This window comes from Ochlerotatus camptorhynchus, unplaced genomic scaffold (genome assembly GCF_037179485.1).
Source record: "Ochlerotatus camptorhynchus isolate MF236.1 unplaced genomic scaffold, CSIRO-AGI_Acam_v1.1 ptg000277l, whole genome shotgun sequence".
Classification (NCBI taxonomy): domain Eukaryota; kingdom Metazoa; phylum Arthropoda; class Insecta; order Diptera; family Culicidae; genus Ochlerotatus; species Ochlerotatus camptorhynchus.
In genome coordinates, this window is record NW_027040766.1 from 220,311 (window position 1) to 1,373,743 (window position 1,153,433).

At 40.4% G+C, this 1,153,433-nt stretch overlaps 7 protein-coding genes and 4 pseudogenes across 7 annotated transcripts; 5 read left to right on the forward strand and 6 right to left on the reverse strand.

The window, feature by feature from the left end:
• Window positions 1-71,045: 71,045 nt before the first annotated feature.
• On the reverse strand, window positions 71,046-71,984 carry LOC135706392 (uncharacterized; annotated as a pseudogene).
• A 72,155-nt stretch (window positions 71,985-144,139) lies between these two features.
• On the reverse strand, window positions 144,140-906,982 carry LOC135706300 (neuroligin-1-like). The gene is made up of 18 exons (XM_065227888.1): window positions 905,303-906,982; window positions 807,565-807,870; window positions 709,526-709,607; window positions 610,114-610,143; window positions 470,811-471,976; window positions 470,616-470,738; window positions 410,580-410,721; window positions 338,169-338,321; window positions 300,209-300,406; window positions 299,767-300,152; window positions 299,417-299,562; window positions 261,573-261,711; window positions 261,179-261,461; window positions 231,283-231,429; window positions 199,032-199,251; window positions 198,672-198,886; window positions 198,293-198,474; window positions 144,140-146,438 (listed from the first exon to the last, which is right to left on the reverse strand). The coding sequence occupies exons 5-18, from the start codon at window positions 471,084-471,086 to the stop codon at window positions 145,683-145,685; spliced, it is 3,366 nt and encodes a 1,121-aa protein (XP_065083960.1). The 5' UTR covers window positions 471,087-471,976; window positions 610,114-610,143; window positions 709,526-709,607; window positions 807,565-807,870; window positions 905,303-906,982; the 3' UTR covers window positions 144,140-145,682.
• Window positions 307,027-307,402, reverse strand: LOC135706353 (histone H2B-like; annotated as a pseudogene).
• Window positions 579,832-580,550, reverse strand: LOC135706371 (uncharacterized; annotated as a pseudogene).
• Window positions 736,195-768,778, reverse strand: LOC135706372 (uncharacterized). The gene is made up of 2 exons (XM_065227983.1): window positions 767,672-768,778; window positions 736,195-736,392 (listed from the first exon to the last, which is right to left on the reverse strand). Exons 1-2 carry the CDS (start codon window positions 768,776-768,778, stop codon window positions 736,195-736,197), a joined length of 1,305 nt encoding a protein of 434 aa, XP_065084055.1.
• A 6,184-nt stretch (window positions 906,983-913,166) lies between the features above and the next one.
• LOC135706355 (uncharacterized) lies at window positions 913,167-923,602 on the reverse strand (annotated as a pseudogene).
• Window positions 923,603-986,307: 62,705 nt separating this feature from the next.
• On the forward strand, window positions 986,308-987,240 carry LOC135706393 (chymotrypsin-2-like). The gene is made up of 2 exons (XM_065228000.1): window positions 986,308-986,412; window positions 986,483-987,240. The coding sequence occupies exons 1-2, from the start codon at window positions 986,355-986,357 to the stop codon at window positions 987,193-987,195; spliced, it is 771 nt and encodes a 256-aa protein (XP_065084072.1). The 5' UTR covers window positions 986,308-986,354; the 3' UTR covers window positions 987,196-987,240.
• Window positions 987,241-1,008,753: 21,513 nt separating this feature from the next.
• On the forward strand, window positions 1,008,754-1,009,693 carry LOC135706394 (chymotrypsin-2-like). The gene is made up of 2 exons (XM_065228001.1): window positions 1,008,754-1,008,858; window positions 1,008,928-1,009,693. The coding sequence occupies exons 1-2, from the start codon at window positions 1,008,801-1,008,803 to the stop codon at window positions 1,009,635-1,009,637; spliced, it is 768 nt and encodes a 255-aa protein (XP_065084073.1). The 5' UTR covers window positions 1,008,754-1,008,800; the 3' UTR covers window positions 1,009,638-1,009,693.
• A 32,689-nt stretch (window positions 1,009,694-1,042,382) lies between these two features.
• On the forward strand, window positions 1,042,383-1,043,312 carry LOC135706395 (chymotrypsin-2-like). The gene is made up of 2 exons (XM_065228002.1): window positions 1,042,383-1,042,487; window positions 1,042,558-1,043,312. Exons 1-2 carry the CDS (start codon window positions 1,042,430-1,042,432, stop codon window positions 1,043,265-1,043,267), a joined length of 768 nt encoding a protein of 255 aa, XP_065084074.1. The 5' UTR covers window positions 1,042,383-1,042,429; the 3' UTR covers window positions 1,043,268-1,043,312.
• Window positions 1,043,313-1,075,940: 32,628 nt separating this feature from the next.
• Window positions 1,075,941-1,076,880, forward strand: LOC135706341 (chymotrypsin-2-like). The gene is made up of 2 exons (XM_065227958.1): window positions 1,075,941-1,076,045; window positions 1,076,116-1,076,880. The coding sequence occupies exons 1-2, from the start codon at window positions 1,075,988-1,075,990 to the stop codon at window positions 1,076,832-1,076,834; spliced, it is 777 nt and encodes a 258-aa protein (XP_065084030.1). The 5' UTR covers window positions 1,075,941-1,075,987; the 3' UTR covers window positions 1,076,835-1,076,880.
• Window positions 1,076,881-1,105,367: 28,487 nt separating this feature from the next.
• LOC135706342 (chymotrypsin-2-like) lies at window positions 1,105,368-1,106,301 on the forward strand. The gene is made up of 2 exons (XM_065227959.1): window positions 1,105,368-1,105,473; window positions 1,105,544-1,106,301. The coding sequence occupies exons 1-2, from the start codon at window positions 1,105,416-1,105,418 to the stop codon at window positions 1,106,254-1,106,256; spliced, it is 771 nt and encodes a 256-aa protein (XP_065084031.1). The 5' UTR covers window positions 1,105,368-1,105,415; the 3' UTR covers window positions 1,106,257-1,106,301.
• Window positions 1,106,302-1,153,433: the final 47,132 nt, after the last annotated feature.

The following is a 1,153,433-nucleotide window of genomic DNA, read 5'->3' on the forward strand; positions in this document are numbered from 1 at the left end:
ATGCAATTTTGAAGATTATTTGGATGATACCTTCAGTTAGTAGTAAGATTTCTGGCAAATGTTGGGGGTCCGTGAGCATTCCTGACATTGCTGAAAATTATGATACCATCAGAATGCGGGGTTGCTAGTGTAATATGATGCTTTGTTGATTGTTCATTAACTCTTGATTGCTTGTTATACTTATGAATATTTTAGGTGGACAAAAAGGCAAACTAAGAGGTGGACGCCTAAGCTTTTCCACATTTATATCGCTGTGAAGCAACTGTAAACTCTAGAGGGAATTTATATCTGTAACTGAAACCAGTTCTTTTTTGTTTGCTTACCTGGTTAAAATGTCACATTTCATTATCTTAAAGATAAATCGTCCAGCTAAAACCTTTGTAGGGGTAAGAGGTTTAAGCATCATTATCATCATCAAAAGATTGTTAATCTCTACTAACCTCGAGATGACCGAGAGTTATTGGTTCGATTCCTTTAACTCTATATTTGAAACATTAATTATGTAAAACGGAAATGATAACTTGGCTCTGTAAAGTTTATTCGATTGAGCCTGTACAAATAAAATAACACACAAAAAAATTCTCAAGACCAGACATATACCGAACTGTCAATAGTTTAAACGTCGATTTCTCGCGGATTAAGACTCATTCAGACAAACCAACAGCAGCATCTGATAGAGTAAATTTACTGTGGATCAAATGGTGTAATTAGTTTGCGGTGACGTGTTGTGAGTCATGAGTAATCTATGTTTACAGTCATTATTTACATTCTGCTCATAGGACCTTATCACATGTTGCTCAAGAGGGGCCTATTCGGAATTTTAGTGCATGGCCGATGAGATCGACCCAAAATTGCGTGAGTTTTCACTCATAATCGCAAACATATAGGTCAGACCGAGGGGGCGACACATCTAAATCTCAATACTAGATGCTCAAAAAATTTCACACTAGCGAATCAATCTTCGAAAACTCTCAATTCTCGTATCTACTTGCATCTACTTGCATCTTTTTGCAGGAAATCTTTAGAATCGTCATTAATCTTCTTTCTATCTATTCAGCGTGTACGCAGCTAGCGATAATTATTGTGAGGCTATTAGTAGTGTTGGCTGATGTGTAGAAAGAGCTTTTGGAGCTAACTATTGTGTCTGAATTGGAAAGATTTCGTGTGTTTAAGTTTCGATTTCACTATCGTGATTGTGTTTGGTCATGTTTGATAGTTTATTGTAGCTTAGAATCGACCCAAGAAATGTAACGATGGAGCTGGTACTTGACCGCGTGGATCTATTATTAGGTTTTTGCAAAATGCATTACTTTGTGCACAGAGTGTAAAGATGTTTAGTTGTGGTTGTTTAGAGATGACTAGAGAAAGATAAGCATCAGGAATGCGCTCCCGGATGTATTGATTTGGTGAGTATGTTCCAGTTGAAGATTGTTCTTACACATTTCTCGATTGCATTTTCGAGGGGACGTGTCTGCTTTTGTGGGCAGTGCGTTTGATTGTCGGTTTGGTGTGGTTGGTGGCTTGCCCGCGCGTTGTGGCGCCGCCATCAGGTAGGGGAAAATTTCTCCTATCTGATGGTGGTGTTGGCATGCGTGGGCGGGATGCTGGTTGCGCCGGATTGACGATGGGATGCATTGTTTGCGGGAGTGGATGCGTCCCTTCGGGGGAGTATTCGAGATTTATGTATGTTCATCGTTCATCGTTTCATTTGTCAGAGTGATGAGCACGGTCGCATGATGCATGTTCCTCGGCTTTTTACGGTTAGGTGTCTACGAATAATTCACTATGATTTTATTTCCATCTTGATATAGTTTGAGTTTGAATACATCCTAGGTCCTATTATATTATTATTAAATATTCATTGATAAATATTTATAACAGGGTCAAAACACAACTGGAAGAAGCAACGTAACAAAATTTGATTTCCTCTAATGTATGTTTAACGTTTATATGACAGTGAAATTAACCATTTAATTTTTTCTTTCCAGGATAGAAAGTTACATAACTTATTGATATATTTATTTGTATATTTGTAAATACTTATTGAATCAAATTCTGAATATGAGTGATGAGGAAGCTTATTGTGTTCGCGAGCCCTCCGTTTAGGCTGGACGCATTGATTTAAATCTTTAAGTTTATTTTCAGCTCATCGACAATTTTAGATTAATATTATAATGATTCACTATTTTCAGCCTTCGTTCAGGAAAATACAAAAAAAAAAACATTGGAATGCATGATTACAATTGCATAAAAAACTGTTAACTGTCCAAATAACCTCAATTTTTCTGACTATTGATGCATTATGAAAGTTTACCAATATTTAAAAAAAAAGCATTCCATATTGCGTTAAGAAATTCCATGGTGCATACCCAAGCAACAATTTTTGTTTTATTTAAGTTTTATAGCAGTTGATATAACCAAATTATAAAACCTTCACTGACGACCACATTGCTTTAACAATCTCCTGAGAACCGCAATACAGCCATGTCATGGCCAATTGGCCCAGTTTTAATGCAGTCATTAAAACTTGATATGCGAACTACTTTAGGAGCATAGGATTTATGTCAGTTTTATCACACTCTAGACGTGATTGTTAAAAATGAAAACATAAAACCTCCTCCAGGTCAGAAAGTTTTAACAGCCTTCTAATGACTACCATAAAACTATATTACAACCGCATAAATCGCTCCTGAAGAAGTTGATAAAACATGATACGCAAAACATTTTGACAACTTTGAAGGTTTTAAGTTGGGGTTGTTGGATGATAGTTAATATTGAGAAATATTTTATTGTGGTTTTATTCTTTCGATGTTTGATGTGAAATCATGATCCTTGTCAGTTGGTAATAATGGCTAGTATTATTGTACATTGAAAATAAGACGACTTTATTATAATTTTAAACCAATCTGTATATGCTTCACAGCATGCCGTGCAATATTTATGGTGATTATTATACCAAATAGGAGCATACATTTAGTGCGCCATATGAATACTAAAATATAGGGATATTTTTAATTTGTCTGCATTAGCACCATGCATTAAAGAGTCATTCAAAGATTATCTATTTAGTACAAAACTGTTACTACTGTTGAGCAATAACCAGTCACATATTATTTAATTATACATAGATGTATGAAAGTGTTTTATTGCCTATCAATTAAAGCGTAATTATTCATACTGTGTGAAATTTGGTCATACAGCGACATTTTTTTTCGTTATAACTTGCTACTCCTTAAAAATACCTCAATATAACATATTCTCCTAGATTGGAATTCTATAGCATAACATAAACCTAATGGTTGTATCTTAGCATTTTGTAGTCCAAATTGAGAGCGTTAAGTTATATTTAAGCTATATAACTAGCTTGCTGGTTTTATTCGGTACAGCGAATCAAAACAAAACAAAAACCATGACCACCTGTCAAAAAGTCAACATTCCAAGCGATCCTCCTATTTTCGCTTGTAATCAAGATGTAAGAAATGCTTATTGGATCCACTAAAAGCTTTTTCAATACAAGGTTTAAAGCCGTGATGTCAATACTGGCCATCTCCAAACGGATTTAGTGAAACTGTCGGCGTTGCTTTAAGAAGGGTTCGTGGATCTTTCGGAAGTGTATCGGAAAGCCGCTTGTTCAATATTTTTAAGAGCTCCTTCACCGCACTGTGCCTTATGTAGGGATCGTATAACTGTAGTTCCTCCAGGAGTTTCATATTGTCGATCGTCTCATCTTCATCGTGTTCAGAAGCACTGAAGGGGTTTTCATTTCATATATCTGAATAGATTTGTTTTTTATAATGACAAAAAATTTCAGAGTATTTTTTGTTGTAGCAGTATATTTCTTATCTGTGAATCTTAGGCCTCTGATAAAGATGATAGTTGTAATGAAGCTTTAATGAAGGTCTAAGACTGCTTCAAGTTTTATATCGGCCATAAAAAGTGTACCATAAAACATAATTGTATGTTTTGTTTTGGTTTTATTCTTCAGTTATAAGTAGTGATGCAGAACCACCTTACAGCTACCGTTAAAACTATGAAGTCTGAGTTTTAATTTAGTAGTCATAAAACAGTTTTATAGACGACTTGACGGCCTGATTTTATGACAAGCACACAAAACCTTAATACAACCACAGGCTGGAAGGGATGCTATGATAAAACAATGATAAAATAAGAATAAATCTTCCAAGCATTTAGATTGTTACTTGGGTAATAAAGTGTTTGTTTCAAATCCAAAAAAATTTCAGAAGTTGAAATCAGTTGAATGTATTGAGGTTAACTGAAATCGAGCTTATTTGTATTTTGTAATACTTGTTTATTTAACATTATTTTATATATTGCATGACTAGTAAATTAGTTTTATTTCACATTTTTAAAATCTCATTATATCACTATATAACTATCATTATACAACTATAATTTTCATTTCTAGAAAAAAGTTGTCCTGTAGATCCTGAACTACCAGAAGGTGTATCAAATAGCTTATCATTGTTATTTAATTTTTATTTTATTATAATATAATATGAATTTGGCCGGTTGCTTTTGGTGCAGCTCCACTTGGTTATTTGGCTGAGATCATTCCTTTTTATTTATTTATACAGTAACCCCTCCCTATCGTTTAAACATCAATTCAGCTTATCGTTTACCAAAACGAACCTTGCTGCAAACCCTACCCTCTTACCCAACATCCCAGTGACTCCTCGTGGAAGTGCAGAGGATTTCTCGGCTTCCATCAAAGCGAGTGTCACGTCAACATTTCCTACCCATTCCTTTCTTGACCTGCGTTCAGGCGCGGCTGGCGATGGTATTGCCTAATTTGAGATCACCAGTTTTTACACATTGAGGATGATTGCTAGTCCCAAGCATCGTCTATTGGTTCTCTGTGTAATTACAGCTGATCTGGCAATAACAGAGTAGCAACCGTGGGCGGTCAATCATGCTCATGCTCATGCTCATGCTCTATTCAGCGTGTACGCAGCTAGCCACAGCAAAACACAATCTTTCCTGCAACGTAGATAGAGTCGTCCCCCTCGGGTCAGACAATCGATGAAAATTTAACTCAGTCTAAGAGTATAGTAATAGACTGAATGAAACCTATCTCAGTTTTCTTTATATTTGAAATGTTTTTCCTGGAAAACTGATGAAAACTTTACTAAGTCTTTGAGTGACCTACCTTTTTGCGAATTTGAGTGAAAGGAGCTCAACTATATGTCAAATTTGACGGCCATGTGTCTTATGAAGTTCAATAATATTTCTAAAATAAAGTAGAAATGGATGTAATATAGGCCTAAATGCCCCTAATGTGGGCCCATACATAAATTCAGTAATCGACTGAAAATTTATGAATAGCGACCAAAAATATCCATTAGTACCATCCCAATGACGCGTCCATCTAGATAACATTGATAAATATCAGATTTTTTGCGATGGGCCCAATCTTAGATCCATAGGCCAACATTAAAGCCTGATGAATTCTAAATCTTAAAAAAATTATGAAAATATCTTTCCTTGCGATTAATATTCATTTTTAGAATCATCACCGTTACTGTTACCCAGTGAGTGGCAATGATAAGAAAGAAATGGAATCTGCTCAAGAAGTGCAGGACAGTCAATACCTCCTGTGCTGACATCAAACACGAACATACGCTGCATTTTAATTCGCCTCGATGACAGACTTTCTAAGTTGATCAATCGGCATCGGTCGGGGTAAGAAGGAAGATTTGGTCATTCCAGGGAAGCTGGCGTAGAGCGAATCGTATGAATTTTCTCTGCACACGCTCAATTGCTAAGATCTGTGTCGCGTAGAATGGTGTCCATACAGGAGCAGCATACTCCAGGATACTTCGCACTAACGAACAATATAACGTTTTGATGGTGTACACATCAGTAAAATCTGAAGCATGTCGACGAATAAATCCGAGTGCAGAAAATGCTTTGGCGCTTATAATAGCTACATGTTCGTTAAACTTCAATTTTGAGTCAATAGTAACGCCCAGATTACAAATCGATAGAACTCGCTCCAGTATGACGGATTCCAGTTTAAATTGATGGACAATGGGCCTGGTGCGTCGCGTAAACGAAATAACTTTGCATTTGTCCCTGATCACGCGCATTCTATTATCGCTACACCAAACGAGCATAACGTTTATGTCCTCTTGCAACGCCATGCAGTCTTCTGAAGAAGTGATGACATGATAAATCTTCAAGTCGTCGGCAAAAGAAAGGTTAAAAGAAGAGAGCAGCATACACAAGTCATTTATGAAGATATTGAAGATCAGCGGCCCAAGAACGCTTCCTTGGGGTACACCGGACGTGATGTTGAACGGCTGGGATTGTGCCGCATTCACTATAACACAGGTACGGATACAGCTACGACAGGTACGAGAACCACCACAACCACTGCGTTATCCATTCCGGAAACCCCATGTGTACCATTTTGTCTATGACCAAGATATGTGGTACAGTGTCGAAGGCCTTGGCAAAATCTATATAAATCGAATCAACTTGTTGTCCATGTTCAACTTCGCGAGACAAGGTGTTGACGTAACACATCAGATTTGTAGTCGTGGAGCGTTGTTTCATGAAACCATGTTGGCTGCCGAAGATTAATGAAGATACGGCGTTATACAGAACGTTATGCACCAGTTGTTCGAAAATTTTGCTCAAGCAACACAAGACAGAAACACCTCGATAGTTCGTGACTCGATTACAGTTGCCGGATTTTTAGATTGGAATGATGGAAGCTGATTTCCAAGCCACTGGGAACATCCTGTCATGCAGCGAACGGTTGAATAGAGATGTTATGGGAGATGCAAGTGCGGTGGAGCAATTCTTCAGCAGCAAGGGTGGTATACCGTCCATTCCAGGTCCTTGATCAACGTCGAGTTCTTCAATGGCTTTCACCACTTCGACAACGGAAAACTGAACGTCGGGTAGATTTATGTCTGGTAAAGCAATATGGGCAAAGCGGTTGAAGCGAGGAACAGGCGATGATTTGCTAAATACACTCTCGAAGAACTTGGCGAATAGGCTTGCTGCTTCCGAATTAGAGCTAGCTATGGTTTCGTCGTATTTAACGTTCGTTGGAATGCGAGTAGCCGATTTTTGGCTTCTGACAAAATTCCAGAAACATGAAGGATTTTGCTTGACATCTGATTGAATCTTAGCCATGTAACTTTCATACGTGGAAAAGAGAAGTGCCTTGCACGTTGTTTCCACTTCCTGAAGGTTAATTCCGCTCACTATCGGACTTCATCAGAAAGAAACGGCTGCGTGCTGAGGACGTTTCGTAGATGACGTAGTTCAGAGGTCTACCATGGCTTGTTGTAGACTGAAGAAGCTCGTTGTCTCTTTTGAGGTACTTGGTCACTAAGAACTTCGTAAAGTTTATCATAGAAAGCTGATACAGACTCGTCAAAAGATTCCCGTCGCAGTAGGGCATCCCATTCGATGTTTGAGAGCACGTCATCCAAACAACCAAAATCACACGACTGAAAATTAAAGTTGAATCTCACATCCCCATCGTCCGTTGTGATTGTGCCATTACAGCTTTCGTCAAGAAGCAAGATAAATGGTGCGTGATGGTCGTCAATTGGTAAAAGTGGAGTTGAGGGTACAATGAGGTCAAAGTACTCCGGTAGATTGACAAACACAAGATCGAGGAGTCTGCCATTAGTACTCACAACATCGTTGACCTGACGCAAACCAGAGGCAAACATATTTTCTGTGAGGCAACGTTCTATTTCTGAGGAAACGTTTGACGGGATAAAGCCGTTCACGTCATCATCTGATTGCCACCGTAAACTTGGAAGATTGTAGTCTCCTAGTGTCAGAATCACATCAGCTGTTGACGATTTTTTCGAAATTAGCTGCACTGCGTTCACATGAGCGTAATACAGGTCAAGGGACGAATTGGGAGGAAGATAAATGGCAATGATGTAGAGCGAGTGGCGTCCAGATTTCACACGAACTGAAACTTGTTCGAGTTGCTCACAATTTATCGGTGAAGTAGGTTCACAGACTATATGCCTTTTAACCGCGATCAGCACTCCGCCTCCTCGTGAGTGAATACTGGTCGATGTGCTACGGTCGCATCGAAATATGGTATACTCGGACGAAATTTCTGCGCTGTCGATATCAGACCTGAGCCAAGTTTCAGTGAACACGAGAACATCGTAATCACAGCTCGATAAAAGCAAGCGAAGACGGGAGATTTTGGTACGCAAGCCTCTAACGTTCTGATAGTATACCGTCAACAACCGGTCAGATGACACGCCATTCGAACGGCTCTTCACTGGTGAGGTAGATCCGAGAGCTTCCGTGGTGCGTTGGTTGGCAGATAAGCCCACATTCGTTGACAAGCGGCAACTGGAATCGACCAATGTCACGGGAAGTAAACTATTTGAAAAGTGTGCATACTTGCCTGCGATGGCGGCTTGGAAGACCTCTTCCCCGCACTCATACACAGGACCGGGATGTCTGCAGGGCGCTGGCCGCAATGGCTCGACTGTGACGAGAGGTTTTGGGGCTTCCATGAAGCTTGCAGGCATGCATCCCGATGGCTCGATGAACACTGATGAAATAGATGTCCCTGATTGGGCACGATTACGTTGATTGGCCTCAGTGTGACACCACTGAGCGGCTGCATCGAATGGGGTTGACGTTGAACCGCTAGAAATGGCAGACGTTACCAGAGGCAAATTGTTCTCGTTGTGCGAATACTTGCCTGCGAGGACGGTTTGGAAGACCCCTTCTCCACACTCGTACACAGGACCGGGATGTCTGCAGGGCGCTGGCCGCAATGGCTCGACTGTAATGAGGGGTTTTTGGGCTTCCATGAACCTTGCAGGCATGCATCCCGATGGCTCGATGAACACTGATGGTATCCGTCCCTTCATACAAGAGTGCTTACGAGTAGAATTCATGAGAACAGGAACGCTTTCGACAATAGCTTCAGTATTGCATCCGTCATGGGTGACAGGCATTACCGGAGGAAAATTGCTCTCGTCAGATGAAACATGATCACAAAGATACTTGCCTGAAAGGGCAGTTTGGAAGCCCCCAACTCCAGAACTGAACACAGGGCCAGGACGACTTCGATGTTGGTAGTTGAGCTCAGGATGCAGCCCGACTGTGACAGGTGGATTGGGAACTTCCTTAGTGCCTGATACGGTGCGTCCTGGGATGAGAGAGCGACGATTTATGAAGATCTTTGATGATGCGTTGCGGGTCCGTTTTTTTGGTTAGGTTCGAACAAGCGGACAGTTATCCCTTCAGGCCAATACCACGGATCACCAACCACCTCCGATGCCGTTTTGGGTACGGTCACTTTGAAAGAGACGAATGTAAGATCATCCAGACTCTTTCCGCGTGGGACTAGTTTGGTGACTTTCACTTGAGTCAGATCAACATTGGTGATGTCGTGAACATGTTGTAATAACTCGTTCTGATTCTGGTCCGGTGCGAAGGGGGTCATGTTGCGTTAGCCGCTTTTCCAGGCATTCCTGGACGTAGATCTCTTGATTGATGGTTCCCGTTCTCGTTCCCGTTCCCGTGCATATGGCCTGCCAGACGAGATATTTTTACGGGAACTTCGATAGCTTGATGATTTTGAAAATTTCAGCCACCTTCCCTTTTCCTGATGCGGTATAAAACTCCTGTCCCGGAAGCTGCTTGCAATCTGCCTTCACATAAGTTTCGTCGTCCATGACGACACAGTCGAATTTTGTGAGCAGATTCGTATACAGCTTTCGGGACCGCTGCTTTGCCGACGTGTTTTGTTTGTAATCTCGGTTCGCCACCTTCACCTTAAACGTCGACAATCCGGCTCGTTTCTTAACCCGCTGCACAGAAGTATGGGAAACATTGAGCTTGCAAGCGGCGTCCCGGATGGAGTGGTTAGGATTCCGCTTATATTTCACCGCCACCTTCTTCGTCGTCGCTGCCACGTCCGGATTACGATTGCCGCCGCTTGCGATCGACTGACGTTTCCCGAATACTTTTAAAACGTTTGTCACGGTCGCTTTGGTCATATCCAGCAATTTTGCCAACTTGACGTCAGATTCTCTTACTGCGCGAGCAAAATTTTGACACGCTGCTTGGACGTCATTTTGAAAACTGTAGAGCAAACGGTGGAAACTCATCATAGCAACCATTGTATATACACTTAACTTCCAAATGCAGAATTTCAGTTTTTTATGCATTTTTAACAGAAATACACCAACTTGAAGTAAGCTAATTTTTGCGCGTTCCAGCCTTTATTGGTCAACTTTACGTGGAATATATCACGGATTGATAGTTATTAATTTACAGGCAACCAATTCGCGATATATTCCACATAAAGTTAATCGATGGTACAAAACCATCCATGGACCTTACTGCCAACCATAACCATTACCATTAAAGTTATCAAACCATAAGTAAAATGGTTCTAATATAGTTTTCTTTCTGAAAATATATGTAGAAAACAAAAATTTGGAATGGTAATAGTTCTTAACAACTCATTATTTTGTAAGGTTCACTTCCAAAAAACCTTACCTGCCTACTGGTATCGGTAGCATTGATGATCAGCACAGAAAGCAGGATCGACGGAAAACAAATTAAGGAAAAAACAAATTACTAAAATTAAGTAAATGTTAAAGTTAAACTTTTACTGCTTTTGATTGTAAACCTGTTCCCTTAAAACTGATTGTCATGTTTTAAAAACGTTTGCAGTAATCAAGTTGTTGTTTTACCAAGAATACCATATTTTTGACGAAATAGAAGCAGTTAAAGTTTAACTTTAACATTTACCTTATTTAAATAAGTTTAAGATCTCAAATTAAAATCTGAAAGTTATGACTTGGAAGTCAAAGCTCTTGATCTTGACATTTTTAAATGTACCAGGATAAAAAAAAAATATATGATTTATTTTATGATTAAAATGGTAAAAGCATACTAAAGTTCGGCATTACGCATATTTCTGTTAGTTTTGGAATTTGAAAACCTTTCATGTTGCAGGATCATGGAAATTTATGCATGTCCGGAATATGTTTAAATAAAACTTCCTGAACTTTGAAGAATTTTCATAATAAAGGATCATAAAATTTTCTTAACATGAAATCAAAAAAAAAAATCATTAATATTCGTTAGAATCATCCTTGGAACTCTTTACAGGATTTATTCAGTATTTTCAGTACCTCAGAATACCCTCTGAGTTCATCTCAGACCTTTTTCTGGTATTCTCGTATAATTTTCTTCATAATACTCTTGAAAATCATTTGCAGAACACTCTTTGAATTCACCCTGAATTGCTTTTCAAATTGATAATCATTCAAACAGTATAACACTAGGCATTCACCGAAAATTTCTACGGAAAACTCACTTGGAGTTCTCTTTAGCATTCCCTTTGCATTCTCCAGGAAATCCAATGACATTCTTCGAGGAATTTATTTATAGCCAGTGATGCGGTGAATTGTTAGCTTTTGAACGGTGCCACTAGACTTCCTATAGGAGTTGGTCAATTTGTCGCCCTCTGATGCACCCAGGGTAATCCATTTCCAAGTATGAAAGCTATTGTTTACGTTTGGTTGTTCCGCCTATTTCAATTGTTGGTCTAGATGTCTAAGTTGGCATCAACTCATGAACCGGGGACCAACGGCTTTACTTCTTTTCCAAAGGAAGGCTTGATCAGAAATGTTATACCTCAGATCATCCCGGCGGCGCCGACTGGTATTGAACCCAGGCCTGCTGGGGCGAGAGGCAATCACACGTACCTCTACACCACCGGTGTCGCTATTATGTATACGTTAAAAGATATGGGGTTTTTACACCTAAATCCTAAAGGATTTTCCCCATCATATATGTCAGTAGCTTAGCTTAGCTTAGACTGACTGCACATGCAATGGTTGCAACTCCGTGATTGATCAGAAACAGTGAAATTGTACAATCAACTGAATGGGGCTGGGAGTGACCGTCCATTCTCATTGTACAAGTTTCAGTGACTCCATATTTTGTAGATCAATAACGGCGCGGGCCACGTCCTTGCAATCAGGTGGGAGTAGGAAAGGAATATTAGAGTGATCTTTGTTGTTTGTGGGCCGTGTTTACCTCTGCATCCCAACAAAAAACACAGGAAAGGAGATTTTGTTAGTACGTTGGGTTCGTTGGATCAGGATTCACCTTGATAAGTGATGCGACCATGGTTTTAAATTAATCAGCCTAAACAAAATGGTGGATCATTATAATATAAATCTGAAGACGTTCCATCATCGAAAAGCTGAAAATAAACTTAGAGCATGAGCATGAGCAAAATTGACCGCCCACGAATGCCAACACCAAAGAGCTGAAAACCAATTCAAACAAATCAAATCAACAGACAAAACCAGGGTGAAAGCTGTAAGAGTGAATCATTACAGTTTAAATCTAATGATGTTCCGTTATCGAAGAGCTGGAAGAAAACTTAAATAATTTAAATCAATTTATCCAGTCTGAATGAAGGCTGAATAAAAGAGAATAATTATACAGAAATTACCCCATTTTTTCAGCTAGCAAAGTATGTGTATCTTAAACATCCATCTTGAAGGAGGAAGATATGAAATCATATGATGCGCCAGTTAACGCCGGTGCCAACCGCACTTGGCAAATTCCATCGTCGGTGCTCTAGTAGCACCTTTGTTATACATTGGTCTTGGAAACTTCTATACGACTTATTTCAGTTATAAACGAGTTGCTGCAACTTTTTGGGACAGAATTGTGCTACTTGGGTGCTTTCGTCAGCATCTAGGACGGATGAACAGAACGGCAACAGCAGCGAGCTTCAGCAGCATTCCGCAATCGGGCGATCGATTGGACTCCGGACTTGCATAGTGGACACTTTTCGCGAGTGCTAGGTTCCCAGCGAAGACCATCCTAAAATCATCCTGAAAAGTTCAACGGAAGATGTTGACAATCTTTATACTTTCAATACTATTGAGAAATCATGGACGCTACAAATACAAAAGATAGATCAACCAATTTTTGTTTTCGAACAAGGTGTTAGCATTCCTACATCATTTTAACATAGAAATCTTGAACCACCACGTAAGCGATTTGAGAGATAAATTTGATAAAGTAGGAAAAACGCAGTTTACAGATATTTGTCCAAAATTTGACGACATAAACCTCTCACTAGGAACTATTTTACTAACCAAGAGACAGAAACGTTGGGACGCAGTAGGTAAAGTTAGGAAATTTATTGCTGGATCTCTCGACGCAGATGATTTAAAGTTAATCAATTCAACCATTAACAATCTCATAGAAAATAACAATATATAGGTAAAGATTAACCGAGAATTGGCATTACAGTTCAAAGAGACAGTATTTAAACCAAAAGATGCTATTCAACTGTTTTATTCAAAAACTTCGGAACTATATTCCATAAATGTTCTTTTCAACCTTAAGGAATTAGATGATAAAATAAACAACATTATTGATAGTATAGCCTTAGCCAAAGTAGGATTATTAAATGAAAAAATTCTATCAAAAAGTGAAATTGAAATGTTTAGGAGAGATTTAGAGGGTGAAAATATTACAGTTTACTCAAACTCCGAAGTTGTAACCTATGCCAAGACAGCAATCGCCACCAACCGCAAGGAGATCGTATTATTCATCAAGATGCCGAAGTAAGACCCCAGAATTTTTCGTAGAATATATGTTTTCCCAACATTCCATAACCATCAACAAAACCACCCCACAGAGAGATATTTTCTGATCCATCCGACACAGAAATTTATCGTCAAGAACCTAGAACCCATCATTTACCGTATTGAGGACATTGAAGTAACCGAGTCTACATGCATACCAAACCTAATAGATGCGAGACCAGCCATTTGCAACTATTCATCAAATCCCATACAGCAGGAGATTGTTCCCATCGATAAGTATTATTTACTGGTGAATTCAATGAGCAATTTCACCCTATCATCAGATTGCAGCACCAATGAAAGAATTCTCACTGGATCATATCTGATTCGATACGAGAATTGCACCATACGAATCAATAACATTTCGTAAGCCTGCAGAACTCGAACCACTGCTGGAAATCCGGTCCACCTTTATCTGGACGGAATAGCTATTTCCAAGGACAGTCATATATTGTACCTTAGCATGGAACATCTCCACAAACTGCAAACAGAAACACTGAAAGATTTGGACTTACTCCGTTTAAAAAGCTACAGTCTGCATTTCCCACACTGGTACCTTTTTGGAGGGATAACCATCCTCCCCATAATCGGTATCATTATTTTCCTCAGCATTTTCTCCCGCAGAACAACAAATATCAAACTAGAGACGATGCCAAACACCAACGATCATCATGGAAAATCGGAACCTGGAAAAAACGTCGGAAACCTAAGTACATCTTCATTTGGATATACGATGCCCCTGGAGGTTCATCACTAAGGAGGGGCGAGTTAACGCCGGTGCCAACCGCACTTGGAAAATTCCATCGTCGGTGCTTTGGTCAGCATCTAGGACGGATGCACAGAACGGCAACAGCAGCGAGCTTCATCAGCATTCCGCAATCGGGCGATCGATTGTACTCCGGACTTGCATAGCGGACACTTTTTGCGAGTGCTAGGGTCTCTGTAGGAATTATTGATTGAATAAATTAGTCATTAGGTAGCAGCAGTAGTGAGTAGATCTTTTTTAAAAAGAACCTCCGACGTTCAAAACTTTAGCTCGCGGAGAGGCTGACAGGATCGGGTCATAACTGTACTGTGAATATTAGGAAGATTTATCATTATCAATCTATTCTTGACTTAACCTGGAAGAATGCTTGTGAATAATTGTTATACAGATAAATTAAATTGATAAACTAAATGGTTCAAACAACAACTCCAGCCTGTAGAAAAGTTGAAAATAGGGAATCTTTACTATGTGGATCTTACGCTGTTCAACTATCGATGGGCTGAAAGTATTCAGTCTAGATCAATAGCTTTAAAACCTCCATAAAACTTTCAATGTTACTTGGGAAGCCATATAATACAATACATATGTTCACTGTTTCAGCGGCTGATGGTTAATTTTAAATATACTAACGGTTCTGCCTACGGCGACTACGACGCGTATTATGACAGCGACTACGACGGTGCCTACAACGACGGCAACAGCGAATTTGCAGCTTACCACCTGTCTAGGATATAACACCTTTGCCCGGCACCTCCACTTGAGCCTCATGTCTGCTATCTGTCGCTGTTTGAAAAAAATATCTAATAGCAATTACCTTTGTTGTAATACTTCCTTCTACGAAAACAATCCTTCTTGCATTGCCATGGTCACCTGGGAGGAGGTTCGCGTCTAGTGCCTTCCCCAGGAACCGCTCACGGTGACCAGCTACCGCCCGTCCAGTCTTGGGCACATCCAGCGAGGCATCCTTCAGCCCGCTCACAATCTCCGACACTGGCGAGAGACCAGCAGACGAGCACCTTTGCAAGCCGTTTCACGGTAACTAGAACTACACGATGAAAGCGTGACATCCGAACACGGTGAACCGGTCTCCCAGGAGGCAGTACAAATCACAGGCATACTTACGCACCGCTGGTTACAAAAAACACAAAACACACGAATCCAACAAACGTCACTCTCGCACACCCGTCGTCGTCAAACGGCAAGAAAAAAGAACATCATCACCGCATAAATAAACTGAAATTAAAATTATCACTCGCAATTTCTGTTCCAGGTAAACTGCAAAAATTCATCAGCGTCAATAAGTCGACACTGGTATTTCATTAGGGCCTAAGCCGCACAAGCAATCAATCCCTTTTTTCGCACATTTCAATGTGCGGCCATTGCAGCAGCCGGATCAGCAGATCTACATTGATACAAACATCACATTTTCCGGGATAAGCACAAGCATAAATCCATCTCAAAATTGATATTTATTCGTTCCGTGAGCACGCAGTCAACACAAAACATCCCAGCTGTACACCATGACATCTGATAGACTGCCGTCATCGGCCGTTCAATAGACTTCGTGCGTCGCCTAGGGTTGGGTAGCGACAATGTCCTGTAAATCGAAATTCTCCTCGGTGATGGATGCACGGACGATGCAGTTTCTGAAAGACTGCACGACAGAATTATATCAAACGCAGCAAATTAATGTCAACTCGTTCGGAAAATGATTCCACCCGGGTCGAAGCGGATGGTGATGGGGTAACGTCATTTCCGGTCGATGTCGTCGTGATGTCGCCGTGCCGTTGTTTGAAACTGTTAGCCAAAGTTGTTGCTAGCCAACCGGGTGCGTAGGTCGTTGACGACCGAGTCGATTTTCGATTCGACGGTTTCCGAGATTAAATCGCAACGCAAATTAACTTAGAATTTATGATCACGTCAACAGTCGCCCCACGGCCCAAGGGTTCCTGTTTTCGGAGAATGCACCCTGGTGAGAGTCTATTCGGACCGATGCTGCTGCTGCTGCTACATGACAGACACGTACCCTGGTGCAGACACGGGCGTTAATAATCGTTTATTATCGTTAAGCTGATGAATGATCCGCTTTGACGAGAGCTATTGTAGGCTTTTGGAAACATAAAGGAAGTATTCACTATCGACCGGCTATTGTTGCGATTAATGAACTTGGTGGAACGTGGGAGAGTGTCGTAAATCAGTGTTAGGTGCCAATAATTCCACGCTGAAGATAATCCGGACAAAGAGGTTGAAATCGGTCGTAAATGTTGACAGGAAAATGCTTAAATTGCGAAAGACTCCATTATCTAGGGGAAAAGAGTTGAAGCTTAGATTAATCCCTACATATAAGCATATATATTTACACAGGAACCCAGTTGTTGGTGTACAGTTGTTTAAATAACCATAAATTCATAACCAGCTAAATGTCTGATCATTCAGCTTCGCTTTCAATCTTCATTATAAGTTACACTTGTGGAACTCAGAAAGCGACACAGACCGATGCACTTTTCACGAGCTGGTAGGGTCGGACAAGTTTCCCAGTGAAAGTCGATACCATAAATCATTTTACTGTGTTTGCGGAGTAAGATGTGGAAACTTGGGCCCAAAGTATATTAAAGCACAGGTATAATGTTTGCAACAATGTTGGCGAAGTGGAATGAAAATGAAAAAAAGTATAACATTGTTATGAAGATTTCACCAAAATGTATCAGACTAAAGCAGATTCGTCAAAATGAAAGTAATTTGCAAATATTTTGGTATTCAGCTATCGTTGCATGTTCATCAAGCATGGAAATAAGTTTCGGAAATGCTTCATATTGGAGTATTTTCAGTGCTGTCTTGGTAAATTTAATGCTGGTTACTCACTTTTATCTTATGGTCACTCCCCACTTACCTAAACTCCAAGTGCCCCCTATCAGGAGCGCCAATAAACTAAAACTTGATTGCCGTCAGCGTGCCATAATTCTTAAAAATGCTAACTTTTAAAATACTCAGACTGCCATTCACTGTATAGTCAAACCTCTTGCTATTGATCTATCCCACCATGCACGTTTCATTGGCTTAGTATTAAAATGAAAAACGGCATAGCGGCTTACCCTCGGGGAAGCAGCTACATTTGTTTTCATCCAAAATTCTCACGTTACACATCTTATCACATGAGAATTCCGAAATAAGATGATTGGTGGGCATATTGAGTACAAAGGACCCACGAGAGATTCTGGAAAATATAAATAGAAAAGCCTGAAGTTTTCAATTTTTTTCTATAGCGCTCTGAAGTTTCCATAAGTTCTCAGACCTTCTATAGAGTTTCCGCAAATTTCCAGATGTTCATAAAGCAGCCTTTAAGATCCCTACAATTTTCGTAAAATCCACTAACAGGAAAGTTATTGAAGTTCTTAGGACTTCCCTGAAATTCTTTAGTATTCAGTATTCTCGTAAAATAATAAAGTTCCTATTCTCGTAGGAAAACCAAATTTTTCGTAGCAGCCGACTGTTTTCGGCCACGCTCAAACTGTAAATATTTTTATGAAATAGATTCAATTTATGCTTAGCATTAATCGCTTATTTACAATAGAGTGGTTCCCTTCTCTTGGAAACTTCCTTTATCCTCGCTCTAAGCCTGTTCTCTCCAATCCGAAACTTTGGTTCAGCTACCCTAACTTGGTACATATGAATCAGGCAGGAATCATCAAAAATATTTTCCCGAGAGAAAATATTCAGATAATCCCGAGCAGCCTGATTCTCAATAGGACTAGTATGACCTAAACTGAAATTAGCAAATTAGCTAAGATTAGCAAGTTTCTGAGCTTTTTCCGAATTTGTGATCAATATTTTACCACCTTTTTTAAGCACTGAAATGAGATTTTTTCAAAATTATTATGTGTTTCCAAAAGGTTTTGAACCTCGGGTCTCATTTAGAAACAACACATTCCTCAGGGCAGAGAATCACTTTTTAATTTGTTTTTGCAAATCCCGCCAGATAACTTTCATGGCAGGATCGCATGTTCTTTGATATTGTCTTCTACGGACATTTTTAAGACGGATCAAGAGCTGATCCTTCGCAGGTGTTTATCAACATTTACCGTTGCTGCAGGTAAATATTAAAGGTAAGTATTTCAGCTATATTTATCACAATTTCACTGAAATTTCTTCACCCACTGGTTTAATTACTTAACTAGCTTGCTGTTTGGGTCCAATATTAGTACCTCCACTATTCAACTAATAAACTATCTTTTTGTAAATTAACCTAGCAAATCAACTTTGCTTACATGTGGATAATTGATCGACATCATTTTCGATGGTGAATTCAATTACATACTACATACTACATACTACATACTACATACTACATACTACATACTACATACTACATACTACATACTACATACTACATACTACATACTACATACTACCTACTACCTACTACCTACTACATACTGGAACTACATACTACATACTACATACTACATATGACCTACTACTTACTATATACTATATACTACATACTATATACTACATATTACCTACTACTTACTATATACTATATACTAGGTAGGTATACTATATAGCACCTACTACCTACTACCTACTACCTACTACCTACTACCTACTACCTACTACCTACTACCTACTACCTACTACCTACTACCTACTATCTACTACATACTACATACTACCTACTACCTACTACCTACTACCTATTACCAACTACCTACTACCTATTACCAACTACCTACTTACTGGCACAGGGTCAGGTTTAGTGGGTCGGGAGTGCTAGTTCTCCTTTCCCCACACCCTGAGTTATCTTCTCAGGTGTCTGGGAGCAGATTCCCTCCAGTAAAAAAAAAAAAAAAAAAACAAAAAACATCATGCTACATACTACCTCGTACCTACTATCTACTACCTAATACCTACTACTACGATTATGGCTGAAGCAGGGACCTTACCGTTTGACCTCCAGGTTCTTCAGCTCGTGCGGCCTCGTATGCTGGAGAAGGAACACAGAATGTTGGCCATAGAATTCACCACATAGAATGGCGACAAATCACAGCATCCCTGGATCCAAGACATCGAAGTTTCGAAATTACGAGCTACGAAACGGCCCGTTAAAACTTTTCTGGATTCCCGGCCGCGCCGGCACCGTGGCAATGAAGAAACAGATCGACTCGCCGGCGAGGAAGGATGCCATCAAGGCAATAAGCCATCGTCTGCTAGTAGAAGAACGCTGGGCTCAATTAACGGAAGTCAAGTTGAAGGAGGTTAAACGCGAAACCAAAAAGTGGACTGACCAGCGATGTTCCACCGACCAGCGAGTGTTCACTCGACTGCGCATCGGCCATACAAGGGTTACACACGAGTTTTTCCTGAAAAATCATCGCTGCCGGTTTGCGAATGCTGTGGGACTATCCGCCACGTGATCTTGTTTGTTTTCCTTTGATTTGTTTTCCGTCCATCTTGTTTTCCATACTGAGTACCAATGCTACGCTGGCTAGGGAGGCAGCTCCCACACCTGGACCCTACACGATCGACCCATCAACTCATGAACCGGGGACCAACTGCTTTACTTCCTTTCCAAAGGAAGGCGTCATCAGAGATTTTATGCCTCAGAAAATCCCGGCGACTGCGATTGAACCAAGGCCTTTTGGAGTGAGAGGCAATCACTATTACCCCTACACCACTGGCGCCACTTTCCACCACGTTATCTTGCACTGCAGGAAGTTTGTAACAGACAGCGTGAAATACGATATTGATTCAACCAGCCTACATGCGGCGTTATGCAACGACGAAGACAAGGAACAGCAGTTGTTGAAGTTTCTTCAGGAAGTCAATATGTATCGAAGAATTTAAAGGAAAAAGAAGATGATGAAGAGGGCAACAGAAAATGCAGAAACTGTGAAGATGATGGAGAGTAAACAGAAGAAGATTACTGGAAAATGTAACTGAGCGAAAACGAATGCAAAAAGGCGAAGATATGCGGATGAAGAAAATGAACCAGAAGAATTTCCGGAGAAGGAAGGAAGAAAACACGAACTCAAGGCGAAGGAAGAAAATTACGAAGGAGGTGTAAAGAAAAGATAAGAAATTAAATAAAAGCAAGCAAGCAAAAGAAGGTGAGAAGAGGATTATGAGGATGCAGACGAAGCAAAGCGGAACCGCAATTGGAGCAAATCAAAAACATTGCGGATAGTAAGAAACACACGAAGGATACGAAGATAACGAAGATGATGAAGAAAGTAGATGATGACAATATAGAAGAAGTAAAGATGAGATTAATATAGAAAAGACGTGAAAACATGAGATGAAATCCAATTAGCAAGCAGACGATGAACCAGAAGGAGAGGAAGCTAGCAAAGAAGACAAAACCTAAGTGAACTTTGTTAACACTCACACTCACACACTAATCAACTCAAACTACTGAAACAGACACGAATGCATCCGCTGGATGTAAACTGTCTTAAATGAAGAACAACAACAACTACTACTTCAATCCTTTTATTTACTTATCTATGACCTTCTTTCTCTTCATTTAGAGGCGGCACTCAATCTCTCATACCACGATGCACCAAGTTGTGTGTTTATGTGTTGCCTGTTTCGCCTCTACGGTGTTGCAACAGTTCCCAAAGTTTTCCTAAAGTTAATGGGACTGCCATGATGTTCTTTGATCTTTCCGGAAGTTTCCTCATTTTTCCGAATATATATGGAGTTCCCGCATTTTGTTTGGAATTTTCAGAACTTCCTAAAATATTTAGAACATAAGTGAAAATATCAAAACTTTTCAACAGATATTAAGATCTCTAAAGTTCATGCGATTCTATTGAAGTTTTAGATACTGTTTTCTTCTGTGAAATTCCTGATTTTTTTCTGACGTTTTCTATGCTTTACTGAAGTTCCTGAATACTAGTACAACAGACAAACAGACTTAAAACTCGCAAGATGTTCATCAAACAAGCATTTAACGGTCGATTTAGAAGTATCGTAGTTGGTAGAACCGCCACCTGTGGCGAGCAAATTAAATTCCCTTGCGTTTGATGTTTACACACTACCGCCATCTGTTCAGTGGACTACCCACCACAGTTTATTCAACAGATGGCAGTAATGTTTTAGCAACGATGTTTTACAGTGACAAATATTCAAAGAATTTAACGCAAATTATCAACTAACTTAATTGGTAAGAATATAAATGTTTTTGGATTTGCTTGGCATATGTACCAAAAATTTCAACGATTTCAATGTTTAAGAAAATGTCTCCAAATTTGATTTACAAAATTAACATCCATTATCTTCAAGTCCAATCTTTTAGATGCACTAAAAATGTTTCAATATTATTCACAAACGCTCAGCAAATTAATACAAGCTTAATTAATTCCTTACAACATGATGGAAATTTCATAACTGATATGTATGACCACTGAAAATGTGTGCGAAAAAAACAAATATAAGTTACCTTCTCTTTAAGTTACTTTGACTTGGACCAAAGCTCATGGATGAATGTTAGTTCAGTCGTTTCTTTTCCAACAGTGCTCTATGGAACAACGCTCTCTCCTTCTCATGCTTACGATTGTGTATTTACCTACACGTTCCAGGGATGGATCCATATCATGTAGTACTTCACCTTCGTCTGGTTATTGGCCGGCTGCTTGGTTGCATGGTGGGTTGTTAAAAGTATCATCCGTAATAAAGGGCACGCAACCAGCCTGGGAAGGTTGAATGCGAATGCTACTTTATCCGATTCCTGTTCCGGTAGGCTTGCATGGCTTGTATTTGGTTTCATGGTCTAGGAATGAACAAAAGACTAGGAGGTTTCTGAACGCAGTACGCAATTGGCACTGCAATAAATATGTTGAGGCTTTATACCGAAATCGATATCTGCGCTCAGAAGAACAGCTTTTCAGAATGACACAGATGATGATGATGATGATGAGAAGCTGTTAGTTAATGATTCAGTCGAAATTCTCAATATTTGCTAGGCTTTTCATGAATACGTCCCTAGATTCTATAGAATAAGTCAACTGGTTTTACTTCTTGCCATTTCAATATTGAACTAAATGATTGAAAACTATTTCTCCAGTGCATGCTGCCAGCTTGCCACAATGTACACTAAAGCACGTTAGGCTTTCGGAACCCAAGTATCCGACATTAATTTATTATTACATGCTGGGCTTTTCTAAATCAATCCCCACTGGAAATTGCATGTGGGCTACAGCAGTCGTTCACAATTCCCTATCCATATTTATGCCAATCATTGCATGCAACCAACGTATGAAACCAAACACCCACCCACAAATGTTGCTGAACATGTCTGACCCAAAGTAATGGAGAGATTACCCGACACATAGACGATGAATTTGCCAAAGGAATTACACTTTAATTATTCGAAATGCCAACACAAATAGCCATCAGGTTCCGGAAGTATCAAGGAGATTTCACTTTTCAAAACACTCTCTACTGAATCACCTACAACAACTTGGAGTAGATATACCTAGATTGACAGAGACTCAGGGGACGCATGAACTCCGGTGTTTCTACCAACTCAAGATCAAATCAAAATATTTCACTTCCTGAAAGCTCTTAATAGTCCTGCTGCTGCTTCCAATATTCCTCTTGTGCAAGTTTGAGTTGCACTGAAAACTAACTTCTTTTTGTTTGCTATTTTGTATGCAAAATGTTGGTCGAGAGGAGGAAAGTTTTGCAGCCTCTGTCTCTCGCTTTATGCATTTCCCCCATTGAGGTCGGTTGGTACTCTGGGACAACGTTTCACTGCCACCTCGCCACCGCCTTCCGCGTATCTTTCCGATATTTAATTTAAATGTTACATCGTTTGTCCAATGGTGGCGCTGTAAAAGTGAAGTGAATTGTGAGTTGCAAAAAGCAGAGTGGAGCAAAAATTTACGATGATGATGCTTTTTCAACTAAGAGTTTGCTTTTTCCTTGAACGAGCAAGGCCAAGACGGTGACGACGATGACAATGACGGAAAGCGTCTTGACTCTGTTGGGAAGTTGGGAAGTTCGATCAGTAATAGGATGCCATTGGGAATATTAGCTGCTGGAGCTCTACCCAAGTTGAGCACAGTGGAGAATAATTTTAGACAGGTTTTTCGTCCTTATGGTTGTTCAATCATCCTTGGACGAATGAAAGAATGTTATTGAGTTTGCAGTCTACTATTCGAGACAGACCAGTGCAATGTTAGACAAAGTTGCAGAAAAAACTCTTTTGAAGCAACTTTGCTGAAGGAAGCAATTTTCTGTCACTAATAATTCATTATTTATCCTTGTTTTTAATATGTATCATAGGGTGGCCCTTGATTTTTACCAGGTAATTATTATTCGTTGATTTCTCGTTAATGGTTTTTTCTAGACATCGTTTATAACTTTCTAATACAATGAGATGGCAACTTGGACGCCATGGAAATTTTAAAAAGTTTCTAGAACATACATTTTACGAGAAATAAATGTACAAAATAGTTACTGCAGAAAAAAACGATTTTTGAGGGGACACCCAACGTTACCAATTAAAAATCAGTATAAATCGCGAACCAATACCAATACCAATATATAGAAAATTGCTTCCATGAAAAAAGTGGTTTCAAATACCTTGCTCTACAACTTTGTTGAACGAGAAAGTTTTTATTTAGTACTCATCAACAGTAAGGGCCACCCTTATGAATTGAACTGAAACAGATTGGCTAAAATAAATTAATAAATAAGTTGTTGAAGATGCTAACTACAAATAACAGAGACTAAAGTGGTAATTTTTATACGATATTTAGTTGAGGAGATGAAAGTATAGAATTGATAGTTCCGTCAGAGTACGGCAGTGTGAAAATTGCATATAGAGAGTAGAAAGCGAGCAAGGACAACTTTAGGAAGGTACAAATTTGTTTGATCCTCTCTTTACCAAACTCCCCCGTTGGAGAGGGATGGTGAGGGGTATTCCCCCCACCACGACTGGCAAAAAGAGATGATCACCGACAGGCTCAAATACCGACGATGTGTTTGAAACAGTTCTACCGATTTTTACCGCACTCCAGTTGTCATCTGAAGGAAGGCATCCAGTCGTAGGTTGTAACGCACGCCTCGCAGCCTGCGAGATCTCGACCACCGAATACGCTTCCTGTCTCTAAAACGAGTGGCTTAAGCGCCACTCCGAAGAGGACCACTCGTCAAGGTTTGATTTGCCCGGCAAGAAACCCAACTTCAGGGCGGGTTTATGAATGGAAGAGACCGAAATTTAGTTTAAGAGCGATTCAGCAGACTGAAATTCCATGAGGAATTGAGATCCTCACAAACAGAGGCCGCTTTCAACGGTCTTAAGCGAAAGTTGAAGTTAACCGTCGTTCTACCGTAACACAAAAACCCCACTCACATTTATCATCACTGGAGGAACTTTCCCGTTCAGATTTCCTTCCCCCGATCCTGACACATGAGTGCGGAGACTGTTTTCCCAGGCAGTCCAACCTGGAGTAAATTGAACTACAACCAAAAATACTATAAAAAATATAACGCAAAATAGAACGACCAAAACGTGAAGAATCTGACCAACAAAAATTAACATTACGGGGAAAGCTTTTACTTTACGAAAATAACATTTATTTCATGGCTAAATAACGGAAATCATTTAAGATTTATTCGTGTTCCTAACCTAGGTTTATTCATGGCACTTGTTCCTTTCCCATTTGTTCGTTTGTTTGCTAGCTCTCCCTAATCGTGTGTGCGGTATCCTGATCTGGTTCTAGCGATTGCTAGCCTAATTTGCTAATTTTCTTCGAGCTCATGTGTTTGTGTGTGGTGAGGTTCGCATGTGTTTATTTACTCACGGTAGTCATTGTTGTCGCTGCTTCATCCGTGTCGGCACAGAAGCATTCTTTTGTCGGAGTGAGGTCGGCAAAGTAGCAGCCTATAACAGTGGTGGTGTTTCACATTGCACCCCAGACTGATATGGTGCGGAAATTACCAATCGAACCCTCGAATTGGTACTGAACTAGCGCCGATTGCCGGTGGCGCAAATGTCAACGAGGGGATCGTCGAAGACGAATAATGTACGTGGGTTCACGTGGTTGACATTGGCGGATTTGGCCAACGCTCTGCCGGAGAACAGTTAACGTTGTCTCCCTTCCGAATTCTCCCCCGAACCGGGAACCTTGAAGTTGAAGCGTGGGGTCTAGAGAGCGCGATTTATTCCCTCGATTGCGGTGTGCCGAGCAAAGCCATCTATCGCTAGAAGCGATGCGGTGCGAACTCCAATCTGCACAACTTGATCCTACACAAAAACGATCCTAAACAAAAAGCCGTCGAACGGCTGTTCGACACATTTCAGTTACATCTCCACACAAAAGATACTATTCACCTTACCTTTCTATAACTTTGCACACACAATAAGTGGACCGCACGGAACTTTTTACATACAGTTTGCACTCTACAGGCTAACGGAAAGGAACAAAGATGTAACATTAAAATCGGTCTTTTAGACTCCTCACATTTTAACTTGACATACCACGAAAAACACACCGCGACACTAAGTACACTCAGGTACTAATTACTCGCACTCCCGCCTCTTCCACGGTTCAAGTCAAAGTGAACGAGTAGAAGTTCCAGATACCCTCAGATAGGTGTGATTTCAACGGTCATCGTGGCCGGAAGTACGTTAAATTACCGAAGTAATTCAACGACCTTTCAAACTAAAACTTTCATCATCTTTCGCTCAAGAACATTCAATGCTACATCTCTTTCCTTGTCATGCAATTTCAGTATACTATCTTGCTCCAATCTATTTTCGGTTATTGAAGTTGGCATTCTAAATAGCGATTTCTGTCTGTATTTTAGCGTTTGTATAAAAAAGCCTAAGAATTTAAATTTTTCCCCTCATATAAAAAAAACTGTTTGCCAAAGTGCTCCAACCTTGTAAAACTGAAAGGAGACGATGAGCAGATAAAATTTCACTGTACAATTGTATTGAGGTGTATATTTACTATAGCTCACAATTGCACCCTTCTGATGCCGTGAGCTTTCTCACTATAAAATCACCCCATTGACGGTATATCAACGCAAAATATCAATTTTCCCCGAAATCGCTTCCGGGCCGAATTATACGAGTAGAAACCTATCATCACAATAAATTGAATCCCATTATAACCGATCCACCATGAAATGACCGATATCGCTATACCCTCCCCCTAACCCAGCATTCCGTATTTAGATAATTGTGATCTGAACTCAATCGTCTACACTCCGGGTGACAGTGGTGATAGGCCTGCCGTTATCAGCGATGACAGTTTTTGAATAATTACCAGCAATTGAATTTTGCTGCTGCTGCTGCTGCTGCTGCTGCTGCTGCTGCTGCTGCTGCTGCTACTGCTGCAGTGATTATCCCTTTTCCTCATTTTCCAATCGTGTCCTATTTGGGGCTAGCTTTGATGTGACAAGTTGCTCTATCATGAAACCGGTTCCAATTGGTTGGGAAACAATTTACCGAAAACTGGGAAAAACCACCTCTCGGCGGCTACTTCGCAACCATTGCCAATTAGCGAGTGAACAAACAATTTAGCACTGCGAATTGATTTCGAAACTAATTGATAGCTGCCAACCAACGAACGGATGCCATTTTTGTCCGGAGCAATCGTCGATATCCTGTTGAACAGAACATCGGACCGTCGTGTAAAACTTTAATTTACATAGTGTTACCACAATTGCAATATTTTTTCAACCATCGACAATTTGCATATAATTCAATTAACCACTTTGGAAACTGATTTTAAATCGGTTGAAAAGTGCGTTTCCGTCCGCCCCATCCGATGAACGCATGCAAACATAAACAGTAGGCAAACAACAAAAGCGTGTGGCATTGAACCAGGTGCGGAAATTAATAAATTTCATTTTCAATAAATTTTCACCGACCCAGCAAACGATTGATTACAATTATGCTTCTACTTCAGTCCGATAGAAGGCTGGTACTTGCCTCAGCCGGAAGAGTTCCAGGAAATTATTCAATAAAAATCCAGGAACTGTGTGTAATATGATTTGCTATCGAAGCAGCATAAAATTCACCCATGGAGAGCTGATTTATTGCAAAAATAGGAAAGGAGGGGGTTGAGAGAAGACCTATTATACGGATTACAAATAGTTTCAATTTTATATCCTGCTGCACAATGAGGATTGTAATTTTTCAATCCATAGGTGTGACTGGAAGCTATTCAATATAACTAGTTTGAAAAACTCAGCCCTGCATGCCGGGGTTGACATGCTAGAGGCCTTGGAATTACCTTGGTAACGAGGCTCGCAAAAATATCAAAATTGCATTTCACGGGTGGACTACGGAGTTACGGTAGCCTATGGCCATCAGTTGTTGCGGAAAAATTCTGGTTTGGTTACTCATTTGAGCTAACAGTCACATTCAAGGTGAACCATGTCAATTGTCAATGACAATGCTCTCAGTAACGTCAGTAACGAACATGTGTAGATTTACGTCAGGAGTTGCTTGAATAACAATAATGTGACACAGAATATACGAAATTACACTTTTTGTTACCAGGTGAATCTTAGTCATTGACGAGAAAATGAATGAGATATTGAGGATGGTTTTTTTGAAGATCAAGTCTGTCAGTGACTATGGATGAACAATTGTCAATATCGCACGAAAGTCTGTTAATGATAAAGACAAATCTCAGCACTGATAGTCGGTCTGGTCAGACTATGAAGAACTGAAAACTTGAAAAATATGCACGACTAGAAGAATTGTGGAGCTCCCAAAACATTGTAGATTGTAAGAGCTTTCTGAACTTCAAGGATCAGTTTTTAGAAATCAAATAAATACTTGTACCCTGAGAACTTTTTAAAGCCGTCCAGGAACTCGATTTACAGATTCCTTAAAAGCTCTTAGAAAACTAAAGAAATATCTGTTACAGTGTGGTCTATGCATAAAAGATCTGAAGAACTTCCTGAATATTAAGGATTGCAAGAAAATTATGTAACAATTGAAAGTACTTCTAGAGCCATTACACCTCTAACAAACGCTAGAGTTCTTGGGATTTTCATGAAATTTTGATACTCCACATTTTCCAAAACTAAAGCCAAGGACTACTGAATCCCCTAAAATTATGATCTTCTAAAACTTGCTGAAGCGGTCCTAGTGGGGTAATAGTAACGGTGACTGCCTCTCCTTCCAAAGAGCCTGGGTACAATCCCAGTCGGCGCTGTCAGGATGTTCTAATGCATAACATCTTTGATCACGGGATGATGGGTCGATAGCTAGCGTTGGTAGCATTGGTACTCAGTACAGAAAACAAGATCGACGGAAAACAAATCAAGGAAAAAAAATTAAATATCTATGTGTACTTCTAAAATCGTCTTCAAGAAAAACGCAATCAAGCCCTGAAACAAAATTACCCCTTTACTTTTTTTTTCGTTTTTTACGAACACAATTTGGTACATAACAACAAACGTTTGCTATAATTCATCAATTTTTGTGATTTTTCGGGGAAAAGTCTGGATGTAAAAGACCTTCTAATCAAGTGCCAAAATATTGAGTATCAGAATTTCATGACATGGCAATGAACCAAGTTTGTGCTAGAATACGTCCACGATAGGATAGTTATACACCCAACTAAGGGATGTAAGATGTTCTTGCAATAATGAGGGATTCATCATCTCAGGATGTTACTATTATGTGGAGTGTATTAGTCAGTGAAATGAATCGTGTCGAAAAAAATTAACTCAACTGAACTCGAATCACGAACGTTCCAATTTTCAGACCTCCATCACTTTCTCCATGCTTCAGCATATGGATGAGAGTAAAAAGCGTTCATTTCCTCTCAAACTCGATTTCGTATGCTTTTTTTGCTGAACGGGAATTGGAGAAAATCGTGGTGATAAACTTGTTTTTGTGTTCTCATGTGAGGTGTCGCATATTGGGTTTTGGTCCAAGTCAGATACTGACCACTTCACCGGGGCTATCCAGAACATGTTTGAGCCTTGTTCTCGAGTTCTCATGTGATGATGTGATTTGATGTGCTGCATGCTGTTGGTACCGGCAGGTAACATTGTTTTATAAGTAATCAATGAACACGGAAAATAGATTATTTATGGTAATATGGAAATATGCTGAGCTCACGAATAGCTTAACTGATTGTGGATGCTAAACAAGTGATGGGTGCTGGCCTGAACATACTCATTATAGCTAAAATACTATTTTTCGAAATTATGAAACTATCAAACATTATACAGGGTGATTCGGAATAACTGTCCCTTTTTAAAATGGTCATAACGATTGAACGCTTACATGAATTTTTGATATCATTATATTCCAGATATTCTACATATATAATCTTCAACTAAGCATAGTTTATTTCAAATATCTCTCCCTTTACCTTAATTATCAGCCACATTTGTCATGAAAATTAACCACAGCTGGCACGCACGTTTTAGTTCCAGCACTGTTTGAGTCCTGGTGATGCGTTTAAGCTCTGATATTGAACGGATTTTCCAAGCATGGTTCCTTTGCACCTCTATAATGATGCAAAAATAAATGTTACATTCTTTCGAAGAGATTTCAGTTTCTAAAAGATAACACACGATTGTTTTAAAGATTTATGCCATTCTCCATTTTGACGTCAATGGCTGCTTGAAATCACAAACGAATGAAATTTCAAATCCTACTATCAATACAAGCTGATATTTGTACACACTTAAAACAAAAATATTTGAACATATACCCATTTTACCCATTGGGAATTGCATATTTGTGAAATCGGTGACAGTTATTCTGAATCACCCTGTAATCATAATTTTGATATGTTAGATGCAGGTAGAGGAGGTAAAGTTTGTGTATGACACATACAATCTGTCAATTTCACATCTTGAGTGTCACAATTAGCGATTTGCTAAAATGAATAGTACTCCCTCATGACGATTACTTATTACAGCTGAAATAGCAAATTGTGACCCTCTGAAAGCAAACTTTACCTCCTCTTCTAGCATCTTGCATATAACAATATTATTATAATGTCTCATAGTTTCATAATTTCGAAATGTAGTATATTAGCTATAATGAGTATGTTCACGCCTGGGTGGGTGTCGAGATCCACTGAACCTGGACGGAGCGAGAGCGAAAATATGAAAAAAGAGAAGAGCGATCGAGCAACAAAGAGAGAGTAGCGTGACAATAAAGAAGAGCCGAGAGTCGAGAGTCGGGATGTAGCCTCCGAAGAGGGACTTGATCGGTCGTGCCTGTAAGACTCTCGTGTGCGGCGTTCAGCACTACCAGCCACCACAAGATTGCTGGGCCTCAAGCGATTTTACTTGGCCACTGCGATCTGGCCGCCGCCTTCTCGATCGTTTGTACCTGCCACGATCCCGCGTGTGCCATCAACAACATTGGCCTCCAACACGATCGTGGAGTCTCCAGCCATTATACGTTCGCCATCCGGCCAGCCGCCATCTCTGGTGTTTTTGTTTTTGTTTATTAATTTATTTGATAAGGCTCAACCGAATTAACTTTACACAGCCGAGGATTCTTGGCACTATACAATACATCTTAAAACTATAGTCAGAAGGTACAACACAATAAACACTTTATCTTCCGCTATCCAAAAAGCCTCATCCATCAGAACTGGAGCCGCTTTTTAGTAGTTCCATTGAATGGCAGTTACGCCAACGAGGGTCAGAGCGCGTCCATTGCAGCAATGGACGCAAAACGTGGTCAGCACTCACACACTCATCACGAAACGGTTGCTTTCCAAAGTCGACGACGCATCGACCGAAAGAACTGCTGATGAAGAACAATGAGGAGGACCACACAATGGTTGCTGCCGAGAAAACAGACGATCGCGTAGCACACATCGAGAGTGGCTTGCTTTTGTCGACAGCCGAGTGAACACTGCCCTCTCTGGTGTTTGTTCATGTCGCGATTCCGCGTGCGCTGTTAGGGGCTGTTCATAAACTACGTAGACATTATAGCCCCCCCCCATCATCCACGGTCCATACAAATTAAAAAAATGTATGAACAATTGTCTACGCAGGGGGAGGGGGGGGGGTCAAGAATCCCAAAAAAACTGTCTACGTAGTTAATGAACAGCCCCTTAGCAACACCGGTCACCATCGCGATCCCTGAACCTCCAATGGTTCTACGCGGTCACTAACCTCCAACCGCTGCCAACCAGCCACAGTCATCTGGCCACTGCCATCCGGCCACTGCCATCCGGCCACTGCCATCCGGCCACTGCCATCCGGCTACTGCCATCCAGCCACTGCCATCCGGCCACTGCCATCCGGCCACTGCCATCCGGCCACTGCCATCCGGCCACTGTCATGCCTCATGCAACTGTGTGCCGGAGAAATTAAATAAAAGGTATTTAACCATTGTCCGCGAGTAATTTTGTAATTTTGTAGGATTCTGTGTTCTAAAACCCCCTCCCTCTCATGCAAAAACGCCCTGGGACCCGGAACCAAAAGAGACTTTGAATGCCCACCCCGGGAGCTGGCTTAAGACCAGTAGCTCGGGGCTTAGGCTAGTACCCTTCAGGGACCAAGCTGTTCCGGGGTCATTTTTGGGGCCGATATTCAGCAAATATTGTTTAATCCAGATTCCCGGAATCCTAAAAATCTTTAATTTGGTGGTTCTTGCGTTCAATTTGATGCAGTGGTTACTGAAAAACATACCGTTCTTTATTTCGTTACGCACAGAGATATATTTTCCGATCTCGTCGAGCTGAGTCAAATGGTATATGACACTCGGCCCTCCAGGAATCAAAAGTTAGTTTTCCAAGCTAAGAAATAGCTCTAATGTTGGCTTTTCATGTTAGGAGTATTAAAATTTCTTGAATCTGCCATTTTCAAGACGTTCTGGATACACTCCGGAACAAGCAGAAACAGGTTCCAATGACCAAAATGTCGCTAGTATGTATTCTAATAGTACTAAAATGAAGACATAGTATTGTGATTATTCATACTCCATGAATATTACTTTTTCATGTGATTACGAATTCATTGTGGATCATTCGGAACCTGGTCCCCACTATGTATTTTAATAGCACTATTAACATTCGCGATTATTCAAAATCTTAGAATCTGACTATTTTCAGGTAATCCAGAATACAATCCGACACTTCTGGAACCAGTTTCCAATTGCCTAAATGTCTGCAATATGTATTCCAATAGTACTAAAATGAAAAATAAAATCTGAATTAATCCACCAATGATGAGATCTGACTAATAGAATAGAAATCCCGGCAAAGTGCTTACACGGTGTGACATAATAAATTAATTCTCTAATGTGAGTGATTTACGGTATGATGGATTTAGACTCTAGTCAATGTGCCGAATGAGGTCCTGGGCACTTCGAATGACGTCCATTGAACTGGTTTTTGAATTCTCATGTGATTTGAGGTATCGGATGCAGGAATTTGACTCTGGTTTGAAACTGGCCACTTCCTTTGAAGTATCCTGATCATATTCGGATGTAACCAATGTGATCATAGGCACTCCAAATTACGTCCATTGATTTTTTTTTTTAATTCTCATGTGATTTACGGTATTGCATGTAGAAATTTGCCTGGGGGTATCCGGAGCATATCCAGCTGTAGCCAATGTGATCCTGAGAACTCCAAATTACTTCCATTGTACTGTTGTTTGGTTTCTCATATGATTTGAGTAAATTCTCAAGTGATTTACGGTATTGCATGTAGGAATTTGACTCTTGTTAGAAATTAGCCACTTCCCCGAGGGTATCCGGAACATTTCGGATTGTAGGCACTCTCCTCTGACTACCCCAAACTACGTCCATTGTACTAGTTTATCAATTCTCATGTGATTTTAAGGTATCACATGTAGGAATTTGACACTGGTTAGAAACTGGCCTCTTCCCCGAGTGTATCCGAAACATTGCCAATTGTTACCAATTTAGTCCTGGGCACTCCAAATTAAGTTTTGACATCTCATGCTTTGAAATTTATTCATGACCCTGGGAAAGTTTATTTAATCTAAGTTCGCTTATTTGAAAGGCTCAAGCGCGTTAGATTTACGGAGGCAATAATTCATTGTTTCGTAACAAAATTTTACTTGATACAAGGTCTAGTAGGAGTTTGGCCGAATACTCGAGGCTTACCCGAGGTTGAAGGGGTACATTGGGTGAACAGGGGAAGAGCTTGGGGTGGGATTTCGTTGTCTCCAGTATATAAACGGTAGTGCGGTTGTAGGTTCAGTTTGTCTGGTTGGATTCGCTGGAGGAGGAATTGTTTAAAAATGGCTAGAGAAAATTAAGCATCGGGAATGCGCTCCCGGATATATTGATTTGGAAAGTACGTTCCAGTTGAAGATTGATCTTATACATTTCTCGATTGCATTTTCGAGGCACTAGCGTGCACAGGAATCTTGTTAAGGAGGGGCAATTTTTTCAATGGTGCATTCAACTTGGGAGTACTCCAAAGTGCGTGGTGGATGGTGCTATCCACCCACCACTGTTTTCCTACTGTTCCATTAAGCTAATTTTATTTATTTTTTGCTCTGGTGGTGGTTAATCTTTTTCAGTGTAAACTGCTTTCAGACAGCCAATGGAAATTGGCAAATTAATCCCATCGACGATGTCGATAATGATCGGTTCGTCAAATAGTTGCGATAGTAGGGCTTTAACCAAAATGATACATTTGCTGCAATATTGTTGCCTTGATTGTTGGATTCAGCTGAAGTCAGATGGTGTTACTAGCACCGACAAACCGACATGAATAACCAATAAGAACCGCATTCTCCTTTCACATGCAAACTGCGTCGACAAGTACAAGGTTCAAACAGTGCGCATAGCAGTGATCAAACAAAGTTCCTGGTCACTGCGATTGTGTTTGCCCAGCAACTCGGTCCCTGTTTTTCAATTTCTGAACCTTGGAATCGGACAACTTGGATCGTCCGAAAAGACCGATAGCGAAATGTTTGATTGTGTAGAATTAGCTCTGAAAATCCAGAACAGCATTGAAAATAGCTTTGAAGTTTCTAAAATTTCTTGGAAGTTACATAAAGTTACAGTCCGAATAATATTTTGATAGAAAAATGTTGTAATAATGTTTTCCGTCATGCTCTTCTTTACAGGTTAAAAATATAAACCAAAGAAAATATATTCTTCAGTTACCTTTCTGAAATTTGTGTAGTACATTTTTGTATATTTTGAAGGCATCGTTTCAGTTTATTTTTTACTATTTAAAGGTTTTGTAAGCCCTATATGCTGTTGTAGTTAAACTTTACTATTACCGTTGCAAGTACGTTGAACTTGGTCATTTTCAGCGAAAATTGTAGTTCTTTTTTTTTTTTCAAATTTGACCTAAATGCCAAGGCTAATTGGATAATTAAAAAGGTTTAAAAAATATGTGACGATTGGATCAAAAGCGCACAAAACTATTTTGACAAGCGAGTACAGTATTGTTAACGGAATGACGACTTGTGGGAAGGATGTCAACCCTGTCCCAATGTACCGCCAGGACAGAAAATGAAGATGAAGATGATATAAAAGACAAACACGAGTTTATTGCAACGCACATAGACAGCTGAAACTTTTTAACCACGGTAATAAAAGACATCAATAGACCAAGGTTCAATGGAAAACTAATACCCACTTTTCAATTAGGGAATCCAAAAGCTGTCTTTAAACATTGTACAGTTGCGAAAAAGTCCATCCACGAAAAAGTCCAGTTGCGAAAAATTCCTTGAGGCTCTTTTAGAAATTTTAAGAACTCTATGAGCTCTTTTGAAATTCTTCCCAGAAGTTCTCTGGAATTGTTTTTAGAACTCTTCTTGACTTTTACAATAACACCTTGGAACTGAAATTCCCTTAGAGTTTCAGAAGAACTCCCTCAGTATTATCCAAAAATTATTCCCGGAATGAGCTATAAATTATCGGTACTCCTTTGAAATTTCCTCAAAATCCCTTTGGAATTTCTCTCAAAATTTAATTTTCTCGGTATTCTTTTCGGAATTATCTTGGAGCTATCTGCAGGATTCACTAGAAATTATTCGCAGAATTTTCATGGAATATTCCCCAGAAATCTTTTGGAACTGTCCTCAGGTTCTTCTCGGATTTTTTTAGAAATCTCCTAAGAGCTCTATTGAAATTCTTCTCAGAAGTCCACTGGAATTATACTAAGAAATTTTCATGATTTTTTCTCAGAACACTTTGGAACTGAAATTCCTTTAGAGTTTCAGAAATTTCTCCTGGAATGAACTAGAAATTATCCTCGGGATTTGCTTGTAATTTTGCTTAAAATCCCTTTGGAATTTCACTCAAAATTTGATTTTGACGGTATTCTTTTCGAAATTTTCTTTTAATTATCTGCAGGATTCACTAGAAATTATTCACAGAATTTTCATGGAATCATACCCAGAAATCTTTTATTTTGGAACTATCCTAAGAATTCAATATCCTTGAGGTTCTTCTCGGAAGTCAAGTTTAAGTTGTCCATCCATTCACCCAAAACGTTGTAGTTTTTCTACCAGAAATGTTCAATAAAATTTGCCCCTCCATTCACCAGAACTGTGCAATTTTTACATCAGGAATTTTCAATTCAGCTTGCCCCTACAAACAGCAGATTGTTGCACCATGAATTTTCAATACAAACTTGCCCCCAGGATATTTTACACCAGAAAATTTAAATTGACCAGAACAATACAAATTTTCCACCGTTACTGTTCAATAAAAATTGCTTCTCCAATCTTCTGATTGGTGCAAATTTCCTTTTTACGTTTTCCATTTGGCATTTTCAATATAGCTTGTTTCTACTATCATCAGAATGTTGCAGGTTTTTCACCAAATAAAGCTGCCCCAATTTTCAGATTTTTTATCATAAATTTTCAGTATAGCAACTTCCTCCAATTATCACAATGGTGCAAATTTTACACCAGAAATTATTATCAAAGTTTGTTTTTCTATTCAGCAGAAGGGTGCAATTTTAAGATAAAAAAGTTCCGAAAAGCTTGCCCATCCGTTCACAATAACGGTGCAGATTTTCCACCAGAAATTTTCAATACAGTTTAATTTTAAATAAAGCTTGTGCCTTCATTTACCAGACCAGTGCAAGTTTTCCACCAGAAATTTTCTTTTCATTTAATTTATCAGAGCAATACAAATTTTGCACCAGAAATTTTCAATAAAGCATGCTCTTCCAGAAGGGTGCACCAAAAATTGTCAGTGAAGTTTGTGTCGCCATGCACCTTTATGGTGAAATTTTCAGACTTTGAAGACATGCACCAGAATGGTGCAAATTTTCCACCATAAATTTTCAATGAAGCTTGCATTTATCAGAACGATGCAAATGATGCACAAGAAAAATGAATGAACATGGCTTCTACATTCACCACAGTGTTGCGAACCTTCCATCAGAAATTTTCAGTTAAATGTGCACCTCCAAATTTTTAGCTCGATTTAATTTTTCCACCAGAGTTATTCATTTATGATTTAGGTTAGCGACTGAAAGTCAATTTTTATTTTGTTATATGCGACAGTTAGAAGATACTGAGAGGTTAGCACATATCATCGGCAAGAGACGTGCGTGTGAGAAAATTTGCGAAAAAATCTAAGGGCACCGGTGACACCGCTTGCGCAAAAAGACACCGCTTGCGCAAAAAGACTAAGGGAGGGAAACGGATTCGAAACTCATATGTCATTAGCCAAATACATCCGTAGACCATAGGTCCACCGTTGTATAATTGGCAATGCACCCGTGTACTGAATGGGAATTGTGGGTTCGAATCCCACCGGTGCCCTTAGATTTTTTCGCAAATTTTCTCACACGCACGTCTCTAGCCGATGATATGTGCTAACCTCTCAGTATCTTCTAACTGTCGTTATTCATTTATGTTACATCATAATTTTGTAAGTGTGGTTATATCATAATTTTTTGAGTGTGGAAATAAAAATCTTGTTTATAAAAGGAGGGGCAATTGCCCCACCTTGCCCCACCCTGTGCACGCCAGTTCGAGGTGTTGTGTCTGTTTTTGTGGGCAGTGCGTTTGATGGTCGGTTTGGTGTGTATAAGGTTGGGGAAAATTTCCCCTATCTGATGGGTGGTGTTGACATGCGTGGGCGGGATACCGGTTGCGCCGGATTGGGGATTGGATGCATTATTTGCGGGAGCGGATGCGTCCCTTCGGGGGAGTAATCGAGATTTATTTTCATCGTTCCCATTTGTCAGAGGGATGACCTCGATCGCATGAAGCATGTTTCTCCGGTTTTTACGGTGAGGTGTCTACGAATAATCCATTATGATTTTTTTTTCATGTTGAAGCATGATTCGTTAAGAAAATATATTTCGCGATCGAACATGCAAGCTTGGCACTTGACCGATCAGTTTTTGTTGTGTTGTTAGGTGAGTCCTTCACATGATCATGAGGGTCGTGGTTGAAGACTGACGGTAGTCACGGCGGGTCGTGTTTGATTGTGGGGTTTGGTGGTGACGACGAATTGTGAAAGAAAAAAAAAGTCGTTTTAAAACGCAATAGAGTTCAGTCAAGATCCAGCCAACATGAAATCAGTTAAATGTATTGAGGTTAACTAAAATCGAGCTTATTTGTATTATGTAATACTTTTTTATTTTTCATTACTTATATTTTATATATTGCATGACTTGTAAATTATATTATCATTATATCATTATGAATAAAATTTTCATTTAAAGAAAATAGTTGTTCTGTAGATCTTGAAGAACCAGAAGGTGAATCAAATAGCATATAATTGGTATTTTATTATAATATAATATGATCTATGGTTTTCAGAATTTGGATTACCAAGAGAATTAATTGGATATTATCATACATTAGATCAATGTTCTTAACTTGTTCCGTGTGGGGTTGGGAGACAGCAATCTCTGTGAATGTGGACAAGGTTACCAAGACGCCGATCACATCCTTTGGTCTTGTGCTGAGCATCATGGAGTCAGATCTGAGCTGTGCGATTCCCTTCGGGCTCGAGGTAGACAACCTAATGTTCCAGTTCGGGATATTTTGGCTAGACGCGATCTGGAGTTTATGAAACTCATATATGTTTACTTTAAGAATATTAACCTTGGATTGTAAGTTTGATTAATCTTGTGTTTAGTTTGTATTTTGTACGTGTGGATTTTTTTTCTCAATGTTTGTTTTCAAGATGAATAGAAATAATTTCATGTTTTAGGATTAATTAAATATTTGTATCATAAACCACATTTCAAACATCCTTCTTCCCTTTTCCCATCCAAAAAATTGTAAATCTCAACTAACCTCGAGACAACCGCGAGTACTCGGTCCAGTTCCTTTAACTTTAAATATAAGACAGCAATAATGTATAACGGAAAGGATAACTCGGCTCTGTAAAGTTTATTCGATTGAGCCTGTACAAATAAAGTAATAATTAAAAAAAAACAAAGTTCTTAAATTCTGTTACCTTTGCAGAGTTTTGCTATTTCAAAGATTATTCATGGATACTTGTTTTTATAACTCTTGTATGCTCAATTAACCTCGTTTATTTAGCAAACTAATTCTTTACTTAAATTGTGGAATCATTCAATAGGCAAAGTTGAGTTTTATCATACCATGCAATTAAAATATTCATATATAGGATGAGTTTAAAGGAATTAAGTGAGAAGATCGAGGTGGTTTGCATTTTTTATATTTTATTAATTAGAGGAGAGGGATCCGGAATTTTGACGTCTGTGTTTTAAATCGATACCTGCGATGGGTCGAAGAAAGTCTACGAGGAGACCAGTTGCTGTTGGTGCAGTTCCAAATGTTTATTTGGGTGCGATTATTCCTTTTTATTTATTTATACAGTAACCCCTCACTATGCTTAGGACATCAATTCAGCTTATCGTTTACCAAAACGAACCCTGCTGCAAAACCTACCCTCTTATCCAACATCTCAGTGATTCCTCGTGGAAGTGCAAAGGTGTTCTCGGCTTCCAGCAAAGTGAGTGTCACGTCAACACAATCCTACCCATTCCTTTCTTGATCTGTGTTCGGGGGCGGCCGGCGCTGGTATTGCCTAATTTGAGATCACCAGTTTTTACACATTGAGGATGATTGCTAGTCTCAAGCATCGTCTATTGTAATTACAGTGGATCTTGCAATAACAGAGTAGCAACCGTGGGCGGTCAATCATGCTCATGCTCATGCTGGTAGTGCGATTGTAAGTTCAACTTTATCTGGAGTTCGACTGAGTGTTGTAACCAGTGGGCGATCCCTCACCATCCCTCTCTAACTGAGGAGTTTGGTAAAGAGAGATGATCAACCCGATTCGTACCTTCCTCAAAGTTGTCCTTACTCGCTTTCTACTCTGTAGATACAATTTTCACACTGCCGTACTCTAACGGAACTATAAACTCTATACTTTCATCTCCTTCTATCGTATTAAATAACCACTTTAAGTCTGTTATTTGAAATTTAGCATCTTCAATTTTACAATGTTCTGAAATCTGGGCAATTTGTCAAAATCTTAGAAACTTATGTTCCCAAATCTCGAATTGTTTGCCGAAGTACTTGATTTTGTCCTACATGTTTATCATCTAGGGCAACATTCACTCGAGTAGAAAATTCTTGTTTCTTCTCCCAAGCAAATGGAACCTACTTCTGTTAGTTTGAAATCCTCCACCACCCACCAAATAACCACTATTTGGTCGAAAGCGGAACCGACGCTGCCACATTACTTGACATTTCCGATATCGCATTGGTGTTGCTGGAGGCCCATCCGATTCCGAAGTTTTGGCAGCATCCCAAAATCTCATCGTGTTGCGAGAAGATGAGCAAGATTGCCCAAAGATATATGTATCAGGGCAGGCAGTCATGTGTGCACACATACACACAAGCACATAATAGTGCTACTGTTGCTATTGTCCTTTCTGTATTTCTGTAGACCCTCCTCAAGTTTTCCGGGGCCATATTTCAAAATGCGATTTCCAGCACTAACCTCCCGCACTCTTCCGGTTGCCGGAATTTTCTTATGCACATTGACGGTTTCCCGGAGCAGGTCCGACTTCATTGATATTCACTTGGATTGTGTTTTCGTGATGGCATTATAGGAGTAGTAGCATCCGAACAATGCTGGCATGAAATGGGCTATTGATATGCCACTGTTGATTCGTTTGCATCAGGCGAAATGGCAATTTGGCTCGGCTTCTCCTCCTAACCGTATGTGAGTGAAAGTGCAGGGGTGCGGGAAGTCACCCTGAAGTAGCACTGCAATCGAGCACCAATGCGGATGGAGAAGAAAAATGGATCTTCTCAGTATTCATAGCTTCGGTGTTTTTTGATTCATAGGTATTTTTTTTTTCTGGAAATCATGGATCACGTTTTAAATAGCTATAGTTTTCACCGTTCGGTATGTTCATAGCACACGAATGCGTCCTTCGGTATGTAAATAACCGGAATTTGCATCAAATCAACACTTACAATCAACATATCCAAACACCCACGTCGGATTTGCCGCAGCTTGGAAATAGAGGAGCCCAAGGAGTTGAGTTGGTGAGAACTATGCGAATGAGTTTGGGTGCTCCGTTGAAATCTTGATGATTTTCCGGTGTCTTGCTCTACTTTCATCAACCGTTCGTTCGTTCGTGCGCTGGTTGGTTCCAGCAGGATAGGTTCCGCTCGACGTGTTGATAAACATATTTATGGTTTTACGTCAGTAATGCATGACGTGCGCCGTGTGTGTAGTAGCGGCTGTTGAAGACGACGACTACGACGAGGACGGCAGGCACACAACGGTATTTGGAGAATGTATGGGTGAATATATGTAAATTGCTTTCGCCCCGTGTATGACGTGCTGGTTTTGATACTATAGCCTCTTGTGGCGGTCGGCAGTTTGGTGGCAATGGCGCTTCAATGGGATGAGGGCGTGCCTCTATAATAAACACGTGATCCTGCTGCTACTTCCGTTTCTGGCACTGTACATCTGTACTGGTGTCTGTCTCGTGGCTCTGGTCTAAATTCCTTTGGATGCTGGACGGCATCATAGAGAGTCCTAGCCAAGGAGGAACCGGTTTTCAGAAGGCCTCCGGCACAGAGATAAGGCTCAAAGTAATTTATTTCCATTTAAGCTCTCGCGTGTTTTCCCAGTCACAGTGTCAGTTTCAGTCTCCTGGTCATAGACTCAGAAGGGATGTGTTGTGATGTGGTTAATTATTTCGGGAAATCTGGTGTCACTTAAGTAAAGTTATCTGTACGACACATTTGGTTTTTTACTATTTTGGGCAAAATGGGCCGAAGGGTCTTAGAATTTAATTGAATTTGGCCCACACAATGTTGTCCAATGTCAGTTGACGTTTCCGGATTTTCCCGGACATCACGTACTTTGAAAATTCGTAACTCATCAATCAAGCTTCGCAGAATTAACATTTTGTAGTAAAATGATAAGGTTTCACAACAAAAAGTTTATTTTAATATTACATCCAAGAGGATGCACTTCAATCATGTCGAAAATCCATGTAAAATTTATGGTCACAAAAATAAACAGATGCAGTAAAAGCAGCTTAATGTCAGTTCATGCACTGTATTAATGATAATAATAACAATTCAGGCCCTATATTACGTTTCAGCTTTAGGAATTCTTTACCAAATTTGTTTCGATGCAAGGAATTTTTTGTTATATCTTTATTAAGGAGACTTTCAGCCCTGGGCTGGTTCGTCTCCGGACACCCCAGAAGAAGGTATCCCAAAGGGAGAGAAGGTACAGAGTTTTTATTTTACGGAGTTGAATGATAGTTGCGGTTCCAGAGGGGAACTTATTTTGCCTTACTGTTCTATGTTGCTGTCATCTTATGTGTTTTCTGTTTTGTTTTGAGGACCCCAGCAGAGCCCCACCGGTAGAAGCTGACAGGAGAGACCTGGACCCCACTATCGGCAGGGAATGCCGAGCCTATTGTAATAATATATATGGGTTAAACTCTCTTGTAGATTCCGGCCTCATTCGCGAAACATATCAGTTGTGCCTCTGCTACCGGGTCGTTCTGAAGGGCGTCTCGGATGTTGCCCGGAATCCCGTAAAGTTCTCGTGGTCCGTGGAAGTAAGGGCAGTTTATTAGATTGTGCTCGACCGTCATTATTGTTCTGCAGGTGTTGCATCTTTGGCGGAAGTTTCCGCCACTGCTGCTCCCCATGTTGTGGATGATGCGGGTATGGCCGGTTCTTAACCGGGACAGGAATCTCTGGTCGTTAAACCTTGGGACATTCGTCCAGGGAACGATTACCCCTTTGGTCTTCCGGATGAATAGGTCTCTCCTGGCGAACCATTCGCGGTCCCATGCCGTCCTGAGGGTTGAATTGATCCAAATTTTCAGGTCCTGTCTGGGGACCGAAGCGTTGGCGAATCGGTCACTTCGTTCAATGGCTGCGAGGTGGTCTGCTTCTATGTGTCCGGCAATTCCGCAGTGTACCGGTATCCACATGAAAGTGGTGCTAGGGGGGGTGTGGTTTTGTATGGCCTGAATCCAGGGGTGGCTGGTGGTGGCGGATTCCAGTGCCGCGAGGGCGCTAGCAGAGTCGGTTAGTACACATAGCGGAGAGGAGGATGGTAGGGAAGCTGCGTAATGAAGGGCTGCAGTTTCGTCCGAGAAGACCGAGCATTGATCGGGGAGTCTCCAGAAGTGTGAGGTCTGTCCATCAGTTACTCCAAAGCCGACCCTGCCTCCTGCCTTGGAGCCGTCGGTGAAACGGTGTTCGTAGTTGTGGTACCGTGTTTGTAGTAATTCGGTGAGGCAGGATATCATTGCCGTAGAGTTGTCTCCTGCTCGGTACTGCTTGGCCATGGATTTGTCCACTCGGATGGGGGAAAAATCTCACTCTCTGGCTCCGTTCCAGTGGAGCTGAGCCACCGAGGGGAGCTCCTGGTGAGCGATTTCCTGGAGGATTCGGTTCCCTTCTGTGAGGAGATAGAATTCTCAGTCTCCGCTTAATTTTTCGTCGAGGCCTACGGCTCTGGTACAGATTGTTTCCGCAATGTAATATCGGAAAGGGAGCATTTCGATTTCAATACAGGCGATATCGGCTGGTGTTGAGGGCAGAAGTCCAGCCGCAATTCATGTTGCCTGGTTATATGTCGGCGCTAGTCGGGTGACGACCGAATCGCTGGACGCACAGAGGAGCTCAATTCCGTAGGTCAGTCGGCTATGAACAATGGCTCTGGCGGTATTGAGTACGATGGCCCTGTTGCTCGTTTTATGCTGCTCGGAGAGGGAGCGGAGGATGTTCAATCGTGTTCGAAAATTAGTCCTGACATCATTAAGGTGGGTGCCGAACCGAAAGTTCCGGTCAATCATGACCCCGAGAATGGAAATGGTCTTCTTTCTAGGGATAGTGTGGCTGTTAATTTTGATTGGTGTCGGAAGTGGTCGGTGGCCAAGGCGGCAGACTTGGGAGATTGAGACCTTTTTGGCAGATATGTCAAAGCCGATCCTAGCGACCCATCGGCCAACAGCGGAGACCGCACCTTGGAGCTTTACCCTCATGGCCTTCAGGGTCTTGCCTATGATCAGTAACAAAATGTCGTCCGCATAGACCAGAATGTAAATCTCCTTGAGGAGCCCCATAAAGATTTGGTTCATTGCCACCAGGAAGATGGTCACTGCAATTACGGAACCCTGGGGAACCCCGGTCTCTTCCCGTCTGGTGCTGGAGCGGTACTTACCGACGATCACCTGGAAGGTTCTGCCCTGCAGGAAATTCTTTAAAAAGTAGAGATATTTCCTCCGAGACCCCATCTGGCTAGCTGCTGTAGGACTTGGGTTGTCCGGAAAAAAATAATCACCAATGGGAGACGAACCAGTCCAGAGCTGGAAGCCTACTTAATAAAGATATTTATAAATAATCACCCATATTTTTTTTGAAAATAAATAACCCATAGTTCATATAATCATAAACTCTACCTGTGGGCGAACATTCCATGAAATTCTGAAACAATTCGGTCCAAAACCTGTTCAAAAATTAAAAAATCCCTATTTCCAATTTTGAGAACTGAATACCTGTGTGTTTGAGTTATTTTCTTTTTCTAATAAATCGATCCAATTTCAAATATGCCCTTCCCCTTCCCTCATAGGTACGCCGATGGTTCAACTCCAAGGAAGCATCTGGGGTAGTGTGGTGGAAAATGAGGCATGCCAAAGTCAGTGCGGATTTCGTTTGCTGGCGAAAAGGGATGACTCTTAGACGGGTTCCTCGAAAATCTCTCACGTTTACGGTACGACGATAAAGCTGTAAAACGGACAACAAAAGCCACCTTATAGCGTGTGGTGGATGGTGTAAAATTTCCCCAAATGAGTTTCTCAGTAGCCAACGTAAATCCGAACACGCAAGTCGTGCCCCGCCAGTTTGGTTGACAGGGATAAGCTGCGTGCGGGAAACCCAACGGATCGTGGACTGGAAAGTTATTCAAACGAGCAGCGGAGTTCATCCCAAAGTCGCATAGCCAAAAAATGGCCTTTCTTCTAAATTGAGAGTCCTCTTTTGCGAAACGCGAAAATCTGATTTATTACCCCAACGAATGATTATCCAATCCAACATCGGTGGTTCGCAGGCACCCTTTCCAAGGCACAATCATTACCCACCGATCTCATTTCAAAATCACTCCTATTTGTCTCATAACCGGAGGCAAAACAATCGAATTCCCTTATCGCAGCGTGGTGTTAATCAACTCCACCAATTCGTCTCATACATCATCGTTTGCCATTGTCTTTTCAGGAGCGTATTCCATTTTACGATTCGGAGAACATCGTAAACCGGGGGCAAATTGATCATCGGGGTGAAATTGATCGAACAAACTGTTGAAAATTATTAATGCATTAATTAGTTATTATTATTATTAATTAATACAAACAAAGAGAACATTCAAAATATTCTGAAAAATCCATTTGCCTCCACTTTACGGTACTGCTGCTGTTGTCTCGGCACAACGCACAGTGACCGACCGGAGGCGGAAGGGGAAGCCATTTGTAAAGTGAAACGATGATGATAAAGCCGTGCGATATCTTGTCATCGGCATCATCCGTTTGTTCATCTCGCAGCAGGAGAATCCTGAAAAGTGGTTGTCAAAGCAGCGAGCATTTCCGGAGGAGATCTGGGTGTGCATGCGTTTATGTGGCAATCGGATTGCTTTGAATTATAATGGGTTATTGTTCTTTGATGAAAGTCTCCCATTGTCTATTGTGATGGATATGAAGCGTTCTGTTTAGGTTCTAACGAGCATGCAAAGTAGTAAGATATTGATGTATTTAAAATGTTCATGGTTCGTACATTTGTTGTTGCATTTTGAGTGATTTAGCCTGAAGGGCTCTTCATCTTTATAAATTGGTTTCGTTCTAGTTGAGTTTAATTTAACGGGTATTCCCCAATTTACACTCAGCGTACAAAAAGGCATTTTAGATGATTTCAGTTTGAAAACCAAACCTTACTATCTCAACCTAATTGTGATATCGCTCATAGCAATCTCTGAACCTATTCAAGATGAACGTTCTCCATTCCTCCATTATCTGAAGACCAGCCAGGCGATGGACCTCAGAATTTCAAGTTCGTGGAGATCAGGATCTTGTTCTGGATCCTTTAAAGTTTGAGGTGGAGGCATTTAGCACAACTCTCCCAAATTGACATACCGTTCTCTATTACACGTAGGATTTTGTTTATAGGCATAGGTGAACTTCGTTTTGATCTTATAAAGATTTTGCACTCGGTGCTAGTTTTGTCAATGTGCTCCTTGAAAATCAGCTTGCTGTCTAGTGATAGTTCGAAGTAGGCTAACTCTGTGGACCATTCCACCACAGAACCATTTAAGCACATATCCGGAGAACTTTGAGATTGGGCTAATTTCTTTTGTAAACAAACACATCAATCGCCGATTTCTAGTGAATAAAAGAACAATCTCGCAACTACGCCATAATCTCGAAGTTCTCCGGATTTTGTTTTTCGCAGACGGAAACATGTCTTGTTGATCGTGAGTGCGGACAAAATATGACCTTGGTCTTCACCGCGGTGATACAGATTTCCAGTTGTTCAAATACTCAGATAGGAGATTCAAGCCACTCTGAAGTTTGGCAGTCAGAGCTTCGAAGACCCTTCCCAGAGGCAACGTACCACCATCTGGGTGATTGCATATCGGAAGTAAACATTTTTTTCTTGATTTATTTTCCGTACTGAGCACCAATGTTATTGACGCCAGGGAGGCAGCTCCCACACCTGGACCCTACCTTTCGATCCATCAACTCATGAACCGGGAACCAACGACTTTACTTCCCTTCCGAAGGAAGGCGTGATCAGAGATGTTATGCCTCAGAACATCCCCGCGGCGCTGGCTGGGATTGAACCCAGGCCGGCTGGGGTGAGAGGTATTGACGCTTATTACTACACTACCGGCGCCGCTAAGTGAACAAATTGAATAGGTTCAGAATGGGTTCAAGGATACTTCCTTGAGGTATACCCGCACCTATGTTGAAGGCCATTTAAAGAGACCTGGAACGGAAATAATTTTGGATGATTTTCAATAGGGAGATGAGAAGTGTCTTATACTAATACTCGACTGATCGGAAGACCGTATTGTTGCAAATTGAACATCAGGTCGTCATGCCGGACATTGTCATTGGTCCGAGGGAAATCTAAAAAAGTGCCTAGAAAGCATTCCAGGAGCTCCTTTGGAACTTCGGAACATGGATGGATGGTCGGGGCTGCCTAGGGGTGCCCTCTGTCTTAATTTTGGGGATTGCCTTCATGTTCTGGACTTCCTTTGAATTTTTTTGAGCGATCATGTCCGACTATGCTTGTGCGCCCCGATCATAACTCGGTTCGCGATGAGATGATCGTTCGCGCTAAAGGGTTCTAGGACAAAAGGTAAAAGAACATAAGGTCGAAGCGACAAAAGGTCGAAGCGACAAAAAGTCGAAGCGACAAAAGGTCGAAGCGACAAAAGGTCGAAGCGACAAAAGGTCGAAGCGATAAAAGGTCGAAGCGAAACAAGGTCGAATTGAACTTAGATGACAAGTGGTCGAATGAACAAATTGGTTAAATTGAGAAAAAAAAGTCTAAATGGACAAAAGGTAGAAGGGACAAAAGATCGAGTTGAACTTAGATGGTAGAAGGACTCGGGGTTCTAGGACATAAGGTAAAAGAACATAAGGTCGAATGGACAAAAGGTGGAATTGGATAAACTGATCAAATTTTTGGAGGATAACTGTGCATGTCTAGTCTAGTCTAGTCTAGTCTACACATACACAGCCAGTACTTGAAAGAATCCTGGAAAATGATACATCTATCATTTTTCTTGTCATTATTAATGCCTGCTGCACATCAAGGATGTGAAACAAACAATAAAGCGGCCAGGCCTACTGTGTAGCGTTTAGTTAATTTTTGTGGAAGTGAATGTTTACCATGTCTACTTAATAAGTATAGACAGTGGTTAACATTTAATCCACAGGTAATCAAAGAGCGGGGACATACCGTACCAACCGCTCCGTATGCAGGATTTGAAAATAGGCTATATAAATCGTTGGGAGTGACAGAGCTAAGAAAGTTAATGTACACTCCTTGGTTGTCCGATCTCCTGGGATGGAACACAGGTATTTACCCCTTGTGTTCGAGCGTACAGTCCTCCCTCCGTACAAGCGTGGACGGCACCGCCAACCCACTGCCATCCCTCAATCGATCCAGCCGACCTCAGTCGAAGGACAACAGAGAGCGGTGTGCGGACGTAACCTATACGGAGGGAATGCTGTATTCGCCTAGGTTATAGCGCCCTTGCTCGCTACCATTTTCTTCTAGTGGTTGGGACCTGAGCACTAACTCTTGTCCTAGCCCTATATGGCATATGGTTATAGCGCCATTACTCGCTTTCTGAAAAGAGAAGAAGGGAAGGGAAGGAGAGGAAAAATACTTGGGAAAAGGAAATGCGGAATTCCTTTCCTCATTAGTATTTGTATAGTCAACTTTTATGAAAACTATATAAATCATTTTTCCTTGGTCAGAGGTATTATTACGACATTTGAATAAGATTGTCTTATCATTTGTTATTCAAAATTTAATGTTATAATGATCAACATAGCTTTGGATTATCCAATATAAATCGGTAACACTGTCCTGCAACCGATGATTTTTCTAATCCGAAAACTAATAGTTACGAAAAAGCACTGATGCCTTCATTAAGTTCCACTTTCACGTGACGTTCAATGGTTAAACAAGTTATTAAAATGAAATCACGTTCCCGAAAGCAGTCAACAATGTATCTTAAACCGGATCAAGCGTGCGCCCTATTTTTCTAAACATTCCGACGCGTTCCGCCCAATATCTATCAATTACGTTTTTCTACAATAGTAGCCTGGGATAAATCCTAATTCGACCGACACGTGTTTGTTGAAAAATTATATTCTACCTCATATCAGTAGTCAGTAGTCATTAGGAAACCTGTTACTATATTACCACATATGTATCCTTCTTTCATGAATTTGTTTTACGAACATGATCTAACACAACCTTTTTCTATGACAAAACTATATTCTGATAAAATTGGATCATTGCCTAGACCAACTATTGAAACTAAAGAACAAAACAATTGGCCACGTGTCTGGAATAATATTAACTTAAAGAACCTGAACGCAAATGAAAAATCTATTCTTTATTTACTTTATAATAGGAAAATTGATCACAGAGCTCATTTGTATCGCATAGGTATTGCTGACAACCCTAATTGCTTATCATGCGGATTCCTCGAAGATCTTGAGCATATATTTTGTAAACGTTTTTCGGTCAATCAGTCATGGGACTATTTTATTAGACATTTACTAAACAGATTTGATCCTCGTTTAATGCGCTTCTTAACCTTTTCCAGTTTGATAGCTCCAACCTTAGAAGAGTTTAGCAGGGATGACAAAATTATGATTCTAAGAAAATTTGTTCAGTTTAGTCAATATATTTTGGAAACAGAACGACATATGATCTCCTTGCCTAGCTTCAAATTCATCTTAGAAATAAATGCCTGTAATTAGTTTAGAATAGCTTAGCTTGTAAGACATGTTTATATGTTAGGAAGACAGAATAAAGATTTTATAAAACAAACAGACTAATTTTGACACATTTGACTGATGCAATTTTTCATTCGTTCATTTATTGTATGTACTGTATGTATCTACAATCGCACTCCTGTCTGGCAGTGGTCTGGCAGTGGTATTATGTATAAAATCTACCTGTAACCATTTTTTTATGACTGCAAAAAGTTTGAACTCTGGAGTTCGAAGGTGATAGCTCTACCGTATACCCATTAGCCCATTTCAAGATCGCATGCTTCCGAAGATTTTGATGATTTAAAAAAATATTTACGATAGAACTACCACAAAAATTAAGGAACGAGCTCACCAAATTAGTATCCAGAAAAGAACTTAACGGCTTAACAGGGTTTAACCAATGGGAATCTTTTCTTTCCATGCTGATTTCACGGTCTAAATCACTAACACTGGCACAACACGGTTGCTGAATACACATTTCTGGTCTGCCAGATTCACTCCTGAACTTCTTTCAGTGATCGATGTTGTTCAAAAACACCGCAGGCAAATTTCGTCACCAGAACTATTCACAGACTTCAAAGTTTTCAAAGAATCACACAACCGAAAAAGTAATTTTAGACGGGAAACACTCGGGAAAGCTAAAGAAATTCGTGACAGCGCAAGAAACTCAACCGTTCGGGAGCAGAACCTACTTCGATCTTTTTTTTTTTTTTTTTTTTTTTTTTTTTTTTTTTTTTTTTCTTGGAGGATACCTGTGCATGTGACGATAAAGAGACAAACAACTATCTTTCTCTAGAACAAATTCCTTCTTTAAATCATGAGCAGTGCTTTGGGAGTATTTGCACAGTATATTTTTAAAGTTATTTTAAATTTGAGCCAAAATGTTCCAAAAACATGTTCGAAGTTTATTTTGGAGTTTTGTCCATTCGACCTTTTGTTCCTCTAAGTTCAATTCGACCTTTTGTTGCTCTAAGTATAATTCGACCTTTTGTCCCTTCGAACATTCTTTCCTTCATCCTTTTGTCCTTCTAATTTCAATTCAACCTTTTGTCCATTCGGCCATTTGTCCTTTCGACCTTTTGTCCCTTCAACCTTGTTTCTCTTCGACTTTTATTCCCTTTGACCTCTATTCCGTTCGACATTTTTTTCCTTCGATCTTTTTTCCCTTAGGCCATTATACCCTACGACCTTTTGTCCCTTCAACCTTTTTTTCTATCGACTTTTTTCCCTTCGACCTTTTGTCTATTTGACTTTTTTTCCTTTCGACCTTTTGATCCTTCGACCTATTGTCCCTTCGGCATTTTATCCCTTCGAACTTTTTTCCCTTCGAACTTTTTTCCCTTCGACCCTTTTTCCCTTTGACAGTTTTTCCCTTCAACATTGTTTCCTTCAGACATTTTTGCCCTTCGAACTTTTGTCTCTTAGACCGTTTTTCCTTTCGGCCTTTTTTTCACTTCGAACTTTTTTCCCTCTGGCCTTTTTTCCCAGTGAACTTTTTTCCTTCGACCTTTTTTCTCTTCGATATTTTTTCCCTTCGACCTATTTTTCCTTCGACATTTTTCCCTTCGACCTTTTGTCCCTCTAAGTTCAATTCGACCTTTTGTCTATTAGACCTTTTGTCCTTCGACTTTTTTCCCTTCGACCTTTTGTCTCTTTGACTTTTTTTCCTTTCGACCTTTTGTTCCTTCGATCTATTGCCCCTACGGTATTTTATCCATTTGAACTTTTTTCTCTTCGACTCTTTTTCCCTTTGACAGTTTTTCCCTTCAACATTGTTTCCCTCAGACATTTTTGCCCTTCGAAATTTTGTCTCTTAGACCTTTTTTCTCTTCGACCTTTTTTCCCTTCGACCTTTTTTCCTTTCAAACTTTTTTCCCTCTGGCCTTTTTTCCCTGCGAACTTTTCTCCTTCTACCTTTTTTCTCTTCGATATTTTTTCCCTTCGATCTATTTTTCCTTCGACATTTTTTCCCTTCGACCTTTTGTCCCTCTAAGTTCAATTAGACCTTTTGTCTATTATACCTTTTGTCCTTCGACATTTTGTCCTTCGACCTTTTTTCCCTTCGTCCTTTGTCGTACGACCTTTTGTCTTTTGACATTTCGTGCTTCGACCTATTGTTTTTTCGACCTTTTGTCCTTCGAACTTTTGTCCATTCGTCATTTTTTTCCATTCGACCTTTTGTCCTTTTGACTTTTGTCCATTCGTCCTTTTGTCCATTCGTCCTTTTGTCCATTCGTCCTTTTGTCCATTCGTCCTTTTGTCCATTCGTCCTTTTGTCCATTCGTCCTTTTGTCCATTCGTCCTTTTGTCCATTCGTCCTTTTGTCCATTCGTCCTTTTGTCCATTCGTCCTTTTGTCCATTCGTCCTTTTGTCCATTCGACCTTTTGTCCTTCGACCTTTTATCTTTCAACCTTTTGTCATAGATTCCTTTCTGCAGGAGGAAGGGTCTGTTGAGGATGGTTCGTTCGTGGTTGTCTATTGACCGGGGGTCTTCTTGCTGGCACTTGACTGATGGCTGGTGACGGTTGCTTTACGCGAGCTTTCCGAGTTTGATGGAGCAATGTCCAGGAGTCTTCCAACAGTGTCGGGAGAAACTTGAGACGGTCGTCAGTGGTTGTTTGTGCTTGTGGAGCAGCACTGCCTGGCACAATCCACGTTGGGCGCACGTTTGCCGGACATCTCTGGCAGCCACCATTCTCTGTTTGAAGCTGGGATGATCAGAACATTAATCGGTCATCGGTTCAGAATTTAAGTGGGAATCACCAGAGAAGACCCGAGGGAGCTTCTGGGGAGTTCTGGGGGAATTAGCGATGAGTTCCGAGGATGCTTCAGCAAAGCTCCGGAGAGCTTCAAAGGAGTTCTGATATAACCTAAGTTTTAGGGGAGCTTCAGGTGGGAACGTCAGGGGTGTTTCAAGGGAGCATCGGGGAACTTTAGAACATTGCGGAAGTACCGAGCGAGCTTAAGAGAAGTTCTGAGGGAACTCCAGGTAAGTTCTAATGGAACTTAAGAGAAATTCATACGCAACTTTAGGAAGGTTCTGAGGGAACTGCATGTTCTGAAGTAGCTTCAGGGTAATTATTAGGGAACTTATAAAAAATGAAGAGGGTACTTCAAATAACCTCCGAGGAAACGTCAGATAAATTCCGTGTGAACTTCATGTACATTCCAAGGGAATTGTAGATAACTTCAGAGAAATTTCCTGAGCTTCCCGCGTTTGAGGGCAGTTCTGCGGGAAACTCAGGAAATTTCCTCGAAACATTTGCGAAGCTTCCTTGGAGCTCCCATGAAGTTTGTTTGGAATAAACTTTTGGACAGTTACGAGAGAACTGGTCAACTGAAAACAGTTTGGAGGATCTTCTGGTACGTTTTTAGGGAAACTTCATTTAAAGTTTAGAAGAACGTGTATGAAAATCTAACGGAACTTCTGAGAAGGAATGTTCCAAGCAAAGGAATGTTCAAGGAAACTTCAGAATAGATCCAAAGGTACTTCAGACAAGATTCAGGGGAATTTCTGACAAGCTTCGAGGGTATTTCATGGACGCTTAGAGATAATTTTCTTGCTTGCTCTGCTACTTTTTCGTCTTCTTCTTATTCTTCTTCTTCTTCTTCTTCTTCTTCTTCTTCTTAGAATTTTAAGCTTATTTCTTATTGCATATTAGCTTATTGCGTGCTTAAATACTTAGTGTTCTAGATGCACTTCCACAGTTATTAATTGAGAGCTTTCGATGTCTGTACCATTTTTGCCCAGGGAAGTCGACAAATTTTCAAACCCGAAAAATCCGTAAGCCGTATCGGAAATCGACCCCAGCCACCTCCAGAATGGTCTTGCTTTTTAGCTGCGTCTTTACCGACTGAGTTAAAGGAGGCCCTCAGCTTTCTTGGAACTTCCTGAAAAGTTTCGAGAACTTTCCGAAGTTCTGTTTACTAGTCAACAGATCTTTGAGCTTGTCGGTTATTCCGTTTCGGATGTTCCATAAACTTGCTGGAGATTTCGTCAATTTTTCAGAAGTTCCGTAAACTTTTTAGAATTCCCTTCAACTTCTCGGAAGTTGCATGATTTTTTGGAAGTTGTTTGAACTTATCGAAAGTTGTATGATCTTCTTGGAAGTTGTATGAAATGGTATCAAAACTGTATCTACTCCTTGGCCCTTCCAAAAAGTTAAAAAGTCTTTTGATTATTTAACGGAACATCTGTCTAGTTCACGGATCTTCCAACTAGTCTACGCTTCTTCTGAATTTTGGTAAGTTTAACGAATTCCCGGCCAGTTCATGTAGTTTTCCAGTTGCTCACGGAATTTTCCAAAAGGTAAAGGATCGTACGACTGGCTTTCGAAACAAATTCAGGGAACATTTTGAGGATTTATTGGAAAATTTGTGGATATTTTGAGACCATCATTGGAAAATGTGTGAAACTTAAGAAGACTTCTAGATAGAGCTGGAATTAGGGCGTAACAGCTTTTGAAAACAATGACTTCTATCGACGATTTCTAGGAACTCAAGGCACGCTTACGCAGACCAACATAACTGCCGGCAACCATAGGGGAAGTCTTCCTCTACCCGATGGTCTTGTTGATTTGCGTTGACGAGCATTAACTTTCTAGAAATCATAAAGAGATGTCATTGTTTACAAAAGCTGCTACGCCTTAATTCCAGGTCTATCTTACTTCCGTGAAACTTTTAAAACTTCAGGGATGCAACATTAAAAACAATCATGCAAATTAGTTCTACCGAAACTATTTTTCCAGTAGATCCTAGGATCTCACTAAATATCTTCGAATAAATTTAAGATGGTCATTGAACTCCCAACCAAGCATAAAATCGATTTTATTTATAACATAAATGTGTGATCGGCTTGCTATTCTACCCAAATAGTTATATCCTAAATGCTCATATTGGGAAAATGAGACTTCTCGATTATTTTTGGTCTTCCGTTTATCTCCAAAATGCATTTTAGAAAATTGTATTTCAGTAAGAATAGTAAATTTTTCATACGAATAGATTAGGTAAAAAAATCTGAAAAAATCTTTATTAATTTCATAGCAGTATGCTGCTATTTTTGTTGAATTAAAGTGTCTAACCGTTCTGGCACGAGGATGCGGATACTTTGTTGCTTTTACTAAAGAATATCACAGATCGTAAGTTACACCGACACAGCACATGCTTCAAAACATTACCATGACTCTGTCCTAGTTTCCAACTTCCCAAATGCTCTCTACAAGCACCCTGCATCCGCAAGCTACACAAAGTTATCCCGTACGCCTAGAGAAAGCGTAGAGAATCTCTTTCATCGGTCAGACCCGGATCTCTGAAAGGACCTTGAGCGACCGAAATAGAGGTCATCAACGCATTCTCCAAGGGATTATCGTCATTGAGCGTGGGAGTCAGTGAGTCCATGCCAGTAGCGATGCTGGTCAACGTTACCAGCAAATGAATAGAAGAGCGCCGTTTGCTACAGCGAAACCCTATCATCATTCAATTCGAGTTTGCATCGGTCGCTGTTGCTGCCACTTTTATGCCACTAGGTTGCTATACGGAGCTGTAGGATGATGGTCGTCACCCCCTCGGAGAGCAGGATAATGAATGTGGCTCGTGTGAATGAAGGGAAAACTATAATAGTGTGCCACGCTGCGGCTGGAAATGGGTAGGAAAGTTTCTGGCCCTGGAATCGGTTTGCTCCGTGGTGACGGTTCCTCAGGGCGCCGACTGAAAAGCGACCGAGACAATAAAGATATCGCAAACAGAGCATATCAGCTGTGCTCTGTTCTGCATTTGCTACATTTGAATTTATGGAATGAATCGAGGGTGAGGAATGGCAAATAGTTTTCCGAGCTAAAGTTGAAATTTCAGTCCGTGCTCTTGAATGGTGATAGCAATGGGGGAATTATTTGATCAATTTAGAGCGTCAACTGGTTGTGGACCCAACCGGGAAATGCAGGCCGTTCATGGTTTCGTATGGGAAATCTGGTATAAAATTAATATTTGACAAAATAGTAATAATAATGAAAGATTGTCGAATTAAACTAAGTTCTACTTATTAATTGATCCCATAAAATCGATTTGTGATGGATTTGTAGAAAGAAATTGATTCCGAAAAACTGTTTAATCGCTGCAGTGTATTTTAAGTTCTACCATCGCTTTTGCCGTTTAATTTGCATGTGCTTAAATCAACCAGGCTTCATCATTTGGCTTCGGAGTTTTAGACGTTTTAGACGTGTATTGCGAATAATAATTCCATTTTGTAAACAGAATTGCTTACAAACATGGAAATAAATTAATCAAATCGAAGTTGGTGCCGCATTGCATGACTTGTAATTGAAGTCTTTGCTCCCACGAACAGCGCAGTGAATCATTAATAATTCATGCTCGAATTAATCGCGTTGCTTTGGTTCTTGTCAAGCATTCATGAAGTAGTTAATGTTCCTGTACTCTGTTCCCGGCCTTCTTTCCGATACTTTTGGAACATATGCATACTCTCAATTTGTTGACTTCAGTTATCAATTTTTATTCTTTCTAAGCCTACCATGGCACTTTTTCGTATTAAGCGCAACTAGCAAAGTCAAATGGATTAGAAATTGAACCCGTTGGTCCCAAAATGGTTAGCCACCTCACTCATTCGGTTGCTCGCGATCGCCAAGGTTGTGTTTCTGAGTAAGAGCGGGTTCTTACGAAACCGTTACGCCAAATGACAAAAATCCTCACAAGTTTTTTTCCACGATGACTTTAATGCAACGCGGAAAGTTTTAATGACGGTACTTTATTCACATCATTCGAGCTGGTTCAAAAGACGTTTCCTACTACTTGAATTGAACCACCGGGAAATATTTTGGGAAGTTTTTTTTTCTTGAATTATGAGAAAAATCGGTTTTATTTATGCACTCCCTAAACAAAAAATCTGCAATTGATTGCTTCATTTTCCTAAAACTTCAGCTAGAAGGTTATCCCAAAACTACTCGTTTAGGTGAATAATTACAATTCGAAGATTACACAATAAACATTCTGCGAATAGTATTAGGAACGTAGGTTAGTAGTAGTCTGTGCGACATAGAGATGGCGAATTATAATAATCAAAATAAATAAACAAATGGATCACATCATTCGAGCAGTTCAAAATAACATTTCCTACTAGTTGAACTTTGCTGTGGAACAATATTTATATATTGATTCTTCTGGAACCTCGAGAAAATGAATCTTATAAGCTTGAACAATCTAGAATTTATTGCACCATTTCGTTACAATCGATGGTAGAAGGTGTGTGTGTGTGTGTATTCCCTCTAACCCCCACTGGCCGGCAGTTTTATTATGGAAGAACTCTCTCCACAATGTCACATTTGTGGTCTGATAGCTCTATTGCAGATCCAGGTGAATCCAGGATCCTCTATCAATTGGATATTAGTATTACACACACTTCCAGTTTCAAAATGTTCTTTTGAATCCTGGCACGTATTTAGTTTATGTTTTTTTCTTTTAAATTGTGAAAAGTGAAAAGGACTGGTCTCACCATGTTAATTAATACTTCCTTCGATGAACATAGTTTTTCTTGCATTGCCATGGTCATCTGGGAGGAGGTTTGCGTCTAATGCTTTCCCTAGGAACCTTTCGTGCCCACCATCTACCACCCATCCAGTCTTTGGCGTATCCAGCGAGGCATCTCCCATATTGCTCTCAATCTCCGACACCGGCGAGAGACCAGTAGCCGAGCACTTTTTGAAGCAGAAAACTTGCAGATTCACGGCAACGTCGGCCACCGAATCACCACCAAAACACGCGACAGGCACATTATCAGCACGTTCCCGCCCAAGCAACATTGCAAATTTTATTGAGGTTTTATGCCATTCTACAAGTCTAAATCATGGTCTACAGAACCCTCATAAAACCAGAATTGTTACTTAGGCGGGCTAATTCACCAACCGAACCGAGTTCAAACTCGCCCACGGCGACGAATCTTTCAATAGAACAAAACTACACACAGAAGGTGTGGCAACCGACACCGAACAATGGAATTGAAGCTGCGTCTTAGATGTTGGAGGTTAGATTCAAGGTCAACCGAGTCACTCCAGGCAAACACAGGCAAAACACGATATATCACTAAATGATAACTTTATGAACACTTGAAACTAAATTTCAGCACACAAATTAACAAATTTAAAGCAAACAATGTTTAAATCGCTGACGAAAAACACGCAGCAAAAGATAAAAACATCAGCTTTCAAGCGCGGCCTACTGAGATTATCAGAACCACCTTTATCCCTAAAATCGATGGTAGAGGGTCGTCCCAAAACTGCTCGACAAATTGATTAATTAGAAATTAACTGGAAGTAGAGCTGTGTGCCGCCACCGATGATTTTTTTAAGCACACAGACAGTTAACTCGTAAAAGCCCGGGACAAACTTTTTGTTAAAAAAAAATGTATCTCAAAGACTGATCAAATTGAGTAGGCCGATTAAATTGAAATTTGTTAACATCTTTCCTGTAAGTGGTTGTTACATGTCTTGGGAGGTACTCCTCCCCAGGCCCTATCATCTTTGTTAAATATTCAAGAATGTGTTCGCACGGGGGTGATTTTTTCAATATTTATCATATACTTATCATTGTGATTACATATTATTTTTCTTTCGTGGAAGTCCCGGAAATGATAGATAATAATCATAAGGCCCCATGCCTACCTTATAATTGGTTCCGGGTGTTCAGGATTATGGAGCCATATTGTCTAATTTATTATCTATCATAACCATATCATGCGACATATCAAATCACATCTACTCGACGAAATATGACCAATGGCACTCAAAACGGCAACCATAAAACAATATTGCTACCATAGAACGGGTTCTGGCTATTCCGGATTATGGATCCACATGGTCAAATTTGATATCTCTCATAACTATATCAAGCGAAATATTAAATCATGTCCACTCGACGAAATATGATCAATGACACTCAAAACAACAACCATGGAACCATATGGTCACCATAGAACCGGTTCCGGATATTCCGAATTATGGTTCTAAATGGTTAAATTTGTTAATTATTTGAACCATATCAAGCGGCATGTATATGGCAAAATATGGCCAATACCTCTATCAATTAAGGTCTACCGTATGCGTGATAATGTTTGCACCATCGTACAAATAAGGTTCCCATTTCACCTGTGCATACAATGCCTTGGTTTTCTTTGCATGCACGTAACCTATAGCTCATACCGTAGTAAGCTGTGTATAAAAGAAAATGATTTACTTAGTTTGACAATTGCACCATGACGAAGTGGCAGTGTATTCGTGATTTGTCCCACGCGCAAATGTCGCAAAAAGACATTTAAATCGCCGTGGGAGTGTCCCGGTGGACCGTCAAAAGGGTTTTAGACCGAGATAAGAAAGGACATCTATCAAAACTTAAGTAAAACACAAATTTTGCATTATATTTCAATTGTAAATGTTTATTTCAGATTCATGGGATATGATTTAATAAATCACGAAGACAAAACATACACCCAACCGGGGGATGTAAGATTCACTTACAATTATGCGGGATTCATCATCAGAGGATGTTAGTGGAGACCACATGAACCGAGGATGCGATATACCTAGCTGCGGTCCAATGCAAGAAAATTGGAGACCGAAAAATGTAGAGTGTATTAGTGAGTGAAATTAGTTACGTCCAAAAAAATTGGAAAAAGGTTGCCGAATGGACTCGTAACCATGATCGTTGCGATTATCAGACCTGTGCTTTCTCCACTGCTCTCTCCATGCTTCTGAATATAGATAGCCTAAAAGCAAACATAAAACGCTCATTTTCTCGCATACTCGACTTCGTATGCTTTTTCTGCTGGAGAGATTCGAGGCAAGTGTGTGCGTCGTTCTACAATGTTCTACAATGTGCGTCGTTCTACAAGTTTACTGGTATAGTCGAAAGCGTAGATAGAACATGAAATAAAAAAGACAAAAAACCATTACATCGCCTGCATGGTCAATTTCTAACATTCGTTGCGATGTTCATGAACAGATGATGATAGGAAACGGAACTAACATTCATTGTAATAGATTTTTGGTTTGCGTGTAGTTATTCGGAATTTGCTTTGCGCTTAACTCCATCCATTAGGGGTTTTACAGACTCCTAAGATACCTAGGGGTAAGACAACTGTACTCAGAGTTAATATATTTGCAGCGAGAAAATTTAAGTTGCTCATATTTATTCAAAAACAAACAAAGTAGTCTAATATTTTTCATCAAATAATGTTCAAACAATCCCCGTCTGACAGAATGTTTTGATTTCAAGATTTAGTTTTCATTCATTAAAAGATCCAAGTTAGATGGCTCTTATCCAAGCCAAGGGATGTTTAGATCTCTTTTGCTTTCTAGGATGGATGGCTAAAGTGTAATGTCTTTGAAGTTTTTGTTGTTGTGGGGGTGTTAGTGTTTCAGCAATTTATAGCTACCCGGAAATCTTAAAATAGCTGAAGACTCTTCCCGGAAATCGGGAAATATTTTCGGTAGTTATTTATTAAAACTTGAACTTCGTCAGGATTTCTTCCGGAAGATTTTTCCGACAGTTTCTGGAAGTTTCTTCCAACTTCCCCTTGAAGATTTCAACCAGCTTCTTCGGAAGGATTCTTACGATTTCTCTGGGAGGTTTCGTCTGACTTTGCACGAACATTTCTTCCAACATCTCATGGAAGTTTTTTTTTAAACTTACCCTGGAAGAATCTTCCACCTTCTCCCGCAAATTTCGTCTATAGTTCAAATGAAGTTTCATCATCTTTTCATTCCAACAGTATCAGATTACAATCAGAAGTCCTAGATTACAATAAGAAGTCCTACCACTGGAAGTGGAAACTATTTCACATTTCATCCGGACTTCCCACGGAAACTTTTCTGAATTATTCTGAAAGTTTCATCCGGCTGCCTAAATTTGCATGGAAGTCTGTTCTAACTTCACCTGGGAGTTTCTCACACATTGTGTCAGAAGCGTCTACCGGTTTCGTTGGAAAGATTCTTCGCCAGTAAGCTTTCCTGACTTCGCACTAAAGATTCGTCAAACTTTCTCCGGAAATTTCTATCTATTTTCCCCAAAAGTTGTGTGGTCATTTTTAATATAACATATATTTAACATGGTTTTCGTACAAAAAAAAAAAAAACTGCTTCTCGGGAAGTCAAACTACACACTTCTAAAAAGTCATGTAAATTTCGGTTCCCTGAGACCGACACATGTAAGTGGGCCTTTTGACATAAGAATCAGTTGAAAGAAACTTCTCTTCATCGACTAGTTGATGTTTCCGCTTGAGAACACCTTATTTTTACATAAAATGTTTGTTTATGTTCTATGATTTACGTCCAACAAGGATTACGTCTCGTGTAAAAGTAGTTATTTCTAAGTGTGTAGTTTTCTGGGAATCGGAAAATTATAATTCTGGTAAATTGCCCAGGAAGGAAACACTAGATGGTGTGATTTCAAGACTAAAGAAGTTAGAATTTAGCCAAATATTTTCAGAAGATTAATTTAGCTCATGAAAATTAAAACTCAATCTCACAGAATCGGTCAAAGAGGATTCATATTTTGTTGCACTACCTGCCTGAAATGAGGAAACTCATAATTAATAATAATTATTATTAATAACGGTCTTTCGTGATAAGCAACATTTTATTTACCAGCATTCATTAAGGAAGAGGGGTTTAAATCTCTGAGAATATTAAGCTAGAAAATGTCAGAGTTAGGGTCAAATCTCTCCAGAAGCGTTCGTTGTTTTCCCAGATACTCCTGCAAAAAGACATCGATAGACACGAGTTGAAAAAGGTTGAACAGGAACAGGTTGAATTTTCATCGTCTGGTGTTGTTGTGTTGATCGATATTTAACAAAAGGAGCATTGTTGAATGCAGTCTTTTATTTAATTGTTCATCCCAGATCCAAATATTTTAGTTCTGGCCAACTTCATAGTTGATTCTATTCTGAAACTTATATGAAGGTTGTCAATGAGCGATCGTCGAAAGGATGTAGGAACCATCACGTACCATTTTTTAATGCTGGGATTGTCCAGAATCTACCTTTGGATTGACTGGATTATATGGAATCCCCTCTGGACAGTCATGAATCCCCCTCAATATTGAGTGAAATTCTTCCTGTGATTGTCCGAAAACCTCCCTGGGATAGTTCATATTCATTTTTTGGATTTTCCGAAGTTACCTTTGATATTGTTGGGAAACCGAACTGGGATTGTCTGAAATTCTCCCTAGGCTTGTTCGGAATATCTACTGAGACTGTCCGCCTTTGCGATTGACTGGAACCCTCCTAGAGATTGTCAAAATCCCCTTGTAATAGAACGTCATCGGCATGGCAGTAAAGCAAGACAGCTCTGACTGTTCCGTAAGGTCACCATAAAAATCTGCCATTGATTTTGAGGGGACAGCTTGTAGTTCCTTTCATACACGTGCAATTGCCCTTTCATTGCTGAAAGATCTTCCCAGTAAAGCATTGCAAGCGCACCGTTTAAAATGTTGTTGCTTTGCTTTGCTTGACAGTATCGGTTGCTATGTGTATTTTATGTTGGCAACGCGAGTTACTCAGAGCTACTCAAAATTAACTCCGATTTTACTCATGATCAAAAGCTGTCTTGCCCCAAGTAAGATACCGTGGTGGCCGCCTTTGGCCAAATTTGTTGGAAGTGTTTGATATCTTAGATTCCTCGTTTCTTCCCAGAATGCTTCAACTTCATCGGAGCCCAATATCTCTCGATTGGATGTAACTCTGGACAATTTGACTGATTTGCGGGTTTGGTTCAATATTCACTTGAATTGCTTCGTACCACGCCATCGCAGTTTTAGCATAATCACATGATGTCGAATTGGTAAATCTCCTTGTTGATTATGTCTGTAGATTTACGCTTTCGATCGCACGTGCAAATTTCTTGCAAAATAAAGTATTTTTTTTCTTTTTTGGAAATTTCGATGCCTTCTTCGTCCTGAAATACTCAGCTGTAGCATTTTTGGCCATAGCAGAATAGAAAACTTGGTCAAATATTCGCAGTACTGTCGAACTCATGATTTTGCTATCAAATTCTGTTTGTCGTTGCGATTTGGAACTGTTTTTACTTTATACGACTTCAGTCACAAACGTTGTTTTAATTTTGGACAAAACCAGGTAACATTCCTATTTTAAGAGCCACCTCGCGACCGTCAAACGTTCCGAAAATGATTTGAGCACACCGTAAACAGTGGGTTTAGGTGAATCCAATTTTTTATAACTTCCCGTACTGACAAGTCAGGATTTGCATTAGGTCCGTAAAAAACCCGCTTGCGCACGTGTTTTTTATTCGTCGCCATCTTGAACACTAAACACGCGGAGAAACGAAAGAACTCAAAATTGAAATAGAAAGTAGGGAAAATGGATGTTATTTCGGCCTAAATGCCCCTAATTTGGGCCTATACATAAATTCAGCAATCGACTAAATTTTCAAGTGCGACCAGAAAAAAAGCATTAGTACCGTCCCAATGATGCGTTCATCTAGATAAAATTGATAAATAACACATTTTTAGCGATGTATCCAAAATCAACTGTCGCGATTGAAGTTGATGTTGGATGAAAATTTGTAACGTGCGCTATGTTTATTTCGGTTTTGTCGGCTGGCAAAAGAAGCAGAAGTTTCTCAACGTGAAGAACGTTTATATTGGTGAAATTCGTATCTTAAACCGTACGGAAGAAGGTATATAGTAAATTTAAAAAGTTAATTGGTTAAGTAAAATTGAACTTTAAATACTTACGTAGGTTCCCTATGCAGACATGTCTGGGACCTGTGTAGAGCCATTTGTCATCTTTGCTCCATACATCAAGTCAACGAAGGACGTCATATACAAGCGAAATGGCCTCCACCAACCAACTGATGATTCCACAGTTAGTAAAGTGCACCATCACCTAGCAGCTGAGGGCAGTGGATCAGTGCAAGTAAGACAATTTTAGTTTTTTGACCCTGCTTTGTGTTCTTACCTTGGATCTTTCCACATAATTGCAGTATTATTCGGATGAGAAAAATAGCTGCAGTCTGGGGAGCCAAAAGCCGATCCAACGGGAAAGGAGATTGCTAGGGATTTGTCTTCACCCGAATTAATGACCCGAAAACTGAGTAGCTCAAAGCCTTTTCTTATAAACTGTCTGTAAATGTCTACACTACCTCTGTACCCCTTTGTTAATAAATTAATTTACTATATCTTTTTTTTTATATCCAAGCAAAATATGTTAAATGGCAGAAACAATTTTTTTTTCAATATTATTAGAATGAAAACCCGGTTTTAGGTACTTTTCACTGAACGTCCACTCTTAATCAAACAGTTATATTTTACTCAAAACAAAGTCTTATTAAAATACTCAAATTCAGTTGCTATCCATTTCCTTAACCGATCAGACGTCTAATATCATTCTTGGATTCCTTTTGTGTGACTCGCGTGAGTTTTGTTGCCCATAGCCATGCAGGCTTTGCGAGAAAACAGTGTCGTTTTGGATACATCCATTCTGCCTAAGCGGCCGTGTATTTCGGAAATCAAACGATACCTAGAAAGTGAACTGCAACTTGATATGTCATAGGTGAAATGCATCCAGCCACATAATGTGAAAAACGTTGTATACCTGGGTATGCAAAGTAACGAAGTAGCAAGAAGGATCGCTTCAGCTCATCACCTGAAGCATTTCATGGAGTATGAGGGAAAAAGATCTCGATTCCAATTTATGTCGAAAGCAGCGCTGACATGGAGAATGTGGCTATCATCGACCAAATGCGCCATTATGGAGAGGTGATAGCAATTCGCAGTGAGGTTTGGAAGAGTTATGGAGTACGTGTTTTTAAAATGAGACTAATTCTTCCCATCATACCCAAACCATATCATACCCAAACCAAGTGAAAACATGTCGCAATTGTGAGCGTCAATTCTAACCCAAAACAACGATGCTCCGATGTGGCAGCAGCAGCAAACGAAATATGTTCAGTAGCAGCACCAACAACACGTTAACAGCAAGAACAATAACAACAATAACGCACACAAACTCCCATCAAACGCAGCCAACAGTAAGCAGTGGCCCTCTCTCCCGAAATCGATATCAATTATAGATAAACATTTCAAAAAGTCCTATCTGCATTGATCGATTCTCTTGATCGACTTTCTCTTTCGTCAATAACTCAGTTGCAAAACCTTTCCCTGTTGTATTTGACGTTTTGGACGCTAGATAAGAACCACCTTTATCAAACTATGTGGTAGAATTAGCGCGAAATCTGTTTGCATAGCAGTGGTTATGAAAAGAAAAAGTCGATGAAGAGAATCGATCAAAGCAGATAGGACCATTTGAAATGTTTATCGAGAATTGCAGGCCAACAGCAAAACAATAAAACCGAAATGAAACGTCAGCGATCAGTCGACACGGACACCACAAATAATGAAACAAAAACAAAATTGAACGCAAATGACTCATGCGAAAGTAATAGCAGCCTGATCTCTGTGAGTGGTGATATTTGTTCATATACGCAGCGCCCATGTACGATCCCAGATCTTTCGCATATTGACGGTGTGCATTGATCGAGGAAAGCAAGAAGAGGATTGATGCCATCTATTTTGAGCAAATTGAAAATAAGAAAAAGAAAAATATTGTATTTTTACTATGATTTATTGTATTTTGATAGACCTAAGTTCCGTAAAGTTTAACGACATTTGAGCCTAACAAATAAACGAATAGTAAAAAAAAAAATACTCAAATTAGGATACTTCGCAAAAAACTCAATTTTGACTGGTTGCACTTAGCTGTCAAGATGAGTACAACAAACTTTATTTTGGATTCTTTCGATTCTCCGTGCATGAATGTAAACACCAATCAAAGTCTTTTTCATCAATAACTCCCAGCTATACTTCAGCGAAATTTTTCACTCCTACGTGCAATATTTCAAAAGATACATTGATTTGAATGTATCAGGGTTAATGTGGATACATACCTTAGTAACAGAGCCTTATGGCCACCGTAGAACCAGTTTCGGATAACCCGAATTATGGCTCCACTCATATCAAAGGTTATGAGAGATATCAAATTTTCGGAACCGGTGTTACTGTGACCATTTGGCTCTATGGATGTCGTTTTGCATGCCATTGATTTCGTCGAGTAAATGAGATTTGATATGTCGCTTGAAATGATTATGGAAGATATAAAATTTGACCATGTGGAAGCATGATCAGGATTATTTAGAACTGGTTCTACGGTGACCATATGGCTCCGTGATTGTTTCGTTTGAGTATCATTGTTCATATTTTGTCGAGTAGTTGAAATTTAATACTTTGCTTGATGTGGTTATGAGGCATATCAAATATGACCATACGGAAGCATAATCCGGAATATCGAGATCCGTTTCTTCAGTGCCGTTGTTTTTGTTGACGTTTTGAGTATCGTTGGTTATATTTCGTCGAGTAGATGTGATTTAATTTGTCACTTGATATGGTTATGAGAGATATAACAGTTGACCATATGGAACCATAATGCAAAATATCAGAAATTGGATCTAGGATTACCATATGGCTCTATGGTTATCGTTTTGAGTGCCATTGGTCATATTTCGTCGAGTAGATGTGATTTGATATGTCGTTTGACATGGTTATGGTAGATAATAAATTTGACCAAATGGAACCACAATCCGGAACATATGGAACAGATTTCAAGGTACGTTTTATGATTGTGCTCTATCATTTCCGGGGACCTCATGAAAAAAAATATAATAGCAATGATAAGTAAGATTGAAATAAAAACACCCCCATCCTAAAACATTGAATATTACATAGTGGAGTTGAGTACCACCCAGCAGATGTAAGAACCACTCTCCGGAATGATATTGAAAACATAAAAAAAAGTTTATCCCGGGCTTTTTGGGGTTAAAGTTCATCTATAGAAGTCATTCGAAAATCTGCTCAAATTTGCTTTAGTATTTCTTTTCTTTAAATTCTCGTAATAGTTTTTATAACTCTTGTATGCTCAAATAACCTCGATTATTTAGCAAATCGATTCTTTACTTAAATTGTGGATTCATTAAATATGTTAAGTTGAGTCCACTCATACCATGCAATTAAAATATTCATATAAAGCTTAAGTTTCAGGAAATTGAGTGACTAAAATCGAGGTTGTTTATATTTTGATATATTTTATTAATTATATATCGACGACGTCTGTGTTCTAAGAATATACCTTTGATGGATCGAAGAAAGTCTACGAAAAGACCAGTTGCTGTTGGCGCAGATCCACTTGGTTATTTGGGTGAGATCATTCCTTTTTATTTATTTATACAGTAACCCTTCCCTATCGTTAGGACGTCAATTCAGCTTATCGTTTACCAAAACGAACCCTACTGCAAACCCTACCTTCTTATCTAACATCCCAGTGATTTCTCGTGGAAGTGCAGAGGATTTCTCGGCTTCCATCAAAGCGAGTGTCACGTCAACACATTCCTATCCATTCCTTTCTTGACCTGCGTTCGGGTGCGGCCGACGCTGGTATTGCCTAGTTTGAGATAACCAGTTTTTACACATTGAGGATGATTGCTAGTCCCAAGCATCGTCTGTTGGTTCTCTGTGTAATTACAGCTGATCTGGCAATAACAGAGTAGCAACCGTGGGCGGTCAACCATGCTCATTCTCTTTAAATTCTCGTAATAGTTCTTCAGTGACTGTATCCCGAAAATCTAGTCCAGTCCAAATGTCTTGAAATTTGTTCAAGGTTCAAAATCTTATTTTTCTTGAGGAAAGGATGAAATTCAATTTTTCCACAGTTGTCATCGAAATTCACGGGTTTTTCCCGGTGACTTCGAATTCCCGGCTTTCCCCAATTTCCCAATTCACTGGTTATCTTCTGAGTGTTGCCTCATAGCTTGGACCAGCTCGAGAGTCTGGCTAAACAAGTGGAAGCCATTTAACAGACGAGGTGTACGGATGAAGATTTCCGTTACTCTTCCTCTCCCTCTGTTAAGTGTTATCAACGAGCTCAGACTTGCTTCACTGTCGGGAGGAGGCTGATGGTGGATGCGATTTGGCAGAAGCATTTTAGATCGAAAAAGAGCGCTTCTAGGCAAAGTTCTAGTACTACACTATGTTTGTTTTGATTGACTATGCAAGTTTGACAGATAAAGTGAGGGATTCGTGGATTTTCCTGTTTCGAGGCGTGCATCGATTAGCTTGGGACCGAAGATGTAACCAGAGCTGAGCCAAAAAGATAAGCACGTTTCTTCGGGACCTACTGGTTCTACTGTGATCGGTCAAAAGTTCTTGGTAAACAAAAAAGTCAGCTGATCGCAACAGCCTTATTTGTTTCCAACATGCTCGCATGCCATAGCAGCGCTGATTTTTTTTTTAAATACAATGCATCTCAATGAGTGTCGTTTATCCTGAGAACTGCGCTAAATATCTTCAAACTTTCCTGAAGTTTTCTGGACTTCCGTGAATTTGTTGGATCCGTGTTGAGTTCCGTACAGATTCCGGGTCGGACGGTATTTGCAGTGGTATGAGTGAGTAAACTTGTAATAGTAGCCTGATTCTTTCCAAGGCAAATCCCATCCAGACACTGCACGGTGTAGTGTGTAGATCCCTTTCAACTGCTTCTCCGTTTCCTCTACTCTGACGTTATCTGCTAGCTCCGACCAGCTCGACTATCTGGCTGGTGGAAGCGATTTGGCAGACTATTTTGTGTGTTTTGGTGAAAGCGCTGTGGAAGTCAAATTTGCACACGAGAAGGAAAGTAATGTCCGTGCGATAGAATATAGATTCATCCGTCCGCTCTTCTGATTGCTTCGTGTAATATCCCTATTTTATTCGCTAAATTTCTTAATTGTTTAACTATTTTCACAATTTGTACTATCCACCAAAAAATTATGGATAAATTCTCCGTCGAACGACACACTGCACGACACATTTCACGTTAATGATTTTTAGTAATATGCGTTTGAAAACTGCCACTATTTTCGTTACATGCCACATTTTTGATTTCTTAATGTGACCCTCAGGATAGTAATGATAGTCGAAGTCTAAAGTCAAATTATAGTTCAAATTCAATAATTTCGTTAAACATATTACTAACGAATTGACTCTACACAGCAAAAAAATAATTTTGATATCACGTCAAAGTGGATGCACTACAATCATGTCGAAAATATGGTGTAATATAACTTTCTAAAAAGAACAAAATTATCATTAATACAATGCATGTACTGACATTACGCTGCTTTTACTGTATTTGTTTATTTATGTGGTCATAAAAATTACATGAAATTTTCGACATGATTGTAGTGCATCCACTTTGATGTGATATCAAAATTATTTTTTTGCTGTGTAGGTTCCTCAACATATGTTTAAAAAAATATATTTGAAAAAAAAAAATAATAATTTTTTAACCGTTCTGTTACGTTACTCCAATGCTGCTGTATTGGGTCCAATACAATATTTTAAATATGCACTATGTGATCGAGCATTCAAGAAAATCTTTATAAACTGGTGAAACCCACTGGGCAGACGATACGGCAATGCTTAACGACCGATTTCTGAATAAGGCGTGCATGGCCGCGGCAAAATGGTGACATGGAGTCACAGGGGCTGAAGGGTTCTGCGATACTTAAGGAACGGTCATCGTTCACTTTATCTCAGGCGGGCGTGTAGACCAGAAGTGTATGTGAAGTATAATTCTAACAGAATACCAAGAGCGAGTAGTGAATAACCTCCTCGCCAGGACCTTTTCATTATATCAAATCGCTATTAGGTTGGCGAGTCAAGAACCGCCATTGCACGCTACGGTCGTTTTAGTTGTCTTGATCTAAACGTAAAGGGATAAAGGGTGGCTTTGCCGTCGTCAACCGGCTTCATCAGAAGGAAGCGCCTGAGCATCATCTCCACAAACCGCTATACCAGCTAAAACCAACCCCCATTGCACTACGGCTGACGTACGCTAGTCGGACCGCCATCTCGCTGTAGTCACCGATAGACCAGTCAGCGGTAGCGCCATCTTCCCAACAAGGCCAGTTTTGTATAATACGCCATTGCCGGAAGTGTTCTGGATTGTAAAACGAGCGGTGGTACCGCCATCTTTCCGACAAGATCTGCCATTCATCGTCCGCCATCGACGGGATCGTTTCGGAACCGCAGCAAGTGCTCGCTGGACTATAGTCATCGTAGTCTTCATCGTCGTGAAAGGTAAATATTAAATCGACCACACATCACAATCAGAAATACGGTATTTGGAGTATTTAGACCATAGTTAATTTGGAGAAATATGTGTTTTAGTCAATCTGAAAGCTTGAATGCCCTTTAGTCCGTGCAGCCCCTCAAGCGCCTACTCTGAGACTCAGTTCGAGGAGTCTCGTGCTGCTGAGTTGTTGTCGGGTAGTATCACATTGTTGTTAATTATTTTTAGAATATACTTTAAAAACTATCAATTCTTCATATTGTATTAGATACTTTCCAGTCACGCAACGCTCTGGTGCCATGAAAGTACTTGACAGCGTGAAATAATGTCTTCGCTGACTAACCTATCAAACCCATAACCAACCGGTGGAAACTAACGATTTTAAATTTTCTCACACTTGACTAGCCTCCCGGTCCCATGTACATCGATCAATGTACCCCATTCTAATCATAATTCTAGTATTACACTATATTTGATTTGATTCTTTTTAAAAGTTTGACTGATTAATAGAGGGGTTCGTGGATGTTCCTATATTTCGAGGGGTGCATCGATAAGCTTGGGACCGAAGATAGTACCAGAGCTGAGCCAAAAAGTTGAGCACGTTTCTTCGGGACCTCGGGGCCTCCCTTAGCTCAGTCGGTAAAGGCGCAGACCACACACTTAGAAAAATACATGTTAATTTAGGTGCTCTGAGACATATGTCAGTTTCGAGCGTCAATTTTGACTTATAATTGAGTCATAATAGACGTGAAATTCAGCTCAATAAATGTACATTTCGTCGAGTAACGAACTTTTCAGTCTCGGAGCACTTAATTTTACATTACATGTTTGTTTACGTCTCATCCTTTATGTCAAATATGGATTCCGTCACGTGTAAAATTAGGTATTTCTAAGTGTGCATGCTGGAGGTGGATGGTTTTGATTCCCGGTCGGGGCAACGAATTTTTCTGGTTGGAAAGTTTCTCAAATTTCCTTGGTAATATAGAGGATGATTTTCCTTCCACACGTTAATTCTAATTCAAAAATGGTACAGGCATCGAAAGCTCTCAATTAAAAACTGTGGAAGTGCTTGTAGAACACTTGTTGAGAGCACGCAATGAGCTAATATTCAGTAAGCAGTAAGCTTGAAATGCGAAGAAGAAAATATAAGTACCATCCGGTGGAAACCAAATTGGCTCACACTAGACTAGCCTATCGGCCCCAAGTACATCTATGAGCGTACTCCATTCTAGTCGAAATTCTAGTACTACACTATGTTTGTTTTGATTCGCTATGCGAGTTTGACAGATAAAATGAAGGGTTCGTGGATTTTTATATGTTTCGAGGGGTGCATCGATAAGCTTGGGACCGAGCTACCAGAGCTGAGTCAAAAAGTTGAGCACGTTTCTTCGGGACCTTCTGGTCTTAGAGTTACCTCTATGGAAGTACTATTACAATCCTGAAAGTAATCAAGACTGTGAGAACCCTTCTGAATGACCTTATTTATTTATTTCATGCTAATACTCTTCAAAAGAACCAACATTTCATCTAGCTTTTGGTTCTGGCGAGATTCCAGCGCTTCTAATCTGGCATCGATTTTGGCTTCGAGGGCTGCAAATTTACCGTCTATATATTGTTTGGCTACGGCCTCACTCAACGAAAGTCCCCGCGGAGCACTTGAGGTACCTCCGGGATCGGCACCGGTGGTTTGTGGCGTTGGCCTTGATACATTGCTTCCGGTACCACTCGTCGATCCGGATGCAACGGAGACTGCGTTTGCGATGTTGTAGTTGAGTATATTTTGGAACGATTTGTACTTGCTCAGGTTGTTGCTGCTTGAAGTCATCGTTGACAGCAGGAATTCCTTGCACAAAGCCGCCCTTTCAGACAGTTTGGAATCGTCCACCCGGAGCTCGATCATGGCCCGGTTCAGCGTACTATCACTGGCGAACATTCCCAGTGGATTGGAATTCTTCTCCAGTACCAGGTGCAGTCCGTACAGACAAAGCTGCTCGTTGCGAGGGGAAATGTACCGAAGAATGAACTCGGCGGTTCCGCAAACTTCGAACTGCACATCGAACCGATAGAGCTGCGATCCGTCATCGAACACCAGCTGAACGCTGTGGGTTTGGTTGTATTCTGGAATTTTTCCGACGTAGGATTCAATTCTGCTGCATTCCGCTAGTATGGCCAGTTTTATCACCTGGTACATCGGATTCACACTGATGGATTACTCGCACGGCTCCCGGTCACTTTTTGGCTCCAGCACCAGGCAGGCATCCAGATTGAGCAGTTTCTCCTGGGGAATGGTATTGGTAGTTTCATTTGCCTGTATGTTGTATGATATCTGCCGGGTTGAAGCACCTTCTTTGACTGCCCAGTTGACCTTTGATCGGAACGGTGCCTTACTCATGTCCACACAGTAACTTCCAACAGACTTGCTTTGAACTACATAAATTACAATTAAACTTACTACTAAAATGGAGCTCTTCTATTGAATGCCACTTTCGTGTTGTGCTACTGCCTTCCCGATTTTAGCAACACAACCTTCCGCAGTTTTGTACTACAGCTGTGAAATATGTTTTCACCAATTAGGGTAGAGAACTACTTCGGCCTAATCGCGCATTTTGGGTCTATCGAGCAGGAAATTTCAAATAAATCCATGATTTCAGAGTTAACAAGTCAATTATGAATTGGTACGATACTTTAGTTAATAAGCTACCGAACGAAGTCAATGAGAACGCGTGGTTTGAAGGTTTGCACCCATTATTCCCAAAAACAAAAGAAGCGCTCCAACCGAATCAATTTTTATCTTCATCCGATAGGCCGAAGTGAATTCATTGGCGTTTCAATTGCGTTTCAATGCGTTAGGCCGAGTTTAAAATCCGTAGGCCGAGTTTTGCGTCAAGAAGCAGTGTTGGACTTTTGACAATATCTCAACGATTGGTTTCTAGTTTTCAAATCTTAAGAATGGGGTAGTCAGCCCTACTGGTCTTGTAAAATGCTTAAGGAATGATCTAGTGAAGGCAGAAGCAGAAAAAAAAAACAAAAATCACTTGTTTCCAAAAACGGGAAGTCATCTTACTATATTTTTACCTCAATCATTATATAAAATCGAGCTCAGATAATGGTGGTCAGGTACCGGTGACGTCAAAACCGAATGCGCAGCAACAAATACACGCGCAACCTTTGAGGCATACTTAATTGCAAGTAGCTGACCTAAAACGAGCATCATAACGTTATGTAAAAAACGTGATAAATTATATTGAATAAAGTTAATCGTTTAATTAGTGGCTATTGAAAGGGAAAATAAATAATGCTGAATTAAGGGAAATAGGGGGAATGGATGTATTGTCGGCCTATATGCCCCTAATTTGGGCCCGTACATAAATTCAGCAATCTACTAAATTTTCAATAGCGACCATTAATATCTATTAGCAACGTCCCAATGACGCGTTCATCTAGATAAAATTGATAAATAGCTGATTTTTAGCGATGGGCCAATATTAGATCCATAGGCTAAGATTAGAGCCATTTCCCCAATAGTGTGAAACACATTACAACGGACCAACAGCAAAATGCAGTAGCTAGGAAGAGACAGAACCACCAAGGGCTGATCTGTTCAGGAAAAACTACTCATTTTCGAGCTGCGGGAGAACAAAGCTGCTGCAGAAATTTAGTTTTTAACTGATCCGAACAGGTAGTTCAATACATAACAACAAACAGAAGCTACAAAACATCAAGTTCAAACGAGCACCGGATGCTTCCAATTCCCACCACCGTTGGTCGTGCGGTCGCTTTTGTTCAGAGCGTCGAGTGGAAAGCGTGAGCATGATTTTGACCTCTCAACTAGCCTCTCACCATCAAGAAAAACCACTTCTCACGCTCCCGCAGGTCTCAGCGACTGCATGTTTCCAAAGCTCACCGTCATTTTGCTGTTGTTGTTTTTTACTCCTTCGCCTTCATACACGGCTTGGCATTCACACGTAACGCCCGCCCGCACGGAATCAATGCGTGTGTCAATTTTGGGTTTTCCTTGGAAAGACATGGGAAAATCGGGAAAAGTTGCTCGCTCGTTTAGCGGTGGCTGCTCAAATGCGTACAGAAGATGAAATTGGTTTTCGGTCGTCGTTCGCGTTCGCGTGTTCCACTCGAAACCCACAGATTAAGGAAGTTTTTCTAGCTTCCGTTTTTATTAAAGCTTAGGCATCAATTGGGAACTTTGCGCGACAAAATGGTGCACACAGAGGAAGGGCGAGTGGTTTGAAAAATATGATGTCGTTTCTGAATTCCTTTCTTTTCACTTCCTTACTTGAAGGAGGGAGGCGAGGGATGGGGGATATTGAGTGCAGCCTTATCGCTTTCGCTCTCTCTGCGAAATTTGCCACCGCATTTATAGGGGTGCTATATGAACTGAGCACATTAGGAAGGGCCAGCCGTCGTTGGTGGGTTGGAAATTGGAACTGAACGTGTGCTACATACATACACATGCTCTCTCTCTGTCGGAGTGCTTATGTGAGATTTTTGGGGCGACCTTACCGGGTTGGAATGTTTTTCATCGTTGGAAAGACCGGGTGTAAACATGGAAGTAAAATTTTATTTGGTGCGCTTCTTTATCTGCCCGAAAGTTAACTGTGTAGCTTTGTCGCCAATCTAAATAAAACCGGAAGAATAGAAAGCAAAAGGACGCAAGGTCGGTGTCGTCGCAGGGATCGTGTGCAGTGTCAGTGCGGTGTTTGTGTGCTCTCCTAGCCGAGTGGCACACATTCGGAAGGAGATTGTAAACATGCGATAGCGGCTGTTATGTTTTTACGAAATGGAGAAAAGATTATCAAAACTGGGAAAACAGCAAAGGGTGGGTGTTTGGTGGTTTTATAGGGGGCGTAGTGTTTGTCCTTTTGGATGTAGTTTATTGAAGGAAGCGCTTGCATTTTAGGGCGACACTGAAATTTGACGGTAGATGCAATGTAATGTTGAAATTTGGAATTCAGTGGATTGTGATGTGAGAAGATCAAAAATGTTGGACTCACATCTTATATTCCTGACCGTATGCAAAGTACTCGTCTTTGTCATAGCTTTTCAATTGATGACGGATAGTAACAGTAGTTCATAATGTACCCCTCCAATATTAGAGCCAGCTTGTGATTCATTCTTGTCCTCCATACACCGTTTTCATTTACCCCGCTAGAGATGGTCCTTTGCACGCATCATTCGATGCAGGTCCTCATCGAGTATTGTCTACGTTTCGTCCCTGTAAAGAACTACCGGTCTTATCATTGCCTTTTACATGGCACACTTAGTGCGTAGCAAAGTTGGCCAAGGTCTTGTAAAGTTCATAGTAGCTTCGCTTCACAACTCCATCAAAAACACGGCAACAGTAAAACAGCAGTGCTATTTTTTTTTAAATGAGAATATGTTGAACTATTGGGTATAACAACTATCGTAACAACCATTACGTTTATAATGTCAAAGTTAATATTTTAAAGATGTGTGATGTTATTTATCACGCTTTGCGTAGATTTAAGGATTCATAATAATCATTTTATTAAACTTGCAGAATAAATGACCACTTCGTGACTTTGGGAATTATGAATCAAAAGGAAAAGCTGCAGTCTACATGACGATGCATGTTTTAGTATAAAAGAATCTAGCCTTTCTAGATTTTTGACAATTCCAAAATACTGCGGACCAAATTAAAATAAATTAAACTAATAAACAGGAGTTGCGTAGAATCAATCGGAACTTATTTTTATGAACGAACTGGCTTGCAGAAAAATGTATGTAAGGCAATCAGTTCGCTAGCCCAAAAGAAGCTGGAAAAAATAATTGCTGGCTTATTTGAATTACTCTATTCCACATATTACAATTCAGGCAACATCCATAAATGACGTCACATATTTAGGAGCAATTTTAGACCCCTATTAATTTTACCATCAAAACGTAGTGTACTTAATGTAGGCTTGCGCCGCCTGGCATCGATGATATCCGAGAAGTGCCCTCCATCAATGAAAACGCTGTCAATTTGTGATTCTGTCTCTTGTGGTGATCTCCAGGTGTACTGATATGGGGATCTATGCTAGAAGTACACTCAAATATATTGCTAATCTAATATAGTATAAAATTTATGCTTTATTTGATTTAGCTGTGTATACTCACCGCTTTGATTGAAAAAAAATCATTTTACATAACAACGAATAACGTGTCAAAACTGTAACATGCCTCACTGTTTACTTTTCGCTTTTATCCAAAAAGTTTCGTTTATTTAAATGCAGATTGGCCCATCGCTAAAAATCTGCTATTTATTCATTTTATCTAGATGAACGCGTCACTGCGACGGGATCGAAGTAGGCCGCACTGCGAAAATGAAGTGTTTTTGTTTTGCTGCGTCGTTTTCGTTCTAATGAAAATGTTATAAATTCACAATTTCATTTTTAAAAGTGTTAATTTTACTGTACTTTAAGTGATGTTGAAAAGTGCATTAAGTGAAAATTTTCAAATTCTTATCCGTTGCATGTGGTGCCGACTATTTTAACCTACGCGTAATTACGCTCAGCTAAGTTTATTTACCTTTTCGTTCCTCTGTCCTCGATAGGAAATATCCATCTAATTTCAATCAATTATTGCAGTTCTGCATGATTGAAAGTTTCAGTACATTAACAATGGTGTATATTTGCATCGATAATGTATTGGAGCGGGGCTTATCATGTGTGAAAATAGCTTCGAAATGCTTGCGTTCTTGAAATGGGCTATTGCAGCTGCGGTAGAGCTGTCACCTTCTAACTCCCGTGTTCAAGGTTCTGGCATTCATAAGAAATGATTGCAGGCAGATTTTATTCATGACACCACTGCCAGATAGTAAGAGTTAGGCCATGGCGAATCTTCATTCTTATCTACGATTCCATATACTATTAATAACCTTTTACACATGAGAACCTCCTATCGATCAGAATGAATTGTGCATATGTTTAGGATCAACAAACATTTTCAGGCGCAAAGGAGCAACAGCATCGAGCTGATAACGCTTCTTAATCCCAAAATCTGAAAATTGTTTTGAATAATATGTTTAGGTAATGGGCAGCAACAATGGACAGATAAACTACTTACAGCTTCTATTTATTGAATGCTTGATATAACCTATGGCTTACCCTCCCTACTAACAAAAATTCACCCTTCCCGTGGAACTTATGAGGGGTCGTAGAGTTCTCTGCATCTCTCTTACACGCAGGCAAAAGAACGTAGGAATTGCATAAAAAACACTTATGAATTTTAGCCATAAGAAATGAGAGTGAATTTCATTGATTTGCCTTATGAAAAATAATGTTGACAAAAAATAATATATCAGAGCAGACTGAAACCGTAAAATAGATGTTGAGGTTAGGGAGCCCGTGTGTTGACCAATCGTCTCTCAACGCTTGGAAAAATGAAATGGTTAAAGGCGTATAAGAGCTACCTCATGTTACCCGAAAATCATTCATAAGTCACGCTTATGAAATTCATATATGTTGTTCATAAGTCGAGCCTTATGAAATTCTTAGGTCGAGTGATCGTCTACTGGTCAGTGTAATGCCGCGGATACACTTGTATGGCAAACTTTAAACATGAGCATTATGTATATAATAAATCATGAACACATCCCTGGTTTGGTTCTGATTTCGGCGTTGGTCGCGAGATGATTCGGCCGGTGAGGAGCTGGCGTCGCGAGTGATTGGTGATGGAAAGTGGATGCAGTCCTTTTTTTTCTCTGCTGAATCCGTCTAGAGTGTATTTCGTGGTTGATGGGGTTTGCTCTGCTGTGTGAGAACCGAAAGGCGAGAGTGCTGTTTTTAACACTGGTTGAAGAAGTAGCGGCAGCATATCTATTGGAGCTCTTCGAAATCATCGTGATGTTATGGATTCCTTTGCAACATATCGGGTGAGATCTTTCCTTTATTTTTCTCGTAATCCCATTTTATTGTTAGTCATGTTAGTTATACATCACACTTTACACTTTACATTTACATCCTTACATTATTAGTAATTAGAGATAAAAATATATATTTGCTTAATATAACCTTGAAATTTCAGTGCTACATCCACTTGATATTGTGAGCTGAGGAAACCTAGAGCTGCATCTTATTATATGTAAAATAATTATTATGTTCATTGCAGAATATCAACTATTTTATCTATATAAATTTATATTCATTATTTCATATTTAATGTTTTGATATATTTCATTTCTCCATTACATATATTTTCATTATATAAATAAATACTGGGTTGGAAGGGAGCATCAGGGAATCATTTGACCTGGGACTGGACGATGGAGTGGTATGACAACCGGAGTCTAGGAGGGAATAAACACTATCATTTTCTTTATCCTACCGATTCGATTGTGGTGGTGTGAATTCCACTTCAACAGTTTCAGTGAGATTGACGCGCCCTTCTTTACAAACCATCCTGTAGGAAGCTTAATAAGTATTGCGACTTGTGTTATTCGATTTGTTGGATCGTATCGTTGGAAGGAGATTCTTAAATTCCCGTGGATTTCGTGTAAGTGTTTCTGCTTACGGGTCCGCACCTCCGTTTTTGGCCCTTCATACAGCGATATTGTAAATTCAGATCGGTAACTCAAATTGATCTTGCTATTAAGTGGAGCTGCATACAAGACAAGATCTTTGAAGGGATGGTGGCTACCTTACATACATTACATACATACAATTCCTACGTTCTTTTGCCTGCGTGTAAGAGGTAGTAATTAATCACAAATTACTATCTAACAGCAACGGGTGAAGGTGGGTCTCCTTCTTGACAACAGTTTGGAGCTCGTACCACCTACGAAATTGTGCAACCTGGTTTATGCTATGCTATGTTATGCTATGAACGCGTCATTGAGACGGTACTAGTGGATATTTTTGGTCGCTATTGAAAATTGAGTCGTTTGCTGAATTTATGTATGAGCCCAAATTAGGGGCGTTTAGGCCGACATTACATCCATTTCTCCTATATTGTACATTATTTAAAAAAAAAAGTAAATTGGTTTTGGAATTTTCATTTCTAGCATGGCGATAAGCTCGTGATATCGACATTGGACCTAGCAGAATGACCACCAGAATAGAAAGGGTATTTGCATCTGCTTGTATTTTAGTTCAGGTTTAAATGGATCATAATTAAATCCTTATAGATCATCACTAAATAAACAGCTTCCAAAAATGAAATTTAGCGCGATTTAGTGTAACTTTTAATCTATTTAGATTTGAAAATCTTTTGAGTGTATGTGGCTATGGTCAACATTTTGGAGGAGACGCCACCTGGTCCACAACAAACAATTATGAAACGCCTTAAGCAAATTCGAGCAGTTTGCGTCTGATCGATTCGTCATTTGGCATGGAATAGCTTTGTAGATGAATGCCGATTCAACAAACCACCGTCCGGCTAAGAGGCTGACCATAAACTACGAAGCAAGACTTTAGGGATGGGATATGCCCGCCCCTTTACGACAAGTGACAAGTGACCATAGTCTCTAATACGTTTTGAACAACAAAATTGTATTGCTGTGTAACAGCGGATTGATGACGGCAATTTTCTACCTTTGGGTTAGATAAAGATGTGCTGGGAGGGGCTTTTCATTTTCAGGACTCTATAATGAACTAGAGTTTTATTTCTTTCATACAACGTATTTAACGCATCATTTCTATAACGCCTAGCTAGACTGTCAGCACGAAACGAAAACGAGCAAGAAGCACACTTAGAACGAAAGGCTGGCTGTGGATTTTCTCGTTTTTACTTTGCTCACCCCTTTCACCTCATTATGGCTTTCAATCCCTTTCACCGTCCGTTCCTCTGGCACCGCTCTTTAATTTTTTGACTGTTTCCTAGAAATTTTAAATTTGAGCTAGCTCTGGACTTAAAGGCTATAATACTTCAAGAAATGCCATGAACAGTTTAAAAGGCTCGTGGAATTATTTTATAATTTCTTATGACCTCAGTCCAAGGGAGTTCTGAGAAATTTTAAATTTCATGTGAAGTTATGTGTTTAATTTCCAGAAACCTTGATAATTTGAATGAAAACTCTTAGCAATTTCTGAGAAGCACAACTGCTGTGAACTTCAGAGGAAAGTTCCAAGGGCATTATGAGGATAATTTTATAAAGTTTATGGGAGAAAACGAATCCGGAGCATAAGCCCTTGGAATTTTGAGAAAATACTAAAAGGAGGATTACTACTCCACTCCAGTACATCTTCGAAGGAATTCGGAAAATAAATTCAGGAAAGTTTGCCTAACAAATCATGAGAATGAATTTGTTTGGAGAAGTGCCAATGAATTCTTAGGACACTTTCAATGTGAGTAGAATTCCAAGAAAAGGAGTGAGATTCAAAAGGAAATCTGAAATGAATTCAATTAATATTCGGAGAACCTTTCCAAAGAGTTTCTAATTGTGAAGAATTTCAAGGTAATTCCGGAAAATTAAAAAAAAAAATGAATTCTGAGGGTAGCTTCATCAAAAACTTAAAGAATATTTCAATGGAAATCTCCGTTGAATATGGAATGGACCAGGCCTTCAGAACTACTTGAAAGTTCCCAAACTTTTCCTGAATTTAATGAAACTGCCTTGAAGTGCTTTTGTAGTTTGATAAACTAGCCTGATGCTCACAATACTTCTCATCAAATTCTTAAACATCCCTGAACATTATTGTACTTCCTTAAAGTTTCCTAATTTTTTCTAAAAATCATGGATCTCCTGTAAAGGTTTAACAATTTGCTGAAGTTCTCTAAACTTCTTTAAAATAGATGTGACTTCTCTAATGTTAACGGAACTGCTCTAAGGTTCTCTGTTCTTTTCATGAATTCTCAAAACTTCTCTAAAGTTTTTGCAGTACTCATGAAGCATGTTGTACTGCGCTGAATTTAATTGAACCGTCCTAATAATGTTTAAACTTTACTGAACTTCTGAACTCAAGCGAAGACCTCAATTTACTTTTTGACGTCTCTGAAGTTATCTGATAAAAAGGGAATTGCTTTAAATTTCCCAATAATTTTCTGAAACTAATGGAACTGACCTCCCTCTGGAATTCCTCCAATTTTCGGAGCTAGCTAAACTTTTTTTCAAATGATTCCGCATTTTGTTAATGTTTTTAAAAATTCCTGATGTTCGAGGATCTCCCCTTAAGCTCCATAGATTTCAATAAAGTTTTCGAAATGTTTCTGAAGACCACTGTCCTTCAGTGAAGTTTTCTGAGTTTTTCTAAATATCTGGAACTTTTTTGCTTCTACAATTTTCATGGAATTAGGACGAAATAATGATTTTCACTGAAGATCTCAAGATTTTTCTGAAGTTCATGAAGCTTTCCTTAAATTATCGACAGCAATTTTAAATTTCTTCAATAGTCTAGACTTTCCTGGTGTTATTAGAACTGCCTTAACGATTGCTGATTTTCTTTGAAGTTCTCTAGACTGCTCTGAATTTATCAGTATTTTTTAAGGACTCGCAACTGTTTTTTTTTTATTAATTAATTTATTTGTACAGGCTCAATCGAATAAACTTAACAGAGCCAAGCAATCATTTGCGTTATACATAATTGATGTCTTAAGTCTAGATTTAAAGGAACTGAACCGATTACTCGCGGTCATCTCGAGGTTAGTAGAGATTTACAGTTGTATGGATGGGGAGAGGGAGGAGGAGGTTTGAGTTATGATTTACGATACAAATATTTCATTATTCCTAAAACATGAACTTATTCCTATTCAATTTGGTATCCACAGTGTAATGATACAATTATTACAGAAACAAACATTAAAAAAAACCCACACGAACAAAACAAAAACTAAACACAAGGTTAGTCAAACTTACAATCTAAGGTTAATATTCTTAAAGAAAACATATATAAGTTTCATAAACTCCAGATCGCGTCTACCCAAAATATCTCGAACTGGAACATTAGGTTGTCTACCTCGAGCCCGAAGGGAATCGTACAGTTCAGATCTGACTCCACGATGCTCAGCACAAGACCAAATAATGTGATCTGCGTCCTGGTAACCTTGTCCACATTCACAGAGATTGCTGTCCCCCAGCTCAACACGGAACAAGTGAGCGTTTAACGAGTAGTGATTGGACATGAGGCGAGACATCATACGAATGAAGTCTCGACCCACATCCAACCCCTTGAACCAAGGACTCTTCGACACCTTAGGGATGATCGAATATAGCCATCGTCCCAAACTTCCTTCACTCCATTTATTCTGCCAGCTGACGAGTGACTGTTGACGATAAATGAAGAAAAATTCATCATAGGTGATTTGTCGATCGTAAATATCGCCTTGCATAGCGCCCACCTTAGCAAGTGAGTCCGCCATATCATTGCCCGGAATCGAGCAATGAGATGGGACCCATGCAAAGGTGATGACAAAAGATCTTAAAGATAAAGCACTTAGAAGCTCTCGTATTTTCATGAGAAAATACGAGGAGTGCTTTGCAAGTGAGGCACCAGCTCAGCAACATATACGGAGCAAGGAGCTTGAAGCATTCGAGAGGCGCTATGAAATTCGTTATAAATACCAAAACCAGCGGACGCCTCTATTAATGATCCATCTGTGAAGAACGATCTTGCGGAATCAACTTGGCCAAACTTTGCAGCATAAATTGACGGAACAATCATGGAACGATGATGTTCTGGGATCCCACGAATCTCCCGCGTCATAGATAAATCAAAACTAACTGAATTGCCGAAGTCGGAGAAACATACACGATGAGGATTATGCTGTGAAGGGCTGACATCCAGTGTTATGTACACGTAGTACAATGACATAAAACGAGTTTGAGCGTTCAGCTCAAGAAGCTTCTCAAAGTTTTTGATTACCAGTGGGTTCATAACTTCGCAACGGGTGAGGAGCCTGAGGGACAATTCCGAAAAACGATCCGATAGTGGCAACATGCCCACCAATACTTCTAGACTCATCGTATGAGTCGAGTGCATGCATCCTAACGCGATACGAAGACAACGATACTGGATACGTTCCAGTTTGATGATGTGAGTTTTAGCCGCCGACTGGAAACAAAAACTACCGTATTCTAAAACCGATAAAATCGTTGTCCGGTACAACGTTAGAAGATCTTGCGGATGAGCTCCCCACCACGTCCCGGTAATTGTTCGGAGAAAATTGATCCTTTGTTGGCATTTTCGTCTCAGATACTCAATGTGGGATCTCCAGGTGCATTTTGAATCGAACCAGACCCCAAGATATTTGAAAGACATGGAATGAGTGATCGGCCTACCCAAAAGTTGAAGCTTCGGTTGTGCTGGGCTATGCTTCCTAGAAAAAACGACCAACTCAGTTTTCTCCGTGGAGAATTCGATACCTAGCTGAATAGCCCAAGTAGACAAATTGTCTAAGGTATCCTGTAAGGGTCCTTGCAGGTCGGCCTCTCTGGGCCCTGTCATAGACACAACTCCGTCATCTGCAAGTTGTCTCAGCGTGCAGTTGTCACTTAGACAATTGTCAATTTCTCTGACGTAGAAATTATACAAAAGGGGGCTTAAACATGAGCCCTGGGGGAGACCCATGTAACTAAATCGAGAAGCTGTAGAGTTTCCATGAGAAAAGCTCATATGTTTCTCTGACAGCAAATTGTACAAAAAGTTATTTATTAATGGAGAAAGGCCACAAGCGTGGAGTTTGTCTGAAAGGACTTCAATCGATACTGAATCAAAAGCCCCCTTGATATCCAAGAATACAGAAGCCATTTGCTCTTTTTTAGCAAAAGCCAACTGAATTTCTGTGGAAAGCAACGCGAGACAGTCGTTCGTTCCCTTGCCCCTACGGAATCCAAATTGAGTATCTGAGAGTAGGTGGTTCGTCTCAACCCATTTGTCCAAGCGAAAAAGGATCATTTTCTCCAACAGTTTTCGAATGCACGATAACATCGCGATGGGACGATGCGAGTTATGATCTGAAGCGGGTTTTCCAGGCTTTTTAATGGCTATAACTCTCACTCGCCTCCAATCATCCGGAACAATATTGAGCTCCAGGAACTGACAAAACAAGTTCAACATGCGCCTCTTAGTGACGTCTGAGAGGTTCTTCAACAAGTTGAACTTGATTCTATCAGCCCCCGGAGCCAAATTGCCACACGAAAGGAGCGCGAGTGAGAGTTCCAGCATTGAAAAAGGCTGGCTGATCTCGTCTACCGAATTCGTCGTTTCGCGAGGAATCATCTGTGCCGGCACGAAATCAGGACATACTTTTCGCGCGAACTTGAGAATCCAACGATCTGAGTACTCCTCGCTCTCGTTGTTCGAAGACCGGTTACGCATCCTTCGCGCCGCGTTCCAAAGCGTATTCATCGACGTTTCACGCGATAATCCGTCCACGAATTGCCGCCAGTATCCGCGTTTCTTGGCTTTGATGAGGCTCTTGAGTTCGCGTTCAAGAGAAGAGTACGCTTCGAAATTCACGGGTGTTCCACGTTTCCGGAAAGCTTAAACGCGTCGGACTTTTTACGATAAACCTCTGTGCATTGGTGGTCCCACCAAGGGGAAGGAGGTTTCCTACGGAAAGACGTTCCAGGAACCGGTCGAGTTTGAGCTCGAAGCGCGCTGTCCAAGATCAGATTGGAGAGGAAGTTATATTCCTCCAACGGTGGAAGCGCTTCTACCGACGACACGGCTTCCTCTATCGCGGTCTTGAACGTTGTCCAATCGATATTACGGGTGAGGTCGTACGCGACATTAACGGATTCCGACGGATTGAACCCACTGGCAATCGAAATGTTGATCGGCAAGTGATCACTACCGTGGGGATCTTGGATAACATTCCACGTGCAATCCAACGATAATGAGTTAGAGCAAAGTGTGAGGTCTAATTTACTTCCATTTGAGGATGGACCAGCCAAACGTATTACTTCTCCATTGTTAAGAATTGTCATATTGAAGTTGTCACAGAGGTTATATATCATAGTAGAACGGTTGTCATCATACAGTTCCCCCCAACCTGTACCTGGGAATTAATACTCGCAACTTTACTGAAATTAATTGATTTGCCTTGAATTTTCAACAATTTTCCTTAAGTCTTATAACCATTATAAACGCTCACTAATTTTCCCTGAACTTATCTATGCTAACTTAAGTGCTCCAAATGTGTTTAAAAATCCGGCTAATTTTCTGATATACATTCATAATTCCCTGACGCTTCTGACGTTTTCGGATCAATCATAGAATTTTTGAAATACCCCATAATTGCAAGGAAATCCTTGGAAGTTGCAAGTTGCACATATCTTAATTTATTAGAAGTTCTCTGGAATTGAATGGAGATATTGCTGCTGGCTAAAAGTTCTCGTTTTTTTTAATTAATGAAACTTTGTTGATGTTCTCTAATCAACTAAGCTAAATTTTCGCATTTTTCCAAGTTCTTGAAATCTCCATGATATAACACCCTTAAATACTCACACGTTTTCCGGATGTTCATATAATTTTTAACAGGTTCCAGAAATTCTCTTGGAGCTGAAGTGCTGGTGCTGAAGTTTCCGGAAATTCCCTGAGTTTCTCGAAACTTCTTTAATGTTTCTACAATTTCCTTGAAATTATTTGAACTGATCTTTTATTCTCTGATCTGTTTGATGTTCTCTAAGCTTCTCCAAAGCTCTCAATTCTATTGAAGATCTCGGTTCTGCTCGGAAATAATGGAATTCCCGTTAACACCTTTAAATATGGACTTCTGTGTAGTTCCTGAAATATTTCTGAAGTTTTCATAAATTCTCTGAAGGTCTCTGCACTTCCCTGAAATTCTCGGAGCATCTTATGGGATCTCGATTTTCTTCTGCACATCATGGAGTTATTCTGAATGTTTCTCAATGTACTCTTTAAACTGTTCCAAAAGTTTAAACTAAAGTTACGGGAACTGCTCTTAAGATCTAAAATTCCCCAAAGAACTCTAGATCTAGCTTTTCTGATGTGCTTAGAACTTCTTAAAACATTACACAATACTCCCCAAGTTTTCTATGTTACTTAAGTTCACTTGACACCTGTGAAGCTCTCTGAAATTCTAGGAACTTCATAAAAGTTTCTGAAAATGTTCGGATGCAAAAAGAACCGCTTTGAAGGTTCTTAAAGCATCCAAATAGTTTCCCATATTTTCAGAATAGAATAACTCAATAGAACTAACTTTACAGAGCCCAGAATTCTTGTTCACTATACAAAACATCTTAAAACTATAGTCAAAAGGTACAACACAATAAACACTTTGTCTTCCAAAACGCCTGCTCCATCAGAATGGGAGCCGTTTCCAGTGGTTTCATTGTATGGCAGTATTGGCAACGGGGGGCAGAGTGCTTCTATTGCAGCAAAGAACTGCTGACGGAGAACAATAAGGATGACCACACTATGGTGGCAGCCGAGTAAACAGACAATCGCGTGACACACATCGAGAGTGGTCTGCTTCCGTCGACAGCCGAGTGAACACTGAATCAAAATATTGTTCAACAGCAAAGTTCGAGTAGTAGGAAAAGTAATATTGAACTGCTCAAATGATGTGATCCTTTCCGAAAAGTGTTTAATGGAATCGAACTTTGCGTACACTTCTAAATGAATTCTCTGGAAAATTGAAAGAATGCAAAGAGAATTTTCAGAATGTATGCTGAACCGATTTCCAATGTAATTCTCAGCACATTTCTAGGATTATTTAAAAAGGTATACCGTGAAAAGTTTGAAAAATATTTGAAAGCAATTTTACAGAATTCTTATGAAATTAACTTAAGCAAAATATTGAGAGAATGATTAAAGATAAGAAGTGAATTGGGGGAGACCCAATAATGTTTTAGACGAATTGATTGGAGTTGATTTGTATTTATTTTTCAATATGACGGATGTAGAGCATTCTATACCCAACTAACAATTTTAGCTGCAGATTAGCTTATACAGCCAAAAATTGGCTTATACAGCTATTTTTTGCCTGTATAAGCTAGTCTGCAGCTAAAATTGTTTGTTGGGTAGCTATAATGCAGACCGCCTCTTTCTCCACTATCACGCTATCCCAAGTAACAATTCAAGCAGAACACTAAGAACTAAGTTTGATTATTGGTAGATTTAAGGTGTACAAAGCTGATTAGCAGCAGGCTGAATAGTTGATTAGTAGTGCATGAAGTTAACTTCTACCTGGAGCTATTCCTAAAAAGGTCTTCTACCTTGTCTCTACTGCTGCCGCTGCTTGGGATTAGAAAGGTAGGTAGTGAGTTTAGAAATAAAAAAATGCCGGAAATGCAACGAATGACACTGACTACAATTTATTAATCAGGCTATCAACATATTTGTAGTGCTGATTTGTGGAGTAGTATCAAGCTAAAATAAAGCTTGTTCAATCTTAAGATCAGCTAACTTATTGAGGTTGAATTATGAGGATACAATTAGCTTCATGTACTACTAATTTATTTATTTATTTATTTATTTATTTATTTATTTATTTATTATTAGTCCATCTGACTTTAAAGTCTTAATGAAACACTTAAGGCTAAAAGTAGTCATACATTAAAATTGCCCGACATTAAGCGATTACGAAATCTGGATGAAGTGATGCCAAAATCGAATTGGTCGGATACTACGTTGAATTGACGAACCATGGCGACAAGAGAGCTGTTAGCTGCATAATTGGTATTGTGCGCTTCCTCGTGTAGCAAAGCTCTCGGCCGGTACAGGTGCATATACATTAATCTTAGCCAGTAACTCCGGCACATCATATTTAGCAATCAAAACTTTGGCAACGAAGACAGCCTGCGATGCGTTTCTCAGCTCAACAAGAGTATCCAAGCCCAGCAAACGACAGCGATCAGCATACGGTGGTAGATTAAGCGGGTCGCTCCAAGGAAGATAGCGCAATGCGTATCTGACGAATCTACGTTAAACAGCTTCGAATCGTGCAATCCATACTGCCTGGTAGGGACTCCAGACAACACACGCAAACTCAAGCAATGAGCGCACCAGCGAGCAGTAAAGAGCTTCAAAACACAAAGGATCCCGGAATTCGTTTGAGATTTTGAACATGAATCCTAGCTGACGGTTCGCTTTGTCGATTGTGGCTGAGAAGTGGCGAGTGTAAGTAAGCCTTTCATCCAACACGACGCCAAGGTCTTTTACGTGATCAACACGTTGGAGTACAGTGTCAGCAACATTATAAACGAACAAAATAACATTTCTAGTTCGGTGGAAGCTAATCACACAACACTTTGAGACGCACAGGAGCATAAAATTACCCACACACCAATCATGAAAGATCTCCAGAAGCTTTTGTAATTCTAAGCAATCAGCTTGGTTGCGAGCAACAATGTTAATTTTCAGGTCATCAGCAAAAAACAATTTACCTCCGCTAGGCAGGATAAACGTTGCATCGTTCACAAATAGAGAGAAGAGCAGTGGTCCCAGTATGCTTCCCTGTGGAACTCCGGAACTGTTCGAGGAGCAGTAAGATGAGTAGTTTCCGATGCAGACAGTAACTTGCCGTTGTACGAGTTACGATTTCAGCCAACTGCAGAAGGGAGCAGAGCATCCTATTTTGTCCAGTTTTGCTAGTAGAATGACGTGCACAACTTTATTAAACGCAGCTTTAAGATCTGTGTAGATGGCATCCTTTCTTAGATACATTTTCCATGCAGAAAGACGTAAAGCTGACGAGATTCGTTTCGACGGAGCGGTCAGGAAAGAAGCTATGTTGGCAGGTGCTAATGTAGTTTTTGCAGGAACCAAACAATCTCTCATGGACCAGTGACTCAAACACTTTAGATTCGACCCCGAGCGAGGTAATCCCACGGTAGTTTTCCACATTGCATTTGTCTCCATTTCCAGCATTTCCAAAGCGTCAACTATATATTCAGTCCGCGGTTAATCAGCTTTGTACAGCTTAAATTGACCAATAATCAAATTTAGTTCTTACTGTTCAGCTTTAATTGTTACTTGGGTACTTCCTAAGAAAATCCCGGCGGCGCCGACTGGGATTAAACCCAGGCCCTTTGGAGTGACAGGCAGTCACGCTTACCGCTACACCATCGGTGCCACTGAATGAGTTTGTTGAAAAAAAAATCTTTAGTTTAAGCGATGGCCTACATCTGATGACAGTTTGTCTATCAAATATATGAAAATATTAGACACAAATACCGAAACAAACTCAACCGCAGGAAAATTGCAACAAATTCAACCACGGGAAAGTTGTGAATGCAATTTTGGCATCATCCCGTGTCCGCATAATTCTACGGTCGAAAAATGAAATATTGTCTGCGATATCATCAATTTTGCATGCCACATTCAACGATGCATTTCACCCTCTGAAGTGAAGTACCGGATGTACTACCTAGACTTACAGAATGCAATTGATCCATGACAGTAGTGCTGTACAACGAAGCCGGTCGATGCACTGATTCGATTCCTATGGAGACTGTGCTCGCCAGGTACGACTTCTGCCAGCAGCCAACAGCCAACAGTGCAGTAACGTGCAACGAATTTTCAAAATGAATAAATTTCCCAAACTGGCAACGACGACGACGAATACAACGATGTCGACGATGGACGAAACGTTTCTACGGACAAAATCCGACTCTTGCTGGTTGTGTGGATCTACGTCGAAGGTATTACTGATAAAAATATTTTATATTTCATGTTCCCGAAAAATTCAACACAGGATAAAAGACTGCTGAACACGATAGTCGTTGGGTGGAAGTCAGAAAAAAAAAGCGCAGAATAATGCAGCCTTTCGGTGGGGAAATCTTCTGTGGAAAACTGTTATTTTTTTTTTAAATTGAGTAGGTGGTAGTGGAAGGAAAGCTGGTGAATTTTGAGAGGGCTGTACTATTTGGGTGCAACGTAATCCTTTTTGATGGATGGCGCTTTCGAATTCTGCACAGGTAGCAATGCAATGGAAGAACTATTCTCTACAACTGCTATGCTATGTGCTGCTTGATTGAATATCGTTCCATTATTGTCGGTCGGCGGCGGTGTGCTGGTTTGGATTGATAAGGATTATGGTTCGGGGTGGCTCGTGAGGGTGGACATGGCATGGGAAACCAAACAGAAGTCAGACGGTACCGGCAAACGGAGTGGGTAAATTCAAACAGGACAAAAAAATCGACTCGAGGAAAATGAAAAATGTAAAGAAATTGAAGCATTACATCGCATGAATTTCAAACGTCTGTCTTGCAGCTTGTTTGTTTGGCACAGCGGCGGAGAGCGCACAGGAGAGTACGAAACAACCGAATTGCTCCAACAGCAGTAACAACAGCAATATCAGATATCATAAGGAATGTGCGCGGGTGTTTGGAACTTGCAAGCTAAATTTATATATGGGATGTAATCAGTAATGCAAACAGAAGCCGTAGAAATCTGCGCAGAATTGCGAGGGTTGTATTCGGATAGTATTGCATGGGGATCGTTTGAATAATGATTATAATTGGCTGTCATAAATCTTGCTTTGTCTTTGAAAGCGTGGAGTAGGCAGCTTGAAATAATTGCAAATCGATACAACCCTGCGGAACGGCTCCTCGACAACCCACAGCCATGGGTATCTATCTCGAGATGAAATGTAGACAAACCGGGACGCCATCAGGCAGTGACTATCGGTCCTATGTACGACCAGATCCGTCTTGGAATGCAGCTAGCTCGATTTTCCATGCCCTGGATGTCTCGCAGTCGGCGTCTTTTGGACAAAAGGATGGTGGTATTTACTCGGAGAACGCTCCCATACTGGCTGCTGCCGCAGGAGGTAGGAATAAGGTACCTTTCTTGATAAAGTGGATCTCGTTTACTTGAAACAACTGTGCGACGAGATACCGAGATGGATGTGTATTATGGTTCTTACATGATGCATCGTTTGTTTTGAAGATGCATAGGTGTAAGTGTACGTTCGAGTGTATGTGTGTGTGTTTGAGTGCTAAGCTTACACGTGGCTGCATTCGACGTGCTTCTGATGGAAACAAGTTCTTTGTTCAAACAATTCCCGAACAACAATTGAAAAGGGCCTATTAGATTTTTGTAAACACAACTTTTAAAACTCGCAAAGCCTAGGCCGCCCACTAAAACCAACCCAATACCAATTGATTTGCGTGGGCGGCCTTCGATTTGCAAGGAAAGGGCTTACACAATTTTGTGAACAAAAGCTGATAGGCCCTTTTCAAATTGTTGGTCAAGACAGCAGCAGTGCAAACAGAAGAAGCATTGATAGATACATCCGATGAAGATGGCGCCACTGAAGCGTGAGAGAATAATTCGATTCGGAATTACACTTGTTATTTGCGTAAATAATCAAGCGTACGACAACCCCCGTCTTCGTACAGTTCCATGGAATCACTTTACGGAGATCTGTTCGGTGAAAAATGGGTTTTGGAATAAATGTTTTTAAGGAGCGTGGAGGTACAGAGCTATATTCTGCTTCGTATGAAGAAACGAGTGCTGTAACCAAGGATCGAAATGGTCATTTACTCACACTAGCCTTGGTAACTCAGTTTATTGTTTCGGCAGCTACTTTCCGTAGCAATAGAATATTTTTCACTGATGGATCACGTATTGATGGATCCACTGGCTTCGGCGTCTTCAATGAAAACTCAACCGCCTTTCTGAAACTTCAGGAACCTTGTTCCGTTTATGTTGCTGAGCTAGCAACAATCAACTTCGCATTGGGGATGATTTCCGACATGCCCATAGACCTATTACTTCATCTTCTCGGATAGTCTCAGTTCTAATTGGGGCTATTCGGTCGATGAAACAAGGTAGGCACTCATCTTATTTCCTTTCAATGGTAAGGGAGCAGATGAGTTTTCTGGTCGAAAGATCAAATATGATTACCTTCGTATGGGTCCCCTCACATTGCTCAATCCCAGGCAATGAGAAGGCAACCTCTCTAGCAAAGGTGAGCGCTAGATTTATGATAGAAGAATTTCACTTGATGAATTTTTTTCCATTAGTACGTCAGAGTTCTCTTTTAAGTTGGCAAAACGATTGGACAAGTAATTCTCTTGGGTAGTGGTTACATTCTATTATTCCAAATTTTTCTTCGAGAGCGTGATTCAAAGGTCTGGACGTAAGTTGGGGATTCATTCGCGTGATGTCAAGACTTATGTCCAACCACTATTCGCTAGACGCACATCTCTACAGAATAAACCTTGTTGACAACAATATATGTAGGTGCAGAACCGGTTATAATGACATCGATCACGCAGTTTGGTAATGAAGCCTCCAGAGCACGACTGTTGGATATACTTTTGGCCCGAGGTAGACAACCCTTCCGTGAAGTAAGAGATGTATTGGAAACCCATGATCTTCCCTACATGCAGGCCATCCCCTCCTTTCCAAACAATTTCCAGCCACTGTGTCCCAATCTTATTATCCTTCTGTTTCTGTGCTACTTGCCCCTGCCCAGCCAGGATTTGGTCAACCGTCCGAGAGTTCTGAAGGATGCTTCCGAAACCAGTTTTCTACCTAGCTCCTTCCAATTGTTACCCATTAACCTCGAGCCCGCCACGAGTAATTGGTACCCAATGCTAACCTATAATTACTGCTGTTTAAAATGTAAATTCAAGCATTACTGATTTTTGGCTCCGCAAAGTGTCACACATGACTGAGCTTAGTAAATAAACGAACTAGTAAAGAAAAAAAACTCTGATGATTATTGGAATGACAGTGTTAAGGATGTTCCAAGAAAATTTGCAAGAGAATATTTTGAATCCATCCAATGTGGGAGGTTATTGACAATAGCTAACTGCAAGGTGCCAAGAAGGACGGTTTCTCTATGTGTATCCACAAGTAGCTCCTGGATTTTTTTTTCTTAGCCGTTTCAGCTGCTTTCTCAATTGGCAGTTAAATCCATAGCAGCTTTAACATCGCGGTGCATTTTAAAAATATGCCTTTTAAAAATTCCCCGGCTTAAGCGTATCCTGCTGGTAACTGCAGTTTTCACTGACATTGCAGAGGAACTTCCCGTTTTCCACTTGGATAACCTTTCTTCTTCTTTCGTTTATTTAACGTCGGTCTCTGTTCCGCATTCTAGTGCCAATCACCGACGGACATCGAATGCCCCACTGACGGCAATCGAATGTGCAGAAAGGCAGCTTCCACACCTGCGTAGGATATCGCACCCATTCAACACACATGGGCCGGGACCAACAGCTTTACTTCCCTTCCGAAGGAAGACGCGTGACCAGAGATTTTTATGCCTCAGAAAAAGCCCACCGACCTCAGCTAGGATTGAACCCAGACCCATTGGGGTGAGAAAGCAGTCACGCTTACCACTACACCACCGGCACTGGCACTTGGATAACCTGCAGTAGGTTGTTTTTCTGGGTGCAACGTCGTTTTATTCTGGAAATTTAACAATGCAGTGCCAACATTTCAAAGGGGTGTAATTGCTTTTGTAAACAATGACTTTAGCTGTCAATTTCTCGCGAATGAAGTCTTACCTCTCCAAAATACAAACAACATTAATCTACCTGCTGGTGTCATTATTTTTCATGAGTGAGCTTTTATTCGCGAGAAATCGACGGCTAAAGCCATTGTTTACACATTCAATTACGCCCCTTTGAAATGTTGGCACTGAATGGTATGTATTATCTCTTCAGTGTTCACTCGGCTGTCGACAGAAGCAGGCCCATCTCGATGTGTGTCACACGATCGTCTGTTTACTCGGCAGCAACCATTGAGATGATCACGTTGGTCATGACGAGAGGAGCAACACAATAGTTGGGTAAAGAAGAACTGCATTATAACACACCATCGACTGGAAATGCTCTCGCAACGTGGGGCTTTAGGTAGTGATGAAAACGTCACTAGAACTATTCCACAGCCGCAGTCAGTTTATGAGCAAAAAGAGAGACGCACATTTTTGCCTGTGGACTTGGAGAGATACTTCAAGTCCCCGCGTACATCGTACGGGTTAGGCAAAAATGTGAGTCTATCTTTCAAAACTGTCGCCTTAATGGCCCTTCGCTCATTTTCAACTTCTATTCAATTTTCATACTGCCGTACTCTAACGGAACTATCCACCTACCCTCTTCTAAAGATCATTATCTAGCTAATAAATCATCACACTAAAGCTTCATGTTAGCATTTCCAACCAACTCAAAAAATAATAATAAAAATCAAAAAATCATTGCTCAAAGCCCGTTGATTATAACGAAACAGTAGTTGATAATCTTTAGGGTTTTAGAGATATAATATAAAGGGTGATACGGTCAAAATTTGGTCAAGGGAAAACGCGTGTAAATCGGTGAAATCGTTTATTTAAAAAATCAAATTAAATTTCTTTTTCAAGTTCAATTAGTATAAAATTCAGGAAAAATATTCAGTTAGGCTTCCACTTTTCCAAATCCGAATTGCCGGGCCTTACGCTTGACCCCTGCCATCAGATTTTGTACAGCCACCTTGTCCACCTTCTTCGCCGCAGAAAGCCAGTTTTCCTTGAACTGCTGCTCGCCCTTAGCAGTTTTTTTGGTTTTCTTTAGGTTCCGCTTGACAATAGCCCAGTATTTCTCAATTGGGCGGAGCTCTGGCGTGTTGGGAGGGTTCTTGTCCTTGGGAACCACCTGCACGTTGTTGGCGGCGTACCACTCCATGGCCTTTTTACCGTAATGGCAAGATGCCAAATCCGGCCAAAACAGTACGGAACAACCGTGTTTCTTCAGGAAAGGCAGCAGACGTTTATTCATACACTCTTTCACGTAAATTTCTTGGTTGACAGTCCCGGAAGCTATGAAAATGCTGCTTTTCAAGCCACAGGTACAGATGGCTTGCCAAACCAGATATTTCTTTGCGAACTTTGACAGTTTCATGTGCTTGAAAACATCTGCTACCTTTCCCCTTCCTTTTGCCGTATAAAACTCCTGTCCCGGAAGCTGCTTGTAGTCGGCTTTGACGTAGGTTTCGTCGTCCATTACCACGCAGTCAAACTTCGTCAGCATCGTCGTGTACAGCCTCCGGGATCGCGCTTTGGCCGTCGTATTTTGTTTATCGTCGCGATTTGGAGTCACTACCTTCTTGTAAGTCGATAGTCCGGCACGGTTGTAGACGATACACCCAGCTTATTTGCGGCATCTCGGAGAGAGAGGTTAGGGTTTCGCTTAAAACTACCGGCAACTCTCTTTGTCGTCTCAGCGGCTTCCGGTTTTCGATTTCCCCCCGATCCAGACTTCCTGGCTGTCGACAAACGTTCCCCAAACACTTTAATTACATTTGTTACGGTTGATTTGGCAACTTTTAGCGATTTTGCCAGCTCGGATTTTCGCGATGCGCGAGCAAAATTTTGATACGCTGCTCTTCTTGCTTGGACAGCATTTTGACAACTGAAGAGTGAATTCCAAAATCAAAATAGGAGCAACATTCTACACACACACACCTTCAAAATGAGGGGTGTTCAGGTTTTTTAAATGCAAAATTGAAAGAAATACGTCAAGTTGATATTGACCAAATTTTGACCGTATCACCCTTTACGCTACATAAAACGGTGATTTTATTTCTAAAAAAAAAAAATTAAAGAATTCGTTTACAAAAGTTAATTTTTCACTCGTCACGTTCGATTTATTTTAATTTTTTTCAGAATTGACTTTAAGATAAATGAAAAAAAAAAAAAAATAATAGCAGTTGTTATAGGATGAAACAACTTTAAATAAAAATATTCTAGATTTCCAATTTGAGATTTTAGTTCCAGTTAACCCATTATAAATGATGTTATATAATTCTTCAAGTCATTAACAAAAAATCAATTGGTAAGCAACATTCTTGATGCAGATTTTTTTTTAAAATAATTTGATAGTAATTTTAAATTTTATATTTTCATAAAAATATACTTATTTCATAAAATAGTCGTAGTATAGTTTATCCATCAACAAACAAAACATTCAGAGTGTTGTTTGTTGCTTCATACGTGAAGATTACGATTTTCAGAGTTCGTTGGAAATGCCATACTAACATCAATATCAATGATGCTCATTGTTTTCATTGAATAGAAAACTTGAAAATCTCTATTCTAGGGCATTTAAGAAAATAAAACCTCTGTGGAAATTGTGGGATGATTCTAGGAAGATTCTCCAAAAAAAAATCATAGGAAATCTTGAGAAGGGTTCCACAGGAAATAATAAGAAAAATCAGCCCCAGAAAATATTTCATGATTTGAGGTTAATTAACATCTCTGATTGAAGTTTATTGAGTTGCTCTAAATTACGCTGAATTTCAATGTAGGTTATTGATCTCATACTAATCAATTGTAACCGTTCATCGAAAGCGTCAAGGTGGACTTCCTGCAGCTTCCGGGGCTACTGTTCTTCACCGCCCAGCACAACTTTGATGTTCCGGAGGAAGTAAGGAAGCAGAAACTTTCAAAGTTTGCCAAGAAATACATGATTTGGCAAGCGATCTGCTCATGTAGCAAACGGAGTGCGACGTTCGTGACTACCGGGACTGTAAACGAGGAGATCTACTTCAAGGAGTGTCTACAGATGCGTTTGCTTCCTTTGTTTAAGCAACACGAAGGTCCTATGATCTTCTGGCTGGATCTAGCCTCATGCCAATATTCAAATGTTGTCATGGAGTGGTCCGAAGCCAAAGGGTTCACTTTCGTACCCTAGGACACATGTCCCCCCCCCGAACGCACTGAAACTAAGGCCCATCGAAAAATACTGGGCTATTATGAAGCAGGCACTACGGAAGCATCCCAAGGAGGTCAAATCTGAGGAAGAAGCTGCAGCCAGATGTAGTACAGAACCACAACTAGGTTATTTACTACAGCGTATTTCCATGATGCAATTTGATGTGGAACACCCTTTAGACTACCACCTATTGTAGCAAGGCGCATACTCTTTACACTGATGCAAAATTTGAAATTATCGCTCCACAGTGCGAATTCCACAAACGATTCCAAATTGGGTCCTGATTAGCCTCCCAATATTTGAACTTACTAAGAAACTGACTTGGCACAAACCATTTGAAGTTCATATGAAAATTACTAAGGGGAAACCATAATTTCGGATCATATATATCTCAAAATTTACAAGTTAACTCTGCTTTAGAAAATGATAGGTGCGCTTGTTGAAATTTTTTACAGCTACAACATTTGTTGGAGACCACCTTTCGCTAAAACGTAAGAAACAAAAGTTATTAATGATTCAAGTCACTGATGTCTTATGATTATGCTCCATCAACTGTTCAGCAGGCCACATAGGTGTTTCTGGCGCGAATAATAGAGAACAAAAATCATAGCTATTATGTCACACTGCAGAATACAGTGTTGCCCACAATACAGTTGCTTAATCATGCCATAAGATTATCAATCTCTTAAGTAATCAATAACTATTTAGTTTGACGCTTGACTGAAAACGATCTTCTGCAAAGTTGAAGCTGAGAAAATTTCCCATAAGAATAGCAACAGCACTTGTTAACAGTATAATATGGAAAAAGGCTAGAAGACAATGAACAAATAGTTTGGTTTTCCCATAGGTATTTCCATATGAGCTTCGAATGGTTTGTGCCAAGTCAGTTTCTTATCAAATGAGTTTAAACTTTCGGAGGCTAATCAGGACCTAATTTGGAACCGTTTGAGCACTGTGGAGCGAAAATTTCAAATTTGCAATCAGTCTATTGCACATAGCAATGGACTGTGCCTACTACATGACTTGATCAAGATTTGATTTCTTATTATACTCATCAGACTCCTGTATGAAGAGCCAAACACGGTGGGACGGACCCGTAAGCAGAGACATGTACGCGAAACCCGCGGGAGTGATATAGAATCTCTTTCCAGAAGTTCGTTCATATAACTAGAAACCAAATCAAGCCATCGCAAAGTGGGCAAAAAATGACAAAACCGCGACTAAATTGAATATCTCGGCTGCCAAACGGTTTCAGTCAACATGTTATACATATTCTCAAAGGAAAAACTCTTTTGAATCGATTGGTGGTGGTCTCATTGGCCGGAGACTTTTGCGTACCAAGATAGAGGGTTAAGAAAAAAGATCGTAGTTTTGCAGGACTGTTTACACGTTATGACAACTTCTACGGTCAATCCAGATTTTCCGGAGGATATCGCCACTTTACCCCAAAATTTAAATTCGCTTTGATCTCATGATTCTGAACAAACATAGAAAAAATCGAAAGGTTCTAGAACAATTTTTATAATGTGACTACTTCATTGGTCAATCAAGATTATCCGGAGAATCAGGATATGGCCACTATATTCCAAAATATGTATTCCAAGTTAAATACGCTTTGATATCTTGATTCTGAACAATAAAGAATAAACCGCAAGCATGTAGGACATGTTTTATAACGTGGTCACTTTATCGGTCAATCCAGATTATCCGGAGAACCAGAATATGGCCACTACACCCCAAAATATAGTTTCCATATTAAATACGCTTTGATCTCTTGATTCTGAACAACTTTTTCTACGCAAGTGATTTATGTTAAATTAATTTTGGAAAGAACTTCGTTAAGGGAAATGATGTTGAAGATAATTCTTCTAGCACAATTTTTATAATGTGGCCATTTAATCGGTCAATCCAGATTTTCCAGTGAACCAGGATATGGCCACCATATTCCAAAATATTTATTCCAAATTAAATACGCTTTGATCTCTTGATTCTGAACAACATAGAAAAATCGCAAGGTTCTAGGACATTTTTTATAATGTGGCCAGTTTATCGGTCAATCCAGATTATCCGGAGAACCAGAATATGGCCACTACACCCCAAAATATAGTTTCCATATTAAATACGCTTTGATCTCTTGATTCTGAACAACATAGAAAAAATCGCAAGGTTCTAGGACATTTTTTATAATGTGGCCACTTTATCGGTCGTTCCGGATCCTCCTTTAGGCCAGTAGAGTTTTCCTGAGGGCGTATATGGTGTCTTTACACCATATATACTTAGTACTATCAATTTCCAGTAATATACGTTAAGTAAAGTCTAAAATTATGTCGATAGATAGTGGCATTTCCTACATTACCGGGAACTCGGGTTGATCCCGGCCATCTATCTCGGTACGCAAAAGTCTCCGGCCAATGAAACAACCACCAATCGGTTTAGAAGAGTTTTTCCTTTGAGAATATGTATAACATGTTGACTGAAACCGTTTGGCAGCCGAGATATTCAATTTAGTCGCGGTTTTGTCATATTTTGACCACTGTGCATCGTGTGGAAGAAACTCGCAATAGATGGGGAGAAGAGTCCACCCTCTATCCACAAAATTTAGCAATAGGTAGTTGGTAATCCCACTCTCCCCATCCAAATCGCTCTACAGCTGGATGCTTCTTTAAAAAAAAATGTTGGGGACCGATAGGGACCATCACGGCATCCTGATTCCTCGCCGTTGTCGCACTGGCTGTTGCTATTCGATGGACTGCTGACTCGTGGGATGGCTCCTCGTGGTTGCTCGATGTAATGCCCGGTGGCTAGATGTGCTTATGCTGTGCCATCTGTTTACTGTGGGTGTTATCCGTTTGTGGAAGCCGGGTCCGTACATAACTCTATATCTTTCGCAATGGGCTCTCATCGACTAGGAAATATTTCAAAAGATTTTTGCCTGAATCACGATCACTTAAATACGCTTTTGGATTCATCAACCGCGTTTCAGTTTTCAGAAAATTGTAAAAAATAACTTGCAAAAATACAGCTGCAAAAACAAAAAACGGCAATTTTTCATCGTGGCCTACCACGATCTGTTAGGGCAAATTCTAATGCTAAAAATAAATTCAAACGAACTATGAAGGGGGTTCCAAGAGAATTCTGAGAAGAATACTCAGAAATATATTCCAAGGGCATTTCATGAAGATTGTGGAGAGGTTTGAACAGAATTGCAAGGTTGACTATTTACATATAATTTATATAAATAATTCATTCGCAATTTTTATAGAATTGCGTTTTCCATAATTCTGCAATAAATTCATTAGTTTTTGGATGAATAATTAAAATTTCTATGTTAATCTTAGAATGAATTTTAGTTTGCATAGAATTTCTGAACTGATATAAATTTATGTTAAATTAATTTTGGAAAGAACTTCGTTAAGGGAAATGATGTTGAAGATAATTCTTGAGAATACTCCGAACATATTCTGTGAACAGTTATATATATTTTCAAGGCTGCTAGTACATGGACCAATTTTGTTATCTTTGCAATGGCGCATCTAACCTACCGATCGAATTTGGCTTTTTTTTATTTTAATGTATATCGCTCAATCGGGAACATTTTAATAACTCCGGGAAAAGACAGGGAAACTTGAAAACTACTTATGCAGTTTGACAGAAGTTTCAATTTCGGTAAAATGACTCATTTAACCTAGTAATCTCGGATCTAACACGTTCGGCATGATTGCGTTAGGCCTGGACTAAACGTCCATCACATGTTACGTCACTTGTGAACGGACTCTATCCTCCGCATCCACATGGACACAAAACACATCTGATCGAGATCCCAAAGACCTATCTGTTTGCATAGCTTAAAGCTCGATTCAAAGTAAATCTGGACGCACGGTTTAATACACCACCGCGCCCCTGGTGGTTGGAACAAAAAACATTTGACAGAAATTTGTTGATGTTTTATTGACGAAGAAGCCAGCGCCGGTGGTATAGTGGTAAGCGTGTCTGTTTCTAACACCCCAATGGGTCTGGGTTCAATCCCAGCCGAGGTCGGTGGGATTTTTCTGAGGCATAAAAATCTCTGGTCACGTCTTCCTTCGGAAGGGAAGTAAAGCCGTTGGTCCCGGCCCAATCAAACATTACAAGGATACTCTGAGTGTGGATAGAGCACAGCGCATCTATCATGAAAGTAGCACTAGGGACATAGAGCTGAGGAGAAAGGTGTTGAGGTACGTGAAAAGAAACCCAGGTATCTCCATCCGTGATTTCCGATTCCAACTTTTCCACCGTGCATAACATTCTTTCAAGAGAAGGATATAAGTCTTTTTGTGCCAGTAAACATTCGAATCGCTCCCTGAAACAAAATTTAGTGGCCAAAAAGCGAGCACGATTACTAAACGAACGAGTTTGGCGAAATTTGATTGGCTGTATTTTAATGGAAAATGAAACATATGTCAAAATGGATTATAAACAAATCCCCGGACGACAATTTTACCTGGAAACTGGTCGTAAGGATGTCCCTTCAAGGTATAAATTTGTTTTTGGTGATAATTTTGCTCGGAAACTAATGATTTGGCAAGGAATCTGCAGTTGTGGCCCTAAAACCAAGGTTTTCATCACATCTCACACAATGACGTCGAAGGTTTACATTAAAGAGTGTCTGAAAAAGCGGATTTTACCCTTCATTCGGCAACACAAGACCAACGTTATGTTTTGGCCGGATCTAGCCAGCTGCCACTACTCTAAGGAGGTACTTGAATGGTATGCTGCAAACAATGTTAATTTCGTCGCCAAAGATATTAATCTTCCGAATTGCCCTGAGTTCAGACCGATCGAAAAATATTGGGCAATTGTCAAGCGAAAACTTCGAGGATGCGGTAAAGAAGTGACAAATGCACAACAAATGCGTTTAAAGTGGAATAAAATCGCCGGTACAGTGTCACCAGCGACTGTGCAGATCATGATGGCATCGATCACAAGTAAGGTGCGACAGTTCGTTCGAAACGGTGAAATGTAAAAACTTGTTATGTATCGTTTGAAAGCTGAATAAATACACTTTGGTTTGACGTTTTGATCAACCATGTATATTGTTTAATTCTTGAGTTATGATCACTTGAATGCGTTCAAATTTACTTTGAATCGGGCTTTAGGTATATAGCAAGCACTCATGATGTCAGTTCCAAACGATTTCTCCAATGCAATCAGCTGATCGTCATGCAGCGGAGCATTAATCTTATCCTAAACGGTTGAATATTTCAATACATTTTAACGGAGAAAGTTTCCTAAATAGCTTCGGTCACGCTCTGGATGACAGTCGCTAAATGCTTCTTTCGTTCATTCCACTCCCAGCCAGATAAAAAAGTTCCACCGGAAAACTTTCGATTTGAATTTTTCAAAACATTTCCGATTCGCCAACCATATTAACAGCCAATTGAACTCGGAGTTCAGGTTTTATTTCTAGATTCTTTGCAGCCTCCAGCAGCCAGTATCGCCCGGTGGTATCGAATGGCAATCAGTGTCAACATTTCTCGGAGGGAGGAGGTGGCATTCGTCCGTTTTCCGCAATTCCGAGTGAGCAGCAAACAGCAACTATATGCATAATTTATAGCCATTCTGGGGTGGAAGCAGTGGAGACAAATTTGCGCACATCGGAAAAGAAATCGAGAAAGAAACGGTCGTTAACGGTGCTGGATGTGGGTGGCTGAAACCGGAAGCAAAAACCATAAAACTTTGTTTATAAATTCACTTTTCTTGCAGTGAATTGCTCTAGAATATAGGTGGAGAGTTTCCAACAACGAGGAAGAGTTTACTAATGTTTCCTTTCGGGAAGCACAACTGTTGGGGTAGGTTTCACCAGCTTCACTGCCGCTCTAGGAACGGAAGTAAAACGAGAACCAAGATTTTCGATCGAAATTTCGAATGGTTAAGTTGTTCAGTTCAATCAGATGGAAAAAAAAATTTCACCACCCAAATCAGTAGGAATCATCTTTTTAAGAACCCTTGTGCCGGTTTGCATGCATCGTAAAGAAGCAGAAACCCTTTTGATCTCGAACCAGGAAAATCAAAAAGGCGAGTAAAATCAAATGAGCTACCCTCCACGCTCACCAGCATCCACCTGACCAAGTTCAAACTCTTCAAACGTAGTATGTAGATAGTCGTGATGAAGATGAAGATGAAGATCCAGGTCACCCGGAAGATGGCGTGCAAAGCTAAAGTCAAGCGAAACAAGGGTCCTCGAAAAATCATCCCCTTTGAGGCGATGGACCTCTTCCGATGTTGGGCTCCATCAAGACGACCGACGACATCGAAAACAGATGCTAGGGCAGGTTGGTGGGGGGACCGGGGATTGGCTAGGTACATTAGACTGTCAATTCCTCGTTCGCATCTTTATGTGATGGCTGGGCTGGCTGGGTTAGAAAAGGTGGCTTCTCTTAAACACCCCGCACCAAGCCGAGCAGGTCGGTTGGTGTGCAAATGAGAAACTGGGAAAAGAATATGCTCACTTGCCCTTTTCATGTTTGTGGATCTTTTTATCTTCCTTGAGTGGATCGAGGGGGACGGATCCGATGGGAACGACGAGAGGCTTCTTGGAAAGTTCCATTGTGTCCGAAATCATGCCGCTTTTGGGAGAAGTGATATGACGTGATGGTAAACGACGTTTTATGGCGGATAAAAACTGGTTGGGTAAATCTGCTTCTTCTGGCGTGTAAACGTGTGGAAATGTGGAGGAATTTTCGGATCGTTCTCCCTAAATGAGGGTCGGGTGCCTTTGGCTTTTACGCTTATGTGGAATGAAGGGTTGAATGTGAGCAATAATCTGAACATTTGTTTCTATTTAATCTTAGGGTCATGAATTTCAAATTTACTCAAATTTCCCACATATTTCCTACAAAGTATTGCCTTTTGCTAACGAAAATATTTCCCCTTAGTGGTAAGCTTTGTACTTCTTCTTTAATAATACTAAAATTGTTTTCCTCAAAACAAAACCACTTTGCACCAAGCTCTTGTGATCTGTCTGATCTTCAATACAAAACCACTACACTTGCTCTCTACCATCGTATCGCATCGCTTCGTTCTTCAAAAAGGAAAAATAGAATATCAAAGTGCAACTGCTATGCTCCGCTTGCTTCACCAGAAAACTTGTTTTCCTTCAAAACTTTTCTTCTTCGATTTTCCCCCTGGGTGAGTCGTTTTTCCGACCACCGACCAAACAAACCGCTTCCTCTTCCTAACCGTGCACCTTCCCCACTGCGGATCTACTGCTAATCCAAAGTCACTGTTTTTCAATTTCAATCTTTCATTTTCCGTGCCTCCTCTTCCCCCTTCGTGATCGCAAAACCCAAAACCTTGCTTCGTTTCTTTTTCAATTATTGCCAGAGGAAAATGTTATTATATTTTCACCTCTCCGCTTCCTTTTGCCAATACTTACCTATCGGACCATGCATGTTTCCCCCGCTTCACTTCGATTCAATGCCATAAATAGCATGAGATATGGGAAAAACCCTTTTCCATCTCTCTTTCTCTTATGTGAAGGAGTTTTTTCTTCTCTATTTTTGCCAGGTTTTACTTTACCAATCATACGTCTACCACCACTAGTGAGAGCAAGTAGGTACACGAAACCTCCTCACACACTTCCTATGGTTATGTGATGTTCTGTCTAGTCCTTTGTGTACACTTAGGCTTCGACTGACAAGTTCTTGAGACGATCGACAATTTTTCCAAAGTGACCTAAGTGTTTTGTTGGTGGGTCCAGCTGAGACTTTTTGAATCAATAACTAGCTAATACTTCCCAAGTGCAGTAAAATTTCGATTTTATTACGGTTCGTTTTGTTCTTTGCTCACGCCACGGGGAAGTGCCCCGGTCCATGAGTTGATGAGTCGATAGGTAGGATCCAGGTGCCTTCCTTGCGTTGGTAGAATTGGTACTCAGCACGGAAAACAAGATCGACGGATAATAAATCAAGGGAAAAAAGGAAGTTCGTTTAAAATTAAAATAAATCCCTTAAATTCAACGAAAATTTCCAAACTCTTTAAGGGTTCCCAGTTGTAAGAAAGTTTTCTGAATTGCTACAAAACACCTCAAATTTTTTAGCATAAAGTTCCAGAATTTCGAAGATGACCACTGAATCTCTTATGATTCTCCTACTATATCACTTTCACTTTCACTAGTTTACTTTCACTTATACACTTTCACTTTCACTTAATTCACTTTCACTAATTTACCTTCACTAATTCACTTTCACACACTGCAGAAGATTGAAAGTAGTAAACGAAATACGTATTTGTTATAGTTTAAAGTGAAAGTGATAGTAAATAGTTCAAGAGAATTAGTGAAAGTGAAAGTGATGCAATAGTAGTAAAATAAAAAGCAAACACAACGTAAAAGGACAGAATTTATTATAAGCTGACATAATCCCAAGCCATCGAAACTTCCTCAAAGTACCAAGGCTGCAAAATGCGTGTCGATTCATGTTGACATGGCTGGTTCTCAGCAATGCAATGACCCATGGTTATGATTCAACCATCAATCAAAAGATATGGCTATCTAATTTTATTTTGTATAGATAGAAACCCAATTGGACCTGTGGTTGGCCAGCCGGAACGGAAAAACCCGGAAAAGTCCCGAGCAAAATGCGTGTCGATTCATGACTGGTTCTCGGCAATTTGGTTACCACATCTTAAGATTGAGCCACTACTTGAAAGGTATGACTATCTACTTTCAAACGGAACAGACAAGAAACCGATTGGAGTTGTGGGTGGCCAATCGTAACGATAAAACCCGTGAAAGGTGGCTCTGTGGAAATTCGGATTCACCGGGAAAATGGTCAATTCCTGAAAGTAGACCTAGAGATCCGCGATTTTTTCCTAAATTGCATACAATCATGAGCATAGAGGAAATATACTATCGATTTTGCAACCAAGTGGTCAGAAAACGGTCCTCTGGATATCCGGAATCACCGAGAAAATGGTCAATTCCAGAAAGTAGATCTAGAGGTCCGCGATTTTTTCTAACTTGCATATAATCATTAGCATAGAGGAAATACGACATCAAAATATCGATTCTGCTACCGAGTGGCCAGAATACGGTCCTCTGGATATCCGGAATCACCGGTAAAATAGTCAATTCTTAAAAGTAGACCTGGAGATCCGTGATTTTTAAGAAAATGTGAAGAACCCATAGTTGAGAAGATATATCTCAGTGACATATTGATTTGGTCCCACGGTGGCCATTAGATGCCTTTCTGGATATCCGGATTCACCAAGAAAATGGTCAATTCTTAAAAGTAGTCCTAAAGATTCGCGAGTTTTTCTATATTACATACAATCATGAGCATAGATGAAATATGCTTTCATCATATCGATTCTGTCACCAAGGGGCCTCTGGATATCCGGAATATCAGAGAAAACGGTCAATTCATGAAAGTAGAGCTAGAGATCCGCGATTTTTTTTTTAAATTGCATACAATCATAAGCAAAGATAAAATACAGGGGTTACTCAAAATAACTAGGATAGGCAAATGTTTGGTCAACTTTGGAGTCTTGTAACGTCGTCAAATATGATCCGATTTTAAATCTTCCAAGAGCATTAGACTGGAAAACTAATATTGTTTTACGGTGTAGCCACGAAAATAATCCTGGTCACCGGATACCGGAGATATTTTGGGTTTCCGGAGGGCTTGTCTAACGTGCTAAATTTTTGGTGAAATTTTATATATGATACTGGTTAAATATATATATATTTAGTAAATACAACAAAAGAAGAACCATTTCTAAAGCGAATCATATACCAAGAACTAAAACCGGCTTATAATCAAAAGAGATATGGCCATTTCCCTGGAATCGGTTCTGGTGAAGGGTTCTGAATGCTGGCAGATAATTTAATCACTCAAAACATGCCGTGCGATAGCTCTTTATTCATGCTTTATTGTCAATAGACTTTCGATAAACTTTAAATGCATAATTGGCCACATTGGCCACTCTCGGAACATTCAGTATGCCCCCGGGGGAGCCTGGAGCAGGGGACAATTGCATTTTTACACCAAAACATGCCGTGCGACAGCTCATTATTCATGGATTTTCAGTTGGAATCCAACTGAATGTGACGTTTCGGCCTTCTACGGATTTTTCGACAGATTGGACCCATGGATGTTTAGATCGACCACTCCGTAGGGCATCGAGACAACTAGCAGAATCCGTCAGTACGATTGTGTTTTGCTGATTATGCAACTTTGATACAGCAGCGTTAAGGGCAAAGGCTTCTGCAGAGAAGACGCTGCAAATACCTGGTAAACAGTAACTGAATTGATCGCTACTTATAACCACTCCAGCACCAGTGGAGTTTCCATCTTTAGAGCCATCAGTGAAAACTTGTGTGTGTGAGTGGTAGCGATCAGCGATGAACTCTAAGACTTTGGTATTACGATTTCCTTGTTTGTTCCCATAAACAAGAAGATATCGGACGTGCGTATGGTACAGATGGATATTTCCGCACAGGGCAACAACTACTACAAACACAAAAAAAAAAGAGTTTTGCTACAAGACTCCGAACTAAAGCGAACAAATTGAGTAAAAAGTTATTAACAAATGAGCAATTGTTGTGTACAACTGTGTATGCCAAGCATGCTTTCACGAATCTTCAAGAGAAAAATAAATGTTCCTGACCAAAAAGGAATTACTAATTTATAACATAATTGTATCATCTTCTGTTATTAATAACAAATGTTGTTATAATCTTGTTGCAGATAATGAGCATTTTTATTTCACATTTAAAAATAAATACAATCAAAATTTAAACAAATTTTCGAATGGTCACAAATTTACACAAAAGAATTTTGGCTGTTCTTAAAATTAGGGTGATTCTCAAATTATTGATATACATAAAATAACCTATTGATTTTTGAAAGTAAAGACACACGTTCTTCAGCAAAGTTATATTTAGCTGAGATGGTTTCGAGCTACTATGCTAAAACAATTTTTTTTCTATTTCCGAACTTTCTTATTTTAGGGCAATTTTTTTCAGAATTGAAATTGGATGTTTTTTTTTTAAATTGTTGAGCAATTTGAGAAATCATAACGTTAAGAGAAGTTGCCTCCCTGGTACAGTACTACCGAGGTACATAGAATTTCGAATGTTGAGACTTTAGAACAAATGTCCAACAAAATAATTAATAATTTCAGGCAAAAATCGTTGCAATCCTCAATTGCAACGATTAATTCTCTTTATACTTAGATAAGATTTAGTTTTAGTTTTTAGTTTTAAGATATCAATTGTTATACTGACATGCAGGTTTAAAAAACCTGTTTAAAATACTAAATTGCCAAGACATGAACAATGTAAAAACACTTAGCTATATATCATAACAATTAAGGCTGGTAAGTTACTGCAGTAACTGGAGCATCTAGGTTAAAATGAAATGTAATTTATTTTGAATTTGAAACAAATAAAGAGTTAAAAAAAAAACAAAAAAAAAAATAACGTTAAGAGATATAAAATGGTTTCCTCAGTAAAGTTGCTTGAAATCACCTCAGCTATAGCTTTATTGACGAACATGCGTCTTTACTTTCAAAAATTTAAAAGTTAGTTTATCTAGGGGAAATGGATGTAATGTCGGCCTAAATGCCCCTAATTTGGACCCATACATACATTCAGAAATCGACTAAATTTTCAATATTGACCAAAAACATCCATTTGTACCGCCCCACAGTGGGACGAAATCAAAAAAAGTGGGACATGGCTATTTGCTATGAAACTATTTAGTGTAGCTTTTTGATGTCTTCTAGAGTGTTTCTTTATTTTTTAAGTACTATTTAATAAGTGAAAATTTTTGGATAAGGAGGGTATACACTCAGATAAAAAAATATTTTTCATATGTCTTGTTAAATTTAATGAACACCTATGGAAACATTGAAGATGAAACGAGAAAATTCAAAGAAAAAAGTTATGATGGAAAAACGTTTTTTAAGGGTCTACTACCGTTTGTAGTCCATTTTCACCCTATAACTTCGTCCACTTGAGAGATAGAAAGTTAAAACCTTTAACAAAGTTTCTTAAAAAGACTTCATCTTCAATGTTTCCAGGTGTTTATCAAATTTAACAACACATAAAAAAGTTATTTTTTTATCTGAGAGTATACCCTCCTTAACTAAAATTTTTAATTTTTTAAATAAAGTACTTAAAAAATAAAGAAACATTCTTGAAGACGTCAAAAAGCTACACTCAATAAATTCATCACAAATAGCCATGTCCCACTTTTTTTATGTTGTCCCACTCGCCCCAATGACGCGTTCATCTAGATAAAATTGATAAATAGCAGATTTTCAGCGATGGGCACAATCTTAGATCCATAGGCCAACATTGGAGCCATTTCCCCTGTATGAATAATTTTGCAACAACCCTAATTAAAAAGGCCAAAAGAAAAAGTTCACCGAGACGGTTCAGCTCTAAAACTTAAGGCAAAGCACTAGAACTTTTGTATTGCTAAATTACCATCCTGCACAACCTGGTACAATGCAGGAGAAAACATCCCAAGTAACAATCTAAATGCTTGGAAGATTTATTCTTATTTTATCATTGTTTTATCATAGCATCCCTTCCAGCCTGTGGTTGTATTACGGTTTTGTGTGCTTGTCATAAAATCAGGCCGTCAAGTCGTCTATAAAACTGTTTTATGACTACTAAATTAAAACTCAGACTTCATAGTTTTAACGGTAGCTGTAAGGTGGTTCTGCATCACTACTTATAACTGAAGAATAAAACCAAAACAAAACATACAATTATGTTTTATGGTACACTTTTTATGACCGATATAAAACTTGAAGCAGTCTTAGACCTTCATTAAAGCTTCATTACAACTATCATCTTTATCAGAGGCCTAAGATTCACAGATAAGAAATATACTGCTACAACAAAAAATACTCTGACATTTTTTGTCATTATAAAAAACAAATCTATTCAGATATATGAAATGAAAACCCCTTCAGTGCTTCTGAACACGATGAAGATGAGACGATCGACAATATGAAACTCCTGGAGGAACTACAGTTATACGATCCCTACATAAGACACAGTGCGGTGAAGGAGCTCTTAAAAATATTGAACAAGCGGCTTTCCGATACACTTCCGAAAGATCCACGAACTCTTCTTAAAGCAACGCCGACAGTTTCACTAAATCCGTTTGGAGATGGCCAGTATTGACATCACGGCTTTAAACCTTGTATTGAAAAAGTTTTTAGTGGATCCAATAAGCATTTCTTACATCTTGATTACAAGCGAAAATAGGAGGATCGCGTGGAATGTTGACTTTTTGACAGGTGGTCATGGTTTTTGTTTTGTTTTGATTCGCTGTACCGAATAAAACCAGCAAGCTAGTTATATAGCTTAAATATAACTAAACGCTCTCAATTTGGACTACGAAATGCTAAGATACAACCATTAGGTTTATGTTATGCTATAGAATTCCAATCTAGGAGAATATGTTATATTGAGGTATTTTTAAGGAGTAGCAAGTTATAACGAAAAAAAATGTCGCCGTATGAACAAATTTCACACAGTATGAATAATTACGCTTTAATTGATAGGCAATAAAACACTTTCATACATCTATGTATAATTAAATAATATGTGACTGGTTATTGCTCAACAGTAGTAACAGTTTTGTACTAAATAGATAATCTTTGAATGACTCTTTAATGCATGGTGCTAATGCAGACAAATTAAAAATATCCCTATATTTTAGTATTCATATGGCGCACTAAATTTATGCTCCTATTTGGTATAATAATCACCATAAATATTGCACGGCATGCTGTGAAGCATATACAGATTGGTTTTAAATTATAATAAAGTCGTCTTATTTTCAATGTACAATAATATCAGCCATTATTACCAACTGACAAGGATCATGATTTCACATCAAACATCGAAAGAATAAAACCAAAATAAAATATTTCTCAATATTAACTATCATCCAAAAACCCCAACTTAAAACCTTCAAAGTTGTCAAAATGTTTTGCGTATCATGTTTTATCAACTTCTTCAGGAGCGATTTATGCGGTTGTAATATAGTTTTATGGTAGTCATTAGAAGGCTGTTAAAACTTTCTGACCTGGAGGAGGTTTTATGTTTTCATTTTTAACAATCACGTCTAGAGTGTGATAAAACTGACATAAATCCTATGCTCCTAAAGTAGTTCGCATATCAAGTTTTAATGACTGCATTAAAACTGGGCCAATTGGCCATGAGATGGCTGTATTGCAGTTCTCAGGAGATTGTTAAAGTAATGTGGTCGTCAGTGAAGGTTTTATAATTTGGTTATATCAACTGCTATAAAACTTAAATAAAACAAAAATTGTTGCTTGGGATATCTGATGAGGTCGTATTGCCAAAAACGGGAAGACACTGTAATCTAAAGCTTAAACTACAAAACAAAAACTATCTAACTTCAAGTTGTAAAATAAGACGCTTATGCCATTTGCGTTATGATCTGGCCAGACACATCGATCCAGACAGGAAAGTCCAGGATAGACGAGTACCTGTTCGATTTCTTCTTCTATGGCATACATCAGCCTGGTTTTAATATATCATACGGATACGACGTCGACCAAACATGAAATAGTGATATCCTGCTCTGTTTATTGGCCGAAAGCAGGAAAGAGTTCCGGGCTTACAATTTTCTTATTGAAAATGCTCACCGACTATCTTTCTCCGGTTAGTTCCTCGCACAGTTGAATTTCGAAATGTATTTCAATACAAGTTCACTTGTGTAGGAATTCCTTAGATATGGGGGAGCACAAAGTCAGCCAAAGCGGCTGGTGTTGCATGTGGTTTTCCGGAAGCTCACAGGAAAAATTGTTTCCTCCAGTAAAATTTCATTTCTTTGGAGAATAATCTGTGGAATAATTTCCATCCAATATTTGTATGCATCCGGAAAACTTTTTTTTTTTCGTTTAAATCAGGCAACCGACTCAAGCTGAAGTTCAAGTGAAACTGCATGAATGTACTTCTCTAAATATATGGTGGGAAAAATTATTAACGGCACAGGCCGAACACATTTGCTGTACATTCATTCAATGGATGAATCTGATTTGACTCACCTGCTGCACGTTTTTGTACAGCTGCAGCTCAGAGCATTGGAAAACGAAGGAGACAGGATGTTTTCCATTTCCTGGCTTCATATTCTTTATCTCTAGAAATAGAAAAGCTGATGCTGCTGCTGCAAGCCTGCAATAATAGTGCACTCGTCGGGCTTTCCAACGGATCCGGCCAGGAATGAGATGATACAAGGATGATGTCGTATTGTGAAATTGTATGTAGGGTAGGATGGTCTAAAATGCACTTCTAGGGTAAAATGGTCCAACGTCGCATTTCATAGCTTTTCGATTGTCAATTTGAGAATTTAACAAGCTAGTTCAGTACTTAAAGAAGCATTCTGGGACACACAATCCCTTAATTAATAATGGGAAAGCAACAAAATTCCGAGAGGGGCCATTATTCCCCAGGGGTGCATTGTGGACTGTTCTCCCCTAGGTACGACCGACGACGACGACGGTCGATGCGGTGCAGTGGCATTAGCTTTTAGATCAGCGCAAACTTGCGAAACCCGAAGAAGAATTGAAGCCCCGGTTGCAGGCTTTGAATGTTCCCGTCCTAGCTGTTCTTGCAATGCCCTTTCAGTTCAGGATCTTCTGTAGATATACGGAACAAAATGCATTCAAGCTGAATAGGACCGGCTGTGTGCATGTGTGATTATTGCAGCTGGTATTATGAGGCTCCAAAAGCTGACGCCTTGTGTGGATCTAATGCTGCAGATAAGGTGTCCCATAACAGCAAGCGAGCGACTCAGAGTCGTACTCTTGGATATTAGAATTCTGGAAAATCCTACGACTTGTGCAGCACGTGTGTCTGTCTGCTTGAAGCTTTGACCCTTGTCATCACCCTCATTTCGAGCGACCGACTGCAAGGAGCTCTTTTCTGTGGCAATTTTGTACTTTTGATTGCATTTTATTCCTTTTCACATCAATATAAATACTCCTCCTTTGACCAGACCCTCACATAATACTAGTAGACCTTTCGTTTGCATGGGTGATTGAAAGGAGCAACACTATGAAGCATGTAGGAACCGTTTCTTCCTAAAGTGACAAGGTTCCTTAATATCTAGGGGAAAAAATACTTCATTCAATTCTGTGACGTTCTGAGGGCAATGTAAATATGTACAATTTATCCCTCCCCCTCCCCATCATCGCGTCGAGCCGTCACCTGGAAGTGTTTGGTTTGATTATTCACTCTGTTGAACTTTATCATGTACACGTACACGTTCAAGTATCCGTTGTGAGGCACTTACTGTCGAAAAAGGAGTAAAGAGCTGAAAAATCCATCAAAAAAGGCCTGGCTGTCAGGCTGTCTACTGATTTGTGAAAGGTGGGAGGGAAGGTGTCGTGATGGTAGAGAAATTTATTCGTCGTCGTCGTCGTTTTCAGCCTGTAGGAAGGCAAGACTTTTGAGTTTTGTTATTCAGAGGAAATATTTGCTCGCTCGAAATAAACTCAATTTTGATATGAAGTGCCAGTTCGAGTGAAGCAGATTTTGGGGGAAAGCGTCATGGGGGATGTCATGTTCTATTGGGTATGACTATGAGATGGGTGGAAAATTCTAGTTTTACAAATGATTTATTGCAATACATCCCATATTGATTGGAACAAATATTTACCTTTCTATTTAGTTTTGAAGTTGCGTTGATCGGGAATGGTAAAATTAACAATCTCCTGATTTTATAAAATGTTTCTATGAATAGGATGTGTTAGAAAGCATCAGTACTGTGACCGGATTAGTACTTCTTATCAGCTGGTTCCTTTTAACAGGGGTGTTGAGTCGAATTGATAGACTTTCGGCTCCGTTTCCGATTGCAATTCAAACAAATTTAAATAGAAAATTAGCTTGTAGAATTCAGTTTTACTTCACATTTAACAAGAAATACAAAACAAATTCTGTAAAAGATTTTCGAATGGGCTTTGCACAAGAGACTTTCACGAAACTTCAAGAGCAAAATAAAATATTCCTGACCAAGAAGGAATTAGAAGAAACGGCTCTAATGTTGACCTATGGATCGAAGATTGGGCCCATCGCTAAAAATCTGCTATTTATCAATTTTATCTAGATGAACGCGTGATTGGGACGGTACTAATGGATATGGTCGCTATTAAAAATTTAGTCGATTGCGGAATTTATGCATGGGCCCAAATTAGGAACATTTAGGCCGACATTACATCCATTTCCCCTAATAAATTATAATATAATTATATCAACTTCTCTTATTAAAAACAAATATTCTTGTTGTCACGTCGAAGTAGAATTTGGAAACACAGTTATTTTAGCAATCCCTTTCAAGGGCGTAGCCATGTTTCGAGCTAGGGAGGGGCGAAAAAAAAATCCTATGGAAAATTTGGCCGAATGCCATTTTATCGAAAGCCTTTGTGTTGCTGAGTTTAGGGGGGGGGGGGGGCAGTTGCCCTCCCCTGCCCCCCTCTGGCTATGCCTATTATTCCTTTGCCTATATGTTCAGCAGTAATGCTTTAAAGCTAAAAAAAGTATAATTTCTGTTAGTTAACATAAACTTAGGTTTGCAGATTTTAAAGCTCACAATTTTGGTGACCCTATTCGCCTTATCTACTTCTAGTGGACAATTGTGCTCGTGGTTTATATTTCCTGTATTTGATAATCAATGTTGTATGAAGTGAAACTAGTTCATACGGCAATTTACTTACGATTTTAAGAGGAAAAGCATTAGGGTTAACTCCCCAATTCCGGCCTATTAAGCACAACCCGCATTTAGTCTTTCTTAATCTAGCGCAGTTTAGCACCAAATGGAATGTTATTATTACTGATGGCTTCCAAATTTATTTACCTTTCCGTATGTACCGTCTGGTTTGATAAAGAGAAACCAATCGTTGAGATATTGTCAAAAGTCTAGCACTGCTTTTTGACGCCAAACTCGGCCTACGGATTCTAAACTCGGCCTAACGCATTGAAACGCCAATGAATTCGCTTCGGCCTATCGGATGAAGATAAAAATTGATTCGGTCTTTTGTTTTTGGGAATAATGGGTGCAAACTTTCATAACATGCGTACTCATTGACTTCGTTCCGTAGCTTATTAATTAAAGAATCATACCAAACGCATAATTGATTTGTTAACTCTGAAATCATGGATTTATTTGAGGTTTTCTGCTCGATAGGCCCAAAATGGGCGATTAGGCCGAAGTAGTTCTCTACCCTAATAGATAGTTCAATATTTAATCGATTAGGATAACAAATTATCTGTGTTTGTCATAACCTGAAATAGCTCGTAACTTTTAGTCTGTAATTCATATTTATTATTATTAATTTACTCGCAACAAATTCTAGTGTGATCAAAATACATTTAAAATCTATAATAATCTATTTCATATACATCAAATCAGTTTTTTTAAAAATATAAACAACGTACTGAGTCGCACAATCCAACCGTGTTTTCCATTCTATTTCGCTCAATCATTCCCCTTAACAGTGCCCATCAATCTATTCATGACCTGTCGAGTTGACAGCTAGCCCTTTCATCTACTGGATTCGGGAAACCTCAATTCCCTATGGAAATTAGTAACGGGTGTAGTGACGCTCGTTACGCTTTCGACAACAATTATAATAATCTTGTGATGAGGATGAAGAGACTTGAAGTATTTCCTCAAATCCATAGGCAAAAGGGTGCGCGTTTGGTATGCTCACATACTGTCTGCGGCAGTGGAATTGTTCTGCTGTACTCTAGCGGAACTATCATCCTACCCTCTTCAGAATTTTTTCTAGCTAATAAATTATCACACTAAAATTTCATGTTGATATTAGATAGCATTTCCAACCAACTCTTAAAATCGTAAACATCACGTATGGAGTAACAAAAACCACTTTGAAGGTAACTTAATTGCATTACATTTATTACGAGACGCTTTACGAAGGGCGTTGTATATCGAATTCATCGACACGCTCTTTAATAGGTGTAGGAAACACGTAACGAAGGGAGGAGTGAGGGTTTATTGTCCCTCAATGTCACGTGATATAGGTTAAGGATCGCCGATTAGGTGAATTCTCAATTTTATTTTGTCTTTATTAGAGAGATTGGCTAGTGCATCTGGTACATCAAAGTTATGTAGAGTTCTGAAAGAGTAGTAGTAAAGTAGTAAAATTATGTTTATTTCTGTTGATTATGGTAGTACAATGATTTATCATTTTAATTGATTAGCCTACTTGGCTCTTCATCTTTGTTTAATTTGATATTATAATTTAATATTTGCGTTTTTCAACTAGTTTACAGAATATCCCTTTGGGGATGTGTTTTATTTGAATTGAAAAAAGTGATAACCTACCTAACTACGAGTATAACTTAACCTAACGTGCTAGATCACGTATGATCTGATGATTTGATCTCAGACAGGTGTCTCTAAACCTTTCCAGGATGAAAACTCTCCGTTCTTCTAATGTTTGAATTCCAGCCAGGAAGTGGATCTCAGAATTTCTAGTCCGTGGGGGACTGTTTAGGACCATCCTAAGGATCTTGTTCTGGATCCTTTGGAGTTTAAGGTGATGGCATTTTGCGCAACTCTCCCAGATTGGCATACCGTACTCGATTACAGGAAGGATGATTTGTTTGTAGACAGCAAGCTTATTTTTCAGGGACAGGGTTGACTTCCTGTTGATAAGTGGATACAACGATCTTATCAAGATGTTGCACTTGGTTTTTGTTTTGTCAACGTGCTCCCTGAAAAGAAGCTTGCTGTCTAGTGTTCGCCCGAGGTACACGACCTCTTTGGACCATTCCACCACTGTGCCGTTCAGGCAGATCTTGTTATTCTCCGACGGAACAAGTCTAGGAGATTTAGAGTGTGGAAAGATAATGACCTGGGTCTTTGCCGCGTTGATACGGATCTTCCAGCTGTTGAAATATTCAGACAGAACGTCCAGGCCTCTCTGCAGTTTGGCAGTCAGAGCTCCGATGACCCTACCCTTGTAGACGATGGATGTGTCATCTGCGAACAGAGACAGCGATCCACCATCAGGGAGAGCCGGCATATCGGAGGTGAACAGGTTGAATAGGATGGGGCCAAGAATGCTTCCTTGTGGAACCCCGGCACCGATGTTGAAAGCATCCGATGAGATGCCATTCAGAGAGACTCGGAACGTCCTGTCTGATAGATAGTTGTTTATGATCTTCACTAGGAAGATTGGAAGACCATACTGCTGCAATTTGAACACCAGGCCATCATGCCAGACATTGTCGAATGCTTTTTCAACGTCCAACAACGCCATGGCAGGTGTTTTCGAAACAGACTTGTTCCGGCTGAGAATGTTTGATACTCGAGTCAGCAGGTGGACGGTCGAACGACCTTTCCGAAAACCAAACTGTTCCTCGAGTAACAAGTTGTTTTCATCGGCAGATGTTAGGAGCCGGTGGTACAGTGCTCTTTCGAACAGTTTTGATAACCCTGAGAGAAGGCTGATTGGTCGATAACTTGAAGGAGAGGACGGATCCTTCCCAGGTTTCCGGATGGGTATTGTTGAAAACAATGGCGATGGGCACCGATCTTTCAGCAGAGCAAATAAAACGCACAATTGCAATATTTGCCACATGCTACAAAGCTGTAATATTTATATAATTAAAATACGCATCAAAATACAATACATTACAGTACTTACAACTTCGGTGTTTTCTCGCATTGGAATAGCCAAAGAGCGATTTGCTCTTCCAATGCGCCCGTGCCGTCGCTTGCTTTCACTGATCTATCGTGACTGTGATCATTGACAGCACGGGCGTGTCCGAGAAAACCCCGAAGAACGACAAACAAACACACAACAATATCACACATTTCTTCAAGTGGCTCGTCGAGCGGTTGCAAACGCAACAGGTATGGCTTTAGCTGACTTCCAACACGAGGGGAAGTAGCCAAGTCTGAGGTTGTAGAATCTGGAACTCAAGTGTTTACGTTCCAGATTCAGGATGTTGTCGAAACCTGGGGCCTTCATGTTTTTAGATGATTTAATATAGGCCAACAGTTCGTCAGCCGTAATCTCGGATTCCTCTGGAAAAATGTTAAGAATCTGAAGAAGATTGGTTGCATTTTCAGCAACCTCAGATTCATGAGGGCTGATGATGTTTTGTCCGAGATTATGGGAGCTGACGAAGTGTTGACCTATCGCGGCAGCCTTCTCTTCAGGAGTTATTAGATAAACCATTGGATCGCCGGGACGATCCAGTGGGGTCAGTGGGGGAATGGGCCTAGGCTTGTTTTTAAGAATTTTTGTAAGTTTCCAGAAGGGCTTAGCACAATCTGGGAGAGAGCGGATCTTACTAGCAAAATCATTATTTCTGAGATCCACCAACCTGGCCTGAATGATCTTTGTTAATCGATTAGAATTGGTCTTCAAGTTAGGCAGGCCAGTACGCTGGTACTGCCTACGAATGGTGTTACGGAGTCTAATGAGATCTTTGGTAGGGCTGTCAAGGTTCAGAGTGTTACTCACCTGTCTGGATACTGGCACGTGTTGTTCCCTGGCCCGGGAAATCGCCTCCTCGATGGTTTGTAGACACCGTTCAACATCTTCCGACGTCCCCGGTTGGACATCGTAGTCGATGGTTGTGTCGACGCACTGTTGATATTGCGCCCAGTTGACTCGATGGTAGTTGCGCCGGGAAGCTTCGAATCGGTTTACCGAGAATCCAACTTCGGCCACCACCGGGTAGTGGTGGGATTTTGGATCTCAGAGCCGCAAGACTGGTGGATCCCTTCGTGAAATGCACCAGGAACAACTGATCACGGAAGCTGGTGTTTTGGTTGGGACGCCGGTTCATCTGGAACACGGCCTCAGGTTGGAGCCCAAGCCGCTCCAGCTCGGACTTCACCGCAGTAGCCTCGAACGACGGTAATCCACGCAAAACCACTCCTCCAAGCTGGAGCACTTGATTTTTGTACCGATGCTGCAAAGCTTGAAGCGAGGCAGCAGCTTGTGTTTTGCCAGTTCGGCATCCAGCTTGACAACATCCTTCACCGGCGTGAAAAGCGGGGGAATCCACTCTCGTCTTGCAATGGGAACAGCGTCACCATCGCCATTTTCTTCCGGGAGTACTGCATACTGGTTGGCTTGCAGTACTCGTTTTCCGGCGTCATCCTGCGGCGCGCTGGGCTTGGTTAGACCTTCTTTGAAGGGCCCGCTGCTGGCTCATTGGCACGTTTACGCACCATTTGTTTCGTGTTTGCAAGTTCAATTAAACTTGCCAGAACGCGAGAAGGTGGCAACACTTCCACGGCGCAACGCGACAGCACAAAATGAAACAAAATCGAATCGAGAACTCGAGTGAAAATACGGACTGAACAGCTCGACAGTCGAGCAAAGAACACCGGTTCTGAAAGAGATCGGAGCTCCACAGTAGGAGCGGTAATCCTCCGTCTGGCAGAGATGTTCCGTCAGCCAAAAGAAAGTTAAAAGGACCTAAATGTTGCTGTATAGCCCAGCGTCCTTGAGGAAACAAATAACTTTTGCTAAAGTGGAAGGTTCGTCGCCCCAGTATGTCCCTAATGCTGTTGGGAAGTGCGTACTGCTCCCGTAGATATACACACTTAGAAAAAAATCATGTAAATTTAGAAGCACTGAGCTGACATATACGAGCGTCAATTTTGACATAAAATTGAGTCACAATAGACGTGAAATTCAGCTCAATCAATCGTACTTCCGAACTTTTCAGTCTCGGAAAACTTAATTTTACATGACATGCTTGTTTACGTCTCATCCTTTATGTCAAAGATGGATTCCGCCACGTGTAAAATTAGGTATTTCTAAGTGTGTAGGTATTGCGGACACAGGCATACGATGTGTTCCACCGATGCAGTGGTTCCGCAAACTTAGCACATTCTGTGGAACTGCGTCCCACCAAAACCCCCTATGGCAAAAGCCCCTATGGCCTGTCCTAAGACGATAAACCACCTTCTGGTCCCGTAGTTTCGACATATCCGTCCACTTGCTCGTCGTTCCTTTGATTATTCGGATGAAGAGGGATTGGGATTGGCACCACTCTGCTTCCCAGGCTTCCCACACTTTGCTGACTATCCATCGCTTTATGTGCTGTAGTAGCACTTCGTCGGTGTAACGACCCTGCCAGGCTGTCGGCTTCACTGTTTTCTGGGATACCGCAGTACCCAGGGATCCAAATGAACACCGTGTTCGGTGGTGTGGCCTCCACGATATCCTGTATCCAGGGGTGAGTCGGGGTCTCAGATGTAAGGGCTTGTATCACGCTGTACGAATCGGATAGCACCAGTATTTATGGGCAGTGGTGTTGTAACGGCAACAAAGATGGTCGCAGCTTCGTCAGAGAAAACCGAGCATTGTGGCGGTAGGCTGCTACTCATCGGTGCTGAAATTCCGGCTACTCCAATTCCGACCCCGGCTCGGTCCGAATCTAGCAGTGTGGCTACTGTTCTCCTCAGCGCTGCAAAGTTATCTCCAGCCTTGAACCTGCTCTTTATCCGACTCTCGGTGGAGGTATGTGCCAACTTTTGTCTCCGTACCAGTGGACCTTGGCCACTGGGGGAGCTCTGAACTGGCAGTCTGTTCCCCTCATCGAGTAGAAAAAGATCCTGTCATTTCCGGAGGTCATTGCTGTAAAGGCAGCGGCTTTCGTTGCAATTGCTGCGGTTATACGATGGCAGAAGGGCAGAATACCCGCTTCGATGCATGCGGCATCGGCGGGCGTTGACGGAAGAAGGCCGGAGACAATTCGAACGTAGGTGTTGAAAGTTGGTGCTAGTATCTGCACAAGCTTTTCGGTGGCGATGCACGTTATCTCAAGACCGTACACTAGGCGACTATCGATGACGGCACTTGCAACACGGAAACGAGTGTCGCGATTGTTAGACCGGCGGAGGCGGGAGATGGTGCGGATCAAGTTGATCCTGCTGCTTAATTCTATTTTATTGTGGTATAAATTTTTAGTTCTCCTTTTATTATCTATGCAAACATTATGTATACAGAATAAACCATTGCTTCAAATATTTCTTTGATATTTTTGACGTAGGACTACGTCTTTGATTTCTATATGGGGGTATGGTACACTTTGTGAAAACCGAAAATGGAACATGTTACAAATTAAGAAAGATTTTGAACGTTAATAACTCAGCTGCCGCTGGTCCAATTTCGATAATTTTATCACCAATTGATTAGAAATTTGGCTACGCATCGATAACAATGCCTTCAAATGTTGATTTTCAACAAGAAACTATTGAAAAACTGGTAAATGTCCAGCATAGTCCAAAAGCCTCGAATTAACCAACAAATCCACCAATTACCTACATGCATATGCTGCTTCCCCAGCACAGTCGTCAGAGAGTAGTAAGTAGACGAAACAAGTCAAAGTAGCATTCGCCTCCGATCCTCGGGCGCGTACGAATAGGGAGGATGGAATTGCGTAATATTTTGCACACTCATCGCCATATTCAGAACCAAACGCAAATTCTTCGAGATAACCACCATCCCTGGCTCGCCGTGGCGGTGTTTCTGAAAAATGAGATCCGTGATGTTGTCACCTATACTAAACACGCCAAGCGTAAGTGGCCATGGATGTCATCTACGTTTTGAAGTGACAGAGACGCACTCTGTTTGGGTTCGGAGGTTAAATCATCACCAACTTTGGCAACAAAACGGATCTTTTCAGGGCCACCAAACTTATAACAGTACAGAGTAAGAATAGAATTCATCTGCCTGTTGGTCCATATGCAGAACCAACGACCACACAAAATGCTCATTTAATCAAACTGGAAGCAGGGGTACAAATTATTTTGATAAACCTTGATCAACTTTGAATCGCCACGGTCGGATATTTTCAATGGAAGAAGCAACAATCTAGCATCTAATTCGACGAAGACGGCAGGAAACATTTGTGAAGCCGAGTTATTTACGAAAAAGAGTGTCGATGAAGAGAATCGATCAATGTAGATAGGACCTATTGAAAAATGACGCGAGATTTGTTTTCCGTACTGAACTCCAATGCTACCGACGCCAGGGAGACAGCTCCCACACCTGGACCCTACCAATCGACCCATCAACTCAACCGGGGACCAACGGCTTTACTTCCCGAAGGAAGGCGTGATCAGAGATGTTATGCCTTAGAACATGCCGGTGGTGCCGACTGAGATTGGACCCAAACCTGCTGGGGTGAGAGATAATCACGCTGACGACTGGCGCCGATATCTTTCAAGGTGAATGAGAACGACACAAATTTGAGTTTAGTTATCTCAGAAATAAGAAATAAAATGCAGGAACTCAGCGATGAGTAAATTTGCCTCATGTTATCCCAGGTTTTTGAGAAAAGTAAAGATTGCATTCACTCAGTCTATTGGTACTACTCCGAGACTGATTTTCGTCAATTTCCTCATTTTCTGGCAGATTTTTTAAGTTTTTCACAGGAAACCATGAGACAAATTTACTCATCGCTGAGTTCCTGCACTTTTGGCGATTATGAGTGAACTTAACTCAAATTTGGGTCGTTCTCATTCGCCGTGTACGCAAAAGGAAAAGAGCCAGTGTCGCTACTTGATAGCAAACTACTCATAATGGGAGGAGTCTTTGTAGCTTTTATACCACTTGGTTGCACATCATTCTGAACAGCAATAGCAGCAGTAGGAAAGTGGTGGCTAGTCCACTCCTTCACACCTAAAGCCTGGTACGCAGCTGAAAAGTAATGACGTTTTTACATGCTACGGGATAGGACACGGAATGTTAAAGAAATTACTTTTCCTTAGCATTTCTTAACCCAGTACGCAGTTCAAAAGAAATCGGTAAAGGAAAGATCGATTACATTAGTATCGTGATCGATATGGAGGTGGCGCATTCTGAATGCAATTTCATTTTCCTTGCGGAATAATGGTCAGACCAATTATTCCGTTAGGTAATTTTAACGTTTGTTGTAAAAATGATGTTTTGGATGCATTTTAACAACATAAAAATTGATAATTGTTGATTCTAAAATTAGACGACACCTACCTATGATCTCAAAATTTAGCAAAAGACACCTCCCTATAGCTGTCAAATTAACTTTTGGGAATATTCCTCAAAAATTACTTTTCCGTTTTCTTTTCAGCTGCGTACCAGGCTTAACAAGCAACAATTGACTGGTCGTGGCAAAGGAGGAAAAGGTCTGGTAAAGGAGGCGCCAAGCGTCATCGCAAAGTTCTTCGAGATAACCGCCATCGGTCGTCTGGCTCGCCGTGGTGGTGTCAAACGTATCTCCGGTCTGATCTACGAGGTGTACTGAAAGTGTTCCTGGAAAATGAGGTCCATGATGCTGTCACCTACACTAAACACGGTCGGAGGCGAACCAGCCTAAGGCTGAAAGCCTCCTAAATAAAGCTAAATTAATTAATTAATTACACTAAACACGCCAAGCGTAAGTGGCCATGGATGTCCTCTTCATTAAAACGGCCCTTTTCAGGGCCATCAAGCTTATATCAGTACAGAGTTGGAATAGAATTTATCTGCGCCTGTTTGTCCATATTCAGAACCACAAGCCCCCAACGACCACACAAAATGCTCTCCAGAGGTGTAATCTTATAACCAAACTTGGAAGCAGGGGTGCAAGTGATTTTGATTGATTCTCAAAATCAACTTTCTCTTTGAAAACAGTTACTACAAATTTGGTACGCCTACAATTCAAAAACGGAAAGAATTGAGATAATAGATAATTTATCAATTAAAATAACTGAATGCTCTTCACATTTATCCCGTCCACTAGCGGTCCTACGTCAAGCTTCCGTTCGTGCCCCTAGGCACAGACCCTTCTACTTTTTTTTTTCATCATGGCACTCCAAATTTGGACAAAATTCAATATTTTACGATCAGAATTTAAATGTTGGAAAAATATCCGAGTAAATGACTAAAAGTCACACAAACAATTACCAGAGAGGAATTTTTAAAATACTTAAAAGGATCTGAATTTATTTATTTATTTGTCGTCAATCAGTGTAGACCGTATTTGTCCAAATACATAATCTTTATTTACTAATGGATCGTATTATTTGAGCAGTTTACAATAATATATTTAACCATTCAAACATGGCCTCGAAGCAGTACTTTGAGACTTATTAACTTATTTTAAAACATTTCTTTTTCATAAATTTATTACTGAACACTTATTCCTATTCCGATATCAACGATGTTCGGCAAGAATCCAAGAAGAAAACAAGAGCGAGCAGGCCCTTGTATGATTTTGTTCCGCTTACTGTGCTGTTCTCGCCGTCCTCCTGCTGATTGGTGCACCCGATTGGCGTGATGTACCAACCATAACTGAGATTTTATCTTCTAGTACGTCGGGCTTAACTAAAACTTCAACTGGATTGTACGTTAGAATTCTATAATAAAAAGTAATGCAAAAGCCTCAAAAGAGCCATCCATCACTAACGTTGAGAAAAGGTGGCTTTATTTATGCTAGGCCTCCCGGCTCTCTACCAATAAAAGGAAAACCAGAGCAAAATAATATCAATTTTTTGCAATAAATATCTTATTATGATATTGGAAAGTTGTACGCTCTAACAAGTCAGTGGCTTACATGAGTGAGATTTGGTTAAATTTGAGCAATATTTGGATTCTTGGTAAGCAAATGAATAGGATCATTTCGTTTCGCATACATTTCCCATATAACTTTTAAAATTATCCCGCAAATCGAGATTATAACCAGATTTGTTAAAATTTGACACAGTTGTTGGGGACCTCTAAACGCATTGAATGAGCAGAGGGGAACAGGGAGTTATAGCGTTGATCCTTGGTAGACCCAGCACTAAGGAACTTTTCCTTTGCCTTAAATATCTTTATATTTACTACCTTTGAATAATGTCTTAGTTTTCTTAAAGAGAAACCTATTGGATCTCTCTACTACTCTTTCCAAATGCTTTATCTTCTTCTTCATCTACGCATTTCAAGCTTATTGCTTATAGCATATTAGCTTACTGCGTGTTCTCAACTTAGTATTCTAGATGCACTTTCACAGTTATCAATTGACAGCTTTCGATGCCTGTACCATTTTTGCATTAGTATAATTGTGTGGCAAGAACAATCATACTCTATACCCAGGGAAGTCGAGAAAAAAGCGGTGCCGGTGGTGTAGTGGTAAGCGTGATTACTTCTCACCCCACGGGCCTGAGTTCAATCCCAGCCGGCGCCGCTGGGATGTTCTGAGGCATAACATCACCGATCATGCCTTCCCTTCCGTCGCAAGTAAGTGAAGCCGTTGGTCCCCGGTTCATGAGTTGATGGGTCGATAGGTAGGGTCCAGGTGTGGGTGCTGCCTCCTTGGCGTCGGTAGTATTGGTGCTCAGCATGGAAAACAATATCGACGGAAAACAAGTCAAGGAAAAAAAAGTCTAGAAAATTTCCAACCGGTAACATTTCTTGACTGGACCAGGAATCGTACCCAGCCAGCATGGTCTTGCTGTGTAGCATTGTATTTACTGACTGAGCTTAGGGAGTCCCCATGTTTGATCGTTCTAGCAATTATTCGCTTGAATGTTTCAATATTTTTTTTTTTTCAAATTCTGTAGGAATATTCCGGAGTTTTTTTTACAAAGAATTGCGAATTATATGCTCAGAAATATTTAAGACTTCTTCTCAGAATTCTCCTGCAAGCTTCTTAGGAACTCTTCTATATGACCTTCTTAAATTCGCATGATATTCTCATCTAAATTTCCTCGCAAAGGTTTGATAATCTCTCATAATTTATCCTCAACACTTTCTTTATCCAGCTCCTAGAATATTTTTTTAACCTGCTCCCATGGCGTTTTTCTCTAAATTTCCTTGAAATTATACTCAGATTCAGATTTTTAAAATTTATTTTCAGAGGTACTTCAGTACTTCTACAAAATGTAGTTAGAATTTTGCTTAATTTTTTGTTTAGAACCAACCAGTCACAATATCAGCTTCAATTGACCTCACCTCACCTGAAAACACTTGAAGATTACACTTAATGTGTTTAATTTATCTACTATCCACATATTTATCCATACAAATGTAACGAAAATTGAAAATATTACTTACTAAACAAATTTAAAAAGCGCTGATAGAGGGTCGGTGAAAGGGATTGTATGCCAAAATGAGGTTTCGTTTCACTCAAAAATCGACGATACATTCATTGAAAGGGGTGAGCAAAGCAACGACGTGAAATCCATAGCCTACCTTTCTTCAAAAGTGTGCTTCTTTTTCATTTTCGTTTCGAGCTGATAGTCTAGCTACACAGCAAAAAAATAATTTTGATATCACGTCAAAGTGGATGCACTACAATCATGTCGAAAATATGGTGTAATATTACTTGCTAAAAAGGACAAAATTATCATTCATACAATGCATGAACTGGCATTACGCTGCTTTTACTGCATTTGTTTATTGATGTGGTCATAAAAATTACATGAAATTTTCGACATGATTGTAGTGCGTCCACTTTGATGTGATATCAAAATTATTTTTTTGCTGTGTAGGCGTTATAGACATGATGCGGGGACACCTGTTAAGATCACTTAAAAAGGGTATTTTTTGTTATATTTTTAAAACATTAGAATAATTTCAATCAATTCGGGTTTTTAGTATGATATTGAGCATTAATTCAGTTTAATTTTCGTAAATTTTCAGACCACAATATTTTTTCACTGTTTGCAGCTCTGCAACCAGACGGATGCAGGCGATGTTAAACTTAAATCTACTTACCCTAATTGAATTACCTAAACTTTATTACTATAAATTGAAGGTGCTCTAAATTATGTATCAGTAAACCTAATCCTACACCAGAGATGATGGAAAAATGAGTAAAAAGCTGCGCGCAATACACGATAGTGTCCCCTTGAAGTGGTCATTTGGCTGTTTTGTATATAGATAGGAGATGAAACACATTGTAAATATAGAGTAGTATAAAATAAACCGTCGGAGGCGATACACATCCCGTTTTTTCTGTCCTGTTGACCGGTTGTGGAAGAAAAGGAAAGAAGTGCAGTAGTGCACTTAATTAACGATTTCTTTGGTGGTCCGCAAGTATTCCTTAGCAATTTATTAGCTTAAGTGGGTAATCAGCATAAAGCAATCCCTGAATCGCACGCAGTGTGCACAGTGCAAAACGTGCATCAGGAGCAATTTGTGTGACAAAGTGTCCGAGCAAGGTGGAAGAAACAATGAATCATCGCAACAGAATTTCTGGGCCGTCGATATTTCACAACGGTGGAAAATCCTTCGAAAAGGAACGGGTAAACCCCAACATTTGGTAACCTGTTGGCAACCTATGTTCGTCAAGACCTCTTTCGGATTGTGATTTTTCAATGGTAATATTCTGTGTGATAATTGTTCTGCAGTTTATTACACTGCTTAAAATCAAAACAGCGCACAATGGGGAAAAATGAACGAAAATCTACATTTTATTTTGTAGCATTTCCGAAACTCGCTGAAACAAAAATATGGTTCATATCCTTTCTGTAGGTAAACAACTTGCGGAATCGAATGGAAATGGTTTCATCCTGGGGAGAATACAGGAAATGTGAGTTTTTTGCTTTTTTATTCTCAAGGGAAATTTTTTTTTTAGGATGAAAAAGCAAAAAACACAAACATTCTGTATTCTCCCCAGGATGAAACCATTTCCATTCGATCCCGCAAGTTGTTTACCTACAGAAATGATAAAAAATATATTTTTGATCCAGCGAATTTCAGTGATACACAATTAAATGTATTTTTCCGTCCATTTTTCCCCATTGTGCAGCGGCACGGTGATGTAGTGGTAAGCGTGATTATCTCTCACCCCAGCAGGCCTGGGTTCAATACCAGTCGGCGTCGTTGGGATGAGCGATTTGGTGTTCCAGAGCATGGTACTGTCGATCCATTGGCGGAAGTTGATTGATGGTTGCTTCCTGTAGAGGGAGTCACTAGGACGTAATTTGTTCTTTGAGGTAAAATGTTATGATTATTTGCCTGAGAAGACAAGTTTCCCGCACCGGCTGCCGCCTAAGGCTCAGTCCAACTATTGGGTACATCTAAGGTCGGGGTCGGTGCGGGGACTTGCTTGGGGTTTACCGACCCCACTCCGGAGTTGTTGGAACTGCAGCTTCCCGTAGCTATGTAACGATGGCTAGCAATAGCTTGCGATAGTTTTGTCTGGATGATTTGTTTCGTTGTAGTTCGATTGGTTTGATTATTCTGTAGCGGAATAATTTCACCCGTAGGGAAATCTTCCTCGCTCGTTGCAGGCAATTGGTTGAAGTTGTTCAAAAGTAAAAGTGATCGAGCATAGCGTGTTGTGAAGGCATTTAGGCGGTTTGAGTTAGTATTGGGATTATCAGCATGTTCGGTTAAGGAGGAATGTATGTTTGGGGACTTTGGGAAAGGATGTTCTTCAGGCTGGTTCACGGAGTTGTTGTCCGTGGATGAGGCTTGATTGTACGCATTTTTATTTGAGGATCGAGAGTATGTCCTGTAGAGACCGGCCGCAGAGGGGGGTTCACCATCGACGGGTTGGGGTAAGGCGTCTCGGATAGATTCCCCTCCCTGCTGCGCTTCACTTGGAAGTGAGTGTGGTACTGCACGTTCCCACTCCTCAAACCGGTTGTGATCTTTATTGCGTCTGATGTGGCTATGGCTGGTAGTGCTATCTTCTTGGTAGATCGTGGTAGTGCAATAATTGTTTCGTGGGATTGGATTTATAGTGATTGCTTGGTCCAGGGTTTTTTGAGGCGGAGATTTCAAAATCCATCGTTGAAACTTCGTCGAGGAGGTCTACCACTTCTTCTGTAAGTTGACTGGTCGTTTGTCTGGTCATAATGGGGCTTCTATTATTGTTTAATTGTTTCTTGGGCGGTGGAGACATGTTCGACAATTTTGAGCGTTCTTGATAGTTTTGCGTTGTTCGTTTCGACTTATTTTTTATGTTGTTGTCCGTTCCCACAGCAGGTTCACGGGTTTGCGAGTCAGATCGATGTTGCTTTATGTGGTCCAAAAGCGCGTTTATTTGGTTGTCCTTCTCCTTGTTTTGTGCTGTGACTTCATTGATTTTTGCTTCCATGGCTTGTCCGTTTTGTAGCGCTTGTTCTAATTGCTATATTGTCTTTTGTTTTTCTGTTATTTGTACAGTTAAAGCATTCAGTCTGGCTTGGTTCAGGCACGACTGCGCAGCCATCTAAGCATAACTGCCGTTTCCTGCTGCAACACGTTTTTTTGCTTCAGCGAAGGAGAGATTGAAGTCGATTTTTGTTCTGATGATGTCGTTCTCGATCTTGTAGATAGGACACTAGGTATATGGTTCTTCTCTCAGTTTCTGCAAAAAGGTGCTTCTTCGCAAACCAATAATTCGCACCAAAAGTGCTATAACACGTAATGTTCTTCAAATACGTAGAACGTTTAGTACTTTTCCAACAGTATTTCATCGGAATGAAACAAAACTTCGTAAACCGTATTTTTCCACTTCATAAGCTCGAACGTATCCCGAACTCGAATTGGTACGCTGTAATGTGAACGAGGACCTTATTTTGTGATAATGCTTCCTCAAACTTATGACATTATCAATATCGCCTAAGGGAGAGTTGAATGTGTTTTCATTTGTTACGAATCGTAACTTGATCAGTGCTGTAAATTCTCAAAATCATTTGAACATTTTTGATGAAAATGAGAAAAGTAGCTATTCGCTTTCAAAGGGGACCTCCTCCGAATGGGTGATATCAGTTGCTTAGTCATTTGACGAAGGCATGGATCATTCACATTTGAGAAACGCTATATATCATTCAATTGAGTGTAACCTACACCCAAACGGAGCTCTGGTCGACATTCCGGCGAAAAAGCGAAGCCAACCTGACACCAACCTGACTTCTATCAAACTCCAACCCGATATTGACCCGAGATTGACCTGACATACACTCAAAATTGACCCGACAACAACACGACATTGGGTCGACATTAACCTTAAATTAGCCTTATATTGATCCGACATCGGGTCTGTTCGGGACTATTTTGCTGGATTTCTTCCATACTCCACTGTCGTAGGTATATCAAATGATACTGAGTAACTCAATTAACAGTGACAATGAGCTTCGAATGAGAAAGGGGCTCTTCAAATTATGGTCATGTGAGAATTCGTTTACACAGAACTGATTGAATGGTTGTATTGGTTCATCTTCAATCGAATGATATGAAAATTTACAGCACTGAACTTGATAGCTCAAATGAAAATTAAAACTTACCAGCCATCAATCTCTCACGGAACACCGGCTCATGTGATCCACTTCGATGAATATGCCACATCAAGTTTTAAACCCACCCCCATTGTTTATGGCACAGGATTTCTTTCCAATAAAATTCACACCACAAGTAAAGTTTCCGAACATTTATTTCACCATACGGATTTTTATGGTCAAAATTTAGAGTCATTACAGTTTTATTCTCTTCTCGGTCGTCGTGATTGACTGTCTTACTTTTTCCTCTCAATCCAGGCCTACTCGGTCTTTTCTTTACCAGTCAATCTTCTCCCGGTTCTTGTGAGTTTTCTTTTGTTTTCTTTTTGTGTGGTTTTTTTATGGCTCTAGTTATAAAAATTTCCTATGCCCATTTTCAAGGCTTTTATAGTCAATTCTAAGTGAGTTTGGTTTGCTTCCACAGAGTGTGTTGTTTTATCGCATTCCGTGTGCTGTTCAGGGAGGTGTCTTTGTCCCATTTATACCCTTTATATATATATTTTTTTTGTATATGCTTCGTTTGCTTCGATAAAATTCAATTCACTCTATATTTTTTTTCCCCACCGAAACGCTTTGCGCCCGAATTTGTCTGGTTTTATTATTATACACATTCTCATATCACTCTTCTACTGGTTCAGGGTGTGGGTGTGTGGGTGTGTTTGTGTGTGTGGGAGAATTTAGATGCATGTTCACGAGCAGGAGTGTTTGTGAGGAAACATGTTTGCGTTTTTCCATTCACCGTATAAAAGGGTTTTCCGCTAACGGAGATAATCAAACAAATCACTTTCCTATATGTTAAAAAGTTTTCCATTTTGTTTCTGTTTCCGTTTGCTCGCTGCAGCTTTGAGCCTGCTTCCTGCCTAGCTGACGAACCGAGACCGGCAAACGACGACGGCGTTGACGAGTGACTGCTTCGCATCCGTCTTCCTGTTTCATAGGAAATTTACATCGGCCTCGGTTGTTTTTTTTTCTCTCCTGGCTTGTGCTAACAGTTTTTCAAACTTTTTGAGATTTTCTCACTTATGGGAAAATTCAATTTTGCCTGAACATCGTTCGTTCTGTAAGGTTTCTGCTGCTTTTTTTTTGCTTTACTCATAGAAGGTAAATCCGTGATTTGTTTGTTCGGTAAACATGCCTGTTAGTCTTGTAAATGGATTTCGCACGGAGAGTCGAGCATTCGAGTATTCCGCGTTTCGTTCAGTTGAAGTGTTTAACTTTTAGGTAAAACAATCATTGTCCGTCTCTACATGGACCGGCATCCGAAGGCTCACCTCCGTCAAATTCCTGCACTAAAATTTGTTCACTACAATTATCTAGGTTCGATAGAAATCTCATCCTGCCTGCCTATACATATTTTCTAGGTCTTTACTAAACGATTAGCTAAAATGGTTGTCAATTTGCATTCGCAACTCTACACGTTCTTTGTATTGTTTTATAATATCATTACTAAGTGTTTCTCAATTGTTCACAATTCCACGGTTACATTTACATGCTCTTTCGTTCCTACTGTCACCCTCTCAAACAGATCGTAATAGAATGTAAGAGTAAATAACAGTTTTACTTCAACAAATATTCACTTTCACATTTCCACTGGAAACTATTTACACGCCTTTCTTCTTCAACTGAGCAACTTAAACTACGGAGAGGTATATTTACAGGGAGATATCGTTCTTTTACAAGTAGTTGTCGTGTCTTTTTTTTTTTGCGATACAAAAGTAGCAGGACAGTAGTGCGAGAAGGGACAGGATTGAATCCAATGTAATCACCAAATTAGCTACTCCCAGCAGCTACTGCTTCCTTTATCATGTAATCAAATCTCGGGACGCATTAAGTCTGGTTGATGGTAGAGCAGTCATTCAATTTATCCCTTAATTTGCAACGACGAAAGAAGGGAAAAAGCGAATTCGTTTCTCTTTTCTTTTTGCCTCAATAAGAAGTCGAAAATCAGACAAATTAAAATTCAATCCTCTCTCGGCTACTCTCCGGCTACTGAGGAGCTACTGAGTACACTGTCGCTAGTTGGATTTGCCCTCTTGGTGAGTTTGCGTTTAAAACCGAAAATCCCTAACTGGATGGAAAATCCTCTTCTCAATCGGGGATTCGGATTCATTTGCTTGTCTCCTTCACTTATCGATAAAATTGGTGCCACGCCGGGAGTGCGAGAGCAACGAAATTGAATAGTTGATGCTTTTCATGGGAGTGACTTTCTATTTCGGTACCATCGGGGTCCTTTACTACTTTATTCGTTAATGGTATCATCTGGAGCAAAAAGAGCGGTGGAATGTGGAACTATTGGCAGCACCAGTCGAGTGTCACTTGGCATGAGTGACAGGACAGCTGATTGGACTTGGTTGAAGTATTATGAGATCGGATGCTTCTTCAAGTTTCGGTTGCCAGGGTGGTCATTTAAAAATATTAACCGGTGATGCATTGAGATTTGTTGGGAACAGAGAATAAAAAAAAAATCGAATCTTCCCATGTTTTGCGACGATAAAACAATTGAGAGTAATATGAGATGGATAATAACTAGGTAGGTCATGACTTTTCATACACATTTCCTGACAGTTGGTGAAAGGTCATTTGGATTCAAGCTGCTGCATGGGTAAGTTGGACATTGATTAGCTGTGTCGTGGATGATTTGCCCATAATTAATATCGACAGATTTTCACATTTCTGGCGATTCTGCCAGGAGACGAACCTGGAATCTTGGAGACCCCCGATAGGTAATAAAAGGGCAAATCACCCACTTGCAAGGATAATAGGATAAGAACTCGACCGGGGCGGTCGTTCTAAATGCGAGTGAGGTGGATTTGCAAAAATCGTCTCCTCGCCGTGGCAGAGCCACAGGAGAGAACGCGACCGGGACGGCCGTTCTGAGAAAACGAGTGAGTCCTGCTTAATGCTGCTAACAGAATTGTGAAGGTAACCACACCGGAGGTAACGGAGCCCTCGGCGAAGCCATTCTGAATCGCGGTATTTATAAACGCGATCGGAACCGCCAGCAGGGGATAAGTATGCAATTCCGGCCAAACCAAGTAAGGATGAAATTTATGAAGGAACAACAAGCGGCAACCGGGATCTAGATCCTAGATACGCATTTGCATGCTGCTGGAAATTATTTGATGGACGATGAGGATAAACGGATTAAAAGTAAATAGTTGAGAGCCATGAGAATGAAGAAGAGCTGCACCTAGGGGCATCCCACTCTAAACTTTATATTTCTCGCGTTATACTCAGAAAGTTTTTACAAATACCTAAGATACCTGGAAATACTTAAAAATACTTAACCTATATTTTGCATTAGGTTGTTACCACCGTTGCTAAACACATTTTAGTTGTTTATTTATCGGATGTCGTCAAGGATTTTGTGTGAATATTTGAAAACTGCAGTATTAATATTTTAAGCTTTAACAGCTATTTTAAATGTTTCTTTTGTTTTGTAGGCATCAAGATATGGTCTTGGAATAAGAGAAGATCATTACAAAAATGATTCACCTCAACGGTCAACGGTGTAAAAAACAGCCGCTGATTATTTCTCCAATGTAGAAACCGATTCCATTATTTTCACATTATACTGCACTATTAAATATGTCACACGTTGATGCGCATTTAGGATAATTCGTTCGACATGTTACAGGAAGAAGTCCGATTGACAATCATGGAACCTTTCCCTTCGTTGTTTGTTTGGTTTTATCGATCGTTGCGTTATTAGATTAAGCACTTTTCGACCGTTATGATTAGGCCATGTAACACTAACTTAAGACTCTTAGGGCTATCGAATCTGAACATGAAATTGTGAAGGTTTTCCAAACCATTCGCATTGTACTTGTTGCCGAGCTTGTGGCATCTGTTTCATCTTGTAGCTTCCTACCGAACGTGTTTATTCTGCCGTAAAGAGCCTGTTTTGAAAATTTCAAAAATAATTTGAAATTGTATATAATTTGAATTGAATTGAACACGATGGTAGGTATTAGCCGCTTGTGCATGGTAAAAATATAAATTAAGATAAAACTGTAAAACACTGCAACATTTTGGCGAAATGCGCAGAATTATGGCGCACATAGTAAACATGTTGTAAATATGAACTACATTTTCTCGGATTTGGAACCGTCAATTCTCATCTGTTAAACCATTATTAGAGCTGGACATGATTGATAAGCCATATCTGCTATGTGTTGAAGTAGAATTCATTTTTTCATTGATTCTATTAACTAACAGCAACGATTGTAAAACTTAAATTTAATCAATTTATTTCAACACATGACATGTGAATAAATAAGTATCGGAGTTGGTTGGAAATGCTAACATGAAGCTTTAGTGTGATGATTTATTAGCTAGAGAATGATCTTTAGAAGAGTGTAGGTGGATAGTTCCGTTAGAGTACGGCAGTATGAAAATTGAATAGAAGTTGAAAATGAGCGAAGGGCCATTAAAGCAACAGTTTTCAAATAAGTATCGATTATTCAAACTTTTGAATAAAAACAACAAACTAATCAACTTCTTTAACATGTCACGTTCAGGAAAGATCGAACAGTATAAGTTATAAATTGGTGGCGCAAGTGAGTAATTGTTGTCTACCCACTAAAATTTATTAAACTGGATTCATTTTTTTTTTAATATCCTTTGTTCCGTAATGGGTTGGGCATTTACCCACTTGTCCCACCACTTTTCATTTACCCCAATGTACCTTTCATTTTTAACTACCGCTTCGATTCAACCGGGATAATCTATTTGCCTATCTATTTGTCGTTGCACCTTGTCGTTGGTGGTTCCAATTACTTAAACTGGGAAATTTATGTTCAAATGAAAACATCGACAGCAAAATGTCAATTAAACTACTTCACCAGTCTAAAGTAACACTGTTTTCTAACCCGAAAAGCGTAATGCAATCAGCACAATTTCCTACTGTAAAAGGTTCGTTTCATCGTCGTTGTTCGACAGGAAATGCGCAGCGTAACCCTGATATCGTTGACTTTTATAGGTATAGCCAAGATTTTTTTTCTTCTCCATACCTTATTCCTTGTTCCTTATTTTCTAAGGAATATGGAACAGCTCTGTAAAGGAGTCCAAATTCATGATAGCGCACTGGAAAGTCTGCTCGAAACTAGAGAGGTTCTAGAACCTCTCTACTCTAAAGCATCAGTTATTTGAATAACACGATTTTTTTACACTATTAGGTAAGCGTAATTGAAATACATTTACCAATTATCATGATTTTATTGCAATTAAAATAGATTAAAACAGGAATTAATTTCATTTCATAAGTGACGAAAACTATAAAATTGACGGGGCTTACAACAACAACCAACGACACTAGCAACCGGTAACTACGATGGAAATTATGCAAGTTTAAAATACTTAAAAATACTTAAGAATACCTATGAGAGATTTAAACGTATTTAATGTTTACTAGTACTAAAGTTTAGCGTGGGATACCCCTAGAGCTGCACTATTTATGTTTGTGTTGTTAATGAACAATCTCAGTGATTTCCTGGATCTCCTGTTTATTTATTAGAGTGTTCAAAAGTTCAAAACCATGGACGCAGTCGATCGACTCTCGCACCAAAACACGTTTAGCAAACTTAGATGAATTCAGTACCCAAAAGTTAAGGCTAACACTAGGAAGTAACTGAAGGTCTATTGCTGCTTCTACTATCGCCAGTGGGAATTTTGGGTCGAATCCTTCTTGGTTTCTAGGTTGTAGCGTTGTTCGAGTACCAACGCTTGCCACCGTTTTCGGCACAGGTAAAGTTCTCGGTACAGATAGAGGTGTGCAGAGTACCCCTTGCATATGATAGTTATTTGATAATTTTCTTTTTGCTCGAATGTTTTTCTACCATCTGTGTTGTGTGAGAGAAACGACGGTAGAGCATGAGTGTATGAATACAAACAGACTGTCGCGCACGACAACCAAGCGAGTGTAGTAAAAAACGTCAACCGTTTCAACCCCTGTGTCCAACAGAGGCTTTGCTGCCGATATTGTCCGAGTCGAACAGCAGATGCTGTGATCAGGTTCTAGACTACTGTGAAAATCTCCAGTCGATTAACGTTGTCAAAGTGATTTTTAATTCTAGACACAGCCAATGCCGCCGATGTCGCTAGAAAAAGATACGGCGATTTATTTTTGCTTATATGAAAAAATGGGAAATACTTGTTTTAATGTGAAAATTGACACAACTAAAAATATTGTTTTCTCTGATTACGCTAAAAAAAATAAAATCAACTCTCCATACATTTTTTTTATTAACATTATGCCAATAGAAAGGTGGGTGGTGCCAACTGACAGCATTCAGTGATTAAATATCATTAATTAACGTTAAAAAAAAAAACTTTTATAACTTTTATACTGAAGGAGAGGGAAGATATGAGATGGATAATAACTAGATAGGTCATGACTTTTCATACACAGTTGGTGAAAGGTCATTTGGATTCAAGCTGCTGCACGAGTAAGTTGGACATTGATTAGCCCATAACTAATATCGGCGGATTTTCTCAAGTAAGAAAAACGATAATGATAACAATCTCTGAGTAATATATCTAGAAATTCCGGTCATCTAGAATATTGCTCTTAGCGGAAAAATTGGTCAGGTAATCAATAGCCTTTCGAATGGTGGTACGATTTGTTCAGAATTCTACCACCACGCAGCACTAGTGTACATGTGATCTTTCTGTACATACTATATCGCGAAATACCAACCAGCTGGGAGTAGATTGGCTCAGAATTCGGAAACTATGCGGAGCTAGTGTGCTTGTGAAACTCCAAAGTATGTTATATCTCGTTATCCTGACTAGCTAGGAAGTTTCTGCTTTGGGAAAGTCGTAAACTTTCGAAATATAAGAAGATTAGTTCTTAATTCTGCCTCGTGAACGAACCTGACGTAGATGGCTTTGGTTATCTGTAGATCTTTACCGAAGACAGCCATTTTTTGAGATATAACATCAGTTGGAACTTCACTTTTACTGCAGCGCCACGTTGTGTTAATTCATCACACGAAAGGCATAGGCTACTTGAACAATTTTTCCAAAGCCAGCAACTTCCTGGATGGTTGGGATCTTAAGACATAGTCATTTACTTTAAGTTTTCATACATACTCGTTATTTGGGATTTAATTCGTAAAAAGAGGTTTTGGAAAATATTGTCAAATACCCCACAATATGGGTATTTTTCAAATCAGGGTGACGTGTAGGGACCGGAAATAGATGTGTGACGCCATTTTGAAATCCAAGATGATGGCTTTCAAGCAAAAAACAAAAACAAAAATATAATGTTAAATAACCCACAATATGGATATTTTTGGAATCGGGGTGACCTGTGAGAACCGAGAATCCATGTCTGACGCCATTTCGAAATCCAAGATGGTTACATCCGGTTACAGAAACACTGGGAAATACTGCCAAATAACCCACAGTATGGTTTTTTTTTTAATCGGGGTGACTTATTAGGACTGAAAACTCATATCTGACGCTATTTTGAAATTCAATATGGCGACTTCCGGTTAAATAAAAACAAAAAAATATTGTTAAATAACCTACAATATGGGTATCTTAAGAATCGGGGTTACGTGGTGGTATTTTCCAATTTTTCTGTTTTTATGTAACCGGAAGCCGCCATCTTGGATTTCAAAATGGCGTGAGACATCGATTTTCGGTCCCACAACGTAACTCCGTTTCCAAATAACCCATATTGTGGGTATTTGGCAGAATTTCCAAGTTTTTATGTAACCGGAAGTTGCCATCTTGGATTTCAAAATGGCATCAGACATTGAATTCTGGTCCCTACACGTCACTCCGATTCCAAAAATACCCATATTGTGGGGGTATTTGGCAGAATTTTCAAGTTTTTCTGTAACCAGAAGCCACCATCTTGAATTTAAAAATGGTGAAAGACATCAATTTTTGGTCCCTACACGTCACTCCGATATCAAAAATACCCATATTGTGGGGTGGTACTTGACAGAACTTCCATGTTTTCCTGTAACTAGAAGCCGCCATATTGGATTTCAAAATGGCGTCCCACATCGATGTCCGGTCCCTACACGTCACTCCGATTCCAAAAATATCCATATTGTGGGGTATTTGACAGAATTTCGAAGTTTTTCTGTAACCGGAAGCCGCCATCTTGGATTTCAAAATGGCGACAGACATCAATTTCCGGTCCCTACACGTCACTCCGATTCCAACAATACCCATATTGTGAGGTATTTCACAGTATATACCAGTTTCCCAAATCACAAAAATAAACTCGTTATATGGAATTAACTTCGTAAAAAGAAAACTCGTTATTTGGGATTTACTTCGTAAAAAAACCTCGTTATTCGGGATTTACTTCGTAAAAAGAGGGACGTAAATTGGATACTGCGTAAAAAAGACTTCGTAAACGGAGATTTCAGTGTATTCATGGCCAGTTCTGTAAGCGGTCACCGTAGTCCACGCTTTTTCAGTAAAAATAGGCTGCCATTGCTTCCAACACGTGAAAAAAGAGCTATCAAGGTACAGTAGCAAACACAAATGTCATATGACACTCTCTGTCATACGACACTGTCGCCGAAGACTGTGACGAATTTATGTCTTTTAGTTTTTCTCATAATAAGAACTTCTTATGCTGTGCTTGTGTGAATTCTGCAAGTAACGATGTCTTAGTTATAACGTTTCTGATCATATATGGTTTAATTTTCACAAAATCGAGAAATTAGAACGAAATGTTGTTTTACCGTTTGTGTAGTGTTAGAAAGCCAGTGTAGTAAAAAACGTCAACCGTTTCAACCCGGTAAACATGCTTTTGAATATAAAAACCAATAAATGATCTATAAGATATTGGAAAACGTTCCATTAAAAACATCCAAATGATCCATAAAACATCGGTGAGAATCCTTAAAAAAGTGTGTACCGCTAAATTTCTAAAGAATGAACATTGACATTGTACGAATTACCCATAAACATATTGCAATTGATCCATAACACATTCAGCAGTGAACCTTAAACTAAGGATTTTTAGTTTGCGCACTTAAAAATATAGCCATGTTCGGATTAATGAAAGCAACTTCCTCAGAGCAGCCTCGTTTTTGACAGCTTGAGGCTGAAATAGGTTAACCTCAACATCGGATATAACCTCAACATGTCAGAGGGATCAACACCACCGTTGAGTGAAGAACAGAACAGCAATTGAAACTGTACGCTTTGTGAAGGCCATGACCACGTAGATGATATGGTCCAGTGTGATATCTGCGATTTCTGAACCCATTATAGTTGTGCTGGTAAGACAACAGTTGTAAAGGAGGTTCCGTAGACGTGCTCAAAGTGCACAAATATGCTGAAGGTGCCGAAAGGAACCAAGAAGTCTGTCTCAAAGAAACCACCTAGCAGAAAGAATAGTGCGAGGAGTGATGCCGGATCCGAATCTGGAAAAGGAAGTACCAATGAGGTCAGCCTGGAGGAATCCCTAGACCTGTTGAAGCAGGAGAAAAGCGCAAAGGAGAAAACGCTGGAGGAAGAGAAATTCTTCCATGAAAAGCGATGGACATTTGGCTAGATTTAGGGTTCAGGGACTCAATTATTACTTTAGTTAGGCACGCCAACGATGTAGAATGAGCTACGTACTAGTTACTTAGGGTAAATCAAGTATATAGCGTTTAGGAACAAATTGTAGGTTACCAGATTTGAGGATCAAATTGTAGTACGTAGATTAAGAAAATATAGGGTTATTAAATTCAATATTTCCACGAATTCCACCTCCAACTAAACTACTTCAGTAGCTAGTTCACTACAAATCACTACAATTTAATTAAACGATAGGTATAGTAACACATTAAGGCAATTAACTTAATTTAGCTGTAAAACGTGTTCTAAGGCTTGTACTCGAAAAAAATGCACCATTTTTATCCGTGTGTAACTTTGTAATCCGTGGGTAAAAATTGATGAAAATCTTGGTATAACTAGTTTGGAGTGAATTGTTAACATGTGAAAAATTTCATAACAATCGGTTCAGTGGTTATTGAGATGTCATCGAAACAAGAAGAAAATCGTTGGAGAATTTTGCGCGCCGTCATGGAAAATCCAACTGCGACCATGAGAATCCAACTGCGATCATGGAAAATCCAACTGCGACCATGAGACGGAAGACAACTGGGAATCACCCATACAACTGTGTCTCGGGTGGTAAAATCGTTTACGGAGTCCCAGACGACCGAGCGGCGGGCTGGAAGTGGAAGAAAATCGAAGACAGCTGACCCTGTGAAGGCCCGGAAGGTGTTGGATTATTTCAAGCGTAATCCGAACCTTCCGATTCGCGACGCGGCTCTGAAGGCAAAGTGTTCCGCCTGGTTCATTCAACAAACCATGAAACGAGCTGGGCTTCGTGTATTCAAGGTCCGGAAGGCACCGAACCGGCGTGATCAACAAAACAATTATTATAACAAATCCCGCGCAAGGAAGCTGTATCGAGAGTGTGTGGTTATGGATGACGAAACCTACATCAAAGCAGACGCAAAGCAGATACCGGGGCTGGAGTTCTACGTTGCCAAATCACGGTTTGATGTTCCGGAAGAAGAAAGTGGACAAATTCACCAAAAAATGCTTGCTCTGGCAGGCCATATGCCAATGCGGTAAACTGAGTAAAGCGTACATCACAATGGGTACCATCAACAGCGAAATTTATCGCACCGAGTGCTTCCAGAAGCGTCTGTTGCCCTTCCTGCGGTCCTACGGAGATGAGACATTATTTTGGCCGGACCTGGCATCATGCAATTACGCGCGATCGACGTTGGATTGGTACAGAGACAATAACGTTGTTTTTGTACCAAAAACCGCCAACCCCCCAAATTCACCAGAGATTCGTCCAGTGGAAAGATTTTGGGTCATAAGTTCGAAAATCGTCCAAGGTGTTTAAGAACGAGCTTGAGTTGAAGAAAGAATGGATGAAAGTGACCAAAAAGGTTGGCTCCACCATTGCACAAAATGTAATGAGGAGTCTTAAGGGAAAGGTGCGGGCTTTCAGCGATGGAAAGGAAATTGAATAAAGTAATTATGCCGAAACATAATCCATATGTATTAGTTCATTCCCTGAAAGTTTCAAGAATATCCGACCTAAATTAAATTTTTGGCGAACACTTTTCTCTGGTGCTTTTTTTTCGAGTACAGGCCTTAGATGGTTTGGAAATGTACCTTCATTTCCCTTTTTTTCTCGTTCTTGTTCCGACCTATCTAAACTCACAGCAGCGTTGCCAGAATGTTTTAAAGCTTATCGGTATCAAAGGTTTTAAAAAATCGGTATTTATCGGTATTTACTATTTTCATTAATTTCTAATGTTTGCCGTTTTTGAAAGCAAATTTTTTTATCTTTTGGACTATGATCGGAAAATTCCGGAAGAAAACTCCGGGGAATGTTTGAATTAGCTTCTGTAGGAAACTAAAAATAACATCCAGAGAAAGAAGCTCTCCTGGAGGAAATTTGAGGAAAGTTCTGAGAGAAGTCGGAAAATCATCCGCGAAACTTCCAAAACATAAATTGAGAAACTTCTGGCGAAAATTTAAAGACACTTTCAGAAAAAAAATCGGATATCACATTCAAAGGAAGGCAGAAAAGTTTCGGAAATCGGAAATAAATTCCAGAATTAGTCATTTACAGGGGAAGCCAGAAGGAGCTCGGAAAAACCTTCCAATAGAAGTAAAAAAAAAAACCAACAGTACAAAATTCCAGAACTAGACGAAAGAAATTCCTAAAGTAGATTGGAAAAAAAATCTGGAGGAAGTCGAAAGCCAGAGCGCTAACGGAACAGTCGAAAGAAGCAAGGACATAATTCCGGAAGAAAGAGCTCTTGGGGGATGTTCTAATGATCCAGAAAATTTTCCAAATTGTCATAAAACATCCTTGAAGACCCCGCAATGCCTCTGAAGTATTTGAAACATTCCTGAAATGTACTTAGGAATATTCCATATTTCCTCGGGCTGTTTTGGAGTACTCTGATCATCTTTGAAATACTTGGAACTTCCTTGATTATAATGAGACTACCGGAATATCTCTTATCAACTATAAAGATCTCTAGACTTTCTTGAAGATTAAGAAAGTTTCTAAGCGCTCTCACAATTTTCTTGAATTTATTGTAACATCATCATTGAAGTTCTCTGGTCTTCCCGATTTTTCTAATTTTTAAAAGTTATCATCACCGCAAGCACGGAACTTCCCATAAAATTTTCTCACAATGTGCTAATGTTTATGTAACTTCCCTTACGTTTTATAAATTTGCATGAGCCCATCGGAACATTGCAGAAGTTTTCGGAAATTTATTGATCTGTCCTGATGTTCTCGGAGCTTCCTAAAGTTCTCTCAATTCTCCTGAAACTAATGGAACTGTCCTGAAAACCAATAAATTTTCCAGAAGTTCTTTGGACTTGTGAAGTGTCCAAAATATTTATGATGTTTCCTTAAGTTCACTGGAGTTCACTGGACCGGGGTTTAGAATTTTAACAGAAGTTATTGAAACATTCTTCAATTTATCGAAAATTACTCAAAAGTCTGGACTTTTTTGAAGTTTTAGAACTTCTTACAAGTTCCTGCAGCTAGTGTGGATCCGCAATCAAAATCTGGAAGCATCCCTGAAGTTCCGGGAAAGTTAAAAAACTGGCGGAAGATGGAAGAATCATTCGAGCGAAGACTGAAGAAGCTCACAAAGGAAGTCGAAATAAGTTTCTGAGAGAAATCGAAAAAAAATCTACGATGTAAGGTGGAAGAAAATTCAGAAAGTTAAATAATGTTTAAAAAGTATTTACCGAGTCCCCCGGAATTATCAGAATGAGTTCGATTGTTAATCGATTTATGAGTTGCCAAAAACGGTGAGGAAATCGAAAAATAATCGATGATTTTTTTTTTTAATTTTGAAGGCTCAAAAAATTTGAGATATTCAAAAAGATACAAGTCTCTCACAATAATTTTCTCCAAAATTAGAGCGTGGGCAGGCAATAATAATTTTGATTATTCAATAAAATCAGTATTAATCGGTATAAAACCTCAAAAATCGGTATTCTGAGGAACCTTATCTGTACATCGGTATCTAGATCGGAAATCGGTATAAATACCGATAAATCGGTATATCTGGCAACGCTGACTCACAGTTCCGTTGAACCAAATCTGACGTCTGCATTTTTGACAGCGACCGTTAGCGTAGCTCTGCTAATCTCCCACAAGGTTGTCGCTGGGCTTGGCGGTACAGGGTTATCCCGATATTCCGAACAGCCATGATCCATAAATTAGACGTATATTATTCACGTTTTGAACACTATATTAATAATTTTGATCCACAAACCATTGCTCCATTACAGCGTAACTACTTAGATTTACTGTCCTGCCGTGTTTTTTTTTAGGTAGAGGTGCGGAGCGATGGTCAAGCGTCTAGAATTAGCTTCTATAATAATCTTCTTAAGAAAATATGAAAAATTAATGTTAATTTTATGGGTGATACCTAGGGTAGGTGTTCCAGTTATTGGTAGACGTTCTTATTATGGTGTGTTCCAATGATAGTCTATGGGATATACGTATGTTTTTCATGTTTTGGACCCTTTTTTAATATGATCAATAAACCTTCGAAAATTGCTACATTACTGCGTAGCTACTCAGATTTACTGTTCTGCCCGTATTTTTTTTTAGTCAGAAGAACGATGGGCGAGCGTCTAGAATAAGCTTCTAAAACAAGTTTCTAAATGAAGCTTCCATGGGAAGCATCTCAAGAATATTATTATAGAATCTTCTTTTGGAATCTACTTCTAGACGCTTGCCCGTCGCTTCGCACCTCTACCTCAAATACACGGGCAGGATAGTAAATCTAAGTAGATATGCAGTGGAGAAATTTTTCAAGGTTTATGGATCAAAATTAAAAAAAAAAAATAGTGTCCTAAACATGAATAATATATGGATATTATGGATATATGGATCATGTCTATATTTTTAAGTGCGCAAACTTGAATTTTTATGGATCACTTTCTTTAGTTTAAGGTTCACTGCGGAATGTGCTATGGATAGATTGCAATATGTTTATGGGTAATTCGTACAATTTCAATGCTCATTCCTCAGAAATTTAGCAGTACATTTTTACAATTGTGTTGCAACATTGCACATAAAATATTGATAAAATTGATATTTTTTATGGATCATCCACACTTTTGTAAGGATTTTCTCCGATGTTTTATGGATCATTTCGATGTTTTTAATGGAACGTTTCTCAATATTTTATGGATCGTTTTATCAATTCTAAAGGTGCATACTTAGGGCTGCCATTTCAACCCCCGTTCCAGACCCATTAGAACTGCATCATTAATATCATAATATAATCATTATTAATAATAAAAAAAAACATGTTCCATGATTTATGTGCAAAATATTGTAGGAGAATTATGGATCCCGATTATCATACTTGATCCAATTTTCACCCAGTTTGGTTTTCGTATTTTTCACAGAGCATATGTTTTACCATATTGTTTACTAATTTTAACATTGATTCCAAGGGGTGCTCAACTCTGCACATCTAAATCTGTGCCGATAGCTTTATCTGTGCCAAAAGCTGTGCCAAGCGTTGTGCTAAAAGTGCCGGTGTGTGGAAATCAAGGTGTCTATCTCATTATCTCATAAGTTTGGCAACGCTGCAGTTGTGACTTTTGAGATCGTTTGCTTACAATTTCCAGTTCTACCGTTCAATTTCAAGAACCGTCCTTGAAAAAAACGGAGGAAAAAAGTTATGAACATAAATTTCAATATATACGAGTGCCTGTCCTGTTGAAATTAAAACGAGCATAACATAACAAGCGTGTGTCATTCCTTCCTCTTGTTTCAACGATGCCAAACGAGTATTTCATGAAGGAACTAACAAATTCGATCACAGTAGAAAATATCATGTTTTGTTTGCAGCAAGGCTTACGAGTTCAAGTACCACTACGCAAGCATCCTCACAAGCATATGTAGATTCTGATCTTTGATTCATCTACGAATGACGATGACACTTATACCAAGATTTTGGGCTATTAGTACGGCCTCCATAACTGAACTAACCCGGATAGCGAAGGCGGACCCAAACCAAACCATGGAAGAAAAAAGGACAAGACAGGGAGAATCTCCATTTATACTATTAATATGGTAAAAATTGTAAATATATGATGCATAAAAATATTTGTGGCACATCATTTCCTCTTCCAGAAAGCCGAACTCGGGGCTGCTTAGCATTCAAAGTATCAAGTTCATTCACGGATCTGGCAATCTCCGGAGTAGAATTAATTGAATGATCATTCATTCTAAATCCTTTTTGTTTCCGAACTGATAACAGCGAATAAGGCCGATGATCCGATTCCTATAAATAATGAACTGCAGATCACTCCTGCTGATCCGGATATTTTGAACGAATCCGGATCTGATGGCCCATCTCTAGTATTGACGGATTGTTATACTTGTCAACGTGTTCCTTTACGTGCCGAACAGTGCGCCATACTGTGTTTCGACACAGTGTGCAGAGTTGATTACCCCTTGATGGATGCACTAAAAACCACTTCCCTTCTAAATAATTGCACACAAACACTTGTTTAAATGAAAATCTGTTTCAGGACCGTCATTGCGCCAAAGTGGATTGTGGATAAACGGTACTGCTTTGATTTCACGATTGAATAAACTTTGTTCTGATCAACAACTTATTGAAAGCAAAAAGGTAATCAACAAGCTTTAGAGCTCTTTAATTGTTTTAATCAAAACAATCGGATAATCCTCTCCGAAAACACAAAAAGTCAAGAAGGCAATTGAAATCTATTTTGTACAACCTCAGCATTAATTACTCACATTCTCAAAAGGAACGGTTTATCGCAACCACCGCCTGCACCACCCTTTTCTAAACCATTTAGATGAAACATTTAATTAATCCCCTCGTTGCAAAAGCACTTTAAACTCTCGGAAGTCCAATACTTTTACTAATCACTCCAATATTGTAGCCCTGCGCTTGTTTACACTTCAAGCTACAACATCCAGCACGTTTTAGAAACGATGAATGAATTGACGTCAACTTCAAAGAAGCGGTGTCCCATTTTGCTTGCCCAGCGAGCGACAGGGGGGGAGTGGGCCTGCAGAAAGTAAAAATCAATCCCATCATGATGCTTGAATGGTTGTTGTGCTGGTCGTTATATTCGAGCTACTTTCACTTTGCTCTAGAGTTTCAGTTTAATTAATTTAAGTGATTCAGAGACGCGCTTCCGTTTATCGATTCGCCTGAGGACTTTCCTTCCAGTACAAAATGTATTCCGTTGCTCATTTATGTCTTCACACAGCTTCCTGATCGTCGTCAGCTGTGCTGTACCTGTGCTATACGGTCACCTCCTGGATCTGAACACGTTTTTTCAGCGTCGAAGTACTACCGGGAGCCATCTGCGGGTGGCCAGCATTGGTCATGGATCCTGTGAGATTCCCGCTACCACCATGGCCAATGGTCCCTCCGCTTATTCCAACGATAGAACCTCCCCCAACTGCACCACCACCCCGGTTACCACCATGCGAGTTATGCGAGTGGTGATAATGATGGTGACCACTATTACCTAAACTACTGTTACCACTACCGCTACCGATAAAATTGTTACTACTATAGGAGGAGCTACCGGGACCTGCCACTTTCGGATTAGTCGAGCTGACCAAGTCCACCGTGATGACGTTACTATTCAGGCCACCGCAAGCATGGTGGTGAAGATGATGCCCGTGGTTATTGCTGCTGTTGTGGTTGTTGCTATTTACAAGGATCGATGCCAACGGGGCTCCCGTTTGGGTAGACGCCGTTGAGGCCGACGGAGTGGGTGACGGTGAAATGGATGCCGTCGTCGTCATTGCCGCCGAGGCATCGGTCGTGGCGCAAGATACCGGCGAAGATGAGGAAGCATTACTGGACGATCGAACCGGAGGCAGTGGGGCCGATTTCGAAGATCTCGGCAGGGTCTGACAGTAATGATGGTGGTGGATTGCTTCCGGGATGGCCGTCCCAGAGCTGTTGGTACTGCACGACTGAAGGTGATGATTACAGGTGGACGACTCGTTCGGTGCTATTGTCAGCGTGGTCGAGTGCTGGTGGTTCTGCGGGATGAGAAGGGAAAAAATGCAAATTGTTAGTAAGTCGAGCCACTGGCAGCACTGACAGTGATATTCCCAGAAGCATAGTCAAAACAAAGCCATATCATGAGGCAAATGACAACCCGACGGAGTGAAACAATTAACCTAATTAATTTGGCATTAAATTGACTGTCATCTTGATTTGGCATCATCCTTGCACGGGGGCAAAATATATGCGCATGTAATTAATGACGCATGGATGGAATTATCCATCGCGGGTAGTGGCTGATTGGAGAGTTGGCTTGTTGGAATTAATGGTACGGTCGTAGGTAGGAGATATTAGCTCTTATATGATGAAAGGTGCCCACGGGTGGTTTATTGGAGATGGGATTTCGTATGGATGGCGATTATGATTCTGTTGACAGGGTGAATATGAATTGAACGCAAACAGTATTTATTGCTGGGGGTTCTCAGAAATGTTGCTTAAAAGATCAGCATTTGATGTGGATTCCTTTCTTGGCCATCTTTTTTATGATATTGATTTGATAGAATTTGCTTATTGTAATGTAACAATGCACAAAATTATAATAATATTTTAATTCTAAGCGTATTTAAGAACAATTTTTTTTGAAAAATAAGGTACTGCTTAGTCGATTTTATATATGTTTGGATCATTAATTAAATTAATAAGACATCACATTTCGATTAACCCTGTACCAAAATGATCTACATCTGCTTCACGACAGTACATTAATAAATAGTAACTCAGTCCGCATCGTGTCCTCTTTCCATGCGGATCTATTGATTGATTGTTTTATTTATTTAAGAGACTTTCAGCCGTGGGCTGGTTCATCTCAGTGTGCGGCTCTATGTGCTTTTTGCTGAAGGAAGTGCAACTGCTACCTAAAGCTACAACAAATTAAAACAGCACTTTTCGGTGTTCAATATTACTAGCAAATTTTCTACCTTATTCGACTTTTATTCCTCTTCGATCCTTGGTTGGACCCTGCCCGAGGTAGTCCTGCTTTGATGTCGATTTGGAAAATTCCTCTTCAAACCTTCTGATCTTCATAGTAATCTGAAGGAACGTTTTACTACCGCCATGGCGCCTAAACGCAAAAGAAAAAGGAATTTCTTGATCCCCTTTCTTTTTTTTTCTTTGACTTGTATACAGTCGATCTTGTTTTCTGTACTGAGTACCAATGCTACCGACGCCAGGGAGACAGCTCCCACACCTGGACCCTACCTATCGACCCATCAACTCATGAACCAAGGACCAACGGCTTTACCGTGCCAATCAATTTGATATGCTTATTGATGATGAGAATGATCCATCATCCAGGCAAAATTCCACTAAACTTTCCAGGCTTAATGCCAAGAAGGAAAAGGTCCCCCCTATTGTGGTAACGACTTCCGATTTCCATGCTCTTAGCACGGAACTTTTGAACTTCGTGAAATTCAAGTTTTCACTTCAAATTGGTCATCGGGGTGAATGCTGTGTATTGGCTGAAACCTTGGACGGATTCAAACGTCTTCTCAAGTATCTTATTGAGCAGCAACACCAATTTTTCACTAACGACACCAACACTGAACGTTTGTTCAAGGTTGTCTTGAAAGGTCTGCATAGTGGTGGACTCAGATCAAAATGAAAATGGAATCCCATCCTGACGATTCAAGCAACGGGATTTCCAATGATTTTTATTTAATTTAACTTCAGTGCCAGGGATGTGATAGTTGCGTCATGCCAGTTAAATGCAAGAATTGTGGTGATTTCTCTCACGTAAACGACGACTGTCGAGTGAAGGAAGATTCTAAGAAATTTAAATGTTCAAATTGTGGTGAACACCACAAATCCAATTTCTGAGAATGTTAGATTCGAAAAGCGATCCTACAATATCGTTACGTAGGAAATGCTCCACGTTCCCGAACAGGTACTTATTCCTCTGCTTTTAACAACGGTCAAATTCTACATTCGTACAAATAGCTCCCCTACTGCAAATTCTTCATCTATACCTGCTACTAACAAAGTACAGCATGAAAATGGAGCTATATACGCTGCTTTTGCAGCTGGTATAAATCGAAATCAAAATCCTAGCCATCATAATTCTAACGGAAATGTAAATGATTTTAACTTAAGAAGATTTACTGCTCCTAAAATGGAATTTAAATATCAAAGAACACACGATCCTGCCATGGAAGTAATCTGGTGGGATTTGCAAAAACAAATTTAATAGCGATTCTCTGCCCAGATGAACAAAACGTTTGAAAATAATGTTTCAAAATTAGAATCAAGCTCCAACCCTTTTTGGAAGCTCACAAAAATTTTGAAAAAGAAAATTAAATGCCTATTTCAGCGCTTATAGATGATGGTAAAATTTTGATCACAAATTCGAAAAAAAAAGTTCAGAAACTTGCTAAGTGATTCGAGAATTCCCAAAATTTCAGTTTGGGTCCTACTAATCCTATTGAGAAACAAGTTGCACGGGACTATCTGAATATTTTCTCTCGGTAATTTTTTTTTATTATTCCTCGGGACTGATTGGACGAAGAAGGTCTAGTAAGTAAGGGCTACAACCTGGAAGGAGTGGAAACCTAATTCTGGTCCTCACAAGGTCTTACTTCACGCCTCCCCGAGTCATAACCAGCTAAAACATGAACACAGCTGGGTGACGTAGCCTGGGCAATGTTGCCAGTCCAGCAGTAGCAAAGTGAAGAGAGGCGACGTGAACACTGGCGCGGTAGCCACATTACGGTGATATAGGAAATGCTCCACCAAACCCGAGCGTCTGTTCACCATGGAGGTGCGGCTCAAAACGGCGTCTGTTGTTCATGTTAGGAGCGGCTGATCACCGTCCTAGTGCCAGCGTGTGACTCTAAACAGAGCTGTGCACGATGGTCCCCCGGCGAGACAGGGGGTTGGGGCAGGCCCAACAAGCCGCCCTGAAGAAAAAAAAATGCAAATATTGAAGAAAGAAATACGAATCGGAACAATCGGCACAGACCTACGCAACGAAATAAGGACTACGATTGGAAACTCGGAACATGGAACTGCAAATCGCTCGGCTTCCGGGGCTGTGATAGGTTAATCTATGACGAACTTCAACCACGCAATATCGAAGTCGAAGCACTGCAGGAACTTTGCTGGACGGGATATAAGGTATGGAAAAGCGGGCATCGAGCGACTACTTTCTACCAGAGCTGTGGCTCCACAAACGTGCTGGGAACCGGCTTTGTAGTGCTGGGTAAGTTGCGCCAACGCGCAGCAGCTGGAAGTTGCACTACCCACGGAAGAGCAGCTTGGCGCAGCTTCTCTTGAAGATAGCTGGAGGGACATCCGTTCCGCCATAGGTAGTACTGCTGCAGCAGCACTAGGTACTGCAATTCTGGACCGAAGAAATGACTGGTTTGACGGCGAATGCAAACTGTTAGTAGAGGAGAAGAATGCAGCACGGGAATACTGCAACACCGCACGAAATTGAATGTGGAGCGATACAAACAAGCGTGGAACAGACAAAACTCGGTTTTCAGAAGGAAGAAGTGTCAGCAGAAAGACCGAGACCGCGAGGTGTAAACGACACACGGAAGTTCTACGAGAAGCTAAATAGTTCGCGCAAAGGCTACGTTTCGCAAGCCGATATGTGCAAAGACTTGGACGGTAACCTTTACACGAGCGAGTGTGAGGTGATTGAGAGCTGGAAGCAGTACTATAGCAGTATAGTACAGCAGAAAACGAAGGTGGTACGGCAACAGACCTTGGAGCCCGCGCAGAATACGACAGGCTACCGGACCGTGATATTCAAGAAGTTGAGGAGGAGATCGGTCGGCTGAAGAACAACAAAGCAACTGGTGTAGATACACTACCAAGTGAGCTATTAAAATACGGTGGTGAAGCACTGGCTACAGCGCTGCATTGGGTAATTGCCAAGATTTGACAGGAGGAGATATTACCGAAGGAGTGGATGGAAGGTGTCGTATGCCCAATCTACAAAAAGGGTAACAAATTGTATTGCTGCAACTACCGTGCGATCACTCTGCTGAGCGCCGCCTACAAGGTACTCTTCCAAATTCTATGCCGCTGCCTGTCATCATTTGCAAGAGAGTTCGTGGGGCAATCCAGACGGGATTTATGCGTGCCCGTGCTAACACAACGTGCCCACACATCATTTGTTCATCAATTTAAAATCCGCTTACGACACAATCGATAGAGATCAGTTATGGCAGATTATGCACGAGTACGGATTTCCGGATGAACTGACGCGATTGGTCAAGGCGACGATGGATCCAGTGATGTGCGTTGTTCGAGTATCGGGGACACTCTTGAGTCCCTTTGAATCTCGAAGGGGGTTACGGCAAGGTGATGGACTTTCGTGTCTGCTATTCAACATCGCGTTAGAAGGTGTGATCAGAAGAGCAGGGATAGATGGCACGGAACTTTGAGACGATGGCGGAACTGTACATTAGACTGAAGGCTGAACGCATCAAAGACAAAATACATGAAAGGAAGAGGTTCTAGGGAAGACAATGTTAGCCTCCCACCCCGAGTTCAGATTGACGGTGACGAAATCGATGTGGTCGATGAGTTCGTGTATTTGGGCTCATTGGTGACCGCCGAAAATGATACCAGCAGAGAAATTCAAAGACGCATTATGGCAGGGAATCGTGCCTACTTTGGACTCCGAAGGACGCTCCGGTCGAATAAAATTCGCCGCCGCACGAAGTTGACTGTCTACAAGACGCTGATTAGACCGGTGGTCCTTTACGGCCACGAGACCTGGACTATGCTCGTGGAGGACCAACGCGCCCTTGGTGTTTTTGAACGGAAGGTGTTGCGTACCATCTACGGTGGAGTGCAGATGGATGACGGAAAGTGGATGATGCGAATGAACCACGGATTGCACCAGCTGCTGGAGAACCACCCATCGTCCACATTGCAAAAATTGGGTGACTACGGTGGGCTGGGTACGTCGTAAGAATGCCGCACGACGACCCAGTGAAAATGGTTCTAGAAAGCGACCCAACAGGAACAAGAATAAGAGGCACTCAGCGGGCAAGGTGGATCGACCAAGTAACCAAGGTGACCTGCGGACCCTTCGCAGACTACGAAGCTGGCGAAGTGTGACCATGGATCGAGTAGAGTGGAGACGACTTCTTCGGACAGCAGAGGACAACAAGGCCTTAGCCTGAATGATAAGGCAAGTAAGATCTATAACTAAAAAGTTTCAAAATATGAAAGCTCCAGGTGATGATGGAATTTTCTATTACCATACCTTACCAATCAGGCTGGAAAGATGCAGCACGACGAGTAACGACACGACAAGTTCTCTCTCAGGCCATGGCTCAAATTAAACTGCCATCGGTACTTCCAAGTTACTGTGTGTAAGAAAAAAAGGAATGACAAGGGTGGTAATAAAAATAATAACAGCTTGCAGAAGACGGGGTTGTGTCCGTTATAGGGCCAAGTGCACCGGACCTGCAAGGACCATTGCAAGATACTTTAGACAATTTGTCTACTTGGGCTATGAAGCTGGGTATCGAATTCTCTCCGGAGAAAACTGAGTTGGTTGTTTTTTTCTAGGAAGCATCATCCTGCACAGTTACAGCTTCAACTAAAGGGTAGAACAATCACTCAAAGTATATCTTTCAAGTATTTAGGTGTCTGGTTCAATTTCAAAAGCACGTGGGTAAAATATATTTCGTATATGAAACAAAAATGCCAACAAAGAATCAATTTTCTTCGTACAATTACTGGAACTTGGTGGGGAGCACACCCGGGAGATCTGATCAGGTTAAATCGAACAACTATCTTGTCGGTTCTAGAGTACGGTAGCTTCTGCTTTCAATCCGCGGCGAAAACACATATCTTGAAGCTGCAACGGGTTCAATACCGTTACCTCCGAATTGCGCTTGGCTGTATGCACTCGACGCATACGATGAGCCTCGAAGTACTCGCGGGTGTTCTCCCACTGACAAATCGTTTCGCTGAGCTGTCTTTCCGGTTTCTCATCCGTTGTTAAGTAATATATCCTTTGGTAATAGAACACTTTGAGAAGCTGCTCGACCGAAATCCTCAAACAAGATCCATGAGTTTGTACTATGACTATGAGTACATGACGCTGGAGTTTGGTCCTTCTTCATTAATCTCAAATCGTGATTGCTTTCAAGCCTTCTATAGTTCCTCTGTAAATTTTGATCTGACCATGATGCAAGAAATCCATGGAATACCAGATCACCATCGGTCGATGGTTGTTCCCTCAATTTTTGCAATCAAGTACCACCATGTAAGTAACGATAAAAGATTTTTCACAGATGGGTCAACCATAAATGCTTCCACTGGATTTGGTGCATTTAATCAATTTCATAGCGCCTCCTATAAACTACAGAAACCATGCTCCGTATACGTTGCGGAACTCGCAGCTATATTTTACGCAGTAGAGCGAATTGCCTCACTACCTTCTGACCATTATTTCATTTTTACGGATAGTCTTAGCTCATTGGAGGCTATTCGTTCAATGAGGCCGATGAAGCACTCCTCGTATTTCCTGCCTGAAATACGATCTAAACTGAGTGCTTTATCTAACTGCTCCTATACTATCACCTTAGCTTGGGTCCCATCTCATTGCTCAATTCCGGGTAATGAGAAAGCGGACTCATTGGCTAAGGTGGGCGCTATGGAAGGCGATATTTTTGAGCGACAAATCGCCTTCAACGAATTTTTCTCCATTGCTCGCCAGCAAGTCCTCATCAGTTGGCAACAAAAATGGAATGATGGTGAATTGGGAAGATGGTTACATTCTATTCTCCCACAGGTGTCGAACAAACCATGGTTCAAAGGGTTGGACATGAGCCGCGACTTTATACGCGTTATATCAAGGCTTATGTCCAATCACTGCTCGTTAGACTCACACTTCTATCGAATTGGGCTCTCAGGCAGCAATTTATGTGCGTGTGGCAGTGGTTATCACGATATCGAGCATGTTGTTTGGTCGTGTACCTTACACCGTGTTGCCAGATCTGAGTTATCCACATCCCTCAGGGCCCGAGGAAAACAACCCGCGATACCCGTTAGAGATGTCTTGGCGAGCCGAGACCTTGACTATTTGAATTTAATTTATGTCAATACGGATAGATTTGAGGATTCTGTAGTTAGTGTCATCTTCCCAAGCAACACAGAAAACATCTTCAATTGTTGATTTTTTTTATTTACGTTGCCCATATGTCCCTTAAATGGTACAATAAATACATCGTGATATGAAACTGTTTCAAGTTCGTTGCTTGATTTACTTTAGGTCTCAATAATGGAACTCAACTGTTTCAATATACTGCTTGGATGACTTCTTAAATCATGCATAAAATGGGAGGAGCAAGCATGTTACACTAAAATTGGCATGAAGTTACATGCTACGTGATATTGTATGAAACACTTGAGCAACTAATCTAACTTGCGTTGTATTTGTGCATAAAAGTTCCTTGAAACAGTATGTTCTTGAAACTTTGGTGCCACATAGTATGACTGATATGTTTTTTGTATCTACTGAGCACTAGAGATGTTACTAAAAAGTTTACGAACCAAGATGTGTTGATGAACCTATTTGCAATCTTGTTCCAATTAAGCGTTATGATTCAAATATGTCATGTAATTGTGATGTTGTAAAACACTTTTGGACTACATTGGTAAAAGTGAAGAAGTCGTAATCCATGTGCTAACATCTACATAGTAAATTAATCTAACAAATAACCATGGTGAGGAAGACTACGTCGAGGACGATAGGATTACGATGTGAACTTAGACGAAAACGATAGCCACAGAAGCAAAGTCGAAATTTATTTGAGCCCCAATAATAAAGAATCTTTACAATCCGGGTCTGAGTGACACAGTTTCACCCCCTCCAGTTCCTATGCAAAATACCAGCGGCTCCGTTGGGCATTCCGAAGAGATCCCCGATTGCAGCTATAAGATTTGCATCAGCAGAAATGCGGCAGGTCCCCCACTAGCAGCATCCTTATCAGCGGAAAAGTTGAACGCCGGTGGAGGTGATGTTACAGCGGCTCCGACAATTTTTTCGCAAACAGCGGCTGGCGTGGCCATAGTCAGTTGAGAGGGTGTTCCAAAGCGCCAAAAAGAACGGTGAGAATCTTGAGACGACGTTGGGTCGATTGTTGCTGGAGCTGTTGTAATTTTTGATTCCGATTTCGAGCTGATACCAAAACTATTGGCTCCTAATGCCAAAACGATGCCGCTACAACTCGATGCCGCATTACTACTGACAAGTGACGTTTAAAGCACGCACATACTCAACTAATTCTATGATTGTTCAAACTACGCATTTGCTACTTATTTTCAACATTACTGGAACATGGATATGATCGATAATATCCAATGGTGCAGATATGTTAACAAACCGTTGCGGTGTTGTTGCAGTTTAATGAGAATATTTAATTTTAATTTCCACTCATCTGTAACGTAAAAATTACTTGTTGTTAACTTTTCATGATGTCTTGAAAAATAGCAACATTGTTGTAACGTACTATTTAACATTTTTGCAACAGTTCAGTGAGTTGGATTATATCTGGATGAAACGTACACTACCGTCCAAATTTATGTTGCTATAATGAGGAATGTTAATGTTTGGAAAATTTATGAACATAAATATTCCAAACATTGAAATAATAAATCAATTAAGAATTATGCACTAGGCAATGATTATGTGAGAGCGTTTTGATTTTTTATAGGTGCAGGATATTAATGAACTCAAAAAAGTCGACTCTATTTGCTTATGGTATAATGTTGTTCAAGTGAAGGCTTTGATTTGTACTTTATTGGAATTTCGATTTAAGGCTTTGCCTTATAAGCACAAGCTATTTTTTCAAGATGAGTGAGTGATGGCTTGAAATCTTACGGTTTGTGTAATCGATGGATTTACACTTCCACAGCTGGTGTCACTCAGCCTGATCAAAAATAATAAATTTATTCTATGTAAAGCTACTATATTCGGTCAGCCAGAGCGGTATAAACTAGAAATTTGAATCCTGGAGGTTTGAAGTTAGACTAATTATTGGATAGTGTGTAGTATTATGATCGATCAAAGGGTCAAAAATCATGCATTTGTGTACTAACCGGAAGTTGATGCTACACAGCAGGTATCTTTATTTGGAATTGAATTGTTGTTTCATATTTCTGGCAGTCATACGAGTCCTTCGGAATCCGTAACCGCTTCAAGTTTTCTCATGGCGTTTTTGGCGGCCACTTAAGTTGCTCCATAGACATCTACTTTGCTTTTTTTTTTCTTTTTCAGATATAATTACGTGTTAATTCCTGTAATTTTATATCGTCGCACAAAGATGAACTCAAAACATCGACATGTTATTTTATAAGTAATCTAAGAAAAACTTGATTTTCTTGTTTTTATATATCTTTTCCAACTTTTGGGGCGATCCATAAATTATGGAACGGACAGGGTGAGAGCGTGAGTCTCAACATTTCTTACAGCTTCTTACAAATAAGAGAGGTTTGTTGACATTTTCATACATACAATTGAGTAGGGGGGGAAATTCCATTAAATACATTAAATTAGCCAATCGATGTGAAAATTTACCCAACTGAATATTTAACGATTTTCTGAAAAATTTAAAATCTGAGGAAAGTTTTCGGAGGAAAGGTTGTTAACTGAAAAATTTACAGAGTGTAATAAGGGCGGGAACGGATTTCATTATCGTTCAAAAAACCTTACATAATTTGTGGATGGCCTCATTTTAGAAAAATAAAAGCGCACCGAAACAAATAATTGCAGACCGGTAAACTTCAGTTTACTTTCCAAACTCCTACGTCAAAAAAAAACATCTATTTTTTTTTAAATTCTACAATGCGCATCAAAACTTTGCGTTTGCGATAAAAAAAACACTGCTCGAAAATTACGTAATAATGAAAGTTTTAGCATGTAACAGATGTTGGGGGCTCGAATGTTATAGTGATTGATTGCGTTGATTTACATTTTTTGCTTATTAGTTTCATTTATTTATTTGCTTATTGCTTTATTGTTTGACAGATTTTATTTTATGAAAAAAATATGAAATTAATTTTATTTTTGAATAAAATATAATTTATTTTATTTTTGAATAAAATATATAAATATATAGGGTAGGTGCATTGGCTCACCCACCCTAGGTCCATAAAATACTTCTTCAAATTAGATTTTCACAAGGGACAGGTACGCCACTGGGACCTCCCTTAGCTCAGTCGGTGAAGGCGCAGCTACAAAGCAAGACCATGCTGGAGGTGGCTGGGTTCAATTCCCGGTCCGGTCTAGGATTTTTTCGGGTTGGAAAATTTCTCGACTTCCCTGGGCATAGAAGTATGATTGGACTTGCCACACAATTATACTAATGCAAAAATGGTACAGGCATCGAAAGCTCTCAATTAATAACTGTGGAAGTGCATCTAGAAAACTAAGTTGAGAGCACGCAATAAGCTAACATGCCATACGCAATAAGCTTGAAATGCGAGGAAGAAGAAGAAGGTACGCCAAAATCTTTTCGTAGGGAGCATAAAAAAGTGAAAACGAGCCATTCAAAGCTAAGCCCAAGCGTAGGTTCGCGGTTATGCTCCCTATTGTTATTAGTAGATAGAAAGATGCAACTTCCCTGGTTTTTCAGCAGTTTTGCGTTCAATATGCTTCCAATGAGCTCAAAATGAAAATTAAAATGAAATATTGTTACTGAATAAAAAAAAAACTGAATTGATTTAAAAAAGCTACACAAGCACTTTAGCCCTTAGTTATTGCTTGGAAAGTATTTATTTTAAATTTGATGTGTTGACTAGAATTCAGGTTTGTGGCTTAGGGTTGGACTATTACTGATATAGGGTGCTGGTAGGTGTTTTTTGGGCACCCACTGATATAACGACGGTGCGGCTTATACCAGCCTGTCAGAACATCTTTTCGGTAACCGTCTCACAACAGTGAGAACCTCACATTAGAGCGCCGAAAAAGCACCTGGGCACATTATGTAGAGTGAGCACTGACCATCCCATTGATGATTAAATTTGTTTTGACCATAATTTTGAGTTTTAAGAACGCATCTTCATGCTAAAGTCTAACCGATCGGAATCGAATGAAAACAAAAATTAATCACAGATACAAACACACCCACATCTAGAGAGAAATATTATTGTACTGAAAATTCTGACCCGCAATGTACATAGTCAGTATGCTGTTGGTAAGACTGACAGCCATATGCAATCCTCCGGAAATAAATATAATGAATTTATTTTTCAATTTATTTATGTTTCACACCGTATTAACGTAAAAATATGAAGTACTTATTACTGCTGTAATTTTTTCTACTTACTACTGACTTAAATTGATTTTGCGAATATTACTTTTTTTTTATTTTAACACTACAGATTTGTGACATCAATTTGTTAATTTTCAGAAGGCGCGTATATTTATTCGAAGTAAAATGTTTCGTTTCACCACAAAACTTGAAGCGTTTGAAAAAACGGAATAGACATCAATTCTTTGAAGTCATTAATTTCATATGTTTATTCTAATTACTTTTTTCTACGATTTTTCAGTCCAAATAAAAACATCAGTATTTTTTTTCCGCATAACCACACCAAAAAATCCAATACATATATATGGTTAACCAAAATGTCGTTCATATGTTTCCGAAAACATCACTGTACTGTTTTAACGATGTCAGTTAAACATTACAGTTAAGTCAGTCAAAACCGCATTTGCAACTTGTGTCATTAAAATATTATGTTACATGAAACTTATTTGCAACACCTTTTGCAACAAACATAAGTTGCAAAGAGACTCCACCTTCTGCACTTTTTAAGGTACAATGAAGTTTTATATGCGATGCGTTGTCCATAAATTAGACCTTCATTTAGTCACACTAAGGTTGTTGATACTCGCTGAGAAACAAATGGTGTTGCTTGGGTTGTGTTCTCCCAAGTTGTTAGCTGCCTATCGGTGTACCTCAGTTTTTGTCTTTTTCATAAGAGTGTCGCCTAGTCCGAGATCAAGAGCACATTGCTCTCCAAACCTTGTGTTCACAATCCCTACCCTGCCATCCATTTGTTACAATTTGTTACCCCTAACCTCGAGATAGCCGCGAGTAATCGGCCCCCGCTTTGCTAACGTTAGTTTTAAGTAATTTTGTTATCTAAACAATGAATATCGGCTCCGCAAAGCTACAGCAAATGAGCCTGGAAAAATAAACGAATAATTAAAAAAAGGGTGGCAATATGCAGCGTACAACTGCCTCAAGTTCCGCAACAAACCGAATATGTTGGCCATAGTTTATCACCATCCTCTCATGAGCTTGCTACTTCAACGATCCAAAGCGAAAACATCGAAATTTTCATTCAACCATAAAACTTTTATCCAAGCTCCTTCAAGTATGAAATAACACTGCCAGCTACAACCTTAGGAGTCTCTTAATGCAACGCTGTCAATGGTACATTTTTTTATTCTAGTCTCCTTCCTTCCTAATATGGCCTGCAGGAGTCTTGATTCAAGCAGAAGTTAATATTCCAACGCAACAACTACTGCCTACCCGAGCAAAGTTAGAGATCAAATTGAAATCAGAATTTGCTGTTATGATGTAACTTACTTTGAATACTCCATTTGATCTCATTTTGGTTGACTTAACGGTTAACACATCAAAAATGAGAGCAAAATTTTACACTGTTGAAGCAAACGGAAAACTAATCCTGCTTTCAATGAAATCAATTTGATTACTGATTTTGCATTCATAATGTTTGACTGAATACGGGCCTGGTGTAAATGGTTAGCATCCAAGCTTCTCACGCTGAAAGACTTGAGCTCAAATGTCACCTCGGGTTGGTTGCGAATGACCTAAAATTAACACAAAACAATTAAACAATAATCGTTAGTTCAACGACAGATAAGCTTAACTTAAAACTTAAACAAGACGTTAACAGCAGAACTTCAAGTTAAGTTGCTTTAATTTAAAATGTCTTGACTGCATAATGAAAGCACAATATGATATCAGACTAATGTCGTGACAATTGAAATCAAAATGAGTTTTCATTATGATAGGAACTGCAATCTTTAATATCGATTTGCTTTCATTTTGTTAACCGACTTTGCTCGGGTAGAGTTCACATCTGCCGGGGACCTTTCCTAGTTATGGGGGCGTTTGAAGTGGTCATAAGTTTCGTTTTTTTTTTCACTTTCAGTGAATAGGAACAAAGTTTCCTGAGCAGGATCTCCGAGAAGAGAATAAAAATGTTCATATATATGAAAAAAAATCCCTGGTGGGCAACGAGAAAAGAAATGAGAAACGCCACACAGAACAGATAAATGCCAACGGAGGGTATCGACTCATGAAGAAGTTTGCCGTTTCGGGTGTTGCTTTGCCCGGGAATATGTGCGGTTGCTTTGCAGATCATCGCATGTGTAGTAGGAAAAGGATGGAATATCTCCCAGGCGAATATACTTCTATGTAAATCGTACTTCTATGCTGACAGTTAATTATGGTTTTCTCTATGCACTGGAGAGACGATTCCTTTCTTCGTATTCCGTCTGATTGAGTTTCTTTCCCATCGCAACATTAATTGGATTCTTTCGGCTTGTCACACGAACACATCAAATGGTGGCTTACATAATTGAGCTGGAATAGCAAACATTGCAACATGATACCCTGCTTCGGTATTATTGCTTCAGCCAATAAAACCAGCATCAGACAGGGACAAATTTGCATATCATCAATTAACCATCCGGCGTTTGATCGATCCATTTTGAAACCCAGCCAGCGAACGGAGAGATGAAAAAAGAAACAGCCTTTTACTTTCACATGACTGATACCATCGTCGTCGTCGTCGTCGTTGTCCTTCCCGGGAAACACCTTTCTTATGTTGATGTGATTAAGATTGAATGCGCTCACGTTGGCATTCGCTTCGATCGGTATTTCTTTTTTCTTATTTCGTCACATCACCATTCTCTTCTGATTGATACCCATTCCGAGTCATTCTGCGTTTTTTGCGCTTTTCCAACAAATCGAAAGGGGGAGACTGGGATGAGATAGAAAACAAACAGCTTTTTTTTTTCGCTCGAGCTGGGTATCGGAATTTTTCCACATCCAAATGACATCCACTTTTGGAACGAATGAGGCAAAAGTACAATTTTATTCAAATTTACCCCATCCCGAGTCTGCTGAAGGAATCCACTACCAACAAGCCCGACGTGTTCAACCATCAGTAAGCACCCTTCACCTCTGATTCCCTTGCCATTCCCTGGGTTTGTACTCAGCACCGGAGTATGTGAAAGCGGGATAAATTCTCGACACAAGGAGGAATAAAAATGGTAATTGATATTTACCGTTTTCCCTGCGCCATTATCATCCCTCCAATATTGCCATTCCCGCACTAACGAACCCTACAATCGCACAGGTGGCAACGGTGTGGGAGTGAAATTCCTGGACAAACCAGCCCTTTTTGCTACTCATGTTTTTCTTACTTCTCTTTTTTGTCGGCCAGACAAGAGCCCACAACTCTTCGGTAGGAATCATCAAAAATGTATTTTCCCAGGACAAGGGTTTCTCCTTCGCCGGAACGTTCTTGCACATAGAACTTATCAGGGATACTGGTACAGAGAGGTACCATTGTTTGCGGATGGAGTCTTAGCCGGTATTCCTTTTTCCCAATTTCTACAATTTCCTGGTTGGAAATGTAAGATGTTTAAAGATCTGCGTGATTCTGTAATGTGGTCGCGTGAAGGTTTTCAAAATAACTTTGTAATTTTTATTATAGCCTATTTTTGGGATAAAATTTGTTAACCCAAATGCATTGGATTTAGAAAATGATCTCGTTTTATACAAACATATTAAGTCTAGAAACTCTTACTTGTACACTGCAGTTCATTGCAAGAACTGCCATTACATTTGTTGTATGAAACATATGCAGAGGATGTAAGAAATCCAACCTTGCATTGGCTGTAAGAGAAATTTGTTTTGCGTGTTGCTGTCAGATCTTTGGTAGAAGGAATACTAACCACCAATGGTACCTTTATTACTGAATTCCAGGTCTCAAGGATTCCAGAAAAAATAATACCTGCAAACCTCCATCCGCAAACAACGGTGCCTCTCTGTAGCTTTATCCCTGCCGGTCATACACACTTTCACGTATGCGAGACGACTGTAGTCAGTGGAGGAAAGTGGCTAATGAAAAGAACGAGGATTCCTATGCAAAGTAGACTTCGGAGTTTAGGATATGTGTTTTTTTTGCCTCAGTTTGGCGAAGGCAGCAGACGGGGAAAATGTAGCCATTTTTTTCCCAGGAGAAGATGGAAATTTGGCTCGCTTTTTTGTAGTGGTGTCGATAAAATACCCATTTTATTTAGGTAGGATCTGGTTGTAAAAATATGGACAAAATATATGGACGGTGTATTCATAAGGCTAAAGTCGGTTTTCATACTAAATAGAGAAATGCCTTTTCGGCGTGAGAATTTTTTATCAAGCGTACATTATGTTCGAAAAAATAAGGAATGATCTGCTATGCCGTATTATTTTTCCAATGATTGTTATCAGTGCACAGTTGTCCAGAATAGGAATTTAGCAGGAAAGATGCATTTAGATCCTGAAATTAAGACTTTTTGACGAATGACTACGTCTCTGTGGACTATACTAGGGAGCAAATCAAAAACTTGTGTAACAAAATAGTGTTAAGTTTGAAACGCTTATAACTTGGCCATTTATTGATGGATTTAAAATGTGTTCACACCATTTGATTCAGAATTGATGTTTAATTGGTTTGGTTTAAAGATCATAGAAATTGATCACTAGTAAACTATTGACAATGTGAGGGGCACGGTCGCTATAGAACAACCGTTTTTGCTTACCGAGCAGAAGATCGGGGGTTACAACCCAAGCCTCGTTGCATTACGGAATTGATCTATCTCAGGCCTCTATTGTAGAAAATCCCTAATAATAGAGCTCGGCAAAACTATTCGGAAAAGTAAAACATATGGTTCGACACATGTGACGGATGCTTAATCTGGTTTGGAATTCATTGTTAACTGCTTTCGGGGATATCGCTTCATTTTAATAGCTTCTTATAACCGATAATGAATGATCGTCGGTCGTAGTTTGCTGTGCATTAAGGGGCACGGTGGCCTTAGAGTGACCGTTTTTGCTTACTGAGCAGAAGATTGTGAGTTCGAACCCAAGCCCCTTTAGATTACTGAATTGATAGAGTCACGTCATTTGCATATAAGGCTTTAAAAGATCGCATCCCTTTCCAATGTGAAGCCAGATCTAATTCACCCTTCCCTGATTAAAAACGTCCTTCCCATAACAACAGTGGAGATGCAGAGTTATATTCGGTCTCTAGTATATCAACGGGTGTCAAAATAACAATCCTTTCCCTCTCCGATGACCGTAAAGATGTGGCTGGCACCGTTCTTAGCATTAGCATCGGACAAGTTGCACAATATCGTAGGTGGTACGAATTCAAAACTATTAAGAGCAAGACGGATATCTATTACTGGACAGATAGTAAGTAGGAAATAATTACTATCTCCTAGGTAAAGACATATCCCTCTCCAACAGTTAAAGATTGTCTTGGCCACGTCCTTGTAACTGGTAAGGATAGGTAAGCTATGTTAGTTCAACATTTACTTAAGAGAAATGCAGAGAACTCTACGACTCTTCATAAATGTCTCGAGAATTTAGGAATTATATTAGTAGGAAAGGCAAGCCATAGGATACACCCTGCCCGGGCAAAGTCTGAGATCAAATTGAAATCTAAATTTGATGTTGTGATTTCGCTGATAGTGATTACTCGGGTTGCTGTCGTTTTGGTCGTTTTAACGGTTAAAATATCAAAATTGAGAGCAAAAAAATCTTCCACATTGAAAACTGTTTCTGCTATCAGTGAGAGCAAACTGAAAACTTAATTTGATATCCATTTTTCCTGTTGATAACAAAACAAGTATTCAATTTGATGTTATGCTAAGGCAATGAAAACAAACCCGCAACAACATATTTTTGAAGAACAAATTTACAGCAAAATGAAAACAAAATTAGGTATCAAATTTGTCAATTGCGTAAACTGAAATCAAATTATGATTTCAGTTTGATGCTTATATCAAAACTTGGTTTCAATTTGCTGTTATTTTGATGCTGAACTTTGCTCGGGTAGTAGCACGCTTGTCATATATCGGTTGTAGAAATTTCTTTACGACTTATTTCAGTTATTAACAAGTTGCTGCAACTTTTATTAACGGAAGTGTGCTACTCGGGCACCCAGTGGCCGGCGCCGTTATTCACCATAAAATGAGGATGAATTGTTAATCCGAAGCCCCATTCATATGGTTCTTTGTGCAAATTTCGCTAAGTCTGGTCAATCACGGAGTAGCAGCCACTGTATGGTCGTCCATGCTCATGTACATGCTCTTGTTCGAAAATAACGTCACGTGAAAGAGGAACTTTATGAAGGCCTTTGTGCTTTTTCGTAGCTTTTAGTTTTCGGATTCGAAAGATCATCGTGGTCCCAGGAACATTCATATGTGATCAAGTCGCTTGTCTATCGTACATTTTGAATAGTCGTCAGTGCCGGGTTTGAATGGTTACAACAACTCGAATAGCTGTATGATGTGTTATGAAGGGCTCGATGACCTTAGAGTGACTGTATTTGCTTACTGAGCAGAACATCGTGAGTCTAATCTCTTACCCATCCATATTCAAGATTTGTGAATCGTTTTATTTGTTAATATGACTACAAGGTATTGCCAATTCAGAGAAAAATTAGCATTTGGCGTCAGATGTGACACCCGAATTGGCAATCATCACTGACAGCCAATGCCAGTGAAATTTTGAAGCACAGAACCAAAACTATCCGTTATGCAAAAAGTCGATAATCGAACTAACAATCCAGCCACCGTTCAACCCAACAATCATGCCTAAAAATATACCGGAAGTTCATCTTGCTTTTCAGCCTACAATTTAGTTAAATTAGGCAAACCGGATAAGTTTATATAATGATCCTTGAGCGATACAGCTATTCTCAATACGTTTGAAGCCGTCATCCAAGCCATCTTGTGAGTTATCGGAAAACAGTTCATTTTGTCCTTAAACGGGCAATAAACGATATTTGTTATTCTCAACCTTCCAAAATATATTTGATGGTAAAATGCTTGACATTCGGGACGGGCTTGACAGAAAATTATGTTTAAGAAACAGATATAGTTGATCCGGCTGTGATTACATATAAGTGTCAAATATGCCCGAACCTGTGCCAGAACGGGTCTGAGAAAAATTTATTTAGAGTAGATCTGAATTTTATAAAAGTTTGAAGTCTACAATTAATTTGATAATATGTTTTTGTGTCAGTGTTTGGAATGTATGACAGCTGCGGTTGTATCTTCTTCTTGTTTATGAAAAATCAAAGAATGCTCTGATTTTTGTGAACTTGCAATAATAATACCCAATCGATGATTAAAACGGTGCTCGTTGGCCTGGTGGCAAACGTTTTTGCTTTCTGAGCAGAAGACCGTGGGATCAATCCCAGGCTCCTTCGCGTTATGTGATCGCTAGGGCATCAATTCAGCTTATCGTTTACCAAAACGAACCCTGCTGCAAACCCAACCCTCTTCCCCAACATCCCAGTGATACTTCATGGAAGTGCAAAGGATTTCTCGGCTTCCATCAAAGCGAGTGTAACGTCAACACATTCCTACCCATTCCTTCCTTGACTTGCGTTCGGGTGCGGCCGGCGCTGGTATTGCCTAGCTTGAGATCACCACTTGTTATACATTGAGGATGATTGGTAGTCCCAAGCATCGTCTATTAGTTCTCTGTGTAATTACATCTGATCTGGCAATAACAGGGTCAATCATACTCATGCTCATGCTCATTAGTAAACTATTGAAAATTGATCAAACTTTTAGGCCGCTATCAATCAATCACGTTCTCGCTTGGTACGACTATCTAGAGAAAAGAGAGTCTTGTACCGGTTGCGAGGTTATTTAAGAGCTTACCTGTACGTTTTGCTTCAGATGTTCTGGGGATGTCACATCGTTAGATGCCGTACACGGCCGATAAGACTAACTCAACATAGAGTAGGTTTCTCTCAAAATAGTAGAGAGGGAGTCAAATTTACCTCAAAAAGAAAATGTTTACGTGTACACGTAAATGTACACGACCAATGAGATTAACTCAAAATTGAGTCGAATTTGGCTGAACATTTGTAAAAAAAGGGGCTACTTCTTGAATACCGTAGAACCCCGTTGAATAGCTACACACTTAGAAAAATTCATGTAAATTTAGGTGCTCTGAGACTGACATATACGAGCGTCAATTTTGACATAAAATTGAGTCATAATAGACGCGAAGTTCAGCTCAATCAAACGTAATTTCGAACTTTTCAGACTCGAAGCACTTAATTTTACATGAGTTGCTTGTTCCAAATTTACCATGATATCACTGGGTTGCGTTTTTCATCAAAGCTTGTTCAGATGCATAAGGTCTATTGATAAGTTAACAGTTGAGTTCATAATTCGTCTTCCAGGTGGCACTAATAAATTATTTGCTTAACTTGGCATCTTGAAAAACTTTTTTATTTGAAAATTCTCATGAAAGTTATCTTCTAGAGACTTTTAAAACTCTTTAAGACGAATGTCTTATAGCTGAATTTGTTGCCTGTATCTCTTCTAATAAAAAAAAATATACTCAAATATAGTAAAAAATATGAATAAATTCAAATTGATTTTATACGAGTTTAAAAAATAACATACCTCCAATTTTTTCATATTATTGAGAATAACATACGCCCTTTCAAATTCTGCAAAAAAACTTTTTTTTTGTTTGCCCCAACCAGAGATATTAACATTTGAAAAGTGCATATTTTTAGTATACAAACGTCAATAACTCTTGATCGGCGAAAGATATTGACAAGCTTTGTGCAGCAAAAATTTGTGCCTTCTTAAGATCTAAAAGTTATCTCAAGACACCTTTGCTGAGAAATTTGAAATAAGAAAAATAGAGCAAAAAAACTGTTTTTTTAAGAGCCACCCTAACTCAATTCAAGAAAATAGCTCTAAATCGGCCAATTTAAGAGATACAAAAAAGGTATTTTCAACAAAGTTGCTTGAAATTAGCTCAGCTATAACTTTGCCGAAGAATGCCGAATGTATGTAATGTAATTTATTCAAACAAAAAAGTTAGATTTTTGATTTTAATGATAATAGGAACCACCCTAGAATTCATTGTCCTAAAAATAAGGGCCTAACTATAAGGAACAACTTTGTACAAGAGACTTTTAGTCTAATGTTTCAATTTCAGGCTCAAAACATATCATTCCACCTATATCTGCATTCTGTACCACTGTGCATTGGTACTCAGCATGGAAAACAAGATCGATGGAAAACAAATCAAGAAAAAAGATAAACTTGAAAGCTCAACTAGATAGATGGTTGCTGTTTTTGACAAAGTTGATCAGATTTATAAAACCTATTGTATGGTCACCACTCAGTTTAGTTGAACATGTCTTCACCAGTAAATTAACTGACCTGCTACCTTAGACCGAGTTGTTAAGATGCACAAGATTTGTTGGATGGTGCACAGAGTTCTGTCACCAGGGAAGTAAAGGTGTCTTTGAAATAATAATTGTTTAAACCGAATGTTTGATAATTTCTTCTTATTATTCATAGTTATTACGTCACAACTGGAACTATGCTTTTGTCGTCAACTTTCATTGCATCTGCTGTTTGGGACTGTCATCGTTACTTGTGCAATGGAAATTACACCAAAGTAACGTATTGATTTTTCAGTATACGATTTGCAACTTTCATGGCATATATCAGTGAAACAAAGCCGGACAAAGACGTATCAAAATGATACCATAATGTAGACCTTCTATCTACAGACATAGAAAAAATCATGAAAATTTAAGTGCTCTAAGACTGACGTACATGAGCGTCAATTTTGACATCAATTTGAGTCATACCAGACGCGAAATTCAACTCAATCAAACTAACTTTTCGCCAAGTAACGAACTATTCAGTCTCGGAGCACTTAATTTTACGTGACATGTTTGTCAATGTCTCATCCTTTTTGTCAAAGATGTTCTCAGTATAAAATTAGTTATTACTATATAGGTAGTAGTAGAGCTGTCGAGTTACAGGAATCAATTAAATGTACATCGTCTCAAAGAGTCAATGCTCGACTGAACTGTCTATCATCCAATAGGTTTTGACCAAAGACAGCTACCTTCTATTTATCTAATCGAACTGTCAATAATTCGAGCAGAAACTCATAGATCGAATACTAAATTTGATGTTGTGATGTTCTTGTACCTTATTACTTAGGTTTCTCTCATTTTGGACGTTTAAACGTTTTAGCTATAATAGCACAATTGATGATTCCATCCAAATGAAGAATCGATAAAACTCGACCATCTCCGAGTTGTAGCAAACTTTGCATATTTGATTGTTATTGGCAATCATCCACATTTTTGCTCAAGTTCAGCCATTTAGGAACTTGTATATTTTTCAAAATAAGGTCTTCGATATTTTTAAATAAATTGTAGCACCAATACGTCACTTCTGAGCGAAACAACGTGTGAGACAAGGTTTGTAGAATTACATAAAACGTTTAAGGGCAAAATATAAAAATATGCGAGTATCAATAAAAAAAAAAATTGGCAAATAGGCATTTATCACATAATGTTTTTGTTAATTTTTTTATATTTTTTATTAATACAAAATGCAGACTTGAGAAACATTGAAAACATTGGACATCTGAAAATAGAGGTTTTAGTAAATTTTTTGAACTTTTTGTAAGAATGCATTTGTATGTAATTTCTACTCAGTAATCAATTTTTGAGACACTTTAAACTGTTTTCTGTGCAAAAATTACTTAAAAAAGCATGTTAAGACGAAGTTCATAAATTTGAACAAAAGTTCGTGTTCTACGATTTATGTCTGTTTTAAAATGTCCATGGTTTTGAAAATTGCAAAAGTTTGCATTTTTACGAACTTTAAACAAAAATATAAAAATTGACACTGGCATGAGATATTTGAGCATTTAACACTTGTTAAGAATTTCTAGTCAAGAGTACTACACAAATCTACCGTGTTTATTTTTGTCATTTCGATCAGAAAGGACGTTTCGTGCTATATGTAATTGACAAAATTTCAACGACGTTATTTTTAAGGAAAAAAAACTACAAGGGACAGCCCTAAGGGGCTGCACGCAATGGTGATGGAGGACTACGTGGACTAATATAAAAAATCTTATTTGTTAACTGCAGTTGGCGCTTGTGTTTTGTGTAGGAATAGGAATTTGAGCGGGGTTCTCTCTGCCTATACTCTTTAGTATGACGCGCTTGCCATAGATGGCCCACAGCAACTCACGAAGAGCTACTGGCTCCGATCAATAGCGGTGCGACTGCTCCCTCCTTCTATGGATGCTCACGTGGGCTGCAGCTCGCTGCTTGCAGGCATCCTTTCGTTGTGTGCTGGAGAACACCACCACTAACTACGCGGTGATTGAATAAACACCGTTTGGTGAGACCGGTTGGAATTCAACTTTGAAATCTTTGTTAGGGAAATCGATTTTCGCAGACAATCGGTGATGTTCCCCCAACATTTACACATCCGTTAAATTTTCAATAGTGACGTTTGGAAAAATTAAAAAAAAAAAGTCTTAATTTCAACAGATGCGTAGAAATATAACTGATCGATTGGTGATACAATCATTGAAATTGGTCCAGGGACAGCTGAGTAAATAACATTATAAAAAATTTCATAATTTAGTCACAAGTTCCATTTTTTGTTTTCATAAAGTATATCCCCATATAGAAGTTAGAATCCATTTACACAGAATTGATTGACTGGTTTCATTGGTTCATCTTAAATCGAATGATATGAAAATTTACAGCACTGCCAGCAACACAGCGAAACACGTTCATCTCGAACACTACGTTGTATTAGAGTCGGTGTATAATGAGTCACGCCAAGAGAAAAACAGTTGAACTCGCATCACGTTTTTCGAAAGATTCCCATTCTTTTCACTTGGCAACAGAGGACTTCTACAACAACTTCAAAAGACTTCTAGCGATAGAAAAAAAATTCGGCTGTAGTAAATCATTATATCAGTGATTTTGTCAAATTATCTTAACAAAAATTAGTAGAAATTCTCATTACTGATCATTACCGAACGTATCCCATGAAAATTTAATGCTCAGTGCGTGTTTATGCACATTTCTTCGATTATATTTTATATTTTATTGCAATACCTTTCGTGAACCTTTCAAAGCATCGTAATGTTTGTTTACTTTGCCCGATAGGTAGCCGGTTTGACGGTTCAATAGGTAGACTTGGCTTCACTCTTGGCGTGACTCATTATACACCGACTCTACGTTGTATGTTCAATACCGAAGACTGCCCATAACAAACAATTATTCAAATCGAAGGTCCAGTCAAAACAAAAATGTTTCTGGTAACAATATTCTCCTGTTACAATGTTTTTGCCCCTGTAAAATTTTGTAATTTTTTAAGGGTACCCATTCCCTATTAGTTTCTTAAAAAAAAAATAGTTTTAGAATAGGGAACATGCATAAATTACATACCATTTAAGGAAAGGGGCCGCTAAATATGCTAGGGTCTAAAATTGGTCAAAAACTTGTTACGTAGAGAAACAAAGAGAGATCGACGAAGTGAATTTGTCATTTTTACTCAGGACATTATCCATTCATCGGCTATGTTTGTTCTATCAGCTGTTATGGAACTGAGATATAGGAATCAAAACTTTACGTGTGATTAATCAATAGCCTCGTCAAAAAGCTCTGTTGCACCCTGTTCTTCATTGCAACGGAACTAGGACACAAATCTGGGTTAAACTATTTACTGCTCTCTCCTTACCTTACCTCTTTATGGACACGGATATATGAAAAAAAAAAAATAATTCTCGTTCCAGTATGATTTCCGGGCGCCTTATGGGTCCTAGAATTACAGTGTAAAATTTCAGGTCGGTCGGTGGAACTATATTTTAGCGCCAGCGGTTTTAATTTTACGTAGGATTTTCTATGGGAAAACTTACTTTTTCAAATAAAAATCTGGTGAGGTCACCCATTGTCCTCTAAAAATAAATCAACCCAACAATTCCCTAGGAAATTTGACAAGAAAACTTTTCTTCGAAGACCGCAAAACGATCCGACGCTTGTGAAAAAAGTTATTTAGCCATTACTGATTGCTAACCAAACGAACTGCTCATTATTCTTTTTTTCTAGCAGCACTGCCAGCTGCCGCCTGCTACTGTCTGCGCGAGGCAGTCACGTTGTGTGGAGGTTCACTCAGCATGGAGGAAAGCCGATATCATGCGCAAAGAATCTTCGATTTTGATTAATTTTTCCACAGGTTTCCGGTATAGTACAACAATTATGTTTCACGGGGGTCATTTGGAAAGAAACGTGATTTTTCACCAGGGTGTATTTGCTTTGGCGCACAATATATTCAAGCAATTCTACTTGGAAAAATTTCGAGTGTAGAGCAAAATCGTCTAGGAAAAAAAATGATGTACCTTTGGTAGTACACTGGGATGGAACGATTCTGCCTGACATCAACGGAAAGCGCGTTGATCGGCTTTCTATTCTTGTTACTCGAGCAGGGGTGTCTAAACTTCTTTCGGTACCTTCCCTATCAAGTGGAACGGTGGATGCTGAATCAGCTGCGATAATGGAGACAATCAACGAGTGGGGTCTGCAGGAAAGAATAGTTGAAATGAGCTTTAATACAACTAGTGTTAACTCTGGCGTAAAAAATGGTATTATAACTCGTCTTCCAGTTCTACTGAAAAGAAACTTGCTACCATTGGCATGTCACCATCACATCGCCGAAATTGTATTCAAACACGTTTTTGAAATATATGGTGATAAGTCGAAGTCGAACAATTTCGATTCTTTCCATGAATTCAAAAAAGAATTCAACCAAAACCGGAGCAACCGAAAATTCCGGACCGTTTTGGATGATCCGGAGCTGAGGACCTTAATTGAACCATGGAGAGACGGAATCATCGCATTTTTTAACGACCAGCTGTTGATTAAACAACAACGATAAGATTACGAAGAGCTCCTCGAATTGGTAGTAATGTTTTTGGGTGGAGTTCCTCCAAAAGGATTTATATTCCACAAGGCAGGTAGCCTCAGCCCGCCGAGGTGGATTGGTCGCGAATATACATTTTGAAATCGTGGATGTGCAGCGAAAACTTCGATGATCAGTCTCTTTGGAAGCATTACACAACTTTGACTCTATTTCTATCGCAATGCTTCATTCGAAATTGGTATTGTCTAAGTAGTTCTGTTTCGGCCCCTCGAGTGGATCTGGAATTTTGGGCAGATCTCCACAACTTTCACGATCAACATTACGCTTTGATTGCCATGAAAGCCTTTCAAAATCATCTATGGTACTTATCGGAATGGAACGTGGCCCTTCCTTTTTTCGATTCAAAAGTAGAAATAGACGAAAAAGTAAAGATGATAGCTGCTTTAAATGAACCAAAAACATCGATCGAAAATTCCGGAAAACGACGCAAACTCAACGAGGATAAAGTTTTCGTCAGAGCAATTAACATCAGTGACCATTCGACCCTTTCGGACTAAATTACTGAGGCTTCAAGAGAGTTTTTTACTGTAATGAACATCTCCACCGATTTTCTCGGGGAAAACCCTGAACATTGGGATTTAAATCAAGATTGTCTGAGAGGTGTAAATATAACAAATCATCAAGATCAAAGTTATTTTTTGTTGATGTGTCATATTCATGTTACCAACCGAAAGAGAGTGATATATTTTCATAAACATTGTTTCAATTTTGAATTATTGAAAGTGACGGTGGTTCTTTTCTACTGAACAGCGCAGCAGTGAGTTCAAGCTCTTGGGGTTGTGAATGATGTCGCCGAAAAGGGCGGAAAGGCGCCAAGAATCCCGAACAACATGAATACCTACTGCAAGTTGTGGAGTACCCCCGCAAAATGAAGCCCATGAAATATTGAAGTCTGAGCAGCAGCACATCGACTGATAAGGTTTGAATAAATTGTGCGCCAAAGCAAATACACCGTTGTGAAAAATCACGCTTGTTTCCAAATGACCCCCGTGAAACATAATTGTTGTACTAAATCGGAAATCTGTGTAAAGTTTCATCAAAATCGAAGATTATTTGCGCATGATATCGGCTTTCCTCCATGCTGAGTGAACCCCCACACAACGTGACTGCCTAGCCCAGACATCAGCAGGCAGCAGCTGGCAGTGCTGCTAGAAAAAAAAGAATAATGAGCAGTTCGTTTGGTTAGCAATCAGTAATGGCTGAATAACTTTTTCTACAAGCGTCGGATCGTTTTGCGGTCTTGGAAAAAAAGTTTCCTTGTCAAATTTTCTAGGAAATTGTTGGGTTGATTTATTTTTAGAGGACAATGGGTGACCTCACCAGATTTTTATTTGAAAAAGTAAGTTTACCCATAGAAAATCCTACGTAAAATTAAAACCGCTGGCGCTAAAATATAGTTCCACCGACCAACCTGAAATTTTACACAGTTATTCTAGGACCCAGAAGGCCCCCGGAAATCATACTGGAACTGGAATTTGAATTTTGTCCCACCCTAACACCCACTTTCATTAGGATTCATTGTGGTAACCAAGCCGTTCGAGCCAAACCAATTCATCCGATTGAAGAAGACCATTGCATGGCTTCATAAAGGCGTTACATTTCTGAAGAAATGCCAAAAATATGGTGAATGGTAGCAGAGTTCATCAAGGATAGCATCAGACGACTATACAGCAAACTGGATTGAAACTCGAAACTCGAATTGGCCAAGAAGTATCCAATTAAATTCCAGGAGTTTTTGTCTAGGGCCAAGGTAGCGGAGGAGTGCGAATCGGATAGGAAACGGAAACTGCACGATAGGAAGCTAAACAGCCTACGACACGAGTCTCAACGGAGACGGATGACACACCGAGCGGGTGAGCAGATCCTATCCACCATCACCACAACGCCGAGGGTTCACGCCATTGATGGGTTGGTTGTCAACCGATCGACCACCGCATTCACCGAAGAACAATTGACACCCCTCAACAAGGGGCTAGGATACGCGGCTACAACCAAGTCAGATGTGGAGAAGATCATCATTGACGTGGAGGCAGTCATCACAGAATACGGTTAGGACTATCACATCGCACGGACGAGACAGGACAGGAACAAAGTCGCAGTGGAAGCAGACAAGGGCAACGCGGACGTTATCATGGACAAGGACGATTACGACAATCAGATGACAACGAAGATTGCAGGCAGGCAGCTTCGAGTTGACCCCTTACAGAACATGGTGAAACACGTGAAGAAAACACTGAAGGAGTGAAAATCAATATTAGGAGATGGAGCAGGTTGTTTACGGGAATCCAATCCCATTCTACCCTGGATCAAAGGTCTTCCCAAAGTCCACAAATGGGGGGGGGGGGGAATAAAATGCGAGATATCGTGTTTGCAGTTGATTCTCCTACCCACAAACTAGCGTAGTGGGGTTCCGGGTCATTTGGCCGACTGCCGAACAACAAATCTCTAAGGAACTGCTCATGTTTGATAGAAGGAGAAATCTACTTTTTTTTTAAATTCTGATCTGTCTTAATGTTATGACAAGCTGCCTCATCAAAACTCCAAAGAAATACCCATGTTAAAAGGGTTGGCTAAAAATAATATTAACATAACTAATAGCAGATATTTAAAAGAATCATGAATTCATCGACAATATAAACTTTCAGTTTTACAATATACAATTTAACAAAAAATCCCAAATTTATAACGTCAAACAACGAGAATTGTGGAGAGTAAAAAAAATCCATAGGACTGCCATTTAGGAATCTAGTAGTGTTCAAAAAGTTTGAAATCTCTTTTCAAGTATTCGGCCAAACGGCATTCGGCCAAACGACCTATTCAGCAAAACGGCACTCGTCCAAATGGCGTTCGGCCAACACCCGAGGTGGCTAGTTGAAGAGTTCCAGAGTATGCCGAATCAGTTCCAGAGTAAGGCAGTGAGTAACACCCAGAAGTGCGCTCAGCAATTACAATCTTCAGGATACATCAACGAGGACGAGATTATGGTATCTTTCGACATCACAGCTCTTTTTGTCAGTGTACCGATCAAGGAGGCGATCGACCATTTGGAAGACTGGCTTTTAACATAACGAGAAGATGCAGGATGGAGAAACAAGGTTCGGACGTACCTTAAGCTGACCCGCCTTTGTATAAAAGAGAACTATTTCTCTTTTCGAGGTAACTTCTACAAGCAGACGAAAGGAGCCCCAGTGGGAAATCCCCTATCCTCCTTCTTTTGTGAACTTTGCATGGCTAACTTGGAGACAAATCTGAAGGAGAAAGGACTATTACCAAACCTTTGGTGGAGGTTTGTAGACGACATCTTCAGCGTAGTTAAACGGGAAGCCCTTGCACAAATTTTAGATGAGATCAACAGAATTTACAAGGATATAAAAGACGGAAAACTAGCATTTATCGATCTTTTTGTCATGAGGGAATCGTCATTTTCTTCTTCTTCATTTGAATACGAAGTTTACAGGAAACCAACAAGCACCAAAATAGATAGCCCCTATACTTTCAACCATTTGCCCCAGTAAAAAATCGCCGCCTTCCATCACATGATTTATCAGATGCTGACTCCTCAAGTAACCACAAAGCCCGCTTACTTCCCGATAATCGCCCTTTTTGCGATATAAGGTAAATATAGGGTTTCCGAGCTTTATATCAGTCGTATAGCAGCCTAATATACCAAACAGGGCGATTAACGGGCTTGTTGGTTACTTGGGTCTTCCACTCAACGAAACGGAAAAGGTTAAGGAATTACAGTACATCTTTGAAACAATGAGACTCAACAAATACCATCCAGACAATCATCGATAAAAAAGCGAGAATTCTAGAAAAGAGATTATTTACAACCCTCACCGCAGCCCCTGAAACGAGTGTCCGTTCCATTTGATCAAGATATTACAATTCCGATTTAGTTTTCACTAGTAAACATACCTAGTTAAAATCATTGTTAGGATTCACTAAAGGACCAGTTAAGGTTCAATTTACTTTGATGCTTTTTGGAAAATTTCAAAAGCAGTTTTTTTCCGACGCATTATTTCAGATTGCAAAAGCTTGCACTATTCGATTCCTTTTGATATTTTACACAAAATGACGCGAGCTTTTTGCAAATTTAAAATAATGCTTTTCGACGCATTGAATTATTGAATTTTTATAAAATACATCAAAGTAAATTGAACCTTAATGTTCTAGCTAAAGCAGGTGTACATAAAATAAACTGTAATCATTGTAACAAAGTATATGTAGAACAAACCAAGAGAACTGTAGCAACTAGATTTAAAGAACATATAGCGGAGGTTAGTAAGGCCAAAAGCAAGAGGGGAAAGGCCTGACATATGATTTCAAATCAAAGGTTGCAGAACACATCTTGACAGAGGAGCACCAACTATCGACGGAGGACATCACGATCTTATGAACCGTATCTACACTATGGAAATTGGACGTTGCAGAAAGCCTCGAGATTGATAAACAACGAATTTCAACTTTAGTCAACAGGGATCAAGAAAACGGACACACATGGCTTTTCAAGTTACTACCTAGAACACATCAACGAGTAAGCAACGGAGTACCTGTTTCTACAGGAAATTAGATTAAAGTTTTGCTAGTTTCTAAGTAAAAATGTTCCTAGGTTAATATATATTCGGTAAGATAAGATATTTTCTTCAGTCGAGTATCAATACAAGACACTGAAGTAGTCTGCACATTGTAGACGAAATACGTCTATCTGTCAAGGATAAGCAAATAAAGTAGTGGAATTAACTAGAAATTACTAATCCATCTCACTCTTCCTTATTTACAGCTGTTTTAGTGATATTATACATTTATATAATGTAAAAAGTACTAGGAATTGATTTTAAGTCAATTTGGAACAAAATAATCAACAACAAATTTTCAAATGATGGAAAACAAACATTTTTCAAAAAGCTTGCAAATGCTAGCCGGACGAGTTTGGATGAGTTCTCACCACTAATGTGTTCAGAACAACTTGAAGTTTTTCATGTTCATAGATTATATGATTGGATCTCACAAGATTTGATAATTTTTTTTTATCAATCAGAAGAACAAAAAATAACATTTATTAATAATTTTCTATAATACAAGCTAAAGCATTAAAATATTGAGATCATTATCCAGCAACTAGGTAGTTAGGCTGCAACAAATCACAGGTTTTTTTTTGTCACTCGATGCTCGCACCAGTAAAGAAGGGGGGGGGGGGATAAAAAAAAAATTAAACATTTAAAATTCGTTTTAAATTCTATCCAAACCGTATATTTAAAACGCTAACATTTATTCTTAGCCTTTGCTTTAGCCTTATACTTCTTTGAAGCCGTGATTTTTGACACTAATGCCACAAATGTTGACTTTATTATGTGCAACACTCGAGTTATCAACATGACATTTCGCGCATAAGTTTTTGTATCCTTTCAAAGAAAAACATTGGTAATAATGTAGATGAATAAGATCAAAACAATTGATTTTTGGGTATTGATGAATTCCGGATAAACCATCAAGCGGAATGCCACAAACGTAATAGTTCTTATGAAAAAAAAAACGTTCTGTTTTCGATACTTCCTCCTTATCCAAATATAACTCAGTTTTATCAACAATTGTTCCTGCTTAAAAAAATCTAACTGGACGTATGGATTCAGGAAGGTCTATTCAACAAAATCCAAGCGTAATATTCAAAGGAAGGAGCCAAGATCCATCTTGGCTGAGTATAAAAACCAAATTTTATCAAAAATACATAGTTTTGTCAATTTAGTGGGTTTTAGTGTGCTTAATTAAATAAAATCTAAGCATAATTTTCAAAGGACAGTATCAAAATCCAACTTAGCAGAAAAGGAAAACAAAAAAAAAACCTTTTCGAATTACAAACCCGGTTCAACATTCATGTATGGATTCAGCAAGGTCCATTCTAAAAAAATACAAACCTATTTTTCAAAGATATGAGCCAAAATGCAATTTGGCAGAACAAAAAACCCAAATTTCTATGAAAATACGTATGGATTCAGCAATTCGGTAGAATCCACCCCTATTTTTCAAAGGAAGGAGCCGAAATTCAAATTGGCTAAACAAGAAACCCAAATTTCTATAAAAAAAATACGTACTTTTGAGAATTAAAACCCAGTTTTCTAAAAAATTAAGGATGCTTCAAAAAATTTACCATCACGTATTGATTCGTTCATTCTATAAAATTCAAGTCTATATTCAAAGATCGGAGCCGAAATTCAACTTGGCAGAACAGAAAATCAGAGTTTTTGTGAAAATACGTACTTTCGTGAATTTAAACTCGGTATTCTCAAAAATTGAAGAAATTCAACCCTCACGTATGGATTCAGCAACATCTTTTAAAATACAAGCCTATTTTTTAAAGATAGAAGCCAACGTTAAGTTCGGAAAAACAGACAAATTAATTTTCTATGAAATACCTTCTTTTGTGAATATTAACCAAGTTCGTCCTTCCGGTATTCAGCAAGTTCCATTTTATAAAGTCCAAGCACAAATTTCAAAATTTGAACAGAAATCCAACCAAGCTTCGAAAAAATCTACCATCACGTATGAACTCACAAAGGTCTATTCTATAACATCTAAGCCTGTTTTTCAAAGGACGGAGCCAAAATCCAACTAGGCTGATCAAGAAACCCAAATTTCTATAAAAAATACGTACTTTTTTGGATGTAAACCCAGTTTTCTCAACAATTGTGCTTTCTTTAAAAAATCTACCATCAGGTATGAACACACGAAAGTCTATTCTTTAAAATCTCAGCCTAATTTTCAAAGAATGTGAATATCACAAGAACGAGGAAGGGATCTAAGGGAGCGGAATCTACGTTTAAAGTTAGGTAAATCACTTCAGGAAAGCTCGGACTAACAATCACTCAACAGAAAAGTTTGAACTCCCTAAGGAAGGTTTTGAACCACTTCAGAAAAGGTTGGACACCATTTGGAAAATTTAAGCTAAAAAAAATTGTCGGTTCACTTCGGAAAAATTTCTTTCACTAAACAAGATTGTGTCCTTGCCAAATGCCAAAACATTTAACAAAAATCTGGAGCTTGCTTAGGAAAATGTCAAACCCGCTCTGATAAGTTTGATTTCAGATCGGAAAAAGTTGAATCAATACAGGAAATCTTGGATTCATTTAGGAAAAGGATTAATCAGCTAATGTTGCCTCACTTCAGAAAAAGCGAAACTAATTATTTAAAGCTTGGATTCGGTAAATGTTGAATCACTTCAGGAAAGCTTTGAAAACTTTAAAAAGGATTGAATAACATAACAGAAAAGTTAAGATTCAGTTTGAAAAATATTGATGACTTATTCGAAAGTTTGAACTCACTTCAAAAAAGTTCAGACTCAGTTTTGAATCTCCTTTGGAAAGTGTAAGAAGAGTAAGGAATTTCCGGAATCGTTTCTTATTTGGTTTCACTTCTAAAAAATTTAAACCGATTTTGAAAAGATTGGATTTAGCTTGGAAATTGTTGAATCACTGTAGAAAAGAAGTGAATCATTGAATATCAGTGCAGCAGGTTTGTAAGTTAAGAAATTTAGATCGAATGCAAAAATCTGGTGACAACGGTGGGCTGGGCACATCGTAACAATGTCGGATAACGACCCACTGAAAATGGTTCTTGGTAGTGATCTGGCTGGAACAAGACGAAGATGTTTGCAACGAACAAGAAGGATCGATCAGATTTAAGGTGGCTTACCTAGTGAGTTGCCAAACAAGATTAGGAATGATGTTTGATGAAATCCGTTTTCAACAACTGAAACTGGCTGATCCGATTTCAAGGACCTGTCATGCCGTACTGGTCAAGTACCAATTCATTCTTTAAAAGAACAAGGTGATACAACAACAACAACAACAACAACAACAACAACAACAACAACAACAACAACAACAACAACAACAACAACAACAACAACAACAACAACAACAACAACAACAACAACAACAACAACAACAACAACAACAACAACAACAACAACAACAACAACAACAACAACAACAACAACAACAACAACAACAACAACAACAACAACAACAACAACAACAACAACAACAACAACAACAACAACAACAACAACAACAACAACAACAACAACAACAACAACAACAACAACAACAACAACAACAACAACAACAACAACAACAACAACAACAACAACAACAACAACAACAACAACAACAACAACAACAACAACAACAACAACAACAACAACAACAACAACAACAACAACAACAACAACAACAACAACAACAACAACAACAACAACAACAACAACAACAACAACAACAACAACAACAACAACAACAACAACAACAACAACAACAACAACAACAACAACAACAACAACAACAACAACAACAACAACAACAACAACAACAACAACAACAACAACAACAACAACAACAACAACAACAACAACAACAACAACAACAACAACAACATAATAAAATCTAGCAAAGCGAGTATGGGTATGGATCCAAATGAATTTGCGAAAAATAAATAAACACTGAAAGTTTTGTTTTATTTCCCCCTTGGTGATATTCCAAAAATTTAAGTTGGTGGCGGGGGTGGTGACAAAAGAAAAACTTGATATTTGTTCCGGCCTTATTAATGAAAACTAGGATCCCATTTTCCGAGAAAAAATTGCATTGATTATTCTGTTTACCTCTGGTAAGGGTTAATACTATCTGGATGATTTAACAAAAAATAATAAAGTATGCCAAAAATTTGATATTATTTTGCTCTTGTTTTGCTATTCCCCTTTACTCGGGGATTAACTATTGTTATGATATTTTGGTATCCTGAATTGAAAAGTATGGTCTGATGGCAGAAAAACTTAGTAATATGTTTTCAAGGAAAAATTCACCACTCCAAATAAAATAATTACGCTGTGATGTTTCTAAAAATATTAAAAAACGATTTAAATCTAAAAAAAAATCAATCAAAATCACATGAAAAAAATTTTTTTGTAAGTCTTCATTGCATGAAAATTAAATCAAAAACCTTAAAACATCGATCTTTTGGTTTTCCAGAGGGTACAATTTTTATCATGATGAGATAGAAAAAAATGTTTGCATGTAATTTTTGTCAGGAATCTAAGGAAAAAATTGATTTATTTGAATGTTTGATAATTTTTCCCAATATTTTTAGAAAAAACAATAAGGGTCAAAAACATTTTGTTTTTCGGGCGTTAAACTTCCCTCTAATTTTAAACAACAATCCAATAGCTTGACGAGATAAAAGAAAAAAATGTGATTTTAACTTACAATGATTTTTGTTATTCTGTAGATATGTCAACAACTGACTTTGGTATTACTCAGCTATGGTCCCATTTATTTTTTTAAATTATTTTATATAGAGTAAATGGCTCTAATGTTTTCCTATGGATCTTAGATTGGGCCCATCGCTAAAAATCTGCTATTTATCAATTTTATCTAGATGAGCGCGTCATTGGGACGGTAGTAATGGACATTTTTCGTCACTATTGAAAATTTAGTCGATTTCTGTAATAATGTATGGGCCCAAATTAGGGCATTAAGGGCGACATAACATCCATTCAACCTATTTTACATGTTTTTTTTTTCTTTGTTCGGGACCTAACACTACTGCGACCAGTAAATTGATCTATTGTAGTATATCCCGTGTCCTTAGTTTAGTGCGTGTCGTATTACTCCATCACTATTGAGAAATGATGAAGTATTCGATTTTTTTACAGTTGCCACTCTTGCATTTATCGCAAGGATCCGACTCTAATTGAAAGGTCCCGCTATTTATACCCTTCGGAGTGTTGAAACACCCTCCAAAGGCGCGCCCCTGTGTCAGTCAAAATTGGATTCCTTAGCAACAAAATTAAGGTATGACACCGATAATGACCATGCATCAGAACCCTCGTCTTAACCACTTCAAACTAGGGAACAACGAATAGAAGACTAGGAATCACATAGATGAAGACAACTATCTCATTTTTTTTTCCTTGTGTCAAGATCATCCTCGGTAGACAAAGCCGAGTCTTGTCACTATCAAAGAAGGCATTAAAAGTAACAAGGACTAAGATGTGTTCCTTGGATTACTAAAAAATCCTGTTCCCCTAGTTTGAAGTAGTCAGGACTAGGAATCGGTGGTAGATCTTACATCCTGTAACGTACCACGAAAAGGTGATCTACCCACGTTACGGGGCATTGATACATGTTATATCAATCAAATTAATAGCAATTATTGATGTTCTGTTCACCAATTTTAAAAGTAAAACTTGTTATTGACTTGATATTCTTGTCTACTCGGGTTGTGAAACGATGGATTCAGAGGCTTCTTGGTGACCGCTTTTGCATACTCAACAAGGTTCAATCATTGCATTGTAGCGAGTGTCGCATTGATTTTCATAGTCTTGTTTACGCATCTCTTTCATAATATGACCACATGATTTCGGGGTTTGAACGATCTTTATTCGTAGTGATTGGTTGTTAACGAACGAGCTCGGTGTTCTAGTAGTGACCGGTTTTGCTGACTGAGCAGAAGATCTTGGGATAAATTACAACCTCCTTCGATGAGCAGTGAGGCATGAACTCTAAATCTCAAATCACATGCGTGATTTTATTCGCCTATGAGTTTTGTCTTGCAAAATTCAACTGTACAAAAATACCGATGCGTTTTCAAGATCAAACATTGATTGCGTTATATTTTGGCGTTATTAATTGTTATTACAATTGTTTTTACATCAGTGTATGGAAAACTAACCCAACATGCATAAGCATTATGTATGTGAGTGCTTGAACATGCATGATAATCTCATGCGAGGTTATTGTCTCCGGGAGATCCAATGAATAAGATTCGTGAATAATTTACCTAAAACTGGGCATGTGCTATGCATTCAATAAGTATGACTTATTAATGATTATCGTACTACATGAGGTACTACGAGTGGTTCTTATACGCCGTTCGATATTCCAAGCATTGACAGACGTGAGAGCAAATCACGGAGTCAATAATCTGAACGCTCTGAGATCGATTCCGATACATAACTCTTTGAATTAGGCTAATGAATAATGAACATTTAATGTTCACGTTTAGTCAACATTCCTCTGCTTGTCAAATTGATTGGTGCACTGCTCCAACTTGCTTTAACTTCCCCAGTTTACTCAACCCTTGATGACTCAACTACCGCAAAAAAACATTCACCCCTACCACACACATCCCTCCACACAGTTCATCCCGTTCGCATTAAACAGTTCATCGGAGGTTGTTTACATGCGATTTCCTTTTTGCTGTACGTTGCAGTTCCTAGCAAAGCCCATCCAACCGTCATTTGCGATTAAGATAGCCATCCTCGATAAGACCGGACGACGTACGACGACCTACCAACCCCCAACCAAGTAGCGCACACAATCAAACGCCCTTTTCCTTCCTGAATTTCCTCTTTAATCGTCGTCATCGGTGCCTACATGAACCTTCTTACGGTCAAATTCTTTCATCAACGAACGCGACAGCGGCGTGCGCTCGGGGTAAATAATGATCGTCTAACATGCGAAGGGGATTAGCTAATATACGTATGTACTTAGAGGATCAAAAGAAACTAACTTCTTTAACCCATGAAGAACGAGGGTTGGCTCAGGTCTGTGGGCGCAAGTTAATGAATGTGTCATGTTAGTAGCCTCAACCGAGCAGCTGAGTGTTGTTTTGGTTGATCCGAAGGCGGAAATGAATTGATTGCAATCTTTCTTTTCCGGCAGGGTTGAGCTTAGGCAGAGTGAGTGACAGAGTGAGTTGATTAGCCGCTCGGTCGGGTCGCTTAACAAATGTCTGGCACTTCGTTTGACGGAGTGAGATTAATGCGCTACGAGTCAATTAGAGCGGTGTTTTTGTGTGATACGGGTTGGCAAATGATGTGGGAAAATGAATGGAGTAACGAATCGTTGGTAGGTGATGTATCTTCCTTAATCAAATAAGAAAGCCCAGCCGTGTGAGGCTTGTTCCTGGATTCTAAGACTTGATTGTTCGATAGTTTTAATAAATCACACGAGAATTTTTAATAAATCACAGCTGCGGTGATTCTTGCCTGGAACAACAAATGGCTATCGGTGAATATGTTGACATGGACTTCACGCCAGTTCACCGCGTAGTCCAATGAAAAATCCATTCCAAGTGACCTTCGGTAGTGCAATATTAATTTATCTCAATATCTGAAACACCAGGAACGGGGTGAAAATCCATCGAATGTTTCAAACCTCTCTGACAAGATACCATAAAACATCAATATCGAACAACAACTCACCGCCACCCCCACAATGACCGTGGCAGGCAGGCATGAATAGCAAATCAAAAATAACTCCACTGTTGGCCTTCAGCCGTATCGATTGGTGCCAGCAAGCTAAAGCCGCCCCACGAACGGATGTGGAATGCATCCTGATGCAAATAAATCATCGCTGTTTACCCGTTCGGCGTACACGTAACAAATAACGGCGACGTCGCTGCCGGCCAATGACAGACGGCGAATACGCGACAACAACGGTTGACTTTTCATTTGTGCAATCCCGGCAGATTTTGAACCGTGGATGATTTGTTTCGAAAGTAACGACAACGAATGCGATTCTGGATGCATGAGGGAAATTTGCTGAACATTTGCCCAAAGACCTTTATACTTAATTTAGCTAATCCAGGATTCTGAAATGCCGCTGAATTTTGAATGTCCAATCTGTTGATTTATAAGGACCAAAGTCACAATTGTAAGCAATAGCTTCTTCTGTGAATTTATCGAGAGTAAAAACTCACTCAAGTAAATCATAACACAGAATAAAACTATTTTTGGCAGTTGTGACTTGACCATGATTTGTTTTCGTTCTCATCATACAACTGTGTGAAGGGCCAAAAACGATGCAATGGACCCGTAAGCTGAGACACTTACGCGAAATCCACGGGAGTGATCGTGAATCTCCTTCCAGAAGTTAGTTCATATATCCAGAACAATAATCAATCCACCGAGTAGAAGAATATCTCAATAGACGGGGAGAAGAGTCCACCCTCAATCCACGAAATGTTAGCAACACTCTCCCCATCCAATCGCTTCAATCGGGTACCCTGATGGTCCTTCTCGGTTACCGATTTTTATGAGTGAAAGCAGAGCTCTTCCAATTAACGTGTGGTTTATTTGAAGGACAGTTTGATAAAGGAACAGAAAAATGAAAAGTCAAATAAGCAGGACTACTGAGATGGAATTAAACGATTGCTTCTGGCTTCCAGGTTTCTTCGATATCATCGCCTCTCAATCGTGTAGCCCTAGACTCATCCGTAGTTCTTGAAAGCGTTCAGAGTCCAATGGCTTGGTGAATATGTCAGCTAATTGTTCGCGAGTACCAATAGATTCCACTTGGATGCGTCCTTCGGCAATATGATCCCTGATGAAATGGTGTTTAACATCAATGTGTTTGCTTCGTTTCGTCTCCAAGTTATTCGCCATTCCAATACAGCCTCTGTTGTCCTCGAATATGGTGACAGGTGTTTTCGGATCCTTAACCTTCATAACTTCAAGTACTCCAGATAACCACAGGGATTGTTGCAGTAGCGGCGCTCAGAGCTACATGCTCGGATTCACTTGACGAAATAGCAACTGTAGTTTGCTGCTTGCTGCACCATGATACCGTTGATCCAAACACCTTAAAGACGTATCCCGTGACTGATTTTCGATCTTGATTGTCGGCCACCCAGTCAGCATCAGCAAATACAACGAACGGACGGTCGTCATTGCGTTCGAACTTAAATACAGCATTGGCACTTTCCTTCAGGTAACGAACGATCCGCTTCAAGTACTGCCAGTGTGTTTCTGTTGGTCTTTGCTGGTAGCGCCCCAGATACCCTTCTGGAAAACAGATGTCCGGCCGAACGCACAGCATAATATACATTAAACTGCCTAGTAGCTCCCTGTAGGGTTCTCAGTGGCGTCCCCTCTCGTTGCAATTGCAGTCCCTTCTCCATTGGTGACTTAGCGGGATTGCATTCAGCCAGTCCAAAACGCTCCAAGACTTTTGCCACGTGCGCCTCTTGCGAAAGTTGAAGAACTCCTGTTTGCCGATCGTACGCTATCTTCATTCCCAGAAAGTGGCGTGCTTCTCCACAGTCAGTCATGCTGAACACAGTCTAAAGCTTCTCCTTCATACGTGTGATGGATTCCAATTTCTTCCCTGCGATTAGCAAATCGTTCACATAGAGTACAACGTACAGCTCTTCTCCTTCTTCGCATCGTGTGTATAGGCAGTAGTCATGGCGGGACCGCTTGAAACCCATCTTGACTAGTTCACTGTTGAATTTTCCATACAATGATTTCAGCAACTTGCAGGTCATATTTGCTGGAGCCTGGACGCCTTCAGGAATACCCATATAGATATCCTCCTTCAAATCTCCATGCAAGAAGGCAGTTTTAACGTCCATCTGATGGAAATGGAACTGGTTGTGGACGCTTACAGCTAGCACAGTCCGGATGGTTGGTAACTTCGCCACCGGTGCATATGTATCCTCGAAGTCAATTCCATAACGCTACAGGTAGCCCTTCGCTACTAGTCTGGCTTTATATCGAGCGGCCTGGCCATCTTCGTCTTCCTTCACACGGAATATCCACTTGGATTTGAGAGGTTTCACGCCACGTGGACAGGGTGTTCGCCTCCACACCGTTCGCCTCCATGGATCGCAATTCGTCATCAACAGCCTCCAGCCATTTCATACGATCGCAGCGGGCTTCGATGTCACTGTAGCATTGAGGAGCATCTGTGGAATACGAGCCAGCAGAAGTTGCTCTGTCAACGGTGAAGAAATTTAACAACTTACCGGGAAGCTTGCGCTCCCGTTCGCTGTGCCTCAACATCGCTTGTCCTTCGGACTCGAGTTGTTCTAGTTGCGATGGGAGCGCTCCGGTATCATCCGCCTCCAAAACGTCTGCATCATCAGCAATCGGAGTGACATCGGCCTCTCTTCAGGTGACGGTTCCATTGAATCACGAACGACTTCCCCCTCTTGCTCGTACGGTACTACAACGAGTGGTGTATCTGCTTGATTTTCAGGATTAGCTTTGTAGGGAAAGCAGGTTTCGTGAAACTTCACGTCACGAGCAATCATAATTCTTCTTGACTTCTTGTACCACAGTCGGTAGCCGTTTGGTGCATAACCATGACGGTTTCATGACTCTTGGCATCCAATTTCTTTCGATGTTGGCTGGGAATCCAAGCGAACGCCTTGCATCCGAAAATTCGAAGTTTTTCTAGACTTGGCTTCTGACCGTACCAGCATTCAGAACTTCTGTTCACCAGGTACACGGCAGTAATGACAGCTTCTGACCACATCTTTTCCGGGACTTGAGAATCGATTAACATCGTGCGGACCTTCTCAACAATGGTTCGGTTGAACCTTTCCCCACTGCCGTTTTGTTGAGGCGTGTAAGCAACGGTTGGTTCGATTTGGATACCTTTCTGTGAGTAAAAACGCTTTTGGTTGTTAGAAAGATAATCACGGCCTTGATCTACAGAGTGATTCGGAATAACTGTCCCTTTTAGAAATGGTCATAACGATTGAACGCTTGCATAAATTTTTGATATCATTATATTCCAGATATTCTTATAGCATAACTTATTTCAAATCTCTCTCCCTTTACCTTAATTACCAGCCACATTTGTCATGAAAAATAACCACAGTTGGCATGCACGCTTTAGTTCAAGCACTTTTTGAGTCTTGGTGATGCTTTTAAGCTCTGATATTGAACGGATTTTCCAAGCATGGTTCCTTTGCACCTCTATAATGATGCAAAAATAAATGTTACATTGTTTCGAAGAGATTTCAGTTTCTAAAATATAACACACGATTGTTTTAAAAGTTTATGCCATTCTCCATTTTGACGTCAATGGCTGCTTGAAATCACAAACGAATGAAATTTCAAATCCTACTATCAATACAAGCTGATATTTGTACACACTTAAAACAAAATTACTTGAACATATACCCATTTTACCCATTGAGAATTGCATATTTGTGAAATCGGTGACAGTTATTCTGAATCACCCTGTATTGTTAGTTTCGAGATCTTCATGTTGAATTGCGCCGTTACCATTGCTTCGTAGTCGCGGAATCGATCAAACACCTCCGATTTCCTCTTCATCAGGAACAGCATTGCAAAACGGGTATGGTCGTCAATGGAGGAAACAAAATATTTCGAACCATCCCATGCAGTAGGTTCGATTGGTCCACATACGTCCGAATGAATTCTTTCCAACGGCCTTGTTGCTCTCGGGCGTGTGCCGTTGAATGGTTCACGACATTGTTTCCCTTACACGCACGCATCACAGAACGCCAGCTTGTCTGCTCTGAAATCAGCACCATCCACAAGATTGTTATTTATGATCGCTTTCATTCCCTGTTGACTCAGGTGTCCAAGCCTTCGGTGCCACAAATTGGTCGCTTCAGTTTGACACATATTTGCCGAAGACACTGGAATGTCTACCTTCAGGTTTCCTCTCAAGTTCACAGTAGCAATGACTTCGTTGTTTTTCTTGAGAACCGCAACGGAACCGCAGAAAATTACCACAACGCCAACTTTTTAACGGACATCAGGTTGTCGCGAAGCTCGGGGACATAGAGAACATCCTTCATGTTCAACGACGTGTTCTTGTTACTGCTTCCGACGATGGTTCCAACCGTTTTTGATACCAGTGTTTCTCCGTCCTTCGCTACTTGAATCACAATGGGTTGCTTCATCTTGCGAATTTCCGAGAATACTGCCAAATCATTCACTAGGTGGCAGTGATGGGCAAAACACCGGTACAGCACCGGTACGGTTTTCTAAAGCATAACCAATGTGCTGATCTGTTGTACCGAGTGTATGGTGCTGCTGTCGGTTCGGTTTGGTAGTTGCAAGTAACACCTCACCGTGTTCACCAGTTCGCTGCACACGGTGCGGTTCTGATTTTCCAGTACCGGTGTTCTGTGTTCACAAGGATGATGTTTTGAATTCAAGAACCGATCCGGTACTGTTGTGTGTTTATGTGCGTGGTGCGCATTATTCAGAATTGCCAGTGATGGCAGATAACGAAACAGAAATTGTATTTGATGAATAATATTATGCAGTGTCAAGTCGAAATAGCGGTTTTTGAATACAGAAAAACAGTGAATTCAAATGATGTATTACGCAATGTGGGTATTTCCAGAATCGGTGTGACGTGGAGATCGGAAATCGTCAACCAACGTCACCTTGAAATCCAAGATAGCGGCTTCCGGTTATAGAAAAAAATTTAAACACCTTTAAACACCTGTCAAATACCTTTCAAAATGGGTATTTTCAGAATCAGGGTGACGTCTTGAGACCGGAAATCAATGTCTGCCGCCATTTTTAAATCCAAGATGGCGGCTTCTGGTTAGATTAAAACTGGGAAATAATGCCAAATATCTTTCAATATGGGTATTTTTGGAATCAGGATGACGTCTTGAGACCGGAAATCAATATCTGACGCCATTTTGAAATCCAAGATGGCGGCTTCTGGTTGGATAAAAACTGGGAAATAATGCCAAATATCCTCCAATATGGGTATTTTTGGAATCAGGATAACGTATATATACCAGAAATCAATGTCTGATGCCATTTTTAAATCCAAGCTGGCGGCTTCCTTTTATAGAAGCCTACCCATATTGAAGGATATTTGACATTATTTCCCAGTTTTTAAATAACCAGAAGCCGCCATCTTTGATTTCAAAATGGCGTCAGACATTGATTTCCAGTCTTTATACGTCATCCCGATTCCACAAATACCCATATTGAAGGGTTTTTTTTTTTTTTTAAGTGTCCTGAGCGCCATCCCTGGCGCAAAGGGCCAACGTGAAAGATCTCCATCCTGGGCGATTGTTTGCTTTCGCCTTGACCTGGGCCCAGGTCAAATTCCGGTCGACTTGCTTAATCTCCTTGTTTAGGCTTCGCCGCCATGAGCCCCTGGGTCTGCCTCTGCTGCGATGTCCGCCTGGATTCCAATCCAGCGCTTGTTTGCAGATTTCATTTCCGCTCTTCCGTAGAGTGTGGCCAACCCACCTCCACTTACGTTCCCGAATTTCTGTCGATATCGGCTTCTGGTGACACCGTCGATGGAGCTCGGCATTCGAAATCCAGTTGTGAGGCCACCAAGCACGAATTATATACCGCAGGCATCGGTTGATGAACACCTGCAGCTTCTGTGTGATCTCCGCTGATACGCACCATGTTTCGCTAGCGTACAGCAGTACAGATTTCACGTTAGAGTTGAAAATTCGGATCTTCGTGCGGAGACTAATCTGATTTGACTTCCAGATGTTTCGTAAACTCGCAAAAGCAGCCCTTGCCTTCTTGATCCGTGCACCTATGTCACTCTTGGTTCCGCCGTCCGACGCTATCTGGCTGCCAAGATATTGGAAACTTTCAACCTTCTCCACTTCCTGACCAGCTACCGTAAAATTGGATGGATTTCCCGTGTTGATATCCAACGATTTAGTCTTGCTGACGTTGATGTTGAGACCTGCCGCTGAGGAGCGTTCGGCGAGATCGTCGAGCTTACTCTGCATGTCAGAACGCCGTTGTGATACTAAAGCAACGTCATCCGCCAAATCTAGGTCGTTTAGATGCTCCATTGTAATAGGCTGCCAGAGCAACCCACGGTTCGGCACACGGTCGATCGCACCAACCATTATCTCGTCGATTACGATGAGGAACAGTAGCGGTGATAGAATACATCCTTGCCTCACTCCAGCGACTACCCGAATAGGGTCAGATAGGGCTCCGTTGTGCAGCACCCTGCACGTGAAAGCCTCATACTGAGCTTCGATGAGGTTGACGATTTTATCCGGAACTCCCTTGCGCCTTAGGGCGCCCCACAGGTTTTCGTGGTTGAGTCGGTCGAAAGCTTTTTCGTAGTCAATGAAAACCAAGTAAAGGGACTCTTGGAATTCGTTGACCTGCTCCAAGATTATGCGGAGCGAGACAATATGGTCCACACAGGATCTTCCAGCACGGAATCCCGCCTGCTGCCGTCGGAGAGTCGCGTCGATCTTCTCCTGTATCCGGTTGAGGATAACTTTGCATAGAACTTTGAGAACACAACACAGTAACATAATGCCACGCCAGTTATCGCATACAGTTGGGTCCCCCTTCTTTGGGACCTTCACTAAGACGCCCTGCATCCAGTCAGCCGGAAAAGTCGCGGTGTCCCAGATATTGCAGAATAGTTGATGCAACATTTGTGCAGATAGCATGGGGTCAGCTTTGAGCATCTCTGCTGATATGCGATCGACCCCGGGAGCCTTGTTGGATTTCATGGTTCGGATAGCAGCTTCGATCTCCGGTAGGGATGGCGCCTCAGAATTGACGCGAGTGATGCGTCGCACTCTTGGCGGTTCATGCCGAGATGTTGATGGCTGGTTGACCGACGAAACTTGTAGAAGCTGTTCGAAGTGTGAAGGGTATTTGCTAGTATTTCCCAGTTTTTCTACAACCAGAAGCCACCATCTTGGATTTAAAGATGGCGTCAGACATTGAGTTCCAGTCTCTATACGTCATCCCGATTCCAAAAATACCTATATTGAAGGATATTTGACATTATTTCCCAGTTTTATATAACCAGAAGCCGCCATATTGGATTTCAAGATGGCGTCAGACATTGATTTTTGGTCTTTATACGTCATCTCGATTCCAAAAATACCCATATTGAAAGACATTATTTCCCAGTTTTTCTATAACCGGAAGCCGCCATCTTGGATTTCAAGATGGTGTCTGACATTGATATCCGGTCTATAAACCTCATCCTGATTCCAAAAATACCCATATTGAAGGGTATTTCCTACTATTTCTCAGTTTTCCTATAACCGGAAGTTGCCATATTGGATTTAAAGATGGTGTCTGACATTGATATCCGGTCTAAATTGGTCATCCCCATTCCGAAAATACCCATATTGAAGCGTATTTGCTAGTATTTTCCAGTTTTCCTACAACCGGAAGCCGCCATATTGGATTTCAAGATGGTGTCTGGCAATGATTTCCGGTATTTATACGTCACCCCGATTCCAGAAATACCCATATCGAAGGGTATTTGACAGGATTTCTCAGTTTATCTGCAACAGGATGCCGCCTTCTGGATTTCAAGAAGGTATCGGTTATCGATTTCCAGACAACAGGCGTCACGCGGACTCCAAAAATACCCATATCGAAGAGTATTTTTCAGACTTCAAAATGATTTCTAGTTCCTTCGCTACCAATATTGTCTATCATAATATTTGGCAATTGAATTAATAACTGTCGCTTGGTACAAATATTTTACTCACCTTTTTGGGAGCACTGCTATTTAATTCTTGCCAATGTTCCGAACCAAGAACGGTATACCCGGTTTTGGTAAAATATAATTGAACCCTGCACACGGTTTATATCTCGTGTACCAAAACCAAAATTCTAGCACACCGGTTTTCGGTTTTCAAGCTGCGGTTCTGAACATCAACTCGAAAACCGGCACACGGTTTTGATTTAGAACACACTGGTACACTAAAGCTCAACCGAACCAGGGTACACGCTTACATAAACACAGGAGTATTTTTTGAACACGAACCAGCACACGGTGCACACCGGTTGGTTCAGTTGCCCATCACTGCTAGGTGGTCGCTTGAACTCGAATCGAGCTTGAATATCACCTTTCTACTTGGTGCCTTTTCAATCTTGCGACTTGCAATGAAACTTACTGCATTCCGTTGATCTACCGAATTAGCTTCACCGCTTTTCTGCCGACAGTCCTTCTTCAAATGGCCACGTTTTCCACAATTGTGACACTTGCCTTGGAACTTCGTAGACTTGCGTTTCTTCTCTCCAGAAAATGCCGCAGCCTTGATCTCACCTTAGTCTTCGTGACGTTCGGTTCTTTTCAGCTCTTCCGCCATTAAGCGTTGCTTCACGATCTCCAAACGCAACTCTTCCTCAGGAATGTTTTCCAAGGCCATCACCAAGGGGTCATACGCATCCGGAAGAGTCTGGAACAGCGAAACGACCAAATCAGCTTCCTCCAAGGGCGTAGCCAGGTTTCGGGCTAGGGAGGGGCGAAAAAAAAATTACCATGGAAAATTTGGCCGAATGCCATTTCACCGAACGCCATTTCCTCGAAAGCCTTTGTGTTGCCGAGTTTAGGGGGGGCAGTCGCCCCCCCCTGCCCCTATCTGGCTACGCCTATGGCTTCCTCGACCTTCGCCCCAGCGGTTTTCAGCTACCGGATCAAGTCTTCGAACACCAGCAAGTGCGCCCTCATCGAATCACCATCTCTCAACTTCAGACGATTCAACTACTTTCTCACCAGGTTTTGAGTGCTAATTGACCGCTTCGCAAAGGTGTTCTCGAGTGCCTTCCACATTTCCTTGGCCGTCTTCTTCTCGCAGACGATCGCCAGACATTCATTCGCCAGGAAGCTGACAATATATGACTTGGCCTTCCGGTCTGCCTCTTCAAATTTCACCTTTTCAGCTGCTACTGCCGGTGCTTCTTCAGTTAAAGTGTTCAATACTCCCACGGAATCCAGGGACATCTTGACTCTGAAGCTCCAGTGCTGAAATCCGGAACCACCATTGAACTGCGGAATACCGCACACAGCTTCTCTCGTAGAGGTGCCCATAACCTTTTATGAGTGAGGGCAGAGCTCTTCCAATTAACGTGTGGTTTATTTGAAGGACAGTTTGATAAAGAAACAGAAAAATGAAAAGTCAAATAAGAAGGACTACTGAGATGGAATTAAACGATTGCTTCTGGCTTCCAGGTTCCTTCGATATCACCGATTGTTTAAACATTTCGTTGAGCTTGAAGCACCCAGCTGTAGTTTTGTAATATTTTTCAAAATTTCAAAATCAAACGTCACGAATTGATTTTGCGCAAGCACCTGGATAATCCTCCGCTCTCTCATCGGGAAATCGGAAAACATCTCTGAATCGTGCAGTCAACGGTGAGTCGTGTGATTAAACGTTACTACGAAACTCTGAGCATCGAACAAATGAAGAAATGCGGACAGAATTTATGTTCTATTAGTGATCAGGATCACAAGCGTGTCGTGAAAACGTTTAAGCGGAATCCCAATCCTTCGGTCAGCGATGTGGCCAAAAAGATGAATCTGTCCAAGTCTTTCGTTCAGAGACCCAATGATCGGGAGGGGCTGCATACGTACAAAGTGCAGAAGGCATCAAATCGGTGAGAAAGTCACGCGCCCGGAAACTGTACATCCAGATGCTGACGAAGCCTCATTGTCTCATCATGGATGATGAGACTTACGTCAAGGCGGACTTCCGGCAGCTACTGTTCTTCACCGCCGAGCACAAGTTTGATGTTCCAGAGGAAGTAAGGAAGCAGAAACTTCCAACGTTTGCCAAAAAATAACTGATTTGGCAAGCGATCTTAGAAGCAATGATCAGCTAATTCACCATTTAAAACTCAAAACTCAAAAACAGGCTGCTTTTTCATGGTATACAGTGTGATAATTCAACAATCAATAAATTATCTCAACATTTAGTGGCAAACCATTCATAAACATAACATACAAAAAATTCTTTAATCCACATTAAATTTCATATGTAAGCGCCGATTGAAACAATCTTTTCGACGTCACTACAAGGGTGATTGATTAAACGAAAGAAACGAATCGTGCGGAATGAAAGCCGAGGAAAAACTAATTGCACCAATATACTCAGGCCTACAATTCCACACCTTCTATAGACAGGTTGAGCCTTGATAGCTAGCTGCTTGCGGGAACTGATGACCTTGACCAATTTCCAAATAATACTCTTTAACAAATTTTTGGTGGCCCTGAAAAGGACCGTTTTGTAGTGATGGTTGAGTAATTCTGAGCTGGGTGTTCAACACGGATGAGGCTGTCGAGCTGTATGTCGTTTGGAGCGAGGGTGACACGCATGGCATAGATGACCGACCCGCAGCGACTCACGAAGAGCTACTGATTCCGATCCATAGGATAGCGGTGCAGCTTCTTCCTCCTTTGATGGTTGCTTATGTGGGCTCTGCAGCTCGCTGCTTGCAGGCAGCCTTTCGTTGTTACTGGAGAACAATTTTCAACGCCACACGCCGGAAGCACTACTACTGCTGCTACTGCTGCTACTGCTGCTACTAATTTCGACGACCGAACACCACCACACAGTGGTGTAGTCGTTGGGAACGTGTGGTTCTGAGTATGGCGATGAGTGTGCAAAATATTACGCAATTCCATCCTCCCTATTTGCACGCGCCCGAGGATCGGAGGCGAATGCCACTTCGACTTGTTTCGTCTACTTACTACTCTCTGACGACTGTGCTGGGGAAGCAGCATATGCATGTAGGTAATTGGTGCATTTGTTAGTTAAATCGACGCTTTTGGACAATGCTGGACATTTACCAGTTTTTCAATAGTTTCTTGCTGAAAATCAACATTTAGAAGCATGTCGATGCGTAGTCATATCTCTGATCGATTGGTGATAAAATTATTGAAATTGGACCAGGGGCAGCTGAGTTATTAACGTTTAAAATCTTTCTTAATTTGTTACATGTTCCATTTTCGGTTTCACAAAGTGTACCCCCATATAGAAATCAAAGACGTAGTCCTACGTCAAAACCGCAAAAGGCGCGTTAGGCCCTCCCTAGAAGTAAGGCAGGCAGTGTTCATTTGAAACGTTAATAACTGTTCGGGGTTAACTCGGATTCACATGTTACCTATACTCTAAAAGTTCTACATTGTGTACATGAAGAACATTGACCAGCTACAACGCCACCTAGAGCATTACATTTTTGTCGATTTTCCCCATACAAACTTCAAGCCCTTTGAACGAGGGTTTCCCGTGAACCAAATTACTTCAAATTTTGGCAGGGTGTTTTTAACCCCCCAAACTATTATTCCATGATTGACCTATTTTGAAACACTCTAGTAGGCATGCTATCAATTGACGTTTGAGTGCGTTTTATGAGTTTAAAGCTGGAATGATTTTTTGGCGTTATGAGTGTGAGTGCGATTATTCCAAAGCATTCCAAGGAGTATTCCAAGGCAATGAGGATGGTTAAAAAATGAAAATGATTCCATGAGAATTGAATAGCATGAACTTGTTTAAAGGATTTCTGCTAAGAATTGAATAAAATCTCTGGGAGCATTCCTAGAGAATTAAGCAAAACATTTTAACATTTTTTACTTTAGAAACTCATACATTCCTAGGGAGAATTTCAATTTTAAATCATGTCAAAGGAAACTCATGTACATGTGGTTAAATATTTAGGAAGAATTGTAAAGAATCCCGAGCAAAGTCTGAGATCAAATGGAAATCTAAATTTGATGTTGTGATTTCGCTGATTATGATTACACAGGTTGCTGTCGTTTTAGTCGTTTTAACGGTTAAAATATCAAAATTCTTCCAAAATCTTCCTGTGACATCACATTGAAAACTATTTCTGCTATCAGTGAGAACAAACTGAAAACTCAATTTGATATAAATTTTTCATGTTGATAACAAATCAAGTGTTCAATTTGATGTTCTGCTAAGGCAATGAGCAATAAGCAAATGTACAGCAAAATGAAATCAAAATTTGTCAATTGCGTAAGCTGAAATCAAATTATGATTTCAGTTTGATGTTGATATCATAACTTGACTTCAATTTGCTGTCATTTTGATGCTGGACTTTGCTCGGGATGTTACGGAATTTTTTGGGGTAATCTTGAAATTCAGAGCAAACTTCAAACGCAATTCTGAAGTGCATTTCAAGAGAATTTTGAAGAGTGTTCCAAAAATATTCTGAAGAGTTTACCATGAGAACTCTTAGGAACATCGCAAACTGGGGGATGAGACATGGAGTCAGACTTCTTTTGAAATTTCTAATATTTTGACGTAGGACTACGTCTATGATTTCTATATGGGGATACACTTTGTGAAAACTGAAAATGGAACATGTAACGAAATTATGAAAGATTTTGAACGTTAATAACTCAGCTGCCCGTGGACCAATTTGAATAATTTTATCTCCAATCGATCAGAAATATTTTTACGCATCGATAACAATGCTTCCGTGCTGATTTTCAACAAAAAACTATTCAAAAAGTGAAAATTGCAAGCATTGCCCAAAAGCAACGAAATAACTAACAAATCCACCAGTTACGTACATGCATATGCTGCTACCCCAACACGGTCATCAGAGAATCGTTTCTAGTCGAAACATGTTTGAAAACATGTCGATGTAGCATTGCTGTTTCCCCAACACTGTCATCAGAAAGTCGTTAGAAAACAAAACAAGTCGAAGTGGTATTCGCCTCCGATCTTCGGGCGTGTGCGAATAGGGAGGATGCAATTGCGTAACATCGCCATATTCAGAGCCACACGCTCCCAACAACCACGCAAAAAGCTCTCCAGAGTTGTAATCTTGTAACGAAACTTGGAAGCAGGGGTGCAAATGATTTTTATCGATTCTCTTCATTGACTTTCTGTTTCGTTAATAACTCGACGGTAAACATATTCATTGATACGTTTGTTGTTCTAGATGATTGAAGGGCATAGCAGAAATAGTGTGAAATAGGTTAGTGAAGCAATGATCATCAAAAGAGGAAATCGATAAAGAAAATTGACCTTTATCCCTCTGCTTCTAAGGGGCTTAATCCTGTCGTTTTCAATTATTCGAGCGCGTAACCGACATCCCTTCTTATTTCTACTCGTTTGATTTAGCGCAGTAGAGAAAATAAATAAAAGTACTAATTTATCTCAACGGGATAACGGCAACCATGCCGTGAAACAGGATCATAAATTCGCCGAAAAAAGTGTTAAGCGTCTTTCTGCTAAAGGCTAAGTTTTACCAACTTTTTGAGAGAAAAACTGAAAAGGGGAGGAGCTTAAGCTGGGTGGACACTGATATTATGCGGCCTTCCAACGTGTCGCAGACACCAGTTCAACCCCTGTCCAGCAGTAGACGGGCCGAGACTCTTGCGAGTGTTCAATAATTGAACCGAAGAAAATTGGATTGCCCGCTTCAAATTACTGATCCAGCTGCCATCATCATGTTCCAAAGGCTTTAAGCCTGTACTACCATCGGCCTTTTTCAGGGCCACCAAGATTTTCAAAAAGAGTTAAATTTCTGAACATGTCCCAACTAAAATTCATATCAAAAGGTTGTTTTCAGGGCAATCATAGTCATACTAAAGAATATAAACAGAGAGAACCCCGCTCAAATTTCTATTCCTACACAAAACACAAGCTCCTGCTAAAGTTAACAAATAACATTTATTATATAAGACCACGTAGTCCTTTGCCACCATTGTGTACAACCCCACAGGGCAATCACTTGTATTTTTTCTACTGCAGCAAATTATGTTCATATTACGTTCAATCATAAAGTTTATCTCTCAACTTCTGATTTAATTTTATTCGTAGGTCTGCTAATATATCTCAGCTTGTTTGTTAACCAATGGTTGAGTTGAGGTAGAAGCTCTTTCAGCAAATAAGATTATCATCGGACATCGATAACTGATGAATGGCTCAGTTCTTTTTATTTGCTGAACACCGAAAGAGCACGGAATTGCTTTGATAATAGATAACCTCTCTCAAAGATTTCCATTGGTACACAATTCACCATTTTAAATGCTTTTACCAGAAAGCAATACATTTGATACTGTCACCAAAAGCGTTATCGAGATAGCAAATCATTCCGATTGCCGAAATCGAAAAACTGCTCCCAAATCCCACGGCGACGACGAGATGATGGTGGAAAATAGCGCTACAACATCCGAATGTCATTCTTACCTGTTGTTTGTGCGAGAAACTTCCGGACCGTCCCAGGGTGGCTGTCGTCAAGTTGGTATCCTTCACTCCGCCGCCACCCTGTCGCTTCGGAAGCGTTGCATAGCTCGGGGGTGGTTCATGGCTTCGCTTCCCTTTGCTCGGCGACGGACTCGCCGGTATCGGTATCGTCGTCAATGGGATATCTGCGGATCCAAAATAGAACCGAATCCGGAAAACAGTCAGTCAGATACGGATTCGAGCGGAGTGTGAGTGTATCAATTTTCTGGAGGATTTATGGGACAGGACGATAAATTCGCATTGGGACATTCATTGAAAGATAGCTGATGGCAGTTTGAGCTTTTTCAAAAGAGCAGACCGAGAGAGTGAATGACATACTAACCTGCCTCATCCGGACTGGCGTTTCCGTTGTTATTGCGAGATCCACTTCCGGAGCCGACGGTGATACCGGTGGTGGTGCTGTTGCTGCTGCTCATCGTCTGGGACTTCCGCCGACGGGACCGATCTCGTTGATAGTAGATGCCGGCAAAGATGAGCATATTTAGCAGCAGCAGCAGGCAACCGACACCGACTGTCACTCCTAAGGCGGCGGTGTAGCTGAGTGTGTGGAACGGATAGAGAGGGGAAGATTTATGGGCTGTTATCAAGCTACTTATCCAGTTCCAAGAAGAGTGTTTCTAGAGAAGTTTCTTTGCTTGGTTTACTAGGAATACGGCTTATTTAGACGAAAGAACGAACTCACCTATAGTAATGTCGATTGGCCAGCTTCTCCAGCAGTTCCTCCTCTTCCTCCTCGGTTAGAATGCCGCCTTCGACGTTTCCCTCCTGCAGTACCTCTCCCATCGTTGGATCCGGGGTGCATTCGGTCCCAAATAACTCCTGTCGAGATTCCTGCGCATCGTTGATATTGCCACCGCCTCCGAACATTCGCGGCCGACTGAACAACTCCGCTCGCACAGATCCTACAGAGGAAAAAAAATATGAAGAAGAAGACAAAAGGTGATTAGATACTCGCATTATGCTTAGCAATGATCCACATCATGACCGTCGACAAAATTATATTCAATTCCCTGCGCCCGGAGTTAACTTTTAATTTCATGCAAATTTAAACATGGGAATGCACATTGCCGTTGCCGTTCGTTACGCTTGCCTCCCTCTCAGTGTCCATTGTTGACCCAGATCCCACAGTAGCACTAGGAGGCACAGTTTTGCGGCTAGAAAACTGCTTGGCTGCTTATTTCACCTTCATCCCCGTTGGACGTGCCCACGTGTCCAGGAATAAAGTAGATTTGTTGTGATTTCATACTTTTTCAGCCGGCGGGGAACCAGGTGCGGGATGGGGCGATGAAAGTTTAACATTTGAATGTGGTACGTGTCGGCAGCTGAGCCGGAGTTATGAAAAGTGATAGTTTAACAACGATTAAAAATTTGAAACAACACTCACTGTTTTGAAGCCATGGGAAACTTTTCGACAATGGTCGTGCACATCTAACAAACTGCCCGCTTCCACTTTGTACGTGGCTGCAGGCGATTGGCGAAAGTTTTTTTTTTGTTGCTTTTTATATTCTCGGGAATTGTCATTCCCATTCATTTTGTGTCTATTTGTGGGCACAAAGATGGATTGGAGACGCCTGATGTTGAATTCAGTAGGATAGAAAAAAAAAATACAGACTGCAAGTTGACCCTTTTGTTACCGTTCGCTGTAAATCGTTCTCTGATGGATATAACTTTATGAAATTTCACAAAATTAATTAATGTGATAATTTTTAATAATTACTTTATTTGTACAGGCTCAATCGAATAAACTTTACAGAGCCGAGTTATCCTTTGCGTTATACATTATTACTGTCTTATATTTAAAGTTAAAGGAAGTGGATCGAGTACTCGCGGTTGTCTCGAGGTTAGTGGAAATTTACATTTTTTTGGATGGGAAAAGGGAGAAGGAGGTGTCTTGATCTTGATCTTGAAAACAAACATTAAAAAAAAACCCACACGTACAAAATACAAACCTAAACACAAGGTTAATCAAACTTACAATCTAAGGTTAATATTCTTAAAGTAAACATATATGAGTTTCAAAAGCTCCAGATCGCGTCTAGCCAAAATATCCCGAACCGGAACATTAGGTTCTCTACCTCGAGCCCGAAGAAATCATACAAATGTGATCTGACTCCACGATACTCCGCACAAGACCAAAGGATGTGATCAGCGTCCTGGTAACCTTGTCCACATTCACAGAGATTGCTGTCTCCCAACCCCACACGGACCAAGTGAGCGTTTAGACAATAGTGATTGGACATGAGACGAGACATCACGCGTATGAAGTCTCGACCCAAGTCCAACCCTTTGAACCATGCAAACTTCGACACCTTAGGGATAATTTAATGAAGTCATCATCCCAAGCTCCTTTCACTCCATTGATGTTGCTAACGGGTGGCAACTAAAATTTTGGAATTTCTTTCTCAAGCTGTCAAAAAAAGACAAACATACTTGAAGAAGATCTGATTTATTGAAATTAAAGATACATTGTCCATTGTTGAAAAAAAATTAGTGAACATTTGAAAACGGTCCGTAATCGGATGTTCGGTGAAGCTTCCGTTTGATGTCGGAACAGGAGCGTTGTACGGCCTTCATGTCAACTTTGCGAATGCATCTCTTGATTCTACCAATCAACTGTTTGTAATTCGTGTCTCTCCAGTTATTTTTGTACACCAAGGAGCTCAAAACCCCGAAGAAATCTTCGATTGGGCGACACTGAGGCAGATTTGTCGGATTGTGGTTTTTGGGTACAAATGGGATCGAATGGGTATTCAGGAACGATTGTGTTTTTTTGGCGTAATGCGATGACGCTTTATCCGGCCAAAATACGTATTGTCCATCAGCATGATGTTTTTGTAGAAACGGGATCAAAATTTTCTTCAAACATTCGTTCTAGTACACATATTGATTGATTGCCAAACCAGAGGGCTTGAACCATGGCTTAGAAATGACTTTCTCGGAAATGGCAATGTACAGCATCACTTTCTGTTCAAACTTATGCTTAAACTTATATTTTATGTTCGGAGGTGCAGTAGAACTATCCGTTGAATAGTATCGATTGTTTCCGGGAATCTGCGTCTTCGAAAGAGGGAAGTAACTTTCGTCGTCCAAAACAACACTTTTTCCGGAATAATTGGGCGGCATTGGGATTTCAGCGTTGAAATCAGTGCGTCAGTATATACCGGGTCTCGTGTCTTCTTTCGGTACTTTATTCCGATTCTTTTCAATGTTTTGCAGATGTATTGGCGAGAACAGTTGAACTTTTTTGCGGCATCCCGTTGGCTCAGTGAATCCTTGTTGTTGAAGGCACGAGAAAGAGAACGAAGTCCTTTTGCGCCCATAATTTTGGCTGGTATTCCACTACCTTGCTTGCGAGCAGTTGTTGGGGATCTTGGGATATGGTAAACAGTCGAAGCCGCAACATTTTCGCTTTTAAAATGTTGTACCGTATACTTTTTGCCGAGATTTCTGTGCAGTTCGTAGAACTGTACAACGCGCTCGCGAAATACTTCTTGTTTCGACGGCATTTTGAGCAAAACTGAGCAAGCATAAACAAAACAAAAAATACTAGCAGAAAGAAGAGAGAGAGAGCTAACACATACACACTCTTATTTCTCTCTGAGCACGTTTGTTGTTGAGCATAGAGGCCTCGAAAAAATTCCAAAATTTCGAGCGATTGCTGACGATAAATAGAGAAAAATTCACTATAGGCGATTTGTCGATCATAAATGTCGCCTTCCATAACGCCCACCTTTGCAAGTGAATCCGCCTTCTCATTGCCCGAAATTGAGCAATGCGAAGGGACCCACGCGAACGTGATGATGAAAGAGCGCACGGATAAAGCACTAAGCAGTTCTCGTATTTTCAAGAGAAAATACGAGAAGTGCTTTATCGGCCTAATGGAACGGATAGCCTCGACAGAACTGAGACTATCCTTAAAAATAAAGTAGTGGTCTGGAAGAAGTGAAGAAATAGCTTCCAAAGTGTAGTGAATTGCTGCCAGTTCAGCCACATATACAGAACAAGGAGCTTCAAGTTTTCGAGAGGTGCTATGAAATTCATTAAATTCACCAGAACCAGCGGACTCCTCTATTAGAGATCCTTCTGTGAAAAACGTTCTTGAAGAATCAACATGGCCAAACCTTGCAGAGTATAATGACGGAGCAATCATAGTACGATGATGCTCTGGAATTCCGCGGATTTTCTGCGTCATAGATAAATCAAAATTCACTAAAATTGGCGAAATCGGAGAAGACTACACGATTGGGAATACTTCTTGAAGGGCTGACATCCTGTGTTAAATATAGGTAATACAAAGTCATAAAACATGTTTGAGGATTTAGCTCCAGAAACAACGGGTGAGGAGCCTCAGAGATAACTCTGAAAAACGGACAGATAGTGGCAACATGCCCGCCAGCACTTCGAGACTCATAGTATGAGTCGAGTGCATGCATCCTAACGTGATACGAAGACAACGATACTGGATCCGTTCCAGCTTGATGATGTGCGTTTTAGCTGCCGACTGAAAAACCAAAACTACCATATTCTAGAACCGATAAAATCGCTGTCCGGTACAGCGTCAGAAGATCTTGTGGATGGGCTCTCCACCACGTTCCAGTAATTCCAGTAATTGTACGGAGAAAATTGATCCTTAGTTGGCATTTTCGTCTCAGATACTCAATGTGGGATCTCCAGGTGCATTTAGAATCGAACCAGACCCCAAGATATTTGAAACAATTCGTTTGAGCGAACGACCAACTCAGTTTTCTCCGTAGATAATTCGATACCTAGCTGAATAGCCCAAGTAGATAAATTGTCCAAGGTATCCTGTAAGGGTCCTTGCAGGTCAACCTCTTTTGGCCCTGTGATAGACACTACGCCGTCATCTGCAAGTTGTCTCAACGTGCAATTGTCACTATGACAATCATCAATTTCTCTGACGTAGAAATTGTACAAAAGGGGGCTTAAACATGAGCCTTGGGGGAGACCCATGTAGCTAAATCGAAAAGCTGTAGAGTTTCCATGAGAAAAGCTCATATGTTTTTCAGACAGCAAATTGTACAAAAAATTATTCATTTATGGAGACAATCCACAAGCGCGGAGTTTCTCTGAAAGAACTTCAACGGATACTGAATCAAAAGCCCCCTTTATATCCAAGAACACAGAAACCATTTGCTCTTTCTTAGCAAAAGCCAACTGAATTTCCGAGGAAAGCAACGCGAGACAGTCGTTCGTTCCCTTACCCCTACGGAAACCAAATTGAGTATCTGAAAGAAGGTGGTTCGTCTCAACCTATTTGTCGAGGTGAAAAAGGATCATTTTCTTCATCAATTTCCGAATGCACGACAGCATTGAGATGGGCCGATACGAATTGTGATCCAAAGCGGGTTTATCACCCTCACTCGTCTCAAATCGTCGGGAACAATATTGAGCTCCAAGAGCTGAAGTTCAACATGCGCCTCTTAGCGACGTCTGGGAGGTTTTTCAGCAAGTTGAACTTGATTCTATCAGAATCAGAATTGCCACACGATAGGAGAGCGAGTTAAAGTTCGTTTCGCGAGGAATCAACTGCGACGGCACGGAATCCGGACACACTTTTCGCGCGAATTTAAAATTCCATCGATCCGAGTATTCCTAGCTTTCGTTGTTAGTAGACCGGTTACGCTTTCTTCGCGCCGTACTCCAAAGCGAATTCATAGACGTTTTGCGTAACCCGGTTTTTTGGCCTTGATGAGGCTCTGGAGTTCGCGTTCAAGAGATGTGTATGCGTCGAAATGCTCGCGTGTTCCGCGTTTCCGAAAAAGTTTAAACGCGTCGGATTTTTGACGTAGGACTACGTCTGTGATTCTTTTATGGGGATACACTTTGTGAAAAATTAAAATGGAACATGTATCGAAATTATGAAAGATTTTGAACGCTAATAACTCAGCTGCCCGTGCACCAATTTAAATAATTTTATCACCAATCGATCAGAAATATGTCTACGCATCAATATAAATGCATTCGACTGTTGATTTTCAACGAGAAACTATTCAAAAAGGGCAAGTTTGTATTGAAAATTCCTGATGTAAAAGTTGCACATTCCTGGTGAATGCAGGCGCAATCTTTATTGAACATTTCTGGTAGAAAAACTACAACGTTTTGGTGAATGGGAAGACAACTTAAACTTGAATTCCGAGAAGAACCTCAAGGGTATTGAATTCTGAGGACTGTTCCAAAAGAAAAGATTTCTGGGGATAATTCCATGAAAATTCTGCGAATAATTTCAAGTGAATCCTGCAGATAATCCCAAGATAATTTCGAAAAGAATACAGAGAGAATCAAATTTTGAATAAAATTCCAAAGGGATGTTGAGGAAAATTTCAAGGGAGTTCCGAGGATAATTTCAAGCTCATTCCGGGAAGAATTTCTGGAGAATACAGAGGAAATTCTTCTGATACTTTAGGGGAATTTCAGTTCCAAGGTGTTCTGAGTAAAAAAAAGTTCTAAAATATTCCGAGAAGAGCCTCAAGAATATTGAATTCTTAGGTCAGTTCGAAAATATTTCTGGGCAGAATTCGAAGAAAATTCTATGGATAATTTCAAGTGCATCCTGTAGATAGTTCCAAAATAATTTCGAAAAGAATACCGAGAAAATCATATTTCATAAATCATACTATTGAAATTTTCTCGGTATTATTTTCGGAATTATCTTGGAACTATCTGCAAGACTTACTAGAAATTATTCGCAGAATTTTCTTGGAACACTTCCCAGAAATCCTTTGGAACTGTCCTCATAATTCAATATCCTTGAGGTTCTTCTCGGATTTTTCTTAGAACTCTCCTAAGAGCTCTTTTGAAATTCATTTCAGAAGTCCACTAAAATTATACTTAGAACTCTTTATGATTTTTTCTCAGAACACCTTGGAACTGAAATTATTACTTGAAATTCCAAAGGGATTTTGAGGAAAATTTCTAGGGAGTACCGATAATGTTTAGCTCATTCCGGGATTAATTACTGGATAACACTGAGAAAATTCTTCTGAAACTTTAAGGGAATTTTAGTTTCAATGTGTTCTGAGTAAAAGTCAAGAAGAGTTCTAAAAATAATTCCAGTTGACTTCTGGGAAGAACTTCAATAGAGCTCATAGAGTTCTAAAAATTTCGAAAAGACCCTCAAGGAATTCTGAGGATGAACTTTTTCGCAACAGCTTTTGGATTCCCTTATTGAAAAGTGGGTATTAGATTTCCATTGAACATTGGTCTATTGTTGTTTTACTAAATTAAATTAACTACATTGAACAGTAGGGAAACAGTGGAGTACTCTCCATCTCCAGATTAAATGCACCTTAGAAAAAATTGCCCCTCCTTAACAAGATTCCTGTGCACGCTAGTGCTCACGATCCAATCGAATAATGTTAAAGTCATAAAAAGGGGGATCAGAAGAGAACCATGTTTCACAGAGGGCAAATGCATCGCAATTATTGTTATGGACTAAATACTTTAACGAATCTAACTTCGGAATAAGACTTCGACAATTTCACTGTAGAACAGTGATCAAATCCCCAACCTAGTTTGGAAAACTATCCATCGAAGAAAATGATTGCTGCAAGGAGGGGCCACTTCCATGTCAATTGCTTCAAGAGTGTCTTCACAGTAGGAAGCATTGCTAGAACAATGCTTTTCAGAGGATCAGAATTATCGAGATACTTGAGGATACCGTCCACAATGTCATCAAATGAGAACAGCCCCGATGAAGAAAAGGCTTCTGTTCTTAAAATTGGAGTATCAGGGAATTTCTATGTCCCCGGGAGAGATGGGTATAGGGTAAAGTCAGTTCTTCGGAATCCAGGAGGAGAAGAAGTCTCCTTTTTTCACCACTCCTTGATTTGAGTAATCTGATTTGGGGTTCTTGATTGTAAACTTTCCGCGAACGGATGCGTTTTCGTTTCCGTGCAGAAAAACGGAAAGAAGTTCCCTCCTCAGCCAAGTCAGAGTCAGTCTCGTCATCTCACAAAAGAGAGAATGGATTTTTGTCGTTGGTCGATGGCGTGGCCGTCTTAAGCATTTCTGCAAAAGACTGCCTGTTTGTACAAAATGTGATAATTGTTGGCTAACCGAAATATATTTTGTTGATGTTGGTGTGGTTGAATCTTAAGTAAACCAATCCATCTCGTTTGGCCGAATACTTGAAAAAAGATTTCCAATTTTTGAACACTACTAGACTCCTCAATGGCAGCCCTGTGGTCTTTTATTTTTACTTTCCTTAATTCGATTTTTGTACATTATGAATCTGTGATTTTTTTAGTTAAATTGTATATTGTAGGGGGAATTGACGTAATGTTGGCCTAAATGACTCTTATTTGGGCCCATACATATATTCAGAAATCGAATAAATTTACTGCCATTACTACCGTGCCAATGACGCGTTCATCTAGATAAAATTGATAAATAGCAGATTTTTAGCGATGGGCCCAATTTTAGATCTATAGGCCAACATCAGAGCCATTTCTCCTACAAAACTGAAATTTTTTACTGTCGATGGATCCATTATTCTTTTAAAAATAAGCATTAAGTTATGTAATTGGTATTTCTTAGCCACCCTTATTACAAGAGCAGTTCTTTGGAGTTTTGATGATCTTATTAGTTTTTTCACAGTAAACGCAGCTTGTCATATAATTAAGACCAAACAGAATTAAAAAAAAAATATGAAATTTTTCCTCCTGCAAACATTACCAGTTCTTTGGAGTTTTGTTGTTCGGCATTCGCCCAAACGGAATTAAGCCAAACGACCCATTCGGCAAATAGGGATTCGGCCAAATGACGAGCTAAACAAACTTTTTAATATCTCTTAAGTCCTATGAATATCTGAAAAATTCCTTGAAAATTTTGGAACTTCTTAAAATACCCTGCTAAATTTTTGAAATTCATGAAACTACGCTGGATTTTCAGAATGTTCAGTTCCTACATTTTCCGTGGAATTCTCGACTAAAATTCCATGAACTTTTATAACGTTCTTGAAGTTTTTCTGAACATTTGGTCTTCTGTGAAGCTTTTGAAGTCTTTACTTCCCTGATATTTGTAAATCTTTTTAATGAAGTAATGAAATTGGGTTGTTAGCGGAATGCTAAATAAAACAGCAAAAAAGGTTATCTTCCATTTAATTCCACTTAATTAATTTTGGTATCCATGACAGATACGTATTTCGACTACAATGTGCAGTCTTCAATGGGAATGACACTGATGAAGACTGCACATTGTAGTCGAAATACGTATCTGTCATGGATACCAAAATTAATTAAGTGGAATTAAATGGAAGATAACCTTTTTTGCTGTTTTATTTTTTTTTTTAATCTTTTTAAGTTCTCTCCATTTTTATGGAATCTAAACGAAATTTTTAATATAGAGACTTGAGAATTGGCCTTCATTAGACCCACATCTTGCTTGCAAAATAAAAAGAAAAGTTCTCGAGTTTTTTCTGAAGACAATTGATTTTTTAGGGCAGTTACACGAGCTTCAGTAAAATCTCCATTATCGATACTAATTGTAGAATTAACGTAAGTTATTAAAACAGTTCAAAAGATTTCTGAATTTCAATAAAGTTCTCTAGGCTGCCCTGAGTTTCTCAGTATTTTTATAAGTTTATCCCGTAATGTACCACGAAAAGGTGATCTACCCACGTTACGGCGCACAGTGTGTCCCCTTCGATGTTATATTATTTTCTATACTTTGCTGTGTAGGATTAAGCAATTAAATGCAATGATCTTACAATGGAGAAAAAAAAACCACTCCAATAAGTGATTCCGAAACATTCGCCAAAGTATCCTCCATCGGAACCGAAGGGGTTAACCTAATAAACGTCCACTTTCGGTTGGTTGAGTTAGTCGTTGCCTCTTTTTTGCTTAGACTTGGAATCGAACAATGCCGGAACCGTTCGATGCATAGTGCATCGATGAGCATTAGGTACTTTTTTGCACTGCCCCAGGTTTGGCAAAGGAAAGTCAAGGATCAGCTTTTTTTTCTACACTCGGAGAAATGGGAAAATCCAGTTGTGTTTTGTCGATTCGAACAAATCGACGGACTCTTCAACGAAGCAGGAAATAATCGGAAAAAACGGAGATAAATTAGATTACAGTTGAATTAGGGTATACGTTTGCTTTAACGGAGTTTTCCGACTGCATAGAACTAGAAGGATGTTGTTCCTCTTTCTCGTAACTGGATTGATTAAGTGGAATCAAATTGGAGAATGGTACATCATTTTTCATTTCCAGCGACGAAGATATCGCTTTAATAAACTTCTGTCATAAAATGACAAACCATAAAATGCTAACTCTGCCACTCTATTTCGCATTCCCATGAGTTCCGGTTGCCGGGAAAGGTCAACAGTACTTCCTTCCAACTACATCGTAAGAAAAAATAACCACTAGCCCATTCAAATCCCCCGTCCAACCTTTCCTGGGAAAATCTCATTTCAATGTACAGAATATTTCGGATATGGAATTTTTCTATCCCGATGCGGTGCCGTGCGGTGAAACGACCCAAGGGGCAGCAGCGAAGATGGCGATGCTGCTTTCCGCTTCCGCAACGGTTCCAGCTCGTTGAAAGCTTATTTCACAATTTCACCCACTTCTTCTCGGGGCCCTCTCCGGGTTTGCGGCCGGCGAGCAGTGAAAAGCAAGTTTTCCAAGATGAGCAAGTATGGGTACTTAATTCGAAACTATTTACCCTCTCGGTAATGTTGCTTTGCAGGAGTATGGTGGTTGAAACCACGCCAAAACTTGCTTCAGCAAAGGACGATGCTGGACCCCGGGTTGGTGGGAATGAGATTTTTCGACGTTTAAAATCTCTTGCAGTCAGCAGTCAGCAGTAATGGCACTCAACGAACCATTCCCTTGAATGGTACAGAGTGTCCTAGTTAGGAAAGCAAGAGATGCTGATATTCATGTTTGCCCGTGGGTTAGGGTTTTATGCGAAATCGTTTCCGCCTCGGGAAGTCTCCGGGTGGGTGCTTAGTGATTCAAATTTAGATTCTTTTGGTATAGTGGCAGAGGGGCGAGGGGGGGGGGGTGTAATGTAAATGGTACACTAGGAAAAGGGATCTTCCCAGTTCTAGAAAAACTAGACTTTACTCCATATTCTTTAACTCCATACATGATGATTTGGTATATTCAATTTAATTATTCAAATAATCAAATGATTAATGGTCAATTTATCAAACAATAAAAATATTAAGTCCAAACGTTATTTTTATGTCTATTAATGCACAGCAAAACAAAAGTTGTTGAATATTTCGTCAAAACAGCTGCACATCACTTGTGAACATTTGTACATTTGTTATACATTTTACGATTTGCGTACACATAAATTGCGAACTTATTTACATCCATGGATGTTATATTGTTTCTGCTGTTATGCTATTCCATCCATTTTTCACACATAAGCATGAATTAAGTTGATTCGTATTCAAAGTTTAACATAATTATCTTAGAACCTCTGCGTGAATAGTCCACTAATCTATAATAAATCAATTGATTTCTGCTGTAGGTTATTCAAGAATTATATGATTAGGAATGACAAAATAATGATTTTCTTTTATGATATTCGCTATAAACACACTTTAACCGAGAACCTGATTTCAGTATACATATCCTAAAAATTATAGGTGTTTCGGTACTTTTTTGCATTATTTCCTGACCAAATTTCCGTGATTTTATTTCAAGTTAACAAAAACGGTAAACATGTTTACCGGCAGATCTGTAAATCAACTTCATCGCTGACTTCGGTGAAATAGTTTACTGAAGTTTCGGTAAACAAAGCGTTGCATCACCTAGTTCAATAACGGTTAAACGTCAAATCTGCCATATTATGATTTTCGATCGGCTTTGAAAACGTTCGTAAGTTCGTGAAAAATAAAATATGTAATTATGGAGGCAGTTTTGAGCGATGAGCAATGAGCGAATCGTAGTTTTTTCCGTAAGTAATAAAGTTCCGTTATCTCAATAATTACCCATTGTTACAGATGTTCGATGTTGTTGCATGATTTTTTTCTGTCCGTCGCAAATGCCATTCCCAAACCTTCATCCAATGCTTCCTTGTTTTCAGTTTAGCGCTAAATCCTTCGACAAAAACTTCATTTTGTTCAGCACTAATACATTGACCACGACTGGAGCAAAATGTTTGCATGGCTTGCAGTGACCACCAGCGCTACATGTAAAGATGTGCGCTGCCGTGCCACGTTGACGCTGCCGACACTTTTTGGGTCACGCCGCCGCCGACACAATTTTATCGGCGCGCCGATTGTTCATAAATCGTCACGCCGCCGGTCTGCGATTTCCCACACCGACGGTAAATTTTTTACAGTGCATACGGCTCTTAGGATGGCGTATTATTTTTTTTTTCATACCTTACATACAAACCTTGATATATCACGAATCGTTTCTTCGACTCACTGTCCCATGTCAAAGAGAACAGGTCTGGTGATGTGAATTTGTCGTATCTTTCATTCTCCTACTGTTCTCATGCAACAGCGACAACAACACGCTGTTCCATTTCCATTAGAGGGCGGGCAAAGTCCTTGACATGGATCACTACCTATTGGTTTTTCACTTCATAGACGATTTGAACTCTTTACTCCCATGGCAAAAACCCCATAAGCATCTGTCAATATATGCGTAAAGTATTACAGACTTTGTCTTATCAAGAAGAGCAGTTGTTGGATGGTCGTTAATGCTCATGCTCGAAAATAACGTCGCGTGAAAGTGGAACTTAATGAAGGCCTAAGTGATTTTTCGTAGCTTTTAGTTTTTGGATTTGAAAGATCGTCGCTTGCAGTGGCTTGCTTACTCAGAAGAAGAACGCGGTTCCAGTTATATTCATATTAAAGAGATTTAGGGTCGAATCGCTTGTTTATCGTGTATTTTGCGAAACTTGTCGTCGTCGTCGTCGGTGCCGAGTTTAAATGGTTACAACAACTCGAATAGAGATATTATGTGATATGAAGGGCTCGGTGGCCTTAGAGTGACCGTTTTTGTTTACTGAGCAGAACATAGTCAGTCTAATCTCAAGCCCATCAAAATTCAAGATTTTTCAATCGTTTTATTTGTTAATACGACGCCATAGTAATAACAGCAACCCAATTAAAATTGAGCTTTTGCTTACTGAGCAGAAGACCGTGGGTTCAATCCCAAGCTCCTTCGCGTTATATAATCGTTAAGACATCAATTTAGCTCATCGTTTACCAAAACGAACTCTGCTACAAACCCAACATCCCAGTGATTCGTCGTGCAAGTACAGAGGTGTTCTTGGCTTCCATCAAAGTGAGTGTCACGTCAACACATTCCTACCCATTCCTTTCTTGACCTGTGTTTGAGCGCGGACGGCGCTGGTATTGCCTAGCTTTAGATCACCAGTGTTTACACATTGAGGATGATTGGTAGTCCCAAGCATCGTCTATTGGTTCTCTGGGTAAATACAGCTGATCTGGCAATAACAGAGTAGCAACCATGGGCGGTCAATCATACTCATGCTCATGCGTTGGCTGAATAGTACGAAGTTGAACTCGTATATTATACGAATAACGCGTAATAGGAGAGAGGACTACTTCGGCCTATCGAGCAGAAAACATAAAATATATCTATGATTACCTCATAAACAAAACAATTATACATATGGTACGATATTTTAGTTCAAAAGCTACAAAACGCAGTCAGTAAGAACACTTTATATGAATGTTTATTCTCATTAAATATTCTCGAAAACTAAAAAAGCACTCCGATAGAATCAACTTTTTTCTCCATTCAATAGGCCGAAGTGCAGTGCCATTGAATTTCAATGCGTGAGGCCAAATTTCTTACCCATAGGCCGAGTTTACTGTCAAAAAGGGGTGTTTCATTTTCACCAATAGCTCAACAATTTGCTACTCTTCATCAAATCTAGCAGTATGTATGAAAAGGTGAATACATTTATTAGCTACCCATAGCAAAAACATTCAATTAAAAAAAAAAAAGAATCCGTTTGAAAAAGAGGGATAAAGTGCGGAATGTGTTTAATAGGCCAAAAATTAACTCTAAGCCCTATTAGCATTGCGCCACCGCCGTTGCAGTGTTAAAAAGGGTCCCGAATGATTAGGTACTAATGATGCCAATCTTGCTGTTGCTAGGATTTGTAATCAAAACAAGTTTGTTACTTTTATTACTATTCAGATAATTGTTTCAACAAGCTACATACAACAAAACGGAATGAATATCAACAGTAAGGCCTGTAATTTCAAGGTTTGTTAAAGTAAGGGCATAGAAGTAACTTTAAGACCAGAAGGTCCAGAAAATGGGTTTCTTTTCGCAGTTCATGTGACACGAAATCGATCAGTTTACACCTCCGGCGAAGTGACTGATTCGCTTTTTCTTTAAACGTCAACTTTTTGCTTAACTGCGGTTCTTTTCACGAGCAGCTGCACAGCCAACTACAACAACTCAGCGACTGAATTCAATTGACATTAGAACATTTTCTTTCCATACGAAATTTACTAATATTTGAAAAAAAAAAACGATTCCTCAGCCTTTAAGCTTCAATCGTAATAATTTTTTACGGCTGAGAAAACCTGTTATGCCAGGTGTTTTTTTTTCAAATGAAACAAAAGTTCATGAAAATACGGCTGATTTTGAGCTGTCGATAAAAGAACAGCTGGTTAACATACAGTTTAAACGGAAAGGTTGCCGAAGTAAAAGAGGCTTCCCACAATAGTCACACTCAGGCTTGCTTCCACTCACTTGCTATAAAAAAAAATATTTTCGGAATTTTAGAATCATTAGATGTTATAATGATATTTTGTTCTTGCTAGATACAAGAATAGGTTGAAAGGCAAGTGTTTGACACATAAAACCTGTCAAATTTGCTTACAGGTAGTAACAATCAACGATTTAACGACTCGCGAATGCTCACTCTGAGTGAACGCTCACGAATCATAAAATCGCTGATTGTGACACTCTGAAAGCAAAATTGACAGGTTTCATGTCTCAAACACATACTTCTTTTAACTTATAAGTTCAAAATATCATAACAAGTGAGTGGAAGCAACCCTGGTCACACTCACCTGAGAAGTTTGGAGCGCCTTAAAAACGTTTTCTACCCGTTTTGGACAGTTCTGTCGATTGGAATGGATAGAATAGCTAGCAGCATATAAATGTAAACAAACAGACACGTCATATGTGTGCGTGACACTGAGAAAATGCTAATATAATTACGGAAGCTGCTTAGATTGCCGAGAATACGTAGTAACTGTAATGAGTAAATTTCGTATGGAAAGAAAATGCTTTGAGTCAATTGAATTCAGTCGCTGAGTTGTTGTAGTTGGCTGTGTGCATGCGTGAATACGCAAAACTTGATATCACTGGATCGTATCTTTTTACAATTCCATGTGAAGTGAAATTTTTGTCATTACATTTATCATGCTGGTCAAAAATAAGTATTTTATATGAGAATTTAAATAGCTACGCTTTGATCTCTATACATGCCTTAAATGTACAAATCTGATAATAAGAAGGCCTTTTTGGATGATGACACATGTGTATGCACTTAGCGTGGATTACACACAGGTTCGTATTTTTCTAAGGTGCATCTGTAGGCGTTTCTCCACGGATACGATGAGCGAGTTTGATGTTCTTCGACATGATGATGACGCTTTTGGTGAAGTAGGCCCAACAGCGGCGTATCACACGAACAGTGGCGGTATTGTGTTCAGCTGCTGCGTGTTGAACGAAACGAATAGAAATGCAGCTTCGGCTTGTTTCGTGTGGTACTTACTATGTGATGACTCTGTTAGGAAAGCGAATGTATGGAAATTTAAATGCTTGCAATTTTAGTTAAATATCTTATTTTTTAAGCTATTTTCACTATTTCACTATATGCCACCAAATTGTTGACTAGCTACGCCGTCGAATGTCATATTGAATAACACATTTCACGTTAATGATTTGGAGTAATATGCGTTTTAAAACGCCCCTTGTTTTTCGTTACATGCCTCATTTTCGATTTCTTAAACCCCCATTATAGTAAAGAAAGACGTAGTCCTACGTCAAAAGGGATGAGCACCACTGTCTTAGATGAATCAAGCTAAAGATCACAGAGCTTCATCACGGGTGACTTTAAAAAAAATCAGTTACTTTAAAAAAATCTCTAAGAATCTTTAGAAAAGGTCAGAGAGCTTCAGGGCAGCTTGATAAATATCTGAAAAATCCAAAATCATCAGAGCCGTTCGCTTAGCTTTAGAAAAATTGCAGAATATTACAATTGTTCCAAGAACCAGAAAACTTCAAAGAAGTTAGCACCCTCTTGAAAGTCAGGAAAATGTTGGGAACTTTAATGAAGGTACGAGAACTACAGGGAATTTCTAGAACTTTATGTTAGTTCCAATAACCACAGACAAATTTCGAGAACCTTCAAGAAGTTCTAAGAAGTTTTGTGGAATTCTGAGAATTTAAATGAAGTTCCAAAAACTTCAGGATAGTTGTGAGATCGATCAGAACTACGGGTAAGTTCTAAGGTCCTTTGTGTTAGATTTCGATATCTTCAGAGCAGTTCCATAGATTTTACGCAAACTTCGAGAACTTTAGTGATGATCAAAAACTTCAGGGCAGTTCGGGAAATTTCAGGAGTTTAAGAGATGTTGGTTAAACTTCATTTCAGTTATGTGAACTTTGGGGCAGTTATGAAAACCACAATGCCGTTCCATGAATAGGGTAGAGAACTACTTCGGCCTAATCGCCCATTTTGGGCCTATCGAGCAGAAAACTTCAAATGAATCCATGATTTCAGAGTTAACAAATCCATTATGCGTTTGGTACGATACTTTAGTTAATAAGCTTCCGAACGAAGTCAATGAGAACGCGTGATATGAAGGTTTGCACCCATTATTTCCAAAAACAAAAGAAGCGCTCCGACCGAATCAATTTTTGTCTTCATCCGATGGGCCGAAGTGAATTCATTGGCGTTTCAATAGCGTTTCAATGCGTTAGGCCGAGTTTAGAATCTGTAGGCCGAGTTTGGCGTCAAGAAGCAGTGTTAAACTTTTGACAATATCTCAACGATTGGTTTCTCTTTATCAAGTTTTACGGCATGTACGGAAAGGTAAATAAATTTGGAAGCCATCAGTAATAATAACATTCTGTTTGGTGCAAAACTGCACTAGATTAATAAAGACTAAGTGCGGGTTGTGCTTAATAGGCCGGAAATGGGGTAGTTAACCCTATCGTGAAAATTGCGGTAACTTCAGAGATGTTCCGAGAGTTTCAGGTAAATTTCGAGAAGCTAGAAGCAGTTCCATTAAATTCTGCAAAATAATGAGAACCTTAAAGATGTTCCCTTAGCTCAATCGGTAAAGGCGCAGCTACAAAGCAAGACCATGCTGGAGGTGGCTAGGTTCGATTCCCGGTTCGGTCTAGGAATTTTTTGGGTTGGAAAATTTCTCGACTTCCCTGGGCATAGAAGTATGATTGGACTTGCCACACAATTATACTAATGCAAAAATGGTACAGGCATCAAAAGCTCTCAATTAATAACTGTGGAAGTGCATCTAGAACACTAAGTTGAGAGTACGCAGTAAGCTAATATGCGATTTGCAATAAGCTTGAAATGCGAAGCAGAAAAAAGATGTTCCAAAATTAAAAATATCCCAGAGGCTATCAGAGAAGTTAAGAAAAAAGATCTAAAACTTCACAGAAACTTCGAGAAATTCACGGAACAGATCTAGATTTAGATATCAGTTTTATCAATTTCTGAGTAATTCCAGGAACATCATCAGAAGAGTATGGAGGGATGTTTCAAAAATTTCAGGGTGGTCCTCAAAAATATTAGGAACTTGAAAACATTCCAAAGAATGAAAGGAAATATCGAGGTTTTCAGGAAAGTTTCATGAACAGACGATGGGATAGTACGGGTAGTTTCAAAAACTTATATGACATTTCGGTACTTCCAGAGAAGCTTTGAGCACTTCGAGGCGGTGTTTTCAGCTTCAGGGAAACTGTAGGAACTTTTAAGAAGATTTTATATCTTCAAGCACCATCCAGCCTCTTGGCTTCGCCGATGACATCGACATCATGGCACGGAACTTTGAGACGATGGCGGAAACGTACATCAGACTGAAGGCTGAAGCTAGGCGGATTGGACTTGCCATCAACGCATCAAATACAAAATGCATGAAACGAAGAGGTTCTAGGGAAGACATTGTTAACCTCCCACCCCGAGTTCAGATTGACGGTGACGAAATCGAGATGGTCGATGAGTTCGTGTATTTGTGCTCACTGGTGACCACTGGTGATCACTGACCGCCGAAAATGATACCATTAGAGAAATTCAAAGACCCATTATGGCAGGGAATCGTGCTTACTTTGGACTCCGGAGGACGCTCCGGTCGAATAAAATTCGCCGCCGCACGAAGTTGACTATCTACAAGACGCTGATTGGACTGATGGTCCTCTACGGCCACGACACCTGGACTATGCTCGTGGAGGACCAACGCCATCCTTGGTGTGTTCAAACGGAAGGATGACGGAACGTGGAGGAGGCGAATGAACCACGAATTGCACCAGCTGCTGGGAGACCCATCCATCGTCCGCATTGCAAAAATGGGCGAGTATGGCCACACGACGACCCAGTGAAAATGGTTCTCGAAAGCGCCCCAACAGGAACAAGAAGAAGTGGCACGCAGCCGGCATGGTGAATCGACCAAGTAGAAGGTGACCTGCGGACCCTTCGCAGACTACGAGGCTGGTGAAGTGTGGTCATGGATCGAGTAGAGTAGAGACGACTTCTTCAGACAGCAGAGGGCAACAAGGTATTGTATGGTATATCTTCAAGCATATCTAGAGAACTTTGGAGAACTTAAGAAAACTTCAAAGAAGTTCAGTGAACTTGAGGAAAATTATGGAAACTATAAATAAGATGCGATTTCTAGCGATTTTATACCTTAAGGACAAAGCCAATAACTTCACATTTAAATATGAAGTTCTGGAAATTTCAGGATAGTCCAGCGATTTTAAAGGAAGTTTATAGATATATTTAGTGATCGTCAGAGAATCCATTAAGTTTACCCATCCAACTTTTTTAACAACTTGCGAACGAAGATCGAAAAGGGGCAAGTATTTTCAAGAAGTTGGTCCTAAGTCTTCAGCAGAAACTGAATTCATCAGGCAACTTACTATTTTGGCGAATGCTAATAACGTTAGTGATGCTGAGCTACTCCAACAAGCGTACATTTTTTTTTCACTGGTTACGCAAAGAGATGGTATTTCACGTAAATGCGAGTAATTCGTTACTTGGCAGCACCTAGTCCACTATAACAAGATGACCTTTGAAAATCTCAACAAGGATAAGGCCATAGAAGATGAGATGCGAGAGCGGAAACAACGTCCTAACGAGCATTTAAGTGCTTATTTGGCGGATATGGAGCGGCTCTCACAGAGTCTTATCCGCAAAATAGACCCAAGGGTGAAGTTCAAACTAGTCTTGGATAACACCAAGTTGTCGTACCAAAGACGCTTGGCGCCGGTCCGGTCTCGTCAATCAACGAGTTTGCAGAATATTGCTATCAATTTGATACGCTAGAACCGAGGTTGTATGCTAGCAGTGAAAACAGGTGAATCAAGAAGAGTTTGAAGACCTCAATCTGAAGGACTCAGACTCCGAAGAAGTTAATGCGATAAGCTACGGCAACAAATTCGGAAACAGAAATCGGTACACGAAAAAGAAACATAAGCAGACCTCGGCACTCATCACGACGCCAAAACCTGGAGCACATACTGAGGAGGACGAGAACTTGGTCAATGCTGGAACTGTAAAAGCACAGGGCATTTCTGTTTAATTGTCATACTACCATACTCTAGCGAGACTATCAATCTATCCTCTTCAGAACTTTCTCTAGCTAATACATTATCGCACTAAAGCTTCATGCTGATATTAGTATAGCATTTCTTCCCAACTCTGCTTTTAATTTTCAAAGAACTTTTCATGTCAAGAAGGAGTCAACTCTAAGAGTGCGGAATTAAGTTCGAGCATTTCAGTTATTCCAATCAAAGTCTAAGTATTAATTACTTGCTTAGCTCAGCATAAAGGGTGTCCACAGTTAAATTACATCACTTTCAAAACGCTCTAACATGTTGCCCTTTTTGGGTTAATTTTAATGAAGTATTGGGTGAGATGGCCTCAGCGTGTAATGTTTACACTGCGTGAGTTTCATTATCGTGAGTGGGTCTTCTAACCTGCAATTCAAGGCAAGTATGATCGTCCCGCTCATGATTCGTCCATTGGTTCTAGCGCTATACCAACAATCAACCATCCATCGCCCGTCTGTCACCTGAACACTCTGGGGCGCATTGAAGTTAGCACTACGGAAGCACCTTTTTCTCGAGCCACAGTCGAGTTAACCCAGTCATCGTCCTGTAGTCGTCCTAAACCTGTGTGTGGGCTTGGAAAAGGGGTCTTCCAACCCGCTACTCAAGGCAAGTAAGTTCATGTCATAACCAGTTCCACTCCTGATTCGTCCGTTGCTTCCAGCGCCTCACAACCGGCTGGTTCGACTGAAAATCGGATCTGGGTGTACTACCAAAATGTAAGAGGTATTCGGACAAAAATTGATGATCTATTCCTGGCTGCTGCTGAGTATGACGATGATTGAAACCGGACTTGACGATAGCATCAATTCGACTCAGATTTTTGGACCTGGCTACAACGTGTTATCGCAACTTAATGCTTTGATGGCATGCTGCTAGCTGTGACGCAACGTTATGTCAGCTCATTTGCGAATGTAAGACACGGTACTAGACTGGAAAAAGTCTGTGTATCACTGGACTTACATGGCTTTAGACTATATTTATGCGCTGTGTACATCCCACCCGACCGAAGTCGCGACGTCAAAGTTATGGAAGTGCATATTGCCGCAGTCAAAGAGTTGTGCGACATGGCATCTTGTGATGACATGCTTCTTGTTTGTGGCGATTATAATCAGCCTCGTCTTCAGTAGGGAATCGATGACAACAGGGTCTACCTCACCGAAACATCTTCACTGTATTGCTCTCGTTGATAGAATGGATTTCGTTAATCTCAGTCAACACAATACAGTCCGAAATGAACTTGACCGCACGCTAGATTTGGTATTTTGCAACGGTGAAAATGATTTCGATATCGACGATCCACTGTGCCGCTTTTACCTATTGATGCTCACCACCCTGTCTTAATTATTTCGCTACCTGCTCCACTTGACTGCAAGCTTTATAGAGGTTTTATAGCATTCTACAAGTCTAAATCATGGTCTAAAGAACCCAAATAAAACCAAAATTGTTACTTGGGTGGCCATTTCACCCAGCTTGCAATGTGGATGATAGAGCAGGGCTTCTAGACTTCAAGAAAATTGATTATGTCTCATTACTGTCTTACATTTTTAATCAAGACTGGGCCCATGTGTTTGAATGCATTGATATTGATGAGATAACTGAGCGTTTCTGTAGCATTATTCAACATTGGTTGGAATCAAATGTTCCTCTCAAAAAACGACCAAATTCCCCAGCTTGGAGTACTCCTCAGCTTAGAGTGCGTGACTTCAAGCGTGCCAGTATCGCTTACATTAAACTTAACAGTGCCTTGTACAAATCACACGTCCCCAGAGTCCAATGGAATTTGCGGCGTAACCCCCGAAATTGTTCGAGCTTTCTCAATAGCAAAAGGAAAAATGCGAGTATACCGTCTAACATGCTATTCGATGGGAAAGAGTCCACTTATTTTAGCGAAGCTTGAAGTGACGTTGAAGCTGAATCTGCTGCCTCTGATACGTCTAGTGTCTTAGTGGAACTGAGCACATTCGAAGTAACTCGGCATATGGTGTTCTGCCGTTGCTCAGCTGCCTTAGCAGAACCTTTAGCAGCCATATTTAATGTATCCTTTGAGCAAGGAAAATTCCCAACATTGTGGAAGCAGTCGTATGTGTTTCCTGTTTTCAAAGCTGGCAATAAACGGGATATTAAGAACTATCGAGGTATCACCAGTCTTTCGGCAGCGTCCAAACTGTTTGAGATTCTGTTGAGTGAATTTATCCTAAATCGCTCGAAGAACTACATTTCAACTGACCAGCATGGATTTATTCCCGGTAGATCGGTAGCTACTAACCTTTTGGATTTCACCAGTACATGCATCAGATGGAGGATAAGGCACAAGTCGACGTCATATATACTGATCTGAAAGCCACAGTCGACAAAATCGACCAGAAAGTTTTGTTATGCAAGCTTTCCCGACTAGTAGTGTCTGAGCAACTTAGGTCGTGGTTAAAATTCCTACTTGACTGGATGAACTATTCGAGTACGACTAGGATCTTGTGTCTCTTCTACGTTTACCAGCACCTCTGGGTTCACTTTTGTTGACGTTATTCTTCAACGATGTAGCAGATTTGTTGGGAGTTAAATGCAAGCTCGTTTATGCAGATGATCTTAAGCTATACGTCATAGTTCACTCAATTGAGGATTGTCATCGTCTTCAAGCTCTGCTAGATTTGTTTGTGGATTGGTGCCATCGCAATAAGCTCATCATCAGCGTTGCAAAGTGTGCAGTGATGACGTTTCACCGCTCTAAGAGTTCAATCCTTTACGACTACTGCATTGATAATGAAACGCTTCGCAGAGTAGAACGTATGACTGATCTCGGTGTTCTTTTGGACCTTCAATCTTCACTATTCCTCAATCATCTCTAAGGCGAATCGTCAACTAGGATTTATTTAGAAGATTGCACGAGACTTCAAAGACCCTAGTAGTTTTGAAAATGGTGTTTGCGCACCCACCACAACAACCCACATCTTTCGCACCGAGCTATCGGAGAACAATCTACTGTTTCTCGTGTCATAAAACGTTTCGGATAACGTTTAACGGTCGATCGGAAGCAAGTGAGTGCAAGAAAAAGTGTTCCGTACTGCGTTGACGATCACAAGCAAGTGGTTTCTGCCTGCAAACGCAAACCCAACTATTTCGCTTGGGATGTCGTGAAAAACTGCAAACGCAAAAACGAGCAGGACTACGTTTATTCAAGGTTTAGAAAGCACAAAACTGCAATGAACTTCAGAATATGATAGCTAGAACGCGGACACGTAAGCTGTACACACAAATGTTGACAAAACCACACTGCTGTATCATGGACGATGGAACATACGCAAAAGCAGACTTCAAACAAAGGAAAACGGACCAAGCCTTTCGTAACAACTACAACGGTAAATGGCCAAGTCTACAAGAATGAGTGCCTGAAGAAATGACTGCATCCGTTTCTCAAATCACACAACGTTTTTACAATTTGTTGGCCGGACCTAGCCTCTTGTGCGAGTTGTTTTATATGAGTGACGAAGATAGACGGTTCTCGAAGGCAGTGAAATGAAGTGCAATTTTTACGCTGAAAAACGGCGAGAAATTTGTTAAAAGTGTTGAAAATGTAAAGTTACGGTCGTGCTGAATCGATTGGTGATATTTTTCGGTCCGGTCGCGACGTAATAGCAGTGGAAAAAGTGCTTTGAAAAAGTGTCCATTCTTGGGTCTGCTGTCTGGTCGTCGTTCGCTCAAAACGAACGGCATGAATGGCTGCTGCTGCTTGCATCGAACCTGAGCTGGCGATCGCTACGTTCGAAGAAGAAAATTGACGGAGCATAATCTGAGCGGAAATCAAGGCACGGATCAATGGCACTGGGTGGAATGGGCTGGGAAAATTCTGCTCTTTAGATTGAACCGAATGATTTTCCGTTTCGATAGGGTTATCGGAGATGGTGCTCGTGAAGGAAAATCGAATCTCTCGTACCCAGTCAGGGTACATGGCAGAGTGATTTTAATCGATTTGCGTGAGCAGTGAGTGTGTGAGTGAGTTCGGTGCGGTCAGTCCGGTACGTACACAATCGAAGTGTTTTCATTTTCTGCTTTTCACAGATGGAAGGCCGTTCGATTGTGTGCGTGTGAAATCTTTCGGGAAGCAAAACTGACAGAAGAACCATCAAGCAAAAGAAAAAAGGTTTTCGAACCTGATTTGCCGCGCGCGGTAGTGTTGGTGTGGGATTCCATTTTGTAAACAGAACGGTGTATTTATGAATGAAACACTGTCGCAGAGTGCTACTGAACGTCTTGACAGATAGGGCAATGGAGTTTTTTTTTCATTGGTATCTCTCCAAAATATCCGTGAAAACCGTGAGTACACAATTGTAAACAGGCACACCCTGCTGCATGGCTACCTGTTGAGTAAGGCAATTTTTATTACCAATACTTTTGAACCGAACTGTATAATGTTAACGCGGCTTAACCGTTTCTATCATTGCTATGTGTAATATTGAAGACATCGCTAACACAACTATGTACAGACGAATGACTAGTGAGGGAATGCTTTGTACAGATCAGTTTTACTTCCAAATTACAGTTCTTTGGTGGATAGCCAAAAGAGGAATAAATAGTTTGAGGTAGTCAACCTCTCGAATACTATTCAACAGGTTATGGGCCCAGCAACCCATATCCGAGAACGACAAATTCTGAAGAATGGATCAGAAGAACCAGTCGGCTGCGGATAGCAGTCAGGAGAGCAGTCAGGCTACGGATAGTAGTCAGGAGAGAATGGAGTTCAGAAGGCGCAGACAAGCCTCCGGATCTAGGAGCGTGGATCGAAGCAGAACTTCCAGTGGTATCCGGAGTGGTAGTCCATCCCGGCTTGGCGGAATATCCGGTAGCGATCGACTCAGCAGAATAATCAGTAGTGATCAGATTGATGTATCGACTGGTAGAAACCGGAGCAGTGCCTTGGAATTTCCGACAATACAAGTAACCGCGGGAAATGGAATTCGGGTTGCGGAAACCAAAAACAGGATGGAAAATCCTATGGTACCAAATGCATCCACAGTGATGCTTATCGAACGCCGTAGTCAGCTTGTTGGTATAATTCAAGGAGATGAAAAAGAATTCACTCCTTGGAAATGGCGTCTTATGCATCACCTTGCAAGACTCAAGCTGGATTACACCTTGCTGCGTACTCCTCGCCAAGAACCATATGGAATATCAGACCCTTGTGCGTCAAAAGAGGAGGAAGAGCAACGACAGGCGTTGTATCAGAAACGCTGTGAGGATGATTGCGAGGCAATTGACGAAATCATCTTCACCATCGGTAATAAGCCTCTACAGAAACTGATGCATTGCCAGTATGCAAAAGAGTGCATGGATGCTTTATCAAATGCATACCAGAGGGGCGGAACACTGGTGGCAATTTCACTACGTCGCCAGTTGTTCAGATTGGGAGACCATCAATTTCGGACGTTGGAGGAATTATTTAAGGAGCATTCACGTCTCTGTATGGAGCTTGAATATGCAGATCCTCAAGCTACCCATATGGAAAAAGTTCAAACACTACTCGGAGCAATACCAGATCGCTTCAAGCATGTGGTGGCGGCTGTCCTCATGCTTCCTGAGGCAGTTCTTAAAAAGAAACCTCTCGACGACTTACATCGTATGTTCTTAGATGCCGAGATAATTCAGCGACCACAGCGACAGGTGCCAAACGTGGCGATGGTGGTCAACCCAAAAGACAGCATCAAGTGTTTCGGATGTAATCAGATGGGGCACTACCGAAATAGATGTCCCAATGAAGCAAAGAAAAAGAAATTCATAAGAAAGAATTTCAATCAACCACACATGGGAAAGAAAGATCGAGAACATGCTTTGATGGTTTCTACCAGACCGATAAACCGAAAACAATTTGTGATTGATTCAGGTGCTTCAAACCATATGATTAACGACGTGTCTATTATGAGTGATGTCGAAAATCTGGATGTTGATATGATTATCACTACAGCAAAAGAGGGAGAATCGATGAAAGCTACCAAAAGAGGATCGGTAGCTCTGAAATCTGTCATTGGAAGAAATAAAATAAAGAGTTTGAAGCTGTATAATTGTCTCTTTATTCCTGGGCTACAGGAAAATCTGATTTCCGTGAAAAGAGTTGTTGCTCTAGGGAAGGAAGTCAATTTTTTCAATAAATCTGTTGTCATTCAAGAGAAATCTGGTGAGGTTATTGCTAGAGGTCACCTTTTGAATGGCTTGTATTATCTCAATGTTTATGGATCCTCTGCCGAAAACAAAGCAATGTTGTGCAAGAATGACGATTTGATTCACTGGCATAAGCGATTTGGACATCTAGGACTATCAAACTTGGAGAAACTACATCGAAATTCAATGATTGAAGGATTTAATATTCAATCAAGTGAATTCAATAATTGTAAAATGCAATGTGATTCATGCTTGTTTGGGAAACAAACAAGAGAAAACTTCAAGAACTCAGATATGCCTCGCTCGAGCAGACCACTTGAATTAGTGCATTCTGATGTTTGCGGTTATTTCGAAGAATCCACCTTTGACGGATATCGATATTTTGTAACATTTATCGACGATTTCACGCATTTCACGGTGACATATCTTTTGAAACACAAAAGTGATGTACTGAATTGTTTTCAATTATATGAAGCAATGGCATCAGCTAACTTCGGTCAGAAGATAGCGTGTTTTCGTTCAGATAATGGCACTGAATACTATGGAAATGATTTCATACGATTTTGTGGAGATAAAGGAATACAAATGGTAGCAACTGTACCATATACTCCTCAACAGAATGGCGTAAGTGAAAGAATGAACAGAACTCTTTTGGATAAGGCACGGACTATGCTCCACGAGAGTAATTTGTCCAAGGAGCTTTGGGGAGAAGCCATATATGCCGCTACCTATTTGACTAATAGGTCCCCAACAAATGCTTTATTAGAACATAAAACCCCATATGAAATGTGGTTTAGAAGGAAGCCGAATGTTGATAAACTAAGGATTTTTGGTTGTAATGCATATGCTCAAATCCCTAAGGAGAAGAGGCAAAAATTAGACAAAAGGAGCAGATTGCTAAAATTCGTAGGATATGCGAACAATGGATATAGATTGTGGAGTGAACTAACGCATACCATAATAATATCCAGGGACGTGGTTTTCGACGAAGAAGTACCATCCACCGTTAATTGCAATGAAAACCATGAAAGCAATACTGCGGTCAGCAATAAAACTGACAGAGATACTGTCATTATTTCCCATGGAAGTCATCCAAGGGAGGAAATTAAAGGGTGTCCACGATGAAATTGCCACACACAAAATTGATTCGCAAAATTCGAGTTTTCATCCCATTGCCATCAAATTTTCAGGGATTGAGAAATAACTATTAAACTTCATTTTACCATTTTACTCGTATTTTATTTACAGTCCATACGCAAATGCCCGCACCTTGGCCTTAACCCCGGCCTTAAGATTCTGCACAACCTGTGAATCAACCGTTTTTTGCATGTAAACCCATACTTTCTTCAGTTCCTCGACTGTCTTCACTACCTTAGGTCGTTTAAGAAGGTGCTGCTTCATAATCGCCCAGTACTTCTCGATGGGGCGGAGCTCCGGAGTGTTGGGAGGGTTGAACATTGTCGGCACGAAATTGACCTTATTGTCCGCATACCACTTCAGCACGTCCTTGGAGTAGTGGCATGAGGCCAAATCCGGCCAGAAGATTTTTGGGACGTGTGGGCCTTCAGGAGAGGAAGCAGCCGCTTCTGGAGGCACTCTTTTATGTATACCTGTCCCTTCATCGTGTCCTGGGTCACGAAAGGTGCACTCCGCTTCCCGCACGTGCAGATGGCTTGCCAAACCAGGAATTTCTTCGCAAATTTGGACATCTTCTGAGTGCGGACATGCTCCGGAACGCTGAACTTATCCTTGGCCGTGAAAAACAGGTTGCCGGGGATCTGTTTGAAGTCGGCCTTCACATATGTTTCGTCGTCCATGATGCAGCATTCAACTTTCGTCAGCATGTTGAGGTACAACTTCCTGGCACGGGTTTTGGCGGACTTGTTCTGCTTCTCGTCGCGATTAGGGGCCTTTTGTACCTTGAACGTTCGAAGCCCAGCCTTGGTTTTGGCCTTCTGGACAAAACTTCGGCTTAGGTGCAGCTTCTTAGCCACATCCCTAACGAAGGCGTTCGGATTTCGGTTGAAGGCCCCAACTACGCGGTTGTGATTTTTGGTGTTGTACGGAATACTTTTTCCTTCACTTCTGGGCTTCCGATCGGTGGTCAACCGTTCCTCGAACCGCTTAATCACTCGCGACACCGTGGAATTCGCGATTCCCAACGTTTTAGCGATGAAACGATGCGAGAGATCCTTGTTCTCGTGATGAATGCGCAAGATTTTATCACGCACGAGCTGTTCTGTCGACTCCATTTCCGCGAGTTTTGATCACAGGACTTTAAAACTTGCAGGATGTAAATAATGCACTATGAACTAAATCCACCAAAATTTTCATAAAATTCTACCCAACGGTTAAAAAGTTAGAGCAATTTCATAGTGTGGCAATTTCATCGTGGACACCCTTTATTGACAATAACCCAACAGCAACTACTGATGAAAATGGAGATGGAACCATTGATGAAAGTTTCGTAACAGCTAGCGATGATGATAGTATTACTGAAGCTGATCCAATTCAAAAACAACAGGATAGTATTACTGAAGCTGATCCAATTCAAGAACAACAGGAATTACGAAGAAGTGAACGCACGCAACGCCCACCAAAATGGTTTGAGGATTACGAATCTGCATTTCTAGCAGATGGACAATTTCTAGATATTCCGCAAACAATTGAACAGTTAAAGCAGCGAAGTGACTGGAACCATTGGAAAGAAGCCATAATTCAGGAAATGAACTCCCTCGAGGAAAATCGAACATGGATTCCCGTAAATAAACCAGAAAGCCGAAAACCAATCAAATCAAAATGGGTGTTTACAATCAAAGATGATGGTCGGCATGAGGCCAGATTGGTTGCGAAAGGTTGTTCGCAGAAACCAGGTCTTGACTATCAGGATACTTTTGCACCAGTGGCCAAAATGAATAGCATTAGGGTTATGCTTTCATTAGCCAATGAACACAATTTAAGTATTCATCAAATGGATGTTAAAACGGCCTATTTATACGGAGAATTAAAAGAGGAAGTATTTATGGAACTTCCACCAGACGAATTTGGAAATTCCAGAATCGTTAAACTCCAGAAGTCCATATATGGGTTGAAACAATCTGGTAGGAGTTGGAATGATCGTTTTGATAACACAATGAGAAAACTTGGATTTATTCCTTTGAACAACGAATGCTGCATTTATAAAATGGCACAATATAAGCTCTATGTTGTTTTATATGTTGATGATGTGCTTATAATTGGGAAATCAGCAAAGGCTATTTGCTGGATCAAGGATAAGCTATCACATGAATTTCAAATGAAAGATTTGAAGGAAATATCGCATTTTCTCGGATTAGACATCAGAAGAGATATTGAAAACCAAATAACAGAAATTTCTCAAGTGGGATACACTAAGAATATTCTGACTAGATTTGGTATGGATAACAGTAAACCTATTGCAACTCCCATGGATGTCAATAACAAATGGGAAACTACAGAAGATCCACTTACTAAACATCCATATAAAGAACTTCTTGGATGCTTACAATATCTGGCTTTGTCATCTAGACCGGATATCAATGCAGCAGTTAATATTTTAAGTAAATTTCAATCACGTGCAACAGATATCCATTGGAGCGGATTGAAGCGCATTTTGAGATACCTTAAAGGAACCATGGACACAAAGATTGTTTATAAGAAACATCTGGAAGGACCAATACTGCAAGGATATGCAGATGCTGATTTTGGAAATGACGTAGAAGATAGGAAATCGATTTCTGGATATGTTTTCCAGGTATTTGGCAACATGGTTTCGTGGGCAACGAAACGTCAACCTACTGTGAGCCTTTCATCAACTGAAGCAGAATTAGTTGCTTTATGTACTGCAACTAAGGAAGGAATGTGGCTATCCAACTTGTTGACAGAATTGGAAGTAGATAACTTACCAATTGTCATATACGAAGACAACATCCCATGCATCAACTTTTCAAAGGAACCCCGAGAACACCAGCGGATGAAGCACATAGACATTAAGTTTGTTTTTATCAGGGATATTATTAAAAGAGGACATTTAAAGATAATTTACAAACCAAGCAATGATCAACCAGCAGATGCATTGACAAAGCCATTGTCAAAAATACAACATAACAAATTGTTCGAATCTTTAAACATAAAAATTGGAGGGAGGTGTTGAGTAAGGCAATTTTTATTACCAATACTTTTGAACCGAACTGTATAATGTTAACGCGGCTTAACCGTTTCTATCATTGCTATGTGTAATATTGAAGACATCGCTAACACAACTATGTACAGACGAATGACTAGTGAGGGAATGCTTTGTACAGATCAGTTTTACTTCCAAATTACAGTTCTTTGGTGGATAGCCAAAAGAGGAATAAATAGTTTGAGGTAGTCAACCTCTCGAATACTATTCAACACTACCATTTTCCTTCATGCCATCTTGTCGCCACCGTCGTCATCATCATCGTGTGAGGGGTTGCGATAATATTTTCAGCGTTTGTGGCAGATGAGCTACCCTACATAGTACACGCCTATATGGGTGCCCAAAATAGTATGCTGCAAGTAAGTATATCACCAAAACAACTCAAGATCCAGAAATAAAAAAACAATGGCGCTGCAGAATAATGAGGTAACTTCTACAATGTACTGTAATTTGTACAATAATACTCATATTATTCATATTACTTTAAACAATCGTCACGTCGGTCATAGCTTGTTATGATTGCCTGAACAATGCGTAAAGATCAAATCAAAACATTGAACGTCGCGTGAAAGTGGATCTAAATGAAGGCTTGAGTACTCTTTCGTAGCTTTTAGTTTTAGGATTTTAAAGATCGTCGGTTGCAGTGGCTTGCTTACACGGTCCCAGGTCTTTTCATATTAAAAATGTATGGTAAGATCGCTTGTTTAACGTGTATTTTGTAAAACTTTTCGGTGTCGTCGGTGCCGGGTTTGAATAGTTATAACAACTAGAGTAACGGTATGATGTGATATGAGGGGCTCGGTGGCCTTAGAGCAACCGTTTTTGCTTACTGAGCAGAACATCCTGAGTCTAATCTCAAGCGCATCCATATCAAGATTCGTCAATCGTTTTATTTGTTAATATGACTACAGGGTAATAACAGCAACTCGATGATTAAAAAGGAGCTCGTTTGCCTAGTAGAAAACGTTTTTTGCTTACTGAGCAGAAGACCGTGGGTTTAATCCCAAGCTCCTTCGCGTTATACGATCGTTAGGACATCAATTCAGCTTATCGTTTACCAAAACGAACCCTGCTGCAAACCCAACCCTCTTACCCCTCCCTGTGATTCCTCGTGGAAGTGCAGAGGACTCCTCGGCTTCCATCAAAGCGAGTGTCACGTCAACACATTCCTACCCATTCCTTTCTTGACCAGCGTTCAGGCGCGGCTGGCGCTGGTATTGCCTAATTCGAGATTACCAGTTTATACACATTGAGGATGATTGCTAGTCCCAAGCATCGTCTATTGGTTCTCTGTGTAATTACAGCTGGTCTGGCAATAACAGAGTAGCAACCGTGGGCGGTCAATCAATGCTCATGTTGGCCGGACCAAGCCTCTTGTCACTACTTCAAGGACGATCTGGAGTGGTACAAGACGAATGGGGTTAATTTCGTGCCGAAGGATATCAATCCCTCAAACACACCGGAGTTGCGGTCGATCGAAAGACACGGGGCTATAATGAAACATGAACTCCGTAATGGGGTGTTTACATTTGTGCGGATTTGTTAGCACTAGTGTATTCGGCAACTAGCACGAATTTTATTTGCTCCTGAAATCTTCTGCTGGTAGACGCTGATGCCCTGTTTACATTATGCTAGTGAGCTTTTTTGCTAGCAGCTAGCTCATTAGCGCTAGTGAAATAGCATAAGTGTAAACACCCCATAAGCATCTTAAAGTTGTCACTATGGAGCAGAAAATGTTGAAATCATGGCTGAAAGCGGAAAATTTCATGACAATCTGTTGAGAGACTTATTTTTGGCGAGTGCTTCTAAGTGATGCAATTTAACTGTGGACACCCTTTATTACCTTTCCGACAGTTTATATGTTTGATTTTTGATCGACCTGAACATACAACGACCTTTTTTCCACTTACCATTTTAGTCCGTTCGACCTTTAGTCTATTTAAATTGCATTTGACCGTTTGGTCTTTCGACCTCTGTTGTCCCTTAGGTCTATTGTTAATCGAACCTTTTGTCCTTTGACCTACAGTCCTAAAACCGGCATGATCATTGCTTAAAAATCTGGTATAAAAGACTCTTTTTTATAAAAAGCAACCGTAATGAGGCTGAAGAATTTTCCATGATGTCGCATATTAGATTAGGGTGTAATTTATTATAAGAACTCAATGAACTTCAATATTTTCTTTAATCAAGTTTTATGGAAAATTTTACTCTACTACTACTACTTTCATGAATAATTTTCTTTTTAAGGACCAATAAACGGCGCTGAGATTTTCACAGTTAACAGCCAATGCATTAGCTGACAAAAGTTTGAGTAAATGCTGGTTTCGCACAGCAACCAAATTCAACCAAGCATACGGGAAACACAACCGTCAGACGTGCCAGAATGATACTGCTTGGTGTGTAAATTATTCCCCAACCAACCGTATGGGTGTCCAGAATTTACAGTTTCAAAAATTCTACAGATTCATCATCAACGCTTGGACACGATCAGGCATGGGAAATCAATTAAGATTTCCCAACATCTATCTGTAACTCCCCTGATGGGAGGTCCGGATCCCAGAAAATACTTGTCGCCTTTTTCATCTCACTCTCCCATACCCGTACTCCCATCCCCGTAATGGCAGTCCTATTGAGTTGCAATCGTTTCTTCACACTGAATGGCTGCCTTGACAAGTATTTCGCTTTTTTATGTAGGGTATTTCCCATTCCAACCACAATCGACTAGCGTTAACGTAAATACTCACCAGCGTAGAAGTGGGGCTCCCGCTCACGGAAGTGATGGTGCCGCATCGAAACGTCCTGGTCTCCGGGGCGATGCAGCTGCGGGATCAGGTTCAACCAGAGCGCCATCTTGTGACCCCGGTAGTGACTACGCATCTTCGGTTTGGTTGCTGTGGAAAAGAATCAGAGCGAGAGAAAAGAAGGATTGTTGAAAACTACGTTCGTCGGGAAAGTGCACTTAAGAGGAGTGTCGGGTGGTGGGTGCTTGGTCGCACAAATGGTGCAACGAGCTGGAAAAAATCGAAACGAATGGTTGCTCTAAATGCGCTCACAAATCATCGGCGATGGGAGGAAAGTTCTAGTTCATCGTTGAGCTTTGGATGCAGAATGGGCCAGATGTATGGAGAGAGCTTTAATCAGAATGGATTACTATTCGCAAACGAGTTAGGAAGTCTTTGGAAAGAAGGTGTAGACGGAAAGTTCGCATTTAGTTCACCGGGATATGAGGATTTATAAGGAAACTTTTTCATGAATACGTTTGAAAGTTATATTTAAACTGAAAATTTCAACCACACACTTAGCACATCGCAAAAACTCTCCCAAACAATTTAGTCTTATAAAAGCACTTCACCCATCCTTATCGTTGGCTGTAAAAACTCAAGAACGAGGGCGGCAGCAAATTAAAGTCTGTTTCATCCTAGCTCAGACAAGCAACTTTTTATCAGCCCATCTCGAGCGGGACTTGACGTAAAATCTACGAGCGACGTGGCGGAGGCTGCCAGTAGCCTGCCTTCAACTCAATCCACCCTGTAAATCAGCTTGAAAAAGACCGGTTCCGGATAAAAAAAGGGCAAGTTGCGTATTATGGCTTTAATACTAGCACCGACAATGTAAAAACGACCAATCGAGTCGGTTGCGTGGGAGTACGATGCTGCCTCTGCAAGGATTAAACTTCGTAACACCGCTGATGCCGGAAATCCATTCGCAATCATGAGACCAGCAACGTCAAGATGGGGGTGGCAAGCAAATCCGTTCATTTTTTTCCTTCTCGCACTTGGTCGTTTCCAGTCCTCCCGAGATCGTTTAAGGTTTAATCTTAAAGCTAGTTACTATGTGCAATGTAAGAAGCGAAGATGCCGGAACGCGAATAAGCATTTTTATGTCATTATTAGCTGGATGGAGCATCGGATGGTGCGTGCCGGCAGGACTTTGCATTCTTGAGTTGTTGAGCGGAACACATTCGGGTGTCTTCGGTTGCGAGAGTTGCAACGATGGTGGGTGGTGGTCGTAGGCTAGGATGCTTTCCGATTGTCAATTCGTGAATTTAACGAGCAGCACTGCTAGCTCCGTACTTGAACTAACAATTGCCAGAATTGGTAATGAAAAAGCAACGGAAATTCGCGCGGGGCTATTTTTCCCCAGGGGTACGTTATGGAGTGTTCTCCCTTACTCATTCGGTGTTTATTTTTCATTACCATCCAAGCTAATGAAAAATGCATACACAATATAAACAACATTTGCGCTACTCCATGCTCCGCTCTCGTTCGCATTTACTTGTTTCACAACTGCAGACGCTGCCTGTGTTGATGTCTTTAAGTGAGCACAGTGGGAAAGAGGATGTAGAATATTTTATATAATACATTCTTTGAAGACCATTAGCTTCATTGGTCTTGACACATATGTTGTTATTTATCGTCTCAATAAGCAATTCCACAGGTCCCAAACCATCATATATCTTAAAATATCATTCAAAATTTGTCTAAATTTAAAATAGTATTGAGGTAATCCTAATTAATTCGCATTGTTTCAAAATCATTAAGGACAATTGGCAATAAATAATAAAAATCACTATATATATATACATTTTAAGCCCGCTTTACTACCAAGCCCTAGAAAGCAAAACATTCCGATTTGAGAGAGAAAATTCTCAGCCTCTCAAAATTTCACGTATTTTGATGACGCACGATGTTTGATTTCCCTCTCACAGACATCAGAATAGAGTACCTGGTTCTGGTAAAATTTTCGGTACCCTTAATGATAAATTTAGTTTCACATCCAAAGTCCCTTCTTTTTAGCATACTCATAATGAAAATGCATGCCAAGCCCTACTTTTAACAGAATATTCTGCCTTTTCACCAATTGAGCGGGGCTTAGGAAGCATGTTTTTTAGATGAGAATGCTATTCGGATGTGAATCTAAATTCATAAATAAAGATTGTACTCGAAAAAAAAGACTTAGCCATTCTCTGCTTACGTCAAGCAGTACAGTTCGGTCTTTGCTCGCTCTGTCGAGTTGTTCGATAAACCTATAGTTTGTTACAAACGTTCGCAGATATACTGCACGTCACGTCGTCAGTAGTGTGGGTCGCATCGCGTGATGGAAAGACAGCGCTTCCGGAGCAGACTTCGTGACCAAGCGGAGAAGAAGAACAGTGGTGAGGGTAGCTCGGTACCTGCCTCAAATAGGTACGCTACTCTCATCGTCATCGGTGATTACGGCGACGCCGTTGACAATGAGAATTCTGCCGGCCCGAGTGGGGCAAAAATAAAGCTTCCTCCACTGGTGGTGAAGAAAGTGCCACTCAACACCCTCATTGGCGATTTAAAATCGCTGGGCATCACAGCGGAATTAAAACTCGGCAGGATCGGCACCAAGGTGATGCTCTATAAGAAAGCGGAGTACGAGGTGGCCGTAACATATTTGAAGGATTCCAAGGCGGAATTCTTCACGCATGATATCCCCGGTGAGAATCCCTTCAAGGTAGTCATCAAGGGTCTACCAAACTTCGACTCCAACATGATCGAAGCCGAAATCAAGGACCGTTACAAGCTGGCCCCAAGCGCTGTCTTTCGGATGACGAGGAGAGACGAAAACTTGAAGACGTACCCGGATTGCCTTTTCCTGGTGTACTTCCAGAAAGGGACGGTGACGCTTAATGCGCTGCAAGCCATCCGCTCGGTCTACTCCATCATCGTACGGTGGGAGCCATACCGTGTCGGCCAGCGTGACGTAACGCAGTGCCAGAGGTGTCTCAATTTTGGACACGGTACCCGCAACTGCAACATCAAGCCACTGCGCTCACGAACACGCCACTTCTGACAGCCCTGCGGATGGAGCCGTGGCGTTAAAATGCGCCAACTGTGGTGGTGCACCTCAAGGTTCCGACAGACAGTGCTCCAAACGCGAGGACTTCAAACGCATCCGAAAGCAGGCGTCAAGCAACAATCAACCAGGACGCAAGAAGGACAAAACCCTAGCATTCAGGACCCCCTCAAAAAGCTTCCGGTGATTCTGAATCATCCCCCCCCCCCTTGGATTCGGGAGACAACCAACAGAGCAAAACAACAACCGCGATCTGTTCTCAGCGAATGAACTCATGGAAACATGTCCGGTGCTCTTCGTAAGTGCCGCAATAAGCCCGAACAGATCCAAGTGCTCGGTAAGTTCATCATCCAGTATGGCGTATAAACTGCAAAGTATCGTCAGCTTGAATGCTTTGCTCTGAGCAAAAGAGATTGAGCTTGCCGACTTCCTCCGCAAGCACAGCATTGACGTGGGCCTTCTAACCGAGACCCATCTAAAGTCCGGTGACAGCTTCTGGTTGCCTGACCACAACATTATTCGGCTTGATTGCACCAGCTCCAGGGGAGGGGAGATGGGGGGAGGGGGGGGAGGAGTGTTGCGGTCGCCGTCAAGAAAGGAATAAAATACCACACTCTGTCTCTTGGTGTGGAGGTGGAGTCGTCGACTGGATACGTCCAGTTTATCGCCGTCTACTGCCCTCGACAGTGTGCCGCCAGCAGTGGACTAGCGGCTAAATTCAAGAAGGACCTGTCCACCATCACCCGTGCCGGTTCCCGCTTCGTAGTTGGAGGAGATTTAAATGCTCGCCATGAGGTCTGGCGGAACTACATGCAGAACCAGAACGGTCGTCTACTGTTCGACCACTCACAGCATGGGCCAACATTTATCTCACCGGCGGGCAACCCATCAACGTTAGACCTGTTCCTGACAAATACCGGCTGGTACAAGCCGGTAGCCTTGAAAGAACTCAGCTCCGACCACCAACCGGTGGTGGCTGAATTGGGCTACAACGTGGCCCCTGCTCCAAGTCTGCATAAGGACTACCACCGCGTAAGCTGGGCTCAGTTTGGACGCGTGGTAGACAGGCACATCATCTACAACCCGCCGCTTGACACCGTGGAGGACATCGACCGAGCGTTGAAGGGACTCCACCAAGCCATAACCGTGGTGAGGGGTAAGTTTATTGCCATTGATTCCCACACCCAACTCTTGATTCGTCTGAGAAATGTTCGTAGACGCCAGTTCCAAAGAACCGGAGATCTAGCGTGGAAACGTGAAATGGCCGATCTGAACAAGGAGATTGCTTCCACAATGGTCCACTCAGGAACGAAAGTTTCGGGCGGCTCATCCAGAATCTGGACGACCGCTCCAGATCATTCTGGAAGGTTGCCAAGGTCCTAAAGACGCACCCCAAACCCATTCCTCCACTCAAAGATGAAAATGATGACGATCGGCTCATAATCACCCCTCAGTTGAAAGCAAATGCGATTGGTGAGCATATTGCCAAATCGCACTTGCTTGGCTCCAACATCCAAAGTCCGGTCGAAGTTCAGGTTGAGCAATGCGTACTCAACCTTAATTCCTCCCCTTGTGCTATCCCTCCGGAGGATACAATCACAGTGGAACAGATTTGCTCAGCGCACCAAAAACATGAAGGCCCCCGGGTTTGACGGAATATTCAACCTTGTGTTGAACAAGCTCAGCATGAAGGTTAACTCTCTGCTGGCTGCTGCTGTCTTCAACAGATGCACTACGTTCCAAGTATCTGGAAGACAGAGAAAATCATACTTATCCGCAAATCCGGGAAGGACCCAACGCTAGCTTCAAGCTACAGACCGATCAGCCTCCTTTCAACGCTGAGCAAATTGTTCGAGAAACTTATTCTCAATCGTTTGCTCAAGTTTGTCGAGAAGCACAACATTCTCCTACCGGAAGGAGGTTAAGGAAGGAGCACTCCACAAATCATCAGCTAGTACGGGTGATGAATAACATCCGAAGTAACAAGGCTTTATCCAAGTCCACAGCCATGGCATTGTTAGACGTTGAGAAAGCGTTTGACAATGTCAATGTATACAAGCTTCGTAACTTCATCTTTCCGTTGCATCTTGTTAAAATAACCCGTAACTACCTTCAGCAAAGGTTGTTTAAGGTATAGCTGAATGGCTGCCTTTCAAACACGTTCTCCATTCCAGCAGGAGTTCCGCAAGGAAGTCTGTTGGGCCCTTTGCTTTACAGCATTTACACTTCCGACATTCCTCCCCTCGGAGACGGTTGCGTGTTCTTCCTGTTCGCAGATGATACCGCAAGCCGTCAAAGGAAGGATGCCTCGCGAAATAACGAACAAACTTCAACGATGCCTTAACGCCTTTGCTGATTATGCCACCACGTGGAAAATCAAAATCAATGCCTCCAAAACACAAGCGGTCATGTTCCTCCATCGGCAATCGCCCAAACTGAAACCGGCTCCATCTTGTACTGTAATCATGAATGGCACAAGGGTTGAGTGGTCTGCCGAAGTAACCTATCTCGGGATGTTGTTTGATGAAAAGCTCCTCTTCCGTGCGCATGTAGAGAAAACTGTAGTTAAGTGTTCTGCCTTGGTTAAGTGTCTGTATCCGCTGATTTGCCGCAGATCCCGCCTCTCAAGGGTGAACAAACTGGCCGTCTACAAACAAATCATAGCACCTGCGATCCTCTACGCATCTCCAGTGTGGCAATCATGTGCACAGACTCACAGGAACAAAATCCAGGTTGCTCAGAATAGAGTGCTGAGGATGGTACTTGATCGTCCTTTCGACACTTGAATAACAAATTTACACGAAGAGGCAGGCATTGCCAAAATAGATTCCAGAATTAACGAAATTAAGACTACATTTGCACAAAAATGTAATTTATCAGAACATGCTTTGATAAGCAATTTGTATATAGTAGATTAGGTGTATATAGTAGTTGTAGGTTAGTTGTAGTTGTAAATAGTAGTTATAAGTAGTCTTCTTTTTTTAAATTTTAAAACAAACCAATCCCACCAAGGTGGTCATTCTCTAAAACAGGCCTGATAGGACTAGGAACTGTAATTAATAATAATTGAAATTTCACAGGAATTAAAGTTGAAAAGACGCATCTGTGTCACTTCATAAGTTATACATGTAAACCACACAAAACAAGAAATAAAGATCCTTTAAAGTCAATTTAACATAAACATAAAATTAAGTGAATTTTGTCACAAACAAAGAACAATGAACTATCGGCTCCGTAAAGCTAACTCGATGGAGCCTTCCAAATAAATGCACTATATAGAAAAAGAAGATCAATAAATTCATGATCAATCCATTTACTTCTGAATAAAATCGAGAATCCGTAATAAGATTCTGGAATTTAAAATATGTCAACAGAACTTTTTTAAACATCAATGATATTTTGGAAACTGCACTGATGTCCAGATAATTCCCAGGAAGGTTAAAGGTTTTGAGGACAGCTCCATTTATTTCAAAATCGTACCATCAACTGAAGGATAATTGAGAAGTTCCATGAAACTTAGAATAAATCAGAGAGCAATGGACAGCTCAGAGTTCCGTGAATCAGATAATTTTGGAAAACTTTAGCTAAGTTTGGATGCCTTCAGGAACATTCCGGAAACATTAGAGAAATCACGTGAACATCAGAAAAATGTGAGAACATAAAGGGAAGTTCCTTACTTTTTTGTAAATTAATTTATTTGTACAGGTTCAATTAAATAAACTTCTCAGAGCCAATGTATCATTTGCTTTATACACAATTGATATTTTCCTTTTAGAGTTAAAGGAAATGAACCGAATACTCACGGGCGTCTCAAGTTAGTGGAGAATGAGTTTTTTGCTTTTCATGGCAGCCTTGTGATCTTTAAATTGTGAGAACTTTAGGGTAGTTCTATAGATATAAAGACAATTGTGAGCACATTTAAGAAAATCTGTATTCTTCAATAAAGTTAAGAAGTTAAGAGATTTTAAAGTAGTTGAACTATATGCAAGGAAGTTTCTAATCCTTCAAAGATAAACAGAGAAAAGCAGCCGAATTATTCCGGCAAATTTCAGAAACCTTCAAGGTGTTCTGAAAAAATATGGGATAATCCGAGAATTTCAGGAATGATCCGAAAACTTCCCGAACATTGTAATACCTTCAGTTTATGAATTTCAGGAAATCTCCAGCAACATATTAAAAAATAGGTAACTACAGTGATGCTCCAAAAACCTTCGGAAAGTCCAGAAAAGTTAAGGTAAATATATAAATTTTGGTGGAAATTCCGCAAACTTGAAGTTTTGAAAACGTCACGAAAATTTCGGGAACTTCTTGGAAGATTAATGTTGAAGTACCTTGACCTTCCTTGAAGATTCCGTTATTTCAATTAGCTTCTGAAAATTCAATTAACTTCAGTAAAATGGCGGGAAATTTTTAACTGAGGAGTTCAGGAAAGTCTAAAAAACTATACGAAGCTCAGAGATCTGTTGGACAGTTACAATTACATCAGGAAAGCATGTAACACATCTCTTTAGTCTAAAATGTCCAGATGTTTAGTCCAGATGTTGAAGATTTAGTTCGATAATTTAAGGGTTTTTTCCATGAATTTCAGGAAAATTCTGGAAATTTTTTTGAATTAATTTCATGTCGTTTTAATTTATGGTAAAAAGCTGAAGATTCTGGAAATTTTCATAAATTTCACGGATGTCCAACCCTAACAGCACATTTGCTACTTAAAAATTGTGGTTACTGCTGGGTGTTTTATTCCAATCACAATCAAGTTGCACCGACTTATTTTGGTGGACGTGTGCTGCTTGGGAAAGAACTCCACGGAAGTTTAGATTTTTTTTGGAAAACTGCGAGAGCTTCACAGAAGTCCAGATAGCTTCAGAACAACTTTGGGAACTTTATATAATTTCAGCAAACCTTAGGAAAGATCTAAGAACATCAGGAAAATTCTGATGACTTCAGGAAAGTTTCATGAATATTAAGAAATGCTGGAGCATTTTAAATGAAGGGCCGTGTCAAGAATTGGACAACTTCAGCGAAGATCACTACAATTCGATTAATTTCAGGAAAATAGCGGAATTTTTTAAAAGGTTCCCAAATTTTCATTAAATTAAGAAAACTTCAGAGATGATTACAAAATCCTAAAAAATGTTAGCAACCTCACAGAACCTCAAGATTTTCAAGCAAGTTCACGGATTCTTATAAAAGTTCTATTAACCCTTTACTGAACTAATGGCTCGTTCACGACGACTACGTATCTAATTTTCAATCTGTTTCTTGTTACATCATTGTTCTCCCCTTTTTTTGTTAGAGGGAATGGGTATGCAATTTATTATTTTTCTTCCTAACTGCACCTATGTTAATGACAGTTGTGCCGTTAATCATTCAACTGCGTATGATGTCGTCAAAAACTAATCATTCATGATCATGACATGGTACTACGACAAATTGGCCATGTAGTGCCCTTGGAACAGGTTCCAAATACCCAGGGGAAAGTGGGACTGGTTCCAGAATCCCTGGTGGAAGCGCTCAATTATTTATTAGATAAGAAACCTATCAAGCGACATATCATTGTTCTTAAAATTTTGTGAGCAATCCAGAAGAGACCATACCATATTTTTTGGATCGGACCTGCCTCTGGCTGAAAATTTTCCTAATAAAGAAAATCTCAAATCGTCAAAAACTAATCATTAATGGTCTTGACATCGTATTATCACACATTGGTCATGTGGTGGCCCTGGAACAGGTTTCGGAAATCATTTTTTCACTACACCAGAAACCTGTCGAGCGATATATCATTGTTTACAGAATATTGTTTATAATCCAGAAAAGGTCATATCACCTATCCTGAATCGCATTGTCCATCTGGTGGCCTGAAATAAGTTCTGGAAGCCCTTGGGGAAGTGGCAAGTTTTTCATTACAACACAAACCTATCGTGGGACATATCAGAAGCCAATTATCTCTCCTACTCCGGAATAGATTCCAGAAGCCTTGGTGGAAGTGGTCAATTATTTATTACATCAGAAACCTATCAAACAACATATAATTATTCTTAGAATTGTGTGAGCAATCCAGAAGAGGGCATATAATCTTTCCTGGATTAAATTGGCCATCTGGTTGCCCTGGAGCAGCTTTCGGAAACCCTGGTGGAAGTGATCAGTTATTGATTACATCAGAAACCTATCGAGTGACAGAAGATTGTTGACTGAATTTTGAGAGCAATCCAGAAAAGACCATATCATCTTTTTTGGATCTCATTGCTCATCTATTGGCCTCAGAACAAGTCAAGGCCTGGGGGAGTGGTTAATCATTCACTACAACATAAATCTATCGTGCGACACATCATTGTTCTCAGGATTTTGTAAGCAATACGGAAGAAGTTATATCATCTTTCCTGAATCACATTGGCCAGTTGGTGGACCAGAACAGATTCTGTGCCAAATTTATCAATACATCAGACATTTCATTTTTCTCAGATTTGTGTGAGACATTCAGTACAATATCATCCTTAATGGATCACAGTGGTCATCTGTTGGTGCCAGTTTTGGAAGTCGAAGGAAAAGTGGTCAATTTTCAACTACATCAGAATCCTATTGAGTGATATAGGGGAAATGGATGTAATGTCGGCCTAAATTCTGCTAATTTGGGCCCATACATAAATTCAGCAATCGACTAAATTTTCAATAGCGACCAAAAATATCCATTAGTACCGTCCCGATGACGCGTTCATTTAGATAAAATTGATAAATAGCAGATTTTTAGCGATGGACCCAATCTTAGATCCATAGGCCAACATTAGACTCGTTTCCCCTATCATTATTCTCAGAATTTTGTGGACCAACCAGAAGAGGACATATCATCCTTTCTAGAGCAAATTGCTCATCTTGTAGCCCTGAATCAGTTAGTTTGTGGATTTTCTCATGGTAACATAAGCCTATTGAGTGAAATATAATTGTTCTCAGATTGGAATTTATATGGAAAATCCAGAAGACGCCATATCATCTTTTTTGATTGACCAAATTGTCGTCTTCAAACAGGTTCCGGAAGCCCTGGCGAAATAATTCAGTTTTTAATTGCATCAAATCCTATCAGGAAACATCTTACTATTATCACAGTTTTAAGGACAATCTAGAATAGGTCATAACAAGTTTTCAAGAATCCATTGATCATTTCGTAGCCATGGAACTGATTCCACAGGCCCAGGTGAAAATGGTTAATTTTCACTACATTAGAAGCCGTTTCCTCGACTTCTTGTTGGGCTTTCGGAACCTTTTTGAAGGTCACCATATAGCCACTGCGATCCAGATAATATGATTTGGCCTCTTCTGGATTGCTCACAACATTCTAAGAACAATTATAAGCCACACGAAAGGTTTCTGTTGCAGTGAAAAAATGGTAACTTCTTACAGGGCATCCGTAATCTCTTTTGGGGTCACCAGATGGACAATGTGATTCAGGAAAGATGATATGGTCTCTTCTGGACTGCTCCTTTAACTCTGAAAAATTGGCCACTTTCCCAGGGTTTCCGAAAGCTGTTCTAGGGCCACCACATGGTACATGTGTCGCAGTAGGATGAATGAATCATGAATGATGTATGGTACATATTTCATCAATATAACGGGTGTCCACTAAAAAATGAGAATAATTTCAATACTTTTCTAACAGAATAAAAACGTTCGCAGATAAATTTTGTCTTAGGTGAATGAATCCTTACAACCTCCAGAAAATTGTCACACACTTTATTTCACTCTTACATGTTCAGTCGTATTCAGCATGCCGTCGAAATAGGAACAACTGCACGCGCGCTCTGTACAATTCTTTCAAGCAAACGAAGATCGTGGGTAAAAGTACACGGTGGACCATTTTAAGAAGGAAAATGTTCCGGCATCCACCGTATACTGTAGTCTGGCATGCATGGCAGTAACCCGGTATAGAACGAAGATAATTAATAAGAAGACACTCCGCTCGCTGCACAACATGTTCAACAGCAAGGATTCGGTAAGTCAACGGGAAGCGGCCAGAAAGTTCCGTTCTTTGAAGTCACATATCTGCAAGACTCTAAGGAAGCTGATTAAGCTGCGCCGCACGGCGGACCACAGACCGGATGCCAATATTTACTAAGCTCAATCAGTTTAAACTAAACTTCACTGGTGCTTTTTCGCGACCTATTTTTTTTCATTCTCATTGCTTAGTGGACACCCGTTAGTTGCATTTAGTAAGGAGACGTGTGCTGAAAATCATAAGGAGGCGTGTGCTATTAGAGTGATGCAAAATTTGAAATTTTCACTCCACAATACTTAAACGATTCCAAATCGGATCCTGACTAGCCTCTCAAAATTTGAACCCATTTGGTCAGAAACTGAGATGGTACAAGCCATTTGAAGTTTGTATGGGAATTACTATGGTAAAACCAAGATTTTTGTTCGTGTCTATCAAATAATTCAAAAGCTTTCAACTTTGCTCAAGACCACTTTTTGACTAAATGCAAGGATCGAAAGTTATCAATGGTTCAATGAGCTGATGTCTTATGGTCATGCTCATTTAACTGCTCAGCAGGCAACATTGGTGTTTCTGGGGCGTTGAATAGGACACACAAATCATGGCTACTATGTCACACTTTTAAATACAGTGTTGCCTACAGAGCAGCTGCTTGATCATGTCATAAGTTTACCAATCTCTTAAATAATTAATAACTTTTTCCTGTCTCGTTTCACATAGAAACGATCTTCAGCAAAGTTGTAGCTGAGAAAATTTTCTATAAGAATGGCTATCGAACTGTTTCGCAGCTCAATATGGAAAAATACTAGAAGGAAAATAACAAAAAGTTGCGATTTCCCATAGTAATTTACATGTAAACTTCAAATGGCTTGTGCGAAGTCTGTTTCTAACCAAATGAGTTGTAACTTTGGGAGGCTAATCAGGACCCGATTTGAAACCAATTAGGCACTGTGGAGCGAAAAAGTCAAATTTTGCATCAGTCTAGTGTGCTATGCTATATGTATGCCCAACTCATCTCCTTGATGACACATGAAGCAAGATGCAAATTAGTTACGTAGTCGTCGAGAACGAGTCATTAGAGTAAATCAAGTTCAACTTCATGGGACTTGCTAAAAATTTAGCAAAATTTGTAAATCTTTAAAAAAAAAAAGTTAGAAAATCGCAGGACAGCTCAATTCAATTCAGGAAAATTTTAAAAAAATAAAGAAGTTTCGAGACCATCTAAATTATAAGAACTTTGGAAACTTCCTAGAATTCTAGACAAAAATCAGGAACTTCATAGGGGAAATGCAGGTTATGTCAGCCTAAGTGTCCCTAATTTGAGCCCATGCATAAATTCAGCAATGGACTAAATTTTCAATAGCAACCAAAAGTATCCATTAGTAACGTCCCAATAACGCGTTCCTCTAGATAAAATTGATACACATGAGCGATGGGCCCAATCTTAGATCCATAGGCCAACATTAGAGACATTTCCCCTGTATGAAAAATTGAGGAATCTTTAAGATAGTTAAAAAACAAATCTGGGGAATGTAAAGCTTTTAACGGAAGGTCCATGAGCTACGGGGTAGTATCGAAAACTTCGAAAGAACTTTAAGGCAGTTCGATTAACTCTAAGAAAATTGTGGGAGCTTTGAGAAGTTTTGATAACTTCAGAGCAGTACAGCGAACTTCAGGGAGGTCCAGTTAATATCAGGGATCTCCAGGACACTTCCAAAAACTTCGGGGAAATCCATTAACATTATTTCTAGGGAAATTAGATGAACTTCAGAGAAATCACCAGAACTTCAGGAAAATTCGGAATCTTTAGGGTTGTTCTAGAACATCTCGAAAATTGCATTTGTATCTAGCTGTAGCAAATAACAGTCACGTTTCAGGCCTGCCTTCTGGTATCCGTTCTTATTTCTTGTTTGCGACAGTGAAACAAGCCATGCGTGATAAAACAGTAATTAGTACAGTTAACAGTTATCAAGGTGAGGGTCTGGGTCATCTCTAATTGGCGAAAGTATTTTACTACACATATATCGATAGCAAATGGAATTTTGTGAATGTAACTCATTCCAAACAAGATCGATTTTTACTCCAGTGTGAATTAAAGGGAACTAAATTGCGTGTACATGCATTTATACATTGCTATCTCACAATTATAGGATTTGCAACCAACTATAAATTTACCATGACAGCACTGCAATCCAGTTTCCTACAAATTTGACGTCCTTTCGATTAGATGAGCCGTTTTTGCGCCATGATTTATTGAAAAATATCGAATACGCCATTTTGAAATATCTGTCAAAATGGCCGAACTCCGGTACAACCTAGGTTCATTGTCCCTAGAGAACAATTCTGCAAAGTTGGAGTGGACCTGCTCTACTGTATGACCAGAGGATGTCAGAAACCCAAACCTACATTTGATGGATATGGCATTTGATTTGCTGACACAGTCAGCTTCTGAAAAGTTGCAAGAGAAGATGAAAGCCATCCACTTTGAAAGCATCTCCCGACGCAAAGTTTAACAACTAATTATTACAGCTTCTTTAAAAAAGCCCATCCTAAAACATTGTTCCAACATCGCCCCCAGTTCACGCGTGACCTATTTTCACGTCGCAAATCTTCACTGTGTTCAGCACCCACGCGATGATGACGCTGAATTAAGAGTGTGAGTCTTTGTGTGATCGCACCTTCACAGTAGAAACCTCCAGCAGCCGCGGAGCACTAGCAGAACGAAAATATCCATTCGTCGTCGGCTTCGGCGTCGTCGTCGAAAGAAATGAGCTCATTTTGCTTCCATTTTCGCACATTTGCTCTACTTTAAGACGGACGTAAAGAGTTTGCAATGCTCTTTCGTGCAGTGTGCTAAAAATGGGACGACTTGGAACGAAAGTCGTATGTATGTGTGGGAAAACGAGCAAGCATCTCAATCCTTTTGTTCTGCAACTTTGACGGTGCGGAAGGTGGGCTGAGGTTTTAGCTGGAGTGCCTCTGCAAAAGAAAAGATGGTAATTCTGTTCGCTCTCACGCTTAGCGGTAATGATGATTAAACTGTACATACTGCTACTGCAAGGCCAAGTGGGTGTCTGTGAGTCGGGGTGGATTGGGGTCGTTGTGAAAAATAAACAATGCTGCGAAGGAGCACTGGCAACAGTGTGTCAGCAAGTGAAGCGAGTGCTGCTTACGTGTGCTTGGGTGAACTTTTACGTGACAACGTGGTTGAACTTTGCGATTTGTACGACCTAGACAGAAAAAATAACCGACCGAGGAAATGACAGGGTAGACATTTCGCTTTAAATGAACTCGTTGACGTCGTTGTCAGGGTAATTGTAACAACGATTCCACGGCTACGGATTGGATTCTTTGGATGTCTTAATGGTTCAAGGAATCGAAATGATTATTTTGCTAGCTACCGGGAAAACAGTCAACCACTTCCAGAAATCCCAACGTCTGATTGGTAGAGCGGAAAAACTTTTTCCGACACAATGCATCCTTCGAGCAGCAGGTTTTTGTTTCCTTCCGGAGACGGGAGATCCGATAACAATCTTATAGCTAAATTGAATTTATATCTTCCTCGTTCTTTCATTGAGTTGGGGCTTCTTCGAGCGAGCAGCAAGCAGGGCAAGAGGCACTGGATAATCGAGGTTCGTTTTTCTTCTGCTTCCTGTTATCGCATGGCAAAAGCTCCTGCTTCCAGAGGTACATTGTTTTGACACAGAGTTGGAGATTTTGGTTGACTTTCGCCTTTTCAGAGGGACGTGTTGTATGGGAGGAAAATTATGCATTCCGGTCTCATAGCCGGAAGGTCAGAGGAAGAGTGCATTTTGTTGACTGGAATATTTTTGCAGTGCGTGGAATTCGGAATTGAAATGTTTGACATTGACTCAGTATTATGAATGGCAACGGCGACTCAACTGCATTTGCTGGAAATGGTCATTTTGGGCGTGGCCTCAGATAGCTAACCCGACAAATAAAGTTTGCTGCAGACTATGTTATGGAGGTAATGGGGTGCTTACACTTATGCTATTTCACTAGCGCTAATGAGCTAGCTGCTAGCAAAAAAGCTCACTACCGTAATGTAAACAGGGCATCAGCGTCTCCCAGCATGAAATTTCAGGAGCAACTGAAATTCGTGCTAGTTGGCGAGTACACTAGCGCGAGTAAATCCGCACAGTTGTAAACACCCCATAACCATCAGCAGTTTTTCCTGTATAAGATAATCTTCAGCTAACATCGTTAGTGGGGATGTGAGTTGTGGATAAAGGATAGTCATATCTTTACATATTTCCTCTAAAATATTTATGGTTTTACAATACCATACAAATTCGCATATGATTTATTTTGAAAATTTTTCCAGTAACTTAACAAGTGTCTGATTTTTTAGCTTATAAATATCAGTTTGAAGATCAAACTCGTTCAAGAGTTCAACTAGCGCACATCTCTGATCACGCTTTCCTTTGAAAGGAAAGTAAAGCCGTTGGTCCCCGGTTCATAAGCTGATGGGTCGATAGGTAGGGTTCAGGTGTGGGAGCTGCCTCCCTGGCGTCGGTAGCATTGGTGCTCAACACGGAAAACAAGATCGACGGAAAACAAATCAAGGACCTTCCCATAGGATCATCTATTTGCGTGTACAACTTTTGCATTCTTTTAAGCTGACTCTGGGGGAGACGTTTCGGACCAATTGGAACTGTCAAAGTCGAACAAATGTTTTAACCGTTGCAAGAAGGAAATTTGAGTCAACAATCAATTGTTATATTTTCGAAAAGCACTTCAAAAAAGTTCCCATGTTCATGTTTCGATTCGATTGCTTCCAGAACCTTTTCGTTTTTTTAAATAAATTTTCTTCATAGGTGTTCACTCGGCTGTCGACAAAAGCAGGCCACTCTCGATGTGTGCCAAGCGATCGTCTGTTTTCTCGGCAGCAACCATTGTGTGGTCTTCATTATTGTTCTTCATCAGCAGTTCGTTCGGTCGATGCGTCGTCGACTTTGGAAAGCAACCGCTTCGTGATGAGTGTGAGTGTTGACCACGTTTTGCGTCCATTGCTACAATGGAAGCCCTCTGCCTCCCGATGGCGTAACTGCCATTCAATGAAACCACTGGAAGCGACTCTAGTTCTGATGGACGAGGCTTTTTGGATAACGGAAGATAAAGTGTTTATTGTGTTGTACCTTTTGACTATAGTTTTAAGGTGTATTGTATAGTGACCAAGAATCCAGCCCAAGTGGGTACAGAATTTAAAAAAAGTGGTGGTCGATGTCACCGATTTAAGCCAAATTTGGCCAAAACGCTTATTTTGGCATTCTGATCAAACCCCATTTTTTTTATTTTACTCTAAAGTGTGTAGATCCTTCTGGGCTACAACTCTAGATTTTCGAGATTTTTTAAAAATTTCAACTTTCAGAAGAGATTACTCCACAACCAAATGAGCTTTTCGTGATCTTCGTTTTTTTTTTAATGTAGATTCTTATACACCTAACATTTAATTTTTATTATAGTAACTACAGTAAACAGGCTGATTACGGACAGGTTTCCAAGTTGTCAAAAAATGACCTAGAGGTAAATAAGTGGGCATATTATGATTTCATATAATGAGAATCCTCCCCAGAATATGTGAAAATAACGTAAAAATATTATTGTGCCTTCGGCGTCAAGGAATTCAAAAAAAAAATAAAAAAAAATATTAAATGGCAACTGATTCATGTCAACTTTGTCACCTATTGGTTACCCATGCTGACTTCGGTTCTGATCACCTTCCCGTAACTTTTGAAATATCCCACGAAATAATCTCTAATCCCACCAGCTCTACTTTCAATTACCATAGAGCTGATTGGAAACAACAACAATTGAACATTTAAGGAATATAGCTTTGATCCAAACATTCTTTTACAAACCAAAGATGAAATTAATTATGTTCTTGGATATCTGACTACTTCTATAGTTGAAGCAAAAGCTGCCTCGGTACCAAAATGCGAGGTTAAATTCGATTCAATTATAATAGACGATGATTTTCAGCTCTTGATCCGTCTGAAAAATGTCCGTAGGCGGCTTTATCAAAGAACACGCGTTCCTGGCATGAAAGTTATTTGGCGGGATTTGCAAAAATAACTTAAAAAGTGATTCTCTGTCCTGAGGAATAAAACATTTGAAATAATGCTTCAAAATTAGACCCGAGTTCTAAACCCTTTTGGAAACTCACATTTTTTTTAAACCTCAAAAACCCACTACAGCGCTCAAAGTTAGTGAAAAAATTTTGACCACAAATCCGGAGAAGCTCAGAAACTTGCTGAACAATTCGAGAGTTCCCATAATTTAAGTTTCGATCTTACTAGTCCTATTGAGAATCAAATTACCCGGGATCATCAGAATATTTTCTCTCGGGAAAATATTGTTGATGATTCTTGGGGGACTGATTTGGATTCAACAAATGAAAGATCCAGGTGACGATGGAATTTTTTACATCCTCATTGAAAAACTTCCGGAGAGTACCTTGTCTTTTTGGTAAAATTATATAACGGACGTTTGGCATACCATTCTGATAATTCTAAAAATGCAAAATTTGTTCCAATTTTGAAGCCGGAGAAAAATCCAGCTGAAATTTCTAGCTACCATCCAATAAGTTTGCTTTCTACAATAAGTAAACTGTTTGGAAAGATGATTTTGAATTTACTCCAATAGAATTTAGCTTTAGCTTTTAGTTTTAAGATAACAATTGTTATAGGGTAGAGAACTAATTCAGCCTATGTGCCCATTTTGGGCCTATCAAGCAGAAAACATCATATATTTATGTGTGCGTTCCTTAGAGAAAATTGCTATAGATAGATGGTCCCTGCTTAGGTTGCCGAGAGTACGTTAATTCTCTTATTGTAATCCAGCTTTCAACACTCGGTAATGGCGGCTGCACGGATATCAGAAATCGTTACATTTTCTCTTTGTTCCTAGGAAAAGGGAAGGGGAGGAGTGAACGAACAGCAGTGAACGATGCATTTTAAAGCCCCCGCAGGTGTCGTCCCAATAAACATTGACAGTTGAATAAGAGCTTATTCAGGCAACATTATGCTTCTGCAGCTAAAAATAGTTTATTCAGCTTTTAATCAGCTCAAATTGTTTGTTGGAGTTAGCGATCGCATTCTTAGCATGTGAGCATCACTCTTGAATTCACAAAAGAGCTCATGGAAGAATGGCAGTACAGTGAAAGGCTGTTAAATTCTTTCAAGTATAGCACCCGGTGCATGATTCTTCAGCAATTAGTCAAAACGTTGTATCTGCATAGTCCATTGTATATGCACGACAATCGATGGTCCAAAACTGAGGATAACAATCAGGGATGGAAAATCATTTACATTCATTTCGTGCATTCATTTACATTCATTTGCCTCTAACTTTTTTCATCAACAGAATTCCGAAAAATAGTGTTTGAAACTTTTGTATGCTTTGATATTAGCTACATCTTTTGTAAACAACTCAAATCATTATCTCTTATGCAAAATGAATCAGAGCGATAAGAACCCACCATTGTTTTTCAGTGAATGTAAATTGCATTCATTGAAAAACAATGGCATGTTCTGCCAGCTCTTGTTCGTCATGTGTAAGAGATTCAGATTTTGATTATTAACAAAAGTTGAAGTTATATATAAAAGCTACAAAAGCTTCATACATCATTTTACGGTATTCTGTTGAAGAAACAAGTTAGAGGCAAATGAATGTAATGAATGCACGAAATGAATGTAAATGATTTTCCATCCCTGATAACAATAACAAACATAATTTTTGACTGCATAACAAATTTCGCGCTAGAAAATGGAATTACACAAGTGTGCGACTAATAAACGTCAGAAAGGTCAATTTGTAAACAATTGCTTTAAACGTCAAAATTGCTAAACTGCCTGCTCACCCACGCGAACTATTGCCACCGCCGGCGCCGGTGGTGAAGTGGTAAGCGTGACTGCTTTCTCATCGCAATGGGTCTGGGTTCAATCCCAGCCAAGGTCGGTGGGATTTTTCTGAGGCATAAAAATCTCTGGCCACGTCTTCCTTCGGAAGGGAAGTAAAGCCGTTGGTCCCGGCCCATGTGTGTTGAATGGGTGCAATATCCTACGCAGGTGTGGAAGCTGCCTTCCTGCACATTTTAATGCCGTCTGGATGGCAATCGATGTCCGTCAGTGATTGATACTAGATTGCGGAACAGAGACCGACGTTAAATAAAGGAAAGAAGAAGAAGGAGAACTAAAGCCACCATCACGCAGAACACAGTGTTCCCAACCTGATGGTGATTCTAGTTTGAAGTCATTTGTTACACAATCAGCTAAGTCATTTTGAATATTTTCTCTAGAATAGATGCTCATCGGATAGTATCTCTTTAGTTTCTGTAGAAAGAGTATGCCAATATTGAAATGAAATGATTTTGATGTTTTCAAACAATTTCGCGAAACATTAAAAAAAAAATAGCAATGCCGGTGGTTTAGTGGTCACCGTGACTGTCTTTCATTCCAATGGGCTTGGGTTACATCCCAGCCAGTGCGTCGGATTTTCTTTGGCATAAAATCTCTGATCACGTTGATCTTCGGTCTATGAGTTGATGGGTCATAGGTAGGGTCCAGGTTGGGAAGTAGTGTCTCTGGTGTTGGTAGCATTGGTGCTCAGCACGGAAAACAAGATCGACGGAAAACAAATCAAGGAAACAAAATTATAAAAGAACGGTTTACAGAAGCATTTCACAGTGGTATTGTTGTTGTTGTTGTTGTTGTTGTATTCTAACCTTGAGCATTACATTCTGCATGGTGGAGATGCCAAGCTAACTGTTATTAACGATTTCCAGAAAGCTGATAATCATTAATGTTATTGAGGTATGAATTATCAAATCTCGATTAGGAAGCTGTTGTTACAGCAAAGACTTCTACAAGTGAATGTTATTGATAGATTGATAGATGTGCCCAAAATCATCATCATCATCACCATCATCATCATCATCCAGAACAGTGCTGATAAAAATCATTTCTTCTACTTAGCTAGTTAGCAAATACTAGTCACGATCTTTCTAGGCACATTTAATTTCAAACAGTGCCATCATGGTAAATTTAGAGCTGGTTACTCACTGATATTGCATATGTGCGCCCCGCTCACCTCAAATAAATACGTGTCCGCTCTTAAGGGGCGTCCATATTCGTATTTAAGGGAAATTCACACAAAACTAGAGCACGGACAGAATTTGTCTGTAATCTGTACAATCAGCAAAACTTTTGTTTTTTTCCTTGATTTTGTTTTCCGTCGATCTTGTTTTCCGTGCTGAGCACCAATGCTACCGACGCCAGGAAGGCAACTCCCACACCTGTACCCTACCTATCGACCCATCAACTCATGAACCGGGGACCAACGGCTTGGCTTTACTTCCCGGCGTGATCAGAGATGTTATGCCTCAGAACATCCCGGCGGCGCCGACTGGGTTTGAACCCAGGCCTGCTGGGATGAGAGATAATCACGCTTACCACTACACCACCGGCACCGCTATTCAGCAAAACTTAAAATTATTTCATTTTCAGTTTAACGGATCAAAACGCTACGATGTTTTACGTCCGACGTTTCAGTCTTTGGACTTGACCTTCATCATGGGATATAAAGTAAAACCATCTTCCGTAAAGCACAAAAAATTTTACGATCTAATAAAATTAACACTGATTAAGCACTGCACACTAGCAAAAATTTACAAAACAGCAACTAAATTTAATATCTCGGTTTCAGTCAACATGTTATACATATTCTCAAAGAAAAAATTCTGCTGAATCGATTGGTGGTGGTCTCACTGGCCGGAAACTTTTGCGAACTTCTGAAAGGTCTAGACTTTTAAAGGTTTTGAAGAATTATAATTTATGTTTGGGTTTCGATCCAGTGCACAGTGGGCAAAAATTTACAAAACCGCGACTAAATTGAATATTTCGGCTGCCAAACGGTTTCAGTCAACATGCATCTCTGAAGCTGTTGGTACAGCCTTAAAAATATTCTCGATCAAATTTATCATGACATTCCTGAATTTTTCACAACATTTTAAAAGTTAGGGCAATTTTCCTGAAGTTCATTGATCGATCCAGAAGTTCCTAATTTCTCTTAAAGTTTTTGAATCTTTAAGTTATGGAATATTCCTTAAAATCTCTCAACTTCCTTGAACTTTTCTGGATTTAGCTTAAGTTTTACATTCCTTCATGACTCCTCAAATTATCAAGAAATTATCATAGGTTACTTAGCAATCCATCAATATTGATGGAATTTATCTCAAAACTCCGCAATAGTCCTGAAATTTTTGAAACATGCCTGAGATTATTGGAACCATCTTTAATGTTGCGGAAATTCTTTCAAGTTCTAGCAGCCAATTAAAGAACATAATTTGAATAAATCTAAAGACTTATCTTAAGTTCTCAGGACTTCTCTGAAGGACAGATCCTTCTTGAAGATACGCTTGACTATTGTCCAGTAGCATTCGATAGGTTGGAGCTGAGGACAGTTTGGTGGGTTGATGTCTTTTTCTACGAACTTGATGTTATTCTCCGTCAGTCATTTCAGAGTACATTTAGCGTAATGTGTCGATGCCAAATCTGACAAGAAGAGAAGTGGGGACTGCTGCTTTCTGTACAATGGAAGCAACCTATTCTTCAAACATTACTGTTGATAAATTTCAGCATTTATAGTTATTTTTGTATAGAAAATTTAAGACCGCAAGCCACGTGTGCAAATAACGTGCCAAATGAGCACCTTTTGACCAAATTTCTCCATTGCAACAGTCGTATCTGCAGTTGGTACACTTTCCCCAACAGATTTTGTGTGAAATTGAAGGCCTGGTAGCGTTCTTGAATCTTCTTTAGCATATGTTTCGTCGTCCATCAAAAGGCACTGGTCGACATTGTCCAAAATGCAGTTGTACAGCTTTCGAATCCTGGTTTTGGCACGAGACTTTTGGTCCGGAGTTTGTTTCGGCACTTGGACCTACGGGAAAACTGAAATCAGGGATCGTCAGCTGCGCAGCAATGTGTTGAGGTGCGTTGAAGCCAACCCCGGTCTTTAGATCCGGAATGTGACCAGAAGGTATAACGCCAACTTTCAAACGGTGCGGAACATCCTTGCCAGGGAAGAATACTAGTCGTGAAAAGCCAGTACACATCCCAACCGGCACATGAAGCAGAAGTCCGTGGCCAAAGAGCACGCAAGGCTCTTGTACGACCATGTTTAGACGAAACAAAAGGGCTGCACTTTGATCGATGACGAAAAATACGTCCAACTCGATTTTAAGCAGCTTCCCGGTCAAAAGTATTACATCGCGACTGGACGAGGCGATGTGCCGGGAAGATTCAAATTCGTGTGTGCCGACAAGTTCGTGAAGAAGACCATGATTTGGCAAGCGATTTGCAGTTATGGCCATTGCCGGAACCATTCGTCACATCCTCGACGATGACATCCCAAGTTTACATCGAAGAATGTCTGAAAAAGCGTGTATTGCCGTTCATCCACAAGCATAGGGGCAAAGTCATCTTTTGGCCAGCTGACACTACTCCAAGGATGTTCTGGAGTGGAGTGGTATGCTGCCAACAAGATCGATATTGTTCCCAAGCTTATGAATCCTCCGAATCGCCCGGAATTTTGATCAATCAAAAAACACTGGGCAATTTCAAATCAGCGACTTCGACGAAGCGGCGGAGCAGTCAAGGACATCCAGCAAATGCGGGTTAAATGGAAGAAATCCGCTGATTCCGTGTCCATTTCCACTGTGTGGGCACTGATGGGCTCCATCAAGAGGAAGATTCGATATTTCATTCGAACTGGATAAATGTATCAATTTTATGCAGTAACTTTGAAGTTTTAATCAAAGTACCGTAAAGCAACCATTAATGGACTTTTAAACGTATTTAATCACGAATTACAGATATTTTTGTGCGTACCAATTTACTTTTAGTCAGCCTTCAAATCCTTGAGGGAGCAGTCTTTATCCAACTTTTCTATGATGCGTTTTGCACTTACCAGGTGAACATTAAAACTTTTCGCAATCTTATTACAGGTAACATCCTTTTCAGTGCACCAAGCGTGCATATTTTTGTTTTCGTCTCAAATTCAATTCGGGACATTTTGAATACAACGTACAAACTGGAAATTAATGATCTGAATAATCATTTTTGACATTATTTTTACACGCTAAAAAAACACTAGCAAGTATGGGAAAAAATTGTTTCATTTTGCTTTAACTGCTCACTCATACGCATATCACATCAGAAACGAACAGCAGCTTGTGCGAGCCGCACTGATTTTGTTCGTATTCGCATTGCTTCTATTTTCTTCGATGAACGCAGATTTGAGCAAAACAGACAGCTGAGCGTTACATGTATGATTCGGAGTTTTGTAGTGTGGATGATTCCTCTTTTATTATTTTTTTTTTTTCATGCTGAGCCTTTTACGATTGCTTTCTGGTGAGTGAGCTGAATGAGAATTTTGCAGAAAGAATATTTTTTTTATTTTCTATTAAACATACATTGACACATTTAAATTGCTATTAATATGGAGAAATCTGTCATACTGTAACACATAAACATAAGTGTCAAGCAAATAACGTAAAACTGGTGCGATCAATTTAACTGATTTAAATCAGTGAGCCAAAAACTATCCGGCTCAGTGTTTTAAATCGTTAGCATTCGGATTTTACGCATTAAATTTCGTTCTCCCTCAGTAGAGAAAATTGTTCGGTTGCCTTTCAGTTTATCCTTCTTTCCTTCTACCGCTGTCAGTTCTGAGTCTATCTGCAGAGTCACTTGGTTGGAAGAATTTACACTCGTTCGGGAATCTGTTTGTAAGTGCGAATGGCTATTTTGATTCTGTTATGCTCGGGTGAGGGAATGAATTTTCCCGTGCTTGCACACTAGTTTATGAGTAGCAAAGCATCCAATATTTATAACACCTTTTTGATACACTTCTTACATATTTTGACATGTAGGGTAAATGGATGTCGGCCAAAATGCCAATAATATGGGCCCATACATTAATTCAGCAATCGACTAAATTTTCAAAAGCAACCAAAAATATCCATAAGTACCATCCCAATGACGCGTTCATCTAGATACAATTGATGAATAGCAGATTATTAGCGATGGGCCCAATGTTAGATCCATAGGACAAAATTAGAGCAATTTTCCTTAATTATTACTTTTTTTTTTTTAATCCTATCCAGAAAATCAAAGAACATTATAGCTGAAGATGCTAAGCGTCAGATAACAGACTTAAAGTGGTAATTTTATACGATAAATAGATCAGGAGATAAAAGCATAAAGTTAATAGTTCCGTTAGAGTACGGCAGTGTGAAAATTGTATAGAGAGTAGAAAGCGAGCAAGGACAGCTTTGAAGGCGATCCTGACGTTTATGACACTCCGAAATTTTTTGAAGTTTTCTGGACATTGTTCTTAGAGCATCTGTAAACTTCCTGCAGTTTTTGTTAATTTATAAAACGGCTCTGAACTTTTCAAAACATGTTTGAAATTTCCCAAGCATTCCGAAAAATTATTGGGTGCCATACATTTCTTAAAACTTTCCCGAAGCTCTCTAATCTTTTTGTATGGATCTTTAAACTTACCAGAAGATTTTTTGAAGTTCTTGTAAAGTTCTTATGTAACTGTCTTGAAGTTCTCTGAATTTCATCACCCTCACGATTTTTTATGTTGTTCAGGGAACTGTCCTAAGCTTCTCATAACTTGCCCGTCAAGCTTTTGGGTATGAATATTTTGAGCCCAGCTAGCTTTGACTAAAAAAAAATCAAATCGATTTACGGAGCTGGGGCCACATTGCGCATCTCGAAACGAAAAAACAATTTCATACAAGCGTTCGTACAAAAAGTCTTTCGTTTCAAGATTCACAATGTGACCCCTGGCTACTTGCTAAGATTTTACGCTTCTAACAGTACCTTGCAGTTTTTAAGATTAGCAGTTGGTCTGAGTACGTACAGAAAATTGCTGTTGAGCATTTCGCTGACTGTTTCACTTTTTGATCCGTCGATATATGTGTTAAAAAATCAAGTTGAGTTTTGAATACACGTCATAGTTAAAATACATCAATATTAGAATTACACACGTGCGCAATTCACCACTAGACTTATATATATATAGCTCTGATAGCTATGGATACCTCCACTAGAAATTAAAAAATGCATGCGTAGGGAAAGGTTTCTAAAACGTCTCAAACACTTCCCAGGCATACGAACATTCTCTTTATCCTTTCAAACTGACGCCTGATTTCTACTCAATGTGCTTTGGTCACTTCTGAAGTTGTCCATTGAGTGCTTTCACACACGCAACAATTTCACAACCGAATAAATCCCTAAATGTCCCACATGACCTTCCGATACCGATTCAGCTCGTTGTCACTTTCCGAAACCAACTTAATCCAACGATTTACTATTCTTTCATCCTAAAAGCATTCCTATCATCAACTTGCATGATGGAAAGACGAACCGAACTGTTCTTCCGTCACAATTCAATTGATTAGCACCCCGTTCCCGTATAGATACTACCATCCGGTCTTTTTTCTTGACTGACGAGCGAACCAGTGCTCTTTCCATCATTTGCGTTTTTTGCAAGCTCTCGCACCGGGACCGGGAATTAGGATTCCCGGAAAAATCCAATAAAACAATGGAGCTTTTTGTACTCAAACCTAACTTCACCGTCGTCGCCGTCGTCGTCGTCACATCATATCGCCATCGCGAGACTATAGGGAAAATGTGCCAGTTTTTGGCCCAACTGGTCCCCTAATTGGCCCTATCTTATGTTTCAAAGTTTTTCATTCTATAGAACACATATTTTTCTATTTAATGGAAATGGCTCTAATGCTGGTCTATGGATCTAAAGGTTGGGCCCATCATGTTGATATTTTTGGTTGCTTGTCAAAAAATGCTTTCTTTCGAAATTTATGTATGGGCCCAATATTAGGCCGGCATCAGCGACATTAACCCTATCTACTTGCAAATAAAATCATGGAAATTTATTTGCAAATTTGATTTCGGTCCGAAGCGTTGAAAACTACAGCATTAGTGCCACAACTGGCACACTTACCCTAGGTTTCCATCTACACTGCTCCATAGTTCAACATGATTGCATTTCCGGTTCATCATTTTTTCGCTCCTTTCGCTTGGCGTGCCGGAATTTCTAGCTCGACTCCGTTGAGATGTGATGGTTGAGGAGCCTGTCATAGGAGGGGATTTCAATCATAATCAAAGGCACACGCTTCGGGTTCTTCCGTCTGGTTGGGTAGGCTATATGGCTTGGTATTTGTACGCGCAGTCGGACACGGCAGCGAACTGCTAGGGAACTTGTGGCAAGGGGGCAAAATCGCTTTTCTTTTGTGAATTTTCGCGACATCGACGTCTGTGTTCATGGCGATGGTATTGTTGCCTGTCAGTCTAACTGTCTCGGTGTCTGGAGTTGTGGCCCCGAAGCGCGCACAAGGCATATTGTGAGTCCGGATGACAATCTGCTTCCAAAATGTGTGATGAGAAGCAAGCCAGGAAAAAAAGTAATCGAGTGACAATCTCCAGTGGGATCAGCTTTCAGCTAGGATTTCGGTGTCGGCGAGAAGAGCTTTTCGCTTTGTTTTTCTGCTTGAAGGGATAATGGAAAAGGAATGACGGGGGAAAAAATCGTCTTCGGATCAGTTTTACAAAGTTTGACGCTATGCAACGGGGAGGATGATGAAGAATTCCACCCGGTTCGGATTTGATAAGTATTTACCCGAGCTGAAACATGTCAACGATTTCAGCACTTTTTCAAACAAATCCAACACTTTGGACAACGTCCACTGGTAATGAAAGTTATTTCCGATTTGTTGGCAAGAAAGCATTCCACTGTAAAACAAATTCAGTAACCTGATAGCCGTGTTTTTGTTTTCTCCCAATTTGGCACGAGTGGAATTTTACCGTTTTGGTTCATTAGAACTTGCCTGACGATGGTTGTCAGCGCTAGATGGAGTGGTGCATCATCGGCAACGTTATTTCTTTTGGAATATGATTGATTTTGCATCTGACTGGAAAGGTTGACTGCTAGAATTTCTCTTTATGGTAGACTTTTACGCTTTTTTCTCGAGCGTGTTTCTGGCACAAAACTTAGTGGCACTTCCACAGCTGTTAATTAAGAACTTTATATGACAACCAAATGCATTTTTTTTTTCAACTCTATATGATCCAAATTTAAATTACATTTCCTTTTAATCTAGGTGCTCCAGCTACTAAAGTAACTTACCAGCCTTAATTGTTATGATATATATCAAAGAGTGTTTGCATTGCTCCTGCTTTGGCAATCCAGTATTTTAAACAGGTATTCTATACTCGCATGTCAGTAGGGTTAACTACCCCATTTCCGGCCAATTAAGCACAACCCGCACTAAATCTTTCTTAATCTAGCGTAAGGGAATGTTATTATTACGTACCGTACCGTAAGATTTGATAAAACGAAACAAATTATTGAGATATTGCTAAATGTCTAACACTGCTTCTTGACACCAAACTCGACCTAACACATTGAATCGCCATTGACACGCCAATGAATTTACTTCGGCCTATTGGATGAAGATAAAGATTGATTCGGTCGGAGCGCTTCTTTTGTATTTGAGAATATTGGGTGCAAACATTCACATCACGCGTTCTTATTGACTTTGTTCGGTAGCATTTGAACTAAAGTATCGTAACAAGCGTATAATTTGCCTGTAAACGCCGAAGTCATGGATTTAAAGGGTGATACGGTCAAAATTTGGTCAAGGGAAAACGCGTGTAAATCGGTGAAATCGTTTATTTAAAAAATCAAATTAAATTTCTTTTTCAAGTTCAATTAGTGTAAAATTCAGGAAAAATATTCAGTTAGGCTTCCGCTTTTCCAAATCCGAATTTCCGGGCCTTACGCTTGACCCCAGCCATCAGATTTTGTACAGCCACCTTGTCCACCTTCTTCGCCGCAGAAAGCCAGTTTGCCTTGAACTGCTGCTCGCTGGTTGACAGTCCCGGAAGCTATGAAAATGCTGCTTTTCAAGCCACAGGTACAGATGGCTTGCCAAACCAGATATTTCTTTGCGAACTTTGACAATTTCATGTGCTTGAAAGCATCTGCTACCTTTCCCCTTCCTTTTGCCGTATAAAACTCCTGTCCCGGAAGCTGCTTGTAGTCGGCTTTGACGTAGGTTTCGTCGTCCATTACCACGCAGTCAAACTTCGTCAGCATCGTCGTGTACAGCCTCCGGGATCGCGCTTTGGCCGTGGTATTTTGTTTATCATCGCGATTTGGAGTCACTACCTTCTTGTAAGTCGATAGTCCGGCTCGTTTTTTGGCTCGATGCACGGTTGTAGACGATACACCCAGCTTATTTGCGGCATCTCGGAGAGAGAGGTTAGGGTTTCGCTTGAAACTACCGGCAACTCTCTTTGTCGTCTCAGCGGCTTCCGGTTTTCGATTTCCCCCCGATCCAGACTTCCTGGCTGTCGACAAACGTTCCCCAAACACTTTAATTACATTTGTAACGGTTGATTTGGCAACTTTTACCGATTTTGCCAACTTTGCGTGCGAGTAGCTCGGATTTTCGCGATGCGCGAGCAAAATTTTGATACGCTGCTCTTCTTGCTTGGACGGCATTTTGACAACTGAAGAGTGAATTCCAAAATCAAAATAGGAGCAACATTCTACACACACACACCTTCAAAATGAGGGGTGTTCAGGTTTTTTAAATGCAAAATTGAAAGAAATACGTCAAGTTGATATTGACCAAATTTTGACCGTATCACCCTTTAGTGTAAATGCTGGCTTCGGCACCCATTGACTGTTTTCGGCAACCTTAATTTAAACGTTAATTTCACTATGTTTTCCCATCAACGCACTTCCCTGAATGTGTCCAAACGATTGTTTAGCCTTTCAGCTTCAATCTGATTATATTTGAACGATCGAGCAATCCATTAATGCTACATGTTTCTTCAAATAAAGCATACGCACTACAAAATGGGGTTGATTTCGAGTTGCCGATAATAGAACAGCTGGTTAACACGCAGTTCTAATGGGAAGGTTGCCGAAGAAAAAGAGGCTGCCGACAATAGTCACACTCACCTGAGAAGTTTGGAGCGTTGTAAAAACGCTTTCAAAACGTTTTGAAAAATTCTGTCGATTGGAATGGATAGAGAAGCAAGCAGCAGATGAATGTAAACAAACAGACACATCATATATGTGCGTGACGCTGAGAAAATGCTAGTAGAAGTGCAGACGCTGCTTAGATTGACGATAATACGTAAATTCCCCTATACAGTATTGGTTTGTTTACAATCGTTTGCTGCTAGCTGCTGTAACATTTTCACTCGGAAGAATTGTCAAAAACTGTTTTGAAACGCTTTTACAAAGCTCCAATCTTCTGTGGGCAACATCTTTTCATTCGGCAACCTTTCTATTTGAGCTGCGTGTTAAACAGCTGTCCTTTCATCGGTAACTCGATATCAGAAGCATTTTGTAGTGCGTGTGTTTGATTTCAAAAAAACCCTGCTAAATTGCTTTCTCTCAGGGGTAAAAATATAATAAAATTTATGCTGAAAGTCTAAAGAATCGTTTGAATGCATCCAGCGAAGTGTTTTCGTAAGAAAATCCAGTGAAATCAGCGTTTCAATTTGGGTTGCCGAAAATGCTGTCATGCCGAAGCCGGCATTTCCCCTATTTCACGGAAATATTCAAATGCCTTTTTGAGAAAGTCCAATTTTGACGAAATTTCGAAAATCCAACTCAATTTCGAGTGGCTTCCAACGGGCGTGTGAACGCCGTCTGTCAATCATCAATTTATCATTCCTACCACTCCCACAGGTACTCACATATGCTCAGATACTGCTGCGTGGTCGTCTCGAACGTTTCCCACATTATCCCGCGAAAGCGCGTCCGCTCCTTGGCCGTCCCATAGTCCGGATGCAACAGCGGCGCCTGGTGGCCGGCCTCGTTCGGGTCGCCGGTCTTGCAAAAGTTGGTCACAAAGTTCAGCACCGCCTCGTTCACCCCCATGTCCTGACGGGTAAAATTCTGCGAAAACCAGGGACCTCCTTGGACCAACGTGAGTCCCAACACGTACGGTAGATCCTCGCCACGGATGCTACCCAATCGCTAGAGAACAAAGGAAGCCAAAATCAATTCAACGGTCATTTATTTTAGATAATGGAGTCAATCGAGAGCCAAAAAAAAAAGAAAGAATAACGAAGTACGAACGAAACTCACCTGTGGATATTCGGTCTCCTTGGTCTGGTAAGCGAAATGGAACATGTACGTTTTGGCTCCCCGGCGGGCGTGCAGATAGGCCACTTTGATCAGCGGTGCTACCGTGTGACCATCGCTCAGCGCTTCCATTGTTGAGTCCCTGCGGGGAGGGGGATACAGAGAAAGAGAAAATGGAAAAAGTCAGTCAGTTGAAAAATGACAGCCCCAATAAATATCAATCAAGAGACTGCGATCGACAATTCAAATTAGCTGCCGAGGATTGAATAGGATTTTTTTTTATATTTCTTTGTCTGCCATATAAATGCGTAAGTTAAGCCCCCAACTGTCAGAAATGAAAAAGAAAAACGGAAACGAAGACTAGGCTGCAGCAATCACGGAATTGGGAAATCGAGACAACAGAAGTGAATCTGTCACGTCACCTCTCCTGGGACTGGGGGAAGAGGGAGGAAAGGAAGGCTGGCTGTTGTGGACAAAATTCCATCCACGTGCCTCTCACAAGTGATTTAAGGACAGTTCGAGGAAAGTTAAATCACAGTCAGTGTAATGGTAGTGTGGCATTGGAGAAATTCCATCTTCTTAAGTACAATTTTCTCGGAATCTTCGCTCTCCGGGGTGTACCTGGGACATTTCTGAAGGACGTGCAATTAATTTGAGACAAGGTTAAATCTGATTCATCATGCTAGTTTTAATTTTTTTTTTTGTCATATCTTCAAAATCAAATTTCCGATAATATTAAAATTGCATTGCTATCTTTGGCACTTTAATCCAATAAAATGGATTTGTTGAGGCTAAAACTAGTTCAACAATATTCACGAATTTATGATAAACTTTGCCAAAGATCTAAATCCATGGTCGAACACAAAATTCATTAAACGTAATTCTGGACTTCTGCTGTGTTGGAGATCCAAGATGCAAGATCCGATTTCTGTTCAAACAATCATCATATCATTCATGTTTCAGCAGAGAAAACGGCCCCCATCCAAAACAAAAAAAAAACACACAAATCTACTCACGTCCATGCCTCCAGCGGTCCCCCCTCGGCATCCGGGTGACGGAAGAAAAATGAATCTCCCAGGTAATCCCAATGACTAGCGCCATTTAGGAGACAGATGAGTCCATTTTCATTCGCCTGTCGTGCCTTCTGTGCTGTGCCATGCTGTTCTTGAAAGCAAATAAAACAAAACTGATGAAATCATGCTCAGTTGCAAAGATACACTGCACGCCTGGGCTACCAGCCCGGAACTGTCCGCTTCTATTGTCTCAACTTTTTCCGCTCCCCCACCCGCTGCAGCGAGAAAACTTTGTCAATTTTCCTTTCTTGGTTGGGAGAAGAAACAAAAAACGACCATCCCATTAGGGTAGCTCCAACGGAAGCTGAAGAGAGTGATGGCCACCATTTCTGGATGTGTGCGGGAAGAGGGGGGGGGGGGAGGGGGAGGGCTCACGTCTGCCTAACAATAGCGCCTGTGATTGTGTCCAGCTGCGAGAGGCGGCCACCACCACCGGTTGACCTACCACTTGCCGGTATTGTGTTGGGAACGTCTTCTCCACCGTGAATACCAGAAACCCGGTCAGTATACTATATTTAAATCCGTCATCGGTGTCCGACTTTCGCCGCCCACCGCAACAGGAATATGCTACTGTTCGAGGCATGACGAAAAGTTTTCACTTTTTTCCTGCTGCCACTGTCATCGGGATTCGGGACACAATCGAAAATGTACTCCCGGGGGTGTCGTCAAGGGGTTATAGTCGGTTGAAAGGGGGATGGGGGATGTCCACAAAACCTCGACTGGAGGCCAGTGATTTGGGAGTTTTGCATTTTCGTTTTCTCTGATTCTGACTGGTTTTTTTTTGCTTTCTTTACATTGCTGGTTGAGGTTGATTCTTTGTTGCAGAAAGGGGATTTCTTATCTGCTGGCCGATGGAAAGTGGCTATCCGCTGAGGGAGTTGGAAGTTTTTGGGATTTTTTTTTTGGTTTGGTCTATAGGGTGAGGCAGAGTAACTGTCAGCGAGGTTCACATGCATGTAATTGAATGGGTGAAATGAATACATGTCCAAGTACTTTTGTTTTGTAGTGTGCTAATATCAGGTTGTTTAGATAGTTACGTTATAAATCTAATTCATTTCCGATTTGAAGTAGCCATGGACATAGAAAGGGAATAGATTTTAAATGTGGGAAGCTGCGTCGTTATCAAACATTTTTGTCGATAGAAGAGTCGTTCGAACCAAACCTCCAGCCACTACTGTAACTTACCAGCCTTAATTGTTATGATATACTGGTTTACCTCGGTATAACGTGACTGTCATTTTTGACTTCCATCGTCAATATTTCGCTAATAACAATTGAATCATACAAGTTAATATTACTTAATAGATGGGGGATTATCTCATCTGTTTGATGGTGATATTACTTTGCTTATTTGAATGATCGTTTACGAAAAATCAGAAATGGAAGTCAAAAGTGACCGTTACGTTATATCGAGGTATACCTGTATATCAAAGTGTATTAACATTGTATTTACTGCCTTGGCAATTCAGAATTTTAAATAGGTTTTCTGTACCTACATTTCAGTATAACAATTGACATTTTAAAACTAAAAACTAAAACTAAATTTTATCTAAGTATTTTTAAAGTATTAAGGTATTTAAGAATTTAATTTTGCCTGAAATTATGAATTATGTTGCTGGAAATTTGTTCTAAAGTCTCAATATTCGAAATTCTATGTACCTCGGCAGAACTGTACCAGGTAGGTAACTTCAAATTCAAAATAACTGTGCTGTGAATCCATTGAAGTGCGTTTTTCCTGGTAGTGCAACCAGGGCCCCACAAAGTGACTTCCAATCGAAAATCGTTAAGCGACAATAAAACTGTCCACCATTACTTTCAATTGAAAGTCATTCTGTCTTCTCTTCGAGCAGATCCCCGTCAACATCAATACACTTTGTGAAAACCAAAAATGGAACATGTAACAAAATTATGAAAGATTTTGAACGTCAATAACTCAGCTGCCTCTGGACCAACTTCAATAATTTAATCAGCAATCGATCAAAAATATTTCGACGAATCTGTTGAATTTAAGACTTTATCGTTTTTCTAAATGTCACAATTGAAAATTGCATGAATGAAAATTATTACCGATTGCCTGCGAAAAGCGATTTCCCTTACACAGATTTCAAAGTTGAATTCCATCCGGTCTCAACAAATGGTGTTTATTCAATCACCTCGTGGTGAGTGGTGGTGTTCTTCGGTACACAACGAAGGGCTCCCCGTAAGCAGCTAGCTATCAAGGCTGGCCGCGTTGAACATTGTTTTCCAGTACACAACGAAAGGTTGTCTGCAAGCAGCGAGCTGCTGCCCACATGAGCATCCATAGAAGGAGAAAGAAGCCGCACCACTATCGATCGGAATCATTAGTTCTTCGTGAGTCACTTTGGGCCATCTATGCCAAGCGCGTCATACTAAAGAGTATAAACAGAGAGAACCCCGCTCAAATTCCTATTCCTACACAAAACACAAGCTCCTGCTGCAGTTAACAAATAAGATTTATTATATAAGCCCACGTAGTCCTACGTAACCATTGCGTACAACCCCATAGGACTGTCCCTTGTAGTTTTTTTTTAATCGGGGTGACGTCTAGAGATCGAAAATTGATATGTAACGCCATTTTGAAATCCAATATGGTGGCTTCCAGGTTAAGAAAAAAGGGAAATGCTGTGAAATACTTATCAATAAAGGTATTTTCGGAATCGGGATGATGTCTTGAGGATGAAAATTGGTGTCCGACGTCATTTTGAAATTGATTTACGAAAAAGTGGAAATACAGTCAAATACACCTCAATATTGGTATTTTTGTAATCATACCGAGTCTACAGATCGAAAATTGATATGCGACGCTATTTCGAAATCCATGATGGCGGCTTCCGATTTCAGATTAAGTGGGAAATACGGTCAAATACCCATCAATATAGGTATTTTTGGAATCGGGATGGCGTCTAGAGGCCGGAAATCGATATCCGACGCCATTTTGAAATCCAATATGACGGCTTCTTATTTCAGAAAAAATGGGAAATGCTGATGCCGTCCCATCAATATGGGAATTTTTGGAATCGGGGTGACGTCTGGAGATTTGAAATCAATATCCGACGCTATTTGAAAATCCATGGTGGGGGCTTCCGATTTGAGAAAAAGTTGCAAATTCTACCTTATACCCATATAAACGGTTTTTGTCTAAATCTGGGTGACGTCTAGAAGCCGGAAATCGATATCCGACGCCAAGACGGCGGCTTCCGATTTGCGAAAAAGTGTCAAATATCCTATAATATGGTTATTTTTAGAATGGAGATGAGACATAGATGCTGAAAATTGCTGAAATTTGAGCAATATTTGAATTTTTGGTAAGCAAATGAATATGATCGTTCCGCTTCCCATAAAAAATTTAAAATTCTCCCGAAAATCAATAATATAACCAACTTTGTTCAAATTTTTCCCAGTTTTTGGGGACCAGAATAAGCATTGAAAGAGTAGTGGGGAACAAACTCTCATGTAAAAATTTGGATAAATGGTTATGAAAACAGCCAAACGTAACAAAACATTGAGGTATTTATTAAGAAAATTTACTAGGCATCCCCTTGGATCCCCCTATGAGCTGTATATGTAACAATAGGGTACAATATGCTGAACAAAACAACGTTGAGATTAGCTGCTAATTTCACCACTGCAATAAAGTACTTAAAAATGGAAGACACATTTCAGATATCAAAATGCTACAATATTTTCGTCGCAAATGGCCATGTCTCTCTTTCTTTGATTTCGTCCCACTGTAAGTCCCGCAAATTTGTTGCAGCGCGCTGTGCACAGAAGGGCTACCCACAGCAATACCTGGACCAAATGCTGAAATACCGGGAAGTGTTAGTCAAATTAGCTAAATTCAGAAATGGTACTGGAAGATGTACCCCCAAGCAAGAGCCAAAATATTTTTAGAGTTAATAATTCATCTTTGAACAGTGTTCACTCGGCTGTCAACAGAAGCAGACCACTCTCGATGTGTGTCACGCGATCGTCTGCTTACTCGGCAGCAACTATTGTGTGGTCCTCTCCATTGTTCTTCGTCAGCAGTTCTTTCGGTCGATGCGACGTCGACTTTGAAAAGGAACCATTTCGTGGTGAGTGTGTGAGAGTGGTTACCACGTTTTACGTCCATTGTTGCAATGGAAGCGCTTTGGTCTACGTTGGCGATACTGCCATACAATGAAACCATTGGAAGCGGATCCTGTTCTGATGGAGGAGGCTGATTGGACAGCGGAAGATAAAGTTTTTATTGTGTTGTACCTTTTGACTATACACTGTTCGAAAAAGTAGTGTAAATTTCTGTTCAATATGCTGCACATAAATGGAGCGTCAGATATCATAGAAAATTACATTATGAATCGTGTAATGTTCTGAGACATTTCATCCAATGTTGCAAATATTGTATACAAAAGCACATCTTTGTTAACAACTTTGCTTACAAGTTGTTCGTTTGTGTGAAATGAAATACATGGTTGCACGCAGGAATGTTTACATCATAATTAAAATTCAGATTTTTTATCGATGTAGTTTTACTACGTTTTGTATAGTGAATAAGAATCCTTGGCTATGTAAAGTTAATTGGATTGAGCCTTATCAAATAAATTAATAAGCAAAAAAATCATCCTTTTGCATTTGTATTGTCTTAATTTGTTTAGAAACCAAGTTGCAGATATTCAAAGCCGACTTTGGTCATATATAGCCTACTTAGATGTCACGCTTGTTTGGGCGTCGATTCGGTTTGTGTTGTTTATCAGACTTGAAATCAAAATACAACCAGTAATGCTGGTAGATCACCTTTTCGTGATGCGTTACTGGTATAAGATCTGCCAACCTATTTCTGACAACTTCAAACTAGAGTCTGTTCCCTTAGTTTTTTTCAGTAATTAAAGGAGCACATTTTAGGTTTTCTTCCCTGCCTTAGCCTCTTTTCTAAGGGGCTACCCCCTATGACCTCCACATACCAAATTTGGTTCCATTTACTTGATTAGTTCTCGGGTTATGCAAAAATTTCTGTTTCATTTGTATGAGGTGGTGGGGTCTCGAACCATCATAAGAACCTTTCCTTGCATTCAAATTTTCACGCCGATCGGTCCAGTAGTCCAGACAGACAGACAGACAGACATGGAGTAATCGTTTCCCCTTTGTCCTTCTAATTTTCTTCTTTTCTTTTTCGTTTTCCTCTTTTTTATATAGCAAGTTTCCTAGTAATAATTCACACTGAACAGTAAGAACAGAAGCTGATTATTGGTCGATTTACGATGTACAAAGCTGATTAACACCACGCTGAACATATAGGAAAACATGAAGCGAATTCACTCATCGCTGAGTTCCGGATAACTGATACTCTTAGCGCGAACATATGGTTTAAGGGTCTGTCGGCTACGTTAGTATGTTAATAATCATGGATCACTTAAATCAATACATCTAAATCCAAAGTACTTGCAATCCCACCAAATATCAGGAAAATGTCTGGTTTTAGATTGGTGAATTTGACTGTTCACTCGATCCAGCGACATTTAGTCATACTACCTGACACTCGAGTTGCGAATGTGCTGCTCCTGTATTGCTATTGTAGGTACGGATTCTCATAAAATATGTGAGCGGCGTCCAGCACGTTTGCGTGTTTCCACAATTTATGATTTTCTGTACCACCGATTGGATACGTTGGGGACCACAGGGTGTTCGGAGAGAGAGGATGGAGCAGGAGATTGAACCCAGGGAAAATCCAGATCCCAAATTGGATTTTCTGTAATTTTGATTTCATTCCCTTTGTGTGACTGTGTGCGTGTGTTGTATGTGTCCTTTTGCTCTTGTACACTGTTCGCTGCTCGCTTCGTACGTGGGCTACGAGATTAAATCCGGCTACCGAAAGTCTGCTTGAATGAAGTGGCTTGATAAATGGCACATGGTGAGTTAACCAAATCACTCAACTTCTTCGCAAGAAGTTTCCCCCTTCAAGATCCGCTTACAATTCTCCCCATGCAGAGTAGAGTATATATACATACACTTTGTATGCCCCAACGCATACACAAACACGAACGTGGAAGCCCATATGCTATGGATTCACAATTGGAGCTTGACTGATGCTAATAAGGCTCAGCCAACTTGATCCACTCGTATGAGCCCGGCCCCGGCCGGCCAATCGATAAATATTGGCTACAAAGATCGACTCCACCTGGGAAAATAGCGAGATTTCCATCGGGATGCATTCGCCTCCCCCTCGGCCGAACGACCGAAGCCAGATAGTAATTAAAATTTAAAATCGAATCAATAGAAAGCAATCAGTGGGTCAAGCCAAGCTTACGCACATGTTGAGGTAGAACTTTGTTTTCCAACCCTGATTTTTTACTAACAAAACTGCGGGGGTACTAAACAGAGGTTATTATTCAGTGATTAGTCCGTTGACTAGGGAGAGGCGATGTGGAAGGGGGCCCAATTACATAGCGATTTTCCTGCGCCGAATTGTTTTTCGGCAAAATCGTGAATTAGCACTCGGAAACATAGCAATTCCGCTGAATTAACATAACAAACTTGCCGCTTGTCAAGTTGGCTGCTATCCGGTTCAATGGGTGCCGACATACCTATTTTCACGTAATCATATTTCACATTGCATGAACTGCGGTACTTTGAATCGATTGTGCCATTCGGTGGCAAAAATGTTAGAATCGCTAATGATGTTTTGTGCAAATTTGTAGCACCGAATATGTGATTTGAGTTCGATTTGCATATTTGCATGAAACACTTCACGCTTCATTGCGTGGCTTGATCCGCGTTCTGGAAGTCGCTTGTTTGTTGCAGCTTTTGGTGGTTGAACAGTATGTTCGTTCATCAAACAAGTGCTTTTACCGGCAAATCGTGTTTTCTGCTTTCAATAATTTAAATTGACTGGTGGTTTGATTATCCAGTTCAAGTGACAATTTTGTACGTGTGTGATCAGTATTATTAAGAGACTATCATTGCAACAAATCGAAGGTACTATTTTAAGTGGAGCATTTAAAGAGCTTTTAACGGGTTTGCTCAAAAGCCACAATGTTGGAATTCAAAATGATGATTCAAGCGAACCGAATCAGCGAATTGTGGGATGACGGGTTGTAATCTCGGAGTGAAACAAGATGTGCGTCAGCAGAGGTTTCACGAGAGTGTAAACAGTTGTTCATGTTTTATTATTTTTAGTTTTATATTTATAGATATAATAATAACTTGATGGATTAGAGCTTAAAGTTAGAGCTAAGAGTGTAGAATAAAAGTTGGCATTGGTTGTCAGGATAAATTCATTTGTTTACATCATGGCTTTACCGGAGCAAGCACGTCGTGATTCGATCATTCACGCTCAAAACGAAATTCCCGGTCTATCCGTTCCTGGCAGTTTTCGATCAAATTACTGGTCAGGGATTGTATGCATCGGTTGACCGGAAGTGTGCCCCGGATGAATGTAAAATCAAAAAGATGTCGAAATCCCCCAAACATTCCTTGTCTCTGGCAAGAAATCTGCAGTTGTGGGCAGAAAAGCTAAACTTTCGCTACTTCTGGGACCATGAACCAGCAAATTTACCAGAAAGAGTGCCTACGGAAGAGACTACTGCATTTTCTGGAGCAGCATGAGGTGGATTGCATTTTCTGGCCGGACTTGGCACGCTGCCACTACTTAAGTTAAGTGCTACAGCGAAAATGGCATCACAGTGGTTCTGAAGAAGGTTCCCAAGGCCAATTCAGGAATACTGGTCAATTGTGAGGCACATTTTGACGTAACTCATCAGACTTGACAGATAATGCAGCCTTTGTGTGCACAATGGGCTTATAGTTTTTGCGAATACTACACTTAAACAATTCCACACATATTTAATTCACGAATTTCCATGTGAAATTTCATATGATTTTCATCTGGCCACATGTAAACAGAATCAACTCAGAAGTACACATGAAATTGATGTGTCAAATGTATAGTTTATGTGATCACATTTGCCTTTTATGTGTACACATACTAAGTATGCGTCCAACACATAGATATCATTTGTTGATCATATTGCAAAAATCATGTGTGGAACACATAAAACATAAATGAAATCTTAGTGTAGTTTTGAACAAGACGAAGCGTATGATTGTTTCTAACAAGGATTACAGTTGTTTAAGTGGTTAATACGAATAATCATCATGCCTGTAAACTGTTGGGTGTGGAAGTGCAAGTCCACCTTGGACAATACATAGATTACTTGCAAGAATTCCTTCCACGGAACTAACATAATCTGGTTAAAACTTTTTGTAGGCTTTTAGACGCTGCCTGCTATTGACTGGGTTTCCATAAAATGGTGATAGTAAGTAAGTACTGGATTACATAGCCAGTAGTAACCGTTGATGGAATGTCAACCGCTTTCGAATATGGATCCATCGAATTAATTGCACTTATTTTCTCTTATATCGTTTTCGTTTTTGCGGTGTAGAACCGGTGTAGCAGGAATAAGCGCGAGCCTTTGACAGCTCAACATCATTTGTTTGTAAACAAAGGTGCATCCTATATCTACACCCTACATTATTTCGGTGTACAGCAGTGTAGTACTGGTGTAGCTATACCGCAAAAACGAAAAACGACATTAGTATCTTCATTTAACATCATCGGGCAGGGTCCTATCGGTCTATCTATTTATCGCACTATCTGTCGAAAGAGTTAGGATAAATGATTTGGTGATCTGTTGGTGATCTGGCCTATACAGATCTGTCTACATATATAAGTATATAATTCCCGAAATTTAAAACCACATTTCAATATTTGAGATAGGTTGTGCAGTAGGGTGTTTCATTCTGGAAAAAGATTGATATTTTTGATAGGCCACCCCCTATTTCAGGTCATAACACAAAAACAAACATCTGTGCAAAGAATCAGCTAAATTGGTCAACGTTTAGAGGTCGCGCCAACGATTTCAATTTTGTTCGGGATTTTCGTCAAATTAGTATGGGAAAAAATGATGACCCACTAAAATCATTCTAACTTTTTTCCTAATGAACCGATTTGCATGAAATTAAAATATGTTATACTTAAAACTATAATGAACAACTTTGTTGAAGACTGCAAGTCGATTTAATGATTTGGAAAACAGAAATTGGCTGTCGGAACTCATATTGCAGATAAACCTTGATTTGAGCAGAAAAGCAGGTATGCTGATAGGGCATATATCATAGTATGCTTTGCCAGATTTTTTTTACCTCAATGTTTATAAACATATTGTGCTGTCATCTCTGGATACAATAGTGTTGCGTTGAAAGTTTAACTAACACCCGAAATAATATTTAAACATTTTTCTGCAAAAATAGGGGGTGTTATTCAGAGTTACTGCTGAATGTTGGTTGTTATTCATTCATTCCCTCTTTTGTCAACAGTGAATAAAAAAATAATACTTAACAGTTTAAATTTTTTTTGGTTCATTTAACAGCCAATAATTGTTTTAATTAGTTACGTAACATTTATCATAACCATCTTCCCTCCTGTGAGACAATAAGTTACGCAAGCCCTCCCTCTACATACCATACGCAATTTGTACAGGAAGCTGTACATGCATTTGTGAATATAAATTTGTGTAAATGAAGTACTACAAAAATATACTGTTGATGATGGTTTATATTTCATAAAGCTATTGCTCTTAGAGCAATATATTAATACCGTTTCTTATTTTAGGCTTTTCTTTGATACGTTTGGGAAATTCTTCCGGTGATCGGCTACAACTTGCAACAAAAATTGTTTTTGCTCTTCATTGTAAGTAATTTTGTCATTGAACTCGGTGATAAGTGCTACCGCGCGCTCGGCGTTATCGTTTACGACTCTCAATTTCTTCAGTCGCTCAACTGCATGCTGATAGTTTGAATCTTCCATCCATGTTCCAGGGCAGCAATCCATGAAATTCAAGTCGATATTGAAACGCTTAAAAAAGTTAACGGTTTTTACGCCTACAAAATCCTCTAGCCCAAGATTTTGGCACAGCGAAATGTCTACTTCTGCTCGACGCACGCATTTGGCGTCCAATTTACGTTTCAATGCTGCAACCATTTTAATTTTAGTTGCTTTTGAAACATCTGGATCGAAAAAGGAAAGGGCAACAGTTTCAGAGCTCAGGTACCATAAATGCCGTAAAAATTTTTCAGTGACAGCCCACCACATCTTGTCTCGTCGTTGGTTGCAAAGCGCTTGCAATGTTTCAAGGTCGTTTCGAGGTGCGGAAAGAGGAGATGGTGCTTGAAACCAGGCTTTGACATAGATTTTCGCAACGAATATGCAAAATTTCGTTATATGCTTGATTTCGTCCTTTGTGAGACTAAACTGGTCTTTGAAGAGAAAAATCTTCAAGCAATACAAAACTTTGCTCATCCATCGTGCTCTGTGAACAGCTCCAGGCTTCTTGAAGGACACTCCGTCTGCCGGTGTTCCTCCCAAAAATATCATACAGAGCTGTAGAACCTCCCTGTAATCATCTCTGGGTTGGAATTGCTGTAATTAATGAAAACAATGTAACGTTCAATACGTTTGTTTTAATTTTATTTGAATGTACCGTTAGCTGATCTTTACAGAAATCAACAATATCGCTAGCATTTTCGAAGGACTTATATAGTTTCTTGTTTGCCTTGATTGTCTTGTAATCGCCTGAAAATTAATTAGAAAAATGGGTTTTATGAAGGCTATTCGGTAACCAACTGCTCATTTTTGTCGATTGAACTCCAAGCCGATTTGAATTTTTCAAACATCGGTACATTTGGACTTGTCGAAGAGCCGAAACAGTTGTCAAAAGCCGCTTTGGCCAGTAGTTCCAGTACATGATGCCTGCATGCTAAGTTCAGAAGAGTTCGCCCCAGTTTCTCTTCAAGTAAGGTACATGCTCCTGATTTCAGCCCAGTGTTTGAACTTGTCGTATCGAAGCACATTCCGATGATATGGCTCTCCAGATTCCAGTCACACAAACTCTTGAAGACAGCATTTGCTTGAGCTTGGCCTGTTCCCGAATCAATTTTCGGAACTCCCAACAACTTGTCATCACCCTCACCTGAAATGATAACCGGCAGCCGTTCTACATTGCCACCTGTAATAAAAATTATGTTTAAATATCAGTAAAGAACCAACATCTGAGAAACATGTTAGCTAACCTTTGCCACTGGACGTGATATCCGGCAGAAGCTTTCCATCCCAGTGCACGACACGATATCCATCCAAAGAACAAACTTCTTTTTGTTCCTCAGCATGTTCCCTTCGAACTTTCGATCTTGTTCGATTCAAAGTGCTTACAGATACAGAACAATCTTGAAGATTGTGGCCCTCACTTTTCACCACCGTTGCAACAACCATCATTGCTTTGCGATCCGAAATTCCACATCGATCTAGTACTTTGCAAAGCTCTGGCGACACCACTTTACGCTGCTTCGGTTAAGTTGGCTTAAAATCAACATCAGAATTAACATCTGAATTTTCTTCGAGGTCTTCGATCGTCGCCTGTGTTTTAAAACACTTGATAAAGTTTATAATACACATTCAACAAACCTTTACCTTTTCGTTGTACACTTTAGAGTATGGATTGATAGCTGCTGTTGGATTGATGCGTTTTCCGGCCCTCTCCTTGATTTCTGGTTCCTTCTGACTCTTACCGTCATCACATGCGTCGCTGTAGGAGCCCAACATGTATCCTGGTCTTCCTTTTTCTCTCTGCGCTAAAAGAAATTCGCGATCGCTTGCTTCCGTCATCATCTCCAAGGCATTCGAATGAGCCATATCGAAAAGGTTGTCCAATCCTTCGTTGAAGGCTTTTCTTTGCAGAACAAATTTTTCGTCCATGCGAGAAATACTTTTTTTTATGATTGTCCACCGATCGTGAAGTTTTTCCACAGCCTTGGTACTATGGCTGGTTTTTCTCTTTGGGATACGAGCTCTGACCCAAACTTGTTCTGCCGATTGAACCACCTTCCAGCAGCATTGTCGTATCGTGGAGCGAGATTGTGAGCGATGAAAAAAGAATAGCTGCAGTACTTCTCGGTTACTCGGAAGTTTTCCACCGGTGAACCTGGTAATGAACTGACCGATCAACCACTTCTCAGTATCACTTCTCAAATCCATGGCACTATTGTATCCAGAGATGACAGCACAATATGTTTATAAACATTGAGGTAAAAAAAATCTGGCAAAGCATACTATGATATATGCCCTATCAGCATACCTGCTTTTCTGCTCAAATCAAGGTTTATCTGCAATATGAGTTCCGACAGCCAATTTCTGTTTTCCAAATCATTAAATCGACTTGCAGTCTTCAACAAAGTTGTTCATTATAGTTTTAAGTATAACATATTTTAATTTCATGCAAATCGGTTCATTAGGAAAAAAGTTAGAATGATTTTAGTGGGTCATCATTTTTTCCCATACTAATTTGACGAAAATCCCGAACAAAATTGAAATCGTTGGCGCGACCTCTAAACGTTGACCAATTTAGCTGATTCTTTGCACAGATGTTTGTTTTTTTGTTATGAACTTAAATAGGGGGTGGCCTATCAAAAATATCAATCTTTTTCCAGAATGAAACACCCTATTGTGCAGCATATGAGATATTAAATAAATTATAAATTAAAGCATAGTTTGATTTAAATCTGGGGTGACGAGCAGAAAAACATAAGACTGAAACATCTTTCTTGTCCATCCTTTCCTATTAAGGTTCAATTTACTTTGATGCATTTTCGAAAAACTCAAAAGCAGTTTTTTTCGACGCATTAGTCCAGATTGCGAAATGCTCGCACTATTCGATTCCTTTTGCTATTCTACACAAAATGACGCGAACTTTTAGCAATCTGAAAGAATGCGTCGAAAAAAACTGCTTTTGAATTTTTCGAAAATGCATCAAAGTAAATTGAACCTTAAGCTTGCTTCACACGAACTTGATGATAAGTGGTTCCCACTATTTCAACTAAAACATTCTTCAACGAAAGCTTTATCGTAAAATGACCGAAACCCACGCAATGATTTCCGTTAGAGATAGAAATTCTCACTCAGCTGCACGATAAGCATTTCCTCACTCAAGCTACTTTTCGGTGAGTTGTGAACCGTTCATATTTTCATCTCTCCTTTTTCACCGATATTTCATTATCCTCTCTCATACATAATCCGAAAATATCTCTCTTCAAAAACCAACGAAAATACTTTTTCATCACCGATTTGGCTCTGAAAACTACCAAGAGCGAAAAAAATACCACCCCAAATTGTTCGGTTCCAAACCAATGTGGTGTAAACAGTTGAGGCTTGGGAATTCGCCGTCACTTTTGTTCTTCCGCTGGTTAAATGGTTGACGGAGTGTGACGTCATACTGTGTTATCCATTTAAACAGCGGCAGAACGAAAGGAACAACGATTTCATATAGCCTCACATGTTTGCATTTCATTGGTTTCATCCAGTACGGCAGATTTTTTATTATTTCGTTTTTATACCTTCTGTCAAATTAAGGAGTTCATCCATAAATGACGATGCAATTTTCTTACCAATTTTAGACCTTCCCCTCCCCCTTCGTGGCGTTTTTACTATACCTTATGCATGGTCCGTTACAAATGTTGAAACCCCCTCTCCATTGCTACTCAGATTATACGTAACTTATGGATGTGCCCTAACTGTTGTTTTGGTTCTTAATTTCGGATCATCGTTTGCGTGTGGAAAGTGAATTTACAGGTGTATGAAAGAAGTGTAAAATCATTATCGGCATCAAGAATTTACTGAAGAAAAAAAAAACGATTTATCTGCCGCTCATGCTCTCCGAAAAAAAAAAAACGCTGCTGCTTTTCACGCGAAAACTACTGTGAGCGTATAATATTCTCTCGCTTCTCACATTCTCATCTATTTCTCCTAGAAGGTGAAAAATGACGTTTCTCTTCTCAAGTAGGCGAAAATTTCGATCTCTGATTTCCGTGTATGGTGTGTATCTGCTTACTGATTCTAATAAACTCTACGAACACAGTTTAATGTCTATTTCTTCGAACATTGTTGATCACCTTATCGTCATACTTAAGGATAACATTTAAAAAAGGTACACAATACTTTTAACCCAAGTTGATATAATGTTATCTATTTGCATTCATATCTGAAACACACCCCTGGTACTATTACGATTGCTGATAACCTTCGGTAATGCTATTCATCTCCAAATCTTACCTACTTTAAAAGAAGTTCACACTCAAATCTACGTGGTAGCACGGCATAATGTTTTTGTTCAGTGTAGAATTATTATACATAAGAGCTACTAAGCCTTTCACGTGATTGAAGCTTCTGTTTATATTTACTTTAGACTAAATCCCTTAGAGGTTGTCATTTTATGTCTCATATATATGTAAACACTTAAAATTTTTCGCCGAGATTCCAACAGCCGAGCAGTTCTGCAATTTATTTAGCTGAGATTCAGTAAAACAATTGCCGAGACTCAGCTAACAAATAACTTTTTGCTGAGATATCAGCTAACAAACAGATATTTTGCAGAGATATCAGCAAAAGTAAATGCCGAGGTAATCGGCTGTTGGAGATTTTACCGAGCTAGGTTAAGTGTGTAGATGCGAATTACGAGTTCGTTGCATACTTGCGCAACAAACAATAAAGGGCTCCTAGCCAAAAGCAGAATCGATGGGATGTGGCCTGTGCTTTGCCATATATGGGGATAACTCTGTACTATCAGGTGCCTAGTGCAACCATGTCACCAGTTATGTTAACATTGCGAAAGAATTACTGCCATGGTCTTGAAGAAAGCTCAGATTCTGCACGAATCATGTAAGTTGAGCTAGAGATCAATATCATTTTTTATTGGATTTTAGTAAAATGAGATATCGATATATCATTGATGAATACATTCTAAAGCCTATTTTTTTTTCCTTAAAAAAAATAAAATGTGAATGTTAAGGCAGAGTGAATCTTCATCACGCAAAGGGAGCAACTGCTGTACTTTGCAAACGATTCACAGAAAGCATACTGGATATAGCTCTGATCCAGAAGCCATGGGTTAATAAAAGTAGGGTACTAGGAATTCATACAAAATCATGTAAGTTAATTTATGATGAAGGGCAGCTATCTCCTAGAGCTGCCATTCTGTTAAACGAAAAAGCTAAAAAAATTCCGATTACAGAATTTATCAAAAGAGACATTGCAGCTATCCTGTTAGAGTTTCCAACGACCCACGGAAAAAAAACAAAAGTCTACGTTGCCTCAGCGTACTTCCCTAGCGACGTGGAACCCTAGTAGCATGCTTGTCACAAATCAGTTGTAGAAACTTATATACGACTTATTTCAGTCATAAACAAGTTGCTGTTACTTATTGTGATGAAATTGTGCTACTCGGGAAGATGTACCTCCACCAGAGGTTGCAAGGTTTGTTTCGTACTGTAAGAAACATAACAAACCATTCATAATTGGATGCGACGCGAATGCCCACCATACGTTGTGGGCCAGTACAGACATCAACAACAGAGGTGAGTACCTTTTAGACTTTATCTCAAAGCATGAAATAGATATATGTAATAAGGGGGTGGATCCAACTTTTATAAATGCAATTAGGCAAGAAGTTCTTGACATAACATTGTGCAGCCTTTCTATTACTGATAAAATCAAGAATTGGCATGTATCGGTCGAAGAATCTTTGTCCGATCACAACCAAATCGTATTTGCTTATGAAGTAAATCAACAGCTCATTGAACAAATTAGAGATCCCAGGAAAACTAACTGGGAGCAGTTTAAATCAAAACTTATTGTTGGAGTGAATAGCTTGAGAGGATGTTCAAAAACATACATTGAACTTGAGAACAATTCTCAACAGCTCTTTGGCTTAATACAACAGGTTTATTACGATAGCTGTCCTGCAAAGGAACGTTCAACCAATAGAGATGTACCTTGGTGGAATAAAAGCTTTCAGAAACTTCGAAAGAAAGCCCGGAAACTATTTAACCGGGCAAAAATAACAAACCAATGTGATCAATATAGAGAAGCCCTAACAGCTTATAATAGGGAAATTTGAAGATCAAAAAGAAAGGATTGGAGGCATACATGTGAAAACATTGAAAATACTCCAATTGCTGCTAGATTGCAGAAAGTTCTTTCAAAAGATCATTCAAATGGCCTAGGAACTCTTAAAAAAGAGGACGGCACGTTTACTGGATCAGAGGAGGAAACGTTAGAGATTAGACCACATATAGAAACACTCACATCAGATGGCAAGCACTGGTGGAAATCATGTTCATCGTACAATCTGAACTGACGGAGTCAACTTTGAAACAACGTTACAAATCTCATAATGATATTTGGCTTGATCAACAATTGGTATTGATATCCTGAAATTGTTCTGGAGATAGACGTTATCCACAATGATGAGGTAACAACCGGAAGCTCTAGTAGTCACATATCAACCAGCATAAAGCTACTAAACATCGTCCAATCAAAACCTGTATTATGCATGGAATCGGCTCATACCACTCTCGCCGATCACCCGTGTTCTTGCCATCCGTGACTCACAGTATCACGGTATTCTCACTGATATTTACGTCTTGATCAGTATCATCATCGAGTTCGTACTCTTATCGGCCTCTACAGCAGGCTTAGTTCATCCAGACTACTAATCAGCCAATGAGATAGAACTAGCATCTCAGTACCCTTATGCTCTGCGTTCGATCACAGAGTACGTCATTAATTCCCGCTCGAACTTGTGCATTAGAAGGGGCGTGATGGGACTTTGGGCCAAACCTATTATGTTAATGTTTGCCACTAATCTCACAGATGATACTTGATGGCATTAGGAAAAGGAACACAATGAAATAATACTAACTACTGAAAACTCCACAACGGCGTAATTCTTACTCAGTGGCCGTCTCAGCTCACTATTAATTACACTAGTTTACAGCATTTTTGAACTCGGTAAGGTGATGATCATTTCCAATGCAAAATCCTACGCTGAATTCAATGCCGTGGTCAGAAAAAATTAAAGTAGAGCCATGTTTGAGATATACAAAAATTTTGATTTTTTGAATTTTGGACAAAAGTACGATTACTAAAAGGTCAATATCTTTGGAACTAGTGCACCAATTTTAAATCTTTTTTATGAAAATGAAGCTTAATAAATTTGCTATCGTTCACTAGAATATTATGTCTTAATTAAAAATTTAATTTTGAAGTCATTTAAAAATTTACAGCATTTTTTTTTTTTTTTCCTGCGAATTTTCCATAAAAATCTTGTTTTAATCAACATTTTTAATAGGATAAAAAGATTCAAAAAATCATTCCATAATTTATTCTTATAGTCCATTTAAAACCGGAGAAAATGAGCCTTTAATGGATGAAATCGGTTGAAAATTGTCGAAGCTATGAGCATTTTTGTAAAACACTTAAAAATGTTGCTGAAATACAACAGCTTTAGAGTTCCTTTTCTAGGTGTCGTTGTAAGCATCCAAATCGCATGTAAAATTTTCATGGGAGATTCTTTTCTCTACATATCAATTTGATTAAGGCATATCAGGATTTAAAACCGAGTTGATACAAAAGAAGTTTATTTAGGTTTTATTAAAAATGATTGAGAATCGAATGACTTTGTCTTCGATGTTTTGAACTTGTTTCTCGAATCAGAAACCAACAATAGTCACCCATCATTGCTTCATCCCAAAACCCTTGGTAACGACGTTCCATCATCTTCATTTGTTGGTGAAAACGTTCGCCGTGCTCATCACTCTCGTCACCAAGATTTTCCGGGAAAAAAATCCATGTGAGAATGTAGGAAATGTATCTTCAAAGACATATTCACACCTGTGTTCAGTGAAATAAAAGGATTTGAAATTAATTATATGTAACAAACACAATATTTTTGATTTATACCTATTTTCTCATAATTTTTGAGCAATTCATCGACGGCTTCCTCATAATCTGGGCTTCTGAAATTTCCTAAAAAGGTTGTGACAACACGCTGGAACGATTTCCACGCTTCTTCCTCATCTGGTGTCAAAACTGTATTGAATGCGGAATCATTGAGCAGTTTTTTGATCTGTGGGCCAACAAATACACCTTCCTTTATCTTTGCGTCAGATAAATTTGGAAAAACTGATTTCAAGTACTGGAATGCCGGCCCTTCTTTTTGCAACGCTTTGACGAAATTTTTGAATAGCCCAAGTTTTATATGTAGTGGTGGAAGTATTATACGTTCTTTTACCACAAGAGGATCATTTTTAACGTTGTCTTTACCAATTGTGAAAATATCCCGTTTTGGCCAATCTTTTCGGACGTAGTGTTCCTTACGAGCTCGACTGTCCCATTTACACAAAAAACACATATATTTTGTGTATCCCTGTTGCAATCCAGTCAACGTGGCAACCACTTTAAGATCGGAACAAATTTTCCAATTGTGTTGATTGTAATTTATCAAATTGAGCAATAGAGCCATTGATTCATACGTTTCCTTCATATTAACGGCATGAGCTAATGGAATATAAGGTTTCTCATTCCCTTGATGCAGTAAAACGGCTTTCAAGCTCAACTTGCTGCTATCTATGAATAAACGCCATTCAGCTGGATCATATGGCTCACCAAACTCTTCAAACAAGCCGTTTACGTCATGGCAAAAACATGCCTTGTCCTTTGTAGAATAATATTTGTCAAATTTCTTGTGACGATTCCTGTGACAAGAAATTTTGACCTCCTTGCTCAGCATGTTGTGTTCTTTCAAGCGTGATGCCAGCAATTTGGATTTCTCCTTCGATAAGTCGAGATCTCGCACCAAATCATTAAATTCGGATTGTGTAAACAGTTTTGGGTTTCTTTCCAATTCCACCTCGAAGTCTTCCTCGCATTCCTCCTTGAATTCCTCCTCACTTTTTGTAACGGTTGATTCAACAGAGGGCGCTCGTTTCCGCTTTGGATAAACAGGATACGGGACCAAACTTGAATGTGGAACAGGTTTTGTCATAGAAGCCACTTGTGGATACTCAACTGTTTTGTGACGTCCTTGTTGCTTAACTTTTGTCAAGCAGAAATAACAATCCGTTGCATGACAAAACCGTCGACGCCATATGGTGGGCATGTCAAAGGACAAATAGCGACTGACAGATAACAAATAAGTGAGTTAGTAAGTAAGACATTACCACTTATCAAAAATAGATGAAGTAAGATAATGTCGATCAGGAAAGAACAAAGCACTACCATGCTGTACATAAATTGTTTATATGAAAGTTATTCAAAAAATCAATTTACCTTGCGCCTGACATCCACCTAGCCAAGCACGTTTTGCACGAACTACATAATACTTTTGGAATCCACGGTTCGTCAAAGTCTCCAGGATCAATTTTAAAATAAAGCCTGTATGCAGTTTGCAACGAAGCAGTGAAATTGACCGATTTTGTAAATATATAGTTGCCACACGCGTAAGAAAACTTTTGAGGATCATTTTAACACTTGAATTCACGTTTTGTCGTATACATCGTTAAGCAATGTTAAAGAAAGAAAGCTGTCAAATTGAGTTGGTTGCGTTAGGTTCTCGCCGAGCGGTCTCACAAACACTAGCGTAAATTATATTGTTAAAAATAGGGTAAATTATGGCTTCGGCACCCATTGACTGTTTTCGGCAACCGAGATTGAAACGTTTATTTCACTGTATTTTCCCATCAAAACTCTTCGCTGAATGTATTAAACCGATTCCTTACCTTCTCAGCTTCAATCTGATTACATTTTTACGACTGTGCAATCCTGTTCTGCCATATTTTTCTTTAAATGAAATATACAAACTACAAAATACGGCTGATTTCGAGTTGCCGATAATAGAACAGTTGGTTAACACGCAGTTCAAATGGAAAGGGTGCCGAAGAAAAAGAGACTGCCGACAATAGTCACACTCACCTGAGAAGTTTGGAGCGTTGTAAAAACATGTTCAACCCGTTTTGATCAATTCTGTCGATTGGAATTGGTAGAACAGCAAGCAGCAGATCAATGTCAACAAACAAACCTGTCATGTATGTGTGTGACGCTGAGAAATCGTCAATAGAAGTTCGGACTCTGCTTAGATTGACGAGAATACGTAAATTCCCCTATCTCATTTAATTTTGCGTGACAGCTGGTAGTGTTAGTGAAATGCACCGTATGCGTACACGTCCGCAGAAAGGCTTACTGGAAGTGGTGCATGAACCTAGGAGCGGGACAACGGCCAATCTTGGAAAATTCAATTTCCATGATTTTACAAAAAATTTCATAACTTCGACAATTTCCAACCGATTTCATGCATTAAAGGCTCATTTTCTTCAGTTTTTAATGGACTTTAAGAATGAATTATGGAATGTTTTTTTGAATCTTTTTATCCCATTAAAAATGTTGATTAAAACAAGATTTTTATGGAAAATTCGCATGAAAAATAAAAAAAAAATGCTGTAAATTTTTAAATGACTTCAAAATATTTTTTTTAATTAAGACATAATATTCGAGTGAACGATAGCAAATTTATTTAGCTTCACTTTCATAAAAAAGATTTAAAATGGGTGCACTAGTTTCAAAGATATTGACATTTTAGTAATCGTACTTTTGTCCAAAATTCAAAAAATCAAAATTTTTGTATATCTCAAAAATGGCTCTACTTTAATTTTTTCTGACACGGCATTGAATTCAGCGTAGGATTTTGCATTAGAAACGTTGGTCAACCACTAAAGTTCACACTTTTTATGTTGTTTTGTAAACTAGTGTTATTCAACGGGCGTCTCATTCTGCAACGACAGAGTGAGACCGTGCCGGCTCACTTTTGATTCTCTTATGAGCGTCCCACTCAACAACGACAGAATCCGTGGCCGTTCCGGTTCACGTTTGAGTCTCCTACTGGCGTCTCACTCCGCAACGACAGAATCCGTGGCCTGCGAAAAGATTTTTGCTGCGAGCGTCCCACATCGTAATAATCGAAATTTCCTTCAGTGGCCGTCCCAGCGCACTGCTTTTAACGGTAAATACATACATGCTATCGGTGTAATGCTAATTTTTCTTCATGGATGGTTAACTCCACATTAAGGAATACAAATATCATAAGCAATCAGATCAGATCACAACTCTTATGCAGCCAATGATCGATAGATTCACATTTATTTGGCCAACTACTAAATTTCGAGCACAATTTCGAAGAATTAAAATGGCTTCCACCGCACAAATTCTGTAGCTTTCTTGTGTTTGATAATTTACTTACACTTTGAGATTTTCACAGCGGCTACGTGTTGGGTGCTTCGAATGCTAAGGAATATAATAATGTACTGGCAGGAATCGCCATTGTGGAAACCCAGAATACGCCCTGGATGAGAAACACCTAGCGCGTCATATCTGCCCGATGGCCTGCAACCGAAAGAGGACGAATGGCGAATGTGCCGCTCGCTTGTTTAGCAACTGAAAGTTTACCGAAGTGTTCGACCGGATCCCGATCTAGATGATTGCTCTTGTGCGGTGTATGAATTATTGAATGAATTACTATTCATCATCGCATAACATTTATTTCCGAACCCCTCGGTAAACTGTCAGTTGCTAAACAAGCGAGTGGCACATTCGTCCTCTTTCGGTTGCAGGCCATCGGGCCGATAGGACGCACTGGGTGTTTCTCATCCAGGGCGTATTCTGGGTTTCCACAATGGCAATTCCTGCCAGTACATTATTTACAAAATTCAGCAGCCTGGATATTTCTTAGCATGAGAAGCACCACACACGTAAGCCGCTGTGAAAAATCTCAAAGTGTAAGTAATTTATCAAACAAAATTGTTCAAAATTTAGTAGTTGGCCAAATAAATGTGAATCTATCGATTGCCAGCAGAACGTTGAAATTGAGAGCTTTGTGAGTCGTCGTAGTAACAGTAGCAGTATACTCAAAGGTGAAGAAATGGGTTGAGCAGCATATTTCCTACACCGGTGCCGTCGGTGGTAGTGAGAAAGAATACATTCCTGAGTCGGCCGAACCACACGAGTCAATCCCTGTTGGTTCGTCTACTCCGTTGGGAGATAGCGCAATCACTGCTGGAGATCAGCAACCAGTCACTGACGAGCAACAGGCATCTCGTACGATCGAGAGCATCACTATTGAGGACAGTCCGGAGGTAGATTTCCCCAACCATTCAACCATACACGCAGCTTTTGGAGGAGTAAGGGCCAAACTTTCCAAATACTGAACCGACCTCGAAGTGACCGAATACCAGTGCGAACCCGAAAATCATGGGAAAGTTAACGAACCCTATTTCTCGCAGTACCCCTTTTGATAAATGGAAGTGTGAGACAAGTGTTGTGTGTGTGTCTTCTTCTATCCCTCACCCAGCCGGGGGCGTTGGACAAGTAGAACTGCGAATAATTTGATCAAATCTCATGCTCCGTAATGGTGCCCTTTATGTTGTGAAGACTAGTACTTCAAAAAGGGTAACTTTTGAGGCAAGACAGGGTGTCCTCAACAAGTTAAGGGAACAGAATGCACTAAATGTCCACAACAGGTACAGCAAGACATCACATAGACGCCCTTATTCACACTTACTACTCAGGGGGTAGAAGGTCAAGAAGAGCCATCGCCGCCAACTAAAGCTTGAACCGGGTACCTGGGACTCCCACGATATACCCGCGGCAATGGTCAGCAGACGATGCCCTGTACGTATTTAGTATGTAATATGTTTTATTTGGATACACAAAATGTTTGAAGCCATGCGTCATCTAAACCATAATTTGCATCACCACAAATACACTTGTCAACAATCTTCAACTGGAACGTACTTGCCAAATCACTTCACCCGGGAGCGCATTCCCTATGCTTCCACGCATATTTTTTCCCTCCACTCCAACCACACAACAACCAAATATAACTTTTCTTTTTCAAGTCACTCCGTGCACAAAAGCAATGCACATCACAAAACCCTGACAATAGATCAGTGCCGTTCTCATCACCGCGTAAATAAACAAAAATTAAAATTTTCACTCGCGATGCCACAAATTTCTGGTCCGGGAGAAACAATCAAAACACGCAGTGTCAAATCTTCTGATGCTTGCAATTTTGCAAACATGATGAATCATGTTTTCTTTCTCGATTCTAAAACTTCTCGGAAAGCGAGAAAACCACCACTCACACACGTATAACCGTCCGGGAGGCAGAGTGCCAGCGCTAATCCGGCAAATTCAGCCGAAAACTATGAAAGCGAATGCACACAAAACAGAGAACGAACTTAACACACAACCGTATCCAAAGGCGTTCGAAACTCGACTCTCAAATGGAAGTGTGAGACAAGTGAACTTCGAAGCGTGACAAAGTGGAACTGCAGCAAACATACGACGATAAGAAGCAATTAGAGAATCGATTACACGAAATTTAAGTGAACTTGAAACGGCAACGTCATATGGAACTAAAACACCAGCTGGAGAACGAATTGAGGCAATGGCGAGAAATATAAGTTGTAAACCGACTGAATCGACTGGAGGAGCAGCGCGCAAAAGAGCGGCAACAGCTAGAGAAAGTGGAAAACGCATTGACAAGACAGCTAGAGGCAGCGTTGCCAGTATTCCAGATTTATCTGAATTTTCCAGATTTTTAGTCGTCTTGCCAGATACACAGACATACCACGTATATTTCCAGATTTTTTTAAATATGTTCCAGATTTTCCCAGATTTTTTAAATAAGTTGCTTTAAATATATCACTGCAGTTGATTTACTCTCTAATAAAAAATAAAAAAGCCAAACTTGCAACTTTAATCATTAAAGGCCATCAACGTTGGACATTATTGGAATTTTAAGGTAATTCTGAAAACAGTTTACACAGTGTGAGGCGAATTCTTTGTGAAATCGAAGCAGAATTTCAAGCTACTTCTGAGTAGAATTACATCTATCTTTGTGGGCTTCGGGGTCGTGCGGCGTCACCCATCATTTAGGCGTATTGTGAGTGCCACGAATTGAGGGTTCGATTCCCCCATCCGGAGCAAATTTTGGCAACCTGAAAATTTCCCTGCTGGTCTAATGGGTGTGGTGTGTTGTCCGTTGTCTAGTGTCAAATATTCAGTCTGTGAAACCTCTGGTTGAAGACGGTGTCAATTGTCTTGTTAACTCTGATGACAATTGCATGAAGATTTAGTCAATAAATGAAATACAATCTAATTCAATTTAATTAAATTTCAAAGGAATTCTGTCCAATGTTTTTATGGAGATTAATTTTAATAAAATTTTAAACGCAATTTCTGGGAGACTTTCAAAACCATTTCGGCAAAGTACTTGAGTACTTAGGTAACACTGAAAAGGATTTCAAAACAACTATGACCTTACCTACAAAGCAGTTCAAAGGGAATTATCGGATAAGTCTGAGAAAAAAGTGACGGTCATTCTGAAGAGTGTACCAAGGAAATTGTTAAGAATATTTTAAGAATTTCTAAGAGAAAAATGGACACAAAATTGAGCCAATTCTTGGGAATTATTACAAGTTTGAGGGAGTTGTGGAATTGGAGAGTGATGTATAAGAGATTACAAGAGGTAATGCTGAGAGCTCTTAGAATGTTACTGGAAAATTGAAGATATTTTCAAGATTATTTTTACGGAATATAGAAAAGATATATGATGGAATTCTAGGATGATTCAAATTGAACTAAAAAAGAAGGCGAAGATATCCTGTGAATAGTTCCAAGTAAATTCAGACTAACAAAAAAATTGGAATTTAGAATCATTGCAAGATCCTGAGACTTCAAAAAAGAAGCAATCAGACTTTCATTTTAGTAATATAATAAAATTATTATTTGGCATAATGGTCATGCAAATAGTGGAGCTACCCGTAGTTTAGGAAAACTGTGTGTGAGCAGGGCCCAACAAAGTCACTTTCAATCGATAATCGTCAAGCGACGACGAAGCTGTCAATCATCACTTTCAATTGAAAGTCATGCTGTCTTCTCTTCGGGCAGACGCTCTTCAACATCAACAGAACCACTTTCGATCAGTTTTCATGCTGTTTGTATAGCCTTGACTAGTGTTCATTTCGTCTTTCATTTTCAAATGAACTTACTTGCGCAATCGATCCAAATTAACCACTTCATTCGAGCAGTTAAAATGACGTTTACTACCACTCGAACTTTGAAATAAAACATTATTTTGAGATTTTTTCTTCTAGAACCACGAGAAAAGTAGCCAACATTTGTGCGTTTCATATAACAATTGAAATAAGTTGGTCCAGTTTTGTGAAATCGCTGGTAGAAAGTCACGCCAACACTGCTTGACAAAGTGGTCAATTCACGCAGTTTTTCTGACTTTTGTTGATTGTTCACTCGGTTAATTTAAACGCATGCTCATAGATCTGTGCACGTTGATGTAAAATTTATCATTGTCGGGTGGTTTGTTTACCCATCAATATGGGTATTTTTGAAATCGGAGTGACGTCTAGAGACCGGATATCGATGACCGACGCCATTTTGAAATCCAAGGATTCCAGAAAAAGTGTGAAATACTGACAACGATTTATCAATATGGGTATTTTTGGAATCGGGGTGACGTCTGAAGATCGAAAATCGATATGCAACACAATTTTAAAACCCAAGATGACGGCTTCCATTTAAAAAAAAAGATGATGACGTCTAGAGGTTGAAAATCGATATCCGACGACATTTTGAAATCCAATATGGCGGTTTCCGATATCAGAAAAAGCGGAAAATACTGATGCCGACCCTGAGTATTTTTGAAATCGGGTGACGTCTAGAGATTGGAAAAAGATATGCGACGCCATTTTGAGATCCTAGATTGTGGCTTTCGGTTCAAATAAATGTGGGAAATACTGTCAAATACATATTTTTTGGGATTGGAATGAAATCTAGAGACTAAAAATTGATCTCCGATGCCATTTTGAAATCAAAGATGGCGGCTTCCGATGTCAGAAAAAGTGGGAAATACTGTCAAATACCCATTAATAATGGTATTTAAGTAATCGGCATGTTATCTAGAGGCTGGAAATGGATGTCTAACGCCATTTTGAAATCCATGATGGCGGCTTCCGATTTAAGAAAAAAGTAGAAAATACTGTCAAATACCCATCAATATGGGTAGTTTTTTAATCGGGGTGACTAGAGATTGGAAAAAGATATGCGACGCCATTTTGAAATCCAAGATGGCGGCTTCCAGTTTTAGAAAAAGTTGGAAATACTAACAAATACCCATCAATATGGGTATTTTTGAAATCGGGATGCCGTTTAGAGAATGTGTCCAACGCCATTTTAAATTCTTGAAATTTTGAAAAAATGGAAAATTGTATCAAATATCCATACATACAGTTCTCAATCAGGGTAATGCCTAGAAGCTGGAAATCAATATCCGATGCAATTGTGAAATCCAACATGGGCTTCCGATTTGAGAAAAAGTGTCAAATACCCTAAAATAAGGGAATTTTCAGAACTAAAATATGGGAAATTTTCAGAACGTAGATGCTGAAAATCGATGTCAGACGCCATATTTAAAACCAAGAGGGCGACTTCTGGTTTCAGAAAAGTGGGGAATACTGTCAAATACCCATCAATGCGGGTATTTTCAAAACTCCAGCAATGTCTAGAGTCCAGAAACCAATGGTTGACACCATGTTAAAAGCGAAGATGGCGACTTTTGTTCAGAAATAGTGTGAAATACTGTCAAATATCGATCAATGTGGGTACCTTAGGAATCGCAGTGACAACAAGATGGTGGCTTCCGATTTTAGGAGAAGTGTCAAATACCCTACAAATGGCGTCGAATATCGATTTTCATATCTTAGGATATTTTACATTTTTTTCTGAGCCCTATGGCCGGTATATTGGATTCCAAAATGGCGTCAGACATCGATTTTCGGCACCTTCGCGTCGTCCCGTTCCGAAAATACCCATATTGTAGGGTATTTGAGACTTTTCCTTATCCCGGTGGCCGCCATCTTGAATTCGTTAATTTAATTTTCGTTTAATATAAAATAACATTTTATTACTACATAGTCCAGATGACATCCCTATCGGCAACCGATATTGTGTGGATACTATCTGGATACTATATATCGATGCCTGACGACGCGACGCGTCACAAGTCGAATGATCCCCGAATTGAAGTGAAAGTGGAAAAAACGAAGGAAGCAGATTTCGAGTCATTCATTGCGTCAATTGAAACAAGTTTTTGCTTCAAATGAAATGAACTGATGCACTTGACGAACGAAACAAGCGATAGTCAAGTCATGTTTGATAGGAGGAATGTTCTTCGTGACTCGGTAACAAGAAACACAATGACTTACACGAAAATGATATTGCTCGAAATGAAGCGATTCTGCGGAGAGTTCATTTTCTTTTCTTTGTTTCGAAAATGCAGGACTCTGTGTGTGAGTTCCACGATGTTAGGCTTTGATTCCCACTTCAGCCCGGTGAATTTTGGTTCCAAATAAAATTACCTACTGATCTGCTGGGTGTTCTGTGTTATATGATGTCAAGAATTAAACTGCAAATCTAATCAACCTCAGAGTAATATTTGAATTATTTAGAACTAATAAAATCTTTAAATTCTGGTACAGTATCAAATAGTAAGGACTACATTGACTATTAGCTCAAAAAATCCATCCCATCAAATATCCTTGAATTTTTGCTTCTCATTCTTTTAAAAAAGTAACAGTTTAAAAAAACAATTCTAACCATATTTTCTGCAGTTTTTTACCCACATTTAGCTCAATTGTTGAAATGCTGCGTTATGGATATTTGAACTTTTTGGGCACACCGTGTCAATACTTTTCAACTTTTGCATGATTTTGGCAATTCTAACAAGTTATTTGCTTTGTATAATTTATTTTAACATGTATTTTATAGACATTCTAGTACTTTAAATAAATTCCAGATGATCATACTGACCTATTTTTACGGGAGGTTTGCACATCACTTTGATTTCAATAGCATTATGTTAAAAAGAGGATTTTTTGGAGCATTCCAGATTTTGCCAGATTTTATATTTTACCTTGTCCAGATTTATCTGAAAATGACTTGGCATCGCTGGCCAGAGGATAGTCAGTACTGGCAACCAAACGGCGGCAAGCGCACGATGCGTGGGAATCATTAGTACGCCGTATACAGCTGGAACACCTTGTTCTTTAAATCGAGGGATACCACCCTCCATAGTTCGTAAATTTTGGTAGTACTAATTTCTTGACTGCCCAATACGGACCTACGCGTCAACAGCTAGCAGCTAGACAGGTGATCGCAAAGAAACTCTCCACGTTTTCTGGGGATCTTACTGAATGGCCTCTCTTTGTAAGTAGTTACCAGCATTCAACAGATGCATGTAGTTTTTCAGACTCGGAAAATCTACTGCGTCTACAATGTTCGTTGAAAGAAATCGCAAATAAGTTGGTGAGCAGCTTTCTGCCACACCCATCGACAGTATCTCAAATTGTGTGAACTCTACAGACCTTGTATGGGAAACCCGAGCAAAGCAAAAAATGTTTGATGGGCTGGTATCAAAAGTACGCATTGCTCATCCGAATCACAATCAACGTAACATTGAAAACCCCGTCCCATTTTGCAATAGTAAAAATTCAATCAGACCCCGGAAAAATCCTAGGACTACGAAAAATGCTTCAAACAGCATTCATTGATTTCCCTCGTGATATTTATGACCCAATCAATCGAACCCGGCGCATATATCTGTGTCGCAGAGCTTTCCTGGCACTCCAACCCCATCAATCAATGCTCGTACCCCGAGCAATTCTAATAAAAGTTTACAACCTAACAATGGGTATCGTACCAGAAGGGGCTGCAGTGTCCCGACCGGACTGACTTTGTCCCTATTACTGGGAAGGCCACTTTGCATCTATTGGCAGTAACCGTGGCCTTGCTTTTTCAGCCTTGTAGGACGGCTACCAGTCGGAACCGTTATTTGCACTAAAACTAAAACGATATGACATTCACCTTTCCAACGAACCTTGACATGCCTTCATCGAACCCCGTGGAGAAAATTGAAGCTTGCTCTTTTCCCAACATAGGCATAAATCAAAGAGCAAGCGTTCATAAAAATTTATGAACTGACGGAAAATTTGCTTTGTCATTTTTTGTTTCTTCTGTTGATCTACACTGAACCAATATGACATATTCCTGTTATGTGAAATTCTAATAAATTTGCGCTATAAGATAATCCAATGAAAATGATATGATTGAAAATGTGTCAGGTAAATTCTATATGAATATCTGATACATTTACAATGCTGATAATTTGGTAACATTTATATGATCGTCATATGATAAATGAAAATTGGTCAAATTACAATAATTAACTGAAATGGATTTGAAACCCATAAGCAAAAGCTTTACTTTTCAGCACAATATAATATATGTGTCATAAATCAATCGAAGTAAAGTTTATGTGAAAATCACATGAAATTTACTTCTTCTTTTGACACATATATTTAATCGATTTCTAAAAATAAATCGAAAAATAAACATCAGGTAGTGGGAAGCTTTCACAGTTGTGTCTTTTTTATTGTAGCTGATTTGGGATTCGATCAAGAACTGTTGAGGTGCGATGCTTCGGTGTCTGCGCTCGATTCCACTGGGCCACGGCTTACTTCAAGATTGAGCTCGTTCAATTAGCATGAAGTAAGAACAGCTCTCCCGACATGGAATGTAGTGCAACTTTATGCTCGTTTTGCTAGAGTGAAGAAAAATAGCACTGGCAAATTTATGTTCCGTTTCGGTGGTGTCGTTTGTTCAAATCTTTCTTAATGCTCCTGTGTACAATAAAACAACGACTACATTATATGATTTCATGGAACTGGTTCATGAAGTTCGAGGGCTAGTGCTGGAATCTGAATTAGCCGTAGAAGGCTTACAATTAGAATCTTAGCAAAGTAAATATTGCAGTAGAATATTTTTTTTCAATTTCAATACATTCTTTTTCGGAACCCCTTATCTTATGGAACAATAACAAAGAAGGATTATTCAATACAGTATCATTGTTGTTAGCTATATTTAGTTCGACTTATCATTTTAATGAGTGTACGATAACATCGTTGAAAATTGTTTCAATAATATATGAAGAACAATCATGTAAGATGTATTTTATTGGGAGCGATATTCATCCCAGAAAAACATGCCAAAACAAATGTTTGTTGTTGGATTTCTTAAAAGGCAAATCTATATGACTATATAATGATTGGGATAGATCTGTTTACAATCTTTAAACGTCAAACATCAAAGGAAGCTATTACAATGAGATATACATGTTTTCCTATCCTGCAAAGTTAAATGACTGTCCAATAGTTGCTACATGTCTGTTTACACGCAAAATATCAACAAACGTCAAAAATCGTTAAAAGCAACTCCAATAAAATAAACATAAATATCTTATAAGATATATCTTTTAGTGACTAATATTCATCATGAAAACAGGTATATTTTACTGAATTTTCTCATAGTGCAAACTTATATGATTTTCCATTAGTTTCTATATGTCTGTTCCCACCCATGACATATCAACAGTTTTTCACCATGAAATATATCAGACAATATTCATATACATCTTACCTATCGCTAACCACGTTCGAAGCAAAGTATTATCAAGTACTAAGTATGTGAAATTACGATAGAAATCATTCCATATCGCAGTCATAGTTTTTAAGTGATAATCCAATGGAGTCTATCAATCATCACATAGAATGAATAAATCTGCTGACATTGCTATGTTATAAGATGGATCCAATAAACGGTACATGTCGATTTGTTTCAGTGTAGCGCCGCGCCGAATAGGGGCGACCTTCAACGGATGCAGCCACGGATCGGTGAGTCCGTAATAGACTGAGAATGTCGGCCCGAAAAATCCGTTTGGCTCCCGTTTGTCCGGTTCGGGTTTTTTGTTTTGCCTTTCGCGAGCAATTGCCCCAACATGGAAGCATTAGTGAGAAAGGAAAATATTTGCGTTCGAATGAATTGGAAGCATTGTCTCCGGAAAAGTAGGGCCACCGAGTGATGGCGTAGGAGACAAAACAATAAACATCGTCCGACTGACGCGGAAAGGGAAATGTCTTATTTAGTCCGTGACGAACGATGATAACAGATTGGCGCGGATGGACACAAGCAAGCAGGCAGACAGGCAGGCAGGCAGACGGAGTGTCGCCATTTGGTGCGGGCAAAATTGAAATCCAAATGGATTGATTAAGATTTTTCGAATTAATCTGCCAAATGGATTTGGCAAATCAATCAAAATTGTTGCTTAATTTTGCATTTTAAAGATTTGCTCAAAAATCACATTGAATCAACGAGCCCCAGTTTCGGATTCTTAGAAGTCAACACTACTTAGAAGATCATACTCAAAATGCTCGAATGTTGAAATTTGCACCACATCAGAATCCTCCGTTTTTGGCTCTGGCCTAACATACACAGTTCAAAGCAGCCACAGCTGTTTTTAGTTCGTCACAGACAGTAAATTGACAGGCCGTTTGTCGTTGTTTTTCCGTCATTTTTTTTTCTGCTCTTATTCAACATCTCTCTTTCTTTTTGTTTTTTGCTGATGTGGAAAAAACAATCGTCTTCGAATGAAAATTCAATTAGTGTGTCTCTGTCTCCGGTTTTGTCGTCGGCAGTTATTTTGGGAGAGTGGAAGGATGAAAAGTTGGAATCGGAATTCCGGCATGTCAAAGCAGCGCAGAAGGGAAGTTTGAACATTTGATGAATATAATGAAATGGGCGTTTTTTTCCGTCGTCGTTGCGATAATAAAAATGCCGGGTGCCATAGTGGATGCTGTGAAAAACAAACATCGGGTCCGATGGAGGTATGATTCCTTTGCAAAGGTGAGGAATTCCGTAGAAGAAGTGATGCCAGTTTTTCGGTTCATGCAAGGATTGCCAGAGGGCATTGGCGTAACTAATGGGGGTGCCAGGGGGCCAAGGCCTCCTCCAGAATTATCTAGGCCCCCTCCAGAATTTTTGGTGTTTGTTTTTGACTCACCTGTATTTTGTCAAGCTTGTTAAGTTCAATGCTACTATTTAGCAGTGATTAATAAAATTGGACCACCAACAAATATTTTTTAAAGTCCTTTATGTTGATTACTTTTGTTATGTTCTGGACTAGAAGAAACAATTTTGAAAAATTATATTATATCAAATCGATGGCAATAAGACGTCTTCAGGGTCTACAAATTGGCCATGAGCCCAGGAATTTTTCTTTAACTTGTGGAAACTTCGTAAAGCTTCGTAACGTAAAACATAGAAGTTCAAAGAAGATTTTAGAAATTAAGTAAACTTGGTAGAAATACTGGGAAATTCATAGGCCTTCAGAAAATTTCGTAGAAAAAGGAACTTGGAGAAGTTCTGAAAACTGCGTAGAAGTAGAGAATTCGTAGAAGTAGAAGTTAAAGGTACATTTATTTTAGGGAAGCTCATTATTGATCGGGAACCTCTACATAATTTCAGGTTTTTTAGCCTGATGGACTTGAAATAGTTGTGGAAATTCAACAGCAAACTTTGTAGAAGATTTTCGAATTTCGTAGGATTCTCAGGAGCTGCGTAAAACTTCATATAAGTGTAAGGCATTTTGAAAAAGTTCAGGAAATTTTTTAAAAGATCTAAAAATAGTTCAATAAACTTCTAAGAACTTCAGGGATCTTCGCTTCAGTGTAAGGAACTTCGTTCCAGTTTTTCAGAGATCTTACTTAAAAAAAGCTCTATGAACTTCTTGGAGGTTTTGGGAACTTTGCTAAGCTCAAGGAACTTTCTAGGTGTTCAAGAATATTTGTAGATGTCTTAGCTGTCTTTTAACTTCTAGATATTCAGAGATCTTTGTAGAATTTAAAGCAATCGAAAAAAAATATGTAATGTAAGTTGTAAGTTGAGGAAATTTTGTAAAACCTAAGTTTTGTAGATGTTCAGGAAACGTTGTATGGGTTGCAAGATATTCTTTCAAAAATTCTTCCTAGACATCAGGAAATATTCGTAAGATCTCCATATAGTCCACGATATTAGTAAAATTCACTGGATATTTGGTAGGTTGTAGGTTGATCAGGAAGTATTCAAAAGTTTTCCAGCTAATGGAATCAGATGGAATCTTGAATGATGAATCTTGATTTTATGGCCATATTTGTACATTCTCTATACGGAAGACCCGTGCCTTGGTGTTTTAGCTATATTGTCACAAATTTCCGGGCAGAAATGTCAATTTTTGCATATACCTAATATGTATAAATTTCTTTCTTTTCGATGAATTGTATGCCCGGAATTCAGCTGCCGGATAGTTTGCATAGATCAGCACATAAAAAATTCCATGCTTTTGGTGTGTATTTTTTGATTAAACAAATTACCTGAAAAAGCTCTTTCCTGTATAATGTACGTGTAAATAATAAATTGATACCAAATAGGTTTAACCACAACTAACTAAATTTAAAATATTAAAAACATCCCAACTTTTGTAAAAATAAGTTTAATTACTATCAAGTTATAAACAGGAACACAATCATGCAAGTTTCGAGTTCATTCCTTTTGATTAGAAATATAGTTATATCTTGATTTTGTTAGTTAGTTCTTACATTAAAAAAAAATGTGATAAATGCTTTATTACTTTTTTTTTCAATTCAAATATCAGAATCATGCAAAATACCGTATCTTAAAAACCTGATGAAATTTAATTATAACTTGATTATTCACAATTTTTGCCACATGTGAAGATTTTTCGAAATTTTTGATTCCTAATTTTTTCTTACTTTCTTATCTCGAACAATTTTTCTCTCGAGAATTGCTGTGAGTCTCAGAATCTAGGTAAGTTTCCAAGGATCTTGAATTACGAATTTCGAAGACCAGGAGAATAAAAACTTGTCGAAGCCTATGATATAGATTTTTTTAAATTCAATAAATTTATTTTGAACAAAATTTCGTCCACAATTTTTTTAAGAAGGCACATTTATTTTGTGGAGTTTTTTTTTTAACTTTTGATTAGGTCAAACATACAATTAGTATTTAAATTCTTATTTGTTTTTAATATTAATCTACTAGAATTTTGATGAAATGACTGTCCAGGAAAAGGATATTGAAATTTTATTATAGTCTTATAATTGATCTGAATTCGTTGACTTTTATTAACATTTGTATTCGAAGAATTAATGCTTACAATTTGTATCAGAGATATCCTTTTTTATTAGTTACAAAATCTTGCAAACATATGGGTTTGGGATTACAAAACTATTTTCATTGTAACATTAACAATGTTAAGAATTGTGCATCTGCAGCATATGCATGTACGCAATTAGTGGATTTATTAGTTATTTCGACGCTTTTTAACAATGCTTGACATTTCCCAATTTTTTAAATTATTTCCTGCATTGCTACCGATGCGTACAAATATTTCTGATCGATTGGTGATAAAATTATTAAAATTGGTCCAGGAGCAGCTGAGTTATTAACGTTCAAAATCTTTCATAATTTCGTTACATGTTCCATTTTCAGTTTTCACAAAGCGTACCCCCATATTGAAATCACCGACGTAGTTCTACATCAAAAAATTGTGCATCTTGAACATTTTCCTACGTCCTAAATGTATTACATTTATTCTGTGTGCACTTTACCTTGAAACAGCCAGAATTTTATACAATTATAAAATTCAAACTCCTAGAATTTAATTTCAGTTCCTGTGTCTAAAATTTGACTGATGGTGATATATTCAAAATAAAAAAAAATCTAGTTACAAAATTCATGAAGTTACCTAACCCTGATAATTTTCTTAAGTTTGAGATGCTTACATTTATAAGATCCGGACTGTGATTTAAGTACAAAAAACATGAACAAACGATCATTGCTTGTTCAAAATCAGTAAGCGTTTAAGGCTCTCCCAATCGAGGCCCTTATCGTTTTTATGGAATAAATATAATCAAATTTATTGTTTCACCATTAAAATACTAGTAAGCCTCAATGTCATTTTTTTTCAATGTCATATTATTGGTCACAGAAAAAAATGTACCCAAAAAAAAATTACCTTGGACGCAATTGGAGTGATTGCAATTTGCAAAATTAAAAAAGTGAGCAGCAGACACCCTTCGGCCCCCTCCACATTAATTTTCTAGCTACCCCAATGCTATAGGGGAATAGCAAAGTAATAATTAGAATAAGTTAATGGCCTACTCTGGTATCGAAACATAATTTGATATTGATATGACAGCAAATTGATTAAATTAAATATCTTACACATAGCTTCATTAGTTAGAATAGCAAAATGTGAAATTAATTTGCTTCAATTTATTCTATTCTTTAGATATGGCAACGAATAACTTTGCTGCTACTCATCTATGGTCAGGGCTATGAGTAACCAGCTCCACAGAATGTTTTTTGGGTTACATGCGCTCCTTTAAGCAAAGCTGAACCAAAATGCTTTTAAATGTGGAGTGGAAATATTACAATTTAAAGATTGGCCATCAAGCTTACAGTCCGATTTCTTTTCGCTCGCTCTCTCGAGTCGTTCGGTGTTTTAAGTCGGTCATTGGGCGTGTTACCCTTCGCGAGTTTTCGCTTTGGCTAGCAATGTGTCGTCAGTTCTCGCCTCTCTTGTGGCAGTCGTTAAATCGGTAGAAGTGGAGTAACAATTGAATGCCTCCACTCACCCGTTGAAAAAAACAAAAGGTGATGGGTCGCCAAAGTTTGGATGCAACCGCATCCGTTCAAGATGCCCAGAAAAGGCCTCGCAAGAAAGCTCCCCGAAGAAGCAGATGTAGATCCAGTTGAGAAACGGGAAAAAGTGCCCCCACTGTTCACCTCGACGAAGAAACTCGCGTTGCTTAGGAATGAGCTAGCTAAAAATCAAATCCATCCACTGTTCAAGCTGTGCAGCACGGGAATCAAAATATTGTGCTCGACGCTACAAGTAAACAAATTCGCTATTATACTCTTCGTTTGGTTATCGAATTACGCTTTGGCGCCCGAAATGGTACAGGGAACTCATTTACCATCTAATGAACATTTCTGTGAGTGAACTATTTGCGAACGCTTCATGCGTCAAAACTAAACAAGGGGTAATTCGATGGTGTTTGAAAAATTTCAATTCATGTACACCTTTTTACATTTCGATTTTTATAATATGGCACCTGCCACAATAGTCAAAGGCACGAGCCAGTTTTGGAACATGTAAGTTGGAAATAATTGTTCATGGTTGTATTTACTTAGATTTATGGCAAAATATATGTTCTAACCTTGAATAGAAATTAAAGCTGGACCAATAGAAGATAACTGACTGGGAACTTTCCATGACTCAAGCCAAATTAATGATATTTCTCAAAAAACATCCTTCCGGCCTCAAAATTCAATACACTTTCTGACAATTTAATCGCCTTGTTCACGGGTGTTAAAGCCATTGTGTATCAATATTGGAGTGCAACACCAACGCCGAACAATAAAGGTTCATTAGAATAATTGGCAGGTGCTAATGCTAGCATCGTAACCACACTTTTGAATTTATAAACGCCTTCACAATAGGTCTACAGAAGCTACATCTACCGATGCCTCTTGTTTCCCATTCACTGACTCATTATACAATCCATATTTATCGCCACCCATTACGGATGTTTGCTCGTTTGCAAAAGTTCACAGTTCTCAATTAATCATCTCGGTTGAATAATCGGTTCCGACTTCTACGCCCAGCATGAGCTCAATCAGTGCCGAAGGAATTTTTAGAATGGAATTGTTATTTCTTCGGAAAATTGATACGCGGTTGAGTGATTCTGCTTTTTGTATGGCAGCACTTTTTCTTTTCTTCAAAAGAAAAACAAACCAACGGCAACCCTCGGCAACATTGATGTATTCCCACCCCCTGTTAACTCTCATGCTCCCTTTCATAACCCACATACCTGATATTGATTGGATGCTGGATCGGTTTGTCCCAGTCGGTGTACTCGTTCCGGACGGCCGAGAAGATTTCGTTCAGATGGAAGGTAAACGCATTACGGACGTACGTCCGTAGGAGTCGATTGCGTTGTTCTTCCTCCAGGCCGTACTAAAAGGTTTTGTTGTTGTTGTTGTTATTGAGTGCGTGTGGGTGTTTTCGATTCGAAACAGAATTCCCAGTATGAGGATGTGAACATGAAATGAAACAATAAATGTAGGCTCATTGATTGTACTGATTGTGTTCCAGGTAAACATTGACTGGGTGTGGGACAGTTAGGTGGAAAACTCATCATTTTTTTTCAGAAGTACTAACCTGAATGTCGGACGCACTGAAGTCGTTGTAGCTCTCGGTGGTCGTCATCCCGAGCATCAGCTCGCTGGTGATGAACCCCTCACCGGAGTGTTCCATGGCAAACTCCGGATCCAGTGAGTCCTCCAGCGGAAGAAATGGTCCCCAGGAAGGCATGAACCGTACGGCGGTCAGTCTTACACCCATCAGGGCCTCCAGTGGTTTGTCCCGCAGGCAGTCGGTGATGTCGTCGGTCGAAGGTTTTCGGGTGGGTTTACCCGTTGGTGGGTCCACTAGCAGATGGCACGCCATCTGCTGAGACACTTCCAACCGAATGGCGTCCGGATCGGGCATCAGTGCCCACGGACTGAGAGCGGATCCGCTGAGCAGAACCGCTCGGTGGATCAGACCTGAGGAATTGAAGGTGTCAGCTTCAAAGTCATTGAGTAGACGCATATGAACAAACCTATTCCCGCCTTGGAGATCAGAACCATGTTGGCCAGGGCCGCACCGGTATCGTGACCGACGACGGTGATCCGCTTTGGATCACCGCCGAACGCGGCGATGTTGTCTCGCACCCATTGCAGCGCGAGAATGATGTCCATTAAACCTAGATTGCCACCAGAACCACCCGGTGATGCAGAGGCACGAGTTTTGAGAAAACCTGCAAGAGAGAGAAATGCCTTTCACATTGCTTTCATAATGAAATCATATAAATTTAATTCAATGCAATCCAAATGGGGAAAAATTCAGGGTTGTTTCCAGATTTTCTCAATCAGGAGATTTTAATCAAAAAATAATCATCTTGGCTGCGATGGAAGCTGAAAGGGGTTATCCTTTTGTTGAACTTGTAAATCAACCGAACCATGGGGGAATGTTTGCTTTGTGCTCCTTTTGTCGTAAAATGTGCTATAAATTAGTGAAATATATGTTCGTTGTGTGTGTGCAAGTGTGTGTGCGTGTTTGCGTCGGTGAGATTGGGTAGGTAGAATATCATAAATTATGAACAATAATAATACGGTACCGGGCGATAGTTTAGTTGATTAGGTTTGGGAAAAATATTTCCATGGAAGGAGATCGTAGAATCAACAGATTTTATATTATGATTGCTGGACTTGTAAACAATGATGATTAATGTAAAAAGCTTAGAAAAAGGCTTTTCTACAGTGTGATTTTTAAGAAACTTCGATGCCTGTACCCTTTTTAGCATTAGTATAGTTGAGTCGCAAGTCCAATCATAGCCTTTGCCCAGAGAGGTCAAAACATGGTTTAACCCGAAAAAATCCTGGACTGGACCGGGAGTTGAACCCAGTCACCAAAAACGTGTTTTCAGATGCATGTTCGACGAAAATATCAGATGTCACGTCACGCGTTTTTTTAAATGTACGTTGATTTCGTGGTTTTTCGTCTAAAATCAGCACAGGTTGATAAATTTGAATGCCAAAGTTTCTTGAGAAGGACAATGTTTTTACTTGTTTCTGAATCAAAATTTATTGAGTGGATTTTGGTACACAGAAAATTTAATGAGTGCCAATTAGCGCTCATTACAACATCCTTTTACTTTGGTCTTGTTTAGGATTAATTTAACTGTAAAGAGCTGTCCACAGACCATGTCACATTCTATATCAAGCGTTAAATGATCGCACCATTTTACAAGGTAACATTTAATGTCTAATGAGATTCAACGAATCTCCCGATGAGATTCGGGAGATAAAGGAATCTCCCGATGCTAGATGATCTCTAGATGAGATTTAACAAATTTCCCGATAAGATTCTACAAATCTCCCGATGAGATTCAACGAATCTCTCAATGAGATTTAAAAAATCTCACGATGAGATGCAACGAACCTCCCGATGAGGTTCAACGAATCTCCCGATGAGATTCAACGAATCTTCCGATGAGATTCAACAAATCTCTCGATGAGATTCAACGAAACTCCCGATGAGGTTCAACGAATCTCCCGATGAGATTCAACGAATATCCCGATGAGATTCAACAAGTCTCCCGATGAGATTCAACAAATCTCCCAATGAGATTCAACGAATCTTCCGATGAGATTCACCGAATCTCTCGATGAGATTCAAAGAATCTCCCGATAAGATTCAACGAATCTCCCGATGAGATTCAACAAATCTCCCGATGAGATTCAGCGAATCTCCCGATGAGATTCAGCGAATCTCCCGATGAGATTCAACGGATCTTCCTATGAGATTCAACGAATCTCCCGATGAGATTCAACGAATCTCCCGATGAGATTCAACGAATCTCCCGATGAGATTCAGCAAATCTGCCGATGTGATTCAACGAATCTCTCAATGAAATTAAATGAATCTCCCGATGAAACAAATCAAATCTTCCGATGAGAATCAACGAATCTCCTGATGAAATTAAATGAATCTCCCGATGTGATTCAACGAATCTCCGAATGAAATTAAATGAATCTCCCGATGAAACAAACCAAATCTTCTGATAAGATTCAACGAATCTCCCAATGAAATTAAATGAATATCCCGATGAGATTCAACGAATCTCCCGACAAGATTGAAAGAATCTCCCGATGTGATTCAACGAATCTCCCAATGAGATTCAACGACTCTCCTGATGAGATTCAACAAATCTCTCGATGAGATTCAACAAATCTCCTGACGAGATTCAATGAATCTCCTGACGAGATTCAACGAATCTCCCGATGAGATTCAACGAATTTCCCTATGAGATTCAACGAATCTCCCGATGAGATTCAACGAATCTCCCGATGAGATTCAACGCCTCTCCTGATGAAATTAAATCAATCTCCCGATTAAACAAACCAAATCTCCCGATGAAACTTAACGAATATCCCGATGAGATTCAACGACTCTCCCGATGAGATTCAACTACTCTCCCGATGAGATTCAACAAATCTCTCGATGAGATTCAACAAATCTCCCGACGAGATTCAATGAATCTCCTGACGAGATTCAATTTATCTCCTGACGAGATTCAATGAATCTCCCGATGAGATTCAACGAATCTTCCAATGAGATTCAACGAATCTCCCGATAAGATTCAACGAATCTCCCGATGAGATTCAACAAATATCCCGATGAGAGTCAACAAATCTCCCGATGAGATTCAGCGAATCTCCCAATGAGATTCAGCGAATCTCCCGATGAGATTCAACGGATCTTCCTATGAGATTAAACGAATCTCCCGATGAGATTCAACGAATCTCCCGACGAGATTCAGCGAATCTGCCGATGTGATTCATCGAATTTCCCAATGAGATTCAACGACTCTCCTGATGAGATTCAACAAATCTCTCGATGAGATTCAACAAATCTCCCGACGAGATTCAATGAATCTCCTGACGAGATTGAACGAATCTCCCGATGAGATTCAACGAATCTCGCTATGAGATTCAACGAATCTCCCGATGAGATTCAACGAATCTCCCGATGAGATTCAACGAATCTACCGATGAAATTAAATCAATCTCCCGATTAAACAAACCAAATCTCCCGATGAAACTAAACGAATATCCCGATGAGATTCAACGACTCTCCCGATGAGATTCAACGGCTCTCCCGATGAGATTCAACAAATCTCTCGATGAGATTCAACAAATCTCCCGACGAGATTCAATGAATCTCCTGACGAGATTCAATTTATCTCCTGATGAGATTCAATGAATCTCCCGATGAGATTCAACGAATCTTCCAATGAGATTCAACGAATCTCCCGATGAGATTCAATGAATCCCCCGATGAGATTCAATTAATATCCCGATGAGATTCAACGAATCTCCCGATGAGATTCAACAAATCTCCGAATGAGATTCAACGAATTTACCGATGAGATCTCCAAACCCGGGACAATATTGAGGCAGTTTAAACTAAAATCGTTAGATTTATTTTGGACTGAGAAATTCATCAACATAAGCATTCCCAATTGTGGAAATGTCTTGAGTGACTATGATAACTAAGCAGAGTGACAATGACCATCCTATGTCTCTAGGACAGGTTCCGAATTCCTCAAAACATGTGGCCTTAACAATGCCTGATTTTTTTTTCTGGTATACCAACATTTTCTTAAGTTCATGGATAATTCATTAGAGATCATGTCATTTGAACAGTGGCTTTCGTTACTCAATATCCCTGAAAAAGGTTCCAGAAGCCCTTGAGGAAGTTGCCATTATTTGATTTCAACAGAATCAGACGTATTGCACATCAACATTCTCATAATCTCTTGAAAATGCCACAAAAGACCATGCTAACTGAGTAGGGTGACGATGACCACACACAGAGCAGGTTCCGGAATCTAACAAGTGACATATCAAAATTTTCAGAACTGAATAAATGAAAGATGAATTAGGGTGGCTAAAACTACCGCTTCATCAAGCTCAATCGATTTCAAATCAGGTCCTGATAATTCTCCCAAAATTTTAGCTTATTTGCAAGCGAACTCATACTGCACTGGCCCTTTGAAGTTTATTTGGGAATTAGTCTTCTTTCTTTCCTTTATTTATCGTCGGTCTCTGTTCCGCATTCTAGTGCCAATCACCGACGGACATCGATTGCCATCCATTGACGGCAATCGAGAATGTGCAGGAAGGCAGCTTCCACACCTGCGTAGGATATTGCACCCATTCAACACACATGGGCCGGGACCAACGGCTTTACTTCCCTTCCGAAGGAAGACGTGACCAGAGATTTGTATGCCTTAGAAAAATCCCACCGACTTCGGCTGGGATTGAACCCAGACCCATTGGGGTGTTAGAAAGCAGTCACACTTACCACTACACCACCGGCGCCGGCTGGGAATTAGTATGGTTCTCATCGTTCTAGTTCTTCGCTGTAATGATCTATGGAAAAGTTTGCTATCTGTACTAATGTGAAGTTTGCCCTGCTACAACATTGATCCAGACCAAGTTTGGATTGAACGTCAGGATAATACGTTATTAATTAATTAGGAAGATGGTGTTCTTATGACATGCTCCTTAAACTGCTCAATTGGCAACATTGGTGTCCTTGGTGGGAAAAATAGGACAAAAATCTAGGTAACTACACTCCCGATCATAAGTTTAAGGACACCCCCAAAAAACATGACAAATTTGTTATGTTCATATCACTGTCATGTTACCTCCAATTTTCGTTCTCTTTAGATCATTTGAAAGGTATTGAATGGAACTTTCCTCGTAGAAAAATTGTTCAATATAATTTTCAAATTTTGTGTGCTAAAAGTTCACAAAAAGCTACAATATTTTTCAAAATTTACTCTGAAGAATCGTGACTGTTTTTCTCAGAATTGGGTTGGCCAAATTTTGAAATAAAAGTAGTAGTAGAACACTTATGCTATACCATTCATACCATTCAAATAACCTTTGGAGATCGAAAATTGCACGTAAAATGAGAGATCATTGAACAAAACATATTTGCATGGTTTTTTGGGGGTGTCCTTAAACTTATGATCGGTAGTGTATGTCGTAAGTGCAAGTTTCAGTGTCACCCTGAAAGCAGTCGATTAATCATTTCAGAATATAAATATGAAATATAATCGAAAGCTGGTCTTTAGCAAAGTTGTAGCTGATCAAAATTCCCTTATTTGCAGTTAGATAACTTTTCATATATTTCTACAGCAAAGGGCTAGAGCGCTCAGAACAAATAGTTCACTTTTTACATGGTAATTTTCATATAGACTGCATAGGGTCAGTGTAGAACGAGTTTGCATCAAAGTTAACTAAAATTATGAGAGTATTAACAAATTTTGATTTATAATTATTTGAGCTGGGTGGAGCAACATCGATATTTTCAATCACCCTAAGACTCGATATGTTACATTGGAACAATATTCCTTTAAGTTTTACTTGATGAGGCCAATAATCTGCTGCACTCTCTGACCTAGCAGGAACTTACCAAGATATCAACAATTCATCATATTGGGGACGAAGGATGGGACGCCGCCTCTCCGCGTATTATATGGAAATTAAAGGACATCCGGATGAAAGATCCTGGTACAATCTCAGCTGTACAACGTTTCAGTGAGCTAGTATTTACAAAAATCAGATGCTACCAGATAGTCTACACGGACGGCTCGAATGCTAGCGGTAAGGTTGGGGATCGGGGTCTCCGGTCCACAGCTTAACTTCCATAAAGGCTTCCAGATATGACTTCCATCTTCTCTGCCGAAGCAGCAGCGACCTTTTCGGCCATCACGGAAGTAGATTCTACACGGAAATCCATCGTCACTGATTCTGCCAGCGTGCACAAGGCTTTGGAAGCGCAAAGGATTCGTCATCCGTGGGTTCAGGAAATCCGCAACGTAGCAAAGCAAAATACCATTTTCCTGTGGGTACCAAGCCACAGCGGTATCCCTGGAAACGAGCGGGCCGACAGTCTAGCGGCAGTTGGGAGGGACTCGCCGTTTCTTACAGATGAGATACCAGCACCAGACATTAAAACTACAAGGGACAGCCCTATGGGGTTGTACGCAATGGTGACGTAGGACTACGTGGTCTTATATAATAAATGATAATGTGTAGGTATTAGGTATTAATCTGAACCATATTTTAATTATTTTCCTTACCTCATTTTTATATTTTCATTTTCTGTTCTATTTACTATCGTACAGATTCGTCTGGAATCTGATGAAATATTGCTTGGAGCCAATGCCCATGATTGTGCTGGGTAATTAAAATATTTATACAACAGATTGCGTTCAACGTATCCACATCGTATAATGGCCGCATCAAGCAGATCGCTCGTAAGTTCACCGGAGGAAAGGCTCCTCTCAAACAGATGGCCACCGGAGGAGTGAAGAAGTCTCATCGCTACCGGCCAGGAACTGTCGCTCTGCGTGAGATCCGTCGTTACCAGGAATCGACCGAGCTGCTGACTGCAAGCTGCCTTTCAAGTGTCTGGTCCGTGAAATCGCCCAGGACTTCAAGACCGATCTGCGCTTCCAGAGCTCGGCCCTTAATGGCGCTACAGGAATCCACCAGCGAGGCCTATCTGGTCGGTCTGTTCGCCATCCACGCCAAGCGTGTCACAATTATTTAATGTTCCATTTTCTTTCACAAAGTGTACCCCCATATAGAAATCACAGACGTCAAAACTGTACGGTCGTGTCATGGATACAACCTCTTATTCTTTTTGTCAACATTATTTTCATAAGACAAATCAACTGATTTCTTATCGCGAACTTTCGAACATTTAAAAGTTCAATAAATCATCAAAACCTCTTTCACGTTGGAAATCGATTTGTGGCCCTGAAAAGGGCCGATTGATTGTTTGGATGGTACGAATCTACTTTGAGCTGATGTACTTGGTGACGGCCTTGGATCCTTCAGAGACAGCGTGCTTGGCCAACTCACCTGGCAGCAGCAGACGGACCGCAGTTTGGATTTCGCGGGACGTGATCGTCGAGCGCTTGTTGTATTGAGCCAGACGGGACGACTCAGCAGCAATACGTTCGAAGATGTCATTGACGAAGCTGTTCATGATGCTTATGGCCTTCGACGAGACTCCGGTGTCCGGGTGGACCTGCTTCAACACCTTGTAGATGTAGATAGCATAGCTTTCCTTCCAGCGCTGTCTCCTCTTCTTCTTCTCTCCCTTGACGATGACTTTGTTGCGCCTTTCCAGACTTCTTAGCGGCCTTTCCACTGGTTTTCGGTGCCATGATGAAATTGTTCACTTCCAGAAGAGAATAACTGATAGTCGTTTCGACGGTGGTGTCTCGTTTTGTGCCCGTAGCATAAGAAGCGAAACTCCTCCCCTTTTCAGTATTTTGCTGTATGTATAGTTCCCTCCCTGAATTAATAATATGCTACTCGACGCAGGTATAAGTATACCCTCGACGAGTGAAATAAACCGACCTATCTGGTAAGTCTGTTTGCCATTCATGCTGAGCGTGTCACAATTATGCCAAAGGACATTCAGTTGGCTCTTCGTATTTGTGGTGAACGCTCTTAATTTCTCCGTCGCTATCAAAACCGGCCCTTTTCAGAGCCACTAAAAGATTCCACAAGAGAGTTGGGAAGGAAATTTCTACTCCTTACAACTGATCGCATCACAGTGAATCGTGATCTAAAAATTGCAACCAGCAAGTGCCCTAGATCCAAAAGCAGTGCGATGCTATGACGATGACTGTAAGGGGCTGGCAGAATTTGTTCTTTATTTAAATCTAGTGAGGATAGAATAAGGCAAAGTGAAAAATTGCACGGCGGGGGGGGGGGGGGGGGGGGTAGGGGATTGAACTCCCTACCCTCTGCTCAGTAAGCAGAAACGGTAACCACTGAACTACCGAACCTCGTCGTAATGATATATCGACATGTTTCGTCTACTTACTACTCTCTGACGACTGTGCTGGGGAAGCAGCATATGCATGTACGTAATTGGTGTGCTGTCGCGTTGCGCCGTGGAAGTGTCGCCACCTTCTCGCGTTCTGGCAAGTTTAATTGAACTTGCAAACACGAAACAAATGGTGCGTAAACGTGCCAATGAGCCAGCAGCGGGCCCTTCAAAGAAGGTGCTAATCAAGCCCAGCGCGTCGCAGGATGACGCCGGAAAACGAGTACTGCAAGCCAACCAGTATGCAGTACTCCCGGAAGAAAATGGCGATGGTGACGCTGTTCCCATTGCAAGACGAGAGCGGATTCCCCCGCTTTTCACGCCGGTGAAGGATGTTGCCAAGCTGGGTGCCGAACTGGCAAAACACAAGCTGCTGCCTCGCTTCAAGCTTTGCAGCATCGGTACAAAAATCATGTGCTCCAGCTTGGAGGAGTACAAACAAATAGGAAGTTTCCTGAAGAACAACAGCGTGGACTTCTTCACGCACGATCTGCCATCGAGCAAGCCACTGAAGGTGGTTTTGCGTGGATTACCGTCGTTCGAGGCTGCTGCGGTGAAGTCCGAGCTGGAGCGGCTTGGGCTCCAACCTGAGGCCGTGTTCCAGATGAACCGGCGTCCCAACCAAAACACCAGCCTCCGTGATCAGTTGTTCCTGGTGCATTTCACGAAGGGATCCACCAGTCTTGCGGCTCTGAGATCCAAAATCCGGGACCTGTTTCAGGTCATCATCAGTTGGGAGCATTACAAACCCCAACATCGTGATGTAACGCAGTGTATGAACTGCCTCTCATATGGCCATGTCACCAAAAACTGCCACATGAAGACAAACTGCGGCAAGTGTGCTGGAACTCACTCAACTGCGTCCTGTGAGTAAGTCGATGACATCGAGCCAACGTGTGTCAACTGCGGTGGAAACCACCAAGCCTCCAATCGCGGATGTCCCAAGCGAGTGGAGTTCATTAATATCCGTCGGAAGGCCACAATCAACAACCAGCTCGGTCGCCTTCGTAATCATCGTTCGCCTCCTGTACTAACGGAAGTCCAGTACCCAGCTCTCCTGCCCCGTCGACATGTTCCGAACCTAGCCCCGCTTCCGCTCAACAACCAACAAGCCAATCCCACGAGTATCCAAATGGTTCCCAACACTTGGACAGTTCAGCATCGTCTCGCTGTTGCTGCGGCCCAGCCAATTCCAGATTCATCCACCGCCCCTGGTTTATCATACGCTGGTGCTGTCTCAGGTGAATCTGTCGACGATTCTCCGTTCACCTCGGAGGAACTTGTGATGCTCGTGGCCGAGGTCATCATCATCATGCGTACCTGCAAGACTCGATCTGAACAGCTACATGCTCCCTTGTCACTCGTCACCAAGTATGGACCGTGAAGCTATAAAAATTGCAAATTGGAACGCTTGCTCACTGACGAACAAGCATAGAGAGCTATCATCACCGAGACGCATCTGAAGCCCGAACTGAACGTATTCCTTCCCGACTTCCGGCTCGTCAGACTTGATCGCACCTGCTCTGGAGGTGGAGGAGTGGCCATCGCTGCAAGACGGAACATCAGTTGCCGGCTGCTACCAAACTTCCAGCTGAAAACAATTGAAACCATCGGAGTGGAGGTGAGCAAATCACTTGGCCCAATCACCATCATCGCGGCCTACTGCCCCAAGCAAACCAACATCAGGGACGGGTCGTCAGTGGCCCTCCGCAAAGACATCATCAAACTCACCCGGAGGAGCGGGAACTTTATCATCGCTGGCGATCTTAACGCAAAACATCAAGCTTGGGGCAACGGTCGGAGCAATAGAAACGGCATCATCCTCAATGAAGACCTGCAAGAGGGCCACTATACCATCTTGGCCCCGGACTCTCCCACCTGGTTGAGTCGGTCTGGGGTTCATGCGACCATCGACATCTTCGTAAGCAACATGGGACACAACGTCTCGCAACCTGTGGCATTCCAGGAGCTGAGCTCGGACCACTACCCGGTGGTGGCCGAAGTTGGATCCTCGGTAAACCGATTCGAAGATCCCAGCGCAACTACCATCGAGTCAACTGGGCGCAATATCAACACTGCGTCGACACAACCATCGACTACGATGTCCAACCGGGGACGTCGGAAGATGTTGACCGGTGTCTACAAACCATCAAGGAGGCGATTTCCCGGGCCAGGGAACAACACGTGCCAGTATCCAGACAGGTGAGTAACACTCTGAACCTTGACAGCCCTACCAAAGATCTCATTAGACTCCGTAACACCATTCGTAGGCAGTACCAGCGTACTGGCCTGCCTAACTTGAAGACCAATTGTAATCGATTAACAAAGATCATTCAGGCCAGGATGGTGGATCTCAGAAATAACGATTTTGCTAGTAAGATCCGCTCTCTCCCAGATTGTGCTAAGCCCTTCTGGAAAGTTACAAAAATTCTTAAAAACAAGCCTAGGCCCATTCCCCCACTGACCCCACTGGATCGTCCCGGCGACCCAGTGGTTTATCTGGTTTAACTCCGGAAGAGAAGGCTGCCGCGATAGGTCAACACTTCGTCAGCTCCCATAATCTCGGACAAAACATCGTCAGCCCTCATGAATCTGAGGTTGCAGAAAATGCAACCAATCTTCTTCAGATTCCTAACATTTTTCCAGAGGAATCCGAGATTACGGCTGACGAACTGTTGGCCTATATCAAATCATCTAAAAACATGAAGGCCGCAGGATTCGACAACATCCTGAATCTGGAACTCGAACACTTGAGTTCCAGATTCTACAACCATCTGGCACTGATTTTTAATCAGTGCCTCAGACTTGGCTACTTCCCCTCGTGTTGGAAGTCAGCTAAAGTCATACCCATCCGGAAACCTGGGAAGGCTCCGTCCTCTCCTTCAAGTTATTGACGAATCAGCCTTCTCTGAGGGTTATCAAAACTGTTTGAAAGAGCAGTCTACCACCGGCTCCTAATATCTGCCGAAGAAAACAACTTGTTACTCGAGGAACAGTTTGGTTTTCAGAAAGGTCGTTCGACCGTCCACCAGCTGACTCGAGTAACAAACATTCTCAGACGGAACAAGTCTGTTTCGAAAACATCTGCCATGGCGTTGTTGGACGTTGAAAAAGCATTCGACAATGTCTGGCATGATGGCCTGGTGTTCAAATTGCAGCACTACGGTCTTCCAATCTTCCTAGTGAAGATCATAAACAACTATCTACCAGACAGGACGTTCCGAGTCTCTCTGAATGGCATCTCATCGGATGCTTTCAACATCGGTGCCGGCGTTCCACAAGGAAGCATTCTTGGCCCCATCCTATTCAACCTGTTCACCTCCGATGTGCCGGCTCTCCCTGATGGTGGATCGTTGTCTCTGTTCGCAGATGACACATCCATCGTCTACAAGGGTAGGGTCATCGGAGCTCTGACTGCCAAACTTCAGAGAGGCCTGGACGTTCTGTCTGAATATTTCAACAGCTGGAAGATCCGTATCAACGCGGCAAAGACCCAGGTCATTATCTTTCCACACTCTAAATCTCCTAGACTTGTTCCGTCGGAGAATAACAAGATCTGCCTGAACGGCACAGTGGTGGAATGGTCCAAAAAGGTCGTGTACCTCGGGCTAACGCTAGACAGCAAGCTTCTTTTCAGGGAGCACGTTGACAAAACAAAAACCAAGTGCAACATCTTGATAAGATCGTTGTATCCACTTATCAACAGGAAGTCAACCCTGTCCCTGAAAAATAAGCTTGCTGTCTACAAACAAATCATCCTTCCTGTAATCGAGTACGGTATGCCAATCTGGGAGAGTTGCGCAAAATGCCATCACCTTAAACTCCAAAGGATCCAGAACAAGATCCTTAGGATGGTCCTAAACAGTCCCCCGCGGACTAGAAACTCTGAGATCCACTTCCTGGCTGGAATTCAAACATTAGAAGAACGGAGAGTATTCATCCTGGAAAGGTTCGGAGACACCTGTCTGAGATCAAATCATCAGATCATACGTGATCTAGCACGTTAGGTTAAGTTATACTCGTAGTTAGGTAGGTTATCACTTTTTTTCAATTCAAATAAAATACATCCCCAAAGGGATATTCTGTAAACTAGTTGAAAAACGCAAATATTAAATTAGAATATCAAATTAAACAAAGATGAAGAGCCAAGTAGGCTAATCAATTAAAATGATAAATCAATGTACTACCATAATCAACAGAAATAAACATAATTTTACTACTACTACAGATGACAACTCACAAGTTCCCCGATAAGAAAACTAATAGCAACTACTAAAGGGTGATACGGTCAAAATTTGGTCAAGGGAAAACGCGTGTAAATCGGTGAAATCGTTTATTTAAAAAATCAAATTAAATTTCTTTTTCAAGTTCAATTAGTATAAAATTCAGGAAAAATATTCAGTTAGGCTTCCGCTTTTCCAAATCCGAATTGCCGGGCCTTACGCTTGACCCCTGCCATCAGATTTTGTACAGCCACCTTGTCCACCTTCTTCGCCGCAGAAAGCCAGTTTGCCTTGAACTGCTGCTTGCCCTTAGCAGTTTTTTTGGTCTTCTTTAGTTTCCGCTTGACAATAGCCCAGTATTTCTAACGGTTGTAACGGTTGATTTGGCAACTTTTAGCGATTTTGCCAACTTTGCGTGCGAGTAGCTCGGATTTTCGCGATGCGCGAGCAAAATTTTGATACGCTGCTCTTCTTGCTTGGACGGCATTTTGACAACTGAAGAGTGAATTCCAAAATCAAAATAGGAGCAACATTCTACGCACACACACCTTCAAAATAAGGGGTGTTCAGGTTTTTTAAATGCAAAATTGAAAGAAATACGTCAAGTTGATATTGACCAAATTTTGACCGTATCACCCTTTAGTTATGTCGAAAACCCAGGGGGGTACATTTAGGCACCCTCTCCCATCAAAGAGACGAACCAGCCACTTTCTGAAAATCTCTATAATAAAGCAAAAAAAAAATCTTCAAAGTCTGCTGCACTTCTACGTTTCTTGAAGATTTTCCACGAAGTTCCACGAACGAAATTTCTTGAATTTAAACGTAATTTTCAGAACTGTCTCAAGTTCATGATGCTTCAAAAAAGTGCCCTTGTATTATAGAAAGGTTTCCAATCATTATTGAGCTTCCCTGAAATAAAATAACGCTCCCTTAACTTCTACGAAACGGCGCCGGTGGTGTAGTGGTAAGCGTGATTACCTCTCACCCCAGCAGGCCTGGGTTCAATCCCAGTCGGCGCCGCCGGGATGTTCTGAGGCATAACATCTCTGATCACGCCTTCCTTCGGATGGGAAGTAAAGCCGTTGGTCCCCGGTTCATGAGTTGATGGGTCGATAGGTAGGGTCTAGGTGTGGGAGCTGCCTTCCTAGCACGTCGGTAGCATTGGTGCTCAGCACGGAAAACAAGATCGACGGAAAAAACAAACCAAAGGAAAAAAAAAAAAATAACTTCTACGAAGCTCCTTAAATAAATTTTCCAATTCTACGCAGTTTTCAGAACTTTTCCAAGTTCCATGTTCCTACGATTTTTTTTTCTGAAGTTCCCAGAATTTCTACTAAGTTTCTTCAATTTTTTCATTGCTAAATTGTAGAGTCTAAAGACGTCTTATTATGCTATGGATTAAATATCGATATACTATAATTTCTCAAATTTGTTTCATCTATTCCAGAAAATTATAAAAGTAGTTAACGTAAAGGACTTTAAAGAAAATCTTTGTTTGTGGTTCAATTATATTAAAAAATAGTATCATCGAACTTGACAAACTGAATGATGACAAAATACCGGTGCGTAAAAAAACTAAAAATTCTGGGTGGGCCTACGTAATTCTGGAGGAGGTCTGGCCCCTTGGCACCCCCCCCCCCCCTAGCTACGTCAATGACAATATTGCTACCAGATTAAACAATCGTCCCGCCATCCTTGCATATAGGAAAACATAGTTCCTGTAGCTCAATGCCATCATGTAGAAACCCGACATTTATCCTAACAGGTAGCAAAAGCACTGCCAGTTCTACTGCCATCATCACCGTCATTCGATCGTTGCTGCTATCAACAATTTGAATATTTGATACCGTGGTGAACCGAAATCTGTGCAGGATTGAAATCCGTACACCTCATTGTATGAAATATACGGGTTTTGATTAATTTTTAAGGTGTACGGATTTTGGTCCCCCACGGTACCTAACCTAGCTAGCCCTCGTAAAATTCAATACATTCAATCCGCTTTCCGATCTATGACGACAGCGATGACAGCGCTGACTGGCAGCAGAACTGGATGTTGGGCGCTTTTTGGCAAAGTCATCGAAGGCGCGCGTTGGTCGGTCGGATTGAAACCATGAATAACTCTTTCGCTGCTAATGTTATGCATACAAGTGGATGCTGCTACCTTCGAATGCAGCTTAACATTACCTAGCATTCACCGAATTTGAATGAATCAGGTCAAATTCGATGCCCGTTCCCATGGACATCATGGCCAAGCGGTGGGTCTTTGCTGATATTTATTTTTGGTGCCAAGCAACTTCGCATTCCAATTTTGATTACACAAATGTTCGAACGTTTCAACTCCGTTTCGAGGCTATCCAAAAGTGGCTATTGTTCGGCATCTGGACGGCTATTTCCAGCTGATTTAGCACCGTCTATGCCACCTGATCGGATTTCGCTAAGACCTGGAAAATAAACCACTTCAGTCGCTTGATTTTTGACATGCCCGTCCCAAAAACTAGTCAACCTGATTTGGCGTGCAGCTCTCGGAGAAGGAGCTGACTTTATCGAATGTCGTCAGCCGGTTGTTGTTGATCCGGAAAACATGCGGTTCATGCAGACAAATTTTCCGGCTTCCCAACGACGACGGATAGCGTCGGCAAAGTTCAAATCTGCACGAATGCAGGAAATTGCATCGCCTATCGAATTGCACCATTCTTGACGGTATAGGTAAATATTTGTTCGTGCGCGGTTGAAACAGTATCAACTGACTCCGGCTTTTCGACTTGGCGACTACTGCCAAACGATAAACGGCTGGGGGGAAGTCTTGCTAGTGGAAGCTTAATTGCCTTTTGGTCCGGAAAAATAGGGTTTCGATTTACATGAAGCGTGAAATTTCACCCGGATGGGGGGTAAACGATGGTTGAAATCGATTTAAGGTTAGGTTGAATTTTGATTCGTTAACGTTCAGATGTGTCCTGTTTCAGCTCAAAAAATTAACATTCAACCGTCATAATTCCTCGCCAGTTCCAACCCCGCAGTGAAATCGAACCACTGCTGACCTTTTCAAGAAAGATCGTTCCTGGAGCAATCGGACAACCCATGAACCTCAGTTTCAAATAATTGTATTACTGAGATGATGGCCATTATTGTAAGGAAACTGCTGCTGCCGCAGGGTTCGGACGTTCTTACACTTGCAAAACAGATAGGACCATTCATCATTTTTATGCCATCTCACCACCAGCATGGCCTTTCGTCAGCAGAACACCATCATGTAATCGGTTGTCCGTTGTTCATCGTGGACCATGAGGAACGGATCAGGGCAAGTGTAACCCAGCGGGCTAATAGGAGAATAAATATTAGCCATTCGTTTATTGCTTTTATTGAGCTGCGGGTTTCTTCTCCCTTTGGTCTGTTGGCTGAACAAGGACAGAGGAATCGGAATCGGAATCGGAGCAGAATTGTTTATTTATCATTACTGTGGGTATTCTTTCGGTTCTCTCCGTTGCAATTTGTTCTCCGGCTGTTGTGCCCTGGGGTAGGAGGCATTGGGTGGACGATGATGGGATGGTCAAGTCTTTCGAGAATTCAGATGGGCAAAGGAATCATATTGCTTCTGGCACAGTCAATAGGAAAGAGCACTCTGGGGAAAGCGATAAGTTCAAACAAATAGTTGATTAATCAAATTTCGGCTAAAGTGGAATCGTTTCGGTTCAGGAGGCTTCGTTCCCCGAAGGACGTGTCTGGCTTTTTGTTTAAAGGTTAAACGATTTTATGTCGAAACAATGTTCGAGAAACAATTCGTGGAATCGAAATGGGATTTTTTGGTAGGGAGCTTGCTGTTTCTTGGTAACTGACGGAATATTGATGAAAAGGTAAACCTTAGAGATGCATTCAGCGTTTATCGATACTTGTAACGATTTTCAAACTTGATGCCGATTTACAGATAAGGTTCTTCAGAATAGCAATTTTTGAGATTTCTACCGATTTTTTAGTAATCAAAATGATTATTGCCTACTCGCACTCAACTGTCAGTGAAAACTATTTTAAAATAAATATTAATTTTTTTGGCGGTAACATTTTATAAGCTCAAAAAAGTATTCATCATTCATCAACCCATGAATCGATAAGCAGCTGATGGCTCATCCCAGTAATTCCTGAGAATCGAGAAATACTTTTATCTTTTATGTAATTAAAAAAGCTCCATTAGAATGTTCATTTCTTAACTGTCTGAAGTTTATTAAATTTTCCCTTGAATGTTGATTTCCGATACCACCCGGAAAGTTATTTCGATTTCCCTCGGAAGCTTCTCTGGTATCGCTCGGAATGTTCTTCCATCTTCTCCCGCCACTTTTTTTCAACTTTCCCCGGAATATTTAGCTAACTTTTGTAACCAGTGGTTTGTCTGTCTGTCTAAGATTGTTGAGATTGTCGCGAATTTAGTGTTTTGATTTAAATGTTATGATTGCCAGGAAAGGATTCAAATATTAGTTCCAAAACCACCCACCACCCACTGGACAGCACGCAACCACTCCACGAAGTTTCGCTACTCACAGCCAGATGCCGCTGACAGCAGGATTGTGAGGGCATCGAGAGGTGGTGTAAAGGGAGCCATCATGGGGCGAAATTGGGCTGAAGGAAAATGGATCAACGATCGAGAGCGCAAGGAAATCACCCGCCATCGTTGGTAGCCAATTGCCTGGCAAGCTAGACAAAACCGAAACGAATGTGATATACATACATCTATTCATACTGAAAGATCGTTATTCCAAAAGGGAAATAAAGTTATTAGTCTGCACGAGTCTTGAGGCGAGAAACTCGACCAGTAGTGGAGGAGGAGCCAACCTACTAAAAAATCCAGGTAAAAAATCCATCAACCCTAAGCTAGACCTGTGCGCAGATCAAAATATTTTCGGCGGTGGCGTGATATGTTGTTTTCTACCAGCGGCGGCGGCGTGGCGGCGTCACGCCGTTTGCTTTCGGCAGCGGCGGCGTGGCGGCGTTGCTCGGCGTGAGTTTATTTTTAATGATTTAGAAAAAAAAGATACTTTCCAAACCAATCGCACATGGACACAAAATTCTACCCACATTTGAGTTCAGATTACTCAAAATCGCTGAAACGTAGGTCACTCATAGTATGAGTAAATTTTCCGACACTTTCCCGGGAAAACTTCTCGACTATGGGGAAAATTCAAGAAAATTATACACAGGTTAGAAGTGTACTAGTAGACAGACAAAAACCACAATCAGTTTGCCTCGTATTCCAGAAGTTTTCCTCTGAATAGCTTCGAAAAAATTACTCATTCTATGAGTGACCTACGTTTTCGCGAATTTGAGTAACCTGAACTCAAATATGATTAACTCTTACTCAATTTTGAGCATTTTCATTGGCCGTGCATGCGGAATTTGTTTAGAAAAGTATGTCAAGTGCTTGCTAAAATTACAGGGGGTGGAGTCATATGGCAAAGTGTTACATTAAGTATAAGAAAAGTACGTATGTAGGGGTGGATAGTATATAAAAGCAATCTGTTGCATTACGTAATAGCCACTGCTTACTGCAAAACTCTATTTTTGCAGATGCTGCTATTTTCATGAATGAAGATTGTTTTATCCACATTTTAGGGTGGATACTTCGTGCAGATACGGTCAGTCAAGCTATGTTGAAAACTCATTCACTAGGCGTGCTGGTGGCGGGCACACACAATACCTTGATGCGAACCAAGGGTACCAACCAAGGATACTTACTTACACCACCGGAGGTGCAAAGCGCCAACGTGAAAGACTTCCATCCTGGGCGGCTGCTCGCTTTTGTCTTGACCTGGGCCCAGGTCAGATTCCTATCGACTTGCTTTATTTCCTTGTTGAGGCTCCGCCGCCATGAGCCCTGGGTCTGCCTCTGCTGCGATGTCCTGGTGGATTCCAATCCAGCGCTTGCTTTCAGATTTCGTGTCCACCCCGTCGAAGTGTGTGGCCGACCCACCTCCAATTTCGGTCTCGAATTTCTGTTGCTTTCGGCTTCAGATGACATCGAGGATGGAGCTCGCTACCGTGAAGTTGGAAGGGTTGCCCGTGTTGACATCCAACGATTTAGTCTTGTTGACGTTGACGGTAAGACCTGCCGCAGAGGAGCGTTCGCCTTGGTCATTGAGCTTACTCTGCATGTCAAAGCGCTATTGTGATAGTAGAGCAACATCATCAGCCAAATCGAAGTCGTTGAGATGCTCCATGATGATAGGCTGCCAAAGCAGCCCTCGGTTTGATACACGGTCAATTGCACCCACCATGATCTCGTTGATTACTATGAGGAACAGTAGCGGTGATAGTATACATCCTTCCCAAGTAACATTTATCGTTTTATGAAATACTACAAGGCTACTATAAAACAACATTCATAAAACCCTGGTCAAGACAGCTTTGCCTTTATTTCATCCACCAAAACCTCATTAAGTCTATAATTTAGTTGGCCCACCCCGAAAAAGGTTTTGAAGGGCATATTTTCGAGGCACTTCAAGATTGATTTGCTGCAAAAAGGTTATACCAACAATCAATACGAAACTAACGATTTTAAATTGGCTCACTACTTGACTAGCCTATTGGTCCTAAGCAAACGATTAACGTATCCCATTCTAGTCGAAATTCTAGTACTACGCAATGTTTGTTTTGATTCGCTATGAAAGTTTGACAGATAAAATGAGGGGTTATTGGTTTTTCCTATGTTCCGAGGGGTGAATCGATTAGCTTGGGACCGAAGAGAGTACCAGAGCTGAGCCAAAAAGTTGAGCACGTTATTTCGGGAGCTTCTAGTCTTAGAGTTACCTCTATGGTTATACTGCAGAAGCATTGAAAACCATTTTAAATCCTTATTAAAACTACAATAAAAGCCATTTGGCATCAATATTTGTGTCATTGCCTTTGGTGCTTGCTAACCGCACTGAAAATAAAGCATTAATCAAGATAAAAAGGGATGCATAAATATCATCAGATCTTGCCAAATTCATTGTTCAAAAATGAATCTTACAAAAATCTTCTTAAATTTCCTCATCTAATGCGAAAGAATTAGCAAAATTATCAAAGTAGTTCTCATTTTGTGGTCTATTTTTGGGAGATAGATTAAATCTAATGTGAAATATGCTTCGAAAGATCGAAAAAAATAGGTCCGCCTTCGGAAATCGTTGATTTTACTTATTATTTTTAATTTAGGAAACAACGCTTAGTTAATTTTTATATGAATCATTACGTCCAGCCGAGATATAAAATGATTTCCGGAATCTCTATTACTGATCAATGATGCATTTATGAGATGAAAGTTATTTTCATGGAAAAAACATCATGAAAAACGAAGATAGTAAAAAAATAATAGCAATATGGCGGTGGTATAAAAATTGTTTTTCCATAGGCTAATTGTGAAAAAGCTATTTTGCTTTCATGAAATCGCTAACAAATACAAAACGTTTTAATTTGGCTTTAATGAAGGTAATTTTCAGACTGAATTGTATTTATCTAAGGTCAGTTTGCTTGATCATATTCCGTTTAGTTTTATGACGGCATCAATGGTGCCTGGAAAAAGTTAAACGTCAAAATTTGTTTATATTTCGATAGTTCTGTTGCGCGACCATTGCACCGAGCTTCTACTCCTGCGTTGGATCAACAAGTTAGGGCGATTATCATCCATTGGAAGCAGTTAATCAGAAAGTGTGTCTGCATAATTTGGAACAGGTGGAAGCTCAATCGTTCCCAAAAAGTTTCTCTTCTCCCGGATGATGCGAGAAAGTTAATGTGCACTTGCTTGGATTTTTTGGAACAGTTGACCCTTTCGCCGAATGAAACCGCTGCTATTGTTCAAAAGGCAGTCAGTTTCCAGCTGACTGACAGCTTCTGAAGTTACTTGTCGGCAGTCCCAGTTTGGCACTGATGCATCTTATTCGAATCATCATCGAAACGCGATTTCTGGAAAAGGTTGGTCTGTGTTTATTCAAATCGCGATGCAAACGCCATTGACAATATATTGGGTATTTCCATCAATTTTAAGCGTCTAATTTGACGGCCTTCAGTGCTTCGTAAACCACATTCACTCACTCTTCTCAGTCGGCTGTTCTGTCATTGTTGATCGGTTCAGGCCATTTTGCAGAATTGTGCACATGAAAGCCTGATACAATAGAGGTAACCCAAAGACCAGAAGGTCCCGAAGAAACGAGCTCAACTTTTTGGCTCATCTCTGGTACTATCTTCGGTCTTAAGCTAATCGATGCACCCCTCGAAACATGAGAAAATCCACGAACCCCTCATTTTATCTGTCAAACTTTCATAGTGAATCAAAACAAAAATAGTGTAGTACTAGACTTTCTACTAGAATGGGGTTGAGTGTTGCTGATACTGCGCTTCGATGAGGTTGACGATTTTATCCGGGACTCCCTTGCGTCTCAGGGCGCCCCACAGATTCTCGAGATTGAGTCGGTCGAAAGCTTTTTCGTAGGCAATGAATACCAAATAAAGAGACTCTTGGAATTCATTGACCTGCTCCAGGATGATCTGGAGCGTGACAATATGTTCCACACAAGATCTTCCGGCACAGAATCCTGCCTGCTGCCACCAGTGTTGCGTAGATCTTCTCATGTATCCGATTCAGGATAACTCTCCTGTATCCGATTCAGGATAATCCCCCTTCTTTGGGACCTTCACTAAGACGCCCTGCATCCAGTCGGCCGGAAAAGTCGCGGTGTTCCAGATATTACAGAATAGTTGATGCAACATTTGAGCGGATAGCATGGAGACAGCTTTGAGCATCTCTGCTGCTATTTTGGATTTATGGGAATGAGTAGAAATAACTCATCAACAAAAACCTAGCCTTTGTTAAATACTAAAAAGTCAAAATTCGGTGCTATGTTACTCAATTTAGAGTAGATCTGGTTTCAATTAAATTGAGTGGGATTTCACTCAATTTTTAGTAGCCACGATCGAGCGTGCACAAAAATTCTAATTTTAACGCGTTCAAAATGCATTTTACCGATAAAAATTTCATCGGCGTGACATAAATTTATTCGGCGGCGTGAACCATTTTACTGCCGCGGCGCGCCGGCTCAATTTCATCGGCGGCGGCGGTGTATGGAAATCGTCGGCGGCGGCGGCGTGGCGCGGCGGCGCACAGGTCTACCCTAAGCCCGAATTGTTCTCATCATTAACCGCCATCATGGTATCCTATTGTGCCCACAGGACCCCGTAGTTTACCGTTAAGATTTATCTATGGCGCGGTCAGACCACGTAGTGTTCGTTGTGATCGTGTAAATACAACCGTTTTCCGATCCATCCTAGAACCAGCCGCGTTCACTAGTCCGTGTTCATCGCCATTGTGAATCTGCCTTGAGCGTCGTGGACTCGTTATACCGTTCGCGAACGGCTCGGCAAACGGCAAACGGTACCGTGGGAGCACCCGTAGGAGTAGAGGAGAGTGAAGTGTTAAGAGGTGAATCGACTGGGCAACCCACAGTCGAAATCGAGGGACGAAGGACAGAAGCAAAAGAAAGGAGAAACTGAAGTTGAAGGTGTAGCGGAACGGAGGAGAAGAGGGCCCCCATCGACGACGGAAGACGAAGGAATAACTAGTGAAGGCTAAGGTAGGAGATAGCCGATAAGAAAGCGGGAAAGTTAGGGAAATAAAAGAGACCTGTGTAAAAGTTGGGGGTGTGTTAAGAGTATTTGAGTGTTTCCTTGGCCGCGATAGTCACACGTGTATGCCGACCCTGAGGCAGTGTAGAGGGGGGTCTCATTAGTGCTGGGTAGAGACCCCACCTGTTACACTTTTCATAGAAGATTCTACCGGTTTCTACCGGGAATATTGTTTGACATCTCCCAGAAATCATTTTGTTCCAGAATTTTATTCCCAACAGGCTGTTCATATTCTACGTGGACATATTTTAAGACATTTCAGATGCCTTCTGCGTGGACCATCATCAATAAATATATTTTTTTAAATTTGTTTGGACCGTGGACATTCACTGACCCCAAGTAACATTGCAAGCTTTATAAAGTTTTTATAGAATTCTACAAGCCTAAATCATGGACTAAAGACCCCTCATAAAACCAAAATTGATAATTTGACCCCTACCTCTTCCAAAACATTTCACGTGGTGTATAAACATGTCTCAACTTCTCCTAGAAGTTTCTTTCGACTATTCCGAAAACCCTCTTGGTTCTACCAGAAGAAGCTTCAAAAAAAATTTCAGAAGTTTATTCTAGTGTCTCCAGGAAGTGTCTTCCGTCTTCTCCAGTTAGTTCCATCAAACTTCGTCCGGATGTTTCTATCGGTTCATTTTTAAGTTTTATTCGCCTTCTTCTGGAACTATCTCCATGAGATTCTTTCGGAGAATTTTCCCGACTTCTATTCGAAGTTTTTTTTTTCCCTGTAAATGGCTTCCTCTGGATGTGTCATCCGATTTTTTTTTTTCGAATGTTTCTTTTAGTTTTCACTAGATATTTCTCTTTATTGGAAAGTCTCTGGATGTATTCCGACTTTTATTAGAACTTTCTTCAAACTTCCTCCAGAAGAGCTTTTTTTTGTATCTCTTTCGGCTTCCTTTAGAAGCTAATTTAATTATTCCCTGGAAATTCCTTCCGAATTTCCTAGAAAGTCCAAAAGTTGAAAATTTCACCTTTGAAAACGGAAACAATATAAAATTAACAAACTATTAAATACCAATAGGACATTAAGATTTTTTTAACCTTCGATATCGATAGGCTTGAATACAATCTGACAACGTAGGGTGAGTAGGGTTTCACTCAAAGTCGCACAAAGTGGGGTTACTGAAAGACTGTTTTTTTTCTGGCATATGAGTTAATGTCACTCATCTACGAGAAAAAATGTTCTGTTCACCAGTCTACATTGGCCTTTATTTTCATCTGCTTCTCTCTTTTAGGCCATTTGCATGTTTGTGCTGCTGTTACTCTTTTGAAAATGCGTTTTGATTGAATCATCCGCCTGACTGAAGATGTTTACCGAGGAGAATGTGAAATCATTGAGAAAATCACCGGATTGAACCCGGAACGGAATGAAAGGCAGCGATTTTTCTGACGGCATACAATGGTTCCCTGAGGGGAGCGATTTTTTTCAGCGTGATTTTTAGCCTGGAACCACCGGTCGTGCTTGATGATGATAAAGACGTCATCCGGGCACTGATTCTGCGAAATACGAAGGATACAATCCGAGGACGATTGAAGCGGCGGAGATCGACAATTACGGAGGTGTTTTGGAATTTTGAACTAAAGGGTAAATTAAAGGGACCTTCTCCAACGAGATAACCAGTCTGTCTGGAGGCACTGTTCACATCGTTGTTCGAGATTCTGTTCCCCTGGAGTTTCGATTTGGCTCAGAGGCACGGGAAAATCGGCAACGTTGGATCGAGTGATGTGCGTTTCCCGAGTTTCGGGGACATAGGCTTTCGTGTCTGCTGTTTGGGGGAGAGGTAGCTCATCGATTCTTCCGGTTCGCCTCCTAGCATCGTGCTATAAGGTACCAGGCGATAACCAGGGTAGTTGATCGATAGCTCGATGACGTCATTTCGTTGGCGTCTGCTATTGGAAATTCTCATAGCAGGCGTTGACGATGGGACGTTGTCGAGTTGTTGAATAGCAACTATCGTGGTAACTCACCGATTACCTGTCGATCTGCCAAATTTGGAAAGACGTCTGCATTGAATTGTCTCATATAATAATATTCCGCCCACTATATCACAAGAAATTGCGAGTAGCTGAGTGGAATGGAGATAAGTTAAGCATTGGGTACAGGACTAAGTCTCCCCTGGGTGGTGCCAAAAGATGAGCGCAATAGAATCATCAAGTTGCCATAAGGCACGGAATGAGACTATTGCATGGCTGGGTAGTCAAAGTCTTCCATTCGTTAGTCATTTCAGGTGGATTAGAACAGGTTTAGGTTTAGGGTGGGCGTTGGCCAGATTTGGATTTTTCAGATGTAATCCTGGATAGGACCCTGTCATTGAACGTCGCGTGAAAGTGGAACTTAATGAAGGCCTTAGTACTTTTTCGTAGTTTTTAGTTTTCGGATTTGAAAGATCGTCGGTTACAGTAGTCTGCTTACTGAGCAGAAAAACGCGGTCCCAGGTCTTTACATATCAAAGAGATTTATGGTAAAATCGCTTGTGTATCGTGTATTTTGCGAAACTCGTTGTTGTCGTTGGTTCCGGGTTTGAATGGATACACAAATTTGAGCAACGGTATTATGTGATATGAGGGGCTCGGTGGCCTTAAAGCAACCGTTTTTGCTTACTGAGCAGAACATCATGAGTCTAATCTCAGGCCCATCCACATTCAAGATTCGTCAATCGTTTTATTTGTTAATATGACTACATGGTAATAACAGCAACTCGGTGATTAAAAAGGTGCTCGTCTGGCTAGTGGCAAACGTTTTTGCTTACTGAGCAGAAGACCGTGCGTTTAGTCCCAAGCTCCTTCGCGTTATATGATCGTTAGGACATCAATTCAGCTTATCGTTTACCAACCCTGCTGCAAACCCAACCCTCTTATCCAACATCCCAGTGATTCCTCGTGGAAGTGCAGAGGTGTTCTCGGCTTCCATCAAAGCGAGTGTCTTGTCAACACAATCCTTCCCATTCCTTTCTTGACCTATGTTCGGGCGCGGCCGGCGCTGGTATTGCCTAATTTAGGATCACCAGTTTTTACACATTGAGGATGATTGCTAGTCCCAAGCATCGTCTATTGGTTCTCTGTGTAATTACAGCTGATCTGGCAGTAACAGAGTAGCAACCGTGGGCGGTCAATCAAGCTCAAGCTCAAGCTCAAGCTCATAGGCTTTCGTGTCTGCTGTTTAATATCACCTCGGAAGATGTGATAAGCTTTGCCCGATTGGTTTCATGCTTATCGGTAGCAAATGTTTTATAAAAATCAGTATTTATCAGTATTTACTATCTTAGTTATTTTAAATTGTTTGTCGGTTTGGACGGAAATTCAAAAATTGAACTAAGAACGGAACATTTACTTTCCAGGAGAAGTCGGAAAAATATAGCAGTTCTTTCGGAGGAAGTTTGAAGAAAGTTCTTAATAAAGTCGAGAAAACATCCAGTGAACTCCAACGTGAACCAGTCCCTAGCGGTGCTGAATTTGGCGCTGAGATTTATTTTTATTGTGACGAATTTGCCGAATTAAAATGCGATGTTTTTCTAAAGCAATTTCATGCCGAAAAAAATGAATTACTGCTTTAAAAAAAAGGTTAGTTTATAAAGATAATTTATCGGAACAAGCTTTGATAATCAAATTTCTGATGTATTTCTTGTGTTTATGCTGGAAAAGCATCAAAAGTTGCTGGTGGCTTTTTTCACCATCAAAATCCCACTTTTTGAAGATCATTATTGATGACCCCTTCTGAGGCTAACTGTAAGGTGATGTAAATGTCTCAAGCAGGACACTTTTCAAAAAAGTTAATGAAATTATATTTTTCGTCGTGTTCCAAAAGCGTACCATGAGTTCATGCGTCGATAGGTAGAGTCCAGGTGTGGGAGCTGCCTCTCTGGCGTCGGTAGTCAGTACGGGGAAAAAGGTGAAGGGAAAACAATAAAGGGATTTTTTTTAAGATGAACAATTTTTTGAGCAGCCTTAAAAAATTTCAGATATTTTAAAATATAAAATTGTTACACAATAGATTTTTTTTACAGTTCAGCATGGGCAAAAATCGGTATTCTGAGAAACCTTATCTGCATATCGGTATGAAGATCAAAAATGGGTATAAAGATTGTGCTCGAAAAAATCCAACACTTTCTTTTGTGTATAACTTTTAATTGTATGGGTAAAAATTGATGAAATTTTGAGTAAAACTAGTTTAGAGTGTATTTTTTACAATCTTGTCACAATCTATCAAGGGGTTATCTGTGGCTAATTAAGTGGGTAAGTGGAAGCCAACTCTTCCAAGCAAGAAGTGCTTCGACAAGAAATTATGGGAGTGGTCGTGGAAAATCCAGGCCAGTCTCACAGGTGGATCGCGAATCGTTTGGAATCGACAATTCGACGGTGTCTCGTGTGGTAAAATCGTTCAAGGAGACCCATACGACCCAGCGGCGAGCTGACAGTGGAAAAAAAAAAAAAAGACGACCGACCCCGTTAGGCGCAATCTGAACCTTTTGATTCTGTACGCGACCAAGAAGGTCAATTCTTCCGTCTGGTTTGTCCAGCAGACGATGAAACGGGTCGGACTTCATGTCTTCAAGGCAAGGAAGCCGCCTAACTGAACCGATAAACAGAATACGATAAACAAATCACGTGCCAGGAAGCTGTACCGCGAGTGGGTGGTGCAGCCGAAATGCATCGTGATGACGACGAGACGTACATTAAAGCGGACGCCAAGCCATCCCCGACCTGGAGTTTTTGTCGGTAAGTCCAATCGGGATGTTCCAGAGATGTTTCGGAACAATAAGGTCGACAAAATTTGCCAAGAAGTACTTAGTGTGGCAGGCAATCTTTGGGTGCGTCAAATTCAACAAGTCGTACATAACCACCGGCACCATCCACGGCCAAATATATAAAGAAGAATGTCTCCAGAAGCGACTGATTTTCCGGTTGACCCTTCAAATGAATGATGTTTTAGTTTAATTTTAAAGAAAATTATGAAACTTTCAGAGATATTTCATATGACAAAAATACGTTACTAATGCTTTTTCTTGATTTTCACTGGAGTCTTCTACATCTCCTCATCTTAGTATTTTTAATTAAAAAATCATTTAATTTTACATAACATATCAAAAAATTAACGATCGAGACACAATTCTTTAAAAAAAATCATTGTTCCGTAAAATATACACCACACGTGCATGGAAACGATGAAGACGGGGAAAGTAGTTGACAATGCGCCTCCATCGAGTCACAGCAGATGTGACTAACATATCTATGAGTAACTCACAAGTTGGGTGCAACATTCAGTTTAGCCTGGGGGCTGTCCATAAACCACGTAGATCAAGTTTTAGACATTGCAGATCCTACCTTCCCTTACCTTACCAATCAGGCTAAGGCCTTTTTGTCCTCTGCTGTCCGAAGAAGTCGTCTCCACTCTACTCGATCCATGGCCACAGTTCGCCAGCCTCGTAGTCTGCGAAGGGTCCGCTTGGTCGATCCACCTTGCCCACTGCGCGCCTCTTCTTCTTGTTCCTGTTGGGTCGCTTTCTAGAACCATTTTCACTGGGTCGTCGTGCGGCATTCTTACGACGTGCCCAGCCCACCGTAGTCACCCAATTTTTGCGATGTGGACGATGGATGGTTCTCCCAGCAGCTGGTGCAATTCGTGGTTCATTCGCCTCCTCCACGTTCCGTCATCCATCTGCACTCCACCGTACATGGTACGCAACACCTTCCGTTCGAAAACACCAAGGGCGCGTTGGTCCTCCACGAGCATAGTCCAGGTCTCGTGGCCGTAAAGGACCACCGGTCTAATCAGCGTCTTGTAGACAGTCAACTTCGTGCGGCGGCGAATTTTATTCGACCGGAGCGTCCTCCGGAGTCCAAAGTAGGCACGATTCCCTGCCATAATGCGTCTTTGAATTTCTCTGCTGGTATCATTTTCGGCGGTCACCAGTGAGCCCAAATACACGAACTCATCGACCACCTCGATTTCGTCACCGTCAATCTGAACTCGGGGTGGGAGGCTAACATTGTCTTCCCTAGAACCTCTTGCTTTCATGTATTTTGTCTTTGATGCGTTGATGGCAAGTCCAATCCGTCTAGCTTCAGCCTTCAGTCTGATGTACGTTTCCGCCATCATCTCAAAGTTCCGTGCCATAATGTCAATGTCATCGGCGAAACCAAGGAGCTGGATGGACTTCCTGAAGATCATGCCACTCGTGTCTATCCCAGCTCTTCTGATCACACCTTCTAACGCGATGTTGAACAGCAGACATGAAAGTCCATCACCCTGCCGTAACCCCCTTCGAGATTCAAAGGGACTCGAGAGTGTCCCGGATACTCGAACAACGCACATCACTCGATCCATCGTCGCCTTGACCAATCGCGTCAGTTTATCCGGAAGTCCGTACTCGTGCATAATCTGCCATAACCGATCTCGATCGATTGTGTCGTATGCGGATTTGAAGTCGATGAACAAATGATGTTTGGGCACGTTGTATTCGCGGCATTTCTGCAGAACCTGCCGAATCGCGAAAATTTGGTCCGTGGTAGCGCGGGCACCCATGAATCCCGCCTGGTATTGCCCCACGAACTCTCTTGCATATGGTGACAGACGGCGGCATAGAATTTGGGAGAGTACCTTGTAGGCGGCGCTCAGCAGTGTAATCGCGCGGTAGTTACAGCAATCCAACTTGTCGCCCTTTTTGTAGATTGGATACGACACCTTCCATCCACTCCTCCGGTAATATCTTCTCCTCCCAAATCTTGGCAATTACCCAGTGCAGCGCTCTAGCCAGTGCTTCACCACCGTATTTCAATAGCTCACTTGGTAGTTGATCTACACCAGTTGCTTTGTTGTTCTTCAGCTGACCGATCTCCTCCTCAACTTCTTGAAGATCAGGGGCCGGTAGCCTGTCGTTTTCTGCGCGTGCTCCAAGGTCTGTTGCCTTGCCATCTTCGTTTTCTGCTGCTTCACCGTTGCGGTGCTCGTCACAGTACTGCTTCCACCTCTCAATCACCTCACACTCGTTTGTGAGAAGGTTACCGTCCAAGTCCTTGCACATATCGGCTTGCGGCACGTAGCCTTTGCGCGAACTATTTAGCTTCTCGTAGAACTTTCGTTTGTCGTTTACGCGGTAAAGACCAGTCATTTCTTCGGTCCGGGATTGCAGTACCTAGTGCCGCTGCAGCAGTACTACCTATGGCTGAACGGATGTCCCTCCAGCCATCTTCAAGAGAAGCTGCGCCAAGCTGCTCTTCCGTGGGTAGTGCAACTTCCAGCTGCTGCGCGTAGTCCTGGGCAACTCCGGCGTCCCGTAGTTGCTCAATGTTGGGTCGCGGCGTTCAACTTCGACGGGTGTTATGCACCATCGAGAGTTTTGAGCGCATGCATACTGCAACTAGGTAGTGGTCCGAATCTATGTTCGCACTGCGGTACGTGCGGACGTTGATAATGTCGGAGAAGAATTTCCCGTCGATTAGAACGTGATCGATTTGGTTTTCTGTGTGTTGGTCAGGTGATCTCCAGGTGGCTTTGTGGATATCCTTGCGGGGGAAAAAGGTACTTCGAACTACCATACCCCGGGAGGCTGCAAAGTTCACGCATCGTTGGCCGTTGTCGTTCGATACGGCATGCAGGCTGTTTGGCCCGATTGCCGGTCTATACATTGCCTCCCGTCCTACCTGAGCGTTCATGTCGCCGATGACGATTTTGACGTCCCGTTGCGAACAGCCGTCGTACACCTGCTCCAGCTGCGCATAGAACGCTTCTTTCTCGTCGTCGGGTCTCCCTTCGTGTGGGCAGTGCACGTTGATGATGCTGTAGTTGAAGAAACGGCCCTTAATCCTCAACTTGCACATCCTCGCGTTGATCGGCTGCCAACCAATCACGCGTTGGCGCATCGTACCCAGCACTACAAAGCCGTTGGTGGTGCCACAGCTCTGGTAGAAAGTAGCCGCTAGATGCCCGCTTTTCCATACCTTTTGTCCTGTCCAGCAAAGCTCCTGCAGTGCTACGACTTCGAAGTTGCGTGGTTGAAGTTCGTCATAGATTAACCTATCGCAACCCGGGAAGCCGAGCGATTTGCAGTTCCATGTTCCGAGTTTCCAATCGTAGTCCTTATTTCGTCGCGCAGGTCTGTGCCGATTGTTCCGATCCGTATTTCTTTCTTCGGTGTTTGCAACTTTGTTTTTTTTTTCAGGGCGGCCTGCCCCAATCCCCTGTCTCGCCGGGGGACCATCGTGCACAGCTCTGTTTAGAGTCCCATGCTGGCACTAGGACGGTGATCAGCCGCTCCTAACATGGAGAACAGACGCCGTTTTGAGCCGCACCTCCATGGTGAACAGACGCTCAGGTTTGGTGAAGCATTTCCTCTATCACCGTACTATGGTTACCGCGCCAGTGTTCGCGTCGCACCTCTTCACTTTTCTATTGCCGGACTGGCAACATTGCCCAGGCTACGCCACCCAGCTGTGTCCATGTTTCAGCTGGTAGTCTTTTGTTATCATATGACTCGAGGAGGCGTGAAGTAGGAACTTGTGAGGACCAGGGCTAGGTATTCCGCTCCTTCCAGGTTGTCAACTCACCATTTTGTAGCCCACCTTCCCCCTCGTTTCATTTCAATACTCCTCCTAAAGCATCACAAGGGCCTTTCCCATGCGAAACAAGCTGCGAAAAAATTCTACATTCTAGCATGTTCTACGAGTCCAAGCTGCAACTCATAGGTATATCACTCGTTCGTAGGCAATGACTTTTACATAAACTACAGCCCAATAGGCTTCGTGGTGTTAGTGACATTTGGAAATGTTTGGTGCTGTTTGTATTTATTCGCAATGTTCATCTATTTACATGAAACAGCTGTTTGTAGTAACGTCGTTGCTTACGAACGAGTGATGTACCTATGAGTTACAGCTTAGCCTCGTAGGTATATCACTTACTCGTAGGTACGATATAATGCTTCACATAAAACAAGGAATGTTATGAAAGAAATGATCAGTTAGAAAACAAAGTTTCCTACTAGAACAGTTGAATCGAAGAATATCTAAAAATGAAACGTAAGTGTTCAATTTGTTCATGTACCAGAAAAATCACCAATAAATTGTACGATTATGCAGTGGAAAAAAAAGATTAAAATATATGAGAGAAGCTCCTTCATTTGTCAACGTTGCTACCACAAACTATACGAACCCAATGATGCAGTGACCGAAGAAACCGTTGCAGGACCATCCAGAATCGCTGCGTCAGGTACGTTAATTGAAAATTCATGTGATTCTTCTTTAAATTTCAATTCTTTTTTCAAACTACTACAAACTCTACTTTTTTTGCAATCGTATTTCAGAGTCCATCGAAGCAAAAGTTAAACTTATTTTTTATAAACAATTCAAAGCAGACAATCACTCCCAGATGGTGTTGATTCCTATCACGATTTGTTTACAAAAATAATTTGTCAAAATCCAAGTGAACAATGCTGGCTGCAGTGTTGCGAAAATTGTTCAGGAACGCAAATTTTGGCCACAGAACTATTCTTCGTAACGGCCATGTTTAATAAATACAATTCAAACAATGGCGTCAAGTAGAGAGATGCATTATGGACTTTGTTGAAATGGACACACAGGAATTTATAGATACTTTTTTAGAAAAAAAAAATTCAAATTATTGCCGCAGAACTTTATAGCTGAACAACATGCAAATTACTTGAGACACGTAATATTGGATAATTATTCTTCCGTTTTGCAGGATGCAGTTCAAGGCTTTCGCTAGGCAAACGCCCAATGTAATATTCACCCTAGTGCTGTTTATTTTAAAGACGAATAATCAAAAGATTTGAAATTTACTAGTTTTATTGTAATTGCTGATTTCACTAAACATAAACATTTCACAGTTCGTTTATTTCTTACGCATTGTCTTGCGATCATAAAATGTAAACAACTTACAGATTTACTCTTTCTCAGATGGATCAGGAAGCCAATATAAAAATAAGATGACCGCTTTTAATTTATGCAACATGCAAAAAAGTTTTGGCATTGCTGCCGAGTGGAATTTTTTCGCAACTTGTCATGGAAAAGGGCCCTTGTGATGCTTTGGGAGGAGTATTGAAACGAAACGCTGCGGAAGCGAGTTTGCAAGGCCACCATATAACAACGGCCTAAGAACTTTAATCATGGGCTATTTCTAGGCCAGGTTCAAAAATACACTATCAGTTTTTTTTCGCAATCCGATTACAATAAAATGGAAAGAAAATTGAAAAATTGAATTTCGGGGACACAGTCATTCCATAGTTTTAAGCCTCAAAACGAAAATTATATTATTGTCAAACGGTATTCATTTCCAACGGAAGAAAAATGTGTGAAATTGTGATTAAAGAAAGAAAATGCTAGATGTTTTACGTGTTTTTCATTGTCTTCGTCATTCTTTGTAGCATTTAAGTACTTCTTCCATAATGAATAATGTCAAACTGGGGCCCATTTTAAAGCCATGTAAACTTTAATGGGGGAGGGGAGTCCTGCCAAGGTATACGCTCGGTTAAAAATTTTAGAATAGTATACCTAGGGCGAAGTTAGGATCTGAAATGTTTAAAAATTGTTCTACGTGGTTTATGGGTGGCTTGTGAGTTACTAATAGCTTTCGTTAGTCACAGTTGCTGTTACTCGATGGAGACGCATTGTGAACTACCTTGCATTTTCATCGTTTCCATGCACGTGTGGTGTATATATTGCGGAACAATGATTTTTTGTTTAAAATTTTTTATCTGCAAAACGACTTCTTCGACATCGCTAATTTTTTTAAATGTTATGTAAAATTAAATGATCTTTCAATTAAAAATACTTAATAAGAAGTTGTTGAAGACCATCGCAGTGAAAATCAAGAAAAAGTATTTGTTACATATTTTTTACATACAAAACCTAATATCTCTGAGTGTTTCAAAGTTTTCCTTAACATTAAATTAAAACATGTTTCATTTGAAGGGTCAATTGTAAAAATCGGTCAAGCGGTTTAGAAGTTATGAATTTTAGAAAAAGGCATTTTGGAAAAATAGTCAATGGTCACCCTAATGGCGGAAAAAAAAAATACGAGTCTTATATTTTTTGAAAAGGAAGTACTATACCAATTTTCACGAAATTTTGAGACTCACTATAACTTTTTTCTATTGAATTGCTGTATATCTATCGATCTATCTATCGATCTATCTATCGATCTATCTATCGATCTATCTATCGATCTATCTATCGATCTATCTATCGATCTATCTATCGATCTATCTATCGATCTATCTATCGATCTATCTATCGATCTATCTATCGATCTATCTATCGATCTATCTATCGATCTATCTATCGATCTATCTATCGATCTATCTATCGATCTATCTATCGATCTATCTATCGATCTATCTATCGATCTATCTATCGATCTATCTATCGATCTATCTATCGATCTATCTATCGATCTATCTATCGATCTATCTATCGATCTATCTATCGATCTATCTATCGATCTATCTATCGATCTATCTATCGATCTATCTATCGATCTATCTATCGATCTATCTATCGATCTATCTATCGATCTATCTATCGATCTATCTATCGATCTATCTATCGATCTATCGATCGATCTATCTATCGATCTATCTATCGATCTATCTATCGATCTATCCATCGATCTATCGATCGATCTATCTATCGATCTATCTATCGATCTATCTATCGATCTATCTTTAGATCTCTCCATCGATCTATCTATCGATCTATCTAACTCCATTTTCTAGAATAAACTAATTTGAAAAAATAAACCGCCAGTTCTTCCCCGTTAAGCTCCCGGAAGCAGGAAAAGATTAGCAAACGTGCCCCCATAAACCAGCCCCGGAAATATGTCACAGTCTGGAGTGAAAAATGGAAAAAAAAAAACCCACGGCCATAAATCCACTTGATAATCACGTCCGAGTCCGGCAGAATGAATGGTGGCGGCGCTGCTTGAAAAAAAAAACAGAAAAGTGCAACACTATTCACACATGTAGGACACGTTTTAATTCCCCTTCCGAAACTTCATCTTTTGGTTGATTTTCACATATTTTTCAATCTCACAAAAGAGAGAAACGCTAACAACCCCCCGTAGGTGCATTTTTGGGCGCACACCGTGAAACTGGAAAATATATAAAATGGACCACGCGTTGGCTCGGGGAACGTAGGGGGAGTTGCTCAAAAGTCCACGCCAAGAGAAAATGAGCAGCGGACACGAAAATGAAATGTGAGGGACGCGCGCGAAAATGGGGTGCGCAATTTATCGTAAAGTTTTTTCGTTACTGTAATGTGCTTTTTTGTTTGTTCGCGGAATTTTTCGGATTTCGTTCACCAGCAGCAGCAGCAAGAAAGCCAACCACTTGAAATAGTGCTGCTGCTGGTGTTGGTGATGGTGGTAGTTGTTGACGAGAAAAGGGGTTCAGGAGGAGGCCAAGGGGTGAGTGTTCTCTCATTGTGATGCATGTGTGGTAGTACTAAAAGTATGGAGCCAAAATAAATAAAACTTGTCACACGTGAAGCACGATGGGGGACGGGAGGTCCGGGAAGAAGTGGCACGTTGTTGGCGGAAGAAGCAATTTTATATGAATTGTTTTCTCGATGTTATTTGTGATATGAGAATGGAAAACAGAGAAAAGTGTCACTTTGAAAATGGATTTATGCTGTTCGTGTGGTAGAGTTGGAGAAGGCTAAGGGTGTTGCTCTATGATTTGCTAACGATGTTTTGGCTGGAAAAGTGGGGATTGTCACACTTGTGTTGGACAACAAAATGTGTTTTTGGACGAATTTACTTGGTTTTGGTACAAGTGCTGGAAGTTTAGAATACATTTTCCTGTCGAAATGGTTTTAAAAAAATGCTTCGAAGATTGTGGAAGTTGCATTTCACTGATAACTTATTGGCTTTTCAGATACTAAAATCGGTCGGCAGTCTCGCCTTCAGGCGGTGAACCCCACACGACAGAAGTTTCGTCAATATTTCCCTCGATTGTTTCACGTTAATCATTAAAATCCAACATTTTTTTGACGTAAGACTACGTCTATGATTTCTATATGTGGGTACACTATGTGAAAACCGAAAATGGAACATGTAACACAATTATGAAAGATTTTGAACGTTAATAACTCAGCTGCTCCTAGACCAATTTCAGTAATTTTATTTCCAATCGATCAGAAATATGTGTACGCATTTTTTAAATATAAGGCTTTATAAATTTTCAATATGTAACTATTTAAAATTGCACAAATGTGCAACTGTTGCTATTATAATTAAAATTATCACCGAGTGCCTGCATAAAGCGATTTCCCTATCACAGATTTCAAAGTTGAATTCCATCCGGTCTCACCAAACGGTGTTTATTCAATCACCACGTGGTGAGTGGTGGTGTTTTCCAGTACACAACGAAAGGCTCCCCGCAAGCAGCTAGCTACCAAGGCTAGCCTCAACCGCTGATCGGATTCAGTTACAATCACCGTGTGAGGTGGTGTGTGGTCGTCGATATCAGTTGCAGCAGAAGCAATGCTTTCGGCGCGTGGCGTTGAACATTGTTCTCCAGTACACAACGAAAGGCTGCTTGCAAGCAGTGAGCTGCGTCTCACATGAGCATCCATAGAAGGAGGAAGAAGCCGCATCGCTATCAGTAGTTCTTCGTGAGTCGCTGTGGGCCATCTATGCCAAGCGCGTCACCCCCATTCCAAATAACAAACAGCTCGCCAGCCTCATCCGTGTTGAACACCCTAATAGCTCAGCAATACTCAACCATCACGAAAAGACCACCATAAATTTTAAAAAGAGTAATTTTTTGACATTTGCCAAGGTCATCAATCGGATGTCAGTTACCATATCAAGATAGAGCTAGAATTAGGGCGTAACAGCTTTTGTAAACAATGAATTCTCGCGTCACTTTTCAAATCGACCAATGCAACATATCCGCCATTTTGAGAAAATCGAAGTTGAAGTTCGGTAGATTATTATTTTAACTGTTTAGAAACAGTACATTTTGCAATACTATTTTTAATATAGTCAGTGAATTATAACGTTGAAAATTCAGTAGAAACGATAAAATCACAATATAGAAAAAAAAAACACATAGGACGTTTTGACTAGTCAGGTTGTACAACGGACGTGTTACATTGGACGATTTTTCACAATGACATAATCAATGAATGTTACATTGAACGTTTTGTTCTACATGATACTAGATTCCCTTTCACAGATTTCAGAGTAGAGTACCTAGCTTTAGATTGGCCTCACCTTTAGAAAATGAGCACTAATCATGTTAGGCAGTCCAAATGACCGAAGTAACTATCATTTCAACTTGTACATTGGTCAATTTTTGACCTATCATTATCTTAAATAAATGAATGTTAATTTGGATGGGTGTTTTTGTATCACATACAATGATAGAAGAGTAAAAGTTTGAATCGCTTAACTCTATTTGTTTACATTTGTTACTTAGGACCTTTTGAAAAGAGACGCGAGACTTCTTTCGATGATGTCTTGACAGTCAAGGATCACTATTGTCACTATTGAAAATTGCATGAATGTGCAACTTTTGCTACGATAATTAAAATTATCACCGATTGCCTGCGAAAAACGATTTCCCTAACACATATTTCAAAGTTGAATTCCATCCGGTCTCACCAAACGGTGTTTATTCAATCACCGCGTTATGAGTGCTGGTGTTCTCCAGTACACAACGAAAGTCAGCCTGCAAGCAGCGAGCTGCAGCCCACATGAGCATCCATAGAAGGAGGAAGAAGCCGCACCGCTATTGATCGGAATCAGTAGTTCTTCGTGAGTCACTGTGGGCCATGTCAAGCGCGTCATACTGAAGAGTGTAAACAGAGAGAAACCCGCTCGAATTCCTATTCCTACACAAAACACAAGCTCCTGCTGCAGTTAACAAATAAGATTTATTAGACAAGACCACGTAGTCCTACGTCACCATTGCGTACAACCCCATAGGGCTGTCCCTTGTAGTTTTTTATTGGGTCATCAATTCAGTGCTTCTCCTCACTGAGATTTGCAATATCCGATTGACTATCCCAAGACAATTGACAACTTTCCTGACGTGACTAAGATACGCGCATCCTTCGAGAGATTAGCAATTAAGGTACAGTTTTAATACGGAATTCACTAAAATTCTACTACATCGCAGACGTCAAGAATTATTATATCATCGGAGACCTATCACACTTCCAGAAATATCATTTGATGTTCGGGACACAGTTTGCCTTAATTAGAAATGGTTATCCAAGCTATGAATCAAAACCATTAATAACATTCACCGATGAATTCCAGGACCACAGCACGTAGCAGTCCCTGACTCATATAGTTCATACATGGACCGTTCCGTAGGTCTAAACAAACTAGCCAGGTTAAACAACACTCTTCCAACCACAAATGAGCGCGGCTGCATTAGTGAAGCTTTCAAGTTGCAATCTCCGGGGAAAATGTTTGCTCCGAGAGCTGCTGAATTTGAAACGAGCTAACAAATGTTCCGGTCCCGGTCCCGAACTTGTATGGCATGGTCAATTATTAAATTATATTTATTGCATCAAACCACTCGAAAGCGGTCATATTTCTCGAAACAGAAAATTCATAAACAATTCGAGCGGCGACTGTAAACAGCGATAAACTATTCGGGACACGTTTTTCGGGTTTCACGTTGGTTCACATGTTCGCTTCAGCTCAATTCCCTGCTATTTGATTCATTTTTATTCGCACAGCAACGGCCAACGGACTGGAACCTGCCACACTCACACCTTGGACAACAAATAGTTTCATGATCGAGAAATATGATGCCAGCTTGTCCGGGTTCGGTGTCCTTCTTTTGTCTCTCGCTTCAAGGCATTCCGGGGCCCACCCACAAACACCGCCAGAGCCCCAGAACCAAAGACAAATATGTTGGCTCCCCATCTAATTGAATGTTTATTTTGAAATTGGAAAGATATTTCAAACGACGACGATGTGCTCGCCCGGGTCCCATCCCGCCTGCTTTTTCCGAATGATGTATGTTTCAATGTCTTTCTCCGGTTTTGCCGCTTTTGGAAAAATTCCGGTCTTCGTTTGAATCCCAGAATGTAGTGGTGTGCCGTTGTTGTTGTTTGAATAAATAGCCATTGCTGTTGCCGGCCATAAATCAAACCGAAACGGTGATGAATTTTTTGAGGTAGGTACACACACACAATGGAGCGGGAGGGAGAGATAGACAGATAGAGAAGAGAATTGCAATCGGGACTTACCAAGAATTCCTAAACGAAAATTGACTGTAACTACGATCACGTGGCCGTAGCTGGCCAGCACGGAGCCGTCGTATGGATTGCCGGAGCCCCACTCGTACGATTCGCCGTGGATGTAGAAGAAGATGGAGTACGGGGCTTCGAGACCGCGGCTTCCTGCAATGGGAGGGAAAGAGACAGAAAAGGGTTAGGTTAGGTATCGAAGAAGTTTGAACGAATGCCATTTTAAATACTGAGTGTACCACTTTTGGTCATAATGTTGTTTAATTGGTCAATGGAAGAAACCGAATTAAGGAAGGAATATAATCTAAAACGCTTACAATGATATTTTTGTGTTTTGATCTGAGGCATTCTTTCTAAAAAATCATGCTGATGGTACTTTGCTCAATTTTGCATATAAAAAAAAAATCAGAATTGATTCAAACCTTTGGAAACTGGGACTGTGTGACAAATGTAAGTAATTAATTCCAAACTCATTATTCGAAGTTATTCATTCAATTAATTTCATATGCACTGAAACCTCCGTTTACGAAGTCTTTTTATACACAGTATTCAATTAACGTCCCACTTTTTTCGAAGTAAATCCCAAGTAACGAGGTTTGTTTACGAAGTAAATTCCAAATAACGAGTATTTTTGCGATTTTGTGAAACTGGGAAATACTGTCATATACCCCACAATATGGGTATTTCTGAAATCGGGGTGACGTGTAGGAACCGTAAATCGATATCAGACGCCATTTTGAAATCCATGATGGCAGCTCCCGATTACTGAAAAACTTGGAAATTCTGGAAAATACCCCACACTATGGGTATTTTTGGAATCAGAGTAACGTGGGACCGGAAAAAGATGTCTGAAGACGTCATTGACATTCTCTTCAGGTTTGTGTGGCCCATAGTAAAACATCTGACTTTTAAAGCCTCTTTGCATAACCTTTAAGACTCCGAACACGATGCCCCTGTGTAAAAGCGTAACGTCAACTTTTCCAATTTGACTTCAAGTCTTAGCCTTCTTGGTCTAGATTTAGAAAATAAGACTCTGATCTTAAAAAACTTACCTAGTCCCAAAATCTTGATTTTTTTTTTATTGAAATCGAAAATCTTTTCCGGTTTCGCAATGTATTTAGAACAGCTCATATTGTGAGATTTTTCAATTTCTTCTCATTTCAAAGTATAACAATAAAATAGATTTTGTTTATACATCAGTTACAAAATCTCAACACTGGCCCACATTTATATGAGAAACCCATCAAAATACAAGCTGCCTGTCTAAAGGCTGACTAAAAGTAAATTGGTACGCACAAAAAGACCTGTAATTCGTGATTCACTAAGTTTAAAAAGTCCATTAATGGTTGCTTTGCAGTACTTTTATAAAAACTTCAAAGTATTAGATGTTTACATTTCTCCAGTTCAAACGAAATCTCAAACCATCCTCTTGATTTAGCCCATCAGCGCCCGCACAGTGGAAACGTACACAGAATCAGCGCATTTCTACCATTTTCCCCGCAGGTCCTTGACTGCCCCACCGTTTCATCGAAGTCGCTGCTTTGAAATTGCCCAGCATTTTTCGATTGGTCGAAATTCCGGGCAATTCGGAGAATTCAATAGCTTGGAAACAAAATCAATCTTGTTGGCAGCATATCACTCCAGAACCACCTTGAAGTAGAGGCAGCTGAACAAATCGGGCCAAAACATGACTTTGCCCCTATGCTTGCGAATGAGCGACAATACACTTTTTCAGGCATTCTTTGATGTAAACTTGGGATGTCATCGTCGAGGATATGACGAATGGTTCCGTTTTCTGGTCTCAACTGCAAATCGTTTGCCACATTATGGCCTTCTTCGCGAACTTGTCGGCAAACACGAACTTGATCCTTCCCGTCACATCCCCACAACTGCTTAAAATAGAGTTTAACGAATGTTTCGTCACCGATCAAAGTGCAGCCCTTGTGTTTCGTCAAAAAACGGTCATACAAGACCCTTGCATGATTTTTGGCCACGGAATTCTGCTTCATGTGCCGGTTCAGATGTTTACAGGCTTTGTACGACTTGTATCCTTCCCTGGCAAGGATGTTCCGCACCGTTTGAAAGTTGGCGTTGTACCTTCTGGCCACATCTCGGATCGAAAGACCGGGGTTGGTTTTAAAGCACCTCAACACCTTGCTGCGCAGCTGACAAACCCTGGTTCCAGTTTTTTTTTCGTAGATCCGCTAATTCCTTTCCACACTCAGGGTTTCCTTGTAGGTTTTGAGCACTCGACATACTATTGTTTTCGGCATCTTCAGTACTTTAGCCAGCTTGGAACCGGATCACTCCGGATTTTCCAGGTGTTTGTGCTCAATATTGTTTTCTTCCTTCGAGTTCCATAAAGGGTGATACGGTCAAAATTTGGTCAAGGGAAAACGCGTGTAAATCGGTGAAATCGTTTATTTAAAAAATCAAATTAAATTTCTTTTTCAAGTTCAATTAGTATATAATTCAGGAAAAATATTCAGTTAGGCTTCCGCTTTTCCAAATCCGAATTGCCGGGCCTTACGCTTGACCCCTGCCATCAGATTTTGTACAGCCACCTTGTCCACCTTCTTCGCCGCAGAAAGCCAGTTTGCCTTGAACTGCTGCTCGCCCTTAGCAGTTTTTTTGGTCTTTTTTAGGTTCCGCTTGACAATAGCCCAGTATTTCTCAATTGGGCGGAGCTCTGGCGTGTTGGGAGGGTTCTTGTCCTTGGGAACCACCTGCACGTTGTTGGCGGCGTACCACTCCATGGCCTTTTTACCGTAATGGCAAGATGCCAAATCCGGCCAAAACAGTACGGAACAACCGTGTTTCTTCAGGAAAGGCAGCAGACGTTTATTCAAACACTCTTTCATCTAAATTTCTTGGTTGACAGTCCCGGAAGCTATGAAAATGCTGCTTTTCAAGCCACAGGTACAGATGGCTTGCCAAACCAGATATTTCTTTGCGAACTTTGACAGTTTCATGTGCTTGAAAACATCTGCTACCTTTCCCCTTCCTTTTGCCGTATAAAACTGCTGTCCCGGAAGCTGCTTGTTGGCTTTGACGTAGGTTTCGTCGTCCATTACCACGCAGTCAAACTTCGTCAGCATCGTCGTGTACAGCCTCCGGGATCGCGCTTTGGCCGTCGTATTTTGTTTATCATCGCGATTTGGAGTCACTACCTTCTTGTAAGTCGATAGTCCGGCTCGTTTTTTGGCTCGATGCACGGTTGTAGACGATACACCCAGCTTATTTGCGGCATCTCGGAGAGAGAGGTTAGGGTTTCGCTTGAAACTACCGGCAACTCTCTTTGTCGTCTCAGCGGCTTCCGGTTTCCGATTTCCTCCCGATCCAGACTTCCTGGCTGTCGACAAACGTTCCCCAAACACTTTAATTACATTTGTAACGGTTGATTTGGCAACTTTTAGCGATTTTGCCAACTTTGCGTGCGAGTAGCTCGGATTTTCGCGATGCGCGAGCAAAATTTTGATACGCTGCTCTTCTAGCTTGGACGGCATTTTGACAACTGAAGAGTGAATTCCAAAATCAAAATAGGAGCAACATTCTACACACACACACCTTCAAAATGAGGGGTGTTCAGGTTTTTTAAATGCAAAATTGAAAGAAATACGTCAAGTTGATATTGACCAAATTTTGACCGTATCACCCTTTATGACGTTATTTCTGAACGCGATCGACTACTTCGATCAAACTTGGTGGTTTTTTGGTTTAATGTTCATATATGATTTGGTTGAAATTTTCATATACAAAAGGCTCATATACAATCAAAAGCGAATATCTCAATAAAACTATTTTTTTTTTCACATTGGATTCATGATGCAATCTTCAACAAAAGTTGTTACTCACTGATTGAACTATAAGTTTTAAAAATCTTAATCAAATTGTGAATTGATCAGTACGCTGATTATGTATATAGTTCGCTTTATGTATTTGAATTTGTAAATAGTAATGAAGTAATTTAATCATAAGCAAAACTTGAATTCTTGGAACAAAATTTAATTCAAACTGACATAACAACTATACGCGATCACTGTAAAATTTCTATTCTCTATCCGTGCAAAGCCATTAGCAAATTGAATTCAGTTGCAAATATACAGCAGGAGCGTTCGGTATTTATCCCGTGTTTTCTTTGTCCGCTCGATCGTCTAAGGGTAATCAAGTGAGATACAGTGCAAGACAATCTAAAGATAATTTCCTCGTTCACATCCGAAACTATCCAGAGCTTGTGACCAAACCGGGAAGTTCCGTCAGCAGTAGTGCGTGAGTTATCCTATGGACTGTTTCGTAGATACGTGTGTCCGAATCCATAAATTCGGGAAAGTGGTTATAGTGCGTTAAGAGATGGCACTGTGAAGATCAGTGTTAATGCAGTGAAATTTCGTTTTCCCAGAGTTGTGGCTCCGTTGTTCGAAAAAACGGGTAGAAAAACCTCCGGTGGCCGGCAATTATAGCCCACGCTCGAACAGTGAATAAACCAACTTTGATGGAGTGTAGGATCGTCACATTTTCATGTTTTTTATCAAAATTCCTTATACAAAATTCAAACTTAGAGCGCCAGCTCATCCTACAACCAAATGAGCTAAAACTTTCAGAGAATGGTTTTCTCACCTAAAGGCACTAGAGGTTCTAGAATTAGATAAACATTTCAAAAGGCCCTATCTGCATTTATCGATACTCTTCATCGAAGTTCTCTTTCGTTAATAGGGTAGAGCGCTACTTCGTCGTTATCGCCCATTTCCGTTCTATTGATCAGAAAAGATCAATTATATCAATGATTTCACTGTGCACAAATCAATAGTAGGTTTGTTCCGATGCGTTAGCTCATTAGCTACAACATTAATCCTATTAGAGCGCATTGTATAAATATTTACGCTCATTGTTCTCAAAACGAAAGAAGCGCTCCCAGCGAATCCCTTTTTTCTATGTTTATCAGTAGGATGAAGAAAATCTAATGGCGTTTCAATGCGTTAGGACGGAATTGAAACTCGTAGAACGAATCGAGAATCAAGAAGCAGCATTAGATTTTAAACAATATCTCAACAATTTGTGACTCTTTATCAAATCTAACGGTACGTATGGAATGGTGAATAAATTTAGAAGTAATCTTTGACAGGAATATGCCATTTTTTTTTGTTCAAACTCGTTCAAAAAAAAGGGGTAAAGTGAGGGTTGTGCTTAGTATGACGGAAATAAGATCAAAACCCTAACTCAGTTGCAAAAACTTTCCCTGTTGTTTTGAACGTTGATGACGCTAGAGGAGAACCTCTTTTATCAAACTATGTTGTAAAAATAGCGCAAAATCTATTTGCATGGCAGTGGTTATCCAAAGAGAAAGTCGATGAAGGATAGGACCTTTTGAAATGTTCATCGAGAAATATGAAACGACACTTAAGGGGTTACGCCTACCTGCAAACTTTCAAAAAATCGATTTTTTTTATTGTCCTAATCGAAAGTATATAAAGTCAAGAATATATCCTCAAAAGATCAAGTTGATCCGATGAAAATTGTGAAAGTTATGCGACGTACAAATTCACTTATAGTGGACTAAACCCAACTTGAAACTTTAAACGCGATTATCTCGGAATCATATTTTCAAAACTGGTGCCAAAAATTTCTCGAAATGTATACATTCGATTCGTCCGATTCGTTTTGATTTCTGTTCAGTACTATTTTGTGCAGTCCACGATCGTTCGGATTTCGTCTATCATTTAATTTCGATTTTTACAGCCAATCAAAAACAAATTTTAAGGATCAAAAATCGGCACTTCAACTTTGCAAGGCCACCATTTTGTCAAAAAAATTAAAAAAAAACCGGACGATCAACGATTTGGCATGTTTTTTTTTTTATTTCAGATGATTACATCACAAACCGCAGTTGGCACCGCAAAAAGCGTTTTTTAGAACATCGTCCACGGGGAGCAGCCGTGCGGGGCACCAGGACCTCGTTTTTACAGCATCGACTGATAAATGTACCATTTAATGTGTGTTCAATAAACGGCAGAAAACCGATTTTCAATATGTTGCGTCGTTTTCGAGAAAAAAATCCAAACTTTCGCTTTTTTCTGTCTTGCAGGTAGGCGTAACCCCTTCACAAGTAAATATCTAACGGTGTCTCATGAAGAGAGCGCGACAACAGACAGCGTCGCTGCTGCTGGTACTGGTGGAGCTGGAGAAGGATCAAGTGATGCTGCTGTTGGAATAAAACTAGGTGGTAGTTTTCCTGACAATAATAGACCGGCTGGTCACGTAAGTTTAGGTTCATGTGATGCTGTAAATGCGATGTTGCTGTCACTGTTCCAGCTGCTTCTCCGTCATTTGGTACTAAGATTTCGGGCCATTCGAATAAGAAATCCTCACTTATGACTAAGTTTGTTGACGTTTACCGACCGGTCTTCATTCAGAAAAGCAGGTTGCTGGATGCTCAGTTGCTAAAAATGATTCCTTAGTGGAAGATAATGAATTCAAGGAATTCGTTCGCATGTTGTGTCCAACGTATCTTCTTCTTTTCTTAATTTAACGTCGGTCTCTGTTCCGCAATCTAGTGCCTATCACCGACGGACATCGATTGCCATCCATTGACGGCAATCGAATGTGCAGGAAGGCAGCTTCCACACCTGCGTACGATATCGCACCCATTCATCAACACACATGGGCCAGGACCAACGGCTTTACTTCCCTTCCGAAGGAAGACGTGACCAGAGATTTTTATGCCTCAGAAAAATCCCACCGACCTCGGCTGGGATTGAACCCCGACCCATTGGGGTGTTAGAAAGCAGTCACGCTTACCACTACACCACCGGCGCCGGCCTTGTCCATCGTATGTTTTACCAAGTAGAAAGACACTAACGCACAGTCTGTTGCCTTCTTTGTTCAATGAGAACTTGCTGAATGTGAAAGAAGTGTTGGAAAATGCGTCCGCAGTAAGCTTGACCAGTGATGGGTGGACGAACATAAACAACGTAAGTTTTTATGCATTGACTGCCCATTTTATTGATCAGCGTGGTGCTTTGAAATCTTGTGTGCTCGAATACTCAGACTTTAATGTAAAGCATACAGGTGAAAATATAGCTTTGTGGAGCAATTAAGTGCTGAAACCATTTGAGATTGATGACAAAATAGCCGCTCTCATCACGGATAATGTTTCTAATATGAAGTCTGCATCATAATTTCTAAATATACGAAAATTTTCTTGCTTTGCTCCGTGCTTTGTGAGCTGGGTCGCATAATGCTACAGAAAATAGCAAAATTTTCGGACGCTGTTCTCCCAAAAAGTGTAATAAGGCTAAAAAAAACTTGAGGACGGCTTGCAGAAAAGGTTTGATGGTCGTGAAGTAAATGAGCTAGTATCTCAAGCGATGATCACATCACAAGTGGTTCAGAAGCTGACACCAGTACCGGTATCTTCAAGGCCAACAAGATCCATCTTCAGCAACCATTGTGGCGCTGGACAAATATCTAGCAGCGCCGCATCTGGCGAGAGTTGGAGATCCGCTAGAGTGGTGGGAAACCAGGAAAGCTGTGTACCCAAACCTGTTTAGCCTGATGCGCAAGCGTCTTTGTGTTCCGGCAACATCGGTTCCTTGCGATCGCATATTTTCTAAAGCAGGCCAAATAAGTACCGAAAAAAGGAGCAGATTGTCGGCACAGCATATTGAACAAATCCTTTTTCTCAACAGCAATGTTTAACTTGATTTGTCGTGACTTGTTGTTTATTCTTTACTAACTCTATCTACCTTTCTATTGTTATTAGAAAAATATGAACTTAATAAACCAGCGTAAAACTATAAATTTGAATAATATTCACTTAAAAAAAAGTATTTTAAAATAATATTTAAATCAATCTGAGTTGATGAGCTGAGCAGTTCCGATCCGCTCTGCAAAATGAGCTGAATTTTACATCTCTAATTACCACCATATATATTGTTATCACATTTTGAAGTTATTTGATGCATTGCATGATTGGTTTTAATTCAAGTCTGGTCTGGTTAATTCCCCGGTGGCATATGAGACATGCCCAGAACTCACCAATGTGGTCCGTGGAGCACGAAATGTTGTGGAATTGATTGAAGGCTTGGTAGCCATAATAATGGAGCTATGAAATTGGGTTGTTGACGGAATGATGCAATTAATGAATGTAATTTAAAAGTTTTTTTTTCAACTCCTTTATAACAACTTGATCTTTTTCATTTCAGGAAATATATACAAAATAATAAAATTTTGAAAAGTGTAATAAGCGGAGCTTCTAAAACTTAATACTAGTCTTATAACATGTTTTGGAAAACATTATAATAGCCAATTAGTTTTAGTGGCCAAAAATATAACCCAAACAAAAATAAGACAACCGGAATTGGGCTCCGAAAATGGGTCCCTTCCGTGGTAGGTTTAAAGCTTCCTAACTAGACTAACTCCGAATAAACTGTTTTTTAGTTAGTTGAAGATGCTAATTTCAAATAACAGTCTGTTATTTGAAATTAGCATCTTCAACTATGTAAATCGTTGACTTCACGTAGAAGTAATACTAAAAACATATAGTCAAAGTGTTTTTTAGTATTTTTCATGTTCTCAAAAATGACAAACATCATATTCTGGAGCAACACTTCTTCGGTTCGTCATAAAGAGGTTTTGTAAAACAGCAGCTCTATCAGCTCCATTATCAGAGTGTAATTTAAAAGAATTTTCAATTCCTTTACAACAACCTGAACTGTTTCAGTTGTATAAATGTATGGAATTACACAGTAAAAATAATTTTAATATCACATCAAAGTGGATGCACATCAATCGTGTCGAAAATATGGTGTAAACATTACTCGCAATAAAGGACGAAATAAGCATTAATACAGTGCAGGGAAAAGCAATTTCCCTAACACAGTTTTCAAAGTTTAGTTCCATCCGGTCTCACCAAACGGTGTTTATTCCATCACCACGTGGTGAGTAGTGGTGTTCTCCAGCACACAACGAAAAGCTCCCCGCACGCAGCTAGCTACCAAAGTTGGCCTCAACCGCTGGTCGTCGGCATCAGCTGCAGCAGAAGCGATGCTTTCGGCGCGTGGCGTTGAACATTGTTCTCCAGTACACAACGAAAAGCTGCCTGCAAGCAGTGAGCTGCAGCCCACATGAGCATCAATAGAAGGAGGAAGAAGCCACACCTCTATTGATCGAAATCAGTAGCTCTTCGTGAGTCGCTGTGGGTCATCTATGCCAAGCGCGTTGCCCTCATTCCAACATTTTGATCCAGAGATGATGCATTTTAATTATTATTAATACGCCAATCGTTAGGAATTTATTTTCTACGTATATGTTAAAATTAAGACTGTATCATTTTTTAAAATGTCACTATTGAAAATTGCACGGATGTGCACACTAACACAGATATCAAAGTTGGTCTCACCATAAGGTGTTTATTCAATCACTGCGTGGTGACTGGTGGTGTTCTACAGTACACAACGAAAGGCTGCCTGCAAGCAGTGAGCTACAGGAGGAAGGAGGAAGAAGCCGCACCGCTATTGATTCTAATCAGTAGCTCTTCGTGAGTTGCTGTATGCCATCTATGTCAAGCGCGTCATACTAAAGAGTATAAGCAGAGAGAACCCCGCTCAAATTCATATTCCTACACAAAACACAAGCTCCTGCTGCAGTTTACAAATAAGATTTATTATATAAGACCACTAAGTCTTACGTCACCATTGCGTACAACCCCATAGGGCTATCCCTTGTAGTTTTTGCTGTGAAAGTTTTTATCAAAATAATATAAACTTAACTACTTGCATAACAAATATGACAAACCACTGAAAAATTCCATAAGAATCTGTCAATCATTGTGTGAAGATTGATAGTTTCTTCAACGCCAATTTGGAAAGTACAAACTTTCTTGAAGATCTTTACACGCAAACCTCCACAGCGCAAATACCGCAGCGAATGATATAAGTCTACCTCGCAGACGATGCAACGGTTTTTTCTTGTTGTATTTTTATCTTGTGTTCTGTATACGCTTTCGACTATACTTGTAAGCGTTTTATCTATAACGTTGTAGAACGACGCACACACTTGCCACGACTCTCTCCAATTCCCGTTCAGTTGAAAAAGCATATGAAGTCAAGTATGAGATAAAATGAGCGCTTCTTGTTCGCTTTTAGCCTATCCATATTGTTAGGGGGAAGGTGGTTCCTCTGTGGACTGTATTGTTGGGTGGTTTTATGGCGAGCTGATTAGGGATCCTCAGAGAAATTAGTGAGAAGTTAAGAGAATGCCATTTATAATAATAATTAAAAAAACATCTCGATAAAAAGGCAGCTACGTAAACGTATTATGTAAACAATGAAATGCTCCTTAAACCATTGAAAAATGCGAAATCAGTGTAGCTACTCAGATTTACTGTGTGTCCGTGTTTATTTTTATAGTTAAAGGAGCGGAACAACGGGCAACCGTCTAGAATGCTGGCATTCCAGATCACCTGCGACCCATAGGTTGTAGCTTCTATATTTGCAATCAAAATACCCAAAACAAGCTGACCCGCATCATTCCAACGGAAATCAATCTGCGTGATGATTGCGAAAAGCCATCCGGATGGGAATCAACATTGGCGAATCCAATTTTCGAACTGTAATCTGTGATACGCTGAGTTCGTGACATCCACCATGTGGTTGAAAATGAAGCTAATTTCCATATCGCAAGCACAGCAAAAACCATCATCGAACACAAGTGGGTACATGATGCTGGTCTTCTTCTTTTGATTGATACAAGTACCAACATCATCATCTTATTGCCTCTGCTTTGCCATCCATCCGACCGGCATCCCATCAGCGTCGTCATGCTTCCGATCATAATTTCACTTTGATACTTTTTATTACGCCTTGTGCTCTGACTCCGGGTCCGGATTTTGCTTCGCCCTGATGTGCTTCAACAATAACAACAGCAACAGCAGCGTCTACCAGAAAGGCGCTCTTCTGAGAAATAGGCAGCCGAAGGGCGGATGAGCAGATCAAGAGTCTGTGTGGCCGTGTGGAGAAGAGTAAATCTGCCAAGTCAATGATGGAAATGATGACTATTCCGTTTTGTTCCGCATTTCATTTCGCTTGGAGCTAATTTTTCACGCACGCATGGGCGAACGAACAAACATGATGCACAGGTTTTCCGTGCCGGAGGATCCTTCAACCAAACAATAAGAAAATCTAAGTCCAATATTGGCCGGGAGGATGCCGCCATAGGCATCGTGGTCGTCGTCGTCGTGTATGGCATAATAATTTTAATTTGCTGACCACCGAAACTGAAATCAAACCGATCCGATTGAGTATTTCTTGGAAGTCTATGGCCATATTGAGCGGGATTTGTTTTGCCGTTGAAACGAAACAGCATTGTTCGGAACCAAAGGATGGAAGCAAACATGAAGTGGCACAAAGAAATTGGGCTGAAGTCCCTTCGATCCAGACTTGTGCCGGTAGGGACAGAATTTTGAGCATCAAAAATTCCTATGACTTGACCATTTTAATGTTAGCAATTGTCCCAAGAGTTACTTCATCCATGTAATGCATTAAAACTTTCTCTTATTCCGAACTTGTCTCAAATCGTTTACACTAACGAGTTGATCGTTTTCCCATTAGCACTCAACCGAAGTCAAAAGCTAATCGTATTCTGTTGTTGGCGGACGCTCTGGCATATAATCGCACTGCTTGCCATTATGAAACTAATTGAAAACTTAATTAAACGTGTAACAGCGGGTGTCAATCTTCGGATCATTTATTTATTTTTAATTAAGTTTCTTGTAGGACACCCTTGCACATTCGCACACCCACCCACAAACGTGGCACATTCACTTCACGGGCCCAAGCGAAACCATGAAGTGAAAAGCTTTCCTTGATGAACTGGACTCCCTCTCCCTAGGGACCTCCAAGCAGAATCCTTCCTGGTTATTGCAGATCTGATGAACATACGACACGGAGTCCATCTCCCCCACTATGACGACGGTAGATGGGTTTGGGTGGTACCAGTATGAAACAGCAACAAAACACTCATCTACTCTCACTCTTTCATCGGGGGCACACACACAACCATATACACCCAGGAAGCAGTAAACTGACCATCAAACACGACGGGTGTAAACCTTCCGGATCGACACGACGGGCTGGACCCGCACACACTTACACACGTCTCAATGCACTTCCTGCCAGTTCCCGCGTGATAGTTTACTGCTGAAGTAAGGTTAGTTTTCTTTTCAAGTTTACCCTCATGAGAGCAAAAGGGGGTGGGAAGCCAGGCAGTGGGGGGCTTTTGTTGGTAACCAACTTTGTTATTGCAACATTTTCTCTGGGCCACAAACCACACGCGCACACACACACAGAGAAGAGACACAGAGAAATCTCTACAACACCTACCGTGTCCAGAATGATGCAGTTGCTACTACTGGAACAGTAGGTAGGTCGTATCACTTGGTTAGATACGGAAGTTTAGGCGGGGTGGATGGTGAGTGTTCATTAAATTCAGTGTTCTCTTTCAATGGCCGCTGTGTGCGGTAGCAATCTAATTTCCTGATGCAAGCAGAACTGAAAACAAGATGCTGTGATTAAGCTTTTTTTGTCATTAAATCTTTTACCAATGCTCGACTGCTGTTGAAACTTACGAGGATGAAAGTTGTCTTCGTTTACTGCTGACTATACAGTGTTTTTTTAAATTCATTTATTTATTAAAGCTCAAAGGCGGAAGCTTTGCGGAGCCGAAACCCGTATTACTTCTTACAAAGTTTCTTAATACTAGATGTTTGTGATATTCGGCTATGCAAACTTTTTAATTAAGAACAAACGGTTGAATTTTGTCTAAAGTTTGATGCCGGTTAGCATCTTCTTCAGGAAAACTGATACATTTGTTATTTTTTTTTTAATTAGTGAGTTATTCATTCTGTCTATTATATTTGTTCTTCGTTGTCTATTATCAAAGAAAGGAACAGCAACTTCATGCAAACGTTGAACCAGAAAGGTTTTACTCTGAAGATTGAAAAACTAACATCGAATTTTTCTTCCTCTAATCATTTTATATTGAGCGTGTTCGTTTATGCCAGTTCAATTTGGTATAAAATGGAATAATTTCTGACTACGTTTTGAAATGACCGTTAGCTTAACAGTTCAGCCTGCTTGACACGAACTGTTGTTTTAAAGTGCACAAATATTTGTACAAACAAGTTTTATTTTGTGTTTATGAATATACTGGACAAATCTAGGTTAAGGAGATCGAAGTGTGCTGTGCTCGTGAACGGACGCGATTTTTGTGTCCTCCCGTCATTTTTTCAATTTTCCACATTGAAATTTTTCTACATTTTGACTCGAATGATTTTTAACTACGGACTTGCAGTGGCAACGGGTCGGATGCGCGGTTTATCGAGTGTTGAAATGGTGAAATTCCGAATTTGGGCCGAACGCGAACGAAGGGTACAAAACGCGTTCCGCTGGTTAGCCGGCAGCAGGAAGGAAGCACTCGCAGCAGTAGCACCACCGGGTGAAAAACTGCAGCCGGAATCAGAGGACTAGCACTGGAGGAGCACGAGGATTTTTCCAGCTACCCGTCGGCGCAGTGGAACTCCCTTGAACGGCGAATAGATCCGGATCAAGCAGGAAGAGTGGAAGTCTTTTACCCACGCCCAAGGAAACGAAGCAAATAGTGTTTGTAGTGTGTTGATGTATCTGTGTGCAATGTGAACACCATCAACATATCTCAAGCTGCCTTTAGGTTCAATCGGCTAAACTTGGTGAGTTCGTTCCTTTTTGTTCATTATATCTTTTCAATCCAGTAACGATCATAATCTACCACACCTTTTCCTGTTGTGTTACTGGAACAAAATTTTCACCGAACTCTAGTACTGAACAGGAGGGGAACAGGAGTTTTCAGTGAGAAGGGGAACGCACTTTAAACCTTGTTATTTTTAATGGCTTGTTAATAGTGACAAGACTCGAGTATGTAGTTGTTGGTGCTGCCATGGTGATTGTATTTGGTGAGCTTGTTACAGTTAAAAACAACCCGTTTGTTTCCTGCCGGGATAACCTCAATCGCGCATGATCTATTTTGCGAGTGCAAGAACATAGTTGGGTCTGGGGGGGAGACATTAGGATTTATCCCAGGCTACACACTTAGAAATTATCGCCGACTTCGGTAATGTTTACCGAAATCTGAACAACTGAACTTTTCGGTAAAATTTATGCAATTCAATTCAATTGCTTTTTAGCTACTTTGGAACTACAGGTCGGACTCGATTATCCGGAGACTCGATTATGCGGAGACTCGATTATCCGGGATTCGATTATCCGGAATTTTAGACTCGATTATCCGGAGTATTTTTTTTTTTTTTTTTAGTTAAAAACTTATAAAATAATAATAATAATATATTAAAATGCAGACATTTGAAATAATTTTGTATTATAATATCCATTATGATAATTTTAACAATCGTTAAGAGATTATCCGGAAGATTTGATTATCCGGAGTGTAAAAAAAAATTGATACTCCGGATAATCGAGTCCGACCTGTAAATCTCCACTAAAATAACAAGATTTAATCTTTTAAACAAGGTTGAACATGTTTTGATATTATTTTCAAATTCAATAGCCTTTAAAATGAAGGTCAAAGTTTTACCGAACGTTCAGCTGTTCTGATTTCGGTAAAATTTACCGAACACGGAAACAAAATCTTAGTGTGTACTATTGTAGAAAATCGTAATTAATAGATATTGGGCGGAACGCGTTGGAAGGTTTAGAAAAATAGGGCGCCCGCTTGATCCAGTTTGGGATACATTGATGACTGCTTTCGGGAACGTGATTTGACTTGTTTAACCAGGGCTTAACAATCGTCACGTCGGTCATAGCTTGTTATGATAGACTGAACAAATGATAAGACAATCTTATTCAAATGTCATAATAATACCTCTGACCAAGGCAAAATTATTACTATGGTTTTTATTAAACTTGACGATACCAATACTAATAAGGAAAGGAATTTCACATTTCCTTATCCCAAGTCCTTTTCCTCTCCTTCCCTTCACTTCTTCTCTTTTCAGAAAGCGAGTAATGGCGCTATAACCATATGCCATATAGGGCTAGGACAAGAGTTAGTGCTCATGTCCCAACCGCTAGAAGAAAATGGAGCATCACTTACCCTTTTTAGACTAGATGCTCCCAACGACAAATGATTTATAAATAACAATACAATGGAACGTATGGTACGAGATATCCACGTTTCATCCATTTATTGGATTCTGAAGCATCGTGCTTAAATCTTGGATTTAAACAGGCCCGATGTTTCTAAATCATCTTGCCCCTCAAATGCTGCACAGTAGGCCTGTCCGTTTTGATATATTTTGCGCATCTATGATGTGCAACATATACCAAATAGGAAAAAAAAAGTGATGAAGGTATATCTATCATTTTCCAGGATGCTTTCATGAACTGGCTATGTTGGTGTTAGATTAGATTAGATTAGATTAGATTCAGTCTGCTGTGAAATTCAGGAGAAATTGCATTTTTAAATCACAAACTAATTTAAAATCAACAACGCTTGAGCGTGACCGATGCGAGTCTGTGAACACTGAGTATTCAATAGCCGTATGAAATTTTTAATTCTTCCATAATGGAACTGCTGCTTCTACAATACAAAAATCGTCTGAACAAGTAGTAAACATAAAATCCAGATAGGAATTGAGCTGGTTACGAACATGGTTAATTTGATGAAGTCCTAAGTGGCTGCTTTCATCAAAGATGAATTGCAAAGTATCGTTTTCACCTACTATTGGTAACAGCAGAGAATCATTACTATATTACTATCCTCTATAAAATTAACAGTATTCTGGTTAAAATCTCCATAAATATGAATTTGGATTTTTGAATCTTCTCTTTGAATTTTCAGTTCTGCAGTAGTGAAAAACTTTTCATAAGCTGGTTTTTTGGAAAAGTGTGAAGGAAAGTAGACAGAAGCGAAAATATCTTCACCGTTTATTAAAATTTCAACCCACATATCTTCCAATTCTTTTGGTCTTTCACTAGCGATTTGTTCAGCTTGAAGTGTAGCATTCATAGCTATAAGTACAACACTACCTGTTTTTTACCTGATAATGATAAATCGCGGTCACATCCAAGGAAAAATGATTTATATAGTTTTTATAAAAGTTGACGATACAAATACTAATGAGGAAAGGAATTCCGCATTTCCTTTTCCCAAGTCCTTTTCCTCTCCTTCCCTTCCCTTCTTCTCTTTTCAGAAAGCGAGTAATGGCGCTATAACCATATGCCATATAGGGCTAGGACAAGAGTTAGTGCTCAGGTCCCAACCGCTAGAAGAAAATGGTAGCGAGCAAGGGCGCTATAACCTAGGCGAATACAGCATTCCCTCCGTATAGGTTACGTCCGCACACCGCTCTCTGTTGTCCTTCGACTGAGGTCGGCTGGATCGATTGAGGGATGGCAGTGGGTTAGCGGTGCCGTCCACGCTTGTACGGAGGGAGGACTGTACGCTCGAACACAAGGGGTAAATACCTGTGTTCCATCCCAGGAGATCGGACAACCATGGAGTGTACATTAACTTTCTTAGCTCAGTCACTCCCAACGATTTATATAGCCTATTTTCAAATCCTGCATACGGAGCGGTTGGTACGGTATGTCCCCGCTCTTTGATTACCTGTGGATTAAATGTTACCACTGTCTATACTTATTAAGTAGACATGGTAAACATTCACTTCCACAAAAATTAACTAAACGCTACACAGTAGGCCTGGCCGCTTTATTGTTTGTTTCACATCCTTGATGTGCAGCAGGCATTAATAATGACAAGAAAAATGATAGATGTATCATTTTCCAGGATTCTTTCAAGTACTGGCTGTGTATGTGTAGACTAGACTAGACTAGACTAGATACTGGACAAATCTAGGTTAACAGTTCAAGAGGTCCTGTCTGCATTTATCCATTAATTTCAGGATTCATTCTAAATTCTAATTGAGTAATGGTTTAAAGAAAAAATGTAATCTCCTTTGGCTATTATGCCCGTTCTCAACAGAGGGGATTAGACTCTAATCCCTTCTGTTGAGAACGAGTATAAAGTTCTAATTGGACATAATAGCCAAAGGAGTGATAAGTGATTTTGATTGATTCTCTTCGTCGACTTTGTCTTTCGTTAATAACTCAGCGGCAAACATATTCCTTGATGCGGTGGCTATCCAGTAAAAAACCTCTTTGACAAACTATATGGCAAAAATAGCGTGAAATCGGTTAGTAAAGCCGTGATTATCAACAGAGAAAGTCGATGAACCCCCTCGACTTAGTGTTCTTTGAGCACTTCCACTGTTGTTAATGGAGAGCTTTCTTAGCCTGCACCATATTTGCATTCGTATATTGTGTTGCAAGCACAATCATACCCTATTCCCAAGGAAGGCGAGAAGCTGTTCAACCCGAAATATTATTTTACTGAACCCGAATGAGAACACAGCCACCTCCAGCATGGTGTTAATTTTAGCTGTGCTCCTTTATCCACGAATCTAAGATACCATCAGAATTTTGGAACATATGTGTTTTCTTCAGATTCCAAATTGGTAACCATACCCCCAAACTAAGTGAGTGCGGAAGCGAGAGAAGATTACAGTTCTACATTAGTGGCGGCAAACTCCAACTACGATTAACTTTTAAAAGTTCCTGTTTGGAAAATCTGCTAAATGTTTGCTTATGATTGTATTGGTTAACACCAACGTTGATACCAAAACAGGCGGACATTTGTGATCGGGATATAATCCGAGTATAATATTGTCGGTCCACTTGAAAACTGACTATCAATATTTGCCGTGTAAAAAGCGTACTTTCCACCGCTAGGTGGCACTCTAAAGTACATCGAATTTTTTTTCACTTTTCGAAGCAGAGATGAGCTTCCTTTCTTTGCTATTATGTTTGTTCTTCGTCTAACGGCTTTTCTAAGCATGTAATTGATTTTTGCTGGTAATTTTGGTAATTTAAAAGATACGTAATTAAGTGGAATTAAATGGAAGATGTCCGTTTTTTGCTGTTTAATCTAAGATTTTTTGTTTATTTATTTATTTAATTTGTTTTTCTTCATCGGACTTATCGTTTCTAAATGAAGCCTGATGGGGAAAAGCCTAGAAAAGGCGTCAAAACCCCATGTCTTTTCGAAATATATGAATCACAATAATACAATACAATTAAAACGAACATTAATCAAGTCTATAGCATAAAAAAAAAGTTATCCTCCTATGGCATAGAGTTGTCCGTGAATCAGGTAGAAGTCCTCGTCATGCAGTTGAACCGGAAACAAAAAAATAAACAGGTAGCACAATCCTTCACGTGTACATTAAATGGACAGCTACTCACCTTCTCAGGAGTCTGCGTTGAATACGGTGACGAAAGGTTTCCGCTGCACAGTTAAAGTCGAAAAACTCGTAAAACTCGTTGAAACGCCCAGACATGAACCGTATTGGGTCATGCAAGCTGTAGTTCGCAGCACGAGGTCCAAGATGCAGGAAACTCCTCGACCGAAGAACTCGTTCGGTTGCGTGGATTTCGAATTCAGCCAATATTCCTGGAGAGTCGATATCACCAATAAGTACTTTCGCTGCGAACACGGTCTGACTAATCGTCCGCCTATGTTCTAGTGTTTCAAGACCCAGGAGTTGACAACGATCTTCGTACGGCGGAAGGTTCACAGGGTCATTCCAAGGAAGGTGACGAAAGGCATACCGAACAAATTTCCTTTGAACAGATTCAATCCTCGCTATCCAAACTGCTTGATACGGGCACCATACTACCGAGCTGAATTCCAAGATCGATCGCACTAGAGAGCAGTATAGAGCTTTTAGACAGGCAGGATCGCGAAACTCGTCAGCGATCTTTAAAATGAACCCGAGTTACCTGATAGCTTTGGCAACGATGCCCGAGTAATGAAGCTTGAATGTTAAGGCGCAGCCCAGCGTGATTCACATAGATCTTCACATCATCCGCGTAGAAGGATCGGCAACCAGTTGGGAGGATCAGTCTGGCCTCATTCACAAAAATCGAGAATAGCAATGGTCCCAAGTTGCTACCTTGAGGAACACCGGAGCTGTTTGTAAAATAGTACGATTGCTCTGATCTGATTCTAACACAAAGTTCCCGATTGGTCAGATAGGACTTGAACCAACGAGTTAAACCCGAGGATACACCGAGTTTTTCAAGTTTAGCTAGCAGTATGGAGTGGTCAACCCGGTCGAATGCAGCCTTAAGATCTGTATATACAACGTCCACCTGCGCTCCAGCTTCCATACTCCGAAGACATAAAGAAATGAACAGAGCTAGATTTGTTGAAACTGATCTCTTGGGATAAAAACCGTGTTGGTCAGGAGAAATGTAATTTCTGCAGCTAGAGAATAATGCGTCGTTGATGATGATTTCAAAAAACCTTAGAGCAGGCACTGAGTGATGTGATCCCTCGGTAATTTTCGACGTTTCTCTTGTCTCCTTTCTTGTAGATCGGGAACATGAATGACGATTTCCAACGCGTAGGGAACTCCCCCTACTGTATTTAATGAAATATTGAACAGCTTCGAAAGCGGTGTTGTAAGCTCTGAACTGCATCGCTTCAGGATGCTTGAGGGGATCCCGTCAGGGCCAGCAGTATTAGAAAATTTCAGCTTCTTGATGGCGGATTCGACGAGGTCTTCTGTAACCGAGGTAATCGAAAAATTGAAAGCATCACTGGGAGTGTACCTCACCGCTTCAGCATCTTGGGACAACGAAGCCGTAGTGTCATTGAAAATGCTTTTGTTCTGGTTCTGCCAGAAGATTACATTTCTCAAGGGAATTGCTGGCGATTCTATCACCCAGGTGAATTTCGACTGGTAGCCCCTCCTCGTTTCGTTCGGTATTCTTTGGATTAAGCCGTAAATTAGCCTGCACACGCCTTGTGAAGCTCATGTAAAGAATGAGGTTATATGTGCGATATTCGTTGCTCGCTGTTGAAAATAATCGTTTGGTAAATGGGTTACACACTAAGATTTTGTTTCCGTGTTCGGTAAATTTTACCGAAATCAGAACAGCTGAACGTTCGGTTAAACTTTGACTTTCATTTTAAAGGCTATTGAATTTGAAAATAATATCAATACATGTTCAACCTTGTTTAAATGATCAAATCTTGTCATTTAAGTGGAGATTTAGTTTCAAAATAGCTGAAAAGCAATTAAATTGAATTGCATAAATTTTACCGAAAAGTTCAGCTGTTCAGATTTCGGTAAGAATTACCGAAGTGGGCGATAATTTCTTACGCTTCAAATTCCGTAGTCGAGCATTGGACCATGCGGGTTTGGGAGAGGGTCTCCTCAATGGGACAGAATCAGTTATTGTCCAGCCAACGACCTCAGCGAAGTAGTTGACGGCTTCATCAATAGATGAACACGTGTCAAGGAACTGCCAATCTGCCTGGGCAAGCGCTAACAACCCAATTTAATTACTTATAATCCCAATTTCATTACAAATCACCTTTTAACATAAGAATGTTTTCTCTGTGCTGAAAAGTTCGTCACGGTTCATTTTGTTTAACAGAAGTTATACTTGATGGAAGCCGCAAACTGAAAATTAATTTTGGACACTCACTTGTATAATCCGACGTGGTCAGGTTCAAAAATCGCGAAATCGTTGAAATTGGCTAAATCGACCGTGAGCAGTGTTCTCAAACGTTACCGTGAGCGGCATACTATCGATCGGCAGGATCATAGCAAGCGTCGTCGTGGATCTAAGGATCGGAAGCTGCATTTGAAGTTGTTGAGAACGGTTAGAACAAACCCAGGGCTGTCGGATTATGATATCGCCAAGAATTTCAATGCCAGCCAAAGCACCGTCAGAAGGATTAGTCAACGAGAAGGATTTCGATCTTTCGGACCAGTAAGCAACCGATCAGGACACTGAAGCAGAATCTAGTGGCCGCAAGACGTGCCCGAAAGTTATACAATGAGGTTCTTACAATGTACGAAGGATGCATCCTCATGGACGACGAAACGTATGTGAAGATGGATTATGGGCAGCTTCCCGGACAAAAGTTCTCTAAAGGTGATGTCCCTAGCAAGTTCAAATTCGTTTTTGCTGATAAATTTGCAAGAAAGCTTATGATCTGGCAAAGTATTTTTAGCTTCGGACAAAAAACCCAGGTTTTCGTGACCAACAAGACTATGGCTTCCAAAATGAACAAGCAGGAATGCCTGAAAAAAAAGACGTATTCTTCCGCACATTAAGGCTCATAATGGACCTGTATAGTTTTGGCCTGATTTGGAAAGCTGCCACTACAGCGGAAAAGTTCTACAGTGGTATCGAGACAACGGGGTAAACTTCTACGAAAAGAAAATCAAACCACCCAATTGAGAAATATTGGGCAATTTTCAAACGGAAGTTGAAGAAGAGTGGAAAGGTGCCTCGGGATGCGACAGAGATGAAGAGATGGTGGAACAAAATGCTCAGGTTAGCCTACAGAGTGTCCAAAATATGATGAGTGGTATTCGAAGAAAAGTTCGAGAGTTCATCAAAAGTCGGATAATCAGGAAATCTCGACCAACAACTGAAAAGGGATTATCAGGCCACCCACGCAAATCAATGGCAAAGTTTTCCCTAGCCGATGATACTGTTGTTTTTCGTGGCATCCTACGCTTTGCGAGGAAACGGCATGCAAAGTAATATTCCAGCAAAATGGTTTCTGGGTATTTTTGTACTTCTTCTGGTTGATTACTAATCATTCTGAAAATCTCTAATTACTCTGTAGATCATATCATGCCTGTAAGATGTTCATTTAGAAATTAGGTTGATCAGGAATTATTCCAAGGCCCTTCCATCGATTAAATACCTGCATAATGCCCTCTCGATATTTTGGCAATTCTTCTGGTTGATTAGTTATTATTCTGAAGATTTATTATTGATCAATAAATAAAATCATGCCTCGAAGATATTCTTGCACGAAAGTCGCATTATCAAGATTTCCTAAGCTCTTAAATCGATCAAATGCCTGCATAATATACTCAGGTTTTTTTTTAATTCATCTGATTGATTAGTAATTATTCTGAACGTTTCAAATTGTTCAAAAAATCAAATCAATTCTCTAAGATATTCTTGAAAGAACACCCTAGGCACCCCCATTAGCAAAGCCAATGTCGCTGAGCCAGTTGTCTTTTGGTTATCCTTGGACGGAGATTGTGTATCCTAACCGCAACCGAGCCATGCTACATGGAGGAATGAATCTTGTACTGCTTCCTTCATGTTCCAGCTGATGTTTAAGGTTGTATTCCTATGTCCTGTCTACTACGTTTTGGGCAATCTGGAGAAAATCCGTACCCACAACGACACGGCCGTTACTGATCTGCAGATGTGTGATTTAAGTGTACTCAAAGTAAAGCTTGTTCGTTATAAAGTGGAAAATGTCCATTAGACTGATGCAAAATTTGACTTTTTCGCTCCACAGTGCTTAAATGGTTTCAAGAGAGTGACATGAAGAAGAAAAGTGATATTTAGTTATTGTGTGTTTGGATTCGCTGGAGGAGGAATTGTTTAAAAATGACTACAGAAAATTAAGCATCGAGAATGCGCTCCCGGATGTATTGATTTGGTGAGTACGTTCCAGTTGAAGATTGTTCTCTCTAAATATCCCTTTTTTGAATACGTTTCATCAATCAAACATTATTATATGTTGGGTGTTGGGGGAAGCCTAAGGGTTTCAATGGATTTGTAGACTGGACAAGTGTTCGTGGATTTGCCAGTCCCTTGTCACGTGTTGATAGACGTACATCTTGTCGTTTGTCTTCCAAAGGTCTTCAATGAAGTTGATTCACCCAGCTGCAACAAACCATCAGGCAGAACTTTACAACCAGTGAAGTATCTGCAGTCATATGTAATCCTTGCACTGATGGTGGGTTCTATTCACATCACATGTTCCCCTATAAAAAAAAGTGAATTTGTGTCGCATATATTATAATCTCATCTGATTCTGGATTTTACAGTCAGCTTCACAGGTGTCAACCTCCTGCCCAGGAATAAGGAAAACTTCGTTAAAGTCTCTTATTGTGTTTCCCTTCCGACTGGGGGACTTGTAGACTTCGGGGCAAACTTTCTTTGACGGTGGTGGATTATTCCCTTCGTTCGCCTCCGTATCCGAAACTGGCTACATCTGTTCCAATTCTGCTTCAGCCTCCAAGCGAGTCTTGAACTCTCTTTTTTTCACTCAATTGATACGTTCCCACATTGGGTTTGGCATGGAGAACTCGTCTTGAGAGAGTTTCGCTACCGCGTTTTTTTTTCCGGCCAGTGTAGGATTCCAGCTTCTTTCCAACCAGAAAGAATTACGGTTAGGCATGTTTCGCATCTTTCAATTGTTTGTACCACTTTAAATGGCATTTTTTCCGCACTTGAACTTGGACGACACTAGCTGACTCCCTTCCGAAACATTTTGAACTGTCACTTTTCTCCAGGCAACTTTGTCATCATAAAACTGAACGGTACCAAGTCAAGTCAAAATGGATAATAAATAAACAATAAGGTATTCAAATTTACTTTATAAATGCTATAATAAACCATTGTGCAGCGATGATCGAGACGTTTCCGTCGGATAAGATTATTTTGCGGCCGAGTGTCTAGGAAGCTATGGAAACCGAAATGGCTCTTGATTTTGTTTTATGCCCTTATAGTATAAACCACCATCGCACTTTGTGAGTTGCCCCAATAGAACCCTTGCTTTTGGTTTGAATCAGTACAAATTCGTTCTATTATATAAAAAAAAAAGAAGTATACATATTCATTTTCTTCCGAACTAAATAAACCACCATCACACTTTGTGAGTGGCCCCAACAGTATCCTTGCCGTTGGTCTAAATCGGGTCAAATCGGTTCTAATAATTATTTTATATTCAATCAAGTAAACCACCATCACACTTTGTGAGTGGCCCCAACAGCATCCTTGCTGTTGGTTTAAATCGGTTCAAACCGCTTATAATTAATTATTTTGGTCATTGATTAAATAAAATAAACCATCATCACACTTTGTGAGGGGCCCCAACAGTATCCTTATTGTTGGTTTAAATCGGTATACACACATCTAATAATGATCTACATCTCTAGACAGCCGGCTGTTTAGAGCATAAATCGAAAACACTTATAAATAACTACACAAAACAAAAGATCGCATCACTTATCAAGGTGAATCCTGATCCAACGAACCTAACCCACTAACAAAACCTCCTTCCTGTGACTTTTGTGGGATGCAGAGGTAAACACGGTCCCAAAACAACAAAAGTCACACACTAACATTCCTTCCCTCTCCCACCTGATTGCAAGGACGTGGCCGGTGACGTTATTGATCTTTAAAGGTAGGAGTCACTGGAACATGTACACTGAGAATGGCAGGTTACTACCAAGCCCCATTCAGTTGATTCTTTGTACAATTTCACTGGTTCAGATCAATCACGGAGTGCAACTATCGATACGTGCAGTCAGACTAAGCTAAGCTAAGCTAAGCCACAGTGCTTAAATGGTTTCAAATCGGGTCGTGATTAGCCTTCAAAAGTTACAACTCATTTGGTTAGAAACAGACTTCGCACAAACCATTTGAAGTTTACATGTAAATTACTATGGGAAATCTCAACTTTTTGTTCATTGCCTTCTAGTTTTTTTCATATTGAGATAACTATTCTTATAGAAAATTTTCTCAGCTACAACTTTGTCGAAGATCATTGCTATGTAAAACGAGACAGGAAATAGTTATTAATTATTTAAGAGATTGGTAAACTTATGACATGATCAAGCAGCTGCTCTGTAGGCAACACTGTATTTTGCAGTGTGACATAGTAGCCATAATTTTTGTGTCCTATTCAACGCCCCAAAAACACCAATGTTGCCTGCTGAGCAGTTGATTGAGCATGATCATAAGACATCAGTGCAGTGAATCATTAATAACTTTCGATCCTTGCATTTAATCAAAAAGTGGTCTTGCGCAAAGTTGTAGCTGGAAAAATTTCCTACAAGTAAAGTTGAAAGTTTTCGAAGCAGACCGATATGGTGAATTATTAGATAGACATGAACAAAAATCTTGGTTTTACCATAGTAATTCCCATACAAACTTCAAATGGTTTGTGCCATCTCAGTTTCTCACCAAATGGGTTCAAATTTTGAGAGGTTAGTCAGGATCCGATTTGGAATCGTTTAAGTATTGTGGAGCGAAAATTTCAAATTTTGCATCACTCTAATGTCCATGTATTCCACCTTGGCAGGCACGTTTTTGAAGTTAATGACAAACGTGCGTTGCACCATAGTGCTCATTTTGATTAGTGTGCTAGTTCTGGAAACGGGCGAAAGAAGACGGTATGGTCGTAGTGGAACTAGTGGATCAAATCAACAACAAATCAATCAATGAAAGAATAAACCCATAGTTGTTGATGCTGCTGTTGTGCGCCGTGTTCTATCAAAACAACAACCAAATGTCAACTGATATAATGAATATTGAGAAAATAGTGTGACTCAGATCTTCTGAAATTCCAAGGACTTTTCTTAACAGACACATAAGAGAACAAGATACATTAGATAAGTACGACAACTTTATGTTTGAAATACATTCGCCATCTATTCCATAAAACTGTTGTTCATCATAAAGGACAACCCACCAACCTTTATGGTCATCTTACCGTTGTTGCCAAAAATCGTAGTCGTAATAACCCCTACCGACATTAGACCACAACAAAGGTCACGGTGAAATGTCGTAACCTGGTCTTCTCCGACAACGCTGTAGACAATCGCTCCCCAATCAACTCCTGGTAGGTCGCATTACCCAGGTCACAATAATGGCCAGTCTTTTGTTGTGTACACACGCCAACAGATCGAAACTTTTCATTTTACGACACAAAATAAACACATAAATTTTACAACCCACTCTCTCCGATGACGACGACGCTGTGAACTGTTGCAATATACAGACCAGAACAAGACGGTCGTCGTCGGTCGGGTATGTTTGCAAAGTGCCGCCACTGACTGCTTCCAACGATCCAACGGTGTGGGGGAGGTCAGGATTTTCAGCGGCATTAGAAGTCGTAAAGTTGACGGGTTTGTTGGTTCTATGGTGGCGGCGGCGCGCGGCTGAGACGACTGTGGCAATGGGTTGTAAAAAGTGCTCAAATTTCTACTTATTCCAGACAAAATAGTGCGATAACAACGAGGCAAGCACTGCTCTGGGCGAGGTGAGCCTGGGTCGTAAAATGCGAGGTAGAATCACTTTCTTTGGAAGGTGATAATCAGCAATGGGTTGTCTCCGGAGCGAGACATTCAAAGCTTTAATGTTTAGCCGTATAATTTCCGGTGAAATTCGCAACCAGGAATCAGATTGAATTATTTATGAATTATGAGAAGCACCGCTTCCCATTGTTGAACTGTGATGAACAAATATGCATGCCGTTATGCTTTGTGACTGTCAGTGTTGCAAACCAAACATTCGTATTCCGGTTCTTCGGAAGCGCATTTCTGTGTTTGTGTTACCATGAATGCATAGTAAAATGTTCAATCTGCAAGCACCTGAGGGCAGTTCATGTGGTTCTACAGATGTGTTTTCGACATACATTTATATTAGTTTAACCTAACTACGCTTCCGATTTAATGTATCTATCAGTACGCACATCTACTTAAAAGCCCAATATAGGGTGTCCCAGAAAATCTAAGCTTACTTTCAACACGCCATCATGTGTCGTTCGGCAATCTGTTTGTAGGTGAGGATGGCTATTTTGATTCTGTGGTGCTCGCGCGAGTGAATGAATTTTTCCATGCTTGATCCTATTGCGCGGCAGAATATGTGCATGCAGAAAAAGTAATGAATTTTCTTATGGAAAAATAAAGTCATGTTTAAACTTTATGGGACACCCTTTATTCAAACGCAAAGAGGTGAGTAAATTTGCGTATTCCTTACCATTGTGCTACCCTCAGCGATTCTTACCGAATCCGTCAGACACACACAGCAAAGCATCTAATTCAAACAACGAAGCATAAAACAATCTTGTTATCTCGTAAACATTATTCCGATCGAAAACCGCACACAAACGGCAAGCGGCCAAAGCCCGCCAACCAAGTGAAGGCTCACTGCACTGCACGTTACCTACTACGCTAACATTTCTTCACCTTTTGGGTTAACGTTAGTTGAACGAACGCAAACATTCTCTCCCTTCCGAATAACCCCCCACCCGCCCACACATATCCGTGTGCGAAAATACATTTCTATACATACGTTTAAGAAAAGCAGCCACCCAACTGATTTCGACGTTTCAAAACCACTTATGGAAAACCTCGATACCGTTCTCCTCCTGCCGTCAGCAGTGGCAGTTTCGATGGAATTGTGCTTGAATATTTCCTAGAACACACAGCTCCCCCGTCGAAAGTTGGAATATTTATGAAATAGGAGTTTATTCCCGATTCATCGTATATCTACTCAGCAAAAAATTAATTATGATATCACATCAAAGTGGATGCACTTCAATTGTTTCAAAAATATGGTGTAATATTACTTGCCAAAAAGGACAATCATTAATCATAAATACAGTGCATGCACTGAAATTACGCTGCTGTTACTGCATTTGTTTATTTTTGTGGCCATAAAAAATACATGAGAATTACGACGTGATTGAAGTGTATCGTCTTGGATGTAATATAAAAAATTATGTTTTGCTGTGTACTCGCAAAACAAATCTCTATTACCACCAATCTAAGGTTGGATTCATTACATCCTCTGCATATGTTTCGTACAACAAATGTATTGCCAATTTTTTCAATGGACTGCAGTGTTCAATTCTTTAATTTTAATAGTTCACTCATTCTACAACTGATAAGCAAATCAAAATTCCAACTTTGCACCGGGTTGAATCCAAAAATTCTTCTCTAGTGATGAAAACACAAACACAAATAGTTCGTAATTAAATTTCCCGCTCGAATGTCATAACAACTGACGCAGAACGAAAGCTCGGAAATCTTTCACCTCCCAGCAGCTCGGCAGAAAAACACAAGCAAAACAAACTTTTCGGTTTGACTTATCCATTTTGTTTCGATTTCTTCCACCCGGCAGACTGACTGCATACTGTTGGTTCCTACCGGTGCACAGTGGTGCGAAAAGCCAAATCCATGAACTTTTTTCATAAGCACCTTTCACAGTGTTTTTTTTTTTGTTACGTAGAACTACGTCTGTGATTTCTATATGATGGTACACTTTGTGAAAACCGAAAATGGAACATGTAACAAAATTATGAAAGATTTTGAACGTTAATAACTCAGCTGCCCCTAGACCAATTTCAATAATTTTATCACCAATAGATCAGAAATATTCCTACGCATCTGTTGAAGTTAAGCCTCTATCATTTTTTTTAAATGCCACTGTTGAAAATTACACGAATGTGCAACTGTTGCTATGATAAATAAAATTATCACCGTTTGTCTGCGAAAAGCAATTTCCCCAACACAGATTTCAAAGTTGAATTCCATCAGGTCTCACCAAACGGTGTTTATTCAATCAGCGTGGATGAGTGGTGGTGTTCTCCAGTAAACAACGAAAGACTGCCTGCAAGCAGCGAGCTGCAGCCCACATGACCATGCATAGAAGGAGTAAGAAGCCGCACAGCTATTGATCGGAATCAGTAGCTCTTCATGAGTCGCCGGGAGCCATCTCTGACAAGCGCGTCATACTAAAGAGTATAAAAAGAGAGAATCCCGCTCAAATTTCTATTCCTACACAAAACACAAGCTCCTGCTGCACACGAAACGAAAATCAATTATTTTATTCCTGTGTTTCACTTATACATTTTTGACAAAACATCAGCCTTATACATTCCATAAGACAAACCACATAGGTCCTATACGAATGCATAAAAGGTATGTGTGATCGATTATTCATTTCATTTGACGCATGATCTTCATTAACTTTTTGCAAGGCGCCTGCTTATTAGTTGACAAATTTGCCAAAAGGTATAAGGAGATTTCTATCCGTGCAGTCAAAAAATAAGATTTATTATAAAAGACTACGTAGTCCTACGTCACCACTGCGTACAATCCCTTGAAGTTTTTTAAATTAGGTTTCTCCAGAAGAGTTCTTGCAAATGACAAGACCCATTGAATGAAGTTAAGTTTTAGTTCGAAAATTCACCACAGGTGGCGTTGAAGAATCTAACTTTTTGGCCAGATACCGATATTGATTTTTCAGAAAAATTGTAGGTTGCTTCATAACTAAAAACTTTGTAGTCTCTATCTGCTTGCGATTCTGAGTTAAATATGAAGCGATTTTTATAGAAGGACCTCAAAAACCAGTGTTTTGTAAATATTTCCGAAATTATTTGTGGTGACTATAATGTTGTGCAACTTTTTAAAAATCAATTAAATACACAACTTTACTCAAAACATGAAGGTTCTATCTTCAAAACAGAAATAGCTATGGACAATATCAGTTCAAAAATAGGCAAATTTCAAGCATCCACAAACTTCAAAGAGTCAAAAAGGGGCAGACGGCTCCTCAATATGATGAAACATTTATGAAAATACTATGATTTCATCTAGCTGTCATCTGTATTCCGTTGTATCCACAGGCCCCAGATAACATTATGTACACACTTAGTTTTTTTCTACCGAGCTCGGCTGTGCAAATCTCGGCAAAAATAAGTTTCACTTACTCTCTGCAAAAGCGACATTTGATTGCTAAGTCTAAAAATCACTGTGAAAGGTGCTAATGGAAAAAAGTTCATGGATTTAGCCTTTCGAACCACTGTGCGGTGACAGTCGACCGTCGTTTCTATACTTGGCCAAAGTAAACAACAGATTTAATCGACGACAATTGTGCGACTTATCTTTTGTAGGGACAATTCTATTTCTTGAAACCGGACTAACGTGTCTGATTGGGAGGAGCGAAATGCGGGCCACAACTTCGAAAGTCTCCGGTTGCGTTTTAAGTTCATCCGTGACGGGGCTGACTTTGAGTAAACTGGTTCGATTTAGTTCCCAGGGAATGTATCCGGATGAGTTTCCTTCCAACTATTCAAGGATGTGCGGGTAGGAGGGTAGATATACGACACAAAAGATGATGATGGAGGACCGAAAATGTGAGAGTTGAAATTCAATTATCATTTATCATTCGATCGTAGGTGGCGGCCGCGGCAGGTGGATTGAAGGGCGAGGAAAGGGGGTTGAGATGGGTTCTAAAGTCGAATGCCGTTTCTCGGTCTTTCGGCATCCAGGATAAAGACCTGGATGAGAGTGTGGAAGCAATGTGCAATGGGCAAGTTGAGAGACCAAAAAGGTATCAAGTTATAGTTTCCCGAGCTGGAAATATAAATTGGCTTCTCGAGACCGAAGAAGGGAAACTCTCAGCTTGAAATACGGAATAAGATGGAGTTTCCAAGAAGCGGTTAATGGTGCTTGAGAGGTATAGGGAAAAAAGCAGGCTGATGAAAGCGCACGGGTAATGATTGAAAAATGATGCTAAATTGGCTCCAATTTAGTGTGCGCTGTGAACCGGAAACGATTTGAGAGAAATTCTACACCGAAGTTAACCATGATGATGGTTTTCTGGGGTATATATCGGCCTTTCGGGTTTTCCTCGATTTGTTTTCCGTCGATCCTATTTTCCGTACTGAATACCAATGCTACCGACACCAGGGAGGCATCTCCCACACCTACACGGTCTTTATTTTATTAACTCTCAGTGCCGTATTAACGGTGGGCTAAAGCCAGGGCCCCAAATGGAGAGGGGGGAGAGGGTTGTACCCTCCGACTCAGAGTCATCAATCATATCCTTCATAATTTGTGTCAAGAAATTAATCGTTGGTGTTAGTTTTGTATTTGTACCGAGCACCAAAGCTTTGAACACTTAAAACAATAGATCACAAACGTTGATGACATGCAAAGAATACTCAAGCGCTCTTGTCAATGGCAAACGCGATACATTTTCAGCGTGGCGGAAGACTAATTTTAATTCGAATATATTGGAAGGAAGTTATTGCTGGTAAGTACCCTGGAAGCGGCTGTTATTGTGAAGCTATCATGTGCTTAATATCAGCTATCAGCTGCCATAAGTAAATTTGAACAAATCCCATCCATAATTCTCCTACTGGTTATTTGATGTCGTGTTTCACAATTATATGAATTTGGTAATTTGGTTCATTAAATAATTCAATAAATAATTTTCTACTAAACCTTGACAAAAGAAGTAGACGAACTTTGACGTAGAGGACGCTTCAAATATGTCGAGCATTATATTCTCAAATCATTCCATACTTATCATCATTAGCGTAGCTAATAGGGGTGCCAAGGGGGCCAGGCCCCCTCCAGAATGATGTAGCCCCCCCCCCCCCCCAGGAGTTTTGGATGTTTTTTTTTAAACACCGGTATTTTTTCAAGCAGTTACCAGGTTACCTCTAATTTTTGTTGATTTTTTATGAATGTCCACCTTTTTCAATAATATAGACTTCAAGAATCAATGCCGAGAGAGCTCTACAAGTTGGCCAAGAGTTCAGGGATTTTTCTCTAACCTCAGGGAAAACCTCAAATAGAAGTTTTTGGAGCAACCCTAGGATTGAAAATGAATTTATTCCGATTTCAACAAACTCTCATGCACTAATATAAATATATAAGTTATAAGATAGTACTATCGATCTCGTTTAATCCCATCAGAATGTCATTATTAATCTTTCTTCTGTTATCAGCTAGGGAGAGCAATTGATCTCGATAGAGAGTAGGAAAGGCCTTTTCATCAATCCCTTTTGGACTGAATTCCCATATATACCTATATGCAAACCAGTATCAAGTCAGTCAAAATAAATCTCTATACAGTGCGCATCTTAATTTCGTTCTTGTCTCTTGCGGAAATAGTTCGTATCGTATCGTAATACGTGTCGTGGTGAAGTGTTTAGGAAATTTTTCCATTCCAAACGGTCTTCGAGCTCCCACCGCGGTTACAGAAGTATTTGAAGAATAAGTACATGAAAATCGTAAAAATTAACGAAACTTAGTAGAAAATCTGGGAACTTCATAGAGCTTCAGAAAAATTGCGTAGAAGTGGGAACTCTAATTAGGATTTAGAATCTTCGTAGAAGATAAACATTATTTAATCTCAGGGAACCTTACTATTGTTCGGGGCTCTTCATTTAATTTCAGGACACTTTTTTTGAAGCGTCATGAGCTTGGAATAGTTCGGGAAATGACGTACAAGTTCAAGAAACTCCATACGTGGAACTTCACGGAAAATCGTTGAACTTCGTAGCAGTTTGTCAGAGATCTTACTTCAAAAAAGCTCAATGAACTTCCTGGAAGTTTTGGGAACTTCGTCATATTTCAAGGCATTTTCCAGATGTTCAGAAATATTTGTAGATGATGAGGTCTTTTCAGAAGATGTTCAGATATCTTTGTAGAATAAAACTATGGAATTTGGAATACGTTCATAGAACTTCGTAGAAGATGGAGAATCTTTTTAAACTTAAGCGTGTTTTGTAGATGTTCAGGGAACGTTGCATAGGTTACAGGATATTCATTCAGACATCTTTCCTAGTACCTGAGTACCTGATGGGCGACGACTCGTTGAATTCAAATCTGCGCCGAATGAAGTAACCGTCTCCATTGGTCTCGGTCCTGAGCCAATCGCTTCCAGTCGCCTTGGACGTTCAAGGACCTAATGTCCTCCTCAACTGCACCAAGCCAACGCGTGCGTGGCCTACCCCGAAGCCGACGTCCTCTTCCGGCTTCACTGCTGAATATTGACTTCGCTTGACGCTCTTCCGGCATTCGTGCCACATGCCCAACCCACTGTAGCCTGCCGTGTTTTATAAGCTTCACAATATCCATGCCGTTATATACTTGGTACAACTCGTGATTCATGCGACGCCGCCAGATGCCATTTTCCAGTTTACCGCCGAGTATTGTTCGCAGCACTTTACGCTCGAAGACACCGAAAGCTCTCCGATCGGCCTCTTTCAATGCCCACGATTCGTGGCCATAAAGGGCTACCGGCAGAATCAACGTCTTGTACAGCGCGAATTTCGTTTTCGTACGCAAGCTGCGGGACTTCAGCTGGCTACGCAACCCGTAGAAAGCCCTGTTCGCAGCTGCAATACGCCCTTTCACCTCGCGGGTAACATCATTATCGCACGTCACAAAAGTACCAAGATAAACAAATTCGTCCACAAATTCAAATTTTTCGCCATCTAGCACCACTTCACTACCAACACCACTATTGCTCCCACGCTTTCTACCGGCGACCATGTACTTCGTTTTGGTAGAATTTATCGTGAGACCAATCCTCGCTGTCTCCCTCTTAAAAGGCGCGAACGCCTCTTCCACTGCTCTACGGTCGATTCCAATGATGCCGATGTCGTCCGCAAAACCAAGGAGCATGTGCGACTTTGTGATGATGGTACCGTTCCTCTGCACGCCAGCTCTCCTAATCGCTCCTTCGAGGGCGATGTGGAATAGCAAGTTCGAAAGAGCATCTCCCTGCTGCAACCCGTACACATGATTTCGAACCATCCAGCGTTGCACGAATCAGCCTAATTAGTTTCGTCGGAAAACCGTTTTCTTGCATTATCTGCCATAGCTCGTTTCTCTTTACTGAATCGTACGCTGCCTTGAAATCTATGAACAGATGATGAGTCTGCATGTTGTATTCCCGGAACTTCTCAAGGGTTTGACGCAGGGTAAACATTTGATCCGTCATTGATCGACCCTCACGAAAACCAGCCTGGTATTCGCCGACGAAGGATTCCTCAAGCGGTCTCAATCTGTTGAACAGAACACGTTATAATATTTTATACGCCGATTTCAGAAGCGTGATTCCTCTGTAATTGGCGCACTCCAGTCTGTGTCCCTTTTTGTAGAGGGGACAAACGAGACCATCCAACCAACTAGCGGGCAATTCATCCTCCTCCCATATCTTGAGCAGTATACGGTGGATCATCTGGTGCAGCTGCTCACTTCCGTGTTTGAGAAGCTTGGCCGGGAGCTTGTCCTTCCCCGCAGCCTTACTGTTTTTCAACTCTCGTATCGTCTTTTTCACCTCTTCACCTGGTGGTTCCACAGCTTGACCATCGTCGTCGATGTGTGTTCTGTTTGTATATACTCTCTCGTTCTCTCCGTTCAGCAACGTCTCGAAGTACTCCTTCAGACACCATAGTTTTATCTGTCAGCAGATTAACTTCATGGTCATAGCACATGGCGGGAGATGGCGCTGTCTTACTCCTCACGGCATTGACAGTTGCGTAAAACCTTCGCATATCATTCTGCTCCATACTTTCTCGCGCCTCAGCAATAACGCGTTCCTCGTACTGCCTTTTTTTTCCTGTGATGGGTTCGTTTCTCGGCTGACCTTGCTACCCTGTACCGGTCTCTGTTCTGACGGGTACCAGACACCAACATCCGGCTTCTGGCGACGTTCTTCTCCTCTGTCACTCGCTGGCACTCCTCGTCAAACCACCCGTTCCGGGGGCGCTTCTGAGCTGTACCTATCACCTCTCGTGCTGTTGTGCTCACCGCTCCGTGGACAGCTTCCCACAGATGGTTGAGATTCTCGTTCACGTTGATTTCCGCTATCCACTCATTCAGCTTCTGGTGGCACTCTGCAGCAACACCATCTACTGTCAAAAGCTGGATGTTGAAACGCATCGATCTCCGGTTTCTCGAACTCGTAACGGTCCATAGACGCGCTCGAATTTTCGCGACAGCGAGGTAGTGATCCGAGTCGATATTAGGACCCCTGAAGGTCCTGACATCTACGACATCCGAGAAATGTTGACCATCCACCAACACGTGGTCGATCTGGGAGCAAGTTCCGCCATTAGGGTGTCTCCAGGTGTGCTTTCGGATATCCTTGCGTGCAAAGTGGGTGCTACTGATGGCCATATCACGAGCAGCAGCGAAGTTTATCAGCTTCAGGCCATTATCATTCGTTGCAGAGTGAAGGCTCTCCGTTCCAATGATTGGGCGAAAGAATTCCTCTCTTCCGACCTGCGCGTTTGCATCTCCGATGACAATCTTCACGTTGTGTTTAGGGCACTCATCATAGGTTTTATCCAGGCTTTCATAAAACGCGTCCTAGACAGCAGGACATATTCAAAACATCTCCAGATAGACGAATATATTAGTGAAGTTCTTTGGATAGTTTTTCAAGACATCAGCTTGATCAAGTTCTTAAAATCTCAAACTGTTAGAAAGTACAAATGACGTCGCTCATATTTATATTCTTCGAAAACTGCAGGTTGATCAGAAAGTATTCAAAAGTACTTCGGCCAATTGAATCTGATGGAATCTTGATGATGAATTTATATTTTATGGATATGTTAGTACATTTTCTATAGGTAAGACCCTGGTGATTTAGCTATATTATCAAGAATTAGCACTCCAGGATTGGGATGGCTTAGAACAGTAAATTTTTTTTTTCTATTATGTGTGTGTTTATTGATATAAAAAACACCGAAAAAGATCTTATCCATATAAACTACGAGTGAATTATAAATTGGTACCGAATGGGTTCAACCAAAACTAACATAATTTCAAATTGAAAATTAAAGTAAACCTAATAAGCTTTTGTAGAATGAATTTAAAAAAGTATCTAGTTACCAACAAGGGCACAATCATATGAGTTTGAAGTTCAATCTTTTTGGAAATAACTCTTGAGCTCTTCCTCTATCAGATGAGCAAGTTGTGTTCTTCGATAAAAAAGCTCTTTGAAAGGAGATTTCTTCTTATTGCACACAATCACACATAGTCTTTCGTACAATTTTACAGCCACTTTATTCGCTTAACACACTTATTACATTTAGGCAAACACTTTATTGAACGATTAATACTACATTTATTACACTAACTACTTCTAATTATTTATTCGGTGACCAACCGTGCCAAAGTACTATTTGATAACTAATCCTAAATCATGGGTGAGATATCTTATATTAGAAGAGTCGACAATATCGAGTTGAAACGGCCACTTCGTATAAGTTCGGTACAGTCGGTAGCTTTCGTGAACTTTCGCACAATACTGCAGTTGTTCAGTGCGAGTTACACTACAGCTTTTATGCTACGCCTACCCTACTACACTGGCAATAGTGTGTTTATACCGTGAATCAACAGAATTAAAGTTTTAATTGGGACTTTAATCTCGATTTTTTTTATCTAACTCGGTGATCAGGAAAGTTAGTTAGTCCGATGTTTCGAAAAAAAAATCTTGATAAATGCTTTATAATTTTCTTTTTTCTTCCAACATTAGAATCTTCACAAATCACAAGTTAATAGGTAGTGAAAATCCCATATATAAAGGAAATCAATCATTCAACTAGGAGGTATCTTAAAAGTCTGAAGGAAATTAAATTATAACCTGATTTTTCATAATTTGTCTATGACTGAGATTCGAAATTTTAAAATCCAAATTTTGTCTACTTTCTTATCTCGAAGAATTTTCCTCTTGAAATGAATCTAGGTAAGTTTTTCGATTTTATTTTGAATGGATGGAGAGGATCGCAAACGACTGGCCGAAGCAGAACGGAGGAAAGAGATCCCGACTGAGCGAGAGGATCAGTAAGTGGCGAGCCTCTGCCGAGGACGAATGAAATTTGGAGTTAAAACAGACGTTTTCGGGATCAAGACCCCCGTTTCGACCCACGCGGTTTGTGAAGTGTCCGGTATCAGTGCGGCCGTCTAATCATCTCCGGGTCCGGGTTATCAGACCGAAAGTTTTCCAGCAACTGTGCTTGTCGGGTCGTCACCAAAGCGCCTAGCAAGGATTGGCCTCTCGTTGCCGTGAAAGCGCGGACTGTTAGTTCCAACAGCAAGTCGACCATTGTGGCCGCCAACCACCGCTATTACAAGGCCAAGCCGTCCACGTACCGGCCAGGTATAGCGATCATCCCCGGTTCTACTTCCACGGATTGCCCGTTCGTCGGTCGCCCTCCCGCCGGCCTTCCACCGGCGCCATAGCGCGTTCCGCTAGTTCCTCGTCACACCATCGGACAACGTCGGTCTCTGCTGGCTCCGGGCGACCCCACAAGGTTACATCGCCGTAGCCAGGCTTCCCGGAGGTTCAAGAACACGCCCTGCTGGTCCGCTGTCCACCAAGCTATCGTCACTCATGGTACAGCGTCGGCGGTCGACGACGCCGAATAGTGAACAGGCGCAGTTGAGCGCTGGGTTCATAGCCGCCACCATCGTCGCATCCATCACTGCCACCAACGCTGCAAGAATCGATTTCCTTCCTGGCGACCGCCCGATCACCGTCTAGAGCGGCACTACCGCCCGTCATCCCACCCGACCTGCCAACCTCGGTATTCTACAGCCACGTAGGGCCGAGATCTAACCATCACCCGATTTCTGCACGGCCCCCACTGTCATCACTGGCCGAATAAAGCGTAAGGTAACAAAATTCACATTTTTCTAGGTCTCCTTACATCCGAAAGGTCTCCCTCGCCCGAACGCCCTGATATCCGGAACCTTTGTGGCTTTGTGTGCCCACCCTGGAAGCTACCGTCGGCTCTAGACCAGTAGCTTGGGGTCTTGGCTGGTCTCCATCTGGGACACAGCGGTTCCGGGGCCGAAAAGTGGTCTTATAAAATATTGAACAACAGCCAGATTTGTTTATATTATAAGTCCTTGAATTTTATTATGGTACCTATGTCTGTGATTTAATTGATGATTGAATATAGAAGACCTGCAATAAATCTAGTCACAAAATTCAGGGAATCATATAACTCGCAGAATTACCTAACAAAACAATTTTCGTAAAATCAGAGATCCCTAAAATCATTATGAGATCCAGAAAATATGCTTATTTTGAAGTAAATATAATTAAATTTAATGTTTCACCATTAAAAAAAATAGTAAGCTTCGCCATAATAGTTTATATTATTTGTCGAATACATTTCCAGTATCCAACAGGAAGTTTAAATAACAAATAGCCTTGACGCCTTCTGATTGAATAACAGCTAAAGAGTTTGAATTTAACCGTAGTTTAACAAAACAAAAATATGCCACAGGCCCCCCCTAGGCCCCCTCCAGTAAAATTTTCTAGCTACGCCACTCCCCAATTTTGGTTCCCTCTACATATCGTTTTACTCCATTATTATTGAGAAATGATGAAGCATTCGGTTTTGATACGGTCATCCTTGTTTTCATATGAAATGTTCCTTCGAAGAGTTAGAGCACCCTCTAAAGGCACACCCATTTGTCAGTCAAAATCGGATTCCTAAGCCGTACGACCAACAATCAATACGAAACTAACGATTTTAAATTGGCTCACCACTTTAGTAGCCTATTGGTCCCAAGCAAACGATTAACGTACCCTATTCTAGTTTAAATTCTATTACTACACTATGTTTGTTTTGATTCGCTATGAAAGTTTGACAGATAACATCAGGGGTGTGTGGATTCATGCAGAACATGCAGGGGTGAGTGAAATAGCTTGGGACTGCTTGGGACCGTTGTTCTGGTACTGAGTGAGCCAAAAATAATAATGATTTTCTTCGGGACCCAGTGGTCTTAGAGTTACCTCTATGGTACGACTGCGCTCATTGATTTATTCCACGGCTGCTCTGTATCCAGGATTTGTCCTCAAGCCGCTGCCATAAAATACTATCAAAGTTACACACCTGTGTATAATCCTTATGGGCGGAGTTACATCGCGCTTATGAGCGGCGCGCTTCGACCGTGCCCTAGGAGGGTAAGAGAGGTGACACAGTAGAAGGAAGTGTTAGTTTGTTTACTAAAATGAACTATGCCCATTTTGTTATGGCAAGTTTTGAAATTGTTTAAGAAATGCTCCTCGTGTTTATTAGCGAAATTCACAACAAATGTTGATTAAGTGTGTAGGAAATCAGTTTGGCACGGCATTTGTGACCAGCGTACACCTTCCGGTCATATGAAACAGGTCAAAACCCGTTCAAATTCGCCCAAAAAAAATGTTTTTTGAATTTCTGTATGGCAAACTAGTGAAATTTTCGTGAACATTAACTCACTAACACTGGGAGACCGTGAGTTCCTGCCCACCTGTCATTTTTCATCTCGGCCGCCACTAACTCGAGGTGAGAGCTGGCTAAACTCGAAGGACAAGAGTGTCTTAAAACCTCTAGTGAGTTTGAGGAGTTTCAGCAAGCCTGGTCTCAACCACTTCACCAACTTCACTGATGTGCATTACATAAGCATTATCTCATACACACACATCAACCTAGGAGCTGCATCAAAGGTGACACACAAGGAAGAAGTATCAGTTTGTTTACTAAAATGAACTATGCCCATTTTGTTATGGCAAGTTTTGCTATAAGAAATGCTCCTCTTGTTTATTAGCGAAATTCACATCAAAGGTAGATTAATTGCGTAGAAAATCAGTTTTGCACGGCATTTGTGACCAGCATACACCTTCCGGTCGTATGAAACAGGTCAAAAACTGTCCAAATCCGCCCATACAATTTTTTGTTTTGAATCTCTGTATGGCTAAATAGTGAACTTTTCGTGAACTGGGAGACCGTGAGTTCCTACCCACCTGTCATAAAAACATCTCGCACCTCAACAACTCTGAAACAAAATCCATTGGCAAAAATACTATATTGCTGGTTTAAATTAAATACGCTCACCAATAGATTTTTGCAGAAAACAATTTCATTTAATTTTACTATAATTTCTATCAAAATTACTAGGCATTTTGAGCAAGCATAGTAGTTTTGCTAGAATCATAGTAAATTTGTTAACATTCATGGTAAACTAAACTGAATTCATAATAGATTTAACAGTAATAAGCGTGGTTATATTGATAATAAGTGTTTTCTGCAAAATAGTATTCCTAACTATGGTCCTTGTTTCAGTGAACGTTTATGTCCGTACATTGTTTGCTTAAGCGTTTAAAAAACATCGTTCGTATTCAAGGTTCAAGGGCAGCCAACAGGCGTTGGCGTTGGAAAGAAAGAATAATATTTAAAAGAATTATAAAACGGAATAATTCAAGCTCGAACCATGAACTTTGAGTGTATCAGACTGGCATGTTAACCTCTCGTCTGTTATTACTCTGAAAGATGTGCAGGCTAAAGGCGAGATGAAAAATGACAGGTGGGCAGGAACTCACCCCTAGCAGCACACTTGTTGCAAAACAGTTGAGGCAACTTCAATGTGACTTATTTCAGTCATAATCAAGTTGCTGTAACTTTTTGCCTTAGCGTTGTGCTACTTGGGACGGTCTCCCAGTGTTAGTGAGTTCTTTGCCGTTAATGTTCACGAAAATTTCACTATTTTGCCATACAGAAATTCAAAACAAAATTATTTTTGGGCGAATTTGGACGGTTTTTGACCTGTTTCACATGACCGAAAGGTGTACGCTGGTCACAAATGCCCTGCCAAACTGATTTCCTACACAAATAATCAACATTTGATGTGAATTTCGCTAATAAACACGAGGAGCATTTCTGGTAGCAAAACTTGCCCTAACAAAATGGGCATAGTTCATTTTAGTAAACAAACTAACACTTCTTCCTACTGTGTCACCTCTCTTACCCACCTAGGGCTAAAGGCATATAAGAAGCATCCATCGATTTTGTTTGTCCTTTCTGTTGCAACATAGCAAGCCTCTAATGTTCACACTTGCGTGCAGGTACGAAGTATCACGTTCGATGTGCAGAGTACACCTGAGGTCGAAAGATAACACGCGCGTTCAATGAACGTGCACTGAAGAAATTGAAACTCAAGCTCAACGCCGTCTATGTTTCGTGAAGACTGGTTTTATGTTTAGTAATTTATAATTTCCAATAAATCAGCTGGTTCGCTAATGGTGGACTTTTGTTGCCACTTACTGACAATTGACCTTCGTTACGTGCTTGAGCGACATCTTCCAACTGATGAACTTCGTCACGTAACGCCCAGTAGTCCATTTCCGGTTGACTCCGCAGACGAATCGCTTTTTGTGTCCGTTGACAAGTGGCTACTAGTTGGGACTGCAACTGTTGTTCCGTAGCCCACAGACGTTGGATCTCACTCTCTAGCTCTGCATTTTCTCTCTGAGACTAAAATTTGATCGCTGGAGTGTAACGATTTCAACAAACAATCAAAAACCTGCAGTGTGTGTGAGGGTGACATTTTTCTTACATTTTAATAGACTTACTCAGCATGTGCCAATTCAATTCAGCTTCCTTTCACACCCAAGCGAGCTCTGCAAATTGGAACCAATTCTAAAAACAACCCCCGCCTGCAATAAATTCCACATTAGCCTTTGGCAACGTCACTGCCAAGGCCGGAAAATATGCTGATTGAATCGCAAATGAGCGTTCACAGGGGCGTCGCGTGAACTTTGTTCCGTTTGTTCTATTTCGATTCATTTTATTCCAAATTCAAATCCCACAAGCAAACAAGTCGGAAGGAAGTAATTTTTCACCATCGATATCGGAGGAGCCAAGCGTAGTGACGGTTCGGGGTGGTTCATGAAAAATGTTGACGTATTTATTGCAACTGGGAGGTCCTGGGGGGAAGGCAAAAAAGGAATCCCTTCCAGGGCACGGTGTAAATCGGTTTAGGAAGCACCACCAACCCACTGAAGCCCACCGGCGGAGGCGGAATAGCGAAACGGCACAAGATGCTTCTGCTGCTGATGCTGCTTTAAATAAATTTCCATCCGAACACCCTCCATATTTAATGCATCATCTGGTTCACAATGGTTGCCGGGTTATGGTTTTTCCGCCATTTTCCCAGCGCGTTGCTACAGCACAACAAGATGGGATCGCGTGGCGGATATTAGAAGGAAAGAGGCGCGCATCATGCAAACATATTTCAACCCAAACTCAACCGGACAGATTTTTGCCGCTCCAGCAACCTTCGTCTGCAAACTCTTCCGGTGCTGTTTGCATAAATTCATGTCGAAAGTAAAAATTAAATTATGTCTAACCGAATAAATATTGGAGAGGAAAAATTCAATTTTGTCCCAGTTTATCATTTCGCTGTGATACGGAACGAGCTCGAGGATGTGGCGGAGGAAGTTTATAGGGAAAAGAGGTAGATCTCGACTTGCGCTTGCTTGTGGTATCCATGATTTCGTCCAAACGCAGCGTTATCTTTTATTTATGAAAAGATATTTATGTGGATGGGAACGTATGTTTCCTTTTGCATATTTATCAAATGACGGAGTATCATAACTGTATACATCAATAGCAACTCGAACCATCTCGGGAAAGTTCAATGGCAAATGGCAGAGGGCTTCTCAATAGGATCGATTGCCGATCTGGTCCTGGAAGTTTTTCTAAACTTACCTTATCATAGAGTAACATTGTATATGCCACACAGTAGTTTATGCTTCTTTTGACCATCTTGAAAATATGGGTTGATTATGCAGATGGGATTAAAATTTTAAAGTTCTTCTATTTCTCAATTAAAGCTTTGATCAATTTTTTTTTTCGATGGTTCTATTATTGGTAATACAAATTAAATAATTAAAATTAAAAAAAAATGTGATGAAAGTGGTTTCGATGAGTCTCATCGCCGCCCACTGGTCACCTACCATAGCCGGTTAAACTCCAAACGAATCTAGCCGAACTACCATTAAAACTGACGATAACGCTCTGATGAGACAACGAAAACCCACCCCTAAGCTCCTCCCCTGGTTCAGGAATGCAATCAGATGGATCAAAATTAATACCGGCAACACTCCATATTTCAATGTTCCATATCTCGGACTATGCTATCGGACGTTTCATCGGACCGGTTGATGTCCGTACTGTAACGACGCGAGTGACTCCATCGTTGCCTGGGTGAAGTTCTTGTATACGATCTAGCATTGTGTCGACGATGACAACAAATGATCCGATCTCCTTTTATTCTGATAACTGCCAATGTTTACTTCTGCATTGAAGCTGCAATAAATATTCCAGGCACAACAATTTTGAAAGTGTTGAACCTGCCGCTGCACCTATTGCCGTCTGAACAGTGTATTGCTGAATTCCAGGTCCGGCATACCTCCCATGTTGACATATTGCCGTGGTTGAACCTTTTGTGGATCGCAAGAGTGAGCAATCAATATTCTTGAATTTGATCATCTTTCCATTCTTCGCAGGATACCGTTTTCATGAATTCGTAAGCTTTACTGTATACTGGTCCGAAGTTACCAGTACCAGACTTGGAGAACGGTGTCGCAACCACAGTTGTTAGTGTACCCATTTTCTACTGGTTAATCGACGGTTTTTCTTGGAAACACCTAATGGCCAATTTTGCTGCCAAACAGTAGTGCAGAACCAGTTACGAGAACGCATGGATGTTTAGTTTGCAGTGTTTCTTCGGCTCGGAGTACGGTAGTCTTCCACCAACTCGCAGGATTCCATTTTCGTCGATTCGAGGTTTGATCCAAGACAAGGAGAATTTCGACGAATATAAGTATTCGACGGCCGATTTTTGATTTCCTCCGAGAACCTCCTATTCAGTTTGAATCAGCTCGCAAGCCGGTAGAAAACCTGTCCGTTTCTGTGCTTCAGGGTACAGTAAGTTGTACATGACGCTTAATCACATGGCGAATGAGAACGACCCAAATTTTAGTTTAGTTCACTCATAATCGCCAAAAGTGCAGGAACTCAGCGATGAGAAAAATTTGTCTCATGATTTTCTGTGGAAAACCTAAAAAATCTGCTGGAAAATGAGGAAATTGACGAAAATTCAGTCTTGGAGTAGTATCAATAGACTGAGTGAATCCAATCTTTACTTTTCTCAATATCGGGAATTTTTCCCTGGAAAATCCTGGAAAAACCTGGGAAAACATGAGGTAAATTTACACAGCAAAAAAATAATTTTGATATCACGTCAGAGAACGTTGCTAATTAACTCGAAATGAACCCATATTATTTCGACGAAGCGCAAACCACTACATTGCGCCGTCACTCCTATTCTTATACTGGTGGATTTCCAACAATTTTTTGGCCTTCTTCGGGAGGATCCTCCGACCAGGTGGGCCCATGGGCGGTCTCTACAATGTCTTGCATAACAGGATTGGTGAATTCTCCATGCTAGAGGTGTGCGCCGATTCAAAAATGGTCGGCGGCGGCGTGCGGGGTAATTATGCTCGGCGGCGGCGGCGTCATCGGCGTCACAGCGATAGCACTTTAAGGTGGCGGCGGCGGCGGCGTGAATCGGCGTGGTACAAATTGAACAATGAATATGTACGGTAAATATAAAGATAAACATCGCACAGTTTACATTTCTTCAATTATATAATGTATCCATGAGAATCCGCTGAAATCGATAATAACGAACACATGCATCAACCGTGACGTCTCATCATCATATTTTTTTAGTTTAAATTTGTGAGATGTTAGAACATGAACAAATTGAAATGAGTCTAATTCGATTAAAATCACAACATTTTAACATCAATGCAATTTGAAACATTTGTTCAATTCCAAAATGCACAGATAGCTCATTTGGATAAAAATCTAATACTTATTACAGAAAGAGTTTAGCGTCATGGTCGTAGAAAGCGTTTTGTCTCTATCTTTGGTTTCTTTATGTGTTTGGATTCGCTGCGCTTTTGTTGATGTTTTTTCACAGAAAATTATTTAGATTGTCTCAAACATTGTTTTCAAAATACTTCAATACAAAAGTTCCAAGATTTGACCAAAAGCTCATGTTCTACGATTTTGTCAATTTACGAGTGTGTTTCTAACATTAAAAAAAATTGCATTTTTCATGAGCTTCCAGCATAATCATGAATGATAACTTGACCTTACGCGCTTAACCTTGACTATAATAATTATGAACTTCACTTGGACGTATGAATGATAAAGTTGTAACCTTATTTATTATAGTTTTTATGTGGATAATAAAAATAATGGGTTGTTAAGAGCCATTATCATTTAAAAAATTAAATTTCCACATACATTTTCTGAACAAGAACTTTTTTATCTATGGTTCACGAACTTTTATAACAATGGTAATCCTAAAGGTTAAAATTAACTTTCACAATATCGATCAACTTTATATGGAACATATCGCTTATTGGATATTATTTAATTAATAATCGTAAAACTTCTACAATAATAATAAATTAATATGCGGTTCGCTTGAAAAAAAAAATCAATAATCGGCAATATTCATTTTGTGTTCTAAATTTGTTTTTTTTTTTTTTTTTTTTTTAGTTAAAATACTGAAAAAAAGTTTAATTTTTCCTTGAAAGGCATTGTTCTCTACATTTTTGTCTCAAGCATCATTTCAATCAGAATTATCATTAAAAAAATTTGGATTTCTTCATACATTTTCAGAACAAGAACTTTAATTTAACTTTTTTATCTATGGTTCAGGGTTATGGTGATGGTATTATTTAAGTGCAAATACGGTTTCATAACATCAATCAACTTTATATGGGATATATAACGTTTTAACAATTACATTAACGATTGATATGTACTAAAACTTTTACGGTTATAATAAATAATTATGCGAGTAGTGCCGTTTACGAGTACTTTTTATATATGTCAAAGATGCCATCTTGAAAATTGTTGAAGCTCCAAAATGGACAAATTCAAGCGAAAATGTGAATCATTTTTTTATGATATCTTCCTTTTAATTCTACTACATGTGTATCACTTTTCACTATTCACTTTTCACTTCCACTATTCACTATCACTTAAAAAAAACTATACTTTGTTTACTCTTTGCAAAATTTTTCAGTGTCGAGTTATATGACTTGTTAGTTTCATTTTAAAAATTATTTATAATCACAGGGAAATAGGTTAACAACAGCACTATAATGGTCATGTCCATGTTCAAGCATTTATGTACAGTGCAATGGAAACAAAAAGACTGTTGCAAAGAAGAATCATTCTTTTGAGGGACTATTGGACAGGTTTGGGCTTAGGAGTCTCGGAAGTTTATGTTTCTTTTCACTTTATGAATAGAAAAGCGAAAAAACTGAAATAATTAAGAATGGACCAAGCAGTTTCAGCGTGACTTTCTACCAGTTATTTCTCAAAACTAGACCAACAAATATTTTTTTTTATGGAGCACACTGATTTTGGATAACTTTCTCGAGGTTTTAAAAGAAAACGTCTAAAAACAAAATATTGCTGTATTGTAAATTTCAAGTGGTAGATAACGTCATTTAACCACGAACAATATTGAATTTTTTTTCTACTAGAACCTGGAGAAAAGTAGCCAAATTTGCGTATTTAAAAAAAATGTTAATTGTTGGTCTACTTTGAGATCACTGGTAGAAACCCACGCCAAAACTGCTTGACAAAGTGGTCCATTGAAAATAATTCCGGAAAAATTCAGTTGATATTTTAAAAATTTTCCGAACATGACGAGCTTAAAAAATTAAAATCTAATAAAACAGGCATAATAATGATACAACGAAAAAAAAACTATAAATAAGCAGGAAAAACTATTGGATAAATAATGGAATTTGTAAACATTTATTTGGCACGCATTTCATGTTTAAATATTTTTTTTTATCTTTCATTGTTGAAGGTTTTGCATTTTTTTGTAGATTGAAAAAAAAAATCAAGCGTTGACAGATTGACAAAAACGTCGAAAATTCAATATTTTATTTAAATTCAAAAGAACATAAAACATGAATAATTTGTTTGAGAAAGAGCATAAATCCATTCGATGCAAAACAACAAAAACGGAATATTTAAAAAAAATCCCAATTGTACTATTTATGAAGATGAGGTTGATCAAAACCAGTGATGGCCTGATATCTGAGCACTTGTTTGCGTAAATGTCGAGGGGGACGACTCTATCTACGATGTAAAAAATATTGTGTTTTGCTGTGGCTAGCTGCGCGCACGCTAAGTAGATAGAAAGAAGATTGATGACGATTCTGAAGATTTCCTGCAAAAAGATGATGAGCAATGCAAGTAGATGCGACAAATGAAAGAAGATTTTTCGAAGATTGATTCGCTAGTGTGAGATTTGTTGAACATCTAAACTTGAGATTTAGATGTGTCGCCTCCCTCGGTAAATGTTCAATCAGGCTTAAAATAGAGAACTTTTTAAAAAGTGGGCTTAAGCTGTTTCTCAAACAATCGAAAAACGCACTAGTGTACTTTGGCTCTTTTTGATAGTCTTATGTTGACCTAGTGCTCTAATTATGTACAAAAGCCAAAGATATGATATTATATGTTTTTAAGAATTATCTATAATTGACTATCAAATCATGGTTTACAAAAATAGAACATCATTTTAAAAAAGTAAGCTAGAAATTAGTTGTTCATGTCCTGATGTAAAGGGGATCCTTACTTTTGTTTTATTGATACTCTTAGGAACCACTCAAAACTTGATTTCGACGAAAATGAATGTATGCTGTTTCTCAAACAATGATTCATTTTGGTGTTTAGGTAGCGATGGAGAGTAAACATTCATTTCCGAGAAATTGGCAATCGAAGTCATTTGGTACAAAAAGAAATTCTTACAAGTCTCACAAGTCACTTCGGATACTTGTCAACTTTTCAATCAAAAGCTTTTGGGCGCTTTATGCATGAATCGCCCACGCCCACGCCCACGAAAATCAACAACAGCCAAGTACCGTTGCGGCAACGTTGATACACGAAACTAATGACAGTTTTTTACAGCATTTATCACTGGAGCGAAGAGATAAGACAAAGTGTGCAATACTTTACGCACATATTGACAGATGTTTATAGGGTTTTGTAATGGGAGTAAAAAGTTCAAATCGTCTATAAAGTGAAAAAGCAATAGGCAGTGATCCATGTCAAGGACATCGCCTGGCGTCTAATGGAAATGGAAAAGCGTGTTTGACGTCACACTCGCTGTTGAATGATAACAGTAGGAGAATGAAAGAGGCGACAAATTCACATCGCCAGACCTGTTTTTCTTGACATAGGACAGTGAGTCGAAGAGACGATTGTCAAAAGTGATATATCAAGGTTTGTATATAAGGTATGAAAAAAAAAATACGCCATCCTAAGGCTGTGAACCATTTGCCGAGTTAAAATTAACTCGTGGTTAAAAGTGACATTTCGAAAGTTATTTTCTATTTTCGAAAATCCCCGTGTTGTCAATCGACCGGTTTTCGACCCACCGTTGTCAAAATTTAACTTCTTGTCTGTCAGAAATAACCATGCTCGGATAGCGGGGTTCATCGATAACTTTCCATCTGTCAAATTTTAACTAAAAGTTAAAATAATCCACCAAATGGTTCAGAGCCTAAGAGCCGTATGCACCGTAAAAAAATGTCCGTCGGCGTGGGAAATCGTAGACCGGCGGCGTGACTATTTCTGAACAATCGGCGCGCCGATAAAATTGTGTCGGCGGCGGCGTGGCCCAAAAAGTGTCGGCGGCGTCGGCGTGTCGCGGCGGCGCACACCTCTACTCCATGCGTTTCCCTCTGTCAGTGCTTGAATTTTGGTGACCCTGTTCGCCACGTAATTTCAATCGTGTTCGAATTATTGCGCTCGTAGAATGTTCGCCATTCCTCACCCACCGTTTCAGGTACTGCATCTTTCAATTAAAAATTTTACGTTCCACAGCTCGAAGATATCTTACCGCGATGTGTCTCGATCGACCCAATCAGGTAGATCAGAATTAATACCGACAACACTTCATATCACTATGTTCTATATCTCGATATGTAAACACTTTTTTCTATAACTCGATGGTTATCTCGGTTCCTTCAAACTATCAAGAAGTCTATTATTGTTCTATATTTCGATCTCTCCGTATTTCGATGGTCCCTTCAATATCGAGATATGGAAAGTTGACTGTAACTCCGAAACGTGTCGTTTTAGTGACTTAGTGTCTTTGAGACTGCTTTTGTATGCATGTATGTATCTATCTAAGTAGCCATCATCATAGCTTGGGTCTTGCCCTGCATGCGGCTCCACTTAACAGAAAGATCAAATTTTTTTATCGTTCTGAATTCAAAATATTGCTGTATGAAGGGCCAAAATGGGTTGAGCGGACCAGTAAGCAGAGACACTTAAGCAAAACCCGTGGGAATAAGAGAATCTCCTTCCAACATCATGATCTAAAAAAAACGAATAACGAAATTCTCAATACTAGTTAAGCTTTCCATGGGATGGTTTGTTTGAGTAGGGTGCGTGAATTTCATTGCAACGGTTGGAGTAGAATGCACACGACCACAATCGAATAAAGAAAATGACAGTGTACATTCCCTCCTAGACTCCGGTTGGCGCTCCACTCCATTGTCCAATTTCAACTTCAATGATGTCCTGATGCTCCCTCCCGTTCCATCGTTTAATAAATTTAGTATATGGATTCATATATTGTCATGAAATATTGCATGTAAATAAAGTATGTTATGAAATTTTATTTATGTTAAATAAATTATTAAATAATTAATAAAATTTGACAAAATACAAACAACCTCAATTTAAGTCACTAAATTTATATTAACTTAACTTGCATGATTAAACTCAACTTTGCCTATTTAATGAATTCACAATTATTTTGTTCACAGATATTTACAGGCTTTAGTAAACAAGGGAAAATTTATAAATTTATTTGGTTACACTGTGCTACACCTTTAATAAAATTACACGTGCGATGCATTTTGCAAGATGCATTAGAATTTCGTGCGTTTTTATATCCACCATTGTTATATGTAGACGGTCATAGTTATAGACCTGTCAATGTGCTGCCATGTTGTATCCAAAACGAACATTCTCCATACGATTTGATGGTTTGTTTGGATACGTCAACTCGCGTTGGCCGGTCTATAACTTGAATGTCTTTAGTCACTGTCACTGAAAAACTGAATGAAGCAGACAGTGTGTTTCCATCCTATTCCATCTTTTTATTCGAGAACACCCACAGTTTTGGTGCTGAACGAAGCAGCCATTTTCGCCTCTTTGTGTCTGAATAAGAGTCGTAAAAATGTGGAAAAAATCGAGAAAAATCAAAGGGAACCCGAAAGGAAACCCCATAACGAACTTCTTCAAAGGATCAGGAAAGCTTTAAATTAAGGAAAATAAATATTTCACTGATCATTATGTTGAGTTCCATGTGATTTGAGGTATCGCACGATGCATTTCGACGCATGTCAGAATCCGTCCACTTCCCGGGGTACCCGGTACATCTGACAGAGGCCATTGTGGCGAGGCGATCGAGAAAAATTCAATAGCGATCTATGGGGATCTGAAATACATCTTCTGGAACTTATTCCACTCAAATTGATTCAGCCATCTCTGCGAAAATTGAGTGATTTACACTCGTACGAATTTACATACTTACATACATACATACATACATACATACATACATACATACATACATACATACATACATACATACATACATACATACATACATACATACATACATACATATTGGGCTACAAATGGTGAGTTGACAACCTAGCTCTGGTTCTCACAAGTTCCTACCTTACACCTCCCCGTGGTGTAGCCTGGGCAATGTTGTCCTTCTGACAATAGCAAAGTGAGGGGGTGCGACGCGAACACTGGCGCGGTAACCATAACACGGCGATAGAGGAAATGCTTCGTCAACCCGCAGGAGTGCCAACCGGAGTGAGAGGTGTTACACGGCATGGAACTATGGACACGACACGGCACAATGGACTGGATACCACGCTACAGGGCTGACAGTCGTGCTATTCTGCTCCCTAAGTAAAGAAGGGCGACACCTTCTTGAACTGGCGAGTGGGCTAATAGTGCGGCTGCCCCCGTCCCGCTAAAACCTTGGCAGGCCTCCGGATACGTTCAAAACTCGTCACCAATTGATGATTGGTGAGTAGTAGGCTCAGATGTAACATTCCTGACTTACACCGACCGTGCCTCCCTGCTTGCATAGATAACCATGAGATCATGAGTTCACCCATGCTAGGTGAACAGGGAGCATGGAGAAGTCAACTTCCACTTGACGCAGTTCCTGTCTGGTCATGGCTGCTTCAGGAAGTACCTGCATCGCTTTGGACACACAACGTCACCCCTCTGTCCGGAGTGTGGCAACGTAGACGAAACGCCGGAGCACGTGGTTTTCTACTGCCCAAGATTTGAGGCAGTGCGAGTGGAGATGCCGGCCCTTAGCGCGAGAAATGTCGTCAGTGAAATGTGCCGGGATGAGAGCACGTGGAGCGTCGTCAGCAGGGCAGTGACGCAAATTTTGTCGGAGCTGCAGCGAAAATGGAGAGATGATCAGCAAGTTAGCAACACCGGCTAGCTGAGCTAAAGAGAAGTGCTTGAACACAGGCCCCCCGACGAAATACTCTAGGGGAGTTCCGGGGGGATAGTGGCTAGATACGGGTAAGGTTTTAGTGGTTAAAAGTCCCACACTGTGCCAGAAGTAGAACAAACACGCAACACAGTGACAGGCCGGGCTTTTGAAGCTTTCCTTACTATAAGAAAACGTACATACATACATACAAACATACATACATACATACATACCTACATACATACATACATACATACATACGTACATAAATATATACATACATGCATATATACACACATTCAAAAACATTTTCCGATCCCGTTGAGATGAGTCTATTGGTATTTATATGCCATTCGTCTCTTCAGGTCTTGGAACGAAATTGTGTTTTTCAAGTGATATCATAGCCTTTCGGTACACCTTGGTGTACGAGAAAAGCAAAAAGGTTGGTATCAACAAATTGTGTTATATTTAGCCAAGATTTTCTCCCCAGCTGTGTAATTATTTTGCAAATTGTAATGAATATGTTGCTTGATATATCTTGTTTTAAAACTCTATTTGTCAAATCGATACAACAGTGTTAGTGTTTACCGCCAATTCATCCTACTTGGCTTCGTTGTACAGTACTCTTCATTTCTCGATGAGCTTTATTTCGATATTCCTTCCTATTTGAATCGTTTCAGCAACTCTGATCCTGATTCATCCGCACTTTTTGAGCACGAAGTGTTTAGAATCGTATTAATAAGCTTATAAATTGCTCTTTTGATTGTCGATTTCTCCATATTTAAGTGGTGGAAAGTTGAATCTCTCACTAAGATGTGCTCGTTCCCCCGCTGCTGGCCTGCAAAAGGACCAGTATTAAGTAACTAACGGATTTCCACATTACATGGAATATAAGATCGACTCAATCTTTAGAAAACGTAGTTTACTTTGTAAACTAAGTAAAACTTTCGAATATGACGAAAATCGTCGAAAAATTTACTCATTCTAGAAGTATACACTCAAAGAATAAATCACATATCCAGTGGAAAATATTCATTACAATTTCACATAACTTTCATGTGATATCATAATGCGGAATTGAACCACAACATCACATGAACCTTATGTGTCAAATTAAATTTAATTGTCCTAGCTCGCTTGTCTAATATCTATATACAATCTTCACACTGCCGTACTCTAACGGAACTATCAACTCTATGCTTTCATCTACTCCATCTATCGTATACAAATTACCACTACAGTCTGTTATTTGAAATTAGCATCTTCAACTATGTAAATCGTTGACTTCACGTAGAAGTAATACTAAAAACATATAGTCAAAGTAAATTTAAGTGATTTATCATACCGAACTCATGTGATCACATGAATATTATGTGAAATTCAGATAAATATCATAAGTTTTGTTAATGAAAAAAAAAAAAAATATGTGCATTCCCAATGGAAACTACATGAACACTTTTTTTCCGTGTACTAATTGCATATGTACATCGAGATGTTGCTCATATTTGAAAACAAATTCCTGTAAAAGCTCGAAAAGTTTTACTCAGTCTATGGGTGAACTACGTTTTCAAGAGTTTGAGTGAACTAATCTCAACTTTGAGGTAACCTCATTTGTCGTGTAATCGTAATTGCTTTTAACGTATACGGCGTAAGTGGATGCATTCCCAACTCCAATCAGGTTCAATTCGTTAAATGCAGATTTTGCTCGAACATGACGCAAAATTTATGCAGCCCAATTGCAGATATTTCTGAAAATCACAGACATTTTCACAGACTTCTGAAAAAGAATCTGGCACCTCTGATACATAGGGGAATTTACGTATTCTCGTCAATCTAAGCAGCATCCGAACTTCTATTAGCGATTTCTCAGCGTCACACACATACATGACAGGTTTGTTTGTTGACATTTATCTGCTGCTTGCTGTTCTACCAATTCCAATCGACAGAATTGATCAAAACGGGTTGAACATGTTTTTACAACGCTCCAAACTTCTCAGGTGAGTGTGACTATTGTCGGCAGTCTCTTTTTCTTCGGCACCCTTTCCATTTGAACTGCGTGTTAACCAGCTGTTCTATTATCGGCAACTCGAAATCAGCCGTATTTTGTAGTGTGTATATTTCATTTAAAGAAAAACATGGCATAACAGGATTGCACAGTCGTAAAAATGTAATCCGATTGAAGCTGAAAAGGTAAGGAATCGGCTTAATACATTCAGCGAAGAGTTTTGATGGGAAAATAGAGTGAAAATAACGTTTCAATTTCGATTGCCGAAAACAGTCAATAGGTGCCGAAGCCATAATTTACCCTACCAAGTGAAAAATTAATCATATTTTGTCGTGGAGTATTGTGATTTTTAGATGTTCGATGACCCTGGAGGGCTCGTTTTTCCTTAATGAGCAAAGTTCTCCCACAACAGAATAAACCACCATCGTTGGGTTCCGAGACCATAAAGCACAGTTAATAACCAAAAGTTGAAGTGCTTAAGCCATGAAAACAAGTATGCGTGATCCAGTTTGGAAGACATTGTTGACTGCTTTCGGGGACGTTGCTTCATTTGAATAGCTTTTTGTTAAGTCGGTGGTAGATTGTGATAATGCAAGGAGTTTGGTGGACATAGAGCAACCGTTTTTGTTTATTGAGTAGAAGATCATGGGTTAAAACGCAAAGTTCGTTTCATTACTGAGATGATCTATCCAGGGCTCTATTGTAGAAAATCTCTAATAATAGAAATCAGTGGAACGACTCTAAAAAGTAATACGTAATACCCCTTACACTACTGAGCGTTATGAAATCCGGTTAAAAAGAAGGATATGTAAAAGAAGTAATATTTGAGTTTAAGGAAAGACGTGACGGTTTGGAGATCCATATCAAATTCTTCTCAAGAGTAGTTGTGGTCGTCGTCGGTGAGGTTGTCGAAATCGAAAGATAGTAACAACAAACTGAATGGAAACTTGATCGTAATTGTTTTGTGATATAAGAATCTCAGTGAACTAGTGATGACCGATTTTGCTTACTGAGCAGAAGAATGTGGGTTCAAATCCAAGGTCTTTCACGCTCTGTAATCGTGAGGACAGCAATTCAGCATATCGTTTACCAAAACAAATCCTGCTGCAATTCTAGTTTTTAATTGAACTGCACTGATGTTCTCTGATCTTCTCAGATGTGCTTGAAACTGACCGAAAGTTCGTGCAGTTCTCATTAAATTGAAAATTTAAAGATTGGAAAATGATGATTCTCCATGCCTGCTTAGAACTCTCGAACTTAATTTAAAGCTCTTAAAGTTTTCCTGACGTTCTCCAAATTTTTCCTGTTATTCATGGAACTATTATGACGTTCAGGCTCACAAATTGCACATAGCATATCTTAAAATTTTTAAACACAATTAAAATCATTTAATATCTTAAGACATCTGATATATTTAATAAAGGATGAACTAGCCTATGGCTAAAAATCTCTTCAATAAAGAAAAAAAAAATCAGATATATTTTTTTTTTAATAAGTCACTTTAACATTCTTAGGTCATTCGTGACTTGTCCGGGGGTGAGATTTGAACTCGTGACTTTGGTGTGAGAGGTATGAATGTTAACCAGTACGCCGGGGTCGCCCCCTAGACATCTGATAAGTTCTTGCATTTTTTTTAATTTAATGGAACAGTTCCAGCGACCATTGGAACCTAACATTAACGTTCTTAAAACTTTCCCGTAGTTCTGAATGTTTTTGAATATTTTCAGAAATATCCTGAAGTTATCAGATGTTCCTTGATATTCTCGGATTTATCATGAAATTTTGAAAACTATGATTTCCGGAATTTTTCTAATGGTACGAAGAAGCTTAAAAATATTGGAAAAGTATATAGGAAATATAATTTCCGTCGATCTTGTTTTCCGTGCTGACCACCAATGCTACCGACGCCAGGGAGGCAGCTCACACACTTAGACCCTACCTATGGACCCATCAACTCATGAACCGGGGACCAACGGCTTTACTTTGGCGTGATCAGAGATGTTATGCCTCAGAACATCCCGGTGGCGCCGACTAGGATTGAACCCAGGCCTGCTGGGGTGAGAGGCAATCACGCTTACCACTACACCACCGGCGCCACTAGACATGCAAATTTTGTAATGGTTTAAACATGCGTATAAGCTATACATTAATAGGTATTATAATTATTCATTCATTCCTTTATTTAACGTCGGTCTTTGTTCCGCAATCTAGTGCCAATCACCGACGGACATCGATTGCCATCCATTGACGGCAATCGAATGTGCAGGAAGGCAGCTTCCACACCTGCGTAGGATATCGCACCCATTCAACAACACACATGGGCCGGGACCAACGGCTTTACTTCCCTTCCGAAGGAAGGCGTGACCAGAGATTTTTATGCCTCAGAAAAATCCCACCGACCTCGGCTGGAATTGAACCCAGACCCATTGGGGTGAGAAAGCAGTCACGCTTATCACTACACCACCGGCGCTGGCTTATTTTAGTATGCTTATTGTAACTATTGTTTCAGTCTTCCTTCCTATCATAGGCCATTGCTCGAACTTTCTTCGTATACGGTCCATCATCTTTTGCATGAATCCTGTTCCCATTTGTTTGGCTGCCAAATTCCATTTCCGCTTGAAATCCTTCAGGTCGACACCTTTTTCTTCAGTATGTGCTTCACAATTAACCAGTATTCCTAAATTGGCCTTAGTTTCGGAGTATTGACCGCGTGCATCTCCTTGGGAACACATGTGACGCCATTTTTGCTGCACTACTGTTTGGTGGAATTTGAGCAGTAGCAGCTTCCCAAGTCCAGCCAGAATAGGTAATCCACCTCATGGCAGTAGTATCTTCCGTAGGAATTTGTCTTCCTGGTAAATTTGCTAGTTCATGATCCCAGATGTAACGAAAATTACGCTTTTCAGCCCACAACTGCAGATTGCTTGCCAGACAAGGAACTTTTCGGAGAATTTCGACTCATTTTTGATTTTACATTCTTTCGGTAAACTGAGGTATAAAATTCCTGCCCAGGAATTTGATCTAAAACTGCCAGGAGCGGATAGACCGGGATTTTCGTTTTAAGCGTGCAGGATCGAATAGCGTTGTGCTTGTTTCGGTGAAGCCATCATGGCAAACAAATGAACTTATCCTGTCATCCAATGCCTACTGGGAATCTATACACTCTTAGCTTGATTCAGTGAAAGTTTAAATAATATTACTTCAAAAAAAATTGTCCTAATGGCAGCGTTTTTAATGTGTCCGGATTTTTTCGTGTTCAACCCAATAAACCGCAAAAATGAACCGATCGATTTTGAATAGAGTCATCACATTTTTCACGATGATATATAAAAATATGTTTGCATTTAATTTTCGTTAGGAATCCATTCCAGAAAATCCAATAAAATCAGTTTTCCGTCGATTTCTGAAAATAAGAAGTTGAACCCTAAACAAATCCGAATGGTGATTTATGTGGTTTTAAGCGTCCATATTTTAGCATTGATGTTTAAGATAAAATATTTTTACGCGTAACGTTTTTAGAAACATCAAAACGTTTTTTTTTTTTTCGTGGTGGTAAGCCTCCCCTTAATGGAACGAATATAGAGTTTTCAGATGCAAAAAACACTCCCCGGAATGATGCTAAAACAAAATAAATTTAAATGGCCATGGTATCTATGGCACACAAATATTTGAAATTTAAATGTTTGTCACGGGCTTTTACGGGTTAGAGATCCTGTAATTTTTCTGGTGCTTGTGACGCTCCCAAATTCTTTTAAGTTTTCTGAACATTTTTCTAGGAGCATCTGTAATCTGCAGTTTATAAATTTTAAATAATCGAACGGCCCTGAACATTTCAAACAAAATTCAGAAGTTTTAGGAATTTCCTAAATGTTCGCAAACTTTTAAGGATGTACATGGAGTTAATCTGAATTCATCAAAATTTTCCCAAACTCTAACCTTTTTTATAGATCTTCAAACGTTGCAGACGATTTTTTGAAGCTTTTGTAAAGTTCTAGAAATTTAAACGACTTTCATAACGTTCTCTGATCTTCATAAAACCAACGATTTTTTTTTGAAGTTCATGGAACCGTCATGATTTTCTCAGAACTAACCATAGAAGATCAATAAACTTCCCAAAGTACATTTCATGTAGTCCTCGGAACTAACCTGAAGTTTTCAGAACATATCTGAATATTTTGGATATTCGCTAAAGTTCTTGGGACTTTATTGATCGACATTATTGCACCCAGCTATGTTTTATTGAAAAAATCAAATCAATTTTTGGAGCTGGATACTCATGGTGTATCCAAGAGTAACCACCATGACAGATCTGAGTACAAATATATAAGATATAACGCTTCTACCTGCAGCTTACAGTTTTAAGCTTGACAGTTGGTATGAGTGCGCATGGAAACTTATTGTTCAGCACTTCGCTTACTGTTTCATTTTTTGATGCGCCGATTTTTTTTTCACTTTCACTTCTGTTCTGTTCAGCTTGTTGGTTCACGACATTTTATAAAATAATTCAAAATCGATACTGACAGTGCTACTAAAAATGCTTTAAAATATATTTTGCATCACAAATTGAAATTAGCTTTAACATTTTTCATACGACCAATTCCGAAAATATCAGTATTTTAACATATCAGTACCGGTATTTCGGTATCAGAAAATCACTCGGTATTACCGGTCACACCGGTAGAGCTATCTGTACTATCGATATCGCTAATAATAATGATTCTCAAGTGAAAAGCGTTACTTCACCTATTAAGAGAGACGGTCTGTTGATTTGAAAAGAAGTCTACTTCTCTTGATTTGTTAAAACATAATATACTCCGCTAATGGAACAAGTCAGTTCTAAAATCGGTTGACTCTTCAACCAAACGAAAACTCTCACAACCAATCCAAACAAAGCTGCCATTAGACTGTATATTGATTCAAATCACCCTTTCGATTCCATCTCAGTGTCTATAAATATATGCCTAATTAGACGCCCACTGGTGCTAATCTAATCTCATTAAAAGTCATTCCCATTTCTGATAAAATATTCCATCATCAGCATTTACGATTCAGTTGTGAGAGCATAGTCAACATATCCCAGTCCCTCCGTCTCATGCTCAAAACTTCTACAAACATCAACAACCAGTTGAGAGCTTACCAGCTATGACACTTGAGCTCCACACACCACACTGGCATAATTTTCCGGGAATTGTTATCATCACTCTTCGGGGAGCGATAACTTTTTACGATTTAATGTCAATTAGTTTAATTTTTATTCGTACGAAGCGCACATGGCACACTAACACCCCGAGGGGATGGCTCGTCATCGCCGGCGTCGTTGGCAGCGGCTGACTAATGCTCAACCGAATGGTAAATACCAATTTTATGCTCCTATGAACGTTGATAGAGTCATATCAAACGGATCGCAAAACATCGGTGACGGGTTGTTTGATGATTGAAAGTTTAATTTTATCACTGAAGCAAGCTCCGTTCGTCACACGCCTCATTTGAGTCTGTCGAACAAAAAGTCTTCAAGCTTGGAAAATTTATAACTAAACGATCAGTAGCATTCCGCTTGATCTCTGTGTGTCTGTGGATTATGCAGGAAGCACAGACACACACAAATTCAAATCATCATGTTATTACACTTTTGATGGCACCATCAGCCATCATCTCCCGATTGGCATCCAATATTCAATACTCGCATAATATTTGCCCTGCTTTTCCGAGGCAAAATCCCCACCGTAAAACTGAGCAGATATCTATATAGCTAGAGTGTGTCAGGAGAGCCAATGCACAGGACCACCTCTGGCTCGTTTGCTTTGGCTTCCACCGTTTTTATTAGCCCTGTATATTTGTACACTATACAATCGCCATAAAGTGATCCAACATGTGTGAAAGCCATTTTTTTCGGGTGCTTCGGGCGATGCACTCCGAGTCCGAGAGTTTTTTTTTCTGGTTCCTGTGTGCTGAAGAGTACGCATCGGATGAAGATACACACCTATCTATATATGTATGCATATTCGCTACCAAGCGAGACGTGGTCACCCGGTTTAAACCGAGACGAGAAAGATTTCCACGGAGGATGGGAAGATGGCCGGCGGGGGTTGTCCGGAGAGCTTCAAGCGAACGAATGAACATGGTTTTGCATTTTCAGCAACGTCGAGTCAAGGAATCAGCAGACAACGACAAAGCAGCAGACGACTCCGGTACGCCAAAACGATAAAACGATAAAATTTACGATCACATTGCTCTAAAATACAACCACATAATCGCACTGATCCGTGTCTGGTTCGGTTTTGTAAGGTGTTGACGCTGAACAGAAGAACACGGTGGGACCAATTGTGTCTGTGGAAGGGTAATAGTGTTTTTGGTGCGAGTTTAGTGTACCATCTGAGTGTTCCACTAGGACTGACACGATTAAATAATGTTCGCTTGCATTCAAGGATGTTGTGGAAATTGATATGATATTTATAGCTTGTAGTCACCTCTTCACGGTTTCAGATCTACCACCGAACCCTAGTCCGGAGTTCTTCAAACTATTGGAACAAGAGTAAGTAACACATCTTAGTAGTTGTTATATTTTACGCCATTTATTTTGATAATGTCAAGACTCGGGTTGCATTCCCCTACACTGAAAACGAAACCAACTCAGAGAATGGATCGCTTTTACTCAGATGTGAGTCACTTTTACTCATTCGAATGGATAAATTTCCTAAAGTGTATGAGTAGCCTACACTTTTAGTTATTTATCCATACCAATGCGTAAAAGTGACTCATTCTCTGAGTAAGATTCGTTTTCAATGAGAGGCTAGTTTTCTTAGTCCCAAACAAGTGTGCAAAATTGGGGAACGATTGGTTGTAGCCCGGCTTTCCGCGTTGCGCTTAAAATTTGTATGGAAATTTATATTATAACTGACTAAATTTCTTATGCTATATGACCAGTAGCTATAAATACTGGTTGCTATGTATTTGTTATTTACTTATGCTTAGCAACCAGTTCCTTATACTTATGTTCAGTGTTGAAATCAACTGCTTGCTTAGATCTCAACACCCCCTCTCAGTTATTTCTTCTAAACCTATCTTATTCCAAATATCGGTCCGGGTAGGGACTTCGTTAGGAAATCAGCCTGTTGCTTCTGGGTGGGAATGTAAATTAATTTTACCTTACCATTATTAACTGCATCACGGACAAAGTGGAACTTTACATCCATGTGTTTGACTCGCTTGGTTTCCTCTCGTTGAGCCATCGAAATTGCTCCTTGGTTGTCCTCATAAAGCGGTATCGGAAACAGCGGCGTTATCACTTGAAGATCAGTCATCAATCCGGTCAACCATAATGTCTCACTTACGCAAGAAATCATGGCAACATACTAGGCTTCTGTAGAAGACATTGCAACTGTAGTCTGCTTCTTCGAGGACCAGGCGACAATGTTTCCATGAATCTTCAGCAAAAACCCGGAAACACATTTGCGGTCGCTTTCGTCAATGGCAAAATCGGCGTCCACGTAGGCGGCTACTGGTTGTTCCTTGCATGTATCGTAAGACTCATTTTGCATGCTTCCAATGCACACTGGGCCAGAAATGCAATCTAGCGGATCAAAATTAATAACTCCGAAACGAAGTATTTCCGCGACTTGGTGTCCTGGGCAATGTTTCTCTTCATAATAAGGACCATGTATTGACATAAACAAATAGTTCAAAACTCTCCCACAAAGATGGCGCCACAATCTAACTTCTTTCTCTGACGTTCAAGCTTCTACTGGTTCAAGCTTCAAATTTTGAATATATTGTTGAACAAACGATCAGAACAGAATTTTTTGAGCTTTAATATCTTCCAAAGCGCAAAAAATCGCAAAAATTAAGCAATAATCGATAAACAAAATATCAAAATTTTAAAGAGGTATATTTTGGTGTTATTTAGATTTCTTCACTTTAGTGGAACATGCTTTTTTTTCTACAACTTTTTTTTTAATGCGTTTTGAAGACTTGACGTCTTAGGCAAAGTTGTTTATCTTGATAAAATAAGCAACTCTTCTCAAGACGTCTAAACTCCACAGCCTACTGTTTTCGAGGTCAGGTTGCGATTTTTTTGCGCTTTGGAAGATATAAAAGCTCAAAAAATTCTGTTTTAACGTTTTTTCAACAATTTATTCACAATTTAAAGCTTTTTTAAACTAGTTCGTTTGTTTAGTAGGGTCAATCGCGTTAGCTTTACGGAGCCGATAGTTCATTGTTCTTTGTTTGTAACAAAATTCACTTAATTCTATGTCTAGTAGGAGTTGAGCCAATTACTCGTGGCTTACCCGATGTTAGAGGGGTACATTGTCGAAGGATAGGAAAAGGGGAGGAGCATGGGGGTAAGGTCTCATCAAAGCGATGTCCTGTATGAACGGTAGTGTGGTTCTAGATTCGGCTGGAGTTCAACTGGCTATGGTGACCAGTGACTCATCGAGACAAGACAAGACAAACAAAAACAAATAAAGAGAGACAAAAGACAAACGAATTAATTTCTTATACTAGACTTTTGCAGATACACATAAATCGACTGCATATAGCAGAGATCGCGGGTACCCAATACGTCTCTGATAGGGATATAGGGTTGTCTTCCTTGGGCCTTGAGGGTTTTCACAAGTCGCTCTCTGGCGGCCTCATTATCCGTACATTGCCAAATTGCGTGATCGATGTCGTCGTAACCGTTTCCACACCGACATATGTTGCTGTCCACGAGGTTTATTCTATTGAGATGCGCATCTAGCGAGTAGTGGTTGGACATAAGTCTACTCATCACGCTAATAAAGTCACGACTTAAGCCCAAGCCTTTAAACCACGCTCTCGAAGAAACATTACGAATAATTGGATGTAAACACCGTCCAAGATTTCCATTGTCCCAATCGGTTTGCCAACTCGAAAGGGTACTCTGACGCACTAAATGGTAAAATTTATCATGTGAAATTTGCCTGTCATAAAATTCGTCTTCCTGCGCGCCCACCTTTGCTAGAGAGTCCGCCTTCTCATTGGCTGGGATTGAGCAATGTGAGGGGACCCATACAAAGGTAATCATATATGATCTTTCGACCAGTACACTCATCTGCTCCCTTATCTTTGAAAGGAAATAAGATGAGTGCCTACCTTGTTTCATCGACCGAATAGTCTCAATCGAACTGAGGCTATCCGAGAAGATGAAGTAATGATCTGCGGGCATGTTGGAAATCATCCCCAAAAAATTGAAACTTGACCCAGTAAGTTTCTTCACAAAAATTCTTTATTTAATGCATTTGCATAAGAGAGAAATTTAACATTATATGGTTGTAAGCAAAAAAACCAGAACAGAAGGAGAAAACCCCATTTTTGGCATTTTTTTTTCTTTAACTCCCTAAAGCTCGGAACCAGTAGGCTGTGGAAATTTTACGTCTTCAAAAGAGTTGTTTATTTTTTCAAGATAAAAAACTTTACCCGAGACATCAAGTCTCCAAAACGTCAGAGCAAGAAGTTAGATTGTGGCGCTATCTTTGCGGAAGAGTTTTGAACTATTTGTTTATGTCAATAGATGGTCCTTATTATGAAAAGAAACATTGCCCAAGACACCAAGTCGCGGAAATGCTTCGTTTCGGAGTTATTAATTTTGATTCGCAAGATTGCATTTTTGGCCCAGTGTGAAATGCTCTTCACCAGCAGCATCCTGGAATCTTGTCAAGTATCCAATGATAAAGCACAAGTCCGGTCGGGTGCCCATCATGAGGTACATGAGGCTTCCGATGAGTTCACGGCAGGGAAACTCATATCTGCAGCTTCAGTTCAGCTGGCGTTTTAGCAGGATTACAGTTCTCCATTCCAAAACGAGCAATAACCCTCTCGATCTGATCCTTCTGGGATAGCTTTGTCAATCTACGATCCAAATTCCTGTCTATTTTGATTCCCAGGAAATAGTGGATCTTCTTCATGTCCGTCATCTCGAATGTCTTCATCGGGTTGTGTTTTACATTCTTGATGGCCGCCTCCGTTTTAGCAGCAATGAGAAGATCATCTACGTATACAACGATGTAGATAGTGTCATCTCCTTGGGCGTGGACATACAAACAGTATTCATGCTGTGACCCCGTGAATCCCAAGGTAGCTAGGTAATCGTTGAAATGACTGTTTCAGCACCTTGGTAACTGCTTCAGACCATAAACTGACCGCTGCAGCAAGCACACCTCGTCAGGGCGTAGCATTACCCCCTCTGGACATTGCATGTATACCTTCTCGTCGAGCTTTCCATTTAGAAAAGCGGTCTTGACATCTAGCTAGTGAATCTCCATTTCATTCGTCGTTGCGAGTGCCAATAGGGTTCTGATGGTAGTCAACCGTGCCACCGGTGCGAAGGTTTCTTCGTAATCCACGTGTCTTCGTTGTGCGTAGCCCTTAGCTACCAACCTTGCCTTGTAGCGCAATGGATGTCCGTCAGCATTCGTTTTTAGGTTGAATACCCACTTGCACGGTACGGGATGTACCTCCTTGGGACATTTCACCACGATCCAGGTTTCATTCTTCTGCAGTGCCCACAGCTCGCCTTGGATTGCTTGCCTCCACTCACGCTTGTTAGGATGACCGTTAACTTCGGTGTAGCATTCCGGAACCTGTTGGGAATTCACACCAGCAGAAAGAGCTCTGTATGGAATAAAATCAGAAAACCAACCTGGTCTTTTGCACTCCCGACCACTTGACCTCGGAACACTACCACTGGGTTCGTTCCTTTCTAATTGTGGTGGGAGTGCCGATTCGCTTCCCTCGTCAGCTGTAGAATAGTCACCAGAATCACGAGCATCATCGTTGTTGTCTTCGTCCTCTTGAAGGTCTGCTTGTTGTTCAACTTTCCCCTCTTTTGCCCGGGAGCTGGTGAAGCTTCCTCCGGAATAATTAGTTGCCGAGTGTCGTTTTCATTCGGCGACATGAACGGGAATGCAGTTTCATTGCACCTAACATCGCGCGCCAAAAATATTTTCTCCGATTCTTGGTCCCAGAGTGGGTGAGTACCCAAGCAACGCACTTTCGTCCAGTCGAATCCAGCTTACCCCGCTTTTGTTTCGGTACCCAGGAGAATGCTTGGCACCCGAACACTCTAAGTTTGGTGACATCTGGCTTCTCCCCATGCCATTTTTCCGCAGGCGTCTGGTTCCCTTTAATCGCTTCAGTTGGTCTTCTGTTGGTAACGTGCACCGCATTCAGGACCGCTTCACCCCATAGATATTTCGGAGCACTTGATTCCGTCAGCATGGCTCTCATTTTTTCAACTATGGTGCGGTTATAACGCTCCGCCACACCATTCTGTTGTGGGCGTTTGAAAAATACTCACGGCCAAGATCACACCTCAAATTCGCGATTTTCGTTCCGAATTTCGCGGTTGCCATTGCTTTGTATACCTTGAAATAATCGAACACCTGTTCCTTTCTCGTCATCAGGTAAACGACGAAGTGCGTGTAGTCTTCAACAAACGAAAGAAATAGCGAAAACCATCAGATGTCACCGGAGTTATCTGCCCACAGAAGTCCGTATGCACACGTTCCAGGGACCGTCGTGTACTTGGTCTTGTGCCATTGAACGGTTGTCTTATTATCTTCCTTTCGGCACACGCATTACAAAATTCCGCATTACCATGGATACCGTCCAGTCCATCCATCATCATGAAATTTTTAAGTTTCAGCACATTTTTGAAACTAAAGTGTCCATACCGCTTGTGCCAAAGTTGAAGCTCCGAATACTCACTCGGTGCGCTTTCCATCCGCAAATAGATTGCCCTTCAACTTCGCAACGCCAATAGTTTCATTAACATTCGTAAGGATTGCAAGATCCGGCATGAATTCGATGTGCACGCACGATAGCAGATTGTATTTCAGCTTTTTGACGAAAAGCGCATGTCCGAATGACAACGTGTAGATACCGATTCTCTCCGACGCACAGCTTACCCTTCACGGTACCTTCCTTTGTGGCTACCAGTACCTCACCATCCTTTGCACTATCGATGTGCAATGGCTCGTCTAACGTACGGATGTCGTGAAAATAATCCTCACTGCTAGCGCCCGAGTCCAGAATCCATTCGATTTCATCCTGCGCCTGTGCCTCAATTGTTCCAGAAACTAAGGCCACTTCCTTGTCCATTGGTATCTTCGCTACTTGAGCCCGATCGGATTTTTCGGGTCGTCCTTTCACCTTGGGACAAACAAACTTCTTATGGCCAGGCTCTCCACAGTGGTAGCATTTTCCGGGGAATTTCACAAGTTTTCCACGTTGATTGCTTTTTTTTTTTTTTTTTTTTTCTTTATTAAAGAGACTTTCAGCCTTGGGCTGGTTCGTCTCTGAGGACACGTTGATTCCTGTTCCTGGCCGCCAACACCACTCCGTCCATACCGTTCATAGCATTCGAACCGGATTGTCTTCCAGAACGCTTTTGTTCCTCCGCTAGAAGGCGTGCTTTGACGGTTTCAAGCTTGCGCATCGCCGTGGTAACCACGTCGTGACTAGGTGGCAACGAAATAAACAGTTGACTCACCATGTCGAGCTCCATGAGCGTGGCACCCGCATCCTTTAGCTGTCTTCTCAGCTCATGGAATCGACGAAAATGATCCGCCAGAGACGTTCCTTCCTAAATTCGTAGGATGACCATTGATCGCTGGATGTACGTCTGAGCAGCAAAACCTTTTTTCGCGAAAGTATTTGCTAGCGACGTCCACATCGCTTTTGCTGTCTCCTTGTCGCGGATGTATTCCAAATGACTGTCTGCAACGTATGACACATGGAGTGCCTTGGCCTTCTCGTCCTTCTCGCGGAATGCCGTTAGTGCTGCAGCATCTTCCGGTGCATCCTTCGTAATCGTCTCCTTCACTCCTTGGGCTGAAAGCTGCATCTCCACACGAAACCGCCACTTGTCGTAGCCCTCACCGGCAAACTACACGATTCCTGCTTTCTTTGCACTGACTGGTCATCCTGGATCTGGAACTGGAACGGCTTCGAGAACTTCTACTTTACTCTTAGGTAGGGTGTGACTGGGCCCATAACTTATAGAGAAACATGATTTGTATCGTATGGGTGGTAAATTATTACTAACTAAATTGCTTATGCTACAAAATTTGTATGGTAAATCCTACTTTTTAGCATTTCCATCCTTAGAGACCACACTTTTGCTTGAACCATGCAACTAACCATGTACAAATATAGTGCAGAAAGTGTATAACAATAGATGAATTGTTGTCCTAACTTACCGTATGGACTAGACAGTCTATCTCAGTGGTGCTTATCCAACGGCCCGTGGATCACATGTGGCCCACCGAGTGAGTTTGTTCGGCCCGCGTGATGCTTTCAATCTGAGGTTGTATGTCCGCCGATTGACTAAACTCTTCAAAGATTGTTCATGTATTTTGTGATTTCATAATAGTCATTTTGCCCAGAATTAACTTTGAATTTTATAAAGTACTTCCTGATGGTTTTCTAGGAACTCACCTTAGTATTCCTTAGGTATTCTGTCTAAATTTGATGCTCTTTATAACTTTCTTTGAAATTTTTAATAATATCAATGGACTTTGTTTCGAAAATTTGCTTGGAATGTTTTCAGAAGTTCTTTGATATTCTCCTTGGAATGTTCCTCATGATTCGCAAGATACTATCCTCCGAATTGGAATCCACCTTAAAATTCATTTGAAACTATTATCAGATTGAGATTCCCTTGAAATACTTATTAGACCTTTTTCACGCTTTGAATAATTTTCAGAATAACCTCAGTGTTTTTTTTTCCAATAATATCGCTCGTTATTTTTTTTTTTTTTCATAAAATGCCGTTTAAATTCCGTTATAAATATTTTTTAGTTCTTCTGAATTTTCCTTTAATCCACCATGTCACTATCCTCCTGTAAAAAACAATGAATTTCGGATCCGTGATGCTACTGCGAATGAGCCTTAACAAATAAACAAACTTAAAAAAACTATTTTCAGATGTTGTGAGTTTGAACTTCTATGGAATTTAACATACAACCTCTGCTAAATAACCTCTTCTTGACGCTGTCAAACAAATTAAACTCTTTCAAGGATTCCTTTTGAATTGAATTAACATCAGATTCAAATTTCTTACGTATTTTAATGCAATTTTCTTGAAAATTGTGTAAAAATTCCTTAGAAGTTCTTGTCAACATTACATTGGAACTCTTGTCAGAATTCACTAGGAGTTGTGGAGTTTTGCATATATTTTGGAATTATTCTCTGTATTCTCTTTGAGTTCTTCTCAGAGATTATTTGACAATCTTTTGGACGTTTCCTCACAATTCCCTTGGAACTCTCTTCAGAGTCACAATGTAATTCTACTTCAATCTTAAAAAAAATACCAGAAGCTTTCCTCGTACAGCTTTTGAATTTCTAGTCTCCTCCGATTTTCTTAACCTTCCAGCAGTCGCGCTTGTGCGCTGAGTGCACGCACAAAGTTTCACTGCAGAAACATAATACTTTTCAACAATTTCCTTTGAAATTTTTGATTTTTTTATGTAGCAGTAGAAAGAGGAAGAGTTGTTCTTGAGATACCATTAAAACCCAGATCAATTAATGTGAAATTTTCTTTTTTATTCACTTGCAAAAATGCCACTCATTTTTCGGTGATTTGACGCAAGTGCTCTTGGGTTGAGAATACTTTCCAGCATTCTCTAGGCTTTCATTTTGGGATAAACTTTAAATTATGCCAATTTAAATTGAGATGCCACTGCCATTTTTTTTTTTTTTGTAAATTCATCCCAAGTTTTTTACTTTTTAAGCTCAAGGTTTCTTAAAAAATATCTTACTACAATATTTCACTTTCCAAAATTCAACATTTGAATTTTGGAAATCTCTGGAGACATATTGCTTGTGATTCGTGGAACTGAAAACAGCTTTAGCTTGTCACCCTTGGTCGTTTTTGTCATCTCCTTACGTAAAGGCTGAATTAGTAAATTGGTACGCCCTTCGCGCGCCACTCGCACGCCTCTAGTGTTGGGAGTCGAAAGTCTTTGACAGTGGTTTGTTTACATTTCCATAGAGAACAACTGGTGCAAGTTTGATCAAAGTAGCCGATCGCGTTCAGAAATAACGTCAAATGGAACTCGAATGAAGAAAAAATATTGTGCACAAACACCTGGAAAATCCAGAGTGGTCCGGTTCCAAGCTGGCTAAAGTGCTGAAGATGCCAGATGTCAAGTGCTCAAAACCTACAAGGAAACCCTGAGTGTGGAAAGGAATCAGCGGACCTACGAAAAACTGGAATCAAGTATCGTCAGCTGCGCAGCAAGGTGTTGAGGTGCGTTAAATCCAACCCCGGTTTTTATATCCAAGATGTGGCCAGAAAGTACAACGCCAACTTTCAAACGGTGCGGAACATCCTTGTCAGGGAATGATACAAGTCGTTCAATGCCAGTTAACATCGGAACCGGCACATTAAGTAGAATTGCGTGGACAAAAAGCATGCAAGGCTCTTGTATGATCGTGTTTTGACGAAACACAAGGGCTGCACTTTGATCGATTACGAAACATACGTTAAACTCGATTTTAAGCAGCTTCCCGGTCAAAAGTTTTACATCGCGACTGGGCGTGGAGATGTGCCGGGAAGATTCAAGTTCGTGTTTGCCTACAAGTTCGCGAAGCAGGCCATGATTTGGTAAGCGATTTGCAGTTTTGGCCTGAAAACGGAATCATTCGTCACATCCTCGACGATGACATCCCAAGTATACATCGAAGAATGCCTGAAAAAGCGTGTATTGCCGTTCATCTGCAAGCATAGTGGAAAAGTCATCTTTTGGCCCGATTTGGCCAGCTGCCACTACTCCAAGGTGGTTCTGGAGTGGTATGCTGCCAACAAGATCGATTTTGTCCACAAGCTAATGAATTCTCCGAATTTCCCGGAATATCGACCAATCGAAAAATACTGAGCTTATTTCAAAACAGCGACTTCGACGAAGCGGTGGGGCAGTCAAGGACATCCAGCAAATGCGGGCAAAATGGAAGAAATGCGCTGATTTCGTGTCCGTTTACACTGTGTGGGTGCTGATGGGCTCCATCAAAAAGAAGGTTCGAGATTTCGTTTGATTTGGAGAAATCTACCAATATTTAAAAAAAAAATCAACGGTTTGAACGTCGATTTTTTAAATTTTGGAATTTTGTGTAGCCCTGTGCCTCGCCGCCGACTTTTTCTCATACGCCGCCGCCGCTGATGGTTTTGAGTAAAATTTTACTAAGTCACACCGTTTTCGAGATGTGTACTTTCAATAAATCAAAAATAAATAAACCAAGTTTTGGATATTTTTTCAAAATTTGGGATTTTTTTTAAATCATTTTTTATCCATCATTTCTCCATCTTGACTTATAATGCAATAGATGGCATTCATTTTCCCCTAAAACATCTCTTTAAAGAAAATCGATTTTTTAATTTTTATTTTAAATATTTTAAATACTTGCTCTGGCAGGCCATATGCCAATGCGGTAAACTGAGTAAACCGTACATCACAATGGGTACCATCAACAGCGAAATTTATCGCACCCAGTGCCTCCAGAAGCGTATGTTGCCCTTCCTGCGGTCCCACGGAGGCGAGACATTATTTTGGCTGGACCTGGCATCATGCCATTACGCGCGATCGACGTTGGATTGGTACAGAGACAATAACGTTGTTTTGTACCAAAAACTGCCAACCCCCCAAATTCACCAGAGATTCGTCCGGTGGAAAGATTTTGGGCCATAATGAAGGTCAAAGTTCGAAAATCATCCAAGGTGTTTAAGAACGAGCTGGAGTTGAAGAAAGAATGGATGAAAGTGACCAAAAAGGTCAGCTCCACCATTGTACAAAATGTAATGGTCTTAAGAGAAAGGTGCGGGCTTTCAGCGATGGAAAGGAAATTGAATAAAGTAATTATGCCGCATGGTGCATTTTTTTCGAGTACAGGCCTTAGCTAAACATTTTTCAATAGGCCCTTCTCAAAATTAAGGCTCAATTTAAAATGGTGGTCTCAAGAAGCAAAATGGAATATTTGATCATGAAAATCTGTATCTGTATTTTATATCAATATCTAGACAAATGCACGAGAAGTTCACTAAACAGTTCAACGTAGTCTTCGTCAACCATGCGGTCGTGTCTTGTACACATCAGGACTTTTTTTTTCGTGGCGCTAAACTTCGCGTTAATGGTGACATTTTGAGGGATGGTGACGGAGCATGCGTTAAATCAGTCACATTGTTATTTGCGCTCAAACAAATTTGGACTTCATTTTGCGCATTATTTAAAAACGTTTACACCAAAATTACACCAAATTTTGATTTCCCTTCTTCCGTATAAAATGGTTGGCAACTTTCATGTATTATGTTTTACGATAATCTATTCCCCCTCAGCGCTTTGCAGTCTACAAACAATTTGGGTCGATATTCAAGTCAAATTGCAGTATGTGCAGTGTACACATTCACGCTACCCTCTCCTCCGTTGAAGGAATCCATCGAACAACTTGAAGTTCCTCCTTGCATCAACTGAATCGATCCAACTTGTGGTGAACACTAAACTCTCAACTAACCGCTAATCTGTTTGTTCGCAATAAAATTAGGATCAGCAGTACCAGCAGCAACATCTCAAACATCGTACGCCGTCTTCGCCCGTCATCGTCGTTGTTCGTTGTTCCTAGGGTGTTTGCAAACGGCTCATATAGATTAAACCGAAACATCATATAAACCCATCGAATGAACGGCTCATCTGATAAAACTGCGGCTGCCGTTCGTGAGATGTAGGTTTGAGGTGTACGCTTCTGTATGGTACATCAGGCTTACCGATGAAGCCCTCAGCTGCTCCTTTCGTGGCTGCCGATGAAGGGAGCCAGGCGAAGCACATACTGCGGTTTTCCTAAATGCTAATAGTTGGATAATGGATTGGAGAGCCTCAACGATTATTACTTCCACCAGGCCATAGAGGAGGACCAGCCCGATGATCGACCGAGGCCGAACGTGATGTGAATTTCGGGGTGCAAAGTCTAATTGGATATCGTGGCAAAGAGCACGAGGATATTATAGTCTCTAATGATCGAAACACGCTCATGAACACCGGAAACTGCTTGCTGCAGTATTTGATGCGGGGTAGAATTAAAAGCTTTCAAACATTTCTCATCGTTACGGACTGAGGCCAGGTCGCTAGGTGAGAAAGACAATCTTTTAATTACTGTAGTTGTGGTTTGGATTTTTGTCCGAATTCTAAAGTTCCAGGATTTTGAGGACATTAGGTTAATTAATCCTCTCTCACGACCCACAGCGAGGAACAACTTCTCATTTAGCAGTGTTATACAAGTTGTTTATCCGTTTCAAAAGCATTAGTCGTCGGTCGAGTAACTACGTTGTTTACCGTTTCTCTTCCCCCTTTCTGTGGGAGGAAATATCCAACGTTGTATATCCATGGAGGTTGTGATGGTGTGGTTTTTCCCAATTTCACATCAACTGATCTAACTCTGTCAGCATGGAACGATAAGACGTATCATACATCCGAATGGGATTGGAAACTAACAAAGAATGTGTTTGTGTGTGTTTGGGAGAACTTCTTGCTTTTAAATCAAACGAATGTACACCCAACCGGGAAATGTAAGATTCTAGAACAGAATTTGCGATGTTTCGCATCATAACAGATTCTGTAATGTGGAACAAAGCTTGTTTCCCTAAATGGGGAAGGTTTTAAACAAACATATGCATTCTAGAACAAAAATGCTCGTTGCTGCAGTCCTTTGTAAGAACTGCCATTTCATTTGTGGTATAAAACATATGCAGAGGATGTAATAAACCCAACCTTACATTGGATGTAAGAAAAATTGGTTTTGCGTGTAGAGGTAAAATCCACTTCTTTGCTCTTCAACGTACAAATATCAAAAAGAATAGGATCATAGGATTAAAACTAGAGTGAGCATTGCTCTAGCCGTTTCAGGTTGTTGCTCGTTGCAAGTGGTTCTAACTTTTGCGGCTGTAAACCAACATCAGTTGCTTTGAAGTTTTTCCATGAATCGGAACAAACCATAATGTTATCAATGTGAAGGATTACTTGGAACCCCAGCCACTTTTTCGAATCATCCATCTCTTCAATATCTGTGTTCAAAACATTTCTATAAGACCAGGTTCAGGGATCTTGAACCATTGCCAAGTAACCAGAGCCACGTTATTTCGCCTTTTTGGTTTATGTCATCGCTTTTAACTTTTTTTTTTACTTCATCAAGACATCTCAAGTTGTTCATCATCAATATCACAATACAGCCTACACAGCACGGTGAAATGCAACTCATCATCATCAAACAAACTTACCACTTCCGGGAACGTAGATGTTGAGCGTCAGACAATCCTCGCTCTGATTGGCAAGCAGCGGCAGCAGTCGCTTCAAGTGCTGGTATCGTCCCTTTGGCATCGAAAGCAGCGCAACCGTACGATTGCTAATGTCCGGAAAGCTCTGAAATTTAAAGCGAAAAGGGAAAAGTAAGTGAATTGCTCATTTTCTGCAAAGTCGCAGAAACTATCATCGTTACGCTTGCAGAATAAAAAAATAAATAAAACAGATATTCAATTCCCCAATGTCATCTTCATCAGTGCTATTGAGCAACGCAAAGGGAACTAGCGGCGGCCAGGACTGAATTTAAATTACCATACTCACAGCTTCTAGTTTTTTTTTTGTAGCTTATTAAAAAGTTTTTTGTTGCTTTATGTCCAAAGAAGTTCCTTTCATCATACCAATGAGGAAGCAGAACGGACAATAAGTACCGTCAAGCTCTCATACCGTAATGGCACCAGGAAACTATTCCGAAAACTATTTATCATCATCTCGTTAGAAACGATCCAAAATTGAATTGTTGACAGTCATTTGGGACTTCTGACAAAAACAGCAAGCCGCTTTCATTCTTCGCTCATTAGGCTTCCTTTCGTGATTTTTGCCGTGTTTCATCGAAGTGAATACGCCTGGCAATCATTGACGTATCGTAATTATAGCTGACAACAGAAAAGAGTATCCAGTGGTAATAAATAATTAACATTCAAATGAATCCATTACGGTTCCAATTACTGATTCACATTTTTATTTTTTATTGATCGCATCTGCAAACGAGTTTTTGAGGAATCATAAGAATGCTTTGACTCGCTCTTTTTTTTCATTTCCCATTCCATTTCGTTCGCTTATACCTAACAGGACGGTAGCTTCAGCATTCACATCACAATTTCAATGTGAGTTTAATCATTAAAAATCTTCCTCTTCATTTCCGGATTCCAGGACCGACTGGCGTTTTTTTTTCTTGCTACTCATTGGCACCGAGCTTTTGGTCTCTTTATTAATGGAGCAGTCAAACTATAACGTGGAAAGACATTTCAAATGTTAACGACATTTTTGTTCAATGGATAGTAAAATATGATGTCGTCGATTTCGTGCAACACTGGGACAGTCATAACAGAAATTTGGAAATTGTTGTGTTGTTTATGATTTATTTTGGGCAGATTTTCTAGATATTATTTAGTTTGCGATTACTTCCGGAGAACTTTGAGATTAGGGCGTAATTGCTTTTGTAAACAAACACTTCATTTGATGATTTCTCGGGAATTAAAGCTCAATTTAAAAAACAACTATCAACACAAAAAGGTAAATTAATGATTCCTCTATCATTTGATATAGTTTTGTTCACGAGATTGTTCTTTTATTCGTGAGAAATCAGCGATTGACATGTTTGTTTACAAAAGCAATTACGCCCAAATCTCAAAGTTCTCCGGACTTTCTGGATTATTGAGGTACTGAAGCAGTCCTCGCGCACACTTAGTTTTTTTCTACCGAGCTCTGCTGTGCAAATCTCGGCAAAAATTTCCGGAGAGATTTGAGATTTGGGCGTAATTGTATTTGTAAACAAGCACGTCAATCGCCGATTTCTCGTGAATAAAAGCTCAATTTTGAAAACTAATAACACTTTGAGGTAGAGGTATGATTCTTCTATAATTTGGTATAGTTTGTTTATATGATTGAGCTTTTATTCACGAGAAATTGGCGATTGACCTGTTTGTTTACAAATACAATTACGCCTAAATCTCAAATCACTCCGGATTTGTTTGTTGAGATTCAGCTAAGCATTATCCTAGACCAACTCGGGGGCAACATGACTGCTCCAGTAGATTGCCACTGTACCCCGGCAATTTGATGCTCGTGGCAGCGTTGCCAGATTGTTTATTAGCTTATCGGTATCGAAGGTATTAAAAATCGGTATGTATCGGTATTTTCTATTTAATTAATTTTATATTTTTGCTGTTTTTGAAAGCAAAAATTTAATGATGGTGACGACTGGGACTTTAGAAGAATTGCTTTAATGGCTTACTCAGTCTTCTCAATCTTTCTTTTAATTTAATTTTTAGAATTATCGTTGTCCTCAAGTGGTGATCAAAATTGTGATGAAGTAGTGTTTTCAATTTAATATAATTGCATGAACAAAAATATGAAAAATCAGCCGCAACAACGACTAAACTATTAACAACAACTACAAGCAATATTTTCCCTTGAAAAAGGCCACAACCCGTGGCCGAAATGTCGGGCAGATTACATCGTAGTCGCTGCAGTGTTTTAAGACTGAGCTTTTGAACTATGATCGGAAAATTCCGGATGAAAACTCCGGGGAGTGTTTGAATAAGCTTCTGAACGAAGCTGAAGAAAATTTCCAAGGAAAGACGAAAGAAGCTCTCTTGGTCATCCGTTCGAGGAAAGTTCTAAGAAAAGTTGGAAAAACATCCGCGAAATTTCCACAACACGCTTTGAAAAACTTGTGGCTTAAATTTAAATAAACTCAGGGTTATTCTGCGTGGCGTATGAGGTGAGACGACAATTGTCACCTCGCAGTCACATGACTCTTCTCACTCTATTCCGACAGGCGACTCGGGTGAGGTGAGAGGTTCATTCTTAGGTGAGTTGCAAGGTGACTCGGTGTTCATTCGCCGAAATGTCAGTTTGCTTTGTTTTCCGAAGAAGGCCCATGCAGTTTTTGTAGGTTCATTTGTCAGTTTAATCGCAGGTTTTTATTTTTTACTATGAACATGCGTTCGAGTCGTATTTCATGTCAAACAAGATAGATTAAATATTTTATTATTTTCTTAAACATAATCCGCGTTCACATGTTCGAAATCATGCATAAAAACATCATTTAAATGGATTGAAAATGTTCGGCCTGTGCTAGACCCTTTCAGTTTTGGCTGTTTGTTGTTTTCGGTTGCGGACGAAGATTTTTTTTTTCCAATCGTGGTTTTTTTTTTAATTAGGGTCCAGGTTCCAGTTTATTCCTCCATTTACGAACCACACCGGCGGTTCGTAAATCGAAATAGACGTAAAAAACATTATTTGCGATTTATTTCCTAAAAAGTTTTTGGAAAATTTTGTCGAATACCGCACAAAATGGGTATTTTTTGGTATCTGGGTGACGTACGGGGACCGGAAATCAACGCCTGACGTTATTTTTATTTCAATATGGCGGCTTCCGGTTAGAGAAAAGCTGGGAAGTACTGCAAAATAACCAACAACATGGGTATTTTTGGAATCTTGGTGACGTGTAGGGACTGGAAATCGATGTCTGAAGCCTTTTTGAAATTCAATATGGCTGCTTCCGGTGCGAGAAATAATTGTAATTTCTGTCAAATATCCCTCAATATGGGTATTTTTGGAATCCGGGTGACGTGTAGGGACCGGAAATCGATGTCTGACGGCATTTTGACATTCAAGATGGCGGCTTCTGGTTAAAGAAAAACTTGGAAATTCGGTCAAGTACCCCTCAATATGGATATTTTTGGAATCCGGGTGACGTGTAGAGACCGGAAAACCATGTCTGACGTCCTTCTGAAACTCAATATGGCGGCTTCCGGTTAGTGAAAAACTGGGAAATAATGCCAAATTACCCACAATATTGGTATTTTTGTAGACGGGGTGCTGTGTAAGGACCCTTAATCGATGTCTGACGCCATTTTGAATTCAAGATGGCTGCTTCCGGTGGGAGAAAAACTGGGAATTATTGCCAAATTACCCACAGTAGGAGTATTTTTGGAATCTTGGTGACGTGTAGGGTTCGGAAATCGATGTCTGAGGCCATTTTGAATTCAAGATGGCGGCTTTCGGTTGGAGAAAAACTTGAAAATTATGTCTAATACCCCTCAATATGGGTATTTTTAGAATTGGGGTGACGTATAGGGTCCGGAAATAGATGTCTGACACCATTTTGAATTCAATATGGCGGCTTCCGGTGGGAGAAAAACTGGGAATTATTGCCAAATTACCCACAGTAGGAGTATTTTTGGAATCTTGGTGACGTGTAGGGTTCGGAAATCGATGTCTGAGGCCATTTTGAATTCAAGATGGCGGCTTCCGGTTGGAGAAAAACTAGAAAATTATGTCTAATACCCCTCAATATGGGTATTTTTAGAATTGGGGTGACGTATAGGGTCCGGAAATAGATGTCTGACGCCATTTTGAATTCAAGATGGCGGCTTCCGGTGGGAGAAAAACTGGGAATTATTGCCAAATTACCCACAGTATGAGTATTTTTGGAATCTTGGTGACGTGTAGGGTTCGGAAATCGATGTCTGAGGCCATTTTGAATTCAAGATGGCGGCTTCCGGTTGGAGAAAAACTAGAAAATTATGTCTAATACCCCTCAATATGGGTATTTTTAGAATTGGGGTGACGTATAGGGTCCGGAAATAGATGTCTGACACCATTTTGAATTCAAGATGGCGGCTTCCGGTGGGAGAAAAACTGGGAATTATTGCCAAATTACCCACAGTAGGAGTATTTTTGGAATCTTGGTGACGTGTAGGGTTCGGAAATCGATGTCTGAGGCCATTTTGAATTCAAGATGGCGGCTTCCGGTTGGAGAAAAACTTGAAAATTATGTCTAATACCCCTCAATATGGGTATTTTTAGAATTGGGGTGACGTATAGGGTCCGGAAATAGATGTCTGACGCCATTTTGAATTCAGGATGGTGGCTTCCGGTGGGAGAAAAACTGGGAATTATTGCCAAATTACCCACAGTAGGAGTATTTTTGGAATCTTGGTGACGTGTAGGGTTCGGAAATCGATGTCTGAGGCCATTTTGAATTCAAGATGGCGGCTTCTGGTTGGAGAAAAACTTGAAAATTATGTCTAATACCCCTCAATATGGGTATTTTTAGAATTGGGGTGACGTATAGGGTCCGGAAATAGATGTCTGACGCCATTTTGAATTCAAGATGGCGGCTTCCGGTGCGAGAAAAACTGGGAATTATTGCCAAATTACCCACAGTATGAGTATTTTTGGAATCTTGGTGACGTGTAGGGTTCGGAAATCGATGTCTGACGCCATTTTGAATTCAAGATGGCGGCTTCCGGTGGGAGAAAAACTGGGAATTATTGCCAAATTACCCACAGTAGGAGTATTTTTGGAATCTTGGTGACGTGTAGGGTTCGGAAATCGATGTCTGAGGCCATTTTGAATTCAAGATGGCGGCTTCCAGTTGGAGAAAAACTAGAAAATTATGTCTAATACCCCTCAATATGGGTATTTTTAGAATTGGGGTGACGTATAGGGTCCGGAAATAGATGTCTGACGCCATTTTGAATTCAAGATGGCGGCTTCCGGTGGGAGAAAAACTGGGAATTATTGCCAAATTACCCACAGTATGAGTATTTTTGGAATCTTGGTGACGTGTAGGGTTCGGAAATCGATGTCTGAGGCCATTTTGAATTCAAGATGGCGGCTTCCGGTTGGAGAAAAACTTGAAAATTATGTCTAATACCCCTCAATATGGGTATTTTTAGAATTGGGGTGACGTATAGGGTCCGGAAATAGATGTCTGACACCATTTTGAATTCAAGATGGCGGCTTCCGGTGGGAGAAAAACTGGGAATTATTGCCAAATTACCCACAGTAGGAGTATTTTTGGAATCTTGGTGACGTGTAGGGTTCGGAAATCGATGTCTGAGGCCATTTTGAATTCAAGATGGCGGCTTCCGGTTGGAGAAAAACTTGAAAATTATGTCTAATACCCCTCAATATGGGTATTTTTAGAATTGGGGTGACGTATAGGGTCCGGAAATAGATGTCTGACGCCATTTTGAATTCAGGATGGTGGCTTCCGGTGGGAGAAAAACTGGGAATTATTGCCAAATTACCCACAGTAGGAGTATTTTTGGAATCTTGGTGACGTGTAGGGTTCGGAAATCGATGTCTGAGGCCATTTTGAATTCAAAATGGCGGCTTCCGGTGGGAGAAAAACTTGAAAATTATGTCTAATACCCCTCAATATGGGTATTTTTAGAATTGGGGTGACGTATAGGGTCCGGAAATAGATGTCTGACACCATTTTGAATTCAAGATGGCGGCTTCCGGTGGGAGAAAAACTGGGAATTATTGCCAAATTACCCACAGTAGGAGTATTTTTGGAATCGGGGTGACGTGTAGGGACCGGAAATCGATGTCTAACACTTTTTTGAAATCCAATATGGCGGCTTCCGGTTAGAGAAAAACTGGGCAATACTGCGAAATTACCCACAATATGGGTATTTTTGGAATCGGGGTGACGTTTAGGGACTGGAAATCGATGTCTAACGCTTTTTAAAATCCAATATGGTGGCTTCCGGTTAGAGAAAAACTGGGCAATACTGCAAAATTACCCACAATATGGGTATTTTTGAAATCTTGGTGATGTGTAGGGACCGAAAAACCATGTCTGACGCCTTTTTGAAATTAAAGATGGCGGCTTCCGGTTAGAGAAAAACTTGGAAATACTACCAAATTACCCACAATATGGGTATTTTTGGAATCGGAATGAAGTGTAGGGACCAGAAATCGATGTCTAAAGCCATTTTGAATTTAAGATGGTGGCTTCCGGTTAGAGAAAAACTTAGAAATTTTCTCAAATATTGCACCATATGGGTATTTTTGGAGTTGGGGTTACGTGTAAGGGCCGGAAATCGATGTCTGCGGCCATTGTGAAATTAAACATGGCGGATTCCGGTTGGAGAAAAACTTGAAAATTAAGTCAAATTCCTTTCAATGTGTGTATTTTTGGAATCTTAGTGAAGTGTAAGGACTGGAAACCCATCTGATACCATTTTGAATTCCATATGCCAGCTTTCGGTTAGAGAAAAGCTGGGAACTACTGCCAAATTATCCACATTATGGGTATTTTTGGAGTCTTGATGACGTGTAGGGATCGAACATCGATGTCTGGCGTTTTGAAATTCAAGATGGCTGCTTACGGCAAGAGAAAAACTTGTAAATTCTCTCAAAAACCACACAATATTTGTATTTTTAGAGTCGGATTGACGTGTAAGGACCTAAAGACCTTTTAAAATTAAAGATGGCGGCTTCCAGTTAGATAAAAAATTGGAAATTTTGTCAAATACCCCTTATCTAGGGGTATTTTTGGAATCGGGGTGACGACCAGAAATCCATGCCTGGCGCTATTTTGATATCCAAGATAACGGCTTCCGTTTAAATAAAACTGGGATATTGTCAAATACACCACATTATGAGTATTTAAGGAATCTTGGTGACGTGTAGGAACCGTAAACTAATGCCTTTTGAATGCGCTCACGTTTCTCAGCAACCGCTCAACCGATTTGGACAAACTCGGCGCCAAATGATAGGTCTTGGGGTCCCATTGAACGCTATTGAACGGTTTTGGAATCGGTGAACCGGTTCCGGAGATATGGCCGGAATAAGATCCGGTGAATATGGGCCTTCACGCTGGATTTAACGGAAAACGTATCAAAACCATCATGCGACACATCAAATTACTACAGAATTTAAAAATAAGATCAATGCAAGTCGTGTTAAGTGTTCCAGACCACATTGGACACACTTGGACATGTTCCGGATACCCCGGGGGAGTTGCTTGAATATGAATTGAATTAAAACCCATTAAATCACATTAAAATACGATGATAAGGTGATTGGTAGCCTCACCAAATAGACTACACCCGGATATATTCCGGGTACCCCCAGGCAGTGGCGTAGCGTCACTGGATGACACGGGGGTGGGGGGCTTGGTCACTGATAATGACAATAAAATAAATAAACTTGAATAAGTAAGAAGGGTCTGATCACACCATAGGTGGATAAATTCGGGTTTTTATATTCAAGATGGTGGCTTCCAGTTACAGGAAAATTGAAAAATACTATGAAATACCCCTCAATATGGGTATTTTTGCAATCGTGGTGATGTGTAGAGGCCGTAAATGCATGGCTGACGACATTTTGAATTCAATATGGTGGCTTTCCGTTAGCAAAAAACTTGGAAATTCTGTCCAATATGGGTATTTTTGGAATTGGAGTGACGTGTATGGACGGAAAACCCGCCTGTATTTTTCTATTTTTCTGTAACCGGAAGCCACCATATTGAATTTCAAAATAGCATCAGACATGGATTTCTGGACCCTACATGTCACCCGATTCCAAAAATATTCATATTGTGGTGTATTTGACAGTGTTTCCAAGTTTGTCTTCTATCGGAAGCCACCAGATTGAATTCAAAATGGCCTCAGACATCGATTTACGGTCGATACACATCACCCCAATTCTTAGAATACCCATATTGAGGGGTATTTGACAGAATTTTCAAGTTTTTCTCCAACTGGAAACCACCATCTTGAATTTCAAAATGGCCCCAGCCATCTTTTTCCGAACCCTACAAGTCACCAAGATTCCAAAAATACTATACTGTGTGAATTAAAGATAGCCTCAGACATCGATTTCTGGTCCCTACATGTCACCTCAATTCTAAAAATACCCATATTGAGGGGTATTTGACAAAATTTCCAAGTTTTTTCTCTAACCGGAAGCCGCCATATTGAATTTGAAAATGGCCTCAGACATCGATTTCCTGTCCCTACACGTCATCCCGACTGCAAAAATACCAGTTTTGTGGGGTATTGGCAGAATTTCCCATTCAAAGTGTTTTTTATGTTACTTCATACGCGAAGTTAACGATTTTCAGAGTTGGTTGGAAATGCTAACATGAAGCTTTAGTGTGATGATGTATTAGCTAGAGAATGATCTTTAGAAGAGGGTAGGTGGATAGTTCCGTTAGAGTACGGCAGTATGAAAATTGAATAGAAGTTGAAAATGAGCGAAGGGCCATTAAAGCTTCATGTTAGCATTTCCAACCAACTCTGAAAATCGTTAACTTCGCGTATGAAGTAACATAAAAAACACTTTGAATGTAACAACTCAATGCGGGAGTAGCCGTCAACAATGCTGATGATGGTACAGCACGCAACAACCACCCTACTGCTTTCTCTCTGAGATGATCACGTTGGTCATGACGAGAGGAGCAACACAATAGTTGGGTAAAGAAGAACTGCATTATAACACACCATCGACTGGAAATGCTCTCGCCACGTGGGGCTTTAGGTAGTGATGAAAACGTCGCTAGAACTATTCCACAGCCGCAGTCAGTTTATGAGCAACAAGAGGGAAGCACATTTTTGCCTGTGGACTTGGAGACATACTTCAAGTCCCCGCGTACATCGTACGGGTTAGGCAAAAATGTTCGTCTATCTTGAAAAACTGTCGCTTTAATGGCCCTTCGCTCATTTTCAACTTCTATTCAATTTTCATACTGCCGTACTCTAACGGAACTATCCACATACCCTCTTCTAAAGATCATTCTCTAGCTAATAAATCATCACACTAAAGCTTCATGTTAGCATTTCCAACCAACTCAGAATTTCCCAGTTTTTCTCCAACCGGAAGCCGCCATATTGAATTTCAAAATATCTTCAGACATCGATTTCCGGACCCTACACGTCACCAAGATTCCAAAAATACTCATACTTTGGGTAATTTGGTAGTAATTCCCAGTTTTTCTCGCAACGGAAGCCGCCATATTGAATTCAAAATGGCGTCAGACATCGATTTCAGGTCCCTACACGTCACCCCAATTTTGAAAGTACCCATATTGAGGTATTTGACAGAATTTCCAAGTTTTTTTTCGAACCGGAAGCCACCAGCTTGAATTTCTAAATGGCCTCAGACATCGATTCTGGACCCTACACGTCACCAAGATTCCAAAAATACTCACACTTTGGGTAATTTGGCAGTAATTCCCAGTTTTTCTCGCACCGGAAGCCGCCATATTGAATTCAAAATGGCGTCAGACATCGTTTTCCGGTCCCTACACGTCACCCCAATTCCAAAAATACCCATATTAAGGGATATTTGACAGAATTTTCAAGTTTTTCTCCAACCGGAAGCCACCATCTTGAATTTCAAAACGGCCTCAGGCATCGATTTCTGGACCCTACACGTCACCAAGACTCCAAAAATACTCATACTGTGCGTAATTTGGCAGTAATTCCCAATTTTACTACAACCGGAAGCAGCCATATTGAAGTCAAAATAGCGTCAGACATCGATTTCCAGTCCCTACACGTCACCCCAATTCTAAAAATATTCATATTGAGAGGTATTTGACAGAATTTTCAAGTTTTTCTCCAACCGGAAGCCACCATCTTGAATTTCAGATTGACCTCAGACATCGATTTCCGGTCCCTACACGTCATCCCGACTCCAAAAATACTCATACTGTGGGTAATTTGGCAATAATTCCCAGTTTTTATCCCACCGGAAGCCGCCATCTTGAATTTAAAAATGGCCTCAGATATCGATTTCCGAACCCTACACGTCACCAAGATTCCAAAAATACTCCTACTGTGGGTAATTTGGCAATAATTCCCAGTTTTTCTCCGACCGGAAGCCGCCATCTTGAATTCAAAATGGCGTCAGACATCTATTTCCGGACCCTATACGTCACCCCAATTCTAAAAATACCCATATTGAGGGGTATTTGACAGAATTTTCAAGTTTTTCTCCAACCGGAAGCCACCATCTTGAATTTCAGATTGACCTCAGACATCGATTTCCGGTCCCTACACGTCATCCCGACTCCAAAAATACTCATACTGTGGGTAATTTGGCAATAATTCCCAGTTTTTATCCCACCGGAAGCCGCCATCTTGAATTCAAAATGGCGTCAGACATCGATTTCCGAACCCTACACGTCACCAAGATTCCAAAAATACTCCTACTGTGGGTAATTTGGCAATAATTCCCAGTTTTTCTCCGACTGGAAGCCGCCATCTTGAATTCAAAATGGCGTCAGACATCTATTTCCGGACCCTATACGTCACCCCAATTCTAAAAATACCCATATTGAGGGGTATTAGACATAATTTTCAAGTTTTTCTCCAACCGGAAGCCACCATCTTGAATTTCAAAACGGCCTCAGACATCGATTTCTGGACCCTACACGTTACCAAGACTCCAAAAATACTCATACTGTGGGTAATTTGGCAATAATTCCCAGTTTTTCTCCCACCGGAAGCCGCCATCTTGAATTTAAAAATGGCCTCAGACATCGATTTCCGAACCCTACACGTCACCAAGATTCCAAAAATACTCCTACTGTGGGTAATTTGGCAATAATTCCCAGTTTTTCTCCGACCGGAAGCCGCCATCTTGAATTCAAAATGGCGTCAGACATCTATTTCCGGACCCTATACGTCACCCCAATTCTAAAAATACCCATATTGAGGGGTATTAGACATAATTTTCAAGTTTTTCTCCAACCGGAAGCCGCCATCTTGAATTTCAAAACGGCCTCAGACATCGATTTCTGGACCCTACACGTTACCAAGACTCCAAAAATACTCATACTGTGGGTAATTTGGCAATAATTCCCAGTTTTTCTCCCACCGGAAGCCGCCATCTTGAATTTAAAAATGGCCTCAGACATCGATTTCCGAACCCTACACGTCACCAAGATTCCAAAAATACTCCTACTGTGGGTAATTTGGCAATAATTCCCAGTTTTTCTCCCACCGGAAGCCGCCATCTTGAATTCAAAATGGCGTCAGACATCTTTTTTCGGACCCAATACGTCACCCCAATTCTAAAAATACCTATATTGAGGCGTATTTGACAGAATTTTCAAGTTTTTCTCCAACCGGAAGCCACCATCTTGAATTTCAGATTGACCTCAGACATCGATTTCCGGTCCCTACACGTCATCCCGACTCCAAAAATACCAGTTTTGTGGGGTATTTGGCAGAATTTCCAAATTTTTCTCAAACCGGAAGCCGCCATATTGAATTTTAACATGGCCTCAGACATGGGTTTCCGATTCCTACACGTCACTCCTATTCCAAAAATACCCATATTGAGGAAGCCGAAGAAACAAAAAAAAATTGATTGAAACAAATTTAGAAGTAATAAATTAGCGAAAACCGCAACCATCGCTTATAGAACTCTAAGGTTTTCCTTCCAGTCGACTGCAGCGGAGGTTACGACTCTTGTCACCTAAAATCGTCACTTCAGTACGACTTTTGTCACCCAAATACGACTGTGAGAATAAGGTGAGAGTTCATCGGGTTCATCCCAAGTGACTCTTCTCACCTCACTCGCCAGCTGGAATCGGGTGACACGAGTGACTCGAGTCGTCTCACCTCATTCGCCACGCAGAATAACCCTGACTATCGGAAAAACAAATCGGATGTCACATCCAAAGTGTGGAATTCCGGATTCCAGTCTCCACGAGAATCGCCCAGCGCAGGAGGCACGACCTACACGAACGACGGTTAGCAGCGGAAAAGGGCAGAGTCCTCTGGTTTCTGCCAGTCGTGTATTTTACCCGCCGATGATGCCAATCACGTTCCGTTGCTAAGTGCATCCTTCTGTTCATTCATACGTTTGACATAACAACGAGGGGTAGGAGAACGGATTATAGATGCAATGCGTTTGGGTGTATCCCACATCCCACTCCTTCTCTAAAAAAAAATGTATCCTCTCAAATGGATGATTGAAAATATTATCAAAAACCCCGGTCAAATTGGCAATAATGACAAAATAGTAAGCTATAAAAAATAACATGAACGTTTTATTTTTGAAGGTTTTTGACAAGTTAGATCAAAATACAGCAGGAAATTATACAAACAGTACGAAAACACCCCTTGCATACTCAGGAAACAGGCTAGGGGACTTGCTCTCGATGCCACGCTAGATGCTAGTATGGTAAAGGGTTGTATTTGTTGCTCTACTTGAACTACTCCGCATAGGTCTTTTTCTCTTCCTCAACTAGGCGCACGTAATCTCTTAGATACGCCGGTACTTTATTGTCCCTGGGCGGATGGGGCTGAGCTTCTTCTTTGTCATTATTTAGATTCATGCTTGAGTCTGAGGTTCGCCATTCATGAACCTTCTGGGTCTGAGACACTTGGCGCTTAAAAAGTTGGCCATCCTCGCTCGTGAGCACGAGAGCTCCCTTCTTTTGTTCCATAACAGTCTTTTTGAGTCGAACCGACTATCACCTTTCAAACTGATTTGTCGTTCCACGATCACTGTGTCCCCTGGCATGGTAGCGCCCGCCTTATTTTCCTTCCGGACATCATTTCTTCAGGTGGCACTTTGGTTACTGAATGTGCGGCCGAATTGTGTGCTCTAACAGCTGCCTGCAGTTCTACGCCATAGTTGGTTCCAAAGGATACAGCAGTAGCCATCGTTTTATTGATCAACTTCACATAGTTTTCAACAATTCCGTTTTGTTGCGGAAACAGAGGAGTAGAAAACATATTGTTGATACCGCGCTCAGTACAGTATACCTTAAAATTATCTCCGTTAAATGGTGGACCGTTGCCTGTTCTGATATTGACCGGGAACCCTTCTCTATTGAATACCTTTTCCAATACTCTACGCGTGTTTTCAAAACTGGTTGATTTAATCGGGCACGCGATCAAGAACCTGGATCGATATTCCACCAGTACTAAAATGCAAATACCACTGAACCTGGCGTAAGGACCGTTGAAATCCAGGGCAGTTGTATCCCAAACCGATTTTGGTGACAAGATGCGCTCCATTGTGGGGTTCTTGCAGGTCTGCTAGTGGTCGCACAAGCTTTGCAGGATTTCATCCAGTTTTCCCCGTCTTTCGGCATTCCCGGCCACCAAACGTGCTCTCGGAGAATGCTCTTCAATTTACCTGTCATCGGATGACCTTTATGTGCTATGTCTAGCTTGCTTTGTTGAAGTGATTTTGGGATTACTGCGCGTCCTTGTTTGATGATGATCACGCTTTTAATGTACAAGTCCTCCGAAACCATCTCATATCGCACTAAGACCGCTCCTAGTGCGCTTGGAGAAGCGTCTGTGTACAAGACTGTTCTATCCGTTTCCGAACAGAATCCCAAGGCAACTGTACTACGCACAATCCTTTCTTTAGTTCCTTCAAATGCAACGGACTGTCGTGTTCTCCAGCTCCATGTTTTTGTTGATACGACCTCCCATAATAGGCTCGTTACATCCGCGAAGTTACTGATGTATGGATGGATAAAGGACACCAAACCCAAAAAAAAACTACGGAGCTGTGGTAGGTTGACGAAACTTCTGAATATGTTTGAATTTGACCTCGTCAATGTGAAATTCCTTACTATCCAACTCATGCCCCAAGAACTTGATGCGTTCTCTGTCAAATTCACATTTTTCCAGGTTTAATGTGAGGTTGTTTGCTCGCAAAACCTGTAAAACTTTGGCCAACGTCCTACAAAGTTCATGGAGAGTAGCCCCGAAGATAAAGATATCGTCTATGTAGACTATGACATTCTTAATGTCCTTCAATATACGACTCATCTCTCTCTGGAATACCTCAGGTGCGCAATTCACTCCGAACATAAGCCTTGTAAAGCAGTACATTCCGCTTTCAGGAATGTCCTTCGGAAAAGCCGGGATACTTTCGAGACGGAGTGTCAACGGGGCTTCGGTTGCTGGCGTCAAACCACTTAACCCGCCCCAAGATTCCGTGTCGGCTTTTCCCCTGATTTTCTCAAGATTGGTTGCTCTAGGTCTGCTATTGTCCTCTCCAATACTGCGAGTATCTCTTCAGCAGCGGATGATGCTTAATATTCTTCAAAACTAAGATGCAAATATTTGGTGCAAACTAGCATAGTTTTATTTATCACATTACTACTTTTCTTCGTTAGTGTTGTTTTTTGTTTTCAAAAGCAAAAAAAAGTCACTATAAGTTCGGTTATTGGGAATTAACTCCATTGTGTGGTCAGTGTACGTTTTATCTCTTAGGTAAACTGGGATTATTTCGGTTACTCAATTTTGCTAGTGATCGCTTAGCTTACATCCATTTAAAGATCTAAGGTCTCTAGACTCGAATATTTCAAATGGTGAGAATTTCCTTACCTTACCTTATATTAGATTATCGAACCAGAAAGTAAGATGTCCGACCCGGATCATGTAAGATGTCCGTCCCGGATCATGTAAGATGTCCGTCCCGGATCACCAATATTCCGTGCTCCAATATGCCTGTCCCGGACCATCTTGAATCTACGTTCGACAAACCTAGTATGTCCGTCCCGGAACATCGTTACTCGTGCTTCAAAGTAAATCAAGATTTCCGTCCCGGATCGCCTCTAATCCACTTTCCGAAACGGTAAGATGTCCGTCCCGGATCATCATTACCTAAAAGATATTCGTTCGAATCATCTTTGCCCGGCATCGTAAAATGTTCGTCCCGAAACATCTTTCCTCTCGCTTCAGAGTAAAGTGAGATGTCCGTCCCGGATCATCTTTAATCTACCTTCCGGAATAGTAAGATGTCCATTCCGGATCATTCTTATTGAACGATCGGAAAAGGAATCCAAAATGCCCTTCTCCAATGATTTTTTTTCCATGTTTCGTGTTCTTTTTTTTTTATTTTTTTATATTTTTTTTTTCGTACGTCCAATAACAATAAAATTAGCAGTTGTTCAGGATGAAAAAAAAAAAAAGATGGCGTCCTCCGTCCGACGATCGGCTACCCGCTCACTTTTCACTTAAATACGCACTAGTTTTACAATTTCTTCTCTTTTTCACTTCGACAAGTTTTCTTTTGTTCCTCCTGAGTTGAGTGATTCTCGTTATTGTTTTTTTCCCTCAGGTTCTTTTCTGCAAAATTGCAATACGATGTGAATAAAATCACTGGCAGGATCACCACTGTGGAATTCCGGATTCCAGTCTCCACGAGAATCACCCAGCGCAGGAGGCACTACCTACACGAACGACGGCTAGCAGCGGGAAAGCTGGTTTCTGCCAGTCGTGTATTTTACCCGCCGATGATGCCAATCACGTTCCGTTGCTAAGTGCATCCTTCTGAACATTCATACGTTTGACATAACAACGAGGGGTAGGATAATGGATTATAGATGCAATGCGTTAGGGTGTATCCCACACAAAGGAAGCCAGAAAATTTCAGAAATCGAAAGTAAATTTCCAGAAGTAGCCAATTCCAGGGAAAGCCAGAAGAAGCTCGGACAAACCTTCCAATATAAGTCGAATAAAAAACCTTTGGCTTAGGGTCAAACTTCCAGAAGAAGACGAAAGAAATTTCTGGGAGAATTAATTGAACTTCCTGGAGAATACAAAAGAAACTTCCTGGAGACGCTGGCAGAAACTTCCTAAGGTAGATTTTAAGAAACATCTGAAGCAAATCGGAAGCCAGAGTGCTTACGGAACAGTTGAAAGAAACAAAGACATAATTCATAAAACATCCCTGAAGACTTCGCAATTTCCCTGAAGTTTTCGAAACATTCCTGAACTGCACTTAGGAATATTGCATAGTTCTTAGAAATTCCTTAAAATTTCTTGTAATTTTCCTAACATTAGGGGCTGTTTTGGAGTTCTCTGGTCATTCTTGAAGCGCTCGGAATTTCCCTGATTTTAATGAGACTACCGGAATATCTCCAATCATCTTTGAAGGTCTCTGGATTTTCTTGGAGATTACGAAATCTCTTAAGTGCTCTCACAATTTTCATGAATTTATTGCAACATCAGCATTGAAGTTCTCTGATCTTCCCGATTTTTTTGAATTTTTAAAAGTTATCGACTCTGGCATAAAAAAGCATTGAACTTCCCAAAAAAATTCTAACAATGCTCATGAAACTTCCATTACGTTTCCTAAATTTGCATGAGCCTCTCAGGACATTACTGAAGTTTTCGGAAATTGCCTGAGTTTTTCGGAACTTCTTTATAATTTCAGCAATTTCATTGATATTAATTGCTCTGTTCTCTGAGCTCCACTAAAGTTCCTGAAAACCATTAAATTTCCTTTAAATTCTTTGAACTTGTGAATTTTGCGAAATATTTATGATGTTTCCTTAAGTTCGCTAGAGTTCGCTGGACTTTTTTTGAAATTTCCGGGTTTTCGAATTTTAACAGAAGTTAATGAAAATGTCTTTAATTTATCGAAACTTACTTTACTGGACTTTTCTTAAATTTTAGATCTTCTTAAATGTTCCTGCAGCTAGTGGGGATCTGCCTTTAAAATCTGATAGCATCCTTGAGGTTCCGGAAAAGTAAAAAAAAAACTGGCAGGAGAAAATGAAAGAATCATACGAGCGAAGGCTGAAGAAGCTTCCAAGGTAAAGTTGGATGAAACGTCAAGAAGTTTAAAAATGAATAAAAACTTCCGGAACTTAAATAATGTTTACAAAATATTTCTCGATTCCCTAGGAATTACCGGAAAGAGCCATAAACTATTTCTCGATTGATGGGTAGCCAAAAACGGTGAGAATATGCAAACATTAGTCGAATGAGTATCAAGCATAAGGCATCTTTAGAGATGATTGTTTAGAATTTTGAAGACTCAAAAAATATGAGGTATTCAAAAAGATAAAGTCTATCTCAAAATTTTCTCCGAAATTCAAACGCGGGCAGGCAATAATAAATTGAATTATTTAAATAAAAATCGGTATAAATCGGTATAAAATCTCAAAAATCGGTATTCTGAGGAACCTTATCTGTATATCGGTATCTAGTTCGGAAATCGATATAAATATCGATAAATCGGTATATCTGGCAACGCTGGCTCGTGGTTCTGTCAAACTCACAAATTTCAGAAGTGTTATCTGCATAGGACGAATTTGGAAATGATGTACAGTAAATAAAATAACATTTTAAAATTCATATTATTGTCACGTGCCAACCAAAACGGACACGCAACGTCCACCGTAAAAAATTTACATTTGCGACATAGGAACTCCAGTGATGCCAGCAAAAAATGAAAGTTTTGATCTTCAGTAGCATGCACAATACATAATCGGTTTACGAAACTTTTTTTTTATTTGGTGTAGCGTATGTATTTAAGCAGTACAGAACCAAAAGCTTAGACATATGATTTGTGAGACGAAATTATATGCTTGTCATCGAATTTATTGGAACAAATAAGAATGGATCAAGGATACTTTCGGTGTTTTCGATGATATTGGTTTAACGTCGATGATATTGGTATTATCGTCGATGATAAACAAAGAAGAATGGTTTTGCAGCTACTAAGAGCATACTAATTATGCGCAGCTAGTACTACAACATGTATAATTTGAGGTCCCAAGCAAATCTATTAACGTATCCCATTATAGTCGAAATTCTAATACTACATTACGTTTGTTTTGATTCGATATGAAAGTTTGACAGATGAAATGAGGGGTTCGTGGATTTTCCTATGTTTCGAGGGGTGCATCGATTAGCTGGGGACCGAAGATAGTACCAGAGCTGAGCCAAAAAGTTGAGCATGTTTCTTCGGGACCTTCTGGTCTTAGAGCTACCTCTATGGTACAACGGTGTACTTTGTACGTCTGTCGGAGACCTATAATGCATTTATGCTGAATATGTGATACATTGTTCAGTTTGACTAAATCTTCAATTTTTTGCGACAACGGATCGATAACACATTCGTCAGAACTCAATTTTAGCTGATATTTTTAGAAAATTCGGATTAACAACCACTTTACTTTTATGATCACTATTTTTTTCATAATTCTTCATGGTATTTGAGTGTCATTGTCACTCTGCCCATAACTGTACAACTAAATAATAGAACATACAAACATATGGACTCACATGTTTCTTGAGGCTTTAAGTTTGGTAAGGAATAACGTTAATGATACGGACGTGCATAACTGAAGACAATCACTTAAATTTATTCGTTATAGAATCATAGAGGTAACTCTAAGACCAGAAGGTCCCGAAGAAACGAGCTCAACTTTTTGGCTCAGCCCTGGTACTCTCTTCGGTCCCAAGCTAATCGATTCACCCCTCGAAACATAGGAAATTCCACTAACCCCTCATTTTATCTGTCAAACTTTCATAGCGAATCTAAACAAACATAGTGTAGTACTAGAATGTCGACTAGAATGGGGTACGTTAATCGATTTGCTTGGGACCAATAGGCTAGTCAAGTGGTGAGCCAATTTAAAATCGATAGTTTTGTATTGATTGTTGATAGAAGGTCATTATGAATAATATTTTTATTTGTTCATTAATTTATTCGATAAGCCTCATTCGAATTAACTTTACAGAACCGAGGATTCTTGGCCACTATACAATACATCTTAAAACTATAGTCAAAAGGTACAACACAATAAACACTATATCTTTCGCTGTCCAAAAAGCCTCCTCCATCAAAACGGGAGCCGCTTCCAGTGGTTTCATTGTATGGCAGTATTGCCAACGAGGGTCAGAGCGCTTCCATTGCAGCAATGGACGCAAAACGTGGTCAACACTCACACACTCATCACTAAACGGTTGCTTTCCAAAGTCGACGAAACATCGACCGAAAGAACTGCTGATGAAGAACAATGAGGAGTACTACACAATGGTTGCTGCTGAGAAAACAGACGATCGCGTGGCACACATCAAGAGTAGCTTGCTTTTGTCGACAGCCGAGTGAACACTGATGAATAATATTTGTGAGACCCTCATATGATTTAGATAACATGATTTTATTTATTTCTTCAATTTTAAATGGATTAACAAAAGGTTCGTCTTCACCCAGCTACTCACCGTAGATTAAAATCATTTTTGTAATTTTTTGCAGATGAAATTCTTAATGCCTCCTAAGTTTTTGGAATATTCCTCAAGCCGGAGCATTAAATTAAAATTTAAACTTTATTAAATAAATTTTATATTCATGGCATGACAACCCCTCATCGCACAGCTATGATAAAAAAAACAGTAATTTGAAGCCTGATTTTATTCACGAGCAAAACAAAATAGAAAACAGCAAAGTATTTTTATTGCCATGTGATTATATCTCGCATAACATTTGAAAAGGGCCTATCTTCGTTGATCGATTCTCTTCATCGACTTTCTCTTTGGTTTACCACGGCAACATAAAAGAATTTCTCACTAAGCTCGCAGCACAGTTCGACAGAAGATTATGTTAGCTTACACTTGAAACAACACCCTGAAGGGGAAATCCATTTGCAGTCGGTTTATTTGCGAAAGAGAAAATCAAAGAAGAGAATTGATTAACAATGATAGGCCCTTTTCTCGTGTTGCGCGAGATATAAGATAATGAACCACCATCAATCTGTTTCAATTCGTTTGGATTTATTTCATTTCACCACGAAATCAAAAATTCGCTCTTTTCATATAGCATTCTTGTCTGTTGTTTGTCATCCACACATGGTGAAACAAAAAGTTGGTTTGCCATAGATAAATACCATTGCAGTGGTGAAGGTCAATCTCTTTTTTTTACGTTGTATGGCGACATCTACTATTTGGTACGTGAAACTAAGATTATCTGTCACCTTGCTGGGGACAGACTCAGCAATCAGATGTCATTTTTGCTACTGTAAAAGAAAAAGACCTGCCTTATATCGAATGATTCGTCATACGGTGTGTTAACATATGCCAATTTCTTATTTTCGAATGAAATCAGCAACAAGTGAAAAAGATGCCTAGCATAAAGTGAAAATCATTTTTAAAGTAGATGATAATGGATATGAAACTTGTATCAATTAAAGATTGTTTCCAGAATATACCAAACCAAACGACCCTTATCTTAAATCTGAGAGATAAATGTCGATGATCGAAGGCCCATAACGAGAATCATTGATTTTCATTATGAACTGTTGGTGTATGAAAACTGTGATTGAAAATGCAGCGCCGTATCTGATAGACATGTTAAAAAGCACGTAATTTTAATTTTTCTAATTGAATTTTGAGTTTCTGTAGGCTGTTATCTTCAACGATGGGTAAATATAGGTTTGGTTTATACTTCGGTTTATATTAAATTAATTAATAGGGGAAATGGCTCTAATGTTGGTCTATGTATCTAAGATTGGGCCCATTGCTAAAAATCTGCTATTTCACAATTATCACAATTATCGCGTCATTGGGACGGTATTAATGGATATTTTTGGTCGTTATTGAAAATTTAGTCGATTGCTGAATTTATGTATGGGCCCAAATTAAAGGCATTTAGGCCGACATTACAGCCATTTTCCCTATGGTTTCAATTTAAGATAGTTACACCACAGCGCAGTGAAGATCATTGTTCGCCACATAATTGTGACGCCAAACACTGGGGGCCGAGTAACGTTCCCAGCAGGAGATGCAGGAATGGTAGCAACGAAATTTGCTCTACAACGGTGCCGTTCGGACGCGGGAAGGTGTCATGAACAGTTTCCTAGAAGGGTCAGGATCAACAATTACGACGGGGACCTGCGGAAGTGGAGCGAAGGGCGCAACTGGATCGATGCCCATTGCGAACAGGAATCACATCCAATGCTTATTCCCAATCTCAGTTGGGAGATGCTCTCGGAGCTGTTGGGACCTTTGTAGGAACTACTTACACACCAAATTTAAGTTTTCATTATCAGTAAAACGAATTGCTAGATCATGATCATGGCTCGGGCACAGCTTATATTTAATAAATGATACTTGGAAAAGAGTCTGGTGATTGTATCTTTATTATTCGTATATTTGTAACTACGATCTTTTACAGAAGCTGGAGACTCGTATAGTGAAAACAAATCCTGAATTTAAAAGTTTAATCAGTGAAATGCTGCCAAATGTCATAATTTTTAATTGCTGAAATATTGAAGAAATATTGCTGATTTTCAGTAAAAGGTTGTCATTTTGACAGAAGTTAGAATTGCTGAAAAATTCAGCAGCATTATTTTGCTGGAACGTTTGCTGATATTTCGTAAAGTCTCAAATCAGCTAAATTTTGCTGATTTTCAGCGATTTAAATTTGGTGTGTAGCTCGAGATACACAGATAGATCGACTCTACTTATAGTTACATAAAAATAAAGAAATGTAATACTTAAAATTTTACCTATTTTCAACAGACAGTATTGCTACAACTATCACTCAATATAAATAAGAATAGTATTTAATTAACTTATGATTTTCATTTGAATTACGTCCACCTATGCTCTCAAAAATTGAACTAAAATCATCCTAGATTAGAATGATAAGCATCCAAGTTGATATGGTTTTAACAGATGATGAACTGAATGACAATCATTTCAAAATCATCTGACAATAGTTATAGGGCTTGGGTGAAGCAATAATCATTCGATCAAAGCATGATGTTTAGGTTCAGTGTGAGATCTCATCAGTGAAACTTATTTTTGCTGAGATGTGCACAGCCGCCGAGCTGGGTAGAAAAAAACTAAGTGTGCGAACACTAATGCAGCGTGTAAATTCATAGCATGTGGATGCGGACTGCGCTTTTCGGGGGAATATAGCATGGATTGCATCTGAAACTGGACTGACGCACACTCAAAAAATAATTCACATCAGAGTTGCGTGAAAATATAGGTAGCTTTCGTCCCTTTCACCACGTAAGAACTACGTGATTCTATAGTAGATTTTGTTGGGGAAAATGCTTAACAGCGGAACATTTTCACAATTGGCATTAACTTCTTGTGCTTTTAATAAAAGGTTGAAAAAACGTTGCATAAAAGTCTCGTCTGTTTAATTTCCCGATTCTTTGACGATTATGTTCCTCTGGTTCGTTCGGTTTACTGTCTATCTGGCCATTTCCTCCCGACAGGATATGGGCACAGAGGAGAATCGGTGAAAAGGTCGGTTTGTTTGGTGAAAAATAAACGTGAAAGTTTACAATTGAATCGTGGTGCGTGTTTTGGCGGGTATTTGACGTTCACGGGAGCTGGCTGATTGACTGGACGAAAAGTTTGTTGTATTGGTGTAGAAAGCCAAGATTTAGCAGAATGGCAGATCTCGGAAGATTTTCCATCGCCAAACTCGGAAACAGCAATTATGCTGCCTGGAAATTTCAGATGAAAATTTTCCTGACGCGAAAGGACTTATGGAATGTGGTAGTGGATATCCCAGTGAATCCTGTCACGGCGGCATGGATGAAAGCAGATAGAAAGGCACGAGCAACGATCGGATTATGCATCGAGAGTCAATATCTTCTTATTAAAGATTGTAGCTCCGCCAAACAAGTGTTCGCTAGCAAACAAGTGGAGTCGAAGTGATTTTCTTGGTGTTTTATTTTGTTCACCAAGAGATTTGACTTCCAGTTTATTTTGATTTTGTGTATTCGATTACGTGAAATTGTGGAATGCTACGAAGAACACAAGTTAGTAAATGCAGTGATGGTGTTTTACCTAAATATGCGATGTAAAATCATGAAATTCTTGCTTTAAATTTTCGGATGGCTGTGAATGTATGTGTATGTGTATACTAATGATGATGATTGAAGAATATTTAAAAAAACAAGAATAATCCGAATTGAGTGACGGTGTTTTGAGCAGTATCACGAGAAGACGACTGCTTCATCTCAACTGTCACTTCTCATCCGGCTGTGCGATATGACAGTTGGCGAAGAGGGGAATGTTGAGAAGCACTTGTTAGAAATGGATGTGCTTTTCGAACAGCTGCAGAATGCGTGACTCGACTTGGTGGAAAAATTTAAGATTGCGATGGTTCTTCGCAGTATACTACAAAGTTCGGAAAAGTAGTGTAAATGTCTTTTACTATGATGCACATAAATGGAGCGTAATGTTATATTTATGTTTATATTATATATAGCTTATTTTTTTTATATTAATTTATTTGAACAGGCTCAATCGAATAAACTTTACAGAGCCGAGTTATCATTTGCATTATACATGATTAATGTCTTAAATCTAGAGTTAAAGGAATTGAACCGATTACTCGCGGTCGTCTCGAGGTTAGTGGAGATTTACAATTTTTTGGATGGGGAAAGGGAGAAGGAGGTTTGAAATATGATTTATTATACAAATATTTAATTAATTCTAAAACATGAACTTATTTCTATTCAATATAGCGTAAATTTAAGAGACATATAATGAGATATTCCATAAATTGTATGCAACCGTCAATCTTTGTAAGCAACATTTCTTACAAGTTGCAGGTTTACTTGAAAAGGAAGTTTGCATGCATGGATGTTTACATCACCAGTAAAATTCTGATTATTTTCTGTGTACCTGGCATCAACACCAGAAGCTTGACCGGAAGGGGACGTAAAGGCCGGCGCACAATGGATACGTTTTCAGGTTTTTTGACTGCTAGCCCATGCATTATCTGTCAAAAAAAAAAAACCAAAAACGTATGCATTGTGCACCAGCCTTAAGGATGCAGCTAGTCCGATCGAAACGTATGGGGTGTTTACATCTGTGTACTCGCCAACTAGCACGAATTTCAGTTGCTTCTGAAATTTCATGCAGGTACCCGCTGATGCCCTGTTTACATTATGCTGGTGAGCGTTTTTGCTAGCAGTGAGCTCATTAGCGCTAGTGAACTAGCCTAAGTGTAAACACCACATTAACGACGAGTCTCGGAAGTGCGCAGAGTGGAAGGGACTGTCAACGACGGCAGAAGAACAAGTACTCAAGATACAGGCTGGTAAGCCTACACAGATTATTTTTATTTAAAATTACTTGTGATGTAAACATCCATGCATGCAAATATTACTTTTCCATTTACGTAAACTAGCAACTTGCAAGAAATGTTGCAAACAAAGGTGAACAGCTGCATACAATATGTGGAATATGGCATGACATGTCTCATAGATTTTCACAAGGGTAAAGTCAGGTTTCGAGCTATGGAAAATTTGGCCGAATGTCATTTCACGGAACGCCATTTCACCGAAAGCCTTTGTGTTGCGTGCCCTCCATTGGGCTGCGCCTTTGGATTTACACGATCTATAATATAAACTTGTGTGATTTTTTTTCCTCTGTTCGGGACCTAACACCACTGCGACCAGAAATTTGATCTATTGTAGTATATCCCGTGTCCTTAGTTTAGTGCATGTCGTATTACTCCATCACTATTGAGAAATGAAAAAGTATTCGATATTTTACAGTTGTCATTCTCGCATTTATCGCAAGGATCCGACTATAATTGAAAGGTCCCGCTATGTATACCCTCCGGAGTGTTGAAACACCCTCCAAAGGTGCGCCCCTTTGTCAGTCAAAATTGGATTCCTTAGCAACAAAATTAAGGTATGACACCGATAATGACCATGCTTCAGAACCCTAGTCTTAACCACTTCAAACTAGGGAACAACGAATAGAAGATTAGGAATCACATACATGAAAACTAACTAACTCATTTTTTCCTTGTTTCAAGATCATCCTTGGTGGACAAAGCCGAGTCTTGTCACTATCAACAAGGCATAAAAAGTAACAAGGACTAAGATGTGTTCCTTGGATTACTGAAAAATCTTGTTCCCCTAGTTTGAAGTAGTCAGGACTAGGAATCGGTGATAGATTTTACATCCCGTAAGGTACCACGAAAAAGTGATCTACCCACGTTACGGGGAAACTTGTGTGTTATATGACGCTCCATTTATGTGCATCATAGATCATAGTAACGGAAATTTACAATACTTTTTTTTAGCTGTGTAGGGTTTGTATCTTTGGCAACAAATTTGGCCATTTTAAGAAAGAATGCAGGGAGTATCAGGCAGTTAAGGAAAAGCAGAAGGAAGGTGGATAATCCGGAGGCAAACCGGGTGCAAGCAAGAAGAAGCATGTAACGTCTACCATTCCCTTAGGTCGCGGAGAGCCAGCAGCAAAACGGGATGGCAGTACGACGTAATCGGTAATTGAAGGAGATGACTGATTGTATGATAAAGGGTGTCCCACATTAAATTGCATCACAGAAAAAAACGCTGTAGAAAATTACCTAGTTGACCGATCTTTTTCAAACTTTCCGACAATAAAATATAACCATTAATAAACATTTGGCATATTTATTTCATTCAACTTCAATACCATTACCATATGCTCCCACCTTACACTTAACTCCACTCATTAGGTTCTGTACAACATCTGGCTGCAGCTTCTTCTGTGCGGAAGCCCACTTTTTCTTCATGTCTTCCTTAGATTGGACCTTCTTGGGATGCTTCCGTAGTGCCTGCTTCATAATAGCCCAGTATTTTTCGATGGGCCTTAGTTCCGGTGCGTTGGGGGGGGGGGGGGGTCCTGTCCTTGGGTAAGAAAGTGACCCCATTGACTTCGAACCACTCCAGGACAAAATTTGAATATTGGCGCGAAGCTAGATCTGGCCAGAAGATCGTAGGGCCTTCGTATTGCTTCAACAGAGGAAGCAGACGCTTCTGTAGACACTCCTTTTTTTATTTTTTTTAATTATTATTAAATACATAAAACAGAGTTCGTTTGCTACAGAGTATTAAACTAACCTTATTTCCTTATCTTTTCATCAAACATCATTGAGCACAGTTAACATATGTTTAATAAATTACCGAAATGAACTTTAAAAGCATTCCGATTATTCCATCTCACTTCCCGTATTTCCTTTTTAAAAACAAACATCGATGGTTCTGCTACCCTTAAATTGAACGCAATTGTTAGCCATAAAGCTGCTTTGTGTTTTTTTTTTTTTTTTTTCATTTAATTCGAACTGGAGAACATCTTCAAGATCATGAAAATTTAAACCAAACCGCGACTGTATAACTTAACTGCACCATTTACATATTTTTTTTGGCTTCTGGACATTCTTCCAAACGGTGATGATTGAAATCAACCAAACCACATTTATCACAGCTGACAGATGTTAAATTTCCAATATTGTATGCTTACAATTTTCCACGATTTGGAATCAAATCATTCACAAATGCAAAAACTTTGGAACGGTCATGAATGGAAAGAAAATTGTAAGAAATATTCTCCCAGATCACTCTCCAATCAGCAGCCACACTAATTTCTATACTCGGCATCTGTCTGGATGACTCCAAAAGATGACCATACAAAAGTTTTGTTGTCGTGAGATCAAAGTGTTCTTTAAGATATTTCCCTTCAGTAATCCATTCTCTCGCATATCTTGTGATTCTTTCAGGAAACTTGCACAAAATCAAAAAGGTTTCTTCCTTAAAGATTCCTTCTTCGTCTTCAGAAAGGAAGATATTTTTCAAAAACAAGGCTTTACATTTAGCCTCTGGGTCAATCAATCTTAATCCACCCTTCCAATAGTCTTGATACAGTTGATTTCTATTGAGTTTAAATATAAAACCCTTCCAAATAAATTTACCAAATGCAGATTGGATTTTTCCCAAATGAGCATTAGATGGAGGAATAATCTGAGCAACATACCAAAGCTTCGGAAGAATGTAACAATTTAATACTTAACAACTTTCAATTATATTCAACCGTCGTACACTGTGTAAATTTAGAACAACTTTTATATTATTTATCAGTTTTGAATAATTTGTATTAACAGTAGTATTCCAAGTTTTCTCGAAAACTACTCCTAAAACTTTTAAACTATCGTTCTCAGAAATAATCTAAGGTCCTAATGGGACTCGATTTATTCGAAGAAATACGGATTTTTTAAAATTAATTTTAATTTTTGCAAATTTAGCAAACGAATCAAAAATGTCGATTAGCCTGTCAAACTCTTCATCGTTCCTGATAAATACTGTTATGTCATCAGCGAATGCCATTACAGTTATGAACTTATCGTACACAAGGACACCTGAAATGGAAGCCGCAATCTTCCTTAAAAGAGGTTCAATGTATAGCACAATGAGTATCATACTCAATGGGCATCCTTGGCGAACGGAGCAATTGATTTCGATTTCTAAGGTAAGAAATCCATTAATTAAAATTCGCGATTTAGCATTTTCATACAAAACCTTCAAACAATCTATTAGCTGAGAAGTAAATCCAAATTTGTTCAATACTTTCCAAAGATAAGCATGATCTACTCTGTCGAAGGCTTTGTTCAAATTTAAGCTAACAAGACACCCCTTAAATGTTTTTGTTTCGCAAGACTTAGTTAGTATTCTCCTCAGATGTTTCAGGTTATCAAGGCATGACATATTATTTACACATGCTGTTTGCCCTTTACCAATCAGTTTGGCTAAAACTTTTTTAACCCGTTCAGCAATAATTTTTGTAAAAATTTTATAGTCACAGTTTAACAAACTTATGGGACGATAATCGTCCATCTTTTTTTAGGAATCATGGTTATTATCCCATCCGTAAAATTGGTCGGTGGGCGTTTGGAGCCGTTCAAGTAATTATTAAACATTTTGATTAAATTTAACATTAATGAATAGTGTGCTAAATAAAATTCATAATTAAGCCCATCTTTTTTTGTTATTTTTTTGTTTATTAATTTATTTGATAAGGCTCAACCGAATTAACTTCACAGAGCCGAGGATTCTTGGTCACTATACAATACATCTTGAAACTATAGTCAAAAGGTACAACACAATAAACACTTCCGCTATCCAAAAAGCCTCCTCCATCAGAACTGGAGCCGCTTCCAGTAGTTTCATTGTATGGCAAATTGTTGTACGCCAACGAGGGTCGAAATCGTTTATTTACGTTACGTTACGTTAAATTTAAGAGCGCGTCCATTGCAGCAATGGACGCAAAACGTGGTCAGCACTCACACACTCATCACGAAACGGTTGCTTTCCAAAGTCGACGACGCATCGACCGAAAGAACTGCTGATGAAGAACAATGAGGAGGACCACACAATAGTTGCTGCCGAGAAAACAGACGATCGCGTAGCACACATCGAGAGTGGCCTGCTTTTGTCGACAGCCGAGTGAACACTGAATTAAGCCCATCTGGTCCCGGAGTTTTCTTTTGGGAACAACTTTCAAGGACAGATTTGAGCTCTGTTTCATCAATTGGTTGAACTAATTCATTTCGATCATAATCATTTAATGTTTTATTAATATCGGGTAATTAGCTGAACTACCGTCTCCATCTGACACAGCATAGTTTGAAAATGTCTCAGTGTAGTAATCGTAAACCCTGCGTTTCAAAATGTTTATATCGGTAATAATTTGCGTCCCATCCAATAGTTTCATCATTTTACATGATTCTAATCGTTTGATCTGAGCAGAAACTTGGAAAATATTCATCATTTCACCCTGTAAAAAATTTGATTCATGTTTGATGTTGCTACTCAAATGCTTCAAGCGGTTTGATTCGATTTCTAATAATCGCGATTTTATCATTTTGATATCTAGTAATGTTTCGTGACCGCTGCTAGTTTTATTCATCCACTCTATCATCTTTGAATAAAAATAGCTCTTTTCATATGAAATTCTCCGACTTAGATCCCAACTTTCTCGTTTGTAAAATTGCATTATTTTTGTTTTTGCTGTAGAACTCCACCAAACACCTCTATCAATTAAGTATGATTGTCTTCCTTTCCAAATTTGATAATCTTGAGAGAATTTTTCTTGTATTTCTTAGTTTTTTAGCAATGAATTGTTGATTTTCCAATATCCACGACTTCGTGATGTGAAATCAGTAGATAATATTTTAACTTTCATCATTATTGCACAGTGATCCGAGAAAACCACAGGAAGAGTCGAAAAATCTAAAACGCTCTGAACGAACTCCGCAGGTGCATAGAACCTATCTAGCCTAGATTTACTTTCGTTTCTGAAAAAGGTATAATTCGCTTTATTTAACTCCAACGCAATATCCTTTAATTTGAAAAGATCAATTAATCACTTCAAACCAGTCGAAAAATTCTTATTTGCACCAGCACTGTCAGCTGCATTTAATATGCAATTGAAATATCCTCCAATCACACTAAAAAAAGATCCAACCTTATTGAGATGAACAGCCATGTTATCCAGAAATAGTTCATCTCGTTCTTTTTTCCTATTGGTTCCGGAAAAAGCGTAAACGTTCACATAGTTAACGTTATTGATTACTACAGAAGAAATGCGTCCGTTTGAATCCAGCAATGGCTGACAATAATCGAAAGTTTTACGCACCAAAATGGCGGTACCAGAACCACTTTCCGCTAGATTTATAATGGGAGAGTGTGACGGAATAAAAGAGAAGTTATCATATAGAAGCTCTTGCAAAAATACAATGTCCAAATCATGTGTACCAACAAACTCTTTGAGAAGAGATTTGTTAACTGTGTTATTTGAACTATTCAAGTTAATCGAGGCAACTTTACAAACGAAATTCATTTCCGATATCTACTTTCTTCAACTTCAGATCTGTTTTAATAGTTTTGAGATGTTTGCGCAGTTCCGTCTTCATAATTGACCAGAATTTTTCAATTGGGTAAAGTTCCGGTGAATTTGGTGGGCTTGGTACACCTTGGTAGATCAGACCAAAAGAGATTTGATCCTTTGTGCTTCCTTATGAAAGACAAGAGACGCTTCGTAAGGCACTCTTCCGTGTAAATCACACCGTTGATTGTTCCGGAAGTGATGACGGGAGTGCTTATTCCACCACATCCGCAAATCGCCTGATGGATCAGGAACTTCTTTGCAAATTTCGATAATGTCTTCTTTCGAACATCCTCCGGAACATTGAACTTAGACTTGCCAATGAAATATTCTTGCCCAGGAAGTTGACGGAAGTCAGCCTTGACATAAGTTTCGTCATCCATCACGATGCAACACGATTTGGTGTAAAGTTTCCGGGTGCGGGTTTTCGCAGTGATGTTATGATTTTCATTCTGGTTTGGGGCTTTTTGCACCTTGTAAACATGTAAAACAGCACGTTCATGGTTTTCTGCACAAAACCGAACGACACCTTGGACTTTTTAGCGACATCTCGAATTGACATGTTTGGACGGTTCTTTAACTGTTGCATTACTTTCCTGACAATTTTACATTGGGCCACTTTTACGATCACTCCCTTCCTTCTTTCGGACACTCAGACGCTCCTTGAAGGTTATTATCACACGAGACACAGTTGTATTTGCAATTCCAAGCTTTTTAGCGATCCATCGCTGGGACGCCTCTGGATTTTGATTGTAAATGCACAAAAATTTTTCACGCACAATTTCTTGTTTCGACGACATTACTAACTATGAATCTTGACACATGTAAACAATACAATATGAATAAGATTTTCTCAAATTTGCAGGTTTTTTACTCATACGGTCCAAAAGTTACAGAAGATTTTCGGTGTGCCATTTTAATAGAATACGCCCTTTAATTAATCATTTACAAACACTTGTTTTTTGTCAGTTTAAGCAAGATTTTCAACAATCAAAGAAAAGAATAATTAACGGATTTTAAGCTCTCCGAAAGAAGTGAAACAAATTTCAAACCAAGAAAAATCTGCTTCGACAAAGTCGTTCACCGGCATCTGTCGGAATCCTTCCAGCATCGGGCAAGTGCATCACAATTCATGCATCATTCATTGTGGCATCTCATCACTTAAGATTCAGACTACGATTAATGGCCCGTGGCTTAAAGCGCACGGATTGTTAACAAAAATGCTTCGAAAACAACGTGTTCGAGCATTCTCTCAATCCCCCACGACAATGTGCCAACCAGGAGAAGAAAATCACTCCTTCTAATCGTTCCGAAACTGAGCCAAGAACGAACGAGCCAAGACCAAGGTGGATCATTTGCAATTTAAAAATAATGATGAGATCCGTAACCACAAACCAGATAGGTTCCAGTTTTCCCAAATGGGAGATTCTGGTCTCGGAACCGACGATGATGATGACGATGATGATCACCATCGTCATCATCACCACCACCGCCGCCGTCGTCTGCGGTGAGGTCGCTCGATTTGTGTGATGCACTCGGACTCGCAACACAAAATCCTTTACGCTCTACTCTGCCGCTGCTGCTGCACCGAGGACCAAAAAACATGCAAAATCCATCTGTGCCTTTTGAATTATTAAGCACCCATTCAAGCGAACCGGGCCGAACTCACTCATCTTTTCTAATTTGATTGGAGTTTAATTTCGAGGAAAAGCGATGCCATCATCGTTCGGTGTAGGAACCGGTTCGTTCGATCCATGCACCGTGTTCCGTCGATTTTTTTTTATCACTACGGTACATTCACAAAATTACCAACATGCCCTCCGTTCGATATCGAGGCAGTACACGAATTTCGAAGAGTAGACAACCGTGTACTTTTATGTCTTTTTTAGAATTCTCGTGCCGATTCCACCGATCGGTACTGGGAACTGTAACTGCAACCTGGAAGAGATATTTTCTGCTTTCAATTACCATTCCTCTCAGAATTGGGTTCAAAATGGAAGCAGAGTTGGGGGATTTAAAGTTTCATCCAATTGGGAAATGTACGAGCACAATTCTACGAAGTCAGGCATAATTCTAAAGTAATGCAACCATTGCATTCGAAAAGCTCGCATGACCCAATTGCAATGAACGTCATAGCTAACCCGTGTAATTACCAATGCAAGTTTCCGGCTATTTACCAGCCCCTACCAGTGTAGGATTGCAATTTATGATTGTTTTATTGTTTAATTTCCTCATAATTCTGCTGGCAGCCCAAAGGAAAAAGCACTTCCGCAAACATGTTTACGGTCGCTCTCAAAAATAAAACGTAACTCCTGGGAGAAATCTTGATTCAATTTACCCATTTTAGTAACTTCAACCGCAAGCTGAACTTTGGCTGACTCTGACGTACCTTCCAACTAAACCTTTTTCACACATTCCTCGCATTGTTTCCTCCACACACACACAGGGAGACCCACACGAGGTTGTGTAAAATGAAGAGATGTGTAAAACAACCCACCGGTCGCTCGCTGACTGCCATATCAAACAACACAAAAGTGGACCCGTACACTTGCATGTAGTCCCTTGACAAATTTCCTCCAATTTAGTCGGAACCACCAGCCAGCAGAGCGAGCGTCCTCGGGTAATAAACGACTTACATGACACACACAGACACACCCAGCCGGTCCGTGGGCGACTGTGATCCGGAAAATTAGAACACGAAAATTTTGCCAATTGCTGCTGGTGCCCGCCCGCGTCGGTAGCGAACATATGAGAGGCAATTTCACGAGCCGTCAACCAACTAGGTACCCACTGTATAAACCTACCCCTGAAGTGGAGACACATCGGGTGGGGGTGTAAAATTAACGACAAATGTGATATTAAGAAAAAAAGAAAGAGAATTAAAACCCGTCCCCTGCTGGGTGGTAAACCAAAAGCCATGGCTGTGCTTTTTGCTTTCGGTCTACCATCATGTGGAAGCCGAAGAAGGACGGTGCATTTTAGTCGGCTGAAAATCACATCTGTGGCCTACTTCCGGAGGCATGTTTTATTTTTTTCATTCACTTCATCATGTGTGCCTTTTTCGGGTACTTGGTGTCCATTTATTCAACCTGTCACGCGGTTGATTGCAGTTTGTAGACTGGAGGAAACTCATGGATGAAGTTGATATTTTTGTATGTTCAGAATAAAGAAACTATTTTCCACAGTGTCCCACCGCATGCCATGTAGTTTTGTCGAGAGGAACTACTTAAAATAATGTCGTTATATTTTTAGCAGAATGGAATTCGTTTCGTACAGGTACTTACAGAACTAAATCTAATCATGAATGGGTTCAGCCATCGTCTGCATACGTGCAATAGAGCTGTTCCAGTTAAGGATACCTTCAAATGGCATCTACGATTTAAGTTAAGTTAACATATTAACAATAATATTGATGGTGTAAGGTACAGTATTGAAAAAAAAAAAATTGTATTCGATCAAAGTTTTTTGATACTTCATACGTGAAGGTTCCCATTTCAGAGTATGACTTTTTTTTTCTTTTTGACTTTAAATGATCTATATATCTTGAATTTGTATGGTTTACATGTATGAATTTTCAAGTGACACAGATGTGTGTTTTCAACTGTAGTACATTTGAGATTTTAATTATTAGTTACAGTTCCTAGTTCTGTCAGGCTTTTGTTTGGTTTGTTTTAAATTGAAAAAGGAAACTACTTTTAACTACTATTTACAACTACAACTAACTGTGGCATCCGGGGTAATTAATATTTTTGGGGGGCCCAACTCGCTTCCAACGAGTCAGCCGCAGATGAAACTTCACCGAAAAGTTTTAGTACCAATGATTTCCATTTTCATTAAATATGCTTCTAAAACACTTACGCATTTGCTCTTTCCGGCGTTCATACCTTTTGAGTACAGTCGCACTTGCTTAGCTTCGGACATTTTTGAATTTGTACTAACGCGCACACTGACTCACACTGACATACAACTTGTCTAATAGTCGTCCATATACATACGTTTTAGACAGAAAATGACTGATAACCGCCTTCTGATATATACTTTTGTAATTTCTTTTAATCTTTCTTTCCATTAAAATCCTAATATTTTCCCTCCTCAATGTATATCCACTACTTACAATTATACAGACACAAATCTTACTTATTGTTTGCTTGTATTTCATTCTTTCATTTTACAATTGTTGTGTTGTTCTCGTCGATTTCCTTGCTTTTCTTATACTGATGACGCAGTAGACTTCACTTTCCACTCAATTGATTGTGTGTCTCGGTTTGTTATACATGTAGCTGCTTATAGGCATTCTCTATGTGCTGCGTGCTCAGCTGCTTTGTTGTCCTTCGGTTGATCCCGTACCATTTCACTTTGAGGTATCTCCATATTGAGTGTCACTACGAATCCATCCCGAATCGTTCAACGATCTCGATCTTTAGGTAAATAGTTTTCGAGCACCACATGAAAATTGCTTCACGTCATTCTTCTTCTATCAACACAATGCAAAATTTTTGCTGACAACCAACATTTGAACATTATTCAGCCAGTTCAATAGCACTTTAAAACTCTTCCTTTTCGATGATTTACTTTCGTTTTTGGAGACGATTTCCAGCTACGAGCAGCAGTTTCGACAAGGAAACAGAATAAACCATCATCTCCAATAGTTAGCGCTCAGCCAAACTTTGCGATTGTTTGCAAACGATTGGCAATTAACAGCAACAGAAACAAAGCACAATTGAAGCGATTAATTTTTCGCACTTTAACTTCTTATTTCTTCTCATTAAAGTTCAGCAACAATTACAAGTTCTAATATTTACTCCACTTCTCACACACGAGAGCACGCGATTTGCCATTTACATTAGTCTAGAATATCATAGACACATTCGGTGGATAAAATTGATGACGTTTCACTTCTTTTCTGTTGCATTCACATTTGAATCTTCAGATCTTAGTTTGCAGTTCTGATAGCTTAATTTTAATTACGAATTACACGCTATATTTGAACACGGTTTCAATGTTAATGCTGTCGATGATTTTATTGCAAGTTTGAACGGCGTTTCACGATTCAACCATCACAATCTAATAATCGATCGTTAATTGTCATAGAAGCCTTCTATTCAAATTCACACTTTACGAAGCGTCTTTTTCAATCTGGGTTTTTTTTTAGCACACAGAGCACGGTTTTTTAACTAAGGCAATACAGGCTCCGTGTCACGGTCGCCATGTGGCATCCGAGGTAATTAATATTTTTGGGGGGCCCAACTCGCTTCCAGCGAGTCAGCCCCAGATGAAACTTCACCGATAACTTATCGGTACGTGGATGTGATATCTTTGTACAACTGGACACAACCGATGTTGGAGTTAGATTTTATTTTATTTAGTTTATTTCTATGCATAGTTACCAGCTACCTGACTTGAAACATGCTGACGAGGAGTCATTTTTAGTTGAACAATTTACGGTGAGACACAATGGAGGCAATCGTTCCCATACTTGCTGGTTATGCCAAAATGCTGACTTAAGCAGACACTAAAGTAGCGTTGCTTAATGTGTCTATGTTAAATTTTGATGGAAGCATGTAGGTACACTACATAACCTACAACTACTATTTACACCTAATCCACTATATACAAATTGCTTATCAAAGCATGTTCTAATAAAACACATTTTTGTGCAAATTTTGTCTTAATTTCGTTAATTCTGGAGTCTATTTTGGCAATGCCTGCCTCTTCGTGTAAATTTGTTATTCTAGTGTCAAAAGGACGATCAAGTACCATCCTCAGCACTCTATTCTGAGCGACCTGGATTTTGTTCCTGTGAGTCTGCGCACATGATTCCCATGATTCCCAAGCTGCGAAGAGGATTGCAGGTGCTATGATTTGTTTGTAGACAGCCAGTATGTTCACCCTTGAGAGGCGGGATCTGCGGCAAATCAGCGGATACAGACACCTAACCAAGACAGAACTCTTGACTACAGTTTTCTCCACATGCGAACGGAAGAGGAGCTTTTCATCGAACAACATCCCGAGATAGGTTCCCTAGTAGCACGCTTGTCACAAATCGATTGTAGAAACTTATATACGACTTATTTCAGTCATAAACAAGTTGCTGTAACTTATTGTGATGAAAGTGTGCTACTCGGGTTACTTCGGCAGACTATTCAACCCTTGTGCCATCCATGATTACAGTACAAGAGGGATCCGGATTTAGTTTGGGCGAGGACGGAACATGATCGCTTGAGTTTTGGAGGCATTGATTTTAATTTTCCACTTGGTGTCATAATCAGCAAAGGCGTTAAGGCATCGTTGAAATTTGTTCGTTATTTCACGAGGCATCCTTCCTTTGACGGCTATTGCGGTATCATCTGCGAACAGGAAAAATATGCCCAACAGACTACCTTGCGAGACTCCTGCTGGGATGAAAGAAAACCTTTCAACGATACCTTAAACGACCTTTGCTGGAGGTAGTTACGGGTAATTTGAACCAGATGTAAAGGAAAGTTGAAGTTACAAAGCTTGTTCACAAGTCCATCATGCCAAACACTGTCAAACGCCTTTTCAACGTCTAACAAGGCCATGGCTGTGGACGTGGATACAGCCCTGTTACTTCGGATGTTATTCATCACCCGTACTAGCTGATTTTTGATAAGTGCCCCTTTCTGAATCCAAACTGTTCCGGAAGGAGAATGTTATTTTCCTCGACAAACTTGAGCAAACAATTGAGAATGAGCTTCTTTTGACGTACGTCTTACGGGTAAATCGAAAATCTAAAATTGCAACCGTCAGGAAAAGGTGTAATTTTTTGAACGCTATAAGCTTTGTCATTTATAGATGGAATTAAAATCCAATCGATAGGAAATACCTTTCGTAAGCTGTTGCAATAAACTTTTTTTTTCAATTTTTCATAAAAAACTGTTTTAAAAATGGACAAATAAAAAGTGATAATTTTATCACTGTTTTCATGAAATAAACGTTCTCCCCAAACCCAGTCCTCATAATCAAGTACAATTTGGTTGCACATCGTGTTGCTTGAATCAGAAAAGTTATAAAACAGCGCTGCTAATGTGCCTCAACTCACTCTTTGCTCGACTGTTGAGCTGTTCAGTTCGTTTTCTTTTTCGCTCGAGTTCTCGCTTCGATTCGGTTTGTGCTGTCGCGTTGCGCCGTGGAAGCGTCGCCACCTTCGCGCGTTCTGGCAAGTTTACTGCAACTTGCCAACACGAAACAAATGGTGCGTAAACGTACCAATGATTCAGCAGCGGGCCCTTCAAAGACGGTGGTAATCCAGCACAGCGCGTCGCAGGATAACGCCGGAAAACGGGTACTGCAAGCCAACCAGTTTGCGGTGCTCCCCGAAGAAAATGGCGATGGTGACGTCGTTCCCATCGCTGCAAGAAAGCGGATTCCCCCGCTTTTCACGCCGGTGAAGGATGTTGCCAAGCTGTGTGCCGAACTGGCAAAACACAAGCTGCTGCCTCGCTTCAAGCTTTGCAGCATCGGCACCAAAATCATGTGCTCCAGCCTGGAGGAGTACAATCGAACAGGATGTTTTCTAAAGGAAAACAACGTTGAATTCTTCACGCACGATCTGCCATCGAGCAAGCCACTGAAGCTGGTATTGCGTGGATTACCGTCGTTCGAGGCGGCTGTGGTTAAATCCGAGCTGGAGTGGCTTGGGCTCAAACCTGAGGCGGTGTTCCCAATAAACCGGCGTTCCAACCACAACGCCAGCTTCCGTGACCAGTTGTTCCTGGTGCACTTCACGAAGGGATCCACCAGTCTAGCGACTCTGAGATCCAAAATACAGGACCTGTTTCAGATCATCATCAGTTGGAAGTATTACAAATCCCAACATCGTGATGTTACGCAGTGTATGAACTGCCTCTCCTACGGCCATGGCACCAAAAACTGCCATATGAAGACTATCTGCGGCAAGTGTGCTGGAACTCAATCGACTGCGTCCTGTGAGCAAGATGATGACATCGAGCCAACGTGTGTCAACTGCGGTGGAAACCACCAAGCCTCCAATCGCGGATGTCCCAAGCGAGTGGAGTTCATCAATATCCGTCGGAAGGCTACGGTCAATAATCAGCCCGGTCGCCTCCGTAATCATCGTTCGCCTCCTGCACGCACGGAAGTCCAGTACCCAGCTCTCCAGCCCCGTCAACATGTTCCGAACTTAGTCCCACTTCCGCCCAACAACCAACAAGTCAAGCATGTGAGTATTCCTAACAATCGAACAGTCCAGCATCGTCTCGCTGCTACTGCTGCCCAGCCAATGCCAGGTCCCTCCACCACCGCTGGTTTATCATACGCTGGTGCTGTCTCAGGTGAGCCTGTCGACGATTCTCCGTTCACCTCGGAGGAACTTGTGACGCTCGTGGCCGAGGTCATCATCATCTTGCGCACCTGCAAGACTCGATCTGAACAGCTACATGCTGCCCTGTCCCTTGTCACTAAGTATGGACCGTGAAGCCATCAAGATCGTAAATTGGAACGCTTGCTCCTTGAAAAGCAAAAACATCGAGTTTGTTGAGTTTCTCAATGAATGAAACATCGAAATTGGCATCATAACTGAAACCCACCTGAAGCCTGAAACAAACGTCTACCTTCCCGATTTCCAACTCGTGAGGCTAGATCGAACCAACTCTGGAGGAGGAGGAGTGGCTATTGCACTAAGGAGAAACATCTGCTGTCGACTGATGCCCACCTTTCAGCTGAAGATCATCGAAGCCGTAGGGGTGGAAGTTTCTACTCCTATCGGCCCCATCACCATCGTCGCGACTTACTGCCCTTAACAAGTCAAAATCAGGCAGCAGATCTGTGACGAGATATTATCAAGCTAACACGACGACGGGAAAACTTTATCATCGCTGGCGACCTGAACGCCAAACATCAAGCTTGGGGCAACAATCGGCGCAATCAAAACGGCACCATCGTGAACAATGACCTGCAGGAAGCGCAGTACAACATCTTGAGTCCGGAAACTTCCACCCGGTTGAGTCGGTCCGGTGTTCACGCTACCATCGATATCTTCATCAGCAACATGGGCAACAACATCGCTCAACCTATCACCTATCAGGAACTCAGCTCGGACCACTACCCGGTGGTGACTGAGGTGGGATCCTCCGTAAATCGATTTGAAGCTTTCCGGCGCAACTATCATCGTGTTGACTGGGGTCAGTTCCAACATTGCGTCGACACCGCTGTAGACTACGATGTCCAACCGGAATCGTCCGAAGATGTTGACCGGTGTCTGCGCTCCATCGATCAAGCGATTTCCCGGGCCAGGGAGCTACATGTGCCAGTATCCAGACAGATGAGTAATACTCTGAACCTTGACAGGCCTACTAAAGACCTCTTTAGACTCCGCAACACGATTCGTAGGCAGTACCAGCGTACTGGGCTGCCTAACCTGAAGACCAATTGCAACCGTTTGAACAAAATCATCCAAGCCAGGATGGTGGATCTCAGAAATATCGATTTTGAAAACAAGATTAGCTCTCTCCCAGATTGTGCTAAGCCATTCTGGAAAATGGCAAAGATTTTCAAAAATAAGCCGAGGCCCATTCCTCCCCTTTCCTTTCCTAACCAAAATTCGGACCCATCTTTACTAATAACCCCATTTGAAAAAGCCAATGCTCTTGGACAACACTTTGTAAATTCACATAACCTTGGCCACGCCATGGTGAGTCCCCACGAGCCTGCAGTATCACAGGCAATGTCTAGAGTCGCTGCCACCCCCGTAGTTGTCCCTGACGAAAGTAGAATATCGGCTGATGAGGTGATAGCAGCGATTAAATCAACAAAGAACATGAAGGCCGCTGGTGTCGATGGAGTGGTCAACCTCGAGCTGAAAAACTTGAGTGTTGACTTCTTCAAGCACCTTGCAGTGGTCTTCAACAAGTGTTTAATGCTTGGCTACTTCCCTGCATGCTGGAAGTAGGCCAAAGTTATTCCAATTCACAAACCTGGCAAAGACCCTACCAGTGCCAAAAGCTATCGCCTCATCAGCCTCTTGTCATCCATCTCGAAGCTATTCGAAAAACTGATACTCAGCCGTCTGCTAGGGTTTTCAAATGATAATAACATCTTTCACAAAGAACAATTCGGATTTAGGAAAGGCCACTCTACCATCCACCAACTCGCACGGGTTAGTGCCATCATCAAGCGGAACAAGTCCGTTTCCAATACATCTGCCATGGCATTGTTGGACCTCGAGAAGGCGTTCGACAATGTCTGGCATGATGGCCTAGTGTACAAGCTGCATCGATACAACTTTCCGATCTTCCTCGTGAAGATCATCAAAAACTACTTGTCGGGCAGATCATTCCAGGTCTTCTTGAACAATTCTCCTTCTGATACGTTCAACGCTGATGCTGGGGTTCCCCAGGGTAGCCTCCTTGGTCCTATCCTCTTTAACATCTTCACGTCAGATGTTCCTCCCCTTCCGGGTGGTGGTATTTTGTCAATGTTTGTGGAGGACACTGCCATCATCTATAAGGGTCGAGTGATCCGTGCTCTGACAAGAAAACTCCAATCAGGCCTGGATGTTTTGTCCGACTATTTTAAAGCCGGAAGATTTGTTTCAATGCAGCTAAAACACAAACCATCCTGTTTCCACACTCCAATTCACCCCGGCTTGTTCCGCCTGCTAACTCAAAAGTCCACCTTGATAACACTCCCATTGAATGGTCGAGTGAAGTCGTCTACCTTGGTCTCACCCTTGACAGCAAGTTGCTATTCCGGTCCCATGTGGACTTGATTAGGTCGCTCTACCCACTTATCAACAGGAAGTCCACCCTTTCCCTTAAAAACAAGCTTGCCATCCACAAGCAAATCATCCTCCCCACCATTGAGTACGGAACGCCAATCTGGGAGAGTTGTGCTATGTGCCATCACCTCAAACTCCAAAGGATCCAGAACAAGATCCTTAGGATGATCCTAAACAGTCCTCCACGGACCCGCAATTCTGAGGTCCACCGCCTGGCTGGCCTTCAGCCTCTCGAAGAGCGACAAACGGTCTCCATGGAAAGGTTCAGAGACACCTGTCTGAGATCAGATCATCAGATCATACGTGATCTGGCACGTTAGGTTAAGTTAGAGTCGTAGTTAGGTAGGTTATCAAATTTTTCAATTAAAACAAAACACACTCCCCAAGGGGTATTCTGCTAACTAGATGAAATATGCAAATAGTAAATTATCCAATTATCCAAATATCCAATTAACAAAGATGAAGAGCCAGATAGGCTAATCAATTAACCTGTAAAATCAATGTATAAATCATAAACAACAGAAATAAACGAACATTTTACTACTACTGCCTCAACTCATTTTCGCTTTGGACGGCGGGTAAGGAGGTAGCAGCAGCAGCAGTGGCAGCAGCAACAGCAGAAACAGTAGGAAGGCGGTTCCTGTCAAGCGCGCAGAGTTCGAGTTTTGCACCTCAAACTTTGCGCGTCGTTCCCGTCAAGATCATTGGCTGCTGGTAGCGGCGTCGCCTCGATGGCGCAAGCGCTCCTTGCCTGAATGATAACTACAAATCTCGATTACTTTTCGGAAGGACATATCAGCTTTTGTAAACAACGCATTTTATCGTTGATTTGGCATAACTAATAGCTCGCCCCACATACTAACACCGCTAAAAGGTTGGGAAAATTTTCCCCTATCTGATGGTAGTACTAGCATGCGTGGGCGAGCTACCAGTTACGCCAAATCGACGATCAAATGCGTTGTTTACAAAAGCTGATACGTTCCTTCCAAAAAGTAATCGAGAAATACTTCTTGGGCTGTGTACCAATTGCCGAATTAAATTTAACTAGTTGTTAAACGTTTCGTAAGTTATTTTCAATGTTCGAAAATGCCGGAAATTGATCAGTTATCAAACAGAACTCAGCCACGGTTACCAAGATTTAACTTCTAGTCGGTCGGAAATAACCACGCTTGTATAGCAGGGTTAAATTAAACTCACCCATTGCGCACAGCCTTGGAAGTAAAATTAGGGCCATCCATAAATTACTTATATTTTTGACCAATTAACCCCCCTTCCCCCTCGGAGCGTGTTTTGCAATACACCTAATACATGGTCGGTCCCAACTTCTGAAGCCCCTCTCCTCCCTCAACTACAACGTTTTTTTATGAAAGTTCACTAATCATTGGGAAACACTGAAAGACAGCAGCACACACCACACAAAATGGGTTGGACTAAAAAGCCAAAATTTATAAAGTCATAAGAAAAGTTATTCCAATCGAGCAGAAGACCTGTCAAATGGATAAAATATCGCCTCTTTATAAATTCAGGCTCTTTAGGTTGGACATTTATGCGAAATTTCGGTTTTGATAGTCAATATTTCACGATCACGATCCATTTATTTCTCGGTACATCTTTAATTTATTGATTGAATTAAAAAAAACCTAATATGTTTTTTTTTTTTATTTCGTGCGTTTTGTGAACGCATATTCATTATTTTGCATAAGAAAACGGGAACGGGGTGTTTCTGTGGTGATAAAAAGGATTTTCCTACACAGATTACAGTTTTCTGTACGAAGCACTGAAATTATCAGACGGTACCTCTATTTATGGTTTTAGATTAGCTATGAAAGTCCCTCCTACTTGGAAAATTATGCTATAGAACGGTTTATACAACCCCAGTTTTTTTTTTGCTGATGGGGTCGAGGCATAGCAACCCGTTCGATTGCATAATTCTTCAAGTAAAAGGGACGTGCAATGCTTTTCTCTTAGCATAAATAGAGGTACCGTTTTTGTTTTTCAGTGCTACACGCAAACCAAAAATCTATTACAATGAATGTTAGTTCCAGTGTTCACTCGGCTGTCGACAAAAGCAGGCCACTCTCGATGTGTGCTACGCGATCGTCTGTTTTCTCGGCAGCAACCATTGTGTGGTCCTCCTCATTGTTCTTCATCAGCAGTTCTTTCGGTCGATGCGTCGTCGACTTTGGAAAGCAACCGTTTCGTGATGAGTGTGTGAGTGCTGACCACGTTTTGCGTCCATTGCTGCAATGGACGCGCTCTGACCCTCGTTGGCGTACAACAATTTGCCATACAATGAAACCACTGGAAGCGGCTCCAGTTCTGATGGAGGAGGCTTTTTGGATAGCGGAAGATAAAGTGTTTATTGTGTTGTACCTTTTGACTATAGTTTTAAGATGTATTGTATAGTGACCAAGAATCATCGGCTCTGTAAAGTTAATTCGGTTGAGCCTTATCAAATAAATTAATAAACATAAAGAATGTTAGTTCCGTTTCCTATCATCCTCTGTTCATGAACATCGCAGCGAATGTTAGAGGTTGACCATGCAGGCGATGTAATGGTTTTTTTTGTCTTTTTCATTTCGTGTTCTTTCTACGCTTTCGACTATACCAGTAAGCTTGTAGAACGACGCACATTGTAGAACATTGTAGAACGACGCACACACTTGCCTCGAATCTCTCCAGCAGAAAAAGCATGCGAAGTCGAGTATGCGAGAAAATGAGCGCTTCATGTTTGCCTTTAGGCAATCCATATTCAGGAGCATGGAGAGAGCAGTGGAGAAAGCACAGGTCTGATAATCGAAGCGTTCTTGGTTCGAGTCCAGTCGGCAATCAGATTCCTATTTTTTTCGACATAACTAATTTACCTCACTAATACACTCTACATTTTTCGGTCTCCAATTTTCAGTGCCGTCAAACGTCAGTGCCTATACGTAAGCATACTACGACGCGGCTCTCAAACAAAGGAATAACAAGCGTGATACTATCACTGCTGGACTAGATCTTTGGTTTTCTCATGCAGTGGTTCATCAGAGAGGGGAAGCTTAGTAATCCCCATTGCCTGCCCATGGCGCCATTCTATCGCGGCATGAGCCAGCAACGCCGGCCATAAAGCTACCGTCTCCAACACTCAACTATAAAGCATGAAATTAAGCCCGCCCACCAACAGCAAGATGCAAACACTAGCCAAGGGGAGGGGCAAACGATTGAGAATGAGTTTCTCGAACAATTTGCTCAGCGCTGATAGGAGGCTGATTGGTCTGTAGCTTGAAGGCAATGTTGGATCCTTACCGGGCTTGCGGATTGGTATGATTTTCGCTACTTTCCAAATGCTTGGAAAGTAGTGCAGTTCCAAGCATCTGTTGAAGATAGCGGTTAGAAGAGACTGCACTTTCATACTGAGTCTCTTCAAGATCAAGTTGAAGATACCGTCAAACCCGGGAGCCTTCATGTTCTTGGTGCATTTCAGCGCTGAGCAAATCTGTTGTACTACACAAGGGAAGGCGTCTAGGGTTTGAACGCATTGCGCAACCTGATCTTCGAGCGGACTTTGGATATTCGAGCCAAGCAAATGCGATGAAGCGACATGCTCACCGATCGCATTTGCTTTCTCCTGTGGGGTGATTAAAAGCCGATCGTCATCATTTTAGACTCTGAGAGGTGGAACGGGTTCGGGATGAGTTTTCAGGATCTTGGCTACCTTCCAGAATGGTCTGGTGCGCCCGAAACTTTCATTTCGGAGTGAGTCCATTCTGGAAGCAATCTGCCTGTTTAGATCGGCCATTTCACGTTTTTTGCCCAGATCTTCAGTCCTCTGAAACTGGCGTCTACGAACATTTCTCATGCGAATCAAGAGTTGGGTGTGGGAATCAATGGCAATAAACTTACCCCTCACAGGAACTCGTCGGACGCACGCCTCGTTAGCTACGGTTATGGCTTGGTGGAGTCCCTCCAACGCTCGTTCGATGTCCTCCACGGTGTTAAGCGGCGGGTTGTAGATAATGTGTCTGTCTACCACGCGTTCAAACTGGGCCCAGTTGACGCTGTGGTAGTCTTTGGGCAGACATGGAGCAGAGACCACGTTGTAGCCCAGTTCAGCCACCACCGGTTGGTGGTCGGACCTGAGTTCGTTCAAGGCTACCGGCTTGGACAAGCTGGTATTTGACAGGAACAGGTCTAGCGTTGATGGGGCCTCCCTTAGCTCAGTCGGTAAAGGCGCAGCTACAAAGCAAGACCATGCTGGAGATGGCTGGGTTCGATTCCCGGTCCGGTCTAGGAATTTTTCGGGTTGGAAAATTTCTCGACTTCCCTGGGCATAGAAGTATGATTGGACTTGCCACACAATCATATCAATGCAAAAATGGTACAGGCATCGAAAGCTCTCAATTAATAACTGTGGAAGTGTATCTAGAATATTAACAGTGTAACTGAGTTTATTGCAATTCAATTACCCAAACCACGATTGTCGTGTACCTAAAGAAAACGTCAAATAAAACTACTAGTTATTCTTCTCTCTACTACGAAGCACGCGTTTTACTTTCTCTCTGCAAGTTTACAGATTATGGACCCAGCATAACCGCGTGTATTTTTTTTTCGGTCAAAAAGTCCGCGGAAAGTGTCGAGTTTCGGTCGAAATGGATGATGATACCAGGAGTCTCCGGATTAAGCCGTTCGACGGGACCAGTTTTAACAATTGGTGTTTCCGCATGAAGGCTAATCTCCAGCAGCTGGAGGTGTTGCGGTGCGTCGAGGTTGCGGCGGAGGAGGAGGATTTTTGGGTCATTCCGACCACGGATGCAGCGGACGTGAAGGCGGCGAAAGAGGAGAAGAAGAAGGCGAGAATCCGGCAAGACAACAAATGCCGATCTGTGCTAATTCAAGCGATAGCCGATAGTCATCTCGAATACATCAAAGACAAGCAGACCCCAATGCAGATCTGGGATGGCCAATCGTTTCCTGCTGAAGCGGCAGCTTCTCTTGATGCACTATCAGGAAAATGAGCGCCTCCAGGATCACTTTCTCCGGTTTGATAAGCTGGTCCGGGAAATCAAAGGAGCCGGTGCGCAGATGAACGAGGAAGACGTCATTTGTCATTTGATGTTGACAATGCCGTCGTCGTATGACGCAGTCACCACCATGGAGGCGGTCTTTGAGAGGCTCACGATGGATCTTGTTCGGCGCAAGTATTTGGATGTAGAAGCTAAAAGAAGAGGACAACAGCAGGAGGTGGAAGAAGAAGAAGCGGCTTTCGCTGGGAAGAGCAAAGCCAAGTTCAAGTGTTTTGGCTGCGGCCAGCCGGGGCACAGAGAAGCTCAGTGTCCAAACAAAAGTGAACATAAACAAGCCCCCCAGAAGCAAGCAAAGAAAAGTGCAGCACAGAGTGCGAACGTCGGTGTGAATGCGAAAACAGTGTCGTTTGTCGCGGTGGACGATCGGTTGGATGTTGTTGCGGCTAGTGCGGTGTCGAACTCCAAGTGGTATTTGGACAGTGGAGCATCAGAACACATGTCGAACAACAGAGCACTTTTCGATGTTCTGGTGCAAATTGAGCCGCCGGTAGTGATCCAAACTGCAAAAAGTGGGGTGAACATGGTTGCGCGGTTCAAGGGTCGTATTACCGCCTGCACGGTGGTGGATGGGTGCAATATAAACATCAACATCGACGACGTTTTATACATTCCGGAATTATCGCTGAACTTGTTGTCGCTGCGGCGCCTCGAAAGCTCGGGAAAGAAAGTGATTTTCTTCGGCGGGTGCGTAACGGTAGAAGCCGACAACAAAATCGTTGCTACCGGACGACAACACGGCCGTCTCTACTGTATGGACTTTGAATGTGTGAAAGTGCCAAATGCGAACGCGGCCCCCAGTGCGTTGATGACGGGAAGAATTAGCAAGCAGCTCGAATTGTGGCACCAGCGATTCGGCCACCTCGGGAACGATAACCTAGTGAAGCTAGTGAATAAAGGGATGGTCGAAGGTATGAAGATCGCGAGTGTGAAGAACAAAAACGAGAAGCTGCTGTGTGAACCGTGCATAACCGCAAAGCAAACCCGCGAGCCGTTCAAAGTGCGAAATGATGCGAAACGAGCGACGCGTCCGTTAGAGATCGTACACAGTGACGTGTGTGGGAAGATAACGCCGATGACGTGGGATGGCAATGAATATTTCGTTTCCTTCACGGATGATTACACTCATGTGTCGGCAGTGTATTTGATGAAAACGAAGAATCATGTGCTTGAGTGTCTGAAGGATTATGAAGCCATGGCCAGTGCCCATTTCGGCACGAAAATTTCTCGCCTCAGAACGGATAATGGGGGAGAATACACCAGCCGAGCGATGAAACAGTTTTGTCGCAGCAAGGGCATCCGGCTCGAACCCACTGTGCCATATACGCCGGAGCAAAACGGTGTGAGCGAGCGGCTCAACCGTGCCATCGCAGAAAAAGCTCGAGCGATGCTGCAAGCAAGCGGCCTTCCGAAGATCCTGTGGGGCGAAGCTGTGTACACCGCTGTGTACTTGAAGAACAGGAGCCCCAGTGTTGCAGTTGCGGAGAACATGACGCCGTACGAGGCATGGAACGGCCGCAAGCCGGATGTCGCACATTTGCGAGTTTTCGGCAGCGATTGCTATGTTCACATCCCGAAGCAGCTGCGCAGAAAGTTGGATTCCAAGAGCGAAAAGGTAAGCTTTGTTGGTTACGCCCCGAACGGGTACCGGCTGTGGAATGGTACCAAAGTTTTCGTCGGCCGTGACGTCGTCTTCAATGAGAGCGAGCTACGACTATGTACGGTGAAGTCCAGCGAGAAGAGCTACGAGAATGATGAAGTGATTATCGAAGAAAAGCTAGCTGATGCAAACAGTGAATCGGAAGTGATCGATAGTGAACTGGAAGACGTTGATTCCGAGCATTTTTTCACGGACCGTGACGATGATATCGATGAAGAGCCAAATGCGAGCGGCACCTCAGCCGATCCAATTGTGGACAGCAGTGTTAGAAGAAGTGGTAGGAACGTAGTTCCTCCGTGTTGGCACAGTGACTACGATATGAACATAAGTGCATTTGCTCTGAGTGCGGAAGAGTTTATTGACAATATTCCGACTGACGTGAGTGAACTCAAAAAGAGGGATGACTGGTCGTCGTGGAAAAGTGCTATCAATGAAGAACTGAAATCGCTCGAGAAGAATGATACCTGGGAACTTGTTGAATTACCCGCTGGCAAGAAAATGATTGACAGCAAGTGGGTATTTAAAATGAAACGGAACAGCGAGGGTGAGGTGGAGCGGTATAAAGCCAGGCTGGTTGCCCGTGGCTTCACGCAGCGACCGGGGTTCGACTATACCGACACCTACTCTCCCGTGGCGAAAATGGCGACGCTAAGAATTATCCTGGCCTTGGCGAATCAAAACGACTGGCACGTCCATCAAATGGACGTCAAATGCGCCTTCCTGAACGGTGCACTTAACGAGGAAATTTTTATGCGTCAACCCGCTGGATTTGAGAGGGGGAAAAACCGAGGGGGACGACACATCTAAATCTCAAGTCTAGATGCTCAACAAATCTTACTCTAGCGAATCAATCTTCGAAAAATCTTCTTTCATTTCTCGCATCTACTTGCATCGCGCATCATCTTTTTGCAGGAAATCTTCAGAATCGTCGTCAATCTTCTTTCTATCTATTCAGCGTGCGTGCAGCTAGCCACAGCAAAACAAAATCTTTCCTGCATCGTAGATAGAGTCGTCCCCCTCGGGAAAAACCTCGTTTGCAGACTGAAAAGGGCCATTTACGGTCTGAAGCAATCTTCCCGGAACTGGAACCAGCGATTCCACGACTTCATGTGCAAACTGGGTTTCAAACGCAGCGAGTATGACTTCTGTCTGTACCAGTGGTCGTGTGATGGAGTTATCGTGTTGGTTGTTATATATGTGGATGATATCCTCATTGTTAGCAACTCACTGAAGGCGATTGGTGGAATTAAGCGACGATTTTCAATGGAATTCGAGATGACGGATCTGCAAGATGTGAAGAGTTTTCTCGGGTTGAACATCCAGCGAGACAAGCAAGCGGGAACGATGTCCATCGGTCAGAAGGCCTACATCCAGAGCGTCCTCGAGCGGTTCGGGATGGACGGATGCAAACCGTCACCCATTCCGATGGAACCGCACCTGAAGCTGATGAGAGGCAGCAAGGAGAAAGCTATAGACAAGCCGTATAGGGAACTCGTAGGGTGCCTCATGTACCTAATGGTCACCTCGCGACCGGACATCTGTGCGGCGGTGAGCTTCTTCGCCGGATTTCAATGTGGTGCGACCGACGTGCACTGGGTGCATCTCAAGCGAGTACTTAGGTACTTAAAAGGCACCAAAGACTGCAAGCTACTGTACCGTCGTACGGAATCAGCGGAGATGTTGGAAGCGTTCGCGGACGCGGATTGGGGCAATGACCCTAATGACCGCCGTTCGGTATCCGGATACGTCGTCAAGCTGTTTGGGTCAACGGTGGCATGGGCTACCAAGAAGCAGTCGTCGGTGGCTTTGTCGACGACCGAGGCAGAGTTGATGGCCGTGTGTCAGGCGAGCTGCGAAGTCGTCTGGATCGTGAACGTGCTGAATTCTACTGGCCTGCGAGTGGTGGAGGCGGTCAGCGTATACGAGGATAACCAGCCCTGTATCGCGGTAACGGTGGAGCCACGTAAGCATAAGAGAATGAAGCATGTTGAAATTCAAAACTTCTTTGTAAGAGAACTTGTCCAAAAGGGAAAGGTTAAACTAAAATACTTACCAACCGAGGAACAGGTAGCAGATTTGATGACGAAGGGGTTGGCTTCGCCTAGATTCCGTAAGCTCAGGGAGATTCTTGGGGTAATTAATTGAGGGGGGATATTAACAGTGTAACTGAGTTTATTGCAATTCAATTACTCAAACCACGATTGTCGTGTACCTAAAGAAAACGTCAAATAAAACTAGTAGTTATTCTTCTCTCTACTACGAAGCACGCGTTTTACTTTCTCTCTGCAAGTTTAAATAGAAGACTAAGTTGAGAGCACGCAATAAGCTAATATGCGATATGCAATAAGCTTGTAATGCGAAGAAGAAGAAGAAGGTCTAGCGTCGATGGGTTGCCCGCCGGTAAGATGAATGTTGGCTCATTCGAAAACCAAACGGAGTACAGCCCATGCTGCAAGTGGTCGAACAGCAGAGGACCGTTCTGGTTCTGCATGTAGTTCCACCAGGCCTCATGGCGAGCGTTTAGATCTCCTCCTACTACGAAGCGGGAACCGGCACGGGTGATGGTGGACAGGTCCTTCAAGAATTTAGCCGCTAGTCCCCTGCTGGCGGCACACTGTCGAGGGCAGTAGACGGCGATGAACTGGACGTATCCAGTCGACGACTCCACCTCCACACCAAGGGCCTCGATGATAGAGGTGCGGATATGGGACAGAGTGTGGTATTTTATTCCTTTCTTGACGACGACCGCAACACAAATGGAGCTGATGCGATCAAGCCGAATAATGTTGTGGTCAGGCAACCAGAAGCTGTCGCCGGACTTTAGATGGGTCTCGGTTAGAAGGCCCACGTCGATGCTGTGCAAGCACAATCTCTTTTGCTCTTACAGAGCAACCATTCCAGGTGACGATAGTTAGCGGCTTAGACGCCATACTGGATGATGAACTTACCGAGCACTTGGATCTGTTCGGGCTTATTGCGGCACTTACGAAGAGCACCGGACTTGTTGATGAAAATTTCCATCAGTTCATCCGCTGAGAACAGATCGGGGTTGTTGTTTTGCGCTGTTGGTTGTCTCCAGAATCCAGGGGGGGATGGATAACTTTGGCAAGCAGAATCACCGGAAGTTGCTTGAGCGGGATGCACCCGTGAATTTTCTTACCTTTGCTGAGGAGCACGAAGAGGCGGGAAATCCTCCTTCAGAAATGCCGGGACTTTGTCCTTCTTGCGTCGTCGTTTTCAGGTGCGTTTGAAGTCCTTGCGTTTGGAGCACTGTCTGTCGGAACCTTGATGTGCACCACCACAGTTGCCGCATTTTAACGCCACGGCTCCATCCACAGGGCAGTTGGAAGTGGCGTGTTCTTGAGCGCAGTTTCTACAGCGTGGCTTAATGTTGCAGTTGCGAGTTCCGTGTCCAAAGTTCACACATCGTTGGCACTGGGTTACATCACGATGGCATCCACGGTATGGCTCCCATCGTATGATTATGGAGTAGATTGAGCGGATAGCCTGCAGTGAATTCAGCGTCACCGTTCCGTTCTGGAAGTGCACCAGGAAAAGACAATCCGGGTACGTCTTCACGTTTTCGTCTCTCCTCGTCATCTGAAAGACAGCTATTGGGGCCAGCTTGTACCTCTTGATTTCAGCTTCGATCATCTTGGGGTCGAAGTTTGGTAGACCCCTGATAACTACCTTGAAGGGTTTCTCACCGGGGATGTCATGCGTGAAGGATTCCGCCTTGGAATCCTTCAGATATTTAACGGCCACCTCGTACTCCGCTTTCATACGGAGCATCACCTTGGTGCCGATCCTGCCGAGCTTAAACTCAGCTGCAACGGCCAGGGGTGAGAGATCGCCAATCATCGTGTTGTGTGGTACTTGATTCACCACCAGTGGAGGAAGCTTGACTTTCACCGCACTCGGGCCGGCAGAATTCTCGGTTTCGACGGCGTCGCCGAGATCACCGAAGTCGCTGGCGTTCGTCGCGGTAACATCGTCGCGTCCGCTAGTACCATCGGACTGTCCTTGATTCTTCATCCTCTTTTTCATCCACTTCACCGGGACTGGGTTGGTATTCCCAACATCGGTGGGAAGAGTTGCGTACCTATTTGAGGTAGGTACCGAGCTACCCTCACCGCTGTTCTTCTTCTCCGCTTGGTCACGAAGTCTGCTCCGGGAGCACTGTCTTCCCATCACGCGATGCGACCGACACTACTGACGACGCGACGTGCAGTATGTCCATAGAGGTAACTCTAAGACCAGAAGGTCCCGAAGAAACGAGCTCAACTTTTTGGCTCAGCTCTCGTACTATCTTCGGTCCCAAGCTAATCGATTCACCCCTTGAAACATAAGAAAATCCACTAACCCCTCACTTTATCTGTCAAACTTTCATAGCGAATCAAAACAAACATAGTGTAGTACTGGAATTTATACTAGAATGGGGTACGTTAGTCGATTTGCTTGGGACCAATAGGCTAATCAAGTAATGAGCCAATTTAAAATCGTTAGTTTCGTATTGATAATTGGTATATCTACGAACGTTTGTAACAAACTATAGGTTTATACCTTGTACAGACATACAAAGTTCACTGTTGTACTACCGTTGTACTGCTTTAAGCTAGTACCACAAAATGTACATTTTGGGGTACTAGATTAAAGGAGTACAACACAACGGTACTAATTTGTATGTCTGTCTGTGGTATTATCGAACAACTCGACAGAGCGAGCACAGACCGAACTGTACTGCTTGATGTTCAAGCAGAGAATCTCAGAGTATGTCTGAAATTGGGTTGCATAACAATAGCAGAAGTTAGCGTAAGGGAGGGGGGGTGGTCATGAAATAGATGCGAAATTTGAAATGTCAGTAAAAGTCATGTTCAGAGCAAAAAAGACCTGCTTTTAACAAATCGAACCTAATTCGAGTTGGGAATGCATTTTTTTTTTTTTTTTTTTTTCAGTAATTAGATATTTGGGTTTTTTACGTTGTTTCTGTCGAAAAGCCGGGTCGTTGCCATGTTGAGTTTTGTTGTTCGTCTCCAGATCATGTCCGTTGTTGAAAGCAGGGTGTTCATCGTGTGTGGGAGTTGTAGCATTGGTTTGTGGCAGTTTTTGCGGGGCCGTATGGTGTACTGTCCTTACTTAGATTTTTTTTCAGGATTATATTTGGTCGTATAATTGAGTGTCTTTTAGGAAACAGATAAGAGCCGATGTGGAGGATTTGTCATTTTGTAAGGCGTTCCTAATGCTATTGGGGATACCATGGAGCTCCCGATGGGACTGGTATGCCGGGTATTCGATGATGGCGTGTTCAACGGAAATTCGCGTTTGGCAAGTCTCACACAGTGTTCTGAAGTTTCTACTGTCCCCCATGTTGTGTGAGAAACGCGCATGGCCAGTGCGGAGTCTTGAAACTTTTATTTGGTCTTTTAGAATGGGAAGGTCCTCCCATTTATGCGTATCACCTTTGATTTTCCGTATGAAAGGATGTCTAAGACTGTTCCACTCGGTCACCCAGGCTGCGCGAACCGTACTTGAAACCCATCGTTTGATGTCCTGTCCGGGGACTTCACGTGTTAGAAAAGGACCGTATCTTCCAGACGCGGCTAGTTGGTCTGCCGTTTCGTTACCTATGATTCCACAGTGTCCCGGAATCCAAACGAGTACGATGTTGTTATTGATTCTGTTCTGTATCTCTTGAATCCAGGGATGCCTTGCGGTCGGGCTGCATATGGCTGATAGAACGCAGGTGGAGTCGGAAAAAGTTACTACTGGACCGGTGGATGAACTAGACGTTGCTAGGGTAATAGCTGCGGCCTCAGCGGAAAAAGCCGAGCAAATATCCGGAAGACGGTAGTGCTGGAATGAAGTTCGGTGAAACGGATCGTATGGTTAGCGTATTTTATGGTTTGTAGTTTAACAACGGTGTTTCTAAGAGCTGACAAGTTGTCTCCTGCCCGAAATCTGTTTTTAATGGTTTTGTCGTAGCGCACTTGTGGAGTCTAGTCCCGTTCCACTGCAGTAAGGCAACCGGGGGTAGCTCCTGGTTTGATATTTGACGCAGGAGTCGATTATCCTCGTCAAGGAGATAGACATTTCTGGGGCAGGGAGCGGTCTCTCTAGAAAGCAAACGGCTCTTTTGCATAGGGTGGTGGTTAGACAGAAGGCGAAAGGCAATTCCCCGACCTCAATGCAGGTGGAGATGGCGGGTGTGGATGGCAGAAGTCCAGAGATAATTCGATCGAACTGTTGTATACTGGACCGAGGATTGTAGTTAGATGATTGGAAGCGTTACAGGTAAGCTCAATTCCGTAGAGGAGCCTGCTGTGGATGATGGCTTTTGCGACTCGCAGTCTTATATCTCGATTGTTGCTGCACGGGAAAAAAAGAGTTCCCATATTCGTGAACCACAGCCGTGAACCATAGTTCACGGTGTATATTTGAGAAAATTTTGTTCTGGATAGTTGGCCGTGATTTTTAGTTCACGGTCCGTTCCCGTTTTCGGGAACGGATTTTTTTCCGAGTGCGATGCTCTTTGGAGAGCGTCTTTAGTAAATTTATCCGCGTTTTACAGTTCTCTTTGACCTCCAGGAAATGATTTTTGAAGGTAAGGTGTCTGTCAATGCGTACGCTGAGAATCTTAATTGTCTTCCGGAAAGGAACTGTTTTACCGTTGATAGTGATCGTGCTGGGAATGATACGGTGATTAGAACTGCAGATGTGCGTTACGGCGCTTTTTTCCGCGGAGAGTTGAAATCCGGTTGAGCTGGCCCATCTTACTACAGCATTGACCGCCGCTTTAAGCTTCCGTCTCAAGGCCTTCGGTGTTCTGCCCACGGTGACGAGGACAATATCGTCGGCGTATACGAAAGTGTATATATCCTTTGGCAGGTTACGGAAAACCCCGTTCATTGCTACCAAAAAAAGAGTGACGGCGATGACTGAGCCTTGAGGAACCCCCGTTTCTTCTCGGCAAATTTTTGACTTGTGAGCTCCAATACATACTTCAAAGGTCCGGTTGTCGAGGAAATTGCGGACGAATGCCAATATATGTCCCGATAGAAGAAGCGATGGCCTCCTACAGGAAAAGACGTAACGGTTGCCGACAAACGATCCAAGAAGCTAAGCGAAACAGTTGGGAGAACTTCCTAGAGAGCATCAACGCACACCAAACATCAGCGGAACTTTGGGGACATGTTAATGCCTTAAGCGGCAAAAGAAGAACCACAGGTATTTATTGCCATCCGAGCAAACGGAACAATCACTCGTGAGCAGAGCGTCGTAGCAGACACGCTTGCTGACTATTTTGCCAATCTCTCCTCGCTTGGCAGATACGACCAGCATTTTATCAGGCGGCACGGAGTCTCCAACGAATCCTTAGCGCGACTGCAGATCCCTAGCGACCGTAGCGGCCTTCAAATCAATCGCCCCTTTTCCCCAGTTGAACTCAACTATGCGCTATCGAAGGGAAAAGGGAAATCTGCGGGCCCCGACGGCCTCGACTACCCAAGTCTAAAACACTTGCCCTCAGCAGCGAAGCAAATCTTTCTGCACCTTCTTAACAAGATCTGGCTCAACGAATCCTTATCTAAAGAATGGAACCACAGCCTAGTGGTGCCAATTCCCAAAAGCGGTTGCAATCCAGTCGACCCCAGCAGCTACAGACCAATTTCCTTAACATGTTGCACCAGTAAAATCATGGAAAGAACGGTAAATCGGAGACTGATTCAATTCTTGGAGGACCACGGCCACCTTGACCATCAGCAGCACGCCTTCCGTCCCGGTCATGGAACAGGAACCTACTTCGCCACATTGGGACAGCTACTAAATGACGCCAAAGAGCGAGGGGAACACACAGAAATCGCAACACTCGACCTGTCGAAGGCCTACAATCGTACCTGGACACCGAACATCATCAAACAGTTACAGGATTGGGGAATGCATCTATTTATGCCGTATAAAGGGTGTCCCACATCAAATTTCATCACGGAAAAAATGCTGTAGAAAATAACTCATTGGGTATTTTCTCTTGAAAATTTGGGTAGAAGTAGTTAAGAGTGTATTGTTTACACTGTGTTTTTATTGCTGTCAGTTTTTCGAAAGTTGGAAGAAATGGCGTTACCCGAAAAGCAACGTCGCGAATTGATTTTGCCCATGCAACTGGAAAATCCTCAACTCTCTCATCGGGACATCGGAAAAACAACTCGGAATCGTACAGTCAATGTGATTAAACGTTACTACGAAACTCTGAGCATTGAACAGAAGGAGAAATGCGGTCAGAATGGATGTTCTATTAGTGATCAGGATCATAAGCGGTAGGGTTACCATATGGTATCCTAAAGGAGGACATGTCCTCCTTTTTCAATATTTTTTCTACATCCTCCTTTTGCCCAAAATTTTTAAACCTTACATTTTTTTAAGTAACACATTGGGGGCGACCCCGGCGTAGTGGTTAACATACATACCTCTCACGCTAAAGTCACGAGTTCAAATATCACCCCGGACAAGTCACGAGTGACCCAAGAGTGTTAATGTGACTATAATTTAAAAAAAAAGTAACACATCCATAACATTGTTTTCAAAGAGCGTTGTTTGCAGAGCTTATTTGTTTAATTATGTCGCAACTTCATCTTATCTAGCAAATGCCATTCGATGGTGAGACTAGGAGTATACTACAGCTGTCAACCCCCTTCATTTAGACAGCGATCCATTTGGTGAATTTTTACTTATATTTGACAGGTGGAAAATTTTCAAATTATCTTGCCGTTCTACCAGACTTATTTCAGATAAACCAGAGATCAATTTTGACAAACAATTTCTCAAAAATCGGATGATCAACAACAGAGTGATTTTCGAACAGTATAATTTATTTTCGAAGTTCAGTGAACATTCATCAAATGTCTTAGGCTGTGTTCCATTTTTATGAATTTTTACATAAATTTGACACTTCGAAAATAGATTATAATGTTCGAAATATCTTTGTTGTTGATCGTGTGATTTTCGAGATGTATGTTAAAATTGATTCCTGGGCTGTCAGAATTAAGACTGGTACAATAGCAGGTTTATTAGAATATCACCAAATGGAGCACAGCCACACAGATTGAATCAAACATGTGTTAGATTTTGAAGTTCTGGTTCTATGGGATTTTACGTATTACAAGCATAACTATTCAAATCGACGTGTCTGATTTTCTAAACAATCACTTTAATCGGCGATTTGTGGCAACTGCAAGCTCACTCATAGAAACTAACAACACCAGCTAGGCGGCGAAAGTGTCTCCTACCTGAAGATGGTGTTGCGTGGGTGAGTTAGCAGTTAAGACAAATCGTCGATTGAAGAGATTGTTTACAAAAGCAGATACGTCGATTTGAATAGTTACGCTTGACTTGTTTAGGCCACTACCATACTGAGAGCGAAGAGGCACGCGAATCGTGAAATCGAATGTGAGGAATAATATCAATAATAGGAACTCTTGTGTATAGAACGCTAAGTGCGCCTCTTCGCTCTCACTATGGCAGCGACTTTAGAGTCCTACGCTGAATCAATGGTAAAATTAACAGGTTGCTTAGATATTTCATGTTGGTTTCAATCAGCGATGGCATGTATCCTGATTTTTGAACATGATAAAAGTTGGGATGATTTTAAGGCTGTAAAACTGTAGTTTTCATGCAAATCAGCTACACAGCAAAAAAATAATTTTAATATCACATCAAAGTGGATGCACTTCAATCGTTTCGAAAATATGATGTAATATTACTTGCCAAAAAGTGCATGAGCTGACATTACGTTGCTTTTACTGCATTTGTTTATTTGTGTGGCCATAAAAATTACATGAGATTTTCAACATGTTTGAAGTGCATCCTCTTGGATGTAGTATTAAAATTATTTTTTTGCTGTGTAGACTAGATCATTTCCAAGTATCAAAAATGAATAATGAAGGCTAGTTTGATGCAAATTGAATTGGTATCGACTACAAGTTATGAAGAATCTCAATTAAACCTTTGCAAATCATGAATTCATGATAGCGCACATATTATTAAAATGTTTGATAAAAACTCATTGTCCTCCTTTATCTCCAAACCTCATATGAAATGTCCTCCTTTTCAAGTTTTTGATATGGTAACCCTACACAATCGTGTCGTGAAAGCGTTTAAGTGAAATCCCAATGCTTCGGTCAGGGATGTGGCGAAAAAATCCAAGTCTTTCGTTCAGATAGCCAAGGTCCGGGAGGGACTGCATACTTACAAAGTGCAGAAGGCTCCAAATCGTGACGAACGGCAAAATACGGTGGGAAAGTCACGGGCCCGGAAACTATACACCCAGATGCTGACGAAGCCTCATTGTCTCATCATGGATGATGAGACTTAAAGGGTGATACGGTCAAAATTTGGTCAATATCAACTTGACGTATTTCTTTCAATTTTGCATTTAAAAAACCTGAACACCCCTCATTTTGAAGGTGTGTGTGTGTAGAATGTTGCTCCTATTTTGATTTTGGAATTCACTCTTCAGTTGTCAAAATGCCGTCGAAGCAAGAAGAGCAGCGTATCAAAATTTTGCTCGCGCATCGCGAAAATCCGAGCTACTCGCAAAGTTGGCAAAATCGCTAAAAGTTGCCAAATCAACCGTTACAAATGTAATTAAAGTGTTTGGGGAACGTTTGTCGACAGCCAGGAAGTCTGGATCGGGGGGAAATCGAAAACCGGAAGCCGCTGAGACGACAAAGAGAGTTGCCGGTAGTTTCAAGCGAAACCCTAACCTCTCTCTCCGAGATGCCGCAAATAAGCTGGGTGTATCGTCTACAACCGTGCATCGAGCCAAAAAACGAGCCGGACTATCGACTTACAAGAAGGTAGTGACTCCAAATCGCGATGATAAACAAAATACGACGGCCAAAGCGCGATCCCGGAGGCTGTACACGACGATGCTGACGAAGTTTGACTGCGTGGTAATGGACGACGAAACCTACGTCAAAGCCGACTACAAGCAGCTTCCGGGACAGGAGTTTTATACGGCAAAAGGAAGGGGAAAGGTAGCAGATGTTTTCAAGCACATGAAACTGTCAAAGTTCGCAAAGAAATATCTGGTTTGGCAAGCCATCTGTACCTGTGGCTTGAAAAGCAGCATTTTCATAGCTTCCGGGACTGTCAACCAAGAAATTTACGTGAAAGAGTGTTTGAATAAACGTCTGCTGCCTTTCCTGAAGAAACACGGTTGTTCCGTACTGTTTTGGCCGGATTTGGCATCTTGTCATTACGGTAAAAAGGCCATGGAGTGGTACGCCGCCAACAACGTGCAGGTGGTTCCCAAGGACAAGAACCCTCCCAACACGCCAGAGCTCCGCCCAATTGAGAAATACTGGGCTATTGTCAAGCGGAACCTAAAGAAGACCAAAAAAACTGCTAAGGGCGAGCAGCAGTTCAAGGCAAACTGGCTTTCTGCGGCGAAGAAGGTGGACAAGGTGGCTGTACAAAATCTGATGGCAGGGGTCAAGCGTAAGGCCCGGCAATTCGGATTTGGAAAAGCGGAAGCCTTACTGAATATTTTTCCTGAATTTTATACTAATTGAACTTGAAAAAGAAATTTAATTTGATTTTTTAAATAAACGATTTCATCGATTTACACGCGTTTTCCCTTGACCAAATTTTGACCGTATCACCCTTTACATACGTCAAGGCGGACTTCCGGCAGCTGCCGGGGCTACTGTTCTTCACCGCCCAGCACAAGTTTGATGTTCCGGAGGAAGTTAGGCAGCAGAAACTTTCAACCACTATAAAACCCCATTTCACCCTATATTTACCTCAAACTTGAACAAACTCATATATTATTGTGGTTTTATAGATTGGCGTCATTTATATTACAGGCACTTGCACTATACTTATGTAAAAATTTCCGCAGAATCATTCGAAAAGCATTCGATTCCTTGGATAATTGTGCAATAGTTAAGTGCATAAAGTTCAATATTTTGTCCATCAAATTCTGCTTTCCGAGTGTTTAATCTTGTTTTTATAGGCCAAGGGGAAATCGGGTTAAATGGAGCACTTATGGACGTCTGATCAAAGTAAACTAGCTCCAATCAACTTCCCAGCTCTTTTTACAGGGATAAAGATTACGTTGGCTCAATCTAAGCGCACCAAGTTCAGTTTCTGTATGATAATTATATTTTTCTTCCAACATTAGGGGTAAATCGGGCAAAATAGACCACTTCCTGAAGTCAACCCTAAACGGGACCATCACCAATTGATTCTCCAATTTTTTTTTCACATAAGATAGGCTATTTTGCAAAACTCCTACCGTGCGCTGTCTAATTAAGTGGGATTTTGGGTCGATTTTTCCCCACTGTGCGGTGCCGGGTGCAGCTTTTCTAAAATTAGCGCATGAAAATCATTGTTTCTGCGCCCTGCTAATGTTGATTAAACAAAATAATAGGAATAATAATAATAATACATTTTCGGAGCTGGCTACTTGTAGAGTTACCAAGAGTAGCCACCATGATAGGCCTGATTATCGGGGGTTGGATATAACATCAAAACTTTATTCTCACCTGCGGACAAACAGGCCCGAACGTATCGGCCAGCTTGGTTCCTTTCCAAGGAGGTAGCTTTTTTGGTGCCTCGAACCGTAGGCTTGCGACTGGCGGAGCCGCGTATGGAACTGCTTTAAACACCTGTAGAATACAGAGAAATAAGACGACGTTAATTTGAAACTGTCCCACAGGTTCGTGCACTGCTTTGCTCACCTCAACCGGCTCCAGATACTTCGAATTCAGCTCCAGAATCACACCCCGAATCGCACCGGACTTAGTTTCGACGATCCGTGAGCTATACCTCGGTCCAGCACCGGCCGGAACTGCCAATCCTACCACAGCCGCAATCAACAGCCAAACGAATGCCCGCCAGCTGCGAGGACAGCAGAAACGACGATAATTCCGTTTTCTTCGTATAAACTCCTGCTCTTGGTTCCGCCAGTGGTGCTGGTGGTCGTTAATGATTGTTGGCCCATCGTGGGCCCGCATTGTACACTGAGTGGATGCGGTTGGGAAACATTACCGGTCCCCGACATGAGGATCGGCCATCACCCTCCCAATCGATTCCGCGTTCGTTGGTTCCTACCGCAACACTTGGCACGATTTGTCGATTATAACAAACGATTTGTTTTTTTTTTGGTTGTAGTTTAACCAAAGTGCTTCGCAAGATTGGATTGAGTCGATGAATAAGCGGGGAGGGGATTTCTATCGCCCTAACAAATGGCACGTGACCAAATTGTTCTTATCGATTCCAACGGCGGAAGCAATACTCATTTTTTCCGCGTTTGTTCACAAATTTTTCCCCGGTTCAATTTCAAATTGTCAATCGAAAAAAAAACCGCACCACAGCTCTTTGTACACTATCCGATTTAGTATTTTTTTTGCTGCTCACTTCTGTGGGTTCACTCAATTCCACGCTATATCGGCACACTTCGAAAATGAACCCAATAGAATGTGTACGTTCGTGGTTCAATTATTCCGTAAATCCGTTCCGAATTGTGAGCTTGGACGACACCAAAAAAAAAAACGCACTTACGTTTAGCTTTCCAGGTTGAAAAAGTTTTTCTCTCGAGTCACTTCACTTGGATGCCACTGCTAGATTTTTTCCACCCTCATCAAATCGATGTAAATTTCACAATGGCTGTGCATATTTTATAAGGACATTTCATGTGCATACTACACAGTCCGCAAACTTACATCGGTTTTGGTGGTTCGGAAATTTTTATGCAACATGAGACCGGGCGGGAAAATATGACTCCGTGTTGTCACATGTTCGGTATTTGGGTGGGTGTCGTTCTGGGCTTCATGAACGGTACTGGAATTCAATTCCGGTCCGATGGATTTTTGGTCGAGACTGCCGGGCGGTTGTTTATGAATGCCTGCGAAAGAAACGGATAAAAATGGGACAGTCAGTGGAAAAATACTTTTCGGTTAGAGTACGGATTGTCGGTTGGATGCCGTTGACGGTGGTGGCTTAGGGCTGGAATGGTTTGAATCGCACTGGTATGCCGAAAATGCCGCGTTGGGTCGTTTTTCGGTCGTATAATGGAATGGAAATGGACGGCTCGCTCGAAATGTGGATTTTATGTTTCCTTGCGGGATGCAATGTTTTGCTACAAAGTGGAACTGATTTCCAGCATTGTTGCTTGAGTTCTAAAACTACAGATATACGACTTGAGTTATGCGGGATTTACTAAACTAATGAAAAGCCGTTCATGCTGTAACTGCAGCACCTGCTGCAGTGAAGAAACGATAAAGTTTTCAGTGATGTTTGCTTTGTACGACGACCGACGGAGGCGTTATTCAACTTTGTTTGTGCCTAACGCAGAGAGCAGATTAATTAAATTTAGTTAGATGTAAACATACAAACAGCGAAAGTGGTACATTGTTCAGTGCAGTTTCTTGAAATGAAAATTTGATGCATGAATGCGACAAATTTTCACGTCTTGATGTACAGAGGAGACTATTCCTGAGTGTTTTTGATTTATTCCCGAGCAAAATTCGAAGCGAAGGCTGTGAGCTCAGCTTAGATCAGCAAACTGAGATGAACTTTCACAAGGCAAAAAGAGCAGTTCGAGGTCAAATAGCAAAAATCAATTTGTTTGACTCGACTGTGCTAAAAAAAAACTTGAAAAAAGACTTTTATCTTTCAACTTTGTATCATCCGCCATTTCTTTTTTTAATATTAATTTATTTGTACAGGCTCAATCGTAAAAACTTCCCAGAGCCAAGTTATCATATGCGTTATATGTACATAATAGATGTCTTAAAGCTAGAGTTAAAGGAATTGAACCGATTACTCGCTGTCGTCTCGAGGTTAGTGGAGATTTACAGTTTTATGGATGGGGAGAGGGAGGACGAGGTTTGAGTTATGATTTACGATACAAATATTTCATTATTCCTAAAACATGAACTTATTCCTATTCAATTTGGTATCCACAGTGTAATTATACAATTATTACAGAAACAAACATTTAAAAAAAAACCCACACGAACAAAACAAAAACTAAACACAAGGTTAGTCAAACTTACAATCTAAGGTTAATATTCTTAAATGAAGTGAAGAACGATCTTGCGGAATCAACTTGGCCAAACTTTGCAGTATATAATGACGGAACAATCATGGAACGACGATGTTCTGAGATCCCACGAATCTCCCGCGTCATAGTTAAATCAAAACTAACTGAATTGCCGAAGTCGGAGAAGCATACACGATGAAGATTATGCTGTGAAGGGCTGACATCCAGTGTTATGTACAGGTAGTACAATGACCTAAAACGAGTTTGAGGGTTCAGCTCAAGAAGCTTTTCAAAGTTTTCGATTACCAGTGGGTTCATAACTTCGCAACGGGTGAGGAGCCTGAGGGACAGTTCCGAAAACCGATCCGATAGTGGCAACATGCCCGCCAACACTTCTAGACTCATCATATGAGTCGAGTGCATGCATCCTAACGCGATACGAAGACAACGATACTGGATACGTTCCAGTTTGATGATGTGAGTTTGAGCCGCCGACTGGAAACAAAAACTACCGTATTCTAAAACCGATAAAATCGTTGTCCGGTACAACGTTAGAAGATCTTGCGGATGTGCTCCCCACCACGTTCCGGTAATTGTTCGGAGAAAATTGATCCTTTGTTGGCATTTTCGTCTCAGATACTCAATGTGGGATCTCCAGGTGCATTTTGAATCGAACCAGACCCCAAGATATTTGAAGGACATAGAATGAGTGATCGGTTTACCCAAAAGTTGAAGCTTTGGTTGTGCTGGGCTATGCTTCCTAGAAAAAAACGACCAACTCAGTTTTCTCCGTGGATAATTCGATACCTAGCTGAATAGCCCAAGTAGACAAATTGTCTAAGGTATCCTGTAAGGGTCCTTGCAGGTTGACCCCTTTGGGCCCTGTCATAGACACTACGCCATCATCTGCAAGTTGTCTCAACGTGCAGTTGTCACTTAGACAGTTGTCAATTTCTCTGACGTAGAAATTATACAAAAGGGGAATTAAACATGAGCCCTGGGGGAGACTCATGTAACTAAATCGAGAAGCTGTCGAGTTTCCATGAGAAAAGGTCATATGTTTCTCTGACAGCAAGTTGTACAAAAAGTTATTTATTAATGGAGAAAGGCCACAAGCGTGGAGTTTGTCTGAAAGGACTTCAACCGATACTGAATCAAAAGCCCCCTTGATATCCAAGAAGACAGAAGCCATTTGCTCTTTTCTAGCAAAAGCCAACTGAATTTTTGTGGAAAGCAATTCGAGACAGTCGTTCGTTCCCTTGCCCCTACGGAAACCAAATTGAGTATCTGAGAGTAGGTGGTTCGTCTCAACCCATTTGTCCAAGCGAAAAAGGATCATTTTCTCCAACAATTTTCGAATGCACGATAACATCGCGATGGGACGATACGAGTTATGATCTGAAGCGGATCTTCCAGGCTTTTTAATGGCTATAACTCTCACTTGCCTCCAATCATCCGGAACAATATTGAGCTCCAGGAACTGACAAAACAAGTTCAACATGCGCCTCTTAGCGACGTCTGGGAGGTTCTTCAACAAGTTGAACTTGATTCTATCAGCCCCCGGAGCCGAATTGCCACACGAAAGGAGTGCGAGTGAGAGTTCCAGCATTGAAAAAGGCTGGCTGATCTCGTCTACCGAATTCGTCGTTTCGCGAGGAATCATCTGTGCCGGCATGGAATCCGGACATACTTTTTCGCGCGATCTTGAGAATCCAACGATCTGAGTACTCCTCGCTCTCGTTGTTCGAAGACCGGTTACGCATCCTTCGCGCCGCGTTCCGAAGCGTATTCATCGACGTTTCGCGCGATAATCCGTCCACGAATTGCCACCAGTATCCGCGTTTCTTGGCTTTGATGAGGCTCTTGATGTCGCGTTCAAGAGAAGAGTACCCTTCGAAATTCACGGGTGTTCCACGTTTCCGGAAAAGCTTAAACGCGTCGGACTTTTTACGATAAACCTCAGTGCATTGCTGGTCCCACCAAGGGGTAGGAGGTTTCCTACGGAAAGTCGTTCCAGGAACCGGCCGAGCTTGAGCTCGAAGCGCGCTGTCCAAGATAAGATTGGAGATGAAGTTATATTCCTCCAACGGTGGAAGCCCTTCTACCGACAACACGGCTTCCTCTATCGCGGTCTTGAACGTTGTCCAATCGATATTACGGGTGAGGTCGTACGCGACGTTAACGGATTCCGACGGATTGAACCCACTGGCAATCGAAATTATGATCGGCAAGTGATCACTACCGTGGGGATCTTGGATCACATTCCACGTGCAATCCAACGATAATGAGTTAGAGCAAAGTGTGAGGTCTAATCTACTTCCATTTGAGGATGGGCCAGCAAAACGTGTTACCTCTCCATTGTTAAGAATTGTCATTTTAAAGCTGTCGCAGAGGTCATATATCAAAGTAGAACGGTTGTCATCATACAGTTCCCCCCAGCCTGTACCGTGAGAATTCAAATCTCCCATAAACAACCGTGGAGCAGGAAGTATCGAACAGATATCTGAAAGTTGTTTGCGATTAACAATGGCTCTAGGAGGAATATAAACAGAAGCAATACAAAGGCTCTTACCTTTAATAATAGCCTGACATGCGACAACTTCAATACCTGGAAATTGTGGAAGATTCACTCTATAGAAGGAATGGCACTTTTTGATCCCCAAAAGTACCCCTCCTCCACGCGAATCCTCACGATCCAGTCGAATAATGTTAAAATCATAAAAAGGAAGATCGATGTCTGAAGAGAGCCAAGTTTCACAAACAGCAAATGCATCACAATCATTATTGTGAACTAAAAACTTAAAAGAGTCTAATTTTGGAATAAGGCTTCGGCAATTCCACTGTAGAACAATGATCAAATCCCCGACCTCGTTTGGTAAATTATCCATCGAAGGAAATGATTGCTGCAAGGAGGGGCCACTTCAATGTCAACTGCTTCAAGAGAATCTTCACAGAAGGAAGCATTGCCAGAACAATGATTTGAGAGGATCAGAAATATTGAGGTACTTGAGGATATCGTCCACAATTTTATCAAATGAGAACAACCCAGATGGAGAAGGGGCTTCTGTTCTTAAAAATGGGACATCAGGGGTTTTGGATGTCCCCGGGACAGGTGGAAAATCCTGGGTATAGTCAGTTCTACGGCACTCAGGAGGAGTAGAAGTCTCTTTTTTTCCACCATCCTTGATTTGGGCAAGCTGATTTGGGGTTCTTCATTGTCAACTTTCCGTGAACGGATGCGTTTTCGTTTCCGTGCAGAAAAACGGAAAAAAGTTCCCTCCTCAGCCAAGTCAGAGTCAGTCTCGCCATCTGACAAATGAGAGAATGGATTTTTGTCGTTGGTCGATGGCGTGGCCGTCTTAAGCATTTCCGCAAAAGACTGCCGGGAACGTTCCTTGAGTGAGCGTTGTAATTTCTCCCCGCGTTGTTTGTACGCCGGGCACGACGAGAGACCATGAGGAGTTCCCTTACAGTACACGCATTTTGGTGCAGTGACTGTGCAGGCGCCATCCTCGTGCTTCTCCCCGCATTTGGAACAGCGTGCCTCGCTGCCACAGTGGGACGCCGTATGTCCCAACTGCTTACAGTTTTGGCAGTTCATGACCCGGGGAACGAACAAGCGCACAGGTAGTCGAAGTTTTCCCAGCTCGATGTAGTGAGGAAGGGCTGAACCAGAAAAGGTCACACGGAACGAGTCTGTGGGGGTAGAACTCGCTGACAGATACTGAGCCCAGTTTTTGGACATTCAGTATCTTCACCGGGAGAAGCAAACGGTTCTTGAAACGGCCAACCGCCTGCTTCTCCAAAATCTCGGCGGTCAGACTCGCTTCGGTGACCACACCTTCGATCTCCACATCACGAGCTGGGATGTAAACTCTATACTCGAGCGTAAAGAGCTGGGAGACAGCAATCTCATTAGCCTGTTTCAGGTTAGAAACGGACACACGAAGTTTATTGTGCCTAACCTTCGTGATTTCGGTCACGGCCGAGAATCGCTTCGTCAAATCATTTGAGATTTGCACAACGTTCAAAGGTTTGTTTTTGGGCTGAAAGTAGACAACCCATGGGCCAGTCGAGTCATCTGGATAGGCTCGCGATCGGGGGTTTTTCTGAGCCTGACCTTTGCCAGACTGAGACGACGAACCAGGGAAGGCATCATCTGTCTTCTGAGAAGACGTACGTTTTCGACCCTTCTTGCCATCGCGTGGCAAACGGAGTGTCATCTTCCGACAAAACGTCCATTTCGTCTTGCGACAAAATGTCCATTTTGCCGTACTAGTGGGAACAAAAAACGCTCTACCACTGAAACGATAATCACTCAGACACAATACACGAAAAAAAACTACAAACACAGAAAAACAAACTTAAATTTAACTGATGGGTGAAAGAAAGAAACAAGAATAAAAAAAATTCTGATAATCCGATACTGCTACTACCGATCGTTTACACAGCAGCAGCGGAGCGACGCGCAGCGTGGATTATCTTCGATCCGCGTGTGCGGGCGGTCTTCGTTGGTGTGTGCTTGTATGAGGGTCGGCACTCAGCTGAACACCCATCCGCCATTTCTATCAGCACTGATTTTTTCGTGATACAATTTATTGAAAAATGAAAATGACGCCATTTCGTAAAAAAAATACAACATCCCAAATTGTCGATTTTTTTGCAAAATCTGTATGCCCATAACACACACGTTCGCAAAGTTTAATGAAAAAGGGGGAATTTTTAAATTATCGGACTAATTGGGTCCAAAGATCTTCGATTTCTATGAAACTTCGCCCATAGGTAGAGTCTGTAGATATATTAACAAAAGTAAATTTAAAAAAAAATCAGGGCCTCCAATTTTTAAGTTTTCTGAATTTCTCGGACACCACCATCTTCAAAAAATCATAACATTTGAGCAGCACAGTTAATTAACAAAAATTACTGGAATTTTTTCATCTATTCATGCACGGAAACAAATCCGATTCCATTTTCATGAATAAAAAATCATGAAATGAAAAAACTTGCCATTCCATGAAATTGTAACAATGATTCATGATTTCGTCATGGAAATTCATGGTTTCATAATGAAGTGGAATCAAGACCGCTACAAGCGTTACACGTACTTGGCAAACCGTGTTCATAAACCACACTACATAGGTATCTCTTATACGCCTTTTGTCTACCGTCTTATACAATTACTGATAGTCTAGTGGTCAAATAATGGGTTTAATGATCTCAAGGTTCTTTGTTTCGAATCCAGTCTCAGGATGATTCATGATTTTGGGAATGTTTGCTGTGTTACGCAAAAGTTGATCATGATATCATGAATATTAGTCATGGTGTATTTTCATAACATGAAAATACGCTTTGTTCATGAAATCATGAGTCATTTTTCTCATTTTGGAGATCGGATTTTTTCCCGTGTACAGTTGGAATCATATTTCTCGTGAAAGATTTCACCATTAAAGAAAATTTAAAAGAAAAGCTGGTAAATTATCGTCTGTAGCCGGGCCGGTAGTGTAGTAGAAAGCGTGATTCCATCTCACCCCAGCAGGCCTGTCTTCAATCCCAGTCGGCACCCGCCGGGATGTTCTGAGACATAACATCTCTGATCACGCCTTCCTTTGGAAGGGAAGTAAAGCCGTTGGGCCCCGGTTCGTGAGTTGATGGGTCGATATGTAGGGTCCAGGTGTGGGAGCTGCCTCCCTGGCGTCGGTAGCATTGGTGCTTAGCACGGAAAACAAGATCGACGGAAAACAAATCAAGGGAATTTTTATCAAAAAAAAAAAAATGTTCATGTTTGGAAATTTATAAACTTTTTTCGGAGAAAATTTCAAGACAGAATCTCATACCATATTTGAAACATGCCCGAAAAACTGATGACAGTGTGTTGTGTAACGGTAGTAGCTAAAGCTGTAGAATCCTTCTCTAGAGAATGTTATGACAGGGTAAATGTGAGCTATCCCTTAGGATTCGTGCACTGTTCGCACACACACACATGCAAGAAACATCAGCTGTCATGCTTCAAGTCAACTCCAGTAGCAATAAATTATTATTAGTCATCGATCTTTCAAACTAGTCGGAACGATTTTTTGCTACTAATTAGTGCTCAGAATAAAAAAATAAAGGGTTGTGTCCTTGACACGACCGCAGTATGACGTAGAACCGCGCAAAATTGATGTTTGGCATGCATTTTTGTCTATTAAACTTATTATTATGAATGAGGCGGGGCAGAACGTATCTTTTGTGCAGAATATTTTAAAAAGATGGACTTTGGATGTTAATCTTATTGAATACATAGTCAGTTTTTTTTTTTTTTACAAATTGTCTTTATAAAAATATAAAAATTACAACTGTTTCATGTAGCATCTATATACACAAATAGTAATAATTATGACTGAAAATCTGAACATTGGTTATTTAGTTAACAGATGTTAAGATATGTTTTAAAGTTTATATTGAATGCATTTCTGTTATTCCATCTATAATCCCTTATTATTTTTTTAAAAGAAAATAAACTTGGATTTTTGTAATGTATAACGTTATACGCCATTGCCTCAATTACTATAAATAATACTGCTTTCTTTTTATGGCTTTTCTTCGATATACCGTAATACAAAATTTCTTCTGGTGATTGCAGTTTGATTTTTAGATTTTTTGCTATGACATTTTGTATCCATTTCCAGACTAACCCGGAATGGTTGCATTCTTTTATTCGATGAATGTCTGTATCAGGCTTTTTGCAAATTTCACAGAGATTATTATTAACGTTGTCAGTATAGTTATACAATTTAACTTTGTTTGGAATAACATCATTGATAACAAGATAAAGAATTGATCTAGCATTTGAACTGAGGAAACTTTGATTAATATTTTCCCATATGCAGTCCCACCACAAATGTGGATACTTTTCCTGAATTATTGGTTGTGTTTTCATTTCGCTTATGAAATAGTTGTATAAACTCCTATTATTTTCTATACGATTATTGTTTGAAAGTTTTTTTGCTTCTTCAATCAATTTTTTACTGTTTAAGGATAATATGTTTTGATTAGCTTGTTCCAACAGAAAATGATTGATTCTTTTACCTGAGTTAAACAACAAACTCCTGATATATAGCGCCTTACATTGGCTTTCTGGGTCAATCAATTTCAATCCACCCTTGCTATAATCAAGATATAGCTGATTCCTATTAACTCTAAAAAAATGGGAATTCCAGAGAAAATAACCTGATTTTTTCTTTATTTCAGCTAAATGATAATTATTAGGTGGCAGGACCTGAGAAACATACCACAGCTTTGATAATAGAAACGTATTCCTTTCTAATAAATTGAGTTTTCTAGCACTATGTATCCGGCAAGCAAAAGTAATTGAATTCAATAATTTATCAAAATTGCATTTTATCATATCTTTCCATTTGTCTTTAACTATTATTCCTAATATTTTCATTTGTTGTTTCTCTTGGATCATTTGGGGGCCCAGCTTGCAGTTGTTGAATCTAATATAACCCGATTTCTCAAAGTTAATACATATAGCAGCCTATAGTGCAAACTCATTTATGACAGACATTACAAGATCAAATTCCTTGTCACTCCTCACGATCAACGTTAAATCGTCTGCGTATGCCATTATTTTTATCAAGTTACCATCAATCATTAAGCCTAACGTACTATCATGAAGTTGACGGATGAGAGGTTCCACATAGAGCGAAAACAAAAGCATCGAGAGTGGGCAACCCTGCCGCACGGAACGATCGATTTTTATGGAAGCAGTGAGAAACCCATTCACCATAACTTGTGATGACGCATCGGCATACAGTCTCCGGATGAATGTTATAAACTGCGTTGGAATTTTGAGTTTCTCCAGTGTTTCCCAAAGCCGACCATGGTCCACCGAATCGAAAGCTTTCTGAAGATCCACACTGAGTAGCGCGATCTTTACCCGTTTACTCTGCTGCATCCTTGCTATGACCGTTCTTATCTTATCCAGGTTTTGCACACAAGACTTCCCCTCCAGCCCTGCAGTTTGACCTTCACCTACTAGTGAATTCATGCAAGCCTTTAGTCTGCTTGCACACATTTTGGTGAGAATCTTGTTGTCTGTATTCAGCAAACTGATCGGTCTATAGTTCTGCAAGTCATTTCGATCCTTCGACTTCGGAATTAAAATGATTATTCCCTTCGCAAAGTTTTCTTGCATAGGAATGGAGCCATCCAAAAATCCATTGAAGAGACGCAACAGATCTTGTTTGAGAGAATGAAAGTGTTTCTCGTAAAATTCGTAAGTTAGACCGTCAGGCCCAGGTGATTTCTTTTTTGTTGCATTTTGAATAGTTACGCGAAGCTCCTCTTCTTCTATTGGTGACACAAGGTTGATTCCAAGATCTCGAGGTAACGATTTGCGAACGTGCTGAAGCGCAGCATAATCTGCTTGCTGGTTTTGCGGCTTCCGGAACTGTTCCTCAAAGTGATTATGTACTAATTGCTTTGTAGTTAGACCATCTGGTTAGTGCAGACTCATCACTGGTGTGTTGTGACCGCGTTTTACTAATTTCGAAACTTGATATATGTTCAATTTTTCGCTTTCAAGCATTGTTGACGGTTGCACCTTTCCGCGGAAACTGGAAAGACGTTGCTCTTCGACATCGACGATAGCAGACTTGACCGCGTTCATCCTATCCAGCACGTTTAAACCTTTTGCTTGCTGTTCCATCAATTTGTTTAGCTTATTGTAGTGTTTTGCCTTCTTCCTTGCGCTAGTTTGATTGAACTCATAAGACTTGTTCTTGTAGTAATGTTTTACCTTGCTTTTGAAATCGTACGACCACCACTCCGAAAAGTTCATCTCGTGTTTGCGACGTTGCCTTAGCTCTGCCAAGACTCGAATGAAACCTTCAGATGTGCCTTCATCCTTGAGTAGAAGATCGTTTATCTTCCAATGGCTCCTTCCAAGGATGGGAGTGGCATCCTGTGGGTTGATTTCAAACGTAAGCACTACCGCGTGATGATCAGAGAAGGGCACTGGAAGAGTATCGTACTTTTTAGCTCGATGAACAAAATCTTTGTCACAGTAAAATCTGTCTAATCGGGAGCCAGAATTATGCCTCAAGAAGGTGTATTGGCGGCCTGCGGATCCCAAATCCTCTAGCTTAAACAGGTTTACTAGAGTGCGCAGCCCTTTGCAGCAGCTCTTGTTTTTACTTTTGCTGTCTAACGTATCCAGGATGCAGTTAAAGTCCCCTCCCAAGATCATCAAATTTCCATTGCTTAAGTGCGGGGATATCAGATTTTGAAAAAGATCATCCCTTTCGACATTGTATTGCGTCCCAGAGTGACCATAAATATTCACTAAGTTCACTCCGTCGACAACAACGGAGATGATGCGTCCAGATGGGTCCATCATAATCTGCTCGAAAGGAATAGTTTTCCTTATAAGTATTGCTGTACCAACGTTCTGCTCACTACGGTTGACAATTGCGTGATGTGAAGGTAGAAAGCTAAAATCATTGAACGACACTTCTTGCAGGAAAACAGCATCCAAATCGTGGCGTATGATGAATTCCTTGAGCAAATGTTTTTTAGAGTCTATCGCTATAGCATTAATATTCACAGTACAGATTTTCCTTACGTAATTCATCTCTTTGTTTACAAAGCATCGAGTATTCAGTAACGGGTGTTACGTATTATCGATAAATAAGGTCCGTTTGACGTTGCTTGCCAATGTCGTCATATGTCAAAGTCAGCTGATCTCGATTGTCACTAACACTTCCGAAGATCAGCCTTGCTTACCTTCACACCACTTCGAGAGCGTGATCGATTCGTTATACTTCGAAGTGATCTGGAACATTTAGATCTAGCTTCGCTACTGGACCCTGCAGCTATCACTTCCAGCGGGTTCTGCTCCGTTGGCAAACCACCGCCGCGCTTCTGCTTACGAGATTTCCTGCTCTTGCTATCAACCGTGACGAAATCCTGGCCGTTTTCCTCCGATTCCGATTTGCTGCTTGAAACAAGGGGTCGCTTGTTCGACCGCTCTTGTCCGTCGGTCATCTCCTCATCGCTCTATTCCTGTTCCGGTACTTTTTCAGCTTCAGCGGGCTTGTCCACGACACTTGCATCTTGTTCCTCCAACACCTCAACGATGGAAACCTCTGAATCCTGAATCTGCTTCGGGCTGGACACCCCGGCTGAGGTCCCGTTTGTCAACGAAACTAACCTGACCATTGAGAGCTTCAAATTGCTACTGTTTTTAGACGATGATGCCGTTCCCTGAACGGCTCCAGCATAGGTGTCATTGCAAGGTACGTCCACCTCTTCCTTTTGGCTCGCTTTAGCTGCCGTCTTCTTCATTTTTTCCGCTTCCTGCTTTGCTTCCATATCCTTTCTTGATTCTTGCTGTGCGTTGTTCTGTAGACATTTCACTTTCAGATGCCCTTCCTGCTTACACAAAAAACACTTCTGTCTCAGTCCCTCGTAGTAGATTCTCCCTCGGCGGTTGGGGAAATGGATGGTTGATGGGATGTCCTTTTTGATGTCCATATACACCCCACGGACACCGGTAAAGAGATCTAGCTCCAATTCCACCGGGAACTTCTCGCGGATCATGCGTTTCACGGTTCCATACTTTCCGAGTACCAACGATACGTCAATATCCGATATCTCCGGGGTGAGATCGAAGATCCTCACGTAGCGGATACACCCTCCAGCGACCGTCATACGAACTTCCACGGATTGACCATTGGAGTAGTGGAACGTATGAACCTCCGGGTTGTGCAGGAGAGCCTCCTTCATTGCTCTTTCAGATCTGAATTTGATGGAAACAACCCTTTCATCGGAAAGTTTGTAGCCTGTTTCCATGTCTGCTTTGTTCGCATCAAACCCTTTGACAAATCGACCAATTTATACAACGGTGGGTCCAGGGGCTGGTCCGGGAACTGGAAATTCAGTGTGTTCTTGACGATTCCACTGGACATCTTTTAGTTTTCCTTTTCCTTACAAAGGTAGCCGGTTAGGGCTGACAAGGAAACACACACGAACGGTAGCTGATTATATGACTTTCAGCGCGGCGATTGTACAAAAGCGTCTTCTCGCAATGAGAAATGATCGTCAACTGCAGTTGTGTGTAATTCACCAACATAAATCATCGAATATGCCTTTCAAGTAATTTTTTTCTTAAATTTGAAAGTTTTGGTGCGGGAAGAAATTAACGGAAAAACTTTTGTTTTACTAATAATTGTGGTTTTGCTTAAAATTTATTTCCCAGAAAAAAGTGATCGTGTATTTTTCGGGTTGTTTTTAGGGTTGGAAAAGTTGTTGGTAGGGAGGGGGGGGGGGAGAGGGGGTTGAACATGCATAAATTTCCAAGTATCATTCCTCGTTGTGGTGGACACGCCGTGATCCAACTTTAGCCGCTGACATGGTCATGATTGCTGCAGGACCTAGTGCCACGCCGTCCGAAGCGGTAATGAGCAGAGGCAGGAAAGCATCTTTTCAGGTGCAAGCAGAATGATATGCAACCAAGTGGTATTCGTTTATGATGACTGGGTTTGGGAAAAAGGCTTATTTCATGAAAACAGTGATTAAATTATCATTTGGACATTTTCAAAAGTTTAATTACAGAAAACTTGGAAAAATATTTATTTCAAAAGGTTTGTAATGTAATATCCTATCGATTGGCGTATTTGGATTTTAATTTCATCTATAAATGACAAAGTTACAAGCGTTCAAAACCTAACACTCCTTCACCACACATATTTTTTGATTTGCACCCCAGTATAGTCGACAAAGACGTAGTTCTACGTCAAAAGTCAGTGAAATAGCTTGAATAGCTCGTGAGTTTCCTTGAACCGATTCCTTTCGGATTTCCCTACAAGCTATTTTGGTCGGTTGCTAGTTTGATTAGATCTGCTAGTTTGATTTGATAGTGAGTGCTACTGTTGCCCAGTGAAACGTAGGGCTTAGATCACGACCATTCCGGCCACTTCCCGAACCGCTGGTCCAACACGGTGTTTTAATAAATTTGGCTGTAAGTCTCACACACGGATTTCATTTATGCTAGTCTTGAATTTCTAGAATTGTTAATTGATTCTAGGGTAGGTTAGGTTGGTCGGTAAATGCTGGGTAATGCGCAATACAGATCCCATTGAGATCAATAGCCTCTTCCCAGCCACTCCTATCTTTACCTCCCCTTGGTACCGGCCGGGAACTGTGAGCAACCTTAGGGAAGATTGGGTAACCAACCCCGGTGGGAACTTTGGTCATAGGCTGACAAGGAAGGGGGGGGGGGGGGTGGGGTTTTCTTCGGCAAGCCTGAGCGTCTGTTCTTCAGGAGGAGCGGCTCACAACAGCGTCTGTTCCCTATGTTAGGGGCGGTTGATCTACGTCCGAGTGCCAGTGAAGAACTCTAAGCACAACTGTGCACCCTAGTCCTCCGGAAAGTTAGGGAGTTGGTGTCATGCCCTGCGAGCCAGCCGGAAAAAAAAACATTGCAACGAAAAATCAGCAACAGATGAATACGAACCGAGACCAACGGCAACGACCCCAGCGACGAAATAGGACTTGCGATTGGAAACTCGGCACGTGGAACTGTCGATCTCTCAATTTCATCGGGAGCACCCGAATACTTGCCAATCTACTGAAGGAATGCGGATTCGGCATCGTAGCGCTGCAGGAGGTGTGTTGGACAGGATCCATGGTGCGAACGTTTAGAGGTAATCATACCATCTACCAGAGTTACGGCAACACACGCGAGCTGGGCACGGCTTTCATCGTGATGGGCGAAATGCAGAAGCGCGTGATCGGTTGGTGGCCGATAGACGAAAGAATGTGCAGGTTGAGGATCAAGGGCCGATTCTTCAACTTCAGCATAATCAACGTGCACAGCCCTCACTCCGGAAGCACTGATGATGACAAGGACGCATTTTACGCGCAGCTCGACCGCGAGTACGATCGCTGACCAAGCCACGACGTCAGGATCATTATAGGAGACCTAAACGCTCAGGTAGGCCAGGAGGAGGATTTCAGACAGACGATTGGAAAGTTCAGCACCCACCAGCTGACAAACGGGAACGGCCTACGACTCATCGATTTTGCCGCCTCCAAGAACATGGCCATACGTAGCACCTTTTTCCAACACAACTTAAACTAAATCTCACAGCAATCCAGCGCTGTGGTTCAATTCTCCGATCTATAGGACCCGGTTGCGAAATCGATTCAATATCTTTTGACAACTATTGTGTTGAGACAGCACGTTTGTTGATGAAATTATATCCCTGGTACTATCTACCAGCAAGTGTCCATAAGGTTCTTATACATGGATCTTCCATAATTGACCATTTTATGGTACCAATCGGACAACTCTCAGAGGCAAGAAATAAAGATTGTCAAAGGTACAAGCTTCATGATGTAATTATTTTATTGAAATATTTTTACCCATCCAACAGATACAGAGAATTCAACACCCGAAAGCATTCAAGACAAGCTACGAATCGTGATCTTCTGAACATGCTACTAGCGTCTTCTGATCCATTGAGCACAAGTATTCGAGGATGGCCGAAGAAAATCAAAAAATCACTATCTGAGGACGCGAAAAACCTTTTGAAAAGTTTTTCTTACGATAGTGAGAATGACAACGAGAATGACAACGAAACCAAAAGCGAGGACGACAGGGAATTATCGAAATATACATTTTGATAAACTTTTATTATCAGTTAAATTAAATTAAATTAAATTGAACCCAATTAGCGTGCCGTATTTTTTTTACTATAACGAAGAAAAAGCTTTAACACGAAACATACCTTCCAAAAGCTTACATTCACAGATGACTGCTATCATTTTGAAGTTAACTTTTTAAACTTTCAGATGCACCATGTGTACTTTGCCCCATTCTGCCCCCTGCTAAGTTACAAGTTCATAAATTATGGTCTAAAAATCTACAAAAACTTCCATAGCTTTTTTTCTACAGACGATACTGCAATGCGGCGTTCTACAATATTGTGGATTTTGTTATTATCTACAAGTTACTGCAATATGTCAAAGTTGTAATAATGTAGACCAAAAAGTTATGATGAGAATACCATTTTTGAGGGACCGTCGGCAATAAACGTCACATATCTTGAAAAGTAAAAAAGATATTAATTAAGCGTCTTGTGCAAAGTCCTTTGTGAAGAAATTTTCTACAACTTTGTGCAAGACACCAACCCTGTATCTTAAAAAAATGAAAAAAATAAATTTTCGGTCTCACTTTTAGGGGGATTAATCTTTTAACTAAAAACATCAAAAGAAGCGCAGTAACATATTGAAACATTTCTCTGAAGACACCATATCTCTTAATTTCATGATAAATGAGCTATTAATTAAGCGCACGAAAATGCCGATTTCAACCACTGTGGAATGGTTCGACGAGGAGTGCAGAGTGATTTTGGAGGAGAAGAACGCAGCGCGGGCGGTAATGCTGCAGCATGGAACCCGACAGAACGTGGAACGGTATAAACAGAAGCGGAAACAGCAGACCCGCATCTTTCGAGAGAAAAAAAACGCCACCTGGAAGAAGCGGAGTGCGAGGAAATGGAACTGCTGTGCCGTTCCCAAGAAACACGGATGTTCTACCAGAAGCCCAACACATCCCGCAACTGCTTCGTGCCGCGAGCCGAAATGTGCAAGGATAAGGACGGGAGTCTCTTGACGGACGGATGTGAGGTGATTGAAAGGTGGATGCAGCACTTCGATGCGGACCTGAATGGCGAGGAGAACGTAGGCACGGGAGACCAGCGCAATGGAGGAAACGACTACGTCAGTGCAGCACAGGACGGAACTGACCCAACTCCCACGCTGAGGGAAGTTAAGGATGCCATTCAGCAGCTCAAAAACTACAAAGCAGCTGGTAAGGATGGTATCGCAGCCGAACTCATCAAGATGGGCCCAGAAAAGTTGGCCACCTGACTGCACCGGATGATAGTCAGGATCTGGGAAACAGAACAGCTACCGGAGGAGTGGAAGGAGGGGTTTAATCTGCCCCATTCTCATGAAAGGCGACCATTTTGCATGTGAGAACTTCAGAGCGATCACCATTTTGAATGCCGCCTACAAAGTGCTATCCCAGATCATCTTCCATCGTCTATCACCTAAAATGACCGAGTTCGTGGAAAGTTATCAAGCCGGCTTCATCGACGGCCGATCGACAACGGACCAGATCTTCAACGTACGGCAAATTCTCCCAACGCATCATTTGTTCATCGACTTTAAGGCGGCATACGACAGTATCGACCGCACAGAGCTATGGAACATCATGGACGAGAACGGCTTTCCTGGGAAGCTGATCAGACTGATCAAAGCAACGATGGACGGTGCAAAGCTGCGTAAGGGTTTAGGGTGAGCTATCCAGTTCATTCAAATCTCGTCGGAGACTGCGACAAGGTGACGGACTCTCATGCCTACTCTTCAACATCGCTCTAGAAGGTGTAATGCGACGAGCCGGGATCAACAACCGGGGTACGATTTTCACGAAATCCGGTCAATTTGTGTGATTTGCGGACGAGATGGACATTATCGCAAGAACATTTGGAACGGTGGCAGAACTGTACACCCGCCTGAAACACGAAGCAGCAAAGGTCAGACTGGTGGTGAGTGCGTCAAAAACAAAGTACATGCTAGTAGGTGAAACCGAACATGACAGGATTCGTCTAGGAAGTAATGTCACGATAGACGGGGATACTTTCGAGGTAGTGGAGCAATTCGTTTACCCTGGATCCTTACTGACGGCTGACAACAATGTGAGTCGTGAAATACGAAGGCGCATCATCAGTGGAAGTCGTGCCTAGTACGGGCTCCAGCAGAAATTACGGTCAAAAAAGATTCACCCCCGCACCATATGTACCATGTACAGAACGCTAATAAGACCGGTAGTCCTCTATGGACACGAGACATGGACTATGCTCGAGGAGGACCTGTAAGCACTCGGAGTTTTCGAGCGACGTGTGCTAAGGACGATCTTCGGCGGTGTGCAGGAGAACGGTGAGTGGCGGCGAAGAATGAACCACGAGCTCGCTGCACTCTACGGCGAACCCAGCTTCCAGAAGGTGGTCAAAGCCGGAAGGATGCGGTGGGCAGGGCATGTTGCAAGAATGCCGGACAACAACCCTGCAAAGTTGGTGTTCGCTACTGATACGGTTGGCACAAGAAGGCGTGGAGCGCAGAGAGCACGATGGGCGGACCAGGTAGAGCGTGATCTAGCGAGCATTGGGCATAACCGAGGATGGAGAGCGGCAGCCGCAAACCGAGTATTGTGGCGTACTATTTTTGATTATGTCTTATCCTAAATGTGATGTTGTACAAATAAATGTTTGTGTGTATGTTAGGTTAGGTTACTTTATCAAAGAGAGTTTCAGCCATTGACTGGTTCGTCTCGGTCCTCAAGTGATTTTATCAAAGGCTACAGGAACAAGAGCATCCAGGTCTGGTCATTCTTAACGAAAACACTCATTTTTGGATATGTTCCTCATTTGGCCCTAGTAATCATTTTCCACATGAGAAAATGTGTCCCCGAAAGATTTTGAAAACTTAGCCCCACCCTACAAGGGCTATCCGTCAAATTCTTATTGTAAACGTGAACTTCCACAAGAAAAACCTAACTGACTTGAATAAAAGTACTATTGTTGATAAGTATTCGTCATAGTGAGTTCATATTCGAGAATTGGATTTTATGGATTAATAAAATTGAACACAAATATAATGAACACATTTCTAGATGAACATTTCAAAATGTCCTATCTGCATTGATCGATTCTCTTCCGTTAATAACTCAGCTGTAAAAGCTTTCCCTATTGTGTTTGACATTTTGGATGCTAGATAAGAACCTCCTTTATCAAACTATTTTGTAAAATTAGCGCAAAATCTGTTTGTATAGCAGTGGTTATCAAAAGAGATAGTCGATGAAGAGAATCGATCAAAGCAGATAGGACCATTTGAAATGTTAATCGAGAATCATTATCTCTCTCTCTCTCTTTTCTCGCTCTCTCTTATACTCTCGCGTTCTCGTTCGATCTGTATCGTACTCATACGCTCACGGTATCTAGCACTGCCAAGAATACTGTTTGCACTAGATCATATTCGTAGGTGTAAGTCCAAACCTGCTATGCCGTATATATCAAAAATGGTTAAAGATATCGCCAAAAAAACAAAATTTTCACGTGTTTACTTAAAGACGCACTAAACTTGTTCGAAAATCAGCTTCGTTCGATATATTGGACTTAGGCCTCAGGCGCCACCTCTAAATCTTAACGAAAAGCGCTCATTTTTGGATACGTTGTTCGTTTGGCCCTAGTAATTATTTTCCACATGAGAAAACGTGTCCCCGAAAGATTTTGAAAAATAAGCCCCACCCTAATGTGTCACTCTTTTCCGCTGTATAGAACAAATCAAGCTTACGATCTTTGATGACAATTCAAGCTGAACGTTGCATTAGGTCCTAAGTAACATTGACAGATTCTCTTCGTCGATTTTCTCTTTGTATCCCCACGGCAATGTACAGACATTCACATGTATTTTCAGCACATAGATTGATAAAAGAAGCTTTTTTCTAGCATCTACTAAAACAAACACATCAACAAACGGTTATGCGCTCAAGTTATTAACGAAAGAGAAATTCGACGAATAGAATCGATCAATGTTACTTAGGACCTAATGCAATGTTCAGCTTGAATTATCAGTAGTGAAACATGTTCAGCGCATCGTTAACTGCTGCGTACCTAATTAAACATGTTTTAGTGATATGAACTATTTCGGTGTTTGTATGTCACACATTTTTTGCATGCAAACAGATATTCACGAGTTGGATATCTTCAATTGCATTGAGGCATGAAACATTGTGTTCCCTCGCACTGACTAGGTATATGCCTATCAGTAACCAACTGTGTAAACGCTACTGCCACGAGAATGTCTTTTACTTCCAGGCCTGAAAGTGTCACGAGATTAACTGGGTGCTTCCGGAACGAAAGAAACGCAAACGGCGTGCGTTTCGAAAACTTCCCCGGATCATCTTCTTCTTCTTCGCATTTCAAGCTTGTTGCATATCGCATATTAGCTTATAGCGTACTCTCAACTTAGTGTTCTAGATGCACTTCCACAGTTATTAATTGAGAGCTTTCGATGCCTGTACCATTTTTGCATTGGTATAATTGTGTGGCAAGTCCAATCATACTTCTATGCCCAAGGAATTCGAGACATTTTCCAACCCGAAAAATTCCTAGACCGGACCGGGAGTCGAACCCAGCCACCTCCAGCATGCTCTTGCTTTGTAGCTGCGCCTTTACCGACTGAGCTAAGGGAGGCCCCATCCCGGATCATGATTAATGTATTTATTTCGTCACTTTATATCATCTTGTCGTGGAATACTGACAAAGGTCTAGTGAAAAAAAAATCTCTGGAACTGTGTCGACTTCGTTCCAAAATTGCGAAAAGTCGGGTTACTCAGTGAATGAGTAAAATGTCCACGCTTTTCCTGAAAAAAAAAAACATGAAACGAGGAAAATCAACGAAAGTTGTTCTGAGTCTTGAAGTTTAAATATAGACTGAATGAAATATCTCTTTATTTTCCCCATGTTCATGAAGTTTTCCTGTCAAATCTAAGAAAATTTTACTTCATCACTAAGTAACCCTGCTTTTCGCATTTTTGAGACGGATTCGACTCAGTTACTGAGTTACTCTTATTGGCCGTGTAAATTCAAATAAAGATTGGATGTATGGAGGTAGTGAATTTGATTATTAACTCTACAGTCTGCCATGCGTTGAAATCTCGTACAGTTAGGATAAAAAAAAACGTAATAAAATGTACCCATCACTCACTGCTGAATTTACAACAAAACATTTAAAAAAGACATTCAAAAAAAATTTGCGTTTTTTTTAGCTACGCCTATCACCGGAAAATATGTAACATTGGTTTCCAACCAATCTACAACAACTCACTAAGCTCCATTCGATACGGTTGGGATGGACACTTGACGAAATGGACGTTTGACCGAATAACGAATTTCAAATTGAATGCTTTCCTCTTTAATTGTATTGCTTGAGTGAAACAAATCAAATTTTCCTGCTCTTGATCATGAACATTTTAATATCTCTAAAACTAAATTTATGCCAAGTGTCCATTCGACCGAACGTCAACTGGTATGTCATCGAATGCCTACAGCCAGGAGACAACGCTGTCGCACCTCCGTTCCTGTCACCATTCAACTCGTTCATCCGTGTGTATATGTGACACTTCGTCGTCCCGTCTGATGGCTTTTATGGATTTTAAATGAAACAGAAAATTAAACTTCTGCTTGGACGAGCTTTGCTGATATAAAAAAAATTCGACTACCCAAAGCCCAAAATACGAGTGAACGTACGCATCGGTATCTCGAAGAACAACAGCGGCATTGGATGTAGGTATAATGCGACAAAATCGGAGGGAAACAGAGGAAAAAACACACAACAATAAGCAGATAGAGTGGAATAAACGTTCGACAGGGGGAAGATTTATGTGCCGTGCCTATTGGTTCCAGTAATTTTCGCCTGCTCTCGCGTTTTCCGGGCTGGCGCAAAAAAAGATTCGAATTGATACACACCGAGATCGAGCCTGCAGGCAGTAATCTGAAAGTTGAACCTGGTCCCGTCCCCCTTCGAGGCCGGAAAAAAAGGACCAACAAGCAGAAGCTCAGACAGGCGGAATGTAATCGGTAAACAAAGCATAAATTTCACTTTTGTCGGCAACTGGCAGGACTTCGGTAATGGCAGCCCACCTCCGGATAATTGAGAGGCTTTTCAAATTGTGTTAAATTGAGATGAGATTCTCAACACCTATGCCACCGAATAGCCGTACCAGGAAGTAGAAGACCCTTGTCAGGCTGGATTAGCACTATCCACATATGGATGGTCGGTCCGGGTCGCTTGTTTGATGGGTGTTTACTTCTTCTACCTTCTATCTATCATCCAGGGAAAAACCAAGTGAAAACCATTAATCACAATTTTCTCACCGAAGGATGCCAAATTAACAGTGTTTCAGAATTGAATTTCCAGAGTGATTCGGGTGAGCTTTGGGGGATTGGTTTGTAAGCCCCCAGCATACTTTCGGTAGGAGTGAATTGAATGTGTTATTCGATTTAATCCCTTGAGTTAAATAGAATTTATTACTAAACACTCTACTGTAATTTGAATGCACAAACATGTTCGATTGTTTGCTTTGCTAGAATGAAAAGTGAACGTATGATACCAAAATGAATATTAAAACCCATATTGATCCACCGAGCAGGTGAATAGAATCTTTGTTACACAGTAAAAACTCGTTTTTGATATTATTCATAGATATACGAGGCCTTAATGGATATTTTTATCATTATTGGTCTCAGTTTCTGCACTGCTCAATTGAACAGCAATTGCTTGTTTGAATTGGAGTTCAAATCATAATTCAATAATCAATTGATTTATGTCTACACGGTTATTTCCTAACATGACAATAATTTTAAAATATAATTCGACAGTGAGCATGCATAAGGGCCTACACGCGATGATCGATTATCTTCGTCGATGTTCTCTTTCGTTAATAACTCGCTAGATTTAACGTTTATCGGGGCGTTTGCTGTTACTTTTGATAGCCAAAACAACCTGTTACTACTCTGCATTGAACAAATTCTAGAAAATTGTTTCGCTTAGCTGTAGCAATGCAAAGAGAAAATCGATGAAGAGAATCGATCATCGCGTATTCGCCCTTATGCATGCTCACTGTCGAATTGTGGCTTATCAATGTGGAGCTGATATGAGTTTTACGTAGTGCGAAGTGTATATAAATCACTTTCTTTTTCTTGACTTACAACTGGAGCTTTATAACTTATACTTAATCTACTTTTATTGTACTTTAAGCACAATCTTATTATATACAATCTTATTATATTGCAATAATATTTGACGAACCAATAAAGTTAAATAATCAATCAGCCCGATTCTTTTCATCGATTTTCTCTTTCTCGAATAACCAGACTGCAAATGAATATCCCATTCAGTGTGTAGATTCAGGCGCAAGCTAACTATAGTCGCTATATTTAAGGGGAAGCAGACCGCTCCGAAAAAAAAAATTACGTTTTAATTTTTCTAAAAATATTGAAAAAAAGTATCAAAAATCTAAAAAAATCACATTTTTTCTAATTTTTTAAAGAAAATTCACGTGCAAAAACATGTTTTATAAGTCATTATGGCATAAAGTTTGCCTTAAAAAAACCACAAAACATCAACTTTTCGGTTTTTCTGAGAGTCCAATTTTTTTTTCATGATGGGATAGAAAAAAATTTTTTGCATGTAGTTTTTGACAAAAATCTAAGGAAGAAACTGATTTTCTAGAATTTTTGATAATTTTTCCCAATATTTTTAGAAAAATAAAAACGTACCGAAAATATTTTTTTTATTTTTGGGCCGGTGAGCTTCCCCTTAAAGCCTGGCGGATAGAATTTCGATCTATCAAAAAGCGGAACCAATTCAATATATTGTAGACCAAGAATTGAAATCTGGATCAACAATAGAAAAGGGCCGCCCACACAAACCAACACCATCATCGTGTAGGTGGAAGTTTCCCCTATCCGATGATGGTGTTGGTTTGCGTGAGTGGCCTTCGCTTTGTGAGTAAAGGGCTTTGGAACGGTTTGTTTACAAATGCTAATGGGCCCTTTTCAATTGTTGATCCAGAAATGGTACTATCAAGTTTTATAAACAAAACGTTGATTATTCTTTCCTCGCCAATCGAACGCAAATTATCGGCTTCATGGGATAGGGGAAATTTTCCCCAGCCCAGGTGTTAGTTTGCGTAGGTGTGCCTTATGTCACGAGAAAACGGGTTCCGAAAGTTTTGTTCGCAATAGCTGATGCGCTCTTTTCTGTTGTTGGTCGTGATTTGACAGCACAATTGTTTCCCGAAATTCTCTCCGTCAGGCTATGAATATAGCGACTAACATCACCTTCTGTCGAACTGTCCTGTGAGCTAAGCAAGAAATTCGTTTATGTTTCCGTGGTAAATCAAAGAGAAAGTCGATCAAGAGAATCGATCAACGAGGATAGACCCTTTTCAAATGTTACGCGAGAATTCGAAAAAATGTGACATCACTGCCAAAGGCACCCCTAATTGCTACTCGATTAATCAAGCTAATCGATTATGTGTTATAATAATCGATTAATTTTTAATCGATTATGCAATGCCTCGATTATCTTCTAATCGATTAATTGGCTTCGATCAATGCACGATTATTTATATTTTCATTGGAAGTAGGATTTGAATCTATTTTAGTGTATATAGACTTTAAATATTTTGTTTGTATTACTACAAACGTGAAGTTAAAGATTTACATATTTGAATATACTAATCGTCAAATAATAAGGCTGTTATAACATTTTTATAGACACTGGAATGCGCAAAAATTGGTCGACAAAAAAATCGTTTCTTACAGTCAAAATTCATATCTCAAAAATCTTAAGATAGTTTTTTTTTTTTTTTTTTAAATTCATATATTTAACGAAAAAAAAAATGTTCGTTTATTCTTTTGGTTTACGAAATCCGAGCTGCCGTGCCTTCCAGTTAACCCCTCCATTAAATTTTGCACAGTGGTCTCATCGACCTTATTCGCCACCGAATGTCAGTTAGATTTAAGCTGCTGCTCGTTTTCCATGGATTTATTAGTTTTTTTTTAGATTCCGTTTGATCAAGGTCCAATACCGTTCGATGGGGCGGAGTTTTGGACTGTTGGGATTGGGAGGGTTGTGATCTTTGGGTACCACAACCACGTTGTTCGCATCATACCACTCGATTGCCTTTTTCCCATAGTGGCAGATCGCCAAGTCCGGCCAGAACAGCACAGGTCTATTATGTTGCTTTAGGAATGATAGCAGCCGCTTTTCCAGGCACTCCTGGACGTGGATCTCTTGATTGATGGTTCCGTAGTAATGAAAATGCCGCTTTTTAGACCACACGTGCATATGGCCTGCCAGACGAGATATTTTTTTCGGGAACTTCGATAGTCTAATGGTTTTGAAAATTTCAGCCACCTTCCCTTTTCCTGATGCGGTATAAAACTCCTGTCCCGGAAGCTGCTTGAAATCCGCCTTTACATAAGTTTCGTCGTCCATGACGACACAGTCGAACTTTGTGAAGAGATTCGTATACAGCTTTCGGGACCGCTGCTTTGCCGACGTGTTTTGTTTGTAATCTCGTTTCGCCACCTTCACCTTCTTAAACGTCGACAACCCGGCAATTTTCTTGGCCCGCTGCACAGTAGTATGGGAGACATTGAGCTTGCCAGCGACGTCCCGGATGGAGAGGTTAGGATTCCGCTTATATTTCACCGCCACCTTCTTCGTCGTCGCTGCCACGTCCGGACTACGATTGCCGCCGCTTCCAGGCTGCCTGGCGGTCGACAGACGCTCCCCGAACACTTTTAAAACGTTTGTCACGGTCTATTTGGCCACACCCAGCAATTTTGCCAACTTGGCGTGTGAGAACGTCAGATTCTCTTGGTGCGCGAGCAAAATTTTGACACGCTGCTCCTCTTGCTTGGACGTCATTTTGAAAACTGGAGAGCAAACGGTGAAAATTCATCATTGTATATGCACTCAACTTCCAAATGCAGCATGTCAGGGTTTTCCTTATGCATTTTTAACAGAAATACACCAATTTGAGGTTGACCAATTTTGCGCGTTCCAGACTTTACAATAGATGAGGAGATGAAGGCATAGAGTTGATAATTCCGTTAGAGTACGGCAGTGTGAAAATTGTATATAGAGAGTAGAAAGCGAGCAAGGACAACTTTGAGGAAGGTACGAATCGGGTTGATCATCTCTCTTTACAAAGCTCCCCATTTGGAGAGGGATGGTGAGGGATGTCCCCCGCACCACCACTGGCAAAAAGAAATGATCACCGATTTGCTCATGTACCTACGATGTGTGGAAACAGTTCTATCGATTGTACCGCACTCAAGTCGTTATCTGAAGGGAGACATGTAGTCGTAGGTTTGGAAATTGCAGCTATTGTTGCCTCTACCACTGCACTGTACGTGCTCTGTCATCGTCATCTATCGTATAAAAATAACCACTTTAAGTCAATTGACGCTTAGCATCTTTAACTATGTATGTAGAACTTGCCACCAAGCAAACAGAGCATCGATTAAACTATGTTTCATCCCAACTTGAAGTTCAGAACGTCTATTCTCTAAAGCAGGTCAGATAATTACAAAGTTGAGGAACCGTTTGTGTGGCTCTCATCTCAACATGATACTTTTTCTGGATATGCTATTGGAGAAGTTGTTTGTTTCGAGTAGTGTTTTTTTTTTTAGACAATGAGATTGCAGTCCAAAGTCAAAATCCATTCGTTATAAAGATGCAAGTTGTCTTTTTTCTCACTATTAATCTAATAAAAACGTTAATAAGAATTAAAGAGTAAAAGTGTATTTTATTGAATTGGGGAAATGGATGTAATGTCGGCCTAAATCCCCCTAATTTGAGCCCGTACATAAATTCAGCAATCGACCAATGACGCGTTCATCTGGATAACATTGATAAATAGCAGATTTTTAGCGTCCCATTTTTTGAAGTTTAAAAAGAAGCATGGGTCTTTTCGATCAAACGCTTTGCTGAAATCTGTATACAACACTTCTACATGGTTTCCGTTATTCATTGCATTCAAGGAATAATGTATTAATTCGAGCAAATTCGTAGTTGTTGAACGGCCTTTAAAGAAGCCATGTTGCATACTAGTTATTATGTTTTTAATTTGAAGAAAGAGTTTTTCATTTACAATCGCCTCGAAAAGTTTCGGAATGCAAGTGATAATAGCTATATCACGATAATTACGTATGTCGGGGAATTTAGGGAAGTTTTCGGATTACAGTGACATATTGAAAATCCAAAATAATAGAGCAGTAAGTTCAGTTGCTAAAGCATTTATAAAAAAACTGGCGGAACACCGTCAGGGCCAGGACCTTTAGATGCATCTAAATTGTTTAAACCCTTTAAGATATCATGAACCTTGATTTGACTTACACTGATGTCACTTGAAAATTCTGGATAAGATTCAAAATATTCGCGGTCACGGTCGTCTTCTGAAAACGTAGTATAGATTTCTTGGAAGAAATTTGCAAACAAATTGCATATATCATCTGAGTTCTCACCTACCCTATCGTCCAAATGCATCTCTGATGGAAAATTACCAAATTTTAATTTGGTTTTTACATAATTGAAGAAGTTCCTAGGACAAAATTTTATTTCAAGTTCAGTTTTTAAATTATACTCCTCAAATGCCATATTCACGGCCAAATTTAACTGATCGCAAATGTCTAAATAGTATGCCTAAGTTTCTTCACTACTATATTTTTAAAAAAATTTGTGCGCTTTTTGCTTTCGATTTTTAAAATTTTTCAGTTCTCTGTTGTTTTGCATGACTCTGACGTCTTCTTCTTTTAGTTGGCACTTCTTCAAGTATTATTTCAAGCAACACATTGTAGAATACGTCAACTGCACATTCAACATTTCCTGCAGTTCTTAATATTGCTTGCCAATCGACAATGTTCAATCTATTTCTAATGTTATCTTTGCTGAATTGTAATCAAAGATTTCATCAAATTCGCAGTCGTTGGCTCTTTCATTTATGTGAACGAATAATGAATATTCTATTGCTGTGTGAAACATTTCATTTTTCCATATGGGACTTAACGATTCAGTCGCACAGAAATCTACATAAGTATTTGTTAATAAAGGGTCTAAATAACAATTTTTTTGATATTTCACATGGTTGATTTGATTAAGTCCTAAATTTGCAATTTTGTCAAAAATCAAATGAAGTGTTTCGTTTTCCCCAACGACTGGAAGTAAGATGCTTTCATTGTCCATATCAGAAATAAAGTTAAAGTCCCCATATATATGTTCTTTTACTTCAAGGGGTAAACTAAACAAAATTTCTTCCGCTTTTCCAAAAAAAATTATCATGCGTGTCCTTTTGAGCATTGTTCGGAGGAAAGTATACCGATGCAAAGACATGTGTTTCGTCTGCTACTTGCGCTTTTTTCCATACATGTTCGAATTCTTTAAACTTAGTAGCCATAATGATTTCTGAATTCAATTGGGTCGAAATCGCTATTAATACTCCACCTCCCGATTTTTTTTCCAGACCATTGAAAATTGCGGTCGTCTCTATAAACGTTATAATTGTTACCAAAAACTTCTTCACTTCTCACACTATCATCCCAACTTGTTTCATTAGCCATTATGACAGAGTAAGTAGAACTTAATATATTTTTGTTAATTTCATTCATTTTACTGGCGCTTCTCATGCGGTTAACATTTTGGCAATATACAAAAATTTCTGTAGGGGTCTAAAGATTAGGTGAAGAAGTTGATGGTAACCTGTCATTCACAAAACTATTATCAAAATTATTTACTCCTGATCCATGTTCCGAATTTGTTTCGTTCTGCAAAGTGTCGTGATCTTCGTTATTTTCTTCCTCTATGGAGCGTGTCAGTTTTGTAGAAAAAACGAGTGTCTCTCCTTGATGTAGAGAAGTCGTCAAGTCCTGGATAATGTCGGGGTCTGCCGGATCATTGTCTTCCTCCAAGGGGTGCATCAATTTCGTACTAAACACGAATTCCTGCATACACATGCCTCGCATGATGCAGTTGCAGCCATCCCGTTATGCAAGTGCGCTGGAACGGTACGTGGGTATACATCGCACGCCGGGTAGGGGTTTAAAGATTTCCCCTCGTTGGAATTGCATTGTGGGTCGATAGTTAGCCTGCGGCGGCCTGGAAAACCAATCTTTCGCTGCCGCAAGAAGCTCTCGATCAGGTGGCAGTAGGTTGTTTCTATGCTGAATAACACTGCTGTGGAAATTGTTACGGTTAGTGTTGTTGTTTCGATTATTGTTAGATATGTTATTGTTGTTGTTGTTGTTGTTGCCAAAATTGTTGTTGTTGTTGTTGTGGTTGATGTTTTGTTTGCTGTTGTTGTTGTTTTTGTTTCTGTTGTGGTTGTTGTTATTGTTGTTTTTGTTTTTGTTGTTGTTGTTGAGCAAGTTTTATTTCCTTCGACTTCTAGCCTTTCCAGCTATTTTTTGCTGTATCAAACGGCGTGATTTTCGATTCGATTTTTCATGTTCAATTTGATTCTACGATGTCGTAATCAAACTGTCGAGCTAGATCGACCCGAGTTCTATCGATTTGGGATAGTTTTATACAGGTGAGATAGCTTGTGTGGCTATCGGTCACAGACGGCAAGACATGTGAAAATCGATTCTAATACCTATGTTACGGTATTCTGTGAAAATCAATCCGATTATATTTATTTCACTATATAGGGGAAATGGATGTAATGCCGGCCTAAATGCCCCTAATTTGGACCCATACATAAATTCAGCAAAAATATCCGTTAGTACCATCCCAATGACGTGTTCATCTAGATAAAATTTATAAATAGCAGATTTTTAGCGGGCCCATCTTAGATCTATAGACCAAAATTAGAGACATTTCCCCTACCAAATATTATGAAATAATTTACAACATATACTGGGAAGGGGGGTAGCCTAAGAACATTATCAGCTTTAAAAAAATGCACCAAAGATTCCCAATTCTGCCATCAAATCTGCGTAACGATTTCCAAGCGCTACATGACAGCCCCCGAAGCATGCAATTCGATCCAAGCACATGCCATCGAACTCTCCGACCAAGTAGAGATAACCTCAACAACCCTTTCAAAACTGCACACATATTCCAACTCACTCGATGACTGTAGTACGTTCGTTGCCTTAAGGGATGATTCCCGATCTTTTTTTTTCAAAAAATCAAATTTTTTTTTTCACGTTTTTTTGTAATTTAGACTATATACTTTCATCCCCCCAAGCCGTTTTCCGATCAGCGAATTCGGTGTCCAGGCATAGCTGACTAATGGTAAGAACCCCCAAATGGTTTTAACTAAAGTCAAAACTTTAAACGCGTTTTTCTCAAAACCACATTTTTTTTATCGGGCGAAGATTTTTCTCAGAAACTATAAGAGATATTGACTTGAATCTTTGCGCATTTTGTTCCTTATTAAATTCTTTGGAGCTTCTCCCACTTTCAGCCAAAAATATTAACATTTAACATTGTTTGAAGCACCTTAAAGTTGCAAAAAAGCGGGCTAAAAATCGCCTGTTTTTTCATATGGCCGCCATTTTGTTAATTTGCAAGATTTTTTGCTGCCAACGGGAGAAGCTCCAGAGAATCTTATGCAGATTATTATTTCATCACGAAATCTGTTTCAGATGAAGCCGTTCCAGAGAAAAGTCTTCGCCCGTCCAGGCGTTTGCGGCGAACAGGGGTCTGTTTGTCGCCATTTTGTGACGTCAATAATGTCTTTTTTTATGTCGAAAAAAAATTATTTGTAAACTTTAATGTTCAATAAACAAGAATCCCAAAGAGTTAGGCGCATTACTATTCATTTTCCTTGAAAAAAAATTAATTGAAAAACAGGCCGAAAAAAGGCAAAATATTGGGAATACCCCCTTAAGATAACATTTGCTTGCCGTCGTCGTCGTCGTCGTCGTCGTCGTCGTCGTCGTCGTCGTCGTCGTCGTCGTCGTCGTCGTCGTCGTCGTCATCAACTTCATCTTTCGGAAAATCACGTTAATCTCCCATTTAGGGGTCGTATTAGAGGTGGAGGATTAGAAACTGCTTGATGTGCACATCCGATGCAATCAGCCTTGGGTTCCCCAGTTGGGTGCAGTTCACTCTGCAACCACTTTGCTCTGTGTATTTGGAGCATCGAATTGTAGCCATGTAGCAGGATAAAGTTTGCTCCAAGCTGAACCAAATTCCGCACGCGGGGCAGTTCGATTCCTTCGGTTGCCCTAACGATGTGCTGTCGGTAGGTGAGGTAAAACTATTAGAAGATTAAATAGTTTAAGCAGAAATTAAGCCCTGAACAAGTTCAAAGATGTGTATGTGTGTAGCATCTGGCAGCATACGGTTTCGGGTCCGTGTCTATGGAGTTCATCGGAAAAGTTCGAACCCTCCCCGGTCTGCTCTTTGCCCACAATCAGCGAAGGCGTCGTCGCCGTCGTCGTGCAGCTCGTGCGTGCTTCCAAAGTTCCTTCCAATGGTGGCGTTTCGCAGGAATTGAGTTCATAAGCTCTCGGATTGCGTGTTACACAAAACTTGGATCGGGATTATTTCAAGGCTAAAGTTTTTCGTCGCTTCGGAATGTAATTGATTTTGTTGTTGATTAGGTTTCGGTACAATCGGAGAGCGGATTAGTAAATTGATTACGTCTTGTTTTACGGTGCAAGTTTAACCGTCTGCTTGGAGGGCAGACGGCGGCGGGATACAATTTAGTTTATTTTTCAAGGGACAAAAAATGTAATTAATTTCCATACAATTACGGAGCTCACCTGTCGCTGCTTGTGTTGTTGAACAATTTCATCCAATCTCACTAAAGCAGCGGCTAACCCATTTCCATGCAAACCACTTGATAAATGACAAATACAACGGTGGGAAAGCTGTCTGCTGTGGCCACGAGTACGATGGTTTCAAATGTGCTGTGGTATTCACGATAGTAATTTAATTTTTATCCCTCTCGCACTACATTTTTCCGTCTTTCCTCTCGCTTCCACACAGACCTCGGAGTGACACACATTGGATGGTGTAGTCTCGGATGCAATTTGCACTCTCCTGTCCTGGGATGGTTGCCAAAGCTAGAGCGCTGGATCCCTGGATGGATACGCAATGCTCTGGAATATGGCTACCATATTCAGAAGCAAGCGGCACAGTGGTAATGCTTGTGACCGAGCTCTACACATGCAACACCGGGTGAAATTTGTACAAATGAGCGAAGGACAGTTTGTTTTAAATGCTTTTTGCATTACCGCTACAAAGAGGGAAAAACAGTCAACTGCTCCAATAATTATTTATTGACGTGGATTATAAAACTTTCAGTGCACGCACCTTCGGCGCAGGAAATCGCAAATAAAGAGAAACTCAATTTTTCCGTTAATTAAAGGTTCCGCTGCCGGGCTGGGAAAATTATCCGGAAATTTCCAGCCAATTAATCAGTACTTTTTTCGAACGCCGGTGCACAATCGATTGCAAACTGTTGTCTTTATGAATATTGAAATAAACCAATTGGATGAGCACATGAAAGGGCTATTTATTCGGAAGGAACTTTTTCCGCTTTTTTTTTTGGTTCTTCGTGCTAATTGAAGCATTTAATTAATCGAATATTAAATCATTGTTCGATGGCATATGCGAATCCGTTAATAGATTACTGTATGTCGAAATTGTGGACTGGAATCAACTCTTTTGAAATTGTACGTTAAAATGCTTTTGAACCTAGCGCGAAGACTGGCAACTTTGCCTTAATCCGAGCAACAGATACAGTAGCGCTTCGCTTGAGCGAAAGTGGAAGCAACGCATAGACAAATTGAAATCTTTGCTATCAAATTCATACGGAGCAGTTACCTCTGAACGGCAGATGATGTTGTTGTGCCTGTCCTGATTTTTTCCATTACTTCCATACTGACTTCAACGAGACCTCTGGAAAAAATCAGTACCTAAAACGATTAATTCATTATCTCTAATTTGTATTTTCAATTTGGCTATGCAGTATGGTGAGTTCAAACGATAGCTCAGTGCTGTGGTTATGGTTGTAATTGTGTTAACGTGACCAAAATCTCTAGTGCCGTGGGTAAGCAAATGTTCTACACTTCTAGGAAGCTCCTGATGTTTTAACAATTCGGTGAAGTACTCGAAACTTTTTAAAAATTTATGTTATTGCTGTTGTTTCCAGAAATTCTAGGAACCTCTCTAACATTTTATCTATTTTCGTAAAGCTTGTTTTTTATCTAGTTCGTTCATTTGTAAGGCTGAATTGCGTTAGCTTTACGGAGCCAATAATTCATTGTTCTTCGTTTGTAACAAAATTCACTTAATTTTACGTCTAGTAGGAGTTGGGTCAAATATTCGCGGCTTACCCGATGTTAGAGGGGTACATTGTCAACGGATAGGAAAAAGGGAGGAGCTTGGGGGTAAGGTTGCGTTGTCTCATCAGAGCGATGTCACCAGTATGTACCGTAGTGTGGCTCTAGATTCAGCTGGAGTTCGACCGGCTATGGTGACCAGTGGGCGACGATGAGACTCATCGAGACGGGAGACAAGACAAAAAAAAAACTAATTAAGAGAGACAAAAGACAAACGAATTAATTTCTTATTCTAGACTTTTGCAGACACACATAAATTGACTGCATATAGCAGAGATCGCGGGTACCCAACACGTCTCTGATAGGAACATAGGGTATTCAAAAGTCGCTCTCTGGCGGTGTCATTATCCGTAAATTGCCAAATTGCGTGATCGATGTTATCGTAACCGTTTCCACACCGACAGATGTTGCTGTCCGCGAGGTTTATTCTATTGAGATGAGCATCTAGCGAGCAGTGGTTGGACATAAATCTACTCATGAAGTCACGAATTAAGTTCAATCCCTTAAACCACGCTCTTGAAGAAACATTGGAAATAATTGAATGTAAACACCGTCCAACATTTCCAGTGTCCCAATCAGATTGAAATTTGCCTTTCATAAAATTCGCCTTCCTGCGCGCCCAACTCTGCGAGAGAGTCCGCTTTCTCATTGCCTGGGATTGAGCAATGTGAAGGGACCCATACAAAGGTAATCATATGTGATCTTTCGACCAGCACACTCATCTGCTCCCTTATCTTTGAAAGGAAATAAGATAAGTGTCTACCTTGGTTCATCGACCGAATAGCCTCAATCGAACTGACACTATCCGAGAAGATGAAGTATTGGTCTGTGGGCATGTTGGAAATCATCCCCAATGCGAAGATGATTGCTGCCAGCTCAGCAACATAAACGGAACAATGTTCCTGAAGTTTGCGGAAGGCGCTAGAGTTTTCATTGAAGACAGCTCAGCAGGCAACATTGTTGTTTCTGGGGCATTGAATAGGACACAAAAATCATGGCTGATATGTCACACTGCAGAATACAGTGTTGCCTACATAGCAGCTGCTTGATCATGTCATAAGTTTACCAATCTCTTAAAAAATTAATAACTTGTTCATGTCTCGTTTTACATAGAAACGATTTTCAGCAAAGTTGTAGCTGAGAAACTTTTTCTATAAGCATAGCTATCGAATTGTTTTGCAGCTCAATATGGAAAAAGACTAGAAGGCAATGAACAAAAAATTGAGATTTCCCATAGTAATTTACATGTAAACTTCAAATGGCTTGTGCGAAGTCTGTTTCCAACCAAATGAGTTGTAACTTTGGGAGGCTAATCAGGACCCGATTTGAAACCATTTAAGCACTGTGGAGCAAAAAAGTCAAATTTTGCATCAGTCTAGTGAGCACGGTCTGGAGTGTAACAAGGAAGACACATATCTGACGATATGTAGTGGTGGTAGATTCTCATAAATCGAGATTGTGTGTTCAGCCCAAGAATTTCTTCACAATTTGCAATTATAAGTGTGTTCGTCACTCCGCATTTGATTAGTATTCTGAGAGAGAGCTCCCATAAACGGTTCTGGCGGGGTGTTACTCCTGCCAGAACCTCGAGACTCAAGTTATGCGTTGAGTGCATACAGCCAAGAGCAATACGCAGATAACGATATTAAATTTGTTCCAATTTTATTAGGTGACATTTTCTTGTCAGAGAAAGCAGAAAGAGCCGTGCTCTAGAACAGAGAGAATAGTTGTTTTACAAAGCGTTATGAGGACTCCCGGATGTGCCGCAAATTGAACGGCGAAAGTTGATCCTCTGTTGACATTTTTGCTTCAAATACGTAATATGGGTATTCCAAGTGCACTTTGAATCAAACCAGACCCCAAGGTACTTGAAAGACAATGATTGAGTAATGTTTCTGCCCAAAAGATTAAGCTGCATTTGGGGTGGGTACCGCTTTCGAGTAAACACTACCAGTTCAGTTTTCTGCGGCGAGAATTTGATCCCTAGATTCCTAGCCCAAGAAGACAAGTTATCTAAGGAACTTTGCAATGGTCCTTGCAAGTTCACGGCATGTGGACCTCTTACGGAAACCACACCGTCATCTGCAAGTTGTCTAAGCGTGCATTGCCAAGAAGTTATTGCCAAACAGTTGTCAATATCTTTGACATAAAAGTTATAAAGAAGAGGGCTGAGACATGAGCCTTTGGGCAGGCCCATGTAGCTAATTCTGGAAGTTGTCAGTTGTCCAAGGGAAAAGTTCATTTGCTTTTGCAAATTGTACAATAAATTATTTAAAATTCCAGAAAGTTCACATCTGTGCAGATTGTCTGACAGAATTTCAATCGAAACTGAATCAAAAGCCCCCTTAATGTCCAAGAGTACTGAAACGCTAGACAATCGTTTGTTCCTTTGCTCTTGTGGAACCCAAACTGTGTATTTGATAGCAAGTTATTTGCTTCGACCCACTGAGTAAAGCTTGTTGTACTGCCATCAATTTAATTAAACTGCTTCCACGAAGTTCACTGAACTTATGTGAAGAACTTAACAATTTTCTAAAAATTTCTTAATTTCAAATAAAATCTCGTAACTTTGCTGAAAATTTGGGAACTTCGCTAAATTTCCCACTAATTTTCTGAAATTCGTGGAACTTTACTTATTTTATTTAAAAAAATTAAGATCACCATTTGAAAAGGACCGAACTTATTATTCCCACATTTTTTATAGCTATAACTTGTTCTACAGATAGACAAATCATTAATATGCAAGTCGATCATGCATCTCAAAATGGGTACTTTTAAAGGAAAAAAAAAAGTTTTTCATCAAAAACTGTTTCATGTTTGCACTGAATGAAATCCACGCAGATTAATTTCATTCCTAGTGGATTAATTTCATCCATAACCTTCAAAGATTAGGAAAAAGCATTGCTGCATTGTTTTTGTTAAGTATGTTTTTTTTTTCTTTAAAAGTGCCATCATATGGATGGCATGTAGATAAATGGTCTGTTTTTTTTTTTCGTAGGAAAAGACTGATTTTCTAACACCAGATTTAACTCAATTCAATATGTTTAAGTATTTTTTTTTATAATTTCTTCTAAAATCACACACAATTTCCTACAAAATTATCACTGTACAACATTATTGTAGGACTTAACGATTCGTAGTTATATTTTTTGATGTAGGACTACGTGTTGATGTCTGGATTTCTATATCGGGGTACACTTTGTGAAAACAGAAAATCACCAATCGTTCAGAAATATTTGTACGCATATAAAGCAAAGCTTTTGCTTTTCATCGAGAAACTATTGGAAAAGTGGTTAATGTCAAGCATTGTCCAAAAGCGTTGAAATAACTAACAAATCCACCAATTACGTAGGGAAAAGTTGGCTTCGGCAATACCTTAACCTATTATCGTCAGGGGGGTAAACAACGTCCTTGAGAGCTCAATTTTGGCATGTGTTTCAGGGCAACTATTGGCCAAATTTGAGTGCTCTAGGACTTTGTTTACCCCCCTGACGATAATAGGTTAAGGTATTGCCGAAACCAACATTTCCCCTACATGCTTATGCTGCTTCCCCAACACTGTCATCAGAGAGTCGTTAGTAGACGAAACAAGTCGAAGTGGCATTCACCTCCAATCTTCAAGCGTGTGCTAATAGGGAGGATGTATTTTTTTTTTCCTTTTGGTTTGTTTTTCCCGTCGATCTTGTTTTCCGTGCTGAGCACCAATGCTACCGACGTGCCAGGAAGGCAGCTCCCACACCTGGACCCTACCACCTATCGACCCATCAACTCATGAACCGGGGACCAACGGCTTTACTTCCCATCCGAAGGAAGGCGTGATCAGAGATGTTATGCCTCAGAACATCCCGGCGGCACCGACTGGGATTGAACCCAGGCCTGCTGGGGTGAGAGGTTATCACGCTTACCACTACACCACCGGCGCCGTTAATAGGGAGGATGTAATTGCGTAACATTTTGCACACTCATTGCCATATTAAGAACCGCACACCGACCACACAAAATGCTCTCCAGAGTTGCAACCTTATAACCAAACACGGAAGCAGGAGTGCAAGTGATTTTGATCCATTCTCTGTATCGACTTTCTGTTTCGTTGATAACTGGACGGCAAACACATTCATTGATACGTTTGTTGTTGTGGATGATAGAAGAGCATAGAAGAAATGGTTCGAAATTGGTTAGTTAAGCCACGGCCATCAAAAGAAGAAATAGATGAATAGAATTGACCTTCGTCCTTCTGCTTCTAAGCCCCTTAATTCAGTCGTCGTCATAGCAATGAAAACTAGCATCGCACCGCTTTTGGATCTTGGGTTACACTTGCTGGTTGTAATTCTGCTGCTCTACACTACACTATTTTCTAGGGATGCCTAAAAGTCCAATTATTCGATTAACGAAATATTCGTAAAGATTTTTCCAGTTATTCGATTAAATATTTATCGAAATTTCAATTATTTAAGCGCGGAATCGAAACCCCTTCTTATTTCTATTCGTTTGTAGTAGTAGAGAAATTAAATAAAAGTTCTAATTTATCTGATCAGACATAGAGAAGAACCATTACGCATAAATTCGACGAACAAAGTTTTAAGCGTCTTTCTGCTAAAGGTTAAGATTTACCAAATTGTTGAGAGAAGGAGTTTAACGAGAAAAACTAAAAAGGAGAGGAGCTTTGGCTGGGTGGACACTGATATGCTGCGGCCTTCCAACCTGTTGCAGACACCAGTTCAACCCCTGTCCAGGAGCAGACGGCCCAGAACCTTGCGAGTGCCCAATCATTGAATCGAATAATCTGGGATTGTCCAGTCCGATTTGCTGATCAACGTCATCATCATCTTCCATAGGTTTTAAGCCTGTACTACCATCGGCCCATTTCAGGGCAACCAAGATTTTTCAAAAGAGTTAAATTTTTGAACATGTCCCAACTAAAATTCATATCAAAAGGTTCTTTTCAGGGCAATCATAGTCATGCTAAAGAGTATAAACAGAGATAACTCCGCTCAAATTCCTATTCCTACACAAAACGCAAGCTCATTCTGCAGTTAACAAATAACATTCATTATATAAGGCCACGTAGTCCTACGTCACCATTGCGTATAACCAGGTTTGCGCCTTCACTCTTTGGAATTTATAGAGACAGATAACAGCGCCAGCGGTTTGTGACGAGACAACTTTGAACTGCAGTTTTGGAAGAAAACAAGCACACCAACATCTATACATGTACGAACCCACACAATTGAGCGGAAAGTACAGCGCAAATCAAAACACAAAGCGCCATCATTCTGCTTCGGCTACTTCCGTTTGCGTTTGCTTTCACCGGCGTTGACAAATACTTCCTACGTTTTAAAATAGGAAAGTAATGATTATTCCAACGTAATTTTTTAATAGAATGCTTGCTGCGTTGGTCAAAGAAGACGGCATATTTTATTACGTTTTGCAATGATTTCGATACGTTGCATTTCCAGTGGCTGGGGTGTTGGAATAATTCTTTAGAGAGAGTGAATGTTTTTCCCATGTTTACTTCTATGCTTATTAAGATTATTTTGAGTACCAGATCCGCAAATCATCAATTACTATTAGAGATTTGCATCTTACTGATACCGGTGGTATATTGGAAACTTTTTCGCTCGAAAGCAAAAACAAGCATGCCCAACAAACATTCAATGTTGAATAAGAACTTAATCAGGCAAAAACAAGCTTCTTCAGCTAAAAAATAGCTTGTTCAGCAGTTGATCAACTCAAATTGTTTGTTGGGTGATGCGCGCTCGGATGTGTGATTGTTTTCTTAAGTGTTTCTGTTGCGTATAAAGTGGTAATGATTGACCATCGGAGCAATCACAAACAATCGCAATATAATGATGATGACTTCGAGGATGATATCGTCCTCGGCTGATCATCAACGTCCGCGTTGACATCTGACATCCTGACACCTGTCAGTTATTGAGCCCTGGTGGTCAAGTTGGCGAGGAAGGGTAGTAATTATATGTCTTGTATGAAGAATTTATTAGTGGGATATCTTGTTAATTAGATATCTTTGGTATAATCCCATAGGGCTGCTCCTTGTAGTTTTTGTAAAAAGTATTCGAAAAAAAGTTCGACCTTTGTCAAATAGTGGTCACGATTTGTTTTTAAAAAAAATAATTAGGGGAAATGGATCTAAGATTGGGCCCATGGCTAAAAGTCAGCTATTTATTAATTTTATTTAGATCAACGCGTAATTGGAACGTGACTAATTGATATTTTTGGTCGCTATTGAACATTTAGTCGATTGCTGAATTTATGTATGGGCCCAAATAAGGAGTAAATAAGCCAACATTACATCCATTTCTCTTATGCAAAGTTTATTAAGTTAAAAATATATCTATATCCACAATGATTCATTGAAATCTGAGAGGGTGCTGCCAACCATTTGCCGAGTTGGCGTGAAATTCGTCATTAGCATTTTATTGAACCGATGTCTGACTGACTTTTTTTTCTTTATTTTAATATTCTCTTTTTTTTTCATCTGTCAGTCATTGCTTCAATAAATATCAAATAACTTTTCGGGATTGACTCGGATCGTCTTCCAGTCTTGCACAAAGTTGTTGAGCTTATTATTTCCTGTTAGGTTTAGGTAGATACATAGAACTACCTAATTTTTCACATGACAGAATCCATTTTTGACATAAAGGATGAGACGTAAACGAACATGTCATGTAAAATTAAGTGCTCCGAGAGTGAAAAGCTCGAAAGTACGTTTGATTGAGCCGAATTTCACGTCTATTATGACTCAATTTTATGTCGCTTGTATATGTCAGTCTCAGAGCACTTAAATTTACATCAATTTTTCTAAGTGTGTATCTCTGGGATGTTTGCAACGCCACCTAGCGACAAAAAATAGGAATGGGATTTTTTTTTATACATTATTGAATATAGCTTCAAATCAGTAAATGTTCACCAATTTGGCTCTAATTTTGAACAGAGCTTCAAAATTGCATAAAAACATGTGTTATTATGGCGAGCGGAAGGGTCAAGTTTTGATCACTCTAATGACGTCTTATGTTGCCAAATTTCGATTTGTTTGAATGAAAATCTTATTAAATTTAAAAATCTCAACAAACTTCAGTTAAATCACCATGAATGTATCGAAATTTTAGCAGTTCTGATTTTTTTATAACGATTAAAAACCGCCATTTGGTTAAAAATGAGTGCGTAACTCATGCTAGTATGCATGTTTGGCATGCACAGTTGTACACACCAACTGCTCATGTGTTAATAACTTTTCACTCTGTTGTTGAAATTGGTTTTTCTTTAAAGTAATTGTTAGATTAGGATCATACCTTACCATAGGTATACAAAGAGTATGTAAATCTTAACATTTGAATCAACGCTAATGAATTTTTACACTTAAAGTCCGAGATGTGTAGCGAGCATTTCTCACTTCATTTTTACAACGCAAAAATAAATACAGTTTATTACTTGAATCAAAATCTTTTAATATTAATTTATATATTATTATATAATATAAAATCGTATATTCCTAGTAAAAATTAATCCATGAAAATTAATCCCTTAGTTCAATATGTATTTTTACGTATCTATAACAAGCTTAAGCCCTTTTGTATCTACTGGTTCAAAGAGAACTATGTTTCGTCAACTGTGTGCAAAGTTATTTGAAAATGAGCAGTTTGTGACCAAAACTGTGTATGTCAAGCATGATAGTATGCGGTCACCAGGGTTGCTTCCACTCACTTGCTATAAAAACATATTTTTCGGAATTATGCAATCATTAGATGCTATAATGATATGCTGTACTTGTAACTAACAAGACGAGGGTTTAAGTATGTGTTTGACTCATAAAACCTGCCAATTTTGCTTTCAGAGCGTTACAATAAGCGATCTTATGATTCGTGAGCGTTCACTCAGAGTGAGCACTCACGAGTCGTAAAATTGCTGATTGTGACGCACTAAAAGCAATATTGACAGATTTTATGTGTCAAACACATACTTCACGTTCTCATCTTGTAACTTACAAGTACTAATTATCACTATATCATCTCACGATTTCATAATTCTGAAAAAAAAACATTTTTTTATAGCAAGTGAGTGGAAGTAACCCTGGTGGTCACTTACCCAACATTGATTTTTTAACAATAACTTTAAATGTTGGGGGTGTTAGAAAAAATTCAAATTTTATTCCATACAATAGGTCACGTGAACAAATGTTTTGTCTCGTAACACCGTCACTTAGGTCACAATAGGTCACTTGTTATACTCTTGGTATTTTCGAGCTGTAGATGTGGCGCCAAATTAAAAAAAAAAAATGGCGTCTACTTTGCTCAAATTTCACGACAACAGCACTGCGATAGCTGCCCGCGCAAAGTCGGTTAACAAAATGAAAGCAAACCGGTAGTAAAGTTTGCAGTTCATATCTAATGAAAACTCATAACACATTTTAGGTCATTCGTGACTTGTGCGGGTGTGATCGCAGTAGGCCGCGCTTGAAAACTGACGTGTTTTTCTTTTGCTGCGTATTTTTGTCAGCGAATTAAGCTTTTTTTTACCTTGAATTTGTTAATTTGTGTGCTGAAATTTAGTTTTAGGTGTTCATAAAGTTATCATTTAGTGATATACCGTGTTTTTTACTGTGTTGAGGCATCCATTTGAATCCAAATTAGATTGAAAAATGAGAAGAATATAGCAAGTGAAAAATAGAAACATGCAGTGACAAAAGAAAGAAGCAAGGAAAAAAGGTCCGCCTTGAGTGCTTCGGTTGACCTTGAATTTAACCTCCAAAATCTACGTCGAAGCTTCAGTTCAATTATTTGGTGTCGGTTTTATTGCCTCCCGGGAGCCCGGTCTCCGAGTTCGGATGCCACACTTTTGGCGCGAAGTTCCGGAGAACTTCGAGATTAGGGCGTAATTGCTTTTGTAAACAAACACATCACTGATTTCTCGCAAATTAAAGCTTAATCTCGAAAACTAACAACACAAACAGGTAGATGAATGACTCCTCTATCATTTGATATGGTTTGTTTGCGAGATTAAGATTTTATTCACGAGCAAGGAATCAAAATATCTCCAAATGACAAAATGACAAGCGATCAACGAACCGAATAATAACGCTATGTCAGAAGTGGAAAGCAATAATGATATAATCTTATTCCTTCTTTTTCATGACAAGCAACCCGTGCGACACAACTCACTCGAGGCGGTAGAAGGAAACGAGCAAATTGTTGGCAAGCTGCTTCACGAAGTAAAGCCGAAGATGATACACGTGTGTTAATGGGATTTTTTTTTATGTCTTTTCTCGAAGCTATGTCCTCATCCGTGTATATTGCGACAAAGCAGGCAAGCAATATATCTTTATCCTTCTACCACTCGGATCGAGCTATGTTACAGAGCGAGTTTGTCATGGTAGTCGTAGCAAACGTTTTGTCTGTATCGTTGGTTGCTTTATGTGTTTGGATTCGCTGTTCACGAGCAATCGGTGATTGACGTGTTTGTTTACAAAAGCGATTACGCCCAAATCTCAAAGTTCTCCGGAGTTCTATTGAGGGATTCGTCACCGTGGACGAATTTTAATTTTAGCCAGGGAAAGTGCTGATAATGTGTCCATCGCGAGTTTTGGTGGTGATTCGGTGGCAGACGTTGCCGTGAATCAGCCAGTTTTCCGCTTGGAAAAGTGTTCGGCTGCTGTTAGTGGAGACCGCATGAACCGAGGATGCGATATACCTAGCTGCGGTCCAATGCAAGAAAACTGGAGACCGAAAATGTAGAGTGTATTAGTGAGGTAAATTAGTTATGTCGAAAAAAATAGGAAACAGATTGCCGACTGGACTCGAACCACGAACGTAGCGATTATCAGACCTGTGCTTTTTCCACTGCTCTCTACATGCTTCTGAATAAAAATAGCCTAAAAGCAAACATGAAGCGCTCATTTTCTCGCATACTCGACTTCGTATGCTTTTTCTGCTGGAGAGATTCGAGGCAAGTGTGTGCATCGTTCTACAATGTTCTACAATATTCGTCGTTCTACAAGCTTACTGATATAGTCAAAAGCGTAGATAGAACACGAAATAAAAAAGACAAAAAACAATTTCATCGCCTGCATGGTCAATTTCTAACATTCGTTGCGATGTTCATGGACAGAGGATGATAGAAAACGGAACTAATATTCATTGTAATAGATTTTTGGTTTGCTTGTAGCATAGGCAAATTTTTGGTCAACTTTGGAGTGTTGGTACTTCGTCCCAAGTAGCACAATTCTGTCCTAAAAAGTTGCAGCAACTTGTTTATAACTGAAATAAGTCGTATATAAATTTCTAAGACCAATTTATAACAAGGGTGCTACTAGGGGTCAAATATGATCCGCTTTTGAATCCTTCAAGAGAATTTGCCTGGAAACTATTATATATTTTAAGGTGTGGCCACGAAAATAATCCTGGTCACCAGTGATGGGCAAATCCCAGTTTTTCTATAACCGAAAGCCACCATATTGGATTTCAAGATGGTGTCTGACATTAATATCCGGTCTATATACGTTATCCCGGTTCCGAAAATACCCGTATTGAAGGGTATTTGACAGTATTTCCCAATTATTCTGCAACTGGAAGCCGCCATATTGGATTTCTAGAAGGTATCGGTTATCGATTTCCAGACTATAAGCGTCACCCGGAATCCAAAAATACCCATATCGAAGGATATTTGTCAGACTTCAAAATGATTTCCAGTTCCTGCGCTACTAATATTGTCAATCAAAATATTTGACAATTGAATCAACAACTGTCGCTTGGTACAAATATTTTACTCACCTTTTTGGGAGCACTGCTATTTAATTCTTGCCAATTTTCTGAACCAAGAACGGTATTCCCGGTTTTGGTTACATATAATTGAACCATGCACATGGTTCAGATCTCGTGAACCAAAACCAAAATTCTAGCACACCGGTTTTCGGTTTTCAAGCTGCGGTTCTGCACATCAACTCGAAAACCGGCAGTCGGTTTTGATTTAGAACACACGGTGCGCACCGGTTGGTTCAGTTGCCCATCACTGCCGTATACCGTAGATATTTCGGGTTTCCGGAGAGCTTGTCTAATTTGCTAAATTTTTGATGAGATTTTAAATATGATGCTGGTTAAAAATATAAATTTTTAGTGAATACAAAGAAATAAGAACCATTTCTTGAGCGAATCATATGCCAAGAACTAAAATCGCTGTGTTCCAATAACGAACGGCATTGTGTAGTGAAAATATAATTTTCCTTTTACATGTTATCCTGGGGCATCTGCTGGTTCCAGAATGGTTATTCTTACTTTGTATTTACTAAAAATGTACATTTTTAACCAGCATCATATATAAAATCTCATCAAAAATTTAGTAAGTTAGACAAGCCCTCCGGAAACCCGGAATATCTCCGGTATCCGGTGACCAGGATTATTTTCGTGGCTACACCGTAAACAATAGTAGTTTTCAGTCAAATGCTCTTAGAAGCTTTAAAATTGGATCAGATATGACGAAGTTACAACACTTCTAATATGACCAAAAATTTGCCTATCTTAGTTATTTTGAGTGACCCTTGTAGATTTTTACCTTTTACGCAATGCCGGTATTCAGTTCATTATTATGAATGCAGAATCAGTAATCAAATTAATTTCATTGAAAGTAGGATTAGTTTCTTGTTTGATTCAACAATGTTAAAATGTTGATATTATTTTTGCTGTGTTAAGCGAACCCCAAACGTTTCAATATATATACGCGAAGGGGAATTATTGAAAATAATATTGATGATGTGAATACAGAAATTTTGTCAATATCGATATATTGACGTCAATATAGAATGTATTGACAATACGTCAATATGTCTTTAAAAGCAATCGTGCAGGGTCCACTTCAACCGTCAAATCTACCAAAATGAGATCAAGTGAAGTATTCAAAATAATTTACATCATAACAACAAATTTTGATTTCAATTTGATCTCCAGCTTTGCTCGGGTGCATTACTGGAATTCTCGTACACCTTAATTGTTTTGCATCAATTTAAAATTCTACCTCAACGTTTCATTTTTTTAACGTGAGTTAAAATGTATCCAGTTTAATATCCGTACTTATGTTACCCTGGATGCCTTTGCATTAGAACCCATAGAAGTCGTCTCCAAACAGGACAGCAGCAACGTTCTCTGCGGAGGCTCCGTAGGTTGCCTTTCACCTTGTTTCCCAATCTACCTTGCCAGCTGTATGCCTCTCTGTCCAGTTCCAGTCGAGTCTTTCTCGAGACCCATTTCCACCGGCTTGTCATCCAAAGCACTCACACGGCAACATTTCATCCGGTCAAATGTCCCTCTGACTCACTGCACATGTCGCACAGCTTCACATCCGCAATATTTTAATCAAATTTAATAGTTGCTCCGCGTCCTGCGGGACTGGCATTGATCCTGCTGCACGCGAAACCTCTCACTGCAACATTTTTAAACTCGTGTTCCACAGTTCCAGTGACCCGGCCCAGCATGCGCCAAACCATGTTTCATTAATCATGTGGGAGAGAAAATCGTAATTTAATGGTTTTCAATATGGTCGTACATTACGTCGTCGTTGTTCCGCTGTCGTGTCGCCACCCTCCCCGGCACGGCTTGGGGGTTTTACACATTTTTCGCATTTGTTTTCGCCGGTTCACTCGGAATTTTTTTTCTGATTCCTTTTTTTTCGCTTGCAAAGTGCCAATAAATTTGACACTGCTTTCGTCGGTTTGGATTCTGCCTACGCTGTCGATGGTGATGAAACGTAGGAGAAGGTAAATATTGGCTGGAAAGATTCTCCCAGCGCCGCGTTTTTGCTATTAATTCGAAGAAGATGGCTCTTTTCCACGTCTTTCGACGGTTATTGCTGGGAATAACCGCCCGAGTTGTTTTGTTAAGGATTTGGAGGCACACAGCATGACGACCAATTGTGGGTGGTATTCAATCTCGCTTAATCCTTAGCTTTAAGTAAACAGCTAATATCGATGACGGGGTGTTTGATGGTAAACAATTTTGGTTCATATTTACCGTGAGCATGTATGTGGAAGAGCTAAAATTTCACTTTCGTAGAATTAACACATACGCACCCGACTATTCTGAACTCCCGTCACGTGCCACCCATCAACAACCGTTGCCGTTGAAAGCCATCCTCGGCTAATATTCGTCTTCGACAAGGTGATCCACACACGCAGCCATCCATTCTGGTGAAAATTAAGGCAACCTCACGCGTGATGAAATCAATTTTCCCGCCCAAAGCAACACCAACCCGCCCAAAACTTTACATCCAACTTCCAGTCACGTTCGGGCAATAAAAACCAGTTAAGAGAACATCGGAAAGAAGACCTATGGCGTCACTGTCGATACAGTCGTATCTCATCCAATGGATGGCAGGCAAAATGAACCTCATGAATTAAAAGGTCGTTTCCGGTGCTGTGCTGGTGCTGTTCGGTCCGGTTCGGGATGTTTGTTGTTTTGATGTTACAGTATGTTATTACTGCTTTTGTCGATGATAAATCGTTTGCACTTGCTCATCTTCTGCCTGTTTTCTGGGTTGCCTCTGAGGGAAGTTATTTCAGGAGCGTATTCGAGTGTTTCGTTCAACAAAGTGAGATTTGCAAAGATTGGATCATCATTTGGAAGTTTTTCATTACTCCCCTTCAAAAATGCCTTTCCACGCCCATGACCCAACCAATCTCCGGAATCAACCAGAACATAAATTCCCGGTCCTATGATAAATGACTTTTTCGTCCTCGGTTGAATCTTTGATCACAACAAAACCGTCGAAGGCTACGCGAGATGAATTGATTTCGTTTTGATGATGCTTCTCCTTTTGAAATGCTCCTCGTGCATTATTCAAAACAATATCAATCCACGAAAGAATGAAACAATGAAGCGAAAATCCAAAATTAACCTTATCCATCTCCCGCCAAGTGGTAGGAAACACCAAAATCCTTCATTCACAGCTTATATTTGTCGAGAGCGTTACGATGAAGCCATATGATATGACAAGCCGAAGCATCACATCCCGGACCATAATGAGGATAAAATGGAACCCCTCGCTTACTCGCCCCGGGTTTTCGCATTCACAACGCCACACATATCCATAGCCATTTTTTCTACATTTTCCTCCATTTGTTTGGCCTTGCAATTTTGTTCCATTTCTCTTCACGTTTTATTTACGGATTGACTCCTGTTGTATATACTTACCTATTGGAGGATTGGAGCAGTGAAGCCATAAAACAGGGTGTGCTCCATGAATTTCATTGTGGTGCGACGACGTGGCCGTTGTCATGAGGGGTTTGAAATTCTGCCAGTGAGGCTCGGTTGTCGCTCTAGTCGATGAACAAAGAATCCCAACAATGAATGCGAGGGGCTGGTGGAACAGATGTATTGAATTGGATTACAACATGTTTCGGGACGGATTGGCCTACTTAAGGGAAGGCGTATACATAGGAGTACACTCGTAGACGTTGAGTACGAATAGGGCAGCAAATGATGCCTATGAACGACTTGATGGAGCGGGATTATGAGTGTTTGTTTTTTTTTCTTCTTTCGATTAGGTGGAATGGATTGAAAATATGGCTGTTCTGATTCTGTTCTGATGATGTTTAGCTAGGGAACACTTTGAAAGACTTACAGAATCCTAATTCATGCCGAACAATGGATTAGGCCCTAAGTAACCACCAAGTCCCCGGAAAGGTGACAGATAACCTTAGTTTCACGTACCCACTTGCAAATAATAGATGTCGCCACACGACGTTAGCAAAAGGACCGCTGCAACGGTATTTCTCTATGGAAAACTAACTTTTTGTTTTGCCATTTGTGGATGCCAAACAGCTAAGAATAACGTCATATGAAAAGAGCTAATTTAAGATTTTCGTGGTGAAGTGAAACAAATCCATACAAATTGGACCGAGTTTCATGTTCTTATATCATCGAATGGAAATAAGAATACTTTGGTTTCTTCAGTTATTTTTTGCTGCTTCAGATTATCGCTTTCAGCATAGTTGTGCAATGAAGGCTTGTTTTGGGCCCGTAAAAATTACTTTCCCGTATTTCTCTTACGGGGTAAGTAAAGCAAACTGCTGAAATTGAAAATTCGTCAAATCGCATGATATATTACATAGTTAGTTTAAATGCATTTAAGGCCTTCGAAAGATGTACAAAGTTCACCACTGTTCTCTTTTGAGCTAGTTCCTCAAATTGTACATTTTGCAGTACTAGCTGCGTATACAGTATCTCCCCTCTCCGGCTCTCCTTAATCCAACATCACGGTCTCTTAAGGAGCTTTTTGGCGTAGACTACGTCTTACGGGAAGGTAAGTCGAAAATCTAAAATTACGACCGTCACAAAAAGGTGTAAGGTTTTGAACGCTTATAACTTTGTCATTTAAAGGTGAAATTAAAATCCAAATACTCCAATCGATAGGAAATAACTCTTAAAATCTGCTACAATAAATGCTTTTCCAATTTTCAATAAAAACTTTTGAAAAATGTACCAATAAGAAGTGATGATTTTATCACTGTTTTCATGAGATAAACGTTCTTCCCAAACCCAGTCGTCATAATCGAGTACCATCTGGTTGCACATCGTGCTGCCTGAATCTGAAAAGTTATAAAACAGCGCTGCTTTTCTGTGCCTCAACTCATAACGAAACCAATCCTATAAAAGGGTATCCTGTAAATTAGCGCTAAATGCAATGATCACATTAGAATAACCAATTAACTAGAACAATGTTGAAACATAAAAAAACAGCAAATAATCGTAAAATTTACTACTATTGCTACCTCAACTCATTTTCGCTCCGGATGGTAGTGTTAGCATGCGTGGGTGAGCTATCAGTTACGCCAAATATACGATCAAATGCGTTGTTTTCAAAAGCTGATACGTTCCTTCGAAAAAGTAATCGAGAAATGCTTCCCAAAAATTGATCGGTTTTCAAACAGAACTCCACAGCCACGGTTGCCAACATTTAACTTCTAGTTGGTCAGAAATAACCACGCTCGGATAGCAGGGTTATTCGATAACTCATCTGTCACTTTTAAATACGAGTTAAATTTAATTTGCCAATTGGGACACATCCTTGGAAGTAAAATAAGGTACCGTCCATAAATGACGTAGATTTTTTTTCGACCAATTGCTCCCCTTCCCCTTCGTAGTGAGTTTTGATATACCTTATACACGGCCGGTCACAATTTCTGAAACCCCTCTCCCTCCTCTACTACGATATTTATGAAAGTTCCCTAAGCATTGGGCAAAAGTGAAAATCAGTACATGTCGCAACAATGTTCCTATTTGCTTCCTCAGAATGCTATAAAAAAGCACACACAAAATTTAAGCGCTACATCGCATAAATTAGCAATGTTGCATGAAAGCTTGCAAACGATTTCGCTGTTTATGCAAAGTATAGCTCAAGATTATGCTAAAGAACGGTTTATGAAATCTCAGATTTTTTGCTGATGGGGGTGAGGCATAGCAACCCGTTCGATTACATTATTCTCCAAGTAGGAGGAACTTACAATACTAATCTCTTAGCATAAATAGAGGTACCGTCGAGTTTTTTTCAATGCTATTTACTGAAATTCGACAGTGAGCGTTGAAAAGGGCCTAAAGGGCGAACACGAAATTATTGCGACACATTCAACAGGGCATAACTTTTTTACCATTGGGTAAAAATCAACCAAATTTTGCACACTTTCTCATTGATGTGTATTGTGTACATGCTGTCAAACTCGAAGTCGTGTTTTTCGATTCAACGAAAATGGAGGTGAACCAACGCGAGTTGAGAGAACAAATTCTTTCCAAACACCTGGAATTTCCTGACCTGTCACCATTCAACCGTCTCCAGAGTGTTGAAGCGGTTCCAAGAGCGGTTGACGTTGGACCACGGCAAAAGAGCTGGAAGAAAACCGGGACCGGAGAACAAAAAGACGGAGGGAAAGGTGAAGCGGATGATTAAAGCAAATCCCAACGTCTCAAGCCGTGATTTGGCTAAAAAGATCGGCATGTCGCAGAGCTACGTCCAGAATGCAAAGAAGAGAGCTGGACTACATACATACAAGGTACAGAACTTCCCAAACCGCGATGAGCGGCAACAATCGACGGCTAAAACTCGGGCACGGAAGCTCTACGAGAAGATGCTGACAAAATATGGCTGCTGTGTGATGGACGACGAAACGTATATAAAAGCCGATTTTAAGCAAATTCCGGGGTTGGAGTTTTTCACCGGCAAGAGCAAGTTCGATGCGGACGACAAATTTAAGAAGAAGAAAATGTTGAAGTTCGCCTCCAAATATCTCATTTGGCAGGCCATCTGCTCTTGCGGGCTGAGGAGTGAGCCTTTCGTGACAAAGGGCACAGTAAATGGCGAGATCTACAAATCTGAGTGCCTCGAGAAGCGCCTTTTGCCGTTCTTGCAGCAGCACGACGAAGCTCCGCTATTTTGGCCAGATTTGGCATCATGCCACTATTCTAAAAGTGTCCTGGAGTGGTATGAGGCCAATTCTGTCCATTTTGTTCCAAAGGACATGAATCCGCCAAACTGTCCGGAGCTGCGCCCGGTGGAGCAGTACTGGGCAATAATGAAGCGGGAACTTCGGAAGAGCAAGAAGACAGTCAAAGACGAGAAGGACATGTTAAGAAAATGGAAAAAAAAAAAACTGATAAACTGGTACCGGATGACACTGTAAAGACTTTGATGGAGGGCATCAAGCGAAAATGCGTTCAATTTTACACTCAAGGCTCCATCGATTAACTTTTCTTTTGATTTTTGAAGTAAATATGCGTATAAAACTACCCGAAAACGGTCGGTTTTAATTTCGCTGTCACAAATTCCGTGTTTTCCGCGTGCTGTTTGGCTTGTACAAAGGAAAAAAAGTCATTTGTTTTCATTATTATCATGTGTATATAGATTCATCATGATTCATTTATCAGTGTTTTAATTTTGTAAATTATTGTGAAATTTCCCAGGCAAGAATTTTGTTTGAATAGTTGTGTTGCTATAGCGTCGTGCTAGCATGTTTCGGTGCTACGCCTCCACTCTCGGAAGCAACGTTTGCCGTGTCTTTTACGTATTTAGTATTGGCGTTCTGCCCCCCTGGACAATAACCGGGAAAGATGATTTTGCAGATTAGACTACGATGCTTCCACGTCGAGGACACAATGCATAAGCGGTGAGATCTAACTGATTACAACTAAATATAAAAATATGAAATGCATCCTACTAAATACGTGCCATCTACAAAGCAGGAATTGTACACGCAGTACCAATATACATTTTATATCGGTACTACGTGTATGCGGGGCTTGTTGTAAGTGAAAGTAACCTCGGAATGGACGTGAGTGACCAGGCATTCTGAAATTGGTTACTGAATCTCAACAGAGCTATCGCCTTTCAACTTCCGGGCTAAAATTGTTTGCAATGAGGTCAGTATAATAATAATAGATTATATTGCAAACATTTTTCTTCCATAAAAACACTGCCGGACAGTGGAAGTTGGATTGTATATACATACATTCACATACACAAATATATGTATAAAACTATCCTAAAATTTTGGTTTGATTTTAAACATTATAAGATAATTGGCATGACATTTTCGGTGTCGCAATAATTTCGTGTTCGCCCTTTACTTGCAATGATCGATTCTCTTAATCGATATTTTCTTTACATTGCTACAGTTAAGCGAAACAATTTAAGCTGAATATTGCATTAGGTCCTAAGTAATATTGACAGATTCTCTTCGTCGACTTTCTCCTTGTATCCCTCTGGCTATGTAAAGACATTCCCAGGTGTGTGCTTTTTTTAGCGTTTTGAAGTTGAATCGCTATGGAAACCTTATTTTTGATCAATCTCATTACCACATACACATTAAAAGAGCACAAATATTAGCTCTCACACAGTACACAAGGAGTTTATCTTGAAGTGATAGGGAATATCAGCTATCATGACGGTCATTGTTGGACGCTTCAATGAATCACCTGCAGAAAGCCCTACCTTCAGATCTGATTGTAATTTAGGAACCAAATTTAACAGAATATGTATTCGCATTTTTATGAGGTCCTGAATTTAACCAAGTTTTACTAAGTAGGAAATCGAACATATGTACATAGGACCGAAATCACTTACTTCTACTGTATTTTAAATCAATATCTAGAAAAATACACGAGAATTTCATCACACAGCTCAACGTTGTCTACGTCAACCATGCGGTCGTGTCTTGTACACAATCCCACCAATTTTTTTTATTTTTTTTTTATTTGTCTAGGCTCATTCGCAGTAACTTTACGGAGCCAAATTTCTGTTCTTGTTTAACAAACTTACTTAAAACTAAAGTTAGTAGAGCGGAGCTCGAGGTTAGGGTAAGAAATTATAAACAGGATGATGGAGGTCTAAGGAGTAAAAACACAAGGTTTTGAGATGCACTGTGGTGGTTGAAGTGCTCAGGATCTCTAACTAAGCGGGCGGACGAGAATTGTAACGAAACAAAAAAGACGGTGTATGGTGGAACACAGATGAAGGGCTGACATTTAAACTTGTAGGAATACGAGAAGACAAGATACTACTAAATCTTCAAATCGATCAGCTTAAGAAACATATAAATAAAATTCATGTAGTCCAGATCCAGGCTCGCCAATACATCTCTAACGGGTACCACGGGTTCTTTTTTCTCGGGCCTTGAGGAATGCGGATAATTCAGATCTAACAACATGGTGTAAGGTACAAGACCAAACAACGTGCTCAATATCGTGCTATCCTCTACTACATGCGCACAAATTGCTGCCTAAGAGCCCAATTTGATAGAAATGCGAGTCTAACGAACAGTGGTTCGACATCAGCCTGGACATAACGCGTATAAAGTCACGGCTCATGTTCAACCTGTTGAACTATGGTATGTCCGACACCTGTGAGAGAATAGAATGAAACCACCCAAGTAGCATTTCTTGTTTTATCGCACTGTATTAGTGGTTTTTGAGATCAATTTTATAAAACCGTCAATAAAATTAATAGCTCCAGCACAACCTTTTGATAACCGCTATAAGATCGTCTTCCAGCTTAGTGGACCACTCTTGATAAGGTTTATAAAGCATGCTTGAGAATTACAATAAAGCTGTCTTAAAACCTTTTTGCAAGAAAGCCCCATACTCTACAAAAGGTTCTCATAGCCTCTTTAAGAGTAATATTGTATCCAAGCAGTTATATTACGCTTTGGTAAAAATCAGGTATAAATCCAATTTAATTTTTATTGCATCAAAGTAACCGCCATAAATTAGCTTGTTGTTGTTCTGTTCTGCTGAAACTTTTTTTTCTATATGGTAATCTTTAGCTGTAAAAATAGGTTTGAGTGTTAATGTCAAGATCACCATGCAATCAATTTTGTTTCATGGCGACTTTAGTAAAGATCTTAAAGAAAATATATGACTTTTTAATAGTTCCAAAACATATGCGCTTGAAATTTTATCGTGTATATTGGGATAATATGAGCGTTAAATAAATGCGCCTCAAAAATAATTCAAGTTAACAAAAACGATTGTTTTAGAAATCAAATTAATTTGATGGAATCATCTTAATTTTACAGAAAATAGATCTCAATATATAAATTCATACCAATGCACACTGGAAATCAGTTCGGATCTCTAATTTAGCCAGTATTTTATTGAAATTTCTTGGATTTTATTCCAAGGCAAATGAGATTTTCATTATGACAATATGGCGACAGAGGACAGCAGGCAAGAAAAACACCAAGCGCTTACTTTTTTTTTTGCTTTATTAGAGAGATTTTCCCTAATGCTTACATTGGATGGAAGCAGAACAGAAATGCATAATGCATGATTTTATTTCGAGCACTATTTTCTTTTTGAGCAATTCATTTTTTTTATTTGCGGGCAAATGTATATTCCTATTCTTCAGGTTCAACCGATGAATTTTACAAACATTTGGAAAACTTTTGAATGATACATTAAACTTTATGAAAAGTTATACGTGGTTTCAACTTTTTATACTAGAACTGTCACCATTCCATGTATTTCGACCAAGATTCGACAGTGTCACCCCATGAAAAAAAGGAAAGAAAAGGAAAGAAAATGTTCAATCAATATAATGCCTGAGTTGCTTAAGTTGCAAGCTGTATTGCTTTCTTGCTCTTGCATTATCGTTGAAAACTGTTGTTTAAGATCGAGGAAAATTTAAGAAATATCATTACGTAATTCTGCTAGTGCTTCTTTCGCATGTTCAAGCCGTTGGATTTGCTGATATCATCATACATCAACCATCAGAAATCGGAAGATTGTTATACCACAGCGATGTCGCTGTCGAACTGAGGATTCCATTGTCATTAAATCAAAACATGCCGTGCAAAAAGTGCACTCATCCCATCGACGCAACAAACGATATATTCACTGTCTGTCAAGGAAGATGCAGTAAAGCTTTTCACGCACACTGCGTAGGTCTCACAATAGATACAGTACGTACTGGCTTTGCATGTACGTCATTTGGCTTTGCGATGATTGTTTGGTAGAATTAGGATCGGTCCGCTATCGAGATACAAATAAATGTATGCAACATCAGCAACCACTGCAGATTATCAAGGAGGTGACGGAATTGAAGGCTCAAGTTGCTGAAATCTTCAAAATGTTGTGTGGAGGTAATCAGATGCTGGCCACAGAAAAATCATTCTTGATGCAACATTCAATTCCAGTGTCGTCGTCTAAGCCTTCAGATTCAACAAACATGTCCAGCCATGGTTGTGGCGTCAGCCCGAGAAGAAAGGATGATGAATTCACTATTAGTAGGGATAACTCGTTTTCATTGGTGCTCTCAAATATCGATAACCGAGTAAAAGAGCATGACATCGACCTGCTGGTGTCTCAATCGCTTGGTATACAAGAAACGGATAGTGTTAGGGTGACCAAACTTGTGCCTAGATGGAAGGTTTGTGAAGATATGGACTACGTTTCCTTTAAAGTTGTTCTTGATAAAAAGTGAAAGCACGCAGCTTTGAGCACTTCTACATGGCCTCATCAAATTAAATATCGCGAATTTGTCAACCGACGTGCCGTCGCGTGGTATCCTATCGAGTAACATGTTAATGTTATGCTGTTCAATATCAAGCAGATTCATTTTTTTATGGCGGTGAATAAATTCTATGTTAATGATTTTGTTCAAATTTTAATGTTAAAGATGTGTTTGTTTTATGTTTGTATGGTATTGTTTCTCATTATTGTACTAAACTAATTTTAAGTCATCATTGGGGCTATATCAAGCCTGTTGATGTAACAAATTTATATTTATATTAATAAATAAATAAATTTATATTTATATTAATAAATAAATAAATAAATGCTGATTGTTGAATTGTTGTGACCATCCACGACTGTAAATCTGATAAGAGACGCAAGTTGGCATAGGTATCATCCTCCAACTCCAGATAATTATATATTTACTCTTCATGAGTCATTTTTGTTGTAGCAATGTGTCCATTCGAAGTGAAGATGGTTCAGAATGGTAAGCAGGCACACTCTTTAAAGCTTGCTTTGTGACATCCGCAGAAATTTTTTTTTCCTTGGTTGGAGTTATTCACGAAGGTTTGCGGCTGACTGAAGCAAATAAACGGGCTCATGTTAAAAAAATTGTTGATTTTCTTTGCGCTCCACTTGGAAGTACCGGAAAGTTTTGATACTTCAAGGCAATCATAAAACCTTTCATAAGTGAAATTAGCATAAGCATCAGTTTTTTTTTTTTTTTTTTTTATATATATCTTTATTAAGGAGATTTTCAGCGTTGGCTGGCTCGTCTCCGAAGCATCAGTTGATCGGTTTCAAATGTCATACATACATACAATCAACAAGAGCAAGAAACTGACAAAAGCAATAAATCCGTCAACAGTTGAAGAAGCGAAACGGAAGCGGAAGAAAATGATGGACACATTTAACACAATCAGGTATATGGCAACACAATCTAAACAACTTTTAAACGATAAAAGTGTACACTCCACTATTACTTCGAGAGTATGCAGTGGATTGAGTGATAATACGAAGGAACAGGCAGCGTGATTGCATAACAATAAGAAAAGATGGTAAGAGTCAGTCAGTTCAAAAAAAGTTAATGACGACCACTTTACGGGAGTCCTACAACCGATTCAAAGTATTAAATAGTGAAGTACAAGTTGGGTTTTCGGTATCACCAACCTGGAGGCAGCTTCGATTCCCGGTCCGGTCGAGGGAATCTTTCGGGTTGGAAATTTTCTCGACTTCCATGAGCATAGAGTATCATTGTGCTTGCCACACAATATAATATACAAATTCATGCATTGGTATTGGCATCGAAAGCTCTCAATTAATAACTGTGGAAGTGCCTTTAGAACACTAAGTTGAGAGCACGCAATAAGCTAATATGCACTAAGCAATAAGCTTGAAATGCGAATAAGAAGAAGATGAAGTTGGGTTTTCAACCTTTGCGAATCTCAGGCCTAAGAACAGTAAAATGTTAACTATTTCAGGGACACTTAATGTGTGTGTATGTGCTATTCATGAAAATGTTAATTTGATTGTTCACAACCAGGGGTTGACACGGTTGACGTTTTTTTTTACTACACTCGCTTCGTTGTCGTGCGCGACAGTCCGTTTGTATTCGTGTACTCATGCTCTACCGTCGTCTCCCTCACACAACACAAACGGTAGAATAATATTCGAACAAAAAGAAAATTTTAAAATAACTATCATATGACATGTGTGATTTCGTTCTAATCCCTCAATTTGGTGTAAATTAAACCATTTCTTATCAGAAATGCTATCATTAGGACATCATTGCTTGCTGTTTTCAGAATTCAAACAAGCACAACATCAGCAGCTCTTATTATGAAAAAAAAAAACTAAAATACATGCATACGTGACGGTTTTCGGCGACAGTGTCGTATGACAGAGCCTGTCATATGTCATTTTAATTTGGTACTGTACTATGATAGCTTGTTTTACAAGTGTCGAATGCAAAGGCAGTTGATTATCACAGAAAATGTGTCGACTACCGTGACCGCTTACAAGGCTGTTCACAACTTAAAGAAATTTGATTTGTCCATTGATTTGAAGTGGGCTACAAAATGGTGAGTTGACAACCTGGAAGGAGCTAGGAGCGGAATACCTAGCCCTGGTCCTCACAAGTTCCTACTTCACGCCTCCTCGAGTCATATGATAACAAAAGACTACCAGCTGAAACATGGACACAGCTGGTTGGCGTAGCCTGGGCAATGTTGCCAGTCTGGCAATAGCAAAGTGAAGAGGTGCGACGCGAACACTGGCGCGGTAACCATAGTGCGGTGATAGAGGAAATGCTTCACCAAACTTGAGCGTCTGCTCACCATGGAGGTGCGGCTCAAAACGGCGTCTGTTCTCCATGTTAGGAGCGGCTGACCACCGTCCTAGTGCCAGCGTGGGACTCTAAACAGAGCTGTGCACGATGGTCCCCCGGCGAGACAGGGGGTTGGGGCAGGCCCAACAAGCCGCCCTGAAAAAAAAACAAAGTTGCAAATACCGAAGAAAGAAATACGGATCGGAACAATCGGCACAGACCTACGCGACGAAATAAGGACTACGATTGGAAACTCGGAACATGGAACTGCAAATCGCTCGGCTTCCCGGGTTGCGATAGGTTAATCTATGAGAAGGTGACCTGCGGACCTTTCACAGACTACGAGGCTGGCGAACTGTGGCCATGGATCGAGTAGAGTGGAGACGACTTCTTCGGACAGCAGAGGACAACAAGGCCTTAGCCTGATTGGTAAGGTAAGTATTGATTTGAAGTCGATTACAGATAGTTTGATATGTGAAAGAAAAGCAATAGATTGCTGCCTACGACGCTATGAAAACTGCATGGATTCATCTTTTTTCGGACAAAAGTTATTGGAAGAAATCGTTGAAAAAGGTATTAATGAAATACAATTTGAACAATGGGTCACAACCGAGAGATGTGATATAGAAACATTAGAGCCGAATTTGTTTCCTATTGAATTGTTAAATAAGATAAATTAATACCTCATGATATTATAAAACAACATCAGTCTATGTTTTTGCAGAATACAAAACAAAATTTACAGGAAGGTGAATTTGTAGTAATATGTGATTTTTCAGAAAACCACACACTTGTTTGAAAAGACGAAGTACAAAGTCATCACTGGAATAATCAGCAAGCAACTATTTATCCATTTATCATTTATATTAAACATGACGGAAAAATTAATAATTTGAGTGATGTAGTAATTTCAGAAGACTTGCGCCATGATTCGGTATCTGTAAACTTATTTATCTCAAAAATGATTGCTTTTCTACGTACAGAACAGCAGCTACCTGTGAATCAAATTTATTTCATGTCTGACGGAGCTGCATTCCAGTGTAAAAATCGGAAAAAAATTCTAGTCTCTGAAAATTTAAGAATAAATATGGAATAGAAGTTTAATGGCATTTCTTCGCAACATCGCATGGAAAAGGTCCATGTGATGCTATAGGAGGAACACTGAAACGTATGGCTTTCAGAGCTAGTCTAGCTAGAAAACGTGAACATCCGATAAAAAAAATGCAAGGGAACTATACGATTGGGCTCAGGAGCGTAACGAGGATCAGCTGACTCAAATTTTCTTTTGTTATGCAACTACTGAAGAATATGAAACTCATAAGCACGAGCTCAACGAACAATACTCAAGGGCTATAACCATTCAAGGAACTCAAAATACCACTCATTTATTGCTATTTCTGAAAGACAAATAGAAGTCAGACACTTTTCAAACTGTAATAATGAGAAGAAAATTGTTGAAATTGCAAGGAATTAAAGTATGGATTTCTATTACAACTATATCAATCTAACAATGTAAAAATAATTTAAATCATTCTCGAAAAATCGCAATTAATCATTTTTTCAAGCTTCTGCATTCATGTTCCATCAGATGTCACTGCTGTTGTTTGCGGTGACATCTATCGGAAACTACACACAATCTGTTTTCTTAAAATTGTTCACAGAGGACACTGCAGTGCAAAACATGTCTGGTACCCTCTATATATGAATTTAGATTATTATTCGAAGTCCCTCATTTTTTACACATTCTGCACACAAAATAGCGCACCCCTCACAGAATTTCCCACCGATTTTTATGTATGGGGCGGGGCATAAATTATCTTTTGCGCAGAATATGTAAAAAAGGAGGGATTTCAAATGTTAAAGTAAATGCACATTTAGAGGTATCAGACATGTTTTGTAGTGACAGATACTCTATTTTATAATCTGTGAAAGGGAAATCACTAATCAGGTATCAACAAAATACATGGAATGTTGAGAGATTGAGGTCGTGAGAGCAAATTCTCTCTCTCAAATTTGAATTTTTTGGCTCTCTGAGAACTGTTAGTGAAGCAGGTAAAACTGTATGGGGTAAAAATCATTTTTAATTAATTGTAGCTTGTTTAACAATAATTTCCGGGAAAAAACTGAACGAAAAAGTCCTTGATTAATTTCTTTAGGTTGTCGTTCACTTTTTTTCACCTGAATATGCACCGAAAGTGAATTATTCCCACTTCTCTCAATTTCTATATGGGGATTTTCATCACTTCCTACCAGCGGGAACAGTGCCATCTCTGTGGAAAATGGTCGAACAAAATGATTAATTATAAGTTCTTTGCATATGCTAACAAGCAAAATATGTATTTGCTAGAAAATAAATTGTTTTAAAACATTCACATTCCGGATAATTTAGATCATATCGATGAGCCACCAAGACCATTTTTATTGTAAAATTTTTTGATCCTTCCGTAAAAAATATTTTCGGAACTGGAGAACCTTGAAATACATTTAAAAATATCTACTTTCAAACCACTACATCTCGAAAACGGTGCAACTTATCAAAGCTTTACTCGAGTGTTTTTTTTTTTAATTTGGTGTACTTTCATTATATAAAGTCAAAACAGTAATTGGACCAAATTTTGGATATTTTTCCAAAAACTTGATTTTTTTAAAAGCAAATATATCTTTTTGTCCATCATTTCTCCATCTTGACGTAAAGTGCAATAGATGGAATTTTTGGTCCCCTTAAACATATCAACAAATAGAAAGATACAAAAAAAATTTGAGAAAAAATGTTATAAGATTTTTTTTTTAATAAAATGAAATGGTTAAATTTTCTTAGAGTGCATATTTCTTTTCAAATAGTCTCATCTATTACCTGCAATATTGCCAAAGACAAACAGTTTTCTAGTAAAAAATTTCTGATGTAAGCTTGATACTTTTCTAAATGCCCGTTTCAAAAATAAGGCTGGATTCAAAATGGCGATATGAAGATACAAAATGGCATTGTCGGTCATAAGGAACGTTTCCGCAAATTTTCAACCAAATAAAAAAATAAATAAATAAATAAACCGATTTGCGAATTCGTAGGGAATTGCTCCCGTATAAAGCAGCAGAATATGATGCTGAACAAATTGTGAAATTATTCCTGTGTCTATTTTAACTAGCGTTTGCCCTAAAAGGAGCAAGCAAAGCCAGTATCGTTGCACGAGTGTTTAGAAAAGACCATTTCATGTAAGTAGTTTCATACGTTTATTAATAATTAAATTGTACTATCCTAAAATACATTTACAGTTTCTGTTGCTGAAAATTTACTGCTGCAAAAATTCTAGTTAGTTTCAAATTTCCAACCGAACATGCTAAAATCGCTGTGACGTTATATGCTGCAGGAAACGAGCGTTGAACGTTATTCTTTACCCCACGCTTGAAATACGGTCTCGACGGGAGCGCGCTTTAGACGTTTGCCATCGTTTGTGGCACAAAAAAAAAGCTGTGTAAAAGGTGGAAAATGTTCAACCCCCTCCCCAGGACAACACAACGAGACAATAAAGAATGAGCCTTGGGCAATCAGTACATTCTCTAGCCCCAAGCAAATCACACAAAACATAATGTCACCCTTCATGTAGCAACGATGACAGCGACAACTCCCGTTTGCGTGATTTGATGGGTGTCATATATAATTCACGTGACAGAAATATCCCACATACGACGTCATAAATATGTCCAAATGGATGATAGATCTGACCGCCACACCACCAACGGATGCGTGTAATCGTATTTAATGGCTAAACTGTTCGATCCCTTAGAGAGCGAGATTATTGATATATGGTACCAAAAACTGCGGAAAGAATGCGATGAGCCTACAGTTAGACGATCGCAGCGCAGGCCTGCTAAAGCGACACCGGATTGACGGGCTGGAGCTCCAAATGTGTGATAGTAAAAAAAAGGCCTCCACCGACAGGCCGTATAATAATATCGACTGAGCGATAAAATAAGTAAGTGGCATGGAGCACTAGGCTGTCGCCATGTACCGGCATTGATGAAGTCTCTCGGTTGGTTGACGGTCGACATATTGCCAACCACTAGAAGGGGAATGAGCAGCAGCAGTAATCAAAGAGTTCATCAGTGCAACCACGAACGGTCGTAAAACCTCTAAGAGCAGATTGCTAATAGGATTAGATGAGATGGACACAGCGATAGGCTCCGCACGTCGTTACCACCGACGACGACGACCACAACGACGTCTAGCAAAGAATGGCTTATGAGGTGCCCTCTAGAGGGAAAATAGAAATTTAGCCCAGTCATAAACCTGATGTTATCCGGAGTAATGACCTGACCTGTACGTGGGACTTTAACCTTCGTTAAGTGCAAGGATAAATTGTTTCTTGAAACTACGGTGGCTCCCCATGAGAATTCCGATCGGAGCGATATCACTGCAATAATTCTTGGATCGAATCTCCAAACTTATTTACCGCACGACAGTTGGTTTGCTCTTAAATAACTGCCGACCGGAAGCGAAGAACCCTTGTCAAGTTTGGTTGGCATAAGCTTCAGCCACTTGGAAAAAGAAACGCCCCCAGTCATTGCAGTCAGCCGGAAAAAAGGCAACCACATTAAAAACGAAATGACAATCTGTTCATGCTTACGTCCGGATGATAACCCACAAAAAAGGCATGAAATATGTCCCCAAAAAGATATGACCACTCGAATGGGAACGTGTGTGGCCTTTTGGATCCGCTTGAACGAATCTAAAAGTTAACGAAATGAACACACGAAATATACTTCTGTAGCATGACTTTCCGACTGAAAAGTTTCAACCCATCTGAAACGTGTAATTGCGGATAATCTAATACGGTTCGTGACAAACTTCCTCCTCCTCCTCCTTCTACTACCGTTGCTCAAATTTTTAAACTACCACCGTAATCCGTCATGCAATCCGCTTAATCCTTTCTGGGAACGACTTTTCCATTTCAACTCATCCCAGCCAGACGGTTGCATTTCTTGACGACTTTCCACTTACCGTTTCTCGCTAGGAAATTTCATCAAAACATAATAAATTAAAATAAATTGATTTACTTACTCACGTACCTGGCTGTTGCTGCTGCCCGGCATCGAGCTCTGTGAATGACAGCTAAAAGCCGGGAGTTTTAGCTTCCACTTTCCGTATTTTATTTTATTTTATGTTTGTGCTTTTCTGCTTGCATGAATTTCCAACTTCCTTTAGCCCGTCCTTTTTCGGTACTACAACCAAATCCTTAGCCCGCAGTGGAAAACGGAAACGGATGGAAGATGGAAACGAACCGACGAATAACCGGAAAATTCTGCATGGTGGGCGGTGGGGGGGGGGGGGGGGTGCTAAGGTGGGCGAATGTGGCAGAGCATGAATGAGTTTTCATTTCCGAAATGAGCCCGTTCCGAAGTGTGATGCAATCGATTAGGGATGTACGATTTCAATTTAACAGAAACCTGAGAAACGAAAATCCTCTTACTTTGACTAAACCGTGACTTGCCTAACCTTTACAAGATGTGGATTTGAGAAAATTATGAAATGTAACAAAACAAAACTTCAGCTCCGAAAGCTCACTACAACTAATATCAAACAAAGTCCTATAGCACAAGTAACAAGTTTGGTATTGGGAGGATTCTGTAGACCAGGATTTAGACTTGTAGAATAAGGGGCTGTGTCATTTCACTAAATGACGTTTCGCCGAAGGACGTTTCACCGAATGAAGTTTCGCCGAAGGACATTTCACTTCACACAGTTAGAATATCAATGTCATTCACCTTAATATCAGTGCGCAAATCACATTGGCATCGTAAAGTTTCCACTGATATTCAAAGTTCTGCCGCAAATTTGTCATATAGACGTCAACTAATCGAGTACTGATTTAAAGGACACCCATAAGTAATATTAAAACAATGCAATGCAACCAAACAATTGATTTATTGAGATAAAAGTTAGATTTACAACCTTAGTGATATTCACATGCAGCCATTCCATAGCAAAACGATATAGTGGTTCACAGAATTTCGTTAAAATTGGTAATTTTGTTCCGTTATGCAACCTATTAGATCCGCGTTTTTTTTTTATTTTATCATTAGGGTGACCTTGTTGGGTGGTCCTAAAAATTTAATTCAAAAATTACTTTTTTCAAAAACTACTTTTTTCAAAAACTCATTCCTTTTGAACCACTGAGCCGATTTTAAAGACCATAATAAAATGGAAGGTAATTGAATGTACTTTTGAGAAAAAATACATTAAATTAAAAAAAAAATTTGTTGTTGTTGTTGTTGTTTATTGCCGACACTTTACATCTGCTGATGCATTCGTGTCTTTCAAAAAATGTTAGTGTACAGTGTGTTTTGTGTGGTGTTAGTGTTAGTTGTTAAGTTCACACTTAGCTTCTTTACTGCTCCGGTCCAGATTTCATCGCTTCAGATACTGCTGTATCTTTTTTTTGTCTTGCTTCGTTCCATTAACTATTCATCACTGCTTCTTGGATTTCCATCCGCTTCAATCTTCTTTTGATACCCGGTTTCACCTTCTTTATCGTCATCTTCTTCATCCGTGTTTGCGCCTGTATTCACCTTTCTCTCTTCTTTCACCCCTTTTCGTTTTCCTTCGCGCTCTACTTCATCTTCTGCTCTCTTCACATCATCTTCTGTCATCTTCATCAGCTTCCATTTTTGTCGGACAGAATGATCGCGTCAATTATTGTACTCGCCTCGTTCACAGCCGATTTGATCGCAAAGGCCTCCGCCGAAAAAACGCTACATTGCTACGGAAGGCCTATTGCTCTCTGCACGCTGCCGCTAAATACTCCTGCTCCTACTCTGTCTTCACACCTAGAACCGTCGGTATAGATAGCCGTAGCACGGTGAAACCGGTTTGCCAGCAACTCCTGAATGATGAGACGCACTGTATCTGGGGGATCTGCAGCTTTCACCTGTCGTTTCACGTCCCAAACAATTCGGGGCTTAGGAGCATGCCACACTCGATTGGCGAAACGTGTCCGTATAGCGATGGTCGGAAAATGTATATCAACCGCCGCCAGACGATCGGATACACGTTGGAAGACTGGAAGGTCGACATTTCTGTGATCCTTTTCCAGCAAGCGAAAGACAACTCGAGCTGTAGCTTGAAAACCAGGAGATCGAACGATAATGTGCCCGCTTCAGCCATGATCGCTGGAATCGGGCTGTTGAAGTACGCTCCTGAGGCGAACCGGACCATCCGGTTGTAGATGGGTGCGAGAGTTTGCACAACCTTATCCTTCGCTCTGCTGACAAGTCCGATGCCGTAAAGAATGCGTGACGTAACAATTGCCGATCCTATGCACAGAAGGGATTCCGTTGCCCTCGTGGAAGTTTAGCCCCAATCATTTTAAGAATTCGCAGCCTTGAGTCGCATGTAGTTTTCACAGTCTTACAATGCTGTTTGAAAGTCAGTGACCGCTCGAGGTTGACACCGATGACTTTCAAACGATTCGTCTTCGGTACAACTGCACGATCGATGCTGATTTGATATTACTGAAGATGTTTGATTTCGTAGCTGATATTTTGAACCCAACGCTCTTCGCCCACACACTTAGAAATAAGTAATTTTACACGTGACGGAAACCAACTTTGACATGAAATATGAGACGTAAACAAACATGTCATGTAATATTAAGTGCTCCGAGAATGAAAAGTTCGTTGCTCGACGAAAAGTACGTTTGATTGAGCTGAATTTCACGTTTGTTATGACTCAAATTTATGTCAAAATTGACGCTCTCAGAGCACCTAAATTTACATGATTTTTTCTAAGCGTGCACTTATCGACAGCTTTCACCAGGGCTTGTAGATCGCGATAGAGCGGTCGTTCTTTATTTCTCTGTACCACCAGCAAAATATCGTCCGCATATAAGAGCACGGTGACAGTTTTCTGGCACCACTCTCCCACCAAGGTGGTCATACTTTAAAATAGGCCTGATAGGACTAGAAACTGTAAATAATAATTAAAATCTCACTGTACTAAAGTTGAAAAGACGCATCTGTGTCACTTGAAAAATTCATACATGTAAACCACACAAACACAAGAAATAAAGATCATTTAACTATTATTCTGGCACCACTCTGAAGATTGGCTGCATCGCGACGAGGAACAACGTGACCGACAGCACTGACCCTTGGGGAACTCCGTTTTCCAATGGCATTTCACTCAATAAATGTTCTTCCACGTTCAGTCGGAATGTTCTGTCGGCGAGGAAGCTGTTCAACACATTGAACATCCGCCCACCTATCTGCCACTTCCGCAGAGTGCGTAAAATGCCGTATCTCCAGGTGGTATCATATGCCTTCGATATGTCGAGTGATGCTATCAAGCAGTGTTCATCACGATTGGGAAGCGACCTATCCAACTCCGCCAATTACGGTTCAACGTCCAGCTCTAAAAGCGTGCTACCTTTTGTCTAATCGTCCTTTTGACTCCAACTCCGTCGTCAATCTACGATTCACCTTGCGCAGTTGGTCAGAGTGATAGGTCGGAAAGCTGCAGGACCAGACTCAGATGAATGCGGCTTCGGAATCGGCACTATTATTCCGGTTCGCCAGCTGATAGGGTACACGCCACTACACCAGACTCTGTTTAGAAGCTCCAGTAACGCTATCTTGACGCATACAGGCAGACGTCGGAGCAGCGGATACCCTACCGAATCAGGACCGGTATAGACACTACGTCCTTTGTCCAGTGCCCACAGAAGCTCTTCCAGGGTGAAGTCCGATTTATAGATGTCGTTGGTGTTTGGAAGAGAGTCCACGCGATCCCGTTCCGCTCTTTCCTTCGCTGCTTGGAACAGTGGGGGATAGCTTGAGGTTGCCGATCTCTCGCAGTAGTGTTTCTCCAGTTCTTCTGCTACTTCTTCTGCCTTATCTGTGTAACCGTCGGGTCGTTTGATAACCGCCTTGTTGTGCTGCCGCTTACCTAACCACCTTGTTGTGCTGCCTCTTACCTTCATCGTCTGCCACATTTCTGCCGTTGTGCGTTCGGAGATAATTTTACGACAAAGTCCTCCCATGAACGGTCCTTAGCTTTCTTCACTGCCTTCTTAGCCGCTGCCTTCGCTTTCTGGAACTGCTCCAAAACATCCGCCGTGTCTAATCCCGCTTCTCTGCTGCCCTTCAATGCTCTGATTTTGTATTGAAAACATTGATTGTATATATTTTTATGATTTTTATGGTGTGTAGACAGAAGATGCAATATGGAAAATTGCTCAAATGTTTGCATATGGATCTAAGATTGGGACCCGTCGCTAAAAATCTGCTATTTATCAATTTTATCTAGATGAATGCGTCATTGGGACGGTACAAATGGATATTTTTGGTCGCTATTGAAAATTTAGTCGATTGCTCAATTTATGTATGTGCTCAAATGAGAGGCCGACATTACATCCTTGTCTTCGGTATCAAAAAATCAGCGATGCGTCTTTTTTTGTTTTTGAGTTATATTTTTTTAAAGTTATCAAGTTTTGTATTTTCGATCAATACTCCTTTGCGACAAGACTACCACGCGTCTTCAATGATTTATAGTGACTGTTATATGGTCACGACGCATGGTTTTTTCAATCAACCGAATTTAAAATTCGCAAGAGGCACTACTCGGTAGAACTGTCCTTTTCATTCGCAGCAAAATAGCTCTAGCTTGCAGCGTTGCCAGATTATTTTTAAGCTAATCACTTTCAAATGTTTAAAAAATCTGTATTCATCGGTATTTACTTTTTAATTAATCTTATATTTTTGCCAATTTAAAGGGGAAAATTAAAAGTTTTGATCAAAGAACGGAAAACTTGCTTTCCATGAGAAATCTCACAAACCGGGGAATGTTTTAATTAACTTGTGGAGGAAGCCGAAAGAACTTCGAGAGTAACAATAAAGAAGTTCTTCTGGTGGAAGTTTGAAGAAAGTTATAAGAAAAGCCGGCAAAAACATCCCGGATGTCGTCCAAAACAATATTGAGAAACTTTAGACGTAAATTTCAACAAACTTTCAGAAAAAAATCAGATGACACTTCCAGAGGAATCCAGAAAAGATTCGAAAATCGAAAGCAATAAAGTTCAGTTTTCTTTATTATTTCAGCCTGGGGCTGATTCGTCTCTAAAAGGAAACAATAAAGAAGCTTTTATAAAGATTCGTTAATCGAAAACAATAAAGAATTCCTGGAAGAGAAAAATTCCAGGGGAAGCCAGAAGAAGCTCAGAAAAACCTTCAAATAAAAGTCCAACGGACCACTGTCGTATGGAAAAAAATTCAAAAGAAGTCGAAAGAAGCTTCTTAGATAATTCTCTAGAATTATTCGGTAGAATTAAACTTCCTGAAAAATACGGAAACTTCCTGGAGGTACTGGAAGAAACTTCTGGAGAAAGTCAGAAGCCAGAGGGCATGCGGAACAGCCGAACGAAACTTTAAGAAGTAGTTGCGAAAAATCCGGAAGAAAGAGGGTATGTTAGAGAACAGCATTCCCTGAAGATCTTTATCCAGTAATTTTCCTAATATTCACAAAACATCCCTGAAGACTCCGCAATATCCTTGAAGTTTTCGGAACATTCCGGAAATGCACTTCGGAGTATCGCATAAATGCTCGGAACTACATGAAAGTTCTTGCTATTTTCCTGAGAATGGGGCTGTTGTAAAGTTCTCTGATTATCCTTAAAGTACTGTGAAATTACCGGAAAATATCTTATATTTTCTCTAGATCTTAAGACGCATTTCAAGATGATTGCTTATCGTATATTAGCTTATTGCGTGCTCTCAGCTTAATGGTCTAGATGCACTTCCACCGTTATTAATTAAGAGTTTTGTATGCCTGTACCATTTTTGCATTAGTATAATTGTGTGGCAAGTACAATCATACTCTCTATGTCCAGGAAAAGTCAAGAAATTTTCCAACCCGAAAATTTCCTAGGCCGAACCGGAAATCGAAGCCAGCCACCTCCAGCGTGACCTTGCTTTGTAGCTGCGTTCTTACCGACTGAGCTAATGGAGACCCCTATTTACTTCATTTACTGTTTCAAAATTTGTATTAACCTCTCTTATGAACTTCGTGGAAGTTTTTGGAAATTCATCGAGTTTTCCGGAACTCCTTTAAAGATTCAGAATCTACCTTGTTGGATGTCAAAGAAGTGAATGTTCAGGAAGTGAAAAAAGGAACATATTTGTTCACTTTATAAAAGTATTTACTTATTCCCAGGAATTACCGAGATGAGTCATCAGCTGTTTCTTGATTCCTGGGTAGCCGAAAACGGCGAAGAAATGTGAACATTATTCGCAAGAGTATCAAGCATTAGACCTTTTTATAGATTCATATTTTTTTGAGCAACCTCAAACAATTTGTTGAATTCAAAAAGAATAAAGTCTATCACAATAAATTCCTCTGGCAGTTCAGCACAGGCAGGCAATAAATATTTTAAATATTTAAACAAATCAGTATAAATCTGTATAAATCGGTATTCTGAAATCGGTATAAATTTCCGATAAATCAGTATATCTGGCAACACTGATGGTCCAACAAAGGCTAGATGTAAATTTGCTTGACATAATTGTTTCTTAAACTTTGCTGAAGGATTTAATTACCTCAAATTAAAAACAGAAAAGTGTAATTCTTGATTTAAATTTAAATGAGGATCACCCTATTCAACATTTTTATAAAATGAAGGGCAATTTAATTATAAAAAACTTCAACGAAGATACCAACCATCTAAAATGCACAGCAACGGAGTAAATAATGAATAGAGCAATCTGCTAATATGGTTCCTTTAGATTTTTTTCAAATTGTCCACGAACATCAATGATTTGCCACAATGTGTGGCACCACGGTGCAATTTGGAACGACTTATGATATCCAAAGTTGCAACCAACTACGCTTTAAAACTTGAAACAGCGTTGCCAGATCATAAAGGGTTGATAAAAACCCCTCAACAACCATCAAAATCTGAGCAGAAGACAGGCTTAGAAAGCTCAAGATTGAATTGTTCAAAGATCACTTATGACGTTTCCGTTTTGGTTGGAATCCTTAAATCCTGATTTTAAAAGACCATGATAAAGGCCATTCGTGGATTATATCAACTACGCCATTAAATGGCGTCAATAGATACCTCCAACCACAACCTCACGAATACTAAAATCAAAATAAAAAGCGGAAAACATGAAGAAGAACAAGGAAGGTACCCAGCAATATCACAACTACTTACCCAGACCACCCGAATGCACGTATATTCAAAGTTGTTTCTGTGATATACAAACATATATTCAAACAATCAAATCTTATAGAATGCAAAAAAGGGCTTATATCTACAAAAGTGGAGGCCATATACGTGAAAATTTTAATTTCTTATAAAACGAGTTGATTTGACATCATATACGATTTAATTTGTCATAACAAATACAATTTGAAAAGTCTTACGATGTAATCCGATTAAGTTTGTGGTACAGTACGATGGAAAAATGATTCATCGCATATAAGTCGGCAATTTGAAGTCAAGAATCCCAAAAAAAAAACCATCTACGTAGTTAATGTTAATGAACAGCCTCTTAATAAGGTTCTTCTTCTTCTTTCCTTTATTTAACGTCGGTCTCTGTTCCGCAATCTAGTGCCAATCACCGACGGACATCGATTGCCATCCATTGACGACAATCGAATGTGCAGGAAGGCAGCTTCCACACCTGCGAAGGATATCGCACCCATTCAATTCAAAGACTCATGGGCCAGGACCAACGGCTTTACTTCCCTTCCGAAGGAAGACGTGACCAGAGATTTTTATGCCTCAGAAAAATCCCACCAACCTCGGCTGGGATTGAACCCAGACCCATTGGGGTGTAAGAAAGCAGTCACGCTTACCACTACACCACCGGCGCCGGCCTTAATAAGGTTTCCTGTGGTCTCACACACACATTCTTGTGCATCAGGAGAACTCTACTAATCATTGACAGCTCAATATGTTTTGTTTTTAAACAAACCTACACACGTAAACCTTGACAGAATTTAGTGCACATATGGCCATGTCCCGCTGTGCACTATAGTCACTATATTCATAGTCTGGCGGAGACAATGACGGGAGCCAGTTTGAACATTATAGGTGATAATTTAACAATGCGGTCTTGAATGAAATAATTGTTACGTTTTTCGAGATGAACAACGACGCGGGTAATGGAGAAAACCGAGGGGGGCGACGCATCTAAAGCTCAATTCTAGATGCTCTACAAATCTCACACAAACGAATCAAACTTCAAAAAATCTTCTTCCATTTCTCGCAACTAATTGCATTGCGCATCATCTTTTTGCAGGAAATCTTCAGAATAGTCATCAATATTCTTCCTCAGCTGCTTATTACAGCACAACACAGTTTTTCCTCCATCGTAGATAGAGTCGCCCCCCTCGGAGAAAACAATATATTTTTTGATAATTTTACATTCGGATATAATCACAATTCCGCATGTTACTGTTAGCATTGCTATTGATACAGCGAAAGTGAAAAAAATCATGGTTAGTAAATATCAGTTCGCAGGGTTTTGAAAAGCTTTCCATTTTTTTTCTGCTCGATTGCTAATAAATGTCATTTCAATCTGCTCGAATCACATTCTCCTGATCGTGTATGTATGCATGTAAAGAATACCACTCATTCTTGCTGGACAAAGCCACAGCGTGTCATTTTGCATTTACTACTCAGTCACACGCCTACAACATCAGAAACGAGCCGTAGTTTGTGCAACCCAAACTGATTCCGTTCGCATTCTCTATTCCTCTATTTTCTTCGAATAACGCAGAATTGAGCAGAATGGACAACTTAGCATAACATGAATGAATTTGAGTGAAGTAGTGAGGAGCGAGCGAGTGAATTGTCTCATGCTTGATGTCCGGCTCGTACGACTTGATCAGGTACGATACATGGTTGCATTCTATTTACTATTTTTTGAAGGGCCAAATCGGAGGGTCGACCCTTCAGCGAATTCACTTACGACGGATCCGCGGGAGCAAGAAGGATCTCCTTCTAATGGCAAACATGTTCCAACCCAATACAGAACAAGTGTGGGGAGAAGAACTTACCTTTAATTCACGAAATGTTACGAACAGGGAACATCAAATTCCACTCTCCTCATCCAAATCACTTCAATTAGGTCCCTACCCAATGCATTTATTAATTTATATAAAAATGATGACTATCATTCTATATTACCTTCTTTAACTTACCATTTCCTAACCTACTTACCTCTGGTCGGAAACGACAGCAATAGTTTTTTTTTTATATAAAATAATTATTTAACCCGACACGATGTCAACGGTAGATACATTCCCTGATCATCCCCACAAACTGCGACCAACACCGGCTGATGGAGAGTCGACAGCATGGTTCTCCGTTCGCTTTCTCTCTCTCTCTCTCTTTCTCGTTCACTATCTCTCGCTCTGAGTAAACTAAGCGTTATTTACATTTTATCTGCAATTTAAAATTCATTTAAAAAAGATTGCATTTACGTGTTTGCACAAACACCATCCATCCGTCTCGGGTTCCCTCCGGGTGCGGACAGTCGCCCAAACCGTCACAGCTTGGCTCGAGCTTCGACGATGTTGCGGAGCAAAAGAGCAGACCCGCAGCACCAACAGCACCGGACCGAAACAAGATATTGAAGAACTGACATAGCAATAAGTGGAAAAATATCCGAACGGGCATCTCTTGGCTCACCCTTCTGGTGCTTTAGTATTTAGGTGGGTGGGAAAGGATTGTACGGAATAAACTAAAAATAAATAAATAAAGCTTCGAATGAAAGAGGAGCTAACTTGGCGGTGGTCTTGGTCTTCAAGGGGTATTCCACTCGAAGCCTCGTTGACAGGATTTGTCCCACAAGTTTCGCTTCCGGGGCTGGCTGGCTGGCTGGCTGGGAATATTTTCATTTCATTTCCCTCGGCAAATGGTGGAATGCTGGCTGGAAGGTCTAGCACGCAGTGACGACGCCACTCGCAGAGGGTGATCCATCGTGGAATTTGGTTTGTCACTGTGATGCAATTCAGAATGTCAGGGAGAACTAGAAATGCCATTTATTTTATTTACTTTTCAAGAGCACTACCTCAATGGGAATGCTTCTCCCAGGGGGTAAGTAGATTTGTAACAATATTGCTTCGTCGTCCTTGTACAGGCAATTTGGTTCCAATTGAGAGAGAGAGAAAGCTCACTCGGCAGAAAAGTGGATCCCACAAGTGCCATCTTCCGGGTGACATCTTTCTTCGCACTTAAATTGTCTTGGTTTAATTCTTTCTCATTTTCACACGTCGGGCAGCCTTTTCCCAGCGGGCGAGGGTAAATCCTGGACGAGGTCGTCATAAATTTCCGCTTTTCATGTTCACATGGCATCCTGACTGGGGGGGACGACGACAGTCCCATGAATCAGCAGGCGTTTTCCCGGGGTGTGTTCACGGCGTGTGTATGTGTGTGCTTTTATGCATGCATGTGGGCTTGGTGGGGGCATGTCGCACTCTCATGTCGGCGCGTCGTCGTCATCGTCGTCGTCGTTATGTCGAGGGGTGGCCACCAGACATTTGGAAGTTGTACGCCGAGCAACTGAATGCGGTGGGAGCATTCTCACAAGGGAAGATTTGTGGAAATCGTTTGAAAATTTTAAACCGGGATTTTTCGCGAAGGCAGGCAAGGGAAATTGTTGATGACCGAAACGATCGCAGTAGTAAAAAGTTGAAATTTATGTATGATAATAAAAAAAATCCTCCTAGGAGTCAGGGACAGATGACGGTAGACGGACTCAGTAGCACAATTGATCATAGAAAAGATAGTGAGCTTCAATGCCTACCATGCTAAAAAAAATTGCACATACATTTTATCACATGGTTTTTTAGCATTGTTTAGAATCAGCGCATATATCTATTATGCTGCAAAGAAGAATGTAATATTGAATAAAATATTAAATGTGCGCATTATTGAACCGTTAGCGGTGCTGGTAAGGGAAGTAAAGCCGTTGGTCCCCAGTCCATGAGTTGATGCGTAGATAGGTAGGGTCCAGGTGTGGGAGCTGCGTCTTTGGCTTCGATAGTGTTGGTACTCAGTACGGAAAACAAGATCGACGGAATACAGATGAAGAGAAACACTTTATTGAACCGTTCGATAATCGGTGAGCTACGATACTTTAGCTATGAATCGTATCAAATGTGTTATCCAAAATTATTTATAAATCGTATCGCTAAAGCTTACCTAAAGTTTTGAGTAAAGTCAAAAAAAATCCCGCAAAATTTATTATATAATATTAAAATGAAAAATATAGAAAAGCTATAAATAACCAATGATCTTATCCTCGACAAATACACGTAGTAGTGACAGACACGATTAAATATGCAATTAAAGTTGGGGAAAATAAAGTAAACTACATTAAGCTCATTGCACGCCCCGTAACGTGCGTAGATCACCTTTTCGTGGTACGTTACGGGATGTAAGATCTACCACCGATTCCTAGTCCTGACTACTTCAAGCTAGGGGAACAGGATTTTTTAGTAATCCAAGGAACACATCTTAGTCCTTGTTACTTTTTATGCCTTGTTGATAGTGACAAGACTCGGCTTTGTCTACCGAGGATGATCTTGAAACAAGGAAAAAAATGAGTTAGTTGCCTTCATCTATGTGATTCCTAATCTTCTATTCGTTGTTTCCTAGTTTGAAGTGCTTAAGGCTAGGGTTCTGATGCATGGTCATTATCGGTGTCATACCTTAGTTTTGTTGCTAAGGAATTCAATTTTGATTGACAAAGGGGTGCGCCTTTGGAGGGTGTTTCAACACTCCGAAGGGTATAAATAGCGGGACCTTTCAATTAGAGTCGGATCCTTGCGATAAATGCAAGAGTGGCAACTGTAAAAAAATCGAATACTTTATCATTTCTCAATAGTGATGGAGTAATACTACATGCACTAAACTAAGGACACGGGATATACTACAATAGATCAATTAACTGGTCGCAGTAGTGTAAGGTTCCGAACAAAGGAAAAAAAAGAAAAGCTCATTGCACGGTTGCTTATTTTTGACGTGCAAACCAATGCAAACAGATGCATGTGTTAACTCGTGTTTTATCCCTGATAACCATGTCAAATTAACTGGAAAAACATTAATGTTGAAAAATTGGATCGTATTTGGACCAGCGCTGATTTTTTGTTATTGTCACTGGCAGATTTCACGCGATATTAACAAAAATTATGTTTGACATAGTCCCTGGAATAATTGATACTCACCTAGACCATTGTCAAAATCTCGATAATTTTTTGTCAGTGAATAAGCTTACCCTGGTAACACAAAGTGTAATTTTGTGCATTGTCGTTTACATTGTTGGTATAAATGCAGTTGAGGACGCCGATGCAGTTTACTTTGGCGGATCTATCGATTTATGTTTCATAGCTCATTTAATTTTGCTAGAAATGTAACAGAAAACAATACAGGCACGAACATGCATTGTCACTGACAAATGACATGGCATCGTTTGAAGATCATTTTCATTTCATAACGAAAGCTGTTTGGTCAATATCGTCATGAACGGTATATATTTTGCAGCACTGATATGGACTCACGGTCTTGGAATGTTGTCTATGGGGATAACGCTTTAAGTTTTTCTTAAATCTAGTGCTTTTATTTGGAAGGCTCAATCACGTTAGATTTACGGAGCCGATAGTTAGTTTTTAATTGTTTGTAACAAAATTCACTTATTTTTCTGTGCAGAAAGAGTTGGGCCAAATACTCCATATGTTCAAATTTTTCAAATTTATTGAAATGCAAACTCTTGCAATGTTTAAAACCATGACAGTTGAAAACTGACAAAAATCGCTAAACAAGAACTTTTGGTAAATTTCTTGAACATTTCGCTAATGCGCTTTTCTGTGTATTTTGACGTATGACTACGTATATGATTCCTGTTTGGGAGTACACTTTGTGAAAACCAATAATGGAACATGTAACAAAATTATGAAAGATTTTGAACGTTAATGACGCAGCGGCCCCTGGACTAATTTCAATAATTTAATCACCGATCGTTCAGAAATATGTCTACACATCTGTCATATATAAGTCATTATCATTTTTCAAAATGTCAATATTGAAAATTTCACGAATGTGCAACTGTGGCTATGATTATTAAAATTATCACCGATTGTCTGTGAAAAGCGATTTCCCATACACAGATTTCAAAGTTGAATTCCATCCGGTCTCACCAAACGGTGTTTATGCAATCACCGCGTGGTGAGTGGTGGTGTTCTCCAGTACACAACAAAAGGCTCCCCGCAAGCAGCTAGCTATCTCGCGAAAAGAACATCCCTCTAATCAATTCTCGGTACATCTTATATGTACCGATTGCGAAAAAAATACTAAGTTTTCAAGCTGTCGTGCGCGTTTTGTAAACACATCCATCATTTTGCATAAGAAAAAGGTTGTGCAGGGAGAAAGTGATTTCCCTATCACACATTTAAGATTTCAGTACCTACAGAGCATGATCATGAGCTGATGGGTTGCTACTCCGTTACTGCCAGATCAGCTGTAATTACACAGAGAACCAACAGATGATGCTTGGGCCTAGCATTCATCCTCAATGTATAAAAACTGGTGATCTCATACTTTTAAAAGGCAATTACACATGTTGACGTAAAAACTCGTGTTGTACGAAGCCGAGAAATCCTCTACTACGAGAAATCACTGGGATGCTTGATACAAGGGTTGGGTTCGTTTTGGTAAACGTTACGCTGCATGAAGAGAATTTGTTCATGATTAGCTAAATTTCTGGATTTGCCTCAACGAGAGCTGCAATAAAAATAATCATTTTAATATAAATCCAAAGATCCATCATCAAAGAGCTGAAAACTAATTTGAATAAATCAAATCAATAGATTCAACCAGAGCAAAAGCTGAAAAAATTGAATCATTACAATATAAATCTAAAGATGCTCCATCATCAATGTGAAAAAAAAGAGAATCATTATAATGTTAATTTTAAGATTTCAGTACCTACAGAGCAAAAAATTTTTTTGTGATATTCTATAATTTTCATGTAATTTTTTTTTTCTAATATAAAACATGTAAATTAACAGGAGAAAACGTACATATCTTAACATGAAAGTTTACATGATACACATGACTTGCACGTAAACGTACACCACAAGCTTAAAAATTTATATATTTGAAGCAGTTACTTACCAAAACCAGTAAAATTACATGTACAATGACATAGATTACGTCGCATGTAATTAAAATTATTTGTTAATGTCCAGCACTGAAAAAAAAAACACACACGATTCCTTTTACGACCGCGAGCCGTCGGTACCACGAGCGGCTGGTATTGACAGTGACTGCCTTGGGACCGTATTCCTATACTATTAGAGACATACTACTTGTAGCAGTACAAGTCAATAGCAGTCCTACCAGTAACAGCCAAAGCTGCTCGATTGACCAGAACCACGTTTGATCTCATGGACTGAACTCTGTTTTTTTTTTCTGTACATGGTTGACACTGCACCAACTCCCCAAATTGTAGAGATCATAGCAGATGGAATATAAGGGCTTGATGGCCAAATGGAGACCGTTTTTGCTTAGCCAGCAAAAGTATACTAGCTGAGCGTGCCCAGCCTTGCTATGACCAGCATATGCCAAATTCCATTTGCTTGATTAGTTCTGGAGTTATGCAGAAATTTCTGTTTCATTTGTATGGGATCTCGAACCATCATAAGAACCTTTCCCTTCATAACAATTTTCACTATTTAATTACCGAGTTTAAAAGGGTGATTTGATTTTTTTTTTTAAATCGTAGAAATCGTTTGCAGTGGTGGGAAAAAAAATTGCAAAAGAATTTTTGTTGAATATAGGGTGAAAATCAGAGTACACTCACGTCTTTTTTTACACGGAGGATACGAGCCATGTAATAAAAACCGTACTTTAAAAAAAACCGTGTAACAATACCGCATTATTTTGAAAATCTAGCATTGAGTCTAAGCCCTGATTACACAGCGCCTAAACCAACGACAGAATTTGACAATGGCTCTTTCTATAGCTATTAAAAAAAAATCAGCCGCATTCCTGACAAGCTTGTTCATGGATTTTTTTGTTTTTCTATTAAGTTATTCAAAGGAAAAGAAGCATAAAGAGTTATTTCAAAAGAGATATTAAAAAAAATAATCATCATGGCTGATTTGATGGACAAGGATGCCAGAAAATGTTGATGTGATATTTATTCTGAGGTATTAGGAAATCATTTCAAGTACCGTAATCCAGGGGAAAATTGTTCACCACTGTGAAATTGATCATAATTCCATACATATTTAGCTGACCCGTAGAAATTTTTTGGTGATAGATACCAAGTGAAATCTTGGAGAATCTTTATATTAACTGTTTTGATGTTTTACGGCAAAACAATTATTATGTTATATAAGCTGATGTTCAAAAGCATACACTATCAGCATTCAAACAAGCTTGCATAGGGCTGCATTGATAGTTGTCAATAGCTTGATAGGATTTTAAAAACTGGTTCGGAATCAGGGAACCCAAATTTAACTTAAAGACGGAAACACGAGAACAATTGTACCGGCTAATCGCGGTCTTAAGTCTAACATTCTTTCGTGCTACTTGACACCACAATGAACTTAACAAGTTTATTCGAATATCTTCATATCGCAAAACTAGTCTACACCACTGGCAGGGCGACATCTGCTGAATTTGAATATGGAAAGTAGGGTTACGGGATGTAATGAAAGCCTAGCCCTCACATCGGCATATCAAGCAAATAACTCATTCATACAGCAATAATACACAATAATTATGAAAAACTAATACCACAAACTAAGTGACAGACGACTTATTGGCGAAGAAATCCATTAAAATAATGTGGTTCACTGTAATAGAATTTTCTTGGAAGCTTGTGCCATCATCCACCAGATGGGTTAGTTTTTTTGATTTGATTTGAACAAAGTTGATTTTGTGTACAATGATTCTTTGACAGTGTGCAAAGAGTGCGTATCATTTTGTCATTTTTTTATGCATTTCAGTTTTGAGTAGAGTGAAAGAGATCGAACCAAAACATTCTAGTACATTCGGTTAAAATGCTAGTTCAATCTAGTAGTAGTGTTGCCATGTGGTACAATCCAGTAGTAGTGGTGTTGCCATGTGGTACACTGAAAAATTGCAATAGCAGGTTAGTCACCAAAGTTTTCGAGCCGCTCCGTCTGTCACTTCGTTTGTGCTAATACCACATCGGCTGCAAAATTTTAATCCGTAAATAAATTGCCTATTTTTGGGACAAATTTTGAACATTTATTGCTGTTTTTCAAATAAAAAGTTTAGTGAAACTATCTTAATTTTAGATTTCAAGGCGCCATAATCTTGCACTAACGAAAATCTACGCTTCGGGGGTCATCAAAAAATCTGACAATTGCATGAATTGAATAGACTTACCTTTATATAACATGCTAGTCTAATAAATCAACATTACACTATTCATTTTTATTACAAATTTAGAAGAATTCCCGCGTTTAGCGCTTTATAACTAAGGACCGAACTTTAGGGACATAATTTTAAGTCGTGTTTCTAATTATGGCCATCGAATTTAATTTGATAACTTTGTTTTGGTATTGGTGAAACTATTCACGTAGACGATGACTCTGCAGCTGTTCACTCCTATAGGAATATGTCATAAGAAAATCTAGATAGAGCTGGAATTAGGGCGTAACAGCTTTTGTAAACAATGACTTCTTTAGATGATTTCTAGGAATTCAAGGCTCACCCATGCAAACCCACTTCCTCACCTGGTAGGGAAAGACTGTTAGGCCCTAATTCCAGCTCTATCTAGAAATGTCGAATTTCGTGAAACATAGCGGATCGTTTCTTATCCCACCACTGCAAAATCCCGTAGGCAAAATGTTGATCTTTGCGTGAAAGGAGGGGTCGACACGTTGCACACGTTATTTCTAAGCAACCCAAATTTGAGAAGGATCTAATCATATTCGTCAAAAATAAGGTTCCTTAAATTAGGTAAACAAAGTTTAGACTAACAAGATGACGAATGAAAATCATCTACCAACGAAGTTGTTCATGTGTCATCTTGTCAGTTCCAACTTTGTTTGTTCAATTTTGTGTAGTGTAGGATCTGAGTAGATCACACTCACAAAAGCGTAGGTCACTCGTAGAATGAGTAAATTTTTATCAAATATGAGTAAAAGTCATTCATATAGTGTCATTTAATCACATATGAGTGGGATTTTCTCATATTTGAGTAAACCTTTACTTATTCTATGAGTAAACCACGTTTTTGATAATTTGAGTGAACGCGATTCAAATATGAGTAAGATTAATTTGCCGAGTAACCCCTTCTAAACTAAAGGGTGATACGGTCAAAATTTGGTCAATATCAACTTGACGTATTTCTTTCAATTTTGCATTTAAAAAACCTGAACACCCCTCATTTTGAAGGTGTGTGTGTGTAGAATGTTGCTCCTATTTTGATTTTGGAATTCACTCTTCAGTTGTCAAAATGCCGTCCAAGCAAGAAGAGCAGCGTATCAAAATTTTGCTCGCGCATCGCGAAAATCCGAGCTACTCGCACGCAAAGTTGCCAAAATCGCTAAAAGTTGCCAAATCAACCGTTACAAATGTAATTAAAGTGTTTGGGGAACGTTTGTCGACAGCCAGGAAGTCTGGATCGGGGGGAAATCGAAAACCGGAAGCCGCTGAGACGACAAAGAGAGTTGCCGGTAGTTTCAAGCGAAACCCTAACCTCTCTCTCCGAGATGCCGCAAATAAGCTGGGTGTATCGTCTACAACCGTGCATCGAGCCAAAAAACGAGCCGGACTATCGACTTACAAGAAGGTAGTGACTCCAAATCGCGATGATAAACAAAATACGACGGCCAAAGCGCGATCCCGGAGGCTGTACACGACGATGCTGACGAAGTTTGACTGCGTGGTAATGGACGACGAAACCTAAATACGTCAAAGCCGACTACAAGCAGCTTCCGGGACAGGAGTTTTATACGGCAAAAGGAAGGGGAAAGGTAGCAGATGTTTTCAAGCACATGAAACTGTCAAAGTTCGCAAAGAAATGTCTGGTTTGGCAAGCCATCTGTACTTGTGGCTTGAAAAGCAGCATTTTCATAGCTTCCGGGACTGTCAACCAAGAAATTTACGTGAAAGAGTGTTTGAATAAACGTCTGCTGCCTTTCCTGAAGAAACACGGTTGTTCCGTACTGTTTTGGCCGGATTTGGCATCTTGCCATTACGGTAAAAAGGCCATGGAGTGGTACGCCACCAACAACGTGCAGGTGGTTCCCAAGGACAAGAACCCTCCCAACACGCCAGAGCTCCGCCCAATTGAGAAATACTGGGCTATTGTCAAGCGGAACCTAAAGAAGACCAAAAAAACTGCTAAGGGCGAGCAGCAGTTCAAGGAAAACTGGCTTTCTGCGGCGAAGAAGGTGGACAAGGTGACTGTACTAAATCTGATGGCAGGGGTCAAGCGTAAGGCCCGGCAATTCGGATTTGGAAAAGCGGAAGTCTAACTGAATATTTTTCCTGAATTTTATACTAATTGAACTTGAAAAAGAAATTTAATTTGATTTTTTAAATAAACGATTTCACCGATTTACACGCGTTTTCCCTTGACCAAATTTTGACCGTATCACCCTTTATCAAGCTGAACAATGCATTTATTTATTTATTACTTTGATATCTTCATCCGGCAATTTGTTGTCTTAATTAATAATTCTTAGCATCAACATCGATTCATTCTTCTTAGCCTTGAGCGAAATTGAACAGAGTTTTCATTGAAGTCGAACAAATTATAAACAGCGTTGAAATTGCGCATGACTGCACGTACTGGCTCGTTACCGTCGTAGTCCTGTCGCCAGCGTGGTAAGCGGAGAAATTCGGTATTCCTGAGTGCATAGCCGGGAATGTTAATGCCGATGAGAGCAAGAAGATTCGGTGCATCAAGTTCGGCGTTCAGTAGTTTCGCTACAAATACAGCTTTCGCGTTCTTCCTCCTTTGTTCCAGCGTTTCCAATCCCAGTAGTTGGCATCTATTCTCGTAGGGTGGCAGATTAACCGGGTCATTCCACGATAAGTTGCGAAGAGCGTATCGCACAAATTTGCGCTGAACGGCCTCTATGCGATAGATCACGGTGATATGAAACGGATCCTATATAATACAGCCTGTCTCGAGAATTGGACGAACAAGACTAACATACAGCGATTTCAATGTGTAAGGATCTTGAAACTCCTTTGTCACCTTTCCAATGAAACCAAGCTGCCGTCGTGCCTTCGCAATAACATCTTCGTGGTGGTTCCTGAACGTGAGACTTGAGTCCAATGTAATTCCAAGATTACGCACTGTCTGCACGCGTGATAGGGTGGTTCCGTCGATGACATATTCATATTGAAGGAAATTTTTCTTGCGGTGGAAGCTAATGACGTGGCATTTAAGTACGCTGAGGGTCATATTGTTGGCATGACACCACAATGCAAACTTGTCCAGTACCTCTTGGAGTCGCAGACAGTCGTCTTCGTTTTCAACGATCACATAGATTTTTGTATCATCAGCATAAATAAAGTAACATCCATTTTCCAGAAGCCCAGTTGCGTCATTGATGTACAGCGAAAATAGCAACGGTCCCAAGTTACTTCCTTGAGGTACACCGGAGGTATTGCAGAACCAGTCAGAAGTTGAAGATCCAATCTTTACTGCAAGAGTCCTGTTGCAGAGATATGATTCGAGCCATTGAACGAAATTGGCAGATGAGCCCATCTTGCGTAGTTTAGCCAGAAGAATGGAGTGGTTGACCCGGTCAAATGCAGCTTTCAAGTCAGTGTATATTGTATCTACTTGCTTTCCCTGCCCAATATTTCGAAGACAGATCGAAGTGAACTCAGTGACGTTTGTGGTTACACTTCTTCCGGGGAAAAACCCATGCTGATTCGTAGATATGTGACTTTTTGTTCTGTTGAACATATAGTTGGAGACGATTATTTCGAGCAATTTTGAGCAAGCACAGATTGACGTTATTCCACGGTAACAGCTGGCATCAGTTTTGCTACCCTTCTAATGAACAGGAAACATAAAGGACGACTTCCAGTCTGTTGGAAACTTGGCCACGCTCATGGACAGGTTGAAGATGCACGGCAGTGGTTCCAGTAGTTGAACGGAGCATTTTTTTATGACACATGCAGGAATTCCATCAGGGCCAGGATTGTTCGACGACTTCAGTTTTTTGACAGCCTTGATGAAATCTTCTGCTGAAATCTCAAAGGTATCCAGCTCAATCACGTCAGTTGGAGTGAAATCAAGGGGATCAGCAGCATCCTCATTCACAGGCGAGCCTTCAAAAACGGAACGGAAAAACTCAGCAAAAAGTCCACACTTTTCCGAGCTAGTGTGTGCCACTTTCTGATCTTAGTACATAGAAGTTGGAAGACCAGTTTCCTTTCGCTTTGAATTTACAAAATTCCAGAAACATTTAGGATTTCGCTTGAGGTTCCTTTCGATTCCACTGGCGTATTTGCGGTAGAGTTTGCCATTCAAACTCCTGTATCGCCGACTAGCTGTATGGAAGACTAGTTTGTCTGACAGAGAACGAGATCTGCGGTAAGTCCTGTGTGTGAGTTTGCAATGCTTTTTCCTTCTTTTCAGTTCCTTGTTTGACCACGGGGGCTTCATTGGTGAGCGATGTGGCGGTACACATTGATCTATTGCTTGGCGGACAGAAACGGCAAAAAAGTGAACGGCTGTGTCGATATCCAAACAGCTCCTGACAGGCGACCAATCAACCTCACTCAATAACGTCGACAATCGTAGGAAGTCAGCTTTAGCAAAGTTGTAGGCCTGGTAGTCGAAGTCGTCATTTTCGAAACGCATGGAAAAGCTGTCATTCAAGGTGACTACGAACGGGGGATGGCAAACATCGATAGCAACGAGCGGGTCGTCTACACTGTCAATGGAAGAGGCAACGTCAAGTGTTTCACTGACAAACGATAGGTCCAATATGTTGCCGTGGCGATTAGCAAAGCCATTTATTTGCCGCATATTACTGGAGTTTATACCGTCGAGCAACGCTGCACCTGATCGAGTGATGCACGATTTGTTAACGTCAACCGTGAGAAACGCCTCTGCCAAATTGCTCCATTTTAGTCCTGGCAAGTTATAGTCACCGAAAACAAAGATTATATCATCCGTGTTCAGTGTAGATGTAACATAGACCAAACAGGCAGTGTGACGCTTAACAACTTGCACATCGCTAGATTTGTCCGGGGGTATATATACGGCACCAACAATTATCTTGCGATTTTCTGCACAAACACTGACCCAGGCATGCTCCATTTGATGCTCATTTACCGGGAAAACCGACGACGGGATGTTTTTTCTAACCGCCATGAGGGCTCCACCGGACCGTTTCTTGTTGCTAGTAAGTGCAGTGCGGTCACCTCGGTATACCACGAAGTTGTCACCAAACAGCATCCGGGACGTTCTGGTAGTAGAACGTCAGCCCGGAACCTCGCTGGGTGTGGATTAACTTAACTGGACTTCTCCCCCGGTGGTCATACGTCATGTAAGGTGGTTATTGAATGGATGATGATTGCCGGTTTTTTGAATAATCCTCGAACTCTCGAAATCGAATTCCTTTTGGCCAGGTTTCGGGTAGCAATGCAGTGTCTGTGAAATCGAGCGGTAATCCAATTTTGAAGGAGATAAACGTTACCCTAAAGAGGTCCTTATCCTTGGGCACCAATTTCACCGCTTTCACAGTGTCGCTCATATTCAAACAGCCTTCCACCACTTTTTGGATATCCTCAACGGACACTTGTGGGTGAAACCCAGAGAGATACAGCCAGAACAGCGATGTGGATTCCTCGGGTAGTAAACGTGGAGTAGTCAGACCAGTCAGACCGTCGATATTGATATCCGCAGCCCCTTGCTCGGCGAACGTTGCTTCCCCGGTTCGATGTTTCTGATGTTGTTGTTTTCTCTGGTGACTGGCTGCATCTTCCACAATTCCGGCTTTCTCCAAGAACATTTCAATTTTGTTGTTGGTATCTTCCAGTTGACGATCAAACTTTTGAAATCCAGACTTCGAGTTGTTGACACAAGTGGACACGGTGTCCGACAATGACTGGACGTTTCCATTCAGCTCGTGCATCTGCTGTTTGAGGTCATCGATAGCCGTGATACCATCATCGTTGGAGCAAATTTCCTTCAGCGAGCGGTTGTTGACGGTAGTTTTACACTCACTGCATATCCAAATGGTGTGTGCCAGAATAGTGTCGTGGGTTTGCCTTGTCAGTCCACAGCAAGCGTAGTGATACATATGCTCACAAAAGCCTGCACACTTCGCAAACTCAATGCCACGAATAGACTTCGAGCACTTTCCGCAGGTTTTCGCCAAGATGATTTTGGCAGAGAGGCACAATTATAATGTGCTGAATTAGCTGGAATAATTGGACATTGGATCCTAAGCAAAATTGATCGATTCTCCTCGTCGACTTTCTCCTTCGTTAATAATTTGGAAACAAAACCGTTTCTAGTCACATTAGATGCTAGATAATAGCATCTTATATCGAACTATGTGTTGAAAATAGCTGAATGTGCCTATACATGCAAAGAGAAAATCTACAAACAATGTTACTTAGGAGCTAATCCATTGTTCCCTAGACTTGACAGTTCGTTATATGTGTGTTCGTGAGATGATCTATTTGGCTTTATTTTCATTCTAAAAGCGTCGCGATTGATGGTTTCTGGATCAATCGGTAAAAAACACTGTCTTTTTCATACACATCAGTTCTTACGTGAGAAGTGAAAGTGACGTCAACAATGTGTTGTAAGGAGTGAAAAAGAAGCGCGATTTCACTCACATGCCGAACCTTTGTAGATCGAGGTTCATCTTCTATAGGACGAATTTGCATCCATTTATAGACCAAATTTGAGTTCAGTAGTCTGACATTGCATCCACGTGAGGTGAAACAATTTTCAGTCGTGCGTAATTAATATCCAAATAATAAGAATATCTAAGCTTACATGTTGACAGTGAAATATCAACTGCAGCTCAATTATTACATAAGATACGGTATAAAATGTAATTGAAGGTGTCATACTAGACCAAGGCTGGGGGACATGTACCCTATTACCTAATAGAACTGAATATTTCACTTATCTGTATTGACGATTTGTTGAAGTGATGATATCGATATTCGAAAATAAGTTCTGGCAACTCTGTTTTAAAGTTACAAATTATACCAGTTCAGACAAAACTGAAAGTAACAAAAATTATACATATTTTCCGGGCAGAATGTTGGCACATTACCACCAGGTGTCACTACTGTTTGTGGAAGTAGAGATAAATGGTTTTCAACACGAGATCCATTTCTTTTCTTTGTGAACACCGTTGGAGCAGCAGCAAGAAAAATGAAATGTGCTGCACGAATTAAAATGCTCTTTCACGTCTCTTTGGAAATGCAAGTGCTGTCTCCCTATAGCGTGCATTTTACTCGCAGAAAATTTAGTAGCACCCGATCCCTGCTGGGAGGTGGACAGATCAACTCGGAATTCTGCCGCTAAGCGGTGCATAGCATGATAATGTTTTGACAAAGTCAAGGGCTGCTGGGAAGAGGACAGATCAATTCGAAATTCTGCCACAAGGTGGCGCTAGTGAGTATCTCACACGCAAATATTGTGCACTGCCTTGTCTCAAGCCCCTGAATATTCAATCGGGTGATGTCTTTGGTAAAGCTGATCAAGAGATGAACAAATCAATTCTGTATTCTGCCACTAGGTGGTGCTAGTGAGCATGCAAATATTTTGTTCTGATGTATCCCCAGATCCTGATTATATGGACTGGTGATGTCTTTGGCAAAGTAGATCAGGAGGCCGAAGACTGCTGAGAGGTGCATAGTTCAATCCAGAATTCTGCCACTAGATGGCACTTGTTGCATGTAAATATTCAGAACTGCTGCATCTCCAGATCATGATTATATAGAAGGGTGATGTTTTCGGCAAAGTTGATTCGGAGGAGGAATTACAATTCTGAATTCTGCTTTACAATGACAATGCAAGGAATAACAATTCTGAATGCTATAAACTAAATATACGGTGGTAGTGAGCTTCCTACATGCACATATTCTGTATAGCAGTATCTCAAGATCCTAATTATTTAGACCGACGATGTATTCGACAAAGTTGATCCGGAGCATGCATATATTATGATCTCTGTATGTCCAGATCCTGATTATATAGGAGGGTAATTCATTCCTTTATTTATCGTCGGTCTCTGTTCCGCAATTTAGTACCAATAACCAACGGACATCGATTGCCATCCATTGACGGCAATCGAATGTGCAGGAAGGCAGTTTCCACACCTGCGCAGGATATCGCACCCATTCAATTCAAAGACTCATGGTCCGAGACCAACGGCTTTACTTCCCTTCCGAAGGAAGACGTGATCAGAGATTTTTATGCCTCAGAAAAATCCCACCGACCTCAGCTGGGATTAAACCCAGACTCATTGGGGTAAGAAAGCAGTTACGTTTACCACTACACCACCGGCGCCGGATATAGCAGGGTAATGTCTTTTGCAAAGTTGATCAGAGGTCAAGGGCTGCTAGTTGGTTGAACCAATTTTGTAATTTTGCAGGTAGTGTACTTACAGCATGCTATTATTCTGTCCTGTTGTATCACAAGACCCTGAGATATACAAGGCTAATGGCTTCAGCAAAGTTTACCAGCGGGTGCGGCCAAAAAAAGCTTGGAGGTGGCCAGATCAACCCTGAATTCTACCACTAGGTGGGACTAGTGAGCATGAACATATTGTTAACAGCAGTATCTCCAAATGCTGATAATATAGAAGGGCAATGTCTTTGGTAAAGTTGATCAGTAGTCAAGAGCTACCGAGTGATAGTCATATCTCTCATAAGGTGGTGCTTATGAGCATTCAACTTGCAAATATTATGTGCTGCTGTATCTCAATATACTTAGACGGGTGATGTTCACGGTAAAGTTGATCAGAAGGTCTGGATGGTTAACAGATCAGTGGTGAACAGTTCACTAGAAACTAAAACTTGAGTGATATGCCATAGATATAATAGTCATAGTGACCATGACCAGTAGACTGATGCAAAATTTGACTTTTTCGCTCCACAGTGCTTAAATGGTTTCAAATCGGGTCCTGATTAGCCTCCCAAAGTTACAACTCATTTGGTTAGAAACAGACTTCGCACAAGCCATTTGAAGTTTACATGTAAATTAATATGGAAAATCTCACATGTTTGTTCATTACCTTCTAGTCTTTTTTCCATATTGAGCTGCGAAACAGTTCGATAGCCATTCTTACAGAAAATTTTCTCAGCTACTTCTATGTAAAACGAGACAGGAAAAAATGATTAATTATTTAAGAGATTGGTAAACATATGACATGACATGACATGATATGACATGATCAAGCAGCTGCTCTGTAGGCAACACTGTATTTTGCGGTGTGACATAGTAGCCATGATTTTTGTGTTCTATTGAACGCCCCAGAAACACCAATGTTGCCTGCTGAGCAGTTGATTGAGCATGATCATAAGACATCAGCGCATTGAACCATTGATAACTTTCGATTCTTGCATTTAATCAAAAAGTGGTCTTCAGCAAAATTGTAGCTGAAAAATTACAGTTGAAAGTTTTTAAAGCAGACAGATATGGTGAATTATTAGATAGAAATGAAGAAAAATCTTGGTTTTACCATAGTAATTCCCATACAAACTTCAAATGGTTTGTGCCATCTCAGTTTCTTACCACACGGGTTCAAATTTTAAGAGGTTACTCAGGATCTGATTTGGAATCGTTTAAGTATTGTGGAGCGAAAATTTCAAATTTTGCATCACTCTAATGACCAGGTCAACGGTCGATCATTTTTTTTAGCTTTGAAAGAGATGCTCTATGTTAAAAATCTGACGTACGGCCATAACTAGCTAGGAATAGTGAAAAGGATGAAAGTTTTAAACTGATAGTTCCATTATAGAACGGTAGAATGAAGTTTGTACAGTAATTGAAAATGAGGCAGTACATTTTTGTTGATGATATAATTTAAATTTTCTTCTATTTGCAATGCGGTAGATCTCAATCATGCAGTAGGTTCAGAGTTAAGCGTGGTAACTTTACAACCGAAGCTGTCAAAGAAAAAAGTGGTTAAATTCGCTCATATGCCATTGACTTACATGATCTAAACTATCAGGATCTCGTGATAAAGCCGTATCTACAGCATATTTGCTTGCTCACTAGCACCACCTAGTGGCAGAATTTAAAATGTATCCGTCCACCACCCAACAGCCTCCCTTAGCTCATATAAGGTGACATATAAAAAAAATAGACACTTAGAAATACCTATTCTTACACGTGACGGAATCCATCTTTGACATAAATGCGACATAAAAGATGAGACGTAAACAAACCTGTCATGTAAAATTAAATGCTCCGAGACTGAAAAGTTCGAAAGTACGTTTGATTGAGCAGAATTTTGCGTCTATTATGACTCAATTTTATGTCAAAATTGACGCTCGTATATGTCAGTCTAAGAGCAACTAAACTTACATTAATATTTCTAAGTGTGTAATTGTGACTAAAAGTATGACTCCACTTTTTTAAACGAGGGTGGATTCTAACTGAAATCTACTTCTTATTGTTTCATCGATTTGGTCAATCATTGCCCTGATATTTCTAACTATATTTCCCACTACATCAAATAAACAATCCGAAACGTATTGATCTCGCTTATGGAAAAGTTTCCCTCGGTTTCCCACGAAAACTTTCCAATCCACTTTCAAACCCATCCCCGCCACTCACCAACTTCGCCAAATACAGACTGGGACGCCTAGCACAAACGCCCGTCACTGAAAACTAATGGTGAAAAAGTTTAAATCAAATTACCAACCATTTCTCTCTAATCGCCCTTCCTGTCTGCCATCCTAAACGTGCACAAGCTCTACGGGCACGGGGTTCGGGTGTGAGTGTACCTATATTTGAGCAATTTCCCGTTTGGCCAACCGGCAACGAGCACAGAGGGGGATTTTCGTTCAAATATTTACCACACTCACTCACTGGCTCGGGCGGGGTCCGTTCACAGCGTGCAGGCGTCAGCACTTTGAGAAGACCAACGTTTTTGAAACCCCCAACTCCGATGCCGGTGAACCGGATGAAATTGGGAAAACTTTCGATTCATTGCTTGGGACCACATGAAAATTGCATTCGCTTGGAGAGTTTGCCTCGCGGGATGGCCACACCAACAACCGATGCGTTCCAAATAGTCGAGTCGAGGCAACACCCGGTCGGCAGCGGCGTGGCGTAATCAAATTTCACCGAACGGCGGAGAAAGGAGCACTCTTTCAATCAGAGTGTCGTAGAGGTGCGACGATCCGTGGAAAACCGTGCCAAGTGTACTCGTGGGGGAGGCGAGCTGTGGCAAATTTGAGCTGAGTTGATGGTCTTCTCGGCGGTGTGCTTTTGTGGTTTGGACTGGTTTGGGCATTCCACTGGAATCGAATCAGATTACTCGAAATGGATCCCGAATTCATTGGAAGACGTCACGCTGCACTGGCCGCTTCGAAAAAAAATGTATTTCGTCGCGAACGTAAAGATCTCCCAATTTCGCCGACAATCCCGTGCAGCCCTGCATGCGCTAACAAGATACACACGGTCTACGTGAGAAAAGTCTTGATAGCGAAATGCAGCTTCCTTTGCAAACTGGAAAACCCACCAAGGTAGAATGAATCCTGTTTAGCTCACGGTTGATGGAGGTGCATTGTCAGGGGATGCATATTTTTCGCGGATTTTTCTTTTTTTTTTTTCAAGAATGCAGCAATGTTTGCTCGCACAGCACGACCGCCCGGTAAGCGAGTCACGGGTGATGAGCCAGACTATGCAGGCAGGATTAACAAACGGTGCAAATTGTACGCTACGGTGCTTTTCTTGTGGATGGGAGTGGATGTTATCACGCGAGCGTATTATTCTTGCATGCAGGGTATTTGTCAGACTAGAAAAAATTCTTTCAACGAAGCGGACCAGATGAAATTGTCAATGTTTTGGATTGGCGTTCGACGTATTTTTCAACGCTGTCACTTGGCTTAGCTTTATCCGATGTAGGATGCAATGAAAAGGTTTTGATAAGATGATTTATTACATCGACAGGTGGTACTTTATGACGTGACAACATAAATTATTATTTTCAGATAAATGTATGTGGCATGTGAAAATATTGGCTGGAAAATGCTTGGGAATGAGTACACTTTATCTATAATTGGAAGCACGACACCTGATAACTGAGTACGTCAGTTTTCACCAGTGATGGCGTAATCATTAGCAAATTGATATTTTTTCGCTCTCATACGCTCTCAAAATCACGCGTCATATTGGAGCAAAATATCATGCTTGATATTGATTTTACATGATCTTTTGATATTGAGAAACTAATCACAACGTGTAAAGTGGAAGCTGAGAGTTGAATCGCTGCAAAAATGACTCCATTGCACCCGTTGCACCTCGTTTTCTTAGAAAGAGAAGATATAATAATATTATCTCTTTTTTCTCTTCACCGATGGCAGACACGGAGCGACTGCTGCCCTCCGTTATGGTAGTTTCGGTTGCGTCCGGATGGAAAGCAAAAGTCATGAAACTCAATCTCATCTCACAGTTCGGTGAGTGCAGGTGGTGAGTTTTGTTAGCTTGATATTCTGAGCTGCGATAACACAGCTTACAATATCAACCGCAGTTATTTGCTTGTTGATTTTAGTCTACGAAAAATCAAGCGTGATCTCGTTCCTTGGCGAGATTCGATTTTTTGATATTTTCCCAACACGGGTTTCACACATGTAATCACTATCATCTGGGAAAAACTCGAGAGAGGTGGAATTTAAGGTTTGTTAAGCTCTGATGACACGAATAACTCACGAACGTCATTTTTGGTTTGGTCAATGCATCTGTATGAATGAGAGAGACGGCATGAATGATTGAATATGTTTCGGGTTAAAAGTGCGCAGTCGTGTAGTAGTCGTTTTCGTTGACAAGTTGGTAAGCAGCGTCTGAAACATTGATTGTGAACCAATTCCGTGAGAACAATATTACAAAATGGATTTTGAAGAAAAGGTGAAGCCAGGAGTGCTACAATATTCTGCCTGGAACTATTTCTTAAGAGGAAAACAGAACAGAGGAATTGCAAAGTGTGTCAAGTTCAATATAGTTATCAAGTGTGAAGGTTCTAGCCAGAGTTAATGTACACGTGCATCCATCCCGCGTGATAGAGACACGCTTGCTATAAGATCGTAGGTGCCTGGTACATTTCGAGACGTATTATTTCGCGTTTCTTTTTTGTTTCTGCGTGCCTCATTCGTGTCACATGTGCTGTGTCTCATGAGCTAAGCTCGGCGAGCTCCAGGGAGATCGGCAGCGTACCTACGTCCTGCGTGCATGCTAAAAGTGGCTGGTTGGTGGAGAACTGTTGTAGTCCTGTCACATTCTCGTGTTGCTGGTACAACTGATTGATTTCAATCAGTTAATATTCAGTTTTTGAGAGTTGAAAGATTGTGGTTTTATAGAAGTATTTCAAGCGGAAGATGTGTTAAACGATTACGAACCAATTACCGGCGGGGTTATTTGCTACCGATCCATGCGCATGGAATTTTCATGGTTCAAAATATTGATTTAGCTCCATCAAGTTCAAACGATTTCAAATCAGCACCTGATCATACCTGATCATCGAACGGCGTTCGGTTACAACGAACCACTAACAACTATGATGCGTACGTTTACGGCTGTCGAAGAATTATTCGAATTTGGGGAATCTTCATCTCGCTTTTTGGCACGGATTAGAAACACTTGAATTGTTTTAGCTTTAAGGTTGTTTCATGTAGACAATAGTCCGATGAATAAAATTAAATAATAATAATAATAATAATAATAATAATAATAATAATTCTCACAAAATTTGTTCTCAATAGGATGCGAACTCATATTGCACTTGGCCCTTTGAAGTTTATGTGGGAATTGGAAAATTGAACGTTAGGATTATTAGTTATTGATTGATTAGGAAGATAATGTTCTTCTGACATGGTTCATTTACTGTTCAGCAGACAAAAAATTGAGGCTATTATGTCATAAGGGCAAGATGCAGTGTTGCCCTGAAAACAGCCGATTAATCCTACCAGCACGTTATCAACTTGGAAATTAATTAAGAACAAATTTTCTTGACATTCAACAAAGTTGTAGCTGGGAAATTTTCACGTAAGAGGGGGGGGGGCTCTGATGGACAACTTTTCCGTAAATCATTATGGTGCAGGGCTAGAACGATGAGGACAAAAAATACACTTTTCTTATAGTAATTCCCATATAAACTTCAAAGAGCCAGTGCAGAATCAGTTCGCCACCAAATTAGTTCAAATTTTGGGATATTGATCAGCCTGATTTGGATCCGATTGATCTTGGTGGATCAAATTGATAGGTATTTTGCAGCTGGCAGAGAACCAATAGTTCGGAGGGCCCTTTAAAAAAAACTTCGTTGTTGAAATTGATTCGTATGACTTCATCCATCAGTATTTTCAGCCTTTCAAGCTGTAGCCGACATCACTAGTTAATTCAAACATCTACTTAAATTTGAGAACTGTTCAAATATATTTAGACAAAAAGCATGGTATGTTCGTCCCAAGTAGAAGTCAACCTGAAAATATGATGAGAAATAAGAAAACTGGATTGTAAATTTTGGGATGAATCCAACATGTTTGTCACACTCAACGGTCAGTATATGAATCGAAAACCATGTTTTCCAAAATGTTTATTTAGTAGGTTCAATATCTTTGAAAGCTCTGTGGAGCCGAAGGACAAAACAAATATTCCAATGGAGATCTAAATCGATTTCCTATATTATTTTTTTTTTGTTTGCAACGTTTCGAATCTCGACAGATCCACAAACCCTTTCTGTCGAGGATGCTGATGTTCGTTTTTGCATGCTTTATCGGCCTCCTGAGGGCACGTCCATTATCACTACCTCTTCATGCAGCACTTCTACCACTTCCTCTGTTGATTTGCTGGTGCTGTCTGACAATGCACCTACAGCCACTACACCAGGGTACGAACTGCTATCCGAGTTGCAAGGAATTTTGTAGTTCTTGAAGAAACTTTTTGGTACTTCAGGGAACTTTTTAAAAGTTCAGGAAAATTTCTTGAAGTGCAGATTTTTCTTTTAAGTTCAGCTAACTTTGTAGAAGCTCACTGAACCTTATTGAACTTCGTAGAGTTTCATCGAACTGCTTCGATAACTCTTCTTCTACGTTCCTGAAAAAGTTATAAGACAACGACACTTCATACACCTTGCAGCTCGTAATTGACAGTATGGGCTGAATGAGGCTATTCATACTGTCGCTAATGCTTCGTTTGACACTAATGTTCCGTTAACTGTTTTCACTAGAACATTATATTTTGTTTTATGCATTAAGACCAACATATGTCAGATGAATCATGAGCTAAATTTAGAGAAATTATTTGAAATTCTGAGATCATGGAAAAGTTCAGAAAAATTCGTAGAAGTGGGAACTGTATACAAGTTTAGGTATCTTCGTAGAAGTTTATTGTTTAATGGCAGGGAACCTCTTTATTATTCAGGGACCTTTTTTATAACTTCAGAGCTTTGATGAAACCTCATGGACTTGAAATAGTTCAGAGAATTCCGCACAAATTCAGTAAATTTCGGGCGTCGAGTTTTGCACAAAATCAACGAGAAACGTAGACGTGAAGCAAGCTTTGATGAAGTTTTGTGGACTGCGTAATAATTCGAGGAACTGCGTATAACTTCATAGAAGTACAGGGCATTTTGAAAAAGTTTAGGGAATTTCGTAAAGATAGAATACTTTAGGGATCTTCGTTTCAGTTTAGGGAACTTCATAGGAGTTTGCCAGAGATTTTAAAAACCTCAATGAACTTCCTGAAGATGAAGATTTTGGCCCACCGTTTAATTTCAAGGTACTTTGAAATTTGAGTAAATTTTCTAAAACCTAAGGAAATTTTGTAGATGTTCAGGAAACGTTGCATAAGTAACAGGATATTCTTTCAGATATGCTCCCTTAGACTGATGCAAATTTTGACATTTTCGCTCCACAGTGCTCAAACGGTTCCAAATCGGGTCCTGATTAGTCTCCCGAAATTTGAACTCATTTGATAAGAAACTGACTTCGCACAAACCATTTGAAGTTTATATGGAAATTACTATAGGAAAACCAAATGTTTTGTTCATATCCATTTAACAATTTACCATATCGCTCTGCTTTAAAAAATGATAACTGAGCTCGTAGAAAATTTTCTCAGCTACAACTTTGTCCTGAACCACTTTTCAATATAATGTAAGCATCAAAAGTTATCAATAATTCAAGCCACTAATGTCTTACGATTATGCTCAATCAACTGTTCAGCAGGCAACATTGGTGTTACTGGCGCTTGGAATAGAGCACACAAATCATGGCTACTATGTCACACTGCAAGATACAGTGTTGCTCACAAAACAGCTGCTTGATCATGCCATAAGATTATCAATCTCTTAAACAATTAATAACTATTTTTTTGACGTTTGGCTCAACAACTATCTTCCGCTAAGTTGAAGCTGAGAAAATTTTCCATAAGCATAGCTTTTGAATTTTTGAACAGTGCCATATGGAAAAAGGTAAGAAGACAATGAACAAAAAGTTTGGATTTCCCATAGTAATTTCCATATAAACTTCAAATGGTTTGTGCCAAGTCAGTTTCTTTTCAAATGAGTTCAAATTTTGGGAGACTAATCAGGACCCGATTTGAAACCGTTTGACCACTGTGGAGCGAAAATGTCAAAATTTGCATCAGTCTAATGCTCCCTATACAGCCAGGAAGTTTTAAAAGATCAGCATTTGCTGATGTTCTTCTGATCTGAATTAGAGAGTTGCTAAAAAAAGGATGACTTAAGAATGTGCTTAAGTTTTTGAATATCATAATTTTTCAAATGGATAGATCAACTTTCAACACGGTATTTTCCAAATTTAAACCATACACTCTGGTAACATGGTGGCAACATGGTGATTTGATCGGTTGATCTGTTGCAGGTTGTAGCAATGGCTGTACCACTTTCTGGTTTGTTGTAGCGAGATGGTGGCGCTTGGTGGTCACTTTGTGGAATTGGTGCCGATACTCAGGCACTTCCTTCTGACACTGTTGGTATACAAAGGCAAGGTCGCCCCGTTATCTAACCGAAAAGGTTATTTCTTCTTAGCGATTACGGACATTGACGCGAAAACGATGCCATCGAAATCCGCAGAGCAATGGTCAGCAGAAGCCACCTAGATCGTACCGTGCCAACCAGAAAGCGATTTGAAGGAACAGAACAGAAGGTCGGTAGACTTGGTGATATTAATAATTGGAATGGTAAATATATCACTGCACTGGTCTACACGCTCATCTGAGTTAAAGCCAACGATGCCCGCTCATGTCACTATTTTGCTGCAACTATTTAGCATATACCGCGCCATCACCCAGTGGGTCACCGCTTCTGTTATAGAATTTATCTGAATGCTCGATCACATGAGGCACATTAAAAAAAAATCTGAACATTTTTAAAGTAATGGTAACAAAGTACAAGTGAACGTGTAAAGGTAATACGCCAAGAAAAAATGTTCTGCAAAAAAATCTATCACCCATTGAATTATCATAACATTGCTGCATTTGTAGCATTACGATATAATCTATTCGTATTTTGAATCCCATCTAACAAAATATACCAGTTGTGTTGCCGATGAATGGTTAAATTTCGTTGAAAATGTGTGAACGTCATGCAACGGTCAAATCCCCGTACTAAACAATACCGATTCACTTTTTGTAGAATTTTTGTCCATTCTATATTTTGAAAATAACGTGTGTGTTTGTCATGCAAGTGCAGTTAAGTGTTGAACCGGAAAAAATAAACAAAGAATATTCTAATTGACCGGCAAATTAATGGCTTTTGCTATTAGAGGATTTCAAGAATTTAAGCACTGCAAATATATGCTACCTTTCCTCTAAAATAGAATTTGTGCAAACGCAAATGAAATGTCGGTCAAAGCAACCAAGTTTCAACAGCCTGTATTTCGCTTACTTACACCTTCCAGAACTTCGAGCTCTGCAGTTCTAGCATTAATTGTAGCACATGAGATGAGGCACATGAGATCAGCGCGAGCCTCGCGCACGCCAGGATTTTTGGGTGTCGCGTTTGTTTCTCGCTCGTATCTTATTCTCGCGTGTCTCTTTCTCGCTCGTCACATGTTGTTTTCGTTGCGACGGGAGACGGTTTGTTGAGAGTCTCGGCAGCACATTTTTGCACACACGAGAAAAATGTAACTCTGGTTCTAGCACAAGTGGATTAATTGCGCATCTCCGAACACAACATGAAATAATATTGGACAAACGAAATGCATCTGCCCCTTCTGAAACATCTGAGCAAATTGCATCAACATCCGGATCCAGTACGAAAAAGAGAACCATCGTTCAATATTTTTCAAAGGCTTGCCCTATCGATGCTGTTCTTGCTCGACTATCTGCTAAGGACGGAATTACATTCCACACAATATGCAAATCGGAAGGCATAAGGCAAGGGTTAGTTGCTCGTGACTTCAACGACATCCGACGAACTCACCAAGGAATAAGGCATCGAGTGGAAATGTTTTTTGAGAAGGTCGTCAACGAATACCGGAAGGAATTCGAAGACATAAAAAAGGATGGAAGGAAACTAAGTCTCACGTTTGACGAGTGGACATCCAACAGGAATCGACGTTACATGAATGTAAATGCTCATGCTGCCAACAAAACGTGGAACCTAGGCCTGCAAAGAGTAGATGGATCCATGAACGCGGAGCGGTGTGTTGAGCTACTTTCATCGAAAACGGAACAGTATGGAATATCACTGACACTGACACTAACAGCTCCTCGAGTCTCTTGTTGGAAGAATTTCAGAAAGACGGTTTGTCTACGCTGATTTGTTTGCATTTATGAGCAATCGCTCTGTCCACGATACAATGACAAATGACTTTGGAATATTCTTCAAGACCTCGCGGACTGCTTTTAAATAGCAGTCGATTGAAATACTACAGCGTTTGATTGATTTGGAAGGGAACGGAATGAATGCAGAGATCGAGCGAAGAGAGGAACTCAATAGACTAGATGATGCAGCTGATGCAGAGAACGATGGTTTGTCCGTGAATGAAAAATTTGAAAGACGGTTGCAGCAGTCGAAGTTTGCAGCTTCTAGTTCTGGCTCAACGTCAACGTCAGCAAACAGTTTGACAAAAGTTGTTCGACAAGAGTTCGCCTACTACGATGCAGAGACTTTGAAAGGCAAATACATGAAGATCATTTACGATGCCCTTTGCACTGTACGTCCTACATCAGTGGAGTCTGAACGAGCAGTTTCGGCATCCGGAAACTTTGTCAGTAAGCTCCGTTATCGTTTGGGAGATAATACGATAAACGCTCTTTGCGTTCTCAAAGGTTATTTTAACGAACAGGCTTTGAGTAGTGCATTTTTTTTTATATAATCGTTGCCCAATAAACGCTTTTTATACAAATTATGCAGCTTTTTATTCCTTTTAGAACTTTGTCCAAATACCGGTTTTACCGGTTTTACCGGTATTAGAATTTTCAATACCGTAAAACCGGTTTTAGGAAAAATGTGCCGGTATTACCAACCCTAAACGTGTCTGGGATAGCCCGGAAAAAATTGTAATCCTTTTTTCAATTTTTTCCAAGAAATCTAAACGATATTTTTTGAAGAAGATCGCAACCGCGTTTATTTTAATTTCATCCAGAATTTTCAACATAGGCGTCAAATCACTTCAAGTGCATAATTTAAACTGAAGGAATTCCTCCAGCATTTTTAAAAAGTCTAGCAATGGAACTCACAGCTCCACAAAAATATGGAACAGCTTATTTTTAGTACCTATTTTTTAATCTTGTCGTAAAGCTGACGTACGTAACTATCAAGGAAAAGCCTCTTGCATTCCAAAGCTTTTCAAGGTAATGAAAAATTATTTCTTCAAACCAAAAATAGAATTACCGACATTCAACACGGCTTCTTCAAAGGACGTTCGACGTCGACAAATTTACTCGAATTCATAGACTATACATTAAATTCAAAGGATAATGTACCACGTAGAAGCCCTCTAAACGGACTTAAGCAAGGCATTTGACCGAATTGACATACCCATGCTACTCTTCAAATTGATAAAAAAAAATTGGAATTGAGCCAGGACTCCTGAAATGGCTTGAATCATATATAACCAACTGCCAACAAATAATTAAATTCAATGGATAGAAATCGACCCTTATTCAAGTTCTCTCAGGAGTCCCCCAAGGCTTTCATTTGGGACCTCTTCTTTTTATTCTGTATTTAAACGACATTTCCTGCATTCTTAAAAAAAATAAATTGCTAATCTATGCTGACGACACATAGCTCTTTTTGAAAATAAAAAATGAAGAAGACATATATTCTAGAGTGAAATACACATATTCTACACATCGTGTGAAAAATCCTATTAGAACTGAATGTAAAAAAATGCAACTTAATACCATTTGGCAGAAAAAGAAAACTATCAAACATTTCAAATGCATTAGGAAATCAGAATGTTGAAAAATGTGAAAGAGTTAGGTATTGAAGAATTTTCTTAGACTTCAAACTAACTTTCATAGACCATTACAATACAATAATTCACAGGGCAAATAACATGCTAGGCTTTATCAAATGCTTTTACTATAACTTTCAGGAACCATACACAATTAAAACACTATATATTGCCTATGTGAGGTCATTACTGGAATATTGCACCATTGTATGGTCTCCTTTTTCAATCACGCACGAGGAAAGATTAGAATCAGTACAAAAGCATATATATTATATGCCCTTCGTAAATTAGGTTGGACATCATTTCCTCTTCCATCACACGAAGCACGCTGCATGCTTATTTACATACAAACATTAAAAGAGCGGCATGAATATGCCGTGGTTTTGTTTGTAAACAATATCGTTTCGCAGCGCATAAACTCAGCAGAACTTTTATCAAAATTAAATTTTTATGCACCTACTCGACAACTCAGCAATCAAAATGTATTTGCCATAACCCATCATCGCACAAATTATGCAAAATTTGGGCCATTAAATCGCATGATGGCGTTTTACAATCAATACTGCGAAACCATTGACTTTTCAATGTCTCGGCATAAACTCAAACAATATTTAAACTCCATACGGAATCATAACTCGTTAGAAGTAAACATAGAATAGCAGACATTTTTTTTTTAAATATTCTTAAGAAAAACAAATTTGTATATGTATATAGATTGAGCCCACGGTCTTCTGCTCAGTAAGCAAAAATGATTTCCACTAGGCAAACGAGCTCCTTTTATTACAACACACCAACGATCGATTTGTTGTTATTTCAATGTATTCATATTAAAAAATAAAGCGATTAACGAATCTTGAATGTGGAGGGGCTTGAGACTAAACTCATGATGTTTTGCTAGAGTTGGTTTGGAAATGCTATCGAACATGAAGCTTTAGTGTGATAATTTATTAGCTAGAGAATGGTCTTAGAACAGGATAGGTGGATAGTTCCGTTAGAGTACGGCAGTATGAAAATTGAATATAAGTTGAAAATAAGCGAAGGGCCGTTGATGCCACAGTACAAGTCAAACGCAAACTTCTTTACCTAACTCGTACGATGTACGAGGAGATTTGAAATATGTCTTCAAATCTACAGGCAAAAAAGTGCGCGTTTGACTTGCTCATATACTGTCTGCGGCTTTGGAATAGTTCTAGCGACGTTTCATCACTACCTAAAGCCCCACGTTGCCGAAGCATTTCTAGTTGATGGTGTGTTATAATGTAATTCTTCTTTACCCAACTATTGTGTTGCTCCTCTCATCATGACCTGCTTAGTCCTCACACGATAATTTAGCGATGTAACCATAAGTAATTTAATAGGACCGGGGATTGATTCCACGTTTTACCTGCTTAGTAAGCAAAAACGGCTGTCTATGGCAACCTTATCCCTCATATCACAACACACCGCTCGAGTGCACTCGTGATAAAGTTGATCCTATAACCATTCAAACTTGACGGCGTTACCCCTGCATCGACACAGGTCCAGTGGATATTTGGTTTTTATATCTCCACCTTTGGCTTGCCCATTCGTTTGATGAAGAAACGATGGATTAAATAGGTGGAAGGGTGCTGGCGGATTTGAAAGGAAAAATTTGCAACATTGCTTAGGATTATTTTTTTTAACAGGGAAGGTCTCTAATGGAATTTGCTTGGTTTTGCTTGTTGTAGGAGGGAATTGTAATAAGGAACGGATTCGATCTCATGTATGTGACGGTTAATTAGTAGGGCCTTGCATTTCAATGCCGGTAGATGCAGAATGAACCATATTTTTGACGACAATAAGATGTTAACAGTGTCACCTTTTGGTACAGTGACAAGCTGCGTAACGAGTGAAGCCACACTTGTCGACTGAAGTTCGTTACGAGGCTGTTCCAATTTAGTGAGACCATTTTCCGCACAGAAAAATGCATTGAGAGTGGGTCGCCTTGTCGAATTGATCGCTGGTTCGGGAAGAGTGCGGAGAGGTGTCCGTTGATTAACAAACGTAACGAGGAAGCCGTAGATATTCGAGATAGTAGGTTCACCATTGCCGTGTTGACCAGTCGGTGATGTGTTAAGCCTGCATGTTTGATCGCGACCTTTATTTTCTTAACAAATCAAGCCACCGAGGCCATCCCTCTAGCAAATGGGAAACGAGGAAAATGAATGTATATGAACAATCCACAGGGAGGGTAAGGGTTTGAACCCTAAAACACCCCTTTCCTGCGCCAGTGCGTGGTCACAAATTATATTCAGGAGCTCCACAAAGCTTTGCGCGTTCAAATATTTCATTATATCTTCATAGAATATCTTGTTGAGTTCGTAGAACATTAAGATCTTAACTCAAGGATAATTTGGACAGCTCGATATTCTTTCTCGTTTCAGCTGTTTACTGCTTCTAACATTTAATCAAATTATAGAAGAATACCATCAGATCTTCGGGATGATTCGTAACATCAAAGATATTTTGTTGACATAGTTATAGCGTGATGTTATGAGGGTTCAAAAAATGGGTCTTGATGAGCCTCTAAAATATCGAGATCCTAGCTCCAGATTAATTTGAAGAATCACAGATACGTTGATAACCCAACTCTATGCTTCACATAATATTATAAATCTCAATGAGGCGATTAGAGTTAAAATATTCATTCGGTAAATCATAAAAGACATTGTTGAGTCTGTAGACCTTCAAGATATTAACTTCACCAGAACTTATAGAACTTTAAATAATAGGTCAGCCCAACTTTGTATCCCATACAGCGTTGCCAGATATACCGATTTCCGAACTAGATACCGATATACAGATAAGATTCCTCAGAATACCGATTTTTGAGATTCTATACCGATTTTTTTTTTTTAAATAATCAAATTTAATATTGCCTGCCCGCGCTTGAATTTCGGTGAAAATTTTTGTGAGAGACTTGTATCTTTTTAAATACCTCATATTTTTTGAGCCTTCAAAATTCTAAGCAATCATCTCTAAGGATGCCTTATGCTTGATACTCTTTCGACTAATGTTTGCATGTCTTCACCGTTTTTGGATACCCATCAATCAAGAAATAGTCGATGGCTCTTTCCGGTAATTTCTAGGGAATCGAGAAATATTTTTCAAACATTATTTAACTTTCGAAAGTTTTTATTCATTTTTAAACTTCTTGAAGTTTCATCCAACTTTACCTGGAATTTTCTTCCACCTTACCTTGGAAGCTTCTTCAGCCTTCGCTCGAATGATTCTTTCATCTTCTCCTGCCATTTTTTCAACTTTCCCGGAATTTCAAGAATGCTATCAGATTTTAAAGACAGATCCAGACTAGCTGCAGGACATTTAAGAAGATCTGAAACATCAGAAAAGTCCAGACTTTTGTGTAAGTTTCAATAAATTAAAGACAGTTTCATTAACTTTGGATTAAATTCGAAAACCCGGAAATGTCAAAAAAGTCCAGCGAACTCTAGTGAACTTAAGGAAACATCATAAATATTTTGGAAACTTCACAAGTTTTCAAGGAAGAAATTTAAGGAAATTTAATGGTTTTCAGGAACTTAAGTGAAGCTCGGAGAACATCAGGGCAGATCAATTAATTTCAATAAAATTCCTTAAATTATAAAGCAGTTCCGAGAAACTCAGGTAATTTCCGAAAACTTCAGCTATGTCCTGAAGGGCTCATGCAAATTTAGGAAACGTAATGGAAGTTACATTTTTTTATGCCAGAGTCAATAACATTTAAAAATTCAAAAAAAAGGGAAGATCAGAGAACTTCAATGCTGATGTTACAATAAATTCAAGAACATTTTGGGAGCACTTAAGAGATTTCGTAATCTCCAAGAAAGTCCAGAGGCCTTCAAAGATGATTGGAGATATTCCGGTAGTCTCATTATAATCAGGGAAATTCCGAGCGCTTCGAGGATGACCAGAAAACTCCAAAACAGCCTCTAATTTTAAATAGGAAAATTACAAGAAATTTTAAGGAATTTCTAGGAATTATGCAATATTCTTAAGCTCAGTTCAGGAATGTTCCGAAAACTTCAGGGAAATTGCGGAGTTCTCAGGGATTTTTTATGAATTATGTCCTTGTTTCTTTCAACTGTTCCTTAAGCGTTCTGGCTTCCAAGTTTCTTCAGATGTTTCTTCCAATCTACCTTAGGAACTTTCTGCCAGCGTCTCCAGGAAGTTTCTTTCATATTCTTCTGGAAGTTTGACCATAAGCCAAAGATTTTTTTGTTCGACTTCTATTGGAAGGTTTTTCTGAGCTTCTTCTGGCTTTCCCTGGAATTGGCTTCTTCTGGAAATTTTCTTTTGATTTCCGATATTTTTGGCTGTGACATCCGGTTTTTTTTTCGATATTTTATTTAAATTCTCGCCACAAGTTTTTCAAATCGTGTTGTGGAAATTTCCTGGATGTTTTTCCAACTTTTCTTAGAACTTTCCTCGAACTTCATCCAAGAGAGCTTCTTTCGTCTTTCCCTGGAAATTTTTTTCAGCTTCGATCAGAAGCTAATTCAAACATTCCCGGAGTTTTCATCCAAAATTTTCCGATCATAGTTCAAAAGCTAAAATTTTGATTTCATTAACGGCTTTCTCAGTCTTAAAACACTGCAGCGACTACGATGTAATCTGTCCGACATTTCGGCCATGGGTTGTGGTCTTTTTCAAAGGAAAATATTATTTGTCGTTGTTGTCAATAGTTTAGTCGTTGTTGTGACTGATTTTCCATATTTTTGTTCATTTAATGATATTAAATTGAAAAAAACTACTTCATCACAATTTTTATCACCACTTGAGAACAACGATTATTTTAAAAATTAAGTAAAAAAAGAGTGTTTTAAGACTGAGAAAGCCATCAAATAAAGCAATTCTCCTAAAGTCCCAGTCGTCACCATCGTTAAAATTTTCGCTTTCAAAAACGGCAAAAATATAAAATTTATTAAATAGTAAAAACCGATAAATAACAATTTTTTAATACCTTCGATACCGATAAGCTTTAAAACAATCTGGCAACACTGATCCCATAGAATGTTATTGAGTTTCATTAGGCTCAAAGGGTTCGAAAATTCGATGAAGACATCGTTCAATGCATTGTGAACCTGTAGAACTTCAAGATCTAAGCTACTGGATAATTTTGGGAACTTTGAATATCGTGTTTATCGTGTTCAGTTCTCTTAGTTCGATATTTACTTTTTGAAACATACAGAGACCAGGCCCTCTGCCATTCACTTGCTATTGAAAAATGTTTTTTTGAATTTTGAAATCATTAGTTATAATGATAATTTGTACTTGTTATATACATGAAGAGGTTGAAAGGCAAGTGTTTAACACATAAAACCTGTCAATTTTGCTTCCAGAGTGCTACAATAAGCGATTTTAAGTTTCGTTAGCGCTCACTCTGAGTGAGCGCTCGCGAGTCGTAAAATCGCTGATTGCGACTATCTGAAAGCAAATTTGACAGGTTTTACGTGTCAAACACTTGTCTTTCAACCCCTCTTGAATCTTACAAGTACAAAATATCATTATAACATCTGATGATTTCAAAATTCAGAAAATCATTTTTTTATATGAACTGAGTGGAATTGACAGATACCACTTAGGTTGGTCATTTGAAGAAATATATTTTATTGTATGTGATTTTAGAATTCCAAGAGTTTTTGGTGATCCATAATTCCTTTTAAGTTTTTTCTGCATACTAGGCGTATTGTAGAGCAATTTTTCTGTAGAAATCATATCTAGATAGAGCTGGAATTAGGGCGCAAACAAACCGACATGGAACTTAAACTTATCTTTTGCTCAAAAATCCATAACGGCCAATTCAAATGTGAAACTGTTGAAACCGTTGGAATGTTTTATCTAGATTTAAATAACTTGTCCAGAATAGATCAGACATGAACTAATTCATAAATTATGCACGCGTATTCGTGGCATAGATAAACGTTTTCCGCGAACACGGATACAGATGTCAGTAGCATGCTTTCTCCCGATGATTTCTGGAAAGTCAAGGCGGATTTTTTTTTTATCAAATAAATAAAATTAATTATAAAATGGTTTTCTTCCGAAGCCAAATCAATGTTCATAAATAAATTCAATTCTCCATTACTTTTTCAAAGGGACGTATCAGCTTTTGTAAACAATGCATTTGATCGTCGATTTGGCGTAACTGGTAGCTTGCACACGCTTAGCGCACCGCCACGGGAGTCCCCATACGGGTCCCTATCTCTATTTCCGAGCCCCATATAGCAACTTATGCCCGCACCGGTAGTAGCTAAAAGGGGTTGGGAAATGAGAACGCAACAAAAAATAAATCATGAGTTTTCATATTTGGCGCCCCACTGAAAACACTCTGCTCTGGGTCGTTATTATGTTTGCTTGTGACACTGCTGATTTTGTTCACAATTTTTTGGTTTACGTTTTTTGGCTCAGTTAACGTTTCGCTTTGTGGTTCAGTGCATTTCATTGCGTTTTGTGAGGATGAATACCAATGCAAGAGGTGACAGCGATGTCAAGAGGCGATGACCATCCGAAGACGATACGGCGCTTCGTCTTGCGTGGTTGGATGTGTCCCAGGCAGGGCTGGACAAAGTCATTTTCAATTGAAAATCGTCAATCGACGATTAGGCTGTCAATCTTCACTTTCAATTGAAAATCAGTGTCTTCCCTTCGAGCAGATCACCTTTCAACATCAACAAACCCATTTTCGATCTTATTTCATGCTGTTTGTATTTACCTCATTTGCGTTCATTTTGTTCATCGCCATCGCTGAAGCGAAGCAGTTCGCGTTCTGATTCGAGCAGTTTGTTTTGACGTTTGGCACTTCACTTAGGTCGGTTCACGCTAACTTGAAAGTACTCATTAATGAGTAAAAAAAGACCCATTTTGAAGAAAAGTGGCTTAACTCATTAATGATTAAACAATTTTACCCATTAATGAGTATCTGTTACCCATTAATGATTAACAATTACTCATTAATGGGTAACAGATACTCATTAATGGGTAAAAAATTTACTCATTTAATGAGTTAAGCCACTTTTCTTCAAAATGGGTCTTTTTCAACCATTAATGGGTACTTTCAAGTTAGCGTGAATTCATTTCAGAATATCAAAATCTAAGAGGAAGAGGAGACAATAGGGGGAACTTTTATGAACCAATTTTCAGTCAAACGCGAATCAGCGCCTGATTGGTCGGGCGAACGTACAGAAACGCGAGAATTTTTACAAAAGAAAATCTATTTTGTTGTATTTTGACAGTCTACTGCGTCGCCCATAATGAAATAATTTTTGCACGGTCGTTTTCGCGAAGACAAACACGTCACCGACAAAAAGAAGCCAGTTGTCTCCTCTTCCTCTTAGATCGAAATGTAAACAATAATATAAAATGTTTAGTGCAGCTGTTGAGAGTAAAATTCGTCCCTCTAATACAATTTGTGTATTCCCGTTCAAACTGGATGAATCATTTGGTAAGTAATAGAATCTTTAATATGATTATCTATTTTCCAGCTAACTTTTACTTAAACAACAGAATTCCACGCATTCAAAAACGATTGCAATAACTGAGACAGTCCAGGAGAAGCTACACGGAGTCTATTACATTGGAAGCAATCGATCCCAAGGAAAAACTAGATCCCAACCTAAACCTAAATCAAAATAAATGTTCCAACCGACAAGCTCTTGAAGAAACATGATACGCGGAAGTTGGTCAAAGGTGAGTTTAATTGACACTTTCTAATTATTCTGTTAATTTTAGGATACATAAAGTACGGTTGGATGATCAACTCTGCAAGACTGGAATAATGATCCGTATTCGACGGTAGTAAAATTTCGGTGCAAAATATTTCAAATGGGAGAAATTGCTTTTGTAAACAATCACTTAAACCACCAATTTCTCGCTAATAAAAGCTCATATATGCAAAGTAACGACACCATCAGATCAATGTTTCTACTACTTGCAGGCATCGGTAATTAACAGGAGTGAGCTTTTATTTGCGAGAAATCGGTGGTTAAAGTAATTTCACTGTTTCGCCCTAATGAAACGTTGGCACTGATTAGTTCATATTCCTAATAAAGATGATTGAATTATGTATCCATATATTTTTAAGGCTCAATATGTACTATTTACAGCTACTTTTGACTGTTATTCAATGTAAAGAAGGAAAATTCCATTTGTTCGTTGTAAAATGCACTTACGTTTGTAAATATAGTCTAAAATCTTCAATTTGTCGGGCTCGGGATACCTCACCCTCATCAATTAACATCATTCAGATGGGCGGAAATTGCTCGGTGGTGTTGATTTGCGTGGGCGGGCCACCAGTTTGACAAATCTCGATTAATTTTTCGAAGGGGCTTATCAGTTTTTTTTAACAATCCATTTGATCGTCGATTTGGCATATCTAGTAGCTCGCCCACGCATACTAACACCACTATCAGGTTGGGGAAAATTTCCCTATCTGATGGTAGTGTTAATATGCGTGAGTGAGCTACTACTTATGCCAAATCGACAATTAAATCCATTTTTTACAAAAGCTGAAACGTCCCTTCGAAAAAGTAATCGAGCAATAGTTGATTGGCCACCCAGAGTCTCACCCAGAGTACACCAGATCAAGTTTTGGAATGGATATGAGGTAATTTAATGAATAAGAAAACTTTTTGTAAATAAAACTGCTTTTGATGAAAGTCCAAATTTATTTCTATGAAGGATCATTTCGACTAATTGTTAAGTATAACTAAATCATTTGAGCAATTTCTTTTCTCGTTCAAACTCAAAATGTATATCCTATTGATGCAATAGATACTGATAAATGAATCACTGTAAATTAGTAACATTACATCTAAGATTGTTTTTCCTCTGTTAAAAATAAGCAACAAAAAACAATAATTCTAAATGGAAATTCACTCATTATTATCGTCTTTCCAATTACACATCGTTGGCAGAATTTGGTCAAATAACTCCTTGTTGAGTTTAACTAGTAACACATTTTGTAGAGTGTCCTCTCCAAGTGTTGATCGTGAGTTAGTAAGGATCAATGCCAATGCGCTGAAAGCGCGTTCAACCGATACTTGATTGGATGGTGTGGCTAGTACGACGGAAGCTACCGCAGTGAGCTCAGGGTAGGTTCCTTTACGTTCCATCCAAAATCTCCACACATCGAAAGTGATGCTTCGCCTTTGCTCCACTGCCTTTAATTGCTGCATAAAACCAGACTCTTCGCCAGCAAATGTGGTTACTGTAGAGTTTCCAAAGAGTTCTGTAATGAGGCTATCATTTTCGTCTTCCACAGCATAAGATGATGGTGAATCGCAAGATGTTTTTGATTTTGGTGAGCGAATATCGTGGATCCTGTTCCAGGTCTCAACGATGTAAGCCTGCAATTTGAATTGATAAATCATTGAAAGAGTTGGAGGCAGGAAGAGTAGTCAACTGATAGAGTTGGAGATTTAAAAAGTGGAGGTAAACAGTCTTCCTATAATAGTATAATTGTCCCATATGGTTAAGAAATCAAGCAAAGATGGGAGTAATATGCGGTTATGAGCCGCTCAATAGATAGTAGATACAGTGTGATGTAGATTGAGTGGGTGGAAAGTAGGGTTGGGGTTAGATAGAGTGAGGAATGAATTGCGTGGGAGGTGGATAGAGTGTAAAGTAGGTAATGTGCTAGGTAAACAGTCCAGGAAGTAGAGTGGGAGGTAGATAAAGTAGGATATAAGTGGGAGTGTGGGAGGTAGTTTGAATGGGAGAGTGGAGGAGAGTGAGAGAGAATTATTTACTGAATCTCCTACTTCAGCCGTGGATCTAAATAGAGGGCCATTTTAAATGCCCTTGAAGTTTTTAAATTCTGCAAACGGTTATTCATACTGGTCACCAGCTGACCAGCAAAAGCATTCGGCTCGGTTTTTTTGACTTTCTGAGTGGCAATAAGCCACTGCAAGTAAAAATCAGACAACGAGACATGCTCTGCCTGCATGTCTTTTGTTAGCATGTACAATGGCTTGAAAGCTTGCTCGTACTGTTCAGCGAATTCCCAGCTGTGTGAGAGATCTGTCAAAGAACAATACATTATTTAAAGGATTAAATAGATCTCTTAAAACATACCTAATTCCTGAAATTGCTCAGCAAGCTGCTCGAAAAATAACCTTTGCTCCAAAAACTTTGATATCATCAAATAGATCCCTCCCCAACGTGTTTGCCTCCATACTGGCGGATAGCTGGCGCCATGTAACTCAAAAAAAGTGGCATATTTCACCAACTTACATTTTTTAGCCACTTCGGTCAGTTTTCTCACTCCCTCGTCCGATTTGTTGACAACGTCCAAAATAGCCAATTGCAGTGTATGGACCGCACATCGAACTAGGTTCAGGTGTTCCTGCAACTGGCCGCTGTAAGCATTTCCTGTTGTCTTCCACTCTCCTCATCGATTGGATCTTCGCTAGAGTCGTATACCGGGAGGCTGTTAGCTTCAAACTGCTGCTTCAGTTGCCTCACTGCAGCCAACATATTGGCGCCGTTGTCACACGTGATTGAAAAAATTTGAGCGATTGTTAATCCGTAACTTTGGATGACTCCCATAATCTGATCCTTCAAAAAGCCTGCGGTTTGTCTCTCCTTGACTTCGATTAGCCCTAGAGAAAACAAATAAGAAGTTCACCCGTTTGTAAGGTTATGGGATCGATTCTCAGTCTATGTTCTTATTTTGGGAGTATCACTAGAAATTTTTTCGTCACTTTCATACGAATCATACGAAGTTTAGAAGCAACTTGCTTCCATCCAAGGTTTCGGTGATAAAACAAAAATAAAAACCTAGACCGAGATAAGAACCCTTCACCCTACATTATAGTAGTGTGGTATTGTGTATGCTACTAACCCAGGGTTCGCGTGACGATTCTATCATCGATCATGTATCTGGCCAAAATAGCCAACACGTGTCTATTGTGGCGTGAAGCGGAATCAATTTGCAGCGAGACTAATAATCCCTTCATCTCATTAGCAATCGCATCTTTGATCATATCCGCGCTGACAGTCACATGCCCTTTCAAGATTCGCGTATCCATTGACATACCTACCGCAGCCGTTAGTGGATCATAAAGCTGGTGCATGGCTTCCCACTCGAAACAGGAAACCGACACTTCGACTATAAGCCGCTTGTCGATAGCGCATGGCCGTTTTACGACATGCCTTGGCTTTTTTGTTGATGGTTCTCCTTCCTTCTGTAGCCCTTCGGCACTTGCTTTTTCCGTGTGGCGTGTTCGGAAATGACGCACGAAATTGTTGATATCCAGTTTTCGCTGGATATAGGTACACCCACTACCGGTATCTATGTTGCAGATCGCTTTTTCTCCATCACGTGTAATAAATTTAGCTGCCTTTTCAGCCAGCGTTGTACCATCACTTTTCCTTTTCTCTCCTTTTGGAGTCGAAGATGATGGTCCTGGACAATCCATATTTCACCGATTCACCAAGACAAAACTTAGAGCACTAGAAACGACGCGACACGTGACCTGTCGATTCAGCAACGAATTGAAGTGACAGTGTAAAAAAACGAAGGAGACAGATTCCCAGTCATTCATTCCGTCAATTGAAACAAAACTTGTATCAAATGAAATGAACTAATGAACTCATAAAAAGATAATAGCCAGCAGCAGAGTCGTGTTTGACAGGAAGCATGTTCATCGTGACTCAATGACAAGAAGCTGAATAGATGACACGAAAATGATACTGCTCGAAATAAAAAGAATGCGTAGTGAGTTCATTTTCCTTACTATATTTCGAAAATGTTGGACCCTGGTCCCAGGACCCCATCACAGGAACAAACCAGAAGGCAGAAACGCAATGGCAGCAGTCTAAAGATCCTAGCATTCCAGGAAATCCACGATTCTTTCCAACACGCTACAACCTCTCCACATCGTCAGGTGTCGGATAGCGTAGGTTTTGGGGCCGTAAATACGAACAGTGGTTTCCCAAAACTCCACAAGAGATTTCAGCGCTGCCGTCTCTGTCATCCTGATTTATTCATGCATGCCATTTGCAAGCTGACGGATTGCGGCGGTGCATTTTTGAAGGCCAGTTAATCCTAGTTAACCAGCCACATCAGGCTTTTGGACGCAGTAAGGATTTACGGCTTCTATTTCTGCAACAATTTTTGTAAACAAGTTTTGGGACATTAAAACCGCCGCCGAAACTGTGAATTGCTATACGTGGGATTCTCGGAGAAATAATCCTAAAACAGTCGCTCAGCTCCTACATGAGCGCCCTTGTTGATATTTGGTTTTTTGCCAGGTCGAGATCCTCCTGCTCGATTTTTCTCGTCTTCTTCCGCAGTCCTTAACAACAGTTCATGGCTGTACAACTTCAATGTCTTACTCTTCACTTAAAATGATGGAATCAGCTGGCTCCGGGAAACAATCTGCCGTCGATGCATTTGGAATATTGATTATACAACTACACAACTACTGCACATTGATCGACCGACAAACAATATATATATATATATATATATATATATATATATGACGATGCTCTTTGTGATGATATTGTTTTGGGTTTTAGCAACACACGGTAGAAAGACATTACTCAAGTCACTAAACTCAAAATAGAAACCAACATGAATCACCGGTGAAAGAATGGGGTGCTAAGCTAAAATAACTACCTATATGGAGCCTTATTATAGGGATACAGATAGCGCCTTCTAACACCACTAGCAGGTAGGGAAAAATGTCCTCTATCTGATGGTAGTGTTAGCATGCGTCGGCCACCTACCAGTTACGCCAAATCGACTGTCAAATGCATTGTTTACAAAAGCTGATACGTCCCTTTGAAAAAGTAATCGAGAATTATTTTGCTGGAAGTACACTAGTTCTGCAAAATATTTATGACCCGATTTCACTCTACAAAATCCAACAAAATGTCATTGATTTTGAAGTAGCCATGAGTAACCACCATGACATGCATGATGTTGGTCCATAAATAATGCCAAAATCGCTTTGGATTTATAAAGAGACAAGAGTCAATTAGTTCTTGTGGGCGAGTTCAAACTTAAATAATTGAATATCATATTTTCCATAAAGTATCCATTTTACATAAGGTTCAATTTACTTTGACGCATTTTCGAAAAATTCAGGTGCAGTTTTTTTTTGACGCACCATTTCAGATTGCAAAAAGCTCGCGTCATTCTATTCTTTTTGCTATTTTACACTAAATGACGCGAGCTTTTGCAATCTGAAATTGGAAATTGTGTTTGTGTTCGAAATTTGAAAGCTTTTGCAAAATCGAAAAAAAAACTGCATTTGAATTTTTCAAAAATGCATCAAAGTAAATTGAATCTTAAGATGAAAGTTTTTATGCGAAATAATAAAAGAAAAACATCGCTTTTGCGATCTGAAGTGATGTCTCAGAGATTACCATTTTAGTTTTTTTTTTCATTTGCTCACTTTCACCATAATAGTAAAATACGTAGAAAGCTATTACAAAACTGCACCGTCTAAACTTTGTCTCTGTCAGTGTTGGGTAAAGTTGGGAGGCACAGTCACGCATAAAACTATGAGATTTATGACTTTTTTTTCCTCATCGTGGGAAATACGATCAGTGGTGTGTACTTGGTAGGGGCTCAAAATACTTCCATCATCCAAGGTGAAATACTTCCAAAAAATCCTTTAAAAGCTCCCACCCCACTCGCACCATCGGAGCAGACTCCTCCTAGATGTCATTTTTAATTTCAAGTTTTGTCACTTTGGCACAAACGAGCGCAAAACTTAACGCAAACAAATTCATCTCCGACCAGGGAGAACATCCGCCACCGAATGGGAAGAAGTCAGTGCCGTGCCGTGTTTATTATTTGTGCGCGCCTTGATTCCCTCCCCGGAAGCTTTTCGCCGTCCCGACTGCATACCGCCCTCCATCTATCCCCCCTCCCCATCCCCCTTTTTTAATTTGGCTGGCAAAATCTTTTTGAACTTTACGACACTTTTGCGAAAGTCGGAAACCGAAGCCAAGTGGCAAGGAGCACGAGCACTCTAGGTACCGCTAGATGGAGCATCTTGTTGTGCCCGCTCCTGGTGTAGATGATGACGACGACGACGACGACACCCTGGCATTTCCGTTAGTTGGTTGGCACTATTAGTGGAAACACAAGGACGTGAAACATGACTTCATGGCATCATGAAAGCGACGATGACGACGTCGACGACGACGCCGTGCATAAATTTTGAACTGTGAATAGAAGAGAGGAAGAATTTCCCCGACGCGCCGCGTAGACCAACAACGGACGGGTCCGGGTTAGAACGGGACGGGATGCTTCGTCCTTGTTATGGGGATGAGGTGGCTTTCAATTTTTAAAGCTTTGTAGGCTGTTGCAGGGTGAAAAAAGCCAAGCCTATAGTGAGGTGGTGCTTAGATTTTCAACGCTGCAACCATTTTTCACTGCCGGAGTGGGATTTGCGGTTCTAGGGAATCACTTTGGGGAGGAACCATGAACATGAAAGTTTGTGAAATTGTGTTTAGTTTCCGGACAAATGGATGTTGGGTTGGGGCAAAAATAATTAACAAATCTGTGATGACAAGTCAGTGTGATAAAGTTGATGCTTAATGAATCCATTGTAGAAAAAAGACGGATATAAGCCTTGGCCTGTTTTCTATGCTTATTCAAGGCAACAATAAATTAAAAGTATTGAGAAAATTTTGGCGTGGTCTAGCCACGTTGATACCGTAAATGCACCTTTCTTTTTCGAAAAATGCTCTCAAACCGTATTTAAAGCTCAATTATTGGAGACCTGTAGCAAGGTGCGTGACTGCCCAGGATTAGTACCCTACTCTTTTTTTTTGTTGGCCGGACGAGCGAAGCGAGCAAAACTAAATTCTAATAGTCGTAACTTTTTTGACACAGGAAGCTTTGGAAGCATTAAGATGTTTCTTTTAGATTCTTCTAGATCTAGAACAAGCATACAAATAAAGCAATCCACCATAAAGTACGCTTATTAGAGGGACTCGTACGTAGAGCCACCTTCATTGGTTCGAAAAAGCGATGGATTCAAATATTGGAGAGATATATTTATTTTTCTTCGATCCGCTAAAAGTGTTACGGTACATTATCATTCGGTATTCCAATTCAAAATATTTACCGATTTAAAATCCATTGCTGAGTTTCAAAGTCATGACGAAATTGTTTGCAAATTTTACTCCAGTTTGAATAGCTTCAAACATGGAGGTAGATTTTAGCATATCAGTAATCGTGGCGATTAATGATTTCTGTAAAAATTCCATTTTAGGAGCAGTAATACTGCCTAACTCAAAATTATTAACATTACCGTTAGAATTATGATGGCTTGAATTTTGATTTCAATTTCTACCAGCTGCCAGTCTATCTGAAGTATACTCACATCACTTGAACATGGAGCACAAGGCAAGCTTTTTCCTTGGCCTTAAGGTTGTTTAGTTCTCTAGACTTGAAGTGAAATTAATAAAAATCATTAGAAATCCCTTTGCGCGAATCGCCAGGACGAGATTTCATTATCATTTTGATTACTTGGACTGGTACAACTCCACGTTATTTTCTCAATTCATCTTTGATCTAATCCAGAGATTCATCCCTAGGCAGACCTTTCAAGACAACCTTGAACAGACGTTCAGTTTTGGTGCCGTAAGTGAAAAATATATAGGATAAAATAAAACAGCAAAAAAAAAATAGTCATCTTCCAATTAAATTCACTTGAATAATGTTGATATCGATAACAGATACGTATTTTGACTACATTGTGCACTCTTCATCAGCGTCATTCCCACTTTATGAAGACTGCACATTGTAGTCGAAATACGTATCTGTTATGAATACCAAAATTATTTAAGTGGATTTAAATGGAAGATAACCTTTTTTTGCTGTTTTATTTAAGCATTCCACAAACAACCCAACTTCAATACTTCAAAAATATGATACTTATCAGTAAGATACTTGAGAAGACGTTTGAATTCGTAAAAACTTTCAGCAAATACACGGCATTCACCCCCTCTGTCCAATTTGAAGTTCAAACTTGAATTTGGCGAAGCTCAAAAGTTCCGAACGAAGAGCATGGAAATCGGAAGTGGTTACCACAATTGGGGGGACCTTTTCCTTTTTGGCATTAAGCCGGACATGTTTAATGGAATTTTGCCTGGATGATAGATCATTTTAATCGTCCGTGGGCATATCAAATTGATTGCTCAAATTAATTTCATCAGCAGAGGGATCAAGATATTGCCCTTTCTTGTTGCGATTATTTGCCATGGCGTCAGAAGAAAATTTCTCCAAATCGACTTCAAAGCAGATCACTTTAACAGCGTTTCTCAATCTATTGATTGCGACCGACTGGTGGGTTGCGTGATGACCTCAAGTGGGTACAGTAACATTTGTTTTAATTTTTGCTGGCTACATTGGTTTGAAATGCAAACTTTTTGGCGTTTTAAAATCATGCAGGAATTTTAATGCCATTTTGTGATTTAATTGCCATAATCTCAGTCATCAAAACTGCGTGTCGATTCATAGTTGGCATGGTTGGTTCTCAGCAATGCGATGACCCATAGTTATGATTCAGCCACCAATCGAATGGTATGGCTATTTAATTTTATTTGGAGCAAAGAGGAAATATGACATCAACATATCGATTCTGCTACCACGTGGCCAAAGTACGGTCCTCTGGAAATCCGGAATCACCTTGAAAATAGTCAATTCTTAAAAGTAAGCCTGGAGATCCGTGATTTTTTAGACAATGTGAAGAACCCTTAGTTGAGAAGATATATCTCAGTGCCATATTTATTTGATCCCCCGGTGGCCATTAAACGCCCTTCTGGATATCTAGATTCACCAGGAAAATGGTCCATTCTTAAAAGTAGTCCTAGAGATTCGCAACATTTTTTTTTCTAAATTACATACAATCATGAGCATACAAGAAATATGCAGTAGCCATATCGATTTTGCTAATGGATTGCTAGGTGGTCCTGCAAGTATCCGGATTTACCGGGAAAATGGTAAATTCCTGAAAGTAGACTTAGAGATCCGCGATTTTCTAAGAAATGTGAAGAACCCTTAATTTACAAGATATACAGGGTGCGTGACGAATTTTTGCAGTAAATTTCAAATAGTAATTTCTCATGCTTGTGCATCATGATTTAGATATATTTGGTAGCACTGTATGGCTTATACTGTTAGGTGTAAGATTTAAACAAACAATGTTGAGTAAACGTAAAGATGTCGAAACAAGAAAGCAATCTGTCAGCCGTTGTCGCTTTGTTGCGCGCCGGAGTATGCATGAAAGAAATAATTCGGTCGGTAAATGTGTCTGAAAGAACAGTGTATAATATTAAAAAGGCTTGAGAAAGTGATAAGACGGAGCACCTGCTCATTCTGCTAATAAAGAAATTTGGCCCCCAAGCAGTCCCGATATCAATCCGATCCGGATTATTTTGTATAGGGCGTCGTCCAACGGGATACCAATAGAACCCCTCACTCCACACTTAGGTCGCTAAAAGCAAAAATCAAGGCAGTGATGACATCTATGGATCGAAACATTTTAAAACGTGCATACTGCAGTTTCCGGAAGCGTCTAACTACAGTCGTCGAAAGGGAAGGCAATTTTTTTGAATAAATTTACTTACAACTTCCATATGTTGCGAAAGAAAATAAATCGCACAAAATTCATTGCTAGAATAACTAACTGGTGTATTTTTTCTCAAATATGCCATTTACTGCAAAAATTCGTCATGCACCCTGTATTTCAGTGGCTCATTTATTTGGTCCCCCGGTGGTTATTGATAATGATGGGAATCGCATTATCCGGATATTTTGATCCCTTAATTTTATCAAATTTTGGCAATTAAAAAATCTGCCATTCCACATCAGGCACCATGTGTACCTAAAAACTAACCTTTTGACAAATATTTGGAACAGTAAAAAAGAAAACTTTTAAAGGGAGAACCAGTTTGAAATGTCACTATCCGGATATCCGGATAGTTACTATCCGCCTGATAACCATCTCAATGTTTTCTCAATTAATTTTATTTCAATATTGGGCACTAGAAAGCATGATATTCTGTATACTGATTATTAATTCATTGATATTCCATTTGTCTGAAAGTCATTTTATTGAAAAGCTACAATGGACAGCCCAATGAGGTCGTACGAACAGTTGACGTAGGACTACGCTCACATATGTTAACTATGTTGAAGGAACGTTATTCAAAATTCCCGATATTATCCTGATATGATATGATCACCATAAATGGCAGCACAATTAATCATCAATAAAAAAAGCGAAATGAGCAATGAAAAATCTCAAATTGGCCACTAAATACTACAGGGATGCACCAATAAACAAAAAACAAGTTGCAATAGAAATGAAGAAAAAGGCAATAAACAAATAAAAAGCTGCTTTTAATAATTTGAATGTGAGCGGTAAAAATGGCAAAAAGGGCAATAGTAAATAAAATACGCTCAATTATTTAAGGATGAATCTCCACTAAATTAGGAAATTTGAGCACTAAATAACTCACTTTCATCACCTGCAGTTGAACATATTTTCCTATAAAAGTGGCAAAATGAGCAATGTCATATTGAATAACCGCAATAAATAAATCTAAAATGTCCCACACAAAGCGCACAGTTATCACTGTTTTAATCCAATTATGCTGTAAAATCGTGATTATTTCCCCAAGAAAAACATGAAAATATCTTTTAAAAACTGAAAAAGTTCCAGGAACCAGAAGATAAATGTATGCTTGAACATGAGGATGAGCCATCGTAAAATATGAATCGTTCTTAAAGAAAAGAAAATAATTCATGCAGGAAAATAAAAATAAGCAATCAAAAACGAACACTGCGCAATATAAAATAAAACAAAATTCCAATGATATTCAGGAAATATTCCTTTAAATTGAAAGTTTATGAGCCAATAACCCAGATCAATTTCCATATGGTATTTTCAAGACAGCGATAAGTAGTGATACTGTGTCTTGGCTAACAAAGTCGATGTCGATAAAGAAGATTAACGAATGTGGGTCTCATTGAAAAAGGTACCATTAAACAAAATCAAAAGAGCACTAAAAACAGCTGTTTGAGCAATATATACGTCACAAAAGAGCACTAGAAAATGCCATTTGAGCAATATAAAGGTAAAAAAGACAAAAAAAGCACAATGAATGTCCCAGGGAAAATTTCAAAAACGCTCAACAAAAAATAAGAAATGAGCAAGAAACGTATAAAATTAGCACTCTGAAAAATAAATTGAGCATTTTATTGGCCATGAAGGTCACTAAGAACGAAAACAATATCTTTTGAAAACCTGCAAATCTTCACCGAACCATAGACAAACAGACATAACACTCGCATCTTGTACATCTTGTACATGTGTAAACGTCAAACGCAAGGAAATTAACTATGGGCACCACCGGCGGAGGTGTTATCAACTAACACATATTTAAATTGACCGTTAAATGCGTGTTCGATGTACAAGATGCGAGTGTTATGTCTGTTTGTCTATGGTTCGATGAAGATATGCAGGTTTTCAAAAGATATTGTTTCCGTTCTTAGTGACCTTCATGGCCTATAAAATGCTCAATTTATTTTTCAGAGTGCTAATTTTATACGTTTCTTGCTCATTTCTTATTTTTTGTTGAGCGTTTTTGAAATTTTCCCTGGGACATTCATTGTGCTTTTTTTGTCTTTTTTACCTTTATATTGCTCAAATGGCATTTTCTAGTGCTCTTTTGTGACGTATATATTGCTCAAACAGCTGTTTTTAGTGCTCTTTTGATTTTGTTTAATGGTACCTTTTTCAATGAGACCCACATTCGTTAATCTTCTTTATCGACATCGACTTTGTTAGCCAAGACACAGTATCACTACTTATCGTTGTCTTGAAAATACCATATGGAAATTGATCTGGGTTATTGGCTCATAAACTTTCAATTTAAAGGAATATTTCCTGAATATCATTGTTTTATTTTATATTGCGCAGTGTTCGTTTTTGATTGCTCATTTTTATTTTCCTGCATGAATTATTTTCTTTTTTTTAAGAACGATTCATATTTTACGATGGCTCATCCTCATGTTCAAGCATACATTTATCTTCTGGTTCCTGGAACTTTTTCAGTTTTTAAAAGATATTTTCATGTTTTTCTTGGGGAAATAATCACGATTTTACAGCATAATTGGATTAAAACAGTGATAACTGTGCGCTTTGTGTGGGATATTTTAGATTTATTTATTGCGGTTATTCAATATGACATTGCTCATTTTGCCACTTTTATGGGAAAATATGTTCAACTGCAGGTGACGAAAGTGAGTTATTTAGTGCTCAAATTTCCTAATTTAGTGGAGATTCATCCTTAAATAATTGAGCGTATTTTATTTACTATTGCCCTTTTTGCCATTTTTACCGCTCACATTCAAATTATTAAAAGCAGCTTTTTATTTGTTTATTGCCTTTTTCTTCATTTCTATTGCAACTTGTTTTTTGTTTATTGGTGCACCCCTGTAGTATTTAGTGGCCAATTTGAGATTTTTTATTGCTTGTGCTTTGTTAATTAGGGTACGTATATATTTTAGGCCACCATAAATACTTCTTTTTACGGCTACTGCTGGACACGGGTTGACCCGGTGGTTGGAAAGACAGCGAGCTTCGCTACGAGAAATGGGCATTCAGAGAGTCGGCCCAGTTGCTTCAGGATTAGAAGCTTGGTTGCTAACATTTTGCTGGTTCCAGTAATTTCATTCATGCCAAGTATAGTAGAACTCCTAACCCATCTCTTTTGAAATTAGTTATTGGCCCTGAAAAGGGCCGTTTCAGATAGGGAAAATGAACGAAGCTTAACTCTCGCTTGGCGTCTTCAGAGTAGGTAACAGCGTCACGAATGACGTTTTTCAGCAACACTTTCAGCGCACCTCGGGTTTCCTCGTAGCTCAGACCGGAGATACGCATTATCACGACGAGCCTGACGACAGTCTTGGAAATACCCTGTAAGTTATCATGCAACACCTTACGATGCCGCTTGGCTCCTTCTTTGCCGAGTCCTTTGGCTCCCTTGCCACGTCCAGGCAATGTTTATGCTGTTTAAGCTGCCTTCGGATACGGTTGACAGAAAATGGATGCGAAAAACTGCTTGACGGTCTAACAGAGAATGATGTTTATTTTGACCATGAATACCTCTTTTATACCTACACGAAGGCTAAATTCTGCTTGCAAGTAGTTGCAATTTTGTTCTTTCATCGTTTATGATTGGTTGAACATAACAAAAGTATGTTATTAAATAGAGGAAAAAGCGGTTGAAATTTTTATTCAACGTGTTCGATTCATCGTATCTGCACCGTAACTAAGCACAATGGCTCATATCAAGCAGACCGCTCGTAAGTCCACTGGAGGAAAGGCTCCTCCTGAAATCGCCCAGGACTTTCAAGACCGATCTGTGCTTCCAGAGCTCGGCCGTTGCAGGAATCCAGCTAGGCTGTCTGGTCGGTCTGTTCGAAGATACCAACCTGTGCGCCATCAACGTCAAGCGTGTCACAATAATGCCAAAAGATATTCATCTGGCTCATCGTATTCGTGGTGAACGCTCTTAATTTCTCCGTCGAAATCTAACAAAGCTGGCCCTTTTCAGAGCCATTAAAAGATTCCACAAGAGAGTTGGGAAGGAAATTTCTGCTGCTTTCACTGATCGCATCACAGTGAATCCTGATCTTACAATTGCAACCAGAACGGCGCCGGTGGTGTAGTGGTAAGCGTGATTACCTCTCACCCCAGCAGGCCTGGGTTCAATCCCAGTCGGTGCCGCCGGGATGTTCGGAGGCATAACATCTCTGATCACGTCTTCCTTCGGATGGGAAGTAAAGCCGTTGGTCCCCGGTTCATGAGTTGATGGGTCAATAGGTAGGGTCCAGGTGTGGGAGCTGCCTTCCTGGCACGTCGGTAGCATTGGTGCTCAGCACGGAAAACAAGATCGTCGGAAAAAACAAACCAAATGAAAAAAAAAAAAAAAAAAAATTGCAACCAGAACCAAAAGCTATGCGATGCTAGTTTTCATTGCTGTGACGACGACTGTAAGGGACTTAGAAACAGAAGGATGAAAGCCAATTCTCTATCAATTTCCTCTTTTGTGATCACTATGGCTTCACTCAACTATTTCGCACTATTTCTGCTATTCTCTTCTATAATCCACAACAACAATGATATCAATGAATGTTGGCCGTTGAGTTAACGTTATCCGACCCTTATTAGTTGCTCCTCCGTGAATGATCAGAACTAATCAACTTGCTCAGCGCGGTTGTTACTAGAGACCGCGAATTTCTCAACATTTTCACGGCTGTCTCGGGAAGGATAGTTGTGTTAGTGAGGTAGGATATTTTTAGATCAGGATTCATGTGGTAAATGATGCGATCGGTTGAATCAGAATTTGTTTTTATTCAAATCTAGTGGGGATAAGGCAAAGTGAAAAATTGCAAGAATGGGGACGGGCCTGGAATTGAGCCCCGACCTTCTGCTCAGTAAACAGAAACGGTAACCACTGAGTTATCGAGCCTCGTCGTAATGCTACATCGACATGTTTCGTCTAGGAATGATCCTTTGATGACTGTGTTGGGAAAGCAGCATAAGCATGTACGTTATTGGTCGATTTATTAGTTATTTCGACGCTTTTGGACAATGCTGGGCATTTACCACTTTTTCAATAGTTTCTTGTTGAAAATCAACAGTCGAAAGTAGTGCTATCGATGCGTGGAAATATTGCTGATGGATTGATGATAAAAATTTTGAAATTGGACCAGGGGCATCTGAATTATTAACGTTTAAAGTCTTTCACAATTTTGTTTCATGTTCCATTTTCGGTTTTCACAAAGTGTACCCCCATATAGAAATCACAGACGTAGTCCTACGTCAAAAAAAACTAAAGTATCCAGATAGTTGAAGTCCCAGCTCTTAGTTGAACACCCTTCTGGATATCCGGATGCATCGGGAAAGTGACCTTTTATTAAAAGTAGTCCTAGAGATTCGCGATTTTGTTCTAAAATGCACACAATCTTGAGTATAGAGGACATATATCACCACCATATATATTCTGCACTAGGTCGTCAGAAAACGATTATCAAGATATTTGAAATCATCGGAAAAGTGGTAATTTTTTAGAAGTAGATTAGAGCTCTGCGATTTTTTTTAGAAAATGCATAAAGCCCTTAGTTGAATAAATGTATCTCAGCACCATATTGATTCGATCCCCCAGTAGTCATAGAGTGTGCTTCTGGATATCCAGTTTCACCGGCGAAATGGTCAATTCCTTTAAGTAATCCTAGTGATCCGCGATTTTTGTTTTTCTAAATTGCATGCAATCTTGAGTATAGAGGAAATATGCCATAGCCATATTGATTATGCTACCGAGTGGCCAGAAAACAGGATTTCCGAAGTCAGCATAAAAGTGGTCATAAAACTCTGCGATTTTTTACAAATTGCACAGCGCCTTGTGTAAAGTGGAGAAATCTAGAAAAATAGAACATCCTTCCGAACATCCAGATTCTTTGTAAAAGTCGTCAGTTTTTGAACGTGTCACCTTAGACATTCGGATTGCTCTGAAAAGTGATAATTTCCTGAATGTGGTCCAGAGTTCCTGAATTTCCTGAATGTGGTCCTGCTGTTCTAATTTTTTGTTCATTACGCTATATTAAATTATTCCACGGAAATACATAACACATATTCGTTATAGGGTAAGACAGAAGAGCTTTGCATCTTTTTAGTCAAAAATGCATGGTATCGTGAACAAGGCTGAAATATCTTACCAACAAATAGCTGGTAATCACAAAATGGCAGGATTAACCTGGATTAACCTGAAAAAGGGTCAATTTGTTACCGAAGGGTTATTAATATCACTTCATATATCATCAGTCTGTCAAAGAGATTCTAGTATTGTTTCGGATAATAGTTAATAAATTCTTTTAAACAACAAACGAACGAAAATAAACAGTAAAATTAATTATCTCTTATTATATGGTTTTGCTTAGATACATAAAAACAAACACAATGAAAATTTCTCATTGCCATCATTTATGGCATTCCTTACATCTATATTTAATATTGCATGATCGGTGTTTTCGCAAGTATTACATTTTACTCGACCTTTTGATGAGTTTCCGAACAGAAATAGCAAAAGTAATATGACTTGACGATTCTTCATCTTAAGTTTTCCCCTTCGCAAACGATAGGGTGATGGCATATTTCCTCTACAGTCAAGATTGTATGCAATTTAGAAAAAAAAAATGGGATCAGATTGAATCAGGAATTGACCATTTTCCCTGTGTTTCCAGATATTCAGAGGATCGTTTTCTGGCCACTTGGTTGCAGAATCGATTTGATGATGGTATATTTCCTCTTTACTCGAGATTGTTTGCAATTTCGAAAAAAAAATCGTGAATCTCTGGGACTACTTTTAAGAAATAACCCATTTCCCGGCGAATCTGGATATCCAGTTGGGTGTTTCATGGCCACCGGGGGGATAGAATCAATATGGCGTTGGAATATATTTTCTCAACTGAGGTTTCTTTACAATTTCTTAATAATCACGAATCTCTAGGTCTACTTTCAGGAATTGACCTTGATTCCAGTAGTTCCGCATATCCAGAGGACCGTTTTTTGACTACCCGATAGTAAAATCGATGTAGTGATGGCATGTATCCTCTATGCTCATGAATGTTTGCAATCGGATCTCTAGGTCTACTTTCTAGAATTGACTATTTTCCCGGTAATTGCGGATAACCAGAGGACCTTTTTCTAGCCACTTGGCTGCATAATCGATATGGTGATGGTATATTTCCCATGGTTGTTTGCAAATTAGAAAAAAATCTCGCAGCTCTAGGACTACTTTTAAGAATTGACCATTTTCCCGGTGAATCCGGATATCCAGAAGGGCATATCATGGCCACCGGGGACCAAATCAATATGGCACTGAGATATATCTTCTTAACTAAGGGTTCTTCACATTTTCTAAAAAAGCACGGATCTCCAGGTCTAGTTTTAGGAATTGATTATTTTCCCGGTGATTCCGGATATCCAGAAGACTGTATTCTGGCCACTCGGTAGCAGAATTGACATGTTGCTGTCGTTTTTCCTCTATTCTAATGATTATATACAATTTAAAAAATCGCGGATCTCTAGGTCTACTAGGAATCAAAATTTCCACAGAGCCACCTTTCACGGGTTTTATCGTTCCGATTGGCCACCCACAACTCCAATCGGTTCCTTGTATGTTCCGTTTGAAAGTAGATAGTCATAACTTTCAATTATCGGTTCAATCTTAAGATTTGGTAACCACATTTCTGAGAACCAGTAATGTCAACATGAATCGACACGCATTTTGCTCGGGACTTTTCCGGGTTTTTCCGTTCCGGCTAGCCAACCAAAGGTCCAATTGAATATTTACCTATAACAAACGAAAGAGGATAGCCGCCATACCTTTTAAATGATGACTGAATCATAACGATTGATCATTGCATTACTGAGAACTAGCCATGTCAACATGCATCGACACGCATTTTGCAACCTTGGGGTTATGTCAGTTTTAATGTATACGGCGTAAAAGGAGGCATTCCCAACTCCAATAAGGTTCAATTCGTTAAATGCAGGTTTTTTTTGCTCGAACATGACTTTTACTGACACTTAAAATTTCACATCTGTTTCATGACCACACGCAAACTTTCTGCTAATTTTATGCAGCCCAATTACAGACATTTATGAAATTCACAGACATTTTTCGCAGACTTCTGAAAAAAAGAATCTGGCATCTCTGGTGACCAATATCTGGGTAGCCTTAGTGTCCTGAATAACATTAGCGAAAATCGTTATCTAGTATATTGCCAGACTAACGTGGTATCCCGTGTTGTAACGGATTAAGAAACATATATTACGGTACGTGAAATCCATTTACATGCTTCAGATGGGATCACTCGATGTCAACGTTAAGAGAAACCGCGTTATTTGTGAGGTTACTGTAATTAACGCTATGCTCCTCAAACCAGGGACAAACATGCAAACGCTATGCTCTCGAGTACATGATTCCACTTTTTTAAAGCTATTAAATAATTTAAGTAGTGTTTACCCATTTCAAACGTTCAATTGTGTAGCTACCATCGACTAAACTGTTATACTCAGAAAGTGTAGCAACAGCAAGTAATCAACTGAATGATCTTTTAATCAGTGAAAATATTACAATTCAGTCAAATTTCTCTCGAGGTTCTTTTATTCAAATATTAACTTCCAACTCCGGCTATCCTTTGTATAATTCAACGAGGGTTACTTTCACTCGCTTCGCTATAATTTTTTTTCGGAATTGTGAAGTTGTTATATTTTGTCTTTACGGAAGATTCAAATCTTCCGTAAAGACAAAATATAACAACTTCACAATCCCGAAAAAAAAATAGCTTGCGGCTGGTGTGTGTTATTTTAGTGAATGCGGCTTCTTCAGTCAGTCTTCAGTGTATATGCAGCTAAACCCGAGTTAATGCTTCAAAACACCGACGTTTCGGTGATTTCACTTTAAAAAAGTTACAATTGTATGATTAGTGACCAGTAATCACTCACGAATCATAAAATTCCTGAGTTGATGCTTTGAAAGTTAAATTGGCTTATTTTATGTGCCAAACACATACATTACAATTTATTCTTGTTACATACATTATCATTATAACATATCTAATGATTTCAAAATTAAAAAAAAAACTATTTTAAAGCGTAGTGAGTGGAAACAACCCTGAATTGAACGAAGTTAGGAATAGCTTCATGAATAGCGATTTCCCATGAAAGCGTGCTACCATCCGTTACATAATCAGAAAATTCTTGACCTACTGTTCGCCTGATATTTTTTCGCTGCTTTCATCCTGTCCAACCATAAACAACTCAATGAAATGCAAACGAGCGGTGGTCTGTTTTTTTTTTCTCCTCTAATTGCTGAGGATGGTCGCTCATCAACTTCCATGCACCGTTCCGGATATCAACCGTTCAACGGTCAGAGACAAAACGTGTGCGGGGATTTCTATGATTACTTCCACGAATGCCTCATTACGCTTTCGCCCATAGCTCACGCTGCTGTGAGCCGGTGGTGTGGGATGGTTTCCATGGGAAAAATTGCCACAAATCCCGTGGACAAAAAGCCGTGCCGTCGTCGACGTCGTAATGATGCGCGTGATTAGGGGTCCATCCATCGTTCGTTAGGCAGCGCAGATTTAATCATCATTGCACCATTGCTACTTTGTGACGGTATGTAGATATCTAGTGTATGTTTGCGGGTGAGAAATGATGCTGGGTAGATGAATTTAATTGAAAAGCTTTGGTCTGGTTTGGCACTAAAAGCGTTGGGGAACGTGGATGATGATGGAATGTGGAGAAAAATGAGGACGATAGAAGGTGCAAAAAGGTTTTTTTTTCCGTTGGGGGGGGGGGGGGGGCTGGAAAAATGGAAGTGGTTTTTTTTTTATATGAGGGATAGAGGCTCTGCTGGGGAAGGGACTTGCATATTAGAGCTCATTTGTCAAGCTGTGCGAACCCTGCGGGATATTTAATTAACATTTTCGACTGTTCGAATGATGCTTTAAAAAGCCTTGATTTTGTAGTGTCTTCACACAAAACAATTTATACTCAATTCTGCTTTAGGAGGGTGATCGGGCACGGATAGGACCCGATTTTAAAGTTGTGTGATAAAAGGAAATATTGATACGAGAACGATTATTTGACCGTCCTGTTATGGCGGAGGTATAAGAACTTTAAAATTCTAATAACCTAAAATCTAATAATCCAATATAAACGTTTATTTATTGTAACATAACAAGAAAACTACAAAACAAGCAATGACAATGATACGGGGACAAGTGGCGACATCTAAAGGTAGGTACACTAGCTACTTTATGTTAAGGTAGAGGCAGTAGTAGTCACCTGCACGAACAGAGGGTTTTAATTATTGTAAAATTTGCGGATGCGTGCACCATTTTGAACACCACCGGATTTTTCTTTGATTTTTTGAAACAAGTTACATAACATTTGGTTGCAATTTGAGATAACACGATCAAAAATAGAGACGATAAAAATCGTATAAATCCAAAAGTAATTCTCTTTAGAGTAAACATATAAAGACTACTCACTAGGGTGGGTCAACTTTATATGGCGCATCACAACCCCCGGGTCCTAGCAGCTCTTTAGATGCATGCGTGTTACGTACATGACAACAGACATATCTCGACTCGTAGCCTATTCACTTGTGTTTTGTTGAAGATCAGCTGTAGCAGCGATGGTGATATTCCAGGGTTGTAGTATTCTGGGTGGTTCAGTATCGCACATCCTCACCAACCCAGAAATTCAAAAATTTCTGAAAAGAAATAAGAGAATCCTCTTCGGAAGGATGGGAGTTTTGGAAGGAGTTTGGATCAGGGTTTACGACAAAATATGCTGGGAATTTTGTTCTTCTTCATTGGTTGGAACAGGAAGAATATACCTCTTTTCCACTGGACGTCTCAGCTCACCGGTAGCAGTCTTAAGGTCACTAATCTCATAATGTTGTCTTCTTCAGGGTGCAGAGCTATGATTCTTCCCATGTTCCATTGAATCGGAGTGAGATTTTCATCCTTGATGATAACTAATCTTCCTGGTACTATGAGAGATGCTGGCTTCCATCTTTTGGTTCTAGCATGCAATTTTTCTTAAAAATTCCCTTCGCCAACGAATCCAGAAATGCTGTAGTTTCTGCTGGATCGCTTGAAACTGATTCAGATGGTTTGCCGGGATGATGCGATGTTTGACGTCAGGAAGAGCTTGAAGAGACGAGCCCCTACAAAGAAGGGTGCTGGTTTCAACGGCTCCAGATCGTCCGGGTCATTCGACATCTGGGTTAACGGACGAAAATTAAGGCAGGCCTCAACCTGCGTAAGTAGTGTTTTAAAATCTTCTAACGAAAGTAATGCTTCTTCAGCAAATGTTTCTTGGAAGATCGGACAGCTGCCTCCCAGAGTCCTCCAAAGTGTGGAGCACTTGGAGGATTAAAGTGCCATTCTCGATCCTTTAGCAAACGGAAGAGTTCTAATAATTGGTTCTTAGCGCCAACAAAATGTGTGCCATTATCCGAATAGATATCGGAGCATTTTCCTCTTCGAGACACAAATCGTCGCAAGGCTTGCATGAACCGCTCTGTTGAAAGATCAGAAACGAGTTCCAAGTGTACTGCCTTCGTACAGAGGCAGATAAACACTGCTAAGTAAGCCTTCACGGCCGCGCGTCTCGGAGCTGGTCGGATGTACACGGGGCCAAAGTAGTCCACGCCTGTTTTCGCGTATGGTCGGGATACTGTAACACGAGATGATCCCATGAATTGCTGGACTGTGGATGGTTTGGTACGGTAGCATTTCATTTCTGGCTACGTTCCTCCCACCAAGAGGCCAAAATTGTAGTTGAATCACTCCCAATAGTGGTTGGGGCTTGGCATGTAATAGCCGCTCATGAAAATGTGTCATTACCATACGGGTTAACTGGTGGCGGGCGGGTAATACCGCCGGAAGTTTGGTACTTCCTAGTTCATCGGAGTTCTTCAGACGTCCTCCTACTTTTATTAGTCCGTCCTTGCATACGTACGGGTAAAACCACCTCAGCGGTGACTTCCTGGATACTGATTCCCCTTTTGTTAGCACCTTATATTCTTCGGGAAAGACTTCTTTCTGCACGTTGCGCACCAGAGTATACTCAGCAGCTCTTAACTCCACAGTGGTTAAGAATCCGTTCTTAGAACGCTCATTCCTTGGGACTCGTAGCAGTTCTATTAAACGCAACCAGTATGCTGTTCATCGAATCAGATCTGAATACGAACCGAACTTACTGATGTACATATTGTTGAACGTTTCAATAGGTGACACTGTGCAAGCAACAGCTGTGCGATCCTCACTAGGGTGGGTCAACTTTATATGGCTCATCACAACCCCGGGTCCTCGCAGCTCTTTCGATTCATGCTGCAATCCCCAGCAGCTGTGCTGATTTCGAATGAACTCGATTAAGATCTAGATTTACGAGAGAGCATTAAAATTTGTATGGGAAAATGTTTGGAAAAGGTACAAAACTATTCAGTTGCTTGACAAAATTTAAAAAATTGCTCAATTTTCACTAAACCTGGAACTTAGATCGAGAAAACTATACAGAACAACATCATGCAATACCGCAAATCGATTCGACTTCTGTGCAGAAAGTTAGTTTTTTAACAGTGTGGAATACAGGGCCATAAATACAAAATAATAACTAATTTCCAGGTTTGATAACACAAATTATAAAGCTCTTCCGCAAATCCAGCTCGTAACTAAATTCGTTCAAATTTGGCACAGTTGTTGGGGATCAGATGAACAACCCTACTGCTCTCTCTCTCTAAAGAAGTCATTAAAATAAAAATAACGCCCTGTCAATAAACAAGCGTCTAATGGGTGAACTTATGCAAATAAGTATTCAGTGTTGACTCAAATCAAGATCAGGAAATCCAAATCAACAATTTTTCAAGATCAATATCACGTAAAATCACAGGAACCAATATCACAATCCATTATCACCACGAAAATCACACGTGATTTTCTACCAATATCAGCCGTGATTTTCTATTCCCAAAACTAACCAAGATCAATATCAATCAAGATCAAAATCATCGAAAATCATAGGTTTAGAAGATATGTTAAATTCTAGAGCTTGGGGCATTCCGAAATTCAAGTCAACATTCCGGATGAAATTAAAATGGTGGATTTCAACCCTAGAGGGCTTCCACAAATCTAAGATTGCGTACCAAAACCCAATATGGCGGCCTCTGGACAGGGAATATGCATCTAAACCTATGAAAAATTGGTATCTACGGAATGTTAATTTTCCACTTTGCACTAATCGAGCCCATTCCGTAGATACCCATATTGCATGGGTTTAGATGCGTATTCCCTGTCCGGGGGCCACCATATTGAATTTTGGTCCGCCATATTGGATTCCAAAATGGCAGCGGATGTCAATTTTCCACTTTCCATCCATCGAGCACATTCCGTAGATACCCATATTGAATGGGTTTAGATGAATATTCCCTGTCCGGGGGCCGCCATATTGGATTATGGTCCGCCATATTGGATTCCAAAACGACGGCGGATGTCAATTATCTACTTCCACTTATCAAGCCCATTCCGCAGATACCAATATTGCATGGGTTTAAATGGATATACGCTCTCTGGAGGCTGCCATTTGGGATTTTGGTCCACCATATTGGATTCCAAAATGGCAGCGGATGTCAATTTTTCACTTCCCATGATCAAGCCCATTCCGTAGATACCCATAGTACATGGGTTTATATGCATATTCCCTGTCCGAAGACCACCATATTGGATTTTGGTCCACCATAGTGGATTCCAAAATGGCGGTGGATGTCAATTTTCCACTTCCCCTTATCGAGCTTATTCCGCAGATACCCATATTGCATGGGTTTAAATGCATATACACTGTCCGAAGACCACCATATTGGATTATGGTCCGCCATCTTGGATTCCAAAACGACGGTGGATGTCAATTATCTACTTCCACTTATCGAGCCCATTCCGCAGATACCAATATTGCATGGGTTTAAATGGATATACGCTCTCTGGAGGCTGCCATTTGGGATTTTGGTCCACCATATTGGATTTCAAAATGGCAGCGGATGTCAATTTTTCACTTCCCATGATCAAGCCCATTCCGTAGATACCCATAGTACATGGGTTTAAATGCATATACACTGTCCGAAGACCACCATATTGGATTTTGGTCCGCCATATTGGTTTCCACAATGGCGGTGGATGTCAATTTTCCACTTCCCCTTATCGAGCCCATTCCGCAGATACCCATATTGCATGGGTTTAAATGCATATACACTGTCCGAAGACCACCATATTGGATTATGGTCCGCCATCTTGGATTCCAAAACGACGGCGGATGTCAATTATCTACTTCCACTTATCGAGCCCATTCCGCAGATACCAATATTGCATGGGTTTAAATGGATATACGCTCTCTGGAGGCTGCCATTTGGGATTTTGGTCCACCATATTGGATTTCAAAATGGCAGCGGATGTCAATTTTTCACTTCCCATGATCAAGCCCATTCCGTAGATACCCATAGTACATGGGTTTAAATGCATATACACTGTCCGAAGACGTCACGACAAGACGTGATATTTAGTAAGTCTAAAGTAAGTCTAAAGTTCAAAAGTGAACCGAACAATGTGCCTCAAAGTGCAGTGAACGACCTTTTTCTATTCCTGACCAAATTCTGAGTCAATCACGACTGTCTTGGTCTAAAAGTCAAGGATCTTCCACTCTCCGGCTTGATAATCGCCAAACAGGAGAGCATCCTCGGAAGCGGAAGTCCTTATTGAAAAGGAGACAGACCCTTCTCGGCTCGACCAAGGTGGCCTTGTCACGGTCAGCCGATAGTTGCCAACGAAGGGAGACGCCGTTGACCCAGAAAAGGCTACTTCGGTAGCTGCACATGGATAGCTACATTCTCTGGTTGCGATCCGCCATCGCAACGCGCAAAGCCAAGCCTTCCAATTCGCCATTGTTGTGACCACGTCTCCAGTCACCAGGAGTCATCTTCCAGAACAATCGAAGCCACTGATCCGCCATTGTCGACGGACTGATTAAACCACGGACCACCATCGCGGTCAAACAACATCGGCCTCAACAAAAACACCATCTGCGAGCGCTCGCCATCGTCCAGCAAACACCACCGGTACGTACCAAAGCAGCAGAAACCGATAGAACACACCCCACCATAGCCCAATAAAACTCAAAATTTGCACCATAATTCCAGTTAAATAAATTCCTAGACTTTTCCACCCACACTTTTGCTTTCAATTGATTTCACCATCGCTATTGGAATCCCACAGTTTCTGTACATTTTGCTCCGCGTAGCATTACCCAGTAACATGCCGGCCCTGTGACACAGTTCAGGGGTCTCATGCTACTGAGCTATTTACCCAGGAGTCTTAGTTGCGCCACTAGCATTGGCGTAGCTAGACAATTTATCTGGAGGAGGCCTAGATAATTCTGGAGGGGGCCTAGATAATTATGGAGGCACCTAACACCCCCATATTAGCTACGCCAATGGCCACTAGGATGAGTCTCATCTAGTCTCAAGACGTTCAAAATGTAGGTACAAAACGTTACAGAAGATGATTCAAGAGGCTGCAGATGAAAACTCCTGACGTTTCCAACGGAGATTTCACACGTTTTCTAAAGAGTTTCCAGCCATTGCCATAGATAAGCCCAGAAGTTCCTGAATCGTGACTACAGACTTTCTCGACGGAGGTTGTAGCTGTTCCGAAAGATGATTCTAGGCATTCCCGAAGATGATTCCAGGCACAGGCAGACTGAGACTCTAGACACTCCTGATGCACGATTTCACACGTTTTCGACGGAGATTCCATCCGTTGCCAAAGATGTTTCCAGACGTTCCAGGCGCAAGGTTCCAGATTTTCCCGAAGAAGGTTCCAGGTGTTCAACAGATGTTCCATCCGTTACCGAAGATGTTTCCAAACGTTCCTGATGTAAGATTCCTGAGAACGAGGTTCCAGGCGTTACAGAAAACAATGCCTGACGTTCTTGTAGATATTCTGAACGTTCCCGAAGATGATTTCAGACATTCAAAACGATTCAAGAGGCTCCAGATGAAGACTCCTGACGTTCTCATGGAGATTCTGGATGTCTCCAAAGATGATTTCAGACGTTAAAAATGGAGGTACGAGACGTTACGGAAGATGATTCAAGAGGGTCCAGAGGAATACTCTTGACGTTTTTATCGAAAATTTCACACGTTTTTAACTGAAATTCCATCCGTTGTTGAAGATGTTTCCAGAAGTTCCTGTGCAAGATTTCTGACGTTCTCAAGGAAGGTTCCAGGCATTACAGAAGACAATTCCTGATGTTCTCGTGGAGTTTCTGAACGTTCCCGAAGATGATTTCTGACATTCAAGAGACGTTCTTGAAGACGATTCAAGAGACTCCAGATGAAGACTGCTGACGGTTCCAACGGAAATACCAAACGTTTCCGAAGGAGTTTCCATCGGTTGCCAAAGAAGTTTCCAGACGTTCCTGGCGCAAGAAATCAGATGCTCCCAAAGAAGATTCCAGGTGACACATAAAACAATTCCTTACATTCTCGTGGAAGTTCTGGACGTTCTCGTAAATGATTTCAGAAGTTCAAGATGGAAGGACAAGACGTCCCCGAAGATGATTCAAATGACTCCAGACGTTTCCAAAGGAGATTTCACACGTTTTCGTTGGAGATTTCATTCGTTTCCGAAGATATTTCCAGAATTTCCTGACGCAAGAATTCCAGACGATCCCAAAGAGTTCCAGGCGTTACAGAAGACGATTCTTGACGTTCCCGTAAATGACTTCAGACGTTCAAGATGGAGGTACCAGAAGAACCCGAAGATGATTCCAGACGCTCCAGACGATTCCAACGGAGATTTCACACGTTTTCGACGGACGTTCCATCCGTTGTCGAAAATGTTTCCAGGCTGTAATGATCAGGAATTTTGTAAAAGTGTGTATATAACTTAATAGTTTGAATTAAATTCCTTAGTGTAGGCAGTAGGACGACACAATCATTTTAGCTGAAATTTTTCCTAAGAGGACCCCTTGATTTACGGATAAGGTATGAAAGGGACAGCCGCACGATTAAACGAGTCAAGTTATTTTCGTGTCTTTCGATTCACGATAGGACACGATGGGTTTCGGGAAATGATGGACTTCCGGTTCGTCCGAGCTTCACTTTTTTTAATCTGAGGATTCACGGTCTCGATCATTTTGCCGGTGACTTCCCAATGAACTTGAAGTGTGCGCGTTTGTTCGTGGTTTTTGTTTTTCTAATTAAATTGTGCGTGAAGAATTCGTGTGTGATCAGGAGGCAGACTATAAAACTGCAGCCATCTTTAAATCGTTCACAGCATAATTCACCGTACCCGAGCGCAGCAACTTCTCCCCGATGGACGGAATTTCCCCGGCAATCGTCAACCGGCTGGAAGCGGACGGATCCGTTAAATAAATCTGTCCGAGGAAACTCAGGGGATCTACACATGGGCACGGTCCACCTGTCGGTTCGTCAACCTACCGGCACGGCAGAGTAACCGCCATCGCACCGGCGTGTGAAACGCCGTTTCTTGAGCTCCATTCGTTGGATCACCGAGTACGTCGAACTCGTCGATGGGTCATCGACTGTGATCACGTAAGCCAACGATCATCTGGTGAGTCATCCCTTCTTTTTTTACTTTTGGAATGGGGCGTCCGGCGAAGGCGCCACGGAGTGATTTTTGCCAGTCAGCGCCGAGTATCCGTGACACGCTTTTCCGGAACTCATGATGTGGCATTCCCGCCTGTAAATTATGCGCGCGTAAGATTTCCGACGCAACTTCATTGTCACAGTGCAGACTCATTTAGAGCTGAGTGACCGATAAGATGACGTCACACCAAGGAACATGTAAGAGCATATGAGCACGTTAGTTAGGGAGAGAGAAATCGCACACACATAGGAGAGAGGAACGAACACACAAGTTTATAGAAATCGATGAAGATAACACGTAAATAAATCTACGTAGTAAAATCTAGTAATGTTGAAATATCCGTTATTCCGTCAATACACTGTCTGAATTAGTTCGTAAAATAAATGTTTTCTTGAAACGAACCATCTCCCTAGCTTTAATTGATTGAATGCATTCTACATCACTTCGCGTTCTCCGTTGTAGTTTTCGAGTCTCATCCTCTTGTTGAGAGTTTGACTGTTGAGGAGAGTAGTCCACTTCCAGATCGGGGCGACGACTAGTGGCAAGTGACGAGACTGCCGATGAGGATAAATTCTCTTTCGTAGAGGTCTTTTTGGCATGGGTGAGCTCCAGAGTTGCGACCTATCACAATCACGATCGCCAAACAGCTGATGGCAGTAATGTTTTGTACATTCCTATCAATGTGCTCGTTGAAGCTCTCTCCATGACCATCCATCAAGTTGACGAAAGAAGTAAAAAGCACCTGGTGAATGTCGTCTTCTGTTGTGATCCATCACCGATCTGGTCATTTCCGACAATCACGATACTCATCTGTGCTCGTTTTGAAGCAGTTGCTGCTTTGCTTGCTTATGTGCGTGTGTTGGCGAGTGAGCCCAACAGCTTCCGTTTCATGTTGCCTGCTTTGTTTCTAACTCACACAGTCGCGCCTGCCGAGACGAATTTGGAATGCGTCGGCATTGTTTTTATTTTCTTCTGTCGTTTCGCTTTTTATCATGATCGTACTGCAGAAGTCTTCACTGTTTTCGTTGTGCTTTTCATTTTCAGCAGCGTGTAACGTTTTGCTTGTGAGCAGCGACCATTACTGGTGATTGTTGTTTTCCATGGCTCTAACTCTCACTGCGTGACAAAACGATCTGTCAGCGATAGTCGGTTGATGCGAAGACGAGTGTCACGTGAGTGTCATGATATTTTGCATCACTGGTGAGCTCTCACCGACTCTATGAGTGATTATCGTGTTTGTGATTTTACGGAGATAATAGGGTTTTCCCGTTTGGACGGTTAGTTGAAAGTCGGCTTGCCTGATCCGTAAATCCTTTCTAAGAAATTTAATGGACTCGCCCTTAGGAGAGTCTCAAGTTGGGCGTGTGGTCTCCCTTGTGGAGTGGCGCGTTTTAAGTCGGATCGTCCAGGCTGGCTACAAGACGTTCCTGATGCGAGATTTCTGACGTTCTCAAAGAAGGTTCCAGGCTTTACAGAAGACAATCCCTGACGTTCTCATGGAGATTCTGAACGTTCCTGAAGATGATTTCAGACATTCAAGACGATTTAAGAGGCTCCAGATTAAGACTCCAGACGTTTCCAACGGATATATCACACGTTACCGAAGGAGTTTCCAGCCATTGCCAAAGACAATTCTAGACGTTCCTGCTGCGTGATTCTGGACTTTCTCGATAGAGGTTATTAGTGTTCCCAAAGATGATTCTAGACATTCCCGAAGATGATTCCTGACGCTCCAGACACTACTTAGACACTACCAGTGCTATGTTCCTAAAATTTAAGCTAATTAGTAACACCCAATATTAACCTGCGCCCTGAAAATTTAAATCTGCCCAAAATAACTATGCACCCACCTCTTGAAGTCTTAAAAAAAATGACTTTGTTTCAAATAGTGTATTTGATAGTCTAGCTGATATGGTATGTTCCAAACATTTGCGCTTATCGCTGCTGCACGATGGCCAGCGCCGTATTCTACATATGTCGAAGGTGGCATTTGACACACAACAAAATCCCGAAGGGCGGAAAAACAATCTAGTGTTCCTTGAACACCTACAAAGTTCCCCTATCCTTACTTCATGAAATTATGTTTTATTCCTTAAATTGTTTAAAGCACCATCACTTTCTTTTCTTAAATATTATTAGACTATTGTCTTATTTTTTGAGTCTTTATGGCTCTGAGACCGATGTTAGTATTCACATTTAATTGAATTCAGAGTCAAAAAGGTATGCAATTACTTTACACAACTGTTGTGCGATCAATATTGGCCTACAGATGTCTTGTGTGGTGGCAGAAAGGAGAGATAAGAACAGTGCAGACAAAATTGAAGCATCTACAACGGATGTACTTCATGACCTTGCCTAGGGCGTTCTCTACAAATCCTACTGCCGCATTCGAAGCTTTATTCAATGTGTCACCACTATACATATACACTACCCATCTTAAGTGTGGACTCGCATAGACAAGTATTACAATCCTCATTGGAATATTGCATCAACCCCCAACAAGTTTAGCATCACCAAAATTTTTGGAAAAACCTGAAAACGGGCTGAATATGCTTAAGGAAGATATAATGTGTGTCACTGAAACGTGAAAAAGAACTGATACACTTCAGAAAAGTTCGAAATCACTTCGGAAAGCACTTAATCATTAAATGAAAAATCTAAATCCCCTCTAAAAGAATTGAAAAATTCTATAACACTTTGAAAAGTGCTGAGGTACTTCACCTGTACCATTTTCTTACATTAGTATAATTGTGTGACAAGTACAATCACACTCAATGCCCAGGGAAATCGAGAAATTTTCCAACCCGAAAAATTCCTTGACCGGGCCGGGAATACCATTAGAAAAGCGTGCTCTCAACTTACCTAGTGTTCTAAATGCACTTGTACAGTTATTTATTGAGAGTTTTCGATGCCTGTACCATTTTTTCATTAGTATAATTGTGTGGCAAGTACAATCATACTCTACGCCCGGGGAAGTCTGAACATTTTTCAACCTGAAAAAATCATAGACCGGATCGGGAATCGAACCCAGCCACCTCCAGCATGGTATTGCTTTGTAGTTGTGCCGTTACTGACTGAGCTAAGCGAGTATTCAAGTAACAGTTATAAGGGCCTCCCTTAGCTCAGTCGATAAAAGCTAAACAGCTACAAAGCAATACCATGCTGGCTGGAGGTGGCTGGGTTCGATTCCCGATCCGGTCTATGGATTTTTCGGGTTGGAAAATTTCTTGACTTCCCTGGGCATAGAGTATGATTGTACTTGTCACACAATTATACTAATGTAAAAAAAATGGTACAAGTATCGAAAGCTCTCAATAAATAACTGTGCAGGTTCCAAGCACGCTTTTCTACTGGTAAAATAGACAAACTTGACAAATCAACAAATATAAAGGGTGATACGGTCAAAATTTGGTCAAGGGAAAACGCGTGTAAATCGGTGAAATCGTTTATTTAAAAAATCAAATTAAATTTCTTTTTCAAGTTCAATTAGTATAAAATTCAGGAAAAATATTCAGTTAGGCTTCCGCTTTTCCAAATCCGAATTGCCGGGCCTTACGCTTGACCCCTGCCATCAGATTTTGTACAGCCACCTTGTCCACCTTCTTCGCCGCAGAAAGCCAGTTTGCCTTGAACTGCTGCTCGCCCTTAGCAGTTTTTTTGGTCTTCTTTAGGTTCCGCTTGACAATAGCCCAGTATTTCTCAATTGGGCGGAGCTCTGGCGTGTTGGGAGGGTTCTTGTCCTTGGGAACCACCTGCACGTTGTTGGCGGCGTACCACTCCATGGCCTTTTTACCGTAATGGCAAGATGCCAAATCCGGCCAAAACAGTACGGAACAACCGTGTTTCTTCAGGAAAGGCAGCAGACGTTTATTCAAACACTCTTTCACGTAAATTTCTTGGTTGACAGTCCCGGAAGCTATGAAAATGCTGCTTTTCAAGCCACAGGTACAGATGGCTTGCCAAACCAGATATTTCTTTGCGAACTTTGACAGTTTCATGTGCTTGAAAACATCTGCTACCTTTCCCCTTCCTTTTGCCGTATAAAACTCCTGTTCCGGAAGCTGCTTGTAGTCGGCTTTGACGTAGGTTTCGTCGTCCATTACCACGCAGCCAAACTTCGTCAGCATCGTCGTGTACAGCCTCCGGGATCGCGCTTTGGCCGTCGTATTTTGTTTATCATCGCGATTTGGAGTCACTACCTTCTTGTAAGTCGATAGTCCGGCTCGTTTTTTGGCTCGATGCACGGTTGTAGACGATACACCCAGCTTATTTGCGGCATTTCGGAGAGAGAGGTTAGGGTTTCGCTTGAAACTACCGGCAACTCTCTTTGTCGTCTCAGCGGCTTCCGGTTTTCGATTTCCCCCCGATCCAGACTTCCTGGCTGTCGACAAACGTTCCCCAAACACTTTAATTACATTTGTAACGGTTGATTTGGCAACTTTTAGCGATTTTGCCAACTTTGCGTGCGAGTAGCTCGGATTTTCGCGATGCGCGAGCAAAATTTTGATACGCTGCTCTTCTTGCTTGGACGGCATTTTGACAACTGAAGAGTGAATTCCAAAATCAAAATAGGAGCAACATTCTACACACACACACCTTCAAAATGAGGGGTGTTCCGGTTTTTTAAATGCAAAATTGAAAGAAATACGTCAAGTTGATATTGACCAAATTTTGACCGTATCACCCTTTAGAAAAAAATAAAGCCGGTTTCAAATCACTTAATCGGATTCCATCAAAAGCTAATAAGACAGTATTTACCTTCGACGCCGCACCGCGCTTTGGTGGTATCTGAAACGAGAAAATACAAATAGTTTCATTAGCAAAACGTTAGCACCATCTGTTCGAAACTAAACAGAAGAATTAAATTCCTCTCCGCGAGGCTTTTGAATTTCTTCGAATCAAACAATCTCATCAAATAGTCTTTTGGTCTCGGAAATTTTCCCACCTACCTAAATGGAAATCGCGATGCTCGTTATGGAAAAACGGAAAATTCTAATTCACGTCGCAATCAGACCAGGCTCCAGGCACGTCACCGAATATCTATTATGTTAACGCAATTAGGTAGTCGGGCGTCTTTTCTCACGCCCGCTACCTATAACAAGTCAGTGCAAACTCAGACCGAAGATCGGAGGAAATCATTAATAGACCACCTCGCAAAAAAGCTGCGTGGGTTGTGTGCTATCGATTGAACGTGTGAATACAAATGTTTCTTTAGATCACACGGACTTACACAGGAACCCTGGAGGCATCAGCAATCGATTTAATTTTAATGTTTAATTTTCTGTGAGTCAAGGTATGGTTATAAAAACTCTTCTAGCTGATTCAATATGGGAAAAATGTTGTAGAACTATCCCTCTTTTTTTCTCCATAAACCGCTCTCGAACTGGTCAACCAGCATTCCACACTTTTCAAACCAGCCGGGTCCGAAACGAGGCAGCGCCAGCGTGAGAGTAAACATTTAAACAAAAGGTTTCTGTTTGAGTTGGATGCCAAGTGGAAGTAGGTCCCTTCTGGGCAACTTAAATTTTGGGAGGGGGGGAAAAGGGGTTGGTTGTTATCTCACTGGACTGAACTGCAGGGACACAAAGGGTCTAGTTTTCATCTTGAAGGGTAACAGTAAAGTAAGCAAGACAAAGCGACCGGAACAGTTTAATCTTTGAAACAATCACTTTGCCCTAGTGGGGGTGGGATCTCAGAACAGGACAATGTCAAGATTGATAGATGGATACAATTTGGAACGGGATGATACTCAGGTTTGTTTGATTTTCAATTTGTGGCTGGACTTGGGTTCGATTTCTGTTATGCCATCACGAGCAGAGTTGGAATACATTTCTATTGAAGGTGTTCTGCTATACTTTCCGTACAGCTTTGGCTGAGCCACTAATGAGCCTCAGGTTTTTAATTTTAGAGCAAACCATTCGTAATATAACCTGAAGTGTCAGATTATTACCTCAAACGTGTATTACTTTGTTTATTCGATTAGCTATTCGTTGTTTAGAGTTTGTCTGCGAACATGACCTTGTAGTCGTATGTTTTGGGAAATAATAACCAACATTGCATGCATTGAAAAGAGTCCATCAGCTTTTGTAAACACATCTTCTGACAACCTTTATTCGTGAATTGGAGCTAGCCTATGTAAACAAACAGGATCATTGGAGAAACTCTGGAAAGAGGAAACTCTCTACTACCCGATGATGTTGATTACCTCTGTACTCTCTAATATCAATGCGCAAAATCCACAGAAGACTCCTTAGCATGCCCTAGACCAAACATGCATCTGGGCGCAGAAGTTCATCGAAACTTTGATATTCATTTTCATTTCTTTATTTAACGTCGGTCTCTGTTCCGCAATCTAGTACCAATCACCGACGGACATCGATTGCCATCCATTGACGCCAATCGAATGTGCAGGAAGGCAGTTTCCACACCTGCGTAGGATATCGCACCCATTCCAACAAACATGGGCCGGGACCAACGGTTTAAATTCCCTTCCGAAGGAAGACGTGACCAGAGATTTTTATGCCTCAGAAAGATCACAGCGACCTCGGATGGGATTAAACCCAGACCCATTGGGGTGAGAAATCAGTCACGCTTACCACTACACCACCGGCGCCGGCAGAAGCAAAATTGGTAATCCCCGTTTTGAGTGTATCCTTCTGGCAGATTATCACTGGAGAAAATCGCATTTCCATTTGTTTATATTTATCAACCATGGCCATGCGGGAGAAAGATTTAATAACACATTTGCAAAATCTTGAACCGTGTCAGATGTTCAATAGCCTTTAGCAGTTCGGAGTGAGTATGTATTTTGTCTTTCTGTGGTAAGCAAGGAATCAAAAATATCTCCAAATGACAAAATGACAAGCGATCAACGAACCAAATGATAACGCTATGTCAGAAGTGGAAAGCAATAATGATATAATCTTCTTCCTTTTTTTCATGTCAAGCAGCCCGTGCGACACAGCTCACTCCGGGTGGTAGAAGGAAACGAGCAAAATGTTGGCAAGCTGCTTCACGAAGTAAAGCCGAAGATGATACACGTGTGTTGAGGTGTTTCGCTGTGAGATCCTTATTCTCATAACCACTTCGAAACTTTAAGTGCACAAATATCAGCTTCCTCGAAACGCAACACATTGACTGCAGCATACATGAAGTAGCAATTTCAAGTGAAATGGAGCATTAATTTCCGAGATTTGTGTAATTGAAAATTTGTAGCGGAAGTGCATGTATAGCCTACGTGGTGGCCATTTGTGGACTCTACAAGGAATCACCTTAATGGGATTTTTTTGTTATGTCTTTTCTCGATTCAGATCACGCTATGTCCTCGTCCATGTATATTACAACAAAGCAGGCAAGCAATATAGGTATCATTATCCTTCTTCCACTCCGATCGAGCTATGATACAGAGCGAGTTTGTCATGGTAGTCGTAGCAACCGTTTTATCTGTTCGTTGGTTGCTTAATATGTTTGGATTCGCTGGTGGTAAGTGATGCGATCGGTTGGATAAAGCAGAATTCGTTTTCATTTAAATCTAGTGGTGATCAAGGGGCAAGACAGCTTTTGAACATGAGTAAAATCAGAGTTAATTTTGAGTAACTCTGAGTAACTGTGAGCAACTCTGAGTAACTTGCGTTGAACAACATCCAATACACATAGCAACCTGATTTTTAAGTAGTTATCTGTCATATTTTTCAACAGTCAATTCATAAGCAACTGAAAACTGTTGCTTAAGTTCTTCTGGATGTGATACTTATGGTGCTGTTGAGGAATTTGCTGAATTATATAATTTTGTCCAGGATATCGGTGTTACAGAATGTATGAGTGGTTACGATGATTCAAGACGACCACCAGGTCTGAGTCAACGGATACCGTCACCGAGCTGTACTGTTTTAAGATTGTGGCTTGTGGTGCCGTTTGTATCTGCTTTTCTGAGTATTAAGCAGTGGTGGGAGGAACATTTTCACTTTGCTAAATTCCCATGAGTTGCATTAGGAATTGAGTCCACCAATAAGGATTTTCAGCTGACGAAAATCAAATTTCCCGGAACTAAACTGACAGGCAAAGTTTAGCACTGAGCTCTTCTGGGATTCTCCGCAAATCCTATTTTAATACACTGAGTTTTAACTCAAGAACGGATAGTGTCCATACGCCAACATCATTGGCTCATAAATTGAAATTCATCGCAACAATTGGAATTTGACTTTCTTCTCATTCTTCACAAATTATGTGAAAGAAATGGGTGATGAAAACAGAAGTAGTATTCAAAAGCACAAGGAACGTCACCACGAAGCTCATATCCCAGAAGGAATAGAAACGTCATAATGTTAGGGCCAGGCTTGTCCCTACCTGCCAGTAAACGGATATCTTCGGGTACAAGCTAAGCATGTCCTCGGTGCAATAGATAGGTGCAGTAGATGACGTCTGTTTCGATTTTTCATTGAAGGTTTGTATTTTTTGAAAAAAGCGAGACTACTTTGATCAGTATTAAGTTATTATGAGTTGCTTAAATTTACTCGCAGCAAAACTATTTGATCTGAGTACGGCTGACTTGCCCCTTGGTGGTGATAGAATATGGCAAAGTGAAAAATTGCAAGGAAGGGGACGGATCTGGCATTGAACTCCTGACCTTCTGCTCAGTAAGCCGAAACGGTATCCACAGAGCTACCAAGCCTCGACGGTGACTGTGATATTTTATATTCGGATGAAAAACTCTTCCTCCTTCAGGGCAGTCATAATTAACAAAATTATCGTGTTTATGGCAAAAGTCTTCGCAATATTTGAAGAGATAAACTAGCTGTAGAACGCTATCAGAATGTATCGAATATCATGGTATTTGGAACCATTTCACGGAAAAGAAAATTTCCTGTTATTTTCATAGAACCTTACTTAAAAATCAACACTGGATATTACATCGTGCAGGTTATGAAGAACTATCTGCTTCTTCATGCTTCAAACCTGTATGAGAAGACGCCATATTGTTTCCAACAGGACTCTGCTCCAGCTCACAAGGCAAAGAAGACACAAGCGTGGCGCACAGAAAATTTGGCTGATCAATATGGTCAGCAAAAACCATCCACGCATAATCAAGGGGTGCTGAAATAGCGTTTATTACAAAAATAAAAGACGAACTATTTTCATTAATTACATTTTGTATATTACATGACAATTTATCGGACGTGTCACTGTTTTCATCAAATAAAATAATATGCTAAAATACATCCATACATTTAAACTCAGCTTATCTGTGACTTCTAAGTGACTGTTTCCTCTGTGAACATCCCAACAAACAATCGTCTATTGAAGAAACGACTTCTTGGTCATTTTATTCAAATGCATGCTTAATAGTACTTGTACTATTTTTATAAATAACTTCTGTTCAGGCTTTGTTCACACAAATCTGGAGAATTTATTCAACCGTTTATTGAACTACTGGTGTTGTATAAGGTATGTCTAGAAGCTTTTATTCGACTTATATGAGTTGTAACAGAGTTTATACGATAAAATTTTTGATTATTCAGCGTTTATTAGACATATCTGCTTCCTTAAAACAGTGATGCTCTGTATACGCTTGATTCTCATGTGAAGTAACGTTTAATTAGACATTATTATACATTTATTAAACGATTATTCAACTGTGGGAAAATTAACCCGAAAATAAGAGGACGGGTGAAGGGTGTGTGTGTTTCTTAAGTGTATTATTGTATTTCAATATTTCTGACGTGGCTCGCACCACACAGATATCAGAAAATTTATTAAATACTTATACATGCCGTTGTATGGGATTCGAACCATGTACCTTCCGATCACCAGCCGCTTGCCTTGTCATCTGAGCTATCCTTGAATTCATCATATGGGCAACTCAATAATCTATAAAATCTTGCATGAAAGTAAATACCTATCAGCAGTCCCTATCGCAACTCTAGCTCCTTCAAGGCCCTGTGGGAATGATTAATTCATTTATCGTTGTTTTAAATGAGACCAATGTTGCCTCTTCACATCTCCAAGTCGAAAGAAAGGATGCTCGGTTATATTTTAAACTAGATCAATGCATTCATTATCGTGAGTCATGTGATTGATATTACTATTTAAATTAATTATGTTCTACACAAATAAAAAAAAAGGTTGAGCTTGGGATTGAACTCACGACCTTCTAATTGGAAAGCGGAAACGGTAACCACTACTCTACTGATTTCGCCTTGTTGTAAGACTGTCGTGTTGTCGAATAATGAATATAATATGTCGTTTATAAAGCGTTTACAAATCATGTGATTACAACATGGACGCATGTATATGGTATAAGAGATATTATGCTGACTGTATTCACCTTTATTCAGCAATATTGTAAAGTAATGCAATGAAATCTAATAAAGGAGCTGGAGAACATTTATTAGACGTCTAATAAAGCATGTTATTAAATCAATTGAAAACAGTCGAATTAAAGTGTCAATGTATGTACAAATTACACTTATTCAGTTTGTTATTAGATCGAACTACTGGCGTTGAATTGGAAAGCATTAAACACTTTTACAGCTTTTAATAAGTAAATTAATCAAATCAGAGTGGAACAATGAGCTTTTTCAGCACATAATTCGACAACTCCTTTTATTCAGCATTGTACAGTGTTAAACAGCATTTATTCAATATTTATTTGTGAATTGTTTGTTGGGTGGTATAAGAGCTATTTTGCTGAGTGTATTTACCTTTGTACAGCAATATTGTAAAGCAATGCAATGAAATCTAATAATGAAGCTAGAAAACATTTATAAGACGTTTAATAAAGCATTTTATTGAATCTATTGAAAACAGTCGAATAAAAGCGACAATGTATGTGCAAATTACACTTATTCAGTTTGTTATTAGATCAACCTTCTGGTTCTGAATAAGGAAGTCATTCAACGTTTATAAAGCTTTTAATAAGGAAATTAATCATATCAGAGCCGACGGCGGAATAAAAGCGCATCTATCGATCACAATGACCTTTTTCCAGCACATACTTTGACATCCTGTTTTATTCAGCATTGTACACTGTTATACAGCATTTATTCAATGTGTATGCTTATTTGTGACTTTGAATTGTTTGTTGGGATTGCCTTATTTTCGGTGAAAAACTCTTTTGTGACTTGCTGCTCCAATGCAGCACTAATATGTGAACTCCATTGAAGTCGTCGTTTGGTAGTGTTAATATCATCATGAGTGACGAAGATATCTGTGGTAGCTGCGGCCGTGAAAATCCACCCACGAGCAAGAAGAGGAAAGGAAAGGCGAAGCAAGGAAGCAAGAAAACGGAGAACATCACATGGATAAGCTGTGACAGTTGCCTGAAATGGTTTCACACAACTTGCGTCCTAATCAGCGATCTGGTTTCACCTGAACTCAAAAGCTTCTAGTATTTCTGTGAGATTTGCAGCGTGCGAGGAAACCTAATCCCTAAGCAACGCTCACGAACGTCTGGTGAAGTTAATCGAAGAACTGTCGGCAGAAATGCTCAAGCTGCGTGAGGAGGTGAAAGTTTCACGGTCCTGATGTAAGAAGCAAGTTGTACGTCTTCAGAATCGTGAGGAGAATTTTCGACTTACTAGATGTGCCTCACATCATGGCGAATGTTGTCAGGTATTTCCGTCTACCAGTTAGATCTTAAAAATGGTCAGATCGTTCTCTCACACCCACAATTGTCATCGTGTTCGACGGAAACGAAGCCAGGAATTCGACGCTGCGCGTGTACTACAAGAAGCACAGGGATGCAAAATTGTGTATGCTGGATGATGATCTTCCGTTAGACTATCGGTTCACTTTGAACGAAGTCCTGTCTCTCACAACTTTCCGAATACGGAACCTTGCTCTGTGACTTAAACACAAAAAAGTCATCAGCTCTGTGTTTATTCAAAATTCCGTTCGTCTCATTGATCAATCCGATTACACGCTAATCAACGATATCAATCAACTCATAGAACTCACTGGCTCGACAACAGAAGGTGAAAATTCATCGCTGTTCTTCGACGCACAGTCCTCAGTTTCTTCGCTTGGATTAACACCCTAACTGTACTACCATTTCGACGACTTTAATTCCACCAGATGACTACCTACCCAAAACAACATCTCAACGTTCGCAGTCTCGAACAACATATTGATGGTGTCAAGTTAATGCTCGACCGTGACCAATACCATTTCTTCTGCGTAACTGAGACTAAACTGAGACAATCCTCACCGGTTGGACCTATTCGGATTCCCGCCTGCAACTTTATTAAGCATTCGCTTTCGTCCGGACGTGGTAGGAGTACCAAGACGTGTGGAGCGGCAGGAATTTATGTTAAAAAGTGTATCGCGGTGCCGATTTTGAAATCAACTTTCGACCCAACCATTCCGATCAACCAACGGCTTGAATTTCTGGCCATCCAAGCTAGGTTTGGCGATACCAACACGTGCATCGTCGTGGTATACAACCCCGCTGGTTGCAACGCACTTTTTGCCCAACAATATGAAAAGTTTCTACTCGATCTGCTGGAACACCATTTTGACAGGATCTTCCTGGTTGGTGACTACAATATCAACGTCGCCGCGAGTCAACCCACTGCGAACCTACTTGCTTTGAGACGGATTCACACCGCCTTCAATCTTACGGTGCTACCCACGTCAGCCACCCTGATCACTGAACACAGCTCTACTACCATTGATTTAATGGTAACCGATCACCCACTGTTCATCAAAAAATCCAAAGCTGTAAACGCGAACTTCATTTCCGATCACGAAGCTGTGTATCTGATCCCTGACGTGCGCATACCTGAAGCTCCACCTCGTCGTATGAGAGTACGGAATCTCGGTAGGATAGATCCCCTACGGCTGCAAACTGATTTCCAGGCAAAGGACTTACAGCACATCTACCAAGAAGAAGACATCGACATCAAAACACCACTTCTCACTAGCGAACTTTATTCGCTTTTGGACCAGCATGCTCCGGAGCGGATAATTAGTGTTCGTGATCGTGACAAACGCACTCCATGGATAACGAACAAAATCCTAGCTGCAATCACCTTACGGGACCTAGCCTATTCTCTCTATGTGCGAAATCTGAATCGTGTCAGAGGAGATGCTCAATGGCGAGACTACATCTCCAAAAAAAGTAGGGCTGCACCCTAATTGGTGCTGCTAAGAAAAGGTATGCTGATTCGCAGTTTGGCATGAATCTTCCTGCTGAGCAGCTGTGGTGCAACCTGAGGAGAGAGGGCACACATAACAATGCAAAGAAGAATGCGGCCATGGAGGAATTTGATGCTGACCGACTAAATCAGTTCTTTACTGAATGCCATCACATGTTACAGCATAGGGCTGTACCTTCGCAAGCGAACGCAGTGGAAGACGGCCAATTCCAGTTCAGGCGCACTAACGTCAACGAAGTCACCAGGAAAATTTACGAGATTAGGACCAACGTGCAAGAGACGGATGAAATCCCCATCTCATTCATCAAGCTGCTCTGCCCGTTTATCCTCCCCTTCCTGACTCACCTGTTCAATGCGATTATCGAAGCTCAAACTTTCCCCTCCGTCTGGAAAAAGGCCATCGTTACCCCGATACCGAAATCATCGAACCCTACCTCAGGCCCATTAGTGTTCTACTTGCGGTGTCTAAGGTACTGGAGAAGATTCTACTGTCGCAAATAACGGATCATCTCGATGTATGCACACCCGCTCTTCTTGCCAAACACCAGTCAGGATACAGGAAAAACCACAGTACCACGTCTGCTCTAGTTAAGGTTGCTCACGATATCCTCAACAACTTTGACGATAACAGGTGCACAGTAATGGTTCTTGTCGACTTTTCGTTGGCATTCAACTGTGTCAGACATGGTCTACTTGAAACAAAGCTGAGGAGGGAATTCGGGTTTTCAAACTCCGCGTGTAATTTGATTTCATCTTTCCTGGAGCAGCGAAGCCAGGTTGTAGACCTGGGTGGTACTCCCTCGAATCCCCGGAATCTCACCGACGGTACGCCACAAGGATCCTGTCTGAGCGCCCTGCTGTTTAGCCTATACATCAACAGCTTGCCTGGTGTGCTAAAATGCGAGTATCACCTCTATGCGGACGACCTCCAAATCTACATATCAGGCCCCGCAAGCGAAATTAACAGGCTCATCGAAGCAATCAACCAGGATCTCCTCGCTATCGAACGTTGGGCCACTGAGAATCGTTTGTTTCCCAACCCAAAGAAGACGGAAGCTATAGTTTTTTGTAGAGATGGGGCCATAATCCCTCAAAATGACATCCGCTTCTATGATGAAACCATTACTTTGCCGAACAAAGTTACAAATCTTGGTCTCATTATGGACTCTAACCTAAAATGGACCGACCAGATAAACGAAGTCACCAAAAAGATCTACAATACTCTTCGTACGTTCAGGCGCTTCCGTGGAGTGCTTTCCAGACAGATTCGTATGAAGCTCGTCCAAGCTGTGGTGATGCCGTTCTTCGCATACTGCAACTTTGTGTAGTACCCAGGACTGTCCACCGCGCTCAAGGCTCAGTTGCATCGATGCTTCAAGTCGTCGGTGAGGTTCGTGTATGGAATCCGAGGGTGTGACAACTACCACCGTCGTATCTGCTGCTTCATGTACGGGGCCTACCATGGAAGCCTCCCAGAGTACATCACGCAGTACACACCTAAAGGTTGAAACGAGCGAGCTAGATCCTTTGTCCTACCGCATCACACCACAAGTTCCCGAAAAAGTGTTCTAATATTCGGAGCGTCCACCTGGAACGCACTACCACTAGCTACAAGGTAGCAACGGACTCTCACGTCGCTTAAAGCGGCGTTCCACAAAGCTGATTAATTATCTAGGCTAATACCAATAGTAGCTGTCGATTTGAGAAATGTCAATTGATTAGACTTAGACTCCCCACTAAACTGATTCAAAATGGTTGCTTCCTTGACCTGATTTATGGTTCTGTAACTGACATGCTTTCGTTATGCTATCAATAAATTACAAATTACAAATATACAAATTGTCATTTTGTTCACCCTTCGTGAAGATAAACAAATACATTGATATCATTTTTGGCCAAAGCATCACTATCTTCGCATAAGCGAAAGAGTGAATATCTGACTAAAGTTTACCTTAAAAATCTATCTTGTAGATAAATTAGAAATATTTGGGATGATGGTTCTGTTAACATTATAGAACGATAAAAGTCTGATGCGTGGAAGGACTGACAAAATCGAGTCATTACTGTATCCAGAGCAAGTTAAGAAAACTTCAGTGGAGTTCAGAGAACTGCAAGAAAATTCTGGAAACTTTAAATAAGTTCCAAGAACCACGGGGACGATAGGTGTATTGATTATCAGGGGAGGTCAGAGATCTTAAGACTGTTTGATATCTTTTGATATCATTCGATTACGCGCGCGCTTATCAACTTAGCGAAGACAACCTGGAAGAACCAGTAGGGTCGCAGAGAATACTAAGTTCTTACTTTGTGAAGTTGTTCGATTAGCAGACTGGGAAGCCGGGTCGAGCTGCAGAATAAGAATCTCTCGTTTTTTGAAATGCATTTTCTTTTTATACAATTTGGGTTACATTAATTCATGTATATTGAAAAGAGACATTTGGGTAAAAGAATTAGACAACTGAAGTGGCACCAACAATGCTCATGCTAGCAATATCGGGAATAAGTTGAGCGCCCGGCGTTGTCATTCGAAACCTTTCTTGCTGCGCGAACAACCTTGGCCCACCCAGAAAGGGAGGAAGCGGACGAGAGAGCGCTGCAGTTCTAGTGACGAGTGGCAAACATATAGGACGCGTAAAGTTGCATAAATGCATTCTTGTCCGAGCGATGGCTCGGTGCCTGGAGGGGATAATTAATGAGCATGGTTCGTATTCCTGAACAGGAATGGTATACCACAACTGTCACTATAGCTTCAAGGGAAATCCAATCTTTCGGGCATGTTTAAAGTTCTGTGAACGTTAGTTTCGATGACTTTAGGACAGCACCATGAAAGTCAGCAAAACTTTGAGAAACTTGTAGAAGTTCAGAAATGTTCAGAAGACTCCTGAAAATTCTATACATATTTAAGGAATCGTACAGAAAGTCAAAGATTTTTGGGATGGTTCCATTTTTTTCAGGGCAGTACCAAGAGCTTCATTTTCATTTTGCAGCGCAGGGTGGGGCAGGAACAGCGCAAGTCAATCCAAGGCCGATAGTAACGGAGGGGTAATGGCTGACTCGCCACATGCAGGCTACATGATCGCCATGGGAAGGGATAATGATTAGATTGCCCAAGTAACAATTTTGGTTTTATAAGGGTTCTGGAGACCATGATTATGACTTGTAGCATGCTTTAAAACCTCGATAAAACTTGCAATGTTACTTGGGTGAGGTAGGTGGTTGGATGTTTTTTTGGATTAAGTGAGGCACGATGCTACAAAATGATATGGAATGTGTGAGCTGGAAATAATTTGAAATTTGAATGAGTTATTTAATTATACATCAATTCATTACTGAGAGTTTTGCTCTGCTTTGAATCAAATTTAAGTTACTTAAAACTGACGATACTTCTCGTAACGTGCTCGCCTAGATTCTTACCACTAAATACAAAAAAGAAAAAAAAAATCCATAATTTATAAACCCTTGTATCCCAAAATTTAGGGCAAATGCTTTAAATATTATGCAGCATCATTTTAACCCGGAGCGGTTCAATTGAATATCCTACTACACAAAAATAAGATTAAATGCAATTAGATTGGTCTCACCCGATATTCTTGAAATACTTTACGTTTTGAATGAAACATTGCCACTTCCAGACTTTGTGTTGTTAGTTTTCTTGAAGGTCTTGTGCTTAATGCTTGGTTTGTCTTTCGCTTCGTATTTCTAAGAATTGACTCTATAATAGATTTAAAAAAAACAACGCTTCCCGCCCACAAGCTGCAGACCGAGTACAAAATCTTTGTGATGATACTTTCCAAACGTGTAAACCCATAGAAATAAATCGAATTCAATAAAGGATTTATTAAAACAAAAAAAAACAGATGATTTCTACTGTGGCTATAGTGACCAAATCCAGCATTCCTACCAAATCATCAAATGCTGTGCTTAATCATTTATTATGAGAGCAATAAACAATGTACGGTGATGATTAATCTGATAATATGCTTTTGCAAGCGGGTTCAATGCACTTTTGGTAAGCATCAACACTGATCTGGCAACACTACCCAAGTAACATTGCAGGTTTTATCGAGGTTTTGAAGCATTTTAAAAATCCAAATCATGGTCTACAGAACCCTTATAAAACCAAAATTGTTACTTGGGTAGTGTGCATCTTTCCAATAAGGTAAATATCCAGATCAGCCCTGGGACCTGGTAGCCTAATTAAACTACCTCAAGGTTTTGCCAACGCCCAGGGATTTCAGGGCAAAACCAAGAGGTCACTTGGATATCATGAGAATTTTAGGAACACTAGCGAAGTTCTGAGAACTACTTGAAAAATTACAAACGTTAGAGGAAATTTGAGAACTTCTTGAAAATTTATGAAGTCCATAGATTCTAAAGAAAGTTTCATGAGCTCCACGAGGAAGTATCGAAAATATCGGAAAAATTGTGAGACCTTCAGACAAGAACAAGGAAGCATCGGAATAGTCTAGATTTTTTGAGAAATTTTAGATTTTGATGAATTAGCTATTCTGTTTCGGCTTTCAGCCATTGAGAAAAAGTTTAAGTTTTGTTTAAAATCATATTTTTTAGATGAACGCAAGACGGTACTTTATATCCCCTGAAGAAGGTCAAGTTCAAAGTTTGAAAAGACGGACATAAAATATTCTAGTGTTAAACTGAAAAGCCAACATCCGATAAATTAAGTATTTTAATTTTTATGGCCAGCTGGGATGGATCCACTGCAGAGCAGAAAAAGAGAAAAGTAAAATTCCAACTTCACTCAGTTTTCCATATCATGCGATCTTCTCCGCTTTGCTTCGACTTTATTCTGAGGACTGAATTTTCTTTCCCCTAACAACCATTGTTAATTGAAGATCAATAAAAAATTTGTTACCCCGTTAATTTGACTGTGTGTTTGATTCCTCTACACAGTTTTATAAGAAGACCAAGCGTGTGAAGAAGATTCCGTTCCGTCCTCAGGTGAGCGAACTGTCGGCGTGAGTCCAAACCAGCCGCCTGAAACATTGGTCCTTCGAAAACCAACTTCCAGTTTATATGGAAGAACGCCTGCATCGGCCTTAACGTTGTAACGCAGGTACAGTCCCAAAAAACCTCGAAAACTACTATTACCAAATTCCAAACCTAGAACGAAAAGACACAATGCAACGTACTCCGGTCAGACAAAATGTGTTATCTGAGGAGTCTCGTCGTGTCACTGATTCTGTTAGGAACGAGCAAAACGAAGCCGGTAATGTTAATTCGGCCCTACAATCATTAAGAAGTTGCGTTTCGGTTAGTGGCGCTAGCAAACGATCGCATAGAAGCAGGATGTCAGCAGCTAGCAAAGCGCAAAGTCAAATTAGAGCATTGGAACTTGTCGACGAACTTGAAGAAGAGGAACTGCGTGCCTCTTTAGAGCAGGATAAAATTCGGGCTGAACAGCGTTTGGAGGCTCTCAACATCCAGAAAGAGTTGGAGCTCAATAGAGAACAGAAAAAGGCAGAATTCATCAAGAAAAAACGCGAACGAGCAATTCAAATCAATGAGCTGCGTTCCCGTTCGGGAGCCTCAAGTTGTAATTCTGTGCAACGTGTACAGGACTGGGTAAATGCAAACTAGTATCCAGTGCAAGATTCCGAGCACCGTACTGAAAATATTCAGCCTGAAGTAGCAGGTAACGGTATGAACGAAGTTCTCAGTCAAGCATTCAAGGCTCTTCAAAGTCGACATTTAAGAGATTTACCGCCGTTTTCTGGAAACATTATGGACTGGCCAATTTTTGAAAACGAGTTCAAGACGTCCACCAGTCAGTGCAAGCTGACGGACAGACAGAATCTCAGGAGATTGAACATCGCATTGCAAGGTAAAGATCGTAGAACTGTGGAGTCACTGCTGTCTGCTCCAGAAAACGTTGGCCTGATAATGAAGATGCTGAAATCGAATTTTGGACGCACCGGTGGCTGGCTAACAGAATGGAACTGCTCAGAAACCTGGATTCTGTCAAGGACGGTAATATTGAGTCTTTCCGTTCATTCTTCAACCCTGTTATCGGAACTGCGGTAGCGATGAAAAATGTCAAGGCCGAAATGTATCTGATGAACCCTGAATTAATCTCCCATTTGGCCGACAAGCTACCTGTTTTTAGCAAGCAAATGTGGGTGCGGCACAAGGCTTTGTTGCTAATAGAGGACAAGATGGCCGATTTCGAAGCATTTTCGCGTTGGTTGGAGGATGAAATGGAAAACCAATTGGCAAGTATCAATCCCCATTTCTTTGGCAAAAAGGATCGCAAGGATCAGCAATTCGTGCCAGTCACAAGATCAAAGCCACCTGTTCTGAACGTCAACACTCGTGAAACAAACCAGAGAGGAAATTGTCCTTTATGCAACCCGAACGATCATTTCAGCCTGGCAAAGTGTGAGCAGTTTGCTAAACTTTCCGTAGAGCAACGTCGATCTGCTGCGAGATCCTGCAACGTATGTTATGTGTGTTTGAAGCAAGACCATTCCCGTCGTGACTGCCGATCTGATAGAACCTGTTCGGTGTGTGACAAGAATCACCATGAATTGGTACATTCGGATAAGCAATACAAGAAACCAGTACGCAAGTTCGAGAAGAAAACTACCGAAGATCTTTGCGATGTAAACGGTAGAAGCGTGAACACTCTTCTTCGTGTCGGAAAAGTTAGGATTCGTAGCAACGGTGCAGTCCAGGACGTATTTGCTCTGTTCGACGAAGGATCTTCTCTGTCCATGATCGATGCGGAACTTGCTGAACAAATGGAATTACGCGGTCCAATATCTCCTGTAACGTACCGCTGGACGAATGAAATTTCGCATAAGGATGATGAGTCAATGTTACTGTCTCTCCATATTGCTGGACCAAACGAACAAGCTAAGTGGTATGAAATGGACAACGTACGGACTATCAGCAACATCAACCTACCACGAGTAAGCATCGCTATTGAAAGGATTAAAAGATTGTATCCACTTCTGGATGAAGACAAACTGATCGCCATACAAAATGCTGCTCCGAAAATGCTGATCGGTTCCAACAACGCTGGTCTAACAGTCCCTTTGAAAACTGTGCAGTATTCAACAAGAGGTTTGCAATTGACGCGCTGTCATCTTGGTTGGACAATCCATGGTGAAATCGAACCTGCAACAGTGGATATTGCTGACCAATTTCACGTTTTCCTCTGCAGCAACGATCAGGACCTGGAACTGACAGAGCTGATAAAGGAGATTTACAAGGTTGAAGATTTTGGCATCAAACAGCAGGGTCCAAAGATGTCTGAAGAAGACGAGAGAGCTTTGGATATCATGAACCGGACACTGAAACGTTGTGGAGATCGGTTTGAGGTTGGTCAAGTGTATAAATACAACAACTTCACGTTCCCAGACAGCAAGCCTCAAGCACTTCGTCGTCTGGCTATTATGGAAAAGAAGATGGACGCTGACCCGAAGTTTGCCGAGCAGTATTGTCAGAAGATCGATGATTACGCTGCAAATGGCTATGAAAGGAAGCTGAAACCTGAAGAGCTAGCTGAAACACCCAATACTTGGTATCTGCCGCATTTTAGCGTTGTGAGTGCTAACAGATTTCGATTGGTAATGGACGCCAAAGCCAAGTCTCATGGTTTCTCCTTGAATGATTTGTTGCTGAAAGGACCAGATTTCGTTCCATCTTTGACTGGAGTACTGATGAGAGGTAGGCAGAAAAAGGTCGCTTTCATGGCAGACATCAAAGAAATGTTTCACCAAGTGCTTATTCGATGGCTGGATCAAAACTCTCAGTGTTTCTTCTGGCGTGGCATGGACCGTACTTCAGCTCCCGCAGTATACGTGATGGTGGCTATGATTTTCGGTGCTGTGTCATCTCCTTCGATTGCACAGTTTATAAAGAATTTCAATGCGAAGGAACTAGCAGAGCGTTTTCCTGAAGTAGAACGTGCAATAGTCAGACAGCACTATGTTGATGACTATTTTGATTCAACTGACACCGAAAAAGAAGCAATTGAACTAGCAAAGAATGTTATCGAGGCACACTGGAATCTCTTGAGTGCGGATGTTCGTGTCCTCGGTCTACAATAGCATCTTGGTACCGATGAACTCGTTTTCTCCTTGGACTTTCCGAAGCTTGATATAGCTTTCCGTTCCGGAGTAGATATTCCTACCAAGCGGCAGTTACTACAATTCATGATGGGTATCTTTGATCCATTAAATGTACTTAGTCCAATCACAATCCATTTGAAGATATTGTTCCATGATTTGTGGCGCCTGCAAGTTGACTGGGATGATAAAATACCTGATGGTCTGATTGCGAAATGGACTGAATGGCTTGAAGAAACTTCGAAGCTGACGGAGGTTCGAGTGCCAAGGTATTATTTTCCTGATGTTCCGTCATTTCACAGTGTTGAACTCCATACTCTTTCGGACGCAAGTGACAAAGCCTTTGCTAGCGTTATATACATGGTGCACCGATATTTGGACAAAAAACATGTTGCTTTAGTTGTGGCCAAGTCACGAGTGGCACCTCTCAAATCGCAAACTGTTCCCAGGCTAGAGTTGCAAGGATGCGTTCTGTCTAGTCCGATGATGAAGGTGGTACAAGAAGAACTAGGACTGACTCCAAAATTTGTCTGGCTTGGCTATGTACGAAGGAAAAACTGAACGCTTACGTGGGATCCCGAGTAGGAAAAATCAAAGAAAATGGACACAATACTAGAGTGTGGAATTGGATACCATCGCATTTGAACGTTGCTGACCTCGCTACAAAGTCCTCTAAGTTCGCAAACATCGCTGAATGGCTGAGTGGTCCAGAGTTTTTGAAGCACAATCAAAGTGAATGGCCAAACCAAGAATGTGTCACGATGTCATCAAACGAATCCGTGAATTATCATGTGGAAATCGAAGCTGAAGAAGAATTGGTCTGTCATCATGTTTGTGAAGAAGATGTTATGGATATGCCTGACATTAGCAGCTTTTCGGATTACAAGATCAACAGCCTATTATCTGAAGATGAGAAAAATTCTTGGCATTCCAAAAAGGAACAAACCGAAGAAATTTTCGATCAACGTGCACGATATGGATGAAGCAAGAAACCTGTGGTATAAAATAGTACAGAAAGAAGCGTTCCATGATAAAATCAACAGCTTAAGGACGACTGGGATTGTGTAAAATTCAAGCCGATTATTAGCTTACTCACCCGTTCTGGTTAACGGAATTATAAGGATGAAAGGTCGCATTCAAGACGAAAGTAAACCGATCGATGTGCACAATCCCGTAATACTACCGGACAACCATCATTTCACCAACCTGCTGATCCAGACGTTCCACAATGCTAACGCTCATCAAGGATTAGAAACAGTTATCAACAACTTGAAACAACGGTACCGCATTTTGAAGATTCGTTCCCAAGTAAAGAAATTTGCACAAGCATGTGTGAGATGCAGAGAGCTACGTGCCAAACCAAGCGTGGCACAGATGGGTAATCTACCACCAGAGCGGACGACCCCCTTTGTTTTTCCTTTTACTTCTACAGGAATCGACTATTTTGGGCCATTGATGGTGAAGGTTGGACAACGTGTCGAGAAGCGAGGGGTTGTACTCTTCACGTGCATGTCAAGTCGAGCGGTACACCTGGAAGTGGTTTCGTCACTGGATACGAGCAGCTGTATAATGGCCATTCGATGTTTTATGGCAATTCGTGGTGTTCCTCAGAAAATCCTGACTGACAACGGGACGAGTTTCACAGGAGCCAATCAAGAACTGAAGAAGATGATAAAGGACCTTAACCAGCAGCAGATAGACGAAACACTGAGTGTAAGAGGCGTGGAATGGTCGTTTATACCTCCAGGTGCGCCACACTTTGGAGGATGCTGGAAGCGTTTAGTACGTTCAGTGAAGACAGGACTACGCGCTATGCTAAACGAGAGACACCCTATCGATTTGGTTCTGAGAACAGCATTGTGTGAAGTAAAGAACGTCGTCAACAATCGCCCTTTAACACATGTGTCGGATGATCCTCATGATCCTGAGCCGTTAACGCCTAATATGTTATTACTTGGACGGAACAACCATATGCAGTACGATCACGATTTTGATGAAAGCAGTTTGATGCCGAGGGCTGCCTACAAACATGCACAAATTTACGCTGATCGCTTCTGGCGTAAATGGGTGTCAGCTTATCGCCCAGAATTGATCCAACGACAGAAATGGAAAGACAATCGAAACTATTACGAGTATGCAGTAGGTGATTTGGTGATCATCATTGATGAGAACCTGCATCGTGGATGTTGGCCCAAAGGTATTATCGAAAAGGCTTACAAGGGACCCGACGGCAAAATTAGGACTGTGAAGATACGCACTTCAAAATCAACCTACCTCAGACCGATTACGAAGATTATTCTACAAAAGACCAGTTCCGTCGCTGGCCCGGAGGACGTTGGAGATCAGTAAGCCATGAAGCGAGATCGGAGAAAATTTTCTTTCCCCTAACAACCATTGTTAATTGAAGATCAATAAAAAATTTGTTACCCCGTTAATTTGACTGTGTGTTTGATTCCTCTACACAGTTTTATAAGAAACTGTGTCCAAGAGTTCAAGACCAAGCGTGTGAAGAAGTTTCCGTTCCATCTTCAGGTGAGCGAACTGTCGGCGTGAGTCCGAACCAGCCGCCTGAAACAACTGTCGACGGCTGATCGGATGTGTGAAATGCTTGGAAATGCTTCAATGTGCGAAAAACAGAGGAAACAACTTTTTGATCCTCTTTCAGAAACTTTTTGGCTTGATTGAATCCGTTGATGCGGTGAGTCAAGAAATGCATGCCTCTTATTTGGTTTTAATCGCAGTGTTCTAGCCAGCGTTGTTGGTCTAACTGGTTCAAGCGGTGCCGGTGGTGTAGTGGTAAGCGTGATTACCTCTCACCCAGAAGACTTGGGGTCAATCCCAGTCGGTGCCACCGGGATGTTCTGAGGCATAACATCTCTGAGGGAAGTAAAGCCGTTGGTCCCCGGTTAATGAGTTGATGGGTCGATAGGTAGTAGGGTTCAGGTGTGGGACGTCGGCAGCATTGATGCTCAGCACGGAAAATAAGATCGACGGAAAACAAATCAAGGGAAAAAAAAACTAACTGGTTAGGTACGCGACTATCCATCCAAGAGTTCTTGATTCGAATCCCAGTTGTAACTTTTCTTATTCGTCTTTTGCTACTTTTCTACGTCATTCGCCACCGGGAGCAAATTCAAAAACTTGTCATTCAAAGAGGACATTGATGAATGTAACGCTTTATCCAAGCGACCACTCCTGCTTTGCTCCATTTTGTATTTACCTCAATGTTTTCTTAAAGCTGTGCGTTCGTTCTCCTCAATTTGATAAACAATAAAGTTTACTCTTTGCGCTCAATGTGTGAGGAAATAACAAGCCTGCCTGCAAGAATGTTTGCATTCATCACCACTAAAACACAGATTATATCTGTATCACAAAATCTCTTTTTTATACTGTCTTTCCATAACTCAACATTTACTTGGCTATGAAAAGCTGACTGCATCCCGTTATGATGTAAACGCTCAATTTACTCTCAAATTACGTTTCCCACAAACCTCAATTGAAATTTCAAAATCGTACAACACAAACAGCATACGGTGTTTACGCAGCTGTAGCAGTAGCCAAAGAACAGGTACCTATCTATATACATGCCATATATATCAGAGGAAACATGAAACGTGCAAAACACTCGCCCATACCTCCAGAATCATTGCGTCTCACAAAGAGCGACGCTCACCCGGAAGATGTTCCATTCCGACGTTTTGTTTGCATGGCTGAGTAACGAACAGCGTGTATCCCGTAATCTAATTCCTGTTGACAGTTTCCGTGTGTCTGGTATGCTCCTTGACGGCAGGTGTGCACACAGGTAGTGTACTCCCGGTAGAAGACGAAGGGTTGCAAAATATCACAAGTCAGCTGAGCAGTCGAAGCGGAAAAAGAGTGTATTCTACCGAAACGAGCTGCTGCTTCTGGTAGACGAAGTGGCAGCAGTGCAGATATCTGTTACATTTCGCACATGATTGATAGCGAAAATTCGATTTGACTCAACGACGACGACGGCGATGCGATCCGGTGGCGCAGGTAGTTACCAAGCAACGAGATTCACATCCGGAAATTTATGCGAAATAATGATTCGAGATTTATGCACAACTGCGCTGTGAAAAGTTAGCCGGAAGAATGGTGTGTGCCTTTTGGAACTGGTGGAGCGCTGGCTGGTGTGTCATAACGGGAGAAAGAGGAGCTCTCTGAAGAAGATTTTATCCTGAAGGGCACCAACTGCACAGGGTTAGTTTTCGCTTGGCTTTAGTTCGGAGAAAACAGGTTCTGTCAAAGCGGTGAGAAATGATATTTTTTCCAGAGCTGAAGATTTAAGTTTCAAAGTTTTTTTTTGCCTTTCGGTAAGGATGGGCGAAAACGTTGTGGAAAAGCCATCTAGATTATTTACGTCGAAATTGAAGCATCATTGATCCTAAACAAAACCTTCTGCCAGACGGCGAAGATCGTTTCCTGATTGCAATTTACTCGTAAACTTTCGAAACCCTGCGTTGGCATCGATACAAGTAGTAATTTTAGGACATTTCCCAATTTCTTCAGCGAAGAAGCACTGCTCCGTTACACGCTCGATTTATTTCCCTTGGGAAAGGAGACTTTTTAAATCCTCCGATTTCCAACAATCTCCCAAGTGTCATAAAGTTCGAACCACTCCGCCCCGGGTTTCATCGTTCCGAGCCAGTGGAAAGCGAGCGAATCAAGGAAATGAAGCAGCCATGTAGTTTCTTGGCTCCGTCGGCGTTGTCGTCGTCGTTGACTTCGTTCCCTTCCCCTTGATCCCATCTTGGTCGGGTAATTTTCTGCGATGAAATTACAATCCATAGGTCAGGTTCCGTCTGAAATAAGAAGTACACTTTGGTGCTTGGAAGCTCTCACGAAACTTTGATTACAACAAGAGTTGGGTCATGTCGCCACCGGGCTCGCCGAGTGGAGTGGACTTTTGGATCTGCTTCTTCGTTCGTGCTCTGTGGGCCAGGGAGATGAAAAGTTGTAAACTATTTATCTCGCTGTTGACCTTCGACGGAGGAAGTCGGGAAACTGTGCAAGTAGTTTGGAGTAGTGTTGCTTGGCGAGGGACTTCACTCGGACGCTTTTTGTCGTATTTCAAGAGCAGGACGTTTGACTTGCGTTTAATAGGTGATGGTGGAATTAGTTTATCTTTTACTTTTACGATAATGAAATCCTCTATTTATGGGTAGGGATGTTCAGATATCGCAAAATATCGATATTTGATTCGATACGATTATGATGTTTGGAAAATTAAAAAAAAAAACGTCCAAAATTGTTGATACAGTTATCACAACATTTTGTTGAATTTGGCCAAACCTTGTAAGGCCATTTTCTCACAAAATGAAACCTACATTCGCAAACCTAAACCACAATCGGGTAGAGGATAAATTCCACTACCCGTTCATTATATTGGTTTCCTTTGGCGGACTTCGGTTCGAGAACAAATAGCCTTACAAGGTTACTTTACAAAATGGAGTTGAGGCCTTTTCAATTGTTGGTCTTGAAATATCATAATTTGAAAATTATTTTAAAACTTTATTTTAAAATATTATAATTATCGAAATGATGATATCGATATTGGCGCTACATTGAATAGAATATACTTACTTGATACTTGATGGGCTACGAATCGCCAGGTTGATTCAACGCCGAACGAAGTACTCTTCTCCATTGGACTCGGTCCTGAGCCAATCGCTTCCAGTCGCCATGAACGTTTAGCGACCTGATGTCCTCCTCAACTGCAAATAGCCAACGTGTCCGAGGTCTACCCCGGAGTCGACGACCTCTACCGGGTTCTCTGCTGAATATAATATTTGCTTGTCGTTCTTCCGGCATCCGCACTACATGCCCAGCCCACCGTAGTCTGCCGTGTTTTATAAGCTTCACTATATCCGTACCGTTATACACTTGGTACAACTCGTGATTCATGCGACGCCGCCAGATGCCATTCTCCTGTTTACCGCCGAGTATTGTTCGCAGCACCTTACGCTCGAAGACACCAAATGCTCTCCGGTCAGACTCTTTTAACGTCCACGATTCGTGGCCGTAGAGGGCTACCGGAAGTATCAGCGTCTTATACAGAGCGAATTTCGTTTTCGTTTGCAGGCTACGGGACTTCAGCTGGCTACGTAATCCGTAAAAGGCCCTGTTTGCAGCTGCAATACGTCTCTTCACCTCGCGGGTAACATCATTATCGCATGTCACTAGTGTTCCAAGATACACAAATTCTTCCACTACCTCAAATTGTTCACCATCTAACAACACTACACTACGAACACCACTATTGCTCCCACGCTGTCTACCGGCTACCATGTACTTCGTTTTGGTAGAACTTATCGTGAGCCCAATCCTCGCCGTCTCCCTCTTAAAAGGCACAAACGCCTCTTCCACTGCTCTACGGTCAATTCCGATGATATCGATGTCGTCCGCAAAGGCAAGGAGCATGTACGATCGTGTGATGATGGTACCGTTCCTCTGCACACCAGCTCTCCTAATCGCTCCTTCAAGAGCAATGTTGAACAGTAAGTTTGAAAGTGCATCACCCTGCTTCAATCCATCTAAGGTCACGAACGAGGTCGAAATCTCATCTGCAACCCTTACACTTGATTTCGATCCATCTAGCGTTGCGCGAATCAGTCTAATTAGTTTCGCCGGAAAACCATGTTCTAGCATAATCTGCCAAAGCTCATTTCTCTTCACTGAATCGTATGCTGCTTTGAAATCAATAAACAGATGGTGAGTCTGCAAGTTGTACTCCCGGAATTTATCAAGGATTTGACGCAGGGTAAACATTTGATCCGTCGTTGATCGGCCCTCACGAAAACCAGCCTGGTATTCACCGACGAAGGACTCCTCAAGCGGTCTCAATCTGTTAAACAGAACGCGTGACAGTATTTTGTACGCCGAATTCAGAAGAGTTATTCCTCGATAATTGGCGCACTCGAGTCTGTGCCCTTTTTTGAATAATGGGCAAATGAGACCATCCAACCAGCTAGCAGGCAGTTCTTCGTCCTCCCATTTCTTCGTTAGAATACGGTGGATTGCTTGATGCAGCTGCTCACTTCCGTGTTTGAAAAGTTCGGCCGGGAGCTCGTCCTTCCCAGCAGCCTTATTGTTTTTCAGCTCACGTATTGCCTTTTTAACCTCGTCTAGCGTTGGAGGCTCCACAGCTTGATCGTCGTCTGCGATGTTTACTCTGTTCCTTGATACTCCCTCACTCTCTCCATTCAACAATGTCTCAAAATGTTCTTTCCACCTGGCAGCCACCATTGTTTTATCTGTCAGCAAATTCCCCTCAAGGTCATTGCACATGGCGGGAGATGGCGCTGTTTTACTCCGCACACCATTGACAGTCGCGTAGAACCTTCGCATATCGTTCTGTTCCATACTTTCTTGCGCCTCAGCAATCACGCGTTCTTCGTATTGCCTTTTCTTTCTGCGGTGGGTTCGTTTCTCAACTGCCCTTGCTACCTTGTTCCGCTCTCTGTTCAGCCGGGTACCAGACACTAACATCCGGCTTCTGGCAACGTTCTTCTCATCCTTCAACCTCTGGCACTCCTCATCAAACCAGCCATTACGTGGTTGTCTTTGAGCTGTACCTATCACTTCTTGTGCTGTTGTGTTCATCGCTCCGTGGATTGTGTTCCACAGATTGTTGAGGTCCTCGTTCACGTTGATTTCGCTAATCCGCTCATCAAGCTTCTGGCGGTACTCTGCAGCAACACCTTCTACTGACAAGCGATGGATATTGAAACGCATCGATCTCCGGTTCGTTGAATTCGTAACGGTCGATAGACGCGCCCGAATTTCGCAGACAACAAGATAATGATCTGAGTCAATGTTAGGCCCCCTAAAAGTCCTTACATCAATGACATCTGAGAAGTGCCGGCCATCCACCAACATGTGATCGATCTGGGTGCAAGTTTCGCCATTTGGGTGTCTCCAGGTGTGCTTTCGGATATTCTTGCGTGCAAAGTAGGTGCTACTGATGGCCATACCTCTAGCAGCGGCGAAGTTTATCAGTTTCAGGCCGTTATCATTGGTTACTGCATGTAGGCTCTCTGTACCAATGATTGGACGAAAGAAATCTTCCCTCCCGACCTGCGCATTTGCATCTCCGATTACAATCTTCACGTCGTGTTTTGGGCACTCATCATAAGTTTTATCGAGACTGTCATAAAACGCATCCTTCACGTCATCGGATTTATCGTTGGTTGGCGCATAGATGTTGATCAGGCTGTAGTTGAAGAATTTGCCCCGAATCCTTAATACACAGATGCGGTCGCTTACCGGTCTCCACCGCATAACACGCTTCATCTGCTTCCCGATCACTATGAACCCTACTCCATGTTCTGCCCTATCGCCACCGCTGTGATAGATATGATACTTGAAGGAAGTGTTGGCGATGGGATCCACCGCCCGGAATTCACGTTCTCCGGATCTAGGCCACCGTACTTCCTGAATAGCAGCTACGCTCACATTCACTTTTTGCAGTTCACGAGCCAAAAGGCCCGCTCGTCCAGGTTCATTTAAGGTTCTGACATTCCAAGTACCGAGTTTCCATAAATTGTCCTTATTTCGTTGCCGGGTCGGTTGCCGAAAATTCCGTTCGTTGTTTTCTCTTTCTTCGTTTTTCTGAGTAATGTTGGGGGTTTCAGTATGCTACCTTACCGGGGTCGCGATACCTACATCATGTTGGTGGGGCTGCCACCTTAGGTGTAGCTGACGTGATACAGCATTTCTTATTCAGCCGCTCGCTCCGAGACAGACGCTGTTTGCGCCGCACCTCCATGGTGAACAGACGCTCGAGGGTCGCACCTCCTCACTTTGCTATCACCACGATCCGGATCCATGTTTTTATCGTGGTGACATTGCCCAGGCTACGCTACCAGCATCTTTTGCTGGCGGTCTTTGTCATCGGCTGACCCGTGGAAGCGTGAGGTAGGAACTTGTGAGGACCAGAGCTGTTGGGACAACACTCCTTCCAGTTTGTCGACTCACCATTTGTAGCCCAAGGAATTTGAGCCATTGAATAGAATATATCGATATAAAAACATCGGATATCGGAAGGAAAATATCGGTATTGCGATACATCGGAAACGATGGGATGTTCGATATCAATTTCACTTCACATTTACCATCAACCAGCCAGCTAACTAAGGTGGGAAAACTATACAAAAGTCTTTATCATGACCGACAATGGTACAGTTTTCAAATTGATGCTACTGTTGGTTGAAAATTGGTTTCCCATGAAATTGAGTGGAATCCGAACCGACATTGTTTGGAGTTGGGATTTGGATGGGAAATGTTTGGATCATTTCATCGAGGCGCATGGTAGGGTAGAGAACTACTTCGCCCATTTTGGGCCTATCAAGCAGAAAACATCCAATAAATTCATGATTTCGGCGTTAACATGTAGATTATGCGTTTTGTACGATACTTTAGTTCAAATGCTACCCAACGAAGTCAATAAGAATGCGTAATATGAATGTTTGCACCCAATATTCACTGGCGTTTCAATGGCCTTTCAATGCGTTAGGCCGAGTTTAGAATCCGTAGGCCGAGTTTGGCGTCAGGAAGCACTGTTTGACTTTTAACAATATATCAACAATTTGTTTCTCTTTATCAAATCTAACGGTAAGCGGTAAATAAATTTGGAAGCCATCAGTAATAAAAACACTCCATTTGCAGCTAAACTACGCTAGATTAAGAAAGACTAAGTGTGGGTCGTGCTTAATAGGCCGGAAATGAGGTAGTTATCCCTACGTAGTGCTTTACTCGATGAATGAAACTGTGTCCTTCTTAGTAAATCCTGTACTCTTTCCTGCCTTTGGCAAACGTGTTTGATCAGAAAAATTGAATGTTTGTTTTAAAAATAACTTCCAAATTTATTCCCCGTGTGCACCGTTAGATTTGATAAATACTCTCACATTAAAAGTCAGAGCAAAATAGCGGAACAAATAATTTGAATTGACCTTCTCCGTGTTGCACGCAACTTTCTGCAGTTTTTTGCTACGGGCAATGATTTACATATTTGGTTTAATTTGGCCATTTCCGATCTTGAAAAAAAATTCAAAATGGAGTCATAGAAAATTTTCAAAAAAATATGCACGGAAACGGCATTTCTGATCAAAATGATGTCTAAGACAAAGCTGAGAAAAATAATGTCATGCTGTAAAAAATAAAGTAAAAGTATTTCAAGGAAAAAATTAATAAAAAAAAATTACAAATCCAAATATTTCATGATGTTTTCGCCCGATTTTTATTTTTTTTTATAAAAATCTTATGAAAAATATAATTTTTTTAATGTTTAAAACTCTCGACACATGAAAACTGACGAATTATTCGTCGGTAAAAACTCTCGGTTTAACGTGGATGCCATTCACAGATCAGCTCAAGCTCCATTTCAGCACTCCAGTACTATCAGAAGAATTCCAACTCTCCAAGCGCCAAATACTGTCAGTGATAGCTAAACTGTTTGACCTGTTGGGACTTCTCGGCGCAGCAGTGACTACAGCAACGATTTTCATGCAGCAACTGTGGAAAATACGGGACCGAAAAGGTCGGAACTATGGAATTAGACCAGCCCCTTCCTTCGACGGTGGGTGAGCAATGGATGAAATCCTGTTTCTCCGATGCTTCGTCGAAGGCGTTTGGATGTTGCATATGCTTGAAAAGTTAGGATTCAGAGTGTGCATGAGCATGAGCATGATTGACTGCCCACGGTTGCTACTCTGTTATTGCCAGACCAGCTGTAATTACACAGAGAACCAATAGACGATGCTTGGGACTAGCAATCATCCTCAATATGTAAAAACTGGTGATCTCGAATTAGGCAATACCAGTGCCAGCCGTGCCTGAACGCAGGTCAAGAAAGGAATGGGTAGGAATGTGTTGACGTGACACTCGCTTTGATGGAAGCCCAGTAGTCCTCTGCACTTCCACGAGGAATCACAGGGATGTTGGGTAAGAGGGTTGGGTTTGCAGCAGGGTTCGTTTTGGTAAACGATAAGCTGAATTGATGTCCTAACGATCGTATAACGTGAAGGAGCTTGGGATTGAACCACTCAGTAAGCAAAAACGTTTGGTACTAGGCAAACGAGCTCCTTTTTAATCATCGAATTGCTGTTATTACCATGTAGTCATGTTAAAAAATAAAGCGATTGACGAATCTTGATGTGGATGGGCTTGAAATTAGACTCAGGATGTACTGCAACCGACGATCTTTCAAATCCGAAAACAAAAGGCTACGAAAAAGTATTTAGGCCTTGATTAAATTCCACTATCACGTGACGTTCAATGTTTCAATTTGCTCTTTACGCATTGTTCAGGCAATCATAACAAGCTATGACCAACGTGACGATTGTTAAAGTAATATGAGTTATATGAGTATTATTGTACAAATTACAGTACATTACAGAAGTTACCCCATAATTCTGCAGCGCCATCAGTTTTTATTTCTGGATCTTGAGTTGTTTTGGTGATAATCTTACTTGCGGCACACTATTTTGGGCGCCCATATAGGCGTGTACTATGTAAGGTAGCTCATCTCGCTACAGAACTTGCAGAAGCTCAAACGCAGCGTACGTCATCAGCGCCGGAATGGGAAAAACAAAAAGAAAATTAAATCCTTCCTCTCGTTGTCGCGCTCCTTTGTCACTTCGATGGAAAATTGTAACCCTTTCCTTCTCTTTCTTCTTCGGTTGGTATCCTGCAATCGTTGCTCTGCTCTGCGATTTCAAGAGTCAAATTTTATAAGCTGTTGTGCTCGGCTCGGGCAATCCTACTCCGGAAGATGGATGACTGGATCGGTAGCAGTTTCGCCAGAACAAAAAAGAGCACCACTCACACTCGCGCCCGCGACACTACCCAAGGACGAAGGGAAAACGGGACCACTTTTTCGATTGATGAACGATGGATTGCTGCGGGCTGTGCTCTTCTTCCTCCCTATCTCTCACTCTCTCTCTCTTTCTCTCTCTTTCTCTCTGGTTCCAGGGGAGTCCGCGTCGTGTGACACTTTGGACTTGAGCTCGCTTGAGGAAAAACACCAACACACTACAGCGCAATTATTGATTGTATGCAGTTTTTTGAATGAATCGCGATCTAGCGACACGCAACACTCGTCTAACTTCTTCTCACCAGGAAAGATAATTGCACACGCACACTAGTAATCCGCGACGCAGAACAACGCGACCCGAGACGAGGTGCGACTCCTTGAGAAGTTAGGATTCAGAGTGGAGGATAAAGGTTTGTTTGTTGTCATCGAAATCCAAGGTAGCACCGTTGTAAGTCCAGAACACACCGAGACTAAAGCTGTGTGTAGCGGTTTTTACAGTTCAACTGTTCGAAAAGGTTAAAGAGCAGTGATGGAAATCAAGCGAACATGATCCAATTTCCTGTTTGTCGTAAACTGTACAGATCGTGATCTGTACAAACTACGACCAACGATTAGTCCTCTTCCACCTTGAAAATACGTTATTGCGTAGGCAACTCACAGATAACAAATACATTTGACTATATGTTTTTAGTATTACTTCTACGTGAAGTCAACGATTTACATAGTTGAAGATGCTAATTTCAAATAACAGACTGTAGTGGTAATTTTTATACGATAGATGGAGTAGATGAAAGCATAGAGTTGATAGTTCCGTTAGAGTACGGCAGTGTGAAGATTGCATATAGATATTAGACAAGCGAGCTAGGACAACTTTTAAGGAAGGTACAAATCGGTTTTTTCATCTCTCTTTACCAAACTCCCCCTTTGGAGAGGGATGGTGAGGGGTATCCCCCCCCCCCGCCACCACTGGCGACGATGACAGGAGCACATATTGTGGTAGGGGTAAACAATAGTTGCAATTTCCAAACCTACGACTGGATGCCTTCCTTCAAATAACAACTGAAGTGCGGTAAAAATCGGTAGAACTGTTTCAAACACACAGTTGGTACATGAGCGGGTCGGTTTTCATCTCTTTTTGCCAGTGGTGGCGGGGGGGGGGACACCCCTCACCATCCCTCTCCAAAGGGGGAGTTTGGTAAAGAGAGATGAAAAAACCGATTTGTACCTTCCTTAAAAGTTGTCCTAGCTCGCTTGTCTAATATCTATATACAATCTTCACACTGCCGTACTCTAACGGAACTATCAACTCTATGCTTTCATCTACTCCATCTATCGTATAAAAATTACCACTACAGTCTGTTATTTGAAATTAGCATCTTCAACTAAACAAATACATTGTTAGACTGAGTCAGGCTCAGAGAAGTGAGTTACCCTTTTCACTCATTATATCCACAAATCGCAATATGTGCTTATTTCACGAGACGAGAGTGAGTGTCTCTCTGTGAGTAGCATTCTTTGGTAGTTTGGGGTTACAGAGCAATAGCGGATTTGTTTATTCCCAGGTTGGTACCAGTTCCAACCCAGTGCAAACCTGAACTTTTTGTCAGCGTGAAAGTCGACCCTTGCCAGATTATAAAAACAAACGCTCAAACTGACGTTTACTAGAAAACAAGCCGACCCTAACTTGATACCCAATCCAGGTTGTAACGGTATAATAAAAAAATTCGCTATAAGCAAGCATCAGCAGATAGGTGCTGACCATCGGTAGGAGAGAACAGTGCATAATGCACCCCCGGGGTAAAATGGTGCCATGTGGGTTTTCCTTGCTTTCCCATTACTAATTCTGGAAACATCATGTGTCAGAATGTTAGTTCAAGCACTGAAATAGCAATACTGATTGTTAAATTCACGAATTGACAATCGACAAGCTATGAAAAACAGCGTAGGGCCATTTTACCCCAGGGGTGCGTTTTGAACCACCCTACCCTAATTTTTAACACGAAGGCTGAAACGGGGAGATGTGCGGTTTCTATAGGTGAGGTGGATGCAAACAAGTCGACTCTTTCGTTCTCTCGGTTTCGAATGCAGCAACAGACGTGAAGTAACGTCTGTTGCTGTATTAGAACGCGATGAGAATGAAAGAGTCGACTAGTTTCCTTGCACCTGTAAATAGCGCACATTTGGCTCGGTAGTTCATCGGATAGTTCTGTCAACACGGTGAACTGTTCCTTTCTTTTTCACTCCACCGAAAGTATCAATGCCGTCAACGCAAATACATGCGTCTTTCCTAATTCACAGACTGAAAAAAACAAAAAAAAAATTACACTCAGGTCTTTTTTTACACGGGGGATACGGTCCGTGTAAAAAAAAAACGTGTTAAAAAAAACCTACGAGATTTTGATTTTTCGCATGCTTAAATGTTTTTAAAAAATCGGATTTTGATGCCATTTGTAATTGAAGCATGATATGGTCCATATAGACATATTTTAAAAATTTCTGTATTTACACCAAAAATTGTGATTTTTTTTTTTAAGTATGCCATTCGATTACAAATAGCTTGAAACGGATAATGTGATTGGAATCAAGTCGATAGGTTGTATCGTTGTCGAGAAATCGTTAAAAACGTACCGTGTAAATCGTGGAAAACCGTGTAAAAAAAACCGTGTAAAAAAAAACCGCGTAAAAAAAACCGTGCACTGAAAGACTTCAGTGTACTATCATTATGGCAATGATCATGATCTGATCACGGTTGTTCATCAGTTGTACATAATCCAAACAACTTCTTGTACCCAGCTGTACGCATTGAGATCTCTGCTCTCTACGGATACGTGTTAAGAGTCAGAGTACATCGTTAGCTTATGATGATGCCAAAAAATCTTGTAGCAGGTGTGTGAGTATTCATTGATCGCTAGAAGCTATTTTTTGACATCACTGTTCAAGAGTATATCAGGATTCGGTAAACAGCTCCACGGATTCCAGCTGTGTCTGGCGATGGATACAGGCTTCTCCGACAACTTGGACCACATTTGTTGCGAACCGAATAGCCAAGACCCAATCCATTATTGATCCAGTTCAATGGCAGCACGTTCCGGGCGTTGAAAACCCTGCGTATTGGATATGCAGGGAAGAAATGCCGAATAGTATTTCTGAAAATAATAATCCCAACAGCTCAACTTTTAATTACCATAGAGCTGATTGGGAGCAATATCGAACATTTATGGAATATAAAATCGAGGTTAAATTCGATTCAATTATAATAGACGACGATCTTCAGCTCTTTATCCGTCTTTAAAATATCCGTAGGAGACAACATCAAAGAACACGCGAACCTGCCATTAAAGTTATCTGGTGGGATTTGCAAAAACAAATTAAAAACCGATTTTCTGTCCTGAGGAACAAAACTTTTGAAAATAATGTTTCTAAATTAGACCCGAGTTCCAAACCCTTTTGGAAACTCACAAAAAAAATTGAAAAACCTCGAAAGCCTATTCCAGCGCTTAAAGAAGGGGGTAAAATTTTGATCACAAATTTGGCAAAAAGCTCAGAAACTTGCTCGAGAGTTCCCATAATTTCAGTTTGGGTCCCTAGTCCAATTGAGAATCAGGTTGCTCGGGATTATCTGAATATTTTCTCTCGGGAAAATATTTTCGATGATGCCTGGAGGACTGATTTGGACAAAATAAGATCAATAAATTAAAAGTTTCATAATATGAAAGCTCCAGGTGATGATGGAAAATCCAGCTGAAGCTCATAGTTATCGTCCAATAAGTTTGCTTTCTTCAATGAGTAAACTTTTTGAAAAGATAATTTTAAATAGAATGATGCTTCACACGAGGCTTCACATCAATATGAACTAAATTTTTGCATATGAGCAGTTTGGATTTCACCATGGGCATTCAACTACTCATCAACTCTTAAGAGTTACCAATTTAATTCGTTCAAATAAATCGGAAGGCTGCCCAACTGGATTTGCTTTTCTAGACATAGAAAAAGCATTGGACAGTGTAGAAATGTAATTCTTGCAAGAGTCAAAAAGTACATAGTTCATTATGATTTCGAAAACCTGTGAACAAGCACGCAACAAAGTTATGCCTTTGTAATTCTCGATGTTCTGTCAAACCCCCTTTTGAAATACGGGGAACACGACTGACGTTTTCCAGCTTGTGGGAAAACTACGCTTCGGGTCGATCTACGTGAGACCTGCTCCTCATATTTGTGTGTCTAGCCACGATGTCTGCTCATTTGGAACTGCACACCTATTTTTTTTCGCCGAGATTCCAACAGCCGAGTAATTCTGCAATTTATTTTGCTGAGATTCAGTCAAACAATTGCTGAGTCTCAGCTAACAAATAACATTTTGCTGAGATATCAGCTAACAGACAGATATTTTGCAGAGATATCATCAAAAGTGAATGCATTAAGTGTGTGGTCACTTTTTTTATCTGGTCACTTATTTATCGACAGATCGATTTCTCCAGGCCTTGCGACGGTTCATAGGACGAAGAGGTCGCTGTTCCAATATTTATTCGGATAATAGAACAAATTTTGTTGGAGCTCGGAATAAAATGCAGGGTTTCCTTAACCTGCTTAAAAACCGAAGTCATCGCGACAGGGTCTCCAAGGAATCTGCAGAGGAAGGTATGCAGCGGAATTTTAATCAACCGAGTGCACCACATTTTGGAAGATTATAGGAGTTAGCAGTAGATCCTCGGTGAAAATATTTCACCTCAACTGACGACCTGAACATCTTTCTCGTTCAAGTGGAGGCCTGCCTTAATTCTCGTCCACTCACAGTTATTTCGGATAATCCTACAAATTTGGAGGCATTAATACCTGCCCATTTTGCTTCAAAGATTCTTCAAACCAAATCTTTCAGATATCCCGATTAACAAGCTTAACCGTTGGCAATTAATGCAAAAAAAAAACTTTTAGGAATTCTGGAAGAGATGGCGCAGAGAGTATCTTTGCCAACTTCAGGGAAGAATGAATAGATGGAAATCACCTGTTTTGATTATGTTGGCCGATTAGTAGTCATCAAGGACAATACCCGCCACCCATGCGATGGAAAATGGGTCGAATTCTAGAAACTCATACCGGAACAGCTGATGTTGTCAAGGTTCTGTCAGTTAAAACAGCTACCGGCAACCCCAAACGTCCCGTGGAAAAAAAAAATGCTTTTTACAACTACTCGATCAAATCGATGATGCAGATCTGACCAGTGAGTAAGCTGCTCATAAGAAAATTTGTAACCTTGCCTGTTTCCCTTTCCCATAGAAGAGGTGTGTCGCCAATTTCTGGGTGGGTGAGGATGTTTAGAGAATAGCCCAACAACAGTGACTGCAACCCATTGATTGAATAGGAATCTTCATTGCTTCGACGTTCTTGCATTGATAATGAGAATATCGCGTTGGGAGTATGAGATATCATCTCCTCGAAGATCCGCTGCCAGCTTTAAGCTACAGTGGTGAATATTTAGGTAGGATTTCTCACTGAATGATAAGAGAGGATCTCTCTGTTGATAGCAGCCGATGGAAATCATCGCCTGCTATCGGCCGGGATCATACGATTACCAGTAGTTTCGGATATTTAGTGTAAGTTCGGTAACCAAACGAGATAGATTAGATAAGATTTCTTCGTTAAAAAGCCTTTCAGTCGTGGGCTGATTCGCCTAAAAAAACCCCAGGAAAGAGGCTTCCCTAGTTAGAAAGGCTGGGAGTTCGAGAAGAAAACTAGCCAATTTATAGTGTCAAACGAAATAGAAGAACGGGATGATCCGTCGTGTAATTTGTGTAATGTTGGTTTTTGTAATAACATATATTTTGTGAGTCCATTGTCTGCCAAACTACGTCGCGTGTGCGATTTTAAAAAGAAGGAAGAAGTTTTTGTTTCTGGTGGATATATTCTCCCCATCCTAGAAGCAAATCCATAATAACAAAGATTGCCGTGTGCATGATTCGACGAACGTCGGGAATAATGAACCATACAGCCTACAATCATCGAAGGTGATCAACTCAGCGTTCCTGACATTTAAAAAAAATTAGGTGATCAAAAGTTCTTGCTCTACGATTTTTGTTTTAATTATTTTAAACATTGAATCAGACTAGGGCATTTTAGATATTTAGGATTTATACACAGCCATTCCTCAGCAAAACGGTATAGTGGTTCTCAGAATTTCATAAAAAATGGTAGTTTTGTTCCTTATCGCAAAATATTAGCCCCGGTTTTTTGTATTTTGTCATTAGAGTAATAATTTTCATGTTAGGGTGATCCAAAAAATCTTTTTTCAAACATTACATTTATCAAAAATTCATAACTTTTGAACCACTTTGCCGACTTCAAAGATCAAAATATCGAAAAAACACTGTGTAAAACATTTAAAAAAAATAATATATGATTCTAAAAAATGGATTTAGAAATGTAAAAATTAATTGAATTTGTTTTTTATGGTTTTCATGGTTTGTAGACAGAGGGCACAATATGTTTTTATATTTTTCCTTTGATTATTCCTACAAAAATCACATCATTGGCACAAATGTTGTACTGCTAATTCAAAAGCTACACGATAATTCGATTTTTCCATATTATGTTCACTATCGCCCAGCACTTATTACTAATCCCAAACAAATACTTCTATTATTGAAAGTGTTCTCTTCACATCTATGACACACATGTCATTCCCATCTACTTTGTGTGAAGCCCAAAAATCCTGGTTCTCCGGTTCGATTTTACGTCAACATTTGACAGCTGCTGCAAATATTCACAAACAAGCTCTGTTCATGCGTGATACGTTGTTAGGAAAGTTTATCGCTAGCGGCGGCGGGAAGTATTTTTTTTAATGTTTGTTGTGCCATAGGCTATGTTTACTGTATTTAACAGGAATTATCGTTGCCTAAAATTAAATGCATTATAATTGCATGTGATCTTTTTTTTTTCATTAAAAAGTTTGAAAGCGATTTAACCATGCGGCACACATGAATGTAGCTTAAAAACGTGTTGTCAACACTAACACCACCACCATCGGTGGCGGCTTCAGCGAGTCTTGCCAGGGATGTGGTTCTTGGTTCTCGTATACGTATATTAGGGTGTGACAAAATTCAAATTCAAGTTCCAGTATGATTTCCGGGGGCCCTTTGGGTCATAGAGTAACTGTGTAAAATTTCAGGTCCGTCGGTGTAACTACATTTTAGCGCCAGTGGTTTTAATTTTACATAGGATTTTCTGTGGGAAGACTTACTTTTTCAAATAAAAATCTGGCAAGTAAATCCAACTGCTCTCTAGCAAATTTTACATGGAAACTTTTCTTCCACGACCACAAAACGATCCTGCTGCTGTCTGCGCGAGACAGTCACGTTACGTGGGGGTTCACTCAGCTTGGAGGAAAGCCGATATCATGCGCAAAGGATCTTAGATTTGGATGAAACTTTACACAGGGTCATTTGGAAACAAGCGTAATTTTTCACAAGGGCGTATTTGATTTGGCACACATTTTTTTCAAACAATCCTGCTTGGAAAAACTTCGAGTGTGAAAAAAAATGTAGACTGAACATAACGAATCAGATATGCAGTTAGCATCTTTACTTTTTCGTCGATTTTTTAAACGAAAAAAGCAAGGGCCACGTTCCGTTCCGATAAGTACCATAGATGATTTTGGAAGGCTTTCATGGCAATCAAAGCGTAATGTTGGTCATGAAAGTTGTGGGGATCTGCCCATAGTTCCAGATCTACTCGAAGAGCCGAAACTGAACTACTTAAACGTATATGCACACCACATCTGCGCGCACTTTTGTGTGATTCATCGCAACAAACGAACAATAAATCATGCACGATCGAAGCCATGCCGGGCAACGAAGGTAAATGCGAGAGCACACCAAGCACCAACAACATGATCGAGAATAAATAAAAATACCAAAAATTATTCTATCAGATCAAATTATGTCGCAACAGCACAACTGAAGAAAAAACTCTGCTCACTCTAGAACAGTATGCGAAAAATTACAACAAATTTATAAAAACTATCATGCGCCACTCCCAGAACCAATACAACAGAACCGATCGGTTCTTCTTACACAGCAACGAAAAATCTTCACCTCGCTGTTGTAACATGTCTGTAACATTTTACTTTCATATTCCTTCATTCGCTATGATAATCACCGAAAACACGGAAATGAAAACCATCACTCCGCGCATATTTTCAACCGTACACACTACCAAAAAGTCATGTAAATTTCCCCTGAGACCGACACATGCAAGCAGCCCAAATGACACAAGAATCAATCGAAAGACACGAGAAAATAAATTCAATCAATCGTACTTTTCGTACGGTTTCGGTTTGAGAACACTTAATTTTACATGACATGTTTGTTAACGTTCCATAATTTACGTCAAAGATGGATTACGTCTCGTCTAAAATTAGTTATTTTTAAGTGTGTATACTTCAAAATCATCAAAACTCTTTCACAATAAACTGATATGGATGTTTAAAAAGGACTGAGAGTTTGCTGTAGAAATTTTCGTGCATAAATACTGTCAAAAACAGTGCCTTCTGGTGAGTGAATTTCGAACTCCGAACACCATTTGTCAAAAAGAATGTTTGTCACTATTGGAAATTTCTAGGTCAGCTCCCCCAATACGAGACATTCACCAACCATCGCAACAGTGAGCAACTGAAATGACACAAGTGGGTAGAAAATCGATAACAGATACCTCACCACAACTCACATCATCCGATCCTGCTTCCAAGTAAATCGGGTTGAGCAATCGCGACGCCAACTTTCCGACCTACATTCACCGTGTCGCTTTGCCCGTGCCATATCACGTCGGTGGTGGTTGGTGAATCAGGCCAGCCATGTTCCCAAGTGGCCGCTTTCTGTATAAAATTGCTTCTCGTCATCATCTTCTCCCGGTAGACTTTTTTTTTTTTTATTCTCGCTATCGTATTGTGGGATGTTGCTCTATGAATAGATACCTTGTGTGAACTGTGGGAAGAGGGAGGGGGGGGGGGTCAGGTAGCCTAAACAGATGCGGTACGGTGTTGCTATGTTGAAGGCGGCGGGTTCGATTCCGGTTGTGAATTTCCTCGACTTCTCTGGCCATAGAGTATGCATTGGTTGGCTCAGAAAGCTCTCAACAAGTAACTGTGGAAGTACTGCAAAAGGACACTAAGTTGAGAGCAGGCATATGTTCGTGTAAGAGCGTCATAGCCTGGACGGACGAGCAAGTTGTATGTACTGTTGTTTCTATACTGCTGGTCCCGAGCCGAAGTAACTTTTATCGGCAATAAATGTGCTGTCGGTTAAGCATGATTGCAACCGATTTTGTTTGCTCCGGTCTTGGCTCTCTCCTGGGCTCCGAAGAGGCTTTTTTTTTGTAACGTGAGGGAAGGATGAGAATAAAGCGAATCAATTCGTTTTCATCGCATCGTGTTTCAATTTCTGCTCTGTCACATCTATTTTGATTGCTATTGTTCTATTTTGTGGAGATTCATCATGCAATGGTTTAGCGTCTTTATAGTGGCGTAACAAAGGAATCGGAAGTGATTCCTTTGGATGATCCGGGTAGGGAGTATTTGATAAATCAGACGGTTTTTGTAAAAGAAGCACTGGATCGCCTCCACCAGCAGACACTTTCTTTTGTCTTTTTCGTTACGGTGGATCTCATACTCCAATAGCCTTCCGAATAGTCATACGTAATTAAGCAAGTTAATTGCAGTAAAAACTAGTCTGCTGTAAACTGCAAACTGTTTTTACTGTTCTCTAAAGTAAACTGTGATCAAATTGAACAAGTTTCCGTTTGTTTAAAGCTTTCACATCGATCGATACACATCTTTGGCATCTACCTCCGAGCAAATTCTGATCCAGAATTATACACCGCTCATGCTTCGGCCGTTCAGAGCATTTGTGATCGAATATCAGAAAACGAAATCGTCTTGCTACTAGGCGATAACAATCTTCCTCATCTGCACTGGATCTTTGACGAAGACGAGAACGGGTAACTGCCATCGAATGCTGCCAGTGAACATGAACTCGTACTTGGAGAGTCCATCTACGCTTGTGGCTTGGTGCAAATGAACTTCATCACAAACCTCAATGACAGTCTGCTCAATTTGGTGTTTGCAGATTCACCGGACGATGTTGAAATTGTTCAACCACCGCTTTCACTCTTGAACATCGATGTTCATCACGTACCATTCGTTCTACAAGTTGATACTCATTGCTATCTTCATAACCAAGTTGAGTCTCAATCCAAACTCGAAGATTTCGACTTTCGGTAGTGTGACTTTGCGGCTCTAAACGTGGAACTCTCATCGATAGATTGGGAACACTATCTTCAAGATGACTGTGTGGATGCCAACCTTCTCTTGCATGCTAATGTTCCTCGTCGCTGCCGTGCTCATAGTAGGGTCAACAGGAAGCCTTGGTGGTCAGCTGAGTTGCGCAACCTGCGCAACAGGTTCCGAAAATCCCGCAAACGCTTTTTCGCATCTAGAACTGATGAAAACAGAGATTTTCTCCGACATGCTGGAACGACCTATTATGATCTTCTTGCTTCAAGTCACCATGATTATTTGCTAAGCTCGCAGCCGTCTTTGAAGCAAAACTCATCGATGTTATGGAAAATCGTTAAGGCGCATAGAACCAATAATCGCGTTCCGAACAATGTTAGCTTCGATTCATCTACGACCACCACGCCCGAAGAAGCTGCTAATCTTTTTTAAAACTTCTTTCAAATCGTGTTCAGTTCAACGTCGCCTCAAATTCACCCAGATTGTTTCCAAAATGTACCTTCCCATGATGTACTGCTGTCTGTCCTCCATTTTACTCGAGAGGAAGTACAGAAAGCTTTGGAAAATCTCGACGTGTCAAAGGGAGCTGGGATCGATGGTCTGTCACCATATCTACTGAAAGAGTGTCAATGGAAGAAAAAATATTTCCAGGTCTGTGGAAAACTGCTTCAATGATTCCCATTCACAAATCCGGCAGTCTTCAAAGTGTTGAAAACTACCATGGAGTTTCGATACTATGTTGTGTAGGAAAGATCCTCGAATCCTTAGTACACGAAGTCATCTTGACTGCAGAAAAACCGCTGATATCTGAATACCAGCATGGGGTTGTTCCTCGTCGCTCAATAACAACTTATCTGATGTGTTATACGAGCAGTTTATTCCGAGAGATGGAACGTCGGAATCAGGTTGATTCTATTTACGTCGACTTTTCGATGGCGTTTGACACTGTGCCGCATACCTACGCCGTGGAGAAGCTGAAACACATGGGTTTTCGTGGCTGGCCGCCTATTATTCACGTTTACTCCATCGATACAACCCATCTGGAACGTGTTCAGTCCATTCGCAATTTGGGTGTTATAATTGACCACAAACTGAGGTTCAATGATCATATTGCTACCATAACTGCTAAAGTTTTCTCTGTTCCTGGATTCATCCGTCGCAACGCTTCGCAATTCACTGACGTTTATGCGTTGAAAGCTCTGCTTTGCGCGTTGGTGCGTAGTATTCTCGAATGCGCTTCTCCAATTTGGGCACCATATCATGCGGCCCAAGTGATCCGCGTTGAACGCGTACAAAAACAATTCGTGCGATTCGCTCTCCACCATCTTCCGTGGAACGATCCTGTTCATCTTTCTGAGTATGAGGCACGCTGTTAACTTATTGACCTCCAGTTGCTATCAGCAAGATGCCTCCAGACACAGTGGATGTTCATATTTGACGTTGTAAAGAACAACTTCAATTGTTAGGACCTACTTCAGCAAGTTTCCTTCAATGTGCCCCATCGTCAACTTAGAAGCTCGGCCTTAATTTCTGTTCCACGACATAGGACTAGTTACGGGTACAACAGCCCATGCAGCTCCTGCCTCTGGGATTTTAGCAACATAAGTGTCTGTTTTGACTTTAGTATAACTAAAAATTGTTTTAAAGATAGTATTAGGAACGTAGGTTAGTGCGACATTGTCAAAGGCAAATGACAATAAATACATAAATTTTCCAAATCCCATTTAAGGAGATTCCTTGTAGAGTCCACAAATGGCCGCCACGTAGGCTATAAATGAACTTTCACCTCGAATTTTCAATTACACAAATCTCGGAAATTAGAGCCCCATTTCACCTGAAATTGCTACTGGATGTATGCTGCACCGCAGCAAACGTGGAGTAACAGTTTCATTGTAGTACGTGTCGTGGAAGCTGATACTTGTGCACTTAAAGTTTCGAAGTGGTAGCAAGAATAAGGATCTCACAGCGAATCACCTTAAAGCAAAGTATATTGCTATAGTAACTAGGTATGTAGTTCACAAGTGATTAAAAGAACCTGGCAACAGAATAGCCAACTGTTGGTTGTTTAAAAAAAAATTATTTTTTGTTTGCAGATTCGAGGAGAAATGGTTAGGTCTGTTAAGTTCATAGATAGCCAAGTACCAAGAGTTTGTTCAGCGAACGTTGTTATGTGCGTTATCTCCATTGTCAAACAATTCCTGGTGCATGCAAAATTTCATCCAGCAGTCCTTTTAGAACATTTGCTCCCCCCAATGTAGGAATAGAGGGATGTGGGGCAATTTCGCCAATGAGGCAATGTGGTCGCCCGGTTAAAAATGCACTTATTGAATAAATTTTACAAAAAATTTGCTTAATTAAATGGATCGTTCAAGTAGGCTTCAATTGAACTATCCATTCAATTTTAGTCTAAAAAATTACTCTTCCCTAGTGCGAATATTCGGAAAAATGTTCGACTAGCTCAAAATGTCAAAAATGTTATAAGATTTCTCATTCAGAAAATAAGGTCTATCAGTAGTTTCTTACAATTAAATGTTTATATTCCTTCAGAAGCTATATAAATGGTGTTACTTGGGCAACGAAAGAAAATGCAGTCCAATTCCCAATTCGCTAACCAGATCGCTTGAATAATACCTGTATAGGCCATTATGTTTAGAATACAAGTTAGAGATAACTTAGGCATAAGAATCTAACTAATATTTACCTCAGCTACTTTACAGCTAATAAATTTCGGCGCACTTCTGGCGCACGTAGCTTTACCACACTACTTGACATACAACCTACACAAATTTTTCGTGTTAATTTTAGTTTTCATGTTTGTATATATTTCTCTACCTTACTTTTAAGCGATAGATAATAAGAATTCAATAATGTTAAGCTAGTTTTAAGGAAGATAGATCACTAGGTAATATAGTATGTTTAATTATTATTCAGGCTACTTCCTAAATCTCGCACACGATGATTTGCCGATTTTCTTTTGACAGGTGAAGTGACAGTAGACCTGCTTGTAGATTGCCACCGCTAACTTCACTCCGTTGCGCAAAGCATCGATACAGCACCGCTGCATCAATGACCTGAATGAGTAGGTGCGGCGTCGCATGAAGGGCGTACGCAACAGTCCCCCCTGGTGATTGGACTCTGGTCCAACTCACTCTCGTTTGCACCTACATCCAAAACTGCCAGCTTCCAGTCCAGATGAAGTTTTCACAACCGCCGAACGAACTTGTCCATCTTTGGCTACCTTCACCGACACGACACGTCCCTTGGGCCAACTGTTTCTTGGAACACTGGGATCCGTTGTTACGACAACGTCATCTACCGCAATTGGTTTACGTGGTAGAACCACTTGGTTCGACGTGCGATTGTCGGCAAGTACTCGGTCACCCAGCGTTTCCAATGCTGGTTCGCCAACGCTTGTGACGCTTTCCATGACCGTTACATCATCAACGGACACTCACCGTAAGGAACTAATGGTTTTGATTCATCTGACGAACCTAGTAGAAAGTGGTTGGGGGTAAGCGCCGGCGAGGAATAGTCGTCCACGGGTACGTGAGTCAACGGTCGGCTATTGATGATGCTCCTCAGTACCTCCTCCGTAGATACTCGTTGTGGCTTGACCTGGTACAGAACCTTCTTCACGGATTGGATGAGCCACTCCCAACAACCTCCCATATGCGGCGACGCAGGAGGGTTGAAGCGCCACTTTGTCATAGTAGTGGTAAATTCTGCCATAATCCTGTCCTGGTCTAAAGCCGCTACCGCATCTTTTAGTTCCTTGTCCGTTCCCACGAAGTTTGTCCCACGATCGCTCCTGATTTCTATCGGGGTTCCTCGTCTAGCGAAGCAGTTACGCATAGCTAAGATACACGAGCTGGTGTTCAAAGAGGTAGCCAGCTCGAGGTGTATTGCTCGAACCGTTAAGCATGTCACTATGACACCCCAGCGCTTCTCATGATGACGCCCTACAACTACGAAGAACGGCCCGAAGAAGTCCACGCCCACGTACGAGAACGGGCGAACGAAGACTGCCATTCTTGCCTTGGGTAGCGGAGCCATCATCGGTGGCGCTGGCACAGCGCGTTGTAACTTACACGACTGACAATCTCGACGCACTCGATTGTAGACCGTGCGAACTCGTGGGATGTAAAATCCTTTGCGTACTTGATGCACGCAGGTCTCGTGACATTGATGATGATACCGTAGGTGAACATCACGTATAACGAGCGTCGTGTCTGGGTGTTCTCGTGGAAGTACGATAGGGTACCTGCTGCTCTCGTCTACGAAGTCACGCCCCGCTTGTCAACGAACGGACTGACATTGAACAGACTGTTCTTCTTCTGGAGTCGGCCACCTGCTGCAAGGATCGCTAGTTCGTCTGCATAACCTTTTTCTGCGCCCGTTTGAACTGGAAAACTTCCACTTCGAGAAGTTCCTGCTGCGTTAGCGGTCCGACATTCCGCTGTTGACCTCCCTTCTTCAGCCCGATGTTGTTCACGAACCGTTGGACGAAGGCCGTTGCATGCCGTAGGCGGTACCACGATGAAAAGTTCTCTGGTATCAAAATGGTATGAACTATCCCAGTCGAATGGTACATCGTACTTGAACGGATTTCTTCGGATGTTTCCTGGCCATTTAGCGACTTCGGCCATTCTAGTTTAGGTCTCCACAGGAACGGTGGTCCGTTGAACCAACGGCTTGCCGGCTTGAGATCCGGTTTGTACTTCCATTTTGTTCCGTCGTCCGCCACGTTCTTCTTTGCCCCATTCCGTCACTTCCGTCTCTTGCAATATTTCACCCACGTGAAAAGCCACGGCCCGGTAGTAACAGCGTGGAATTTCTATCGACTCGAGCTCCGGCAAGGTCCGTAGCCATTTATGACACTTTTCCAACTCTTTTTCTCCAATTTCTTCATCCCATCCGGTTTTTGCTCACCAGACCTCCTGTAGTAGTATCTTTAGGAACATCAAGTAGTGCGCAATGAGACCTAGTGGGCCATAGATGGCCATCAACGTCCGTAGCATGTCGCACTTGGTTGGCTGTTTGGTTCCGGTAAGAAGGTCCCTGTTGCGTTCCGTGCAGAGTTTATAGCGAAAGACGTCTTGGGTTGTGCACCACCACATCCCGAGGACCTTTTCCATGGCAGTTGCTAAGCTCATCTCCATAGACTTTTCCGACTGATGGTTCTCTCCAAGGGCTTTTAGCACTTTGCTTGAGTTCGACACCCAATTTCTGGTGATACAAACAGCGCAGTGCTGCGTGAACACGTAGCCCCAAACGTGACAACCTGCATCACATAGTCACCCGGTTCCTGACCTGAATGAGTAGGTGCGGCGTCGCACGAAGGGCGTACACAACAAATGGTAATGGGTTTCTTATATGAGACGATGTTTATCTTGTTTTCAACGTTGAATTATATCTTTTATAAATATGACTTTTTTTATATGAAATAACGTTTCACAGCTGATTCAAAAGACTGAAAAAATATATAACATTAAATGGGCAGTACTTCTTAAATTTAATGTATTCTACAGAAAATAATTGTTTAATGATAAAACTGTTCACCCTTTTTAAATTCTCATGAAAATAGAATATTCTTACCGGTTGCTTCCTAGGGCGCTCAGACAACGCCAATAGGGTGCCCATTTTACCCCAACGGTTTCATTTCGATTACAAAACGAACATTTTTAAAATCTTCTTTCATAAGATTCAAAAGTTTACTTTTAATATTCAATGTGTATTCATTATGTAAATGAGCTTGAAACTATCAATGTGGTTGAAAATCATTAGAAATTTCCATTGAATTTGGTATTATAAGTGATGATTTTCTAAAACATGAGCATGAACATGATTAACCACCCAAGGATGCAACGCCGATATTGCTAGATCAACTGTAATTACACAGAGAATGAATAGACGTTGCTTGGGACTAGCAATCATCCTCAATGTGTAAATACTGGTGATCTAAAACTAGGCACTAACAGCGTCGACCACGTCCGAATGCTGGTCAAGAAATTCCTGTTCCTGTTGACGTTATATTAGATTTAATGAAAGCCAAGAACACCTCTGAACTTCCACGAGAAATCACTGGGATGTTGAATAAGAGGGTTTGGGGAATTGAAGCAGGGTTTGTTTTTGCAAACGATATGCTGAATTGATGTCCTAATGATTCAATAGCGTGAAGAAACCACGGTCTTCTGCGCTGTAAGCAAAATCGGTCGACACTAGGCCACCGAGCTCCTTGTAAAGTCTGGAACGCGCAAAAATTGGTCAACTTCAAATTGATGTATTTCTGTTAAAAATGCATAAACGTTTGCTCTCCAGTTTTCAAAATGACGTCCAAGCAAGAGGAGCAGCGTGTCAAAATTTTGCTCACGCAGCAAGAAAATCCGACGTTCTCACACGCCAAGTTGGCGAAAGTTCTGGATGTGGCTAAATCGACTGTAACAAACGTTTTAAAAGTGTTCGGGGAGCGTCTGTCGACCGCCAGGAAGCCTGGAAGCTGCGGCAATCGTAATCCGGACGTGGCAGTGACGACAAAGAAGGTGGCGGTGAAATATAAGCGGAATCCTAACATCTCCACAGCCTCTGGCTGAAAGTCTCGCTAATAAAGATAACCTAACCTAACCTCTCCATCCGTGACGTCACTGGCAAGCTCAATGTATCCCGTATTACTGTGCAGCGGGCCAAGAAATGAGCCGGGTTGTCGACGTTTAAGAAGGTGAACGTGGTGAACCGAGATTACAAACAAAACACGTCGGCAAAGCAGCGGTCCCGAAAACTGTATACGAATCTGCTCACAAAGTTCGACTGTGTTGTCACGGACGACGAAACTTATGTGAAGGTGGATTTCAAGCAAATTCCAGGACAGGAGTTTTATACCACATCAGGAAAAGGGAAGGTGGCTGAAATTTTCAAAACCATCAAAATATCGAAGTTCCCGAAAAAACATCTCGTCTGGCAGACCATAGCACGTGTGGTCTAAAAAGCTGCATTTTCATTACTACGGGAACCGTCAATCAAGAGATCTATGTCCAGGAGTGCCTGGAAAAGCGGCTGTTACCATTCCTAAGGCAACATAATAGACCTGTGCTGTTCTGGCCGGACTTGGCGAGCTGCCACTATGGGAAAAAGACAATCGAGTGGTACGATGCGAACAACATTGTTGTATCCAAAGACCACAACCCTCCCAACAGCCCAGAACTCCGCCCTATCAAACGGTATTGGGCCTTGGTCAAACGGAATCTAAAAAAACTGGCATTCGGCGGCGAATAAGATCGACGAGACCACTGTGCAAAATTTAATGAAAGGGGTTAAGCGGAAGGCACGGCAGTTTGGATTTGGCAAACCAAAAGAATAAACGAACATTTTTTACTTTAAATATATGAATTGAACTTCCAAAATAAAAATAATAAGATTTTTGTGATATGAATTTTGACTGAAAGAAACGATTTTTTTATCGACCAATTTTTGCGCGTTCCAGTCTTTATCAGAAACAATTACGATCGAGTTTCCGTTCAACTTGTTGTTACTAGGATTCGATCCAGGCAGTGACGTTATCAACGGCGGCAATAACTATTATTGAAAAGGATTTATTATGGATTTCTGATCAACACGTCTTTTCTAAAACTCTAATATTATTACGTACTCATTCCTCCAACCAAATGTTATTAGGCTTTACCTCATGTTAAGATACAAATATATTTACTCTATAATGTAAGAGAGCTTGAGATTGAATCCATGAGTTTCTGCTCAGTAAGCAAAATCAATCGCCACAAGGCCAGCGAGCTCCTTACATCACAAAACAATTACGATCAAGTTCCCTTTATATCTTGTTGTTACTAGATTTTGATCCCGGTGGTGCTCTCACCGACGACGACAACAACTGCTCTTGAGAAGAATCTAAAATGGATTTCCACTAACGCTTTTCTGAAACTCTTTATATCATATTATGACAGAAATCGGATTTATAGTATAACACTATAATTTGAAGGAGCTTGTAATTGGAACCATGATTTTACGCTTAGTAAGCAACATTGGTTGCCACAAGGCCATCGTTCTCCTTGTTACACAACACACGATCAAGTTCCTGTTCAACTTGATGTAACTCGATTTCAATCCCGACGAGGATCTCACCGGCGGTGATAACAACTTTTCTTAAGAAGGATTTGTTATGGATTTGCGATCAACATGTCTTTCCAAAAACTCGAATATTATTCGTTCTACGTATTCATTCCTCAAACCGAATTTCAATTCGCTTCATCTCATATTAAGAAGAAAAAATCCAACTTACACTAAAACTCTAAAATGTGAAGGATCTCAAGATGCCCAGTAAGCAAAATGGGTTGCCACTAGGCTACTTAGCTCCGTATTTTACAAAACAACTAGACTTTAGGTCCAGGCGCCGACCTCACCGACAACGACAACAACTGATCTAGATTTAATAAGGAATCCCGATCAACTCGAGTATTTTTTCTTGTTCTCGAATTACCTTTACACAGCCAAGGATTCTTGATTACTATACAATACATCTTAAAACTATAGTCAAAAGGTACAACACAATAAACACTTTATCTTCCGCTATCCAATAAGCCTCCTCCATCAGAACGAGAGCCGCTTCCAGTTGTGTCATTGTATGGCAGTATTGCCAACGGGGGTCAGAGCGCTTCCATTGCAGCAATGGACGCAAAACGTGGTCAGCACTCACACATTCATCACTAAACGGTTGCTTTCCAAAGTCGACGACGCATCGACCGAAAGAACTGCTGATGAAGAACAATGAGGAGGACCACACAATGGTTGCTGCCGAGAAAACAGACGATCGCGTGGCACACATCGAGAGTGACCTGCTTTTGTCGAAAGCCGAGTGAACGCTGTCCAACCGAATTTCAATACGCTTTATTCTCTAACCGAATAAACTAAACTCTAAATCTTTTGAAATTTACTTTCGATCATAAACCATAAACTCTACCTGTGGGCTGATATTGGAAAAGTTCCAGTAGTATAATTGTGTGGCAAGCACAATCATACTCTATGTATAGACAAGTCGAGAAACCATCCAACAAAAAAAAAACTCCCTGACCTGATCAGGAATCGATTTCAGCCACCTCCAGCTTGGTACTGGCTAACTGCTGCACCACTATTGACTAAGACTAGACGAGTTAAGAAAGGCCCCGACAGAGTAAAGACTCAGTCACGATTTGCAGCCTTCTGTACTTTGTACGTATGCAATCCCTCCCGGTCCTTGGCTCTCTGACCGAAGCATTTGGATTCTGCTTAAACGCTTTCACGACACGCTTGTGATTCGTAGAACAAATAGAACATCAATGATGCATTTTGATGTGGGACACCCATTACAAATGCAACTGAATGATAAAATAACTCTACAACAATATGAAATGATACTTATCTGACAATTAATTTTCTTCCGGATGGTCCTCGCGCTCAATCGGTATCACATAGAATTTCTGTTCTCTTGGATGACTGTGCGAAATCCACACGGTCATGTTGGATATGCGATACGTTGGTCCCATCAGGCGTGATTCTTATCATTGCTCATTTACACGGCATTTTGCAGGAGATCCATGCCCAGCTGATTCTCAGTTCAGTGTTTTATCAACATTTTCTCTATTAAGATTCAGTCGCATTAAAAAATCAAATTTCACTGAGCCTGAGATTTTCCCAAGGTCTCCAAACTGCCCCACTTCCCCCTAAACTTCAACGCAATTAAATATTGTGTACGAAACAGGTCTTTCGATTTCTTCACCCCTGATTTCATCCTCCGGAAGCAGTTTTCGAAAACAAATCACATTCTAGCACAAAATCAATTCAGTTTTCCCACGCCAATTTTGAAAGTACCACTTCCACGCTATACGCAGAACAAGCGATCATTAATTTCCCAAACCACCTTGGAAGACCCACCCCCGCATGTATTGGCAAGGATTTGCCGGAAAATCACAAAGAAGCCCGCAAAATAGGCTGTTTGCCAAAAACCGAATTAGGAGGGCAAAAGATTTATCATCCGATTTTCCAAGACGTCCTACCGCCTCCCATCCACTTTCACGCATGGGAAAATCCCAAGTGGTGAAACAAACCAGCACCACCGGAAAGGCCATGCCTAGTCCCAGTTCACCACCCAGACGAGATTTGTTTTGACAAACGGAGAAAAATGATGCTTTGTTCCGTTTGATTTGATTAAATCGGTGTGAAACTTACGCTTCGACGAAAGTCGTTCCCCAGTAGCGACGCTGCAGCGGTGACTGTCTGTGGCGTGGAAGGGATTGCTGTGGGTGGGTGGGTATGGTATATTGGCGATTGATTGAATCAATTTCGGGGCGGTGACTGATGGCAACTGTGCGAAGCAGGGAACTGTTGCTGTTCCTAGTGGTTATTGATTCCTAGCAGCAGTAGGGTCATTTATTCTAGTGCGGCTGCTTTCGGGGGGCGGGGATGTTGCTTTTTCTGCGTGGAGGGTTCATCGTTTCTAGCAAATGTTCAATTACGGTGGAATAATTGGCAGCGGCAGTGACGCATTAGTAGCGGAATTAATTGGATGGCGAGAAGCGGTAATTGGATGGTAAATGCCTGTTGATGGACACAAACTGCTAGGATGATGATTTGACTGAATTTATGTCTAGTTCGGTGATGGAATCTGGAATCGATTAGTTACCATGATGACACTATCAAGAATGCAATCAAATTGAGAATCGGTAAAAGTGCGGTGCATGGCATGCAGTTTGTTTTTTTTTTGCTTCGAACCGTTTGATCGTAGAATTTACTACTTTGAGACGCTGCTGTGAATTACTGCGTGGTTTCAAAAAGAATAATCAAACGAACTCCGTAACCAAATATAGAGCGCCCACAACGAATTTTTAATTGAAACATGTATTTAAATCTGTGATCCTATCTCTTTTCCTATAGTTGAAATCCTTTTTCCTACCGCTCAATTAGCTTACACTTGACAAACTTCCTCCATTCACCCAAAAACTCATTTCACAAAACTTGACCGTTTTGCTACCTTAACTTTGTACAATCGCTCCACTGTAGCAACTTCCAACAATGAACTGCTCTTCGGTTGGCATTTTCTGCCCTACTCAGCATGCAAATTACGTCTTAAATGTTTAATTCGCCGACGACATTGGGACAAAGGCAGCTCATCTCCGGCTGCGTACAGCAAGAACCGAACCAGCAAGGCTCACGAAATCAGTCAGAAACTACCATCCGAATTACTTTTTGCTCAAACCTCGACTGCAACATAAAAAAGAAACTTTCTCCATTATCCGCATCATGGCTGTATATCACATAACGAGCGCACGCTCCGGCTTAGTCAGGCATCCGCCGGAGTCGAAGAAGCAATCCAACGCACCAGCCGGAGAGACTGCCGCTTGCCTAGGTTCGTAAATTTGAATAAGTTTAAATACAAATTAATCAGTATTAAAACTTATGGCACTGGTAATCTATGGTCTTAAAAATTTCCCTCGTTCTCCGCTTGCTCTTAACCAAAAAATGTAGGCCTCATGCGATGACGTACGCCTCGGGCTCTGTTCTGTCCCCACCCAGAATGTGGTGGCAGTCAGCAGCGCGGCGGTCGGTGACGGTGACACAATGGCGGAAACTTTTCCTTTTGCCTACCTTGGAAGGAAGATCCGACAGAAAGAGGATAGAAAGGATTCTCATTAGGGTGGTTCAAAATATCAATTTTGCTCCACCAAGCTCAGTCGGTTTCACATCAGGTCCTGGTCTAAACTGTAAAGAGTCAGTGCAGTATAAGTTTGCACCCAAATGAGCTCAAATTTTGAGAGAATTATCAAGACCTGATTTTAAATTGATTTGATTTGGTGAAGCAACCTCGATATTTGAACCACCCTACTTGTCATTCTATCCTTGGTGGGTTTCTGCTCTTATCCGACAGAAGAGAGGTTCTTCCGTCGTTGGATGACATGGGATGGAACGTGGCGAGGGAATGTGAAGCACTGAAACATTATTATTACTACTATTATCATTTTGCGAAAGGTTTACTTCTTAAAGAAAACTTATTCTTTGTCGCTGCGTGAGCTATGATTCGAGATAAGACAATATTTGGTTGAGAGAAACTTCGTTCCAGTATCAGTACGGTTTAGTTACAATTTGGGTAAAGTTGGACAAAATAAGCAAGTTATCAAAATTGGGTTGTAAGTCTGCTCATCTTCGCTTGATTCCGCTAGGCTTCCAAAGCTGGGGAAGGTTCAAACTCAGGACATTTTGAAATTGTTAGCAAGAACCTTTTTAAGAGGTTTATTGCATTAATAAAGGTTGGTTTTTATCCGTATTTCTACCTGCTAAAATCAAACAATAGATAAAATAGCATCTATCCTGGTATCGACAAAAATTACTGAGTGATCTTAAAAAAATCTGAAAAGTCAGCGATACTCAGATTCCTACTAAAAAAATCACAATTGTTTTTTTTTCCTTGATTTGTTTTCCATCGATCTTGTTTTCCATACTGAGTATCCATGCTACCGAAACTAAGGAGACAGCTCCCACACCTGGACCTATCGACCCATCAACTCATGGACCAGGGAATAACACAACTTCTTATTGCAATTCTACTTATAATATTCCGGCTTTACCAAGCTCAAGAACTTTTTGAAGGCTCTCGTTGATGCAGAACAGTTTTCTCAGCGTCTTCATACTTAATCGTTGGATTTAGGAAATCAAGCCACTGGAAAACCTAGAATCAATCAAATATTTAGCATTGTGAATTATTTAATGTAGTAATTAGTCCACATCGTACGGATCTATTTTTTTTTTTGCTGAAGGAAGTGTTACTGCCACCTAAGGCTACAACAACTTTAAACCGCACTTTTCAGTGCTAAAAATAACCTGCATATGTTCTACCTTGTTCCTCTTCGATCCTTGTTTGGACCCTACCCGAGGTAATCCTGCTTTGATATCGATTTGGAAAATTCCTCTTCGATCCTTCAGATTCTTATAGTAATCTGCTTGGAAGCCTATTTAGAGAAACTTGATTCTGCCACCATGACACCCATATGCAAAAGAAAATGGCAATCTCTTGTTCCCCCATCTGATGAAAATGTTTGAGCAATCAATTTGATATGCTGACGGATGATGAGAATGATCCATTATACAGGCAAAATTCCAGTAAATTTTCCCGGCCTAATGTCAAAAACGAAAAAGGTCTCCCCCCCCCCATTGTGATAACCACTTCCAATTTCCATACTCTTCACACGGAACTTTTGAACTTCGTTAAATTCAAGTTTTCAATTCAAATTGGCCCCCGGGGTGAATGCCGTGTATTGGCTGAAACTTTGGACGGATTCAAACGTCTTATCAAGTATCTAACTGAGAAACAGGTCAAATATTTTACCTACGATACAAAGTACTTTGACTATATGTTTAGTATTACTTCTGCGTGAAGTCAACGATGTACATAGTTGAAGATGCTAATTTCAAATAACAGACTGAAGTGGTAATTTTTATACGATAGATGGAGGAGATGAAAGTATACAATTGATAGTTCCGTTAGAATACTGCAGTGTGAAAATTGCATATAGATAGTAGATAGCGAACTAGGACAACTTTTGAGGTTTCGGTTTTTCATCTCTCTTTACCAAGCTCCCCCTTTGGAGAGGGATGGTGAGGGGTGCCCCCCCCCCCCGCCATGGCAAAAAGAGATGAACGCCAACCGCTCAAGTACCAACGATGTGTTTGAAACAGTTCTACCGATTTGTACCGCACTTCAGTTGTTATTTGAAGGAAGGCATCCAGTCGTAGGTTTGGAAATTGCAGCTATTGTTACCACTACCACGGTATGTGCTCCTGTCTGTGCTTGGAACTATCAATTCTATGCTATCATCTCCTCCATCTATCGTATAAAAATTACCATTTCAATCTGTAATTTGAAATTAGCATCTTCAACTGTGTGTTCAAGGTTATCTTGAAAGGTCTGCCCAGTGGTGGATCAAAGATGATCAGACAAAATTATTTGGAGTTTCGCCAGTCCAGGTAATCAAAATGAAAATGAAATCCCGTCCTGGAGATTCACGCAACGGGATTTCCAATGATTTTTATTTAGTTCATTTCAAGTCTGGTGAACTAATCAACCTTAAGGCCTATGAAAAATCTATCCTTATGCTCCATGCCGTAAGTGCCAGAGATGGGGTCACGCAACAAAACATTGCTACATGCCTGCTAAATGAAAAGGACGACTGTCATGTGGCGGAAGATCCCAAGAAATTTGAAAGTTCAAATTGTGGTGAAAACCACAAATCCAATTTTTGGGATTGTAAGGCTCGCAAAGCGATCGTACAATTTCGTTCTAAGTGACAAGTAGGGAACGCTCCACTTTCCCCACCAGGTACAAACTCATTTGCTGCTTACAACGGTCAGCGAGAAACAAATTCGGCATTCGTTCCCGTAGGTACAAACAGCTCCCCTGCTTCAAATTCTTTATCTGCTTCCCTCGCTGCTAACAATGTACAGTGAGTAAATGGAGCTACCTGTGCAGCTGCTAGAAATCGAAATCAAAATTACAGTCAACAAAATTCTAACGGAAATCTCGATGATCTTGAAATTTTGGAGCATTACTGCTCCTAAACTGGAATTTTTAGATAAACGATTAATGAATCGTCATGATTATTGGTATGCTAAAAACTAACTTCATGTATGATGCAATTCAAACTGGAGTTCAAATTGCGAACAATATCGTAATGAGTTTGAAATTCAAAAATGGATTTTAAATCATTAAATATTTTGAATTGTAATGCTCAATCTATTAAAGATAAAGAAGACGAGCTATTTAACCTTTTGAGGATTCATAACGTGCATATCACCGTTATAAATGAAACGTTCCTTAAACCTGACCTAATCTTGTGGGACGCAAATTATTTTATTTTTCGAAATTACCGTCTTAATGGTAGCGTTGCCATCATTGTTCAAAGACGTATCAAATATCAAATTCTTTCTTCATTTGAAACCAAAGTTTTTCAAACATAGGGAGTTTTTGTCGAAACAAAATTTGGTGATTTTAATGCAAAACACTGGTCATGGAATAATGCTCAATGCAATTCCAATGGTAATATTCAATATCCAAACAGCCCAACATGAAGTAATGATGAAGTAATGAAATTGGGTTGTTAGTGGAATGCTTGAATAAAATAGCAATAATTGTTATCTTCTATTTAATTCCACTTAATTAATTTTGGTATCCATGACGGATACGTATTTCGACTACAATGTGCAGTCTTCATCAGTGTCATTCCCACTAAAGAACTTATCAAAATCTAACCCCCTTAAGTACTACTCTTCTAGGTAAAAAAGTCAAGATCACAGGTATAAAAATTAAATTACAATGTGTGCCTAAAATGCTTTTCTTAAGCAAAAAATCCCTCAACTGTTGATTTGATCTTAACTGATTTATGTCAACTTTGTAGCAAATTCTGATTTCAGTTCTGATCACCTTCCAGTAACTTTTGAAATATCCCAAGAAATAATTCCTAATCCCAACAACTCTACTTTCAATTACCATAGAGTTGATTGGAAGCAATATCAAAAATTTGTGGAATATAACTTTGATCGAAATATTCCTTTACAAACCAGAGATGATCTTAATTATGCCCTTGAATCTCTGACTACTTCTATAGTTGAAGCAAGAGGCTCAGTACCAAAATGCGAGATTAAATTCGATGCAATTAATTATAATAGACGACGATTTGCAGCTCTTGATCCGTCTAACAAATGCCCGTAGGAGGCACTATCAAAGAACAAGCGATTCTGCCATGAAAGCTATCTGGTGGGATTTGCAAAAACAAATTAATAAGTGTTTCTTTACCCTGAAGAACGAAACCTTTTGAAAATAATGTTTCGACATTAGACCCGAGTTCCAAACCTTTTGTAAGCTCACAACATTTTTGTAAATTTGGAAAAACTCAAAAACTGATGTTCCAGATTTCCCAAGTGACGATAGAGCGTGACTGCCTAGGATACCCAAAACTAGAACACAAAAGGCTTTTGCACCAACAAATTATAAAGAGGTATTGAACTTCATTTAACTTATTTATTCACACCTCCTCTTGACCCCACATTCCCCTATTCCTTCTTCCTTGCCTCCTACCACTTCCTTATCTGTTCATCTTCTCTACTCTGTTTCGTCCTTGTACTCTTAACGTTACTTTTATGAAAGTTCTACTCACGATGGGCCCATCTATCTAATGCTGAAGCTGCCGAGGGTAACCTTGCTGTTGCACATGAGAGCGGGTTGTTCTCTACGGGGCTCTATCGACTTCGATGCATGGGCTCGACCAGAGAACTGCTGGGTTCCAGCTTGGATTCTACCGCTGGCTTCCCGTTTGGATCACGTGCGCACGGTTCTTCGTCTCGACCGTGTACGTAGGTACTCGTAGCCAACACGCTTTCGCCTTTGCCGTCCTTCCGTGGATCACACACGTCACTTTCGTCCGGTTGGCCAGTGCACGATGCTTGTCCCACTCGCAGCCGTAAGCCGTTGTTCTGCTCACACACGCGGACCCTCGATCCTCGTCCTGTGCAAACCGTTCTCCGGCGCGCTGGAAAATCAGAAGAGATCAAAAGAAAGGCCCTGTGGCCCATCGGGTTTAGGATCAGGTTCATCTCCTCCAGAGCAATGGTGATTTACTTCTTCCGAAGGCCTTTCTGGTTGCTAGTTTCTCTCGGAATTCAAGCGGCGCGTTAAGCCTGCGCACTGACAAGGCGCTGCGTGTCTTTGAGCGTGTGCTAGTGCCAATCCCGTGAATTCGCAAAACAATGGGGAAAACTTCCGAATCACTGCAAGGTTAGAGAAAAGCACTGGTTCATCGTCTTGCCTTTTCAAGTGGTTGTATGTCACTAACCCTCTCGGCTCCGCCCGTGTTCCGATAGATCGAACTAATCCGATCCGATTTTGATCGTTCTCGTGCCTCAATCAGGTAGCCCCAATATGGCTCTGCCCGTGCAAAGTTGGTGTCACTTTTTCTGCCTGCGAACTGGTGTGAAGGGAGAATTAGCTTATTTTCCGTGCACCACTACCACTGCATTTTTTACCTGCCACTGTCCGGCGAACGGTCAAGGTACAAATCCGATTCCACTTTGCCCGCTTTTGGGACCACCGACCGATTGTTTCCCCGCACGAGACGAAAACACCCGCGCACGGTAACAGTAACATATTTATAAAATTCATTGAACGTTGTTTGCAGAGAATATTTGTTTAATTATGTCGCAACCTCATCTTATATAGCAAATGCCATTCAATAGTGGGATCAGGAATACACTACAGCTGTCAACCCCCCTGCATTTGCTGAATTTTCACTTAAATTTGACAGATGAATTTTTTTTTAAATAAACCTGCTATTCTACCAGACTTATTTCTGACAGACAAGGGATCAATTTTAACAAACTATTCCTCGAAATTCGGATGATCAACAACAGAGAGACATTTTCTAACATTTATAATTTATTTTCGAAGTGTCAAAAATTCACCGAATCTCGATTACGTTTCTGAAGGGACGTATCAGCTTTTGTAAACAATGGATTTGATCATCGATTTGACGTAACTGGTAGCTCGCCCACGCATACTAACAGTACCATCAATTAAGGGAAAATATCATCTACCTGATAGTGGTGTTAGAGCCTTAGACTGTGTTCCAATAGGGGAATTTTCATCTAATGTTGAAATTTCGAAAATATATTATACTCTTCGAAAATCCCCCCACCCCCCCCCCTTTCGAGAAGGTGTTTGTCAAAATGGGTTACTAGTTTGTCAGAAATAAGTCTGATGAAATACCTGGGTTATTTGAAAATTTCCCTTCTTTAAAATCAAGACCAACAATTGAAATGGCCTTAACTCCATTATGTAAACAAACCTTGTGAGGCCATTTTCTCACGAACCGAAACCTTCATTCGCAAACCTAAACCACAATCGGGTAGAGGAGAATTTTCCCTACCTGTTCATTATGTTGGCTAGCCTTTGCAGACTTTGGTTCGCGAGAAAATGGCCTTACAAGGTTTGTTTACAAAATGGAGTTAAGGCCATTTCAATTGTTGGTCTTGAAATATACACGGAGAAAAAATACTACCCAAAATTTGAGTTCTTTTTACTTAATATTGACTTCAGCCTCTCACTTGCACTCGTTATTGTTGTCAAAAAAGGAACGAGAGATTCGACCCAACGATATAGTTCAGCCCAATAAGTTACTTTTGAGTAAGTTGCATATTCTCAAATTTGCGTGAATTAAACTTAATTTTGGGTAGAACATACTTAAGAGTAGGTAATTTTTTTTGCTGGTGTTAAATGGAAACTACTATATGCGATTTACTCAAATTTGGATTATTGGGCTGAACCCCGGAATTGAGGGAAAAGTACTTAATTTTGGGTTGTTTTTCATCTCCGTGTAACTGAAATTCACCAAATGGAACACAACAATCCAACATGTGTTCGATTTTGACGTTTTGGTTCTATGGGATTTTAGGTGTTGGTTTATAGTCCCATGCTGAATCAATGGTAAGATAAACAGGTTGCTTAGATTTTCATGTTGGTTTCACTCAGCGAGGGCATTTATCCGGATTTGTGTACATGATAAAAGTTGGGATGGTTTTAAGGCTGTAAAGCTGTTGTTTTCATGCAAAACAGCTAGACTAGATCATTTGCTTGTATTTAAAATAAATTATGAAGGCTAGTTTGATGCATTTTTCATAAATCGAGCAGATGAATTGAATTGATAACGACTACAAGTTATGAACAATCTCAATTGAACCTTTGAAAATTATGAATTTTGTGATAGCGTACCTACATATTATTAAAACGTTTGATAAAAACTCATTGTCCTCCTTTAATGTTAAGAAAAGGAAACATTGTCCTCCTTTATCTCCAAACCTCAAATGAAATGTCCTCCTTTTCAAGTTTTTGATATGGTAACCCTAACTTGATTGCACTGAACTGGTAAAACTCACATGTAAGAAAACAAACTTTAAGATCTTCATGTTATTTCGATTATTTAACGTCGATCTCTGTTCCGTAATCTAGTGCCAATCACTGACGGACATCGATTGCCATCCATTGACGGCAATCGAATGTGCAGGAAGACAGCTTCCACACATGCGTAGGATATTGCACCCATTCAAACACACATGGGCCGGTATCAAATGCTTTACTTCCCTTCCGAAGGAAGACGTGACCAGAGATTTTTTTTGCCTCAGACCGACCTCGGCTGGTATTGGGCCCAGGCCCATTGAGGTGAGAAAGCAGTCACGCTTACTTTTAGATCTGATACGCTCATATTTGAAAAACATTAAAATGTATTCCCTTTTGGAAAACCGTTGACGAGTTACTAGGTGCCAGCATTCGCTGCATCACCACCCTGACATTTCTGGAAACGCCAGGATCGATTTTCCAAAGACTGTAGTACTAAACACATAACCAAAACAAATCCCTTCCAAACCTTTATCCTTTCCTGCCTGAAATTTCCCAATGCTCCTTCCAACACCACTCCCGCGATTAAACCAATTCCCCCGTCAATTAAGCTATGCATAAGGCGAAAGAATTTGCACCTTTTCCCAAGCCGCACCTTCATGTAAACTTTCCCCTCTTCGGAGCAACAGCGAAAAGCCTCATCACATCGCACCGCAATCCATCTTCGGCTACAACCGCCCGGCACGCTCCCGGGGCCAGGGCCGGGGCCGGGGTGCCATGAATGATTGCTTAGTATTCATTTATTCGGCGCGTACACAATGCGGACATCAAGCGGCCATTAATTGGCCCCTGCTTGATTTGCGTGAGGGATTAAAAAAAAAAAAAGTTCACCACGTTCGTCGCCTTCCTCGGGGGGAAATAAGTCATGAGGACTGCGAACGACGAAAACGAAGCGACGAGCGATAAAAATGCTAATTGAATCTTCAAACTTTTTCCACCACTCGCAGTTTTCCACGATCCTCACCCCTTATTAGCACACAGAGTTCCTTCCGCTCGTCGGTGGTTTTCTGAAGGCTGAATGGGGGCACCGGAAGTGGAGTTTCAGAATCGAATATCATTTTCCGCCGAATAGAAATACCTTTTTATTGCTTCCCTTCTGAGAAAAAAAAAAAAAAACAAACGCGCGAGAGCAGTTAAGGTATCAAAATAGGGCAAAGTTTCCGAGAGGAAAAAAAAAACACTTTGAAGCCTTTCTTCCGTCGGATGAAAAATTATGATTTATGAAAATTCTTCGTTTCAATATATCCGCGACGCCGGTGAATCAAGATAGATGGATGCTAAATTTTCATCCTCGGCTTGATGTGTGTGCAGGGCGGCGTGGCAGCGCACTGTCGCACGGTGTTTTCAAAAGAAAGAAGGCACTCATCCGTCCTATATTTTTTTTTTGGGACTGAAGAGAAGATGGGAAAACTTTTGGTGGGATGATGAATTCCCGGAAAATTAAATAAACGGAAGCTGCTGGGTTGGATGAGGGATGGAAAAAAAATTGCTGAATCCTTTCCTCGGTGGTTTGATTCTGGATGAAAGGAGGGAAAGTGAGCATCAACGGTGGAACTTACCTTGAGTGCTTCCATGTGTAAGGAAAAATTAACGTGGATGATGATGTGGAAGGTGGAGTGGCTTTTGAAATTCTTTCATCAAGTGGTATCATAGAAAGTTGCATAAGGGATGATGTTGTATTTTAAAAGCGATATGATTTGAAGACTTTATGGTGCAAGGACTAGAACTATTGTAGATAATTCTATACTCTATTTTGATGAGCCAGTCTTCGGCTGAAAATCACTTGAATAAATTAAAAAAAAAATCCAGACTCTATATTATAGATTCTGATGTTCCAGGAGGGCTTATCCGGTATCCAGAATGTTGGCTCAGGAGGCACACTCCCCTACATTGGCATCGCATGTGCGTATATGAGCCTACAGTTCTTTACCACATAGGGATTTAGATCTGATAGCGGAATACGCTACTGAAATGTTAATAAATTCATTAATTGCTAACAACATACCAATAGCTTGATGAGATATAATAGCAAAATGCGATTTTAATTTGTTATGACTTTTGCTATTCTTTAGATAGCATGGGAAAATTCATTCTCTAGCGCGAGGACTACAGAAACAAAATAGCCACCCTCTCCTAAAAACAGATTGCCGAACGAGTGTAAATTCTTTCAACCAAGTGACTCTGCAGGTAGACTCGGAACTGACAACAGTAGAAGGGATCTACCGAAGGATAACGATTTCAATAGCCAAGTTAGATATTGTTTTGATGTTACCGCGACAAACGTCAGCGATATCGGCGATTTCGGTGGTGAAACCGAAAATGCCAGCCCAATTGCGGCAAACGTCAGACTATCATCGTTGGTAGTGAAAAATACACCCCTTAACACGCTCAACGCTAGCTTCGCGTCTATGAGCGTTAAAGCTGAGTTCAAGCTCAGTAGAATAGGAACCAAGGTGATGCTCTGCACGAAAGCGGAATACGAAATGGTCACATCTTACCTGAAGAAGTCCAAGGTGGAATTCTTCACTCACGATATCCCAGGCGAGAAGCCCTTCAAAGTGGTCATCCGAGGTTTACCGAGCTTCAACCCGAAGTTAATCGAAGCGGAAATCAAGGGCCGCTATAAGCTAGTCCCAACTTCCTTCTTTCGGATGACAAGGAGTAGAAGAAGTACCCGGATTGTCTGCATCTCTTATGTTTCTGAAATTTAAATAAAGGTCTTGGTACTTTGATGAAGTTTCGGATATTGCCTGAGTTTCTTGAAAATTCTTAAACACTCTTCAATTTCCTAGAAATTAGTTGAACTGCTCTTAGTTATGTGATCATTCCTTCTGCTCTCGAAGCATTCCTGAAATACTCTCAGTTGAAGTTCTTGGTACTACCCTGGCAAAAAAACCTCAAATCTTCAAACTTCCCTGAAAATTTGTAATTTCTTGAATTTCTCGAAGTTATGAAGCTATTGGAAGTGCCGGTAATATCTCGTAAATTTCCTAAAGCTCTCTAGTCTAACTTCTAACATATTATTTTGACTTCCTTAAATTTCTCTTGATATCCAAAAATTTCTCAGATTTTCTTAAAAGTTCCTGCAGTTCCCTGAATCTTTTAACTTTGAAATTCCTGAAGTTTGCCTGTAGTTCACAAGAATTTCCAGAAGTTTTCGTACTTCTTTTTTGTTCCCGCAGTTTGCCTATAAAGTTTCCATGAAATTCTAAGTACTTCTTTTCATTCTTCAGTAAGCGCTCAACTTCCGAGCCGATCAGTTGATGTTTTCGGACGAGCAGATCTCGGAAGTCGTTCACAGACTATACTATAGTACGCTTTTTGTCAGTTTTCTTTTTCGACGTATCAAGTATCGCGTTCGCGCTCGTCGCGACGTCATATTCCGCGATGCCTCGCCGCGAGAATACGTTTCGCGTCGATTACTCACAGTTTCTGAAGCTTCTCTCTCATGACGAGATCCATAAGTTCATCGCGAAAGAACTCGGTCTTACTCGCGAAAACGTGGTTCTACTCCAGCCAAGCAGACGGCTAGGATGTACCTTCGTGAAGGTTATCAATCTCGAACTAGCCGAGAAGATCGTGGAGCAACACGACAGAAAGCACGAATTCGTGTTTGATAGGAAGTACTACAAGCTATGGATTACGATGGAGGATGGAGCGGTGGAGGTGAAGTTTTTCGAGCTACCCGAAGGCGTCACCAACGATCAGATTGCAGTTTTCCTTGCCGAATACGGAGAAGTTATCAGTGTTCGTGACCTACTGTGGGATGACCGATACAGTGATTTTGGTGGTGTTGCAACCGGTGTTCGTGTTGCTCCGTATGGTGGTTACGAAAAACATTCCTTCTCTCGTGACCATTCAGGGCGAAGAAACTGCGGTGGGCTACAAGAGGCAGCGGCAAACCTGCTTGCACTGCCATGAATTTGCACACATCGGCATCCCATGTGTGCAGAACAAAAAACTGCTGGTGCAGAAGCTTGCCGCAGACCAATCGTACGCAAACGTTACGAGAGGTAAAACAAACAAACCTACACCGATCAAACCTCCACAGAAACCTACGGATCTACGAAAACCACATTCTGTGCAGAATAAGGCTTCGTTTGTATCCGAACAACTTGGCGCTTCGGGTCTGTCTTCAAATCTCCTTGGTACAAGTGAGTCACGTACTGTAGCAACACAACAGAAAAACACGATGCAGCCCCCCGCTGTACCTGTTACAATGCAAAAAAAAATCCTCCACAGCCCAATCGGCACCATCACATCACATCGTAGGACTGATGGGAACGAAACGGACAGCTCGCAGACCAGACTTCAAACAGCATCGTCGGGTTCCGTTCTTCGTGCCGAACGAGAACGGTTCTTCAACAACACCATCTCGTACTACCTTCGTCATCGCACCGATCACATCGTCCTAGGAGGTGACTTCAACTGTGTGTTGCGACAATGCGATGCGACGGGTCACAACTCGAGTCCCGCTCTTCAAGCCACCGTTCAGCAACTTCATCTGCATGACGTGTGGCAACAACTCCGACAACTCTTCGTCCAGGCTTGATCGGCTCTACGTTAGTGCTGGTCTTCGTGGGCAGCTGAGATCAACAGCTGTACATGTGTGCTGTTTCTCAGATCACAAAGCCGTCACTGCAAGAGTATGCCTTCCTCTTCTCGACAGAGCACACGGTAGCGGATTTTGGTGTCTCCGTCCCCACCTCCTTACCACCGAACACATTGAAGAGCTCGAAATACGTTGGCAATACTGGACTCGTCAACGCCGTAATTTTCTCTCGTGGATAGAATGGTGGCTAGCAGTGGCGAAACCAAAACTAAAATCTTTTTTTCGATGGAGGTCTAAAATTGCCTTCAATAACTTCTATCGAGAGCTACTTCGGCAAGCATATGATGGCTACCACAACAACCGCGCAAAGCAGAAATGCTGTCACACGAACGTCGCTTCTCCGAAATTTTGTGCAAATAAACGAAACCTTTGTCGCCGGAGAACCCCTGTCTACCTTCCAGCTAGGAGACCGTTCAAGACGGAGAACCACCATCGAACATCTGCGGAACGAGAGGGACGAGATAATCAACAATTCCGATACGATTCGTGATCATATGGTTCAGTATTTTTCTGATCTCTATACACGGGAGAATGTAGATGACGATTTTTTTTTTTTTTTTTTTTTGTATTATAATTTATTTGATGAGGCTCAACCGAATTAACTTTACAGAGTCGAGGATTCATGGTCACTATACAATACATCTTAAAACTATAGTCAAAAGGTACAATGCAATAAACACTTTATCTTCCGCTATGCAAAAAGCCTCCTTAATCAGAACTGGAGCCGCTTCCAGTAGTTTCATTGTGTGGCAAATTGTTGTACGCCAACGAGAGTCAGAGCGCGTCCATTGCAGCAATGGACGCAAAACGTGGTCAGCACTCACACACTCATCACGAAACGATTGATTTACAAAGTCGACGATGCATCGACCGAAAGAACTACTGATGAAGAACAATGAGGAGGACCACACAATGGTTGTAGTAAACAGACGATCGCGTAGCACACATCGAGAGTGGCCTGCTTTTGTCGACAGCCGAGTGAACACTGTCAATAAGTTTTAACACAATACTTTTACTGAAAGTTTAGTCGAATTGTATGCAATATTCCTAGGGGTGTTCAACTCGACACACCTTAATTCGTGCCGAGTTATTAGTTGTGTCAAATGCTGTGCGAAGCGCTCTGCCGAACGTACCTATCAAGGACAATTAAAGTATGCTTATCAAGGTGTTTGGCAACCCTGAAAGTTATGACTTTTGTAATTTTGTTTACATTCTCAATTTCTCTGATGAATCATGGTAGACATTCACCTCCATTCTCATTAGATCGTTAGCGGGTCGGGAGGTGGAAGAGGAACTGCAATCCATCAAACCAATACGGTGTTCAAGCATAGTTCAATCCCACGCTTGGAGCAACATCGTCGAACCAGTTTTAAATCATCTGATCGACTCAGAAGTGCGTGTCCTCAAAGATATAACCCAAGTCTAACGTATCGCTGATTATGATGCCTTACCCTGAAGAACTGTCAAACGTTGAAAATAGGATTGTCAGCCACCGCAGACTTCAGCGGAAGCACTTTATCAGGCGCCTTAGATCTGTATATAACTCAAGAAGATACCGCCCAATCCAGTCAGGTCCACACAGATGACAAACGTGGGCGATTCGTTATTTAAGAGGATATAGCATTACAGATACACCTTTCAATATTCTATGGACACCGCTTTAAAGTCCTATGGTTGTCCTATCAAAGACCACACCAATTAAGACTAATGACTGACAAGAATATCCGTGGAAAAACGCAGGAGAAAATGTGAAAATTTCCGTCCCGAAGATACTCGGCAAGACCGGGAGCCAAATCTGGCCGCCCCTAGGATAAGCTTGTTTTCTTCTTTATTGTTCATTATGCATAACAAAATTGTTGATGTACCTCAACTCTCGCAGAAGATATTGCTCTGATCCTTCGTTGTACGCTTCGAGACTGGATACACACGACAGTATCAAATGTTATGTTCAAAAATAAGAAGTGTGTTGTGGAATAAAGCCTCCAGTGGGTCAGGATGTGAGCAGCATTGGAAAATTTCTCACAATATTTCACAAAGTTCATCAAGGAAAAAGTTCGTGAGTCCTAGTGCGTTTTGGTGAACTTTTCCAATAGTGAATATGAAGACTCATCAAACTATAGATGCCCGATGCTCATCGTTCCACAATTAAATCCGATCTTCGTACACACTTAGAATTTTTTACAGAAATCTGTAAAATTTTACCGAAATCTCAACAGCTGAACGTTCGGTAAACAGTTTCTCAGATTTCCTGTAATTTTTCACAAATATCTGTGATTTTTTCACAGATATCTGTAAATAATTACAGGAAAACTGTAAAATTGTTAACCGAACGTTCAGCTGTTGAGATTTCGGTAAAATTTTACAGAAATCTGTAAACTAATCTTAGTGTGTAGGATGCATTATACTCTTATTTTCATACGACTAAAAGCATAGTGTAGGTGTTCTGCCATTCCTGCTGTATAGTTGGGATCCATTTGCTTGATATTGCTAAAATTGTTGGTGTGGCCGTTCGAATTTATCATCAAAGGCAACCATCGGGCACTTTTTGCAATGATTTCATCCTCAATCGAAAACGAGTAGTCTCTAGAGGAAACCCGTTTCAACCGTCTTAACTACCGTATCGACAAGATGCTCTGGACCGGCCATGGTATACATAAATGAACTCGACTGAAGTGAGGCCCCGATAGAAGCTGTTCTAGATGAAAACACGATCCGCTGTGATTGTTGCTGTGATTCGGAAGAGATGGGCTTAGTTTTGTTAGGTTTGAAGAGGTTCACGATTCAGACAATACTTACAGAATTTTTTTAATGATCCCCAACACTGGTGGGTATCCGTTTGTCGTTTACAACTGCTTGATTGAATCCTTGTATCACCAGTTTGATGTATGACATTCTCTCACTAGTTTTGTTTGTGAATAAACAAAGTATTGACCCGAGTACTAAACCTTAAAAACGATTGGCAAAATGTTAACGCCCAACAGTGGTGCCGTTTTATATTATATTGTTTGTGTCTTCTTTGTCAAATTGTGACTTAATGTGCTTAAAATTGTGTCCTGCTGTGTTTCGGCACAGTGTGCAGATTTGATTGCCCCTTGCAATATTCTTTATTTCTGAAATTTTGTTATTCAAATATCAATATACGCAGTTGACTCTTCGACAAATAGAAAGGGAAACTACTATTTCTTCCAACGACAAATCAGAGCATCTGAACATCAGAGGTCCACTCAAAAGATTCTAAGTCCATTTGAAGCTAAAACAACGATTATTTATTTAGTGAAAAAGACGATTTGGGTTTGATGCTCAGATTAAATTCAAGCTGTTCAAAAGTAAAAGTAAAAAATAGTACAACATATTTTCCCTTTATTTGACAAATCTGAAAAATATGTATATTTTAGAAAAATCTGTAATCTGTATATACAGATATCTGTATCAAAATATTGACAAAAATCTGTATGATTACAGATAAATCTGTATATGTGGCATCACTGAATGAAGCCTGTATGGACGATATCACAACAATAGAAATTCTCTCTGCCATCCGAACGAGCGCATCGAAAAAATCACCAGGTCCCGACGGTCTTCCGAAAGAGTTTTACCTACGGGCTTTCGACGTGATTCACCGCGAACTGAATTTAATCCTGAATGAAGCCATCAGATCAAACATTCCAACCCAGTTCGTCGATGGGGTGATCGTGTTGGTGAAAAAACGCGGTGCGGGGGACACCGTGGGTTCATATAGACCAATTAGCTTGATCAACTATGATTACAAAAACATATCAGTGTCAACATTTCAAAGGGGCGTAATTACTTTTGTAAACAATGACTTTAGCCGTCAATTTCTCGCGAATGATATCTTACCTCTCCAAAATTACAATGCTAGCTGGTAGAGGAAACAATCCTCTAGCTGGTGGTGTTATTATTTTTCATGAGTGAGCTTTTATTTGCGAGAAATCGATGGCTAAAGCCATTGTTTACAAATGCAATTACGCCCCTTTGAAATGTTGGCACTGATATCTCGAATTTTAAAGCACCGTCTTGAAAATGTGCTCCGTGCTCATTCCGTTCTGACAGGATCACAAAAGTGCTCGAATGCCGGGCGCAACATATTCCAAGCCACGCTCGGACTAAAAGATAGAATCGCTCATCTTAAAGCAAACGGAAGGCAGGGTAAGCTCATTTCTTTTGATCTTGATCACGCGTTCGATCGTGTTATTTAATCAGCAATTTTTGTTCAAAACGATGCAAAACCTGGGCTTCAACACGGCAATGGTGAACCTACTCTCTCGTATATCTACTGCTTCCTCATCGTGTTTGTTGATCAACGGACACCTCTCTGCACCCTTCCCGATCCAGCGATCAGTTAGACAAGGCGACCCACCTTCTATGCATCTATTTGTAATATATCTGCACCCTCTTATACGGCGACTAGAACAAGTGTGTGGAGCTGATCTGCTCGTCGCATATGCAGATGACATCAGTGCCATCGTCACCAGTGTCAATCAGCTCAACGCAATGCGTGATTTATTCAGGCAATTTGGAAATGTATCAGGAGCGCGCTTAAATGAAGCAAAAACAACGACAATCAACGTCGGTCAAATTGGCCACCCAGTGACTGTACCGTGGCTACGTACGGAGAACACCATAAAAATACTTGGTGTGGTCTTCTCAAACTCGGTGCGGGAAATGGTCTCGCTGAATTGGGACATCCTCGTGACGAACTTCAGTCGACAAGTGTGGCTTCACTCGTTACGCAGTTTATGACTGCACACTGTTAAACGTCTTCTTGTCATCAACAATATGGTACATCGCTGCTCACCTAGCACCAACTGCAGCACACGTAGCGAAACTGACGGCAACCATGCGCAACTATCTTTTCCGTGGATATTGCGCCACTATACCTATGCAGCAACTGGCACGTAGTAGAGAGGATGGTGGCCTAAAACTGCATCTACCGGCATTGAAATTCAAGGCCCTACTAATTAACCGTCACATACATGAGATCGAATCCCTTCCTTATTACAATTCCCTCCTACACCAAGCAATCCCCCCCCCCCCCCCCCCCAAGCAAATTCCATCAGAGACCTTACCTGTTTAAAAGTAATCGTAAGCAATATTTCAAATTTCCCCTTTCAAATCCGTCAGCACCCTTCCACATATTTAATCCATCGTTTCTTCATCGAACGAACGGACAAGCCAAGGGTGGAGATAGAAAATCCAAATATCAACTGGAGTCTTTATGCATTTTAGTGCGCGACTTTTATAAGAGGAGCACACGAAGATCGATATTTCGATTAATTTTACGAATTGACCACTGTTAGGGATGTTCCGGATCTCCCAGAGGACAGTTCCGTGACCACCAGTGTGCGCATGCTGGTCCCAGATTCAAATTCATTAATGTGCATCACAACAAGCGATTTAACAAAAAATCGCTGGGCTATGGATCTTTTTTGCGAACCTTTGATAACCTTTACGGATGTTTCGGATCTTCCGGAGGACCATTTCTTGAGTACCTGGGGCTGTAGTAGGATCTTAACCTTCAATATTCAGTGTTCATGGTTAGGTATATCAATATTGTAAAAAAAAAACAATCACAAAACTCTGTGATCAATTTCAGTTCGAAAATCGATGATAAGTTTAGCAACTATCGGTGCGAAAGCCGAAAACGTAAATTCACAATCGTGATAGTAACGACCGGTGCGTAAACAAGTTGAAATGGCTAAAGTTGTCAAACTAGCAGCCCGAATAGCAACGCATTGGAGCGGGTGCTCTAAGCGAAACAATTTTCTTGAATTTGTTCAATGTAGAGTTGTAGCAGGTTGTTTTGGCTATCAAAGGCAACAGCAAACGCACCGAGAAACGTTAATTCTAGCGAGTTGTATGTATGTATGTAAGGCAGCCACCATCCCTTCGAAGATTTTGTCTTGTATGCAGCTCCACTTAATAACAAGATCAATTTGAGCTACCGATCTGAATTCACAATATCGCTGTATGAAGGGCCAAAAACGGAGGTGTGGACCCGTAAGCAGAGACACTTACGCGAAATCTACGGGAATTTAAGAATCTCCTTTCAACAATACGATCCAACAAATCGAATAACGCAATTCGCAATAATTATTAAGCTTCCTACAGGATGGTTTGTTCAGAAAGGCGCGTCAATCTCACTGAAACTGTTGGAGTAGAATTAACACCACCACAATCGAAAAGGTAGGATAAAGAAAATGATAGTGTTTATTCCCTCCTAGACTTCGGTTGTCATACCACTCCAATCGTCCAGTTCTAGGTCAAATGATACCCTGTCGCTCCCTCCCAACGCAGTATTTGTTTATGCAATGAAAATATATGTAATGGAGAAATGAAATAAATATATCAGAACATTAAATATAAAATAATGAACATAAATTTATAGATAAAACAGTTGATATTCTGCAATGCAAATAATAAATATTTAACATATCATAAGATGCAGTTTTATGCTTCCTCAGCTCACAATAACAAGGGGATGTAACACTGAAATTTCAATGTTATATTAAGCAAATATATATTTTTATCTCTAATTATGCTTAATATTATCTCCTTACAATAATGAAGGATGTAAATGTAAAGTGAGATGTATAACTAACAGGACAAACAATAAAATGGGTATCTCATCTAAATGATGCCATCTACTACGAGAAATAACCTGTATAAAAAATATATGCATATAATGTTATGTATTGTTGTTGAGAAACATTAATTCTAGCGAGTTATTAACAAAAGAGAATATCGATCATCGTGTTTACGCCCTTATGTATGCTCACTGTCGAATTATCATCACGAATGTGATAATCGACAATTCGTTCCAAGCATTTGAGAAGAAAAGTGTTGGTCAGAAGTTCTTTGCATCTTGAAACGACGAGCGTCCTACTTTCGGAAAAAAAATTCACTGTTATGTTACACCATAGTTCAGAGCTACACATTTATTCACAAGAAATGGGCGATTGACATGTTTGTTTACAAACGCGTGTGCCGGAAATATTCGTTCTTCAATGCACTGTCCGGAATGATATTGTGGCACGTTCCAACTCAAAACCTTCAACGCATGTTAACTCGAGCCGAATTCAATCATCCCCTTGACCAAACGTGTTCCATTAATCAGAACCCACGTAGTACAACGATTTATTTACTTCGAAGCATCCCTCCGAGCGGATTATTTTTCTTCGCCATAAGATCAATATCCATTCGGGAAAATAAATAAAACTCGCCTCGCACCCACAGTCCACATTCTTCAATGTTGATATCCGGAATAGCAGATACAAACAAACAACATCAAAATAAAATATTATAACTCAATACGTCCGTCTGGAGAGCAGAAAAATCATGAATTCCTCCACGGTAGGAAGCCAACTGCATCATCGGTCTTCTACTCTCTGTGACTTACATTCGCTCTGCTTCTGTGCTGCAGCAATCAAATCACAAATATTGACCCCCCTCTCTCTGTATCTTTCGTTGTGTGTGGAATATGTCCTGATCCGAACCATCTCCAGCGCGGGTGGTGATATAACCTCCCATCGGCTGGTCTCATGAATTTCGATCAGAAGTTTTATTAGGCTTCCAACGTGTGCGGCCGGAACGAATGGAGCAGGACCAGGCCCGATCAGTTCTATTGTTTATTTATGTTTTCCCACCGGCTTCATCTGTTTCTGCTTCACTCCGAATCGGATGCTGCAACCACGCTCGGATGTAGGCTGAACACCGGCTCTGGCAACAACGGGCTGGAATAGAGACGTCCTTGTGTTTGTTTTTACTATGGTTTGGAAAAGCAGCAACTGGACTACAAAGTCTGATCGAGAATATAGGTGGACGAGTGAAAAATAAAATGTATAGATGAACAAACCGAGAGAAGAACACTTTTAAATTTGCTTGGAGATTTATCACCTTGGCATTAGATTTTATGGCAGAATTAATTGAATTGCATCACGTAGCGTGGTTGAGATGATGCCAGCAGGGCATTGCCGAGGGGTTCGTCGAATGCGGAATTCGAACCATTAGAATAGGATCGAATAAACTTTACAGAGCCAAGTTATCATTTGTGTTATAAATACTTAGTCTTAATCTTAAATCTAGAGTTACAGGAATTGAACCGAAAACTCGCGGTCATCTCGAAGTTAGTGGAGATTTACAGTTTTATGGATGGGGAGAGGTAAAAAGTGGTTTGAATAATGCTTTGCGATACAAATTTTTCACTATTCTTAAAACATGAACTTATATCTATCTTATACTTGATATCAGCATGGTGATTACAAAAACAAAAACTAAAAAAAAAATCCTACACCCATAAACACAATAGGTTAATCAAATTGTTATCTAATGTTATTTTCTTCAGGAAAACATATAAGAATTTCATAAACTCTAGATCGCATCCAGCCAAAATATCCCAAACTGGAACATTTGGTTGTCTACCTCAGGCCGAAGGGAATCGCATATCTCAAACCTGACTCCACGATGCTCTGCACAAGACCAAATAATGTGATCTGCGTCCAGGTCACCTTGTCCACATTCACAGAGATTGCTGTCACCCAGCCGAAACAAGCGCTTAACGAATAGTAATTGGACATGAGGTGAGACATCACTCGTAAGAAGTCTCAACCCACCTCCAACCCTTTGAACCAAGGACTCTTCAACACCTTAGGGATGATCGAATATAGCCATCGTCCCAAACTCCTCCTCCTCCTCCTCCTTCGTCGCATTTCAAGCTTATTGCATACCGCATATCAGCTTATTGCGTGCTCTCAACTTAGTGTTCTAGATGCACTTCCACAGTTATTAATTAAGAGCTTTCGATGCCAATACCATTGTTGCCGCTGGGAGCACTGCCTTGAGCCGTGGTGCCTAGTGTTACCCGATCCGAATCGTGGAGTCAACTGTCCGCTGTCAACGATTCTCAGCGGTGAAATGTAGGAAAGAGACGGAACATCGGGGATAAAAGGAAGAAGTGGATAGTCGGTCAGCAAAACAATCTTGAGTTAATACTTATAGCGAATTCGTTTATTATCGGGGTTAACACCAGTTCCAACCCAGTGCGAAACCGAACTTTTTGTCAGTGTGAACCTCAACCTGAGCTAGGTTTTAAAAACAAACGAGCAAACTGACGTTTGTCAGAAAACAAGCAGACCCAATCTTGATACCCGATCCAGGTTGGAACTGAATAATAAACGAATTCGCTATTAGTCATTTCAGTGAAAAGTGTGAATCCTAAATTCTTAAATCTATTTGAATTAGTAATTTAGTTATTTGTCTAGCCTTTGAATTCGTAAATATAAATTGAAAATCTACACGAAACAGTGAGTAAATTGTTAAATAACTATCTAAGAATAGAAAACTAAAATAGCCAAACTTACAGTTCTCATAGCGTGGAAAAACATAACCCAGCGAACAGAAACTTTCATCTGGTGAAAGCACCGAAAGTGTATGTAACACAATTTGCAAATTGAAATTGTACTAATTAAATATACTACTTGCAGTTCAAAGCTGCACCTACCAAAATTTGTGCTGCTCACAACCCGGTGTTCATTTTTGTTCGCCACCGTAACACACTTTAAAACTTTCGTAAGTTTTTCGCCATCATGAGTGCAAAACAAGCCAGCGATAATGGTGAGTCATCCCACACGCCGGACAGGAATCGATCGGGAGGCTGCGTGAGCTGCTCGCACCCCGTATCGTTCGACAATTTCGTCAAATGTGATCAGTGCGACAGCTGGTGGCACATGAGCTGTGCGGGGGTGACGGAATCGGTCGCCGAGCGGGCATTTACATGCCGCAATTGCTTGCCGTTGAGTGTCAACACTAAGTCGACCAACCGGTCAGCTCGAATTGCCCTGAAGCTGAAGAAGCTAGAGGAGGAGCGCGCAATTCAGCAGTGAGCCTTGAAAGCCGAGAAGCGGGCCATCGAGCAGGAGAAGAGGCTCATGCAGGAGAAATATACCCTGCTGGAGGAACAGTTGGACGAAGAACGGGACAACCAAAGCAACCGCAGCCGGGTGAGTCGACGAGCGAGTCAACAACGTGTGACACAATGGGTGCAATAGCATTCCTCGGAAGGAGCAGGAGAAGGTGATATTATCGCCGATGGATCACAATCTGACGCAGCAGAAGCAACGACGAAAACCTTAGTGGAAGTATCGAAGCTTTTTTGGAATCAACAGCGAAACACAGGCGCGATTCCCAAGACGGTTTCGGATCAGCGAGTCGAAAGTTGTATGACGACATTTAGTGGTAACCCTTTCCCCTCTGTGCCCCCCGTAATTCCACCAGGTAAGCCACCACTTAATTCTACTATACATAAGGATGTTGCTCAATCGAGCCAAGATTATTCGGACATGCTAGCTAAATTGGGGATTAGTCCGACTCTCGTCAACCCGAGTCAGGCAAAATTAATTGGGACTGAGCCTGTTCTACTAGGTCATCCCGCCCCTACGGTTCCTCTATCTTTGCCTTTGGGATGGAACCAAACCCAGTTGCCTGCAACAACGGGTCCCAATGTTGGCCATATACAGCCGAGTGTGCCCGGCACTATTCCGGCACCAAGTGTGCCCCTAGCTTTTCCGGCACCAAGTGTACCCCCCCCCCCCCCTTCTTTGGTACCAAACCCAGTACCTGCCCCTTCGCAGTTAGCCGCACGACAAATAATGCCTCGCGATTTACCCCCTTTCGCCGGTGACCCGGCGGACTGGCCGATCTTTGTCAGTTCTTTCGTGAACACAACCGCCGCGTGTGGATATTCGAATGTGGAAAACCTTGCCAGATTACAACGGTGTTTGAATGGTGCCGCGTATGAATCGGGAAAGGTGCCAACGTGGAGAAGTCAAGGATGAAGCATAAGGGAACAATCAACACACCTGTAAGTCAACCGGAGCAACCGAAGAACGAGGAGAAGCAGTGTTGCGTTTGTAAACGACGTGGACATCGTGTTCGGGATTGTGACAGTTTCAAAACGCTCTCCATCGACAATCGTTGGAAGGAGGTGCAACACAACGAACTCTGCCGCAACTGCTTCAATGAGCACGGGAGACGAAGTTGCCGGAATGCCAGTCAATGCGGAATCAACGGATGTACCTTTCGGCATCACCCTCTGCTTCATTCCAACCGTAGTAATCAACCATCCGGAAGAGCGCCAACGCTGAGGCCAGCTTCATATATCGAATCCGCTGGCAACCATGCGCATCGTATGTCGTACGGACCAAAGAAAGCGGTGAAGACCTTCGCCTTTCTGGACGATGGGTCGTCCCTCACATTCGTTGAATAGGAGCTCGCAAACGACATCGGCGTCAGCGGAAAAGCGGCACCATTGTGCCTAACCTGGACGGGTTATGTGTCTAGAATTGAAGCAGACTCGAAGCAGCAACAGCTGAATATATCAAGCGCATGGAGTTCAGACTCCGTTTAGAGCCGCACGTTCATGGTGAACAGACGCTCGGGTTTGGTGAAGCATTTCCTCTTTCACCGTACTATGGTTACCGCGCCAGTGTTCGCGTCGCACCTCTTCACTTTGTTATTACCGGACTGGCAACATTGCCCAGGCTACGCCACCCAGCTGTGTCCATGTTTTAGCTGGTAGTCTTTTGTTATCATATGACTCGGGGAGGCGTGAAGTAGGAACTTGTGATGACCAGGGCTAGGTATTCCGCTCCTTTCAGGTTGTCAAATCACCATTTTGTAGCCCAAGTTAGTTTATGCGATAAAGCCTGCACAAGTAAATTAATTTACAAAAAAAAGTCTTCTTGGGTGTTTTCTTCTTAATCTATTGAATATAGATAGATTATGCTAGTATTCTCCCAATCAAACTTCATAATGTTCAGATGCTCGGAAGCATACGTCAAATTTGACTAAAAGACGTTTCCTTGAGACCAATGTAAAGGTCAGGATGCCGATAAGTCAATTTTTACTGAAAAATTTGGTAAGAAGGCCACGGTTTGGTAAACGGTATGTGAGTGAGGCAAGTTGTCAAAGCCATTTATGACGAAGGAGACGATGGACACCGAAATTTACGTTAGGGAGTGGGCGTCTGCGAACCTAAAAAAATCCGAGCAAGCGAAAATAAAACTAAGCGTGTAAGATCCGCAATATCTTCATTAAAAAAATATTTCCAAACATCTCAAAAACGTTTTCTTTCATTTTCTTAGAACGTATGGAAATCGCAAAAAAAAATGACACACCGACTGATAATCTTCTTCGACCCAAAACACCATCGCATCTCCCCTCGTATGTTCACATTCATTTTCCTTAAACCTACATACATCAGACTATGCACTGGCCACCCATCCTGGTTATCCCTGCAGAAAAAAAAACATACACACTTCACACCAGCCAGCAGCTTTACCATCCTATTCTACAGCTTTCTATTCAGCCGAGGTTATCGAGATGGGGCACAAAGCTGGTGTTAAATTGAAAATAAATATTGATGCCATCGGCGCTTGCCACGTGCTGGTGCTGCTACTGGATACTTCGCTGCCGGAGGAAGTACTGGGAAAGAACACAGAGTCATCTTGCAAACTACCTCCTTCTACAAATGCACCTGCTGGAAGAACTGTGGCCTCACATACGGTGAACTGGGGACAAACTTGGTTAGTCCATGTGTGCGTCTCAATTCTGCTCTTTACTTTATTCAAATCAACCTTGCCCAGGACCTCAAGAACCACACTTACTCCGAGACCGAGACCAGCAACAAAGGCAAAGTGAATACACTCAACTTCTCCGCCTCCCCCACGTCCAAGATACATCATCATAAATCACGTTTTAGGGATAACCGAGATAAAAGTTTGTTCTTTAAAGATGTCAGGCACTCTTTGGGGAAAAGTTTTTCCTCTCCCTCGTGATGGTTTCCAAAGTGCAGAGGGAAAACACCCTCACCTAAACCGCGGTCATACTGGTGTGCTGTTGTTGTGTTTGTTTCTCTACATGGAGGTTGGATGAAAAGGAAAAGTTTCACACACCCGAAGAGCATACCTAATCGAACCGCTGGCATCGAGTGGCACTGAACGGAGGCGCATATCGTGGCAGTTTTATTATCTGGTCATAAAAATAATCGTTCCCGAGGACAATATGGATCGAAGAATGAAGATCCCTGGCTACTGCTGCTGCTGCTGCTGGAGCAGTTTATTGCATCCTGAATGCTCGCACGTGACGAGCGCTGGGAAAATGGGATGAGAATATAAAAAGCTTACCGTGTTTGCTTGCAAAGATTCTTTTGGTTTTTAAACTGTGATTATTCAGGTAACTTTTTGAAAGTTTTTATATTTGGAATTAAATGTTTAACGTGAAATGATGAAGTATGCTGGAAGTACTTCTGAATTAAATTAATGGTTATGTATTTCCTGAATTGAATTGAATTTACACAAGACACATGGCCTAGTAATCCATCATTCTCAAAAAATCATCGGGGTATATTGAATTTATTCACTTCAACTGATAACTCACAGGTCTGCACAATAAGCTAGATGAATCCTGATAATTTCCATGAAGATGGAATGGACTTTGATGGAAAGTTCGATGCGCTGCTAACAGAGAACGGAATGCTCGGAATAAGAAACTCCCATTTCTCTTTTTCAATCCAATACTTACAAACCTGGTGGTAGAGGTTCTATTTTCATGGTCTGAGGATCTCAAAATTACATTTCCTTTGATTAATTTTGCTTTAGATCGAATATTTTCTACTTTCTCGATAAGTATAGAGTTTCATAGAATTTCCAGTATAAGCCTAATGGATTTTAAGAATAAATCTATAGGACTGCCCCAGTAGCAATTAAAGTTTTATGAGGGTTCTATAAGGACGGTCCAGCTTATAAAACGGACACTCATATTTTTTTCAACTTTTTTATTTGACTACTATTCTTCGGTAAGTTTTAAGCTCTACTTATAAGCAACATAGAAAAAATAATAAACAATAAATTTGAAGCAGCATGTCTCCAAAATGCATTTTTTTAAATGCTCAATCTAACATGAAAAGCAGAGTGGCATTGGTGGTGTAGTGGTAAGCGTGACTGCTTATCACTTCAAAGGGCCTGGGTTCAAACCCGCAATTGTGTCAAGCCAGATATTTTTTAACCCTTATGTGCGTGACGATTTTTTCCACCCGTAAAAGGGTGACGGGGTACCCGGGTACCCAAGCGTATTGCGAAGCTCAGACAATAAGATAGAACCAAACAATGTTCTGCAAAGTTGAAGGCTTAGATAAGAAGTAAATTATGGCCTACATACATTTTGGAATGGACCGCTCATTGTCCCCAGAACAGGTTCCGGAAGCCCCGGGGAGTGGTCAAACTCTGATTTTAACAAAAACTAGTCATGTGGCATATCAAAATTTTCAGAATTTCATGAACATGTCATTAGAGATCATGTAAACTGACAAGAGTTACAAAGGCCATCCGATGGCTCTGGAACAGATTTCGGAAGCCCTTGGGAAGTGTCCAGTCTCTTATTGCATCAGAAATTAGTCGTGTGACATATCAAAATTTTTAGAATTTTATAGACTATTCTTTAGAGAGTAGTCATTCAGTATATCAAAATTTTCATAATTTCATAGACATGTCATAAGAGACCATGCCATCTGACAAGAGTGACAAAAACCATCCGATGACCCTGGAACAGATTCTAAAAGCCCCGAGAAGAGGCCAGTCTCTTATTGCAAAAGAAAACAGTCGTGCGACAGATCAAAATTTGCATAATTTCATAGACAATTCATTAAAGACCATATTAACTAAGCAGAATACAATGACACCGCAATGACCCAGAACAGGTTCCAGAAGCCCCCGCGGAAGTTGCTAATTTCTGATTGCAACATAAACTAATCATGCGACTTTTCAAAATTTTTATAATGTCATGAACATGTCATTAGAGACCATGTCAACTGACAAGAGTGACAAAGGCCAGAACAGATTCCGGAAGCCCCAGGGGAAGTGGCCAGTCTCAGCACCACTATTGTCACCCGAATCTACAGGCATGAGTTCCTCAAGTTTTAAATAAACCATTAACATTCGTTTTCTACGAAAAATTTCAAAAGTTTAGACAAAGATAATTAATTTCAAAATTTCAGAAAAGTTTGAATTTTTTATGAGCTTTAAAAAAAATGTTTAGAGATATTTAAGGCCACCTTTATAGCTATTATAGTTTAAGGTTCCAAATTGGCTGAAAAGTTACCTGATTTTAAAATCATGTTGTGATCACAATTGTGCTTATATAAGGTCCTTTAGTTTGTAAGAAGGCACACACTTTGCAATTTCTAAAACACAATCCTCAAGATTTAAGAGGTTTATAAAACTGTTTATTTCAGAAATTACTTGCTTCTTCGGAACAAACAACAAGTAGTGATTTCAGCTACGAGCATTCACAAAAACCTTAATAATTCGGGTTGTGAAATTTTGAAAATTGAAAATTATTATTTACAAAAATGTATTATTTTCTTAAGACAGGATTTTAAAACCGGGAATATATAAATGGAAATTCACTTGCGTCATATTGTAAATTTATTGACTAATTTCTATGAGAAATTCCACATTCTTTTCATGTGCCTACACATAAACAGAATTCACTTAGGAATACAAATGAAATGTATGCCTCAAATGAATATTCTGCGCAGAAAACTAAGTTGTATTTTTTGCATTTCTCCAAAAAGTGCACATATCCACTTTATTGGTTAAAGTTTTAACGCATAAATGAGTAACTGGTACCCACAATTTTTTTATTTCTGGGTAAAAATAACTCATTTGTGGGTTAAAAATTGTACCCATTAGTGTGCTATTTTCTGGAGATAGGCTGGTTTTCAACGCATAAATGCATAACTCGTTTTTAGCGTGTAGTTTCCATTTAACACGAGCAAAAAAACTACTCATCCATGCGTTTTTTTTTCTGCCCAAAATTAAGTTTAATTGACTCAACTTTGAGAATATCTCAAATACTCAAAAATAGCTTATTGGGCTGAAGTACATGGTTGGGTCAAATCGCTCGCTCCTTTTTGACAACAATAAAGAGTGCGAGTGAGAGGCTCTACTCAAAATTAAGTAAAAAGTACTCAAATTTTGGATAGTTTTTTTTTTCGTGTATGTCTCTCATAAATCTTGTCCAAACCTTGTTTTTTGAAAGTTTCTCTATTCACCACCAGAGGCTGAAACGATCACTTAGTTTCTGTTCTATTTTACTCTATGTTCAAAGTCAAGCAATATTTTACGTCAGTGTACTTTTCACGTAAACATAAACTGGCATCACTGTAAGCACTCAACCAAGTGTCAATTTTGTAAACAACATCAACACCACTCGGTTGATTCAAAATCTCATGTAAGTTTTAAAAATAATAAAATGGATTATCAAAATACTAAATGATAAACAAATCAGCTGTAGATACAATAATGGAGCCTTTTGGAAAATTTGTTCGATAGTGAAGAAGACGATGTGAGTTTCTTCGATGATGACGTATTAGGTAAGCAGCACAGGTTTATAGCGTCCGATGAAGACTCCGATCATGATATTGAATTGTTTGAGAACTACGACTCAGACGACAGTGTTGAAATGGCTCCTGAGATGGTAGGAAAAGATTCCACCGGCTGGTCGAATAATCCTCCTTAAAAATCTAAAACTCGAAGCCGAAATATTTTGCGGAAACGTGGAGGTCCCGCGCAGCTCACAAAGTCTCTGTCCGCGAAAGATATATTCAAAACGGTTATCTCTCCCGAGATTTATGAGATAATTCTCAAAGAGAGTAACCGTAAAACACAAAAGTCTACAGATAATTATAATCTCAAGCTGATTGAGAAATAAACAGATCCTACCATCCGGCCTCCACCTAAAGTTCATCTGCCATTTACCGATCAAAAGTTAGATGTTTTCTACGGGATTTATTTATTTATTTGTCTGCATCAACAGGCTGTGTATAGCCCCAATGATGATTTAAGTAACTCATATAGGTAAATCAAAAAATAAAAACTAAGAATAAAATACAGAAATAAAACACACAATCATTCACGGTTAACTGTGCCAGAAAAGAACGATGAGAAGTATCTTCGTAGCAGCTGTCGAGGCATATGGAAATCGAAGATGCCCGGGACTCGATTGAACACTCGTTGCAGCCCACCTATTGCACCGTTCATGCCATAGTTTGTGCGCTGAAGTGGCAATCTCAGCATAACGTTGTTACGTAGCGCACGGGGTTGGACGTTAATGTTGACTTGCCCCAAGATTGCACTGCAATCAATTCTACCTTGTAAAGTGTCCGCAATGAACAGGGCCCTAGAGGTGTATCTTCTAGTTCGGAGAGGCTCCAGATCAATCAGCTGGCAACGACTTTCATAGCTGGGCAGCTGAAATGGGTCTCTCCAAGGCAGCTTCCGCAGAGCGAATCGAAGAAAACGGCGTTGAACGGACTCAACTCTCTCAGCACCATTGTTGTAGTTTGGACTCCAAACCACAGAACAATATTTCAGAATGGATCGCACCAAGGAACAGTACAGTGACTTCAAACAGTAGATATCGGAGAAATTCTCTGCTATCCTGAAGATAAATCCCAATGTCCTAGACGCCTTGTCGACAACGTACGAGATGTGCTGCTTGTACGTAAGTTGAGAATCCAGAATAACACCCAAATCTTTCACATGGTTCACACGGTCGATTACAGTGCCGATAAGTTTGTATTCAAATGTGATTGGTTCTTTCTTCCGAGTAAAAGTGATCACTGAACACTTAGTGGGGTTAACCACCATTCGGTTCAAATTACACCAGCTGGCAAAGGCTTTGAACTGACGTTGAAGGAAGTGACAGTCATCAATCGAGCGGATTCGTAGGTAGATTTTAAGATCGTCTGCATACGATAGTCGTGGGCTTTCGATGACCAAGTTCACGTCATTGAAGTAGAGTAAGAAAATCAAAGGTCCCAGGTGACTTCCTTGAGGTATTCCTGACGTAGCTAGATAGATATTGGACCGGTTGTCACCAATGGCAACCATCAGTTGCCGATCAGTGAGATATGAACAAAACCATCGCAAGAGGTTGCCGCTGACCCCAAGTCTATGCAACTTGGCAATCGCGATGGCATGGTTTAGCTTATCGAAGGCAGCTGACAAGTCGGTGTATATGACATCTGTTTGAGTCCTCTCTGCCATGCTTTCCGTAAGATACGATGTCAAACACAGCAGATTTGTGGAAGTAGAACGACCGGAAGTGATGCCGTGTTGATCACCACTTAGATACTGCTTACAATGAGAGAGTAGAGGCTCCATGATGACTAACTCGAATAACTTCGAAACTGCACTCAACGACGTAATTCCACGATAATTGTCCACATCCCGTTTGCTGCCCTTTTTGTGGATAGGAAACATATGTGCAAATTTCCAACAAGATGGAAATGTACCACTCGAGATGGACAATCTAAATAGGTGAATCATGGGAATCAGCAAGCTGGCGATATGCTTTTTCAGGAATGCGGATGGAACGCCATCGGGTCCTGGATTGAAGGACGACTTGAGTTGTGATGCGGCAGTGGAAATCATCTCGGCGTTGACATCCATCGCACCCAGTGTTTGACCGTACAGTGGAACATTACTAGCTGCTAGGGTAACGTGTTCGTCAGTTAATCTCTCATTCGTGAAAACACTGGCGAACTTCTCAGAAAACAAGCGACAGATCTGCTGAGGAGTGGAAGCAACTGCTCCATTCAACACCATTGAAGAAGGTAGGCCGGATTCCTTGCGCTGCTGATTTACGTAATTCCAGAATGACTTCGGGTGCGACTTGAGTTTCCTCTGAATCCCTCGTTGATATCGCGAATAGCATCGACGGCTAACTCGCTTGAACTCATAATTGAGCCTAACGTAGTGACGTTTCAGCGAAAGCGTACGATACTTAGTGAATTTTCTTAATGCGGCTCTCTTGGTCGACTTCAACCTACGTAGTTCACTCGTCTGCCAGGGAGGATGAGAAATTTTACGGTGAACTCTTTTCGGAACGTGCCTGTCAATGACATAAGCCAAGACATGTGAAAATGTTTGCGCAGCGGTTTCAACATTATCAGGATCGAGGATGCTCTCCCAATCTATACTAGATAGCACGTTGACGATACTACGGTGATTGGCTTTCCGGAAATCGTATGACACGGTCGTGGAAATGTCGTCAAAGACCCGATCGTCATTGTCAGCAACAGTGACAACCAAGGGAGGGTGATGATGTACTTGCTTTACTAGTGGAGAAGGTGCCGTGGAGATGAAAGGAGCGGTGTCCTGAACGCTAACGAAGCAGAGGTCCAGGCTACGGTTGTTTTCGTTGACTACGTGGTTTATTTGAGATAGTGTTGCTGTACTATAGCAGTCGAGAAGGCTAACTGATCCTGTATGAAATACAGAGTGTACAGGGTCTGGGTAGAGAAAGCCGGTGTACACCGATCAAATAAAGAGCATCTATCTGAGCTTTGGAAACCAAATTATCTACCACTTGTTCGCGCTTCAATGCCCTACGATCGATTTAGGTCGATGTTACGAATCTTGCGCTTCGACTGTGAAGCTTCTCGCAAACAACGCAAATAAACGGACAAAGCCGCTGCCATCAGAGATGTTTGGGAGATCATGAATGCAAATTTGAAAAAAATGTTACGAACCGCACGAATGCCTTACAGTTGACGAACAGCTGGTCGGATTCAGAGATCGTACGAAGTTCACCCAATATATGCCAGCCAAACCAGAAAAGTATGGCATTAAAATTTTCTGGGTTACAGATGCCAAGACATCATATCCGTTACACGGTCAAATTTACACGGGCAAATCGGTTGATGGTTCTCGCGAAACCAATGTTGGTGAACGCGTTGTGTTGGATCTGGTAGCAAAGGAAAAAAAGGATCAGGCAGAAATGTCACCATGGACAATTTTGTTTACAACTTTTCAGCTAGCAAGGACACTCAATTCTTGGAATTTATCTATGGTAGGTACGGTTTGACGAAACAAGCGATTCTTGCCATCAACCATGCAGCCACACAAAGACAGACCTGTGTATTCTACGAACTTTGCTTTCAACAAAAATGCTACGATCTGCTCGTATGTCCCAAAGCGTAACAAAGCTGTAATTATGCTGTCAACGATGCATTCAGATCCAGTTATCGACGTGACCGCTAAAATGAAGCCTGAGATTATTGATTATTCCATCTCTACCAAAGGAGGGGTAGATAACATGGATAAGCTATTGAGCGAATACACTGTGAAACGCAGAAGTAACCGTTGGTCGATGAGCTTGAGCTATAACCAAGTGGATATCGCAGGATTGGTGGCCTACGTAATATTTTTTGAAAATAACACTAAGATGAAGAAGTCAACCAACAGTCGACGGAAGTTTTTGGGTGAGTTCCATTTCAGTTTTAATGTAAGAATACATATAACAAAAATATAATCCTCTAGATGAGTTGGCCTTCCAACTCTGTCAAGAAACCGTTCAAGAGAGATCCAGAAATAAAATTATCATGGGAAAGCCGGCCATTAGAACAGCCATACATGATGTGCTCGGTGGACTAGATAAGCCAGTCAGAACCAGCGAATCCAAACACATAAAGCAACCAACGATACAGACAAAACGGTTGCCACGACTACCATGACAAACTCGCTCTGTAACATAGCTCGATCCGAGTGGTAGAATTTTTTTTTTTTTTTTTTTTTTTTTTTTTTTTCCTTGGATTTGTTTTCCGTCGATCTTGTTTTCCGTGCTGAGCACCAATGCTACCGACGCCAGGAAGGCAGCTCCCACACCTGGACCCTACCTATCGACCCATCAACTCATGAACCGGGGACCAACGGCTTTACTTCCCTTCCGAAGGAAGGCGTGATCAGAGATGTTATGCCTCAGAACATCCCGGCGGCGCCGACTGGGATTGAACCCAGGCCTGCTGGGGTGAGAGGTAATCACGCTTACCACTACACCACCGGCGCCGCTGAGTGGTAGAATGATAATGATATATTGCTTGCCTGCTTTGTTGCAATATACACGGATGAGGACATGGCTTGATTGGAATCGAGAAATTTGAATATGCCGCATGACTAGTTTCTGCTGAAACTAGAGAATGGCCTTTTCCTCAGGGGCGTCCTGAACCTGTTCCAAGGACATTGGGTGGCCATTGTCATTTTTCACAATTGGCATGCTCTCTAATGAATTGTCCATGAATTTCTGAAAATTTTGATGTCTGGTTTTGTTGAAATCAGCGATCGGCCACTTCTACCGGGGCTTCCGGAATCTGGTCCAGGGACATAGGGTGGCCATTCCCAAGTAACAATTTTGGTTTTATAAGGGTTCTGGAGACCATGATTATGACTTGTAGCATGCTTTAAAACCTCGATAAAACTTGCAATGTTACTTGGGTTGTCACTCTTGTCATTTGGTATAGTCTCTAATGACATGTCCATCAAATTCTGAAAAATCGCATGGCTAGTTTTTGTTTAAATTAGAGGATGGCCACTTCCTCCGGGGCTTGCGGAACCTGTTCCAGGGACATTGGGTGGCCATTGTCACTCTAGTCAATTAGCATGGTGTCTAATGGCATGTTCATCAATTTCTGAAAATCTTGATGGACTGCACGTCTGGTTCTGTTGAAATCAAAGATTGGCCACTTCCTCTGAGGTTTCCGGAACCTGTTCCAGGGACTTTGGGTGGCCCATTCTGGAATTCATGTACGCCATCTTTCAGTTCTTATCTAAACCTGCAACTTTGCAGAACATTATTTGGTTCTATCTTATTGTCTGAGGTTCGTGAAAAGCGTGGGTACCCGGGTCAGTGCTGTAAATTTTCATATCATTCGATTGAAGATGAACCACTACAACCATTCAATCAATTCTGTGTAAACGAATTCTCACATGACCATAATTTGAAGAGCCCCTTTCTCATTCGAAGCTCATTGTCACTGTCAATTGAGTCACTCAGTATCATTTGATATACGACAGTGGGGTATGGAAAAAATCCAGCAAAATGGTCCCGAACAGACAAGTCGACCCGATGTCGGATCAATGTAAGGCTAATTTAAGGTGGATGTCGACCCAATGTCGAGTTGTTGTCGGGTCAATTTTGGGTTTATGTCGGGTCAATGTCGGGTCAACATCGGGTTGGGGTTTGATAGAAGTCAGGTTGGTGTCGGGTTGGCTTAGCTTTTCCGCCGGAATGTCGACCAGAGCGTTTCTCAAATGAGAATGATCCATGCCTTCGTCAAATGACTAAGCAACTGATATCACCCATTCGGAGGAGGTCCCCTTTGATAGTGAATAGCTACTTTTCTCATTTTCATCAAAAATGTTCAAATGATTTTGAGAATTTACAGCACTGATGGGTACCCGGGTACCCCGTCACCCACATAAGGGTTAAGAAGCATGCCTTCCTTGACTTATCGAATCAACAGATTCAATCAAACCGAAAAGTTTATCAAAGCGGAACAAAATGTGGCTTCCTCAGTTTTTATAACATTTAGAAGGCCATCCGAACAGCCGTCCTCAGTTTCAAGAGGGAAGTCGAAGCAATGTGAAGTTAGAATTTACTTTTCTCTGTTTCTGCTCTGAGATGAATCCATCCTTGTTCCACGGAATTCCACCACCAAAGTAACGTTTCGCTTTCGTGTTGCGTATTTTGGGAAATTTCGTTTCGTAAATTTCTCGTAGTAGGGTAGAGAACTACTTCGGCCTAATCGCCCATTTTGGGCCTATCGAGCAGAAAACTTCAAATAAATCCATGATTTCAGTGTTAACAAGTCAATTATGCGTTTGGTACGATACTTTAGTTAATAAGCTATGTAACGAAGTGAATGAGATCGCGTGATATGAAAGTTTGCACCCAACAACAAAAGAAGCGCTCCGACCGAATCCATTTTTATCTTCATCCGATAGGCCGAAGTGAATTCATTGGCGTTTCAATGGCGTTTCAATGCGTTAGGCCGAGTTTAGAATCCGTAGGCCGAGTTTGGCGTCAAGAAGCAGTGTTATACTTTTGACAATATCTCAACAATTGGTTTCTCTTTATCAAATCTTACGGTACATACGAAAAAGTAAATAATTTAATTCCGTTTGGTGCTAAACTGCGCTAGATTAAGAAAGACTAAGTGCGGGTTGTGCTTAATAGGCCTAAAGTGGGGTAGTTAACCCTATGTTTTCCTAAAACAAATTCCGTTTCGTTTCGTATCGACCTTAAACGCATATAAAGCCTTAATTGTAAGAATTGAAATTACAAGAAAAACATGCACTAGATGTATGAAATGCATCCTTACAATTGATGCTCATGCCATTTATTTTGCATGCACATTTGAGTCATGAAAGTTTTGATTCGATTATTTTTATTTTGCCCTTTCCATCCTGTTTATGATCCGCTATGAAAACCCTTACTTAGTACTTTTAAATCAGCTTACGGAATCGATTTTTCCTTCCATTAGTAGCTTCCCGTCACATTGGCTCTCCGGCAAAAACTCATTTCAGATCCTGGAGAGCAGTTGCAAGTCTTCGCCAGCTCCTACCACTCAATAATCACTCACTCCTAGCTAGGCTAAGATTCAGCCTAGCGTAGAAGTACAAAAACAGTTTTGTGCAAATTAAGGTCTTTAATTAAAACTTTCCAAGACGAACGAGACCTAACGGGTTGCTAGACAGCTACAACCGGTGAGTAAATTCCATCTGCAGAGCTTTTCCTGGCCTGGTGCCTGGAACACCGGGTGGAAAGTACTCATGGAAAACCCCGGAAAAGGAAGCCGAGCAGAAGAAGCACACTTTCACAAATTGATGCCATTATTGATTTTATGGAGTTAATAAAAGCAGGAAATTCACCTCCCTCGCTGGGACTGGGCCCTGGACACACCGCATCGCCGTCACCGTCACTTGTTCGAATAAGAGCAACGGCTGCGTGGAATTAATGGCTCCTGTAGGGAACAAGTTGAGCTTGTTTCTGGCATCCCCGGAAGGTCGGAACTTGAAGCACCCTGCAGGAAAATGGCGACTGGTTTTGCATAAATGAGGTAAGTTTTGTGTTTTCTGTCCCTCGTGGAGGGCTGTGCTCATCGATGATTGCAAGCAAAACATGACACGGGAGCAGATGGCGAATAATTATTTTTATTCGGCCAAAGTAGTAATCCTTTGATGGTAATTAGGTTCAGTTTTTCCCACGGGATATTGGTGCTTTCGATTGTGGAGTTGTTTTCGGTGCTTGCTAATTTGAGAAAATTTGCTAGTTAAGGAACCCTTTCCTGAATGGTGAAAAATTGCAATTATTTTGAAAAAAAGAGATCCCTCGGTTGTGTACCATATGACCAGAAGAAGCCACTTTTCAATTTCCGATTCTAATTTGCGTAACCACTCTAACCAGTCTTCCTTTCATTCTATATGTATATATCAACGATTCATTAAGACCCGTTCGCAGAATACATTTCATTTACAGTCATCCCTCCATTTATGTGGTGGGTGGTACCGTCTTGGTGTTTCTCGGCTATCCTTCCTTCAACCAATTGAGGTGATTTTCTGTAGATACGTGGCGAATGAGAACGACCCAAATTTGAGTTTAGTTCACTCATAATCGCCAAAAGTGCAGGAACTCAGCGATGAGTAAATTTGCCTCATGTTTTCCCAGCTTTTTCCAAGATTTTCCAGGGAAAAATTCCCGAATTTGAGAAAAGTAAAGATTGGATTCACTCAGTCTATTGGTACTACTCCGAGACTGAATAAAATTTTCATCAATTTCTTCATTTTCCGGCAGATTATTTAGGTTTTCCACAGGAAACCATGAGACAAATTTTACTCATCGCTGAGTTCCTGCACTTTTGGCGATTATGAGTGAACTAAACTCAAATTTGGGTCGTTCTCATTCACCGTGTACAGTACTGGCTGCAGCCTAGTTAAAACTAATTATACGTCAAAAGTAAACTTCACATTCAGCTTGATATTTCATTTTCATAATTAATAAGGGCCAAGGGGCAAGTCAGCTGTACTCAGAGTTAATATTTTTGCAGTGAGTGAATATGAGTAGCTCTCGCGTAACATTTGAAAAGGGACTATCTCCGTTGATCGATTCTCTTCATCGACTTTATCTTTGGTTTACCACGGCAACATTAACGAATTTCTCGCTAAGCTCGCAGCACCGTTCGACAGAAGATGATGTTGCTTGCACCTGAAACAACACACTCAATGGGAAATTCATTTGCAGTCGGGTTATTCGCGAAAAAAAAAATAGATGGAGAGAATCGATCTTCAATGATAGGCCCTTTTTTCGTGTTGCACGACAACTCATAATTGCTCAAAATTGATCAAAGCAATGGTACATTCATCAACAAAAATAATAATTGAACATTGTTTGAATAAATATCAACTGACAGAGTTATCTTTTTCGAATTATTTTTTTTTATATTGAAACAAATACTAACCCACCCAATTTAATACATTTACAGCATATCAAGCTGAACATTGCATTAGGTCCTAAGTAACATTGATCGATTCTCTTCGTCGACTTTCTCTATCGTTGATAACTTGAGCACAGAACCGTTTCTTAATGTGTTTGTCGTATTGGATGCTAGATAAAAGATTCTTTTATCGATCTGTGGGCTACAAATACCTGGGAATGTCTTCATATGGCCATGGGGATGCAAAGAGAAAGTCGATGAAGAGAATCTGTCAATGTAACTTAGGACCTAATGCAATGATCAGCTTGATATGTGTGATATGTGAAATCTTGAAAATATGGATGAGCAAGATGTGTGACTTTGCGATTATCCAAGCAAATTCAATCCATCCACATACATAATTTTTCTACCTCTACGCATCAGTCTAAATTTTTGTGAAACCATTTGAGGGTCACTACGGAATATTTAAGCTTGGACTGGTTGATTAACTTGGATAATCATAGAGTCAAGCGGAAGCCTTTGGTTATGAGTGGACAATAAGGAATTAAAACGAAAACTAATCCAGAGAAGTTGCCATCAACAGTGAAATCGTTGCCGAAACATTTATTTTGATGGATCGCTTTACGTTTCAAGCAATTTATGGGTCTGCAATTGAACCTGTAAATTCCAGCAATTCAAATTACGGACGAATTCATGAAAAAGGAAATTCAAGAAGGTTACGTGATTTATTTATATGATTTGACTAAACGGACGGATTAAAAATGACTTCTTGGCTTCATCCTCCTTCTATGGATGGTCATGTGAGCTGCAGCTCGCTGCTAGCAGGCAGCTTTTCGTTGTATACTGGAGAACACCACCACTCACCACGTGGTATTTGAATAAACACCGTTTGGTGAAACCGGATGGAATTCAACTTTGAAATCTGTGTTAGAGGAATTGCTTTTTGCAAGCAATCGGTGATAATTTTACTTATCATAGCAACAGTTGCACATTCGTGCAATTTTCAATAGTGACATTTTGAAAAATTATAGTCTTAAACTAAACAGATTTGTAGATATATTTCTGAACGATTGGTGATAAAATGATTGAAATTGGTCCAGGGGCAGCTGAGTTATTAACGTTCAAAATCTTTCATAATTTTGTTATATGATCCATTTTTGGTTTTCACAAAGTGTACCTTCACGTCAAAAATTGATTTTACTCCAACAAAGATGTTATGGTAATTTAATTTACTCTTCTCGGCGATACATTGAATGATGATTGTCTGCATTCAATTCAAGTGACATCTGCTTAATAAGATGCAGACAAGATACGAGGATTTGAGGAAAGGGATTCAGCAATATACGTCGTTGGATGATGGTGGGTTGAAGACTTCTTGAATGTTTGCTTCACCAAACATCGGACCTTGACACGTGAAAAAAAAAACGCTCAAAACCAGGTTGCTGTTCTACTGTTTATTCATTAATGAGCAACTCGAGTCACTCAGAGTTACTCTAAATTAACTCCAATATTACTCATGATCAAAAACTGTCTTACCCTAGGTGAGGGCATTAGAATGGAATATTAAGTGTTTATATAAATAAATTTGAAACTATTTTCATTTCGAAATCAAGACTTGGAAGCGTTTTTAGCGAAAGTGTTCCAGCCTTTCTATACTCGCAAGTTTGAATGCTGTGAAAATGTCATTAACAAACTTTACACTGTTTCAATTCAATGCACAGAGAAAAAAATTCAACGTCAGTCAAACAATCCATTGAAGCTCCCCTCAGTGTTTTTTGTCGTTTCACAATTTCATTCGCTTACTGAGCTGCACTTTTAACCCAATTAGCGAACAAGTACTGTAACGAGCTTATGGTCAACACACATACAAAAAATCAGCGTAATTGGTTGAAGGACAGCCGAGAAAGAGGACAGGTCCAACACCGCAAAATTGAAAGGATAACTGTATCCGCATCTTAATCAAAGCAACTCGCGTCAAGGAAAATATTTATTCTTAAGTTAGACTGAGCGACTGAATCCGAACTAACTGAATTTAACTAACTAGTTAAATTATTAAAAACATTCCTGCCAGACGTATCACACCACCGTTTGTTTGGTTTGAAAACACAATCTAGATAACATCACGACCATGATGTTGAGCTACGATGCTAGGAACAGCCGCTAGGTGAAAAGTAATTCTTCCAGCCCATGACCAACAAATGATGAACTTTTCCCCGTACAGACGAGACCATTACTGTTGGGAGGGAGAGAGAGCGAGAGAGAAAAATGATGAAGCTGAGCTGATGACCACGATGATGATGTTTTCCTGCTGCTACAGCTCATAAATTATCGCTACTAGAGACGGACGTTCCGGAGTTTCCTGCTATCCACCCGAGACAGTGGCCATCATTGTTGCATACCCACCCACCCACACACACACACACACTCCCACACATACACACCCACGCTGAAACAAAAGCCATAGCTGTTGGGGGTGGCCGGCAATATCCTTCAGTTTTAATCTTTTCAGCATAAAATTTGAATTTCCCATCGGATTATACCTAGTGCGCCGCAGCGGATGGATAAGCAGCAGAAGCAGGATTTTTGACCGATGGATCCCGTGCCGGGGTCCGAGGAAAAACAAGATTATTTTCATCTGATCGTACTGCCACTGCTGCTGTTTAGATGAACATGAGCAGAAGGAACAGAAGAGATGCAGCTTCACTCATTTCCGGCCAGCAGCACCCCCCGCTCGGTTTCGTTTGGACCGGCTCGGAAGATGAATGTAATCTGATTTCGAGCGGCATAAAGTTAATCCAGTTTATTCTAGTTTGAGGATGTTTTTTTAATGCATATACTAGAAAGAGCTGTGATGCGTTGCCTGAAAATTATTGCATTGAAACGTTGGAATTATGGCTCAGGTTGTTGAACTTGTTATCATGGGTTTTCCAAACTTCAAGCATGTTTCTGTCACTTGTCAGCTTGGAACCACTGTTTTTATCTAGTTCGGTTATTTCAAAGGCTCAAACGTGTTAGCTTTACGGAGCCGTGGGAGCACTTCGTAATAAACTGTAATCAAGGTTGCAAAGACTCATTTCAGCTAAAACAATGTTTTTCTAAATTATGAAATAATTAGATGCCATGATCAAATTTTGAATTGGTAGGATACAAGAAGAGGTTGCAAAGAATGTGTTTGACATATTAAACCTGTTTATTTCATTTCATGAGAGTCACAATCAGCGATTTTTCACAAACTCACTCACTCACTTACTCACTCACTCATCGATCAGCAAATCGCTGATTGTGACTCATAGAAAGCAAAATTTACAGGTTTTATGTTTCCAACGCATACTTTGTAACCTCTTCTTGTAAGTTACAAGTAAAACATGCCATCATACCATCTTTTGGTTTTATTATTCTGAAAAACATTATTTTAGCTGAAATGAGTCTTTGCAACCTTGACTGTAATATGTTGACGGTACCGGTGGTTCAGTGGTAAGCGTAACTGCTTTCTAACCCCCAGTGTGTCTGGGTTCAATCCCAGTCAAATTCGTTGGGATTTTTGGTCCCGACTTACGTGTGCATGAAAATGATCTTAGCCCCATTTTTTAAAGGTTAATATAATTTCAATTGATGGTGTTTGAATCACCAAAAAATAAAAGGTTGTATCTTAGGTATCAATATTCGGCGACTGCGTTAGGGAAACCACTTTTTCCCATCACGGAAACGCCTCGTTTTCTGATGAAAAAATCACGGAATTTTGGGTTTACTCAATTAATCATATTGTTGAGCAGTTTTGGGACGACCTTCTACCAGCGAATTCACGGAAATTAAACAATAAATTCCAGTTGTTTGAAGCATATTACAAATAAGACCTTATTTTCTCGAGGTTCTAGAAAAAAATATATCAAAATATTGTTCCACTTTAAAGTTCGAGTGGTACGAAACGTCATTTTAAACTACTCGAATGATGTAATCTATTGATAATAAAAATGCGAAAATGGATTGAAGGAATTTCTTACTAAAATATTCCATTCCCGAGATATTCGAAGTGTTTACCACTTCAATACTGTAACGCATTTGACCACAATACTGTAACGTATTTGACCACAAAACGTTTGGTTGCTGGGTACATTATCAAAAAGCTTTGAGGCTGATGTAGCTGGCAGCAAAGCGAGCGAACTTTCAATGAAAATTAACTCTTAAACAACAATAATTTATGGTGTTCCTGAAAAGAACCGTTTTGTAGTGATGGTTGAGTAATGCTGAGCTATTAGGGTGTTCAACACGGATGCGGCTGGCGAGCTGAATGTTGTTTGGAAAGAGAATGACGCGCTTGGCATAGATGACTCACAGTGGCTCACGACGAGCAACTGAATTCGATCAGTAGCGGGAGAGCTTTTTCCTCCTTCTTTGGTGAATAGATGCTCATGTGGGCTGCTGCTCGCTATTTGCGGGAAGCCTTTTGTTGTGTACTGGAGAAAAATTTTCAAACCCACGCGCCGAATGCATTGGATTTTGAAATTTGTGTTAGAGAAAGCGCTTTTCACAGGCAATCGGTGATCACCATTGCCACAGTCAGAAATTTGTGTCATTTTCAATAGTGACCTATTCAAAATTGATAAAGTCTTCAGTTTAGCAGATTTATCGAAACATTTTCAATCGATTGACGTATTAAGAATTAAAATCCATCTTTTCTGGATCAAAATTTAACCACTTTAATGCCGCGATCGAATTTGCTTTTTGAAAATTCACACCCAATGTTACCGTAAAAGTACATGGTATGATAGATTTAAACATTTGGGAACTGATTCACTGAAACCTCCGTTTACTAAGTCTTTTTTTACGCAGTATTCAATTTATGTCCCTCTTTTTACGAAGTAAATCCCAAATAACGAGGATATACTGTGAAATACCCCACAATATGGGTATTTTTGGACTCGGAGTGACGTGTAGAGACCGGAAATCAATGTCTGACGCCATTTTTAAATCCAATATGGCGGCTTCCGTTAACATAAAAACTAGGAAATTTTGCTAAATACCCCACCATATGGGTATTTTTGGAATCGGAGTGATGTTTAAGGACCGGAAATCGATGTCTGATGCCATTTTGAAATTCAAGATGGCGGCTTCCGGTAACAGAAAAGCTTGGAAATTCTGTCATACACCACACAATATGGGTATTTTTGGAATTGGAGTGACGTGTAAGAACCGGAAATTTATGTCTGACGCCATTTCGAAATCCAAGATGGCGGCTTCCGGTTACATAAAAATTGGAAAATACCACCACGTCACCCCGATTCTTAAGATACCCATATTGTAGGTTATTTGACATTATTTTTATGTTTTTATGTAACCGGAAGTCGCCATATTGAATTTCAAAATGGCGTCAGACACGGGTTTTCAGTCCTAATAAGTCACCCCGATTCCAAAAAAATTGTGGGGTATTTGACAGTATTTTCCAGTGTTTCTGTAAGCGGATGTCACCATCTTGGATTTCGACATGGCGTCAAACATGGATTCCCGGTTCTCACTGGTCCAAAAATATCCATATTGTTGTGTATTTAACGGTATTTTTCTAATCCTTTAAATTTGTCGAACCTCTTAACGGAATCCCTTTATGAAGAGCTTTGAGTGGGTTGGTTTATTTCATTTTAATTCCGTTATAATTGCTTATCTTTTGACAGTAGTATTTTTCTGTTTTCCGGTAACCAGAAGCCACCATCTTGGATTTCAAAATGGCGTAAGACATCAATTTCCGGTCTCTATATGTCACACCAATTCTCAATTCTCAGATATTGTGGGTTATTTAACATTATTTTTCTGTTTTTATGTAACCGGAAACCGCCATCTTGGATTTCAAAATGGCGTCAGACATCGATTTCCGATCCCTGAACGTCATTCCGATTTCAGAAATATCCATATTGTGGGGTATTTGACAGAATTTCATAGTTTTTATGTTACCGGATGCCGCCATCTTGGATTTCAAAAAGGGGTCAGACATCGATTTTCGGTCTCTACACGTCACTCCGATTCCAAAAATACCCATATTGATTTCAAAATGGCGTCAGACATCGATTTCCGGTCCCTACACGTCACCCTGATTTCAAAAATACCCATTTTGTGGGGTATTTGACAATATTTTCATAAACCTCTTTTTACGAAGTAAATCCCAAATAACGAGTTTTCTTTTTACGCACTAATTCGATTTACGAACCCCCGTTTTAGTTCGTAAATGGAGGTTCCAGTGTATCGGATTGATGACTTTGAAAAATGTCCAGAAAATACTCTTTAACAAATTTACTGTGGTCCCGAAATGAACCGTTTTGTTGTGATGGTTGAGTAAGGCCTGTACTCGAAAAAAATGCACCAAACAAAAGTGTTCGCCAAAAATTTATTTTAAGTAGGATTTTCTTGAAACTTTCAGGGAATGAACTAATACATATGGATTATGTTTCGGCATAAATATTTTATTCAATTTCCTTTCCATCGCTGAAAGCCCGCACCTTTCCCTTAAGACCCCCCCATTCCATTTTTTGCAATGGTGGAGCCGACCTTTTTGGTTACTTTCATCCATTCTTTCTTAAACTCCAACTCGTTCTTAAACACCTTGGACGATTTTCGAACTTTGGCCTTCATTATGGCCCAAACTCTTTCCATCGGACGAATCTCTGGTGAATATGGGGGTTGGCGGTTTTTGGTACAAAAACAACGTTATTGCCTCTGAACCAATCCAACGTCGATCGCGCGTAATGGCATGATGCCAGGTCCAGCCAAAATAATGTCTCGCCTCCGTGGGACCGCAGGAAGGCCAACAGACGCGGTGCGGTAAATTTCGCTTTTGATGGTTCCCATTGTGATGTACGGTTCACTCAGTTTACCGCATTGGCATATGGCCTGCCAGAGCAAGTATTTTTCGGCGAATTTGTCCAATTTCTTATTCCTTATGTCTTCCGGAACATCAAACCGTGATTTGGCAACGTAGAACTCTAGCCCCGGTATCTGCTTTGCGTCTGCCTTGATGTAGGTTTCGTCATCCTTAACCACACACATCGGTTTCGTTAACCACTCTCGATACAGCTTCCTTGCGCGGGATTTGGCCGCCGTGTTTTGTTGATCACGCCGGTTCGGTGCCTTCCGGACCTTGAATACACGAAGCCTAGCTCGTTTCATGGTTTGCTGAACGAACCAGGCGGAACACTTTGCCTTCAGAGCTGCGTCGCGAATCGAAAGATTCGGATTACGCTTGAAATAATCCAACACCTTCCGAGCCTTCACAGGGTCAGCTGTCTTCGATTTTCTTCCACTTCCAGCCCGCCGCTCGGTCGTTTGGGACTCCTTAAACGATTTTACCACCCGAGACACAGTTGTATGGGTAATTCCCAGTTGTCTCCCGATCCATCTCATGGTCACAGTCGGACTTTCCATGACGGCGCGCAAAATTCTCCGGCGGTTTTCTTCTTGTTTCGATGACATCTCAATAACCACTAGACCGATTGTTATGAAATTTTGCGCATGTAAACAATTCACTCTTCTAGTTATACCCAGATTTTCATCAATTTTTACCCACGGATAAAAAAGTTACACACGGATAAAAATGGTGCATTTTTTTCGAGTACAAGCCTTAATGCTAAGCTAATAGGGTGTTCAACACGGATGAGGCTGGCGAACCGTATTTTGTTTGGAACGAGAGTGACGCTATGCCTAGCGATGTCCGATTACTACTCGATTAATCGAGCTAATCGGTTATCGGTTAAAATAATCGATTAATTTTTAATCGATTATTCAATGCCTCGAATAACTAATCTACTAAACGATTAATTGGCTTCGATTAATGCACGATTATTCATATATTCATTGGAAGTAGGAGTTGAATTTATTTTAGGGTATATATACTTTAACTATTTTGTTTGAATTACTGCATAAGTGAAGTTAACGATTTATGTACATATTTGAGGATATTAAGCGTCAAATAAGAAAACTGTTATTAAGTGGTCATTTTTATACATTAGATGAGGAGATGAAAGCATGAAGTTGATTATTCCGATAGAGAGTATGGCAGTATAAAAATTGTATATAGAGAGTAGAAAGCGAACAAGAACAACTTTGAGGAAAGTACGAATTGGGTTGATCATCTCTCTTTACCAAACTCCCCAGTTGGAGAGGGATGGTGAGGGATGTCCCCCACGTCACCACTGGCAAAAAGAGATGATCACCGATTTGTTCATGTACTAACGATGTGTGGAAACAGTTCTATCGATTGTTCTGCACTCAAGTCGTTATCTGAAGGGAGGCATGTAGTCGTAGGTTTGGAAATTGCAGCTATTGTTGTCTCTACCACTGTACGTGCTCGTGTCGTCGTCTTTTTTTTTTTTCCTTTGGTTTGTTTTTTCCGTCGATCTTGTTTTCCGTGCTGAGCACCAATGCTACCGACGTGCCAGGAAGGCAGCTCCCACACCTGGACCCTACCTATCGACCCATCAACTCATGAACCGGGGACCAACGGCTTTACTTCCCATCCGAAGGAAGGCGTGATCAGAGATGTTATGCCTCAGAACATCCCGGCGGCGCCGACTGGTATTGAACCCAGGCCTGCTGGGGTGAGAGGTAATCACGCTTACCACTACACCACCGGCGCCGTTGCTGTCGTCGTCATCTATCGTATAAAAATGACCACTTTAAGTCAATTGACGCTTAGCATCTTTAACTATGTATGAAGAACTTTCCATCAAGCCAACAGAGCATCGATTAAACTATGTTCCATCACAATGAAGTTCAGAAAGTCTATTCTTTAAAGCAGGTCAGACAATAACAAAGTTAAGAAACCGTTTGTCTGGCCCTCATCTTAACATGATACTGTTTCTGGATATACTTTTGGAGAAGTTGTTTGTTTCGAGTAGTATTTTTTTTTTCAGGCAATGAGATTCCAGCTAGAGTCAAAATCAATTCGTTATAAAGATACAAGTTGTCTTTTCTCTTAATTGCCGAATCTTAGATCAATAGGCCAAGATTGAAGCCATTTCCCCTACTTCGAAACAATAATTTACATATGATCCAAGAATAAATAATCAACATCTGGTTAAAACACTTTCATAAAGACGTTGGTTTTCTTTTTAATCAGAGAGTATTAAAATTAATCGATTATTTCGATTAATCGATTATTTTATGTCGATTAATCGATGTCAATTACTATCATTTAAAAATGTAATCGATTACTTGGGAAAATCGGACATCACTAGCTATATGCCACAGCAACTCACGAAGAGCTACTAAATCCGATCAGTAACGGTGCGGCTTCTTCCTCCTTCTACGGTCAATGGACGCTCATGTGCCTTCCGTTGTGTACTGGAGAACAATGTTCATCGCCACGCACCGAAAGCACTGCTGCTCCTGCTGATGAAGACCGACCGGACACCACCATACACGGTGATGGAATAAGCACCGTTCGGTTATACCGGATGGAATTCGATTTTGAAATCTGAGTTAGGGAAAGCGCTTTTTTACAGGCAATTGGTGATAATTTTGTTCACCATTGCAACAGTTGGACATTTGTGTAATTTTCAATAGTGACCTATTGAAATTGAAAAGGTCGTCATTTTAACAGATTTGTAGAAAAATTTCCAATCGATTGGCTTGTTTAGAATAAGAATCCAACCGCTATTGACAGAGTTATAAGTGGTCAAAACCTGACCAATTTTTGTAACGCGGTCGATTTTGGTTTTTTAAATTGCACCCCAATATGTTGCCCAAAGACGTAATGCTACTGCTAATGCTTAAAATCTGTAGAGGGCCTGGATCATTCTAAAGGGGACCAGGCCCCCTTGTCATCCCGATTAGTTCCAAATTCGTGTAAATTGAATCAGGTCATCCCTTAGTCGGTAAAGGCGCATCTACAAAGCAAGACCATGCTGGAGGTATCTGGCTTCGATTGCCGATCCAGTCTAGCAATTTTTCGGGTTGGAAACTTTCTCGAATTCTCTGGGCATAGAGTATAATTGTGCTGGCCACACAATTATACACATAGAGATTATTTTACTGGGGTCAGTAATTTTTCACTGGGTTTTCAAACAGCTGAAAAAGTCAGTAAACTGAAAATAACGGTCACACGTAATGCAACGAACAATTTTAACATATTTTATTTTTATCATCAAATAAATGTAATAAGAACACAGTCTGTATAAATTTCAAGAAAAAATCACTTTTATACAATTTTTTACAATTTTTTTAAGTTTACTGACTTTTTCAGCTGTTCAAAAACCCAGTAAAAAATTACCGAACAAGGAGGCCGTGATTTTGTGTGTACTAATGTACAGTCATTGAAAGTTCCCAATTAATAACTGTGAAAGTGTTTATAAAACACTTATCTGATAGCACGCAACAACGAATATTCGATAACCAATAAGCCTAAAATGCGAAGAAGAAGAGAGAAGAAGAATCAGATCATGGTACAAGACTTTTCTGAGCGTTCTGAATTTCGATATCTTAACGTCAGGATAATTTGGAGATCACAAAATACTTCGTCATAATAACTATGTATCCTACATGATATTATGGGGTTCCATGATGCCCTAGGGTTTCACGAGTTTAGTTGGAATATCGTAGAATTCCTAGTCGAGTCTACAAACCATTATCATCTAAATTTCAGGCTTTTTGAAGAAACTAAAAGAAAACTGGCATGGTTACTAGGGACGCTGCAGAGATAGCCACATGTTGGAACAAACTGGCCGCTGAGGATGACCAGTAGCGTGTGCATTACCTGAATTCCCACGGAATAATTTTGTGGTATTTTTAGGAAAGTTCAATTAAAATGGATCAGTTTGACTTCTCAATATTTTTTTTTCGTCAAACCAATCCCAAGATAGAGCACATTTCCCACAGTGTGATTCTTACTGAACCAGTCTGCTGGTGAATTTGATGGGTTTGAAGTTATTCCTGATACAACATCTCTATAATGCGTAAATTTATCCCAAAAAGATTAAAGTGGCTTAATCCTGCTTCAAACTCTTCGCTTAAACCTCAGAACAAACCAAAAATTGATAGGCTTTTCCCGGAGAAACGACCAGTGTCAACACAATTTGCATAACCCTCAGAAGCAGCCCAGGTCTGACCAGGGTGTTAAAATAAGTACCAATCTTAAGTTTATAATGATGCATAGTTAAAACATTAATTAAGAACCTTTTAATATCGTCGCCTGATGGCAGAGGTGCACCAGAAGCTATTCATGGCCGCAAGGAACGAAGATGAAAGACTAAACTGGGTTAAATCGTTTCCCAGAAGATAGACGTATGCTTTTAGTTTTAATGACACTCTACCTGTATGGCTCCTGGAGTCGGCTTCGTTGACTGTGGTGACCGGTTTGAGGTTCGTTTAAAGTTCGTCCAGTGGATTTCAAGGTTTCCTACTTCAAATGGAACTGAAAATCTATTTTTACACAACCAAATTAATTACCAGCTACAGCAATTAGCATTCCCACAGATGGCACAGATTGTCACCGACCGGTCCCATCTTTTGACACTGCGAATGTCCCATTTGGGTTTCCATTTGCACCGAAAAACACCTTAAACCAACAGGTCATCCCACCCACTAGTCGTCCCAGGCTGCGGCCCGTGCTCCGGTTAAAATATTGTAACTTACCATTTTCCTACATTACTCACCGGGGGACCACGGAAAAAGGGAAAGTCCTTTCAATCGTAAGATCTAATTAGGGTACAGAATGCGAGTCAACGGGAGCAGAAATGGAATTTCCAGTTGGTTGCGGTAAACTTTCTGGTCAAGTTGGGCAATAGACATCAGTCGACATTCGGACGGAAAACGAAAATGTAATCCAATTAAATGTTCCTCCGGGGATTGCATTGACAAGTAAATTTTAAAAGTGAAATGTGAAATTCAGTCATCTTACCTGAGTGATGGCAGACCGCACCGTGTAGAACGGGTCATGCAATTGGCCGGTACAGATTTGCGGTTGTGGTTCAGATAGTGGTCTAGGAGGGAAAAGAAGAAAATTTGAATGTATTAGTGAGTTCACCGTTTGAAAGTTCATGTAATTTTCAGCGTTGTTAACGCTACATTTAGCGTAAGTAAGTGCAATTTTGCATACAAGCTTGTACACAATTTTAAATTTATTACATTCAATGTTAGTTGCATTTCCTATCTTCCTTCGCAACCAATCCCGCGGCAAATGATATAAGTTGACCTCGGAGACGATGTAATGGTTTTTTGCCATTTATATTTCGTGTTCTGTCTACGCTTTCGACTATACCAACAAGGTTTGAGTCCCAGTTGGCAAGCTTTTTATTTTCGACAGGATTGAATTTGATTTGTGATTGTGGTTTGAGGCGAGTTCATTTAATTCGAAACTTGAATTGGCGGAAAGTTTAAAAAACATTTATTAATTGATTAAAGGTTATTACAAATTTCGATTCATATATTGATTGAATTGCTTTTCTCGTTGCTTTCAACTGATTATTATGTCAAAAGGACCGATTGCATGTGGTGGTCTCAAGGCACCGAAATTTACATGAATTTTTCGAAGTGTGTGGCTAATAAAGAGGAAAAATAGTTAAATATAAAATTTTGCTCACGGAAGCATACAGCATTGGGCGGAAATCACTGAAACAAATAAACCTATGTGACCAATAAAATGCAAATCCCAACGCTTGAAGCAGTCATTGTTCTTTCTTTAAGTTACAGCTCTCAAGAACTAGAAGCCAAATGGTACCGCTCACAAATAATTAAACTTTTAATCGTTCATTTCCCTCCTGCAATTTCAAGCACCAATTGAAAGCACGACCTACAAATCCACCCGCTTAGCTCCTTCGCTAAGTCACGGTGCAGCTAGCAAAAACGCGTTCAACAAATAATTATAATCCATACTTTTCTCCTGCTGGTGCAACGATCGTTCGTTCGTTGATTCACCAATTCCGACTTCCTGATTCGTTCCCCGCGCTCCCTCCATTCTATTGTGAACGGTGTACATTTTCATTATTCCACACTGTACCGTACAGTGCCATTACATTCGTGGAAAATTTTCAACCTGCACACAATATGATTTCCGTTTTCCTTCGGAACTTTCCCACATCGCAAAACAATAGCAACTCAACGCAAACGAAAGCAACTGCTTTCATCGACTTTCATTTCGATTCCCACCCTAAATAGGACCGAAAAAAGCTAAGGAAGAAAATGGAAACTTCCGGTTTGAAGGTAGCTGCTTCTCGAGCGCACACCACCATCTATTGAAAGAAATTTTCTCTTCCAATTCTACGCTGGTGGTTGGAAAGTTATGGCTCATTCCTATCACGTTCGTGTTTGAAAATATGTGTGATTCACTACGGATCGGTTTAAGGCTAGTTCCACTTTGCGTTTGTACTGCTCCACAGAGAAAACATATATTGAAGAATCGTATAGCTTTTCAAGGTTAGCTTCAGCCAGCTCTATAATTTTTGAAAAGTAAATTTTGTATCGCTTTCGCTGCCTACTTTTCGAGAACAAGTGTTCTCATTGTGGAAGTTGAAACGACAGGCTTTCTCATACAAGCGATCATAAAAAAATGCTTCGTTTCGAATTCTGCAATGAGGCTCGAGTTTAATGACAATGAAAGTGGAATTTAGATTCCAAAGCCAGTGCACAGATGGAAAGTTCTTTTGTGCTGTTGCTTACACAACTTAAGCGGAAGGGTAATGATAATCCTTACCCGAGCAGGAACGAGTTTCTCGAAAATACCCAAAAATAATACCAACAAAAAAAAATCCTACAATATCATTCCAATACCACATTATGCAAATGCAATCCCACACTGGTGTTCTTTTGGTGTCGAAGTATTTTACATGCAATTTTGTAAAATTATTCTTTGGTATTTTACCTCTTATGTCAGGCTGATCAGCACCAAATTATTATCTCCTGCTCGGGTAGAGCGGAACTTTAAAAAACAAAATCCCTTGATTATTCGGTTCCACCACCCGGACAACCAGAAGTCGTATAACAATATGCAGACAGTATCGTAAATTGCTACAGTTTAAGCCAAAATCGCATATAAGAATGGGGCATTCCGATCAGGAACCAATTTCTCGATACCTTAAATTGGTATGGATGAGCCTGATATAAGAGGTAAAATACCAAAAAATAATACCAAAAAAATATTCCCACAATACCCGTCTAATACCAAACTATGATGATGCAATACCACACAGGTTTTCTTTTGGTATCCAAATATCAATTTTTGTTACTTACAAAGTATTTTGTAAAGTAGTCATGCTGGTAAATACTAAATGTTGGTATCAGGTCAGCATTAGGTGTTCATTCGTTATTTTCTCTTGCTGGGGATGCATCGCATTATGTTTAAGTTAAATCGTATAGAATGCAAATTTCCGACCTATATGCGATGACTCATTTTTCCGTCGTACTGTATCGCAAATCAAATCGGAATACACCGTAATACTTTTCAAAGCGAATTTATTATTACAGATTAAATCGTATATGATGTTAAATCAACTCATTTAAAATTACATTAAAATTCACGCGTATATGGCCTCCAATTTTGTACGTAAAACCAATTTATTTGCTTTCTATACGATTTGCTTGTTTGTATATATGTTTGTTTATCATGAAAACAACTTTGAATATACTTGCATTCTGGTTGTCTGGGCACCTACTCTATCGCAGAACAGCCTTTACAACAAGTAACGCAAATACGAGACTTGGGTGTTATAGAAGACAATAAATTAGAATCCAAGCGACAAATACAATGGCGCGGCGCTTAAGTGAAGGTGGAAGCAACGCATAGAAAAATGAGCAAATACACAAACCCTTCTTCTGAGGATGTAATCTTTGCTATCAAATTCGTTCGAAGCATTTACCTTTGAGCGGCAGATGCCGCGATTGCACCTGTCTCATACCGTTCGTATGAGAAAATGGAAGAGTTGCCAGTCTTCTTGATTTGTTGTCTTCGATAACACCCAAGTCTCGAATTTGAGTTACTCGTTGTAGCGGATGTTCTGCGATAAAGTAGTCAAAAACAAACGGTTTGATTTTTCGATGGAACGAAATGATACTGCATTTCAAAATGTTAACCGCCATGGAATTACGAGAACACTACATTTTAAAGCAGTTTACCATCCTCTGCAGTTCGAAACAATCTAGTAAACTCCTGTCCGCGATCAAACGCTCCTAGCGAGAACTGAAATTTCGCGACTTGACACCAACTCACGAGGTGACGGATACATACACTATGCGACGGTGGATACTGTAAAATCGGATGCCTCCTACAATGGCACACTTTTCTTCGCACGCATGCTTCCAGTGAACGCTTCTATGCAGCAAAATTTTCACTTCTACTCACCAAGTGATGATTACGTTGTCAATCACTGCTGTCCTACGCGCTGTCGGCGAACACTTTTTCGTAACAGTTTCGTATCCGGCTCGGAGGACCAATTTATGTTCGGCTATGAACACAATGCAATCAGGTGTGGACTGGTTCGGAACGTCAACAGTGTAGTAATGGCCCGAGGGTAATGTGCATCACGAAAGAAGAAAGAACCCCAGACAAACACTTGTTCTTGAAAACATAGTATCTCAAAACATATAACCTCAGTAACGACATCTCTCTGGCTTCTCGCGGAAAACAAGCTTGCTCGCTAGCTCGAAAAACAATATTGCATACAAGTTCTATACAATATATAGAAACGTCAAAGTGATCCGATGCCAGCGCTGCGGCAAGTAGTTCGCGGAACTGATAATATTCAAATCAACCGTTAAAAGCATAAACGAAGATACACAATGAAGAGTTCCGTCTGTTTGTCTGTGAAAGAACTGAGACCATGAAAAGGGCCGTTTGTGACACAACTACCACGGAATCGTAAATGTAAGAGCGCTATCGAGCATAACACCGAAGACAACAAATCAAGATGTTATGCTAGATAGCGCTCTTACAGTACACTACAGCGATGTAATATCTAAAGCGAATAGGCAGCTTGGATTCATATTCAAAATTTCTGTAGAGTTTCGGGACCACCTCTGCCAACGATCCCTGTATTGCTCGCTGGTACGATCAATTTTGGAGTCAAGTTTGGTTGCTTGGTGCCTGTAACATGACCTCATTAGATTTATGTGTAGTGCTTTAAACAACGTTTTTGAATTGTTAGACTTCAACTTGACCATAAGAACTTTTCAACAACGACTATCTTTAAGGCGATAGCTTTTTGTAATACTCTAGTTTAGAAAGTTTTTTTTTGCAATGTATGCATTGTGCATAAATTTAACTGTTAATTAAGACCACAAACAAGTGAGATGAATGATAGGTAAATAAACAACAACAATTACCGGTTGATATTGACGTTAACCACTTTTGCCTATGGTTTTTTTAAGTGCGGAAATGGTAACGGATGCCACGAAGCCGAAAATCAATTTCTAGATGTTCTAGACGTGAACATGGGAGCTAGGTTCAACCCTACTGCTCCATGCACTACCACCAGAGCAAAACTGGTTACCTCAACATTTGGACACATAATCGGAATAGTTACATCCTCGGTTTCGATAGAATGGAGTCGAAACTCAGGGAAATTGTGGCTAGGAATGAAAAATGAGCCGATCAACTTTTTGAAATTCAAACTCAAGACCAACAATTGAAATGGCCTTAACTCCATTTTGTAAACAAACCTTGTGAGGCCATTTTCTCGCGAACCAAACTCCGTATAGGCAAACCAACATAATGAACAGTTAGAGGAAATTCTCCTCTACCCGATTGTGGTTTAGGTTTGCGAATGAAGGTTTCGGTTCGCGAGAAAATGGCCTTACAAGGTTTGTTTACAAAATGGAGTTAAGGCCATTTCAATTGTTGGTCTTGAACTATTACATAACTTAACTGGTATGCGGAGGTCTTTCGACCTCCATCGTTGGAAGAGACATATTTAGTTCTCCCCTGATGAAGATGGAAAATTATCAGAGATTGGCAGAATGTAGATCTTGGAGGTCGATCGCTTGTAGCAGCCATCCTTCGTACGAACAGCCACTTCCCGAATGTTTCCGTCGATTCCAGTGTATGAACTTCAGAGACACGTCCCAATGGGGTTGGTTTTCGTCTTTCAGCACCTCCATTGTTCCAATTTTCACATTTGTGTATATTGGATAAACATTGTGTCAACCATTTCTGACATAAGCATTGACCAAATGATGAACTTTCTGCCATGCAATAAAAAGTTATCCACAAAAGAAAGTGTTGCATTTATTTCGACTACAATCTTTATCGATGCCAACTAGTACTTCACGATAAACTGCCAACTAGTACTGATGATAGTAAGAGGCGAGATATTGAAAGAGATTTCTTCTTCTTCTTCTTCTTCTTCTTCTTCTTCTTCTTCGTGAGATTTTCAAGGGAGCAACTCGAGATTTGGCTGTGAACAAGCGGACTTCAACTATGTCGTCTTCCGAAATGGATTTGATGAAGATGCAAGCCTCTTAGGGTTTCTTAGAAGCATTGCAGAATCCATGTAACTCGATCTTTTTCAACGATTTGGTAACTCCAACTCAGCGTGACACATTCAATCCGATCATGTGTCTCCGATACTCTAACCATATTTCTAGTAGATCGTTGCTCAGTGGATCATTCCAGTTACATTCCAATTACACATTCCTGATACATCCACAATTCCTGGATGAACAGTTTGGCTTGCACGATAACAGACAGGACTAATGAATCCCAGGGAATGGAACAATCTAGAGATGTCCGAGAGAACAATTCACTTGGTCATGATTCCTGATTCAGTTCATTTTGGAGCGCAGAAGTGATAGCAATCCGTCCGTAGTTCTCACTGCAATCCCAAAGTCGTTACAGTGGAATCATATTCTAGGGTCAAATTAGTCCGATCGTCCTGCAGATGCTCCGAATCGTGCATCAAAATCTCCTCATTTTGAATTCCATTTTCTCAGCGTAAGGCCTCCAGAATGCATCAAGTCTACCATTTCATCAACGAATTGTATGTCGTCAACTCCTGATAGTATTTCATCGACGTAGAAGTCGTTTTCAGCACTTCTGTCGCTGCTTGATGTGACTGCTTTCCATCTTCTGCCAGCTTCAGCAGATACCTTGCAGCCAGGTAGGGAGTGGGTGCAGTTCCATAAGTTACAGTGGTCAATTCAAACGTTCGGATGATTTGATTGTCGGGACCCAACCATACAATATTCTGGAGTTTCCGTTCTGGGCAACAATCATGCGGTACATTTTGGCAACATCAACTACGACTGCAAAGTGATGAAGACGAAAGTGCAGATTTATGTTGACCAATTTATCCTGTTCGACCATTAACTGTTAACCATTCTACTCGCAGCTTTGTTGTAGCGCTTTCGGGCTTCAGAATTACATGATGTTGCATATAATATGCAACTCTATTATCAGCATTCTATTCAAAAACTTCAACCATGTGTCCCATGTCCAGATACTCCTGAATAAGTTCCGTGCACATATTCCTCAGCTCGGGGTTTGCTAAAAATCTACGCTCCAAGCTAAGCAGTTTTCGTACTTCAGTGGATCTTGATTCGCCAAGTTTTTCGATGAGGAAATCCTTTTTCGGCAGAGTAACGATGAATCTCCCGGTTTCGTCACGTAGAGTTGTGTTAGCAAATAACTCCTCACAAGCTGATTCTTCTACGGAATGTGTGCTGATGTTTCGAGAGGTTTCGACTTGTTAGATGGTCATGTAACTCTGCAGTAGAGTAGACATTAGTAACGGAACGCAACTCGTTGATGGGCTATCCGGTACTCAAAGTGTATCGCAATGAGAGTCCTTGGTCCGTTGCCTTTAACTGTCTATCAGCCAAAAGATCCAAAAAGTATTCTGCCCCGATGATTGCGTCTACCAGATAGATGGAAGTCTGTATTTGCTAGGATCGATGACTCGGGAAGGTTCCACTCCGGAAGATTGAAGTTAGCAGTAGGCAACGATATAATGAGCTTCGGCAGGACGAAAAACTGCATTTATTCTTGGAAGGGTGAAATTTTTGGCGTTCTTGGAGCAACGTCTGCGCTGACCGTTCTGTGTTGAGTCAATTCTTTGCACATACAGATAGGTGGGTGAGACTCGAAATTTAAGTTTGTTCGAGAATTCCTTAGTCATAAAGCAATGCTGGGAGTAAGAATTCAACAATGCTCGAGCTAGCATGACGTTTCCATAACGATCTTTAACTCGAATGAGTGCCGTTGACAAGAAAATGTTGGGTGTAGGTGTTTTGGCAAGTGCAACATAATTTTGGCTTGTGGATGCTTGACCTGTTGGCTGCGTGATTGTGCTTTGTGAGTTTTTAGTGTTGGTGGGTGTATTGCATGACTGAGTGTGTGCTTGTTTTATTGGTTGCTGTGGGGGTGTTTATATGCAGCATTGAGTGATGTTTTTGCCTTAATTGGTGACAAACCCGATGATTAAAAAACCGGTGTTACTTCGAGAACAAGTCGTTCAAAAACAGAATCCTTACAACCTCTTCTTGTAGCTAACAAATACAGAGAGGTACCGTTGTTTTTTTTTTTTTTTTTAATTTAGCTACTATTATTTTTTCTGGATACCTAGGCATTGATAAAGATATCATGTGCGGTCAGCATTCTTACTACCAATGATCAGGCTACGTGGAATCGAGCAACCATAAAACATATTTTTATGCAAAATGAATGGAAGTAACCCTGACCTCCGATATCAGCAGTAATAAATGTGTATACGCATTTCAACTGAACGGTACAACACAGCAAATAAGTTGCCATTCGTAACCTTTATGTGCCAAAGTTGCGATGTTTATTCGAAGGACCGTTGCCACCAAAATGTCGTTTCAAATTTCAGAGCAAAATGCATACAACTATTGTCATAAACTTGGAGATAGTGCAATCATCTTCCCGCTGAAGAAGTCACTCAAATTTTATGCTCCACATTCAATTATCATAAAATGAAATTTGACGACACCATACAGCTCCCACAAACTAAGTTATTGAGTGAATCATGAGAGCTATTGTTGGTGCGCTCACTTCAATCGTCCATCTTCAATCCCGCCCCACTAGGTACCCGAGCAAAGTATGCGACTCAATTTGATGTACATTTTTCTTGTTGATAACAAAATGAGTTTTCAATTTCATATTCTGCTGAGGCGTCACAATATCAGCTTCAATCGACAAAATCGATGCGACGAAGAGACTGGTAGCATTCTTTTTCTGTTGAAGCCGAACAGCTTCGTGGCATTCTAGAACCTCAGTCGGCGTCTACAAATAAATTTTCAATCGCTTGTCTCTGTTTATGCCGCCGCTTCATTCGTTGAAGCGGACCAGTGAAAGAGCGCTTGAGCGGGACATGACACATATTACCCAAGTAACATTTCACGTTTTATAAATTACTACAAGGATACTATAAATCAACATTCATAAAACCCTCATCAAAGCAGCTTTGCCTTTATTACATTCACCAAAACCTCGTTAAGGCTAGAATCTGTCTAGTTGGCCCACCCCGAAAAAGGTTTTGAAGGGCATATTTTCGAGGCACTTCAAGATTGATTTGCTGCAAAAAGGTAATACGATGAAAGCAGTGAGAACCATTTGGAATCCTTATTAAAACTACAACAACCGCACTAAAAATAAAGCATCAATCAAGATAATACGGGATACATAAAGGGCGAACACGAAATTATTGCGACACATTCAACAGGGCATAACTTTTTTACCATTGGGTAAAAATCAACCAAATTTTGCACACTTTCTCATTGATGTGTATTGTGTACATGCTGTCAAACTCGAAGTCGTGTTTTTCGATTCAACGAAAATGGAGGTGAACCAACGCGAGTTGAGAGAACAAATTCTTTCCAAACACCTGGAATTTCCTGACCTGTCGCACCGGCAGTTGGGAAAAATGTTGAACATTCACCATTCAACCGTCTCCAGAGTGTTGAAGCGGTTCCAGGAGCGGTTGACGTTGGACCAAGGAGCTGGAAGAAAACCGGGACCGGAGAACAAAAAGAAGGAGGGAAAGGTGAAGTGGATGATTAAAGCAAATCCCAACGTCTCAAGCCGTGATTTGGCTAAAAAGATCGGCATGTCGCAGAGCTACGTCCAGAATGCAAAGAAGAGAGCTGGACTACATACATACAAGGTACAGAACTTCCCAAACCCCGATGAGCGGCAACAATCGACGGCTAAAACTCGGGCACGGAAGCTCTACGAGAAGATGCTGACAAAATATGGCTGCTGTGTGATGGACGATGAAACGTATATAAAAGCCGATTTTAAGCAAATTCCGGGGTTGGAGTTTTTCACCGGCAAGAGCAAGTTCGATGTGGACGACAAATTTAAGAAGAAAAAAATGTCGAAGTACGCCTCCAAATATCTCATTTGGCAGGCCATCTGCTCTTGCGGACTGAGGAGTGAGCCTTTCGTGACAAAGGGCACAGTAAATGGCGAGATCTACAAATCTGAGTGCCTCGAGAAGCGCCTTTTGCCGTTCTTGCAGCAGCACGACGAAGCTCCGCTATTTTGGCCAGATTTGGCATCATGCCACTATTCTAAAAGTGTCCTGGAGTGGTATGAGGCCAATTCTGTCCATTTTGTTCCAAAGGACATGAATCCGCCAAACTGTCCTGGCTGCGCCCGGTGGAGCAGTACTGGGCAATAATGAAGTGGGAACTTCGGAAGAGCAAGAAGACAGTCAAAGACGAGAAGGACATGTTAAGAAAATGGAAAAAAAAAAACTGAGAAACTGGTACCGGATGACACTGTAAGGACTTTGATGGATGGCATCAAGCGAAAATGCGTTCAATTTTACACTCAAGGCTCCATCGATTAACTTTTCTTTTGATTTTTGAAGTAAATATATGTATAAAACTACCCTAAAATTTTGGTTTGATTCTAAACATTATAAGAAAATTGGCATGACATTTTCGGTGTCGCAATAATTTCGTGTTCGCCCTTTAAATATCATCCGATCTTGTCACATTCATAGCCGGCGCCGGTGGTGTAATGGTAAGCGTGACTGCTTTCTAACACCCCAATGGGTCTGGGTTCAATCCCAGCCGAGGTCGGTGGGATTTTTCTGAGGCATAAAAATCTTTGGTCGCGTCTTCCTTCGGAAGGGAAGTAAAGCCGTTGGTCCTGGCTCATGTGTGTTGAATTGGTGCGATATCCTACTCAGGTGTGGAAGCTGCCTTCCTGCACATTCGATTGCCGTCAATGGATGGCAATCGATGTCCGTCGGTGATTGGCACTAGATTGCGGAACAAAGACCGACGTTAAATAAAGGAAAGAAGAAGAAGAAAATATGTCATTGTTCAAAAATGAATCTGTCAAAAATTCCACATAAATTTCCTCATCATTAAAGTGAAAAAAATACAAAAATTATCAAAACAATTCTCATTTTGTGGTATATTTTTAGGTGATAGATTAAATCTACAGTGAAATGTGTTTCGGAAGATCGAAAAAAAATAAGTCCGCTTTCGGAAATCGTTGATTTTGCTTATTATTTTTTATATTAATCATTGCGTCCAGCCGAGATAATTTGATGATTTTTGTAATCTTTATTAATGTTCATTGATGAATTGATGAGATTAAAGCAAAAATATCTCGATAAACGAAGATAGTAAAATACAAATGGAATAATACCAATATGGCGGTGGCAATAAAATTCATTTTCCATTAGCCGGTCAGTTGCATCGCTAACAAATGCAAAACGTTTTAATTTGGCTTTAATGAAGATAATTTGCAGACTGAATCGTTTTTATCTGAGGTCATTTTGCTTGTTCCTATTCCGATTAGTTTTATGACGGCATTAATGGTTTCAAAGTTGCCTGGAAAAAGTTAAACGTCAAAATTTTTGTATCTTTCGATAGTTTTGTTGTTCGATCATTGCATCGAGCTTCTACTCCAGCGTTAGATCAGCAAGTTGCGTGGCATCCTCGATAAGGGCGATTATCATCCATTGGAAGCAGTTTATCAAGAAGTGTATCTACATAACTTGGAACAGGTGGAAGCACAATCGTTCCCGAAAAGTTTTCCTTGCCTCAATGATGCAACGAAGTTCATATGCGCTTGATTGGATTTTTTTGGAACAGTTGACCCTTTCGCCGAATCAAACCGCTACTTTGGCTAGGAAGTTAGCCAATTGCCAGCTGACTGACAGTTTTTGAAGCTTTCTGTCAGCAGTATTTCGCAGTCCCTGCTTGGCACTGATGCATGTTATTCGGATCATCATAGAAACGCAATTTCTGGAGACGGCTGGTCTGTTTTTATTCAGAACGTGACGCAAACGCCGTTGACATTGTTTTGGGTACTTCTATCAATTTATGGGGTTCTAATTTGACGCCTTCCAGTGCTTCTTGAGCCGCATTTACTTCACTCTTCTCAGTCATCTGTGCTGTCATTGTTAACCGGTTCAGTTGGAGCTACTGGGCCTCCCAAGAAGTTCTGGAATTGGATTCCTTTTCCCTTCCGTCGACAGCATCGCTAGAATAATTCCTCCTACTATCGCTAGTATTATCACTTGACTATCCTTTGGCATTTCCTTGTGATCCTGCGTTTTAAAACTTCAATTGATTAATTTTTTCTCTGTCTCTACGCGGATCCATATTTTTAGTAACAGTAGAGGGTTTTGTGATACACTTTATTGGCACAAAAAAGCAGTACTAAATGCGTTTTGTTCCCGTTTGAAACCGAACGTATAAAACCTTTTATAATTGCTTTTATAATGATAAAAACACCTTTACGGAGTATTTTGTCGTGACATCAAAAGAAAAAAGTAGAAGGGTCTGTGCCTAGGGGCACGAACGGAAGCTTGACGTAGGACTGCTAGTGGACTGAATAAATGTGAAGAGCATTTAGTTCTTTTAATTGATCAATTATCAATTATCTCAACTCTTTCCGTTTTTGAATTGTAGGCGTACCAAATTTGTAGTAATCTTTTTCAAAGAGAAAGTTGATTGAGAGAATCAATCAAAATCACTTGCACCCATGCTTCCAAGTTTGGTTACAAGATTACAACTCTGGAGAGCACTTTGTGTGGTCGTTGGGGGCTTGTGGTTCTGAATATGGACAAACAAGCACAGATAAATTCTATTCCAACTCTTTACTGATGTAAGCTTGATGGCCCTGAAAAGGGCCGGTTTATTGAAGAGGACATCCATGGCCACTTACGCTTGGCGTGTTTTTAGGTGACAGCATCACGGACCTCATTTTCCAGGAGCACCTTCAGCACACCTCGTAGATCAGACCGGATATACGTTTGACACCACCACGGCGAGCCAGACGACCGATGGCGGTTATCTCGAAGAACTTTGCGATGACGCTTGGCGCCTCCTTTACCAGAGCTTTTCCTCCATTGCCACGACCAGTCAATTGTTGCTTGTTAGGTGTGAAGGATTGGACTAGCCACCACCTTCCTACTGCTGCTATTACTGATCACCACGGCGTCCGATGCGAAAATGAGCTAATGCCATACAGCAGCGGTCTTTCAAATATTTTCATGTTAAAGCAGAAAGATGTGCAACCAAGTGGTATAAAAGCTTCAAAGACTTCTCCCATTATGAGTAGTTTGCTATCAAGTAGCGAAACTTGCTCTTTTCTTTTTGCGTACACGGCGAATGAGAACGACCCAAATTTGAGTTTAATTCATAACTCATAATCGCCAAAAGTGCAGGAACTCAGCGATGAGTAAATTTGTCTCATTGTTTCCTGTGGAAAACCTAAAAAATCTTCCGGAAAATGAGGAAATTGACGAACATTTTATTCAGTCTCGGAGTAGTACCAATAGACTGAGTGAATCCAATCTTTACTTTTCTCAAATTCGGGAATTTTTCCCTAGAAAAACCTGGGAAAACATGAGGCAAATTTACTCATCGTTGAGTTCCTGCACTTTATTTCTTATTTCAGAGATAACTACACTCAAATTTGGATCGTTCTCATTCACCGTGATATCACCTTGAAAGATATCGGCGCCGGTGGTTAGCGTGATTACCTCTCACCCCAGCAGGCCTGGGTCCAATCTCAGTTGGCGCCACCGGCATGTTCTAAGGCATAACATCTCTGATCACGCCTTCCTTCGGGAAGTAAAGCCGTTGGTCCCCGGTTGAGTTGATGGGTCGATTGGTAGGGACCCTGGTGTGAGAGTTGCCTCCCTGGCGTCGGTAGCATTGGAGCTCAGAACGGAAAACAAATCTCGCGTCACTTTTCAATAGGTCCTATCTACATTGATCGATTCTCTTCATCGACACTCTCTTTCGTAAATAACTCGGCTTCACAAATGTTTCCTGCCGTCTTCGTCGAATTAGATGCTAGATTGTTGATTCTTCCATCGAAAATATCCGGCCGTGGCGATTCAAAGTTGATCAAGTTTGATCAAAATAATTTGTACACCTGCTTCTAGTTTGATTACATGAGCATTTTGTGTGATCGTTGGTTCTGAATATGGACAAATAGGCAGATGAATTCTATTCCTACCCTTTACTGTAATAAGCTTGGTGGCCCTGAAAAGAGCCGTTTTGTTGCCAAAGTTGGTGACGATTTAACCTCCGAAACCAAACAGAGTGCGTCTCTGTCACTTCAAAACGTAGATGACATCCATGGCCGCTTACGCTTGGCGTGTTTAGTGTAGGTGACAGCATCACGGACCTCATTTTCCAGGAACACCTTCAGCACACCTCGTAGATCAGACCGGAGATACGTCAGATATCGCCAGGGCGAGCCAGTCGGCGGATGGTAGTTATCTCGAAGAATTTGCGTTTGGTTCTGAATATGGCGATGAGTGTGCAAAATATTACGCAATTCCATCCTCCCTATTTGCACGCGCCCGAGGATCGGAGACGAATGCCACTTCGACTTGTTTCGTCTACTCACTACTCTCTGACGACTGTGCTGGGGAAGCAGCATATGCATGTAGGTAATTGGTGGATTTGTTAGTTAATTCGACGCTTTTGGACAATGCTTGAAATTTACCAGTTTTTCAAAAGTTTCTTGTTGAAAATCAACATTCGAAAGCATTATTATCGATGCGTAGCCATATTTCTGATCGAATGGTGATAAAATTATTGAAATTGGACCAGGGGCAGCTGAGTTATTAACGTTCAAAATCTTTCTTAATTTGTTACATGTTCCATTTTCGGTTTTCACAAAGTGTACCCCCATATAGAAATCAAAGACGTAGTTCTACGTCAAAAATACCGAGCAGGTTTATGATTGACTAACTGAACAGATTTATACAGGGATAGAGTTCTGCATTAAATTCATGTTTAAAAACATACCCGTTTTGACTTTATCGTCAGACTTTAATAGGTTTTCAAAACAGCAAAATGCTGAACAACTCACCAAGAATGTGTTGCACTTTTAAATGCTGTATTTAAGTTAAAAATATTGCTTATTACCATTATAAAACCACAATGAATCATTGTGAAATCCAAAAGACTGATAAATTGTTACTTGGGTAAGCAAATAGAAAATGTGGTGATAGAGTGTCAGTGAATGGGATTGAAAGCCATAAGGAGGTTTTTTTTTCAATTTGATAATCGACGTTACTTTCATTGAAAGTGATGAGCAAAGCAACGGCGAGAAAATTTACAGCCAGCCTGTCGATCTAAGCGGGCTTCGTTTTCATGTTCGTTTTGAGATGATAGTCTAGTTAGGTGTTATAGAAATGATGCTTTGAACACGTTAGCTTCGAAAATGTAGAGCCTTGCTGATGAAAACAAATCGAAATCAACAGCGAATTAACTTGTCGAGCAAAAGTACAGCAAAACGGAATCAAAATGTGTTCTCAAATATAAGCTGAAATCAATTTATGATTTCAATTTGAAGTGGACATCAAAATTTGAAATCGATTGGCTATCATTTCGATGCTCAACTTTGCTCGGGTATCATCCCCATGGACCCTACATTTAATATCAGCATGCAAGCAAGCAAGCAACAGACGACAAATCAGTCGAAAGAGTCATATGACCGTAAAATTAAAACCGGACACCGGGCAGCCACTGTGATCCTGCCGTGAACTGGTCAGCGTGGCCCCAGCCCCAATGGCAATGCAGTGTGAGTGTGTGTGTGTATGTTTGTGTCCACATCACAATAGAGAATGCCAGCAAAGCGGGAGGCACACAAAAAAAAACCCGGAGCGGATGCTTTTCTGGCTCGGTTGACGCAGGAAAATATTCAAATAATAAAAATGAAATAACATACACATAACCTATATCTGTACAAACAAACATGGGCGATTTAGTGGAGTCAAGCTGCCAAGACCGTCGGTGCGTTGCGTACACTTCTACACCGCATATTCTGCATGTGTTCGAGGGTGATGCTGGCAACAATCGAAATTTTCTGAACAAAGTGGAATTTGTTGCATCGTAAAAGTATGCACATACATTGTGTACGGTTAAGTGCATTCTGGTCGAGTACCATATCGTTTTCCAAGCAGATTCGAGGGTACGGTAAAGGAGCGGTTGTGCTTGGTGGTGAACTCGACAGTGGAATTTCATTCTGGTCATGGGTGGGTTGCAGAAATTGATTTTTTTTGCTAAATTTCTACTTCAAATGTTCAATTAAAATTCCCGGTGTCTCTGAATAGTTTTACAAGCTAAACCAATTACCCATCCAAACGCACACACAAGGGAATACTGAGCACGTAGGCATATTAAGAAGCTTACTTAGTGCTTCTCGAAGAAGCCTTCATTTGCGAACCGAACGCTGATTGCCAGCTGTTTCCAAGCAACCTACACAACCGGAGCAGTCAGCACAATGCAGGATGTTGTCGTTCAATGAGGTTCATTATCGGAGGGCTTTTCTCTAGGGATTTTTTTCCTTTTGCCAACTCCAAGAATCAAACTAACGGGCATTACGGAAATAAAATCGAGCAATCAGTAATCTCCAGCACGGCTTATTTTATTTTTTGCACAACTTTGTCGGACTACGCACGGAAACAATTCAGTATAATTATTTTCCCACACCCATAGTTAGGCGATTTACCACCCACTGATAGGTCACCACCGACCGGTAGGCTTATCCAAACGATTGGCCGTTATTTTTTCGCACATCTGCCAATCGTGTCATGCTGTGAATTTCTCCGTTTTCCGAAGCTTGCTGCCAGGCAGAGTGACACATGCCCGGAAAACGGCACTGCCTTAATCGTCTTTCGATCTGGAATATGTCTTTGTTTAGTTTTGGATGCGGGATCAGGGGAATATAGGTTTTATGATGTTTTCTGTCATATCAGAGATAATATTGCATAGAGATGGAAGAGACATTTGACTTTGGAGTGTCCCACGCAGTGCCGTACGCCATCACGATAGAGGTCGGACTAGATTATTCGAAGGTTCAATTATCCGGGGCTCGATTATTCGGAGAAAATGGCTCGATTATCTGGAGCTATATATTTTTTCCTGTTGTATTGGATTTGAGTAAGTAAAAACAATAAACATTAGGTAAATGTAACAACCATTGATGCAGTTTAACCATTTTGAGCCAAATTGTGCTTGGTGGCGATAATCAAAGTGATATAGATATGAAGAGCTTTGATTGTGTTGGTTTATTTTTTTTTAAATTCCGTTTGAATCATTTTGACAGATACGCGTATTTCGTCTACTACTTGAAGCCTTCATCAGTGCCAAGTACTCAACACCACTGAAGAATCCATCTTTTATCTATAAATACCGAGTTCAGAAAGTGATGATACCGATATTCGAAAAATAATTCTGGCAACTCTGCTAATAGGGCATCGCATTTTTTTCTTTTACTACAAACGCTGATAAATCCTTATCAAATGTTACGCGAGAAATGTATTGTACAAACATATCTGTATTTATTTTCGTTGCTTAATCGAATTCAGAACAATTGGCACAATACACGACAGAACGAAAATAATCAAGCAATTGTCTGAATGTATGCGTCCTGACATTCCAATTCCAATGTGAAAACGTGTCACACCTCCAGCAGCGGCAGATGTTTATAAAAGGCTGCTTCAGTCTGACGACACGACAACGGTTGATGGGTGAAATTTTCTGAAGGATATGATGACACGTCGTCATCGTCGTCTTTGTCAGTCGGTCTGTCCAATTTTCCTCGCTTCCACAGCGCCCTCGGACCATCCACCGGACCTCAGAAATAGCTAGTTTTGTGTGCATTGGCATATGTGTGATTGTGAGGAAATCTGGGGGAAAAATAGGGTTAATTGGCCTGTTATGAACCCCCTAGTAGCTGTTAGTATGCCTGGTACATAAAATAAGTTTAATACCTGACCACTCGGGTTGTTTAAATTCTATGATGGATCGTTAAGAATATATTTATATTAAGCATACTAACTCAGCTTTCATACAAGGTATAAATAATAGATGGGGTAGAATTTCATTCAATTCAATCCTAAAATTTTGTTAAATGACATCTAAAGCAAATGTAAAATTTGGACAATTTGCCTATTCGACAGCTCCATTGCATTAAAATGTACTGTTACTTTGTTTGAAATGTATAGTATTTGTGGAGATCGAAGTAGGTCGCGCTGAAGAAGTGGCGTGTTTGAATTTTGCTCCCCTGTTTAACAAATTGTGAAGTTTCTTACGAACATGTGTTTTTGCGTATTGGAATGTTTGAATCTGAGAGTAAAACAGTTAGAGCTGATCGGAACGGGGATCGTGAGCCAACATTTGGAGGTTCATCGACAATGCTGCAATGACGGTGCGTTTATTCCGATGCACTTCTTCCCGAGTCCTGAGCAAGGGGAAACTGATTTTGTTATTTGCTCCATTTGCGAGGACAACTGATCTTAAGAATCACGAAGAGGCGGGCTAGTTACCAGAGTTACATTTTTCTCGTGTGTGCAAAAATGTGCTGCCGAGACTCTCAACAAACCGTCTCCCGTCGCAACGAAAACAACATGTGACGAGCGAGAAAGAGACACGCGAGAATAAGATACGAGCGAGAAACAAACGCGACACCCAAAAATCCTGGCGTGCGCGAGGCTCGCGCTGATCTCATGTGCCTCATCTCATGTGCTACAATTAATGTTAGAACTGCAGAGCTCGAAGTTCTGGAAGGTGTAAGTAAGCGAAATACAGGCTGTTGAAACTTGGTTGCTTTGACCGACATTTCATTTGCGTTTGCACAAACCATTTCTATTTTAGAGGGAAGGTAGCATATATTTGCAGTGCTTAAATTCTTGAAATCCTCTAATAGCAAAAGCCATTAATTTGCCGGTCAATTAGAATATTCTTTGTTTATTTTTTCCGGTTCAACACTTAACTGCACTTGCATGACTAACACACACGTTATTTTCAAAATATAGAATGGACAAAAATTCTACAAAAAGTGAATCGGTATTGTTTAGTACGGGGATTTGACCGTTGCATGACGTTCACACATTTTCAACGAAATTTAACCATTCATCGGCAACACAACTGGTATATTTTGTTAGATGGGATTCAAAATACGAATAGATTATATCGGAATGCTACAAATGCAGCAATGTTATGATAATTCAATGGGTGATAGATTTTTTTGCAGAACATTTTTTCTTGGCGTATTACCTTTACACGTTCACTTGTACTTTGTTACCATTACTTTAAAAATGTTCAGATTTTTTTTTAATGTGCCTCATGTGATCGAGCATTCAGATAAATTCTATAACAGAAGCGGTGACCCACTGGGTGATGGCGCGGTATATGCTAAATAGTTGCAGCAAAATAGTGACATGAGCGGGCATCGTTGGCTTTAACTCAGATGAGCGTGTAGACCAGTGCAGTGATATATTTACCACTCCAATTATTAATATCACCAAGTCTACCGACCTTCTGTTCTGTTCCTTCAAATCGCTTTCTGGTTGGCACGGTACGATCTAGGTGGCTTCTGCTGACCATTGCTCTGCGGATTTCGATGGCATCGTTTTCGCGTCAATGTCCGTAATCGCTAAGAAGAAATAACCTTTTCGGTTAGATAACGGGGCGACCTTGCCTTTGTATACCAACAGTGTCAGAAGGAAGTGCCTGAGTATCGGCACCAATTCCACAAAGTGACCACCAAGCGCCACCATCTCGCTACAACAAACCAGAAAGTGGTACAGCCATTGCTACAACCTGCAACAGATCAACCGATCAAATCACCATGTTGCCACCATGTTACCAGAGTGTATGGTTTAAATTTGGAAAATACCGTGTTGAAAGTTGATCTATCCATTTGAAAAATTAGATATTCAAAAACTTAAGCACATTCTTAAGTCATCCTTTTTTTAGCAACTCTCTAATTCAGATCAGAAGAACATCAGCAAATGCTGATCTTTTAAAACTTCCTGGCTGTATAGGGAGCATATCTGAAAGAATATCCTGTTACTTATGCAACGTTTCCTGAACATCTACAAAATTTCCTTAGGTTTTAGAAAATTTACTCAAATTTCAAAGTACCTTGAAATTAAACGGTGGGCCAAAATTTTCATCTTCAGGAAGTTCATTGAGGTTTTTAAAATCTCTGGCAAACTGCTATGAAGTTCCCTAAACTGAAACGAAGATCCCTAAAGTATTCTATCTTTACGAAATTCCCTTAACTTTTTCAAAATGCCCTGTACTTCTATGAAGTTATACGCAGTTCCTCGAATTATTACGCAGTCCACAAAACTTCATCAAAGCTTGCTTCACGTCTACGTTTCTCGTTGATTTTGCGCAAAGCTCGACGCCCGAAATTTACTGAATTTGTGCGGAATTCTCTGAACTATTTCAAGTCCATGAGGTTTCATCAAAGCTCTGAAGTTATAAAAAAGGTCCCTGAATAATAAAGAGGTTCCCTGCCATTAAACAATAAACTTCTACGAAGATACCTAAACTTGTATAAAGTTCCCACTTCTACGAATTTTTCTGAACTTTTCCATGATCTCAGAATTTCAAATAATTTCACTAAATTTAGCTCATGATTCATCTGACATATGTTGGTCTTAATGCATAAAACAAAATATAATGTTCTAGTGAAAACAGTTAACGGAACATTAGTGTCAAACGAAGCATAAGTGTTACTAATCACATTAGCGACAGTATGAATAGCCTCATTCAGCCCATACGGTCAATTACGAGCTGCAAGGTGTATGAAGTGTCGTTGTCTTATAACTTTTTCAGGAACGTAGAAGAAGAGTTATCGAAGCAGTTCGATGAAACTCTACGAAGTTCAATAAGGTTCAGTGAGCTTCTACAAAGTTAGCTGAACTTTAAAGAAAAATCTGCACTTCAAGAAATTTTCCTGAACTTTTAAAAAGTTCCCTGAAGTACCAAGAAGTTTCTTGAAGAACTACAAAATTCCTTGCAACTCGGATAGCAGTTCGTACCCTGGTGTAGTGGCTGTAGGTGCATTGTCAGACAGCACCAGCAAATCAACAGAGGAAGTGGTAGAAGTGCTGCATGAAGAGGTAGTGATAATGGACGTGCCCTCAGGAGTCCGATAAAGCATGCAAAAACGAACATCAGTCGAGATTCGATACGTTGCAAACAAAAAAAAATAATATAGGAAATCGATTTAGATCTCCATTGGAATATTTGTTTAGTCCTTCGGCTCCACAGAGCTTTCAAAGATATTGAACCTACTAAATAAACATTTTGGAAAACATGGTTTTCGATTCATATACTGACCGTTGAGTGTGACAAACATGTTGGATTCATCCCAAAATTTACAATCCAGTTTTCTTATTTCTCATCATATTTTCAGGTTGACTTCTACTTGGGACGAACATACCATGCTTTTTGTCTAAATATATTTGAACAGTTCTCAAATTTAAGTAGATGTTTGAATTAACTAGTGATGTCGGCTACAGCTTGAAAGGCTGAAAATACTGATGGATGAAGTCATACGAATCAATTTCAACAACGAAGTTTTTTTTTAAAGGGCCCTCCGAACTATTGGTTCTCTGCCAGCTGCAAAATACCTATCAATTTGATCCACCAAGATCAATCGGATCCAAATCAGGCTGATCAATATCCCAAAATTTGAACTAATTTGGTGGCGAACTGATTCTGCACTGGCTCTTTGAAGTTTATATGGGAATTACTATAAGAAAAGTGTATTTTTTGTCCTCATCGTTCTAGCCCTGCACCATAATGATTTACGGAAAAGTTGTCCATCAGAGCCCCCCCCCCCCCTTTAATGAGAATTTCCCAGCTACAACTTTGTTGAATGTCAAGAAAATTTGTTCTTAAATTAATTTCCAAGTTGATAACGTGCTGGTAGGATTAATCGGCTGTTTTCAGGGCAACACTGCATCTTGCCCTTATGACATAATAGCCTCAATTTTTTGTCTGCTGAACAGTAAATGAACCATGTCAGAAGAACATTATCTTCCTAATCAATCAATAACTAATAATCCTAACGTTCAATTTTCCAATTCCCACATAAACTTCAAAGGGCCAAGTGCAATATGAGTTCGCATCCTATTGAGAACAAATTTTGTGAGAATTATTATTATTATTATTATTATTATTATTATTATTATTATTATTATTATTATTATTATTATTATTATTATTATTTAATTTTATTCATCGGTTTATTGTCTACATGAAACAACCTTAAAGCTAAAACAATTCAAGTGTTTCTAATCCGTGCCAAAAAGCGAGATGAAGATTCCCCAAATTCGAATAATTCTTCGACAGCCGTAAACGTACGCATCATAGTTGTTAGTGGTTCGTTGTAACCGAACGCCGTTCGATGATCAGGTATGATCAGGTGCTGATTTGAAATCGTTTGAACTTGATGGAGCTAAATCAATATTTTGAACCATGAAAATTCCATGCGCATGGATCGGTAGCAAATAACCCCGCCGGTAATTGGTTCGTAATCGTTTAACACATCTTCCGCTTGAAATACTTCTATAAAACCACAATCTTTCAACTCTCAAAAACTGAATATCAACTGATTGAAATCAATCAGTTGTACCAGCAACACGAGAATGTGACAGGACTACAACAGTTCTCCACCAACCAGCCACTTTTAGCATGCACGCAGGACGTAGGTACGCTGCCGATCGCCCTGGAGCTCGCCGAGCTTAGCTCATGAGACACAGCACATGTGACACGAATGAGGCACGCAGAAACAAAAAAGAAACGCGAAATAATACGTCTCGAAATGTACCAGGCACCTACGATCTTATAGCAAGCGTGTCTCTATCACGCGGGATGGATGCACGTGTACATTAACTCTGCTAGTTACAGATCATTCGGGTGAGATTCTTCCTTTTTATTTAATTTGCTTGTATTATAATTCTATTAGTATTCATAAAAACTTTACCAAATTATGTCCCAGGGCTAGGGGCATCCCACTTTAAACATTAGTTCCAATATTTATTAAATATTTTTAAATATCTCGTAAGTATCGCTAAGTATTTTTAAGTATTTTATTTCTAGGTTTTATTTTTATCGTAGTAACGTTTGTTTTATGACCGGTTGCTAGTGCTGTGTTTGTTGTTTTTTGCTCCATCAGTTCGATAATTTTAGTCGCGTGATCTGATAATTTTTTAGAGTATAAAATGAGTTTATTTGAAATGAAGTGTGAATTCATTGTAAGGGGGTATTTCAAATCTGCCTACGAAAGGATATAACCAAATGTATGTTTTTCAGTGATCTAAAATGGGAAAATGCAGTTCACTGAGTCTTTTTGATCCATTTTCTCTAACATGAGAATCCTAGAAGACGATTGTGGAACCAAAGAGCTTTAAATGTGAACAGTCTTGTAACGATCAGGAATTTTGTATAAATTTGTATATAATTTGATAATTTTAAATTGTTTGAATTAAATTCCTTAGGTTAGGCAGTAGGAAGACACAAGCAGGACACGAAGGGTTCCGGGAAATTCCGTCCGTTGGGGAGAAGTTGCTGCGTTTGGGCACGGTGAATTGCTGCGAACGATTTAACACGACTACACCATCGGCAAATAAGCGTAACCCAAGCTCTCGTGCACCGTTTTATCCGCTGTCACTATCTTGACTGGACTCTGTTGAACTCATTTTTCTCCGCGATGTCTACCATGCTAGTTACACTCACACTTGCCCCAGAGTCCAAAAGTGCGCCGTAGTCCTTATTGAAGATCTTCACCGAAACATGTGGGCACATGCCTGTGTGGATCTTCACTTCACAAATGTCTTGATATGGGTCTAAAAAAGGTGTTAACTCGGTTGTTTTGGGAACTCTAGTAGCAGGAATGCTGTTGTTCCCTATACTGCACTCCCGACTTAGTTTCCCGAATTATCTAAGGATCTAACCTGAGATTCCCTCGAATGGTTTTCACACGTGGTTACCGTCTTCCCTTGTGTACCACATAAATAGCAAAACAACCTCTTCTGCTCTGGATAGTTCCTCCATAAATGACCGTTTTTCCTACAATTCCAACACAACGGCGGTTGTGCATATCCTGATGCGTCACGGGCATTCGCAGAGTTCTTCTCAATAGATACAGCTGCTCGCGGAGCCCTTGGTCTTCTTTCCTGGTCAAACTTCCTCTCTAAGGCGTTTACTTCCTCCGGTTCTGAATCCGAATTATAGGAGTCTGCCGCTTTTTCTGTAACCTCAATGTTGTGAACCGCGTTAACCCTACCGGCACCCTCTCGCGGTTGTCTGAAGACAGGATCATTAGCGTCGATCCTGTATGCGTAGTACTCCAACTTTCCTATATCGCGAACGGTTCGGCATGCTAATTTTGATCGGTAATGTGGGCGCATATTGTCCCAGATAACCTCAAAAATGCGCTGCTGATCTAGTGGAGTGCTAAGCAGTTTATTCAACCGCTCAATTTCCATTTTAAAACTCAGGAAAGTTTCGTTCCGGTTTTGCTTCCGTTCGTAAATCTTTTGCCGATTCCCCTGATCCTTGTTTGGATTACCATACATATACCGGATCCTTTCCTCAAACTGCTGCCAACTATGGAATTCATCTGCATAGCACAAGTACCAGTCATATGCTTCTCCTCTGAGAATGGTGTGGATCCTTTGCATCAGGACGTCATCTGCAATCCTATCCATCTTTGCAAGACGACGAACCTTCAGCAGGAAATCCTCCAATGACCTGCTACGAGCATCTCCGCTAAAATTCAGATGCCACTTCTCCATCCTGCGGTCTGCGTCCCGAATCTCATTCTCGCTGATTACACGGTAGGTCTGCTGTTGTTGACGGTTCCTTCCAGGAAGCTTATTGTCCTCATCTGAAGACTCGTCTGAGTTGAAAACCGGCTGGACTTGATGTCTTCTGAAACTAAGTCCATAATTTCTGTCATGGTACGGCTCACGGTACCGGTTTGGTTCATCCAACCGACCGCAGAACACACGTCGCCGCTGCCCACTGATTCGGTCATCTCGAAGTGGCTCTCTATGGACATTTGTTCCATTCCTTCTTCGATGCATATTTTGATGATCGTTCTGATTTCCGTCTGAATCATCCCCTTGGTCAAAATGCGGTTCTCGTCTTCTCCGATAATCCTGGTTTCGTTCTACCTGCGAGTACCTGTTCTCATTACTGTGGTAACCGTTATATCTTCCACTGTAAAGGGAGCCATTCGTATCGGCCTCGTATCCATCTCCTCTATTTATGCTGTCATTCCTATGTCTGGGTACCTGTTTTTTGAACGGCGTCTTTTGCTGTTGCTGATCAGGAGCACCACATACACCAACCTTACTACCTCCGAACTGGCTACGCTCATCGTTTCGATTTTGATCACCTCCTACGGCTCCTCCTGAGTATTTCATCAGCAATTCCAGTGTCCGTTCGAGTCCGACAACCTTAGCCTCTAGCGCTTTTTCCCGATCGCTTATTTGTGTTTTTGGTATCGTACCCGTTACCACATCCGATTCTTTCTGCTTATCAGGATTACCCTTATCCGGCTCTTCATCATTAACCTTATCCTGTTCTTTATCACCATCTATGCTCTGCTCCATTCTAATGCAGAACCTACTCAATTCCGCACGAATTTCAATGATGAGCTCTTTCCGCATACGCTCCGACTCCGTATCTTGAGTAAGTATTCGTTTTACTCTCCACCAATAGTGTTTCAACCGAGAGATAGCCCTATCGTCCATACCTTTCGCCAACTTCCTTTTTAATTCTCCGATCTTGGAGCAAATATGATCATACTCGTGATCGATGGTATATGGAGAGTAATAATCTTTACGATCTTTAGCATCTCCCAAGAACAAGTTCCTCAACAAGCGGTACTTTGCCTCAACGTCATTTTCAGTTTCATCAATTCTTCCTCGTATCCTAAGCTCATAATCTACCTCCTCATTGGTCAAATGATCCGCATGGGGAAATTTAGAAGCCATGGCAACAATAACAAAATTATGTAATCAAACAAATCGTAATAAAAATTATAAAACAGAGAAACAATAAATAACTATATGGAAACTAGCTAAATTATATTATAATTATTTTATACAAATTTCCCAAAAAGGCACTACAATCAACTCAATGTTACTTCAACTCAATATCCCACAACTTTCTATAAATTCACTAAACTTCAATAACACTCAAAGATTCTCCTCAAAACCAAACATTTCGGAAGAAATATTCTTAAATTCATAAATCTATCAATACGTGAACCTAAAACTATTCATAATTCAAAATCCAAATTCCGAAAACCTGCAGTTGGGCCAATTTGTAGCCAGCCCGGGCGATCCGTCTCTAAAAACGTGTGGCTTAAGCGCCACTCCACAAAGGAGACCACACGCCCAATGTAAATTTGCCCGGTTGAGACTCTCCTAAGGGCGAGTCCATTAAATTTCCTAGAAAGGATTTACGGATCAGGCAAGCCGGCTTTCAACTAAACGTCCAAAACGGGAAAACCCTATTATCTCCATGAAACCACAAACACGATAGTCACTCAGAGAGTCGGTGAGAGTTCACCCATACCTAAAAACCTCTACAAAAGAGAATTTATCATCATCGGCAGTCTCGTCACTTGCCACTAGACGTCGCCCCGATCTGGAGTGGACTACTCTCCCGAACATTCAAACTCTCAACATGAGGACGGGACACGAAAACTACAACGGGAACGCGAAGTGATGTCGAATACAGTCAATTAATTAAAGCTAAGAAGATGATCATTTTACGAAAACATTTATTATTACGGAACTATTCAGGCGGTATATTTAGTGCATAACATTATCCTACGTATCTTTATTTACATGTTCCAATTCATTTCGGTCTACTTGTGTGTGTTCGCTCCTATCTCCTATGTGTGTGCGATTTCTCTCTCCCTACTTAACGTGCTCATGTGCTCTACTTAATCATGTGTGTGACGTCACTTTATCGGCAACTCAGCTCCAAACGAGTCTGCGCTCCTGGTGACAACGACGTTGGCGTTGAAAAACGTTACTTTTCAAAGGCGGGAATGCCACATCATGAGTTCCGGAAAAGCGTGTCACGGAAACTCGGCGCTACTCGCTCATCAGTCTTAGACTGGCAAAAAATCACTCCGTGGCGCCCTCGCCGGACGCCACACTCCAAAAATAGAAAAGTCTTGACTCACCAGATGATGTTGGTTTACGTGATGGTCACAGTCGATGACCTATCAACGGGTTCGACGCACTCTTTAGGGATCGTCGATGGTGATCCGATGAATGGAGGTGCTTCGCTGACAATGGCGTTTCACACGCCGATGCGATGGCGGTTACTCTGCCGTGCCGGTAGGTTGACGAACCGGCGGGTGGACCGTGTCCACGTGGAGATCCCCTGAGTCTCCTCGGACCGATTACGTGACGGATCCGTCCGCTTCCGGCCGGTTGGCGATTGCCGGGAAATTCCGTCCGTTGGGGAGAAGTTGCTGCGTTTGGGCACGGTGAATTGCTGCGAACGATTTAACACGACTACACCAGAACAGTGAGCACAAGCACGAGCACGGACATGGACAGCATATATTGAGCACATCAAAAATTACCTGTAGATGTATCTAGCCTTTCTCCTGATCGCACACAATTCTCTAAACGCACACTTATTCTACTAGCTAAAGGAACGAACAAAAATCTTCAATTAATTTTAAACACTAGACATCACTTTAAATTACATACTTTAACTAGGGAAAACGCCCACGAACAAACGCGCACACTTCAAGAACGTTGGGAAGTCACGGACGAAATGATCGAGACCATGAATCCTCAGATAAAGGAAAGTAAAACGCGGACGAACCGGAAGTCCATCATTTCCCGAAACCCTTCGTGTCCTATCGTGAATCTAAAAACACGAAAGATAACTTGGCTCGTTTAATTGCGCGACTGTCCCTTTCCTACCCTATCCATAAATTAAATGGACCCGTCTTAGGAAAGATTTCAGCAAAAATGCTTGTGTCTTCCTACTGCCTAACCTAAGGAATTTAATTCAAACAATTTAAAATTATCAAATTATATACAAATTTATACAAAATTCCTGATCGTTACCTGGTTAAAATGTCATATTCAATTATCTTAAAGATAAATCGTCCAGCTCAAACCTTTGTAGGGGTAAGAGGTGGGACCATCATCATCTTTTTTTTTTTTTTACAGTCTCCTACAATTAAAGAACATGTAATTACTGTACAGTCAGTCTAGCGAGTTCATCATATGGTAGTGTTCCATATTTGTCGAAGAATTTATGTTGTTGTTGACTGTATATATTATGAAATAAAAGCTGAACACAATGAAATTGTTTATTCTCAAGACTACTAAACAACAGACTAATCATAGTTTACCGAACCACCGAATCTATACATAACAATAATTTGAAAACAACTATATGGTTTTTAAACGATAAAATGAAACCTGGAAAATGGAGCATTTTTGTAAGGTTATCGTTCAGCTCATTAACCCAATATCGCCACATATTTTATAATCTGTGACGTTTTGTAATTTTCCACTAGAAGCTAGTTCAAGAGCCTCTAAGGGAACATCCATTAAGTAAGTCACGCTGTGGGGGAGGGGGTGTTACAAATTTGTGACAAGCAATGCATTGGGTAGTGGAACAAAGTGACGAATGGGAAGGGGGAGTACATTTTCTCTAATTTTTGCGAGGAGTACTTCATGCATGCTTTCCAACTCAATGGTTCCAACACTATTGGTTTTTAGGGTGAAATAATAGATTTCCTTTAAACGAAACCTGTAGGACCACAATGTCCACATGGGAATGTTCAAAGTAAGCGTCTGTAAGAAAAATATCAGGTGAATTGAATGTTCTGATAGTCAATTTTAAAAGCGTTCTAAATTTTGTTCTGAACCGATTTTTCGATTTGAACTTGTCTAACTTGGCGACCTTTATGAGCTTCAAGTAGAAGGGCATCGTATGGGGGAAATCCATGGGAATGTTGTTCATTTCTGCGGCCCATAATGCAACGGAAGCTATGAGACTCGGCTCTCCGGATGCCACAAGTTCCATTGCCAGCTCCCACCAGCTTAAATGTTCGTAGTCATTATCACAGGATCAAGATCCTAGTGGGTGAAAACCTCGGTGAAAACCTCCGTGAAAACTATACTTATAACAAGATAGTCATTTCTAGATCTGTATTTTGAACGAAACATTTAAACGAGCAATAGTTGAAAGGTTCCAATGGCCATCAGTATAGCTTCCTCCTGGGACTGGATCAACGAGTCACGTACGATACGGTCAGTGGTGTGTAGCTAATTCTATTAATATTGAAACTCACAACTGTTTGACACCGGGACTTCTGCGCCGTCTCTGAAGGGGACATGTCTACATCCCTGACTGCTAGTCTAAGCCAGTTGGCAGTTGTTGGGGTGGGCACCAAAGGCCTGTTTTGCTCCCGGGTCTCCAGGCGCTGGCGAGGTAGGGAGAGTTTTCGGAATTATGAGATGCATTACAAAAAGGGTTAATTTAGACTTTAATTGAATGGTTTTATTGATCCAATGGCGGGCGGGAGGTAAAACACTTACGCTGCTGCAATAGAAAAACCGACCGCTGTCTATGTCAAGCTGTCGATCCTCGTGGCTATCGGCGGCTGTAGTGTAAACTGATCCCAGATCCTGGGAGACCACGGACGTTAGCTGTCCCAGAGGTTGCAATATCGGTCTCCGAAAGGCACAGTATCACTGCCTTATAGGCTCTTCACACACTACCTTCCAAAAATGCACACTAACAACGTGCCTCACGTCTCTGAACCCCATCCAAATTTCACCAGATCCACTCTGTTCCACAGCTCCAGATTCACTGACATTCTATCCTCTATATCATAGCTCATCCACCACCCTTTCGTTATGCGTTTTGCTATCTACTACAAATTGACCGTTAACTTTCTGTGCATACTGAACACTGTTTCTTTTCCTATCGTCCTATATGCTTGAGCTTGAGCTTGAGCTTGATTGACCGCCCACGGTTGCTACTCTGTTATTGCCAGATCAGCTGTAATTACACAGAGAACCAATAGACGATGCTTGGGACTAGCAATCATCCTCAATGTGTAAAAACTGGTGATCTTAAATTAGGCAATACCAGCGCCGGCCGCGCCCGAACACTGGTCAAGAAAGGAATGGGAACGATTGTGTTGACATGACACTCGCTTTGATGGAAGCCGAGAACACCTCTGCACTTCCACGAGGAATCACTGGGATGTTGGATAAGAGGGTTGGGTTTGCAGCAGGGTTCGTTTTGGTAAACGATAAGCTGAATTGATGTCCTAACGATCATATAACGCGAAGGAGCTTGGGACTAAACCCACGGTCTTCTGCTCAGTAAGCAAAAACGTTTGCCACTAGGCAGACGAACACCTTTTTAATCACCGAGTTGCTGTTATTACCATGTAGTCATATTAACAAATAAGACGATTGACAAATGTGAATGTGGATGGGCCTGAGATTAGACTCATGATGTTCTGCTCAGTAAGCAAAAACGGTTGCTCTAAGGCCACCGAGCCCGTCATATCACATAATACCGTTGCTCAAATTTTTGTATCCATTCCACCAACGACAACAACGAGTTTCGCAAAATACACGATACACAAGCGATTTTACCATAAATCTCTTTGATATGTAAGGACCTGGGACCGCATTTTTCTGCTCAGTAAGCAGGCCACTGTAACCGACGATCTTTCAAATCCGAAAACTAAAAACTACGAAAAAGTACTTAGGCCTTCATTAAGTTCCACTTTCACGCGACGTTCAATGACAGGGTTCTATCCAGGATTACATCTGAAAAATCCAAATCTGGCCAACGCCCACCCTAAACCTAAACCTGCTCTAATATACCTGAAATGACTAACGAATGGAAGACTTAGACTACCCATCCATGCAATAGTCTCATTCCGTGCTTTATGGCAACTTGATGATTCTATTGCGCTCATCTTCTGGCACCACCCAGGGGAGACTTGGTCCTGTACCCAATGCTTAACTTATCTCCATTCCACTCAGCTACTCGCAATTTCTTGTGATATAGTGGGCGGAATATTATTATATGAGACAATTCAATGCAGACGTCTTTCCAAATTTGGCAGATCGACAGGTATTCGGTGAGTTACCACGATAGTTGCTATTCAACAACTCGACAACGTCACATCGTCAACGCCTGCTATGAGAATTTCCCATTGCAGACGCCAACGAAATGACGTCATCGAGCTATCGATCAACTACCCTGGTTATCGCCTGGTACATTATAGCACGATGCTAGGAGGCGAACCGGAAGAATCGATGAGCTTACCTCTCCCCCTCTTTTCCTATCGTCCTATATGCAACAAAAAACTGTTACCGTTCGGTAATAATATAATAAATGTTAAATGTACGCAAAATCAGATAAGATTTGAATCCAAACGTCAGATAAAGACACAAATGAAATTTGTTTATAGGCTATAGCAACCGAGCAAACAAACCATCGCTAGATATTTCTTAAGTATTTCTTAAGTATTTATAAATATTCCCGGATATCTATAGGTATATCGATAGAAATACCAAGTTTAGAGTAGGATGCCCCTAGTCCCAGGGTTTAAATTAAGCAGCTCGGCTAGCTTGGTGGCTGCCGTTTTTGCTTACTGAGTAGAATATCGTGGGTTTACTCCCAAACTCCTCCAAAATTAAACAATTCCTAAGGTAGCATCGCCTGCTTAAGTGAATCTTAACCCAACTCCGTAGCATATATTGGGGCGTCGGTGATTCGCTGACCTCTCGTTAAGTAGATGGAACACCAACAATATCCTTGCTTTTCCCGTAACGGAGAAGGTGGGGCTGGCCGGAAATGGCTATTGTCATTCTTTTCCTATTCTGAATTCTGAATGGAAAGCTATTCACTCCCAAATAGTTTTCCTTAAGGGGTTACGTCTACCTGCAAACTTTCAAAAAATCGATTTTTTTTATTGTCCTAATCGAAAGTATATAAAGTCAAGAATATTTCCTCAAAAGATCAAGTTGATCCGATGAAAATTGTGAAAGTTATGCGACGGACAAAAATATTCACTTATAGTGGACTAAACCCAACTTGAAACTTTAAACGCGATTATCTCGGAATCATATTTTCAAAACCGGTGCCAAAAATTTCTCGAAATGCGATTTGTTTTGATTTCCTTTTTTTTTATTCTTTTTGGTTTGTTTTTTCCATCGATTTTGTTTTCCGTGCTGAGCACCAATGCTACCGACGTGCCAGGAAGGCAGCTCCCACACCTGGACCCTACCTATCGACCCATCAACTCATGAACCGGGGACCAACGGCTTTACTTCCCATCCGAAGGAAGGCGTGATCAGAGATGTTATGCCTCAGAACATCCTGGCGGCGCCGACTGGGATTGAACCCAGGCCTGCTGGGGTGAGAGGTAATCACGCTTACCACTACACCACCGGCGCCGTTGTTTTGATTTCTGTTCAGTACTATTTTGTGCAGTCCACGATCGTTCGGATTTCGTCTATCATTTAATTTCGATTTTTTACAGCCGATCGAAGACAAATTTTAAGGATCAAAAATCGGCACTTCAACTTTGCAAGGCCGCCATTTTGTCAAAAAAATTAAAAAAAAAACCGAACGATCAAGGACTAGTTTTACACATGCTTAACGATTTGGCATGGTTTTTTTTTATTTCAGATGATTGCATCACAAACCGCAGTTGGCATCGCAAAAAGCGTTTTTTAGAACATCGTCCACGGAGAGCAGCCGTGCGGGGCACCAGGACCTCGACTGAGCATCGACTGATAAATGTACCATTTATTGTGTGTTCAATAAACGGCAGAAAACCGATTTTGAATATGTTGCGTCGTTTTCGAGAAAAAAATTCAAACTTTCGCTTTTTTTCGGTCTTGCAGGTAGGCGTAACCCCTTAAGAAATAAGAATAAGAACGTTAAAGTAGATACGTGACAGTTGCCAGTATGCAATCCACGAATGCATTCCATTTTGTAAATTTTTATATTTTCAAACCAGAATGGTTGGGAGATTACCTTTTTGTGGTGCGTTACTGGTATAAGATCTACCACCGAACCCTAGTCGTGACAACTTCGAACTAGGATTCTGAGGCAACGTGTTTAAATCTTCGATTTAAACAGGCCCGATGTTTTCTGAATCATCTTGCCCCTTAAATGCTGCACAGTAGGCCTAGCCGTTTGGATATGTGTGATGCATCTTCGATGTGAAACATATATTTATCAAATAGACAAGAAAAATGATGTAGGTATGTATATCATTTTCCAGGATGCTTTCAAGAGCTGGCTGTGTTGGTGTTAGATTAGATTAGATTATAGTATTTGACCAATATTGATGCAAATGATTTCCCGATGCAGTTCACCGGTAAATCGCTTAAATTTTTCTATAAAACTGCATTGATTCGAAAGTGGCCCACTAAAGGAAAGTGACCATTATAGGTAAATTTACCCCATGTCTACAACTAAGCGCTTTTGCCAGAAACCATTCAATGTTTGATATCGGTCCAATTTGAGCCTCATCAAAAAATAATCCCCTTCCCGGGAAGCGTTCACCCGATCGACGATGAACACTTTCGGGCATGGTTTGTTTTTCTTTATGTATTTATTTTCGTCACCCGTTTGCCCTTATTGTCAATCTACACACGCACATACATACGCAGATCCATGATGGAAGTGGGTGATAGCAGCAGCTCACAGCACTCTCAGACAGAGCACAATGAGGTGCCAGAGTTGTGATATGTGACAAACAAAGCCATAAAACGGAAAGACCCAGGTCGTGGTGTGTGATGATAGGGGGAGGACGTGGGTTATTTTGGTGGGGGAATAAAGCACAGACACGGAGGTGGATGGCTCTTGAGAAGGATAAGCGAAAAATAACGATAATGAGGTGATCGATAAATATGGGATTCGGTGTGTTTGCGGTTTTTGAGCTTTCGTCGATTTTTGATAAAAGTGTTTCAGTGCTTTGTTGAAGCCAATTTTCCACGCACACTGAAATTCTCATAATTTTTTTTAACACGTCCGAACACTTCGTAATCGATTGGAATAAACGTATCCTGCCCAAAACCTATTCATTTGATAACCCTTGAACAGGTCTTCACCAATTCACCAGCACTTGACCGAGCACTCAACTTGGGCAACACAATTTCCGAAATCTGTCCTCTTTTTTGACTATAGCACAATCCAAACCTGTAGCGTGGTAAAGTTTGCCAAATTCACTTCCGAAACGGATGCTTGAACATGATGCCCCCTATATTTTATAGCACTCATCAACGTCCAAAAACAAATTACGTAACAAGTTGTTTCTGTTGGTCATGATTTCCCTTGCCGCTCGAGAACGACGACGGCGAAGACGATTCACCAAACTTTGATTGACTTTTCCCGTCAGAAGAGCCGGTAGAAACCTTGTCTCAACGAAGGCAAACTACGATGCCAGGCTGGAAAATTCTGCGCTCTGCTGGCACTGATCCCACATCGCACCACTGCCCAGATTTCAACGAGTGAAAGTAAGTTATTAATTTTCCTCAACTTTCCATCAGCAACAAGCACTAGCCTTATACATAACCGAGGACATCTCGCACAGAGCCCGGAATAACAGCCAGCGCCATAACAAGTCACGAGCTATGTGTACTTCAGCCGGCCTGCAGTTGACAGGCCCCGTTGTTGTTTGTCCTCGTTCTCGGGATCCACCCACCAGAGCGAACGGAAAAAGACGACACACCGAATGCCCTGCCAAGCATCTGTTCCATCGTCCGTCGGTAGGTTGTTCTGGATCTTGCACCACTGTTATTTCGCATCACCCCCGACTCGCCAACTTCTGACTACGTGGACATGTCCTCTGCAAAAAACAGAACCCGGCGGAACGTGTCGGGAATATTTACTGGACATCCAAAGTTCAAACATTAATCTTATCCGGACGACGACGAGAAATTGAAAAACTCGTCCCCTCTGGTTCGGAAGCTGCCCGGTAGTGGTGGGCCAAAAAAAGCTGAACTCGACCTTCCCTTTGTATCCCCTTCATATCAGGAACAGATTTTCCCCCAGCTGCATATTGGGCTCATTTTCACGCGTGCAACTACTGCACCTATTCCACAGGATCCACAGGGCCGAGCAGAAGACGACGACCGACGTCAAAAGTTTATCTTGGGTCAGTGCAGCGAGCGCCCGAGAATAGGTCGGTCAGTTCTGCCAACGGACGACAGCTGACATGTGGTGTGGTCAAAACTCTTAGCTGACCTGTCGACTCGGATCTCCGGAACAAATGGACGAGATGCAAACAACAACAACAACAACAACAATAACGGCTGCAAAAAATAGCAGATTGAAGCAAGCGAACCATGTTGCTTTTTGCTTTCGGTATTATTATTTTTTCCTCGCTCGGTATATGGAAAAGAAAAGCAAAGGGAAAAACTGAGTTCCAGTACCAGGTTCAACGGAATTTTGAAGCATGACAGCTTGTTACACGGCAGACCTGGTTTTGTAGCAAGGAGTTTACTTTTTCCTCTGGACGGCCTTTGATGCTGGAGACCTGGTCCGTATCGTCCGCATGTGTTTCAAACGGAGTATGTACTGTTGGTGAAAAAGTTGCGTTAAATTACTTGGAGCATAAACAACACATCGTGAATTCATTAATGCGAAGTTGATCAAACATAAAATGACGGTAATAATGTGAACGTAGTTAAAAAAGCGACTTTGTTTCTATGGTTGGAACATTTTACCACGTTTATTTATTTTGATACTCGATTTTGCCAACCCCCTATTTGGAAATCTTTTCTAATTTTCTACGAAGCCCATGCACTCTTTCAGTGGACTTATTGTCTTACAAAGCCATCTTGAATGGTGAATGAGAAAAATTTGGAATTACGGTGATGTGACATTATTGAAAGAATAAAAGTCTGATGCGCCATTACTGTAAAGCTGAATCATTTTCGTATTGTGCATGGAGCAGTTCATTTCATCAACATTTCAATATGGCGTCTATGTCTATGAAGCTTAGTGGAAAAAATAGACGAAATTCCAATAAACTATTAAAAACACAAATATCTCCAAATGTCCTTATTCAATGAAGACGGCTAATCCATTGGGGATTTTAGTTAATAAAGAGTGGTTTAGGTTTTCTTTTTCACTTCACTTAATTCTTGGGTTATTAATAAGGTAAGGCTTGTACTCGAAAAAATGCACCATTTTTATCCGTATGTAACTTTTTTATCCGTGGGTAGTTTGGAGTGAATTGTTTACATGTGAAAAATTTCATAACAGTCGGTTCAATGGTTATTGAGATGTCATCGAAACAAGAAGAAAATCGCCGGATAATTTTGCGCGCCGTCATGGAAAATCTGACTGTGACCACGAGATGGATCGGAGGACAACTGGGAATCACCCATACAACTGTGTCTCGGGTGGTAAAATCGTTTAAGGAGTCCCAGACGACCGAGCGGCGGGCTGGAAGTGGAAGAAAATCGAAAACAGCTGACCCTGTGAAGGCCCGGAAGGTGTTGGAACCTTTCGATTCGCGACGCGGCTCTGAAGGCAAAGTGTTCCGCCTGGTTCGTTCAGCAAACCATGAAACGAGCTGAGCTTCGTGTATTCAAGGTCCGGAAGGCACCGAACCGGCGTGATCAACAAAACACGGCGGCCAAATCCCGCGCAAGGAAGCTGTATCGAGAGTGGTTAACGAAACCGATGTGTGTGGTTATGGATGACGAAACCTACATCAAGGCAGACGCAAAGTAGATACCGGGGCTGAAGTTCTACGTTGCCAAATCTCGGTTTGATCTTCCGGAAGACATAATGAAGAAGAAAATGGACAAGTTCGAAAATCGTCCAAGGTGTTTAAGAACGAGCTGGAGCTGAAGAAAGAATGGACAGGTGTGGGCTTTCAGCGATGAAAAGGAAATTGAATAAAGTAGTTATGCTGAAACATAATCCATGTGTATTAGTTCATTCCCTGCAAGTTTCAAGAAAATCCGACTTAAAATAAATTTTTGACGAACACTTTTGTCTGGTGCATTTTTTTCGAGTACAGGCCTTAGGTACCAATTCTGCACGTTGTAGTTTAATGTTTATACCTGTGATCTTGAAATGTGTACCTTGGGGATGAGTACTTACAGGGGATAGATTTGTGTAAGTCTTTAGTGGGATTGACACTGATGAAGACTGCACATTGCAGTCGAAATACGTACGGATTAGAGATGGGCGATCTACTCCCGAGCTTTTCTATAGACCCGATTGTCTAAAAGGAGCTGATGACCCGTGGTTCATTTTTTTAGGAACCGCAGCTCATCAGCTCACTGATATCACAAGTCTAAACCATTCAATCCATCATTCATAGCGGAACTTTTCAAAAAAGGACTCATTACTTCACTTACGCATTGAATAGTCACCGCGTTAACCAAGACGCAAGCGTAATACATCTTGTGCCTACTGATCGACAGCACCAATGGTAAAAGCAAACTTCCAAGCGGCTGTTTTGGGAGAGAGAGACATAGTATACACTACACATTAGAGTGATGCAAAATTTAAAATTTTCGCTCCACAGTACTTAAACGATTTCAAATCGGATTCTGACTAACCTCTCAAAATTTGAACCCATTTGGTGAGAAACTGAGATGGCACAAACCATTTGAAGTTTGTATGGGAATTACTATGGTAAAACCAAGATTTTTGTTCATGTCTATCTAATAATTCACCATATCGGTCTGCTTCAAAAGTTTTCAACTGTACTTGTAGGAAATTTTCCCAGCTACAACTTTGCTGATTAAATGCAAGGATCGAAAGTTATCAATGGTTCAATGCGCTTATGTCTTATGATCATGCTCAATCAACTGCTCAGCAGGCAACATTGGTGTTTCTGGGGCATTGAATAGGACACAAAAATCATGGCTACTATGTCATACTGCAAAACACAGTGCTGCCTACAGAGCAGCTGCTTGATCATGTCATAAGTTTACCAATCTCTTAAATAATTAATAACTTTTTCAAGTCTCATTTAAAATAGAATCGATCTTCAGCAAAGTTGTAGTTGAGAAAATTTTCTATAAGAATAGCTATCGAACTGTTTCGCAGCTCAATATAAAAAAAGACTAGAAGGCAATGAACAAAAAGTTTAGATTTCCCATAGTAATTTACATGTAAACTTCGAATGGCTTGTGCGAAGTCTGTTTCCAACCAAATGAGTTGTAACTTTGGGAGGCTAATCAGGACCCGATTTGAAACCATTTAAGCACTGTGGTGCGAAAAAGTCAAATTTTGCATCAGTCTAATGCACATGTGCTACGCGATGTTAATTTTCTACTGGTATTATCCAATTTATTTATGTACCCAGCTCTTATTGCTTATGTTATTCCTCCAGCAAATGTGCTCTCACCTCTCCTCCCATCATTCTCTGGTGGTGCGGAATTTCCGCACAAAACAAATAACCGAAAAGCGAAATGCAGCTCTCCAGCTTATCAGCTCAGCTCTGGATCCGAATCATCTACTTGAATAATTCACTGGGAGCTGTTGACAACTCTCGGACCCGTCCAGCTCTTTGGATCTTTTTTCTCTCTCGATTCTTCACGATTCAGCTCCGGATCCGGTTCTGAGCTGATGAGCTGTAGCTAAAGTTGATAATAGTGAGAGAAATTCTGCTGGAGAATTAACATCAGAAATAAAATCTGTATGTAGACTGGGTTGCATAGCTTGAGAAAAGGCGTTACATCGTGTGCCACAATGTGAATCATATCATCGCGTGTGACATAGATGCAGCTATCTTGCTTACATTTTTTGCTTTTACTGACATGTTATTTGCACATTTTGCGCGCATTTTGGTGTACGCGATGGTTGATCAGTTGTTGCGTTAGTGGCGTTTTCGCTTGAAAAGTAGTGCTATATTGTAAGGTACGGATTTATTGGATTAGACGACTTTTACGATTTTATGCAGCTTGAAGCACTTAAACCACAAATTATTTTTCCGATTTTGAATTTGTGTCATAATTTCTATAATTTCAATGTGAGCTGAAGAGCTGTTCAAAAGAATCGACTCCCTTTAGTGGATGGGTATGATCCACTCAGCCAGGTGAGCTGTTTTGCCCACCTCTAGTACGGATACTAAAATCATTTAAGTGAAAGTAAGTGGAAGATAAACCTTTTTTTTTCTGTCCTTGTCCAAATAAAAAAAAAAAAAACTTATGGACAATCCAAATTTGAAATAAGATTTGGCAATCTTTAGTAAAAGATCGATTAGCTTAATCTTTTGGGCAGAAACATTACCCAATCATTGTCTTTCAAGTACCTTGGGGTCTGGTTTGATTCAAAGTGCACTTGGAATACCCATATTACGTATTTGAAGCAAAAATGTCAACAGAGGATCAACTTTCTCCGTTCAATTTGCGGCACATGGTGGGGTGCTCATCCGGGAGACCTCATAACGCTTTATAAAACAACTATTCTCTCTGTTCTAGAATACGGCTCTTTCTGCTTTCTCTCGGCAAGAAAAAGTCACCTAATAAAATTGGAAAGAATTCAATATCGTTGTCTGCGTATTGCTCTAGGCTGTATGCACTCAACGCATAACATGAGTCTCGAGGTTCTGGCAGGAGTAACACCCCTCCAGAACCGTTTCTGGGAGCTCTCTCTCAGAATACTAATCAAATGCGGAGTGACGAACACACTTATAATTGCTAATTTTGAAGAAATTCTTGGGCTGAACACACAATCTCGATTTATGAGAATCTACCACCACTACATATCGTCGGATATGTGTCTTCCTTGTTATACTCCAGACCGTGTTCACTTCACCAATCGCAGTTCCTCAATTGAATATGATCTGACCATGAAACAAACAACTCATGGGATTCCCGATCAACTTCGACCTATTTTTATTCCGCGTATTTTTACTGAAAAGTACCAACAAGTCAATTGCATGAAAAGATATTTTACAGACGGGTCCCGTCTCAATGGATCCACTGGCTTCGGTGTCTTCAATGAAAACTCTAGCGCCTTCCGCAAACTTCAGGAACCTTGTTCCGTTTTTGTTGCTGAGCTGGCAGCAATCAACTTCGCATTGGGGATGATTTCCAACATGCCCGCAGACCATTACTTCATCTTCACGGATAGTCTCAGTTCGATTGAGGCTATTCGGTCGATGAAACAAGGTAGGCACTCATCTTATTTCCTTTCAAAGGTAAGGGAGCAGATGTGTGTGCTGGTCGAAAGATCATATATGATTACCTTTGTATGGGTCCCCTCACATTGCTCAATCCCAGGCAATGAGAAGGCGGACTCTCTCGCAAAGGTGGGCGCGCAGGAAGGCGAATTGTATGACAGGCAAATTTCACACGATGAATTTTAGCATTTAGTGCGTCAAAGTACCTTTTCGAGTTGGCAAACCGATTGGGACACTGGAAATCTTGGACGGTGGTTACATTTAATTATTCCTAATGTTTCTTCGAGAGCGTGGTTTAAAGGCTTGGGCTTAAGTCGTGACTTCATTCGCGTGATGAGTAGACTTATGTCCAACCACTACTCGCTAGATGCTCATCTCAATAGAATAAACCTCGTGGACAGCAACATCTGTCGGTGTAGAAACGGTTACGATGACATCGAACACGCAGTTTGGCAATGTACGGATAATGACGCCGCCAGAGAGCGACTTTTGAATACCCTCGAGGCCCAAGGAAGACAACCCTATGTTCCTATCAGAGACGTGTTGGCAACCCGTGATCTCTGCTATATGCAGTCCGTTTATGTCTTTCTTCAAATGTCTAGTATAAGAATTTAATTCCTTTTGTCTTTTGTCTCTCTTTATTAGTTTTTGTTTGTCTTGTCCCCCCGTCTCGATGAGTCTCATCGTCGCCCACTGGTCACCCACCATAGCCGGTCAAACTCCGGACGAAGCTAGAACAGCACTACCGTTCATACTGGCGACAACGCTCTGATGAGACAGCGAAACCCTACCCCAAGCTCCTCCCCTGATCCTATCCTTCGAAAATGTACCCTTCTAACCTCGAGTAAGCCGCGAGTAATCGGCCCAACTCCTACTAGACATAGAATGAAGTGAATTTTGTTACACACAGTGAACAATCAATTATCGGCTCCGTAAAGCTAACGCGATTGAGCCTTCCAAATAAACGAACTAGTTAAAAAAAAAAGATCGATTATGGAGGATCGATTTAGAACTACTTTTCAAGATATTTAATATATCAATACTAGGGGAAATGGCTCTAATGTTGTCCTATGGATCTAAGATTGGGCCCACCGCTGAAAATCTGCTATTTATCAATTTTATCTAGATGAACGCGTCATTTGGACGATACTTATGGATATTTTTGGTCGCTATTGAAAATTTAGTCGATTGCAAGTGGATTGGATTTGAATTACCTACGTCCATGTATAAGCCAAATCTGACACGTTATCAACATTAGAATATAATTCGCTATGCATCTGGGTCATTCCAGCTCAAGTGGGTACACCATCTGTGGTCGATAGCACCTATTTGAGCCAAACTTGGCCAAAACGCTTGTTTTGGCATTCTGAATAAATGCCTTTTTTGATTTTGCTCTAAAGTGCCTAGATCCTTCTGGGCTACAACCCTGGATTTCCGAGATTATTTTAAAAATTCATCTTTCAGAAGTGATTACTCCACAACGAAATAAACTATTCATAATCTTAGAACGTCCGTATGAAGGTATTTTAATTTAGATTATTATAAGTGTACCCACATTTTGTTTTTGTTATAGTAAATACCGGTAACAGGTTGATTACCGGCAGGTATCCAAATTATCAAAAAATGGCCTATTTTCCCATGGGCGGGATTTTTTATTTCTTAATATTTTGGGCTTAAATTTGCACCACACTTTGTGAAACTCTTCTACTTGATGTGTTTCTTAGAACAATGATTTGGACAAATAAATTTTGAGATATGACCTGTTGAGTGAGTGGTAGTTTTGATCTTTCCCTTAGAAACACAGCAAGTAGAAGAATTTTCCAAAGTGTGGTGCAAATTTGGGCCAAAAATATTAAGAAATAAAAAATCCCGCCCATGGTGAAAATAGGCAATTTTTTTTATAATTTAAATACCTGCCAGTAATCAGCCTGTTAACTATTGTTACTATAATAATAACAAAATATGGGTACACTTTTAAAAATCTACATTAAAATACCTTAATATTGACGTTCTAAGATCATGAATAGCTTATTTCATTGTGTAGTAATCTCTTCTGAAAGATGAAATTTTTAAAAATATCGGAAATCCAGGGTTGTTAAGCTGAAATTCGCTAGGACTTAATAATTTATCGGTCGTATTAAATCTTTTCTTTACCATGAAAGGTTTTCTTTTTACTTTCCACTAAGGTTAACTCAAGTAAGTCGGTAACTTTTTTTAATTTACGTCGTGTTTGACTAGGTCCACGAATTGAATTTATTTCTACCAAGACGAATCATGTTTAGAATTGTTCCGATACGATTTGCTTTTTTTTATGAAAGTATTTATACTAAGTGTTTATCAATTTTCTAAACCAAATGTATAAAAAACATGTTTTAACACAACATAACTAGGGGAAATGGCTCTAATGTTAATGATAATAATGATCTAAGATTGTTTCCATCGCTAAAAATCTGCCATTTATAAATTTTATCTCCCGTCATTGAGACGGTACTGACGGATATTGTTGATCGCTATTGCAAATTTAGTCGATTGCTGAATTTATGTATGGACCCAAATTAGGGGCATTTAGGCCAACATTACATCAATTTACCTTAGTTGTATGATAAAATAAAAGGATTCCTTTCGTTTTGGCGATATTCTGCCTTCGAAAATTCGAAAATACCGAATGCGAGGATGTTTTGTCAACTTCTTGATAAACACGTTCGACTTGAATCTATGACACTACGAAATGCTGTCTGAATGTAAATTGTGTGAAAGTCGTTCAAATATATGACTCAGCTTCGATCAGCATAAATAATTTCGGTTATCGACGCAAGATCAATATCTGATTGAAAATAAGACAACGATTGAATTCAAATTGAACGAGCAATAGGTGGAATGATTCCGTGACTTATTCCAGGAACTTGGCAAACGGATTACGGTTAGCGAAATGTTTTCATCGAACCACTCAAATCGTTTCCAAAATCGTAGACGAAACATTCCCTACCGGTACTGTTGAGGCACGCGTCCTATCACACTTATGGAATATAAGGATTAAAAATGAGAAATGAACTACGTATTAAAGTTTTCAGGAAAAGGGGATGTTTAGAATATTCACACTAAATCCCAGACAACATCGGTTAAACAAACAAAATTGTCTAACAACAATGGTAACGAGCTTACGCTGAGTAATTTTAAGTATTTCTAGGTATCTTAGACATCAGCAAGGAGTTTGTGTGTACAACGCAATCAATACAAAGCTTAGAGTGGGATGCCCCTAGTCAATATCAATCAATTCAACGCACAGGTCTTTAAACCAATATATCATTAAGCTTTTCATTGCATTCAAATAATTTTAATGATTTGACACTTTAAATTTTTTTTTCTTGATTTGATTTTCGTCGTGCTGAGCACCAATGCTACCGACGCCAGAGAGGCAGCTCCCACACCTGGACCCTACCTATCGACCCATCAATCAGCTCATGAACCGGAGACCAACGGCTTTACTTCCCGTGATCAGAGATGTTATGCCTCAGAACATCCCGGCGGCGCCGACTGGGATTGAACCCAGGCCTGCTGGGGTGAGAGGTAATCACTCCTACCACTACACCACCGGCGCCGCTGACCGTTTAAAATGCCAATTTTTGTTTTATTTTATTCCCTGCCACGTGCAATTGCTTGCCATATAAGGTATTTTTTGGGAAACTTCGATGCCTTCTTCGTCCTAAAATACTCAGCTGTAGCATTTTTGGCCATAGCAGAATAGAAGGCAAGCCCTGGAAGCAACTTGAAATTCTCCAGGACATAAGTTTCATCGTCCATAACAATGCCTGAAAACTTTGTCAAATATTCGCAGTACGAACGTCGAGCCTATGATTTTGCTGTGAAATTCTGTTTGTTGTTGCGATTTGGAACTGTTTTCAATTTATACGACTTCAGCCCCAAACGCATTCTATCTAAAAAAAAATGAAACTAACAAACCTGCTGCAATGCTACTTAATGATGAAATTCTTTTCTACAGTGATTCAACAATTTCCGAGCTAAATCCAATCTTTTCAAAATTTGTTTTAAAATTTTTAGAAGTGAGACCAAATCAGAAACGATTCAGGAAATTCCTAACTGGGGTGACACTTTCCAAAGCAGATTCAAAACTGAGTCTTAACTTGTTCAGTGAGTTTAAACTTTTGAATAAGTCTTCAGAATTTTTCTAACTGTATCTAAACTTTTCTGCTATGTTATTCAATCCTTTTTTCCTGAAGTGATTCAACATATCCCGAATCCAAACTTTAAATAATTGGTTTCACATTTTCTAAAGTGAGGCTACATTAGCTGATTTAATCCAAAATGAATCCAAGGTTTCCAGAATTGATTCAACTTTTTCCGAACTGAAACCAAACTTGTCAGAGCGCGTTTGACATGTTTCCTAAGTGAGATCAAAATTGTTTTAACTGCTTTGGCATTTGGCAAGGACACAAGCTTGCTTAGGACATCTAGCTTTCCTAAAAGTGTAGAAAGTTTTCCAAAGTGAATCGACACTAGATTTGCATAAATATTCCAAATGGAGTCCAACCTTTTTTGCAGTGGTTAAATACCTTCCTTAGGGAGTCCAAATGATTGAACTAACTTTTAACGTAAATTTCGCTCATTTAGACCCCTTCCTCGTTCTTGTGAGATTCACATACTTTGAAAATTAGGCTGAGATTTTAAAGAATGGACCTTTGTGTGTTCATACCTGATGGTAGATTTTTTTTAACCAAGCACAATTCTTGAGAAAACTGGGTTCACATCCACAAAAGTACGTATTTTTATAGAAATTTGGGTTTCTTGATCAGCCAAATTGGATTTTGGCCCCATCCTTTGAAAAACAGGCTTGGATGGAATAGAATAGACCTTTGTGAGTTCATGCATGATGGTAGATTTGTTTGAAAACAGGTTGGATTTCGGTTTAATCGTTTGAAATTTGTGCTTGGATTTTATATGCTGAATCCATCCTTGAAAGACGAACCTGGTTAATATTCACAAAAGAAGGTATTTTCATAGAAAATTTATTTTTCTGTTTTGCCAAACTGAATTGTGGCTCCTATCTTTGAAAAATAGACTTGTATTTTATAGAATAGAAATTGCTGAAACCAAACGTGAGGGTTGAATTTCTTCAATTTTTGAGTAAACCGAGTTTAAATTCACAGAAAAAAACGTATTTTCATAAAAACTTTAATATTCTATTCTGCCAAGTTGAATTTCGGCTCTGATATTTGAAAATAGACTTAAATTTTATGGAATGAACCTTGCTGAATCCATACGTGATGATACATTTTTTGAAGCAAGCACATTTTTTTAGAAAACTCGGTTTGAATTCTCAAAAGTACGCATTTTTATAGAAATTTGGGTTTCTTATTAAGCCAAGTTGGATGTCGGCTTCTTCCTTTGCAAAATAGGCCTGGATTTTACAGAATTTCTGAATTCATACGTATTTTCAAAGAAATTTGGTTTTTCGGTTCTGCCAAATTGCATATCGGCTCATATCTTTGAAAAATAGGCTTGTATCTTATGGAATGGACTTTGTTGAATCCATACGTGAAGGTTAAACCGGGTTTGTAATTCTAAAAGGATTTTTTTTTTTTAAATTTGGTTTTCCTTTTCTGCTACGTTGGATTTTTATACTGTTCTTTGAAAGTTATGCTAAAATGGTACAGGAATCGAAAGCTCTCAATTAATAACTGTGGAAGTGCATCTAGAACACTACGTTGTGAGCACGCAATAAGCTAATATGCAATATGCAATAAGCTTGAAATGCGAAGAAGAAGAAGAAGAAGAAGATAAGAAGAAGAAGAAGATAAGAAGAAGAAGAAGAAGAAGAAGAAGAAGAATAAGAAGAAGAAGAAGAAGAAGAAGAAGAAGAAGAAGAAGAAGAAGAAGAATAAGAAGCACGTAGTGACAGAAATCCGAACCACTGTCCACCTTACTAACGACTTTAGTTTTCTAAACGACGGTGGTGAAGACTAAAACATCCTAGGTGGTCGGGATCACGAAATAAAACAAATTAAAAAATGCTTAATGTTTTATGCACACTAGTGCCATGCAGCGACTGAATTCTGAACTAAACTGTTTCTACTTCCAACGCCCGTGGACTTCTGAACATTTTAGCAATTTCACTCTTTTTAATCTATCATGAGCAGTTGGTGGTCATCATTGAAATAAATATCCTGAGGATTATTTCCACATTTGGGAGAACCAATTTCTTAAACATCAAACTAGCAATACTACTTGGGTTCATTCCATATGTCAATAATTAGTTTGTAAAACTCATCTTCTTCTGGTTTTCAGTTTTGGCTAACTAAAAACAAATGAGATGACAACGTAAAAGGTTCGTGATTCAAGATCTGCATGGAAGAAACAGATTGCTCCATCTTATCCCAACAACAAAGTATCGGCATCCTAGGCTCTCGCCTATATACGTAAACAATTGTGAAAATGCCCTTAAACGTTTTTTTTTTTTAATATGTAGGCCTACTTCTTGTAAATCAAAGGTCAAAGGGCAGCATTTCTCAATATTATGAAATTCACAATTTTACCCAAGAAACTCTTTCCCTAGGACACCCTTGACATTAAAAATATAAATCGAGTTCGTTCTCTAGGTGGTGGGAACAATAACTAAACAGAAACCTTCAAAAGCTTGTGATTTGTTAACCGAGCAGCTTTGTCGAGAACTCTAGAGGTTGCCCTAATGTTCTTCTTCAATTTGACATTATACATACATGAGAATTTGTCTTTTTCTTTTCATGTTATCAACTTGTATGATTTATTGTTCGGACACTAAACAAATACGAAACTGTCCAACGATTAATTTAATATAATTGAGAAGAATATGATTGATGCATCTGAGCTGGGAGCCCTCTTCGAATTGAGGGCCCTGGCTTTAGCCCACTATCGCCCAACTGTTAATATGGCACTGTTCAGAGGATTTCTTGTTCTTACTATATCAAATTGGAGAGTCGTGCAATCGAATAAAAATTCAATCCCCTTTGTTGTTCGTGTGCTTTTCAAATTCAACTTTAACATAAAAAGCTCTATTTATTAATTGACCTTAACTGGTTTAAACGGCTTCCAAAAATGGGCAAAATATAGCGATGAAATTAATTATTATTTTGCACGTTCATCGAATTGAATGGAAAAGTTATGTGAAACACTAACCTTCCATAAGAGATGAACTAGCCTATGGCTAAAAATCTCTCTAATAAAGGAAAAAAAAAAACTAACCTTCCATGTAACAATTTGAAACCGCGATTAAACTTGCAATGTACCTTGGGCTGCTGCCGAATTGTATTTTGTTTTGTGTGCCCATCTATCCCTCTTAGAATTTCTAGGCACCACTGATTTACATCAAACCGATTACTGTTGTTTATAAGTCAAATTGTACCTCATAAGTAATGCTTAATTTTGGCCGAGGTGAGTGAAAATAACTAAATATTGCCCTCTGCTTTCTTACGTTGTGCGTTCATAAGAGTTGGTGGCGAGCAGATTAGCAATCCCGCATGGTAAAAACTACTGAGTAATCATGAAAGAAACTTCTGGGAGAGCTAGAGAAAAACTGCCGCTGTAATTCTGGAAGAGACGGATGAAACTTCTTGGGGTTGGCCTGAGGATTCTTCCGGAAACAGTTAATTAAAACTTTCCAAAGAATCTCTCGGAAGGAAGTCACAACCAATTTCGACAGATAGATGGTTACCATAGTCGTCATCGGGGGTACGGCTGGAAGTTTCCTAAGCCTCAAGTTTGCTGTTGAAAGGTTAAACGCTCTCATCGTGCCAAACAATAAACGGAATCAAAAATGGAACAATTTGAAAAAAAAAACTCTTAATAACCGAGACCATTTGTCATAGGAACTATTTCTCGAACACTATATAGAAGAACATTTTAGAAATTCTCACAAATCGCTCCTTGTTTCAACGAACCGTCACACCACAATTACAAATTTCACCACTCTTCATCAACCCCGCACTAGTCCAATTCCGCAAAGCAGGAAACTCATTAACAACCGTCTTGGTTCCAGGCTCCATAGTGTAAGCCCCACTCGTGTTGGAGAATCGGAACAAAAGCCACTTTGAGCGTGAAACATATTTCCTGTCGATGTCGAAACGAGAACGAAAACAAGCCAAAGCAGATGCTTCAACAAATTGTATGAACCCTAGCTTGCAGCAAAGGAAGCCCTTCCCCCCGCCTCATAGCCCATGCCAACACCACCACCGCCACCGTCGTCGTCTTCGTCGTCTTGGCGGTATCTTCTACCATTCTCGATGGGCCCCGACCGAAGAAACAAAGAATCCAGCTGCTTTCGACGGACGACCAAAGGAAAGCCAGCTCGTCGGCCATAAATGTTGTTGTGGTGCAAATTTGCGGTCCGAAGCGTTCGGAAACCTGACTTTCTGGCCGTTGGTTTTCCGCCGTTCGTTCCACTGCAGTTGTGAAAATGATGACGCCCTCGGTTAGGTTCAACACTTTTTCCCATTCGTTCCGGTCGGCGGTGACGCCATTGGATCTTCTCCTAGGAGCTATAGATGGCTCTATACAATTTCCAAAGCATCCCAAAGACGGTGGAGAAGTGGAACAACTTTTAATTACAGTCACGAAGATGTTAACCTCAATTTTGCCCGACCCAGGCAGGACTTTCTTTCCACCGGGTATTATAGTTCTCTGTAGTCGCTATTAATTTCAGCCTGGTTTCTGATGTTGTTGTTGTTGTTGCCACGCGAATTGCCCTTCCAGTGTCACCCGTAAACTAAGGGCTCGATGCTGTTTGCCGATGTGGCGACCCTCGCAAGGAAGGATTTTCTCTCTTGAATTCAGTCCTCGCTCCAACGATGGAGGATGACGCCAATTTATGCGGAGCAATTTTCATTACAGCCGCCCCATAATGGGTGGTCCCCTAGAAGTTCAACGGCTCGCACGTTACGTCTGGAGCATGTTCCGGATGAACCAAGAGAGTGAATAAATTATTTTTTATGGGATTTGGGTCGCGAAAACTTATCGAGCATGGTGGGTTGTGGTGATAACATAACCGGAAGTAGTGACTACAATTTGGGAGTTGTTGTTGAAGTAAATAAAGGAGCTCACGCAAGCAGCTTTCCTTCAACTGAGATATGGATGGCTTCATCCACTCGTGACACATGGAAACATCCTTATCGTGGCTTATCAGATCGACGAAACGCTTTTATGAGACATACATTATGGCGAACCAAGCGAAATGTAAATTGATAATTTATTTACAGTTTCTTGGTCATCTAGAACTGATCTCCAGAGCCCATAGCCATAACTTTTAGAAGGTTAGAAAAATTAGATTGCCATTTAAATTCTAAAATTTTAAATTTCAGTCGATTCCCAAAAAATCTTCGGCTAGATAACCAATTCATCCTTACGTATTTCAGCATAATGACTGAATGCAGTCCCACAATATCCATGACCAAACACCCAGGACATCATCCAGGGTAACATCAGAGAGTGTGGATGCTAAGGATTGTGGGTAGTGCTTTTGACGGATCGTTCTATTTACAAGTTGGGTTTATTCTCAACAAACATTGCTTCTTCAGCTAAAACGTGACATAATTAGTTTGTTGGGATGTTATCTACAAACTCCCCAACTAATTCCTTTTAAAAATCTATTCTAATGTTCTACGAAACCTATGCGCTTTTCAGTGGTCTTATTGCACCAAAGTAGGCCTTAAACATCTATTTTTAAGATTATAGAGAACGATAAGGAATAATGGTTATGTGTTTTTCTGATGTAGGACTACGTCTGAGATTTATATATGAGGGTACACTTTGTGAAAACCAAAAATGGGACGTGTAACAAAATTATGGCAGGTTTTGAACGTTAATAACTCAGCTGCCCCTGGTCCAATTTCAATAATTGTATCACAAATCGATCAGATATATTTCTACAAATCTGTTAAATTTAAAACTTTATCATTTTTTCTTAATATCACTTTTGAAAATTTCACGAATGTGCAATTTTTGCTTGGATAGTTAAAATTATCATTGATTGACTTCTCAAAGCGATTTCCCTAACACAGATTTCAAAGTTGAATTCCATCCGGTCTCAAGAAACGGTGTTTATTAAATCACTGCGTGGTGAGTGGTTGTGTTCGGTGGTGGTTTGCGCATGCTTTCCTACATTCATCGAGAATCTTCAAAGTAACCCCAAAACAAACAAAAAATATGTTCGGTCACAAGACAAAAAATAGAGCAAATGCAACAATTTTCAATAAAAATAGGGGAAATGGATGTAATGTCGACCTAAATGCTCCTAACTTGGGCCCATACATAAATTCAGCAATCGACTAAATTTTCAATAGCGACCAAAAATATCCATTAGTACTGTCTCAATGACGCATTCATCTAGATAAATTGATAAATAGCAGATTTTTAGCGATGGGCCCAATCTTAGATCCATAGGCCAACATTAGAGCCATTTCCCCTACTATGGTTTTTGTAACTCTAGTTAATTTCATTTTGGGTTACAAAATGGTGAGTTGACAACCTGGAAGGAGCGGAATATCTAGCTCTGGTCCTCACAAGTTCCTACTTCACGCCTCCCCGAGTCATACAAAACATAACAAAAGACTACCAGCTGAAACATGGACACAGCTGGGTGGCGTAGCCTGGGCATTGTTGCCAGTCCAATAATAACAAAGTGAAGAGGTGCGACGCGAACACTGGCGCGGCAACCATAGTACGGTGAAAGAGGAAATGCTTAACCAAACCCGAGCGTCTGTTCACCATGGAGGTGCGGCTCTAAAAGGTATCTGTACTCCATGTTAGGAGCGGCTGATCACTGTCCTAGTACCATCGTGGGACTCTAAACAGAGCTGTGTACGATGGTCCCACGGTGAGACAGGGGGTTGGGGCAGGCCCAACAAGCCGCTCTGGAAAAAACATAAACTTGCACACAACATAAACAATCGGCACAGACCTACGCAACGAAATAAGAACTACGATTGGAAACTCGGAACATGAAACTGCAAATCGATCGGTTTCCCGGGCTGCGATAGGTTAGCCTATGATGAACTTCAACCACACAACTTTGAAGTCATAAAGGGTGTCCACGATGAAATTGCCACACACAAAATTGATTCGCAAAATTCGAGTTTTCATCCGATTGCCATCAAATTTTCAGGGATTGAGAAATAACTATTAAACTTCATTTTACCATTTTACTCGTATTTTATTTACAGTCCATACGCAAATGCCCGCACCTTGGCCTTAACCCCGGCCATAAGATTCTGCACAACCTGTGAATCAACCGTTTGTTGCATGTAAACCCATACTTTCTTCAGTTCCTCGACTGTCTTCACTACCTTAGGTCGTTTAAGAAGGTGCTGCTTCATAATCGCCCAGTACTTCTCGATGGGGCGATGTACACCTGTCCGTTCATCGTGTCCTGGGTCACGAAAGGTGCACTCCGCTTCCCGCACGTGCAGATGGCTAGCCAAACCAGGAATTTCTTCGCAAATTTGGACATCTTCTGAGTGCGGACATGCTCCGGAACGCTGAACTTATCCTTGGCCGTGAAAAACAGGTTGCCGGGGATCTGTTTGAAGTCGGCCTTCACATATGTTTCGTCGTCCATGATGCAGCATTCAACTTTCGTCAGCATGTTGAGGTACAACTTCCTGGCACGGGTTTTGGCGGACTTGTTCTGCTTCTCGTCGCGATTAGGGGCCTTTTGTACCTTGAATGTTCGAAGCCCAGCCTTAGTTTTGGCCTTCTGGACAAAACTTCGGCTTAGGTGCAGCTTCTTAGCCACATCCCTAAACGGAGGCGTTCGGATTTCGGTTGAAGGCCCCAACTACGCGGTTGTGATTTTTGGTGTTGTACGGAATACTTTTTCCTTAACTTCTGGGCTTCCGATCGGTGGTCAACCGTTCCTCGAACCGCTTAATCACTCGCGACACCGTGGAATTCGCGATTCCCAACGTTTTAGCGATGGAAAGATGCGAGAGATCCTTGTTCTCGTGATGAATGCGCAAGATTTTATCACGCACGAGCTGTTCTTTCGACTCCATTTCCGCGAGTTTTGATCACAGGACTTTAATTTTCATTGAATTCTACCCAACGGTTAAAAAGTTAGAGCAATTTCATAGTGTGGCAATTTCATCGTGGACACCCTTTAGCACTGCAGGAACTTTTCTGGACGGGAAAAAAGGTATGGGAAAGCGAACATCGAGCGGCTACCTTCTACCAGAGCTGTGGCACCACCAACGAGCTGGGAACCGGATTTGTAGTGCTGGGTAAGATGCGCCAACGTGTGATTGGTTGGCAGCCGATCAACGCGATGATGTGCAATTGAGGATTAAGGGCCGTTGCTTCAACTACAGCATCATCAACGTGCACTGCCCACACGAAAGGAGAACCAACGATGAGAAAGAAACATTCTATGCGCAGCAGTTCGCAACGGGACCTCAAAATCGTCATCGGCGACATGAACGCTCATGTAGGACGGGAAGCAATGTATAGACCGGTAATCGGGCCAAACAGCCTGCATGCCGTTTCAAACGACAACGGCCAACGATGCGTGAATTTTGCAGCCTCACTTTCTAATCAACGCAAAATTCTAGTCCGTCACATACTATACCTACGACCTCTACTTAGTTGCAATATGTATGCGCTCAAATCTCTGGACTGTGCATAACACCCGTCGAAGTCAAACCCCGCAACTCAACATTGAGCAATTAAGGGACGCCGGAGTTGCCCAGGATTACGCGCAGCAGCTGGAAGGTCCACTACCCATGGAAGAGCAGCTTGGCGCAGCTACCCTTGAAGATGGCTGGAGGGACCTCCTTTCCGCCATAGGTAGCACTGCTGCAGCGGCACTAGGTACTGCGATCCCGAACTGAAGTAATTACTGGTTTGACGGCAAATGCAAACTGTTAGTAGAATGCTACAACACCGTACGAGATTGAATGTGGAGCGATACAGACAAGCGCGAAACAGACAAAACTCGGTTTTCCGAAGGAAGAAGCGTGAGCAGGAAGACCGAGATCGAATGAAAAATCAGATACAACAGAAAACGAAGGTGGCACGGCAAAAGACCTTGGAGCATGCGCAGAAGACGACAGGCTACCGAACCCTAATCTTCAAGAAGTTGAGGAGGAGATCGGTCGGCTGAAGAACAACAAAGCAACTGGTGTAGATCAACTACCAAGTGAGCTATTAAAATACGGTGGTGAAGCACTGACTAGAGCGCTGCACTGGGTAATTACCAAGATTTGGGAGGAGGCGATATTTCCGTAAGGGCAACAAGTTGGACTGCTGAAACTATTGCGCGATTACACTGCTGAGCGCAACCTACAAGGTACTCTCCTAAATTATATGCTGCCACCTGTCACCATTTGAAGAGATTTTGTGGAACAATACCAGGCGGGATTCATGGGTGATCAGAAGAGCTGGGATAGACAAGAGTGACACGATCTTCAGGAAGTCCATCATGCTTCTTGGCTTCGCCTATGAAATCGACATCATGACACGAAACTTTGAGAAGATGGCGGAAACGTACATCAGATTGAAGGCTGAAGCTAGGTGGATTGTACTTAGCATAAACACATCAACGCAGACAAAATACATGAAAGGAAAAGGTTCTATGGAGGACAATGTTAGTTTCCCACCCCGAGTTAAGATTGACGGTGACGAAATCGAGGTGGTCGATGAGTTTGTGTATTTGGGTTCACTGGTGACCACCGAAAATTATACAAGCAGAGAAATAAGAAGACGCATTGTGCGGTGCACAACGTAAAAATCTCCGGAATGGAACTCCCTTCGGGGAATAATCAAAAATTGCCACTGGATAACAACCAACAGGCCAGAGATTGTTGGATTCTCTAGTTGGTGCTCCAGCAGCGGGTATTTGATTACAGTTAAGCAATAGGTGATCCGTGTGCAGTCAAAACGGTATCCACATTAGACTACCACGGGAGGGATCTATTTGTGGACCGAATCGAAGGAATCAACACTAATTGCTTCCTTGGGTGCTGCTCCGATGAGCAACGGGACGGGTGGACTATTCGGCAACAGGTTCAGCAACAGCAGCGATCAGATGCTTCAGTTCCGCAGTGGATAGTATCGGAATGATGCTCCCTTTAGTGGAGAAATGAAAAATTCGGCTTCTCTGTGTAACAATGTTTATTTTCTTGACTTTTATCGTAAGACGACTAAAATACTACTAATAATACTGCGCCCTTTGACGTTCACTTATATACTAACACCTTCTCTGTCGTGCGTGAGGATTATACAGAATAGGCTCCGCCTATTTACATGGGAATGTCGAAAGAGGCACAAACAAAAATATGGATTGGACACTGACAACGGGAAAGACGAGGGGTTCTAGATGGGCAAAAAGATTCAACTTTTCGTTTGGAATGTAAGGGAAGATAGGGACAAAATGGACATATTAACGCAAATTCAAACGTTCGGAACCGAACATTCTCCCCCCGGGTTGCGATGTGGATCTGCAGGTGCGAGAGCTTTATCATTTTCTTCAATTGGAAGTGGTGCTAGCCTTGAGACTGAGCGACGGTATACTCCAGTAGATGTCTTGACGTCTACTACCCTAACTATTGAATCACTGCCAGGATAAACCTTCAAAATCTTGCCCAGTTTCCATGATTGTGGAGGAAGGTTGTCCTCCTTAATAAGGACAATTAGCCCGGGAACTACGTTCGAAGAACCTTTGATCCATGTTGAACGAGCTTGCAAGGTATTTAGGTACTCGTTTGACCAACGTCTCCAAAAATGCTCCCGGAGAGCTTGCAAATACTTCCAACGGTTTAAACGATTTGTAGGGATTTCTTCAAGCGTAGGTTCTGGAATAGCGACCAACTCTCTGCCAATAAGAAAATGGCCAGGTGTCAAGGCAGATGGTTCATGGGTATCCAACGAGTTGGCGAAGAGAGGCCGCGAATTAAGCACTGCCTCAATTTGTGTAAGGACAGTGTAGAATTCTTCAAAGGTGAGACAGGCATTGGACAAAATCTTACGTAAGTGGGTTTTTGTACTCTTCACACCAGCCTCCCACAATCCCCCAAAATTCGGAGACCGAGGTGGTATGAATTTCCAGACGATTTCTCGAGCGCTACAGAATTCATCAATCCTTCCTTTGACCTGATCATCCCGGAACATTAAATAAAGATCGTGAAGATCCGACCTTGCTCCAGCAAAGTTTGTGCCGTGGTCAGAGTGAATTTCCTCTACCAGACCACGACGGCTAATAAATCGGAGGAGAGCTGCTACAAAAGCCGCGGACGAGAGATCAGAAACTAATTCTAAGTGAATGGCCTTGGTAGCGAGACACACAAAAATACAAATGTAGGCCTTTACTCGCACGGACTTCCGAAGACCAACCTTTATGAATACCGGCCCGGCAAAGTCCACACCGGTGCGAGAAAATGGAGCGGAAGGAACGACACGAGCTTCGGGCAAACGACCCATCATGGGCTGTAAACAACGAGGGCGAGATCGAAAACAGGTAACACATTTTCTCAATACCTTACGAATGGTTGATTTGGCGTTAATCAACCAGAACCTCTGTCGCAGAAGTGACATCAATCCGGAGGGTCCAAGATGAAGATTTTCCAAATGCATATCACGAATAAGCTGTTCACAAACAGGGCTCTTATTCGGAAGCAATAATTGGTGTCGAGCATCATAAGGCAGGCGAGAATTCTCTAATCTACCACCTACTCTCAACAGGCCATCCACCAACACTGGATCTAGCGTTGCTAGATGACGACTAGGCTTTCCACACGAAATCAGATTAATTTCATCCGACCATTCCAGACGTTGAACCAATCCAATAATAACAGTCATCGATTTACGTAATTGGGGTATGGTCAAATTTTTATTACACAAACGGTCCGCTCGGCTGCATCTGCAGTTGTTCACAAAACGTAAGACATACCCAACAACCCTCTGCAATTTTCGGAATGAACCGAAAGCTTCAAGAAAAGGAACGTCTTGCTGAACAACCGGAACAGAGGCAGCAGTTATAACCGAAATAACATCTGGTAATTCTGATTCTGGTAACGAATCAGGAACGGTGACTTCATACTGGTGTAATTTCAAAAAGGACGGTCCACTCCACCACAAACTATTAATCGCTAGAACCTGTGGAAACTGTCCTCTGGACACAACATCGGCTGGGTTGTCTTCAGAACGGATGTATGACCAGTAACATCCGTCGGTGTTTGAATTGATTTCCGTCACGCGATTGCGGACAAACACTTCGAGCTGACTGGCAGACTTCTTCAACCAAGCAAGCACAATACGACTGTCGGACCACAAGCAGATACGCTGAATGTCAATCTTCAAAGACGAGACGCACTTGGGGACCAGTCTGGACAACAATAAGGCGGCACATAATTCCATTTTGGGAATTGTCAAAGGTTTCAGGGGAGCAATCCTTGATTTACTGCAGAGCAGCGAAACCTTGACCTCGTTAGCAGAAACCACTCTCAGATAAACGACTGCTCCGTAAGCACGATTGGAAGCGTCAGCGAACCCATGTATTTCGACGCGTCTGACATCTACCAATCCAACGTAGCGGGGAATTTTGATCATATCAATGTACTTCAACGAATCTCTAAATGTAAGCCAAGATTGCAAAACATCACCTTCCAACGAGTCGTCCCAACCCAAACCATCCTTCCATAAACACTGCATAATCTCCTTTGCCAAAACGATTACTGGAGCAATTAGCCCCAATGGATCAAATATCCTAGCAATCTCAGAGAGGACGATACGTTTGGTTGTGATGGGCGGAGACTGTAACTTCAGTTCACAATGATAACGAAAAATATCCTCATCTGGATCCCATAATAGACCCAGGGTTTTGATGACCTTGTTGAAATCTGAATCCACTAACTCCATGAATTTCTCACGATCTTCATCAGGAACTGTGTCGAGAATGGCTGGATCACTCGCACACCACTTGTGGACTGGGAAACCTCCAGAGTTCAACAAATTTGTCAACTCCACACGAAGAGCAATGGCCTGCTCAATGGTGTCAGCTCCTGATACCACGTCATCCATATAAACATCCTCTTCTAAAACCTTGGAAGCTGTTGGAAAATGGTGGGATTCATCACGGGCTAACTGCAACAATGTTCGGGTGGCCAAGAATGGAGCACTGGCTGTCCCATATGTAACGGTTGTCAACTCTAGGATCTGAAGTGGGTCATCAGGGTTTTCCCTCCAATAAATTCTCTGAAGGGGAGAATGATCCTCATTAACCTTGATTCTTCTAAACATTTTTGAAACATCAACCTTTAATGCAAAACGATGTTTGCGGAACCGCAGATTTAGTGAAAAAATGTCAGGCTGAACCGTCGGACCGATCATCAAAACATCATTGAGAGATGGACCAGTTGTTCGAGCCGAGGCATCGAAGACAACTCTTAAACGGGTGGTGGAACTACTTGGTTTCAAAACCGCATGGTGAGGTAAATAGTGAACCAACTTCCCAGGGACGTCATCTACCTCGGAAACTTCCTTACAATGGGACAACGACTTATACTCGTTGATGAAATCAACGTAAGCACCCTTCAAATCGGCATTCTTACTGAATCGATGCTCCAGAATGTGGAAACGCTTTAGGGCCAACGATCGGTTATTACCTAACTCACTTACGGATTCCTTCAACGGAAGGTGGACAGTGTAAGTACCATCAGGGTTTCGAACGGAAGTGGAACTGAAAAGCTGCTCACAATCTTGCTCCTCCTTAGACACAGCATCACTAGACTCAATCGACTCAATCGACCAAAACCTTTCCATGCATTCTGTGAGGGGCCGCAAACTAGCCGTGTAGCAATGCTGAGTCTCATCTGCACCCTCAGCACCACCAGCAACAACCCAACCCAATCGGGTTTCCCTTAGGATCGGTAACTGATTTCCCAACATCAACTGCCCGGGTAACATCAAGTGGAAGAACAGTTTAACACCAATCAGCAAATCGACTTCTCCGGGTGTATGGAAGGTAGGATCGGCAAGGGATAAACCTGAAGGAATTTTCCATGATCGGGTATCTAGTTTTCGACCAGGGAGAGGACCAGTAACCACATCGGTGACCAAACATTCTATTTGGGCCTGAAATTCCATGCAACGAGAACGGATCGAAAGTGTCACCCTTTTGTCCAGCACCGATTTTTTACCGGTAGCTCCGAAAATTTCCACATGTGTAGGTTTCTGTTCAATTTCCAAATATTCAACAAACGAACGGGACACCAAATGTGGTTGGGAACCACAGTCGAGGAATGCACGGCAAGGGTGGGGATTTCCATTACTGTCTAGGACATCAATTATGGCCGTAAGCAAAAGCGTGCCATCCGATCGAGGAACCTTATGAACCGGATTGGACAATGACGATACACTTTCAACCAGAGCAGGAACTTGGGAATTAACGACAACTTTGGTGGATTCTGGGTTGGACCTTGGAACGAGGCTTGGATCAGGTTTTGAAACTTTGGGCTCATGAAGTAACGTATTGTGTCTGCTTTGACACTCCTGGCAGGATTTACTCGAAGGGCATTTAGATGCAAGGTGGCCCTTTCTCAAACAGTTAAAACAGAGATTAAGCTCTCTTACCTTGACTCTGCGTAGGGGTACCGTCAGAGATATAAACTTATCACACTTAAAGTTGGGATGGCTCGCACTGCAGATCTCACATTTCGCATCACTATTAGCTACGGGTGTAGCCATAGCGAACGATTTCATCGTAGGGGGCTTCGGGATAGACTTCTGACTGCATTCCTTGGCTGACGACGACCTTGGGTGACTGGCTTCACAACGCTCCAACAACGAACATCGCTCCTTCAAAAACGTCACGGTGTCTTCGTAATTCGGAATCTGCTTATGGGGAATGGTGGCCTCCCACTGCTTCCGCGTCTCGGGATCGAATGCATCGGATAGGACGACGACAACAAAACGCTCGGAAACGCCTTCCAAATTCTGCTCCAACAGCCTTAAACCTTCAACGTGGCGGGTTAATTCGTTTATGAGCTCCCTCATCTGCTTGGAGCACTCCTTGCTCATACGTTTCAAGCTCAGCAAGCCATGGATATGCGAATCTACTGCCTTTCGTTCGTCCTCGTAAACGTCAAGCAGCAGCTCCCAAGCATGGATGAAATTGCCTTCACTGAGCGTTTTTGGGTCGATGATCTTGGCGGCAGATCCACCCGCAAGTGCCCTCTCAAGATGGTGTAGCTTGACTGCATTGGAGTCCCTGGATCTGGCCATGATATCCGAAAACACCTGCTGGAACCTTGGCCAATTCTCCGGCTTCCCATCAAACGAAGGGATAGGAACCGGAAGCGGTTGCTGCTGTACAACAATTTGCTGTTGCTGGAAACCTGGCGCAGGCATGGGCACTACTGCGGGAGGAGTGGGTTGCGGTATAACGGACTGGATCAGGGCTTCCACCATCGTAGCGGTTTCGATGTGATGAGTCTCAAACTGAATGTACGTATCATCGTTCTGATCTAGCTTTTCCGGCGGCAGCAATGCAATGATTTGGTGATGGAAACTGAGGTACTCTTGGAAGTGGGCCTCCAGATTCTTGGCATACACCTTTAGCTGGGCGAGGGTAAATTGAACAACGCCAGCTTCCGAAGTCTCTTCAATGGCTTTCCGTATCCTGGTCACCTTGGCTTTCGCTTGGCCACGAAGATGTACGAGCGTCTTCACATCGGCCATCTTAGCAGCACCTTTTTGGGGGGTGTGGAGCAGCGACATAGATGCGTGGAACTTGCGACTGTTTCTTCAGCCCAATAGGGCACACTCACTACACTACTGTTCTTTCTTCGTCCCAACTGGGCACACACACGACTGTACTGTCTTTTCTTCGTCTCAACTGGGCACACACACGACTGTACTGTCTTTTCTTCGTCCCAACTGGGCACACACACCACTGTACTGTCTTTTCTAAAACTCGTTTGGACGTGCTTCAATATTTTCACTTCACTCGCGCGAACTGTACCTTCGGAACGCGAACGATGGTGATGGATGGTTTCTCCACTAGAGCTACTAAATTATCCAACTGCAACTGCAAAGCACCGATGCTGAATCCGGTTCGAAGGACCAAACAATGGCACCGCACAACGCAACGTACCGCACCGCACATGGCAACGTAAAAATCTCCGGAATGGAACTCCCTTCGGGGAATAATCAAAAATTGCCACTGGATAACAACCAACAGGCCAGAGATTGTTGGATTCTCTAGTTGGTGCTCCAGCAGCGGGTATTTGATTACAGTTAAGCAATAGGTGATCCGTGTGCAGTCAAAACGGTATCCACATTAGACTACCACGGGAGGGATCTAATTGTGGACCGAATCGAAGGAATCAACACTAATTGCTTCCTTGGGTGCTGCTCCGATGAGCAACGGGACGGGTGGACTGTTCGGCAACAGGTTCAGCAACAGCAGCGATCAGATGCTTCAGTTCCGCAGTGGATAGGATCGGAATGATGCTCCCTTTAGTGGAGAAATGAAAAATTCGGCTTCTCTGTGTAACAATGTTTATTTTCTTGACTTTTATCGTAAGACGACTAAAATACTACTAATAATACTGCGCCCTTTGACGTTCACTTATATACTAACACCTTCTCTGTCGTGCGTGAGGATTATACAGAATAGGCTCCGCCTATTTACATGGGAATGTCGAAAGAGGCACAAACAAAAATATGGATTGGACACTGACAACGGGAAAGACGAGGGGTTCTAGATGGGCAAAAAGTGGAACTATCTAGGGTGGAGTGCAGATGGATGAAGGAACATGGAGGAGGCGAATGAACCACGAATTGCACCAGCTGCTGGGAGTAGTAGCAAGCATGAGGAAATTCATTCACTCGCGCGAGCACCACAGAATCAAAATAGCCATCCTCACCTACAAACAGATTGCCGAACTAGTGTAAATTCTTCCAACCAAGTGACTTTGCAACTCGACTCAGAACTGACAGCCGTAGAAGGAAAGAAGGATAAACTGAAAGGTAGCCGAACAATTTTCTCTAGCGAGAGAGAACCAGATTGAATGCGTAAAATCCGAATGCTAACGATTTAAATAGATGAGTCAGATACTTTTTGGCTCACTTATTTAAATCAGTTGAATTGACCACAGCAGTTTTATGTTATTTGCGTGACGCTTATTTTTATGTGTTACAGTATAAAAGTTTTCTCGATATTAATAGCGATTTAAACGTGTTAATGTATGTTTAAAGCTAGAAAATAAAAAGTGATTCTTTCTGCAAAATTCTCATTCAGCTCACTCAGCAGAATGCAATCGTAAAAGGCTCAGCATGGAAAAAAAAATAATAAGAGAGGAATCATCCACACTACTACACTCAGAATCATTCATGTTACGCTCAGCTGTCTGTTTTGCTCAATTCAAAGTTCATCGAAGAAAATAGAAGCAATGCGAATACGAACGAAATCAGTGCGGCTCGCACAAGCTGCTATTCGTTTCTGATGTTGTATGTGTGTGAGTGAGTAGTGAATGCAAAATGGAACGATTTTCCCATGCTTGAGTAGTAGTAGTAAAATTATGTTTATTTCTGTTGATTATCGTACATAGTACATTGGTTTATCATATTAATTGATTAGCCTATCTGGCTCTTCATCTTAGTTTAATTTGATTTTCTAATTTAATATATGCGTTTTTCAACTAGTTTACAGAATACCCCTTTGGGGATTTGTTTTATTTGAATTAAAAAAAGTGATAACCTACCTAACTACGAGTATAACTTAACCTAACGTGCTAGATCACGTATGATCTGATGATTTGATCTCAGACAGGTGACTCTGAAGTTTTCCAGGATGAATGCTCTCCGTTCTTCTAATGTCTGAATTCCAGCCAGGAGGTGGATCTCAGAATTTCTAGTCCGCGGGGGATTGTTTAGGACCATCCTAAGGATCTTGTTCTGGATCCTTTGGAGTTTAAGGTGATGGCATTTTGCGCAACTCTCCCAGATTGGCATACCGTACTCGATTACTGGAAGGATGATTTGTTTGTAGACAGCAAGCTTATTTTTCAGGGACATGGTTGACTTCCTGTTGATAAGTGGATACAACGATCTTATCTTAGTTTTCGTTTTGTCAACGTGCTCCCTGAAAAGAAGCTTGCTGTCTAGTGTTAGCCCGAGGTATACGACCTCTTTGGACCATTCCACAGCTGTGCCGTTCAGGCAGATCTTATTATTCTCCGACGGAACAAGTCTGGGAGATTTAGAGTGCCCAGTCGGTGCCGCCGGGATGTTCTGAGGCTTAACATCTCTGATCACGCCTTCCTTCGGATGGGAAGTAAAGCCGTTGGTCCCCGGTTCATGAGTTGATGGGTCGATAGGTAGGGTCCAGGTGTGGGAGCTGCCTTCCTGGCACGTCGGTAGCATTGGTGCTCAGCACGGAAAACAAGATCGACGGAAAAAACAAACCAAAGGAAAAAAAAAATATTTAGAGTGTGGAAAGATAATGACCTGGGTCTTTGCCGTGTTGATACGGATCTTCCAGCTGTTGAAATATTCAGACAGGACGTCCAGGCCTTTCTGAAGTTTGACAGTCAGAGCTCCGATGACCCTACCCTTGTAGACGATGGATGTGTCATCTGCGAACAGAGACAGCGATCCACCATCAGGGAGAGCCGGCATATCGGAGGTGAACAGATTGAATAGGATGGGGCCAAGGATGCTTCCTTGTGGAACCCCGGCACCGATGTTGAAAGCATCCGATGTGATGCCATTCAGAGAGACTCGTAACGTCCTGTCTGATAGATAGTTGTTTATTATCTTCACTAGGAAGATTGGAAGACCGTACTGCTTCAATTTGAACACCAGAGCATCATGCCAGACATTGTCGAACGCCTTTTCAACGTCCAACAACGCGGCGGCAGATGTTTTCGAAACAGACTTGTTCCGTATGAGAATGTTTGTTACTCGAGTCAGCTGGTGGACGGTCGAACGACCTTTCCGAAAACCAAACTGTTCCTCGAGTAACAAATTGTTTTCATCGGCAGATGTTAGGAGCCGGTGGTACAGTGCTCTTTCGAACAGTTTTGATAACCCTGAGAGAAGGCTGATTTGTCGATAACTTGAAGGAGAAGACGGATCCTTCCCAGGTTTCCGAATGGGTATGACTTTAGCTGACTTCCAACACGAGGGGAAGTAGCCAAGTCTGAGGCACTAATTAAAAATCAGTGCCAGATGGTTGTAGAATCTGGAACTCAAGTGTTTGAGTTCCAGATTCAGGATGTTGTCGAAACCTGGGGCCTTCATGTTTTTAGATGATTTGATATAGGCCAACAGTTCGTCAGCCATAATCTCGGATTCCTCTGGAAAAATGTTAGGAATCTGATAAACATTGGTTGCATTTTCAGCAACCTCAGATTCATGTTGTTTTGTCCGAGATTATGGGAGCTGACGAAGTGTTGACCTATCGCGGCAGCCTTCTCTTCAGGAGTTATCAGATGAACCACTGGGTCACCGGGACGATGCAGTGGGGTCAGTGGTGGAATGGGCCTAGGCTTGTTTTTAAGATTTTTTGTAAGTTTCCATAAGGGCTTAGCACAATCTGGGAGAGAGCGGATCTTACTAGCAAAATCGTTGTTTCTGAGATCCACCATCCTGGCCTGAATGATCTTTGTTAATCGATTACAATTGGTCTTCTAGTTAGGCAGGCCAGTACGCTGGTACTGCCTACAAATGGTGTTACGGAGTCTAATGAGATCTTTGGTAGGGCTGTCAAGGTTCAAGCTGCTGGGAGAACCATCCATCGTTCACATTGCAAAAATTAGACGACTACGGTGGGCTGGGCACGTCGTAAGAATGCCGCACGACGACCCAGTGAAAATGGTTCTCGAAAGCGAAGAGGCACGCAGCGGGCAAGGTGGATCGACCCTTCGCAGACTACGAGGCTGGTGACGTTTGGCTATGGATCGAATAGAGAGGAGAAGATTTAATCGGACAGCAGAAGACAACAAGGCCTTAGCCTGATTGGTTATATGGAACCATGGTACCATTCATTTGACGATTGTTAAGTCCAATTTGGTTCAGTTGTTACTGATATTACACACACACACACACATACAGACATAAGTCGGATTTCAATGGGGTATCCCTTCTTTGTAAGAAGGGATAACAAAAACGGTCTTCGAAGCTGGTTTTGAATTGAGTAACCGTGAGTAGCCCCCATGACAGGCCTGGACGTAACAGTCATGAACAAGAAGATGACATCAAAAACATTTGAAGCTAATGTCAAAAATCAAAAACAGATTCGGCTCTCATATTTTCTATGGTATATCTCATCGTTTAAATAGCTTGCAAACTCTTTCTCATTATCAACAAACGATTTTCCATTCCAGCAAGCAAAAAACTGTTTGATCTCGCCGGTTTTTCCTACCGACAACCAGATAGGTACCGACCCACAAAACGCACCCAACAAGCATGAACAAGGTGAACAAGCTTCCGCCACATTTTCAAGCAAGACAAAAACCAACTCAACCCGAACTCAGACATACTCTCGGCGGCAAAAGTGTGGCACCTACAGCTTAACAGTTCCTGCAAAATTTCGCATCAAAGTGAAGGCAGCATCCACCACCGACTGAGCGACGTCGTCGTCGACACGGTGCAAGTAAAATTCACTCTCACAAGGGCTTTGCTTGTTTCCTGTTCGGTTGTGCACCCTGGCAGGAACTGCCACCAAGCTTCCCATTTCCAGGGAGGATAACTCAGATCCTATTTTCCAGTTTTTGTGACAGCCCTCGTCCTCCACTCTCGGCACCATCCGATGGTAGTTAAACGTCGACGGCAGCAGCAAGACAGTTTTTCCCACAGGCTAAAAATCTTCCGTGTTTCCATTATGTAGGGGAATTAAAGTATTCTCGTCAGTCTAAACAGTGCCCATGCTTCCCTAAGCGCCAAGCACACATAGGGGAAAGTGGGGCAATATGGCCAATGGGGCACCCGCTTAAAACGCAACTTATTGAACATATTTTACAAACAATCTGTTGCAGGCTTAATGCTTGAAGCCTACTTGAACTATCCATTTCATTTAAGTCCAATAAAATAATTTTCTGTAGAGCAAATATTCGAAAAATGTTAGACTAGCTCAAAATGTCAAAACTGTTGTAAGATTTCTGAATCAGAAAATGAGGTCTATCAATAGTTTCTTATAATTTATCGTTGATATTCTTGCAGCAAATTTATAAATAGTCATTGGTTTCTTATATTTATGACATGATGGTTTTCCAGGTTTTAATAAGCATTATAGATTTTCTTAACAAAATATTACTTAAGTCCATTCGGGGCAATATGAGCACCACTAATGTTTCAATTTAAATTTTCAATTTAGCATAATATAGGGTAGAGAACTACTTCGGCCTAATCGCCCATTTTGGGCCTAGCGAGCAAAAAACTCTTAATAAATCCATGATTTCACAGTTAGCAAGTCAATTATACGTTTGGTACGATACTTTAGTTAATAAACTATGGAACGAAGTGAATGAGAACGCGTGATATGAAGGTTTGCACCCATTATTCCCAAAAACAAAAGAAGCGCTCCAACCGAATCAATTTTTACCTTCATCCGATAGGCCGAAGTGAATTCAATTGCGTTTCAAAGGCGTTTCAATGCGTTAGGTCGAGTTCGAAATCCGTAGGCCGAGTTTGGCGTCAAGAAGCAGTGTTAGATTTTTGACAATATCTCAACGATTGGTTTCTCTTTATCAAATTTTACGGTGCGTACGGAGAGGTTAATAAATTTGGAAGCCATCAATAATAATAACATTTCGTTTGGTTTTAAACTGCGCTAGGTTAAGAAAGACTAAGTGCGGGTTGTGTTTAATAGGCCGGAAATGGGGTAGTTAACCCTATGACTATATCATATGAAATTACGTTTTAACATAGCTGCTTTGGTAAAAAATCAGTCATTCATAAGATTGAAAAGATACAACCGTAAATAGGCAGTACTTCTGAAATTTAATTTCCCGCATAAATGCGAACCATTGCTTGACCTTGCCAATAATGGTTAAAAATTGTTTATAATCCTTGCTATACTTTAACTGAAATGGTTATGGAACTTTACATGAACGTTTGTATTATAAAATTTTAACCTTACGGATTATGGTTTTTGGAAGTAAACCTTACCTAATTTTTACCTATGGGTTATTAAGAACCAATACCATTTAAAATTCTTGTTTTGTCGATACTCTTTGGGAAAAGGAATTATATAAAAAACTTTTTATTTATGATTTGAGAATTTTAATGGTATTGGTTATAGTAGTCAGTAAGGCCAATAGATGGTTTTGTATTAATATCTAAATGCCCATGCTCGATGTTATTTTTTTAAAAGAAATAGCTTATAAAAATGAAAACTTTTTGAGTGTTTAAAATTATGGACACTTTAAACTAAGAAAGAAATGTAACTTAAGTATTTTCGTGCTATTTTTACTCCAAAACCAATGACATTTTAAGATATTTTAAGTCATTTTCGTACTAACAATAACAAACACTAACGTTCTAACACAATTTTTTAATTTTTTACCCTAAGTTCTTGATCTATGATTTTCGTCAATTTTGAAATGTACATAATTTAAAACATTTTAAAACTTTTTTTTTTAGACACTTTAATTTAAAAAAAATAGTCAAAATTTGGACAAGGACATTTTGAGTTATTTGGAGTTTACGCATTTTGTTTTTATTTCTCTGAAATTTGAAAATTTTGTCTCAGAGGCCATTTCAATCAGAAATTTCGTTTCCATGCTAAAAATTCTTGGACATTTTCATGGCACCATTTTGAAAATTTAGTAAGATCCAATAGCAAAAAATATTGATCTTTTAAATTTATCGAACCTCTTAACAGAATCCCTTTTTGAAGAGCTTTGAGTGGGTTGGTTTATGGTGTTGAGTGGTGTTGAGTACTTGGCACTGTTGAAGTCTGCAAGTAGTAGACGAAATAATCGTATCTGTCAAAAGATAAGCAATTATAACGGAATTTAAAGGAAATTAACCAACCCACTCAAAGCTCTTCAAAAAATATTAATCAATGACCTATAGCAAACAAATCCGCAAATTTTCATACAAATCTAAGAAGGCCGATTAAAAAATTACACATTGTTTTCACTATTTTGCCTTAAACTGCTGAGTTGTGAACATGTACCTAATCTAATTGAAGCTGAAAGACTTAGAAATCATTTAAAGACATTCAGCGACCTGTTTCCGAAAATAGTCAATGGATGCCGAGGCCGTCATTTACCCTACCAAAACGTCCCGCTAATGCGGTTCGGATGGGTTGCTGTGGGTGGGAGCTCATTGTTTGAGAGTTGCCTATTTCTTTGAGTTTTAGCAGTTAGTATTTTTTATGGAAATCTGAGTAGGCTATGGTTTATTTTTTGACAACATCCGCTGCCGGGCTCATGTTTTTCGCGAAACTTGAGCCGGTACAACAATGCTCACGCGGTTGTTAACTGAATTTCCGAAAGAAAATAAAAGTGCTTGCAAGAAAGTGACTGAAACGTCCGTTCCTTAATCCCATCTCGCACCTCACCTCGAAGGCAAAAACAAATTGCTAGGTAACGTGATCATCACGCAGAGATGAGGATTCAAAGCAACAGCAAGCTGCAGGTGGAAGGCGGTGCTAATGATCCTACACTGTTCTATACCAAACAACGTTGATAGCACAGTGCGGTGTTGATGTTGATGATGATGAGGGTGAAACGAGCGAACGTTTCAAATCCCTTGTGCATTGTGAGAAAAACGTCAGTTCGCGTGCAACTTGAACCGGTCGGTGTGGGTCTGTGGGTGTGTGTGTGTGTGTTGCATGTTCGCTCACCCATCAGATACAGCATCAACGAGTGGGTTGCAAAATGACTCCACTCCAACGCGTTAGAGAAAATAATGGTAAATGTTTCTATTAATTAACTTTTTTCTTGCTTTCTCGTTTTCTCTAGAGTCGTTGTAAGTTAGTTTTGGAGAAACCCATTTCCTGGTACGGTGTCGTTATGTTCCACCAACACGAGCACCCTGATATGGAAAAGTGTTGTCCGATGCAGAAGGCGTCCTACTCTTTTTGTTCGGTGAAAAATGGGATGCAATTAATTTGCTACGTTACTCTTGCGATAACGGGTTATCTTGCAAGCAAGCATTTACGAGTAGTATTTTCAAGATGCTTGCGGGATGTGGTGACGTTCTGAATAATGAAATAGGAAATGGATGGAATCGATAAAATTTTAGATAACGCAAAATAATTAACAATAAGCCATCATGTCGAACGGGACATCGGACCATTTGATGGATTTATTGATACTAAACAAATATTAAATTTATAGCAAAGTTTTTAATTTATTTTTATGTCATTGGGTATATGATGATGATAGATAGATGATGATAGTGGTTTACCACCCATTTTAGCACGGAAACTAAGTCCGACAGCAGTGGGCTCTCTTCTCAGTTTGTCTTGATCAAGCTTAATAACCTCTGATTGTCCTCAAAATATCGCTGTATGAAGGGCCAAAAACGGATTGGGTAGATCGATAGGCAAAGTCGCCTATACGCATCTACGGAACAGTAAAGAATCTCCTTTCAGCAACTTGATCAGCCAATTGGTCAAAAAGAGAAGTTCCCGAACAGGAAGATGCCCCAATGAGTGGGGAGAAGAGCCCGCCATAAGAGATGAACTAGCCTTAGGCTAAAAATCTCTCTAATAAAGGAAAAAAAAAAAAAGAGCCCGCCCTTTATCCATGGAATGCTATCAACAGGGAGTTGGCATTCCCACTCTCCCCTTCCTAATCGCTTCAATCGGGTGCCCTGTTGGACCGTCCCTTCCCATTTATATATGTATTTCTTCTTCTTCTTCTTCTTCTTTCCTTTATTTAACGTCGGTCTCTGTTCCGCAGTCTAGTGCCAATCACCGACGGACATCGATTGCCATCTATTGACGGCAATCGAATGTGCAGTAAGGCAGCTTCCACACCTGCGTAGAATATCGCACCCATTCAACACACATGGGCCGGGACCAACGGATTTACTTCCCTTCCGAAGGAAGACGTGACCAGAGATTTTTATGCCTTAGAAAAATCCCACCGACCTCGACTGGGATTGAACCCAGACCCATTGGGGTGTTAAAAAGCAGTCACGCTTACCACTACACCACCGGCGCCGGCATATATGTATTTCAATGTATATACGAGTTGATTGTTATGATTATTGTCAATAATACTTACATTTCGATGAAGATCGTGATACTTATCATTACAGAAACCAATCTTGAATCGTAGACCAGGTCCATCAACAAAGCACTCGTTCCGAGAAGGGGTTCATGATCATCTTCTTCTTCTTCAGGTTCGCTCATCACCCGGAATGCGGTGCGGTTAGCAATATCAAATAGTGTTACATGCAAACGAAAAAGAGATACAACCAGGATTAGTTGTTTAATTTAATAGTCATCTGAATATCAAACTAACCATATCTCAGTGACATTTTCTCACTCTGAACCTTCATGAAAAGTTATTTTGTGATTATATGGTTACTTTGGTACTCACATGAAATGTTGTGCAAGTACCACACGTTCAACAACGCCCAACTATGGATAGCTTAATCACAGACAAACAGACGTAACTCTTCATTGTGTATCTTCGTTCATGCATTTAACGGTTGATTTGAATATTATCAGTTCCGCGAACTACTCGCCGCAGCGCTGGCATCGGATCACTTTGACGTTTCTATATATTCTATAGAAATTTTATGCAATATTGTTTACGAGTTAGCGGGCAAGCTTGTTTTCCGCGAGAAGCCAGATAGATGTCGTTACTGAAGTTATATGTTTTGAGATACTATGTTTTCAAGAACAAGTTTTTCAAAGAGTTACGTCTGTTTGTCTGTGGCTTAATGTTACTACCATTTCCTTTTTGAATCAGCGTACACCAACATGATCATATTCTAAGAAACACCTAAGAATGTATAGAGATAAAGTTAAAAATACAGTTTTAACTGATGGTATCATGAGCCAAAGGAATTAAGTGATGAACAAAAGGAAATCTTCGAAAAAGTAAGAGTGATCCCGAGGGGGGCGACTCTATCTACGATGAAGGAAAAATTGTTTTTTGCTGTGGTTAGCTGCGCGCACGCTGAGTAGATAGTAAGAAGATTTATGACGATTCTGAAGATTTATTGCAAAAAGATGATGCACGATGCAAGTAGATGCGAGAAATTAAAGAAGATTTTTCGAAGATTGATTAGCTAGTGTGAGATTTGTTGAGCACCTAGAATTGAGATTTAGATGTGTCGTCCCCCTCGAGTGATCCTAAAAAAGAGCATACGAAAGATACAAAGTATTATAATTTGAGATCCACTGTAAAACCTATAGAAAAACTATTTCATTTCCAATAAAGCAAGCATTTTCAATGGACAGCTGGCTGACACGTACTCACTTTTCTGCACAAATTATTGATAAACTAGGTTCCAATTGAGGGGGTTCGAAGTCATAGGGTATATGTCACCAAACTCGGTCTAATATGAAGGCTTCAATTAGATTTTAGGCCGCATCTTATGTAATAATTGAGCTGCAGTCGATATTTCACTGTGGACATGTATGTTTAGATATTCTTATTATTTGGATATTGTTTAGGCATGACTGAAAATTGCTTAATCTCACCATTTTAACATGAAAAAAATTCCAGATACGTGGATGTAATGTTAGTCTACTGTACTCAAATTGGGTCTATAAATGGATGTAACTTCATCCCATCGAATATGAACCTCGATGTACAAAGGATCGGTATGTGAAATCGCACTTCTTCTTCGCTCCTTATCATTTATACGTAACCACATTGCTTACGTCACTTTCACTTCTCGCGTAAGAACTGATGAGGATGAAAGAGACAGATCCAGGTGGCATAAATCACGATGCTTTTAAAAGCCGAAAAATGCATTAGCTCCTAAGTAACATTGATAGATTATCTTGACAGATTATCTCTTTGCATCCCCATGGTCATATGAATAGACACTTCCAGCTATTTTCAATACATAGTTCGATAAAATAAGTTATTATATAGCATCGGCAAGCAACTGATTTGTAGCCAAGTTATTAACGAAAGAGAAAGTCGACGAGGAGAATCGATCAATGTTACTTAGGACCTACGCCATTGTTTAGCTTGATAGTTTTTTGAAGGGCCTACACGGTTAATGAATATTACTCATACACAGACAAACAGACATAACTCTCGCAGGTTGTTCATCGAACAAGCATTTAACGGTCAACTTAAAATTATCGTAGTTGGTAGTACCGCCAACTGTGGCGTGCAGAGTCAATTCCCTTGCGTTTGACGTTTACACACTAACGCCATCTGTTCAGCGTACTACCCACCATAGTGTACCCAACAGATGGCGGTTATGTTTAAACGACGATGTTTTACAGTGAGTAATATTCAATGTGTTACGTCTCATATTTAAATCCCGATCACTCAAATTCGCAAAAACGTAAGTCACTCATAGAATGAGTAAATGTTTACTCAAATATGATTTAATGTCACTCTTATATGAGTAAATGTCACTCATATACATTCAATATTATTTGATAAAAATTTACTCATCCTACGAGTGATCTACGCTTTTGCAAGTTGGAGTGGACGGTATTCAATTATGAGCTAGTCTCATTTGCCGTGAAGTTTGTTTTGATGGGAGGATTGACTGCACGCTACTTCTAAACAACCCAAATTTGAGTAGAATTTATTAATATCCATCAAAAGTAGGGCTACCGAAAATTGAACAAACAAAGTTGCACCTGACAAGATAACAAATGAACTGCATCGTTCGGATTCAGGTCGATGTTTTCCAATCGTTATCTTTTGACGTAGGACTACGTCTGTGATTTCTATATGGGGGTACACTTTGTGAAAACCGAAAGTGAACCATGTAACAAAATTATGAAAGACTTTGAACGTTAATAACTCAGCTGCCCCTGGACCAATTTCAATAATGTTATCACCAATCGATCAGAAACATTTATACGCATCTGTAGAATTTAAGATTTTATCATTTTTCAAAATGTCACTATTGAAAATTGCACGAATGTGCAACTGTTGCTATGATAATTCCGCAACTGTTGCTGCGAAAATCGATTTCCCTAACACAGATTTCAAAATTGAATTCCATCCGGTCTCACCAAGCGATGTTTATTCAAGCACCGCGTGGTGAGTTGTGGTGTTCTCCAGTACACAACGAAAGGCTCCCCGCAAGTAGTTAGCTATCAAGGCTGCCCTCAACCGCTGATCGGATTCAGTACCAATCACCGTGTGTGGTGGTGTCCGGTCGTCGGCATCAGCAGCAGCAGTGCTTTCGGGGTGTGACGTTGAACATTGTTCTCCAGTACACAACGAAAGGCTACCTGCAAGCAGTGCATCCATAGAAGGAGGAAGAAGCCGCACCGCTATTGATCGGAATCAGTAGCTCTTCGTGAGTCGCTGTGGGCCATCTATGCCAAGCGCGTCGCCCTCATTTCAAACAACATACAGCTCACCAGCCTCATGTGTGTTTAATAGCTTAATAACTCAGCATTACTGAACCATCAAGACAAAATAGTCCTTTTCAGGACCACCATAAATGTGTACAAGAGTATTTTTTGGACATTTGTCAAGATCATCAATCGGATGTAGGTTCCCAACATAGAGCTGGAATTAGGACGTAACATCTTTTATAAACAATGACTTCTTTCGATGACGTCTTGAAAGTCAAGGATTGCCCACGCAAATAAACATTACCATCAGGTAGGGTAAGACTTCCCCTACCCAACGATAATGTTGGTTTGCGTGGGCGTGTCTTGAATTCCTAAAAATCATCGAGAGAAGTCATTGTTTACAAAAACTGTTACGCCTAATTTCAGCTCTATCTATATATGTTTAAATCTAACATACCATGTTCTTGAAGGCATCATTGGGGGTGCAATTTCAACAACCAAAGTCGGTGGCGGCATGATAGTGGTCTGATTTTGATCCAGAGATGATGGATTTTAATTCTTAATACGCCAATCAATAGGAATTTTTTCTACAAATCTTTAAAAATGAAGACTTTATCATTTTTTCAAAATGTCATTATTGAAAATTACACGAATGTGCAACTGTTGCTATGATAATTAAAATTATCACCGACTGCCTCTGAAAAGCGATTTCCCTAACACAGATTTCAAAGTTGAGTCTCACCAAACGGTGTTTATTAAATCACTGCGTGGTGAGTGGTGGTGTTCTCCAGTACACAACGATAGGCTCCCTGCAAGCAGCGAGCTACAGCCCACATGAGCGTCCATAGAAGGAGGAAGAAGCCGCACCGCTATTGATCGGAATCAGTAGCTTTTCGTGAGTCACTGTGGAGCATATCTATGTAAAGCGCGACATACTAAAGAGTATAAACCCCGCTCAAATTCATATTCCTACACAAAACACAAGCTCCTGCTGCAGTTAACAAATAAGATTTAGTATTATATAAGACAACGTAGTCCTACGTCACCATTGCGGACAACCCCATAGGGCTGTCCCTTGTAGTTTTTTTTAGTCTAAACTTTGTTTACTCAATTTAGTGTACCTTACTTTTGACGAATATGAGTAGATCCTTCTCAAATTGGGATTGCTTAGAAATAACGTGTGTACCGTGTCGATTAACATTTTGCCTACGGGCTTTTTCAGTAGAGTGAAGGGATAAGGAACGATCCGGTAGGTTTCTTGAAAATGGACATTTGCTTAAGGGATTTTCCTATAGGAGTGAACAGTTGCAGAGTCGTCGTCAACGAGAATGCAATACCAAAACAAGGTGTTCAAATAAAGTTCGTATGCCATAAAGGGTGATACGGTCAAAATTTGGTCAATATCAACTTGACGTATTTCTTTCAATTTTGCATTTAAATAACCTGAACACCCCTCATTTTGAAGGTGTGTGTGTGTAGAATGTTGCTCCTATTTTGATTTTGGAATTCACTCTTCAGTTGTCAGAATGCCGTCCAAGCAAGAAGAGCAGCGTATCAAAATTTTGCTCGCGCATCGCGAAAATCCGAGCTACTCGCACGCAAAGTTGGCAAAATCGCTAAAAGTTGCCAAATCAACCGTTACAAATGTAATTAAAGTGTTTGGGGAACGTTTGTCGACAGCCAGGAAGTCTGGATCGGGGGGAAATCGAAAACCGGAAGCCGCTGAGACGACAAAGAGAGTTGCCGGTAGTTTCAAGCGAAACCCTAATCTCTCTCTCCGAGATGCCGCAAATAAGCTGGGTGTATCGTCTACAACCGTGCATCGAGCCAAAAAACGAGCCGGACTATCGACTTACAAGAAGGTAGTGACTCCAAATCGCGATGATAAACAAAATACGACGGCCAAAGCGCGATCCCGGAGGCTGTACACGACGATGCTGACGAAGTTTGACTGCGTGGTAATGGACGACGAAACCTACGTCAAAGCCGACTACAAGCAGCTTCCGGGACAGGAGTTTTATACGGCAAAAGGAAAGGGAAAGGTAGCAGATGTTTTCAAGCACATGAAACTGTCAAAGTTCGCAAAGAAATATCTGGTTTGGCAAGCCATCTGTACCTGTGGCTTGAAAAGCAGCATTTTCATAGCTTCCGGGACTGTCAACCAAGAAATTTACGTGAAAGAGTGTTTGAATAAACGTCTGCTGCCTTTCCTGAAGAAACACGGTTGTTCCGTACTGTTTTGGCCGGATTTGGCATCTTGCCATTACGGTAAAAAGGCCATGGAGTGGTACGCCGCCAACAACGTGCAGGTGGTTCCCAAGGACAAGAACCCTCCCAACACGCCGAGCTCCGCCCAATTGAGAAATACTGGGCTATTGTCAAGCGGAACCTAAAGAAGACCAAAAAAACTGTTAAGGGCGAGCAGCAGTTTAAGGCAAACTGGCTTTCTGCGGCGAAGAAGCCGCCTTGGCTGTACAAAATCTGATGGCAGGGGTCAAGCGTAAGGCCCGGCAATTCGGATTTGGAAAAGCGGAAGCCTAACTGAATATTTTTCCTGAATTTTATACTAATTGAACTTGAAAAAGAAATTTAATTTGATTTTTTAAATAAACGATTTCACCGATTTACACGCGTTTTCCCTTGACCAAATTTTGACCGTATCACCCTTTAATTAGGAACAAGCATCAAAATCACGTCCCTAATGTTTGGTCCATAGTTATAAAGCATAATAAGCCTTAAATCTTTTAAATTTGCATAAGGAGTGAAAAGTGTGATATTTATTTATAAGGCAGAAACTTACAAAAAGGTTAGTCCTTTCAATTCATGAAATTATCAGGTTTTTTGATGACCACCGAAATGTAAATTTTTGTTAGTGCAATAATACGGCAAGAACATGGCGCCTAGAAATCAAAAATTAAGAAAATTTCTCTAAACTTTTTCTTTGAAAAATAGCAATAAATGTTCAAAAAAATTCCCAAAAATAGTTAATTAATTTACGGACTACTATTATACAGCAGATGTGGTTTAAGTTTTTCATTACTTACGGGTTTTCAATAAAAAAGGGAATTTTTTTCAGTCATATAGCTAGTAAAATATTTTTTTTTTTACGAATTCAGTATTTTTTATTAAAAACAAAATGTTTTTTCTTCAAAAAAACGTCAGTGAGCTGTGGACCAAAGAATCCGAACCAACTTTTGAAATTAGTGGAAGAAATGAACTGATGAACATAATGAAGATGTCAAACTGTACCTATATAGAGCGTTTGAAATAAACAGCTGATTGAAGTCAAAAAGTGCTCCTCAGTCAAATGCTAAGCTAGAAAAATCAGGAATGTATTGAATCATTTTCCAAAAATTGATAAAAACCCGAATTGTGTGTAAGGCGCTTCTTATGGTTATTGTTTATACGGGAAGGTCGTCTTAAAACTGCTCAACAATATGCATCGAAAATAAGTAAGAATTAGTTAGGAATTCCAAATAGATGGGAGTTTTATTTGGTTTGATCGAGTGATAATATTTTACATATGGCTATTCGATGACAAGATTTTGCTTTTCTATTTACTGCCACGACAAACTTACTGGAAAATATTATTGCTTTTATAAAGAGAGAGAAGAATTAGTAATTTCCATTTAATTCCACTATCTTATTTGCTTATCCTTGACAGATACGCGCATTTCGCCTACAGTATGTGAGTATTCCACTGAGACGCCCACATTCATCAGGATTGATTGATTATAGTTAATTTTCCAGAAAGTCAACTGCTCCTTAAAGCCGTTGTCGTGACTTTGATGCCTCAAGATGTTTTAAGATGTGGTCAATTTAACTAAATGTACTTCAGCAAATACTACAAAAGACAGTTATGCCGTGGATACATTTGCATGACAATCTATGAACATGAGTATTATTTGTATAATAAATTATGAGCAAGTTAAAAAACTACACAAGTGTGACCATGCATGTGTTCACAATTTGTTGCACAAATAATGCTCATGCTCCTAGTTGGTCAAACAAGTGTATTCGCCAAGGGGTTTGTCACTCAGCACATAAGGTTATTAGGTTCGGCACAGCTTGGGCACATCCATCGGCACACCTTCAGCACAATCTCGTAGGAATTGGATTGTTGTAAATAAAATGGGAGCACTGCTGGACAACTGTCATCGAAGTTGTTCACAAAATTACGTACTGTTTGTCTGTATATTCAGGAATATCTTCTAATTGAATATACCAGAGGAGCTCAGACCAGCAGTTAACTTCTCGGTTCACATATAGATTTAAATACGAAATGTAGGCTCAAGAGAAAGTGGCAGTGAATCAGACCCCATTAGTACCCATAGTTCAATTAATTCTGCAACTCACACAAAACAAACCACAGAAGTCATATTCATCATCTTCTATACTGCCGTTATACGCATAACTGTCCCATGTTCTATGCAATCCTGATGCATAGTGGGACTTTTATGCGTATAACGGCAGTATAGTTAGTCTCCATCAATATTCCCCACCGGTTCTATTCCTTTCCGGCCGCTGGTAGACAGTTGCATTTAACATCACGAATGACTAGGTTTATGGTCTGCCTTTGAGGGCATTATAAAATCCTAAAACACATAGCTTATATTATCCTGTGAACACAAAACACTAAAATGTCGCACACTCGCGTCATTCTCAATCCGATTTATCCTTGTGATTTCAAGCAATATCGTGCTTAGGCAAAACATAACTGTGATTGTGAGAAGTAACAATAAAAGTCAATTGTATTCACAATGTAAGATAGTAATTGAAAGAAATTTCAATTATCGGCCACTAATCTGCCATTTCAAAACGTCAAACTAAACTAAACTAAAAATTAAATTGACACTTATTTTGAATATTAAAATCGATATCAATTAACAAATGCCGTTCACTAGATGAAGCGTTAGTAAATTGCAATTAGCGAACGATAAGTTTAGTTACTTCAGCACATTCGTAACGTTGGCGTGAAAGGTATAAACATTACCCAAACTCTATTTGTGATTTAGCTAATAAGCAAATAAGTGAATGACCTTCATTTGTCAATTGCCCTTCCATTTTATTTCTGGCCAATGCAACACAAATATCGAGATTACAGCGCTTGCAGAATAAAATAATGCGTTTGATTTTGAGATGTAATAGATTCACTTCCTCAACTTTGATGTTAGACGCCTTACAATGGTTGTCGGTGAAGCAAAGAATTGTATATTTGACTATGGTGTTCATTTTTAAAGTAATTAACGGTTTGCTGCCTCGATATTTGTGTGATCGAATTGAAAGAGGAAGTGACTTTCATAGATATAATACTAGAAACGCGGTTGAAATAAGAACACCACATTTCTTGACTTGTGCTTCACAAAATTCATTATATTATAAAGGAATAAATGTTTTCAATTCGATGCCTAGACATATCAAACGTTTAGCAACACTTACAGAATTTAAAAGACACTGCATTTCACACGTTAAAACTGTCTTTTGAACAGTTATCCAGTGATTTTTTTTATGAATTGACAAATTATGTATCTTGACGAAGTTATCTCTAACGGATTATTTTATATGGATAGCTGTCATAACGACTTTTTAATAATTATTGTAGCACTGCAAAAACTATTTCTGTTCGCCACGAGGGTGATGATGGATTTTTAATATTTGATTTTATAGTAGATTAATTAAAAAAAAAGTAGTCTACAAAGGTTTGAGCCTCGCGCGCGTATTACGGATATAGAGGACTGAATTTAACATTTGATAAAAAAAAATGCAATTTTGAAGCTTATTTGAAAGATACCTTGAGTTAGTAGTAAGTTTTCTGGCAAATGTTAGGGGTTCGTGAGCATTCCTGACATTGCTGAAAATTATGATAGCATCAGATTGCGGGGTTACTAGTGTAATAGGATGCTTTGTTGATTGTTCATTAACTCTTGATTGCTTGTAATACTTATGAATATTTTAGGTGGACAAAAAGGCGAACTAAGAGGTGGACGCCTGAGCTTTTCCACATTTATATCGCTGTGAAGCAACTGTAAACTTTAGAGGGAATCTATATCTGTAACTGAAACCAGTTCGATTTTGTTTGCCAACCTGGTTAAAATGTCATATTAAATTATCTTAAAGATAAATCGTCCAGCTCAAACCTTTGTAGGGGTAAGAGGTGGGACCATCATCATCATATGTGCTTCTGGAGGCGAACCAGCCCAAGGCTGAAAGCCTCCTTAATAAAGCTAAATAATAATAATAATAATAATAAATATGTGCTTCCACAAGAACACAGCATTGAACAAATTATTTTGCAAAAAATCCTTCATGTAAAGCCCGCTATAAAAAAAATAACGTGTATTGCAAACTAATCCTACAAATATCTAGCGATGTACCAGTTTGGCTGAAAATATTCTTAATAAAGATAGCTAACTATTCCTACAAATGTGAAGAGGATCTTATATTTATCATTATGCGATTATAGAGTGATGTTTACTCATACTATGAATCTTCGTTAATTCGAACGATACTGCATGCCTATCAAATGCTACTTCGCATTTTCTGGAGGATAATTAGCAGCAATTAATAAATCGATTAAATTTCAAGATATAAAGTGAATCAAAAACATGTTTTCAGATGTATAAAAAATTGTGCCACCAACGATGGCTGACCTCATTCTTTACGTACGGTTGAGACACCTACAATTTGTAAGTGGATACGTAACACTACGGTTTTTTTTGTCAAGATACTTGGGGGGTGGTATCAAATGCTTTCTTAAATAATTTCTTAATTCAATCTCGCACTCTTTACAATTCAGCTCAAAAGCATTCAGCCTAGTGACCTTACAAAAAATTTTTAACAAAAAGTTAATTATTTTATCAAGATACTAAAAAGAAAAATCAATTTGCTTCACTTTTCAATACAATGTTCACAAAGGCCGAGAACTGAGCAACTGAATAATGGAACCCCTCAGCCCCGCTAATGTTTCCCTTTGTGGCTCTGAGACATCGATCCTCCTAAGCTTATAGTGTCAACAATATTGTGATTGAACTCTATTTTGGACTTCTGAACATACCCTAGTGAATCTCGGCAGCATGGTCATTCCCTATTCCAGCTCTTAGGCCAGATTACTTTGTTTCAATCCGAACCAATCACCCCAGATGATGCTACCGCAAACAATGCCTTCCGGTGACACCTGTGGAGACACAGTTAATCCTTGAATTGAATCCTACTCCACCCCCTCAGCACGATTGATGCACCATTCAAGTCAACACCAGAAAGCAACAAACAACGCATGAATTGCGGGGGAACATCTCCGGTTACGACAAATGAGCAAACAAGTTGAACCAAGCCGTGTTTTTGTCCATACTTGTTACACAGACTGGAGGCGCCACCGCTATAAAGAACACTACTTGAACCAGAACCATCCGTTTTCATCGTCGTCGTTTCCTTTCCCAGAGTAGCTGCTATTGCAGGACACTGACGCATTTGTCGCAACATTGTAACTCGGCGATATATTTGCGGGATTGCAGTCAGTCACCCACCCACCCACATGCCAGGAAGTAAACCTCGGAACGCACACACTCCCGGGATGATTTATTATGCGGAAATGTGTGAGTGTGCTTGTGTGTGCGCTATGTGTATGACTTTCGCACAGAATGTCGTTTCCAACGACAGACCGCTGGTGAGCAAAAAAAAAGGCTCGGAAACGAATGACCAACCGGACAAGAAGGTACCGTAAGCACCGTTGGAGGTAGCAATCCTAACGTCCATGACTTTTGTTTTGCAAGAAAACAGCGTGCATTTTGCGTGTTTTCTGACAAATAAAAGTTCAACTCACAGCCAAAAAGGGTCACGTTTGCGTTTCAAGTGTCACCGTAGGTGTAGCCGAAAATTTTACGTTTGCAGGCACCATGGAAGATTGATTGAGTTGGTGCCGCGTTGAATTCGGGTTAGGAATCTCAACTTGATTTATTCATGTAACGTTTTGGGCAGTTTTTGTACCTTTTACAAGCATGAGTTTTGACGCAGGGTCAATCTCGGATTCGGTGTTACCTTTAACTAATATCGTCGTTTGCATGAGGACACGTCATGTTTCAGAGCAACGAGTGGATACATTTGAGCTCTAAACGACTGACGATAATAACTAAACGTATTAGCAAATCAAAGTAGGCACTAGTGGAGAATAGATGAACTATGAAAGTGATATTCAAAGTGTTTTTATGTTACTTCAGACGCGAAGTTAGCGATTTTCAGAGTTGGTTGGAAATGCTACCATGAAGCTTTAGTGTGATAATTTATTAGCTAGAGAATGATCTTTAGAAGAGAGTAGGTTCCGTTAGAGTACGGCAGTATGAAAATTGAATAGAAGTTGAAAATGAGCGAAGGGCCATTAATGCGACAGTTTTTAAAGTTAGACGCATACTGCCGTACTTTAACGGAACTATCCACCTACCCTCTTCTAAAGATCATTCTCTAGCTAATGAATTATCACACTAAAGCTTCATGTTAGCATTTCCATGATGATGATGGTTTCATAATTTTCCATGGAAAGGAAAACGAGTGCAATCTTAAAATGCTTTTATTTTGCAAATGGAGCGTTTTATTTAAATCTGGTTGCTGCTTAAGTGATAGAAAAGCTGATATCTACGTACACTCCCGAGCATAAGTTTAAGGACACTCCAAAAAAAAAAACATGACAAATTTGTTATGTTCATATCTCTGTCATGTTACGTCCAATTTTCGTTCTCTTTAGATCATTTGAAAGGTATTGAATGGAAGTTTCTTCGTAGGCAATTTATTCAATATAATTTTCAAATTTTGTGCGCTAACAGTTCACCCAAAGTTACAATATTTTCGAGGGGGGCGACTCTATCTAAGATGTAGGAAATGTTTTGCTTTGCTGTTGTGAGATGCACTCGCGCTTAATAGATGGAAGCACGATTGATTATGATTTTGAAGATTTCCTGCAAAAAGGTGAAGAGCGATGCGAGTAGATGGGTTTAGATGCAAGAGATGAAAAAAAGATTTTCGTAGATTGATTCGCTAGTGTGAGATTTTCCGACCATTTTATTTCGAGATTTAGATGTGTCACACCCCTCGAATATTTTTCAAAACTTACTCTGAATCGTGACTGATTTTCTCAGAATTGGGTTGGCCAAATTTTGAAATAAAAGTAGTTGTACAACACTTATGCTATACCATTCATACCATTCAAATAACCTTTGAAGATCGAAAATTGAACGTAAAATGAGAGATCATTGAACAAAACATATTTGCATGGTTTTTTGGGGGGTGTCCTTAAACTTATGATCGGTAGTGTAAACAACTGATACATTGAAAAGAAATTATTTTTTTCTTTTTTTTTAACTAGTTCGTTTATTTGGAAGGCTCAATAGCGTTAGCTTTACGAAGCCGATAGTTCATTTTCTTTGTTTGTAACAAAATTCACTTAATTCTATGTCTAGTAGGAGTTGGGCCGTATACTCGCGGCTTGCTCGAGGTTAGAGAGGTACATTGTCCAAGGATAGGATCAGGGAAAGAGCTTGGGGGTAAGGTTTCGTTGTCTCATCAGAGCGTTGTCGCCAGCATAAACGGTAGTGCGGTTCTAGTTTCGTCTGGAGTTCAACCGGCTATGGTGACCAGTGGGCGACGATGAGACTCATCGAGACGGGGGGGAATTTTTTTTTCTTTATTATATGTCTATAGAGTTGCCTTTAAGTTTTCTACTAGCTTAGCATCAAGTTATTAAAATAACTTGTTGGCAAAGCAAATACATTTTAAGATTGCACACCTCACTGAGTAAATTTTTGAAACCATCAGTTCTTCTATTCTCCACGAGTGCCAACTTTGATTTGCCAATTGGCGAAGCCGTCATTACCCTTGGACGACCGTTCTATCTTACTCAGTGACTGAGTAAATGTGAATTGCTATCTCTTTTTCTCTCACGGAAATATTACACAGTTTTCATCGAATCTGGAGTTCCTCAACAGAACTAACCTTTTTCTATATTTCACTATTCAAAAGTTCTATAGCTATTCTTATGGTAAATTTTCTCAGCTACTTTGTAGAAGATCATTTTTCAGCCAATCTTCAATTAAAATAGTTATTAACTGTTTTACAAATTGATAATTCTATGACATGGTCAAGCAGCTGCTTAGTGGGCATCACTGTATTCTGCACAGGGCTCTACATTTTCGAAGCTCTAAAATGAACTCGAGTTTAGTTTCCCGCATACAAACGTGTTCAACACTTCATTTCTATAAGGCCTAGCTAGACTATCGGCAAGAGTGAAAATGAAAAGGAAGCACGCAGCAGGAAAGACTGGCTGTGGATCTTTCGTCGTTGCTTTGCACATCGCTTTCAATGTGAGTAACGTCGATTTTCTAGTTAAACGAAACCTCATTATGGCTTTCAATCCCTTTCACGAACACTCCATCACCGATCTTTCAATTTGTTTAAAATGCGTTATGTCCCGTTTTCGTTAATTTTTTTTAGATAAATATGTGGATGGAAGATATATTAAACATATTACGTGAAATCTTCGTATGTTTTCACGTGAGAAATGCTTTAAATATATATTTTCATATACGTCATGAAACCTCTGTTGATGTGTTTCATGGAAGACGGAACTATCAAAGTCGAGCGCCCTTTCGCTCGTCCGTTTCACCGAATCTTGAAAGAAAAATCAATGGAGCGACGGGAAAAATAGAGACAAGTGATTGAGCGAATGCCGCGAAGATGTTCGACTTTAACAGAAAAAGAAAGCCAGCAGACTGTTCGTCGATTTGGGTCGAATGAAGCTGATATTGTGACGCCCTGATTCTGCATCGTGACATAGTATACTATAGCCATGATCTTTAATCTCTATTCTACGCGCCAGAAAAACCAATGTTGCCTGCTAAACAGCTTCTTGAGCATAATCATAAGACATCAGTGATTTTAATCATTAATAACTTACATGCCTTGGTGTTCCAATTCAATCTTCCAAAATATTCAAAGGTGATCAAAAGTTACTTATAATGTCCTGCTGCTACTTTAAAAGCATCCAAAAAATCAGCAAACTTCTAAAGACAACTTACAGGCCTTGCTGTTGCAGATCAACCTACAAAAAAAAAATTGGGAGGAGATCTGTAGTCACCCAGTAGTTATAAAATAATCACGAAGCTTCTATAAACAGCCCAAACACCCTTTTGCTGCAGATCAACCTCCCAAAATGTTGGTATAAGTTTATTTGTCATCCTTTGCGCCCTCCTGCTACTAATTCATAAAGACACGCCCTTCGAAATTGTTTGAGTTGGTCGTAATGGAGCCTTTATTTGCTCATTGTAAACAGTAAGGCTTGTACTCGAAAAAAAATGCACCATTTTTATCCCTGAGTAGCTTTTTTATCCGTGGGTAAAAATTGATGAAAATCTTGGTATAACTAGTTTGGAGTGAATTTTTTACATGTGCTAAATTTCATAACAATCGGTTCAATGGTTATTGAGATGTCATCGAAACAAGAAGAAAATCGCCGGAGAATTTTGCGCGCCGTCATGGAAAATCCGACTGCGACCATGAGATGGATCGGAAGACAACTGGGAATCACCCATAAAACTGTGTCTCGGGTGGTAAAATCATTTAAGGAGTCCCAGACGACCGAGCGGCGGGCTGGAAGTGGAAGAAAATAGAAAACAGCTGACCCTGTGAAGGCCCGGAAAGTGTTGGATTATTTCAGGCGTAATGCGAACCTTTCGATTCGCGACGCGGCTCTGAAGGCAAAGTGTTCCACCTGGTTCGTTCAGCAAACCATGAAACGAGCTGGGCTTTGAGTATTCAAGGTCCGGGAGACACCAAACCGGCGTGATCAACAAAACACGGCGGCCAAATCCCGCACAAGGAAGCTGTATCGAGAGTGATTAACGAAACCGATGTGTGTGGTTATGGATGACGAAACCTACACCAAGGCAGACGCAAAGCAGCAACCGGGGCTGGAGTTCTACGTTGCCAAATCACGGTTTGATGTTTCAGAAAACATAAGGAAGAAGAAAGTGGGCAAATTCGCCAAAAAAATACTAGCTCTGGCAGGCCATATGCCAATGTGGTAAACTGAGTAAAACCTACATCACAATGGGTACCGTCAACAGCGAAATTTACCGCATCGAGTGCCTCCAGAAGCGCTTTTTGCCCTTCCTGCGATCCCACGGAGGCGAGACATTATTTTGGCCGGACCTGGCATCATGCCATTACGCGCGATCGACGTTGGATTGGTACAGAGACAATAACGTTTTGTACAAAAACCGCCAACCCCCCCAATTCACCAGATATTCGTCCGGTGGAAAGATTTTGGGCCATAATGAAGGCAAAAGTTCGAAAATCATCCAAGGTGTTTAAGAACGAGCTGGAGTTGAAGAAAGAATGGATGAAAGTGACCAAAAAGGTCGGCTCCACCATTGCACAAAATGTAATGAGGGGTCTTAAGGGAAAGGTGCGGGCTTTCAACGATGGAAAGGAAATTGAATAAAGTAACCGAAACATAATCCATATGTATTAGTTCATTCCCTGAAAGTTTTAAGAAAACCCGACTTAAAATAAATTTTTGGCGAACACTTTTGTCTGGTGCATTTTTTTCGAGTACAGGCCTTATTTGAGCGATGACCAACATGATTTCGTACCCGGCAATTCAATTCAATTCATCAATTCACTACATCACTACGAGAATGGCAGAACGGACTCAAACAGACGTTATTTGTACTGATCTATCGGCAGCATTCGACAAGATTTACCATGGTATCACTATTGCAAAGCTACAGAGACTAGGAGTTAATGGCTCACTTCTGGGACCTTCAACTCCTATCTAAACGACCGCTGGATGAATGTCACTATCGGTGACTACCAATCGGACGTTTTCAAGGCTACGTCAGGAATTCCACAAGGTAGGCACCTCGGTCCGCTGTTATTTTTGTTGTACTTCAACGACGTGAACCTTGTGCTGAAAGGGCCTCGCCTATCATTTGCCGATTATCTAAAGATTTTTTATCGGATCCGATCAATTGCCGATGCTCCTTTCTTGCAAAATCAACTAATCTGCTTTACCGGATGGTGCAAACTGAATCGAATGGTAATCAACCAAAGTAAATGCTCAGTGATTTCATTCTCACGGAAAAAGCAACCAATTAATTACAAATATACCCTCTCGGAAGCGGAACTCGAACGCGTCAGTCATGTTAATAATCTTGGAGTTATACTGGATACCCAAGTTACCTTCAAGCAACACGTATCGTACATCGTTGATAAAGCATCAAGAACAATGGGCTTCATCAAACGCATAGCACGCTGTACTGCTCTTTAGTGCACCCAATTCTAGAGTTCAGTTCTGCAGTGTGGAATCCAGTATACCTCAATGGCTCGAAAAGGATTGAATCTGTACAACGAAGGTTCGTAAGATTTGCCTTGCGTAGGCTACCTTGACGTGATCCTTATCATCTGCCCAGTTACGAAAGCCGCTGCCAGCTTATCAATCTGGAGACCTTGCGGTCTAGACGAAATGTATCCAGAGCCTTATTCGTAGCAGACATTCTTCAGAACAGAATCGATTGCCCCGCCGTTCTGCAGGATATCGCCATAAATGTCCAGCCCAGATCCCTACAGAACAATCATATGCTGCGCTTACCTCTACGCAGGACAAATTATGGGATGTATACCGCTATCGATGGCATTCAAAGGACCTTCAATAGAGTAGCCTCGGTATTCGACTACGATACCCTTCGCCTTACGCTACGCCGCCGATTTACTGAGGTCTTTTCTGAAGCGACGAACGATTGAGCGAAACTGTAAGATCTTCTTTTATCATTATTACTATTGTTATTATTATTATTATTATTATTATTATTATTATTATTATTATTATTATTATTATTAGTGTCCAGTGAGTGCTTAGTTTGTTTTATATATTTAGTTTACCACTTAACTTATGAATGTTAGTCTCAAGTTAAACATCATAAGGACCAAAATGGTCTGTTGATGTGGACATCCATCTGAATAAAAAAAAAGACATGCCTTATTGTTGCTGTTCAAACACCTAACATTTTCAAAAGAGATCAATAATCACATAGAAGGTCCTCCTGCTACTTCAAAATCATCCCAAAAATCATAGACACCTAAAACGCCCTGCTGTTGTTGATCAAATTTCCACAAATTTTAAAAAAATCTGCATCATCATTAACGCCACCTATAACGACCTGTTGTTGTAGATCAACCTTCATATTGGCATGATATTTATAGTAAACCAACGACTTCAAAATCATCAAAAAAATCAGCATATTTCTATAGACACCCTAAACGCTCTGCTGTTGCAGATCAACCTCCAAAAAATATGAAAAGAGATCTGTAGTCATCCTGTAGTCATCAAAAAAATCTTCGAAGCTTCTAAAAACACCCTAAACCCCAATTTTTAGCAGATCAACCTCCCAACTTAGAACGTCCGCCTGCTACTAGAAAATCATTCCAAAAAACTCCGATGACTTTTGGAGGAGATTTGTAGTTATCCTATACGTCCTGCTGCTGCCTAAAAATTCTCCCGAAAAATTAACAAGTACCTAAGTATACTCCATTGAACCTCCCTTAATTTTCAAAAGAGGTAATATAATGTTCTTCTGAAACTTCAAAATCATTCAAAACAAGTAAGAGGTTTTTTCCAAGAAACGACCGTAGATTTGACGTAGGATTACGTGCTCGGTATCAATATTCTGCGACAGTGTTAGGGAAACCACTTTTCCCATCACGGAAACGCCTCGTTTTCTGACGACAAAAATTCTGCTGATGACGACCGGACACCACCACTCGGCACACGTGGTCATTGAATGAACATCGTTCGGTGAGATCGGATGGAATTCGATTTTGAGATCTGTGTCAGGGAAAAGGCTTTTCGCACGTAATCGGTGATAATTTTAATTATCATAGCAACAGTTGCACATTCGTGCAATTTTCAATAGTGACCTTTTGACAGATTCGAAGAAAAATTTCCTATCGCTTATTAAGAATTAAAATCTATAATCAAAATCAGACCACTTTCATGCCACGACCGACTTTGGTTTTTTGAAATTGCATCCCCAATGTTGCCTTAAACATATATGGTACGTTAGATTTAAACCTGGGATCTGACATACAATTGATGACCTTGACAAATGTCCTGAAAATACTCCTTAACAAATTTATGGTGGTCCTCTGCTTCTTTCCTTTATTTAACGTTGGTCTCTGTTCCGCAATCTAGTGCCAATCACCGACGAACATCGATTGCCATCCATTGAAGACAATCGGATGTGCAGAAACGCAGTCTCCACTAGGGTGTTTCATTTTGAAAAAAGTGATGAATTTTTGATAGGCCACCCTCCAGTTCGATTCATAGCCCCAAAATATGAACCTGTGCAAAAAATGGTAAAGATTGATGAAGGTTTAGAGGTCGCGCCAATGATTTGGATTTTGTATGGAGATTTTGGTAAATTAGTATGGGAAATTATTGATTTTCGTTTACATTGCTCTAACTTTGGTTGTAGTTGTAAAAACGTTGAAAAAAAAAATATGTGGTTGTCATGACAATGATCAACAAGCCTGTTGTTGTTGCGATGAAATTGGCGTTCTTGCCTTGTACATATTCATCTGTCAATTTACCCTATTTTGCCATTTTTTCACATTTTTATAATTCTTGATACGCTGCAAAACTGAGCGTAGCAACTGTAGGCTTTTTGTTTATTGCCATAGCAATAACATACTAAATTTTTTCGACATTTGGACAAGTAGAAGCAAAGTTATAGCGATATAAGCGATTTTTTAAATTCTTCCATAGTAATTCCCATACAAATTTCAAATCATTGGCGCGACCTCTAAACCTTCATCAATCCTTACCAATTTTTGCACAGGTTCATATTTTGGGGCTATGAATCGAACTGGAGGGTGGCCCATCAGAAATTCATCACTTTTTTCAGAATGAAGCACCCTAGTCTCCACACCTGTGTAGGATATCGCACCCATTCAACACATGGGCCGGGACCAACGGCTTTACTTCTCTTCCGAAGGAAGACGTGACCAGAGTGTTTATGCCTCAGAGAAATCCCACCGACCTCTATTGGGGTGAGAAAGCAGTCACGTTTACAACTTTACCACCGGCGCCGGCTTATGGTGGTCCTGGAAAGAACCGTTTTGTCGTGATGGTCGAGTGATGCTAAGCTATTAGAGTATTCAACACTGATTAGGCTGGCGAGCTGTATGTTGTTTGCAACGAGGGTGACGGGGTTGGCATAGATGGCCCACAGAAGCTCACGACGAGCAACTGAATCCGATCAGTAGCGGTGCGGCTTCTTCCTCCTTCTTCGGTGAAAAAGGAGCCTATACTACGGAACAATACTCTAATGTGGAGCGGACTAGCGGCCAATAGAGTGTTTTAAACAGATAATGTCCCTAAAGTCTTTGGCGAAACGAAAAATGAAACCGGAAACATAAACTGCATGATCCATGAAGGTGAGTTATGAATTAAGTATAACGCCTAAGTCTTTTATGGTCGACTCACGGCCTGATATTTGCTCCTGCAGACTGTAAGTATACCAATAGGTGATTTTTTCCTGGATAACGTTGCAATAGCACATTTAGAAGCATTTAATTCCATCCTGTTCTTGGCACACCAAACAGAAAAAAAAAGTCCAGCTGCTGCTGGAGAAATAATGCATCACTTCGATCTTTGATGACAAAGTATAGTTTGACATCATCAGCAGAAGACAGCTTCAGGCAACGGATAGAACAGTGAACGTTATTCAAATACAATAACAATATGAACGGTCCCAGATGACTGCCTTGAGGCACACCAAAAGAAACAGCGAACGGTTGAAAAATATGACATCCTGTCTTCACTGATATATGTCGACCGATGAGGTATGAGCGAAGCTATGTAGCATGTGGCAAATATTGCAATTGTGCGTTTTATTTGCTCTGCTGAAAGATCGGTGCCAATCGCCATTGTTTTCAACAACCTCCTAGCCTATTCAATTTATAAAACTCTCTAATTCATTTGGGACCAAAAATTGATGCAGCCACTCTTGAAAATTTCTTCCGACGAAGAACGCTTCACTGCGGGTGGTAACGAGTTGTTGTTTACCACACCTCGAACGAACAGTGAACTGGCGTAACCTGCGGTGCTGTTAGCTGGTATTACTAGGTTCTGCAAGCGACGACCTCGAGCTAGGATGAGTCTGCCATGAAGTATAGCTGGGGACTGTGTTGGTAGCAGTGTTGGTCAGAAAATGCAGGAGCGATATGCGTAGAAGTTTTGTAACGAACATCCAATAAGGTTCTGTTGCAGGTGACTCACATGGTCGTAGCGGCTTAATCCATAGACATATCTCACACAGCAGTTTAGTGCCACACGTAATCGGTCGAAGCAGCTTGCACTAGGACGGATATGTCGGACATCGCCGAACAAGAAATGTGGTAGGATCAAGGATTTGAAGAGTTTCAATCTGGTCTCAGTCGGCGCGGTGGAGGTACAGCAGTATAGCGAGCGAAGACAAGCATAGATCTTTCCACTCTGTTGCGTTATCAGGCCATCCCAGGTTTCTCGCACTTTCCAACCATCCGATGCTCTGACCGTCCATCACAATTCCCGGTACGAGTGGAACAAAGCCGCTGGCTCTGCGACGCTGACTTGTGATGAACATCGCCTTACTCAAAAATCTGAATAGAACAGAACTGCAGCACCGTCGGTAGGTTGTTAATATGGCAGCAGAAAAGTAGAGGAACAAGGACTGAGCCTTGAGGTACGTTGGACGGCACCTCGGCGCTGCTGGAGCAGCGATCACCACAGAATACCGTCTGTCTTCTTCCACGAAGGTACGACTCCATCAGGTTTACAGCACCGAAGGAAAAGATGAACTGTACTTCCAGCTTTGCTAATAGTTTGCTTTGAGGAATAGTATCGAAAGCCTTAGAGAAGTCCAGAAGTAGCAGTGTACCAGCACCTTTTTTGTATCAACGATGGCTCCTAAGTCGTCGTGCACTCGAAGAACCGCAGTTTTGATACTCTGGCCTCCACGGAAACCAGCCTGACAGTCAGTCAGCACGTTGTTACCTTCGATGTGCAAGGACATTTGCTGTTTGAGAAGCTTCTCAAAAACCTTCAACGACGCGCAAAGTATGCTGATTGCGCGCAGATTGGTAATATCGTTTAAATGCGCTTTCTTTTTCAGAGGCAAAATTTATGCGTGCTTCCAGCAACCGGGAAAGGTAGATGATTCTATGAACATGTTTAACAGACGAGTAATGTGTTGCAGGACAAACGGTAGGATGATCTTTTTATTTTATATCTTTATTAAGGAGACTTTCAGGATGATCTTAACGAAGGTAATCGGTAAACCGTCCATCCCAATAGCGTTTGATTTAATATCCCAGATAGCATTGAAAACTTCCCAGTACCGCACAGGTTTTTTTTTTGTTCATTAATTTATTTGATAAGGCTCAACCGAATTAACTTTACAGAGCCGAGGATTCTTGGTCACTATACAATACATCTTAAAACTATAGTCAAACGGTACAACACAATAAACACTTTATCTTCCGCTATCCAAAAAGCCTCCTCCATCAGAACGGGAGCCACTTCCAGTGGTTTCATTGTATGGCAGCTACGCCATCGTGGAGCAAAGCGCTTCCATTGCAGCAATGGATGCAAAATGTGGTCAACACTCACACACTCATCACGAAACGGTTGCTTTCCAAAGTCGACGACGCATCGACCGAAAGAACTGCTGATGAAGAACAATGAGGAGGACCACATAATGGTTGCTGCCGAGAAAACAGATGATCGCGTGGCCTGCCGAGAGTGGCCTGCTTTTGTCGACAGCCGAGTGAACACTGACCCGCACAGGTTGGAAAGAAAAGCTATACGGTGAAGAAGGTGCTGATCTCGAAGCTCTTGCTATTCGGGTGCTGTTTGTAAAGATGGCTGCGAATGTTTGATTCACTTCGTTTATTGCCTTTTTTGAAGACAGGGAATACAGATGGATGCTAAAGTTGCGGCCAGCCCTCCAATACAGTTCTTAATAACCGCAGAAGGGATTTCGTCAGGGCCAGTGCTGAAAGAATTTTTCAAACGAATGCTCTACGAACATCATTGGTCGAGATAGGCTGATGCAGTCCAACAGCAGAATGTACGGGATCCTCGCTTACGACGGCTACGATGTGCTGGTAGGTAAATTTTCTTTGACGAAAACACTGCTGAATTGTGACATGAACATGTCAGCGATTCCCTCCGTTTCAGACTCTTCTCGCTCCGTATTGTACATGATAGAAGGTAAGCCCGATTCCTTCTGTTAATCGTTCACATAATTCCAGAAGCTCTTGGGATTTGTTTGTAGATGGCGCTGATGGGCTTGATAAAGCAGTTTTTTGAGCCGCTTATACTGTTTGTTAACTAGGTTGTACTTCCTCTTCGATGCCTTCGTTCGAAGTTTAAGCGACTGAAGCCACCCAAACGAGCTGCCTTGAAGAAATTCAAGGCAGCTCGTTTGGGTGGCTTCAGTCGCTTAAGTCGATGGTTGGACCAAGGAGGGTAACTAGATATTCGAGGAAACAGAAGAGGTAGCATTCGCGTCACGATCTCGGAGCTCATCGTCCCAGCTCTAGGACGTTTGCTTCGAGCTAAATTCTATCATTGCCACGACTGTAGCCCACGAGCATATCTTCTCAGCACACATTATTCTATTACTGCATAAGCTTAGAGAGCTCTCATATCACAACTACGAAGGTGTTCAAAGATCATTTAGTTAAGGTCAGCCGGAAAGTTTCAGTTGGGACGTATTAGTCACAATGAAAAAGTTGCTGCTCTTCGCAATTACCAAAGTCCTGAAAAGTTTCTAACAAGTTTTGAAAAGATCCTGATTAGCAAATTAACAAACTGACGCAGTGGAATGGCCAATTTCAGCCTTCTGTGACGATCGTCCTTAAGCTAGAGTCCAAAGCAGGGCCGAATTCAACAATTTGCTGGAAGAAAAAAAAACTTTTCTCGCATTAATCAAAGTTTCCAGCAGAAGGCGTTAAAGTGTGGAGCTGAATTTTCAGCGGAAAAGGGAGATTTTCCTTTTCAACGTACCGTAACACATAGTTGTGTAGCTACGGTGGTGGGCGAATTGTCTATTGAACAGGATGGGAGAAAATCGATCCTTCTCTGAGAAAAGATAAAAGACAAAGAATAGCAACCAATCCATTCAATGTTTTCCCCGGAGCGAATCAAATTGAACAAAGCGCACAGTGGTCCAGGATGGGAATTTAGCAAGAAAGTAGTCGTAGAATATTTGCTTTGATATTTAGACGTTTGATGTATTGGGTGAAGTTTTTTTCATTAGGGTTACTTTAACATTCCTGGATCATTTGTGACATGTCCGATGATGAGATTTGAACTAGTGGCTTTGGCGTGCAAGGTATGGATGTTAATCACTACGCCGAATTCGTCCCCTAAAATGTCGCTTTGTTTGGTAATTGTGAACATGAGGGTGGTCCTCAAATGAATTGATATTCAAAATATAATGAGAATGTCAAATTGATTTTATAAGAGTTAAAAAAAAACCTATCTCTAATTTGTTTGCATTAAGTACTTCATGTTGTGCCCTTTCAAATGCCACCTTGAACATTTGTGAGTATTTGTATATAACATTTGATGAGAGTGTATTTTATATAAAAAGTCGTTAATATTTATTGCGTGATCTATTAGAGATGTCAATTTACTTTCACGGGCATAATTGTGCTTTATAAAAAAAAATTTGAACATGACTTTCACGAAAAATTTGATGCAAAATATTAATGCTAAAGAAAAAAATTTCATGTGCACCTGAATACAATTCTGAAAAATTGAAGTAGGGAAAATGGATGTAATGTCGGCTTAAATGCCCCTAATTTGAGCCCATACATAAATTCAGCAATCCACTGAATTTTCAATAGTGACCAAATATATACATTAGTACCGTCCCAATGACGCGTTCATCTAGATAAAATTAACAAATAGCAGATTTTAAGCGATGGGCCCAATCTCAGATCCGTAGGCCAACATAAGAGCCATTTCCTATACATACGTTTTAATTAATAAATAATAATCTAGTTAGTTAATATCAATAAATTAAAGGTCCTCAACAACCTAATGTTTGCAGCCACAAAACCTTAACTGAAGACACCATACCTCTAAATATTAAAACAAAAGTACTAGGGCTACGTTCCTGCTCAATCCTCATCCTGGACCACTGTGCAGTATGTGTGTGTGGGCGCGAACGTTGAAGGAATTCCGCAAATGATACGAGGCAGAATCGGAAATAGAAGTTGCTTTTGCCAATTCTTTCGGACGAGGATTCATCCGCTTTCACGTTTTCAGATGATTGGGCAACGGAGGAAGTTATTTTTTTTTTTTTTTTTTTTAAGCTCGACTCCACACCCGTTACGAAAAGTTCGAAATAGTTCAGATTTCCAACCAGTCATATACATACAAACACACGCACGTTAAAGTGTTTAACTGCCAAAACTTCACCGAAAACGACGTAACTTTGTGCAGTTAATGAAACCTAAAGCAAATGCAATCTCCTCACTAGAAGTTTCAAGATAACAAAAGCGGTTGGTATAGAGTGGGACGAGTATTTGTTCTCCAATCTAAATGACAAAAGTTTCACCTTGTTTCGGGCTGGCGATACTGATGGAAAGTAGATGAGAGATAACCTTGCTTCAGGATCAGGTTGCGCTCGAAACGATGTGCAGTGCATTCCTATCGTCCTCATGTCGTAAGACATTTGGTTGAAAGTTTCCCCCAAAGGATCGGCATCACAACCTGTATATAGTGGTAATATTCTCCCCAGGAATGGTGAAACTTTCGCTCAGCTACCTTTCGACAGCAGTCGTCGGCGTGGCGGTGTGAGGTGTGTCGTCAAGTACTTCGAAGAACATGCATTTGAGTGCTGCAAGCTTCTCAATCACGGCACACTGCCGGCTGGTCCGGTAGCTCGTAGGTAGTGGGGGATTCGATTGCAAATGTGGAATTCCAATCGAGCGATTTTAGTCAATTAGGAAGCATTCGAATACGGCAATTTGCCACTGCAAATTTCCAGCTCTCCGTTGGGGTCATTCGATTGTTAATAATCCTATTAAGTATTAAGTAGCATTTAGAATGTTGTTCGGAACGGTACCGGGCGTATGGATTGGCCAGTCGTTCAATTGGTCGGTTTAACTGAGGAGAGCTAAATTCACTTAAATTCGAACGAGGCAATTCCGATACTCGAACAGGTTGATGGTTTTACGTGATAAACCTTTGTGAGATGAGAGCCCCATCAAAGACATGCAACTGTTGCTGCTCCGAAGGTATGCTCTGGTCCATACCGCAAATTCAGTTGATTCGATACAATTCAATTTTGCAGTAATTAGTTGTAGTAGCTTCCTGGATTTCAAGTTCGAGCGATGCAAATGAAGATGATGGAAGTGCATTTAAGTATATTAGATTGCTCAATGTGATTTTATTGTAAAGAGGAAATTGATAAACTTTAATTTAACGATTGTCATTATTGTAATATCTGGAAAAGTTTGAGTCGTTAATGATTGAGAGACTTTATTACCTTAACCAGTCTTGTTTTTGAAACCTACGGAAGAAATTCTAGACCGTTTTGGGAAGGTGATTGCACTTGCTTGCTTTGTAATGACTAGGTTCACTAAGAATCTAGGAATGTTTGGAAGCAGTTCCTGTCCTTGAGTTGGAATTTATATCTCACTTACGTTAGTAATCTACTCTCCCAAATTCTATGCCGCCGCCTGTCACCATTTGCAAGAGAGTTCGTGGGGCAATACCAGGCGGGATTCATGGGTGCCCGTGCTACCACGGACCAACTTTTCGCGATTCGGCAGGTTCTGCAGAAATGCCTCGAATACAACGTGCCCACACATCATTTGTTCATCGATTTCAAATCCGCATGCGCCACAATCGATCAAGATCAGCTATGGCAGATTATGCACGAGTACGGATTTCCGGATAAACTGACGCGATTGGTCAAGGCGACGATGGATCGAGTGATGTGCGTTGTTCGAGTATCGGGGACACTCTCGAGTCCCTTTGAGTCTCGAAGGGGGTTACGGCAGGGTGATGGACTTTCGTGTCTGCTTTTCAACATCGCGTTAGAAGGTGTGATCAGAAGAGCTGGGATAGACACGAGTGGCACGATATTCAGGAAGTCCATCCAGCTCCTTGGCTTCGCCGATGACATTGACATTATGGCACGGAACTTTGAGATGATGGCGGAAACGTACATCAGACTGAAGGCTGAAGCTAGACGGATTGGACTTGCCATCAACGCATCAAAGACAAAATACATGAAAGCAAGAGGTTCTAGGGAAGACAATGTTAGCCTCCCACCACGAGTTCAGATTGACGGTGACGAAATCGAGGTGATCGATGAGTTCGTGTATTTGGGCTTACTGGTGACCGCCGAAAATGATACCAGCAAAGAAATTCAAAGACGCATTATGGCAGGTAATCGTGCCTACTTTGGACTCCGGAGGACGCTCCGGTCGAATAAAATTCGCCGCCGCACGAAGTTGACTGTCTTCAAGACGCTGATTAGACCGGTGCTGCTCTACGGCCACGAGACCTGAACTATGCTCGTGGAGGACCAACTACGGTGGAGTGCAGATGGATGACGGAACGTGGAGGAGGCGAATGAACCACGAATTGCACCAGCTGCTGTGAGAACCATCCATCGTCCACATTGCAAAAATTGGGCGACTACGGTGGGCTGGGCACGTCGTAAGAATGCCGCACGACGACCCAGTGAAAATGGTTCTAGAAAGCGACCCAACAGGATCAAGAGGCGCGCAGCGGGCAAGGTGGATCGACCAAGTAGAAGGCGACTTGCGGACCCTTCGCAGACTACGAGGTTGGCGAAGTGTGGCCATGGATCGAGTAGAGTGGAGACGACTTCTTCGGACAGCAGAGGACAACAAGGCCTTAGTCTGATTGGTACGGTACGTACGTTAGTAATCTGAGATAAAGAACGAGAAAACAAAATCAATTCACACTCGTAAATGGATGTTTAACAGACGTTGTGGAGTTTATGTTTAACAGACAACCGAGGACACCTTTTGGCTTGGGAATGAACCCATGATATTCTCCTCAGTAAGCAAAATACGGTCACCACTAGGTAGTCAAGCCCCTTATATCAAGTCCCTGATCAAGTTGTTCTAACCCTTCTTCGTCTTTTTGCTCGCATTTCAAGCTTATTTTTTAACTCAATATTAGCTTATTGAGTGCTCTCAGCATTAGTCTAATTGTGTAGCCAGTACAATCATACTCTAGTCCAGGGAAGGCAAGAACTTTTCCAACCCGAAAAATGTCTTGACCGAACCGGGAATCGAACCCAGCTGCCTTCAGTATGGTCTAGCTTTGGTGCTGCGCTTTTACCGACTGAAAAAAGGAGGCCCCTTGAAGTTGCTCAAGGGAATTTTTTTTAAATTATCGTATAAGGTTTCGACGGAAGGGTCTCAGAATTTTATTAAATTTTGGTCACAGGTAGAGTGTATGATTATATGAACGAAAAAAATTGGGGTTAATATTTTTAATTTTCGAGGACATCACGTACTTTTAAAATTCATAGTGCGATGTCTAGTGAAGTGATAAAGAAATTATCTCAGCGTTTGTCCAGGTTTTGTTCACCTTCGACTCCGTCGTTATGTTTGTAAGCAAAACGTGCCAGATCTTGAATTTTCTTGCTAAATTATCATACGGCGTATCCATATTCAATGTGGCGGTAGATTTCACTAATTTAATCGTGTTCTCGATTGGCGAAATTGGAGGAAAATTCAAACAAGTTACAACAATGTTTCCCAAGCCAGGTTAACATGAAGCAATTTTCAATTTCGCCCATTTTTATTAGGGCCTCTCTTGGCTGCTGTCATTTCACGCCAGGCCTTCGATAAACCAAAGTAAAAACTAATTTGAATTTCCATCCATCGATTGACAACCCTCCCGGCAGTCAGTGCCGTGTCAGATTTGCCGATTCCAATATTTCCATAATTAAACCACACCATATTGATTTATTGGACATTTTTCGATCACGAATCCCAGCCGCGATTTTCACGCCCAGCTGGACATCCACTACCGCCCCAGAACGAAGCACAAAAATCCCTTCCACCGCCGGAAAGCACCCTGGCGACCACAGCACCGACCGGCTGGTTTGTACCGGCGTCATCAGCATTTTTCCGCTTCCCACTTTCGATCGCCCCGACCGTCGTCGTGGTCGTCGGTAGGTGTCGGTGAGAAGAAAATGCTATCCGACAGGCTTAAGTGCGACGTGGCGTGGGAGGAGCAGGTACCAGTCTAGATTTATTACCATCTTTCGTACTGAATTTTTAATCGCAGTTTAATTTTATTAATGTATTTTTCATAAACCAACATCGTGCTGCCGTGGCCAGCCGGCGGCACTTCGGGACCGTTTTCACAGGATGGCGGGGACTGGCAGCGAGGTGTGAAGAACGATGAAACCAAAACCACGGATAGACGGACGGTGGCCGTTTGTTCGTTCGTTCTAGCACTGCAAAGAAAGTTGATGGACAAAAGTTGAAGGGCGCAGGAAGAAGTTTCATAAGCGAAGCAGGGAAAACGGAACAAACCACCAGCAACAACGGTGGACACAGGAACACCAAGAGGGAGGTTCTAGTTTGATTTGTGTCTTTTTTGCTGGCAGCCAGAAGCGAGCGTGAAATGGAAATATTTATTTCTTTCAAACCGAGAATCGAAACCGGAGACTATGATTTATTGCAAGGGAAACTGGAATAATATTTGCTCAGAATTTGGGTGGCCTGAGGCATTGTATCGGTATGGATATTGAGGGCATGATTTGTGTACCAACAATCGAGTGGGAGTTACCATAAAATTGAACAACGGTCAAACTTTCACGTGATTAACTACATGACCATCGAGCTCATGGTGATAAACTTTTCCCCCTAATTATCCAGTTTGTGATATGCAATCGGGCGAACATTTACTCGCTAGTTGCTGCTGCACAGGCACCGGGCACCGGGCACTTACCTTGTTATTTTCAGCTCGTCGTCGGCGTCGTCCAACGAATTGCGTGCTTTAAATCGTACGACCAAGTTTTAGTTTGACACCACACCAGAGCGTGCACTGACCATTGAGATATCGCAGTATAAATCACGATCAAATATACACTGCACGCAAAACACAACTTGCTAACGTTTCTCTTCTAACGCGATACGAAATCACTACTAGCTTTGTATTTATATTCAAATATGGCTTGGAAAATGTGTGGCCCTGATTGATTTAGCTCCTGCACGATTGTTGATTCGATTGGTCACCGAACACGGCACTGCTTATCTGAAACGGGAATGTAGAAAAGGTGGAAAATTAGACGATTTAACGGCTAATTAGCGTTTGTCGTGGCTTCTAATTAAATGGATTAGGACACGCCATTCCGGATTTGGATTGTAGGTGACTATTGTTTGAAAATTGTGGTTTTTGTAGGTCCAGGTTTCAAGAATAATTGTTAGAATTCAAGATACTGGAAACTATCTCCTGATGAATCTGATGAACATTTGCTAGTTTGGATTTTTTAATATATATATTCTACTTTCTTAGTGTGCCCGGCCTTGCTCGGGATTAAATATTAGCTTGAGTTTATGCGCCGATTCAAAAAAGCATGCTATATTTTTTTTTCATTTGAACAGGACCCTTCTTTACAAAGGGCGGAGGGGTCGCGAACCATCATAAGAACCTTTCCTGGCCCCAAAAACTCCTGCATACAAATTTTCAACAAATATGTGTTTTGAAGTTGTTTTTTTTTTTTAAATAATCAAAATGCCTAGCATTTTGCAGGAAAACATTCACAGTTCTTGCACAAATTGATCAAAATTTTCAACCTGTCACTCAGTAAATTGGCGAAAATTGCACAGGACTGCAATGCCATCTGAGAACAACCCGAGTTAAGCTAAGTTTCTCTGGTGCTCTGGGGCTTATTTCAAGAGGTCCTCCATTTCCTCTATACGATTAAGCTCGGTACATGTCGTGCTGCGTTGCGAAAAAAAGAGAAAATTTCCTAAATAACGTTACAATTAAGTATGATTCACTCAAATTGTGTTCGATAATTCGAAAACAACTAAATACATTTTTATTTGACTATTGCGGGGAGTTAAGAATGGTTTTTAAGGGCTTGAAATTTCTAAAACTGGATCTCATTTCATGGGTTTGGAAAATAGAAATATATCGTGTCGGAACAGTCCAAACCACTATCCAGATGTTCGGTGAAGAATTTACCGTCCAGAACACATCAAAATCAGGCCGAAAACCGGGGCCTATGGAATGTGAGCTGGATCGGAGGTCACCCAATCTCTCGTCAATAAGAAAAATGGATCTGTTCGAGATTTGGCTAAAACCTGGAAACCTTGAAGAGTAACGTCCAACAGCACCAGGACATGAAATGGTTAAAATACGTTAAAGAAGCAATGGAAATCAAAACGGAGTCAGAAAGATGCTATATCCTTCAAATCGGACCATTAAAAATTGCAATAAAAACAGTCAACAGAACGGTGAAATCATCGGCTGCATCAAGGCGGTAGATCAAATCCTGTGTAGTGAATGCCCAATGATGCAAATCACTAAAAAGTATTTAATCGAATATACGGACACCAAACCGACATAAACAAATAGAGCAGTTCCACACCAAATGACGAATCGGAAAAAAAACTCGACCTTTTCCGATTTGCTTGGAACTTTGTTTGCTAAACTTCAAAATGGACACTCACATTTAAAAAATATATATATATAGCGCGGAAACGGCAATTCTCATCAAAATGTCGTCTTAGACAAAGCAATAGAGACAAATATTGTTAACTTGAGAAAAAATATACCAAAAAATGTTTTTAGTAATATCAAAGAACATGTCCATTGAAAAATTTAATACCAAAGTCTCTCAAGATGTCCTTGTCCGATCTTTATTTTATTTTTAATGAAAAATGCGAACTTTTGAAAGGTTTAAAATTATGGACACATAAATCGTTACTTCATGTAATTTTCACAAAGAAAACAATGTTTGAGACATTAGGTCGTATGAATAAACTCTTTTTATTCATACGGCCCATTTTAATCATTTTCTGTTAAAAAACACAAAACAAAATAATAATAATAAAAAAAAAAAACAAAAGTTCTACACTGAAAATATTTTTTCGTTAATTCGCTAACGCTCATTTCGTATCAATGGGTTTCGTAGATATCACATATATTTCGTAAATTGTGCGAAACATTTGTTGATCCTAACATTACGCTTAGTTCGTAAAATACAAGAACTGAACTTCGTACGGACGTAAACACTACATACAAAAATCATTCGTTGATTCGTGAAACTACAAAACTATTCGTTCACCTACGAAAATCATTCGTGCATTCTTGCATTGGACGCTCCTTATTATTACGAACCAATTCGTTTGTGGTACAGAGTGTGTGACAGCTAGAAGAACATATTCGTTAGTGGATGTTTTTCGATTCGTTCAACATCATCATTGGACTGTGGAAGTTTTGCGTTGTTTTTTGGCCCGATCACCGGTGTCGATGCCGCTTTGCAGCTGCAGCAAACTAAATCCATCATCCAACGGAATACGTACCACGGAGGAGCAAAAATGGCTCAAGCTGGGAGTTCCGTCTTAAGATATGGCCATCTTGGCACTGACGATCAACATGACGGATGCAACCAACTGCGTTTTCATCGAGGACTATCGGGAAGTTCACGGTCCCTGATGAGGTGAGCAATTTACCATCGTTTTGCAATTTGTAGTGGAACTAATCCTAATTTTCTTCAATATCCACAGCCTGTCAATCGATGCCCGTGAATTTTTCGGTGGACATAGACCGTATAGAGATCTTGGACACAGCCTATTCAACAAATCCTCAAGGTCATCGCATGGATGTCGTTCGAGACTGGATACTTTAACGAGACCGTGTCACTGTCGGGAAGGCGTTAGTGTGCTGCGGTTTTTAGAAGCTACTGGTGCGTAGTGAAGGAACCAAAATGTGATGAATTTATTTTAATTATTCAATATTCAATTCAATAAAGTTTTTATTATGACTTCCCAAAAAGACAGTTTTTTTTTTCCAGAGAAATGTTCGTGACTCTATGTATTGCTTTTCGTAAAGTTTTACCATATTTTTGTAAGTATACGGATGATTCGTAATATTTTGATACCTTCTATTTTTTCACGCGCATACATCCGTCCTTAGTTATAAAAAATATTCGTATCGAGTATGGCAACGCTTCGTAAAATACACGAATGTTAGGAAGTGAATGATTTTGGAAATTTATACGGAACAAGTTTCTTAGCATGTACGAAAACTTTTCGTTGCAGAAAACAACGAAATAATTCGTGAAAACAAACAAATGCTTTCGTTGTATAAACTAAATTTTATTTTCAGTGTAACGACTCATGTTAGTTTTCAAGTGTACATGGTTTTGAACACTCCAAAAGTTTACATTCTTCATAATCCTTTTTAATTTTTTTTTTAAAGCGAGCAGTCATTTTGATTAGAAATCTCGTATCTGCGCTACAATTTATTGAAAAAAAACAAGGGCTCAATTTAAAAAATTATACAAACCATGTGAACCATGAATTCAACCATCGACTACGAGGTTCAACCGGAGACGTCTGAAGATGTTGACCGGTGTCTACATACCATCGAAGAGGCGGTTTCCCGGGCCAAAGAACAATAAAGGGTGAACACGAAATTATTGCGACACATTCAACAGGGCATAACTTTTTTACCATTGGGTAAAAATCAACCAAATTTTGCACAATTTCTCATTGATGTGTATTGTGTACATGCTGTCAAACTCGAAGTCGTGTTTTTCGATTCAACGAAAATGGAGGTGAACCAACGCGAGTTGAGAGAACAAATTCTTTCCAAACACCTGGAATTTCCTGACCTGTCGCACCGGCAGTTGGGAAAAATGTTGAACATTCACCATTCAACCGTCTCCAGAGTGTTGAAGCGGTTCCAGGAGCGGTTGACGTTGGACCACGGTAAAGGAGCTGGAAGAAAACCGGGACCGGAGAACAAAAAGACGGAGGGAAAGGTGAAGCGGATGATTAAAGCAAATCCCAACGTCTCAAGCCGTGATTTGGCTAAAAAGATCGGCATGTCGCAGAGCTACGTCCAGAATGCAAAGAAGAGAGCTGGACTACATACATACAAGGTACAGAACTTTTCAAACCGCGATGAGCGGCAACAATCGACGGCTAAAACTCGGGCACGGAAGCTCTACGAGAAGATGCTGACAAAATATGGCTGCTGTGTGATGGACGACGAAACGTATATAAAAGCCGATTTTAAGCAAATTCCGGGGTTGGAGTTTTTCACCGGCAAGAGCAAGTTCGATGTGGACGACAAATTTAAGAAGAAGAAAATGTCGAAGTTCGCCTCCAAATATCTCATTTGGCAGGCCATCTGCTCTTGCGGACTGAGGAGTGAGCCTTTCGTGACAAAGGGCACAGTAAATGGCGAGATCTACAAATCTGAGTGCCTCGAGAAGCGCCTTTTGCCGTTCTTGCAGCAGCACGACGAAGCTCCGCTATTTTGGCCAGATTTGGCATCATGCCACTATTCTAAAAGTGTCCTGGAGTGGTATGAGGCCAATTCTGTCCATTTTGTTCCAAAGGACATGAATCCGCCAAACTGTCCGGAGCTGCGCCCGGTGGAGCAGTACTGGGCAATAATGAAGCGGGAACTTCGGAAGAGCAAGAAGACAGTCAAAGACGAGAAGAACATGTTAAGAAAATGAAAAAAAAATGAGAAACTGGTACCGGATGACACTGTAAAGACTTTGATGGAGGGCATCAAGCGAAAATGCGTTCAATTTTACACTCAAGGCTCCATCGATTAACTTTTCTTTTGATTTTTGAAGTAAATATATGTATAAAACTACCTTAAAATTTTGGTTTGATTCTAAACATTATAAGAAAATTGGCATGACATTTTCGGTGTCGCAATAATTTCGTGTTCGCCCTTTACGTGCCAGTATCCAGAGAGGTGAGTAACACTCTGAACCTGATCAAAGATCATTCAGACCAGGATGGTGGATCTCAGAAATAACGATTTTGTCAATAAGATCCTTTCTCTCCCAGATTTTGCAAAGCCTTTGTGGAAGCTAACGAAATTCTTAAAAAAAATAAGCCCAGACCTATTCCACCACTGGTTCCACTGAATCGTCTCGATAATTCTGTGGTGCATCTGATAACTCTTGTTGAGAAGGCTTCTGTGATTGGCCAACACTTCGTCAGCTGCCATATCTTGGACAAAACGTATACAGTGATACAGGATACAGTGATCTTATCAAGATGTTACACTTGGTTTTGGTTTTTTCAACGTGCTCCCTGAAAATCAGCTTGCTGTCTAGTGTTAAGCCGAGGTAGTCTACTCTTTCGACCATTCCACCAGTGTGCCGTTCAGGCAGATCTTATTATTCACCGACGAAACAAGTCTGGGAGATTTAGAGTGTGGAAAGATGATGACCTGGGCCTTTGCCGCGTTGATACGGATCTTCCAGCTGTTGAAATATTCAGACTGGACGTCCAGGCCTCTCTGAAGTTTGGCAGTCAGAACTCCGATGACCCTACCCTTGTAGTTAGACGATGGATGTGTCATCTGCGAACAGAGACAACGGTCCACCATCAGGGAGAGCCGGCATATCGGAGGTGAACAGGTTGAATAGAATAGGGCTAAGGATGATTGTGGAACCCCAGCACCGATGTTGAAAGCATCCGATGTGATGCCATTAAGATAGACCCGGAACGTCCTAGTGCTGCAATTTGAACACCAGGCCATCATGCCATACATCGTCGAACGCTTTTTCAACGTCCAACAACGCCCGCAGATGTTTTCGAAGCAGGATTGTTCCGTCTGAGAATGTTTGTTATTCAAGTCAGCTGGTGGACGATCGAATGACCTTTCCGAAAACCAAACTGTTCCTCGAGTAACAAGTTGTTTTCTTCGGCAGATGTTAGGAGCCGGTGGTAGACTGCTCTTTCAAACAGTTTTGATAACCCTCAGAGAAGGTTGATTGGTCGATAACTTGAAGGAGAGGACGGATCCATCCCAGGTTTCCGGATGGGTATGACTTTAGCTGACTTCCATCACGAGGGGAAGTAGCCAAGTCGGAGGCACATATTAAAAATCAGAGCCAGATGGTTGATTCAGGATGTTGTCGAAACCTCGGGCCTTCATGTTTTCAGATGATTTGATTTAGGCCAACAGTTCTTCTGCCGTAATCTCGAATTCCTCGGCAAAAAAATGGGAATCTGATGGAGGTTGGTTGCGTTTACAGCAACCTCAGCTTCGTGAGGACTGATGATGTTTTGTCCGAGATTATGGGAGCTGATGAAGTGTTGACCTATCGCGGCAGCTTTCTCTTCAGGAGTTATCAGATGAACCACTGGGTCGCCGTAACGATCTAGTGGGGTAAGTGGTAGAATGGGTCTTGGCATATTTTTAAGAATTTTGGTAAGTTTCCAAAAGGGATTTGCACAATGTGGAAGAGAGCGGATTCGGTTAGCAAAGTTTTAATTTCTGAAGTCCACCATCCTGGCTTGGATGGTTTTTGTTAGGCTATTACAGTGGGTCTTAAGGACAGGCAGACCAGAGCGTTAGTACTGCCTTCGGATGGTGTTACGGAGTCTTATAAGGTCTTTGGTAAATCTGTCAAGGTTCAGAGTATTGCTCACCTGTCTGGATACTAGCACGTGTTGTTCCCTGGTCCGGGATATCACCTCCTCAATGGAATGCAGACACCGGTCAACGTCTTCGGGCGTCTCCAGAAGGACACCGTAGTCGACAGTGGAGTCGACACAGTGTTGGAAGTGATCCCAGCTGACACGAACTCGGTCATTTTCGGCGATCATCAAGGATTGTAGGACCACCAGAGCGTTGTTCTACTACTATACAGGTATGTGAGAACAAGCATATGTCCACCAAAGTCTTCAGTACATGCCACTAACGGACACATTTCGAGCTTCTGTGATTTTGAGAAATCGTCGGACACTAATCGGCATCGAAAAAGGTGAATCAATTCTCGGAAAACTCGATTTTGGGCACCTTCCTTGGGTTTCGGTGGTGATTCATACCACAACGAGCACCAACGACGACGGATTAGGCACTAATTTCTGTAACTACTAGCCGACAAACGACGTAACACTATCGCTTCCAGACTCGGGCATCACGCACCGGTTATCGTGGCCAAGTAAATACAATTTACAGTATATTCCCAGCCAAAGCTGGAATTCATTGATGCTATACACTAATTAAATTCAACCATTCGATGCAATTGGACGATTTTCGAATTAAATTAAATCACGAACGCAATCCCTGAGGTTTCGTTTGTTCCACGTGAGAATAAGTATATGTTCTTCCAAAGCAGGCCCTCTTGTGATACTACATTGGTACTTTTCTCCTTCGCTGGATAAACAATCGAGACGATTTACCGTTTGTATGAATTTGCAACTAGTGGCTAATTATCATGGATTCGGCTGTTGGCACAATCTGTCGTTTGCACAGGTAAGCTGAACGGCATATTTTCAGCCGTAGCGCAAATATTTGATACTACATTCACTCTTGACTGGCTCGAATTGAAATCTGAGGCTACAAATTGTACGTTTTGAGTTGCCGATTGGACGTTTTTTGAGCTGTATCGCTTTGGAATTTGCTGTTTTCTAGCTTCGGTAGCACAACAGTTCTCACAGGTGAGTTGAACAGTATATGCCCAGCCGAAGCAGACAATTTGCATACTACATCGCCGATTCCTTTCGATTATCGGATCTTTCAACGCTTCGCCAAACTTCGAGAGGAGCAACGTAACTAGTACTGGCTCTTGGTTCTTTGTTTCCGTACCGTGATTCTTCCGACAAAAACCATGTCAACGAAGATTACCAGGTCAACAGATTCCCTCAAGGCGTCGAAATCGAAACTCAAGGGTCTTAGAGCGTCTAAACAACGTTAGTCAGTTCATTAGGTATTATAAAGAGGGTACAACAACTAGTCAGGTCAATGTCCGCTTCGAACGTATAGGTTTATTGTGGGAGCAATTTAGTGAAACTTCTTGGGAGATCGAATCGAAGAGCAGGAAGGTTTCGAAAAGGAGCAACTGGAGTTCGAGAATCGCTATTACCATGCTAAATCGTTCTTGATGGAGAAAGCCAAGGAGTTTCTGGATGAATCTGTTCGAAACCAGTCAACACGGAGTGCGGAAGCTGCAAGTACACATGGTACAATGGACCATGTACACCTACTGCAAATCTGGCTCCAGACTTTCGATGACTGGTTGAGTTTCAGTGATCTCTACGCGTCCTTGATCCATGAAAATGCAGAACTTCTGGTTGTGGAAAAATTTCACTATCTGAAAGGTTGCTTAGCAGGCAAAGCTAAGGTGCTAGTTGATCCGCTGAAGATAACTAGCGACAATTATCAAATAGCTTGGGAGTCGTTGCTAAAACGCTTCAACTACAGCAAGCTACTGAAAGGAAACAGGTACAAGCGCTAGTCAAACTAACTTCACTCGCCAAGGAATCGGTCACGGATCTCCACAGATTGGCTGATGGATTCCACCATTCAGATATTGCATGTCATCGAAGCTGCCGAATACAAGGATTTACTGCTGGTAGAACTGCTGAGTTCTCGTCCGGATCCAGTCGCTTGAGGTGGCTGGGAAGAACACACGTCCGCTAAGGAGCAAGACACTCTACAGGATTTGCAGGAGTTGCTACAACGGAGAATCCAAATCCTGGAGTCTCTGCCAGCGAACGAAGAACCTAAAAACAACAACCGAAACTGAGTTCGTTTTCACCGAAGGCTAGCCACAATGCCGTGCAATGGAATACAGCCAAGTGCCCATCATGTACGGATATTCATGGGCTACACACGTGTCCATCCTTTATGGAAATGTCATTATCCAGCATATCTTCCTCGACGGAGGAGTTTGGTAGAGGAGATGATCAACCCGATTCGTACCTTCATCAAAATTGACCTTTGCTCGCTTGCTACCGCTATACAGTAATGCCCCGTTTTTGTCAGCCCCCTGATGAATTTAGGGCTGACAAAAACGGGACACTGACAAAATCGGGACATTTTTTTTCGCTTAATTTTTTTAACATAATATCTTTAAATGCTTTTTTATAATGCAAGATTTATGTTTTAGGAATCATTCAATATATACGAGCCCATTTAGGGAGGCGGGGGGAGCTGGAATTTCAAATTTTTCGTAAGTGTCATATAAGAAAAGACATTCTTACATTGATGGTGTGGAGGGGGGGGGGGGCAAAATGGACTTAGGTAAGAATTAAATGGCCACTCAATGCATATGTGGTTATGCATTTTCTGTAAGAACAAAAATAATAATACATAGTGCATAATAAAGACTTGCATATGTCCCATGGACCCCATATTAAAATTCTCTGAATGAAATTTGTAGAGATTTTCACACACACACACACATACACACACACACACACACACACACACACACACACACACACACACACACACACACACACACACACACACACACACACACACACACACACACACACACACACACACACACACACACACACACACACACACACACACACACACACACACACAGCCGTGCTATTCTGCTCCCAAGAAGGGTGACACCTTCTTGAAATGGCGAGTGGGCTAATAGTGCGGATGCCCCTGTCCCGGTAAAACCTTGGCAGGCCTCCGGATACGTTCAAAACTCGTCACCAATTGGTGACTGGTGAGTAGTAGGCTCAGATGTAACATTACTGACTTACGCCGATCTGGCTCTGAACACGGCCCCCATGAAGGACCGTGTGAACCCTAGCATAGCTTCCCTGCTTGCATAGATTACTATGGGATCACGATAGGAGACTACATACAAAGAGTGGAGATAGCGGCCCGGAGGGGGGACCCATCAGAATGGAGAAAATCGGAGAAAAAAACAAAAAAGACGAAAATGAAAAAAACCAAAAAAAATATGAAGGACGACGGCAAGACGCCAGACAGCGAAAACGGAGGAGCAAACGTGTTCGCAAGAAGCGGAAAGCTGCAGAGATCACCAGCGTCAAACCAGGTGACCACAGCGAGTTCCAGTAGTAGCATACCCCAAGTGGAACAGCATGGACCCCAAAGAGAGCAGCTAGGTGCGGTGCCATGCCAAATATTCACACCGAAATCCAGCAGTGGCAAACAGCAAGAATTGCAGCTTGGGAGAACCAAAATGACGGAGGTTAGGAGGAAGATCGATGAACTCTATGTGTTCGTGAAGGATAAGAACAACATACACAAGGAGGTCAAGCTACTAGCGACGGTAATCAAATCCGGCATAACTGTGGCGGGAACTGCAAGAATGGAGAAGAAGAGCTGAAGCGGCCGAAAAGGCTCTGCTTGAGGCCAAGGAGAATGCAATGCTGGCTGAAGCGCAGGAGACGCTGAAGGGACCAACGAACCCACGTCCGGAGAAAAGAGATAGGGAAACGCCATGAGACGAAGAGGACTCCAAAAAACACAAGGACGACGAATACGGGGACAAGGAGCAAGAAGACAGTGATTGGCGTAAAGTCGAAAACCAGAAGGAGAAGAGGAAAAAAACTGAAGGAAGAGGAACAAAGGAAGAAGGAACAGAAGAAGAAGGAGAAGAAGGAAAAGAATAATGAAGAGGAAGAAAAGAAGAAGAAGACGAAAGAGAAGAAGAAGGAAGTCAAGAAGAAGGAAAACCCCAGGCATCGTAGGGAGAGAAGTAAGGGCGACGCTCTGGTTATCGAGGCGAAAGACAAAACGACATACGCAGCACTCCTCCGGAAAGTGAGAGAGGATCCGGAGTTGAAGCAACTAGGCGAGAACGTGGTGAAAACCAGGCGCACCCAGAAAGGCGAGATGCTCTTCGAGCTGAAGAAGGACTCGTCGGTGAGGAGTTCAGCCTTCAAGGAAATCGTCGAAAAATCTCTTGGCGAGGACGCGAACGTAAAAGCCTTATCGCAGGAGTCAGTGGTCGAGTGCAAGGATCTGGATGAGATCACAACGGAAGACGAGGTACGATGTTCGCTGAAGGTGCAATGCAATCTGGGAGATGTGCCTATGACAATCCGTACGGAAGGCGTACGGTGGTACACAAACGACGTCGATACGACTTGCGACGAACGCAGCTAACGAGTTGCTGAAGACAGGACGAGTCAAGGTTGGGTGGTCAGTATGCCCCCTGAAAGCTATCCCTCGGGTTACCAAGCAAATGGAGAGATACTTTAAGTGCGTGAACTTTGGTCACCAGGCGAGAAACTGCAAAGGCCCTGATAGATCGGAGCTGTGCAGGAAATGCGGAGAGAAGGGGCACGTTGCTAAAGGCTGTATGAAGCAACCGAGGTGCATGCTCTGCAGAAAGGAGGACGGAAACGGTCATATGACGGGAAGTTTCAGGTGCCCAGCTTACAAAAAGGCGATAGCGGGCCAATAGTAATGGAGATAACCCAAATAAATCTCAATCATTGTGACACAGCACAGCAACTGTTGTGGCAGTCGACAACGGAAACAAAGTGCGACGTTGAAATGATTGCGGAGTCGTATCGAGTCCCTCCCGATAACGATAACTGGGTGGCCAATAGAGCAGGGATGGCGGCAATACAAGTTATGGGCAGGTATCCCATACAAGAAGTGGTGACGAGGTCTTACGAAGGTTTTGTGATCGCCAAAATTAATGGAACCTTCGTATGTAGTTACTATGCACCCCATGGACAATGGAGCAGTTTTCACCAGATGCTAGATGGACTCACCGGGGAGCTCACCGGACGGAGACCAATCGTCATTGAAGAAGATTTCAATGCTTGGGCAGTGGACTGGGGAAGCAGATGTACCAACGCAAGAGGGTATAGCCTGCTGGAAGCTCTGGTAAAGTTGGACGTCAGTCTGGCCAACGAAGGAACCATCAGCACCTTCCGCAAAGATGGTAGGGAATCCATTATCGACGTCACTTTCTGCAGTTCGTCATTAGTGGCAAGTATGAACTGGAGAGTGTGTGAGGAGTACACTCATAGTGACCATCAGGCGATTAGGTTCAGCTTTGGCCAACGGATACCTACGGCAATGTGGAAAACGAAAGCAAGCAAGCGGAGGTGGAAGACGAAGGCATTCGACAAGGATCTCATAATTTTCAACTAGTCCCTCAACCCCCCTCCCCCCTGCTTTGATCTTTCCACCACCGCACATTTAATTCTCAAAAAATGTCATTATTGAGCTCGACAATCAATAAAATACGAATACGACTGTACAAAACAGTCCACCTCAACCAAACTGATTGAATCATATAGGCTGACAACAAAACAGTCCACCTCAACCAAACTAATTGAATCATATAAGCTGATAAAATCGGGGGTAGACAAAATCGGGGGTAGACAAAATCGGGGGCTGACAAAATCGGGTCACCACTGTATACAATTTTCACACGGCCGTACTCAACGGAACTATCAACTCTATACTTTCATCTCCTCATTTATCGTACAAAATTACCACTTGAAGTCTAATATTTGACGTTAATCTACTCCAACTATGTAAATCGTTAACTTCACGCATGAAGTAATATTAGTTAAATTTAATTGGTCACACAGCATCATTAGACGAGCTGCTGAACTATCATCTGAGAAACTGTTTCTATCAATTTGCCTTTGATAGAGCGATAAAAAAACGCAGTTGATCTTATTACCCCGTGGCGCGTATTACCCCACCTAACCCAATTTTTCGTTGAGTAACAAACTTTTCAGTCTCGATGCAGCAACATAATCATATTTTCTGATCGAAATGTCAGCAACAGGGCATTGGCGAATCCAATCCCCCCAACCAAATCGCTTGAATCAGGTGCCCTGATGGACCCTTCAAATTCCCTAGACAATGAACAAGAATATATTCAATATAAATTTACAATAACGAACTGTGCCGCTGCTGAAAATTTTCATCCGCTCAACTGGAAAATTACGTGCACCCATTCCACTGTTCAGTAACTGTCTTTCACACATGCCATGCATACAATCGCACGAATTGGCTGAGCCCAATCAAGTACCTACCGCCGGTCACATAGTGCCTTATTTAATTTCCTTGTCGTTTCTGGCCCTCCTTTCCGGTTGGTTCGTGAGACAATTTACGATGATTAATGGCCCGGAGCGAATCCTGGAAAGGTGCCGCTGATTAGCACGTGATTAGCGACTACTGGTTCTGACACGAAAATGTTGTTAATTTATTATTTAATGCGTCCTGCTCGGCAGCGATGTGCGTGTTGATTTATGACTACAATGGACGATTCTTCGCGGTGGTGTTGTTGGAGGTCCTACATCTTCCCCCGTTCCAACGCCACTTAGACCGATACCCATAGTGGTCACACGAAGCCAAAGTTATTCGCATAATTTATCTCAAAGTCCATTTGTCATTTGCGTGAGCATCACCGAGTCCCGTTACCGCACTCCGGGGACATTCCATTTCAATTTAAGTTTCAACATTTATCACGGCAATTTAAATCTGGGTTCTTAAAATTCACGCACTGTTGGCTACCAGCAATGGAGCCCGGGCGAGCCCGGGATGCATGCAGGCAAAAACGGATAATGAAGAAAAATGGATTGCAAAGGGAAGCCGGGGGACGCTTCGAGTGGATGCGAAAAAATTGTATCCTGGCAGCAACCAGACTCGTGGATGCATTATGAATCTTTAATTCTGAATTCGGACGTTTGGTTCGGATTTACTGATTTTATTTTCTCTCTCATGCTTGTTATTCGGTCTCTCCGTTCGTCCTTTTGCAATCAATTTTCCAAAAGAGACCAACCAGCATTGAGCGGGAAAAGAATTAATTCTTTACAGCGAAAAGCTCTTTAGCCGAAATGCGGAATGGACTATGCGAAGAGTAATCGTACTGAAAGGGATTGCCACGTCGGTCAGCCCCTGTGTCCTGAATCGGGATAAAAGTGGGATCCCTGAACGGCGAGATGAGAGAAGAAAAAAGTTAAATGTATTTCCCCGGGGATAAGCTTTTCTTCTGAACGCTGTTTTTTGTTCTTCCTGTCCGACGTTGATGGCCGTGTTGGGGTTTTCCCTCCGATTCCTGGTTCATATTTTCAACCGGAGGCGCACTTTGTTGGAGTGCTATTTCGCTCTCCCCCATTGGTCTTGGTCGTTTTAAACTTGTGTTGTGATGGTTGAAAGTCGCAATATTGAGTCCATTTGGAGAAGCAGAAGGCCAAGAAGGTTCGTAATGTGCCTACCCCAAGGGCGATCTAAAGCGAGGAAAGAAACAGATTCAGGTTGCGTGGGGCTTGGTCAGTTAGGAGTGGGAAATGTTTTGAACAATAGGATAAAAGGTCATCATTTACTGGTCCTCGGTCGGCATGAAGCGCTGAGGGTAAAGTCTACTTTATTCCTCCAGCACATGGATTGCTCTGAATGTTTTATGATGGGGCTCGCCCGGAATAGGCCACATCGACTGAAACAAGTGGAATAATGATAATATACAAATTGATTTACGTTGACCCACTCAGGTAATCTTTTTGATCGTTATGGACTTCGTTTTACTGGGAAGGTCTGTTTTGAAGAACATCGTAAGCTTTGAAGAACAAACCGCAATCGACATTTGAATTGTTTGTTCGTTTTAATCAAAAATGCGTGTAATTAACATCCCTCAAGCAATACAACTGGAATTCTTCGTTCTAATTACCCAATCCACTTCACGCTCATTACCAACAGCCAGATGCTAATTGCTGTAAATTAAACAAAACTCCTCCGGAATACTCAGAACACTCCCATGACATGGGGGAAAACCACAAAGCATCTGGTGCCGTCTACGCATAACATCGTTTTTAAACACATTAACTCCACTCCCAAAAAGTAAGTTAAAGATAGCCCCCCGGCGCGTTTCTTTCAAGAGCTTTCAAAAGTTTTCCACTTCTTCATCACCACCCCTACACCTTCAGCTACATCAACACTCGCATGAGGTACTTCAGTTTCATTTACGCTGTATCTCTTAATACGTGTCGTGATTTTGCAGACGGTTTCTTTGCAAAACCAACTCGTCTAAATTATTCAGGTAAATTTATTCGCTGAAGTTTTGTTGCTAATTACTACGCACATAAATGTTTAGAACCCTGTAGCGCGGGTACACAAACATATGCACGCAGACACACGTGAAACACGGCAAAGGTTGAGCAATATCTAAATTGGTTTTCTCGCAAGTGGAAAAAGCGGCCGATGGAAAGATTCACTCAAGCATGAGAAATTCATCAAGTTTCTAGACTCAATATTAAGCCTATCGAAGTCGACCATGCGTGCCAGAAAATACGTTTACGGGTTTGACGTAGGACACAAAATGTCTAAATCATGCGACGCACATTTTCATCAGTTGAGGAAAATGGGTTTGAAAGTCCTGTTGCGACGGTCAAATGAAAGGCATAGCAGTAGCAGTTGATTCACTTTTTATTTCCATTGATTAAGGTGATAAATTGGTTGTTATATTTCAAGTGGTTTAGGCATAACATATGTGGAACTCTTTCATCGAAAATCGACTCCATTTCAGTGATTTCAAGTGGTATAGTGGGACATCGATCTGTCAAATTTATTATACCAGCACACAGTACACAGTGGCTTATTTCTAGCAAAATTCAGAAACGGGTTTTCAGTTTATGGAAAATAGTGAGTCTTATGTAAAAAAAATGGAAATGTCCAATTTTGCCCTTTTACCCCTATAAATTCGAAAAACACTCTCCCCCCGAAGAGCGCGAGTAATACGTACAGTGAAAATCGAATTCGCGTAAATGGAGTACATGTAGCATATGGAATTTGACCTAATAGGGACCAACATGACATATCTCGCGATCCTGGACATATAGAAGGTTACTGTCTTGGGCAAAGTTGATCAGTGGATCAAGACCTAAAGGCTGGTGGCTAGTTTGAAAATTTCACACTACGCGGCACTAGTGTGCCCTGATGCCCTTGTTTGTGTGATATATTGAAATCCTTGCCATCTAGGAAGTTGCTGTATTCGGCAAAGTTCTTCAGTAGATCAAGACGTTTGGTGTACAGAAGTTTGAAATTTTTTCACTACGCGGTGCTAGTATGCATGTATTTGTGATTTCCTTGTTTATGTGATATCTTGATATCATAGCAGGAAGTTGCTGTCTTCGATACTGTTTTCTTGTTTCTATCTACAGAAACGAAGATCGATGACACTGACCGAGAAGCTTCGAATAATCGAAGAAACTGAGAATGGTCTGAGTTGTTCAGCAGTAACTAGGTCGCACTTGGTCAGTGAATCAGTGACCATTATTTCTCGGAAGGATAAAATCAAGGAAAAACGTGTAAGTTCAGTATCATTACGCAAGCAATCTGCTAATGAAGAAAATTGAAATTGCATTGACGGTGTGGATAGAAGATATGAACTGCAATAATTTGCCTGTTGACTTTATTGCCATTCAAGAGAAAGCATTGGATTTTCACGCAAACTGTGCTGAAGAATTCAAGCGCATGACCGGAAAAGATGCTAAACATGTCTCTGCAAGCAAAGGGTGGTTGGACCGTTATACACAACGAAGTTGCACAATGTACGTATGTGCAGCGAGAAGGCTACTTTCCATGTTGGACTTTTGTGTTGCTCAAAGTCGTCTCTTGTATCAAACAATGTTCAAGGGCAGATTTCATAATGTTATATTTTCCTAGAATACCAGGTTCTTGTTATAAAGCACAACAAAAAAACATCTTACATATACAGCAGCAGGACGAGGTTGCCGAATTATCGACTAATCTATTTTAAAAAATAAAGGTCTTGGTCCACTGAACAACTTTGCCGAAGACAGCAACTTCCTAGATGGCAAGAATTTCAAGAAATCACATGAACAAGGAAATCACAAATTCAAGCACACTAGCGCTGCGTAGTGAGAAAACTCCAAACTTCTGTCCACCATGCGTCACAATATCAGCTTCAATCGACCAAATCGATGCGACGAAGAGACTGCTGGCTTTCTTTTTCTGTTAAAGTCGAACAGCTTCGCAGCATTCTAGAACCTCAGTCGGCGTGCACAAACAAATGTTCAATCGCTTGTCTCTCTTTCTCCCGTCGCTCCATTGGTCTTCCTTTCAAGCTTCGGTGAATCGGATGAGCGAAAGGGCGCTCGACTTTGATAGTTTTCTCTTTCATGAAACACATCAACAGAGGTTTCATGACGTATATGACGGAAAATGAAATAACACATTTAAAGCATTTTTCACGTGAAAACACTTGAAGATTACAAGTAATATGTTCAATTTATCTTCCATCCACATATTTATCTAAAAAAAATGAACGAAAACGGGACAAAACGCATTTTAAACCAATTGATAGAGTGGTAATAGAGTGTTCGTGAAAGGGGATTGAAAGCCATAATGAGGTTTCGTTTAACTACATTGAAAGCGATGAGCAAAGCAACGACGAGAAGATCCACAGCCAGCGTTTCCTTCTAAACGTGCTTCTTTTTCATTATCATTTCTTGCTGATAGTCTAGCTAGGCGTTATGGAAATGAAGCGTTGAACACGTTTGTATGAGAGAAGCAAAACTCGAGCTCATTTTAGAGCTTCGAAAATGTAGAGCCCTGCCACCAACCAATAGGTATTGATCCACTGAACAACTTCACCGAAGACTGCAACTTCCTAGATGGCAAGGATTTCAAGTTATAACAAACTAGGGAATCACAAATTCAAGCACACTAGCACCGCGTAGTGAGAAAATTCGAAACTTCTGTCCACCAACCATTACCACTACTGAACAACTTTGCCCAAGACGGTAACCTTCTATATGTCCAGGATCGCGAGATTTTCCATGTCCACATCTTTTCTCTCATTTCATCTAACGTAAACCCTCACACAATTTTCTAAACTTTTCCAACTGGCAGCACGTTACTGTCGTCAAGGCGAATAAAGCGCTCGCTCATGAAAATAGAGAAGAAGTAGAATGATGTGTCAAAAAATCGAAACTTTGTTTGATGTTGCCAAGGGGTAATCAACTCTGCACACTGTGCCGAAACACAGCATGGCACACTGTTTGGCACGATAGAGCGCACTGATAATTATGTGATAGTTCTCTATGACACAGCTGATTTAGATTTATCTATCATAGTTCTATGAGATTTGGGAAACCATTTTCAAAAAATTCGATCTATATCATAATAGTAGCTATGTAGAAGAACACTATGAAGTAGAGCTATATAGGAAAGCAAAAATGGGAACTTCCGATAGGTTTAGACAAAAAAGAAAAGAGTTATAGCGTACCTCATCTTGAAGAGGCGAATTAAGCAGAGAATTCGTACATTCTGGACAAAATCGTGGATTGCTCGGCGTGAAGGCTTCGGAATCGAGACTAATCTTCTGAAGGAGTTGGGCGAAGAAGATCCAGAATACTACCGTATTTTTTTTTTCAGAAGAACAAAGCAGGATTTTGATTATGTTCTGGAGAAAGTTTCACTGGTTATTACCAAGCAGGATACCCATATGCGCAAAGCTGTAACTCCAAAAACGCGATTGGCATTGACTCAGAGATACTAGGCAACAAGTAAAAGAAGTGCTTTTCAACGAATCAATAATTTAAGATTTTAAAATTATATTTGCAGGAATGCAAAAATGGGTGCGGTTAATTGGAACCGGCATTAACGAATACACGTATCATATCAAGAGCAACATGTGAAAAGGGCATACAAGCTTTTTGTAAACAAACCTTCTTATGCCCTTTTCTCGCCACCCATACATCACGAACGCAAACCGTCAGCATCACCGGTAAGAGGATGCATTCTTTTTCCCGATGATGTTGTTGGTTTGCGTGACTGACCTGCGGTTGGTGAGAAAAGGGCCTACAAATGTTTGTTTACAAACAGACTTTCGCGGGATATTGACAAAATTCTTTTTCACATAGTCACTGATAGACATGATCCTCAAAAAATCCTTCATCAAAATCTCATTCATTTTTTCGTCAATGACAAAGATTCACCTGGTAACTAAAAGTGAGGTGAAGTGACAGTGAAGTGTTGGTGAAGTGACAATTTTTACCTCGGATGAGGTGAGTCTCCGTGTAAATCAAATGGAGAGTCACCTCACTCGAGGTGACAATTGTCACCTCACCGGTGACAGCGTGTCACCCCACCTCACACGTCGCGCAGAAATGGCCTAATAGGTTCAGTTTCAAGAATTGACCACTTTTACGGATGTTCCAGATCTTCCACAGAACCAGTCTTGTGACTTACCGGAAACTGACTCTTCCCAAAAGGTGGCCAACTATCCGCTTAGCAACTTCATCAAAGAGGTCAGGAAGCTATCTCTACAAATTGTCGTACAATTAGCTCAAATCCCGTATGATACGTGTATTTGTTAATGCCGGATCAACCGTATTATAATAATTCGGCAAGAACGAATACGTACCATAGGAATCTTGACTGTACGTTTTTCAGATGCCCTCAACGGAAGAGGAGGGGTTTAAAATTGCCCAGGGATTCGAAGAAAAATGGCAATTCTCGAATTGTGTAGGAGCGTTGGATGGAAAGCACGTCAATATAAAATCCCCTGCAAACAGTGTCAGCGACTACTTCAATTACAAAAAGCAATTCAGCATCGTTCTGATGGCGTTCGTAGACGCTGAATACAAATTCATCTATGTCAACATAGGAGCAAAAGGCCTGATCAGTGACGGCGAGGTATTTGCTCACTGCTCATTCGGCAAGTCGATGTATAGAAATTAGCTACATCTCCCATCGCTGAAACCACCCCAAGTAGCAATTTGGGTTTTATGAGGGTTCTGTAGACCATGATTTAGACTTGTAGAGTGCTTTAAAACCTCAATAAAACTTGCAATGTTACTTGGGACTTTTCCAGACGACCAAACCCGTGCCATACGTCTTATCAGAATTAATTCAAAGTTGTTACCAGAATATACTGGTGACAACGGGATGGTCCACCGACAAATTCGGAACATCCGTAAAAGTGGTCAATTCATGAAAATTATCCTAGAACTCTACTTTTTTCCAAAACCATTCATCGACATCTTGTTAATGTGAATTCAGAGTTGTGATCGGAAAATTGACTGTTGGGTTCACGAAATGGCCCTTCAGAGTATCCAAATCATCTCTTAAAGAGGCAAATTCATGGAACTGATCCTAGAGCTGATCGTTGAAATCACTCATAGATGTCTCATCAGAATAAAATGGAAGTTGTGACCGGAAAATGAACCCTTTGGACCACGAGATGGTTCACAATTAGGTCCGCTTTTTTCAAAACCACTCATTGGCATCTTATCAGAATCAATTTGGCGTTATGACCAGAAACTTGACAGATGTTAATATAATTGCATATATAGGAGTTTATGTTTTACCGTCAGTTGTGTGTAATTCACCAACTTAATATCATCGAATATGTCTTTCAAGCAAATTTTTTCTCAAATTTGAAAGTTTTGGTGTGGTAAGAAATTAAGGAAAACACTTCTGTTTTTACTAATAATTGTGGTTTGTATAAAATTTATTTCCCGTAAAAAAGTGATCGTCAAAGTCCATGTGTTTTTCGGGTTATGTTAAGGGGGGAGGGGGCGAGGTTGTTTAGGGGGAGGGGTTTTACATGCACGTTTTTTCAAGTCTCATTCCTCATTGTGGTGGACACGCCGTGATCCACCTTTGGCAGCTGACTTGGTCCTGCCTGCTGCAGGACCTAGTGTGACGCCGTTCGAAGCGGTAATGACCAAAGGCACTTTTGACTTAAAATGATCTTTATTTCTTGTGTTCGTGTGGTTTACATTTATGAATTTTTCAAGTGACACAGATGCGTCTTTTCAACTTTAGTACATTTGAGATTTTAATTATTATTTACAGTTCCTAGTCCTATCAGGCCTATTTTAAAGTATGACCACCTTGGTGGGATTGGTTTGATTTGAATTGGAAAAAGGAGACTACTTATAACTACTATTTACAACTACAACTAACCTACAACTACTATATACACCTAACCTACTATATACAAATTGCTTATCAAAGCATGTTCTGATAAATTACATTTTTCTGCAAATTTAGTCTTAATTTCGTTAATTTTTGAATCTATTTTGGCAATTCCTGCCTCTTCGTGTAAATTTGTTATTCTAGTGTCGAAAGGACGATCAAGAACCATCCTCAGCACTCTATTCTGTGCGACCTGAATTTTGTTCCTGTGAGTCTGTGCACATGATTCCCACACCGGAGCTGCGTAGAGGATCGCAGGTGCTATGATTTGTTTGTAGACGGCCAGTTTGTTTACCCTTGAGAGGTGAGATCTGCGGCAAATCAGCGGATACAGACACCTAACCAAGGCAGAACACCAGACTACTGTTTTCTCTACATGCGAACGGAAGAGGAGCTTTTCATCGATCAACATCCCGAGATAGGTTACTTCAGCGGACCACTCAACCCTTGTGCCATCCATGATTACAGTACAAGATGGAGCCGGTTTCAGTTTGGGCGATTGCCGATGTAGGAACATGATCGCTTGTGTTTTGGAGGGATTGATTTTAATTTTCCACGTGGTGGCATAATCAGCAAAGGCGTTAAGGCATCGTTGAAGTTTGTTCGTTATTTCGCGAGGCATCCTTCCTTTGACGGCTATTGCGGTATCATCTGCGAACAGGAAGAACACGCAACCGTCACCGAGGGGAGGAATGTCGGAAGTGTAAATGCTGTAAAGCAAGGGGCCCAGCAGACTGCCTTGCGGGACACCTGCTGGGATGGAAAACGTGTCTGAAAGACAACCATTCAACGATACCTTAAACGACCTTTGCTGGAGGTAGTTACGGGTGATTTTAATAAGATGTAAAGGAAAGTTGAAGTTACAAAGCTTGTACACAAGTCCGTCATGCCAAACATTGTCAAACGCCTTTTCAACGTCTAACAAGGCCATGGCTGTGGATTTGGATACAGCTTTGTTACTTCGGATGTTATTCATCACCTGCACTAGCTGGTGATTGGTGGAGTGCCCCTTTCTGAACCCAAACTGTTCCGGAAGGAGAATGTTATTTTCCTCGACAAACTTGAGCAAACGATTGAGAATGAGTTTCTCGAACAATTTGCTCAGCGCTGAAAGGAGGCTGATTGGTCTGTAGCTTGAAGACAATGTTGGATCCTTACCGGGTTTGCGGATTGGTATGATTTTTGCTACTTTCCAGATGCTTGGAAAGTAGTGCAGTTCCAAACATCTGTTGAAGATAGCGGTTAGAAGAGACTGCACTTTCATGCTGAGTCTCTTCAAGATCAAGTTGAATATACCGTCAAACCCGGGGGCCTTCATGTTCTTGGTGCATTTCAGCGCTGAGCAAATTTGTTGTACTGTAATCATATCCGCCGGAGGCACGACACAAGGGGAGGCATCTAGGTTTTGAACGCTTTGCGCAACCTGATCATCGAGCGGACTTTGGATAGTCGAGCCAAGCAAATGCGATGAAGCGACATGCTTGCCGATCGCATTTGCTTTCTCCTGTGGGGTGATTAAAAGCCGATCGTCATCATTATCGACTCTGAGAGGTGGAACGGGTTTGGGATGAGTTTTCAGGACCTTGGCTACCTTCCAGAATGGTCTGGAGCGGTCGTCCAGATTCTGGACAACACGCCCGAAACTTTCATTTCGGAGTGAGTCCATTCTGGAAGCAATCTGCCTGTTCAGATCGGCCATTTCACGTTTTTTGCCCAGATCTCCAGTTCTCTGAAACTGGCGTCTACGAACATTTCTCAGGCGAATCAAAAGTTGGGTGTGGGAATCAATGGCAATAAACTTACCCCTCACAGGAACTCGTCGGACGCACGCCTCGTCAGCCACGGTTATGGCTTGGTGGAGTCTCTCCAACGCTCGGTCGATGTCCTCCACGGTGTCAAGCGGCGGGTTGACGATGATGTGCCTGTCTACCAAGCGTCCAAACTGGGCCCAGTTTACGCGATGGTAGTCCTTGCGCAGGCTTGAAGCAGGAGCCACGTTGCAGCCGACTTCAGCCACCACCTGGTGGTCGGAGCTGAGCTCGTTCAAGACTACCGGCTTGGACAAGCCGATATTTGTCAGGAACAGGTCTAGCGTCGATGGGTTGCCCGCCGGTGAGATGAATGTTGGTTCATCCGAAAACCAAACGGAGTACAGCCCATGCTGTGAGTGGTCGAACAGGAGACGACCGTTCTGGTTCTGCTGGTAGTTCAGCCAGGCCTCATGGCGAGCATTCAGATCTCCTCCAACTACGAAGCGGGAACCGGTACGGGTGATGGTGGACAGGTCTTTTTTGAATTTAGCCGCTAGTCCACTGCTGGCGGCACACTGTCGAGGGCAGTAGACGGCGATGAACTTCACATATCCAGTCGACAACTCCACCTCCACACCAAGGGACTCGATGATAGAGGTGCGGATATGGGACAGAGAGTGGTATTTTATTCCTTTCTTGACGATGACCGCAACACCACCCCCCCTGGAGCTGGTGCGATCAAGCCGGATAATGTTGTGGTCAGGCAACCAGAAGCTGTCGCCGGACTTTAGATGGGTCTCGGTTAGAAGGCCCACGTCGATGCTGTGCTTGCGGAGGAAGTCGGCAAGCTCAATCTTTTTTGCTCTTATAGAGCAAGCATTCCAGGTGACGGTTTAGACACCATACTGGATGATGAACTTACCGAGCACTTGGATCTGTTCGGGCTTATTGCGGCACTTACGTAGAGCACCGGTCATGTTGACGAAAATTTCCATCAGTTCATCCGCTGAAAACAGATCGGGGTTGTTGTTTTGCGCTGGTGGTTGTCTCCAGAATCCAGGGGGGGATGGAGAGCTTTGGCCAGCAGAATCACCAGAAGTTGCTTGAGCGGAATGCACCCGCGAATTCGCTTGCCTTTGCTGAGGAGCACGAAGAGGCGGGAAATCCTCCGTCCGAAATGCCGGGACTTTGTCCTTCTTGCGTCCTGGTTGGTTGTTAGCTGCCGCCTGTTTTCGGATGCGTTTGAAGTCCTCGCGTTTGGAGCACTGTCTGTCGGAACCTTGGTGAGCACCACCACAGTTGGCGCATTTTAACGCCACGGCTTCATCCGCAGGGCAGTCGGAAGTGGCGTGGTCTTGAGCGCAATTGGCGCAGCGTGGCTTAATGTTACAGTTGCGGGTGCCGTGTCCAAAGTTCAGACACCGTTGGCACTGATAGTCATATCGCGATGGCCGCCACGGTATGGCTCCCAGCGGACGATGATGGAATTGATGGAGCGGATGGCCTTCAGCGCGTTGAGCGTCACCGTTCCCTTCTGGAAGTGTACCAGGAAAAGGCAATCCGGATACGCCTTCACATTCTCGTCTCTTCTTGTCATCCGATAGACGGCACTTGGGGCCAGCTTGTACCGGTCCCTGATTTCAGCTTCGATAAACTTCGGGTTGAAGTTTGGTAGGCCCCTGATAATGACCTTGAATGGTTTCTCACCGGGAATGTCGTGGGTGAAGAATTCCGCCTTGGAAGTCCTCAGGTGGGCGACGACCAAGTCATACTCCGCTTTGGTACGGAGCACCACCTTGGTGCCGACTCTGCCCAACTTGTATTCGGCTTTAACGCCCAGCGTCGCTAGATCCGAGATGAGCTCATTAAGATGAGCATTTTTTACTACCAATGGAGGTAGCTTCACTTTTGCCGCACTCGGACCGCAGAATTTTCGTTGTCGATGGCGTCGCCGAAATCACCGATGTCGCTGGCGTTCGTTGCTGTGACGTCATCACGTCCACTCGCACCATCGGACTGGCCTTGGTTTTTCTTCCTTTTCTTGGATCGCTTCACCGTGGCGGAGGTGGTATTCCCAACATTGGTTTGGGACCTATTTGAAATAGGTACACTCGTGCTACACTCACCACTGTTCTTTTCCGTTTTCTCACGGAGCCTGCTCCAGGAGCGCTGTCTTCCCATCACACGATGCGACCGACACTACTGACGACGCGAATAAACGTTTGGAATAACTATCGAACAACTCGACAGAGCGAGCAAATACCGGACTGTACTGCTTGACGAACAAGCAGAGAATGAGCCATCATGAGCAAAGGCAGGAGAGCAGCGCTGATTTATATCTTTTCAGGTTCAAGCGGAATGATGTGCAACCAAGTGGTATTCGTTTATGATGACTGGGTTTGGGAAAAAGGCTTATTTCATGAAAACAGTGCTAAAATTATCATTTGTACATTTTCAAAAGTTTAATTAAAGCAAAATTGGAAAAATGTTTATTTCAGCAGGTTTGTAATGTAATATCCTATCGATTGGCGTATTTGGATTTTAATTTCATCTATAAATGCCAAAGTTACAAGCGTTCAACCCCTAACACTCCTTCACCACAAATATTTTTTTGATTTGCAACCCAGTATAGTCGACAAAGACGTAGTTCTACGTCATAACACAAAGCTGATTTTTTTTCATATATTGTGTTACAGCTGGACTCGATGGAATTTCTGAGATTCATTTTAATACATATCCATCAGATTCTGTATCTCCCAACAAATGAAAAGATTTGGTTATGTTCATCTCATTTGATAGGAAACCGCTATTGGTCAGTAATCAATTTATCTGGAGGGGGCTTAGAGAGCCTAAATAAAAACTCGCGAAGATGCTATTCAACCAAGTAGCGTCAAGGCAATTGGGATTGGGAGAGCCCTAAAAGCTTACTGATTTTGAATGACCGTTTGTTCATGCTTTTTTATAATGAAACCACATAGTGTTTGCATCTCATAAATTTAAGCATCTCCAAATTACGTAAATTCTTAAAGTTAGATAATTTCATGGATTTTGAAACTAGCTGTTTTTTAGGTTTTGAATCTTATAACAATTCCGCACAGCAACTTAAGTCGTCCTTCAACCCAGGACCCGATGGTGTCCCATCAGTATTTCTGAAGAAGCATATCGTCAGCTTGCTGACACCGTTGCAGCATCTATTCCGCATGTCCATCTCGAGTGGTATATTTCCATCTTGTTGGAAAGTTGCACGTATGTTTCCTGTTCACAAAAAGGGAAACAAACGGGACGTAGATAATTACCGTGGAATAACATCGTTGAGTTCAGTTTCGAAGTTATTCGAGTTAGTCATCATGGAGCCCCTGCTCTCTCATTGTAAGCAGTATCTAAGTATTGATCAACACGGCTTCGTTTGCGGTCGTTCTACTACCACACGCAAACCAAAAATCTATTACAATGAATGTTAGTTCCGTTTCCTATCATCCTCTGTTCATGAACATAGCAGCGAATGTTTTGGTTTTGTCTTTTTCATTTCGTGTTCTATCTACGCTTTCGACTATACCAGTAAGCTTGTAGAACAACGCACTTTGTAGAACATTGTAGGACGACGCACACACTTGCCTCGAATCTCTCCAGCAGAAAAAGCATACGAAGTCGAATATGCGAGAAAATGAGCGCTTGATGTTTGCTTTTAGGCTAACCATATTCAGAAGCATGGAGAGAGTAGAGGAGAAAGCACAGGTCTGATAATCGAAGCGTTCTTGTTTCGAGTCCAGTCGGCAATCGGATTCCTATTTTTTTCGACATAAATAATTTACCTCACTAATACACTCTACATTTTTCGGTCTCCAATTTCCTTGCCTTGGACCGCAGCTAGGTATATCGCATCCTCGGTTCATGCGGTCTCCACTAACATCCTCTGATGATAAATCCCACATAATTGTAAGCGAATCTTACATCCCTCGGTTGGGTGCACTAATCTACTTTGTCTGACATCGTATGTCACGGAAAGCATGACAGAACGGGCTCAAACGGACGTAATTTACACCGACTTGTCGGCTGCATTCGATAAACTGAAGCATGCAATTGCAATTGCTAAGTTAGATAGACTCGGGGTAAATGGCAACCTTCTGCGATGGTTTCGCTCTTATCTCAGTGATCGCCAGCTGATGGTAACCGTTGGTGAATATCAGTCTGCTACTTACCCAGCCACGTCAGGGATACCTCAAGGAAGTCTCCTAGGCCCGTTGATTTTCCTGTTGTACTTTAACGACGTGAATCTTGTCCTCGAAGGCCCTCGTTTATCATAGGCAGATGATCTTAAAATCTATATCCGGATCCGTTCTATCGATGACTGTCACTTCCTCCAATGCCAGCTCGAAGCGTTTGCTAACTGGTGCAACTTGAACCGAATGGAGGTTAACCCCGCGAAGTGTTCAGTTATCACCATCTCTCGCAAGAAGGAACCGATCATGTGCAATTATGTTCTTCAGGAAACAACTATCAGCTGTGTCAACCACGTAAAAGACCTGGGAGACTTCCAGTTAACGTATAAGCTACACATCTCGTTCATTTTCGAAAAGGCGTCATGATCTTTGGGATTCATTTTCTGGATTGCAAAGAATTTTCCGATATTTATTGTCTCAATCCCTATACTGTTCCCTGGTGCGGTCCACCCTGGAATATTGCTCTGCAGTATGGAACCCCCAACTATAACAATGGTGCTGAAAGAGTTGAGTCCGTTCAGCGTCGATTTCTTCGATTTGCTTTGAGGAATCTGCCTTGGAGAAACCCTTTTCGTCTACCCAGTTATGAAAGTCGATGTCAACTGATTGATCTGGAGCTTCTACCTACTCGAGGAGACACTTCGCGGACCCTTCTTATCGCGGATAGTTTACAGGGTAGAATTGATTGTTCTACAATCCTGGAGAAGATCAACGTGAACGTCCAACCCCGAGCGCTGCGAAATAACACTATGTTAAGATTGCCTCAGCATCGCACTAACTATAGCATGAACGGTGCTATAGACGGTCTTCAACGTGAGTTCAATCGAGTTTCTTCAGTGTTCGATTTCAACCTGACACGAGAGATGCTACGCCGGTGCTTTTCCTATATTTTCTCTGACGCAGTAAACCGTTGAATGCCCATGTATTTTATTGTATTGTGTATTTTAGTAAGCTGGAGTATGTATTTTAATTTTATTCATTTAAACAGCATTGGGGCTACACTCAGCCTGTTGATGTAAACTAATAAATAAATAAATATTTCCAATCAGGTCCACCCCCTTGTCCACGTAATCCAAGGCTTAAAAAAATAAATTTTTGATCGCCACCCTTCACGGACGCCTCAATGGTATCTAATTAGGTTATTCCTGATTAAGGATGGTTGTAGCAAACTCATTTTTCCTCCTTGGCTCCCGGAAACTTGTCGTCAATCAGTTACTTTTAGGGGTGACCAAAGAGAAAAATACGTGCTCAAAAGTAGACAAAAATGAGGTCCAGCTTAGGACCAAACCGAAAAATGCTTTAATTAAGTAAGCCGGAACGTGACCGGGTTCGGTAATAAATTTCTTCCTAGGAGATTTATGCCAAAAGGAAGAGGGAAAAAAAGATCATCATCGAAAATCCTCCGCAGATGGGTGAAAATACTAAACTGAAAGAAAAACAAGCAACGGAAGACGTCGAGGTACGTGGCAGCGACCGCAAGTTGCCTGCTTGTTGTGTTAATCTAATAAGCTTATTTATTTTGATACCACCTTGTAGCGCAAACGTAACATCAGCGATAAGCTAATGAAGATCGACAGATAGCAAAAAGCCTAATCAACTTTCGAACGTCGAACGCCGCCACTGCCACTGCCATTTGCCATAAGCTGTTTGTCGATGTTTCGATGGATTGCTTGCGGGGGGAAATTCGCCATGGCTTGAAGAGGAGCGGTCGGAAAGCTCGTATTTCTGTCAGCTCTAGGCAAGTCGAGCGAGAGAGGGTTGAAAGATGGATCGGATCAAATTACCTCCCTACCCGCTGCAGCGCGTGTCCGGATATTGAGTCTTTTAATTATTTCCATTATTTATTCTATTGGCAGAGCTGTTTGAGTACAAGTCCGTAATTAATTCTGATTTGTAAACATTTTTCAAACATGCTGCCGAGTGGATTCTCTCTTGACGCAATCATGAACCGAGTATTCTAATGACAGTGGAGCACGCATCCGTTCCGGCTACGGAATAATTGATGGTGATGACTTCCTTTGGCCAGACGCCAGAGCACGCTGAGGCTGAATGGAACAGTAAATATTTAGAGTTTACAAATGCTCGATGCCAGTCAGCCCGGTTGAAGATGGTCTCCCCCTTCCGGACTGAAGATATCCAAGATGATGGGTCCTGGGGATGGCATCGTTTCAAACAGCTCATTAGGATTCTATTCAGTTGCAGAGAAAGTCACAAATCGAATGGGAACCGGTTGTTGTCGGTTCAGATGAAAGCGTTGCTAATTATTCTGCGGAGGGATGTTTTTCCTCGTGCAATCCGATATAAAATATGTCCCATTATCCGAATAATTCTAAAACGAGTTCATAAAACAAGAAAATCACAAAGGCAACAGCAATAATCATAACAACAACACTGCCAAGCGTTTATTTTCAATTTCCCGTGATCAAGTTTTCCGCCGTAATAAGCCGGTACTTGTCTCTAACGAACCCAATCCAGCTGAGCACCGTCGTTGTCGTTGTTCCGCATTACGGAACGCCCTACACTTAATTCATACCCACCCCCTCAACGATGACAACGACGCCTACGATTCACACCGTATCCAGTAAAACCGGTGCCCTCCCTCCACCGCGCCACTTGAGCAAGGAACCATATTCATGCAAAGCTCGTTTCATATTACATCAAAACCCACTCAAAAGTAAGCATACCTTCCGCGTGACGCGTTCACACACAACAGTTAGCACACAGCCTGAGTCAACCATTCGCTTTATCGTTCGCCACTGAAGCGGAACCCTGCTGCCATCCTTGTTGCTACTGTTGTTCCACGGAACACACAGCCGCCTTGAGCGCAACCCACGGAAATACACTTCAGAGAAGCAGCGCAACGTGCCCTGGAGGGGGGCCTATCAAGGCCGAGGCCCAGTACCTACCAATACCGGTGTGATATTGTTACTGTTAGAAGTTCCTACCAGTGGTGCTGGTGGGTTGCCATTCACAGTGCGGCCACACCGCCGGAAGCAGCAACCAGTGCCTGATGGCAGCAGAAGCAGTAACGGTGCCTGATATGGGTCGTGTACTACAGGTAGCACCGGGAAACAAGCGGGCTATCATAATCGTGTGCATGGTTGAGTTGAGATGTGGTCTCTTGAGATGGGCCTATTATTTTCGTGTAATTTTATGCATAAATAAATAATTTCCCTCAATTTTGCTGGTGCCACCACCTGGTGCGAAAGGAGGATGTTTGGAGCCAAATTTAATGGAGCTGAGAAAAAATCAATTCCGTGTTGAACGCTTATGGTAAAACGCGGAAATTGCTCATCGTCATGCGAATGTTTACACGTGTTGAAGTTGATTTTATGGGATCTGAATTATGACGGTTTATTTTCATTTGACGATGCAAAGCATACGCATATGTGCACATTTTTATGGTTCGTAGAATTCTGGAATGGGCTGTTTATCTGGCATTTGCTGCGCGGCACTCACAAGAGTTCTGTGTTAAGCTCTCAGATGCTCCTAGATGATAATTTTTTTTGGGAATTTCAGAAAGTAATTAACTACCTACATTGAAAATCAAAAATTGTCGAAGTTTTTGCCTCAAATGTTGCGCTATGGCTCTTCAGATGACGTATCAAGAAAATAAGTAGAAGGGTCTGTGCCTAGGAGAACGAACGAAAGCTTGACGTAGGACCGCTAGTGGATGGAACAAATAAATTGAGCCTTTAGTTCTTTTAATTGATCGATAATCTATTATCTTAACTCTTTCCGCTTTTAAATTGGTGGCCCTGAAAAGGACCGGTTGTTTTCCAAATGGTGGTGTTTGTAAAATTAATTTGTGAATGATGATATTACTACTTACCTACGTCAGTAAGTATAGGCCGATGGTTAGAGAAATAGGTGATGAATAATTAACATCTAAGATCTCGAATATGTAGCGCAAAGGCCGTTATTGGTTTGAAGAAACTTGTTTTCTCTTAGTTTCTTTTAATTAAAGTCTGGAACGCGCAAAAATTGGTCAACTTCAAATTGGTTTATTTCTGTTAAAAAAGCATAAAAGAAACCTGAAATGCTATGGTTGCTATGATGAGTTTTCACCGTTAACTCTCAAGTTTTCAAAATGACGTCCAAGCAAGGGGAGCAGCGTGTCAAAATTCCGAGAATCCGACGTTCTCATACGCCAAGTTGGCAAAATTGCTGGATGTGGCCAAATCGACCGTGACAAACGTTTTAAAAGTGCTCGGGGAGCGTCTGTCGACCGCCAGGAAGCCTGGAAGCGGTGACAATCGTAATCTGGACGTGGCAGCGACGACTAAGAAGGTGGCGGTGAAATATAAGCAGAATCCTAACCTCTCCATCCGGGACGTCTCGCTGGCAAGCTCAATGTCTCCCTCACTACTGTACAGCGGGCCAAGAAACTAGTCGACGTTTAAGAAGGTGAAGGTGGTGAGAGGAGTTTTATACCGCATCAGGAATAGGGAAGGTGGCTGAAATTTTCAAAACCATCAAACTATCGAAGTTCTCGTTTAAATATATCGTCTGGCAGGCCATATGCACGTGTGGTCTAAAAAGCGGCATTTTCATTACTACGGGAACCATCAATCAAGGAGTTCCTGGAAAAGTGGCTGCTACCATTCCTAAAGCAACATAATAGACCTGTGCTGTTCTGGCCGGACTTGGCGAGCTGCCACTATGGGAAAAAGGCAATCGAGTGGTACGATGCGAACAACGTGGTTGTGGTACCCAAAGACCACAACCCTCCCAACAGCCCAGAACTTCGCCCTATCGAACGGTTTTGGGCCTTGGTCAACCGGAATCTGCGCGTTCCAGTGACGAAGCTCGGTAGCTCAGTGGTTACCGTTTCTGCTTACTGAGCAGAAGGTCGGGAGTTCAATCCCAGGCCCGTCCCCTTCCTTGCAATTTTTCACTTTGCCTTATTCTATACCAACTAGATTTTAATGAAAACAAATTATTCTTTAACACCGATCGCATCACTTACCACAGTGTGGGTCCTGTCTAAAAATAGAAATTGGATGAGTGCGCGTGCGTGTGTGTGTGTGTGTTTGTGTATTATAATCGCTCTACCAAAAACGATCCCTGCGTGTGCGTGCAACCTTTCCCCACATCCAACATCCCAGTGATTTCTCGTGGAAGCGCAGAGGATTTCTCGGTTTCCTTCACAGCGAGTACCACGTCAACACATTCCTTCCCATTCCCTAGTTGACCTGCATTCGGACACGGCCGGCGCTGGTATTGCTAAATATTAGATCTCCAGTTCTTACACATTGAGGATGAATGTGTTAGTCCCAAACATCATCTGTTGGTTCTCTGTGTAATTGCAGCTGATCTGGTAATAACAGAGCAGCAACCGTGGGAGGTCAATCATGCATAATGCTCATGCTTATGCATGCAATTTTTGCACGTTCCAGTCTTTATTCGAAAATCTTTTATCTTAACTTCTTCTGTAAAGCCTGTTCGCGATCAAATCCGGACACACATTTACTAGTACAACTCGAGAAATGTTACCAATACCAATGTAATATATATATTATTTGGTGGACATATGTCTGTTCTTTCTATCCGTATGTTATTTGCTACGATTGTAGGCAAATTGTCAAAAATGGCGTCAAAAGAAGAACACGCGATTGTGTGCGGTCGAAATAAAAATCCAGACTTATCAATCAGGGAGCTTGCAAAAAGGCTTGGATACCCAAAGAGTACTGTTCATGATGTTCTGAAGTCGTTTTATACTCGCTGTACTATCACAAGGAAGCCAACATCTGAAGGAAAGTCTGGTTTGAGGAACTACAAAATGGATGTAAAGGTAAAGCGTATATTTGAAACAAGTCCAAACTTATCTGTTCGTACCGTCGCTCGAAAAATTGGAATGTCGTCCACATTCGTTCATACATCAAAGCATAGACAGGGATTGAAGAGTTACAAAGCAAAAACTGTGCTAATCGCAACGACAAGCAAAATACAACGGCTAAATCACGAGCCCGTAAATTGTATCGTGATTATTTAACAAAATATGATTGCGTAGTAATGGACGACGAAACGTATGTCGTTTTTACGTTTTTACACTGCCATGCAAAGAAATGGGGTTTCCGAATATTTCTGTACGAAGAAGAAGTCGAAGTTTCCAAGAAAATACTTAGTATGGCAGGCCATTTGCAGCTGTGGTAGAAAAAGTCGAAGTTTTGTTACAACCGGAACTGTTAACAAGGAAATATATCGCGAAGAGTGTTTAAAGAAGCGTCTGTTGCCATTTCTGAAGTCTCACGATTCGTCACCGTTGTTTTGGCCAGATTTGGCATCATGCCATTACGCTAAAGATGTTTTATCTTGGTATGAAGAAAATGACGTACATTATGTACCGAAAGAGGCCAATCCTCCCAACTGCCCAGAGCTGCGTCCCATCGAAAATTATTGGGCTCTGATAAAACATGAACATTCCAAATCCAAACAACAAGCTAAAAATATAGAAGATTTTCGAAAAGAGTGGAATAAATCAGCAAATAGAGTAGCAAAAAGGTCGGCCCAAACATTGATGGCTGGTGTGAAGTCAAAAGTTCGCAAATTCAGCTTGGATCCTCATTGATGACTATAAAATCGATTCATTTTTAATGTTGATGTACTAATAAGTGAAATAAAAATTACCATCACTAACAAATATTGTGTTCATTCTTGGTATTCCGATTCTTGGGTGTCCGGATTTCATCGCGAACAGCCTTTATTTGAATTGGTGGCCCTGAAAAAGGCCGTTTGTTTGTTGGGTTTTGGCCCTGATAAGGGTCTTTTATTTTTCAAATGGTGGCCCTGAAAAGGACCGTTTGTTGTTATTGCCTGGTGTCCATCGAATGGTTTGTTGGAGTTGGAGGGTACGGAACTTATAGGTACTAATCGCTGTTGCCTTATATTTTGGCACTATTTGTTGATATCTTCTTTTTCTTCTTCGCATTTCAAGCTTATTGCATATCGCATTTTGGCTTATTGCGTGCTCTCAACTTAGTCTTCTAGATGCACTTCCACAGTTGTTAATTGAGAGTTTTCGATGCCTGTACCATTTTTGCATTGATATGATTGTGTGGCAAGTCCAATCATACTTCTATGCCCAGGGAAGTCGAGAAATTCAATGACCCAAAACTGATAGTGATTTTCCGAACACTGCATTTGGCACTGATTGATAATTCTTTGCTGTTATTTCTCTCCATGGTTCAAAAAGATTTAAATTTTCTGAACCTGTTTTACCCACCATCTATAGATCCTAAAAAAATTCTATAGCGTAGAAATATAGCGGCCCAAAAAGGCCATTTGTGATCCAAGAGATTTACATGCTGGTATTTTCGGGATGGCGTGCTTACACCAAAGCTGACCCCATGCTATCCTCACAAATGTTGCATCAACTATTCGTCAATATCTGAGACACCGTGGCTTTCCCCGCCGACTGGATGCAGTGCGTTTTGGTAAAAGTCCCCAAGAAGGGGGATCCAACTGTATGCGACAACTGGCGAGGCATCATGTTACTTTGAATTATTTTCGAAATTCTGTATAAAGTTATCCTCAATCGGATACAGGAGAAGATCGACGCGACTCTCCGACGACAGCAGGCAGGATTCCGTGCTGAAAGATCATTTTGGAGCAGATCAATGAGTTCCAAGAGTCCCTGTACTTGATATTCATTGACTACGAAAAAGCTTTCGACCGACTAAATCACGAAAATTTGTGGGGCGCTCTGAGACGCAAGGTAGTCCCTGATAAGATCGGCAACCTCATCGAAGTACGAGGTTTTCTCATGCAGAGTGTTGCACAACGGAGCTTTGTCTGACTCGATTCGGGTAATCGCGGGTGTGAGGCAAGGATGTATATTATCACCGCTTCTGTTCCTCATCGTAATCCACGAGATCATTGTTGGACCCGTTGACTGTGTACCGAACCGTGGGTTGCTGTGGCAGCCTATTACCATGGAGCATCTCAAAGACTTACTTCGATTTGGCTGATGTTGTGCGTTTTTAACACAACGGTGCTCTGACATGCAGAGTAAGCTCGACGACCTTGTGAAACGTTCCTCTAAAGCAGGTGTAACCACCAACGTCAACAAGACCAAATCGTTGGATGTCAACACGGAAAACCGTTCCAATTTCACGGTAGCTGGGCAGGCAATCAAGAAAGTCGAAAGCTTCCAATATCTTGGCAGCCAGATAGCGTCGGCCGGCAGCACCAAGAGCGACATAGGTGCACGGATTAAGAAGGCGAGGACTGCTTTTGCCAGTTTGCGAAATGTATGGAGAGCGAATCATACGCCAGTGAAACATGGTGTGTATCAGCGGAGAACACTCAGAAGCTGCAGGTGTTTATCAACCGATACCTGCGGTACATAATTCGTGCCTGGTGGCCCCACAATTGGATCTCAAATTCCGAGCTTCATCGTTTGTGCCATCAGAAGCCGATAAAGACAGAAATTCGTGAACGGAAGTGGAGGTGGGTTGGCCACACACTACGACGGAGCGGAAATGAAATTTGCAAGCAAGCACTGGACTGGAATCCAGCAGGATATCGGAGCAGAGGCAGACCCAGAGGCTCGTGGCGGTGGAGCCTAAACAGTGAAATTAAGAACGTTGACCGAGATTTGACTTGGGCACAGGTCAAGGCCAAAGCTAGTAATCGCCCAGGATGGAAATCTTTCACAAAGGCCCTTTGCACCCCTGGAGGTTCGCAGGATCGTTAAGTAGTGCTTACACCATTGCATAGCGGTTGAAATTTTACAGGTAATCAAAGTTGTAGTCAGCCTACAGTGGAACGTCCGCAAGATGGTGAAGCTACTCAGAGAGCCTCCGATGTGCGCGTCCTTCAGGTTCCTACCAAATTTGCCGTGACCATCTCCGTCGTAAATGAAACTGCCATTTTGGATCGAAGCGAACAAACTGGTGTACTTGAGTATCTCCAGAGACAGCGTCCTCAGTTGACTTTCCTGGCAGCAGCATTACGCAGGTGATCATTGTAGTCAAACTCAGCTGTGTAACGTTCGAAGGATGTTGTTGCCGTTGGTAATGTTTCTCATTCCGATGTCCGCGTCCACTTGCTGGGTCTTTCAAATTAGTTGTGACGACTGTCCCCACAGCTCATGGAATTGCCACTGATCACGTTCACTACTAAAACTACTAAAATGTTTGTTAATTTACTTATTGCCTTGTGGTTTACAATTATTGTACATTTTAATTGATTTAGCCCAACGGCGCTGGTGGTGTAGTGATAAGCGTGATTACCTCTCACCCCAGCAGGCCTGGGTTCAATCCCAGTCGGCGTCGCCGGGATGTTCTGAGGCATAACATCTCTGATCACGCCTTCCTTCGGATGGGAAGTAAAGCCGTTGGTCCCCGGTTCATGAGTTGATGGGTCGATAGGTAGGGTCCAGGTGTGGGAGCTGTCCTGGCACGTCGGTAGCATTGGTGCTCAGCACGGAAAACAAGATTGACGGAAAAAACAAACCAAAGGAAAAAAATGATTAAGCCCGAAAGCTCTTTATCTTTAGTGATTATGTCTGTAACAAGTTACTGTTTGATTTTAGTTTTACATTGTAACAGTTCACATATTTGTTGATTTTAATTAGAAAATTACCTACTTAACCAAGTTGCCTAAACTAACGTGTCAGATCCCTATTGATCTGTTGATCGGATCGCATGCAGCAATCTCTGAACCTTTTGATGGTAGCAGTTCTCCGTAACGCCAAGGACTGAATATCAGCCAGAATTTCTAGTACGCGGTGGACTGCTGAGGATCATCCTCAGGATCTTGTTCTGGATCCTTTGTAGTTTGAGATGATGAGAATGTGCGCAACTCTCACAAATTGGCAACCCGTACTCGATGACGGGAAGGATTATTTGCTTGTAGACAGCAAGCTTGTTTTTTGTCAACAAGCTCCCTGAAAATCGGTTTGCTGTCGAGTGCTGGTCCGAGGTAGACTACACGCAAACCAAAAATCTATTACAATGAATGTTAGTTCCGTTTCCTATCATCCTCTGTTCATGAACATCGCAGCGAATGTTAGAAGTTGACCTTACAGGCGATGTAATGGTTTTTTGTCTTTTTCATTTCGTGTTCTTTCTACGCTTTCGACTATACCAGTAAGCTTGTAGAACGACGCACATTGTAGAACATTGTAGAACGACGCACACACTTATCTCGAATCTCTCCAGCAGAAAAAGCATACGAAGTCGAGCATGCGAGAAAATGAGCGCTTCATGTTTGCTTTTAGGCTATCCATATTCAGAAGCATGGAGAGAGTAGTGGAGAAAACACAGGTCTGATAGTCGCAACGTCCGTGGTTCGAGTCCAGTCGGCAACCTTATTTTCTATTTTTTTCGACATAATTAATTTCACTCACTAATACACTCCACATTTTTCGGTCTCCAATTTTCTTACATCGGACCGTAGCTAGGTATATCGCATCCTCGGTTCATGCGGTCTCCACTTACATCCTCTGATGATGCATCCCACATAATTGTAAGCGAATCTTACATCCACCGGTTGGGTGTACCTCTTTGGACCACTTCACCACTGTGTCGTTTAGGCAGATTTTGTTATTCTCAGACGGAATAAGTCTGGGAGATTTTGAGTGTGGACAAATTATGATCTGGGTCTTTGCCACGTTGATACGGATCTTCCAGCTGTTAAAATACTCAGACAGGACATCCAAGCCTCTCTGGAGTTTGGTACTCACAGCTCCGATGACCCCTGCACCGATGTTAAAGGCATCCGAAGTGATGTCATTCAGAGAGACCTGGAAAGTCCTTTCCGATAGATAATTTTGAATGATCTTCATGAGGAAGATCGGAACACCATATCGATGCAGCTTGTACACCAGGCCATCATGCCACACATTGTCGAACGCTTTTTCAACGTCCAACAACGCCATGGCAGATGTTTTTAAAACAGCCTTGTTCCGTCTAAGAATGTTTGTTACTCAGGTCAGTTGGTGGACGGTTGATCGACCTTTTCGAAAACCAAACTGTTCCTCGAGTAACAAATTGTTTTCTTCGGCAGATGTTAGAAGCCGGCTGTAAACTGCCCTTTCGAAAAGCTTGGATAACCCTGAGAGAAGGCTGATGGGTCGGTAACTTGAAGGAGAGGAAGGATCCTCCACAGGTTTCCGAATGGGGATAACTTAAGCTAACATCCAGCATGAGGGGAAGTAGCCAAGTCGGAGGCTCTGATTTTGTATGTAGATGGTTGTAGAATCTGGAACTCAAGTATTTGAGCTCCAGATTCAGGATGTTGTCGAAACCTGGGACCTTCATGTTTTTGGAAGTTTTGATATAAGCCAACAGTTCGTCAGCCGTAATCTCAGATTCCTCGGGAAAAATATTAGGAATCTGATGGAGATTGGTTACATTTTCAGCAGCCTCAGCTTAGTGACGGCTGGTGACGTTTTGTCCGAGATTGTGGGAGCTGACGAAATGTTGACCTATCGCGGCAGCCTTCTCTTCAGGTGTTATCAGGTGAACCACTGGACCATCGAGACAATTCAGTGGAACCAGCGGTGGAATAGGCCTCGGTTTGATTTTGAGGACTTTTGTTAGTTTCCAAAAGGGTTTTGCACAATCTGCGAGGGAACGGATGTTATTGGCGAAATTCTTGTTTCTGAGTTCCACCATTTTGGCTTTGATTGAGTTTGTTTAGGTTTGAATGGGTCTTCAAGGTAGGTAGTCCAGTTCTCTGGTACTGTCTACGCATGGCGTTATGGAGTCTGATTAGGCTTTTAGTATTGTGATCAAGGTTCAGAGAATTACTCACCCGTCTGGAAGCTGGCACGTGTTGTTCGTGGGCTCGGGATACCGCCTCCTCGATGGTGCACAGAGATCTATCGATGTCATCAGTCACCGAAATCGATGGCTTCGTCAACGACTTGTTGGAACCGCTCCCAGCTTACCCGATGGTAATTCCGACGGTAAGCATGAAATCGACTAACGGAGGAGCCCACCTCAGCCACCACCGGAAAGTGGTCCGAGCTTAACTCTTAGTGGGCTACCGGTTGGGAGATGTTCTCCATGTTGCTGACGAAGATATCGATGATGGAGTGCACGCTGAACCGGCTCAGCCGGGTGGGAGCGTCCTGCGCCAGGATGGTGTATTGGGCCTCTTGCAGGTCGTCGTTTAGAATGGTGCCGTTCTGATTCCGCCTATGGTTGCCCCAAGCTTGATGTTTGGCGTTCAGGTCGCCAGCGACGATGAACTTTCGTGGTACCGGTGGGAAGTTCTGGTCATTAATTTCCGGCACTTTCTTGCGGCCGGGCTGGTTTCTCGTCGATACTTTCTTCCGATGTACTCGATGCGCTTCGGGCAGGCCTTGCTTGTAGCTTTGTGAGCAGCACCGCAGTTCGCACAAATGGGATCGGCTTCATCAAGTCTGTCGCAGGCATCGGTTTTGTGTTGTTTGCCACACTTGATGCAGCGGCTGACCATATGGCAGTTCTTCGTTCCATGCCCGAACAGCAGGCAGTTTGAGCATTAGGTGACTCCACGACTGACCAGCTTGTACCACTCCCACTTCACCACAATGTTGAACAGGACGCGGATGCCCTGGAGGTCCATCAATGTTGTTGAGTTCTTCTCAAGGTGGACCAGGTATAGCTGGTCGCGGTACTTGACGGCCTTGTTGTGACGGGCCATCTTGTGAATTTGGATCGACTTTAGTCCATTAGCCACCAGCTCTTCCAAGAGGACGCCTGTGTCTATGTCGTATAGTCCTCGCAGGACCACCTTGAACGGCTTAACAGGCTCGATATCGTGGGAGAAGTACTCCACCTTTGATTGGTCCAATATATCAATGCCGGAACCATCAGTTTGTATCTTCCCGTGCACATATTCTTAATGAGCAATTCTGGCAACCCTATGAGCATAAGAAAATCGTGTTTCTGGTAGCCTCATTTGCTGTTTTGTTTTGATTATGTGTTCTGTTTCACAATGTTCCATTTCGCTTTACTGCGTTCCATTAGCTGATTGACGTTTGAACTATTTTTAGTTAGCACGGCGTTCAAATTGGCGAGGTTCAAATTAAGAAGTGTTCGGATTTAAAACGGTAAAAATACCGGAGGCCCACCGTATAAAACGTCGTTTTAGCATCTTTGAACCACTGTTTTATGTGTCAATGATAATCACATTATTTTATGAAACCCCTTGAGAATTCAATAACATGATCAACTATACGTCGATTTTGATCACAGCATCAGATTAATTCCGCAAGTTCATGTTCTTACGTTGCGTGTGCTCTGCTAAATTTGAATAATTGTGAAGTGCCTTTGCTGTTGCTCTCAACAGCAGGCTGCCTATTGCCTTTGTTTTCCCTCCGGGAAAAACACCGATTCTACACCGCCCCGGAATTCCACTTTGAAGTTGGTAGGTTGGTGTATATACATACAAAAAGCACATTTCCAAAAAACAGGAAACAAATGAAAAATGAGCTACTAAATGCTAAGTCGTACGAGCTAAGATTAGGCAGAGAGAGCCTCCTCCATACGACGCGGATTGTGTGACAGAACACATCATCTTCGTTTTAAACCTCCCCTTAGGGGAGGGGGATGGGAGAAAGAGTACTCTCGTAAGTGGTGCCAGTCAGCACGAGCTGGTGTACTTCCTGGAAGGATGGAAAAATTGGGGCATGAATGTTGAAAAGAAATACATAAGACTTTTTACGTGGCTTATGAACTTGAGAAAATTATGCGATCAAAGGTGGAAGAAGGTGGTGGAAGAAAAGGGCCCTTGGAGAAAAAGGTCGGTTGAAATGTCGGATGCAGCGGTTGTGTGTTTACTTTTGCGAATATTTAGCCATGTGGAAAAGTATTGAAGCTGCCTGCACATTCAAAAAGTGGCTTCAGCGCGGAATATAGGGCGATTTGCCATGGTGAATCAGTTGCTTTTCATTCGTTACCCAGATGCGAAGGAAAAACAAGAGACCTTCCTGGAATCATTACGAAATATTTAAATCAATGAGATTATTTTGAGCGATAGAGGTTAGACATTCCATGAACATAAATCTTTTTGTTTTGCGTCTCACGATCTGTGGATTTATGTTTTCCTTTTATCCGTTTTTTGTTGAATCGCTGATTTTCGGTAAAGCCTAACAAAAACCACCTCTTACGCTAGAAGGCCGCCGTTTATTTATACCGCTTCCTAGTAATCATCATTTTCAACATGTCTGCTGTTCAAAGAACCCTCCCACTCAAAAATTTAACAAAATGAATTTATATTTTTAATGCACAGCTTAACCACTCATTATACCACGACAACGTCGAAGCTCGTCCTACACCCATTATGTCAACATCGTCACAGACGAACGAGACGAACCTACCAATTTTCTCCCCAGTCAACCATGGCTCAAATCTCATTTTCATGCCAAACATCGTCTTAAGCCTTGCCTTCGAAATGAGGTTCAACTCCCCCGAAAACAAAACTGTCAGCTCCCGAATCCAACAACGGTGCTAGGCAAGCGGAAGCAGGGTGAAATAATTTCCTTCGACATCTGCTATGAATGATAAAAGCTGGATTCATTCTCTTTCTCAGTAAAAAAGAGCACTTCCGGCACCTTGCTTCCGCCAGTTCCTACTGCGAACCAGCGAGCGAACGAACGTCGACAACGACTGACTACTGAGGTTTTCTTTAGTTTCTACCCCCGCCTTGGCTGTCGTCGTTGTCAGGAAGACAAGTGTCTGTCTGCAGACTATTTGAGCTCTTGTAACCCTCCAACTCTGCTCAACGCAGCGCCCCCCACGAGGTGTTTGTTCTCTCGAATGCTGGTAGGTAGTAAAACTCCTTCACAGTCACAAACACACCGACTGCAGCATAGAAGGCAGGCAGGCAGGCAGGCAGGCAGACAGGCAGGAAACGCCTGCCTGCATCCGTAAATCATACGATTTCGCAAATTAAAATGATTCATTGTATTCCTGTTGGAACGTGGTGTTTCTTCGGGAATCGTCGAGAGCCGTGATAGGATGATGGTGAGACGGGGTTAGCTTTTCTTCTTGCCTCTAGTGAATTTCCGTTTTTCGCTTGTTCTCATCGCATCGGCGGTCCCATGAGCTGAATGGATATTCGTTTTCGTACTACGCAGACTTAGACGCTCCAGGTATGGGAAATCTTACAAATGATGCATAAATATTTCGTTGTCTTAAAAATTATGATTTGTAATTTTTTTTTTGACGTAGGACTACGTCTGTGATTTCTATATGGGGGTACGCTTTGTGAAAACCGAAAATAGAACATGTAACAAAATTATGAAATATTTTGAACGTTAATAACTCAGCTGCCCCTGGACAAATTTCAATACTATTATCACCAATCGATCAGAAATATTTCAACGCATCTGTTAAATTTAAGACTTTTTCATTTTTTCAAAATATCACGTTCGAAAATTGCACGAATGTGCAACTGTTGCTATTATAATTCAAATTATCACCGATTGCCTTGCGAAAAGAGATTTCCCTATCACAGATTTCAAAGTTGAATTCCATCCAGTCACACCAAACGGTGTTTATTCAATCGCCGCGTGGAGAGTGGTGGTGTTCTTCAGGACGCAACGAAAGGCTCCCCGTACGCAGCTAGCTATCAAGGCTGGCCTAAACCACTGATCGGATTCAGTTCCAATCACCGTGTCCGGTGGTGGTGTCCGGTCATCGGCATCAGCAGGAGCAGCAGTCCTTTCGGCGCTTGGCGTTGAACATTGTTCTCCAGTACACAACGAAAGGCTGCCTGCAAACAGCGAGTTGCAGCCCACATGGGCATCCATATAAGGAGGAAGAAGCCGCACCGCTCGAAATCAGTAGCTCTTCGTGAGTCGCTGTGGGCCATCTATGCCAAGCGCGTCACCCTCATTCCAATCAACATACACAGGATGTCAACTACATGGAAAAACCTGGAAAATCAGGGAATATCCGGGATCAAGGAATATCATTCAAAGTCAAGGAAATATTTCTTTATAACAGAAACATATCAAAAAGTTTGACTAACTTCGCTAGTTTCAAACAACTTAATTACTCGTTGTATTTTGGGGATGGTTTTCAATTTAATTTGCTCGATCCAGCTGTGTCCAACAAAAATCAATCCCTTGGGCGCATTGGAGTGCTTTTGAGTGAATGCAAGAATGATTAAGAGTTAGGCTGGGCTTAGACAAGGCAAGTCATTGATTGAACATCAGCTGAATTCAATTGGCTTGAAAAGTTGAGCCTGGTTCAACTTTTTTCAATTCAAGTCAGTTAAATGGCATAGTTTACACGTTCAAGTAAGTTGCATTCAACTGAGTTGATAAATTGACTTGCCTTGTCTAAACCCAGCTTTAAGAGAAGATAATGATTTTTTTCTGAATGCTTCTAGCTCTTGTTCCTTATTGTGTTCTTAACAGCTTGATTAGCTCAGAGAACTAACTAAATGAGAATTTAGGATTATGGTCTTGCTTGGGAGTTTTTTTTTTGTGATTGCTTGGAGTAGCACTTTTATGATTGAATAATAATTCAAAGATACGTAGACAAGCATTGCTTTGACAGCATAGAGTGGCTGTATTAAGTATTATAGGTCTTCATTGTAAACCTGTTTAGCTCGTTAAATTAGCTTCACAGTAAAGTTTTAGTATGGTAATGTTGCTGCTATTGCAATTTAGATGGAATTAACTTACAGAATTTTGGAGATGAATGGTTGTTTTTACTATTCCCCACCGGAGGAATCCGCCCGCGAATTAGCTTTTGGTTAAGCATATTATCCGGAATAATTTTCTTAAAGAGCTGGGTCTCAAAATGTGCTCAAGGTAAAACCAATATAATGGGATTACAAACATGTGTTTTATATGTGAAATGCAGAATGACCAGTGAACCAGGAAAACCGGAAAATGCTGGAATTTTAAGTCACCGGGAAAATCCCATGAATTTAGTTGACACATCTGTAAAAATATACCTCGTCCTCTCTTCGAAAGCAATAAGATTTCAAGACCCTTGGACTGGTCTAGATTTTCAGGATAACTACAGCCCAGTTTTTTTTGCAAAGCAAATTTGAGTAGATTTTAGGATGAATTCTAGAGATAATCAAGGTATTTCAGAAAATATTTTCTAGTGAGCTCCTCTAGAAGAGTTTCTACTAGATCTCCCAAGAGTGAAGAGGATTCCAAGATTCTTGAAAAATAGCAAGGATCGCGAATTTTGAGGTTACAATTCCAAAATAAATATGCGTAGATCTAAAGGGATAGTCCGAGTATAATTCCAAGCACATTTTGAAATGAATTTCTAGAGAATGTTAATGAGAATTCCATGCAATTTCAGAAGAATTTAGAGGAAAATTTCAAGATAATTCTGAGCAAAATTTGAAGACAATTCTCGGCAGGAGAATTCCCCCTGGCAGATGGTGTTGGCAGGGAAAGAGGATTACAAGTTTTGCTCACAAGCCCTTTTCAATTGTTAGTCTGAGGTGAATTCTACGGAGAATTTCGTGTAAATTAAAAAAAAATTAGGCTCCAATGAATTCTTAGAAAGAGTTTATAATTCGAAGAAAGGATGAATTTTAAGAATTTTCGGGAGTGTGCTACAGAAAATTTATGTACTATTATAAAAATAATTTCAGGGGATTTCCAGAGACAATTTCAATTTTATTTTAGAAGAATTCTGGATAGAAAGGAAGGAAATTAATCTAAGGAAAGGCTTGCGAATAATCAAATAAAAGCCTTAAAGTTTTGGGCGAAATTTTCATGCACAAATTATGAACACTTCGAACCTGTCGCAGATCCAAATTCAAGATCCAGCAAAGGTACTGCTGTCTTACAAATTACCCATTTTATCCTTCGGCTTCATCGCTTTCAGTTTTGTGCTTAATTAAAATACCTAAACCGCGATAATTTGCAAAACTTAGAAAACCCTGCTCAAATACCTATTCCTACACAAAACACAAGCTCCTGCTGCGGTTAACAAATAAGATATTTTATATAAGCCCACGTAGTCCTACGTCACCATTGCGTACAACCCCATAGAGCTGTACCTTGTAGTTGTTTTTTTTTTGAAATTTTGTTAGTCCAGGATTACAATAAGCGAATAAAATGTGCAAGTAACGATTTACGCTGACCAGTTTTAACAAATAGACGAATTAAATCCCAAATCATGTTTGAAATCAAATATAAGTCAATTTCAAATATTAGTCTTCATTTAAGAATTATAGAGTAGTCTGAAAATACATTTTTAATGGACCGTTTTTTACGATTGATCTTTCAAATGAACGATACTGGTGGTTTAGTGCTAAGCATGATTGCCTCTCACCCCAGCAGGCCTAGGTTCAATCCCAGTCGGTGCCTCCGAGATTTTCTGAGGCATAAAATCTCTGATCACGTATTCCTTCGGAAAGGAAGTAAATCCGTTGATCCCCGATCTATGAGTTGATGGGTCGATAGATAGGGTCCAGGTGTGAGAGCTGCCTCTCTGGTGTCAGTAGCATTGGTGCTTAGTACGGAAAACAAGATCGGTGGAAAACAAATCAGAGGAAGAAAATAAATAAACGATGGAGTAAGAAAGATTAAAAGTATTTATACTTCTAAAGACTGCATGATGATATGGCGATGTGGTTTACCACCCATTGTTGCACGGAAACATTGTCCTCAAAATGTCGCTGTATGAAGGGTCACAAACGAATTGGGTGGTTTGACAGTCAATGTCGCCTATACGTATTTACGGGACAGTAAAGAGTCTCCTTCCAACAACATGATTGCTCAATTGGTCAAAAAGACGATCCCTCAAACAGGAAGATGTCCCAATGAGTGGGGAGTAGAGCCCACCCTTTGTCCCCGAAATGTTATTAACAGGCAGTTGGCATTCCCATTCTCCCCGTCCAAATCGCTGCAATCGGGTGGCCTGATGGTTCCTCCCTTCTGGTGTTTATACTTCTAAAGACTGCGGAGTCAGAACCCGAAACATAACCAATTACAGCCATATCAGCTTACAATCAACTTAAAATTAATTGAACTGCCATAAGGTTCTTTAATCTTTCCAATTGCTAATTGCTAAAAATATTATCACTTATCAATTAAAGTTGTGCTAATTTAGTACTGATTTTTTTTAAATTATTAATATTAGCGTTGTGTATGTGTGAAGACACCAGATTGATTAAACTTCATCCTGAAATTCCTTTTTGGACCACTGTGCATTGTTAGATTACCTCCGACTCTTTGTAAGACCTTACATCGAATATTTTTATGTTCTGTATATGGCCTAATCATACTTACGTAAGATATTTATGATACCCGCCTCATCCGATGTTAGAATATGGAAAAAAATTTATATCACCCCCTAAATGCTTGAGTGGCTCCTATGATGGAATAAATCAAAGGAATGTTTGATGTTACGGTACGTTCTGTAATTATTCTGTATGAATCAGTGATGCATCGCTCTTTTGGGGCTTTTTCATTACTTTTTATTGTAGAATGCTGACGTAAAATTTAGCTGAATTTTAAGTTAAGTCATCGTAAAATCGATAGTTTAATGCTATTAATCTCATTATCAAAATTCAAAATTTCAACTCCGTAGAGCCAGATACTGTGATGACACTGAAGCTACACTCACAAGCGCTCTCAAGTGTACCTTCAGTGAAACACAGAGTGTGGCTCTGTGGCACTCTTTGGTGCGGAAATTTTGAATATTGATAGGGAGATTAATAGCACTAAACTATCTTTCTTTAAGATGGATTAACTGAAAATTCAATTCGATTTAACGTAACTATTCTAAATTAGAGTGTAACGAAAAAGTTCCAAAAGAGCAATCCATCCCTAGTTTGAACATGTATATAACATAACATCAGAATTTAGTGTATACATAATCTGCGATACATTAGTTATGTCACGTAAAATTGCAGAAAAGAACCCTTCTTATCCCTTGATCACGTTTTTTTTTTAGTTTTATTAAGGAGATATTTTGCTATACACACTCAGCTACTTTTTGCATGTTCGGTAATTTTCTACCGAAAAAAATCGGTAAATTAAGATAACACGCAAAATTGTGATGCTTTTCACATTTTTTGACTCAATTGTTAACATGCAGATCCCTGAACTCAACAATCAACCAGCCATTTAGTATGCGCGAGTTCTCTCTTGCCTTATCGAAGGCCAGAGGAGGGCCGCTGGACCAGACGAAGTTGGATACCCTCTTATTCGAAACCTTCCGATGGCCGAGCAGGTAAAATTCCTGGAACTGCTCAATCAAGAATGGCTGCAGGACTCTTTTCCGGGAAAATGGAGGCACAGCCTCACAGTTCCGATCCCAAAACCGAACACCTCAGGACACGGAGCCGTTAAATTTTGACCAATCTCGCTGACCTGTTGCGCATCTAAACTGATGGAGAGGATGGTGAACCGAAGGCTCTTCGATTTTCTGGAAGATGGAAGGTTACTCGATCGCCGACAACATGCCTTCAGACCGGGACATGGGACCAAAACCTACTTTGGGACCCTAAGTGAAGCACTTCAGGACGCATTCGCCAAAAATCACCACGTCGAGCTGGCCACCCTGGATATATCTAAGGCATACAACCTTGCTTGGATGCTGGGGGTGTAAGAACAGCACAAGAAATGGGGACTTAAGGGCCATATTCTGAAATTTATACAAAACTTTCTGTCACACCGTACCTTCCAAGTTACTCTTGAAAATTGTCACTCGAAGACCTTTAACGAGGAAACCGGGGTACCCCAGGGATCGGTGATTGCGGTTACACTATTTCTCATAAGGATGAACAGTGTCTTCTCTCGGTTACCGAAAGGAGTCCTTACATATATTTGTATATGCTGATGATATCGTTCTCATGGTGGTCCGAGCAACAGTCAGAGCATCACAAAGAAAGCTTATACAAGCCACCGCCTACGTATCAACCTGGACTTCGTCAGCCGGATTTCAGATATCCGCAAGCAAAAGCGGGTATACACACGTATGCTCGACCAATCACAAGGCCCTGAGCACCAAGATTCTCATCAACGGGAAACCGGTCCCATTCCATAAAACCATACGAATCTTCGGAGTCTGCTTCGACCGTCACCTCATATTCGGCCCGCACTTCAACGAGGTTAAAAGCAGCTGTAAACAGCGAATCAACCTACTGAAAACTCTGGCTGGGTGCCACCCAAATGCCAACCGGCAGACCCGTCTGAACGTCACAAAAGCTATCATAAACTCACGCCTAACATACGGGATTGAAGCAATCTACCTCGCAATGCCTCTGCTAGTGGAAAAACTTGCACCTGTCTACCAGCAAGCCATGCGATTATCATCGGGCCTCCTCCCAGGTACCCCTGGAGTAGCTGCCTAAATCGAGGGCGGAGTGCTCCCCTTCAACAGGTACATAACCAAAACAATCTGCCATCGAGCCATCAGCCACTGTGAAAACACGTCCGGTAGCAGGAAGGAAGGTTTCCTCCTCGTTGAGGCTAACCAAATCCTCAAAGAATCATCCAACCAAGTACTCCCACCGGTTTGGAGCCAGGTGTTGAAGCCTGCCAAAAATTCAAACCGACCCTACAATCAAAACTAAGTATAGAGCAAGTTCCAACCCTTTAGCAGTGGTACAAACGGTCCTAGACCTTCAAAAACGAAAATACGAAGGATACTTAATTAGATAAACAGATGGCTCGGTCGCCCAGGGGAAGGTGGGGATCGGGATCTGTGGTCCCAATCTCAGCGAATGTCACCGGCTGCCAGACCAGTGTTGAATATTCTCCGTCGAAGCCGCCGAAGCCGCCGAAGCCGCCGCGGCTTTCATCGTTGCCACCACCTCCGATGAACGACCGATAGCCAGCTTCACCGACTCCGCCAGCGTGGTTGCTGCTCTTGAGTCCGAAACGAGCAGACACCACTGGATCCAGGCGATCCAGGAACATGCACCAAATAACACAATATTCGTCTGGATCCCAGGGCACTGTGGTGTTCGGGGGAATGTAGAGGCTGACCTTCTAGCAGCCTCTGGTCGGCACATGGTCAAATATACGCGAGAGGTCCCAGGACCTGATCTAAAAAAATGGGTAACCAAAATTATTGAGGATTCCTGGAGCCGCGACTGGATAGCAGGTAGAACACCAGCTATTCGTAAATTAAAAGAGAATATTACTAGATGGGACGATCCAGCACTGCACCGGGAGCAGGTTGTGATATCCCATCTCCAAACTGGCCATACAAACATCTCCCACAACTACAAAGGAGATGGGCCTTTTAGAAGGACATGCGATCTATGCCTCATGCCGAAAACTGTGGAACACTTCATTTGTTACTCGCCTTTTTACGTGAAGCTGGACTATTCAACCAGATATAACACTTAAAGTCCCTATCATGACCAACCGCAACGAACAAGGAAAGCTAAGGAACGAAAATATCACCACGACCCGAACGAACACAAACCCTTTATACACCAGACATAACGCAACGTAAACGGACCAACCGGAATCAGAAACCCCTTAACTGAAACGAGACAGGAACAAAACAAAAAACTCTGTTTAAAAAATCTTCTGTAAAAATATGACTTGAGGAGTTCCCATCTGGAACTTCCATCCCTACCTTTTTGAGAGACTCCCCTCTGGAGGTTTAGAGATGAACCAGCCTAAGACTGAACGTCTCGTTAATGAAGGAAAAAAAATTATCAACATTCGGTAATATTTGATTGAAGAAACGGTAATCTGGATATTAAATTGACGAAGTCCGTAAAACATATTAGAGTAAAAAAATAGTGTTGAGTAGAGTAAAAAAAAAACGCTGAACAAACTGCCAAATTATTAAAACGATTGCCGATCTTCTGAAAATTATTCCAGGCTGTCATATCGATAGGCGTCTTTGTTTGATATAATTATGTTATATTTTAGTTATTCCTCACTGGTCGGGCGTGCTTTCGTCAGTTATAACCATCTATACCAGTGGTGCTCATGTCCATTTTTTCAATAGCTGTATCTTTGTTCGATGGTCATATTTCAAGTTGAATTTTGCGTATTTCCCAAACACTTCGACCATACATTGGAAATGTAAAAAGAAATTCAAGCTAAGGTTGTCACTGATCTATACGAATGAGGTCCTCTTGATAATGGATCGTTGCAACCGAGGTTTTTGATTTGAAATAACTTAAAGAAGGGTCCATCGATTTAACGTCTATGAAATATTTTTTTAAGTTCTTGGATACTAGAAACAAACATGCATTTTAAGAGTTTGGCTCAGTTACAGCGAGAAACGCTCATTTCTGTCTGTTCTGGACAAGCAACATCAACACTATTTTTTTGCACTACGCTACGATGCATTCATTTTACTACCCTCGAAATTGCAAGAAATCCCTTGTTCTTGTTCAAAGTTTTCCCTTCAACAGCAGGGAAACACCCACTTTCGATGTTATGACACCACCACCACCACTGATCACCTCCAATTTTAAACCATTATTGTCACCACTCCATTCGCAAAACTGAGCGCTCGCCCATCCCAAGTCTACGCCTCACAGTTGCGCTCCCATAACTGTTGATGACAAATCCGAAAGATTTACGAGCCGCTTTCAAACGGAGCAATGAACAGCAAAGAACTATTATGAAAAGCTGAAAATTTGCACCGTTTTATAAATGAGGTGGAACTGAGCCACTCTGCCTCTTCGCCTTGGGGTGGGTGATAACTCATTTTAAGATTATAGGGAATTTTGACATTAATTTTGCGAGACTCCCTCCCACTACTTCTCCGAGAAAATGCAAATTGTCGACTTATTCACGGCTTTCTCTATACGGTCGATTAGACGGACTCGAAAGAGGATTTACTCAAAAGTGAGTTGAATTTTCCGGGCAAAAGTTGTGAAAAACCAGGAAAGGCTTGCTACTCAGTCTAGGATTATACTAACAGGCTGAGTGAAACCTCCATCGATTTTCCTCATATTCGAAAAGCCCGGAAAAGATAGACTTCTGATGAATTTGCGTCGGTCTGATCGGCCGTGCACTGGCACAGCCAGACAAAAGCCGCATCTTAGCTGTGAAGATGAAGAAGAAAATAATGCATCATGTGTATGGGAGTGTGTTTGCAGATCCATTATGTTGTATTTTCACTTCAGCATGTATGTGCAGGCAGATGCAAAGCTTTTTGCTCGTCATTGTACCCTTCATGGAACCGATCATCAGCCTTGTGCACCCGCCAACCGAGGCTTATCTTTGTTCGGGGCGGGAAAGTTTTACTTTTCCAGCTTTATTATCCCGCAAAAAAACACTAAGAACAAAAATACACACAAAAGGAAACTGCAGCAACGCAACGAACGCGCACTCCGTCTTGACACCAGTCAGTCAAAGTCGGGCTCATCATCGTCTTATCTCGAGATTGTCGGAGAGATGAAGTGAATGTTGCTGTAGCTGCACCAGCAGAGGAAAACGACGGAAAACAAGCTCATTTGCATAGCAAATTCGGTGCGAAAGACAGCTGCAGCGTCGTGCAAGAAAGAAAATGGAATGGATCTCTGTTTTATTTTTATTTTGTATCATCCGACATTTGGGAAAAGTGTTTGTTCTCATCTCATCATGATAAGTTTTATATTTCTTGTTGCTAGTAATGGGGGATCCTTTGATGATTGATAGAACAAAACTTGAGCAAATGCTTGTGGATGAATTATTGAGCTTTACATGTTTACAGCCATTTTCGAGAAGCTTTGAAGTAGTTTTATAAAAGCCTTGAGTGGGATGCTCCAAAAGAAATCATATGATGTTGAAAATGAAGAAACTTATTGAGAAGCGTGATCATATTGTATGCATACTTAGTACACAATATTGTCAGCAATGCTTGGAAATCAACATTAGGTATTACTCGTTAGATGCGCATCTACATAGAATAAAACTCGTGGACAGCAAAATCTGTCGGTTTGGAAACGGTTACGATGACATCGATCACGCAGTTTGGAAATGTACGGATAATGACGCCACCAGAGAGCGACTTTTGAATACCCTCTAGGCCCAAGGAAGACAACCCTTTGCTCCTATCAGATACGTGTTGGCAACCCGCGATCTCTGCTATATGCAGTCGATTTATGTGTTTCTGCAGATGTGTAGTATAAGAATATACTTCCTTTGTCTTTTGTTTCTCTTAATTAGTTTTTGGTTTGTCTTGTCCCCCCGTCTCGATGAGTCTCATCGTCACCTACTGGTCCCCATAACCGGTTGAACTCCAGCCGACCGTTAATACTGGTGACAACGCTCTGATGAGACAACGAGACCCCACCCCAAGCTCTTTCCCTGATCCTATCCTTCGACAATGTATCCCTCTAACCTAGGGTAAGCCACGAGTATTCGGCCCAACTCCTACTAGACATAGAAATAAGTAAATTTTATTGCAACCTATGAACAATGAATTATCGGCTCCGTAAAGCTAACGCGATTGAGCCTTATATCAATGCAACCCAGCACAGTTTAAATCAAACATCTTTAATTTTTTTAAAGGAATTTTCTTGTAATTTGAAGCTCAAGTAAAATTAAAATGATAGATCAATATGGGGAAATATCCGGCTTAATGGTTGACCTTAGCGAAAATGATTAAAAATTGTTTATAATCCCTGCAACACTTTAACTGAAATGGTTATGGAACTTTACATGAACATTTGTGCGATAAAGTTTTAACCTTATGTATTATGGTTTTTAGGAAGTGAACCTTACAAATAATGAGTTGTTAAGAACCATTACCATTCAAAATTATTGTTTTCTCCATACATTTTCGGAAAGAAAACTATATTATAACCTTTTAACTTATGGTTTGAGAATTTTAATGGAAATGGTTATGGTAGTCAGTAAGGTCCATGGATGGTTTTGTATTGTAGGTCAACTTTACGTGGAATATATCGCGAATTGGTAATCATGAATTTACAGGCAACCTTTTCGCGATATATTCCAAACTATCCATTGACCTTACTAACTACCATAACCATTACCATTGAAGTTCTCAAATCATAAATAAAAATGTATGGACAAAACAAGAATTTGGAATGGTAATGGTACTTAACACCCATTATTGGTAAGGTTCACTTCCAAAAAGCCATAATACATAAGGCTAAAACTTTATCACACAAACGTTCACGTAAAATTCCATAACCATTTCAGTTAAAGTCTAGCAGGGATTATTAACAATTTTTAACCATTTTTGATAAGGTCAGGCAACGGTTCGCATTTAAGTGGGTAGGTCACGTGGCCTTTAACTAGTTTAAATATTATCCTCGAACAAGTCACGAATGACCTAAAATGTGTTAAAGTGACATTGAAAAATAAAAAAAACAGGCCAATATTTGTCAAAACAAACGTAGAATCTACAAAGCCATAGTATAACCCGGAGATGGCGGGTTTGATTCCTGGACCGGTTTGCTTCGGTTTGGAAAATGTCTCCACTATCACACGCTGGTCTATCAGTGTTTCTCAATCTTTGGGTCGTGACTCACCGGTGAGTAACTAGCTGTTCATTGGTGGGTCGCAGGATTTAAGATTTTACATTATTTTTTTTTTTTTTGATAATTGTTCTGAATTTAAAATCATGAAAACATCCTAAATTTGGAACATTGAATCAAACAGAATCTTACATTATGAGTTTTGGTGTTGGATGAGCAATATCTTTTTAAATCCCGTAAATAGCCAGTGTTTCAAAATAATTTAATAATTTCAATGCTCATTTCATGCTAAACATTGCATTTTGTTCTAAGTAAAATTGACAGGTTATCTTCGTCAACTTTCTCTTTGTATCCTCACGGCCATGTTAAGACATTTCCAGCTATTTTCAGCACACAGATCGATAAAAAAAAAGCTTCTATCTAGTATCTAATACGATAAACACAACAAGCAACGGTTATGTGTAGGAGTGTATCGATCAATGTTACTTAGGACCTAATGCAATGGTCAGCTTGATTTCTATGATTTTCAGGCTGTTTTGATGGTTTAGGATACACTTTTTTTTTTGCGTTTTCCGGTTATTTCACCATTTAATAACAAAGCTATTTTTGTGTTTTCTTGAGCTATTCTGGAAGCGATTTGCGAATTATTTTCTTTATATTTTATATTTAACTAAGCATAATTTAACAATGTAGACTTTCTTTCCCTACACAATCAAGGTTGAAAATACTCATTTCAGCTAAAATACTGATTTTTTTCGGAATAATAAAACCAAAAGATGGTATGATGACATGTTTTACATGTAACTTACAAGAAGAGGTTACACAGTATGCGTTTGAAAAATAAAACCTGAAATTTTGTGTGTGTAAGTGAGTGAGTGGGTGTGTGAAAAATCGCTGATTGTGACTCTAATGACGTGAAAAAAAACAGGTTTAATATTTAAAACACATTCTTTGCAACCTCTTCTAGTATCTTACCTATTCAAAATATGATCATAGCATCTAATTATTTCATACTTAAAAAAAAAAAAAAACATTGTTTTAGCTGAAATGAGTATTTGCAACCTTGTACACAATTATCCTCATCAATTGAATAATATCATACTCTTCCTTCTGCTGAGCATACTTATACAGAATTACTTGCTTCTAATTTGTAATATGGGAGATTAGTGCAAAAAATTTAAGCATCATAGAAAAAGATCTTTAGATCATCGCTAAAAATCTGCTAATTATCAATTTTATGTAGATGAAGACGTCATAGGGACGGTTCTAATGGATATTTTTGGTCGCTTTTGAAAATTTAGTCGATTGCTTAATTTTGGTAAGGGCCCAAATTAGGGGCATTTAGGCCGACATTACATCCATTTCCCCAAGTTCATCTCTTTAAAAAGAATAATTTTACGTTTTTTGACGTACGACTACGTCTTTGATTTCGATATGGGGGTACACTTTGTGAAAACCGAAAATGGAACATGTAACAAATTAAGAAAGATTTTGAACGTTAATAACTCAGCTGCCCCTGGTTTAATTTCAACAATTTTATCACCAATCGATCAGAAATATGGCCACGCATCGATAACATTGCTTCCAAATGTTGATTTTCAACAAGAAACTATTGAAAAACTGGTAAATGTCCAGTATTGTCCAAAAACGTCGAATTAACTAACAAATCCACAAAGGCATGCATATGCTGCTTCCCCAGCACAGTCGTCAGAAGTAGACGAAACAAGTCCTCGGGCGCGTGCGAATAGGGAGGATGGAATTGCGTAATATTTTGCACACTCATCGCCATATTCAGAACCACACGCTCCCAACGACCACACAAAATGCTCTCCAGAGTTGTAATCTTGTAACCAAACTTGTTAACAGGGGATACACTCAAAAAATATATCACATGTAATGTATGATATCCATGTGAATTTCACATAGCTTTCCAAAAAAAGTTGACGACAACCTTAAGAAATCGTTTATGGCCTTTGTCGTTCAGTTTTTTTCCGGGAAATTTTTGTTAAATAAGCTAGAATTAAATAAAAAAGGTTTTTTTCCCAAACATTTTTAACCGCTTTATTACCAATCCCCAGAGAGCCAAAACATTCAAATTTGAAAGAGAAAATTCACTGTCACGATCTCAATATCTCAACATTCCATGTATTTTGATTACACTCTTTAACATTTGGTGGGGGAGGGAGGGTTAACATTTGAAGTCCCTCCCTTTTAGCATATTCTGCAAGAAAATACTATTTATCAAAAATTTCTAGGAAAAAACTAAACGATAATGAATGATTTCTTTTGACTTATTTTGACCATAATTTGCATCCGCCATCGGGTGCATCGCAACTAATGCGAACGCGCAGTTAGACAACCAGCTCTGCCGGTACCATATTTTCTCACTTCTCATTGGTTACTGTGTATAGCCAATGGGAAGCGCCAATAGTTGCGACTCACCCGTTCAACGGTAAACATCGGTGTCGGTGTTAGCGTATGATAACATCCAGGGCCTGCCATTCGTCGTCTGACCAGTGATGCCATATATACAGATTCATCTGTAATTATACAGATTTTTTCAATATTTTGATACAGATATCTGTATATACAGAGTACAGATTTTTGAAATATATACAGATTTTTCAAATAAAAATAATATATTTTACATACCTAATTTAATTTCATTAATAAAGATAAATATATTTTTTCTTTTTAAGCATTTGAATTCAATCTGAGCATCAAACCTAAAATCGTATTTTTTACTAAATATTTAAATATTATTATTTTAGCTTCCAATGGACTTGGAATCTTTCGAATGGACTTCTGATGTTCAGATGTTCCGATTTCTCGTTGGAAGGGATAATAGTTGCACTTTCTATTTGTTCAATTAACCATGTCTTATGATTACAGATACGTAGGTTAATTAAATTAATTTTTTGTCCAAGCGATAAACAAGCCATTTTAGAAAACCAACAAAGTGGTTGATTACATTTTGTGAGTCGAAGAATAAACTGGATATTTTTATATTTGAAAAGTGTAGTTACAGAAATAAACATAATTGCATGCCATTCGACTTAACTTCCAGTAAAAGTTCTGCGTTCCAATGTACAGGTATAGATTTTTCGTAATCTCAGACATAAAAAAAAATAATTCTAGGGAATTGTTATAGTTACTTCATTAAGCTAATTTTCAGCCGAAAAAAGATTTGTCTCTCATTGTCGAGTTTCCATTCATTGTTCTTATTTCGTTGCCGTTGGGTCAGTTGCCGAAAATTCCGTTCGTTTTTTCTTCTTCTTACTTAATTTTTCTGAGTACTTTTATAATTCAGTATGCTACCGTACCAGGGTCGCGATACCTACATCGTGTTGATGGGGCTGCCATCTTAGGTTTAATTCACACGATTCAACATTTCTTGTTTCATCCGCTGGATGCCAGACAGACGCTGTTTGACCCGCACCTCCTGGTGGACAGACGCTCGGGTTATTGTGTAGATGGGGCTGCCATCTTGGATTTAGCTGACACAATACAGCATTTCTTTTTCAGCCGCTGGATCCCAGACAGCCTTGCTATCATCACGATATGGGTTAATCGTGATGACATTGCCCACACCCCGCTACCAGCACATATATGGGCATATACTGGCTGTCATCATCCGACACGTGAAAGCGTGAGGTAGGAGCTTGTGAAGACCAGAGCTATGTTGGACGCTCTTTCCCCTGTCGTCCTCACCATTTTGGGGTGAGAATAACGTTCGTCCTTTCAAATGCCGTAAAACCACTTTTTGTTTGCCCCAACCAGAGATATTAACATTTGAAAAGGGCATATTTTTAAAAGAAAAACGTCAATAACTATTGATCGGCAAAATATATTGACAAGCTTTGTAGAGCAAAGATTTGCGGCTTTTAAATATCTTAAAGTTATTTGAAGACAGTTTGGCTGCGAAATTTGAAATAAGAAAACTAGAGCAAAATAACTATTTTTTTAGAGACACCCTATAAAGTCGCTTGAAGCGGCACCAGTGGTGTAGTGGTAAGCGTGATTTCCTCTCATCCCAGCAGGCCTGGGTTCAATCCCAGTCGGCGCCGCCGGGATGTTCTGAGGCATAAGATCTCTGATCACGCCTTCCTTCGGAACGGGAAGTAAACCCGTTGGTCCCCGGTTTATGAGTTGATGGGTCGATAGGTAGGGTTCAGGTATGGGAGCTGCCTTCCTGGCGTCGGTAGCATTGGTGCTCAACACGTAAAACCAAGGTTGCAAAGACTCATTTCAGCTAAAACAATGTTTTTCTAAATTATGAAATAATTAGATGCCATGATCAAATTTTGAATTGGTAGGATACAAGAAGAGGTTGCAAAGAATGTGTTTGACATATTAAACCTGTTTATTTCACTTCATGAGAGTCACAATCAGCGATTTTTCACAAACTCACTCACTCACTCACTCACTCACTCAGCGATCAGCAAATCGCTGATTGTGACTCATAGAAAGTAAAATTTACAGGTTTTATATTTCCAACGCATACTTTGTAACCTCTTCTTGTAAGTTACAAGTAATACATGCCATCATACCATCTTTTGGTTTTATTATTCCGAAAAACATTATTTTAGCTGAAATGAGTCTTTGCAACCTTGCGTAAAACAAATCAAGGAAAAAAAAAAGTTGCTTGAAATTAGCTTAGCTATAACTTTGCCGAAGAATGTATACCTTATTTTATTCAAACAAAAATGTTAATTTTTTTATGTTGATGATAATAAGAATCATCCTATAATTCATTGTCATAAAAAAGGGCCTAACTATAAGGAACAACTTAGAAGAAGAAACTTTTAGTCTTAAGTTTGAATTTCAGGGTCAAAACATATCATTCCACCTAAATCTACATTCTGGACCACTGTGCAATGGACGATGGCAAGCACGTGGATGCTCTTTAAAGGGTGATACGGTCAAAATTTGGTCAAGGGAAAACGCGTGTAAATCGGTGAAATCGTTTATTTAAAAAATCAAATTAAATTTCTTTTTCAAGTTCAATTAGTATAAAATTCAGGAAAAATATTCAGTTAGGCTTCCGCTTTTCCAAATCCGAATTGCCGGGCCTTACGCTTGACCCCTGCCATCAGATTTTGTACAGCCACCTTGTCCACCTTCTTCGCCGCAGAAAGCCAGTTTGCCTTGAACTGCTGCTCGCCCTTAGCAGTTTTTTTGGTCTTCTTTAGGTTCCGCTTGACAATAGCCCAGTATTTCTCAATTGGGCGGAGCTCTGGCGTGTTGGGAGGGTTCTTGTCCTTGGGAACCACCTGCACGTTGTTGGCGGCGTACCACTCCATGGCCTTTTTACCGTAATGGCAAGATGCCAAATCTGGCCAAAACAGTACGGAACAACCGTGTTTCTTCAGGAAAGGCAGCAGACGTTTATTCAAACACTCTTTCACGTAAATTTCTTGGTTGACAGTCCCGGAAGCTATGAAAATGCTGCTTTTCAAGCCACAGGTACAGATGGCTTGCCAAACCAGATATTTCTTTGCGAACTTTGACAGTTTCATGTGCTTGAAAACATCTGCTACCTTTCCCCGTCCTTTTGCCGTATAAAACTCCTGTCCCGGAAGCTGCTTGTAGTCGGCTTTGACGTAGGTTTCGTCGTCCATTACCACGCAGTCAAACTTCGTCAGCATCGTCGTGTACAGCCTCCGGGATCGCGCTTTGGCCGTCGTATTTTGTTTATCATCGCGATTTGGAGTCACTACCTTCTTGTAAGTCGATAGTCCGGCTCGTTTTTTGGCTCGATGCACGGTTGTAGACGATACACCCAGCTTATTTGCGGCATCTCGGAGAGAGAGGTTAGGGTTTCGCTTGAAACTACCGGCAACTCTCTTTGTCGTCTCAGCGGCTTCCGGTTTTCGATTTCCCCCCGATCCAGACTTCCTGGCTGTCGACAAACGTTCCCCAAACACTTTAATTACATTTGTAACGGTTGATTTGGCAACTTTTAGCGATTTTGCCAACTTTGAGTGCGAGTAGCTCGGATTTTCGCGATGCGCGAGCAAAATTTTGATACGCTGCTCTTCTTGCTTGGACGGCATTTTGACAACTGAAGAGTGAATTCCAAAATCAAAATAGGAGCAACATTCTACACACACACACCTTCAAAATGAGGGGTGTTCAGGTTTTTTAAATGCAAAATTGAAAGAAATACGTCAAGTTGATATTGACCAAATTTTGACCGTATCACCCTTTATATTGACTTCAGTAAAGCATTTGACCGAATCGACATACCATTATTACTCTTTAAATTGCAAAAAATAGGAATGGAATCTAGACTTCTGAATTGGCTCCAATCATATTTAACGCAACGAAAAAAAAAAATAGTTCGTTTTCAAAATAATTTTTCAGAACCTACTTCGGTCACCTCTGGGGGTGCCCCAGGGCTCTCATTTAGGCCCAATTCTTTTTATTTGGAACGTAAACGACATTTACTACATACTTTAAAAATAAAAATTCTTATATATGCAGACGACATGCAGCTCTTCATGGAAATAAGTAATTCTAGTGACACAGAAGAATTCCAGAATGTAATCAACCTATTTAACACTTGCTGTAGTAAAAGTCTACTCCAACTCAATGTAAAAAAAAGCCACGCAATTATATTTAGCAGACAAATTGAAACACCTCTTTTTGAAATATTTTTAGGCAACCAAAAATTAGATAAATGTAAAATTGTAAGGGACCTAGGTGTAATCCTAAACTCGAAACTCACTTTTGTAGAACATTAAAGGGCGAACACGAAATTATTGCGACACATTCAACAGGGCATAACTTTTTTACCATTGGGTAAAAATCAACCAAATTTTGCACACTTTCTCATTGATGTGTATTGTGTACATGCTGTCAAACTCGAAGTCGTGTTTTTCGATTCAACGAAAATGGAGGTGAACCAACGCGAGTTGAGAGAACAAATTCTTTCCAAACACCTGGAATTTCCTGACCTGTCGCACCGGCAGTTGGGAAAAATGTTGAACATTCACCATTCAACCGTCTCCAGAGTGTTGAAGCGGTTCCAGGAGTGGTTGACGTTGGACCACGGCAAAGGAGCTGGAAGAAAACCGGGGCCGGAGAACAAAAAGACGGAGGGAAAGGTGAAGCGGATGATTAAAGCAAATCCCAACGTCTCAAGCCGTGATTTGGCTAAAAAGATCGGCATGTCGCAGAGCTACGTCCATAATGCAAAGAAGAGAGCTGGACTACATACATACAAGGTACAGAACTTCCCAAACCGCGATGAGCGGCAACAATCGACGGCTAAAACTCGGGCACGGAAGCTCTACGAGAAGATGCTGACAAAATATGGCTGCTGTGTGATGGACGACGAAACGTATATAAAAGCCGATTTTAAGCAAATTCCGGGGTTGGAGTTTTTCACCGCCAAGAGCAAGTTCGATGTGGACGACAAATTTAAGAAGAAGAAAATGTCGAAGTTCGCCTCCAAATATCTCATTTGGCAGGCCATCTGCTCTTGCGGACTGAGGAGTGAGCCTTTCGTGACAAAGGGCACAGTAAATGGCGAGAACTACAAATCTGAGTGCCTCGAGAAGCGCCTTTTACCGTTCTTGCAGCAGCACGACGAAGCTCCGCTATTTTGGCCAGATTTGGCATCATGCCACTATTCTAAAAGTGTCCTGGAGTGGTATGAGGCCAATTCTGTCCATTTTGTTCCAAAGGACATGAATCCGCCAAACTGTCCGGAGCTGCGCCCGGTGGAGCAGTACTGGGCAATAATAAAGCGGGAACTTCGGAAGAGCAAGAAGACAGTCAAAGACGAGAAGGACATGTTAAGAAAATGGAAAAAAAAAACTGAGAAACTGGTACCGGATGACACTGTAAAGACTTTGATGTAGGGCATCAAGCGAAAATGCGTTCAATTTTACACTCAAGGCTCCATCGATTCACTTTTCTTTTGATTTTTGAAGTAAATATATGTATAAAACTACCCTAAAATTTTGGTTTGATTCTAAACATTATAAGAAAATTGGCATGACATTTTCGGTGTCGCAATAATTTCGTGTTCGCCCTTTATAATACAGTCATAACGAAAGCAAATAGTATGTTGGGTTTCACTTAGAGGTTCAGCTATAATTTTCAAGACCCATACTATATTAAATTATTATATATTACATACGTAAGACCTATTCTGGAATACGGTAACCTAGTATGGAATCCGTACATGGCCGTATACGAGGAATGCATAGATTCCGTCCAAAAACAATTCCTTTTATATGCCCTTCGCAAATTGAATTGGACCGCATTTCCTCTTCCATCATATGAAGCACGCTGTATGCTCATAAACTTACAAACACTCAAAGAACGCCGTGAATTTGCAATGCTTTTCTTTATCATTGACGTTATTTGACATCGCATAGAATTATCAGAAATACTTTCACAATTAAGCTTCTACTCACCCTGTCGGCATCTAAGAACACGAAAATTATTCTCAGAAAAATCACTCAGAACAAATTACGCAAAAAATGACCCGTTTAATTGAATGATGCAATAGTATAATCTACACTGCGAAGTCATGAGCATCACTATGTCAAAAGAAGAAATTTAAACCCGACTAAAACATAATAGAAATAATGCAGAGTATGTAAATAAAACATTGTAACCATTGTATGTAGTCTACTTTTGCTTGACGAAATAAAATAAAACTGTGAACACGTGGCTCCCGATCCGTTACCTGATGCATCGGATGGCACCTTTATGGCGGAGCAGATTCCGACATTATATCCGGCATGGTCAATTAAACCCTATTCCCAGTAGAATAAGTTGAGAACATTTCCAACCGGAAAGATCCTTGGCTTAACCCGTTAAAACATACTTGATCCAAACGTAATCTCATATCCATCCAGTTCCATCTACTATTCGAACAATATTGCTCGACTCGCATTTCCTATAATAGTATCCCCGAGTAAGGCAAAAACCGCTGCTGCTAAGCATGCACTCCAGCATTTTGCGATGAAATTGCCGCGTAAAAAAGCTCATAAGGAGCAAAAAACCTCCGCCCAAAGCGAACAGTCTGAGTTCCTATTTGGCAGATCATGCTGCCAAACGAACGTTTTTGGAAATGTTCGCACTTCACCTGGTGAAATGCTGACGTGTTTTCAACGATTTTTTTTACAGGTACAGTACCCACTTTTCAATGCATTTTTGCCTCCACCTTCCCAGTTTTGCTAGCAGTGCTGCGTGCTACAACGAGAGTGCCTTCCCAAATGTGTAGGCTGTTAGTGCCTATATGAAAAACGAATACATGCCATTCGCGTTTGGCACTAATCGAGAGCTTTTAAAATTTGGTGAATATTTAACCAATGAGTGCTCATCGGTTTTCTTTTTTTTTTTTTCGAGTGCCGGCCCAAGTGTTGAGGTGCAATAAGCCCCATATCATCGGTAAAGTACACTTGGTAATGGAATGGAGTGATGAACGCACGCGTTGCATGGGTTCCAGCGCTTGATGAAGGTGGATGATTGAGAATTGGCTCGAGTGCCGAACGATAAATGCTAGGTAGAGATAACTTGATTTCCTAGAAAATTGAACTAATTCAAAGTGATTATTTACGGAATACAATGCAATCAAGGCTAAAGCTGATATTGTTTTCCTTCCGAGAATGCTTGATGAGGACTTAATCTGGCGCACACGAACCCCATCAGAAAGTATTTTTCTACAAAGGCTTAAATCTGCCAGGCAGCAGTCTAATGAAACACCAATTAGTAGCCAATCGAGGCAACACTTGCCGACCTGGCCACCTTTTCTCCTCCAACCGAGTCTCAGATTGCTTATCGATACTTACTGGAAGGATCCTGACCTGACGTGGATCCCCCAGTCGGACCAATTTTCACCATTCGTTATTCCGCACCTCTCCGCCGTCGTCGTCGTCGTCGATTAGCATCAGATTTCCCGGTAATGAGTCATAATTATCCTCATTTCGTGTTCGCCGTAAATAACTGCCACCAACTTCCCGCGGCTCTACGGCAGCGGTCGGTCGGAGTCGGAGTCTGACTGTTTCTACTGGTGCTTGCTGCATGGCGCAGATATTATCTCGCTAATTTATACCTCAGGGCTCAACCTGGTTCCTTCCGCATCATGCAACCTGTTCCGGAAAAGTAGGCACCAACAAGTCACTCCGGGCAGGTAGGGAGGGTACACATTTCCGACTACTTCTCCACGTGGGCTTAATTACTAGCTGGTGCACTTTCAACTCTTGCTGGTGCTGCTGCTCGTCTCAGGATCGAAACGGCTGCAAAACCGAAAGTATGCTGTGTGGGTGTGTGTGACGATGATAGCAGGGGATGGAGTTGTTGCGGGTGCGAGAATTCACCCGTACCGACTCCTCTAGCTGGAACAGGTGAAACTGAAAAGTTGTTCAGAAGACGGATGGCTGTTTGTGACGTCCGGTTAAGTTCCACTGAGGAGTTAATCAAGTTTGTTAAATTAATATTTTTGTTCTAAGTAAAGCTTTCATCAGTCGTCCGGAATTTTGTGATGGTGAACTGTAAAAACCCACACTTCTTTACTATTTTACATTTTGTTTTATTAATCGACTAAATGTGGTGACAGTTGCAACAGCACTGTCCACCAGTGTTGCTAGTTTTTCATGGAGTATGATCCGTTGATAGGGAAATTTGTTTTGTCCACAGTGATGATTGCCTAATTTGATACAATCTACATCTAAAGTGAACCCTACACGATTGCTGTTATTGACAATAATCGTATTGTCAATACATTCTATATTGACGTCAATACATCGAGATTGAAAATATTTCTGAATTCACATCATCAATAGTATTGTCAATAATTCCCCTTCGCGTCAATATATTGATGCGTGTGGGGTTTGCTTAAAGCGAACTCCACACGTGTCAATGTATTGACGCGAAGGGGAATTATTGACAATAATATTGATGATGTGAATTCAGAAATATTTTCAATCTCGATGTATTGACGTCAATGTAGAATGTATTGACAATACGGTTATTGTCAATAAAAGCAATCGTATAGGGTCCACTTAAAACAGACACCACACGGGCAAAAATATTGTCAATGCTCAATGTATTGATGACCACCCGAAAATATTGAAGAAATTTCTGTCGTGTGGGGTGCACTAAAGTCATTGATGCATGACTCGAATGACTTTAGTGCACCCCACACGACAGTAATGAATATTTTGTAAAAGTCCCTTGCCACGAAACAGTGGTTAAAATGAACTCCATTGTCTAAACAACCACCGCCAAACACCGGTTCCAGTTAGAAAATTCCAATTGCCGGTGAAATATTCCCCGTGTCACGTGGCAAAACCATAAAAAATAAATGTCCTCTTTGGTTTTGTCGGTTTCGGGCTAGAAGAGAAAAAAAAGTATATCTCGTTATTTTCCCCGACCAAATTCATTGCAGCAGATTGTTCACCCCGGTTAAATTTGGCTAAAAAGCGAACAAGCATCGAGAGCATTATGCAATCAGAGTTTAAGTGAGTCGTGGTTTGATGGGAGCCGAGTGAGTGGGAAAAGTTTTTATTTTGATGTGTTCGGGACGGAGGGAGGCGGCCAATGCTTTTTCCATTCGAAAGAATGCGGTTGTCGAAAAACTGACCGAAAACGAACTGAACGGATGCTCTGTGCGAGAGGCCACCACAGTAGAGCTTTCAACATTCCGGTCCGGTGTGTTATGCGAGTAGAATGCTTCTGTGAGTGAGTGAGTGAGTGGTCGTTTGTTGTTTGATGACGGGTAATCCGTACCGCAACATATGGGTTTTATTTTGAAACTGGCCGCAGAGATTGCCAGCAAATCATTCTCGATGAAGGGTAGTCGAAATGATTGTTATTGTGCCATAAGCATGTTTGACGAGAATTTGAATTTGATGCACATTTCGGAAGCGGAACTTTGAGAAATTTCAAACAAACAATATGTTTGTTAAGTTGATCGGAATACTTAATAACAATCAAAATTAACTTGTTGATTACACGACTTGTATGAGCATCCGTATATTTCTTGATGCAAGCAACATATTTAGAATCTTGAGTATTCGCCTCACAGCACAGCAAAAATGTTATTAATATCCCTTAAATGACGAGTTTGGGGCAAAATGAGCTACTTTCCGAAGTTTAAAAATCTGAACGATTTTTTGGACTTTTCTCATACAAAATTATGTGTTCCATATCGGAAATCAAGCGACAGTTTTCAAAAATATTATAAACTACCCTTAAATAACAAGATTTTTGGGAAAATGGGGCAAAACTAGTTACTTCTCGAGGTCTATTTACACTATCCGATACATGATCCAATCGATTATTTGAACTTTAAACCCCTGGAGGTTCTGCGCCGACCCGTATGGAGACGTGCCGAAGCCCCTAGCTGCTGGTCTAAGCCTGTCGGCAGCCACTGGGGTGGGCATCAAAGGCCTCTTTTGTTCCCGAGTGCCAGGGTTTATCGACGAGGGGGAATTTTCGGTGTCAGCTGTCTTGATGAATGCAATGGATTAATTTACCTTGACAAATTTTATTAGACTAAGGGTCTGTTTTGCAGGCGACTTTGGCAGTCACGACGGCTGGATAGCAATGGTCGGATGGCGATGGCCTGATACGGACGTCGGTCAGATGACGACGGCCAGATGACGACGGCTGGATGACGACGGCTGGATGACGACGGCCGGATGACGACGGCTGGATGACGACGGCCGGATGACGACGGCCGGATGACGACGGCCGGATGACGACGGCCGGATGACGACGGCCGGATGACGACGGCCGGATGACGACGGCCGGATGACGACGGCCGGATGACGACGGCCGGATGACGACGGCCGGATGACGACGGCCGGATGACGACGGCCGGATGACGACGGCCGGATGACGACGGCCGGATGACGACGGCCGGATGACGACGGCCGGATGACGACGGCCGCAACATGGCGGTGGCATAAAAGTTGTTCAGATGTATGGCATTTATGGAGGCAAACTTGCCTGCAAAAAGTTAAACGTCTTTCGATAGTTGCGCTGTGGGATTCAGGGTTCTTCCGGGTGGTTTTTTTCCGATAGATTGGGAGCAGTTACTCAGATAATTTGCGATACTGTTTCACAACATTTCGCATTTCGAACAGCTGGAAGCGCAATCGTTGCCGAAAAAGATCCCCTTCTTCAGGATGGTTACAGAAGTGCACCATCCAATGGTGAATTTTTCGAAGAGTTGATTCTTTCGCTGAATAAAATCGCTGCTATGGATCGGAAACCAGCTTATCTCCGCTAACTAACAGTTTCAGTGGTTTGTTGTCGGTAGTCATCTATTCGCAAGATCTGGAGAAGTCTGGTATATTTTTTAAAAATTCGACAATGTTTTATGAATTCGAGGGGCTCGCTCAGTTTGCTCTTCTCCACCAGATGGTCAGTCGTTGATGGTATGCAGATTCTTCTAAAGAAGTAAATTTTGCTGAAATCGACTTGAATTTTTCATCCTATTTCGTCTATCCTTCGAGATTTCCTTGTCATAAATTTGGCTTTTATTTTGTTCATTGCCGTTATAAAACCATCATAAATCAGAGTGGATGCCAAATGGTTACTGAATTGTTACTTGGGATATTCAAAAACCGCAGAGCTCTAGGATCAGTTTTGACCACTTAAACGGACCATTTTTACGGATGTTTCCGATGTTTTAGTGGACCACCCAGTGGTTAACTGTGACCAAAATTCCGGTCATAGCTTCAAATCAATGATGATAAGAGGTCTATGAGAGGTTTCATTAATTTACCACTTATACGGATATTCCGGATCTACCAGGAAACCATACCCTGGTCCTCAGTGTCGATTTTCTAGTCACAACTTTAAATTAATTCTGAAAAGACGTCTATGAATGGTTTTAAAAAATGAATTGACCATATTTGCGGTTATTCCGGATCTACCGATGAATCATCCCATGGTCCTCAGCGTCCATATTCCGGTCACAAGTCCAAATTTATTCTAATTTTTTTCCTTGATTTGTTTTCCGTCGATCTTGTTTTCCGTACTGAGCACCAATGCTACCGACGCCAGGGAGGCAGCTCCCACACCTGGACCCTACCTATCGAGTCGAGGTGTCCCAAAATTGCACTATTTTTGGAAATCTGGGGGCTCCAAATGATAGCTAAGGGTGTAACAAACAAACTTTTATATGGCGGCAACTCTGGGAAATGTTGTTTGAAAAAAGTCCATTTTTCAGAGCTATTATCCAATACATATGTTTAGTTCTTTAAATTTCAGTGAAACCTCACCCTTTTATATTTTTCGCAGATTTCCAAGGGTCCTCCACAGATTTCCAAGGCCCATTTAAGGCCTATCGACCGTAGAAAATACATGAATTATAGCGTGTCTTAATCGTTCGTTACATACCAAAAGAGACCATAATCGTACTTTGACGCGAAGCACTGTGGATTGTGAGATGCCCGATGACCTTGCAGGGATCGTTTTTGCTTACTGAGCAGAATATCATGGGTTTAATCACTCTTAAAGTGCATGATATCTAAACAAAATTAACATTCTCGTTCGATAGTCGGCTATCAAGAGATCAAATGAGCAACACCCAAAAAATATATGGGAGAAATGGATGTTATGTCGGCTTAAATGCCCCTAATTTGGGCCCATACATAAATTGAGCAATCGACTAAATTTTCAATGGCGCCCAAAAATATCCATTAGTACCATGCCATAAAATTGATAAATAGCAGGTTTTTAGCTATGGGCCCAACCTTAGATCCATAGGCCTACATTAGAACAATTTCCCTTACTTTTGGTTGCATTGCCAACTTAAGGCGAATCCTAACCGAAAACCCTACCCAACCCTCCAACCTTGCAACTTATGAGTGTGTCGCTAAGTCGGTGGTGTCTTGTTAAGTAAGTACTGCATCAATATCTCCTTCCCTATCCCTAGTTGTGGTAAAGATGGACGTGGCCGGGAATAGCGACAGTCATGTTTCTGGTATTCTTATTTAGATTGTTTACTCCCCAGCATTATTCCTGAAAGTAGCCTGACTGAGAATTTCAAAAGAGTCGTGAGTGTCGCTAGTATTCAATATACGAAGCATATCATAACAACGCTTACGCAAACGATATCCAATCAGCATTTTTGAAATATTCGAAAAGTGTATGGCAAACTTATTGGAAGCGATCCCAAAATCATTAGTCATTTCTAGAACTGAAAGCAATATAATGCTTTCCAAAACTATGCCTCGATTGCTTCTCGGAAAGTCGAATAGGCTAGCTTTCAACAGCCTGTTCGTTTCAGTCTCGGCAGATTGCTGAAACAAATCTCAGCATACGTCCTTCCGGGAAAATCGATCAATAATCGAACAGAAGATGTTTCACATAATTTAACGTAGATTCCTGCTCCATCGAGCAATCATACTTAAACATCTACCAACGAATAACCAACTTCCCGAAGGGAAAACTCAGCGCGGAAGTATAAGCATTTATTTACCTTTAAAGCTTGACCTTCATCGGAACCAAGCCAGGATTGCCTTCCGCTTTCCGCTTTCTACGAACATTTCTGCGAAAGGAAAATTAATAGCTCCACAGTTGGTTCCTGGATTTTGCATTACCCTAGTACGCATCCAACCAGCAGATGCTGCTATGTGGAGAAAGGATTGCGTTGATTGATTTCTCCAGCCGGAGGGATTTTATCAGGAGTGCATTTGAAAGCCCGGTGAAGCATTTGCTCCGGTAAGGTCAGGATGTGGGTTTTCTTCCGAACCTCTTACGGGTTGGACTGCTGAGGATTGTTAACCCATCTGCGTCCAGCTCGAGCGGGTTCGAAAACTAAGGTTAGATGCCGAAAGGTTTCCGCCTCTTACTGGAAAAAAAAGGTACGGCTCTTTAGGGATTGCCAGGTCAGGTGAAGACACGTGAGTTGAAAGCATGATTTTTTATTTGGCAAGCCACAGATCCCTTCTTTCGCCAGGTGCTGCTCACCTTACGGTTCAGTCAACACCGGCTGTTGGTTCAAGTGAAAATCCCTGTCCCGTTAGGGAGATGTGAATTGTCGCTGATGATGAATGGTGTTACGTGACTGGGGATGGTTGACGGAGTAAGCTTTTAAGTAGGTGTGTAAAGGTTCACGCATGGCAGAGTGTCATACACATTCGTTGATTTCTTTAAACAAGAGAGTCAATGTGATCAACTCTTAAGATTTTTGAAGTTAACAGGTTCGGTTTCAACCCATTCTTACCTATCATGAAAGCTATCATCACTTCAGATCTATTAGGAAATAAACGATTTAGAAAAGCAATGATAATGAAAGCCGATGAATTTATGATAAGAGCTTCTGCTTTTGGGTCGTTTTCAGGAACAACAACCCATGAATAACCTTCCAAATAAATTCCCAAGAATTTTATGGTGCGTTAACCCAATTAACTCTGATATTAACGACGTTATCCTTTCCTAATTCCATATTCAATAGCATCATTCGGGCAACCAAATTACTACCAGCAAAGCATGTCACCGTCATCCATTCAAATGCCGTACGCCAGGCCTCAATAGTACATATATTAAAGGACCCTCCGAAATTCCGTGACTATGGCACAAAAACAACAATGTACATAGTGGCTCTCTCGTCCATTAGGCCAAAGTTACCGCACCGACTTCAGTACACAATTCATTAGTTGGCCGACCCTCGGCCATTTGGATGGTGTGAGGGTGGTGCTATATGGAGGGTAGAAAAATATGGAACCGGAACCCCACCGCAAAAGGTCAACGCCAAAAATCCTTCCTTCAACCCCGTCCTCCCCTTAACAGTTCGCGCTCATAAACTCACATTCAGCCTGTCCAAACCGGCTTTAGTTTAATAAATTCTCTCCTAATTTACATGCTGGCACGCTGACACGGCACAGAGTAAGCATAAGCGCCTGCCAGGGGCGTTCGGCAAATGGAACTTGGAAAATGAAAATGTTCCAAATTTTTACCTACCCCGTCGTCGTCGTCGTGTTCACCCGGATCCACCCGGTCGGTGCCAGGCAGTATTACGATTTCTCACCATTCGACCAACCGACTGACTGTGTGCCATCCAATTTACGTGTTGTCCGACCCCGGCTAAAAACCACATAGATCATCCATACTGTAGAAGCAGCAGCAGCAGCAGCAGTGGTAGGGTAGCGTTCATCTCCATCTATTTTAAGCACACAAATACACACACTTCTTTCCAATCTTCCCAGACTCAAGGGTGGTTGTACCCCAACCAGATCCAGACCCGGAATTAATTTGTTCGGTTTTAGCAATGCAACGAGAAAGAAAGAGTAAGAGAGATAAAGCGTTGGCGGACGTTCATTTTATGATCAGTTTGCCTGGTCTCCACTCGTTGTGCCTCGTTTCACAAAAATGTCCATTCGCCCTTCATTTCCGGGAAATTCTACACTGTTGGAAGTTTCTGACATAGCGCTGTTTCCCTCCTGTAAACTCTTAGCAAACCTAGCTAGTGATAGAGCCTTAGCAGCCGGAAATTGGCAGAGTGTTAGATTCTTTGGGGAATTGTTTGTGACATTGTTGACCGAGATAATTTTGGGTTTGGGTCGGAATAGGTGTTTTGGAATTAATTTTTCCATTATAATTGAGTGGATTTTGATTGGACATGCTGTTCACTTGAAAATGGTTTCGATTAGCAAATGCTACCTATTGAAAAGGTTTGGGCACAAATAGGGTGAGTGAGCCAGTAGTGGAGGAACTAAGACAGTTTATTTATTAAAAATTTACAAACATACAGTTTTTAAACGACAAACTATAGCTTTCAATCTAGATTTTGCAGAAAAATATTACATCGTAATTAAATGGAATATATTTTCCAAAGACTTGTCCTCCATTAATATGAACACTGTTCCAGTAGTAGTGGTAAAGTCTGGTCCATCTAGAATTCGGCCACACAAATCAGGTAATTTCTCCAAGGGGAAATGAAGTACAAAAACGCTAAAGGTATCATTTTGTAGGATTTTTATTTAGCTTTAAGGGAATAATGCAACAAAAATTATTCGATACTTTTCTCAATAAAATCGACATAATTCTGCTTATTCCATTCTATGACATCGCTGATGTAATGGCAGCTGGCTAAGTCAAGCCAAATCATCAACTTGCGAGCGATGTTATCTGCAAAGACAAATTTGAATTTATCCGGAGCATCCCCTTACGTTTAGCAAGTAAAATTTGGGCCGGGATTTGTTCGAAGTCCATTTTTACGTAAGTTTCATCATCCATCAAAATGTGAGTGTGCAGAATTTGTTCACGTCTGTCACGTTCCATCTTCGATAACTTTTGAACAAGCTAATAAATCCTAATAAACAATCCTTCCGGATCAAAACGCTTCAATAGTTTCTTGCTACGACAACTAGAGGCGCTACAGTAATTAAAAAGAAGCGACAAAATACTAACTGGAACAGACTTTAGTTGCTAACTTTGGTTTCTATAATAAAGTCTGGAACGCGCGAAAATTGGTCTACTTCAAATTGGTGTATTTCTGTTAAAAATGCATAAAAAACCTGAAATGCTGCATTTGGAAGCTGAGTGTATATACAATGGTTGCTATGATGAATTTTCACCGTTTGCTTTCCAGTTTTCAAAATGACGTCCAAGCAAGAGGAGCAGCATGTCAAACTTTAACTTCTCACACGCCAAGTTGGTAAAATTGCTAGATGTGGACGTCACTGACAAGCTCAATGTCTCCCTCACTACTATGTAGCGGGCCAAGAAACACAGCCGGGTTGTCGACGTGTGAAGGTGAAGGTGGCGAACCGAGATTACAAACAAAACTCGTCGGCAAAGCAGCGGTCCCGAAAGCTGTTTACGAATCTGATCACAAAGTTCCACTGTGTCGTCATGGACGACGAAACTTATGTGAAGGCGGATTTCAAGCAGCTTTCGGGACAGGAGTTTTGTACCGCATCAGGAAAAGGGAAGGGGGCTGAAATTTTCAAAACCGTCAAACTATCGAAGTTCCCGAAAAAATATCTCGTCAGTTCGGATATGGCAAACCAAAAGAATAAACGAACATTTTTTCCTTTAAATATATGAATACTACCAAAAGAAAAATAAGAAGATGCTTGTGATATGAATTTTGAATGAAAAAAACGATTGTTTTGTCGACCAATTTTTGCGCGTTCCAGCCTTTAGTGGAACGCATTGGTTTCTTATGGGTTCCACTATTATAGGAACTACCGCAACTAAAGGTGCAAAGGAGTTTAAATCTTAAGGAAATTAAATTGTTTTCCGTCATTTTGAGGCTTATTTTAAGTTTGAAAAATGCAATATGCTTTATTTTAGGAGACCTATCGATGAAAAATACTCTTCGTCGATTTTCTATAATTATTCCACCACATCCTTCATACCGCAGCTAACAGTACATCACTGTTACTAAAACAGCTACCCTAATCGTTTAAAGTTTTCAAAAATCGAAAAGGAATTCAGAAAAAAAGAGAAGAACTTATTCAACAAATGGGTTTGTTTGTTTACATTTGCTTGCTGCTAGCTGCTCTATACATATCCATCGGAGGAATTGAAAATTTATGTTAAACGTTTTAACAACAGGGTACAAGTCATCAAGTGTTGGCAACCTCTTTCTTTCAGCAGCCTTCCCATTTAATCTTAGTGTCAGACAACTTGTCTGTTATTGGCTACTCAAATATAGCAACGTGGTACTTATGTTTAATTTCCCGAAAAATCTGATAAAAGAAGAATGCATTTGATGCGTCCAGCCATTAGGCCAAAATTTAGGCCTTTAGGCTAAATAATTTCCGGCTTACCCAGATTTAAATAAAATTTCACAAGCTTCCTTACACAGTTACGTTAAAAAGATTTTCTATAGTATTTTTTTATACTGCTCGGACTTGGGAAATCTTTTGATGAATCCTGGATTGCAATTACATCTCCTGAAATTTTACGGATTCAAGTATGACAAGTAACTTAAATTCTATGTTTTTAAGTATTTTTCTTTGAAAAATATGAGCAGTTCTTTCGAGTTTCAATGGTTTTGTGATTTTTGGCATCAAGAATAAAAAATGCTATCACATTCATCCAAATGATCATTCAGCCTTATATCTTTCGGGCCTAATAGCCATCGGTCTAATGACCCAGCATCTTTACTGCATCGTAAAAGACGCCAAAGGACGAATCGATCTGATGCGACAGAGGTGGAAAATATACATTTTTACTGCAGAGATGTCACCATACTACTAACGTCATGACATTTTTCCTTATTACATTTTCATGACATTTACCACCATTGGATGCGAACTTCTCCGATTTACTTGAAACTTTGCATAATTGTTTGCTAAGGTAAATCATGGTGATGTAATGATAAGCGTGATTACCTCTCACCCCAGCAGGCCTGGGTTCAATCTCAATCAGCGCCATCGGGATGTTCTGAGGCATAACATCTCTGATCACGCCTTCCTTCGGAAGGGAAGTAAAGCCGTTGGTCCCCGGTTCATGAGGTAATGGGTCTATACGCCTTTTTAATAGAAACCAAGCGATCGATTCAACCTCTGGTGGTGAATAGAAAAACTTCAAAAAGAGGGTTGTGAGCAGAAATTACTGCCGTGAGACATAGGAAGGGGAACACTTTTTCACTTTTCCTGATAAATTGATTCATTCTCGTCTATAGACCTGTGAACAAGTGAACTTTAGTTCATCTACTGAAAAAAATTGACACAACAGCGGGGCCCTGTTTACTAAAAATGAACACATGAATAATGCTCGCGTAACATTTGAAAAAGGCCTATCAACTTGTGCAAATAATTTTCTAGATCCTTTTCACGAGAACCGAAGTACGCCCACGTAAACCAAGAGCACTATCGGGAAGGAGAGAATTTCCTCTGCTCGATGGTGTTGTTAGTTTGCGTGAGTGTATTTGGTTCGCGCGAAAAAGGCTTAACAAGCTTTGTGTACATAAGTTGATAGACCCGTTTCAAATGTTACGTGAGTATTATTCATGTGTTCATTTTTAGTAAACAGGGCCCCGTTGTTGTGTCACTTTTTTTTTTCGAGTGAGTGAACTCAAATCCATCTGTGTACTCGTCTATCGCGACAAGATGCCAGACGACAGAAAAACGCGAAAGAGGTGAAAGTAGATACCACAGATGGAAACAGATAATGGACGGTAAATAAATATACAAAATATATGCGTGATTTTCAATAGAATTAAGGTAATTTTGATGTGTCGCCCCCTCGATTTCCCATACATTTCTATTCGCTTTACTACCAGTCCCAAGGGTGTCAAACAAATACTTGTTCACACGAGCTCAATCTCTCAACATGCCATGTATATTGATGCCACACAATACGTGATTTCCCTTTCACAGACTACAAAATATAGTACCTAGCACAGAAAAAATATATATGAAATTACATTGCCCAACCAGAGGTAGAGCTTGGCAAGTATTTTTGTCGTCAAATATGTAAAAAAAAGGAGGAACTCCGAATGTTAATCTAAATGCATATATCAGAAATGCCAGATGTACAGACATGTCTGTGAGTTTAAAGACTTTATTTTTTTCGCAGACATTTTTTTCGTTACAGACATTTAAAAACTTTTTAGTTTTTTTTTCACAGATATTTACAGAAATTTGTTATCAGGGGAAAATTTTATATTTAATTTTTTTAACTGTTTTACATCTTTAATCGAATTACACAAGCGATGCATTTTGCAACACGCATTAGAAATTTTTTAATTAAAATTTAAAATCCTCCGCACGAACGAGCTGTCACTGTTCTAGATGGTAATAGTTATAGACCTGTCAATGTGCTGCCATATTGTATCCAATACGAACATTTTCCATCCGATTTGACGGTTTGTTTGGATACGTCAACTCACGTTGGCCGGTCTATAACTTGACTGTCTATTCCCAAATAACATTGCAAAGTTTTATCGAGGTTTTAAAGCATGCTACAAGTCTAAATCATGGTATCCAGAACCCTTATAAAACCAAAACTGTTACTTGGGAAGTCGTCAAGGAAAAAGTGAATGAAACGGAAAATGTGTTTCCATCCTATTCCATCTTTTACTCGAGAACGCCCAACCCCTGATGTAGTTTTAGTGCTGAACGAAGCAGCCATTTTCACCGTTTTGTACTTGAATAAGAGTCGCACAAATCAGTCCGCATCGTGCTCTCTTACCGTGCGGATCTATTTGCTTTTTGCTTAAGGAAGTGTTACTTCTACCTAAAGCTACAACAAATTTAAACAGCACTTTTCAGTGCTCAACCTGTAAAAATTTTCTACCTTGTTCAACTCCTCTTATTCCTCTTCGATCCTTGTTTGGACCCTACCCGAGGTAATCCTTCTTGGATTTCGATTTGGAAAATTCCTCTCATGGCGCCTAAACGCAAAAGAAAGGGGCAAACTCTTGACCCCCCTTCTGAAAAAAATTAATTTGAGTAATCAATTTGATTTGCTGACGGATGATGAGAATGATCCATCATCCAAGAAAAATTCTATGCCAAGAAGGAAAAGATTCCCCCTATTGTGATAACCACTACCGATTTCCATGCTCTTCGCATGGAACTTCTGAATTTCGTGAAAGTTAAGTTTTCACTACAAATTGGACGTCGGGGTGAATGCCGTGTATTGGCTGAAACCTTGGACGGATTCAAATGTCTTCTCAAGTATCTTACTGAGAAGAAGCACAAATTTTTTACTTACGACACCAAAACTGAACGTGTGTTCAAGGTTCTCATGAAAGGACTGCCCAGTGGTGAATCCCTGGATCAGATCAAAGATGAACTGGCAAAATTACTTGGAGTTGTGCCACTCCAAGTAATCAAAATGAAAATGAAATCCCGTCCTGGCGATTCGCGCAACGGGATTTCTAATGATTTTTATTTAGTTCACTTCAAGTCTAGTGAACTAAACAACCTTAAGGCCTTAGAAAAAGCTAGCCTTATGCTCCATGTCCGAGTGAAGTGGGAACACTTCAGGAAGACTGGAGGAAATTTCCAAAACCTCACTCAGTGCCGTAGGTGCCAGGGATGGGGTCACGGAACTAAAAATTGCTACATTCCAGCTAAATGCATGAATTGTGGTGATTCCTCTCACGCAAAGGACGACTGTCCTGTGAAGGAAGATCCTAAGAAATTTAAATGTTCAAATTGTGGTGAAAACCACAAATCCAATTTTTGGGAATGTAAGACTCGCAAAGCGATCCTACAATCTCGTTCTAACCGTCAGGTAGGTAGGAAACGCTCCACGTTCCCGACAAGGTACAAAATCCTCTGCTGTTAACAACGGTCAGCGAGGAACAAATTCTACATTCGTACCTGTAGGTACAAATATCACCCCTGCTTCAAATGTTTCATCTGTACCTACTCCCCTCGCTGCTAACAATGTTCAGCGAGTTAATGGAGCTACCTATGCTGCTATTGCAGCGGGTAGAAATCAAAATACTAACCAACGTTCTAACGGAAATTCTGACAATTTTGACTTAGGAAGCATTACTGCTCCTAAAATGGAATTTTTACAGAATTCATTAATTGACATGATTTCTGATATGCTTAAATCTAACTCCATGATTGATGCTATTCAAACTGGAGTAAAATTTGCTAATAATATTGTCATGACTTTAAAATTCAGTAATGGATTTTAAAGCATTAAATATTTAAAATTGGAATGCTCGATCTCTTAAAGATAATGAAGACGAGCTATTTAATTTTTTGAGAGTTCATAACGTGCATATTGCCGTTATAACTGAAACATTCCTTAAACCTGGCCATAAGGTTAAGAAGGACTCAAATTATTTAATTTATAGAAATGATCGTCTTGATGGACCCTGTGGTGGCGTTGCCATCATTATTCATAGACGAATCAAACACAAAATACTTTCTTCATTTGAAACCAAAGTTTTTGAAACTTTGGGAGTTTCTGTTGAAACAAAATTTGGACAACTTACGTTTATAGCTGCCTATTTGCCATTCCAATGCGTAGGCCAGCAAAAGAATTTTCTCAAGGGTGACCTTCAGAAACTTACCCGTCATAGGTCTAAATTCTTCATTATTGGCGATTTTAATGCAAAACACCGCTCATGGAATAATGCTCAAAGCAATTCCAATGGTAATATCCTGTTTGATGATTTTTTGCAGGTTATTACACTATTCAATATCCAAACAGTCCAACATGCTTTTCTTCTGCAAGAAATCCCTCAACTATTGATTTGGTCTTAACTGATTCATGTCAACTTTGTAGCCAATTGGTTACCCATGCTGACTTCGGTTCTGATCACCTTCCAGTAACTTTGAAATATCCCAAGAAATAATTTGTAATCCCAACAGCTCTACTTTCAATTACCATAGAGCTGATTGGGAGCAGTATCGAACATTTATGGAATATAACTTCGATCCAAACATTCCTTTGCAAACCAAAGATGAAATTAATTATGCTCTTGAATCTCTGACTACTTCTATAGTTGAAGCAAGAGCTGCCTCAGTACCAAAATGCGAGGTTAAATTCGATTCAATTATAATAGACGATGATCTTCAGCTCTTGATCCGTCTTAAAAATGTCCGTAGGAGACAATTTCAAAGAACACGCGATCCTGCCATGAAAGTTATCTGGCGGGATTTGCAAAAACAAATTTAAAAGCGATTCTCTGCCCTGAGGAACAAAACTTTTGAAAATAATGTTTCTAAATTAGACCCGAGTTCCAAACCCTTTTGGAAACTCACAAAAATTTTGAAAAAACCTCAAAAGCCAATTCCAGCGCTTAAAGAAGGTGGTAAAATTTTGATCACAAATTTGGAAAAAGTTCAGAAACTTGCTAAGCAATTCGAGAGTTCCCATAATTTCAGTTTGGGTCTTACTAGTCCTATTGAGAATCAGGTTGCTCGGGATTTTCGGAATATTTTCTCTCGGGAAAATATTTTTGATGATTCCTGGGGGACTGATTTGGACGAAGTAAGGTCTATAACTAAAAAAATTCAAAATATGAAAGCTCCAGGTGATGATGGAATTTTCTATATCCTCATCAAAAAACTCCCAGAGAGTACCTTGTCTTTCCTGGTAAAATTATTTAACAGATGTTTCCATTTGGCATACTTTCCTGATAAATGGAAAAATGCAAAAGTTGTTCCAATTTTGAAGCCGGATAAAAATCCAGCTGAAGCTTCTAGCTACCGTCCAATAAGTTTGCTTTCTTCAATAAGTAAACTTTTTGAAAAAATAATTTTGAATAGAATGATGCTTCACATCAATACGAACTCAATTTTTGCAGATGAGCAGTTTGGATTTCGCCATGGGCATTCAACTACTCATCAACTCTTGAGAGTTACCAATTTAATTCGTTCAAACAAATCTGAAGGCCACTCAACTGGAGTTGCTCTTCTAGACATAGAAAGAGCATTCGACAGTGTTAGGCATGAAGGTTTGATTGCTAAATTGAAAAAGTTTAATTTTCCACTTTACATTATGAAATTAGTTCAAAATTATTTAACTGACAGAACTCTTCAAGTAAATTATCAAAATTCCAAATCTAATCGACTACCTGTTAGAGCAGGAGTTCCTCAGGGTAGCATTCTTGGGCCTATATTGTATAACATTTTCACTTCGGACCTCCCTGATTTGCCTCAAGGTTGCCACAAATCTTTGTTCGCTGATGACACAGGCATTTCCGCTAAAGGAAGAAGTCTTCGTGTTATTTGCAGCAGACTGCAAAAAAGTTTAGATATTTTCTCTTCTTATTTACAAAAATGGAAGATTTCTCCCAACGCTTCCAAAACTCAACTTATAATATTTCCACATAAGCCCAGGGCTTCCTTTTTGAAACCTAGTAGTAGTCACATAGTCACTATGAACGGAGTTCCAATTTCCTGGTCAAACCAAGTGAAATATCTTGGATTAATACTTGACCATAAATTAACTTTTAAAGATCACATTGAGGGCATTCAAGCCAAATGTAACAAATATATAAAATGTTTGTATCCTCTTATAAACAGGAAATCCAAACTTTGCCTGACGAATAAACTTCTAATATTTAAACAAGTTTTTAGACCGGCCATGCTTTACGCTGTGCCAATATGGTCTTGTTGTTGCACTACCAGGAAAAAAGCACTTCAAAGGATTCAGAACAAAATTCTGAAGATGATTTTGAAGTTGCCTCCCTGGTACAGTACTACCGAAGTACATAGAATTTCGAATGTTGAGACTTTAGCACAAATGTCCAACAAAATAATTAATAATTTCCGGCAAAAATCGTTACAATCCTCAATTGCAACGATTAATTCCCTTTATACTTAGATAAGATTTAGTTTTAGTTATTTAGTTTTAAGCTATCAATTGTTATACTGACATGCAGGTTTAAAAAACCTGTTTAAAATACTGAATTGCCAAGACAGGAACAATGTAAAAACACTTAGATATATATCATAACAATGAAGGCTGGTAAGTTACTGTAGTAACTGGAGCACCTAGGTTAAAAATGAAATGTAATTTATTTTGAATTTGGAACAAATAAAGAGTTAAAAAAAAAAAGAGTCGCACAAATGTGGAAAAATCGAGAAAATCAAACGGAACCCGAGAGGAAACCCCATTACGAACTTTTGAAAGGTAAAGGCAAATCAATATAAATACTTGCACTTGCACATAGTCGATGGTGTTTTATAATGCAATTCTTGTTTACCCAACTATTGTGTTGGGTAAAGAAATGCTTTCGGTGATGAAACGTCACTAGAACTATTCCACAGCCGCAGACAGTATATGAGCAAAGGCGGGCGGACATATTTTTGCCTGTACAGTTGAAGACATACCTCAAATCTCCACGTGCATTGTACGGGTTAGGCAATGAAGTGTGCGTTTGAATTTGTACTGCTGCATTAATGGCCCTTTCCGCCGGGATGTTCTGAGGCATAACATCTCTGATCACGCCTTTCTTCGGATGGAAAGTAAAACCGTTGGTCCCCGGTTCATGAGTTGATGGGTCGATAGGTAGAGTCCAGGTGTGGGAGCTGCCTTCCTGGCACGTCGGTAGCATTGGTGCTCAGCACGGAAAACAAGATCGACGGAAAAAACAAACCAAAGGAAAAAAAAGAAATTAATAGCCCTTTGCTCATTTTCAACTTCTATTCAATTTTCATACTGCCGTACTCTAACGGAACTATCTACCTACCCTCTTCTAAGACCATTCTCTAGCTAATAAATTATCACACTAAAGCTTCATGTTGAATATCATTTCCAACCAACTCTGAAAACCGCAAACTTCGCGTGTAAAGTAACATAACACACTTTGAATGTAAGATCTTTTTTGCTCGAACATGACTTTTACTGACATTTAATTTTTTTATCTATTTCATGACCCTCCCCCCCCCATTACATGCAAAACTTCTGCAATTTTTAGGCAGATCAATTACAGGCATTTCTGAAATTCACACTGGCATCTCTGGCATATAAAGAAGTTCCCTACATGTTTTAATTGCATGTCCCTCTGTTAACAATTAACGGAACTAGGTGTAAGCGTAATTTCTGATAGATATCACCGTTAAGAACAGCAGTGACACCTGAAGGGAAATTAACGTAGAAGCATGGTAACATGATTAATTTACTAATCACCATCCTCCTCCATAAAGGTCATATTTTAAAAGCATTTTGTTTTAGCCCTTTGGGGCAACGAGGGACCCATTTATTCGAAAAAAACAATGTTCACTCGGCTGTCGACAAAAGCTGGCCACTCTCGATGCGTGCTACGCGATCGTCTGTTTTCTTGGCAGCAACCATTGTGTGGTCCTCCTCATTGTTCTTCATCAGCAGTTCTTTCGGTCGATGCGTTGTCGACTTTGGAAAGCAACCATTTCGTGATGAGTGTGTGAGTGCTGACCACGTTTTGCGTCCATTGCTGCAATGGACGCGCTCTGACCCTCGTTGGCGTACAACAATTTGCCATACAATGAAACTACTGGAAGCGGCTCCAGTTCTGATAAAGGAGGCTTTTTGTATAGCGGAAGATAAAGTGTTTATTGTTTTGTACCTTTTGACTATAATTTTATCATGTATTGTATAGTGACCAAGAATCCTCGGCTCTGTAAAGTTAATTTGGTTGAGCCTTATAAAATAAATTTATAAACAAAAAAAATCGAAAAATAGAGATTATTTCCCATATCTTCTCCTTCTTTCTTCATAGTGTTATAGATGCACTTTCGCAGTTATTAATTGAGAGCTTTGGATGTCTGTGTCATTTTTGCATTAGTGTCATGTGCATCCCTACAAACAACCATAACAATAACCCAATCGTAAACAAACAAAGTTATCCACTCCAAACTGGGCATAGTCCACAGTTCAAATTACACATAATGCAATTGCAACCATATGCGGTGATTGCGCCACAGCGTTAAAGTTATTTCATTTCCACTTTCCTCTCCCCGCTTGGAACCTAGACCGATGTGCAAACGAAAAGTTTCACGTTGCGCAGTCGGGTAGGACCACGAAGTCACCAAAACTGCAGACCGTGCGAAGATGCATATTGTGGGTATCAACACTACAGTCATCTCATTATTACACATAGATTAACTAGGATAAGCAAGAGCATGTAAATGCTTTATAAACCAAATAATTCTGAATACACAAACCGATTTATCGATCAGCAGTCAAACTCTCTTTACTGCGGTCCTTACTTGTAGATACTTTTATAAGTCTACCATAGTTTGGATACCGCATGTTCAAAGAAAGCCCTTCTCCAATTGAAGTCTGCTCGATTGAACCATGTATGCTCAAACCTGCTACATTAGTATAATTGTACGGCAAGTTCAATCATAGTCTCGGAAAGTTGAGAAATTTTCTAACCCGAAAGAATCCTAGACCGGACCGCGAATCGAGCCCACCATCTCTAGCATGGTTTTGATTTGTAGCTGCGCCTTTACCGATTCTCAGTCGAGGCCCCATGATATCCCATATAATCTACATAATTTACAAAACGAATATGTAATGCTTTTTTCTACCACTTCCCACACATTATAAACATCTGTTCACAAGTCCATTCAAATGGAAAGCAAAACAGTTTTTGTATTCCCCTTCAAAATGAAACGTGTTGTGCTCAAGTCGGTTCAACATTGGATGAGTAAATTTTTGGCCAGCTGACTCGAGAAGGGTTATTTTGAGTATTATTGATCTCAGTCATTAGCCTAAAACCACGAAATTATCATCCATTCTGCATAAAGCAATAATGTTCCATCGATCTGAGCGTGAAAAGCAACAAAACACGTTCCACAACGAGAATTAAAATAATAATTTTTCATCCCCCTCAAGATGAAAATGAACAGCACAGGTGATAATGAACATCCATCCACGAATGAACAAAAACAAAGGTTGACTTTGAAACTCAGCGGTTGCCTTGATCAAACGAATTTTATCATGTCAACATTCAAATTCATACAGGTAGTTTGTTTTGTCTTTTAATGTTGCCTATAATATCAGCTTATTTGAGTGTGGCAGAAATGATTTTTGTCAGCACTGATAGGGAGGGCTCATGCTCACCGTAAAACCTCCAGTATTTCAAACACTGAAAGAACAATGAACTTGATGCTTTAAAGCCATAGCTTCTAATCCATAAACCTTATCATCATCACCGTTAAACTGAAAAGAATCCCAAAATGGGACCCATTTCAAAGATGATAGCTATGCAAACAATACCGTTTCCCATTACTCGATGTGTTCATCATTATCCCTGGTTCTTAATGGGGTTAACGCTTCATATCTTCCATTTTCGCCTCCCAGAGCTCAACAGATCCTGGCAATTCAATGTCCACTTTTAACAACAGTATTTTCCCAGGCACGTAATTCCCACCTCCATTGTCATTGTCACTGCCACTGTGGCTCTGCATCGCTCCAGGAAAGCCTAAATGTGGGAAGGTCCTGTTCAGTTATTACACAGCCCATTTGCCTGGCTCTAACTTCTTCCGATGACAGCAGGAAAAGGGAGCAAACTCGCACACACACACATACAAACCTACTTTGGAGCCACTTCCACTCGGTTGCTGTCGTGTTGGATTATGAATGAGTGGTGGAAATCGACTCGTTTCAAACCCAAGCTCAGCTGTGGGTATCAGTTTGGACCTGCTAAAGACTGTATGCCAATGCCAAGAAACGAAAGCCAAGCTGTTTGTCATACACGAGAGAAAGAGGAAGCGGAGGTGCTTCAGTTCACATGCGGAACTAGTTCTCCCGCATCATCTGTGGGCGCTGCAAGCATGCGATAATAATGCGATAGCTTTCCGTTATTACATTACTGGAATGCTCGGGATGGTCCGGCTGTAGCCATTTCACCCTTTGTTCGTTTCTGTACGATCCGAAGTAAACGGTATAGATGGAGAGAAAATAGTCCTTCTGTATCCAGATACTAGGTATTTAGAAAGATAACCGTACTCTCACGGCAGTCATCTAATAGGATACGGTTCCCAAGTGCTCGTTCGGTCGGATTTCTTTATGAATGCCTTGTCGATAGTAAGGATTCAATGTTTCCTCATCGAAATTCCAAAATGCCACTCCAGTGCGGTGACACGTTCCTGCATTTTTACATTTTTAATCACTTCGGAGAATTGCTGCCGGAAGACCGCATTTACTAAATTTCGACCCCGGTGACGGACGAAGCAGCTACCAAACAGCATCCCTGTTCACATGCCAAGTGACACTGCGGTCAAAGAGAGAGTGTACATTTTTTCGTTCAGTTTGCTTGGCTCAAAACCATTCCCTAAACTGAAATGTACCAAAAGCCGGATTTCGTTGGCATCCGCTTTGGACGCGACGGGGAATAGGGACTTAACAAACTCACATGGTAAACCTCCTCAGGCGAGGTGAGAGACGCGGGTAGAACAACATTTAAACCCATTCCATGCCACTGGCGGTGTGTGGAACATTGTGCTAGACTGAAAATACCATGAGGAGGAAAGTCCCTACCACATCAACGAAGGAAGAGAGAAAAAAAAAGTTAATTAAATTTTGCCCTCCCCGAAAACTGACTATTGGTACCGAGCCAAAAGTGCTAATCCGGATAATTGAAATTAAAAATTAACAGAAAAGTCTCTTTAGCTGCATGGATTTTTTCCCCCATCCTCCCTGCAGCCTGCAGCCAAAAAGGTACAATGGCCTCCGAAGTGCATCGATGTGAACCCGCACACATGTTCTTGGGGAAAAGTTCAACCGGAGTGCCAATCACATTACGAGCCAGCTGAAGTCTGGTGACTTTTGGCGCACTCTTCCCGAAAAGTTCCCAGACGTCGAAAAGTCGATGAACTGTCTGCCGAGAGAGAGAGAGAGAGAGAGGATGTCTGATGCCGCAGCGTTTAATTAAAATGATGAAAAAATTACTTCTGCATTAGAATTCTCCCGAAGCCATCTGCAGCTGCATTATGGATGACGTGCTAAGTTTAATGCATGCCTCTGTCCATGTGTGAATTGCAGCGTGATTTTTCAACAAACTGGACATTCCATTTTTCCTTTAGATTTGAATTTCGATAGTTTTTAATATTAATCATCGTAATATACGGGTAAACGTATGTCTTTGTTTTCAATAAGCTTTTATGCGATACGATCGACCTTTGATTATTTACGCACACAAAATATTTATATGTGAATAAAATCGATAAGCCAGATCTGTAAATGTAATAATATAATAACTTTATGGGGTGGCTTTCTCAGTCTTTTAATAGAAACGATTTTTTTTAACGGTCCCGATGTTTCGACTGTTTGGTTTCAGCGTTTCTCAAGGGTCGATAAAATCAATGTATTTCACATATTGCAATGTATTACAAAAATGTTTAACTTACTACCCGAGCAGAGAATGAAAACAAAATGAAAACTAAGTTTGATATTTTGATATTAGCGTTCGTGATAACATATTTGGTCGTGTTAACAGTAATCATAACAAAAACGAGATCCAAATGGTAGGGTAACCAACTGATTTTGGACCCCTAGAGGAAGTGAGATCACGTTTATGTCAAAATAATATTATTTGTGTATTATTATTATGCAATTTACATGCGGTTGTGTTCGAAAGCTACTCATCTTGGATGTAAAATGTCAATAGATGTTTTATTTATTGATATATACTCGAAAAATAATTCTTTTCACATCATGATATTCACATATTTTGGACCCTTCCACTTGATTTTGGACAGTGTCCATAATATATTTTGGACACACTGAATGGGAACGAATATATTTTGGACATGCTGAAGTTCTTTCAACCTATGAGCCTAAAATTAATTACGACGGTCACTTCTTCCTATCTCGCATTTGTTAGGTCCATCTAGGTGGAAAAATTTTCAAAGAAGGTGCCGTAAAACGGGGTGAAATTGATCAGTGGGGTGAATTTGATCGCTGAGTATACCCAATATTGTACTTATGCATAATATTTTTACAATGTATACAAAGATACATTCGTACGCTTAGTAACGAAAAACATGTGTAACATACATGAAAAAATATCACGAGAAATTTCAGCGATCAATTTTGCCCCGCTGATCAATTACACCCCGTTTTACGGTATGCATAAAAGTTAACCCCCCGTTACTCACGCTGTTGTACTTTGTACAACACATATGAGTTTTCCATTGCCATTTTGTTGCTGCCAATCGATCTGAAACCAACTTGTATTCCTCAAAAAACTTGTTTTGAACTAAAAAAACTAAACTTTGATTACAATTAACCCCCAAAATGCGGATGATAGAGAAAATGTAAATGGAAACCGCGTAAACGGTGTCCATACTACGTGGGATTGACTTAATTGGTTACAACATGTAATATCTGGAGATCCTGACCAGATAGAAAGTTACTGTCTTGAGCAAAGTTGTTCAGGAGGTCAAAGCCTATTTCTTAGTGTACAATAGTTCAGAATTATCTCACTTCGTGGTGCTAAAGGGTGATACGGTCAAAATTTGGTCAAGGGAAAACGCGTGTAAATCGGTGAAATCGTTTATTTAAAAAATCAAATTAAATTTCTTTTTCAAGTTCAATTAGTATAAAATTCAGGAAAAATATTCAGTTAGGCTTCCGCTTTTCCAAATCCGAATTGCCGGGCCTTACGCTTGACCCCTGCCATCAGATTTTGTACAGCCACCTTGTCCACCTTCTTCGCCGCAGAAAGCCAGTTTGCCTTGAACTGCTGCTCGCCCTTAGCAGTTTTTTTGGTCTTCTTTAGGTTCCGCTTGACAATAGCCCAGTATTTCTCAATTGGGTGGAGCTCTGGCGTGTTGGGAGGGTTCTTGTCCTTGGGAACCACCTGCACGTTGTTGGCGGCGTACCACTCCATGGCCTTTTTACCGTAATGGCAAGATGCCAAATCCGGCCAAAACAGTACGGAACAACCGTGTTTCTTCAGGAAAGGCAGCAGACGTTTATTCAAACACTCTTTCACGTAAATTTCTTGGTTGACAGTCCCGGAAGCTATGAAAATGCTGCTTTTCAAGCCACAGGTACAGATGGCTTGCCAAACCAGATATTTCTTTGCGAACTTTGACAGTTTCATGTGCTTGAAAACATCTGCTACCTTTCCCCTTCCTTTTGCCGTATAAAACTCCTGTCCCGGAAGCTGCTTGTAGTCGGCTTTGACGTAGGTTTCGTCGTCCATTACCACGCAGTCAAACTTCGTCAGCATCGTCGTGTACAGCCTCCGGGATCGCGCTTTTGCCGTCGTATTTTGTTTATCATCGCGATTTGGAGTTACTACCTTCTTGTAAGTCGATAGTCCGGCTAGTTTTTTGGCTCGATGCACGGTTGTAGACGATACACCCAGCTTATTTGCGGCATCTCGGAGAGAGAGGTTAGGGTTTCGCTTGAAACTACCGGCAACTCTCTTTGTCGTCTCAGCGGCTTCCGGTTTTCGATTTCCCCCCGATCCAGACTTCCTGGCTGTCGACAAACGTTCCCCAAACACTTTAATTACATTTGTAACGGTTGATTTGGCAACTTTTAGCGATTTTGCCAACTTTGCGTGCGAGTAGCTCGGATTTTCGCGATGCGCGAGCAAAATTTTGATACGCTGCTCTTCTTGCTTGGACGGCATTTTGACAACTGAAGAGTGAATTCCAAAATCAAAATAGGAGCAACATTCTACACACACACACTTTCAAAATGAGGGGTGTTCAGGTTTTTTAAATGCAAAATTGAAAGAAATACGTCAAGTTGATATTGACCAAATTTTGACCGTATCACCCTTTAGTATACATGTGAAATTCTCGTGTATAAAATATCTCTAGATCCTGACCAGATAGAAAGTAAATGCCTAGAGCAAAGTTGTTCAGGAAGTCAAGCTCTTTTCGTTGGTGGAGTAGTTCAGAAATTTCACACTACAAGAACTCGAGCTATTGTATATGCGAGAATTACACGTATATACTAGACGTGTAATTCTCGCATATACAATAGCTCGAGTTCTTGACCAGCTAGAAAGTTACTGTATTGGGCAAACTTGTTCAGGGGGTCAAGACTTTTCGACTGCTAGACAGTAGTTCAGAATTTTCTCACGACGTGGCGTTTGTATACATATACACTTCTCGCATATGATATATCTCGAGATCCTGACCAAATAGAAAGTTACTGTCTTTGAAAAAGTTGTTCAGGAGGTCAAAGCCTATTGCTTGGTGTAGAATAGTTCAGAATTTTCTCACTATGTAGTTCTAGTATACACGTTAAATTCTTTCATATAAAATATCTAGAGAGCATGACAAGATAGAATGTTACTGTCTTGGGCAAAGTTGTTCAGGGGATCAAGGCCTTTTGGCTAGTGGACGGTAGTTCAGAATATTTCACTTCATGGTACTAGTATATACGTGCAATTCTCGCATATGATATATCTCAAGACCTGCTAAAAATGTACTGTAATCGGCAAAGTTGTCCAGGAGATCAAACCCTATCGTTGGTGGAAAGTACATAATTTTCTCACTAGGTGACGTTGAAAGACACGTGAAATCCTAGCATATAAAATATCTCTGAATGACCCGCATACTAGTGCCACGTAAAGGGAAAATTCTGAATTACTGTGCACCAACGAAAAGATCCTAACATCCTGAACAATTTTGCCGAAGACAGTAACTTTCTGTCTGGTCAGGATCTAGAGATATTTTATATGCGAGAATTCCTCATGTATACTAGCGTTGCAAAGTGAGAAAACTCTGAACTTAAGTCCACCAGCAAAAAGACCTTGACTTCCTGAACAACTTTGCCGAAGACAGTAACTTTTTATATGATCAGGATTTCGAGATATTTTCTATGAGAATTTCACGTATATACTAGCACCATATAGTGAAAAAAATCTGAACTATAGGCTTTGAACTCCTGAACAACTTTTTCGAAGACAGTAACTTTCTATCTGGTCAGGATTTCGAGATATATCACATGCGAGAACTTCACATGTATACTAGCGCTATATAGTGAGTAAATTTTGAACTACTGTCCACCAGCAAAAAGGTTATGATCTCTAGAACTACTTTGGCAAAGACAGTAACTTTCTATCTGGTCAGGATCTCGAGATGTTCCATGTTGTAACCAATTAAGTCAGAACCCTTGTAGTATGGTTTCCATTTACATTTTCTCTATTATCCGCATATTTTGAGGGTTAACTGTAATAAATATTTAGCTTGTTTAGTAACGGAGGAAATATAATATAACATAAGGAAACAACTGATCATACCATAAAAAAAAATCATTCAGAAGTAAATCTTAATACGGAGACGTGACTCTATGCGTGCAGTCCATATTATTTTTTGTATGGGCTGTTCATAAACTACGTAGACGGTTTTTGAGAGATTTCAACCCCCCCCCCCCCCTTCCGTAGAAGACAGTCTCAAACACAAAATTTAAAAAAAATTATGAACCGTAGACATCCGCCAAGCGCTCCCACCTCTCTAAAACGTTGGAGGCGAACCAGCCCAAGGCTGAAAGCCTCCCTAATAAAGATAAATCAATTAATTCTCTAAAGCGTCTACGTAGTTTATGAACAGCCCCTTAATTAAATGCGTTTGAGCGATAGGAAAACTTTTGTGGAAAACTAGAAACTAGGAAAACTAGGAAAACTCAGAGTGGACCACTCTACGTGTTTTGCCGTTTTTCCCATTTTGAATCGCCTGATAAACAAGAAATATATTTAAAAACAATGAATTCATATAATTTTGATTGATTTACTTACCAATTTAATCAGAAATCTGAGATAATAGCACGACCGACCAACCGGAATTTTTTTTTGTCGCTCTTTTGATGATTCTCATTTGATAAGTGTCCAAAATAAGTTGGTAACATTTTTTTACGATCTTTTTTGGACACTTTTTATTTAATACTTTTTAAGTAAAATTTTAAGGTGAAATCTTTATAAACACGTGAAATACATCTTCCAAAGTCAGATAAATTGATTTGATAAAAAAAATCATCGAATTGTATATTTTAGACCAAATTTAAAACAAGTACACTAACGCCGATTCCTCTTGACAAACTTCGAAACATGAAACTTTTTCGATAACATTTTCTAAAACTGCATAAATTGAACAATTGTAAGCAATTTGAGGTGAAATAATGGTCTTGAGACATAGCAAGTAATTGAAAGAATGTAATTACAACATCAACCCAGATGAATTTGAAGAAACTAGACAGTAAGCGAGGAAAATATATGAAAAGGGTCCAAAATATGTAGGGGTCCAATTCAAGTTGGTTACCCTATATGAAGGATATTAAAAAGAAAACAAATAATGTTTTCTTGATAACAACTCCATGTATACGTTTTGATATTAGTAATTTTCTTAATAATAAACAAAATGAGTAATCAATATGTTATCATAACTATGGTAGGAAAACAAAAAAAGTTTAAAACTAAATTAGTTATTATTTTGATACCATGATATCAAATGTAGTAATCAGAATGTTTTGAAATATATTGGCTGATATCAAGATTCAAAAAAAAAATGCCAATACAGTGCGAATGGTGCGATAAAAGTACAGAACTGGAAATAATCATCCAGTGGTACAAATTACAAGAAGATATATAATGAATCGCTTTTGTCATAATAGACAAATAACAAAAGTTAAAATATGACGAACAATTGAAGTTTATTAGATCCAATAGCATAGAAATAGGCGATGTGAAGTTTTTAAATTTAAAGTTTCGTTTGCATGACAAATTCTAGTGGAATTATATTCAATATAGGAATAGGACACACGAAGTATGTAAAAAATTAGTAAACGATGACTTTTATATTATTATGAACGACCAATTCCTTGGCATCGAATATATTTTAACAGACTGAATGACGATATTTATTTTATTGGGAGAGAACTGATAGTTAATGAGATTTATAACAACACGTTTAAATATGAGCTAAGAAACCGACTAAGCCAACGAAAGTTATTCAACTAATATTATATATTTGACAATGTATTACTATAAATATTACAAACGTCCTGTTCGACATCATTTTTATATCGATTTGTAAATTCAATTCGCAGGTTGATTCATATCAATAAATATTGTAAAACAACACTGTATAAATCCCAGTTGGCTTTGTGACGTTCATAAAGAAAACAGCAAGCATCCTGATTGACTCGTTAGAAGTAAAAATAAAAATAAATGTAGATTTCAGTGATAAATGTGGTAGCTTTTTATATAAAATATCAAATTTAGTTTTCAATTATATTTTTAGAAATATCAAAAAAATATCAAAATTTGAATTCAACCGAAATCAACAAATATATCATTTCAAAATATGTTATCAACATGATTTCAAAAACAAATTTATATATCATTTTGTCATCACCGTCATTATTTATTTATTTTGATAGTATTTTGATATTCGACTCTGCTCGGGTAATGTCTATCGTTTCCCGTTAAAAACTTTTACGCATCGTGAACAGCGTACATGTGGATTTTTCGTGACCGGTCTAATTTAATTAGTATAAATAAACGGTGTGTTAAAGTGCATTTTGGTTGGTTGATCATACTGTTACATACTGTTAACTTGTAGAATATTTCTTTATATATATACAGGGGTTACTCAAAATAACTATGATACGCAAATTTTTGGTCAACTTTGGAGTGTTGTAACTTCGTCAAATATGATCCTATTTTAAATCTTCCAACAGCATTTGACTGGAAAACTAATATTGTTCTACGGTGTAGCCACGAAAATAATCCTGGACACCGCATACCGGAGATAATCCGGGTTTCCGGAGGGCTTGTCTAACTTGCTAAATTTTTGGTGAAATTTTATACATGATGCTGGTTACATATATATATTTTTAGTAAATGCAACGAAAGAAAAACCATTTCTTAAGCGAATCATATGCCAAGAATTAAAATCGGTTTATAATCAACCGAGATATGGCCATTTCCCTGGAATCGGTTCTGGTGGAGGGTTCTGAATGCAGGCAGATCATTTAATCACTCAAAACATGCCGTGCGACAGCTTATTCTTCATGGTTTTTCATGAATAGGCATTCATTAAACTTCAAATGGATCAGTGACCACATTGGCAGCTCTCGGAATCACGGGATACCCCCGGAGGGAACCTGTAGTAGGGGGCAATTGCTATTTTACTCAAAAACATGCCGTGCGACAGCTCTTTCTTCATGGATTTTCATGAATATGCTTTCTATAGAATTGAAGTGGATCATTGACCACATTGACCTTTCCAGAGTCACTAGAATGCCCTGCAATTGTCCTCTGCTCCAGGTTCCCCCGGGGGTATCCAGTTGTTCCGAGAGCGGCCAATGTGGTAAATGATTCACTTTAAGTCTAAAGAAAGAAATTCATGAAAATCCATGAAGAAAGAGCTGTCGCACGGCATGTTTTTGAGTCAAAACGCAATTGCCCCCTACTACAGGTTCCCCCGGGGGTATCCCGTGATTCCGAGAGCTGCCAATGTGGTCACTGATCCATTTGAAGTTTAATGAATGCCTATTCATGAAAAACCATGAAGAATGAGCGGTCGCACGGCATGTTTTGGTGTAAAAATGTAATTGTCCCGAGAGCGGCCAATGTGGTCACTAATCCATTTGAAGTCTATCAAAAGCCTATTCATGAAAAAGCTTGCAGAAAAAGCTGTCGCACGGCATGTATTGGTGTAAAAACGCAATTGACCCCTGCTACAGGGTCCCTCGGGGGTATCCCATGATTCCAAGAGCGGCCAATGTGGTCAATGATTCATTTGAAGTTAATGGAAAGCCTATTCTTGAAAAACTATGAAGAATGAGCTGTCGCACGGTATGTTTTGGTGTAAAACTGCAATTGTCCCCTGATCCAGGTTCCCCCCCGGGGCATACTGGATGTTCCGAGAGTGACAAATGTGGTCAATGATGCATTTAAAGTTTATCGAAAGTCTATTGACGAGAAACCATGAAGAAAGAGCTGTCGCACGGCATGTTTTGAGTGATTAAATGATCTGCTCGCATTCAGAACCCTTCACCAGAACCGATTCCAGGGAAATGGTCATATCTCGGTTGATTATAGGCCGATTTTAGTTCTTGGCATATGATTCGCTTTAGAAATGGTTCTTCTTTCGTTGTATTTCCTAAAAGTATATATATTTAACCAGCATCATATATACAATTTCGCCAAAACTTTAGCAAGTTAGACAAGCCCTCCGGAAACCCGGAATATCTCCGGTATGCGGTGACCAGGATTTTTTTAGTGACTTCACCGTAGAACAATATTAGTTTTCTAGTCAAATGATTTTGGAAGTTTTAAAATCGGATCATATTTGACGAAGTTACAACACTCCAAAGTTGACCAAAAATTTGCCTATCCTAGTTATTTTGAGGAACCCCTGTATATTAAAGTGATCTTTTTCACAGCACTGCAACGTTTGTTTTAAATAAGATGGTGTGAGCATCCACAAAAGGGGAGGTGACCGTTATTATTTATTTACGGTGAGTCATGGTCATCATTGTGAGCCAAATGATTTTGGAGTGTTTGATCAAAATTTACATTTTAAACAGCAGTAGTTCTAGGTTAGTATTGGGTACCAATTACTCGTGGCGGGCTCGAGGTTAATGGTTAACAATTTCGATTGGAAGAATCTAGGTAGGAAACTGGCTTCTGAAGCCTCCTTGAGATACTACTCTCGAACGGTTGACCAAATCCTGGCTGGGCAGGGGCAAGTAGTATAGAAACAGAAGGATAATAAGACTGGGACACAATGTCTGGAAATTGTTTGGAAAGGAGGGTATGGTCACATCAAACTCCAATATCAGACAAACAAAGGAATTCGTAGATCGCCTGCAGTACCTCACACACTCATCACGATACGGTTGCTTTCCAAAGTCGACGACGCATCGACCGAAAGAACTGCTGATGAAGAACAATGAGGAGGACCACACAATCAGTGATGCCAGATATACAGATTTATCTGTAACCATACAGATTTTTTTCAATATTTTGATACAGATATCTGTATATACAAATTACAGATTTTTGAAAAATACACAGATTTTTTTTAAATTAGAAGAATATATTTTATATTATTTTTTTATATTTATAAATTCTAATATATAATCGTTTCTTACTTTTGAGCAGCTTGAATTCAAAGTGAGAGCATCAAACCCAAAACGTATTTTACACTAAATAAAATATGATGGGATCATCTTCGAATGGGCTTGGAATCTTTTGAATGGACTTCTGATGTTCAGATGTTCTGATTTCTCGTTGAAAGGGATATTAATTTCCCTTTCTTTATGTTTAATTTACATGGTGACAGATACAATATTTAATTAACTATATGTGTATGTCAAATTGGTAAACAAGTCATTTTAGTAAACCAGGGAATTTTCCGATGGAAACAAATTTGTTTCTCACTAAAGGGTGTCCACGATGAAATTGCCACACTATGGAATTGCTCTAACTTTTTAACCGTTGGGTAGAATTTAATGAAAATTTGGGTGGATTTAGTTCATAGTGCATTATTTACATCCTGCAAGTTTTAAAGTCCTGTGATCAAAACTCGCGGAAATGGAGTCGAAAGAACAGCTCGTGCGTGATAAAATCTTGCGCATTCATCACGAGAACAAGGATCTCTTGCATCGTTCCATCGCTAAAACGTTGGGAATCGCGAATTCCATGGTGTCGCGAGTGATTAAGCGGTTCGAGGAACGGTTGACCACCGATCGGAAGCCCAGAAGTGAAGGAAAAAGTATTTCGTACAACACCAAAAATCACAACCGCGTAGTTGGGGCCTTCAACCGAAATCCGAACGCCTCCGTTAGGGATGTGGCTAAGAAGCTGCACCTAAGCCGAAGTTTTGTCCAGAAGGCCAAAACTAAGGCTGGGCTTCGAACGTTCAAGGTACAAAAGGCCCTTAATCGCGACGAGAAGCAGAACAAGTCCGCCAAAACCCGTGCCAGGAAGTTGTACCTCAACATGCTGACGAAAGTTGAATGCTGCATCATGGACGACGAAACATATGTGAAGGCCGACTTCAAACAGATCCCCGGCAACCTGTTTTTAACGGCCAAGGATAAGTTCAGCGTTCCGGAGCATGTTCTCACTCAGAAGATGTCCAAATTTGCGAAGAAATTCCTGGTTTGGCAAGCCATCTGCACGTGCGGGAAGCGGAGTGCACCTTTCGTGACCCAGGACACGATGAACGGACAGGTGTACATAAAAGAGTGCCTCCAGAAGCAGCTGCTTCCTCTCCTGAAGGTCCACAACGTCCCAACAATCTTCTGGCCGGATTTGGCCTCATGCCACTACTCCAAGGACGTGCTGAAGTGGTATGCGGACAATAAGGTCAATTTCGTGCCGAAAATGTTCAACCCTCCCAACACTCCGGAGCTCCGCCCCATCGAGAAGTACTGGGCGATTATGAAGCAGCACCTTCTTAAACGACTCACGGTAGTGAATACAGTCGAGGAACTGAAGAAAGTATGGGTTTACATGCAAAAAACGGTTGATTCACAGGTTGTGCAGAATCTTATGGCCGGGGTTAAGGCCAAGGTGCGGGCATTTGCGTATGGACTGTAAATAAAATACGAGTAAAATGGTAAAATGAAGTTTAATAGTTATTTCTCAATCCCTGAAAATTTGATGGCAATCGGATGAAAACTCGAATTTTGCGAATCAATTTTGTGTGTGGCAATTTCATCGTGGACACCCTTTACTACTGGAACTTAATGTTTTGTATTTTCTGAATTTTAGAAAAGATACAAATCACTTAAAAATCCAGATTATAGGATTTCATGATTTTAAAAACGAAGGGTGATCAACTTCAAAAATCAGCTGAATTCTAAATATACACTTCGAAAAATACTCAAAAAAATCCATAAAAATACGTAAATGTGTACACGTTATAACTTAAATACCATAAATAAAATACACCAAAATGCATCGAAAATACGTTGTATACGAAAATACATTAAATAATGAATTTAACTCACTTTAAAACAAAAAAAAAACAACACTTAAAAATACATAAATACAGAAAATACAAAGTACACCTTTTCAATTCGGATAGATGAATCGAAGATACTCAAATTAACAGCCCCTCGAAAAACAAGAATGCAATTCTTTAGAAAGGAAACTTTAGTTATTTTTCAAGATTCTGAGCATTGAACAAACTCCTTCTGAACTATGAATGAACTCAATGAAGGTTTAGGTAAATCCACACTGAGATATTAATAAATAGATTTCAGTACCCGTTTGATTTTGGCACGGTTCGATTTTAGCATCATGCCAAAATCAACGGATTTTGAAAATAACGTACTTTTGTTCCATGTGATTACAATTTTTAATAAAAGAATAATTATTAATAACGTCTTTGTAATAAAGATGACTCACGGTGGTTCATAATCAGCGAAATTATAAATTAAATTTAAAAATAAAACCGTTCGATTTTGGCAACACCAAATTTTCGGGCTTGTTGCTAAAGTACAGATTTTTGTCAGCCAGATACAGATTAAAAAGATTTTTTTCGATGAAGATACAGATTGAAAATCAATAAAATATGGCATCACTGCACACAATGGTTGCTGCCGAGTAAACAGACGATCACGTGACACACATCAAAGTGGTCTACTTCTGTCGAAAGCCGAGTGAACACTGCGGATAGGGCTAATTGTCTTTATTTAGTTGGAGCTGCTTAAAGTCAAATATCAGACTTAAAATGATAAATTTATACGATAGATGAGGAGATGAAAGTAAAGAGTAGATCCGTTAAAGTACAGCAATGTAAAAAGAGAGTAGAAAGCGAGCAAAGATCAATTTTGAAGAAGGCACGAATCGGGTTGATCATCCCCTTTACCAAACTCCTCTGTTGGAAATCATGGAAGAGGCTATCGTTGACAAGGAGACTGCAATCACCCACAGACTTCTTATTCAATTACACGAGACTGCCAGGAATATTATTTCGGAAAAGGACATTCACTTAGTAAAACTGAAAAAGAGGTAATTCTAATTCTCACAGAACTAAAACCAAAGCCGGTATTCTATACAAAAGTGGACAAGTAGTTATTTTGGACAACGAGGACTATGACAATTGGATGACGGAAACAAAAATACTAATGGCCCATACAGACAGTTTGAAACTGTTCTTTTTACTCCACTAGGGTCAGAGGGACTCCTGACTATGCCCCTGGCTGCTGGTCAAGCCTACGGCAGCCGTTCTGGGTGGGCCTTACAATGGCCTGGAGAACTGATAGTGTCACTTTTATGATTATTCACCTAGAAAAATTTCAACGTTTTTAGCACCTTTTGTGCTAATCTTTGATTACTAGGTTATGTTCTATTTTATTATAGCAAAGTGGACAAACTAAAAAAGTGGAAAACAAGCAGAGAACATAGATAGAACTTTCAAGCAAATAAATAATTTTACGAATAGCTGAATTAAGTTAGACCTTACTTTGTATTTATTTTGAGGGAGTTTCAATTAGAGTGAATAGAGTGGTGAGAAAAGGCAAAAAGGGTTCATTCAGTGCTTGCGCATTTATTACTCCATCCACTAGTTACTGGGGTTATGAATCAAACTCTAGCATGGCCTATAATAAATCTAAAAAATCAAAATGAAGCATTTAGAGTACATGTAACAAACGTACGCCAGTATTTTGGTGCAACTATTTTCAACAATGATTTGAGGTTTATATGCTAACGTGAGCATGATAAATATTTTTAGTGATCAAATAAAATAGGCTTTTCCTCAGATGAAAACAAGCATTCAGAAAAAAAAGTTAAATGACGAAACACTACAATACAGAAAGGGTAGGAATGATTAACAGCCTAGCAAAAACCAACGCTATTTTTTTTTCAGAATAGAAAAAAAAAACTTATTAAATTTTGAAACAGCAAAATACATCGATACCTATTCTCAATTTTCCCATTCAACTGCTGAAGCCGAAAATCCCTACAAAACCAACTTGCTTTACTTCTTCACCATTCCACCATTCATCTGGCCCTGAGACATCAAAGTCTACATCACAGACAGACAACCCAGCCCCCAACCCGAACCTATATCGGTCGCTAAAGGTAGCTTCTATCCGGCACCGGACACGGCAGGAAAATCAATTATTTGAAAAATATCAAACCTTTTCACCAGCATCCAGCATCCAGCATCAGCAGCACCACACCGCATCGATGACGTCGTTGACTGGCAGAGCCAAAACCTTATTTATTTCTCTGCAATCCGAAGGAAGAAGGCGCACAAAGTAAGATCCGTGTTCCGTTCCGGTGCGTGCTTTGTAGTGTAGTCAGAAACTTTCTCACCCCGTTTTTTCCCTCAGAGCAACCGGACCGGCTTTCTTCTGTGGGAAGCCCTCTGGGCATCTAGCAACTTTCTTCTTCAACAAACACCAGCAACAATTCACACTGCGAGAAAAAAAAAAACGATCGATAACATCACGCTATTATCGTCTTCATCACCATCACCATCATCATCATCATCATTAGGATTTCCTTCTTAGTAAACTTGATTTCCAGCTTTCAGCCTCTTGTAGCCCAGAGGGGGCATCGATATCACTTTCTTCGTAATCAACAACTCAATTTATCATTTCTCTCTCTGCTCGCGTCAAGATGTGTATGCAAGCTTCGGAACGTTGAAAGTTAAGCTCTATTTCCTGTGAAATGCTCCTAATGGGACATGGTTCACCGTCTTCTGACCTTCCACAGCCTCACTTTATATATTCATTCGTAGCATTCCGAACACTGATGAAGACAGAGCACAGGTCACACTTTTAATTCCGTGCCAAAACTTTGTAAAATTTTATCTCACTCCGGAGGCCAATATCGCAAAAGGCTCTCTGTCAAGGGGGGGTGGGAGCGATGTTTTTACTATCCACGTCGACCCAAATCACATATTCTCACGGTATTACCTCGGTTTGAAGTCGTAGATTTTGGAACGAACCACCGGTCTTGTTTTTTTTTTGCTTCGCATTCCCAGAGGGAGAATACCGAATCCTGATGAAAGCGAACCGAGGAAACGGTTTTCAATTTCGTTCTAACAACCCCCTCTGGCACGCTCGGCAGGGTAGGAGACGGCAAACTCCAAGTACACTTTGGCCTGTTTATGCTGATGATATTACCATTTTTATTTCATTTCACTTATTCATTCCAACAGCATGTAAATTATCTCGGAAAACTTCAACCGTTGATAGCGACCGAAAGGTTTCTTCTGTTTTTCATCCATAGCACAGTCCCGAGAATGCCTGGAAATCTACACCTCTCGAATTCCCTCACATTATCCACTTTTTCACCACTCAGATTTGCTAAAATAATACACCTCGATGAAACTTTGAATAAACACGTACCTCACGATAGAAAGCGCTCCCTTTTCACCCGCAACTCGCTTCGCACCGGAAGTCAATGAAATATCCCTTATTCATTAAATTCATACGCCCAGCCACTTCACCTTGAACACCACAAAGCATCACAACTGCTCCGTACGGTACATCGTCAAAAAGCATATCGCTAGCGAGAACACGATTAGGGCACCCTCCTGTTTGCCACCCACGGCAATCGACCCCACCATAAGAGCAGTTACTACATTCGTACACCTGGAGCCGAGTTTTGTTCCCCGGCAAAATCACACAAATGAATATTTTTTGTCACCACATTCATTCGCACACCCCTGCCTAGGTTAATCTATTCACACGCGTGATAAACTCGCGTTTATCCGGTTGGGAAATTCACCCTCTTCTACTGATTCGAGCAGCGCCGAAAATTTTTCGAAATCGTACGGCGGGCGACACTCGCGCGAAGCAATTCCGTGACACGACGCGACCGAAGTTAAAGTTGTACTAAATCCTTGAGCCCCGAGACTTGGAGCGGCAGCACGCACGGCCAAGGATTGCAGGAAATTTACGTCCCCCACTTGTGCCCCACCGTCTGACAATTTCACGTCACGATGGGACCTCAAAGGAAAATCAACAACACTGAGATTAGGAGCATAGAGTGCTCGCGTTTTCTCCAGCTCGGATGGGAGTAATTGAGAGACATGTTGGAGCATTGGGAAAATGAGCTTCTCATTCTCCGTGTTGGGGCAAACTTTGACAGATGCGGGAGAGGCTCCCAGATGTCCATGTGATGGTTGTTACTGCCGGAGAAATGAGGCTCTCTCTGCGAGCAAGGGATGTTTTTCCTAATGAGAGAGGGAGGGAGATAACTCGGAGACGATCTCCCGTGAGAAAATGGGAAGCATTCGTTTGGGGTAACAATTTTCCGGACACATTGGAAATGTTGGCGCTACTATCGCAAAGAGGCCGTCTGATAATGGACGGTTGAGTATTCGAAAATTAAATCGGCGCTTTTTTTGTTATTACTATTATTATCATCTTACATAACCTTTACAGAAGAGGCATTCAACTCGGAGGCTTATTGATACCGAAAGCAAGTTTTTGAGCGCTATAAAGTATATGAAATTGTTTATATAAAACTGTTCGTTCCCCAGGTTTCGACAGCATCCTGAATCTGGAACTCAAACACTTGAGTTCCAGATTCTACAACCATCTGGCACTGATTTTTAGTCAGCTAAGTCATACCCATCCATTATTTAGTGCATAGCATCAATGAATTTCAGCTTCGGCTGGGCATATACTGTAAATTGTATTTACTTGGCCACAATAACCGGTGTGTGATGCCCGAGCCTGGAAGCGATCGTGTTACGTCGTCTGTCGGCTAGTCGTTACAGTAATCAGTGCCTAATTCGTCGCCGGTGATGCTCGTTGTGGTATGAATCACCACCAAAATCCAAGGAAGGTGCCCGAAATCGAGTTCTCCGAGAACTGATTCACCTCACTCATCGATGCCGATTAGTGTCCAACGATTTCACAAAATCACAAGACTTTGGTGGACATATGTTTGTTCTCACATACCTGTATGGTGGTATAACAACACTCTGGTGGTCCTACAATCCTTGATGATCGCCGAAAATGACCGAGTTCGTGTCAGCTGCGATCACTTCCAACAATGTGTCGACTCCACTGTCGACTACGGACGCTCGAATACGTTGACCGGTGTCTGCATTCCATCGAGAAGGTGATATCCCGGGCCAGGGAACAACACGTGCCAGTATCCAGACAGGTGAGCAATACTCTGAACCTTGACAGATCTACCAAAGATCTTGTAAGACTCCGTAACACCATCCGAAGGCAGGAATAACGCTCTGGTCTGCCTCTCCTTAAGACCCACTGTAATCGCCTAACAAAAACCATCCAAGCCAGGATGGTGGACCTCAGAAATTAGGACTTTGCTAACAGAATCCACTCTCTTCCAGATTGTTCAAAGGAAACTAACCAAAATTCTTAAAATAAGCCAAGACCCATTCCACCACTGACCCCACTAGATCGTTACGGCGACCCAGTGGTTCATCTGATAACTCCTGAAGAGAAGGCAGCCGCGATAGGTCAACACTTCGTCAGCTCCCGCAATCTCAGACAATACATCGTCAGCCCTCAGAAATCTAAGGTTGCTGAAAATGCAACCAATCTTCATCAGATTCCTAACATTTTTCCAGAGGAATCCGAGATTACGGCTGAGGAGCTGTTGGCCTTTATTAAATCATCTGAAAACATGAAGGCCCCAGGTTTCGACAACATCCTGAATCTGGAACTTGTTCACTTGAGTTCCAGATTCTACAACGATCTGGCTCTGATTTTTAATATGTGCCTCCGACTTGGCTACTTCCCCTCGTGCTGGAAGTCCACCGTCCTCTCCTTCAAGTTATCGACCAATCAGCCTTCTCTCAGGGTTATCAAAACTGTTCGAAAGAGCAGTCTACCACCGGCTTCTAATATCTGCCATAGAAAACAATTTGTTACTCGAGGAACAGATTGGTTTTCGGAAAGCTCGTTCGACCGTCCACCAGCTGACTCGAGTAACAAACATTCTCAGCCGGAGCAAGTCTGTTTCGAAAACATCTGTTGTTGGACGTTGAAAAAGCGTTCGACAATGTCTGGCATGATAGCTTGGTGTTCAAATTGCAGCACTACGGTCTTCCAATCTTCCTAGTGATGATAATTAACAACTACTTATCGAACAGGACGTTCCGAATCTCTCTGAATGGCATCACATCGGATGCTTTCAACATCGGTGCTGGGGTTCCACATGGAAGCATCCTTGGACCCATTCTATTCAACCTGTTCACCTCCGAAATGCCGGCTCTCCCTAATGGTGGATCGTTGTCTCTGTTCGCAGATGACACATCCATCGTCTACAAGGGTAGGGTCATCGGAGCTCTGACTGCCAAACTTCAGAGAGGCCTGGAATATATTAACTGCTGGAAGATCCATATCAACGCGGCAAAGACCCAGGTCATCATATTTCCACACTCTAAATCTCTCAGACTTGTTCCGTCGATGAATAATAAGATATGCCTGAACGGCACAGTGGTGGAATGGTAGAAAGAGGTAGCCTTCCTCGGCTTAGCACTGAACAGGAAGCTGATTTTCAGGGAGCACGTTGACAAAATCAAAACCAACTGTAACATCTTGATAAGATCACTGTATCCACTCATCAACAGGAGGTCTACTCTATCCCTGAAAAATAAGTTTGATGTCTACAAACAAATAATCTTACCCGTTATAGAATACGGGATGCCAATCTGGGAGAGTTGCGCCAAATCACCTGAAACTCCAAAGGATCAAGAACAAGATCTTTAAGATGTCCTTTAACAGTCCTCCACGGACTAGAAACTTCGAGATCCACCTCCTGTCTGGAATTCAGACATTAGAAGAACGGAGTGTATTCATCCTGGAAAGGTTTAGAGACACCTGTCTGAGATCAAATCATCAGATCATACGTGATCTAGCACGCTAGGTTAAGTTAAACTCGTAGTTTGGTAGGTTTTCACTTTTGACGTAGGACTACGTCTTTGATTACTATATGAGGGTACACTTTGTGAAAACCGAAAATGGAACATTGTCCAAAAGCGTCGAATTAACTAACAAATCCACCAATTACCTACATGCATATGCTGCTTCCCCAGCACAGTCGTCAGAGAGTAGTAAGTAGACGAAACAAGTCGAAGTGGCATTCGCTTCCGATCTTCGGGTGCGTAGGAAAAGGGAGGATGGAATTGTGTAATATTTTTCACACTCATCGCCATATTCAGAACCAAACGTAAATTCTTCAAGATAACCACCATCCATCATCTGGCTCGCCGTGACGGTGTCTGACGTATCTCCGGTCTGATTTACGAGGTGTGCTGAAGGTATTTCTGAAAAATGAGATCCATGATGCTGTCACCTACACTAAACACGCCAAGCGTAAGCGGCCATGGATGTCATCTACGTTTTGAAGTGACAGAGATGCACTCTGTTTGGTTTCATCACCAACTTTGGCAACAAAACGGCTCTTTTCAGGGCCACCAAGCTTTTTACAGTAAAAAGTAGGAATAGGATTCATCTGCCTGTTTGTCCATATTCAGAACCAACGACCACACAAAATGCTCATGTAATCAAACTGGAAGCAGGGGTACAAATTATTTTGATCAACCTTCATCATCTTTGAATCGCCACGGCCGGATATTTTCAATGAAAGAAGCAAAAATCTAGCATCTAACTCGACGAAGATGGCAGGAAACATTTGTGAAGCCAAGTTATTTACGAAAGAGAGTGTCGATGAAGAGAATCGATCAATGGAGATAGGACCTATTGAAAAGTGACGCGAGATTTGTTTTCCATACTGAGCTCCAATGCTACAGACGCCAGGGAGACAGCGCACACACCTGGACCCTACATATCGACCCATCAACTCAACCGGGGACCCAGGCCTGCTGGGGTGAGAGGTAATCACGCTAACCACCGGCGCCGATATCTTTCAAGGTGATGTCACGGCGAATGAGAACGACCCAAATTTGAGTTTAGTTATCTCAGACATAAGAAATAAAGTGCAGGAGCTCAGCGATGAGTAAATTTGCCTCGTGTTTTACCATGTTTTTCCAGAATTTTCCAGGATTTTCTGATCGATTGGTGATAAAATTATTGAAATTGGACCAGGGGCAGCTGAGTTATTAACGTTCAAAATCTTTCTTAATTTGTTACATGTTCCATTTTCGGTTTTCACAAAGTGTACCCCCATGTAGTAATCAAAGGCGTAGTCCTACGTAAAAAAAATGAACTTGAACTTTTGATGATTCCGTTGCAATATCGTGCGCTTAATCCAAAAAAGTAATCGAAAAAAATCTCAGTAGGACAGTTTTGGAGATACAGCTAAAAAATTAAAATGCACTTTAAAAAAGTTTGTTTACCAAAATACAAATATCTCCGGTTGTAATATCATTATATCAATTATTTTAACGCCAAATTAAAGGTAAGAAATTTGTCTTCCTTTTTTTTGTTTTAAGCATCAATTGTATTGTATCAATATTGTGTGAGCTTGCTGAAACTACCGATACAGTCATAAATAGTTTTGGGAGTCTATAATCTGCCTAGACTATAATGGCAATTTGATGCCGACATGAATTCTTACATCCCGACCAACGCTTCATCTGAACAAGGAATCGCTTTGACCCAGTCGATCCTTGCATGTGGATTACAGCAGGTTCAGGATGTACGTAACGTAAACGAGATTACTTGACGTGGCTTTCGTTAGTGATACTGAAAGAATCGAACTTTTTGAATCGCCCTTTGGAATTTTAAAACTCGACGCTCATCACAAATCTTTTATCATCACTACCTACTACCATCACTACCTTCGTAATACTGACGACGTTGGGCTGGACCGCTGTTATTACGATTTCAACTTATGCAATGAACCCCTTATCAACGCCCGGATAGGCTCGATAGACTGGACGACGCTTTTGAATGATTGTGACGTTGACGATGCTGTTTTCCGGTTTTATAGTGCCATTTTCGACATTGCCTCCGTGTTCACTACAATCAACCATTGTGGACCACGGAACTTAGGAACCTCCGAAACAGGTTACGAAAATCAAGGAAACGTCTTTTCAAACAACGGACTGAGGAAAACAGGCGATTACTTCACGACATGGAGGAGCACTACACCAGCCGGTTGAACACAGTTTTCCATGAATATGTATTGCGCATCGTCTTTTTGGACCTACGCACAGTGGTTGAAATCGGCATTTTCGTGCGCTTAATTAATAGCTCCTTTATCATGAAACTAAGAGGTATGGTGCCTTCAGAGAAGTGTTTCAATATGTTACTGCGCTTCTTTTGATGTTTTTAGTTAAAAGATTAATCCCCCTAAAAGTGAGATCGAAAATTTATTTTTTCAACTATTCAAGATACAGTGTTGGAGTCTTGGACAAAGTTGTAGAAAATTTCTTTTCAAAGAACTATGCTCAAGACGCTTAATTAATATCTTTTTTACTTTTCAAGATATGTGAAGTTTATTGACGACGGTCCCTCAAAAATGGTTTTCTCATCATAACTTTTTGATCTACATTTTTACGGCTTTGTCATGTTCTAGTAAGTTGTAGATAATAATAAAATACACAATATTGTAGAACACCGCATTGCAGTATCTTCCGTAGAAAAAAAGTTATTGAAGTTTTTGTAGATTTTTAGACCATAGTTTATGAACATGTAACCTAGCAGGGGGCAAAATGGGGCAATATACCCATGGTGCATCTGAAACTTTAATAAATTCACTTCAAAATGATAGCAAACATCTGTGAATGTAAGCTTTTGGAAGGTATGTTTCGTGTTAAAACTTTTTCTTCGTTATAGTAAAAAATACGGCACGCTAATTGGGTTCAATTTAATTTAATTAAAGTAAACTGATAATAAAAGTTTTTCAACATGTCTATTTCATGAATCGCTGTCGTCCTCGCTTTTGGTTTCGTTGTTGTTCTCGTTGTCATTCTCACTATCGTAAGAAAAACTTTTCAAAAGGCTTTTCGCGTCATCCGATAGTGATTTTTCGATTTTCTTCGGCCATCCTCGAATACTTGTGATCAATGGATCTGAAGACACTAGTAGCATGTTCAGAAGGTCACGATTCGTAGCTTGTCTTGAATGCTTTCGGGTGTTGAATTCTCGGTATCTGTTGGATGGGTTAAAATATTTCAATAAAATAATTACATTATGAAGCTTGTATTTACCTACCTTTTCCAATCTTTATTTCTTGCCTCTTGCGCTTCTTCTGAGAGTTGTCCGATTGGTACCATAAAATGGTCAATTATGGAAGACCCATGTATAAGAACCTTATGGACACTTGCTGGTAGATAGTACCAGGGATATAATTTCACCAACAAGCGTGCTGTCTCAACACAATAGTTGTCAAATGATATTGAATCGATTTCGCAACCTGATCCTATAGATTGGAGAATTGAACCACATCGCTGGATTGCTGTGAGATTTAGTTTAGTGATGTCTGCTACTTGTACAGCGTTCGCAAAAAATTTTCGAGCTAAATTTCCATTATTCGATGTTCCAGATCCACCAGATCGTGGTTGATCCACATTCATACAAAATTCTACCTTCAAACGCTGTTGGATTTTCTTTTTCTGTTCAAGCATTTTCTGTTTATCTTCTCCGTGGGACTGCCATTTCTTCGTTTCAAGTCGATATGCAACATGCATAAAATACTCGAAAAATCTAATACATGCGTGCAGAGGACATAGTCCATACTGAAATGCAGTCTCATTCACTTTACGCTGTCGAACTTTGTCTATATCATTCATTTCTGTAGGCTTTGCTAGGCAGACAAAACATCTTTGGGACGATTTTGTCCCAGTGAGTGCAGAACAAATCTTCCCGTCCACCATAGTTAACAACATACTGTACCGAACCCGTATGTCTCGTCCATATTTCGTAAACTCCATTGGCAACAGTTTCTCAATTTGCTCTTCAATATATTCTTTCTCCCGAATGGCAAGCTCAGCAGTTTCGGCCATTATCTGTATCCTTATTGGCCGGCACAGCCGAGTTGATGATGCCCGAGGATTACGAAAGTATGTCTTCCCATTCGTTTCGGCAACTATGGGAACTAGTGATGTAATGAACATGCTTGTATCGCTTTTTGAACCGTCATCATCCTCGAATTTTTGATTATACTCAGCATTTCCGGTACTTCCGTCCATTCCCCACTTGATCGTCAAATTGATGTTTAAAAGCTCCTCATCTGTGAAGTTATCCAAAGTTTCTTCGTTTGCATCGACGATTCGCTCCGACGTGTGGTCAAGAAGCTGTTGTAGTTTTACTTCCACACATGTGTCGCTGACTATAACACAGAAAAAAGACTTAATTTTAAACTATATTTAGTATAAATATAACTAACTTTTATACATTTATATATATTAAATATATTAAATAACTAACTTTTAAACATTTAAATATATCTAACTTTTAAACATTAAAAGATGCTTGCAAGTTACAGAAATATTTACAAGATTTTTTCATACCGTGTATATAGTTTTCATCTGGATAACAGCTTTTTTTCGCTTCTAGAATGTGGTGGTACGGTGGATATATATTCGCATTTCGTTGTTTGGCCTCGGTCTGAATTCTAACGTACTGCTATTTGGACAACTTTGCATCAACAAATAATGCCAAAGTTTCAGCATCGTTATACTCGAACAATGGATTGTTCGATGATCTTTTCCACGATTTAGCAATTTTGCTTGCCCGCGACGGGGTAGTCTGCGCAGCCTCTTTAAGAATATCAGCAGCATGTTTCTGACCTGACGCGCGTAGCTTCATCTGCGTTGCAAATACAAGCTCTTCTGCTTGATGGTTCTCACGAATGGATGCTGTTTTTTTCTTTTAGTCGAGTCACTACACATTTCGAATGGTATTGGCTTACGCCCAGCCGGGACGCGCGATGATGACGAAGGAAGCATATTGAGGATGTTTGCTGGAAGTTTGAAAGGTATTTTGAAATTCTCAAAATGGTGGAGCAGCACCCTGTCAGCTGTGCGATTATGTTTTATCCAAAGCCTTTGAAAAATATCACAAATAGTTTTGGTATACTTTTCAACCTCCACAGCAACTTCCGGCATAATGTCTGAATCAATCGAATAGGCTTTCAGGACCTCTTTGAATACGCTGCGATTTTTTATCGCCGAACTCCTTCCTGCTGCTCTCCATGTTGAAAATAGATGATGTTTATCGATTTCAACTGGAATATAAGAATGATTTAAAAAATAGTTCTTGGCATAAATTCCAAAACATAGACAGTCAAATTTCAAATTGAGATATTTTACATACCGATGGAGGCCATTTATACAGTTGAAAACTGGGCACTGCTACCGTGATTCGTGTACACAATAGAGCTTTCAAACCACTCAATGTCCAACAAATAATTAAGATTTAACAATGTTATTTTACTTCACTTGTTGATGGTTGCTAAGGGACTCAGAAAAAATGATTGAAGTCTTGGGTCATGGCTTACTTGATTTCAACAGTAGCATTATAAAGGGTGATACGGTCAAAATTTGGTCAAGGGAAAACGCGTGTAAATCGGTGAAATCGTTTATTTAAAAAATCAAATTAAATTTCTTTTTCAAGTTCAATTAGTATAAAATTCAGGAAAAATATTCAGTTAGGCTTCCGCTTTTCCAAATCCGAATTGCCGGGCCTTACGCTTGACCCCTGCCATCAGATTTTGTACAGCCACCTTGTCCACCTTCTTCGCCGCAGAAAGCCAGTTTGCCTTGAACTGCTGCTCGCCCTTAGCAGTTTTTTTGGTCTTCTTTAGGTTCCGCTTGACAATAGCCCAGTATTTCTCAATTGGGCGGAGCTCTGGCGTGTTGGGAGGGTTCTTGTCCTTGGGAACCACCTGCACGTTGTTGGTGGCGTACCACTCCATGGCCTTTTTACCGTAATGGCAAGATGCCAAATCCGGCCAAAACAGTACGGAACAACCGTGTTTCTTCAGGAAAGGCAGCAGACGTTTATTCAAACACTCTTTCACGTAAATTTCTTGGTTGACAGTCCCGGAAGCTATGAAAATGCTGCTTTTCAAGCCACAGGTACAGATGGCTTGCCAAACCAGATATTTCTTTGCGAACTTTGACAGTTTCATGTGCTTGAAAACATCTGCTACCTTTCCCCTTCCTTTTGCCGTATAAAACTCCTGTCCCGGAAGCTGCTTGTAGTCGGCTTTGACGTAGGTTTCGTCATCCATTACCACGCAGTCAAACTTCGTCAGCATCGTCGTGTACAGCCTCCGGGATCGCGCTTTGGCCGTCGTATTTTGTTTATCATCGCGATTTGGAGTCACTACCTTCTTGTAAGTCGATAGTCCGGCTCGTTTTTTGGCTCGATGCACGGTTGTAGACGATACACCCAGCTTATTTGCGGCATCTCGGAGAGAGAGGTTAGGGTTTCGCTTGAAACTACCGGCAACTCTCTTTGTCGTCTCAGCGGCTTCCGGTTTTCGATTTCCCCCCGATCCAGACTTCCTGGCTGTCGACAAACGTTCCCCAAACACTTTAATTACATTTGTAACTGTTGATTTGGCAACTTTTGGCGATTTTGCCAACTTTGCGTGCGAGTAGCTCGGATTTTCGCGATGCGCGAGCAAAATTTTGATACGCTGCTCTTCTTGCTTGGACGGCATTTTGACAACTGAAGAGTGAATTCCAAAATCAAAATAGAAACAACATTCTACACACACACACCTTCAAAATGAGGGGTGTTCAGGTTTTTTAAATGCAAAATTGAAAGAAATACGTCAAGTTGATATTGACCAAATTTTGACCGTATCACCCTTTAATGTATACAAGATATCTCTAACACTAGGTGCGGCAATTCTGATGCAATAGCATGCACATTTAGGCACGGCTATCACTATTTTGTTTAAATCATAGTTTTCCAACAATCGCTTACATTCACAGATGTTTGCTATCATTTTGAAGTGAATTTATTAAAGTTTCAGATGCACCATGGGTATATTGCCCCATTTTGCCCCCTGCTAAGTTACAAGTTCATAAACTATGGTCTAAAAATCTACAAAAACTTCAATAACTTTTTTTCTACAGAAGATACTGCAATGCGGTGTTCTACAATATTGTGTATTTTATTATTATCTACAACTTACTAGAACATGACAAAGCCGTAAAAATGTAGATCAAAAAGTTATGATGAGAAAACCATTTTTGAGGGACCGTCGTCAATAAACTTCACATATCTTGAAAAGTAAAAAAAGATATTAATTAAGCGTCTTGAGCATAGTTCTTTGAAAAGAAATTTTCTACAACTTTGTCCAAGACTCCAACACTGTATCTTGAATAGTTGAAAAAATAAATTTTCGATCTCACTTTTAGGGGGATTAATCTTTTAACTAAAAACATCAAAAGAAGCGCAGTAACATATTGAAACACTTCTCTGAAGGCACCATACCTCTTAATTTCATGATAAAGGAGCTAATAATTAAGCGCACGAAAATGCCGATTTCAACCACTGTGCTACGTGAAGAAACTTAGGTGGAACGGCGGTATACCACTCGATGTGTCCTATAAAGAAGCTCGTGCTGACTCCGCGGAAGAAGCTTCTGATCTCTTCGCAAAATTCTTCAAGGATGTTTTTTCGACTACCCCTCCCGCTCATTCTCCGGATGATCGTCGTGACTGGATGAGTAGCATAGCTCATTATAACTTGCATTTGCCGCAGTTGGATGTATCTGTTGAAGAGGTGATGAAAGTTCTTTCATCTGTAGATCCTTCTAAAGGCCCTGGTCCAGACTGTTTGCCGCCATCGTTCATTAAGAAATTTTCTGCATCTCTCGCTTCTCCTGTGTCGATTATCTTCAATCGTTCGCTAGTTAGTAGTGTTTTCACCACAATGTGGAAGGTTGCGTCCATCACACCTATTCACAAAGCTGGAAACATCCACAACGTTGGAAATTATCGTGGAATGTCGATTCTAAGCTGCCTCCCAAAAGCTCTGGAGAAGATCGTATATGAGGTCGTTTATCAAGCGGTTAGGCCAATAATTACCGAACATCAGCACGGCTTCATGAGGAAACGCTCTACAACAACCAACTGAATGGTGTTTGTCAACTCGCTGATCAACTCCTTTGAAAAACGACGACAAGTTGATGCGATCAACGTGGACTTCAGCAAGGCGTTCGATAGGGTTCCACATGGGCATGCAGTGGACAAAATGAGGACTCAGTAGTTTGCTCTTCGTTTCTTCAGTTAAGGATTTGGGTGTTATCATCGACTCTAAAGTCAGATTCAATGAGCACATCTCCATGATAACTGCTAAAGCATTCGCCACATTAGGTTTCTTGAAACGAAACACAAACGCATTCCAGGACATCTACGCGCTGAAATCACTATAATGTGCTCTCGTCTGCAGTCTTCTAGAGTATGATGTTGTTGTGTGGGCACCCTTTCACGCTATTCAAGCTAACAGAATCGAAGCCATTCAGCGAAACTTCGTAAGATACGCTTTAACGTGTTCTGCCCTGGAACGATGCGGTAAATTTGCCGCCTTACGAAGAACGGTGCAGGCAGATTGACCTGGACACGTTGGCAGAAAGGAGGAAGCTACTTCAGCGACTCTTCGTGTTTGGATTGCTTAACGGTGACGTGGATTGCAACTCTCTTGTGAGCCAAATCTTCATCAATGCTCCTCAAAGAGTTCTACGTAGTTACACGCTTCTGTGGCAACCTACCCATCGGACCAACTATGGATTCAACGAACCGTGGACTTTGTGCTGTCGTATGTTTAATGAAACGTTTGATGTATATGATTTCAACAATAGTAAGTCTACTTACAGACATAGAATTCGACACCTAGCCTAGAAAATATCTGTACAGCATTATGTTGAAGATTTAATTAAATAAATAATGGGAAGTAAAAATAAATGTATAGGAAAAAGATGTGATACAGAGCATAATGCGACAGCATTATTTTATATTGACCGTTAATGATTCTCTTGTGCTTAGGTGTATGGATTTTGGTCCCGCACGGTATAGAACATAAATTTTATACTTTTGATACAATCACTATACTTTTGACCTTGAGCTGATTTTCAACACTTCATTTGTTCCAAATTTAAAATAAGTTACATTTCAATTCAACCAAGGTGCTTCAGCGACTACAGTAACTGACCAGCCTTAACTGTTATGATGATATATATCATAAATGTTTTACATTGTTCCTGCTCGAAAATTCAGTAATTTTAAAAAGGGTTTTCTATACCGTAATATCAGTATAACATCTTATAACAAAAACTAAATATATACCTCGGCAGTACTGTACTAAGAAGAAAACTTCAAAATCTTCCTCAGAACTATTTTCTGAATCTTCTGAAGTGCTCTTTTTTCTGGTAGTGCAATAACTAGGCCAAATTGGCACAGCGTAAAGTATGGCCGGTCTAATAACTTGTTTAAATATTAGAATTGATTCCTCAGGCAAGGTTAGCATTTTCTGATTATAATAGGATGCAAACATTTATCATATTTGTTACATTTGGCTTGGATGCCCTCAATGGCATTGGTATTGGTATAACCAGAGATGCCAGGTTCTTTTTTCAGAAGTCCGCGAAAAATGTCTGTGAATTTCATAAATGACTGTAATTGGGCTGCTTAAAATGAGTAGCCCGGTCATGAAATAGATGCGAAGTTTGAAGTGTCAGTAAAAGTCATGTTCGAGCAAAAAAGACCTGCGTTTAACGAATTGAATGATGAGGTCAACTCCAAGTGAAGACTGATTCACCCATATTTTTGAAAACGTATTTAACTCATAGACTGAGTAAAACTTTCCGAGCATTCACAGGATTTTTTTTTTCTATTATGAGCAACATCTTGATGTACATAAGAAATTACTACACGGAAAAAGTTTTCAAGTAGGTTCCATTGGAAATTCACATAATATTTTTCCATAAACAAAACCAATGATATCTATCTGAATTTCACATAACATTCATGTGATTATCTGAGTTCAATATGATAAATCACTTAAATTTCCATTGACACATAAGGTTCATGTGATTTTGTGGTGCGATTCCCAATTATGATATCACATGAAAGTTATGTCAAATACTAATGAATATTATCCATTGGATTTATCCATTGAGTGTATACTTCTAGAAAGAGTAGTTTTTCGTCGATTTTTGTCATATTCGAAAATACATATATATATATATATATATATATATATATATATATATATATATATATATATACAGCAATTCCATAGAAAAAAGTTATAGTGGGTCTCAGAATTTCATGAAAATTGGTATAGTTCTTCCTTATCAAAAAATATCAGACTCGTATTTTTTTATTGCGCCATTAGAGTGACCATTTCCGTGTTAGGGTGGCCCAAAAAATAATTTTTTTCAAAAATGTCTTTTTTCAAAAATTTATAACTTCTGAACCTCTTGACTGATTTTTACGATTGACCCTTCAAATGAAAGATGTTTTAATGTAGTTTTAAGAAAAATTATGAAACACTCAGAGATATTTGATTTTGTAGGAAAAAAATATGTTACAAATGCTTTTTCTTGATTTTCACTGCGAGGGTCTTCAACAACTTCTTATTTTAGTATTTTTAATTGAAAGATCATTTAATTTTACATAACATATCAAAAAATTAGCGATGTCGGAGAAGCAGTTTTGGAGATACAATTTTTTTAAAATAAAAAATTATTGTTCCGCAATATATGCACCACACGTGCATGGAAACGATGAAGACGCAAGGTAGTTCACAATGCGTCTCCATCGAGTCACAGCAGCTGTGACTAATGAAATCTATGAGTAACTTACAAGCTGGGTGCAACATTCAGTTCAGCCTGGAGGCTGTCCGTAAACCACGTAGACCAATTTTTAAACATTGAAGATCCTACCTCCCCCCGCGTATACTTTACTAAAATTTTAAAATATTTTTACCGAACGTATACTGTGGCTGGACTCCCCTCCCCCATTGAAGTCTTCGTGGCTTTAAAACAGGCCCAGTTTGACATTATTAATTTTGGTATCAACATTCTGGAGAAGTACTTAAATGCTACAAATAATGACGAGGTCGAAGAAAAATAAGTAAAACATGAAGCATTTATTTTCTTTAATTACAATTTCACACATTATTCTTCCATTGAAAATGAATACCGTTTGACAATAATATACTTTTCGTTTTGAGGCTTAAAACTATGGAATGACTGTGTCCCCGAAATTTGGTTCACATGTATATAACGGTTTTCAATTTTCTTTCCATTTTATTGTAATCGGATTCCGAAAAAAACTGATAGTGTATTTTTGAATCTGGCTTAGAAATAGCCCATGAGTAAAGTTCTTGGGCCGTTGTTATATGGTGGCCTTGCAAACTCGCTTTCGCAGCGTTTCGTTTTAATACTCCTCCCAAAGCATCACAAGGGCCCTTTCCATGACAAGTTGCGAAAAAAATTCCACTCGGCAGCAATGCCAAAATCTTTTTGCATGTTGCATAAATTAAAAGCGGTCATCTTATTTTTATATTGGCTTCCTGATCCATCTGAGAAAAAGTAAATCTGTTGTAAGCTTGGCAATTTACATTTTATGAACGCTAGACAATGCGTAAGAAATAAACGAACTGCGACATGATTATGTTTAGTGAAATCAGCAATTGCAATAACACTAGTAAATTTCAAATCGTTAGATTCTTCGTCTTTAAAATAAATAGCACAAGGGTGAATAGTACATTGGGCGTTCGCCCAATGAAAGCCTTGAACTGCATCCTGCACAACGAAAGAATAATTCTCCGAAAAATCACAGATTATGATGCATTCTGTAGCTTTCAAATTGCTTTTGACGTGTTTCATGTAATTTGCCTGTTGCTCAGCTATAAAGTTATGCGGCAATAAATTGAATAATTTTTCTAAAAAAGTATCAATAAATTCCTGTGTGTCCATTTCAACTAAGTCCATAATGCATCTCTCTACTTGACGCCATTGTTTGAATTGTATTGACTCAACATGTCCGTTATTAAGAATAGTCATTAGTTCTGTGGCCAAAATTTGCGTTCCTGAACAATTTTTGCAACACTGCAGCCAGCATTGTTCACTTGGATTTTGACAAATTATTTTTTTAAACAAATCGTGATAGGAATCAACACCATCTGGGAGTGATTGTCTGCTTTGTAGTGTTTTAAAAATAAGTTTAACGTTCTGATGATATATACAAACGCATACGGTATGCGTGCCACTTGTCCCTGCCAAAAATGCAGTGTTACTGGCGGTTACTGGCGAACATGGAAAATCCTATTTTAATATCAGGATATGTATTTTTAAAGATGGAGTACGCCTCCTGCAAGTTACACAAGACTAATCTTCTTTGTACGTAGATTTCGCCTTCATCATTTTTAGATATTAAATAATCTCTTTTCCCCGGACAAACACGACTTATATCGTCACTATTGTAAAAATCACGAACAAGCATTATCGTTGGTTCTCCTAATGAAGCTCTGCTTAACCTCTTTACAGGCACCGACATTATTCCTTTCTCTTGCTGCAGTGCTTTTGCTTGGTTGGCCATATGTTGGGAAACATTGAACTCCTTCATAATTTTATATGTAGACCAACTTTTGGGAAGTGTGGTTAAAATCCTGTATCTCTCATTGCTGTCTCTTGTTTCTTTATATTTATCCTTAAGTTGTATAAGGAATTCATTTTCGTCCGACAAAGGTGCGTTGTAGGTGGTAACGATCGATTCAGAACTGGTTGTTTCCACTGATTCTGAAAATAAATATAAAAAATGATTGATTATTAGAAAAAAAAGCATACAAACGATTTATTTTTTTATTATTTACCTTGGCAGGGAAAAGGAACCATTCTGGACGGTCCCGCAACGGAAATTGATTCAATGCTGGTTGCTTCGATGGACTCTGAAAAATGATTGCAAAAAAGAAGAGTTTAAGTTAGTAGTTAGAAGAAAAGAATTGAAATTTGAAGAAGAATCACATGAATTTTCAAATAACGTACCTGCAGCAGCGATTCTGGATGGTCCTGCAACGGCTTCTTCGGTCACGGCATCATTGGGTTCATATAGTTTGTGGTAGCATCGTTGACAAATGAAGGAGCTACTCTCATCTATTTTAATCTTTTTTTCCACTGCATAATCGTACAATTTATTGGTGATTTTTCTGGCACATGAACTCAACATCCAAACATCACACATTGAACACTTACGTTTCATTTTTAGATATTCTTCAATTCAACTGTTCTAGTAGGAAACTTTGATTTCTAACTGATCATTTCTTTCATAACATTCGTTGTTTTATGTGAAGCATTATATCGTACCTACGAGTGAGTGATATACCTACGAGTCTAAGCTGTAACTCATAGGTATATCACCTGTTCGTAAGCAATGACGTCACTTCAAACAGCTGTTTCAGGTAAATAGATGAATATTGCGAACAAATACAAACACCACTAAATATTTCCAAATGTCACTAACACCGCGAAGCCTATTGGGCTGGAGCTTATGTAAAAGTCATTGCCTACGAACGAGTGATATACCTATGAGGTACAGCTTGGACTCTTGGGTACTGATGCAACATGCAAAAAATTTTGGCATTGCTGCCGTGTGGCATTTTTTCGCAACTTGTCATGGAAAAGGCCCTATGGGAGGAGTATTGAGACGAAACGCTTTAAAATTTGAGTATACGAAGGGAAAGGTAGGATCTTCAATGTTTAAAACTTGGTCTACGTGGTTTATGGACGGCCCGCAGGTTGAACTGAATGTTGCACCCAGCTTGTAAGTTACTCATAGATTTCATTAGTCACAGCTGCTGTGACTCGATGGAGACGCATTGTGAACTACCTTGCGTCTTCATCGTTTCCATGCACGTGTGGTGCATATATTGCGGAACAATAATTTTTTATTTTAAAAAAATTGTATCTCCAAAACTGCTTCTCCGACATCGCTAATTTTTTGATATGTTATGTAAAATTAAATGATCTTTCAATTAAAAATACTAAAATAAGAAGTTGTTGAAGACCCTCGCAGTGAAAATCAAGAAAAAGCATTTGTAACATATTTTTTTCCTACAAAATCAAATATCTCTGAGTGTTTCATAATTTTTCTTAAAACTACATTAAAACATCTTTCATTTGAAGGGTCAATCGTAAAAATCGGTCAAGAGGTTCAGAAGTTATAAATTTTTGAAAAAAGACATTTTTGAAAAAAAATTATTTTTTGGACCACCCTAACACGGAAATGGTCACCCTAATGGCGCAATAAAAAAATACGAGTCTAATATTTTTTGATAAGGAAGAACTATACCAATTTTCATGAAATTCTGAGACCCACTATAACTTTTTTCTATGGAATTGCTGTATATATATATATATATATATATATATATATATATATATATATAAGCAAACTACGTTTTCTAGAGTTTGAGTAATTTAAACTTAAATTTGAGGCGATCTTATATGCCATGTAGTGTGGACATCCTTTAGTTACTTAGTACTAGTCCTTTTGCACGCCAGCAGCGGGGGAACGAGCGCATCTTAGTGAGAATTTCAACTTTCTTCCACCTAAATATGGAGAAATTGACAATCAAAAGAGCAATTTATAAGCTTATTAATACGATTCTAAGCACTTCTTGCTCAAAATGTGTTGATGAATCAGGATCAGAGTTGCTGAACCGATTCAAATAGGAAGGAATATAGAAATAAAGATCATCGGGAAATGGAGAGTACTGTACCAAGCACGATGAATTGGCGCTAAACACTATTGTAACGATTTAACAAATAGAGTTTTAAAATAATATATATCAAGCAACATATTCGTTACATTTTCCAAAATAATTACACACCTGGGGGAGAAAAACTTGGCTAAATGTAACACAATTTGCTGATATCCACCTTCTTGCCTTTCTCGTACACCAAGGTGTACCGAAAGGCTATGATATCACTTGAAAAACACAATTTCGTTCCAAGACCCGGAGAGACGAATGGCATATACCAATAGAGTCATCTCAATGGGATCGGAATATGTATCTGTATGTGTGTATATATGTATGCATGTATGTAAGTTCGCATGAGTGTAACTCACTCAATTTTCGCAGAGATTCAGGGACCAATTTGAGTGGAACAAGTTCCAGAAGATGTGTTTCAGATCCCCATAGATTTCTCTTGATTTTTTTTCCGATTGGAATTATGGTTCCGAAGATATGAATAAAAATGAAAATTCCAGATTCAACTGAGTAATTTTCAAAAGATTGATACATAAAAAACTCATCATGCGACATCCAATCACAGTACAATGGTGGACTTATTCAGACCCAATGACCATAATGGCTTCTCTCAGATGTACCGGGTACTCCCGGGAAGCATTTATATTGATTTCTCTTAACTTATAGCTTACCTGATCCTTTGAAAAAGCTCGTGATGGAGTTTTATCTCGGGTTCCCTTTGATTTTTCTAGATTTTTTCCACAATTTTACGACTCTGACTCAGGTTCAAAACGGCGAAAATGGCTGCTTCGTTCAGCACTAAAACTGCATCTAATGCGTGTTGCAAAATGCATCGCACGTTTAATTTGATTAAAAATGTAAAACAGTGTAACCAAATAAATTTAAAAAATTTCTCTTGATTACAAAAGTCTGTAAATATCTGTGAAAAAAAAAACTAAAAAGTCTGTAAATGTCGTAACGAAAAAACTGTCTGTGAAAAAAATAAAAGTTTGTAAATTCACAGACATGTTTTTAAATCTGGCATCTCTGGGTTTAACAGACAACTTATAAACTTAAAAAATCGAAAACAAAATGCACATAAGGCTTATAAAAAGCAAGGCACCGATGATAAAGATAATTTGGCAAACTATTTGCGTATTTACGATGAATTAAATATGACAATTGATATTGCATTTCAGAAGTACAATTCAAGAACCAAACTCGAGATAAAATCTTGTCCATAAAAATTTTTCAATTACGTTAAAACTAAATTAAAATGAGACAATTTTCCATCAAAAATGCATTTTATGAAACGGTTGGTGACAACGCAGTAGATATCTGCAATCTATTTGCTACTTCCTTCCATGAAATTTACACTTCTTTTTCAGAAGATGATCGTGATCGTGATTAATTTGAATTCCTCCCAGAATTCATCCCAGATTCAAAAGTGTAAAAATCAAACTCTATTACTGTTACTTCTGGAGTCCCCCAAGGCTCGCATCTTGGCCATCTTTTGTTTATTTTAATTGTAAACGACATCTCCTTTATTCTTAAAAACATAAAATTTTTAATCTATGCGGATGAAATGAAGCACTTTCTAGAAATAAGAAACAAAGAAGATATACAGACATTCCAGAATGAAATAAGCTTATTCTATGTTTGGTGTAACAAAATCCTCCTGCAACTAAACGTTCAGAAATGTAAATCAATAGCTATTAGTAGAAAAAGAAACAAACCAGAAAATTCAATTGTATTAGGAAACCAGGCAGTAGAAAAGTGTGAACGAGTTTTGATTGAGTTGATGCATTATAATACAATTATCAACAAAGCAAATAACATGTTTGGCTAAATCAAACGATTCAGTTACAACTTTCATGACCCGTATACAATAAAATCACTGTACATTTCATATGTAAAATCAATACTTGAATGTTGCAGCGTAGTTTGGTCACCTTTTTCATTCACGCATGAGGAACGATTAGAATCACTGCAAAAGCAATTCTTATTATTTGCTCTTCGTAGGTTAGGTTGGACAAGATTTCCGCTTCCATCTTATGCAGCATGCTGCATGCTCATCAACATTCAAACATTGAAAGCGCGTCGTGAATTTGCAATGGTTTTGCTTGTGAACGATATAGTATCGCATCGGATTGACTAAGAAGAACTGTTATCAAAGCTTAATTTTCCCCTTTCCTTTTTAATCTGCCGTCATTGACATGATGCTCCAGAAATACATTTTCTGAAGGAACATTTGATTCTTAACCAAATTTCCAATCTTCCTAATAATTAACCCATGCCATGCCCTGAAATTTACATCATGATTACCATACAGACCGGGAAATGACATTTGTTCTGTTTGTCACATGTATGTATAACGGCTATTTCCGATGAGCAAACTGAAAACGATCTCTCCATACATACATATATCTGGCATTTATCATAGAAGAGGAGGAAATTTGCACGGCATCGTTGACAACACTTGCCAGTGCACATGATGGTGGCCGCTGGTAACAAGATATCATCACCATCACTCATTCGTCGTTCGTTTCCTTGCGCACATTTTCATTTTTCTTCTTCATCTGTGATAGTGATGGTGCAAAAAGGAGCAAGGTTCCGGTTATTTGATTACCTCCTCTACTGCTGCAGTAGTAGCCCGTTTCGGTTTCATCTTGATGGCGCTGATGACGGTGATGGCTAGATGCTCTCAGCAAGCTCCAGATGCACACAGGTGACATCGTGATGATTAATTGATGCAATCTACTTACTGTTGAGAGCTGATGGGGGAGAAAAAGAGCCATCACTCAACGATAGATTTGGTTGTAATTGGATTATGGAACGATTTTCGTGTTCAGTTTCCGTTTTCTGATGGGTTTCAAATTCAAACCCAATCAACACTATGACCCTTTGTTAATTAGCAGGAATCCAATAATGTTTGGTTGGAATCGGGTAAAAAACAATCTTATAACTACTCCAACCAAAAATCCTCATTCCTTCAGACTGCGAGGTGGGTTTGAATCCCCGAAGGGTTTTACTCTAACCCAATTTTCACGCCGCTGCTGCAGCCAACCCTCATAATTTCCGTTATCGTCGTGGAAATGATAGGGTAGAGCACTACTTTGACATCAGCGCCCATTTCCGTCATATCGATCAGAAATATGAAACATATCTAATGGTTTCGATGTGAACGAATCAATCATGCGTTTGATACAAGCTACAATAAAAGTCTACACACTTAGAAATGTTTACCGACTTCTGAAAATTTTTGCCGAACTTTTAAAAACTGGACTTTGGGGGGAAAAACCAGGAATTTTAATTCAAGACGCGTTTATTCAAACAAGTTTTTAAATTATCATTTTGTGAAACAACTTTTTTGATTAATGTCAATGTTTTACCAAACGTTACGTTGTTTAAGGTGATACTCTAAGGAAGCCTTAGCGTGAAACTTTAAAGGCACAAATGTCAGCTTCCACAAAACATACAACTTTGAAATGTCTACTCCTTGTTTGCTGTGCTACTACAAACAGAGAGAAGCAATTTCAAATTTGTATGTTTTGTGGAAGCTGACATTTGTGCCTTTGAAGGTTTACGCTAAGGCTTGCTTAGAGTATCACCTTAAAGTACGGTATAAGAACGCATAATATGAAAATTTACATCCATTCTTTGAAAAAAAAAACATAGGAAGCGCTCCTTTGAATTTCTTGTCTACCTTCATCCGTATGCCGAAGTGAATCCAATAACGTTCCAATATGTTTGGACATAATTGGAACACGTACGACGGAATTTGGAATCAAGAAGCAGTGTTAGATTTTAAGCAATATCTCATCAGTCTGCATCGTGCTCTCTTGCCGTGCGGATCTATTTGCTTTTTGCTGAAGGAAGTGTTACTACTACCTAAAGCTACAACAAATTTAAACAGCACTTTTTAGTGCTCAACCTGTAAAAATGTTTCTACCTTGTTCAACTGTTATTCCTCTTCGATCCTTGTTTGGACCCTACCCGAGGTAATCCTATTTGGATATCGATTTGGAAAGTGCCTCTTCGATCCTTCAGATTCTTATAGTAATCTACTTGGAAGTCGATTTGGATAAAAATTTACTGCCGCCATGGCGCCTAAACGCAAAAGAAAGGGGCAAACTATTGACCCCCCTTCTAATGAAATTAATTTGAGTAATCAATTTGATTTGCTCACGGATGATGAGAATGATCCATCATCCAAGAAAAATTCTAGTAAACTTTCCCGGCTTAATGCCAAGAAGAAAAAGATTCCCCCTATTGTGATAACCACTTCCGATTTCCATACTCTTCGCATGAAACTTTTGAATTTCGTGAAAGTTAAGTTTTCACTACAAATTGGACGTCGGGGTGAATGCCGTGTATTGGCTGAAACATTGGACGGATTTAAATGTCTTCTCAAGTATCTTACTGAGAAGAAGCACAAATTTTTTACTTACGACACCAAAACTGAACGTGTGTTCAAGGTTGTCAGTGGTGATTTCCTGGAGCAGATCAAAGATGAACTGGCAAAATTACTTGGAGTTGTGCCACTCCAAGTAATCAAAATGAAAATGAAATCCCGTCCTGGCGATTCGCGCAACGGGATTTCTAATGATTTTTATTTAGTTCACTTCAAGTCTAGTGAACTAAACAACCTTAAGGCCTTAGAAAAAGCTAGCTTTATGCTCCATGTCCGAGTGAAGTGGGAACACTTCAGGAAGACTGGAGGAAATTTCCAAAACCTCACTCAGTGCCGTAAGTGCCAGGGATGGGGTCACGGAACTAAAAATTGCTACATGCCAGCTAAATGCATGAATTGTGGTGATTCCTCTTACGCAAAGGACGACTGTCCTGTGAAGGAAGATCCTAAGAAATTTAAATGTTCAAATTGTGGTGAAAATCACAAATCCATTTTTGGGAATGTAAGACTCGCAAAGCGATCCTACAATCTCGTTCTAACCGACAGGTAGGAAACGCTCCACGTTTCCGACCAGGTACAAATTCCTCTGCTGTTAACAACGGTCAGCGAGGAACAAATTCTACATTCGTACCCGTAGGTACAAATATCACCCCTGCTTCAAATGTTTCATCTGTACCTACTCCCCTCGCAGATAACAATGTTCAGCGAGTTAATGGAGCTACCTATGCTGCTATTGCAGCGGGTAGAAATCAAAATACTAACCAACGTTCTAACGGAAATTTTGACAATTCTGACTTAGGAAGCATTACTGCCCCCAAAATGGAATTTTTACAGAATTCATTAATTGACATGATTTCTGATATGCTTAAATCTAACTCCATGTTTGATGCTATTCAAACTGGAGTAAAATTTGCAAATAATATTGTCATGACTTTAAAATTCAGTAATGGATTTTAAAGCATTAAATATTGTAAATTGGAATGCTCGATCTCTTAAAGATAATGAAGACGAGCTATTTAACTTTTTGAGAGTTCATAACGTGCACATTGCCGTTATAACTGAAACGTTCCTTAAACCTGCCCATAAGGTTAAGAAGGACGCAAATTACTTGATTTATAGAAATGATCGTCTTGATGGACCCTGTGGTGGCGTTGCCATCATTATTCATAGACGAATCAAGCATAAAATTCTTTCTTCATTTGAAACCAAAGTTTTTGAAACTTTGGGAGTTTCTGTTGAAACAAAATTTGGACAACTTACGTTTATAGCTGCCTATTTGCCATTCCAATGCGTAGGCCAGCAAAAGAATTTTCTCAAGGGTGACCTCCAGAAACTTACCCGTCATAGGTCTAAATTCTTCATTATTGGTGATTTTAATGCAAAACACCGCTCATGGAATAATGCTCAAAGCAATTCCAATGGTAATATTCTGTTTGATGATTGTTCTGCAGGTTATTACACTATTCAATATCCAAGCAGCCCAACATGCTTTTCTTCTGCAAGAAATCCCTCCACTATTGATTTGGTCTTAACTGATTCATGTCAACTTTGTAGCCAATTGGTTACCCATGCTGACTTTGGTTCTGATCACCTTCCAGTAGCTTTTGAAATATCCCAAGAAATAATTTGTAATCCCAACAGCTCTACTTTCAATTACCATAGAGCTGATTGGGAGCAGTATCGAACATTTATGGAATATAACTTCGATCCAAACATTCCTTTGCAAACCAAAGATGAAATTAATTATGCTCTTGAATCTCTGACTACTTCTATAGTTGAAGCAAGAGCTGCCTCAGTACCAAAATGCGAGGTTAAATTCGATTCAATTATAATAGACGATGATCTTCAGCTCTTGATCCGTCTTAAAAATGTCCGTAGGAGACAATATCAGAGAACACGCGATCCTGCCATGAAAGTTATCTGGCGGGATTTACAAAAACAAATTAAAAAACGATTCTCTGGCCTGAGGAACAAAACTTTTGAAAATAATGTTTCTAAATTAGACCCGAGTTCCAAACCCTTTTGGAAACTCACAAAAATTTTGAAAAAAACCTCAAAAGCCTATTCCAGCGCTTAAAGAAGGTGGTAAAATTGTGTTCACAAATTTGGAAAAACCTCAGAAAATTGCTAAGCAATTCGAGAGTTCCCATAATTTCAGTTTGGGTCTTACTAGTGCTATTGAGAATCAGGTTGCTCGGGATTATCTGAATATTTTCTCTCGGGAAAATATTTTTGATGATTCTTGGGGGACTGATTTGGACGAAGTAAGGTCTATAACTAAAAAGTTTCAAAATATGAAAGCTCCAGGTGATGATGGAATATTCTATATCCTCATCAAAAAACTCCCAGAGAGTACCTTGTCTTTCTTGGTAAAATTATTTAACAGATGTTTCCATTTGGCATACTTTCCTGATAAATGGAAAAATGCAAAAGTTGTTCCAATTTTGAAGCCGGATAAAAATCCAGCTGAAGCTTCTAGCTACCGTCCAATAAGTTTGCTTTCTTCAATAAGAAAACTTTTTGAAAAGATAATTTTAAACATAATGATGCTTTACATCAATACGAACTCAATTTTTGCAGATGACCAGTTTGGATTTCGCCATGGGCATTCAACTACTCATCAACTCTTAAGAGTTACCAATTTAATTCGTTCAAACAAATCTGAAGGCCACTCAACTGAAGTTGCTCTTCTAGACATAGAAAAAGCATTCGACAGTGTTTGGCATGATGGTTTGATTGCTAAATTGAAAAAGTTTAATTTTCCACTTTACATTATGAAATTAGTTCAAAATATTTAACTGACAGAACTCTGCAGGTAAATTATCAAAATTCCAAATCTAATCGACTACCTGTTAGAGCAGGAGTTCCTCAGGGTAGCATTCTTGGGCCTATATTGTATAACATTTTCACTTCGGACCTCCCTGATTTGCCTCAAGGTTGCCACAAATCTTTGTTCGCTGATGACATAGGCATTTCCGCTAAAGGAAGAAGTCTTCGTGTTATTTGCAGCAGGCTGCAGAAAAGTTTAGATATTTTCTCTTCTTATTTACAAAAATGGAAGATTTCTCCCAACGCTTCCAAAACTCAACTTATAATATTTCCACATAAGCCTAGAGCTTCCTTTTTGAAACCTAGTAGTAGTCACATAGTCACTATGAACGGAGTTCTTATTTCCTGGTAAAACCAAGTGAAATATCTTAGATTAATACTCGACCAAAAATTAACTTTTAAAGATCACATTGAGGGCATTCAAGCCAAATGTAACAAATATATAAAATGTTTGTATCCTCTTATAAACAGGAAATTCAAACTTTGCCTGACGAATAAACTTCTAATATTTAAACTTGTTTTTAGACCGGCCATGCTTTACGCTGTGCCAATATGGTCTAGTTGTTGCACTACCAGGAAAAAAGCACTTCAAAGGATTCAGAACAAAGTTCTGAAGATTATTTTGAAGTTGCCTCCCTGGTACAGTACTACCGAAGTACATAGAATTTCGAATGTTGAGACTTTAGAACAAATGTCCAACAAAATAATTAATAATTTCAGGCAAAAATCGTTGCAATCCTCAATTGCAACGATTAATTCTCTTTGAACTTAGATAAGATTTAGTTTTAGTTTTTAGTTTTAAGATATCAATTGTTATACTGACATGCAGGTTTAAAAAATCTGTTTAAAATACTGAATTGCCAAGGCAGGAACAATGTAAAAACACTTAGATATATATCATAACAATTAAGGCTGGTAAGTTACTGTAGGAACTGGATCACCTAGGTTAAAATGAAATGTAATTTATTTTGAATTTGAAACAAATACAATATCTCAACAATTTGTGACTCTTTATCAAATCCAATGGAAAGGTAAATAGAAGTCATTTTTGTTATAACCCCTTCGATAAATAACGGTAAATTGTGGGTTGTGCTTGGTATGACGGACATAAGATCTTAACCCTACTGGACCACCAGCTCGAGCTTTGAATAATCAAAACCACACAAAACTAGGTTTTCCCCTTTCTCTAATCGCCTAGCTATCTACCGAGTATCGCTTTTTATTTTCGTATCCACTTTTGGATCGGCTTCTCTGTTCTCTATTTATACTTCCGATGCTGGTCCCCCGGTTCCTTTCCCATTCCGGAAAATCCTCCAGACTCCTTTTTCTTTAACCAGAAAACAGCGGAAGCACGTTCCGGTCAGAAGACTATGCTCCCCGGCAGTCTGCAACAAACGAACAGGGACGGGAAAAAGTGAAACACCTCCGCCGACTCACCTGACGCTGCCACACCTCACGCATGCTTTTGTGCAGCACAAGCGAGCAGTGTGCGAAGCTCATCACCATAATGAAAACGTATGAGGTTTTTCCCGCAGCTCAGCGTCTCTGCTGTTGTGGGATGGTCGGTATTAATAGTTTATTTCAAATCGGAAACTTTTTCAAATGGTCGAATCGTGTTTGTTCCGGGAACCATGAAGACAGGATGAGCGTGAGGAGGAGGAGGATTTTGGCTCGGTAAATTAATCCCAACGGAGGTGATCTGCTGGCCTCCTTCTCCGTTGTGTGCTTTATCCGAGTAGCAATTCCAGTTATGAGAGGATGCTTTTTGCTACCAACACATCGCAGTCCTGGTCGTCGTCGTCGTCGCCATGCTCACCGTTGGCACGAAACCGGTGTAAATCAGACAGTACAAGGCAATAATTGGCAATTCGTAATGCTCGTTTCGGTGGAAAGTTTGATCCACTTTTTTCACTCTTTCTCTCGCAATTGGGCGCAAACGGTTGGGTGTTGTGTTGTGTGTTCATTTTGCACAATCCCATCGGTGGGATGTTGCCACTTTTTCTCTATCGTTGTGTGTCGGACAAATAGTTTTTAATTAAGGAACGAGTTTCTTGCTGAAATTTTCACTGTTAATTTCCGGGAACGTTTATAACGCGAGACGTGCGCTCGTTCTTCGGAAATTGGGTGGCAATTACCTATTGACGGTGAATTCAGTTTGGTGGCATCAGGGGAATTTTGCTTTCTCTGTGGTTCAAATAGTTGAAATAGTTTTATTGGGACATTTTGACTCTTTTGTTGTCGATTAGCAAAAGATTTAGGTACAATCCAACTGGATAGATTAGAATGGTTATAGTGACTGTTCCCTATCTTGGGGCCTCTGATAGCATCGTTAGATGAAGGACGGTATTTTCAAGCCTGAGGCAGCAGATTTGATTCCCGATTTATTTTAGAAAATCTTCATTCTCTGTGGAAACTTCTAACAAAAAGTGTAATAGTATTTTCTACAACACAGCAGTTCCATTTCAAGACGAATTTTTTTTTTAAATTTTTTGATCGGCCTTCTACGATTATGTTGAAACTTTGCACAGTTGTTTGTTATTGTCCATATTTGGTTTCCTAGTTTTGTACACGACCAACACTTGAAAAGGGCTTATGCAAAACATCAATAGAAAAACATATATCTTGCAAACGATTTGTTTGATTGAGATGGTGTCTTGGAAGAAGTTGCGGACAAGTATAGTGCCTTTCAAGAAAAAAATACACACTGTTAAAAAAATTTATTACAAAAAAAAACTACAAAATTATCCAAAAAAATAAAAAATTATAGTTTAGATCAAGTATAACCTACTGACACTGTGCATTTTCTGGGCAAATCATAAACAAAAACCCGAATTTATCCACCTATGCACAGTGCACAGTTGTCCAGAATGCAGATTTAGGTGGAATGATATGTTTTGAGCCTGAAATTGAAACTTTAGACTAAAAGTCTCTTCTACAAAGTTGTTCCTTATAGTTTTTATTTGAAAATTCTCATGAAAGTTATCTTCTAGAGACTTTTAAAACTCTTTAAAACGAATGTTTTATAGCTGATTTTGTTGCCTGTATCTCTTCTAATAAAAAAGATATACTCAAATATAGTAAAAAATATGAATAAATTCAAATTGATTTTATACGAGTTTAAAAAATAACATACCTCCAATTTTTTTTCATATTATTGAGAATAACATACGCCCTTTCAAATGCTGCAAAAAAACTTTTTTTTGTTTGCCCCAACCAGAGATGTTAACATTTGAAAAGTGCATATTTTTAGTATACAAACGTCAATAACTCTTGATCGGCGAAAGAGCAGCAAAAATTTGCGCCTTTTTAAGATCTAAAAGTTATCCGAAGACACCTTTGCTGAGAAATTCGAAATAATAAAAATAGAACAAAAAAACTGCTTTTTTAAGAGCCACCCTAACTCAATTCAAGAAAATAGCTCTAAATCGGCCAATTTAAGAGATACAAAAAAGTTACTTTCAACAAAGTTGCTTGAAATTAGCTCAGCTATAACTTTGCCGAAAAATGTTTACCTTAATTTATTCAAACAAAAATGTTAGATGTTTGATTTTATTTATTTATTTATTTATTTATTTATTTCGTCAACCAACGTAGACTAGTACAACTAATACAGTTTTGTTTTCTTAAATATATATTTATATAAAAAAAGTAGTGTCAGCTTTCTTCTCTTTTCTTTTATGAGTTGTTATTTCTTATGGAATAAAAATATTGCTTTAGTTTATGCCGAGACATTGTAAAGTCAATGGTTTCGCAGTGTTTATTGTAAGAGGCCATCATGCGGTTTAATGGCCCATATTTTGCATAATTTGTGCGATGATGTTTTATGGCAAATAAATTTCGATTTCGGAGTTGCCGAGTGGGTGCATGGAAGTTTAATTTTGATAAAAGTTCTGTTGAGTCAATTCGCTGCGAAACGATATCATTTACAAATGAAATCATTGCATATTCACGACGCTCTTTTAATGTTTGTATGTTTATAAGCAAGCAGCGTGCTTCATATGATGGAAGAGGAAATGAAATCCAACCTAATTTACGAAGAGCGTATAATAGAAATTGTTTTTGTACTGATTCTAATCTTTCTTCGTGCGTGATTGAAAATGGAGACCATACAATGCTGCAATATTCCAGTATTGACCTCACATAGGCAATATATAGTGTTTTAATTGTGTAAGGGTCCTGAAAGTTATAGCAAAAGCGCTTGATAAAGCCTAGCATGTTATTTGCCCTGTGAATAATTGTATTGTAATGGTCTATGAAAGTTAGCTTAGAGTCTAAGATAATTCCTAAATCCCTAACTCTTTCACATTTGTCTACAGTTTGATTTCCTAATGCAATTGAAATGTTTGAAGTTGTTCTTTTTCTACTAAATGATATTAAGTTACATTTTTTTACATTCAATTTAGTAGACTTTTTTTGCACCATATGTAGAATATGTGTATTTAATTCCGGAATATATTGATGTCTTCTTCATTTCTTATTTCCAAAAAGAGCTTCATGTCGTCGGCATAAATAAGCAATTTAAGTTTTTTGAGAATGCAAGATATGTCGTTTACGTATAGAATAATAAGGAGAGGTCCCAAATAAGAGCCTTGGGGGACGCCTGAAGTGACTTGAATTGGGCTCGATTTCTTTCCGTTGAATTTAATTATTTGTTGGCGGTTAGTTAAATATGAGTCAAGCCATTTCAGGAGCCCTGACTTAATTCCAATTTTTTGCAGTTTAAAGAGTAACATTGGTATGTCGATGCGGTCAAATGCCTTGCTAAAGTCTGTATAGAGAGCTTCTACGTGGTTTCCATTATCCATTGCATTCAATGAATAGTCTATAAATTCAAGTAAGTTGGTCGAGGTCGAACGACCCTTGAAAAAGCCGTGTTGCATGTCAGTAATTCTATTTTTGATTTGGAGAAATAATTTTTCGTTGATAATTGACTCGAAAAGCTTAGGAATGCAAGAGATAATGGCTATACCACGATAATTACGTACGTCAGATTTTCGACCAGATTTAAAGATAGGTACTAGAAATGAGCTTTTCCAAATTTTAGGGAAGGTTCCGGATCCCAGGGACATATTAAAAAGCCAAAACAATGGAGCAGTGAGTTCCATTGCTAGACATTTAATAAATACTGGAGGAATTCCGTCAGGTCCAGGACCTTTTGAGGCATCTAAATTTTTTAAAGCCTGCAAAATGTCCTGCACTTGAAGTTGATTGAGGCCAATGTCCCTTGAAAATTCTGGATAAAATGCAAAATAATCGCGGTCACGATCTTCTTCAGAAAATGTCGTATAAATTTCTTGAAAAAATTTTGCGTTTGTTTTTTTCCGAACTATTACCGACATTTTCGTCTAGATGCATTATTGAAGGAAAATTGTCAGATTTTAATTTCGTTTTTACGTAATTAAAGAAGTTCTTCGGACAGGACTTTATTTCACGTTCAGTTTTTGCATTATATTCTTCAAATGCAGTACTGATAGCTAAATTCAGTTGATCGCATAGATCCAAATAAATTAATAAATTAATGATAATAGGAACCACCCTAGAATTCATTGTCATAAAAATGAGGGCCTAACTATAAAGAACAACTTTGTACAAGAGACTATTAGTCTAAAGTTTCAATTTCAGGCTCAAAACATATCATTCCACCTAAATCTGCATTCTGTACCACTGTGCAGTGGTTGAAAAGTCCATTTTGACGCTCTTAATTAATAGCACCATCGAGAGCGGATTTAGAGTAAGGACGTCTTGAGCAAAGTGGATGAGTATGACATGCTTCATATTTTGAAGGCATGGGTTTTGTGATTAATCCCCCTAAAAGTGAAATGAAAAAAATATTTTTTCACAATTTCAAGATAAATGGTTGACGTCTTTAGTAACGTTGTAGCAAAAATGATTACAAAAAACTTAGCTGAAGACATAAAAGTCCTAACTTTCACTCAAATCGAGATAGAGAGCGTTGTTTGAGGACGGACCCCCCAAAAACACGTTTTTCATCAAAACACATATTTTTTTTTTAATTCTAGGTCTTCATTATGTTGAACAAAGTTGATTGGTATACTAAAATACACAATGTTCTAGAACATACTATACCTGCATCATTTTAATAGGATGAGTTATTCATATATTTTATTCTATTTTCCTCATATTTTGGCCTTGCGTATCTTTCTTAGAAGCAAGAAGGTGCAGATGAAATCAAATGCATCTAAAACTACATCAAAAGAGCTTTCAAATGGTGGTAAATTTGTCCGTCCACGACCGTCTGCTGGAGAGTTATGATCAAAACAAACACCCGTTGATAGGCTTTATAGAAGTCATGTCAACAACAAGGGTATACTGTGTTTTATACCGCATAATAAATTCGTTTCCATAGTAACCGGCTCAATAAACAAATTTCCCACTTCTCATAGCTTATCAAATTCAAGAACGGCACATTTTCTTTTCAAAAGTTGCCTAGAAGGCAAAACTGAACCTTCAAGAATGAAAAAAAAAACTGTCAAATTCAGTTAAACTTGTGAGTCGATAAGTGTTTTTCCATAGTGCTCATCACTGTTTTTCATCAAGCGTGAAGCAATTCTAGATAAATATTTCAAAAGGTCCTATCTTCATTGATCGATTATCTTCATCGACTTTCTCTTCCGTTAATAACTCAGCTGCAAAACCTTTCGTTTCGGATGCAAGATAAGAATCTCCTTTATCAAACTATGTTGTAAAATTAGCACGAAATCTGTTTGCATAGCAGTGGTTATCAAAAGAGAAAGTTATCACCACCACTACCACCCAGCGTGGTTCAGCAGTTGCTGGCCGGCCAGGTATAGTTTAAATAAATACACTACACACCACACACATACACACAGCATGTAAAATTTAGGGAATTAAAACCAGTCTATCGAACCTGGTATTACTTGCCAGCTAGTATTCATAAAGTATTGATACATGGATCAGCCGTGATTGAACAATTCCTTGTTCTAATCGGTCAGCTTTCTGAGGAAGCACAGGAGGCAAGGAACAAGGATTGGAAGAGGTACATGTATTTAACCAAAATAACAACGAATAAATTAATAACACTTTTATTTAACAGATACCAAGAGTTCAATACCCGCAAGCAATCAAGATAGCTTACAAATCCTGATCTATTGAACTGGCTCCTAGTATTATCAGATCCATTGATTACTAGCATTCGTGGATGGCCTAAAAAGCACGAGAAGCCATTGTCGAGCGATGCTAAACAGCTGCTAGCAGAAGAAGCTGAAGGAAACGATACTGATTATATTAATGGTTATGATTATGATAATAAAGATGATAATTGAATACAATACAAAATATTGACAACAAGAATGCAAAACCAATCGAACAAAAAGAATTTAATCAAGAAAAATATGTGGATATATTGAAGTTGATTATCTTTTTTATACTGGTTATATCATAAAAACAGAGTCAAGATATATATAAAGGGTGATACGGTCAAAATTTGGTCAAGGGAAAACGCGTGTAAATCGGTGAAATCGTTTATTTAAAAAATCAAATTAAATTTCTTTTTCAAGTTCAATTAGTATAAAATTCAGGAAAAATATTCAGTTAGGCTTCCGCTTTTCCAAATCCGAATTGCCGGGCCTTACGCTTGACCCCTGCCATCAGATTTTGTACAGCCACCTTGTCCACCTTCTTCGCCGCAGAAAGCCAGTTTGCCTTGAACTGCTGCTCGCCCTTAGCAGTTTTTTTGGTCTTCTTTAGGTTCCGCTTGACAATAGCCCAGTATTTCTCAATTGGGCGGAGCTCTGGCGTGTTGGGAGGGTTCTTGTCCTTGGGAACCACCTGCACGTTGTTGGCGGCGTACCACTCCATGGCCTTTTTACCGTAATGGCAAGATGCCAAATCCTGCCAAAACAGTACGGAACAACCGTGTTTCTTCAGGAAAGGCAGCAGACGTTTATTCAAACACTCTTTCACGTAAATTTCTTGGTTGACAGTCCCGAAAGCTATGAAAATGCTGCTTTTCAAGCCACAGGTACAGATGGCTTGCCAAACCAGATATTTCTTTGCGAACTTTGACAGTTTCATGTGCTTGAAAACATCTGCTACCTTTCCCCTTCCTTTTGCCGTATAAAACTCCTGTCCCGGTGGCTGCTTGTAGTCGGCTTTGACGTAGGTTTCGTCATCCATTACCACGCAGTCAAACTTCGTCAGCATCGTCGTGTACAGCCTCCGGGATCGCGCTTTGGCCGTCGTATTTTGTTTATCATCGCGATTTGGAGTCACTACCTTCTTGTAAGTCGATAGTCCAGCTCGTTTTTTGGCTCGATGCACGGTTGTAGACGATACACCCAGCTTATTTGCGGCATCTCGGAGAGAGAGGATAGGGTTTCGCTTGAAACTACCGGCAACTCTCTTTGTCGTCTCAGCGGCTTCCGGTTTTCGATTTCCCCCCGATCCAGACTTCCTGGCTGTCGACAAACGTTCCCCAAAAACTTTAATTACATTTGTAACGGTTGATTTGGCAACTTTTAGCGATTTTGCCAACTTTGCGTGCGAGTAGCTCGGATTTTCGCGATGCGCGAGCAAAATTTTGATACGCTGCTCTTCTTGCTTGGACGGCATTTTGACAACTGAAGAGTGAATTCCAAAATCAAAATAGGAGCAACATTCTACACACACACACCTTCAAAATGAGGGGTGTTCAGGTTTTTTAAATGCAAAATTGAAAGAAATACGTCAAGTTGATATTGACCAAATTTTGACCGTATAAACCTTTACTTGTTTTGATCACAACTCCCCAGCAGACGGTCGTGGACGGACAAGTTTACCACCATTTGGAAGCTCTTTTAATGTAGTTTTAGATGCATTTGACTTCATTTGCACCTTCTTGCACCTAAGAAAAATACGCAAGTCCAAAATATGAGGAAAATAGAAGAAAATGTATCAATAACTCATCATATTAAAATGATGCAGGTATAGTATGTTCTTGAACGATGTGTATTTTAGTATATCAATCAACTTTGTTGAACATAATGAAGACCTAAAATTAAAGAAAATATGTGTTTTGATGAAAAACGTGTTTTTGGGGGGTCCGTCCTCAAACAACGCTCCCTATCTCGATTTGAGTGTAATTTAGGACTTTTATGCCTTCAGCAAAGTTGTTTGTAATCATTTTTGCTACAACGTTGCTGAAGACGTCAACCATTTATCTCGACATTGTGAAAAAATATTTTTTCATTTCACTTTTAGGGGGATTAATCACAAAACCCATGCCTTCAAAATATGAAGCATGTCATACTCATCAACTTTGCTCAAGACGTCCTTACTCTAAATCCGCTCTCCATGGTGCTATTAATTAAGAGCATCAAAATGGACTTTTCAACCACTGTGCTATGGTGTGATCAGACCCTTCTTACTTATTCAAGTTTATTTGTTTTATTGTCATTATCAGTGACCAAGCCCCCCACCCACGTGTCATCCAGTGTCGCTACGCCACTGCCTGGGGGTACTCGAAATATATCCGGGTGTAGTCTATTTGGTGAGGCTACCAATCACCTTACCATCGTATTTTAATGTGATTTAATGGGTTTTAATTCAATTCATATTCAAGCAACTTCCCCGGGGTACCCGGAACATGTCCAAGTGTGTCCAATGTGGTCTGGAACACTTAACACGACTTGCATTGATCTTATTTTTGAATTCTGTAGTAATTTGATGTGTCGCATGATGGTTTTGATACGTTTTCCGTTAAATCCAGCGTGAAGGCCCATATTCACCGGATCTTATTCCGGCCATATCTCCGGAACCGGTTCACCGATTCCAAAACCGTTCAATAGCGTTCAATGACCTATCATTTGGCGCCGAGTTTGTCCAAATCGGTTGAGCGGTTGCTGAGAAACGTGAGCGCATTCATTTCGTTACATACACACACACATACACACATACACACATACACACGTACACACACATACACACACACACAGACATGTTCCGATCTCGTCGAGCTGAGTCGAATGGTATATGACACTCGGCCCTCCGGGCCTCGGATCGATAGTCGGTTTTTCAAGTGATATCTATACCCTTCTTTGTAAGAAGGGTAAAAAGATATGAATTATTGAAAAAATAAAATCTTGAATTTCAAAATGGCGTCAGACGGATGCCACAATATTGGATTTCAAAATGGGGTCTCACACGACACCCCGATTCCAAAAATACCCATATTGTTAGGTATTTAACAGCATTTTTCTGTTTTTCTGTAACCGGAAGTCGCCATTTTTGATTTCAAAATGGCTTCAGGCATGGATTTCCGGTTCTAACACGTCACCCCGATTTTTAAGATACCCATATTGTGGGTTGTTTAACATTATTTTTCTGTTTTTATGTAATTGGAAGTCACCATCTTGGATTTAAAATGGCGTCAGACATATATTTCTGGTTCCTACACGTCACTATGATTAGAAAAATACCCGTATTATGGGGTATTCAACAGAATTTATAAGTTTTCCTGTAGTCGGAAGCTGTTATCTTGGATAACAAAATGGTGACACGTATAAATGTTCGGTCCCTACACGTAATTTGGCATTAAAATAACACTAGTTTACAAAACAACATAAAAAGTGTGAACTTTAGTGGTTGACCAACGTTTCTAATGCAAAATCCTACGCTGAATTCAATGCCGTGGTCAGAAAAAATTAAAGTAGAGCCATTTTTGAGATATACAAAAATTATGATTTTTTGAATTTTGGACAAAAGTACGATTACTAAAATGTCAATATCTTTGGAACTAGTACACCAATTTTAAATCTTTTTTTTTATGAAAGTGAAGCTAAATAAATTTGCTATCGTTGAATATTATGTCTTGATTAAACATTTAATTTTGAAGTCATTTAAAAATTTACAGCATTTTTTTTTTAATTTTTCCTGCAAATTTTCCATAAAAATCTTGTTTTAATCAACATTTTTAATGGGATAAAAATATTCAAAAAATCATTCCATAATTTATTCTTAAAGTCCATTAAAAACTGGAGAAAATGAGCCTTTAATGGATGAAATCGGTTGGAAATTGTCGAAGTTATGATTTTTTTTTTGTAAAATCATGGAAATTTAATGTTCCAAGATTGGCCGTTGTCCCGCTCCTAGGTTCATGCACCACTTCCAGTAAGCCTTTCTGCGGACGTGTACGCATACGGTGTATTTCACTCACACTACCAGCTGTCACGCACAATTAAATGGGATATTTTCAACAATATAATTTACGCTAGTGTTTGTGAGACCGCTCGGCGAGAACCTAACGCAACCAACTCAATTTGACAGCTTTCTTTTTTTAACATTGCTTAACGATGTATACGACAAAACGTGAATTCAAGTGTAAAAATGATCCTCAAAAGTTTTGTTACGCGTGTGGCAACTATATATTTACAAAATCGGTCAATTTCACTGCTTCGTTGCAAACTGCATACAGGCTTTATTTTAAAATTGATCCTGGAGACTTTGACGAACCGTGGATTCCAAAAATATTATGTAGTTTGTGCAAAACGTGCTTGGCTAGGTGGATTTCAGGCGCAAGGTAAATTGATTTTTTGAATAACTTTCATATAAACAATTTATGTACAGCATGTTAGTGCTTTGTTCTTTCCTGATCGACATTATCTTACTTCATCTATTTTAGATAAGTGTTAATGTCTTACTTACTAACTCACTTATTTGTTATCTGTCAGTCGCTATTTGTCCTTTGACATGCCCACCATATGGCGTCGACCGTTTTGTCATGCAACGGATTGTTATTTCTGCTTGACAAAAGTTAAGCAACAAGGACGTCACAAAACAGTTGAGTATCCACAAGTGGCTTCTATGACAAAACCTGTTCCACATTCAAGTTCGGTCCCGTATCCTGTTTATCCAAAGCGGAAACGAGCGCCCTCTGTTGAATCGACCGTTACAAAAAGTGAGGAGGAATTCAAGGAGGAATGCGAGGAAGACTTCGAGGTGGAATTGGAAAGAAACCCAAAACTGTTTACACAATCCGAATTTAATGATTTGGTGCGAGATCTCGACTTATCGAAGGAGAAATCTGAATTGCTGGCATCACGCTTGAAAGAACACAACATGCTGAGCAAGGAGGTCAAAATTTCTTGTCACAGGAATCGTCACAAGAAATTTGACAAATATTATTCTACAAAGGACAAGGCATGTTTTTGCCATGACGTAAACGGCTTGTTTGAAGAGTTTGGTGAGCCATATGATCCAGCTGAATGGCGTTTATTCATCGATAGCAGCAAGTTGAGCTTGAAACCCGTTTTACTGCATCAAGGGAATGAGAAACCTTCTATTCCATTAGCTCATGTCGTTAATATGAAGGAAACGTATGAATCAATTGCTCAATTTGATAAATTACAATCAACACAATTGGAAAATTTGTTCCGATCTTAAAGTGGTTGCCATGTTGACTGGATTGCAACAGGGATACACAAAATATATGTGTTTTTTGTGTAAATGGGACAGTCGAGCTCGTAAGGAACACTACGTCCGAAAAGATTGGCCAAAACGGGATAATTTCACAATTGGTAAAGACAACGCTAAAAATGATCCTCTTGTGGTAAAAGAACGCATAATACTTCCACCACTACATATAAAACTTGGGCTATTCAAAAATTTCGTCAAAGCGTTGCTAAAAGAAGGGCCGGCATTCCAGTACTTGAAATCAGTATTTCCAAATTTATCTGACGCAAAGATAAAGGAAGGTGTATTTTTTGGCCCACAGATCAAAAAACTGCTCAACTGTTCAATACAGTTTTGACACCAGATGAGGAAGAAGCGTGGAAATCGTTCCAGCGTGTTGTCACAACCTTTTTAGGAAATTTCAGAAGCCCAGATTATGAGGAAGCCGTCGATGAATTGCTCAAAAATTATGAGAAAATAGGTCTAAATCAAAAATATTGTGTTTGTTACATATAATTAATTTCAAATCCTTTTATTTCACTGAACACAGGTGTGAATATGTCTTTGAAGATACATTTCCTACATTCTCACATGGATTTTTTCCCGGAAAATCGTGATGACGAGATCGATGAGCACGGCGAACGTTTTCACCAACAAATGAAGATGATGGAACGTCGTTACCAAGGGTTTTGGGATGAAGCAATGATGGGTGACTATTGTTGTTTCTGATTCGATCATTTTCAATAAAACCTAAATAAATTTCTTTTGTATCAACTCGGTTTTAAATCCTGATATGCCTTAATCAAATTGATATGTAGAGAAAAGAATCTCCCATGAAAACTTTACATGCGATTTGGATGCTTACAACGACACCTAGAAAAGGAACTCTAAAGCTGTTGTATTTCAGCAACATTTTTAAGTGTTTTACAAAAATGCTCATAACTTCGACAATTTCTAACCGATTTCATCCATTAGCGGCTCATTTTCTCCGGTTTTTAATGGACTTAAAGAATAAATTATGGAATAATTTTTTGAATCTTTTTATCCCATTAAAAATGTTGATTAAAACAAGATTTTTATGGAAAATTCGCAGGAAAAATAAAAAAAAATTCTGTAAATTTTTAAATGACTTCAAAATTAAATTTTTAATTAAGACATAGTATTCTAGTGAACGATAGCAAATTTATTTAGCTTCATTTTCATAAAAAAAAAAAGATTTTAAATTGGTGCACTAGTTCCAAAGATATTGACATTTAAGTAATCGTACTTTTGTCCAAAATTCAAAAAATCTAAATTTTTGTATATCTCAAAACTGGCTCTACTTTAATTTTTTCTGACCACGGCATTGAATTCAGCGTAGGATTTTGCATTGGAAATGATCATCACCTTACCGAGTTCAAAAATGCTGTAAACTAGTTTAATTAATATAACTTCATTACAATCGGAGATATTTGTATTTTAGTAAGCACATTTTTTAAAGTGAAATTAGCTTTATTTCTAAAACTATCCTACTGAGATTTTTTTGGACTTAATTCTTGAATTCAGCGCATGATTTTACATGGGAAATGACCATCAGTGTACATAATTCAAATATGCTGTACCCTATGCGTGATAATGTTTGCACCATCGTATAAATAAGGTTCCCGCTCATACCGTAGTAGGCTGTGTATAAAAGAAAATGATTTACTTAGTTTGACAGTTGCACCATGACGAAGTGGCAGCGCACGCTATGTCTGAATGCACTTTTTTTGCAACATACATGTACCTCAGTTTTTTCATCACAGGATGTTATTATTGATCAAGAAGACTGGCAACTTTGCCAGAATCCAAGCGACAGATACAGTAGCGCTGCGCTTGAGCGAAGGTGGAAGCAACAAATATAAAAATGAGCAAATACACACACCTTTCTCCTGGGGTTGGAATCATCGTTATAAAATTCGATCGAAGCATTTACCTTTTAGTGGCAGATGACGCTATTGTGCCTGTCTCATAGCGGATGTATGACAAAATGGAAGAGTTACCAGTCTACTTGATATGTTGTCTTCGGTAAAAGAAAACGAAACGAGCAGGACAATCCAAGACAGCCACGTAATCATAGTAGGCATTGATTTTCGTCATGTGTCGGGTGTTTTTTTTTGCAGATGTATCGTGTAGAAAATCTGGAAAAATTAAAAAAAATCTAACGAAGAAAATAAAGAATTCGCTTGTTGTGCTTTGGAAAAGCGGCCCCGTAAAAAAAATCACGCTGCTTTAGTAGCGATGATCGTCAAAAGATTTTTATCGGAGCTCAATAAAGGAGATAGTAAGTATCCGAAATTGTTGTATCCCGTACTCAGTAGGTGGCGAAGGTGATGTTTGCAATCCTGAGGGGTGGAAAATTTGCTTGGATTTTTTTTAAAATAAATTCAGATGTCTGAGATCGAAAATCAATTCTGGCAACCATGACAAATTTGTATGAAAATCGTTTAACCGATAATGCGCATAATACAGTGAATTTTAGGAAAGTTCTGCAAACTTTAAAGACACTCCTCCAAAGAATCAGAGCAACTTTCAGAGAAGTTCATTGAACTTCAGGGAAGTTCTACAAACTTCAGGAAAATTATTCAAACTTTAAATATGTTTTGCGATCTTCAGGAAAATTCTGTCGAATTCAGGGACCTTTTGTGAGCTTCAGGCGAGTTTATTGTCCTCCTGGTAAGTTCTACGAAGATAAGAGAGTTTTGTAAACTATAGCAACATTATTCTACGCAGGTGTGGAAGCTGCCTTCCTGCACATTCGATTGCCGTCAATGGATGGCAATCGATGTCTGCCGGTGACATCGTGAGATTGCGGAACAGAGAAAGACGTTAAATAAAGGAAAGAAGAAGAAGACGAAGAAGAAGAAGACGAAGAAGAAGAAGAAGAAGAAGAAGAAGAAGAAGAAGAAGAAGAAGAAGAAGAAGAAGAAGAAGAAGAAGAAGAAGAAGAAGAAGAAGAAGAAGAAGAAGAAGAAGAAGAAGAAGAAGTATTTGCTATCTTGAACCGCCCACTGTCTCGAGGCCGTTGATAAAAAAAACGGAACGTACCGGCAATTGGCTTCCGTAGACGGTTCCTGGGCGTCGTGGAGCTCCTCCCTTGGCCCATAGGTGCGTTGGTACCAACCAACCTATAATCCGGTTCTGGAACCCCGCAGGAACACCTTCGCGTAAAGGATCGATTCCTTCACGAAACAAAGAAACCATACGCACATGCATTAGCATCAAATTGAAGGGACTTTTCACAAAACAGTTTCATGGTGTTTTTCCAAAATTACCTGAGCCTCGAGCAGCAGATACAACGGTCAATGCTGTTTTACTGGATACAGCATTTATTTCAATTCTAATTTGACGCAAAAAAAAATACATTGAAAATTAACCACTCGCCATCTTAGCGCATCATGATCGACTTACACACGATTCTTGTTTCCATACACTGGGCCTATTCTAATTATACATTAGGGGTATTCACGTATCGTATGGTATTTAGTGTATTTCTTGTATACATACCCAAATGTTTACGAGCTCGTTTTATTTTCAAAGGAAAAAGACTTACGAGGGCTGTCTGTCAATACTCCTCGTTTTTGATGTGTATTTTTTTTTTTTTTTTTTTTTATAAATTACTTTATTTGTACAGGCTCAATCGAATAAACTTTACAGAGCCGAGTTATCATTTTTGTTATACATTATTGATTTCTTATATTTAAAGTTAAAGGAGCTGGACCAGATACTCGTGGTTGTCTCGAGGTTAGTGGGGATTTACATTTTTTTTTGGATGGGAAAAGGGAGAGGGAGGTTTGAAATGTGGTTTACGATACAAATATTTAATTAATCCTAAAACATGAACTAATTTCTATTCATCTTGAAAACAAACATAAAAAAAACCCACACGTACAAAATACAAACTAAACACAAGGTTAATAAAACTTACAATCTAATGTTAATATTCTTAAAGTAAACATATATGAGTTTCATAAACTCCAGATCGCGTCTTGCCAAAATATCCCGAACTGGAACATTAGGTTGTCTACCTCGAGCCCGAAGGGAATCGTACAGTTCAGATCTGACTCCGCGATGCTCAGCACAAGACCAAATAATGTGATCTGCGTCCTGGTAACCTTGTCCACATTCACAGAGATTGCTGTCCTTCAGCCCAACACGGAACAAGTGAGCGTTTAACGAATAGTGATTGGACATGAGGTGAGACATCATACGAATGAAGTCTCGACCCACATCCAACCCCTTGAACCAAGAACTCTTCGACACCTTAGGGATGATCGAATATAGCCATCGTCCCAAACTCCCTTCACTCCACTTATTCTGCCAGCTGACGAGTGACTGTTGACGATAAATGAAGAAAAATTCATCGTAGGCGATTTGTCGATCGTAAATATCGCCTTCCATAGCGCCCACCTTAGCAAGCGAGTCCGCCATCTCATTGCCCGGAATCGAGCAATGAGATGGGACCCATGCAAAGGTGATGACAAAAGATCTTAAAGATAAAGCACTTAAAAGCTCTCGTATTTTCATGAGAAAATACGAGGAGTGCTTTACCGGCCTCATAAAGCGAATAGCCTCGACAGAACTGAGACTATCCGTAAAAATAAAATAATGATCTGGTGCAAGTGAGGCGATCGTTTCTAGCGTATAATGTATTGCCGCCAGCTCAGCAACATATACGGAACAAGGAGCTTGAAGCATTCGAAAGGCGCTATGAAATTCGTTAAAAATACCAAAACCAGCGGACGACTCTATTAGTGATCCATCTGTGAAGAACGATCTTGCGGAATCAACTTGGCCAAACTTTGCAGCGTAAATTGACGGAACAATCATGGAACGATGATGTTCTGGGATCCCACGAATCTCCCGCGTCATAGATAAATCAAAACTAACTGAATTGCCGAAGTCGGAGAAGCATACACGATGAGGATTATGCTGTGAAGGGCTGACATCCTGTGTTATGTACACGTAGTACAATGACATAAAACGAGTTTGAGGGTTCAGCTCAAGAAGCTTTTCAAAGTTTTCGATTACCAGTGGGTTCATAACTTCGCAACGGGTGAGGAGCCTGAGGGACAATTCCGAGAACCGATCCGATAGTGGCAACATGCCCGCTAACACTTCTAGACTCATCGTATGAGTCGAGTGCATGCATCCTAACGCGATACGAAGACAACGATACTGGATACGTTCCAGTTTGATGATGTGAGTTTTAGCCGCCGACTGGAAACAAAAACTACCGTATTCTAAAACCGATAAAATCGTTGTCCGGTACAACGTTAGAAGATCTTGCGGATGGGCTCCCCACCACGTTCCGGTAATTGTTCGGAGAAAATTGATCCTTTGTTGGCATTTTCGTCTCAGATACTCAATGTGGGATCTCCAGGTGCATTTTGAATCGAACCAGACCCCAAGATATTTGAAGGACATAGAATGAGTGATCGGTTTACCCAAAAGTTGAAGCTTTGGTTGTGCTGGGCTATGCTTCCTAGAAAAAACGACCAACTCAGTTTTCTCCGTGGAGAATTCGATACCTAGCTGAATAGCCCAAGTAGACAAATTGTCTAAGGTATCCTGTAAGGGTCCTTACAGGTCGACCCCTTTGGGCCCTGTCATAGACACTACGCCGTCATCTGCAAGTTGTCTCAACGTGCAGTTGTCACTTAGACAATTGTCAATTTCTCTGACGTAGAAATTATACAAAAGGGGGCTTAAACATGAGCCCTGGGGGAGACCCATGTAACTAAATCGAGAAGCTGTAGAGTTTCCATGAGAAAAGCTCATATGTTTCTCTGACAGCAAATTGTACAAAAAGTTATTTATTAATGGAGAAAGGCCACAAGCGTGGAGTTTGTCTGAAAGGACTTCAACGGATACTGAATCAAAAGCCCCCTTAATATCCAAGAATACAGAAGCCATTTGCTCTTTATTAGTAAAAGCCAACTGAATTTCTGTGGAAAGCAACGCGAGACAGTCGTTCGTTCCCTTGCCCCTACGGAATCCAAATTGAGTATCTGAGAGTAGGTGGTTCGTCTCAACCCATTTGTCCAAGCGAAAAAGGATCATTTTCTCCAACAATTTTCGAATGCACGATAACATCGCGATGGGACGATACGAGTTATGATCTGAAGCGGGTTTTCCAGGCTTTTTAATGGCTATAACTCTCACTTGCCTCCAATCATCCGGAACAATATTGAGCTCCAGGAACTGACAAAACAAGTTCAACATGCGCCTTTTAGCGACGTCTGGGAGGTTCTTCAACAAGTTGAACTTGATTCTATCAGCCCCCGGAGCCGAATTGCCACACGAAAGGAGTGCGAGTGAGAGTTCCAGCATTGAAAAAGGCTGGCTGATCTCGTCTACAGAATTCGTCGTTTCGCGAGGAATCATCTGTGCCGGCACGGAATCAGGACATACTTTTCGCGCGAACTTGAGAATCCAACGATCTGAGTACTCCTCGCTCTCGTTGTTCGAAGACCGGTTACGCATCCTTCGCGCCGCGTTCCAAAGCGTATTCATCGACGTTTCGCGTGATAATCCGTCCACGAATTGCCGCCAGTATCCGCGTTTCTTGGCTTTGATGAGGCTCTTGAGTTCGCGTTCAAGAGCCGAGTACGCTTCGAAATACACGGGTGTTCCACGTTTCCGGAAAAGCTTAAACGCGTCGGACTTTTTACGATAAACCTCAGTGCATTGGTGGTCCCACCAAGGGGAAGGAGGTTTCCTACGCAAAGACGTTCCAGGAACCGGCCGAGTTTGAGCTCGAAGCGCGCTGTCCAAGATCAGATTGGAGAGGAAGTTATATTCCTCCAACGGTGGAAGCCCTTCTACCGACGATACGGCTTCCTCTATCGCGGTCTTGAACGTTGTCCAACCGATATTACGGGTGAGGTCGTACGCGACGTTAACGGCTTCCGACGGATTGAACCCACTGGCAATCGAAATTTTGATCGGCAAGTGATCACTACCGTGGGGATCCTGGATCACATTCCACGTGCAATCCAACGATAATGAGTTAGAGCAAAGTGTGAGGTCTAATTTACTTCCATTCGAAGATGGTCCAGCCAAACGTGTTACTTCTCCATTGTTAAGAATTGTCATATTGAAGTTATCACAGAGGTCATATATAAAAGTAGAACGGTTGTCATCATACAGTTCCCCCCAGCCTGTACCGTGGGAATTCAAATCTCCCATAATCAACCGTGGAGCAGGAAGTACTGAACATATATCTGAAAGTTGTTTTCGATTAACAACGGCTCTAGGAGGAATATAAACAGAAGCAATACAAAGGCTCTTACCTTTAATAATAGCCTGACATGCGACAACTTCAATACCTGTAAATTGTGGAAGATTCACTCTATAGAAAGAATGGCACTTTTTGATCCCCAAAAGTACCCCTCCTCCACGCGAATCCTCACGATCCAGTCGAATAATGTTAAAATCATAAAAAGGAAGATCTATATCTGAAGAGAGCCAAGTTTCACAAAGAGCAAATGCATCACAATCATTATTGTGAACTAAAAACTTAAAAGAGTCTAATTTAGGAATAAGACTTCGACAATTCCACTGTAGAATAGTGATCAAATCCCCGACCTCGTTTGGAAAATTATCCATCGAAGGAAATGATTGCTGCAATGAGGGGCCACTTCAATGTCAATTGCTTCAAGAGGGTCTTCACAGTAGGAAGCATTGCCAGAACAATGCTTTTGAGAGGATCAGAAATATTCAGGTACTTGAGAATATCGTCCACAATTTTATCAAATGAGAACAACCCAGATGAAGAAGGGGCTTCTGTTCTTAAAAATGGGACATCAGGGGTTTTGGATGTCCCCGGGAGAGGTGGAAAATCCTGGGTATAGTCAGTTCTTCTGAATCCAGGAGGAGTAGAAACTTCCTTTTTTCCACCACTCCTTGATTTGGGCAAGCTGATTTGGGGTTCTTCATTCTCAACTTTCCGCGAACGGATGCGTTTTCGTTTTCGTGCTGAAAAACAGAAAGAAGTTCCCTCCTCAGCCAAGTCAGAGTCAGTCTCGTCATCTGACAAAAGAGAAAAGGGATTTTTGTCGTTGGTCGATGGCGTGGCCGTCTTAAGCATTTCTGCAAAAGACTGCCGGGAACGTTCCTTAAGTGAGCGTTGTAATTTCTCCCCGCGTTGTTTGTACACCGGGCATGACGAGATACCATGAGGAGTTCCCTTACAGTACACGCATTTTGGTGCGGTAGCTGCACAGGTGTCATCCCCATGCTTCTCTCCGCATTTGGAACAGCGTGCCTTGCTGCCACAGTGGGAGGCCGTATGTCCCAACTGCTTACAGTTTTGGCAGTTCATGACCCGGGGAACGAACAAACGCACAGGTAGTCGAAGTTTTCCCAGCTCGATGTAGTGAGGAAGGGCTGAACCAGAAAAGGTCACACGGAACGAGTCTGTGGGGGTAAAACTCTTTTTACCCTCGCTGACAGATACTGAGCCCAGTTTTTGGACATCCAGTATCTTCACCGGAGGAAGCAAACGGTTCTTGAAACGGCCAACCGCCTGCTTCTCCAAGATCTCGGGGGTCAGACTCGCTTCGGTGACCACACCTTCGATCTCCACATCACGAGCTGGGATGTAAACTCTATACTCGAGCGTGAAGAGCTGGGAGGCAGCAATCTCGTTAGCCTGCTTCAGGTTAGAGACGGAGACACGAAGTTTATTGTGCCTAACCTTCGTGATTTCAGTCACGGCCGAGTATCGCTTCGTCAGATCATTAGTAATTTGCATTACATTCAAAGGTTTGTTTCTGGGCTGAAAGTAGACAACCCATGGGCCAGTCGAGTCATCTGGATAGGCTCGCGATCGGGGGTTTATCTGAGCCTGTCCTTTGCCAGACTGAGACGATGAACCAGGGATGACATCATCTTTCTTTTGAGATGACGTACGTTTTCGACCCTTCTTGCCATCGCGTGGCAAAGTGGTGTCATCTTCCGACAAAATGTCCATTTCGTCTTGCGACAAAATGTCCATTTTGCCGTACTAGTGGGAGCGAAAAACGCTCTACCACTGAAACGATAATCACTCGGACACAATAAACAAAAAAAAAATACAAACACAGAACACAAACTTAAAATTTAACTGTGGGCGAAAGAGAGAAACAAGAACAAAAACTTATCTGATAATTCTATACTACTACCACCGAGCGTTTAAACGGCAGCAGCGGAGCGACGCGCAGCGTGGATGATCTTCGATCAGCGTGTGCGGGCGGTCTTCGTTGGTGTGTGCTTATGTGAGGGTCGGCACTCAGCTGAACACACGATGATAGATGAGTGGTGTAAATGCGGAGGCAGATGCTGACACTCGATGACGATGATCCGTGTGCAGGTATGCGTTACCACGCACCGGTGGTGCGCAAAATGGTTGGCGAATTGGCAATCGTAAAAACAATTTTCCTTCCGATGATGCCGAAAACACACTTTCTTCTCAGAAAAAAACTCACTTTTAGTTAATTATTTAGCTGGGAACTCTAAGCGAGAAAAAACTGACAATTTAAATCAAGCGAATAGCGAGAAAACTTCCAAAATAGCGGAGCGCGAACTAAGTCGACCGTACTTCTTGCTAGGACGCAGTGGAATGTGTGATGTGTATTTATTTACGTCTTTTTAGAATACCACGTCTGAGGGGTTCTAAAATGTAGTTTTTCCATTAATAAATCACCAACATAAAATGGTGAGCTCATGATGTTGTTGTTCTTCGTTTTATGTGACCAGAATAATGTTATCAAACGAAAAGAAAACTTTAAAAATTAAATCCAATTGAATAAACTTCTCAATTAGTTCAAAAAATAATTGCTGCATTTTATTAACCGTTATGTGATCGACAAAAAAAACACCTTAAACAGCTCGACAAGGGTACCCGGGTACCCACAAATTGAAATACTTGCTACTGTGGCCTATTGTGACCGATTCTGAATCTTTTGGCACAAATGGATTCAGAAACTTATCTTCTTTCTGTAAATTGCCAACAATGTCTATCCGGAATAGTCTGGTTCCCGGAAATCCGGATTTCCTGTCTAATGTTCCAGAACTAAGTATTTTCTTGGCACTTTCGCTAGAATTTTGAAGGAAGCGATATCAAAGTATCTGAAATTCCTTCAAAAACAATTTCAGCTTTCTTGAGGACCAGTTAAAGGTTTCTCCCCGGAACGGCCATTCCGGCGCAGGTTCCCGTAGGGCCTCTAGTGGCCATAGAAGTGTTTTTGAAGAAACCCCTGCAATATGGGTATAAAAAAATTAATGAATTTACAGCAGGAGACTGTTTACCATAATGTTGTGATCCCCTGGGTGTCCCCAGAACGGCCATTCCGGAGCAGGTTCCCATAGGGCCTCTCTATGGGATGTCCCCAGAACGGTCATTCCGGAGCAGGTTCCTGTAGGGCCTCCAGCGCCCATAGAAGTGTTTAGGAAGAAACCCCTGCAATATGGGTATCAAAATTCATGAATTTACAGCAGGAGACTGTTTACCATAATGTTGTGTTCCCCTGCGTGTCCCCAGAACGGCCATCCCGGAGCAGGTTCCCGTAGGGCCTCTAGTGGCCATAGAAGTTGTTTGGAAGGATGTTCCTACAATATGGGTATCAAAATTCATGAATTTTCAGCAGTAGACTATTCATCATATTTTCGTGGCTATCTGACAGATTGTCCCCGGAATGAGCTTGGATAGAATGCTCTTTATTTTTTGAAATTTAAAAAAAGAAACTTTCCTCATTATTTGCTTGTATCTGACTAAATGTCCATGGAATGGCCATTTTGAGTTTTCCTGGGGTTCAATCTCTCTAGGGGTATAAACGTTGTGGATTAATGTTGTATGGAGTTTTTGCAGTCTCTGCTGTGCTAGAAATAAACTGACATTTCTCTGGACTTTTAATCCTCATAAAAAATTGTTAAAAATTACAAGCACATAAAAAGCAAACGAAAAAAAATTAGCAGTTATCGCAAATTTCTGGGCAGTGCTGATTGTACATAGGTCTTGAGCATGACTTCACATCTTACTGGTCTTCCTACACTTGATGTCTTCACTTTTGCAGATATGACAGATGCCAACTTGAGGCTCCCGTTCAGACGGATCTCGGACATGAAATATTGGTTTACGTCTTAAAGGATTATGTCAAATTCTGAATTTTACTGGCGATGTAAACATCCATGCATGCAAATATTCATACATGTAAACATCCTTTTCACGTAAACTAGCAACTTGCAAGAAATGTTGCAAACAAAAGTGGACTGTTGTATACAATATATGGGATATTGCATTACATGTCTCATAAATTTACACGATCTATAATCTAAAATTGTATGATATTTATTTATTTATTTATTTCGTCAACCAACGTAGACTAGTACATATTAGAATACAGTTTTGTTTTCTTAAATTTATTTATTTATTTCGTCAACTTTGGACAAAAGGTTAAAAGTATAATTTTTTCTTTAATAAAAATATATGACGCTCCATTTATGTGCATCATAGTAACGGAAATTTACACTACTTTTTTTAGCTGTGTGGATTCCGTCACGCGGGCTAAAGGTGAAAAATAAAACAAATTTGAAGAGTAACACAAGAACAGGGCCTACAAACCATCACATGCCATTGAGATTTATGACGCTTATTGCACTAGTGTGCATGCTTGGCATACACAGTTTTGGTCACGAACTGCTCATTTGCTAATAAATTTACACACAGTTGACCGAACGTAGTTCTTTTTGAAGGAGTAGATAGAATAGAGTGTAAGCTTGTTATAGATATGTAAAAAAAAGTAGATTTTAATGCTAGTACTAAACTGTATTTGTTTTTGCGTTATAAAAATGAGGTGAGAAATGCTCACTACACAGATAAAAATTCTGAATTTTAATTGTGATGTAAACATTCATTCACGTAAACTTAAATTTAATTTCACACAACCGAGCAACTTGTAAACAATATTGTTTACAAAGATGGGGTTTGTATACAATATTTTCTACATTGCATGAATTGTGCTAGAACTTTACATGATATATAATGTAAACTTATATGAAATATGACGCTCCATTTGTGTGCATCATATTGAACAGAAATTTACACTAATTTTCGAACTGTGTACACATCTCAGAATTTAAGTGTTAAATTGATTAGTGTTGATTCAAATGTTAAGCTTTACCTAATCTTCGCATATCTATAGTAAACTATGAGCCTAATCTATCAATTACCAAAAAGAAAAATAAATTTCAACATCTGAGTGAAAAGTTATTACCAAATGAGCAGTTGGTGTGTACAATTGTGCATGCCAAGCATGCTAGTGTGTGTACGCGTATACGTATACACCAATTTTAGAGCGCTTTGTGAGAAAGTATTATTGAAAATCCGTGGAAAATAATAGCAAACTGCTGTCAGACTCATTTTAGTAGGAGGAATCCATACATGTTGAGGTTAGTTATAGGAAAACATTGAGCAACTTCACACGGTGATTGTGTCTGTTAGTGTGCGTGCTTTAAACGTCACTAATATCTATAGGAAGCTTCCCCTGATATTCAGATGACGAAATAATGCCATGGAGCAAAGTTTCCTTCTGTAAATTCCTTAATTATGATACCCATATTATAGGGGCTTCTTCCCAAACACGGGAGAGATCCCTACGATGTGTTTATTTGTTTATCTTTCAATTGTTGATCCCGATCGAGACGGATAGTAATGAAAAGCACCGATTGCTTCGCTACTAATTTATTGTTGTTTTGTTTTGTATATTGTAACGGAACAGTGGGTAGGGTAGTTGCACATATAGATGACATTGCATAAACACACTTCTATGGTCACTAGAGGCCCAACGAGAACCTACTCAGGAATGGCCGTTCTGAGGACAATTCATCGGATGATCACAAAATTATGATAAATAGTCTTCTAATATAAATTCATGAATTTTGATACCCATATTGCAGGGGTCCTCTTCCCAAACACTTCTATGGCCACTAGAGGTCCTACAAGAACCTACTCCGGAATGGCCGTCCCGGGGACAATCCATCGGATGATCACAAAATTATGATAAACAGTCTCCTGCTGCAAATTCTTGAATTTTGATACCCATATTGCAGTGGTTTCTTCCCAAACACTTCTATGGCCACTAGAGGCCCTACGGGAACCTACTCCGGAATGGCCGTCCCGGGGACAAACCATCGGATGATCACAAAATTATAATAAACAGTCTCCTGCTGTAAATTCATGAATTTTGATACCCATATTGTTGTAAGTTGTAAGTTGTAAGTTGTCACTCCATGAGTTCTAAGATGTCACTGAATTCTGGTTTCCTGTCGTGAAAATAACTTCATAATTTATTAACTTGAAATCTGAAAAGGTACCCGGGTACCCTGTCGATCACATAAGGGTTAATGTCATGACCGTAACAAAATCAGCGCACCCTTCGTTTCTCGCATTTCGTTGCGTTTCTCGTGCCGCTCGCGCCGTACGTCAACAAAACTGTAAACAGAAGCCGGCATCTAATTTGTTTTTGCACGAGTGGTAGTCATGGCTGAGTTTTCTTTTTTCACTGAACTTCGGCATCCTGATTCTTCTGAATGAAAACAAAAAAGAAACAGATGATTTTGACAGTCCGTTCTTTACGCATCCAAACATAGCAATGTTACCATGTTTCGTTCACATACAAGCAGTGGTAAACTTTTAGCAAATACGCTTAGTTAATAATACGACCCTACGTGAATACCCCTATTATCTTCAATAAAAAATTTCCAAATTCTGTAACGGTTTACTAAAAAAATCAAACCGCTAGCAACTCTTCTTCGATATCACTTTTTTTCTTCAACTTGGGACTACGTCCGCTTGGATTGCTGTCTGACTTGCAAAGGACCTTTTGATTGGGGTTTTACTTCTGCAGAGTCATCTTACACTAGAATCCAAGTCAATTTGAATCGATCTTTTCGAAGCGAAAATCAAGTAAAAGAAAAATAAAAAATCAGAAAATCGTTCCATTCTTGTAACCTCGTTACAGAGTTACCTCTATAGTAGCAGTTCAGTTGTTTATCTCAAAATTATTAGAATTTTTAAAGTCAAATGTGTATTTTTATGACAGATGGAGCAGCATCCCGTTAGCGTTAGCATTGTTATGGTATACTTCGTAGATTGGATACTAGCGACACACAAATCTCCATTACAACATCTAACGAATTAAAAACTCCGAAAATCACTCATCTATAGCAAGTGAGTGGAAGCAACCCTGCATGCAACCATTCTTCATGATACACTTTTTCTGCCTATCTTTCTATTAGGCCTGTGACATGCGTTAGCTTTGAAACTTCTAACCAAACTGGGCCAATTTTCAGATCACAAAAAAAATACTTGAAAAAAAAAACTTTCAAAGGTAATTACCAGTAAAATAAATATTGAATATTTTAGGCAAAAACGAGCAAGTAATATTAAATCTCTTGTATCGTATGCTAATGCTAATTGACTGTAACAAAAATAATATGCCTAAATAAAATAAAATATTAATAAAATTATATGCAAATTTACAAGAAGATCATTACTTTATTGGTGAGAAGTTTCTAATAAGCCCTCCCAGTTCCTCTGTATACAGAACCAAATCCGATACTATAATCAGAATTGCTCAGTCTGCATGAAGCAGCCGATTTCAACAAGGAAGGTCTATTAACAACCAAGAATTACAGTCGAAGCTCTTTATAGCGACATCGCAGGGGACTGTCGTTATAGAGAACTGTCGTTATAATAGATAGTCGTTTTATAGAATTTCAATGTCGTTATAGAGAGAGATACGTTACTCCATGCTAAACAATCAAAGTATATTTTAGATGATTCCAATCGATTTTTAACAATACAATACATATCGTTTAAGATTATACCAAATCAAATTTCAATTCATTCTTCCCTTAGAACCTGTTTTTTTAATTCAAAAAATTTGCTGAAACTGTCCTTTGGCAGATCTTCCGTAGTTAATAAATCAGCATATATTGTTTGGAAAGCATCTGAAAGTTGATTCTTAGAAGGCGCGCTGGTTAATTCATTGTCAACAGTTTCATCAGTCAATGAGTGGTTTTGATCATCGATACTGCTGCTAGATGACTGATCATGAACAATTCGGACTATGTCATCGTCAGTCAAAAGTTCTCCTTCACAAAGGCCGTCGTCAAAAGTCACGTAGTCTGGAATACACAAATTTCATAAATAATATTATTGAAACATTACATACATGTGTATACACGGGAAAAAAAGAGTTCCCATATTCGTGAACCACAGCCGTGAACCATAGTTCACGGTGTATTTTTGAGAAAATTTTGTTCTGGATAGTTGGCCGTGATTTTTAGTTCACGGTCCGTTCCCGTTTTCGGGAACGGATTTTTTTCCGAGTACCTCCAAATGAATCAAACCCTTTCTCAGTGAGCATTTCAAATTTTGATTGAAATAAACTTTCTTCAGTTATATCAGTTTCAATGCTACTCTCATTAATACATATTAAATAGTTTGGTTTGACAAAACCAGCTTTAACGAAGCAATTAACAATTGTGGATTGTTTAACGTTGTTATGCCATTTGAAGCCAATCCAAATTTTTGAAGCCATCCGTCGCTCGCTTTAAAAGAATCGTGTTTCATTTTCTTTGCCAGTTCATTTGCTTTTTCTTTTATAATCACGCCAGATATCGGAATTTTGCACGAAATCGCTTGCTGGCAAAATAACATCAGAGCTTTTTCTAATGGAACACACTGAACCGAGCGAGTTTTTTTTGTGTTGCAGTGAATACAAACGGGCCTGTAATGAAAAATTTGGTAAGATAGACTTTGTAGCACTTTCAATCAATATCCTTACCTTTTGCTGAATCTGTTCTTTATTTTTTATGATGGATGAAATAGTATTGTGTGGCACTTTGAATTCTTCGGATAATGTTTTATTTTTAACACCATTTTCGAATTTTTCAATTATGTCCAGTTTATTCTGTAATGTTAATGCTTTTCTAGTTTTTAAACTCATTTTCGACCGTGAACTGAAAGCGAAAGCAATGTACTTTTACTTGACACGAACTTTAATGCATCTTTTGTTTAACAAAAACACGTAAGTTAACCACTACGCGAAAATCTCGTTCAGGTGGTCAAGATTCACGTCAAAGAAAACTGCGACCAAAAAAACATCTTTTACTAAACCTTCAAATTTAATATTGTCTACGGCTATAAAACCACTGTGAGATGCAAATAGTACCTTCATGATACTGAAAAATGTCGCAATAGAGAATGACAAGTATGGGTAAAAAGCAACGATGGTGTGTCGTTATGGAGAAAGGTCGTTATAGCGAAATGTCGCAATACAGAAGAGGATTCCTATGAGAATTTGAAGGGACCTGTGGAAATGTCGTTATAGAGAGATTTGTCGCTATACAGATGGTCGTTATAAGGAGCTTCTACTGTAATTGTTTGAGGCATACTGAAGCATTAAGAAGGTGAAATTAAACATAACCCTTTGCTTCAGTACCATCAACCTCCATGTCCATGGGGAGGGTATGACAGATGGAGCAGCATCGCAATATAAAAACGTTTAAAATGTAGCTAGCCTTTTTGGATTTAAAGAAAAGCATAATGTAGAAATTGAACGTCATTTTTTTGCAACTTCACACGGCAAAGGTCCTTGTGATGCAATTGAAGTTACCCTTAAGCGAATGGCAACCAGAACAAGTTTAGCTAGGCAACACGAGCACCCTATAACGAACCTTTGTATGACTGAACAAATAATACAAAAAAAAGCTGACAAGGAATTTGATCCAATTTTCAAGAAAGTGAAACCAATTCCTGGTACTCGAAAATATCATTGCTATATTCCAGTAAAAATATTCTCTAGTTCTATCGATACACCCAAAATATGCAATGTGTTCAAATAATATGAGTTGTAAAAAAAAAAACTGTTTCTTATCTCACCAATACAAATCTTTATATTAACATCAACATCAACGTGTTTCTTTGAAAATCATGGAAAAACATCTCGTTGACAACGCCTACACCCGCTCCATCAAAATAATCATTTTAATAAATGGAAAATTTTGAGTCCCTTTTAACCTCATGGTCAAATAACTTGACTTCATTATCTTGAAGATATCGAGCATTCCAATCCAACATATATAGTGATTTAAAATCCATTACTGAATTTCAAAGTCTTGACTATATTATCAGCAGATTCAATTTCAGTTTGAATAGCAACAATGCAATAAACAGAGAGTTAGTTTTTATCTTATCAGTAATTATGTCGATTTATGATTTCTGTAAAAATTCCATTTAGGAGCAGTAGTGCTACGTAAGTCAAAATTATCAAAATTTCCGTTAGAACTATGAGAGCTTGAATTTAGATTTTGCTGCAATAGGAGCATTTATTTGCCGAACATCCCACGAATCAATTTAAGCTGATTATTTTTCGATTGAGGAAGCACAAAGCTGATAAGCACAGTCTTAATACAAAGTTGATTAGTAGTACATGAAGCTAATTGTGTCCCCATAATTAAGTCCCAATTAACTAGCTGAACTAAAGACTGAACAAGGCTCACTTAAGCTCAATATTGTTAGACGTCGTAAGTATCACGCATTGCATTTCCGGCATTTTACTTGTTCTAAATTTTGTGATTATTTTTAAATAAGGCTAGATTTAAGGTTTAAAGATAAAAACCTGTTAAATAGTGCCTCAAAATGCTTAAAATTTATATTATTTTTAAGCTTTCAGCTCATTAAAATCACCAGATGTAGATGTTTAAAAGGTGAACAAAGGTTAACAGCTATTCAAAACTAGGCTGAATTAAATTTGTTCCGTGAACCCATCCCTGGCACTTACGGCACTGGGTGGGTTTTGGAAATTTCCTCTAGTCTTCCTTAAGTGTTCCCACTTCATTCGGACATGGAACATAAGACTAGCTTTTTCTAAGGCATTAAGGTTGTTTAGTTCGGTAGACTTGAAGTGAACTAAATATAAATCATTAGAAATCCCGTTGCGCGAATTGCCAGGACGGGATTTCATTTTTATTACTTGGACTGGTACAAATCCAAGTAATTTTGCCAGTTCATCTTTGATCTGATCCAGGGATTCACCACTGGGCAGATCTTCCATGACAACCTTGAGCACATGTTCAGTTTTGGTGTTGCAAAAAAAAATGCAGCTTCTCATACTTGAGAAAACGTTTGAATCCGTCCAAGATTTCAGTCAATACACCCAGACGGTCAATTTACAGTGAAAACTTGAATTTCGCGAAGTTCAAAAGCTCCGTGCGAAGAGCATGGAAATCCGAAGTGGTTATCACAATTAGGGGAATCTTTTCCTTATTGACATTAAACCGGGAAAGCATAGTGGAATTTTACTTGGATGATGGATCATTCTCATCATCCGTGAGCATATCAAATTGATCGCTCACATAAATTTCATCAGAAGGGGGATCAAGATACTGCCCTTTTCTGTTGCGTTTAGGCGTCATGGCGCGGCAGTAAGACTTTTATGCAAATGGACTTCTAAGTAGATTACTATAAGCATCTGAAGGATTGAAGAGGAATTCCGGGTAGGGTCCAAACAAGGATCGAAGAAGAATAATAGTCGAACAAGGTAGAAAATTTGCAGGGAATAATGATCACTGTAAAGTGCTGTTTAATTTTTTTGTAGCTTTAGGTAGCAGTTCCTTCAGCAAAAGCAAATAAATCCGCATGGCAAGAGAGCACGATGCGGACTGCCTTTTCCATTCCAATTCACACTCGCATGACATCGCAGCACTGCCAAGATTTTTTTGAAATAAAATGCCTCCCCCAGAAGTGTTGGACCCTCTTTCAATTTCGAAAACTTCATAGAAACCGCCTATATTCCGAAATCTACATAAGCATACCACGAAAATATTAAAATCTTGGCCTATTAAGCCTCGTGTTAGTTCGTTGTTTCAATCGTAAATTATTGATGCCGTGTTTGTTGATTCTTTCAGGACATTGTGTTTGGGCATCGGTTTGCGTTTATGTACAATTAATCATTTTGTTCGACCATTTTCCACAGAGATGGCGCTGTTCCGCTGGTAGGAAGTGATAAAAATTCCCATATAGAAATTGAGAGAAGTGGGAATAATTCGCTTTCGGTGCATATTCAGGTGAAAAAAAGTGAACGACAACCTAAAGAAATTAATCAGGGACTTTGTCGTTCAGTTTTTTCCCGGAAATTATTGTTAAACAAGCTACAATCAAATAAAAATGATATTTCCCCATACAGTTTTATCTGATTTACTACCAGCTCCCAGAGAGCCAAAAAAATCAAATTTGAGAGAGAAAATTTGCTCTCACGACCTCAATCTCTCAACGTGCCATGTATTTTGTTGACACTCGATTTGTGATTTCCCTTTCACAGATTACAAAATAGAGTACCTGACACTACAAAACATGTCTGGTAACTCTATGTATGCATTTGCTTTAAAATTTGAAGTCCCTCCTTTTTTACATATTCTGCGCAAAAGATACTTTATGCCCCGCCCATAAAATTCGGCGGGAAATTCTGTGAGGGGTGAGCTATTTTGTGTGCAGAATGTGTAAAAAAGGAGGGACTTCGAATAATAATCTAAATGCATATATAGAGATACCAGACATGTTTTGCACTGCAGTGTCCTCTGTGAACAATTAAAGGGAAACAGATTGTGAGTAGATTCCGATAGATGTCACCGCAAACAACAGCTGTGACATCTGATGGAACATGAATGCAGAAGCTTAACAAAATGATCAATTATTTTTATAAAAAAGTAGAAGGGTCTGTGCCTAAGGGCACGAACGGAAGCTTGACGCAGGACCGCTAGTGGACGGAACAAATATGTTGATCATTTACTTCTTAACTCTTTCCGTTTTTCAAATGGTGTCCACACCAGTGCAAGTCGATGCCGACTGGATGACGGCGGCCTAGTCATGCTTCCTATTGCGGGAAGCTTTTCCTCCGGTCGATGTGGGTGCTTTCGTAGTCGTCGTCGTCGTCGTCGTCGTCGTCGTCTTCGTAGTGGTGTGATGCGTGCTGTTCCCAGGGTGTCGACTCAACGAAGAAAACAAAATTCCTTGATATTCCCTGATTTTCCAGTAATTTTCAAAAATTCCCGGTGCAGTGGCAACATAACCCCATCAGATATAACTTTCCTCAAAATATATTGGTACATTTATGTACATTTGTTCAAAAATACCACACGGATCTCTAACCCACGAAGAGTACAATTCCAAATTAAATAAAGCGTTCCATACATTTTGTGGATTGCAAAAAAGACAGAAATCTCATGTTGCCAAAAACGAGAAGGATCCGTATTTTACCCAAGGGGCATAAATTCATCCAAATCATCTTCATGGTGACCAGCAATTCTCGATTAGCAATTTTCCCGTTTTTCTTCCAGAATTTTGGAAATCATCGCGGCTTATGTATTTTAATTATGCACAAAACTGAAAGTGATGAAGCCGAAGGTTAAATGGGTAATTTCTAAGACAGCAAATTTTGCTCAAAACTTTACAGGTTTTATTTGATTGTTATCAAGCCTTTCCTTTAGATTTATTTCCTTTCACAGAGATGTCTCAAGAATCCTTCTAAAATACATTCGAAATTCTATCTGAAAATCCCTTGAAATTGTTTTAATAATAGTACAGAAATTCTCTGTAGAACACTCCAAAAAAAATCTTTAAATTCATGCTTTCTTCGAATTTTAAACTCTTTCTAAGAATTCCCTGGAGCTTTATTTTTTTAAAGTTCGCATGAAATTCACCTCAGACCAACAATTGAAAAGGGACTATTAGCTTTTGTGAGCAAAACTTGTAATCCCCCTTTCCTGCCAACACCATCTGGCAGGGGAAATTCTCCCGCCGAGAATTGTCTTCAAATTTTGCTCAGAATTATCTTGGAATGCTCCTCTTAATTCTTCTGAACATTGCATGGAATTCTCATTAACATGCTCTAGAAATTCCTTTCGAAATGCGCATGGAATTATACTCGGACTATACTTATAGATCTTCGCATAATTATTTTGGAACTCAAAATTCGCGTTGCTTGGTATTTTTCAAGATTCCTGACATCCTCTTCACTCTTGGGAGATCTAGTAAAAACTCTCTTAGAGGTTTTCCTAAAGCTACCTAGAAAATATTCTTTGAAAAACCTTGGTGTTATTTCAAGAATTCATTCTAAAATCAGCTCAAATTTGCTTTGGAAAAAAAAACTAAAATTCTCTTAATCGTTCTTCAAAGTGACTGTAGTTATCCCGAAAATCTAGACCAGTTCAAGGGTCTTGAAATCTATTGTTTTTGAAGAGAGGACGAGGTATATTTTTTCCAGATTTGTCAGCTAATGTCATTACTTTAAATTCCAGCTTTTTCCGGTTTTCCCGGTTCACTGGTCACTCTGCGTTTCACATATTAAACACTCGTTTTTAATCCCATTATATTTGATTTGCTTTGAGCACATTTTGAGGCACAGCTCCGTAAGAAAATTATTCCGGATAATATTCCAAAAGATAATTCGTGGGCGGATTCCTCCGGTGGGAAAAAAGTAAACACAACGCTTCCATCTCCAAAGTTCTGTCAGTTAATTCCATCTGAATTGCAATAGCAGCAACATTACCATACTAAAATTTTACTGTGAAGCTAATTTTACGAGCTAACCAGGTTTACAATGAAGACCTAGAATACTCACTACAGCCCCTCTATGCTGTCAAAGCATTGCTTGTCTAAGTATCTTTGAATCATTTTTCAATCATAAAAGTGCTACTCCAAGCAATAAAAAAAAACTCCCAAGCAAGACCATTATCCTAGATTCTCATTTAGTTAGTTCTCTGAGCTAATCAAACTGTTAAGGACACAATAAAGAACAAGAGCTAGAAGTATTCAGACAAAATCATTATCTTCTCTTAAAGCTGGGTTTCAATTGATCAACTCAGTTGAATTCAACTGACTTGAGCGTGTAAACTATGCCATTTAACTGATTCGAATTGAAATTAAAAAAATGTGAACTAGGCTCAACTCTTCAAGCCAATTGAATTCAACTGAGTAGATCAATGACTTGCCTTATCTAATCCCAGCTTAACTCTTAATCATTCTTGCATTTACTCAAAGGCGCTCCAATGCGCTCAAGGGATTGATTTTTGTTGGACACAGCTGGATCGAGCAGACGCAAAATCTACTTGAAGGGTTAAATGTTGTCAGACGCAATTAGATATAACATCTATTAAGAGACGCACATTTCCATAAGCAGCTTAATTTTGCAACAACGAACAACGACAACACCCAGTGGAAGCTGAATTTATAATAGGCTCAAAATCATCGGAATTCCCTTTAATATGAGTAGCTTTTTTTCCTTTTGCAAAACTGCAACATCAAGTGTTAAACAACCACACTTTTGCAAATTTATTTAAAATTTTAAATTGAAAACCATTCTCAAACTACAACGAGGAATTAGGTTGCTTGAAAGTAGAGCAGTCAGCCATACTTATTAATATGTTTCTGGCATAAAGAAATATTTCCCTGACTTTGAATGAAATTCCCTGACAATCTCTGATTTTCCAGGTCCAAAAAGTAATTCCCTGATATTTCCTGATTTTCCAGGTTTTTGCAGGTAGTCGACATGGCACTGTGTCCACGACCTCTTTGGACCATTCCACCACTGTGTCGTTCAGGCAGATCTTGTTATTCTCCAACGGAACAAGTCTAGGAGATTTAGAGTGTGGAAAGATAATGACCTGGGTCTTTGTCACGTCCAGCTGTTGAAATATTCAGACAGGACGTCCAGGCCTCTCTGAAGTTTGGCAGTCAGAGCTCCGATGACCCTACGCTTGTAGACGATGGATGTGTCATCTGCGAACAGAGACAACGATCCACCATCAGGGAGAGCCGGCATATCGGAGGTAAACAGGTTGAATTGGATGGGGCCAAGGATGCTTCCTTGTGGAACCCCGGCACCGATGTTGGAAGCATCCGATGAGATGCCATTCAGAGAGACTCGGAACGTCCTGGAGATTGGAAGACCGTACTGCTGCAATTCGAACACCAGGCCATCATGCCAGACATTGTCGAACGCTTTTTCAACGTCCAACAACGCCATGGCAGGAAACGGCGCCGGTGGTGTAGTGGTAAGCGTGATTGCCTCTCACCCCAGCAGGCCTGGGTTCAATCCCAGTCGGCGCCGCCGGGATGTTCTGAGGCATAACATCTCTGATCACGCCTTCCTTCGGATGGGAAGTAAAGCCGTTGGTCCCCGGTTCATGAGTTGATGGGTCGATAGGTAGGGTCCAGGTATGGGAGCTGCCTTCCTGGCACGTCGGTAGCATTGGTGCTCAGCACGGAAAACAAGATCGACGGAAAACAAATCCAAGGAAAAAATAAATGTTGGAAATTATTACAACATCATTTTCAAGAGATTATTCGCTGAAAAAAATCTTCAAACTTTCTAAAATAGTTTGCCTTAATGTTTGTTTAATTGGAATTTTTATTTATTTTCTATATTGAAAAAAAAAATCAAAATTTCAATATGGAGGAATTTTCATAATTTTTTAGCATAGAGCAATCGAAAACTGTTCAAGATTGTAAACAATAGATTCAGCCTTGAACAATAAGCAAGGCTTTTGAATATAGACAACCACCAGGACTTTGAAGTACACTCCCGAGCATAAGTTTAAGGACACCCCCAAAAGAGACAAATTTGTTATGTTCATATCTCTGTTATGTTACATCCAATTTTCGTTCCCTTTAGATCATTTGAAAGGTATTGAATGGAAATTTCCTCGTAGGTAAATTGTTCAATATAATTTTTAAATTTTGTGTGTTCACTCAAAGTTACAATATTTTTCAAAATTTACTCTGAAGAATCGTGACTGATTTTCTCAGAATTGGGTTGGCCAAATTTTGAAATAAAAGTAGTAGTAGAACATTTAGGGAACGTCCATTAGTAATGTCACACTTTAGGGGGGAGGGGGGTTTTGGAAACTGTGTCGAGCCTTACAAAAATGGTTCAAAATGGGCCAAACTTGCGTGACATAATTAATGGACCTTCCCTTATGCTACACCATTCATACCATTCAAATAACCTTTGGAGATCGAAAATTGAACAAAACATATTTGCTTGAAGAGCTTTGAGTGGGTTGGTTTATTTCCTTTAAATTCCGTTATAATTGCTTATCTTTTGACAGATACGCGTATTTCGTCTACTACTTGCAGACTTCATCAGTGCCAAGTACTCAACACCACTTGGCACTGATGAAGTCTGCAAGTAGTAGACGAAATACGCGTATCTGTCAAAAGATAAGCAATTATAACGGAACTTAAAGGAAATAAACCAACCCACTCAAAGCTCTTCATAAAGGGATTCCGTTAAGAGGTTCGACAAATTTAAAGGATTAATATTTGCATGGTTTCTTGGGGTGTCCTTAAACTTATCATCGGTAGTGTATGTTTGTGAGATTTTTGAGGATAATTCATAAGGAAAATTTGAAAGGCATCTGATCATTTTGAGCATTTTTTTAAAGTACCTGTGAATATTGAGATACACCAGTCTGAATTTCTTTAGAATTCTGAATTGTCCAAGAATTTCAAAATAGTTTACAGTGAAGTGTGAGGCAAATTCTTTGCGAAACCAAACTGAGAATTTCAAGTTAATTCTGAGTTGAGTTCTACCCATCTTTGTAAGCTTCGTGGTCGTGCGATGTCACCCGTCCTTCAGGCGTATCGTGAGTGCCACGAAGTGAGGGTTCGATTCCCGCTCCAGCCAGTTGAACTTTTCGGAACCTGAAAATTTCCCTACTGGTCTACTGGGTGTTGTGTGATGTCAGTTTTCTAGTGCTAAGTTTTCGGTCTGTGCAACTTGTGGTTGAAGACAGTGTCAGTTGTCTTTTAAAAGCTCTGATGGCAATTGCATGGAGAGTTTGTGAAGAATGGAAATAGAATTCGCAAGAGAAATCAAAGAAAGTTCTTATGATAAAACTTAAGGAGTATGCTTATACGAATCGTGAGAATAATTTCATTGAAATTTAACCGGAATTATTCCAAATGAACATCTGGCTATTTCTGGGAGACTTTCAATGCCATTTTGGCAAAGTTTTTGAGTTCTTAGCAAATACGGAAAAGGATTTCAAAAATAATTCTGACCTTACCTACAAAGGGAATTAACGGATAGGTCTGAGAATAGTGTGACGGTCATTCTGAAGAGTGTGCAAAGGAAATTATTAAGAATATTCTAATGGAATTTCATAGTGAAAGATGAAAACAAAATTATGTCAATTCTTTGATATAATTGCTAGTTTGAGGGAGTTGTGGAATCGGAGAGTGATTTATAAGAGATAACAAGAGAACACTAAGAATGTTGCTGAAAATTTTTGGATATTATTAAGATTATTTTAGGGGAATTCTAGGATGATTCAAATGGATCCGGTAAAGAGTTCCATGTAAGTTCAGACTAACAAAAAGTGTCATGATCTGGCACCCAGGAAATATATAAATTCCACGTTCAGACTTTCATTTTAGCTCTATAATAAAATTACTCATAATGGTAATGCAAACAGTTGAGTTACCTGTAGTTTAGGTAAACTGTGTGTGAATACCATGGTGTTAGGCTATGATTTCCACTTCCATTTCCAGTCTGGTGAATTTTACTTTAAAATAAAATTTTCTACTACTTACTATGATGTCAAGAATTACATTGAAAGTCTGATCAACCTCAGGGTAATGTTAAAATTATTTAGAACTATTAAAATCTTTAAAACATATTATGGTACTGCATCAAAAAGTTAGGACAACATCGACTATAAGTTTAAAAAATCCATCCCATCAAAGTTGCTTGATTCTTTGCCTTTTTAAGTAGTTGTGATATCGCGGGATACCTGACGTGATCTTCTTATTCTTTTATCATACATAGACGTTGGACTTTAGTGTTGGTGAGATTGTACTAGGAGATCTCTATGGGATGAGCTCCTTAGGCACAATATGGTAAACGTCAGAGAAGTACCTACAGAGTTTATCTCAAATACAGATTTAATGTAATATTAGTTTACCTGTGTATATGTTTTGCCTCTGTTATGACATACACCATTCTACCCAGGTATGCAACTAATAGAGGACTGAAAAAGGCACGTTAGGGGGTTTGTTGATTATTTGGGTATATTGGAGAGTATTTACTTATACACTCGTTTCTCTTCCGCTGCGTCTAAATAGAAACGGGTAAGTCAAGCTCCAAGCTAACCTTATGAATATCGACCAAGAGGATGTCAAGTGGTGAGCGTTGAAAACATTTGGATGAAGTAACGGGCACGGCAAAAAACAATTTATCAAAAATCATGTTGCCTGCTGAGCAGCTCCACGCTACATGATGAGCCGCAAAATCTTTTTTTCTTTTTTTTTTTTTTGATTAAAAGTTCATTAGAATATTTAAAAAAAAACACAAACATTTCAAAAAGTATATTCTAAATTTTTCATAATATTAAAAAAGCTCATTGCAAACAGTGATGCAAAATATCATGAGACTCACGCGACACCCCAAAAAACAATTGTAGCTGCAGACTAGCTTGTACAGGCAAAAAATTAGCTGTATAAGCCAATTTTTGGCTGTATAAGCTAATCTGCAGCTAAAATTGTTAGTTGGGACTCGTCTTCGCATCAACCGACTATCGCTGACAGATCGTTTAGTCACGCAGTGAGAGTTAGAGCCATGGCAAACAACAATCACCAGTAATGGTCGCTGCTCAAAAGCAAAACGTTAAACTCGCTGCTGATGATGAAAAGCACAACGAAAACAGTGAAGACTTCTGCAGTACGATCATGAGAAAAAGCGAAACGACAGAAGAAAATGAAAACAATGCCTACGCATTCCAAGTTCGTCTCGGCAGGCGCGACTGTGTGGGCTACAAACAAAGCAGGCAACATAAAACGGAAGCTGTTGGGCTCACTCACCAACACACTCACATAAGCAAGCAAAGCAGCAACTGCTTCAAAACGAGCACAGATGAGTGTCGTGATTGTCGTGATTGTCGGGAATGACCAGATCGGTGATGGATCACAACAGAAGACGACATTCATCAGTTGCTTTTTACTTCTTTCGTCAACTTGATGGATGGTCATGGAGAGAGCTTCGACGAGCACATTGATAGGAATGTACAAAGTGTTACTACCATCAGCTGTTTGGCGATCGTGATTGTGGTAGGTCACAACTATGATTGCAAATGTAAACTTTTGGAATACGTCGACACTTGAAAACTGACAAAAATTGCAGAGCAAGAACTTTTGGTTAAATTTTTTGAACATTTTGCTAGTTCTCTTTTGTGTAACTTCTACACAGGAAACAATATTTGAGACATTCTTAATCGTCTCCTGCACACTTAGTTTTTTTCTACCGAACTCGGCTCGGCAAATCTCGGCGATAAAAGTTTCAATGAGATCTCAGAAGAAGCATATATTTCGGCTTGAAATACTGTCGGCCATTTTCCCATGGACACCGAGAAGTTAACCCAAGGCCGAAAAATACCAGCCACGACCATATTATCTTGCTTCGATCCATCTGTATAGAAAATTACTGATCCAGGACTAATATTCAGTCTTCCTGCATCCCAGTCAATGCGAGTCACATCAGAAATTTGGAAATTATGGTTTAAATAATGTCGCTTTAGCATACAATCTTCGTTCATCGATATCAATGGACTTATATGAAACTCTTTTAGAATGCTCAAATGTCCAATAAGATCTCCATCGAAGAAATTAATGGACCGTTTGAGCCATAGAGCACTTTTCACTGCATCCAGTTGAATAAATTGATGAAGAGGAAGGATATTGAGTAAAGCATCTAAGGCTGTAGAGGGAGTACTACGCATTGCTCCAGTTATGGAAATAGTAGCAAGCCTTTGTAGCTTGCTTAGTTTGACTTGTGCCATCGCACAGTGGTTCCCCTTAGAACAAAAGTTGGACAAAACCTCAAAAATGCTGCAAATAAACAAAAAACAGTTGAAATGGATGTTCTTTAGCTGTACAAAGAAAACTTGACAATCAAGACGTCAAAAAATTGAAGGAGAAGTATAGTAGAACCAAAACCAATGTTTGTTTCAAGCAAAAATGTAGAATTTTCTCTTTCTCTCTCTATCTTCTCTCTCTTTTTCCCTCTCTTTTGATCTCTCTCACACACACACACACACACACACACACACACACACACACACACACACACACACACACACACACACACACACACACACACACACACACACACACACACACACACACACACACACACACACACACACACACACACACACACACACACACACACACACACACACACACACACACACACACACACACACACACACACACACACACACACTCATTTGTAAATATTTTATTCTGCATTAAAACCTTAATAATTTATTTACTATATATTATATTATAAGTTTTCAAAAGCACTATCGCTCTGATGCGCTGATGGCTTCAAAAATTTGCGTACATATAAGATTTGACGTTTGTTGTGTGGTGTGAGTGCGTCATGTTCACATGTTCACAGTTATATACCACATGTTTTATATTACATGGTGTATACAGCTGCTGGCGATTGACCAACGAATAGGAAACGAGTTTTGATTATGAGTTCTTAATGTGTATTTCACTACGTGCATTAAAAATTTCCTGTAATAACAGTAGGATTGTTCTAAGTAAATTTGACAACATGGAAACCTCTACCATCCAACTTACGTTTAGTATCTCAACTCTTCTATTCGGTGTTTCCTTCTGTCGTCGCTTTGAGTTGGGTTGAAAGATAAGTGCTGTAAATTAGTCGTATTAATAATTTAATCTTTTTCAGTTAATCCTTTTAATTTGTCGAACCTCTTAACGGAATCCCTTTATGAAGAGCTTTGAGTGGGTTGGTTTATTTCCTTTAAATTCCGTTATAATTGTTTATATTTTGACAGATACGCGTATTTCGTCTACTACTTGCAGACTTCATCAGTGCCAAGTACTTTCAGTTGTTGCTTCTAGTTACCGTCACACGGCACGGAACTCCTATTCAGATCACTGTCTTCGGGTGAATACTGTTTAGCAGCGTATTAATGTGCAAGGTCCCACGATATTGTTTTTTTTTATTTCTAACCTTACTGTTTTTATATGGCTACACACTTGATGATCAGCTCTTGTTTAATCAATCGTACAAAATTTAGATTAACTAGTAAGTAAGCAAATGTAAGGATAACTTGAGAACATTCGAACAAATAATGAAAGCAATTCGATAGCACTAGGTTGTAGATAATTACACGATATAGTTGTAGTTTTAGGATTTTTACGAAGGATTTAACTAGATTTAGGAACTAATTTTAATTTTTTGCAGTCAACCACATTACGTTAGATTGTATCTTTTCTTCACTCTTTGCCTCGACAACGCCCACTAGATGAAATTGTTTGAGTGACAGTCGTAAACAACCGAGAGCCGCAGCCGGTCGCGTTAACGGGCCGGTTTGCGCTTTCTTACTGAACTAGTCAGCGCGGACCGAGGGATCGCAACAACAGCTCTTAAATGCTGTAATAATGTGTGTGTGTGTGTGTGTGTGTGTGTGTGTGTGTGTGTGTGTGTGTGTGTGTGTGTGTGTGTGTGTGTGTGTGTGTGTGTGTGTGTGTGTGTGTGTGTGTGTGTGTGTGTGTGAGTGTGTGTGTGCTTTGAAAAATGCATTGTGAAGCTTGCTACAGTATGCAGCGCAGATTATATAACTAAGATACGGATGTTTTTCAAAGAACACTTTACTTGTTAATCCTAATTTCAACATCTTTCGCAAAAAATCGCAAAACAAATTATAGCCTATCTGAAAGCTAACTTTTCAAGCTATCTTTTGATTACTAAAGGATAGTGGGCGGATGTGTCCTTCATATGTTTTGCTTAGCCTAAATGTGAAAAAAGTATATTTTTACCATTTTTCTATTAGAAACTGTTACTTAAAACAATGCAGACACTATTTTTTATTATCCATTTGACGTGAAATAAGCCGAGGAACATTTCTTCTAAAGCAACCAAGTTGATATACACATTATTTTTTGCTTTATTTGAGCAAAACAGTAACCAGAAACGTTACGATTTTTTCCGAAAATGTCTTATATCGCTACCTTACAACAAACATAAAAAGATCTGTAATCAACAAAACTGCACAAATCATTCAATTTAAGATACTCTTAACTTGTAAAAATGATAAAAAAAATTGAAATAAAAGAAATATCAACTTTCATTTTTGAGGTTTTGTCCGGCCAGGAACCACTGTGCATCGGTTGCTTAGTTTTCGGCCGCCATATAAGTGAGGCGTAGGTAATCCTGGGCAAGCATGGGAAAATTCATTCACTCGCGCGAGCACCACAGAATCAAAATAGCCATCCTCGTCTACAAACAGATTGCCGAACGAGTGTAAATTCTTCCTACCAAGTGACTCTGCAGCTCGACTCAGAACTGACAGCAGTAGAAGGAAATGAGGATAAACTGAAAGGCAGCCGAACAATATTCTCTAGCGAGGTAGAACCAGATTGAATGCGTAAAATCCGAATGCTAACGATTTAAATAGCCGAGTCAGATAGTTTTTGGCTCACTGATTTAAATCAGTTGAATGGCCACAGCAGTTTTAAGTTATTTGCGTGACGCTTATGTTTATGTGTTACAGTATAACAGTTTTCTCGATATTAATAGCGATTTAAATGTGTCAATGTATGTTTAAAGCTAGAAAATTAAAAGTGATTCTTTCTGCAAAATTCTCATTCGGCTCACTCAGCAGTATGCAATCGTAAAAGGCTCAGCATGAAAAAAATAATAAGAGAGGAATCATCCACACTACTACACTCAGAATCATTCATGTTACGCTCAGCTGTTTGTTTTGCTCAATTCTGCTTTCATCGAAGAAAATAGAAGCAATGCGAATACGAACGAAATCAGTGCGGCTCGCACAAGCTGCTGTTCGTTTCTGATGTTGTATGCGGGTGAGTGAGTTGAGTATGCAAAATGGAACGATTTTTCCCATGCTTGATCCTGGGTTTAACTATGGCCGAGTAATTTGAAATTTTCGCTCCACAATGCTTAAACGATTCCAAATCGGATCTTGACTAACCTCTCAAAATTTGAACTCATTTGGTGAGAAACTGAGATGGCACAAACCATTTGAAGTTTGTATGGGAATTACTATGGTAAAACCAAGATTTTTGTTCATGTCTATCTAATAATTCACCATATCGGTCTGCTTCAAAAGCTTTCAACTGTTATTGTAGAAAATTTTCCCAGCTACAACTTTGCTATAGACCACTTTTTGATTAAATGCAAGGATCGAAAGTTATCAATGGTTCAATGCGCTGATGTCTTATGATCATGCTCAATCAACTGCTCAGCAGGCAACATTGGTGTTTCTGGGGCGTTGAATAGGACAGAAAAATCATGGCTACTATGTCACACTGCAAAATACAGTGTTGCCTACAGAGCAGCTGCTTGATCATGTCGTAAGTTTACCAATCTCTTAAATAATTAATTACTTTTTCCTATCTCGTTTTACATAGAAACAATCTTCAGCAAAATTGTAGCTGAGAAAATTTTCTATAAGATTGGCTATCAAAATGTTTCGCAGCTTAATATGGAAAAAGACTAGAAGGCAATGAACAAAAAGTTGAGATTTCCCATAGTAATTTACATGTAAACTTCAAATGGCTTGTGTGAAGTCTGTTTCTAACCAAATGATTTGTAACTTTGAGAGGCTAATCTGGACCTGATTTGAAACCATTTAAGCACTGTGGAGCGAAAAAGTCAAATTTTGCATGAGTTCAATGTCCAGTGTATCATATTTGGCTTCAGACCCCATTTTTTTTCCAAACGTTCTTTTGCAGGTCCAAAAAGCATTTGTTGCTTTTCCTATTTGTTGATCAATATGTTTGTTCCAGCAGAGTTTACTATCTAAAGTTACTCCTAAAAACATTACTTCTAAAGATAGTGACAGCTTTACGTCTCCTTAAACTAGGATCACAGATCAGTGACAGAGATTTTACGTCTTTTAGTAAAAGGTACAGTAGTTGTTTTTGTAAGATTGACATTCAATCCCTCATCTTTGCACCACGATAGTGTGAATTTTAATGCTTTTTGCATTCTGTCGAAAACAACTTTATCGAATTTTCCAAGGACTATAATGACAATGTCATCCGCAAACCCAATTGTTTCGAATCCTTGATGCTTTAGTTTTAAAAGAAGGTCATCCACAACTAGAGACCACAGAAGGGGGGAAAGAACTCCTCCTTGAGAACAGCCTTTTACAGCTGTTACTTTCACTGCTGAATCTCTTAGATTAGCTGATATTTCTCTGTTGGATAGCATTTCTACAACCCAGTTGATTACGTTTTTATTAAAACCACGACTTATCATGGCGCATATCATCGACGTGAAAAATGCATTATCAAATGCACCTTCAATATCAAGAAACGTTGCTAGTAGAATGTCCTTAGCCGCAAAGGATTTTTCTATTTTATTACTAAGAGTAGGAAGAGCTGTTATTGTTGACTTGCCTGACTGGTAAGCAAATTGTGTCTTACATAATGGTTTATTGAGAGGTTTTTCTGATTTAACATATTCATCTATGAGTTTTTCCATTAATTTCAAAAATATTGACGACATGCTAAATGATTTTGGTGAAGAGATTTATCTCTTTTGTTCGCCTTTTGCATGAATACCACTCGAACATGTCTCCATCTTTTTATGGGATATATCCCAATAAGAAGCTAGACTTGAACAATTTAACAAAAACAGGAATTATTATAGATTTACAGTTTTGAATATGTGCTGGAAAAATTCCATCTGGGACAGGGGATTTGAAAGAACTAAATGAATCTATCGCCCATTCAATTCTAGCCCACATAGTGAGCGATTTGTTTCGGTAGATCTATCACGTTCCTCACGGTCTGAAGATGTGGCATTTTGCATGCAATCATGATTTTATAGTTGATCATCAGTAGGAAGGGACCCTGAAAAGTGGGTTTGCATCCTCAGTTCCAGAGTTTCATTTGAGTTTTCAGTAAAATGTCTGTCAGTCTTTTTAAGAGTTTCAAGACCGTTAGAATGATCTTTTGAGAAAACTTTTTGAAGTCTTGCAGTTTCAGGAGTGTTTCCTATGTTTTCACACATGTGTCTCCAATCTTTTCGCTTGGATCTTCTTATTTCTCTATTACATTCAGTAAACGCCACTTTGTATTGAGAATAGTTTGAAGTAGATTTTTCACGGTTGAAAAGTTTCCTAGTTTTTTCCGTAGTTTTTCTAATCTATCATTCTACCAGGAAAGATCTCTATTAGTCGAGCGCTCTTTTGTAGGACAACTGGCATTGTAAGCCTGATTCATATTAGTTATAAAGTCATTAGCTACTTTTGACGTAGCACTACGTCTTTGATTTCTGTATGGGGGTACACTTTGTGAAAACCGAAAATGGAACATATAACAAATTAAGAAAGATTTTGAACGTTAATAACTCAGCTGCCCCTGGTCAAATTTCAATTATTGTATCACCAATCGATCAGAAATATGGCTAAGCATCAATAACAATGCTTCCGAATGTTGATTTTCAACAAGAAACTTTCGAAAAACTGGTAAATGTCCAGCATTGTCCAAAAGCGTCGAATTAACTAACAAATCCACCAATTACCTACATGCATATGCTGCTTCCCCAGCACAGTCCTCAGAGAGTAGTAAGTAAACAAAACAAGTCGAAGTGGCATTCGCTTCCGATCCTCGGGCGCGTGCGAATAGGGAGGATGGAATTGTGTAATATTTTTCACACTCATCGCCATATTCCGTACCAAACGCAAATTCTTCGAAATAACCACCATCCGTCGTCTGGCTCGCCGTGGTGGTGCCTAACGTATCTCCGGTCTGATTTACGAGGTGTGCTGAAGGTGCTCCTGAAAAATGAGATCCGTGATGCTGTCACCTACACTAAACACGCCAAGCGTAAGCGGCCATGGATGTCATCTACGTTTTTGAAGTGACAGAGACGCACTCTGTTTGGTTTCGGAGGTTAAATCATCACCAACTTTGGCAACAAAACGGCTCTTTTCAGGGCCACCAAGCTTATTACAGTAAAGAGTAGGAATAGAATTCATCTGCCTGTTTGTCCATATTCAGAACCAACGACCACACAAAATGCTCATGTAATCAAACTGGAAGCAGGGGGACACATTATTTTGATCAACCTTCATCATCTTTGAATCGCCACGGCCGGATATTTTCAATGGAAGAAGCAACAATCTAGCATCTAATTCGACGAAGACGGCACGAACCATTTGTGAAGCCGAGTTATTTACGAAAGAGAATGTCGATGAAGAGAATCGATCAATGTAGATAGGACCTATTGATAAGTGACGTGAGATTTGTTTTCCGTACTGAGCTCCAATGCTACCGAATGCTACCAAATGGGAGGCAGCTCCCACACCTGGACCCTACCAATCGACCCATCAACTCAACAGGGGACCAACGGCTTTCCTTCCCGAAGGAAGGCGTGATCAGAGATGTTATGCCTTAGAACATGCCGATGGCGCTGACTGAGAAAGGACCCAGGCCTGCTGGGGTGAGAGGTAAGCACGCTAACCACCGGCGCCGATATCTTTCAAGGTGATATCACGGCGAATGAGAACGACCCAAGTTTGAGTTTAGTTTTCTCAGAAATAAGAAATAAAGTGCAGGAGCTCAGCGATGAGTAAATTTGCCACATATTTTCCCAGGTTTTCCAGGATTTTCCAGGGAAAAATTCCCGAATTTGAGAAAAGTAAAGGTTGGATTCACTAAGGCTATTGGTACTACTCCGAGACTGAATAAAATTTTCGTCAATTTCCTCATTTTCTGGCAGATTTTTTAGGTTTTCCACAGGAAACCATGAGACACATTTACTCATCGCTGAGTTCCTGCACTTTTGGCGATTATGAGTGAACTAAACTCAAATTTGGGTCGTTCTCATTCGCCGTGTACGCAAAAAGAAAAGAGCCAGCTTCGCTACTTGATAGCAAACTACTCATAATGGGAGGAGTCTTTGTAGCTTTTAACCTGAAAAGGTATAAAAGAGCGCTGCTGTATGGCATTAGCTCATTTTCGCTTCGGACGGCGTGGTGAGTAGCAATAGCAGCAGTAGGAAGGTGGTGGCTAGTCCACTTCTTCACAACCAACAAGCAACAATTGACTGGTCGTGGCAAAGGAGGAAAAGGTCTGGTAAAGGAGGCGCCAAGCGTCATCGCAAAGTTCTTCGAGATAACCGCCATAGGTCGTCTGGCTCGCCGTGGTGGTGTCAAACGTATCTCCGGTCTGATCTACGAGGTGTGCTGAAGGTTTTCCTGGAAAATGAGGTCCGTGATGCTGTCACCTACACTAAAAACGCCAAGCGTAAGTGGCCATGGATGTCCTCTTCAATAAAACGGCTTGTTGGAATAGAATTTATCTGTGCTTGTTTGTCCAAATTCAGAACCACAAGCCCCCAACGACCACACAAAATGCTCTCCAGAGTTGTAATCTTGTAACCAAACTTGGAAGCAGGGGTGCAAGTGATTTTGAATGATTCTCTTAATCAACTTTCTCTTTGATAAAGATTACTACAAATTTGGTACGCCTACAATTCAAAAACGGAAAGAGTTGAAATAATAGATAATTGATCAATTAAAAGAACTAGATGCTCTTCACATTTATTCCGTCCACTAGCGGTCCTACGTCAAGCTTTCGTTCGTGCCCCAAGGCACAGACCCTTCTACTTTTCTAGCTTTGTAATGGTATCAATATTATTGAAAATGGGTTCATGTTGACTCTTCATATTTGCGCTATATAGTTCACAATTTGTTTTACGAGGATCTTTATAAACCTCCTTCAGTATATCATTAGCCTTAAATTCAAAACATTATTTGTTTATGATCGGATAAAGAAATTTTGTCTGATACATGCCAATTTACTAGTCGATCAGAAAGTATTGAACTAAAATGAGTAAGGTCCAAAACTTCTTCCCTTATTGCATTTGTAACAATCGACTAGCTCAGGGCTACCATTCAGGGTCGGCTAGCTCTTGCTAAGGGAGGACTCACAACTTATTCAATCTGACAACAAAGAAGACCAACAACAGGGAGAACAATGACGTTCATCATAAGAATAAAGTGGCACACGAACACATAGAAATAGCTTATCCATTTTTTTTTATATTTAAGAGTCTTATACATATATGGGGAGGGCGGGGGGTGGGGTCGTTGCGGCCGTTGCAGGAACTGTTGGGGCCAATTGTCGATGTTTCATGCGTGAGAGAGGAGAGAGAAAATACTGTTCTACTTGCCAAACGTTGTTTTAGACCCATCCGATATAGGGCTCAACCATTCGGAACACAGGAACCGACATCATTCCGGGATCGTTGGAACCGTTTCCTAGGTTCCTGGCAGGATATTCAGTTGGACGCTGGAACTTTTCCATTGTTACAGTCGGCTTCTCATGTCATGGCATGGTGTTGTCCCACGTGCTCGCAGTCGGAGTGGAACCGCATCGGCTGAAGTCCCAGCAAGCGGGGGCGAACCCTCCGGACCTCGCTGGGCTCCTGCCTCCGTAACTTTGGCTGGCTACCACTTACCCAACGCGTTTTGCCTTACGATAAGAAAGGGGGATCGTTGGCGACCAGCACGAGCAATTCTGCTCTGACAGGATTCCGCGTTCACTACGTAACCTGGATCGTCACCACAGTTACTAGGTGGCTCTCGATTTTAAGGGTCGATCACTTCCGTCGCAATTTGATGAACTTTTCTGACCTTTGTTCACTTTCTCCATTCTGTGCGGCAGTTAAAAATTATAACTTCGGTTCACGCACCGATAACTTGAACGTCTACTTCGTCCCGTAGTCAGACGGCTTCTCCCCTTTTGATCAAGATCGTCGTTTCCATCATTCGGCTTGCCAACCTCTCTCACGCTCGTTCTCTCCTACTCTCTGCATGTTCGGGAAACAGGAGTACCACTTTTTTTGTGTCAATAGAGGTGAGATGTGAGCCCTTATAGTCTCTCACGAAACAGCAGCAAAATTAGTATTTTTTTTTTAAGGTTAATGCGGGCATTGCCGTCTTTTTTTATTATTTACATTTGTAACAATCACGCAAACTATACACATGTTTCTTAATTGTGTGTTTGCTAGATTGTATTAATCTTTTATTGTTCTTTTTTTGTGTTGTCTGCATGCATAGACTTACATTTATATTTTTGTGGTGCTGAGTAACTAATTATAGGGTTTATTGTTTTATGTTAGATTTAGTTATGTGTGCTGCAATCTGTTTTTTCGTGGATGACCACGGAGTCTTTTATATTATATAAACATATTTTTTTTTAATCTGTTTTGTACATGTTGATTCAATTCAGATAAAAACTCATACACTTATGTATTATATTTAAATACATGCAAAAAACAGATCCCGTGTAGAAAACAAAACACATAACCTAGCTTAATTCTAGAGTACATATTTACATTGGTTGTATATACAATTATAGCTTCAGATAGAAAACTATGCAGCCACATCAATTCGATTAATCTACTACATAAGAAAATTACTAAATCTCTCAAAAAGAACGTGCAAACCTCCTACAGTGGGTCGACTTCCTTGTTGCCTTATTTAAGTCGGTAGCACATTAACAAATGTAGGGGAGTTCCCTTTGTTACATATGTCAATATTATGTTGTGAAATGAAATCAAATAGACACTCACCCCTTTTGTTGATTCCGGAGCTGCTCCATATCGTATGATGAGCGTTTGCATCACATCCGATGATAAAAGCCTTATTTTGGCTTCTGCAGTGAGAGACGAACGCTGCAACTTCTGGAGGAGGTGCATCTTCAATATCGCCGGGCAAATATGCGGGTGCCACGTAGAGTATCGTTTTTCCTTTTGTTGTTGGCACCTCTAGTGAAACTGCAACAATATCTTTGTTGATGAGTTCTGTAATTGGTGTAATTTTGGGATTACTATTGACAAGAATTGCAGCTCTTGGCGTGAGCTTAGTGTTGTCATATATTAACTTACGCGATTGTGTAGGCATTCCTAAAATCCTGCTTTTTAAGTCCAAGGCTCTTGAAGTAAGGTTTCATCCAGTTTGCCTTCGATAAATGTTTTGCTGAGAATAGCTGAAGCTGCCTTTGCGTGATGAAGGTTTTCTTGTTTAAACTTAATGCTTGTTCCAGTCATTTGGGTGAGCTTGATATTTCTTGAAGGGCATATATAGCTGCCTTTATTCTAGTTTTGGTCGATGTCCAAGACAAACATCTTTATTCAAACTCGAATTTGATTCGGAGCATAAGGTGGGCAAAACAGAATTTCCAATATTCTTTGTTTCACTACTAACTTGAGGACACTCACCAGCATTGTGATAACATACCTCAACATTTGCAGTAGCATTGCAGCGTTCACTAGGTTCACTGTTAGTGATGCCGCTAGCTTCTGTACCTCGTTGATTTGATTCACGCATCTCAGCGTCCTCGGAAATTTCGTGAATTCTCGAACTTGTATTGGACTGTTCTGAATAGCCCTTTTCCTTTTTTTGTTACCAAGATGTTCTGATTCCTCGTTAGTTCCTGATTTCCTGGAGGATTTTTTTCTTAGATAGGCAACTCCGAATTTATAATCCACAGTGAAATCGCATTTTTCTAAAGTCTCCATCAACAGTCCAGACAAGTTCAACGTGATACTGTTTAACTGTATATCTTTTAAGGATCTTCCAAGCGTCAACCATTAATCCTTCATTTTGGCTTTCCACGAAGGCAAGGATATCGTCATTTGTGTCCTCTACACTTCGTGGAAAGAAACCCAGTAAAATTTCCGGCCTAGGTATGTCTTTTTCTTCAATTGCAATGAGGCATGCTTCTTTCCATGGCTTAATGCTGGGAGTTGTAGCCTTTAACCAGTCAACCGTATCCTGGTTTTTACAAATGACGATCACATGCCCTGGTCTGAAAAAGCAAATGTCGAACTTTGGTTTGGTTCTTTCCTTCCTTTGCTCTGCTACTTTTCTTAGTATTGCCTCGGACAAGATTTCAATCCTGATAGAGTTTAAAACCTCGCTATAAGATGCTTTTTTGAAGGCATTGATGGCCTGCTTAGAAGTAGACGATTGTCTAACATCTCCTCTTCTAGCTGTGTCCAGCCTTGACTGTACCGAGGACTTCGCTTGAGATGCATTTCCTCTATCAGAATGGAGAGCAACCCTTTTCGGTGGATTGGTTTCGCTCGAGTTAGACTCGCTCAGCTCCGCATTTCTTCGATGCTTGTTCGGATCAGAATATGCTACTTTAAAAGGCTTCTCAGCCAGTACCCGAGCCTCATCATGGCTATGACCATGAGATATCAGGTATTTAAACCTCTTTTTTCCGGCTCCGTTGAGGCGTTTAGCCTTGTTATGGGATAGGGCCACATCCTCCGTGGGTGTTCCAGGGCCCTTGGAATTGAGCTGAGCAGAATTTTCAGCAGTAACAGCATTAGCATCAATAGCAGTAGCAACTGCCGTAGGAGCATTGAACTCCTTTCGCATCTTCTCACTTCAATACATTTCCTCGTGGGACTTAGCAGCAGGAGATACCGACAACAGAGTAACGTTAATACCGTCCTCATAATCGTCGTCATCATCGTAAACATCGTCGACATCATCACGCCTGGGTGAATCGAGGATTGACGAGCAACATGACTCTATTTCCTCCAGAGAGTTATTTCGCAACTGGACCTCTACATCGTTGATTTCTCTATCAACCTCCATCTCAATACGCACTCATGGTCTGCAATAACGGGGAGAAAAACATGTTTCGATGCCCTTTAGTTTTTAGATCAAAGGAATCATAGTTGCTTCTTTCATTAGGATATTTATTAGGAGATCCACAGTAATGATGATGATAATATCAAAGCGAAGAATTAATTATTCATGTTGAGAAAGAAATTTAGCAGAGGAAATGTCTCTAATGTTGGCCTATGGATCTAAGATTGGGCCCATCGCTAAAAATCTACTATTTATCCATTTTATCTAGATGAACGCGTTATTGGGACGTTACAAATGGGTATTTTTGGTAGCTATTGAAAATTTAGTCGATTGCTGAATTTATGTATGGGCCCAAATTAGGGACACTTAGGCCGACATTACCTGCATTTCCCCTATATTTGAAATCTAACGTTAGAGTGAATACTAAACTACTTAAAAGGCTAGCTTACAATTATTTTATACATACGACCAGAATTTGATGTTTTACTAGATATACCAGATATACAAAAATAATAGAGATATGCTTTCAAAATATTTGAGTTTTACCAATTTTTTGAACTTCTTTTGAAAATTACTTATATAAAATTACCCTGTATATTTTTCCCAACAATACTTTACTCTTCTCAACCTTTTTTTTAGACGCCATTTTGATCAGAATTGACATTTTCGTGAAAAATGTCAAAGGCGCCATTTTGAAAAAAAAAAACGCATACAAATAGCTGATTTTTTTTAATGTAAATGACTGCTTATAAAAAAATAACCATTTTGAAAAGTTTCATGCAAATCGGAGAAGGTTGAGTCCACATTTAATTATTTTCTTGCTGTTTAGCCTGGAACTGCTACGCTAGGAAACAAATGAAGATCTAATAATTTATGTTTCTCATATATATTTTTTTCTTCTATGAGACTATTCGCTGTTAATCGGCTCATTGGAGTTTTCTTAGGCATTGAGCCATAAATAATAACCATATTGAGGGAGCTCTGGTAAATATTACGGTTAACTTCAGGTCGTAAAAAAATGGAAAAAGCAAAATCATCATCATTTGAATAAACTAAAATTCCCCTTCATTTTAAGACAACTAGGGTGCGGACCTACTTGGTCATACACTCAGGTCTTTTTACATGGGGAACATGTACCGTCTACACGAGTGCCGAATTGGTGCATTTTAAAAAAATTGTCTTTTTCACCAAAAACTGTAATTTTTCATTTGATTAACAATGACTTGAAACGTATCGTAGTTAACAATAAGATAAACGACCGCATACTTACACTGACTGAAAAACTACAGATAAGGGGCTGGTATTCCCAGGCAATGTTTAGTTCTATGCGGTTTCCCATCCAAAATGCCGAATTGACGGCATGCTTTGAGTGTGTAGATCCGATTAGCTTGACTTTTATCAGCGACAACCACAGAAGCGACAATGAATTGATAGGACAATTGATCAATCGATAATCATTTTTAACTATCTTATCGAATACGGGAGCTGAGATGTTTTACAACTCCACCCGAGCAGCAACCGATAGCTAATCGATAACAAATGAAAATCTTAATGTGGTATGATACCAGATTTCTGTATACTTGTGGTATAAAACCTTGTAATTATATTATTCAGTTATCGAAATATTTTGTAAAATATCAAATGAATACCAAAATAACCAATTGTGATCGCTCAGTTTTTAGACAATAACACCTAAAAGAGTTATTGAATTGGTATTAGAAGACCTTCAAAATAACAAACTATGGTATTCTTGCATCTAAAAAAGCGTCTGTTACCTGTATGTTATTGTTATAACAAAATTATGCACCAGTTCGTTATTCATAGAACATTTTTGAGCTATAATTTTTGGTATTTTACCTCTTATTTCAGCCTCACTAATACCATATTTAGGTTGTCAGTTATGCTATTTTCATACCAGAATTTGGTATTAATAAGTTATTTTTTCCTGATCGGGCATCGCTGTTTGCTGTTAAATTAAACTGATATTTTAAGCATGTGAAGGGGCACCCAATACATGGATTATGTGTAGATTTAAAATTTCATAAATAATATCGACTGGTCAACGAATTCTCGTTTTTGTTATCAAAGCTGCTGTAGATAAGGCTACGCCGTATAAAAGCACTCACCTTGGCAGATCTTCCCCATTCTGAGTCGAATTGAAAGAGTAGAAGAAACATGAACCGTCTGAGTTTGTTGTTTGTGCTCGTTGGAGCGGTCGCCGTCTTCGGCACCAGTGAGTTTTTAATGGAAGCTGCTCAATTCGAGACCGACATATTTAATCCATGATTTTGGTTTATTTGTAGCTCTCCCAGCGGAATTCCTTGAATGGGAAGGTCGTATCGTCGGTGGCCAGAATGCCAACCCTGGACAGTTCCCGTACCAGGTTTCACTTCGTTCATCTGCCAACGCTCACTTCTGCGGTGGTTCGATCGTCAACACCCGTTATGTTTTGTCAGCTGCTCACTGCTCCCTTAACCGCACTTCTGCCAACACTCGTGTAGTCGTCGGAGCTAACCTGTTGACCAGCGGTGGCATTACTCACTATTCGACTCGCTTCATCATCCACGAAAAGTTCAACAACAAAACTCTCGACAACGATATTATGCTGGTGCAGACCGCTTCGCTTATCGCATTCAATAAACTTGTTCAACCAATTGCTCTGGGAGCTACCTACATTACCACTGGCAGTAGTGCTCTGGTTTCCGGCTGGGGTCGATTGGGAGCAAATGGCATATACTCAAACAATCTACAATGGCTGAACACCACAATCATCACTCTGACTGACTGCCGTAAACGTTTCAAGCCTGCCGAAGCTGCCCGTGTCTTCGACAACACCATCTGCACGCTGAACCCAAGCGGTCAGGGCACGTGCGAGGGAGATTCCGGCGGTCCATTGACCTATGGACGCTACCTGCAGGGAGTCGTGTCATGGGGTATTCCCTGCGGTAAGGAATATCCTGATGTATATGCTCGTGTTTCTTTCCACCGTAAATGGATCTTGGAAAACGCCGTTTAAATTGCGATGACCTGATCTTTTGTTATTGTTGTGATAATAAATGATGGTTCGGAAAATTGTATACTTACATTGTTGGGAGCGAGCAGAAGAACATGGGAACAATCGCAGCCAACTACATTGCAAATAATGTAACTTTAATAACGTATAGCAAACGTATCCACTTATTTATCAACATACAAACAAATCTCACCTCTTCCGTGGCCCCTATGAGAAGGCGATGTGAGTTTTCCGCACCTTTATTAAGCACGGTTTAGACCAGTTTGATGAGGATATAGAAAATTCCATCATCACCTGGGGCTTTCATATTTTGAATATTTTTAGTTAAAGATCTTAATCATCAAACATATTTTCCTTACTAGTAAGACCCAAACTGAAACTCCCAAACTCCCTTTCAACAAGTTAAATAGCGCGTCTTCATTATTTTTAAGAGATCCCGCATTCCAATTCAAAATATTTACTGATTTGAAATCTATTACTGAATTTCAAAGTCATTACGATATTGTACGAAAATTTAGCTTCGGTTTAAATAACATCAAACATGGGATTTGTTTCCATCATATCGATTGACGATGTTTGCAAAAAAAAAACCATTTTAGGGGCAGTAATGCTACCTTAGTCAAAATCATCAAAATTTCCGTTATAATTATGTTGGCTAGAATTTTGATTTCGATTTCTACCAGCTGTATCATAGGTAGCTTCATTTACTTGCTGAACTTTGTAAGCAGCAGGTATAGATGAAGAATTTGAAGCAAGGGAGCTATTTGTATCTTTCTCTTTCTGTATCTTCGAAAAAAATCCAGCCTGCTCAGAAATTATCCTAAATAGCCAAGATTTCAGTTTGATCATTGTTCACGAAATTTTCAAAAACTCAACACGCAACAGATATGAAGTTCTTCAAATTTCCCTGAAGTTTCTACGAAATTCCTTGATATTCTATGAACTTCCTTGAACTTTCGCAAATTCCTCGGAAGATATTTCTTCAATCTTCAACTTGAATTTCTTTAATGATCTACGACCTTTCCTGAAGTTCTGTGAGCTTCTCTGATGTTTTGCAAATTTCTCTGATGATCTATCAACATTGCTGAAGTTCTGTGAAGCTCTCTGAAATTTTGCAAAATTTTTGATGATCTACGAATTTTCCTGACGTTCTGCAAATTTCTCTGATGATATACAAACTTTCTTTGAAGTTTTGCCAATACTCTGAAGTTACGCGTACTTCCCTGATGTTCTGTCTATGAACTTTCCTGAAGTTCTGCAAATTTATCTGATGATATGCATTCTAAGGGAAGTGAACTTATGCAATTTTTTTCTTAAGATTGACGAATTTTTTTTTAGACTCTATGAACTTCCGTGATCACCAGTGCACAGTTGAGCGTGGTGAAATTCGTGCAGTCCCGGTTGATTGTGTAAATCCGTATCACAAAATTACCCACCGATTCCTTTTTTTTTGCCGTTCGACGACGACGGGTGTGTTTTCGCGAGAGTGACGTTTATTGGATACGTTTCTTTGCGCTGGTGTGTTTTGCGATTTGCATTAAGTGTCGGCGATTGTGAGTAAGCTGAAGGATGCCAGCGCCGGTGGTAGTGGTAAGCGTGACTGCTTTCTAACACCCCGATGGGTCTGGGTTCAATCCCAGCCGAGGTCGGTGGGATTTTTCTGAGGCATAAAAATCTCTGGTCACGTCTTCCTTCGGAAGGGGAAGTAAAGCCGTTGTTCCCGGCCCATGTGTGTTGAATGGGTGTGATATCCTACGCAGGTGTGGAAGCTGCCTTCCTGCACATTCGATTGTCGTCAATGGATGTCCGTCGGTGATTGGCACTAGATTGCGGAACAGAGACCGACGTTAAATAAAGGAAATAAGAATAAGAATAAGAATAAGAATAAGAATAAGAATAAGAATAAGAATAAGAATAAGAATAAGAATAAGAATAAGAATAAGAATAAGAATAAGAATAAGAATAAGAATAAGAATAAGAATAAGAATAAGAATAAGAATAAGAATAAGAATAAGAATAAGAATAAGAATAAGAATAAGAATAAGAATAAGAATAAGAATAAGAATAAGAATAAGAATAAGAATAAGAATAAGAATAAGAATAAGAATAAGAATAAGAATAAGAATAAGAATAAGAATAAGAATAAGAATAAGAATAAGAATAAGAATAAGAATAAGAATAAGAATAAGAATAAGAATAAGAATAAGAATAAGAATAAGAATAAGAATAAGAATAAGAATAAGAATAAGAATAAGAATAAGAATAAGAATAAGAATAAAAATAAGAATAAAAATAAGAATAAGAATAAGAATAAGAAGAATAAGAAGAATAAGAAGAAGAATAAGAATAAGAATAAGAAGAATAAGAAGAATAAGAAGAAGAAGAAGAAGAAGAAGAAGAAGAAGAAGAAGGATGGTTCGCTGAATACGCCCAAGACTGAACGGGCGGTAGCTGGTGACCGTGAACGGTTCCTGGGGAAAGCAATAGATGTGACCCTCCTCCCAGATGACCATGGAAATGCAGGAAGTATTACAACAAAGGCACAGGGCGGACTCGATTATCCGGAGTCTTGAAAAAAATTTCACTCCGGATAATCGGGCTCTCCGGATAATCGAGCCATCCAAAAAAAAATTTTTTTTTTGGTCTTGTGTGGTCTCATTTAATGTTTTTAGTGGTCCTATTGAACGCTATTGAAGGAATATGGAATCGGACCACTGGTTTTGTAGATATGGCCGGAACAAGTTCCGGCATTTATGGGCCATGAGGCTAAATTTGACTTGAAAGGAACAAAACCCATTAAGCGACACATCAAATTAAATCAAAATTTGATATCAAGATCAAAGGTGACAAAAATTAAGTACCTTGGACCATATTGGCCACTTCCGGGCAAGTTCCAAGTGCCTCCGGAAAAGTGGCCAGAACCAGACTTGAATAATAACCTATCATGAGGCACATTAAAATACATCAAAATTCGATAAGAAGATCAATGGAATTGAACCCATGGACCATCCGCTTGAGAAGCGAACGTGTAGCCATCCACGCCATGGGACCCCTCAACTTGAGAAAAATCGTAGTCTCGCGACTCTCACGAGTGTGTAGAGACAAAATTGAGCTTGGCTAAAAATCACGGCTACCGTGAAGGCACCATATTTGAAGCGGTTCCTAACTTGACGCACTCGATCAATTTCGACAATTTTCCATTAATATTTTTGAAATGCTAACATTGCAAATATTAGTTCCGGTGCTCTAGGGATGATAGTGTAACAATTCAACTGATGGTTGCTGATAAACCGGCTGCAGGCGAAAATGAAGACGAGAATGCGGAATTCGATGTCATGTCTGATGCTGACATAGTCAATGCTGTTCTTAACCATGATTCACATTTTTATGAAGGAGAAAGCGTGACGAACACCACTCTGGATGAAACTGCAAACATTTCTACAGCAGATGACAACCAATATGAGGAGTACGAACCAGTTCCAGATCAATCAGCGCTGAACAGTATTGACACTATCATCACATGGGCTGAGGAAAACCAATTGCCGTTGGAACGGCAGTTTTTACTTCGTGAAATCAGGGGAAATATTCTTGATAAAATAGTCAATAAGGATTGATTTATGATCAAATTTGCAATTCTCTTTGTTTTTACTGAATCACTTCACTGATGAACTACTGTTTTTACTGAAATGATGAATAAATGAATTAAACTACAAAATAATATAAGAAAATTGATATAAATTTTCAGGTATGAAGCCACCAAAAGACCAATTCTCACGAAACCCCTCTTTAACCCTCCGTTTCCCGCGCCAACATTTATAACACGAGTACTCGGGCTTTGTACTTTGTACAACAGTGTGAGTTTTCCATTGCCATTTTGCAGCCGAGCTACCAATCGATATGAAACCAACGGCTGGTTCATTAAAAAACTTGTTTTTTAACTAAACAAGCTAAAATTTTATCACAATTAACCCACAAAAATGCGGATAATAGAGAAAATGTGAATGGAAACCGCGTTAACGGTGTTTGTACTATGTGGGATTTGAATTGGTTACAACATGGGAAATCTCGAGATCCTGACCTGATAAAAAATGACTGTCTTAGGCACGTTGTTCTAGAGATCATAATCTTTTCGCTGGTGGAGAGTAGTTCAGAATTTTTTCACTACGTAGCGCTAGAATACATGTGAAATTATCGCATGTGATTTATCTCGAGATCATAACCAGATAGAAAATTACTGTCGTCGACAAAGTTGTTCGGAAGGTCAAGGCCTTTTCGTTGGTGGACAGTAGTTCAGCGTTTGCTCACTTCGCGGCACTAGTATACATGAAAAATTCTCGCATATATAAAATAATTCTAGATCCTTATCATATAAAAAGTTACTGTCTTCGGCAAAGTTTTTCAGGAAGTCCAGATCTTTTCGTTGGTGGAGTAGTTCAGGAAATTCTCACTACGTGGCGCTAGTATATACATGTAATTTTTGCATATACAATAGCTCGAGATCCTGAGCCGATAGAAGTTACTTCGGCAAACTTGTTCAGGGTGTCAAGTAGTTTTGGCTGGTGGACAATAGTTCAGAATTTTCTCACTACAAGGCGCTAGTATAAACGTGAAATTCTCATATAAAATATCTCGAGATCACCGATTTCCACGCGTTTTCCCTTGACCAAATTTTGACCGTATCACCCTTTAGGTAGTGCTCGTATGCATGTTAAGTTCTCACATGTGATACATCACTAGATCCTGACGAGATAAAGAATAAATGACTTTAGCAAAGTTTTTCAGGAAGTCAAGATCTTTTCGTTGGTGGACAGTTGTTCAGAATTTTCTCCCTACTCGGTGCTAGTAAACACATGCAATTCTCGCATATACAATAGCTCGAGATCCTGAGCAGATAGAAAGTTACTGTTTTCGGCAAACTTGTTCAGGGGGTCAAGACTTTTTGGCTGGTGGACAGTAGCCTAGAAATGTTTCACCACATGGCGCTAGTAAACGTGTACAATTCTCGCGTATGTTAAGCTCGAGATTCTCAACAGGTAGAAAATTACTGTCTTCGAAAAAGTTGTTCATGAGGTCAATGCCTATTGCGTGGTGCACAATAGTTCAGAATTTTCACACTACGTGGCGCTAGTATACACGCGAAATTCTCGCATGTAAAATATCTCGAGCTTCTGATCAGATGGATTTCTCTAGTGGACAGTAGTTCAAACTTTTCTCACTACGTAGCGCTAGAATACACGTGAAATTCTCGCATGTGGTTTGTTTCGAGATCCTGACCAGATAGAAAGTTACTGTCTTCGACAAAGCTGTTTAGGAAGTCAAAGTATTTTTGGCTGGTAAACAGTAGTTAAGAATTTTCTCACCACGTGGCATGGATGTACACTTCTCGCATATGCTATATCTCGAGATCCTAATCAGATAGAAAGTTACTGTCTACAACAAAGTTATTCAGGAGCTCAAAGTCTTTTGGCTGGTGAACAATAGTTTAGAAGTGTACATGTATACTAACGCCACGTGGTGAGAAAACTGTTCACCAGCCAAAAAGTCTTGACCCCCTAAACAACTTTGCCGAAGCCAGCAGCTTTCTAGCTGATCAAGATCTCGAGCTATTGAATATGGGAGCACCGCATAGTGGGAAAATTCTAAATATTGTCACGCAACAAAAAGTTCTTGACTCCCTTAAAAACTTTGCCGAATACATTTACTTTCTATCTGGTCAGGATCTAGAGATATTTTATATGCAAGAGTTTCACATCTATAGTAGCGCCGCAAAGTGAGAAAACTCTGAACTACTGTCCATCTGCGAAAAAGCCTTGACATCCTGAACAACTATGCCGAAGACAGTACCTTTCTATCTGGTTGGGAACTCGAGATATTTTATTTGAGAATTTCACGTGTATACTAGCGTCACGTAGTGAAAAAATTCTAAACTATTGAGCACCAAGCAATGGGCTTTGATCTCCTGAATTTTTTTGTGAAAGACAGTAACTTTTTATCTGGTCAGGACCTCGAGATATATCACATGCAAGAACTTCACATGTATACTAGCGCTACGTAGTGAGAAAATTCTGAACTACTGTCCGCCAGCGACAAGGCTATGATCTCCTGAACAACTTTGTCAGAGACAGTAGCTTTCTATCTTGTCAGAATCTTGATATAATCCATGTTGTAATCTCACGTAGTATGGTTTTCGCGGTTTCCATTTACATTTTTCCTATTATCCGCATTTTTAGGTGTTTACTGTAATCAAAGTTTAGCTTGTAGATCAAAACAAGTTTTTTGATTAATACTCGTTGGTTTCAGGTCGATTGGTAACTCAGCAACAAAATGGCAATGTAAAACTCATGTGTGTTGTACAAAGTACAACAGCGCGAGTAACGGAGGGTTAAAGACCCTTTGGTACATTTTTTTTTACGGATATTCAAAAAATTTGTTCGGTTGCCATTCCCCACCCCCTGAAACGTGACGTAATTAGTGAACGGACCATCATGGGATTCAGTTTTTGTATGTTGTTGTGGCACATGATATGTTTGATTCCTTTCAGGTCAAAGTTAATCCAAAACCACTTAACGCCGGATTTTGTAACAAAGGCACACAAACACTTAAATATAGTCATTTCCGATAATCGAGCCATTTTCTCCGGATAATCGAGCCCCGGATAATCGAGTCCGGCATTATTATTAGTTATTTTTGCAGTGACAGAGAGCGGACATGAAGAACCAGTGGATGTGCCGGGCAAAGGTGTTATATCTTGAGCTTGAGCTTGATTGACCGCCCACGGTTGCTACTCTGTTATTGCCAGTCAGCTGTAATTACACAGAGAACCAATAGACGATGCTTGGGACTAGCAATCATCCTCAATGTGTAAAAACTGGTGATCTTAAATTAGGCAATACCAGCGCCGGCCGCGCCCGAACACAGGTCAAGAAAGGAATGGGAAGGATTGTGTTGACATGACACTCGCTTTGATGGAAGCCGAGAACACCTCTGCACTTCCATGAGGAATCACTGGGATGTTGGATAAGAGGGTTGGGTTTGCAGCAGGGTTCGTTTTGGTAAACGATAAGCTGAATTGAAGTCCTAACGATCATATAACGCGAAGGAGCTTGGGACTAAACCCACGGTCTTCTGCTCAGTAAGCAAAAACGTTTGCCACTAGGCAGACGAGCACTTTTTTAATAACCGAGTTGCTGTTATTACCATGTAGTCATATTAACAAATAAAACGATTGACGAATCTTGAATGTGGATGGGCTTGAGATTAGACTCATGATGTTCTGCTCAGTAAGCAACAACGGTTGCTCTAAGGCCACCGAGCCCCTCATATCACATAATACCGTTGCTCAAATTTTTGTATCCATTCAAACCCGGAACCAACGACAACAACGAGTTTTGCAAAATACACGATACACAAGCGATTTTACCATAAATCTCTTTGATATGTAACGACCTGAGACCGCGTTTTTCTGCTCATTAAGCAAGCCACTGCACCGACGATCTTTGAAATCCTTAAACTAAAAACTACGAAAAAGTACTTAGGCCTTCATTAAGTTCCACTTTCACGCGACGTTCAATGTTTCAATTTGCTCTTTACGTATTGTTCAGGCTAAAAAAAAAGACCCTTTTCAAAAGTTACGCGAGAAATACGCACAATCGTCGCCTACCTCGCAAAACTGGTTCCAAACAACAACAAAGGCATAAGCAACGATGGATTGTTGAACTTTGCTGGCTCCGGTGGTGTAGTGCACAGCAAAAAAAAAGGTAATATCGATCAACGTAATTCAAGCTGATGTATGGAATAATGATGTTATTGTAATTTTGTAATTTATCAGCACACCCCCTGGTCGACCACTGTAAACCAATCTGCCGTTAAGCGAGTGTGTACCTACGTAAACCTGTTAGACCGTATAGCATAACGACCTTCTTCCACTAGCAGGCCTGTTTCTGTTTGCACAGACAGTCCCACCAGTTTCCGATACATTTATAGGGGATAGTAGGAGATTTAAAGAATGGAGAACAGTTATAGAGGTTTTTTGTTGTTGTTTTGCTGAAAAGAGAGAAACAGAACTAAACAAAATTACACCTGCTGAAAAAAGATAAGTCTATTATTTTGGTTAGTGATCGTTTGGATTTGGGTCACCCCACGTTGTGTTTAGGTTAGTATAAATAAATAATACTATATAGTCATATAAATCACCACAGCTCATTATCTTCAGCGTTATCAGTTTTTGTTTCTGGATCTTTAGTTGCCTCTGTGATATACTTACTTGCGGCATACCATTTTGGGAGTGTATATGAGCGTGTACCATGTACGGTAGCTCATCTCTCATCGTGATGGTGGGACATAGTAGACAAATTAGAGAGAAAACAAGGAGGTATTAGTATTAGTTATATGTAAACAAACAAAACAAAAGAAGAGAAGAGGAAAAAGAGCAGAAAAATAAAAAGGGGATATAGTAGTAGTAGATAACAAAGAAAAAAACGTAGGCAGATTATTAGAAAAGGCATTATCCGAGACTCAGCAATCAAATGTCACTCCCACCGAGATCTCAGCAAAACCCTTCCCGCCGAGAACCGCACAGCTGAGCTCGGTAGAAAAAAACTAAGCGTGTAGATAGATTAGTAAGAAAATAAATAAAACTACTTTATGACTCAAAGTGCAATGAATGAGCGTTAGTTTCGGGATCATTTCCCCTCTAACATTAGTTGCAGGCAGTGGTTGTTAGATCATGCGGCACTGTAACTGCTACTATTTTAGAGGTATGATTCGTCAAGTTTATGCAACTCAATGTTTCAATTGAGGCAAACTATCTATCTTACAATTACAAAAGCAAACCTAAACTTACAATTATATTCAAATGCAAAATGAAACTTGACAAATCATCGTCAATCCCCTTATTCCAGGGCAGGGCCTGACGATTTGAATCTAATTTTGATCAGTGAACGGGCACCATATGGTACATTTTCTCACCATGAACCTATCATTTCCAGCCTATCTGAACTATTTAATAAATGTAAGCCATAACATGGGTTACGCTCTCCCTAAGCGGGCCCTCCGCATCCTGTCTCTGTCTTATCACAAATTCAAAATGCCAAATATAACTGATATAACTTGGAAATGACGTACAATCAAATAAACCCGTAACCCACTCACTTGGCCAGGCTTCAGAATCGTCTAGTGGGCAGTGTGCTCTACACTCCAAGTTCCCTTTTTTTCAAATTTACCGCAAATTTGATATTTTACCCATTGAGTGTTGATTAGTCACAATGAAACATTGTGACAGAAGTTGAAGTTACTAATGTATTAGATAATCTAGGTCCTATTAAGGATTATATCTGAAAAATCCAAATCTGGCCAACGTCCACCCTAAACCTGTTCTAACCACCTGAAATGACTAACGAATGGAAGACTTTGACTACCCAGCCATGCAATAGTCTCATTCCGTGCCTTATGGCAACTTGATGATTCTATTGCTTCTATTGCGCTCATCTTCTGGCACCACCCAGGGGAGACTTGGTCCTGTACCCAATGCTTAACTTATCTCCATTCCACTCAGCTACTCGCAATTTCTTGTGATATAGTGGGCGGAATATTATTATATGAGACAATTCAATGCAGACGTCTTTCCAAATTTGGCAGATCGACAGGTAATCGGTGAGTTACCACGATAGTTGCTATTCAACAACTCGACAACGTCCCATCGTCAACGCCTGCTATGAGAATTTCCCATTGCAGACGCCAACGAAATGACGTCATCGAGCTATCGTTCAACTACCCTGGTTATCGCCTGGTACCTTATAGCACGATGCTAGGAGGCGAACCGGAAGAATCGATGAGCTACCTCCCTCTGTGTCGGGCAAAGGTGTTATATCCTAGACAAATGGTGAGTTACAAATTCGCTGTTGTCATTGTCGTAGGTGCCGTCGTAGTCGCCGTAGGCAGTACCGTTAGTATATTTAAATTTAACCATCAACCACTGAAAAAAATTAATTATCGCGTATTTCTGTTGTTCTTTACATGCCAAGTGAAATTCGAGAACGTAATTTCATTTTTTTCCCCTCTTTATTTAGGAGATTTTCAAATTTCATTTAAATAGCTTCTTTAACCAGGTCTTAAAAAATCGTCACGTTGGCTATAGCTTGTAATGATTGCCTAAACCATGCGTAAAGAGAAAATCGAAACATTGAACGTCGCGTGAAAGTGGTTCTTAATGAAGGCCTAAGTACTCTTTCGTACCTTTTAGTTTAAGGATTTCAAAGATCGTCGGTTGCAGTGGCTTGTTTACTGAGCAGAAAACGCGGTCCCAGGTCCTTTCATATTTAAAATGTATGGTAAGATCGCTTGTTTATCGTGTATTTTGTAAAACTTTTCACTGTCGTCGGTGCCGGGTTTGGATAGTTATTAAAACTTGAGTAACGCTATAATGTGATATGAGGGGCTCGGTGGCCTTAGAGCAACCGGTTTTGCTTACTGAGCAGAACATCATTAGTCTGATTTCAAGCCCATCCACATTCAAGATTCGTCAATCGTTTTATTTGTTAACATGACTACATGGTAATAACAGCACCTTAAAAAGGAGCTCGTCTGCCTAGTGGCAAACCTTTTTGCTTACTGAGCAGAAGACCGTGTGTTCAATCCCAAGCTCCTTCGCGTTATATGATTGTTAGGACATCAATACAGCTTATCGTTTACCAAAACAAACCCTGCTACAAATCCAACCCTATTACCCAAAATCCCAGTGATTCCTCGTGGAGGTGCAGAGGTGTTCTCGGCTTCCATCAAAGCGAGTGTCACGTCAACACATTCCTACTCCTTCCTTTCTTGACCTGTGTTCGGGCGCGGCCGGCGCTGGTATTGTCTAGTTTGAGATCACCAGGTTTTACACATTGAGGATGATTGCTAGTCCCAAGCATCGTCTATTGGTTCTCTGTGTAATTACAGCTGGTCTGACAATAACAGAGTAGCAACCGGGGGTGGTCAATCATTCTCATGCTCATGCATGCTCAATTATTCATTATCAGTGATGCCTCAATGCAGGAATTGTAGAAAACAATATTGGGAAATTCCAAAATTCTTATTTTATGATGTCTAATTAATAAAAGTAATTTCTATTTTTGACACAACACCACAAAATGATGTTTTGCAATTTTGGTAATACATACTTAATTTTGGACAGAATTTTCTATAATGCTGCATAAGAACACCATTCATAGTTTCATGGGTGAATTAGCATTGAAAACATGTTTATTTTCAAAATTATAGGGGAGGTTGATCGAAATACGGGGTGCCCATTTGAACAACTTTGCTGATGGCAGAAAACTTCTATCCGGTTTCGATGCTGCGTTATCTGTACCTGTGGCTTGAAAAGCGACATTTTCATTGCAACTGGTACCGCAAACCAGGAAATTTATGTGATCTAGTGTCTGAAAAAAATCCTGAAGAAATACGATTGTTCCGTGATATTTTTGGCCAGATTTGGCATCCTGTCATTACGAAAAAAAAAAAAAAAAACATGGATTGGTATGCCGCCAACAACGTGGGCCATCGTCAAACGGAACCTGAAGAAGACCCTTAAAAAACTGTTGCTAGCGAGAAATAGTTTAAAGCAAACTGATGTTCTGCGGCAAACAAAGTGGAAGAGGTGTCTGTACAGAATCCGATGGCAGGAGTTAAACGAAAAGCCCGGCAGCTCGGTTTCGGTCAATCGGAAGCATAGCTGAATTTTTTTTTAATAAAATATTTAATCAATTTACACGCATTCTTGTTTTACCAAATTTTGATCGTAACACCCTTTAAACTGTTTATTACTGAATGGATCTTGTCCATTCGAAAAACTTTGCTGATGACACGAAACTGATCATAACGTTAAGAGATAGAAAAACATGTTTTGCCGGTAGAGGCTATTGTACCGGGTGCATCGTTCCACATAACATAAGTGGAACTCGATCATCAAAAATCGACCCCATTTCAGTGATTTCAAGTGGTATAGTAGGACATCGATCTGTCAAATTGGTTATACCAGCTGTAAATTGAGTAAGGAGATCAAGGGGGTAGTCAATTAAAATATTTCTAATGTGGTTTATAATTCGATATCTTCTTAGGACTCGTGAACTCATGTCATTACCATAAAAATTTAAGTGCTTTATTTTTAATTTTATAGCTTAATTTAAAATTAAAAAAAAAACGTAGTTTTAAGCTGCCATGGGTTAACTTATTATTTATTTGTCGTCAATCAGTGTAGACCGTTTTACAATTGTTGTCTTAAGTGCTATTTTTACAATTTTGTCTTTGTTTATATTTTTTATAATATGTCTTAAGAACAAGTTAAAACATTACTTCTAGTTGACGTTATGCGATGAATTAAAATATTGCTTTAATTTGGTTTTTGTCATTGTAAAGTCAATGTTATTGCAGTGCTTATTATATGTATCCATCATTTGGTTCAAGGGTCCAAATTTGGCATAAGTCGTACGATGACGATTTGTAGCAAATATATTTCTTTTTCGTAAATGCCTAGATGGTGTATATAAATTTAAGGATGACAATAGTTCTATTGAATCAATTCGATGTGATACGATATCGTTTACGGAAGAAATCATAGCAAATTCACGACGCTTTTTTAATGTTTGGATATTTATGAGCATACACCGAGCTGTGTACGATGGCAGAGGAAATACAGTCCAACCTAACTTGCGGAGTGCATACAATAGAAACTGCTTTTGAACGGACTCTATTCTTTCTTCGTGTGTGATTGAAAGAGGTGACCAAACTATGCTGCAATATTCTAATATCGATCTTACATAAGCAATGTACAATGTTTTTAAAAGGTCTGGTAAAGGAAGCGCCAAGCGTCATCGCAAAGTTCTTCGAGATAACCGCCATAGGTCGTCTGGCTCGCCGTGGTGGTGTCAAACGTATCTCCGGTCTGATCTACGAGGTGTGCTGAAGGTTTTCCTGGAAAATGAGGTCCGTGATGCTGTCACCTACACTAAAAACGCCAAGCGTAAGTGGCCATGGATGTCCTCTTCAATAAAACGGCTTGTTGGAATAGAATTTATCTGTGCTTGTTTGTCCAAATTCAGAACCACAAGCCCCCAACGACCACACAAAATGCTCTCCAGAGTTGTAATCTTGTAACCAAACTTGGAAGCAGGGGTGCAAGTGATTTTGAATGATTCTCTTAATCAACTTTCTCTTTGAAAAAGATTACTACAAATTTGGTACGCCTACAATTCAAAAACGGAAAGAGTTGAAATAATAGATAATTGATCAATTAAAAGAACTAAATGCTCTTCACATTTATTCCGTCCACTAGCGGTCCTACGTCAAGCTTTCGTTCGTGCCCCAAGGCACAGACCATTCTACTTTTCTAGCTTTGTAATGGTTCTGCTCGCCCTTAGCAGTTTTTTTGGTCTTCTTTAGGTTCCGCTTGACAATAGCCCAGTATTTCTCAATTGGGCGGAGCTCTGGCGTGTTGGGAGGGTTCTTGTCCTTGGGAACCACCTGCACGTTGTTGGCGGCGTACCACTCCATGGCCTTTTTACCGTAATGGCAAGATGCCAAATCCGGCCAAAACAGTACGGAACAACCGTGTTTCTTCAGGAAAGGCAGCAGACGTTTATTCAAACACTCTTTCACCTAAATTTCTTGGTTGACAGTCCCGGAAGCTATGAAAATGCTGCTTTTCAAGCCACAGGTTAAGATGGCTTGCCAAACCAGATATTTCTTTGCGAACTTTGACAGTTTCATGTGCTTGAAAACATCTGCTACCTTTCCCCTTCCTTTTGCCGTATAAAACTCCTGTCCCGGAAGCTGCTTGTAGTCGGCTTTGACGTAGGTTTCGTCGTCCATTACCACGCAGTCAAACTTCGTCAGCATCGTCGTGTACAGCCTCCTGGATCGCGCTTTGGCCGTCGTATTTTGTTTATCATCGCGATTTGGAGTCACTACCTTCTTGTAAGTCGATAGTCCGGCTCGTTTTTTGGCTCGATGCACGGTTGTAGACGATACACCCAGCTTATTTGCGGCATCTCGGAGAGAGAGGTTAGGGTTTCGCTTGAAACTACCGGCAACTCTCTTTGTCGTCTCAGCGGCTTCCGGTTTTCGATTTACCCCCGATCCAGACTTCCTGGCTGTCGACAAACGTTCCCCAAACACTTTAATTACATTTGTAACGGTTGATTTGGCAACTTTTAGCGATTTTGCCAACTTTGCGTGCGAGTAGCTCGGATTTTCGCGATGCGCGAGCAAAATTTTGAAGAAGAGCAGCGTTCTTGCTTGGACGGCATTTTGACAACTCAAGAGTGAATTCCAAAATCAAAATAGGAGCAACATTCTACACACACACACCTTCAAAATGAGGGGTGTTCAGGTTTTTTAAATGCAAAATTGAAAGAAATACGTCAAGTTGATATTGACCAAATTTTGACCGTATCACCCTTTACTAGTCGATCAGAAAGTATTGAACTAAAATGAGTAAGGTCCAAAACTTCTTCCCTTATTGCATTTGTAACAATCGACTAGCTCAGGGCTACCATTCAGGGTCGGCTAGCTCTTGCTAAGGGAGGACTCACAACTTATTCAATCTGACAACAAAGAAGACCAACAACAGGGAGAACAATGACGTTCATCATAAGAATAAAGTGGCACACGAACACATAGAAATAGCTTATCCATTGTTTTTTTTTATATTTAAGAGTCTTATACATATATGGGGAGGGGGGGGGTCGTTGCGGCCGTTGCAGGAACTGTTGGGGTCCATTGTCGATGTTTCATGCGTGAGAGAGGAGAGAGAAAATACTGTTCTACTTGCCAAACGTTGTTTTAGACCCATCCGATATAGGGCTCAACCATTCGGAACACACGAACCGACATCATTCCGGGATCGTTGGAACCGTTTCCTAGGTTCCTGGCAGGATATTCAGTTGGACGCTGGAACTTTTCCATTGTTACAGTCGGCCTCTCATGTCATGGCATGGTGTTGTCCCACGTGCTCGCAGTCGGAGTGGAACCGCATCGGCTGAAGTCCCAGCAAGCGGGGGCGAACCCTCCGGACCTCGCTGGGCTCCTGCCTCCGTAACTTTGGCTACCACTTACCCAACGCGTTTTGCTCGACGATAAGAAAGGGGGATCGTTGGCGACCAGCACGAGCAATTCTGCTCTGACAGGATTCCGCGTTCACTACGTAACCTGGATCGTCACCACAGTTACTAGGTGGCTCTCGATTTTAAGGGTCGATCACTTCCGTCGCAATTTGATGAACTTTTCTGACCTTGGTTCACTTTCTCGATTCTGTGCGGCAGTTAAAAATTATAACTTCGGTTCACGCACCGATAACTTGAACGTCTACTTCGTCCCGTAGTCAGACGGCTTCTCCCCTTTTGATCAAGATCGTCGTTTCCATCATTCGGCTTGCCAACCTCTCTCACGATCGTTCTCTCCTACTCTCTGCATGTTCGGGAAACAGGAGTACCACTTTTTTTGTGTCAATAGAGGTGAGATGTGAGCCCTTATAGGCTCTCACGAAACAGCAGCAAAATTAGTATTTTTTTTTAAGGTTAATGCGGGCATTGCCGTCTTTTTTTATTATTTACATTTGTAACAATCACGCAAACTACACACATGTTTCTTAATTGTGTGTTTGCTAGATTGTATTAATCTTGTATTGTTCTTTTTTTGTGTTGTCTGCATGCATAGACTTACATTTATATTTTTGTGGTGCTGAGTAACTAATTATAGGGTTTATTGTTTTATGTTAGATTTAGTTATGTGTGCTGCAATCTGTTTTTGGTGGATGACCACGGAGTCTTTTATATTATATATACATATATTTTTTTAATCTGTTTTGTACATGTTGATTCAATTCAGATAAAAACTCATACACTTATGTATTATATTTAAATACATGCACAAAACAGATCCCGTGCAGAAAACAAAACACATAACCTAGCTTAATTCTAGAGTACATATTTACATTGGTTGTATATAAAATTATAGCTTCAGATAGAAAACTATGCAGCCACATCAATTCGATTAATCTACTACATAATAAAATTACTAAATCTCTCAAAAAGAACGTGCAAACCTCCTACAGTGGGTCGACTTCCTTGTTGCCTTATTTAAGTTGGTAACACATTAACAAATGTCGGGGAGTTCCCTTTGTTACATATGTCAATATTATGTTGTGAAATTAAATCAAATAGACACTCACCCCTTTTGTTGATTCCGGAGCTGCTCCATATCGTATGATGAGCGTTTGCATCACATCCGATGATAAAAGCCTTATTTTGGCTTCTGCAGTGAGAGACGAACGCTGCAACTTCTGGAGAAGATGCAAATATGCGGGTGCCACGTAGAGTATCGTTTTTCCTTTTGTTGTTGGCACCTCTAGTGAAACTGCAACAATATCTTTGTTGATGAATTCTGTAATTGGTGTAATTTTGGGATTACTATTGACAAGAATTGCAGCTCTTGGCGTGAGCTTAGTGTTGTCATATATTAACTTACGCGATTGTGTAGGCATTCCTAAAATCCTGCTTTTTAAGTCCAAGGCTCTTGAAGTAAGGTTTCATCCAGTTTGCCTTCGATAAATGTTTTGCTGAGAATAGCTGAAGCTGCCTTTGCGTGATGAAGGTTTTCTTGTTTAAACTTAATGCTTGTTCTAGTCATTTGGGTGAGCTTGATATTTCTTGAAGGGCATATATAGCTGCCTTTATTCTAGTTTTGGTCGATGTCCAAGACAAACATCTTTATTCAAACTCGAATTTGATTCGGAGCATAAGGTGGGCAAAACAGAATTTCCAATATTCTTTGTTTCACTACTAACTTGAGGACACTCACCAGCATTGTGATAACATACCTCAACATTTGCAGTAGCATTGCAGCGTTCACTAGGTTCACTGTTAGTGATGCCGCTAGCTTCTGTGCCTCGTTGATTTGATTCACGCATCTCAGCGTCCTCGGAAATTTCGTGAATTCTCGAACTTGTATTGGACTGTTCTGAATAGCCTTTTTCCTTTTTTTGTTACCAAGATGTTCTGATTCCTCGTTAGTTCCTGATTTCCTGGAGGATTTTTTTCTTAGATAGGCAACTCCGAATTTATAATCCACAGTGAAATCGCATTTTTCTAAAGTCTCCATCAACAGTCCAGACAAGTTCAACGTGATACTGTTTAACTGTATATCTTTTAAGGATCTTCCAAGCGTCAACCATTAATCCTTCATTTTGGCTTTCCACGAAGGCAAGGATATCGTCATTTGTGTCCTCTACACTTCGTGGAAAGAAACCCAGTAAAATTTCCGGCCTAGGTATGTCTTTTTCTTCAATTGCAATGAGGCATGCTTCTTTCCATGGCTTAATGCTGGGAGTTGTAGCCTTTAACCAGTCAACCGTATCCTGGTTTTTACAAATGACGATCACATGCCCTGGTCTGAAAAAGCAAATGTCGAACTTTGGTTTGGTTCTTTCCTTCCTTTGCTCTGCTACTTTTCTTAGTATTGCCTCGGACAAGATTTCAATCCTGATAGAGTTTAAAACCTCGCTATAAGATGCTTTTTTGAAGGCATTGATGGCCTGCTTAGAAGTAGACGATTGTCTAACATCTCCTCTTCTAGCTGTGTCCAGCCTTGACTGTACCGAGGACTTCGCTTGAGATGCATTTCCTGTATCAGAATGGAGAGCAACCCTTTTCGGTGGATTGGTTTCGCTCGAGTTAGACTCGCTCAACTCCGCATTTCTTCGACGCTTGTTCGGATCAGAATATGCTACTTTAAAAGGCTTCTCAGCCAGTACCCGAGCCTCATCATGGCTATGACCTGTTGCTGCTAGGGTGGGGTACCTAGGGGGCTACCAGGACAAACACCTCGGCGGGCTTGGCTAAGCAACGGCCTACCAATGAGGGTGGGTCATTCAACGACCTCTTTTGATGGCTAGCTCGATCTGGAGGGCAATTCTTAGCCTCAAGGTCGGCTCGAGTGATTTACCGGGCTAATCAGAACTCGGATATAGTGTGATTGAAGGGAAAAAGCTAATGAATTACACTTTAGAGGTTTATTTCCCTACCAATTACATTCTATGGGTGTGTGTGTGTGTGGCGTGTATAGTGTAGGTTTTCTTCAGATACCTGGCCGGCCGGCGACTGCTGGGTCTTTTGTGCGGTGATGCTGCACGTGGTGGTGGTTGATACGGCGGTGGTGATGCTGTACAGGCTGGTGGTGGATTCGGCGTTGTTAACGTCCGTAGTGGCGGCGATTATGGCGGTGACGCTGGCCGTGGTTACACCGGAGACTACGGTGTTGGTGATGGTGACGGTGGTTGCATAAGGGCGTTTGGTGGCGCCAGTAGGTATGCCAAGTCACAATGGTGGACTGTGGAGAGGTGTCTTCTTCGGTGGGAGGTTATGTCCCGGCACCTTACACGGGGTACTGGTGGGTCCCTCTCATGATTCTGTGGCTCTGCGGGAACGATCGGGGTATGAATTCGGTTGGAACTCGTTCGGAACGGAAAGGTCCAAAGTGGTCCTATCCTCCGGGCCGTCGAACGGAACTGGCTCTCCAGCGGTCAATCGCTCACGGAAGGCCTGTCGGCGTGATCTGGCCGAACCCCTCGATCGAGCGTTCTTAATAGAAAAACTTAACGGGTCCTGACTCTCTCGCTCCACTCCTGCTACTATGACACTCTTACTTTTATTCTCTATAATTTTAACGGTTTTTTTTTTATTGTTCAACTGCTCTCGTTTAAGGTTACTTGGCAAGTGGCGGAAGAAGTTTCCGTGCTACTCGCCGTTCCCTTTCTCTGTACTTCTCGTACCCATTCTCTTATGTTCCACTGAACTCACATTTTTGGCTCATCACCTATTCCAGCAGTTGGTAGTAAACTGTGGTACTGTATAGTGTACTAAAACTAGGGGTATCAAATTGGCAATTATTATTTAAATTCAAATGGACATGCAGAATACGATAAACATACAGAAATACATCAAAAAATGTTACAAACGGTAACAGACCATGAGATATCAGGTATTTAAACCTCTTTTTTCCGGCTCCATTGAGGCGTTTAACCTTGTTATGGGATAGGGCCACATCCTCCGTGGGTGTTCCAGGGCCCTTGGAATTGAGCTGAGCAGAATTGTCAGCAGTAACAGCATTAGCAGCAGAAGCAGCATTAGCATCAATAGCAGTAGCAACTGCCGTAGGAGCTTTGAACTCCTTTCGCATCTTCTCACTTCCATACATTTCCTCGTGGGACTTAGCAGCAGGAGATACCGACAACAGAGTAACGTTAATACCGTCCTCATAATCGTCGTCATCATCGTAAACATCGTCGACATCATCACGCCTGGGTGAATCGAGGATTAACGAGGAACATGACTCTATTTCCTCCAGCTAATTATTTTGCAACTGGTCCTCTACATCGTTGATTTCTCTATCAACCTCCATCTCAATACGCACTCTTGGTCTGTAATAACGAGGAGAAAAACATGTTTCGATGCCCTTTAGTTTTTAGATCAAACGAATCATAGTTGCTTCTTTCATTAGGATATTTATTAGGAGATCCACAGTAATGATGATGATAATATCAAAGCGAAGAATTAATTATTCATGTTGAGAAAGAAATTTAGCAGAGGAAATGTCTCTAATGTTGGCCTATGGATCTAAGATTGGGCCCATCGCTAAAAATCTACTATTTATCAATGTTATCTAGATGAACGCGTTATTGGGACGTTACAAATGGGTATTTTTGGTAGCTATTGAAAATTTAGTCGATTGCTGAATTTATGTATGGGCCCAAATTAGGGACACTTAGGCCGACATTACCTGCATTTCCCCTATATTTGAAATCTAACGTTAGAGTGAATACTAAACTACGTAAAAGGCTAGCTTACAATTATTTTATGCATACGACCAGAATTTGATGTTTTACTAGATATACCAGATATACAAAAATAATAGAGATATGCTTTCAAAATATTTTACCAATTTTTTGAACTTCTTTTGAAAATTACTTATATAAAATTACCCTGTATATTTTTCCCAACAATACTTTACTCTTCTCAACCTTTTTGTTAGACGCCATTTTGATCAGAATTGACATTTTCGTGAAAAATGTCAAAGGCGCCATTTTGAAGAAAAAAAAAACGCATACAATTAGCTGATTTTTTTTTAATGTAAATGACTGCTTATAAAAAAATAACCATTTTGAAAAGTTTCATGCAAATCGGAGAAGGTTGAGTCCACATTTAATTATTTTCTTGCTGTTTAGCCTGGAACTGCTACGCTAGGAAACAAATAAAGATCTAATAATTTATGTTTCTCATATATATTTTTTTCTTCTATGAGACTATTCGCTGTTCCTCGGCTCATTGGAGTTTTCTTAGGCATTTGAGCCATAAATAATAATCATATTGAGGGAGCTCTGGTAAATATTACGGTTAACTTCAGGTCGTAAAAAAATGGAAAAAGCAAAATCATCATCATTTGAATAAACTAAAATTCCCCTTCATTTTAAGACAACTAGGGTGCGGACCTACTTGGTCATACACTCAGGTCTTTTTACATGGGGAACATGTACCGTCTACACGAGTGCCGAATTGGTGCATTTTAAAAAAATTGTCTTTTTCACCAAAAACTGTAATTTTTCATTTGATTAACAATGACTTGAAACGTATCGTAGTTAACAATAAGATAAACGACCGCATACTTACACTGACTGAAAAACTACAGATAAGGGGCTGGTATTCCCAGGCAATGTTTAGTTCTATGCGGTTTCCCATCCAAAATGCCGAATTGACGGCATGCTTTGAGTGTGTAGATCCGATTAGCTTGACTTTTATCAGCGACAACCACAGAAGCGACAATGAATTGATAGGACAATTGATCAATCGATAATCATTTTTAACTATCTTATCGAATACGGGAGCTGAGATGTTTTACAACTCCACCCGAGCAGCAACCGATAGCTAATCGATAACAAATGAAAATCTTAATGTGGTATGATACCAGATTTCTGTATACTTGTGGTATAAAACCTTGTAATTATATTATTCAGTTATCGAAATATTTTGTAAAATATCAAATGAATATTTACCAAAATAACAAATTGTGGTCGCTCAGTTTTTAGACAATAACACCTAAAAGAGTTATTGAATTGGTATTAGAAGACCTTCAAAATAACAAACTATGGTATTCTTGCATCTAAAAAAGCGTCTGTTACCTGTCTGTTATTGTAATAACAAAATTATGCACCAGTTCGTTATTCATAGAACATTTTTGAGCTATAATTTTTGGTATTTTACCTCTTATTTCAGCCTCACTAATACCATATTTAGGTTGTCAGTTATGCTATTTTCATACCAGAATTTGGTATTAATAAGTTATTTTTTCCTGATCGGGCATCGCTGTTTGCTGTTAAATTAAACTGATATTTTAAGCATGTGAAGGGGCACCCAATACATGGATTATGTGTAGATTTAAAATTTCATAAATCATATCGACTGGTCAACGAATTCTCGTTTTTGTTATCAAAGCTGCTGTAGATAAGGCTACGCCGTATAAAAGCACTCACCTTGGCAGATCTTCCCCATTCTGAGTCGAATTGAAAGAGTAGAAGAAACATGAACCGTCTGAGTTTGTTGTTTGTGCTCGTTGGAGCGGTCGCCGTCTTCGGCACCAGTGAGTTTTTAATGGAACTGTTGAATTCGAGACCGACATATTTAATCCATGATTTTGGTTTATTTGTAGCTCTCCCAGCGGAATTCCTTGAATGGGAAGGTCGTATCGTCGGTGGTCAGAATGCCGCCTCCGGTCAGTTCCCGTACCAGGTTTCACTTCGTTCATCTAACAACGCTCACTTCTGCGGTGGTTCGATCGTCAACAACCGTTATGTTCTGTCAGCTGCTCACTGCACCTTTGGACGCACTTTTGCCGACACTCGTGTAGTCGTCGGAACTCACCTGTTGAACAGCGGTGGCACTATTCACTATACGACTAACATCATCAACCACGGATCGTACAACCCCAACACTCTCGCCAACGATATTTCGCTGGTGCGGACCGCTTCGGTTATCGCATACAATAACCTTGTTCAACCAATTGTTCTGGAATATACCTACATTACCACTGGCAGTGGTGCTCGGGTTTCCGGCTGGGGTCAATTGCGCAATGGCAAAAACTCAAACAATCTGCAATGGCTGAGCACCACAATCATCACTCTGACTGACTGCCGTAAACGTTTCAATCCTTCCTACGCTGCATCTGTATTTGACAACACCATCTGCACGCTGAACCCAAGCGGTCAGGGTGCGTGCTTTGGAGATTCCGGCAGTCCATTGAACTATGAAGGCTACCTGCAGGGAGTCGTGTCATGGGGTATTCCCTGCGGTCAGGGATATCCTGATGTATATGCTCGTGTTTATTCGCACCGTTTCTGGATCTTGAACAACGCCGTTTAAATTGCGATGACCTGATCTTTTGTTATTGTTGTGATAATAAATGATGGTTCGGAAAATTGTATACTTACATTGTTGGGAGCGAGCAGAAGAACATGGGAACAATCGCAGCCAACTACATTGCAAATAATGTAACTTTAATAACGTATAGCAAACGTATCCACTTATTTATCAACATACAAACAAATCTCACCTCTTCCGTGGCCCCTATGAGAAGGCGATGTGAGTTTTCCGCACCTTTATTAAGCACGGTTTAGACCAGTTTGATGAGGATATAGAAAATTCCATCATCACCTGGGGCTTTCATATTTTGAATATGTTTAGTTAAAGATCTTAATCATCAAACATATTTTCCTTACTAGTAAGACCCAAACTGAAACTCCCAAACTCCCTTTCAACAAGTTAAATAGCGCGTCTTCATTATTTTCAAGAGATCCCGCATTCCAATTCAAAATATTTACTGATTTGAAATCCATTACTGAATTTCAAAGTCATTACGATATTGTACGAAAATTTAGCTTCGGTTTGAATAACATCAAACATGGGATTTGTTTCCATCATATCGATTGACGATGTTTGCAAAAAAAAAACCATTTTAGGGGCAGTAATGCTACCTAAGTCAAAATCATCAAAATTTCCGTTATAATTATGTTGGCTAGAATTTTGATTTCGATTTCTACCAGCTGTATCATAGGTAGCTTCATTTACTTGCTGAACTTTGTAAGCAGCAGGTATAGATGAAGAATTTGAAGCAAGGGAGCTATTTGTATCTTTCTCTTTCTGTATCTTCGAAAAAAATCCAGCCTGCTCAGAAATTATCCTAAATAGCCAATATTTCAGTTTGATCATTGTTCACGAAATTTTCAAAAACTCAACACGCAACAGATATGAAGTTCTTCAAATTTCCCTGAAGTTCTACGAAATTCCTTGATATTCTATGAACTTCCTTGAACTTTCGCAAATTCCTCGGAAGATATTTCTTCAATCTTCAACTTGAATTTCTTTAATGATCTACGACCTTTCCTGAAGTTCTGTGAGCTTCTCTGATGTTTTGCAAATTTCTCTGATGATCTATCAACATTGCTGAAGTTCTGTGAAGCTCTCTGAAATTTAGCAAAATTTTTGATGATCTACGAATTTTCCTGACGTTCTGCAAATTTATCTGATGATATACAAACTTTCTTTGAAGTGTTGCCAATACTCTGAAGTTACGCGTACTTCCCTGATGTTCTGTCTATGAACTTTCCTTTTTTCCTATGAACTTCCGTGATCACCAGTGCACAGTTGGGTGTGGTGAAATTCGTGCATTCCCGGTTGATTGTGTAAATCCGTATCACAAAATTGCCTACCGATTCCTTTTTTTTGCCGTTCGACGACGACGGGTGTGTTTTCGCGAGAGTGACGTTTATTGGATCCGTTTCTTTGCACTGGTGTGTTTTTATTTGTAACTAGCGTAAGTGTGCCTGCGATTTGCATTAAGTGTCGGAGATTGTGAGTAAGCTGAAGGATGCCAGCGCCGGTGGTAGTGGTAAGCGTGACTGCTTTCTAACACCCCGATGGGTCTGGGTTCAATCCCAGCCGAGGTCGGTGGGATTTTTCTGAGGCATAAAAATCTCTGATCACGTCTTCCTTCGGAAGGGAAGTAAAGCCGTTGGTCCCGGCCCATGTGTGTTGAATGGGTGCGATATCCTACGCAGGTGTGGAAGCTGCCTTCCTGCACACTCGATGGATGGCAATCGATGTCCGTCGGTGATTGGCACTATAGATTGCGGAACAGAGACCGACGTTAAATAAAGGAAATAAGAATAAGAAGAAGAAGAAGAAGAAGAAGAAGAAGAAGAAGAAGAATAAGAAGAAGAAGAAGAAGAAGAAAAATAAGGATGGTTCGCTGAATACGCCCAAGACTGAACGGGCGGTTCCTGGGGAAAGCAATAGATGTGACCCTCCTCCCAGATGACCATGGAAATGCAGGAAGTATTACAACAAAGGTACAGGGCGGACTCGATTATCCGGAGTCTTGAAAAAAATTTCACTCCGGATAATCGGGCTCTCCGGATAATCGAGCCATCAAAAAAAAAATTTTTTTTTTGGTCTTATGTGGTCTCATTTAATGTTTTTAGTGGTCCTATTGAACGCTATTGAAGGAATATGGAATCGGACCACTGGTTTTGTAGATATGGCCGGAACAAGTTCCGGCATTTATGGGCCATGAGGCTAAATTTGACTTGAAAGGAACAAAACCCATTAAGCGACACATCAAATTAAATCAAAATTTGATATCAAGATCAAAGGTGACAAAAATTAAGTACCTTGGACCATATTGGCCACTTCCGGGCAAGTTCCAGGTGCCTCCGGAAAAGTGGCCAGAACCAGACTTGAATAATAACATATCATGCGACACATCAGATTCTATCAAAATTCGATAACCAGATATAAAAAAAATCAGATTACATCAAAATTCGATAACCAGATATGGAAAAAAATTAATACCTTGGACCATATTGGCCACTTCCGGACAAGTTCCAGGTGCCCCGGGAAAGTGACCAGAATCGGACTTGGATAATAACCTATCATGAGGCACATTCAAATACATCAAAATTCGATAAGAAGATCAATGGAATTGAACCCATGGACCATCCGCTTGAGAAGCGAACGTGTAGCAATCCACGCCATGGGACCCCTCAACTTGAGAAAAATCGTAGTCTCGCGACTCTCACGAGTGTGTAGAGACAAAATTGAGCTTGGCTAAAAATCACGGCTACCGTGAAGGCACCATATTTGACGCGGTTCCTAACTTGACGCACTCGATCAATTTCGACAATTTTCCATTAATATTTTTGAAATGCTAACATTGCAAATATTAGTTCCGGTGCTCTAGGGATGATATTGTAGCAATTCAACTGATGGTTGCTGATAAACCGGCTGCAGGCGAAAATGAAGACGAGAATGCGGAATTCGATGTCATGTCTGATGCTGACATAGTCAATGCTGTTCTTAACCATGATTCACATTTTTATGAAGGAGAAAGCGTGACGAACACCACTCTGGATGAAACTGCAAACATTTCTACAGCAGATGACAACCAATATGAGGAGTACGATCCATTTCCAGATCAATCAGCGCTGAACAGTATTGACACTATCATCACACATGGGCTGAGGAAAACCAATTGCCGTTGGAACGGCAGTTTTTACTTCGTGAAATCAGGGGAAATATTCTTGATAAAATAGTCAATAAGGATTGATTTATGATCAAATTTGCAATTCTCTTTGTTTTTACTGAATCACTTCACTGATGAACTACTGTTTTTACTGAAATGATGAATAAATGAATTAAACTACAAAATAATATAAGAAAATTGATATCAATTTTCAGGTATGAAGCCACCAAAAGACCAATTCTCACGAAACCCCCCTTTAACCCTGCGTTTCCCGCGCCAACATTTATAACACGAGTACTCGGGCTTTGTACTTTGTACAACAGTGTGAGTTTTCCATTGCCATTTTGCAGCCGAGCTACCAATCGATATGAAACCAACGGCTGGTTCATTAAAAAACTTGTTTTTAACTAAACAAGCTAAAATTTTATCACAGTTAACCCACAAAAATGCGGATAATAGAGAAAATGTGAATGGAAACCGCGTTAACGGTGTTTGTACTATGTGGGATTTGAATTGGTTACAATATGGAAAATCTCGAGATCCTGACCTGATAAAAAATGACTCTCTTAGGCACGTTGTTCTAGAGATCATAATCATTTCGCTGGTGGAGAGTAGTTCAGAATTTTTCACTACGTAGCGCTAGAATACATGTGAAATTATCGCATATATAAAATAATTCTAGATCCTTATCATATAAAAAGTTACTGTCTTCGGCAAAGTTTTTCAGGAAGTCCAGATCTTTTCGTTGGTGGAGTAGTTCAGGAAATTCTCACTACGTGGCGCTAGTATATACATGTAATTTTTGCATACACAATAGCTCGAGATCCTGAGCCGATAGAAGTTACTTCGGCAAACTTGTTCAGGGTGTCAAGTAGTTTTGGCTGGTGGACAGTAGTTCAGAATTTTCTCACTACAAGGCGCTAGTATAAACGTGAAATTCTCATATAAAATATCTCGAGATCCTGACCAGATAGAAAGTTACTGTCTTAGGCAAAGCTGTTCAAAATCTTCTCACTAGGTAGTGCTCGTATGCATGTTAAGTTCTCACATGTGATACATCACTAGATCCTGACGAGATAAAGAATAAATGACTTTAGCAAAGTTTTTCAGGAAGTCCAGATCTTTTCGTTGGTGGACAGTTGTTCAGAATTTTCTCCCTACTCGGTGCTAGTAAACACATGCAATTCTCGCATGTACAATAGCTCGAGATCCTGAGCAGATAGAAAGTTACTGTTTTCGGCAAACTTGTTCAGGGGGTCAAGACTTTTTGGCTGGTGGACAGTAGCCTAGAAATGTTTCACCACATGGCGCTAGTAAACGTGTACAATTCTCGCGTATGTTAAGCTCGAGATTCTCAACAGGTAGAAAATTACTGTCTTCGAAAAAGTTGTTCATGAGATCAATGCCTATTGCGTGGTGCACAATAGTTCAGAATTTTCACACTACGTGGCGCTAGTATACACGCGAAATTCTCGCATGTAAAATATCTCGAGCTTCTGATCAGATAGATTTCTCTAGTGGACAGTAGTTCAAACTTTTCTCACTACGTAGCGCTAGAATACACGTGAAATTCTCGCATGTGGTTTGTTTCGAGATCCTGACCAGATAGAAAGTTACTGTCTTCGACAAAGTTGTTTAGGAAGTCAAAATATTTTTGGCTGGTAAACAGTAGTTAAGAATTTTCTCACCACGTGGCATAGATGTACACTTCTCGCATATGCTATATCTCGAGATCCTAATCAGATAGAAAGTTACTGTCTACAACAAAGTTATTCAGGAGCTCAAAGTCTTTTGGCTGGTGAACAATAGTTTAGAAGTGTACATGTATACTAACGCCACGTGGTGAGAAAATTATTAACTACTGTTTACCAGCCAAAAAGTCTTGACCCCCTAAACAACTTTGCCGAAGCCAGCAGCTTTCTAGCTGATCAAGATCTCGAGCTATTGAATATGGGAGCACCGCATAGTGGGAAAATTCTAAATATTGTCACGCAACAAAAAGTTCTTGACTTCCTTAAAAACTTTGCCGAATACATTTACTTTCTATCTGGTCAGGATCTAGAGATATTTTATATGCAAGAGTTTCACATCTATAGTAGCGCCGCAAAGTGAGAAAACTCTGAACTACTGTCCATCTGCGAAAAAGCCTTGACATCCTGAAGAACTATGCCGAAGACAGTACCTTTCTATCTGGTTGGGAACTCGAGATATTTTATTTGAGAATTTCACGTGTATACTAGCGTCACGTAGTGAAAAAATTCTAAACTATTGAGCACCAAGCAATGGGCTTTGATCTCCTGAAATTTTTTGTGAAAGACAGTAACTTTTTATCTGGTCAGGACCTCGAGATATATCAGATGCAAGAACTTCACATGTATACTAGCGCTACGTAGTGAGAAAATTCTGAACTACTGTCCGCCAGCGACAAGGCTATGATCTCCTGAACAACTTTGTCAGAGACAGTAGCTTTCTATCTTGTCAGAATCTTGATATAATCCATGTTGTAATCAATAAAGTCAAATCCCACGTAGTATGGTTTTCGCGGTTTCCATTTACATTTTCCCTATTATCCGCATTTTTAGGTGTTTACTGTAATCAAAGTTTAGCTTGTTTAAATCAAAACAAGTTTTTTGATTAATACTCGTTGGTTTCAGGTCGATTGGTAACTCAGCAACAAAATGGCAATGTAAAACTCATGTGTGTTGTACAAAGTACAACAGCGCGAGTAACGGAGGGTTAAAGACCCTTTGGTACATTTTTTTTACAGATATTCAAAAAATTTGTTCGGTTGCCATTCCCCACCCCCTGAAACGTGACGTAATTAGTGAACGGACCATCATGGGATTCAGTTTTTGTATGTTGTTGTGGCACATGATATGTTTGATTCCTTTCAGGTCAAAGTTAATCCAAAACCACTTAACGCCGGATTTTGTAACAAAGGCACACAAACACTTAAATATAGTCATTTCCGATAATCGAGCCATTTTCTCCGGATAATCGAGCCCCGGATAATCGAGTCCGGCATTATTATTAGTTATTTTTGCAGTGACAGAGAGCGGACATGAAGAACCAGTGGATGTGCCGGGCAAAGGTGTTATATCTTGAGCTTGAGCTTGATTGACCACCCACGGTTGCTACTCCGTTATTGCCAGATCAGCTGTAATTACACAGAGAACCAATAGACGATGCTTGAGACTAGCAATCATCCTCAATGTGTAAAAACTGGTGATCTTAAATTAGGCAATACCAGCGCCGGCCGCGCCCGAACACAGGTCAAGAAAGGAAGGGGAAGGAATGTGTTGACGTGACACTCGCTTTGATGGAAGCCGAGAACACCTCTGCTCTTCCACGAGGAATCACTGGGATGTTGGATAAGAGGGTTGGGTTTGCAGCAGGGTTCGTTTTGGTAAACGATAAGCTGAATTGATGTCCTAACGATCATATAACGCGAAGGAGCTTGGGACTAAACCCACGGTCTTCTGCTCAGTAAGCAAAAACGTTTGCCACTAGGCAGACGAGCACTTTTTTAATAACCGAGTTGCTGTAATTACCATGTAGTCATATTAACAAATAAAACGATTGACGAATCTTGAATGTGGATGGGCTTGAGATTAGACTCATGATGTTCTGCTCAGTAAGCAACAACGGTTGCTCTAAGGCCACCGAGCCCCTCATATCACATAATACCGTTGCTCAAATTTTTGTATCCATTCAAACCCGGAACCAACGACAACAACGAGTTTTGCAAAATACACGATACACAAGCGATTTTACCATAAATCTCTTTGATATATAAGGACCTGAGACCGCGTTTTTCTGCTCATTAAGCAAGCCACTGCAACCGACGATCTATCAAATCCGAAAACTAAAAACTACGAAAAAGTACTTAGGCCTTCATTAAGTTCCACTTTCACGCGACGTTCAATTTGCTCTTTTCGTATTGTTCAGGCTAAAAATAGGCCCTTTTCAAAAGTTACGCGAGAAATGCGCACAATTGTCGCCTACCTCGCAAAACTGGTTCCAAACAACAACAAAGGCATAAGCAACGATGGATTGTTGAACTTTGCTGGCTCCGGTGGTGTAGTGCACAGCAAAAAAAAAGGTAATATCGATCAACGTAATTCAAGCTGATGTATGGAATAATGATGTTATTGTAATTTTGTAATTTATCAGCACACCCCCTGGTCGACCACTGTAAACCAATCTGCCGTTAAGCGAGTGTGTACCTACGTAAACCTGTTAGACCGTATAGCATAACGACCTTCTTCCACTAGCAGGCCTGTTTCTGTTTGCACAGACAGTCCCACCAGTTTCCGATACATTTATAGGGGATAGTAGGAGATTTAAAAAATGGAGAACAGTTATAGAGGTTTTTTTTTGTTGTTGTTTTGCTGAAAAGAGAGAAACAGAACTAAACGAGATTACACCTGCTGAAAATTGATAAGTCTATTATTTTGGTTAGCGATCGTTTGGATTTGGGTCAGCCCACGTTGTGTTTAGGTTAGTATAAATAAATAATACTATATAGTCATATAAATCACCACAGCTCATTATCTTCAGCGTTATCAGTTTTTGTTTCTGGATCTTTAGTTGCCTCTGTGATATACTTACTTGCAGCATACTATTTTGGGAGTGTATATGAGCGTGTACCATGTACGGTAGCTCATCTCTCATCGTGATGGTGGGACATAGTAGACAAATTAGAGAGAAAACAAGGAGGTATTAGTATTAGTTATATGTAAAAAAAACAAAACAAAAGAAGAGAAGAGGAAAAAGAGCAGAAAAATAAGTAGTAGATAACAAAGAAAAAAACGTAGGCAGATTATTAGAAAAGGCATTATCCGAGACTCAGCAATCAAATGTCACTCCCACTCCCAGATCTCAGCAAAACCCTTCCCGCCGAGAACCGCACAGCTGAGCTCGGTAGAAAAAACTAAGTGTGTAGATAGATAAGTAAGAAAATAAATAAAACTACTTTATGACTCAAAGTGCAATGAATGAGCGTTAGTTTCGGGATCATTTTCCCTCTAACATTAGTTGCAGGCAGTGGTTGTTAGATCATGCGGCACTGTAACTACTACTATTTTAGAGGTATGATTCGTCAAGTTTATGCAACTCAATGTTTCAATTGAGGCAAACTATCTATCTTACAATTACAAAAGCAAACCTAAACTTACAATTATATTCAAATGCAAAATGAAACTTGACAAATCATCGTCAATCCCCTTATTCCAGGGCAGGGCCTGACGATTTGAATCTAATTTTGATCAGTGAACGGGCACCATATGGTACATTTTCTCACCTATCTGAACTATTTAATAAATGGAAGCCACACAGTTCGAAAAAGTAGTGTAAATTTCTGTTCAATATGATGCACATAAATGGAGCATCATATATCATATACGTTTACATTATAGATCATGTAAAGTTCTGACACATTTCATGCAATGTAGTAAATATTGTAAACAAAAGCCCGTCTTTGTAAACAACATTGTTTGCAAGTTGCTCGGTTGCGTGAAATGAAATACAAGTGTACGTGAATGAATGTTTACATCACAATTAAAATTCAGAATTTTTATCTGTGCATAACACGGATTACGCTCCCCCTAAGCGGGCCCTCCGCATCCTGTCTCTGTCTTATCTCAAATACAAAATGCCAAATATAACTGATATAACTTGGAAATGACGTACAATCAAATAAACCCGTAACCCACTCACTTGGCCAGGCTTCAGAATCGTCTAGTGGGCAGTGTGCTCTACACTCCAAGTTCCCTTTTTTTCAAATTTACCGCAAATTTGATATTTTACCCATTGAGTGTTGATTAGTCACAATGAACCATTGTGACAGAAGTTGAAGTTACTAATGTATTAGATAATCTAGGTCCTATTAAGGATTATATCTGAAAAATCCAAATCTGGCCAACATCCACCCTAAACCTAAACCTGTTCTAATCCACCTGAAATGACTAACGAATGGAAAAATTTGACTACCCAGCCATGCAATAGTCTCATTCCGTGCCTTATGGCAACTTGATGATTTTATTGCTTCTATTGCGCTCATCATCTGGCACCACCCAGGGGAGACTTGGTCCTGTACCCAATGCTTAACTTATCTCCATTCCACTCAGCTACTCGCAATTTCTTGTGATATAGTGGGCGGAATATTATTATATGAGACAATTCAATGCAGACGTCTTTCCAAATTTGGCAGATCGACAGGTAATCGGCCACGACCACGATAGTTGCTATTCAACAACTCGACAACGTCCCATCGTCAACGCCTGCTATGAGAATTTCCCATTGCAGACGCCAACGAAATGACGTCATCGAGCTATCGATCAACTACCCTGGTTATCGCCTGGTACCTTATAGCACGATGCTAGGAGGCGAACCGGAAGAATCTATGAGCTACCTCCCCCTGTGCCGGGCAAAGGTGCTATATCCTAGACAAATGGTAAGTTACAAATTCGCTGTTGTCGTTGTCGTAGGTGCCGTCGTAGTTGCGTATTTCTGTTGTTCATTACATGCCAAGTGAAATTCGAGAACGTAATTTCATTTTTTGTTTTCCCTCTTTATTTAGGAGATTTTCAAATTTCATTTGAATAGCTTCTTTAACCAGGTCTTAAAAAATCGTCACGTTGGCCATAGCTTGTAATGATTGCCTAAACCATGCGTAAAGAGAAAATCGAAACATTGAACGTCGCGTGAAAGTGGTTCTTAATGAAGGCCTAAGTACTCTTTCGTACCTTTTAGTTTAAGGATTTCAAAGATCGTCGGTTGCAGTGGCTTGTTTACTGAGCAGAAAACGCGGTCCAGGTCCTTTCATATTAAAAATGTATGGTAAGATCGCTTGTTTATCGTGTATTTTGTAAAACTTTTCACTGTCGTCGGTGCCGGGTTTGGATAGTTATTAAAACTTGAGTAACGCTATAATGTGATATGAGGGGCTCGGTGGCCTTAGAGCAACCGGTTTTGCTTACTGAGCAGAACATCATTAGTCTAATTCATCAAACCCATCCACATTCAAGATTCGTCAATCGTTTTATTTGTTAATATGACTACATGGTAATAACAGCAGCTCGATGATTAAAAAGGAGCTCGACTGAGCAGAAGACCGTGGGTTCAATCCCAAGCTCCTTAGCGTTATATGATTGTTACGACATCAATACAGCTTATCGTTTACCAAAACAAACCCTGCTACAAATCCAACCCTCTTACCCAAAATCCCAGTGATTCCTCGTGGAGGTGCAGAGGTGTTCTCGGCTTCCATCAAAGCGAGTGTCACGTCAACACATTCCTTCCCCTTCCTTTCTTGACCTGTGTTCGGGCGCGGCCGGCGCTGGTATTGCCTAGTTTGAGATCACCAGTTTTTACACATTGAGGATGATTGCTAGTCCCAAGCATCGTCTATTGGTTCTCTGTGTAATTACAGCTGGTCTGACAATAACAGAGTAGCAACCGACGGCGGTCAATCATTCTCATGTTCATGCATGCTCAATTATTCATTATCAGTGATGCCTCAATGCAAGAATTGTAGAAAACAATATTGGGAAATTCCAAAATCCTTATTTTATGATGTCTAATTAATAAAAGTAATTTCTATTTTTGACACAACACCACAAAATGATGTTTTGCAATTTTGGTAATACTTAATTTTGGACAGAATTTTCTATAATGCTGCATAAGAACACCATTCACAGTTTCATGGGTGAATTAGCATTGAAAACATGTTTATTTTCAAAATTATAGGGGGAGTTTGATCGAAATACAGGGTGCCCATTTGAACAACTTTGCTGATGGCAGAAAACTTCTATCCGGTTTCGATGCTGCGTTATTACTAGATGAACTTTATTTGTATTCTTGCGCAAAATAGTGAGTTAATTCCCAACTAAAGGGTGCTACGATCAAAACTTGGACGACTTAAACTTGACGCATTTCATTGAATACCCCTCATTTTGTAGGTGTGTGCGTGCTGAATGATGCTTCTATTTTGATTTTGACATTTGCTCTTCAGTTTTGGCGTTCAAGCAAGAGGAGCAATGCATTAAAATTTTGCACGAGCATCGCGGAAATCCGAACTACTCGCACGCAAGGAAGACTTCAAACAGTTTTCTGTACAGGAGTTTTATACGGAAACCAGAAGAGAAAAGGTGGTAAACATTTTCAAGCATATTAAACTGTCGAAGTTTGCTAAGAAATATCTGGTTTGTCAGGCTATCTGTACCTGTGGCTTGAAAAGCGACATTTTCGTTGCAACTGGTACCGCGAACCAGGAAATTTATGTGATCTAGTGTCTGAAAAAAAAATCCTGAAGAAATACGATTGTTCCGTGCTATTTTTGGCCAGATTTGGCATCCTGTCATTACGGAAAAAATACATGGATTGGTATGCCGCCAACAACGTACAGGCTGTGGCCTAACACAAGAACCCTCCCAACACGCCAGAGCCTCGCCCAATCGAGAAATATTGGGCCATCGTCAAGCGGAACCTGAAGAAGACCCTTAAAAAACTGTTGCTAGCGAGAAATAGTTTAAGGCAAACTGATGTTCTGCGGCAAACAAAGTGGAAGAGGTGTCTGTACAGAATCCGATGGCAGGAGTTAAACGAAAAGCCCGGCAGCTCGGTTTCGGTCAATTGGAAGCATAGCTGAATATTATTAAAAAAAAAAATTAATCAATTTACACGCATTCTTGTTTTACCAAATTTTGATCGTAACACCCTTTAAACTGTTTACTACTGAATGGATCTTGTCCATTCGAAAAACTTTTCTGATGACACGAAACTGATCATAACGTTAAGAGATAGAAAAACATGTTTTGCCGGTAGAGGCTATTGTACCGGGTGCATCGTTCCACATAACATAAGTGGAACTCGATCATCAAAAATCGACCCCATTTCAGTGATTTCAAGTGGTATAGTAGGGATTCCACTGCGTCCTAGCAAGAAGTACGGTCGACTTAGTTCGTGCTCCGCTATTTTGGAAGTTTTCTCGCTATTCGCTTGATTTAAATTGTCAGTTTTTTTCGTGCTTAGAGTTCCCAGCTAAATAATTAACTAAAAGTGAGTTTTTTTCTGAGAAGAAAGTGTGTTTTCGGCATCATCGGAAGGAAAATTGTTTTTACGATTGCCAATTCGCCAACCATTTTGCGCACCATCGGTGCGTGGTAACGCATACCTGCACACGGATCATCGTCATCGAGTGTCAGCATCTGCCTCCGCATTTACACCGCTCATCTATCATCGTGTGTTCAGCTGAGTGCCGACCCTCACATAAGCACACACAACCCGAGCAAAGTCGGTTAACAAAATGAAAGCAAATCGATATTAAAGTTTGCAGTTCCTATCATAATGAATACTCATTTTGATTACAATTGTCACGACATTAGTCTGATATCATATTGTGCTTTCATTATGCAGTCAAGACATTTTAAATGAAAGCAACTTAACTTGAAGTTCTGCTGTTAACGTCTTGTTTAAAATTTAATTTAAGCTCATCTGTCGTTGAACAAACGATTATTGATTACACTGGAGTCGCTTTTTACGCGGTTTTTTTTTTACACGGTTTTTTTTTACGCGGTTTTTTTTACGCGGATTCCGGAATTTACGCGGTTTTTTTTTACGCGGATTTTGGTTTTTTTTTACGCGGATTTCAGAATTTACGCGGTATATCGCTTTTTACGCATTTTTTTTTCTTACACGGTCTTTTTTTACTCGGTTTTTTTTTACGCGGATTTCGGAATTTACGCGGTTTTTTTTTACGCGGATTCCGGAATTTACGCGGTTTTTTTTTACGCGGGACGTATCACCCGCGTAAAAAGCGACTCCAGTGTATTTGTTTTGTTTAACACATTTTAGGTCATCCGTAGCTAGCCCGAGGTGACATTTGAGCTCAAGTCTTTCAGCGTGAGAAGCTTGGATGCTAACCATTTACGCCAGGCCCGTATTCAGTCAAACATTATGAATGCAAAATCAGTAATCAAATTGATTTCATTGAAAGCAGGATTAGTTTTCCGTTTGATTCAACAGTGTAAAATTTTGCTCTCATTTTTGATGTGTTAACCGTTAAGTCAACCAAAATGAGATCAAATAGAGTATTCAAAATAACTTACATCATAACAGCAAATTCTGATTTCAATTTGATCTCTAACTTTGCTGGGGAAACGAAGACCGCCCGCACACGCTGATCGAAGATCATTCACGCTGCGCGTCGCTCCGCTGCTGTCGTTTAAACGCTCGGTGGTAGTAGTATAGGATTATCAGATAAGTTTTTGTTCTTGTTTCTCTCTTTCGCCCACAGTTAAATTTTAAGTTTGTGTTCTGTGTTTGTAGTTTTTTTTTGTTTATTGTGTCCGAGTGATTATCGTTACAGTGGTAGAGCGTTTTTCGCTCCCACTAGTACGGCAAAATGGACATTTTGTCGCAAGACGAAATGGACGTTTTGTCGGAAGATGACACCACTTTGCCACGCGATGGCAAGAAGGGTCGAAAACGTACGTCATCTCTCCCTGGTTCATCGTCTCAGTCTGGCAAAGGGCAGGCTCAGATAAACCCCCGATCGCGAGCCTATCCAGATGACTCGACTGGCCCATGGGTTGTCTACTTTCAGCCCAGAAACAAACCTTTGAATGTAATGCAAATTACTAATGATCTGACGAAGCGATACTCGGCCGTGACTGAAATCACGAAGGTTAGGCACAATAAACTTCGTGTCTCCGTCTCTAACCTGAAGCAGGCTAACGAGATTGCTGCCTCCCAGCTCTACACGCTCGAGTACAGAGTTTACATCCCAGCTCGTGATGTGGAGATCGAAGGTGTGGTCACCGAAGCGAGTCTGACCCCCGAGATCTTGGAGAAGCAGGCGGTTGGCCGTTTCAAGAACCGTTTGCTTCCTCCGGTGAAGATACTGGATGTCCAAAAACTGGGCTCAGTATCTGTCAGCGAGGGTAAAAAGAGTTTTACCCCCACAGACTCGTTCCGTGTGACCTTTTCTGGTTCAGCCCTTCCTCACTACATCGAGCTGGGAAAACTTCGACTACCTGTGCGTTTGTTCGTTCCCCGGGTCATGAACTGCCAAAACTGTAAGCAGTTGGGACATACGGCCTCCCACTGTGGCAGCAAGGCACGCTGTTCCAAATGCGGAGAGAAGCATGGGGATGACACCTGTGCAGCTACCACACCAAAATGCGTGTACTGTAAGGGAACTCCTCATGGTATCTCGTCATGCCCGGTGTACAAACAACGCGGGGAGAAATTACAACGCTCACTTAAGGAACGTTCTCGGCAGTCTTTTGCAGAAATGCTTAAGACGGCCACGCCATCGACCAACGACAAAAATCCCTTTTCTCTTTTGTCAGATGACGAGACTGACTCTGACTTGGCTGAGGAGGGAACTTCTTTCTGTTTTTCAGCACGGAAACGAAAACGCATCCGTTCGCGGAAAGTTGAGAATGAAGAACCCCAAATCAGCTTGCCCAAATCAAGGAGTGGTGGAAAAAAGGAAGTTTCTACTCCTCCTGGATTCAGAAGAACTGACTATACCCAGGATTTTCCACCTCTCCCGGGGACATCCAAAACCCCTGATGTCCCATTTTTAAGAACAGAAGCCCCTTCTTCATCTGGGTTGTTCTCATTTGATAAAATTGTGGACGATATTCTCAAGTACCTCAATATTTCTGATCCTCTCAAAAGCATTGTTCTGGCAATGCTTCCTACTGTGAAGACCCTCTTGAAGCAATTGACATTGAAGTGGCCCCTCATTGCAGCAATCATTTCCTTCGATGGATAATTTTCCAAACGAGGTCGGGGATTTGATCACTATTCTACAGTGGAATTGTCGAAGGCTTATTCCTAAATTAGACTCTTTTAAGTTTTTAGTTCACAATAATGATTGTGATGCATTTTCTCTTTGTGAAACTTGGCTCTCTTCAGATATAGATCTTCCTTTTTATGATTTTAACATTATTCGACTGGATCGTGAGGATTCGCGTGGAGGAGGGGTACTTTTGGGGATCAAAAAGTGCCATTCTTTCTATAGAGTGAATCTTCCACAATTTACAGGTATTGAAGTTGTCGCATGTCAGGCTATTATTAAAGGTAAGAGCCTTTGTATTGCTTCTGTTTATATTCCTCCTAGAGCCGTTGTTAATCGAAAACAACTTTCAGATATATGTTCAGTACTTCCTGCTCCACGGTTGATTATGGGAGATTTTAATTCCCACGGTACAGGCTGGGGGGAACTGTATGATGACAACCGTTCTACTTTTATATATGACCTCTGTGATAACTTCAATATGACAATTCTTAACAATGGAGAAATAACACGTTTGGCTGGTCCATCCTCAAATGGAAGTAGATTAGACCTCACACTTTGCTCTAACTCATTATCGTAGGATTGCACGTGGAATGTGATCCAGGATCCCCACGGTAGTGATCACTTGCCGATCAAAATTTCGATTGCCAGTGGGTTCAATCCGTCGGAATCCGTTAACGTCGCGTACGACCTCACCCGTAATATCGATTGGACAACGTTCAAGACCGCGATAGAGGAAGCCGTGTCGTCGGTAGAAGGGCTTCCACCGTTGGAGGAATATAACTTCCTCTCCAATCTGATCTTGGACAGCGCGCTTCGAGCTCAAACTCGGCCGGTTCCTGGAACGTCTTTGCGTAGGAAACCTCCTTCCCCTTGGTGGGACCACCAATGCACTGAGGTTTATCGTAAAAAGTCCGACGCGTTTAAGCTTTTCCGGAAACGTGGAACACCCGTGTATTTCGAAGCGTACTCGGCTCTTGAACGCGAACTCAAGAGCCTCATCAAAGCCAAGAAACGCGGATACTGGCGGCAATTCGTGGACGGATTAACGCGCGAAACGTCGATGAATACGCTTTGGAACGCGGCGCGAAGGATGCGTAACCGGTCTTCGAACAACGAGAGCGAGGAGTACTCAGATCGTTGGATTCTCAAGTTCGCGCTAAAAGTATGTCCTGATTCCGTGCCGGCACAGATGATTCCTCGCGAAACGACGAATTTTGTAGACGAGATCAGCCAGCCTTTTTCAATGCTGGAACTCTCACTCGCGCTCCTTTCGTGTGGCAATTCGGCTCCGGGGGCTGATAGAATCAAGTTCAACTTGTTGAAGAACCTCCCAGACGTCGCTAAGAGGCGCATGTTGAACTTGTTTGGTCAGTTCTTGGAGCTTAATATTGTTCCGGATGATTGGAGGCGGGTGAGAGTTATAGCTATTAAAAAGCCTGGAAAACCCGCGTCAGATCACAACTCGTATCGTCCCATTGCGATGTTATCGTGTATTCGAAAATTGTTGGAGAAAATGATCCTTTTTCGCCTGGACAAATGGGTTGAGTTGAACCACCTACTCTCAGATACTCAATTTGGTTTCCGTAGGGGCAAGGGAACGAACGACTGTCTCGCGTTGCTTTCCACAGAAATTCAGTTGGCTTTTGCTAAAAAAGAGCAAATGGCTTCTGTATTCTTGGCTATCAAGGGGGCTTTTGATTCAGTATCCGTTGAAGTCCTTTCAGACAAACTCCACGCTTGTGGCCTTTCTCCATTAATAAATAACTTTTTGTACAATTTGCTGTCAGAGAAACATATGAGCTTTTCTCATGGAAACTCTACAGCTTCTCGATTTAGTTGATGATGATGATGATGATGGTCCCACCTCTTACCCCTACAAAGGTTTGAGCTGGACGATTTATCTTTAAGATAATTAAATATGACATTTTAACCAGGTTGGCAAACAAAATCGAACTGGTTTCAGTTACAGATATAAATTCCCTCTAGAGTTTACAGTTGCTTCACAGCGATATAAATGTTGAAAAGCTCAGGCGTCCACCTCTTAGTTCACCTTTTTGTCAACCTAAAATATTCATAAGTATTACAAGCAATCAAGAGTTAATGAACAATCAACAAAGCATCCTATTACACTAGTAACCCCGCAATCTGATGCTATCATAATTTTCAGCAATGTCAGGAATGCTCACGAACCCCCAACATTTGCCAGAAAACTTACTACTAACTCAAGGTATCTTCCAAATAAGCTTCAAAATTGCATATTTTTTTTTATCAAATGTTAAATTCAGTCCTCTATATCCGTAATACGCGCGCGCGGCTCAAACCTTTGTAGACTACTATTTTTTTTTTACTACTACTATTAAATCATATATCAAAAATCCATCATCACCATCGTGGCGAACAAAATAGTTTTTGCAGTGCTACAATAATTATTAAAAAGTCGTTATAACAGCTATCCATACAAAGTAATCCGTTAAAAATAACTTCGTCAAGATACATAATTTGTCAATTCATAAAAAAAATCACTGGATAACCGTTCAAAAGACAGTTTTAACGTGTGAAATGCAATGTCTCTTAAATTCTGCTAATGTTGTTGAACGTTTAATGTGTCTAGGCATCGAATTGAAAACATTTATTCCTTTAAAAAATAATGAATTCTGTGAAGCACAAGTCAAGAAATGTGGTGTTCTTATTTCATCCGCGTTTCTAGTATTATATCTATGAAAGTCACTTCCTCTTTCAATTCGATCACACAAATATCGAAGCAGCAAACCGTTAACTACTTTAAAAATGAACACCATAGTCAAATATACAATTCTTTGCTTCACCGACAACCATTGTAAGGCGTCTAGCATCAAAGTTGAGGAAGTGAATCTATTACATCTCAAAATCAAACGCATTATTTTATTCTGCAAGCGCTGTAATCTCGATATTTGTGTTGCATTAGACAGAAATAAAATGGATGGGCAAAAGTCTAGATGAGGAGAGATGATTGATTTGTATAGCTGTATTTTACTGGCAATAGTTAAATCGTTTTTCAATCGACATAGAATTCCATACTTCTTGGCAATTTTCTTGATGACATTGTCAATGTGAGAGTTGAACTAAAGTTTGTCATCAATAATCACGCCAAGATATTTAATCTCCTGAACGCGATCAATAGTCTCATCATCAATTACAACAGAGACGTTCTCATTTAATCGATTCCACGAAATTACCATAAATTTAGTTTTACTTGTATTCAATTTTAACTGCTTACACTTCAACCATCTACTTAGATACTGCAAATCTTCATTCAAGTGTGAGACGGCAACTTCTAAATCTTTAGCTGCAATGAATAACACAGTATCATCTGCAAAAAGGTTAATGTCGCAAAACCGTAAAACACGTCGCAAGTCATTAATATACATAATAAATAAAAGGGGCCCTAATACACTTCCCTGGGGCACTCCAAGGTTGTTCCCCACGGGACTGGAAACAGAATCATTAAAAACAGTCCGTTGAGTTCTGTCAGACAAATAGCTTTCAAATCATTTATATGCAGTACTCGTAATTCCAAAGCGCTTGATTTTACTTAACAGTAAGGGCCTAGAAATTGTTTCAAAAGCGCGTTTCAGATCCAAAAAAACAGCAACAATCGTATCTTTACGCTCCAAGTTGTCTTTCCACTTTGCTAACACCAAATTCAATGCAGTTTCACAAGAATGACCTTCCCGATATCCCGATTGTTCTGGTATCAACAAAGAGTTGCTATTCAAATACTCCAACAGCTGGCCTTTAACAACAAGTTCTAAGATTTTCTCTAATGTGTGCAACATGTTGATGGGACGAAACTCTTCGGCTTTAATCGTTCCAGCAACTTTTTGAATAGGAATCACTAAGGATTCCTTCCAAATTTGTGGCACATGTCCATTCTGCAATGATTCATTAATAAGGTCCAGAAAGATGTGGCCAATGACATGAAAGCAATCTTGAATAACTCTAGCATTAACATTATCTACTCCAGCCGATTTTCCTAATGAAAAACAAATAACTCTAAGTTCATCTAATGTAATTGGGTGAAAAACTTCAAATCTGCAACTACTATTAACTGGCTGTTTTATTTCGTCAGGTTCATCGACCAATTCAATAGATTGATTAATCAATGAAACACTGTCTACGAAATAATCATTAAACTTAGCTGCAATTACTTGTTCTGACTGTTCTAATGTGCCATTAAAAGTTATGGACCGCGGTTTGCAATTACTAGGTTTTAATAAAGATTTCAAAATTTTCCATAACTCTTTGCTGTTGTTTTGATGCTGATCAATCTTCCTTTGAACATATTCACAACGAGTTTTCTTTATCGATTGTGAATACTTATTACGCGCGATTGTGTACCTAGTCCAATGATTGTCATTATTAGATCTACAAAACTTTTTGTACCATTTGTCCCTTTTCCGTTTAAGACGCAAAAGATCCAAATTGTACCAGCTGTTCGAGTTTTTCAAAGAAACAAACTTTTGCTCAACTAGTTGATTGGTACACGTTTTCAAAGCGTTATTAAGAACAGCTGTAGATTCATCTAAGTTACCGGCCGCGAATGGAAAATCCATGCTTCTCTCAACAAGATTTGAAACAGCTTGCTTCGAATATTTCCTCCAGCACTTCAATTTTACAAAATTATCGTTATCGTTAACATGGTCTAAGACATTAATCACTAAAGTCTCATGATCGGTTATTTTCAAATCAGTATCCGTAACTGAACAAATGGAATCAAAATTGGAATAAACGTGGTCAATTAAAGTTCTACTGTGCCTGGAAATACGCGTATATTCATTTACCGTTTGCTTTAAATTAAAAAACTCAGCTAAACGCTTCAAATGATTCGAATTATGGTTATCACGCCAATTAATATTAAAATCACCAGCCAATATATTTAATTTACTAGAATCAAGGAATGTCTCGAGCCAGTTCTCTAAAACTTCAACAAAACGCTGGTCACTAGAACTGGGAGAATGATACAAAACACCATAATTACCCATCTTCATGCCACGTACAACTGTAATGCCCAAGAACCAGTTGCCATCAATAACTTCGTTGGTACGAAGGTTGAATTGAACTGATTCTTTGACATAAATAGCAACACCGCCAGTGTGTCTAGAATGTGATAAACAAGCAGCAACAATATATCCCGGAATACTATACTGATCAAAAGCTTCAGTTTCTACAATATGAGTTTCAGATAATAAAACTAAAAGAGGACGTTTTTCCTCAACAATCTGACGTAATGCTACGTAGTTTGTTGACAACCCCGCAATATTCAAATATAAAAAATCGAATTGATTCACATTCCTGGAACTTGGCTGCTATTTATTGAAACGCAAGCTGCTTTTCTTCTGATCAAAAAGTCTTTTATAGAGCAAACATTCCGAGCTAAATGCGGCATAGTTGACGTCCAAGTTCATTTTTCGTTCTTTATTCATTTTCAAACAATTAATACATTTCAATACAGTTGACGTACACTCCGACGTTTTGTGTTGTTGGCTGCACCTAGAGCATCTATCACAATTTTTGCAATCCATGCTCTTGTGCCCAAATTCTCCACATTTGAAGCATCTCAACACATTAATCGCGGGAACTATCGAGCACCGATCAAACCCTACATTTACTTTTTTCGCACATAACAAACATTTATAAGTATCGACATCGACTTCAATTACAACACTAAACTTGTTATAAGTGAAGCGTGGATTTTCAAACATGTTCACTACTTTTACATCATTAATTGCGATGTCTTCATTTTGACTTTTTAAGTAGTCAATAAAGACATCGGAGGAAAACTGATCGCTCATGCCCACTATTTTCAATCTTGGCACCGAAGTGGGAACAACAGCACTATATTTTTCACCCAGATTGCTTTCAATACCATTTTTCACATCACTTACGTTTGCTCCTGTTGCACACTCAACAATAATGGAGCCATCTTTACCATTCCTAAAATTACTGATTTTGTGTGTTTTTGGATCCAACTGAGTTTTCAAAAACTTACGAGTATCTTCGCAAGGTTGTTTGGACTCTTTCGGTTTAATCACAGTGACCGGACGAGTCTTACGATTTTCTGGTTTGTTACTTTTACTATTACTGTTACTATTAGTTTTACTTTGACTAATACGACTATGTCTTTTTACAACATCCGCAAAACTCGCATTTTCTTGAAAAACAACATCATCATCATGATCACTATTACTAATTACTAATTTATGTTTTTTGCGTCTGGTATTTTTGTCCGATTCCGACTGAATCGTCCTAGATGAACTGCACGGATCATTCTTTACAGCTAATTGGTTTTCCGCATCAATTTTAAAAAATGAACTTTTCATATTATCCAATTTCTCACAAATTTTCAAGACCATTTACATTTATTCTAATATCTTCCATCCCGCTTTTAACCGCGATGTCCACCTGAGCAGCAATGTGATCTCGCATGCCAGTGATCGAGTCCGAAAGTTGAAAAACCTTCTTCATCTCTTCCTCTATCCTTTTGACGCGCGAGATCAGATCATTCTGCTCGTCACAACTCTGATCTGATAGACAACTATCACACTTGAACAGAATATTTGCATTATCTGCTATAAGCCTGGCCGCAGTCTTAGTGAGTGCCGCACAAGCGAAATGGAACGTTCCATTGCACGGACCTACACACGTAACTGGGAGCCCACTCATAGCAATAGACTGCTCGCATACATTACACACATCCATTCTACCAAATTAAACGCTAACACTGTTAGCAGCAGACATATACAGGGGAGGAGAACACAAAATAAAATTTTACCGCCACAGCTCACTATACAAATCAATAGCGCGCCGGGGGGAAAATACAAAATTAAACAAAAACTAGTTGCTAGGCAACCTTTCCTCTATTTATCCTGTTAGAAAAACACCACGGGCACGCGTTGGAATAATCCTTTCGCGGCACACGCCACTATTTCACACGAAATTATTAATTTATTTTCACAGCACAACTCAACAAAAACACTACTTTGTACGCCATACTATACATGGGTCTCCCCCAGGGCTCATGTTTAAGCCCCCTTTTGTATAATTTCTACGTCAGAGAAATTGACAATTGTCTAAGTGACAACTGCACGTTGAGACAACTTGCAGATGACGGCGTAGTGTCTATGACAGGGCCCAAAGGGGTCAACCTGCAAGGACCCTTACAGGATACCTTAGACAATTTGTCTACTTGGGCTATCCAGCTAGGTATCGAATTCTCCACGGAGAAAACTGAGTTGGTCGTTTTTTTCTAGGAAGCATAGCCCAGCACAACCGAAGCTTCAACTTTTGGGTAAACCGATCACTCATTCTATGTCCTTCAAATATATTGGGGTCTGATTCGATTCAAAGTGCACCTGGAGATCCCACATTGAGTATCTGAGACGAAAATGCCAACAAAGGATCAATTTTCTCCGAACAATTACCGGAACGTGGTGGGGAGCCCATCCGCAAGATCTTCTAACGTTGTACCGGACAACGATTTTATCGGTTTTAGAATACGGTAGTTTTTGTTTCCAGTCGGCGGCTAAAACTCACATCATCAAACTGGAACGTATACAGTATCGTTGTCTTCGTATCGCGTTAGGATGCATGCACTCGACTCATACGATGAGTCTAGAAGTGTTGGCGGGCATGTTGCCACTATCGGATCGGTTCTCGGAATTGTCCCTCAGGCTCCTCACCCGTTGCGAAGTTATGAACCCACTGGTAATCGAAAACTTTGAAAAGCTTCTTGAGCTGAACCCTCAAACTCGTTTTATGTCATTGTACTACGTGTACATAACACAGGATGTCAGCCCTTCACAGCATAATCCTCATCGTGTATGCTTCTCCGACTTCGGCAATTCAGTTAGTTTTGATTTATCTATGACGCGGGAGATTCGTGGGATCCCAGAACATCATCGTTCCATGATTGTTCCGTCAATTTACGCTGCAAAGTTTGGCCAAGTTGATTCCGCAAGATCGTTCTTCACAGATGGATCATTAATAGAGGCGTCCGCTGGTTTTGGTATTTATAACGAATTTCATAGCGCCTCTCGAATGCTTCAAGCTTCCTGTTCCGTGTATATTGCTGAGCTGGCGGCTATATACTATACGCTAGAAACGATCGCCTCACTTCCACCAGATCACTATTTTATTTTTACGGATAGTCTCAGTTCTGTCGAGGCTATTCGCTTTATGAGGCCGGTAAAGCACTCCTCGTATTTTCTCATGAAAATACGAGAGCTTTTAAGTGCTTTATCTTTAAGATCTTTTGTCATCACCTTTGCATGGGTCCCATCTCATTGCTCGATTCCGGGCAATGAGATGGCGGACTCGCTTGCTAAGGTGGGCGCTATGGAAGGCGATATTTACGATCGACAAATCGCCTACGATGAATTTTTCTTCATTTATCGTCAACAGTCACTCGTCAGCTGGGGCAAGAGATGAACTAGCCCCAGGCTAAAAATCTCTATAATAAAGACTAAAAAAAAAAAAAAAAAACTCGTCAGCTGGCAGAATAAGTGGAGTGAAGGGAGTTTGGGACGATGGCTATATTCGATCATCCCTAAGGTGTCGAAGAGTTCTTGGTTCAAGGGGTTGGATGTGGGTCGAGACTTCATTCGTATGATGTCTCGCCTCATGTCCAATCACTATTCGTTAAACGCTCACTTGTTCCGTGTTGGGCTGAAGGACAGCAATCTCTGTGAATGTGGACAAGGTTACCAGGACGCAGATCACATTATTTGGTCTTGTGCTGAGCATCGCGGAGTCAGATCTGAACTGTACGATTCCCTTCGGGCTCGAGGTAGACAACCTAATGTTCCAGTTCGGGATATTTTGGCAAGACGCGATCTGGACTTTATGAAACTCATATATGTTTACTTTAAGAATATTAACATTAGATTGTAAGTTTTATTAACCTTGTGTTTAGTTTGTATTTTGTACGTGTGGGTTTTTTTTTATGTTTGTTTTCAAGATGAATAGAAATTAGTTCATGTTTTAGGATTAATTAAATATTTGTATCGTAAACCACATTTCAAACCTCCCTCTCCCTTTTCCCATCCAAAAAAAATTGTAAATCCCCACTAACCTCGAGACAACCGCGAGTATCCGGTCCAGCTCCTTTAACTTTAAATATAAGAAATCAATAATGTATAACAAAAATGATAACTCGGCTCTGTAAAGTTTATTCGATTGAGCCTGTACAAATAAAGTAATTAATAAAAAAAAAAAAGTGGTATAGTAGGACATCGATCTGTCAAATTGGTTATACCAGCTGTAAATTGAGTAAGGAGATCAAGGGGGTAGTCAATTAAAATATTTCTAATGTGGTTTATAATTCGATATCTTCTTAGGACTCGTGAACTCATGTCATTACCATAAAAATTTAAGTGCTTTATTTTTAATTTTATAGCTTAATTTAAAATTAAAAAAAAAACGTAATTTTAAGCTGCCATGGGTTAACTTATTATTTATTTGTCGTCAATCAGTGTAGACCGTTTTACAATTGTTGTCTTAAGTGCTATTTTTACAATTTTGTCTTTGTTTATATTTTTTATAATATGTCTTAAGAACAAGTTAAAACATTACTTCTAGTTGACGTTATGCGACGAATTAAAATATTGCTTTAATTTGGTTTTTGTCATTGTAAAGTCAATGTTATCGCAGTGCTTATTATATGTATCCATCATTTGGTTCAAGGGTCCAAATTTGGCATAATTCCTAGATGGTGTATATAAATTTAAGAATGACAATAGTTCTATTGAATCAATTCGATGTGATACGATATCGTTTACGGAAGAAATCATAACAAATTCACGACGCTTTTTTAATGTTTGGATATTTATGAGCATACACCGAGCTGTGTACGATGGCAGAGGAAATACAGTCCAACCTAACTTGCGGAGTGCATACAATAGAAACTGCTTTTGAACGGACTCTATTCTTTCTTCGTGTGTGATTGAAAGAGGTGACCAAACTATGCTGCAATATTCTAATATCGATCTTACATAAGCAATGTACAATGTTTTTAAAAGGTCTGGTAAAGGAAGCGCCAAGCGTCATCGCAAAGTTCTTCGAGATAACCGCCATAGGTCGTCTGGCTCGCCGTGGTGGTGTCAAACGTATCTCCGGTCTGATCTACGAGGTGTGCTGAAGGTTTTCCTGGAAAATGAGGTCCGTGATGCTGTCACCTACACTAAAACCGCCAAGCGTAAGTGGTCATGGATGTCCTCTTCAATAAAACGGCTTGTTGGAATAGAATTTATCTGTGCTTGTTTGTCCAAATTCAGAACCACAAGCCCCCAACGACCACACAAAATGCTCTCCAGAGTTGTAATCTTGTAACCAAACTTGTAAGCAGGGGTGCAAGTGATTTTGAATGATTCTCTTAATCAACTTTCTCTTTGAAAAAGATTACTACAAATTTGGTACGCCTACAATTCAAAAACGGAAAGAGTTGAAATAATAGATAATTGATCAATTAAAAGAACTAAATGCTCTTCACATTTATTCCGTCCACTAGCGGTCCTACGTCAAGCTTTCGTTCGTGCCCCAAGGCACAGACCCTTCTACTTTTCTAGCTTTGTAATGGTATCAATATTATTGAAAATGGGTTCATGTTGACTCTTCATATTTGTGCACAATATAGTTCACAATTTGTTTTACGAGGATCTTTATAAACCTCCTTCAGTATATCATTAGCCTTAAATTCAAAACATAATTTGTTTATGATCGGATAAAGAAATTTCGTCTGATACATGCCAATTTACTAGTCGATCAGAAAGTATTGAACTAAAATGAGTAAGGTCCAAAACTTCTTCCCTTATTGCATTTGTAACAATCGACTAGCTCAGGGCTACCATTCAGGGTCGGCTAGCTCTTGCTAAGGGAGGACTCACAACTTATTCAATCTGACAACAAAGAAGACCAACAACAGGGAGAACAATGACGTTCATCATAAGAATAAAGTGGCACACGACAACATAGAAATAGCTTATCCATTGTTTTTTTTTTATATTTATGAGTCTTATACATATATGGGGAGGGCGGGGGGGGGGGGGTCGTTGCGGCCGTTGCAGGAACTGTTGGGGCCCATTGTCGATGTTTCATGCGTGAGAGAGGAGAGAGAAAATACTGTTTTACTTGCCAAACGTTGTTTTAGACCAATCCGATATAGGGCTCAACCATTCGGAACACAGGAACCGACATCATTCCGGGATCGTTGGAACCGTTTCCTAGGTTCCTGGCAGGATATTCAGTTGGACGCTGGAACTTTTCCATTGTTACAGTCGGCCTCTCATGTCATGGCATGGTGTTGTCCCACGTGCTCGCAGTCGGAGTGGAACCGCATCGGCTGAAGTCCCAGCAAGCGGGGGCGAACCCTCCGGACCTCGCTGGGCTCCTGCCTCCGTAACTTTAGCTACCACTTACCCAACGCGTTTTGCTCGACGATAAGAAAGGGGGATCGTTGGCGACCAGCACGAGCAATTCTACTCTGACAGGATTCTGCGTTCACTACGTAACCTGGATCGTCACCACAGTTACTAGGTGGCTCTCGATTTTAAGGGTCGATCACTTCCGTCGCAATTTGAAGAACTTTTCTGACCTTGGTTCACTTTCTCGATTCTGTGCGGCAGTTAAAAATTATAACTTCGGTTCACGCACCGATAACTTGAACGTCTACTTCTTCCCGTAGTCAGACGGCTTCTCCCCTTTTGATCAAGATCGTCGTTTCCATCATTCGGCTTGCCAACCTCTCTCACGCTCGTTCTCTCCTACTCTCTGCATGTTCGGGAAACAGGAGTACCACTTTTTTTGTGTCAATAGAGGTGAGATGTGAGCCCTTATAGTCTCTCACGAAACAGCAGCAAAATTAGTATTTTTTTTTTAAGGTTAATGCGGGCATTGCCGTCTTTTTTTATTATTTACATTTGTAACAATCACGCAAACTATACACATGTTTCTTAATTGTGTGTTTGCTAGATTGTATTAATCTTTTATTGTTCTTTTTTTGTGTTGTCTGCATGCATAGACTTACATTTATATTTTTGTGGTGCTGAGTAACTAATTATAGGGTTTATTGTTTTATGTTAGATTTAGTTATTTGTGCTGCAATCTGTTTTTTCGTGGATGTACACGGAGTCTTTTATATTATATATACATATTTTTTTTAATCTGTTTTGTACATGTTGATTCAATTCAGATAAAAACTCATACACTTATGTATTATATTTAAATACATGCACAAAACAGATCCCGTGCAGAAAACAAAACACATAACCTAGCTTAATTCTAGAGTACATATTTACATTGGTTGTATATAAAATTATAGCTTCAGATAGAAAACTATGCAGCCACATCAATTCGATTAATCTACTACATAAGAAAATTACTAAATCTCTCAAAAAGAACGTGCAAACCTCCTACAGTGGGTCGACTTCCTTGTTGCCTTATTTAAGTCGGTAACACATTAACAAATGTAGGGGAGTTCCCTTTGTTACATATGTCAATATTATGTTGTGAAATGAAATCAAATAGACACTCACCCCTTTTGTTGATTCCGGAGCTGCTCCATATCGTATGATGAGCGTTTGCATCACATCCGATTATAAAAGCCTTATTTTGGCTTCTGCAGTGAGAGACGAACGCTGCAACTTCTGGAGGAGGTGCATCTTCAATATCACCGGGCAAATATGCGGATGCCACGTAGAGCATTGTTTTTTGCTGAAGCTGCCTTTGCGTGATGAAGGTTTTCTTGTTTAAACTTAATGCTTGTTCCAGTCATTTGGGTGAGCTTGATATTTCTCGAAGGGCATATATAGCTGCCTTTATTCTAGTTTTGGTCCATGTCCAAGACAAACATCTTTATTCAAACTCGAATTTGATTCGGAGCATAAGGTGGGCAAAACAGAATTTCCAATATTCTTTGTTTCACTACTAACTTGAGGACACTCACCAGCATTGTGATAACATACCTCAACATTTGCAGTAGCATTGCAGCGTTCACTAGGTTCACTGTTAGTGATGCCGCTAGCTTCTGTGCCTCGTTGATTTGATTCACGCATCTCAGCGTCCTCGGAAATTTCGTGAATTCTCGAACTTGTATTGGACTGTTCTGAATAGCCTTTTTCCTTTTTTGCTACCAAGATGTTCTGATTCCTCGTTAGTGCCTGATTTCCTGGAGGATTTTTTTCTTAGATAGGCAACTCCGAATTTATAATCCACAGTGAAATCGCATTTTTCTAAAGTCTCCATCAACAGTCAAGACAAGTTCAACGTGATACTGTTTAACTGTATATCTTTTAAGGATCTTCCAAGCGTCAACCATTAATCCTTCATTTTGGCTTTCCACGAAGGCAAGGATATCGTCATTTGTGTCCTCTACACTTCGTGGAAAGAAACCCAGTAAAATTTCCGGCCTAGGTATGTCTTTTTCTTCAATTGCAATGAGGCATGCTTCTGCCCATGGCTTAATGCTGGGAGTTGTAGCCTTTAACCAGTCAACCGTATCCTGGTTTTTACAAATGAAGATCATATGCCCTGGTCTGAAAAAGCAATTGTCGAACTTTGGTTTGGTTCTTTCCTTCCTTTGCTCTGCTACTTTTCTTAGTATTGCCTCGGGCAAGATTCCAATCCTGATAGAGTTTAATACCTCGCTATAAGATGCTTTTTTGAAGGCATTGATGGCCTGCTTAGGAGTAGACGATTGTCTAACATCTCCTCTTCTAGCTGTGTCCAGCCTTGACTGTACCGAGGACTTCGCTTGAGATGCATTTCCTCTATCAGAATGGAGAGCAACCCTTTTCGGTGGATTGGTTTCGCTCGAGTTAGACTCGCTCAGCTCCGCATTTCTTCGACGCTTGTTCGGATCAGAATATGCTACTTTAAAAGGCTTCTCAGCCAGTACCCGAGCCTCATCATGACTATGACCATGAGATATCAGGTATTTAAACCTCTTTTTTCCGGCTCCATTGAGGCGTTTAGCCTTGTTATCGGATAGGGCCACATCCTCCGTGGGTGTTCCAGGGCCCTTGGAATTGAGCTGAGCAGAATTGTCAGCAGTAACAGCATTAGCAGCAGAAGCAGCATTAGCATCAATAGCAGTAGCAACTGCCATAGGAGCATTGACCTCCTTTCGCATCTTCTCACTTCCATACATTTCCTCGTGGGACTTAGCAGCAGGAGATACCGACAACAGAGTAACGTTAATACCGTCCTCATAATCGTCGTCATCATCGTAAACATCGTCGACATCATCACGTCTGGGTGAATCGAGGATTGACGAGGAACATGATTCTATTTCCTCCAGCTAATTGTTTTGCAACTGGTCCTCTACATCGTTGATTTCTCTATCAACCTCCATCTCAATACGCACTCTTGGTCTGTAATAACGAGGAGAAAAACATGTTTCGATGCCCTTTAGTTTTTAGATCAAACGAATCATAGTTGCTTCTTTCATTAGGATATTTATTAGGAGATCCACAGTAATGATGATGATAATATCAAAGCGAAGAATTAATTATTCATGTTGAGAAAGAAATTTAGCAGAGGAAATGTCTCTAATGTTGGCCTATGGATCTAAGATTGGGCCCATCGCTAAAAATCTACTATTTATCAATGTTATCTAGATGAACGCGTTATTGGGACGTTACAAATGGGTATTTTTGGTTGCTATTGAAAATTTAGTCGATTGCTGAATTTATGTATGGGCCCAAATTAGGAACACTTAGGCCGACATTTCCTGCATTTTCCCTATATTTGAAATCTAACGTTAGAGTGAATACTAAACTACGTAAAAGGCTAGCTTACAATTATTTTATACATACGACCAGAATTTGATGTTTTACTAGATATACCAGATATACAAAAATAATAGAGATATGCTTTCAAAATATTTGAGTTTTACCAATTTTTTGAACTTCTTTTGAAAATTACTTATATAAAATTACCCTGTATATTTTTCCCAACAATACTTTACTCTTCTCAACCTTTTTGTTAGACGCCATTTTGATCAGAATTGACATTTTCGTGAAAAATGTCAAAGGCGCCATTTTGAAGAAGAAAAAAAAAACGCATACAAATAGCTGATTTTTTTTAATGTAAATGACTGCTTATAAAAAAATAACCATTTTGAAAAGTTTCATGCAAATCGGAGAAGGTTGAGTCCACATTTAATTATTTTTTTTGCTGTTTAGCCTGGAACTGCTACGCTAGGAAACAAATGAAGATCTAATAATTTATGTTTCTCATATATATTTTTTTCTTCTATGAGACTATTCGCTGTTCCTCGGCTCATTGGAGTTTTCTTAGGCATTTGAGCCATAAATAATAATCATATTGAGGGAGCTCTGGTAAATATTACGGTTAACTTCAGGTCGTAAAAAATATGGAAAAATTAGATCCTAAATTAATACAATTATCTAAAGCAAAATCATCATCATTTGAATAAACGGAAATTCCCCTTCATTTTAAGACAACTAGAGTGCGGACCTACTTGGTCATACACTCAGGTCTTTTTACATGGGGAACATGTACCGTCTATACGAGTGCCAAATTGGTGCATTTTAAAAAAATTGTCTTTTTCACCAAAAACTGTAATTTTTCATTTGATTAACAATGACTTGAAACGTATCGTAATTAACAATAAGATAAACGACCGCATACTTACACTGACTGAAAAACTACAGATAAGGGGCTGGTATTCCCAGGCAATGTTTAGTTCTATGCGGTTTCCCATCCAAAATGCCGAATTGACGGCATGCTATGAGTGTGTAGATCCGATTAGCTTGACTTTTATCAGCGACTACCACAGAAGCGACAATGAATTGATCAATCGATAATCATTTTTAACTATCTTATCAAATACGGAAGCTGAGATGTTTTACAACTCCACCCGAGCAATAACCGATAGCTAATCGATAACAAATGAAAATCTTAATGTGGTATGATACCAGATTTCTGTATACTTGTGGTATAAAACCTTGTAATTATATTATTCAGTTATCGAAATATTTTGTAAAATATCAAATGAATAAAGGGTGTCCACGATGAAATTGCCACAAACAAAATTGATTCGCAAAATTCGAGTTTTCATCCGATTGCCATCAAATTTTCAGGGATTGAGAAATAACTATTAAACTTCATTTTACCATTTTACTCGTATTTTATTTACAGTCCATACGCAAATGCCCGCACCTTGGCCTTAACCCCGGCCATAAGATTCTGCACAACCTGTGAATCAACCGTTTTACATGCATTCTTCAGTTCCTCGACTGTCTTCACTACCTTAGGTCGTTTAAGAAGGTGCTGCTTCATAATCGCCCAGTACTTCTCGATGGGGCGGAGCTCCGGAGTGTTGGGAGGGTTGAACATTTTCGGCACTTCAGCACGTCCTTGGAGTAGTGGCATGAGGCCAAATCCGGCCAGAAGATTGTTGGGATGTTGTGGGCCTTCAGGAGAGGAAGCAGCCGCTTCTGGAGGCACTCTTTTATGTACACCTGTCCGTTCATCGTGTCCTGGGTCACGAAAGGTGCACTCCGCTTCCCGCACGTGCAGATGGCTTGCCAAACCAGGAATTTCTTCGCAAATTTGGACATCTTCTGAGTGCGGACATGCTCCGGAACGCTGAACTTATCCTTGGCTGTGAAAAACAGGTTGCCGGGGATCTGTTTGAAGTCGGCCTTCACATATGTTTCGTCGTCCATGATGCAGCATTCAACTTTCGTCAGCATGTTGAGGTACAACTTCCTGGCACGGGTTTTGGCGGACTTGTTCTGCTTCTCGTCGCGATTAGGGGCCTTTTGTACCTTGAACGTTCGAAGTCCAGCCTTAGTTTTGACCTTCTGGACAAAACTTCGGCTTAGGTGCAGCTTCTTAGCCACATCCCTAACGGAGGCGTTCGGATTTCGGTTGAAGGCCCCAACTACGCGGTTGTGATTTTTGGTGTTGTACGGAATACTTTTTCCTTCACTTCTGGGCTTCCGATCGGTGGTCAACCGATCCTCGAACCGCTTAATCACTTCGCGATTCCCAACGTTTTAGCGATGGAACGATGCGAGAGATCCTTGTTCTCGTGATGAATGCGCAAGATTTTATCACGCACGAGCTGTTCTTTCGACTCCATTTCCGCGAGTTTTGATCACAGGACTTTAAAACTTGCAGGATGTAAATAATGCAGTATGAACTAAATCCACCCAAATTTTCATTTAATTCTACCCAACGGTTAAAAAGTTAGAGCAATTTCATAGTGTGGCAATTTCATCGTGGACACCCTTTACCAAAATAACAAATTGTGATCGCTCAGTTTTTAGACAATAACACCTAAAAGAGTTATTGAATTGGTATTAGAAGACCTTCAAAATAACAAACTATGGTATTCTTGCATCTAAAAAAGCGTCTGTTACCTGTCTGTTATTGTAATAACAAAATTATGCACCAGTTCGTTATTCATAGAACATTTTTGAGCTATAATTTTTGGTATTTTACCTCTTATTTCAGCCTCACTAATACCATATTTAGGTTGTCAGTTATGCTATTTTCATACCAGAATTTGGTATTAATAAGTTATTTTTTCCTGATCGGGCATCGCTGTTTGCTGTTAAATTAAACTGATATTTTAAGCATGTGAAGGGACACCCAATACATGGATTATGTGTAGATTTAAAATTTCATAAATCATATCGACTGGTCAACGAATTCTCGTTTGTGTTATCAAAGCTGCTGCAGATAAGGCTACGCCGTATAAAAGCACTCACCTTGGCAGATCTTCCCCATTCTGAGTCGAATTGAAAGAGTAGAAGAAACATGAACCGTCTGAGTTTGTTGTTTGTGCTCGTTGGAGCGGTCGCCGTCTTCGGCACCAGTGAGTTTTTAATGGAAGCTGCTCAATTGGAGACCGACATATTTAATCCATGATTTTGGTTTATTTGTAGCTCTCCCAGCGGAATTCCTTGAATGGAAAGGTCGTATCGTCGGTGGTCAGAATGCCGCCTCCGGTCAGTTCCCGTACCAGGTTTCACTTCGTTCATCTAACAACGCTCACTTCTGCGGTGGTTCGATCGTCAACAACCGTTATGTTCTGTCAGCTGCTCACTGCACCTTTGGACGCACTTCTGCCGACACTCGTGTAGTCGTCGGAACTCACCTGTTGAACAGCGGTGGCACTATTCACTATACGACTAACATCATCAACCACGGATCGTACAACCCCAACACTCTCGCCAACGATATTTCGCTGGTGCGGACCGCTTCGGTTATCGCATACAATAACCTTGTTCAACCAATTGATCTGGAATATACCTACATTACCACTGGCAGTGGTGCTCGGGTTTCCGGCTGGGGTCAATTGCGCAATGGCAAAAACTCAAACAATCTGCAATGGCTGAGCACCACAATCATCACTCTGGCTGATTGCCGTAGGCGTTTCGAGCCTGCCTACGCTGCATCTGTATTTGACAACACCATCTGCACGCTGAACCCAAGCGGTCAGGGTGCGTGCTTTGGAGATTCCGGCAGTCCATTGAACTATGAAGGCTACCTGCAGGGAGTCGTGTCATGGGGTATTCCCTGCGGTCAGGGATATCCTGATGTATATGCTCGTGTTTATTCGCACCGTATCTGGATCTTGAACAACGCCGTTTAAATTGCGATGACCTGATCTTTTGTTATTGTTGTGATAATAAATGATGGTTCGGAAAATTGTATACTTACATTGTTGGGAGCGAGCAGAAGAACATGGGAACAATCGCAGCCAACTACATTGCAAATAATGTAACTTTAATAACGTATAGCAAACGTATCCACTTATTTATCAACATACAAACAAATCTCACCTCTTCCGTGGCCCCTATGAGAAGGCGATGTGAGTTTTCCGCACCTTTATTAAGCACGGTTTAGACCAGTTTGATGAGGATATAGAAAATTCCATCATCACCTGGGGCTTTCATATTTTGAATATTTTTAGTTAAAGATCTTAATCATCAAACATATTTTCCTTACTAGTAAGACCCAAACTGAAACTCCCAAACTCCCTTTCAACAAGTTAAATAGCGCGTCTTCATTATTTTTAAGAGATCCCGCATTCCAATTCAAAATATTTACTGATTTGAAATCCATTACTGAATTTCAAAGTCATTACGATATTGTACGAAAATTTAGCTTCGGTTTGAATAACATCAAACATGGGATTTGTTTCCATCATATCGATTGACGATGTTTGCAAAAAAAAAACCATTTTAGGGGCAGTAATGCTACCTTAGTCAAAATCATCAAAATTTCCGTTATAATTATGTTGGCTAGAATTTTGATTTCGATTTCTACCAGCTGTATCATAGGTAGCTTCATTTACTTGCTGAACTTTGTAAGCAGCAGGTATAGATGAAGAATTTGAAGCAAGGGAGCTATTTGTATCTTTCTCTTTCTGTATCTTCGAAAAAAATCCAGCCTGCTCAGAAATTATCCTAAATAGCCAAGATTTCAGTTTGATCATTGTTCACGAAATTTTCAAAAACTCAACACGCAACAGATATGAAGTTCTTCAAATTTCCCTGAAGTTTCTACGAAATTCCTTGATATTCTATGAACTTCCTTGAACTTTCGCAAATTCCTCGGAAGATATTTCTTCAATCTTCAACTTGAATTTCTTTAATGATCTACGACCTTTCCTGAAGTTCTGTGAGCTTCTCTGATGTTTTGCAAATTTTTCTGATGATCTATCAACATTGCTGAAGTTCTGTGAAGCTCTCTGAAATTTTGCAAAATTTTTGATGATCTACGAATTTTCCTGACGTTCTGCAAATTTCTCTGATGATATACAAACTTTCTTTGAAGTTTTGCCAATACTCTGAAGTTTTGCCAATACTCTGAAGTTACGCGTACTTCCCTGATGTTCTGTCTATGAACTTTCCTGAAGTTCTGCAATTTTTTCTGATGATATGCATTCTAGGGGAAGTGAACTTTTGCAATTTTTTTCTTAAGATTGACGAATTTTTCTTTTAAACTCTATGAACTTCCGTGATCACCAGTGCACAGTTGGGTGTGGTGAAATTCGTGCATTCCCGGTTGATGGTGTAAATCCGTATCACAAAATTGCCCACCGATTCCTTTTTTTTGCCGTTCGACGACGACGGGTGTGCTTTCGCGAGAGTGACGTTTATTGGATCCGTTTCTTTGCGCTGGTGTGTTTTTATTTGTAACTAGCGTAAGTGTGCCTGCGATTTGCATTAAGTGTCGGAGATTGTGAGTAAGCTGAAGGATGCCAGCGCCGGTGGTAGTGGTAAGCGTGACTGCTTTCAAACACCCCGATGGGTCTGGGTTCAATCCCAGCCGAGGTCGGTGGGATTTTTCTGAGGCATAAAAATCTCTGGTCACGTCTTCCTTCGGAAGGGAAGTAAAGCCGTTGGTCCCGGCCCATGTGTGTTGAATGGGTGCGATATCCTACGCAGGTGTGGAAGCTGCCTTCCTGCACACTCGATGGATGGCAATCGATGTCCGTCGGTGATTGGCACTATAGATTGCGGAACAGAGACCGACGTTAAATAAGGGAAATAAGAATAAGAAGAAGAAGAAGAAGAAGAAGAAGAAGAATAAGGATGGTTCGCTGAATACGCCCAAGACTGAACGGGCGGTAGCTGGTGACCGTGAACGGTTCCTGGGGAAAGCAATAGATGTGACCCTCCTCCCAGATGACCATGGAAATGCAGGAAGTATTACAACAAAGGCACAGGGCGGACTCGATTATCCGGAGTCTTGAAAAAAATTTCACTCCGGATAATCGGGCTCTCCGGATAATCGAGCCATCCAAAAAAAAATTTTTTTTTTGGTCTTGTGTGGTCTCATTTAATGTTTTTAGTGGTCCTATTGAACGCTATTGAAGGAATATGGAATCGGACCACTGGTTTTGTAGATATGGCCGGAACAAGTTCCGGCATTTATGGGCCATGAGGCTAAATTTGACTTGAAAGGAACAAAACCCATTAAGCGACACATCAAATTAAATCAAAATTTGATATCAAGATCAATGGTGACAAAAATTAAGTACCTTGGACCATATTGGCCACTTCCGGGCAAGTTCCAGGTGCCTCCGGAAAAGTGGCCAGAACCAGACTTGAATAATAACATATCATGCGACACATCAGATTATATCAAAATTCGATAACCAGATATAAAAAAAAATCAGATTACATCAAAATTCGATAACCAGATATGGAAAAAAATAAATACCTTGGACCATATTGGCCACTTCCGGACAAGTTCCAGGTGCCCCGGGAAAGTGACCAGAATCGGACTTGGATAATAACCTATCATGAGGCACATTAAAATACATCAAAATTCGATAAGAAGATCAATGGAATTGAACCCATGGACCATCCGCTTGAGAAGCGAACGTGTAGCCATCCACGCCATGGGACCCCTCAACTTGAGAAAAATCGTAGTCTCGCGACTCTCACGAGTGTGTAGAGACAAAATTGAGCTTGGCTAAAAATCACGGCTACCGTGAAGGCACCATATTTGAAGCGGTTCCTAACTTGACGCACTCGATCAATTTCGACAATTTTCCATTAATATTTTTGAAATGCTAACATTGCAAATATTAGTTCCGGTGCTCTAGGGATGATAGTGTAACAATTCAACTGATGGTTGCTGATAAACCGGCTGCAGGCGAAAATGAAGACGAGAATGCGGAATTCGATGTCATGTCTGATGCTGACATAGTCAATGCTGTTCTTAACCATGATTCACATTTTTATGAAGGAGAAAGCGTGACGAACACCACTCTGGATGAAACTGCAAACATTTCTACAGCAGATGACAACCAATATGAGGAGTACGAACCATTTCCAGATCAATCAGCGCTGAACAGTATTGACACTATCATCACATGGGCTGAGGAAAACCAATTGCCGTTGGAACGGCAGTTTTTACTTCGTGAAATCAGGGGAAATATTCTTGATAAAATAGTCAATAAGGATTGATTTATGATCAAATTTGCAATTCTCTTTGTTTTTACTGAATCACTTCACTGATGAACTACTGTTTTTACTGAAATGATGAATAAATGAATTAAACTACAAAATAATATAAGAAAATTCATATCAATTTTCAGGTATGAAGCCACCAAAAGACCAATTCTCACGAAACCCCCCTTTAACCCTCCGTTTCCCGCGCCAACATTTATAACACGAGTACTCGGGCTTTGTACTTTGTACAACAGTGTGAGTTTTCCATTGCCATTTTGCAGCCGAGCTACCAATCGATATGAAACCAACGGCTGTTTCATTAAAAAACTTGTTTTTAACTAAACAAGCTAAAATTTTATCACAGTTAACCCACAAAAATGCGGATAATAGAGAAAATGTGAATAGAAACCGCAGTTAACGGTGTTCGTACTATGTGGGATTGGAATTGGTTACAACATGGAAAATCTCGAGATCCTGACCTGATAAAAAATGACTGTCTTAGGCACGTTGTTCTAGAGATCATAATCATTTCGCTGGTGGAGAGTAGTTCAGAATTTTTCACTACGTAGCGCTAGAATACATGTGAAATTATCGCATGTGATTTATCTCGAGATCATAACCAGATAGAAAATTACTGTCGTCGACAAAGTTGTTCGGAAGGTCAAGGCCTTTTCGTTGGTGGACAGTAGTTCAGCGTTTGCTCACTTCGCGGCACTAGTATACATGTAAAATTCTCACATATATAAAATAATTCTAGATCCTTATCATATAAAAAGTTACTGTCTTCGGCAAAGTTTTTCAGGAAGTCCAGATCTTTTCGTTGGTGGAGTAGTTCAGGAAATTCTCACTACGTGGCGCTAGTATATACATGTAATTTTTGCATATACAATAGCTCGAGATCCTGAGCCGATAGAAGTTACTTCGGCAAACTTGTTCAGGGTGTCAAGTAGTTTTGGCTGGTGGACAGTAGTTCAGAATTTTCTCACTACAAGGCGCTAGTATAAACGTGAAATTCTCATATAAAATATCTCGAGATCCTGACCAGATAGAAAGTTACTGTCTTAGGCAAAGCTGTTCAAAATCTTCTCACTAGGTAGTGCTCGTATGCATGTTAAGTTCTCACATGTGATACATCACTAGATCCTGACGAGATAAAGAATAAATGACTTTAGCAAAGTTTTTCAGGAAGTCCAGATCTTTTCGTTGGTGGACAGTTGTTCAGAATTTTCTCCCTACTCGGTGCTAGTATACACATGCAATTCTCGCATATACAATAGCTCGAGATCCTGAGCAGATAGAAAGTTACTGTTTTCGGCAAACTTGTTCAGGGGGTCAAGACTTTTTGGCTGGTGGACAGTAGCCTAGAAATGTTTCACCACATGGCGCTAGTAAACGTGTACAATTCTCGCGTATGTTAAGCTCGAGATTCTCAACAGGTAGAAAATTACTGTCTTCGAAAAAGTTGTTCATGAGGTCAATGCCTATTGCGTGGTGCACAATAGTTCAGAATTTTCACACTACGTGGCGCTAGTATACACGCGAAATTCTCGCATGTAAAATATCTCGAGCTTCTGATCAGATGGATTTCTCTAGTGGACAGTAGTTCAAACTTTTCTCACTACGTAGCGCTAGAATACACGTGAAATTCTCGCATGTGGTTTGTTTCGAGATCCTGACCAGATAGAAAGTTACTGTCTTCGACAAAGCTGTTTAGGAAGTCAAAGTATTTTTGGCTGGTAAACAGTAGTTAAGAATTTTCTCACCACGTGGCATGGATGTACACTTCTCGCATATGCTATATCTCGAGATCCTAATCAGATAGAAAGTTACTGTCTACAACAAAGTTATTCAGGAGCTCAAAGTCTTTTGGCTGGTGAACAATAGTTTAGAAGTGTACATGTATACTAACGCCACGTGGTGAGAAAATTATTAACTACTGTTTACCAGCCAAAAAGTCTTGACCCCCTAAACAACTTTGCCGAAGCCAGCAGCTTTCTAGCTGATCAAGATCTCGAGCTATTGAATATGGGAGCACCGCATAGTGGGAAAATTCTAAATATTGTCACGCAACAAAAAGTTCTTGACTTCCTTAAAAACTTTGCCGAATACATTTACTTTCTATCTGGTCAGGATCTAGAGATATTTTATATGCAAGAGTTTCACATCTATAGTAGCGCCGCAAAGTGAGAAAACTCTGAACTACTGTCCATCTGCGAAAAAGCCTTGACATCCTGAACAACTATGCCGAAGACAGTACCTTTCTATCTGGTTGGGAACTCGAGATATTTTATTTGAGAATTTCACGTGTATACTAGCGTCACGTAGTGAAAAAATTCTAAACTATTGAGCACCAAGCAATGGGCTTTGATCTCCTGAAATTTTTTGTGAAAGACAGTAACTTTTTATCTGGTCAGGACCTCGAGATATATCACATGCAAGAACTTCACATGTATACTAGCGCTACGTAGTGAGAAAATTCTGAACTACTGTCCGCCAGCGACAAGGCTATGATCTCCTGAACAACTTTGTCAGAGACAGTAGCTTTCTATCTTGTCAGAATCTTGATATAATCCATGTTGTAATCTCACGTAGTATGGTTTTCGCGGTTTCCATTTACATTTTCCCTATTATCCGCATTTTTAGGTGTTTACTGTAATCAAAGTTTAGCTTGTTTAAATCAAAACAAGTTTTTTGATTAATACTCGTTGGTTTCAGGTCGATTGGTAACTCAGCAACAAACTGGCAATGTAAAACTCATGTGTGTTGTACAAAGTACAACAGCGCGAGTAACGGAGGGTTAAAGACCCTTTGGTACATTTTTTTTAAGGATATTCAAAAAATTTGTTCGGTTGCCATTCCCCACCCCCTGAAACGTGACGTAATTAGTGAACGGACCATCATGGGATTCAGTTTTTGTATGTTGTTGTGGCACATGATATGTTTGATTCCTTTCAGGTCAAAGTTAATCCAAAACCACTTAACGCCGGATTTTGTAACAAAGGCACACAAACACTTAAATATAGTCATTTCCGATAATCGAGCCATTTTCTCCGGATAATCGAGCCCCGGATAATCGAGTCCGGCATTATTATTAGTTATTTTTGCAGTGACAGAGAGCGGACATGAAGAACCAGTGGATGTGCCCGGCAAAGGTGTTATATCTTGAGCTTGATTGACCGCCCACGGTTGCTACTCTGTTATTTCCAGATCAGCTGTAATTACACAGAGAACCAATAGACGATGCTTGGGACTAGCAATCATCCTCAATGTGTAAAAACTGGTGATCTCAAACTAGGCAATACCAGCGCTGGCCCCGCCCGAACACAGGTCAAGAAAGGAATGGGAAGGATTGTGTTGACATGACACTCGCTTTGATGGAAGCCGAGAACACCTCTGCCACGAGGAATCACTGGGATGTTGGATAAGAGGGTTGGGTTTGCAGCAGGGTTCGTTTTGGTAAACGATAAGCTGAATTGAAGTCCTAACGATCATATAACGCGAAGGAGCTTGGGACTAAACCCACGGTCTTCTGCTCAGTAAGCAAAAACGTTTGCCACTAGGCAGACGAGCACTTTTTTAATAACCGAGTTGCTGTTATTACCATGTAGTCATATTAACAAATAAAACGATTTACGTATCTTGAATGTGGATGGGCTTGAGATTAGACTCATGATGTTCTGCTCAGTAAGCAACAACGGGTGCTCTAAGGCCACCGAGCCCCTCATATCACATAATACCGTTGCTCAAATTTTTGTATCCATTCAAACCCGGAACCAACGACAACAACGAGTTTTGCAAAATACACGATACACAAGCGATTTTACCATAAATCTCTTTGATATGTAAGGACCTGAGACCGCGTTTTTCTGCTCATTAAGCAAGCCACTGCACCGACGATCTTTGAAATCCTTAAACTAAAAACTACGAAAAAGTACTTAGGCCTTCATTAAGTTCCACTTTCACGCGACGTTCAATGTTTCAATTTGCTCTTTACGTATTGTTCAGGCTAAAAAAAAGACCCTTTTCAAAAGTTACGCGAGAAATACGCACAATCGTTGCCTACCTCGCAAAACTGGTTCCAAACAACAACAAAGGCATAAGCAACGATGGATTGTTGAACTTTGCTGGCTCCGGTGGTGTAGTGCACAGCAAAAAAAAAGGTAATATCGATCAACGTAATTCAAGCTGATGTATGGAATAATGATGTTATTGTAATTTTGTAATTTATCAGCACACCCCCTGGTCGACCACTGTAAACCAATCTGCCGTTAAGCGAGTGTGTACCTACGTAAACCTGTTAGACCGTATAGCATAACGACCTTCTTCCACTAGCAGGCCTGTTTCTGTTTGCACAGACAGTCCCACCAGTTTCCGATACATTTATAGGGGATAGTAGGAGATTTAAAGAATGGAGAACAGTTATAGAGGTTTTTTTGTTGTTGTTTTGCTGAAAAGAGAGAAACAGAACTAAACAAAATTACACCTGCTGAAAAAAGATAAGTCTATTATTTTGGTTAGTGATCGTTTGGATTTGGGTCACCCCACGTTGTGTTTAGGTTAGTATAAATAAATAATACTATATAGTCATATAAATCACCACAGCTCATTATCTTCAGCGTTATCGGTTTTTGTTTCTGGATCTTTAGTTGCCTCTGTGATATACTTACTTGCGGCATACTATTTTGAGAGTGTATATGAGCGTGTACCATGTACGGTAGCTCATCTCTCATCGTGATGGTGGGACATAGTAGACAAATTAGAGAGAAAACAAGGAGGTATTAGTATTAGTTATATGTAAACAAACAAAACAAAAGAAGAGAAGAGGAAAGAAGAGCAGACAAATAAAAAGGGGGTATAGTAGTAGTAGATAACAAAGAAAAAAACGTAGGCAGATTATTAGAAAAGGCATTATCCGAGACTCAGCAATCAAATGTCACTCCCGCCAAGATCTCAGCAAAACCCTTCCCACCGAGAACCACACAGCTGAGCTCGGTAGAAAAAACTAAGCGTGTAGATAGATTAGTAAGAAAATAAATAAAACTACTTTATGACTCAAAGTGCAATGAATGAGCGTTAGTTTCGGGATCATTTTCCCTCTAACATTAGTTGCAGGCAGTGGTTGTTAGATCATGCGGCACTGTAACAACTACTATTTTAGAGGTATGATTCGTCAAGTTTATGCAACTCAATGTTTCAATTGAGGCAAACTATCTATCTTACAATTACAAAAGCAAACCTAAACTTACAATTATATTCAAATGCAAAATGAAACTTGACAAATCATCGTCAATCCCCTTATTCCAGGGCAGGGCCTGACGATTTGAATCTAATTTTGATCAGTGAACGGGCACCATATGGTACATTTTCTCACCCATCTGAACTATTTAATAAATGTAAGCTATAACATGGGTTACGCTCCCCCTAAGCGGGCCCTCCGCATCCTGTCTCTGTCTTATCTCAAATACAAAATGCCAAATATAACTGATATAACTTGGAAATGACGTACAATCAAATAAACCCGTAACCCACTCACTTGGCCAGGCTTCAGAATCGTCTAGTGGGCAGTGTGCTCTACACTCCAAGTTCCCTTTTTTTTCAAATTTACCGCAAATTTGATATTTTACCCATTGAGTGTTGATTAGTCACAATGAACCATTGTGACAGAAGTTGAAGTTACTAATGTATTAGATAATCTAGGACCTATTAAGGATTATATCTGAAAAATCCAAATCTGGCCAACGTCCACCCTAAACCTAAACCTATTCTAACCACCTGAAATGACTAACGAATGGAAGACTTTGACTACCCAGCCATGCAATAGTCTCATTCCGTGCCTTATGGCAACTTGATGATTCTATTGCTTCTATTGCGCTCATCTTCTGGCACCACCCAGGGGAGACTTGGTCCTGTACCCAATGCTTAACTTATCTCCATTCCACTCAGCTACTCGCAATTTCTTGTGATATAGTGGGCGGAATATTATTATATGAGACAATTCAATGCAGACGTCTTTCCAAATTTGGCAGATCGACAGGTAATCGGCCACGACCACGATAGTTGCTATTCAACAACTCGACAACGTCCCATCGTCAACGCCTGCTATGAGAATTTCCCATTGCAGACGCCAACGAAATGACGTCATCGAGCTATCGATCAACTACCCTGGTTATCGCCTGGTACCTTATAGCACGATGCTAGGAGGCGAACCGGAAGAATCTATGAGCTACCTCCCCCTGTGCCGGGCAAAGGTGCTATATCCTAGACAAATGGTAAGTTACAAATTCGCTGTTGTCGTTGTCGTAGGTGCCGTCGTAGTTGCGTATTTCTGTTGTTCATTACATGCCAAGTGAAATTCGAGAACGTAATTTCATTTTTTGTTTTCCCTCTTTATTTAGGAGATTTTCAAATTTCATTTGAATAGCTTCTTTAACCAGGTCTTAAAAAATCGTCACGTTGGCCATAGCTTGTAATGATTGCCTAAACCATGCGTAAAGAGAAAATCGAAACATTGAACGTCGCGTGAAAGTGGTTCTTAATGAAGGCCTAAGTACTCTTTCGTACCTTTTAGTTTAAGGATTTCAAAGATCGTCGGTTGCAGTGGCTTGTTTACTGAGCAGAAAACGCGGTCCAGGTCCTTTCATATTTAAAATGTATGGTAAGATCGCTTGTTTATCGTGTATTTTGTAAAACTTTTCACTGTCGTCGGTGCCGGGTTTGGATAGTTATTAAAACTTGAGTAACGCTATAATGTGATATGAGGGGCTCGGTGGCCTTAGAGCAACCGGTTTTGCTTACTGAGCAGAACATCATTAGTCTAATTCATCAAACCCATCCACATTCAAGATTCGTCAATCGTTTTATTTGTTAATATGACTACATGGTAATAACAGCAGCTCGATGATTAAAAAGGAGCTCGACTGAGCAGAAGACCGTGGGTTCAATCCCAAGCTCCTTAGCGTTATATGATTGTTAGGACATCAATACAGCTTATCGTTTACCAAAACAAACCCTGCTACAAATCCAACCCTCTTACCCAAAATCCCAGTGATTCCTCGTGGAGGTGCAGAGGTGTTCTCGGCTTCCATCAAAGCGAGTGTCACGTCAACACATTCCTTCCCCTTCCTTTCTTGACCTGTGTTCGGGTGCGGCCGGCGCTGGTATTGCCTAGTTTGAGATCACCAGTTTTTACACATTGAGGATGATTGCTAGTCCCAAGCATCGTCTATTGGTTCTCTGTGTAATTACAGCTGGTCTGACAATAACAGAGTAGCAACCGACGGCGGTCAATCATTCTCATGTTCATGCATGCTCAATTATTCATTATCAGTGATGCCTCAATACAAGAATTGTAGAAAACAATATTGGGAAATTCCAAAATCCTTATTTTATGATGTCTAATTAATAAAAGTAATTTCTATTTTTGACACAACACCACAAAATGATGTTTTGCAATTTTGGTAATACTTAATTTTGGACAGAATTTTCTATAATGCTGCATAAGAACACCATTCACAGTTTCATGGGTGAATTAGCATTGAAAACATGTTTATTTTCAAAATTATAGGGGGAGTTTGATCGAAATACAGGGTGCCCATTTGAACAACTTTGCTGATGGCAGAAAACTTCTATCCGGTTTCGATGCTGCGTTATTACTAGATGAACTTTATTTGTATTCTTGCGCAAAATAGTGAGTTAATTCCCAACTAAAGGGTGCTACGATCAAAACTTGGACGACTTAAACTTGACGCATTTCATTGAATACCCCTCATTTTGTAGGTGTGTGCGTGCTGAATGATGCTTCTATTTTGATTTTGACATTTGCTCTTCAGTTTTGGGCGTTCAAGCAAGAGGAGCAATGCATTAAAATTTTGCACGCGCATCGCGGAAATCCGAACTACTCGCACGCAAGGAAGACTTCAAACAGTTTTCTGTACAGGAGTTTTATACGGAAACCAGAAGAGAAAAGGTGGTAAACATTTTCAAGCATATTAAACTGTCGAAGTTTGCTAAGAAATATCTGGTTTGTCAGGCTATCTGTACCTGTGGCTTGAAAAGCGACATTTTCGTTGCAACTGGTACCGCGAACCAGGAAATTTATGTGATCTAGTGTCTGAAAAAAAATCCTGAAGAAATACGATTGTTCCGTGCTATTTTTGGCCAGATTTGGCATCCTGTCATTACGGAAAAAATACATGGATTGGTATGCCGCCAACAACGTACAGGCTGTGGCCTAACACAAGAACCCTCCCAACACGCCAGAGCCTCGCCCAATCGAGAAATATTGGGCCATCGTCAAGCGGAACCTGAAGAAGACCCTTAAAAAACTGTTGCTAGCGAGAAATAGTTTAAGGCAAACTGATGTTCTGCGGCAAACAAAGTGGAAGAGGTGTCTGTACAGAATCCGATGGCAGGAGTTAAACGAAAAGCCCGGCAGCTCGGTTTCGGTCAATTGGAAGCATAACTGAATATTATTAAAAAAAATTTAATCAATTTACACGCATTCTTGTTTTACCAAATTTTGATCGTAACACCCTTTAAACTGTTTACTACTGAATGGATCTTGTCCATTCGAAAAACTTTTCTGATGACACGAAACTGATCATAACGTTAAGAGATAGAAAAACATGTTTTGCCGGTAGAGGCTATTGTACCGGGTGCATCGTTCCACATAACATAAGTGGAACTCGATCATCAAAAATCGACCCCATTTCAGTGATTTCAAGTGGTATAGTAGGGATTCCACTGCGTCCTAGCAAGAAGTACGGTCGACTTAGTTCGTGCTCCGCTATTTTGGAAGTTTTCTCGCTATTCGCTTGATTTAAATTGTCAGTTTTTTCTCGCTTAGAGTTCCCAGCTAAATAATTAACTAAAAGTGAGTTTTTTTCTGAGAAGAAAGTGTGTTTTCGGCATCATCGGAAGGAAAATTGTTTTTACGATTGCCAATTCGCCAACCATTTTGCGCACCATCGGTGCGTGGTAACGCATACCTGCACACGGATCATCGTCATCGAGTGTCAGCATCTGCCTCCGCATTTACACCGCTCATCTATCATCGTGTGTTCAGCTGAGTGCCGACCCTCACATAAGCACACACAACCCGAGCAAAGTCGGTTAACAAAATGAAAGCAAATCGATATTAAAGTTTGCAGTTCCTATCATAATGAATACTCATTTTGATTACAATTGTCACAACATTAGTCTGATATCATATTGTGCTTTCATTATGCAGTCAAGACATTTTAAATGAAAGCAACTTAACTTGAAGTTCTGCTGTTAACGTCTTGTTTAAAATTTAATTTAAGCTCATCTGTCGTTGAACTAACGATTATTGATTACACTGGAGTCGCTTTTTACGCGGTTTTTTTTTTACACGGTTTTTTTTTACGCGGTTTTTTTTACGCGGATTCCGGAATTTACGCGGTTTTTTTTTACGCGGATTTTGGTTTTTTTTTACGCGGATTTCAGAATTTACGCGGTATATCGCTTTTTACGCATTTTTTTTCTTACACGGTCTTTTTTTACTCGGTTTTTTTTTACGCGGATTTCGGAATTTACGCGGTTTTTTTTTACGCGGATTCCGGAATTTACGCGGTTTTTTTTTACGCGGTTTTTTTTACGCGGTTTTTTTTTACGCGGTTTTTTTTTACGCGGTTTTTTTTTACGCGGGACGTATCACCCGCGTAAAAAGCGACTCCAGTGTATTTGTTTTGTTTAACACATTTTAGGTCATCCGTAGCTAGCCCGAGGTGACATTTGAGCTCAAGTCTTTCAGCGTGAGAAGCTTGGATGCTAACCATTTACGCCAGGCCCGTATTCAGTCAAACATTATGAATGCAAAATCAGTAATCAAATTGATTTCATTGAAAGCAGGATTAGTTTTCCGTTTGATTCAACAGTGTAAAATTTTGCTCTCATTTTTGATGTGTTAACCGTTAAGTCAACCAAAATGAGATCAAATAGAGTATTCAAAATAACTTACATCATAACAGCAAATTCTGATTTCAATTTGATCTCTAACTTTGCTGGGGAAACGAAGACCGCCCGCACACGCTGATCGAAGATCATTCACGCTGCGCGTCGCTCCGCTGCTGTCGTTTAAACGCTCGGTGGTAGTAGTATAGGATTATCAGATAAGTTTTTGTTCTTGTTTCTCTCTTTCGCCCACAGTTAAATTTTAAGTTTGTGTTCTGTGTTTGTAGTTTTTTTTTGTTTATTGTGTCCGAGTGATTATCGTTACAGTGGTAGAGCGTTTTTCGCTCCCACTAGTACGGCAAAATGGACATTTTGTCGCAAGACGAAATGGACGTTTTGTCGGAAGATGACACCACTTTGCCACGCGATGGCAAGAAGGGTCGAAAACGTACGTCATCTCTCCCTGGTTCATCGTCTCAGTCTGGCAAAGGGCAGGCTCAGATAAACCCCCGATCGCGAGCCTATCCAGATGACTCGACTGGCCCATGGGTTGTCTACTTTCAGCCCAGAAACAAACCTTTGAATGTAATGCAAATTACTAATGATCTGACGAAGCGATACTCGGCCGTGACTGAAATCACGAAGGTTAGGCACAATAAACTTCGTGTCTCCGTCTCTAACCTGAAGCAGGCTAACGAGATTGCTGCCTCCCAGCTCTACACGCTCGAGTACAGAGTTTACATCCCAGCTCGTGATGTGGAGATCGAAGGTGTGGTCACCGAAGCGAGTCTGACCCCCGAGATCTTGGAGAAGCAGGCGGTTGGCCGTTTCAAGAACCGTTTGCTTCCTCCGGTGAAGATACTGGATGTCCAAAAACTGGGCTCAGTATCTGTCAGCGAGGGTAAAAAGAGTTTTACCCCCACAGACTTGTTCCGTGTGACCTTTTCTGGTTCAGCCCTTCCTCACTACATCGAGCTGGGAAAACTTCGACTACCTGTGCGTTTGTTCGTTCCCCGGGTCATGAACTGCCAAAACTGTGAGCAGTTGGGACATACGGCCTCCCACTGTGGCAGCAAGGCACGCTGTTCCAAATGCGGAGAGAAGCATGGGGATGACACCTGTGCAGCTACCGCACCAAAATGCGTGTACTGTAAGGGAACTCCTCATGGTATCTCGTCATGCCCGGTGTACAAACAACGCGGGGAGAAATTACAACGCTCACTTAAGGAACGTTCTCGGCAGTCTTTTGCAGAAATGCTTAAGACGGCCACGCCATCGACCAACGACAAAAATCCCTTTTCTCTTTTGTCAGATGACGAGACTGACTCTGACTTGGCTGAGGAGGGAACTTCTTTCTGTTTTTCAGCACGGAAACGAAAACGCATCCGTTCGCGGAAAGTTGAGAATGAAGAACCCCAAATCAGCTTGCCCAAATCAAGGAGTGGTGGAAAAAAGGAAGTTTCTACTCCTCCTGGATTCAGAAGAACTGACTATACCCAGGATTTTCCACCTCTCCCGGGGACATCCAAAACCCCTGATGTCCCATTTTTAAGAACAGAAGCCCCTTCTTCATCTGGGTTGTTCTCATTTGATAAAATTGTGGAAGATATTCTCAAGTACCTCAATATTTCTGATCCTCTCAAAGGCATTGTTCTGGCAATGCTTCCTACTGTGAAGACCCTCTTGCAGCAATTGACATTGAAGTGGCCCCTCATTGCAGCAATCATTTCCTTCGATGGATAATTTTCCAAACGAGGTCGGGGATTTGATCACTATTCTACAGTGGAATTGTCGAAGGCTTATTCCTAAATTAGACTCTTTTAAGTTTTTAGTTCACAATAATGATTGTGATGCATTTTCTCTTTGTGAAACTTGGCTCTCTTCAGATATAGATCTTCCTTTTTATGATTTTAACATTATTCGACTGGATCGTGAGGATTCGCGTGGAGGAGGGGTACTTTTGGGGATCAAAAAGTGCCATTCTTTCTATAGAGTGAATCTTCCACAATTTACAGGTATTGAAGTTGTCGCATGTCAGGCTATTATTAAAGGTAAGAGCCTTTGTATTGCTTCTGTTTATATTCCTCCTAGAGCCGTTGTTAATCGAAAACAACTTTCAGATATATGTTCAGTACTTCCTGCTCCACGGTTGATTATGGGAGATTTTAATTCCCACGGTACAGGCTGGGGGGAACTGTATGATGACAACCGTTCTACTTTTATATATGACCTCTGTGATAACTTCAATATGACAATTCTTAACAATGGAGAAATAACACGTTTGGCTGGTCCATCCTCAAATGGAAGTAGATTAGACCTCACACTTTGCTCTAACTCATTATCGTTGGATTGCACGTGGAATGTGATCCAGGATCCCCACGGTAGTGATCACTTGCCGATCAAAATTTCGATTGCCAGTGGGTTCAATCCGTCGGAATCCGTTAACGTCGCGTACGACCTCACCCGTAATATCGATTGGACAACGTTCAAGACCGCGATAGAGGAAGCCGTGTCGTCGGTAGAAGGGCTTCCACCGTTGGAGGAATATAACTTCCTCTCCAATCTGATCTTGGACAGCGCGCTTCGAGCTCAAACTCGGCCGGTTCCTGGAACGTCTTTGCGTAGGAAACCTCCTTCCCCTTGGTGGGACCACCAATGCACTGAGGTTTATCGTAAAAAGTCCGACGCGTTTAAGCTTTTCCGGAAACGTGGAACACCCGTGTATTTTGAAGCGTACTCGGCTCTTGAACGCGAACTCAAGAGCCTCATCAAAGCCAAGAAACGCGGATACTGGCGGCAATTCGTGGACGGATTAACGCGCGAAACGTCGATGAATACGCTTTGGAACGCGGCGCGAAGGATGCGTAACCGGTCTTCGAACAACGAGAGCGAGGAGTACTCAGATCGCTGGATTCTCAAGTTCGCGCTAAAAGTATGTCCTGATTCCGTGCCGGCACAGATGATTCCTCGCGAAACGACGAATTTTGTAGACGAGATCAGCCAGCCTTTTTCAATGCTGGAACTCTCACTCGCGCTCCTTTCGTGTGGCAATTCGGCTCCGGGGGCTGATAGAATCAAATTCAACTTGTTGAAGAACCTCCCAGACGTCGCTAAGAGGCGCATGTTGAACTTGTTTTGTCAGTTCCTGGAGCTCAATATTGTTCCGGATGATTGGAGGCAAGTGAGAGTTATAGCCATTAAAAAGCCTGGAAAACCCGCTTCAGATCATAGCTCGTATCGTCCCATCGCGATGTTATCGTGCATTCGAAAATTGTTGGAGAAAATGATCCTTTTTCGCTTGGACAAATGGGTTGAGACGAACCACCTACTCTCAGATACTCAATTTGGATTCCGTAGGGGCGTTGCTTTCCACAGAAATTCAGTTGGCTTTTGCTAAAAAAGAGCAAATGGCTTCTGTATTCTTGGCTATCAAGGGGGCTTTTGATTCAGTATCCGTTGAAGTCCTTTCAGACAAACTCCACGCTTGTGGCCTTTCTCCATTAATAAATAACTTTTTGTACAATTTGCTGTCAGAGAAACATATGAGTTTTTCTCATGGAAACTCTACAGCTTCTCGATTTAGTTGATGATGATGATGATGATGGTCCCACCTCTTACCCCTACAAAGGTTTGAGCTGGAAGATTTATCTTTAAGATAATTAAATATGACATTTTAACCAGGTTGGCAAACAAAATCGAACTGATTTCAGTTACAGATATAAATTCCCTCTAGAGTTTACAGTTGCTTCACAGCGATATAAATGTTGAAAAGCTCAGGCGTCCACCTCTTAGTTCACCTTTTTGTCAACCTAAAATATTCATAAGTATTACAAGCAATCACGAGTTAATGAACAATCAACAAAGCATCCTATTACACTAGTAACCCCGCAATCTGATGCTATCATAATTTTCAGCAATGTCAGGAATGCTCACGAACCCCCAACATTTGCCAGAAAACTTACTACTAACTCAAGGTATCTTCCAAATAAGCTTCAAAATTGCATTTTTTTTTATCAAATGTTAAATTCAGTCCTCTATATCCGTAATACGCGCGCGAGGCTCAAACCTTTGTAGACTACTATTTTTTTTTTTACTACTACTATTAAATCATATATCAAAAATCCATCATCACCATCGTGGCGAACAAAATAGTTTTTGCAGTGCTACAATAATTATTAAAAAGTCGTTATAACAGCTATCCATACAAAGTAATCCGTTAAAAATAACTTCGTCAAGATACATAATTTGTCAATTCATAAAAAAAATCACTGGATAACCGTTCAAAAGACAGTTTTAACGTGTGAAATGCAATGTCTCTTAAATTCTGCTAATGTTGTTGAACGTTTAATGTGTCTAGGCATCGAATTGAAAACATTTATTCCTTTAAAAAATAATGAATTCTGTGAAGCACAAGTCAAGAAATGTGGTGTTCTTATTTCATCCGCGTTTCTAGTATTATATCTATGAAAGTCACTTCCTCTTTCAATTCGATCACACAAATATCGAAGCAGCAAACCGTTAACTACTTTAAAAATGAACACCATAGTCAAATATACAATTCTTTGCTTCACCGACAACCATTGTAAGGCGTCTAGCATCAAAGTTGAGGAAGTGAATCTATTACATCTCAAAATCAAACGCATTATTTTATTCTGCAAGCGCTGTAATCTCGATATTTGTGTTGCATTAGACAGAAATAAAATGGATGGGCAAAAGTCTAGATGAGGAGAGATGATTGATTTGTACAGCTGTATTTTACTGGCAATAGTTAAATCGTTTTTCAATCGACATAGAATTCCATACTTCTTGGCAATTTTCTTGATGACATTGTCAATGTGAGAGTTGAACTTAAGTTTGTCATCAATAATCACGCCAAGATATTTAATCTCCTGAACGCGATCAATAGTCTCATCATCAATTACAACAGAGACGTTCTCATTTAATCGATTCCGCGAAATTACCATAAATTTAGTTTTACTTGTATTCAATTTTAACTGCTTACACTTCAACCATCTACTTAGATACTGCAAATCTTCATTCAAGTGTGAGACGGCAACTTCTAAATCTTTAGCTGCAATGAATAACACAGTATCATCTGCAAAAAGGTTAATGTCGCAAAACCGTAAAACACGTCGCAAGTCATTAATATACATAATAAATAAAAGGGGCCCTAATACACTTCCCTGGGGCACTCCAAGGTTGTTCCCCACGGGACTGGAAACAGAATCATTAAAAACAGTCCGTTGAGTTCTGTCAGACAAATAGCTTTCAAATCATTTATATGCAGTACTCGTAATTCCAAAGCGCTTGATTGTACTTAACAGTAAGGGCCTAGAAATTGTTTCAAAAGCGCGTTTCAGATCCAAAAAAACAGCAACAATCGTATCTTTACGCTCCAAGTTGTCTTTCCACTTTGCTAACACCAAATTCAATGCAGTTTCACAAGAATGACCTTCCCGATATCCCGATTGTTCTGGTATCAACAAAGAGTTGCTATTCAAATACTCCAACAGCTGGCCTTTAACAACAAGTTCTAAGATTTTCTCTAATGTGTGCAACATGTTGATGGGACGAAACTCTTCGGCTTTAATCGTTCCAGCAACTTTTTGAATAGGAATCACTAAGGATTCCTTCCAAATTTGTGGCACATGTCCATTCTGCAATGATTCATTAATAAGGTCCAGAAAGATGTGGCCAATGACATGAAAGCAATCTTGAATAACTCTAGCATTAACATTATCTACTCCAGCCGATTTTCCTAATGAAAAACAAATAACTCTAAGTTCATCTAATGTAATTGGGTGAAAAACTTCAAATCTACAACTACTATTAACTGGCTGTTTTATTTCGTCAGGTTCATCGACCAATTCAATAGATTGATTAATCAATGAAACACTGTCTACGAAATAATCATTAAACTTAGCTTCAATTACTTGTTCTGACTGTTCTAATGTGCCATTAAAAGTTATGGACCGCGGTTTGCAATTACTAGGTTTTAATAAAGATTTCAAAATTTTCCATAACTCTTTGCTGTTGTTTTGATGCTGATCAATCTTCCTTTGAACATATTCACAACGAGTTTTCTTTATCGATTGTGAATACTTATTACGCGCGATTGTGTACCTAGTCCAATGATTGTCATTATTAGATCTACAAAACTTTTTGTACCATTTGTCCCTTTTCCGTTTAAGACGCAAAAGATCCAAATTGTACCAGCTGTTCGAGTTTTTCAAAGAAACAAACTTTTGCTCAACTAGTTGATTGGTACACGTTTTCAAAGCGTTATTAAGAACAGCTGTAGATTCATCTAAGTTACCGGCCGTGAATGGAAAATCCAGGCTTCTCTCAACAAGATTTGAAACAGCTTGCTTCGAATATTTCCTCCAGCACTTCAATTTTACAAAATTATCGTTATCGTTAACATGGTCTAAGACATTAATCACTAAAGTCTCATGATCGGTTATTTTCAAATCAGTATCCGTAACTGAACAAATGGAATCAAAATTGGAATAAACGTGGTCAATTAAAGTTCTACTGTGCCTGGAAATACGCGTATATTCATTTACCGTTTGCTTTAAATTAAAAAACTCAGCTAAACGCTTCAAATGATTCGAATTATGGTTATCACGCCAATTAATATTAAAATCACCAGCCAATATATTTAATTTACTAGAATCAAGGAATGTCTCGAGCCAGTTCTCTAAAACTTCAACAAAACGCTGGTCACTAGAACTGGGAGAATGATACAAAACACCATAATTACCCATCTTCATGCCACGTACAACTGTAATGCCCAAGAACCAGTTGCCATCAATAACTTCGTTGGTACGAAGGTTGAATTGAACTGATTCTTTGACATAAATAGCAACACCGCCAGTGTGTCTAGAATGTGATAAACAAGCAGCAACAATATATCCCGGAATACTATACTGATCAAAAGCTTCAGTTTCTACAATATGAGTTTCAGATAATAAAACTAAAAGAGGACGTTTTTCCTCAACAATCTGACGTAATGCTACGTAGTTTGTTGACAACCCCGCAATATTCAAATATAAAAAATCGAATTGATTCACATTCCTGGAACTTGGCTGCTATTTATTGAAACGCAAGCTGCTTTTCTTCTGATCAAAAAGTCTTTTATAGAGCAAACATTCCGAGCTAAATGCGGCATAGTTGACGTCCAAGTTCATTTTTCGTTCTTTATTCATTTTCAAACAATTAATACATTTCAATACAGTTGACGTACACTCCGACGTTTTGTGTTGTTGGCTGCACCTAGAGCATCTATCACAATTTTTGCAATCCATGCTCTTGTGCCCAAATTCTCCACATTTGAAGCATCTCAACACATTAATCGCGGGAACTATCGAGCACCGATCAAACCCTACATTTACTTTTTTCGCACATAACAAACATTTATAAGTATCGACATCGACTTCAATTACAACACTAAACTTGTTATAAGTGAAGCGTGGATTTTCAAACATGTTCACTACTTTTACATCATTAATTGCGATGTCTTCATTTTGACTTTTTAAGTAGTCAATAAAGACATCGGAGGAAAACTGATCGCTCATGCCCACTATTTTCAATCTTGGCACCGAAGTGGGAACAACAGCACTATATTTTTCACCCAGATTGCTTTCAATACCATTTTTCACATCACTTACGTTTGCTCCTGTTGCACACTCAACAATAATGGAGCCATCTTTACCATTCCTAAAATTACTGATTTTGTGTGTTTTTGGATCCAACTGAGTTTTCAAAAACTTACGAGTATCTTCGCAAGGTTGTTTGGACTCTTTCGGTTTAATCACAATGACCGGACGAGTCTTACGATTTTCTGGTTTGTTACTTTTACTATTACTGTTACTATTAGTTTTACTTTGACTAATACGACTATGTCTTTTTACAACATCCGCAAAACTCGCATTTTCTTGAAAAACAACATCATCATCATGATCACTATTACTAATTACTAATTTATGTTTTTTGCGTCTGGTATTTTTGTCCGATTCCGACTGAATCGTCCTAGATGAACTGCACGGATCATTCTTTACAGCTAATTGGTTTTCCGCATCAATTTTAAAAAATGAACTTTTCATATTATCCAATTTCTCACAAATTTTCAAGACCATTTACATTTATTCTAATATCTTCCATCCCGCTTTTAACCGCGATGTCCACCTGAGCAGCAATGTGATCTCGCATGCCAGTGATCGAGTCAGAGAGTTGAAAAACCTTCTTCATCTCTTCCTCTATCCTTTTGACGCGCGAGATCAGATCATTCTGCTCGTCACAATTCTGATCTGATAGACAACTATCACACTTGAACAGAATATTTGCATTATCTGCTATAAGCCTGGCCGCAGTCTTAGTGAGTGCCGCACAAGCGAAATGGAACGTTCCATTGCACGGACCTACACACGTAACTGGGAGCCCACTCATAGCAATAGACTGCTCGCATACATTACACACATCCATTCTACCAAATTAAACGCTAACACTGTTAGCAGCAGACATATACAGGGGAGGAGAACACAAAATAAAATTTTACCGCCACAGCTCACTATACAAATCAATAGCGCGCCGGGGGGAAAATACAAAATTAAACAAAAACTAGTTGCTAGGCAACCTTTCCTCTATTTATCCTGTTAGAAAAACACCACGGGCACGCGTTGGAATAATCCTTTCGCGGCACACGCCACTATTTCACACGAAATTATTAATTTATTTTCACAGCACAACTCAACAAAAACACTACTTTGTACGCCATACTATACATGGGTCTCCCCCAGGGCTCATGTTTAAGCCCCCTTTTGTATAATTTCTACGTCAGAGAAATTGACAATTGTCTAAGTGACAACTGCACGTTGAGACAACTTGCAGATGACGGCGTAGTGTCTATGACAGGGCCCAAAGGGGTCAACCTGCAAGGACCCTTACAGGATACCTTAGACAATTTGTCTACTTGGGCTATCCAGCTAGGTATCGAATTCTCCACGGAGAAAACTGAGTTGGTCGTTTTTTTCTAGGAAGCATAGCCCAGCACAACCGAAGCTTCAACTTTTGGGTAAACCGATCACTCATTCTATGTCCTTCAAATATATTGGGGTCTGATTCGATTCAAAGTGCACCTGGAGATCCCACATTGAGTATCTGAGACGAAAATGCCAACAAAGGATCAATTTTCTCCGAACAATTACCGGAACGTGGTGGGGAGCCCATCCGCAAGATCTTCTAACGTTGTACCGGACAACGATTTTATCGGTTTTAGAATACGGTAGTTTTTGTTTCCAGTCGGCGGCTAAAACTCACATCATCAAACTGGAACGTATACAGTATCGTTGTCTTCGTATCGCGTTAGGATGCATGCACTCGACTCATACGATGAGTCTAGAAGTGTTGGCGGGCATGTTGCCACTATCGGATCGGTTCTCGGAATTGTCCCTCAGGCTCCTCACCCGTTGCGAAGTTATGAACCCACTGGTAATCGAAAACTTTGAAAAGCTTCTTGAGCTGAACCCTCAAACTCGTTTTATGTCATTGTACTACGTGTACATAACACAGGATGTCAGCCCTTCACAGCATAATCCTCATCGTGTATGCTTCTCCGACTTCGGCAATTCAGTTAGTTTTGATTTATCTATGACGCAGGAGATTCGTGGGATCCCAGAACATCATCGTTCCATGATTGTTCCGTCAATTTACGCTGCAAAGTTTGGCCAAGTTGATTCCGCAAGATCGTTCTTCACAGATGGATCACTAATAGAGTCGTCCGCTGGTTTTGGTATTTTTAACGAATTTCATAGCGCCTCTCGAATGCTTGAAGCTCCTTGTTCCGTATATGTTGCTGAGCTGGCGGCAATACATTATACGCTAGAAACGATCGCCTCACTTGCACCAGATCATTATTTTATTTTTACGGATAGTCTCAGTTCTGTCGAGGCTATTCGCTCTATGAGGCCGCTAAAGCACTCCTCGTATTTTCTCATGAAAATACGAGAGCTTTTAAGTGCTTTATCTTTAAGATCTTTTGTCATCACCTTTGCATGGGTCCCATCTCATTGCTCGATTCCGGGCAATGAGATGGCTGACTCACTTGCTAAGGTGGGCGCTATGCAAGGCGATATTTACGATCGACAAATCGCCTACGATGAATTTTTCTTCATTTACCGTCAACAGTCACTCGTCAGCTGGCAGAATAAGTGGAGTGAAGGGAGTTTGGGACGATGGCTATATTCGATCATCCCTAAGGTGTCGAAGAGTTCTTGGTTCAAGGGGTTGGATGTGGGTCGAGACTTCATTCGTATGATGTCTCGCCTCATGTCCAATCACTATTCGTTAAACGCTCACTTGTTCCGTGTTGGGCTAAAGGACAGCAATCTCTGTGAATGTGGACAAGGTTACCAGGACGCAGATCACATTATTTGGTCTTGTGCTGAGCATCGCGGAGTCAGATCTGAACTGTACGACTCCCTTCGGGCTCGAGGTAGACAACCTAATGTTCCAGTTCGGGATATTTTGGTTAGACGCGATCTGGAGTTTATGAAACTCATATATGTTTACTTTAAGAATATTAACATTAGATTGTAAGTTTTATTAACCTTGTGTTTAGTTTGTATTTTGTACGTGTGGGTTTTTTTTATGTTTGTTTTCAAGATGAATAGAAATTAGTTCATGTTTTAGGATTAATTAAATATTTGTATCGTAAACCACATTTCAAACCTCCCTCTCCCTTTTCCCATCCAAAAAAAATTGTAAATCCCCACTAACCTCGAGACAACCGCGAGTATCCGGTCCAGCTCCTTTAACTTTAAATATAAGAAATCAATAATGTATAACGAAAATGATAACTCGGCTCTGTAAAGTTTATTCGATTGAGCCTGTACAAATAAAGTAATTAATAAAAAATAAAAAGTGGTATAGTAGGACATCGATCTGTCAAATTGGTTATACCAGCTGTAAATTGAGTAAGGAGATCAAGGGGGTAGTCAATTAAAATATTTCTAATGTGGTTTATAATTCGATATCTTCTTAGGACTCGTGAACTCATGTCTTTGTATTACCATAACAATTTACGTTCTTTATTTTTAATTTTATAGCTTAATTTAAAATTAAAAAAAACGTAATTTTAAGCTGCCATGGGTTAACTTATTATTTATTTGTCGTCAATCAGTGTAGACCGTTTTACAATTGTTGTCTTAAGTGCTATTTTTACAATTTTGTCTTTGTTTATATTTTGTATAATATGTCTTAAGAACAAGTTAAAACATTACTTCTAGTTGACGTTATGCGACGAATTAAAATATTGCTTTAATTTGGTTTTTGTCATTGTAAAGTCAATGTTATTGCAGTGCTTATTATATGTATCCATCATTTGGTTCAAGGGTCCAAATTTGGCATAATTCCTAGATGGTGTATATAAATTTAAGAATGACAATAGTTCTATTGAATCAATTCGATGTGATACGATATCGTTTACGGAAGAAATCATAACAAATTCACGACGCTTTTTTAATGTTTGGATATTTATGAGCATACACCGAGCTGTGTACGATGGCAGAGGAAATACAGTCCAACCTAACTTGCGGAGTGCATACAATAGAAACTGCTTTTGAACGGACTCTATTCTTTCTTTGTGTGTGATTGAAAGAGGTGACCAAACTATGCTGCAATATTCTAATATCGATCTTTCATAAGCAATGTACAATGTTTTTAAAAGGTCTGGTAAAGGAAGCGCCAAGCGTCATCGCAAAGTTCTTCGAGATAACCGCCATAGGTCGTCTGGCTCGCCGTGGTGGTGTCAAACTTATCTCCGGTCTGATCTACGAGGTGTGCTGAAGGTTTTCCTGGAAAATGAGGTCCGTGATGCTGTTACCTACACTAAAAACACCAAGCGTAAGTGGCCATGGATGTCCTCTTCAATAAAACGGCTTGTTGGAATAGAATTTATCTGTGCTTGTTTGTCCATATTCAGAACCACAAGCCCCCAACGACCACACAAAATGCTCTCCAGAGTTGTAATCTTGTAACCAAACTTGGAAGCAGGGGTGCAAGTGATTTTGAATGATTCTCTTAATCAACTTTCTCTTTGAAAAAGATTACTACAAATTTGGTACGCCTACAATTCAAAAACGGAAAGAGTTGAAATAATAGATAATTGATCAATTAAAAGAACTAAATGCTCTTCACATTTATTCCGTCCACTGGCGGTCCTACGTCAAGCTTTCGTTCGTGCCCCAAGGCACAGACCCTTCTACTTTTCTAGCTTTGTAATGGTATCAATATTATTGAAAATGGGTTCATGTTGACTCTTCATATTTGCGCTATATAGTTCACAATTTGTTTTACGAGGATCTTTATAAACCTCCTTCAGTATATCATTAGCCTTAAATTCAAAACATTATTTGTTTATGATCGGATAAAGAAATTTCGTCTGATACATGCCAATTTAAAGGGTGATACGGTCAAAATTTGGTCAAGGGAAAACGCGTGTAAATCGGTGAAATCGTTTATTTAAAAAATCAAATTAAATTTCTTTTTCAAGTTCAATTAGTATAAAATTCAGGAAAAATATTCAGTTAGGCTTCCGCTTTTCCAAATCCGAATTGCCGGGCCTTACGCTTGACCCCTGCCATCAGATTTTGTACAGCCACCTTGTCCACCTTCTTCGCCGCAGAAAGCCAGTTTGCCTTGAACTGCTGCTCGCCCTTAGCAGTTTTTTTGGTCTTCTTTAGGTTCCGCTTGACAATAGCCCAGTATTTCTCAATTGGGCGGAGCTCTGGCGTGTTGGGAGGGTTCTTGTCCTTGGGAACCACCTGCACGTTGTTGGCGGCGTACCACTCCATGGCCTTTTTACCGTAATGGCAAGATGCCAAATCCGGCCAAAACAGTACGGAACAACCGTGTTTCTTCAGGAAAGGCAGCAGACGTTTATTCAAACACTCTTTCACGTAAATTTCTTGGTTGACAGTCCCGGAAGCTATGAAAATGCTGCTTTTCAAGCCACAGGTACAGATGGCTTGCCAAACCAGATATTTCTTTGCGAACTTTGACAGTTTCATGTGCTTGAAAACATCTGCTACCTTTCCCTTTCCTTTTGCCGTATAAAACTCCTGTCCCGGAAGCTGCTTGTAGTCGGCTTTGACGTAGGTTTTGTCGTCCATTACCACGCAGTCAAACTTCGTCAGCATCGTCGTGTACAGCCTCCGGGATCGCGCTTTGGCCGTCGTATTTTGTTTATCATCGCGATTTGGAGTCACTACCTTCTTGTAAGTCGATAGTCCGGCTCGTTTTTTGGCTCGATGCACGGTTGTAGACGATACACCCAGCTTATTTGCGGCATCTCGGAGAGAGAGGTTAGGGTTTCGCTTGAAACTACCGGCAACTCTCTTTGTCGTCTCAGCGGCTTCCGGTTTTTGATTTCCCCCCGATCCAGACTTCCTGGCTGTCGACAAACGTTCCCCAAACACTTTAATTACATTTGTAACGGTTGATTTGGCAACTTTTAGCGATTTTGCCAACTTTGCGTGCGAGTAGCTCGGATTTTCGCGATGCGCGAGCAAAATTTTGATACGCTGCTCTTCTTGCTTGGACGGCATTTTGACAACTGAAGAGTGAATTCCAATATCAAAATAGGAGCAACATTCTACAAACACACACACCTTCAAAATGAGGGGTGTTCAGGTTTTTTAAATGCAAAATTGAAAGAAATACGTCAAGTTGATATTGACCAAATTTTGACCGTATCACCCTTTACTAGTCGATCAGAAAGTATTGAACTAAAAAGAGTAAGGTCCAAAACTTCTTCCCTTATTGCATTTGTAACAATCGACTAGCTCAGGGCTACCATTCAGGGTCGGCTAGCTCTTGCTAAGGGAGGACTCACAACTTATTCAATCTGACAACAAAGAAGACCAACAACAGGGAGAACAATGACGTTCATCATAAGAATAAAGTGGCACACGACAACATAGAAATAGCTTATCCATTGTTTTTTTTTATATTTAAGAGTCTTATACATATATGGGGAGGGCGGGGGGGGGGGTCGTTGCGGCCGTTGCAGGAACTGTAGGGGCCCATTGTCGATGTTTCATGCGTGAGAGAGGAGAGAGAAAATACTGTTCTACTTGCCAAACGTTGTTTTAGACCCATCCGATATAGGGCTCAACCATTCGGAACACAGGAACCGACATCATTCCGGGATCGTTGGAACCGTTTCCTAGGTTCCTGGCAGGATATTCAGTTGGACGCTGGAACTTTTCCATTGTTACAGTCGGCCTCTCATGTCATGGCATGGTGTTGTCCCACGTGCTCGCAGTCGGAGTGGAACCGCATCGGCTGAAGTCCCAGCAAGCGGGGGCGAACCCTCCGGACCTCGCTGGGCTCCTGCCTCCGTAACTTTGGCTACCATTACCCAACGCGTTTTGCTCGACGATAAGAAAGGGGGATCGTTGGCGACCAGCACGAGCAATTCTGCTCTGACAGGATTCCGCGTTCACTACGTAACCTGGATCGTCACCACAGTTACTAGGTGGCTCTCGATTTTAAGGGTCGATCACTTCCGTCGCAATTTGAAGAACTTTTCTGACCTTGGTTCACTTTCTCGATTCTGTGCGGCAGTTAAAAATTATAACTTCGGTTCACGCACCGATAACTTGAACGTCTACTTCTTCCCGTAGTCAGACGGCTTCTCCCCTTTTGATCAAGATCGTCGTTTCCATCATTCGGCTTGCCAACCTCTCTCACGCTCGTTCTCTCCTACTCTCTGCATGTTCGGGAAACAGGAGTACCACTTTTTTTGTGTCAATAGAGGTGAGATGTGAGCCCTTATAGGCTCTCACGAAACAGCAGCAAAATTAGTACTTTTTTTTTTAAGGTTAATGCGGGCATTGCCGTCTTTTTTTATTATTTACATTTGTAACAATCACGCAAACTATACACATGTTTCTTAATTGTGTGTTTGCTAGATTGTATTAATCTTTTATTGTTCTTTTTTTGTGTTGTCTGCATGCATAGACTTACATTTATATTTTTGTGGTGCTGAGTAACTAATTATAGGGTTTATTGTTTTATGTTAGATTTAGTTATGTGTGCTGCAATCTGTTTTTTCGTGGATGACCACGGAGTCTTTTATATTATATAAACATATTTTTTTTTAATCTGTTTTGTACATGTTGATTCAATTCAGATAAAAACTCATACACTTATGTATTATATTTAAATACATGCACAAAACAGATCCCGTGCAGAAAACAAAACACATAACCTAGCTTAATTCTAGAGTACATATTTACATTGGTTGTATATACAATTATAGCTTCAGATAGAAAACTATGCAGCCACATCAATTCGATTAATCTACTACATAAGAAAATTACTAAATCTCTCAAAAAGAACGTGCAAACCTCCTACAGTGGGTCGACTTCCTTGTTGCCTTATTTAAGTCGGTAGCACATTAACAAATGTAGGGGAGTTCCCTTTGTTACATATGTCAATATTATGTTGTGAAATGAAATCAAATAGACACTCACCCCTTTTGTTGATTCCGGAGCTGCTCCATATCGTATGATGAGCGTTTGCATCACATCCGATGATAAAAGCCTTATTTTGGCTTCTGCAGTGAGAGACGAACGCTGCAACTTCTGGAGGAGGTGCATCTTCAATATCGCCGGGCAAATATGCGGATGCCACGTAGAGCATTGTTTTTTGCTGAAGCTGCCTTTGCGTGATGAAGGTTTTCTTGTTTAAACATTTGGGTGAGCTTGATATTTCTTGAAGGGCATATATAGCTGCCTTTATTCTAGTTTTGGTCGATGTCCAAGACAAACATCTTTATTCAAACTCGAATTTGATTCGGAGCATAAGGTGGGCAAAACAGAATTTCCAATATTCTTTGTTTCACTACTAACTTGAGGACACTCACCAGCATTGTGATAACATACCTCAACATTTGCAGTAGCATTGCAGCGTTCACTAGGTTCACTGTTAGTGATGCCGCTAGCTTCTGTGCCTCGTTGATTTGATTCACGCATCTCAGCGTCCTCGGAAATTTCGTGAATTCTCGAATTTGCATTGGACTGTTCTGAATAGCCCTTTTCCTTTTTTGCTCTTTTCCTGTTCTGATTCCTCGTTAGTTCCTGATTTCCTGGAGGATTTTTTTCTTAGATAGGCAACTCCGAATTTATAATCCACAGTGAAATCGCATTTTTCTAAAGTCTCCATCAACAGTCAAGACAAGTTCAACGTGATACTGTTTAACTGTATATCTTTTAAGGATCTTCCAAGCGTCAACCATTAATCCTTCATTTTGGCTTTCCACGAAGGCAAGGATATCGTCATTTGTGTCCTCTACACTTCGTGGAAAGAAACCCAGTAAAATTTCCGGCCTAGGTATGTCTTTTTCTTCAATTGCAATGAGGCATGCTTCTGCCCATGGCTTAATGCTGGGAGTTGTAGCCTTTAACCAGTCAACCGTATCCTGGTTTTTACAAATGACGATCATATGCCCTGGTCTGAAAAAGCAATTGTCGAACTTTGGTTTGGTTCTTTCCTTCCTTTGCTCTGCTACTTTTCTTAGTATTGCCTTGGGCAAGATTTCAATCCTGATAGAGTTTAATACCTCGCTATAAGATGCTTTTTTGAAGGCATTGATGGCCTGCTTAGGAGTAGACGATTGTCTAACATCTCCTCTTCTAGCTGTGTCCAGCCTTGACTGTACCGAGGACTTCGCTTGAGATGCATTTCCTGTATCAGAATGGAGAGCAACCCTTTTCGGTGGATTGGTTTCGCTCGAGTTAGACTCGCTCAACTCCGCATTTCTTCGACGCTTGTTCGGATCAGAATATGCTACTTTAAAAGGCTTCTCAGCCAGTACCCGAGCCTCATCATGGCTATGACCATGAGATATCAGGTATTTAAACCTCTTTTTTCCGGCTCCGTTGAGGCGTTTAGCCTTGTTATGGGATAGGGCCACATCCTCCGTGGGTGTTCCAGGGCCCTTGGAATTGAGCTGAGCAGAATTTTCAGCAGTAACAGCATTAGCATCAATAGCAGTAGCAACTGCCGTAGGAGCATTGAACTCCTTTCGCATCTTCTCACTTCAATACATTTCCTCGTGGGACTTAGCAGCAGGAGATACCGACAACAGAGTAACGTTAATACCGTCCTCATAATCGTCGTCATCATCGTAAACATCGTCGACATCATCACGCCTGGGTGAATCGAGGATTGACGAGCAACATGACTCTATTTCCTCCAGAGAGTTATTTCGCAACTGGACCTCTACATCGTTGATTTCTCTATCAACCTCCATCTCAATACGCACTCATGGTCTGCAATAACGGGGAGAAAAACATGTTTCGATGCCCTTTAGTTTTTAGATCAAAGGAATCATAGTTACTTCTTTCATTAGGATATTTATTAGGAGATCCACAGTAATGATGATGATGATATTATCAAAGCGAAGAATTAATTATTCATGTTGAGAAAGAAAATTAGCAGAGGAAACGTCTCTAATGTTGGCCTATGGATCTAAGATTGGGCCCATCGCTAAAAATCTACTATTTATCCATTTTATCTAGATGAACGCGTTATTGGGACGTTACAAATGGGTATTTTTGGTAGCTATTGAAAATTTAGTCGATTGCTGAATTTATGTATGGGCCCAAATTAGGGACACTTAGGCCGACATTACCTGCATTTCCCCTATATTTGAAATCTAACGTTAGAGTGAATACTAAACTACTTAAAAGGCTAGCTTACAATTATTTTATACATACGACCAGAATTTGATGTTTTACTAGATATACCAGATATACAAAAATAATAGAGATATGCTTTCAAAATATTTGAGTTTTACCAATTTTTTGAACTTCTTTTGAAAATTACTTATATAAAATTACCCTGTATATTTTTCCCAACAATACTTTACTCTTCTCAACCTTTTTTTTAGACGCCATTTTGATCAGAATTGACATTTTCGTGAAAAATGTCAAAGGCGCCATTTTGAAAAAAAAAAACGCATACAAATAGCTGATTTTTTTTAATGTAAATGACTGCTTATAAAAAAATAACCATTTTGAAAAGTTTCATGCAAATCGGAGAAGGTTGAGTCCACATTTAATTATTTTCTTGCTGTTTAGCCTGGAACTGCTACGCTAGGAAACAAATGAAGATCTAATAATTTATGTTTCTCATATATATTTTTTTCTTCTATGAGACTATTCGCTGTTAATCGGCTCATTGGAGTTTTCTTAGGCATTGAGCCATAAATAATAACCATATTGAGGGAGCTCTGGTAAATATTACGGTTAACTTCAGGTCGTAAAAAAATGGAAAAAGCAAAATCATCATCATTTGAATAAACTAAAATTCCCCTTCATTTTAAGACAACTAGGGTGCGGACCTACTTGGTCATACACTCAGGTCTTTTTACATGGGGAACATGTACCGTCTACACGAGTGCCGAATTGGTGCATTTTAAAAAAATTGTCTTTTTCACCAAAAACTGTAATTTTTCATTTGATTAACAATGACTTGAAACGTATCGTAATTAACAATAAGATAAACGACCGCATACTTACACTGACTGAAAAACTACAGATAAGGGGCTGGTATTCCCAGGCAATGTTTAGTTCTATGCGGTTTCCCATCCAAAATGCCGAATTGACGGCATGCTTTGAGTGTGTAGATCCGATTAGCTTGACTTTTATCAGCGACAACCACAGAAGCGACAATGAATTGATAGGACAATTGATCAATCGATAATCATTTTTAACTATCTTATCGAATACGGGAGCTGAGATGTTTTACAACTCCACCCGAGCAGCAACCGATAGCTAATCGATAACAAATGAAAATCTTAATGTGGTATGATACCAGATTTCTGTATACTTGTGGTATAAAACCTTGTAATTATATTATTCAGTTATCGAAATATTTTGTAAAATATCAAATGAATACCAAAATAACCAATTGTGATCGCTCAGTTTTTAGACAATAACACCTAAAAGAGTTATTGAATTGGTATTAGAAGACCTTCAAAATAACAAACTATGGTATTCTTGCATCTAAAAAAGCGTCTGTTACCTGTATGTTATTGTTATAACAAAATTATGCACCAGTTCGTTATTCATAGAACATTTTTGAGCTATAATTTTTGGTATTTTACCTCTTATTTCAGCCTCACTAATACCATATTTAGGTTGTCAGTTATGCTATTTTCATACCAGAATTTGGTATTAATAAGTTATTTTTTCCTGATCGGGCATCGCTGTTTGCTGTTAAATTAAACTGATATTTTAAGCATGTAAAGGGGCACCCAATACATGGATTATGTGTAGATTTAAAATTTCATAAATCATATCGACTGGTCAACGAATTCTCGTTTGTGTTATCAAAGCTGCTGCAGATAAGGCTACGCCGTATAAAAGCACTCACCTTGGCAGATCTTCCCCATTCTGAGTCGAATTGAAAGAGTAGAAGAAACATGAACCGTCTGAGTTTGTTGTTTGTGCTCGTTGGAGCGGTCGCCGTCTTCGGCACCAGTGAGTTTTTAATGGAAGCTGCTCAATTCGAGACCGACATATTTAATCCATGATTTTGGTTTATTTGTAGCTCTCCCAGCGGAATTCCTTGAATGGGAAGGTCGTATCGTCGGTGGCCAGAATGCCAACCCCGGACAGTTCCCGCACCAGGTTTCACTTCGTTCATCTGCCAACGCTCACTTCTGCGGTGGTTCGATCGTCAACACCCGTTATGTTTTGTCAGCTGCTCACTGCTCCCTTAACCACTTTTCTAACGACACTCGTGTAGTCGTCGGAGCTAACCTGTTGACCAGCGGTGGCATTACTCACTATTCGACTCGCTTCATCATCCACCAATCGTACAACAAAATAACTTACGCCAACGATATTATGCTGGTGCAGACCGCTCCGCCTATCGCATTCAATAACTTTGTTCGACCAATTGCTCTGGGAGCTACCTACATTACCACTGGCAGAAGTGCTCTGGTTTCCGGCTGGGGTAAATTGGTAGCAAATGGCAAAAACTCAAACAATCTGCAATGGCTGAACACCACAATCATCACTATGGCTGACTGCCGTAACCGTTTCGTTTTCAAGCCTGCCTACGCTGCCCGTGTCATCGACAACACCATCTGCACGCTGAACCCAAGCGGTCAGGGTACGTGCATGGGAGATTCCGGCGGTCCATTGACCTATGGACGCTACCTGCAGGGAGTCGTGTCATGGGGTATTCCCTGCGGTCAGGGATATCCTGATGTATATGCTCGTGTTTCTTTCCACCGTAAATGGATCTTGGAAAACGCCGTTTAAATTGCGATGACCTGATCTTTTGTTATTGTTGTGATAATAAATGATGGTTCGGAAAATTGTATACTTACATTGTTGGGAGCGAGCAGAAGAACATGGGAACAATCGCAGCCAACTACATTGCAAATAATGTAACTTTAATAACGTATAGCAAACGTATCCACTTATTTATCAACATACAAACAAATCTCACCTCTTCCGTGGCCCCTATGAGAAGGCGATGTGAGTTTTCCGCACCTTTATTAAGCACGGTTTAGACCAGTTTGATGAGGATATAGAAAATTCCATCATCACCTGGGGCTTTCATATTTTGAATATTTTTAGTTAAAGATCTTAATCATCAAACATATTTTCCTTACTAGTAAGACCCAAACTGAAACTCCCAAACTCCCTTTCAACAAGTTAAATAGCGCGTCTTCATTATTTTTAAGAGATCCCGCATTCCAATTCAAAATATTTACTGATTTGAAATCCATTACTGAATTTCAAAGTCATTACGATATTGTACGAAAATTTAGCTTCGGTTTGAATAACATCAAACATGGGATTTGTTTCCATCATATCGATTGACGATGTTTGCAAAAAAAAAACCATTTTAGGGGCAGTAATGCTACCTTAGTCAAAATCATCAAAATTTCCGTTATAATTATGTTGGCTAGAATTTTGATTTCGATTTCTACCAGCTGTATCATAGGTAGCTTCATTTACTTGCTGAACTTTGTAAGCAGCAGGTATAGATGAAGAATTTGAAGCAAGGGAGCTATTTGTATCTTTCTCTTTCTGTATCTTCGAAAAAAATCCAGCCTGCTCAGAAATTATCCTAAATAGCCAAGATTTCAGTTTGATCATTGTTCACGAAATTTTCAAAAACTCAACACGCAACAGATATGAAGTTCTTCAAATTTCCCTGAAGTTTCTACGAAATTCCTTGATATTCTATGAACTTCCTTGAACTTTCGCAAATTCCTCGGAAGATATTTCTTCAATCTTCAACTTGAATTTCTTTAATGATCTACGACCTTTCCTGAAGTTCTGTGAGCTTCTCTGATGTTTTGCAAATTTCTCTGATGATCTATCAACATTGCTGAAGTTCTGTGAAGCTCTCTGAAATTTTGCAAAATTTTTGATGATCTACGAATTTTCCTGACGTTCTGCAAATTTCTCTGATGATATACAAACTTTCTTTGAAGTTTTGCCAATACTCTGAAGTTACGCGTACTTCCCTGATGTTCTGTCTATGAACTTTCCTGAAGTTCTGCAAATTTATCTGATGATATGCATTCTAAGGGAAGTGAACTTATGCAATTTTTTTCTTAAGATTGACGAATTTTTTTTTAGACTCTATGAACTTCCGTGATCACCAGTGCACAGTTGAGCGTGGTGAAATTCGTGCAGTCCCGGTTGATTGTGTAAATCCGTATCACAAAATTACCCACCGATTCCTTTTTTTTTGCCGTTCGACGACGACGGGTGTGTTTTCGCGAGAGTGACGTTTATTGGATACGTTTCTTTGCGCTGGTGTGTTTTGCGATTTGCATTAAGTGTCGGCGATTGTGAGTAAGCTGAAGGATGCCAGCGCCGGTGGTAGTGGTAAGCGTGACTGCTTTCTAACACCCCGATGGGTCTGGGTTCAATCCCAGCCGAGGTCGGTGGGATTTTTCTGAGGCATAAAAATCTCTGGTCACGTCTTCCTTCGGAAGGGGAAGTAAAGCCGTTGTTCCCGGCCCATGTGTGTTGAATGGGTGTGATATCCTACGCAGGTGTGGAAGCTGCCTTCCTGCACATTCGATTGTCGTCAATGGATGTCCGTCGGTGATTGGCACTAGATTGCGGAACAGAGACCGACGTTAAATAAAGGAAATAAGAATAAGAATAAGAATAAGAATAAGAATAAGAATAAGAATAAGAATAAGAATAAGAATAAGAATAAGAATAAGAATAAGAATAAGAATAAGAATAAGAATAAGAATAAGAATAAGAATAAAGATAAGAATAAGAATAAGAATAAGAATAAGAATAAGAATAAGAATAAGAATAAGAATAAGAATAAGAATAAGAATAAGAATAAGAATAAGAATAAGAATAAGAATAAGAATAAGAATAAGAATAAGAATAAGAATAAGAATAAGAATAAGAATAAGAATAAGAATAAGAATAAGAATAAGAATAAGAATAAGAATAAGAAGAATAAGAATAAGAAGAAGAAGAAGAAGAAGAAGAAGAAGAAGGATGGTTCGCTGAATACGCCCAAGACTGAACGGGCGGTAGCTGGTGACCGTGAACGGTTCCTGGGGAAAGCAATAGATGTGACCCTCCTCCCAGATGACCATGGAAATGCAGGAAGTATTACAACAAAGGCACAGGGCGGACTCGATTATCCGGAGTCTTGAAAAAAATTTCACTCCGGATAATCGGGCTCTCCGGATAATCGAGCCATCCAAAAAAAAATTTTTTTTTTGGTCTTGTGTGGTCTCATTTAATGTTTTTAGTGGTCCTATTGAACGCTATTGAAGGAATATGGAATCGGACCACTGGTTTTGTAGATATGGCCGGAACAAGTTCCGGCATTTATGGGCCATGAGGCTAAATTTGACTTGAAAGGAACAAAACCCATTAAGCGACACATCAAATTAAATCAAAATTTGATATCAAGATCAAAGGTGACAAAAATTAAGTACCTTGGACCATATTGGCCACTTCCGGGCAAGTTCCAAGTGCCTCCGGAAAAGTGGCCAGAACCAGACTTGAATAATAACCTATCATGAGGCACATTAAAATACATCAAAATTCGATAAGAAGATCAATGGAATTGAACCCATGGACCATCCGCTTGAGAAGCGAACGTGTAGCCATCCACGCCATGGGACCCCTCAACTTGAGAAAAATCGTAGTCTCGCGACTCTCACGAGTGTGTAGAGACAAAATTGAGCTTGGCTAAAAATCACGGCTACCGTGAAGGCACCATATTTGAAGCGGTTCCTAACTTGACGCACTCGATCAATTTCGACAATTTTCCATTAATATTTTTGAAATGCTAACATTGCAAATATTAGTTCCGGTGCTCTAGGGATGATAGTGTAACAATTCAACTGATGGTTGCTGATAAACCGGCTGCAGGCGAAAATGAAGACGAGAATGCGGAATTCGATGTCATGTCTGATGCTGACATAGTCAATGCTGTTCTTAACCATGATTCACATTTTTATGAAGGAGAAAGCGTGACGAACACCACTCTGGATGAAACTGCAAACATTTCTACAGCAGATGACAACCAATATGAGGAGTACGAACCATTTCCAGATCAATCAGCGCTGAACAGTATTGACACTATCATCACATGGGCTGAGGAAAACCAATTGCCGTTGGAACGGCAGTTTTTACTTCGTGAAATCAGGGGAAATATTCTTGATAAAATAGTCAATAAGGATTGATTTATGATCAAATTTGCAATTCTCTTTGTTTTTACTGAATCACTTCACTGATGAACTACTGTTTTTACTGAAATGATGAATAAATGAATTAAACTACAAAATAATATAAGAAAATTCATATCAATTTTCAGGTATGAAGCCACCAAAAGACCAATTCTCACGAAACCCCCCTTTAACCCTCCGTTTCCCGCGCCAACATTTATAACACGAGTACTCGGGCTTTGTACTTTGTACAACAGTGTGAGTTTTCCATTGCCATTTTGCAGCCGAGCTACCAATCGATATGAAACCAACGGCTGTTTCATTAAAAAACTTGTTTTTAACTAAACAAGCTAAAATTTTATCACAGTTAACCCACAAAAATGCGGATAATAGAGAAAATGTGAATAGAAACCGCAGTTAACGGTGTTCGTACTATGTGGGATTGGAATTGGTTACAACATGGAAAATCTCGAGATCCTGACCTGATAAAAAATGACTGTCTTAGGCACGTTGTTCTAGAGATCATAATCATTTCGCTGGTGGAGAGTAGTTCAGAATTTTTCACTACGTAGCGCTAGAATACATGTGAAATTATCGCATGTGATTTATCTCGAGATCATAACCAGATAGAAAATTACTGTCGTCGACAAAGTTGTTCGGAAGGTCAAGGCCTTTTCGTTGGTGGACAGTAGTTCAGCGTTTGCTCACTTCGCGGCACTAGTATACATGTAAAATTCTCACATATATAAAATAATTCTAGATCCTTATCATATAAAAAGTTACTGTCTTCGGCAAAGTTTTTCAGGAAGTCCAGATCTTTTCGTTGGTGGAGTAGTTCAGGAAATTCTCACTACGTGGCGCTAGTATATACATGTAATTTTTGCATATACAATAGCTCGAGATCCTGAGCCGATAGAAGTTACTTCGGCAAACTTGTTCAGGGTGTCAAGTAGTTTTGGCTGGTGGACAGTAGTTCAGAATTTTCTCACTACAAGGCGCTAGTATAAACGTGAAATTCTCATATAAAATATCTCGAGATCCTGACCAGATAGAAAGTTACTGTCTTAGGCAAAGCTGTTCAAAATCTTCTCACTAGGTAGTGCTCGTATGCATGTTAAGTTCTCACATGTGATACATCACTAGATCCTGACGAGATAAAGAATAAATGACTTTAGCAAAGTTTTTCAGGAAGTCCAGATCTTTTCGTTGGTGGACAGTTGTTCAGAATTTTCTCCCTACTCGGTGCTAGTATACACATGCAATTCTCGCATATACAATAGCTCGAGATCCTGAGCAGATAGAAAGTTACTGTTTTCGGCAAACTTGTTCAGGGGGTCAAGACTTTTTGGCTGGTGGACAGTAGCCTAGAAATGTTTCACCACATGGCGCTAGTAAACGTGTACAATTCTCGCGTATGTTAAGCTCGAGATTCTCAACAGGTAGAAAATTACTGTCTTCGAAAAAGTTGTTCATGAGGTCAATGCCTATTGCGTGGTGCACAATAGTTCAGAATTTTCACACTACGTGGCGCTAGTATACACGCGAAATTCTCGCATGTAAAATATCTCGAGCTTCTGATCAGATGGATTTCTCTAGTGGACAGTAGTTCAAACTTTTCTCACTACGTAGCGCTAGAATACACGTGAAATTCTCGCATGTGGTTTGTTTCGAGATCCTGACCAGATAGAAAGTTACTGTCTTCGACAAAGCTGTTTAGGAAGTCAAAGTATTTTTGGCTGGTAAACAGTAGTTAAGAATTTTCTCACCACGTGGCATGGATGTACACTTCTCGCATATGCTATATCTCGAGATCCTAATCAGATAGAAAGTTACTGTCTACAACAAAGTTATTCAGGAGCTCAAAGTCTTTTGGCTGGTGAACAATAGTTTAGAAGTGTACATGTATACTAACGCCACGTGGTGAGAAAACTGTTCACCAGCCAAAAAGTCTTGACCCCCTAAACAACTTTGCCGAAGCCAGCAGCTTTCTAGCTGATCAAGATCTCGAGCTATTGAATATGGGAGCACCGCATAGTGGGAAAATTCTAAATATTGTCACGCAACAAAAAGTTCTTGACTCCCTTAAAAACTTTGCCGAATACATTTACTTTCTATCTGGTCAGGATCTAGAGATATTTTATATGCAAGAGTTTCACATCTATAGTAGCGCCGCAAAGTGAGAAAACTCTGAACTACTGTCCATCTGCGAAAAAGCCTTGACATCCTGAACAACTATGCCGAAGACAGTACCTTTCTATCTGGTTGGGAACTCGAGATATTTTATTTGAGAATTTCACGTGTATACTAGCGTCACGTAGTGAAAAAATTCTAAACTATTGAGCACCAAGCAATGGGCTTTGATCTCCTGAATTTTTTTGTGAAAGACAGTAACTTTTTATCTGGTCAGGACCTCGAGATATATCACATGCAAGAACTTCACATGTATACTAGCGCTACGTAGTGAGAAAATTCTGAACTACTGTCCGCCAGCGACAAGGCTATGATCTCCTGAACAACTTTGTCAGAGACAGTAGCTTTCTATCTTGTCAGAATCTTGATATAATCCATGTTGTAATCTCACGTAGTATGGTTTTCGCGGTTTCCATTTACATTTTTCCTATTATCCGCATTTTTAGGTGTTTACTGTAATCAAAGTTTAGCTTGTTTAAATCAAAACAAGTTTTTTGATTAATACTCGTTGGTTTCAGGTCGATTGGTAACTCAGCAACAAAATGGCAATGTAAAACTCATGTGTGTTGTACAAAGTACAACAGCGCGAGTAACGGAGGGTTAAAGACCCTTTGGTACATTTTTTTTTACGGATATTCAAAAAATTTGTTCGGTTGCCATTCCCCACCCCCTGAAACGTGACGTAATTAGTGAACGGACCATCATGGGATTCAGTTTTTGTATGTTGTTGTGGCACATGATATGTTTGATTCCTTTCAGGTCAAAGTTAATCCAAAACCACTTAACGCCGGATTTTGTAACAAAGGCACACAAACACTTAAATATAGTCATTTCCGATAATCGAGCCATTTTCTCCGGATAATCGAGCCCCGGATAATCGAGTCCGGCATTATTATTAGTTATTTTTGCAGTGACAGAGAGCGGACATGAAGAACCAGTGGATGTGCCGGGCAAAGGTGTTATATCTTGAGCTTGAGCTTGATTGACCACCCACGGTTGCTACTCCGTTATTGCCAGATCAGCTGTAATTACACAGAGAACCAATAGACGATGCTTGAGACTAGCAATCATCCTCAATGTGTAAAAACTGGTGATCTTAAATTAGGCAATACCAGCGCCGGCCGCGCCCGAACACAGGTCAAGAAAGGAATGGGAAGGATTGTGTTGACATGACACTAGCTTTGATGGAAGCCGAGAACACCTCTGCACTTCCACGAGGAATCACTGGGATGTTGGATAAGAGGGTTGGGTTTGCAGCAGGGTTCGTTTTGGTAAACGATAAGCTGAATTGAAGTCCTAACGATCATATAACGCGAAGGAGCTTGGGACTAAACCCACGGTCTTCTGCTCAGTAAGCAAAAACGTTTGCCACTAGGCAGACGAGCACTTTTTTAATAACCGAGTTGCTGTTATTACCATGTAGTCATATTAACAAATAAAACGATTGACGAATCTTGAATGTGGATGGGCTTGAGATTAGACTCATGATGTTCTGCTCAGTAAGCAACAACGGTTGCTCTAAGGCCACCGAGCCCCTCATATCACATAATACCGTTGCTCAAATTTTTGTATCCATTCAAACCCGGAACCAACGACAACAACGAGTTTTGCAAAATACACGATACACAAGCGATTTTACCATAAATCTCTTTGATATGTAAGGACCTGAGACCGCGTTTTTCTGCTCATTAAGCAAGCCACTGCACCGACGATCTTTGAAATCCTTAAACTAAAAACTACGAAAAAGTACTTAGGCCTTCATTAAGTTCCACTTTCACGCGACGTTCAATGTTTCAATTTGCTCTTTACGTATTGTTCAGGCTAAAAAAAAAGACCCTTTTCAAAAGTTACGCGAGAAATACGCACAATCGTCGCCTACCTCGCAAAACTGGTTCCAAACAACAACAAAGGCATAAGCAACGATGGATTGTTGAACTTTGCTGGCTCCGGTGGTGTAGTGCACAGCAAAAAAAAAGGTAATATCGATCAACGTAATTCAAGCTGATGTATGGAATAATGATGTTATTGTAATTTTGTAATTTATCAGCACACCCCCTGGTCGACCACTGTAAACCAATCTGCCGTTAAGCGAGTGTGTACCTACGTAAACCTGTTAGACCGTATAGCATAACGACCTTCTTCCACTAGCAGGCCTGTTTCTGTTTGCACAGACAGTCCCACCAGTTTCCGATACATTTATAGGGGATAGTAGGAGATTTAAAGAATGGAGAACAGTTATAGAGGTTTTTTTGTTGTTGTTTTGCTGAAAAGAGAGAAACAGAACTAAACAAAATTACACCTGCTGAAAAAAGATAAGTCTATTATTTTGGTTAGTGATCGTTTGGATTTGGGTCACCCCACGTTGTGTTTAGGTTAGTATAAATAAATAATACTATATAGTCATATAAATCACCACAGCTCATTATCTTCAGCGTTATCAGTTTTTGTTTCTGGATCTTTAGTTGCCTCTGTGATATACTTACTTGCGGCATACCATTTTGGGAGTGTATATGAGCGTGTACCATGTACGGTAGCTCATCTCTCATCGTGATGGTGGGACATAGTAGACAAATTAGAGAGAAAACAAGGAGGTATTAGTATTAGTTATATGTAAACAAACAAAACAAAAGAAGAGAAGAGGAAAAAGAGCAGAAAAATAAAAAGGGGATATAGTAGTAGTAGATAACAAAGAAAAAAACGTAGGCAGATTATTAGAAAAGGCATTATCCGAGACTCAGCAATCAAATGTCACTCCCACCGAGATCTCAGCAAAACCCTTCCCGCCGAGAACCGCACAGCTGAGCTCGGTAGAAAAAAACTAAGCGTGTAGATAGATTAGTAAGAAAATAAATAAAACTACTTTATGACTCAAAGTGCAATGAATGAGCGTTAGTTTCGGGATCATTTCCCCTCTAACATTAGTTGCAGGCAGTGGTTGTTAGATCATGCGGCACTGTAACTGCTACTATTTTAGAGGTATGATTCGTCAAGTTTATGCAACTCAATGTTTCAATTGAGGCAAACTATCTATCTTACAATTACAAAAGCAAACCTAAACTTACAATTATATTCAAATGCAAAATGAAACTTGACAAATCATCGTCAATCCCCTTATTCCAGGGCAGGGCCTGACGATTTGAATCTAATTTTGATCAGTGAACGGGCACCATATGGTACATTTTCTCACCATGAACCTATCATTTCCAGCCTATCTGAACTATTTAATAAATGTAAGCCATAACATGGGTTACGCTCTCCCTAAGCGGGCCCTCCGCATCCTGTCTCTGTCTTATCTCAAATTCAAAATGCCAAATATAACTGATATAACTTGGAAATGACGTACAATCAAATAAACCCGTAACCCACTCACTTGGCCAGGCTTCAGAATCGTCTAGTGGGCAGTGTGCTCTACACTCCAAGTTCCCTTTTTTTCAAATTTACCGCAAATTTGATATTTTACCCATTGAGTGTTGATTAGTCACAATGAAACATTGTGACAGAAGTTGAAGTTACTAATGTATTAGATAATCTAGGTCCTATTAAGGATTATATCTGAAAAATCCAAATCTGGCCAACGTCCACCCTAAACCTGTTCTAACCACCTGAAATGACTAACGAATGGAAGACTTTGACTACCCAGCCATGCAATAGTCTCATTCCGTGCCTTATGGCAACTTGATGATTCTATTGCTTCTATTGCGCTCATCTTCTGGCACCACCCAGGGGAGACTTGGTCCTGTACCCAATGCTTAACTTATCTCCATTCCACTCAGCTACTCGCAATTTCTTGTGATATAGTGGGCGGAATATTATTATATGAGACAATTCAATGCAGACGTCTTTCCAAATTTGGCAGATCGACAGGTAATCGGTGAGTTACCACGATAGTTGCTATTCAACAACTCGACAACGTCCCATCGTCAACGCCTGCTATGAGAATTTCCCATTGCAGACGCCAACGAAATGACGTCATCGAGCTATCGTTCAACTACCCTGGTTATCGCCTGGTACCTTATAGCACGATGCTAGGAGGCGAACCGGAAGAATCGATGAGCTACCTCCCTCTGTGTCGGGCAAAGGTGTTATATCCTAGACAAATGGTGAGTTACAAATTCGCTGTTGTCATTGTCGTAGGTGCCGTCGTAGTCGCCGTAGGCAGTACCGTTAGTATATTTAAATTTAACCATCAACCACTGAAAAAAATTAATTATCGCGTATTTCTGTTGTTCTTTACATGCCAAGTGAAATTCGAGAACGTAATTTCATTTTTTTTCCCCTCTTTATTTAGGAGATTTTCAAATTTCATTTAAATAGCTTCTTTAACCAGGTCTTAAAAAATCGTCACGTTGGCTATAGCTTGTAATGATTGCCTAAACCATGCGTAAAGAGAAAATCGAAACATTGAACGTCGCGTGAAAGTGGTTCTTAATGAAGGCCTAAGTACTCTTTCGTACCTTTTAGTTTAAGGATTTCAAAGATCGTCGGTTGCAGTGGCTTGTTTACTGAGCAGAAAACGCGGTCCCAGGTCCTTTCATATTTAAAATGTATGGTAAGATCGCTTGTTTATCGTGTATTTTGTAAAACTTTTCACTGTCGTCGGTGCCGGGTTTGGATAGTTATTAAAACTTGAGTAACGCTATAATGTGATATGAGGGGCTCGGTGGCCTTAGAGCAACCGGTTTTGCTTACTGAGCAGAACATCATTAGTCTGATTTCAAGCCCATCCACATTCAAGATTCGTCAATCGTTTTATTTGTTAACATGACTACATGGTAATAACAGCACCTTAAAAAGGAGCTCGTCTGCCTAGTGGCAAACCTTTTTGCTTACTGAGCAGAAGACCGTGTGTTCAATCCCAAGCTCCTTCGCGTTATATGATTGTTAGGACATCAATACAGCTTATCGTTTACCAAAACAAACCCTGCTACAAATCCAACCCTATTACCCAAAATCCCAGTGATTCCTCGTGGAGGTGCAGAGGTGTTCTCGGCTTCCATCAAAGCGAGTGTCACGTCAACACATTCCTACTCCTTCCTTTCTTGACCTGTGTTCGGGCGCGGCCGGCGCTGGTATTGTCTAGTTTGAGATCACCAGGTTTTACACATTGAGGATGATTGCTAGTCCCAAGCATCGTCTATTGGTTCTCTGTGTAATTACAGCTGGTCTGGCAATAACAGAGTAGCAACCGGGGGTGGTCAATCATTCTCATGCTCATGCATGCTCAATTATTCATTATCAGTGATGCCTCAATGCAGGAATTGTAGAAAACAATATTGGGAAATTCCAAAATTCTTATTTTATGATGTCTAATTAATAAAAGTAATTTCTATTTTTGACACAACACCACAAAATGATGTTTTGCAATTTTGGTAATACATACTTAATTTTGGACAGAATTTTCTATAATGCTGCATAAGAACACCATTCATAGTTTCATGGGTGAATTAGCATTGAAAACATGTTTATTTTCAAAATTATAGGGGAGGTTGATCGAAATACGGGGTGCCCATTTGAACAACTTTGCTGATGGCAGAAAACTTCTATCCGGTTTCGATGCTGCGTTATCTGTACCTGTGGCTTGAAAAGCGACATTTTCATTGCAACTGGTACCGCAAACCAGGAAATTTATGTGATCTAGTGTCTGAAAAAAATCCTGAAGAAATACGATTGTTCCGTGATATTTTTGGCCAGATTTGGCATCCTGTCATTACGAAAAAAAAAAAAAAACATGGAGTGGTATGCCGCCAACAACGTGGGCCATCGTCAAACGGAACCTGAAGAAGACCCTTAAAAAACTGTTGCTAGCGAGAAATAGTTTAAGGCAAACTGATGTTCTGCGGCAAACAAAGTGGAAGAGGTGTCTGTACAGAATCCGATGGCAGGAGTTAAACGAAAAGCCCGGCAGCTCGGTTTCGGTCAATCGGAAGCATAGCTGAATTTTTTTTTAATAAAATATTTAATCAATTTACACGCATTCTTGTTTTACCAAATTTTGATCGTAACACCCTTTAAACTGTTTACTACTGAATGGATCTTGTCCATTCGAAAAACTTTTCTGATGACACGAAACTGATCATAACGTTAAGAGATAGAAAAACATGTTTTGCCGGTAGAGGCTATTGTACCGGGTGCATCGTTCCACATAACATAAGTGGAACTCGATCATCAAAAATCGACCCCATTTCAGTGATTTCAAGTGGTTTAGTAGGACATCGATCTGTCAAATTGGTTATACCAGCTGTAAATTGAGTAAGGAGATCAAGGGGGTAGTCAATTAAAATATTTCTAATGTGGTTTATAATTCGATATCTTCTTAGGACTCGTGAACTCATGTCTTTGTATTACCATAAAAATTTACGTTCTTTATTTTTAATTTTATAGCTTAATTTAAAATAAAAAAAAAACGTAATTTTAAGCTGCCATGGGTTAACTTATTATTTATTTGTCGTCAATCAGTGTAGACCGTTTTACAATTGTTGTCTTAAGTGCTATTTTTACAATTTTGTCTTTGTTTATATTTTTTATAATATGTCTTAAGAACAAGTTAAAACATTACTTCTACACAGCTAAAAAAAAGTAGTGTAAATTTCCGTTACTATGATGCACATAAATGGAGCGTCATATATCATACAAATTTAGATTATAGATCGTGTAAATTTATGAGACATATCATGCAATATCCCATATATTTTATGCAACTGTCCACTTTTGTTTGCAACATTTCTTGCAAGTTGCTAATTTACGTGAAAAGGAAGTTTACATGTATGAATGTTTGCATGCATGGATGTTTACATCGCTAGTAAAATTCAGAATTTTTTGGTGTGTAGTTGACGTTATGCGACGAATTAAAATATTGCTTTAATTTGGTTTTTGTCATTGTAAAGTCAATGTTATCGCAGTGCTTATTATATGTATCCATCATTTGGTTCAAGGGTCCAAATTTGGCATAATTCCTAGATGGTGTATATAAATTTAAGAATGACAATAGTTCTATTGAATCAATTCGATGTGATACTATATCGTTTACGGAAGAAATCATAACAAATTCACGACGCTTTTTTAATGTTTGGATATTTATGAGCATACACCGAGCTGTGTACGATGGCAGAGGAAATACAGTCCAACCTAACTTGCGGAGTGCATACAATAGAAACTGCTTTTGAACGGACTCTATTCTTTCTTTGTGTGTGATTGAAAGAGGTGACCAAACTATGCTGCAATATTCTAATATCGATCTTTCATAAGCAATGTACAATGTTTTTAAAAGGTCTGGTAAAGGAAGCGCCAAGCGTCATCGCAAAGTTCTTCGAGATAACCGCCATAGGTCGTCTGGCTCGCCGTGGTGGTGTCAAACTTATCTCCGGTCTGATCTACGAGGTGTGCTGAAGGTTTTCCTGGAAAATGAGGTCCGTGATGCTGTCACCTACACTAAAAACGCCAAGCGTAAGTGGCCATGGATGTCCTCTTCAATAAAACGGCTTGTTGGAATAGAATTTATCTGTGCTTGTTTGTCCAAATTCAGAACCACAAGCCCCCAACGACCACACAAAATGCTCTCCAGAGTTGTAATCTTGTAACCAAACTTGTAAGCAGGGGTGCAAGTGATTTTGAATGATTCTCTTAATCAACTTTCTCTTTGAAAAAGATTACTACAAATTTGGTACGCCTACAATTCAAAAACGGAAAGAGTTGAAATAATAGATAATTGATCAATTAAAAGAACTAAATGCTCTTCACATTTATTCCGTCCACTAGCGGTCCTACGTCAAGCTTTCGTTCGTGCCCCAAGGCACAGACCCTTCTACTTTTCTAGCTTTGTAATGGTATCAATATTATTGAAAATGGGTTCATGTTGACTCTTCATATTTGCGCTATATAGTTCACAATTTGTTTTACGAGGATCTTTATAAACCTCCTTCAGTATATCATTAGCCTTAAATTCAAAACATTATTTGTTTATGATCGGATAAAGAAATTTCGTCTAATACATGCCAATTTATTTACTAGTCGATCAGAAAGTATTGAACTAAAATGAGTAAGGTCCAAAACTTCTTCCCTTATTGCATTTGTAACAATCGACTAGCTCAGGGCTACCATTCAGGGTCGGCTAGCTCTTGCTAAGGGAGGACTCACAACTTATTCAATCTGACAACAAAGAAGACCAACAACAGGGAGAACAATGACGTTCATCATAAGAATAAAGTGGCACACGAACACATAGAAATAGCTTATCCATTGTTTTTTTATATATTTAAGAGTCTTATACATATGTGGGGAGGGGGGCGGGTCGTTGCGGCCGTTGCAGGAACTGTTGGGGCCCATTGTCGATGTTTCATGCGTGAGAGAGGAGAGAGAAAATACTGTTCTACTTGCCAAACGTTGTTTTAGACCCATCCGATATAGGGCTCAACCATTCGGAACACAGGAACCGACATCATTCCGGGATCGTTGGAACCGTTTCCTAGGTTCCTGGCAGGATATTCAGTTGGACGCTGGAACTTTTCCATTGTTACAGTCGGCCTCTCATGTCATGGCATGGTGTTGTCCCACGTGCTCGCAGTCGGAGTGGAACCGCATCGGCTGAAGTCCCAGCAAGCGGGGGCGAACCCTCCGGACCTCGCTGGGCTCCTGCCTCCGTAACTTTGGCTACCACTTACCCAACGCGTTTTGCTCGACGATAAGAAAGGGGGATCGTTGGCGACCAGCACGAGCAATTCTGCTCTGACAGGATTCCGCGTTCACTACGTAACCTGGATCGTCACCACAGTTACTAGGTGGCTCTCGATTTTAAGGGTCGATCACTTCCGTCGCAATTTGATGAACTTTTCTGACCTTGGTTCACTTTCTCGATTCTGTGCGGCAGTTAAAAATTATAACTTCGTTTCACGCACCGATAACTTGAACGTCTACTTCTTCCCGTAGTCAGACGGCTTCTCCCCTTTTGATCAAGATCGTCGTTTCCATCATTCGGCTTGCCAACCTCTCTCACGCTCGTTCTCTCCTACTCTCTGCATGTTCGGGAAACAGGAGTACCACTTTTTTTGTGTCAATAGAGGTGAGATGTGAGCCCTTATAGGCTCTCACGAAACAGCAGCAAAATTAGTACTTTTTTTTTTAAGGTTAATGCGGGCATTGCCGTCTTTTTTTATTATTTACATTTGTAACAATCACGCAAACTATACACATGTTTCTTAATTGTGTGTTTGCTAGATTGTATTAATCTTTTATTGTTCTTTTTTTGTGTTGTCTGCATGCATAGACTTACATTTATATTGTTGTGGTGCTGAGTAACTAATTATAGGGTTTATTGTTTTATGTTGGATTTAGTTATGTGTGCTGCAATCTGTTTTTTCGTGGATGACCACGGAGTCTTTTATATTATATAAACATATTTTTTTTAATCTGTTTTGTACATGTTGATTCAATTCAGATAAAAACTCATACACTTATGTATTATATTTAAATACATGCACAAAACAGATCCCGTGCAGAAAACAAAACACATAACCTAGCTTAATTCTAGAGTACATATTTACATTGGTTGTATATACAATTATAGCTTCAGATAGAAAACTATGCAGCCACATCAATTCGATTAATCTACTACATAAGAAAATTACTAAATCTCTCAAAAAGAACGTGCAAACCTCCTACAGTGGGTCGACTTCCTTGTTGCCTTATTTAAGTCGGTAACACATTAACAAATGTAGGGGAGTTCCCTTTGTTACATATGTCAATATTATGTTGTGAAATTAAATCAAATAGACACTCACCCCTTTTGTTGATTCCGGAGCTGCTCCATATCGTATGATGAGCGTTTGCATCACATCCGATGATAAAAGCCTTATTTTGGCTTCTGCAGTGAGAGACGAACGCTGCAACTTCTGGAGGAGGTTCAAAAATGCGGGTGCCACGTAGAGTATCGTTTTTCCTTTTGTTGTTGGCACCTCTAGTGAAACTGCAACAATATCTTTGTTGATGAATTCTGTAATTGGTGTAATTTTGGGATTACTATTGACAAGAATTGCAGCTCTTGGCGTGAGCTGAGTGTTGTCATATATTAACTTACGCGATTGTGTAGGCATTCCTAAAATCCTGCTTTTTAAGTCCAAGGCTCTTGAAGTAAGGTTTCATCCAGTTTGCCTTCGATAAATGTTTTGCTGAGAATAGCTGAAGCTGCCTTTGCGTGATGAAGGTTTTCTTGTTTAAACTTAATGCTTGTTCCAGTCATTTGGGTGAGCTTGATATTTCTTGAAGGGCATATATAGCTGCCTTTATTCTAGTTTTGGTCCATGTCCAAGACAAACATCTTTATTCAAACTCGAATTTGATTCGGAGCATAAGGTGGGCAAAACAGAATTTCCAATATTCTTTGTTTCACTACTAACTTGAGGACACTCACCAGCATTGTGATAACATACCTCAACATTTGCAGTAGCATTGCAGCGTTCACTAGGTTCACTGTTAGTGATGCCGCTAGCTTCTGTGCCTCGTTGATTTGATTCACGCATCTCAGCGTCCTCGGAAATTTCGTGAATTCTCGAACTTGTATTGGACTGTTCTGAATAGCCCTTTTCCTTTTTTGTTACCAAGATGTTCTGATTCCTCGTTAGTTCCTGATTTCCTGGAGGATTTTTTTCTTAGATAGGCAACTCCGAATTTATAATCCACAGTGAAATCGCATTTTTCTAAAGTCTCCATCAACAGTCAAGACAAGTTCAACGTGATACTGTTTAACTGTATATCTTTTAAGGATCTTCCAAGCGTCAACCATTAATCCTTCATTTTGGCTTTCCACGAAGGCAAGGATATCGTCATTTGTGTCCTCTACACTTCGTGGAAAGAAACCCAGTAAAATTTCCGGCCTAGGTATGTCTTTTTCTTCAATTGCAATGAGGCATGCTTCTTTCCATGGCTTAATGCTGGGAGTTGTAGCCTTTAACCAGTCAACCGTATCCTGGTTTTTACAAATGACGATCATATGCCCTGGTCTGAAAAAGCAATTGTCGAACTTTGGTTTGGTTCTTTCCTTCCTTTGCTCTGCTACTTTTCTTAGTATTGCCTTGGGCAAGATTTCAATCCTGATAGAGTTTAATACCTCGCTATAAGATGCTTTTTTGAAGGCATTGATGGCCTGCTTAGGTAGACGATTGTCTAACATCTCCTCTTCTAGCTGTGTCCAGCCTTGACTGTACCGAGGACTTCGCTTGAGATGCATTTCCTGTATCAGAATGGAGAGCAACCCTTTTCGGTGGATTGGTTTCGCTCGAGTTAGACTCGCTCAACTCCGCATTTCTTCGACGCTTGTTCGGATCAGAATATGCTACTTTAAAAGGCTTCTCAGCCAGTACCCGAGCCTCATCATGGCTATGACCTGTTGCTGCTAGGGTGGGGTACCTAGGAGGCTACCAGGACAAACACCTCGGCGGGCTTGGCTAAGCAACGGCCTACCAATGAGGGTGGGTCATTCAACGACCTCTTTTGATGGCTAGCTCGATCTGGAGGGCAATTCTTAGCCTCAAGGTCGGCTGGAGTGATTTACCGGGCTAATCAGAACTCGGATATAGTGTGATTGAAGGGAAAAAGCTAATGAATTACACTTTAGAGGTTTATTTCCCTACCAATTACATTCTATGGGTGTGTGTGTGTGTGTGGCGTGTATAGTGTAGGTTTTCTTCAGATACCTGGCCGGCCGGCGACTGCTGGGTCTTTTGTGCGGTGATGCTGCACGTGGTGGTGGTTGATACGGCGGTGGTGATGTTGTACAGGCTGGTGGTGGATTCGGCGTTGTTAACGTCCGTAGTGGCGGCGATTATGGCGGTGACGCTGGCCGTGGTTACACCGGAGACTACGGTGTTGGTGATGGTGACGGTGGTTGCATAAGGGCGTTTGGTGGCGCCAGTAGGTATGCCAAGTCACAATGGTGGACTGTGGAGAGGTGTCTTCTTCGGTGGGAGGTTATGTCCCGGCACCTTACACGGGGTACTGGTGGGTCCCTCTCATGATTCTGTGGCTCTGCGGGAACGATCGGGGTATGAATTCGGTTGGAACTCGTTCGGAACGGAAAGATCCAAAGTGGTCCTATCCTCCGGGCCGTCGAACGGAACTGGCTCTCCAGCGGTCAATCGCTCACGGAAAGCCTGTCGGCGTGATCTGGCCGAACCCCTCGATCGAGCGTTCTTAATAGAAAAACTTAACGGGTCCTGACTCTCTCGCTCCACTCCTGCTACTATGACACTCTTACTTTTATTCTCTATAATTTTAACGGTTTTTTTTTATTGTTCAACTGCTCTCGTTTAAGGTTACTTGGCAAGTGGCGGAAGGAGTTTCCGTGCTACTCGCCGTTCCCTTTCTCTGTACTTCTCGTACCCATTCTCTTATGTTCCACTGAACTCACATTTTTGGCTCATCACCTATTCCAGCAGTTGGTAGTAAACTGTGGTACTGTATAGTGTACTAAAACTAGGGGTATCAAATTGGCAATTATTATTTAAATTCAAATGGACATGCAGAATACGATAAACATACAGAAATACATCAAAAAATGTTACAAACGGTAACACTACCACATACTCCCTCTAGAAAATAAATCTTTATCAACGATAAAGTTTATTTTCGTTTAAACTTTCCCTCAGCAAATTAAGCCCAGGTTTGAGGCAACACCTTTATGTGCTTGACTCGGCTAATGTGAAAATAAGCATTTTGAACGCGAAATTCGACAAAATAGTGAATTTGTTCCGACAATCGAACAAGTACTATTTTACGCGCTTTACCCTATTCCTTTCGAGGGCGTATTGTACTAAAACTGCTAGAAATTGAACTATTATTCCTATCTCGGTCTTGCTTGTTGATAGAGTGTCTCTCAAGCTACACAATAGCCATTTGTTACTCAAATAGCTTCGTGCGGTACTCTGTGCTAGTGTTGTTGGGAAATTGATTATTATAATTAATTATGGAGTTTAATTCCTACAGTATATCGTCTCCTTTTCGAGTGCGGAGCCTTACCGGTATAGCTCAAACTATTTGGAAGATTGCATTTTGCAGTTTTATTCAACCTTGGACGATCTATCCATCCCAAAAAGAACGCTACTCGCATTGGAAGCAAAAGCTGTAGGGGAGAACAAAAGCGACTATGGACAACAAAAGAGATCTATACGAACACCTAACACTTCAGCTTGAGCTCTATCTAATTTTCTCTAATTGCGGTTTGTTTACTTTTAGCGATCGATCACAAAATTTACCGACTGACGAACCTTGGACAAAGCAACTTTTCGGCTAACTACGGACAAATAATAATATGACTACATCCAAAACAGACCAACTGACGAAGACATACGGGTAACAAACTGACGACTAACTACGACTCTGAAATACCGGGCTTTAAATCGGCAGCAGAGAAGATCCCTACAATCTTCCCCTGTTCATTGGCAAGCTCGTAGGAATTCGTGCCTCTACGAGAAACGATCCTGCAAGGAACGTAAGTTGGACCTAACTTTGCATTGTATGCATCTCCAGCGGACGATTGTGTGAAATTTCGACGGTAGACGTGCTGACCTACTTGGTACACCGGTGAGGGTTTATTGTACCGAAGATTATAGTTTCGCTTACTGTGCTCATATGCTTTTTCGAGGTTTCGGCGAACAATGTCGGCTACTTTGTTATCAATGGCCTGTTTTCGCTCAACTCGTTCATCAGGAGACAAGTCTCTAGTTTCGACTTCACGAAGGTGCTGATCACCTGAGGACACAATTTCGTGACCGAATACGATCTTGTACGGCGTGAAGCCTGTCGATGCGTGTAGAGTATTGTTTATTGTGTGCTCTACCTCAGATATACGTGTGTCCCACAACCTCTGGTCCATCTTCACATACGTTCTAATGCAGGCATTGATACTTCGGTTAAGCCTCTCCACAGGATTGGCTTGACTGTGGTGACGGGCATTGGTCCAATGCTTCACCTGATATCTCTCAAGGAATGCCTTGAATTCATGACTGACAAAGCTAGACGCATTGTCCGAGATTAATATCTCTGGAACCGAAAATCTTCGGAACCACTGTTCCTCTAGGATTTTGGTCGTCAAGCTTGTCGAAATTTTTCGGACTGGCACTAGCACTGTCCATTTCGAAAATAGATCTAAAAGGACCAACAGGTGTGCGTTACCCGATTTGCTTCGGGGCAATGATTGAATATAATCAATGGACAAAATTTGAAAAGGTTTTGTTACCAATCTGGGTTTACCCATTTCCGGGTGTTGCGAAACATTCGAGGGTTTTGTTTCTTTGCAAACCATACACTGCTGGACGTGCTTCTGGACGGATGCGGACATTTTTGGCCAAAAGTACAATTTTTTTATACGGTCTAATGTTTTCTCAAACCCAACGTGCAGTGCATCGTCGTGCTCCTGTTTCAGCACTTGACTGCGTAAATGTTGAGGCACGCAAAGCTTCCATTGATGGGTGTAATCTAAAACATCTGTTTTTGTAGGAACGAGTTTATAGAGCTTTCCATCTTCGATCTTGTAATCGAGCTCATCTTCTGGAGAATCTTCCACTTTTTCTAGGAGGTCATTGTACCACGAATCATCCGAGACACTGACATCCAAGCTCTCCACTGCTCTTGATAAGGCATCGGGAATGATATTATCTTTTCCCCGCCGATGCTTTATCTCGAGATCGTAGCTCTGGAGCTCGATACTCCATCGGCTGAGACGTGATGAAGTTCGCCATTTACCCCGCATTATGTACGTGAGTGCCGATGCATCGGTAACTACAATGAAATGAGTTCCTTCTATGTAGGGTCGGAACTTTTCGATTGCGGACAAAACCGCTAACCCTTCTTTCTCAGAAGCTGCATAGGCCTGTTGGGCGGGCGTGAGCTTCTGAGAGAAGTATGCGATTACTTTCTCGCCCTCATCATGCTGCTGAGTTAGAATCGCAGCGATAGCGGTATCACTGGCGTCGCTCTGAATTTGAAATGATCGGGTGAAGTCTGGATTGCACAGAACGGGAGCAGATATCAGGCATTCTTTTATGCGGAGAAAAGCCCTCTCAGCTTGTTCGTTCCACACAATCGTTTTGGGTTTTTTTCGAAGCAAGTTTGTGAGTGGAGCTGAAATCTCACTGAAATTGCTAATAAATCGCCTGTAATAGTTTGCCATACCCAGATACCGGCGTAAGGCGCGAATAGAGGTTGGTCGCTCGTAATTCACGATCACCTCAACCCGATCGGGATTGGGTTTCAAACCATCAGGTGTGAGTAAATAACCCAAATACGGGAGTTCATTGAGACAGAATTTTGATTTTTGCAAGTTAATAGAAAGATTTGCATTTGTCAGACGACGTGCTACTTCCCGCAGACTTTTGAGATGCCCTTCGAAAGTTTTGCTTACGATGACGATATCGTCAAGGTAAACGAAAACTTCCGGTTCAAGCTCTCCGTACCCCAGTACTTGATCCATCAGCCTAGAAAGAGTGGCTGGGCTATTGATGAGACCAAAGGGCAACCGGGTAAAATTAAACAACCCTCTACCTAACACCGAAAAAGACGTGTACTTCCTCGAATTGGATTCGAGAGGTATTTGAAGAAATGCTTTCGTGAGATCGATTGTCGACAAATACCTACACGCCCCCAATCGACTTAGTATGCGATCTTGGTGCGGCAGCGGGTAAGCATCTCGTTGGGTTCGCTCGTTCAAACGGCGAGCATCTAAACAAAGTCTCACCGCTCCGTTCGGTTTCATAACAGGTACCGTGCTCAATGACCAGTCGCTATGGCCCCTCTCCACTACTTGTTGAGTGATCAGTTTGTCCAGCTCGATGTTTATTTTTGATTGCATCTGGGGAGATGTTGGGTATGGGTTTATGCGTATGGGTGGTGAGTTCCTGAACTCGTCTTTGATCTCAATTTTGTGAGAAATTAGAGGCGTTGTGTCAAGATACTCTCCATCCACAGCGACCTTAAATAATTGTTTAACAGATTCAATCTGAGTGATTTGCTCATCTGTAAGTTTGTGTTCATCCTCTAACTGGTCAATCTCGTCGACTTCCACTGTGGTTTGAATAGTGGGACGAATATTAAACACTTTCCAAAAATCTCCCGCTCCTAAGATTAATCGACGGTTCAGTTGTGGAGCAACAATCATGGGAATAATTTTCTCTCAATTGTCGAAGCACACAGGTACATCTACGCATCCAATAACAGGGATGCTTCTACCTGCGGCGTTAATCAAAGATGTATTAGAAGGGTTTATTTTTAATTTAAGAGATTTTAGCAACTTTTCGGCTCCCCTGCCTAATACAGAGCATTGCGCTCCACTGTCGAGCAAACCGATGACCTCTCTCCCCATTATTTCAATTTCTACGAAAGGTCGGGCGTCTCCAGCGTTATAAATGAAGAGCTCTCCAACCTCTGGTGCATCATAAGTATCAGTTTCGGAGAAAGGAACAAACCCATTTTTCCGTAAGTTTTGCGAAACGTCAGTATCAGAGGGATTTGTACATGGGGATTCAACTTGCCCTCTCAAGCTGAATTCTCCACGTTTTTTGAACAAACCGGGCATAAACTAGTGAATACGTCACTAAAACCACAAAGTCGACAAAACTTCTGTCGTTTGTCCGGACATTCACCATAGTGATGGCCAGGTTTACGGCAATTGTAACACACTCCAAGTGGAGGTCTTCGATATGTTTCTACCAAGTTTTTAAAAGTTCCGCCACTCGATCCTTCCATCGAATTGAGTGGGACATTCTCCTGCCTTCTGGGTTGCTCCTTTTCAGGTTTACGTGGTTTATCGGATTCACTCTCATTTTTACCAAATTTGTTGTACTTGGAGTTTTGAAAGACTCTTGTAGAAACATTATTTCCAGATTGGTCTTTCTTGGACTTTTCTTTAAACCCTGAGATCTCGTTAAGCTGAGAATTCCGTGACTTCTGGTTCTCAGCCGATTGTTGGTACAGATACCAGTTATTTTCGTCTACCATACGACCGAAACGTTTTAATTTGTGCAAGCTATGAATGTTTGCTCCGGTCATCGCATTTTTATATTCGTGGCGCATATTTCGCCAAATTATGTCGAATTTTCGACGATCTGAAATGGGTTTGGTCATTGATTGGTAAATCTTCTGCATTTCATGGTAGTAATCCACAAATTTCTCTCCTCGGCCCTGGCGACGATTCGTAGCTTGAATCTCCAATTGGAAATCCAAGTCTGGAGGTAAAAATTCCTTCTTCAACTCTTTTTTCAACTGGTACCAGTTCCTAAACTCTTTATTCTCATAACCATCCAGAAACCAGTCTCTCGCTCGACCTGAGAATAGGTGAATTGCAGAGCGGAAAAGTTCCCTATCACTCACATCTTCTGCACGAGCTCTCATTTTGATCTCCTTGAAAAACTCTGAAAGCTTTCTACCCTCGTCTCTGCCATCGTATTTCAATTTCCATTCAGAAATAGGAACACGTCGAGTGGACCTAGACCTTATTTTAGCTGACTTCTTTCTACTATGTCGTCGAGGTTCAGAGAAACTATCGGAGCTCGAAGTAGACGACGAACTACTCATACTACTACTACTACTGCTAGATTTATGCCTCTCACTCTCCAACTCGGATTCTGAGCTTTTATATTTCTTTTTCGTTTTCGCTGACCTACTCTTGTGGCTAATTCGAGATTGACCTGAACGAGACGATTTGCTGTTTTTAAGATAGGTGGGTTTCTTCACAGGTTCGGAATCGGAAACTGAGTGAGAGCTTTCCGAAAAAGAGCTGGCTATCTCACTCGCTGAATTTTTCGTATTTTTGCTTGAGCTTTTTGATTTCTTTTTCTTTTCAGGTTTCTTCGATTCGACAGGATCTATCGGTGACGGCACACCGGGAATATCCTTTTTGGTCGAATCTACCTTCAAGTTCTGGTTCAAGTTTTCCAGTAATTTTTCCAACCTCATTTTGTTGAGTAAATGTTTTTCGTCCTCCTTAATCTTTTGCTGTTTCAGTTCAATCTCCTTTAGGCGACGCTGTTTTTCCTGCTCAGAAGACTGAATGACAAAATCTTTGAATGCCTTCAATAAATTTGGAAGGTCTTCGACCTCTCCTTTCTCATATTCTGATAATTTATCTAGAATTTCCTCTGTCCTTTTTATAGACGTCTCCAGTTCCTTCTCTTTCTCAGTGATCAACTTGTGCCTAGTAGTGCTCTGAGCCTCTTCGGACTCGCTCGGGATTTCCATAACTGACTGATTCAAATCTTCTATCTCTGTCCTCACATCTTCCAAAACCTTTGAAATCTCATCTTCTACCTTATCCTCTTCGGGAATCGGGGCTAACAACGGGAAAAAATTCAAGCAGATCTGGTTAATCTCTTTTTCTAACCTCGCTATTTCTGACACAAACTTGTGAGAGTCTGTGGCTGAGTGTAATCGAGAGATTCGCACTCTGAAATGAACTAATCTCGTCTTCATCTTCTCCTTATTTCTAGCGCCAAGTTTGGGATTGTCTAGCAAAGCACCAATAGTGATCAATTTAGAGAATATTAATCGAAGTTCCTCTGTGGTAGTAGACCAGAAACTACGACGTACAATCAATGGACTGTTCGTGTCGCTCTCCTGCTTCAACTGATCCTTTAGTCTACGTCGCTTCACGCTTTCGTGCTCAGTAAGACTGTATGAAATTTTCCGAATGAATAATTCATACTCAACCTCATCAATACTCAAGTGGGACACATCCATTCTGAGATACTGTGTCTTGAGATCCATCTTGAGCTGTTCCAAAAACGATCAATAAAATAATCAAAACCGTGTTTTACTCTGCCTCCGCACTAATGAAAGGATACTGCACACACTCCTTTTTTGAAAGTCTCTACCAATAAGCAAGAACTTTTCTGAATCAAGACCCGTTTCAAAATTGCAAAAAGCGATCAATGACTACTTGTTCCACTTTCGTTCAACAATTCACTGTTCCACCGAAAAACTGTTCAAATGCTTTTTTCAGAAGACGTACGCGCACTAGTAAGCCGCTTCTTAGAGGTTCTGCTATATCAGGTAATGTGGTATTGTTATCGTTAGTAGCAATGTGTTGTTGTAAATTGTTAAATTTATCTCTCCTACACTCCGTATTCAAAAAAATAATGCCAATTATTTTTTTGAGATCTGATTAGCTTTTCAATTTGATTTAATTGGGCGCCAATTGTTGCTGCTAGGGTGGGGTACCTAGGGGGCTACCAGGACAAACACCTCGGCGGGCTTGGCTAAGCAACGGCCTACCAATGAGGGTGGGTCATTCAACGACCGCTTTTGATGGCTAGCTCGATCTGGAGGGCAATTCTTAGCCTCAAGGTCGGCTGGAGTGATTTACCGGGCTAATCAGAACTCGGATATAGTGTGATTGAAGGGAAAAAGCTAATGAATTACACTTTAGAGGTTTATTTCCCTACCAATTACATTCTATGGGTGTGTGTGTGTGTGTGGCGTGTATAGTGTAGGTTTTCTTCAGATACCTGGCCGGCCGGCGACTGCTGGGTCTTTTGTGCGGTGATGCTGCACGTGGTGGTGGTTGATACGGCGGTGGTGATGCTGTACAGGCTGGTGGTGGATTCGGCGTTGTTAACGTCCGTAGTGGCGGCGATTATGGCGGTGACGCTGGCCGTGGTTACACCGGAGACTACGGTGTTGGTGATGGTGACGGTGGTTGCATAAGGGCGTTTGGTGGCGCCAGTAGGTATGCCAAGTCACAATGGTGGACTGTGGAGAGGTGTCTTCTTCGGTGGGAGGTTATGTCCCGGCACCTTACACGGGGTACTGGTGGGTCCCTCTCATGATTCTGTGGCTCTGCGGGAACGATCGGGGTATGAATTCGGTTGGAACTCGTTCGGAACGGAAAGGTCCAAAGTGGTCCTATCCTCCGGACCGCTCTCCAGCGGTCAATCGCTCACGGAAGGCCTGTCGGCGTGATCTGGCCGAACCCCTCGATCGAGCGTTCTTAATAGAAAAACTTAACGGGTCCTGACTCTCTCGCTCCACTCCTGCTACTATGACACTCTTACTTTTATTCTCTATAATTTTAACGGTTTTTTTTTATTGTTCAACTGCTCTCGTTTAAGGTTACTTGGCAAGTGGCGGAAGAAGTTTCCGTGCTACTCGCCGTTCCCTTTCTCTGTACTTCTCGTACCCATTCTCTTATGTTCCACTGAACTCACATTTTTGGCTCATCACCTATTCCAGCAGTTGGTAGTAAACTGTGGTACTGTATAGTGTACTAAAACTAGGGGTATCAAATTGGAAATTATTATTTAAATTCAAATGGACATGCAGAATACGATAAACATACAGAAATACATAAAAAAATGTTACAAACGGTAACAGACCATGAGATATCAGGTATTTAAACCTGCTTTTTCCGGCTCCATTGAGGCGGTTAGCCTTGTTATCGGATAGGGCCACATCCTCCGTGGGTGTTCCAGGGCCCTTGGAATTGAGCTGAGCAGAATTGTCAGCAGTAACAGCATTAGCAGTAGAAGCAGTATTAGCATCAATAGCAGTAGCAACTGCCGTAGGAGCATTGAACTCCTTTCGCATCTTCTCACTTCCATACATTTCCTCGTGGGACTTGGCAGCAGGAGATACCGACAACAGAGTAACGTTAATACCGTCCTCATAATCGTCGTCATCATCGTAAACATCGTCGACATCATAACGCCTGGGTGAATCGAGGATTGACGAGGAACATGATTCTATTTCCTCCAGCGAATTATTTCGCAACTGGTCGTTGATTTCTCTATCAACCTCCATCTCAATACGCACTCTTGGTCTGTAATAACGAGGAGAAAAACATGTTTCGATGCCCTTTAGTTTTTAGATCAAACGAATCATAGTTGCTTCTTTCATTAGGATATTTATTAGGAGATCCACAGTAATGATGATGATAATATCAAAGCGAAGAATTAATTATTCATGTTGAGAAAGAAATTTAGCAGAGGAAATGTCTCTAATGTTGGCCTATGGATCTAAGATTGGGCCCATCGCTAAAAATCTACTATTTATCAATGTTATCTAGATGAACGCGTTATTGGGACGTTACAAATGGGTATTTTTGGTTGCTATTGAAAATTTAGTCGATTGCTGAATTTATGTATGGGCCCAAATTAGGGACACTTAGGCCGACATTACCTGCATTTCCCCTATATTTGAAATCTAACGTTAGAGTGAATACTAAACTACTTAAAAGGCTAGCTTACAATTATTTTATACATACGACCAGAATTTGATGTTTTACTAGATATACCAGATATACAAAAATAATAGAGATATGCTTTCAAAATATTTGAGTTTTACCAATTTTTTGAACTTCTTTTGAAAATTACTTATATAAAATTACCCTGTATATTTTTCCCAACAATACTTTACTCTTCTCAACCTTTTTGTTAGACGCCATTTTGATCAGAATTGACATTTTCGTGAAAAATGTCAAAGGTGCCATTTTGAAGAAAAAAAAACGCTTACAAATAGCTGATTTTTTTTAATGTAAATGACTGCTTATAAAAAAATAACCATTTTGAAAAGTTTCATGCAAATCGGAGAAGGTTGAGTCCACATTTAATTATTTTCTTGCTGTTTAGCCTGGAACTGCTACGCTAGGAAACAAATGAAGATCTAATAATTTATGTTTCTCATATATATTTTTTTCTTCTATGAGACTATTCGCTGTTCCTCGGCTCATTGGAGTTTTCTTAGGCATTTGAGCCATAAATAATAATCATATTGAGGGAGCTCTGGTAAATATTACGGTTAACTTCAGGTCGTAAAACATATGGAAAAATTAGATCCTAAATTAATACATATATCTAAAGCAAAATCATCATCATTTGAATTAACGGAAATTCCCCTTCATTTTAAGACAACTAGAGTGCGGACCTACTTGGTCATACACTCAGGTCTTTTTACATGGGGAACATGTACCGTCTACACGAGTGCCGAATTGGTGCATTTTAAAAAAATTGTCTTTTTCACCAAAAACTGTAATTTTTCATTTGATTAACAATGACTTGAAGCGTATCGTAGTTAACAATAAGATAAACGACCGCATACTTACACTGACTGAAAAAACTACAGATAAGGGGCTGGTATTCCCAGGCAATGTTTAGTTCTATGCGGTTTCCCATCCAAAATGCCGAATTGACGGCATGCTTTGAGTGTGTAGATCCGATTAGCTTGACTTTTATCAGCGACAACCACAGAAGCGACAATGAATTGATAGGACAATTGATCAATCGATAATCATTTTTAACTATCTTATCGAATACGGGAGCTGAGATGTTTTACAACTCCACCCGAGCAGCAACCGATAGCTAATCGATAACAAATGAAAATCTTAATGTGGTATGATACCAGATTTCTGTATACTTGTGGTATAAAACCTTGTAATTATATTATTCAGTTATCGAAATATTTTGTAAAATATCAAATGAATACCAAAATAACCAATTGTGATCGCTCAGTTTTTAGACAATAACACCTAAAAGAGTTATTGAATTGGTATTAGAAGACCTTCAAAATAACAAACTATGGTATTCTTGCATCTAAAAAAGCGTCTGTTACCTGTCTGTTATTGTAATAACAAAATTATGCACCAGTTCGTTATTCATAGAACATTTTTGAGCTATAATTTTTGGTATTTTACCTCTTATTTCATCCTCACTAATACCATATTTAGGTTGTCAGTTATGCTATTTTCATACCAGAATTTGGTATTAATAAGTTATTTTTTCCTGATCGGGCATCGCTGTTTGCTGTTAAATTAAGCTGATATTTTAAGCATGTGAAGGGACACCCAATACATGGATTATGTGTAGATTTAAAATTTCATAAATCATATCGACTGGTCAACGAATTCTCGTTTGTGTTATCAAAGCTGCTGCAGATAAGGCTACGCCGTATAAAAGCACTCACCTTGGCAGATCTTCCCCATTCTGAGTCGAATTGAAAGAGTAGAAGAAACATGAACCGTCTGAGTTTGTTGTTTGTGCTCGTTGGAGCGGTCGCCGTCTTCGGCACCAGTGAGTTTTTAATGGAAGCTGCTCAATTTGAGACCGACATATTTAATCCATGATTTTGGTTTATTTGTAGCTCTCCCAGCGGAATTCCTTGAATGGGAAGGTCGTATCGTCGGTGGCCAGAATGCCAACCCCGGACAGTTCCCGCACCAGGTTTCACTTCGTTCATCTAACAACGCTCACTTCTGCGGTGGTTCGATCTTCAACACCCGTTATGTTCTGTCAGCTGCTCACTGCACCATTGGACACACTTTTGCCGACACTCGTGTAGTCGTCGGAACTCACCTGTTGAACAGCGGTGGCATTACTCACTATTCGACTCGCTTCATCATCCACGGATCGTTCAACCCCAACACTCTCGCCAACGATATTTTGCTGGTGCAGACCGCTCCGCCTATCGCATTCAATTACTTTGTTCAACCAATTGCTCTGGGACCTACCTACATTACCACTGCCAGTTATGCTCTGGTTTCCGGCTGGGGTAAATTGGTAGTAAATGGCAAAAACTCAAACAATCTGAAATTGCTGAGCACCAGAATCATCACTCTGACTGACTGCCGTAAACGTTTCGATCGTGCCAGAGCTGCATCTGTATTTGACAACACCATCTGCACGCTGAACCCAAGCGGTCAGGGTACGTGCATGGGAGATTCCGGCGGTCCATTGACCCACGGAGGCTACCTGCAGGGAGTCGTGTCATGGGGTATTCCCTGCGGTCAGGGATATCCTGATGTATATGCTCGTATTTATTCGCACCGTACCTGGATCTTGAAAAACGCCGTTTAAATTGCGATGACCTGATCTTTTGTTATTGTTGTGATAATAAATGATGGTTCGGAAAATTTTATACTTACATTGTTGGGAGCGAGCAGAAGAACATGGGAACAATCGCAGCCAACTACATTGCAAATAATGTAACTTTAATAACGTATAGCAAACGTATCCACTTATTTATCAACTATTTGCTATTTGTATCTTTCTCTTTCTGTATCTTCGAAAAAAATCCAGCCTGCTCAGAAATTATCCTAAATAGCCAAGATTTCAGTTTGATCATTGTTCACGAAATTTTCAAAAACTCAACACGCAACAGATATGAAGTTCTTCAAATTTCCCTGAAGTTTCTACGAAATTCCTTGATATTCTATGAACTTCCTTGAACTTTCGCAAATTCCTCGGAAGATATTTCTTCAATCTTCAACTTGAATTTCTTTAATGATCTACGACCTTTCCTGAAGTTCTGTGAGCTTCTCTGATGTTTTGCAAATTTTTCTGATGATCTATCAACATTGCTGAAGTTCTGTGAAGCTCTCTGAAATTTAGCAAAATTTTTGATGATCTACGAATTTTCCTGACGTTCTGCAAATTTCTCTGATGATATACAAACTTTCTTTGAAGTTTTGCCAATACTCTGAAGTTTTGCCAATACTCTGAAGTTACGCGTACTTCCCTCATGTTCCGTCTATGAACTTTCCTTTTTTCCTATGAACTTCCGTGATCACCAGTGCACAGTTGGGTGTGGTGTAATTCGTGCATTCCCGGTTGATTGTGTAAATCCGTATCACAAAATTGCCCACCGATTCCTTTTTTTTGCCGTTCGACGACGACGGGTGTGCTTCCGCGAGAGTGACGTTTATTGGATCCGTTTCTTTGCACTGGTGTGTTTTTATTTGTAACTAGCGTAAGTGTGCCTGCGATTTGCATTAAGTGTCGGAGATTGTGAGTAAGCTGAAGGATGCCAGCGCCGGTGGTAGTGGTAAGCGTGACTGCTTTCTAACACCCCGATGGGTCTGGGTTCAATCCCAGCCGAGGTCGGTGGGATTTTTCTGAGGCATAAAAATCTCTGGTCACGTCTTCCTTCGGAAGGGAAGTAAAGCCGTAGGTCCCGGCCCTTCCTTACCTTACCAATCAGGCTAAGGCCTTGTTGTCCTCTGCTGTCCGAAGAAGTCGTCTCCACTCTACTCGATCCATGGCCACACTTCGCCAGCCTCGTAGTCGCCTTCTACTTGGTCGATCCACCTTGCCCGCTGCGCGCCTCTTCTTCTTGTTCCTGTTGGGTCGCTTTCTAGAACCATTTTCACTGGGTCGTCATGCGGTATTCTTACGACGTGCCCAGCCCACCGTAGTCGCCCAATTTTTGCAATGTGGACGATGGACGGTTCTCCCAGCAGCTGGTGCAATTCGTGGTTCATTCGCCTCCTCCACGTTCCGTCATCCATCTGCACTCCACCGTACATGGTACGCAACACCTTCCGTTCGAAAACACCAAGGGCGCGTTGGTCCTCCACGAGCATAGTCCAGGTCTCGTGGCCGTAAAGGACCACCGGTCTAATCAGCGTCTTGTAGACAGTCAACTTCGTGCGGCGGCGAATTTTATTCGACGGGAGCGTCCTCCGGAGTCCAAAGTAGGCACGATTCCCTGCCATAATGCGTCTTTGAATTTCTCTGCTGGTATCATTTTCGGCGGTCACCAGTGAGCCCAAATACACGAACTCACGACAAGCGCGGAACAGACAAAACTCGGTTTTCCGAAGGAAGAAGCGTCAGCAGGAAAACCGAGATCGCGAGTCGATGGAAAATCTGTACCGCGTAAACGACACACGGAAGTTCTACGAGAAGCTAAATAGTTCGCGCAAAGGCTACGTGCCGCAAGCCGATATGTGCAAGGACTTGGACGGTAACCTTCTCACGAACGAGTGTGAGGTGATTGAGAGGTGGAAGCAGTACTATGACGAGCACCTCAACCGTGAAACAGCAGAAAACGAAGGTGGCACGGCAACAGACCTTGGAGCACGCGCAGAAGACGACAGGCTACCGGCCCCTGATCTTCAAGAAGTTGAGGAGGAGATCGGTCGGCTGAAGAACAACAAAGCAACTGGTGTAGATCAACTACCAAGTGAGCTATTAAAATACGGTGGTGAAGCACTGGCTAGAGCGCTGCACTGGGTAATTGCCAAGATGTGGGAGGAGGAGATATTACCGGAGGAGTGGATGGAAGGTGTCGTATGCCCAATCTACAAAAAAGGCGAGAAGTTGGATTGCTGCAACTACGGCGCGATCACACTGCTGAGCGCCGCCTAAAAGGTACTCTCCCAAATTCTATGCCGCCGTCTGTCACCATATGCAAGAGAGTTCGTGGGGCAATACCAGGCGGGATTCATGGGTGCCCGCGCTACCACGGACCAAATTTAAGCGATTCGGCAGTTTCTGCAGAAATGCCGCGAATACAACGTGCCCACACATCATTTGTTCATCGATTTCAAATCCGCATACGACACAATCGATCGAGATCAGCTATGGCAGATTATGCACGAATACGGATTTCCGGATAAACTGACGCGATTGGTCAAGGCGACGATGGATCGAGTGATGTGCGTTGTTCGAGTATCGGGGACCATGCTTGGCATGCACAGTTGTACACACCAACTGCTCATTTTTTAATAACTTTTCACTCAGATGTTGAAATTTATTTGTCTTTAAAGTAATTGATAGATAAGGCTCATAGTTTACTATAGATATGCGAAGAATAGGTAAATCTTAACATTTGAATCAACACTAATCAATTTAACATTTAAATTCCGAGATGTGTAGTGAGCATTGCTCACCTCATTTTTACAACGCAAAAACAAATACAATTTATTACTAGAATTAAAATCTACTTTGTTTTACATATCTATAACAAGCTTACACTCTATTCTCTCTACTGCTTTAAAAATAACTATGTTTCGTCAACTGTGTGCAAAGTTATTAGTAAATGAGCAGTTCGTGACCAAAACTGTGTATGCCAAGCATGTCGGGGACACTCTCGAGTCCCTTTGAATCTCGAAGGGGGTTACGGCAGGGTGATGGACTTTCGTGTCTGCTGTTCAACATCGCGTTAGAAGGTGTGATCAGAAGAGCTGGGATAGACACGAGTGGCACGATATTCAGGAAGTCCATCCAGCTTCTTGGCTTCGCCGATGACATTGACATTATGGCACGGAACTTTGAGATGATGGCGGAAACGTACATCAGACTGAAGGCTGAAGCTAGACGGATTGGACTTGCCGTCAACGCATCAAAGACAAAATACATGAAAGCAAGAGGTTCTAGGGAAGACAATGTTAGCCTCCCACCCCGAGTTCAAAATGACGGTGACGAAATCGAGGTGGTCGATGAGTTCGTGTGGTCCCGGCCCATGTGTGTTAAATAGGTGCGATATCCTACGCAGGTGTGGAAGCTGCCTTCCTGCACATTCGATTGTCGTCAATGGATGGCAATCGATGTCCGTCGGTGAATTGCACTAGATTGCGGAACAGAGACCGACGTTAAATAAAGAAAATAATAATAAGAAGAAGAAGAAGAAGAAGAAGAAGAAGAAGAAGAAGAAGAAGAAGAAGAAGAAAAAGAAGGAGAAAAAGAAGAAGAAGAAGAAGAAGAAGAAGAAGAAGAAGAAGAAGAAGAAGAAGAAGAAGAAGAAGAAGAAGAAGAAGAAGAAGAAGAAGAAGAAGAAGAAGAAGAAGAAGAAGAAGAAGAAGAAGAAGAAGAAGAAGAAGAAGAAGAAGAAGAAGAAGAAGAAGAAGAAGAAGAAGGATGGTTCACTGAATACGCCCAAGACTGAACGGACGGTAGCTGGTGACCGTGAACGGTTCCTGGGGAAAGCAATAGATGTGACCCTCCTCCCCGATGACAATGGAAATGAGGAAGTATTACAACAAAGGTAATTATTATTAGATATTTTTGCAGTGACAGAGATTGGACACGAAGAACCAGTGGATGTGCCGGACAAAGGTGTTATATCTTGAGCTTGAGCTTGAGCTTGAGCTTGATTGACCGCCCACGGTTGCTACTCTGTTATTGCCAGTCAGCTGTAATTACACAGAGAACCAATAGACGATGCTTGGGACTAGCAATCATCCTCAATGTGTAAAAACTGGTGATCTTAAATTAGGCAATACCAGCGCCGGCCGCGCCCGAACACAGGTCAAGAAAGGAATGGGAAGGATTGTGTTGACATGACACTAGCTTTGATGGAAGCCGAGAACACCTCTGCACTTCCACGAGGAATCACTGGGATGTTGGATAAGAGGGTTGGGTTTGCAGCAGGGTTCGTTTTGGTAAACGATAAGCTGAATTGATGTCCTAACGATCATATAACGCGAAGGAGCTTGGGACTAAACCCACGGTCTTCTGCTCAGTAAGCAAAAACGTTTGCCACTGGGCAGACGAGCACCTTTTTAATCACCGAGTTGCTGTTATTACCATGTAGTCATATTAACAAATAAAACGATTGACGAATCTTGAATGTGGATGGGCCTGAGATTAGACTCATGATGTTCTGCTCAGTAAGCAACAACGGTTGCTCTAAGGCCACCGAGCCCCTCATATCACATTATACCGTTGCTCAAATTTTTGTATCCATTCAAACCCGGAACCAACGACAACAACGAGTTTTGCAAAATACACGATACACAAGCGATTTTACCATAAATCTCTTTGATATGTAAGGACCTGAGACCGCGTTTTTCTGCTCATTAAGCAAGCCACTGCACCGACGATCTTTGAAAAACTACGAAAAAGTACTTAGGCCTTCATTAAGTTCCACTTTCACGCGACGTTCAATGTTTCAATTTGCTCTTTACGTATTGTTCAGGCTAAAAAAAAAGACCCTTTTCAAAAGTTACGCGAGAAATACGCACAATCGTCGCCTACCTCGCAAAACTGGTTCCAAACAACAACAAAGGCATAAGCAACGATGGATTGTTGAACTTTGCTGGCTCCGGTGGTGTAGTGCACAGCAAAAAAAAAGGTAATATCGATCAACGTAATTCAAGCTGATGTATGGAATAATGATGTAATTGTAATTTTGTAATTTATCAGCACACCCCCTGGTCGACCACTGTAAACCAATCTGCCGTTAAGCGAGTGTGTACCTACTGAAACCTGTTAGACCGTATAGCATAACGACCTTCTTCCACTAGCAGGCCTGTTTCTGTTTGCACAGACAGTGCCACCAGTTTCCGATACATTTATAGGGGATAGTAGGAGATTTAAAGAATGGAGAACAGTTATAGAGGTTTTTTTTGTTGTTGTTTTGCTGAAAAGAGAGAAACAGAACTAAACGAAATTACACCTGCTGAAAAAAGATAAGTCTATTATTTTGGTTAGTGATCGTTTGGATTTGGGTCAGCCCACGTTGTGTTTAGGTTAGTATAAATAAATAATACTATATAGTCATATAAATCACCACAGCTCATTATCTTCAGCGTTATCGGTTTTTGTTTCTGGATCTTTAGTTGCCTCTGTGATATACTTACTTGCAGCATACTATTTTGGGAGTGTATATGAGCGTGTACCATGTACGGTAGCTCGTCTCTCATCGTGATGGTGGGACATAGTAGACAAATTAGAGAGAAAACAAGGAGGTATTAGTATTAGTTATATGTAAACAAACAAAACAAAAGAAGAGAAGAGGAAAGAAGAGCAGACAAATAAAAAAGGGATGAAGTAGATAACAAATAAAAGAAACGTAGGCAGATTATTAGAAAAGGCATTATCTGAGACTCAGCAATCAAATGTCACTACCACCGAGATCTCAGCAAAACCCTTCCCGCCGAGAACCGCACAGCTGAGCTCGGTAGAAAAAACTAAGTGTGTAGATAGATTAGTAAGAAAATAAATAAAACTACTTTATGACTCAAAGTGCAATGAATGAGCGTTAGTTTCGGGATCATTTCCCCTCTAACATTAGTTGCAGGCAGTGGTTGTTAGATCATGCGGCACTGTAACTACTACTATTTTAGAGGTATGATTCGTCAAGTTTATGCAACTCAATGTTTCAATTGAGGCAAACTATCTATCTTACAATTACAAAAGCAAACCTAAACTTACAATTATATGCAAATACAAAATGAAACTTGACAAATCGTCGTCAATCCCCTTATTCCAGGGCAGGGCCTGACGATTTGAATCTAATTTTGATCAGTGAAAGGGCACCATATGGTACATTTTCTCACCATGAACCTATCATTTCCAGCCTATCTGAACTATTTAATAAATGTAAGCCATAACATGGGTTACGCTCTCCCTAAGCGGGCCCTCCGCATCCTGTCTCTGTCTTATCTCAAATACAAAATGCCAAATATAACTGATATAACTTGGAAATGACGTACAATCAAATAAACCCGTAACCCACTCACTTGGCCAGGCTTCAGAATCGTCTAGTGGGCAGTGTGCTCTACACTCCAAGTTCCCTTTTTTTTCAAATTTACCGCAAATTTGATATTTTACTGAGTGTTGATTAGTCACAATGAACCATTGTGACAGAAGTTGAAGTTACTAATGTATTAGATAATCTAGGTCCTATTAAGGATTATATCTGAAAAAATCCAAATCTGGCCAACGTCCACCCTAAACCTAAACCTGTTCTAACCACCTAAAATGACTAACGAATGGAAGACTTTGACTACCCAGCCATGCAATAGTCTCATTCCGTGCCTTATGGCAACTTGATGATTCTATTGCTTCTATTGCGCTCATCTTCTGGCACCACCCAGGGGAGACTTGGTCCTGTACCCAATGCTTCACTTATCTCCATTCCACTCAGCTACTCGCAATTTCTTGTGATATAGTGGGTGGAATATTATTATATGAGACAATTCAATGCAAACGTCTTTCCAAATTTGGCAGATCGACAGGTAATCGGCCACGACCACGATAGTTGCTATTCAACAACTCGACAACGTCCCATCGTCAACGCCTGCTATGAGAATTTCCCATTGCAGACGCCAACGAAATGACGTCATCGAGCTATCGTTCAACTACCCTGGTTATCGCCTGGTACCTTATAGCACGATGCTAGGAGGCGAACCGGAAGAATCGATGAGCTACCTCCCCCTGTGCCGGGCAAAGGTGCTATATCCTAGACAAATGGTAAGTTACAAATTCGCTGTTGTCGTTGTCGTAGGTGCCGTCGTAGTTGCGTATTTCTGTTGTTCATTACATGCCAAGTGAAATTCGAGAACGTAATTTCATTTTTTGTTTTCCCTCTTTATTTAGGAGATTTTCAAATTTCATTTGAATAGCTTCTTTAACCAGGTCTTAAAAAATCGTCACGTTGGCCATAGCTTGTTATGATTGCCTAAACCATGCGTAAAGAAAAAAACGAAACATTGAACGTCGCGTGAAAGTGGTTCTTAATGAAGGCATAAGTACTCTTTCGTACCTTTTAGTTTAAGGATTTCAAAGATCGTCGGTTGCAGTGGCTTGTTTACTGAGCAGAAAACGCGGTCCCAGGTCCTTTCATATTTAAAATGTATGGTAAGATCGCTTGTTTATCGTGTATTTTGTAAAACTTTTCACTGTCGTCGGTGCCGGGTTTGGATAGTTATTAAACTTGAGTAACGCTATAATGTGATATGAGGGGCTCGGTGGCCTTAGAGCAACCGGTTTTGCTTACTGAGCAGAACATCATTAGTCTAATTTCAAGCCCATCCACATTCAAGATTCGTCAACCGTTTTATTTGTTAATATGACTACATGGTAATAACAGCACCTTAAAAAGGAGCTCGTCTGCCTAGTGGCAAACCTTTTTGCTTACTGAGCAGAAGACCGTGGGTTCAATCCCAAACGCGAAGGAGCGTTATATGATTGTTAGGACATCAATACAGCTTATCGTTTACCAAAACAAACCCTGCTACAAATCCAACCCTATTACCCAAAATCCCAGTGATTCCTCGTGGAGGTGCAGAGGTGTTCTCGGCTTCCATCAAAGCGAGTGTCACGTCAACACATTCCTACTCCTTCCTTTCTTGACCTGTGTTCGGGCGCGGCCGGCGCTGGTATTGCCTAGTTTGAGATCACCAGGTTTTACACATTGAGGATGATTGCTAGTCCCAAGCATCGTCTATTGGTTCTCTGTGTAATTACAGCTGGTCTGGCAATAACAGAGTAGCAACCGAGGGCGGTCAATCATTCTCATGCTCATGCATGCTCAATTATTCATTATCAGTGATGCCTCAATGCAGGAATTGTAGAAAACAATATTGGGAAATTCCAAAATTCTTATTTTATGATGTCTAATTAATAAAAGTAATTTCTATTTTTGACACAACACCACAAAATGATGTTTTGCAATTTTGGTAATACTTAATTTTGGACAGAATTTTCTATAATGCTGCATAAGAACACCATTCATAGTTTCATGGGTGAATTAGCATTGAAAACATGTTTATTTTCAAAATTATAGGGGGAGTTTGATCGAAATACAGGGTGCCCATTTGAACAACTTTGCTGATGGCAGAAAACTTCTATCCGGTTTCGATGCTGCGTTATTACTAGATGAACTTTATTTGTATTCTTGCGCAAAATAGTGAGTTAATTCCCAACTAAAGGGTGCTACGATCAAACCTTGGACGACTTAAACTTGTCGCATTTCATTGAACACCCCTCATTTTGTAGGTGTGTGCGTGCTGAATGATGCTTCTATTTTGATTTTGACATTTGCACTTCAGTTTTGGCGTTCAAGCAAGAGGAGCAATGCATTAAAATTTTGCACGCGCATCGCGGAAATCCGAACTACTCGCACGCAAGGAAGACTTCAAACAGCTTTCTGTACAGGAGTTTTATACGGACACCAGAAGAGAAAAGGTGGTAAACATTTTCAAGCATCGAAGTTTGCTAAGGAATATCTGGTTTGTCAGGCTATCTGTACCTGTGGCTTGAAAAGCGACATTTTCATTGCAACTGGTACCGCAAACCAGGAAATTTATGTGACCTAGTGTCTGAAAAAAAATCCTGAAGAAATACGATTGTTCCGTGATATTTTTGGCCAGATTTGGCATCCTGTCATTACGAAAAAAAAAAGACATGGATTGGTATGCCGCCAACAACGTACAGGCTGTGGCCTAACACAAGAACCCTCCCAACACGCCAGAGCCTCGCCCAATCGAGAAATATTGGGCCATCGTCAAGCGGAACCTGAAGAAGACCCTTAAAAAACTGTTGCTAGCGAGAAATAGTTTAAGGCAAACTGATGTTCTGCGGCAAACAAAGTGGAAGAGGTGTTTGTACAGAATCCGATGGCAGGAGTTAAACGAAAAGCCCGGCAGCTCGGTTTCGGTCAATTGAAAGCATAGCTGAATATTATTTAAAAAAAAAAATTAATCAATTTACACGCATTCTTGTTTTACCAAATTTTGATCGTAACACCCTTTAAACTGTTTACTACTGAATGGATCTTGTCCATTCGAAAAACTTTTCTGATGACACGAAACTGATCATAACGTTAAGAGATAGAAAAACATGTTTTGCCGGTAGAGGCTATTGTACCGGGTGCATCGTTCACTGGCTGCAGCTCGATCGATGATTGTCATGTTATTGTTTGAAACAATAGAGTTTGATGATGTTTGGAGTTGACGTCAACGTTTGTATTGAGTTCGAAAATGGAAGTGCGAGACCAACCTAGGGTGAAATTGTTGATTTCGTCAATGATCGCTGGATGCGAATGCACTGAGGTAGAAACAACATACCATATGTCGTGTGCCGAAAGCGCTATTCATTAAGTTCAAGTTGGAAGTACTTGCACATTTATTATTTGCTAATAATATGCTTTAACTAACTGGGCCTTTGACCACAATTGTAATAATTGTTATATTTAATGCTTTTTAGGCGGTGTGAGGTTAATTTTGCGTGTTAAATGTTATTTTAGAATATTTTAAATACTCCAAGATCCTGAAAAAGGGCTTTAATACGCAAAAAAAAGTCGGTAGTCTTTGGATAATTGCTGTAATTGCTGTTCAATTTTTTTAGTTCATTTTATTGATAACCTTGATCGTTATTAAAAAATTAAACATTAAATAATTGCTCAATCACAGCAACTAATTCCCTTTAATTTGTTTGTATCCAAAATTTCAGCTCAGAACGACTTGTCAAAACATTTTTTGTGAGCTATCAGCTTAGATTAGTTGTCACTATTATCTTATAATAGCTTTTAACAGTTTTTAGGAGGAATGATCGGTTTTTGCCACTTTTATTCATGATCTATAGCTTTTTTCTTTGAAAAATGACAATTTTCTAATTTAAATATCTCGAGTTAAAAAAAATGATACCTCTGCGAATTTTTCAGCAAATATAGAACGACATTTCTTCTTTCCATTGCTTTCAATAGATTTGAAATTGGCGTTTCTTACCTTAAAATGACTATATCATTCATTGGTCCAAACGTCATACTTAGGTGATCAAAATGTGTGTTTTATAAAGTTCTAAAAGTGTTTTAAAAAACAGTTTTTTTTTATTCTAAATACAAAGCAAAACAAGTTATGGTCAAAAAACTGTTTTTTTTTTCATAAATCACCCTAACCTTCTAGTTGTTTCAGTTCGTAGAATGCGTAGAAGATGAGATAAGAATTTGACGTCTTCAACAAAGTTGCTTGGTTTTGCATCTTCTACAACAACAACAAAGAAATTTTCTTTTATTTCCCTGAAGAGTTAGATTTTTGAAGTCACCCTAAAACTGAATCTCCCTAATGACTGATCCAATGAAAAGATTTGCTTTTTCATTACCAATAACTCTTTCGAACACATCAAAACGCTAAACCAGCAGATTTTGCGCAAAACCCAATTTCCATGTATTTTTCCGTGGTGAGTGGTGAGAAATCTGTATTGAAATAAATATTTTTCTTTCCGGAGATGAAGCGGAAAAACGGTGGACAAATTTAATAGAATTGCAAAGTAGGTAATGTCGACTTAATCCAAAACGGGTCAGGCTGTCATCAAAAAAGAAGAAGGGTCGGTGCCTAGGGGCACGAACGAAAGCTTGACGTAGGACCGCTGGTGAAAGGAATAAATGTAAAGAGCATTAAGTTCTTTTAATTGATCAATTATCTATTATCTCAACTCTTTCTGTTTTTGAATTGTAGGCGTACTAAATTTGTAGTGATCTTTTTCAAAGAGAAAGTTGATTAAGAGAATCATTCAAAATCACTTGCACCCCTGCTTCCAAGTTTGGTTACAAGATTACAACTCTGGAGAGCATTTTGTGTGGTCGTTGGGGGCTTGTGGTTCTGAATATGGACAAACAAGCACAGATAAATTCTATTCCAACTCTTTACTGATGTAAGCTTGATGGCCCTGAAAAGGGCTGTTTTATTGAAGACGACATCCATGGCCAGCACATCATGCATCACAGCATCACGGACCTCATTTTCCAGGAAAACCTTCAGCACACCTCGTAGATCAGACCGGATATACGTTTGACACCACCACGGCGAGCCAGACGACCGATGGCGGTTATCTCGAAGAACTTTGCGATGACGCTTGGCGCCTCCTTTACCAGACCTTTTCCTCCTTTGCCACGACCAGTCAATTGTTGCTTGTTGGTTGTGAAGAAGTGGACTAGCCACCACCTTCCTACTGCTGCTATTGCTGCTCACCACGCCGTCCGAAGCGAAAATTAGCTAATGCCATACAGCAGCGCTCTTTTATGTCTTTTCAGGTTAAATCAGAATGATGTGCAACCAAGTGGTTTTTTTTTTTTTTGTTTTTTTTTTTTTTTTATTATTATTATAGTCACTTTAACACTCTTGGGTCATTCGTGACTTGTCCGGGGGTGAGATTTGAACTCGTGACTTTGGCGTGAGAGGTATGGATGTTAACCACTACGCCGGGGTCGCCCCCGCAACCAAGTGGTATAAAAGCTTCAAAGACTCCTCCCATTATGAGTAGTTTGCTATCAAGTTGCGAAACTGGCTCTTTTCTTTTTGCGTACACGGCGAATGAGAACGACCCAAATTTGAGTTTAGTTCACTCATAATCGCCAAAAGTGCAGGAACTCAGCGATGAGTAAATTTGTCTCATGTGGATAACCTTAAAAATCTGCCAGAAAATGAGGAAATTGACGAAAATTTTATTCAGTCTCAGAGTAGTACCAATAGGCTGAGTGAATCCAATCTTTACTTTTCTCAAATTCGGGAATTTTTCCATCGCTGAGCTCCTGCACTTTATTTCTTATTTCTGAGATAACTAAACTCAAATTTGGGTCGTTCTCATTCGCCGTGATATCACCTTGAAAGATATCGGCGCCGGTGGTTAGCGTGATTACCTCTCACCCCAGCAGGCCTGGGTCCAATCTCAGTCAGCGCCACCGGCATGTTCTAAGGCATAACATCTCTGATCACGCCTTCCTTCGGGAAGGAAAGCCGTTGGTCCCCTGTTGAGTTGATGGGTCGATTGGTAGGGTCCAGGTGTGGGAGCTGCCTCCCATTTGGTAGCATTCGGTAGCATTGGAGCTCAGTACGGAAAACAAATCTCACGTCACTTATCAATAGGTCCTATCTACATTGATCGATTCTCTTCATCGACACTCTCTTTGGTAAATAACTCGGCTTCACAAATGTTTCCTGCCGTCTTCGTCGAATTAGATGCTAGATTGTTGCTTCTTCCATTGAAAATATCCGGCCGTGGCGATTCAAAGATGATGAAGGTTGATCAAAATAATTTGTACCCCTGCTTCCAGTTTGATTACATGAGCATTTTGTGTGGTCGTTGGTTCTGAATATGGACATACAGGCAGATGAATCCTATTCCTACTTTTTACTGTAAAAAGCTTGGTGGCCCTGATAAGAGCCGTTTTGTTGCCAAAGTTGGTGATGATTTAACCTCCGAAACCAAACAGAGTGCGTCTCTGTCACTTCAAAAACGTAGATGACATCCATGGCCGCTTACGCTTGGCGTGTTTAGTGTAGGTGACAGCATCACGGATCTCATTTTTCAGGAGCACCTTCAGCACACCTCGTAAATCAGACCGGAGATACGTTAGACACCACCACGGCGAGCCAGACGACGGATGGTGGTTATCTTGAAGAATTTGCGTTTGGTTCTGAATATGGCGATGAGTGTGCAAAATATTACGCTATTCCATCCTCCCTATTCGCACGCGCCCGAGGATCGGAGGCGAATGACACTTCGACTTGTTTCGTCTACTTACTACTCTCTGAGGACTGTGCTAGGGAAGCAGCATATGCATGTAGGCAGTACTGTGCATTATCACAACGGTTATAGTACCTTAACGGTCATCCTCGCATAACCGTCACATCTAAAAAATGACGGTCAACTAGCATATCACTTGGAAACACCTCTACCTCACTAGAGCGTCTTCATAAAAGCCATCCATAACAGCAAAATCATTCTCTCACTGATCATCTCTGTTGGGCATTTATAAGTGGGATGTGAGAATAATGCTCCCTCATTTTCCTGTTTTTGCAAAAAGTTGTTGAGCTCAGAACATACGAAACATTTTGAAGAAAACGTTGGATTTTCATTTTCCTTGTAACAAATAAATGTGTAGGGGCTATTACGTTACAATGTCGAAAAATATCCGTTTATCTTCAAAAATTCAATTTCTTAACATGCAAATTAAAGCCACTTTCACTTTTTTATGATCCATTGACAAGCTCACGAGAATTGTACTGTCAAAACAAATATCTTTTCAACGTTATTACGTTTCGAGTGAAAAATGAAGCGAAAAATCTTAAATTTTTGAATTGCTCCGAAAAATTGCAAGGACCATCATGGAAACAATAGGTGGAACTGCGACAAATCAGTGCGAAACCGAACTTTTTGTCAGTGCAAACCTCAACCTGAGCTGGGTTTTAAAAGCAAACGAGCAAACTGACGTTTTTTTTTTCCGAAAACAAGCAGATCCAATCTTGATACCCGTTCCAGGTTGGAACTGAATAATAAATGAATTCGCTATTAATTTTAGCGAAGATTTATGGAAATACATTGCGTTCCCTTACGGACTTCAGGGTAACGATTTGAAGTTTTCTTTGTTGATGGATACCAATGGTTGCTTTGATTGCTAGCCACGATTCCAATATTTAGAGGGGAATTCCTATTTACACAAGGATTTTTTATTGGTTTTGCTTTTTACGGATCCCTTGATAGTTGGGCTTCGGTAATGCGGATACCAAGGGGTAAGTCACTCAGCACATTGTGCCGAAATTAGATTCGACACAGCTTGGGTACATCCATCGACACACCTTCGGCATACCTTGGGCAGACAATCTCGTAGGCATTGGATTGTTGTAAATAAAATGGGAGTTCTACTGAACAACTGTCATTGAAGTTGTTCACATCATTACGTGCTGTTTGACTGTATATTCAGGAACATCCTCTTATTTAATATTCCAGAGGCACTTACACCAGCAGTTCACTCATAAAAATCTACAAACATGTAGGTTCTAGAGTGGGCTCAAGAGAAAGAGGCAGTTAATCAGACCCCATTAGTACCCTTAATTCAAATAATGCTGCAAATAGTCAGTCTCCAACAATGCTCCCCACCGGTTCCAACTCTTTCCGGCCGCTGATAGACCGATAGACCTGCGGCACTCTGATAAAAAAGATGACTCAAGGCTGGTGTGCGGAGTGACCTACCCCTTGGTGGATACGATATGCGGTCAGCATCCTTATTCTTGAAGCTGAAGCGTCACGGTATCCGAAAAAATTAATAGCTGCAAAATCTCTATCCATGAATAAGCATTCGTGACTGCAGGTAGGGTAGAGAACTACTTCGGCCTAATCGCCCATTTTGGGCCTATCGAGCAGAAAACCTCAAATAAATCTATGATTTCAGAGTTAACAAGTAAATTATGCGTTTGGTACGATACTTTAGTTAATAAGCTACCGAACAAAGTCAATGAGAACGCGTGATATGAAGATTTGCACCGATAATTCCCAAAAACAAAAGAAGCGCTCTTACCGAATCAATTTTTATCTTCATCCGATAGGCCGAAGTGAATTCATTGGCGTTTCAATGGCGTTTTAATGCGTTAGGCCGAGTTTAGAATCCATAGGCCGAGTTTGGCGTCAAGAAGCAGTGTTAGACTTTTGACAATATCTCAACGATTGGTTGCTCTTTATCAAATTTACGGTACGTACGGAAAGGTAAATAAATTTGGAAGTCATCAGTATTAATAACATTCCGTTTGGTGCTAACCTGAGCTAGATTAAGAAAGACTAAGTGCGGGTTGTGCTTAATAGGCCGGAAATGGGGTAGTTAACCCTAGTACGTGTTCCTGAATTTTTACAATTATAATTATTGGTTATGATACGATTGTATAACGCAGGATAAGACTTTTTCTTGATACATCACAGCTATCGCCTTATCCGCGATTTTGGAAGAGGAATGACCGTCATAACCGTATTTATGCTCGAAATGAGATGACTGTCAGTTTATATGTTTGTTTATTTTTCCTCGGTGATATCAAGACCAACAATTGAAAAGGCCTCAACTCCATTTTGTAAACAAACCTTGGAAGGCCATTTGCTCGTGAACCGAAACCTACATTCGCAAACCTTAAACACAATCGGGTAGAGGAGAATTTTCCCTACCTGTTCATTTTGTTGGTTTGCGTTGGCGGACTTCGGTTCGCGAGAAAATGGCCTTACAAGGTTTGTTTACAACATTAAGTTGAGGCCTTTTCAATTGTTGATCTTGGTATGATGGTAACACATGGCAGATGTTAGTGATATTGCGAATGAGTGAGAAAAGCAAAACAACGGTATCTCACGGTTGTTGTCTGATACTGGTGAGAAGTTTTACGGAGAGAGGGTTCTCAGTTGTTTTGATTGTTAACCGTAGGAATCTCTTTTGTCAATCTACAGGCTGTCAGCACCGTGATGCAACTCAGCACTTCATGTAGGTGGATTTGTTAGTTAATTCGACGCTTTTGGACAATGATGGACATTTACCAGTTTTTCAATAGTTTCTTGTTTAAAATCAACATTATGCGAAGCCATATTTCTGATCGATTGGTGAAAAAATTATTGAAATTGGACCAGGGGCAGCTGAGTTATAAACGTTCAAAATCTTTCTTAATTTGTTACATGTTCCATTTTCGGTTTTCACAAAGTGTACCCCCATATTGAAATCAAAGACGTAGGCCTACGTCAAAAAAAAAAAAAAAACAAAATAAAAAGCAACAAAATAATTTATAATTTCAATAAAAATCAATCCAATCCTCAACGATTGATTCCCTTTAAACTAAGATAAGATATCAGTTGTTGTACAGGGTGCGTGACGAATTTTTGCAGTAAATGGCATATTTGAGAAAAAATACACCAGTTAGTTATTCTAGCAATGAATTTTGGGCGATTTATTTTCTTTCGCAACATATGGAAGTTGTAAGTAAATTTATTCAAAAAAATGCAGACGCTTCCGGAAACTGCAGTAAAGGGTGTCCACGATGAAATTGCCACACACAAAATTGATTCGCAAAATTCGAGTTTTCATCCGATTGCCATCAAATTTTCAGGGATTGAGAAATAACTATTAAACTTCATTTTACCATTTTACTCGTATTTTATTTACAGTCCATACGCAAATGCCCGCACCTTGGCCTTAACCCCGGCCATAAGATTCTGCACAACCTGTGAATCAACCGTTTTACATGCATTCTTCAGTTCCTCGACTGTCTTCACTACCTTAGGTCGTTTAAGAAGGTGCTGCTTCATAATCGCCCAGTACTTCTCGATGGGGTGGAGCTCCGGAGTGTTGGGAGGGTTGAACATTTTCGGCACGAAATTGACCTTATTGTCCGAATACCACTTCAGCACGTCCTTGGAGTAGTGGCATGAAGCCAAATCCGGCCAGAAGATTGTTGGGACGTTGTGGGCCTTCAGGAGAGGAAGCAGCCGCTTCTGGAGGCACTCTTTTATGTACACCTGTCCGTTCATCGTGTCCTGGGTCACGAAAGGTGCACTCCGCTTCCCGCACATGCAGATGGCTTGCCAAACCAGGAATTTCTTCGCAAAGTTGGACATCTTCTGAGTGCGGACATGCTCCGGAACGCTGAACTTATCCTTGGCCGTGAAAAACAGGTTGCCGGGGATCTCATATGTTTCGTCGTCCATGATGCAGCATTCAACTTTCGTCAGCATGTTGAGGTACAACTTCCTGGCACGGGTTTTGGCGGACTTGTTCTGCTTCTCGTCGCGATTAGGGGCCTTTTGTACCTTGAACGTTCGAAGCCCAGCCTTAGCTTTGGCCTTCTGGACAAAACTTCGGCTTAGGTGCAGCTTCTTAGCCACATCCCTAACGGAGGCGTTCGGATTTCGGTTGAAGGCCCCAACTACGCGGTTGTGATTTTTGGTGTTGTACGGAATACTTTTTCCTTCACTTCTGGGCTTCCGATTGGTGGTCAACCGTTCCTCGAACCGCTTAATCACTCGCGACACCGTGGAATTCGCGATTCCCAACGTTTTAGCGATGGAACGATGCGAGAGATCCTTGTTCTCGTGATGAATGCGCAAGATTTTATCACGCACGAGCTGTTCTTTCGACTCCATTTCCGCGAGTTTTGATCACAGGACTTTAAAACTTCCAGGATGTAAATAATGCACTATGAACTAAATCCATCCAAATTTTCATTAAATTCTACCCAACGGTTAAAAAGTTAGAGCAATTTCATAGTGTGGCAATTTCATCGTGGACACCCTTTATGCACGTTTTAAAATGTTTCGATCCATAGATGTCATCACTGCCCTGATTTTAGCTTTTAGCGACTTAAGTGTGGTGTGAGGGGTTCTATTCGTATCCCGTTGGACGACGCCCTATACAAAATAATCCAACGGATTGATATCGGGACTGCTTGGGGGCCAAATTTCTTCCTCCCAAATTTACGAAATATTTTCCGTAAGCCATTTCTGTGCTTTATTAGCAGTATGAGCAGGTGCTCCATCTTATCACTTTCCCAAGCCTTTTTTAATATTATACACTGTTCTTTCAGACACATTTACCCACCGAATTATTTCTTTCATGCATACTCCGGCGCGCAACAAAGCGACAACGGCTAACAGATTGCTCTCTTGTTTCGACATCTTTACGTTTACTCAACACACCTAATAGTATAAGCTATCCAGTGCTGCCAAATATATCTAAATCATGATGCACAAGCATGAGAAATTACTATTTGAAATTTACTGCAAAAATTCGTCACGCACCCTGTATGTACTGATATGCAGGTTAGAAAACCTATTTAAAATACTGAATTGCCAAGACAGGAATAATGTAAAAATACTTTGATATATAGTACACGCCAGCAGCCTAGAATACCGCTGAGTAAGAGTGTGCAAAGTGCACACGATAATCAGACCATCGCCACGCCACCGTTGTCACCAAGCCATCGTCAGCAAACTTGGAGCAGCGCGATCGGACGAGGAACATTGTGTAGAATAAGCTATTTTAAGTATTAAAAAGGGTTCGATCGGAACTCGTAGAGTTAGTCAGTGTTTAATTATCGTAGCGAGTAGAAAAAAGAGTAGATGTGCTAGCAATTCAGTGCTAATCATGTGTATTTAGTGGAAATAAATATTTTTTTTTTATCATAAACGTACTCTCACGTTTATAATTGGCGCAGCCGTCCGGAAACGGTTGAAGTGACTTGTAAGTGAAAACAGTGGAAGTGATACGAACTGAAAAACGTTATCGAAAGTGGTTCCGCGCAAGCATCCACGGCTGAAGGATTTAATCCGTCGTACGGAGTTGAGGACCCCCCTGCTTACAAACACCTGGACAACCAGCAACGTTCAACCGAGAACCTAGGACACGATTGTAAAAGGTGAGTTTCTTTTCCTATTCTTAGTGAAAAATAACTACGAGTGAAATTAAAACCACCTCGGTTAGTGATTTTTTTTTTGTGTGCATCGAAATCCGCTCCAAGAGAGAGATTCGCGCACAGCTTAAAGTGTTCACTAACTGTCGCAAGATTTAAGTGTACTACAAGATAAGCACAACAATCTTAATAAGATTACCGCACTACAAGATAGACGGTTTTCCAAACTACACGAGCCACTACAAGATAGAGCCCGTGTAAAAAAAAAACTGAACGTTAACTACATGCCTAAAATTAAAGGCAACACTTTGAAAAACGCAAGAAAATTGTTTCAAAGTAGAAACACTGAGAACGACATTAGTTCCGACTCAGACTCAAGTGCGATATCGGAAGAATATTGCATTCATTTGCAAGTTCACTTCGAATGAGTCAAACAGGAACTTGACTTACACACCATCGGCCCATCCCAATAAACCAAAAAATGATTCTAATTTTAACCGAACAACGAACCAAGATTACAATAATGTATACCAAAACCCAAATTATCAAAAAACCAACAATAATCAAAAACAATATTCAAAGTTCATCAAACCAGAAACCACAGAGACATCATCCGTACCAATGGACATTGGATATCTGTTAGATCGAAGTTGACGCTGAATAAGCGAATTAACAACCATGAATTACAATAAGCCCACCGGCAGACCCGGACGAGTAGACCACAATTATCTTCCATACCTTAAACTACGACATGGTGACGGAACTATCAAATTACTCATTGATTCTGGTCCCAGCACAAATTTAATTAGGCCCGGAATTCTAAAAAATCCTGCCAGAATTAAACCACTCACAGTTAAATGTGTCAACAATGAAAAATTTATTTTTGCTCGAGGAAAAATACAGTTACTAGATGGCTTACCTCCTGTCCCGTTCTATGAACTTGACTTTCACCCTTACTTCGACGGGTTGATTGGTTCGAAAACATTATCAAAATACAACGGGAAACTCAACTATAAATCAGAAACGCTCGAAATCAATAAAACAAATTTCAAATTTTCAAAACACTTTATCACAGGAGATATAGAGCAATTTAACCATCTAATCACTCTACCATGCGATAAAAATGGAGATTGGTTCGTAGAAAAACCATCTCGACTAACGAAAGACATAATCATAGAACCAGGAATTTACCAAGCACAAAATTTCAAAACCACCTTCATAATCAGAACCAATGACCGCGAACCACCAAACACAGAAAATGTAAGAAAACTTATGCTAAACGTTAACAATTTCGAGACAATATCACCGATACCCTTAAACTTACACTCAGAACTAGACAGAGACACAATTGTCAAACTTATACGGACAGACCACCTATCAAAACTGGAAAAAGACAAATTAATTGACGTTATTTTAGAACACCAACACACTTTACTCAAAACCACCGAAAAGTTAACATCGACCACAGCAATAAAGCACTGAATTAATACTAAAGACCAAGCACCAGTCTATACGAAATCTTACAGATACCCACATCATTTCAAGAAAGATGTGGAAGAACAAATTCAAGAGATGCTAAGCCACGGCATCATCCAACACTCAACTAGCCCTTATTCATCCCCAATATGGGTAGTGCCAAAGAAAATGGACGCATCGGGTAAAAAAAAAGTTAGAGTGGTAATCGACTATCGTAAAATCAACGAAAAAACGATAGACGACAAATTTCCTATACCTCAAATAGAGGAAATACTTGACAATCTTGGGAAATCAATTTACTTCACAACAATCGACTTGAAATCCGGATTCCATCAAATTGAAATGGACCCTGAACATAGGGAAAAAACGGCTTTTTCAACAGCACAAGGGCACTTCGAATTCACACGAATGCCTTTTGGGCTTAAAAATGCTCCAGCCACGTTTCAACGTCATTGCAGTATCCTTGCAGGGTACATAGGAACTATTTGCTATGTATACCTAGACGACATAATTATAGTGGGATACAATCTAGAAAACCACTTAGAGAACATTTCAAAAGTTCTAAAAAGACTGTCCGATTATAACCTGAAAATACAAATCGACAAGTGCGAATTTTTAAAACGTGAAACTGAATTTTTAGGCCACGTTATTACACCAGAGGGAATCAAACCTAACCCCTGTAAAATAAATAAAATTTTAGAATGGCAGTTGCCAAAAACCCAAAAGGAAATTAAACAATTCTTAGGGCTATCCGGATACTATAGACGATTCATAAAGGACTATTCAAAAATTACAAAACCTCTTACCAGATACTTAAAGAAAGGTGAAAACGTTGATTTGGACAATCGAGACTATCAAGAATCATTTAAAACATTGAAAACTATTCTAACATCTGACCAAATACTGGATTATCCTAATTTTGAAGCCCCATTTATTTTGACCACCGATGCTAGCAATTATGCACTCGGTGCCGTTCTTTCACAACTTTCTGATAAAGTCGAAAAACCTATTGCTTTTGCCAGCCGAACCCTTAATAAGGCGGAAACGAACTATTCCACGACGGAAAAAGAAGCTCTAGCAATAATGTGGGCGGTAGAGAAATTCAAACCATACCTCTATGGCAATAAGTTTACACTGGTCACCGACCATAAACCTCTCACATTCATTAAAAATTCAAACAAAAACGTCAAATTAATACGTTGGCGACTAGAGTTAGAAAATTACGACTATAATGTTGTTTATAGAACAGGAAAAACGAATGTTGTTGCTGACGCACTCAGCAGAAAAATCGAAATTAACGCGAATGAACTTAGAAACGACGACACTTCATCAGACGATAATTCAGACGACAGACCAATTTCGCTAGAAAACAACTCTCCTTCATCTAGTGCAGACACAGTACATTCGGCCAACACTTCAGATGACCATTTCATGCATTTCACCGAAAGGGCTATTAATAATTATAGAAACCAAATAATTTTCAGAATAACAACCTTTAATTCTGTTTTAAAAGAGAATGTTTTTCCCAACTATAGAAGAACAACAATATGTTCGAACCAATATACAAATGAAAGCATTACACATTTTTTAAAAGAATATACCGACGGAAAACAAACTGCTATACTTGCACCAGAATGCCTTTTCCAACTTATCCAGGAAGTGTACAGAGAACACTTCTCTAATTCAAAGTCACACTTCGTTATTACTCAGAACCTGGTTGAAGATGTCCTTTCTGAACCAAGACAAGATTATATAATTAGAAAAGAACACGAAAGAGCCCATCGAGGTATCTCAGAAGTAGAAAATCAAATTAAAAGATCTTATTTTTTCCCAAAAATGGCTCCAAAGATCCGAAAACTCATTAGCTCCTGCACAATCTGTGCACAACATAAGTACGATAGGAAACCGTACAATATAAAAATATCCCCAAGACCTATAGGAACAGCCCCGTTCGAAAGAATTCACATGGACATCTTTGGAATTGATAAACATTGCTACTTGTCCCTAATATGCGCATTTTCCAAACACCTTCAATTGATAGAAATCCTCTCGAGAAATGTAACCGACATTCAGAAAGCATTAACGCAATATTTTGGAAATTTCAAAGCACCTAAAGTAATAATTTGCGACCACGAAGCGTCATTTACAAGCATCCAGTTACAAACATTTTTATCAAATCTTGGAACGAAAATCGAATTTGCATCCTCTTCAGAATCGAATGGACAAATTGAAAAAAACACATAGCATGATTATAGAACTCTTCAACACTAATAAGCATAAATTTCCTGAATTATCTTCCCCAGAGATTGTCCAAGTAATAACAAGTCTATATAATGAATCAATACACTCGGCAACATCCTTCACACCAAATGAGATCATTTTTAATCAACAAAATCAAATCAATCCCAACGAAATCTCAGCATCCGCAAACCATATATTTATTAAAGTACAAGAAAACCTTATCAAAGCAAAAAATAGGATGCAAATGTACAACGACTCAAAAAAAAACCAACGGCAATCGAAGTAGGAGAAGACGTGTACGTCAAGAAAGTAACAAGAAAGAAATTATACCCGCGGTTTTCAAAATCCAAATGCACACAAAATAATGACAAAACAGTAAAAATAGCCCCAAGAAATGTCAAACGAAACAAAAACAAAATCAAACGTATAAAAACATATTTTTTTCTTTCATGCATACTAATATTTTTTTTTATTCTACAGGAATTTCCAAATCATAACGACGAATGGAACGGAAACTTTAGCTTGGGAATCACACCCATCTTTCTATTATTAAATTTCAGAAAAAAATGAGAGCACTCATTTTAAACATAATAAAACTTAACTCGTATCCTTTTTATCATTTTAGGACACCCAGATGCACGAATAAGAAGCCATTATACGAAATACTGACGACTATCAAGACTATCAAAAAAAAAACGACAACATTTTATCTTAGATTTTATATTGCTAGCACAAGAGTTTAATAGGCACTAGTAATAATAATCGATTATTTTAATTTTACTATATAGCATTCAACCTCATCATGAATATTTTCCAATTCATTATAACATTATTACGTATAACAGTAACCAAAACTCAAGATCTAAACATTTTGAACTTAAATGAACAACCTATTCTTTTCTTAAAAATCAATTCATGTAAATTACAGGTAGGGAATTTTCGAATTATTCACGAAATTAACATTACTGATCTTGAAACAACAATTCATTTATTAGCAAATATTACCTATAACAAAATTGATAACCCCTTAGGAAGTATTGTAAAACATAAAATTAAAAATTTGTATTCAAATTTCGATCAAATCAAACCAAACAGCCGGCACGCAAGAAGCCTCGAATTCATCGGATCTGCCTGGAAATGGATCGGTGGTACCCCTGATGCACAAGACCTACAAATTATCAACAGCACGATGAACGACCTCATCGAAAGCAACAATGATCAGTACAGAGTCAATCAACATCTGGGACAAAGGATTAAAAGACTCACAGATGAGATGAAAAAACTCATAGAGGACAGGCAAACAAACGAACTAATCTTCAACGAAATCGACACCCTTACAACAATAATCAACATTGATACCATCAATACCATACTAGAAGAAATTCAAGAAGCCATCTCGTTATCCAAAGTATCGGTAACCAGCAACAAAATCCTCTCTAAAGGGTGTCCACGATGAAATTGCCACACTATGAAATTGCTCTAACTTTTTAACCGTTGGGTAGAATTTAATGAAAATTTGGGTGGATTTAGTTCATAGTGCATTATTTACATCCTGCAAGTTTTAAAGTCCTGTGATCAAAACTCGCGGAAATGGAGTCGAAAGAACAGCTCGTGCGTGATAAAATCTTGCGCATTCATCACGAGAACAAGGATCTCTCGCATCGTTCCATCGCTAAAACGTTGGGAATCGCGAATTCCACGGTGTCGCGAGTGATTAAGCGGTTCGAGGAACGGTTGACCACCGATCGGAAGCCCAGAAGTGAAGGAAAAAGTATTCCGTACAACACCAAAAATCACAACCGCGTAGTTGGGGCCTTCAACCGAAATCCGAACGCCTCCGTTAGGGATGTGGCTAAGAAGCTGCACCTAAGCCGAAGTTTTGTCCAGAAGGCCAAAACTAAGGCTGGGCTTCGAACGTTCAAGGTACAAAAGACCCCTAATCGCGACGAGAAGCAGAACAAGTCCACCAAAACCCGTGCCAGGAAGTTGTACCTCAACATGCTGACGAAAGTTGAATGCTGCATCATGGACGACGAAACATATGTGAAGGCCGACTTCAAACAGATCCCCGGCAACCTGTTTTTCACGGCCAAGGATAAGTTCAGCGTTCCGGAGCATGTCCGCACTCAGAAGATGTCCAAATTTGCGAAGAAATTCCTGGTTTGGCAAGCCATCTGCACGTGCGGGAAGCGGAGTGCACCTTTCGTGACCCAGGACACGATGAACGGACAGGTGTACATAAAAGAGTGCCTCCAGAAGCGGCTGCTTCCTCTCCTGAAGGCCCACAACGTCCCAACAATCTTCTGGCCGGATTTGGCCTCATGCCACTACTCCAAGGACGTGCTGAAGTGGTATGCGGACAATAAGGTCAATTTCGTGCCGAAAATGTTCAACCCTCCCAACACTCCGGAGCTCCGCCCCATCGAGAAGTACTGGGCGATTATGAAGCAGCACCTTCTTAAACGACCTAAGGTAGTGAAGACAGTCGAGGAACTGAAGAAAGTATGGGTTTACATGCAAAAAACGGTTGATTCACAGGTTGTGCAGAATCTTATGGCCGGGGTTAAGGCCAAGGTGCGGGCATTTGCGTATGGACTGTAAATAAAATACGAGTAAAATGGTAAAATGAAGTTTAATAGTTATTTCTCAATCCCTGAAAATTTGATGGCAATCGGATGAAAACTCGAATTTTGCGAATCAATTTTGTGTGTGGCAATTTCATCGTGGACACCCTTTATTCGAGAAATCACAATGATCAAAACCATCTTGGAAGACCAAGGAGTCAATATAAATCTTCCGGACGAAGCTATAACATACGTCAACCCCAAAATAGCGGTCAACAAGGAAAAACTGCTATACATACTCCAAGTACCACAACTGCACAAAGAGGAATCAGAGGTAATTCAACTATTCCCACTAACCAATAATAATTCAATAATCAAAAGTTATCCGCCATACCTTGTGAAACACAAGAAAACATTATATACTACTACCCAACCAAATGCATACGTCCAGAAAAGTTCATTCATTACCAAGTATACAGACAATTGCATACAACCAATAATCATGGGTTCACCTAGCTACTGCTTAACGCAAGCAGAATTCTCTACTTCAGCACTTTTTCTGTTGGAAAACCTACTACTGATCAACAACGGTAAAGGACAAGAAATGTCATCCAATTGCGGCCCTGACAACCGAACCATGCACGGAAACCTTTTAATTACCTTTTCGAACTGCAGCACAGTGATGGGTAACTGAACCAACCGGTGCGCACCGTGTGCTGGTTCGTGTTCAAAAAATACTCCTGTGTTTATGTAAGCGTGTACCCTGGTTCGGTTGAGTTTTAGTGTACCAGTGTGTTCTAAATCAAAACCGTGTGCCGGTTTTCGAGTTGATGTTCAGAACCGCAGCTTGAAAACCGAAAACCGGTGTGCTAGAATTTTGGTTTTGGTACACGAGATATAAACCATGTGCAGGGTTCAATTATATGTTACCAAAACCGGGTATACCGTTCTTGGTTCGGAACATTGGCAAGAATTAAATAGCAGTGCTCCCAAAAAGGTGAGTAAAATATTTGTACCAAGCGACAGTTATTAATTCAATTGCCAAATATTTTGATAGACAATATTGGTAGCGAAGGAACTAGAAATCATTTTGAAGTCTGACAAATACCCTTCGATATGGGTATTTTTGGAGTCCGCGTGACGCCTATAGTCTGGAAATCGATAACCGATACCTGCCTGAAATCCAGAAGGCGGCATCCTGTTGCAGATAAACTGAGAAATCCTGTCAAATACCCTTCAATATGGGTATTTCTGGAATCGGGGTGACGTATAAATACCGGAAATCAATGTCTGACGCCATTTTGAAATCCAAGATGGCGGCTTACGGTTGTAGGAAAACTGGGAAATACTAGCAAATACCCTTCAATATGGGTATTTTTGGAATCTGAATGACATATAAAGACCGGAAATCAATGTCTGACGGCATCTTGAAATCCAAGATGGCGGCTTCCGGTTATAGAAAAACTGGAAAATAATGTCAAATATCCTTCAATATGGGTATTTTTGGAATCGGGATGACATATAAAGACCAGAAATCAATGTCTGACGCTATCTTGAAATCCAAGATGGCGGCTTCTGGTTGTAGAAAAACTGGGAAGTACTAGCAAATACACATCAATATGGGTATTTTTGGAATCGTGATGACGTATAAAGACCGGAAATCAATGTATGACACCATCTTGAAATTCAAGATGGCGGCTTCCGGTTGTAGTAAAACTGGGAAATACTAGCAAATTCCCTATAACATGGGTCAAATACCCTACAATTTAGGTATTTTCGGAACCAAGAAGACGTGTAGATGCCGAAAATGAATGTCCGTTGCCGTTTTGGAATCTAATATGGTGGCCATTGGGTTAAAAAAAATGGCAAAAACCCTACAATATGGGTATTTATGAAATAAGGACGACGTGTAGATGCCGAAAATTGATGTCCGAAGCCATTATGGCATCCCCGATGCCGACCATATCGTATAATATTTTACACTTTTTCTAAAACAGGTGGTCACTTAGATTTTTTTGACGATATTAGCACCATCGAGTAGTTCAGCATTTAATTTTGCTGGATCTCAGTGAAAACTTGCCGAGATTGAGCTAAAAAACGGGAATTTTGTTGAGGTCTTCGCTAACAAACCGAAATTTCTCGGTAAAAAATCTAAACGCTTATCCGAAAATACCTACACACTTAGATTATTTCACCGAAGTCTGTGAAATTTTACCGAAATCTCAACAGCTGAACGTTCGGTAAACAGTTCGGTGATTTTTCACAGATTTCTTGTAATTTTTCACCGAATATCTGTGAAAAATTACAGGAAATCTGTGAAAAATCACCGAACTGTTTACCGAACGTTCAGCTGTTGAGATTTCGGTAAAATTTCACAGATTTCGGTAAAATAATCTAAGTGTGTATACTGTAGGGTATTTGACACATTTTGAAACCAATGGCTTCCAACTTGGGTTCCAAAATTGCGTCGTTTCCCAGTTTTTCTATAAAGGGAAGCCGCCATCATGGATTTAAAAATGGCATGAGACATTGATTTCCGATATACGTCATCCTGATTACAAAAATACGCATAGTGAAGGATATTTGGCATTATTTCCCAGTTTTAATCCAACCAGAAGCCGCCATCTTGGATTTTAAAATGGCGTCAGACATTGATTTCCGGTATTTATACGTCATCCAGATTCCAAAAATACCCATATTGAAGGATGTTTGGCATTATTTCCCAGTTTTTCTATAAAGGGAAGCCACCATCTTGGATTTAAAAATGGCGTCAGACATTGATTTCCGGTATATATACGTTATCCTGATTCCAAAAATACCCATATTGGAGGATATTTGGCATTATTTCCCAGCTTTTAATGTTTTATATAACCGGAAGCCGCCATCTTGGATTTCAAAATGGCGTCAGACTTTGATATCCGGTATATATACGTCATCCTGATTTCAAAAATACCCATAGTGAAGGATATTTGGCGTTATATCCCAGTTTTTCTACAACCGGAAGCCACCATCTTGGATTTCAAAATGGCGTCAGACATTGATTTCCGGTATATATGCGTCATCCTGATTCTAAAAATACCCATATTGAATGATATTTGGCATTATTTCCCAGCTTTTAATGTTTTATATAACCGGAAGCCGCCATCTTGGATTTCAAAATGGCGTCAGACTTTGATATCCGGTATATATACGTCATCCTGATTTCAAAAATACCCATAGTGAAGGATATTTGGCGTTATATCCCAGTTTTTCTACAACCGGAAGCCACCATCTTGGATTTCAAAATGGCGTCAGACATTGATTTCTGGTACATATAAGTCATTCTGATTCCAAAAATACCCATATCGAATGATATTTGGCATTATTTCCCAGTTTTAGTATAACCGGAAGCCACCATCTTGGATTTCAAAATGGCGGCAGACATTGATTTCCGGTCTCAAGACGTCACCCTGATTCCGGAAATATCATTTTGAAAGGTATTTGACAGGTGTTTAAAGGTGTTTAAATTTTTTTCTATAACCGGTAGCCGCTATCTTGGATTTCAAGGTGGCGTTGGTTGACGATTTCCGATCTCCACGTCACACCGATTCTGGAAATACCCACATTGCGTAATACATCATTTGAATTCACAGTTTTTCTGTATTCAAAAACCGCTATTTCGACTTGACACTGCATAATATTATTCATCAAATACAATTTCTGTTTAGTTATCTGCCATCACTGGCAATTCTGAATAATGCGCACCACGCACATAAACACACAACAGTACCGGATCGGTTCTTGAATTCAAAACATCATCCTTGTGAACACAGAACACCGGTACTGGAAAATCAGAACCGCACCGTGTGCAGCGAACTGGTGAACACGGTGCGGTGTTACTTGCAACTACCAAACCGAACCGACAGCAGCACCATACGCTCGGTACAACAGATCAGCACATTGGTTATGCTTTAGAAAACCGTACCGGTGCTGTACCGGTGTTTTGCCCATCACTGCTGCAGCATAACCGTCATGAACCAAACATTTACAACAAATGAGACCACAGTGAAGACATCTTTACTTCACGGAGCATCATACAACATCGAATCCAGACAACGACTTATGGAGGACGATTTGGTATCGCTAGATAACAGGACATTAATTAATAGAAAACACATACAGCATGTTTTTCTTCAACAATCCAAGAACAACATATGGAACTGGAGTCTATTGGGAGGAGTCACACTCTCCACACTAATTACCGTAACCCTAGTTCTGTTTGCCATTTTCTATTTTAGTCAGATAATCCAAGCAATCCTTACAATAACACCACGGAAGAAGAAGACGACTACAAAACCAACACCAAAAGTGGAAGATTTAACCGAAGGAAACCTAAACGCATGAGGACACGCTTTTTCACCCCCCGGAGGAGTTACACGCCAGCAGCCTAGAATACCGCTGAGTAAGAGTGTGCAAAGTGCACACGATAATCAGACCATCGCCACGCCACCGTTGTCACCAAGCCATCGTCAGCAAACTTGGAGCAGCGCGATCGGACGAGGAACATTTTGTAGAATAAGCTATTTTAAGTATTAAAAAGGGTTCGATCGGAACTCGTAGAGTTAGTCAGTGTTTAATTATCGTAGCGAGTAGAAAAAAGAGTAGATGTGCTAGCAATTCAGTGTTAATCATGTGTATTTAGTGGAAATAAATATTTTTTTTTTATCATAAACGTACTCTCACGTTTATAATTATATATCATAACAATTAAAGCTGGTAAGTTGCTGTAGTTGCTGCAGCACGTAGGCTAATATGAAATGCAATTTATTTTAAATTTGGAAGAAATAAAGAGATAAAATAAATATATACATCAACAAATCTACGGGACCATAACTGAGTAAAAGCAAAGTCGGTAGTTGCCATATCTAAAGATTATCAAATTAATATCACATTTTGTTATTATATCTCAACAAATTATTGGTATGTGGTTAAAATTAATTAATTTAATGACTCATTCTGCTATCAGATCAAAATAAGTTCTTGAATTCATGATAACAATAGCAAATTATGCTTTGGTAGCAGAATAAGCTATAAACTTGTTATAGCGCACAAGTTACCAATAACATAATAAGATATTGGCAGTAAAATTTGTTTTGGTTTTTCTTTTCCCTTCTACCCGGGGAATTGATAATGTTGTTATAATTACCAGAAGTAAAGTAGCACTCAATAAGTATAGTTTCCCTAAAAGTTTTTAGTTTCTCTAACTATACTGACCAATTTAGCTACTACCGGGCATGCCATAGTTACGCAATATAGCTAGTGGCCCAGAAGCAACGTTATTGGAAAATACCCCAAGGTACACTGGGGTAAAAAGGGTTCGAAATATCGATAATTATCTTGTCGATAATAAACTTGTCTCACACAAGCCAATGATGCCACATACCACATGATGTCGCATTACCCCCAATGTTCCTTATACAGCACTGACCGGTCATAATTAACGTCGAACGTGAACTTGTTCGACATTTACAAGGTCGATTAGCAACCATCATCGGGAAACTGTTGAGCATTCAGATTTTATTGTAATGTGAAACAATATTTAGCAGTAAACTTCAGCTTACCGTTGGCCCTCTTAATATAAACGAAATGTATAGCTGAAGCGTTTATTCAATCATGAATTCACTTCGCATGGTATCACTAGTTCTGGTGGCAGTTTGCTGTGCAAAGAGCGAGATCATTCTTAGAGAAAAAATTACTCCGTGTAATAATGCCGCGATTGATTTTTCTCCCAGTATAAAAACAAATTATTCCAGACCATTTTACGTCGCGTATAGTTCACACCATGGAGCTCCCACTCATTCGGGAATCATTCCGTTACTGCAACCCAACCATTGCATTCGCACAGTGTTTAGTTTTCAAGGTATCCGAAATCCGTACGAGCTTGGAATATATATCTACTGCAGCGGTTTGCCAACATCACGTTTGCTTCTTTTATTCGATCAAGATAACCGTTGCACATACGGTACAACCACCATAGCAAAAAACTGGTTAAACGTATATCTGTCGTGCGCATTGTCTTCAAATGGGTACTCATATCGAGTACAGTTCGATATCGATAAATATCTAGCTTTCATCGGTCAACCCGTCAACGAGAATGGATCTTCTGTAGAGTATGTAATAATGATGAATCCTCTATATTGGAAAGAATCACAGCAGATACTGTTTGACCAGTTAAACATGTCTATCAAATCACAAAATGCGGACTCAAACATGAACTGTTTATGCTCGGCCGATATGATCAAATGGATCAACAACTTCACCGTAAACATGGCCGGTTGCATCGTTCACAATAAGGTGAATAGTAAAGATCCCTTTGCCGTCAATGCCTACATATCCGTAATTTTACTTGTGGTAACATCAACTACAATGGTTATCACTTTCTGCAGAGGAGTGATACGGGAGACGATTCGTTGATAAAACCCGTAGATGGTTTGTTAAATTGAGATTCATGATTGACTTACATAAACATAATGCAAATCACTGTCCTAAATCAGCATCAGGTAGTGCTTTTGATTTGTTTAAAGTTATGATTTCTTGAAAAAATACATTTTTGGAAAAAAAATCGATTTTTTGACCAACCTAATCTGAAAATGGTCACCCTAATGACCAAAAAAACACGGGTCTAACATTTTGTGATAAGGAACAAAACTACAATTTCTTACGAAATTCTGAGAACCACTGTGTCCATTCACTATGTAACGGCTGTAAAGGTACCAATGCATAAATGGTATAGACATCGAAAGCTCTCAATTAATAACTGCGGAAGTGCATCTAGAACACTAAGTTGAGAGCACGCATTAAGTTAATGTGCAATAAGCAATAAGCTAGAAATGTGAAGAAGAATACTTCAGAATAGAGAACCTGGCACTGCAAAAGATGATGGAACCCATAATTATGCACTTAGATGAACATGCATGAAAACGGCGGGAAATCCAGTTAGAAAGTAGTTGTCTGCGCACGCAAAAAAGGATGCACTTCAGATGTGAATCTAAATGAATATGCATGTACATGTTCTGCAATGCCAGGAACTCTATTTTGTAGTCTGTGAAAGGGCTTTCTAGATTTTTTACTGCACTGACATCTGTGAACAACTAAATGAACACAGATTATTAGTAAATTCCGATAGATGTCACCGCAAACAAAAATAAAAATATCTGATATAAAATTAATGCAGAAGCTTGAATAAATGGATAAATAAAATTAATTAAAACTATGTAATCTATTCTGAAACCTGTGAGAGGGGAATCGCAAATTAAGTGTCCTTAAAATAGATGGCATGTTGAGAGATTGAGCTCGTAAGGGAGAATTTGAATGTTTTGGTTCTTTGGGAACTGGTAAGAAAGCGAGTAAAAATGAATGGAATTTTGACGTAGGACTACGTCTTTGATTTCTGTATGGGGGTACACTTTGTGAAAACCGAAAATGGAACATGTAACAAATTAAGAAAGATTTTGAACGTTAATAACTCAGCTGCCCCTGGTCCAATTTCAATAATTTTATCACCAATCGATCAGAAATATGGCTACGCATTGATATAAATGCTTCCAAATGTTGATTTTCAACAAGAAACTTTTGAAAAACTGGTAAATGTCCAGCATTGTCCAAAAGCGTCGAATTAACTAACAAATCCACCAATTACCTACATGCATATGCTGCTTCCCCAGCACAGTCCTCAGAGAGTAGTAAGTAGACGAAACAAGTCGAAGTGGCATTCGCCTCCGATCCTCGGGCGCGTGCGAATAGGGAGGATGGAATAGCGTAATATTTTGCACACTCATCGCCATATTCAGAACCAAGCGCAAATTCTTCAAGATAACCACCATCCGTCGTCTGGCTCGCCGTGGCGGTGTCTGACGTATCTCCGGTCTGATTTACGAGGTGTGCTGAAGGTGTTTCTGAAAAATGAGATCCGTGATGCTGTCACCTACACTAAACACGCCAAGCGTAAGCGGCCATGGATGTCATCTACGTTTTGAAGTGACAGAGACGCACTCTGTTTGGTTTTGGAGGTTAAATCATCACCAACTTTGGCAACAAAACGGCTCTTTTCAGGGCCACCAAGCTTATTACAGTAAAAAGTAGGAATAGAATTCATCTGCCTGTTTGTCCATATTCAGAACCAACGACCACACAAAATGCTCATGTAATCAAACTGGAAGCAGGGGTACAAATTATTTTGATCAACCTTCATCATCTTTGAATCGCCACGGCCGGATATTTTCAATGGAAGAAGCAACAATCTAGCATCTAATTCGACGAAGACGGCAGGAAACATTTGTGAAGCCGAGTTATTTACGAAAGAGAGTGTCGATGCAGAGAATCGATCAATGTAGATAGGACCTATTGATAAGTGACGTGAGATTTGTTTTCCGTACTGAGCTCCAATGCTACCGAATGCTACCAAATGGGAGGCAGCTCCCACACCTGGACCCTACCAATCGACCCATCAACTCAACAGGGGACCAACGGCTTTCCTTCCCGAAGGAAGGCGTGATCAGAGATGTTATGCCTTAGAACATGCCGGTGGCGCCGACTGAGATTGGACCCAGGCCTGCTGGGGTGAGAGGTAATCACGCTAACCACCGGCGCCGATATCTTTCAAGGTGATATCACGGCGAATGAGAACGACCCAAATTTGAGTTTAGTTATCTCAGAAATAAGAAATAAAGTGCAGGAGCTCAGCGATGAGTAAATTTGCCTCATGTTTTCCCAGGTTTTTCCAGGATTTTCCAGGATTTTCCAGGGAAAAATTCCCGAATTTGAGAAAAGTAAAGATTGGATTCACTCAGTCTATTGGTACTACTCCGAGACTGAATAAAATTTTCGTCAATTTCCTCATTTTCTGGCAGATTTTTTTAGGTTTTCCACAGGAAACCATGATACAAATTTACTCATCGCTGAGTTCCTGCACTTTTGGCGATTATGAGTGAACTAAAATCAAATTTGGGTCGTTCTCATTCGCCGTGTACGCAAAAAGAAAAGAACCAGCTTCGCTACTTGATAGCAAACTACTCATAATGGGAGGAGTCTTTGTAGCTTTTAACCTGAAAAGGTATAAAAGAGCGCTGCTGTATGGCATTAGCTCATTTTTGCTTCGGACGGCGTGGTGAGCAGCAATAGCAGCAGTAGAAAGGTGGTGGCTAGTCCACTTCTTCACAAACAACAAGCAACAATTGACTGGTCGTGGCAAAGGAGGAAAAGGTCTGGTAAAGGAGGCGCCAAGCGTCCTCGCAAAGTTCTTCGAGATAACCGCCATAGGTCGCCTGGCTCGCCGTGGTGGTGTCAAACGTATCTCCGGTCTGATCTACGAGGTGTGCTGAAGGTTTTCCTGGAAAATGAGGTCCGTGATGCTGTGATGCGTGATGTGCTGGCCATGGATGTCCTCTTCAATAAAACAGCCCTTTTCAGGGCCATCAAGCTTACATCAGTAAAGAGTTGGAATAGAATTTATCTGTGCTTGTTTGTCCATATTCAGAACCACAAGCCCCCAACGACCACACAAAATGCTCTCCAGAGTTGTAATCTTGTAACCTAACTTGGAAGCAGGGGTGCAAGTGATTTTGATTGATTCTCTTAATCAACTTTCTCTTTGAAAAAGATCACTACAAATTTGGTACGCCTACAATTCAAAAACGGAAAGAGTTGAGATAATTGATAATTGATCAATTAAAAGAACTAAATGCGCTTCACATTTATTCCGTCCACTAGCGGTCCTACGTCAAGCTTTCGTTCGTGCCCCAAGGCACAGACCCTTCTACTTTTTTTTAGTGAACTGTAGCTTGTTTAACAATAATTTACAAGAAAAAACTTAACAACAAAGTCCACTTTTTTTCCTTGATCTTGTTTTCCGTGCTGAGCATCAATGCAACCGACGCCAGAGAGGCAACTCCTACACCTTGACCCTACTTATCAACCCATCAACCCATGAACCAGGGACCAACGGATTTACTTCCCTTCCGAAGGAAGGCGTGATCAGATATGTTATGCCTCAGAACATCCCGGCGGCGCCGACTGGGATTGAACCCAGGCCTGCTGGGGTGAGAGGTAAAGTCCACGTTGATTTGTTTAACCTGAATATGAATGCATATTATTTCCTCTTTTCCAATTTTCTAAATGGGGATTTTTATTACTTATAATCCATTAAACAGCGCCATCTGTGAGAAAAATAGCCTGAACTAAATAGTTCATTATAAAACTAGCACCACTGGTCAACTGATATGCTCTTGTTTTGTGTCAATTTTCTAAAGTGTTATTTTGTTGTGATATTGATCTCGTTAATTAAGTGTATTGTGAATATCACATTCATTAAGTACCAGTTTGTTCGATAATTGTGACAGTCGCGAAGTTTTACCAGAGTTCGTGGTGTTTTAACATTAAATAGTTTTGCCGTATTTTCATCAAAGGGACGGTCATCAATTTCCCGATTTCACCCAAAGTTAGCAACTACTTAAAGCTCATAGTGTAGCTTTCACGATGAGCTCACACGACGATGGCTCATTTGATGGTTGCAGCTTGGCAGGCGTAAAATATCACAATAAATTATTGAGCTGCTACAGCTGCGATAAAAAATTCCATTGGAAATGTATCGGAGTCAATATTAGATGTCGTGAAAACGATGGATTATTTTGGTTTTGTCATGACTGCAGAGAATATTCAGCATTTCATTTACACCATAAAGTTGATGGCTTTTACTCGCTGGTTGACTCTGTGCGTAAGCAAATTAGCTGTACTGAGAAGAACATTGAATCGAAGATTTTCACCTGCTACAACATGATCTTCAACCTCAACAGCATGAGCATTGAGCATGAACATGATTGACCACCCACGGTTGCTACTCTGTTATTGCCAGACCAGCTGTAATTACACAGAGAACCAATAGACGATGCTTGGGACTAGCAATCATCCTCAATGTGTAAAAACTGGTGATCTCAAACTAGGCATTACCAGCGCCGGCCGCGCCCGAACACAGGTCAAGAAAGGAACGGGTAGGAATGTGTTGACGTGACACTCGCTTTGATGGAAGCAGAGAACACCACTGCACTTCCACGAGGAATCACTGGGATGTTGGGTAAAAGGGTTGGGTTGGGTTTGCAGCAGGGTTTGTTTTGGTAAACGATAAGCTGAATTGATGTCCTAACAATCATATAACGCGAAGGAGCTTGGGATTGAACCCACGGTCTCAGAAAGCAAAAACGTTTGCCACTAGGCAGACGAGCTCCTTTTTAATCATCGAGTTGCTGTTATTACCATGTAGCCATGTTAACAAATAAAACGATTGACGAATCTTGAATGTGGATGGGCTTGAGATTAGACTCATGATGTTCTGCTCAGTAAGCAAAACCGGTTGCTCTAAGGCCACCGAGCCCCTCATATCACATTATAGCGTTACTCAAGTTTTTATGACTATTCAGACGCGGCACCGACGACAACGAAAAGTTTTACAAAATACACGATAAACAAGCGATCTAACCATACATTTTTAATATGAAAGGATCTGAGACCGCGTTTTTCTGCTCATTAAGCAAGCCACTGCAACCGACGATCTTTGAAATCCTTAAACTAAAAGCTACGAAAGAGGCCTTTATTAAGATCCATTTTCACGCGTCGTTAAATGTTTCGATTTTCTCTTTACGCATGGTTCAGGTAATCATAACAAGCTATGACCGACGTGACGATTGTTTAAGACCTAGTTGAACAAGCTATTCAAATGAAATTACGCTCTCGAATTTTACTTGGCATGTAATGAACAACAGAAATACGCGATAATTCATATTTTCAGCGGTTGGTGGTTAATTTTAAACATACTAACGGTACTGCCCACGACTACGACGGCGATTACGACAGCGCCTACGACAACGACAACAGTTCTTCATGTCCGCTATCTGTCACTGTTTCCAAAATATCTAATAGTAATTACCTGTGTTGTAATACTTCCTGTATTGCCATGGTCATCTGGGAGGAGGGTCGCATCTAATGCTTTCCCCAGGAACCGTTCACGGCCACCAGCTTCTGCTCGTCCAGTCTTGGACGTATCCAGCGAGGCATCCTTCAGATTACTTACAATCTCCGACACTCAATGCAAATCGCCGGCACACTTACGCTAGTAAAAAATAAAAACACACCAGTGCAAAGAAACGGATCCAATAAACGTCACTCTCGCGAAAGCACACCCGTCGTCGTCGAACGGCAAAAAAAGGAATCGGTGGGCAATTTTGTGATACGGATTTCCAAAATCAACCGGGAATGCACGAATTTCACCACACCCAACTACGAAACACGTTCAGAAGCACTTTTGGTACACTTTCGTTCGAAAACGCTTAGTTTTTTTCAAAATATTTGCGAGTGAACCAACATCATCACCGCGTAAATAAACAAAAATTAAATTTATCGCTCGCGATGTCACAAATTTCTGGACCGGGAGAAAAAATCAAACAACGCAGTTAGCGTCAAATCTTCTGTTGCTTGCAAACATGATGAATCATGTTTTCTTTCTCGATTCTAGAACTTCTCGGAAAGCGAGAAAACCACCACTCACAGACGTTTAACCATCCGGGAGGCAGAGTGCCAGCGCTAATTTGGCAAATGCAGCCGAAAACTATGAAAGCTAATGCACGCACCAAACAGAGAAGAAACTTATGACACAACCGTATTCAAAGGCGTTCGAAACTCGACTTCGTTAATGAAAATTTTCCGGTTTTAAAAAACATAAAAAAACCTATGGAGAGATTTAACTCTTCTTACGTATAGCTTGGCCCTTGATATGAACTAGAAACTACCCAAACTGCACCCTAAACATGTTCGTATGTGTCAAATGTGGTCCTGGGAACTTGACATGATTGGTTTTGGTCCAAGTCAGAAACTGGCCACTTCCCCTGGGCAAGGTTGCCAAGTGAGTGCCACTTGCTATAAATAATTGTTTTTCGGAATTATTAAATCATTAGATGTCATAATGATATGTTGTACCTACTTGTAAGTTACAAGAAGGGGTTGTAAAGTATTTTTTTTTTCCTTGATTTGTTTTCCGTCGATCTTGTTTTCCGTGCTGAGCACCAATGCTACCGACGCCAAGAAGGCAGCTCCCACACCTGGACCCTACCTATCGACCCATCAACTCATGAGCCGGGGACCAACGGCTTTACTTCCCTTCCGAAGGAAGGCGTGATCAGAGATGTTATGCCTCAGAACATCCCGGCGGCGCCGACTGGGATTGAACCCAGGCCTGCTGGGGTGAGAGGTAATCACACTTACCACTACACCACCGGCGCCGTTGGGTTGTAAAGTATTAGTACAACATGATCTCCAATCTCAACAAAATACATACTCTGACGAACGAACATTTCCTCTCTAAGTCGTGCTGTAACAATCATAACGATGTCAGCAATGTAATTGAACAAGTTCGCGTTCTGAGCAACTCCAGTAGTATCGCGCTGGTTGGAATCGATACAACATCTCTAATCGATGCAGCGACCGAGAACCACACCACTTCCACATTAGCTGACATGCCTACTCCACCAAAAACACAGGGACATACAACATCCACTTCTGGTAATAACGTTACTGGTCCAGGTAACTCAGCTCAAATTATATGTCCTACCGAAGCTAGTTCGGATACTGCTCCATCCTCAAACATATCTCATCATGTTGCAGATGCTATTCATTCCTTGCTCCCGGACCATACCAAGTCATACGAAAATTGTCTCCCACCAGCACTCCTGCCAGGTAATTTGACAACGGGTATATGTCCAGCTGGAGCGGGCAACGGTACTGCACTTCCAATTCAGGCTTTCTGTCCGATTCCAGCTCCAAGACATGAATATTCTTCGACGAAGCTTCAGCCGCCAAAGAGTAAAACTCTGAAGCCATCCTCTACACCTGCATCATCTAGACCACAAGCATCAGTTCCATTTGCATGTACTCCTATGCCATACTGGTTCTTACCGCCGCACGTGGGGAAGCGAACCCGTTAGCGTGGCCTCATCTTCTAGCGCCGTGGTGTGCACCGCCACCGTCATATCTGCAATATCCAAACTATGTAAATCCGTCTGTACCTCAGCATGTTGCTTTACCATTAGTGAATCAACAAATTCAAACTCCTGCACCGCTTAGTAAAATGTCTTCGGATTCAAATCCGACCCCGACTCTGCGAGCCCCTATTGACTCATGTACGAACCATGGATTAATTGCACCCGCTGCATCAACTCAATCAGCAATCGTTGAGCCTTCTGTCAACTATAAACAGTTTTACATCAAACCGTTCAACCGTTCAACTAATGCTGAACATATCGCAGGTACATCTGCAGGAAAACCGATTGGGCTAGGCCCTCGTTCCGCTGTCAGCCCTTGACGTCAAACGCTAGTAGGGGACGCCCTCTAAGCTTCGTGTCCTTTAAATTATCCGTATTGGACGATTAACACCATTACAAACAATAACTTTTGGCCCAGTTTTGTCAGTGTGGATCCATTCATACCTCGCCGTAGGACGTAGCAATTAGCTACTGTGCTTGTTCTCTCAGGTAATTGCATTAATAGTATATGCCATGCCGAAGCAGGAAATGATCACTACGCTGCCGTACAAAGTTCTTTCACACTTTCAACCGACTCATGCCATGATGATACCAAACGCAGCAACGACAACCGTAACGCATCAAAAACGCAGGATGATGCGGTACTACTCTACTACCAGAATGTCGGTGGCATAAATACATCTGTAGCAGCGTAGAAACTGGCCTATTTGGATGCTTGCTACGACATTTACGCTTTTACGGAAACATGGTTGAACAGCAACACGCTCTCTAGACAGATATTTGGTTTGGACTTTACTGTCTATCGTACTGACCGTTCTCGAGAAATGAGCCCCAAAAATTCTGGTGGGGGAGTTCTACTTGCTGTTCGATCAGTCTTTCAATCTCGGCAGCTCCATCCACCTAGGTGTACAGGTGTCGAACAACTGTGGGTGTCCATCTCTCTACAATCGAAAGTAGTTTTCGTCTGTGTGCTGTATCTGCCCCCGGACCGCCTTGGAGATTCCGAGTTGATTGATCAACACTTAAACTCTCTCTTTTGGATCATATCCAAGATGAATGCAAATGACGACGTCCTCGTAATTGGTGATTTCAATCTATCGTCTATGAAATGGTCCTGGAATGACGCCGGATTCCTCCATCCTCAATCCAGTTGCTCAAACATTGAACCCTTGGCAGCAGCTCTTCTGGGCAGCTACAGTATTGCTGATCTCCTGCAACTAAAAAGTGTTTCCAATGAGAATGATAGATTGCTTGATTTATGTTTTCTTAGCCGTGAGGTTGCTTCTAGTTGCTCGATTTATGAGGCGCCTGAGCCATTAGTTAAGCGTTGTAGGCCACATCCACCTCTGCAGATATCATTGAAATTGAACCAGGAAATTCGATGGAATGACTGCCTTTTTCGAGAGCATAAACTGGGATGAAGAACTGCGTGATCATGACGTAAATATTTCTTCGACTATTTTTACGAATACTGTTGTTTATGCAATCGATCAGTTCGCACCGAAGAAAACTCCAGTGATACTAACTCACCCTCCATGGTCAAACCCTCGTTTGAAACGTCTTAAATCATCTAAATGGGCTTCCTTGAAAAAGTTTTGCAAACTGCGAACTGACGTGTTGAGAAAGAAATACATACCCATTAACAAGCAGTACAAGCAGATCAACAAGTTACTCTACCTAGAACACCAGCCAATATATTTAATTTACTAAAATCAAGGAATGTCTCGAGCCAGTTCTCTGAAACTTCAACAAACGCTGGTCACTAGAATTGGAAGAATGATACAAAACACCATAATTACCCATCTTCATGCCACGTACAGCTGTAATGTCCAAGAACCAGTTGCCATCAATAACTTCGTTGGTACGAAGGTTGAATTGAACTGATTCTTTGACATAAATAGCAACACCGCCAGTGTGTCTAGAATGTGATAAACAAGCAGCAACAATATATCCCGGAATACTATACTGATCAAAAGCTTCAGTTTCTACAATATGAGTTTCAGATAATAAAACTAAAAGAGGACGTTTTTCCTCAACAAATTGACGTAATGCTACGTAAAGGGTGATACAGTCAAAATTTGGTCAAGGGAAAACGCGTGTAAATCGGTGAAATCGTTTATTTAAAAAATCAAATTAAATTTCTTTTTCAAGTTCAATTTGTATAAAATTCAGGAAAAATATTCAGTTAGGCTTCCGCTTTTCCAAATCCGAATTTCCGGGCCTTACGCTTGACCCCTGCCATCAGATTTTGTACAGCCACCTTGTCCACCTTCTTCGCCGCAGAAAGCCAGTTTGCCTTGAACTGCTGCTCGCCCTTAGCAGTTTTTTTGGTCTTCTTTAGGTTCCGCTTGACAATAGCCCAGTATTTCTCAATTGGGCGGAGCTCTGGCGTGTTGGGAGGGTTCTTGTCCTTGGGAACCACCTGCACGTTGTTGGCGGCGTACCACTCCATGGCCTTTTTACCGTAATGGCAAGATGCCAAATCCAGCCAAAACAGTACGGAACAACCGTGTTTCTTCAGGAAAGGCAAGACGTTTATTCAAACACTCTTTCACGTAAATTTCTTGGTTGACAGTCCCGGAAGCTATGAAAATGCTGCTTTTCAAGCCACAGGTACAGATGGCTTGCCAAACCAGATATTTCTTTGCGAACTTTGACAGTTTCATGTGCTTGAAAACATCTGCTACCTTTCCCCTTCCTTTTGCCGTATAAAACTCCTGTCCCGGAAGCTGCTTGTAGTCGGCTTTGACGTAGGTTTCGTCGTCCATTACCACGCAGTCAAACTTCGTCAGCATCGTCGTGTACAGCCTCCGGGATCGCGCTTTGGCCGTCGTATTTTGTTTATCATCGCGATTTGGAGTCACTACCTTCTTGTAAGTCGATAGTCCGGCTCGTTTTTTGGCTCGATGCACGGTTGTAGACGATACACCCAGATTATTTGCGGCATCTCGGAGAGAGAGGATAGGGTTTCGCTTGAAACTACCGGCAACTCTCTTTGTCGTCTCAGCGGCTTCCGGTTTTCGATTCCCCCCCGATTCAGACTTCCTGGCTGTCGACAAACGTTCCCCAAACACTTTAATTACATTTGTAACGGTTGATTTGACAACTTTTAGCGATTTTGCCAACTTTGCGTGCGAGTAGCTCGGATTTTCGCGATGCGCGAGCAAAATTTTGATACGCTGCTCTTCTTGCTTGGACGGCATTTTGACAACTGAAGAGTGAATTCCAAAATCAAAATAGGAGCAACATTCTACACACACACACCTTCAAAATGAGGGGTGTTCAGGTTTTTTAAATGCAAAATTGAAAGAAATACGTCAAGTTGATATTGACAACATTTTGACCGTATCACCCTTTATTATGTTGCTTTAGGAATGGTAGTAGCCGCTTTTCCAGGCAGTAGATCTCTTGATTGATGGTTCCCGTAGTAATGAAAACGCCGCTTTTTAGACCACACGTGCATATGGCCTGCCAGACGAAATATTTTTTTTTTTGCAACTTCGATAGTTTGATGGTTTTGAAAATTTCTGCCACCTTCCCTTTTCCTGATACGGTATAAAATTCCTGTCCCAGAAGCTGCTTGAAATCTGCCTTCACATAAGTTTCGTCGTCCATGACGACACAGTCGAATATCTTCTTAAACGTCGACAACCCGGCTCGTTTCTTGGCCCACTGCACAGTAGTATGGGAGACATTAAGCTTGCCAGTGACGTCCCGAATGGAGAGGTTAGGATTCCGCTTATATTTCACCACCACCTTCTTCGTCGTTGCTGCCACGTCTGGATTACGATTGCCGCCGCTTTCAGGCTTCCTGGCAGTTGACAGACGCTCCCCGAATACTTTTAAACCGTTTGTCACGGTCAATTTAACCACATCCAGCAATTTTCCCAACTTGGCGTGTAAGAACATCGGATTCTCTTGCTGCGCGAGCAAAATTTTGACACGCTGCTCTTCTTGCTTGGACGTCATGTTGAAAACTGGAGAGCAAACGGTGAAAACACATCATAGCAACCATTGTATATACACTCAACTTCCAAATACAGCATTTCAGGTTTTTTATGCATTTTTAACAGAAATACACCAATTTGAAGTTGAACAATTTTTGCGCGTTCCAGACTTTACATAAACATAATGCAAATCACTATCCTAAAACAACATCAGATAGTGTTTTTGCGTTGTTTAAAGTAATGATTTTTTGAAGAAAAAGAAAAAGGCATTGTTGGGAAAAACAATCGATTTTTTGGACCAACCAATCATGAAAATGGTCACCCTAATGACAAAAAACAAACAAGGGTCTACTATTTTGCGATAAGGAACAAAACTACAATTTTTTTACATTTTTTTTTTTATTATTCACCACATCACACACTCATAATACTTACCAATCTTACCTACCTATTAGTTACCTACCTAGAGCCTAGAAATTCACCACACCTACACTATCGACCAGTAGAGATAAGAAATGTACTTAGCGATAAGTGATGAGAGAAATATACAGGAGTTGAAAACGTACAGTTGGAGTGTGCACACGCATCTCTGTTCGCGTCAGTGAGACCGATACTTTTATCACGTTGGTAGATTGCATGCTGATCGAGGATAGCTTCACCGGTCTGAATTCGGTCCATCTCCACTTTTGGGACTCCAGACAATTGGGGAACGGAGACACGCCGATAAATGGTATAGACATCGAAAGCTCTCAATTAATAACTGTAGAAGTGCATCTAGAACACTAAGTTGAGAGCACGCAATAAGTTAATATGCGATAAGAAATGTGAAGAAGAATACTCCAGAATAGAGTACCTGGCACTGCAAAAGACGATGGTACCCATTATTATGCACTTAGATGAGCATGCATGAAAACGACTGGAAATCCTGCTAGGGACGGGGCTTAGAAAGTGTTGTCTGCGTATGCAAAAAACGATGCACTTCAGATGTGAATCTAAATGAATATGCATATACATGTTTAAGGAAGGTACAAATCGGTTTTTTCATCTCTCTTTACCAAACTCTCCTCCTTTGGAGAAGGATGGTGAGGAGTGTGTGTCCCCGCCACCACTGGCAAAAAGAGATGAAAACCGACCCGATCAAGTACCAACTTTGTGTTTGAAACAGTTCTACCGATTTTTTACCGCACTTCAGTTGTTATTTGAAGGAAGGCATCCAGTCGTAGGTTTGGAAATTGCAACTATTGTTACCCCTACCACATATAGTCAAAGTACATATTATTAATAAGCTATATTTCAGTTTTACTCATGCTTTCAAAAATAACATACGAAAACATGTTGTTTATAATACTAGGAAGTTTTCATCAAATACAATCAGTTATAAATTTGTTATAAACAAGTAATTGACTAACGCTGCTTTCTTGTGATTTCGACATGGTGGTATTCACTGAGACCTGGCTTCATACCGACATTACAAATGCTGATTTAGCAAGCTACTACACAATCTACCGCTGTGACCGGAATTCTCGCACCAGCGCACCGCGACGTGGCGGTGGCGTCTTAATTGCCGTGAAATCCGAGCTGAAGTGTAAGGCTGTGCATCTTGTGGGCGTTGAGAGCCTCGAACAAATTGCTGTTCAAGTCGATTTACAACATCAATCGATCTTCCTGTGCTGTATCTATATTCGACCAAACAGTCCGCCCGACATTTACACCAAACACACTGAGTCCGTACAACAGCTCCTTGGTATGGCGAACCCTCACGATACAACCATAGTTGTGGGCGATTACAAGATCAGAGGATTTCTGCCTCTCAATGCTTCATCAGAACAGGAACTCGCTGTAGTGGAGTCCATACTGTCTGCTGGATTGAAGCAAATCAACGATCTGGTGAACACGAGTGGTAAGCTTCTTGACCTGGGTTTTCGTCAGTGACTCCGATTGCATCGAGCTGTTTGAACCACCCTCTGCAATTATGAAAGTTGATTGTAACCACAAGCCGTTGGTTCTAGAAGTTTACTCCCATTCGAGAGATCATCCGCTCCCGTACACAGCAGCCCACAGTGAGTATAATTTTGCACAATGTGATTCCGGTACAAATACTTGACCAACCCACCATTGATGCCGCCGTCTCCGTATTCTACGACAACATCTATAACGTAATTCAAGATACTGTTCCGGTGAAGACACGAAAATCTTGTTTGAAATTCCAACAACCTTGGTGGAATCCGCAATTGCGTAATCTGCGTCACCGCCTGCGTAAAGCTCGAAAACGTTACTTTCGTTCCCGGACCGCAGCAAACAAGTATACGGTGCAGCTAGTAGAAGCAGAGTATAATAGTTTGCAGGAAGCTCGCTTTCGTGAGTACGTCGACAACCTCCAGAGGGGTTTCAAGGAAAATCCATCGTCGTTCTGGTCTTTTATCAACTCTCGGAAAAGATCAGCTGGTATTCCCGTGGAAGTCACCTACGGTAGTAGTAGCTCCACCACCGATACCGCTTCTGCTGACCTTTTCGCAGACTTTTTCCTAAGTATTTTCGAACCCGATCAAACTCCTCCACCGCAGCAATATATTGATCAGCTACCATGAAACCCTTTGCCGATCCATCGAAAGGTCCAGGCCTGAACCGTATTTCACCGTCTTTCGTCAAGAAATGTGCAGCATCGTTGACCACTCCCGTTATGTCTATTTTCAATCGATTGCTTAAGGATGGCGTTTTTCTGGATGCCTGGAAGCTCGCCTCAACTACAACAATCTTCAAGTCCGGTAACATGCACAAAGTGGAAAATTACCGACCTATCTGGATCCTGAACTGCTTGGCCAAAGTTCTCGAAAGTCTTCTGCATGAGAAGTTGTATCCAGCTTAACCCATAATCTCAGAGTTTCAGCATGGATTCATTCGCTCGGCAGTCTCTAACTTGATGACTTACACGAACACTCTTATAGGTAGCATCGAGAAGCGTCAGCAAGTGGACTCCGTTTACATCGACTTCTCTAAGGCTTTTGACAAAGTCCCTCACGTCCTAGCCATTATGAAGCTAAACCGCCTTGGTCTTCCACCGTGGATCGTTTGTTGGTTGAAATTATACTTATCATCCAGGAAGGCTTTCGTTAAGGTACGTGTTTCCAGATCCGAGGTATTCCATATACCATCGGGGGTTCCACAAGGGAATCACCTAGGACCTCTCATTTTCGTTCTGTTTATTAACGACGTGTGTGATATGCTAAGTTCCTGTAAGTTGCTATATGCGGATGATCTTAAGCCGTGCCGTGTGATCAAATCGATCGTGGATTGTTGCGCACTACAAGCTGATATAGAGCAATTGTCATCCTGGTGTCAGATGAATGGAATGCAAGCCAATGCTGCCAAATGCAAAGTGATTACCCTTACCCGCTCTCACTCTCCGATCATTTTTGATTACTCTATGAATCAATCGCCGCTGGAAAGGGTTAATGCCATTAAGGACCTTGGGCTCATCTTGGACAACAAACTACGGTTTAACGAGCACATATCCATGACAGTTGCAAAGGCCAACTCCATGCTAGGATTTTTGCGCCGCAATACTGCACAATTCGACGACGTGTACGCCCTGAAAGCGCTGTACTGCTCTATGGTCCGCAGTCTTCTTGAATATGGAGTACAAATTTGGGCTCCATATCATGCTGTTCATGTACTGCGCATAGAGAGAATCCAGAAACAGTTTATAAAGTTTGCATTACGACGTCTGCCATGGACAAATCCAGATAGCTTACCTCCGTACGAGCATAGATGTGCGCTTATTGGACTGCAAACACTAACAAATCACCGAGACTTTCTCCAGAGGATGTTCATATTTGACATGATTAGTAATCATATTGACTGCAGTTGTTTGCTCGGGAACATCAATTTCCACACTCCAGCTCGTCGTCTCCGCAACTTTTACTTTCTGTGGACTCCCGGACATCGTACTGCTTACGGTTATAACAATCCTCTCGATAGATGTTGCAGACTGTTTAATGACGTGTGTGTGTGTGTGTGATGTTTTTGATTTTAATATAAGTAGACCAGTTTTTAAGAATATGATTAAGTCACTTTAAACAGTCTGTA

What these genes read in the sequence shown, in the direction of transcription:
- LOC135706300 (XM_065227888.1), bottom strand. Translation starts at nt 471,086, where the DNA reads ATGCGGGCCCACGATGGGCCAACAATCATTAACGACCACCAGCACCAC. An exon ending in AGGAGACCGAATATCCACAG is followed by an intron (nt 261,462 to 261,572) that starts GTGAGTTTCGTT and finishes TTTGTTCTCTAG; the next exon opens with CGATTGGGTAGCATCCGTGG. An exon ending in GCCAATCGACATTACTATAG is followed by an intron (nt 198,887 to 199,031) that starts GTGAGTTCGTTC and finishes CCACACACTCAG; the next exon opens with CTACACCGCCGCCTTAGGAG.
- LOC135706372 (XM_065227983.1), bottom strand. Translation starts at nt 768,778, where the DNA reads ATGGCCGATGTGAAGACGCTCGTACATCTTCGTGGCCAAGCGAAAGCC. An exon ending in TACCCCTACGCAGAGTCAAG is followed by an intron (nt 736,393 to 767,671) that starts GTAAGAGAGCTT and finishes AATCGTTCGCAG; the next exon opens with CAATTCACCGTGCCCAAACG.
- LOC135706393 (XM_065228000.1), top strand. Translation starts at nt 986,355, where the DNA reads ATGAACCGTCTGAGTTTGTTGTTTGTGCTCGTTGGAGCGGTCGCCGTC. An exon ending in GGTCGCCGTCTTCGGCACCA is followed by an intron (nt 986,413 to 986,482) that starts GTGAGTTTTTAA and finishes GTTTATTTGTAG; the next exon opens with CTCTCCCAGCGGAATTCCTT.
- LOC135706394 (XM_065228001.1), top strand. Translation starts at nt 1,008,801, where the DNA reads ATGAACCGTCTGAGTTTGTTGTTTGTGCTCGTTGGAGCGGTCGCCGTC. An exon ending in GGTCGCCGTCTTCGGCACCA is followed by an intron (nt 1,008,859 to 1,008,927) that starts GTGAGTTTTTAA and finishes GTTTATTTGTAG; the next exon opens with CTCTCCCAGCGGAATTCCTT.
- LOC135706395 (XM_065228002.1), top strand. Translation starts at nt 1,042,430, where the DNA reads ATGAACCGTCTGAGTTTGTTGTTTGTGCTCGTTGGAGCGGTCGCCGTC. An exon ending in GGTCGCCGTCTTCGGCACCA is followed by an intron (nt 1,042,488 to 1,042,557) that starts GTGAGTTTTTAA and finishes GTTTATTTGTAG; the next exon opens with CTCTCCCAGCGGAATTCCTT.
- LOC135706341 (XM_065227958.1), top strand. Translation starts at nt 1,075,988, where the DNA reads ATGAACCGTCTGAGTTTGTTGTTTGTGCTCGTTGGAGCGGTCGCCGTC. An exon ending in GGTCGCCGTCTTCGGCACCA is followed by an intron (nt 1,076,046 to 1,076,115) that starts GTGAGTTTTTAA and finishes GTTTATTTGTAG; the next exon opens with CTCTCCCAGCGGAATTCCTT.
- LOC135706342 (XM_065227959.1), top strand. Translation starts at nt 1,105,416, where the DNA reads ATGAACCGTCTGAGTTTGTTGTTTGTGCTCGTTGGAGCGGTCGCCGTC. An exon ending in GGTCGCCGTCTTCGGCACCA is followed by an intron (nt 1,105,474 to 1,105,543) that starts GTGAGTTTTTAA and finishes GTTTATTTGTAG; the next exon opens with CTCTCCCAGCGGAATTCCTT.